This window comes from Diabrotica virgifera, chromosome 10 (assembly GCF_917563875.1).
Source record: "Diabrotica virgifera virgifera chromosome 10, PGI_DIABVI_V3a".
NCBI classification, from domain to species: Eukaryota; Metazoa; Arthropoda; class Insecta; order Coleoptera; family Chrysomelidae; genus Diabrotica; species Diabrotica virgifera.
Window position 1 is genome coordinate 6302749 of NC_065452.1, and position 1146838 is coordinate 7449586.

General features: G+C 32.6%; 6 protein-coding genes and 1 long non-coding RNA gene across 18 annotated transcripts; 2 read left to right on the forward strand and 5 right to left on the reverse strand.

Moving 5' to 3' along the window:
* Positions 1 to 244: 244 nt before the first annotated feature.
* Positions 245 to 18169, reverse strand: LOC114333957 (uncharacterized). Its single transcript, XM_028283955.2, has 2 exons — positions 17769 to 18169; positions 245 to 7826 (listed from the first exon to the last, which is right to left on the reverse strand). Exons 1-2 carry the CDS (start codon positions 18048 to 18050, stop codon positions 6600 to 6602), a joined length of 1509 nt encoding a protein of 502 aa, XP_028139756.1. The 5' UTR covers positions 18051 to 18169; the 3' UTR covers positions 245 to 6599.
* Positions 18170 to 29245: 11076 nt separating this feature from the next.
* Positions 29246 to 121075, reverse strand: LOC114333953 (host cell factor 1). The gene is made up of 15 exons (XM_028283952.2): positions 121002 to 121075; positions 120649 to 120865; positions 118107 to 118255; positions 110443 to 111138; positions 110247 to 110384; positions 106318 to 106528; positions 99535 to 99690; positions 93555 to 93767; positions 89938 to 90179; positions 89655 to 89862; positions 76996 to 77257; positions 75831 to 76941; positions 54319 to 54477; positions 54035 to 54230; positions 29246 to 42230 (listed from the first exon to the last, which is right to left on the reverse strand). Exons 2-15 carry the CDS (start codon positions 120806 to 120808, stop codon positions 42151 to 42153), a joined length of 3981 nt encoding a protein of 1326 aa, XP_028139753.2. The 5' UTR covers positions 120809 to 120865; positions 121002 to 121075; the 3' UTR covers positions 29246 to 42150.
* Positions 121076 to 152850: 31775 nt separating this feature from the next.
* Positions 152851 to 783890, forward strand: LOC114330054 (plasma membrane calcium-transporting ATPase 2). 8 transcript variants are annotated; one of them, XM_028279358.2, is made up of 18 exons: positions 561306 to 561729; positions 608588 to 608759; positions 627822 to 628016; positions 654206 to 654489; positions 658202 to 658412; positions 688190 to 688225; positions 688533 to 688960; positions 694793 to 695035; positions 695229 to 695927; positions 696741 to 696935; positions 699619 to 699825; positions 699886 to 700084; positions 700145 to 700356; positions 702456 to 702607; positions 707257 to 707392; positions 748595 to 748663; positions 753794 to 753808; positions 773801 to 783890. In XM_028279358.2, the coding sequence occupies exons 2-18, from the start codon at positions 608603 to 608605 to the stop codon at positions 774020 to 774022; spliced, it is 3660 nt and encodes a 1219-aa protein (XP_028135159.1). In that variant the 5' UTR covers positions 561306 to 561729; positions 608588 to 608602; the 3' UTR covers positions 774023 to 783890. The 8 variants fall into 8 exon arrangements, with proteins under 8 accessions (XP_028135155.1, XP_028135157.1, XP_028135156.1 ...); XM_028279354.2 differs by lacking the exons at positions 561306 to 561729; positions 748595 to 748663; positions 753794 to 753808; positions 773801 to 783890 and adding exons at positions 152851 to 153052; positions 227067 to 227112; positions 732982 to 737339; XM_028279359.2 differs by lacking the exon at positions 753794 to 753808 and having other exon boundaries at positions 561307 to 561729.
* LOC126878658 (uncharacterized) lies at positions 198356 to 201556 on the reverse strand. The gene is made up of 2 exons (XM_050641499.1): positions 201457 to 201556; positions 198356 to 200622 (listed from the first exon to the last, which is right to left on the reverse strand). The coding sequence occupies exon 2, from the start codon at positions 200608 to 200610 to the stop codon at positions 199231 to 199233; it is 1380 nt and encodes a 459-aa protein (XP_050497456.1). The 5' UTR covers positions 200611 to 200622; positions 201457 to 201556; the 3' UTR covers positions 198356 to 199230.
* Positions 548535 to 551258, reverse strand: LOC126878659 (uncharacterized). Its single transcript, XR_007695724.1, has 3 exons — positions 550699 to 551258; positions 550351 to 550647; positions 548535 to 549540 (listed from the first exon to the last, which is right to left on the reverse strand). It is a non-coding gene; the product is annotated as an uncharacterized LOC126878659 (long non-coding RNA).
* A 36139-nt stretch (positions 783891 to 820029) lies between the features above and the next one.
* On the forward strand, positions 820030 to 940593 carry LOC114330056 (plastin-2). The gene is made up of 5 exons (XM_028279361.2): positions 820030 to 820262; positions 904096 to 904526; positions 913667 to 914343; positions 921009 to 921544; positions 930731 to 940593. Exons 1-5 carry the CDS (start codon positions 820203 to 820205, stop codon positions 930899 to 930901), a joined length of 1875 nt encoding a protein of 624 aa, XP_028135162.1. The 5' UTR covers positions 820030 to 820202; the 3' UTR covers positions 930902 to 940593.
* Positions 940594 to 961877: 21284 nt separating this feature from the next.
* Positions 961878 to 1048234, reverse strand: LOC114330058 (casein kinase II subunit alpha). 5 transcript variants are annotated; one of them, XM_028279366.2, is made up of 6 exons: positions 1047858 to 1048234; positions 1045571 to 1045842; positions 1035357 to 1035607; positions 1032647 to 1033006; positions 1027584 to 1027732; positions 961878 to 971335 (listed from the first exon to the last, which is right to left on the reverse strand). In XM_028279366.2, the coding sequence occupies exons 2-6, from the start codon at positions 1045775 to 1045777 to the stop codon at positions 971256 to 971258; spliced, it is 1047 nt and encodes a 348-aa protein (XP_028135167.1). In that variant the 5' UTR covers positions 1045778 to 1045842; positions 1047858 to 1048234; the 3' UTR covers positions 961878 to 971255. The 5 variants fall into 5 exon arrangements, with proteins under 5 accessions (XP_028135167.1, XP_028135164.1, XP_028135166.1 ...); XM_028279363.2 differs by lacking the exon at positions 1047858 to 1048234 and adding an exon at positions 1047309 to 1047681; XM_028279365.2 differs by lacking the exon at positions 1047858 to 1048234 and adding an exon at positions 1047489 to 1047680.
* Between the last annotated feature and the right edge of the window lie 98604 nt (positions 1048235 to 1146838).

The following is a 1146838-nucleotide window of genomic DNA, read 5'->3' on the forward strand; positions in this document are numbered from 1 at the left end:
GTAAACAATGTCTACCGTTGAAGGCGACTTCCGATTTCACCGAAAGTGACAGGGGCTATAATTAAGTATGTCATATAATAATATATGTAGATATCCTATATCTGTAGAAGGCCAGTATGAGTAGGAATGCGAAAGTGCACACGAATATCTGTGCTGTGACTGACCACTGATCATAAATGAAACACCCTGTATATTTCAAATATAAATAAAACATAAAACGGCAGATAAATAAAACAAACACAACTTGTAGATACATACTAAACTTATAATTCTCACACAGTTAAATGAACCTAACAAAACACAACCTATATAAACATAACCTAATAATATAAATAAAACAAACACAAATTGTAAATAGGTACATACCTACTAAACTTATAATTCTCACAGTTATTATAAGCCTAACAAAAAACACAACCTAAAAATTATCATATTTTAATTATGAAAGACATTGTTTTAAATAATATAATAATTTTTAATAAGTTAGTAAGTACTTATATTTCATAATCACGTAGTGTTTATTGTCAGGATATATAATTCACCTATTAATAAAACTAAGAATCCAGTAGAATTATCCAAAAAATATTGATACGGCAATTTATAACAGACTGAAATATAAAAAATTCGATTGATTTATACAGGAAGTAAATGAGAATTATTTAGTCCACTTTTGATAAAGTGGAATATTGTTAAAATACTTTTGGCTTTTTCATATTTTTGGCTTTTGGCTTAGTTCTCAGATATGTGGTGAAGATGCGTTCCAGAATTTTTTCTTGAAAAAAATAATAATTTATTCTTTAGATATTGAATGTGTTTAGTAAAAAACCCTAATATACAAAATTTAATTTGACCAATTCTCGTCGTCGCAGAATGCTCATCGGACTCTAATTTTTTTCGACGATGTATACATTATTTTTTATATTTATTTTTAGAATGAATTTAATATTGATACGTTTCATCTCTTTGTGGACTTTAAGTCAGCACATTTTAGCGTCCTAACATGCTCCATAAATTAATAGGATTTGTAAAAACAAATATGAGTAAAATGATCTGCAGAGTGCAAATACAAGGCGATCTGTCCCAAGCCTTTGAAACACACGAGGACTTAAAGAGATAGTTTCCACCTTCTTAACTTCCGCACAAAATATGGGCCATACAATACACGAGGAAAAAACCAAAATAACAGAGGTAGGAACGCCGAAAAAAATTTAAGCATAGACCAATATAATTTTGAGGTCGTAAATAAGTTTACCTATCAGGGTTCTCTCATAACAATTGATAATGACACATTTAAAGAAGTAATACGAAGAATACTGTTAGCGAATAATTGTTATTTTGGACTAAACGAGCAGCTAAAAAAACAGATTTAAGTCAAAAAACCAAACTAACAATATATTATAGAGTACTCATCCTACCAGTGTTGACATATGGATAAGAAAATGTACCATCTCCACAGCACATGCAAATCGTCGGATCTACTTCGAAAGGAAGATACTAAGAAGAAGATTTTGCGTAAACTATGAGATTGGTATTTGGAGAAGGCGGTATAATTTCGAATTGCACGAAAAATATAAAGAAATAGTATCAGTTGTAGTCCAGCCCATCTATACTAAATTTACATTCAAGATGCAGTAGAAATAAACAAACCAAGACACGTTAGATGCTACTAGGAGCACTCCCGATCATAATTTACAATGTATAAACTTTGGAAATCATTATTTGGGGTTTACAATGTATATACTGTTATATAATTTTATGGGGAAAATTGAGAGATTTCAATTTATGTCCAAGACCACGAGATCGTACATTTTTATCGCCCTGTATATGGCCAAAATTTGTAAACAATATATTTTTAGTCGTAAACAGTGTTTCGTGGAAAGTGAAAAACATTAGTGATTAAGATTCTACGAACGGACTTAACAATTCAAGAACAATAGAACATTACGACCGGTTTTAGAAAGTGGATGTATTTGCGGTTTGACGTGGACAATGGAGTGTTTCTAAATGCTTCCTAGAAAGTAAAGACGGTAATAAACAAAGTTGTTTAGTTTTAGAATAGGGTTTTTCTAGCATGTAAGACAAAAATTAATTTTGGTATCTCCTGGAATTTTACAGGATGGAAAATTTGTATACAACACTATTTTTTTTAAGAAAGGAAAGTAGGGATGTAATGTGTAGAGAGAATGCTTGTGGTTGACGAGGAGACTGATGGAGGGGAGTAGAGTGTTTGAGTCTCAGATGGATGAAGGAAAAATTTTTACTGTGTAATTAAGATCTGAAGAGAGCAGTCCAGTTCAGAAAGTAGTGATTTTGTGTGAAGTGGTTAAGTTGGTGGCCGTATAAGCAGATTTCTGTTGAGACGAAATCGTGATCGAGTCTAGAAGTAAAATCTCCTCGTGTCCGAATAGATTCCAGTTTCTGTCTGGAACGAGTAGCCGGTTTTTTTATCAATTTTGCACAAGATATCGAGCTGAGAAAAAAATCTTGGAAGTATAAAGATTGATATTGTTTGTATCGAGTCAGAGACTAAATTGAGGAGAGATTTCGAGCTATTGCTGTTTGTTCGTGAAGCAGTTGGAAGAGAAGGAGAGTCGCAGCATCCGAAGGAGCACGTGTGGGGGAACCGAGGACAACACAATCCATGATAAGAAGTATAGAAGATAAAAAAAGGTTAGTCAGATCATTTGTAAAAAGGAGAGAGTTGTTTTATATTACATACCATATTTGTTTTAATTTAACAATTTTACAGCATAATTCATTCTTTCATAAATTCCTAGAAGATATAAGTAATCTATTTAAAAAGGTGAAAATTAAAATTTGTTTTATTTTTATAATAATAAGAACAGTCTACCGAGTCTTTTAAAGGAAAATTTGTTAAAAAAAGGAGATAGTAGAATTAAAGATTCATTTATTAGATAAGAAATTTTTACAACAAAATTGAGTTTTAGCATACATTTGGAATCGTATACCTATTTGTGGTATAGCATATAAATAAATAATATTTGTAGAATTTACATGATTTTGAGTACAATTTATTTTCCTTGCTTCGTCCTGGATGAAGTGAGCAACGAGAAATACTAGTAGCCACAAACTAAAGGTACTACTTTAAAATCAATTAGCCCTGAGAATAAATTTTCTTGGGAAAGTTTTATTAAATTTTGGTTTTGTTTCCATGAGTAGTAATTAAAATAATTAATTAATTAATCGAATTAGTAAGATGCTGATCAATCTCTTAACAGAGAGAAAATAGAGAGCATAATAATACATTGTAAATTATGATTCGGAAGTGCTCCTAGTAGCACTTAACGTGTCTTGGTTTGTGTATTTATACTGCAGCTTGATTGTAAATTTAGTATAAGCCTACCTATTTTTATGAAAGATGGGCTGGACATGTGTCAAGAGCAAAGAAAAATTACCCACACAGACGAACCCTATTAGCGATAGCAGAAGGAAATAGGAGTAGAGACAGACAAGACTGAGATGGAAAGACGGCGTGAAGGAAGATCGGCCCAGCAAATTGGCAAGGGTTGGCGTAGAAACGATTGGCGAAATAGACTGGAGAAAGAAGGCTCAACTAGGACTGTAGCAGCACTGATGATAATGATATTTATTTTGGGTATATCCATTTTTAATTATTACTTGAAAATGGCGTCTGGGTCTGAATAGTTCAAAACTTGTACTTTACAATACCATTGATTTAATTAAATCATTTACAAATGAACTGCTGTATCGTGAAAATGTTTCGATAAAAGTGACATGTTTAGGTACAGTTAACTTCCCTGATCAAAATGTAATTGCCGTAAAAATGGTTTCAAATACCTACTCTAATAGTTTCAAAAATGTGTACTGTTTGTGTTGGAAGTGCAACAAAGCAAACGTGCGCATAACTAATATTGCTAGTTACTTAAAAGTACACAATGATTCAAATGAAGCTTTTCACGAAAATAACAGTACCTTGTGAATAAAGTCGTCATTAATGAAGAGAGTATACAGGGTGTTTGGTAAAGAATGGGCCATAGCTTAACCTTAGATTCCTAAGGTTAAAATAGGTCGATTTAAGCTAACTTACCTTAGTACAAAAGTTGATAATAACCGAAATACAGGGTGTCAAACTTAAACGTTTATTTTATTTATTTTTGAATATTTCCTGACAAGCATAGGACAACAACACGAAATTTGGTAAGTGGAGCTGGTACTGTACATCCTAGTAAATTATGTTAAACAAACGTTTTTGGCTACTACCAGATGCGTACGACGGGGGAACGTGAATGGTTAACCCTTCCCAAATTCTACGCCACTGGCGGAATTGCTGTTAATGCAATTTTTTGATTCTCCAATACTTTCTATGTAAATAAGATACTCTTCATTCGCAACGAGAAAGCCATTAGTTTTCGAGATATTTGAAGCTAAAAACGAAGGAGCATAATACACTAACCAAAATAAGTCATTTTTAACTTCAAATATCTCGAAAACTAATGACTTTATCCTTACGAATTAAAAAATATATTATTTGCATAGAAAGTATTGGAGAATCTAAAAATTACGCTAAAATAGCAGTTTGATCAGAGGCGAAGAATTTGGGAAGGGTCAACCATTCACTTTCCCCTGTGGTACGCCTCTGGCAGTAGCCAGAAACGATTATTTGACATGATTTAGTAGTGTGTACAGTGCCTACAGTTTCTGACAAGTCACGGATATGTCATATTATTTTAAAGTATTCATTTTTTAAAATAATTTATTCTTTATTTAAAACTTTAAGAACGTGTGGCCGGTACTATAAAAATATTTGACATTTCTTTATGATACTTGGCAGAAAGTGTAGGTACTGTACACCCTACTAAATTATGTTGAATAATCGTTTTTGGTTAATACCAGAGGCGTACGACAGGGGAAAGTGAATGGTTGACCCTTCCCAAATTCTACGCCACTGATGAAACTGCTATTTTAGCATAATTTTTAGATTCTCCAATACTTTATATGAAAATAATATACTCTTCATTCGTAACGATAAAGCCATTAGTTTTCGAGATATCTGAAGTTAAAAATGAAAAGACACACTTATTTTGATTAATGTATTATGCTCCTTCGTTTTTAGCTTCAAATATCTTGGCTTTATCATTACTATCATCACTAATGGCTTTATCGTTACGAATGAAGAGTAGTGATGTAACGAATGTCGTTTTTTCAACATTCGCGAATACGAATGCGAATATCTAATAACGACATTCGCGAATGCGGATGCGAATATTCAGTTTTTAAAGTTTGTTTCTATTTTTGGAATGTTTTCTAAATTTATAATGAGAAGTTAATTGATATTGAGTGTAAATCAATCTGAATCTTAAGCTTTATTACATTATACCAAATGTAACAACGTGAAGGGTGATAATCTGATTATACGAGGTTGAGTTACCTTTTCTTAATAAAAAAAGATGAGAAAGTGAATATATTTTGATTTTATTAATCTAATGTTATATTCAAATTATTTTTTTTCTGATATTCATATTGCAAAACATTCGCACAAATTTTGCGAATGCGAGCGCGAATGCGAATATGCAAAAACATGCGATTATTCGCGAATGCGAATACGAATATTTGTTACATCACTAATGAAGAGTATGTTATTTATATAGAAAGTATTGGAGAATTAAAAAATTGCACCAAAATAGAAATTCCGCTAGTGGCGTAGAATTTGGGAAGGGGCAACTATTTACGTTCCCCCGTCGTACGCCTCTGGTAGTAGCCAGAAACGTTTGTTTAACATAATTAAGTAGGGTGTACAGTACCAGCACCACTTACCAAATTTCGTGTTGTTGTCCCATGCCTGTCAGGCAATATTCAAGAATAAATAAAATAAAAGTTTAACTTTGACACCCTGTATTTTGGTTATTATCAACTTTTGTACTAAGGTAAGTTAGCTTAAATAGACCTATTTTAACCTCAGGAATCTAAGGTTAAGCTATGGCCCATTCTTTACCAAACACCCTGTATAGCAGCATCCAAAAATCAACTTACAGATAAGAGATCCCTTTTGAAGATCAAGCTGTAAATATGACAAATTTTATATACAGTCGCGGTTACTGAATAGTTTACACTTTACACCTTCATTTTTATATTGTAATACTGTGAAATGGCAGTATCGTACAGATTGACTAAATGTTACAGTCTTGTCAAAAATTTCGCGTCTATGGAAAGTAAAATAAAAATCGTCGACTGGATATGTAAGGGTGCAAACTATTCAGTGACCACGACTGTACGTATTCATGCAAGTATAAAATCCCTTTGTCACATCGCAAGTATAAAAGATCTTTACGGAATTTGTCGGTAACTAATTGTTAAAAAAAATAAAGTAAAAACAATTGTGTAAGTAATTAAAACTTAAAAACTCAAAATTATGGGCCATTCGAATTCTCGTACCATTTAAAAATTTGTGCAAATTGCAAACCCCAGCATATATTTAATAGTTTAATTAAATAGTTTGCAATAATTATAAAATAAGCTTCACAATTGTGAAATTATACTTTAGTAAAAGTAACAGTAACAGGTTTATTTTGAGAAATTGTAGTGAAAATGTGATATACGCACATAAGATGAATATTTTGTTATTCATTTTCCACTAAAACAATCTTTACTGTACACTTTTCGGGTGAACCTGAAATAGGAAGATTTGCTAGAGGTGTAAATTTGTTGTCATAAAAAAAAAGCGCATGTGCTATCCGTTTTGATTCTGTGGTATATTGTTCTAATTTAAATTGCCTGTCATATTTACCTGAAGTTTTTAGACTAATACCTATAAGCTGATCTTCTAACAACACGTAACACGCAAATGGCGGCTTCAATAATTTAAAATGAGACGGATATACTTTAATAGAAGTATGAATTTTCAAATGATCCGTTAGTGCTAAAGCAGAACTAATTTCGATTCCACAATTTTTGTAAGGACATTTATAATATTGGGTTCTCTTTTTGCAGAATATTTCATGTGATACTATTTCTGAAAACTTTAAATCTACACCACACTTCCATTTGCAAAAACGTGTAAGAAAAGTTGATGGAATCGTCTGTTTAAAATGTAAATTACTTTCTCTAATTTCATTTTTGTGGGTTAACCACTGAAAACAACAAAAACAAAGAAAATGATTATAAATAGGACAGTAATAATACTCTGGAGCATACGAGTCAGAAAGGGAAAAGGTGCAACTTTCTTCACAATTAATACATTGTGGATTATATTCTTTGTGAAATTTAACAACTTCGGTAGTGTAGTACAACGGGCTTTTATAAATGAACCGAGTTACCGCTTGCTTGGGTTTCGGTTCTTCTAAAGAACTATTAGTGCTGGACGAGGATGAATCTCCTAAAGAATTCTTAATGCTTGATAAATGAATATTTTCCGGTACAGCGACCAACTGTACGTTTTGATAAATTAGTTTAAATTTAACAGTTATTAAATGTGACATATTCGACGCATCCACAAGGGAAAACTCATTAGCACATGAAGGTTTTATGTTACAGTTAATATCAAATTCTTTGTTTTCGTTAGTTACCGTAAACTGGTGATATATGTTTGAAGCTACTTTATCACTCCCCATATAAACCAATTCTAATTTTATTGTATTTTCTGATTTACTATAGCTAATATATAGGCAAAATAAATTATCTTCTTCTTGATATATATAAGTATTAGGCCCTTCTGAATTTAAGTTAAAAACAAAAGAAGGACCACCCAAAATAGCATCCTTATGGTTGGAATGAAAATGTTGAAGCATCAGAAAACTCCTCATTTCTACATAACAAATTGGACACATGTGAATGTTTTCCAAGCATACCTAAAATTATTAAATTATTTCAATTTAATAAACGCAATGAAAATAAATTATTGTGTACTGCTAAATTTAAGTGCTTTTGTATTTGAAGGGTCACTACGAAAAACGATCAATGTCAATTTTGGCCAAAATTAGGACATACCAATGGCGACGCGTGACTTTTTCGAAAGTGTTACCAAAACCAGATGTAAAAATAATCTTATTTAAAAAAATTATTTTGAACCTCCCAAATATAAGTTTTTGTTTTTAATCCTGTCAGATAAAATTAAACAAATCACTATTCCCAAATTATATGTATGTAATTATGTATATGTAATAGGTATAACAATAAATAATAAACAAACTAAAGGAGCGTTCAAGTATTACGTAACGCGATTTTTGAAGATTTTTGACTCTCCCCTCTACGTAACGCACTGTAATGGGCATTTAAATATTACGTAACGCAATTTTTGAAGATTTTTGACCCCCCCCCCCCCACCTGCGTTACGTAATACTTGAACGGTTCCTAAACAGATTATTCTACCATAAAATTAACATAAAAAAATTAACAAGTAGGAAAAAGAACATATTTTGAAAACTATTGTAGTTTATATTTTAAGGGGAAAAAAATATACAAGGGGAATGACTTTTCAAGTAGTTAATCGATTACGCAATACGCAGCAACACTCTTCCATGTTTAAATGCACGCATACTGTAATGTGTAATAGGTAATAAACGAACGTTACCAAACCAAAATATGATTACAATGCTGATATACACAGCGTGCCAAAGCGCCGTCTCTAGAGCCGTTGCTCCTTCAAAATTTTCAGAAACGAGCTAGTCCCGATCGACAGCGAGTATTCTGCTGCGTTACCATAACCAATTGTGGTAACAGCATGTAATAACGTGCAACGGATTCACATAATCTCGCCAATATTTTCGTGCGTCTAGTTGGCTATTTACTGAATTAGGTACTATTAATAAATGTTTCTGTTATTAAAAAAATATAAATGGAATTATTTCATAGTAGTCATAAAATATTATTTGCAAGATTTTTAACTGTTACCAATGGTAACAGTGGTTACATGGATGCTTCGCCAGTGGGATATACAGGGTGTTTGGTAAAGAATGGGACATAGCTTAACCTTAGATACCTGAGCTTAAAATAGGTCGATTTAAGCTAACTTACCGTAGTACAAAAGTTGATAATAACAGAAATACAGGGTGTCAAAGTTAAACTTTTATTTTATTTATTTTTTAATATTTCCTGACAGCCATAGGACAAGAACACGAAATTTGGTAAGTGGTGCTGGTATTGTACAGTCTACTAAATTATGTTAAACAAACGTTTCTGGCTACTACCAGAGGCGTACGACGGGGAAACGTGAACGGTTGACCCTTCCCAAATTCTACGCCACTGGCGGAATTGCTATTTTAGTGCAACTTTTTTTGAAGTGAAAACTTCTTTAGGGACGTTGTGCGATTTTTGGATAAGGGAAAAAGCATTGAATTCGCGACCGTCATCGCGACCGTCATTGCGACCGTCATCACTTATACTATGTATATATATATTATTTGTATGTATATATAAATTGTATAGAAGTATTTAAATTTAAAATAAATGTAAAACCTATTTTTAGGATGGGGGAAAAAGATTTATTTCGCGACCGTCATAGCGACCGTCATCTCTTCGACGAAATAAATTTTGTACGTATCTATATTATGTGTATCTATACATAAATTGTATAAAAGTATTTAAATTTAAAATAAATGTAAAACCTATTTCTCGATAGGGAAAAAGGATTTATTTCGCGACCGTCATCTCTTCGGCGAAATAAATTTTGTACGTATGTGTATTGAAGTGAAAACTTCTTTAGGGACGTTGTGCACTTTTTGGATGGGAAAAAGTATTAAATTGGCGACCGTCATCGCCTCGAAGAAATAAATTTTTGAAGTGAAAACTTCTTGAGGGTCGTTGTGCACTTTTTGGATGGGGAAAAAGTATTAAATTAGCGACCGTCATCGTTTCGACGAAATAAATGTTTGAAGTGAAAATTTCTTTAGGGACGTTGTGCACTTTTTAGACAGGGAAAAAGTATTGAATTAGCGAAGGTAATCGCGATCGTCATCGCTTCGGCAAAATAAATTTTTAAAGTGAAAACTTCTTTTGGGGACGTTGTGCACTTTTTAGATGGGGAAGAAGTATTGAATTAGCGACTGTCATCGCTTCGGCGAAATAAATTTTTGAAGTGAAAACTTCTTTAGGTGACGTTGTGCACTTTTTGGATGAGGAAAAATTATTAAATTTGGATGGGGAGAAAGTAATAAATAAGCGACCGTCATCGCTTCGACGAAATAAACATTTGAAGTAAAATCTTCTTTAGGGACGTTGTGCTCTTTTTGGATGGAAAAAAGTATTAAATTATCGACCGTCATCGTGACCGTCATCGCTTCGATGAAATAAATTTGTAAAGTGAAAACTTCTTGAGGGACGTTGTGCACTTTTTGGATGGGGAAAAAGTATTGAATTAGGGACCGTCATCGCTTCGACGAAATAAATATTTGAAGTGAAACTTCTTTAGGGACGTTGTGCACTTTTTCGATGGAAAAAAGTATTAAATTAGCGATCGTCATCGTTTCGATCAAATCAATTTTTGAAGTGGAAACTTCTTGAGGGACGTTGTGCACTTTTTGGATGGGGAAAAATATTAAATTAGCGACCTTTATAGCTTCGACAAAATAAATTTTTGAAGTCAAAAATTTCTTTAGAGACGTTGTGCTCTTTTTGGATGGGGATAAATTACTAAATTAGGGACCGTCATCGCTTCGACGAAATAAATATTTGAAGTGAAACTTCTTTAGGGAAGTTGTGCACATTTTGGATGGGGGAAAAGGGAAAAGTATTGAATTAGGGACTGTCATCCATCGCTTCGACGAAATAAATATTTGAAGTGAAACTTCTTTAGGGACGTTGTGCACTTTTTCGATGGAAAAAAGTGTTAAATTAGCAACCTTCATCGCTTCGATGAAATCAATTTTTGAAGTGGAAAGTTCTTCAGGGACGTTGTGCACTTTTTATATAGGGAAAATATTATATTAGCGAACCTTCATCGCTTCGACGAAATAAATTTGAAGTGGAAACTTCTTGAGGGACGTTGTGCACTTTTTCGATGTAAAAAAGTAATAAATTAGCGACTATCATCGCTTCGACGAAATAAATATTTGAAGTGAAAACTTCTTGAGGGACGTTGTGCACTCTTTGAATGGGGAAAATTATTAAATTAGCGACCGTTATCGCTTCGACGAAATAAATTTTTGAATTGAAAATTTCTTTAGGGACGTTGTGCACTTCTTGGATTTTAAATTATTTGTATGTATACATAAATAGCATAGGGCATACGCATCGCGTATATCGTATATGATATAGGTATAGCACTTCTTTTAGGATGGGGTAAAAGCATTGAGCTCGTAATTTATATACTATAAGAAGTTTTCACTTGTCGGCACTCCCACGATCGAGTGCCTTTATTTTTTTTTATTTTACAATACTTTCTATGTAAAAAAATACTCGTCATTCGTAAAGATAAAGCCATTAGTTTTCGAGATATTTGAAGCTAAAACCGAAGGAGCATAATAGATTAATCAAAAATAAGTACCTATGCCTTTTCATTTTTAACTTCAAATATCTCGAAAACTAATGACTTTATCGTTACGAATGAAGAGTATATTATTTGCATAGAAAATATTGGATAATCTAAAAATTATGCTAAAATAGCAGTTTCATCAGTGGCGTAGAATTTGGGAAGGGTCAACCATTCACTTCCCCCTGTCGTACGCCTATGATAGTAGCCAGAAACGATTATTTAACATAATTAAGTAAGGTGTACAGTGCCTATACTTTCTGCCAAGTATCACACGGATATGTCAAATTATTTTAAAGTATTCTTTTTTTTTAATAATTTATTCTTTATTTAAAACTTTAAGAACTATGTGTGCCGGCACTATAAAACTATTTGACATATGCTTATGGTACTTGACAGAAAGTGTAGGTACTGTACACCCTACTAAATTATGTTAAATAATTGTTTCTGGCTACTACCATAGGCGTACGACAGGGGAAAGTGAATGGTTGACCATTCCCAAATACTACGCCACTGATGAAACTGCTATTTTAGCATAATTTTTAGATTCTCCAGTACTTTCTATGCAAATAATATACTCTTCATTCGTAACGATAAAGTCATCAGTTTTCGAGATATTTGAAGTTAAAAATGAAAAGGCACACTTATTTTGATTAATGTATTATGCTCCTTCGTTTTTAGCTTCAAATATCTCGAAAACTAATGGATTTATCGTTACGAATGAAGAGTATGTTTTTTACATAGCAAGTATTGGCAAAATAGCAATTTCGCCAGTGGCGTAGAATTTGGGAAGGGTTAACCATTCACGTTCCCCCGTCGTACGCCTCTGGTAGTAGCCAGAAACGTTTGTTTAACATAATTTAGTAGATTGTACAATACCAGCACCACTTACCAAATCTTGTGTTGTTGTTCCATGTCATGCCTGGCAGGAAATATTCAAAAATAAATAAAATAACAGTTTAACTTTGACACCCTCTATTTAGGTTATTATCAACTTTTGTACTAAGGTAAGTTAGTTTAAATCGACCTATTTTAACCCCTTCGGTACGGTGATGCACCCGTGTGCATCATGCTTGACTGTCCGCTCAGTATAGTGATGCACACGGGTGCATCATGAGTTTTCTTTCGCCATAAGGCGGTGCCACCATCTGCATCATATTTCAGGTATTTTTGTTCTGTCCGAATTACCTTATTCAAATCTAAAAGTGGGGAAACCACGCCCAAAAGTGGGTGATGTCCAGAGGGAGATTAGATTTAGTTAATTTGATTGGTGATAAGGTTGTTTGGATGTTTGACTGATGGGATTGTGTGGGATGTGAATTTACTGTGCTGCTGTTTACAACTTACCTTACTACCCCTTGCAAGATAATTCGGATGGAATTTCCCAGATTAGGAGACTGGGACGATATCAAGCACAAAATAATCTGGGGAATTCCATACGAATTATCTTGTTTATATATACACACACCCAAACTTATATGGAATCACCATGTATTTCAAAGTAATATTTATTTCTTTTGAAAAAACTTGTTATTGTTGCGAAGAATAAAGGTTTTTATTGAAAATAAACAAATATATAAGACAATCGGACCTCGACACCGTAAGGTACAAGAGGACGGCTTAAGTAAGTAAGTAAGTATAAGACAATCGGATAGTACAGCCCAGTACGGTATAGATTAGTTGCTCGAGTTGCAAGTTGAACGAAAATAAATAAACTAACTTTTGCATCCAAAAACGAAAATATGCTTCATGTGGGGTTATAAAACTTACAACGAGGAAATATTATTGGTCTTGTGGAGAAAGTAATGTTCTTAGATGGACATAGCTGCAGAGCTAGGCGTAATACAGGGCGTTCTGTCCAAAACATATGCTAGGTAACAGGAACTAGGAAAGCTCAAAAATAAAGCAAGGGAAAGTCGCCAAAAGTAATAACGGGTCTCCACGATCCTTTAATTGTCCAATCAGCTGGAAGACACCCAACCATTTCTCACCTGCAGCTCAAAAGGCAGCTTTTGGAAGCTACAGGTGTAACTGTTTCAGTTAAAACGATAAGAAGAAGAGATCGTACCAAGAAGTATACAGCAGGAGACAGTTATGGGTTCCCGAGTTAAGCAAGCAGCACAAGATTGATCTCCTAAATTGGTGTCTTCGCCACCAAAACTGGAACATTGGGAATTGACCAAATGTGCTATTTTCAAAAACAGTCAGGATTTAATGTAATCAGATGGAAAATCAGATGACCCATGAAATCGTGTACTTAGAGGTTGAGGAAGACAAGCAAGAACGAAAACTGTCAGATCTGTTCACAAATATACAAGGGGAAGTGTAATGTTTTGGAGAGGAATTGTGATCCGTAAAAAAAACTCCTTTAATTTTCATCCAATCAATTTAAACTGCTCACAGGTATTTTGATAACCTGTAGTCAGGTTCTGGAGAGGTGCAACAGAAATTTAATTTTATTGCATGATAAAGGACCTCTACATACCATTAGAGTGACTACAGACATTATTGAAGCAGAAGGTATCCCTTGTTTGGAGTGGCCTGCTTGCTCACCCGAGCTTACTCCTATAGAGTATTTGTGGGATATGCTTAAAAGGAAAATTAGAGCTCGCCGGGATAATCCACAAAACACTGCATGGCTAGTACAAGCTGATTTTAAAGGATGGAGAAGATTACATAGATCTCATAGACTGGAAGAATAGTACTGTAACAGATCCTCCTCTAATACAGCATTTAGCAGACGAAGAATAATTGGGGGACATGTTGAAACAAGTTCCAAAGTTTGACAATTTTCCTTGCCATACTCAAGCGGTGGAGAGGTGTGTGAAGATAATTACTGATGCATCAATAAAAGTGTGTGGTGAAGAATCTAGAGATGGTTATATTCGAGCTAAACTTGATGCTAGAAAGGATTAGGCAATATTTGAAAGTAAACGACACTATGGTTCAAGGAATGAGTAAGTAAAAATGTTGAGCAAAAGAGGGTGGGCGAGTGGAACTCACCATGCAGCAACCTCATCGTGGTGAGTTCTGGGTTAAATGAATATACGAAATAATGTTAAATATGTGCATAATAGTTCAATATAAAAACCTTTTGTGCCGAATATTGATTCAAGCAAAACGCTGCACAGTTCACAGCGCAAAAATAGTAAATAAATATGCATTGGTTTCCCCTCTTTTATAGTTTTGGTCTTGGGGGCCGGTTAAATCTTTTTAGATCATAATGAAAATTTTTTAACAAGATAGTAGCATTGATGTTAATATCTTAGACACTAGCCCGCCCCAAAAATAAAGCAAAAAAAAAAATAATTTTTTTCGGCCCCAGGGGGCCCGGTCAAAAATTATTTAATTCGGCCTATGTTTGGTACACAGTATTAGGACTACCATACACAACTTTTTTTTACTAGCCCATTTAAAATTTCCCAAAAAAATTTTTTTTGCCCTTTTTCGGCCCAGCCTAATATGTACATTCATACAATACCAGGCATAAAGACAACTTTATTCTGAATAAAATATACCACAATTTAAAAAAAAAATCACCTTTAAACTCAGGTATTGCTTTATATAATATGCTACCAGAATAATTAAAGAACTCAAACTCAACAACTCTGTTTAAAAAAAAAAACTTAAAAGATTACTGGAAAATGGAAGTTTTTATAAAAACCATTTCCATCCATTTTCCAGTAATCTTTTAAGTTTTTTTTTGAAACAGTTGTTGAGTTAATTGTTGAATATATTCAGTGACGGTTTAAGGCGTCATGGGGCCCTAGGCGGCCATAATAAATAGGCCCCTTTATAGTGACCATTTACTTAAAACAAATTTACAGATATTTGTTGTTTTGGGAAATAGTTACTCCAAAAATAAATTACGACAATGTAAAAAAATCATTTTTCTTTTTTTAATTCTGTTACTTTGCTAAAGATTTAAGTAAAATAACTGCATCTGACAAATTTATAATTGGATCTTTTAATGTTTACTAGCAGCACTAAAACGTTCTAAAATTTTGGACCACATAATGGTTAAAAGAACTATTTGATACCTACTTATTCACCTTCCTATATAACATTTGTACTGCTTTAACAGCATCAAATCTAGCTGACCATCTAGTATACAACTCTTTTAACCGACATTTCGCAACAACTTGTCATTAAGTCCATTTACTCACGGTTTTTGCTCCGAATAGAAGAACCACTTGGCCTGATATGCAATTTGGCATACACCTAGCTCACATGCCAAAGAAAAAAGTGATGTGTGATTTTGCCCTATGAATGAAATAACTTAAAAAATTATTAGTGATACCCAAAAATCTTAAAGTTAAAAAAATGTAGGTTTCGCTTTCATGAATATTTTAGATTTTTTGTTTTTTTTGGAAGATAAAAAGATATGGCTGTTCAAAATTTGCATACACTCATGATTAGTGACTTGTCAAGCCCTTCCTACTACAACCCTTTTATAAATAAGCACTTTATACCGATAAAATGTACAGAGCAAATAAACAATACATAAGTAAAGTAGTTTGTGATGCGGTAACGATTAATTTCATTTGGGATACTAATTAGGGGGTGATTTAGACCCAAAAAAAGGGATCAACTTTATTTTGAGCATATCTTGCTGACTTTTTATGCTAGAAACTTTTTTAAAAAATAAAAATAAAGCTTTTTTTAAACACTTTAAAAAAGTTGATGAGTTTTCCCTGAAAATTGCTTAATTTTTTGGTTATTTCGCATTGAAATATTCGATTTGGAATTTGACGAATAAAAACCTACTTTTCATTAGCTACAACTCTGCTTCTACTTTGTTTACAGACTTCACACATACACCATTTTTCACTTTTTTGTAACTCGAAATGTATTGACTTACAACAATAGTCCCTAGAATTAGTCAGTTTATCTACTTCCGGACGTATTTTGACCGTATATTTTTTCACTCTCGAGAAGGGGTGGATTTAACCTCAGAGCAAAAGTACACATCGGTACAATATCACTTTGACATGTTAGCTATGTGTACGCCAAATTTCATGTCAATACAAGCTCTTCTTTAAAATCCAAAGGTTCTTTAGAATCCGGAAGTTTTACAATATTGCATATCATTTACCGTGAGTGAATGGACTATAAGGCCCATCGGTGGGTAGAAATTGAAAAAAAAAACGAATATTTCTTGAATCATACCAAAATAATTAACAGCTTCTAAGCAAAATTTTCTTACAAAATTGATTACCAAATTGAGAGAATGATTAGAACATGGAATATAAAACGACGTTGGAGATAACTGCTTAATTTGGCTTTAAGTCGGTTGTATTTTACTGCCATATTTGACAGAAGATAAAACAAAAAACTGAGTTTGATTGGAAATCATAAATTAAGCATTCTCTTTTTTGTTTGTCTCCGTTAGCTCTACTTGATTTATTTAACATTTTACATTTTTTTAAAATTACTGCTTAATTAATTCAATATTAATTAATGCATTTGAGCAGGACGCGGGCTAAATCAAGTGCGCGGGCCCTAGGCGGCCGCCTAGTCCACCTAATGGTTAATCCGGCGCTGAATATATTCCATCCAGGAATTTAAAGACAGCCTTATGAACTGCGTGTAGTGTAATAGTGTTTTTGTATGTTATCTGTATTTTGACTTTGATTATGTGGTGTATGTTAACACACTATATTTTATATTATATTTAATTGTAATTATTTTTAGTTGTAAAAAAATGTATAATAAGTATATAATAATAAGTAATAAGCTATTATTACTTATTATTATATACTTATTATACATTTTTTTGACACATCCAATCTGTATATTTACAGTGTAAAGGGATTAAATAAATTTGATTTGATACCAATAAGAAAACTGTTGGCCTATTCCTTGAGGTCACAGAACTTATTTAAGTTTAAGGAAAAAAACAAGGTATATAGTACACAGGGACACAGGCCTTATGACAAAGTGCCAGAAACAAACAAGTTAAGAAGGTAATATTGCTGTTAATCTAAATAAAACCTATACTTTAATTAACAAATTCTGAATTTTCATAAGAAATTATATTATTTAAATAAGACAAGATTGCTCAAACAAATGCCCTTGGTCCCTTCGTCCACATACATGCGCATCATTGAGAAACTGTCATGACATGAAGAACATACACACATAGAGAATATTACATAATTAAAGGAGATAAACAGAAAAATTAAAGCTATACGCTACGCCATAATGTAAGCATTGTAAGTTGATAAATAAGCACCATAGAAACCATATAAATATACAATTTTGTTACTGTATTACGCCGTTTTTATAAGAAAAAAATGTAGTACATGAGGATATAGGTACCTACCTTTTCATGATCAAGAACTTGAGAATACCTTAGCAATTCTCGACAACCATCAAATCTGTTAATACATTTAAATAAACATTTTTCAGCAATTTTTCCATATAAGGATTCAACACCTGCTCCTGCTCTACCGTATTTTTGTTTATCGTTTAGTGCAGAATGTGCACACCGTCCACATTCTACATCTCTATTTGGATAAACTGTTGTGGGTTTTACCGATAAGTATTTATGGCAATAGGTACAAATTAATGTTTCTAATACTTTGTCGGGAATTATAAACATCATAACAAAAAGTTATCTTCTAAAGTACTTCGAAAAATTTATATACTTTATTATTTTAGATTCCAGTAGTTGTTGAAAGTTGGCATTGGCGGTTAGCGTTTTGTTTAAATAAAGTTGTTTAAAGTTTAGTTTAAAGTAATAAGTAATGCCAATTGCCAAACTTGTCAAACAAACGCAAACCAATGCATGCAACTGAACCAAATAAAATACAAAACCCTGTCAACGAAAAAGCCAGGCCATGGCGTGTAATCATCTGCATGAATAAATACCTACTTAGTATCATGATCATCTGGGTATTTTGGTTCATATTTGATAATCGGCATCATGATCAGATCAAAAATAATATGCAAATGCAAATTCTTTTGGTAAAACATTTTACCACCAATTTGTTTGGTAAAACACCATCAAATAATTTGATCAAACTGGTTTGAGCAAACTGAAGACCGCGTCCCACCATCAAATAATTTGATCAAACTGGTTTGAGCAAACTGAAAGTGACAGTTAGTGACGTCACATCTTGAGTGTTCATTGTGGATAATAATGAAAAATTTTAATTTTAAATAAAGTACAAACAAGTTAGACAACTCAATACAAAAATTTGATCAAACTAGACTGATAGTGAGAGCACAGATTTTTAGAATTTCAAAAAAACTGCAACTGTGACGTCACTTTGACGTACTTCCGGAGTTTGCTCAAATTATTTGATGGTGAGACGCGGCCTTTTGCTCCATTAAAATGCCTACTTTTTTATATTTTAAATACACATGTGATATGTGCCAAAAGGCCGCGTCTCACCATCAAATAATTTGATCAAACAGTTTGAGCAAACTTGAAAGTACGTCAAAGTGACGTCACAATTGCAGTTTTTTTAAATTCTAAAAATCTGTGCTCTCACTATCAGTCTAGTTTGATCAAATTTTTTGTATTGAGTTGTCTAACTTGTTTGTACTTTATTTAAAATTAAAATTTTTCATATTATCCACAATGAACACTCAGGATGTGACGTCACTAACTGTCACTTAAAAGACCGCGTCCCACCATCAAATGATCAAACTGGGGCCTGATTCTAAATCAAATTTCGACACTAAACAAGTCGCTTTCAATATGGCGACGGTTGAAATGCGATTGTGCGAGCCTTGTGGATTTTAGTTGAACTAACGAAGTGACGTCATGAAATAGCGACTATCGAAATTAATAGCGACTTTAAAAAGGGTGTTGATATTATAATTTCGACTGTCGAAATTATTTGACACGGAGATGAATGATTGGCCAAAAGCGAGGTTAGGTTTAGTTTAGATGTGTTTTGTTTATTTCTTGCAAGGAAAACTAAAGCAAAGGGTATTATAATATAGCTGGGTTTAATTGAAATTTGCTTGTTTTGAGGAATTAGATAGAATAGTATTAAATTAGAAATATAATAATTGAGAATGTCCACAACATGAATCATCAACTCAATGAAAGATGTAAGGTAATAATCTGGGAAAATTAGTAAAAAACAAGAAAAATTAATTACCAGCTATTTTATTGCTGGACATGCTGAAATCAAATCTTAAGACTTCCTATATTAGTAATATAGCTGTGCAAAGTCCACAGAAAGTGTGCTATTTTGTTTATAAACAAATTAGTGCTCCGAAATCTTTTTTTATTATTGCTCTATAACTCCGAAAATTTTAACTTTAAACCAAAACACTCACATAAAAATTGACAGTAATTCTGCACATTGATAATTTATTCCAATTTCCTTCGACGGAAATTTTCCTCGGAAAATTCGGGTTTTCCAAACAAAATCTTTAATTTTCAACTAAAATTTGAGGGAAGTAATTATTTATCAATAATTAAATAATTTGGTGACAGTGACATAAATCTTTTTTGTTATAAGTGTCTTGAAGATATGAAAATTTGTATGTACAAAGAGGACCGGAATTAAAAGGTATCTAATGGTTCAAAGATTAAAATCCTGTTGTTTATAACTCTGTCGCAAATGCCGGTCAAATTTGACCGGTTATACCTGGAATCACTCCTCGCAATTCAATTTGTTTTTCTTCGTAAAGGACACAGAAGCCGTGCCCTTTTCAACAGCGTTAACTTAATTTAATTAAATCTAATATTTTCTGAGGGGTTCTATTTGTTTATAAGCCAAAAAATTGTTTCTTTATAACATTCCTGAGACCGCTCAAATGGTCCAATTTCAATCCTGTAAGGAACGTTGAATAGGTATAGTGCTTTTTTATACGAAAATCATAGTTATTCTGGTGTATCATAATCTTTCTGGTTATTATTTCGACCGAAATTTTTTAATTAACATTTTAGTTATTGCTAAACTATTGGTTAGATTGTCGCCGGTCTCCTGATATACAGAGAGGGGCTAAATTATGGAATAAATTCATTTTCTCTAAAATGGACGATTTTAGAGAAAAATCCCGAAACAGGTCGATTTTTATTTTTAAATTAAATTTCTTGGCATATATTTCAAACTAGTGACGTCATCCATCCGAGCGTGATGACGTAATCGATTATTTTTTTTAAATAGGAATAGGGGTTCGTGTTGTAGCTCATTTACAAAGGCGTTCAATTATCTATTCAGTATTATAAACATTAATATCATTATTTATACAGGGAGGCCAAAAAAATTTTTGAATTAAATTAATTGACGCAAGAAGAAGAATGCATGTAATTTATTTAACTCAAAATACATTCTATTGCTGTCAGAAAATAGAAAAAAATGTTTATTTTGCAAATAAACATTGCTTTTAGCTTAAATTAAATGTTCAAACTGCCAATAGGTAGGAGGGAGGCTGTTTGTGATTTAATTTAAGCGAAAAGAAATGCTTATTTGTGAAATAAACCTTTTCTTCTATTTTCTGACAGCAGTACAATGTATTTTGAGTTAAATAAATTACATACATTCTTTTTGCGCCAATTAATTTAATTCAAAATTTTTTTTTGGCAACCCTGTATAAATACCTAATGATAATAATGTTTATATTACTGAATAGAGAATTGAACGCCCTTTCAAATGACCTACCACACGACCCCTATTCCCATTAACAAAATTATCGATTACGTCATCACGCTCAGATGGATGACGTCACTAGTAAGAAATATATGCCAAAAAATTGTAATTTAAAAATAAAAATCGACCTCTTTCGGGATTTTGCTCCAAAATCGTCCGTTTTAAAGAAATGAATTTATTCCATAATTTAGCCCCTCTGTATAATCTACTATAATAAATCTTTCATGTCATCAATTATTTAATTATTGATAAATAATTAGGTACTTCCCTAAAATTTTAATTGAAAATTGCAGATTTTTTGGGAAAACTCGGATTTTCTGAGTAAAATTTTTGTTGAAGGAAATCGGAAAAAAAAATAACTTTGTGCAGAACTAAATTACGGTGAATTTTTATTTGAGTGTTTTTGGCTCAAAGGAAAAATTTTAGGAGTTACAGACCACTAATTGAAAAATAAGGAAGATTTAGAAGTGCTAATTTATAAATAAAATAACACACTTTCTGCGGACTTGTCATACCCCATATTACTAATAAAGTAACGCATAAATTCGTTATTTCGTAAAGTGGTTACTTTAAGGAAAATTCCCGAAACACGTCGATTTTTATTTTTAAATTACGGTTTTTTGGCATATATATCATACTAGTGAAGTCATCCATCTGGGCGTGATGACTTAATCGATGATTTTTTTAAATGAGAATAGGGGTCATATGATAGCTCATTTAAAAGGGTATTTAATTCTCTATCCAAGAATATAAACATTAACATAATTATTTATACAGTGTGTTCAAAAAACATTTTTTAATTAAAATAAGTGAGACAAAAAGAAGAATATAATGTAATTATTTAATTCAAAATACATTTTACTACTGTCAGTAAACAGAAAAAAATTTTATTTGACAAATAAACATTGATTTTCGCTTAAACGAAATGTTCAAACTGCCAAGCGACAGGTGGGTGGCAGCTTTAACATTGAATTTAAGCAAAAAACAATATTTATTTCTCAAATAAACATTTTTTTCCTGTTTTCTGACAACAGTAAAACGTATTTTGAATTAAATAAATTACGTACATTCTTCTTTTTGGTTAAATTATTTTAATTAAAAAAATGTTTTTTGAACACCTTGTATAAATAATTAGGTAAATGTTTATATTAGTGAATAGAGAATTGAATACCCTTTCAAATGAGCCACATGGCCATTCTCATTTAAAAAAATCATCGATTACGTCATCGCGCCCAGATGGATGACGTCACTAGTATGATATATGCCAAAAAATCTGAATCTAAAAATAAAAATCGACCCGTTTCAGGATTTTTCATTAATGTCGCTGGTTTACGAAATAATGAATTTATGCGTTACTTTATGGACGCACTGTATATGCAATCTTAAGATTCGATTTTAGCAATAAAATAGCTGGTAAATAATTTTTCCCAAAAATGGCATTTTTTCGATAATTTTCCCAGACTATCAACAAGTTCCAATAAACGGGAGCGCCAACCCAAATTCTGAGCAGTCTCAACATGATAAGGTTAATATCCCCAGTTGTAACTAATATCGAAATGAATAAGAATCGCTATATTCTGCGGCTGTCATGGCGGTGTCGAAATGAAATTGCGACTGTCGAAATGAATTAGAATCAGGGCCCTGGTTTGAGCAAACTGAAAGTGACAGTTAGTGACGTCACATCCTGAGTGTTCATTGTGGGTAATAATGAAAAATTTTAATTTTAAATAAAGTACAAACAAGTTAGACAACTCAATACAAAAAATTTGATCAAACTAGACTGAAAGTGAGAGCACAGATTTTTAGAATTTCAAAAAAACTGCAATTGTGACGTCACTTTGACGTACTTCCTCAAGTACGTCAAGTTTGCTCAAATTATTTGATGGTGAGACGCGGCCTTGATACGAGAAAGACGAAAAGCCATAGATACAAAGTTTACTACTTTTATACAATTAGAACAATTGAAATAAAAATAATAAACAATATTTTAATTAATCCAAGACTTTTCGTTAAGAAACTGTTTTCTGGCTGCATCCTGTATCTCCGGCTTTTACAATATGTATAAGCACAATAAGAGACGACGAATATAGAAGAAAGCAAATAAAGGACACTTTGGCCACGTATTTACCTTCTTTTCGTCTAGGAGAAGGACCGAAAGATTCAGAGTTGGACCACCATCTCCATATAGCTTTTTCAGCATCTATGCTATGCATCATCAGTGAAGCTATGCAGTCACACAACTCTGAAACGAATATCAACAATCCTGCCTATTTAAGGGAAAACATCGCGATGCAATGTTTTTTGAGACGCAAAACAGCGACATCTCTCGTAATACAGTATTGCCAAAAATAAACAGTACTGAAACTGAAACACAGATGTATTTTTGTGCGCGCTGTCATATTCAAATTAACTAGTATAGACCTGTCGAGTAATCTTTAAATATTTACTTATTAAGGCCTAATTGTTAAAAATGGTGTTAAATACAGAGGAGAAAGTGTTTCTCGTGGAGCATTATTTTCGCTCATACGGAATCGGCCGACTTTAATAGTGCAAGTCTGCAATACGTGTGTGATCAATTCACACAACGCAACGGTTTAATAAACGTTTTAATGCTGTAATTTTCAACAACCTTCAAAATTACAGCATTACTTGGACAACGTTTATTAAACTGTTGTGTGAATTGATCACACACGTATACCAGACTTGCACTATTAAGTCGACTTTACATTACATGATTTATCATGTGATTTGTCATATGATTTGGTCATGGAGTGAAATTTACATGTTTACACTGTGTGATTTGTCATATGATTTTGCATTGTTTATACGGCTCGTTTTGTCATAAGCATTGTCATGCGGCTCGTCATGGGAAAAATCATATGACAAATCACATGATAAATCATGTAGTGTAAAGTCGACTTTACGTCGGCCGATTCCGTATGAGCGAAAATATTGCTCCACGAGAAACACTTTCTCCTCTGTATTTAACACCATTTTTAACAATTAGACCTTAATAAGTAATTATTTAAAGATTACTCGACAGGTCTATACTAGTTAATTTGAATATGACAGCTCGCACAAAGATACATCTGTGTTTCAGTACTGTTTATTTTGGGCAATACTGTAAGAAAAAGACGAAAAGCCGCATAGATACAAAGTTTACTACTTTACGACTGCATAGCTTCACTGATGATGCATAGTTGCTGAGATAGCAATATGGAGATGGTGGTCCAACTCTGAATCAAATAAACAAAAACTGCCTTTATCTTTTAGTCTGACTTCAAATAATGGTTAGTGTGAATTTTTCATGTTACCGGATTTTATTTTGAATATGATTACGTTATCGTACCGGATACGTCATCATCATCAATCAGCCAATCTCGTCCACTGCTGGACATAGGCCTTCTTTCCAGTGTTTTCTACACTGGGCCGCTTGTATAGCCAGTTTCCCGATACTCTTTTTATGTCATTTGTCCATCTAGTCGATCGGTGGCCGTCCTCGGCTTTTTTTATAGTTTCTGGGCCTTCATTCCATGATTCGTCGTGTCCACCGTCTATCTTGTGTTCTAGCTAAGTGTCCTGCCCAGTTCCACTCGTCGTAGCTCTTTCGATGACGTCTTGAATTCCTGATCTTTGCCTAATTTGTTGGTTTGTTATGTGGTCTCGAAGGCTCACGTTCAGCATTGCACGTTCCATGGCTCGTTCCAAGAAGAGGTGAAGATCAGGTGAAATCAAGTCAAACTAAAATTAGGCAACATATTTCACTATAAAGGGAAAACATAATCGACAACTGGAGGAATAGGTTTATTAGTACACAAAAAATTACAGAAAAAGTTACAGCGCATTGACTGCATTTCCGCAAGAGTTATGTACCTATTGTTATTTATTTGATTAATTATTTAATTGTCGCAAATCATACATAAAAATTAATAAAAAAAATCTCAGGGTGCCTTTTTGTCATACAAAAATAATTAAATTATCTTAGGTTATACTTATCCTTTCTCGTGGCTTCAGTATCTCTTAGTTGATCCTTATCGGGATAAAAATAGGAAAAGGAAATAAATAGAAATACCATAAATAAACACATATAAATATCTTTATTATCAAAAGCAATGCTCTGTAAATTTATCAATTAAATTCTGTGGGCATAATTGTCCAAATGAAAACCTTTATCATATAAATTAATCTAATTCAAAAAAATATTTATCGCTTTGTTCTTGATACCATTAATAAAACAAGCTAAACAAACGAATTTGGTATTAGCAAAATTACTTATACTTCCTATTAAATTTTTGAAATGTTGGAATCTTAAATGCATATGCTTTTACGTAAAAAAATTAACTTCTGATTTTAAATAAAATCTATCACATAGGTTATTGACTGACCTTTTTGATTCACACACAATGATGTCTCCTCTTGACCCAAACAGCTCCTCCTTGTTGATTATGTTAGGCTACCAATCAAAGCCCTCTCCGTTTATCTTTTTCACTTGGTGTCATAAATAATTTTAATAATGATAATTCTTGTAACTTACTCTCTTGGACTTTACAGAATCAAAGAGGTATTTCTTCTCGATTTGATATGTCTCTCGTTCCACTTTTCAGCTACTCTCACTATCAAAACAAAACACTAGTACTTGCTTCTGAACTACTCACGAAAACTTTCTGACTGCTCTTTTCGGATGCCGGTAACACAATGATGTCTCTTTCCAAAACTATCTGAAAATTCCACCTTCTTTCCTTCCTATTCTAAATTGCCAAACCAATCAGAGTCATTTCTTCTTCCCCATTCTTTTTTTCATTAAAAAAAACCACTCATACTTTCAAAAATATTCCTACCATCATAATAATTACTTTCGGGAAATTCTACAAAATTTACTCGGGGTTAAACAAAAAGAGATTAAAATTCCAAACTTTCTTTACCTTAATTTTCTAAGAACTAATTACCTATGGCTTATACCTTTCCCGTAATAAACAATCGGTTTAAAATAATAATCATAAATAACTTTCACTTCACTTTTATTTTACAAAAATGTTTTTAATTCTTCATGGAAAAAACTCATTAAGGAGACCACCTTGCGTGAAAGCTAACTTCTAATAAATATTTACAAATCAATATACAGGGTGTATCAAATTTATGTGCCCGCGTTATATTAAATTTTTATTCTATCTTTGATTGCCAAATTGATACACAATACTATATATTTATGTATATAAATCTAACACTAAATAAGAGATACATTCTGAAAATAATCCAGGTATACGCTACCACCAGCGATTACGAAGATGGCATTGTTGAAATCTATGAAGAAATCGAAAGAGCAAAAAAGCAGGAACCGGCCCATTACAATCTGATAATGGGAGATTTTAACGGAAAACTCGAAACGAAAAAGGACTAACAAGAAGTGGCAATTGGAGATTTTGGAATCGGAGTAAGAAACGAAAGAGGCGAAATGTTTATTAACTTTCTGCTGCAACACAAACGGTATGCTGAACGGAGTGAGGGGTTGATTTATCCCCTCTACTTCATGCAAGCCACCGGTTGGGGGCGGCTCCCTTCGACTGGTTCGTGGAAATAAAAACTCGTGCAGGGTCTAAGTTTAATAAAAGAATTTACCTTTATTCTGGCGATCATTTTCACAAAAACTACTCATAACTACTTACTAAACTTTTACATTGATTTTACAAAGAAAATTTCGCATTTAGCGATCTAATTATACAGAGTGGTGCATGTTAATTGTTTGAGAGTCGGCACACGAATGCTATACAAAAATAGCGGGAGAGAACCACACACCCTACGTTTACATAAAACCGGCTCACAAAAAACCCAACGCATGTATGAGTATGTAGAAAAACCTGCCTTATACCTAGCCAAATTATTCTGCTGGTCGGAAAGAAAAGACGAGCGTCAGTTGCACCATAATTTTCTACAAGTTGCAATCGTAACATAGTCCCCGCCTTGATGGGAAAACATAAAAAAACAAAAAAGAGAAAATAAGTATAATTCGAAAAAAGGTATAAATGGAGTGAGAACGGAAAAATCGGACGGATCATCTGAGAGCGCGCAAATAGGGCGTGATTTAAGTACTGCTTCAATCTGTGAAAGTACAGTAGATAGTTCATTACTCTTACAAGATGATACTTGAAGCTTTTTATGATAGCTTCCCAAATAAAAAAAAAAACAAAACATGTTTTAAGCCCAACCTACTCAGAAGGGAACCATCAAATATCAGTTTGCAAAGTCAGCAAACCTCTCCCAGTTCCACAGTTCTCAGGAAAAATATTGTCGAGTTAGCGATCCTACACCTGCGCTCTTTGATATTGATATGAGCACGTTTTGTGTATCCAAACTCCAAAAACCCGGCGCCAAAGGCCATTATAATATACAATGTAACTCTTTTCTACATTGCAAACTGACTGTTCTAAGTTCTATTTTCGAGCGATAATATAAACATTGAAAACCGAATGTAGATATGTCTACAAAATAATATAACGTCTTTCTTTTAACCAGACGGATAAACTACAAAATCTTACGTATTTTTTTGGAACAGAGATAAATTCAATGAAAGAAAATAGGACAGTGATACGTAAAGGTATTATTTTTATGTTTGTAGAACTTTTTGTTTCATTTTTTTTTTGATTTGATAATCTGGATCTCAATCTGTAACACCGAGAGATCAGAAATTCATTTTCTTTCGTTTTTTTTAATAAATAATGTTTGATTTGCAAAATACAAATCTTATTATTTCCTTTCCTTCTCTTGCATCGTAAGAACAATAAAGAAATTGGCTAAGTATAAAATATTGAGTATAGAGTATAAAATATTGAGTATAGAGTAAATAAAGTAAGTTACGTTATAGTATTTTGTATTTTATATATATTTTCTGAGTGACTATTTATTTTGATTTAGTGATCTATCTATTTTTCTTTTTATATTTCTATTTTGTGAAATTTTGGTTGCGTAAGGTAACCAGTGGCGCCCAATATTTTATTTTTGTATTTTTTTATTTTCTATTTTACATCCTTATTTCGATTTTTTTATCATTTTTAATTTTTCTAAGCTAATAAGAGTATATCATAACACTTTTTAAGAATCCACCCCTTTTTAAAGCTCTGAGACAGTAGCGACCGTGGCCATGTTCTTCATTATGTAACATCCCCCTATATGACATATCAACATCTTGTCAAATTTCAATTCCCCATTTCATGTTACATAAATTGCACCCTCTTTTTGGGGCACGTTACAAAGATAAAGGCAGTTTTTGTTTTCATTTGATTCAGAGTTGGACCACCATCTCCATATAGCTATTGCAGCATCCATGCATCCTCAGTGCATTAAATGCAATTTCTGCAATATATGTACCTATACATCCATTTAGTTGTGCCTGTATAGATTATTCAATAAAAAATACCATATGTAAAAACATTCAGTATGTAGCAATACTGCAGATCGCATTCAACCTGAAGACTTCATTTTCTAAAAATTAAACGGTATCAGGTGATGTTGAACAGCTTTTTTATTATATCTCTACTATGTACTCCTGTGACTGTAATCCAGACAGTAATATCTACAAAAACATAACAGGTGATTACATGGGAAGTTATACTACTTGTAGTATCTACCTACATAAAACTACCTTTTAAATCTAACTTTTTGATATCAACATCAACCTTAATACTTAAAAAATAAATAATAATGCGGAGGTTACCCATACTTACCTAAAGAGTTTTTGAATTGCAATTTTACCAACTGGGTAGGTTGCCCATGTTTTTCCTACAAATGAAATCCTAAATCCCTATTGCCATTAAAAAATCATTTGCACTGTAAACAAGTGTATTTTTTGAGCTTCATTTTTGTTAAAAGACTAACATAAATTATTTAGAGTTTTAAACTATAACACAGTACATACAAACAAGACTTGTTTCAAAGTTTCAATTTATTTACATGCACATAATCACCTGTAAAAGTAAGGTTAAGATTCGGTTCGGGTTCGGATTCGAGAAAACACAACTGTCAAATTTTAAACTTCCCGCTAAAAGAAAAGATGTAAATCTGGCAACAGTGCGGTTGCGTGCTGGATATTTAATCTCTCCCTTTGTGACCGTATCATTCTGTTATAATCCTCCACGTTTTAGTCTTTTCGTTTACTAATTTTAGGAACAAGTTTGTAATAAAACACAGTAGCTACTTATAATCAATTTATTATAACATTACATACTGAACCAAGGCATAAAAATGATATCCGAAATCCAGCTGTAAAAACTAAGTTCTTAGCGACACACAAATATGTCTGTAAAACAAGAAACAGTATTTTCATAGACTTAAAACTTGCTATTTGTCAAATAGAAATAATTTAACATTATTACAAAAGCTTATATATACACACGAGCCCCGCCTCAGTTAACTACCTAAAACATACAAAGTTCTACTTTGCTTCATAGTAGACTGAAGTATTTTTTAGCATATTATATTGTGGTAATGAATATAACTAATGAAACAATGTTTTTTAAATTACATTGGACACGTTAATAAAATGAATAATAAAAGTAATTTATTAACTATTAATAATAAATAAAAAATTTCATAATACATAAAACATAGTATTTATTGGTAGCTCAAATAGGTACAAATACTTATTTGAACAAAATTTCATACAGTGATGACTAAAAGACAAGTCAAATCGGGGTTGACCCTAATATAAACTTTATTAACATGATCCATGCGACAATAAAAAAACATGTATGTTTTTCTTTGTGCAACGAAATGCATACTGTCCATCAAAAACTGTTATGAAAGCAAAACGTTCTTCAGCGAATTGCAATATGTTTTGTAATTGTGATTTACACTGAATCAAGCCACTTCAAAATCATCATTGAGAAGGTGCGATGGCGACGGGATATTATGAACAACCTGATAAGAAGCCAAGAGTTTCCCAGGAGATCTGAAAACGGCAAATCTCAAACTTATCCCGAAACCGGGAAAGGAATTAGAGGAGCCTGGGGTATACAGACTTTATACCAGAATACCTTGAGATTCTTATGAAGATGAGGCTGGAGAGGAAGATGATGGAGAAAGGTGGCATCCGATAGCCAGTGTGGGTTCAAATCTGCGGTAGAAGCCATAAACAGGATCAAGAGGGAGATATCCATATGTAGGAGCAGATGGACGGTGGCTTTCTTGCGCGATATAAGAAATGTCTTTAATATTGTCAGCTGGAAAATTATTATCAGAGTACTGGGCGATTTAGGAATATCTCCCTAACTGCAGACCTTGGTCAGGAACTACTTCACAGATAGATATTTCAACATTGCGAGGAGTAGCTCTATGAGGAGCACGACGGGAGTGGGGCCATTGCTTTGGACTGTTCTATATAACGAGATTTTGGAGGCCGACCTGGGCATTGGTGTACAGGCAGTAGCCATGCGGATGACTTGGTGGAGCACAACAAAAACTGGTTGACATGCATAGAGGGAACCGAGCCTTTTTTGAAGACGTGGATGGAAAGCAAGACTAGCGGCCGAGAAATCTGAAATATGATCTTAAGGATCAGAGGATATAGTTTTTGTCCTAGAGGTAGAAAGCAAATAAAGTACTTGGGAGTAGTCTTAAATACGAGGCGAACCTTTGGTAAGCACGTAAAATACGTCGTTCGCAAAGAATAGGGCGACCTGGACAAGGTACTTTTTCAGGCAGTTCGTAACAGAACACGACTCCTTCAGGTGCTAAATGGAAAGGATAGAGGAGGTAGGTAGCGGATAGAAATTGCACACTGTGGAGTTGCTGACACAGCCAAGCACTGTGCATTCGAGTGCAGAAAGTATGATGATGACAGAAACGAATTACACAGAAAGGTTGGTATGGTAAGTGCAAATGTTGGTTGGGGTTACAATGAGGGGAAAGACTGAATAAACGACAATACTGGAGGCAGTAACTCGAATTGTCAGAAAGAAATATTAGGGAGGAATCTGCAGCAGAGTGAGATGAAGGGGTATCTATGCGATGCACCGGTCTGGAGATGACCTACCGCATGCTTAGTCCGGATGAGGGTATGGACCTTACTGTGCTATAGGTGTATCTGTGAGCAAGAGTCCTCTGAAGGTACTGCACGAGAATGGATCATTCCACCCTGAATTCAAAAAACGTTAGGTCATGCTTAACAAAATACATTTTGAGATTGTATTTTGTTTGTTGAAAAAGCCTTGTAAGTACAATTGCAGATATTTAAAAACATTCCACAAGTATGCGGAGAAACACAAAAGAGTATGTCAAAAAATAGTTTAGTGTGAGGTAAAGTAGAAAATTTTGCAATATAGGTTCTTGAAATAAGTTACTGAGACTGGGCTTATAATATATATTACCGGGAAATTGTAGTTTTAATAGCTATAAACAAATTAGGTAATTCTCGTCCAAACTCAGTTTTAAAAATAATATATTAAATAATCTGAACTAAGAACTATACTGTAGAAAAATAGTAGTTTAAAACACTGGACTTAGTTGCTCAAATTTCCATAAAATTATTCGTCGAATTAAACAAGAATAAAATATGATAGATCATGCAAATAAGTATATATAAATATAACAAAACAATGTAAAATGAACACGGTTTCGTGTTTTTCGGCTATATGAAAAGTAAGATCAAGCAATGCACTTATTGAATATTCCAATTTGGATACAAATAAACAGCAAAAATAATGTAAAAATTTCAAACCCGTTTATTTCAAAATTTCGAGATCCCACTATACCTTATTAATGGATTATCCCTGAATAAAATTATACAATTCTAGAAAAAGTGCATGAAAAAAGTACTTTGTTGTCGTTATTGTTAATATAATTTATTTCTATTTGATGTGCACAAAAAGATATTAATAAAGTAGCATAAATATTAGGAATGTAAAGAGTGAAATCAAAACCATATACTGGAATGAGCCAAATCGGCGGTAAAAATAAAGAAAGATTCATAGCCCCACTAACCAAAGAACAAGTGATGAAGAAATATACTTACATAACAAAAAGTTAAAAAAGTTTAAAGACAGAAGTCAATCGTTCACAAATAAAGGACATTTATAAAATTGTTAACATGTTCTACAACTCGACATTTTCTAAAAAAATAGCCAGATTACATTTCTAATTCTAATATTTTATTATGTTGGCATAATTTATTTAAATATAAAAAAAGGTGAAATATGGTGGTGGGTAGATACTCATCTATGATCCCTGAATACGTAAGCCTTGGTTTAGCTCCTAATATATACTATACAGAGGATACCAAGGCAAAATCAAAGGCAGAAGAAGCGTAGGAAGACGTAAAATCTCGTGGCTACGCAATCTCCGTGAATGGTTTGGATGCAGCTCAATTGAACTATTCCGGCGCGTAACCAACAAAATTATAATTGCCAGAATGATTTCCAATCTCCGATAGGAGCGGAACTTTAAGAAGAAGAGGATACCAATGACCTACTCTAAGCCCAAATCCAAACCTACCATTTCCCTCCCAGTTCCCTGGATGGATTTACCGATAACGATTGAACGTCTAGATTGAATATGGAAATGATTTTGATTACTGAACAGAAGGTCTTTCGAAGAAATAGGGATTTATTTAATAATAGTAAGAAAAGAAGCAAAACAATAATACAAGATTTAAGAGTGTACAGACAAGCAGAATGTGCAAGTAACCATAACCACCGATTAGTATTAGGGAAAGTTAAGCAAAGAATAAGGCTCGAGAAGAACAAATACTGAAAGAGAATGTGCAGAGACATAGACAATACGATAGGGTATAATAGATTAATGGAAGCATGGAAAAAGATAAACACAGAAGTAATAAACGGTAAAAATATACAGATAATTACATGAGTGGGCAAATTACACAAAATTATTGCAGGAGAATAGACCGGAGTATATTTTACACGACCCTGTAAGAATGATGACTGAGGAAGCCGAAATTACAGAAGAAGATAATATAAATAAAGACCAGTGATGTGGGAGAGAGGGGATATGAACATAAGAGATGTTTTTGTGTTTACTAAATGGGACCACTTGATTTGACACTTGTGGGAAGACAATATGGCGGCGGGCAGGTTTTTATGTTATACATGGAAGATATGTTATTAATTTATTATTAAAATTATTAATTATATATATATATATATATATATATATATATATATATATATATATATATATATATATATATATATACATATTAACCAGCAATAGGAAGCCAAAATGTGAACATTCTACGGCTTATTCACAGCCCTCCAGCCTTTTCGAAGCCCGATTTTGGGCTTCGTATGGTTTTCTTGTCGTTACTAGACTTACAGGGGGAAGGGGAAGGAGCTGGTCGAACACACACATGTATTGGGGGCTACTAATAGCTTGCCGTCTTTAAGTTGCCCAAAGTTAGCATATATAATGAGTAAATACTAGAAAACCTGCAATTTTTCGGGCTTCATAATGATGGAATTTATATCTATATATACACCATTTAGTGCAAGCTTTTGCCGCGGAGTCGCTGTTGTAGTCGGTGTATATGTTTTTATACAGATTTATGTTGTAAGCATTTTACGAAGCCCTAAAAAAGGCAACATCGCAATATCATATGTTTTAAATTTTCATCTTAAAGATAACAAATCTGTGATTATACATTGTGTTTGATTGAATACGTTGTGCGGGCCTTATGCGTCCCCAATGAAGCGTTCGCAATGAATAGTAGCAATGGTAAATGAATGTCATGAAGATGAAATCAGGACAAATGGAAGTGAGGTGAGTATATTTTTTAAATAGATAAATTCAATAAATTTCACATAAACCACCCCTATGACTCCGCTTTACAGTCGAAATTTATAATTAATTACATCGCATAGCCCAACTAATTTAAGTATACCTGCATAACTATTGCAAAATTTGCTACCACAGTTTAAGTGAAAATCAGACTGGTTAACTCGACAAGATTAAATCCACAGGTTTTAAAACTACTTTTTCTAAGATCGATTCATGGATTTATATCACAGTACTTGCACATATTTATACACACAAGTACTATTTTTAAAAGGATAACAAATATAGGTCCTATTTTGTGTTGTAGAGGCTGGTAAAATCCGAATTGGACAAGCTTTGTTGGAGAAGGTCCCCGTTTTCTTTCAAATTTATGACAGTAGAATAGAAAAATTATATTAAAAATTCAAAAATATTTCATTTGCTTTTTTTATATCAAGATTAATGTAATTAGAGATCGTAAACAGAATATTTTAGTTAGGTCAACCGGAGGATAAACTCACTTAAACATGAGGTTTCAGATTAATGTGTAGGAGTGCTAACATAAGTGCACTTAAGTTAAAAGTTAAGCTAATTTTTTATATTTACTTCATAAATGTACATATCTTTTGAAGAAAACACCCGAAACATACCCGAATCTTCATCGATGTTTTTGAAAATAAGTTGAAAATTTTTGTAATTGAATTCTTTCAAAAATAAGTGAAAATTAAGCACTATCGTTTTATTTTTTTTTTCAGTCATATAGTTTTGACAAATTTGACTTTTTAATTTATTTTTTGATGTAGCGGCTAAAAAGCTAAAAATCTGGACGATTTGCATGATCAACATCTTCATTACAAAATAGAAACTAGCTTTTAACTATAAAACGTATGTTTTTACAACTATAATTATTATTATGGCTCAAGCACCCAATCTGATTCAATTAAACTAATGGCATTTCTGGAATCAACAAATGATTTTATTTTAAGGCAAGCAGTTTTAAAATCTCTTTTTCTAGTTCTTTAAAACCAGTGTAATAAAAAATATATTAACTAAGCGCGGACCACTGACTTATGCAAGGTATTTGCGGTTTTTTTATTTATTTAAGGGTTATTGTTTATCGAAAAATAAACTTTCTTGTCTGTAGCTGTAGCAAATTCTTTTTTCATTTTTGAGATCCGAAAATAACAAGTTTTTTTTTAAATATAATGTATTAGAATATTCGAATAAAATTCGGTATGCATTTGTTGCGCAAGCCTCTGTTCTAGCCGGTATATAAACCGGATATCGTCGGCTTACTGCCAAAACCAACTAACTCCACTTTTTATAGTTTTGAGGAATCGACGTTTTAAACTTTAATTTGAAATGAAAAATCGTTTGAATTTAAAAATGATTTAATGACTGAAAAATATTAAAGTAAATAACATTATAAACGAAACATTTTGTTAAAAAATTATTAAAATGAAGTGAAAGTTAAAAAAAAGTACAAAAAACATTTTTTTTCGGCACTTGTCGGGTTTCAGCTGTACAAAGTTAGTCAACTTCTAGGTAACTTTGAATATCACTGTCCTCCAAATCAAGCACTTGTCTTGTTTTGGCAGAACTAGAATATTGTAAATGATAAAATACTATTTTATTTAAACAGAGATGTGCAGACAACTGCACATATCTGTTTTTGGCTGAATAAAAGTGTCATCATTGGAATTAGTTGTTTTGAGACCCTTCTGTTTCCCACATTTAAAATCTGCTTTGAAGTGTCTGGTTTCATCAGTACATTCTTTGATAATTATTAAGTACAAAGGCGTACGTAACTCAGAATCGACAAAAAGTGGAGTTAGTTGGTTTTCGCAGTAAGCCGACGATATATTACCCAGACCCATATATATGCTGTACGCATTTTACGAAGCCCTAAATCTGTTACGTAGTAACACAACATGTTTTCATTTTTCTCGATAAATATCTTAGATCATTTGTTTAATGTCACCTTCTAATGAATAGGTTGTGCCGGCATAACGAGATGAAGCGATCTCAAAGAATGGTAGCGATGGCCAAAATAAATGCCAATCAAAACGGCAATAATGAAAATGAGGTACGGACATTTTTTTAGAATTGATCAAAAATTCACTACCTGTGAAATATTCACTGTGAACAAAATCTTAAATTTACTATTATGTTAATATTAAAAAAATAAACGGTGAAATGGTAAACTGGTAATGAGATTTTATGTAAGTAAGTAGTTGCTAGAAGCAACTAGGCATCTTGTTAATATATAATTTTTATTTCAATTATTTAAAAAATCAAAACAAATAATTAACCCGCCAGTGGTCGCTATATGAGATTTTCTCTCACGGTTTCAGAAAATTGCGCACAACTTTTTTTCTGGGAAATTTTACACGCTGTAGTTCCTTCTAGTCTCCTAACTATCCTCCCTCGACAATCTAATATACTCGTCCGCTCAGATAGTGACTCAGTTTACTTATTATCACCATATTGTTGAGTCAGTGCGCTTCATGTGAGAGATTCTCTCATCAAGCGACCACCGGCGTCACCAACTGTGTATAAAAATTAATTTTATTTTTCCCCTTAAAACCTAAAATAATATCCTTTTATGATTTACTAAAAGGCGCCGTGGATGTGGTCGATGATATAAAAATCCTATATTCTGTTTCACGGGTTAGTTGTAGATGGTCACTTACAATATATTTTTCAATGTTAAATATTGGCGGCATCAATAGTCACATTTTATATAAAGATAATAATAATAAAACAGAAAAACGTCGTGTCTTTTTAAAGCAAATGGCTTTATCGTTGATGAAACCTCATCTTTTTTGTAAAATTTTGTAAAGAAAGGCAAAAGTTGGATACGTGAGAGAAAATCTCACGCGCGACCACGCGCGTAACAACCTACCTAGCGACCAATGCCGGGTTAAACGTCTTCTATAAATACATTAGTTAATATTGACAATTTAATTAAATAAATTAATTACTATTTTTATCTATGAATATAATGCAAACAGAAAATTGCAATAAATTAAAAATACAATAAGAATAAGGTTTATTATTCTATTTTATAATTATATTTGAAGACACAAGTTCATGAAGGGTGTATGTGACAATTTTTTCAAAATATGTTTTTTTATGTTAAAGTAAGTTGTTCGAACCTAGAGATCTTTCAAACAAGTCAAACACGTTTTAAAATTAATATTTTCTAGAGTGTAAAGGATCTATGTACACAGTAAATTTTTAAAATGTAAGTGCATAAAGGACCTATGTACACAATGTACATATATACAGTGATGAGCGCGCTAATATCCGGCAAAATAGCGCAAAAAATGGACAACATACTAAATTGTGAGATAAAAAAAAATAAAACTAGTCGAGCTGGGATATTTAGTGATATTAACCTATACATTTACATTGTATTGATTGTTTCCCACCTTTACACGTATCAGAGGAGTATGTCAACTAAAACTGTAACTGTGACAGTGGCATTTCTCAAACTCGTCCGATACGTTTAAAGGTGGGAAACAATCAATATAATTTCCTTGTGGCATTTTTATGATTAATTATTTATATGGGAGATTATATTACTTGGAAGTCAATAGAAAGAAAATACCAAGATTAGTAAGTCAATAATATCGAGCTAGTACATATTTTATATTTTAGTACATATTACTTATATATCTAGTATTATTAATATATTTATAATTTAAACCTGTTACAAGTCAGAATTTGGTACTATTTTTTGAGAGTAAATTAAATGTAAGACCAAATACTTACCATGTCGGGATAGTATCACAAGGTTTTTTCCTGGTTTTCCCTTGTGATTTACTATGAAGTCTCTAACGCATAAATTTTACTGTCGTTGCATTTGGTTGTCTTTTTAAAGACAGATCACATGCTATAATTTTTTTGTGACGGATATTCTTGAATTAGGGTTGATTTCATGTAATCGAATGAACTATCTTTCAGTAAGTCGTCCCAGGAACGCAACTCATAAATATTGGCAATATCAGTTTAAAGTCTTCTACTTTAAAATGTATAATATATGTATGAATTGCCAATATAAATGAGTCAGATTAAATAAATTATTAGAAGAATTTTTTTTTGCTTAGCAACAACACTTTTGTTTATTCTAGTAATATTTTGTATTTTGACAACGGCACCCGATTTAGGCGTCGAAACGTTAATAAAATAATTTTTTTCATTTTAATTGTGGCTTATTTCCCATATAAATAATTAATCAATATAATGTCAATCTATAAGTTACTATCGCTAAATTTAACACCTCCATTAGTGTTCGTCTCTTTTTATCTCACAACTTAATATGTTTTTTATCTTTTGCGCTATTTTGCCGGTTAAAAGTACGCCCATCACTGTATAAAAGTATATAATAAATTATTATTTTAAATATTGTTAACAAATATATTAGTTTTAGGACTACATATTCTATAAATTTAGTATATTTTGATCTTATAGTAAAAAAATTCTAGTATAAAAATTTTAACATCATTTTTCTCAATAACTTAAAAGTGTGACATAGACCCTTCATGCACTTGTGTCTTCATTTATTTTGATATAGTTATTTAAACACTTTAAAAAGCTATAAGGGAGTTTCCCCAAGAAGTGCATCATTTTTTGGTTATTTCACGTTGAAATATTCGCTTTGACATTTGACGAATATGAACCAATTTTTCATTACCTACAACTTTGCTTCTACTGGGTCTAGAGTCTAGAGAGTTCATACTTTCATAGACCATTTTTTTCAATTATTTATAAGCTATATTTTTACTAAGAATGTTTTTTCGATAAAATACTTCATTTTTAAGTTATTTGCAAAAAACCGTCTAAAAATGTTTTTTTTTTTGTTGAACAGTGAACATATTGTTTTCTCGCACATAACTCGAAAAGTATTACCTTCGTGAAAAAATGCTATAGAATAGAACAAAAGTTACTTATAATTAGTCAGTTTATCCATTTCTGGACTTACGTATATTTTTCACCCCCGAGAAGAGGTGAAACTCACCCACAGGTCAAAAGCACACATTGGCACAATATACAAAGGAAGTGCTATTTAATATGTTCACAATATACAAGGTGTTTTATAAAATAAGTAAACGACTGTTACAATAAAAGTAAAACTCGACAGATTTTTTGATTTATTTTTCGAAATAAAATAATGTTGATGAACACACTATAAAAAACATGTAGAACTATAATCAATTTTTTTGTAGAAAAGCGAGAAAAGAAAAGTAACGCTGGGCGTGAACGGTGGTCTAAGGCAGAAAAGTCACTAGTATGTGATTATTTTAAGGATCATATTTAGAAGAAAATTGCGTCCAAAACAGGCGAGTGTGCAGAATGCATCCCTAAATATAAGGACTTTCCAAAGAATAAAGACTGGCCGAAAATAAAGACTTATGTCTAATACTGAAGTGTATAATACTTTTAGAGCAAAATGACCCATTTTACCATTTTTCATTTTAAATTAGAAATGTTTATTAGTTTAACCGAATGCATTTTTCTTTAATAGTTATGTAATAAGATATTTTACTTTTTCTTTAGTTTATTTCTATTTTTACACACATGTTTGTTCTACCGAATATAACCTTTTTTTTAAATAAGATGTGTTAAATTAATAAACCATTTTATCACATTTTCAGACTTTTCAATATGCATTTGATCCTATTACCAGTCGTTCCCAAACTTTTTGTTTCTCATGGCTTTACAGATTAATCCATTGAAGTTAATCACAAATAATACAAATTAACATTGGGAGTGAGTTTGTTGACCATTAAGAAGATGGGTATTATTTTCGGCTGCAATGCTCTTCAAATGGGAATTCATTTTTTTTTCGAATCCTGAAAAAACTAATAAGTATTTTTGAAAAATTTAAACGCAGAATGAAAGATTACGTTATTAGCGAGGGCAGAAAGTCCCTGAGAACTTCTATAATGTTTATTTTAATAAGTTACAGGGGTGAAAAACTAAGAGAAAATTTAGTGTGATTTTTAATTTCAAATATCTCATTCAAAATAAACCTTTTATTTATTCTAAGGGACTTTCGGCCCTCGGCAATAATTCCGTCTTTCATTCTGCGTTTAAATTTTTCAAAAATATTTATTGGTTTTTTCAGGATTCGAAAAAAATAAACGCAATGTCCGTGGTAATATTTTCCAAATCTATCTTTGTCTTACAACGCACTCAGTCGAATAGAATATTGTCAGCATATTGTTAGTCAGACAGCGACAATCAGTGACAATTTTAAATATTTGACATGGCATCGGGAATATTTTGAGTTGTTGATTAAATAATATTGATATACATATAGTGTATTTGACGAATAATTGATTTAAGACGTGAACTTAATAAAAAGTTGTTTATTGTGTATTATTTGTGGAAGGTCCAAGCAGAGAATACATCAGGATAATATATTCTGTGATCCAAGTATTTTGTTGTTGAAGATGTTCAAAATTGTAAGCGTTCCATAGTAACAATATATTATTAAAAAATCACTTTAACATTTTTCCTCTTTTCTCGATTGAGTATTAGTTTTTGTTGTACATATAAATTATTACAATCAGTGAATACATAGTTAGTGAAAAAATTATCACATTTATTAACTGAATTAATAATTTGCAATTATACAAATAGCAGTTATCCAAGAACATTTAAAAACCATCGCTTTAAAGTTAATCATGACATTGTCAAGTAGAATGACATTCTAGTAATGTTTACATATCCATACCAGTGTGAATTTTAATACACGTAATTTGCCGTGTAAAGACAGAAAAAGTACGGATAGCCGTAAAATATTTGCGAATTATGTACCGATGGCCTTAAACAATAATTGAAGAGTGGAAATTCAAAATGGTCTAATTCCATTTTAGTCACATTTGACTTGTAACTGTTGTGAATTTCAACTTCCAAAGGACTTGACCAACACTCATTAGGAATCCCTGCTATAAACTAAAGAACCAACAAAAAACATAATGCGTGATCCTATGTAAAGAACACACAGTCAATTCAAAGCCCGGGTCGTAAAGTAACCTGGCAACACAGCAGGGCTTCCTAAAATGTATTAAGTATACTTTTTTACACATTTGGGCTTCGATTTGCTGGATTATACTCCGGGCTACTAATAGTCTATATAGTACATATAAAAAAATAAATGAAAGAAATTATTTCCCCTCCCAGGTTGCTCTTGATAAACTCGTTATCCTGATCATTTTAATAGAAAATACACTCCTATAAGATGAATATTTCACCCGGGCTGTGGGTTGTCTGTTAAGTGTTCCGGGCTTCTAATTGTCCGATTGGTATGTATATATATATATATATATATATACATTTATATAATATAATATAATTTTATAATTATATACTTTATATATAACAGAATATACTACCAAAGAGTTGTTCCGCCATATTGAGTTCCCCATTTAGTCCGTGAAAGCGATCCCATCTACTTCACCTCATGTCACATCCCCTCCCTCCCACATCAGTGATAAAGATTAACGAAAGCCAAAAATAATGAAGCACCCGGACCAAGGATCATTAAAATGGAACTAACTAAATATGGAGGCGCAAGAATCGTATCCTTTATATGAGTGTTTTTCAAAAACATTGAAGCATGGAAGGAGATTCCAGATGAGTGGAATTTATTATACATGTCCTCCATTTTCAAAAAAGGTGACAAAGGGTCAACATAACCGAGGAGGGATCAGTCTAATGCCTTCAGTAGCAAGAATCTTTTCGACAGTTATAAATAAAAAAATAGAACAGCACATGGATCATTATCTTGTATGTATTTGTCATTTTTCAAAATATTTTTGCTGTTACATCATAGACATTGCTTGATCGAAAGACAGTTATTACAGAAACAAAACGGTTTAAGTAAAACGTACATTTAAAATATCCTAAGCACCGTATATGCCATATTTGTATACTACAAATAATACAGAATGAATAGCTTTACATTGTTTCACATTGGTGTCACAGACACCGACGTAAATATGAGAACAGGCACACGCACCATTCAATAATTCAATAAGTCTGTCATTTATACATTTTTTTCATATTCAACACAAAAGTCGGCAATATATAATAAAAGTCCACATGTAACAAAAAGTAAATAAAACTCTATGTCAAAAATTAAAATTTTTAATTAAGTTAATACTACCTTAAACGACTTTCATTGAGGTCTTTTAAGTAAAAAACCTCAAGGAGTTTATTTATTCTCGAGAAGAGGCATTTTTTCGATTGCGAATCCGTACACCTAACTTTCAATTTATCAACATTTATATTTTTACCACATTCACACATTATCCTATATTTTTACACTTCTTTTTCATACTTTACTTTTTTAACAGCTAATGGTTGGGATTCTGCAAGACGCTTTGATTTGGACGATGGATCTGAAAAGAATATTTACTAGATAAAACATCTACCAAAAATAATTTGTTGTATTTTTATATTTTATTTATGTTCAAAAGCGAGTGCAAAATAATTATCGGAGACAATCAGTTTAGGTTCAGAGCCGGCATGGGAATGAGAGAAGTCCCGTTCAGTTTACTAGTTCTGGTCCAAAAATGCTACAACCAACAGAAAGTTTTTTTTAATGGTTCATAGACTTCGAAAAAGCATTTGATAGAGTAAGACACGACTCTTACTATTAGAATGTTTGCATAAAGTCAGTTTAGGGAAAGGAATCACACTACTAAAAAACTTGTACTGGAACCAAAACGCCAGAGTTAGGGTAAAAAGTTCCACATCCACAAAAGTAGAATAGGAGGGGAGTTAGACAAGGATGTGTTCAGTCACTCCCGCTATTTAGTATTTACTCCGAGTTTCTATTTAAGGAGGCACTGGATTCCAAGGATGGAGTCAAGGTAAATGGCGTAAATATCAACAGCATTAGATACGCTTATGATAGGGTATTGATTGCAGATTCCGACTTGGGTCTACAACGACTCATCACTTTTTAGAATTCCCTCCCTTTGTCTTCACTGCAGCATCTATCTGGCTTGCAAATTTTAGAAGCCTTGGAGGTGTTACCGGGGAAATGGAGCAATAAGTTTTCAATTTAAAAATTTTTTAGTAATATTTTTAATATTTTTCAATATTATTAATGTTGCTATTTAGTCCAGGGTAATAAGGTTTTTCCTATGACACTCGAGCAGCCAGGGTGCTGAAGCGTTTTTTCGACAGGTTATACCTATAAGAGCAAACTGTAACTATTTCCTGCGTAGGATCTGGCGGCCATTTTTATTTATAAACAATTAAGCGTCAAAAAATGGCATTTTTCCCTTTTTTTTCAAATCAATGGAAAACAGTGAAACTTATGGTTTTCGTAGTACAAATATCTTTCGAGATTATGGAAAAAGCTTTAAAATGACGTATTACAAAGTTTGACATACTCATTTATTGTTAATATAATTGCGAAAAAAGGTCGGAATTGCAAAAAAAAAATAATTTCGCAATATCTATTGTAAAAATTAGTGTACAGCTTTGAAATTTTTGTCATATAAGGGTTCTTTGGTGCTTAATATGTGATAAAAATTTCAAAGCGATTCATTCAATTGTTTAAATTTTATTCAAATTGTTTATCCCAGAGAGCATTTTTTTTGCAATAACATAAAACAGAAAAAAATGACGTTAGAACCATTCCACAGGTGTCAAATGAAAGAGCATGAGCTATGTTTTCAACTTGGTTTAAAAAAAGTGAACAAAAAATGTATTTATTAGTAATAAATAATTATGCAAAAGTATCATAAATCTTTCCTTATAAACTTTTTATTTTGTTATATAAGAAATTATATATATTTATTACAATTTTGTATCAATTATGATATAAATAACATTACTTGGTAGTTGTGCACTTAAAACAGGGTAAAAAGTTAATTTTTTTGGAAAAAGTTATCCAAAATGTTTATAAGGAAAGATTTACAATACTTTTGCATAATTATTTATTACTAATAAATGCATTTTTTATTCGCTTTTTTTAAACCAAGTTGAAAATATAGCTCATGCTCTTCCATTTGACACCTGTGGAATGGTTCTAACGTCATTTTTTTCTGACTTATGTTATGGCAAAAAAAATGCTCTCTGAGATAAACAATTCGAATAAAAATTAAACAATGGAATGAATCGCTTTGAAATTTTTATCACATATTAAACACCAAAGAACCCTCATTTGACAAAATTTTCAAACCTGTATACTAATTTTTACAACAGTTATTGCGAAAATAATTTTTATTGCAATTCCGACCTTTTTTCGCAATTATATTAACAATAAATGAGTATATCAAACTTTGTAATATGTCATTTTAAAGGTTTTTCCATAATCTCACAGATATTTGTACTAAAAAGCTCATAAGTTTCACTGTTTTCCATTGATTTGAAAAAAAGGGAAAAATGTCATTTTTTGACAGTTAATTGTTTATAAATAAAAATGGCCGCCAGATCCTACGCAGGAAATAGTTACAATTTGTTCCTATAGATATTACTTGTCGAAAAAACGCGTCAGTACCCTAGCTGCTAAAGTGTCACGAACAGGGTATATTTTTGTCTTATTACCCTGGCTTAATTAGGATTGAAAACTTTACCTTTCAATTGCCAGATGACGCTAGTCACCTAATCCATTCACGTCAGTTGCGGTGTGGGGGATAAACTCTCGTTGTTGGTCCTTTAGTTAGAGTATGGAGCAGTAGGCCTACGTCTTTCCGATGACACTCCAACAAGAGTCGAAAATCGTCTATTCAGAGTGCTGTACTGCGCTCCGTATTATAAGTGAAACAAAAGATTGTTTTGCCTTCGCATTGCAACTGAATAAAAATGGTATACATTTTTATTTTGAGAGTAAGAGCTTCAAGATGCTGCGTGTTTTTGATACTGCAATATGGACTTGGAAGCTGGACATTGAAGCAAGAACACATCAACAAACTAGAGTCATCTGAAATGTGGTGTTGCAGAAGGATGCTTAGAATAACATGGACACAGAAGAAAACGAACACGGAAGTATTGCGAGAAATGGGCAAAGAATTTGAAATAATAAACACAATAAAAATAAGAAAGTTACAATATCTGGGACACGGAATGAGGGGACAGCGATATGAAATGTTAAGACTGATAATACAGAGAAAGACAAGAGGAGGAAATTATAGGAAGGAGAGTGTCATGGTTGAAGAATTTAAGGGGCTGGTTTAAATTCAGTTCTGTAGAACTTTTCAGAGCAGCGGTAGATAGTGTAAAGATGGTGATAAGGATATCCAACCGATTGGGAGACGGCGATTAAAGAAGAAGAGGTAAAGTTGTTGAAATCCCCCAAAACATCACAGAGAATGCACAAAAGAGCTATGAGACCATAGTATCGGCTCTACAACTAATGCAAGTCAACGAGTCAACTGAAAGTGCGTATCCAAGGCTCCACTGAATCTGTGTAAGAATACGGAGTGGAGGAAGAAAAGAATTCACAACTCGCTTGGCTCGAAGCCCCAGAATGTTTCCAAATTAAAATACATAAACAATTGACCGAGATAATTTAAAAAAACCATTATTTTTGCAGTCATTTATATTAGGGTGGTTCGAAAAAAACTTTTTTTTTTATTTCAGATCGCTATAGTGCGCATAAGTTGCCATTGGTATAGACTTGAAAAAAGCAATAATTATTATTTTTTTATTAATTTGTCTTCCGGTCGCGCAATGCCATCGAAGTTAGCAAAAATTGTGAAAAATCTTAATTTTTCATATTTTTTTTTAAACGGGCCAGATGGTTTTAATTGCGTTCCTATGCCATGAATTAACTACTAAAAGTATGTAAAATCAATATAAATGCACTTATTATACATTTGTTTCATATCTTCCGGTCGCGCAACATAATACAAAATGAGTAAAATTAGCAGTTTTTGCAAAATTTCAAAGTTTGATTGTTTAGTACAATTTAATCATACGACTTTTAGAGATGCTATAGTTTAATTCAATTACAATAATATATTTAAAATCCAAGCATATAAGATAAATTTTGATATTAATGTGGAATTCGGTCGCGCCGCTTCGTCAAAAATAGCAGACTACCGAGAGGAGAGGCGAAAGTGACGAATGCCAGCGAAGCGCGCGCAGTCACAAATAGAGATACATGTGGGAAGACCTCTACAATGGAGTATTTGTCTTCTCCATTACAACGAACTGCCATTCCGCCACCTTTTCCAACACTTAGATGGAAATAGAACAGGCACAATAGGATATTCGGACCGATTGGAAAGGCCCTACCTGATTGTGAAAGACTACCAGTTGTTGTTGATTTTTATCTTATCGACTGTGAGATTCAAAAAGTTGCAAAGTATATTCATAGCAAGGACCGATTGTACCTGCTTGAGATATCAGAAGTCGTCAAGTTAGGACATTGTTCAGAAGACTTTGTAGTACGTGATCCTGGCCTAATGTCAAAGTTGGCATCGCTGGGCGGTGCAATAATGGGGTTCTAATATAGCCGTCTATGGAACAGTGTCCACACACTTTACTTGAAGCTTCGGTCACTAGCTTAACGCATCTTTCAACTGCCTGTGTATGGCATGGGACAGTATCTATACTCATAACAGGCTTGAAGTCATTGTTGACGTATTGATTTATCTCTTCATTAGTTAATGTTCTTATCAGTGGAGGGGAGTCAGTGTACTGGTGTTCCATATGATAATTTCGTAATACTATTTAGCTTCAAAGTTTAAGTTTGGTAGTTTAAAGATTCTGATAGAGTCACTTTCAGATATTGGTTGCTTTTCCTTCATGATACGCCTAAAGCCCAGCTCTCGGATATGGTTTCTTTTATCAGTTACCATAACCAAAAGTAAATTTTCGGGATGGGCAAAGTAAGCATTCCGTTGTAAAACGGGATCAACAAGAAGCTCTTCTGGTAAGTACCTTGAAGATTCAATGATTTTGTAATCATGTCTAGGCCCATCTGTGAATTTGTGGTTTATTTTTGTGGCAAACCACATAGGCATATTCCAACATTTGAGAATTAATGTGACAATCTCTCTCAGATTTTCAGAAGGGTTGGACACGCTGATGTAGAAACGCAAAACTCGGTTTGCAGTAGTAAGCCATCTTGAATGTGACGTTGGGCTAGGATCACATACCCACTACAAAGTCTTCTGATCAATGTCCTGACTTGATAACTTTTGATATCTCAAGCAAGTACAATTATTGGGGCTTGCTAAGAATACGCTTGTCAACTTTTGGAATCTCACAATCAATAGGATTAAAATCAATAAGTGGTAGTCTTTCACAATCAGGTAGGGAATTTCTAATTGGTCCGGAATATCCTATTGGGCCTGTTGTATTTTCATCTAAGTGTTGGAAAAGGTGGTGGATTGGCAGTTCGTTGTAATAGAGAAGACAATTACTCCATTGTAGAGGTCCCACATGTATCTTTATTTGAGGCTGCGCGCGCTTCGCTGGCATTCGTCACTTTCGCCTCGCCTGTCGATAGGCTGCTGTTTTTAACGAAGCTGCGCGACCGAATTCCACTTGAATATCAAAATTTATCTTATATGCTTGGATTTTAAATATATTTTTGTAATTGAACTATAGCATCTCTAAAATTCGTATGATTAAATTGTACCAAACAATCCAACTTTGAAATTTTGCAAAAACTACTAATTTTACTCATTTTGTATTATGTTGCGCGACCGGAAGATATGAAACAAATGAGCCCCTTAAAGCACAAGTGGTGTAACTCCATTTTCCATTATATTTTAGTTAAGGTCTAAATCCTGTTCCGCAACAAGTATTTTATATTAGCACAAATGGTTTAAGTTATAAGTCATATAGTAACCTTGTAGATAGGCAACACATTTTGTGTTGTCAGTGGACTCACCTATCTGTTGACAGCCAAAGTGAAGTAAAAGGGATATACACCACTGTTCCTGCAACTGTTTTTGTTTTCACACGTGTTTGTGGATGTTAGTTTTTGATACATTAAGTTTCATTTGCATATTTATTTTTATATTATATTAAGTTTCATGTCCCACTGATTGGTACAGTATTATTGCCAAGTCAAGGAAGAAAAATCCTTTCCAGGTTACCGTTATAACGAATAATAATTTTTTATCTGTGGACACACTGTTGAAGTCAATCACTAAAAGAAAGAATGACACGGAAAACACGCAGTATCATGGTTAAAAATCAGTGGATTCGATACCAAAACAGTACTCCATTCACATTACTCTTTAAGGAAACCCTCTGAGATGAAATGCCATTCTTTGAGCTAGACCTAAAGCCGGGATCTAAAAAAGGACGACCAGGATCTTTAGCTAATATAGATCAACCAAAACTATACAGTGGACCTCGACCTGTGACTAAAGAGAAGAAAAAGGATATGAAAGACCTTTTCCCTTTTATTCCACCCATTCATCATCCCTATTTTGAGAATCTGTTTACTTCAGAAGATGCTCAAGGCATAGGGCCACCGCAGGTAGATGTCAATATTGAAGATGAGTAAAAAACTATATAAGTTAAGTGTTGTTAACTGCAATATTAAATGTATGTTAAATAAAATGTTTACTTTTTTAACAAACCTTAAATCTTAATACATTTACGACAAAAAAAAATTATATTCCTGAACGTTTATAACAATATTAAATGTATGTTCAATAAAATGGTCATATTTTATCAGTAATAATTAAAACAAACCTTTCTTAATACATTTTCGAAAGAAAAAACTTAAATATTATATTCTTGAATTTTTTATAACAATTGCAGTAAAACATTACATAACTCAAAACAAGGTTAATGTGAGTTACACCACTTGTGCTTTAAGGGGCTCAAATGTATAATAAGTGCATTTATATTGATTTTACATACTTTTAGTAGTTAATTCATGGCATAGGAACACAATTAAAACCATCTGGCCTGTTTAAAAAAAAAATATGAAAAATTAAGGTTTTTCGATGGCATTGCGCGACCGACAAATTAATAAAAAAATAATAATTAGTGTTTTTTTCAAGTCTATACCAATGGCAACTTTTGCGCACTATAGCGATCTAAAATAAAAAAAAAAGTTTTTTTCGAACCACCCTAATAAGTATTTTGAACTTTGTTTTTTTCATAATGACATGTAATATGCATTGAAATTATGGCAATTAATTAGTTATTAAAATGTTTCTCCGCTTTTCCGTGGCGACATTTTACAAAAGTATCATCACTTTAATGGGTTATAACTTTTTAATCCTTCACTGTATATGCCTTCTATGTATACGTTGTACCAAAAAACTTAGATCTTCATTTAGAATCTGTTCAATTTTCAGTTCAATAAACGCAATTAACGTTAATAAAAAATAAAATTATTAAGAAAAAAATGCTGTCTTGTTTTCTTTAGGTGGGATTGTTTTTTTGGAAAGTGCGTTTTTTCATAAGCTTCTCATTACGCCTACTTACAAGCGTGTGACATAAAAAAGATGTCAAAGTTATTATAAATGTTTATAAGCTAAAAAGTCAGTCCATTTTCAAACTATTTTTTAATAACAAATTTAATAAAATTTTGAAGTTTTATAATATACCTTTAAAAATGAAACCTCAAAGAATCGATTGCATTGAATAACTTATAAACTATAATCAGTGACATTAGAAGTGTTACATCCAGAAGGAATTATTTCTGGAACTTAATTTTTTGGCAAGATGGTACATTTTCATCAAGAATGAAACGATAACATTGGCAAGATTTTTATTGACATGTAATCAAAAAAAAAATTAATAATGTGTTTGGCGACCCCCTAGCTTAATACACTCCTGTACACGTACACATCTAGGCATTGACAAAATGAGATGATCGGTGTCTGCTTGTGGCACCTCGTTCCAAGCAACTTGAATTTCATGGATTAACTGTGCCAGAGTCTGTGGAGGATGGTGCAAAGTGGACAGTGTCCTCCCATCATATCCCACACATGTTCGATAGGATTTAAACCCAATGGACGGGGGTAACCACGGCAAAAAATTAACGCCAGCTTCTTGGAGAAAGTCTATAGTTCGACAAGCAATATGTCTAAGCGCGTTGTCTTCCTGAAAAAGGGCATTTCGACGGCCGTCTAGCAGGGGCGGCCCGTCGCGTCGGGGTAAGCAAGGTAGGCGCCGCCTACCCTCTTCCAATGTAGTACAATAATATAAATTATTAATATAAATTACTTATTTCAAAATTGTAATTTATAAATTTTGACACAATATCTACAATAAAATAGCAAAAATTATCCAAATTATTTTTAAAAATATCCAAAAAATTTTCTCCGTAGTTATAATTATTGTACGCTCCTTGTAGTATCAGTAGTACTGTATAGATTCTATATTCTCCTTGGTCAGGCACTCGGGAACGTAGCCTGAAACAGAACGACGCCAACACCGAATTGACGTGCGATCTCTCTCTGTTTACTAGCGACCGTATTCTACGATTTTGAACGGGCGGATAGGCACAGAGTCTTATAGCCGGACCTACAAAATTTTATCAGTTGCTTCTCTTGTGTCTTGTGAAACTGTTTTAAAATAATTGTTTTTTGATTTTGGCTGTTATTAGTAGGTTAAGTATTGAATAAAACTAGGTAGGACAATTTAAATTTGTTTATGAAAACTGAATAATGTGTTATTAGATTATATAGATAATTAAAAATTTAAAGCGAGGTTAATTGTTAACTTATCAATTTATTCGAATAGTAAATTATTATTTGATACATAAATAAAATAAGTAATATTTGACGTTGTTGAAACGTAGGTGTGTTAGTTTTATTGGTGGAAAAACTTTAGTCATCGAATATGAATATTTTAAACGATGTAATATGCAGTTTGATCGAGACGCATTTTTCAAGGCGCCAAAATCAAAAAAGATTAGTAATTATTTCAATGGGCCGGCCTTTACAAAATTTAACAATTTTATCCACAGATAAGACAAAAGACAATCAACCATTTTCGAGATCGTTTAAAACAATATGGTATGAAAATCATAAATGGCTAAGGGAAGTTATTTTAAAAATTCACTTTTCTGTTGGCATTGTCTGTTGCTCTCAAATTTGAAGCAAAATGTTTGGGTGAATAAGGGATATTCAGATTTGAAAAATTTATCAGCTAGTGTAAAAAACATGAATCTTCGAAAGAACATTTAAACAATTGCTTAGATTTAAAACGGTTAGAAAAAAATAAACAAACTACTGACAGTGCTTTCGCTGGACATATTTCTCTATCTAATAAGATATATAATGAAGAAGTTGAAAAAGATTGAAGAAGTTGAAGAAATTGATGTTACAATTCTTTCAGCAAAACAAGAACTTACATTTCGTGGTCGTAATGAGAGCCATAATTCTTCAAACATGGGTAATTTTAAAGAAATTTTTAATTTAGTAGTTAAACGCGATCAGGAAATCCAGGATCATGTTAAAAAATAGAAGGGGTGTTCACGGGTTTGTCAAAAACAATACAAAATGATTTAATAGATTGTCTTGCCGATTACGTAAAAAATGAAATTTCAACAGAAATTAATGAAAGTCAATTTTTTTCTATACTAGCTGACGATACTACTGATATAACCGAAAAATCACAGTGTACTTTAACAATCCGTTTTGTTAACAGTTGGTCAGGTAACAGAAAGATTTTTAGGGTTTTTTGATGTTAGCGATAATAGATCTGCAGACGCTCTATATAGTTTAATTTCAAACGTGCTTGAGCCATATGATTACAAAAATAAATAAATTGCTCAATTTTACGATGGTGCAAGTGTAATGGCTGGCTCTTTAAACGGATTACAATAAAAAATTAAAGTATATGCTCCAAAAGCAATTTTTACACATTGTTGCGCTCATAGATTACATTTAGTATTGCAAGACGGCTCAAAATGTATTACAAACTGTAGGATATTTTTTGTCGCCTACCCGAAGTATATGTGTAGCCTACCCGCATACTGAGGTCACGAGCCGCCACTGCCGTCTAGATAAGGCAGTAAAGTGGTTTGTAAGATTTCATCAACATAACGCGCATCTGTCATACTGCCTCGAATAAACAAATGTGATCGGCTACCATAGACAATATCCCCCAAACCATTACTCCAACTGTTTTGTGTAGATGCCCCTCAACAGCAAACTCGATATCTCGTCGCTCTCCACGGCAGCGTCTTATCATCTTACGACCATCATGTATACCTAAACAAAATCCAGTAGTCCGCAGTCAAAGGAAGCACTCGTCGTGGGCGGAATGAAACCAGTCCAAAGGCTCGAATGCTAAGATATAGGGTACGTATAGTAACAAGTCTACCTTCTACTCCAATCCATTGGTCAGCGATTTGACGCGTATACTCCTTTTCAGAGGCATCTTTCAGTGCGTCACAAGTGACAGAAAAAAAGGTAGGTCCGTTGTTGATAGATGGCGTTATAATCGGAAGATTTAGGTATTTACCCATTATTTACATATTACATATATCTATACGACTATAATTTAAAGTTCTTCTCAGTCTTTCAATGTGTCATTAATGATGTAATATATGATTTTAATAATGTAGAGAATCATATCATAGCATGACATTTTACTTAAATTTGACAGTTGTCAGAATCGTAATCGTAATTTGGTATAAAATCAAATCAATTGTGTTTATTTCATTTATAAAAAGGAACGTTCTTTGATTAGTATAGTCTTATAAATTGTACAGATTATAATCGTATAGATAATACATAAATCATTTATAGCGCCACCTATCAACAACTAGAATAAATGTTATAAATGATTTTAATCACGGACATACCTTTTTTTCTGTCACTTCCAACTTAATGCATTAGAAAGAAATCGAAAAACTGTGACGCACAAAAAATTAAGTTCAAGAAATGATTCCCTCTGGGTGTAACACTCAATGTCACTAGAGTATATTTCGTCGATCTGTTTAAAATATAGTACATTTTAATAACTTATTAACTGTATTTTGAGTACATAGTTTTATTGCATGTGGTTATGCAAAATAAAATGTTATTAACTTTATAAATTAGTGCAGAAATAAGGGTATTTTGCATTGATCTCGGTCAATTGTTTGTGTATTTAAATTTGGAAACTCTCATAATTATAAACTTTTTATGGACTACAACTTTTATTTGAACCATTTTTCTCTAACATGTATAAGAAACGAGAAAAATATTTGTTTTACTTTTATATTTTGTTTTACTTTTATAGTAGTTTTTTTTTACTTTTATAGGAAAAAAATATTTGTTTTACTTTTTAAGATAGTAAAAAAATACCAAGCAAAATGAGGTGCACGTCTTTACGAATTTTTCATCAGCTTATGTGCAGTACGCACCTTAAAATAGAGTATACAGAGAAGGGCTAAATTATGGAATAAATTAATTTTCTCTAAAATGGACGACTTTGGAGAAAAATCCCGAAACAGGTCGATTTTGATTTTTAAATTACAATTTTTTGGCATATATTTCATACTTGTGACGTCATTCATCTGGGCGTGATGACGTAATCGATGATTTTTTTAAATGAGAATAGGTGCCGTGTGGCACCTCATTTGAAAGGGTGTTCAATTCTCTATTCAATAATATAAACATTAATATCATTATTTATACAGGGTGGCCAAAAAATAAATTTTTGAATTAAATTAATTGACGAAAAAAGAAGAATGTATGCAATTTATTTAATTCAAAATACATTCTATCACTTTCAGAAAATAGGAAATAATGTTTATTTGGCAAATAAACATTGCTTTTCGCTTAAATTAAATGTTCAAACTGCCAAGTGGTAGGTGGGAGGCTGTTTGTGATTTAATTTAAGCGAAAAGAAATGTTTATTTGTGAAATAAGCATTTTTTTCTATTTACTGACAGCAATACAATGTATTTTTAGTTAAATAAATTACATACATTCTTCTTTTTGCGTCAATTAATTTAATTCAAAAATTATTTTTTTGGTCACCTTCTATAAATAATGATATTATTATTTATATTACTGAATAGAGAATTGAACACCGTTTCAAATGAGGTGCCACACGACCCCTATTCCCATTTAAAAAAATCATTGATTACGTCATCACGCCCAGATGGATGACGTCACTAGTATGAAATATATGCAAAAAAATTGTAATTTAAAAATAAAAATCGACCTGTTTCGCTATTTTTCTCCAAAGTGGTCCATTTTAGATAAAATTAATTTATTCCATAATTTAGCCCCTCTCTGTATACATATTAAAATATCAATAAACTTACCTTGCAACCACCTAACTTGGGTAGCAGGACCGTAACCTTTTTCATTTTTAGCAGCTATACGGAATATTATCGCTGTTTTCGTAGTTGTGTCTAGGTGGGCGGCAGATAAAGATGAATTGGTTACAACACACTTATTGTTGGGGCCGCAGTAAACCCTTACAAAAGCGAGTTGGCCGGGATTAGTATTAACCTTATCCTGTAAAGAATATTATTTTTGAAGTGAATATTATGTACTCCACCAAAAAGAATATTACTGTTGTAGTAGATACTCTACCAAGACTTACCTTCGCTCTCACAGCCAAATAAACTGAATATTCTAATATTTCACCCTGATTTGCGCTTGGAGGTTCCCAAGAAAGATTTGCGCCATCAACTGATTTTGTTATTTTGATTGCAGAAGGAGCACCTGGAAAACCTGGTAGACAAGTTTTAAACGCTGATACCTGCAAAAACGAAAAATAATTAGGCTCAAATAAAAGAAATTAAGAATATGATTTAGTTAAATGAAAATTGCAAGATCATCAATGAGTGTCTGAAACGATATATCACGCTATGTTTTTCGACATCTGCCGTTATTTCAGATGAAACATGTATTTTTACAAAACCAGCCGAGACAACCTTGATATTATTTATATTTATGCATAAACAAGAGATTAGAATAGAGGTATTACAAGAGAAGAAATACTGCACGCATTACAAACAATAAAGAGCAGGAAAGGCCCTGGACCTGACATGCTTCCTATTATTGTGAATTAATAGTGAATTATCATTCACTGGATCTGTGGAAACAAAACAATTTCGTAGTACCAAAGTTTCCTTCCTTTTTCTTTAAAAATTTCCAAAAAAACTCAAAGTAGTACCAAAACAGCATCTTAAAAAAACTATTCTGAGACCTATACATTTTTTTGCAATGCACAATTAATAATACTCTATTCCTAATATCTATCTAATAATGTTCTATTAAAAACATATATTTTAGTTTCAGATAATAGCTATTTGTGGTAAACAGTCAAAACGGAATAAAAAAACTTGACAATTTAACAAGTATTTGTGATTTTATGTGCGTGTTTTTAACAGAACCGCTATAGAACATTAAAGTATTATTGTGCCTTGCAAAAAAATGTATACGTATCATAATAGTTTGTTTAAGATAGGATATTATTTTGGAACTATTTTGAGTTTTTTGAAAGTTTACAAAGAAAAAGAAAGGAAACTTAGATATGAATCCACAGATCCAGCTAATGAAAATTTTTTGGTTAATATGTTATTTTGCATAACATTGGTATATAGGAGGTATTGGTAGTAAAGAGTCGATTTGTAAATAATGGCATAACAATTTTTGAATTTTGAAGTAGTATAAAATACAAAAACTACATTTGAAAGTGCTTTTTTTACAAATGCAAAATAATAAACAACACGTGAAACGAATAGACGTAGTCGTAGTACTGCGCACTGGTATGTAGCATTCCAACGCTGCATGTTTCGGTACAATACAAACCCTACGTGTATTATGTAGTTCAGGGTTAGCTCTTTCAAATAAACATCTGTTTGGAACCAAATATGTCTTGCCGTTTCCGTGTCTATTTCAAAATCGCGCTATCGTGAAATGAACACGCAAACGGAAATACGCTGCCTGGACGTCAATCAAAATATAATTATATGCGTGTTTTATTGACTACAATAAAGCATTCAATAAAGTATGACATGAACAATTATTAATGAATGTACTGAAATCAAAAAAGATCAGGATTTTATCGAATTTATATTATAAGCAGCGAGAAAAAGTATGTGTTAACGAACAGCTGTTAGAGAAACTTTAAACTAGACGAGGGCTGAGACAGGGATGCGTATTGTCGTCAATTCTTTTTAATGCCTACTCGGAAGAGATCCTCTTGACAGTGAAACAACTGGAATGAAAGTAAATGGAGTTCCCATTAAGAACATCAGATGTGCGGATGACACTGTCATCTTAGCCAAAAATATTGATGGTCTTCAGACACTGGTGAACAAAATAGAGGTGTAAAGCCAAGAATACGGTCTTAAGGTCGCTGCATGTTATCATGTACGTAGCGTTTCCAGCACGTAGCGTTTAGTTTCCGAAAAATATGATTTAATGGTTTTAAATATGAACAATTCACACTGTCTGGAAAGTATCGTATCAGACACCTTACGTTTCCGTTCACTAAAATCATATTTTTTGGAAACTAAACGCTACGTGCTGGAAACGATACGTGCATGATAATATGCAGCGACTTTAACAATGAATATCAAGAAGACACAATTTATAAGAATATCTAAAACTCGAAGAAATAACGAGAATCTCCTCATAAACAGAATCAATGTCGAACGAATATTCATATCTTGGAACAATGATATCAACTCCACAAATGATTACTTCCAGGAAATTAAAATTAGAATAGAAAAGACTAGAGCAAATGTTAACAAAATGAGAAGAGTGCCCTGCACACGAGATTTGAAGTTAGAGCTAAGAGTTCAGTTGGCTAAGTGCTACGTTTCCTCAACTTTGTTTTATGGAATAGAAGATTGGACCTTGAATGCGGCATCAATGAAAAAACTGGAATCATTTGAGTTGTGGGTGTATAGAATTCTGAAAATATTTTTCTGAAAATAAATTTGTTTGCAACAGAATGTCACCAAGAGGTTCTGACAAAGATTAATAAAGAAATGAAGTCTTAGATACAATTAAAACCAGAAAGTTGGAATCTATCTATCTATCTATTAGCCTTGCGACATCCAATAATGGACATAGGCCTCCCCTTCGCTCCTCCACCTTTCTCCGTCCTGAGCCATGTGCATCCATTTTGAGCCTGCTTGGTGTTTTAGGTCATCTACCCATTTCATCTGTGGTCTCCCTCTCTTTCGTTTATATGTCCATGGTCTCCACTCTGTAATAATTTTATTCCATCTTTCGTCTTTTTGTCTAATCGTATGACCGGCGAATTTCCATTTTAGTTTAGCTGTTTGACGAGTAGCATCTTTAACTTTTGTGATATTTCTTACCCAGGAATTCCTTTTTCTATCTGACAGTCTTACGTTGATCATTTGTCTTTCCATTGCTCTTTGTGTTTTCGCAATTCTGTCCACATTCGCTTTTGTGAACGTCCATGTTTGACATCCATATGTAAGGACCGGAAGAATACATTGGTAGTAGATTTTCGTTTTTAGATATTGAGGGTATTTTTTATTCTTCAATATGAAGCTGAGCTTACCAAACGAGGCCCACGCTAACTTCGTTCGTCTCTTTATTTCTGATGTTTGGTTGTCTCTATTCAATTTTATTATTTGTCCCAAGTATATGTATTCATTCAGAAAGTTGGAATATCTCAGACATATTACATGTGGAGAGAAATACAACTTGTTCTAACTCATTATGCATGGATTTAGGGGGTGTTTATGCTAATGTTGTGCTGTTAGGAAATACTGAAAGGATTTCATTCCTAGATAATTTGAGCAAAAATAAAGGTGTAAATCTTGGACAAAAACAGTCTATTTATAACGCTTCTTGAAGATGGTAACTTAACAATGGTAAAATTATTGTGAAAAGAATAGTTTTTTGTTGTGACTGCCATAAGTACAATTATTTTTGTTAGGTGTCATTTATTCCGTTTATGTTATACTATTCCAGATACAGGGTGATCAACATCTGTGACAAAGGCCAATATATCTGTTATTATACAATATATGAAAAAAAGTTGTTACTAAAAGTTATAGACACCTTTAATGTACACATTTTAAAATTAGTGAGAAATATACAGGGTCCTCCATAACACGGTGCCAAACCAAAGTTATGTTTTTTTAAATGGAACAACCTGTATTTTATTCAAAATTTGGTTTCTCTACATTTTTCTGATTCAAGAGATATAACACTTGTCTAGGGTTATACTGAGTGTTTCAAAGTTACGAGCACTTTTATTAAAAAATCGTACTGATTTGATCGCCATGTATGTTTCTAACGGTGTAATGTAAACTTATTTTTTTACTGCTTTTGACTGTCAATATTAAATTAGTTTTGCAACAATGTACAATTTTTTATAACTACACAAATTGTATACAGGGTAAGTCAAAATGTAAATACAAGAATTTCTTCATAATTTTAAATGGAACACCCTGTATTTTATATAATTATTGAAAAGTTCTATCACTATACTTGCATATCTTTTAAATATTCCCTATACCTAAAGTTATTAGTTTTCGAGATATTTTAGTTTTATTGTTGATAACCAGATGTATTACTCAGTCATTAATAACAATAATTTAATTTATTAAGAAAACTAAATTAAATAAAAAAATGTTCAACGTACTTCTTATGTTATAAAAGGTGTTTAAATTGACCTCCTATAACGTCTACAACAGCCTGGAGACGAGTTTCGGAAGACCTACTGACGTTTGTAAGCATTTGTTGTGTGACACTTTGAAAGGCGTTTTGAATCCTTATTTTCATATTGTCAACTGTTGTTGGAGGTGTCCTATACACTACGTCTTTAAAATAACTCCAGAAAAGAAGTCAACTTCGTTTAATTCTGATGATCTGGGTGGCCAGTGAACTGGCCCATCTCTTCCTATCCATCTTTCAGGAAATAGTTTATCTAGTTTACCGTTGACAAGTGCGTTGTGGTGAGCAGGGACTCCGTCGTGAAGGTACCACATATGTTGGCGGATGTTTAATGGTACATTTTAAAGTAGAATAGGTAAATGATTCACTAGAAAATTTAAATAAACCTCACCATTTACCGATTCCTCAAAGAAAAAAGGACCTATAACATTGTCTATGATTCCACCCCAAACATTTAAGGACCATCTCGTTTGACATGTGTCTGAGCACAGCACGGATTGGTTGTGCAATAATAATGAAAATTGTGTCTGTTTACACTACCATCTTTGTAGAATGTTGCCTCGTCTCCAAAAAAAGAACAAACTCAAAAAAAATCTTTCTGTATAACTATTTGTTGTTGTGACTATTGACAAAATTGTACTCTTCGTTCGAAATCATCCCCAACAAGTTCCTGATGTAATTGTATATGATATGGGTGCATGTTGTTTTTCTTAAGTATATTTTGGATAGATCCATAACTTATATCTTGCTCTCTTGTAATATTTTGAATACTTGTATGAAGATTTTCTGTAACAGGCAGTAAAACATTAATTCATTTTCATCCCTAATAATGGTTTTTGTTTTTTCCTTTGCTTCATATAAAACAGAACCAGTACGATTAAACCTGTCTAATAAGTTGTCCAGTGCTCTCTTATTTGGTTGTCGATGCTGTGGATACCGTTCCATGTAAATTCTTGTGGCAACTAATGAGTTTTTGAAACACTCTCCTAAAATCCATATCATGTTTGTCATTTCTTCACGACTAAAATTCATTATTAGGTAATAATTATAACAATATGGTACACAATTATAATCAATAACAAAAATAAAAACGTACAGATAATTAAAATTAGTCATCTGACAGTTCTTGTGTCAATTATTTCAAAGCCACCTTAAACAAGAACTTGCAGCAATTTACAGTTCCCATTTCTTTGCGGAAAATTAATATCATTTTAAATATACGAAGTATGGTACACATTTTTATTATTTTAATATCATTTTGTTAGTAAATATAAAATTGTCGTTATTATATAGAATTTACCATAAACTTGGAGAAAAAATGAAATGCAGTATAATATTAATTATCATTAACAAACTCATCGGAGGTTTCTAATATTAAGGGTAATTAATTTACTGTAATAAACGTATATATGAGTTATCAACAATAAAACTAAAATAACTCGAAAAATAATAACTTTAGGTATAGGGAATATTTAAAAGATATGCAAGTATAATAAAAGAACTTTTCAATGATAATTTAAAATACAGGGTGTTCTATTTAAAAATATGAAGAAAATCTTTTATTTGCATTTTGACTTACCCTGTATACTATTTGTATAGTGATAAAAAAATTGTACGTTGTTGCAAAACTACTTTAATATTGACAGTCAAAAACAGTAAAAAAATAAGTTTATATTACACCGTTAGAATCATACAGGGCGATCAAATCAGTATGATTTTTTGATAAAAGTGCTCATAACTTTGATACACTCAGTATAACCCTAGAGAAGTATTATATTTTTTAAATCAGAAAAATGTAGAGAAACCAGATTTTGAATAAAATACAGGGTGTTCTATTTAAAAAAAACACATAACTTTGGTTTGGCACAGTGTTATGGAGGACCCTGTATATTTCTCACTAATTTTAAAATGTGTACATTAAAGGTGTCTATAACTTTTATTAACAATTTTTTTTCATATATTTTATAATAACAGATATATTGGACTTTGTCACAGAAGTTGATCACCCTGTATATGTGATCCAGGTTTATTGTTAGCTGTTTAATTTTTCTTTATATATACAGTGTGCCAAAGCCAAATGGAATAAATTCATTATTTCGTGAATGAACGATTTTGGAAATACATTCCGAAACAGTTCCATTTTTATTTTTAAATTATGATTTTTTGTCATATCGCACGTTCCAAAGAAAAGTGTAATAAATCAAAATTTTTTCGATCCTCACTTTTCTACAGTAATGGATAGTATATTTAATGCTCTATCCCTGAAGAAACCCGTAGTCATTTTAGTTCGATAATTATTGCCTAGATAGCGAAAGAATCACTATTCTTCGGAACAGGTTCATCGACATTTTCCGAAGAAAACAGTAATAAAACGCAGTTATCGTGGTATCATTGTGGCACTCCGCTGTATTTCCGATCAAAAGCGTAATAAGTGTGGTTATTACTTAAGTATTGTAAACTTTAGTTTCGTGTTCTCCCGGTAAAAGTGTAACATTTTGAGTTGCTACTCTTAATATCGGAATATTTGCCAATATGTCCACTTTACATCCGACGAAAAGTGTAATATTTGTAATTATTGCTGTTTAGTTTGGAAGAGCATAGACTTTTGTTTCGTGTTTTCCGAGCAAGAGCGATATTTCGAGTTGTTACTCTGATCATCGGAATATCTTTCAGTTTTATCACTTCACTTCCGCCGAAAAGTGTGGTATTTTCAGATAATACTATTTTCTTCGGTAAGTTCCGACAAATATGTATATTTATTGTGTGTATTAGAATAATGTAATAATAGTCTGGTTCACTGCAAAATCCGGAGCTAATCGAGATTGTACCGCGAATAAGGCTATTATTTGTATCTGTAGATGCAATTTTTGAGGTTTTACGATCAATGTATGTGTTTGAGCCATTTAAATATTTAATTAATTGTTGTCTGGTTTAAAGCACCACCCTGTATTCAAAAATCGTTATAATATTAGGAGTTTCAAAAACCCTGAATAGACACATTCTTCTGCTCAGACATATACGTTTTGTTTTGATAATATTTATCTACTTCGAAGAAATCACGTCATGCTAAGTTTGCAGATCTTTGACACATATATGTTCCTAACAAGAATTTCAGGATGAGAGCGTCGTAAATAGTTTTCAGTGTTGAAATGTGAATTTATAAGTCAACACGGTGATCGAGTAGATTTTCCGAGCCGCGTAATAAAAAACACATTTTAGCATTCAAAGAACGTTTCCGGAAAATCGGGAACCTTTTTAAGATATCGTGTATTGGTAATAATAGGTTCGACAAGAAATACTGTAATGCACGTTTGACATTCCGGATTATGGTATTTACTAACATTTTAATTATACGCGGTGTGTTAGAACTTATCCATTTTAGAGATATACGGTTAATTTTTCGTCATTCAATAATTTTGCAAGCTGTTAACTTTTAAAGCTGATTATAGAAAGTAAAAGTACAAAGTCTTTTATTTAAATTCGACTCTCGGGGGTTTTGTCTTAAGATCGGGTAGATCATTAGAGGCTCCCACATTTTGATTTGTTTTTAGAACATTCATCGGACGGGCCTCAGAATATTAAACAAAAGACTAAAAGACTAAAAAATCACTAGAATTTCACTAGATTCAAAAAAATAAATGTCTATCCACTAACATAACAAAAATATTATAGCTTTCCAATATTCAGGGGATTTCCCTAATATTTGATTTATTCAGGTTCAAAAGTAAAAGATCTTGAATAGTTATGCTGAAGTAATCATTCCAAAATAATATTTACAAAAAGTTTTAGTCATCTGATTGAAATAGATGTCAACTCTGTGATCTTTTTAGTCAGCTAATGGATTATGTTTATGTTATGATGTTTATGATTAGGTATCAAAGTATGATTAATTACACATTTCTGGGGATTATTCTTTCAATGCACAGCAATTATTAAACACTACAGGGATGTATCAAATGAATTACAAACGTATTAAAAATACTACTGAAAATAATTTTTTTTTTTGTAATATTCCAAGTGTTCTATGATTCATAATGTTGAAATATCCAAGAATAATTTAGTAGGCGATATTTTCAGTTTATACTGTTTTTACATTCTGTTAAAAACCGTTTTATAATAAAAATCATTATTCGAATATGTTTTATCTTTAAATTCTTTGGTATAAATTGTAACTATTTTTCGAAGAAAACTGTAACATATAAATTTCTATTTTTTAAAAGACTCATTATCTCAAAAACAGTTTTGTTTCATAAAGAGATTTAGGCAGATTAAGAAATAATAATTTATTTACTATTTTTTAATGCTATTTGCAAATATATAAATTCACTTAGGGGTCTTCTATTCGCATTTTAAAAATGACAAAAATTGTTTTTTGCTCTCCTGAAAAATTTTGTTATTTTGACTTATTACACTTTTCTTAGGAACGTGCGATATATAATACTAGTAACATTATCCGTCTAGGCGTGATGACTCAATCGATCATTTTTTTTAAGTGAGAATAGGGGTCGTGTGCTGCTCATTTAAAAGGTAATTCAATTCTCTATTCAGTAATATAAACATTAACATAATTATCAAAGTTTTCATCCTAATAAAAATATTTAAAAATATATTTAATTGAAAACTTATTGGACCATTTTCCTAGTAACACCTCCATGGCTTCTAAAAATCGCAAGCCAGCATTGCAATTGCTTCTAAAAATGGTATACATTTTTATACACGGTGTCCTAATTTTTTTTAAATTCAATCAATGGACATAAAAAGAAGAATGTGTGTAATTTATTTAATTCAAAATACGTTTTACTGGTGCAATAAAACAGAAAAAAATATATTTGACAAATAAACATTGCTTTTCGCTTAAATTAAATGTTAAAGCTGACACTCACCTGCCTCTTGTCAGTTTGAACATTTAATTTAAGCGAAAAGCAATGTTTATTTGTAAAATAGAAATTTTATTGCTAAAATGTATTTTGGATTAAATAATTTACGCACATTCTTCTTTTTGTGTCAATTAATTATATTAAATTTTTTTGAACATCCTGGATAAATAATTATGTTTATATTACTGAATAGATAACTGAATTATATTATTTCAAATGAGCTAGCACACGACCCTTATTCTCATTTAAAATATGCATCAATTACATTATCACGATTGACGGATGACATCACTAGTATGATGCATGCCAAAAAATCATAATTTAAAAATAAAAATCGACCTGTTTCGGGATTTATTTGAAAAATCGCTCATTCACGAAATAATGAATTTATTTAATTTGACTTTGACACACATATATACAGTAGAAACCCGATTATGCGTGTGCGGATTATCCGGCGGGTTGCGGATTATCCGTGCTATGATTGTCTATTACTCAAACTGCATTTTTGAGGTTTTATCAAAATAGCGTCACCGTAAATCACTCGACTTAGACCCTATACGCCGAGAAGAAGACTCATAATGAAAGATTTATTTTTTCTGTTAACTTTTTATGGTAGGTACATATGTATGTATATACGTATTGTTATGCTCTGTATTTTCTCTGTTATGAGATTGATCAGCATATTCTTATTTTGATTAATTAATTAATTATTTTAATTACCATCAACAACACAAACTGCACCTACTTATCGACGGGACAACCAACGTACTGGCCGTCCTATACAAATAGACTACTAGATCTACTCGACTTCTTCATCCTAAAAGGAATTGCAGCAAACTACACAAACATAGAAGCAAATTGGGATCTCTCGTCTGACCACACACCAATCATAGCAACAATCAGCATCCACATAATCAAACGACCTGAAATACCCAAGTTGACTTCCCCTAAAACTAATTGGTGTGAATTCAAGTACCAGCTTGACACGAATATAAATCTTGGAATCAGACTCAAACAAAAAGATGACATAGATAAGGCTATAAACCACTTCACCTGTCAAATTCAGCAAGCTGCATATCGAGCTACACCATCAACTCCAAAGCAAGAAAACAAAAATACCACTTCGAATTATATTAGACAACTAATAGTCGAAAAACGAAGAGCAAGAGGTGGTGGCAAAGAAGCCGCAACATTAATGACAAACACGAATATAATCGATTAACCAGACAATTAAAAACAGCGCTAAATGAAGCACGCAATGCCACATTTGAACACTACATTAGTACCTTGTCTAAAGAAGATCACTCAATATGGAAGGCAACAAAACACTTAAAGAGACCTACAGAACACAACTCGCCAATTAAGAAAGATGATGGTACTTGGGGAAGATCAGACGAGGAAAAAGCTTCAGCATTTGCAGAATACTTAGCTGGTATTTTTAAAGAACACCAAGTAGAGAATAATGATGATGGAAACTTAATAAGAGACTTCCTGGATAGTGCTTGCCCTATGACGCTCCCAATAACACCATTCAATACATCAGAAGTTAAACTAGAAATAGAAAAATGCAATAACCACAAAGCACCTGGATTTGACCTAATAACAGGATGTTATACTGAAACATCTTCCGAGAAGAGCATTGGTCATGCTAACTACAATATACAATAGTGCACTCAGACTGACATATTTCCCAATCACATGGAAATTTGCGCAAATAATAATGATTCACAAACCGGGTAAACCTCCAAATAAAACATCATCCTATCGACCAATCAGCTTGTTGCCGATAATGTCATAAGATCTTCGAAAGACTACTACTTGGTAGACTGAAGAATGACATTAACCTAGATGTAGAAATACCCACACACCAGTTTGGTTTTAGAGAGGGACACTCCACAACACAACAGACTCATAGAATTATAACAAAAATCCTTACTGCTATTGAGGAAAAAAAATATTGCACAGCGGAATTCTTAGATGTAGAAAAGGCATTTGATAGAGTATGGCATACTGGACTTTTATACAAACTCAAATGTATTCTTCCAACCCCCTACTACCTAATCATGAAATCCTACATTGAAGATCGTTACTTCCAAGTAAAATATAACACAGCAACTTCCACATATTTTCCCATTAAATCAGGTGTACCACAGGGTAGTGTCCTGGGCCCTCTCCTTTACCTATTATTTACCGCAGATATCCCAACCACTGAAACAACCCAAATCTCAACATTAGATGATGACACCACCATAATCGCTGTCAATGAGGACCCTATTATCGCGTCTGCACAACTGCAAAACCACCTTGACCAATTGGGAACATGGCTCAACAAATGGAAGGTGAAAGTAAATGAAACGAAGTCAACCCAAGTTACATTTACAAACCGAAGGGATGTATGTCCAACAATAACACTAAATGATACACAATTACCAGTCAGCACACAAGTCAAATATTTGGGACTAACCCTTGACAAAAGATTAACATGGAAGCCGAACATTCAAGCCAAGAAAACCCAGATCAACATCAAAATACGACAAATGAGCTGGCTTATTGGTCGAAAATCAACACTCAATATTGAAAATAAACTGCTCCTGTATAAAACTATGATAAAACCAATTTGGACCTATGGTGTTCAACTCTGGGGTTGCTCAAAGCCATCAAATATCAAGATAATACAAAGAGTCCAATCAAAAATATTAAGGATGATATTCAACGCACCCTGGTATGTAAGCAATAAAACCCTACACGAGGACTCAGCTACACCCTTGGTAGAGGAAGAAATTCCAAGGACCACAAAGAGCTACCTTGATGGACTGAGAAGTAATCCAAATGATGAAGCAAGACTGCTGAACACTCCTCCCGAATTCGCAAGACGACTGAAGAAACTATGGCCAACAGATTTAATAAATTAAATATACATATTGTGATCAAATGTAAAAAATTATAATAGGAGGGTTGCCACAGGGCAGCTTCTCCCTCATGTATTTAACATTCAAACTATTTGCTTATAGCTTCGATGAAGCAGATTGTAAATTAAAATATGTAATAAAAAAAAATTGAATTACTACTTATGGAAAACAAAATCAAAATTAAATAAAACTTTCTAATAAAATTTATTCTCAGGGCTAATTTATTTTAATGTATTACCTTTGGTTTGTGGCTTCTAGTATATCTAGTTGCTTACTTCATCCAGGACAAAACAAGGAAAATAAATATACTCAATGTCATAGAAATTCTATAAATATTATTTATTTATCCAATATACCATAAATATAAGATTTAAATGTATGCTAAAAATCAATTTTGTTGCAACTATTTCTTATCTAATAAATTAATCTTTAATTCTGCTATCTCCTTTTTTTAACAAAATTTTCATTTAAATAATTTGTTAGACTGTTACTTACTTACTTACTATTTATTATACAGGGTGGTTCATCTTATTCGCCTCGGTCTCTGTACGGAAAACCACTTGATATTTTAAAAAAATTTCTTCACAGAAATATACAGGGCCTTTAATACTACAACCTTAAAATAATGTGAATTATACAGGGTGTTCCAAAAAAGAGTGGTATATCAAAGTTAAATTTTTTCTTATGGAATGCCCTATATCTGATGACATTATTGAATTGACCTTAAAAAATAAGCTATACTTTCGTAAGGGTTCCCTATACCTAAATACAGGGTGTTTTGATTTATTTCGATTTTTATAAAAATGTAAGGTTTTAGAAAAAAATAAATATCTACCAATCTAAGAAGCAGTAACAAATTCTTTCTTGGATCTTAATAAAAGACCATTTAGCATACTTAAACAGACGCTTATTGCAACAAAATTTCTTACAGGGTGGTCAAAATATGAGATTGTTCTATTAACAAATTCAAGCTGTAAGAACTTACTTATTTTAAATGGAACACCCTGTATCTTACTAGTCTGTCGAGTAGAAAATTTACTTAGCTTTCAATTCTTATTAGGGTTTCCTATACCTATCTCCCTTCATTTTTTAAATATTTAAAGATTTACTAATTTGTAAGCTTTAAAAATTAGAATTACATAAGTACCTATGTCGTGTTTATGTACAACACATCACCAACACCGGCAATATACTTAGATAAGATACTGTCATTAATGAAATTTTCAGTGTTATCATGTAGTCACACACAGTGTTGTATTATTTTAGTTGATTTTGGCCTGCATGTGAAATTGAATAATACGTTTATTTTAAACTGCATACCCTATATTACATGCCGTATTCTGGAAGATATTTAAATTATATTTCATTCCGTATAAGTATTTTCCATATCTTAACCCAACGGTTATTAAGTAAATTTAAGAACGCCACTTTTTGTTTGAATCTTTAAATCGCAATTACAAACAATTAAATGCAATGGCTACTTTGACGAAAACGAGCCTATTGTACAAAAATATGTAAAAATGGGTATTTATAGAATAACATGGGAATTTATATCTACAGAATAACATGTGTATTGAGAATGTTAACATGGAATTGAAGAGATTTTAAATATCTTCCATTATAAATAATAGAATATCGAGTATGTCATTTAAAATAAGAACACTCTGTGTGATTAAATGATAAATATGTGAATTTTATTAATGAAACTATCTTGACTAAGATATTTAAGTATATTGCCGGTGTTGGTGATGTGTTGTACATAACCACGACATAGGTACTTAATTCTAATTTTTAAAGCTTACAAATTAGGAAATCTTTAAATATTTAAAAAATGAAGGGAGATAGGTATAGGAAACCCTAATAAGAATTGAAAGCTAAGTAAATTTTCTACTCGATAGACTAGTAAGATACAGGGTGTTCCATTTAAAATAAGTAAGTTATTACAGCTTGAATTTGTTAATAGAACAATCTAATATTTTGACCACCCTGTAAAAAGATAGGTATAGGAAACCCTAGTACAAATTGAAAGCTAAGTAAATTTTCTACGCGATAGACTAGTAAGATACAGGGTGTTCCATTTAAAATAAGTAAGTTATTACAGCTTGAATTTGTTAATAGAACAATCTCATATTTTGACCACCCTGTAAGAAATTTTGTTGCAATAAGCATCTGTTTAAGTATGCTAAATAGTCTATTATTAATATCCAAGAAAGAATTTGTTACTGCTTCTTAGATTCGTAGATATTTATTTTTTTCTAAAACCTTACAATTTTATAAAAATCGAAATAAATCAAAACACCCTGTATTTAGGTATAGGGAACCCTTATGAAAGTATAGCTTATTTTTTAAGGTCAATTCAATAATGTCATCAGATATAGGGCATTCCATAAGAAAAAATATAACTTTGATATACCACTCTTTTTTGGAACACCCTGTATAATTCACATTATTTTTAGGTTGTAGTATTAAAGGCCCTCTATATTTCTGTGAAGAAATTTTTTTTAAATACCAAGTGGTTTTCTGTACAGAGACCGAGGCGAATAAGATGAACCACCCTGTATAAAAAAAAATTACTTTTCACCTTTTGAATTGATTACTTATTTCTTCTTTGAATTTATGAATGACTAAATGATGCTGTAGAACTGTTCAATAAAAAATTAACAAATATGGTATGTAATATAAAACAACTCTCTCTGTTTCACAAATAATCTGACTACTTCTTGTCATGGAATGTGTAGTCCTTGATTCTCCCACACGTGCTCCTAGAATCCTTCTCGTCCAAACTGCTTCACAAACAACAACACTCGCTCGAAATCTCTCCTCAGTTTTCCCTCTGCTCGAAATCTTGTGAAAATTGATACCAACCGGCTACTCGTTCCAGGCAGAAACAGGAATCTCTTCGGACACAAGGAGATTTAACTTCTCAACTTTTCTTTAACCACATAAAAATCATGAAAAATCCTTTAAATTAAATGAAAAGCTTACAATATATACTGCAGAATTAATAGCCATATTAGAAGCTCTCCTGTATATAAGTAATATGAAAATTACAGCAGAATCATTTGCAATTTGTTCTGATAGTAAAAGTGCTATTATGAAAATAAAAAATATCCACCAAGTCAGTAGTAATTATATTTTGACTAATACAGGGTGTCCCGGAAAATAGTGCGTTACTTTAAGGTATGGAGAGAATACACAATTTGGAACAAAAAAGTCCTATACCATTTTTTCTAAAGTTAACCGTTTCCAAAAAAAAGTTAACATTGTTTTCCATATACCTGTATTTTAATGTTTGGAAATTTTAATAAACTGGCAACATCGTACGCACTACGGCATAATAACATAATAAGAACTCGTTTGTGATTGTGATTAACAGTATTTAAAATAATCCAACCTAATAGTAGGTAATACTTATGTATTTACGATTTGTTTACTAAAATTATTTTCTTTTGAAATGTATTGAAATACCTATTGCATAATTTTAAACGAATTACACATCTTTTAACATAAAAACACATTTTTTAACTAAACTAGTATTATGTATTTAGTAAGGTCAAATGGGTTGAATGCTGAGTATTGCTGAGGGCTTTAACTGAATTACATAGTTTTAATAGTTTACAGTGGAACTTAAATACACCAGATAATGTCTCAGTAATTTGTTTACTTGTGAACTGAAATAACTAAGTTGTACTTACTTGAAAATAATTATTATACCAAATAGATGTTTCAAGTAACCTTTCACAAACACCATTCATAGGTAATAACATAATAGGTAATACACTCACTATTCGAAAACATTTTCGGCATTGACACTAAACAGGATTCTTTAAAACTATCTGTTTACTATCTATATTCTATCTATTTACATGGGACTGTCTATGCTTAAATTTGCGTACCGCACATAGTTGTCAGATTTAAATTTGGATACCAAAATACATTTTAATTTTTTGGTCAAACGGTTGCATTTAGAAAAAAATGTTATAAGAGTTTTTTGTTCTACATGGTGCCTTCTACCTATACCTTTAAGGAACGCACTATTTTCCGGGACACCCTGTATAATTATTAAACTTCAAGAATTACAAACAAAAAAAATCAACGTATCATTAGTTTGGATTAAAGGACATTGCGGAATAAAAGAGAATGAAGAAGTGGACGAAGATGCTAAGAAAGGAAGTAGAACTGGAGAGCTTTTAAGTTATAAATGTCCCCACAGTGAAATTGCCTGCCACGTAAAACCTATAATACTAGCCGAATGGAGAGAAATGTATAGTAACAGTCCAAAGGGAAAATTTTATAAAAACATAGTTACCAAGCCTCCTGGCCAGTCTTGGTTCTCAAGACTGTCGGGAAGCAAGCGGTTTTTCTCTGTTTTGTGCAGGTTAAGGTTCAACCATGTTTTAACTTCCCAGTACAAATATAAAATAAAATTGAGTGATTCCCCTAATTGTTCATGTGGAGAAGAAGGTACAGCGGAGCACATGATCCTAGGCTGTTCTAGAATAATAAACGAGGTTAAATTATTAAATGAAGAAATGGCCAAAATACCCAAAATCACCAGACCATATAACCTAACTCAACTATTAAGAGCAGAAGATTGCAATGTTTATCAAATTTTGTACAAACATATTTTATGTATTAGATTAAGTTTATAACCTATGTTTTTTTTCCTTTCGTGTTAAGCCCTATGCCTATCCGAGGTCCACCTGTCTCGTCTAAATGCTCTGATCGACCCCTGAGCGTCAAATTGTGTCCTAGTCTAATATCCCAAATTATATTGAAAAAAAGACAATGAAAAATAAAAAAAAATATATATAAAAAAAATAAATAAATAAATAAAAAACAAATACATAAAAAAATGATAAAAAAAAAATCACAATGAAAAGAAATAATTCCAAATAAAAACAAAAATCGTTGAAAATTAGATATACAGTCCATTCACTTTACAAATTCTCAACTGTAAACAAACGCACGTGGAAGCTAAACAGGGCCGTACTGAGGTGTATCATATGTTTTTTAAAAATATTTACTTTTGGAACTAATACCGTAAGAATTGCTTGAAATTTAATTGTAAACAAAATTTTATGTTCTTTTTAAGGGGAAAGGCGCAAAATATAGGCTGTCAAAATTTTTAATGTGTTTTAAATTGTATTCATTTTTTTCGATTCCTGAGAAAACTAATAAGTATTTTTGAAACATTTAAACGCAGAATAAAATATTACCTTATTACCGAGGGTCAAGAGTCCCTTAGAATAAATAAAAAGTTTCTTTTTAGTGAAATATTTGCAATTAAAAATCACCCTAAATTTTCTCTTTTATTTTCACCCCTGTAACTTATTAAAATAAATATTATAGATGTTTTCAGGGACTTTCGGCCCTCAATAATAATGTAATCTTTCATTCTGTTTAAATTTTTCAAAAATATTTATTAGTTTTCACAGGACTCGAAAAAAAATGAATACATTTTAAACACATTGATAATTTTGACAGGCGAAATTTTGCGCCTATGTCCTTAAGAAAAATGTGGTAAAATAAAATATTCATTAACTGAGATATACATAACAATGTGAACATTTTGAATAAAGTAGCATCATATTATAAGGTTATGTTATTTATAAGTTATGTTTTTGCTAAGAATGTTTTTTTTTTCGATAAAATATTTACTTTTTGGAATATTTGCAAAAAACCGTCTAAAAACGTGGTTATTTTGTTGTAAAATGAACATATTCACTCACAAATAGTTCGAAAAGTATTGACTTTGTGAAAAAAGTGAAAAACCGCTATAGAACAAAAGTTGCTTAGAATTAATCAACTTATCCACTTTATTCTTATTTTTGATGAATAAATACTTCGTTTATGGATACTAAAAGTTCACTACACAGACTACACACTATAAAACTTATAACTAACTATAAAACACGACCAGTCTTAATTAATAACGCAACACTAACTACTGTAAAGTACATAACATAACACAAAATAATATTATCTTAAAAATCAACACGCTAAAAAATACAATTTGAATTTGCAGATGCAGACTGACAAGTTAGGACCTGTAAAATGAGAAACCGCCTCGTTTAGGGCGATAAATTATATTTAATAGCTTCTTGACGAATGAGTGGACGAATCGTTAACACGTGCGTTTGTTTATGTTGGGAATTTGCTATGTGAATGTAGTGTAGGTATATAAAATAGTTCTTTGTAAAATTGGAGCAGGATTGTGATTGGATACATACCTGAACAAATCAGTAGAAAGCACTCCTTTAGAGCTTCCGCATAAATAATACAAATAATCCCAAAAAGGTAAGATGGCGAATGGACATTGACTCCGAAGCCAATAATGCTCAAATACACACACACAACTTCTCAACTCGATCAACGATTTCGTTTTAACACGATTCTGCTTACACGGCCGCCAACTTCATCACTTTACACCGACTTCTTACTTTTCAAAAACTGGACTGCTCTCTCCAGATGTTCATTCTACAGTGAAACTTTTTTCCTCCTTCAAGTCAGACTCAAACACTCCATTCTCCTTCCATCCGTCTCTCTCGCCAATCACAAAACATCCGCTCTACACATTACATCCCGCCTTTCATTTCTTAAGAACAAATTAATTTTGTATACTTTTCCATTTCTTCAAATTCCAGGAGACACCAAAATTACTTTTGTGTTTCTACATGCTATAAAAACCCGATATATTCTAAAACTCAACAATAATGGTGTTTTACCGTCTTTCCTTCCAAGAAGCATTTATAAATGTCCTACACGGTTCCCGGGAAGGGGGGTTATCGTGGAAGGTCTTGTCACTGGGAATTTTTCGGCGTCTACTTATTTCTTAATGATTCTTTAGTCAAAATTCACCGAGAGCGAAATCGCAGCACGTTCTTTTTTTAACTGAGCGCGAAATGAATTTTTTCTGCACTAAGTTCTACTATTCCGTAAGTATTTTACATCGTTTGAAATTCACATTGTATTACCAATATTTTTTTCTTTCAAAAACTATCAAAAACAGTTTTGGGGACATCAATACATTAGCCAAAATTTTTTCAGATTTTTCTGACTACTCTAAGACCACTTTTTGAGGCTTTGAAAATGATTTTTTCACTATTTTTACCCTTTTAAACGCTTTTGAGATAATGCTTTTTTCCGGGTGTAAGTATATAAATATACTTTACTCAATTTAATGATATTATTAGTATATATATAAACACAAAATACAAGCTTAAATTAGGCGCCAACTTGAAAAATATACTAATATACACTCACGGACAAAAATATTCCATATTTTGAAATTAGCGTGTAAAATAAAAAAATTTTGTGCTGCCCCCCAGTGTCATAGCTATTTCAGTTTTAATGTTTCATATAAATGGTATAATCGGATTTAAATTTAATGTGGGCTATATGGTGGCCAATATAATTTTTTTTAAATTCAATCTCATCAACGTAAGTATTCACTATTCTACCGACATTAAGACCTGCATCATGGTACACGAATTTGTTATCCAATATGGCTGGTAAATGGCAAAACATGATCTTCTAAAATGTTTTTAATGTGGATATTAGCTGTCATTCACCCAATCACCTCCACAAGTTCAGTATCTCCTTACCAAGAAATACCACTCCATAGGACTGTGCCGCCACCACTAAAATTAGCCCTCTTTATGAGGTTACATCTGGCATACCGGTCATCATATGGAAACAAGATTTATAAGACTTCGTCTACAGAAGAGTTGGTGAACAGTATGTCAATAATTGTAACATACAGAGCGTTAGTTTTGGTGGTGGCGACATAGTGCTATGGAGTGGTACTGCTTTGAAAGGACATACCGAACACGTGAAGGTGATTAGGCGAATGCCAACTGATATGTACATTGAAAACATTTTAGAAGATAATGTTTTGCCATTTGAAAGCCATATTGGATATGACATATTGGTGCTAATGCACTTCTTCTTGTCGCTAGCATAGTGAATACTTATCTTGATGAGATTCAATTTAAAAATTACACTGGCCAGTATATAGCCCAGATCAGATTTAAATCCGACTATAGCATTTATGTGATACTTTAAAAAATGACATTCGGATAAAAATCCTACTCCTATGATACAGGGGGGCTAAGGATAGCAGCACAAAAATTTCATTCCACATGCATATGCAATATTTTTGTCCGAGAATATATAAGTGACATACGTATTTTTGCATTATAGATGTTATAGGTAGAAATTCGATAACATACATAATTATAATATATTATTTATTTATTATATAAATAAATATGCAGATATATGTTGACCGCAAAATATTTAAAAATTAGAGATATTAGATGTATAATAAATTGGCAAAGTGTTACAACATTTTTTGTACTAAAAAAGAAAACAATTTTTTTTTTAATAATAATATTATTATGATATTATAATGCCTTTTAAATATGCGTTCATGGTATTTTAAACATGGTTATTGAATTTCTACCTGTAACACCTGTAATGCAAAAATATGCCTCTCTTATATATTAGTTAATTTTTTATATTGGCGCGTAATTTAAGCTTGTATTTTGTCTTTATAATACTAAAATATCATTAAGCTTAATAAAGGATATTTATATACTCACACCCGGAAAAAGAGCACTATCTGAAAGCGTTTAAAAGTGTCAAAAAAGTGAAAAAATCATTTTCAAAGCCTCAAAAAGTGGCCTTAGAGTAGTCATAAAAATCTGAAAAAATTCAGGTTAATGTATTAATGTCCTCAAAACTACTTCAGATAGTTTTTGAAAGAAAAAATATTGATAATACAATGTGAATTTAAAACGATGTAAAATACTTACGGAATAGTAGAGTTTTGTACAGAAAAAATTCATTTCGCGCTCAGTTGAAAAAAGAACGTGCTGCGATTTCGCTCTCAGTGAATTTTGACTAAAGAATCATTAAGAAATAAGTAGACGCTGGAAAATTCCCAGTGACAAGACCTCCCACGATAACCCCCCCTTCCCGGGAACCGTGCCTATTGTTTACTGCAAAATGAATACATGTATTTTCTAATCCGACCGTTTGTATAAGTCCGTTCACAGAAACACTAATGCTGAACGATTTTCACTTTCCGCGAACCACTGCTTATGACTCAATTATACTATTTACAATATTTGGCCATATACAGGGCGATGAAAATCTATGATCTCGTGGTCTTTAGACATAAATTAATTTCCTAAATTTTCCCCATAAAAATTATATAACAGTACATAATATTATTATGTATTATATATGAGAAATACATGTTTGGATTATCCGTGCATTTCAATTATCCGTGCCAACGTCCGGTCCCGAGGAGCACGGATAATCGGGGTTCTCCTGTACTTGTTTTGGGTAAATTTTTTTATATTGGTGCATTACTGTCATCTTAATGTAAACTTTTCATATCGCCTTAAAAGCGCTGCTTATATTTGACAAATATTTATTAACACATTCGCTGCCAGTTACCAACAGTATTTAATTTCATAGGCTAAGAACGCCATAAAGACATTCAGTGGCACCTGACTCAAGTAGCACAAATTCTTCATTCAGTGGCAGCAAATGTGTTAATAAGATTCCCACAATTCAACAAGCAAACACGTAAAAGTAAAAAATTCTTTTTACTATCAAAAATAAAAGATCAGGTGATCACTTACCTCACTCCAATCACTACGGCCTAAGGAGTTGATAGCAGCGACTCTGAACTTGTAAGCCGTGCCTGGTTCAAGGCTAAATCCTGAAGGATAATTTATGGTATAAGGCAACGTGTCCAACGTCAGATCAGCGGTGTCGTCATTTAACAAAAAATAACTCCGTACATCACAACTATTACCCCTAATGAAGCGAACAGTATACCAAGTGTCTTTAACAGGCTGTTCAGGACCATGAACATTATTTTCAGTCTTTTTTAACTCTTTTGAATGATCCAAAGCAGCAGAAGCTAACGCAGCTAAAGGATCATCATTGGGGGTCATATCTTCTGTTTTCAAGATGTCACTACTTTGACTATGGTAATTGTGATAATTTGGATCAGCTGATTGTTCTCGTCTACTATCTGTTTCCATCTTCACTGTATCATTGGAATTTTTCTCGACTATATTAAATGTACTATTGCTTCCTGTCCCTTGTTTTGCAGTTACGTTTATGTCTAACTTTGTTTGATCTTCTTCTGAGAATTTTATATCTGACTTCTCGGTAACGTCAGATTTCAATTTGACTTCAGTCTCGGATCTTTCTTCTGCTTCCATTTTGACTTCATTGCTGAGTCGTTCCTCTGCTTCCATATTGTCTCCATTTTCTGATTTTACCTCGGCTTCCAATTTATTTTCACTGTCTGTTCTTTCTTCAGCATCCAATTTGACTTCAACTTTCACTCTTTCCTTATTTTCCAATCTATCTCCGCTTTCTGGCCTTTCTTCGGCTTCTAATTTGACTTCATTATTTGTTCTTTCTTCACCTTCTAATCTCATGCTAACATCTGTTCCTACATCAGCTTCAGGTTTGTCTTCAGATTCTTTTATTTCATCTGATTTTGCTTCAGCTTCTGATATTGTTTCAGAGTAAGGTTTTACCCTAGAGTCTAAGCTTTCTCCAGTGTCTTTAGGTGTTAAGTCTGGGTCCCAGTCCATTTTTACATTTTCAGCAGTTGACATTTCTGACAGTTCTGTGGCGGTAGCTTGTGTAGAATCAGCTTCAGCTGTCGTAGTTGAAGGTTTTGTATCATCATCTTCACCATCTTTACCACCTCCATACAATCCTAAGCGATACCTACAACAAAATATATACATTATCCATTTTTTAATAAAATGATCATCCCCTTACCTAAAAGATTTTGGTGGCCTATTCAATCTAGAGCCTCCTTTCAATCCAAGAATAGAACCTCCTCCTATGAGACCCGTTGCAACTTCTATTTGGGCAGAAACATCGGATGCACTGCTCCCCTGGGGAAGAACTATTGTTTGCTCACCACCATCTAGTTTTACTACACCTCCTTTTTCAGGCTCAGGATCTATCAGACCAGCTTCTGCTGCTATGGCAGCAAGTGCTGCATCTGTTGTGGCTGGACTATCAAAGGAAGTTGAAGCTAGTATCAAAATAAAAAACGTCACATTTTCGAATAATGTATGTTTACATATTTACTACACAATTGAGGGGTGTAAAATCAAAGGCGGCAATCTCCACTTTTCATGTTTTGGGTTAGGGACGCCATTTGTTGCGTTTTATATTATCTGTTAGATAAAACTATTTTTGTAAAAACCAAAAGCGGTCTTAACTGTATACAAATCGCAGTGAAAAATTCATGTTAGGATCAAAAGCGGCAATATCCATAGCTGAGTGCGTACCAAACACGGCAATCTCCGCTGCGGGCCAATAAGAACCACGTTGTGCTCGCACGTGATCAACTGTGAATGTCTTGAACTCTGTAGAAACTTGTGAATATATACCCGAACTTCAGGATATTTTGGTTTACGTGATATGCATTTAAATTGCTTTTACATTATTGTTGAATATCAAAATATAAGTAACCGGCACAATGATGTTTAATTAGTTTCAAAACTGGTAATAATCATTTTCATATCAGTCAATATACTAGCGTTGCAAACAAAAGCGGCAATCTCCAAACAAAAATATTTAAAAAAAGAAAAATAAATAATTTCTTAAGCTCCTCCTTCTAGACATCCGATCACAAACCAAATTTTATATGATGATTCTTATCAGTTTTATTGCGTTAATTTAATTCTGCTAGTTTCTACAGTTTTTCGCGGTTTTCCAAAATTATGGAAATGGGAGATTGCCGACTTTGATTTTACATCCCTCAATTAACAAAATATATTTAACATTTTATAGTAACAGACTTTGCTATGAACATAAGGTATCCTTTCATGCATTGTCCCTAGATTTTAAACAAGTGTATGATAGGATAAGAAGGTATAAAATCTATGAAGCACTAAGCTTTTTAGAAAACTGATTGGTTACTAAGAATAACCTTGAATAGGATGCGAAATCATGTAGTAGAGAGGATTCTCATCGGATGAATTTGAAGTGAATAAAAGTCTTACACCTTCAATTTCGAAAGAGTACGTTTTAAGTATCTGGGGCCATAATCATAGCTGACAACGATGTTACTGAAGAAATAAAAGACAGAATCCAATCAGCAAATCGCTGTCTATTCGCACAGGATAAGTTTATAAAATCAAAAAATCTTATAAGTTCCAAGATCAAAATCTATAAATCCATCGTCAGACCTGTACTAACATATCTGTGGCTATTTGCAAAAACTTGATATGTCAAATAGAACAAGTTTTTAGTAGAGCGAAATTAAAAATATATAACCTCATGACAATTTGTTTTTATTTTTTACTCGCTCAAATTTTATTAGATTTTTATGAAATTTCGTATATAAATAAATAAAATGCTGCTTAAACTAATAGTGTACATTAATTTTGGAAATTCTATTGTGAAAAATGATTTTACTAACATATCATGTTTTGGCAAATATCTTAGATGCCATATACAGGGTGAGTCACCACTAACGGGACGGAAGATTACAGCGAAATGGTAAAAGATTTGAGAAAAATTTAAATTGAATAGTTTGTAAGTTGATAAAATCTACATTTTAAAATTATTTTGGAATATACAGGGTGCCCCAATAAATGGCGGCGTATCAAAGTTATATTTTTTCTTATGGAACACCCTGTATTTTATTGCATTTTTTAATTATCCGCAAAAAATAAGGTATAGTTTCATAAGGTTTCCCTATACCTATTACAGAGTGTTCTTGAGTTATGTTGACTTTTCTTAAAATGTGAAGTTTAAAAAAAAGGCTTATTCTCCAGTTATTTAAGAAATTATCAAAACATTACTTTTACGTCTAAATAGTTGGATAATGGTTGAATGTATTCCATGATTAATTATTATACATTTGTCTACAGGGTGTTCAAAATTTACAGTTTCATTACTGGAGTATTCAATGTGTCATATGATTCTTATTTTAAATGGAACACCATGTATATTAATAAATAATTATACTAAACAAATTTACCTCTTTCGAATGGTATATGGATGTCCTATACCTAGGTGTCATAGTTTTTGCGTAATTTACAATTATTTAAATTCTTAATCTGTAAATCGATTTTAAAACAAAAGATGTAGTTAATTAATGTCATTGTATGAAATTGTCAGTTTATGACAGTACGGTCTGGTAATTATCAAAACTATAAACATCCGTGTATGAAATTCAATTTTTTTACTTAAAAATGGCTTTGGCAGGGCCAGTTACATTCAAATTTAATTGTTCCTAAAAATGAATAATCACGCCATCTATGAAAGAGTAGACATGCTACTTTGCATTGGGGAATATTTTTAAAATTGTCTCTTAGCTTCTAAAGTTTACGCTTAAAAGTATCCTGTGACACACAAAAAGGACGTTTTTAAGAGATTTCTCGATAGATTCTGTGCTAATGGTAATGTTGCATAGATACGAAAAGTTAAATAAAAATAAACCATTTATTTTTGATGACGTTAACGAACTTGATGTACTGCTTTCTGTTACGGAAAACCCAAATACTAGTACGAGAAAAATTTCGGGTCGATTGGAAATCAGTCAAACGAGTGTATGTACAATATATAAGAAAAACCACTATCATCCGTATAAAACTCAACTTACAACAGCATTAGACAGAACAGGAACGTTTAACTTTTCGTTTATAGACTTTAGAATTTGAAGAAGATACTGATTTTTTTAAGAATGTATTGTGTACAGACGAATCTACCTACTTTTCATAATAATCGTCTAGTTAATAGACATAGCTTTCACTTTATTATGATACAGGAAACAAACATTTTACTGTTGATTGGCAACACCGATGAAGTGTTAATGTTTGGGGCAGTATTCTGAGCGAGTACGTTATCGACCCATATTTTGTTGACGAAAATCTGAATGGAGCAACTTTTTTAAATTTCTTAAAACAAGTTTATTGGATCCTTCTTAAAACCTTCCACTTAGCGTGCGAACAAACATGTGGCACCAATTGGACGGAGCTGCTGCTTATTTCTGACGTTATGTTAAGAACAACCTCAATATGAAATTTAGAAATAAATGGATAGATAGATTCGGTCCATATATTTGGCCACCTAGGTCACCAGGATTGACCAGGATGATTTTTTTTAAATGGGGTTATATTAAAAATGCTACACTTCCTACCCTACTACCTCAGATGATATTTTTATGAAATTAAGAATTTCGAACGTTTTTGCTTCTATAGCACCAGCTATGTAAATAATGTAAACAAATCATTTAAAATCGCTTGGTGTATAAACATTTTGAATGTGTACCTATTACATAAGTGATTAATATCCATGGTGTTCTGTAACTGTAAATTTTGAACACCCTGTAAATAAATGTGTAATAATCAATCATGGGATGCGTTAATTATAAGATTATTACCAGACCGTATTGTCATAAAATGACAATGTCATACAATGACATTAATTAACTTCATCTTTTGTTTTAAAATCGATTTACAAATAAAGAATTTAAATATTTGTAAATTACGCAAAAACTATGACACTTAGGTATAGGACATCTATATACCATTCGAAAGAGATAAATTTGTTTAGTATAATTATTTATTAATATACATGATGTTCCATTTAAAATAAGCATCATATGACACATTGAATAGTCCAATAATGGAACTGTAAATTTTGAACACCCTGTAGACAAATGTGTAATAATTAATCATGGAATATCATTTAACCGATATCAACCTATTTAGATGTAAAAGTAGTATTTTTATAATTTCTTAAGTAACTTGAGAATAAGCCTTCTTTTAAAACTTTACATTTTAAGAAAAGTCAGCATAACTCAGAACACTCTGTACATAGGTATAGGGAAGCCTTATGGAACTATACCTTATTTTTTGCGGACAATTAAAAAATGCAATAAAATACAGGGTGTTCGATAAGAAAAAATATAACTTTGATACGCCGCCATTTATTGGGACACCCTGTATATTTCAAAATAATTTTAAAATGTAGCTTTTATCAACTTACAAACTATTAATTTAAAAATTTTTTCAAATGTTTTACCATTTCGCTGTAATCTTCCGTCCCGTTGGTGGTGACTCACCCTGTATAGACATATCATGTCAAAGTGAAGTATATAAAATACGTGAATATCATAATTACAAAATAAAAACCGAAGAAATTTATAATGAAATTAAAACTTGATATTTAATAAAGATGGTTACTTTTAATCAATTTATAAAATAATGTAAAATTCACCAATTTATTGAATATCTAAATTTAAACTTCAGTATAAATCTCTTTGAAATGAGTAATAACAATTAGCAAAATTATTTTTATTGTTCACTGTTATCAATCTACATAAAAAAGCAATGTTTATCATTTAAAAATAAAACATTAAATTCCATCATTTACATTCTCACTAGTCTTGAGTCCGTGGTAAAATGGATGGTACACTGGATCAAGGTATTGCAGCAGGAAAAGCAAGTCTTCCTTTTTTTGATGTTTTATGGGTTTAGGTCCACTATAAACAGGTTCTAATGTAGGATCCATCTGCTGCCCTCTGCGTTTAATATTAAGGGTAGAAACGTCAAGACCTTTATGTGCATATTTAATGTCTATAACACCCAACTCTTTACCAAAACGTAGAACTTTTATATCATGCCATTTCACATTTTTATTATCCACACCTTTATCACGCTTTACATAGATATTCTGGAGAAGTTTTGAATACGCTAGAAAATCTTTCCTCTGCATTTCGATAACCTGGAATTTCTTCTTACCGGGGACAGGTTCTAACAAACTGGTACCAGTCATGAGGTATCCTTATTTCAATTTGTGACGATTTTTTTGGCACGCTCAATTCTTGCATGGTCGGCATCACATTCCATTCTAGTATGACCCACTTCCAGGAACTTGTGTTGTATTTCATTTATGGTTGTTGATCTATAAACAAATAAAGACAGTCCTCCTGCAACAATGTTATTTTTGTTTTGTCCGGGACAAGAATCTGAATATAGAACAACTTTTTCAACTGTATCAACTAAGCTGTCAAGGTATTTTAAAAGACAAGAAGCAACTTGATCTCATCCACGGTCTGACAACCCCTCATGCCACATAAAACATGAAGTGGTATTTTCAGTGCAATTTCTGATGGTGAGGTTATATGTCCAGAGCAATATTTTATAGTAGACTACATTTGTGCTTAAATTGGGTGTTGGTAGGTTCTGTTGTAAGTCAAATACTAAAACAACCATTTTACCGCTACTGTTTCTGGAGAACTTTATATCTGCTTTTTTTTCACCATAGGCAATCTCTGCTAGCTGGAGGTGTTTATTTTTCTCTTCATCCACGGCTGTACGTATTTCTTCACTATTAGAGGATTTTTTCTTGTTTTCTAGATAATCACAAGTTTTACATGTATCGATACTAGGATTTTTAAATTTATATCCAAGTTCTTTAAAAATCTTAGCATAAAATGAATATGATACAGGCATTGTTCTGTTTGATACATAAAGATCATACATAAGTTTAATATTTAGATTGGGTGCTAAATAGAGTCGACTTGTGTGTCTTCGAGAGTAGTGGCTCTCATATTTTGGAAAAGACTCTATGTGTTTTATAGCTTCAGCTTTTTCGTTTGGTCGAGCGTTATGTGGTTGGCGTTTTCCAGATCCATTAGGTTCTATAAAACCCGTGGGTGATATTTGTCTTTTTTTTATCAAAATATCAATTTTTCCTCTTGTGATACCATGTAGATACTGGAACATGTATTTGCAAACTTTTAACGTTTTGTCGTTATATGTGATATTATAGGATACCACAATTTGTCTGTTTTTATTATTTCCTCGTTCTACTTTATCTTTTCTTTCTGTCTTCTTTGACTCAATCTTCACTCTTTCAGAAATTACTTGGTCTTTGTCTTGCACTTTTTTAAGAAAATCATAAAAAATTTATTTTTGTTCGTCTATGGAGAGTTTCTCGTGACATTTATTGCGACAGCAACTAGTAAGCGCTTGAAATACTTTTGCAGGTTTTTGTATACCTTTTTTTGTAATATATTCTTCTCCTAACATCTTCTTTTCTTTCATTTCTAGTCTGTTATATTTCGGTTTTTTAGTTTGGACATTAGAGTTATTTATTTGGTCTTTGCCTTCGTCACTTTTATTTGTAAAAGTATCATTACTTACTATGTCATCCGTATTACTGGAAGTAGCTGTTGTTTCACACTTTTTAGATGGCATTGCTTGATATTTACCTGGCCTCTCATTGTCACTTGTGTCAGATGAAGTGTCCGAAGGAATATAATCTTCATCTACATCTGAATTATCACTATTCAAATATGACACTAATTCTTCAGAATGGCCAGTGGATCCAGAAGTTGAACTTATTTCTTTAATTTCGGCATCAACTAAACACCTTTTCAATCCTCTTATATCACTTCCCACTGATTTTTTAAAGTCCTCACTTTCAGTGTGTAATACCGTTTCTTCGATATTTACTAAAACGGCCGAATCTTCATGTTGGCTAATAATCATATCAACTAACAGCTTTCCACGCGACATACTTTTACTAATAGTTTTCTTAAGACAACCAAAGAACCACCTTAATTTAGTAAAATGCACAACAATAAAATTAGGTTATGTTATCGTCAGCTGGTAACCAAAACTTGATATGTCTATAAAACATCCGTCCACATTTTAAATCTGATGGTGACAAAACTTGATATGTCGACTTATCAACTTTTGGCAAATATTAAAATGAGGTAATTTAATACATCACGTTTAGTCTTTAACTTATATCTTTAATAATATTGTCCTAAGACATATCAAAGTTTTGGCAAATAAAAATATAACTTTTAAACACATATCATGGTTCGCAAAGCTGAAAACCATGATTTTTGACATATCAACTTTTGGCAAATAGCCACAGATATGTTTCCGAAACGTGGACCATGACCAAATCAAACGAAGAAAAGATCATACGTTTTGAACGAAAAATACTTAGAAATGGTATTATGGGAGGAGATTCCTACAGGCAAAAGACCACTCGGACGTCCCAGAATGCGATGGAGAGATAACATCCAAGCAGATCTCCGAAAAATGAACATTCCACTTGACCCTAGGTTGATGGAAGACTGATCAAATTGGAAGAAAGTTGTACAGTCAGACAGGACCCACCCAGGGTTGTAGCGCTACGTGATGATGATGAAAAGTCTTACGACAAGGAGATCCGTTATCATAGTCATACTTTATTGATCCTTTAAGACATTAAAAAAATGTGGATACGTCACTACAGAATTCAGTATAAAAACATTAATGTGTATAATACAATATTCACAGTGTAACAAAATTGAAAAAACATAAAATATATAAAATAACATTTTTCAAAGTAAAATATGAAGCTACTGCAGTTTGTCCTCTAAGATATTCGTTTATAGAATAATATGCTTTTCTTAAGAGTAAATCTTTAACATTTTTTTTAATTTAGTGAAAAGTGGTATTTCTTTCACAGTCTTTGGCAAATGATTGTATAAGGCCAGTCCCATATATCTAAAGCAATTTTAAAATTTCGATGTTCTGTGTTCAGGAACTCGTAAAGATTCAGCACTGCTTGTATTGTAATAGCGATTGTCTGAATTTACTGGAAATGTATTGATTTCCTCTTTTACATAAAGTAAACATTTATAGATATACAGGGTGATTGATTAGTAGGGTAAAGCTCAATAGCTCCGCTATAGTAATAGATAGCAATAGAAGTTAATATCAAAAATTTTAGCCACCTTTGAGCTTCACATTACAAAATTAGTTAGAACGTTACAGGGTGTTCGATAACACAGTGGCAGACCTAAGTTATGTTTTTTTAAATGGAACACCCTATATTTTATTTTATATTCGAAATCCTGTTAACTTCTACATCACAAAAATATAAAGGTTTGTAATGTTATACAGGGTATTTACAAAGTTATACAGTTGACCAAGATGGCGGGTGAAGCAGTTGACACTTCACCTGCTCCCAATGAAAATGTAAATTATACATGTAAACATTGCTCCAAAAAAGTTAAAAGTAAAGTGACGTGCATAAAGTGCAGTGAAATATTCCACCCAGCATGTTTAAAACAAGCTAGTGAACTAAAAAAAAAAACAGACTGTAAACATGAACCATCTCAACAAGTTGCTGAGATTGACATAAACGAAGACTCCTACCTTAGAGAAGAAATCAAACTCTTGAAACAAATAATAACAGGCAGACACTATAATATCCGATAAATGCCAGGTAATCCTTTTACTTAACGAGAAAATAAAGTCATTAGAAAATAAAATTTCATCATTTAATAAAAATCTACCAAGACCATATCAAAATAGCAACCAACCAAAAAACTTGCTTCCAATAGATAAGGTAAGTGATACAAAAACCTTATCTGTAACAAAAAACCAAATCAACAAAAATAAACATCAAGGCAATTTGTCATCACCAACACATATGGGAACTCCTAATTTACAGGGTGATCCAATAATGAAGGTTAACCAGGTAGCAGCTGAAATCATGAGAGTACAAAGTAAACAAAAATTAAATGAAGTAATCAACTTAACCAATGACAATCTGGCAGGAATGAAACCTTCAACATCAAAAATAAATGAAGCTAATCATCACCCGTCGGAAGCAGAAGGTTTTACCTTAGTAAAAAGGAAAACTGGGAAAACCCGTAACCATAATATAGGCAGTGGAGATGGGGATGAAAATTTCCAGGGTATAGATAAAACTGAGAAGAAAATCTGGCTTTTCTTGTCACGAGTCCCTGATACTGTAACAGAAGACAATATAAAGGCCTATATTACGAAACAATCAGGCGAACAAAATACTTATATAAAGAAACTTCCAACATACTTTGTCCGATCCAATAACCAAGCCTTCATGATAGGAGTCGAACCCTCTCTACAAGAAAAGTTTACGAAAAAAATTTCTGGCCGAAAAACGTATATTTTAGTCGATTCAACTTCAGACAAGGTCAACGGTTCCTGGAACATCCTCAACCTCAACCAAGGGGAAACTTTTCAGATCAGTTGAATGGAAATTTCTAGCAACTGATTCCGATATTTTTATACTTTTAACAATATTTTATCAGTCTCGTAATCTTGTTCTCCAAACCAATGAATTCAATATCGACACTTACCATCTTTTCGTAGATTTTAAATCGGCCTATGATAGTGTCCTAAGAAATAAATTGTATGAAGCCATGGATGAATTCCACATCCCTGACAAACTGATAAGATTGGTTAAAGCTACAATGCGTAAAGTCGTTTGCAAAGTCGAAATACAGGGCGAACAATCACAGGCGTTTGAAACGAATATTGGGCTGCGACAGGGAGATGCGCTGGCGTGTCTCCTCTTCAACATAGCTCTGGAAAAGGCGGTCAGAGATGCCCGAATAGACAACAGAGGAAATATTTTTAATAAATCATCCCAAATTTTGGCATATGCCGATGACGTGGACCTAGTTGCCCGCACAACACGCAAACTAGAAGAAATGTATACCACCTTCTCAAATGCCTCAAAAAATATGGGCCTGACAGTAAACGAGGAGAAAACTAAGATGGTGGCATCAACACCCAACAATAGAGCCATAAACATCGGTCACCAATTCTCTGTTGATAACTCTACCTTTGAAGTGGTGGACAAATTCACATACTTAGGCTCCCTGATCACCAAAGAAAACGTCATGACAGAAGAAATCAAGCGAAGGATAATCCTAGCGAACAAATGCTATTTTGGACTGAGTAGACATATGAGAAGCAGAAACTTAAGCCAAAAAACAAAAATAACCATATACAAAACCCTTATACAACCAGTGTTGACATATGGATTGGAGACATGGACCATCTCCAAGGCAGATGAAAACCTTCTGCTTATATTTGAACGAAGGATCCTGAGAGGCATATTCGGTGGCATCTGTGAAAATGGTATTTGGAGGAGGAGGTACAACTACGAGGTATACCACAGATATAAACATATATTTGGTGGAAACGACGTAGTATCTCTTATAAGAATAGGACAACTAAGATATGCAGGACATCTAGCAAGATCACAGCATAACAACCCTACTAGAAGAATCCTTATGTCACAACCTGTGGGAAGTAGAAATAGGGGTAGGCCAAAACTTAGATGAAAAGATGGTGTAGATGAGGATGGAAGAAAAATAGGCGCAGCAAATTGGCAACGGTTGGCAATGGATAGGACTGACTGGCGTAATAGACTTGGGAAGGTCGAGGCTCTTTCATAGGGCTGTAGCACCATTGATGATGATGAATCTTGTTCTCTACTAAATGTTTGTTACCATTAATGTTTTTAATAAGCGTAGTATTTTTTAATAACCTACTTATTGTACTATAGGTATACCATGCTTGTGACTTGTCTTATGTCATGTAAATGATACAAAAAGATCAATAAATTTATCTATCTATCTATAACCAATTTTGTATGAAAATCGTAACAAGTTCAACTCCCTGTATAAATAAAAATAAGCACAACAGCAATGGTTTATTAATGCCATTTTTTTTATTTATTGTCAAAATGTTTAAGAATTATTGATATTGCTAATTTTCTTTATATCAAATACAGGGTGAGTCAAAACGCAAGTACATTATTTTCTCAGTAATGTTAAATGGAACACCCTGTATTTTATATCATTATTGAAAAGTAACATTAACGTACTTTAATTTTTATATAACATTCCCTACGCCCAAATTTATTAGTTTTCGAGATATTTTAATTTTTCAGAGCAAATTATTTTAGGTGTTTAAATTTATCTAAATTTTAAGTAAGCCATGACTGAATTGACAATTGAAGATTACCGATTATCAATCCGGTAATCAATGTAACACTGTAGCAAATAAAGAAATAAAAATGATTTATTAGTAATACATTTTACAAACAAAAACACAACCACTACATGCAACATTTTTGAAACAATTAAAAACTGTCTTTTTATGTGAATGCAACAAATAAACAAAGAAAATTAGTAATAAATTTTACAAAAAAACACACAAACACAAAATACAATATTTTGTGAAGACAATTAAACACTACTTTTGTATGTAAATGTAACAATGTAACAAATAAAGAACAAAACATAATTTATCAGTAATACATTTTGCAAAAAAACATGTTTGAAAAAATTAGAAGCTACTTTTAATAAAATATTTTTAATATTTAATTACATAAGGTGTTCAAAATTATCTCCTAACACATTTATGTACGCCTAAAAACGATCATTGAATGAGCTACTTACTCTACGGAGCATTTGTAAATTAACACATCGAAATACACTTTGTATTCTATTTTTCATCTCATCCCTTGTTGTTGGAGGTATTTTATAAACTTCATTATTAACGTAACCACAAAAAAATCAGTCCAGTTTATTAAATTCTGGTGATTTGGGTTGCCACGCTACTGGTCCATTGAAAAATGAAAATATCTCGAAAACTAATAAATTTAGACATAGGGAATGTTATCTAAAAATTAAAGTACGGTAATGGTACTTTTCAATAGTGATATAAAATACAGGGTGTTCCATTTAAAATTACTGAGAAAATAATGTACTTGCGTTTTGACTCACCCTGTATTTGATATAAAGAAAATTAGCAATATCGACCATTCTTGAAAATTTTGACAATAAGTTAAAAAATATGGCATTAATAAACCATTGTTGTTTTGCTTATTTTTATTTATACAGGGAGTTGAACTTGTTACGATTTTCATATAAAATTGGTTATAACTTTGTAAATACCCTGTATAACATAACAAACCTTTATATTTTTGTGATGGAGAAGTTAACAGGATTTCGAATTTAAAATAAAATATAGGGTGTTCCATTTAAAAAAACATAAGTTTGGTCTGCCACTGTGTTATCGAACACCCTGTAACATTCTAAATAATTTTGTAATGTGATGTTCAAAAGTGACTAAAAATTTTTGTTATTAACTTTTATTGCTATCTATTACTATAGCGGAGCTATTGAGATTTACCCTACTAATCAATCACCCTGTATAGGCAGTAGAAAGTTAAAATTTGATGTTAAAATTGGTTTACACTTTACACGATTGTTGATAATCCAAATTAAAAATTTTACGGATAATTTTTTTTGGGTAATGAACACTTTGTTACTATCTACTGAGTTCCCCCACAAAATTACATTATAGCACATGTGGCTGTACGCAAGACTATAATAAATGTTCATTAATGCCGAGATGGGTAGTGTGTTTTTAATTCTAGATATAGCATAAAAAGCTTTATTCAATTTCATGTTCACTGAATTCACTTGTTCTGACCATTTCAGATTACAATCAATGAACACACTCAAAAATTTTGTAGGTAGATGAGTTGTATGAGTGAAAATAAATGATTTCTGTCTTGTCAATGTTTAATATTAATCTGTTTGACAGACTTTGACTTACCTAAAGTAGCAGTTGGTTGTTTTGGTCGAGAAACTACCATTAGCTTTGGTTGTTCACCACTGTTGGAGTGATTTATTGTCGAATTAATTGGTAGTCGTACGATCTTGCCTACTGCTGCAGATTGATTGGGTTGAACCAGGGTCAGTGTTTTATTACCACCTGTCGCCATCTGTACAGTGACTGGTTTCCCACCAATCATTACCTGTTTCTAAAAAAAAAGTATTCTGAGAAGTTATCGACAACAAATGTCTTGAAATATATTTATGAAAACTATGATACTTACTGTATTTTTTGACAGAGTAACCGTCTTAGGAGATCCAACAACTTGCATGGGCATTGATATGGTAATAGGTTTTCCAGCAATCTTCATTCCTTGCAAACTGGTTAAATTTGAGGCAGTTACGATTGGTTGGGCATTTATAGAAGTAGTTTTTACATTATTTAAATTTACAGATTGTGCATTTGTTAAAGTTTGTATAGTTTTCAAACCTGCATTTGAATTCACAACCAAAACTTGCTGATTGCCTAAAAATCACAAACAAATTTTGATTTAAAATACATAATTCGTGTATCGAGTGATATACATTATGGTAGATAGAAAAACTGTTTGGTGCTGGTATTATAAAACAATTAAAAGTATTAAAAAAGATGAACATAAAGGAAAAAATAATATAGATTAGAACAATAGAGTAATTATGTTTACAGACGAGAAAATTATGATTACTATAGACTGTTTCACCTTAAGACTGGAACATTGCAGAAATAGGACTGCGTATATCTTATGGATGATAGAAGCGCACAGATGCCACGCCGTCATTAGAATGAATTATTGTATATCGACAGTCTAGTAGCAACACGTGCCTGAGAGATTTGGCAACGCTGAACTGCATTGTAACGTTCCGTTATTAACGTGAAATAAAGTATAGTAATAAAAGACCATGTTTAATTGATCAGATATACAGAATATTTAAAGAATTCGCAACTATTTTGGAGGCATTATTATTGAAAATAACTGCTCTTGAGGAAATATCACTATTTTTCTGACAGCAGAAGAATACTAGAACAAATTAAACTAACTTCACAATAAACCTAAATTATATTGAACTAAATAAAGCATCATTAAAAATTACTTAATTAAAAAATAGTGGTAAACTTATCGAGTGAGTTGCCTACAGGTGTATGTTCTTAAAAAACCTGATAGTGTGTAAAATTATTTATTAAAATCAGCTAAGTACTTTCAGCATGTCGCATGCCATATTCAGAGCTTCCTATAAAAAACAACACTTTAAGAGAATTTTGTTGTTTTTACAATTACAACAAAATTAAAAACTAACATCTTATAGGTCATAAATACCTCATGGAAGAGTAATTGTCAACACAAAACATAATACTGGAACGCGCTTAGTCGCGCGGTCTACATTTGTTGACCAGTGCTCTTTGAATAATGGTATAAAAATAAAGCAAACAGATCGGCGGCAGTTTACATTCAATCTCAGTTAATTTGATTAATCGCGACAGGTAAAGTAAAATTCTTCTTTCAGTACAATAAAGTGTTACTTTACTGCCGCAATTGTCGAGGTGACGCAGTCGAGTTCCTTTAGTTTGAACTATTTTTAAGTTTTTGGTATCACTCAGAAGCCAAAATAACGAAATTTTTGTAACAAGTGATGAAAATCAACATATTTATTATTGTTAAACAAAAAATATCTCGACAGTGTTACTTCATGAAATGTCTAAAGTGTCAACGTGTCAAATGTTCACGTAATGTCGGTCAAGTAGTTTTTGAGGTACAATGTCAACTGCCTTTGAAAATAGCAGTTTTGAGAAAAACGCGTTTAAGTTTTGACAACTATTATTTTCAAGTTCTTTTCGTCTGTCAAATCGTAAAGTGATGCGCACCGGAATATTTTTTGAATCGCGGAGTAATATACAAAAAATGGGAACAGCTGTTGAACGTCTCTCACTACTCTCGAGCGCTCTGGCGCGAAGTTGCTGAAAAGTGAGTCGAAGGTAGGAATATTCAACAAGCTGCATTTCCGGTAATTTTATTATCATTTCCGGAAAGTTATTAAACCAGGGCGCATCTGTAAAAATATTAGTACATTTGGATGTTGAGAGGTGATCCTCATATTTTTTTGTAGAAATTGCTTGAAAATAACTCATATAATATCTGAGTTATTCTCTCACTCAAAAAGGTCTGAAATATTGTTTAAATAATCAAAATGTCAAAAAATTAAGGAAAAATTCGATTTTTTTCATCGTTTTTTGATTATAACTTTAAAAGTGTTCATGTCCGAGAAAAGTTGTGCTGATATAAAAGTTGCGTAATTAAATTTCCTACAATATTGGGTTGGCTAGGAATTTTAAAAATTGTCACCCTTGTTGCAAAACAGCAATAATTGCGAAAAAGCAATAAAGTATTCGCATTTTACGTTTTTCAACCATTTATGCTACACTTACGATCTTCATATTTCACCCAGAAAAACTTTATGGTATAATAAAACAATACTGTAAATTTCATTAAGATGTTTAATAGATTTTGCAATCCAGCTTTCGCAAAAAAATTTATTTTTTCAAAATGTTGCAGGACTGAAAATAAAGCAGACGGCAAGTTGAATTTTTTTTTACCCATAGAAGAATACTGTACCTTTGCAATTTGCAAAATTAAAATCGGTTAACTACCACGACGCACGTCAGGAATTTCTTTAAATAAAGATTATTTTTTGGTGCTACGCGCAGGACAGCGGATACGTTTGCTCTGATTGGTCATTCCCATGACCTTTGATAATGATTGATAAATTTTAATTTTTAGTACATTTCGATATAAATAAATAAATTTGTTTATTGCAAAATAAAAATACATACTCTGTCCTTTGACATAATACCTTTTTTGGCAAAAATTTTCTTTGTTCATATATTTTAACTGAGGGAATAAAAGTTTATTATTTTTAAACATATGCAATTGTTTAAACAATATTTCACAAACAATAATAAAATTAGTTTGATTTTTGTGGAATTAAAATATTAAAATACAACAAAATATAGAGCAAGAAAATAATATATTAGATAAAGATTGGAAGACATTTTGGTGGAAATCAACTTGTGTGAATCGAACACCGCTGTCCTGCGCGTAGCACCAAAGATTCATTTTTATTTAAAAAAATTCCTGACGCCGTGGTAGTTAACCGATTTTAATTTTTCAAATTGCAAATGAAAGGTACAGTACTCTTCTATATGTAAAAAAAAATCAACTTGCTATCTGCTTTATTTTCAGTCCTGTGACATTTTGAAAAAATATTTTTTTTTTGCGAAAGCTGGATTGCAAAATTTATTTTGCAAAATCTATTGAACTGATCTTAATGAAATCTACAGTATTGTTTTATTATATCATAAAGTTTCTCTCGGTAAAATATGAAGGTCCTAAGTGTAGCATAAATTTTGAAAAACATAAAATGCGAATTCTTTTTTTTTCGCAAATATTGCTATTTTGCACTAAGGGTGACAATTTTTAAAATTTATAACGAATCCTATATTGTAGGAAATTTAATTACGCAACTTTTATGTTAGTGCAACTTTTCTCGGAAATGAATACTTTTAAAGTTATAATCAAAAAACGAAGAAAAAAATCGAATTTTTCCTTCATTTTTTGACATTTTGATTATTTAAACAATGTTCCGGACCTTTTTGAGTAGGAGGATAACAACTATTATATGAGTTAATTCCAAGTAATTTCTGTAAAAAAATGAGTCACCTCTAAACGTCCATCTCGAAACAGATGCGCCCTGGACTATATGTACTTTGATTGAAAAGAAATAATAAAAAAAAATCCAAAATTTCAAAATTTTCAAACCATACCTCCTGCCCTTTACTGGAATAATTAATATAAGAAAAAATACTTACCTAATGTAGGCATTTGCCCTGTGGCTTTGAAAGGAACTAATTTCCCAGTTGCTTTATTCATTTGGTATGGTATCGTCTTTATGGTTGTTAGAACTTTATTGGCCGGGCTACTAGGTACAATTTTTACAATAGTATTTTTGGGCGCTTGAGGTAAAACATTTGATTTTGCCTGAACAATATTGCCTCCTTTTGGCAAGGCCGCTAACGTCATGCCTGTAAAGAGAAACCTGATTATATATTTGGGTGGTTCGCCAAAATAAGCGGCATATTGTGTAACTCGCTTTTTTCTTAAGGTCTTTACATACTGTGTTACAAATTATGTTGCCAAAGTTAAGTTATACAATAAAGAATGTACGCCACTTAACATTAATTTTAAAAAAAGTATTTTTACAAGCATTTTATGCAATTTTAATTTCAAAATATCAACTCCGAGGCTGTAACCCCCTTGTTTTTTGATCTGTTTTATAGTATTACACACTGAAAAGTTACAAAAGTGCAGATTATTTTATCAACAATTAATTAAAAACCCAGTGTAATTTAAAACTGTCAAATTAATAATTTTCATTTTTAAAATTAAACCATAAAAATCTACTACTAAAAACTGTAACCAACTTTGTGCATCAACACCGAGGCTTCATGAAAATATATGAAAAGTTAGGCCAAACTGCACTATACTGTATGGCAGGCAGCTTGACAAGAGTCTAACACAAATTGTGGAAGAAAGTGGACGAACATGATATCGTTAAGCGATAGAAAATTTTTTAAGGTGTCTTAAGCTAAGCGTATGTTTTTATACAGTCAACACCGAAGCCTTCATAAAAACTTAATTTTGCTAATTTTTTTAATGTTTTTCTTTTAAGTGTGCGCTATAAAGTTTTTTTGACACCCCATGAATAAAGCAGAATTATTTTTAAAATTTGTAGAAAGTAGAAATAAAAATGTATGAAATCATCAACACCGAAGCCATCAACTCCGAAGCCCAGTCGTGCCTCGGAGTTGTTGAAAGTGTGTGAGTGGTCATTCTTAAACTAAAAAAATACAAATTGAAAAGTCTCAGATGCAGAATCCACCACTTTAATAAAATTAAAATGGTAAATAGTTATTTAAATTTAAAACTTTTCTTGTTGAAAGTTCTTTCTGGTTCATCCTTAATCTGCGACTTTTACAATTTATAAGACAGCAGTCGACGAATATAGAAAACAAAAAGGACTCCTTGCAATCACATTCCGTTTTCATTCGTCTAGGAAAAGGACAGAAAGAAAGTTCCTAGTACTCAAATCTGAGTAAAGATATAAAAGTAAGTAAGTAACAAGCAAAACCATCTTTTACTAAAAAAATACAATTTAAATTTAGTCTGATATAGGAAAAGGATTACTGGGTAAGCTCTCAAAATGTTTCGGTCGGTTTGCTAATATTATCTACTTTTTATAGAAAATCGCTCGTATACACTGGAGTACGACGGAAAAATGAAGACGAAAACCCCCAAAATCGTTAAATAAAGATTTTATAAAAGAAAGTAATATTTTATGCAGCTATGCTTATTTCTGTAAGAATATACATTTTGGGTAGTCTTCTCTAATGTTGATAAAAGAGACATCTGTCTATGTAGGCACATTATGTGAAAACCTGGAGCTCATGCGTGGAAGCGGATAACAAATCATTATGTTGCGCAGAAAAGACAGAAGAATGTATAGAAAGGAAATGCCAAGATTGTGTTCAAAAGCAGAGTAGATTTTTGAAGTTTAACGAAGAAGACATGGCTACATATTGGAAAGTTTTGCAACACGAAGGCCGGTCTAAATCAACTCCGACGCAATTGATATTTTACCTATTTTTCTGTAGTAGTTTATATCAAAATGGAAGTGTTTTGTATAGTTTTATTACATAATAACCAATTTTTATTTAATTGTTACGATCATAAATTTCAATTAACAGAGAATTACATCAACATCGTGGACACTTAGTCAACTCTGAAGTCACAACATTTCCGTCTTTCGGAAAATATTTAAAAATGATCTCTGCTGGTATCATGGGTAAGTTGAATAGCTCATTTTATAAAAAATATTTAAAAATGAACTAATTCTAAACCATGTTTTAAATTAAATTTCTCCACCTCGAAATTGCCGTCTATTTTGGCGAATCGCCCATTTATTTATTTATAAAAAGCGTCATTAATTCGGTCGATGTCTATTGTTAAATTATGACTTTTGCCAGACAGTGTAGCGACTATCGACTTATCAGGTTAATGAGTCACACGCTCAAAATTTTTATGAAAATATTGCATTCTCGCATATACAATCTTTGTGAGGGGATAACTGGTGACGAACAGTTTGGTTTCCGAAACGGTATGGGTACTTGGGAAGCACTCGGCTCTTACAAAAGAGCATTGCGTTTAGGAAAAATATATATGTATGCTTTATAGATTTCGAAAAAGCCTTTGATAGAGTAGCAAATACATTACTGTATCAATGCTTGGACCTCTCGGGATAAACAATTCATAATATCTAAGCAACAAATTAACCAATCGGGCTTTACCATTTTTTTATGTTTTGAATAGAAAGATCTTCATTTGAAAGCCTAAGGCAAGGGCGCACATCAAAGAAACATGAAACGTAAATTACGTTTCATGGAAATAAAACACTGCTAAACAAATATACGTCCGGCCATTTATGAAACTCTCCGAAAATAAAAATGTGTCATGAGCATGAATCACACTCGTTTCATTGGTAGGCGTACTTTTGAGATTTGTTTAGTAGTGTTTTATTTTCATGTTTTTCGTTTCATGTTTCTTTGGTCAAGAATCAAAAATGATATTTTTACAATAAATATTGCAATTGCAAAAAGGGCCATTTTGTACCTTTCGCGGGCTGTTTTGCAATAACAAATTAACGAAATTAAAGTTGCCATAGCTCAATTATACTTTTTTTTTTAATTTCCTACAACTTTCTATTTGAAAATTTTTCTCTAAAATGAATATCCTAAGCTGAAGAATTAAAAACCTCTAAACCAGCGGTTACCAACCTTTTTTAGATTGAGGCACACTAACTTGAAAAGTCGTTCAGCCACGGCACACTTGGGTAAATAATCTCTATAATGAGTATAATAATGTATTGTTATGTGATTTTTTTACTGTTACTTCCTTTAAAAATATAATTTAAAACATAATTCATTGAGTTAATGCGGTGCTCATTATGGAAACTTATTAGGAAAATTAAGAAAACAAAATTTTAATGCACTTACAAACACATATTTTGTGTTAAAAGAGATGAGTTGACAATAAAAAATAATTTTATTTTTATTTATTTAGCGTATGGCTTAAGTATATCACAGAATATATTTAGATTTATGCATTATACAATGCATCACAAACAGATGTCCAATTTTTTTATATATTCGATTGACCCTTCGGTTGCCATTACAAAGTCTATAGGGTCGCCTGTGTATGCTCTGCGTGGGCAGTCCTGAACAATGTGACTGATCGTCTGTCTTGCAGCGCCGCAGTCACAAGAAGGCGAGGGGAGTTTACCCCATCTGTGGAGGGAGTCGGCGCATCTTCCACAGTTTGTTCGAATTCGATTAAGGGCTGCCCAAATCTTACGGGGACGTTCAAATTCGCCAGGTTTCCCTATGATGTTCGGTAGACTATGGTAATGCGGATCTGTCCTACTTTCCCAATCTTCTCTCCATCGGGTATTTAAGTCAAAGTTGGATTGCTGCAGCGCTTGAGCCGATTGTAGAGGGGGTAACCTGGATCGGAGATGGTTTCCAAGAATATTGGGGATGTCGTTGTGGACTAGAAGCTGGCGACTGTCCATTATATTGTTATATTCTTTAACCAATGCATGTTCGCGGCGTAGGTTGGGTGGTGCTATATTACTAAGGGCAGGTAGCCACATTGTAGGGGTGGGCTTAATTGTGCCTGTTATCATACGCATAGTACGGTTTAGTTGGGTGTCGACCAGGTGGGTATGCCTGCTATTTAGCCACACTGGAGCACAGTATTCTGCCACCGGATATATCAGGCCAAGAGCAGAGGATCTTAATGTTGATGCTGTGGACCCCCATGTAGTGCCGCAGAGTTTCTGTATTATATTGTTGCGTGTCTTCAATTTTGCTGCTGTTTTCGTCAGGTGTTCTCTGAATGTGAGCATTCTGTCTAGAGTAACCCCAAGGTATTTCGGGTATTTATTGTGTTTTAACAGCTTGTTATTAAAATACACTCGTAATTCTCTGTTTGCCAACTTGTTGTTTAGATGAAAAGCTGATACTTCAGTTTTTGTAGTACTTGGCTGTAGTCTCCATTTCTTAAGGTATTCGCTGAGGATGGATAAGTCATTCGTGAGAGTGATTTCTGTAGTTTCTAAAGATTGGTGGCTTGTTGCAAGGGTCCAGTCGTCAGCATATCCAAACTTCCGAGATTCGGTTTCAGGCATGTCAGCAATATAGAGGCTGAAAAGTAAAGGGGCAAGGACAGAACCCTGTGGAAGACCATTGTTAAGTTTCATCTGTCTACTCGTCTCTTTTCCCATTATAACCTGGAAGGCTCTGTTGATCAGCATGTTGTCAATGAGGTTAATTATCTTTCTTCAGGGGATAATGCGGGCCAGTTTATATATTAATCCCTGTCTCCAAACAGTATCATATGCTGCTGTTAGATCTATAAATACTGTTGCTGTCTTTTGTTTCTTTTGAAAACTAGCTTCTATAAAAGTTGTTAATGACAGCACTTGGTCCGTACAGCTTCGATGAGGGCGGAAGCCAGCTTGTTCAATGGGGACAGTTTCTAGTATCCTGTGACTAATTCTGTTGAGGAGAAGCTTTTCTAATAGTTTATATACCATGCTGAGTAGAGCTATGGGGCGGTAGTTTTCTGGCTTATCGTTTGATTTGCCCGGTTTCGGAATTGCAATTATCTTTGTTCGCTTAAGTGAGAAAGGAATGTTACCTGACTGAAGTATATCATTAAAGAACATTGCAAGCCATTGTTTCGTGTATGCACCACTGTGTATCAAGAACTCTGGATGGATACCATCAAAGCCAGGTGCTTTACCTGATTTCATTTCTTTCAGCGCATGTGTGATTTCAGAAATAAGTATTCTTGCTGAATATTCGGAGTTTGTTCTGTTCATTTGTTTTAATGCCCTTAAGTCTCTTTTCACGTTGGTAGTATGTGTTCGATCTCGTGGAGCTCTGGATAGATACTATATGGGAGGCAACCTTGTTAGGAGACATTTTAGACTCTCTGGATTCCAGCTGGTTAGCTCCTCCAATTTTCCGCAACAAGGACCATGCCTGCCGGCTTGATTTTTTGAAGTCAAGGTTTTCGACAGTCTTTATCCATTTTTGGCGTCTAGCTGTATCGATGTTGTGTAAAAGCTCATCGGCTATTTCTCGGTCACCACTTTCGAGAAACTTCGTGTTTAAATAAAAAATAATGCGAGTATAAAACAGAAGTTAACATGCTCATGGCTTCTTCATTGGATTCTAACTCGATGCTTGAAACTCTATCGCCACAAGCAGTAATACGTTGAACTAATGCACGTCTGCATATGATACTGCTGCTAGCACATTCTGTTGGTCGAGTGTTGAACTATTGAAATAGCAGATAAGCGCAGAACAGAAGTTTTTTTTGTTCAATGAAAAATAGTCGGTAAAAGTTATTATCATGGCAAATTAAAAAAGTAAATACTAGTGAAAAAGACGGTAAAATTTCGTGCTCTAAACCTCTGCTCTAAACATTGCAAATTTTACAACTTCAAATCTATTATAATTAAATAGGCACCCAAAATTAAGTGTTACACTTTAGTAAGTTAACCCTGGCATAGTCCTTTACAACGCCTGATAGGTTTTAAAAATTCCTGAAATATAACACATTTTTTCTCACAGGCTGAACTAAAATATTTTAGGCCTTTTAAGGCGGATGTCTATTAAAAAATAATTTTGATAATAGTATTTCACAGTAGTAATAATTCCGACTTACCTGCACTAGTTTTAACCAAGGTTACAACTTGCTGCGCAACTCCTCCTTTTTGAATAATATTACCTCCTTGTTTTACTATTAACTGCTTGCCTGCTACTTGAGGACTGCCTTGTCTGATAATAGTTCCAGTTGTACCTTGAATCTTCACTTGTGGCCCTAAGAAAAAATATTGTCATTAGTAAATCTTTTTATTGTAATAGTAACTAGGGGAAAATTTCCCAGCATTGTTGCGGCAAATTTTCAATAAAATTGCATATCAGATGATATGCCCTTCATTACATAGAGAACTGGTGTCTGAAAGAGAACCTCTCCGTGAACCCTTCTAAAACTAAACTGGTAGCCTTTACAAATAAGAGAAAGCTTACTGGACTGAGTGAGCTGAAATTATTTGGAAGAACCACTGAGGTTAAGTAGCTAGGAGTAACACTGGATTCGAAACTCAATTGGAATACTTCTATTACCAATATAACCAATAGGACTAAGCGACTCTTCTTGAACTGCAGATGAGTTGTAGGTAAAACCTGGGGATAGAAACCAAAGGTAATCTGTTGGTTATACACATCAGTGATACGACCAACAGTCACTTATTGTTCAGTACTCTGGAGAAAGACTGCTTTGAAATCTTGTGTGACCACTCTCATCACTATCCTACAAAGACAAGCGCTTCTAAATATAAGAGGAGCCTTGAATAGTAAAGGAACAGCTTCATTAGAGGCTATCACAGATCTCCCTCTGTTGGAATTATATATTTCGGAGGTAGGCTTTATGACCATCCGAGACTCAAAGCAAACAATACTTGGAGGCCGAATTATGTATTGAATAGCCACACAAACACTACTGGGACTAGACATGAGGAATCCATCTTTATGACGGACTCATATATGATGACACCAGAAATAATTCACTGAGAAGATTAACACAATTATACCATCTAGAGAACAAAAAGTCCCAAATATTAATGGAGACTTAATATGGTTCACTGATGGATCTAAAACTGCCCATGGTACTGGATCAGGAGTCTTTGGGCAAACGTGTAACTACAATAAATCTTACAGCCTAGGTCAACATACTACGGTGTTCCAGACTGAAGTTTTTGCTTTGGTGGCCTGCATTGATAAAGACCCCAAAAGAGAATCATCATTTACACAGATAGTCAATCGGCTATTCTGGATGTAAAGAACCCTCTCACCAAATCAAAACTGGTGAAAAATTGCAAAGATCTCCTCAACAACCTAGCAAAAGACAATAAGGTGCCTTTAATATGGGTGCCAGGTCATGAAGGGGTGCATGGGAACGAACGAGCAGATATGTTAACGAAACAAGGCTCGAGAGAAACTTTTGAAAGCCCTGAACCTTTCTGTGGCATCACTAAAGATGCTACGAAAAACGAGGTTCAGAAATGGCTGATAGGGAATCATCAAAAGAAATGGAAAACCACACAAGGGCAAATCCAGACTAAAAAAAATAATCAGGAATAATGATAAAACTCTCTCAAACAGTTTGATGAACCTCAATAAACGAGAGATCAAAACGGTCACTGAAATGGTGACTGGACATTGAATTGAACCACGGTACAGAAAGTGCGAAATGGAAGACGAGACTTTATATACTATGCCACTGCAGTGTGCTAGGTGATGTAAGGCAGGAATTTACTGATAAAATGAGGTTTGAACCAGAAGAGATCCTAAAACTATCAATAAGGAAACTGTTGGCCTTCGTTGAGGCCACAGTACTTAAGAGTTTAAGGAGAAGAACAGGAACATGGTGTGGTACAAAGGTCTTATGACCAAGTGCCAGAGACTAACGAGTCTCGCCTGAGTTAAGAAGAAGAAGAAGTATATCTTTGCTGCTATCTCTGGCAATGAATAAACTATCGTCTATAAATTAAATGAATAGAAAGTTCTCAGTATTATCACATTAAATTAAATGAAATCAAATTGAGATAAATACATTCACCGGGTTTCATACATTCTAAAAGAACATGTTAGAACACTGAATGATATTAAAAAAAAATTGAAGTGCGGAAAACAGTAAAAGTTTTTAATCTTAACACATTCACGGTCATGACTGCATATGAAGTCATTTACTCCATAAGAATACGTGTATACAATGACAGCGTGTCAGTGAATGTGTTAATTAAATTATCACTAACTCGTCTATGTCAATAGTTTACAAAAACAACAATTTTAGGATCAGCTTAGATATTGTTCAATTTTTAAAGAAAAACGTTAATTATTAATTAATTAATTAATATTATGATCAAAACTCTACAGTAAATAATACCAAACATAAAATAATAAAAATGATTACAAATTTAAAGAAAATATACTTTAGGCTGTAGTAAACTGAATTATGTTATATTTCCAATATCCTTTCAAAAAAACTATACATTGGACAAATTTATGTACTTTCGTTTAGATTTACACAAAATTTTCAGATCCGCTCTTTTTTATCATTTACTATTATGTACTAGATTATTCTTGTTGATTAATGTTTATTATAAATTATTATATTCATGAATTAATCTCTGAAATATAAATTGTTGAATTTTCAATTTTATAAGCTTTATTTTACTGATCTATAAAATAGGACACTGGTACTTAGCGTTATTAAAATGTGCAGTATTTTAGTATTCACACAATTTTTCAGTAATTACACAAGAGCTCTAAAATTAAGTGATTTGCATTCCGAGTGACAATTTGACAGTTTTAATTTCCCGACCCGAAGGGTAGGGGGAAATTATGTCATATTGTCACGAGGGCAATGCAATTGCTGTAGAAATGGAGAACTTCATATGTACTTATGTGACTACTTTATAAACATTAATTTGCAAAAATATTTTTTACGTTAAAAATGATTTATTGACCTAAAATAGTTTGATTGAAACTAACTTACCTTAGTACAAATATGCACAAAAAAAGTTACAGATCTTTGAAGTTAAAAAATGAAAATCGATTTTTTCCGATATATCGAAAATGGACATGTGTCATCATCTTAAATAAAAATAACAGTAAAATTTGTGCACCCCATAAAAATTTTATGGGGGTTTTATTCCCTTAAACCTCTCCAAATGTGTGTGTATGTTCCAATTAAATTATTATTGTGATACATTAGTGAAACACAATTTTTTTTAAAATTCTTTTGCCTCCTAGTACTTTTTCGATAAGTCAACTTTTATCAAGATATTTTGAACATTTGTAAAATTCACCACATAATATTTGTAAATGGTTAAGTAAGATTAATAAAGACCTGGTAATAATATTATGAAAATAATATTCTATAATCTTACTTAACCATTTACAAATAAGATGTGGCGAATTTTACAAATGTTCATTTTATTTTACAAATTTTATCTCTCGATAAAAACTACTAAAAAGTACTAAGAGGCAAAAAGTTTTAAAAACATTGTGTTTAACTAATGGCACCACAATAATAATTTAATTGGAACATACACAAATGTTTAGGATGGTTTAAGGGAACAAAACCCCCATAAGATTTTAATGCGGTGCACGAATTTTACTGTTACTTTTTTTAAGATGTTCCTGCCATAAGAAAGCCACATGTCAATCGCTTTTCCCCTAAATACTTCTGGTAGTGCTTTCAATAAAGCATCGTCTCGAATCCGTTAACAGCTTTTAAGTTCGTATAGCCTCTCCAAAAATTCTGTGTGGTCTTTGGATCTGTCAAAATGTAAGCCCCATTTTCTAACTGTGTCCATTAGTTGACTGTGTTCATTTTCCGTTTGTGTGTTGTCTGTTTTAGGATCCTCGGTTTCGATATTGGTAACTGTGCCGGTCTTTTTTGAGCGTAAGTGTAAGACCATTCTTGATTGAAGATCGTCTAATTTACCTGTCGTATCTAAGTTAAATTCTGCCAAAACGTTGATTAATTCCTCTTTCTTTAATTTATATCCCAGCCTACCGTCTCATCCGCTATTTCTAAACCCACCGTGCCGTCTGATTTAAAATATCTGCTCGGGCGCCAATGTAATGAGGTCGTTGCTCCAGGTAACTATCAGTCAAAGAAAAAGAGTTCGCTTTTTAAAACATCTTTATGTGGGATCAAAATATACAGAAGACAAGATAATTAGCCTTAATTACTCATTAAGTTCGTTAACAAAATATAATATTTATAATTTCTACGCATCGAGCTTACTGTTCGGGCCGATGTGACGATATTTATGTACATGAATGAATGATTTTGACGATCGCGCGAAATAGGAATTGCTTTTATTAATATGACATGAATGTATAAGGAAAGGAGAGAAAGGAGATCCCGCTCACCTCGCCGGATGAAAAGACATATAAAGGATATACGATCACCGCTCATATAAGGATAGGTAAGAAGAAAACTGTCAGATTCGCTCAGCTCGCCAAAACGACAGCGGAAAATAATCGGGAAATACTACCTACATAAACTCACCTCTTGTACCTCGCTGTTGTTTATTATTCTTCGATCAACGCTCCAAGAATAATAATCAACTAGGCTTTTCGATCCGATTTTTATATCGTTCGAAACAGTACAAAAACGTGTTTTACTTAATTCATTGGCGTACTCTAGACGATAAACTTATATTATCGTCACAATCTTCAATAAAAAAAAATCTCTAATAGTTTTCGATATATTAAAAAAAAAATTGATTTTCAATAACTTTTTTTATGTGCACATTTTTGTACTAAAGTAATAGGTTCAATTGAACTATTTTTGGTCCCAGAATAAAATATGTGATTTAATTTATGACCTGTCAAATTCAGCAAGCTGCATATCGAGCTACACCATCAACTCCAAAGCAAAAAAACAAAAATACCACTTCGAATTATATTAGACAACTAATAGTCGAAAAACGAAGAGCAAGAGGTAGATGGCAAAGAAGCCGCAACATTAATGACAAACACGAATATAATCGACTAACCAGACGATTAAAAACAGCGCTAAATGAAGCACGCAATGCCACATTTGAACACTACATTAGTACCTTGTCTAAAGAAGATCACTCAATATGGAAGGCAACAAAACACTTAAAGAGACCTACAGAACACAACTCGCCAATTAAGAAAGATGATGGTACTTGGGGAAGATCAGACCAGGAAAAAGCTTCAGCATTTGCAGAATACTTAGCTGGTATTTTTAAAGAACACCAAGTAGAGAATAATGATGATGGAAACTTAATAAGAGACTTCCTGGATAGTGCTTGCCTATGACGCTCCCAATAACACCATTCAATCCATCAGAAGTTAAACTAGAAATAGAAAAATGCAATAACCACAAAGCACCTGGATTTGACCTAATAACAGGATTAATACTGAAACATCTTCCGAGAAGAGCATTGGTCATGCTAACTACAATATAAAATAGTGCACTCAGACTGACATATTTCCCAATCACATGGAAATTTGCGCAAATAATAATGATTCACAAACCGGGTAAACCTCCAAATAAAACATCATCCTATCGACCAATCAGCTTGTTGCCGACAATGTCTAAGATCTTCGAAAGACTACTACTTGGTAGACTGAAGAATGACATTAACCTAGATGTAGAAATACCCACACACCAGTTTGGTTTTAGAGAGAGACACTCCACAACACAACAGACTCATAGAATTTAACAAAAATCCTTACTGCTATTGAGGAAAAACAATATTGCACAGCGGCATTCTTAGATGTAGAAAAGGCATTTGATCGAGTATGGCATACTGGACTTTTATACAAACTCAAATGTATTCTTCCAACCCCCTACTACCTAATCATGAAATCCTACATTGAAGATCGTTACTTCCAAGTAAAATATAACACAGCAACTTCCACATATCTTCCCATTAAATCAGGCGTACCACAGGGTAGTGTCCTGGGCCCTCTCCTTTACCTATTATTTACCGCAGATATCCCAACCACTGAAACAACCAAAATCTCAACATTCGCTGATGACACCACCATAATCGCTGTCAATGAGGACCCTATTATCGCGTCTGCACAACTGCAAAACCACCTTGACCAATTGGGAACATGGCTCAACAAATGGAATGTGAAAGTAAATGAAACGAAGTCAACCCAAGTTACATTTACAAACCGAAGGGATGTATGTCCAACAATAACACTAAATGATACACAATTACCAGTCAGCACACAAGTCAAATATTTGGGACTAACCCTTAACAAAAGATTAACATGGAAGCCGCACATTCAAGCCAAGAAAACCCAGATCAACATCAAAATACGACAAATGAGCTGGCTTATTGGTCGAAAATCAAAACTCAATATTGAAAATAAACTGCTCCTGTATAAAACTATGATAAAACCAATTTGGACCTATGGTGTTCAACTCTGGGGTTGCTCAAAGCCATCAAATATCAAGATAATACAAAGAGTCCAATCAAAAATATTGAGGATGATATTCAACGCACCCTAGTATGTAAGCAATAAAACCCTACACGAGGACTCAGCTACACCCTTGGTAGAGGAAGAAATTCCAAGGATCACAAAGAGCTACCTTGATGGACTGAGAAGTCATCCAAATGATGAAGCAAGACTGCTTGAACACTCCTCCCGAATTCGCAAGACGACTGAAGAAACTATGGCCAACAGATTTAATAAATTACAATATACATATTGTAATCAAATGTAAAAATTATAATAGGAGGGTTGCCACAGGGCAGCTTCTCCCTAATGTATTTAACATTCAAACTATTTGCTTATAGCTTCGATGAAGCAGATTGTAAATTAAAATATGTAATAAAAAAAATTATGACCTGCCTTTTTGTTACACCCTATGTGTATTCCTTACCTTTTGCAGCAAGAGATGAAATAATTCGGGGTGAAATAATGTGATTAGGAGTTGCAGTCGTTTTAACAATTGGAGTGGGCTGAGTAGTATGTACATTGGTTTGAATGGGAGCAGTTGTCTTGGGTGAAGTCACCAATGATGGGACCGCAGGCGCTATAGTTGGTGCTGGGACTTTGGCTGCGGCTGGTGGAGGTAAATCATATTTTTGTATCTACAAAAAGAAAGATTTATTTTGTAAGACTCTCATAAGACTTATTTTGTTACGAGCATTTAATGACAGTCATATGATGCGACTAAGGCGGATACGATCTCAAGCCACGAATCGATGAGTGTCATATGGAAGACGATCATCATAATAACAATTAAGTGCAAGTTGTATACACATGATTTTTTCTATGATCATTCACAACAAAAAAATATTCAAATTTATTTATTTTGTAACACAAAATTAAGTACAGTAATAGCTCGACTTATGCTACCCCAACTTATGCGAACCCAGAGTTACGCGATTTTCAAATATTGTCAATTAGTCATTTGAGCGCCACACAATCGCTCGATTATCGATGAAATAGAATTACCGCCCACATATTACTGCTCATCCAATGTAGATATTTGGACTTTTCGCACGAAATCAGCACATCACTAGAATTTATTTTGTACATTTAGGTATTTCTTATCTAGTTTTGTCTGCGAGCGGGTGTTTGTTATTTTTATGAAATTAGTGATCGGATTAAAGAAGTTGTTTGGATTCAGTTTAAACTGAAGATCAAATAACGGTTGGAAACTTAACTGAATGTCTAGTTTAATTGAAAAGGGCTTACAAATTTTAGAAAATATAAACTACAAAGATCACATTTCTTCTACCAAACAAGGGATAAAAAAATTATTAGCCTGCTATGCAGAAATTTTGCGAGAGGAAACCAATCTTTGAGTTGTCTAGATTTTATGCAGCCTTCTACATCAAAATAAATTAAATTGGCAATTTTATGTTTGTATATGCTATTTTTCTTAGCTTCCGTTTCCAATTAAAAATAATTTATATACATACATACATATGCGAAATTACACCCCGACTTACGCGGTTATCGCTTGGTCCCACCTATCGCGTAAGTGCGGGGTATTACTGTACAGTAAAACCTCGATATAACGGACTAATTGGGGGGACCCGATGTCCGTTAAACCCGAAAGTCCGTTATATAAAAATGGGTTCAAAATCAATCAAAATTTTTTTCTAAAAACTTTCTGCAATATACTCGTTTGGTTGCAAAAATTATTCACTGATCCACGAGTTGAATAAGCGACATATCTTTTGGCAAAACATACAATTAAAATTGCCATCTCCTGAACATAGAATATTTTCAGGGGATGAACATAGAATATTTTCAGGGGAATGAGCAGGAATCAATAAACATTTCCAGTTTGGCGGTATTGCCAATTGCCAGTTTCTTCCCTTGAGACTTTCTCACTGCAGATGAAGGTACAAATCCTTTAAAAAACCATTTTTGAAAATATCTGTGGTAAACCATACCTAATTAGAGGTATAATATGAAACGGGCAGATGATACATTATAATAATATCTTTGATAAGTCTAGGTGTACGAGATTTGCCAACAAATATATCGAGTCCATCCATACAATCCATTGTGTTAGCAGTGCCGATGGATTCTATGTCCTGTTCTTGCCGATTTTTCTTCCAGAAATCGATTTTTCATATTTTTTTGCATTCAATTTTTTTAAACATTTGATCGGATTTTTTTGTCCGTTATATCCGAAGTCCGTTAAATTGAGATCCGTTCTATCGAGTTTTTACTGTACTTATATCATTAAGGGATGATTTCACCACAACAAATAAATCTGTGAACAATTATTGGTCAAATAAAATTTAATAGTCGATTATAAAATTCTAAACAGGTGGTGAAGGAAAGTATCCGACAGTGCAGAATGGAAGAACATTGTTAAGCAAGCCAAGACTCTAAAGGGTTGTAGCGCCATTAGAAGATGAGTATCAAGTTTACAAAATAACTAATACACAATCATTTCCTAGATTAGAGAAATCAGCTTTGATTGCCATTGACGATGTACCATCAATAGTGAAATAATAAATCTATACACCACAGTTAAAATCGGAAATTAATAAAGCTGGCTCTACATCCAAGAGAATATAATAATGGTTTCATTCATACAGGTGAATCTTCAGCATGCCACAGCTGCTTTATATACCATTGGCAGAAGGTTCACAGATGAAGCTACATATGGAGCACTAATTCAGGAACCTTGGGTTATTGGGACATGCCAAATTGACAGCCTAGTATCCATCTCAACTAAAGTAACGAATAAAGCGTGTATTTTCTTAGGAAAGATATTAATCAAATCTTACTTTCAGGTTTCTGCATTGAAGATATCATTGGAGCTGAAATCAGTATATGGAAAGAAGCGGACAGATGGTTTATAGTCGTATGCTCTGCATACTTCTACTAGGTGCTAGTGCAGCAACAGATTTTCCTCCTATGGTGGTACGAAAACTAATCAAACATTGTAGGAGGAATCAACTACAAGTGGTCATTGGGTTTGATGCCAACTCACATCACATGGTATGGGGAAGCAAAAGGACCAATGAACAAGACCCTTTTTAATGAACCTACCTCTATCAACAAGAAAAGTCAGGATGTTATCGATATAATAATAAGTACTGAACAAATTAGTAACAAAATTATTAACTGGCACATGTCGAAAGAACCACTGAGTTCGGATCACTGACACAATTAGTGGTATGAATAAAAACGGAGTATAAACTCACGAGTATGTTCTCAAAAATATTTTAATGCGATGAGTTTCTACTCACAGTATGTAAGACTAGATGGAGTATATACTCCAACATTTACTTATCAACTCTCTCTCTCTCTCTCTCTCTCTCTCTCTCACCCCACCACTTTTGTCTCGTTGCATTGCTCAGTGTCGGCATAGCAGCCTTCAAAGATGGAGGTCACATTATCTGTTACCGCCAATGTGAAATTCATGCTGTGATACATTTTTTAAATGCAAAGTGGATTTCACCTATTGACATTCATGGTCAGTAAATCGAGTTTATTGGTAAAAGTGCATATCTGTTCAACATGTTCGCAAGGAACGGAAATTCACGATGAAGTTGGGAGCGGAAGGCCTTCAGATTCATCGTGAATTTCTGTCTGGCCTCCACTGAATTCTCTGCACCATTTGCTAACATGTTAAGATATGCACTTTTACCCTTAACACGTTGACGGACAGAACGTCTATTGACGTTGAATTTTTCCCTATTCTACGTTGCAAAATACATAATATAGTGTCACAACACTTGCATATATTTGACGCACTGTCTGTCAACATGTTAAACTTCGATTATCTGACCACGCATGTCAATAAATGAAATCCATTTTGTACCACAGCATGAATTTGTTTACTAATAATAATACTAATCAGAAGCCGGTTTAAAACTCCATCACGTCTACAAAAACCTATCCAGGCACTGGCATATGCAGATGATGTGGACCTAGTTGCCCACACAACATGCAAGCTAGAAGAAATGTATGCAGTGGAACCTCGATTACAAATATACTGGAAAACTGTTGCAATATCAAGAAAAAGGATTGCAAATAGAATCTGAAAAGAGAAAAATGTTATATAATATTAGGTAGAAAACGAAGAGATTAGAAAATTGAAAGGGGATTAGATATTAGATAAGGGATAAGAAAATCCTCATTTGCTCTGTTGTTAAACATTAAATTTATGTTCTCATAACTTATTATAATTATTTATTATATTATAATTAATAAATGAAGGGACATTAACTGATTTAGTTATTTAGGAACACATCAATTCAAAGTTTGAGAACAATTTTTTTTGTTGCGAATGTCGGAGATACAAGCATTTGTCAATAAATATAAATGTATTACCTGTAAAATGTATGTTTGAACTGATAATGCTCCAGTCCAATTGACTTCAAGGTTGTGTGTTCCTGCTTTAACTAAAGATACACGACTAGGAGCAGGAGGTTTATCCACATCCAGATACCACAAGTCTTTACAACATACCTACAACCAATTATATGATTCATTAATTATTTTCAATGTAAATTCTGGAAGTTATTACCTGATTTTTCCAGGCTTTTCTATACCCATCTCTACCCGACCAAATGTAGAGTCGTGTACTAATTCCAACTGCACAGTGTCCTGCTCTGGCACAAGGTAGATCCATTTCAGACTCTTTTTGGATATTTAAGTCGTCCCAGCTCATTGTCTCCAAATTGAGGCATGCTAAGGTACTTGTGCACTTCCACTCTTGAGATGATTTAACTTCTGTAGAAACTGTAGGAACCCATCCCCCAAAAATAAACATCCTATGGCCAATTAATGTGGATGTATGAAGGGATCTAGGTAAAGGAGTAATGCCTGAAACTTGTGGTTTCATCCACGTCATTGTCTCTGTTTCTAAAAACCATAAGTCACCTAACCTGCATCCGCTCATACCTCCATATATAATTAAAAATGACCGCCTCTGTTTTTTATCCACATATGCTACACCAGTATGAGATTCTCGTGGAGTAGGAGAAGGCCCATTTGTTTGGGGGATATCCCATTGCATAGGATTACTTCTAATATCTAATGTATAAAGGTCATTCAAATATCTTGGAATATTATTTTTGGGGTCTGCACTATCATTTGCTAAACCACCAAACAGGTACACTTTTGAATTCACTATAGTAAAACTATGCCCTAATCTCGGACAAGGTGGATCACCAATTTTTGGTTCTTTTGGTTTCAGCTTCTTCCATTCCCATTTTGCAGCCTAAAATAAAAATTTAAACAAAATGTGTCATATTTATTATATAATAATTAAATAAATAATCAATTTATTCAAAATATAATTAATCATTAAAAATATTTGATGTTTTAACAAAAAATGTGATGGATAAAACTTTCTGAATAAATTCATTTTATTCAGTGGATACAAAATATTCCAAATGATGAAAGGGTTGCCAATGAGAGTCCATTATACTTTTGGATATAGAAATTGAGTCAATACTCACAATCTTAAAGTTTGTATTTTTAGTAGTTGTTACAAAATCATGGGGCAACCGGTTTCAAGGCTTACAATTTCTGCCTCATCATCCGGCCCAGTACATAAAGTCTTCATAATTACAAACTACAAGCTAAAAATCACAAAAAGACAAATGTACATACAGTAGAACCCCGAAAATCCGAATTAATTGGGGGGACAGCCTGTTCGAATTTCGAAAAGTTTGGATTATCCGAAAGTTAGCCTTACTAGTAGTTCAAAGCTTTCATTGTTGTTGATTTTGAGTTGTCAAACGTTCTCGCAAGAGTGTGCACAATATTTTTGGAAGTTGACTACGAGGTAACGGGTGTACCAATCAAACTGGGTTTTTTTCTCAATTTTCACAACACCCTGTGGAATATTCTAGCCTTTATAAAATATTTAAATTAAAACCCAAATATACCCTCAGGTTTTCTGAACATTCTGTTTTTATTTATTCGCTTATGTTGGATAATAAAAAAGTTAGGGACTTTAATAACTAGCCATGTTCTTTATCAATACAGTGTTTCTAAATAAGTGCGAAAAACTTTAAGGGGTAATTCTGTATGAAAAAAATAATAACGGTTTGCTTGATAAACCTATGTCTGCAAATGCTTCGTTTCCGAGATACAGGACGTTGAATTTTGTCTTACAAACTGATGATTTATTTATTGCTCTAATACCGGATGAGATATGCAAATGAAATTTGGTAGGTTTTAGGAGGTACTTATTCCGCATTTTTTGACATACAACTAAGAATTTATATTGACCATTGGCGTGCATACGGATCAAATTACCTGGTCATATTACCAGCATGCAAGCAAATCGTGAATATAAAATTTTTAGTTGTATGTCAAAAAATGCACACTTAACTTCTTAAAACCTACCAAATTTCATTTGCATATCTCAACCGGTTTTAGAGCAATAAACAAATCATTAGTTTGAACGAAAAAATTCAACATCCCGTATCTCAGAAACGAAGCATTTGCGTACATAGGTTTAGTAAGCAAACGGTCATTATTTTTTCATGTAGAATTACCACTTAAAGTTTGTCGCACTTATTTAGAAACACCCTGTATTGATAAAGAACATGGCTAGTTGTTAAAGTCCCTAACTTTTTTATTATCCAACATAAGCGAATAAATGAAAAAAAAAAAAAACAGAATGATAAGAAAACCTGGGGCTATAGTTGGGTTTTAATTTCAGTATTTTATAAAGGCTAGAATATTCCACAGGGTGTTGTGAAAATTGAGAAAAAAAACCCAGTTTGATAGGTACACCCGGTGTGCAATAAAAATTTACCTGTCTAGCAACAATATTATTACAGCGATATTGTTACAGAATAAAGCTACAACATAGTTAAAAAAATACTTAAATCGGACAACAGGTTTAGGAAATTCGAGACATCAAATATTACCCATTTTTTTGGGGTGCCCGTTTTTCGTGCCGGTCAGTGTATATTGGAGACAATAATCAGAAATAATAGAACTAAAATAAATAAATAAAAGACTGGATCTATATTCAACAATGAGCATCAATGTCTGGCCTACACTGATATTACTGTTCTAACAAAAACAAGCAAAGAATTAAGAAATGTTATGAAAAGATTAGATAAGGAGGCAAAGTATTTTGACCTAGAAATAAATCAGGAAAAGTCAAAGTATGATATGCAGAAATATAGAGCAAAAAGAAGAGTGACAGTTTACTTTCATATCTAATGAAGCATGGGAATCTAATTTCGAGAAAGTGATCTTTTTATGTACAATCACGGGGTAATGAAAGAGAAAACTGTATGTAGGTGTGGCACAGGATTAAATGTGAATGCACTGAAAGGAACATTTAAATGCTATAAAAAGTTAATAAGGATAAACAAGCTGCGAAAGGATGTGGCTTTTCTTTATCAGTAAGAAAGGACCGAGAACTTGTACTCACATTACTTAATATTAAAACCCAAATAACCTATTTGGCAATGTGATTAATACAAAACTCTCCTTTTTAAGTAACATTAGTCAAATTATATAAATCCAAGGCCATAGATGTACTGCAGCCGTCACTGAATAGTTTACACCTTCATTTTTACATTAATTTCAATTTATTTACCCTAAATGAGGTAAACATTCAAAAAATCATCTACCAGATAATGTAAGGGTGTAAACTATTCAATGGCTGCAGCTGTACTTTGTTTTATTTAGAGATTGGTAAAGGAATTTTCAATGTTTACTTTGAAGGGACTGTTTTAAGTAATTGGACACAACTAGTAATTGTATCACCTAAGAATGGTCTGAATATTAGGAAAAACTAGTAAAAAACTAAGAATATGAACATTTATCCATGTAAATCATATTTGAGGCTATCAGAGCAACAGTGGCCTAAGCTAAAAATGAAGTTTTGTGATAAATGCAAACTTTGTGTTCGTATTTCCAATATGTTTATGGGATGGCGCTATAAATTATGTAGCGCCATCTAGCGAAATACAGGGTGATTGATTAGTAGGGTAAAACTCAAGAGCTCCGCTATAGTAATGGATAGCAATAAAAGTTAATAACAAAAATTTTAGCCACCTTTGAGCTTCAAATTACAAAATTAGTTAGAATGTTACAGGGTGTTCGATAACACAGTGGCAGAAATAACTTATGTTTTTTTAAATGGAACACCCTATATTTTATTTTATATTCGAAATCCTGTTAACTTCTCCATCACAAAAATATAAAGTTTTGTAATGTTATACAGGGTATTTATAAAGTTATAACCAAATTTGTATGAAAATCGTAACAAGTTCAACTCCCTGTATAAATAAAAATAAGCACAACAGCAATGGTTTATTAATGCCATATATTTTTATTTATTGTCAAAATTTTTAAGAATTATTGATATTGCTAATTTTATTTATATCAAATACAGGGTGAGTCAAAACGCAAGTACATTATTTTCTCAGTAATTTTAAATGGAACACCCTATTGAAAAGTAACATTAACATACTTTAATTTTTATATAACATTCCCTATGCCCAAATTTATTAGTTTTCGAGATATTTTCATTTTTCAGAGCAAATTATTTTAGGTGTTTAAATTTATCTAAATTTTAAGTAAGCCATGACTGAATTTACAATTGAAGATTACCGATTATCAATCCGGTAATCAATGTAACACTGTAACAAATAAAGAAATAAAAATAAAGAACGAAACATAATTTATCAGTAATACATTTTGCAAAAAAACATGTTTGAAAAAATTAGAAGCTACTTTTAATAAAATATTTGTAATATTTAATTACATAAGGTGTTCAAAATGATCTCCTAACACATTTATGTACGCCTAAAAACGATCATTGAATGAGCTACTTACTCTACGGAGCATTTGTAAATTAACACATCGAAATACACTTTGTACTCTATTTTTCATCTCATCCCTTGTTGTTGGAGGTATTTTATAAACTTCATTATTAACGTAACCCCAAAAAAATCAGTCCAGTTTATTAAATTCTGGTGATTTGGGTGGCCACGCTACTGGTCCATTGAAAAATGAAAATATCTCGAAAACTAATAAATTTAGACATTGGGAATGTTATCTAAAAATTAAAGTACGGTAATGGTACTTTTCAATAGTGATATAAAATACAGGGTGTTCCTTTTAAAATTACTGAGAAAATAATGTACCTTGCGTTTTCACTCACCCTGTATTTGATATAAAGAAAATTATCAATATCGACCATTCTTGAAAATTTTGACAATATGTTAAAAAATATGGCATTAATAAACCATTGTTGTTTTGCTTATTTTTATTTATACAGGGAGTTGAACTTATTACGATTTTCATATAAAATTGGTTATAACTTTGTAAATACCCTGTGTAACATAACAAACCTTTATATTTATGTGATGGAGAAGTTAACAGGATTTCGAATTTAAAATAAAATATAGGGTGTTCCATTTAAAAAACACAAGTACGCCACAGTGGCAAGATGCCACTGCATTATCGAACACCCTGTAACATTCTAACTAATTTTGTAATGTGAAGCTCAAAGTTGGCTACAATTTTTGTTATTAACTTTTATTGCTATCTATTACTATAGCGGAACTATTGACCTTTACCCTACTAATCAATCGCCCTGTATAGAGGTAGGCTGTGTGGGCACGTGTTGATCAGAAGATTTAATGTTGTTTTAATGTTTTAATGATATAATAATCTAAAAATGCCCAATTTGTGGCTTAGGCAACTGTCGCTCTGAGGGCCTCATTTACAAATTATGAATATTAATTATAATCAAACCTGCTTATTAAAATACCAGTCATAGGAATTTGCTGGTTTAAGGAATATAAATTTGAAATGAATGTCTTCTCCGTGAGTTTTGATTCAGATCAGTCTTCTTGTGAATCCTTTTTGATAAGGGGTAGACCCCGAAACATGGTGTCAGAGGAAGGCAAGAGACTCGATTTGAATCAAAACAAAACCGTTTATTTTGAATAGAAATTTCTTTTTTGAAACATTTTTACTACAAACTAGGAGTAATTAAAATTTACTGTGTGGCAATGCTTGTTTAGAATTAGACCAGGCCACATCTGTAAAAATATTAGTACATTTGAATGTTGAGAGGTGACCCAATTTTTTTTTGCAGAAATTGCTTGAAAATTACTCAAATAATAATATTTGAGTTATCCTCCCTCTCAAAAAGGTCCGGAACAATTCGATTTTTTTCTTCTTTTTTTGATTATAACTTTAAAAGTATTCATTTCCGAGAAAAGTTGTACTAACATAAAAGTTGCGTAATTAAATTTTCTACAATATAGAATGGGTTAATAATTTAAAAAATAGTCACCCTTGTTGTAAAATAGCAATAATTGCGAAAAAAACCATACAAAAACAAGTATTCGCATTTTACGTTTTTCAACAATTTACGCTACCCTTAGGACCTTCCTATTTCACCTAGAAAAACTTTATGATACAGTAAAATAATACTGTAAATTTCATTAAGATCGGTTTAATATATTTTGCAATCCAGCTTTCGCAAAAAAAATATTTTTTTCAAAATGTTACAGGACTGAAAATAAAGCAGATAGCAAGTTGAATTTTTTTTTGCATATAGAAGTGTTACTGTACCTTTCATTTGCGATCTGCAAAATTAAAATCGATTAACTACCGAGGTGTCAGGAATTTTTTTAAACATTAATTATTGGTGCTACGCGCAGGACAGCGGATAGTTTGCTCTGATTGGGCATTCCAATGACCTTTGATAATGATTGATACATTTTAATTTTTATTACATTTCGATATAAATAAATAAATTTGTTTATTGCAAAATAAAAACACATACTCTATCCTTTGAAAAACACTTTTTTTAGCAAAAACTTTCTTTGTTCATATATTTGAACTTAGAGAATAAGAGTTTATTATTTTTAAACATATGCAATTGTTTAAACAATATTTCACAAACAATAATAAAATTAGTTTGATTTTTGTGGAACTAAAATATTAAAATACAACAAAATATAGAGTAAGAAAATAATATATTAGATAAAGATTGGAAGAAATTTTGGTGGAAATCAACTTGTGTGAATCGAACACCACTGTCCTGCGTGTAGCACCAAAAATTAATGTTTATTTAAAAAAGTTCCTGACGCCGTGGTAATTAATTGATTTTAATTTTGCAAATTGCAAATAAAAGGTACAGTACACTTCTTTAAGTAAAAAAAAATTCAACTTGCTATCTGCTTTATTTTCAGGCCTGCAACATTAAAAAAAAAATAAATTTTTTTTGCGAAAGCTGGATTGCAAAATTTAGTTTGCAAAATCTATTAAACCGATCTTAATGAAATTTACAGTGTTGTTTTAATATATCATAAAGTTTTTTGGGTAAAATATGAAGGTCCTGAGTGTAGCATAAATGGTTGAAAAACGTAAAATGCGAATGCTTGTTTTTGTATGTTTTTTTCGCAATTATTACCATTTTGCAACAAGGGTGACTATTTTTAAAATTTTTAACCAATTCTATATTATAAGAAATTTAATTACGCAACTTTTATGTCAGTACAACTTTTCTCAGAAATGAATAGTTTTAAAGTTATAATCAAAAAACCAATAAAAAATCGAATTTTTCCTTCTTATTTTGATGATTTAAACAATGTTCCGGACCATTTTGAGTGGGAGGATAACTCAAATATGAGTTATTTTCAAACAATTTCTGCAAAAAAATTTGAGTCACCTCTCAACGTCCATCTCAAAACAGATGCGCCCTGGACTAAATTGGTTCAACCTCATGCAAGTTTACTCCACTGTTATAAAATTTTGACACTATTGGCATTTCATAGGTTAATTGAGTTATACCAGCGATTTTTTGTGTTTTCTGCATTATTGCTTTAATTTTTAGATGTTTAGTCTGCTTTTATATACGAAACAGATTTTTTTAGAACACTTTTAGTGACATATTATGATAATTTAATATTTATGAATTACCTTTGAAGGCCAATATGATCAACCAAAAAAGAAGATGTATTTTGTGATATTTCTAGTGACATTATTGGGTGTGAATCTGTGTTCTGAACTCCTCCTGGTTTAAAAACAGGGTTTAGCCACCAATGATCTGTTATTAAAATATCCTGGTTATAGGAATTCTTTTACTTGGCACTAAGGCTATTCCAATAAGCGGGTTCGACTGTACTAGAAAAACTATCTTAACAATGAATACAGTTTAAACGGACATTTACAATAATATATCATAATTACCTGTAACTCGTAAATTTCATTGCTGTATTTTCCATACTCTACCATTCCTCCAAAAACTAGGAGCTTTGTTCCATCTACTACAAAACCAAAGGCAGCACATCCCGGAGGTACATCACCTTTAGTAACTGGAACAAACCACTGATTTGTCGCTAAAAAAAAAAGAAATGATTATAGAAAAATATCTAATAGGAAAGTATTTAGCAGTACAAACAAATAATAATACAGTACAACCTGCCATATCCGGACCTCCCCATATCCGGATGGTTCTGCACAGTCCAGATCTACCGAAATTTACCGAGAAAGGCAGTCCTGCTGTTGGACAACGCATTAAAAGAACTAAAAGATGACGAAATAATGTATTATAGAATCTATAAAATGTGTCTATCGATGAAAGTTATTGACAGCGTTGATTACTGGAATGTATGAAGGAGAGAACGTTTCAGAGACTGTAAAAGAAGTATGTAGTGGTCTTGATATCCGGATTTTTTCATATCTGGATCGGTCTGTCATCGCCACATTGATCTGGATATGGCAGGTTTGACTGTACCTATAGATTCAAGGAAGTTGAAAGGTTCGAATATCTAGGAACAATTATAACACAAAAACCAAATATAGAATGAGATATCCAGAATAGAGTAATGAAAGCGAACAAGTGTGTTTATGCATTAAATAGGTTATTACGAAATAAATCCATATCAAGAGGTGCCAAATCAAGAATACACGGAATGGCTATTAGTCCTATAGCAACTTATGCATCAGAGACATGCACATTAAATAAAAAGCAACAAGAAATGGTGCAGATATGGGAACCAAACGTATTAAGGAAAATATTTGGAGGAAAAATGGACAACCGTGTTTGGATCAGAAGGACAAATGAAGATCTGAGAGAGTCTTCTCTTCATCATTTCAGTAGAATCTTTATGCTACAAAAGAGAGCACTTAGATATATATGAAAGGTCAAGTTTGGTACATCGTGCAGGACTCTGTTCTGGAAACATGGTATCTTGACACTTCCCTGCATATATATCGTTGAATTAGCGTGCTTAGTTTTTAAAAAACATAAAGAGGATATTCGGACAGATTCCCTTTATAACACTCGTCTAACTTACGTTATTCCACTTCCAATTCCCTCTTCTACACTAATTAAAAAATCATTTATTTACACTGGAAAGAAAGTGTTTAATCACCTACCACTCAATATAAGATCCTCAAGCAATATTTTTGTATTCCGAAGAGGAATCAAGAAGTTTTTATTATCTAAGTGTTATTATAGTATCGAGGAATTTTTTGAGGACAGTTGCGCTAATTGATGGCTTTTTTATTATGGAAGTTTTATAGTTAGTATTTTAATGTATCTTATACTGTGTTTGTACTATACTACGTTGTGTTTTATAAATGTAAACTCATTTTTAGAAACAATAAATTTTCTCTCTCTCTCTCTCAAATTTTATTTGTATGTTTTGTTTGATAATATAAGAGGAATTTGTATTTGTGTTAATATTGTCGAATTTGGTTTAAAATTTTCTGAAATCTTTGTTTGTTTTACTGATGCTTCACATTTTGCAAGGGCTAAATTTCTTTTCGGTGTAAGATCATGCAATCTACTTTACTGGATTCTTCTTGTCGAGAATACCACTCGATGAATGGTTGCATGTGCGATGCAGCTTCTCTCTTCTGATCCTGTTTCCTCAGCCTTTGTTTTGCCATGTCAACGATTTCATCATCTGTCAGCAATCGATAGCCATTTGTGTCCTCGTCACAAATTAACCATTCGTTTATGTCATCTTTAGGTAACGAAAACAAAACAGTTGATTCAGCCATAACTTCATTTGTTACTGCATTGTACATTTCAGAAAATTTAGTTTGGCTTAACGCAATGCTAAAAAAATGAATTGATGACTCAATTTTTTTCTTATGTACTCAATACAACTTATGTATGGACCCTGACGGTTAACAGAGGTGATGGTTAATGGAGAGATGGATAATCGAGGTTCCACTGTATTGCAATTATTTTGTAGTAATAAAAGGAATACCTGGGGTATGATATACCCCAGAAAACTAACCGAGGGTTAAATAGACTATGTTAGTTGGTTTGTTCTAGTCTAGATGCCTTTTCACAATGAAAAAATGTGGACAAGGTATAATGTGCATGAAAAGAAAACAATCCAAAACATTATGGGAATGAAAACTTTTAAATCTAAATGTAAACAGTAGGCAGAAATAGTGTTTTCTGATAACATTTGAAAGCAATGCATTGTTATTCAATAAACTATTAAAAATATAATACATTGTTTTTATCATTACATTTTATTATGTATACCCACGCGGCCATATTGACTTCTCTACCAAACAAAACTTCAATGCAAGTGACATTTGAATGATACATAAAAATGCTTTTTCTCAGCTACAGATTAATCTCGTACATGACAGACAAAGTACAAGTATATAAATGTATGTACATGCAGATGGAATGTAAACAAACGTTAATAACAGACGCGCGCCATATTTACTTTTAAGAAGCTCAAAACTTTGAACTTCTTACCTGTGTTAAAAACATGAAGCTCATCAACAATCCCTTCGTTTCCACCGCCAAAAACAACCATCAAGTCTTTGATATTAATTGCACGATGTCCATGTCTTGGGCGAGGATGAGGCCCAGTGGGATCCGCCACTAGTTTCCACTTTAACGCCTTACCCGCCATTACGTGATCACATTGCACTGTACTTGGACATTTAAGATAGTGTAAACCAATGGATACCTATAATGTCAAATTTAAACAATCTCACTTTAATTTGTTCCAAAACAGGATACAATGTTGCCACTACCCATTAAACAACAAAAGTTTGTATACTGGTTTTGGATCAAAGTTTTGATAAATCATCAAATAACTTTACCCCAGAAGCGGCAAAACGATATAAAAATGATTTTCTACATGGTCGGTAAAATCACTCGCAACCCATAATTTTTACCAACATTTAATGAAGCCGTGCGGTGCGCCATCTATACGTTGATAACCTAATGTACATTGACTTCAAGAAATATTTCTGTAAAGTCAACTACTGTTTTTATCAGAGACATGTAAAGAGGATAGACTTGGCTAGGGATATGCCTAGTGTGACGAACTAGCCCAAAAAATCCGGGACATGGCCCGAATTACGAAGTCGTGTCCCAGCGTCCCGGACAAGGCTTCCGGGCCATCCGAATTTTCAACGTTTTAGTAAAGATCTATTTTGAAATTTTGAATACGTTATTCTTCTAAGAAATTGGTGGGACGAAACAAAGTTGACAATTTCTGGAGTGTGATACTAATACCACATTCAAAACGCATCCATTTTATATCGTGATATTATAGTTCTACGAAAATTCAAACTGTGGACTTTTTTCGTTCCTGTATTTTAAATATGGTCCTGAAAAGACGATTCAAAAACAATATCAATTCATTTATAGGTATACACATGAATCAGCTATCCGAGACATGCCGCATGCAACGATGTAATGATGACTGATAAATGTTTATTCTCTGTTTTTGGAAAATGGCCCGTTTTTCACTGAAAAGTCCCGGATTTCAAGTATTTTTCTCAGCCTTGTCCCGAATTCGACTGAATTGGAGTTGGTCACACTAGATATGCCACTCAATGCCTAGGCCTAGAGGTGTAACGCCGACATAGGATTGAGTGGTCTAGCCATCTTTGTCGGTCACATGCGCGGGGTCGCTTGGTTAAAAGAGATAGATAGACCACGGATCGACTGTTTAAATGCTGTTTCCGCGTTACGCTTTTTTGGTGAGTATGCCGAGTCTAGGCTTAATATGTCAATGTTTTTTATTTTAGAAATTTGCGATTAAAACTGAATATAGAGGGCAAGTCGAATGCAGAAAAATACCGATTTGATTTAAAATATTTTGATGTAGGTACTCATAATGCTGAAAATTACTAAAAATTTTTTTAATATTGACCAAATTCCCTTCAAGTCAACAACTTTCTGGTTTGTGTATACCACTTATAGTAGTTTAAATTTATTCCACCAGAGGTCAGATACTTTGTTTTTAATCGCGAATATTGAATTTAATTTTTTATACAGGGTGTTTGGTTACGAATGGGCCATAGCTTGACCTTCGATTCCTGAACAGGTTGATTTAAGCGTTGATTGAATACACGAATTAGGTTATTACCTTAGTACGAAAGTAGATAATAACCGAAATACAGGGTGTCAAAGTTAAACTTTTATTTTATTTATTTTTGAATATTTCCTGACAGGCATGAGATAACAACACGAAATTTGATAAAGCGGGGGTTTTTTGGAACGAGAAATCTAAATTCCCCTCCAAAAATTATACAGGTTGTCCAGAAACTCTACCGACAAACGAAGACAGAAATTTCTTCAGATAATTTAAAGACAATTAGCTCAATATTCACCTAGTCCGAAAATGCTTAATGCTTCCTAAGGGAGCAGCTCTTTGATAATGGCGTCTTGTAATTAGTATTTCTTAAATACCCCCAGAACGCTTCAATTTAGAAAAACGAAAATCGGTGCGTAGATATATTTATCTTCCAGAGATAAATCGATTCCATCCATTGCGAATTTCTAATACCGATCATAGGCGTCCGTTTTGAATAGGGAAACGGTTATTTTATCACATAACTTTTTTGTCTTTAACTTTTAATCAGTGGCGGCCCGCTCCGGGCGGCACTTTTTAGGGGGCGGCAAAATTTAACAATAAATAATAAAAATATTTTGCAAATATTTGAACCATTTTATATTTTTATCACAACTGCAAATTCGGACCGACTGAAAGGAGCACGGAATTTTTCATTACTTATTTTTTGACGAATTCGGGAAATTCCTTTTTTTTAATGATATTTATTGCGAGTACCGGGTGTCCCAATAAGAATGGCTCTCGGCCATATCTCAGGAACCGTTTATAGTAGAGCTTATAGCTGGAAATAAGCCTGGAAATTATTTTCATAATTGTAGGTCCACCGCTAGAGGGCGTAATTGAATATCAAAAATTAAAAATCAAAATTTTACGAAATTTACTGAATGAAAGAGCACTGGAAATCCGATCATCGTATTCTTCATAAAATTCTGCGCATATTTGATTTAAGAAGTTTAAGTCTACCTTTGCAAATAAGAGGTGGGGATGAGTGGGAATCTTCTTATAAAAAAATGGCTGTAAGTTCGGTTCTGCTAAATCGAATTTTGCTGAAAACAGCTCTTTTTCGTCAATGTAAGAGTCTTATTTTCGAAACAGCCTATAATAGGTAATATGCGAGCTTGGAGGCGTTATTTAATTATTTTCGGAAATCTAGTTTTCTTTGGAGAATATTAAATATAAGTATGCATTTTTAATCCTGTATTACAAAATTAGACCAAATTAGCAACATAATACCGAAAACCGCATGTCGATACCTTTTTTCTATCTCGAGATATCTTAAGAAATGTGTAAATTCTAAACATAACTGTTACCATCACCGGTAAACGAGGTTAAGGAAAAGTAGTGTGCTATGGAAAAAAATAAAGATTTTCCAGATGTAAACGTATATAATTAATTAAAACAACAGTAAGACAAACAACACTATAAAATATAACAAAGAAATAAAAGCAACTACTTACTTAGTCTTAGTGACTGCCTAAATGTTCAAATTGTTGCCCATAATTTTCGATGCAAGCATTTACTCTTTCAAGATTAGATTGAATAGCAACAGATTTAACTGTTTTAGACTTTTATTTATGGGGACGGATTAAAGACCTTGTTTTTGCCGCTAGGCACACTACTCGAGAAAACATGATCTAGAACAGGGGTTCCCAAACTTTTTTGTACCACGCCCCCTTTTGTTGAAATGAAAGCTTCTCGCCCCCCCCCTTACAATAAATTGTATGCGCCTAAATAGGACCAAAACAAAACATTTATTTATTCTGCCATAATAGATACAACAATATCAGTTTCCATAAAATACAAAAATTATTAATAAAAGAAAAATAGATTAGGTTGGTTAGTGAGATGGATGTGTTTGCGTTTTATTTACTAGTATGCCTATTCGTGACTGAGTTTTAGTAAGTGCACAGAACAAGTCACTAACAACATCAAGTTTATTCCGATACTTTGTTTTAATTGCCATAAATGTTGAAAATCGCACAGTTACTTGAAAAAGGCAAATCTAAATGAAGAACACTAAGCGTGATACACTAAGAAACACTTTGAAATATTTTAACCAAAATGAAGGTTTGTCAATTATAACAAATTATTTGGTAGAGGAATCATGCAAAAAATCATTTGGATTTATTTGCAAAGCATCTTCTTGAAGTGATTCAGGCAGGGAGTCTATGTTGACAGGGAATGGATCAGTTGACATTCTGTAAATAAAATTGTCACAAGTGTTTGGGAAGTATTTCTGGAACTCTTCAATTAGGCTCTCCAAATGGTTTGATATTTGGATTTTCAAACTTGATCCTTCATAAATGTCCTTGAAGCGTGTTTCTTCTATGATTTGCTCTACTTTAGAAAAATTTAAATAATTTCGGGGGTTTGCTGATATTTTACGCCTCCAAAGTTGAGTAATTAAGCCTCCATCACAATGAGTAACTACTATATTTGAGTCTCCACCCTGCAGTTTTAGGTTAAGGCTGTTCAACGAGTCAAAGATGTCTGACAAATAAGCCAATATTACTTGGGTACAATGTTTTTTGAAGGCCATGTTTAGCTCAATTTGCTGTTGATGTTCCAAGGTAATTACTTCATCTCAAAGGTCAAATAATCTTGCCAACATGTTTCCTTTTGAGAGCCATCGTACTTCTGTATGAAAAGTAGCAGTGTTTTGGGATTACTTTCTAAATCTTCACAAAGAGTTTTAAACAGTCGAGTATTCAACGCACTGTTTTTTTATGTACTTCACTACTTTAATACACAACTTTAAGACAGCCATAAGTTCATTTGGAAGGGATGTATAAAACAATGTATCCCAATCACATCAGCATTTTTCTCTATTACTAATTGAAAATAGCCTGAGCGAAAACCAAGCATTGAAGGTGCGCCATCTGTACATAAACTGATCAGTTTTTGCAGGGCCGTCTTAACCATACACGGCGCCGGGGTGCAAGACTTATCTTTGCGCCCTCTTTTGTCAGAAGATTATATAGGTTTATAGGTACGCTAAAATTAAAACTAAATATGTTGGCTTTCTTTATTTATACAGGGTGGGCCAAAGAACACAGTCCACCTCGATATTTGGCAGTAGTTATTAGATTTTAAGGAAATGCCGAAACAGGTCGATTTTTGTTTTTAAATTACAATTTTTTGATATATATTTCATACTAGTGACGTCATCCATCTGGGCGTGATGACGTAATCGATGATTTTTTTAAATGGGAATAATAGGGGCCGTGGGTGGTAGCTCATTTGAAAGGATGAATTCTCTATTTACAAATATAAACATTAATATCATTATTTATACAGGGTGGACAAAAAAATAATTTTTGAATTAAATTAATTGGCAGAAAAAGAAGAATCTACGTAATTTATTCAACTCAAAATACATTTTATTGCTGCAGAAAGTAGAAAAACATGTTTATTTGGCAAATAAACATTGCTTTTCGCTTAAATTAAATGTTCAAACTGCTAAGAGGTAGGTGGGAGGCTGTTTTTGATTTCATTTAAGCGAAAAGAAATGTTTATTTGTGAAATAAACATTTTTTTTTTCTATTTTCTGACAGCAGTACAATGTATTTTAAGTTAAATAAATTACATACATCCTTCTTTTGCGTTTGCGTCAATTAATTTAATTCAAAAATTATTTTTTTGGCAACCCTGTATAAATAGTGATATTAATGTTTATATTACTGAATATGGAAATGAACATCCTTTCAAATGAGCTACGCACGACCCCTATTCCCATTTAAAAAAAATGATCGATTACGTCATCACGCTCAGATGAATGACGTCACCAGTATGAAATATATGCTAAAAAATTGCAATATAAAAATAAAAATCGAAATGTTTCTCCATTTCCTTAAAATCTAATAACTACTGCCAAATATCGAGGTGGACTCTTTTCTTTGGCCCACCTTGTATATTAAAAAACATGGTTCCTATTTTTATTTTCTTTTCTCTACTTTATTAAAGCCAATTATTTTTGATCAATTTAAGTTTAAAAAAAGACCTTTCTCCTTCAGCTATTGTTACTGGAAAGGTTAAATATTATCCTTAGACATGTAGAAATATTTTGGAAAACGGAGAGTAAATTATTTTAGAATATATATCTATAGCTTAAAATACCGAGTGGAGTTGTGTCTATTTTTTAAAAAAATATTGGTAACAATTTTATTCTAACTCATGGAATAGATCTTCATAAGCTATATCAGATCTGTTTCCAAGCGCTAGTTTTTTTTGTAAATTTACACACTTTGTTGTTTTTTAAGTGTTCTTCGGAGTTTTTCCAACTCAATATACTTTCCATGAAAAAAAAAATATAATTATGTTCCCTCAACATTTCAAATATTTTACTTACTTTTGCGATGGCAATGTCCAATATATAATAATAGAAGTTGACTTTAAAATTTTGTTTAGGCAGCGTTTAGACACAGCGATAAATCGCAGCAATTTATAGATATCAATCGAGTTGTTTCAATTTATCATTGTGTGTAAACGGTAAATCGCGGAGATTTTTCGGATTTGTAATTGGATTGGAGTTGGTATCGGATTGCATCAATTTATTGTAACGATCGAGTTGTTTCAGTTTATAATCAATCGCAACAATTTATCGCAGCGTCTGAACAGCTTAAAAAGAATCAATAAATCGCTGCAATTTATCGTCACAATAAATTGCTGCGATTTATCGCGGCGATTCGGATACATTGATAATTTTTACAAGATTGTGATTCACTGTCACTCCACATTCAATATTGGTCAACATAATGTACGCGTCACCTTTTTAAAATTATTGCCGGAATAATCTAAATGGGTTTCAAATTTCATTTCTATATCGTAGGAGTAGTAAGCCTTAATAGCCTTTGTAAAAAATACCGAAAGTGCACTTGTATGTTTTTGTTATTTGTAGTTTTCTTAAGGGCAAAAAGCGCAAGTTTGAGTCTAGCAAGTGTTCAGATTGCGCCCCTTGGACTTGGCGCCCGGGTGCCTCGCACCCCTTGCACCCCCGGGTTAAGACGGCCCTGAGTTTTTGCCAAGAGAGTTCATGTTTGTCAAAAACCTCTCAAACTGCTTTCATAACATTAATAGCTTTTGTCGTGGTCTTCAGTCTCCAACTCTGTAGAAAAGAGTAGCTCGTCTTTTATTGTTTCGTTTTGAATATACCGAACATAAACAATTAACTGAGAACATTGTGCTATGTCAGTACTCTCGTCTAGCTGAATAGCAAAAAATAGCGATAATTTTACTGCATCAACTACCTGGTATTGTATGTCTTCGGTCATATCATCAATGCGGCGTTTCACAGTGTTGTCAAAAAGAGGTATTTGAGATAACTTTTGCTTACTCTGCGTTACCAGACACAGTCTAACAAGCGGTTAATTTTGAATTTTAGAAAAATAACTAAATTTAATTTAATGTTCAACTTGTCTCGCACCCCCCCTGATATGTGATCACGCCCCCAGTTTGGGAACCCCTGATCTAGAATCTAGAGAATACGAAACGCAATTCAAAGCATTGCGAAAGCAGAGATTCAGACTGCTTTTTAATCTACTCTTGAAAGAGTAAATTCTTGCATCGAAAATGATGGGCTATTTAGGTCGTCACTAAGTAAGTAGTTGCTTTTATTTCTTTGTTATATTTTATAGTGTTGTTTGTCTTATTGTTGTTTTGATTAATTATATACATTTTTTTTCCATGGCACACTAATTTTCCTTAACTTAGTTTACCGGTGATAGTAACAGTTATGTGTAAAATTTACCTACATATTTCTTAAGATATCTCGAGATAGAAAAAGGTATCGACATGCGGTTTTCGGTATTATGTTGCTAATTTGGTCTAATTTTGTAATACAGGATTAAAAATGCATACTTGTACTTAATATTTTCCAAAGAAAACTAGATTTCTGAAAATAATTAAATAACTCCTCCTAGCTTGCATATTACTTACTAGGCAATTTTGGAAAATAAAATAATTACACTGGCGAAAAAGAGCTGATTTCAACAAGACCAAGTATGCAAAATTCTATTTAACAGAACCGGACTTACAGCCATTTTTTCATAAGAAGGTTCCCACTCACCCCCACCTCTTATTTCAGAGGTAGACTTAAACTTGTGAAATCAAATATGCGCAGAATTTTATGAATAATACGATGATTGGATTTCCAGTGCTCCTTCATTAGGTAAATTTTGTAAAATTTCGATTTTTTATTTTTTTATATTCAATTACGCCCTCTAGCGGTGGACCTACAATTATGAAAATAATTTCCAGGCTTTTGTCGAGGCAACTTTTGTTATAAATATTTTTTTCTCAAAGCTCTACTATAAACGGTTCCTGAGATATGACCGAGAGGTTATGGCTAATAATTGGTTAAAGTAAAAAAAATTTGTATTAGTAACCGTGATTGCAAAACTAAGATAAACTTTTTTATTTAAAATCCAACCTGTATAATGCAAAATAATGATGACTGTTCTTGCCGAAAAGTTCTCTATAACAATTAATGTATGTAATGTTATACAATAAATTAAAATACCTAAATAAGAAGGCGGTAAAATTGTCTTCCGCCCCGGGCGGCCGACACTCACGCTACGCCACTGCTTTTAATCATTTTTGACACTGGATTATTAAATTGTGAGGCATTCTAGTACTAAAAGGTAGGTACTCTTGATTTAAGTCGGTAGGACACACGGTTTTCTAGAAAAATCGATTTGAAAATTTTTTCGTTTTTTGAATTTGAAAAAAAAAATGTTTAAAAAAAAAAAACGTTACTAACTTAAAGCAAGGATAACTTTTAGTACTAAAATACCTCATAACTTAATCTGGAGTAAAAACCAAAAGACCGCGTTGACCTACCCAAAACGGACGCATATAACCCGTAGGTACTAGAAATTCGCAATTAATGAAATCGACTCATCTCTGAAATATAAATAAACATACCAGTTTTCGGATTTCTAAATAGTTTTTTTTTAATTTTTTTTGGAAATTCAAAAAAAGAAAAATTTCAAATCGATTTTTCTAGAAAACGGTGTATCCTATCGACTTAAAACAAGAGTACCTTTTAACTGTAAAATACCTCACAATTTAATAATCCAGAGTCAAAAATGCTTAAAAATTAAAGATAAAAAAGTTATGCGATAAAATAATTGTTGCCTTACCCAAAACGGACGCCTATGATCGGTACTAGAAATTCGCATTGCATGGAATCGATTAATCTATAGAAAATAAATATGTGTACCAATTTTTGTTTTTCTCAATAGAAGTGTTCTGGAATTATTCAAGAAAAACTAATTATAAGACGCCATCTTCAAAGACCTCTAGCTCCCTTAGGAAGCATTTTCGGACTAGGTGAATTGGGTTAAAATTTCTTAAAATTATCTGAGGAATCTCCTTTCTCCTGGATACCCTGTATATTACCCAGAGGGCGCCACATACGTCTTTCAGCGCTCATTTAATACGTTCAATTTTTTTATCCCCCACTCTACATAATTTTGAGATCAAATCTTTTATTTCCCTGTTATTTTTACTTAAAAAGGTATACTCAGGGCCCCCGCTACCATATGTGCAAAGTGTGCAAGCACACGGGCGCCATCCTTTAGGGGCGCCAAAACCCAGGGTAAAAAATTGCAAAAAAATTGAAAAAAAAAAACAAAAATTAATTTGAAAATAAAAGTTGAGAAATTAAATAGGATTACGTATAAATAGAAGAATACTTCGGCCATATAATTAGAGGAGCTAAATTCCATCTACTTCACCTTCTAATACAAGAAAAAGTGGAGGGAAAGAGATGGATTGGTCGAAATTAACTTTCATGGTTGTGAAATATTAGATAAAGAAGACGAATGTATAATAAATACAAAAGATTTTTATTAGTAAGTATATCATCCAGTTACTGCCGATTCCTATATGCAAGACCATGTCGGAAGTTAGGCATTTTAATTTATTTTGTTATGATTTTATTAGTATGTTTGTTTCATTTTGATATTTTAGCCTACAAATAATAGTCCATTTACTCACGGTTTTTGCTGTGAATTTTAAGGATCCTCTTGCATTGATATCAAAAACACATTGGCATACACATAATACACATAGCTAACAGTCAAAGAAAAAAAGTGATATTGTGCCGATGTATGCTTTTGCCCTGGGGGTGGGTTCCACCCCTTCTCGAGGCTGAAAAACATACGTTCAAAATAAGCCTGGAATTGGATAAACTGAGTAATTCTAAGGAACTTTGTTTCGATAGAATTTTTTCACGAACTTAATACTTTTCGAGTTATTTGCGAGTGAATATGTTCATTTTTTAACAAAAACCCTGTTTTTAGACGGTTTTTCCCAAATAACTCAAAAAGTAAGTATTTTATCGAAAAAAATGTTTTTATCAAAAACATAGCCTACAAAAAGTTTAAAAAATGGCTGGCATTTGAAGTCTGTAAACCCAGTAGAAGCAGAGTTGTAGCTAATGAAAAGTAGGTTCTTATTCTTCAAATTCCAAATCGAATATTTCAACGTGAAATAACAAAAAAATGAAGCACTTTTCGGAGAAAACTCATTAAAACTTCTTTAAAGTGTTTAAAACAAGCTTTATATTTGTTCTTTAAAAAAGTTTCTAGAGTCAAAAGTAAGTAAGTTATGCTCAAAATAAAGTTGGTCCCTTTTTTTGGTAAAAGAAATCTTTTGAACAAAATTTTTGAAAAAAATGCTTTTTTTTAAATAGCTTAAGAATTATTGGTGATACCAAAAATCTCTAGCAGTAAAAAATGTAGGTTTTTAGCACTAAAAACACCCGAATAAATAATGTTTAAATACAGCACCTAGAGACTTGCAGTTTTTTGCATTACGTTCAGGATGACGTCAGGAAAAAAGTCTACTATTCAAAAATGGGTGGAAATGCATAATTGCACTGTAAAGTGCATAAAATGCATCCAAAATTGCATAATTATAAAAATAAAAGTCAAAATCAGTATATTAATGAACAAAATTTACTATTTGGGGGGTTTTGGGGTCACTGATTACGATTAAATAATCAGAACTGACACCCAGATCACCTGGTGCCCAAGGTCAGTGCAAGAGACGTCATCTTCTGGAGTTTCGATGCTTTTCGGCATTAAATCGACGCAAACGGATTACTCGCGGGTTTTTAAAGGTCACAAGTACTAATATACCATCAGAATTGACCTCCGGAATAGCTGATGCCCAGGGTCGCTACTAAGGCACGTCATCTTCTGGAGTTTCGAGGGATTTTGGCACTAAATTGATGCAGCTGGACTATTCGGGGTGTTTTTGAGGTGGTTAAACACGAATATGCCATCAGAACAGACCTCTTGATCACCTGGTGCCCAAGGTAACTGCAAGGGACGTCATCTTCTGGACTTTCGAGGGCTTTCGGTATTGAATTGGTGCAAACGGATTACTCGGGTGTTTTTGAGGTCGCCAAACACGAATATGCCATCAGAATAGACCACCGGATTACCTGGTGCCCAAGGTCACAGCAAGGGACGTCACCTTCTGGAGCTTCGAGTGCTTTCGGTATTAAATTGATGCAAACGGATTACTTACGGGTTTCTGGGGTCGCTAAACACGAATATGTCATCAGAATTTAATTCCGGAGTACCTGGTGCCCAGGATCGCTACTAAGGCACGTCATCTTCTGGGGTTTCGAGGGCTTTCGGCATTTAATTGGTGCAAATGGATTACTGGAGGGTTTTTGAGGTCGCTAAACACGAATATGCCATCACAAACAACCCCTGTGCACCTGGTGCCCAAGGTGACTACAAGCGACGTCATCTTCTGAAGTTTTAAGGAATTTCGGCATTACATTGATGAAAATAAATTACTCGGGGATTTTTGAGGCCGGTAAACACTAACATGCCATCAAAACAGACCATCGTAGAACCTGGTGCCCAGGGTCACTGCAAGGGGCGTCATCCGCTGGGCAAGGTTTTCGGTACTATATTGATGCAAACAGATTACTTATAGGTTTTTGGGGATGCTGAACACGAATACCCCATCAAAACAAATACCGGAGGACTTGGTGCCTAAGGCACGTCACCTTCTGGAGTTTCGAAAGTTTTAGGTACTCAATTGATGCAAACAGATTACTCACGGGTTTTTGGGGTTGCTAAATACAAATATGCCACAAAATTAAGCACCAGATGATGACGTGCCCTAGGTACCAGGTGCTCAGAAGATGACGTCGCTTGCAGTGACACTGGGCACCAGGTGTTCGGTGGGTCTGTTCTAATGGTATATTCGTGTTTAGTGACCTCAAAAACTCCCCGAGTAATCCATATGCATATATTTTATGCCGAAAACCCTCGAAACTCCAGAAAATGACGTGCCCTAGTAGCAATCCTAGGTCACCAGATACTCCAGAGTTCAATTCTGATATCATATTCGTGTTTAGAAACCCCAAAAACACGTAAGTAATCCGTTTGCTTCAATTTAATACTGAAAGACCTCGAAACTCCAGAAGATGATGTCCCTTGCAGTTACCTTGCGCACCAGGTGATCGAGAGGTCTGTTCTGATGGCATATTCGTGTTTAGCGACTCAAAAACCCGTAAGTAATCCGTTTACATCAATTTGATACTGAATGTCCTCGAAACTCCAGAAGATGACGTCCCTTACAGTGGCCTTGGGCACCAGGTGATCCTAAGCTCTATCCTGATGGCATCTTCGTATTTAACCACCTCAAAACCCCCGAGTAGTCCAGTTACATCAATTTAGTGCCGAAATCCCTCGAAACTCCAGAAGACGTCGTGCCTTAGTAGCGACCCTGGGCACTCCCAGGTACTCCGGATGTCAATTCTGATATCAGATTCGTATTTAACGATCCCTAAAATTCGTGAGTAATCCGTTTGCATCGATTTAATGTCGAAAACCATCAAAACTCCAGAAGATGACGTCTCTTGCCGTGACCTTGGGCACCAGGTGATCAGGGGATCAGTTCTGATGGCGTAATCGTATTCAGTGACCCCAAAAAACCCCCAAATAATAAATTTTGTTTCTTAGTATACTGATTTTGACTTTATTTTTATAATTATGCAATTTTGGATGCATTTTATGCACTTTACAGTGTAATTATGCATTTCCACCCATTTTTGAATAGTAGACTTTTTTCCTGGCTTCATCCTGAACATAATGCAAAAACTGCAAGTCTCTAGGTGCTGTATTTAAAAATTTATTTATTCGCGTGTTTTTAGTGCTAAATGCCCTGGTCTATTACTTCAAGCCAGTGGCGTGCGGTGACATTTTCGGAAGAGGAAGCGATTCAATAAGGGTTTAACAAATATTTTCTTACGAGGGTCGAGATCAAAACATATACCTACTTAATAGGTGTATACCTAATGTATTACCTGTTAACTTATATCGACTAAAAACAAGAACAACAAAAAATTAGGTATAGTGTTTAACCCAGTCTGAGAGACATGCACACGCCTTGAGAATGAGATTCGGGTGATACAAATTCATTGAGGCAAGGAGGATTTACTCTTATAATCGGGCGTCACTCCATCCCGCTCCAATGCTTCATACTATCCACTTCCCCTCCGATAGCACTCTGATGCGCTATATGGGCTCTCTATCAGCAAAGTACTTATTATGTGGGAGTCCTGGATACAAGGACTCACAAACGAAATCCTACCCCGATCAATGCAGGTTAGTGACTCTAGTGACTTAGTATATCGTACATCTAGTGACTTATCATCGATCTGTACTGCTTGCTCAGGGTCGAGTCCCTGCTCCAGGCTTGGTTTCTTTAAACTTAAAAAGAAGAGTTCTATTCAAAATTGTTTTTATATTCCGATTTCGAATCACCTTCCATAACACACAACTTTCAACAATATGACACTTATTTACTTATACTTGAGTCCTATTCTCTTATCAACCAATGCAAATTTTTTGTCGATAACATCGTCGTAAAATTTTGGATTTTCTGATAATTGTTTAATAAATGCACTCCTTTTCAATGGATAATAGGGCTGGGCTAACTTGGAAAGTCTGTGTTCACTTGTAATAGTTATTTTCCTAACAAGTGCAGAAAGTCATTCTTTTCCGAACGCGACTGCAGTTTGCCGAACGACGCGAAGCGGGAGTTCGGCAAGCAGTCGAGTGCGGAAAAGAGACTTTCTGCAAGAGTTAGGAACAATATTTTTTTTAAGAGTTTAAAAAATTACCAAATCTTAATCAATTAATTTAATTAATATGAAAATACATACACAAATTAATTCTTTGACAAGGTTGTCAAAACCAAACTTTCAATATAATTAGTTAGCATGACGACGATCTTGGTTTCCATGACGATGATTCAAAACAACTGTTATTGTCTACCGATTTGACTTTCGAATATTATGCCAAAATAATTTTATTTCATCGAATTGTCGCGTTAATTTCATTAAAACAAGAACACAATAAGATATATTTGAAATAAATTAGTAAATAATATCTAAACATTAGTTTATTGCATGTATTATAATTACTTTAAGGCCATATTAACATATCTAAATTAACACGCGTGCGGAAAAGTAAAAACCGCGTGCGGAAAAGTAACACGCGTGCGGAAATTGAAACTTTCTAAACTAAAATGCGTGCGCGAAAGTAGACATTTTTGCACGCTCGTAGAAAAAATTTATTGTAAAATTTTGATGCGTTTTAATACTGAAAAACTTCGTTCAACTGATGCACTTGTAGCTGGGATAGTTAGTACCCACTACTTAATTCACACAACTTGCCCACTTCACACAGAGACTGATTTAAACCAGTATTATTAAAAAAATTCAACCGATTCCTAAGTATTTCTTTATCACTAATGTCAGGTGTTTTATAAATGACATTTAACTGAGAATGCAAAGCTAGATTATCAAAAAAAAAATCATAATTTAATCGTACTGAATTAAATAGGTACATACCTCTGTGGGAGATTTTAATGAATTATAATTAGACATATTAAAATTACATAATTCTACATATTGTATTTCTTTAAAATCTTCAAAGTGATAATTCATTTGTTGTAGAATATTATCAAAAATTTCGATGTATAATCGTCGATAGGTCTCTCTTTCGCCGACAATATCAATCATCATTATTTTTCTTTTAGGTTCGAAGCCCATATTTTCAGCTTTATCCCAAATATTTTTAAACAGCTCATTTTTTTAATCATCATAAGTCATCAAATTGTCTTATACAAAATGCAATGTCACTTGACTTCGTCTGTAAAATGTCGTAGGTACTATAAAATATCAGTAAAAGGAAAAAATCTCAAAATGTCAAATAAAATATTAGTAAAAATATTAGCAAAAAATTGAAATCGAGCCATTTGTACCTAAATACCTACCCCTTATAGCAGCAGTAACAGACTCCGCATCTCGTTTTCGAATCGGAAGCGGTCGGACGAGCGCTTCCAGGCGTATCAAAATTCGCGTGAAAGGAACATGACTAGCGAGTGAGGTTATTAAACCCTGACCAATTTTTGAACGGGACAAATGCATGACAAGCAGCGATTTTGAGATGCGCTTCCGTCAGGACCGGACTGAATCGTTGAAGCTTATTTGAGACCGTTCGTATGCGATCAAATTTTAATAATGTTTCAATGCCTATTAGTTACATAATAGATTACTTAGATTAGGGAAACATTGTTGATAATTAAATACTAATTAATAATATATGTATTTTCTTATATGGAAGTATAGGGAAGCGGTGCTTCCCCCGCTTCCATGGACCGCACGCCTCTGCTTCAAGCTCTTGCCTTGATAATATATTTACTAATATTAATGAACAAAATTTAAATACAGGTGTCTACGATCCTGTAATATCTGATCATTTGGGTATTTTTGCTGTTATAAGTGGTTTAAAAAATGTGTCTACAATTATCGAAAAGACTAAAAAAAGATTAATTAATGAAATAAATATTAAGAAGTTTGTGGAAAAAATTAAATCCAAAGATTGGACTTTGTTTGACGATATCCAATGTAATTCAACCAACATGACAGAGTTGTTTATGAAATATAAGTGTGAAGAATACAACATTTGTTTTCCTTTAAAGAACGTGAATAGCAGAAAACGTACTATTTATTGGTTTAATCACAAACTTCGAAATTTAAGAAAACAACTCTACGATTGTAAAGCAACTTATAGAAAAACACATACTATTGACAATTGGATTAAATATTGTCAAATGCGAAAGAAATACAAGCAAGCAATAAAAGCTGAAAAACGTACTGCTTATGCTAACATAATTAACAAATCCACTAACGAAAGTAAGATAATATGGAGTACTGTTAAAAAAGAAACCTATAAGGAAAATACTAGGTACGTCTAATCTGAACTTAACACCAGAAGAGATTAACCAATACTTTACAAATATAGCAGATATTACATCAAAATCAAAAGGAAACTCTGAGCATGACATAAACTACTATCTTAGCAGGCTACCTAGAAGGTTGAGTTCGTTTTTTATGTCTCCAATAGTAGCATCTGATGTAAAAGAATGCATATGTTACAGTTCAAGTTGATTTTCAGTTAGAGTTGACTCCACTCCAACTGAAACGAGCAGTAAAAGTTGATTTTAAAAATTTAAATCAACTTTTACTAGTTGGAGGTTGGAGTTGACTCTTCCTGGATCGATTCAGTAAATGTTGATTATACGAGAATCTCAAGTGCATTTTTATGAGTGTGCGTTTCTTTGTTTTGACCGTTTCAACTACTTATTAGTATAGTCTGTAACGTCGCCCCCGTTAGGTAAATTATTCTGATTCGATTTTTTGCACAAACTTACTCAAAGAAATACATCATCCGTATAACAATCCTTATAATAAATACACAGGGTGTCACGCGGTACCGCGGTCGAAAAATTGTTTAACCAATTTTTGTTAACCAAATTCACAAAAATAATTTTTATCTACTCTATCTCATATTATGTAAAGCAGCGGTTCTCAATCTGTGGTACATGTACCACCGCACCGGTGGTACACAAAACACACAAAAACTTAAAATAGTAGTACATAGTAAGTCTTGATTATACAATACAATCTAAAAATATAGAAATATAATAAAAGAAACTTTAGTTAGATGGTACATGACTCAAAAAGATTGAAAACCGCTGATGTAAAGGTTTTATTGTGTGAAAATTATAAATATAGATAGCAGTACATGAAGGGTTTAAAGTGTGTATGAAGTAACAATCTATTTTGTATGAATATAATTGCGAAACACTACAGAATTTTACTTTTTGACATAAATTTTATTAATAATAACATAAATTTTGTTCAATATTTTTAATAATTAAAGTAAATAAATTTGAATTTCACTCAAATAAATAATCGATTGCTGCTATTGATCACTTACATTCAATCTCGGTTAATTTGATTAATAATCGCGACAGGTAAAGTAACATTCTTCTTTCAATACAACAAAGTGTTACTTTACTGCCGAAAATGAGGGCAAATCAGTACAATAATGAATGATTTTAGTGAAGTCAGAAACTAAAAAAAATCAAAGATTAAAGCTACCTCTATAAGATCCTGAAGAAATTTTTGTCATTATTTCATTAATAAGATATTATTTTTAATTATCAACAATGAGCGCTAAGCGTGTATTGAGGCGGCCGTCAATGTGAGTGCGAGTGAGATTCACCATTGGACGGCCGGAATGGTGCATCTCTTTAGCACTCACCATTGACGGCCGCCTAATACGCACTTAGCGCTCATTGTTAATAATTATAGATAAAGCTTAGTAATAGTGACAAAAAATTTCTGCTGGATCTTGTAGAGGGGGCTATAAACTTTGATTTAGTCACTTTCTGACTTTCATAATAATGGATTTTAACAGAGTTATTAAGCTTTGAAAATGGCTATTTTCGCATTTTTCAAATTTTAAATCGCGTATAACTCGACAACAATCAATTTTAGAGAAAAATCACAAAATACCTTTTTTTGCTCAGAATAACCCAAATGATCTAAATTTTTTTTTTTAAATTACTCGAAGTGAAAAAATTATTTTTGTGAATTTGTCTAAAAAAAATGTTTAAACAATTTATCGATCATGGTACTGCCTGGCACCCAGTAGATTTGTTATAAGGACCTCTTTTTTAGTAAGTTTGTGCAAAAAATTCGAATCGGAGTAATTTACCTAACGGGGGCGACGATACAGCCTAGACTAATTTGAACATATTCAGTAACATTTAATTTCTAGAATCGGCTGTTTGTGTGAATCAGAATCAACTTTTACTAAATGGCATTGGGAAGAGTATACTTTTCCTAGTTGGAGTCTACTTTTACTAGTAAATGTTGAATATAAATCTTCATTTTATATTTATAATCAACTTTTACTGAAACCAGCCGTTAGAGTTGACTCTAACTAGTTGGAGTCAACTCCAACTGGATAATCAACTTGAACTGTAACACATACATAAATTAAAGAATTCCTCATGTGTTGACTACTATGGTTTTAACAGTAAAATTATTAAGGAATCGCTAGATACAATTATTGAACCACTCACAATAATATTTAACAAATGTATTAAAGAGGGTTATTGGCCTGATGTATTCAAAATATCAAAAGTAATTCCACTTCATAAAAAAGGAAATAAAAATGATCCAGACAATTACAGACCTATTACCATAGTACCAACAATAAGTAAAATTTTTGAAATCTTAATTAAAGATCGTATAGCAAATTATTTGGATAACAAATCAATTATATCTAGCTCTCAATTTGGTTTTAGAAAAAAATACTCAACAACTAAAGATTTATTACAAGTAATAGAACATATTGTTCACGGTTTTGATGTAGGTGAACCTACTAATGGTTTAATGTGTGACCTTACAAAAGCTTTTGATTGTGTGGATATTCAAACACTATTAATAAAATTGGAGTACTATGGAATAAGGGGTACCATACACGACCTTTTAAAATCATATCTTACAGGAAGAACACAGATTGTTGCATTTAATAATCAAGAATCTAATCCTTTACCAGTTTCAACTGGAGTACCACAAGGATCAGTTTTGGGACCTCTGCTATTCTTGATATATTAAATGATTTAACAAGTGCCTTGGATAACACCCACTGTGTTCTTTTTGCAGATGACACAACCTTATTATGTAGAGGTAAAACTGATTACAGTCAGGAAATATTAGAAAAATCTAAATCCTGGTTTAACTGTAACAAACTTAAGTTAAACGAGCAGAAAACCCAGACAATAGTGTTTAGTTCTGATAGATGGGTTAAACCATCTGAACCAGTAAAGTTACTAGGTGTTACTATGGATACAAGGTTGAACTGGTCGCACCATATTGAAGGATTGCTTGCCTTATAGATTTTTGCTATGCGCAGGTTGGCTACTTCTGTGAGTCGAGATATTCTTAGGTCAGTTTTTTTTGGAATGGTTCATAGTATCCTGACATATTCCAGCAATCCGAATTATTGACTCAGCGGAATATCGCGCCAGTTGTAAACCCTTGTTTAAAAAGTATGGCATTCTTTCTTTACCTTCAATATATATTATTTGAAACTTTGTTATCTGTTCATAATAATACACAAGATGTAAAAACACATGCTGATCAACATCAGTATAATACAAGAAACAAAAGTCATATTCATTATACCATATTCCAGATTGTGTGTTACACAACTTAATACAATAGATTATAATCTGTATAATTGTTTTTTAAACCTAAACAAAAATATTGATATTAAGGCAATGAATTCTAAACAATTTTATAAATTAGCAAAACACTTCCTGCTGGAACACTGTTTATATAGTATACAGGAATTTGTTTATTTGAGCTCCTAGTGTGGTCGTTTTTATGAAAACTATATCGCACCTTGAAAACCATATGGCAATAACTGCAATTTTTTCATGAAATGACCTTTGAATGCAGTCTAATAGGAAAAAAAATCTATTTTTTATCTGCAAAAAATTTTTAAGTTCGGCACCAGAAAGATACATCCTTATGGCTTTTATCAAAAATCGATTCTTCTTTTTATACCATCAGGCATTATCTGCAGTTGATGCTCTACGGTTCTAAAATTGGAACAAAAACTTAGATCTATATGGCAATATGTGCAAAATGTGACCCACGCTCGTAAAATAAAAGCGAGATGTACTAAGGAAAAATCTTTTAAATGCAACAAAACATACGAGTGCTGTAGAGAGATTTCATTGCAACACTGGAAATAAGCGACAAGACTATAACAAATTAATATACAACGTCGTACTGCAGATGGGTTTATCCCAAAAGAAAAGCGAGGAACTCATCTCATAAGAATGGAAAAATAATCAACGAAGTCGTGAAACAAAACAAAATGATTTACATTGAGTCCATTCTTAGAGTGAAATCTCACTACCTAAGGAAACAAATTACCAGATAATTCGTCAGCGATGACAAAACTCTTGCTGATATTCATCGCGATTATATAAAATTTTGCAAAGAAAAAGTTTCGGTGTTCGGAAATTACGCTACGATGATGACCATATTTCACACAGAATTTAATATACACTTCTTTAAGCCTAAAAATACCTTTGCTTGCGGTGAGAAAGTTACAGAAATTAATTAGATAAATCGACATTAGAAACAGTCTATAATACTCACCGTCAGGAAGTGGAACTCAATAGGAAAGAGAAATAAATGACTTAAAATCTGCAAAATCCAACAATTGCATCACTTCTTGTTTTGATTTACAATCATTACTACCGACGCCTGAGGCGAAGTCTCTTTATTTTATTACAAAAGCAGATTATCAACATTATTTAATTTCACATTTTTTTACCGGACCACAAATGCAGGACACTTCTGTCTTTGGTTCAAGCGAATTGCTAATCGTGATTCAAATGAAATAGCGTCGTTCCTGTTAAAATTTCTGAGGAACCATGCCAGGGAAAAAGAAATAATATTATACTCAGATAACTACTGTGGGCGAAATAAGAACAAGTATATTGTCTATCTTTATCAATATGCAGTACAGAAATTGAAAACATACCTAAAATTACCCACAAATTTTTGATAACGAGTCACTCTTAAAATACGGTAGATAACGTGCATTCTTTGATTGAGAAACAAAAAAAGGCTTTAAAAGATGACCAATTTACGTGGCTGCGCAATGGTTCACAGTAGTTCAAACAGCGAAAAAAACAGGTGAACCTTATATAAAATTAATGAAAGGTGTACATCGGATATATTGGACTTTAAAAAACGATGTAAGGAAATGGGGAATAATTATAACACTGACGAAGAAGGAAATCAGGTCGTCTGTCGTCTGGAATGACATAAGATGAACTAGGTGGAGAAGACATTTAAAAATAAGTTTTAGGTTAGGGCAAGCTTTAACGATACAGAGTTCAGAACCATTAATATAAGGCAAAAACAACGAGGGATGGTGGCTAAGATGGAACTAAGTAAAGCATATTCGCATCCACCAGGAATATGCAATCTCAAAAAACAAGATGTAGACTCTCACTATGCAAGGCTAATGTTATTCAAGAGCACTATCATAGGTTTTATGCAGATTTACACGTGACCAATGCAACAATAGAAGACGAACAGACAGATTATAATATGTAACACTTTGATTAAGTGTTAACACTAAAAATTTGTAATAAATAAGTACAATCTTAAATAAAAAAACTGTTATTTGATATGCATTTTTACTGCGTCATTTGCGAAAATTGATATATTTTTTAAAACCATATGGCCGTATGTGCTAAAATACCTATTAATTTTAGCAAATTTTATGTACTTCTTAATTTATATAAAAATATGCAAAATTAAAGCCAATTATACCAAATATCAGGTTTGTAGTTTAATTTTTGGAACTACAGGAAATAAAATTAACCTTACAAAAACTTAAAATGCTCATAACTCGATATTATGATTTTTGCAGTTACTGCCCTATGGTTTTCAAGGTGCGATATTACACCTAACTGAATTGTTTTTGAAGTTATACTTCTTTACCGGCGATAGAGGGTGATTTTTTATATGTTAAAACCTATCAGCCCGGCGCATGCGCATTATAACTTTGTTCTGATTGGATGTTCAAATGACATGTCAAAAATTATCCGATATGGCAGCTGTGGTTTGGAGGTAAAGGTAAAGGTAAACAAATGTATAATATATTAGTTTTATTGTTGTGAGGACAGAAACAAAAAAGTTTATAATATTGTAGTGACTTTTAAATAGTTTTTAAAAGCAACAGGTACGTAATAATTGTTAATGTATCATGGGTATAAACCTACCTATTTGATCTGCCAAAATACATAGTATGTAATAGTTTTATTTATATAATTTGATTACCATCAAAATTTCTATCAATATTCACCTAATATATTGTTTTTTTACTCTATGTTTTGTTGTATTTTTTCAATTCTAAATCATTTCAATTCAAAATTAAAATAATTTGATCAATTTTCAAAATATCAAAATATCACAAGTTTAATCCGTTTAGTTAGTCGATCTTCGTAAATAATGACACATAGTGTCCGTGGCTAAGCGGAGAAGGCGAATGAATTCCAATACCAACCGCTCTTATCAGCGCTGGTTCGAGTCCCAATAGAAACTTTCTTTTTTGTTTTTTTTTTAATACATTTTATGATTGTAAGTCTATTTATTATATAATTTCAGAAAATACGTATTTAGTTAAAAAAAATTTCGACAATTAATGTTCAGACATCATTTGTGGCTTGTTTAATGTGTTTGTGTGTGTTTTATTCTTTTATTATTTTAATTTTTGGCACTGTTCTAATAAAAATGTTTGAGAAGTAGTAAGTAAAAATTAGTTTAATATTTAAACAAAATATAAATAAAAAGTATATTAATTTCGTTTAAATCATATAATAGAAGTATAACTTCTTACGTGCGTACAAAGTACACACACATTCTTTTTTATATTTCTATTTTTCACTGTATATGTTATATTATGTGTTCTTGTATTATTTCTTATTTATTTCCTATGTATACAAAAGTGACTTATTTATATTGTGACATGTAGTGTTTACTATGTAAAAATTGTCAATAAACGTATCTATCTATCTATCCATAAGTTATAGGATGAAAATAAAAGCATAGGTATATCCCTAACCATCTCTTGGAAATCAAGGGAATTATTCGCGATGTAGAGACGAGGTATGATACTGATTATTTGAAAAAATATATAGACATTAAAAGAATTCATAGAAAAATAGAAAAAGACGCTAAAACAGAATACGTCACCAGACGAAATATAGTTATATTACATTTAGTAGAGGATACGATATAAGGTCGAACTGCACCGATCTGTTTAATGGAAAAAAATTATTTTATATGTAAATTAGTATGTCAAACATTATAAAAAACAAGGGGTGCCTGATATAATCCTGTTCTGACTATAATTAATTAATAAATAAAAAATGATTTTTTTTTATAAATTTGACTGACGTGTTTAACAAAAAAAATTAACACTATCGGTAAGTGCAAAGCCTATAGGATATGTAAAAATAGGGGTGCCTGTAAAAAGCCTGTTCTAAATGAGGGTTGCCTAATTTTTAAAATTTTACAGCGTCTACTTATGGATAATTGAACATGTGTAAAACTTTGTTATTACTAATTTTACGAAAAAAAGTTATTCTTTATAAAAAGTTCTGCATGATGTAAATCCTATGATTCAACCATCAGATGTCAAATTTTGTCAATTTTATACGAGTTATGTCAAAAAATGTTAATTTCGGCCCAGAGTAACTTCAGCCTTTCGAAAATTGTTATTATAAAACGGTATTAATAATCAAAAAATATGTTTTAGTGCGGAATTACATCATTATAATTAAAAAAAAAATTGCAAATTTTTCTGAAATTAGATTCTAAACTTCATTTTTATTTCTTACAAGGAGGATAACTCTTTTATTATCAATTTTGCGAAAAAAAGCAATTGTTCATAAATAGCTTTATATATATACACTGTATACAGGCTATACACTCCGTGCGGAGTTGGAGCCACTCTTATTGAGCTCATTGACTCATTTATTGTGGTGAGTCACTCCACATTCTTTCTTCTCTCAAGTTAACTAGTCTAATCTAGGGTTCCTCTTTGCGTCCTCTGTTATTTTCCTCCATATATCCCGGTCCTGTATTTTCTGTCTCCATCTTGGCACTTCCAATCTTTTTATGTCCTCCAATACCTGGTCTTCCCACCTGCTTTTTGGTCTTCCTTTCGCCCTTGTTATAGTTGGGTTCCACATTGTAACTTTTCTTACATCTTTTCTTCTCCCATTCTTCTTAAGTGTCCATACCACCGTAGTCGCTGGGATTTTATAGCTTTCACTATGTCCTCACCTCTTAGTATGTCTCTTATTTCTAAATACAAGAGCCTTTCATAATCTCCGTGCACTGTTTTCTTTGGTCCATAAATTCTTCTTACCATTGTTCTTTCAAATATTTTTAACATTTCTTCTTCCCTCTTTGTTAGGCTCATGGTTTCTGCCCCATATATCACCACTGTTCGAATTGCTGTTCTGTATACTCGGATTTTCGTAACCCTGCTGATTTTTTTGTTTTTTTAAAATACTTTTGTACTTATAATATGCTCTATGACCCGCTTGTATTCTGTTGGTAATTTCTATGTTTCTTTCATTTTTGTTGTTAATTGTGACTCCTAGGTATTGAAAATTACTGACTATTTCAAAATTATAATTCCCGATTTTTATATTTCTTTCCTCTGTATCTTTGTTTTTCCTCTCTATTTTCATGTATTTAGTTTTCTCTTCATTTATTGTTAAGCCTCTTTTCACCGCTTCCTTTTCAATTTGTCTGGTTATGTCATCTAAGGTTCTTTTGTCTCTCGCCAGCACCGCTAGGTCATCAGCATATGCTACTATCTGGACTGAATTGTTGGTGATCGTCCCATTGAGTTTGCACGTCTTAATTATGGCGTCTAAAGTTATGTTAAAGAGCGTAGTTGACAGCCCATCTCCTTGTCTTACTCCTGCATTGTATTCGAATTCTTCTGTTGTTCCTTCCTGCGTTAATACGGATGCCTTTGATTCTTTCATCGTCATTTCCACGAGTCTTATCATCTTTCCAGGCACTTCTATATTCCTCATATCGTTTACTACTTCTGGCCTCTTAATACTGTCAAATGCTTGCTTGAAGTCAATAAAGAGGATATGCAGCCACATGTCATATTCATAGAATTTCTCGATTGTCTGAGTCACTATGTGTATGGTATCTACGGTAGATCTTCCTTTCCTAAAACCATTTTGATAATCCCCTATTTTTATATCTGTATGCTCCATCAATCGTTTATTTATCATTGTGGTCAAGATCTTATAAACCACATTTAGAAGAGTGGATTGAAGAAACCATGAATGCACTGGAAAAAGACACAAAAAACAACGGCAAGCTGTATAAATATATTAACAAGCAAAATAAAAAATTAAATATGGCAACAATAGAAAAGAATGAGTGGCAAAATTATTTCAAAAATCTCTTAACGCAAGAAAACATACAAGCAAATGAAGATGAAGTTTTGGAAATAACAGAAGAAGAACGGCCTGAACAAAACATACCAACGGCAGAAGAATTTAACGAAGTGATAAGCCAACTAAAACAAAATAAAGCAGGGGGAACAGACTGTTTAGTTAATGAGTTGATTAAACATGGAGGGACAGCAATACAGCAAAGATTGTATATCCTGATTAAACAGATTTGGATAAAAGAATCAATGCTTAAAGAATGGGAAAAAGGGTTAATTATTCCGATATTTAAAAAAGGAAACCCAAAAGTTTGTGAAAACTACAGAGGCATAAATAGCTTTGAATTGTCTAAAACCTAAGGTGCAGCCATCATCAATTTTATATACTTTATACGAGGTATATAAAAAAATTTTGAATTTCGCTCCGGAGAAAAGTTATTCAGTATTAAATATATGTTGCAATATAGTAGAATATCATTATAATTTGAAATATTCTGAAATATATAAAGGTATAAAAAATCTCTTAAGCGAAATTCATTGGCAAAATCGGCAAACTTGGCAAAATTGGCAAAAAGGGAAAATCACTGCCAAAACTCGCAATATATGTATACAGTGATGAGCGTGCTAATAACCGGTAAAATAGCGCAAAAGATGGAGAACATATTAAATTGTGAGATAAAAGGGAACAAAACTAGTAGAGTTGATAAATTTTGCGATAGTAACTTATATAGATTGACATTATATTGATTTTTTCCCACCTTTAGACGTATCAGAGGAGTATGTCAACTAAAACTGTCACTGTGACAGTGGCATTTCTCAAACTCATCCGATACGTCTAAAGGTGGAAAACAATCAAGATAATGTCAATATATAAGTTACTATCGCTAAATTTAACATCTCCACTAGGTTCATCTCTTTTTATCTTACTTAATATGTTTTCCATCTTTTGCGTTATTTTGCCGGTTATAAGTGCTCTCATATATTATTCATTATAAATAAAGCATTCAAATATCGTTATAAATTGCAACCAGAAAGCATAGTTACTTGAAACGTTTATCTTTTTCAAGGATGTAAATATAAATGAACAATGTCAGTTGTCAAAAAATTTCAAATTAAAAACTAAAAAATAATTATTAAAGATATTTTATTCAGTACAAGAATTTTATTATTCAAAACCATAAGTTATGGACCATGGACGTTAAATGTGGAGACAATGAGACGACTTAACGCCTTTGAAATGTGGACCTATAGAAGAATTGTGAGGGTTTCCTGGGTAGATAGAGTTACGGACAATGAAGTACTGAGAAGAATAGGTAAAGAGAAGGAAGTTGAACTTACAATTAAAGAAAGAAGGCTACAGTAAGTCGGAAAGGTGATGATTTTATTTCAATTTGTGCATATAATATACCTAAAAACACCTAAACTATTAAATTTTGAAGTTTGAACTCTTGACAAAACCGCATCCATAGAAAAAGTACAGTGTACAACACATGAGAAAATTACATATTTCTCCCTCGCTTGATTTGCGGCCCTCGCCTAGTTCCTCGGCTCGTGCCAACAAATGTCTGCGCTCGTGAGAAATATGTCGTTTTTTCTTATTTGTTCTACAGTATACTATTCCTTACAGGAAATTCCTGTAAGGAAATAAGATTTCCATACAGATATTTTTCGTTTCCAGGCAACAGATAAATATATGGAAATATCGAATGTTCCTTTCAAAAAAGTTGTCAAAAATGTCTAAATTCCTGACCGATTTTAGAATTTGTATTGAAAAATATATTATAATATATTTCAATATTTAATGTTTACAGTTTTTTTAATTAATCTAATGTAAATATATTTCCAAATTATTGGATATTTCATAGTACATACTTGTAATTATATAAGTACCTACATATATTGCGAGCTTTTGCCAGTGATTTTCCTTTTTTGCCAATTTTGCCAATGAATTTCGCTCAAAGAGTTGTTTCATACTTTTATATTTCAGAATATTCCAATTTTAAGGATCTAATTCTATATTGCAACATACTTTTAATGCTGAATAACTTTTTTCCCGAGCGAAATTCATATTTTTTGACATACCCCGTATAAAATTTATAAAATTGATGATGGCTGCACCTTAGGTTTTAGACAATTCAAAGCTTTTTATGAACAATTGCTTTTTTCGCAAAATTGATAATAAAAGAGTTATCCTACTTGTAAGAAATAAAAATGAAGTTTAGAATCTAATTTCGGAAAAATTTGCATTTTTTTAAATTATAATGATGTAATTGCGCACTAATACATTTTTTTTGATTATTAATACCGTTTCATAATAGCAATTTTCGAAAGGTCGAAGTCACTCTTGACCGAAATTAACATTTTTTGATATAACTCGTATAAGATTGATAAAATTTGACATCTGATGGTTGAATCATAGGATTTACATCATGCAGAACTTTTTATAAAGAATAACTTTTTTTCGTAAAATTAGTAATAACAAAGTTTTACACATGTTCAATTATTCATAAGTAGACGCTGTAAAATTTTAAAAATTAGGCAACCCCCATTTAGAACTGACTTTTTACAGGCACCCCTATTTTTACATATCCTATAGGCTTTGCACTTACCGATAGTATTAATTTTTTTTGTTAAACACGTCAGTCAAATTTATAAAAAAAAATCATTTTTTAATTATTAATTAATTATAGTCAGAACAGGATTATATCAGGCACCCCTTGTTTTTTATAATGTTTAACATACTAATTTACATATAAAATAATTTTTTTCCATTAAACAGATCGGTGCAGTTCGACCTTATATCGGATCTTAGACTAATTTGAAGGAATTGTTTTACTAACTCATGTCGCAGTTAATTTTGCGTATTTGCAGGTAGAAAGATTCGTAGGCAGGGTAATATAATGTTACTAATATCTAAAATTTGGTCAAATTTTGTATACGATGTGCAGAAATTAAAAATGATAGTCACATATGCGATACTAAAAAAACCTTTTGTATACATTGTAAAAGTGAAGATCCTATTCCAATCTCCAATAGTTGTCCCATTTATGAGGAACAAAAAAATTAAAAACATTATGTTAGATCAAAAAAATCTCCTTTTTCGAAGCAAAAAGGTTAAATGAATCATCTTTTTCCGGATTTATTAGTAACAATAAATTTTCGATATTGTCAAATCTTGATAAAGAAAATTTCCAAAACTACCTAACGTATCTGATGACATTACGTCATCTCAACCTACCATTCTAAGACCATATATGAAAAAACTAACAAAATTCTGGACCTAGTAGGATTAATACTGAACATAATGCAAATAAAAAAGGAAAGTATCCACTTCTGTTTCACAATCCCCTACAGATTCTACCACCTTTCCTTTTAGATTTGGCCCACTACAGCCTCTACCACCTAATCCAAATAAACGTAATAGTTCAATAAATAGTAATAAAAAAAGATAGTATTTTCATTAGTCCATGTTTTTTATGAATTTATAAAAAAATGTCCAATCAGTTGAGGATACAAAAACACTAGAAATAAGTGTATGAACCTTTGTAAATTTTAAAGGTTTTTCCATGTTCTCGAAGATTTTTGTACTAATGTAACCACAAGGTACACTGTTTTCCATTGATTTGAAAAAAAAAAACGGAAAAATGCCGTTTTTCGACATTAAATTGTTTATAAATAAAAATAGCCGCCAGATCCTACGCAGGAAATAGTTACAATTTGTTCTCATAGGTATTACCTGTCGAAAAAACCCTTCAGTACCCTGGCTGCTCGAGTGCCATGAAAAAACCTTATTACCCTGGACTATATATGCAATGTAAATATATGCAATTTGAGAATATATTTTGTTGATGTAATTTGCATTCTAATATTCATTTTTTAAAAGCTGTTTTAGTTTTTCGATATTAAGGTTTTTAATTATGATTGGAAATTTAGATGTAGAAAATGTTTGATCTTCATTATTTATAAAAACTGCTGGAGTAAAGTGATCAATTACGTCAGTATGAAAAACGATTATAATAGACTATTTCCTAATAAAAAGAAAAGACCTAAAGATGATAAAAGACGTAAAGGTAAAAAGAGAGGCTGAAATAAGCAGTGACCATTACTTGCTTATAATGGAACTAAGGGTGTACACACATAACACAACAGAAAAAAGAAAGAAGATAACTAAAGAAAAAATAAAAAGCTACAAATTAAGAGAAATAGATAGTAAAGAGGAATACCAGAAGAAGTTAACCAAACAGTTCGAGACTATAAAGGCAATTAACACAGGAATAGAAAATAAATGGAAGCAATTTAAGGAAATCATATTGAAAACAGCAAAAGAAGTATGCGGAACAACTAAAATCACAAACATATATTCGAAGAAAAGTAAATGGTGGACAGCGGAAATACAACGTAAAGTGAAAGAAAAGAAAAAAGTATGGAAAATGTATCTAAAAACCAAATCGGAGGACGATTTCGAAAAATATAAAATGGCCAGAAACGACATTAAACAAGAAATTAAAACGGCAAAAAAGAAGTCTTGGGAAGATTTTGGACACAAAATGAATGAAAACTATTTTAATAACCAAAAATTGTTCTATGGTACATTGAAACAGCTAAGACAAAAGAAAACACATAGATTAAGAAACATAAGAGATAAAGAAGAAAATATATTAACTACAGAAAGAGAAATAATGCAAAGATGGAAGCAGTACTTTGAAGAACTAACAGAATGAAAACAATATCAACATGACAGAGAGGAAGACATGATCGAAAATACAGAGGAAATGCAGCAAATAACAAAAGAGGAAATTGCAGAAGCCATTGACAAATTAAAATTGGGAAAATCTCCAGGCCAAGATGAAATCACAGCTGAAATGTTAAAGTACATGAGTGAAAATTCAAAAGAAAAATTCCGAGAACTACTAAATGAAATAATCACAGCAAAGGAAATACCATCTGATTGGAAAACAGATATAATAGTACCACTGTTTAAGAAAGGAGACGTAAGAAATTGCGAAAATTATAGGGGTATTACATTGACAAGCGTTCCTGCCAAAATATTTAATAGAATAATTGAAAAAAGGCTAAGGGAAAAACTAGAAATAAAACTAGAAGAATCCCAGCATGCCTTCAGAAAAGGAAGGAGTACCCAAGATCTGATATTCATATTGAGACAAATAGGAGAAAAACTATTGATGAAAGGCAAAGAGATACACATATGCTTTATTGATCTGAAAAAAGCTTTTGATAGAATAAGAAGGGAAGATATATGGAAATGTTTAAAGAAAAATGGAATAGAAAAGGATATGATAGAAATAATTAAAGCCTTATATAAAAATAATAAAATAAAAATAAGGACTCACAATCAAGAATCTGATGAATTCCAGGCAAAGATAGGACTAAAACAAGGCTGTGTACTAAGTCCATTACTTTTCTCAATGGTACTAGATGACGCAATAAAGCAATGCAAGGAGAAATCTAAAGACATGATATTGCAGATATTTGCAGATGATATGGTATTGTTAGCTGACACGGAAGAGAAACTGCAACAAATAATAAACACTTATATAAAAGAACTAAGAAAAATGAACATGGAAATAAACACAGATAAAAGTAAAACAATGGTTATGGCAACTACAAAAAAAGTGATAAAAATTAAGGTAGAAGGACAAGTTTTGGAACAAGTAAACAGCTACAACTACTTAGGTACAATTATTGAAGAAGATGGTAAAATAGACAAAGAAATAAACAATAAAATAGGAAAAGCAGGGACAATTTATAATACATTAAGAAATACGTTCTTTGGAAAGAAAGAGGTACCCAAAGAAGTCAAAACACAAGTGCACCAAAAAGTGGTTCGACCATCAATCGTCTATGGGAGTGAGTCGTGGACGCTAACAAAGAACAACAAAAGAAAAATCAAAGCTACAGAGATGAGATTCTTGAGAAAAATAGAAGGGGTCACACGAAGAGACAAAATAAGAAACGACACAATAACTCAAGCTCTAAAGATAAAACCCATAGAGACAATTATAGGGGAACGACAGTTAGGATGGTTGGGCCACATCCACAGACTAAACGACACAAGAATAACGAAAAAAGTATATGAAGTCAGAGTACAAGGGAAAAATAAAGTAGGTCGCCCAAGAATGAGATGGGAAGAACAAGTTAGACAAGAAGCAGAGAAGAGAGGACTGCAATGGAGTATGGTAAAACAATTGGCTCAAAATAGAACAGCATGGAAAAGAAGTATCAAAGAAGCACCACAAGATTAAAACATATGGACAGAAAAATGGGTCAAATAAGTAATTTATATTTATTAAAATTGTATTGTTAAAATAAAAGTTTTGTATAATTATTAAAATGTATTGAAATGTAGATATTGAACTAGTTGTAAACAGCCCAACACCGAAAGGTACGAATGGGCTTAACTGATTAAATTAAATAAAATGAAAAACGATAGGATTAATATTAATTTACTGTTTTAAATTAGCTTGAGTTTTTATAAATATATGATGATTTATATTTAATGTTTATTAAAAACTTTTAATATACAATGTGTGTTTTTATTGGGCGGGGGGCCCGCATCCCAACTGGAACTAGGGCCCGCGGATCTATCAGTACGCTACTGCACAGAAATGTATGAAAAAAAAAGAGGTGATTGACCAAGAAAACGATGGTTACACGAAGTCGAAAGGATCTTAAAAAAATTGTAATCAAAATTTTTGAACGAAAACTAAGGACCGTAAAGAAAAGCTAAGGTCCCATGTTCATTTTCAAAAAAACAAAAAAATAGGACAAAAAGTTTTTGAAGATTTCTCCATTCATTATTTTTTAATGCTTCTGAGAGCCACTAGATGGTGGCATGTAGAGTGTTTTCTCCGAATCGTGTAGGCGGAATTCAATTATTGAATAGCGCGACTATGAAAATTTTCGCGAAATTTGAGGAAAATGGGAATATAGGGATAAAAATAATTCTGAGGCTTAAATATTTGCAACTTTTTAAGAGCACTTTGAATGCGAGCGCGTATATGTGTATTACATCCAAATAATCAAATTTTTGGACCGGAAAATTGCTACTAAATGGTGGGTCGATTTTTGAGCTTTTCACACGGAAACTTGTAAGGTGGAGCCTCTGACGGTGGAAAATCTAAATATTTCTATTGCAGAACAAGTCAGAGAGGGTCGGAGTGTTGCGAGTTGCGACGTGTGAGATAGCGAGTTGAGTTTGTGTGCGTGTAGTGCTTGGGTGCGTTCGTTATAGGGCGCCTAGCTACATTTATTTCGTTCATACGACCAATGTTAACCTGACCTCCACGACTATTCGACGGGATTGCGACGGGCTTTGGGGCGACCGCTATCGCAAACATATTGGACCAGCCACAAAGTAAGTACTATAGACTGAACATAAATCTACATACTTACTTATTTTTTTGCTTCAAGTTACAATTTGAATTTTTGCTGACTTTCTTGTTTCTGATGCTTTGATCTTGTCACATCGCGACGTCTTCTGAACTGGGTCAGGCCATTGAGTGGCCTAAAACCATACCCCAAGTTCCTTATTATTTGCTGGCGTCGTTTTTCTGGAAATGGCTTTAGACAAATTGAACATCGTCACGTTTTATTTCGAACTAATCGGAAAATCCGAACGCCACTTGCGCTGTTTTTCTTCCAAATTTAGTTTAGATGACGTCATTTACAAGCACAGAGGTAGATTAGCGATTGAAATTTAATGATTTTTAAAGATATTTAACACCTTATCTACTATGAACACATGTTTTTTGTTTTTGAATTGCAAGTTTTCTATTATATTTCATTTAACCCTCTGATTAAAGAAAGTTCGGAATTAACTATTTTCTTACACACTTTTCAGTACTACGTACCGATCTATAATTCATGATGAATTGTAACTTCTGTATTTGACAGTGATACATCACATCAAAGGAGTAATACTCTTCAATTTTTTATTGATTGTCTGTGTTACGCTAGGCCTAACATTATTTTCGAAGAAAATGGCTTCGCGCTTAAATACCCAATAATATGAAAAGTTGGAGCTAAAATACGATAAATTGTATGTAGTTTGCATTGGTGGAGACTAAACTAAATAATTATTGCTAATTTTAAAGTAAAAATGATGAAAACTCTATTTTTAACAATATATATATATATTTGAGTTTACACACGTGTTCACGAAATGTATAGGTAGTATATTTTGCGTGTACGAAAACATTATAGTAAATTTTTGGTAAATTTCGTATTAGGAACCGAAATCTGGCAAAATGAATTTTTCTCTGGTAGGTATTGCATTGACAGGCGGTAGCTAACATCCGATACACAAATCGTTTCACAGTAGTTTCAGTGCACAGTTTCCGAAGAGAATCATCGATTTCATTCGAGTATGTAAATCACAGTGGTATCAATAGGCTAAGAGAAATAAGTGTGGAAATATGTAGTCATTATGTCGCTGGCTTTTTTCGTTGTCTGGCAACAGCGTTCACACGATCGATCGTGGTTTGCCGTTAAAATGTCTCAGGTGTAGCCCATGGCCCAGTTGAATTTGAATTCACATTTGCACGAAGCTGGTGGAAGTGTAGAGGTCTTGCTCGGTCACAGTGACGTCATCAGTTACACGAGGTTCTTTATAAATAACATGAGTGTACGGTAGCTACGTTGGAATTTGTCTAGGCTGTTCATGACATCACTGCAGTTATGTTATACTTTTCTAACACAACTGCTTACTACATTCATATAATTTGGGTACATGATTAAAAAATGGGTAAATTTCGTTTGATTTTTTTCTGTCCAAGCCCCCCGGAAATTAAATTTTATTTAAAATGCTTGTAATAGAAATTTAGTTTTCTTTAATAAAAAAAAAGTAAGTGTAGGATTAAATAAAAATCAATAATTTCTTAACCTACTCACTACGTCCAGAAATAAATTCCGTTTCTGTTATAAGTGTTATCTTTCTATCAAAATTGATTTAAAAAAAATATCAAAATAAATTAAATCTAATAAAAGCTATACTTAATTGAGATTTAACTTCGAATAGTTTAAAAAAAACAACGTTTTTGAAAAATAGCCGCTAAAAGCATAACTATTGTTAGAAAACTTATAGACCAGAGCTGATCTGTTTTGAAATGGATGTTAATGATGTCCTTCTGATTTTTGCAGAAAAAGTTATGTGATAACTTCAATAATAGCTTTGTTCTAGCATCAGTTTCAAACGGTTTGAAACCATCAGCGAATAGGCGACCAGAGCGAGTAGAGGGGATAGCACTGGTGACTGACTGTATTATGTTGTCTCACTGACCAACTGTTTGCTGACGGTTTCTGACTAGTTTGACTGTTTGCTAGAACAAACCTAATAATAACTGATTTTCCCTACCTGTCAAATAGGTCGGAAATGTTAATAAAATAATGAAAATGTTTCTTTTTATTTGCTTGCTTATAACTTTAAAACTTTTGAACAAGTCGTAATAAAATAGAATAATTAAATTTTCTATAAGAGGCGACTGATCAAAAATGTTTTAATAAATTTAATTTAATTTATTATTTTGTTATAAATGAATTTATACAAATCCATTTATACAAAAATAAAAGTACTGTTTTCATAGTAAAACTACATGTTAAGAAAAACTTATCAAAATGTAGGTACTTTTTAACGCTCTAAATACAAATAATATTCTCATTCGAAAGCCGTATCATTATTTAAGCAATATTTGTTTAAACAAATTAATTTTTTAAATAACTTTAATGATACATTAATAAAAATAAACAGTGCAACAATATAATTATTGTATCTAACAATAAAACACTAAACACTTTTGTTTTCAATATTTCCACAAAATTTATTATAAATTAATGTCACATTAATCAATAATCAATTTTTGGAAATATTGAAAAAAAAAATTTAGTTTTTTGTTATTAGATAAAATGAATTTCTATCAAGTAATGGTCGAAACCATCAATTAATATAATTTTGTGTTATTACATTTAATTTTTAGAATTTAATTAAAACTAATTAGTGTATATAGAAAATATCTTTTTTTTTAATTTTTGGATTATTATTCATCTATACGTGCTTTGTTGTGCTGTGCACTAGAAAGGATCTTCTATTCCAAATTTTCTTCTTGTAATTCTAAACTAATTTCTTCAAATTTAATAGCAGTACCAGTATTTTCTTCTTCGAGATTAATAATATCGCTTTGTGATTTTTTGAAAGTTTGGTTATGGTATGTAAAATAATCAGTACGGTTCAACCCACGCTTAATGCAACCAAGATCGATCGTGGTTTGCTGGTAAAATGTCTCAGGTGTAGCCCATGGCCCAGTTGAATTTGAATTCACATTTGCACGAAGCTGGTGGAAGTGTAGAGGTCTTGCTCGGTCACAGTGACGTCATCAGTTACACGAGGTTCTTTATAAATAACATGAGTGTACGGTAGCTACGTTGGAATTTGTCTAGGCTGTTCATGACATCACTGCAGTTATGTTATACTTTTCTAACACAACTGCTTACTACATTCATATAATTTGGGTACATGATTAAAAAATGGGTAAATTTCGTTTGATTTTTTTCTGTCCAAGCCCCCCGGAAACTAAATTTTATTTAAAATAGAAATTTAGTTTTCTTTAATAAAAAGAAATTAAGTGTAGGATTAAATAAAAATCAATAATTTCTTAACCTACTCACTACGTCCAGAAATAAATTCCGTTTCTGTTATAAGTGTTATCTTTCTATCAAAATTGATTTAAAAAAAATATCAAAATAAATTAAATCTAATAAAAGCTATACTTAATTGAGATTTAACTTCGAATAGTTTAAAAAAACAACGTTTTTGAAAAATAGCCGCTAAAAGCATAACTATTGTTAGAAAACTTATAGACCAGAGCTGATCTGTTTTGAAAAGGATGTTAATGATGTCCTTCTGATTTTTGCAGAAAAAGTTATGTGATAACTTCAATAATAGGTTTGTTCTAGCATCAGTTTCAAACGGTTTGAAACCATCAGCGAATAGTCGACCAGAGCGAGTAGAGGGGATAGCACTGGTGACTGACTGTATTATGTTGTCTCACTGACCAACTGTTTGCTGACGGTTTCTGACTAGTTTGACTGTTTGCTAGAACAAACCTAATAATAACTGATTTTCCCTACCTGTCAAATAGGTCGGAAATGTTAATAAAATAATGAAAATGTTTCTTTTTATTTGCTTGCTTATAACTTTAAAACTTTTGAACAAGTCGTAATAAAATAGAATAAATAAATTTTCTATAAGAAGCGACTGATCAAAAATGTTTTAATTAATTTAATTTAATTTATTATTTTGTTATAAATGAATTTACACAAATCCATTTATATAAAAATAAAAGTACTGTTTTCATAATAAAACTACATGTTAAGAAAAAATTATCGAAATATAGGTACTTTTTAACGCTCTAAATACAAATAATATTCTCATTCGAGAGCCGTATCATTATTTAAGCAATATTTCTTTAAACAAATTAATTTTTTAAATAACTTTAGTGATACATTAATAAAAACAAACTTTGCAACAGTATAATTATTACATCTAACAATAAAACACTAAACACTTTTGTTTTCAATATTTTCACAAAATTTATTATAAATTAATGTCACATTAACCAATAATCAATTTTTTGGAAATATTGAAAAAAAAAAATTTTAGTGTTTTGGTATTAGATAAAATGAATTTCTATTAAGTAATGGTCGAAACCATCAATTAATATAATTTTATATTATTACATTTAATTTTTAGAATTTAATTAAAACTAATTAGTGTATATAGAAAATATCTTTTTTTTTAATTTTTGGATTTTTATTCATCTAGGCGTGCTTTGTTGTGCTGTGCACTAGAAAGGATCTTCTATTCCAAATTTTCTTCTTGTGATTCTAAACTAATTTCTTCAAATTTAATCGCAGTGCCAGTATTTTCTTCTTCGAGATTAATAATATCGCTTTGTGATTTTTTGAAAGTTTGGTCATGGTATGTAAAATAATCAGTACGGTTCAAACCACGCTTAATGCAACCAAGATCGATCGTGGTTTGCTGGTAAAATGTCTCAGGTGTAGCCCATGGCCCAGTTGAATTTGAATTCATATTTGCACGAAACTGATGGAAGTGAAGAGGTCTTGCTCGGTCACAGTGACGTCATAAGTTACACGAGGTTCTTCATAAATAACATGAGTGTACGGTAGCTACGATGACATTTGTTTATGCTATCCATGACATCACTGCAGTCTGCAGTTATGTTATAATTTTCTATTAACATAACTGGTAGTACAGAGAAATAAGGTTTTTGTCGGGACACTTGACCAGCCAGGTTGCAGACAGGTTTTTTGGGTACTATATACCTAATAGGTACATTATACATAAATACAAAAGAATGCCCGTCACAGTTCGGACGAGAATTTTAGTACTTAACAAATAATGGTCAAAAATGGCAGTTTTTTGTTTAAATCGCTACAGGTAAAATAGGGTAATTAAATATCTTATTTAGAGTATTAGTCTTGTAGTAGATGAGCAGAGGTTTAAAATGGCAGTTTTTGAATTTTGGTACGATTATTTGGTACTTCGGAAATATCAAAATAATACTAAAATTTCAAAAATCAAAAAGTTTCTATAAATTTCGCGAAAATAAACTTAATACTTTGATATTACATGAAAAGTAGAGCCAAACAGTCCATATAATACACACAAAAATTTAAGACGATTCGTCAATTATTAGTTTAAATTTGATTCAATTTGTTTATCCCACACAGCTTTTTTTCAATGTTATTGCTCAGAAAATAACAATGAGACAGCAATTCTGTGGAAACCACATGAAAGAAGAATACTTATATTTTTAACGTATTTAAAAAAAATAAAAAGTCATTTTTACCCTTCCGAAAACATGCTACTAAAGTATAGTCATTTATTGGCTTCTAAATAATTTGAGTAACTTTGTTAATATTGACTGTAGATTAAGGGCCGGTTGTTCGAACGCTAATCAAAAATGGAATCCACTGATCATTATCAAATATTTAATTACAATTATATTTGATTTAAGGTCCTTCTGACAGATGTCATATTTTGAGGTTATGTTGACTGATTTATTTTATTATTTTGATTTTAATCTAAAATAAACCATATTAAACTATTTCTGATGTTAATTTCTTGTTTTTACTTACAAATCAATATTAATAAGCAATTTTTAATAATTTAAGAGCTGCGGCTATATTTTAATTACTGCTTTACCTACAATCAATTAATGATTAGTGTTTTACATATATTTTTGATGTATCGATTTGATTCCCATCAAGAAAACTGATTACAATGAACTGATTGATTATAATCAACTTCTTGATTAGCGTTCGAACAACCGGCCCTTAATCTACTTTGTGATTTGAGAAGCTGGTATTTTTTCGGTATGGTTTTCTTTGTAGGTACCGTAGTTGCGTACTCTATTAATATTCTCTAGTAAAAGTTGAAGCTCTTCCGATGTTCTTGCCAATAGCACAGTATCGTCTGCATGTATTATGTTCTCTATTACTTCCCCATTAACAATTATTATTCCTTCATTTGAGCTTGATGAAACTCATTAAAAATTAGTCAAAAATCATTACTTGGGGGTTTTTGGGGTCGCTAACGACGAATATTACATCGGAAGTAATTTCCGGAGTACCTGGTGCATAGGGTACCTACTGTTTACCTCGTCTTGTGGAGTTTTCGGCAAAAAATTTAATAAAAAATTAGTCAAAAATAACTACTCGGGTGTTTTTGGGGTCGCTAACGACGAATATGGCATCGGAAGCGATCTCCGGAATACCCGGTGCCCATATTGTACCTACATCTTATAGAGTTTTCGGCAAATTCATTAAAAAATTAGGCAAAAATTCATTACTCGGGGTTTTTTGTGTCGCTGACGACGAATATGACATCGGAAGTGATTTTCGCAGATCACTTCCTATGTCATATTCGTCGTCAGCGACCCAAAAACCCCCCGAGTAATGATTTTTGGCTAATTTTTTAATGAATTTGCCGAAAACTCCATAAGAAGTAGGTACCCTGGGCAGGGCCGCCGAGAGGGCGGTACAGCCGGTATATTTTACCGGGGCCCGGCAATGTAAGGGGCCCGACGCCGACCAGACCAAGGACGTAATTTTTTCCGTTTTTTTTGCTCTTCACTTTATGTCCATAATGCGTCGTCCGTCGTCCGCAATACTCGGCTATATTAATATTATGACCTTTAATCGATTTGGTTTAAAATTAAAACAGCAATAAATCACAGGAGTCAAGTACTACAGTGCAGTCAGATAAAACTATGGTATGGATATGGAGATTAAAAATATATCAGGGCTTCTAGAAGATTTACAAAAAATCAGAAGAATCTATGATCTTCTTCTTTTTCCTACTTTATAAATAGACTCAATGGCTGTTTTACTTCGGTTTTTAGCCTCAATTGACATTATCTGACCATCTTTTCCTCGATCGTCCGAATGATCTTCTTCTATTTGGCGATTTGTCTCTTCGCACCATTCTATTTTTTGTTATTCTTTCTATGTGTTGATTCCATTCTATTTTTCTTCTTTTGGTCCACATGTTTATTTCTTCTATACCACATCTCGCTCGTATTTCCTCACTTCTTACTCTATCTCTTAGAGTTTGGTTTGTTATTTTTCGTAAGGCTTTCATTTCTGCTGTTTCCAGCAGTCTTTGTATTTTCGCCGTCTCTTGTTTCCGCTGTATACGTCATTATCAGTCTTATTGTTGATTTATACAGGGTGAGTCATGAGGAACTGTACATACTCCTACCTGGTATAGAGGCTCCTATGGGGAATAACAGATGACCATTAAAAAGTGTCTGCTCCCATTGTTTAATAATATACAGGGCGAGTTTCGCATTTTGACAGAAATTTGTATTCGTCATAATTTTTGAACGGTCAGATCGATGTGTCTCTTATTTTGGCCAATCGTTACACTATTACCACCTAATCAACTAATTTATTCAAACTAGAAAAAAATCAGATCCGGCTTTAAAAAAATTAGTTCGTTTTGGTCTTAGAAAAAATTTCACCCTGTATACGCTTTTTGAAAACTCTAATATGAATTTTACAAATTAGACAAATAGGCAATTAAAATGGCATATTTATTTTTTTCCGCACACCATTACTTAATTTTTTATAAAAAAATCAAATTTCACTATGAATTAAAAGTTTGGTAAAGTGAACCATAGATTAAAAAAAAAATAACTTTTATTACAAAAATTAATTTTTTTTGCACAAATAAGTAACTTATGTTACCATCCAAACAACTGATTTATTCAAACTAGAGAAAAATCAGGTCCGGATTTAAAAAATTAGTTCGTTTTGGTCTTAGAAAAAATTTCACCATGTATACGCTTTTTGAAAACTCTAATATGAATTTTACAAATAAGACAAATAGGCAATTAAAATGGCATATTTATTTTTTTCCCCACACGATTACTTAATTTTTTATTAAAAAATCAAATTTGTCAAAATCGGAATTTTAACCTAAAAATGTAAAAAAAATGAACTCACGGTTTAACTCGCTACAATTCTGTTCCATTTTAATATTTTTTTTTTCTGAAATATTTACAGCACATACCTCTTACCATTGTGAAGACTATGAAAATTGCTGTAGACTTTCAGTCTTCTTCTTGTAAAAGTTGCAAACTTGTAAATCGCAAAAATTAGGTGGAAAAATTTAAAATTTATCAATTTGATCACGTCTATGTTAAACTATAGAGTCCAAAAGAAGTGTTATGGGAAGTTTTAGATCTAGACGTGTCATAGAAAAAAAAAATGGTAAAACTTTTAATTTTAAGAAAAACGTTGTTTTTGTAAATTAATTTTTGTAAAAAAAGTTAATTTTTTTAAATCTATGCAAAAACTTTGCCAAACTTTTTATGCATAGTCAAATTTGATTTTTTTAATAAAAAAATAAGTAATCGTGTGGGGAAAAAATAAATACGCCGTTTTAATTGCCTATTTGTCTTATTTGTAAAATTCATATTAGAGTTTTCAAAAAACGTATACAAGGTGAAATTTTTTCTAAGACCCAAACAAACTAATTTTTTAAATCCGGGCCTGATTTTTTTCTAGTTTGAATAAATCAGTTGATTGGGTGATAAAATAAATTAAATATTTGTTAAAAAAAATTCATTTTTGTAATAAAAGTTATTTTTTTTAAATCTATGGTTCATTTTACCAAACTTTTAATTCATAATCAAATTTGATTTTTTTATAAAAAATTAAGCAATCGTGTGCGGAAAAAAATAAATATGTTATTTTAATTGCCTGTTTGTTTAATTTGTAAAATTCATATTAGAGTCTTCAAAAAGCTTATACAGGGTGAAATTTTTTCTAAGACCCAAACGAACTAATTTTTTTAAAGCCGGACCTGATTTTTTTCTAGTTTGAATAAATCAGTTGATTAGATGGCAATAGTGTAACGATTGACCAAAATAAGAGACGCATCGATCTGACCGTTCAAAAATTATGACGAATAAAATTTTCTGTCAAAATGCGAAACTCGCCCTGTATATTATTAAACAATGGGAGCAGACACTTTTTAATGGTCATTTGTTATTCCCCATAGGGGTCTCTATACGAGGTAGGAGTATGTACAGTTCCTCATGACTCACCCTGTATATCCTGGTTTTCGTTTCCATTGTGAGGTATTTGTTTCTCCAGATTGTGTTGTTGAGACATCCTGCTGCTCTGTTCGCCATGCTCACTTGTTTTTTACTTCTTTTTCCACTTTTCCGTAGCTTGACAGTTTTATTCCCAAGTATTCCGTTTCCATCACTTGTTCTATTATTTTGTTATTTACGACCAATTTACATCGTCTCGGTTCCTCTGATACCACTATCGATTTAGTTTTCTCTGTGAATCTATGATTCAAGAATCTATGTTGAAGAATCTAAATTAGTTACCAGCAATTATGGAATAAATCCAGTATTTACATCAAATAAAGAAAAACGGCGCAAAAAGCCTGTGAGATTTTTGATGATTTGCCTGGGCCTAGTAGTGATGCCACTGATAATTTTGAACCCGACGCAATATTTCGCTGGGAAATATTTAATAATGTCATATATAATAAGCAATTTAACCAGAACATTTAATGCGGAAAATAAAATTCATTCGCTATTTCAAATTTTATGGATATTCCGAGATATGGATGAAGACAATATTAAAAAAAAATGATATATGTATTGCGCGAGTTTTATAAAGAAGACATCGGTGAAGAATTAATTAGTTCAATTTTCCATTTGAGAGCAATATACACCGATAATATTGGTGAATCTCAACTATCTCTAGTAGATTTGCTTAACTAATAAAATTAAACATCTCAAATTCGAATCGTTATTGCGTTAAGAATATTTTGCACATTACCGGTGACAGTCGCAGAAGCAGAAAGATCCTTTAGTTTTCTTTTTCGCATAAAAAATTAAACAGGATTGGTTAGCTGCCTATCAACTTTGTGAATAAAGAATGATTTTGATCAGAAAACTCGAAAAACACCTGTATTATAAATATTTTCACTATTATAAATATAATCAAAATTTAATAAAATTTATATTTGAAATGTTTGTTATTATTTATTATTAATAATTTTATTTCTATAAAAATTAAACAATTTTTTTCGTTCTTCACTTTTTGCCGGGGGCCCGCCCTCCACTTTTTACCGGGGCCCGCTCACCCCTCTCGGCGGCCCTGACCCTGGGCACCAGGTATTCCAGAGATCGCTTCCGATGTCATATTCGTCGTTAGCGACCCCAAAAATCCCCGAGTAATTATTTTTGACTAATTTTTTAATAAATTTTTTGCCGAAAACTTCACAAGAGAGCTAAACAGTAGGTACCCTGGGCACCAAGTACTCCGAAAATCACTTACGATGTCATATTCGTCGTTAGCGGCCCCAAAAACCCCCCGAGTAATGATTTTTGACTAATTCTTTATTGAATTTTAATGACAAGGTTAACAGTAGGTACTCTTGGCAACAGGTACTCCGGAGATCACTTTTGACGTCATATTCGTTTTCAGCGACCCCAAAAACCCCCGAGTAACAAAATTGAACTCATTTCCACCGATAATTGACGAGTTTTGAATTTTTTTTATTGTCTGTTTGAGATTCACTTTAAGAATGCATTTTTTGTATGCAGTTTTTCAATATTATCTCATGGCTAGGGGCCACAAGTTTCCTGGCGCATTCACGAATCGAATGCAAAAATAATTATTAAGATCCGTCTTGTCCTTTTTTTCGGAGGTAAGGCCGATTTTAGCGCTTTATTGCTTCGTCTAATATTACATTCCAACTTTCTGTAAACACGGTTATGAATGATTTCTATAGGAACACCTTAAACAAATGACTCATTAACAAGATTGATCGATGATAGGAACATTATTTTTCATTAGCTATTTTTGGTATTGGAATAATACTGGTATGTACGAGTATATGGTGTTAAGGGGGGGGGGGGGGGGGGTATGGTTTGAAATATTTAATTTTTTTTATTATTTCAAATAAAAGTGCATACTTTCAAGAATACTCTATGAAAATTTCAAAATAATCGGATTAAAATTACCAGAGATACAGGGTGTTGAATATCCCTACCTTCGACTCGCTTTGCCGCGACTTCGCGCCAGCACGCTTGAGCGTAGTGAGAAACGTTAAACAACTGTTCGCCTTCTCTTTTGTAGATTACTCCTCGATTCAAAAAACATATTCCAATGTGCATCACTTTACGATTTGGCAGACAAATAAGAAGATGAAGATGCAGTTGTCAAAACTTTAAACGCATTTTTCTCAAAACTGCTTTTTCAAATGCGGTGGACATTGTAACTGAAAAACTACTCGACCGATCTATCTCATATTTTGCACAGGTTTTCTTTAGATATTTCATGAGGTAACAACGTCGAGATATTTTTTTTTGCTTATTTTTTGTTCAACAATAATAAATCTGTTGATTTTCACAAAAATTTTACCAAAAATTTCATTTTTTTGATTTCTGAGTGTTACCAAAAATTCAAAAATCATTAAAAATAAAAAAACTCAACGTTGTGATTTCGCGAAACTCATAAGCTAATTAAATATTTTTGAATTTTTTGTTTCGTATGATCGAGTGTCGAGTTGTGATGTCCACCGCAAAATCCATTTTTTTGTGAGCTGCTTGTCAAAATTTGTCACCAATGGCTTATTTTTCAATATTTTGGATTGAATTTTTTTCTAAATATTCTTTCAATTGTACTTAATATGCTTATTTAATTTAAAAATAAAATAATTGTACCACAGCTTCGAAAAAAATTCACAAAATTTTTTTTTTTGCTTAATGTTTATTTTGCAATCTGTTACATCATACAATAACAATAAGCATACATGTTGATTGGTACAATGTCGTGAGAGAGAGTTTGTCCAATGATCCACTCTCTGTATGCACTTTTACATTCTTACATTTATGTTAAAAACAATAAAAATTTGTAACTTTACATTATTACATTGATATTAAAAAATAAAATAAAACTATCACAATTTAAAATTAATTTCTAATATACAATTATGTACAATTATTGCTGTTGGAATGGTAGATCCAAGGGTGTTCTTATTTTCAGCCTTCGGGTTTCTTCACTGTTGTCAAGCAGATTAATTGCCAGTGTGTTTGGATGTTGCTCTAAGCGTGTTTGTGCTAAGCTGTTTAGTCACTGCAGTAACCGTTGGCATCTCTAGATCATTATAAATGTCTCGGTTTGTTACGAACCAAGGAGCATCTACTATACTGCGCAGGGCTTTTGACTGGAATCTCTCGATGATAGCAATGTTCGATTTAGAGGCTGTTCCCCATAACTGGATTCCATAGGTCCATACTGGTTTGAGAATGGTATTGTAAGCTAGTAATTTGTTCCGCAATGATAATTGTGATTTTCTGCCAAGGAGCCAGTACAGCTTTTTCCATTTAGTGTCCAGCTGCTTTCTTTTTTTCCATATGTGGGTACGCCAGGTTAGATGTTTGTCCAGGTGTATCCCCAAATATTTTACGCTGTCTGTTTTAGGTATTCGTTCATTGTTGAATGTAATGCTTGGCGTTTCACCATGGCATTTTGTGAATGTTATGTGTGCAGATTTACTTTCATTTATTGTAATTCGCCATTTCCTTGCCCACGTTGTTATATTGTTGAGACTGGTTTGTAGTGTTGTCGCTGCTACTTCAGGATTTCTGTTTACTGCTAATATAGCTGTGTCATCAGCAAACGTAGAGGTGACTGTGTCATCAGTACATGGCAGATCAGCTGTGAAGAGTAGGTATAAGACTGGGCCTAAGACACTCCCTTGTGGGACTCCTGATTTGATGATGCGTAGTTTAGTTACTTCATTTTCGTATCTGACTCTAAAGTATCGTTCTTCTAAGTAGGATTTTAGAATCAGATATATTGTTGTTGGTAGCTGCTTTTTTAATTTGTAAAGGAGTCCCTCATGCCACACCTTGTCAAAGGCTTTGCTCACATCCAAAAAAGCTGATTCACAGTAACTTTTATCTTCGAATGCTTTGATGATTGTGTTAACAACACGATGCACTTGTTCTACTGTCGAGTGTTTCTGACGAAACCCAAATTGATAGTCTGGGATTAAGCTTTTTGCTGCGACAGTTTCCATCAGTTTCTTCATCAGTAACTTTTCCATTATTTTTGACAAGGCTGGTAGTAAACTGATTGGTCGATAGGAGCTACGTTCATTTGGCTGTTTTCCCTGTTTATGAATTAATATGATTTCTGCTACCTTCCATTGTGCAGGGAAGTACTTCAGTCTTAGAACTGCGTTGAAGAGTTGTGTCAACATAACGACTGCTTTTCTAGTAAGTTCTTTTAATATTTGGCCGGCACAAAAATGTGCTTGATTTGTTGATTTCAAACCATACCCCCCTTAAACAGATGTAATATATTATTGTAGTAGAGTTGTCATTCATAAGCTTTAATAGTTCTGTAGGAATTTCGTCATGTCCTGTTGCTTTTCCATTTTTAGAATTTTTATTCCGTTTTATATTTCTTCTTTTAATATTTATATCATGACCGATTTCGCTGTTTATTTGTGGAAGATTTTTTCTATGTAGCTTTTCTTTTAAATCCCTTCTATCTTTTTTACTTTTTTTGTATAATATATTGAAGCTATCATATTTTTTTCCATTTTCTCACATTAGTTTTTACTCCACAACTCTTTGGCACATTTTATTCTTTTTATGTTTCTGTCTAATTCTTTATACTAAGCGGGATTGTTTTTTACTTCTCGCATTTGGTTCATGAATGCCAATATCCAGTGGCGTAGCTGGCCCCACAGGGGCCCCATATCAAAGTTTGTCGCGGGGGCCCTTTTCCACCACTGATATTGCATAGTGCTAAAAAAATGTTCAACAAAAGAAGCAAAAACGCTTGTATATAATAGAATAGGTAGAAAAGGTACTAGAAATTCGCAATTTATGGAGTCGATTTATATCAGGAAGGTAAATAAGTGTACCAGTTTTCGTTTCTCTAAATAGAAGCGTTCTGGAGGTATTTGAAAAAACTAATTACAAGATGCCTTCTTCAAAGAGCTCTAGCTCCTTTAGGAACCATTTTCGAACTAGGTGATTTGGGTTAAATCTTAATATTTTGAGCCCAGGAATCTACAGTTTAATTATTTCCAAATATTAATGAAACACCCTATATATTGCAAAATTTAAATAAATTACAAATTGCATAATATAGGGGAGAAAAGTATGCTAAATTTGCAGTTACTCGAGCGTTATGACGACCTATTGGGTTGTGAACATTAGGTCCTAAAATCAAAGAAAGTTAAGTAAAATTTTCCATTTAAGTGGGGACTTTCCATTTTTTAATTTAATCTTCCATTTCCAACAATCGTTTTTTCCGATTATAACGCCATCTATCCATAATTCGAAAACGTCTCGAATAAAAGTTTCTTATTTTTACGTAAGGAATTCAAATCGACAATAAAAAATGGGGGCTTCTATATAAGATTTTAAAGTAACCCCTCACTCCAACTCCGTGGGGAGTCGTATTTGGTGTTATTCGATAGATTTTTCAAAAATATTAAATACGTGTATTTTGCAGTTTTTCGATCTGATGTTCATTTCGCGAAATATCGCGGGGTTCCTATTTAAAATTTTAAATTTACCTCCCACCCCTCTCCGTGGCGGGTCGTGTTTAGTATCATTCGATGGATTTGTAAAAAATATTAAACACGTATTTTTTAGTTTTTCGATCTGAGGTTTATTTCTCGAAATATTCGCTTTTTTTTGTTAAACTTTGTGACTCATCCATTTGCTTACGCCCAGCTCAAACTGTCAGATTTTTTAAATATATACTGTTCTGCATGTCCTTAACTTACCTTACCTTAATTTCGACTTTTTCTAAGTATAGATTTTTTTCGGGTCCTCCTTAACGAACTCTTCTATGTTAAGATCCAATATATGGTAGGGGTACATTTACAGGGTACAAGGTTTCTCCCCATATGATTCTCCCCATATGTTTCACCCAAATAGAGATAATAATAATAAACCTAATAAACTCTAATAAACCAAAGTCGAAAAATAGATTTGAATTGTTGATATTCATTGTTTTAAAACAGATTCAGTTTTTTCAAGCCAAATGTGAATGGACATTGAAAATGACAAAATGAGCGTAAACAAAGAAGCTTTGTTCTTTAACGGCGAGCGTCCGGCAAATATATATACCTAAATACATATACTGGTTATATACATGTACTAATTATAGATAAAGAACAGATTACACGAAAATATACGCAAACAATACACAGTGTTTCAATGTTCCAAATATTGGTAAAGCGATTACAAATATTGCAATTTGGCATTATACATTATATGTTGTCTCACACACAGCCAACGGTGAATAGACAATAAAAAGTAGCTTGAAAACAAAAAAAGCTCTGTTGTTATAGAACGCGAGAGGCATAAAATAGATAGGTACCTGTTCATAAATATAGTTTATAATATATAGATAAAGAATCCATTACACGAAAATGTCGATATCCAAACAATATACACTGTTTCAAAGAGTTTTAATAGTGAAATAATTGTCGAATATTTTGTTCAATTTTTTGAATGGAATTCTGTTTCGACATGCCGCGCTGGAGCCCCTGAATGTCGGGGGCCCCGTACAATTGATACGACTGATACGGCGGTAGCTACGCCTCTGCCAATATCCCTTGTGTCATCCACACTTTGCGTTTCTTGTGTTCTGTGTTTTGGTGATATATTTCTTACCTATTGCTTTTATGCTTATATTTATACAATGTTCTTTTTATCTACATCAGTTGTATTGTTTATTTTCTTCTTCTTCTTTTTCTTTTGGCATCATAACCCTGGATGGTTTTGCCTGTATTGTTTATTTAATCTTATATAATTGAGATTTTCGTTAATTTTTGTTTCTACATCTTTTTTGATGTTCTCATTTCTCAGTTTAGTTAAGCATAACGATTTTGCAGAATGTTTTATGATATTTTCAGTTTAACTTCAATTGTAGAAACTAAAGGATTGTGATTCGAGCCAAGATCTGCCGCAGAGTATGTTTTCGTACATTTGACAGCGTTACAGTAGGTATCTCTTTTATATTATGATGTAATCTATTTTGTTTCTCACCATTTTTCAGGTGAATGTTGTGGAGAGGACCATAATGTATAATAGCATACGAAGATGTAGCTAAAAAAGGGTATAGGTTATAACTAAATCTTCGCTTTGGTAAAATTGAACTAATCGATCACCCCTCTCGTTTTTGTCACCAAGATCATAGCGTTGGCCATAGTATCCAATATGTTCTCCAATGCTACCTTGCCCTACCTTCGCAGTCAAGTCCTCGATTATTACAATAATATGTTGAATCTTTGTTGCTCTCATTGCCTCTTCTAAGGTATGATAACACTCATAGATTTCGTGTTCGTCTTTATCTACTGTTGGGGCGCAAACTTGTGTAATGTTTAGGATAATATTGCGTTTACTTGCAATAATATTACCCGATCTGAAAGGGAAGTGAAGTTAAGAATGGAATATTTCAATTTCTTGGAAACTATAATTCCGACTCCGTGTGATGTATGGTTTCCAGCATAGTAAAACATTCCGCATTTGCGAGTTTATTTTCCAGACCCTGGACATGATGTGCCACTGATTCGCAATATATCTATCTGACTTACTAATAGTGGTGTTTTCTCTCCATTGTTTTCCTATTTTAATATTGGTAACCAGATCAGTGTGATTAATGTATCTAATATAGTAACCATAATAATAAATTTTGTCTTATTTCGAGTAACAATAGTAAATTGTATTAAGATGGCCCAAGAAAATAGCCCCAGAATAATGTTTTACAGATTGTATTAATCTTTATAATTAAATTTTTTTAGAACGATTTTCGTATTGAAAGTTAAAAACAAAAAACATGCTATTTTAATTAAAATCATTGCGACGTATTCATAGGCCACATTGGGTGACGCGGGTGCCGTGGAACCCATACTAACTTTCGAGTGGCTTTAAAATTGCCAGTGGCCATCTCCTCGACTGAGGTCGGCAATCATAATAGCTATTCGGACTGTGGAGACGGCTGCTCTGAAAAGTTAATTTGATGTACATCCGAACCATTCTCTCAGGTTGCGCAGCCACGGTATTTTTCGTCTCCCTATGCTTCTTTTTCCTTGAATCTTTTCCTGCATAATCAATTGGAGCAAGTTGTATCTATCTACATGTGTAATATGTCCGAGATATTCTAATTTTCTTGTTTTGATGGTATTTAAGATGGGCGGAGGTAAATTCCTCACCAACCAGTAAAAACATATAATCCGACAGGTATTTTCCTCACCAAATTTAAAGGTTCCTATTAATCCGGTAGGTATTTTCCTCACCAACTCACTCAGGTGATAAAATAAAAATATAGGTTTAATTTAAGAATGTCTATTATGAAAGCATCCGAAATCCGAATACAAGACATTAATTTCCTTACATTATAATAATAGTTTATAATATAGATAATATGCAAGACGTATAAATTATTATTTAATATTTACTATAATAAGACAGACACTTTACAAAATCCATTCTAGTCATTTGATTAGACTGATATATTATTAATAAATTTACTACATTTTTCAATTTCAGTTTAACTTGTTTATCTTTGATAGGTTTTGAAATATGCAAACTTTAAATTTTAACATACGTAACTACCTGAAATTCTTTAATTTTTTCAAATAAAATATATATGGATGGATGCGTATTACAAAACGATAAATTAAAATGCGAATGAAAAGATTCGCAAGCATTCGTAATACGAATAACAGAAGAATTTGCCTCTGTCCACAAATATGGGGAGAATATGGCATTTTCGTCTATATAAGTTTCAACTAAATAATCAACATATTTATCTTAAATTTCATTTCCTGGTTTGCATGACATTAAATCAAACACAAAACAATCTGATACGTCTTCTGGTTTTATATGTAAGGCCAAAAGTATGTTTGAGCCACTTGCCTCTTTCAGAATCATTTTTATATTCTGATATTAAATCAAGAGATTAAGATATTTCTATACCAAGCTTAGTGTAGGTGAAATTTACAACCATGTATTTTAGTGTTCGGACACATTTCAATGATTGCATTCTTTTTCAAAATCTTCAAAAATTTTACTAACATTAAACTCAATTTTGAGAGCTTTAAAAATTTCTGATTTTAACAAATAAAAAATATTGTTGTAAATTTCTGTTTTTTTGTTTGGCAGTTAACAGTATAATAAAGAAATATGATGCCCATTAATTATTAGCCCATGAATAATGAATAATTGCAATGTGCCATCCATATAATAAAATTCAATGTGGCTAAAAGTCTTATATTTATTTGTTTCACAACTAAATACAATTATCCTACTTTTGACACAGTTTATAAAGAGAAAATTTTCCCTCTTGGTTGTTTTTTGAGCACACCCCGTCACAAATTCTTGAACCTCATCAATATTGGAAGGAAGTCAACCAGGCATCATTTTTCGTCGATAATTATATATTTTTTCTTATGTAATTGACAACAATCGTAGTAATTGGGCGCGTTCACCAGATGCAAACGTTGGCAATCAGTTTGCGCTTATGCTTCTGAACGACTTGCTAACGTCAAACATGTTTGGAAAGCGGTCGCCATTTTTGCAAACATAAAATATTTAAGTTGAACTTTGCAAACGTGTTGAATATTGAAAAAATATGGCGGGAATTCAAATTGTATATATTGTAGAATATATTGATAAAGGTTTTATATATAAAATAAAGGCTACTGAAGACATTCTGCTACGCTATTATCTATTAAATAAATTTTCTTTTTTCCTTTAATAAAAAAAAATAAATTCAAAAACGTATTTATTGAGAAAATTTATTTTAGGTTACGTTCAAACCAAGCAAGCAAAATGTCAAATTTTAACCTAAACAACCAAGCGTTCAGCTCGCTGTCAACAAGTTTAGAATCAAAGCGCAAACATTTGTGAACGTGTTTGCATCTGGTGAACGCAGTCATTGTTTCAGACAAATTAGCTGCAAGTGCTTGGCGTATAATTTTTGCTGGTTTTTCAATTCTCTTCTGCTTTACGTTTACAATAGTTAGAAACAATTTTTCGATCTAACTTCTGACAATCTGGTTCATGATTATGTTGTCGGCTACTTCTAGATATTGTAAAAGTTGCACCAATAGTAAAAAATTTCGCAATACAAGTTGTTTTATCCTCCAGAATACTTCTTCACTTTTTAAAACTTTCACTTTATAAAAAATAAAATTTTCAAATACCAATACCGCGTAAGGTTTACCGCGATCACTTTCTATTAAACATTCCATTTTTGTCAAAATTCCAATTGTGATTGTGACTAAAAATAAAATACTATAATTAATTAATTAATTATTATAATTATAGGTACCTACCAGGGCCTATTTTACCACTAGGCCAGTGAGGCACCTGCCTCGGGCCCGCATTTTAATGGGGCCCGGAAAGATCATCAAAAAATTTTTATTGCAATAAAACAAGATAAATTTTCAAATTTGTCAACTGTGGTCTTAGAACCACATGAGCCACACTTTGAAAATCTTTCTACGTATCATCCACAGTAGAATCAGAGATAAATGGGAAGAAGACCAGCATTAAACACAATTTGGCTTCAGAAATGAACTGGGAACCCGGGTCGCACTCTTTGCATTAAATGTATTATTTCAGAAATGCCGAGATCAAAGGAAAGACGTATTTGCTGTATTTATTGACTATGAGAAGGCCTTTGATCGAGTACAACATCACAAATTAATTAAATATTAAAGAATTAAGGAGTTGATAGTCAAGATGTACGAATCATAGGAAAATTATACTGGCGTCAAACAGCGACAGCTTGCATCAAAAGAAAATCAACAGAAATATGCAAAATACAAAAAGGTGTCAGATAGGGTTGTATACTGTCCCCACTGTTATTCAATTTATATTCAGATAGAATATTTAAGGAAGCGCTCCATATTTTGGAATGAGGTGTGAAAGTTAATGGAATTCTAATAAATACAATCAGATATGCAGACGATACAGTTATTTTAAGTGATGATATGAATAGATTACAACACCTTTTAAATGCCATTGACACAGTGGGAAGAGAGTTTGGCCTAAACATAAACTGTTCAAAAACAAAATACATGGTATTTAGCCGTTTGGCCCATCAAGATTCACAGTTATATGTTGATGGTCATATAATTCAAAGAGTACCCAGTTTTAAATATCTTGGTTGCCATATTACTGAACAACTAGATATAGATAAAGAGATAAAATGTAGAATCGAGATAGCCCGCACGACATTTTTAAAAATGAGGTCATTCTTCTGTAATGATAACTTGCAACTTAAACTTCGAAAGCGCATGATTAAATGTTACATTTGGTCAGTCCTCTTGTATGTTGTCGAAGCTAGGACATTAAAAATATCGACCATTAATCGTTTGGAGGCCTTTGAAATGTGGCTGCACAGACGTACACTGAAAATACCATGGACGGCTACTCTGACAAGTGTGGCAGTCCTTAAGAGAGCAAATGCTGCCCGCGGGCTGCTTGATAACATCAAATATAGAAAGATGGCCTATTTTGGACACGTAGTAAGGGGAGACCAGTATAATATTCTTCAACTTATTATGATGGGTAAAATCGAAGGACGCAGAGGAATTGGTACAAAGCAGGCCTCTTGGTTGAAGAATATCCGGGAGTGGACAGGAATAAAGAAAGCAGAACAACTATTTAGAATAGCTCGAGACAGAGACAGTTTCGCCATGTTAATCGTCAACGTCAAGAGGACTTGATAGGGCACGTTAAAAAGAAGAACGTCTTAGAACAATCAAAAAAATTTGATATCAATATTAACTAATTAACTTAATTAATATTATTATTAAATTATATGTAGGGGCCCGAAAATTATGTAGTGCTTCGGGCCTGATTTGAAGTAAAATAGGTTCTGGTACCTACTGTAATTTAATAGTAGATAAATAATTCAATTGAATGCCTTTTAGTAAAAGCTACCTGAAATAACTGAAATAACCATTTTGGTCTTGGTGAGGAAAATACCTGTGGGATTATGACATACCCTTATAAACGCAGGCCAAAGATTATTTTGGTGAGGAAATTACACCCTCCGTTTAAGATTTCCATTTCTTTATTCATTTTTCTCAGAACCTCTTCGTTTGTTACGTGTTCTGTTCACGATATTTTCAGAATTCTTCTGTACACCCACAGCTCAAATTTTTTGGATCATTCGAAAACAAAGGGCTTTTGTAATTTTTTTCTTAAGTTAATCGTTTTCAAGTTACCTACAAACAATAATTTAAAATTGAAAAAAGAACGAAAGATGACGATTTTCAAGACTCAAAAACATAGTAAAAAATATCATTTTTAAAATTACGAAGTACCTAAATTCAAGTTCAAACTTTATTATATCAGTTCTTGATAAGTATTTTGGACTTATTTAATTTTAAAACATTGTTTTTTACTTGTTAATGCAGCCCGATGGCCCGTCTTCCAATAAAGAACCTTCCTCATTAACAATAATTTATTTTAGAATAAAACACGACAAAAATTCTTATGGGGACCTGATAGAAGAAGGTTTGAACTTAAATTTAGGTACTTGATGATTACAAATATAATATTTTTGACTTGTGTTTTTGAGCCTTGAAAATCGCCATTTTTCGTTTTTTTTTTAGTTTTAAATTTTTTAAACCTCAAAACGATCAACGAAAAATTAGAAAAGAGTTTTTTGTTTCGAGTGATCCAAAAAGTCTAAAATAATAGCAGCCGATTTGTTTTAATTTAAAAAAGTAATTTTTTGATTATACAGTCGAACCCGCTTATTGGAATAGACTTCGTGCTAATCAAAAGTATTCCTATAACCGACATATTCTAATAACCGGTCATTGGTCGCTAGTAGAAACGTTTCGGGACCTCAAATTTTTATTCCTTGAACCAGGATATTCCTTTAAGAGGTATTCTAGTAAGCAGCTTTGAGTGTATTAATTAATTATATAGTCAGAACAACATTATATCGGGCACCCCTGGTTTTTTATAATGGTTAACATACTAAATTACATATCAAAATAATTTTTATCCATTGAGCAGATCGGTGCAGTTCGACCTTATATCGGATCCTCTTCTATAAGAACATCTTTATAGGTATAAGTGCTCCTTTTTCGTTTTGATCAATGCATAAAAATAGGCAAAGTTACAGATTCCGATCCCGATCAGTGGATCAGTAGGTACATCACGAAGACGCATCGGTAATGGTATATATTTTATATTCTGAAGCAAATTCTAAATTCATAATAAGGTCAAGACGGAAAAACACTAAAGACTGACTTTTAGTATAAGTTAATGCCGATAAATTTATTTTTAATATACTTTCTCAAGGATTTTTTTTGTAATTAAATTATTATGACAATATATCATATTTTTAGTTGGAGAGTTTAACCTAAATTTATAGTAGGTACATAATTTATAGTGATTGTTCTAAAATCACTAGAAATTAATGAGAAACAAGAAAAGTCTCGAAATCGTCTCGGTCTCGTCCCGATTTCGAGACGGGACCGAGACGATTCTAAATTCTAACACTTTTACAGTTAGGACCGAGATCGAGCCAATGCATTTAACCCTTATTCGGGCAACACATTTTACTTACCTACCCGGGCAACTCGGGTCCGTTGGACCCACCACTGTTCTTGAATGTACTATTCATATTTACCCATATATTTCTAATATTCTTTTTTCATTTTTTATTAAAGTTAAATTTAAATTGTCTATATTAAAAAAAGGTGCTACTATAATATTCGGTCTACCTCGAGGGTGCGATCTACTTGAAGTAGAGTATTACCACAAGTAATAAACATTTGGAGCCAAATAAAGACTTAATTAATAAATAAATAAAAATTTTTGTGAATCTACCAGGCCATTTTATTTGAAAAGAGGGGTTGATGTTTACGCATATCCTGGAAAAAGATTACGGTTTTGTTGCCTTTCATTATTGTGAAAACCCTTCTGAAAAAAGATTATGGTAATTAGCAGCTCATGTATAAAGTACCGACAAAACAATCTTTACAAAATGAATAAAACGCATAAGTCAGAAGAATATTATTATTTTACTTTTACAAAATCAAACAAATGAAATAGAGAATGTGGAAAAATCCCCTTACGAATAACTCACACATCCACTATTTCTGGCTGGGAAAAATTTTTCGAATAGAATCAAAGATCCAAACACCAGTTCTTAGAAATGTGTTTCGCCCTCTTCAACCTCCGTGGGCTCATCGGTAAAGATGAGAGGTTGAATATCTTTAGACACATTCCATCAAAAAACAACATCCGAGACATAGACATAACAGGAGCGTAAATCTACGCCCAACCTGAAAATGACAGTCTCAAGTTTTAATTCCCTAATTACTTTAGAGTAAGTAAGATAATGTTTATGAAAAAACAAAAGATGTAGATCTTTGAAACACACTCAGTGATCAAAAGATCCACAGGTACTGGTTTAACGACCACTCGTACGAAATCAAACAAATGAAATAGAGAATGTGGAAAAATCCCCTTACGAATAACTCACACATCCACTATTTCTGGCTGGGAAAAATTTTTCGAATAGAATCAAATCATATCTTACTTACTCTAAAGTAATTAGGGAATTAAAACTTGAGACTGTCATTTTCAGGTTGGGCGTAGATTTACGCTCCTGTTATGTCTATGTCTCGGATGTTGTTTTTTGATGGAATGTGTCTAAAGATATTCAACCTCTCATCTTTACCGATGAGCCCACGGAGGTTGAAGAGGGCGAAACACATTTCTAAGAACTGGTGTTTGGAACTTTGATTCTATTCGAAAAATTTTTCCCAGCCAGAAATAGTGGATGTGTGAGTTATTCGTAAGGGGATTTTTCCACATTCTCTATTTCATTTGTTTGATTTCGTACGAGTGGTCGTTAAACCAGTACCTGTGGATCTTTTGATCACTGAGTGTGTTTCAAAGATCTACATCTTTTGTTTTTTACTTTTACAAATTAATACTTTGTCATACCAATCACTATTAGTTGGGACTAAGCCACAAGATTAGTTTATTCCTAACTAGAATAGCAAATTTATATGACAAATTAAATTATTATTAAGTATTAGGTTAAAAAAACGATAAAAATAAAAACCATAGATAAGTCATTTATTTATTTTTTGGAGCTTAGTTGTCGACACTAACATCGACATCAACCGACTGATAGCAGATGCATTATTTATTTCAAAATAGGTATAGGTACCTACCTAACAATATTATTGCATTCCAACAATGATTATCAGTTTTTAAAATTCATTTAGAATAGATATAACACCTATAAGCATCTCTTTGATTTTCACATCTAAGCCATGTTTACCTTGTTTGTACACGTTTAGACTTTATTATTAGATTTCCGGAATCATAAGAGTTGTTTAGATAATCCACAAAAACATTACCTGACTGCCAGATTAACTTCTGTAACAAAGATTTAGACTTTAGGTATAAATACAAATAGGGTCCGACGGGCCGGTGTTGCCTGTCAATTGTCAAATTTGTCAAACTGAAATGTCCGCTTACTTTTTAATTGTTTACGCTATTTATATATGTATGTGTACTTACAGTTTTACTTGTGGATTTCTATTCACTGCAATTTTTTCTATGTCGATGCTACTTTCTGTGTATATTTTTCTTAATTTATAACCACTATTTTTCGACTTTTCGGTGGAGCGAAATAATTTTGATGTGTTCCCACTCACACACACTGTTGCCAACCGTTATTTATTAATATACTTATTTTGATATTTTATGCACTTTTGGATGCATTATATGCACTTTAAATGCATTTCTACCCATTTTTGTATAGTAGACTTTTTCCTGACCTCATCCTGAACACAATGCAAAAAGTTGCAAGTCTCTGGGTGCTGTTAAAAATCGATTTATTACGGTGTTTTTAGTGCTAAATTCTTTGGTCTAGAACCACTAGTCGTAATTCAACATTTTTTCTTGCGTCTTGTCGAGTCTTTTCCAACGCTGTTTTCTGAATTTAATTTAAATTAATAGCTACCGAGATATTCTACTTATTTGTTTATAAACCAAAAAAATGTTTACGATTTTAAAAATTCCAGACACCCCCCAAATAATTCTATTTTAATTCTATAGATTGTGTTGGATAGGTAAAGTGCTCTTTTATAAGTGTAATAAAATTGACAAACTTCTATGTGATGTAGTTTTTGTTGTGCAGTATTTTAAAGAATTTCAATTGTTAAAAAAATTAGATTGGCAAATTATTATGCGAAATTTATTGAATTAATTTTAATTAAATTTGGTGAACTTTTTTTATTTTATCGATCCCCGGACCACCTGATACCCAGGCTTAGTGATGTGAGTCGAGAATATTTCCAAGCGAATATTCGCGAACATTGGAAAGTTTCCGAGAATATTCGCCTATAAAAAATGGAAAAATTCTCCTGGCCGCGAATATTCCCGGAAACTTTCAATGGAAAATTCTCGAGAATATTCTCGCGTGAGAACTTTCGAGAATGTTTCCGAGAACTTTCCATAACATTTCCGAGAATTTTTGAGAATATTTCCAAGAGCCTTTTAGACATAAGAGTCAATAACGTAATTTCAATTTACGTGTAAGTATTTAATTCACACGTGAACCGCCAAATCTATACCACTGCCAAGTACAGAAGGAACATTGAGGTTACGGTTTATTGTTTTATTTATTTGTTTTGGGTTTGTTCTTGGTAGTTGAATTATTTGTTGATTTTAATTTAAATTTAATTGAAAATTGAATATCTGAATTGAATTGAATTAAATATTAAGTGTAATAATCATTATTTTTATAATACAAATGCCTAAAGCCAGGTAATGCATGGGAATATTTCAAAAGTGTAATAATAAAAAAAAAATAAAAAAATTATAAGTGCATTTTTCCTAATCCCAGTTAACAAATAATGCTACGAGAATGGCAAGGCAATTAGGTAAATTTTAGTCTTATTGCGTCTAAAAGTGCTTTACAGAAGCTTATGGTCATAGAAGGAAAAAATTTAAAATTTTCACGGTGTATTAAACAAAACTGTCTGGATGATGAAATATTTTGGATAAAGTTGCAAAAAGTAGCAGTTGTGATAACACCAATTTTGAAATGGATTAGGTACTTTATTGGAAGGTAATATATGTTTAAAATATCTCAGGTTGTCAAGGCATTTAAGGATATAGAAAACATTTTTACCGAGAATATTCCATTACTTCCAATCAGCAAGTCTGAGCAAAAGGAATGCTTATTTAAATTACAAAAAGGAAAAAAATGGCAGTGAAGCCTGTGCACTTACTTGATCCTTCTTTAACAGGACAAAGTCTCACTGCTGAAGAGCATATAATAATATTAGCTATGTAGTCTATAAACAAGATATTAACCAATCTTCCCAAGTTTATTGACAAAGAAAACATTTTTACAGAATTAACAAAGTTCTGTGCAAAAGCAGACCCTTGGTCAATGGATTTTATTTGGCTTTCAGCACGATCAGTAAATTATATGAGCTGGTGGCAAGGAATGTGCACCAAAACTTCTTTAAAAGATTTGGAAATTACAATACTGGGGTTACCAGCTTCCTCCGCTGAAACAGGGCATAGTTTTAGCACATACCCTTTCATAAATAATAGAGAAATATACTGAGTGTAGATAGAGCAGACTATATCTCAAAAACTCCTCAAAAATCATAAACATGAGAAAACAGTATGTGATGAGAGTCCTTCTATAACTCATCTGTTGGAACCAAGGCAAAGCTCTAAATCCATCAGAAAATGAAAGATTAAATGAAATGAAATGAAAGAAACAAATAAAGCTAACTACTGATTTGTATAATTTATTATAAAAATTTAATAAAAATGCAATATTTCCATAAGTTTCCGAAAGTTTCTAATATTCCCGGAAAGTTTCCGGAAACTTTCCGGCGTTCGAATCTTCCCGGAAATTTTACATCACTACCCAGGCCCACGTCATATTTTGGAGTTTCGAGGGGTGCACCAGGTTCATTGGAGGTTGATCCTGATGGCATATTCTTGTGACCCGCGACTCCCAAAGCGACCCCAAAAACCCCCGCGTAATCTGTTTGCATCAATTTAGTGCCGATAAGCCTCGAAACTCCAGATGACGTGCCTTAGCAGTGACGATAGGCACGAGGTGGTCCGGGGGGTCGGTTTTGGTAGCATATTCGTATTCAGCGACCCCAAAAATCCATGAGTAACAAAATCTGGAGCTTAATACACTGATTTTGACATGTTATGAACTTTTGGATGCGTTTTATGCATTATAATGCAATTAAGCATTTCCATCCATTTTTATATTGTCGACTTCTTTCCTGACGTCAACCCAAACACAATGCAAAAAATTGCAAGTCGAGATAGGTGCTGTATTTTAAAATCGATTAATTTTTTTCTAAATGCCCTGGTCTATTATCTGAACCCTAATGGGAATACTGACAAAATGCTACTATCACATACAATGTATGATTATTTGCTTCATTCGTCCCAAAACACTTTTTTAAGAACAGTACGTTTTTTTGCGATTTATATTTATTTCAATTTAATATTTAAATGGAATAACTGATTGCTTTCCCTGCCCTTCCCTACTGCTCGTCGAGATAGTGAACCAACCCTAAAAATGGTATTATTGATTTTCTTACAAGTCGGTTCAAAGAAAACAGAATGACGGGATATATGGCTAGTTGACACGGTTCGACACATTTCACTTGACCAAGCTGCTTGTGTTCTAGGTGAAGAAGCTGCAGGAAAAATAAATACAGTGTACATAAAAATTATCTTTTTCTACAAACACTATTCAAAATGCACTTTTCTGCACAGTTTTATGTTAACAAAGGTGATATTTTCTCACAGTATAAGACATTATGACATTAGTGTGCAGAAAAGTGACGTTTCTGTGCCAGAAAGTTCTTTTCTGCACAGTACCGTTACATTCCACAATAAAATCATAAATATAATTACAACATGTTTTGATGAATGGTTTTATTTAAGATATTAGATTTGATAGTGCTTTTTAAAAATAACCGATTTAACTCATGTCCGAGAAATCTGTAAAATTCGCTAATTTAACACATTATTTTTGAACTTTACATTTGCTATTTCACAAATGACTATCTTATTTTGAGTAACGTTATATATTCTGTTTACATCTGTGGTTAAAGTTAAGACAAATATATAACGTATAAGACAATTAGGTATTATACTTAATTATCGAATAGAAATTAAATTCTGGATGCTACAACTATTTTATTTTACAATTTTATTCTTAATAAACATTTTATAATTATCAATTAACTAATAAGGATTTAGCAACCTCAGCAAGATACGTCGAATGAAGTAGGTTTGGTGGAAATCTGTGAGTACATAAATATAACGTCAAATGTGAAATTATTTTGTAGTAATTATTTAAAATCGTTTAAATTCAAACAAATTAAGGCAGTGCACTAAATTTTTAACTGATTTATGTGTAATTTGTTTAGGTATAAGGAATTTAAATTGATTAGTATTAATTAAATACAGTTTAAAATTTATAATTTATTATTATAATAAATCTTCGTTTGGAAATTGTGATTTTTATTTTTAGCAAAAACTGTGGTTGTAGAAAAAGTATAGTGTGTAACACATGCAGAAATGTAATTTCTTACTCGTTTGAATTGCGGAACTCGCTTGCGCTCGTACCGAAACTTTTCAAACTCGTGAGAAATTAGTACCTTTTTGCACTTGTTGCACAATATACTCTTCTATAAGGAAACTGGACTGCGAATTTCAAAGTTTCTTACTGATCTCATTTACGGCCAAAGGTGTGTAAACGCAACCTTTATTGTTAATTTTTTTTTGGCCTCAGGATAATTTTTTCAATGTTTTCTTTTTGCTGAAGTAACATCTCAATATATTATTGAGGTATAAAGTATCATTTTTCTTTTAACAAAAATATATTTTTTAAATATTTGAAGATTATTATAATTTTACATAATTTAATTTATAATTCGTATAATTATACACATAATTCATATTTCGCATACTATAATTATTATAAAAATATGTTTAAGTTTCTATTATAAGTTTCTAACTGATAGACTAACTAGATAAGTTTCTAACCCATAGAAACAAACACAGGAATCAGGCAAGGAGATTCTCTCTTCAGGAGAAACGTATCTAATGTTGGATGCAATAATAAAACAAGTGTAGAAAAAAAGAGGGTACAAAATGGGCGATAGAGAGACAAAAATACTCTGTTACGCCGATGACACCGTGTGAAGACGACCTACAAAGATTACTGCACGAATTCAACATTAACGCAAAAGAAATGAATATGAAAATATCAGCCCAAAAAACAAAAAGCTTAGAACCTATAAGATGCAAATTGGAGTTAGATAATCAAATTATACATACAAGTACTGACTTTCAAATACCTGGGAATTAATCTATTAGCCGTCAAAAATATCGAAGAAGAGGTAAAAGACCAAATAATTAAAGCCAGTAGAACGGCCGGATGCCTAAACGACACAATTTGGAAAAACAAACACCTAAGATTGGAAACAAAGGCCCGAATATAAGTCAGTTATTAGGCCAGTTAGGACTTACACGGCCGAAACAAGACCACATACAAGCAAAACACGAAGACATCTAGAGACCAACGAAATGAAGATCTTAAAAAGGATTGCTGGAAACGGACTACAGGATAGGGTAAGAAGTAAGAAAATCAGACGCATATGTGGGGTAGACAATATAAATACCTGGGTAAAGAACAGAAAAGAAGAGTGGAATGAACACATAAGCAGGACGTCTGAATCAAGGATAATAAGAGTAGCCAGGGAAAAGTCACCGTTAGGCAGGAGAAGTATAGGACGCCCAAGGAAAAGATGGAATGACAACTTAGGAGCAGAATGAAAGGCACCGTTGAAGAAAAACAGGCAGTACTGCCTATATAAAAGAAGAAGAAGAAGTTTCTATTACTCTAAAACTTATTCATTCATACTTTAAAAATAAGGCCTCTAATTGCATGTTTATACGAAGGGTGCGTATACGCACCTTTGACCGAAACCATACTAAATTTTTTTCGTTAGACGTCATTACACTTCATTCTCTATTTATAGACTTTCTGTGTGCTGTAAACGTTATATTTAATTTCTTTTTAAGTTGAATCAGTTTGACACTTTCCTTGTTTTGTTTTACTTCTTCTTCTTTAAGTACCGTGCCCAAATTTTTAGGCGTGGGTAGCTTCCACAACAATTTGCCGATATCGTTCTCGATCTTGTGCGGCATGTAACAATTGATCTGCTGATAAGCCAGTCCACTGACGAAGGTTTCGGAGCCATGAATATTTCTTTCGACCAATTCCTCTTTTTCCATCGATCTTTCCATTGAGTATTAACATTTTGTTTTACATTCCATATAAATTATGAGGTAAGTTAAATTATTATCATGTGAATGAACATATGTATATGTCTTTATTTAGAAATTTACTGGCATAGTAAATATCTAAATAAAAAAAGAATCGAGTAAGATGTCTAGTAAATTTTCTAGTGGAAATGAACCTTTAAAATTTTCTTTATTGTTTTTGGACAAAGTTCAATATACTATACGCATTTTACTATAATCAGCTCTAGTCCAGTTTTTTAAGTTTTTCAGTAGTAATTATCCATATGGCAAATGTCTATATTGTTTCAAACATCCAAGCTAATTTAAATTATTAAATGTATTATATTTACTAATAAACAGCAATAAAACATTTGAAAATATCACATATTTGTATTTCTTTAATATTTTATTGAGCTCTGTTTAACTTTTGATTACCGCTTGTATCCGTCTTGGCATACTTTGAATGCAGTTAAATTCACTTTGCTCCATTTTGTCATTGGGGTTCCAATGATATATTGGTTCTTCAATCAAAACAATTTTGTTGGTGACCTTTTTATTGGAAATTTCTCGTTTTAAAAGCTCCCAAACATTTTCTATGGAATTAGTGTCAGGCGCTCAACAAAATATTAAAAAATATATAAATATGTAATATTTTCAAATGTTTTATTGGTGTTTATTATTAAATATATTATACTTAATGTATAACATTAACATTACATGACAAAATTAATTTAAAATCATATTGTAAACAAAATGTGCCTAATGGAATAGTTGATTTTTGTAAAAATTCATAGGTCATAATCATATGGCCAGGGACTGTATGTTTTCTGATAGTCACTCAATTTAAAAAATTTTCTTAATTTTTCATGTAAAATATAACATATTATGTTGTAATAAATTGTAAATCTGTAAAAACCGACCTTGATTGATTTATGCGTAGTTAAGTGACAAAGGGAAAATAATCTAGGTAAAACGTTTATTGTAAATTTAAACTTTTCCTTCGGAAAATAAAAAAATTAATATTTTATGAATATAAAACTTACCTTAGCTTTAGAATTTGAATGAATGCAGGTATTGTTAGATTGAGGCACCCCAGTGGAATACATTTTTAATCAACTCTGAGAATCGGGAATATTTAATCGGTTTTAAACATTAATACGCAGCTGCTTCTAAAAGGAAAATACTTTGAGGTACAAAATAGACTACTTCAGTGATACTGGAAAAATAGGCCAAATTATTTATACCGTTATTTACATTTTTACAAAGCATGGTTGAATCAAAATAAAAAAAAATTTAAAGCTACATGTGGAAGACTGTCTTATTTCAGAATAAAGAACAAGCAATCTAATTTAACATTCATTAATTCATAATATGCTCCGACTGAGAATTCGGAAGAGAAAGACAAAAACGAGTTTTACGAGAAACTGGAAGATGTATATAAAAATATACCCGAGAATGACATATTACTTTTACTAGGCGATTTCAACGTAATGATAGAATATGAAGACAAAACAAAGACCTAGCTGAAGGAATTTCTGCACCCAATTACGAATACTGCTTTGTAACCTAGCAGCAGCAACAGACACATTTATAATGGGCACACACTTTAAACACAAAAAAGAGCATAAGGTAACATGGCTAATACCAGGATCAACTAAGGGTAATCAGATAGATCATATTTTGATTTAAAAAAGTGGAAAACAATTCAAGGTGTCAGCTCGCATCGGGGTGGAAATGAAGATTTGAAAGAGTTGAAATAAAATTTCAATGCCAAAGTCTCCAAACTCTAACAATATAGAAGAAACGTGGAAAGAAATAAAAGGTCACATTTCTATAACAGCAGAAAAAGTAATATAAATATAGAAGAAACGTGGAAAGAAATAAAAGGTCACATTTCTATAACAGCAGAAAAAGTAATAGGATATAAAGAAATAAAAAGGAAAAAATAATGGTACGACAAAGACTGCGAAACAGCAACCACAGAAAAAAGATTAGCACGAAAGTAATGACTGAAGACAGGTAGAGAAGAAGAGTTGGAAGAGTATATGAGAAAAAATAAAGACTCGGAAAAATGCCGTACAAATAAAAAAGAGATGGACTTATCGAAGAGTTGGAAGTATGTAAATAGCAAGAATAATGTAAAGCTATATATGTAAATATATAAAATCAGAAAACAAGAAAAAATTAACAGTTAAGATTTATGCCAAAATATGGGATACATATTCTTCTTCTTCTTCATCTTCTTCTTCTTCTTCTTCAGCCTGTGTTCGTCCACTGCTGGATATAGGCCTCTTCCATTTGCTTCCATCGATTTCTACTCTTGGCAATTCTCATCCACTGCTTGCCCGCGACTTGTTTGATATCATCTGCCCACCTCTTCTGCGGTCTGTATACTCCTCGCCTGTTCTCTCTTGGTCTCCAGTTTGTTAGTCTCTGTGTCCATTTTTCGGGATTATCTCGGGCAACATGTCCGACCCATTGCCACTTGAGCCTTGCGATACGTTCTGCGACATCAGTAATCTTTGTTCTTTCACGAATGTCGATATTTCGAATTCTTTCTCTCAAACTAATCCCTAGCATGACCCTCTCCATTGCTCTTTGAGTTGTACTTAGCTGCTCTAAGGTTTTCTTTGTAAAGGCCATGGTCTCCAATCCATATGTAGTTACAGGCAAGATACATTTGTCATAAACTCTACGTTTCAGACACACTGGTGTATCTTTATTCTTCAAGATAAAGCTTAACTTGCCGAAAGCTACCCAAGACAATTGTATGCGTCTTTTTATTTCGGCTATTTGGTTTTCTTTGCCGATTTTAATGGTGTGCCCAAGATATATAAATATAGTGGTCTACATTTTCTAGACTGACGTTTTCAAAAACAAGATTAGTTTGTACATTACTCATTATTTTTTTTCTGAAGATTAATTTTGAAACCTATTTTATTTGACTGCTAGTTTAATTCCTTCATCATTTTCTCCAGTTCCTTGATAACTGTACTGAATAATACAATGTCGTCCGCAAACCTCAAATGATTCAAACGTACACCATCAATGTTTAGACCTTTTTCGTCCCAGTCGAGCTGTTTGAATACATTTTCGAATTCTAAGGTAAAATGTTGTGGTGAAATAGTAAGTATCACTTTGTCTAATAGCTTTACCAAGTCGTATTTTTTCGGTTTTTTCGTCTTCATTGATTTTAATGTGGAATGTGGCCTGTTCATAAATGTTTTTAATGAGTGTAGTGTACCGTGAGTAGTGTTGCCAGGTCCGATTTGTTTTTAATCGGTACATAAGCAAAAACAAATCGGGATTTAGGGTTGTAGATCGGGACAAATAAACAACAATAGCCCAGTAAATGATCGTTTTGGAGTGTAATTTTCGGAGTCAACTCCGAATTGTATGAAAATCTGGTTTTAGATTCTACTTACTGTCTACTTCAAAGTTGAACTTGTACCGTTGGTTGCTTTTACTTCGGGGGTGACAGTTACAGTAACCCCTTCTCGGGGTAAAAAAACGCGCATTTAAAGTAAGTCCCAAAGTGGATCAACTGACTAACTCTAAAAAACTTTTGTTCTATGTAATTGTTAAACTAAGTCAATACTTTTCGAGTAATTTTATCGAAAAAAATATTCTTAGCAAAAATGTAGCTTTTAAAAAAACAAAAAAAAATTTATGTCCAGAAAGTCTATAAAACCAGTAAAAGCAAAGTTTTAGCTCATCAAAAATACGTTCTTATTCGTCACATTCCAAATCGAATTTTTCAAATTGAAATAACCAAAAAATTAAGCAATTTTCGGGCAAAACCTATTAAAATTTTTTAAAGTGTTCAAAAAAATTTTTAATTTTGTTTTATATCGGAAATGCCTGGATTTCGCCTAAATAATATTGGACAATGCCCTTTTTTCAAAATAACTTAAAAAGTATTAGGGTTACTAAAAATCTCAAGGAGTAAAAAGTAGGTAGGTTTTGCTTTTATAAAAAATATGATAGATTCATTTTGTTTTCCTGTAAGACAAAAATTGGTTAAAATATGGATGTTCATATTTTGCATACACTCGTGATTAGTGACTGGTTCAGGCCCTTTAAATCATGTAAAAATACATAGGTAAAATAAATTGTTTGTAAAGCGGTAACGATTAATTTCATTTTGGGGTGCTAAGTAGGGGGAGATTTTCACGAGTTTTTTACCAAAAAAAGGAGTCAAGTTGATTTTGAGCATAACTCGCTTAGTTTTGATGCTAGAAACTTTTTTAAAACATAAAAATAAAGCTTTATTAAAAAAGTTTTAATTGGTTTTTCCCGAAAAGTGCTTCATTTCTTGGTTATTTCACGTTGAAATATTTGATTTGGAATTTGCTGGGTGAATTTACAACTTTGCTTTTGCTGGGTCTATAGATTTTACGAGCTCACCATATTTTTCATTTTTTTATATTATGCTACACGAAATGTAGCAATTAATATCTAGCAAATGTAGCATTAGCAAAAATTTTTTGCTAAGAATATTTTTTTCGATCAAATACTTACTTTTTGAGTTATTTGTGAAAATCGCCTGAAAACGAAATAACTCGAAAAGTATTAACTAAGTTAAAATTCTATAGAACTAAAATTGCTTAGAATTAGTCAATTTATTCATCTCCACTGTCACCCCCCCCCCCCCGAGCAAAATCAACTAACGGCATAAGCCGTCCAAATGTTCAAGCAATTCGGAGTTGATCCTGAAAATTACACGGTATCGCCGTATTTCCCGTTCATTTACTGGACTACAAGGTGTTTATATATAATCTATATTTAATCCTAAATAATAATAAAAATCAGACAAAATTACAAAAAAAAATTGTAGTAGATTAAGTAAATTATATATTTTTTATTAAAATTGATATTTTTCATTCGATTTTACCGCTTTTAGGAGTGCCTTGTTTTTATAACATAGTTATAAAATTCACTGCAAGTCCTCCTGAAATTGGTTTTCGTGGGTGAAAATCGGGACATTTAGTGTCCCGATCAGGTACAAATCGGTACGCGTCCCCAGACCCCTGAAAATCGGGACGTCCCGCGCAAATCGGGACACCTGGTAACGCTAACCGTGAGTCTATTCGAGCTTCCCTTAGGGCTGACAAAAAGGACCAGGTTTCAGTACTATCGAAAGCCTTGTGAAAGTCAATAAATGCCATATGTAAAGGTACATTATATTCTGTGGTTTTTTTCTACCAGTGTCCTGATGGTTTGTAAGTGATCGTTAGTACCAAACCCTTTTCGAAATCCCACCTGTTCAACCGGTTGATATAAATCAAGTTTTTGTGTTATGCGGTTGGTTATTATTCTTGTTAGCAATTTATATAAGTGTGACAACAAACTTATAGGTCTGTAGTTTTCAATATTAGTAGTGTCTCCTTTCTTGTGTAAAAGTATTATTTCGGCGTTTTCCCACAGACTGAGTATGCTTTTCTCAATTCTATTTTTTTAGATACTTATTCAGGTAGACTTCCACAACCTCTACAACAGTGTTGCCGCCCATTTTTAACATTTCAGACATTATACGATCCTCGCCAGGAGCTTCTTTATTTTTCATTTGCTGTAAGGCATGTCTAATTTCCGAAGAAGTTATTTTAAGGAGAGTTTCCGGGCCGACGACGCGACGTTTAGAATTGTTCTATGTTCTGTTCCGGGGTTCTGTATAGTAGATGTATAAAGATTCTTGTAGAACGCTTGTATTTCCTTGATTATTTGAGTTTTTTCAGTCACCGTATTCCCTTGTTGGTTTTTGATTTTAGCTTTCTTTGATTTTCCTTTAGTTAAATTTGATTTCAATACTTTCATGTTTCTATTGTTGTCGATGGTTTGTTTATATATATATATATATATATATATATATATATATATATATATATATATATATATATATATATATATATATATATATAGCACTTTATTTCAGTTATTCCTGATGATGAAAATAAACATTTTCGAAAGCTTGAAACTTAGTTAAAAGAGTACACTTATTTCACCGCTGCATATCCCAATAACCTCAGAATTCCGTTATATATATATATGTATATCCAAATATATATATTTGGATCTTTGATTCTATTCGAAAAATTTTTCCCAGCCCGAAATGGTGGATGTGTGAATTGTTCGTAAGGGGATTTTTCCAAATTCTCTATTTCATCTGTTTTATATATATATATATATATATATATATATATATATATATATATATATATATATATATATATGATGTTTTATATTTGTTTTGTTTTATAAGCCCGCAAGTCTGACCTTATGCTCTTTTTAACTTTATTGTTGATAGCCTTATACTCTGTTAATTCTTTAGATGTTCTTCTTTCTTCCATTAAATCCAGTATTATTTGTTTAAGTTTCGTTTTTCTCGGATTTTTATTTTTACCACAGATCTTTTGTGTAGTTGATGTTATGTCATTCGTTAATTTTTGTGATATTTCATTTATATCTTTCGTGTTGAATACTGGTACAGGTCCTAGTTTCTTTTTTAGTTCACTTTGATATTCCTCTTGATTCATTTCGAATGCTTCTATGTTTGGTAATTTATCCTGTGTTAATAATTTTCTTCTATCGAATTTCGTATTTACTTCTAGTCGCACCCTAACTAATCGATGGTCACTACCAGTGTTGACAGAATTTAGTACAGTAACATCTTAAGCAATGTTTTTGAAGTTAATGAGTATAAAGTCAATTTCATTTACATATAAAAAAAGCATTTAAATCTTCATCTAACAATACATCCTCGTTTTCTGATACTATTATCTATATCATCATAAAAATCGCTAGCAGTAACAATTTCCTGTAACTCAGCCTCAGTAAGATATTTGCAGGCCATATCTTATATGTACACAAAATACTAAGAAACTATAATAATATACGCCAGGAAATAATAATAATGACTAACTGTAGCAGACAGGAATATCATGATTCGTACATAACAGGCACCACAATCTAAAAATAGATTTTGATAACCCGCAGTGTAAAACTACTTGGAATTCCACATATTAGACGGTATTTTACTAAACATCAACTTCAGGATATATTTTTTATTCGTAAAATATAGGGAATTTTTTTTATTTCAAAATATCAGGATATCTAGAATGATATTAAAGTCAAATAGAAAAATAATGAGTTAAAAATTGAAAATACTTTTGAATTTATTAAAGAAAAGCATATTATGCTGGGGTCCAAATTTACTTCCTTTGGTCATCCGAAGGTTAATACATACCTATATATCTGCTAAGTTTTATTGTTTAAATTCGTCAAATATTTGTTATTGGTATTTAAAAGATTAGGAAGCAAAATACTTTTAAAACCGATTTTCTTTAAGGTATGTTACTAGTTTTTACAAATTGTATACCAAGTTAATTAATAAATTTGTTCTTTAAGGGTAAAAAACGGTGTTTAGCCTGTCACCCGGTTTGTAACACTTGTAAACTCAAAGATTATTGAAGATGTTAAACATAATATGTTGGAGAGTGAACAAACATTTAGAACCATTAGAGGTGTGGAAAAAAGTTATAATAAAATAAAGTTACATATGAAAATCTATAAAATAGAACAAGAAATAGATGTGATTAAAATGATAATTTTTCTTATGACGTATTGCTAGGATTAGATGCTATTACACAGTTTCGTTTACTGTAAGATGAAAATTTGAATATTTTCCAAAGAGTGGATGAAAATAAGATAGAAGATATAAATACATTAAAGAAAAATTTAAGTTATAATTATAATAGTAAAACCGAGACTTTAGAAAACAATAAAGTTCAGGTTAGATATTTTGAAGAAAACTCATATGATTATTTAGATAAAGTAAAACATCTAGCTAGACAACATTAAAATAAAACAAATTTCTAAAATATTAGATAAAAACTTTTCGATATTTGCAAAACACAAGTACGATATCGTAGAAGTAAAAAATCAAGAAGCTCACATTAAACTCATTTAATTTAAAGAAACCTTATCGATGTTCCATTTCGCATGAACGTGAAATTGAAAGTCAGATAACCAAGTTACTTGAAGCAGGCCTGATAGAGGAAACTGAATCTCCTTTTGCTGCACCAGTAACCTTGGCATATAAGAAATATGAAGGAAGACGATCTAGACTCTGTGTTGATTTTCCGGACATTATCAATGGAAGAAATTACCTTTTGGTTTAACAATATCTCCAGCGATTTTTCAACTAATACTAGCCACTTCAATTCAACGTTAGAGACTTCAGGCCTTTTGCATAAATTATATTGATGATATTCTAATTTTTTCTTCTGATTTTGAAGAACACCTACATCACATACAACAATTACTTCATGCACTCAACAAGAAGAGTTCTTGCTAAAACTACCAAAATGTAAATTCGCTAAATGTTACTAGTTTTTACAAATTGTATACCAAATTAATTAATAAATCTTTATAGTCCAGGGTAACAAGGTTTTTTCCATGACACTTGAACAGCCAGGATGCTGAAGCGTTTTTTCGACAGGTAATACCTATAAGAGCAAATTGTAACTATTTCCTGCGTATGATCTGGCGGCTATTTTTATTTATAAACAATTAAGTGTCAAAAAATGGCATTTTCACTTTTTTTTAAAATCAATGTAAAACAGTGAAACTTATGATTTTTTTAGTACAATTATCTTCGAGATTATGGAAAAAGCTTCAAAATGACGTATTACAAAGTTTGATATACTCATTTATTGTTAATATAATTGCGAAAAAAGTCGGAATTGCAAAAAATAGCTATTTGTATAACAAGGGAGGAAAGTGTAACTTTTCCTCCCGAGAATGAAGTTTACTGCCCGACGCGTAGCGGAGGGCAGTAATCATTCAAGGGAGGAAAAGGCACTTTACTCCCATGTTATACATATGGTTTTTCCACCTTCCTCAAATAACAGGTCATTTTTTCATTTTTACTTAATTTATTTATGTAACTAACCGACAAAATTTATTAGAACTAAAACAACAAGTAGGTACAATATAACTGTCAACTGTCAGATATAAGTCAAATTATTAATGTAAACATTGTTAAATCAAAATAACAATTTACTGTTTTTTACCATTCTGCAAAATACAGGGTGTTTTATAAATAAACGTTAAAATGTATAGATACTTCGTAATAGAAAATAGATATTATACAGGGCGTCAATAAGTTATATTTTATGACTGAAATACCATGACGTCACTTTTACTTTTCCTCCCTAGGGAGGAAAAATATTTTCCTCCCTAGGGAGGAAAAGTACAACTTTGCTCCCTACAAACAGGTCCGGGAAAGTATACTTTCGGTAGAGGTAGGTGGAAAAAATATTTTCTCAATAACTGTTGTAAAAATTAGTGTACAGCTTTGAAATTTTTGTCAAATGAGGGTTCTTTAGTGCCCAATATGTGATAAAAATTTCAAAGCGATTAATTGAATTGTTTAAATTTTATTCAAATTTTTTATCCCAGAGAGCATTTTTTTGCAATAGCATAAGTCAGAAGAAAATGACGTTAGAACCATTCCACAGGTGTCAAATGAAAGAGCAGGAGCTATATTTTCAACTTGGTTTAAAAAAAGTGAATAAAAATGCATTTACTAGTAATAAATAATTATGCAAAAGTATCGTCAATCTTTCCTTATTCTTTTATTTTGTTATATAAGAAATTATACATATTTATTACAATTTTTTATCAATAATGATATAGATAACATTACTTGGTAGTTGTGCACTTAAAACAGGGTAAAAAAGTTAATTTTTTTGGAAAAATTATTGAAAAAGTTTATAAAGAAAAATTGACGATATTTTTGCATAATTATTTATTACTAATAACTGCATTTTTTATTCACTTTTTTAAACCATGTTGAAAATATAGCTCGTGCTCTTTCATTTGACACCTGTGGAATGGTTCTAAGGTCATTTTTTTCTGACTTATGTTATTGCAAAAAAATGTTCTCTGGGATAAAAAATTTGAATAAAATTTAAACAATTGAATGAATCGCTTTGAAATTTTTATCACATATTAGGCACTAAATAACCCTCATTTGACAAAAATTTCAAAGCTGTACACTAATTTTTACAAGTTATTGAGAAAATATTTTTTTTTGCAATTCCGAATTTTTTCGCAATTATATTAACAATAAATGAGTATATCAAACTTTGTAATACGTCATTTTAAAGCTTTTTCCATAATCTCGAAGATATTTGTACTAAGAAAATCATAAGTTTAACTGTTTTCCGTTGATTTGAAAAAAAAGGAAAAATGCCATTTTTTTGACAGTTAATTGTTTATAAATAAAAATGACCGCCAGATCCTACGCAGAAAATAGTTATAATTTGTTCCTATTGGTATTACCTGTCGAAAAAACGCTTCAGTATCCTGGCTGTTCAAGTGTCACGAACATGGTATATTTTTGTCTTATTACCCTGGCCTATTAAGGAGAAAAACGGTGTTTAGTCTGTCACTCGAGTTCCCAAATATAATATATAACAACACAAGGCGATAATAACAGATAACAAAATATATTTAGAAATGCATAAATAATACAGCGAAAAAAATCGATAGAATTAAACTATACATACTTTAAATAACGACACCCCCATCGAACAAGGTTGTAACTCAAGTTACATCTTTTTTCAGATTTCAACACAGGCGAATTCAGCAAAAAATTGGGCACACATCAATATAAACGACATAGTTTAATTCTCAATAGTTTGGCTAATACTCAATTGAAAAACGTTGTATTTTAACTTACGCGTGCCATTTTAGCGTGAAAAAGGCAGTAACACTGGATACTCCCTATGTAAAATATTTACTTTTTTTATACTTGACGATTAACAGGGTTTTTAAATGAGTTACAACTTTGTTGCACGCATGTTTAATTTATAACATAGTCAAACATATGGTGCATCTCATAAGTCAAATTGTCGAAATAAAAGTAAAAACGGATTTACGGAGTTTTTTTTCCTTTTTGATAGTTGCGGTGGACAAAATAAGTATCGAATAGTGTTTGCTACGTACTTCTATGTAGTGAAAAATTTAATATTAACATTACACATGTATTTTTAGAAATATCACATTCACAAAACGAGGGTGATTCAATGCATGCCCTTATAGAAAAAGGGAAAAACATTGAGACATAATAGAGAGATATTGCAAATTTAACACAGCCTACGTTGCGCTATTTACACCGCGCTATGTTGACAGAATTGACATTTCTCAGACGTTTCATAAATGCAGATATTGCTTAACATTTTGGTTGCGGTATTTTACGGCTCGATTAAGATTAGTTGTTGTTTATCTAATTTGTACTCAAAATCCAGAATTTAATTTAGATGGAAGAAAGGTTTGTATTTTCTTCCAAATATCGAGCAAGAGAAACAAATGATCCTTGAATCCTTGATCCTCTTCATGTTTTCCTGATCTAACGTAAAATTTTCAGGAGAAGTCAATGGATTTTGACATAAAACTTGTTTTAATAAACACAAATCGTCATCAGACGTAAATCTACTTTGCTACTGTCTGAGGTACCCATTTTAGCAAATTATTACGAATAAATTTGGTTTAAATGAAAGGTAAACAACAAACATAACCTGAAAACAAAATAGCGCAACGAATACCGCACAGCGTAACGACTCCCCTAATAACGGCAGGCCGTATTTCCAATAACGCAGCGTAAGCTAGATATCACATCTGCGCATGCTCTACTGTCAAAATAACGCGTGCTGTAATACAGCAAGTGCAAAAAGACTCAGCAATATCTCTCTAATAAGATAATATCTTGAGCATATAATAATATGCTCCACACCAATGGATAACCATGATACGATACGCCAAAGCATCAGACAAGACTAAATCCGTAACTGAAATAAATCAGAAGCAAATTCTAAATTTTATCCCATTTAAGGACACAAATGTTAATTTTGAAGTAGGTATTAATAGTAGAAGAGTAAAGTAATAAAGTAACATGGTTTAAAATTAAATATTTACAGATACGCAATAAAAATGCGAAAAATTTGAAATATTTTATACCATGGTTTTTTCATAGTGATAGAATATTATTGTTATTGTAAAATTTATAATTTCCAATTAAAATTGTGTAAACTGTGAGTTGATATTTTGTTTAAATATACCATAAAAACTAATTTTCTCCTAGCTATATTGCAAATAACTCAAAACATACAACCATTTAATAGTTAAACGGAAAAAATAATTAACACGGAGAGTGTAAAATGGTTGATAAGCGAGTTACAACCTTTTTCTAAGAATACTCATGTTTAATCTCAAGGTTGTATCTTAATCAAACTCAAGATTCTCAATAGCTAATAAAATTACAAAGCATACATCTAACAGTAATCCCTTATTATGGTTATAAATATCATATCACATTAGTGTAAAAGGGTTTAATCATTTCGCTACAAATTTTTAAAAATTCATATTTTCGTTTTTTGCCTCTCCTGTAAAATCGCTAAAAATGAGTTACAACCTTGTTTGATGGGGGTGTCGATAATATAATTTTTAAATATGCTAATATACAGCGGAGATGAAAACCCTTCGAAAAATCGATGGTAAGACTCTATGGGCCAGAGCTAGAAGTACAGATATACGACGGAGATGCAAGGTGTATAACATTAATAACTGGGTAAGAAACAGAAGAATAGAATGGAATGACCACATAAGCCGAATGACAACAAATAGGGTAGTCAGAACAGCGAGAGACGGTTCCCCAATAGGAAGACGATCAGTGGGAAGACCACGAAAACAATGGAACGACAACTTACTAGAGGCACATTGAAAAAACAGAGACAGTTATGTCTATACAAAAAGAAGAAGAATTTTAAAATATAAGAATTTAGAAAGGGGGGTCGAAAGAAAAGTACTTAATCCAATTAAAATCCTTTAATAATAATATTGCATTAATATTTTATACTTAATCAAACAAATTAATGCACTGGTCATGGCAAAGAATAGCAATAAATAACAAAGAAGTAGATCAAGGAAAAATAGATATCGTTCTTCAAATAGACTTTTTTAGTGTCCTATTTCTTTTTAACACGTTCAGTAGATAGCGATGTCGGTGATTATATTTCAGACAGAGAAAATCAATAGCATCAGATCGCATCATCCACTCATATGTTCGGAATGCTTATTTATGTACACGTATTTTATTGGATTGCATTCAGAATACTCTCATTCTATAACCAATCGAATCGTGCGAATTGAGAACTGTCTGTCAGTGCTAACGATATTTTCATGAGGTTTAGCTGAAATGTTTGCAATGTGCATAACAGTGCGATGTGGAATGCCGTATAGGGTATTCAAATTTTAAGACAATATTTTGTGTTTTAATTATACCATGGAAATTGCTCTTTGTACATTTTTTAATAATGAGAATTTTTTGAAATACGCCACTTTATTTTGAAAAAAAAAAGAAGAGTTGATTGAGGGCGATATAGTATCTTGAGAGGGAAATAAAGTTGGATAAATGTTACCACCTGTTGCAGTTTCTCATAAAGTGAGTCTAAAGTTAAAGTGGAAAATTTCTTTCTCCTCTTCCTTATACCTTTCAGGTGTCGGCAGGGCCGTCTTAACAACCATCAGAGGCGGATTTGAAGATTTGCCGCCCCTGGGCTATCTACAAATTGCCGCCCCCCCCACCCCCCCCGGGAACCATGTAGGATTACCTCGGTACCGTGATGGGCCGACGCGACGTTGCGTCGGCGGCGGCGAGGCGGCCACGCTAAGCTTGTAATAAGCTCAAATAACATAGGTTGAACTGTCAACATTGAAGTTACGCTTCTTATAGTTGCAGTTATTGTTTTTACCATAAAGTATGATAACTTATGTTCCAACATTTTTATCAACTGGCAAATTATTAAAAAGATCATGAATTAATCGAAAAGTTCCTGTTGGATTTAATCAATAGATTTAAGAAGATGTATTTAGGAATTTCAATACAATTACTTGCCTAGGATTTTAATAATACTGTAGGCGTACTTAGATTTAGAATTAAGGTCATCTAAAATTTATTATTTTGTAATTTGCACGTATTAAATTAAAAATTAAAATACTAAAAAGGAAACGGGACAAAATGAAATTCTGGACGATAATTAATTGAGTTGTAATTCTTATAGTGTATTAAATAAAACTCACATTCATTACAAGGTCATACATCAAAAAGTCAGCCAAACAAATAAAAGAGACGTGTTTTCCTAATTTTCCTACCAAATACGTCATTCAGAAAGTTGCCTATTTGCTAAGCATTAAATCGTATCAAAAAAACAAATATTCATTTCAAATAGTATACAAAAGAGATACATATATTCCTACCAGATACGACCTAACCGATTACTGTAACAATTTCCCCTAAACATCACATTATAAAAGTAACTCCTTATTTTGCACAACGTTGCATGGACGAAGTTCACATGAAACAATTTACTTCAAAACTTTTTCCTTCTTGACTGATTAGCTGCAAACAAATCGATGATGTCATCATAATTTATTTTTTTTGTCATATCGGATTCGATTGACAAAACTGCCGACCAATTCAAACGATCATGTGACATTGTTGACCTCAAGTAGTTCTTTATCCTACGGAGTACGGAAAAAGATCTTTCAGCCGAGCAGTTAGATGCTGGCATTGTAGAAAATATCCTTAGGGCAATGTCAACGTATGGATACAAATCTTGCAGATCGTTATCATAAAGGAGCTCGCAAAAAGTGGGGAGTGTCTTTGGGCGATCTTCTTTGTCGATGGTTTTAATGAATCCAAAGAAATGTAGACATTCATTGCCGAATTCTTCCGCATCTGGCAAATCATTAGGATATTCTTTGCTCAACCTCGCTGCATTATCTTTTATGTCATTACTGTTCATAGTTGCTCCACTGATTAAAAAATCAAATCTTGCGCTAAGCAAACTGTACACTTCCTTTCTTCTGGTCAATTCGGATATGAGCCTGTCAACGATGACGAGATAAGTGTTGGTTTTAAATGCAATTCCACCACTGAGCTCAGTTTCATTATCTCTGGTTTCGCCCGCTAAAAGCTTTCGTTTCTTTTTTCTTCTGGTCTGGTCTTCGTACTCAGCAATACCAGCCTTCTCAAGGGCTCCATTTTCATAGATTTCAAACTCATCTCGAATACTGTTAACATATTCTATTAATGACTCATAGAGTTTTGCGACAGTTGATAGGTCGACGTATGTTGACTGTAGCTTTTTACTTGTCAGGTTGAACCTAGATAACAAGTCTCCCCACAAAATAGAGAGAATCGCTGTTTCTAGCCGTTGTATTTGCTGAAGGTATCCAGAAGCTTCACATCTTGTTTTAGGTTTCTCATTCTCATCATTTGATATGACGGTGAGTGCCTCAATTACTTCATTCCAGTCTCTGTTAAGGCTTTGACAAGCATCATCACGTGCGGACCAACGAGTGTCTGATAATTTCTTTAAACTAACATTCTCTTTTTTCACCAATAATTCTTTCAATATTTCCCATCGCTTGGTAGAGCTTGTGAAAAAAACGTAAAGGTTTTGAAGAAGTAAGAAGAAATTAGTACTTTCTGTACAACAGCTGGCAGCGTTGTCTCCAACTAAATTAAGAGAGTGTGCAGAGCATGGAGTATACATGGCAGAAGGGCTAACCTCACGAATCCTGGCTTGTAAGCCAGTATACATACCGGACATATTCGATGCATTACCAATGACTGACCCCTACAGTTTTCAATATCAATTTCATTTTCGGCCAGAACTTTAATAACTGCATCAAACAGAGCTTCTGATCTGTGGCCAACTGATGGAAGAAAACAAAGAAATCTTTCAACGGACTTTCCGTTAGGTAACACATACCGAAGGACTATTGCGAGTTGGTCTGTATGCGTAATATCTGGGCTAGAATCTACAATAATAGAAAAATATTTCGCTACTTTAACTTCTTCTACTATTTCTTTCACGACTTTATGGGCCATTAGTTTTACAAACTCTTCATAAGTAGTCGAGGATAAATATGAAGTATGACCCTGTCCGGGATTTCCATATTTAGCGATGTGCTCAGCTATGAATGGGTCAAATTCGGCAATCAATTCTAGACACAAGATGAAATTGCCACTGTTTGACAATGACCCGAATTTCTCATCGTGCCCTCTTAAAGGAAGACCTGCAGCTGCTAGGGATTTAACTACTGCAACCACTCTCTTCAGTACATTGCGCCAGTAGTTTTGCTCGTCTTCAATTTGACTGGTGAGCAGTGATTGTATTCCCTTTGATGACATCCTGGTTTTCATTACCAATACACATGTTTTGTGGTCAGAGGAATTTTCATGCGATTTCAAAATGTCATTGCCATGCTTCCAGTCATCACAACCTTCTTTCGCAAGTTTTGTTGTGCCACCAAATAATTGGCAGGGAACACAATACAATTTGCCACTGCTCTCGGAATACATCAAGTAGGATCTTTTCATCTCTTTGCCGTTTATCAGCTTTGTTTTCAGAAGGGACTTAGATAAATATCGATTTTGCCCTCCAATTAATCTTTTTGACCGTGATAAATCCATTTCATCTATGTTTTGGTTGATTCCTCTCGTAACCACATATTCACGAGTACGGTCATTTATCTCCCACAAAGCTGGGTCATCCACAATTTTAACATCCAAAGAATACGGTATCACCTTATCTTCATTTGAAGACCGTGATGAGGATGGACGCTCTGGTTCCTTAATCGATGCTTCAGCGTCATTAAGAGCATCATCACCTTCTTTTACGTGAGTCTGACCATAATTAGGCCTACCACTACCGCACGGAGTGACATTGTCGTCGGTAGGAGTACATTTTAAGTTTTCATCTTGAGAGTTGCTTTTCTTAAAAAAATTTGATATCTTTGCGGTTTTTTCTACTACTTCTCTTTGTTTTTCCAGTTTTTTCTGAGCTTCTTTTCGGTAGCCAGAACCACTCAATCGTTTCCGCCCATCACTCATCGTTAATATTTTCTGAAAATAAAATATTTCTGTAGTATAAAGTATTTCTGTAGTAGAAAAAGTATAAATAGTTTAGGATGTTATGTCTACAAAAATAATTGATTAATTACATAACACAAAACTAAGAACTTCAATTTTAACTGTTAAAAACAAATGTAAAGAAAAAATGGAAACTATTCTGAAGGACTACTTTAAGCACTATGTAGTAACGTATGTTTTACAAGGTCTATTAATTATCCAAGAGCGGGACTCTACTGTAGGCCTACTGCCTGAGTTTTATAAAGGTTTTATACGAGCACGGTTGTTACTGGATCACGTACAGTTCGCCCAAAGTATCTGTGCACTTGACTGTAACAGCTGTAATAACATTAGTTAAATGGAGAGTGGGCTATTTTCTAAAAACATTAGTTATTGGTTCCTTCTGCTGTCATCACAACACGACCTTAAAGTTTTAGGCAGCCGATGAAAAACATGTCTACTGAGGACGATAGAGAGAAAAAACTGTTTATTTCCATTATTATTTGGCTTACACAGTTCTGTGTTGTTGTATGGAAATATTTTGAATGTTTTTTGAATGGCTAGTCATGTGCACAGATACTTTGGGCGAACTGTAATATATGAGCAAAAAAATCTTTTCATATAAATAAATTACTGTATAAATAAAAGACTTTACAAAAAAATATTTATACAAGTGGCCTGAAAATATGTGGTTAGGGTTAGAAGTTAAGCAGTTAGGACGACTTGATAAATTTCCCTTATAAGCTAATCAGAACAACGGGATAGCGCTTTTTGGTGTTTAAATCAAAAATGAAATAAAATGATTGTATACTAAACTCTTTGACTTACCTGTCTTATCTTCAATTAAAAGTATTTCAGAAAACAATACACTCATAAACTGTCACACATAACCTATAAAGTCAGAGTAAACCACCAACACAAACTGAACAACTGAACTGACTGAGACTGATATCGGAAGCGCGGAGCGGCGGCGCGTGGCGTACGGTGGTTGCCAACCACTGTAGGGGGGGGCAGTGATAGTAAGGGAGGGGAGCGGCGACCTAGCCTGACGGCGCCGACGGGCGGCGGCGGGCTCGGCTACTTCAAACGATACCTCCAAACCTCAAAGCCTCAGAGCCCGTCGGCTGACTAGTTGCGCGCGGCGCGCGAATACTGTTGCGTCAAGGAACATACTATATTTCATTAACGTTACGTTAGAACTACAAAATAAATAGAATATATTAAGTGAATGATTTTTTTTTAATTCTAATTTACAAATTGTTATTTTACAAATTATTACAAGTATTTTTTCACATATTTTTAACTTTTTGAATAATTTTTTTTTTATTTTTATCTAATTTTGCCGCCCCCTGAAATCTGCCGCCCTGGGCTATAGCCCATTCAGCCCTTATGTAAATCCAGCCCTGACAACCATACACGGCGCCGGAGTGCAAGACTCATCTTTGCGCCCCCTTTTGTCAGAAGATTATATACCTAGGTTATAGGTATGCTAAAATTAAAGGTACATTCCATGTCAAATCACTCAGGCAAAAAATTTTGGATTTCTGATTTGTCTGAAAATTGGTATATAGCTTCTGCGGGACGTAAATATAAGATATTTAAGGTCAAAAAATCTTCTTCTTCTTTTTTTCTCAAAATGTTATTTTATGCGATTTTACAGTGATTTGGTGTTTATTTAAACAAATTTGCATTTTCTGTCGTAAAGTATCAATGACAAACATAATATTTTAATAGAAAGGACTCAAAAATGTCATTATATGGCATTATAACAAGTTATTTTGAATCAAAACAAGTTTTTGATCAAATTTAATAGTGTAAAAAACGTTAAAATGCCGTTTTTACATTTTCCTCCATTCCCAAAATACATCATCATCGATTTGGCTGAAAATTTGCCCACAGATAGCCAAAAGATAGGACTTTAAGTGGTTAGAAGGATTTGAATTATATTACAATACCAAAAAAGTTACATGCAGTAATATCAGACCCAAAAGTATATATTAGTCCAGTCGGGATAGCATTTGACCTTGAATGCCGAGATGCACAAAATTTTATTTTTCTGATCTTTAGGGGAGTCAATAGTAGCCTAAATTTAAAATCACGAATGAATTCCTCTCTTACGTTAGCCGCCATCTTGATTTTAAAGGAGAACCTGTTTTGATCAATACCTCCGCCATTTTTAACTTTTCGACAAAAATGGTAGGAACTGAAATTCTTTTTAATTGACGAATTGATGAATTCTTTTTAACAATTTTTGTGGTGAGGTCGATATTTTCGAGTTAATTTTACTTACAGTAGACGCCTATATTTTTGACTATAATATTGCTGTAACTTTTTTGGTATTGTAATATATTTCAAATTCTTTTCACCACTTAAAGTCCTATCTTTTGTCTATCTGTGGGCAAATTTTCAGCCAAATCGATTATGACGTATTTTGGGAATGGAGAAAAATGTAAAAACGGTATTTTAACGTTTTCTACACTATAAAATTTGATCAAAAGCTTGTTTTGAATCAAAGTAACTTGTTATAATGCCATATAATGACATTTTTGAGTCCCTTCTATTAAAATATTATGTTTTTCATTGATACCTTACGATAGAAAATGCAAATTTGTATAAATAAACACCAAATCACTGTAAAATCGCATAAAATAACATTTTGAGAAAAAAGAAGAAGAAGATTTTTTGACCTTAAATATCTTATTTTTACGTCCCGCAGAAGCTATATACCAATTTTCAGACAAATTGGAGGTCCAAAATTTTTTTTGCTCCAAAATTGAGTGATTTCAAATGGAATGACCCTAAAACTAATTATGTTTGCTTTCTTTATTTATACAGGGTGGGCCAAAGAAAACAGTCCACCTCCATATTTGGCAGTAGTTATTAGATTTTAAGGAAATGCCGAAACAGGCCAATTTTTATTTTTAAATTACAATTTTTTGATATACATTTCATATTAGTGACGTCATCCATATGGGCGTGATGACGTAATCGATGATTTTTTAAATGGGAATAGGGGTCGTGTGTGGTAGCTCATTTGAAAGGATGTTCAATTCTTTATTCAGCAATATAAACATTAATATCTTTATTTATACAGGGTTGGACAAAAAAACTTTTGAATTAAATTAATTGGCAGAAAAAGAAGAATCTATGTAATTTATTTAACTTAAAATACATTCTATTGCTGTCAGGAAATAGAAAATCATGTTTATTTGTCAAAATAAACATTGCTTTTTGCTTAAATTAAATGTTCAAACTGCCAAGAGGTAGGTGGGAAGCTGTTTGTGATTTCATTTAAGCGAAAAGCAATGTTTATTTTGACAAATAAACATGATTTTCTATTTCCTGACAGCAATAGAATGTATTTTAAGTTAAATAAATTACATAGATTCTTCTTTTTCTGCCAATTAATTTAATTCAAAAGTTATTTTTTTTTGTCCAACCCTGTATAAATAATGATATTAATGTTGATATTACTGAATAGGGAATTGAACACTCTTTCAAATGAGCTACGCACGACCCCTATTCCAATTTAAAAAAATGATCGATTACGTCATCACGCTCAGATGGATGACGTCACCAGTATGAAGTATATTATGCCAAAAAATTGCAATATAAAAATAAAAATCGAAATATTTCTGCATTTCCTTAAAATCTAATAACTACTGCCAAATATCGAGGTGGACTATTTTCTTTGGCCCAGCTTGTATATTAAAAAACATGGTTTCAGTATTCAAAAAGATCAATCTTATAAACTATACCATATTTTTTCAAAGTAAACCAAAGTCAACTTTTCTAGCTTTTAAGTTGGCAAAAGTTTTTATTGCTTCGGTGATATCTATTTTTACTTGCTTTTCTATTAGTCCAGGGCGCATCTGTTTTGAGATGGACGTTGAGAGGTGACTCAATTTTTTTTGCAGAAATTGTTTGAAAATAAATCAAATAATAATATTTGAGTTATCCTTCCTCTCAAAAAGGTCCGGAACATTGTTTAAATAATCAAAATGGCAAAAAATGTAGGAAAAATTCGATTTTATTCTTCGTTTTTTGATTATAACTTTAAAAGTATTAATTTCCGAGAAAAGTTGTACTAACATAAAAGTTGAGTAATTAAATTTCCTACAATATAGAATTGGTTAAAAATTTAAAAAATTGTCACACTAGTTGCAAAATAGCAATAATTGCGACAAAAAAACATACAAAATCAAGTATTGGCATTTTTAGTTTTTCAACCATTTATGCTACACTTAGGACCTTCATATTTCACCCAGAAAAACTTTATGATACAGTAAAACAATACTGTAAATTTCATTAAGATCGGTTCAATACATTTTGTAAAATAAATTTCGCAATCCAGCTTTCGCAAAAAAAATTCATTTTTTCAAAATGTTACAGGACCGAAAATAAAGCAGATAGCAAGTTTAAATATTTTTTGCTTATAAAAGTGTACTGTACCTTTCATTTGCAATTTGCAAAATTAAAATCGATTAATTACCACGGCGTCAGGAAATGTTTTAAATAAACATTAATTTTTAGTGCTACGCGCAGGACAGCGGTGTTCGTTTCACACAAGTTGATTTCCACCAAAATTTCTTCTAATCTTTATCTAATATATTATTTTCTTACTCTATATTTTGTTGTCTTTTAATATTTTAATTCCACAAAAATCAAACTAATTTTATTATTGTTTGTGAAATATTGTTTAAAAAATTGCATACATTTAAAAATAATAAACTTTTATTCTCTAAGTTAAAATATATGAACAAAGAAAGTTTTTGCTAATAAAAGTGTTATTTCAAAGGATAGAGTATGTGTTTTTATTTTGCAATAAACAAATTTATTTATTTATTTACATCGAAATATAATAAAAATTAAAATGTATCAATCATTATCAAAGGTCATTGGAATGACCAATCAGAGCAAACTCTCCGCTGTCCTGCGCGTAGCACCAATAATTAATGTTTATTTAAAAAATTTCCTGACGCCGTGGTAGTTAATCGATTTTAATTCTGCAAAATTGCAAATGAAAGGTACAGTACATTTCTATAAGCAAAAAAAATTCAACTTGCTATCTGCTTTATTTTCAGTCCTGTAACATTTTGAAAATAGAATTTTTTTTGCGAAAGCTGGATTGCGAAATTTATTTTGCAAAATCAACCGATCTTAATGAAATTTACCGCATTATTTTACTGTATCATAAAGTTTTTCTGGGTGAAATATGAAGGTCCTAAGTGTAGCATAAATGGTTTAAAAACGTAAAATGCGAATACTTGTTTTTGTATGGTTTTTTCTCAATCATTGCTATTTTGTAACAAGGGTGACTGTTTTTTAAATTTTTAACCAATTCTATATTATAGGAAATTTATATACGCAACTTTTGTCAGTACAACTTTTCTCGGAAATGAATAATTTTAAAGTTATAATCAAAAAACGAAGAAAAAAATCGAATTTTTCCTTAATTTTTTGACATTTTGATTATTTAAACAATGTTTCGGCCCTTTTTGAGAGGGAGGATAACTCAAATATTATTATTTGATTTATTTTCAAGCAATTTCTGCAAAAAAATTTGAGTCAACTCTCAACGTCCAAATGTACTAATATTTTTACAGATGCGCCCTGGTCTATCTAGGTACCTACTTATTAAAGCCAATTATTTTTTATCAATTTAAGTTTAGAAAAAGACCTTTCTCCTTCAGCTATTTATCTGGAATTGTTAAATATATCCTTAGAATGTAGAAATATTTGGGAAAACGGAGAGTAAATTATTTTAGAATATATAGGTATAACTTAAAATATCGAGTGGAGTTGTGTCTACATTTTCAAAAAGTATTGGTAACAATTCTAACTCATGGACTAGATCTTCACCATCTATATCAGATCTACTTCCAAGCGCTAGGTTTTTTTTTGTAAATTTAAACATTGTGTTGTTTTTAAGTTTCCTTCGGAGTTTCTCCAAAACAATATACTTTCCATGAAAGAAAAATTATAATTATGTTCCCTCAACATTTCAAATCTTACAAGACGGTGATTCATTATCACTCGACATTCAATATTGGTCAAAATATTGTACGAGTCACCTTTTTGAAATTATTGTCGGAATAATCTAAATGGGTTTCATATTTCACTTCCATATCGTAGGTGTAGTAAGCATTAGTAGCCTTTGTAAAAAATATCTAAAGTGCACTTGTATGATTTTGTTATTTGTAGTTTTTTTTAAGGACAAAAAGCGCAACTTTGAGCCTAGCAAGTTTTCAGCTTGCGCCCCTTGGACTTGGCGCCCGGGTGCCTCTCACCCCTTGCACCCCCGGGTTAAGACGGCCCTGGGCGTCGGATTTGGGACTTAGTTACGCTACATATTCACCCATCTCTTTCATTCTTTTCTATCTTTTGCTATTATTTTCATTTCATCAAGCGTTTTCTGTTTAATCTTTCCCGCATCTACTATTTGATGTATCCATTTTCTTTCCGTCTGTTTTTTTTCTTGTTTGTGATATTTCTTGTTTCGTGAATTTTTCTCGTTAGTCTACTGGGTTTCATTCTCATCAGATGTCCATACCAGTTTAATTGTCTCTTTATTATTTTGTTGATTATTGGTTCCTGTTTGTTTATCCCTCTTATTTTCTCAGTTCTTATTCTATCCCATTTAGTCGTTCCGGCTATAGCTCCTAGATGTCTCATCTCCATTGCGTTTATCCTACTATTATGCTTTTTCTGCAAAGTCCAATTTTCACTTATATATAGGCAGTGGCGTAGCTGAAGATTGCGGGGCCCCCGCGACAATTTTTGTGGGCCCCGTATTATAAACATAACGAACGACAACTAATAACAGTATAATTACTAAAATATGTGTAAATAACAATATTTGGCCTTTCTTTAATAAGTCTTCATCAGTTAATGTTAATAGAATTTTTTAGAATAGACATGAAAACCTATACCTTCATGTCTTTTAATCCGACAAACCTATTAGTAAGTTGTTGCAATACTATATCTAAATTTACATTGAAAACATTAACTTCAAAACTGGTTTTGCTACAAGTTATTTTTTCGTCGCAGCTGAGCTCATCGTAAATTTTTTTATACGTTTTATCCGTTTATTTTTAAATTCCTATATAATCCCCACTATTCTGCTATTCCTGCTGCTTCTGATAATATTTCGGAAAACGAATTTCTCATTTCTCGAAGATTATCACGAGTTTTTTCAAAAAGTTTAAGGTTAACTCTGCCGTTTCAGATTGCAAAAGTTTTGATCTTAGATGAATAAAGTTAAGTATTTTAGATTGAATAGTAATGTTAACGGCAAATTAAAAATTATTCATATGCTCTAATAATTCATTAGCTTCTAATTTTTCATAGTTTTTTGATAGCAGTGAAATTTTCGTTAAAGATTTCATTACTTGTCAGAAAGCTCGACGCAAAGCCATAACAGCATCATGTCTGGATGACCACCGGGTTTCACATAATAACCTTTTTAAGTGTTGGCAAACGCGATAAATCCAAAGTCATAATAGTACCACTAGTACATACTACATCCCATCTTTTAATACTTGCACAAAAAAAACATATAATCTCTAATTATATCGTAAAAAAACTCCTGTACACCAGCAACGGCATCATTTAACACTAGGTTCAGATTATGAGATGCAAAATGAACATAGGAAACTGTTTTTTCAATGTCAGTTCAAATTGATAAGCAACTTCTTCCTCCCTCTTACGTTGTAATGGTCTCAATAAAACAAATTTTGTTAAATGGTCCTGATTAACTATAATAAACTTGTAGCCGTGATCCTCTTGTGATTGCATATCGATCAAATCTACCTATGTAACAGCGACTATTCATTTCTGAATGCAATATGGGTTTCGACACAAGACCCCTCTTCGCTCTACTCTTCTTCCGTTGGCAGGTTTAACACATTAATATAAAATTATTGAACATATCAATTGTTATATTTGCAAATTTTCTGGCGTTTTAGTCTTCAACCTACCCCAACCTCCATAACCATAACCAATAGCAACGTTTAAAACCTCCATAACCAATAGCAATAGCTTCAATTATGTCAAAAATGTCTTCAGCAGGTACATAATATTGGTTCAAGATTTCTAGTTTTAACTGAATTTAACAGTCTAATATAGTTTTGACTAGTTAAAACTAGAATTGTCTAAAGCGCGTAGTTAAAACTAATTTTTCCTAGTAAATTCGGGTTTTAACTTCTGAAATCGAGTTTTAACGGTAACATATACATATACACCACTCATAACGCTTGCCCCATCATACCTCTTTCCTCTGCAGTTGTGTACGGAAAGGTGCTTTGATTGTATAAATTTTAAAATTTCATTTACAGCAGCTTCTGCACATTGGTCTAATATGCGAATAAATCCCAAACAACTTCCGACAACTTCTGCTTTGGAGGGTAAATTATTTTCGTCGCAAGTTATTTTTACATACCGGAAAATAAAACTAAGCTGATCGTCTTTGGAAATATCTTGAGTGGTATCAATAATTATTGAATAAAAACAACTTTTTTAATTAAATTATTCACTTTGTTTTCAGTTTCTTAAACCAGAAATTTTATAACTTCGTTTGGTATTTGAGGGCCCATATAATTTGTTTAAGTTATTGTTTTTATCGGTTAATTTAACTAAAACAGGATCATATTTAGCTAGTAAAAAAACCATCGACAAAAATTACCTTTTTGGGATTCACTTTTATCTAAGCTACCAACATGTCCACGAAACGCTAAATTGCACCCAGAAAGAGTAAGAGTTATTACGTCAATTACCCGCTTCAGTACTTCCTCCCAAATTCCCTATTTTGATGCTTATTAGGAAAATATGTTTTGGTCCCCAATTTAAAGAAAGTAGAAGTATTAAGCTTGAAGGCTTTAAGGGGCCCCTCCTAACGTCGGGGCCCCCCGCCTTGCGGGCCCTGCGGGCCTGTCAGCTACGCCACTGTATATAGGATCGTCTGTATTACAATCGTCTATAACATTTTCATTTTTGTTTCTTGGTACAATTCTTTTTTTCTCAGAACTGGCGTTAGTGCATAGTACAATTTGTTCGATTTTTCTGTTTTGTTTGTTACTTCGAGGTCTATTATTCCATCATTGGTAATTATACTTATAGGATAATTGTATGCGGTAACTATTCTAGTTGAATATTTGCATCGTATATTTTATTTCATTTTCGTTCTTTTCGCCGATGACCATTGTTTTACTTTTCTCTTCTTGCAGAGGATCTGTTATACCATTCTCTCAGGTTTTTAAGCCATGACGTTCTTATTCGACCTGGCCCTATTCTTTCGTCTACCTTGCCTTGTATTATTAAATGCAGTATATTATATCTCTCTGGGTGTCGCATAACATGGCCAAAATATTCAAGTTTTCGATTTTTAACTGTTCTGACGACTTCCGTAACTTTTCCCATCCGGTGCAAAACAACTTCGTTGCGAACTCTATCCACCCAACTTATTCGTAGGATTCTTCGGTATACCAAAATTTCAAAGGCTTCTAATTTCTTGAGAAGAGTATCTGTTAATGTCCAACCTTCGACACCGTACGAAAGAGTAGAGAACACATAACATCTCACTAATCTAATTTTAAGATTCAAAGTAATGTTGTTTCCACATAAAAGTTTAAAAAACTCAAATATGAAGTAAATACCACTTCTATGTAATTGGTATATTTATTAAAATTTTTTAAAAATCCCAATGGATTGAAAAATGAGTCCAATTGAAAACGTTTTCGGACCTATCGGTCCATCATCAGTGAATTCGAATACTTGCTAAATAGCCCCAGAACCAAACAATGGTTGAAATAATAATTCAATCTACATTATGTTGTAGTGATAATGAACAGGCTAAACGCCGCCGCCGCGCCGATGTTAAAATATATAACCTCCGGGAACATGGTGAAACTCTACCAGGAAATTTACCAAATTTGGTAGTCAACGTTGGCCTAAGATGGTTGATTAAATTTCCTGGTAGAGTTTCACCATGTTCCCGGAGGTTATATCTTTTAACATCGGCGTTTAGCCTGTTCATTATCACTACAACATAATGTAGATTGAATTATTCTTTCAACCATTCAAGTATTCGAATTCACTGATGATGGACCGATAGGTCCGAAAACATTTTGAATTGGACACATTTTTCCAATCCAATGGGATTTTTAAAATTTTTTAATAAATATACCAATTACATAGAAGTGGTTTTTACTTCATGTTTGAGTTTTTTAACTATATGCTGTACACAGCCAACCTAGGGAACTACCATTTTTAGTACATAAAAGTTTCTTTATCTTAAAGAATGCAGCTCTGGACTTCTCTATACGTATTCTAATTTCTTTGTTCATGTCCCAGTTTTCATACAGATTACAACCAAGGTAGGTGATACTGTTAGTTCTCTCTAATTGTTCACCATAAGCTGTTACTACTTCCGGTTGTATTGGCGTCTTACTGACAACCATCACCTTGGTCTTTGCGGTGTTTAGCTTGAGTCCATATTCATCGCACGTTGTGGTAATCCTATTAATCAGATGTTGAAGTTTTTCATAATTGCTCACAATTAACACCGTGTCATCCGCATATCTCAAATTATTAATATTGACGCCATTCATTTTGATACCACATTGAGCATTATCCACTGCTTTATTAAAAACAAACTCAGAATAGATGTTAAATATTAGTGGGGACAAAATGCAGCCCTGCCTTACTCCTCTTCGTATTTGAAGTTCTTCAGACGTGTCCCGGCCAATCCTGATGTTTGCACGTTGATGCCAGTAAAGATTTTTGATAATGCGTAGGTCTTTATCATCAATACCCACTTTCTGAAGAATAGCAATCATTTCAGTATGTTTTACCCGATCAAAGGCCTTCTCAAATTTAATTAAACACATATAAACCAGATGTCCGACATCTCTGCATCTCTGTACCATAACCTGAATACTAAACAGGGTTTCTCTGGTTCCAAGGTTATTGCGGAATCCAAACTGTGTATCACCAAGCTGTTCTTCTATTTTTTGGTACATCCTAGAGTGCACAATTCGTAGAAATATCTTTAAAACATGACTCATCAAGCTAATGGTTCGGTAGTCACTACATCTTTTCGCGTTTGCCTTTTTTGGTATCGTCACAAAAGTCGACAGCAGCCAATCCGTTGGTATATAGCCAGTTTGATAAACTTTATTAAAAATATGAAGGAGAGATCTTTTACCTGAACTTTCGAAGAGCTTTATTATTTCACTCGGTATTTCGTCTGGTCCCGTCGCTTTTCTGGTCTTTGCTGCTAATCTTATTGCTTGTTCAATTTCGTCCATAGTTATGTCAGGTCCTGTAACTACATACTGCGTTAATTTCAAGCTCGGGCCTTTCATCATTAAACAGTTCCTAAATGTAGTCTTTCCATCTGTCTATTTTATTCAAGTCAGTGATAATCAGTTTTCCGTCTCTATCAACGATGTTATTTGCATGTTTTTTGTTCTGACCGGTGAGTTCTTTTATTTTTTTTATACATATTAAATGAATCAGGTTTTCTCTGCAACTCTTCAATTTCTAAACATTTGTCTTCAAAGTATGTTTCTTTTGCCGCTCGTAATTTAGTCCTTATCTCTTGACTAATGCGTTTATATATTTTGATGTTTTGGTTCTTAAATTAGCGTCTTTTTTCCATCAAATTTCAAAATCTCATCGTTCATCCACTGTTGCTTCTTTTGATTTTTCTCTTTGAAGTTTGGAGTTGAGTTGCTTATAGTCGTTTTGATTTGGTTCCAATGATCCTTGATGGATTCTTGTTGTTCGCTATTCTCAAAATTGCTCTCTAAATTGTTTGCAATCACCTGACTGTTGTTTTCTAATAAAATCGGTATCCAGTTTGTTAGAGGATCGTTGTTGTTTTATCCGTTTAAGTTTTAATTTTATTTCGGCTAACAACAGATTGTGATCAGATGGCACATCGGCGCCAGGATAGGTTTTTACAGACTTTACTGCATTTGTGCAACGCTCACTGATGGTTATGCAGTCAATTAGGTTTCTTACGATATTATGGCGTGTATCTGATGGAGATTTCCACGTATATAATCTCCGTTTAGGTAATTTGAAAAAGGTATTCATTATACATAGATTATGTTCTTTGCAAAAATCTGCGAAATAGTCCCCCCTTTCATGTCTATCGCCCAGTCCATAACATTCAATAATATTACTTTGTCTGCCTTTTCCTATCTTAGCATTAAGGTCACCCATCAGAATGGTGAGATTTCTAGTCTTGAGTTGGTCGGTAACAGTTTTTACATCGGCGTAGAACTTGTCAAGTTCTTCTAGTTCACTTTCCGCTGTCGGTGCATACACTTGTATTAAATTTATGTTTCTGGGTTTCGCGTTCAACTGAATCATTATGACTCGTTCAGATACCTGGCATACCGCCCTAACACATTTGCTAACCTCCTTTGAGGCTATGAATCCTACACCATGACGATGGTAATTACTCTCTTCTCCTGCATAATATACTTCATGATCATCCACATGGCATTGGCCAGATCCGGGCCATCGTATTTCACTGATACCGAGAATTGATATTTGCAGCCTTTTCATCTCATTTATGGCATTGTGTGTTTTTCCTGGTTCATATAAACTCCGCACATTCCATGTGCCTACTCTACAACTTCTCCGTATATCAAATTTGGTCAAACGGGAGATTCTTCGCACCCTGCCACATTTAAGAAGCGCCCGTACTCGGGGCCATCGTTTATTTCCACAGTCATATTGATTAACCTGGGGAAAATAGTGTAGTAGTCATTCCATTGGCTTTCTACACCGCACCGAGTACTATTCTGTATTGACCGTTGTGGCCTACATGGCTTCCGCTCAATACAGATACTGAAAAACCACCTTCCGATTTCCAGGTTCGATTTTATAAAACTTTTATAATAAAAGCCCTAAAACCAGGGGGCTGCCACCTCCGTCCTCCAGACCGTTGTGAAGACCTTCTTCTCCGCCCTGGATGCCGTTGTGGGCTTCATCCGTGACCCTCGACAGGGGATCCCTTAGCAGGTACTAGTTTCCCAGGTCAGGATACACCTGGAATCTGCAGAAGGCAGGGATTGATTCAATTTCCCTGATAGGACTATCCAAAAGGAGTTCCTACCTGCTACCTTTACTTTTCTAGATGTTCATTTCCAATTTTAGTTTCTCCATTTCCTCTGTCCATATGTTGATAATTTTTTGAGTTATGGCCACGGAATCTGCTATAATGACTATGTCATCCGCATACAATAAGGGTTCTATTTTTAGTTTCTGTAATCTTGGTAACCTATATTATTGTCCGTATTTGGTTGGTTCTTTCACCAGTATTTCTAATTAATTCGCTCATGACTATTATGAATAGTAGCAGGCGAAGACTTTCTCCTTGTTTGATACCTCTTTTCCAATTGAATTCTTCAGATCTTTCTCCTGCTAGCTGTATACGTCTTTTTACTAATCTGTATTCTTTAATATCCTTTAGTATCCTTGAATTTTATTATTTGTTTGAAAATATTGCATCCAATTCTGCAAATGCTTGTCAAAGTTACAAAATTACTTCAATCACATATTACATTACAAATAAATAATATTTGTAAAGTTATAGAAGTTTCAAACTTATCGCTTGCTTTGAAAGAATTAAGGATCGAACCAACTATAATTTGATAATATTTGTTCCAAATTAAAAGACACTCTTGTGATAAGCTTTTAAATGACATTTCTATTCCGAGAAAACTTAAAGTTTTCTACAAGATTAGATAATAATGCTGGAAATGCATTTAGAATCAATGATACAAAAATATGTGAAACTCCTTGTAGACCAGGGCGCATCTGTAAAAATATTAGTACATTAGGACGTTGAGAGGTGACTCAAATTTTTTTGCAGAAATTGCTTGAAAATAAATCAAATAATAATATTTGAGTTATCCTCCCTCTCAAAAAGGTCCGGAACATTGTTTAAATAATCAAAATGTCAAAAAATTAAGGAAAAATTCGATTTTTTTCTTGGTTTTTTGATTATAACTTTAAAAGTATTCATTTCCGAGAAAAGTTGTACTGAGATAAAAGTTGCGTAATTAAATTTCCTACAATATAAAATTGGCTAAAAATTTAAGAAATAGTCACCCTTGTTGGAAAATAGCAAAAATTGTGGAAAAAACATACAAAAACAAGTATTCGCATTTTACGTTTTTCAACCATTTATGCTACACTTAGGACCTTCATATTTCACCCTGAAAAATTTTATGATACAGTAAAACAATATTGTAAATTTCATTAAGATCGGTTCGATAGATTTTGCAAAATAAATTTTGCAATCCAGCTTTCGTAAAAAAAATTCATTTTTTCAAAATGTTACAGGACTGAAAATAAAGAGATAGCAAGTTGAAAATTTTTTTGCATATAGAAGTGTACTGTACCTGTCATTTGCAATTTCGCAAAATTAAAATCGCGTAACACCACGGCGTCAGGAAATTTTTAAATAAACATTAATTATTGGTGCTACGCGCAGGACAGCGGATGGGTTGCTCTGATTGGGCATTCCAATGAACTTTGATAATATTTGATAAATTTTAATTTTTATGACATTTCGATATAAATAAATAAATTTGTTTATTGCAAAATAAAAACACATACTCTATCCTTTGAAATAACAGTTTTATTAGCAAAAACTTTCTTTGTTCATATATTTTAATTTAAATAATAAAAGTTTATTATTTTTAAACATATGCAATTGTTTAAACAATATTTCACAAACAATAATAAAATTAGTTTGATTTTTGTGGAATTAAAAAATTAAAATACAACAAAATATAGAGTAAGAAAATAATATATTAGATAAAGATTGGAAGAAATTTTGGTGGAAATCAACCTGTGTGAATCGAACACCGCTGTCCTGCGCGTAACACCAAAAATTATTGTTTATTTCAAAAATTTTCTGACGCCGTGGTAATTAATCGATTTTAATTTTGATAATTGCAAATGAAAGGTACAGTACACTTCCATAAGCAAAAAAAAATCAACTTGCTATCTGCTTTATTTTCAGTCCTGTAACATTTTGAATAAATGAATTTTTTTTGCGAAAGCTGTATTGCAAAATTTATTTTGCAAAATCTATTGAACCGATCTTAATGAAATTTACAGTATTGTTTTACTGTATCATAAAGTTTTTCTGGGTGAAATATGAAGGTCCTAAGTGTAGCATAAATGGTTGAAAAACGTAAAATGCGAATACTTGTTTTTGTATGGTTTTTTCGCAATTATTGCTATTTTGCAACTAGGGTGATTTTTTTTAATTTTTAACCAATTTTATATTGTAGTAAATTGAATTACGCAACTTTTATGTCAGTACAACTTTTCTCGGAAATGAATACTGTTAAAGTTATAATCAAAAAACGAAGAAAAAAATCGAATTTTTCCCTCAATTCTTGACATTTTGATTATTTAAACAATGTTCCGGACCTTTTTGAGAGGGAGGATAACTCAAATATTATTATTTGATTTATTTTCAAGCAATTTCTGCAAAAAAATTTGAGTCACCTCTCAACGTCCATCTCAAAACAGATCCGCCCTGGACTATTGAGTTTATTCGCTTTTAGGCGAATGATTCAGTAAATAAACGATAAATCTGACCAAGAATAAAAAATTATTTATTCGGTAGGCAAAATCATATCGGTAAATATAGATAATCTAGGAAATCAAGATTTAAAATACACCTCAGAACAATAATTTAATTTGAATTCTTCAGAATTAGAAGCTGAAGTGAGACTTTTTTTAAAAACAAAAGAGTATGGTTTGTTCAACAGTAATTGGTGTGAGTTCAATTAGTGCGGTCGTAAATATTATTAAATTTATCTGACCTGGCCCATTGTTAAGACCCACCCGGAGCGATAAGCCACCGAGGTAGACAGAGTTGGTCTTTTGCAATTAACACTGACTAGACGGTACTCCCATAATAAAGCCTAAAATAAATTTTACCTGAAACCGGGCCTTTTATACTATTATCGGTTAATCCGGGCTGTTTATAGTGGTAACTAATTGAACTTAACCATTTACTGTTTAACATACTATACCTACAAATTTTCCACCTTCGAAAGCTCTCGACTGACTCGATTGGATGTATCAACATAACAGAAAATCGATGTTTCCAGTGTTCAACCAACTAATGGTAATATTTGCCACAATACCTGTAACAAGAGAATTTTTTCTAAGCTGAGCGTAATGAAATCGATATTTCGATCGACAATGCTGCAAGGTTGTTTGGAACATCTAATGGTGCCCTTTGTTCAACAAAAACTTGCTATAAATATAAAGATAGTGTAGTTAACGGATTTAAAACAATCTTACCATTCCAGCGACGAAAGACATTGTAATATGTGTTGTTATAATAAATTTTTAATGTCAATCAAAATTTTGATGTATTTTTTAATATACATTATACATACTAGCTGACCCGGCGAACTTCGTAACGCCTTAGAAATAAATAATATGTCAAAGTTCAATAAATAAAAATTAACAGAAAACCAAAAAATATTTAAAACTAAACTTATGTGCATAGAAATCGGCCCACTTAAAAATTTGGTCATTTGTGATGTCTCATATTTCCTAAACCTGTTGGCCGATTTAAGTTATTTTTGAACATGTTATAGCCGGATTCTTTAACAATACCAGTGTAATAATATTGTTGCTAAACAGGTAAATTTTCATTGTACACCGGGTGTACCAATCAAACTGTGTTTTTTTCTCAAAGTTTGCATCACCCTGTGAAATATTCTAGCATTTAAAAAATACTGAAATTAAAACCCAACTATAGCATCAGATATTCTTAACATTCTGCTATTTGATTCATTCCTTTATGTTGGATAATAAAAAAGTTAGATACTTTAACAACTAGACATGCTCTTCATCAATACACGGTGTTTTTAAATAAGTGCGACAAACTTTAAGGGGTAATTCTGCATGAAAAAATAATGACAGTTGGCTTTATAAACGTATGTCCGCAAATGTTCCGTTTCCAAGATACGGGATGTTGAATTTTTTCTGACAAAGTGACGATTTATTTATTGCTTTAAAACTAATTGAGATATGTAAATGAAATTTGGTAGGTTTTAAGAGCTAGTTATTGCAGATTTTTTGACATAAAATTAAGAATTTTATATTCACCATTAGCGTGCATACGGGTAATATGATCGGTCATCTGATTCAACACGAATGATTAAAAAAACAGAATGTTAAGAAAACCTGATGCTATAGTTGGGTTCTAGTTTCAGTATTTTATAAGTGCTAGAATATTCCACAGGGTGATGCGAACTTTGAGAAAAAAACACAGTTTGATTAGTATAGGTTGTTATAGTTATACACGGTGTCCCGAAAAGATTAATCATAAATTATACCACAGATTCTGGGGTCAAAAATAGGTTGATTGAACCTCACTTACCTACACTCACCGGCAGAGACAACGGGCACCCCAAAAAATGGCTCATTTTTAATGTCTTGTATTTCCTAAACCTGATGTCCGATTTAAGTAATTTTTTTAATATGTTATTCTTTGTCAATATCGCTGTAATAATATTGTTGCTAGACAGGTACATTGTCATTGTATACAGGGTGTACGAATCAAACTGTGTTTTTTTCTCAAACTTTGGAACACCCTGTGGAATGTTCTAGCTTTTATAAAATACTAAAATTAAAACCCAACTATAGCCACAGATTTTCTTAACATTCTGTTTTTTTATTCATTCGCTTATGTTGGATAATAAAAAAGTTAGGCACTTTAACAGCTACTCCTGTTTTTCGTCAATACAGGGTGTTTTTCAATAAGTACGGCAAGCTTTAAGGGGTAATTCTGCATGATAAAATAATGACAGTTTGCTTTATAAACTTATGCCCGCAAATACTTCGTTTCTGAGATAGGGGGTGTTGAAATTGTTCTTACAAACTGACGATTTATTTATTGCTCTAAAACGGTTTGTGATATGCAAATGAAATTTGGTAGATTTTAAGAGCTAGTTATTGCGCATTTTTTGGCATACCACTGGCGTGCATACGGGATATATTTAAAATATTTATACCCGTATGCACGCCAATGGTGAATATAAAATTCTTAGTTGTATGCCAAAAAATGCGCAATAACTACCTCTTAAAATCTACCAAATTTCATTTGCATATCACAAACCGTTTTAGAGAAATAAATAAATCGTCAGTTTGTAAGAACAATTTCAACACCCCCTATCTCGGAAACGAAGCATTTGCGGGCATACGTTTATAAAGCAAACTGTCAGTATTTTATCATGCAGAATTACCCTTTAAAGTTTGCCGTACTTATTTAAAAACACCCTGTATTAACGAAAAACAGGGGTAGTTGTTAAAGTGCTTAACTTTTTTATTATCCAACATAAGCGAATGATTTAAAAAACAGAATGTTAAGAAAACCTGAGGCTATAGTTTGGTTATAATTTCAGTATTTTATAAAAGCTAGAACATTCCACAGGGTGTTCCAAAGTTTGAGAAAAAAACACAGTTTGATTCGTACACCCTGTATACAATGACAATGTACCTGTCTAGCAACAATATTATTACAACGATATTGATAAAGAATAAGGCTATAACATATTAAAAAAATTACTTAAATCGGACATCAGGTTTAGGAAATGCAAGACATTAAAAATGACCCATTTTTTGGGGTGCCCGTTTTCTCTGCCGGTGAGTGTATATACAATAGTGCACACAAAAAAAGTTACAGCCCTTTGAAGTTACAAAATGAAAATTGATTTTTTTTATATATCGAAAACTCTTTGAGATTTTTTATTGAAAATAGACATGTGGCATTCTTATGACAACAACATCTTAAAAAAAATTAAAGTGAAATTTGTGCATCCCATAAATATTTTATGGGTGTTTTGTTCTCTTAAACCCCCCAAACTTTTTTGTACTTTCCAATTTAATTATTATTGTGGCACCATTAGTTAAACACATTGCTTTTAAAACTTTTTTGCCTCTTAGTTCTTTTTCGATAAGTCAGTGTTTATCGAGATATTTTGAATATTTATTGAATCCACCACATATTATTTGTATATGGTTAAGTAGGTACGATTATAGACCTGTTAATAATCTGAAAATTTATTTATAATTTACATTTTAGGTATATTTTGAAAAAGAACCCACATCTCGATAAAAGGTGACTTATAAAAAAAAGACTAAGAGGCAAAAAAGTTTTAAAAACTGTGTTTAACTAATGGTACCACAATAATAGTTTAATTGGAACGTACACAAACATTTGGGGGTTTAAAGGAACAACATATTAAAAAAGAAGCCGCATCTCGATAAAAACTGGCTTATCGAAAAAATACTATAAGGCAAAAACGTTTTAAAAACGTTGTGTTTAACTAATGGTACCACAATAATGAATTAATTGGAACGTACACCAAAGTTTGGGGGGATTTAAGGGAACAAAACCCCCATAAAATTTTTATGGGGTGAAAAAATTTCACTATAATTTTGTTTTAAAATGTTCCTGTCATAAAAATTATACATGTCCATTTTTAATAAAAAATCTACAATAGTTTTCGATATATTGAAAAACATTTTCAATATCAATATCATTCAATATTTTTTCAATCAAATCGATTTTCATTTTGTAAGTTCAAAGGGCTGTAACTTTTTTATGAGCATATTTGTACTAAAGTAAGTGAGGTTCAATCGAACTATTTTTGACCCCACAATGTGTGGTATAATTTATGACCAATCTTTTCGGGACACCCTGTATATATAATATATAAACACGTTTATATTACTGAATAGAAAAAATTGAATACCCTTTGATTTAAAAAAAAATCATCGATTACGTCATCACGCCCAGATGGAGGACGTCACTAGTATGATATATATGCCAAAAAACCACAATTTAAAAATAAAAATCGACCTATTTCGGAATCTATTTCCAAAATCGCTCATTCACGCAATAATGAATTTATTCCATTTGGCTGTGCCACACTGTATACGTGTGTGTCTAATACAATTCTGACAACTGTCAAATTTATTTGGACATTGGATTATCGACATTTTCAAAACACTACACTACGTCATAACTGAAAGAGGGCTCTAGATAGAACTATATTATAGTTCTAATAGTATATTAAGTATGGAGAACGGTAAGGGTTTTATACCGATCGAAGACAATTGTTTGGAGGAGGAGCGGAGCGACGACTCCAATTATTTTCTGAGATCGGTTACCCTTAACGTTCGACATGCTTATAACGTTTTTTGCACGATTGATACCATTATAAATTATAAAATTAAACATTTTCGTCATATTGACTAGTTTCATTCATTTTATCAAGATAAATACTTTGGTTGTTAGGTAGTAACTAGGGTGCATAACAACAATGGAGAATTGAGTTTTTATTTAGTTGTCAATAATTTTAAGTACAATTTTGATTATTATAAATTAAAATATAAGCGAAAGTGAATTTGAAGAAATTGAACGGGCTTGGGAAGAAGGGTGTTCCGCAATTATTCCCGAAAAATCCAAAATCCGTTATCAAAATACCTACCAAAGTTTTAAAAAATGGTGCGAAAGCAAGAATTTAAGAATCGAAGAAAAGATTCTATTGGCATATTTCGTTCAAAGACAATATGCAGTTGAAAGCTCCTGGAAGCCTCTGGGCAGAATATTCAATGATTAAATCCACCGTTTTTCTTTATGATGGCATTGATATTTCCAAGTTTTCAACTTTGATCGCGTATTTGAAGAGAAAAAATGTTGGCTATAGGCCTAAGAAAGCGAGCATTTTTACACGGGAGCAATTTGAAAAATTTCTGATAGAAGCACCGGATGAAGAATTTCTAGTTCACAAGGTAATATAAGCTAGTTTAGGTAAAAGAAATACTCTAATGAAGATTTTTTCATAATTTGTAGGTCGCAATGATATTGGGAATATCTGGTGCCTGTAGAAGAGAAGAATTATATAATATTACTATGAATGACATCCAACAAACCGATGGTTTAATGATTGTAAAAGTACCCAATACAAAAACGAACATCCAGCGTACTTTTACAGTCGTTAATAAACCAGAGGATAAAATTCCATATTTAGATATTCTGCAAAAGTACTCGTATATAAAACTTCGTCCATTACAAGTAAAATCAAATCATTTGTTCTTAAGATACGCCAAAGGAAAATGTTGTGCTATTTAAGTAATAGGGAAAGGGACAATCGGGGGCTGGCCTTCTCAAATTGCCAAATTCTTAAATTTGCCTAATCCCGAGAACTATACTGGCCATTCGTTCAGGAGGACATCAGCAACGCTTTTGGCTAATAAAGGTGTTGATGTCCTCGGATTAAAGCGTCATGGAGGTTGGTGTTCATCGACAGTGGCCTTACACCAGCCTTACACCTAAAGGTATAAAGGCTTAGGACTACGTAAGTAAGTAAGTTCTCCTTAAGCGATCCATATATCCTCTAAGAATTCCTTTTTCTTTTATCTTTAGACTTTTTAGACTTTTTTCTTTTTCTAATGTGAATTACATTTGATTTTTTATTTGATTACACTACCGCTGGATTCTGCAATTTTGTTTTATTTTTAAAACCTATATTTACATAAAGCTGACAATTCTACATTTCTGCTTAAGAAATCAACTTCATTATTAGGGCAAACAGCAGTAACTGCTGAATTTTCAGCCAAAAAACAAGTAAGACAATTGTTTGATTTGTCAAAAATTAAGACATATTTTTTAATGTTTTTAACGTTTTTCTGCTTAAAATTAAAGAAATAATATATTGTGTGAAAGAAAAATCCTTAAATTACAAATAACTCAAAACCATTATTTTGGCACTTACTGCTTTTTACCTTATCACGTCAGTATAAACCCAATATTATGTCAGAAAAGCCTGAAAATGTGAAGAAGGCTTAGTTGTTTTATAAGAATTTACCCTATTTACTAAGATTTTTATATTTTTGTTTTTATTTATTTACAATATTTTCAATATTGTTTCCGATCTCACACTGTTACAGATTGGGACTGAGATTATCTATTGATATACAAACACACAAGTTGATTAAATATACAATAGTCATTGGGTGTATATTTTTAATATGTATATTTTGATAGCTGGCGGTATCATTTCGGTGGAAAAACAGGCGGTATGCTTTGAGTAACCTTGATAAAAAAATAATATATGGGGATTGATGAAACTATGATGCAGCATTAAATCAAATTAATCTATTTTTTAATAGAGTAGACATACCTATGTAATAGAGAGCAAATAATGCGATACTTCAACGTTATAAGCAACGTATAATTTTATTTTTAATATTAAAATACAAAATTTCCAATTTTCTAAATAAGTAAACCATCGACATTTAACAAATCAGTACAGCCTAGCATGGTTTCCCTCTCCATTCGATTACATGAAATCAATCCCAACTCAAGAATATCTGTCACAAAAAAATTATAGCATGTATCTGTCTTTAAAAAGACAACCAAATGCAACGATGACAGTAAAATTCTCGCGTTAGAGATTCCATAGTAAATCACGAGGGAAAACCAGGAAAAAACCTCGTGATACTATCCCGACATCATCGTAAATATTTGGTCTTACATTTAATTTACTTTCAAAAAACTAATACCAAATTCTGACTTTAATATGTTTAGATTTTAAATAATATTAATAATACATAGATCTACAATAAGTAATACTAAAATATAAAATTTGTACTAACTCGATATGTTATTGACTTACTAATCGTGGTATTTTCTTTCTATTGACTTCCTCCTTCAGTATGGGTAACCACATCCTACTGTATTCTACCGAGGAATTTGCGACACAATTGGTTTCATTTAGCAATTTTCAATGAACACAGAGTTCAGTGGAGAGATTCAAGTATAGCCCTGAAAGAATCAGATAGTAAAAAGAGAAAAATCAAAGAAGCGGCTCTAATTATGCTAAATGAAACCAATTGTGTCGCAAATTCCTCGGTAGAATGCAGTAGAATGTGGTTGTGGTTACCCATACTGAAGGAGGAAGTCAATAGAAAGAAAATACCATGATTAGTAAGTCAATAACATATCGAGTTAGTACAAATTTTATATTTTAGTATTACTTATTGTACAGGGCGTAACAAAAATACAGGTCACAAATTAAATCACATATTTTGGGACCAAAAATAGTTCGAATGAACCTAACTTACCTTAGTACAAATATGCACATAAAAAAAGTTACAGCCCTTTGAAGTTACAAAATGAAAATCGATTTTTTCGAATATATCGAAAACTATTAGAGATTTTTTATTGAAAATGGACATGTGGCATTATTGTGGCAGGAGCATCTTAAAGAAAAATTAAAGTGAAATTTGTGCACCCCATAAAAATTTTATGGGAGTTTTGTTCCCTTAAACCCCCCAAACTTTTATGTAGGTCTCAATTAAATTATTATTGTGGTACCATTAGTTAAATTCAATATTCTTAAAACTTTTTTGCCTCTTAGTATTTTTTCGATAAGGCAGTTTTTATCGAGTTGAGGCCTATTTTTGAATATGCTTACATAAAAATGTTATGGGGGTTTTGTTCTTTTAAACCCCCCAAATGTTTGTGTACGTTCCAATTAAAATATTACTGCGGTACCATTAGTTAAACACAGTGTTTTCAAAACTTTTTTGCCTCTTTGTATTTTTTCGAGAAGGCACATTTTATCGAGATGTGGCTTCTTTTTTACTATGGTTCAAAATATACCTAAAAATGTAAGTCGTACATAAATTTTCATATTACTACCAAGTCTCCATAATCGTACTTAACCATATACAAATATGTGGTGGATTTGACAAATATTCAAAATATCTCGATAAAAACTGACTTTTCGAAAAAGTGCTAAGAGCCAAAAAAGTTTTAAAAACATTGTGTTTAAAAAATTTTTATGGGGTGTCCAAATTTCACTATAATTTTTTCTTAAGATGCTACTGCCATAAGAATGCCACATGTCCATTTTCAATAAAAAATCTCTAATAGTTTTCGATATATTGAAAAAAATTGATTTTCATTTTGTAACTTAAAGGGGCTATAACTTTTTTTATGTGCACATTTGTACTAAGGTAAGTTAGGTTCAATCGAACTATTTTTGGTCTCAAAATATGTGATTAAATTTATGACCTGTATTTTTGTTACACCCTGTATATCTATGTATTATTAATATTATTTAAAATTTAAACATATTAAAGTCAGAATTTGGTATTAGCTGTTTGAAAGTAAATTAAATGTAAGAACAAATACTTACGATGATGTCGGGATAGTGTCACGAGGTTTTTTCCTGGTTTTCCCTAGTGATTTACTATGGAATCTCTAACGCGAGAATTTTACTGTCATCGTTGCATTTGGTTGTCTTTTTAAAGACAGATCACATGCTATGAATTTTTTGTGACAGATATTCTTGAGTTGGGATTGATTTCATGTAATCGAATGAACTATCTTTTAGTAAAGTCGTCCCAGGAACGCAACTCATAAATATTGGCGATATCATTTTAAAGTCTTCTACCTTAGAATGTATAATATACGTCTGAATTGCCAATATAAATGAGTCAGATTAAATAAATTATTAGAAGAATTTTTTTACTCAGCAACAACATTTTTGTTTATTTTAGTAGTATTTTGTATTTTGTCAACGAAACCCGATTTGGGCTTCGAAACGTTAATAAAATAATTTTTTGGTAAAATTGTGGCTTATTCCCATTAAAAATAGTTGATTATAAGAAATGCCACAAGGAAATAGCTTCAGAACAACATAAATTATTTTAGGACGAAAAATTTTTTTGTCATTACTTTTTAAACCACAGAAATGTCTGGCAATTACAGTTCATATTTCTAATAATGTTTAAAAAGTAAAGACAAAAAAATTTTTCGTCTTACAATAATTTTAAATTCGATATGTTGTATTCCATATATGTATTCGATACCTGTAAAAGTGTGCTGCGCAGTAATGAACGCAACCTGTATCAGTAGCCAGATGGCCGGTACGGTGTTCGAGGAAGCATAGGGAACAATATATGAAAGAATCAGCTGTCTTAAAATGATTTTTTTTTCGACTCTTGGTCACGATAAAAACACGAATTTTTTGAATTCGAGTTTTGGTTGAAGTTTTGTTCCGTATCGTATTGAATTTTGACACGAATAAACGCCGATTTATATATAAACAAATATATGAGCATATAAATATATGAAACCAAAACTGTCTTAAACTTTTACTCAGATCAGAGAGTGCAGCCAGCACCCTTATCGACGATTTCACCTCTTGTTAGAGGTTCATCAGAGACTGCATAGGCTGCTTTTCTCTGGCCCAGGTAAAAATCTTCGACATATCCATCTTCCACCGCAACTGACGAGATGGTAGTAGGTGCCTAGCGGCATCTGCTAAATAAAAGACTAAGTTTTTCAACCTAATAAAAATATTTGTAAATTAAATATTTTTAAAAGATTTTTAATTGAAAAACTTTATTGGCCCATTTCCTGGTGACAACCTCCAAGGCTTCTACAATATGCAAGCCAAATGGATGCTGCAGTGAAGACTAAAGGGAAGGAATTCTACACTATGCAATTCACAACCCCCGTCTGCAGCGTGGTAAAGTTCCAACGGAAAATGGACCTAGTTACTCTATAGGAGTAATACTAATATAAAAATAAAAATGTATACCATTTTTATTCATTCAGTTGCGGTGCGAAACCAAAACTGTCTTAAACTTTTACTCAGATCAGAGAGTGCAGCCAGCACCCTTATCGACGATTTCACCTCTTGTTACCTCTTTAGTCTTCACTGCAGCATCCATTTGGCTTGCATATTGTAGAAGCCTTGGAAGTTGTCACCAGGAAATGGGCCAATAAAGTTTTTCAATTAAAAATCTTTTAAAAATATTTAATTTACAAATATTTTTATTAGGTTGAAAAACTTAGTCTTTTAAATATATGAGCGTTCAAAATTTGAAACTTTATTGTTTATTTATGAAGCATAACGTAAACAATTAACGTAAAAAGTGAAATTATGTATAGTTCATATTATTAGCTACAATCCGTAAAAGTTTTACGTTTCTATACTGTAATAAACAATAGAATTTAAGCATTTTCCATTAAAATCGTTTTTTTTATTTAAACGATTAATAAACATAAAAAAAATTATTGACTATTCGTGTATTGTTCCCGCGAATGCATATGTCTGCAAATTTTCATTCATTTGCATTGAAGAAAAGTCAGTCAAATTAACGTCTAAAGATTTGATGCAAACTATTGAAGTAAAGAAAAGCGTTTAAAAAAAATCTTTAACACAAATACAATAATTATTTAAAACAACAATTAGATTAAAAAATGATATTGTGAAATATATCCAGTTCATATCTTAACACTTTTATATGTGCTCTAAAGTTTTACTTCCATTCTAATTGTCTGTTTTCTGTTTCAGTTTTAAAATGCTATATCTTTAACTTCTATGGAGCATCAGTTTATTGGTAAGTTACTAAAAATAACTTCTTTTATATACAACTTAAATACAACCTCTCTGTAATACTAACTTACTGCATTATTTTGAAATTACCATGTATGGTTATTTATTGATCTAAATTATTTCAGATTAGGTATTTTATACTCGTATACTTATTTCAGATAAGTATTTTGCATTCTTCGTGGATACTTACAAGTTACTGATATGTTTCAATATTATGTACAATGTAAAATGTTCTCCGTCTAAGTTCTAGATGGCACCGATAAAAATGAAATTACAGTAGAACCCCGATAAGTCGGCCTCCGACAACCCGGAAGTCCGGCTAACCCGGACCGATTTTCATCAGACAAAACAAACATTTTTTCACTTTGACTGGGTTTTTGACCAAAAAATAAACAATACTGTATACAGCTGTACGTAATATATGCTGTGCATTGTGCATATGTATTTCATGTTTTTTGCAATAACAATGGAGTTTATCTGTAACGAGACCGTATTTTATAAATTTTTACTATATTCTCCGGCTAACCCGGATTTTCGATAACTCGGATCGGATATTATCTAATAGAATATTCACAAAATATGAGAATACAACAAAACATCGTTGTTTGTGCCTGCAACATTTGTGCCTTTTTCTCCCTACAAGATGTCTCAAACTTTTGTTTCGGTTAAAACACATGTTAAATTACAAAACCGTCTATTTTTTTATTTCTAAAGATATCAGGGACATTTAAAAAACAAACAGTTCACAAAACATAAGACTCTAATACGATTTCGATATATACTCCCATTTGTACCTCGTTCTCCCTACAGGGCGTCTCAAACTTAACATAAGAAAAACATTTCTTTTCTTCCACCCGGTATAAGTACAAAAAAAAAGTTTGAGTAAACCTTTGCATAACTGTGTAAATACTAAAGAAAAGTCTAAAATAATAAAAAAAACTTAGCGGAATCCGTTAATCTGTTCACGAAAAAATCTACTATAAAAATTCAGCAGAATTTTCTATATCCCTAACCTTTGACGAGCAGTTTATTTAAAATCAGTGTCAATCGCAGTTAGCATCTGTGCATGTATAGCGACTACAAAAGCTCACTGGTTTCAACACTCCGGTGTCCAAATCTGTTAGTATGTTATTGCAAATGTAATGTTTTTCCATTACAGATTTCAACTTCTTGGTGCCAACACACGCTAGCATCTGTAAATATGCTACCGGGGCTCTGCTCCATCGATTACAACCGTTAATAGTCCAGTGAAATAAGGTTTTTGTGGGGACATTTGAGCAGCCAGGTTGCAAATGGGTTTTTTGGGTACTATATACCTAATACAGTATAAATACAAAAATGCCCGTCACAATTCGGACGAGAATTTTAGTTATTAACAAATAAGGGTCAAAAATGACCGTTTTTTCCTTTAAATCGCTACAGGTAAAAATAGGGTAATTAAATATCTTATTTATAGTATTCCTCTTTTAGTAGATAAGCCAAGGTTTAAAATTGCAGTTTTTGAATTTTTGAAATTGCAAACAAAATAAAACAAAAATTTCAAAAACAAAAATTTGCTATAACTTTTGCGAAGATTATCGTAAGATTTTCAAATTGCATGAAAAGTTGAGTCAAACGGTCCACATAATGCACAAAAATTTTTAAGACGATTCGTCAATTAGTTTAAATTTTATTTAATTTGTTTATCCCAAAGCTTTTTTTTCGCAATGTTATTGTTCATAAAATAATAATGATATATAGCAATTCTGTGGAAACCACATAAACGAAGTTTGTATACACATATTTTGAAAGTATTGAAAAAAATCGTTAATCAATAATCAATAAGTCATTTTTATCACTCCGAAAACATTTTACTAAAGTAGGGTCATTTTTGGTCATAAACAATTTGAATAGCTTTGTTAATATTGACTGTAGAGTAAATCTACTTTGAGATTTCGAAAGCTGATATTTTTACACGAATTTTCAAAAAAAACTTTTGGCCGAGGTTCATTACGGTCAAAGTTAGCCACTTTTATTATTTAATTCACAGTTACTTCTAACCTACATCAAATTCTCCTGTAACAATGTTAGTTACCATACTACTCCGAAACGGCTTGACCGATTTTTATGAAATTTTACACGTGTATCCTATATAACTGAGAATAGGTTTTAATCTATTCTTCATAGCTATAAGTTATAAGAGGGGTTGCATTTTTTTTTATTTTTTTTTGGACAAAATTGTCTACCTTAATTTTATATGATGTAGAATTGAAAAATACATACAACCCTTAATGTCCACTCTCCTATCACCAACCCCTATTTATTAATAGCCATCTATATAAACTGCGCGTCATAGAAAACGGGCACCCTAAAAAATGGGTCATTTTTGATGTCGCGTATCTCCTAAACCTGTTGTCCGATTTAAATGATTTTTTGAATATGTTATAGCCCTGTTCTTTGTCAATATCTTTCTAATAATATTTTTGCAAAACAGGTAAATTTTCATTGTATACCGGGTGTACGAATCAAACTGTGTTTTTTTCTCAAAGTTCCCAACACCCTGTGGATTATTCTAGCATTTATAAAATACTGAAATTAAAATTCGACTATAGCCTCAGGCTTTCGTAACATTCTGTTTTTTGATTCATTCGCTTATGTTGGATAATACAAAAGTTATGTACTTTAACAACTAGCCATGTTCTTCATCAGTACAGGGTGTTATAAGTCTAAAGTGTTTTAGGGACTAAATAAGTTCGACAAACTTTAAGGGGTAATTCTGCATTAAAAATAATGACAGTTTGCTTTATAATCATATATTCGCAAAAGCTTCGTTTCCGAGATACGGGATGTTAAATTTTTTCTTACAAACTGATGATTTATTTATTGCTTTAAAACCAGTTGAGATATGCAAATGAAATTTGGTAGGTTTTAAGAGATGGTTATTGCGCATTTTTTGACATTCAACTAAGCATTTTATATTCACTATTGGACCGCATACGGGTAATATGACCGATCATATTATTCGTATGTACGCCAATGGTGAATAAAAAATTCTTAATTGTATATCAAAAAATGTTAAAAAATTACGTCTTAAAACCCACCAAATTTCATTTGCATATCTCAACCGGTTTTAGGGCAATAAATAAATCGTCAGTTTTTAAGAAAAAATTCAACATCCTGTATGTCGGAAACGAAGCATTTGCGGACATATGTTTATGAAGCAACCGGTCATTATGTTTTCATGCAGAATTACCCCTTAAAGTTTGTCGTACTTCTTTAGAAACACCCTGTACTGATAAAGAGCATGCCTAGTTGTTAACGTACATAACTTTTGTATTATCCATCATAAATGAATGAATCAAAAAACAGAATGTTAAGAAAATCTGAGGCTATAGTTGGGTTTTAACTTTAGTATTTTATAAATGCTAGAATATGCCACAGGGTGTTGCGAACTTTGAGAAAAAAACACAGTTTAATTCGTACACCCGGTATATAATTAAAATTTACCTGTTTTGCAAAAATATTAATACAGTGATATTGACAAAGAATAGGGCTATAACATATTCAAAAAATCACTTAAATCGGACAACAGGTTTAGGAGATACGCGACATCAAAAATGACCCATTTTTTAGGGTGCCCGTTTTCTATGACGCGCAGTTTATTTACATCTATAAAGTTCTCCTGTCACAGTGTTAGTTGCCATACTCCTCCGAGACCGCTTGACCGATTTTTATGAAATTATATTATATGTATATTCGGTATGTCGTAGAATCGGTCGTAATCTATTTTTCATATTCCTGGGTGATAAGGGGGATTCCCCCTAACATTTTGTAATGTTAGGTGGGGATATGTGTACATAACGTACTCTATAAGACTACAAGTCGGTACATACCAATTTAAAAATTATAATTAAAAGCCATCCGGGGATATTAATCGCAGCATATGTTTGAAGAATCAGTTTCATTTTTTGAGTGCACGAATTTTAATAATTCCACTCCACCGACTACTAATTGATTTCGTTAGGACGTCATTTTTAAAGCTTTATTAACCACTCTGTTGAAGTTCAAAGTTTACTCAATTGTTATAAACAAAGTAGCCGTCAAATAAATAAGAAAAGGGGCTAACTTTGACCGTAATTAACGTAGGCAAAAATTTGTTTTTTTTTGAAAATTGGTATAAAAATACTAAATGTTAAAATGCCATTGTAGTTTTAGCCTAGAGTCAATATTAATAAAGTTATTCAAATTGTTTATAAGCCAAAAATGACTCTACTTTAATAAAATATTTTCGGAGTGATAAAAATGACTTTTTAATGATTTTTTTAAATACGTTGAACACATGACTATTCTTCTTTCATGTGGTTTCCACAGAACTGCCATATCAGTATGATTTTCTGAACAATAACATCACGAAAAAATATTTGGGATAAACAAATTGAATAAAATTTAAACTAATTTACGAATCGTCTTAAATTTTTTTTGTGCATTATATGGACTGTTTGACTCAACTTTTAATGTAACATGAAAGTCATAAGATCATTTTCGAAAAAGTTATAGCAAATTTTTTATTTTCGAAATTTTAGTTTTTTTTGCAATTTACGAAGCAACAAATGATCGTACCAAAATTCAAAAACTGCCATTTTGAACCTTGGCTCATCTGCTAAAAGAAGAATACTATAAATACGATATTTAATTACCCTATTTTTACCTGTGGTGATTTAAACGAAAAAACTGCCATTTTTTACACTTATTTGTTAATAATAAAATTCTCGTTCGAACTGTGACGGGCATTTTTGTATTTATAATGTATTAGGTATATAGTACCCAAAAAAACCCATTTGCAACCTGGCTGCTCAAGTGCTCAAGTGTCCCGAACATGGTATAATTTTGCCTTATTTCCCTGGCGTATAAACGATGGTTTGCTTAATTCAAAGCGGTCGTACCGACGCGACACCAATAATGCAGTTATTCCCGAAAGCATCGAAAAAAATAGTAAAAATTATTATGTAAAACCGCAAAGTGAAGTTGTAAGAGAAATCTGACACACTAGAGTTATCAAAGGCTGAATTTTGACTGTTATACATAAACATTTAAGTATAAAAAAGCTGTTTTGCAAATGAGTGCCGCATTTTCTGGCACCAGAGCAAAGACCACAACGAATTGATGACTCTCGGCGCTGTTTGGACATGTTTAATTATAAGAAGTCGGAGTTTTTGCATCGGTATATTACAATAAATGAAACACGGTTCCATCACTTCACTCTGGAATTAAATTGGCAGTCATCTGAGTGGATAGCACCCGGAAAAAGCCTTCTAAAGCGACCAAAGACTTTACTTAGATTTTTTACTCTTTATGATTCTTTAAAGAAAAAGCAAAATTACCTATACCTATTCACGGAATTGTCATCAACTGCCCCCAAAACCCCATTTTAAAACCATCAATTACATGTACATATAATATTTTTTCAAGGTTTTTCCCTATTGACTGGCATATAACGACTTTCAATGTTTTGAGTAAAACATACCTTTTTTTAAATGCTATTAAATTTATTGAAATATATAAAACCAGGGCCTTAATGAGATTCCTTAATTATTATAAACAAATTAGCTGTGAATTAAAAAAAACATATGGCTAACTTTGTCCCAAATGAGCCCAGGCTAAATTTTTTTATTTGAAAATTCGTGTTAAAATACTATCTTTTCGAATATATAAAAAGATTGTTTCTACGGACAATATTTTTAAAGTTATTCTAAATGTTTAATTAGGATTTTTGACTATGTTAATTATTTTTTTATCTTTTTTATTACATTTTTATACTATCACTCTTCTACTTTCATTTGGCGTACTCAGAATTGCCCTATGTTCATTATTTTCTGTCTTATCTTATTACAAAATAAAGGTCTCTGGGATAAACAAATAGAATAACTCTTAAACTAATTAATGGATCGGTCTCAAATTTTGAAGGTTTGTTAAGTACCCCAATGTCCAACTTTCGGTGAAACACTAAAGTTCTAAGGTAGTTTTAGTAAAAGTTATTAACAAATAACGATTTTCACTTAATTTGCAGTTTGATTAGCAACAAATTAACTTTTTAACTTTCAAAAATAGGCATTTTGAAGGTTTTCAATGTTCTAAAAAACTGAATTTTGTAATTTTATATCAATAATTTAGTTTTTCAATGGAGTGCAAAAAATCGAAAAAATCGCGATTTTTGCACTAAATTGTTAATGATTAAAAAACGGACGCGAACTCCAGGCAGGAAACAGGTAGGTTTTTTTTTCTATAGGTCTACAATAACAAAAAAAGTATTCAGCTACCTGGATCTTTGAGTGTCCTGAGAAAATCCTTATTACCCTGGACTAATATAGCAGACTACCCTGCTATCATCCCAAAGCCACGTGAGCGGTTTAACACGGGAGACTATTATTTAAAAGTGTAAGACTAAAAAGTAAAAAATAAAAAATATGAAAAAATATTTTTAAGAAACGTTGTTCTTTAGTTACGAGTGACTAAAATTAAACATATAAAAAAATCAACTAAAAAGCAAAAAATAAAAAATTGAAAAAATGCGAAAACCGTTTATTCTATGAAGACGCGCCACGCTTTTCTTTGACGAATGTGTTAGATTTTTTCAATTTTTTTATTTTTTGCTTTTTAGTTGATTTTTTTTTATAATATGTTTAATTTTAGTCACTCGTAACTAAAGAAAAGCGTTTCTTAAAAATATTTTTTTCATATTTTTTTATTTATTTTAAGTTTATGCAACTTTTGAAAGACGCCCCCTGCAGAGGTGGAAAACAACTAAAATAAAAAAAATTATTTGTATACCTACTTTAAAACCTTAATTATTGTATTAACAATGTATACAAAAAAATTATATTCATAAATAAAAAAGTTTTATTTAAAGATATTTAAAAATTGTCCTTTTTTCAATTTAGAAAGTAAAAGTCCCCAATTCACTAAAAATGCTAACCAAAAGCTAACCTAAAATACGCAGTTTTCGCGAATATTACCGTCTATTTTAATTATTTATTATTTTTATCATACCCCATCATTTTGTTTGACAAGTAATTTTGATGTGCCTGTGGAGATGTGTGTATTGTATGTATGATATTTTGCTTAGATAGATAAAACAGTTTAAATATTTGGCTTAAAAATAGCATCTATCATTATAGTCCAGGGCGCATCTGTTCTGAGATGGACGTTGAGAGGTGACTCAAATTTTTTTTGCAGAAATTGCTTGAACATAACTCAAATAATATTTGAGTTATCCTCCCACTCAAAATGGTCCGGGGCATTGTTTAAATATTCAAAATGTCAAAATATGAGGGAAAAATTCGATTTTTTTATTGGTTTTTTGATTATAACTTTAAAACTATTCATTTCTGAGAAAAGTTGCACTGACATGAAAGTCGCGTAATTAAATTTACTATAATATAGAATTAGTTAAAAATTTGAAAAATAGTCACCCTTGTCGCAAAATAGCAATACTTGCGAAAATAACCATACAAAAACAAGTATTCGCATTTTACGTTTTTTAACCATTTATGCCACACTTAGGACCTTCATATTTTACCCAGAAAAACTTTAAAAACGGTTTAATAGATTTTGCAAAATAAATTTTGCAATCCAGCTTTCGCAAAAATGTTGCAGGACTGAAAATAAAGCAGACAGCAAGTTGAATTTTTTTTGCTTATAGAAGTGTACTGTACCTTTCATTTGAAATTTGCAAAATTAAAATCGATTAATTACCACGGCGTCAGAAAATTTTTTTAATAAACATTAATTTTTGGTGCTACGCACAGGACAGCGGTGTTCGATTCACACAAGTTGATTTCCACCAAAATTTCTTCCAATCTTTATCTAATATATTATTTTCTTATTCTATATTTTGTCGAATTTTAATATTTTAATTCCACAAAAATCAAACTAATTTTATTATTGTTTGTTAAATATGGTTTAAACAATTGCATATGTTTAAAAATAATAAACTTTTCTAAGCTAAAATATATGAGCAAAGAAAGTTTTTTGCTAAAAAAAGTGTTATTTCAAAGGATAGAGTGTGTTTTTATTTTGCAATAAACAAATTTATTTATTTATATCGAAATGTAATAAAAATGAAAATGTATCAATCATTATCAAAGGCCATTGGAATGCCCAATCAGAGCAAACTATCCGCTGTTCTGCGCATAGCACCAATAATTAATGTTTATTTAAAAAAATTCCTGACGCCGCACAATGGTTCCAAATGCTGAAAATATGGTCATGAGGCGAAGAAAAAAGTCCCTATCTAGTGATTTTCATGTTTACAGTTGTTTTCTCATACTATCGTAAAGTCGTAATACGCAGGTATAAGGATCAGACTGGATGTATTGTGGTTTGTGGTTCACAGCTCAGGAACAAGTGAGTCATGACCTAGGTTATTTTGGCCGGCGGAGAAATTCTAAAAGAACGCGTATATTGAAAACGCTGTGAAACGTTTTGTGGTTTATCAATTTTATCGGTATAAAGCAGATTATTCTTTTTTAGTATGTAATAATGTAAGATGTAAGTTAACCTAAGTTTTAGTAACAATAAATGCCTTAAATTTGTTACTACATAAATAGTGAATATACACTTGAAATAATCAAAATTTTGTAAAGATACATTCAAAAAGTACAAAATTCTGCATAATTCTGCGACTAATGTTTATTAGTCTTAAAATATATTTTAAGAAGATACAGAGTCACTTTGGTTTAGCTGCCTATAATTTCCTATGCATTGCTGGCAGTTGTTTAAATACAAAAGTGGAAAATGACGCATATTACATGATTCTGGCGATTGTGGAGTATTTATGAGCGGTTGTACATAAATAATAGGTTCTGAATATTGTACTTCATAATCAAAGAACGCGTAATCAGCAATTTTAAAAAACCCTTATAATATAAATTTTTAAACACATATGCATTTAAAATAAGATTTTCGAAATTCTTTCGGCTATATTGGATCCGCCATTTTGTTTTAATAAAAAGTAATGTTAGATTTGTAATCAACGACCTTAAATTACCAAATTTGACAAAAAAATTTGCGTTTTGATTGATACTTTCAATTTCTTTCCGCCATGTTGGATCCGCCATTTTGTTTTTCAGAAAAAGTAATGTCAGATTTGTAATCAGCGATGCTAAAAACCCCTAAGAACGAAAGTAATTCCGAAATGTATAAACAATATACGCTTATAAAGGTTCATGACCACGTTTTCGGCATTTGGAACCACTGTGCGCCGTGGTAGTTAATCGATTTTAATTTTGCAAATTGCGAATGAAAGGTACAGTACACTTCTATAAAAAAAATTTCAAATTACTATCTGCTTTATTTTCAGTCCTGTAACATTTTGAAAAAATGATTTTCTTTCGCGAAAGCTGGATTGCAAAATCTATTGAACCGATCTTAATGAAATTTACAGTATTGTTTTAAAGTATCATAAAGTTTTTCTGGGTGAAATATGAAGGTCCTAAGTGTAGCGTAAATGGTTGAAAAACGTAAAATGCGAATACTTGTTTTGTATGTTTTTTTTTCGCAATTATTGCTATTTTGCAACAAGGGTGACTATTTTTTAAATTATTAACTAATTCTATATTGTAGGAAATTTAATTACGCAACTTTTATGCCAGTACAACTTTTCTCGAAAATGAACACTTTTAAAGTTATAATCAAAAAACGAAGAAAAAAATCGAATTTTTCCTTCATTTTTTGACATTTTGATTATTTAAACAATGTTCCGGACCATTTTGAGTGGGAGGATAACTCAAATATTATTATTTGAGTTATTTTCAAGCAATTTCTGCAAAAAAAATTTAAGTCACCTCTCAACGTCCAAATGTACTAATATTTTTACAGATGCGCTCTGGTCTATTATGGAGGAAGCGCGGTTTCTATCAAACGACAAAAAGTTTACTGTATGAATAAGATATGAGCCAGCAGTTTTTAAATCTCTAACAGGGATTATAACAACAATCTAAAACAGATAAAAGGACCGTCTCATACGTCTTATAGTGACTGTTATCGGTTATACAGGGTGTTTGGTAACGAATGGTATTATAGCTTAACCAGCTTAACCTTAGACTCCTGAAGTTAAAATAGTTCGACTTAAGCTAACTTACCTTAGTACGAAAGTTGATAATAACCGAAATACTTTACTTTAACGTCCAAGTTAAAATTTTATTTTATTTATTTTTGAATATTTCCTGACAGGCATAGGATAACAACACGAAATTTGGTAAGTGGGGGTTTTTGGGACGATAAATTCCATAACAAAAATTATTATATTACCCACAGGGCGCCACATACGTCTTTCAGTGCTCATTTAATACGTTCAATTTTTTTTATCCCCCACTCTACATAATTTTGAAATCAAAACTTTTATTCGACTATTATTTTTATTTAAAAAAGGTATACTACATTCATCTCGCTAAACTCAACCATTTTTGAAATAAACGCATTTTAAATCTACGATGCAAAATTCAATTTTTTGCACTTCATTGTAGTTACTAAAAACCATTTGACATATCCTTGTCCTACTTGGCGGCAAGTGTAGGTACTCTACACCCTACTAAATTATGTTAAACAATCGTTTTTGGTTACTACGGTTGACGGGAACGGTTGACCCTTCCCAAATTCTACGCCACTGGCGGAATTGCTATTTTAGTACAATTTTTGGAATCTCCAATACTTTCTATGGAAATAATTAGGGAGCGGATTTATATGCGATCAATTTTGAGGAAATATGCGCATATATATGCAGTAAAAAATTACGAAATATGCACAAGATATGCACAAAAATTCAAAAAATGCGCATTTCGAAAAACCACAAATTTTCTGTTCTATTCTTTTCTGGTTGGTTCTTTTATAGGGGGCGGCAATCTTATTTATTATCTTTCAAATAAAATCATTTTTTATATATGCAATGTATTCTCATTTTTTACAAAAACTGATACCAATAGCTAGAACAACCAAGAACTATTTAAAATAAAACAACAATATCACTATATATCTTCGATTATAATTCACTACAATGTGTTTTTTCAATTTTTTTACGAGGAAACATTTTCTTTGATCAGATAAAATATTTTTACAACTTAAAAAACTCATTTCAACATCACCAGAAGTAATTGGGGCGTAATTAAAATAACGATTTATTTCAACTCCGTTAGAAAATCGTAAAACTATGGTTAAAGGTGTTAATTCTCTTAACAATAGGGGATTTAAAAGAATCACCAGAATTATAGGTACCTACTAAATATAATAAAAGTAAATAAAATTCGGATTTCCCGGTAAACCATCCTTCATCATTTTAACATCCTACAATCATTTTATATCAGCGCACTATAAGTACTTTGAGGAAAGATCGGGTATTTTCTAAGAAAAAATGAAAAGGCAGAAAATGAGCCGTCTCTTTTCAGGTAGTTCTCGAATTAATAGAACAGCCTGTGCGGGGAAGTATTGTGTCGAATTAAAAAATTAAATTTTTTTTGACTTAAATGTTTTTAAATAGACACAAAATGTTTTTTTAAAAATATGCAAAATTTAGTAAAGTTCTCAAATATGCAAAATATGCATGCAATATGCATTTAGCATAAAATCCGCTCCCTAGAAATAATATACTTTTCATTCTTAACGATAGTCATTAGTTTTCGAGATATTTGAAATTAAAAACGAAGTGGCATAATTAATTAATCAAATTAAGTGTGCCGTTTCATTTTTAACTTCAATTATCTCGAAAACTAATGACTTTATCGTTACGAGTCAAAAGTACATTATTTACATACAAAGTATTGGCGAATCTAAATATTATGCTAAAATAGCAGTTTCGTCAGTGGCGTAGAATGTGTAAGGGCCATTCACTTTCCCCTCTGGTCCGCCCCTGGTAGTAGTCAAAAACGATTATTTTAACATAATTTAGTAGGGTGTACAGTACCTACACATTCTGCTAAGTATGATAGGGATAATATGTCAAATAATTTTAAAGCACTGGGTACAAATATTCCTAATATTTTAAATAAAGAATAAATTATTAAAAAAAAAAACTTTTGACATATCGGTGTCATACTTGGTAGAAAGTGTTGTAGGTGCTGTATATCCTACTAAATTATGTTAAATAATCGTTTCTGTCTACTAGCAGAGGCGTACGACAGGGGAAAGTGAATGGTTGACCCTTCCAAAATTCTACGCCACTGACGGAACTGCTATTTTAGCATAATTTTCAGATTCTGCAATACTTTGTATGTAAATAATGTACTCTTCATTCGTAATACGTAACACGTAAAGTCATTAGTCTTCGAGATATCTGAAGTTAAAAATGAAACGGCACGGTTATTTTGTTTAATGTATTATGCCATGCCCCTTTGTTTTTAACTTAAAATATCTCCAAAACTAATGACCTTATCGTTACGATACAAATGTTATGTAATGATATGTAAATCTAATACGACTTAACAAATGTTAAGACATATGGCAGGGTTCGATACTTAAAGTCAAGTGGATGCACAGTCAAAGAAATATTTTTCAGTCGAAGTTTTGTTACAATATGCTGATGATTTTAAAAATGAATATACTGTACACTTTATATGATATAAAGGTATAATCTTTCCTAGTAAAAAATAATAATAATTTCGTTCACTTTTTTAAGATAATAATAATAACTTGGACAAAAACTTAATGTCTTGATGCCACAGCCGAGACAGTTTTTTGGGGGAGGGGGGGTCCGGATCCCATGGACCCCCCTTGGCTACGTGCCTGTTTACATTAATAATTTGACTTAAATTTGACAGTTTACAGTTATATTGTACCTACTTGTTAGTTTTAGTTTTAATAAATTTTGTTGGTTTGAAATGTTTGGTAAATGAAAAAAAAGAATGTGTGTACTTTGTACGCACGTAAGAAGTTATACTTCTATTATATGATTTAAACGAAATTAATATACTTTTTATTTATATTTTGTTAAAATATTAAACTAATTTATACTTACTACTTCTCAAACATTTTTATTAGAACAGTGCCAAAAATTAAAATAATAAAAGAATAAAACACACACAAACACATTAAACAAGCCACAAATGATGTCTGAACATTAATTGTCGAAATTTTTTTTAACTAAATACGTATTTTCTGAAAATACAATTATATAATAAATATACTTACAATCATAAAATGTATTAAAAAAAACAAAAAAGAAAGTTTCTATTGGGACTCGAACCAGCGCTGATAAGCACGGTTGGTATTGGAATTCATTCGCCTTCAACGCTTAGCCACAGGCACTATGTGTCATTATTTACGAAGATCGACTAACTAAACGCATTAAACTTGTGATATTTTGATATTTTGAAAATTGATCAAATTATTTTAATTTTGAATTGAAATGATTTAGAATTGAAAAAATACAACAAAACATAGAGTAAAAAACAATATATTAGGTAAATATTGATAGAAATTTTGATGGTAATCAAATTATATAAATAAAAGTATTACATACTATGTATTTTGGCAGATCAAATAGGTAGGTTTATACCCATGATACATTAACAATTATTACGTACCTGTTGCTTTTAAAAACTATTTAAAAGTCACTACAATATTATAAACTTTTTTGTTTCTGTCCTCACAACAATAAAACTAATATATTATACATTTGTTTACCTTTACCTTTACCTCCAAACCACAGCTGCCATATCGGATAATTTTTGACATGTCATTTGAACATCCAATCAGAACAAAGTTATAATGCGCATGCGCCGGGCTGATAGGTTTTAACATATAAAAATTCACCCTCTATCGCCGGTAAAGAAGTATAACTTCAAAAATAACTTGTTATTTGAGGAAGGTGGAAAAACCATATGTTAACATGGGAGTAAAGTGCCTTTTCCTCCCTCGAATGATTACTGCCCTCCGCTACGCGTTGGGCAGTAAACTGCATTCTCGGGAGGAAAAGTAGGACTTTCCTCCCTTGTTATACAAATAGCTATTATCGTTTATTAGTACATTTTGATAGTATCAGTTTTCTACTTTCATTTGGCATACGCAGAATTGCCCTATGTTCATTATTTTCTGTCTTATGTTATTGCAAAATAAAGGTCTCTAGGATAAACAATTACAATAACTCTTAAACTAATTGGATCGGTTACGATACGATTATGTTAACTATTTAGCTTTTGAATGGGGTGCAAAAAATCGAAAAAATCGCGATTTTTGGACTAAATTGTTAATAATTAAAAAACAGATGCGAACTCTAGGCAGGAAACAGGTAGGTTTTCTTCCTATAGGTCTACAATAACTAAAACAGTAATCAGCTATCTGGATCTTTGAGTGTCCCGAACATGGTCTATTTCTAGCTTATTACCCTGCAGTACAGAGCAGTGCCTGGAACGAGAGAAGCACTTTTCAGTTTGCAGGTTCTAATACAGTAAATGACCATCTTACACAATATTAGAGAATATTATAGAAACATGTTACAAATACGGCTAAAAACTAAATTGTTAGAAGACGAAAATAATAATTATTCTTTGTAAGTCATTTGTCATTTGTGAAAAAATAATAATCAGCTTCTAAATCTTTTTAAGGAAACTCGAGGTTTTCAAGATGTGTTACAGAACAGATTTCTCACAGAAAGGACCAGGCAACACTCCTTATGGAAAAGTGTTCCCGGTCAAATTTGATGAAAGTTTGGTCAATGATACTTCTTGATGTGTAGATTAAAAAAGTCCATGGCACCTGGGTCTGAATAACTACTATTCTCGAGTTATAGCCTTCTGAAGTTATTGGATTCGAGTGCTCGGTTTAAGTTAAGTGCACTAATTTACGGTCAAGTGAACGAAAATATTTATTATTAGAAGAAGAGAAACTCATGTTCTTCATACATACTTGCGTGTTGTATATGAATTCGTGGTCAAAAATAGTTGGATCGTATTTTAGTCTTCAGAAAACCTCCGAAAAGTCTTCAGAAAACTAAAGAAGTGCGGTATAAAAGGTGCTGCTAGATCGATATAAGCATTATCATGTTTTCACGAATGCTTCTCAGTTATAGAATACCAGCAAAACTACAGTTCCGCCTTATCTTTAGAAAACTACTGAACAGTGGCGGATATAGGGGGAATGGGGGTAATTCCACTTGTAACATGTTCCAGAATAATTAAAGAAAAAATTGTTGAAACATAAAAAAATACATTAGTTGACATGAAACTTGTCCCGGATATCAGATATAAGACAGGTAGAGAACAAGGACTTGATTTCAATACAAAAAAAAACAAAGTAAATGGTAGTTTGTAAATGTTAAATATTAATTAAATTTGCTGATTTCGTTTAGATGCATCATACGTCGTGTTAACTAACGACCTATCAGGATACTTAACATTGGGTTCATGTCTTGCAAAGCCTAAAAACCATAATAACACACCGGTGATATGAGCACAAGTACCTACAGTTCTCGCAAAAGATTGACAGGTACAGTAGTACCCGTTAATCGGTTCTTCTACAGGCTCATCTTCATCATTATCTTCATCAATCGTATAGGAAATGAATACTTGGTGTTTTGTAGCTTGCCGAAACCTAGAAAATATTCGAACTCTTATGAATCCCGGTTTATCCATATTCTCATCAATTTGAAACTCTTCGTCATTTTCTCTTATTATTTTATCTTGTATGTAAGATGGTGTCAGTTTAATTTGATATATCCCAATCGTAAGGTCTTTTAGGTAGTCTAAGGGCCGATTGTTCGAACGCTAATTAACAATGATCATTATCAAATATTTAATTACTGTCACCAACTGTCAATGTCAACTTTGTTTGGGTTGCTGAAAACATAATTAATTATAATTATGAAATTACTTAATCAATTATGTTAATAATTGTTATGTTAATTGATTAACTAATCTCATAATTATAATCAATTATGTTTTCAGCAACCCAATAAAAGTTGACATTGACAGTTTTGGTGACAGTAATTAAATATTTGATAGTGATCATTGTTGATTAGCCTTCGAACAACCTGCCCTAAGTCGAAAACAGGAAAGTTAGCAAAATCATGATTATAAAGCCTTCTCCATTGATTATTTCTTCTATATGATTATACCTAAGTATGAATATTATAGTTGTTATAAAAATAACCCTACAAAATTATTCTCCATAATATTTTGTATTAAAAAGCTCATCATCATTGGCTGTAGAACCCCGGGTGGACCTCGGTCTGTTCGAGAATCAGCCTCCATTCCATTCTATCCTCCGCCTTGGTTTTCCAAATTCTTACTCTTAACACCCGTAACTCATCTTCTCTGGTCCTTAAATCGTACTCTGGGCCATGGGCGCCCATACCCATGGGCAGGGGGGCCGTGACCCCCCTGGCTTTTCGGGTGCTTTGAATTATATATGGTTATTCAAAGAAGTATACAAAATATAATGTGCAACATCTTCACGTTTGCCACCACCCTAAAAATTTTTATATGGGTGCCCGTGCTCTGGGCTTACGTCTTTTCGTCACACTATCCGCTCTATCCATATCGTTCATTTTCGTTAAATAAAGTTATTTCATTAATTCTGGAATATGTTACCGGTGGAATTACCCCTATCCCCCTAGATCCGCCACTGTTCAATAGTTTTCTAAAGATAAAGCCGGACTGCAGTTTTGCTGGTATTGCATAACTGAGAAGCATTCATGAAAACATGATAATGCTTATATCGATCTAGCAGCACATTTTATACCGCACTTCTTTAGTTTTCTGAAGACTAAAATACGATCCAACTATTTTTGACCACAAATTCATATACAACACGCAAGTATGTATGAAGAACATGAGTTTCTCTTCTTCTAATAATAAATATTTTCGTTCACTTGACCGTAAATTAGTGCACTTAACGTAAACCGAGCACTCGAATCCAATAACTTCAGAAGGCTGTAACTCGAGAATAGTAGTTATTCAGACCCAGGTGCCATGGACTTTTTTAATCTACACATCAAGAAGTATCATTGACCAAACTTTCAGCAAATTTGACCGGGACCACTTTTCCATAAGGAGTGTTGCCTGGTCCTTTATCCATACTGTGACTTAAATTAATCTACTTTGTCCAACAACTCAGATTTCAAGTATTCTTCTTATAAATGGATATTCTTTTGCACGCAGCTTCTTCTTCTTTACGTGCTATCTCCGCGACGGAGGTTGGCAATCATCATGGCTATTCTGATCTTAGATGCTGCTGCTCTGAATAGTTCGATTGATGTGCATCCGTACCATTCCCTCAAGTTACGCAACCATGAGATTCTTCTCCTTCCTACACTTCTCTTTTTTTTTTCTTTTTTTTTTTATTTTTTTTTTATTTTATTTGGGATACAGACAGGACAAACCCATAAAAGTATCCACTACAGAATTTCAGATACATTTACAATTTTACAAACTGATATATAACTACAAACTAAAAGTAAAAATATTCATTGAAGTAAGAACATAAATACAGAAAATGATATAATATGTATGAACAAAAGAGAAGAAAAAAAAATGAGAAAATAAGCGATAACAAGACTGAATACACCAAAAGACTAAGTTTCAAGAAAGTGATTCTTCAATAGTTTTTTAATCATATCCGCTTTATGAAAGAAGATATCAATATCCACAATGCTAGACAATTTATTATAAGTATTTGTCATTCTATGAGCAGGTGAATTTAAAAAGTAAAAATTTCTTCGAGATTGGTTTAAAACCATAGTGCAAATATTAAAAGGAATATCTACATCAAACTCGAAAGTATTGTGATATTTATCCTCAAGAACTAGTGGATTCGTAGACAAACATACATTTTTTATCAAAAAACTATTGTTAAATATAAGGTCTGAAGTATTACCTGATTTATTGACATTTGGGTTGTACTGAACCATACCAACCAAAGACATGGTGTCAATTAATAAGCTTGATCTAGGATCATTATAATTACTTGGTTTGCAGTGGTCATTCCCATATAGTAACCATTTAATTTCAGGGAGATTAAAGTCTCCACAAATGACAAAAATATCATTAATATTATTTAGGTAGATATTAACAAGCTTATTACAAAAAAAATTTAATGCAGCCATGTCTCTGGGAGGTATGTAAATACAACCTATGTGTACTTTTTGTTTATTCCGAGGAGTGATGGTGACCCAAACATCTTCTGCTTCAGAACACCAAGACTCCTCGGAATAGCTAGTAACTTCCTCGGACACAGCTATAAGAACACCTCCTCCCGTAAGTTTGCTAGAAGAACTTGTCTCCCTATCCCGTCTATACACTTTATAACAAGAAAAAATTTCTTCACTTAAAATTGATGTATTCAGCCATGTTTCCGTTAAACAAATTATGTTTTGTTCACAATTAAGAATATTGCGAAATACAATGCTAACTTTTGAATTTAATCCTCTAACATTTTGATACAAAAAAGACAGATTAGAAACACCAGCCATATCCATAAAAAAATACAAAAAACAATGTCAAAAAAATAAATATGTAGTTTAATCCAACTTCTCGATATCCCCATCGCATGAAATTTTTATAATTCGGGATCTATCATCCTTTCGCACAAATATGACGCAATTTCTTGTCCAAATATATTTGTATTGTTTTGATTTCGCAGCTAGTTTCGTATCTCGTAGAAGTTTTTTATTTTTAGGGGTCAAGTGTTCATTAACATATAATTGGTCAGATATATTTGCTATTTTCAATCCCCTAAAACTACCATTTTGACGACGTTTTGCTTTTGCGGCAGCCAGAAATGCATCCTTTTTAATTTTTTTAGAAAATTTTACAATATGTAATAGGCTTAGGTAGATCTGTACGAAAAGTTGAGGAACGGTAAAAAGAGTCAACATCACCTTCGGATATAGGGAGATCGATAGCCGAACCAATTTCGGAAACTATTTTTAAAACATTCTCGTTATATTTAAAAGGAACTCCGCATATCTCAACATCATTGGCTCTTAACTGTTGCTCAAGTGTATCCACTCGAGAATTTAAAAACTTGACCTCATCCCTTAAATTAAAATTTTCTTTTGTCAACTTTTCAATTTCCTTAATCTTGTTAGTAAGAGTAGAAATAGTATTTTCAAAAGTTGTAATTGAATCGCTGCAAAAATTAACAGACTGCAACAAATCTCCGTATTTAATGTTCATTGATGCCATATCCTTCTGAATACTATGCAAAACTTTCAACGTTTGTGACGAGGAGGTTTCTTCTAAAGGAAAGTCATCAGAATCTTCATCAGCAACAATGACCGAACGCCTCTTATCAACAACTGTCCCTCTGCAATTAGTACACGTCCAAGGTAAACCTGGTGTCTGAAAGCGTGAGACATCCGATTTAGTTAAACCAACACACTCAAAAATCGATCGATAAATCTCGGAGATATGGTTCGATATACATTGATATGGTAAAATGAAAAATTCATATTTTTGCACGTTTAACAAAATAAAAAGAGATGAGGATCATTAAAATCCATCGAGCAGTTTTCGAGATATAACAGAAAATGTAATAAACAAAAAATGAAACACTTTTTTTACATACCGAAAAAATGCGATGGATAACTCAATTTTTATAATACGTGCATAAGTATCATTAAAAAACATTTAAAATAAGCTTTGGATCGATAGAACTTATCATAGAAAAAAATTTGTTATTGAACATCAACTGTCAACCATATCATGAGAATCATTTTTTAGGATTTTTCGTTGTTTTTTGGGGATGTTGTTTAGCTGTAAGGGAAGCAGGGGTGGTTTTGGGGTATGTTGCATATACAGATCGACAGCAATAAATTAGCAAAAAAATATGCCGCATCATACGATTTTCTAGCTCTTTAGGTTCGCGAGGTATGGCTATCGATGATGTGACATAATATTAAGCTACATCAACCATTGTTTCTCGGTTAGGGGTGGAGCAAAAAATTTGTTTTTTACGGCTAATGACAGCAAAAAATTAGAAATTAAATATCAACCGTCAACTATATCACAAAAATCATTTTTCAAGATTTTTCGTTGTTTTTTGGGGGTGTTGTTTAGCTGTAAGGGAAGCAGGGGTGGTTTTGGGGTATGTTGCATATGCAGATCGACAGCAATAAATTAGCAAAAAAATATGCCGCGTCGTACGATTTTCTAGCTCTTTAGGTTCGCGAGATATGGCTATCGATGATGTGACATAATATTAAGCTACATCAACCATTGTTTCTCGGTTAGGGGTGGAGCAAAAAATTTGTTTTTGTGGTAATAAATTAGCAAAAAATTAGCAAAAAAATATGAAACTATTCCAAATATGGACTTATGAAATGGATGATCTGGCTTAATAGACATACAATATCGTTTACGGTAAGACTGAGAATATCGCCGTAAATTGAGAGCGAATATAAACACGTCCGCACCGAACGACGGATTGGCCTACTTATTTATAATAACCTGCTGAACTTTCTTTGCTAAAGTACCGTATACATGACAGAGCTTAATAAACGCGCGCTTGCATGTGTACGATACCATTTGTTCCTTGGTAACTTGAAACGCATCGTTAGGAAAACGATGCGTCTAACGTCCTCATGTGTACAGGGTCTAAGAAAGTTAGTTCAGCGCCATTAATAAGGCCGTCTTTACTTCTTGTATGCACTAACATGGACCATGTGCAGTAGGAGCTTCCAAGCTTATAGTGAGTCCACGAACAAATTTGTCCCTGTGTGGCAATGCAGAAGTGTCCACCCATTATAAATTGATACAGTGACCTATATTTACACATATGATTCGTCAAAATGTACAAAGTTGTAGTTTTCTTCTCGAAATAAACGAATTTCCCATAAAAATCGATGGCGCCAAGAAATCATTTCGGGTTTTTCTATCAACATGAACTGTCTGTCTCTTTTTGTGTACACACTGTGTACACATGTCCTTAATTAGTCTATGCAGTACAGCTCTATAAAAGTAGATATATGTTAGTCTTCATTTTAGTAGGTCGCTTGGCGAGCGGTTTACCCCTAAAGACGCTTAGAAACGGAATATACCGACATTATTTTTTGAATATCTAGTACCTATCTATCTAACCTTTTTTATTCGATTCTAAATATTTCCAAAGTTTAAATGAATTTTTTTTTTAACTTTTTCAATTGAGCCGGAAATTGTTGAACAAATAATCTTTAACAAAAAAACAATTTCTCAAATAGCTACGAATAAATTTTTTTAGACGTATCTCATCGAAATAAATGTTTTTTCTCTGTTGGCAATTTTTCGAAAAATGCTTCCTTTTTAGTTATTTGCCATTTTTTGTTGAAAAAATGCCTTAATTAATAATTTTTGGGATTTTTTTTCTAAAAAACTACTATAATATTAGTAGTTTCCATTCCAATATGGGATGGCGCTACAAATTATGTAGCACTATTTAGCCAAATTAAGAGGTAGGTTGTGTAGACCCCGGGTAATCCGTAGATTTATTGTTGCTGCTTTTATTGATATATTAATATAAAAATGCTCAATTTGTGGCATAGACCTCTGTTCTGTTGCTCTGAGCACCTCAAATAATATGCTACATGAATAACTAGTTATCTTCATGAAAGTACGTGTTTAAATGAAAAATATCTTGGAGACTTGGAGTCGGAAGATATCGAACCTTTTGTCTTATTATAATAGTAATATAGATTTTGTATACTTTGACAATAATTTCATAATGACGTTAATCACGAATTATTATGCTAATCCATTTTCAAGCATCATTTTATTTTTTAATCATTCTTGCCTCACTCATCGATGCAGCATTGTTAACTCTTTGAGTATGTCAACTCCGACGCCGTTCATCGTCAGAGTATAAAATAGATACCCGATGTCTTTTGAGTCAGATTTGAGTAGGAGTGCCAGTCTAGACTGCAGAGGAGTCCGATAGACCGGCAACAAGTTTTGGTTTGGCAGCGACATTTGTAACGTCATGAATATCGACCAACAAAAATTTGGATGAAATCAAGGAATCAATCGTATCAAGTGGGGAAATTAGGTGAAGGCGCCCTGCATCATCTAGAGTCGGAACTCGAAAGGAGTTTGCACCAGAAAGAAATCGCCCTTGTTTCATTTTTAGATATAGAGGGTGCACTTGAAAATACCTCGATCAAGTCTATATAAAATGCACTGATGAGGAAGGAAATCAACAACACAATAATATCCACAGATACGTATGCATAAAGGTGCCATAAATCTGAGGGTAACTATGGGAGGTCACCGTCATTATGGAACATAGTTGTCGATTACCTGATTCATGGGCTAAGTCACCAGACGATATTCTAATAGCGACTAGGGGAAAATTTCTCAGCACTGCTGCGTTACATATGCGATATGCCCTTCACTACATAGGGAACTAGTGTCTGAAACAGAACATCTCCGTGAACCCTTCAAAAACTAAATTGGTAGCCTTCACAAATAAGAGGAAGCTTACTGGACTAAGTGAGTTGAAATTATTTGGAAATGAACTCGAAAGAATCAATGAGGTCAAGTATCTAGCTAGGGCTAACCCAGGATTCCAAACTGAATTGGAGCACTCATATTAACAATAAAATCAACAGGGTTAAGCGACTCATCTGGAACTGTAGACGAGTTGTAAATAAAACCTGATGATTTAAATTAAAAGTAATATATTACTTGATTCAGCACTTTGGTGGAAAAAGGTCGATTTGCAATCTTCTGCAACCTCTCTTACCACCCTAAAAACACAAGCGCTTCTAAATATAACAGGAGTCTTGAATACTACAGGAATCGCTTCGTTAGAGGCTATCACAGGTCTTTCTCTGTTGGAATTATATATTTCGTCGGTAGGCTTTATGCCCATCCTGAGACTCAAAGCAAATAATACTTGGAGGCCGAGTCATGTATTGAATAGCCACACAAACACTCTTCTTCTTCATGTGCCGGGCTCGATAATCGAACGTTGGCTATCAAATTGGCTATAGGAATTTTGTTAACGGCAGCTCGGAAAAGGGATGCAGAGGATCTGTTCTCAGGTTTTTAAGCCATGACGTTCTTCTTCGCCCTGGCCCGCTTCTTCCGTCTACCTTGACTTGTATTATTAAATGGAGTATATGATATCTCTCTGGGTGTCGCATAACATGGCCAAAATATTCAAGTTTTCGATTTATAACTGTTCTGACGACTTCCGTGACTTTTCCCATCTGGTGCAAAACAACTTCGTGACGAACTCTATCCACCCAACTTATTCGTAGGATTCTTCGGTATACCCAAATTTCATAGGCTTCCAATTTCTTGAGAAGAGTATCTGGTTAAAGTCCACCTTCGACACCGTACAAAAGAGTAGAGAACACGTAACATCTCACTAATCTAATTTTAAGATTCAAAGTAATGTTGTTTCCACATAAAAGTTTCTTTATCTTAAATAATGCAGCTCTGGCCTTCTCTATACGTATTCTAATTTCTTTGCTCATGTCCCAGTTCTCATTTAGATTACAACCAAGGTAGGTACTGTTAGTTCTCTCTAATTGTTCACCATAAGCTGTTACTACTTCCGGTTGTATTGGCGTCTTACTGACAACCATCACCTTGGTCTTTGCGGTGTTTAGCTTGAGTCCATATTCATCACACGTTGTAGTAATCCTATTAATTAGATGTTGAAGTTTTTCATAATTGCTCGCAATTAACACCGTGTCATCCGCATATCTCAAATTATTAATATTGACGCCATTCATTTTGATACCACATTGAGCATTGTCCACTGCTTTATTGAAATTAAATAGATGTTAAATATTAGTGGGGACAAAATGTAACCCTGCCATACTCCTTTTCGTATTTGAAGTTCTTCAGACGTGTCCCGGCCAATCATGATGTTTGCACGTTGATGCCAGTAAAGATTTTTGATAATGCGTAGGTCTTTATCATCAATACCCACTTTCTGAAGAATAGCAATCATTTCAGTATGTTTTACCCGATCAAAGGCCTTCTCAAAGTCAATGAAACACATATAAACCGGATGCCCGACATATCTGCATCTCTGTACCATAACCTGAATACTAAACAGTGCTTCTCTGGTCCCAAAGTTATTGCAGAATCCAAACTGTGTATCACCAAGCTGTTCTTCTATTTTTTGGTACATCCTAGAGTGCAAAATTCGTAGAAATATCTTTAAAACATGACTTATCAAGCTAATGGTTCGGTAGTCACTACGTCTTTTCGCGTTTGCCTTTTTTGGTATCGTCACAAAAGTCGACAGCAGCCAATCCATTGGTATATAGCCAGTTTGATAAACTTTATTAAAAATATGAAGGAGAGATCTTTTACCTGAACTTTCGAAGAGCTTTATTATTTCACTCGATATTTCGTCTGGTTCCGTCGCTTTTCTGGTCTTTGCTAATCTTACTGCCTGTTCAATTTCGTCCATAGTTATGTCAGGGCCAGTACAAACACTACTGGGACTATACTTGAAAAATCCATCTTTAGAATGAACTCAGATATGATGACACCAGAACTAATCTTCACGGAGAAGATTAACACAATTACACCACCTAGAGAAAATACGTCCCAAGTATTAATGGGGACTTAATATGGTTCACTGATGGATCTAAAACTGCCCATGGTACTGGATCAGACTTCTTGGGACAAACATGAAACTATAATAAATCTTACAGCCTAGGTCAATATACATAGGATCTGCCGTAGGTTTAGAATTTGTTTACTAGTTACAGTACCATGTCCGGGAACAAAACCTGCTTGTTTCTCCGCAATTTCAGGAAGTACAAAGGGCTTTTTCCTCTCTAGAATTATGTGTAAAATGTAGTGTACAATTAGAGCAATTCTGCGATATTTGCTAGATAAATCTTTCGCTCCCTTTTTATGCATGGCATTTAAAATGGCGCTAATTATTTACAAGAATAAAAAAGAATGTGTGTGTACTTTGTACGCACGTAAGAAGTTATACTTCTATTATATAATTTTAACGAAGTAATTGTATTCTATTTAAATATTAAACTAACTTTCTTATCTACCACTTTCAAAAAATTTTTATTAAAACAACTAAAAAAAAAAATGAATCGTAGAGGATTGGAACCCGGGACGTTTCGAACTCTGACCGAACGCTCAACAACTAGACCACCGAGGTCATGTGATTGACACGTACGTTTCGGATATAATTATGAGTGCAGCTGATCTCACTACTTACAACTTTGTTAAATTTCGAAACAGTAATTTCACTTTTATTTAATAATGGTACGGTAAACAATCCTCATTTTTTAATATGTTATTCCTTACAAAAATGCCTTTAATTTAAGCACAAATAATTAAAAATCGTAAATTTGGGTCAAAAGTTATTAACTTTTTAAGAATTCCCATAAGAGCCCATGTTAAAACTTAACTTTGACCCTTAATAGTAATTAAACGGCACGGTAAAACATTTTTAAAAAAATCAAGTCTTAGTTTTTTGAAGTAAACTATAACATACTAAAATTTCATGTAAATCCTTAATTCTTTGCCGAAGGTGTAGAACGTCATTAAACTTGTGATATTTTGAAAATTGATCAAATTATTTTAATTTTGAATTGAAATGATAAGTGCACTTTACATCAACAATAAATTGAACAAGAAATTGACAAAGTTATTCAAGGCCAAATTTGACGAGTACAAAATGTATGGTTTGTAAAAGAAAATGAAGGAATTTGATGAAATAGAACAATTGGATATGTTTTATTTTGTCAAATTTCTTTGTTTTCTTTTTATTCACGGCAAAATTGGATGTAGAATTGTGTTTTGTATAAGCCAAATTTGACCTTGAATAACTTGTCAATTTCTTGTTCAATTGTTGTTGATGTAAAGTGGACTTTAGAATTGAAAAAAAATACAACAAAACATATAGTAAGAAAACAATATATTAGGTGAATATTGATGGTAATCAAATTATATAAATAAAAGTATTACATTATTACATACTATGTATTTTGGCAGATCAAACAGGTAGGTTTATACCCATGATACATTAACAATTATTACGTACCTGTTGCTTTTAAAAACTATTTAAAAGTCACTACAATATTATAAACTGTTTTGTTTCTGTCCTCACAACAATAAAACTAATATATTATACATTTGTTTACCTTTACCTTTTCCTCCAAACCACAGCTGTCCTACAGCTGCCATATTGGATAATTTTTGACATGTCATTTGAACATCCAATCAGAACAAAGTTATAATGCGCGTATGCGCCTGTGTGATGCGTATGCGCCTGGTTTTAACATATAAAAATTCACCCTCATCGCGCGTAAAGAAGTATAACTTCAAAAAACCGCTAAACGCCGTAAAAACGAGTGGCGCATACAATATTCCAGCTACAAAAGATCTGATATGAATATTACGTGGCGCGAAAATGTATTTTCATTTTGATGCAAAACAGAATTCTAGTTTTGTTTTAAAAGATTTTTTCATAATATTTGCCCAATTTGAAGTAAAACGCGGCACAAAAGAGTAATTTTGATACAGTTTGAATTTTGAAACTCTTTTAAATCTTTTAAAATAAAACTAAAATTTTGTTTTGCATCAAAATGAAAATACATTTTCGCGCCACGTAATATTCATTTCAGATCTTTTGTAGCTGGAATATTGTATGCGCCACTCATTTCTACGGCGTTTAGCGGTTTTTTATTCCTTTATTAGGAGTTTTTCAAAGTTATTTATAAACTAAATGTATAAAGTTGAATGCAATGTTTCTCGATTACACGTTAAGCTTTATAAATGGTCGCCTTTGTCGCATTATCTCCCAAATGATCTAGTGTCCATCGAATGTCCACTAGAAATCTAGTGTTTCTTTCTATTCGAAATAGATTGAAAAAAATATTGGGATGGCCGGTAAATGAACTCGGATTGACCGTTGCCAGATCAAATTAGCGTCGTAACCACTACAACTACATAAACCATTTAGGGAATAATTGGATTATACTTTTGTAGCTTAATAACTTCTAAACGGCTTAACCGTTTCTGTTCACTAAACATGAGTTTGAAACGTATTGACAAGTAGTATCTTATGCATATAAGGTCAAGTATGATAACTGAAGCTATTACAGGAATTATTGAGCTTGAAAAACCGTTTTTCCCATAAGAAATAGATTTGATCATACTTATGAAGCCTATAACTTAAAAATTCGAATTTTACCGGATATAAGGTATACACCGTTAGATTCGTTCAGATTCCTTCTACAAACGCTCAGTTATTGGCGTAATTCGTAGGTTGAGATTTTGAGTAATTGTCGAAAAACCAAAATTTTCAAAGTTTAGTTTTTCAGTTTTTCGGCTATACTGAGCCGTGTGTATGTCTGATCCTGACAGCTTAGACACCATTTGAAAGCTTAACTCAACGCTATTGATTTGGTGTATTTACTGTTCTCATGTCTCTTTTTTAACCGAAGATATATACCGCCAAAAAATTTGCCGTTTTGTAACTACCAAGTCCTATAGCTGGTTTATGGGTAGTCAAAACTCACAAACTACACCGGTTCTCAATCGGCCCTCACCCCCTCTTCAAACACAAAAAAAATTCAGATCGGTTTAACTTTTCCACACACATACATACATACATACATATCCACAAACATTTTCCCTTTTTTAAGTAAAAATTAATGGTAATATGGTAATATCCAGGAACCCAATTAGATGTAAGTTAGTAGTGGACGACCATATAATCGAACAGGTAATGGATTGCAGATACTTAGGTGTGGAAATATCTAGCGACAGGCATCTGTGGCAAGAATCAAAACAGCAGGCAATGAACGCAGCGAGAATATCTGGTTTCCTGAGGGATATAATCTGGCGGAATAAATATATGAGCACCGAAAGCAAAGTCCGCATTTATAAGACATGTGTTAGACCCGTACTCGCCGTACTGACATACGCAGCTGAGACAAGGGCCGAGACAACAAAGACCAAACAGATGAGAACAACAGAGATGAAAACCCTAAGATCCATAAGAGGTATCACACTCAGAGATAGAGTACGAAACGAAGACACATTGAGAGAGCTAGGCGTTCAGGACGCAGTGAGATGGACAAGAGCGCGACGACGCATGTGGAGGGACCACGTAGATCGGATGGACCCTGAACGTATGGCGCATTGGGCGAAAACACAGAAGCCCAACACCAAGCGACCCATAGGAAGACCTAAAAAACGATGGTACGAGAGTTGGAGCTCCGGATCGCAGCAAAGACTGTAACAGAAGAAACAGGACATAGTCCTATTACAAGAAGAAGAAGAAGAAGAAATAAAAATTGACTCATATTTCTGAGCTCGGTAACTTTTGAACGGTATAACCGATTTTCAAAATTAAACATGCGTTGGAAAGGTAATATTCACTTCTATTAGAAGCCGCAAAGGTCGGAGTTAAATTTTCGAAGTTTTTGGGAGTTTTGGGGACGAGAACGAAAAACAGACCCTAAATAGGAAGGGCCGTAAAATCCACACCCTTGGACCAAAATGGATGGTTGACATATGAATGGGTGAGTCTTTTCCTGAACTTTAAGATGGAAGTTGGCCCAATTTTCAATTCAGTCAGATTTAGAAAATCGAAAATTTCGTGTATAATATAGTGTCGCCTGTAGGGGGTGTAGGTGTGCACCACTGGCGAGAACTGCCGTTCTCTGGTAATAATGGCATTACAATGGCATTAATCACGATTTAATATGCTAATCCATTTTCAAGCATCATTTTATTTTTAAATCATTCTTGCCTCACTCATCGATTGAGCATTGTTAACTTTTTGAGTATGTCAACTCCGACGCCGTCCATCGTCAGAGTATAAAATAGATACGCGATGTCCTTTGCGACAGATTCGAGTGGGAGTGTCCAGTCTAGACTGCAGAGGAGTCCGATAGACCGGCAACTTTTCAAGTTTTGGTTTGGCACGGACATTTGTATCGTCATGAATATCGACCAACAAAAATTTGGCAAATCATTTAGACAAAATTCGCCGGGTATAGAACAGTGCGTGAATATATCTCTTGTAATTCTGTATAATCGCATCGGTTCGTAAAATGAGATTTTGGCGCCGCGACGGTATTCTGTGATTTACTGACGGCTACGATAAACTGGCTGTGTTACTATACATTTTATACATTCTTAGTACAGTGGAATTAGACGCTCACTTCAAAGTTATACTAAATCTCCCAAAAATACGATATTTTTTTTTCTTTCGCTAGTACATCAAACAAAAACTCTCGTAACTATATAGCGTCCGAACTTAATTAATCTAGTGCAGTATTTCTTAAAATATCCGTGCGTAAACCCTTGCAAAATTGTGTGTTGGCAAGTTGAAGTGGATGCCAAAAAAATTTATTCGCTTTGTGTTAAGTCATCTTACAACTGTAGGAGTATGTTCTAAAAAGTGTGATATGTCACGTGGCTATTGGATTATTTAACAGATAAAGGTAAGAAATATTCCATTTATCTAAGAAGAAACTTAAATGGCTATTAGCCCGATCAAATAAAATTACAATACATGTAAATCAAAATGTAATTCCGTACAGGTTGGAATAATTTTTTTATCAAAGTTTAGGTCAAAACAAAAGATATTTTCAAGAAAGTATATGATTTATATGAGGGGATCATTGTTTAAATAATTAAAATTGGTAATTTTTGCACAAAATTTACTTTTTTAACTGCTGTTGTAATTCCGGGTTTTATGAAGGTTCTTACGATTTTTTTCTGCAAAGCTAAAGAAAAATGCTTTCATGTAAGACTCACTAAATTAAATTTGGCCCTTAATTTATTCAAATAATTGTAAATCAAAATTGAAAAACAAATTTGCAAAAATTTGCATTACAAATAAGCATTATAAGACACTTTATTTTACAGAAAAATTAGCGCTGTGGTACCATTATAAAGCAATAACAATTGGTTGAAAAATATTTAGTAGTTTATGAGATATCTAATTTATTTGTTTTTTAAATATCACCATTTTTTTAATTGAAAAAACGAGGTTATTGCCGATAGAGTATACAATTTTTTAAGGTCTCATTTTTTTGCTTTTATGTATATTTTCGGTAAATGCATTCCAAATCAAAATTTCAATTAAACTCCTCCAAAATGGCGTTTGGAAATTGTTGGAATTTGTTTAAAACTTGATGTTTTAATAACATCGCCGGGATTAAAAATTTTGAAAAACTGTTTCGATATTTCGTCTTTCTGGTAAAATGTTTTTCTAGGACCATTTTTTGCTGAGATAGTTTTTCCAAATTTAAAAATTCATAATTTGTTTATTTATCAATATTAACATTTAAAAGTGCGTGAGTACATCTATCAAGCCTACTACGTAAAAATGATATTTATAAATATAGTAACCATTGTAAAATATTTTGAAAAACAATGATATTTGTAGCGACCTTAAATAATGAAAACTTTTTGCCCAAAATTGGTATATCTCTATTAAGATTTAAAAAAATGTTCTTTCTGTAATATCGTGATACAATAAAAATTGGCACAAAAGATAACCACAAAACAGTAATTAAACAAATTGTTATACATATCAAAAGTTTAACAAAACACCCATACAGCACAGGTCATCTTTAAGATATCTTATCTACAACCAAATATGGTCTTAATGTCTTAGGTCTCAATTAAGACTTTTAAAAGATATCTTTAAAATGCCAAATTTAAGATATCTTTAAAACGCCAAATTTAAGATATCTTTTAGACATCATATTTAAGACATTTTTTCTTAAAATACGTTATGTTATAATTACGAATTTAAAAGTTAGGTTAGGTTAGTAAAATATTTAAGACAAGAGCTGGTAGCAAAAAGACAAACTCCAAACAAAAGCTTTTTCACATCAATGACTTCAATGGTATTTCCCATATTATGGTTTTATTTGAGGGATATTTAGAAGACTACAGATTTTAATAATGCAGTAAGTTCAGATTTAGATTGTTATATTATTAAAGTTAAAGTTAACCTTCAGTTAAAGTTGAAGTTAAAGTTAACTTTGTTAAAGTTAACAAAAAGTTCCGTTTTTGTCCGATTCTTGATTTAAACTGTGGTTTCCAATGGTTAGCGGGTATTCCCTCTCCTGTCCTATCTTTGCATTAAAATCACCTATTAATATCTTTACGTCATTTCTAGGGCAGCCTTGTATAATGCTTTCTAGTTGCTCGTAAAGTTCTTCTTTCTCTTCATCTGACTTCTCCTCAGTTGGAGCATGAGCATTTCGACACCCCCATCGAACAAGGTTGTAACTCAAGTTACATCTTTTTTCAGATTTCAATACAGGCGAATTCAGCAAAAAATTGCGCACACGTCAATATAAACGACATAGTTTAATTCTCAATAGTTTGGCTAATAAGAAGTTGTATTTTAAGTTACGTAGGCCATTTTACTCCATTTTAGCTTGAAGAAGGCAGTAACACTGGATACTCCCTATGTAAAATATTTACTTTCTTTATACTTGACGATCAACAAGGTTTATAAATGAGTTACAACTTTGTTGCACGTATGTTTAATTTATAACGTATTCAAACATATGGTGCATCTCATAAGTCAAATTATCGAAATAAAAGTAAAAACGGATTTACGGAGTTTTTTTTTCCTTTTTGATTGTTGCGGTGGACAAAATAAGTAACGAATAGTATTTGCTACGTACTTATATGTAGTGAAAAATTTTAATATTTACATTACACATGTATTTTTAGAAATAGCACATTCAGAAAACGAGAGTGATTCAATGCATGCCCTTATAGAAAAACAGAAAAAAACATTGAGTCGTATATGCTCCACACCAATGGTTAACCATGATACGATATGCCAAAGCATCAAGCAAGCCTAAATCCGTAAATGAAATAAATCAGAAGCAAATTCTAAATTTTGACCCATTTAAGGGCACACATGTTAATTCTAAAGTAGATATTAATAGTAAAAGAGTAAAGTAATAAACTAAAATGGTTTAAAATGAAATATTTACAGATACGCAATAAAAATGCAAAAAATTTGAGATATTTTATACCATGATATTTTCATAGTGATAGAAGTTGTGTTGAATATTATTGTTATTGTAAAATTTATAATTTCCAATTAAAATTGTGTAAACTGTAAGTTGATGTTTTGTTTAAATATACCATAAAAACTAATTTTCTCCTAGCTATATTGCAAATAACTCAAAACATACAACCTTTTACTAGTTAAACGGGAAAATAATTAACACGGAGAGTGTAAAATGGTTGTTAGGCGAGTTATAACCTTTTTCTACGAAAACTCATGTTTAATCTCAAGGTTGTATCTCAATCAAACTCAAGATTCTCAATAGCTAATAAAATTACAAAGCATACATCTCACAGTAATCCCTTATTATGTTATAAATATCATATCACATTAGTGTAAAAGGGTCTAATCATTTCGCTACAAATTTTTAAAAATTCTTGTTTTCGTTTTTTGCTTCGCCTGTAAAATCGCTAAAAATGAGTTACAACCTTGTTCGATGGGGGTGTCGATTTATTAATAAATATTTAAAGAATTTGCCACTGATTCTTATTTTGCATAGTCTTTCATTGATAGCTTGGAAGTCTATTATAAGGTGTTTAGGGACCGGATGAAATACCGAGTGAAATAATAAAGCTCGTCAAAAGTTCAGGTAAAAGATCTCTCCGTCTGGCTCTATACCAACGCATTGGCTGTTGTCCATTTTCAGACGATACCTAAAACAAATGCGAAAGGATGTAATGACAATCTAATCATCAGCTTGATGAGCCATGTTTTTAAATTTTTTTTCGAATTTTGCACTTAAAGATGTGCCAAAAAATAGGGGAACAACATAATGACTCATTAAGTATCTAATGTGGCATTCAGCTATGAAATTGTGCCATTAATATAATTTAGATTTCATTCAGGGATGTCACAAAGTTCTAAGAAGCATTATTAACGCTCATTGATACTTCAGGAATAGTTAATTTCATAGGCATTTGGAGATGGGATTTAACATGGAAAATGAGGCCGTTCACTTCTAGCCCCTTTACTGATACTGTTACTAAGACCATGGAAAAATTTTACAGGAACAATGTCTTCTTCAATACAACATTATTGAAACCATCCAACTCTTTAACAACATAGGTATGATTATGATTAGAAGAATCAAGAGGAAGAAGCCCCTTGGGTTAGCAAGTGTTACAAGTTATTATTTATGTAACGAATTATTAGAGCCTTGAGTGATACTAGTGAGTCTGTCTTTACTTAGTTACTTAATAGTACTTTAATGACGAGAAACATTGCTTGTTGATCAATTTTGATGAAATTGTGACAAAATATAAGTTATGTTCGACAATAATCCTACCAGTTCTGACACACGGGTCGGAAATATAGACTATTTACAATACAGATAAAAATCATACTATCCTACTTCATATCATACATAATCCTACTCTTTCCAACGAAAGGTCTTAACAGTAATACTTGCTGTAACCTATGAAAACGGCATCTGGAGAAGGCAATATAACTTGGAAATCTATAAGAAATATAAATAAATATCAGATGTAAAAACCATGATGAGCAACTAACAGAATAGTTAGAAATTTCAGGAAAAAGATTAGTCAAACAAGGATCGGAATTGATGGCTGATATATTAATAGACGAAATAAGGAATTCACTAAAGAAAATGAAAAGAAATAAAGCTTCGCGAGAAGATAATATCGTTATAAAAGCCGCAAATATTGGAGAAGACAGACAGACAGAGAGAAAATGTAAAGGAACTGTCCAGCTTATGTCTGCGCCAAAGTGAAACACCTACAAGATGACGCAGTACACTTACTATTTTATTACACAAAAAGGGCGATCCAACATACCTCGAGAATTACCTACCCATAAGGCTGTTAAATCACCTCTACAAGGTATTCACCAGAATAATAAACAAAGAGCCTGTAAATAAAATTAGATTATACCAACCTAGGGAACAGGAAGGTTTTAGGAAAAGCTTTGGCGCTAATGACTACCTCAACTGCATAAAAGTGATTTTAGAAAAATCCATCGAATACAACCAACCATTGGTCCTGGCTTTCGTAGATTTTCGCAAAGCATTAGATATGATAGAGATTAACAGCGTAATGAGAACGAAGGCCATACATATGGCGTTGAAGGAAGGCCATATATTGTTATGCTCTACTTTTTCTATTTATTTAGATTAATTAGCAAATTCTTAATTTAATTGATTATCCAATTATTTTATTTATTGCCTATGTAAAAACACAACTAAATTCCAATTAAATTTTCCAATCAATTTTATTCTCAGGGCTAATTTAGTATTTGATACAATACCTGTGATCTGTGGCTTCTAGTATTTCTAGTTGCTTACTTCTTCCAGGGTAGAAACAGGGAAATTGAAAACACTCAAAATCATATAAATGTAATCTATTGTTTTTATCAATTAAGCCGTGTACATATGATTCAAAAAATACTAAAATTTAACTTTGTTGCAACAATCTCTAACTTAATAAATTTAAACTCTAACTCTGATATCTCCTTGTTTTGACAAAAATATTTATTTAATTAATTTCTTATTTACTCATACTAAATTGAATGAATTTTACTTTTCTTCTTTTGAATTGATTTCTCAAATTTAAAATGACTAACTGCGTTAAAAAAATGTTCAATAAACAAATAAACAAATATGGTTTTGATATAAATAAATTTTCTTCATTCAGACAAATGATTTGACCAACCTTTTATTCTTTACTCCCTCGTTTTCTGGATTGCGCCGTCCTTGATTCTCTCAAAACGTACTCTCTGGTTGTTGCGAAAAAGTCCCTCTCGTCAAAACTGCTTCCAAGAAAAACACACAGGACTTGCTCGAATATCTTGTGCACAAACGGATAATAATCAGCTACTCGTTCTAGACAAAACAAAGGAATCTCACTCCAACCAGGAAAATTAACTCTTCAACCGGTCGACGATTTGGTTTCAATTTGATTCTGCTCGCAAAGGCCGATCACACCACTCTATACTGATTATACACTTTTAAAACTCGACTGCCTTCTTCAGATGTCAATTACACAGTGTCCTTATTTTTCTCTCAAATCCATACTCTCACATTCATTATCCCTTCTCCTGATATTTTCCATCCAATAAACAACAACCTCTCTCAAACCATTTATTTCTTAAGAGAACTTTTCCAATTTGTCAAATTTCAAAGAATATCATAATTAGTTCTTTACTACTTTCTACTTTTACAACTAAAAACTAATACAGTTTGTTTACCACATTAAAATACCTTCCCGGAAGGATTTTAAAAACGTTATTGTCCCGTCAACGCTCTCTCCACTTTCTAATCACCGAAATGTTTGTTAATGTACCGACCATTTCGTCGAATAATTATCACTAATCGTTTTTATTTTTCCGAAACACTTGTTTAATAGCAAAATTAAATTCTATACAATCTTGGCCATATACGGGTGATGAAAAACTATGATTTTATGGCCTTTGATACAAATTTAATTTTTTTGAATTTCCTTAAAAAAAACAATTCCACAACAATATATTATCGATACTCCAAGCTGATCGCGAAGATCAGTTGGCAATAAAAAAATACAGAATAAATCAGTTATAGAATAAAAAAAAATACAAAATACTTAAAAACAAGAGTGTTTCACCAGTGCATACCCCCAATTCTCGCATACGCATGCCAAACAAGAACCTTGACCAAAGCAAACATTGATAAATTAATGAAGACACAAAGAGCCATGGAGAGAACAATGTTAGGAATAAAATTAAAATATAAAAAGCAAATCAACTGGATAAGAAATAAAACAAAAGTCAAAGACGTAGGACAACATTGTAGGATTTAACTAGTTTAACTGTTTAACAACAACGTTGTTAATTGTTTAATAATAGTTGTTGTTTACTTGAGGGAAATGATTCGTGATTTTTAAATTTCTGGATTAGTCTCAGCTAAATTATATTTATATAACGTGGACCACTCATAGCTCTCGCTTACAATGATTGTGCTCAGCTCAGTAATCATATAGGGTGGAAGCCACTTATGGAAAAAAAAATAATTTCTGTCCTTGTTTCAAAAAATTATAAAAAATGCTGAAACCCGTCGATTTTTAAATAAAAATGTGCACTTTTAAACATAAATTTAATTGTACAGGGTGATCCTTGCAAGTCTAACAGAGTCTATAACCTTTATTTTTAATGGAACACCCTGTATATCCTTATATTTTTAAAAGCTGCTTAACAACCTGATTTCAACAAACTATATCATGTAGGGTATATTATGAATAATACAGTTTTTTAAACTTTGTTTTAAAAAATTATAAAAAATACTGGGACATGTCAACTTTTAAATTCTAATGGGCGCTTTACAAACCTAAATTAAAATATACAGAGTGATTCACGCAAGTACAGCATAGTCCATGATCTTTAGTTTTAATTGATCACCCTATAAATTTTTATATTTTTAGAATCTGCTAAACAACCTCATATCAAAAAAGTGTATACCTACCTATTATGTAGGGCCTATTATGAATAATACAAGGTGAAATTTTAAAATTATGTGTAATTTTCGGCAAGATATTAAATACCTACATAAAATTTTAAAATTAATAATTTATCATGCTTTAAATAATGGTATATACATATTTTAAATTAGCTAAATAAAGGCATCAATTTTCTAAACTAAGTATTAAATCTATTGGGTTTTGTATTTAATGTCTTGACAAAATTTATAAATAATTTCAAAATTTTACCTTGTATTATTCATAATGGACCCTACCTACTTTTTTGATATGAGGTTATTTAGCAGATTCTAAAAATATAAAAATGTACAGGGTGATCCATTAAAACTAAAGATCATGGACTATGCTGTACTTGCGTGAATCACCCTGTATATTTAACTTTATGTTTGTAAAGCGCCCATTTGAATTTAATGGTTGACGTGTCCCAGTATTTTTTATAATTTTTTAAAATAAGGACACAAACAATTTTATTCCATCAGTGGTTTCCATACTTGTTAATTTCAAAATTTCACCCTGTATTATTCATAATACACCCTACATGATAAGTTCATTGAAATTAAGTTGTTAAGCAGCTTTTAAAAATACAAGAATATACAGGGTGTTCCATTAAAAATAAAGCATATGGACCCTGCTAGACTTGCAAGGATCACCCTGTATATTTAAATTTATGTTTAAAAAGTGCATATTTTTATTTAAAAATCGACGGGTCTCAGAATTTTTTATAATTTTTTGATACAAGGACAGAAATAATTTTAATCCATGCCTTCAGTGTGGAAGTGCCTTCCACACTGTATATCTATACATAAGCAACTATAATGTACTAGCGTTGATTGAGGTATAGGTATACTGAATACATCAATCAACGGTACTAGTTACTATAACTATACTAAAATACAAACATAGTTTTTATAGAGAAAACCCGTAAACTTCACCTATGCACGGGATATTATTTGTATTTCTGTGTAACTATATTTTATTGTTGCTTGGCTACTAAACTATATATACAGGGTGTGTCAATCCTGGGGTTTTCTTTGATTACGGCTAAATTATGGGATATACAAAAAAATATTTATAAAAAAACTGATGTGTATCAAAGACTGTGTATTTCTGTGTAACTATATTTTATTGTTGCTTAGCTACTAAACTATATGTACAGGGTGTGTCAATCCTGTGGTTTTCTTTAATTACGGTTAAACTATGGGATATACAAAAAAAACTTATGTGTGTCAAAGACGTGTATAAGTTAAAATTATTTTCGATTATACAGGGTCAGTCAGAATAACGGAATGAACCAAAGTTGTGTTTTTTTTAAACAAATAAAATTGTCTCTAAGGGTTTCGCCCAAAAGAAATGTCATGTCCAACAATTCTTCAGTTGAAAAATAATTCGTATTCAAAATATAAAAATTTGTGACAAAACTTTTAACTACAAACATGTTATCTGTTTTTATATCAGAAGCAGATACTATTTATTTTAATAAATAATTTGGCAGATACATCTAACCTTTATTTGTTTCAAAGCATAATTTATACGTTCTCAAGATGTAGCTAAATTAAAACGTTATTTAACTGATTTTACTCGTAAATATAATTTAACTAACAATTAATTTGGTACAGGAAAGTTGCTAGGGTTGAAGACTTACCGGTTTTTTATTTAATTTACCTAAGAATTAATTTATGCATATTAATTACATTTATGGTAAAATATTTTTTGTAACATAATTTAAAAATATGAAATTCAACTAAGTTGTACTAGTTTTATTTTAATCTTGAAAAATTACGTTTTAATTTCATTTTTGACATTAAAGTATGTTTCTGAAACCAGGTTTTAGTTATTTTTTTGCAAAAAAAGTTTTTAATAAAAAATCCGCAAAAATGTAAAATATGTACTTTAGTTCTTTTCTAAATATCTACAAAACGAAACATGCTAGGTACATACAATATTATACCAAAAAAGAGGTTATACTATTTAGATACTAGAAAATGCACACTAATATTCAGGATATTCCGTTTAAAAAAAAATGAGAAAATTTTGAGTTTGCATTTAGTGATCACACTGTGTATCTATGTGTCAAAGATATTGAATTATTTAAACAAACACTAGGTATACTAGCAAACTTTGACATGTCATTTAAATTTTTGTTACCTTGGAACCTGGTAACCGTTTTTCCTCAATAACAGCGTACAAATATTTCGAAAATTATTAACTTTAGACCTATAAAACTTTATACAAACTCTTCATAGTTTTAAAATATATATTTAAAAATGTTATGTATTAATATTTATATTTATAATTGTATATAGGGTATATACAGGGTGTTTCATTAATAATTGTCCATATAGTAACTGGAGAAACCTTAGCACAAAATACGAAGATTAAACCTAAAACTCTTAAATAAAATGTGGTTCCTTACTGAGTTACAGGTTGATTTATCTAAAAATTTAAAAACTATTTTTGCTCAGCATTTTAAAACTATTCGACGTATTATTTTCATACTTGGTAGAAAGTATAGGTACTGTACAGACTACTAAATTACGTTAAACAAACGTTTCTGACTATTACCAGAGGCGTACGACGGAAGAAAGTGAATGGTTGACCCTTTCCAAATTCTACGCCACTGGCGGAATTGCTATTTTAGTTCAATTTTTGGATTCTCCAGTACTTTCTATGAAAATAATATACTCTTCATTCGTAACGATAAAGTCATTAGTTTTCGAGATCTTTGAAGTTAAAAATGAAACGACATGGTTATTTTGATTAATGTATTGTGTCGCTTCATTTTTAATTTCAAATATCTCGAAAACTAATTATTTAATCGTTACGAATGAAGAGTATATTATTTTCATAGAAAGTATTGGAAAATCAAAAAATTACACTAAAATAGCAATTTCGTCAGTTGCGTAGAATTTGGGAAGGATCAACCAGCCACTATCCCCTGTCGTACGCCTCTGGTAGTAGCTAGAAACGTTTATTTATCTTAATTTAGTAGGGTGTACAGTGCCTACACTTTCTGCCAAGTATGATAAGGATACGCCAAATAGTTTTAAAGTACTGGGTATAAATAATTTTTAAATTTTAATCATATGAATCATATCATAAATTAATCAAAATAACTGTGCCGTTTCATATTTAACTTCAAATATCTCGAAAACTAATAACTTTATCGTTACCAATGGAGAGTATATTATTTACGTAGAAAGTATTGGAGAATCTAAAAATTGCACTAAAATAGTAATTTCTCCAGTGGCGTAGAATTTGGGAAGGGTCAACCATTCACTATCCCCTGTCGTACGCCTCTGGTAGTAGCTAGAAACATTTGTTTATCATAATTTAGTAGGGTGTATAGTATTCGCACTTTCTGCCAAGTATGAAAAGGATACGTCGAACAGTTTTAAAATGCTGAGCAAAAATAATTTTTAATTTTTTAGATAAAACACCCTGTAACTCAGTAAGGAACCACATTTTATTTAAGTGTTTTAGGTAAAACCTTCGTATTTTGTGCTAAGGTTTCTCCAGTTACTATATGCACAATTATTAATGAAACACCCTGTATTTAATAATTGTATATAGGGTGAGGCAGATAGAGGGCCAATTAGAAATATCTTCAGAACTAAAGGTAACTGAATCCGGAAAATTTGAATCTAGGGGAATTGAAGAGTAAAGTGTTTAATGAAAATATTTTCACTTCTTTGCTACTTCCGGTTACACCGGAAGTTGTTTATAACTTCGTTTTCTCAAATGGGATACCCTGTACCTATATTTTAACATTTTTGGACTCTCCTCGATGTCTTCTTTCTTAAAATACGAGATTTTGTAAAATTATATATTAAAATATAATGACGTTTTTTTAATTTCATAGCAATATTCACACCCTCTAGAATTGTACTGATTTGACATCAAAACCACAATTTATGTTCAAATGATTTTTAATATAGTCTACTATTGTTAAAAATTATTAATATATAGCGAAATGTTTAATTTTAGTATGCAGTGTTGGTCGAAACTCGGAATAAGTATTTTTTGAGTTTTCTTAAATGGAATATCCTGTATTTTAGTATTGTAATGAAATGATATTTTATGGTACTTTTTTATTTTTTAAGCATTTCCTATACCTAACTGCTTTAATCTGTGAGTTATTCGTGATTGTTTAAGAGAAACATTAAGTGCAATAAAAATTACGTGAAATTTTGTTAGGTTGGCCGTAAAATTATTAAATTAAAAATAATTTTAAAAAATGCGTAATAATAATCTAAACTGATCCTTAATTTATTAATTTGGTTGAAATAACAAAATACCTGCGTAGTTAAGATTGTTGATGCATTCAATATTAATAAAAACATACAATATTCTATCTAGTTGGCTATGACTTTGACACTAAATTTGCTTAAACATTTGCTTTGCTTGAACATTGTACTATTTTAATAGTTCCAGTTGCTTTGCTATCATTACTAATATGATTTTTTCTAATTAGGAACTGATTAATATGGTATTTGTGCTAGGAGATTATAACAAAAATGTGCTACTAGAAATAAGAATTTATCATCAGCAATTCACTGAGAGATGGCACCAAGAAGAGAAACTTTTCAAAATTTACAATTTACTAGAACGGTTTCAACGGACTGGACACTTAGATTACAAGAAATCTGATCTGTTAAAAACTATTGTAAATGATTAAAATGAATTAAATGTAATCCTTTGTGGCATTGAGAATCTGCATATCAGTACACGAACGTTCTCGTAATCTAAGTGTTTAGTCCGTCAATCCGAGCTGATTGACTTTTTAGATCAGTTGTGAACCATTTGTCACTATCAGTTAGGCATTTACCGGAGTTCTAGTAAACTTTGAAAAGTGTCTCTTCTTGGTTGTCGTCTATCTAGGAATTGCTGATCTGATGATACATTCTTATTGCTGCTAGCACATTTTTGTTATACTACCCTATAACAAAAACCATATTAATGTGTTCCCTATTAGAAACATTTATATTAGTAATGGTAACAAAGCAACTGGAGCTATAAAAATAGTATATGTAATGACAAATTTTTAAGCAAGTTTAGTGTCAAAGTCAAAGCCAACTAGGCATTTTGGTATTTCATCCAATATTAATAAATGAAGGATCAGTGTAGATTAATATGTATTTATTTTCAAAAATTATTTTTGATTGAATATATTCACAGCCAACCTAGTAAAATTTCACGTAATTTTTGTTGCTATTAATGTTTGGACTTTCATTTGTTTTAGCATTATTCTTGTTTTATCAGAGTTTTCTATGTTCATTTTGTTGTTGCGGGCCTCTGATTTCCTTAGCAGTATTACCAAGGATGATTTCCATTAATGTGGAGCTATCGATTTAGTCATATATTTTATCGATTGTCCTTTGGTAGTGATCTGAGTTTTCTTTTAGATTGTTCTTTCTAGTTTTAGATCTAGATCAATTTTTGCTTTGATTAGTCTATGGTACCTACTTGGTCGAAATTTATTGATTATACTGACGTATTTTATTGTAACAATCTGGTTGGTTAGAATGAATGAAGTCAATTTAATTTCTCTTTCATTTACTTTCATTTCTCTTACCGAGTCCATATTGTTCCTTGACTTGTTCATTGCCGTTTCTCTTTCCTACTTTGGCATTATAGTCACTAATTAGATACTTGAGGGGACTTTTTTTGTTATTTAATGCTTGAGTTATGTTACTCTGGAGTTCCTCTATTTCTTCGTCAGTGTGGGTTATCGTTAGGGCGTATATTTGTATGATTTGTATATTGTATTTCCTTAATAGATGTATGGTTAAGCTGGCTACTTTGTCCGAGATAGTAGTTATTACTATTACTCTTCGTTTCCATTTCTTGTTGATGAGCTTGAATACCGCTTGTCCTGGTCGTTGAGATTCCTCGGTAGTAGAATGTATTGCTAATGTGACGCTAATTCCAATAGCTCTTCATCTTTCCGTCTTACTTAATTTTATATTTTGAGTTTTTTTTTCAGTTCTCAAATCTGGATTAGTTTTATAGCGAGCTGAAATTATATGTCGCTATATGAAACGATGTTGTTTTATTTGGGTAGCGATTTAGACACCATATATTCTTGGCCCCTGTTTCTTTCTCGTTGATCCTGAAAACTACTCAGTTTAGAGCTATTTGTACCTACTGTCAATGGGGGCCATGATTTGAGTGTGTCTTTTATATTTCATTTTAGGGGTTGTGAGGCGTACCTACCTACCTTACCAAGCTGCCTCAGTGCGAGTTAGTAAGGGTTAGTCTTTCACCCTTCTTCTTCTTCTTCTATATAGCGTACTTACATAGTACTTTATCTATTGGCCAGGGATTACTCCACTTATGTCTGGTAGGATTCGTTGGCAGAGATGATTGACTTTTTAGATCAGCTGTGACCATTTGTCACTATCAGTTAGGCATTTACCGGAGATTTTAATGGTTTACTCTTACCATCAAAAGAACAATCCTCCAATACCTATTCCAACATTTAATTTCTATATACCTATACAATTCTCGCGTAATGTATGGAAACATTTTTTTTATTAACGTTTATTTATTACATGCAATCAATAGATAACAATTATTAAAAGCATGTTTTTTGTTTGTACAAAAGGGTGTATGGACTATGGGAGAAAGGTATAAACTTGGATTTGTTATCCAGTGATAACAAAACCTCTACTAGTCTCTTTGATTATTGAAATGAGCCTTTAGCGCTAAGTACTTCACTGCTGCTGCTTAGAACCTATATGGAAGCGTCAATGGTTTATGCCTCTTCAATCTTCGAGTCTGCTCACTATTATCTAGCAGGTTTAGTGCAAGATTGTTTGGGTGGTTTTCCAATTTTACCAAATACCGGCTGTATTCACTTACTATTTCCTTAACTGTGTCTACTTGGAGATCATCTCGGATTTCTCCGTTTGGTATAAACCAAGGTGCATTTATTATGGTCCGTAGTACCTTCGACTGAAAGCTTTCCAATATCTCTTTGTTTGAGTTTGCGGCCGTAACCCATAGTTGTACCCCATTTTGTTGGAGAATTCTTGCAGCTATGACTGGGTCTTGGTGTTTGACCATTATCGCTTTATAATCTGCAAAGAAAGCTGTGATTGTTTGGTTGCTTACTGAAAGGTTATTTGTGTACATAAGATAGAGAAGTGGACCAATAACACTACCCCTGCCTTTATCTATGTGATTTTTGATGTTGTCTGTGCGCACCTCACAATAAAATATCTTTTTTCAGGTAGGGTTCCTTAATAATGTACAGTGTGTGGAAGAGTGATTTTTTAAATTTAAATAGTAGACCATCATGCCAAGCCTTATGGAAGACTTGACTCACATCTAAGAAAACAGTCGTGCAGTAACTTTTTTGCTCAAATGTTTCATTTATTTCGTCCACTACTCTATGTATCTGTTCAATTGTGCTATGATCCTTTCTGAATCCGAATTGGTGTTCAGGAATCAGGTGGTTTTCTTCTATTATGGGATTCAATCGGGTTATGAGTAGGTTTTCTAGGAGTTTACCAAGGACTGGCAGCAGGCTGATGGGTCTGTGTGAAGTTACTTCATTTCTAGCGTTTCCAGGTTTCGGAATAAGTATAAGCTCGGCAAGTTTCCACTGGGCCGGGAAGTATCCTAGTCGTGGCACTGCGTTGAATATTGTTGTTACTAGCACGATCCCTTTTCTTGAAAGTTCTTTAACAAGACGGCCTTTGATCAGATCAACCCCTGCAGCATTATCTACATTTAAGTTACTTCTGATTATCTCATATACCTCTTTGACTTTGAAGAGTTTTGTAATTTTTGACATTTGATGAGGAGCTTCAAGAGTTTCTTTGATCTTAGCTTCTATTTCAGGCGTGTTTTGCGATGGAAGAGGTTGAAAGACTTCATCCAGATATTCTCGGAAGATGTTTGAATTTTCCTCGTCAGTGCATGATCATATTCGGTCTCGTTTACGAATTGTTGGAATTTGCTCATTTTGACTTTTCTTCAATTTTTTGGATTAATCGGGACCGCGGCCGATCCGGGTTATCGAAAATCCGGGTTAGTCAGAGACTATGGTAAAATCAAATAAAATACATATAAATAATAAACGAATACACATTATAATTGCAAAAATATGAAATACATATTAGGTCTGGATCCCGCGTATGAAAAAAAAAGTTGATTAATAGCAAGCTGAAAATTTGTTAATAGCTTAAGGGTGTCTAGTCGGATAAACTTTGATATATGGGAACACTGGAACAGGGTCAGTTTTAATTGTGGAACAGGTTAAAAATTTGGAACGGTCAGACCACGAAAACGGCACATGTATTTTTTCCGACAGAACAGACTTAAACTCTCCAAACAGAGATTAAACTCTCGTGCAAAAATCAGACTGCTATTTATCACCAAATGGGCGTTTTAATGAGTGGAACATGTAGAATATGTCAAATGACAGGAATTATGATAGGTGATAAATAGCAGTCTGATATTTGCATGAGAGTTTAATCTTTGTTCAGAGAGTTTAAGTCTATTCTGTCGGACAAAATAAATGTGCCGTTTTCGTGGTCTGACCGTTCCAAATTTTTAACTTGTTCCACAATTAAAACTGCCCCTATTCCAGTCTTCCCATATATCAAAGTTTATCCAACTAGACACCCTTAAGCTATTAACAAGTTTTCAGCTTGCTGTTAATCAACTTTTTTTTCATACGCGGGATCCAGACCTATATGCACAGTACATCTAAATTACGTACAGTTGTATACCGATACTATTAATTTTTTGTCGAGGCTGTGTATGTGTTTTCACAATCCAATGTGGATTTTTGTCTGACCATTACCGGAGTTTTGTTTATTGACCTTACCATTTAAATAGAAAGTAGCTTCTTAAGACAAAATGATTTGGTTAAAAAAATTAGCAGTAGCGTTAAATCTATTTTTATGACATTGTGTAACAGATCGTCATTCTGCGATCTGGATCGTGTTCATTCAGTTTCTGTACCAATTGTGCTTTATATGCCACTTTTCCTTTTTTTTAATATTTACGAACCGTTCTTTGATTTATTTTATTTTCGGTTTAAGTTAATCTAGTAGCCTTATCAGGATCTTCAACCTTCGACAAAACAATTAGAGTTTTTGTTTCTTCTGAAATACCAGGTCGACCACTTTTTGGAAGTTCCCGTATATGTCGACTTTCCTCAAATTTATGAATACTTTTAGGTACAGTCCAACATGCTATATGCGTTCTGTCCTCATACTGCATATATATTACTTTATGTGTTCGTGTTCTACAAATAATGTCGCAAGTAAAACATACCCAAATTTCATTTTTTTTTTGGTATTATTACTTGTCACCACATCTTTGTAGTATTAAAATTTAAATTTTTTGACGCTCTGTTAATTATTTATACCATTATATTTTAGTTGGTTTTTATCGCTGTTATGCCTATTTCCAAAAACTATCACAACTTATGTACTGGCAGTAAATCACGACATACCTACTGACAATAAAACCTATTTGATTTAACGAAATAATACTGATACTAATACAAAAACAGAAAAATACTGTTTTAAACTTTAATGTCCGACTGGTATAGGTATTATTTGACAAATAATGACATGATTTCGAAGTCAGTTAAATATGATATAATGTCCTAGGGCATTTTCAAAATAACGCCCTTGGGCATTAAATTTAAATAACTAGTTAGTTATTGTTATTTAAATAACTAAGTACTAGTTATTTAAACCAGTGTACTAGTTATTTAAATAACTAAGTTGACAAATAAAAACCTAAGTAAAACTATGGTTACCACAATTACGTTACGACAATTTCTGCTAAATGTACTTATTTGAAAATTAATTAATTCAAAATTCATTCAAATTTTTTGCATACAAAGAAGAATTTAGTCGGACATTAAACGTTGAAGGCACCACGGATATTATAGATAATAACGCTTTCGGTCAACGTATATACCTCGGGCCATTACATAAGCCCTCGGTACTGTACCTCAAGGTACAGTTTTAGGTCCATTACTATTTAACGTTCATGTAAATGACTTATACAACATAAACACCGAAGGAAAATAATCAGTTTTGCTGATGATACTGCTATTTTGTATAGTGCAGACACCTGGAAAGATTTAAAAAATAAAATTGAAGTAGATATGTTTAAAATAATTCAATGGTTCATTTACAAAGGGTTGACAATTAACTTCGAAAAAACGAAAAATTCCATTTTGTAGTAATAAAGTATCACTACCATCTTTTAATCATATAAGCATCAATAACATGGAACGTAGCATAACGATTAAACAGGAGCGTCATTTGAAATTTTGTTTGGGGGGGGGGCAAGCACTATATATACAATACATTATATATGATGTTATGTTGAATATTGATGTATTTTTTGTAAATTTCAGTCATTTTTTAGGGCCAGGGGGGGGGGGCAAATGCCCCCCCTGGACGCCCAAATGACGCCCCTGCGATTAAAATATCTAATAATATAAAATATCTGGGTATAATTATCGACTCACATCTAAGATGGGATAAGCATATGAACGAACTAACAAAATGTTTGAGAGCTATAGTTCCTAAATTTAAATATATAAAATCAATAATCGATTTAAAATACTTTAAAATACTATATCACTCACTTGTTGAGTCCAGAATTAGATACGGAATACTTGGCTGGGGTGGTGTATTAAAACCTTAATTAAAAAAAGTTGACATATTACAAAAGAGAATACTAAAAATAATATTACATAAAAAACGCACATACTCAAGTCTTCTTCTATTTATTGAAACAAAAGTAATGGATACAAGAAAGCTATATGTATTCAATATTACTATACATATATAACAAAAAACATATACTTCATAAACTATGCCACCCCTATGAAACCCGTGATAAAACAAATAAAAATGTTAAAACTGAAAGTAGCAAAAAAAAATTAGGACAAAGGTACATCCTTTATCAAGCTCCAAAATATTTAATTCCTTACCTGAGATGTATAAAATATATATAACTACTCTCAACTGACCAGTGATGGTTAAATCAATATTTAAAAAAATATGTTGTTAATTTGGATCGCGGCAATGTGCAAAATTTAATGGATTAAACAGCTATTATAATTTTGGATGGTTTGATGAATATGCTCATTACATGAATGTCATAACATCAAAATGGGTATAGTTTTCATCATCAGAATAAAATAATAAATAAAAAAAAAGAGAATAATATAAATACGTTGTACAAATTGAAGTATAATTTTAATGTAGATGTAATTAGACTTAATTAATTATTTATATTTTATGTAACAGTATTCTACAATCTTTTTAATGTATTATACGATATAAACACTATTCCCGTGCTCGACCATTTTTGGTTTTAACGGATAGTGCCAGATGTTTATTGTTTTATGTGTAATTAACGTGATTATTGTAAAATTCTTATACAGATACATGTACAGGAAAACTAATAAACATATTTCCAGATTTAGCCATACGGCTCACACTCCCTCTAAGGGGAAAATTGACTCATCCCAGATACCTACGGTATCAAAAGGATTGAGCTCTGGTGGGACTCTTTCCGTGTTATCGAGCCCTAGGTGACTTGGTATGCAGGTGTATCTCCCAAAAATTTTCGTACACATCTGGCCGTTGCGAGTAGTACAGCTTTCTGCATGGTCTTGTAAAGATGTTCATTTAGACCCAGCCTTTTTATGCTTTCGAGGAGGTTCTTCGGAATGACTCCAGTAGTAGATATAACAATAGGTATCGTCTGGGTACTTTGCATTCTCCATTGCCTTCGTATTTGAATTTCTAGATCTCTGTACTTGGCGATCTTTTCAGTGAATTTACTACGTAGATTATTGTTGTTACGTATCGCCACATCAATTAGTGTTGTTTGTCTTGTTAATTTATTAACTAGTACGAGATCTGGTCTATATCTGGTATAAACATATTATTATTATATTATTATTATTATACACGATTGACCTCGAGCGTTATTATCCTTATAATAACCTTGGTACCTTAATAATTATAAGAAACGCCAAGTAACGCATTTTATTTTTTTTGCGTTAATATCAATTATCAACGGTTGTAATAGCATGATTTTTTTAGTAATTTCTGCATATTAATGGTCAATATTAACCGTTAACTGGATGTATGCTGCATCGGCAATAAAAAACTGAAGATTGTCAAATATACAGGTGCCATTTAAAAATAAGCTTATTATCTGTATATCTCAAAAACTGTACATTTGGCAACGTCGAAAATATAAAATTTTAAATCGCTGTTATAATATACATACCAACATTTTGTTACTATATCATACGGGGTGTCACAGATATCTTTATGGTTCCATACTTTACGCGCGCACTATAAAGGTATAGGGTGGGCAGATAAACGGCCTATTAGAAATATCTCGAGAACTAAAGGCAACAAAATCATAAAATTTGGAATGAAGGGGTTTTGAAGAGTGATCTATTTAATGAAAATATTTTCGTCTATTTGATATTTCCGGTTATACCGGAAGTTGCTTATAGCTTCGTTTTTTTTAAATGGGACACCCTGTATATTTTTATATTTTTGGATTTTCCTCGATGTCTTCTTTCTTAAAATATGAGGTTTTGTAAGATTATACAGGGTAGTTTCAAAGATAATTACGTTTTTTTATTAATTTCCTAGCAACTTTCACACCCTGTAGGATTGTAGTAGTTTGACTCAAAAACTCTGTTTATGTTCAAATGATTTTTGATATAGACTACTATTGATACGAATTGTTAGTATAGCTAAATTTTTAATGAGTATTTTCTGAGATTTCTTAAATGGAACAGCCTGTATTTTAGTATTGTAATGAAATGATGTTTTAGGGTACTTTTTTATTTCTTAAGCATAACCTATACCTAAGTGCTTTAATTTGTGCTTAATTGTTAATAGCATCAACAATCTTAACTACTTAGGTATTTTCATAGCTCAACCATTATTGGTAATTTTAAGGATTAGTCTAAATTAATATGTATTTATTTCCGAAAAATATTTGTGATTGAATATTTTCACGGCCAACCTAATACAATTTCACGTATTTTTTGTTGCAATTAATGTTTGGCTTGAATCAGCAATAACTCACAAATTAAAGCAAATAGGTATAGGAAATGCTTAAGAAATAAAAAAGTACCATAAAGTACCATTTCGTTACAATACTAAAATACAGGGTATGCCCTTTAAGGAAACTCAGAAAATACTCATTCCGAGTTTCGACCAACCCTGTTTACTAAAATTAAAAATTTAACTATACTAACAATTCTTAACAATGGTAGACTATATTAAAGATCATTTGAACATAAATAGAGTTTTTGACGTCAAACTACTACAATTCTACAGGGTGTGAAAGTTGCTACGAAATAAAAAAAAATGTAATTATCCTTGAAACTTTCCTGTATAATATTACGAAACCTAATATTTTAAGAAAGAAGACATCTAGGAGAATTCAAAAATATAAAATATACAGGGTGTCCCATTACAAAAACGACGTTATAAGGAACTTCCGGTATAACCGGAAGTAGCAAATATATGAAAATATTTTCATTAAATAGATCACTCTCCAAAACCCTTTCATTCCAATTTTCATGTTTCTGTTGCCTTTAGTTCTCGAGATATTTCTAATAGGCCGTTTATCTGCCTCACCCTTTAAAAATATCTCGAGAACTAAAAGCAACAGAATCATGAAAATTGGAATACAGGGGTTTTGAAGGATGATCTATTAAATGAAAATATTTTTATCTCTTTGCAACTTCCGGTCATACCGGAAGTTGCTTATAACTTCGTTTTTTTAATGGGACACCCTGTATATTTTTACATTTTTGGATTCTCTTTGATGTCTTCTTTCTTAAAATATGAGGATTTGTAATGTTATACAGGGTAGTTTAAAAGATAATTACGTTTGTTTATTAATTTCGTAGCAATATTCACACCCTGTAGAATTGTAGTAGTTTGACAACTAAAACTCTACTTACGTTCAAATGATTTTTAATATAGTCTACTATTGTTAAGAATCATTAGTATAGCTAAATTTTTAATTTTAGTATACAGGGTTGGTCGAAACTCGGAATCAGTATTTTCTGAGTTTTCTTAAATGGAACACCCTGTATTTTAGTATTGTAATGAAATGATATTTTATGGTACTTTTTTATTTCTTAAGCATTCCCTATACCTAACTGCCTTAATTTGTGCTTAATTGTTAGTCGCACCAACAATCTTAACTACGTAGCTATTTTGATAGCTAAACCATTATTGGTAATTTTAAGGATCGGTCTGGATTAATATGTATTTATTTCTGAAAAATTGTTTGTGATTGAATATTTTCATGGCCAACCTAATAAAATTTTACGTATTTTTTGTTGGAATTAATGTTTAGCTTGAATCACCAATAACTCACAAATTAAAGCAGTTAGGTATAGGGAATACTTATAAAATAAAAAAGTACTATGAAATATCATTTCACTACAATACTAAAATACAGGGTGTTCTATTTAAGAAAACTCAGAAAATATTCATTCCGAGTTTCGACCAACCCTGTATACTAATATTTCAAAATTAGCTATACTAATGATTCTTAACAATAATATACTACATTAAAAATCACTTGAACGTAAGCAGAGTTTTTAATGTCAAACTATTACAATTCTACAGGGTGTGAATGTTTGCTACGAAATTAATAAAAAACGTAAATATCTTTTAAAATACCTTGTATAATATTACAATATATCCCAACAACGTTTAATTATTTATTAATACCTAAATCACTTAAATATTTTCCACAGCAGTAGGTATATAAATTCAATGCCAATAGCCGTCAGCATCTATGCATGTATAGCCACTAAAAAAGCTAGCTGGTTTCAATACTCTGGTGTCCAAATCTATTAGTATTTGTAAATGTACTGTTTTTCCAAACCCTAACTGATTTCAACACCATAGTGTCAACACACGCTAGCATCTGTAAACGTACTGTTTTTACAAACCGTAACTGATTTCAACACCGTGGCACACCGTGTTGTCAACACGCGCTAGCATCTGTAAATGTACTGTTTTTCCAAACCCTAACTGATTTCAACACTCTGGTGTCTACACACGCTAGCATCTGTAAATATGCTTACGGCAGCTGGCTTGAACATTGAATTTAATCGAAAAGCAGAACAAATTCAATCGAAACAGAAGACAGGGTTCGAATCTCTGAAAAGACCATTTTTATTTAATGTAGTTGAGACAAACATCTGAATAGAGGATAATTACCATTTCCGTAAAAATGCATTTTTAAGGGATTATTTCATGTCGAATTCTGAAGGGGGCTTTTTTGTCGGGACTATTTTGTAGGGGGCTATTTTGTGGGCGAGCGATTATTCCGCGGCTATTTTTGTCTGCAGGCTATTTTGTCGGAGCTATTTTGTGTGCGGGATATTATGTCGGGGCTATTTTGTCGGAGCTTTTTCGACGGGGCTATTTTGACGGGGTACCGTATGAAATATATGCCAAAATATCGTAATTTAAAAATAAAAATCGACCTGTATCGGGATTTTTCCTTAAACTGGCCGGTTTACGAAATATCGAATATATTCCAGACATTTGCACCACAGTGTATATATGTATATATATATATATATATATAAATAATAGATATATGTATACAATGATGAGCGTGCTAATAACCGACAGAATAGCGAAAAAGATGGAAAACATATTAAATTGTGAGATAAAAAGAAATAAAACTAGTAGAGTTGTTAAATTTAGCGATAGTAACATATAAATTGACATTATATTGATTGTTTCCCACCTTTAGACGTACCAGAGGAGTATATCAACTAAAACTCATTGTGACAGTGGCATTTCTCAAATTCGTTCGATACATGTAAAGGTGGGAAACAATTAATATGATGTCAATCTATAAGTTACTATCGCTAAATTTAACACCTCCACTAGGTTCATCTCCTTTTATCTCACAAATTAATATGTTTTCCATCTTGCGTTATTTTGCCGGTTATTAGTGCGCTCATCACTGTGTATATTATATACTGTGTGTGTCTGCATGTGTATGTAAATGAGTATATATTGAAAAATTGTGCTAAGAATAGTCAGGACTTGCTAAAAGCATGTAGGAAGTGCCTAGCTGTCTGTAAATAACTAGTAAAATTTTTATTGTTCTTATTTTAGTAATTATTCAAGGTTAAAGAACACATCCGCTGGACTATGCTGTGGTTCGGAACGTTTTTTTTTTCCGATTCCTATTCGAGTCCCAGATATATACAAAATTAAACGAAGCTCGATCACGTTGCCAGTGCTCGTCGTCCAGTTGGTGTATGGGTTACGTCACTCTATCTCTATCTTGCTTTTATTATGTGTGATATGTGATGGTGATGTGTGATGTGTGACAAGTGGAATGCCCACAGATCGACAATTTACCGGCGGAATTGCTTGTTTGTGACATTGACATCAAAAGGTAGGTTCCATTTCTTATGCCCAACACATATAGTTCTTGCAAGCGTTCATAAGATTCCATCTTGATATTTAGATGCACTCTACGGTAATTTTAAGTCAGTATTCAATAGTTTTGAGCTCTATATTTTCAAAAAGCTATCTATTCCTGAGATAAGAAACCTGAATAAGGAATATGCGAGTCTAATTATTAATGACAATACGAATACAGTTGTCCTAGTCCTAGTTTTCCTTAAATAATTGTTTTAAATAATTGAGTGGTTCAAACAATTCTTACGAATCCATATTTTGACCTTTGCGCTGTCCGTTTCAATTCATGGTTAGACTTGTTTGATCCATGATCCATGGTAGCAACTGACTAACAATTCCAGTAAGGCCTAATTTAGAACTAGAGTTAAATATTTATAGCAAATATAACTGTGTTGGAACTGTTATACAATATTGATATTGTTGTTATTAATGAACTGTTTCTCTAGCATCTCTTGACATCTCAGTTCTTTCAAGGTCCCATCATAAAAATAAGTAGTTATAATAATAAGCAATCTGTTTATTTATTGGCCGAAAGTTATACCTCATTTAAATCATAGGACAACATGGCTTGAAAATTTCAAAATAAAATCTACCGCAATCTTATTGGACACTAAATTTAATTTTTTAAATGGAAATTATGAAACAGTTGCAAGTGTGAGTCCATAAATGCAATGGCTAGGTAGTAAAGAAATGGGTCAATATTGGCAGATGGCTTTATCGTTACGAATGAAGAGTATGTTATTTACATAGAAAGTATTGGAGAATCAAAAAATTGAATTGAATCAAGAAACGAAAAATTTTCTTTTTAAAAATTGATTTTTATAGAAAACGGTGTGTCCTACCGACTTAAAGCAAGAGTATCTTTTAGTACTAGAATACCCCACAATTTAATAATCCAGAGTTAAAAATGCTTAAAAGTTAAAGACAAAAAAGTTATGCGATAAAATAACCATAGCCCTACCCAAAACATACGCCCATGTCCGGTACTAAAAATTCGCAATAGATGGAATCGATTTATCTCTGGAAGATAAATATGCGTACCAGTTTTCGCTTTTCTAGCTAGAACGGTTCTGGAGGCAATTAAGAAAAACTAATTACAAGACTACATCTTAAAAGAGCTCTAGCTCCCTTAGGAAGCATTTTCGGACTAGGTGAATTGTGTTAAATTGTCTTAAAATTATCTGAGGAATCTCCTGTCTTCGTTTGTCGGTAGAGTTTCTGGACACCCTGTATATCTCCATTAGCAGCTGGTTGTTGTTCGGTGCAATTCCCCGTTATTCTCCTTTATACAAACAAAAACTTTTTTCCAGATTTTCTCCAAATTTTTAGCTTTTTTCTTCTTTCTGACTCATTGTTATGAATTATTGTTGAATTATGAAATTATAGATGTATAGTCGGTAGGTCTGAGAATCGGTCATAATCTATTTCCCATGCCCCCGAAAGATAAGGGGGTTCCCCCTAACATTTTGTAATGTTAGGTGGAGATATATTGTACATAATGTACTCTACGAGACTACGAGTACATACAAATTAAAAAAATAATGATAAAAATCCATCAACATGTTCCGGAGATATTAATCGCAGCATATGTTTGAAGAATAAATTTCATTTTGAGTTCATGGATTTTATAATTCCCCTAAACCTGCCCCGAGTCGATTTCGTTAGGACATACATTATAATATAAATGTATACGTACAATATTTATTTCGCCGAAGCGATGATGGTCGCGATGACGGTCGCCAAATCAATCCTTTTTTCTCCATCCAAAAATAGGTTTTATATTTATTTTAAATATAAATTCTTCTACACAATTTATACACACATACATTATAATATATGTATACATACGTACAATATTTATTTTGTCGAAGCGATGACGGTCGCTGACGGTCGCCAAATCAATCATTTTTCCCCATCCACAAATAGGTTTTACATTTATTTTAAATTTAAACACTTCTACACAATTTACATATATACATATATATTTATAATATATGTATACGTACAATATTTATTTCGCCGAAGCGATGACGGTCGCAATGACGGTCGCGAATTCAATGCTTTTACCCCATCCAAAAAGTGCACAACGTCCCTAAAGAAGTTTTCACTTCAAAAAGCTTTATTCAGCTGGATCAAACACCGCTTCAAAGAAAAGCTTTAGAGTCTGTGAAAACAGAGTTGCTGAATCGTCAACAAGCTGGTGAGCAGAAACTAACAATTAAATATTTAATATTTTAAAAATATTCCCAAGATCGTTCAAAAAAACCACCAAAGCTCACTGACTTAGACAAGCTCTCAATTTACTATCAAAACGTCAGAGGACTTCGGACCAAATTAACTGAACTTAGTCTAAATGTATCAACTTGCTTTTATGATGTCATCATTCTCACAGAAACTTGGCTAACGGCTGATATCAACAATGCTGAACTAGGTTTATCAAATTGTAATGTCTAAAGGCGAGATCGTTCACTGGAATCTAGTAGTTTTAGTAGAGGAGGTGGCGTGCTAATAGCAGTTAACAAGAAGTTGTCAACAAGTCTGATCCAATCTAATTCCGCAGTTGAACAAGTTTTTGTTCAGTTAAATAAAAACATCATTTTAGGGGCTGTATATATTCCACCCAGGTCTGAAATTAACAAATATGAAATTCATTCTGAACAACTACTAACCACAAGTGAATAATTTCCTAATTCTACATTATATCTATTTGGTGATTATAATATTCCATCTGCTATATGGGAAATAGAATATTTCTGTTCATTAGCAACCTGTCAACCGACCTCCCCATTGGTGGAGGCTGAAGCTATTGAAGTCGTCTCAAATATATGTGCCATTCATAATCTTTTCCAATATAATACTGTGCTCAACAACAGAGGGGTTCTTCTTGATCTTATTCTATCTCCACAAGAACTAATAATACACAAAGCACACAATTTTCTGATCCAGCAAGATGTTCACTATCCTCCGCTAGTAACCACTTTACAACCTGCAGTTGAAAAAAGCACATCAGTTATGGAATACTACTACGACTTTCGTAGTGCAAATTTCACAGCCATTGGCCAAAGTTTTGAATCTATTGACTGGGACAATCTCTTACATAATAAACAACTCAATGAAATGATTTCTATATTGTATGACTCTCTGTACTATATTATTACCTGTATGTTCCACTAAAAAAAGTATTTTTTTAGTGGAACATACATACATAGAACATATATTCTTCTAAAAATTTCCTTGCTGGTTTACACCTAATCTTAAAGAATTAATACATAACAAAGAAATTGCTCATAAAATGTTTAAAGCTACCAGATCATCAGAAAGCTATGTAGAATTTAGTCGACTTAGAGCCCAATCATCATCATCATCATCATCATCATCATTTGGCTCTACAACTCTATGTGAGTCTTGGCCGCGTTTACTATTTCCCTCCATTGTTGTCGGTCCTGAGCAGCTATTTCCCATTGCTGTACTCCCATTTTGCGTAGATCGCTGGCTACTGCGTCCTTCCATCTCTTTCTTGGCGACCAACTGACCTTTTTCCAACGGGCAAGAATTTAGTCGACTTAGAGCCCAATGTAAACTTTTAACAAGAGATTGCTATACCAATTTTATTATATTAATGAAACTAAAAACTCCATTAAACTTAACGTTAAGTCATTTTGGAAATTCGTTAATAGAAAAAAGAAAACAACATAATACCTGACACAATGAAACTAAACGATTCTATTGCCTCTCATGGAAACGATATATCCAATTTATTTGCCAATCATTTTTCATCTGTGTATACCAGAGGTTCCCAAACTACTTTTTCTCGTAGACCACTTTAAAAAATTTACTGGTTTCGGTGGACCCCAGCAGAAGTGGTATTTCGTAGCTGTGCACGTCAGTGGCGGGTCTAGAAAATTGTCTGGGGGTGGGGGGAACTTAAGTGGAAAAAAATAAGACATTAATGAAGGTCGAATTGTCTGTTTCTTCTTTTTTTTTTCTCAAAATATTATTCCAAGCGATTTTACAGTGACTTGGGATTTATTTAAACTTTGCATTTTTTATCGTATCAATGGAAAAAATAATGTTTTAATAGAATGGACTCAAAAACGTGATTATTAGGCATTATAACAAGTTTCTTTATTCAAAACATGTTTTTGATCAAATTTTAGGGTAGAAAACCTGTAGAATACTGTTTTTTACATTTACCTCCATTCCCAAAATACGTGTTCTTCTATTTGGCTGAAAATTTGCCCAAAGATAGTCAAAACACAGGACTTCAGGTTGTTAAAAGAATTTGTATAGTTTTACAATATAATAAAAGTTACATGCACTAATATCAGAGTCAAAATTATATAGTCCAGTCGGGTTAGCATTTTTTCTAAGAGCTTAAGAGGGTCAATAGTAGTGTAATTTTAAAATCACGAATGAATTCTGGCGTTTTGCGTAAGCCGCCATCTTGATTTTAAAGGAGAACGGTTTTTGCTCAATATCTCCGCCATTTTTAACTTACCGACAAAAAGTGTAAGAACTGAAATTGTTAAAAATATGATTTCTTATAAGTAATTTCTTTTAGTATAAATTTTTTTGTGTAGTCGATATTTTCCGAGTTATAGGGGGAAATAGTGGCAATTAGAGCATAATTATTGAATTATCTCGTTTATTATTAGTTTTATAACAAAAATGTACCTATACAAAAATGAACAGAATTAAATTTTATACAATTTTAATCTCTTTTATTTTTTTGCTAAAATCAATATTTCAGGTAGTACGTATGCGGTAAAGGCGCGAGCGTAAGACCTGATTGGTTTGACAGCAGTGGTTTTTGTTCAATATCTTCGGCATTTTCAACTTTTCGACAAAAATTTTAGGAACTGAAATTGTTCCAAATAAATCGTATTTATAATAATTGTTATAATTTTTTTTAATAATTTTTTTCGTACGGTCGATATTTTTTGAGTTAATTGTACCTAAAGTAGACGCCTATATTTTTGACTCTGATATTATTCCACGCGTTTTTTATATTGTAAAACTATAAAAAAAAAATTAACCACTTAAAGTCCTATGTTTTGGCTATCTGTGGGCAAATTTTCAGTCAAATCGAAGGACACGTTTTTGGGGAATAGAGCAAAATATAAAAAATTGTATTTTAACGTTTTCTACACAAAAATAAAATTTTTGATCAAAATAACTTATTATAATGCGTTATAATGACATTTTGTGTCCCTACTATTAAGTCATTATTTTTGCATTGATATGGTATTTCCATTTGGTATTTGAATAAATACCAAATCACTATAAAATTTTCGTGGACTCCCACTTACAACTTGTGAACCCCCATTTTTCTTTCACGCCAACGTAGACCCCCGTTGAGTCCCTCGTGGACCCCTGGGGGTCCACCTGGACCACTTTGGGAATCACTGGTGTATACTAACCAAAGACTAAATTATTACCATAACCAAATCCACTTCAACGTTAGTGTGTCTTCCTACTACATTCAAATATCAAAAATATATGATAGATTGTCACAACTGAATATTAATAAGGGACCTGGACCCGATGGAAGTCCTCCTATTCTTCTAAAAGAATGCAGCTTTATACTGTCCAGACCACTTTATCATATATTCAATGCCTCTCTCGATTCTGGTGAATTCCCCGACTTCTGGAAACAATTTTATGTAACTCCTATTTATAAATCAGGTGTTAAATCTGATATTAAGAACTATTGCCCCATATCTATTCTAAGCACTATCCCTAAAATATTTGAAAGCATTATAACTGAATTTCTTACTTACGACTGTTCTAGTGTTATTACTAACTCACAGTTTGGGTTTTCTTCCGGTAACTCTGCTGAGCTAAGTCTACTTAATTATACTGACTACCTACCTGAAGCCCTGGAGGAGGGCTTGCAGGTTGATTCAGTGTACACTGACTTCTCTAAAGCGTGATAAGATAAACCATGACCTTCTATTACATAAATTACGTTCTTATGGTATTGATGGTGATTCCACTTCCCAAAAAAGCCAACGCTAGAAAATGTGAAGAACATAGATTAATTAGTTTGATGAGCCATGTACTTAAAGTACTCCTTACTATCATTCACTCGCGCATATACACCAAATTAGAAGAACAGCTGAGTGAAGTTCAATTTGGATTCAGATCAGGACTCGGAACGAGGGAAGCACTTTTCAGCTTGCAAGTTCTAATACAGAGAGCCAGGGATGTCAATTGCGATGTGTATGCATGTTTCATAGATTTCGAGAAGGCATTTTGATAAAGTCCCACATGGAAAACTAATCGATATCCTAAAAACATCAGGACTCGATGGTAAGGATATAAGACTCGTTTCAAACTTATATCTCCAACAAAAAGCAACAGTTCGATTCGAAAATGAACTGTCCGAAATCTTCACGGTTGAAAAAGGAGTCAGACAGGGTTGCATACTGTCACCAACATTATTTAACATATACTCTGAAAACATCTTTAGAGAGGTCTTGGACGAATCAGAAGATGGTATTGCAGTAAATGGACAACTTATAAATAATATTAGATATGCAGACGATACAGTATTGCTGGCGGATAGTGCGCAGGGGCTCCAAAGGATCATGGATAATGTTGTAGAAGCATGTAACAAATACGGCCTAAAACTAAACTGTAAGAAGACAAAAATAATGATCATTAGTAAAAACACCAACATAAACGCCCAAATTACAGTAAACAATACACCTCTAGAGAGAGTACAGAAAATATGCTACCTGGGCTGCAACATTAAGGATACTTGGGATCATAGCTACGAAATAAAAACTCGTATTGAAAAAGCCAGAAGCTCTTTTAACAGTTTTAAGAAAATTCTCTGCAACTTGTCTTTAAGTATCAATATACGCATAAGAATTCTTAGATGTTACGTCTTTAGTGTCCTATACGGAGTTGAAAGCTGGAGCCTGACAGAAGATGCCATAAAACGGTTAGAGGCGTTTGAAATGTGGTGCTACCGACGTATGTTGAGAGTCTCATATATACACCACACAACTAATATAACTATTCTCCAGAGTCTAGGAAAAGACAAAGAAATAATTAACACCGTAAAGAACAGAAAATTGGCTTACTTCGGCCACATTATGCGTAATGAAAAATACCGACTGCTGCAGTTGATTCTACAAGGCAAGATTGAGGGCAGGAGAGGCCCTGGACGTAGACGTATATCCTGGCTGGCCAATCTTAGGAAGTGGACTGGTCTAACGTCAACTGATCTATTTCGAGCTGCCGTAAATAGAATAAGATGGGTCAATGTGGTCGCCAACATCTCCAGAAGATAGGCACTTTTAGAAGAAGAGGTATTGATGGTCTGGAATTTAGGTGGTTATGTAGTTATTTAGAAAACAGAAGTCAGATGGTTAGAGTAAATCACTGTTATTCCAAAATTTTTCCTGTAACTTCAGGTGTTCCCCAAGGTTCACACCTGGGACCGCTACTATTTAATCTATTCATTAATGATATTACCACTTGTTTTTCCCATACAAAAGCTCTCGTTTTCGCTGATGACCTTAAGTGCTTTACAATAATAAGATCTCATGATGATACTCTTGGACTATAATCAGATATTAATAAATTATCCCCGTGGTGCTCTCTTAATGGCATGGAATTAAATGTTGGTAAGTGTTATATTATGCATTTCTGCAGGAATCACCATTTGCTAACACATGACTATACTATTAACGATCAAGCATTGCAATCATGCAAACAAATCATAGACTTAGGCATAATATTATACTCTTCACTCAGCTTTAAACACCACATTAGTACCGTTGCCCAAAAGTCTATGAAAATGCTTGGTTTCATTGAAAGAACATCTCGTGATTTCACAGATATAAATTCAATGAAAATTTTATATTGCTCACTTGTTAGATCTCATCTTGATTTTTGTTCCTCTGTGTGGTCTCCATATTATCTAGTTCATAAAAATAAACTTGATAGAGGTCAGCATACCTTTCTCACATACGTAGCTTTTAAACAACATATATATCGTATCTACACGGATATTGAATTATTATTGAATATTACTTCATTAGAAACCCGTAGAAAAAGAAAAGATCTGACAATCTTATTCAACAATATTAATGGTAATAGTAGCTGTACCGATCTTCTGTCAAAAATTAGTCTTTTTGTACCTACTCGGTCAACAAGACAAACCCAAACTTTTCACATAAGCTTCCATAGATTTAACTATACTTTTTACAACAATTTTTTACCACGAACACTTAGACTTGCGAATTCTCTAAATGACTTAAATATATTCTGCAATTCCTTCGATAGATTTAAAAACCATTTGCTGAACAGACAATGTTAATGATATAATTTCTATCAGCAATTTTTAAGCTTAAACTTTGTTTGTTTTTTATATCGTAATGTTCTTCTTTTCGTAGATAAAAGGCATTATATTTAATTTCGATTCAAAGATCATTACCATCTTTCTATGGACCATTTCGAACTATTTTGTTCTCGTCAGGAAAGCATATTGAGTAAATGAGCATCATTGCATATGCTTTCCTGACGAGAACAAAAGAGTTCGAAATGGTCCATAGAAAGATGGTAATTATCTCTGAATCGAAATTAAATATAATGCCTTTTATCTACCCACGGTTTTACTCACGTATCGAGTACTAGGAAGCAGATTTGTTGATCTTTACCTCGGTGAATTGATATGTTGTGGAGTGCAACTATGTAGACTCCCCATGTCTCTACATTCATCACCCTTTTCCTTGCAATTTTTAGAAGGATGGGGAATAGATATAAGGGAGAATCTGCTTCCGAACCAAGAGATCCAAAGATTTTATTATTTTTAAACATTTATTTGTTTAGAGATGGAGTCTTTTGGGTTTCGACAGTTTGTTCTTCTTTTCCTTTAACTTATTAGCTTTGTTATCCAATAGATATTGTAATATTTGTTCTTTGTGTTGACACTGTTTATATTTTTGCTTTTGTCTTTGTAATATTTTTTTTGTAATAATATTTTTTGAATTGGGCTTGCCCGTAAATAAATAAATGAAAAAAACATTAATTCCATCAAAATGATTTACATTTCCCTAGTTAGATATGTTCTTGAGTATTGCTGAGTTGTTTGGTCACCCACTTATGAAGTCTATTGCAATGATCTAATGTCTCTAATTGATTTTAATGTTCCCTCTAGAGTTACTAGATCATCTCAAAATTTTGCAATTAAATTTCATCGCTGCAACTTTGGTAGGCATTCTCCACTGAGTAGAATCATTCGTAATGGAAATAAAATAGACTTCGATTTATTGCCGTGCGATTCGGAAAATATTTGTAGACAGTGTTTAAAAAAAAAAATTGTAATTTAGGTGATTTATATTTGTTATGTGCTTCATCTTATTTTAGTATTTGTTTTTTCGATATGACTGCATCGCCAATTTTTATCATATTTTTACTAGATATATTTTTATGCTTAATGTAGCACTAGATAAAAATGATATATGTGTATATATGTATTTTATATATGTATTTAATTGGGTGGGTATCCTGTTAATAACTAAATAAATAAATACATATTGAAACCTCTACTATTACGTTTTTCAATCCGATCTAAATTTCGCGATATATTCAACCTTTCCGTTTCTTTTGGCTCACCCGGTATATCATGTTTCAAAAGGTAATGTACAAAATACCAAAGTATTAATGAATTATTTCCATTCACTCTCTCCCTCGTTAAAATCTATTAATAAACCAAAAATGTGTTATTATTGATCACCATGTTATCGCTATTATTATTAAAATTACGTATAAAAATAAAAATAATTTACCAGAATTACGTAACTCAATGTATTTTAGAATTTATATAATTTTGTTTTGATATCCTCACATAATTATAATTCATCTTTTTTTTCTTTGCAAGTTTTCATATTAAATTGAATAAAAAACATTAATTTCAAGTAAATTTTCATCTAGCGTAATGGATGATTCATGACCAACTATTATCATTCTAATGACGTCAAACTCAGGGGCGGATTCGGAATGTTAGAATAGAATAAAAATGCTTTATTGTCATTGAAAATATTACAATTTTATGACAAAGCTCACAGTCGGAGAAAAAATAACAATAACAATTGCAATTTACTAAAATTTCATAAATCGTCAACATTACAAAATAAAAGATAATGAAAAAATTAAACAAAAACAATCTACTGCAAAATTTGAATAAATTTGCAAATTGCATAATCAACTTCAGGAACTAATAAGTTTATGCTGCTGCATATGGCACTCCAATATAGATAAAAATACTAGTTGTACATAAAGGCACTGTAATTTCTTAGTTATTTATTAACTACTGTTCTCTTCTATTTACTGAATACTAAAATATGGTCTTTCAGATATATAGGCTTTTTTCATTTTACGGAACTTGGGGAAACATGTTGCAGATTTAAGTTATAAAGGGAGGTGGTTGCAGTGGCGTGCGGTGACATTTTCGGAAGAGGAAGCGATTCAATAAGGGTTTAACAAATATTTTCTTACGAGGGTCGAGATCAAAACATATACCTACTTAATAGATGTATACCTAATGTATTACCTGTTAACTTATATCGACTAAAAACAAGAACTACAAAAAATTAGGTATAGTGTTTAACCCAGTCTGAGAGACATGCACACGCCTTGAGAATGAGATTCGGGTGATACAAATTCATTGAGGCAAGGAGGATTTACTCTTATAAGCGGGCGTCACTCCATCCCGCCCCAATGCTTCATACTATCCACTTCCCCTCCGATAGCACTCTGATGCGCTATATGGGCTCTCTATCAGCAAAGTGCTTATTATGTGAGAGTCCTGGATACAAGGACTCACAAACGAAATCCTACCCCGATCAATGCAGGTTAGTGACTCTAGTGACTTAGTATATCATATATCTAGTGACTTATCATCGATCTGTACTGCTTGCTCAGGGTCAAGTCCCTGCTCCAGGCTTGGTTTCTTTAAACTTAAAAAGAAGAGTTCTATTCAAAATTGTTTTTATATTCCGATTTCGAATCACCTTCCATAACACACAACTTTCAACAATATGACACTTATTTACTTATACTTGAGTCCTATTCTCTTATCAACCAATGCAAATTTTTTGTCGATAACATCGTCGTAAAATTTTGGATTTTCTGATAATTGTTTAATAAATGCACTCTTTTTCAATGGATAATAGGGCTAACTTGGAAAGTCTGTCTTCACTTGTAAAATTTACTGTAAAACTTTTGATGCGTTTTAATACTGAAAAACTTCGTTCAACTGATGCACTTGTAGCTGAGATATTTAGTACCTACTACTGAATTCACACAACTTGCCCACTTCACACAGAGACTGATTTAAACCAGTAGTATTCAAAAAATTCAACCGATTCCTAAGTATTTCTTTATCACTAATTTCAGGTGTTTTATAAATGACATTTAACTGAGAATGCAAAGCTAGATTATCAAAAAAAAATCATAATTTAATCATACTGAATTAAATAGATACATACCTCTGTGGGAGATTTTAATGAATTATAATTAGACATATTAAAATTACATAATTCTACATATTTTTATTTCTTTAAAATTTTCAAAGTGATAATTCATTTGTTGTAGAATATTATCAAAAATTTCGATGTATAATCGTCGATAGGTCTCTCTTTCGCCGACAATATCAATCATCATTATTTTTCTTTTAGGTTCGAAGCCCATATTTTCAGCTTTATCCCAAATATTTTTAAACAGCTCATTTTTTTAATCATCATAAGTCATTAAATTGTCTTATACAATATGCAATGTCACCTGACTTCGTCTGTAAAATGTCGTAGGTACTATAAAATATCAGTAAAAGGAAAAATCTCAAAATGTCAAATAAAATATTAGTAAAAATATTAAGCAAAAAATTGAAATCGAGCCATTTGTACCTAAATACCTACCCCTTATAGCAGCAGTAACAGACTCCGCATCTCGTTTTCGAATCGGAAGCGGTCGGACGAGCGCTTCCAGGCGTATCAAAATTCGCGTGAAAGGAACATGACTAGCGAGTGAGGTTATTAAACCCTGACCAATTTTTGAACGGGACAAATGCATGACAAGCAGCGATTTTGAGATGCGCTTCCGTCAGGACCGGACTGAATCGTTGAATTGTGTGCTTATTTGAGACCGTTCGTATGCGATCAAATTTTAATAATGTTTCAATGCCTATTAGTTACATAATAGATTACTTAGATTAGGGAAACATTGTTGATAATTAAATACTAGTTAATAATATATGCATGTTCTTATATGGAAGTATAGGAAAGCACTGCTTCCCCCGCTTCCATGGACCACACGCCTCTGGGTGGTTGTATAATATTTTTTTGGGGAATATAATATAGATTTCTTTACTAACTCACTCGACGAGATCGGTAAACAGACATCAAATATTGAATTTCTGGTGGAGTAGTCATAATTAGGTCTTGCTGGAAAGGCATGTTACATTTACAAATTAAGCAAACAGTTTCTATATAAAGAAGGAAGTGTTAAAATCCCGTGATCTTCGAAGTAGGTTCTGCAATGTGTTGTTCTTTTGAGGCCAATCAGACCCTTCAGGTCCTACACTGTTGTTGAAAAACAATGTATCAAGATGATCTGTATATACATACCTATTATTAATCAACATATGATTTTTGTTGTTTATGTTCATTTACTCTTAATATTGGCTATGAACACATGTGCTTGGTTGTACAGTAATTTCCAACCACGTCTAAAATGTAACTAATTTCGCAAAAATATAATTATTGAACTCACTACGTAGGTATAGACAATAGATTTAGTTTAGAATTACTAGACAATTACTAACAAGTATTAACGAGTTGATTGCCAAACGACATAACTAACACACTTGTTTGGAGGCCAAAGGATATAAGCGTACTGATATCCAATGGCTGACAAATGATAAACAAACTATTTTCAGGATGTAATTGAAATATCCATATATGTCACTACTGGTTTTAAATTCACTTATATCCTTTGTCCACAACATTAAAATGGGTATTGACTATCTATTACTGTACTTATCTCCAATTTGACCAAAATTGCACTTATACCCCTTGGCTTCTAGACTCCTAATTTAAGGTTGCTGTCTAAAAAAATACCAAGAAATTTTACAGAATCAACGGTATTGATCTGACTGTTATTAAGAAGCAAGGGTTGAAGAGCTCCTTTATATAATAATGCTACTGTTATTGCGTTGAAATAGAGTAAATTAGACTCGGACCAGATTTTCATTGTAAGTAGATCAGAAGTTATAGTTGCACGAAGAGTTGCTCCAAGTGATACTGGAATCAGTAGCAAAAAGAAAAATTTTTCCATCAATTTTTAAATTAGTGATGCCATTAATAAAGATGAGAAAAAGTAGAGAACCCAATACTAAACCTTGTGGTACCCCACATAAAATGTTTTTGAGACTAGATTCTGTCTCAAACCAGATGTTTCCTATTATCCAAGTAAGATTGGAACCAATTCAAAAAAATACTTAGCTCGAATTCCATATAAATTTAGTTTTCTATCAAAATGTCGTTACTTACAAAATCAAAAGCTTTGCAATAGTCACAAAAACAGTGGAAGTGTAAAGATTATTGTTCAATGCTTGGTAAACGTCATGTAGTATAGAAAAAGTGGCATCAGTGGTACATTTATTTTTTAAAAAGCCGAGCTATTTTGTGATAAAATGTTGTTTTCAACGAGAAAGGATATAAGTCTGGCTTTTATGAGTCTCTCAATAATTTTGGAGAGTACCAATAGTAAGGCCATAGATCCATAATTGCAGGCGTTAGATTTTTCACCACCCTTATGAAGAGGAATAATAATGGCTGTCCTTAGGCGCCTTTCTCAAAAGAATCATTAATTAGTGAGATGAGGACTTCCAACACATTTTCTGGGAGATTTGAGAAAATTTTTATGGATAGTCCACTAGTACCTACTACATGAGTATTTGCTTTTGATACTACTGATTGTTTGGATCAGTTCAGATTTATCAAATAGTCTTATTAAGAATAATGAATTCGAGACCTTTCTTGAATTATGCAGATAGGAAATGGGATCTTGTTGTGGTAATATAGTTGAAGTTACGTAAATTTTTAGTCACATTAACGAAGTGTTTTGTGCTATATGAGTTTTATTTTGAAGATCGATTATTATGGACCAAGTTTCTTTTGCAACACTTTTAGAGCTGCCCCGACGATTTCGATAGTAAGCTTTTATAGCTGATTTGATAAGTTTTGGATAGTACTGTACTTGGTGATATATTCAGTGACAGAGACGATGCATGGTATAGTAAAACCGATTTATCTACAACCGCGAGAAGAAGAGACGACAGACGTTCATTTATGCGGTGCAAGTGACCTTGAGGATTACAGTCAAATCTGTTATACTGTACTAAATGTTGAAGTGGAAAGAATAGATACAGTAAATACACGTATATTACGTTTAAGCAGAATTGGGTAACTAAATACACTTTAAAAATGATTACACTTAAAAAGGAACTGATTGCACTTAAAAAGTTCTCATGGTAAAAAGATTAATTATGTTTATTTAATTACAATTACATAATAATGGAATTAATTATTACTTTTATCATAAAGTAATGCATTATGAGAACATTAAGAAATAGTAACGTTTGAAGTTTAAAGGTCGTAAATAAAATGAATGGTTCGTGACAATAAGGTTCCTTGGGACCGATCCTGCGTCGATAACTATAATGTTGTATTCAATATGGGCTCCGAATATTTTTAATATTAACAAAGTTTAATATAAGTTATAAATTGTGAATCTCAGTGATATATTGAAATAAACTGCGAGTGTACAAACTCTTTACATAATATCCAGTAAAATTAGCATTAAAGTCAGCAAATTGCAATTATTTGTTATTGTTGTCAATACACAAATCCAGTTTTACCAGCAAAATAACCGCTTTTAGTAAAGACCGATATACCTGTTTTAGCAGGTGTACAGAGTCGGACTTACTTTTCACTTAACGTTTATCGAAATAAATTCAAACATGGAATTCCACAACAGTTCTACAATACAAGACCATCAAAGTCAAATAAACGCATCACAGTCATACTCTTTGGCAGCGTCGAGAGTGCAATTTCCTTTAAAGTCCCAAGCAATTATCTTTAGTGCCTTAGAAAACACCAAACTTCAAGACTACCTTCTCCCACTTGGAAATATAATTCAACCGAAAAATAAAATCTTCTCTTCTAGATTATCTAATAATCGCATATGTATGTATTTATCCGATAAACAAATAGTGGATGATTTTATGAATAATCATGGTAAAATAGAAATACAAGGTGAAATTGTCAGAGCAAGAAAGTTAGTTACACCAGCGGAACGACTTGTGCTCTCCGGCGTATGTCCTTCAATACCGCACGACTTGCTAATCAATGAGTTACAAAAAATCGGCATAGTTCCTGTCTCCCCCATGACATTCCTCAAAATTAGTGCTTCTATGCCTGAGTTCAATCACATCCTTAGTTTTCGAAGACAAATCTATATCAGTCCTCACAGTCTAACACTACCAGAGTCATTTACTCTTGTTTTTGACAACACGATATATAGAATATTCATCTCTCAAGACAGTTTAGTTTGCTTTAGATGCAAGAAGCCAGGTCACGTTGCATCACAGTGCTCCGAACCACTAGCTCAACTAAACCCCAACCAAAACAATGAAGCATCGGTATCCAGCGCAACAAATATATCTTTGCAAGCACCCAGTGATACAAACCATTCTCAGTGTGAACAAATATCTATTTCCAATGTCCCGGAGATACCGAACAAAGAAGATGCATCAAATAAGGACAGTCACATAATTAATCAACCAAAACGTAACTTTGATGAAATTATTTCACCTGAAGCAGATCCATCTTCAAAAAATGTAACATTTTTCCACCACCTAAAGTCCAAGCAAAATCTAAAAAAGCTAAAATTAGTTCAGCAAGCACTTCTGAATGCTCATTTTCTCTCTTACTTGACCCTGCTAAAAACTTCATAGAAAACCACCCTCTACCTTTCCCTCTAAACTTTGATCAACTTAACATGCTCCTAATGAATATCACGGGATCAACAAATCGTATAACTACAATTCAAGAATATAACACAGACCTATCAGCTTTGTCCCATATGCTCAGTCTAGTTTACCCCCATTTAAAGGAAAGATCCATAAAACGAAAATTCACGTCCATAAAGAAAAAAATTAATAGTTATCTTGGCAGTAAGGCGTCAGACTGGGAAAGTGACACATCTCAATTAAGCCAACATTAAGATTCAAGTTTCTACTTCAAAAGAATATTGATGGAATTTTTCATCACCTTGTTATGCTCCTACATCTTTCTCTGAATTTCAGCATCTATACTGCAGAGCTCTTTGGTTTGTTTAAAGCCATCAAACTATGTATATATTAAAAACCTCCCTTGTTGCCCAGTCCTTTCCGACTCTCTTAGCACAGTCAAAGCTATGCAAAATATATACCATAAACACCCCATTGAGAAAAGAACCAAGACCGAACTAATGGAAGCTCAAGAAAGTTTCAGAAAAATCCACTTCCTGTGGATACCATCCCACATAGGCATTGAAGGAAATATGAACAAGCAGATACTAGTGCGCGTATGATGCATCAGAAAGAGAGTGTCGGAGTGTCGCTAGCGATCTAAAAGTTCATTCCAAAAACAAAGTGTTAGTGCGTGGAATCCAATTATTGCTCCAAAGGTTTAATTGTATACAAATTGTAATTCATTTTTACCAATTTTTGATTTAATATTGTTACAAATGTTACAGAAATGTCGCTAATAACCTTCGGGTGGATGCGACTTTGTCTTTTTAAATAAAAAAAATAAGGTTCCTTAGTCACCTTTTTTAAATATAGAAATTTTTTGGGATAAAATAGTACTTTTTATTACCATTTTTAGTGATATTGGCAACAAAATTGACTTTTCCAGTATGAAGAAATTACTTCAAATGACTTACATGACTAGACACAAGTTCATGTAAGCCAGTCTATGGCCCCTATGGCCACCTCTTTAAATCTCTCTGTTTAAGCAAGTCAAGAAAAATAGCTGAAAAATATCTTATACAGGTTTTTTAAGGTTCTAAAAGGTAATTAGGGATAGTTGATGATAAATCCTTAAAGACGTACAGCTGATTTGTGCTTTGTTTTTTAAACAATCATAAATACAGTAAAACCTCTCAATAACGGTCACTAAAAATGGCAGAACTATTGGCCGATATAAAAAGGTGGCCGCTAGTACCAGGTTTTGTAGTCCACAAATTTTGGTTTGGGGAACTTTGAAACTGGCCGGCTAGTTCAAGTGGCCGGTTTTGACAGGTGGCCGTTAACACAGGTTTTACTGAAGTTAAAAAATAATTTTTTGTCTATAAAACATTTCTTTCTACAATTGAGAGAAAAATGGTATAAATGAAAGTACATCTTCAAAAGTTAAATCGTGCTTTCTAAATTAAAATACGTAACCAATTGATGAAGATCAATGAAAAAACCTCTATTTTTTCAGCGATTTATAAATGTTAATAACTTTGTTTTTTTACATAATGACATGTAATATAATTACTTCAAATTATGACAATTAATGAGATATTGAAATGGCCGAAATCTCAGCTAGTGACCAAATAATTTGTACTTAAGTTATTCAGTTTGTTGATCCCGAAGGCATATTTATAAATACTCCAGGGAAATAAGGTTGTTGTCGGGACACTTGAGCAGCCAGGTTGCAAATGGGTTTTTTGGGTACTATATACCTAATACATTATACATACAAAAATGCCCGTCACAGTTCGGACGAGAATTTTAGTTATTAACAAATAAGGGCCAAAATGGCAGTTTTTTCGTTTAAATCGCTACAGGTAAAAATAGGATAATTAAATATCTTATTTATAGTATTCTTATTTTAGTAGATGAGCCAATGTTTAAAGCGGCAGTTTTTTAATTTTGGTCCGATCATTTGTTGCTTCGAAAATTGCAAAATAAAACTAAAATTTCGAAAATAAAAAATTTGCTATAACTTTCGCGAAAGTGACCTTACGACTTTTATATTTCACAAAAAGTTGAGTCAAAGAGTCCGTATACTGCACAAAAAATTTTAAGACGATTCGTCAATTAGTTTAAATTTTATTCAATTTGTTTATCCCAAAGAGCTTTTTTTGTAATGTTATTGTTCAGAAAATAATAATTATATAGAAATTCTGTGAAAACCACATGAAAGAACAATAGTCTTGTTTTCAAATTATTGAAGAAAATCATTAAAAAGTAATTTTTGTCACTACGAAAACATTTTACTAAAGTAGAGTCATTTTTGGCTTGAAAACAATTTGAATAGCTTTGTTAATATTGATTGTAGAATAAATTTACCTTGGAATTTCAAAAGCTGGTATTTTTACATAAATTTTCAAAAAAAAACTTTTCGCCTATGTTAATTACGGTCAAAGTTAGCCACTTTTATTATTTAATTCACAGTTACTTCAATATACATAAAATTCTCCTGTAACAGTGTTAGTTACCATACTACTTCGAAAAGGCTTGGCCGATTTTTATGAAATTTTACAAGTATATCCTATGGGACTGAGAATAGGTTTTAATCTATTTTTCATACCCATAAGTTATAAGGGGGGTTGCCCCCTGACATTTTTTTAATTTTTTTGGACAAAATTGTCTATCTTAATTTTATATGATGTAGGATTAAAAGATACATACAACCCTTAATTTACACTTTTCCATCACCAACCCCTATTTGTTAATACCCATCTATATATTTACATCTATAAAATTCTCCTGTCACAGTGTTAGTTGTCATACTCCTCCGAGACCGCTTGACCGATTTTTATGAAATTATATATGTATATTCGGTAGGTCTTAGAATCGGTCGTAATCTATTTTTCATATCCCTGAGTGATAAGGGGAACTCCCCCTAACATTTTGAAATGTTAGGTGGGGATTTACGTACATAACGTACTCTACAAGACTATGAGTAAATACAATTTGAAAAAATTATAATCAAAATCCATCAACACGCTCTGGATATATTAATCGCAGCATATTTATTATGCTTGAAGAATCAGTTTCATTTTAGACCAGGGCGCATCTGTAAAAATATTAGTACATTTGGACGTTGAGAGGTGACTCAAATTTTTTTGCAGAAATTGCTTCAAAATAACTCAAATAATAATATTTGAGTTATCCTCCCTCTCAAAAAGGTCCGGAACATTGTTTAAATAATTAAAATGTCAAAAAATGAAGGAAAATTCGATTTTTTTTTCGTTTTTTGATTATAACTTTAAGAGTATTCATTTTCGAGAAAAGTTGTATTGACATAAAACTTGTATAATTAAATTTCCTACAATATAGAGTTGGTTGAAAATTTAAAAAATAGTCACCCTTGTTGCAAAATAGCAATAATTTGGAAAAAACTATACAAAAACAAGTATTCGCATTTTACGTTTTTCAACCATTTATACTAAACTTAGGACCTTCAAATTTCACCCAGAAAAACTATATGATACAGTTAAATAAAATTGTAAATTTAATTAAGATCGGTTCAATAGATTTTGCAAAATAAATTTTGCAATCCAGCTTTCGCAAAAAAAATTCATTTTTTGAAACTGTTACAGGACTGAAAATAAAGCAGATAGCAAGTTGAAATTTTTTTTGCTTATAGAGGTGTACTGTACCTTTCATTTGCAATTCGCAAAACTAAAATCAATTAACCACCACGGCGTCAGGAATTTTTTTAAATAAACATTAATTATTGGTTTTGCGCGCAGGACACCGGATAGTTTGCTCTGATTGGGCATTCCAATGACCTTTGATAATTATTGATACATTTTAATTTTTATTATATTTCGATATAAATAAATAAATTTGTTTATTGCAAAATAAAAACACATACTCTATCCTTTGAAATAACACTTTTTTTAGCAAAAACTTTCTTTGTTCATATATTTTAACTTGAGAATAAAAGTTTATTATTTTTAAACATATACAATTGTTTAAACAATATTTCACAAACAATAATAAAATTAGTTTGATTTTTGTGGAATTAAAATATTAAAATAAAACAAAATATAGAGTAAGAAAATAATATATTAGATGAAGATTGGAAGAAATTTTGGTGGAAATCAACTTCATGTGAATCGAACACCGCTGTCCTGCGCGTAGCACCAATAATTAATGTTTATTTAAAAAAATTCCTGACGCCGTAGTAGTTAGTCGATTTTTATTTTGCAAATTGCAAATGAAAGGTACAGTACACTTCTATAAGCAAAAAAAATTTTAACTTGCTATCTGCTTTATTTTCAGTCCTGTAACATTTTGAAAAAATGAATTGTTTTTGCGAAAGCTGGATTGCAAAATTTATTTTGCAAAATCTATTTAATCGATCTTAATAAAATTTACAGTATTGTTTTATTGTATCATAAAGTTTTTCTGGGTGAAATATGAAGGTCATAAATGTAGCATAAATGGTTGAAAAACGTAAAATGCGAATACTTGATTTTGTATGGTTTTTTTCGCAATTATTGCTATTTTGCAACAAGGGTGACTATTTTTTCAACTTTTAACTAATTCTATATTGTAGTAAATTTAATTACGCAACTTTTATGTCAGTACACCTTTTCTGGGAAATCAATACTTTTAAAGTTATAATCAAGAAACCAAGAAAAAAATCGAATTTTTCCTTCATTTTTTGACATTTTAATTATTTAAACAATGTTCCGGACCTTTTTGAGAGGGAGGATAACTCAAATATTATTATTTGAGTTATTTTCAAGCAATTTCTGCAAAAAAATTTGAGTCACCTCTCAACGTCCATCTCAAAACAGATGGGCCCTGGACTATTTCTTGAGTGCACGGATTTTAATATTAATTTCCACCGACCACAAATCGATTTCGTTAGAATGTTATTTTTAAAGCTTTATTAACAACTCTGTTGAAGTTTAAAGTTTACTCAAACTTTTACACATAAACTATATACCTTCAACTTCGAAATGGCGCTAGTTGGGTTGCTTAATTGTTATAAACAAAGTAGCTGTCAATTAAATAAAAAAAGTGGCTAACTTCGACTGTAATTAACGTAGGCAAAAAGTGTTTTTTTTTGAAAATTCGTATAAAAATACTAGCTTTTTAAATCCCAAAGTAGTTTTAATCTGCAGTCAATATTAACAAAGTTATTCAAATTGTTTTTGACCTAAAAATGACCCTACTTTAGTAAAATGTTTTCGGAATGATAAAAATAACTTTTTAATGATTTTTTTAAAATAATTTGAAAACATGACTTTTCTTCTTTCATGTGGTTTTCACAGAATTGCTATTACATTACTATTTTCTGAACAACAATATTGCGGAAAAAAGCTCATTGGGATAAACAAATTGAATAAAATTTAAACTAATTGACGAATCGTCTTAAAATTTTTTGTGCATTATATGGACTGTTTGTCTCAACTTTTTGTGCAATATGAAAGTCTTAAGGTCATTTTCACAAAAGTTATAGCAATTTTTTTATTTTCGAAATTTTAGTCTTATTTTGCAATTTCTGAAGCAAAAAATGATCGAACCGTGCTCTTCGGTTTACCATCAAAGAGTTGTGGCTCCCCAACAAAGATGGAACCGACGTAGCCCGATATTGGGCCGAAATTTTATAAATGACATGTCCGGACACGATAAAGTAAAGTATCACCTAGTTTGGTCGAACAAGTTTTTGTTGCTTTAAATTTACACTTTATCTTAATTTATTTTCTTACAAAGAGAATTTCAGGTTTAGTGTTAATACTGAGTTAGAAAAGTACCATGTATATTTAAAACTTTATATAAGATCCGTGTAAATTTTTTTCTGACAACCTGCATTGGTTACAGTTTTTATTAAACACCCATTAAGATATCCCCGTGGACAGCAAATGGACGACACACAATTCGGCTTCAGAAACGGAGTGGGAACTGGTGAGGCTCTGTTCAACTCAATGAACTTTCATAGAGAGCCCGTGACATGAATAAGGAAATATGCGCCTGCTTTATAGACTATCGGAAAACTTTTGATTGCGTTCAACACAAGAAGCCAGCAGAAATACTCACAACAACTGAGCACAAATACATGAGCACCATGTGTATTAAGCGCCATCACAGAACTGAGCAACATTTTCGAGGAGAAAAGCTGTACGACACTTCTCTATAATCAGTATTGGGCAAACATTTTCGCAGAGGGTCTTAAAGGTAATAGCTCATGAATCATAATCAACGGAAGAACAGTTAATCAAATATGATATGCCGATGATAGAGTCATGCTTGCCAGCAGCCTGCCGAAATACAGAAACTTATAGACGACGTTGTAGATTGTAGCGAGCGTTGAAAGAGGCATGGAAGAAGGAAGAGGAGGTTTATATCCAAGGATGGATGTTTAGGGCTGATTAGATAGATAGAGAGAGCGAGCGTTATGGCCTATATATAGGGTTACCATAAGTTATTAAGGCCAAATCCGGACAGGGCTAGTCCAGGGGGTTGTAGAAAATGTAAAATGTGAATTTGACTGTGTTACTGTTGGAATCTAATATTCAACTATAATTATTATTTTTGTTAGCGTTAAAATAAATACATGCAGTCTTCAAGGGGCGCGCCGAATTCTCCGAAAGCATAAAAGTTAATTCGATACACCTCTTGCGTAAAATTGCGTAAAAGTGTCATGTTACATATGAATGTGAGAACTTTGTTAGTTCTGTGTTTGGTATTTAGTCTGTTCGAATATTTTGTAGATAAATCTCTTTAATTTTTTTGTATGTATTATTGTAATAATTCGGTTCGGTTAAAATAAAAATAGTTTATATCATCTTTTATTTGTACCTTTTATTATCTTATATTTCTAATAGTTGTTACCTCTACATTGTACATATAGCTGTTTCGCTACTAAGAAACTTGTATTCTTCTTTAAGTTTGTCAGTAAAAACACATTTACTCTTTGGTATTTTACAAAATTTATAGGTACATTAAACTAAACTATTTAAAAAACTAAACGTAAATAGCCTCTATCAATATCTCACAGCTCACAGACACGGTCAATTACACAGTAATCATTACAGTAACTCAACTAGCTGTCAACAGATTATTGTCTGCTCGTGCCCGTGCGCTGTTGACAAGCAGTGCGACCAACTTAACTAGGTGCTGCGTAGAATGAAATTTCCCAGCTTTGAGCCAAGTATTTTCCATTTTCTAGCAAAGAAAAAAATCCGGACATTTCTCATATCCGGACGCCAATCCGGACATATCTTTCAAATCCGGACTGTCCGGACGAAATCCGGACGTATGGTAACCCTACCTATATACGAACATCACCAAAATGAAACTTACGATTTATGGAATATGTGATAAGGAAATTAAAGGAAGAGTATGAGCTATGGGGACTCAAGATAAATATATTATGTATAAGACCGAATACTTACACACACCCAAACTTATATGGAATCACCCTGTATTTCAAAGCAATATTTATTTATTTCGAAAAAACTTGTTATTGTTGCGAATAATAAATGTTTTTATTGAAAATAAACAAGTCGATAAGACAATCAGATAGTACAGCTCGCTACGGTATTAGTTATTTATGTACCAAGTCAGTAAAGAGTCTTTATTGACTTGGTGCATACAAAATTTTATCGCCAATCATAAAAAATATTAACGCTTAACACTTACTTAATTATATCCTTCTAATGAAAAAAGAGTGTGTGCACTTAATCCTTATAATAGTCTGAGTATGTCAATAACCATTAATATTAAACAAAAAAGTTTTCCTTACGGGGGATTCGAACCAAGTACTGACACGTCCGTAGCTTGATACACATACCGCTAGCCTACGCAACCACTTGCTAGGCACGGCCTATATTAGGTATAAAAAGAACAAATAGGCAAGTAAAAAATGTAAAAAAAAATAATTGACATCAAATGAAAAGACATTATACATAAATCATGGTAGATTCAAGGATATGAAAAAGAACTTTACATACAATATAATATGTAATAGTAATTTTATTTTTGTTGAATTACCTTCATCATTAAAAATAATCGTTATCAGGTGCATTTAATAAGAAATTTAGCACTTCTTCTTGCGGCAGGGTTTTTGATTTTTTGGGAATATAATTCCTTCCTTTTTGTTTCAAAAAAGCTGTAAGTTTTTTATAATTGCTTATATCTATGTCTTTATTTGTGGTCAAAGTTGCCTTTAACATTAAATAATAGGACCACATAGCCGATGGAGAATATTCTTTAGGCAATTCAGAGAAATATGCTAGTAAAACACTTTCACTATAATTTGTAATACAATTTTTTTCACGCCATGCTTCAATAATGTCATATTGCCTATTGTATTTTTCGATGGATTTTGCTGGGAGAAGCTCTGAAATTGCCTCTAACGATTTCTTGCGTATTTCAGGTGGCGTTCATGTAATTTCTTCCATTTCCAAAGCAGCACTACTGTACTATAATTTGATATTCGTTTCAACACTTTTATTATAATAAATACAATTTTCAATTTAAATTTTTTAAATATGACAGTGATGACAGGTGACTTCTGCATGTCGCTTCCTATTTTTAATCGATAGATAGTTATCAATATTGAATAATTACTAAATCGGTAAAATTTTGATTAATTATATATGAATATAATTGCAAAATACTACAGAATTTCACTTTTTGGCATAAATTTAATTAATAATAACGTAAATTGTGTACAATATTTTCAATAATTAAAGTAAATAAATTTTAAGTTCACTCAAATAAATAATCGATTACTGCCATCGACCACTTACATTCAATCTCGGTTAATTTGATTAATTGCGGCAGGTAAAGTAAAATTCTTCTTTCAGTACAATAAAGTGTTACTTTACTGCCGCAAATGGCGTCAAATGAGTACAATAATGAATGACTTTAGTGACGGTTGGCGATAAAGGTAATTTGCTTGAGTTGCAAATTGAACGAAAATAAATAAACTAACTTCTGCGTCCAAAAACGAAAATATGCCTCATGTGGGGTTATAGAACTTACAACGGGGAAATATTATTGGTCTTGTGGAGCAAGTAATGTTCTCAGAGGGACATAGCTGCAGAGCTAGGCGTAACACAGGGCGTGCTGTCCAAAACCTATGCTAGGTGACCGGAATTAGGAAAGCTTGAAAATAAAGCAAGGGAAAGTCGCCAAAAAGTAATAACGGCTCGCCACGATCGTTTAATTGTCTAATCAGCTATAAGATACCCAACCATTTCTCACCTGCACCTCCAAAGGCAGCTTTTGGAAGCTACAGGTGTAACTGTTTCAGTCGAAACGATAAGAAGAAGAGTTCGTGCCAAGAAGTATACAGCAGGTGATTTATGTGTTCCCGAGTTATCCAGGCAGCACAAGACTGATCGCCTAAATTGGTGTCTTCACCACCAAAACTGGAACATTGGGAATTAACAAAATGTGCTATTTTCAGAAAATGTCAGGATTTGTGTAAAATCAGATGACCCACGAAATCGTGTACTTAGAGGTCGAGGAAGACAAGCAAGGATGAAAACTGTCAGATCTGCTCACAAATATAAAAAGGGAAGTATAATGTTCTAGAGAGTCAACTTTAAATGCTCACAGGTATTTTAATAACCTTTAGTTAGGCTCTGGAGAGGTGCAACAGGAGAAAATTTAATTTTCATGCATGATAATGGACCTCCACACTACATTTCATTAGAGTTACTAGAGACATCATTAAAGCAGAAGTTATCCCTTGTTTGGAGTGGCCTGCTTGCTCACCCGAGCTTAACCTTATAGAGTATTTATGTGATATGCTTAAAAGAAAAATTGGAGCTCGCCGGGATAATCCACAAAACACCGCACGGCTAGTACAAGCTGCTCTTAAAGGATGGAGCAACCTACCACAACAAAATGTTGATAATTTGATTAGGAGCGTGCCCACGCAAACTGAAGATTGCATAAGAACTAGAGGTAACAACACTGACTACCAAAAAAAAAACAAAAAAAAAAAGAATGTGTGTACTTTGTACGCACGTAAGAAGTTATACTTCTATTATATGATTTCAACGAAATCAGTATACTTTAAACAGTTTCTCTACTACTTTCCAAACATTTTTATTAAAACAATACCAAAAATTAAAAAAATAAAAGAATAAAACACACACAAACACATTGAAAAATGCCACAAATGATTTCTGAACAATAATTGTTGCCAAAAATTTTAATTAAATACGTATTTTCTTAAAAAAATTATATAATAATATACTTACATTCATAAAATCTGCCATCGACCACCTACATTCAATCTCGGTTAATTTGATTAATCGCGGTAGGTAAAGTAAAATTCCCCTTTCAGTACAATAAAGTGTTACTTTACTGCCGCAAATGGCGTCAAATGAGTACAATAATGAATGACTTTAGTGACGGTTGGCGATAAAGGTAATTTGCTTGAGTTGCAAATTGAACGAAAATAAATAAACTAACTTCTGCGTCCAAAAACGAAAATATGCCTCATGTGGGGTTATAGAACTTACAACGGAGAAAGATATTGGTCTTGTGGAGCAAGTAATGTTCTCAGAGGGACATAGCTGCAGAGCTAGGCGTAACACAGGGCGTACTGTAAAAAACCTATGCTAGGTGACCGGAACTAGGAAAGCTCAAAAATAAAGCAAGGGAAAGTCGCCAAAAAGTAATAACGGCTCGCCACGATCGTTTAATTGTCTAATCAGCTATAAGATACCGAACCATTTCTCACCTGCACCTCCAAAGGCAGCTTTTGGAAGCTACAGGTGTAACTGTTTCAGTCGAAACGATAAGAAGAAGAGTTCGTGCCAAGAAGTATACAGCAGGTGATTTATGTGTTCCCGAGTTATCCAGGCAGCACAAGACTGATCGCCTAAATTGGTGTCTTCACCACCAAAACTGGAACATTGGGAATTAACAAAATGTGCTATTTTCAGAAAATGTCAGGATTTGTGTAAAATCAGATGACCCACGAAATCGTGTACTTAGAGGTCGAGGAAGACAAGCAAGGATGAAAACTGTCAGATCTGTTCACAAATATACAAGGGGAAGTATAATGTTCTGGAGAGGAATTGTGGTTCGTAAAAAAACTCCATTAATTTTCATCCAATCAACTTTAAATGCTCACAGGTATGTTGATAACCTGTAGTTAGGCTCTGGAGAGGTGCAACAGGAGAAAATTTAATTTTCATGCATGATAATGGACCTCCACATTACATTCCATTAGAGTTACTAGAGACATCATTAAAGCAGAAGTTATCCCTTGTTTGGAGTGGCCTGCTTGCTCACCCGAGCTTAACCTTATAGAGTATTTATGTGATATGCTTAAAAGAAAAATTGGAGCTCGCCGGGATAATCCACAAAACACCGCACGGCTAGTACAAGCTGCTCTTAAAGAATGAAGCAACCTACCACAACAAAATGTTGATAATTTGATTAGGAGCGTGCCCACGCAAACTGAAGATTGCATAAGAACTAGAGGTAACAACACTGACTACCAAAAGAAAAACAAAAAAAAATAAAAACTATTTAAAGATTATTCGTTTTACATAGAAATTTTGTATGACTTTAAAACAACTATAGTTTCGATTTGCTTTTTAAATACTTTATTGTTTTATTTAATTGTTATGTACTCGTATTTGTTATTAAATTGCTTTAAAATAAATATTGTTTGACTTCGTGTGTTCGTTTTGTTTTTAAATTCGCACGAAATAATAAGAAATAGATGATTTTATATAACTTTGGTTGTGTGTATGTATTGGATCCGAGGTTGCAGATTTGAACTTACGTTTAGAAGAGGCTATTAATAGATGTAAGACTTTTAGGTATTTAGGGTCAACGATAAATCGAGATGGTACTTGTATGAAAGATATAAAAATGAAAATAGCACGGGGAAAACAAACCACGAATGCATTCCATAGAATGATATGGAACAACACTGTAACCAAAGAAAACAAAAAAAAAAAGATCTTTAAGAGCATATTACATATTACCCTATATGGAACAGAATTATGGCCAATGACAACAATACAAAATAAGTATAGTTGAATTGGATTTTATGAGAAGATGTCTACATATCACCAGAGAGGATAAAATAAGAACAGAGGAATTATGTAACAAAATGTAAATAGAATGCTCAATTACAAAAAAGTTGGAAAACAGAGTACTGAAGTGGTACGGGCATGTACAAAGAATGTCAGAGCACAGGTGGCCGAAATTCGAGATTTAGATTTCGTGTGCTGCGTTGGTTTGTATTTTTGCAATTCTTCTCGACGGCTATCAGAACTGGACTCTTAACTCCTCACTAGAAAAACGAATCGAAGCTTTTGAAATGTTATAGAATATAATATGTTATAGAAAACTTTATAGAATAATACTAGTATAAAATACTGTTTCGCACGTAGCTGTTGCCAATTGGATCGCTAACCTCCAAAGAGTAATGGCAGAGTAAGAAAAGAAGACTATTAACATTGCAAGCTCATTAGCATTGATAAATTTTTTTTGACTTCCATTTTATTGCGATCTATTTTATACAAAACAAACAATATATATACAAGTGTTAAGAAAGTGACACAGTCAGTATTCACCCAGAAGTGAATACCTAAAAGAGTACAATAATAATTGAATTAATTTAGTTATTAGTTTTAACTTGAAGAGTACAATAATAATTGGAATGATTAATTAGTTTCTAGTGTTGAGGTCAATAGTGTCTGATCTTTTTAATCTTCTGTTCTCTAGGGATGTCAGGAGATTGGTGACCAATATGTTTGGGTGAACCTGCAGTCTATTTTGGTACATGGACCACAGAGAAAAAATTTCTTCTTTGACAGTTTGGACTTGGATATCCCTATGTATATTATTTTTGGAAATGTACCAAGGAGCTTTGCACAGTTGCCTTAGAACTTTTAATTGAAAAAGCTGTATCTTGAGTAGGTTTATTTCACTGGCATTTCCCCAGATTTGGATGCCATACGTCCAGATGGGTTTCAGTATACATTTGTAGATAAGCAGTTTATTGTCTAGACTTTAGCGTGATTTTTGCTTCATGAACCAGTACATCTTTCTATACGAGTCCCAGTTGCAGTCGTTTATTCCAAATATGCTTATGCCATGTTAGGCGGCTGTCTAGGTAAATCCCCAAGTATTTGACGTCACTTTTTATTGACAGTAGCGTGTTGTTAAAGGTTACAGCTAGATTGATCCCCTTCCTTAGTGTAAACATAATGTGTGTTGACTTGGAGCTATTAACTTTAACTCTCCACAGCAGTTTGAACCATATTTCAAGACTATTTAGGGGACTTTTTTAGTATCTGAGAGGATAAGCTCGGATTTTAGTGGCAGGCTATTAGGACAGTGTCGTGAGCGGCCGTGGAGTAACGGCATAATCGCTGGCCTTATACGCCAGTGCACGTGGGTTCCAGTCCTGCCAAAGACAAACCATTTTCATTTCCAATAATGACACGAGCCGTCTCACCGTGCCTCGGAGAGCACGTTAAGCCGTCGGTCCCCCTGGGCTAGTGTACATCAACACTAGTTACTTGAAACAGGGTTAAAGATGTAAATGGCGCCGGAACTGTCCGAAAGGATCTCCCCGGCAAAACTGCCATACGATATTATTATTATTAGGACAGTGTCATTAACATATGTTGCAATTGTTGTACGATCTGAAGTTGGTATATCTGCTGTACACAGGAGGTACCGTGAGGGTCCAAGGACCCTTCCTTGGGATACGCCGGAGTGGATGGGATGTAGAGTAATAAGGGCCTCTCCAAGTTTTATCTGGTACGATGTGTCGGTGAGATATGATTGTAGGAGCATGCAGATTGGATGAGGCAGTTGTCTTTTAAGTTTTGGTATTAGACATTTATGCCATACCTTATCAAAGGCTTGTGAGACATCAAGGAAGGCTGCTGTACAATATTTCTTGTTCTCGAGTGCATCTCTTGCGGTTCTGACTACATTTCAAACACTTTGGAGGGTAAAGGCAGAAGGATATTTGGGCGATAGGATGAAGGTGGGGTTGAGTCTTTGTTGAGTTTATAGATTAAGATGCTGTGAGCTACCTTCCATTGGGAGGGGAAGTAATACAATCTTAGGACAGCACTCTATTGTACATTAGTAGCTTTATTGCTTCTTCAGATAGTTCTTTAAGTACCAGTCCTGTTATGTGATTTTTTTGTATTCAGGTTTTTGGTTACTTCTTCGATTTCGGTAATTTTTATCGCATTGATCAATAAGCATTTTTTCAAACCTAAAATACTTCTAAGAAACTTAAAACTAAGGACTAATTAAGTAGTGCTGTACATTTCACACTAGCCTGATTTCATATTGTTATACATACACGGCTAGCTTACAAAGTATCATCACAAGTATCATGCACTAATTACACCCACAGCCGGACACCATTTATAATAGATACATCGATTGTTTCATATTATTTGTACTTGTTTACTCAGGTGAGATTAACTTGACAATAATTGTATGAGAGGCAGCGAATATGAAAAAAAAAAGAACGACTGTTCATTAGTGTTCATACATGTAAACAAAAATACGACGCATTTATCTCGCTTCAAAAAAGAGACAACTCCACTATATAATTGGAAGATATTATAAAGAAAGAACATCACACACCTGTGAACTCATAAAAACATATGACTATACTCTGAAAATAAGGGTTTTGCACGTGTATTATTAATTTAATTATTAATTAATAATTAAAAAATAAGCTATACTTTTATAAGAGTTTCCTATACCTAAATATAGGTTGTGTTGATTTATTTCAATGTTGGTGGTCAAAGTGGTCAAAACATTAGATTGTTCTATTTACACATTCAAGCTGTAATAACATACTTATTCTAAATGAAACACTCTGTATTTTACTCGTCTCTGGTGAGGCAAATTTACTTAGGTAGTACTCAAAATGTGTTGGAAGTTCCTATAAATATCGCTGTTCATTTTTGTAGTCTTTAAAGATTTCCTAATTTGTAAGCTTTAACAATAATAATTATACTTAATCAAGTATGTTGTGGTTATGCACAACACATCAACAAACAGCGGCGATATACATAGCCAAGATATTAAGCCATCAATAAAATTTTAATTTTTATTACTTCATCAGAGAGGATGTTTACATTGTGTTTTATTATTTTAGTTGAATTTACCGCACACCCAGTATTCTTTCATTCCATGTATAGTAACCCAAGTAGCACAATAAAAACATTTTAGTTTTATTTAAGGTTTATAAAGGTTTTATTGTGGTAAATAAGAAGATAATTGTTTTAAAGTTACCTTGTAGATATACTGCCAGAACTTTAAAACTGTTAAGCATTTATCACTAGTTTTAAAGTATCTAATAAGAGTATCAAATAAGACTAATTAATCTTAATAGATAATTTGTCTTATTGTAGTTTTAAAATGGTTTATTCTCAGTTCACTTTAAAACTAATCAGTTTTATAAAGAACTTCCGTTCTGTTTGGTTTTATTAGATTCTAGTTTGTTACCTTTTAGTTTTATTGCAGTTTTAAAGGTTCTCCTAATATGACTAATAAAACTTATTATTAAAACTACTTGATCTCAAGACTATTATATCAGTACAACATATGCCTTAAAACTATTTTATTAGTTGCTTTCTTAAAAGCAATTAGTAGGCTATATTAAAACCAAACGCTCTTAACTGAATCAATTTGGTTATCGTAAATACTAAAATATGCTTCTTGTTAGAAACAATAAAACTAGACTTATCCCCTTTTCTTTCATGTCCAAAATGGTCGGCCATTTGTTTTAGAGCGAAACAGTGGTGTAGTGTGTTGTAAAAAGTGGAAGTACAGTTAGTATGGAAGAAATAAGTCGCAAGTACTTAAAATATAAACGAACTGTTCACTTAAAAAAAATAAAACACACACAGCACTATGACGCCTCAATTTTAGGTTAGACTCACATTAAAACCGACTGGCATTATTAACAGCAGCCTTAAAACTAAACGGTTTTAAATCCAAGGCAACCTTGCTTTTATATAGGATATATGCTCTTAGAAAGGTATGAAATAAAACCATTTGCTGTGAACAATTCTCTGTCGATAGACCAAATAGTTTTATTCGGATTTCGGCCATATTGCTTTCTGGAGATGCTGAAAGCCATGATAGATTACAATATAAGGCTTACAGAAAAATTATAAATAAGCGTCTTAAAGACACAAATTCGATTTATTTTAACATAAAAACATTAAAATTGTAAATTAAATTATTTATCTTTCAAATTAATATTTTTCGGATTTAAATTTTTTTATTATTTTTATTTTTTAATCGCCAAAAGTCAGAAATTTTAGGGCCCGTGAGTTATTTAGACCTATTTTTGTTAACATTATCAATAAAGTTGGGTGCGCAAGTGTTTTTCTACTTTGACAGTCCGAAATAACCAAGTACTTTTTATTATTTTATGGTTACAAATACGTATCTACTTATCATAACACATGTAAAAATTTGTTGGCCCATATGGAGTATATGGGTTTAAAGCATCATTTAATATGGTAAATTGTCTTTAAAAGTCTCCATTTAAGGAACCTTTTTAAGTTTCTATAAAACTGCCTGCACTTAAAGTGTCTTTTAACATGGTTTTAAAAGCACCTTCACAGCAGCTTTAAAACCAGTTGCTTAAGAAAACAAAGTTTTAAGAAGGTTTTTATTTTTAGATTTATTGACCTCTTTCACAGTGGGCCCCTTTATGCTGAAAGCGGTTTTATTGCAACCTTAAGGTTTACTTAAAAACCAAATGGTTTTAATTTTAGTTTTATTCTGCAGTTTTAAAGCATCCTTAAAAGACTTAATAAACCCGTTCCATAGCGTAAAGCTTAAAGTTATGTCTACACTGTTGCAACTTCGTGTTCAACAAACGCATGCGTCACAGCGCACGGTGTAATGAACAAAAGGCATGCGCTGCGCATGCCTTGTTAGCAGTTGAAAGGTGGGAATTTCATAGCGCATGGTCTGACGCATGAAGATCCAAACCTGTTGGATTTTTCGTTCAACTTCTCTTTCAATTCATGTCGTATACTGCACCTTATGTATCAGTGTTATCGAAAGCAATATTGTAATTATGTCGAGTGAAAAAGACACTGGGACTTTAAATTTTATTGACAACTACAGAAAACATTTTGAACTGTGGGATATTTGTCGTGTACAGTACAAAAACAAACTGATTCTGATTCTCTAAAAGAGTTGGCAAAAAAATATAATTTAACTGTTACCGCTGTCAAAAACAAAATAAAAATTTTGAAATCATAATTCTAAAGGCCCCGTCTCACCATCAAATAATTGACAGTTATTTGATCAAACTTGACAGTCAAACTTGACTAGTGACACAAACTATACATACTAACTGTCACTTTGTGTCACTAACTGTCAAGTTTGATCAAATTAACTGTCAATTATTTGATGGTGAGACGGGGCCTTAATACAGTTCATTCAGTAATTGAATGTTAGCGCTTGTCCATATGAGGGCGGTTCGCCAGCAGCGGTTCACGCCACGGTTAACCGACGTTTGTATCGTACACATAAAGAGCTGTTGGCTGGCGGTCCCATTCCTTCCCTAATTAGCAGTCTGCAGTCTGCCCGCGCAGATTGCAGACTTTTTAGTTGGCCGATAGTTTAGTCGGCTTCTTAATCAGTACAGAGAGGTATGCATCGTGAATCGGTGTAATGTGCGCATCTGTATACCTCTCTGTACTGATTAAGAAGCTGACTAAACTATCGGCTGACTAAAAAGTCTGCAGTCTGCGCGGGCTCTAACAACCGCCGCGGTTTGACTACGGAGCGGTGGCATGTGTACGATTCCATTTATTACTTGGCAACTTCAACCGCGGCGGTTGGGATTTTCAGGTAAACCGCGACGTTGACGTTGACAAACCGCCCTTAGGCCGATGCCACATTATGCATTTTGACCGGATGCGTTGAAAACGCATCCGTTTCCAACGCAACCGGACCGACCTGTCACACTATGCGTTTAGTCTGGTGCAGTTTGTAAGCGCGTACCGATGACTCAAAACGCATCCGTTTCCAACGCAACCGGACCGATCTGTCACACTATGCGTTTTCACCGGATGCGGCGGAAACGCATCCGGTCAAAACGCATAATGTGGCATCGGCCTTATGTGGACAAGGTGTTAGGATTAGGATGTCTACGTTGCATGCATCTTATCTTGTTTATCATGACTGGCAGTTGAAGCGCAGGTTTTAAAGGCGTATTGAACTGAAAGAGGAAGGCGAAAGTGCACCAGTGTAATAGACATAGCCTAAAGCTATGCCAAACTCAACGGTTATTCAGTAAATAACTATATTTTACATTAAACATATTTTTGTACAAAACGCTCATTTCTAAGTAGCTATTGAATATAATTATATAATGTCAGTTTGACATTTCTATCTAGAAAGTTAGACAATAAGTGTAAGAAAAAACGATTTTTAAATGTGAAAACCTATTCTAAAGAAGAAATAATGGATCGATGTTTGTTTTTGGTCAGTGCAAATCAAATTGTTTATTTGCGTCGAGAGTTTATGGTCAAAAATACCCAAATCGAGAGAAGAAATCAAGTTTAGAGCTAGCGAAAACGCAGAATATAAAGAGACTATGCAGCCTCATTCTACAGTTGAGCCCGCGAATCTTTACCCGTGCGTCATCATTTAAAGCATACGAAATAAGTCGATGATAAGTCGGAAATTGAAATTTACTAAACGCAACAGCAAGTGACTTGCTGTTGCGTTTAGTAAATTTCAATTTCCGACTCATCATCGACTTATTTAGTATGCTTTAAATGATTACGCACGAGTAAAGATTCGCGGACTCAACTGTACTAGAGAAGATTATAATAACGAATTTAGAGTTATTGGCGTATTAATAAAAAAATCAAAATGTTATTCCGTACAGGTTGGAATAAATTTTTTATCAAAGTTTAGGTCAAAACAAAAGATATTTTCGAGAAAGTATATGATTCATATAAGGGGATCATTGTTTAAATAATTAAAAATGGGTAATTTTTGGTCAAAATTTACTTTTTGAACTGCTGCGGTAATTCCTGTTTTTATTTAGGTTTTTACAATTTTTTTCTGCAAAGCTGAAGAAACAGTCTTTTATATAAGACCTGGTCTATAAGACCTATATGGTCTGATAAGACCGAAAATGTTTGTGATGTACTTTTAGTGCAACTTGGATCTTTTCTGAGAAAAAATTTTTAATAAAATTTATATACCATCTACAAAGGAAGATTTTTGCTTCTTAAGTAATCAATTATATAACTTTAACTAAAATAAATCGTAAAAACAATTTTTTAGTTGCGCTCGTTGCTCGAACCCAGCGAGATGAGCAAATTGGCAAAAAAAGCATAGAGCTAACACGGAAAAACTACCAAGGGGACCAATTAAAAGGTGATTGAAAAGCTGTATAATATCACAATCGCAAGAACTGGTAAAAGGGCGAGAGAAATTTTAAGTTAAATCTACATTAACGAACCATATGTTATTCATGTTATGCATGTTCAAAAATAATTTTTCAAGCCAAATTTTACGTATTGAGGTAAAATTCGATTTATAAAATCTATTATGACTCTTATAAATCTCAATACAGAAGTAAAAACTTCGAGATTTTTTTTTATTTAGTTGGTCTCTGCCCATTGCATTGGCAATTACCTAGCATCTTCGAGCAGGGAACCATGGCACCCTTTTAGCATGTGTTCCACTTTATCTATCAACATCGACTTGTAGTCATAAAATTTTAATATATTATATTATGTAAACCATATACGATGAGGTTAACACTATTTACAGTGTGCTAGTTTCAAACTACTCGGCAGGATGCACTGAAGATGTTCTGTATAGAACGAAAACGTTTTGCAATCCATGACATTTTATAGTTTTAAATAAACGATTTTATACCAGAATACATCTCGAAGTTTTTACTTCTGTATTGGTTTTTTAAACTATGGTATACAGCCAACTATTGGGACTTTCCCATTGATTTTTTTTTATAAATCTCTGATTAATGAACAAAAATTGTGTAGGTACCAAAATACAACTACACAGGATCAAACTTAAGGTTTGGTTGATCAAACACAAGGAATAAAGGTTTCTTCTTCTTCTTCTTAACTCAGGCGAGACTCGTTAGTCTCTGGCACATGGCCATAAGACCTTTGTACCAAACCCTGTTCTTCTCCTTAAACTCTAATAAGTCCTGTGGCCTCAACGAAGGCCAACAGTTTTCTTATTGGTAGTTTTAGGATCTCTTCTGGTTCAAACCTCATTTGACCAGTGAAGTCCTACCTTACCTTAGCTGCATTCACCTTACCTAGTTTGTATAGGTGATTTTTTTAAGCGGCAATGTCCAGTCACCAATTCAGTGACCGTTTTGATCTCTCGTTTCTTAAGGTTCAACAAATGGTTCGAGAGTTTTTATCAATATTTTTGATTATTTTTTAGTCTGTATTTGCCCTTGAGTGGTTCTCCATTTATTTTGATGATTCTTTATCAGCCATTTCTGAACCTTGTTTTTCGTAGCATCTTTAGTAATGCCACAGAAAGGTTCTAGACCTTCAAAAGTTTCTCTCGAGCCTATATATATGTTTCGCTAACATATCTGCTCTTTCGTTCCCATGCACCCCTTCATGACTCGGCACCCATATTAAAGACACTTTATTGTCTTTTGCCAGGTTATTGAGATCTTTGCAGTTTCTCACCAGTTTTGATTTGGTGAGAGGCTTCTTTACAGCTAGAATAGCCAAATTGGCTATCTGTGTAAATGTTGATTCTCTTAGCTTTAGGGTCTTCATCAACAATTTCATCAATGCAAACCACCAAAGTAAAAACTTCAGCCTGGAACACCGTAGTATGTTGACCTAGGCTGTAAGATTTATTGTAGGTTTGCTTTGAGTCTCAGAATGGTCATAAAGGCTACCGCTGAAATATATAATTTCAGCGGAAGGAGACCTGTGATGGCCTCTAATGAAGCGGTTCCTGTACTATTCAAGGCTCCTGTTATATTTAGAAGCGCTTGTCTTTGTAGGGTGGTGAGAGTGGTCACACAAGATTGCAAAGCCGTCTTTCTCCACCAGAGTACTGACCCATAAGTGACTGTCGGTCGTATCACTGATGTGTATAACCAACAGACCACCTTTGGTTTCAATCCCTAGGTTTTACCTACAACTCGTCTGCAGTTCCAGAAGAGTCGCTTAGACCTATTGATTATATCTGTAATATGAGTATTCCAATTGAGTTTTGAATCCAGGGTTACCCCTAGATGCTTTACCTCATTGGTTTTTTCCAGTACCTCTCCAAATAATTTCAGCTCACTCAGTCCAGTAAGCTTCCTCTTATATTTGTAAAGGCTACTAGTTTAGAATAAAGGTTTTTATTGAAAATAAACAAACAGATAAAATACTCAGATATACCCTATTCCATGAACATACGACTGTTGTGGATTATCTCGACAACGAATATTTTACTGTGCAAATTATTATGAAGAACGAAAGTAAGTTGCAAAATACATTGTTGCTTATTGGAACAATTATTATTAGAGCCATTTACTTTCGCACTTTTTATGTTGCACACTACAATATACGTTCTCGCGACAATCCAAGACAGTCGTATATTCGTGGAATAGCCCATAACACCACATTGTGTGTTATAGATAATTTCCTTTGGTTGTAAATTGTATGAAAATAAATAATCTAACTTTTGAGTTCAAAAACGAATGCAGGCCTCACGTGAGATTAACAAATCTCAGGAATCAGGAATTGTGTAAAATCGGATTACCGACGACTTCCTGTACTTTGGGAGCAAGGAAGACTTGACAGACCGGAAACTGCAAGATCTGTGTCACAGATATAAAGGAAGTGTCATTTTCTAAGAAGGCATTATGATGGGTGAAAAATGACTTTAAAGTTTGTCCTTCTTCTTTAGGTGCTGTGTCCGTATTCAGACGTTGGCCGTCATCATGTTTACAAGTTTCTGAAACCATTCTCTATCGGCTGCTGCACGAAATAATTCTTCTACCGTGGAACCACACCATTGTCTAATATTACGCAACCATGAAAGTTTCTTTCGACCAATCCATCTCTTTCCCTCCACTTTTCCTTGTATTATAAAACGAAGCAGATGGTATTTAGGTTCTCTAATTATATGGCCGAAGTATTCTGTTTTTCTCCTCTTTATGATGTTTATGAGCAGACGTTCTGAATTCAACATTTGGAGAACATCTTCATTGGAAGTGTGCGAAACCCACAATATCTTTAGGATTCGTCGATAGCACCACAATTCGAATGCTTCTGATTTATTTATCATTGTGGTTTTTAACGTCCATCTCTCACAACCATACAATAATATAGACCACACATATCATTTCAGGACCTTCTTGCGAATATTCATCGACAGGCTTCGGTTACATAAAACTGGTTTCAGGGTCATAAAATCCGTGCGTGATATTACGATCCCGGTTATTATCTCTTCATCCGAGTCGCAATTTAAATTTAACCAGCTGCCAAGGTATTTAAAATGGTTTACCCGTTCTATCTCCTCTCCATCAAGAGAAATCACACCTAGATCTACATTAATCTTTCCAGCTGCCATCCACTTTGTCTTTGAAATTGATTTTTAGTCCTCTTCTATAACTTGCTTCACTGACTAGATTTACTAATGTCTGGAGATCTTGTAAAGTTTCTGCAAGAATGAAAGAATTTTCGTCCAACCAACTTTAACAGCCCGCAGATATGTTTATTTGATTCTAGAATCTGTAATCAGGCTATGTAGAGTTGCAATGGGAGAAAATATAATTTTCATGCATGATAATGCACCTCCACGTACCAGAAGGTTACCTACAGACTTCCTTGAAACAGGAAATATGTTCTGGAGTGGCCTGCTTACTCACTCCACCTTAACCTATAGATAATTTGTGGGATATGCTTAAAAGAAGAATTAGATCTCACCGGAATAATCCCCAAAATACCGCACAGCTAGTACAAGCTGTTTTTGAATAATGGAACAACTAACCACAAATAAATGTTTGATTAAGAGCATGCACACGCGAATTGAAGCTTGCACTAGGGCATTAGGGATAGGAGTGGTAACACTTGTGTTGGGATACACGGCATCTCTTAGTAATCTTCTTATTAAAACAAATCCTTTTAATAATTAAAAATGTCTTTAGCAAAACAAACTACGTTTGTTGATAGTAAATACGATCGACCTACATTAGCACATATCGGTGTAACAGTTTAGGTTTGACCAAGGTCGGTTTGAAATAACAATAGTATTCATTATTTTTATAACCTAGTCGACTCAGCGCTTTTAATCAAAACAATCTTACTTTCATTATATACCAAAACAATAACAGGAGAATACCGATTATTAGTTCTAATTCCATCGCGAACAGTAAGTCATTAATATTTGAGATCCCAAAGGGAAAACATCACAGCTACTGAGAACTAACGTACCATCAGCTCTTTACCGTTAGCACTCTAACTTACCAAATAAATGCATCTACGGTGATACGAGTTATTTCATCAACCCTTATGGTAGGGGGTAACCAACCCCCATAACCAACAGGAGCCACCATACACTGACCACTTAAAAAAACTTACGTAAATAAAGACAATTTAAACCTAACTCATTTTACGTCAAATTGTTTCATTCTATTTGCTTTAAACCATATCGTTTCAATTTATTTTTTGCTTTAATTTGTTTGTAGTGGTGATTAAATTGCTTTAAAATAAATATTGTTTAACTTCGTATATTGTTTTCTTAAATTCCCTGGAAATAATAAGAAATAACATGATTTCATACAAGTTTGCTTGTGTATATTTATCTTTGTCGACTTTTCCAAAAACAGTTTATTTTATTAAATTAATATATTTTTTAAATCTTTTAGGAGTTGTAGATTCTAATTATAAATTTTTGTTTTAGGTGAGTTACCTTGCCATCGCTTAGATACGAGTATGATGAATGTAGTGGATCAACCTAATAAAAACAAGTAAATAATTTTTAAGGGACTAACCGGGTAAGATGAGGAAAATGCCCTTAACTGGATTCGAATTCTATATAGGCGGCTTTTTAGCACATATAGAGAAACCCACTTTCTAAAAATTTTAGCCCCCTAGGTGGTCACGTGACCCACCTAGAGCTTAATTAGGCTTTTTAGTTTTTTATTTTTTATCTCAGCCGCTTCGAGAGATAGCGAAAAACTTTAAATATATTCATATATACAGTCTCCAATATTTTGGAATGTCTTCTCATATTATCAAATATTCATTAAAGAGCTATATTAAAGACAGTAGTTGTGGTGAAATTTATGGTGCGTTTTTTACCAATTCTATACGGATTTATTAAGGTCCTGGGGCTATTTCATATTTTCTGTAGGGTTTCTCGTTTCTCCATTCCTTTTTGGTATTACTAATCGGCTAAATCTAAATTTATTTCTGTTTAGTTTATTTCAAATTGTGGTCTTGTTTCTGGTAATAGTGTTTTATAATATGCTTCCCATATTGTCATAGCTATGGGGTTTATATTGATTGTTCATTTAGTATCTTTTCTGAGGTTTCCTATAAATTTTCCTGTCAGAGATGCTCGCATTCTACCCACATATCTTAACTTAACTTCTCTATTCTAGCACAATTGCCTCTTTGCTGGTTTGTGTATACAATATTTTTTTATTTTAAGTATATTTCTTATAGACTTATTTTACGTTGTAATTATTTGTAGTTTAGTAGCCAATCTCAGTTTATACAAAAATCATATGGATTCATGTTTTAGACACTCGTTATACTTCTGGAATATGTTCTGCTCTGATTGTTTGTTACATTTCTATTCTCTATAGTGAAGTAGTACCTTTGAAAAAAAATGCAAATTAGCCAGGCTGTCATACTGACTTAAAATGTGTTGTGATGTTTGTTCTTCTAGGTCTAGGTGACAGAATCTTTATAGGTCATCATCTGCCAATACCATCTGATTCCACTGGCTATTCAGTTTACAGTGCCCTGTTAGCAGACCTACTAGAGCTTTGGCAGTTTTCCTTTCTTTGCTTATTAGGTCTGCCGCAAATTTTGGCGAATGGTCTGTAATGTACTGTTTCGCCTGTCTCTGTCATGGTGAATTCCTCCACTATTCCAAAATTTGTGATCTACACACTTTCTTGTAGCCGTTGTTGTTAATGGCTTTGCAACACCGCAGAAGGGTCTCGGCCAACGAATGGTATTGACGAGCCGTGTTTTTTCCATTTCATCTGCTTTTTCATTATCATTATGACCCTCGTGCCCCGGTAGCCAGGCTACTGTAACCTTGCTATGGTCTCCTAGTTTATTAGGTATTTTATTTATATATTTCGCTATAAATATGATACTAATTTTTTTTATTGTTTTAAGACTTTGAATTTTTGAAATAATATAACGCGTTTTAATCCATACACAGTAATGCAATACCATTTACACATTTTAAATTTACAATAAAACAAATATTCAACCATCACTGTCTATGTCCTTATTGCATAATCTATTATAAAATGAACTAAATAACCTAAGATTAAATTATTGAAGGGCAAGGTGTTAATAGTGTAGACGCCAGCTAGTTCACCGTGGCCTTTTCAATTCTGATGGGCAAACTTAACGGTTTCTCATGGATTTTTGGCTGCTGATTACGAATTTCGAGGATGGATTTCGATCTGAGGTTTTTTGATTTGAAGTTATAATTTTCTTTAAAAAATTGAACATTAATTTGTTTATATGGGTTTTAAGCAAATTTGAGGAATAAACATTTATACTTTTATTGACAATAATGATAGAAGAACTCAAAAGGAACATTTCGATCTTAGAAAAATTTTCCTAAGTCTATTTTTGGCCAAGATATCGATATTTTAATAGCGCGCTCTGAGGCGCAAGATCGGCTCACAGTGAAAAGGTTCGCGCGCTAACCCCTCGATACAAATGATAATTTATACATGTATGTTATTTTTATTTTTCCTTTTTGAAGATATTAATTCAATTTTATCATAATTCTTATAATTAAATCATCACCTAGTCTAGCCTAGTATCACCTTTCATTCTATTTACTTTTTATTCGATTTTTTTACTAAATAAGAAAAAAACGTGAAAACTGAGATCTCAGAAATATAACTTAAACGGAAGTTATTCTTATATTTATTAATGCTATTTTTACAGACATTTCCTTTTATAATGTTGTTCTGAAGCTATTTTCTTGTGGCATTTTTATAATAAACTAGTTTTGATGGGAAATAAGCCACAATTTTACTAAAAAAAAAAATGATTTTATTAACGTTTCGACGTCCAAATCGGATGCCGTTGTCAAAGTACAAAAAATATTAATGAATTAAATAAAAATGTTGTTGCTTAGTAAAAAAACTTCCTAATAATTTATTTAATCTGACTCATTTATATTGGCAATTCACACATATATTATACATTTTAAAGTAGAAAACTTTAAAATGATATTGCCAATTTTTATGAGTTAAGTTCCTGGGATGACTTTATTCCTTATGAGTTAAGTCAGAAATATGGGCATTTCTTTATAACCACTGGTTTAAACAAGTCACTGTGTGAAGTGGTCAAGTTGTGTGAATTAGTACTAACTATCCCAGCCACAAGTGCATCAGTTGAACGAAGTTTTTCAGTATTAAAATGCATTAAACGTTTCAAATTAAAAATTTAAAAGAATTTCAACAAGCGAAGACAGACTTTGAAAGTTAGCCCTATTATCCATTGAAGGACTGCATTCAACAATAATTATCAGAAGTTGATAGGAGAATAGACCTCAAGTATAAATAAGTGTCAAATTGTTGAAAGTTGTGTGTTGTGGAAAATGCCTCGGAATATATTTTTTTTAAGTAGAACTCTTCTTTAGGAAATCAAGCCCAGGGCGAGGACTCAAAGCCCGAGCTAGCAATACAGATCAATGATAGGTCACTAGTCACTAGAAATAGCGGGAATAGACTGCCTCACGCATTGATCGGGGTAGGATTTAGTGTGTGAGTCCTTGTACCCAGGCCGTCTCACATAAGCACTTTGCTGATAAAGAGCCCCTATAGCGCATCAGAGTGTTATCAGGTGGGAAGTGGCTCGACCCTCGACCCCTAAGAAAATATTTTTATATCCTTATTGAATCGCTTCCCCTTTCGAAAAAGTCACCGCACGCCACTGGGCCGCCACATAGAATGCTCGTTATATATGCAATGATGATGCTGAAAAATAACTCGATCCACTTTTATATGCATATCATATAGATAATGAGACTCTGAAGCTCCAAAAAGTTTCAATTTGAATGTCTCTAAGAACAGACTTAGTACCACCATGTAACTGTAGATTTCCTGTATATCTAAATGCAGATGCACGAAGGAAAATGTTTGTAAAAATAGTATTAATAAATAAGAATAACTTCCTTTTAGGTTGTATTTCTGAAATCTTAATTTTTCATGTTTTTTTTTCTCATTTAGTACAAAAAATCGAAGAAAAACTAAATAGGATAAAATGTGATTCAAGTATGATGATTTAATTAAAAGAATTATATGATAAAATTGTACTAATATCTTTAAAAATGAAAGATGAAGATAACGTATACTAGTACATATATAAATTAGAATTTGTCAAGAGAAATTAGCGCGCGAACCTTCACGCTGTGGGCCGATCATGAGCCTCAGAGTGCGCTATTAAAATATCGCTATCTTGGCCAAAATAAACCTACGAACATTTTTCTAAGCTCAAAATGTTCCTTTTGAGTTCTTCTATCAATAATGATAATTAAAGTATAACTGTTTATTGCTCAAATTTACTTAAAATCCTTATACACAAATTAATGTACAATTTTTTTTAAGAAAATTATAAATTCAAACGGGTATAACTTTAATACAAATAAAAATAAAGTAATTTAACAAACTTCGTTTGAAATTCTATGAATGAAGCTTTAAAATAAAACTTGTAAAGCTCATTTATATGTGAAGGATCCGAGTTAGGAAAAAGTTTCGAAAATTACTTATTTTGCAATTTGCAATTTGTATTTTGCACTCATTTTACAATATCTTCACTTCTAATTATTGGATTTAAGTTTAGTAAACGCCATTTTCTTTGTTTTTTATTAAGGAACAAATTTTATTAAAAAAATTTTATCTCTTCATGTTTATGAGCCAGAGCCTTATAAACAATTTTAAATCAACTAAATTGTTTATAACAATTTTTTGAACACTCAGATCGAAATCCATCCTCGAAATTCGTAATCAGCAGCCAAAAATCTATAAGAAAACCGTTGAGTTTGCCCATCAGAATTGAAAAGGCCACGCTGACCTCTATTTGGCGCCTACACTATAAATCAAAGGCAGTTAATTAAGTTAATACACATTTATGTTTAGTTGATTTGTTAGTCTTAACTTAGGTTATTAGTGCAGCCATTGAAGCGTAAAATAGGTTTTTACCTCCGAAATTTTTTATTATGAACCGATTTACATGAGATTTTAGAATTAGGCTTATCTTACCCTTAACTTCAAAAGTGATATTGATCCGAACTCCGTTTTTTTTTTATTTTTAAGGGGTGAAAACAACCCCTTAATGGAAAAATTGACATTGAGAAAACGTGTTTAATAATAAAGAGTGACATTGTGAAGTGTTTTCTAACACAATAACCTAATGTTAAACTCATTTTCATCCCCTTGAAAACCGTCCAAACCTTGCAAACAACCCCTAAATCGAAAAAATTTACAAAAAATTAATTTAGTATGACATAAAAAGATTTAAATATAGAGTAATTGATGTTTCACGTTCTCTATCTTAATTATCATATTGTTAACCCCCTTTAAACCCTTCAAAACAACCCCTAAATAGAAAAAATTTACAAAACATTAATTTGGTTTGACAAGAAGACTTAAATATAGAGTAAATAATATTTTACGTTCTCTATCTTAATTATTTAATTGATAACCCTTTCAACCCTTAAAATCAACCCCTCGATTAAAAATTGTATAAAAAAGTTCTTTTGATAAACTAAAAAGGATTTAAATATCGTTCCACGTTCTCGAAAAAGCTGTGCTGGAAAATCATATGCTGAAGTTCTTTAACTCTTAAAACTATCCCTAAATTAAAACATTGAATATGTATGATTTAGTTTTTGGCAGTGGCGGCCCGTGAGGTAGTGCCATAGAGCCATGGCACTACCTTGCTAACTATGCAGAAACATATTTTTTATCTTCAAAACTTTTAAATTCCTGTTAATTTTTTTGTGTGTATTTCTTTTGATCTTCATAAATTATATAAAATATGGCAACTATGGGCGTAATACAATCCCTGCCGACAGCGGAGAGTATTCGACAGGAGAATCTCCTTCGTGCCGAAGTCAGTACTGGCACGACTAAAGAGAGAAAGATTTTACGAGCATTCTATGTAAGTGACAGAGAAAGAGCTATATTGGACTATTAGTATACCTTAAAATTAGAATCTCTGGGCCAGGCACGAGGGTATGATGCCAGGTCTATTTATTTTGAATTTCTTTACGTGCTGGTTTGTCGCTTTTATTATGTCTACCTATTTTCTGTTAAAAAGTTTTTGTATTTATAATTAAACTTTTAGTGCATCATGATCGTGGGTATTTTGATAATATTTTGATTATTTCTTAAGTTTAATTAATTGACAATGAAGATTAGTATCTTAAAAAATTTTTTTCGTGGTTTTTCGCTAAAAAAAACTACAAATGTTATAAGGTGTTGTGGAGCTTTCGAGTTAGCTTTAAGAGGTCACGACGAAAAAGAAAATTCAGAAAATAGAGGCATATTTAAGGAGCTGGTCAATTTTAGCGCCGATTAGACAACGACTTAAAAGTTCATATTATTCAAAGTACCAGATCTTTCAAAGGTCTACCTTCTCCGGACATTTAGTTGCTTCTAACTTATTTATGTCGGAGAAGTTTTTTGCTTATAAGCATCAGTTCTCCGAATCATTTCTTAATGAAACATGGAGACAATTTTAATTTTTATACAAAACTCGGTTTAAAACTGAATTAGAAGTAGGTACTGTATTAGCGAGACGAATTAAGTACTACCTCTGGAGCTGTTTCGCTATCGGTTTTATTGTAGAGGGAAGGTTTAAAAAGCACATTTGAAGAAACTATTAAACTTTTAAGTATGATATAGGTCTGGATCACGCGTATGAAAAAAAAGTTGATTAATAGCAAGCTGAAAATTTGTTAATAGCTTAAGGGTGTCTAGTCGGATAAACTTTGATGTATGGGAACACTGTAACAGGGGCAGTTTTAATTGTGGAACAGGTTAAAAATTTGGAACGGTCAGACCACGAAAACGGCACATGTATTTTGTCCGACAGAACAGACTTAAACTCTTCGAACAGAGATTAAACTCTCATGCAAAAATCAGACTGCTATTTATCACCAAATGGGCGTTTTAATGATTGGAACATGTAGAATATGTCAAATGACAGGAATTATGACAGGTGATAAATAGCAGTCTGATTTTTGCATGAGAGTTTAATCTCTGTTCGGAGAGTTTAAGTCTGTTCTGTCGGACAAAATAAATGTGCCGTTTTCGTGGTGTGACCGTTCCAGTTTTTTAACCTGTTCCACAATTAAAACTGCCACTGTTCCAGTGTTCCCATATATAAAAGTTTATCCGACTAGACACGCTTAAGCTATTAAGCGTGTCTATTAACAAAATTTTCAGCTTACTATGAATCAACTTTTTTCTCATACGCGGGATCCAGACCTATTAGTTACCATTCCTATATCAACATCTGAAGCAGAACGCTGTTTTTCGATGTTAAAACATAGTGCTTTAGGTATGCTATCTGCAGAAAAGCATTTTGTAAATTGTATTGATAAGTTTTATTATAAAGTCATTGAAAACTTTGCAACCAAAAAATAGAAGAATGAACTTCATATATCGTAAACTTTAAAAGTGACATTACAAAAATTTGTGCATGTGTGTGAATAATGAGATAGTATTATTCTTATAAATTGGTAAATAGAGACTAAATCGTAATAACAATTTTCAAGCACTATCAGCAGTAAATACTGGTGGTAGGTTAAGAGGTTTTTATTATTAATTAATTTACGGAACTGTTTTGATCAATGTTGAATAATTGCTTGGCACCTCAGATCAATAAACTTGAGATACATAAGATAAAAGTATCCGCGCATATTTTTTTTAGTTTTTGTTGTCAGTATACCTTTTTTTGACAATATCGTGAATCCGTCGCTAACAATTTTGGCGGCTGCCCGAGTTCTGGCACTACCTTCTTAAAGTGGTACGAGCCGCCACTGGTTTTTGGGCCATAACTACTTCAATTTTGAAACTATCACAACTTCTAAAAACCATTTTGAAGGTTTTTAAAAGAGCTACAACTTTTTTTCATTAAATATGTAGTGAAAACCCTTTTATTTTGACATAAAATCCTTTATAAAAGGTATATTTGTTAAAATCCCTATACAGGGCTACATCAAAGACAGAACTAGTTTTCGATCGGTTGACCGATCATCATCAGTGCAATCCTAAAATGTGTACAACCAGATAAAATGATGCAAAGTATTTAAAATGTTGACTAAGGTTATAAAAAGTTATAGGTTATACTCACTTAGAATCTACATGCAAGCCACCAAAGTAAAAATAACAGGGTAAAAACCCTTTACAATTGATCCGTCATCGGAACATATGACAAAGATGTGAATTATAACATGGATTATTAAGATATCCAATGTTTTTCGCCCGAGGTACCAATGAGCTCTATCTGACAAGTTCACATCATGACTGTACGGAAGCAAGTGATTTTGATAACGGATTAATCATCCATGTTATAATTCACATCTTTGTCATATGTTCCGATGACGGATCAATTGTAAAGGGTTTTTACCCTGTTATTTTTACTTTGGTGGCTTGCATGTAGATTCTTAGTGAGTATAACCTATAAGTTTTTATAACCTTAGTCAACATTTTAAATACTTTGCATCATTTTATCTGGTTGTACACATTTTAGGATTGCACTGATGATGATCGGTCAACCGATCGAAAACTAGTTCTGTCTTTGATGTAGCCCTGTATAGGGATTTTAACAAATATACCTTTTATAAAGGATTTTATGTTTTTGTAATGGTATACAGCCAACTACAGGAAATTTTTCCTCGTGGATTTTATTTTGAAACGGTGAAGGGTCAAAGGGCTCGAGAGAGACTGTGGTTGCGCTACTGCGCGCTCTTTAATCAATCATATCTTCGTCAATTTTTGTGTGATAGGAAAAACAAACAAACCAAAATTTTTGTCAAAAAAACCTATTTTTTATTATTACACTTTTTTTCGTATCTTTCATTATTTTTGAGATATTGTGAAAAGAAGGTGGTTTTTTTAAATATTCGAAAAAATTTTTTTCTTAAAATGGTGATTTTGTCAAAAAATATGTGTTCCAAAGCAGTGAAACTGCTAGAATCCATCAAACTCTTTATATTAAAGTTGATTCTAGACGGAATACGATTAATTTTAATTTTGGTGGAAATGGCACTTATGAAATCCATTGATTTTAAAAAAACCATTAGATGTTCCTTTTTAAACGCTTTTATTTAGTTCAATAGATTGCGTCAAATCTTTGGATGTTAATTTGACTACCTTTTCTTCATGAAAATTTGCAAACATATGCATTCGCGTTGACAATACACGAATCACAAACCATACATACTCATAGACGTTTCACGTAAATTGTCAAGGTCAAGACAGCAAATTAGTTATCATTCCAATCCAGAGATGTCGCTGTCAGTCAATTCTCTTGTCATATTTAACAACTGACAGTTGACAATTAAATTAATTTGTTATTTACTTTTTTTTTACAGTTTGTGGCTTAATTATTTTATTATAGTGGTGTTACGTTTTTAATTAGATTTAATCACAATTTTAATCAATTGTATTAACCTCCTCTCAGTTTTTATGAGTAGAATTTTTAGTTTACATTGATCATCGCGTACTGTGTTTCTCCCAGTTTCTCCACATTTAAAAAAACAATATAATGGATCCTGAAACAGTTTATTCCAATAGACAAGTGTGTCATCAACATTTCGGACAATATTTTTGGAAGTTTGTAAAAGATTATAAGGTAATATTTATAAAAACAATCATCCTACAAGATTCTTTCAAACATTTTCATTCAACTCAATATTAGTGCACATCAGTGCTTTCACGCGACACATGGCAGTAGTGTTTAGCATTTTGAAAACAAATTGGAATATTTGAAGTTTTCAGTAAAATATTGAATAAAACATTGAATTGTCTTTCTGTTGTTTTAATTTCCTGCGAAATTTCATCAAAAATCCCACAAAATTTATAATTTGAAATTCCCAGGTAACTAAAATTTGTCAATTTAGTTCCCATTCCAATCAAGAGATGGCGTTAATTCGATCCGAAAGATTAACATGGTCGTGAAACGTCTATGAGTATGTATGGTTTGTGACACGAATAGACAACAAAAAATTTTTGTTTATGTTTATTAATTGTTTAAATAAAAAAAAACGATTTTAATGGAAAAAGGCCTAAATTCTCTTGTTTTTTACAGTGTAGAAACTTGAAACTTTTACGGATGGTAGCTAATGATATAACCTATACATAATTTCACTTTTTACGTTAATTGTTTACGTTATGCGTCATAAATAAACAATAAAGTTTTAAATTTTGAACACTCATATATTTGTTTATACAGTACGATGCAAGTGAAAGGAATAAATTCGTTATTTCGTAAAAAGGCGACTTAAACCCTGGAATGCTACCTGGGGTACACTTGTACCCCAACCTTGTTTGTAAGTTACACCAATTTGCAGTAGTGGGTGTAGAAAATATGAAAATAAACTTGTGAATAATAATATAATAAAATATTTTTGTATACAAAATAAATTCTTAGCATGTTATCTTAAGATTGTTTTTGTCATAAGTTCTTAAAACATACAAATATAAATATTTTAGGTCGATTTAAATACATATATAAATATTTTAGGTCGATTTTATTTGGGGTACCATTGTACCTCGATGTAGCAGATTGAGTTTAGAAAATAAGTGTAGCAATCCAGGGTTAAGGAAAAATCCCGAAAGAGGTCGATTTTATTTTTAAATTACGATATTTTGGCATATATGTCATACTAGTGACGTCATCCTTCTGGGCGCGATGACGTAATCGATGATTTTTTTAAATGAGAATAGGGGACATGCGATAGCTCATTTGAAAGGTCATTCAATTATTTATTCAGTAATATAAAAATTTATATAATTATTTCTACAGGGTGTCCAAAAACAATTTTTTAAACGCTTTTATTTAGTTCAATAGATTGCGTCAAATATTTGGATGTTAATTTGACTACCTTTTCTTCCATGCAAATGAATGAAAATTTGCAGACATATGCATTCGCGGGAACAATACACGAATAGACAACAAAAATGTTTGTTTATGTTTATTAATTGTTTAAATAAAAAACGATTTTAATGGAAAAAGGCCTAAATTCACTTGTTTTTTACAATGTAGAAACTTGAAACTTTTATGGATTGTAGCTAATGATATAACCTATACATAATTTCACTTTTTACGTTCATTGTTTACGTTATGCGTCATAAATAAACAATAAAGTTTTAAATTTTGAACACTCATATATTTGTTTATACTTACAGTACGATGCAAATGAAAGGAATAAATTCGTTATTTCGTAAAAAGGAAAAATCCCGAAAGAGGTCGATTTTTATTTTTAAATTACGATATTTTGACATATATGTCATACTAGTGACGTCATCCATCTGGGCGCGATGACGTAATCGATGATTTTTTTAAATGAGAATAGGGGACATGCGATAGCTCATTTGAAAGGTCATTCAATTATTTATTTAGTAATATAAAAATCTATATAATTATTTGTACAGGGTGTCCAAAAATAATTTTTTTATTAAATTATTTGACAAAAAAGAAGAATGTATGTAATTTATTATTAAACACTTTTCTTTAGTTCAATCGTTTGTGTCAAATGTTTAGACGTTAATTTGACTGCCTTTTCTTCAATGCAAATGAATGAAAATTTGCAGACATGCATTCGCAGGAACAATACACGAATAGTCAATAAAAATTTTTTTATGTTTATTAATTGTTTAAATAAAAAAACACGATTTTAATGGAAAATGCTTAAATTCCCTTGTTTTTTACAATGAAGAAATTTGAAAGTTTTAGAGATTGTAGCTGTTATATGAACTATGCATAATTTCACTTTTTATGTTAATTGTTTACATTATGCTTCATAAATAAACAATAGAGATTAATTTTTTTGCCGATTCCGACTAATTTTCATGTTTGTTAATCATGTTATGTTTTATACATATATTTTAATAAACATGATGATATATTTTAATGTTTGAAAACTGTAAGACTAAAAAGTAAAAAATAAAAAAATATAAAAAAAATTTTAGGAAACGCTTTTCTTTAGTTACGAGTGACTAAAATTAAAAATATGATAAAAAAATCAACTAAAAAGCAAAAAATAAAAAAAAATTCAAACACATTCGTTAAAGAAAAGCGTGGGGCGAAAACCGTATATTCAATGAAGATGCGCCCCACGCTTTTCTTTAACGAATGTGTTTGAATTTTTTTTTTATTTTTTGCTTTTTAGTTGATTTTTTTATCATATTTTTAATTTTAGTCACTCGTAACTAAAGAAAAGCGTTTCCTAAAAATTTTTTTTTATATTTTTTTATTTTTTCATTACAGCTCACTCATTTTACGTACAAAAGACTTTTAACAGTACTCATTTTAAAGCTTGTTTTAAGCACTATAAAATCCTTTCTCACTAGCATGCATAAAATTTATTCGCTCTCCGCTAGATAGCATTGAATACATCGATTAAATTTCACAAAACATAAAAAACGGTTTTTATCTTCAATATATCGCTTAATATTGCACTTAGAATACTCTTTAAAAAACCAATTTGTTCATTTTTTATCTGCTACAATTTTGCTCAGTATAATATTATCGTTAAAATGCATATTTTCGGAGATATTTGCAAAAAACTATTGAAAATCGTGAGAAAATTCTGAATTTTCAATTGCCAATAACTTGAAAAGTATTGGGTTTTTGAAAAAACTTTATACATTTTTTGCTTAAAATTAGGTCTTCTATCGATATCGTTATTTTGAAAAAAAAATCCACCACCGAAAAGGGATGACAACCACCCCCAGGGTGAAAACGGTGTTCAGGTCAATATCACTTTTGAAGTTAAGGGTAGTATAAGCCTAATTACAAAATTTAATGTAAATCGGTTCATAGTAAAAAATTTCTGAGCTAAAAAGCTTCAATGACTGCACTATATTTGGATTTGGGGTAGATGCTGTTCAGAGTTATTTGGTTAAATTAAATATATATCCTAAAGACTCTTTCAGGATGTATTAAATTATCTTAGCTGATAATAAAATTATTGCATATAATATTCGTTTTACAAACCTATGAATCACCTGTCAGTAGGGGTATTTGACTTACAATTTCTTATCTATTTGGTTTAAGAAACTTTAATTTTGCCTCCAAATTTATTTGGTTTTAATGATAATATATCTTAAGTTCCAGTATTTGACAGTATCTATAGTTATGACATTTATATTCATTTGTCTTGGCTCGAGGGACTTTTTTGCTTTGGGGTGGTATTTTCTTCTAAATTTTCAAATTTCGGTATTTTCAACGCGTAACTGAAAGTATTATCTCAAGAAAATAAAATTACATCTATAAAAACTATTTTCATATAATGTAAAATACTTACTTAAATTTTCGAAAGTATCTTATATAAAGAGAGCACTAAAAAATCTGAAAAAAAAAATCAGAAAGAGAGTTCTGTTGACTACCAATCACCATGATTTTTTTTTAATTTTTTTGAACAAGTAGATTCTTCTGTAGAAGCAGTTGAAACCTGATTCATTTAAAAAAAAAAAGGAGTATCCAGAGATTACAAGAGAGAATAAAGGAGTATAAGGAGCAGTCAGAATCTCCTCGATGTGGCTGATATTAAAGTTTATGGATTTAAATTCAAATTAAACCTAAAAAAGTTACAAATAATATTGACTTAAAATAAAAATGTATACCATTTTTATTCAGTTGCAATGCGAAGCCAAAACCGTCTTAATTTTTACTTAGATTAGAGAGTGCAGCCAGCACTCTTATCGACGATTTCACCTGTTGTTAGAGGCTCTTCAGAGAATGCATAGGCTGCTTTCTGTAGGTGCGTAGCGGCATCTGCTAAATGAACGACTAAGTTTTTCAACCTAATAAAAATATTTGAAAAATAAAATATTTTTAAAAGATTTTTAATTGAAAAACTTATTGGCCCATTTTTCTGGTGACACCTCCAAGGCTTCTACAATATGCAAGCCAGATGGATGCTGCAGTGAAGACAAAACGGAAGGAATTCTACACTATGCAATTCAGAACCCCCGTCTGCAGCTTGGTAAAGTTCCAACGGAAAATGGAACTTTCCGTTTGAACCATTTTCCGTTGGAATTTTACCAAGCTGCAGACGGGGGTTGTGAATTGCATAGTGTAGAATTCCCTGGCTTGCATATTGTAGAAGCCTTGGAGGTGTCACCAGGAAATGGGCCAATAAGTTTTTCAATTAAAAATCTTTTAAAAATATTTTATTTTACAAATATTTTTATTAGGTTGAGAAACTTAGTCTTTCATTTAGCAGATGCTGCTACGCACCTACTACCTTCACGTCAGTTGCAATGGGGGACTAATATGTCGAAAAGTTTTTACCTGGAGTAGAGAAAGCAGCCTATGCATTCTCTGAAGGGCCTCTAACAACAGGTGAAATCGTCGATAAGAGTGCTGGCTGCACTCTCTAATCTAAGTAAAAATTAAGACGGTTTTGGCTTCGCATTGCAACTGAATAAAAATGGTATACATTTTTATTTTATATCAGTATTACTCCAATAGAGTAACTAGGGCCATTTTTTGTTGGAACTTTACCAAGCTGCAGACGGGGGTTGTGAATTGCATAGTGTAGAATTCCTTCCCTTTTGTCTTCACTGCAGCATCCATCTGGCTTGCATATTGTAGAAGCCTTGGAGGTGTCACCAGGAAAATGGGCCAATATGTTTTTCAATTAAAAATCTTTTAAAAATATTTTATTTTACAAATATTTTTATTAGGTTGAAAAACTTAGTCTTTAATATTGACTTACTTTAGGGTTTAAAAAAAGTTTGATTTAAAAGACTTAGGAGAGAGCTCATTCGTTTAGAGTTACGGTTGGCGCTTTTTTAGCCAGTCCAGCCCTGAAAAGAAATGACACTAATCAAAATAGTTTTTAATCCGTTTATATAAAACTGATTACCAAGTTAAAGAAGTGTATCTCTCTGTGGATCCTTAAATAAATTTAAGAAGAACGACACTAGATACCACAATCGTTAAAAGTAAAAGTAGGATATTTGAATAAAATTAAAAAAAAACTGAGGCGTTTTTGTTTTGACACTTAACTATTATCTACTTGATACTTGATTGGATCTATAGCTTCTATTTTTAAAATAGGTTAAAAAACTGCAGATAATTTCGAGGTTATCAGGAAGCCATGTATTTGCTTATGTGTAAAACAGATTAGTCTCTTTATGTGAATTCTTACACTACAAAGTATAAAACTTTAACCACTTTCATCACGATGATGATCATGAAGATTATAATATACATGATGACTTTGTTAATCTTAAAATAAATGGAAGCGAAGCTACTGAGACAGGAGAACATTAGTCATTTAACGCAAATGGCCAATATATTTATAGATATATTTATTTTACAACTATACACAACTACGGAAGACTACCAAAAATGTTATAAGATTAAGATACGATATAAGGTCGATCTGCACCGATCGATATGTTTAATGAATAAAAATTATTTGATATTTAATTTAGTATGTTAACATTATAAGAAATAAGGGGTGTCCAATATAATTTTTTTCTGACTGTAATTAATTAATAATTAAAAAAATTATTTTTTTTTATAAATTAAATAAAAAATTTGCCCAGACAGATATTATTTTAGATTTTTTGGATCATTAGGAACAAAAAAGGTATTTTGTAATTTTTCTCTTAAGTTTATTGTTTTTGAGTTATAAACAATTTAATAATGAAAAAGAACGAAAGATAACGATTTTCAAGGCTCAAAAACATAACTGAGAAATATCATTTTTGATATTATTATGAACTACCTAAATTCAAGTCCAAACCTTATTCTATGAGTTCTTGATAACTATTTTGGACTTTTTCATTTTAAAATATTGTTTTTTAGTTGTTAATGCAGGTCGATCGCCCGTCTTACCATAAGGAACCTTCATCATTAACAATTTTTAATAAAATAGGTATATTTTAAAATAAAACATGGAAAAAATTATTTTCGGAACATGATAGAAGAAAGTTTGACCTTGGATTTATGCACTTGATGATTACAAAAATAATATTTTTTACTTGTGTTTGTAATTGTAATTATTCATCGAAAACGAGTAACTTTCAAAGAAGCAAATTACAAGAGACCTATTTTGTTTCTAATGTTCCAAAAAATCTGAAATAATATCTGGCCGGGTCAAAATTTTTTTTAATTTATAAAAAAGTGATTTTTTAATTATTAATTAATTATAGTCAGAACAAAATTAGACCTTGTTTTTTTATAATTATTAACACTAAATTACATATCCAATAATTTTATCCATTAAACAGATCGGTGCAGATCGACCTTATACCGAAAAAATCAAAATATTTAAAAATGATTAAAAATATCTAACAATAAAACACTGAAAACTTTTGTTTTCAGTATTCCACAAAATTTAATATAAATTAATGTCACTGCAGCTTTTTCGGCGGAGTGCCTTTCTGAAGTGTTGTATTTTATCAAAAATGAATAACCATTTTCAATTTCGTTGCAACAAGAAACTACAGCCGCACTATATTCTAGTTCAATCAGAGAGTGCAGCAAGCACCTCTACCAGTTTCGAAACTTATTAGTCTCTCATTTAACTAGAATATAGTGCGGCTGTAGTTTCGTGTTGCAAAGAAATTGAAAATGGTTACTCATTTTTTATTTACATGTTTACTCTGATTGGAGTACGAAGGGAACCATTCTCGTTGGAACTTTACCGCGCTGAGCAGATGAGACGCGAATAATTATAAATTGTAAAATTCACTCATCTTCTTTAGTCTCAGCATCCGTTATGGCTTGCAAATTTTAGAAGCCTCGGAGGTGTAACCAGAGAAGGTTCCCATTGTTTTCAATCTGGTGGGATGTAGAGTAATATTTTTAATGTTATTTTATGTGCTATTAGATTGCAAACTTAGTCTGATATATTTTACTATGTATGTGTCTGCATTTTACAGTCTCTAACTGAATAGACTGAGGAGTACGGAGCTGTTTGTCTCAAGTTGATCATTCAGAATTATATCTGTAATTTTTAATTTATTAATTTCCATAGATTCTAATCAAGATAGCTTAATTTTTATTCAATGTTTTTTAACCACTTTGCACTTAGGAACTTCATAATGCCTGTTCTTTTTCACGTGCCATATTAGAATTATTCGGCATTGGCGATCACCATTGCGAAGGCTTCACGATCTTCTGCAGCATGGAATAATTGCCCTCCATTTGATATCTTAGTCCATTCACGAATAGCTTTTAACCAAGAACCTTGTTTTCTTTCTACACTTCTAAGGCCTTTTATTTTGTATTTGAGGATCAGTTGTAGACTTCTATATCGATTCCCCCTCACTATCTGTCCCAGATAAGAAATTTCCCGGTGTTTAACAGTCTTTAGCAACTATCTTTCTTTCCTGACCATTTAGTACTTCCTCATTAGTTTTTCTTGCTGTTCAAGGTATCTTCAGCATCCATCTATGAATCCACATTTCCAATGCTTTAATTATTTTTATTCTTGATTCTTTTAGTGCCCTCTACGATATACCAAAGTACAGACCAAATGAGCAAATACACTAAACCATTCTTTGTCTTAATTCTAAACTGAGATGATTATTGCAAAGAAATGTCTTCATTTTCATAAAAGTAGTTTAGTCATTGCTATTTTGAGTTTTATTTTTGTCTGGATCTAGTTGGTCCGTTATGACAGTCCCCATCCCAAATATGTAAATTTATTCCCAAATTTTGCTACCCTTTTGCTTTTGTTATTTGCTACCCCAAATACATATTTTTCTGTAAATTTATTTGTCAATCTTTATTTACAATTATTTAAATAAATTAAGAGTCAAATTTAATTTAGTAAGTCTTATATCAAAAATTTTTTCTTCAGCTCTACAGAAAAAAATCGTAAAGACCTTCACAAAAACATGAATTACCGCAGCAGTTAAACAAGTAAATTGTGTGAAAAAATTACCCATATTTAATTCTTTAAACAATGATCCCCTCATATGAATCATATACTTTCTTGAAAATATCTTTTAGTTTCACCTAAAGTTTGATATAAAACTTATTCCAACCTGTACGAAATTACATTTTGATTTAGCTGTATTGTAATTTTATTTGGTGGGGCTATAAAAAGTTTGAATTAATATTTAATAATTCGCCTAGAAAATCTGTAAAATAAAACAGTCCACCAAATTTAATTAAAATAATAGATTTTACATAACAATTTTTCAATTTAAATTTAAATTGAAATTCTTTACCATGAAATGTAAACCATATGGAAGTATGCCAATTTTTTTATATATAAAAGAGCTCCCCACCTATCTAACGCACTTGAAATTGAAATTACCAAGGCGAAGCAATAAAGAACTAAAACCGGCCTTACCTCCGAAAAAAAAACGCGGATCTTAATAGTTCTTTTTGCATTCGATTCGTGAATGCGCCAGGAAACTTTGTGAACCGGAGCCATGATATAATATTGAAAAACGGCATACAAAAAATGCATTCTTAAAGTGCATCCCAAACAGACAATAAAAAAAAATTCAGAACTCGTCAATTATCGGCGGAAATGAGTTCAATTTTGTTAGTCGGAGGTTTTTGGGGTCGATGAAAACGAATATGACGTCGAAAGTGATTTCCGGAGTACCTGGTGCCTAGGGTACCTATTGTTTACCTCGTCTTGTGGAGTTTTCGGCAAATTCATAAAAAAATTAGTTAAACATCATTACCCGGGGATTTTTGGAGTCGCTAACGACGAATATGACATCGGAAGTGATTTCCAGAGTACCTGGTGCCCGGGGTACCTACTGTTTACCTCGTCTTGTGGAGTTTTCGGCAAAAAATGTATTAAAACATTAGTCAAAAGTTATTTCTTGGGGGTTTTTGAGTCGCTGACGACGAATATGACATCGGAAGTGATCTACGGAGTACCTGGTACCCAGGGTACCTACTGTTTACCTCGTTTCTGGAGTTTTCGGCAAATTTATGAAAAAATTAGTCAAAATTCATAATTTGGGTTGTTTTTTGGGGTCTCTTTCGACGAATATTACATCGGAAATGATCTCCGGAGTACCTGGTGTCCTGGGTACCTTATGTTTACCTCGTCTTCTGGAGTTTTCGGCAAATTCATTAAAAAATTAGTCAAATATCATTAGTCACGAGATAAACAGTAGGTACCTACCCTGGACACCAAGTACTCCGGAGATCACTTCCGATGTCATATTCGTCGTCAGAGACCCCAAAAACCCCCCGAGTAATGAATTTTGACTAATTTTTTAATGAATTTGCAGAAAACTCCAGAAAACCCCAGGTACCCTGGGCACCAGGTACTCCGTAGATCACTTCTGATGTTATATTCGTTGTCAGCGACCCAAAAACACCCAAGTAATGATATTTGGCTAATATTTTAATAAATTTTCCGAAAACTCCAGAAGAAGTAGGTACCCTGAGCACCAGGTATTCCGGAGATAACTTCTGGTGTCATGTTCGTCGTTAGCGTTCAAATGAAGATCAAAAAACGGTAAATTTTCGTTTTTTCCTCTATTACTAAAAAGTGAAGCATTCTAAACAAATTTGAGAATAAGAGACTCATAAATCATATAAAAAACTTCAATATGACGTTCGCTGAATATGTCTATCGTTATTTGTTGCTTAGAAAATTGCAAAAAAGTTATAAATTTTGAGATTTTATAAATGTTTATAACTTATGTAAAAATTAAGTTAGAATCTTCTTATTACACGGAATGCTGAGACTTCTTGTTCTTAAATTATATTTTAAATTTCAAAGCAATTCGTCAAATAATTTAAGTTATTTAATTTGTTTATCCCAAATTCATTTTTTTTGCAACACTATAAGTCAGAAAATTATGAGGTTACAGGGTTTCGGACAGTTTATGAAAGAAGAACATTTGTACTATTAACTTAGTTAAAAAAGGACAATGTCGATTTTTTGCTTACTTATAAACAATTAGAATAACTTTTTAACCGTTACCTGTAGAAAAATTATTGTTTCATATTTAGAAAGACTGAATTTTTATACACATTTAGAAAGAAAAACAATTGCCCTAGGACAATTAGGAACGAAGTTAGCCCCCCCCTTTTTAATTCACATGTTCTTGCAAAATAATTTTGCAATATTTAGAATTATTTTTTGTCATTTTTTTTAAATTAAATTAATAGTGTAAATCTTTTTCTTTCATAAACTATCCAAAGTATTACTGTAACTGCATCATTTTCTGACTATAGTGTTGCAAAAAAATTAATTTGGGATAAACAAATTAAATAACTTTTAAACTATTTGACCGATTGCTTTGAAATTTAGTGTATGATTTAAGCACCAGAAGTCTCAGCATTTCGTTTAATAAGAAGGTTCTAAGTTAATTTTTACATAAGTTATGAATATTTATAAAAACTCAAAATTTATGATTTATTTTGAAATTTTCTAAGCAACCAATAAGGATAGACATATTCAGCGAACGCCATATTGAAGTTTTGTATACGATTTATGAGTTTCTTACTCTCAAATTTGTTTAAAATGCTTAACTTTTTGGTAATAGACGAAAAAAGCGAAAATTTATCGTTTTTTGATATTCATTTGTTTATAACTACAGTAGAGCGTCGATAATCCGAACTAATTGGTACAGGGGTAGTTCGGATTATTAAATTGTTCAGATTATCGAACATATGTTCAAAATACATACAAAGCTCATAAACATAGTAATGTACATATGTACATACGTTTTAGTTACAAGGAATAAAACACCTGCATAATAAACAGATATATTGTATGTTTTTTTTTTTTTTTTATTTACAATTTGCTTCAACCACAAGGGTTATTAGCAATGAACTGTATTTACATCAAATTACAAAATTTAGGTATATTAAATTTGGTTAATGAGTCCTATAGTACGTAAAAAATTAAGAGTCTTACATGAATTACTTTCACTTAAACAATCTTTAATTGTAGTTGGTAACTGTTGATGTTGCCGTTCTATAACGTAGAGGGGACAGTCTATTATTATATGTTGCACTGTTAGTTCACTATCACACACATAACACATCGGAGGGGCTTCCTTCTTTAATAAAAAGTCGTGGGTGATCTTCGTATGACCAAGTCGCAATCTGGACATGAGCACTTGGTCTCTTCTCTTTGTAGGATGTTTCGACGGTGATATACTTTGTTTGATTGTTCTTAATGTAGAGTTTGATTCGTTCCAGTTTGTTTGCCATTTTGTCATAATCTTGTTTTTAAAATATTGCTTTAGATCAGTATGAACGCAAGTAGTTATGATGTCTGTTAAGGGATTCTCACTCGCATTTTTTGCTAATGTGTCAGCTTTATCATTTCCACTTATCTCGCAATGTGATGGTACCCAGAGGAACTGAACTAATCTTTGATTTTGTTGGCATATCAAGAGTTCCGCCTTAATTAAGAGGAGGATAGGATGTTTGGGGTATACCCGCCTCAAGGCCGTTAATGCACTTAGGGAATCGCTAATGATTATTGAGAATTTGATGTCATGTGTGTTAACAAACTTTAATGACTGGAGGATAGCAAAGAGTTCAGCTGAGAATATGGAGGTTTGGGGAGGGAGCTGGTAGGAACTGTTATAGTTATCTGTTGTGAAAGCCGCTCCTACTCCATTTGCAGATCTGGATGCATCGGTATAAATATGGATGTGATCATTAAAACCATTTAATATCTCTAATAATCTCTGATTGAAGATTTTTGCTGGTGTGTCACCTTTCTTGAATGCAGATAGGTTTGTATTACAAGCAGGAAGAGCAATTGTCCATGGTAATATGTGTTGGCTGACTTTAAAAGTATTGTAAGTGTGTGGAATTATTGTGTCTAAGCTCTGTAACGTTGCTCTCACTCGATGATAAAACGGAGGATCCAATCTTTTCCCACAATTAAATGTCGATGGAAATCTATCTGTAAATGTGTTTTTATAAACAGGTACATGTGGGTTAGTTGATACTCTTAAGGCATACATGAGGCTAAGGTATTCTCTCCTGAGTTGAAGGGATGGTTCGCCTGATTCAACATACATACACTCAACTGAGCTTGTGTAGTGTGCTCCCAGTGCAATTCTAATTGCTGAATTATGAACTGTGTCTAGCACTTTCAATAGTGAACCTTTGGCTGAGTTGTAGGCAACAGCAGCATAATCTAGTTTTGAACGAATTAGGGTTTTGTATACAGTCATAAGAGTTTGGAAATCGGCACCCCATTGTTTATGAGAGATACTTTTCATTAAGTTAAGGCCGTTTTGAACTGACAGACGGAGAGAGTGGATGTGGTCTTGCCAAGATAGTCGGCTATCCAGTTTTACTCCCAAGAAGTTGATCGATTCTGAATACTTTATTGGTAAATTTTTTAGGAAGAGTTTCGGTGGATTTACTTGTTTCTTTGGAGTTTTACTGAAGATCATTGCTTTCGTTTTAGTGGGTGAAAATTCTAGGCCAGTAGTATTCGACCAATTCTCTAGTTTGTAAATGGCTTGCTGTATATGGGTCGTCATTGTTGATATATTTTTACCACGACAGAATATAACAAGATCATCAGCAAATAGACGGGCTTTGACTAATGGGCTAAGTGACTTAGCGATGTCATTGATGGCAATAAGGAAAAGTGCAACACTAAGAGTAGACCCTTGAGGAATACCGTTTAATTGGATTTTAGAGTCTGAAAGAAAGTTGTCTATTCGAACTTTGAAGTTTCGCCTATATAAAAAATTATTAATAAACTTGATAATATTTCCTTTAATCGACCAACTTGACAGGATTCTTATGATATCTGATCTCCAGATTGTATCATATGCACGCGTTATATCAAAAAATACAGCCAGACATTCTTGACCACATCCAAATGACTCATGAATTACAGATTCAATATCCACTATGTTGTCTAATGTAGATCTGGACTTTCTAAATCCACTTTGTATAGGGCTAAGTAGCTGTCGATCTTCTAGGTACCACATTAGTCGGTTGCTTGCCATTTTTTCAAGTACTTTGCACATATTAGATGTTAGGGAGATTGGTCGGTAAGACTCTGGGTCCGATTTATTCTTGCCCTGTTTAAGAACTGGTACAATAATGGAATCGTACCAATCAATGGGGAAAACATTATTTGTCCAAATGAAATTATAAAGATCCAAAAGATATTGTTTTCCTTCCGTTGGCATAGCTTTTAAAAATGTCGTAGGGATGTTGTCAGGCCCTGGGCTAGTGTCTTTAACTTTGTTTAAAGTTTCTAACAGTTCATCCATCGTAAATATGGCATTTAGAGGTAAATTATTGTGGTCATCAAGATTTATACATGCATTATTAAATTTATTTTTATGGGCTAGGAAACTTGTAGATAGATTTTCGTCACTGCTATGTTGTTGGTATACGTTTGCTAGTACGGAGGCTATTTCTTGCTTAGTTGAATAAATATGGTTATGATGTTCTAGGTAATGAATGGTGTTAAATGATTTTTTCCCGTACATTCTGCTTATCATTTGCCAAACCTCAGAAGTCGGGGTAGATGAATTTAAAGATGATACATAATTTTTCCAGGCTTCTCTCTTACTCTTCTTTAAGGTGTATCTACAATACGCCCTTAATCTTTTGAATTCTAGCTGGTTATTTAAAGTTGGGTGCCTTCTTAATTTATAAAACGCCTTTTTTGACTCTTTAATTGCTGCTTCGCAGTGGGAATTCCACCACGGGACTGGAGCACGTTTTTTTGGAAATTTTGAATAACCTATGGACTCGTGAGCTATTGACGTTAAAAACTGTACGAGATGGAGTACTTTGAAGTTAATATCAATGTCTGTATCAAAGGGCTGAACCAACTGAGAAATTTTTTGTGAAATTAAAGAGGAATATAGAGACCAATCTGAATTTTTCAGACACCATTTATTGGATGGAATTGATGAGGAGATATGGTTATTGTTCGTAATTAGGATAGGAAAATGATCGCTTCCATGCAAATGGGATGTCGCATCCCACGACAGAGTTGGTTGTAAGACAGGGTCACAGAGGGATAAATCTATTGGGGATCCATTGCCGGTGGAAATATTGAACCTTGTGATTCTTCCATCGTTAAGGATATTCATATTAGAATCTGTAACAATTTGTTCGATTTTACGTCCCAAGGAATCTGTTTTTTTACCTCCCCAAAGTATATTGTGGGCATTAAAATCGCCTAATATAATACGCGGTTCTGGAATTTGATTGAAGAGTTCAGTTATTTCTTTTATGGACGGGTCTAAGTTCGGAGGAAAATAAATATTACATATATTGACTTTGTGGGGGCCTTTTATAGATACTGCTGTTGCCTCCAACTCAGTTCTTAAACGTATTACTTCGGTATTAAATGAGTTATGGACATATATTACTACTCCCCCACTAGCATGGCTAGCAGTTATTCTGTTCTTATAATACGGAGTATAGTTTCTTAAATTATGACAGTTATCATCTTTGAAGTGGGTTTCTTGTAGGCATATTACAGATGGTTTAAACTTAGCTATAATTAATTTAAGTTCTTCTAAATGGGTGTAATACCCATTTAGGTTCCATTGCAGTATACAGTTGAATGTTGTATTAAATTTCAGCAGAGGCGTCGCTGCTGTATTCACTGTGATCAGTAGAGAAAGCGGATAATAATAGCTGTTTATTAATCTTAGTTTTTAATCTTGTACAGCGACTTTTCAGATACTTGGGAGTTAATGCTGGATGGATTTTAGTTAAAAAATTGAGTAGTCCTTCGATATCTTCTGTATACGTTTTTGCAATGCTGAGAGGATCTGCAGAGCCGTATGCATTTTCAAAGAAATCAATTAGTTCTTCCTGGGTTAAATATCCGTTGTCAGAATTATCTTGGAAAAAAGAACTAGTGCATTTAATAAGATCTTCTGCTAAAGTCTTATTGTCTTCAGGAATAGTTTTTGCTTTCTTAGATTTACGCAGAGGTTCTTTAAATGGGTTCTGGTCTACTGATGTTGAAGGAGACGTTATTTCTGACACCGCTCGTTTAGACGATTGAGTGTCAGAGGGTGTAGGAGGTTGGTTTTGGCTGTGATTATTCATTTCAACATTATCTGGCTGGATAGGTGTTTGAATGGGATTTGAATCAAATAGAGAAGTATTGGTTGTTTCTTTTGATTGTGGACTGGTGGATTGTTGCGAAGATTGTGAAGGATGGATAGTTGGCTGAGCATCTGTTATGATAGGGTGGCAATTTTGGATATAATTTGGTTGAGCAGCAGGTGATGAATTTTCGATAGATGTTTGAGTGTTTGTATTTTTTTTGCACTGAGAGGCTAGATGACCTTGTTCTTTACAAATGTAACAAGACTGTTTTTCAAGTGAGAAATAAATTCGATAATTGATTTGTTCATAGTTAATTAATATAGACTCAGGAATATTTTCCAGATTTTTAGGAGAAATGTAAGTATAGCGTCGGAAACTCAAGATATGCTTAAATAAAGAGTTAGTTGTACCTATTCTTAGAAAATCCAATGGAGTTATTTGATGAATTGCAAAATTTTGTAGTTGAGTCTCTATAATACTGTGAGGTATTGATGGGGGGACATTAGAAATTATCAGTTTTTCGCTTGGTGTGACTAACTTCCTGGCTTGGATACGTTCCTGATTGATTACTATTGTTCCATTATCTGTTCTTAAAAATTCGGTGACTGTTTCTTCAGTAGTAAAATATACGCAAATACGATCATTTACAATCCTGGAAATGGCGAGAATTTTATTGGGATCGACTTTAGTTGCTATGGCATTTAAATAATCTTCAATTTTTGTATTTGGAAGTGAATTGAATAAAATGGCTTGGTTTTTGCTTGCGAATTTTTTGTTAGGTTGAGTCAGAGCGGTTGAATATAATTTTGATTGATTGGATGGATTAATGACATCTTGAGAATTTTGAAGTTCAGAAGATCTCTCCTCTGAAATTTCCTGCATATTGGGCCTATGTTGCCTGATTACGGCCTTTGTGCTTGGACAGGTTCATTAGTAATTAAGCTACTTAATTACCTCGTTACTGGTATTTATAACCGTTGTTTACTGTTTGTTGATTAAAAAATAGTAATAAAGATGATCTAACTTACAGTTTGATCCCAAAATCGGATTAAGCACTATATAATACACTATTATACCAACTTTGATAATTTTCTAACAAGTAAAACCACCTTAATTTTGATAAAAACTAAGAGCTAATCGGAAACACTGTTTACTAGTTAAGAAACCAGTTTCGAATCCTATTGTATGTTTTTCTGTACAAACAAAACAAAAATTCTCGGTCATATTTTGCCCATATTGCCAAATTAAATCCAAAAAATTCGGTCCGCGATCATATTTTTTAATCTTATAATTTTTTTTGCGTTCGGATTAGCGAACGTTTGGATTACCAGGGTTCGGATTATCGACGCTCTACTGTATAAATATCATCAAAATCGGTTGCAGGAAACATATAGGTTATTATTATAGATATCCACACTACTCAAAAAATTTAGTTTTGGTCTGGAGGGGGTTGTCTCACCAACAGGATATTTTTTCCCTTACTTCTCTGAACTACAACTGAATAATTGTGATAGTATTATAATATGGCAGTTTGTTGAGGCCAAGTTAAGAAACAAAGTGATCTAATTTTTGTCTTATGTATTTTTTAGAATATGTTTTTTGTTTGTCATGGGTTGTTTTGTGGAATTTTCAGCTTTTTTATAATTATAAATATATTTTTTGAATATTTTTTACGTTTGCTGTTCTTCTTGATTGTTTTAAAGAATTTATTGTGTGAATTTTACAATAAATATTATTTATAGTTAATACGTGTATTTCTTGTTAAAAAAAAACTAACAACGAATAGCAATGAAGGGGGCCCCTAAATCTCCAGTGCTCAGAGCCCGAAGTTAGGTTAAACCGGCACTGATGTGTGTAGTACCTTTTTATCCCGATTTGTTTCAGAGTTGTTTCCGAATTTTAGTCAATTTAAAATTCACGTTATGTTAATGGACTTTTGCCAATAGAAATTTTATTTCGATTCTGGAACCTACACCTGGCAGTTTTTTTCTCTGTTCACACCTCGCTTTGTACACAATTGTAGATTCTAATCTCTTCTATAATTGAATAATTAGGTAGTTTCGACACAGAAAATCTCGATGAAATAGCAATCTACTACACTAACATCTAATGATAGATAGAAGTTGTTAACGATATAAATATTATGTTTAGGTATATCGATTTAAGCCACAATTGATTGTAATTAAAATTATATTTTTACCTAACTAATGTTTGACGTTTGGATTTCCACTCCGGAGATCGTTTTCAAAAAAGATCATTTTAAAATTTCTGCGAAAATGTATAACCAAGTTGTTATAATGTCAATAACCAACTAATCCGTCACAATGTATACAGTGATTAGTCCAGAGAAATAAGGCTTTTTTCGGGACACTTGAGCAGCCAGGTTGCAAATGAGTTTTTTGGGTACTATACAGGGTGAGGCAGATAAAGGGCCTATTAGAAATATCTCGAGAACTAAACGTAAGAGAATCATAAAAATTGGAATACAGGGGTTTTGAGGTGTGAGCTATTTAGTGAAAATATTTTGGTCTCTTTGCTACTTCCGGTTATACCGGAAGTTGATTGTAACTTCATTTTTTTAAATGGGACACCCTGTATATTTTTACATCTTTGGATTCTCCTCGATTTCTTCTTTCTTAAAATATCAGGTTTTGTGATATTATACAGGGTAGTTTAAAAGATAATTACGTTTTCTTATTAATTTCGTAGCAACATTCTGTAGCAATTTCACACCCTGTAGAATTGTAGTAGTTTGAGATAATAAACTCTATTTACGTTCATATGATTTTTAATATAGTCTACTATTTTTAAGAATTATTGGTATAGTTGAATTTTTTATTTTAGTATACAGGGTTGGTCGAAACTCGAAATGAGTATTTTCTGAGTTTTCTTAAATGAAACACCCTATATTTTAGTATTGTAATGAAATGATATTTTGTGGTACTTTTTAATTGTATTAGCATTCCCTATACCTAACTGCTTTAATTTGTGAGTTATTGGTGATTTAAGCCAAACATTAATTGCAACACAAAATACGTGAAATTTTATTAGGTTGGACGTGAAAATATTCAATCATAAATAATTTTTCGGAAATAAATACATATTAATCTAGACTGATACTTAAAACTGCCAATAATGGTTGAGCTATCAAAATACCTACATAATTAAGATTGTTGGTGCGATTAACAATTAAGCACAAATTAAAGCAGTTAGGTATAGGGAATGCTTAAGAAGTAAAAAAGTACCATAAAATATAATTTTATTACAATACTAAAATATAGGGTATTCCATTTAAGAAAACTCAGAAAATGCTAATTCCGAGTTTCGACCCACCCTGTATACTAAAATTAAAAATGTAGCTATACTAATAATTCTTAACAATAGTAGACTATATTAAAAATCATTTGAACATAAATAGAGATTTTGATCTCAAACTATTACAATTCTACAGGGTGTGAAAGTTGCTACGAAATGAATAAAAAAACGTAATTATCTTTTCAATTACCCTGTATAATATTACAAAACCATATTTTAGGAAGGAAGAAATCAAGGAGAATCCAAAAATGTAAAAATATATAGGGCGTGCCATTTAAAAAAACGAAGTTATAAACAACTTCCGGTATAACCGGAAGTACCAAATAGATGAATATATTTTCATTAAATAGATCAGTCTTCAAAACCCCTTCATTCCAATTTCCATGAATCAGTTGCCTTTAGTTCTGGAGATATTTCTAATAGGCTCTTTATCTGCCTCACCCTATATACCTAATGCATTATAAATACAAAGGTGCCCGTCACAGTTCGGACGAGAATTTTAGTTATTAACAAATAAGGGTCAAAAATGGCAGTTTTTTCGTTTAAATCGCTACAGGTAAAAATGGGGTTATTAAATATCTTATTTAGAGTATTCTTCTTTTAGTAGATAAGCAAAGGTTCAAAATGGCAGTTTTTGAATTTTGGACCGATCATTTGTTGCTTTGCTAATTGCAAAAAAGACTAAAATTTCGAAAATAAAAAATTTGCTATAACTTTTGCGAAAATGAACTAAAGACTTTTATTGCACGAAAAGTTGAGTCAACCAGTACATATAACGCCCTAAAAATTTCAGGATTATTCGGCGTTTAGTTTAAATTTTATTCAATTTGTTTATACCAAAGAGCTTTTTTTTAAAAATGTTATTGTTCAGAAAATAATAATGATACAGCAATTCTGTGGAAACATCTTGAAAGAAGAATACTTATATTTTCAAAATGTTTAAAAAATCAATAAAAAGTAATTTTTATCATTCCGAAAACATTTTACTGAAGTAGGGTCATGTTTAAAAAAATCAATTAAAAGTCATTTTTATTATTCCGAAAACATTTTACTGAAGTAGGGTCATTTTTGGCTTCTAAACAATTTGAATAGCTTTGTTAATATTGACTGTAGACTAAATCTACTTTGGGATTTCAAAAGATAGTATATTTACAAGAATTTTCAAAAAAAAACTTTTTGCGTGGGTTAATTACGGTCAAAGTTAGCCATTTTTATTATTTAATCCACAGTTACTTCTGTGTACATAAAATTCTCCTGTAACAGTGCTAGTTACCATACTCCTCCGAAAGGGCTTGACCGATTTTTATGAAATTTTACACATATATCCTGTAGGACTGAGAATAGGTTTTAACCTATTTTTCATACCCATAAGTTGTAAGGAGGTTACCCCCCTGTGATTTATTTTTTATTTTTTTGGGCAAAATTGTCTATCTTAATTTTGTATTATGTAGCATTAAAAATACATGCAACCCTTAATTTTCACTCTTCTATCTCAAACCACTATTTTTTAATAGCCATCTATATATTTACATCTATAAAATTCTCCTGTCGCAGTGTTAGTTGCCATACTCCTCCGAGACTGCTAGACCGATTTTTATGTAATTATATATGTATATTCGGTAGGTCTTAGAATCGGTCGTAATCGATTTTTCATATCCCTGAGTGATAAGGGGGGTTCCCCCAAACATTTTGTAATGTTTGGTAGGGGTATGTATACATAACGTACTCTAAAGGACTATGAGTGCATGCAAATTAAAAAAATTATGATCAAAATCCATCAACAACCTCCGGAGATATTAATCGCAGCATATGTTTGAAGAATCAATTTCATTTTTTGAGTGTACGGATTTTAATATTTCCCCTCCACCGACTACGAATCGATTTCGTTAGGACGTCATTTTTAAAGCTTTATTAACCACTCTGTTGAAGATCAAAGTTTACTCAAACTTGTACACACAAACTGTATACCTTTAACTTCAAAATGGTGCTAGTTAGGTTGCTTAATGGTTATAAACAAAGTCGCTGTGACCAATAAAAAAAAAGTGGATAACTTTGACCGTAATAATTAACCTAGTCAAAAAGTTTTTTTGAAAATTCGTGTAAAAATACCAGCTTTTTAAATCTTACAGTAGTTTTAGTTTACAGTCAATATTAACAAAGTTATTCAAATTGTTTATAAGCCAAAAATGAGTCTTCTTTAGTAAAATGTTTTCGGTATGATTAAAATGACTTTTTAATGATTTTTTTAAATGTGTTGAAAATACATATAACTATTTTTCTTTCATGTGGTTTCCACAGAATTACTATATCATTATAATTTCCTGGACAATAACATTGCAAAAAAAAAGAAGCTCTTTGGGATAAACAAATTGAATAAAATTTAAACTAACTGACGAATCATCTTAAAATTTGTTGTGCATTATATGGACTATTTTGTTCAACTTTTCATGCAATTTGAAAGTCTTAAGGTCATTTTCGCAAAAGTTATAGCAACTTTTTATTTTCGAAATTTTTGTTTATTTTGAAATTTCCGAAGCAACAAATGATCGGACCAAAATTCAAAAAGCGCTATTTTAAACCTTGGCTCATCTACTAAAAGAAAAATATTATAAATAAGATATTTAAACACCCTATCTTTACCTGTGGCGATTTAAATAAAAAAACTGCCATTTTGACACTTATTTGTTAATAACTAAAATTCTCGTCCGAACTGTGTCGGACATTTTTGTATTTATAATGTATTAGGTATATAGGTATATAGGAAGAAGGGAAGGCATGGAACGAATGATAGTTGAAGGCAACATAGAGGGCAGAAGATCCAGAGGAAGATCTCCATTACGATGGTCGGACCAAATAAGGGACATGACTGGTTACTCGTTCTCCGAAGCAAAACAACACGCACAAGAGAGAGAGGATTGGATAGAAATAGTCAAACGACTTACATGACGCCACTACATCCTTACGAAGGATAACAGATAGAGGAGGAGGATATAGTATGCAAAAAGCCCACTTGCAACCTGGCTGCTCAAGTGTCCCGAACATAGTATATTTTTGCTTTATTTCTCTGGTGTAGATGAGCTAATAACCGGCAAAATAACGCAAAAGATGGAAAACATAATACATTGTGAAGTAAAAAGAGATGAAACTAACAGAGGTGGAAATTATTAATATAAACGTATAAATTAACATTACATTACATAGGGTGAGTTCGGACGACCACAGCGGCTGACTGTCAGCACAAAACGGCTTAGTGTTTGTATCCAGCGCTAATAGGGAAAGCTTCGTAACTCTCTGCAGCTGACTTCCAGCGGTGTCGTCTGAACGCTACCGCTTACTCAGCTTGTAACGGTTTGACGTTACGAAATCAGTTTTGAACGCTTTAATTATTTTTATAATTATTTTCTCTTAATCTAATAATTACATTTTCTAATTCTCTCGTAAAGGACTACTTACATGACGTCACATTTCGGCGTCTACGGAACATACTTGTTGAATCGTTCCTTGGCGTTAAATTCGTGTTCCGTGAGAGTTTGACGTTCTCCTCTTTGAAAGAGAGAGAAATGTTCGGCACTTGGCTTGTGGCTGTATGTGAGGTTGGTATGGTACCATAAAATGGAGAATGATTTCCATCCATCTTATTTTATGTAACATCAATTTTAAAGTGAAAAGTTACCACCAAGGGTTGTCTGGAGTAGGGACACATATGTGGGACACAACTCCTCTTGGAGCCTAAATAGGAATCATCCGGTGAGGGTTTTTTTTTACAATAATTTTTTTGTTAGCCTTATAACTATATGTTAGCTTGTATAATATTTGAAATAGTAGTTTCATTAATGTTGTTCTGAAGCTATTTCTTGTGGCATTTTTATAATCAAGTATATTCAAATGGGAAATAAGCCACAATTTTAAATTATTTACAAATTTAAGTAGTTTCATTGGTAAATTTTCTGAGTCAACCCATTAAGTGAAATATATAGATTATTTCGATTTTTATTTAATATCCATTCACGGAAAATTATATATAAAATAAGATTTTGGTTAGACATAACCAAACATATGCAATTCTCAATTAATATTGGAAATAATTATCATTTCTCTGTAGGTTTTAAATTTATTGAACATCCAATATTTTTATAGATTCAATATATTTTTACAAATATCATATTCTCTCAGATAAATCATATTCAAATTTCAAATTCAATGTCATTATTTGTTCATATCTTCACACCCAAAATAGTTCAAGGTTACCTGAGATTAATTTTTGCTCCATTTAATGGTCGCTTTTTCTGTATTATTTCTTCTAAAAAGGTTTTCTCATCTACTTATTTCTTCTTCTCTTTACCTTTTGCTCACCGGTTTATATGATAAATAAAACGAAGGATATGTTTTTAGCCATTTGGAAGAAATGTACGAATTCATACCCTTTAAACATCTCGAGAAGCCCTGAGACAGCCACAGCCAAGTCAATCAGGGAATATGTCATTTTGGGAACAAGCTATGGGGCGTTCCAGTTCCATCTTCTATCATCTTTCCACCTGCACCTATGGATAGGACATGTTAGCACTCTCCGTGTGCTCATTGCAGCCTATGGATTGCAGCATCGAACTTTATCTTGAAGTCGTTCGATGAAGGGATTCGTTTGGGAACAATTAGTTTTGTGATTTTAATAACTGTTGCGTTTTTATATTTCGGACTTTTGGTTTAATGCACTATGGTTATTAATTTTTTCAAAGGTTTAACTTACCTTTTTATATAACATATTGGTATATTATTGTAATAAGTTCCCAAACTCATGTATAATTTTGCGGTACTGTACGTTGAGCTCTGCGTATTTGCCCAAAAGGTATTACTTTTTATATTTTATTGTTTATTTAGGTTAGGTCGATTTCATGTCATTATATAAATTTAGGTTGTATTAGTTGCTTGTTTCCCAAATATTTTGTGTTCATTAGCTTTTCTTCATTTGTTCGGTCAATTTACATCGTTTGTATATTATATTTCTTCGCTTCAATTTCATTCCTTAAGTTTACTTAGTTCATTATAGTATTTTCTCTTAGTCAGGCTTGTGACTATTTATTTATATTACTTTTAATATTTGTCGGTTTCATTTTAGTGGTACGTAGCAAGCGTACTATAACCATTTGGTAGAAGTCTCATGTGAGTTGTACACACAACTTTCAACAATATGACACTTAATTATACTTGAGGTCTATTCTCCTATCAACTTCTGATAATTGTTGAATGCAGTCTTTTTCAATGGATAATAGGGCTAAATTTCGCTTGTTGAATTTCTTTTAAACTATTAATTTGAAACTTTTAATGCATTTTAATAATGAAAAACTTCGTTCAACTGATGCAGTTGTGGCTAGGATAGTTAGTACCTACTACTTCACACAACTTGACCACTTCACACTTTCACACAGTGACTTGTTCAAACCAGTAGTTATAGAAGACTGATTTCTGGGTATTTCTTTATCACTAATGTCAGTTGTTTCATAAACCACACTTAACTGAGAATGCAAAGATGAGATATCAAAAGATTTTCATTATTTAATCCTAGTGAAATAAATTCCTCTGTGGGAAATTTTGATGAATTATAATTAGAAATATTAAGATTATATATAATTCTACAAATTTTACTACCATCTAGAAATTTTAACTGATCGAAGTAGCATAAGGTGAGACAATAAACGTCATTTTTCCCACTGCTGCTAGTCACGCTGTCCCGTATTTTTTTTTCTACAAAACATTCTGTTCCTAAACTATTAATTTTCATGACCTGAATATTTATATTTATCGGCCGATGGGTACTTATGATTAAATTGTTCTGCTATTGATTTTATGGTAAATAACCTTTCCGTTTTATTTTTGTCCTCATTATTAGTAACTTCATACAACTGAAGATAAAGTCCATATAACGAAATTAAATGCTGGCTCCCCGCCCTCGAAATTGAATGATTTTCATAATAAAAATACATATCTTATCTTCTATCTTTTATTAATTGATAATAACAGGCGGGCTGAAAAGTTCGTAGGCTAACATAGAAAGAATTTTTTTTTATAAAATTTGATTTTATTATTCAAAATAGTTTCCTTCGAGTGCTCTACAACGATTATGGCAGCCATACAACTTTTCAATACCATTTTTATAATACAATTTGTCTTTAGCCTCAAAATAAGCCTCAGTTTTGGCGATTAACTCTTCATTGGTGCTAAATTTCTTTTCAGCGAGCATTCTATTGAGGTCAGCTAGCAGGTAGTAGTCGCCGGGAGCCATATCTGGTGAATACGGTGGCTGCGGAGGCAATTCGAATGCAAATTCATGAAATTTTGCCATCATTTTCATTAATTTGTTACAGGGTGCGTTATCTTGATGAAACAGCACTTTATTTTTCTTCAAATGGGAGCATTTTTACACGATTTCGTCGTTCAAACGCCCCAATAGCGCAACTTAATAGTCGCTGTTAATGTTTTTTTTTTCAAGACACTCGATGAATATTATACCATGCGCATCCCAAAATACTGATGCCATCTTATAGTAGTGTTCGCGCAGTACAAATCGAGCATACCCAGAGTAAGTTCGGGATTAGTTTCCAATGCGCAGGCGTCAACGTAAACTTATCCTGGACATGCTCAGGATTTTTCGCTCCGCGAACAATTTTCGGATTCGCAATGTAATGACGGGTTGCATACATTAAGGTTAGAGAAGGAAGCCTTTTGTTGTTTCTTTTTTATTTCGAAATAAATGCCAAAAAAAATGCAAGTGCAACAAATTTGTATGTCAACAAAGAGAAAGAGAAAAGAGAATAAAGGCAACAGGCAAAGAATTACGATTATAACTTTCTATTCAATAATTCAATGCCTTTCTTAGAAGGTAGAAATTTGATTAGAGTCTTTCTTTATTATTTCCACAATATAATGTGGTTATTTCCACTCTGAAATCCAGCTAACATTTTTGGAGAGAGTAAAAGATTGTTGATATTTAGATATAAAAATTACCTTTAACTTCCTGGGGGTTGAACATTATTTGAAGGAAGGAATAATTTAGTAAAACAATCATTTCCAATTTTGATATCTATGTATTGAATTTAATGGGTTGTGGTTTATTACACCACAAAAATAATGAAATATAACAAGACACAAGAAATAGTTTCAGAATAAGTTTGATGTATTGTTTATGTTTCATTATATTCAATAAGAGACTAATTTAACTCATAAATTAAACTGAAAAATAAACCACAAGAATATGTAGGTAAATACTTATAAGCTCATTTAGATAGAAGAAATTAAGTAAAAACATAGTACAATTTATTGTAATACATACTACCGTAAATAGATAATTATCGAATATCGAATGAAAATAATACTAGAAAAGGTACCTACTTATTTATAAACATACGAAATGGAAAACATTGACAAAAACAACTAAAAAAGCTTTAATATAAAAAATATTAAAATTTGTTTGAAGAATATTTAAATGATACAACACTTTGCATAATTTCAAAACTTTAAAAACCAGAATCTACATCTACGCTGTTTAACAAAACAATATTTTAGGTTAAGAATTGGAAGGAGTATGAACAGAATGTCAAGAAATTCTTCCCAAATATTTTGTGCGTCTGTGCGAACTTAAAATCCGAAACAAAATCCTCGAACGTCGAGAGCGTATCCCGGACACGTTCAGGATCTTTTTTCTGTACTGCGCGAACACCGAATTAAAAATCCGGAGGGTGTTCAGAGGGAAAGATTTGGACTCCGCGAACGCCCAATTTTGTAATGCGCAGGCGTTCTCCCTCTGGGTATACCCAGGACGTACTGCGCGATCAAAGCTTAACCTTGCCAGCCGACTGTTGCGTCTTTCCACGCTTTGGAGTCGGTTCATCACGTGCAGTCGACCCGGCAGACTGTCGATTAGACTCCGGTGTGAAATGATGGAGCCATGTGTCATCCATTGTAATATATCGACGCAAAAATTCGGTTTTATTACGATTGAATAGCTCAAATACTTCTTAGAAACACCAATTCGTTGTTGTTTTTGATCGATTGTGAGCTCTCGCGGCATCCACTTTGCACAGAGCTTTCGCATACCCAACTTTTCATGCATATTATATCCAACACGTTTCTTTTATGTCTTTACAGTCTCAGCATTCTCGAACAACTTCACTTTATGGTCATCCAAAATTATTTTGTGGACTTTTTGATGTTTTCATCGGTAACAGCCTCTTTGGGCGTCCACTGCATGCATCGTCCTCGGTGCTCATTTCGCCTCGTTTAAACTTAGCAAACCATTCCTCAACGGTTGATTTTCCTTGTGCAGAGTCCGAATATTGTTTATCAAACCAAGATTTGGCTTCAACAGTATTTATTTTTGCCAAAAAGCAATCAAATATTAAGGTACGAAATTGCTTTTTATCCATTTTTTTAAAAGGTGGATTAAAAGGTGGATAAAAAGGTGGTTTAAAAGGAAGCCACATAAGTGACTTCACTTAAACTGCTATATCTCAAAAAAATAGTTCGACAGCTGTCAAATTTATAAACGCGCATTTTTTGAAGGTTAGGGCTAACTAAAAATCCAATGACATAATATATAAGAGGACATAATATATAAGAGGATAGACACAGCAACAACTATAAAAAGTGTCCGAAACATATACTTCGGTGAAGTATACGTTTTGATAGGAAGGGGAGAAATTTTTACGAACACGACATGATCAAATATTGTTTTGTTTGTATGTGCGTATTTGATCGTTGTTTGTCGTGTGTTTATCATTGTGAAAATCAAATTATTTTTTAAATTTTTGGGAGTGTAGACTGAAAATGTCTAATGATCTTTCGGACACCAGATTCTGTGTCAGATATAGGGGAGTTCTCCGTCCATCCTATCATATGGATTTAATACCAGTAGAGCAATCTATGTGTCAGCCCACGAACTTTTCAGCCCGCCGATTATTAGAGACTTATTGCAACCGTCAAATAAAGGATCTTTTATTACAGGATACTTTAATAAAGGACAAATAGAGGACGGGTCTAAAAGAGACTTATTAGGTTTGTTCCAACACGACCGAGAACCGTCACGAAACGGTAACGCTTCTGCGCAGTAAACAAAATCCGTTCCAACAAAAATATGATCGTCATCGGATCGTCCTTCCCACTGTTCCAACAAGAATTGTGATCTTTCGGTGACGGTTTCGTGATGATCATTTCAGTAATCGGGCAAATGCATAATGTGCTGGTTGGACTGACTTGCGCACTAGGATTTAATTCTTTAAAGTTTTTGAGCCTTTGATCGACTAAAAGCACACAAGCTGTCACCAACAAAAATGACAAATATATGATTACCGTCATGGGACGATAACTGGGCGATACAATTACGAACATGCGCACAACAAACGGTACAAGTAGTTTCGTGACGGTTTCTGGACCGTCCAAAAGTTCATGTTGGAACAAACCTATTGCAAACGTAGATTTGGAATCTGTTATTTTGACAAGTGACATTAAATATTTTTGAGAATATAAAATAAAAATAACCTATAAAATTCTATTTTTTTGATACCTGTAATAAGATCCTATGTAGATAAAAATTAAAATATGATCATTGAAAAAAGTAAAACATTGAATTTAATTATTTTGTTGTTTAAAGAGCAACATAACCCATAATACTTATTGTTCAATATGGAAGTGCAATTAGAAATGCTATTTTAGGAGTTGTTCATACTTTTGTATATTATGGGTATATAAAATGGGGAATTTCTGGAGAATGCATTATTAGGGAATACTGGATATCCAGTCCTCAACTACCTAATGACACCATTGCAGAATCTCCAGACAGCCATTGAAGTGCTGTAAAATCAATCATAAATTGCTTCAAGAATTGTTATTGAAAAAACATTTAGTATTTTGAAGAGATTTCCCATTTTAACATGTGGAATGAGATGCAAGTTACCTTTTCTTCAAAGAATAATATCAGCTTGTTCAGTTTTAAATAATATTGCAGTAGTTAATAAAGAAAACATTAAAATACTGGCAAATGAAGGTGCTGTTGATATTTATATAGAAGCTGTGGCAGTACATTTTCAACCAGGAGCTAATTTATTGCAACTGAATTTTATGTGTGTTTGTTTAAAAATACTATTCGCCCATTAAGACAAGCTTAAACTATTTTTGGACTGCAGTTTGTTAATAAATTTATAAATAAATTTATAAATTAATATAGGTTCGTGATACCGAATTCATTTCAAATAAATGAGAAAAATAGGATTTTGGATGAGGAAATGAGAAGGAGGAAAATTGGTATCAATTTCTTCATGAATTAATTCGTGAACCCTTCTTTCCTCCTTTTTGTATCGATATGACTGTTTTTTCAATGTGCCTCCAGTAGGTTGTTGTTCCATCGTTTTCGTGGTCGTCCCGCTGATCGTCTTCCTATTTAATTGGGAAATCATATCTCTCGTCGTCCTTACTACTCTATTTGTTGTCATTCCATGCTTGTGTGGTCGTTTCATTTTACTCTTCTGTTTCTTACCCAGTTATTAATAGTAGTGTTCGCGCAGTATAAATCGAGCATACCCAGAGTAAGTTCGGGATTAGTTTCCAATGCGCAGGCGTCAACGTAAACTTATCCTGGACATGCTCAGGATTTTTCGCTCCGCGAACAATTTTCGGATTCGCAATGTAATGACGGGTTGCATACATTAAGGTTAGAGAAGGAAGCCTTTTGTTGTCTCTTTCTTATTTCGAAATAAATATAAAAAAAAATGCAAATTCAACAAATTTGTATGTCAACAAAGAGAAAGAGAAAAGAGAATAAATGCAACAGGCAAAGGATTAACTTTCTATTCAATAATTCAATGCCTTTTTTAGAAGGTAGAAATTTGATTAGAGTCTTTCTTATTATTTCCACAATATAATGTGGTTATTTCCACTCTGAAATCCAGCTTACATTTTTGTAGAGAGTAAAAGATTGTTATTTAGATATAAAAATTACCTTTAACTTCCTGGGGGTTGAACATTATCTGAAGGAAGGAATAATTTAGTAAAACAATCATTTCCAATTTTGATATCTATATATTGAATTTAATGGGTTGTGGCATTGTGTTGTGGTTACACCACAAAAATAATGAAATATAACAAGATACAAGAAATAGTTTCAGAATAAGTTTGATGTATTGTTTATGTTTCATTATATTCAATAAGAGACTAATTTAACTCATAAATTAAACTGAAAAATAAACCACAAGAATATGTAGGTACTTAAAAGCTCATTTAGATAGAAGAAATTAAGTAAAAACAGAGTACAGTTTATTGTAATACATACTACCCTTATAGATAATTATCGAATATCGAATGAAAATAATACTAGAAAAGGTACCTACTTATTTATAAACATACGAAATGGAAAGCATTGACAAAAACAACTAAAAAAGCTTTAATATAAAAAATATTAAAATTTGTTTGAAGAATATTTAAATGATACAACACTTTACATAATTTCAAAACTTTAAAAACCAGAATCTACATCTACAAGCTGTTTAACAAAACAATATTTTAGGTTAAGAATTGGAAGGAGTAAGAACAGAATGTCAAGAAATTCTTCCCAAATATTTTGTGCGCCTGTGCGAACTTAAAATCCGAAACAAAATCCTCGAACGTCGAGAGCGTATCCCGGACACGTTCAGGATCTTTTTTCTGTACTGCGCGAACACCGAATTAAAAATCCGGAAGGTGTTCAGAGGGAAAGATTTGGACTCCACGAACGCCTAATTTTGTAATGCGCAGGCGTTCTCCCTCTGGGTATACCCAGGACGTACTGCGCGATCAAAGCTAATGTTCTCCACTCTCCACCTTGCATCTCCGGCATATATCTGTAGTTCTAGCTGTGTCCCATAGTGTTTTACCATCGATTTTTCATCTCTACTGTTTCTAGCATTATTTTTGTTCTCTCTGTATCAGGTCGTGTTTCTGCCGCGTATGCCATTGGTCTGATAACTCATTACACAACTGTTTTGTAAATTATGCCTTTCATTTTCTTTCTGATATTTTATTTCTCCGCATTTTATATCTGTTTGCTCTATTCACTTGATCTTCTACTTCTGTTTCGAGCTTTCCGTCGCTAGATAGTGTGATGCCTAGATATTTAATCACTTGTTCTATTATCTGACCCCCCAGCTCTAATTTACATGTTAAATTGGTTGTTATAACTAAAGCTCGGATTTATAGGCAACAAAAATTGAAGAAAAAGGCGCCTATATAGGCAAAGATTTTTATTAAAAAAGGCAGGAATATTAACATTTAGGCAAAATATAGGCAATACAGGAATATAACTTATTATTTATAACCACTTAAAATTTTATCAATATAGAAACAACTAAATATTTTTCAATATTTTCGGTCTTAAAACTATGTCTTCGATCACTTAAAATTAATTTGTACATTGAAAACGAACGTTCGACATCGACAGATGTAATTGGAGCATATTTCAGAGCGGATAATAAATCTGGCATAATTTGTAATTCCTCGGAAAATGTCCCATTAAAAACTTTAGCAACATTAGATAAAAACGAAAAACCTTCATTCTTGTCGAAAACATATTTCACTTTTTTTAAATTAATTGACCGTTACTTCCAGGTGCCGATTTAATTTTCGTCTTTAAATTATCTATTAATTTTACTGACTCACATAAATTTATCTCTTGTTTTTCTAATAAGGTAATTGTGGTAACTATTAATTTATAATTGTCATTGATATAAGCGAGTTCCTGTTTCAATTTGGGATTTTTTAATATTTTTTTTGCTTCTCGAATGGCTTCGGAAATATCATCATCAAATTCTGACATAACTAATTCTATTTCATTGCAGTGTTCAAAGTAAAAAAACTGCTTCGAGCCAGGTTCCCCACCTTGTAATTACTGGTTTAGGTGGCAAAGGGACACAGGGAAATCTTTCATATTTGCACCCTCAACGGAGCCTTTACAAAAACTTTGTTCATAAAATTTATAAAATTATTTACCAACGGAAACAGATTTCTTATTTCTTCAGCAATTCTATTTACCCCGTGGGCTACACAAGTGTAATGAATTAAATTAGGATAAAAAATCTTTAAATTAACAGCAGCTTTTAACATATATGCCGCAGCATCTGAAAGCATTAAAACTATTTTATTCACTGGTATAAGGTTGGGTAAAAAGAGGTTTGTTAAACTATCTTGTATAAATCGACTTATTGTTAAATTAAAACATTAAAAGGGTAAACCCTGTTTACTTCATTCTACGTTATTGTTAAATTGTTTGTTTTCCCCAATTCTTTAACGGCAACTAAATAGGGTTTTCTCGCAAAGTTTTCGTTCAAAATTCCAATCATTAAATTAACTATATACCTGCCGCATACATCTGTCGTTTCATCCACGATAATATACAAAAATTGCCCACTAACTCCCGCTTAATTTTTGAAATACATTCCACATAACATTTTTCCACAGTATGTTTTCTCAATGTACTCTCGTCCGGTAAGGATTTATTAAGATATTTTTCGAAAAAGCATTTAAAACTAGGGATATTAACTTTATATAGAGGAATGTTGGATGCAATCATCATCTGGCATAAATCAAATTTAAATGCGTCTTCCTCCTTTTTTTGAACTGCTTAAACTATCCCGCAGAGATATTTGGGCTAACTTAGAGGAATTTAATTTTTCCAAATTACGTTTATGAAGTGGGGTTCCACAATGCTGGTCAATAAAGTACTTTTTTCTACTTAAAATGTGAGAACTGAAAAAAATAATTAGAATTATAAAACCGCTTTAGAATTTAGTTATGTTGTGGGACGAGAAAAAAAGAGAAAAAATAAAACTTACCGATTTGCCGCATGGTTTACAAAATGCTCCATCTCCTTCTAGAGAGAGTTCCGAATAAGGTGCGATCCATAGCCTTAATTTAGATGTCATCTTTTCACACAAATGTCTAAAACGTTTTAAAACGTGTTCTTTGCTTTTCGGTATACGCAACAAAACTAAACTAGGATATAGCAATTTGTGACTAAACTCTGATACAGTAACCGACTGTACAACTGATAATAAACTAATAAAGCTTAGGGATTTCCAAATAGTTAACCCTCAAGTCTCGATCAGGTACATTTTCCTAGAAATCTGTTATATAAACAAACCATTGATATTTTATTATTGACCCAAAATTTTATTATAGAATGGTTTAGTAATAGAATAATATCATGGGTAGTACCATGAAATTTTAAAAAAGGCACAAATAGGCGGAATTTACGAAAAAAGGCAAAAAGTGCAAAAAACAATTATAATAGGCAAAAAAAAGGCATTTTGCCTATAATCCGAGCTTTAGTTATAACCATGCATTTTGTGGCGAAATTAATATGTTAAATTTTCTGGCGGTGTATTAAATTGGCGCATTATACGTTGTAAGTCCTCTTCACTTTGAAGTTTGAGAGTTTTAAAGTACTGGGTACAAATAAAATTACCGTTACCGTTTGTTTGCGGCACAATAATAACTGTACCGTTACATGCTTAACTTCAAATATCCCGAAAACTAATGACTTTACCGTTACGAGTGTAGAGTATATTATTTACATATTGGAGAATAGAAAAATTGTGCTAAAATAGCAATTCCGCCAGTGGCGTAGAATTTGGGAAGGGTCAACCATTCACTGTCCCCTGTCGTACGCCTCTGGGAGTAGCCAAAAACGTTTATCATAATTTAGTAGAATGTACAGTACCTACACTCTCTGCCAAGTATAACAAGTATATGTCAAATAGTTTTAAAGTACTGGGTACAAATAATTTTTAAATTTATAAATAAAACACCCTGTAACTCAGTAAGGAGTCACATTTTATTTAAGTGGTTTGGGTCAAATCTTGATATTTTGAGGTCTAGAATCTACAGCTCAGAGATTGAACATTCTTAAAAAATCACCCTGAATATTACTTTAAAAATACTTTAAAAAAGATTTAAAATGAGACCTTCTAGAACTCTCTAATCTAACATAATATAAACTAAGAGAGTTATGATTAAAATAAAATCGATTCCTATTGTTTTTGTCAGAAAACAACAACAATACTACCCTTTGCTATTGAATAAATGATGGATTGTACCGTTCCTTTACGGAAGTTCATTTTATCTAACAATAAAACACTGAAAACTTTTGTTTTCGTTACTTCCACAAAATTTATTACAAATCAATGTCACCTTTGCTATTTCTACCTTAATTACAATAATTAAACGTTATCCAAGTCAGAGTTTTCAACGTAATAAAATATAAAATAATATTAAATTATAGTATATTATTCAACGAGCATGTAATGATGGCTATTACTCACGATGATGAAGTTTGCGACACGAGCCGTATGCGAGTGTCGTAATTCATCAGAGTGAGTAATAGCCATTACATGCGAGTAGAATACTATACTTTTTCTACGACCTTTTTATTATTTTAATTAGTAAAAAATATAATTATCAACTACTCGAGTTTTAAGTTAAAATAAAAATCCACAAGGAAAAAAGTTTTCCTGTAGTTGGCTGTATACCATGTGATACAAAAACAATAAATGCTGTATAAAAGGTATATTTAAAAAACCCTCAAAAGGGCCACATCAATTCACATAACTAGTTTTCGACTGGTTTACCAGTCATCATCAGTGCTTACGTGCAATGTACATGTTAGCCACCAAAATGCTATTTTACAAAAATATGTGGGTCAAAGCCCATTTCAAGTAGTCCGTTAAGGAAACATAAGTATAAAAAGCTACCTTAAGCCTTGATGTTTAAAATATAATTTAATTTGCCCTAGGTAACATCTGAAACTTGGGTGTGACTTGTTCACATGTTGGAAGTCAAACTTGCCGTCAAACTTCCAACATGTGAACAAGTCACACCCAAGTTTCAGATGTTACCTAGGGCAAATTAAATTATATTTTAAACATCAAGGCTTAAGGTAGCTTTTTATACTTATGTTTCCTTAACGGACTACTTGAAATGGGCTTTGACCCACATATTTTTGTAAAATAGCATTTTGGTGGCTAACATGTACATTGCACGTAAGCACTGATGATGACTGGTAAACCAGTCGAAAACTAGTTATGTGAATTGATGTGGCCCTTTTGAGGGTTTTTTAAATATACCTTTTATACAGCATTTATTGTTTAAGTTAAAATAGTTTATCAAAATGCTTAAATGCTGTTTACCCCTAGTACGTGGCTAAATAATTGGTTGCCTACTATTACCCAATTCTTATTTATTATAAAAATGCAACCAGAAATAGTCAATCCAAGTTCTATTCGTTTTCGAAAAATTATAAGCATAAATTTGTACCTACTGTCAGTGAATCTAATAAATAGGAAATGGCTATTGTGGGTGGACGTATTTCATATAGCTATAATGTATATTTACATTTAACTATAATATAATATATTTAATAATATATAATATGTTATATCATATTTAACACAATATAACTTGAAAAAGAAACACAATATTAGCATTGATTATAAATATTCCTCTTGTACAATTCCTCTTGTATAAAATAAATTTATAAATATTCCTCTGTACTTATTAATCAATGATATTAGTTATAAATTCCAATTAACACCAACAAAATGCGCTAACGTCACTGTCACTTAAATAAATGATAAACGTCAAAATTTTTAGTAAACAAGACATACCTAAACGTAAAAATATACTGACATTGTTACAGTTAAAATTCCTTTAAAATTTTTCCTGGTTAATTATTGATATAAATTACAATAATTAAATTATGTATTAAATAAGCAAGTTTAAGTAATTTTGTTTACAGTTTATAGAGATACAATTAATATTAAAATTGGCATGCGCCACTTGAATCTAACTTCAGCCCGTGAGTAATGACCCGCGAGTAACTTCAGCCCGTGAGTAATGAATTATTACTCACGGGTACAGTAATGGGTGCTATTATCTATTAAAAAATAGCGAATAATGAGCATATTATTAAACGGTCGTAGAAAAAAAAGTTTATTGGGACCATTTTCTGGTTACACCTCCGTGCCTTTTAAAAATGCAAGCCAATCGGATGCTGGAGCTAGGAAGATGAGGGAATCCTATAATTTGCAATCCACGTCCCATCTGTCCAGCGCGGAAAAATTCCAACAAAAATGGAACCCTACATACTCAGATAGGAGTAATATTAATAGAAATAAAAATGAATAGAGATTTTCATCTCATTGCAATACAAAGCTAACTTACTTACTTATTCCTCTTCACTCCATGCGGAGCATAGGGCGTCAACTGTCTGCCTCCATTCTGTCCTATCCTTTGCACTAATCTTTATTTCTGCCCAGGTTTTCCCAATAGCATTAATTTCTTTGTCCACACTTCTTTTCCACGTTTCTACGGGTCTACCTGGTCTTCTCTTGCCATGTGGTGTGTATTCTAGGGCTTGCCTTGCAATGTCTGTATCAGGTCTTCTTAGTGTGTGCCCCGTCCAACTCCATTTCCTTTTGCATATTGTCTTAGATATAGGTACCTGGTTAGTTCTTGTCCATAATTCTTGGTTTGATATGCGGTTTGGCCAGTAAATGTTAAGAATCTTCCTTAGGCATTTATTTATAAACACTTGCATCTGTCCGATACATTTTCTTGACACTTTCCAAGTTTCTGCTCCGTATAATAATACAGTCTTTACGTTGCTGTTGAATAATCTTATCTTGGTTTTACTTGTCATCTGACGTGAAGACCACATTTTTCTTAGCATATTGAATGCGTTTTGAGCTATTCCTATTCTCCGTTTTACGTCCTCCTCCGTCCCTCCTTTGTTGTTCAAAATACTGCCCAAGTAGTTAAATTTCTCTACCGTTTCTAATTCCGTGCCTCCCAGTGATATTCCCATTTCTCTTGGTGTATTTATTTTCATTATCTTAGTTTTTCTGACGTTTATGTTAAGTCCGACCTTCTTCCCTGCCTCTGCTACTTTTTCAGTTTTGCGTTGCATGTGTTGTCTTTTTTCTGTTAAAAGGCATATGTCATCTGCAAATTCCAAGTCCTCAAGTTGGTTAAAAACATTCCATCTTATTCCAGTCTTATTACTAGTAGCCTTAGACATGATCCAGTCGATTACTATCAGGAATAAGGTTGGAGAGAGCACACAGTCTTGCCTTACTCCTGTACCAATATCTATTTGTTCTGTTAACTTGCCTTCGTGGACTATGCGTGCTGTGGACCCTTCGTAGAACAGATTTATAATTCTGATATACTTGGGAGGCATTCCGTATTTCTCTAGCAATTTCCATAAGGCTTTGCGATCTACACGATCAAACGCTTTCTCGAAGTCTATAAAGTTCACATATTGCTTATTCTGCCACTCTAATGATTGCTCTATAATCGTTCTCATCGTACAAATGTGGTCAATGCAGGATCTTCGTGTCTGAAATCCAGCTTGGTTTTCCCTTATAACTTTATCAAATTCCTTCTTCATTCTTTCAAGCATGATTCGGGTCATTATTTTGCTTGCTGTGCATAGCAGGGTGATCGGCCTCCAATTTTCACATTTGGATGTGTCGCCCTTCTTAGGAATTTTTACAATTAAGCCTTGTGTCCATTTTCTGGGTAGCTCTTCGGTTCTCCAAATTTTATTTAAAAGTGTGTACAGTATAGAGATGGACGTTTCGATGTCAGCTTTGATTAACTCAGCAGGGATATTGTCTATTCCGGCAGCTTTTCCTCTTTTTAATTGATTAATTGCATCTTTTATCTCTTCATAGGTGAATTCTTGGGTGTTCATGTTCGTTGGTTGTCTGTTAGGTTCCTCTTCTATTTGGTTTATTATATTCTGTTCTTCATACATTTCTTTGAAATATTCCATCCATCTAGTAAGAATTTGTTGTTCTGTTTTCAGTACGACACCATCTTTATCTTTTATTTTAGTGGTACCATTTCGGCTTGTTCTTGTCAAGGTTCTTGTGATGTCATACAATTTTTTTAGGTCGTTTTCTCTTGCCGCATTTTCAGCTTCATTAATGAGTTCGTTTTGGTATGATCTTTTGTCATTTCTTGCGCTTCTTTTGACTTCTTTATTTTTTTCCCAGTATTTATGTTCTAATCGTTGCTTCTCATCGTCGTCTTTCATTCCTAGTAACTTGACTTTAATTTGTTTACGTTCTTGTATCTTGTCCCATGTTGTTTTTGTCATCCAGGGTTTGTTACTGTTTTTCTTGTAGCCAACTGTTTCCACTGCCGTTTTCTTTATCGTCTCAAAGCCACAAAGCTAAAGCCGTCTTATATTTCAGTTCGTTTAGAGAGCGCAACAAGCACCCTTACCGAACGGTTTTAAAACTCGTTAGTTTTTTATCAGAGAATGCATATGTTGCTATCTCTAAACCAAACTGAAATAATCCAGATGACTAGCCTCGTATTGCAACTAACAAAATGGTCTACGTAGGTGTCATAGCGACATCTGCTAGATACAAGTCAAAGTTTTCTTCTTCTTCATCCTTCAGTAATTCAACTTTGGACATAGGCCTCCCCCAATTCAATCCAGTGTTGTCTATTTTGCGCCACCTGTTTCCAGTTGTGTCCTCCAAACTTCTGTATGTCATCGGCCCATCTAATTTGTGGCCTTCCTCTACTTCTCCTTCCTAACCACGGTCTCCATTGTTGTATTTCGTGATTCCATCTTTTATCCTTCAGTCGGGCATTGTGTCCTGCGAAGCTCCATTTTAATTTGGCAGCATGTTCTCCTGCGTCTTTTACTTTGGTTTTGCTTCTAATCCATGTATTTGATTTTTTGTCTATGAGCCTCACCCCGAGCATTGATCTTTCCATCGCTCTTTGTGCCTTTACTATTTTATCCATACTAATTGGCCTTGGTGAGTGTCCACATCTGTGAACCATACGTAAGTATAGGGAGAATACACTGACCGTAAACTCTGGTTCTAGTCCAGGGCGCATCTGTTTTGAGATGGACGTTGAGAGGTGACTCAAATTTTTTTGCAGAAATTGCTTGAAAATAAATCAAATAATAATATTTGAGTTATCCTCCCTCTCAAAAAGGTCCGGAAATTGTTTAAATAATCAAAATGGCAAAAAATGAAGGAAAAATTCGATTTTATTCTTCGTTTTGTTATTATAACTTTAAAAGTATTCATTTCCGAGAAAAGTTGTACTAACATAAAAGTTGCGTAATTAAATTTCCTATAATAAAGAATTGGTTAAAAATTTAAAAAATAGTCACCCTAGTTGCAAAATAGCAATAATTGCGAAAAAAACATACAAAATCAAGTAATGGCATTTTACGTTTTTCAACCATTTATGCTACACTTAGGACCTTCATATTTCACTCAGAAAAACATTATGATACAGTAAAATAATACTCTAAATTTCATTAAGGTCGGTTCAATAGATTTTGCAAAATAAATTTCGCAATTCAGCTTTCGCAAAAAAAATTCATTTTTTCAAAATGTTACAGGACCGAAAATAAAGCAGATGGCAAGTTGAAATTTTTTTTGCTTATAAAAGTGTACTGTACCTTTCATCTACAATTTGCAAAATTAAAATCGATTAATTACCACGGCGTCAGGAATTTTTTTAAATAAACATTAATTTTTGGTGGTACGCGCAGGACAGCGGTGTTCGATTCACACAAGTTGATTTCCACCAAAATTTCTTCCAATCTTTATCTAATATATTATTTTCTTACTCTATATTTTGTTGTATTTTAATATTTTAATTCCACAAAAATCAAACTAATTTTATTATTGTTTGTGAAATATTGTTTAAACAATTGCATATATTTAAAAATAATAAACTTTTATTCTCTAAGTTAAAATATATGACCAAAGAAAGTTTTTGCTAATAAAAGTGTTATTTCAAAGGATAGAGTATGTGTTTTTATTTTGCAATAAACAAATTTATTTATTTACATCGAAATGTAATAAAAATTAAAATGTATCAATCATTATCAAAGGTCATTGGAATGACCAATCAGAGCAAACTATCCGCTGTCCTGCGCGTAGCACAAATAATTAATGTTTATTTAAAAAAAAATTCCTGACGCCGTGGTGTTAATCGATTTTAATTCTGCAAAATTGAAAATGAAAGGTACAGTACATTTCTATAAGCAAAAAAAAATTTAACTTGCTATCTGCTTTATTTTCAGTCCTGTAACATTTTGAAAAAATGAATTTTTTTTGCGAAAGCTGGATTGCGAAATTTATTTTGCAAAATCTATTGAACCGATCTTAATGAAATTTACCGTATTATTTTACTGTATCATAAAGTTTTTCTGGGTGAAATATGAAGGTCCTAAGTGTAGCATAAATGGTTTAAAAACGTAAAATGCGAATACTTGTTTTTTGTATGGTTTTTTCGCAATCATTGCTATTTTGTAACAAGGGTGACTATTTTTTAAATTTTTGACCAATTCTATATTGTAGGAAATTTATATACGCAACTTTTATGTCAGTTCAACTTTTCTCGGAAATGAATACTTTTAAAGTTATAATAAAAAAAACGAAGAAAAAAATCGAATTTTTCCTTAATTTTTTGACATTTTGATTATTTAAATAATGTTCCGGACCTTTTTGAGAGGAAGGATAACTCAAATATTATTATTTGATTTATTTTCAAGCAATTTCTGCAAAAAAATTTGAGTCACATCTCAACGTCCAAATGTACTAATGTTTTTACAGATGCGCCCTGGTCTATTCTCAAATATTGTTCTATTTTAGTGTTTTTCAAGATCCAACTCAGTTTTCCAAATCCTGCCCACGCTAACCTTATTCTTCTAGTAATTTCGGCAGTTTGATTTTCTTTGTTAACTTTCATTATCTGTCCCAGGTAGATGTATTCGCTTACTGTTTCTAAATATATGTCATTTAACCTTATTTTTGTAATGTTCGGTGTATTCGTCATTACTTTTGTTTTTTCCAAGTTCATCTTAAGATCTACTTTTTCCGAAGCTTGAAATAGTTGCGTCATCATGGTCTGTAATTCTTCGAAACTTGTAGCGAATATTACAATGTCGTCAGCATATCTCAAATGACTCAGTTTTCTTCCATTAACATTTATTCCTTTATCTACCCAGTTAATGTCTTTGAACACCTCTTCAAGTCCCAGTGTGAACAGCTTTGGTGAAATAACGTCTCCCTGGCGAACTCCTCTGTTGATTGGTATAGCTTTGGTTTTTCTCATCTATTTGTATTTTCATTGCTACAATGAAAATACAATGAAAAATACAAAGTTTTCAACTAAATAAAATATAAAATAATATTAAAGTAAAAAAACTTTATTGGGGCCATTTAAGCCAATCGGATGCTAGAGCTAGGAAGATGAGGGAATCCTATAATTTGCAATTCACGTCCCATCCGTCCAGCGCGGAAAAATTCCAACGAAAATGGAACCTTACATACACAGATAGGAGTAATACTAATAGAAATAAAAATGGATGCCCATTTTCATCTCATTGCAATACGAAGCCAAAGCCGTCTTATATTTCAGTTCGTTTAGAGAACGCAGCAAGCACCCTTACCTTAACCAACAAAATCTACTCTATGCCAAAGTGTGCTTTTATTAGAAATTAGATATATAATGTTCCGTTTGGTGTGTGTTGACGGAATTAATTATATAAAATAAATATTAATTAAAACGCAAACAACTGTCAATAATATACTTATTTATTTTGGTAAAAAAGGGTGTTCTGCTTATAGATCTCGTAAGAGTGTCAGACCACTTGCCGGGATGCGAAATCGACCGAGACTGGTGAAAACGACTCCGCTGAACTAAAAACATTAGTTTGTGGTTTTTAAACTAATTTATGGGCCTAGGGTCTGATAAGGTAATTTCCCATACAAGGGCGTATAACATCTGGTTTTTTTAAAAAGCTGAGAACTGATATATTTCGTTTCCTAAAACTAACAGGCCATTCTACGCATGTGAATTTTAAATGGAACGTATTATTTCATTTTGAAAAAGTTATTAAAAATAAAAATAAAAATTAGCAAAAATAGTAATTAAAGCGTATCGCTATAGATATTATAAAAAAAATTGAAAAAATCTAACACATTCGTCAAAGAAAAGCGTGGCGCGTCATTATCGAATAAACGGTTTTCGTCCCACGCTTTTCTTTAACGAATGTGTTAGATTTTTTCAATTTTTTTATTTTTTTATTTTTAGTTGATTTTTATATAATATTTTTAATTTTAGTCACTCGTAACTAAAGAAAAGCGTTTCTTAAATTTTTTCATATTTTTTATTTTTTACTTTTTAGTCTTACACTTTTCACACATTAAAATATATCGTTATGTTTATTAAAATATGTATAAAACATATGATGTACAGATGGTTCCAAAAAAAACTGATACGACTCTTAAAGCGTATTTTGTAGAAAATTGGGCAGTGTATTTTGAAGGATAAATACTTATTATTTACTTACTGTCACTGTCACTGCCAAATATTAAAATTTGTCAAATAACTTATTCTGTTCAACCTCAAAAGATGGCTCCACATGCTGGCAAAGAACTAAAATCAAGAATTGTAACGAAATTAGAAGATGGTTGGTCGCTATATGCCGTAGCGAACCATTTTAACGTAAGCAGAACAACCGTTTTTAATATTATTAAAAGATGGAGAGAACAAGAAACTCTCGAAAGAAAGCAAGGTTTGGGAAGAGCTCTCTGAAGAAGACAATCTCATACTTCCTTTCACGCAGATAAACCGAAGACTGTTATCACTGCTGATGGAGATATTACAAAATATTAATTTTATTTTTACATACGTAAATTTGGTATAGTTTTGCCTCGCTTTCTTTCGAGAGTTTCTTGTTCCCTTCATTTTTTATTAACAGCAAAACTATGGTTCTGCTTATGTTAAAATGTTTTGCCGCCTCAGGTAGTGCCCAGTTATCTTTTATTTTGGTTACAATTCTTTATTGTTGAGTTAAGTCGTTTGTTTTATTCCTTAATAATAATAAAAATGATAACAACAACCCTATTTTATCTAAAAACTATCATTTATTTACTCTTTATAAAATGCAGAAATTCAAAATAATATAAAAATTTTGACCTTAATAATTATTATAATTTATGAATTAACATATTTATGTTGTTAGTTTGTTTATTTTAACTAAATTTGACAGTTTGTGATAATTATAATGTCAGACCCATCAAATACACTGCTCAAAATAATCAAATCTTACTGAGTCGTATCAGTTTTTTTAGGAACCAGCTGTACCTACTAACATGAAAAGTAGTCGGAATCGGCAAAAAATTTGAAACTTTATTGTTTATTTATGAAGCATAACGTAAACAATTAACGTAAAAAGTAAAATTATGTATAGTTCATATTATTAGCTACAATCTGTAAAAGTTTGAAGATTCTTCATTGTAAAAAACAAGAGAATTTAAGCATTTTCCGTTAAAATCGTTTTTTTTATTTAAACAATTATTAATAAATATTAAAAAAATTTTATTGACTACTCGTGTCTGCAAATTTTCAGTCATTTGCATTGAAGAAAAGGCAGTCAAATTAACGTCTAAAGATTTGACCCAAACGATTGAGCTAAAGAATAGCGTTTAATTAATACGCCAAAACGAATTCTAATGTTAATTGTAGCACAAAACGTCTCTACCGGTGGTTTTTCGGGGTCCGGACAAATAATCCCCGGACAAATAATCCCGGACAAAAAATCCCCACAAATTATCCCTGGACAAAAAACCCCGGACAAAAAATCCCCGGAAAATAATCCCAGGACAAAAAATCCCCACAAAAAATCCCGGACAAATAATCCCTACAAATTTTTTTGGACAAAATATCCCCACAAAAAATCCTGGACAAAAAATCCCCAAGAAATATTTGCTGCCGAATAGTTCTCTAAAAGTGTGTGTGTGTGTGTGAGAGAGAAAATGGCTTGGATGCGGGTCCGTTAGCCACAGAATTTTATTTTATTTTTACCTCAATTTATTAGTTTTGTTATATTTATACCTATTTCACTTAAATGACCATATTTGTTTCTCTCAAGTAGTTAATGAGTAATTTAAATATTTCCATTTTATGACAACTTATTAGATATTCTATACTAATTGGAAAATGAACTTGTGTTTGTCGTAAATTGTAATATAATTAATTTATATATCTCTCGTTAATTTTGCATTCAAAGAAAATATGGTTCAAATCTCTAATCGAAACATCACAAAAACAGACTGATGAATTAACTATTCCTAATTTGTGCAGATGTGCCTCATATTTTCCGTGTCGAGTTTTTAATCTGACGATAGTAGAAATATCTTGCTTTGGCAGGTTATACTTAAATATGTATTCAGGTGGCGGAGGAAGTTCTTGATGTAAAGAAAATTATAAATTTTTTGTTATGCTTGAAATATTTTTCCATTGTTTTTTCCATATTTTATTTATTCTAGCTTTGACGTCATTTATTGCATCTGTCGATAAGATCTGAGTTAGAATCTCACCATTTTTTATTTCTTCTTTGGCCAACTCATCCACTGAAGACCGTTCACATGCTAACCCGCGTTTTAGGTCATTAAAACGCGCGTTTTAGGTCATTAAAATGCGCGTTAGCATATGAACGGTCTTCAGTAAAATGTATGTAGTTGTAATCGCGCGTTATCAAAACGCGCGTTAAGCGCCTGTCATGAGAGCCTTAGGCTACGGCTCCACGGGCGAGAAATTGACGCTAGCAGTAGCCGTAAAACGAACTTAGGTTCCGCGGAATGGAATAGGAATAGCCGAACTGAACCGACTACGCACAAGTCCTGTAGTCGGTACAGTTCGGCCATTCCTATTCCGTTCTGCGGAACCTTAAGTTCGTTTTACGGCTACTGCTAGCGTCAATTTCTCGCCCGTGGAGCCGTAGCCTTAGGTCGTTCCCCATATCTTCCACGATTTTTGAAAAAACTTACACTTTTTCGTCATGTATAATTTGAAGTTTTCAGCATGGAATTGGAATTCGAAATTTAGTAAAATTTCGGGAAAACTTCCGCCAGCAAAATATTTCTTGGGGATTTTTTGTCCGGGATTTTTTGTGGGGATATTTTATCCAAAAAAATTTGTGGGGATTATTTGTCCGGGATTTTTTGTGGGCATTTTTTGTCCGGGGATTATTTGTCCAGGGATTTTTTGTTCAGGGATAATTTGTGGAGATTTTTTGTCCGGGGTTATTTGTCCGGGGATTATTTGTCCTAGCTTCGGTTTTTCTAAGACCACGATAAAAACACAAATTTTTTAAAGTCGAAGTTTTGGCTGAAGTTTTATTTTGTATCGTATTGAAATTTGACATGAATATGCGCAGATTTTCATATAAACAAATATACAGTTATAACCAATAAAGTTATAACCAATTTTATGTGAAAATCGTAACAAGTTCAACTCCCTGTATAAATAAAAATAAGCAAAACAACAATGGTTTATTAATGCCATATTTTTTAACCTATTGTCAAAATTTTCAAGAATGGTCGATATTGCTAATTTTCTTTATATCAAATACAGGGTGAGTCAAAACGCAAGTACATTATTTTCTCAGTAATTTTAAATGGAACACCCTGTATTTTATATCACTATTGAAAAGTACCATTACCGTACTTTAATTTTTAGATAACATTCCCTATGTCTAAATTTATTAGTTTTCGAGATATTTTCATTTTTCAATGAACCAGTAGTGTGGCCACCCAAATCACCAGAATTTAATAAACTGGATTGATTTTTTGGGGCTACGTTAATAATGAAGTTTATAAAATACCTCCAACAACAAGGGATGAGATGAAAAATAGAATACAAAGTGTATTTCGATGTGTTAATTTACAAATGCTCCGTAGAGTAAGTAGCTCATTCATTGATCGTTTTTAGGCGTACATAAATGTGTTAGGAGATCATTTTGAACACCTCATGTAATTAAATATTAAAAATATTTTATTAAAAGTAGCTTCTAATTTTTTCAAACATGTTTTTTTTGCAAAATGTATTACTGATAAATTATGTTTCGTTCTTTATTTGTTACATTGTTACATTTACATACAAAAGTAGTGTTTAATTGTCTTCACAAAATACTGTATTTTGTGTTTGCGTGTTTTTTTGTAAAATTTATTACTAATTTTTTTTGTTTATTTGTTGCATTTACATAAAAAGATAGTTTTTGATTGTTTCAAAAATGTTGCATGTAGTGGTTGTGTTTTTGTTTGTAAAATGTATTACTAATAAATTATTTTTATTTCTTTATTTGCTACAGTGTTACATTGATTACCGGATTGACAATCGGTAATCTTCAATTGTCAATTCAGTCATGGATTACTTAAAATTTAGATAAATTTAAACACCTAAAATAATTTGATCTGAAAAATGAAAATATCTCGAAAACTAATAAATTTGGGCATAGGGAATGTTATATAAAAATTAAAGTACGTTAATGTTACTTTTCAATAATGATATAAAATACAGGGTGTTCCATTTAACATTACTGAGAAAATAATGTACTTGCGTTTTGACTCACCCTGTATTTGATATAAAGAAAATTAGCAATATCAATAATTCTTAAAAATTTTGACAATAAATAAAAAAATATGGCATTAATAAACCATTGCTGTTTTATTTATTTTTATTTATACAGGGAGTTGAACTTGTTACGATTTTCATACAAAATTGGTTATAACTTTGTAAATACCCTGTATAACATTACAAACCTTTATATTTTTGTGATGGAGAAGTTAACAGGGTTTCGAATATAAAATAAAATATAGGGTGTTCAATTTAAAAAAACATAAGCGAGGTCTGCCACTGTGTTATCGAACACCCTACCCTGTAACATTCTAACTAATTTTGTAATGTGAAGCTCAAAGGTGGCTAAAATTTTTGTTATTAACTTTTATTGATCTCTATTACTATAGCGGAGCTATTGTGCTTTACACTACTAATCAATCACCCTGTATGAGCGTTCAAAATTTGAAACTTTATTGTTTATTTATGAAGCATAACGTAAACAATTAACGTAAAAAGTGAAATTATGTATAGTTCATATAATTAGCTACAATTCGTAATAGTTTCAAGTTTTTACATTGTAAAAAACCAGAGAATTTAAGCATTTTCCATTAAAATCGTTTTTTTTTATTTAAACAATTAATAAACATAACAAAAATTATTGACTATTCGTGTATTGTTCCCGCGAATGCATATGTCTGCAAATTTTCATTCATTTTCATTGGAGAAAAGGCAGTCAAATTAACACCTAAAGATTTGACGCAAACTATTGATCTAAAGAAAAGAGTTTAAAAATTGTTAAATACATTTTAATTAGAAATAAATTAATGATTCAGTTTTTAATTTTTTATTTATTAAAAAAAACTCGTTTAAAACAAACATCTGTCAATGTTATGATATTTTTGTTATAAATGACCTACCTACCTATAACAGTAGTTTCTAAAAATAGTAATAATAGCGAAACTTTTGGGTGATGCTGTGATGCATAACTTTTGAAACTGTGTGTATTGTCAAGGAGACTTGATAGGCTTTTGTGGTTGGTGCGGGGTTTTCATCATCGGGAGATGATGCTGCAGCGATAGTAACTGCCTGTAAAATCAGTGAAGGACAGACAGACCTCGGCCCATAAACCCCGAAAACAGTGTACCAATATAATAAATATATAAAAAATCCGTTTATACAACATTATAATCTCGCTCGCGTAATATTTTATTTTGTCTAATATTGACACGGACAGGTGTGAAGCACCGTAAGCCCGTGTATCATACCTGCTCACGTGTTTACAAATCAAGTTACAATTTAAGAATATGAAGTTATTTTAGTTTGGCCTTGCGTAATCATATGCAGGTCCGTAACTTTATTTTTAGTTTACTGTGTTGAATACGTTACATACGTGCATGACGTTAACACACAGAAAATTGAGTTTTGAAATTTTCTGTTTAGTTTATGTCATTCCAAATATCAACATAGGCGTTTTTACACAGGAAATAAAATTTTTGCTGGGTATTTTCTGTGTATACTTAATAGTTGTTTGGTTTTGATCTTGTTTTATAGCTTCTAATTTGCAGACTAGCGTAGTTAAATTTATTTTTAATTCTTACAATAATGTGTACTAAGAAATAAATGCTGAAATTATAAATTAAAGTGTCTACAAAAATTTAATAGAATGTAGGCTGAACGGGATTCATCTGGAAAAACTAGATAGGTACCTACACTAAACCGCATTATGCTCTTTTTCATAGTTGATTTTCTCGTGAACTGATAAAAGGATTACTCTAATTTTTTATTATTTTATATTTTTCTTCAGTATTTCCACTGTGGGCCAAATGTTTACTCAAACTTCTCTTTTGGGTTTACAACGGGTGGAAGAAAGAAATTGTTTTCCTTGTGTTAAATTTGAGACACCCTGTAGGAAGAACAAGGGCATACATCGAAATCATGTTGTAATCGCATGTCTTGTAAAGATTTTGTTTTTTTTTCATTTCCGTGATTCCGTGATATATTTAAAAACAAAGAAAATATACGGATTTATTCTTTAATGATTTGTGTTGATAAAAACAATATAAAATGAACAATAAAAAGTAACTTCTTCTTCTTCTTCTTCTTCAGATGCAAATCCACTAATGGATGTTAGCGATCATATTTTCCATTAACTCTCTGTTTCTTGCAATGTGTATCAGAGATTGTATATCGATAATCCCTGTCCATTAACTTATGTTTCGGAGCCATGACATTTTCTTGCGTCCTATTCCTCTCTTACCTTCAATTTTACCCTGGATTATAAGTTGAAGGAACTGGTATTTTCGTTTCGCATGATGTGACCCAGATGGTTTCGAAAAGTTGGCGTTCTTGGTTAATTCTCCTAATACATAGTCCATTCTTTCACGGTTTTTGCTCTAAATTTTAAAAAACCGCTTGGATTCACAATAAATTTGGCATACGCATAGCTTACATGTCAAAGAAAAAAAGTGATATTGTGCCAATGTGTGCTTTTGCCCTGGGGTGACTTTCACCCCCTCTTGGGGGTGAAAAAATATATGTCCAAAATAAGTCCGGAAATGGATAAACTGACTAATTTTAAGTAACTTTTGTTCTATAGAGCTTTTTCGCCAAGTCAACACTTTTCGAGTTATTTTCGAGTGAATATGTTCATTTTTCAACAAAATAACTACATTTTTAAACGGTTTTTCGCAAATTACTCAAAAAGTAAGTATTTTGTCAAAAAAACGTTCTTATCAAAAATATAGCCTGTAGAAAAGTAAAAAAAATGGTGTACGCTAGGTCTCTGGACCTCCTAAAACCAGAGTATATAGCCAATGAAAAATAGATTCATATTCACCAAATTTCAAATAGAATACTTCAAAGTGAAATATCCAAAAAATTAAGCAATTTTTGGGGAAAACCCATTATAACTTTTATAAAGTGTTTAAAAAAAGCTTTATTTTTGTTTTTATAAAAAGTTTCTAGCATTAAATTTAAGCAAGTTACGCTCAAAATAAAGTTGGTCGCTTTTGTTTTGGCAAAAAAAGTCGGGAAAACCACCCCCTAATTAGCAACTTAAATGAAATTAATCGTTACCGCTCCACAAATTATTTTACTTCTGTTGTGTTTTTACGATCTGTAAGTTTCATCGATTCAAAGTGCTTATTTTGGAAAAAATTTGGTTTTAAACTAAAATTTTTTAAAATTTTAATTTTGAGAAATATGCTTTTTTCAAAATAACTTAAATTTATTTTTATTTAGCGTATGGCTTAAGTATATCACAGTATAAAGTATAAAGCTTACCCTTTGAGAATTTATAAGGCTTTGACTGGGGTGGTCGATATATTTTAAAAATTTATACATCGTAACAAGACCAGAAAGATTCCAAACGAGGTTTTTGATAGTAAAAACATGAAAGCATTATAAAGGTCAAGATCTAAAGGTATGTGAGTACCTATGAAAGTTACACCTACCATAACGTTGAAAAGTTAAATAGTTTTCTAGAAGCAGTAATAGATACATTATTCGAATTAAATTTGGTGTCAGAATCAGATAAGAACAAACTAAAAGAGCTCAAAAAACAGATTTTGAAATAAAACTGTACGCATTTGAGACATACGATTAAGTTTTTAATCTAATAACCAGGGCCCCCGCTATCATATGTGCAAAGTGTGCAATGCACACGGGCGCCATCCTTTGGGGGCGCCAAAATTAAGCGTCAAAAATTGAAAAAAAAATTTTAAAACAGTTAAGAAATCAAATAGGATTAGGTATAAATACACACGAAACATATTTAATTTAGTGACAGCGATCTTTTAAAACGTTGTATTGTTCTTCAAGAACGACTGACAGAGCAGGATAATAAGGATGTAGACTTCAATCATTTGTTTTGAAATAGGGACTTTTCAACGCCTCTCATTTGTTTAGACCATCTGTCATATGTCGTATATTAATATTATACACGGATTATACGACATATGACAGAAGCTCGAAACAAATGAGAAGCGTTGAAAAGTAAGTACTTCTTCTTCTTCAGGTGCCACCTCCGCTACGGAGGTTGGCAATCATCATAGCTATTTTAATTTTTGAGGCAGTAGCTCTAAATAGTTGTTTTGAGCTGCATCCAAACCATTCTCTCAGGTTCTTCAGCCATGAAATTCGTTTTCTGCCGATGCTTCTTCTGCCATCTATCTTTCCCTGCATTATGAGTCGCAGGATGCCATACTTCTCGCCCCGCATCACATGTCCGAGGTACTGTAGTTTTCTTTCTTTAATTGTAAGTTCAACTTCCTTCTCTTTACCTATTCTTCTCAGTACTTCATTGTTCGTAACTCTATCTACCCAGGAAACCCTCATAATTCTTCTATACGTCCACATTTCAAAGGCGTTAAGTCGTCTCATTGTCTCTACATTTAACGTCCATGATTCCAGTCCATAGTGTAGTACACTATATACGTAACATTTTGTTAGGCGTACTTTAAGAGCTAATGTTAAATCTTTGCTACATAGGACCTTTTTCATTTTCATAAAATTAGAACGTGCTTTCTCGATTCTGACTTTGATTTCTGCAGTGTAGTCATTATTTTCGGTTATAAGTGTCCCTAGGTAAGTGTACTTTTTTACTCTTTCGATCTGCTGGCCCTCTACTATCAAGATTTCGTTAGTATTATGGTTGTTTTTACTAATTTTCATAAACTTTGTCTTTTTGATATTGAGAGAGAGAGTCCGTACTCCCTACTACACCTTACTATTTTACTCATGAGTATTTGCAGGTCTTGTAAATTATCGGCTATTATTACTGTATCATCTGCATATCTGATGTTGTTAACTAAGACTCCATTTACTCTTATGCCGACTGTTTCATCTTCCAGAGTTTCTCGCATTACCTTTTCAGAATAAGCGTTAAATAATAGAGGTGATAGTATGCAGCCTTGCCTGACTCCTCTCTTTATTTCCATTTCTTCAGATGTTTCTGTTTCAATTCTTACTATTGCTCGCTGATTGTAATAGAGATGTGTTATTAGTCTTAAATCTCTTTCATCTAGGTTTTTAGTTTTTAGAATTTCCATGAGTCGGTCATGTTTTACTTTATCAAACGCTTTATTGTAGTCTATAAAACAGACGTAAAGAGAACTGTTAACATCCAAACATCTCTGTGTCAGCACGTTGAAGGAAAATAATGCCTCTCTGGTGCCCATTCCATTGCGGAACCCATATTGAGTGTCACTAATATCCAGCTCCAGTTTAGAGTGTATTCTGGCGTGGATAATTTTCAGCAGAATTTTCAAGGTATGTGACATTAAGCTTATGGTTCAGTAGTCACTGCATTCTTTGGCATTCACTTTTTTTGGCAAACACACAAATGCTGATGTCAACATTTCTCTAGGGATGATTCCCGTAGTATAGATAGCGTTGAACAGTTCTACTAGTATGTCCAGGTTTTTCTCGTTGACCAACTTTATCAGCTCGCTAGGTAATTCATCTGGACCAGCAGATTTATTGGTTTTCATAGAGTTTATTGCCTGACTAACCTCTGATTTGGTTATCTCTGGGCCTACATCTCCGGTTTGGCTATCTACGGATGTACTAGCTTCTCTCTGGTCATGAAATAGTTCCTCGATGTACTCTTTCCATCGTCGTAGTTTTCGTTCTGTCTCCATTATAGTATTTCCGTTTTTGTCGAGCAATATATTTGAGGTTCTTCTATTTCCTATTCCGGCTAGTTAGTACTAAAACCCCTTAAATATTTTACAATATACATTTGAAAACAATTTAATCTCCACCTTTTCAAACGTATGCATTTCACTAAGAATTCTTTTGACATCGCTTGTATCTGTATGCTTCAAGATCAATGCTTCAAGAAAGATTGCCTGGGCTAGCAATATTAACAATTGAACAATAAATTTTTGATGGTATAAATTTTAGCGATGTAATTAATTAATTTTCAACAGCAAAGTCTCGGAATTACTACTCTACTACAATTATTCACTCACCGGCACAAAATTCCGCCACACAACATTTTTGATTAAGTTTGACAATTTATAACTTTATTAACGGTAACAAAAAAGTTTTGCTTACATGGCATTATACAGGGGTGAATAGAAGCATTGTATTTTCTCCTAAATTTAAAAAATTCTGTGGAAAAATGGAATTGCTGATTTTGTTTCATAGTCCTGTCATATTATCCCGGAGGCATCACTAAAATTTTGTTTGTTGAATTATCCGAATATCTCTTTTCTTGTAAGAGCTGTACCATTTTTTGCAATTAAAAACACTGATTGACTCATAAAATAGAGATTGGATTGATAAGATTAGAATGGCCCACATGCAGCCCAGATGTCAATCCTATTGAGCATTTATGAGATGAATTAAAAAAGCTATTCGCCGTCATCCTAGGCCTCCAGAAAATTTGGCACAGTTATGGCTCAGGTAGAGGAATATTGGGCTATTCCCCAGGTAAGGATAATACATCTTTATTCGATGCTAAACAGATTGCGAGCAGTCGTTGCTGCAAGAGGTGGACATACCCGCTATTGAATTGTTTTGTTTTGTTGTTAATTTTGTTTTGTTTTGTTAATTTTAGAGCGTTTGATATTTTTAATTAAATAAACCCTCAAAGCAGTGTTTTTATTTACAGCTCTTACAAAAAAAGAGATAGTCGGATAATAATAAAAAACCTTAGTGATACCTCTAGGATAATACAAAAGGAGTATGTGTGCTTAAAACATTAGAAATATTAATCAAGAATCGCCTAGATTGGTCCTTAGAACATAACTGTTCATTCACCAACCATCAGACAGGTTTTAGAAAAGGAAGAGGCACTGCTGACAACTTGACCCTCCTTCATTCCACAATTGTGGAAGCCTTTGAATCCTCCCAATCGGTTTTGGCCATCTTTCTTGATATCAAAGCAGCATATGATAATGTCAATATATATAAACTTTATGGCAAACTAAAACTTCGAAATATTCCATCTGCAATAAATAATATTGTCTTCAAAATTTTACAGAACAGACTTTTATATTCAAGATCTAATGATGGTGACTTTTTGGGACCTCTCATGGCAACTAAGGGGCTACCTCAAGGTTCTCCCTTAAGTACCATTTTGTTTAATATTTATATAGCAGAATTGTTTTGTATTAGCAATAATGAAGTTAAAATATGTGGATATGCAGACGACTTGGTTTTGTATATTAAGGGATATGATATCCAAAGCATGGTAAGTAAAATAAACAAAGAATTGGAAAACACATTACACTGGCTTGCAGAACATGACTTGTCCTTATCCAAAGACAAATGTGAAGCTGTATGGTTCACAAAGGGTAGGCGAAGAGATAATCTAACAGAAATCAAAATCAACAACACAGCCATTCCTCTAAAAAATGAAGTAAAATTTCTAGGCATAATTTTTCATAAGCATCTATCATGGGACTTACATGTTGACAATATTATACTCAAGGCAAAGAAAAATATTAACATCCTACGTGCAATATGTAGAGTCTGGTGGGGAGCTGACCCACGAACACTCCTAATGGTTTTTAATGCCTTGATCAGATCTCACCTCGATTATGGTTCCTTCCTATTCAACCCAATATCACAAAAATGCAACAACAAACTCAATGCAGTATTTTTTGAGGGACTTAAGATATGTTTGGGGTGCATGAAGTCTACACCAAATTTGGCAATCTTGGCAGAGTCTGCCCAAATGGACCTAGAACATAGAAGATTATTGTTAGCCTCTAAATTTTTAAGTAAAATCATCATTATTGAGAATCATCCCATAATATTACTCCTAATTGAAATACGTAAAAGACTTATAAACAAACCTAATTTTTATACAAGGCATAATGTACCATACTTGGTTTCGGCATTAGAATATTTTTTTCCATATTTTAAAAAAATATACAAAAGCCCAAATTTTCCATGCTATGAATTAGACTATGATACACTAATGAATCCACTTCCAATTCTAAATTGTAATATCAAAAAATATGACCCGATGATTAAAGAAAAATTCCTTATGACTACTGAACAATATGGGAAAGACCATACCTTTATATATACTGATGCCTCAAAAAACAAAGAAAGGGTAGGTTTTGGGATATGCATCCCGAGTATTGAATATAATTTCTCCTCAAGACTTCCTGGAGCTCTAAGCATAAGCAAAGCAGAGAGTATAGCAATACATCAAGCGGTGGAAGTCGCAACTACAAAACAGCTAAAGAAAGCTATAATATTTTCTGATTCGCTCAATGCAATAACCAATATTAAAACATGTAAAATATCTGCTTCAGCAGATATAAGGGCCCTAAAAACAAAGAAACTTATATCTTCAGCCAATGAGAATGGTACCAAAATTCTCCTTTCCTGGATACCTGGACACTCTAATATATTTGGTAACACCCAGGCTGACATACTGGCAAAAATAGGAAGAGACCTGAATGTACCCATGGAAGTACAACTGAATTCCCAGGATGCCCTATCAGTCATCAGAGGAAAAATTACAAAAGAGTACCAAGGAAAATGGAAATCTTTAGTCCAGAAGAAGACTTCGCAATACAAAACAATTCAAGACTTCTTTCCTACAAAACCTTGGTATTCAAATTTTCCATATAGAAATAGAAGACACACTACCACCATCATTAGAATGCGCACAGGCCATTGTTTAACAAAACAATATCTGTATAAAATGAATATAAAAGATAATCCTTTTTGTGAATGTGGTCGTCTCGAGGATTTAAACCACACCTTTTTTGAATGCCCGATTAATGTGATTCCTAATTTTGATATATACACAAAATTTATTTCCATGAACTTCAAAACACCGCTCTCTATATACAATATTCTAAGTTCCTTAACGGAAGAATCAGACAATGTAATTATGCGTTTTCTTGCAATTAACCAAATAAGCTTATAAACTGCAATGCGTTTTCTAGCAATTAACAAAATAAGCTTACAAATTGCAAGGCTCAACTGTTTATATGTATCCGTGTTATATTATGTTGCTATTTGTCATTTAATTTATGTTTTAATTTTTAATCATACTTAACCTGACCCAATTAATCTCATTTAATTATAATCATCACACCTCATCAAAAGCTTCCTTACAAGAACATAGTCAGCGATTTTGGTATGGCTTAGAGCCAGACTACGTCAAGATCGCTTATAAATCGTGCTGGTAATCGCCTTGCAGCGAAACCAAAAGCAAAAAAGAAGAAGAAGAAGAAGAAGAAGAAGAGTATGCAACAAAATCAGCCCTCCAATTTTTCCACAGAAATTTTTTTTAAATTTAGGAGAAAAACAACTCTTTCATTCACCCCCGTATAATGCATCTAAGCAAAAAAATTTTGTTACCAGAATAATAACAAACGACCTCAATACATGTACCTACAAACTGGTGCAAAGATCTTGAAAATCGGAGTACAAATAAGAAAGTTATAGATTGTCAAACTTAATCAAAAATTTTGGGTGGCGGAATTTTGTGCCGGTGAGTGTATATTATATATGAATATTACACGTCCAGTAAATGAATGTGAAATACGGCGATACCGTGTAATTTTCAGGGTCACCAACGAATTGCATAAAAGTTTGGATTTTGGTTGTATGTACTTCCCTTCACTTCAAAGTTGTACTTGTGTCGTTGGTTGCTTTTGCTTGGGGGTGAAAGTTACCCTTCTTGGGGGTGAAAAAATATAGGTTAAAAATAAGTCCGGAAATGAATAAATTGACTAATTCTAAGTAACTTTTGTTCTATAGAGTTTTGTAGCTACATCAATAATACTTCTCAAGTTATTTGCAAGTGAAAATGTTTATTTTTCAACAAAAAATCACGTTTTTAGGCGGTATTTTAGTAAGTATTTTATCGAATAACAAACAATATCAAAAATGTAGCTTATAAAAAACCGAAAAAATGGTATATTCATTAAGTCTATAGACCTACAACCATAATTGGAACTCATTAAAAATACGTTCTTATTCGTCAAATCGAATATTTCTACGTAGAATATCCTAAAAAAGAAGCACTTTTCGAGGACAACTCATTGAAACTTATTATGACTTCTAAAGTTCAGTTTACTGTCTTATTTCAAGCACCTACCAAAATACCTACCTACCTTTAAAGAAATAAATAAATACACATAAACCAAAATGCCTTAAGGGTCGCCAAGATCCTTTTTTGTACACAGGCGCCTGTAGCCTTTACGGGGGCCCTGCTAATACCACATAAAATGATATTTAAAATACCATTTTATATCCTACCAGATTGAAAACAATGGAAACCCTTCTCGGGTAACACATTCAAGGCTTCTAAAAGTGCAAGCCATGCGGATTCTGAGACTAAAGGAAGATGAGGGAATTGTACTATTCATAATTCGCGTCCCATCTCCCCAGGCGATAAATTTCCAGCGACAATGGTCCCAAATAGAGTAAAAATATAAATTAAAAATGAATGAACATTTTCAATTTCGTTGCAACCCGAAACCGCAGTCGCATTATATTTCTAGTTCAATCAGAGAGTACAGCAAGGTAAGAATCTCTACCGGTTTCGGGGCTCATGACTACATATCATTTAATAATTTATAAGCTCCCAAATTACGCGCATTTAGATCAGTAAATTGCAATTTATTGTGTATAGTGCAGTCACTGAAGGTAAAAATCAACGATTAGCTTCAATTTCGGTGAACCTTCATCGATTTTCACGAAAATTGGTCAGTGGTTAGAGGATACCTCAAGAAACAAAGGTGACATGGTACCACCTTGCGAATTTACCCTGAGGGTGGATACCGACCCTTCTCGGGGGTGAAAATTATTTTATAAAAAATAACTGCACAAATCTATAAAAGAACAAATTATAGGCAAAATTGATTGTATAAAATTATTAAAATAAGCCAATACTTTTTAAGTTATTAAAGATCAAAGATTTTAATTATTCGTGAAAAAAATGCATGTTTTGAAGCGGTTTTTCGTAAATCACTGAAAAACTCTAAGTTTTTACAAAAAAGTTAATAGTAGTTTAATTCGTATAGCTTATATTCTAAGAATATACTCTTAAATCACGCGCCTTTCGATTATTGAGCTACAACCCCTTCGCAAGAAAACCATCCCATATTCCCGGCTTAAGAGAGAGTTGTACTTGATAGTTATTTATGATATAAGTGTTAAAAGTACACGTTTAAGGCACGCATGTGAAAGTTTGCAGAATGAGCGAAAGCGAGTTCTGCAATTCACATGAGTGCCTTAAAAATGTACTTTTTAACAGGCATATCATACAATACTTTTTCCACAAACGTAATTACAGGACAATATCTACAAAACTTTTACTTGAACTTGACTGACATTCCAATTTTATATTTTTTTGACATTACATCAAAATTTCATATACGGTCAATACGAACTGCAGTACCTTAAAATTTTTTTTTAAAGCACTAGTGACTTAAAGTAGCATTTTTAACGCTCGTATGGAGTGCTAAAAATTGCTGTAGAAAAAATAATTTAAATTAATTATTTGGCGACTACATATCGTTTAATAATTTATGAGCTCGCAAAATATACGCATCTCAATTATTGAATTGCCATTTTCTTTCTATAGTGCAGTCACTGAATTTAAAAATCAACTATGACCTTCGATTTCGGTAAATCTCCATTCATTTTCACGAAAATTGGTGAGCGGATAGAGGATACTTCAAGAAACAAAATTAACAATAACAACTTAGCCGGGGGAATATGTCACCCCTTCTCGGGGGTGAAAATTACTTTATTTAAAATAACCCCACAAATCAAGAGAGGGACAAATTCTAAGCAAAATTTGTTATATAATGTTATTCAAATAAATCAATACTTTTTGAGTTATTAAAGATCAAATATTTTAATTTTTGTGAAAGAAAATGCATGCTTTAAAACAATTTTTCATAAATAACTTAAAAACTGTAAGTTTTTACAACAAAGTTTTCATCATTAAAATTGAAGCTAATAAAAAATATAATAAATTGCTGACTTGAAAAAACCTTTAATGTAAATTTAAAGTAAGTTATAGGTAATTAAATGTATAGTTTTTTCTGCGACTATTCAAATCTAAGGATTCAAGCTTAAATAACGGGAAAGAAATGCATTTTATAACATTTACTAAATACTTGTCAAAGTATTTAGAAATACCTATCAAATGAGCTCCAGAAAAAGTTGATAGCGTCAAAATTTATACTACAAAAATTTTTACAAAAAAATTAATTTTTTTTGAATCACTCTATTAATTTTTATGATATCAGGCACTTCCAACTATTTGAAAGGTAATTTCAAGAGCTATAAAACTGTATTAAATTTAGGCCCGATACTTTATGTCTCGATTAACAGCCTGGTTAGTTCACCGGGGTTTAATCGTGACTTCTTTAGGGTCTCTTGCGTTGTAATTAATGCAATTATAAGTATTATTATTATTCTTATTTATAATCATAATAATACTTGTAATTGAATTTATTACAACGCTAGAGACCCTAAAGAGGTCCCGATTAAACTCCGGTTAACTAACCGGCTGTCAACCGATACATAAAGTACCGGCTTAATCTTTCAAATACTTTATTTTTTAGGATAATAGGTTAAAGGGCTCTAGTTACATTGTTCTCGTAGTAAAATTTAAGCTTAAACCTTTCTATCTTCGTTATTTTGATTCATACATAAATCAAAAACAAGTAAAATCTTTGCTAATAAAAAAAAAACTCAAATTTCGTTATCTATCATTTTTTACGTCAATCGAGTATTGTTGGAGTTATTATTTTAAATATGATCTAAAAAAATAAAGTACTTGAAAGATAAATGTAATATAGTTTTATAGCTGTATACTTTATAAGTATAAATTTTGATGCTATCAACTTTTTCTGGAGCTCATTTTTGATAGGTATTTCTAAGTACTATGACAATTATTTAGTACCTAAGTGTTATAAAATGCATCTCTTTCCCGTTATTTAAGCTTGAGTCCTTAGATTTGAACAGTCGCAGAAAAAAATATACATTTAATTAGCAATAACTTACTTTAAATTAACATTAAAGGGTTTTTCAAGTAAGCAATTTATAATATTTTTTATTAGCTTCAATTTTCATGATGAAAACTTTTTTTTGTAAAAACTTACAGTTTTTGACTTATTTATGAAAAATTGCTTTAAAGCATACATTTTCTTTCACAAAAATTAAAATATTTGATCTTTAATAACTCAAAAAGTATTGATTTATTTTAATAACATTATATAACAAATTTTGCTTAAAATTGTCCCTCCCTCGATTTGTGGGGTTATTTTTAATAAAGTAATTTTCACCCCCGAGAAGGGCTGACATATACCCCAGGCTAAAACCGCAAGTTGTTATTGTTAATTTTGTTTCTTGAGGTATCCTTTATTCGCTCACCAATTTTCGTGAAAATGAATGGAGATTTACCGAAATCGAAGGTCATAGTTGATTTTTACCTTGTGACTGCACTATAGAAAGAAAATTGCAATTCAGTAATTGAGATGCTTATATTTTTCGAGCTCATAAATTATTAAACGATATGTAGTCGCCAAAGATTTAATGTAAATTATTTTAAGTACTACTCTCTCTTAAGCCGGGAATATGGGATGGTTTTCTTGCGAAGGGGATGTAGCTCAATAGTCGAAATGCGCGTGATTTAAGAGTTTATTCTTAGAATATAAGCTATACGAATTAAACTACTATTAACTTTTCTGTAAAAACTTACAGTTTTTCAGTGATTTACGAAAAACCGCTTCAAAACATGCATTTTTTTTCACGAATAATTAAAATCTTTGATCTTTAATAACTTAAAAAGTACTGACTTATTTTAATAACTTTATATAATAAATTTTGCTTTTAATATGTTCTTTTATTGATTTGTGCAGTTATTTTTTATAAAATAATTTTCACCCCCGAGAAGGGGCGGTATCCACCCTCAGGGTAAAGGCGCAAGGTGACACCATGCCACCTTTGTTTCTTGAGGTATCCTCTAACTACTGACCACTTTTCTTGAAAATCGATGAAGGTTCACCGACATTGAAGGTATTCACCGACATTGAAGGTAATCGTTGATTTTTACCTTCAGTGACTGCACTATACAAAATAAATTGCAATTTACTGATCTAAATGCGCGTAATTTGGGAGATTATAAATTATATTAAATGATATGTAGTCGCCAAATAATTAATTTAATGTATTTTAAGTACAACTCTCCCTTAAGCCGGGAATATCTGGTAGTTTTCATACGAAGGGGTTGTAGCTCAATAATCGAAATGCACATGATTTAATAGTTTATTCTTAGAATATATTAGCTTAGGAATTATATCCGCAATATGATATATTTTAAGTTTTCTCAGCATTTTTCTCGTAAGTTAAATCAATTAAAGGGTTGTTTGGGGGTGAAGGGGATGAGCTAAAAAATCGAAACTATATTATTTCAAAAGCTCATAAATAGCTCGTAATTCTGCCGCAAAAATCGATTCAATATTCCTATTTTTAATTAGTGGGGGGCTGACTCAGCCCCACCCCAGTAAAATATTAAATTCCTGCTCAGTGGAACGAGCTCAAAATTTTTAATTTGCGGAATATGAGAGCTCATAAATAGCTCATAAATCAGCTCTATTTGTTTTTTAATTTTTGCAAATGGGGGTGGGGGCAGCTCAACACGGGTGTCTGAGACTGGTTTCCATTTGGTGGTTTTGACGATGTCATCTCCTTTTAAAAGTTCTCTAACTTCGTAGTTCATCAGTTTTCTAAATTAAGTTTAGTGGGTCTGCCGTTCTACGAATGCTTTTTCTTTCAATCTTTCATTGTCTTTCGGTTTCAGGCACATTACTTCAGCACCATATGTGACTACTTTTTCAATTGCTGCTCTGTAAATTTTCCGTTTAGTATTCTAAGTAGGGAAGAGTCGGCTAATAGTGCGCGTCGGGTAATTGTGAGCATCATTGTTTCTAATATCCTATTTAATAAAATTGTAAAAACTACATATATTGTCGCGTCATGTATTAGCAACTACCAGATCTATCCCGGACAAACGAACATCGGGAGATACTTAACTGGTTGGCAGTTATCGTTTACATGCTTTCGCGTGGTATGTTATTGTTTGGGTGTCTGAGAAAATAAGCGGTAAGTTTTTGTCTTGATAGAAACATCGTTTAAAAAGTACATATACACGGTATTTATTTACCATTTTAGACACTGGTATAGTTATTTCTGCCTGATTCTTTTTTGTTTTTATACAACTTTGGATTAAGTGGTGAAGAGGAAATTTGTCCAATAGTGCGCATTGCACATCATTAGTCGACAAGGTATAATAATACAAGAAATAATGATGCTGCAGTTCCAAGTACATCCAGTAGCAGCATTTTGGAAAATCTAAGTCCGCTTCCGAAACCATCCCAAACAAAAAAGAATTGCCGCAAAAAAGACAAAAATCTCAGATATTAACCTTCGGATGACCAAGCGGGGGAAATTTAGACCCTAGCGTATGTTTTTCTTTAATAAATTCAAATCAATTTTTAACTCATTATTTTTTTATTTGACTTAAATATCATTCTAGATATCCTCATATTTTGAAATAAAAAAAATTCCCTATATTTTACGAATAAAAAATATATTCTGAAGTTGATGTTTAGTAAAATACCGTCTATTATGTGTAATTCCAAGTAGTTTTACGCTAATGACGTCGACTTTGCAAAGTAACAAGACACTTACTCAACATACACACTACACATGACACTAATATTCATGTTGTGACTGGCTGAATGACATAAAGTCCATGCCATAAAAAAGAATGTGTGTATGTACTTTGTACGCACGTAAGAAGTTATACTTCTATTATATGATTTAAACGAAATTAATATACTTTTTATTTATATTTTGTTTAAATATTAAACTAATTTATACTTACTACTTCTCAAACATTTTTATTAGAACAGTGCCAAAAATTAAAATAATAAAAGAATAAAACACACACAAACACATTAAACAAGCCACAAATGATGTCTGAACATTAATTGTCGAAAATTTTTTTAACTAAATACGTATTTTCTGAAAATGCAATTATATAATAAATATACTTACAACCATAAAATGTATTAAACAAACAAAAAAGAAAGTTTCTATTGGGACTCGAACCAGCGCTGATAAGAGCGGTTGGTATTGGAATTCATTCGCCTTCTCCGCTTAGCCACGGACACTATGTGTCATTATATACGAAGATCGACTAACTAAACGGATTAAACTTGTGATATTTTGAAAATTGATCAAATTATTTTAATTTTGAATTGAAATGATTTAGAATTGAAAAATACAACAAAACATAGAGTAAAAAAACAATATATTAGGTGAATATTGATAGAAATTTTGATGGTAATCAAATTATATAAATAAAAGTATTACATACTATGTATTTTGGCAGATCAAATAGGTAGGTTTATACCCATGATACATTAACAATTATTACGTACCTGTTGCTTTTAAAAACTATTTAAAAGTCACTACAATATTATAAACTTTTTTGTTTCTGTCCTCACAACAATAAAACTAATATATTATACATTTGTTTACCTTTACCTTTACCTCCAAACCACAGCTGCCATATCGGATAATTTTTGACATGTCATTTGAACATCCAATCAGAACAAAGTTATAATGCGCATGCGCCGGGCTGATAGGTTTTAACATATAAAAAAATCACCCTCTATCGCCGGTAAAGAAGTATAACTTCAAAAAACTTTATTTTTTTGTTAGTTGTCATCTTTGACATTTCCCCCCCCCCCTTGGTCATCCGTGTAACAAAAAAAGGTTGGTCATCGGAAGGTTAACAAAGAAAATAAAGCAAAGCGTCAAAATGGACAAAGGGGAAAGAGAAAACCACGAAAAGGTAGATTTTTAAAGACAGCAGCTCCGAAGATATTTCAGAAAGTGAACTGTGTGATGATTAGGGAGCGGATTTTATGCTAAATGCATATTGCATGCATATTTCGTATATTTGAGAACTTTACTAAATTTTGCATATTTTTAAAGAAACATGCATATTTTGTGCCTATTTAAAAACATTTAAGTCCAAAAAAAAATTTTTAATTTTTTAATTCGACACAAAATTAATATTTCCCCGCACAGGATGTTCTATTAATTCGAGAACTACCTGAAGAGGGACGGCTCATTCACTGCCTTTTGATTTTTTCTTAGAAAATACCCGATCTTTGCACAAAGTACTTATAGTACGCCGATATCCCTCTTTATACTGTGCCGTTATAAAATGATTGTAGGATGTTAAAATGATGAATGATGGTTTACCGGGAAATCCGAATTTTATTTGCTTTTATTAATTGTACAATTTTATTATTTAGTACAATTTGTATCCCGATTTAGTAGGTAAATATAATTCTGGTGATGCTTTTAAATCCCCTATTGTTAAGAGAATTTGTTTGAGAATATTGTTTTACGATTTTCTAACGAAAATTGAAATAATCATGCTTTAGATCAGATCCCGTCTTTAAACGGCTTTAAAACTTTTGAGGACATATGCGAAATTTTTAATGGAAATTTTGAAATTGATTTTGGTTCAGAATTTTCGGATTTAACAAATTATTTTAAATACGCCCCGATTACTTCTGTTGATGTTGAAAGGCGTTTTCCAAGTTATAAAAATATTTTATCTGATTCTATCTGAAATATTTTATCTGAAAATGTTTCCTCGTAAAAAATTTGGAAAAACACATTGTAGTGAATTATAATCGAAGATATAATATAGTAATATTGTTGTTTTATTTTAAATATCAGTTGGTATCAGTTTTTGTAAAAAATGTGAATAAATTGCATATATAAAAAATAATGATTTTATTTGAAAGATAATAATTAAATAAGATTGCCGCCCCCTATAAAAGAACCCCCTAGAATACAATAGAACAGAAAATTTGTGGTTTCTCGAAATGCGCATTTTTAAAATTTTTGTGCATATCTTGCGCATATTTCGTAATTTTTTACTGCATATATATGCGCATATTTCATCAAAATTGATCACATATAAATCCGCTCCCTAGTGATGATGATGAGTTGGACGATATCGTGTGAGATGAAAATTACTTCTATATATTATGTCCAGAAAGTAACAAAAAAGACGAAGTATGGAAGGTATTCGATATGTTGTCAATGGGCTCATGCCATGTGTACAGGAGAGGATAGTCCAGCAGGATATATTTGTGACTTCTGAGATGATTAGATTTTGTTAATAGCTGTAAGTTGGTTTCTTATCTTTTTCCGTGTAGTTGCTTGTCCCTTTAATATTTATGTTCAATAAACTACATTTTCTAAGCTTATTTTTAAGTTCTGTTATTGCGCACAGTTATCCGACATATGTGCAGTGGCGAAGCGTGACTTTTTCTAAAGTGTTACCAAAACTAGATGTAAAAAAATCTTATTGAAAAATAGTTATTTATGAAACAGTTCGTGAAGTATGTTTTTTGCGAACGCACGCGATATTTAGAGCACGAGCGACAACGGAGCGAGTGCTATACATTGCGTAAGTTCGCAAAAAGTACTTCACGCACAGTTTCATACAATATTTTATTTACGATAAACAAATAAAAAAACTGTAACTCTTCGTCACTGGAATTCATTTCTATTCTACAATTTTTAGAACTTTGACATTTAAAACTCCTAACTACTTTCAAACCACAAAACTGTCAAAAATTTTGTTGTAAGTTAGGTTGACCAGATCATAAACTTGAAAAAACGGGACACATCCAAGGAGCAGTAGCGTAGAATTTTTCTCTGGGGAGGGAGGTTGGCGTATTTTTTTGTTTTGTTTGTGAAAGACAAGTTACATTTTCCTACTTTTTTTTATATATTTTTCATATGCCCTGGGGGAAAGGGGGTTTAACCCCCAAGTCCCCTCTCCGGGTACGCCACTGCCAAGGAGGGTTTGGAGCGATATCCAAATAGGCAGGATGAAACATGGTCTTTTAGCTAATTTGGGGCCTACAAATCCTTTTCAATTTACCTTTGAATATGTAATTTACGTACGATCAAGACTGCGAAACAAAGTAAAAAACTCAGCCAGAATATCATGGATTAACAATCCGTCAGAACAAAACAGTTGTTAACTGAACAGTAAATAAAGCAATTTTACAAAAAAGTCAGAGCAACAAAAAAATAAGCCCAGCATTAAATCAAGCAAAACAAGAGGACTAAAAAACCAGAAAGGAGAAACCGTATTTGAAGAGAAACAGATCAGCAAAATATGGGAAGAATATTACGAAAAAATGCTATTCACTATGAAGAAGGAAGCACACTGCGATGAAGAAATAAAACCGTAGAAGATAACGACGAAGTCGAAATTTTCAGCAGAAGAAGTACAAAAACAAATATTAAAAACCTAGGAAACGGAAAAGCAGCAGGAGAAGATGAAAAAGTAGTGGAATTAAAAAAATACGGAGGAAGAGAATTACATACAGAAATAAACCAACTAATACAACAAATTATGGACAAAACTGACTGCCAGACGATTGGAACACAGGTATTATAGTACCTATAATATATGAAAAAAAAGGAGATCGGGAGGAGTTCCAGAATTAAAGAGTAATAACTTTATTAAACACCACATATAACATTCTAGCAAACATACTAAACATGAGACTTAAATAATGCGCTGAACGAATATTAGAATACCAGAATGGATTCAGACCAAGGAGGTCGATGATTAATTTCACAATTTCACACATACAGTGAAACAAATAATTCAAAAATCGAGAAAATACAACAGAGAAATTCCCCGAATATTCATAGATTTTAAAAGCGCTTTTGATATAATCAATCGGACGAAAATGATGGAGGAGATAGAGAATGTTGGAATCCCAGAAATATTAAGACAAATTATGCTAACAGTAAGCCTAAAGAACACCAAAGCAAGGATCAGTTTCAACGAACAACTTCTAAGGAGATAAATGTAAATAAATGAGTGAAATAAGGTGACTCTGTCTCCCCGACACTATTATTTAATCTGATATTGAAAGTAATCATAAGGAGGACAAACTTGTATCCACCTTTAGCTACTTGGGAGTAACAATATGGAAAACCGGAAAAGAGAGAACAGAGGAAAGAATTCTGAAAGGCAGAAAAACATATGGAATGATTAGAAATCTGTACAAGACAAGTATAATATGAAATAATATAATACCCTAATAAGACCTGTTGATACATATGGGATGGAAACAACGACGATTAATAAGAAAGAGGAACATAGCATTCCGAAATTTGAACGAACAATAATGAGAACAATACTGGACCACAATGTAGTAAGAGAGGGAGAAATAATAATGAAAACAAATGCCGAAATTAAAGAAACAATTGAAATTGAAGAAAAAATACGAGACATTTAGGCGTCCCGAGAGACTTTTTCGGGACACCGGGACAAATCGTTAAAAAACGGGAAAATATCGTTTTTTCGGGACGTTCGGCTACCCTATTGTAAGTCATTGCTCATATTGTCATAAATATGACAACGCGAAAGTTAAGGATACTTGATTATATGAAAGTGTGCCAAAAAACCCATTGAAAGTGTGCGAAAAAGTAAATCTCATTTAAAATACATTGTTACTTCACGCACACTTTAAACCCTTCACGCACTGCTGTCTATAATGACAGTTTTCACAAACTAAAAACTTATACATAATATGACATAAAAAGTAGATAACAATTATTTTGAACCTCCCAAATATAAGTTTTTGTAATTATGTATACATGTATTATATGCATGTTATAGGTATAACAATAAATAATAAACAAATTAAACAGATTATTCTACAATAAAATTAACATCAAAAATAAACAAGTAACAGAACATATTTTGAAAACGTAGTGTTTATATATTTTAAATCTTCTATTTTCAACAATTTCATTTTTTCTTCAAAATTATATATAAAAAAATATACAAGGATAATGACTTTTCAAGTAGTTGATCGATTACACAGCAACATTCTTCCATGTTCAAATTCAAATGCACGAATAGCTACTAAACTAACGTTACCATATTGTAAAATGGTGACAATACTGATATACACAGCGTGCCCGCGCCGTCTCTGGAGCCGTCATTCCTTCAAAATTTTCAGTCTCGACCGATAGCGAGAATCATTTTTCGCTACCAGAACTAGAAGTGGTAACGGAGTATTATAATAACGTGCAACCCTGCAACGGATTCAAAATGTATTCACATGAATCTCGCCAATATTTTCGTGCGTCTAATTGGCTATTTACTGAATTTGGTAGGTACTACGTATTAACAAATATTTCTGTTGGTAAAAAATATAAATGGAATTATTTCATAGTAGTCATAAAATATTTATTTGCAAGATTTTTAACTGTTACCAATGGTAACAGTGGTTACATGGGCGATTCGCCAGTGCATATGTGCACTATTAGCCGAATAAGTAAGGTAATTGTGCGCGTTACACTAAATGGAAATTCCGTCTCTCGCTGTTCTACTGTCTACCAATAGATAGTCTATCTAATTGAATGCGATCTCTACCAATAGACCTATGCCCTTGAAGCATGTATATTCTAAAAAGTTGGAAACTTAAATGTTTGAAGTTTCAACTCTTCCCGAAACTTATTATTTTTGAGGAAGATGTTGTATTTCCAGTAAGTTCTGTGTATGAAGAAGAAGAAGTGCCGTATGGTACAACATAACAATGGTCATAACAATTTCACGTGTTATTATATTGCTTTTAGTTTATTTATATACTTAATATAATTATTCAGCTGCTTTTACTACTTAATTTAATATTCAAACAGACAATTTAATGTGCTAATGTCATCACCAGTAAACATTTTAGTAAAAACATAAATAAATATCTTGCTTAACATTGAACGTTACAAAACAATTAGTAATAAAGTAATACAGTTATCTATCATTTTAAACAAGTTGAAAAATCAAGTCAACATCGTTATTCAATATTATAAAGATAAGAAATGTAATGATAGATTAGAGATATCTAGAACAACATTAAGACTATTGGCGACTTATTCATTTAGCGCCTGGATTATCAGATTATCACAATAAGCCCAAATGTTTTACGTCAATTATACGGAAATAGTACACTAGCATTTCAGAGATTTTATTAACTACTTTAATAAAAATATTAATAAAATATAGATGATAAGCAAAAATTTCCGTTTTTCAGATATTTTTATTATAAATTTCTGCTACGATTAGACGATAATGGAGAAAGACTAATTGACCTGTGAAACTGAACATTTTGAAAATTACTAACGGCTTCTTCATTCATAAGGACATACATAAATACACGTATGTACAAACAATGAGAAACATCAGATTCATTATCGATTACATAATTGTCAGATACTCGAGTCAAGAGAGGAGCCGAACGTATAGTCCAGAGAAATAAGGTTTTTTCCACCTACCTCTACTGAAAGTATACTTTTCCGGACCTGATTGTAGGGAGCAAAGTTGTACTTTTCCTCCCTAGGGAGGAAAAGTAAAAGTGACGTCATGGTATTTCATTCATGAAATATAACTTATTGACGCCCTGTACAATATATTTTCTATTACGTAAGTATCTATACACTTTAACGTTTATTTATAAAACACCCTCTATTTTGCAGGATGGTAAAAAACAGTAAATTGTTATTTTGATTAACAATGTTTACATTAATAATTTGACTTATATTTGACAGTTGACAGTTATATTGTACCTACTTGTTAGTTTTAGTTCTAATAAATTTTGTTGGTTAGTTACATAAATAAATTAAGTAAAAATGAATAAATGACTTGTTAATTGAGGAAGGTGGAAAAACCATATGTATAACATGGAAGTAAAGTGCGTTTTCCTCCCTTGAATGATTACTGCCCTCCGCTATGCGTCGGGCAGTATACTTCATTCTCGGGAGGAAAAGCAGCACTTTCCTCCCTTGTTATACAAATAGCTATTGTCGACACTTGAGCAGTCAGGTTTCAAATGGATTTTTTGGGTACTATATACCTAATACATTATAAATACAAAAATGCCCCTCACAGTTCGGACGAGAAACTTAGTTATTAACAAATAAGGGTCAAAAATCGCAGTTTTTTCGTTTAAATCGCTACAGGTACAAATAGGGTAATTATATATATGTATATTATTTAAAGTATTTGTATTTTATCAGATCAGTCAAGGTTTAAGATGGCACTTTTTGAATTTTGGTCCGATCATTTTTTGCTTCGTTAATTGCAATATAAGACTAAAATTTCAAAAATAAAAAATGTGCTATAACTTTTGCAAAAATGGCCTTAAGACTTTCATATTGCACGAAAAGTTGAGTCAAACATTCCATATAATGTATAAAAAATTTTAAGACGATTCGTCAATTAGTTTAAATTTTATTCAATTTGTTTATCGCAAAGAGCTTTTTTCGCAATGTTATTGTTCAGAAAATAATAATGATATAACAATTCTGTAGAAACCACATGCAAGAAAAATAGTTATGTTTTCAAAGTGTTGAAAAAAGTCATTAAAAAGTCGTTTTTTTAACTCCGAAAAAAGTTTAGCAAAATAGAGTCATTTTTGGCTTATAAATAATTTGAATAGCTTTGTTAATATTAACTATAGAGTAAATCTACTTTAGGATTTCAAAAGCTGTTATTTTTACACGAATTTTCAGAAAAAACTTTTTGCTTAGGTTAATTAGGCTCAAAGTTAGCCACTTTTATTATTTAATTCGCAGTTACTTCTATATACATCAAATTCTCCTGTTACAGTGTTAGTTACCATACTAGTCCGAAACGGCTTGGCCGATTTTTATGAAATTTTACACGTATATCCTATAGGACGGAGAAGAGGTTTTAACCTATTTTTTGTACCCATAAGTTATAAGGGCCCCCTGACATTTTTTTAAATTTTTTTGGACAAAATTATTGACCTTAATTTTATATGAAGTAGAATTAAAACATACATTCAACCCTTAATTTTTACTCTTTTATCACCAATCCCTATTTGTTAATAGCCATCTATATATTTACATCTATAAAGTTCTCCCGTCACAGTGTTAGTTTCCATACTCTTCCGAGACCGCTTTACCGATTTTTATGAAATTATATATGTATATTCGGTAGGTCTTAGAATCGGTCGTAATATATTTTTCATATCCCTGAGTGATAAGGGGAGTTCCCCCTAACATTTTGTAATGTTAGGTGGGGATGTGTGTACATAACGTACTCTATAAGACTACGAGTACATACAAATTAAAAAAATTATAATCAAAATCCATCAACAAGCTCCGGCGATATTAATCTCAGCATATGTTTGCAGAATCAATTTCATTTTTTGAGTGCACGGAGTTTATTAATTCCACTCCACCGACCACGAATTAATTCCGTTCGGAGCCACTTTTAAAACTTTATTAACCACTCTGTTGAGGTTCAAAGTTTACTCAAACTTTTACACATAAACTATATATCTTCAAAATAGCTCAAGTTAGGTTGCTTAATTATTATAAACAAAGTAGCCGTCAATTAAATAAAAAAAAGTGGCTAACTTTGACCGAAATTAACATAGGCGAAAAGTTTTTCTTTGAAAATTCGTATAAAAATACCAGTTTTTTAAATCCCAGTGTAGTTTTAGCCTACAGTCAATATTAACAACGTTATTCAAATTGTTTATACAGGGTGTCTGCGTAACTTTGCACCATATGGGAAACTTTTTTAATATCAATTTTACGAAAAAAAGTCATTCTTTATAAAGTGCTCTGCATAGTCTAAAACCTAAGGTGCAATCATCAGATATCAAATTTTGTCAACAGTATACGAGGTATGTCAAAAAATATTAATTTCGCTCAAGAGCAAACTACCTTTATACTTCAAAATATCAAAAAATTTTATTATGAAAAGTTATTTGTAATTAAAAACTATATTCAAATATGCAATAACAGCCTTCTACGTGAAAAAAAAATTCTGAGATTTTCCTAAATTACCGATTCCGAACATCATTTTTATTTATTAGACATGTAATAACTCTTTTATTAATAATTTTAGGAAAAAAACTTATTCTTCATAAAAATCTGTGCATAGTCTAAGCCTCAAGATAAAACAATCAGTTTTCCAAGTTTGTTAATTTTATACGAGGTGTGTCAAATAATATGAATTTAGAAAGAATATAGAAAGAATTCTTTCTAAATTCATATTATTTGATACACCTCGTATAAAATTAACAAACTTGGATAACTGATGATTGCATCTTGAGGTTTAGACCATGCACAGATTTTTATGAGGAATACCTTTTTTTCCTAAAATTATTAATAAAAGAGTTATTACAGGTCTAATAAATAAAAATGATGTTCGGAATCAGTAATTTAGGAAAATCTCAGAAATTTTTTTTCTCGTAGATGGCTGTTATTGCATATTTGAATATAGTTTTTAATTACAAATAACTTTTCATAATAAATTTTTTTTATATTTTGAAATATAAAGGTAGTTTGCTCTTGAGCGAAATTAATATTTTTTGACATACCTCGTATACTGTTGACAAAATTTGATATCTGATGATTGCACCTTAGGTTTTAGACTATGCAGAGCACTTTATAAAGAATGACTTTTTTTCGTAAAATTGATATTAAAAAAGTTTCCCATATGGTGCAAAGTTACGCAGACACCCTCTAAGACAAAAATGACTCTATTTTAGAATATATTTTCTGAGTGATAAAAATGACTTTTTAATGATTTTTTTAAATGATTTAAAAATATGACTATTGTTCTTTCATATTGTTTTCACAGAATTGCTATATCATTATTATTTTCTGAACAATAACATTGCGAAAAAAAAGCTCTTTGCGATAAACAAATTGAATAAAATTTAAACTAATTGACGAATCGTCTTAAAAATTTCTTTGCATTGTGCGGACTGTTTGACTCAATTTTCATGCAATATGAGAAAGTCTTACATTCATTTTCGCAAAAGTTATAGCAAATTTTTTATTTTCGAAATTTTAGTTTTATTTTGCAATATCCGAAGCAACAAATGATCGGACCAAAATTCAAAAAGCGCTATTTTAAACCTTGGCTCATATACTAAAAGAAAAATATTATAAATAAGATATTTAAACACCCTATCTTTACCTGTAGCGATTTAAACGAAAAAACTCCCATTTTGACCCTTATTTGTTAATAACTAAAATTCTCGTCGGAATTGTGACGGGCATTTTTGTATTTATAATGTATTAGGTGTATAGTACTCAAAAAACCTATTTGCAACCTGGCTGCTCAAGTGTCCCGAACATGGTATATTTTTGCCTTATTTCCCTGGTGTAGTAGCACTGACAACCGATTAATAAATTCAAAGACGGGGTTTCCCTACACTTTGAACACTTAAACCAGAAGGAAGGAAGAAGACCAAGTAGAAAATGAACAGAAAGAAGTAGAAATGAAGTTCAACATACATTTGCTGTAAGAGGAATCCATAAGAAAAGAAAATTCTATATATGAAAAGTATGAACATCCAATCCCCAGAAGACATACAGAAATACAAAGAGAAAAACAGAGAAGTAAAACGAAGAAGGGCAAAAGAAAAGAATGAAGAATGGGAAGGAACAATACAGAGGAGGAGCAAGGAAATCGGAATCCTGGAAAATACTGAAATCTTGAGGAAAAAATAACAACGAAAAAGTTCAAATACAATACGTATCAGAAAAAAAGTGGGAAGACTACTATAAAGAAGTAAAGAATGCCATAAGAACTTTAAAGAACAAAAAATCAGGGGCACCAGGAGGAATCGTTAATGAAAAATTAAAAACAAAAATTAACAAACTACAAAGAATTATACAGGAAATGTTCAGTAGCGAGTAGCGCTATAAACCTGAACGAAATATGTACGAGATGAATGGTCCAAGTCGCACATATAACACCAATACATAAAAAGGGAGATAAGAAATGCGAGAACTACATAAGCATCAGTGTGATAGCATGTATGGCCAAGTTTTATGAAAAAATACTGAAAGAAAAACTGAAAAAATCTATCCCAAATAAAATTTGGGATCAGGCGGGGTTACGGCTGGAAGATCTTGCATAGACCACATATACAGGGTGTTTGGTAAAGAATAGGCGATAGCTTAACCTTAGATTCCTGAGGTTAAAATAGGTCGATTTAAGCTAACTTAGCTTAGTACAAAAGTTGATAATAACCGAAATACAGGGTGTCAAAGTTAAACTTTTATTTTATTTATTTTTGAGTATTTCATGACTGGCATGGGACAATAACACGAAATTTGGTAAGTGGTGCTGGTATTGTACAATCTACTAAATTATGTTAAACAATCGTTTCTGGCTACTGCCAGAGGCGTACGAAGGGGGAACGTGAATGGTTGACCCTTCCCCAATTCTACGCCACTGGCGGAATTTCTATTTTAGTGCAATTTTTTTATTCTCCAATACTTTCTATGTAAAAAATATGCTCTTCATTCGTAACGATAAAGCCATTAGTTTTCGAGATATTTGAAGATAAAAACGAAGGAGCATAATACATTAATCAAAATAAGTGTGCCTTTTCATTTTGAACTTCAAATATCTCGAAAACTAATCTAACATTTTATTGAGAGTTAACGGTCGTTTCTTCATCTTTCATTTTATTTGAGTATGTGTTGGACGCTTCATAAAAAACCTGCTTACATAAGAGCCTACGGGCCATAGTTTTGGGTCCATCGCTAAACCAGAATGTTGTTCAAAAATTGAGACTTTAAAGGATGAATATATATTGGGATGCTTAGTCGTTAAGGACGTACATATCACTTCTGGAAAGTGTTTTTCTAACATCTTCTTAAGATTATCTGGCGTTGTATGTTGGTTTACTCTAGTAACATGAAGATGACTAAATTTCGGGACACCACTGATTTCAGAGTTTTCATTATTGCCAATAACAATAGGTCCATTCCTTCTTTTATATCTAGTTTTCCATTCTTGCCCATTATTATTTGGAACTGGAACCTAATTTTTACTCTCAGTATTTATCAAATTTTCATCGTTTGTTAAATTAATAATATCTGAACATTTTACCTCCGTTTGTATTCTTAAAATATCAGCTGATAATTGTTTATTATTTTCGATTAAGGAAACAACTTGTTTATTTTTATTGATACTATTTTTAAATAGAGTTTTTGTTGGGGAACTCCTTTCTTTATCAACAACTAGACTTTCATTTACAGCAACATTTTTTGCGGGTGTAGTGTTTTCGTTTTTTGGATATATTTTACTGCTAGACTGTTTCGGTCGTTCAAAATTTGGGTCTCTGTTTGAATGGTTGATTAAATTCGTATTTTGTTTTGTAGATGGCGACTGATCAGTTATTTGCATATATTTATATAAATCTAGTAATTCCTTCAATAAATTTATCGTAATTTGTTGATTCGATATTATTGTTTCATTCTGATTAATAAATTATTTTTAAGTACCTGATTTCAGTTAGTCTCGGATCCTCATCGTCAGCCTCACTATCCAAGGTTTTGTTTGGTGGATCACTTAACCTCGCACTCTCCTCACAGCATATAACTGTCTCATCATCGACATATTTGATCGATTTTAGTTGTTTTAGGCAGCCACTATGGAATAGCGTTCCACAATTCGCACATAATAGACCACTTTGTGCAACTTTATAACACTTTTTACAACACTTAAGTTCCGAGTCGTAAACACGACCGTTTTTCTGAGGCGCCATGTTTGATTCTGTGATGAAGTATATATACATTGAAGAATTTTTTCGAGACTAGCCAAGCAATATTCCAAAATAAATTCCATGACAAAGGCATGGCAAAGCCATGTCCGGACGAAATACCAGAAGAACTTATGAAGTTATTACACCTACGAGTTAGGTAACTTCCAGAAGGATGGCTGTTGTCAACATTTGTAGCACTGCCCACTAAAATATCTGCGACAAATTCAGAGGAATTCCTGACCATCAGCCCTCATAGTTAGCAACCTAATGGTAGCGAATAAAGAGATCAAGAGAGTCGACAGATTCAGCTACCTCAGATTTTCCCTTAACTCTCACTGGAACCACGCTTAAAAAATTAGGTCCAGAATCGAACTTTCAGAGTTCACATTTAAAAAAATGAGATCCTTTCTGTACTGAACCCATTCAACATTTCAAAATGAGATCCTTTCTGTACTGCAGTGACCTGAGTTTAGAGACTGAAATACGAATAGCAAGGTGTTATGTTCTTGAGATGAAACTATATGGAATCGGAACCTGGACACTGATGCAAGCTACTGCACGGAAGATCGAAGTCTTCAAGATGAGGATCCATAGGAGGATATGGAAGATATCTTATGTGGACCACGTCACCAAGTCCGACAGATGATAAGACAAGCAAAAAGAAGTGCTTAACTTAGCGAAAAACGTAAGCTTGAATACTTAGGCCACGTAATTCACAACGAAGAAACATATCGAATTTTCAACTTGTCACGCAGGGCAAAGTATTTGGTTGTTCTGAAGCTATTTTCTTGTGGCATTTTTATGATTAACTACTTAGATGGGAAATAAGCCACAATTAAATTGAAAAAATAATTTTATTAACCTTTCGACGCCCAAATCGGGTGTCGTTGTCAAAATACAGAATACTACTAAATTAAACAAAAATGTTGTTGCTAAGTAAAAAATTCTTCTAATAATTGGCAATTCAGACGAATATTATACATTTTAAAGTAGAAAACTTTAAAACGATATCGCCAATATTTATGAGTTGCGTTCCTGGGACGACTTTACTAAAAGATAGTTCATTCGATTACATGAAATCAATCCCAACTCAAGAATATCCGTCACAAAAAAAATAGCATGTATCTGTCTTTAAAAAGACAACCAAATGCAACGATGACAGTAAAATTCTCGCGTTAGAGATTCCATAGTAAATCACGAGGGAAAACCAGGAAAAAACCTCGTGATACTATCCCGACATCGTAAGTATTTGGTCTTACATTTAATTTACTTTCAAAAAAGTAATACCAAATTCTGATTTTAATATGTTTAAATTATAAATAATATTAATAATGCATAGATATACAATAAGTAATACTAAAATATAAAATTTGTACTAACTCGATATGTTATTGACTTACTAATCGTGGTATTTTCTTACTATCGACTTCCTCTTTCAGTATCGGTAACCACATCCTACTGCATTCTACCGAGGAATTTGCGACACAATTGGTTTCATTTAGCATAATTAGAGCCGTTTCTTTGATTTTTCACTTTTTACTATCTGATTCCTTCAGGACTATACTTGAATCTCTCCACTGAACTCTATGTTCATTATCGCATGCGTGTTGACATATTTTGAGATCTATCAAATTCTGTATTTTTAATATAAGCCTGATGTTCACTTATTCTAACGTTTAATGGTCTTGATGTTTCACCTAAATAAAATTGTTCGCATTCACAAGGTATTTTATAAATGCAATTATTTGTTCTTTCTTGTTCATTGTTAGGTTTAGTTTTACATAGAATAGATCTCAATGTGTTTGTTGTTTTGAATGTACATGAAATCAATCCCATATGTCAACACGCATGTGATAATGAACATAGAGTTCAGTGGAGAGATTCAAGTATAGTCCTGAAGGAATCAGATAGTAAAAAGTGAAAAATCAAAGAAACGGCTCTAATTATGCTAAATGAAACCAATTGTGTCGCAAATTCCTCGGTAGAATTCAGTAGGATGTGGTTACCCATACTGAAAGAGGAAGTCAATAGTAAGAAAATACCACGATTAGTAAGTCAATAACATATCGAGTTAGTACAAATTTTATATTTTAGTATTACTTATTGTATATCTATGTATTATTAATATTATTTATAATTTAAACATATTAAAATCAGAATTTGGTATTAGTTTTTTGAAAGTAAATTAAATGTAAGACCAAATACTTACGATGTCGGGATAGTATCACGAGGTTTTTTTCCTGGTTTTCCCTCGTGATTTACTATGGAATCTCTAACGCGAGAATTTTACTGTCATCGTTCCATTTGGTTGTCTTTTTAAAGACAGATCACATGCTATGATTTTTTTGTGACGGATATTCTTGAGTTGAGATTGATTTCATGTAATCGAATGAACTATCTTTAGTCGTCCCAGGAACGCAACTCATAAATATTGGCGATATCATTTTAAGGTCTTCTACTTTAAAATGTATAATATACGTCTGAATTGCCAATATAAATGAGTCAGATTAAATAAATTATTAGAAGAATTTTTTTTACTTAGCAACAACATTTTTGTTTAATTTAGTAGTATTTTGTATTTTGACAACGACACCCAATTTGGGCGTCGAAACGTTAATAAAATTATTTTTTCAATTTAATTGTGGCTTATTTCCCATCTAAATAGTTAAAGTATTTGGTAAAAGGGTACTGGGACGCTGGTTGGTGCTGGTGTTCGGTGCTAGAACAAAATAACAAAATGGAGCAGAATAAAACGATACATCAAAGAGAAGATAAAGAAATGAAAATAATTGGCGTTTATTTTTAGAATCTGAATAAAACTATAGATTTGAAGAACGGAAAATAGAAAACCAGAAAATAGTAAATTTTGGCGAATTATTGTTCCTTAAGCCATATAGCTCTGGTGTTACATATACATTTGAAAAGAAAACAAATAATCATTTTTGACAGATTCCAATCTACTATAACATTTTAGTAAGCCGTAACAAGAAATCAGAAAAAATCCCAATCAACTATTCTATCATGACATTTATACGAACTATTAAATCCAGGATGATTATTATTAACGAACATTCTGTATAAATAGCACTTATACTTTAACCAATCAGATATGGGAGTTATAAAAAGAATTATCTCAAATGTGCACTTACCAGTTATAATAGTTAGATGACGGTTAATAATATTAGGACATAGTTTGACGCAATATAAATCATCTTATTCAAAAAATTGATGTAAATGAGAATAAATACGTAAGTACCTACTTAAACTTATGTAAATCAATATCAGTACCTTTGAAAAGATATCTATTAAAAAAATCCTGTAATTGCTACGCCACTCTAGTTTTGTTGATAATTGTTTGGAATAAAAAAATGATAACGTATGATAAGTGGCTATATACGTAACTGCATAATACGTAATTTGACAGACAAGGCTTTTTTTCTTTTGACTGTCTCAGAAGCTTGTGGTATACTGTTAGTTTCAGATGGACTATTATATTTTGGTTTTCAACATCATCATAAGTTGCTCGACAATCCGTTGTGGATCTTGGCCTGTTCGCAAAGAAGTCGCCACTCCTGTCGATTCCTGTCAACTTCCCTCCATCTTCTGACATTCTGACCCCTAAAATGTTTAGGTCTTCTTCCACATCTTCAATCCATCTTATTCGTGGTCGTCCTCTACTTCCTGTGCCCTCTGGTTTTGATAATGTTAATATCTTCGTGTATTCGTGATTTTCACAATATTTGGATCGGTGTATAACTGATACAGTTCAGTTGTATAACTGATATAGTTCAGTTGTATCTTCGACGCCATAGCCCATTTTCATTTACGGCCCCAAAAATCTTTCAAAGAATTTTTCTCTCAAAAATACCAAGAAGCCTTTCATCATTTTGAGATAAGGTCCACGTTTCAGCCCCATATATCAAAACCGGTCTTATTAATGTCTTGTGTATGTCGAGCTTTATACTGCACGTTTGATATTTTCATTTGTTAAATGTTTTTGGAGACCGTGAACAGTTATGTTTGCTATTGCTATGCGTCTTTTTATTTCGTCGCTTGTCGTGTTTGTTGCGTTTTTGAAGTTATACTTCTTTAGGCACGATTGAGATTGAGGGTGAATTTATATTGATCTGCGCGCATGCGCACATCGACAGTTTGGTATTAGTCTTTATACGGGCTCTGATTGGGTGTTGAAATGATCTGTCAATAATTGTTCCATATGGAGGTTATCGGTAAACAAAAATGTCCAGATGTAAACGTATATAATTAATTAAAACAACAATAAGACAAACAACACTATAAAATATAATGAAGAAATAAAAGCAACTACTTACTTAGTCTTAGTGACTGCCTAAATGTTCAAATTGTTGCCCATCATTTTCGATGCAAGCATTTACTCTTTCAAGAGTATATTGAATAACAACAAATTAAACTGTTTTATACTTTTATTTGTGGGGACGGATTAAAGACCTTGTTCTTGCTGCTAGGTCCACTACTCGAGAATCTAGAGAATACGAAACGCCATTAAAAGTATTGCGAAAGCAGAAATTGAGACTGCTGTTCAATCTACTCTTGAAAGTGTAAATGCTTGCATCGAAAATTATGGGCAACAATTTGAACATTTAGGTCGTCACTAAGTAAATATTTGCTTTTATTTCTTTGTTATATTTTATAGTGTTGTTTGTCTTATTGTTGTTTTAATTAATCATATACGTCTACATCTGGAAAATGTTTATTTGTTTTTGAAGTTATACTTCTTTAAGCGCGATTGAGATTGAGGGTGAATTTATATTGATCTGCGCGCATGCGCACACCGACAGTCTGGTATTAATCTTTATACGGGCTCTGATTGGGTGTTGAAATGATCTGTCAATAATTGTTCAATATGGAGGTTATCGGTAAACAAAAATGTTGTATAATATATTAGTTTTTATTGTTGTGAGGACAGAAATAAAATCAAAATTATAATTATAGTGACTTTTTAAATAGTTTTGAAAAGCCACAGGTATGTAATTCTAAATGTTTCAGTTGTATTCCAATAAAAAATTATCTTCATACCTATTTGGAAAATGTAAAAAAAATAATGTACTTACCTAGTACTTGCTATGCTATACCCCTAGTAGGCAATGCTTTAATTTACATAATCTGATTACGAACAAACTTTCTACACATTTTCATCTAATGTATCGTTTTCTTACTCTATATATTGTTGTATTTTAATTCGACAAAAATCAAACTAATAAAAATTCATATAAATAAAATGTCAAAAAGTTGTTCAGTTTGTGTATATTCCCACATGACGTATACGCGAAGGTGGTGCAGTTTGAAATCGCATCGACTCTCTTACTGCGGGATACACGGGAAGTAGGTTCAAGCCCAATGCAAGTTATATCTTTTTTTATTTTTTTTTTATAGATTTTATGATTGTAAGTATATTATTATATAATTTTTTTCAGAAAATACGTATTTAATTAAAATTTTTGGCAACAATTATTGTTTAGAAATCATTTGTGGCATTTTTCAATGTGTTTGTGTGTGTTTTATTCTTTTATTTTTTTAATTTTTGGTATTGTTTTAATAAAATTTTTTGGAAAGTAGTAGAGAAACTGTTTAAAGTATATTGATTTCGTTGAAATCATATAATAGAAGTATAACTTCTTACGTGCGTACAAAGTACACACACATTCTTTTTTTTAGTTACTGTAGACCTACAGGATGAAAACCTACCTGTTTCCTGCATAGAGTTCGCGTCCGTTTTTTAATTATTAACAACTTAGTGCAAAAAACGCGATTTTTTTCGATTTTTGCACCCTATTAAAAAGATAATCAGTTGACATAAAATTACAAAAGTTAATTTTTTACATTGAGAAATATTAAAATGCCGAATATTGAATGTTTAAAAGTCAATTAGTCGCTTCGCAAATTGCAAAATAAATGAAAATCAAGAACTGTAGGATTTCACCCATTCTGCGTATGCCAAATGAAAGTAGAAGATGATAATATCAAAATGTATTAAAAAAAGATAAAAAAATTATTTCATTTAGTCGAAAATCCTAATGATAAATTGTGGAATTTTGTAGTTTATAAGTATTTAGAATTGATTTAAAAATATTGTCCATAGAAAAATCTTTATTACAGTCAAAAAGCCAGTATTTCAATTAGTTTACAGTAACACAAATTTTCAAAAAAATTTAAGTCTAGGTTCATTTGGGCCAAAGTTAGCCATGTGTTTTTTTGTACTCAGCCAGAACATTGAAAAATCTTTAAACTGCCGATTTTTCAAAGTTAAAAAGTTAATTTGTTGCTTCGCAAACTGCAAAATAAGTGAAAATCGTTAATTGTTAATAACTTTTACTAAAACTAACTTAGAACTTTAGTGTTTCACCCAAAGTTGGGTATTGGGGTACTTAACGAACCCTCAAAATTTGAGACCGACCCATTAATTAGTTTAAAAGTTTTTCTATTTGTTTATCCCAGAGACGTTTATTTTGCAATAACATAAGACAGAAAATGATGAAGATAGAGCAATTCTGCGCATGCCAAATAAAAGTAGAAAAGTGATACTATCAAAATGTATTTAAAAAAATTTAAAATGATGATCTAATATAGTCAAAAATGCTAATGCCAAACTTTTGAAATATTGTAGTTTATAAACATTTAGAATAGCTTTAAAAATATTGTCCGTAGAAAAAAAAGAATGTGTGTGTGTACTTTGTACGCACGTAAGAAGTTATACTTCTATTATATGATTTCTTAAAAATACATATACTTTAAACAGTTTGTTTTAATTTTTTAAAAAAATAAAAAAAAGTATAGGATTGCTCCATATACTCATACTACTGCATACTACTCAAGATTGCTCATACTACTCAAGAATTTTCGATCTCTGGCCGAATGCTATACCAAATACGCTACGAGGACTGTGTCTGTATCGGTTCGGACGTACCTAATGACAATTCACGGTAACAAACAGACAAGGTGAAGTATAATAAATATACAATAAAATGTTTTAATAATACTCATCTTACTCCTGAGGAAGACAAATCCAAAGACACAAAAATTATAATAAATATATTTACTAAAAACACTAATACATTCTTTTCACACCTTTTCTTGCACTGGTATATTTATACATAACTTGAAAGATTCAGCAACCAAACGCCATACTGTCTGTGTGCGCATGCGCGCAGTATTATGAAATTTTACTCTCAATCACGCCTAAAGAAGTATAACTTCAAAAATTTTTTTGACCTATGCTGGTATTGTCGGTACATGATTTTTTTTAATTTAGTTCGTATGGTGACTAGTTGTGGTAAGTGAAGGGGAAGCTGGAAGCCGACAAATGCATTGAGTTCAAAAAATAAAAAAGCAATTTAAAACTATTATCATTTTCTATATCTCGGGGTCTAGTCAATGGATTTTGATCTTTCTTTTTTTAATTTGTATGTACTTTTTGTGTACATTACAAATATTCAATTTGTCTAGACATTTATTAATTAATAAACAGTCTAATTTGTTTAAACAATTTTTAAAAAATAAGTTTTCCCAAAAATCCCTTTTTTTAATCATACTATCATTATTAATCATAGAAAAGTTAAGGTAGGTATACTTTAATAAATAAAAATATCTTCAGTAAATAATTATTTAATAAAAATAATTAATTTATTAAAAATTATTTTTCAAGAACTGTTTAAACAAATTAGACTGTTGATTAATTATTAAATTTATAAGAGTAGTTTCATACTTCTTATTCGTGTAAGAGATAGCCGTATGAATTCATCTAAAAAAGAGTTTATTTACAATATGTACAATAAAGATTATAAACATTAATATAACAATACTAAAATAACTTAAAAATACAAACCTAAAAAAGAGAATCAAGAACATGCTATTTCTTACTCTGAGTTTTTGACAACTGTCAAATAATTATTTACAAATGTCATTCAAACTAAAATTACACAGTCATGCCACCTAAAACTATAAATAACTTAAAATAACTAAATGTGGTTTTATTGAAAATAAACATAGTTTTATTTTTACATCCCCCCACCAACAGGTATGACAAACCATGAAAGTCTATGGTTGGTCACAAGGCAACAATTTTGAGATGTGAAAATAGTTCATATCGTTCCTTTTGTATCCGATATCTATTTCATATAAAGTATTTGAAATTTGTTTTTTTTATTTGAAATGGACCTAGTCTTACTTCATCAAGTTTTTTTCTATTTAGTTTGGATTTATTTTCTACATATGCCCAATCTCCTTCTTTAAATTCATGGAGTTTTCTATTTTTGTCATACAGCTTTTTATTATATTCATGATGTCGTACTGAATTTTTATAAGCTATTTGCTTATCTTTTGATACATTTCTTGTTTCACAAAGTTCCTCGGGAACAATCGGATCCGCTTTTCCAAAAAGCAAATATTCTGGGCTGTATCCGGTTACGGAATGATCTGTTCTATTATATTCATCTATACATTCTTCAGCTATTTTTGTCCATGCTCTACTTCTAGTTTCATTTAGTTTACATCTTATCCTATTAACTAATGTTTGATTAAGTCTTTCATTTAAACCATTCGAAAATGGGCAGTCTACTGCTGTAAAAACCAGTTGAATATTTAACTGTTTCATATTATTTCTAAATATTTTGGAATTAATTCCCGGATACTGATCTGTTAATAATGTTTTTATGGGGTGTTTATCTTGAATTTTAGAGATTAGTTTAATAAAATCACCTGTCATCTGATTTTTGGAAGTAACTGCAAATGCATATCTGGTAAAATGATCTACAAGTAAGTGGAGGTATTTTTTTGTTGAACGATTGCCAGCAAATCCTCCTATTGTATCTAGGGACATTATCTCGAAGGGTTCTTTTGCCGGACCTAATTGTGACAAGAGACCATATTTTGGACCTACTCTTGTTTTATTTTTACAGCAGATCTCGCATTTCTGGCAGATATCTTTTGCCAGTAAATCCAAATTATTAATGTAGTAAAAGTTCCTAATTTTGTTAATTACTTTACCAGCACAAATATGACCATAAAATTTGTGAATTTTTGTTATTAACTTCACTCCAAAATCTTTGGATAAAATTATTTTTTTCTGGTTCTTCCTTAATTTATAGAATACATCTTGGTTAAAAATTGTTCCTATCATTTTATCTATAGCTTGTCGATTATTATTCTGGTCTTGTTTTATCTCAGTTAATGTCACTAGGTTTACTGTTTTTATAAATGTTTCTGCATTTTCTATATTTTCCAAAACTGGGTTTCTAGAAAGGCAGTCTGCTTCTACATTTTCTTTTCCAGGTTCATATTTAATGTCGAAATCAAATTGTGAAAGAAAATGAGTCATATCTCCTAATTCTTCATCTGGCCTTGTACGAAGTTCTCTTCCCTCAAGGGGCTTATGATCAGTAATAACGACAAATTTCTTTCCCATTAGCCAGTATTGCCAAAATTTTAATGCTTCTTTAATTGCCAGGCATTCTAAAAAAATTGCTTTTTTGTTTTTCTGATATTTGTTCAATTTTTTTGAAAAGTAAGCCACAGGTTTCATTTCTCCATCTTCTTGTTTTTGTTTGAGAACTGCACCAACTCCTAAAATACTAGCATCAGTATATATAATTGTAGGAGCATTTGGGTCAAAAATAGCGAGAATAGGTTCAGAGCACAGGATACTCTTTACCATATCAAAGGCTGTTTGGCAGCTTAAAGACCAGTGAAATTTAATATCTTTTCTAAGTAAATTATGTAATGGCTCTAATAACCTAGCTGAGTCTTTTATATATTTGTGGTAAAAATTTACTTTTCCCAAAAACTGTCGTATTTTTTTTCTGGTATCTGGTGCTGGAAAATTTCTGATCGATATTAAATTATCATGTAAAGGACGAACTGAATTGTTTCCCACAATGTGCCCCAAATATTTTACCTCTTCTCTTGCAAAATTACATTTTAGAAGTTTGAGCCTAAATCCCTCTTCAAGAATGGCTTCCATGAGTCTTTCGATGTGCTCTAAGTGTTCTTCAAATGATACTGAAAATATTAAAATATCATCTATGTAATTTATACAAAATGGATTTAAATTATGTTTTCTGATAATATTACTTAAAATCCTTTGAAATATTGCTGGTGATGTTTTAAGCCCAAAAGGTAAGCATTTCCATTGCCAATGACAATCTTGTGTAACAAAAGCTGTCTTATATTTATCTTTATTCCGAACTGGAATACACCAAAAAGCAGAATTTATATCTAAAGTAGTAAAGTATTTAGCATTCCTTGTTTTGGTCAAAATCTCGTCAATTAATGGAAAAGGTTGTGGTTCGGGAACAATTAATTTGTTTAATTCACGAAAATCAATGCATAATCTTGTTTTAGATCCTTCATCTTTTTTAAGAGCCAATGTAACAGGTGCTGCAAAGGGCGAAGATGATTCTTCTATTAAATTTGCTTTTAACAATTGTCCAATTTGAAATTCTATCTCTTTTTGGTCATCTATTGAGCATCTATACGGCTTCTTTGCGACAAATTTATGTTCTAAAAGTTTAATTTGAGCTTCATTATTTTGAACTTGCCCAATATCAAATTTATGTTTTGCAAAAATATTGTCATATTTATTTAGTAATATTTCTATTTTACTTTTCTGCTCTGGCTGTAAATGTTCTAATTTTGCTTCAAAAAGCTCTGTGGGAATTCCTTCATTAAAGTTTATTGAATATTCTGTCAAATTAACATTGTGATTAAACTTTTCAATCTTCTCTTCAATATCTAGATCTAATCTTTGATAAATTTCTAAATCAAAATCTTGTTTCATTTGAAAATTCAAAATAGAATCCAATCCAAGTAGAATATCATACTCGAAATATTCATCATTAATTACAAAAAGATTAACATTTTTCTCAATTTTATTAATTTTCATTTTTGCAATTAGTTTTCCTGTAAAATTTGTTCTGCCATTTATCGTTTTAAACATATTCCTATCTTCATGAATAACTAATCCCAACTTACCTGCTACCTTCGAATTCAGAAGAGTAACATTCGAACCTGGGTCATAGATTCCACATAATTCTCTTTTATTTAGGAATACTTTTAATTTGATCAATGGCAGCAAATTCAGTTTTTTTGGTCGGTTACCGTTTCATTTAATGTCTCCTGTATAGCAATATTATTAACATATTGAATATCATTTGATTTGTTTTCTTGTATTGTCCTTCTATCTTTTTGCTTTAAACGACACATTGCTTCTGGATGAAACCTCCCAGGGAATCCTTTTTTATCACAATACTGACAACTATTTTTTTCTTTTGGTATTATTGTATTTAATTTGGTAGGTATTTGTACAAAATTTGGGTTTGTCTCTGATTTTTTTTTGCTTATAACTGAACTCTCCAACTTTCGTAACTCACCTATCAATTTTTCCATTGTTGTAACCTCAGCTCTATTAATATTATTTTGTATATGAATTGGCAAATTTGTCACAATTAAATCTATTAATATATCAATAGGAAAATCATTTTTGATATTTAGCAATAAATTTTCTTTGCGAAATGCATAATCAACAAGACTACCACCTACATACTTAAAAGAATAGGCTTTTCTATGATTATCCCAACCTGTTTGACAAAAACTATCTAAAAAATTAACTTTCCATACCTCAAAACTGTTATCTAAGCCTAATGTTATTATTTTTGATTCAAACCATTCCTTTGCTATTCCATCAAGAAACAGACGTAGAATCAAAATCTTGTCTTTATCAGCATCCACCTCACATCGCGAACATTCTGATTCGAAGGTCTTGAGCCATGAATTCATTGGAACATTTTTACCATCAAAATTTCGAAGTACGAAATCATCTTTTATTTTTTTGTAATTTTTCTTTTCAACTTTAGGTATACTAGTATCACCAAGTTTCTGGAGCAACTCGACTAATGGTGGAGATTGTTCAATCGCTTCTTTCTTCTCATACACTGGTAATAGGGTCTGTTGTAGGTACTCATTTTGATAAACCACATCACCATCTGAAACAAAATAAATCACTTTCAAATTATCATCTAATGAAATGGTACATGTTCTAAAGCATCCTCTTGATTTCATGGATGCTAAAACATTTTTTACTTTTTTCAGACGAAATAGTTCAGAATGATAATCTTGAAGTTGCTTTTCAGCAGGCATTTCATAATAGAAAGGTGACTGTGTTGGCTGCAACCACTTAAATTTACATACATTCTTCTTACTATCAGTACTGCTTGCTTCTATAGCAATACAAATTTTCATTGATGTAATATTCATCCTTAATTTGTACAAATAACGGTTTGAAAATCTATTTTTATCACTATTTTGGCTTGGTCAGCTTAAGTTCTTGATTTATAAGAGTAGTTTCATACTTCTTATTCGTGTAAGAGATAGCCGTATGAATTCATCTAAAAAAGAGTTTATTTACAATATGTACAATAAAGATTATAAACATTAATATAACAATACTAAAATAACTTAAAAATACAAACCTAAAAAAGAGAATCAAGAACATTCTATTTCTTACTCTGAGTTTTTGACAACTGTCAAATAATTATTTACAAATGTCATTCAAACTAAAATTACACAGTCATGCCACCTAAAACTATAAATAACTTAAAATAACTAAATGTGGTTTTATTGAAAATAAACATAGTTTTATTTTTACAAATTTATAAACAAATTGCATATTTTTAATATACGTAGAAATTACATACAAATTAAAAAATAATGATCAAAGTCCATTGAGTAGATCCGGAGATACAGAAAATTGTATAAGTTTGACATTGCTTTTTCGGTTTTGAACTCGATGGATTTGTAGGTTCTCCCTATTAATCATTTGAACTACATTTTTGAAAATTCGTAGATAGTCCTGTGAAGGTACAATGCTTGTGCAAATTTTTTAACAACAAATACACATGTGAATTAAAAAAAACACATGGCTAACTTTGGCCCAAATGAACCTAGACTTAATTTTTTTTGAAAATTTGTGTTACTGTAAACTAGTTGAAATACTGGCTTTTCGAATGTACGAAAGATTTTTTCTATGGTCAATATTTTTAAAGCCATTCTAAATGTTTATAAACTGCAAAATTTCCAAAATTTTTCATTAGGATTTTCAACTACCTAAATTAAATAATTTTTTTATCTTTTTTTAATACATTTTGATAGTATCACTCTTCTACTTTCATTTGGCATACGCAGAATTGCCCTATCTTTATTATTTTCTGTCTGATGTTATTGCAAAACAAATGTATCTGGGATAAACAAGGAGAATAACTTCTAAATTAATTAATAGATCGGTCTCAAATTTTGAGGGTTTGTTAAGTACCCCAATACCCAACTTTGGGTGAAATCCTAAAGTTCTTGATTTTCATTTATTTTGCAATTTGCGAAGCAACAAATTGACTTTTTAACATTAAAAAATCGGCATTTTAAAATTTTTCAATGTTCTAAAAAATCAACTTTTTTAATTTTATGTCAACTGATTATCTTTTTAATGGACATAATTAAAAAACGGACGCGAACTCTAGGCAGGAAACAGGTAGGTTTTCTTCCTACATGTTTACAATAACTAAAAAATTAGTTAGCTACCTGGATATTTCAGTGTCCTGAGAAAATCCTTATTTCTTTGGACTATAAAGTGTAGATATAAATTGAAATAGTCACAAATTAAAATTTCAAGTTAGCCAAGTAAGACTAACATGAATTTTCTTCAATATAAATTTAATTATTGCCACAGTAAAAATATCTGAATCATATAAAGAGAGAATAATAAAATGAAAATAGGCGGACATTTTGCTAGAAAATCCCGGATGCTGACTACGCCAGTTGTTGGATAAATGGAGAGATGATACAAAGCGGTAACAAAGGTATGTGTCAACTGGACTTGCACTAATATGCAATGTTTTCATGTAGGTCTACCAACTGTTTTTATACAGATGGAAATTACTTTTTAGATCGAAGACAGCATTAAGCTATAAAGTAAAGTAAACTTCAAAGCAAACTTCAACAAGAAATTAACACACGCCCCGATTATTGCAAAACATGTTTATTTGGTTTATTTTTAATTGCTATCACCGTAGTAATTATTCTTAAATACTGTTTTCTATCGACTAACTTTTAACTGCGTTCTGGCAGAAAGATAATTAAAAAGACTTATAGACCAGGGCGCATCTGTAAAAATATTAGTACATTTGGACGTTGAGAGGTGACTCAAATTTTCTTGCAGAAATTGCTTGAAAATAACTCAAATAATAATATTTGAGTTATCCTCCCTCTCAAAGAGGTCCGGAACATTGTTTAAATAATCAAAATGTCAAAAAATTAAGGAAAAATTCGAATTAAGAAAAAAAGTTGCGTAATTAAATTTTCTATAATATAGAATTGGTTAAACATTTAAAAAATAGTCACCCTTGTTGCAAAATAGCAATAATTGCGAAAGAAACATACAAAAACAAGTATGTATTCGCATTTTACGTTTTTCAACCATTTATGCTACACTTAGGACCTTCATATTTCACCCAGAAAAACTTTATGATACAGTAAAACAATACTGTAAATTTCGTTAACATCGGTTCAATAAATTTTGCAAAATAAATTTTACAATCCAGTTTTCGCAAAAAAATAAATTTTTTCAAAATGTTACAGGACTAAAAATAAAGCAGATAACAAGTTGAAATTTTTTTGCTTATAGAAGTGTACTGTACCTTTCATTTGCAATTTGCAAAATTAAAATCGATTAACCACCACGGCGTCAGGATTTTTCTTAAATAAACATTAATTATTGGTGCTACGCGCAGGACAGCGGATAGTTTGCTCTGATTGGGCATTCCAATGACCTTTGATAATGATTGATAGATTTTAATTTTTATTACATTTCGATATAAATAAATAAATTTGTTTATTGCAAAATAAAAACACATACTCTATCCTTTGAAATAACACTTTTATTAGCAAAAACTTTCTTTGTTCATATATTTTAACTTAGAGAATAAAAGTTTATTAATTTTAAACATATGCAATTGTTTAAACAATATTTCACAAACAATAATAAAATTAGTTTGATTTTTGTGGCATTGACTAGGTTTAGGCCCAGTCTTTTCACCTCCGAATAAATAGTTATCGGAAAGTTTATCCGGCAGATTACATGTAAAATCTGTCAAATAAACTTCCCGATAACTAGTTATTCTGAGGTGAAAAGACCGGGCCTTAGTGAACAAGCCATTTCAGAAATGGCTTCCATTAGTTGGTCTTCATTCAATTATTCTTCTTTAAAGCGAGCATCAAGAGGCTGCAAAGTGAATCAGCTTAGAACAAAATTCGTAGCGTTTTTCAACATATATACACTCACCGGCACAAAATTCCGCCACCCAAAATTTTTCATTAAGTTTGACAATCTGTAACTTTATTATTTGTACTCCGATTTTCAAGATTCTTGTATCAGTTTGTAGGTACATGTATTGATGTCGACTTTTATTGTTCCGGTAACAAAAAAAGAATGTGTGTGTACTTTTTACGCACGTAAGAAGTTATACTTCTATTATATGATTTAAACGAAATTAATATACTTTTTATTTATATTTTGTTTAAATATTAAACTAATTTATACTTACTACTTCTCAAACATTTTTATTAGAACAGTGCCAAAAATTAAAATAATAAAAGAATAAAACACACACAAACACATTAAACAAGCCACAAATGATGTCTGACAATTAATTGTCGAAAATTTTTTTAACTAAATACGTATTTTCTGAAAATACAATTATATAATAAATATACTTACAATCATAAAATGTATTAAAAAAAAACAAAAAAGAAAGTTTCTATTGGGGCTCGAACCAGCGCTGATAAGAGCGGTTGGTATTGGAATTCACTCGCCTTCTCCGCTTAGCCACGGACACTATGTGTCATTATTTACGAAGATCGACTAACTAAACGGATTAAACTTGTGATATATTGATATTTTGAAAATTGATCAAATTATTTTAATTTTGAATTGAAATGATTTAGAATTGAAAAAATACAACAAAACATAGAGCAAAAAACCAATATATTAGGTGAATATTGATAGAAATTTTGATGGTAATCAAATTATATAAATAAAAGTATTATATACTATGTATTTTGGCAGATCAAATAGGTAGGTTTATACCCATGATACATTAACAATTATTACGTACCTGTTGCTTTTAAAAACTATTTAAAAGTCACTACAATATTATAAACTTTTTGTTTCTGTCCTCACAATAATAAAACTAATATATTATACATTTGTTTACCTTTACCTCCAAACCACAGCTGCCATATCGGATAATTTTTGACATGTCATTTGAACATCCAATCAGAACAAAGTTATAATGCGCATGCGCCGGACTGATAGGTTTTAACATATAAAAAAATCACCCTCTATCGCCGGTAAAGAAGTATAACTTCAAAAATGTTTGCTGAGATGGCATTATACGGGGGTGAATGGAAACGTTGTATTTTCTCTTAACTTTAAAAAATTCTGTGGAAAATTTTGAGGGCTAATTTTGTTTCATACTACTTTTGTTTTATCCTGGAAGTATATCTAAGGTTTTGTTTTTTGAATTAGACAAGTATCTCTTTTCTTGTAAGAGCCATAAATAAAAATACTGCTTTGAAGGTTTTTTTAATTAAAAATATCAAACTCACTAAAATTAGCAAAACAAAACAAAATTAACAACAAAACCGAACAATTCAATAGCGGATATGTCCACATCTTGCAACAACGACTGCTCGCAATCTGTTTGGCATCGAATAAAGATGTGTTATCCTTGCCTCGGAAATAGCCCGATATTCCTCTACCATGGCTATAACTATAACTGTACCAAATTTTCTGGAGGCCTAGGATGACGGTGAATAGATTTTTTTAGTTCATCCCATAAATACTCAATAGGATTGAGATTTGGGCAGCATGCGGGCCATTCTAATCTTATCAATCCAACCTCTATTTTATGAGTCAATCAGTGTTTTTATTTGCAAAAAATGGTACAGCTCTTACAAGAAAAGAGATATTCGGATAATTCAAAAAACAAAATTTTAGTGATGCCTCCGGGATAATATGACAGGACTATGAAACAAAATCAGCCCTTCCATTTTTCCACAGAATGTTTTAAAGTTAGGAGGAAATACAACACTTTCATTCACCCCTGTATAATGCAATGCACGCAAAATTTTTGTGTTACCGGAATAATACCAAACGATATCAATACATGTACCTACAAACTGGTGCAAGAATCTTGAAAATCGGAGTACAAATAATATAGTTATAAATTATCAAACTTAATCAAAAATTTTGGGTGGCGGAATTTTGTGCCGGTGAGTGTATTTTAGCAAGCTTTCGATAAGAGAACTAGTCTGGGTAACTTGTTAGGGAATATTTTTTAATATTGTATCTTTTATATACCTACTTAAAGACAAAAGTTACTTCTAATAATATACACTCACCGGCACGAAAAACGGGTACCACAAAAAATGGGTAATTTTTGATGTCTCGTATCTCCTAAACCTGTTATCAGATTTAAATAATTATTTTAACATGTTATAGCCCTATTCTTTAGCAATATCGCTGTAATAATATTGTTGCTAGACAGGTAAATTTTCATTGTATACCGGGTGTACCAATCAAACTGGGTTTTTTTCTCAATTTTCACAACACCCTGTGGAACATTCTAGCCTTTATAAAATATTGAAATTAAAACCCAACTATAGTCCCAGGTTTTCTTAACATTCAGTTTTTCTATTCATTCGCTTATGTTGGATAATAAAAAAGTTAGGGACTTTAACAACTAGCCATGTTCTTTATCAATACAGGGTGTTTCTAAATAAGTGCGACAAACTTTAAGGAGTAATTTTTCGTGAAAAAATAATGACGCTTTGCTTTATAAACCTATGTCCGCAAATGCTTCGTTTCCGAGATACGGGATGTTGAATTTTTTCCTACAAACTGACGATTTATTTATTGCTCTAAAACCGGTTGAGATATGCAAATGAAATTTGCTAGGTTTTAAGTGGTAGATATTGCGCATTTTTTCACATACAATTAAGAATTTTATATTCACCATTGGCGTGCATACGGGTCATATTACCCTATCATATTACCCGCGTGCACGCCAATGGTGAATATAAAATTTTTAATTGTATGTCCAAAAACGCCCAATAACTACCTCTTAAAACCTACCAAATTTCATTTGCATATCTCAACCGGTTTTAAAGCAATAAATAAATCGTCAGTTTGTAAGAAAAAATTCAACATCCCGTATCTCGGAGACTAAGCATTTGCGGACATAGGTTTATCAAGCAAACGGTCATTATTTTTTCATGCAGAATTACCCCTTAAAGTTTGACGCACTTATTTAGAAACACCCTGTATTGATAAAGAACATGGCTAGTTGTTAAAGTCCCTGACTTTTTTATTATCCAGCATAAGCGAATGAATAAAAAACAGAATGTTAAGAAAACCTGGGACTATAGTTGGGTTTTAATTTCAATATTTTATAAAGGCTAGAATATTCCACAGGGTGTTGTGAAAATTGAGAAAAAAACCCAGTTTGATTGGTACACCCGGTATATAATAAAAATTTACCTGTCTAGCAACAATATTATTACAGCGTAATTGCTAAAGAATAAGGCTATAACATATTAAAACAATTATTTAAATCGGACAACAGGTTTAGGAGATACGAGACATCAAAAATGACCCATTTTTTGGGGTGCCCGTTTTTCGTGCCGGTGAGTGTAGGTGCAGATCTATCGAATTCTACTAAATTCATCGATTTTGATACGGGATGCAGAATTTGTTTAGTACTTATATTGTAACAAATGTCAATTTTTCCGTATTTTTCCATTTTTTCCTGTTTTTTTCCGGAAAAAACAGGTTTTTTTCCTGCACCCAATTTTTCCGGAAATTTTAAATCTCTAGTCAGCACTAAGGAAAGGTTTTACGCTTTTGAAAGAGTTTCGGTACCTTTTATTGACTATGTGCAAAGTATGACTATGTAACAATATGCATCTTACTGTCTGTGCATGTGCCCCCGCTAATAAGCATTAGTGGTTGATGCACGTATATTCGTATAAATAAAAAAATAGTAAATAACTAGATATCTAAACATAATTGTTTAGAATTCATTACGTTGTAAAGCAGGGGTGGGCAAAGTGCGTCCCGCGGGCCGCATGCGGCCCTTTGGACATTTTTGTGTCGCCCTCGAAAAAAAGTGGATTATTTTCATTTAAAGAATGATTGTTCCACAAATTTTCACTAGTAATACCACTAGAGGTCAAATTATTTCCGGAAATTTTTTTGAGATCATGAATATTTTGAAAATTTCCCGAGTCGCAGACGAGGGAAATTTTCTAAAAATATTCATGATCAAAAAAAAATTTCCGGATATTAATTTGACTTCGCGTGGTATTCGGTAAGAAAATTCCACACCAAATTTGCATTTGAAAATCCAAAGCTGCATGAACAGATTAATAGCGCGCCATAGCTTTGTCAGCAATTATTTAGGCTTTCAAATTCGTAATTTCTACTCATTGTAGTTGCATGGGAATACCATTTCAAGATAGAAAATAGTGTATTCTTCAATTTTACATAAGTTTTGAGTAACTACAAGTGATAGAAAATGAATCAAAACTAAATTATGTAAACAAATAAAAACCAGTCTGTCAAAAATGTTCTGTTATTGTAAACGTCAAAACATTTCCACTATAATTCGCTGTTGGGTACCCCACGAGCAAAAAATTTCCGATAAAATACCTCCGTTGCCATGGTGATCTGTCAAAATAACGTATTTTGATTGGTTCAAAATTACAGGTGTGGAATTTTCAACCTAACGCGGTCAATTATTTGTGTTTCCGATACAGAGTTTTGAAACATTATTAAAAATTTGTCACGAATAAAATGTTTTCTTAAAACAAAATAAAGAATTCGAAGATACCGTAAAAGCAGATTTTATACTTACTCAAAAATTAATTAAAGTGAACAAACCGTTCTCAGATGGCAAATTTATAAAAGATCGTTTAGTTGAAGCAAGTGGAAGCAAGTTGAAGCAATTTTATGTCCAAAAGAAGATTACGAAGAACTATCGTTCTGAAGACATGAAGTGATGAATAATAATGTACAAAAACAACTAAATCCATTTTAGAAGGTAAATTAATGTGGTATTCAATTGCATTAGATGATAGAACTGACACAGCTCATTTACTATTTATTCGAGAAACTAATACCGATTTTAATATTTATGAAGAACCATTATCAGTAGTAATTGCACAAGAGCTCTGAAATTATTGAATTTTTCCCGAGTGACACTTTGACAGTTTTAATTTTACGAGCCGAAGGCGAGTGAAATTATGTCAAAGTGCCACGAGAGCAAAAATTCTATATTAATTTCAGAGGTCGAGTGCAATTTGTTGCGATTATTTCATGAATAAAACTGTTCAAAACCAAAATTTTATTGTAATTTATTTATATAAGTACCATTAAACACACAGTTTTTATAAATATTTGACGATTGAAAGTCATCACTTTTATAATTTTTAAAACATTAATTGTCATTAATGTCACTGAATGTATTTTTTCGTAGCAACGAAGGGCATCTGACGTAATATACTTAACGACGGGAGATTATCAAAAATTATCGATTTAATTCAGATTTCTTTAGCTTTCTATTGGTCAGAATCTCCTATGAATGAAATAATCAATGGAATCAATCTATGAAATCTCTAACAAGTGGAAAGGATATTTTGAAGTAGTCAGAAAATATTTGGAAAATTATAAATTACTCCTTAACCAATTAGTACGAGAAAACTTAAATATTACGTTCATTAACAATTTTCAGAACATGATTTATTATTTTTCACTGCGTCATCAGCAGGTATTGTGCACAAGTATTTTGCAAGTAGACAACGCCATTTCAATTGTAACTACTTGAAATTCACAATCAAGATGCAGTAGAAATAAACAAACCAAGCCACATTAAATGCTATTAGGAGCACTCCCAAATCATAATTTACAATGTATGTTCATTGTTAATCCCAAATTATGATTTAAAAAGTTTATACATTGTAAATTATTATTCGAAAGTGCTCCTTGTAACATGTAATGTGTCCTGGTTTGTTTATTTCTACTGTCTCGAGATACATCTCCGGCCAGCCAAACTTAACGTTAGGATCTGGAGTACAAATACTGAAAAAACTAAAACAGCGAATTTGGTCATAAAATTGGGTATGTGGGGTTATAATATTTGGAACAATTTTTCCAAATAACTTTTTCCGACATCTCTGACGCGAAGCAAAATATCAAAAATTCACCCTGTGGATTCGCAGTAGGCCGCGTTTAAAATTTAAATTTCAGTTGACTATCTTAAAAAATTTAAACCATCAACATTTAAAATCTGTATGATAGCTTAAATATAGGGGTGTCTTCATCTTAAATGCGACACACTGTATGATGTTTGCATCTATATAAGCACGAAATTTTCTTTCAAATAGAGAAAGTAACTGAGAGCAATGTGAACGTAGATATTTTGAAGGGGGGGAGATAACATGCCTAAATCACACTGCGAACGTCATTTAAACAAAATTAGAATTAATAGTAAAAAAAGTATAACATTTTAAAATTTTACCGTAGGTAACAAATTTTGCGGCCCTCAGTAATAGAACAAAAACTTTTTGTGGCCCTTACCACAAAAAGTGTGCCCACCCCTGTTGTAAAGTAATGTAATTCCCATTCAAATAATCAGATCGTAAGTATATAACTGCATTATTAATAGAGAATGAATTGTGGTAAGAATTTAGATCCAAACTTCTGTTTGTTTCACCTCAATATTTGTACCTTTTCCACGTTTAGATTCTCAATACTCACTTGAAACTTTTGCTGATATCTACTACATGGATTTACTGCAGAATATTAATGAGAGCAATTAACAGCGCGTATTATGTTCGTGGCGTAGCTTCATTAAAATTATTGTGAATAAAGCTATTTGCAGAATAATTGTAATCCCGAGAAAATGCCAATATATGTTTTCAAAAATGCAACTTGTAATCATCTAGTATCGGTTTAATACCAATTCATCAATATAAATCACGTAGACGATACAAATATAGCGTTTTTATGATGTAGCGGTTAATTAACTTGGCGCTTTTCTTCAACCAATCATTGTAGCAAATTCACCGAAACATTAAAACACAAATAGTTTTTATTCTTAAACAAATTTTATAGATTTTATGATTAATATGCACAACTGCTATTTTCAAATCTATTTCATTCTGGTGGTATTTTGATTAATAGTCCAGGGCGCATCTGTTTTGAGACGGACGTTGAGAGGTGACTCAAATTTTTTTGCAGAAATTTCTTGAAAATAAATCAAATAATAATATTTGAGTTATCCTCCCTCTCAAAAAGGTCCGGAACATTGTTTAAATAATCAAAATGTCAAAAATTGAAGGAAAAATTCGATTTTTTTCTTCGTTTTTGATTATAACTTTAAAAGTATTCATTTTCGAGAAAAGTTGTACTGACATAAAAGTTGCGTAATTAAATTTCCTATAATATAGAGTTGGTTAAAAATTTAAAAAATAGTCACCCTAGTTGCAAAATAGCAATAATTGCGAAAAAACCATACAAAAACAAGTATTCGAATTTTACGTTTCTCAACCATTTATGCTACACTTAGGACCTTCATATTTCACCCAGAAAAACTTTATGATACAGTAAAACAATACTGTAAATTTCATTAAGATCGGTTTAACAGATTTTGCAAAATAAATTTTGCAATCCAGCTTTCGCAAAAAAAATTCATTTTTTCAAAATGTTACAGGACTGGAAATAAAGCAGATAGCAAGTTGAATTTTTTTTTTGCTTATAAAAGTGTACTGTACCTTTCATTTTCAATTTTCAAAATTAAAATCGATTAATTACCACGGCGTCAGAAAATTTTTGAAATAAACAATAATTTTTGGTGCTACGCGCAGGACAGCGGTGTTCGATTCACACAAGTTGATTCCCACCAAAATTTCTTCCAATCTTTATCTAATATATTATGTTCTTACTCTATATTTTGTTGTATTTTAATATTTTAATTCCACAAAAATCAAACTAATTTTATTATTGTTTGTGAAATATTGTTTAAACAATTGCATATGTTTAAAAATAATATAAACTTTTATTATTTAAGTTAAAATATATTAACAAAGAAAGTTTTCGCTAATAAAAGTGTTATTTCAAAAGATAGAGTATGTGTTTTTATTTTGCAATAAACAATTTATTTATTTATATCGAAATGTAATTATCAAAGGTCATTGGAATGCCCAATCAAAACAAACTATCCGCTGTCCTGCGCGTAGCACCAATAATTAATGTTTATTTTAAAAAAATTCCTGACGCCGTGGTGTTAATCTATTTTAATTTTGCAAAATTGCAAATGAAAGGTACAGTATACTTCTATAAGCAAAGAAATTTTCAACTTGCTATCTGCTTTATTTTCAGTCCTGTAGCATTTTGAAAAAATGATTTTTTTTACGAAAGCTGGATTGCAAAATTTATTTTGCAAAATCTATTGAACCGATCCTAACGAAATATATAGTATTGTTTTACTGTATCATATAGTTTTTCAAGGTGAAATATGAAGGTCCTAAGTGTAGCATAAATGGTTGAAAAACGTATAATGCGAATACTTGTTTTTGTATGTTTTTTTCACAATTATTGTTATTTTGCAACAAGGGTAACTATTTTTTAAATTTTTAACCAATTCTATATTGTAGAAAATTTAATTACGGAACTTTTATGTCAGTACAACTTTTCTCGAAAATGAATACTTTTAAAGTTATAATCAAAAATCCAAAAAAATTCGAATTTTTCCTTAATTTTTTGACATTTTGATTATTTAAACAATGTTCCGGACCTTTTTGAGAGGGAGGATAACTCAAATATTATTATTTGATTTATTTTCAAGCAATTTCTGCAAAAAAATTTGAGTCACCTTTCAACGTCCAAATGTACTAATATTTTTACAGATGCGCCCTGGTCTATAAGTAAATTTTTAGTATAAAGTTTAATGGGCTAAATATTTTATTAAAGAATGAAACTAAATTGAATTTGGGTAATAAAAGAATCAAATGAAAATCAATCTTTTTTAAAGCCGTCTCTTATAAACCGGTTATACTGCATCAGATTGCCTGATTGTACATCACTTATTCATGATATCCATTCTAGAATTCTGGAACACTGTAACTGTACCAACTTGAACATGACTGTCTAGTGCTAGTGCATTGGTACCATATTATGACACTGTTTTTGGGAGTCACTTCGTGGTTCCCAAAAAGTATTTGCTGCCTATGATCTAGTACCTCGAAGTCATGCAAGATGCGGTTGACTGTTTGAAGTTTCCTGGTACATAATCCGAAGCTTAAGTTTGAATGAAACAGCCTTATTCTACCTTTACCGGTACATATCCAATAAGAAAGCCTGTTTAATTTTATTTAATCAGTTAAGCCCATTCGTACCTTTCGGTGTTGGGCTATTTACAACTACATAGTTCAATATCTACATTTCAATACATTTTAATAATTATACAATACTTATTTTAACAATACAATTTTAATGAATATAAATTACTTATTTGACCCATCTTTCTGTCCATATGTTTTAATCTTGTGGTGCTTGTTTGATACTTCTTTTCCATGCTGTTCTATTTTGAGCCAATTGTTTTGCCATACTCCATTGCAGTCCTCTCTTCTCTGCTTCTTGTCTAACTTGTTCTTCCCATCTCATTCTTGGGCGACCTACTTTATTTTTCCCTTGTACTCTGACTTCATATACTTTTTTCGTTATTCTTGTGTCGAAGATCGACTATTGATAAAATTAATGTTTACAATAAGACAAATGCTTGAAAAGTATTGGGAGTATAATCAGGACGTGCATCAGATCTTTATAGATTTCAAACAGGCTTATGATTCAATTAATCGTGCAACATTATGTAAGGCAATGATCAAGCTTGGCGTACCCAAGAAACTAACTGCGGTAACACAAATGTGTAAGTAACTCCTTTACACAAGTTAGAATAGGGGGAAAATATCAAATGGTTTCTGCGTAAATTCTGAACTGAGACAGAGAGATCCGTTGTCCCCATTGTTGTTTAACCTGGCCTTAGAATATTTAATGCGAAAAATTTATCCAAAAATCAAACCAGACATAACTGCTCGGGGAGCAAAAATCGTACTCGCCTTTACCGATGACGTAGATGCAATGACACAACATTAGAAGTTAAGTATATTTTCTCGAGCTTTGAAGAAGCTGCATTAAACATCGGTCTAAAAATAAATGAAGACAAAACAAAATACATGGTCGTTTCAAAAAAAGAAGGACGAGGACGAATAAGGCAAAACATTACTATAAACGATCATAACTTCGAAGCAAGGGCGGATCCAGAGAGGGGGCCATGGGGCCATGGCCCCCTCCGAGAATATAAAAAACATATAAATTTAAATATTTGCAGTTCAAATGTTTTTAGTTTAACATTTGATAAGTAGAAAACAGTAGATAAGTAGGTACATATTATGTCTTCTGGACTAGAATTGAACAAAAGCAGTAACGGAACCTTCAAGAATGACATAGGATGTTTTGTAAATCAAAATGTTAGAACGGCCCTGACAGCCATAAAAATCGTATCAATTTCCATATTCTGTACACACAAAGAATAAAAAAGAAATGTAGTATTACTTGGGTCACCAGCACTTGGAACAAAGGAGTTGGTTGGTACTTTCGCACATTCAAAAGGGATTGTTCTGCAAGTATTGCGTTTTAGTTTTCTAACGAAAAATATAGTCACAATAAAGGGATGACAGCCCAAGCCTTGTCACGAAACCTTTAAAATCTTTCGCCAAACTCATGGGCAAAGACGGAGCCATATAAACTCATGAAAAAACATCATATCACAAGGAGTGCGTTCAGGTTGGGCTGGATTTTCTACAAAGTTGTCGCAACCCGCAAAAGTCAGTCATTAACCAGATATACCCTCAGAGGTCTAAACAGATACAAGAAAATAGAGAAAGAATACGACCAATAGTAGAGCCTATAGTGTTCTTTAAGTCGACAAAACATTCCTCTAAGGACGAAGATGCTGGACCTAGTAATGAGAGGAATTGTTAAGATTTAAAGTCGCATCAGAAGATAAGACTCTTAAGCAATACATATCCACAGCATTTTCCCGAGCAACATAAATTAGTAGCACCAGTCAAAATCAATTCATAACATATTATGGTGAAGAAATAATTGAACAAATAATGAATCAGGTTCAGAGTGCAAATTATTACTCTATCATATTTAAAAAAACGAACGACGTATTCCACGAGGAACAATTTTTTTAAATTTGAGATACATACACAATAACAACATTCGTGAAGACTTTGTCAAGTTGATTGACGCTTATAAGAACATAAAATAATTAGCGAAAATCAATAAAGAGGGGAAGTACAAGGCCTGACAGGAGAAGCATTGGGAAAAATAAGTATTAAACTTGTTAAAAGAACTGCACTTGGATCCGAAGAAATGTGTAGGAATCGGTACTGACTTTAATAATACTTTAATAACGATAAATTTTGAATGTCTTTATGGCACTTAAAATGTGCCTTAAAACTCACCATTGTAACCATAATTTTTAAAAATTATCCCCAGACCCCCCGGTATAAATCCCATAAAAGGTCATGGCCCCTCCCGAAAATCGGTCCTGGATCAGCCCTTGCTTCGAAGTGGTCAAAGACTTTAAATATCTAAGAGCAACAATCACAAATGGCAACAAAATAGAGCGAGAAGTTGAAACGCTAATAATGGCAGGAAACAGATCTTTCTTTGCAATGCATGATCTAATGAAGTCAAAACTTCTTTCACGAGGTGCAAAAATCCAGATATATACGACCATAATAATCCAGACCATAATACGACCAGCAGTCGCGTACGGAAGCGAAACATGGACACTAACAAAAAGAGAAGTAAATAAATTGCTGGTGTGGGAACGTAAAATCCTTCGAATGATATATGGCCCTTGCAGAGACAGCGTTACAAACGAATGGAGGCGCAGATACAATAATGAGTTAGAGTCTCTATTCGGAAAGGAAAATCTAGTCAGATATATAAAGACCAATAGACTCAGATGGGCAGGGCATGTGATACGCAGTAACGACAATCGCCTTATAAACAATGTGTTTTGGGAAAGACCAGATGGAAGAAGGTCGGTAGGACGGCCTAGAAAAAGGTGGAAAGATGCAGTCAAAGAAGATCTGGAGAAAAAGGGAGTGAGACAATGGGAATTGGTGGCACAGGACTGACAAACATGGAAGACAGTAGTAAACACGGCAAAGACTCGTAACGCCATTGATGATAATGATATTGGCGGCTTACAAATGCAACATCTACTGGTAATCAAATGAAAACAATGTAAGTTAATTCACCAGTTTACACACAACCCTACATATTTTTACTTATGTTTTTATTTTAACCTGCTTCCTTTAAAAACTAATCACGGGTGATTTATGAAATTACTCTCATTCTTGATGTCCTGTAATAAGTAATATGAAATTATTTTCACTCTTATACAGTGTGTCCCAAAATTTACGAAAACTTTGAATTTAATCGAAAACACTGTTTTCTTTCTTTGGATTGTAATTTTTTATTGATTCACAAAGTACATAGGATAGGGTTATGTATGGAATAGCAGGTGGCTCTCAGAGATGCCACCTGCAAGAAAATTTAGGCTTTCGAAATGTGGCTTTATCGTCGAATATTAAAGATATCTTATACCGATCACGTTAATAATGAGGATGTTTTGTTGAGAATTAAAAAAAGAGCTGATAACTACAATAAATACAGACAAAATCGAATACCTCGTAACACTCTATTTTCACTAACAAAAAACTGTCAGCTGTCAAAGTGTTTTTATTGTGTTGTTGTTACCACTTTATTGCACAAATGGCGGTAAATTCAAATGTTTTCTGAATTTTGGGGCACCTTTTTTACACAAATCTTTTTTTTATTTATGTAGGTATGTATTTGTGATTTTTTAAAAGAAAACAACGCAATAGCTATTTGTATAACAAGGGAGGAAAGTGCCACTTTTCCTCCCGAGAATGAAGTTTACTGCCCGACGCGTAGCGGAGGGCAGTAATCATTCAAGGGAGGAAGAGGCACTTTACTCCCATGTTATACATACGGTTTTTCCACCTTCCTCAAATAACAAGTAATTTTTTTCATTTTTACTTAATTTATTTATGTAACTAACCAACAAAACTTATTAAAACTAAAACTAACAAGTAGGTAGAATATAACTGTCAAATATAAGTCAAATTATTAATGTAAACATTGTTAAATCAAAATAACAGTTTACTGTTTTTTACCATTCTGCAAAATACAGGGTGTTTTATAAATAAACGTTAAAATGTATAAATACGTAATAAAAAATAGGTATTGTACAGGGCGCCAATAAGTTATATTTCACGAATGAAATACCATGACGTCACTTTTACTTTTCCTCCCTAGGGAGGAAAAGTACAACTTTGCTTCCTACAATCAGGTCCGGAAAACTATACTTTCGGTAGAGACTGATAAGTTTGTACACACTTGAATGAATAAGGGAAAATGGAAATGTAGTATGTCAAAGTGTGTAAATAATTTATTTCTTTAGCTGAGCGCTTTCGACATAAACGTCATCATCGGAGCTAATGGTTAAAGACCATGAAAAAAGTTTTTATGTTTTTGTGCAACGTGTATGTGGCCGTTTTTTCTGTTTTTTACTGTTTGGTGTTGTACGGAGGACAAAGAAAATAGCATTTAAAATCTAAAAATCATATTTACATTCATAAGATGCACTTGTTTACACCTCTATGTAGCGGTACTTTTTTAGTATTTGACCATTAGCTCCGATGATGACGTTTATGTCGAAAGCGCTCAGCTAAAGAAATAAATTATTTACACACTTTGACATACTACATTTTCATTTTCCCTTAAATTATTTTGTGTTTATAAATCGTTACGATATAAGTGTAACAACCGTTTTCACGGCATTTACTACCACGTTACCTACATATTCCACAGGAATTCATCACACTAATTTTAAAAATGATATGATTATCAACTTTCGATTTTCCTTAAAAATTGAATGTATCTAAACCCATCCAACATACCAGTCTATTGCTCGAAAATCTAGTTTCACCTCCTCATGTGGCTGTTACAGTCCCTAACTACAGCTCTGACGTCAACACCCTGTGTATTTGTAATTACCATACCTACATTTAGAAAAGAAGTTATTTCAGTGTTTTTACAGGCCAACTGATTCATTAAGCTAATATGTTATTGTTTATTTTCAGTAGGTACTTATGTATTTGACTAAATAATGTTGTTGTAATCAAATATTTATGTAACAAGCATATAGGCATATCCAATACACTTGTTTCCAGTGTTGGACTCGGCCTAAAAGAGTTAAATTAAACTAGGTAAATTTAAAATAGTTAAATATTTAAAGGAGTTAAAAATAGTTAAAGGAGTTAAATTATAAATAAATTATATTTATATAAATACTAAATTATAAAATATATAAAATATATTTTTTCTTGGATAGATGTCAGAGCCTTGATTTTATCTTGGTTGTTTTCTTCTAGGTATTATGGTCCCATTTTCAGACATTTAATATGTTGTTCTCTCTGTTTTTCTGCATTAGTAAATATTCACTACCTATCTAAAACAGTGCTGTGTAAGAAGACAAAAAGCTCCAATAAGTTCTCCTCCATCGCAACTTGATTTCTAATTCATGGAATATTGGGAAACACTTCGATCACTACTAGAATAATATTTAAATGTGTGTTTTAAAATATTTTTATTATCTCCGGAAACTTTGTTCTCTGTGTATTACTTTTTCTTCTAATTCCATGACCGTTATCGATAGTTGGATATCATGTTGGCTAACATATTTGCTATCGTGACTTTCTTGGTAGCAGCTCTAAATAATGACGTAGTCTATTTTCCGTACTATTGTCATGGATTTTTCAGTCATGCTGTTCTTCTTCTACCAGTACCACGTTTAACTTGGATCTTTCCCTGAATGATCAGATGCAAAAGTTCATATTTTCCAGGGTATCTCTTCATGTGACAGAAGTACAGTATGCGGCAAAATAAACAGTACTGAAATGAATATTGAAATGTTTATGATTATTTATATATCTAGTACCTATACATGATATAGTCGTGCAAACATTATTTATGACGACGTACCTTCCCGATAAAACAGATGTTAAAGATGTCCGCTGGCTAGTGACGGATCTACGGGGAGGGAAAATGAAGAAATTTTCCCCCTAACAAGGTCCAAATTTAAAGGAAAAAAATTGTTCAAACATAAAAATATATTACCTGACATGAAAAACCACAGAAAGAAAAATTCAACCCAATAAACACGCAGTTAGGAAAATTAAGAGAACTTAATGCCTATAAGTTATTATTTATGTCTTTAATGCAATCCGAGTTTTTTTTTATATTTTTTGGTTGGTTTTTCATTGGAAGTTCCCCCTAAGGCAAATTTCCCATCCCAAGGCAAATTTCTAGTTCCTCCACTACTTCTGGCATAAAAAAATCTTTTAGTCCGCAATTCCGAAATGGCAGACGGTGGATCTGTCTGACTCCTTCAGCATTACCCAAATGGACGCATCTGGTGGCGTTAGTTCTGGTGAGTGGCAATTCCCAAAATGATCGCGCAGTATTCGAAAAGACTCCCTGGCAGTATGACAGGTTGTCCCGTTCTGTTGAAATCATTGTTGATTTTAAGCTTGGACCGTTTTCGTGACCTTTTCCATATGACCGAACATAGTACTCCACCATAAAAACATAATTTTTTTTCTGGAAAACTGAGAACCATTCTGAAGCAGCTAACATTATCACGACATTCACATACGTTGTAATGACGTTCGAAAACTACTCAGTACTTTTCGGCGCCTGACACATACAAATTTGAGGCATACGAATTTCAGTACTGTTTATTTTGCCGCATCCCGTATTAAAGCTGGCGTCGCTTTATTATATTGACCAGTTACGTGGTTTGGTTTAGTCGTCGAAAGTCCTCATTTCAAACTCTGTCGACCCAGCTTAATTTTAGTAGTTGTCTGTATACCCACATTTCCAAACGTTTAAGGTCCACGCTTCCATTCTAAATACTAGCACTTGAAAGATACAGCAATATGTTATTTAAACGTGAAGATCAATAATAAGATCGTAGCTGCAAAGTACCTTTCTTATTTTTACAAGTGTAGTTCGGGCTCATTCCGTTCGGCTTATAATTTCTACGGATGGATCCCAGCTCTAATTGATATTACTGCCAAAATCTAAGAGTTTCTCTACTCTGTCCAGTACTGTCTAGTACTTCATCTCCCACTTTTATACCGTCATCCTGTATATTAATTTTGTTTGCTATTTTTTGTACATTATTAATTCTTATCTGTTCTTTTAAACATTATTAACATTAGAAAAGATTTTCGTTCTAGTTTTCAGGACAGACCAGCGTTCGTGTAGAGCCACTTCTATTATTTATTGTTGTTTTTAATACCACATTTCGTGAATATTTCCTCTAGTAAGAAATAAAAATGGACGAATTTACGACGGAAAACCCATTAACTTAGATCATTTTCAGAGCTACAATAATTTCTACTTTAATTAATTAATCATAAAATTTCTTGAAATCGATAAAGACGGGATGTAGATTTCACTATTACTCACTATTTTTTTTCTCTTTCCTCCTGTTCATTGGCGGATTGATACTCTTATGGCAGGTTGTCACTCCATCTTTTGCGCATTCGTCCGATACTTCTACCGATTAGTGATTTAATAGTACTATCATCCCTCCCGTTTTCAGTAGTCTTTGTGTTGTGGCTGTGTCGGGTCTTGTTTCTGATGCATATTCCATTATTGGTCTTACACTGGCTTTATAAATTCTTGACTTTCTCTCAGTGTTAATGTTCCGGTAAATTCCAAGGTATTTTATTTTAATTACTTATTCAATACTGATTCTATCGGTTTCTATTTTATATCTTATTGGTTCTTTGCTGATTACTATTGTTTTAGTTTTCTGAGTTGAGATAAGATGAGATGTCATATTAAATTATTTTGCTCTTATGTTAAATCTGAGAACTAATCTTCATCGTGGGCTATCAATATTGCGTCGTCTGCGTAACAGAGTATTTTTACTTCTTTGTTTCCCATTCTGTATCCTTTTCCTTTGTTAATACTTTTGATGATTTCATCCATGATTAAATTGAAGAGTATATGGCTTAATGTGTCTCCCTGTCTCATTCCACTGCTTATGTCTATCGGTTCTGTAAGTTGTCCATCTATTCTGATTTCGATTTTGTTGTTTTAGTAGATGTTTTCAATAATTTTTATGATATCTGGGGTAACTTCTTCGTTATACAGAAAATAGATTACATCTTTGAGTCTTGCTCTGTCAAATGATTTCTTCAAGTCAATCAGACGCAGAAATTCTGGTATATTATACTCTAGTGATTTCTCAGTAAGTCGTTTATGACGAATAAGTTTGATGGCAAATGTCGAATTCTGATCTGAAAAAAAATTAAAAATATTTTAGAGACAATAATATCCCAATGAGTTAGATAAATTATCTTTAAAATATTGCTAAGGGTTGCACCTATGAGAGATTCATTTGGATAGGACAACGTTTTGTCAAATGCAGCTGGAACAAAAACGGTTGCACAAACAGATGAAAAAACGCAATGGTACTCCGCAATACTAAGTGTCAACAAAATACTCCATGAAAAATAAATAATTATTTTTATAATTGAAGTATAATTATTGCTTTTATAAAAACCACTGATATTTTTTATAATATGATTGTTTGTATTGCCAATTGTTCAATAGTTTTAACGACGAATCATTATCGTTTTAATAAAAATAATTATTTTCCAATTACAGAAATATTTTGTTCAGTTTATCTATTCATTTTGGCTTCGCAGGTACACTATATTGTTTATACTAGGCCGTACTAGTAGTGGGTCCTGCAGTGTCCGTATTAATATCAGAATAAATTAGTTTGGCCTAGGCCAAACTAGTTTATCCTAACGCGTTCAGGACAAACTAGTTTGTCCTGAAATCGGGTTTGGCCGGCAACTGGCAACATATACATTTCTGTGTTTTGTGTCTACTGGTTCCTTTACATCTGTTTTTGACTTCTTATAAAGCACCATAATTGTTAATTTTGATTTATTAGCTGTTAATTTATACTCCTAAACTGCACTAGCGGTGTCAATGGTGACTACTGTTTATGTATTTAATAGTTTTAAATCTAAATAAAACTAATTACGGTATTTTTGTTTTAGGTAAGCAATTTCTACGTCATCACAAATAAAGATGCAGTAAAAGATTATTCCCAACACAACAAATATAGTAAATAGAGTTTTATTTAACTATCCAGGTAAAATTATTATTATTTATTTACCGACAAAGTCACATGCTCCTAATAGTTATTAGCGACAGATCTGTACAAAGGGTACCCCCTGTTAAGATAGGCAAAATGCCCTCACTCCCAGAATTCTATTAATTTTTTTACGTTCTATGCGATTAAAAAATGAGATTATGCGAATTTTTAGCTCGCCACCCCCCTTACCCCTCCCCCACAGCCAAAAACGTAGATTTTTAGATTTAGTTTTTTTAGTTGGGTTGAAATTTATTTAAAAATTTCAAAAAATTCACACGTGTAGCTGAGGCTTTTATAAAACATGTCCATTTTTTATGAACCCGTAGGTCGAGTGTACATAACCTAAAATTTTTAAAAATTTTTTAAAGCTTATAACTTTTTTTTGAAGATGGCTGCAGGTCCAATTTTTTTTGAGTTTTGTGTATTTTATCATAAACTATCCCTCTGATTTTTTTAAGATTTTTCCGTCAACTGCGCCATCTTGAAAAATTCGGAAAACTGTTCTTTTAGGGGGTTTTTGGGGATTTTCTCCACTTTATAGACATCAAAATAGATCAACTCAAGGTTTTGTTGATAGATTATGTATAATTTGAAATAACTGAGTATTCTACGATATTCAAAAATTGGGCGAAACTCTTTTAAACCCCCCAAAAACCATCTTTTTAAGTTTTGTAAGGGTTTTTGCGGGTCTAATCATATTTTTTGAGGTCGATACAGCCTGAATATTTTTTTTTATTTTTTTACGTTATATGTGATATAAAATTAAGACTCACCGTAATTTTAGGCGACCACCCCCTTCTCAGCCAAAAACGTCAATTTCTCGATTTTATTTTTTTTTAAGTTGGTTTGCAATTAAATTATAAATCACAAAAAATTCACACGCAGAGCTGAGACTTTTACAAAACGTCTATTTTTATGGACCCCTAGGTCGAGTGTACATATGACCTCAAAATTGCTTTTTTTTTTAAACGTATTTGACTTCCAATCGATATTTTTTTTAAATGTCAAATGAATGATACATCTCTCCCGCGGCCGGCCGCCTCAATACGTTCTTAATTAATAAAAATAATAGCTTAGTAATAAAATAATGAAAAAAAATCTCCCAGGCTCTTGTAGGGGGGGGGGTTAAACTTTGATTTGGCCACTTTCTGACTTTCATAATAATAATTTTTAATCGAGTTATTAAGCCTTGAAAATGGCCATTTTTGCGTTTTTCAAATTTTAAATCGCGTATAACCGACAACAGTCAATTTTAGAAAAAAATCACAAGAGACCTTTTTTTGCTCAGATTGATCCAGAGAATCTAAAACAAGTTTGTTCGAAGTGAAAAATTGATTTTTTGAATTTGTTTAAAAACTTGTTTTAAACAATTTTCCGACCGTGGTACTTACTGTCTGGCAACTTGTGGATTTGTTATAAGGACCTGTTTTTAAGTAAGTTTGTGCAAAAAAAAACGAATCGGAATAATTTACCAAACAGGGGCGAGCAATTAGAATAATATATAATGTTAAGTAATATTAGGGTAGTACCTACTAAATACAAACTAATGAACAAAGAACAAAATGTTTTGATTTACAAAACGACAAGAAGTTTGATATATTAAAATGTATTTTTCTTAAATTGATTATTCTGTTTTATTTTTGTTTTTTTTATCCTACCTAAAAAATATCAAAATGACATAGGTATCTTTACTTTATATAAAAATATTGCAAAAATTTGAAATTATTTTCTTAAATGTAGTTTACTTGAGGAAACACTAAGCAACTAACAGATATACTGAAAAAAAAAATTAAAACGAAAAAATTATGTTTTGGTGCTCAGGTTGAGGGTGTAGAGGGATAAAATCGGGCTAAGGCTTATTTTTAAACACATAAAACGAAAAAAAAATTAAAAAAATATTCAGGCTGTATCTATTTCAAAAAGTATTGAGCCTGGATCCCGCGTACCAAAAAAAAGTTGATTAATAGCAAGCTGAAGATTTGTTAATAGTTTAACGGTGTCTAGTTGGACAAATTTTGATGTAGGTATAGGAACACTGGAACAGGGGAAGTTTTAATTTTAAAACGTAATTTTAATTGTGGAACGTGCCATCCTGACAAGTTTATGATTGTGAAAACTAGCAGGTAGTTTTTAAGTTTATTCAATGGCAAACTTTATATAATATATGAAAAAATGTTTGTCCGACAAATATGTTGGGCATTTTAGTCCGACACGTAGAAATTGTCAAATGACAGGAATTATATTGGTGGTAAATAGCAGTTTGATTTTTGCATGAGAGTTTAATGAAAGGCTAACCAATCAATTGGAAGTTCTGTCCAACAAAATACATGGGACGTTTTCGTAGTCTGACGTTCGAAACTTGTAACCTGTTCAACAATTAAAACTTCCCCTGTTCCAGTGTTCCCGTACATCAAAAAGTGTCCGACTAGACATTGTTAAGCTATTAACAAATTTTCAGTTTTCTATTAATTAACTTGTTTTTGATACACGGGATCCATGCCTGTATGAGTACATAATGAGTAACCGCTGAAAAACCTTTAAAAAATTTAAAAAAACAGCTTTTGGGGGGTTTAGAGGTGTTTTGCACAATTTTTGAATATCCCTAAAAACTGAATTATTTCAAATTATACGTAACCTATAAAAAACCTTAAGTTAGTCCTATAATATAGTAAACCTTATTTTAAAGTATATAAAATGGATAAAATCCCTAAAAATCACCGAAAAAACCAGTTTTGCGGATTTTTGAAGATTGCGCACCTTACGAAAAAATCTGAAAAATGTCAGAAATATAGTTTTTAATAAAACACACAAAACACAAAAAAATTCGACATGCAGCCATCACCAAAAAAAGTTATACGTACCTAATAAAAAACAAAAAAAATTGAGGTTATGTACACTCGACCTTCGGGTCCATAAAAATAGATGTTTTATAAAAGCTTCAGCTGTGCGTGTGAATTTTTGTAATTTAAAATTTAATTGCAAACCAACTTAAAAAAAAATAATATCGAAAAATTGCCGTTTTTGGCTGTGGGGTAGGGGGAAGGGGGTGGTGGGCTAAAATTGCGGTGAGTCTAAATTTTTTAATCACATATAACGTAAAAAAATAAAAAATATATTCAGACTGTATCGACCTCAAAAAATATGATTAGACCCGCAAAAACCCTTACGAAACTTAAAAAACATGGTTTTTGGGGGGTTTAAAAGTGTTTCGCCCAATTTTTGAATATCGTAGAATACTCAGTTATTTCAAATTATAATAATCTATTAACAAAACCTTGAGTTGATCTATTTTGATGTCTATAAAATGGAGAAAATCCCCAAAAACCCCCAAAAAACAGTTTTCCAGGTTTTTCAAGATGGCGCAGTTGACGGAAAAATCTTAAAAAAATCAGAGGGATAGTTTATGATAAACTACATAACATTCAAAAAAAATTGGACCTGCAACCATCTTCAAAAAAAAGTTATAAGCTTTAAAAAACTTTAAAAAAATTTGAGGTTACGTATACTCGACCTAGGGGTCCATAAAAAATGGACATGTTTTGTAAAGGCCTCAGCTACATGTGTGAATTTTTTGAAATTTTTAAATCAATTAACTAAAAAAACTAAATCTAAAAATCTACGTTTTGGCTGTAGGGGGAGGGGTAAGGGGGGTGGCGAGCTAAAAATCCGTGTAATCTCATTTTTTAATCGCATAGAACGTAAAAAATTAATAAAATTGAATTCTGGGAGTGAGGGCATTTTGCCTATCTTAACGGGGGGTACCCTTATGTTTGGTATACATGTTTAAGAAATTCGATACACCGCTTTAAAAACAAGAGCTTGCCGATATTTTAACATCCCATTAATCATGTAAAATAGTCATTAGTACTTGCATATTAGTACAGTTAAAATTATTAGACAATAAAATATTAAGCCAGAGAAATTAAACTTTTTTCCATTTTTAAGGACGAAAAAAGCAATTTCATTAGCGGAATCGAACTGAAAATTATTCTGCGCACCTTTTTTAAAAACGCTATTTGGTTAAAATATCTCATTTTTGTTACTAAAAAAAAATATTAATTTGTCTGGACTAAATTACGGTTCTGTAGATATCTGAATATTTTGTTTAAATATTCTAGCTGATTTCCGAGCTGACTATACATCCTTACAAAAAAGGGTTTTTTACAAAATAATATTGAAATTTGATACAAAAAAGTAAATATTATGGAATTCATCCATAGATGTTAAATCAATAAGTTCTTTAAATTACATAGTTATATATATTCTTATATCCTATCTGTATGAATTTTTCATTTATCTACAGGGTGATGCAGATAAAGGACCAATTAGAAATATCTCGAGAACTAAAGATAACAGAATCGTAAAAATTGGAATTAAGGGGTTTTGAAGAATGAACTATTTAATGAAAATATTTTCATCTATTTGCTACTTCCTATTATACCGGAAGTTGCTTATTATTGATTGAAAAAAATAAGGAACTGATTTTTAAGAACAAACGGGATTAATTATTATACAGTAGACTCGCGATTATCCGAGGTAACTGGGACCGTGATAACCTCGGATACGGAAAAACTCGGTTAACACTGAGATTGGTTATATTGATAGAAAAACACGTAAATAATCATAACTGTGGATATTTTAATGACAAAATTAATACAGTACTGTCTATAAAAGATAAAAACATTTACCTTATCAATATTACTGTTTAAAAAGTCTTTGATTTTGCATAAGCTTTATTCCTCTTTTTGATTATGAATCGGCGATGTTGCGTCAAGGTTGAAAATTGTAACTTACCTGTTATTACTTTTGCCTCGGTTAACCGAGGGGCTCGGATGACCGAGACTCGGATAATCGCGAGTCTACTGTATTATTTTTTATTTGTATCCGCCATGGACACCAAGTACTCCAGAGGCCTTCACCTACGCCACATAATAGCTCTCAGCAACCCCGAAAATCACCGACTACTCTGTTTTCATCAATTTAGTGTCAGAAAGCCTCGAAATTCCAGAGGATTACGTGCCTCAGCAGTGACCCTGAGCACCTCGTGCGCTGTGGATCGGTTCTGATGAAGTATTCGTGTTCAACGGCCCCAAAAAACTTCCGAATTATCTGTTTGCAATAAAATTAGTGCCAAAAACCCTCGAAACTCCAGAAGTTGTGCCTTAGCAACAACCGTGGCAACAGGGACCCTGGGGGTCGGTTCCGATAGCGTATTCATGTTCAGTGACCCCAAAAACTCCCAAGTAACAAAATTTGTCTTTTAATATATTGATTTTGATATGTGTGTTCACTTTTGTATGTATATTTTATTCGGTAACCGGTGAATTGCTCGAATTCAATTGCTCGAAAATCAATTGTTCGACATGAAAATTGCTCGAAATACAAATTGCTCGAATAAAAAAGAAAATTATATATCTAAAATATTTATTCACAAAAATACAAAATATAGACATAAGAAAGATTCTTACTCCACGTACATAATCGTATATTAATTTATGCTGAAAAAGTATTTATTACAAATCTAAAATATCTTGGAACTTTTAAAATAATAAGAAATATAACGGTTTTGATTTTCTCTCATTATGATTAAAGCTCGGATTTATAGGCAACAAAAATTGAAGAAAAAGGCGCCTATATAGGCAAAGATTTTTATTAAAAAAGGCAGGAATATTAACATTTAGGCAAAATATAGGCAATAAAGGAATATAACTTATTATTTATAACCACTTAAAATTTTATCATTAATAGAAACAACTAATAAATGTTTTTCAATATTTTCGGTCTTAAAACTATGTCTTCGATCGCTTAAAATTAATTTGTATATTGAAAACGAACGTTCGACATCGACAGATATAATTGGAGCATATTTCAGAGCGGATAATAAATCTGGCATAATTTGTAATTCCTCGGAAAATGTCCCATTCAAAACTTTAGCAACATTAGATAAAAACGAAAAACCTTCATTCTTGTCGAAAACATATTTCATTTTTTTTTTAAATTAATTGACCGTTACTTCCAGGTGCCGATTTAATTTTCGTCTTTAAATTATCTATTAATTTTACTGACTCACATAAATTTATCTCTTGTTTTTCTAATAAGGTAATTGTGGTAACTATTAATTTATAATTGTCATTGATATAAGCGAGTTCCTGTTTCAATTTGGGATTTTTTAATATTTTTTTTTTGCTTCTCGAATGGCTTCGGAAATATCATCATCAAATTCTGACATAACTAATTATATTTCATTGCAGTGTTCAAAGTAAAAAAACTGCTTCGAGCCAGGTTCCCCACCTTGTAATTACTGGTTTAGGTGGCAAAGGGACACCGGGAAATCTTTCATATTTGCACCCTCAACGGAGCCTTTACAAAAACTTTTTTCAAAAAATTTATAAAATTATTTACCAACGGAAACAGATTTCTTATTTCTTCAGCAATTCTATTTACCCCGTGGGCTACACAAGTGCAATGAATTAAATTAGGATAAAAAATCTTTAAATTAACAGCAGCTTTTAACATATATGCCGCAGCATCTGAAAGCATTAAAACTATTTTATTCACTGGTATAGGGTTGGGTAAAAAGAGGTTTGTTAAACTATCTTGTATAAATCGACTTATTGTTAAATTGTTTGTTTTCTCCAATTCTTTAACGGCAACTAAATAAGGTTTTCTCGCAAAGTTTTCGTTCAAAATTCCAATCATTAAATTAGCTATATACCTGCCGCATACATCTGTCGTTTCATCCACGATAATATACAAAAAATTGCCCTCTAACTCCCGCTAAATTTTTGAAATACATTCCACATAACATTTTTCCACAGTATGTTTTCTCAATGTACTCTCGTCCGGTAAGGATGTATTAAGATATTTTTCGAAAAAGCATTTAAAACTAGGGTTATTAACTTTATATAGAGGAATGTTGGATGCAATCATCATCTGGCATAAATCAAATTTAAATGCGTCTTCCTCCTTTTTTTTTGAACTGCTTAAACTATCCCGCAGAGATATTTGGGCTACCTAACTTAGAGGAATTTAATTTTTCCAAATTACGTTTATGAAGTGGGGTTCCACAATGCTGGTCAATAAAGTACTTTTTTCTACTTGAAATCTGAGAATTAAAAAGAAATAATTAGAATTCTAAAACCGCTTTAGAATTTAGTTATGTTGTGGGACGAGAAAAAAAGAGAAAAAATAAAACTTACCGATTTGCCGCATGGTTTACAAAATGCTTCATCTCCTTCTAGAGAAAGTTCCGAATAAGGTGCGATCCATAGCCTTAATTTAGATGTCATCTTTTCACACAAATGTCTAAAACGTTTTAAAACGTGTTCTTTGCTTTTCGGTATACGCAACAAAACTAAACTAGGATATAGCAATTTGTGACTAAACTCTGATACAGTAACCGACTGTACAACTGATAATAAACTAATAAAGCTTAGGGATTTCCAAATAGTTAACCCTCAAGTCTCGATCAGGTACATTTTCCTAGAAATCTGTTATATAAACAAACCATTGATATTTTATTATTGACCCAAAATTTTATTATAGAATGGTTTAGTAATAGAATAATATCATGGGTAGTACCATGAAATTTTAAAAAAGGCACAAATAGGCGGAATTTACGAAAAAAGGCAAAAAGTGCAAAAAACAATTATAATAGGCAAAATAGGCAAAAAAGGCATTTTGCCTAGAATCCGAGCTTTAATTATGATAATTAGGGATTATAATAATTTCCAGGTAAAGATTAAAATCATTAAATATCCATTAACATGCTTACCCATTACCAATGTATCTTTATTGGGTATGTATTATTATTATTTTGCATTATTGTGAATAAATATTTTAGATATAGATAAATATTTTAGATATATATTCTCTTTTGTATTCGAGCAATTTTCATGTCGAGCAATTGATTTTCGAGCAATTGATTTCGAGCAATTGCATTCGAGCAACTGACCTAGAACCATTTTATTCACTGTAATAGTAGGTATATTATGCAATGAGCATGTTTAATGATGGTCATTATAATGTGAGTATGACGGATACGACACGAGCGCGAAGCCGCCAGTGTCGTATAGAATCCGAGCATCATAATACCTAATAATTATTAAATGCAAGTTGTATACACGATTTTTTCTATGATCATTGACAACAACAAAATCTATTCAAATATTATACAAAGTAAGTAGCTATGATTAAATTAATTATTTTGTTGATACATTTATATTTTTAATATTACAATTATTTAAATGAATTTAAGATTAAATTTTCAATATCCCTATCGTACCAAAGCGTATGCATTTGACTTGTCATTGCTCATTGCGCATGAGCCACCTTAGACATAACGTCATCTCGCGATTATATTGGTTAAAAATCTGTATCGTAATGAAAATCAAACTTTGTTGCAAACACAAGCTAAACACAGTTGCTCGAAATGACATATGTCGTTTACCTCCGAGGTCCAGATCTGTATCATAAAGCTCATTATAATAGAGTTACCTATTGAAATCTTAATTGATATTTTGACAACGACGTCCGATTTGGACGTCGAAACGTTAATAAAATCATTTTTTAGTTAAATTGTGGCTTAATTCCCATTTAGAATAGTTAATTATAAAAATGCCACAAGGAAATAGCTTCAGAACAACATAATTGATATAATAAAGTATGAGAGTAGAAAAATGTTATTATACATTTTTCTATTGTAGACTTTTTTTCTGACGTCACCCCGAACACAATGCAAAAAGTTGCAAGTCGATAGGTGATGTATTTAAAAATCAATCAATTGAAAGTTTACAATATAGAATCACGAGTAGTATACACAATATGGTCATACTCACAACTTCATAAACAATAGGTACAGTGGAACCTCAATAACTCGGATTAATCGGGACCGCAGCCGATCCGGGTTATCGAAAATCCGAGATAGCCGGAGAATATGGTAAAAATTAATAAAATACGGTATACTTACAGATAAACTCCGTTAGAATTGAAATAACATGAAATATATTTATAAATATGCACAGTTTGCACAGTACCTACTCATTAAAATTACTAAAAAAAACACCAAACACAAACGTAAGCAAACGGAAGCGAACAGTACAAGACACACAATACAGTCACAACGATGTAATGTTATTTAAGAACAGTTAAAACTAAAGACCATTGTTTATAAAAGAATTTTTTAAATAGTCTTTCCTAAACAATGCTAAGACAGTTTGAAATAAAAAGGAATAGGTACTACAGACAGGTGGCTGTTGTTTCTGCGGCGTGTGCTATGAGTCATTTTTAATATCGTATAGTTCAAATTACACACATACACATTATCTCTCAAATATTATATTACATACATTTTTATTGTTGAAAGGTTTGTCTGATAATTAACTATTTTGATGGGAAATAAGCGACAATTAAATTGAAAAATACAAAATATTGAAAATCAAAATGTTTATCTGATGAAAATCGGTCCGGGTTAGCCGGACTTCCGGGTTATCGGGGGCCGACTTATCGGGGTTCCACTGTACTTCTATTTTTATACTTACAAAAAAAATTAAAATAGCGACCCAGATATTTGGGGAGAATAAAGCTTCATCGTGTTAGAATACATCGAGAGAAGTGGAAAAAATAACCAGCAGTTATTAAATTTCCTTTTATTAAAAATATTTACATTTTTTAATAAGAAAATTTCGTAATACCGAAAGTGAAAATGGCTGTTTGCTGTGCGAACTAGTGAAGTGGATGATAATAGGGTGTTTAATAAAGAAGTAAACACAATACACTTGCTGATTTTTTGTTTGTTTTACTTTTGCTGACAATACTGCATTTTAAATTAGGATTGGCTTTATCAGTAGCAGTAGTTTTATCTTAATACGGAGTTATTAATGTTATTATCTACATTAAAAATGCCTAATTAGGTTTCTAAGGATTGAATGATAATTGTAAAAGTATACTGTTATTTCCCTTGTAAATTTTTTTATTAGTAGAGTACAATATAATGAAATTCTTCTAGATTTTCAATGTTTGTTTTGTATTGTAGTTTCAAAAAAATTATTCTTTCAAGTAGGTATATCACTATTTTCCTTCCTAAAATTAATTAGTACAATAATTCTAAATGGTGACTTAAGTCTTGGTCAACTACGGCTCATGAGATCTAAATCAAAAGGGATATTTAATTTTTTCCAACAGACAATTTCCATAGAGTATTTCGCCCCCTTCGTTTCTACCCATTGTACCAAAATTTTCAAGTGCATTTTCAGCTGGATCCTGGATCGGTTGTTACTCATATTTTGGCATTAAAATCGCAGCATATTATTGTGAAATATTCCTGGTCTTCTGTTACATCTGTGTACAAGTCCAGTGCCGGATTAACCATTAGGCGGACTAGGCGGCCGCCTAGGGCCCGGGCACTTGATGGGGACCGCATCCCACAGAAATACATTTATTAATATTGAATTATTTAAGCAGTAATTAAAAAAAATTAAAATGTTAAAAAAATCAAATAGGGCTAACTGATACAAAAAAAAGAGAATGGTTAATTTATGATTTCCAATCAAACTCAGTTTTTGCTTTGTCTTCTGTCAAATATCAGGAAAATACAACCGATTTCAAGACAAATTAAGCAGTTATCTTCAAAGGCATTTTTATATTTCATGTTCTACTCATTCCCTCAATTTGGTAATCAATTTTGCAAGCAAATTTTGCTTAGAAGCTGGTGATTATTTTGGTATGGTACTTTTTTTTCAATTTCTACCCACCGATGGGCCTTATAGTATAGTCCATTCACTCACGGTAAAATATTGCAAAACCTCCGGATTTTAAAGAACCTTTGGATTGGAAACAAGAGCTTGGATTGACATGAAATTTGGTATAATTATAGCTAACATGTCAAAGAAAAAAGTTATATTGTGCCGATGTGTGTTTTTGCTCTACGGTTGAGTGCTCGGGGGTGAAAAAATATACCGTCAAAATACGTCCGGAACTGGATAAACTGACTAATTCTAAGCAACTTTTGTTCAATAGAGTTTTTTCATCAAGTCAATACATTTCGAGTTATTTGCAAGTAAATATCTTCATTTTTCAACACAAGATAACACGTTTTTAGACGGTTTTTCACAAATAACTCAAAAAGTAAGTATTTTATCGAAAAATATTCTTAGCAAAAATATAGCTTTTAAAAAATTTAAAAAATGGTGTATGTGTGCAGTCTGTAGAACCAGTAGAAGCAGAGTTGTAGCTAATGAAAAGTAGGTTCTTATTCGTCAAATTCCAAATCGAATATTTCAACGTGAAATAATCAAAAAATGAAGAACTTTTCATGGAAAACTCATCATAACTTGTTTAAATGTTTAAAAAAGCATTATTCTTGTTTGTTAAAAAAATTTCTAACATAAAAAGTAAGCAAGATACGCTCAGAATAAAGTTGATCCCATTTTTTGGGTAAAAAAAACTGGTGAAAATAACCCCCTAATTAGCAACCCAAATGAAATTAATCCTTACCGCTTCACAAGCTATTACTTATGTATTGTTTATATGCTCTGTGGTAGACAAAAAAAGACATTTTTTAAAAAAAAATTTACTTTAAATCCCAATGTTTTGAAATATAAGCACTGTGAACCGGTGAAACTTATAGATCATATAAATAATATACTTATAAGTTTTTTCCAGATTTTCATAAATTTTCAAGATTTTTTGCCAAAAAAAGGAATCAACATTATTTTAAGCTTTACTTGCTTAATTTTGATACTTGAAACTTGTTTAAAAAAACACAAAAATAAAACTTTTTTAACACTTTAAAAAAGTTGTAATGATTTTTCACCGAAAAGTGCTTCATTTTTTGGTTATTTACGTTGAAATATTTGATTTGGAATTTGTCGAATAAGAATCTACTTTCATTAGCTCCAGTTCTGCTTATACTGGGTCTAAATATTTCATACATATACCATTTTTTTAAATTTTGTATACGCTATATTTTTTCTAAGAATATTTTTTCGATAAAATACTCAATTTTGGAGTTATTTGCGAAAAACCGTCTAAAAACGTGTTTTTTTTTTTCTAAAAACTCAAAAAGTATTGATTTAGTGAAAAAACTCAATAGAACAAAAGTTACTTAGAATTAATCAGTTTATCCATTTCCGCACTTATTTTGAATGTATGTTTTTTCACCCCCGAAGGGGTGGCACTCATACCCAGGGCAAAATCACATATCGACACAATATCCCTTTTTTTCTTTGGGATATTAGCTATGGACTATTAATGAGCAGTTGTTGCGAAATGTAAAAAAAAAGAAAAATTATCTTTTTTCCATTGTCGTAATTTATTTTTGGAGTAACTACTTCCCAAAACAACATAAATATCTGTAAATTTGTTTTAAGTAAATGGTCGCTATAAAGGGGCCTACTTCTTATGACCGCCTAGGGCCCCATGATGTCTTAAACCGTCACTGTACAAGTCCTCATAAAACTGTCCTATTTCTTCATCGATGTGACCGGGTTTGTTGCTTAGGTTTGAGTATAAATCTGGTGGCGCCTGCTTTTACTAATATTATGATAATTATCAGCTGAATTTTATTAATTAAGAACTTAGTACCTCAATTTCAATAGTTCTCTCCGACATGATAGAAAATGTGACCAGATTTTAAAGTAGTTAGGCTAAAGTTGATAACTGCATCTTCATCAATTTTAAACATCAAGGATTTTAAAAACTATCTGTTTAAATTTTTAAACTTGTAGACCAGGGCGCATCTGTAAAAATATTAGTACATTTGGACGTTGAGAGGTGACTCAAATTTTTTTGCAGAAATTGCTTGAAAATAAATCAAATAATAATATTTGGGTTATCCTCCCTCTCAAAAAGGTCCGGAACATTGTTTAAAAAATCAAAATGTAAAAAAATTAAGGAAAATTCGATTTTTTCTTGGTTTTTTGATTATAACTTTAAAAGTATTCATTTCCGAGAAAAGTTGTACTAATATAAAAGTTGCGTAATTAAATTTCCTACAATACAGTATGGGTTAAAAATTTAAGAAATAGTTACCCTTGTTGCAAAATAGCAATAATTGTGAAAAAAACATACAAAAACAAGTATTCGTATTTTACGTTTTTCAACCATTTATGCTACACTTAGGACCTTCATATTTCACCGTGAAAAACTTTATGATACAGTAAAACAGTACTCTAAATTTCTTTAAGATCGGTTTAACAGATTTTGCAAAATAAATTTTGCAATCCAGCTTTCGTAAAAAAAATTCTTTTTTTCAAAATGTTACAGGACTGAAAATAAAGCAGAGAGCAAGTTGAAAATTTTTTTGCGTATAGAAGTGTACTGTACCTTTCATTCGTAATTTTGCAAAATTAAAATCGATTAACACCACGGCGTCAGGAATTTTTTTAAATAAACATTAATTATTGGTGCTACGCGCAGGACAGCGGGTAGTTTGCTCTGATTGGGCATTCCAATGACCTTTGATAATGATTGATACATTTTAATTTTTATTACATTTCGATATAAATAAATAAATTTGTTTATTGCAAAATAAAAACACATACTCTATCCTTTGAAATAACACTTTTATTAGCCAAAACTTTCTTTGTTCATATATTTTAACTTAAATAATAAAAGTTTATTATTTTCAAACATATTCAATGGTTTAAACAATATTTCACAAACAATAATAAAATTAGTTTAATTTTTGTGGATTTAAAGTATTAAAATACAACAAAATATAGAGTAAGAAAATAATATATTAGATAAAGATTGGAAAAAATTTTGGTGGAAATCAATTTGTGTGAATCGAACACCGCTGTCCTGCGCGTAGCACCAAAAATTATTGTTTATTTCAAAAAGTTTTCTGACGCCGTGGTAATTAATCGATTTTAATTTTGAAAATTGAAAATGATAGGTACAGTACACTTCTATAAGCACAAAAAATGTCAACTTGCTATCTGCTTTATTTTTAGTCCTGTAACATTTTGAAAAAATGAATTTTTTTTGCGAAAGCTGGATTTCAAAATTTATTTTGCAATATCTGTTAAACCGATCTTAAAGAAATTTAGAGTACTGTTTTACTGTATCATAAAGTTTTTCTGGGTGAAACATGAAGGCCCTAAGTGTAGCATAAATGGTTGAAAAACGTAAAATGCGAATACTTGTTTTTGTATGGTTTTTTCGCAATTATTGCTATTTTGCAACTAGGGTGACTATTTTTTAAATTTTTATCCAATTCTATATTGTAGGAAATTTAAATACGCAACTTTTATGCCAGTACAACTTTTCTCGGAAATGAATACTTTTAAAGTTATAATCAAAAAACGAAGAAAAAAATCGAATTTTTCCTTCAATTTTTGACATTTTGATTATTTAAACAATGTTCCGGACCTTTTTGAGAGGGAGGATAACTCAAATATTATTATTTGATTTGTTTTCAAGCAATTTCTGCAAAAAAATTTGAGTCACCTCTCAACGTCCATCTCAAAACAGATGCGCCCTGGACTATTGATAGATATTAATAAAACGTAGAGACTTACCTATAATAGACCAGGGCATTTAGCACAAAATAAATCGATTTTTTACATACAGCACCTTATGCCGCGTCCGCATTGTTAAATTTTTCGTGCGTACCAGCTGTTCGTCGAGAAGCAAGCATTTTCGACGCACACAATTACACGCTCCATCGGTTATCGTTTTCGAGCTTAGATCAAATGATTTGAGCACCGCGTCCTCACTGGTAAAAATTTGCGACGAACCATTAGTTCAATACGCACGAAAAATTTACCAATGCGGACGCGTCATAAGACGAGGCAACGAAGCATTAAACCTAGGAATTTTGTTCAGTAAGATGAATCGTCATGCAACTTTTTGCGTTCGATTCGTGAGAGTGTCAGGCAATTTTGTGAACCAAATTGATCTCCGGCAAAAATTTTTATGCATGAGAAAAAGCATCTTTAAAGTGCATCTCGAACAGATGGAAAATAAAAAATTTAGGACTCAGTAAATATTGACGGAAATTAGTTCAATTTTTATACTTGGGGGTTATGGAGGTAACTGAACACGAATTTCATGACGGCGATGGTCTCCGAGGTACCTGGTACCCAGGCTGGAACTCGTCGCCTGGGACGATTGAATATTTCGCGGGACGATCGAATAATTCGCGAAATGAAGATTGGATCGAAAAATTAAAAAACACGTGTTCAATACTTTTCAAAAATCTATCGAATGACACTAAACACGACCACCCCACTCTACCCTCTGGAGGTGGGTTGGGGGTAACTTTAAAATCTTAAATAGAGACCCCATTTGTTATTGCAGATTTGGATTACCTACGTAAAAGTAAGCAACTCTTATTCGTGACATTTTTTAGAATTGTGGATAGATGGCGCTATAATCGGAAAAAAGATTTTTTCGTGATACCATAGGTAAATTATAGAAACGGTCTAATATCTCGAGAAATACATTTCCAAATAAAAAACCAAAAATTACTCTTTATATTTTTTTAAGAGCCTATTGAATAACATAAAACACGACCCTCCAATCCACCCCCTGGAGGTGGGGTGGGGTGTAACTTTAAAATCATAAATAGGAGCCCACATTTTTTATTGCATATTTGGATTCCTTACGTAAAAATAAGTAACCTTTATTCGAGACATTTCTTCGAATTATGGATAGATGGCGCTATAATCGGAAAAACACTATTTCGCGCCATCTATTAACAAATCTAAAAAATGTTTCGAATAAATATTACTTATTTTTTCATGAGGAACCCAAACCTGCAATAAAACATGGGGATTCCCATTTAAGATTTTAAAGGTAACCCACACCCCACCTCCAGGAGGTGCAGTGGAGAGTCGTGTTTGATGTTATTCGATAGGTTTTTGAAAAATATTAAATACCTATTTTTTTGGTCTTTTATTTGGAAGTGTATTTCTCGAAATATTAGACCGTTTCTATAATTTACCTATGGTATCCCAATAAATCGTTTTTTCCGACTATAGCGCCATCTCTCCACAATTCGAAAAAAAATTTCCAATAAAATTTGCTTATTTTTACGTAAGCAATCCAAATCTGTAATAACAAATGGGCGTTTCCTTTTAAAATTTTAAAGTTACCCCCACCCCACCTCCAGGAGTGGGGGTCGTCTTTAGTGCCATTCGATAGATTTTTGAAAAATATTAAATGCGTATTTTTCAGTTTTTCGATCCGATCTTCATTTCGCGAATTATTCGATAGTCCCGCGAATTATTCGATCGTTCCAGGCGACGAGCTCCACCCTGGGCACCAGGTACCTCGGAGACCATCGCCGTCATGAAATTTGTGTTCACATGACCTCCAAAACCCCCAAATATAAAAATTGAACTCATTTCCGTCAATATTTCCCGAGTTCTAATTTTTTCATTTTCCATCTCTTCGAGATGCACTTTGAAAATGCATTTTCTCATGCTCAACATTTTTTGACGGAGATCAATTTGGTTCACAAAATTGCCTGACACTCTCTCGAATTGAATGCAAAAAAGTTGCATGACGATTCATCTTACTGCACAAAATTCCTAGGTTTTGGACTTTTGTTCCTTCGTCTACCTAGAGACATGCAACTTTATGCATTGTGTTCAGGATGATGTAAGGAAACAAGTCTACTATATAAAAATGGGTGGAAATGCATGTTTGCATTTTAAAGCACCCCCGAAAACCACCCGGGGGTTTTCGGGGTGGCTGAAGACGAATACGCCATCAGAACCGACCACCGGAGCACCTTTTCCCCGGTAAAACCAGGAGCCCTGGAGTTTAGAGTGTTTTCGGCAATAAATTGATACAAACAGATTACTCGGAGGGTTTTTGGGGTTACTAAACAAGAATACGTCATCATATCCGACCCCTGGTGCACCCAAAAACCCTCCAAACTCAAGAAGATAACATGCCTTAGCAGTAACCTTGGGCACCAGGTGGTCCGGTGTCCAGTTCTGATTACGTATTCCTATTGAGCGACCCCAAAAACCACCTATAATCTATTTTCATGCATTCAGTGCCGAAAACCTTCGAAACTCTAGAAGATAACGTTCCTTAGCAGTGACCGTGGGCACCAGGTGCTCCGGGAGTCGGTTCTGATGACGTATTCGTATTCCGCAACCCCGAGAAGCCCACCCCCCCTATAACAAATTTAGTGCCGAAATCACTCGAAACTTCAGAAGATGACGTGACCGTAGACACCAGGTGCTCCGAGTGTCGTTTTAATGGCATATTCGTTTTCAGCAACCCAAGAACTCCCGAGAAATCTGTTTGCATCAATCTGATGCCGAAAATCCTCGAAACTCCAGAAGATGACGTGCCTTTTAGCACTGGCACTGAGCACCAGGTGCTCCGGGGGTCGATTCTGATGGCGTATTCGTGTTTAGCGACTCCAAAACCTCCAAGTAATCTGCATCAATTTAGTGCCGATAATTCTCGAACCTCCAGATGACGTGCTTAGCAGTGATCTTGGGCACCAGGAGCTCCGGTGGTCGGTTTTGATGGCGTACCGTAAAACGGGGCTACTTGAAAATAGCGGGGTAACTTGAAAATAAGCGCAATCACCTTTTTAAGTAAGTGCTGAGGCTGAACGATTCGCCCGATTTAATCGTATCCAGTGCCACTTGAAAAGGCATGCCTGCCCACGACTTATCATTATTGTTTATGCTTGCTCTGTTTACAGGTGTTGCCTATATGAAAAGAAAATATCATAAAAATAGGCATTTTTTGTGACCTGAATACTTCCATTTGCGGAATAGCTATTTCTATCGGTAAAGTTGTTAAGATTTCGTTTGCCTAACTTGCATTAATCCCTAATCCCGAATCTAACTTTTCTTTAGACCTAATTTAAATGTTGACACCAGTTGCAGCGACTTTATACTTTAATGTCATTTTAGGGGCTATTTAAAAATGATAACAGTTTATTAATAAAAAGTCGGAAGCAGATCCTAGCGGAATTATAGTCAAGAGGACTGAAACAATGCCGGGCGAAGGTATGAAAGAGGAAATTTAATGCAGCTAAGCGAAGAATACAATATACCATAATATAACTTTATAGGTATAGAAAAATTAACAATTTGCATCCCCAAAATCCTGATCATCCTACTTCGTTATCAGATGCAGATGAAAAAGCCCTTGTTAAAGCTATTGGTAAGGCTTCATAATGGGGTTTCCCCTGTGAGCCCTCCGACATACAGAGTTTGGTTAAAAACTATTTAAATAGAAAAGGTGCGCAAGTAAAAAAATAATCGACCTGGTGCAGATTGGATGGAGAAGTTCCTAAATCGGCACAAAGAACAGCTGTCGAAGAGATTGTCGGAGTCGAATAAACAAAGTAGAGCTAAAGTCGACAATAAAAAGGTTAATACATATTTTGACAATTTGTCAAGAATATTAGAAGATGTCATGAAGATGTAATTCCCGAAGCTGTCGTCAATTACGACACGATTCCTAAAATCAGTGTTTTTTTATCGATTTTAATGCAACTCAGACACAAGAGGTTTTTATTTCATTTTGCTATTTCAAGTAGCCCCTACAAAGGGGCTATTTGAAATACTACGTTTTTAAAGGCTTACTTTCATGTAACCCCATCGAGGGGCTACTTGAAAATTAACAATTAATATTTTTTTCCAAAAATGGAGAAGCCAAAACACTTTTTTAATAAAGAAAAATTATCTATATACCAATTCGACCATCACAATAATTTTTACTTTCAAAAATACCTTTAACTTATTTGGTGGCAGAACGAAGTTTCAAAAAAGTTTTATCAAGTAGCCCCGTTTTACGGTATTCGTCTTCAGCGACCACAAAAACCCACGAATTACAAAATCTGGCCCTTAATACACTTATTTTCGCATGTTTATGCACTTTAAAATGCAATTATGCATTTTCCACCCATTTTTAGTATAGTAGACTTTTTTTCTGACGTCTTCCTGAACACAATGCAAAAAGTTGCAACCCTCTAGGTGCTGTATTTAAAAATCGATTTATTCGGGTGTTTTTAGTGCTAAATGCCTTGGTCTATAATATAAATATATTGTACATATTTTATTGGTGTAGGTCATTGTCCAATGTCCGAATCTACTACAACACATCCAATGCAATGCTTTGAACTTTTACCTCGTACGGATCTGCACGCATTGGAATTGTTTACACAATAATATTCTTTCGAGCGTTTCAACAAAACGCGTAACCTCAATTTTTTACCTAGTTTCACACATTCTTAATTCTTTTTTCCTTTCTATCTAAACTGGATGTACAAGGTTCTAACATAATTCCCATAACTTCTTATATATACACTGAGATAATTTGTTTGTTCGTATGTTCGTAGATTAGTAACCCGTAGTAGATGATTATATCGATTTGGGTCAAACAAAAAAAATGTTCCTGGATTGTTTATCGAACCTTTCAAGATGTTTCCATTTAGATATTTTTTATGGATTCAGTCAATCATTAACATTACCAACAGTCCCGTCAGGCGTTTATTGCTATTACAAATTTTATGATGTTGAACATAAGGAGCTTTTTCATATTGTTCAAGATATTTTAGAATAATAACTATATCAACAAATAACTAAGAAACTAGTCTTCTTTTTCAAGTACCATATCCGCGTTGGATGTCGGCAATTATCATAGCTATTCGGACTTTAGATACGGCTTATCTGAAATGTTCCTTTGTACATCCGTACCCAGAGGCGGCTCTAGCCCATGTAGCGCCCGTGTGCAGTCGATGCTCTGGCGCCCTTTGGTAGACGCGCAGTCAAAATGGAATAGTCGAATAGGTACCTACCTATTCCTAGTACTAGTACATACACTAGGTTCGCTTTCAAGATGCAGTAGAAATAAACAAACCAAGACACGTTAAATGCTACTAGGAGCACTCCCGTATCATATTTTACAATGTATAAACTTTGGAAAATCATGATTTGGGATTTACAATGTATATACATTGTAAATTATGATTCGGTTGTGCTCCTAGTGGCATTTAACGTGTCTTGGTTTGTTTATTTCTACTGCATCTTGAAAGCGAACTTAGTGTAGGGTATTAGATATGTCTGTAAATAGTCCAATATTAAATGATTTCGGCGTCAGAACAACCTACCCAAAAGAGCCCCTGCAAACTTTTAATCGGCAGATAGTTTGCCTTCAAACTAATTTGTCGGCCATATATTGGCCGACAGTTTAATCAGTGTGAGCTAACTAGAACTTGCGCACACACGACGATTGTTTATCCGTCGATAGTTCAATTCTCTCCTAGTTTTGGTATCCAATACGTGTGGAGTGCGAATATTTTTTGAATATTTTGCGAAAAAATGGCATCGTCTAATTTACAATCGTTAATTGTAGAAACCTGCATGGCCCAATTAGCATGACTAGTTAATTAAAGGTGACTAAGATCATGCGATAAAAGGCGAAAAACTTTTTTGGGTAATCAAGTTATTTAGAATACATTGTATAGAATTTTCCACTAAATAATCTGTCACTGAGAATTCATCAACAGCTATTCCATCCATCGCCAGAAGGAAGCCTTCCTTAGGTGTATCCATTCATTTTAGTTTGTTGTTTTTTGCATCCATTCGTGACCAGCCATTCACTGGATGTCATCAGTCCATCTTGTTTGAGGTCTGCCTCTACTTATTTTGCTAGTCCTTGGTCGCCATTTAAGAATTTGCTTCGTCCAACGGTTGTTTTCCATTCTTCCTATGTGTCCTGCCCAGTTCCATTTTAACATGACAATCTTCTGGATCACGTCTGTTACTTTTAACCGTCACGTCGTCTTATTTCTTTCACTGTAAATTATGATGCAATCAATACTCTCGGAATCTCTTCCTGGATTTCCTCCTCCGTTATGTGGGAGCGATAATAGCGATGTCTGGATAATTTTTCATTGTGCGACTACTAACTTCAACAGTCAAATAAGAACTTTAGTACTAAATCGTTGGAGAATAGTCGGTCGGCTGTTGATAGTGAGCGCCCTCTTCACCAACCCGACTGTTTAGTTGGCTCAGTATGCGCCCTAACAGCCCATCCCGACTAAACTATCTGCCGATAAAAAGTCTGCAGTATGCGGGGCTCCGCTTACTCCAGTGTTTTATCCTTCCAGTATTTTAATTTTTGAAGGAACGAAAAAGTGTCATTATTTTGCTTTAAAAGTTCGAAGCGTTCGTCAAATTTAGTAATTGCGGTGTATTTTCGCGTCAGTTATCGACTCATCTTCCGCCTCCTATTTAAAAAATTTTCATACTTTATGTTGAAAAAAAGTAAAGGACCCGCTCTTTGGTGCTCGGCGCCCCTAATATCCCGGCGCCCGTGTGCACCGCACACCCTGCACAATAGGTAAAACGGCCTCTGCGTACCATTGGATTTTATCTGCATGTTCAGTTAAAGCAAGCTGTATCTCTGTCCACGTGTAATTTGTCCGAGATTTTTATATTTTCTTTCTTAGATTGTATTTAAAATTTCCAGTTATTTATTCATCATCAGAACCTTTTTGTTTATAATGTGTTCTGTCTATGATATTTTCAAAATTCTTTCTTCCGTTCCTCTCCTATCGGAGATTCTTCTGCGGCCCGAATTTCTGCGTCCTTCAAACTTTCCCTGCATTATCTTTTGTAGGAATGTGTATTTTTCTCCCCACGTTAGATGGTCAAAGTATTCCAATTTTCTCTTCTTTATGATACTTATTTTACTTTATCGTGTCCGGACATGTCATTCATAAAATTTCGGCCCAGTATCGGGCTACGTCGGTTCTATCTTTGTTGGCGAGCCACAACTCTTCGAGGGTAAACCGAAGAGAGAGTTTCTGCATGTAAGAAGATGTTTCATATTCTGTGGTTCTCCACAGTCACAGTTCACATCATCTTGGTCAATTTTCCCCCATTATACCATGTTTGATTTTACTGGAGCGACCCCCGTTCTTATCCTATTCATAGTTTTCCACCTTTTAAACTCTAGAAACTGGCCGGTCCATTGAACCTGAGGAAAGGGAAAATACTCAAGCGGTTCATCCTGCACTATTCCTGAAAAGGAACCTTTTCCTGGATTTTAGTCGCTTTTGTGGTGTTCGAGCTTTATATAGGGCATGCCGCTCGTCCGCAATCTGTTTAATTTTTTCTATGTGTCCTGGAACGCCTCTGCGTGTTGGGGGTTCTACAAAACCCCCGCTGCTTTATATAGATTTGCTCGGGGCCCCCGGCCAAGGGGGCCCCGCAGATGCCCCTTTTTGACCGTGCATGATTTTAACGAGGAAAATACAAATATGTATTTTAAAAGCCGATCCCAACAAAATATTTTCAAATGACACAATTTTAAAAAGACCTTACAGGGGCACCCTAGACCTCAACATAAAGTTTTATTTTTTCACTGGGGACATTAGTATTTTCGACTGAAATGCAATTGGAACAGAACCCTCGGAAGGGGCCCCTGAGGCCAGAACTAAGCTGGGGCTCCCAAGACCTTAACATAAAAATTTAAATTATTACTAACGAAATTAGTTATTTCGGAATAAAACCTAAAATGCCATTGGAAGAGGAGTCTGGGCTAATCTGGGGAAATTGTTACTGAGGAAATTAGTTATTTTGGCGAAATAAAAACTAAAATGCAACCGGAATACTGGCCGCTGGTCACAGCTACTTTGTCTTAACCAATTTACGCCAGACCATATCTTGGTACGTGAACGGAACCACAGGGTACCACATATTGAAAAGAAAGGTAAGGGTAAGATGAAATGAGCACATTTGAATCAGCCCCACCAGTACCACAGCATAATAAATCTAACAGCAGTGACGGTACTCGCCTTCGAGAGTGTCACTGCTGAAGGTACCGGTCTCTAATATCCTATCTCTAATATCTCTACCGGTTTCTAATATCCTGGTCAAATAGGATTCTCCTCTCATTAGAGCTGTATACAATTACTTCCCGACGGTCTCCTCCTTTTTGACATTTTCCTATCTACTTCAATATTTCTTCCACTTTTTCCATATCGAATTTTCCGGCATTCTTGAATTTTTCTTTCACCTTTTCAATTTTCTGTATCTCCTAAGCAATCTGGTTTACCTCTTCCTGCATTTTCTCTAAATAAACCTTCATAAATATCTTCATATTTTTCCATTCGGTTTTGAAGTTTCAAGAAATTTTGATTCAATATATTATCTCATTTTGTTTTACTATCTGTTTATTTTGTTGTTGTTTTTTTAATTTTTTAAAGCGAATAAAAAATAAGGTGATTTCAAAATTTTTTGTGTTGGTCAACTAAAATAGCAATATATTGTAGCTACAAGAAAGAATATTCAGCCATAGAATGCATTAAAATGCGTTTTCAAGGGATTAAATATCAAACATTTTTCCGGAGTCCGTCTTCCGCTGGTTGGTAAACCCTTAGACCCCCCGGCAGGGGGCCCCCAGATCACCTTTGCCCCGGGGCCCCTAACATCGTAGTTACGGCCTTGACCCCGTTACTATCCTGCATGTCTCATTTAGTGCAGGCCCCAAACGGGACACGCATATTCAGCAGTTGAGAAACACAATACCTGTACCGTTGTTCTTAAGACGCCAGGACTTGCACCCCATTTACTTCCCGTCAGCTTTCTGGGTATGCTGTTCCTAGTTGTTACTTTCCCTCTCGTTTTTATGCAATGTTGTCTGTAGGTAAGGAACCGGTCCAGAGTTACTTCAAGATGTATAGGTTGGTCTGTGTGTTCTAGTGTATTACCATTCCACGCAATTTGGAGTTTCCGCTTGGCTTCCTGTGCGCCAAGGTGGAAGGCGCAGACTTGGGTTTTAGAGGGATTGGGTCTCAGGGAATTCTGCAGATAGTACTCTGTCATTGTTTTTAAGGCAGTTTCGAGTTTCTCCTCCACTTCTTCAAAGCTATATCCTTGAGCACATATTGCGAGATCGTCAGCATAAAGGAAATGCTTGGTTTCAGTCGGCGTAGGTTGGTCGTTTGTGTATAGATTGAAGAGTATTGGTGCTAAAACACTTCCCTGTGGGAGGCCGTTTTTTTTGAACTCTCCACCTACTTACTTTGCCTTCCAGCAAAAACGTCCGTTTTGAAGTAAGGAATATACGACATATACGACTTTACCCAGATGGTGGTCATCGAGAGTGTCGTATAATTTGCGAATATACTGGGTCATAGGCTGCTGTCAAATCTACGAAAGCAGAAGTTTTTCTTCAAATCCCTCTTTAATGTTTCTGTTCTATCTTCTACTGGGAACGTAAAAAGTATCTACCCGCTACCTCTGGAGAGACGTTAAGAGATAGGAACTGACAGATCGGAGAGACGTTAAGGGATGTGAACTGACAGATCGGGGTCACTAATTAATGATTCATGAAGATAATCATCATAATTAATGATGATTATCTTCAGGTTAACAGTAAAGATGACAGCGTATAATAACCTTGCCAAACTCCTCATTTTATGCCAAATTATTTGAAAAACTCTTCCATGCGAATCCCTGCCTACTGATCTGATTTGATAATTAATTATATAATCACCTAACCTTTGATAGCTGTTGACAAGTTATTGAATATCGAAACACCTGCTGCAACAAGATTAGATATTGAAACACACTTTTTCATCAAACGATAGAATCCATTTTTAAATTGACAATTTGAAAAATAGTAATGTAATTCCCTTTCAAATTTCCTATCTCAATATCAAAAAGCCATCGGGCAAATTAATCTCATCAGAACATTGGAAGAGACTGTAGGTTGAAATGTATTAATATCATTGGATTGAATTCTGTATACTTTGGATACGTTTCAGATTTAATATAACCAAATCTAATTATATATCTTATTGGGATCAGATTATATCCCATAGTTTTTGTCTCTGGAAAGGCACATAAAAGCTTCCATTTAAAACCGAATTTTGGAGTCAATATAATTGATATTAAAAAATCGTTCAAAAAAGCGCTGACTTTTTAGCTTCTATAGTTTATAATAAAAACATTTATAATAATTTTATATTTTTTATTTATATTAAGGCCGCAAAGCTCAAAATTATAGCGTCTACGTCACAATTAGTTTCCTGCACGCCTTTATAAATATGTCTGAAAATTTTACATTTAACCCTTATCCGGACAACACATTTTACTTACGTAACCGGGCAACTCGGGTCCGTTAGGCCCACCACTGTTCTTGAATGTACTATTCATATTTACCCATATATTTCTAATATTCTTTTTTGATTTTTATTTTTTTTTTATTTGTTTTTAAATACAATCTGTTACATCACAAAAAAAGTAATACTAAGCATTTTTGTTGAACGAACAAATGTGAGAAGAGTTTTAGTCCAATGACTATCAACTGCTAGTAGGTTTGTTACTAATAACTACACTAAGTCACTTATTTTCACTTGAAACCTTAAAACACTTTAATACACTTATGTTCTAAATGGCAACTCAAGAGGAGTTCTAATTTTCCGTATATTTATTTGTGTACAGTTGTCCAATAAATTCACTGCTAATTCGTTGGGGTGCTTTTCCAGTCGTTTGAAATATTTATCACTGCATTTGATGATCATCTGCTTCATCTGTCTCGATCTTCAAGTCCCTGTAAATGTCTGCATTTGGAATCAACCACGGTGCATTTGTGATAGCACGAAGAACCTTGGATTGAAACCGCTCCAGTACTGCTAGGTTGCTGTCTGCTGCAGTTCCCCACAGTTCAATCCCGGGGCAGAATGATTGCTTTATACCCTAATATTTTGTTAGATAGAGATAAGGTGGATTTTCGGCCGAGTAACCAGTAGTGTTTTTTGTATTTTATTCCTAATTGCTTTCTCTTCGTCCAGAGGTGTGTTCTCCATGTTAGCCCCTTGTCAAGGTGTAATCCGAGATATTTTACATTTTTAGGAATATTCTTGTTATGCATTAGGATATTCGGTGTTTCTTTGTGACATTTAGTGAATACTACGTTAACTGATTTTGCTTCGTTGATCTTTATCTTCCGTTTCTTAGTCCATATTTCAACTAGATGTATGTTTTGTTGCAATATTTCAGCTGCCTGTATGTGATCTGGGTTTTTTTACCAGAACTGCAGTGTCATCTGCGAATGTTGCGATTGTAGATTCTTCTCCAGTTGGGAAATCAGCTGTAAATATTGTGTAGAGAATTGGTCCCAAGACGCTGCCTTGCGGGACCCCAGCATTTATGTTGTGAATTTCAGACACACTTTCTTCGTATCTTGGGTAAAATAGCCTTTCCTCGAGAGATGATTTTAGTATTGTATATAGCGGCTGAGAGATTTCTTTCTTCAGTTTGAATAACAATCCTGGATGCCAGACCTTGTCAAATGCTTGACTTACATTCAGGAAAATGGCATTGCAATAGCTCTTTTCCTGGAAGGCTGATTGTATCTTTTCTACCACCCTATGCACTTGTTCAGTTGTGCCGTGGTTTTGGCGAAAACCGAACTGATGGTTTGGTATAATATTGTTTGTCTGTACCTATATCAATAATTAATCTACTTGCAATGATTTTCTCTGCAACTTTGGACATAATTGGTAATAAGCTAATGGGTCGGTAGGATGTAATCTCATGTGGAGGTTTTCCTGGTTTTGGAATCGTTAATATTTCTGCTAACTTCCATTGTGCAGGAAAGTAGCCTGTTCTTAGTATCGAGTTAATGATCTGTGTTAATGATTTTTATTAAAGTTAAATTTAAATTGTCTAGATTAAAAAAAAGGTGCTACTATAGTATGCGGTCTACCTCGAGGGTGCGATCTACCTGAAGGATTTGCACAAAATAATGGAATGCAAGAAAACTTTTGTAGAAAAAATATTTATTCACAAGTAATAAACAATTTGGAGCCAAATAAAGACTTAATAAATAAATAAAAACTTTTGTAAATCTACCATGCCATTTTATTTAAAAAGAGGGGTTGATGTTTACGCATACCCTGGAAAAAGATTACAGTGTTATTGCTTGTTGCCTTTCATTATTGTGTGAAAACCCTTCTGAGAAAAGATTATGGCAATTAGCAGCTCATGTAATATAAAGTACCAACAAAAACAATCTTTACAAAATTAATAAATTATATTCAGAAGAGTATTATTATTTTACTTTTACAAATTAATACTTTGTCATATCAATTTACTATTTTAGTTGGGACTAAGCCACAATATTAGCTTATTTCCACCTAGAATAGCAAATTCATATTACAAATTAAATTATTATTAAGTATTAGGTAAAAAATAACAATAAAAATAAAAAAAACCACAGATTAGTCATTTATTTTTCTTTTATTTATTTGTCATTTATTTATTTTTAGGAGCTCAGTTGTCGACACTAACATCGATATCAAACGACTGATAGCAGATGCATTATTTATTTCAAAATATGTGTAGGTACCTACCTAACAATATTATTGCATTCCTGATTATCAATTTTTAAAATTCATTTGAAATAGATATAACACCTATTGTAAGCATCTCTTTGATGTTCACATCAAAGAGATGTTTACATTGTTTGTTACACGTTTAGACTTTATTATTTGATTTACAGAATCATAAAAGTCGTTTAGATAATCCACAAAAACATTACCTGACTTCCAGATTAACTTCTGTAATAAAGATTTAGACTTAAGGTATAAATACAAATAGGGTCCGACGGGCCCGTGTTGCCCCTATACGTGACAAAATTCTTTCGACGCAATAATTTCAAAAATGATAATGAATATTTTGAATAGCTCATGACTATGTTAAAGGAAACATACTTCTTAACAAATTCAGTGATGCATAAAATTCAATAAAAATTTTTTTATCAGTTTAAGATAAAATAATTGGCATCTCGGGTCCGTTGGACCCACCTTGCCCGGATAAGGGTTAAAACAGCCTAACCGTTCTTCATCACTTTTTGTTAACGTCCACGTTTTTGACGCGTAAGGGAGGACGGGCTTGATTAGAGTTCTGTATACCAAAATGTTTGTTATTTTTATGACTATGTTTGATGTTAAAAGTTTCTTCAATCCATAGTTGAATCCATAGTTCAATCCATAGTTCTATTTGAGAGATGTACTCGTATAAGTCTGTTAATTTCTGCAGTTACTGTATTACTTTGGTTGATTTGTGAGCCTAGATATATGAACTCTCTTACTTTTTCGAAAGTATAATATGTTCCAACCGTTAGATCTTCGGGTTTTACTACTTATTGGGACCTTCATACAGCGTGTGTCAACCAAATGGAATAAATTCAATAGTTCAAATAATAAGTGTTTTTTTTTTGAAAAATGCTCAGATCTGTCGATTAGTATTTGAAATCTAAATTTTTTACATACAATAATAATGTATACAGGGTGTCCCAATTTAGAGATATGACGTCATCGTTAATTTTTTTAAATGGCAACACTGTCATTTTGATAGCTATATCGATAGGGTGTGTAAAGTTATGCATAACTGCAAAATATCAAATTTTTATTCCTTGCCATTTACAAGATAATAAAAAATAACAAAGTCATGTCTGTAATTTGGAATAAATTCAATAGTTCAAATACTAATCGTTTTTTTTTTGAAAAATGATTAGATCTGTCGATTAGTATTTCAAATGGAAATTTTTTTCATACAATAATAATGTATACAGGGTGTTCCAATTTAGAGATATAACGTCATCATTGGATTTTCTTAAATGGCAGCACTGTCATTTTGATAGCTATTTTGATAGGGTGTGTAAAGTTATACATAACAACAAAATATCAAATTTTTATTCCTTACCATTTACAAGATAATAAAAAATAACATTAAATCTCTAAATTGGGACACCCTGTATACATTATTATTGTATGTAAAAAATTTCGATTTGAAATACTAATCGACAGGTCTGGACATTTTTCAAAAAAAACAATTATTATTTGAACTATTAAGTTTATTCCACATTACAGACATAACTTTATTTTTTATTATCTTGTAAATGTTATAAAATAAAAATTTGATATTTTGCAGTTGTGTATAACTTTACACGCTCCATCTAATTAGCCATTAAAATAACAGTGTTGCCATTTAAGAAAATTAACGATGACGGCATATCTCTAAATTGTTAGCCTAAAAGTTTGCATCGATAAAGCGTTGATAGACATTAATTCTAAGATAAATTATCTACTGGCGAATGGTCAATAATCAATGAGTTGATCGCCACTTTTTAACCGGTGAAATCCTATAAAAGCTCTTTGCAGATGAGAGTTGACTTTGATAACGGCCGACACAACCATGAAATTTACCTTAGACAAACTAAATACCCAGGATTCTAGCCTTAGTGCTGATATATCTGAAGCACTACGCAACAGAATCGCGGAACGGTGCCTCTCTGAAATTACAGGTACATTAGTGGACTTACAAAATCCAAAAAAATATGGCAAAGGACTAAACAATCCTGGTTATTTCCCCATGCCGAAAAAGAATGCAATGCGACAAGAGATGAAAAATTTGTTGAGTCGTATAAATAAACAAGTGATTGTGGAACCAGTGCAAGAGGACATAATGGAAGAAGATAGGCCAACTAATCCGGAGCCCGTGAATTTTACTGGAACAAGAACCATAACATTGAATTGAAACGAGAAAGAGAAAACTTTTATAACCAAAAAAAAACTGTTTCTCAAAAAGATTACGAAAAGATTTTGGAAAAGGAAATGGCTATTTATGAGACCGAAGTAGTGAAAGGCGATCATTTGTCCATGGTCTATGACTATTAAATGATCTTAAAACCGACCAGTATAGAGGCCGAAAGGGCTTTCTCCGCAACCAGCTATATGTGGTTAGGTCTATGTTTTTTAAGGCCTCACTTCTAAAAAAACTAAATAATTCATGTTTCTGTTGTTTAGAAATTTAGAATACAGACAAAAAAGCATTGAAATCGTGTTTTTATTTTGATTCCACATTTTGCTGGACGCGCGCTGGGTCCAGCTGGATTCGGGCCAATCTTGCAAAAATCCAACTGGATTGAAAATGCTGCTGGATTGCAATCAGTAATTGTTACGTATATATTATAATGTAATTGTATCTATATAACTGTATTCACTCTACACTGTACCTCGTGCTAATGGCCTAAGCTGTCACAAGCACGCTAAATTAAATAAATAAATAACTTTTATTTGAACCATTTTCTCTAAAATCTATAAGGAACGTTTTATAGGCAAAAAAGGATTTTTTTACTTTTTATGATTGTTTAAAAACACAAAGCAAAATCAGCTTTAGGTCTTTACGGATTTGTCATAAGCTACCCCTCATATACTTTTTAAAACTTTCAAATAGCTATATACGATTTTTACGTGAAATCGATGATTTTTTCACAGAAAGACTGAAACTGAGAATTCTCAACTACCGTAATAAAATAATATTGAGCATTCTCAACATTTTTATGACGTGGCCATGAAAACATAATGGAATTGTATTTTTCTTGACAAAAATAATACCAAATATTTGTTGCGGCTAGCTAAATTTAAAAAAAAAATTCTAGTGACAAGTAAGTGATTTAATTGGTTTATGTAGCTTCAAACACGTAATAGACAAAGAGCCGGGATAGGTAACATTTGCTAATCATTTTAGGCACCGTAAAGGCAAGCGTCCACAGACCCGCATCGTACGCATCGTACGCAACGGATTTTAGTTTGCCTTGTACAAAAACTTATGTAACTGCGTCCACTGATCCGCATCGTACGCATCGTACGCAACGGATTTTAGTTTGCATTGTACAAAAACTTATGTAACTGCGTCCACTGATCTGCATCGTACGGATCGCACGCATCGTACGCAACGGATTTTAGTTTGCCTTGTACAAAAACTTATGTAACTGCGTCCACAGACCCGCATCGTACGCATCGCACGCATCGTACGCAACGGATTTTAGTTTGCCTTGTACAAAAACTTATGTAACTGCGTCCACAGACCCGCATCGTACGCATCGCACGCATCGTACGCAACGGATTTTAGTTTGCCTTGTACAAAAACTTATGTAACTGCGTCCACTGATCTGCATCGTACGGATCGCACCAGTGCCGGTTTATCCACTGGGCGCTTGGGGCGGGCGCCCAGGGGCCCGGGCCCCAGAGGGGCCCGAAGGGGCCGATCCTTTTAATTATAAAAAAATAAAGTCGCTAAATAATTTACATATACTCCAAAAAAAAAATCTCATACGCAGATACGCCAATTGCAAACGCCTTTGTTCTATTGTTACATCTTTTCACGCCTATACACAGTGCCGTAGCCTAGCCCCATAGGGGCCCCGTGTCAGTATTTGTGGCGGGGCCCTTTTCCAAAAACTACAGAAATTTGACAGATTTCGACATGTTATTGATTAAAAATTACCCAGGTCCTGGGTAAAAACTGTGTAGGTTATTAATCAATGGCCATGTCTCGATTTGTATCCAAAATAATCGTACAAACGGAGTTTATTTAGTTTCTAATAATTTCATTTTGAATTGTGGAGCTTAAATAATAATTTATCTCACTTTTCGGCTTTAAAATAAGTTCTTTTAAAATAGGAACAAAATAAGTCCTTTTAAAATAGAAAACGAAAGACAAAAATAGATACACATAAATCTAATTTATAGATAAAGAATAGATTATTCTCGAAAATGCTAATACCCAAACAATAGGTACACACTCTTCAAATATTCAAAAGTAAAAAGTAAGGCGACTACAACAATTGCAATTTGGCATTATACAGTGGCCTCTAAGGCTAGCACTTCACTTGCGATTTGTATTCGCAGCAATAAAAAAATCGCTGTCACAGAAAATCTAGAGTCTAGAAAATTAGTCGCTGTTTTCAGAATCGCGAATTGAATGCAACAAGGATGTAACATCAGCTTTTAGATGTTTTTTTAATCTAGAGATAAAGAAGAAGTCAAAACGTCAATTATTACTTTTATGCGAGAAACATAAAAAGGATGTTGATGAAACCAAAGAGAACTTGCATAATAAAATTACACATTTTGTAACGTTATGCCAAAATTTGAATAAACATCATACAATTTATGAAAAATTTGATTATTCCAGGATGTAAAAGCAACTTTTCCCAATATTTTAACTTTACTGCAAATTTATTTGACGATACCAATTTCTAATGCGTCAGGCGAGCGGTCTTTTTCGGCTTTAAAAAGAATAAAAACATATTTAAGGTAAAATTTGGGTCAACAAAACCTAGAGGCATCATCACTATTGTATATAGAGAATGAAGAACTGGAGAAACTGAATTGTGATAATATTATATAGTATGATATAGTTAGACCCAAACCCAGACATTCAAAGTGAAAGTTATCCTTTAACACCAAATTGTTCTATATGGTCCACATAATGTTCAGAAAAAAGTCACACCATTTTGAGCGTCGGGTTTGGGGGGGAGAGGGGGAGAAATCTGCAAATTCGTAGTTTTTTACGTTTTTCGCATGAACAACCATGAACAACCTTAGCATGAACAACCTTCTACATAAAATTGTTCTACATTAAATTTGAAATAAAAAAGGCCCTATGCATAACCCTTCTAAAATGAACGGTTCCAAAGTTACGGAGGTAGTATAGTATAATTGGTCCAAAAAAATGCCTAATCCAGACGTCCAAAGTAAAAGTTTTCCTTTAATACCAAATTGTTCTATATGGTCCACATATTGTTCAGTAAAAAGTTACACCATTTTGAGCGTCCGGTTTGGGGGGAGATGGGGGAGAAGTCGGTAAATTAGTAGTTTTTTTAAGTTTTTCGTCAATATTTCTAGAACTATGCTTTAGCGTAAGGAATGTTCTGTAGAAAAATGTTCTACATAAAATTTAAAACAAAAAAGGTTGGATACATAATTGTTATAAAATCAACGGTTCCAGAGTTACGGAGGGTGAAAGGTGGAGGTTTTCGATACTTTTTATATTTACCGATTTCTCCCCCCCTCTCCCCACCCCAAACCTGACGCTCAAAATGGTGTGACTTTTTTCTGAACATTATGTGGACCATATAGAACAATTTGGTGTTAAAGGAAAACTTTTACTTTGGACGTCTGGATTAGGCATTTTTTTGGACCAATTATACTATACTACCTCCGTAACTTTGGAACCGTTCATTTTAGAAGGGTTATGCATAGGGCCTTTTTTATTTCAAATTTAATGTAGAACAATTTTGTTTAGAAGCTTGTCCATGCTAAACCGCTTAGTTTCAGAAATATTGACGAAAAACTTAAAAAACTACGAATTTGCAGATTTCTCCCCCTCTCCCCCCCCCCCCCCCCCAAACCCGACGCTCAAAATGGTGTGACTTTTTTCTGAACATTATGTGGACCATATAGAACAATTTGGTGTTGAAGGATAACTTTCACTTTGAATGTCTGGGTTTGGGTCTAACTATATCATACTATATAATATTATCACAATTCAGTTTCTCCAGTTCTTCATTCTCTATATACAATAGTGATGATGCGTCTAGGTTTTGTTGACCCAAATTTTACCTTAAATATGTTTTTATTCTTTTTAAAGCCGAAAAAGACCGCTCGCCTGACGCATTAGAAATTGGTATCGTCAAATAAATTTGCAGTAAAGTTAAAATATTGGGAAAAGTTGCTTTTACATCCTGGAATAATCAAATTTTTCATAAATTGTATGATGTTTATTCAAATTTTGGCATAACGTTACAAAATGTGGAGGATAACTTTCACTTTGGATGTCTGGGTTTGTGGTATAATTATATCATAAATATTGCCCAAAAAATATAAAAAGTATCGAAAACCTCGACTTTTCACCCTCCGTAACTCTGGAACCGTTGATTTTATAACAATTATGTATAGAACATTTTTTGTTTTAAATTTCACGTAGAACATTTTTGTATAGAACATTGTTTACGCTAAAGCATAGTTCTAGAAATATTGACGAAAAACTTAAAAAAACTGCTAATTTACCGGCTTCTCTCCCATCTCCCTCCCAAACCGGACGCTCAAATGGTGTAACTTTTTACTGAACAATATGTGGACCATATAGAACATTTTGGTGTTGGAGGAAAACTTTTACTTTGGATGTTTGGGTTAGGCCTTTTTTTTGGACCAGTTATACTATACTACCTCCGTAACTTTGGAACCATTCATTTTAGAAAGATTATGCATAGGACCTTTTTTATTTCAAATTTAATGTAGAACAATTTTGTGTAGAGGGTTGTTCATGCTAAACCGCTTAGTTTTAGAAATATTGACGAAAAACTTAAAAAACTACTAATTTGCAGATTTCTCCCCCCTGTCCCCCCAAACCCGACTCTCAAAATGGTGTGACTTTTTTCTGGACGTTGTGTGGACCGTATAGAACAATTTGGTGTTGAAGGATAACTTTCACTTTGGATGTCTGGGTTATGCCATCTTTTGGATCAACTATACTATACTAATATGGCAGTTTGTGAATGCCAAGTCAAGAAAAAAATTATCTAATTTTTGTCTTTATGTATTTTTTAGTATATGTTTTTTTGTTTGTCATATGTGTTGTTTTATGGAATTTTCTGTTTTTATTTATGTTTTAAAATGTATTTTTTGGATTATTTTTTACATTTGCTATTCTTCTTGCTTGTTTAAAAAATATATTTTATGGATTTTACAAGAAACCTTTATAGTTATTGCATGTGTTTTCTTGTTAAAAAACTGTCAACGAATAGCAATGAAGGGGGCCCCTAAACCTCCAGCGCCCAGGGCCCGAAGTTAGGTTAAACCGGCACTGGATCGCACGCATCGTACGCAACGGATTTTAGTTTGCCTTGTACAAAAACTTATGTAACTGCGTCCACTGATCCGCATCGTACGGATCGCATCATCGGTAATGCCGAAGGGTTGATTCGAGAGGCAACTTTTGCGATGCGTGCCGATGAATCATTCGAAATGCCGACCAGTGGACGCACCCTACGCTCTCTGTTCGGAATTTCGCTTGGCCCAGTGGGAGCTAATCTACGGCTAATTTGCATTTGACGATCATCTTCTTCGTAATGAAACAAGTAAACTCAGTTTTAACTTTTATTTTATATATAGGTATATTCAGGTAATAGCTATTTGTATAACAAGGGAGGCAAGTGCTACTTTTCCTCCCGAGAATGAAGTTTGCCCTACGCGTAGCGGAGGGCAGTAATCATTCAAGGGAGGAAAAGGCACTTTACTCCCATGTTATACATATGATTTTTCCACCTTCCTCAAATATCAAGTAATTTTTTCATTTTTAAATAATACCTATATAATTTATGTAACTAACCAACAAAATTTATTAGAACTAAAACTAACAAGTAGGTACAATATAACTGTCAACTGTCAAATATAAGTCAAATTATTAATGTAAACATTGTTAAATCAAAATAACAATTTACTGTTTTTTATCAGTCTGCAAAATACAGGGTGTTTTATAAATAAACGTTAAAATGTATAGATACTTACGTAATAGAAAATAAATATTGTAGAGGGCGTCAATAAGTTATATTTCATGAATGAAATACCATGACGTCACTTTTACTTTTCCTCCCTAGGAAGGAAAAGTACAACTTTGCTCCTTACAATTAGGCCCGGAAAAGTATACTTTCGGTAGAGGTAGGTGGAAAAAATATTACAGCCCATGATAAGTTGATTATGGGGTTTAAAATATAAATATTACTCATTTTTCATGTTTATTGGCCTTTTTAAGATATCTTGAGTATCCAACTATGAAAATTATTCTCGTTAAAAACACAACACATTTTTCTATATTAAATGCAATGAACTTTTTAAGAAATATTAGACTTGTTAAAGATGTTCCTGAGAGAAGTGTAAAATTGATGCAAGACATTCCATTGTCCCTCACAAAAGATGAAAAAGCAAGCTAAGTACAGTTTGGCCAAACTGTTTAAAAACAAAGAAAGTATTTTACCGATTTCAGAAAGGCAACTTTAATTAATCTTTAAAGAAACTTTTACTGATGTAGTTACTATTTTCCATTTAAATCAAATTGCAACAGCTTTGTGTATTCCTTTATATCCAAATGTATAATTAGTTAGAAAATGGGTGCTACTATGCGGTTTACCGTCGTGTTTCTGCTATTGCTTGCGGTCTACCGAGAGAATTGGTGTATAGGCTGTAATATTACTATGCCGATAAAGAATGTTTACAAATCATTTTTGAATGTATTTTTTAAAAATATGTAGAGTTTCTGTAAGGTTTTATAGGTTTAAAGTTAATAATTTTCGAAATATTTAAAATGACATATGGTTTTACCAGTGTAGTGTCATTTTTAAATAATTTAATATCTTTGATATAGGTGTATCAATATAATGTACAATGTGATCACTATTTGCAAATACAATTTTTTTTCATTTTTTTAAATGGACATTGTATATTAGTATTGCATTTTGTAGTAAATATTGCAGGCTTTCTTTTGAAATCAGGTTATATGTACTTAGTATGTTTCGTTCTGTAGATATTTAAAAAAGAACTATATATTTTACGTTTTTGAGGATTTCTTATTACTAAACAAATAAATTAAAATATCATATTTTACCATACTAATAAATATAGTTAATATGCATAAATTAATTATTAAATTAAATAAATAACCAGTAACTTTAAAGTCTACCTTAGTAATTTTTCTACCCTAGCAGACTTTTACTGATGTAGTTACTATTTTCCATTTAAATCAAATTGCAACAGCTTTGTGTGTTCCTTTATATCCAAATGTATAATTAGTTAGAAAATGGGTGCTACAATGCGGTCTACCGTCGTGTTTCTGCTATTGCTTGCGATCTACCGAGAGAATTGGTGTATAGGCTGTAATATTACTATGCCGATAAAGAATGTTTACAAATCATTTTTGAATGTATTTTTTTAAAAATATGTAGAGTTTGTGTAAGGTTTTATAGGTTTAAAGTTAATAATTTTCGAAATATTTAAAATGACATATGGTTTTACCAGTGTAGTGTCATTTTTAAATAATTTAATATCTTTGATATAGGTGTATCAATATAATGTACAATGTGATCACTATTTGCAAATACAATTTTTTTTCATTTTTTTTTAAATGGACATTGTATATTAGTATTGCATTTTGTAGTAAATATTGCAGGCTTTCTTTTGAAATCAGGTTATATGTACTTAGTATGTTTCGTTTTGTAGATATTTAAAAAATAACTATATATTTTACGTTTTTGAGGATTTCTTATTACTAAACAGATATATTAAAATATCATATTTTACCATACTAATAAATATAGTTAATATGCATAAATTAATTATTAAATTAAATAAATAACCGGTAACTTTAAAGTCTACCTTAGTAATTTTTCTACCCTAGCAGGTAGTGGCATCGGTAATCCGATCGCTGCCGATACAGTAGACGCAGTATGAAAAATTAATCCGATGCGTACGATGCGTCCGATGCGTACGATGCGGACCTGTGGACGCTTCCCTTAAGAGTCTACCACTTAAATACTAAAACCTAAAAGAAAACGCATGAACACTATGCCATCAATTTTCAGTGGAGCATGCTTCGACAGTGGAAAATCAAACTTTCCACTTACGCCAATAACAGACAGATAGACAGTTTACCGTGGGTTCTTATGCGAGCGACTGTGGCCGGCCACAATTGCTCCCATAAGAGCCCACGGTAAACTACTTTTGTGGATCCACAGAGTGGCTGGCCACAGTCGCCCGTCTGTTATGGTACTTAGGACTAGTGTTACCCAAAATCGGTCTTGGTCTTGCAGTCTTGGTCTTGTTCTTGCGTTTTAGCAAGACCAAGACCAAGACCGCCTTATTTTAGCAAGACCAAGACCAAGACTGACCGTGCAAGACTTGAGCAAGAACAAGACCAAGCCTGCGAGACTCTTGCGTCTTGCAGTTTGAGTGTCGTTTTATGGAATAATACAGGGTGTAACAAAAATACAGGTCATAAATTTAATCACATATTTTGGGATCAAAAATAGTTCGATTGAACCTAACTTACCTTAGTACAAATGTGCACATACAAAAAGTTACAGCCCTTTGAAGTTACAAAATGAAAATCGATTTTTTCCAATATATCGAAAACTATTGGAGATTTTTTATTGAAAATGAACATGTGGCATTCTTAAGGCAGTAGTATCTTAAGAAAAAATTATATTGAAATTTAGACACCCGATAAAAATTTTATGGGGGTTTGGTTCCTTTAAACCCCCCAAACTTTTGTGTACGTTTCAATTTGATTATAATTGTAGTACCATTAGTTAAACACAATGCTTTAAAAACTTCTTTGCCTCTTGGTACTTTTTCGAAAAGTCAGTATTTGTCGAAATATTTTGCATATTATTTGTCAAATCCACCACACATTTGTATATGGCCACATATATATGTTATGTTCATCTGTGATATGGCTAAGTACGATTATGAAGATTTGATAATAATAGGAAAATTTATTTATGATTTACATATTTAGGTATATTTTAAACCATATTAAAAAAGAAGTCACATCTCGATAAAATGTGCCTTATCGAAAAAATACACAGAAGCAAAAAAGTTTTAAAAACACTGTGTTTAACTAATGGTATCGCAGTAATAGTTTAATTGGAATGTACACAACCATTTGGGAGGTTTAAAGGAACAAAACCCCCATAAAATCTCTACGTAAACATATTAGAAAAAAAGCCGCAACTCGATAAAAACTGCCTTGTCGAAAAAATACTAAGAACCAAAAAAGTTTTAAAAATATTGAATTTAACTAATAGTATCACAATAATAATTTAATTGGAACGTACACAAAAGTTTGGGTGGGTTTAAGGGAATAAAACCCCCATAACATTTTTATGGGGTGCACAAATTTCACTATAATTTTTCTTTAAGATATTCCTGCCATAAAAATGCCACATGTCCATTTTCAATAAAAAATCTCTAATAGTTTTCGATATATTGCAAAAAATCGATTTTCATTTTGTAACTTCAAAGGGCTGTAACTTTTTTATATGCATATTTGTACAGGTTCATTAGAACTATTTTTGGTCCTAGAATAGGTGATTTAATTTATGACCTGTATTTTTGTTACACACTGTATATTAGTTCGGGTATATGCTTAGAGACTATGAGATACAAAAAAATATGTAACAAAAATTTGGAAAAATGGATTTATCCGCATTATGAACAATACGATGAACATACATACCGAATTAAAAATATGAACACTTATTTATTGGATACGTACTCAGAGGTCATAATAAATTATTATACAATGTAAAAATAAAATATTTCATTCTTTTCTAATATCAGACGACGCCTTCGCTTCGAAATTAATTACAATTGAGCAATTGTCTAGATTTTGAGAATAGCAACCTTTCATAAAATAATCTTCTTGTGTTGTGTGTATAACAATATCGCATTGAAACTTTTAAAGAAGTATGTCGCCTATAAGGTGATAAAAATATAATACGAATACCATATTCACTGTTACGGACAACCACTCAATTGTTTTTCCTTATCCATATCGTAAAGACTAAACGTCATACTTTTTGCAGGGTGTGCAATTAGATATTAGATCAATCGGCCAAACAAAATTCTTTGCTGAAAAAGCACTAGATAAGATAATGCCTGGCTACCATGTATAGTCCATTCGCGCACGGTAAAATGTTAAAAAACCTTAAAATTTCAAAAAAGAGATATTTATTATTATATAAAAAGAGATATTGGCCGATGTGTGATTTTGCCATTGTTTTTTTTATTGTTAATGAAGAACTTATGAGAGGATGGGTGACCGGGCTGCATTAAAAACTAAAAAACAATGTTTTTTAAAATGAAATAAACAAATTACTTATCGACAACTGATAAATAAAGTTTAAACTTCAGTTTAGGCACTTCGAGATTTCGAAAATAATATTTTTTTCCACCTACCTCTACCGAAAGTATACTTTTCCGGACCTGATTGTAGGGAGCAAAGTTGTACTTTTCCTCCCTAGGGAGGAAAAGTAAAAGTAACGTCATATGTCATTCATGAAATAGAACTTATTGACGCCCTGTATAATATCTATTTTCTATTACGTAAGTATCTATACATTTTAACATTTATTTATAAAACACTCTGTATTTTGCAGAATGGTAAAAAACAGTAAATTGTTATTTTGATTTAACAATGTTTACATTAATAATTTGACTCATATTTGACAGTTGATAGTTATATTGTACCTACTTGTTCGATTTAGTTCTAATAAATTTTGTTGGTTAGTTACATAAAATAAATTAAGTAAAAATGAAAAAATGACTTGTTATTTGAGGAAGGTGGAAAAACCATATGTATAACATGAGAGTAAGGTGCCTTTTCCTCCCTCCGCTACGCGTCGGACAGTAAGCTTCATTCTCGGGAGGAAAAGTAGCACTTTCCTCCCTTGTTATACAAATAGCTATTACTTGTGTTTTTGAGCCTTGAACATCGTCATTTTTCGATTTTTTTCAGTTTTAAATTGTTTATAACTCGGAAACGAATAACTTTAGACAAAAACTACAAAAGACCTTTTCTGTTCCATATGATTCAAAGAACCTAAAATAAGTCTGCTAGGGCTAAACAATTGATTTTTATAATTTGTTTAATTTTTTTTTAAATAAATATAGAAATAACTCAGAAATTACGGCATTTCGGTATAGGAAATATTACGTGAAAATTAATTAGTAGTTATTATGGTTCAAAATGCAAAAATATACAGGGTGTTCTATTCGAAATACTAAAGTTCATTATATTTTCAAAAAAACGCAAGATCTGGTAACAATCTGTAATTACCACTATAATATCGGCCGCATTAGAAGACCTTTACTCACCAAATTCTATAAAAATCGTTCAAGTCGTTTCCGAGATATTTGAGGCGTTCCATACATAAAACTCACTCTGTATAAATGTTATATAATTAAACTGCGTGTATTACTTTGTATTAATTCTTGTTAAAAAAAAGTAAATCTTAAAATTTTCAACTAAAAGCAAACAAAAATTTTCTTCTAATAATAGTGTCAAAGCTATTGCGTACTGTGCTGTAATTTAATTTGTATTTTATTTTTATTTTTTATTTGAATAAATGGCAAATTGTAGAACTCTTTTATTCCATTTCATTTCATATACCTAATGTGAGAGTCCATCAATCCCTTTCTAGACAGATAATGTTCTTTAAAATACAGTCTAGATAAGTTTATGTCATTTGTTTGATTTTTTGTGTTTTCACCATGTTTTAGCACATTATGTCAGGTTATTAAATGCAAAGGTTTATTAAGAAACAGACTGACTCCCGTGGGACATGGTAGATAGCCCAGTTAGTTAGAGTATAGGCAGGGATAGTTTAGATCGTGAGTTCAAACCCACCTAATGTGAGTTGTTTATTAATAAATAGCAATATGCTAGTGGGTAATTGCGAGACTTGCAAGACTCTTGCTGCAAGACCAAGACGAAGACCAAGACTGGGAGTGCAATACCAAGACCAAGACCAAGACCAGGTGTACTGGTGCAAGACCAAGACCAAGACTGTCCAAGTCTCGTCTTGGTCTTGCATTTGGGCAACACTACTTAGGACCAAACCAGACAGACCATTCTACAGCGCTACTCTTGTGGATCCACAAAGTAGCTTCCGATGATTGGCCGTGGGTTCTTATGTGAAGTGGACGTTGCACCTCAGACGAGCGACTGTGGCCAGCCTCAGTCGCCTAGCCTCACTGCTAGTGGCGTCCACTAGTGCCAAAACCCAATTCAGACGGACCACTTTTGTAGCTGCCGCAGATGTTTACGAGAGTTTATAGCGTGAGCACCTAAAATGAATTTCGATTCGGAATAGTTTTTGATTGAAGTGCAAAACAGACCGGCTATATGGGATACAAGAACCCGAGGGCAGATTTATAGGGCATTAAAAGGAAAAGCGTGAGACGTCATCTTTGAATTATTTGTTTCTGTTTCCAATGTTTTCTCTATTTATATTTACATTTTATTATACATTGGATGAATTTAAACTGAATAAAACAAATACTCACAATCTTGTTTGTTTATTTATGTTAAATAGCGGGGTCCCATCTCCCATCCTAATCCAAAAAAGGTTTTATTGTATTTTGTTGAAAACAAAACGATAATATATCACCTAAATGAAGTTGAGTTGTCACCTAAACTCTGCCATATAAGGTCTACCTTCAATTTTCCAACCAATATGGTTGATGTCATGTGATGCCAGGGGTTAATCTGGAAATATTTTAAACATCTTTCTAAATCAGATAATATAATGTAACCCCAACTGTTTAAAATCAATTCAAGGGTTTTTACCCGTACATTTTAGTGGCTTAAAGCATGTAAACCTGTGATCGCACTGATGATGGAATATTGATTCCGAAAACGTTTTGTGATACAGCCCTTTTTAGGGATTTTAAATACATATACCTTTTACAAAATAAGGTTTTTATTTTTTGATAATATATCCGTTGATAGATGGTTGCAAGCTAATATGTTTAGATATATTCAATGTCATCATCTCCTTAAGGGCCTCTTTCACTCAGTTGTCAGGTTGTATCAAAGGTAGATGGGTAGAGGGGTGGTGTGTTAAAATTGCGCTGTCCTATTTTTTAATCACGTAGAATGTAAAAAAAATGGAATTCTGGGAGTGAATGCATTTTGCCTGTCTTAACGCGGGGGGCCCTTTAATTTATTTATCCCGTCCATAAGTCTTCTTCTTCTTCTCCTTCAGCCTATTTGCATCCACTACTGGACAAAGGCCTCCCCATGAGCTCTGCACTCTTCTCTGTATTGTGTTATTTGGTGCCAGTTTCTCCCCACTTTGGCTTTGATGTCGTCTACCCACCGTTTTTGTGGTATTCCTCTACTACGACTGTGTTCGCGTGGTCTCCAATGTACTACAATATTTCTCGTCTACCTTTCGTTGTTTTGCCGTGCCACGTGTCCTACCCAGTTCCATTTCATTTACGCCAATTCTTCCAATTACATTTTCCGCCTTCGGTCTGCTTCGCACGTCCTCGTTTCGTATATGTTCTCTCAGAGATACTCCCAACATAGTTCGTTCGATGGCCCCCTGTGGGGGCCCTGTCTTAATTTATTGGCTAACAACTCTGCAAGTGTCAAGGTCTCCATTCCATAAGTCATAACTAGACTTAGGCAAATATGCAAATTGCATATTTTGCATATTATGCATAAAATATGCAAAAATGTCAAATTTTGCATATTTCTATAAAAGTATGCATAAAGTGCATATAACTTGAAATTTCAGGTGTATAGATATATTCATGAAATAAAATCAACGAAGAGCTTGGAAATTCGAATATATTTTGTTTCAATATTTCTAGATATTTATTGTAATTTTGTCCTTGAATAAGGGTTCAAAAATCTGCTAGTTTATACCTCTAGGTAAAAATTTTTATTGGGATGGTCAGTTTTAGAAATCAATTATTATGTTGTAAACTTGATACCGGTAACACATGTCCTTGTAATATTATTGTGAATTGCAATTTGAAACTGCCGAAAATAAACGCTGTGTTTTCTCGTACAATAATAGCCTTAAGTTGCGTGCTTCTAATTTAGGCTCATAGTATTTTTTCTTAGATAAAGAGAAAAAAAACCAAGAATCTCCTGTAAATATTTGGGGGATCTTCCTGCTTTCATAGTCATATTAGCTTGATATTTTCAAGATTCCTGATTTTAATTGTTATGCAAATAGTTACCAGGTCCTTTTTGAATTACTTATTTCAAGTACTAGGTGGAACATTTTTAGGAACCATTTAATTTGAAAGCAAAGATTACCGTATAGGTATTTGAAAAATGCCCCAGTTACATCAGTTGATGTGGATTTTTCATGTACAAATATATTGTACCTAATCAGAAACCATAAGTTTTTGTTAGAAAAATTTAAACAGCCGTTAATGATTTAGTGTTAGCACAATTCAAAGTAATATCATTTATTTGTTAAAATACTTAAATAGTTAAATACCTAAGCTTAGTTTGTAAAATAAATAAATGTTAATTACTGTAAATTATGATATAATTAAAATATTTTAAATATTTTTGTAAATAAAACGTATACTACAATCTGAGTTATTTATACAGGGTGTCCAGAAACTCTACCGACAAACGAAGACTGGAGATTCCTCAGATAATTTTATGACAATTTAACCCAATTCACCTAGTCCGAAAATGCTTCCTAAGGGAGCTAGAGCTCTTTGAAGATGGCGCCATGTAATTAGTTTTTCTTAAATACCTCCAGAACGCTTCTATTTAGAAAAACGAAAATTGGTATACATATTTACTTTCCTGAAGTGAATCGATTACATCCATTGCGAATTTCTAGTACCGTTCATAGGCGTACGTTTTGGGTAGGGCAACGGTTATTTTATCGCATAACTTTTTTGTCTTTAACTTTTAAGCATTTTTGATACTGGATTATTAAATTGTGAGATATTCTAGTACTAAAAGGTACTCTTACTTTAAGTCGATAGGATACACCGTTTTCTAGAAAAATCGATTTGAAAGTTTTTAGTTTTGGGAATTTGAAAAAAAAAGTTAAAAAAAATTAAAAAAAACCGATGTATTTTACCAACTTAAAGCAACAGTAACTTTTAGTACTCGAATATCTCATAATTGAATAATCTAGTGTCAAAAATACTTAAAAATTAAAGACAATAAAGGTATGCTATAAATAATAACTGTTGACCTACCCAAAACGGACGCCTATGACCGGTACTAGAAATTCGCCATTAATGAAATCGATTAATCTCTGGAATATAAATAAATGTACCACTTTTCATCTTTCGAAATAGTTTTTTTTGTATTTTTTTTTTGGTGTATCCTATCGACTTAAACTAAGAGTACCTTTTAGTACTAGAATAACTCACAATTAAATAATTCAGAGTCAAAAATACTTAAAAATGAAATACAAAAAAGTTAGGCGATAAAATAACCGTTGCCCTACCCAAAACGGACGCCTATGAGTTGTACTAGAAATTCGCAATGGATGGAATCGATTCATTTCTGGAAAGTAAATATGTATACCAATTTTCGTTTTTCTAAATAGAAGCGTTCTGGAGCTATTTAAAAAAACTAATTACAAGACGCCATCTTCAAAGAGCTCTAGCTCCCTTAGGAAGCATTTTCGGACTAGGTGAATTGGGTTAAATTATCTTAAAATTATCTGAGGAATCTCCTGTCTTCGTTTGTCGGTAGAGTTTCTGGACACCCTGTATATACAGTAAAACCTGTCAGTAACGGCCACTAAAAATGAAAGAGTAATTGGCCGATATAGAAAGGTGGCCGATATTGTCAGTTTTTGTAGTCTACATATAATTGGTTTGGAGAATTTTTAAACTGGCCGTTAGTACAGGTGGCCGGTAACACAGGTTTTACTGTAGGTACTTTTTTTTTTTTATTTTTATATGCATATTTTCTAGATAAACATGCATATTATTGTGTAAAATGCTGCATATTTATGCGCATATTTCATATGTTTTTATTTGCATAATAAATGAATAAAAGTCTAGTCATAACTGAATCACTGAGTCTTCCTACCGCTGCCCAAGTCATTCGGATTCTTCTAGTTATCTCTGTCGTTTGATTCTGTTTGCCTAGTTTGATCGTGTGAACTAGGTATATATGTACTCTTCGACACTTTCGATTTCACTTCCATTTAAGTCGATTGTAATATTTTGATTTGTCATCACTTTTGTTTTATTTAAATTCATTTTTAAACCGATTTTCTTAGATTCTCGTTTAAGTTCTTTCATCATGCAGATCAGTTCCTCTGTATTGTTGCTTAAGAGTACTAGGTCGTCGGCAAATCTTAGGTGACTTAAAAATCAGCCACTTTAATTCCGCGTTGTTCCCAATTTAACTTCTTGAACACATTCATCTTCTAATGCAAGAGTAAATAATTTTGGAGATATGGTGTTCCCTGTCTAACACCTCTTTCTATTCTTATTTTGCTTGTTGTTATGCCTTTTGTTACATTTATTTGCATGATTGCAATGTCGTATATCTATTTTAGGAGTATTCTATATATGGAATCAATCCTTGCGTTATTCATTCCGTCTAATACGGCCAAAGTTCTATGGAATCGAAATCCTTAATGTAATCTACAAATTCCAAATGAAGAGGTTCATTGTATTCGTTACACTTTTCGGTAAGTGTCCTTATTGTCTGTAGGTATTCTATGGCACTACAACCTTTGCGGAATTCCGCTTGCTGAACAGGTTGGTAACTATCGAATTTATTTGATAGTCTGTTGGTAATGACCTTGGTAAGCAGTTTGTATGGATGTGGTAATAGGCTTATTGGTCTGTAATTTTCTAGTTTGTGTTTGTCTCCTTTCTTGTGTAGTAAAATTACCTGCGCATTTTGCCAAGAGGTTGGAACAGCTCCCCAAAAAGAGGCACTTGTTCAATAGGATTTTAACTGCCTCCAAAGTAATTTGACCTCCAGCTGTAATCATCTCTTTTGTTATTCCGTCGTCTCCAGGAGATTTTCCATTTTTCATTTGTTTTAAGGCATTTACAATTTCCTCGTTAGCAATTTCTGGTAGTGTTTCAGACCCTACATTTAGTATTCTTCGTTTCATATCATGGGTTTCGGATTTTGCTACGCTGGACGAGTATAATTATGTAGAATAATATTTAACAATGTTTATTATCTGATTTTTGTCTTTTATAATGTTTCCTTTTTTATTTATTATTTGGTGTATACTTTGTCGGCCTTTGCTATTTAGAGTCCATAAATGGAAAGTTTATTTTCCACTGCCGACCCATGTGCCACAGAAAAGTGACGGCATAGTGCTCATACATTTTCTTTAGTGTCTACTACTTAAGTTATAGATTCTTACGGTGCCTAAAATGATTAGCAAATTTTACCTATCCCGGCTCTTACTCTATAATAGCAGCTATCTTCTTCTAGAGTAAATGTGGAATTAAAATAAAATACCACCGGACGTTCCGCATTACAAACATTTCGTTGAATAACAATACGTACGAAGAATTTACATTAATGAAACATTTGGTGACGCCATTATCCAAGTGACGTAATAATGTTCTAATATTTTAATCAAGTTATTCCACCTAAAAGTACTATCAAAGATATAACTAATAGTTTAATATCCGATATAAGAACGATCTGCACCGATCTGTTTATAGTCCAGGGCGCATCTGTTTTGAGATGGACGTTGAGAGGTGACTCAAATTTTTTTGCAGAAATTGCTTGAAAATAAATCAAATAATAATATTTGAGTTATCCTCCCTCTCAAAAAAGTCCGGAACATTGTTTAAATAATCAAAATATCAAAAATTGAAGGAAAAATTCGATTTTTTTCTTCTTTTTTTGATTATAACTTTAAAAGTATTCATTTCCGAGAAAAGTTGTACTGACATAAAAGTTGCGTAATTAAATTTCCTACAACATAGAATTGGTTAAAAATTTAAAAAATAGTCACCCTAGTTGCAAAATAGCAATAATTGCGAAAAAACCATACAAAAACAAGTACAGTAGAACCCCGCAAATCCGAACCCCGCAAATCCGAACTTTCGGCAAATCCGAACCAACGGAAAGTGAAAAATTTTTTAAAAATTCAAAATAAAAATTTAAAAACATGTTTATTATATGTACAGAGAACCAGAAAATTTAACAATGTAAAATTAATAGGAATTTGGACATGTGAAATTTATTAAAAATAAATACACGTAGTACATACTTATAAAAACTTAAACACAATCAATAAAGGAATGTGCATAATACACATTTCCCATAGTATACTATGAACGAAAACATTGAAAAAGATAAGAAACATGAGAAACATAGTGTAATCAATATCCAGATTACAAATTAAATGAATCATTTACATAACCGAATTCCCATGTCCCGTGACTAAACAAAACTACTGGCGTTAGCGATTTAATATTTCAGTGATCTAAATATTTTTCAGCTTTAGAATATTGGAGGCATAAACGTGCGGATAAAGTTTCATAAAGGGATCGGTGGCAGTTCAAATCTTTTAAAAATCATCTTCGTTAGCTTCTTAGGCTAACTTTCGGATAATCCGAACTTTTCGGAATGCGAACAGGCTGTCCCCCCAATTAGTTCGGATTTGCGGGGTTCTACTGTATTCGCATTTTACGTTTTTCAACCATTTATGCTACACTTAGGACCTTTATATTTCACCCAGAAAAACTTTATGATACAGTAAAACAATACTGTAAATTTCATTAAGATCGGTTCAATAGATTTTGCAAAATAAATTTTGCAATCCAGCTTTCGCAAAAAAAATTCATTTTTTCAAAATGTTACAGGACTGAAAATAAAGCAGATAGCAAGTTGAATTTTTTTTTTGCTTATAGAAGTGTACTGTGCCTTTCATTTGCAATTTTCAAAATTAAAATCGATTAATTACCACGGCGTCAGAAAATTTTTGAAATAAACAATCATTTTTGGTGCTACGCGCAGGACAGCGGTGTTCGATTCACACAAGTTGATTTCCACCAAAATTTCTTCCAATCTTTATCTAATATATTATTTTCTTACTCTATATTTTGTTGTATTTTGATATTTTAATTCCACAAAAATCAAACTAATTTTATTATTGTTTGTGAAATATTATTTAAACAATTGCATATGTTTAAAAATAATAAACTTTTATTATTTAAGTTAAAATATATTAACAAAGAAAGTTTTTGCTAATAAAAGTGTTATTTCAAAGGATAGAGTATGTGTTTTTATTTTGCAATAAACAATTTATTTATTTATATCGAAATGCAATAAAAATTAAAATGTATCAATCATTATCAAAGGTCATTGGAATGCCCAATCAAAACAAACTATCCGCTGTCCTGCGCGTAGCACCAATAATTATTGTTTATTTAAAAAAATTGCTGACGCCGTGGTGTTAATCGATTTTAATTTTGCAAAATTGCAAATGAAAGGTACAGTACACTTCTATATGCAAAAAATATTTCAACTTGCTACCTGCTTTATTTTCAGTCCTGTAACATTTTGAAAAAATAATTTTTTTTACGAAAGCTGGATTGCAAAATTTATTTTGCAAAATCTATTGAACCGATCTTAATGAAAGATACAGTATTGTTTTACTGTATCATATAGTTTTTTAGGGTGAAATTATAAGGTCCTAATTGTAGCATAAATGGTTGAAAAACGTATAATACGAATACTTGTTTTTGTATGTTTCTTTCACAATGATTGCTATTTTGCAACAAGGTTGAGTATTTTTTAAATTCTTAACCAATTCTATATTGTAGGAAATTTAATTGCGCAACTTTTATGTCAGTACAACTTTTCTCGAAAATGAATACTTTTAAAGTTATAATCAGAAAACCAAAAAAAAATCGAATTTTTCCTTAATTTTTTGACATTTTGATTATTTAAACAATGTTCCGGACCTTTTTGAGAGGGAGGATAACTCAAATATTATTATTTGATTTATTTTCAAGCAATTTCTGCAAAAAAATTTGAGTCACCTCTCAACGTCCAAATGTACTAATATTTTTACAGATGCGCCCTGGTATATTAATGGATAAAAATTATTTGATAATGTAATTTAGTATGTTAAAAGTTATAAAAAACAAGAGGTGCCCGATATAATTTTGTCCAGACTATAATTAATTAATAATTAAAAAATGACTTTTTTCATATATTCTACCATTTTTTCGGCCCGGACAGATACTATTTTATATTTTTTGGATCATTTTAAATATCAAAGGTTCTCTGTAATTTTTCTCTTAACTTGATCGTTTTCACTTTATAAACAATTTAAAACTTTAAAAAAACGAAAATGGCAATTTTTAAGGCTAAAAAACATACTAAATCCAATTTCAAACCTTATTTTATTAGTTTTTGATAAGTATTTCATTTTAAAATATTTTTTTAGTTGTAAATGCAACCCCATCGCCCATCTCCCCATAAGGAACCTTCCTCAATAATAATTAAAAAATATATTTTAGAATAAAACATGGCAAAAATTGATACCAAGACCTGATAGAAGAAAGTTTGAACTTGAATTCAGGCACTTAATGTATACAAAAATAATATGTTTTACTTGTGTTTTTTGAGCGCTGAAAATCGTAATTTTTCATTCTTTTTTCAGTTTTAAATTGTTTATAACTCGAAAACGATCATTTTTTTTAATTATTACTTAATTATAGCCTGGACAAAATTATATGGTTAACCCCTCGTTTTTTATAGTTTCTAACATACTAAATTACATATCAAATAATTTTTATCCATTAAACAGATCGGATGAGGTCGTTCTTATATCGGATCCTCTACTATAAGAGCTTTAAATCGAATGGTACGATTTTCAGATATTTAAAGTGCTTATACTAGTACATTTAAATTACCTTTGAGACGGTTATATACATGGCGCTCACCAGCAGATAAACCGGAAAAAGTGGTAAGAAACCAAATCGATTATATACTGATTAAAGAGAGATATCGTAACACCATCAAATCCGTTAAAACATATCCAGGAGCAGATGTCACATCAGACCATAACCAACTAATCGCTAATGTCACGCTTAAGCTTAAACGTATTAGAAAACCACAAAGAACTCCAAATGTAGATGTTAGAAAACTGAAAGAAGTTGATGTAAAAAACAAAGTTCAACAGAAAATATACGAAAACCTTTATAAATTAGATACTAACACCTACGAGATAAACCATCAATGGGAAACACTAAAAAATTGCCTACTTGTTCCATGCGAAGAGATATTAAAAGAACCGATAAGAAAGAGAGACAACTGGATGACCGACGAGATACTCGGCATGATGGACCAACGAAGACAACCCAAGAACAAAGACAATCACAATTACAAAATAATTAACAATGAAATCAGAAAAAAGATAAGAGACAAAACAAACTTACTATGAGGAAAAATGTAAAGAGATAGAAGATCTTCAGAACAAATACGATCTATTCAACCTGCATAAAAAGGTTAAAGAAATGGCCGGGCTGCAAAAAAGAAACCACAACACAACTCTTTTAGACAAAAATGGAAACACTATTATAACGACTGACGAAAAGCTAAAACGATGGAAAGAATATATGGAAGAGCTTTTCGACGACGAAAGAGGAAACCTACAAGACATATCTTTCGAAAACAGAGAAACAAGTGTAGAAATTACAAAGGAAGAAATATTGTATGCACTAAAAAACACCAGTAACGGAAAAAGCCCGGGGCCAGATCAACTGCCTATCGATATCCTTAAAATAATAGAAAATAAGTACATAGGTGTCCGCTTAAAGCTCTTTAATGAAATTTATCAGTCGTGTGACATACCCAACGAATGGTTGACCTCAACATTTATTTGTCTCCCAAAAAAGAAAAATGCTAGAGAATGCACCAACCACCGCACCATAAGCCTGATGTCTCACACACTTAAAATGTTTTTAAAGATCATTCATAAACGCATTTACCAAACACTTGATATGGATATTGAAGAAACCCAATTTGGATTCCGTAGAGGCGTAGGTACCCGTGAAGCTCCCGTTACATTCAACATACTAATCCAGAGATGCTTGGACGTGAACCAGGATATGTACGTCTCTTTCATAGATTACAACATGGCTTTCGATAAAGTCCGCCACAAACAGCTAATGGACGTCCTCAAAGCAAAACAATTACAATACAATGACCTTCGAATTATAACAATCTATATTATAAACAGCAAGCACACATACGCATTAACGAACACACATCAGAAGAGTTCGAAATTAAAAGAGGAGTGCGACAGGGGTGTGTATTATCACCACTACTATTCAATGCATACTCGGAAGAAATTATGAAAAGAGCTCTTGAGGGAGAAATAGCAGGAATAGAGGTAAATGGAACGCCAATTAACAACATTAGATATGCGGACGATACTATCATAATAGCAGACAACCTTAAAGACCTTCAACAGCTAATGAACAAGATAGTTGAGTATGGAGAAGAATATGGATTATCAATAAACATCAAGAAAACTAAATTTATGAGGATATCAAAAACCCAAAATAAGGATGAAAGCCTGACAATTAAAGGTAAAACTTTAGAACAAGTAGAAAACTACAACTATCTTGGTACAATAATTAATCACACAAACGATTACTCCAAAGAAATCAAAGTTCGAATAGAGAAAGCAAGAACAAACTTCAATAAAATGAGAAAGGTACTTTGTGCAAGAGAACTGAAATTAGACTTGAGAGTTAGGCTGGCAAGATGTTATATTTTCTCGACTCTGCTTTACGGGATAGAAGCATGGACACTTAACGCATCGACTACTAAAAAATTGGAAGCATTTTAACTGTGGGTGTATAGAAGAATCCTGAAGATATCATGGACCGAGCATATAACAAACAACGAAGTCATGAGAAGAGTCAACAAAAGACTGGAAATATTGGTAACCATCAAGACATGAAAGCTGCAGTACCTGGGGCATGTTATGCGTAACGAATCTCGTGGTTGCGTAACTTGAGGGAATGGTACGGATGAACATCAACCGAACTATTCAGAGCAGCAGCATCTAAGATCAGAATAGCCATGATGATTGCCAACCTCCGTCGCGGAGATGGCACATGAAGAAGAAGATACTAGTACATATTATAGGATTATACGATATATTTTCAAAATAATATTTCTATTCTCCCATTTATAGATGCTTTTCTGTCCTTATCATTGGTTTTATTTCTTCCATACTTTTCCCTATTGTGCCTATTTACACAATTCAAACTCACGATTTTCTTCAAAGGCCTTATAGATTCACATTTCTCGTGAATGATCCAATGGTTACTTGCAAATATTCAGATTAAAATTGAAATATTTTATGTTCTACTCCGGATGTATTATAAATTGGTAGTTCTGTAATATTCACATACATATTTAATTTATGGTATTTCATCTGATCTGACACCTAAAAGGACACATAGTTATGAGAAGTAGAAGAAATGTTTTCTTCATGTGAGTTATAAAAAAAAATTACCAAAAGATATTAAAAACCACTAAACGGTAAGTACATACCATACCTTAGTGATGTAATTGAGACTGGGTCTTATTTCATAACTGGGTCTATAGTCTATATTACAAATTAATCCCAATTTACCTTTATATCGTGGGCTTACAACCAAAAGGTACTAAGTCAGAATTTTAACTTTTGAGATAAATAGATTTGAAAGTTTGAGTATTATTGATAATAATTCATACAGACTTTATTCTGTATAGCAATGTCTCATTCCTAGCTTTTAATTTTTGGTGGAATGAATGCATAACTAAAATACCTGAATGTATAAACATTTTAAACTATTAACCAAAGCAACTATATATAGATATTCTCTAAGATCACAACTGTATAATTAGCATTATTTCCCATTTCGCGAAAAATTAATGGGTTGATTCACTAGCGGCATGGCCTTTACAATCCCACACTATAAAATAAACGAAATTATATGTAATGAGTTGAACAGCACAGAAGTTGACAATGTTGTTTTGGAAGTCTTATCGTCATGAAACCTAATATCAGATTTTTGTATATTCTGGACAAAATTAACATAACTCTTTTAAAATAATTAAAAGTAAAATATATGTACAGGGTGAGTCACCACTAACGCGACGGAAGATTACAGCGAAATGGTAAAAGATTTGAGAAAAAATTTTAATTAGTGGTTTGTAAGTTGATAAAATCTACATTTTAAAATTATTTTGAAATATACAGGGTGTCGCAATAAATGGCGGCGTATCAAAGTTATATTTTTCCTTATGAAATACCCTGTATTTTATTGCATTTTTAATTGTCCGAAAAAAATAAGGTATAGTTTCATAAGGCTTTCCTATACCTATGTACAGAGTGTTCTGAGTTATGTTGACATTTCTTAAAATGTAAAGTTTTAAAAGAAAGCTTATTGTCAAGTTATTTAGGAAATTATAAAAAAATACTTTTACATCTAAATAGTTGGATATTGGTTAAATGTATTCCATGATTGATTATTATACATTTATTTACAGGGTGTTCAACATTTACAGTTTCATTATTGGATTATTCAAGGTGTCATATGATGCTTATTTTAAATGGAACACCATATATATTAATTATTAATTATATTAAACGAAGTCACCTCTTTCGAATGGTATATGGATGTCCTATACCTAGGTCTAATAATTTTTGCGTAATTTACAATTATTTAAATTCTTAATCTGTAAATCGATTTTAAAACAAAAAAAGTATCTCATTGTATGACATCGTCATTTTATGACAGTACGGTCTGGTAATTATCAAAAATATAAACATCCATGTATGATATTCGAATTTAATTGTTCCTAAAAATGAATAACCACGTTATCTACGAAAGAGTAAACATGGTACTTTGTATTGGGGGGTGTTTGCAAAATTGTATCTTATTTTCTAAAGTTTAGGCTCAAAAGTAGGTATCCTGATAGAAGACACCAAAAAAGGACGTTTTTGAGAAATTTCGGAAAGTTAAATAAAAATAAATCAGTTATTTGTGATCACGTCAAGGAACTTGATGTCCTGCTTTCTGTTACGGAAAACCCAAATACTAGTAAAGAAAAAATTTCGGGCAAATCAGTCAAACGACTTAGAATACTTAAGAGAAGCCACTATTATCCGTATAAAACGTATATTATCCGCATATCAACTACACCAATATTAGACCGAACAGGATTATGATAAATATTTAACTTATCGTTTATGGACTTTAGACTTCGGAGCAGATCCTGATTTTTTTTAAATGTATTGTATACAGACCAATCTACCTACTTTTCATAATAATGGTCTAGTAAATAGACATAATTTTCATTTCATTATGATACAGTAAACAAACATTTATTTCGTAGTTTAAAAATCGAGAGTGCATAAATATTATTTTTAAAATCAATTTACCGTTTAAGAAAATTGTAAATTACGCAAAAACTATGGCTCCTAGTTATGGAACATCCCTATACCATTCGAAAGAGGAACTTGTGTTTAGTATAATAATTTATTAACATACATGGTGTTTTATTTAAAATAAACATCATATGACAAATTAAATAATCCAATAATGAAACTGTAAATTTTGAGCACCCTGTAAATAAATGTGTAATAATCAATCATGGAATACATTAATTATAAAATAATTACCAGACCGTACTGTCATAAAATGACAATGTCATACAATGCCATTATTAACTACATCTTTTGTTTTAAAATTGATTTACAGATTAAGAATTTTAATAATTGTAAATTACGCAAAAACTATGACACCTAGGTATAGGACATCCATATACCATTCGAAAGAGGTAGATTTGTTTAGTATAACTATTTATTAATGTACATGGTGTTCTATTTAAAATAAGAATCATATGACACATTGAATAATCCAATAATAAAACTGTAAATTTTGAACACCCTGTAAATAAATGTGTAACAATTAATCATGAAATACATTCAACCCATATCCAAATATTTAGATGTAAAAGTATTTTTTTTATAATTTCTTAAATAACTTGAGAATAAGCCTTCTTTTAAAACTTTACATTTTAAGAAAAGTCACCATAACTCAGAACACGCTGTAAATGGGTATAGGGAAGCCTTATGAAACTATACCTTATTTTTTGCGCACAATTAAAAAATGCAATAAAAGATAGGGTGTTCCATAAGAAAAAATATAACTTTGATACGCCGCCATTTATTGGGAGACCCTGTATATTTCAAAATAATTTTAAAATGTAGATTTCATCAATTTACAAACCACTAATTAAAAACTTTTTTCAAACCTTTTACCATTTCACTGTAATCTTCCGTCGCGTTAGTGGTGACTCACCCTGTATAATCGGTTCATAACGTTCTACGACATCTTCCGATTCCCAATCGCCATTGTTTTCTATCGTAATCTATGTCTCCGTTCAAGCCTCTTTCTCTAATTTTCCTATGAATTCCCTCTATCCAGCTTTTCCTAGGTCTTCCTCTTTTCCGCCGTCCTTTTGGTGCCCATCGTAGTACTTGCTTGGGTAATCGGTCGTCTTCCATACGTTGTACGTGGCCAAACCATCTCAGTTGCTTTGTTTTTATATCGTCAATTATACTCTTTATCATTTATCATACCTTTCATATCATTTCATATATATACCTTTATCAATTATCTATTCTTGATATACCAGCAGCTCTTCTCCAGAAGTCCATTTCAGCTCTGAGCATATTTTCGGATTTTTTTTGAAGTGGACAAACTTCGCTGCTGTATGTTATAATGCTCTTAACAATGCTGTTATAGATGTTATGTACATTTTGTTTGGAGATACTTTGGTCCCATAGGATTGTGTTCAATAATGCGATAGCTTTCCTTCCTTGTGTGCATCTTTCTTGGATATTCTTGTCCAATGTTTCACATTGTGTAATTTTAAGCCCCACGTATTTATATTCCTGGCAGTGATTAAAAGTTATATCATTTTCCAACGCTACATCCTGCTGTATACCTCCAACGCATATATATTCCGATTTTTTGGTATTCACTTCTAAACTCCAGTTTCGGTACTCTTCTAAGATTTTGCGGGTCATATATTCAATATCGTGATAATCCTGGGCCATAAGAATCTGATCATCCGCAAAACATAGAATGTAAAGCATGTTATCATCAGTTAGCGATATACCCATATTCTTATATTTCCTTTTCCAGGATTTCAAAACTTGCTCCAAATATATTTTAAATAGCGTCGGCGATAGACAGCAGCCCTGTTTAAGACCCTTATTCACTTCAAATCCTGACGGGCGGGATTTCCTTGCCCAGCTTCTTTTGCTATATCGTGGTGGTATAAATTTTTTACAGCTTTAATGAGGTTCAAACTGATGTTTTTCGAGGGCTTCCCAAAGATTACTTTGTGGTACAGTATGCTTTTTTAAGTCTATATACACTAAATGAAGTTCTTGATTGTAGGCTATTTGTTGGTCTATTAACTGTGTTACACAATATAGATGGTAAATTGTAGATCTGCCAGCGCGGAAACCGGCTTGCTCTTGGCCTCTAAGTCTTTGTATTCTTCTATTTTATTTTTAATAATTTTTCCGTAAACTCTGCTGATGGTGCTTGTGACAGATATTCCCCGGTAGTTATCGCATATATTTTACTGCCTTTCTTGTGTATTATAGAGATTGAGACTTCCTACAGACAATTGCCATTCTTTTGGTGTGACTTCGCCATTCATACATCTATTAAATAGATCTATTAGGTATTCATACAGGGTGTTGCTACCATTTTTGACCAGTTCTGGTGCTATGTCGTCAGGCCCTGCCACCTTTCTATTTTTTAGGAATTTGCATGCATTTCTTACTTCTTTCAGTCTTAACCGAATCGGTGAGACACTGACAAGTACATTGGAACTTTCTTGATGTTGGTTTGTAATAAAATCTCTATTTTTTATACAGCGAGGAAGTACTCAACGAATCTGCCTACTACGTCATCCTGTTTTTTATTGCCTGTTCTGCCATTTAGGTCTCCTAATAATATAATTTCTCTGGCATTTCCTATTTTGACGATTTCATCGTTCAGCTGTTCATATAAATTATCTTTGTTAGCTACCAGTGCGTCTTCGTTTACACCACCATATACTCATAGAATAGTTATTCTATAGCCATAGATGTTCATATTGACCTTTATCATTCTTTCATTTATTGCTTCCTACAATGTTATGTGCTTCCTTAATGTTCTGCGTATGAAGATCGATATTCCTTGTTGAGCTCTTATGTGTTTCGGAACTCCATTATAAAAATGATCATAGTAGCCCAATTTCTGTGATCCTTGTCCTTTCTTCTTAGTTTCTGTCACTACTACGATGTCCACTTTCATGTATTTTAGCTCTAATATAACTTCATCCATTTTATTTGAGAGGCTTTGAACGTTCCATATTTCAAAATTCATAGTCCTTTTTCGTTGCCGAGTGATCCGATTAAAAGTAAAATAACTTTCAAAATTCATCATCATCATCATCTTTGGCTCGACAATCCTTTGTAGATCCTGGCCTGCTCCAAGCTTTGTTGCCGTTTTGTTCTGTTTCTGGCGACTTGTTGCCAGTTTCTGATTTTTAGTGTCCCTTAAATCGGTCTCAACTCCAACTAACCACCTAATTCGCGGTCGGTCTCTGCTTCTTTTTCCTACACGTGATCATGTGGTTAGCTTGTCATCAATCTTATTGCCCGGTATTCGTGTTATGTGTCCAGACTATATAAGTCGCTGTGTATTAATGAACGTTACGAAGTCTGATTTATTATAGAGTTGGTATAATTCGAAGTTATATCCTTTGCGCCACTCTCATTGGTCGTTTATAGCTCCAAATATTTTGCGGAGTATTTTACGTTCGAATATTCCCAAAAGTCTTTCATCCTTCTGCGTTATGGTCTATGTTTCTTCCCCATATGTGAGGAGCATATGTTTCTTGAACAATTGTTTTTAGAGTCCATAGTATACCATATTTTTAAGGTTTATTCGTCATTTAATTTCTTCGTTTGTTTTGTTCGCAGTACTCACTAGCGAGCCAAGGTATGTAAAAATGTCAATACGTTCAAATATGTGACTTCCAAAGACTGTTTCCCGTTCTTCATTTGTTGTAGGATCCATAGTAATTAACATTGGTTTTGAATTTTTTAGTGACTATACATACTTGTTTCACCGCTATTTCCAATGCTAGGAAATGTTGCTCAATATGTCGCTTGCTAGGCCCTATTATGTCAATATTATTAGGGTGTGCTAAAATTTGTATCGATCTATTGTAAATAGCACTGCCGTCTCTGATCACTGCATATTAACACTGGCTTTTAAGCCAGAGATTGCCATTCAGGTTAATCGGATGTTTTTTTTACACCAAACTCATTCATTGATTGGTATAGTACCTACTGATCTCTTAACACTATCGTATGCGGCCTTGAAGTCGACGAATAGGTAATGGGTTTCAATGTTAAATTCTATTTTCTGCTCTCCAACTATAAAAGAAAAAAATTCAGAGAAAAGAAGTTTAAGAAGCAATTGGCAACAAAACAGAACAGTGAGCAATAAAAATAAATTTAATAAAGCAGCAAGGGAACTAAAAAAAATAATACTTGACGTAAAAAATTATTCTATACAAAGATACTTAGAAAAGCTTACACCAACAGAAGCCACCGACTACTCACTATGGAAAGCCACAAGGAAACTAAAAAGTCCTCAGACACCAATACCACCAATAAGAAAAACAATGGCAAATGGGCAAGAAATAACATGGAGAAGGCAAATGCCTTTGGTGGCTATCTCTCACAAGTCTTGCAACCAAACAGCTTGGAATCAACACCTGAAGAATTGGAGGAAATAAATAGAGTACTAAATGAACCATACCAAATGGAGCTGCCCATACCGAAATTTAAGTACAATGAAGTTAAGGGTGTAATAATGAAAGAAATTAATCCTAAAAAAGCTCCTGGTTATGATCTGATAACGGGTAGGATACTACAAAAATTAACAAAGAAAGGAATAACGGCAATATTACAAATTTTTAATGCAATAATAAGATTAAATTATTTTCCGCAACAACTGAAAATGGCAGTTATAATTATGATCCCAAAACCAGGAAAAAAACTAGAGGAATTTACATCGTATAGGCCAATAAGTTTACTGCCTGTGCTTTCCAAAATGCTGGAAAAATTAATATTGAAACGCATCAAGTCAATACTAGATAGCAAAAATCTCATACCAGAACACATCAGTTTGGGTTTAGACAAGAACATGGAACCATAGAGCAAGTCCATAGATTAGTAAAACATATCAGCAACGACTTTGAAAATAAGCGATATTGCTCAGCAGCGTTTCTTGACATCAGCCAAGCGTTCGGTAAAGTCTGGCACAAAGGTCTACTCTATAAACTAAAAAACCTATTGCCTCATCCGTATTATGAACTTATAAAGTCTTACTTATCTGACAGATTCTTTTCAGTGAAATACCATTCAGAATATTCAGAATTATACCAAATAAAATCAGGGTACCGCAAGGCAGCGTGTTAGGACCCATGCTGTACCAGCTTTTTACTTCAGATCTACCAACTTCAAGAACTGCAATAACAGCAACCTTCGCAGATAACACTGCAATACTCGCCTCACATCATGATCCAGTAACTGCCTCAAGAAACTTACAAGCCAGCCTTAATAGTATCCAAGAATGGTTAAAAAAATTGAAAATTAAGAGAGTTAATGAGACCAAATTAATCCATGTTACCTTTACACTAAGAAAAGGTATATGTCCAGCAGTTTTATTAAATAATCAAATGATTACTCAGAGAAATGAAGTCAAATATTTAGGTTTACATCTTGACAGAAGATTAACATGGAAAACACATATATTTACAAAACTAAAACAATTGGGCCTCAAACTAAGACAACTTTACTGGCTTATTGGCAGGAAATCACAATTAAATCTCACAAATAAGATCTTAATATATAAAGCCGTACTGAAGCCAATATGGACGTATGGAATTCAATTATGGGGTTCTGCTAGCAATTCAAACCTAGAAATCATACAAAGATTCCAGAACAAAGTTCTTCGAATTATAACCAATGCTCCGTGGTATGTTTCGAACAATATAATAGAAAAAGACCTCCAAGTTCAATCCATAAAAACTGAAGTCACAAAGTACAGTGAAAAATACAAAAACAAAACTAGTGCTCACTCTAATGACTTAGTGCGCGAACTCTTTAATGTCAACGATGAAGTGCGTCGACTAAAGCGTTTTAAGTCTACAGACCTAATAAATAGATTTAAATAAAATTAATTGACATTTACCACTACATTATTAACTTTGTTTTTTAATTATATGTTAAAGGAAGCCTCTCACTGGAGAGAATTCCTACATGTCATTTTTTTCTTCTAATAATTGTCATACAATTTACTTATTGTTATGAGTGATAACAGATTGTAAATTAAATGAAGCTAAATAAAAAAAGATCTATTGTTTCCTCGAGGATCTTTCTTATTCAATGAATCTGGTCAATTGTTAATTTTTCTGGCGTGTTAACCTGTATCTTTTTGTGGAGAATATTTGCTAGTATTTTGTAAGCAGTTGCTAACAGGGTTTAGGTTATACCTTTGTATTTGTTACAATGGAGTTGGTCGTTTTCTCATGTAACGGGCATTCACTCCTTGACATTCACAGGGCATAGTCTCATTTTGCCAGACAAGAAGTAACAGTTTATACTACATATTATATCTGTAGCAGGGCGTCGTCACCTTTCTTGTAGAGTTCACTGCAAATTGGATCAGTTCCTGGTGATTTATTATTTTTAAGCTTTTTAATGGCTTCGGCAACCTCTTCAATGGTAGGTAGTCTTTCGTTTGGGTTGAACAGATTCCAATAATCTGCTAGGGTGTTACCTGCTTTTTCAATATGAAAGCTATTAAAGTTTGGGTCGAAAAACTCAACCCATCTGCTCAAGATTGAAGCAGCCGTATCATTTTAAGATATTTCCTTTCTCATCCTTACGGCTCCATATTTGAAGCTATAAGGATGGATATGTAAAGGTGAGCTGTAAAGATGGGCTTAACCTCTTTGCTCATGGTATTTAGATTTCTGTAGAACTTTCGAATTTCGTTTTGATTTGTTAGTCCTTCCATGCTTTTTAACTACTTTTCCTCAAATTGCCTTCTACTTTTCTTCTGTGATCTTTTTTTTTTCTTCTTAGGACCCGATAGTCCTCCATTGCTCCATTGCTCTTGTTGTGCTTTATTTGTATTTAGGTATTTTTGTTAGTATTTTTGTTATCTGTTACTTCCTGGGACTCCTCGTCAACCCATTTGTTTTTTTACTGGTTCAGTTATTACTTTTGTACATTTTGTCCTCACTTCTTTCCCGTCACATTTTCCCCGTATCCAGGCTCTCCATTCCCTCATCAATTTTCACCGATACTCACCGATAGATAATTCTGTCTTGTTTCATATTTGTATCCTTCTTTAGGTTTGATATTCTTCTTGTGATTTTTTCCATTACAGGAAAGTGGTCACTATCTATGTTTGGACCTCGGTAGCTTCTGACATCCATAAAATTGGAAGTATCCCTTGCATTTATCAGAATGTGATTTATTTGGTTAACGGTTTCGTTGTCAGGGAATTTATATGTTCCTTTGTGTATCATTTTATGGGAAAATATTGTTCCCATCACTACCGTACTATCATGTTTTTGGTACTTGCAAACTTTGTTAGTCTCAGTCCGTTAAAGTTTTACTCTTCATGTAAGCTCTCGCATACTATTGCTCTTTGCCAATTTTTGCACTAAGATCTCCAGCAAGTTTTTTCACATCATGACGTGGATATCGGTCATATTTCTTTGTCTAAGGTGTCGTAATAGAGCTCGATAAATAAAAAGAGTGGGTAATAGGGAAAAACAGGCAGTAACCCGTTATAGAAGATTTTATAAATAAGGCATTTCATTTTTTTAAGTTTCGTTCATTTCATTAATTTATTTATTTTACCAATAAGTTTGTTACTGCTGTTTTTCAAATTCTATTTATTCACTGCAGTAAGTTTTTTCTCCGTGCTGCATGCATAGTATCTATTAATTATTATTATGCAAACAAACAGTTTGTATCGATTAGTCATCGCTACTATTGACCCGTAATAATTGTGTCCTCCTTTTGATAGATTATACGTAGACGTCGCAGTCTTGAAAGTGTTAAAAATTGAACTCTCAAAATAGATAATTGGCGGGTGGTCGTATTGACCCTTGGCAAAAATGATCGGCACGTCCTTGGTTGATTATTTAAACGCTCATATACTTACCTACATATTTAAGCACAACTCATTTATTTTTTCACAAATAAAATGCTCTCTTTGATAAAAATAACCACAGTTTGCTTGTTCAACTCATTCTGAATGAATTATGTAATAAACACTTTATCCCATAGGAAAATGTATACTTTATTTTTTATAATTACTGGATAATACGTTAATTGGAATTATGAACTTATTTTCTGTGAAATAAGGACTTTTATTACTCATCGCCCGTGAGTAATACAGCGTCATAAAAAAAATTAATTAATATTTGCAATAAAAATGAGGCGGTTTTGAAGTTGAGCACATATTTTTTTATTTAAAACAAAAAGCTGCATCTTCTAGAATAATATTAGAAACATAACGATTACAGGGTGGTGTAGATTTGGTCATTATTTTTCAGTAGGGGAATATTTTCAAGATATTTTAATATGTTATGACATAATGCACAAATCAATAGTTGTATCTGTTGTCTTTGAATATTTTTATCGATGAAACTACGAATAACCCACGCAAACATAAAAAACAAATTACGTATCTTCAACAGTGTATTTGTCCAATTGTACCATACCATGGAGTAGATTTGTACAACTATGGAGCACATATCGACAACTTAGATAAGCATTAATTTGTCTAAGCCTTATAAACAAAAAATTATTCAATACACTAAGTACATACGAACGATATTTATTGGTTATAACATGAACATGATTGACAAAGAAGTTACATATTTATTGTTATAATTAGGGCAGACAAATAATGACCACAATCACATGTAACAATTTAAGCATCAAAACAACAGGAGAACCCACTTACTGTCCGTCCGATCTCGCGAAAATACCAGATGCTATCGACTTCTTCATCGTAAAAGGTATTAACCCAAATCACCTAAAAATTGAAAGCAACTATGATCTTTCGTCAGATTTTTCTCGTATAATGTTAACGTTACATAACCTAAACACCAACTGGAAACTATTCCGACAAAAACTTGACGAGAACATTGAACTTAATGTTCCACTTAAGACACCGTAGAACATTGAAGAAGCCGTCAAATCTTACAAAAGGATTTCAAACAGCAGCCGCGCAGCCTAGCAAGCAACTCACAATGTTACCGACAATAAATCCAAAGGTGATAATCCAATTATTGTAAAAGAAAAAATCATAGAGAAACGAAGACTTCGTAAGAAATGGCAAAACCATAGAACTTAAATCAATAAAACGAATTATAACAGAGCAGCATCTGAATTAAAAAGATACACAATAAGACACACAATAAGAAATCAGAACATACAAAAGCACCTCGAAAAACTAACACCTACGGAAGCAACAGATTATTCTCTATGGCTTGCTACACGGAAAATGAAAAGGCCAATACAACAAATACTTCCGCTTAGAGACTCTGCGGGAGCATGGGCCAAAAGTAATAATGAAAAGGCAAAGGACTTTGCTGGACACCTAAGCAACGTCTTTAAACCTTACAACATTAACCAAAACGACGAAGATAATAATGAAATCCTAAATTTTCTTGATACAACTTTTCAAATGGATCTCTCAATCAAAAAATTCAAACCTAAAGAAATCTGAATGGTAGTCATGAATGAAATCAATCCAAAAAAGGCTCCTGGATATGACCTCGTCACTGGAAAATCCTGCAAAACCTAGCAAAGAAAACAATCATGGCATCATCATTCTCATCATTCTCTTTGCCTTATCCCTATGCGGGGTCGGCTTCCCTAATTGCATTTCTCCACACAACTCTATCTTGGGTCATAGCAATGTTAATCCCCTTTACCAACATGTCCTGCCTTATGGTCTCCCCCCAGGTCTTCTTTGGTCTTCCTCTCCCACTCCTTCCAGGAATCTGTACTTCAGCTATTCTTCGTATTGGGTGATTAACGTCTCGACGTTGAACATGACCAAACCATCTTAACCTATGCTCTCTCATTTTGGCATCAATTGGTGCCACACCTAGACTTCCCCTAATATACTCATTTCTAATTCTATCCTTCTTTGTCACTCCACTCATCCATCTAACCATTCTCATTTCCGCCACATGCATTCGTTGTTCCTCTTTCTTTTTAACTGCCCAACATTCAGTTCCGTGCATCATAGCCGGTCTTATGGCTGTTTTATAGAATTTTCCCTTCAGCTTCATTGGAATTTTTCTGTCACACAACACACCACTCGCTTCTTTCCACTTCATCCATTCAGCCCTAATTCTACTGCATGCATCTCCATCTATTTCTCCATTACTCTGTAGTACCGATCCTAGGTACTTAAAACTATTGCTTTTCACAATCATTTCACCATCCAAAGATACCATTTTATTGTTAGTAACTCCATCTTTAAATGAACATTCCAAATACTCTGTTTTTGTCCTACTAAGTTTAAACCTTTATCCTCCAGAGCTTGTCTCCACTGTTCCAGTTTTTGTTCTAAGTCTCTTTCACTATTTCCTATTAACACTACATCATCAGCATACATTAGGAACCATGGAATACTACCCCGTAGTTTCGCTGTTATCTGGTCCAAAACTAGTGAGAATAGATAAGGACTAAGCAGCGAGCCTTGGTGCAATCCTACTTTCACCTGAAACTTACCAGTCTCTCCCACACCTGTCCTCACACTAGTCGTTACTCCCTCATACAAATCTCTCACAATCTTTACATATTCGCCAGGGACTCCTTTCTTATTGAGTGCCCACCACAGAATCTCTCGAGGAACTCTATCATATGCTTTCTTAAGATCAATGAATACCATATGAGCGTTGGTCTCTTTATTCCTGTATTTTTCCATCAGTTGCCTTACAATAAAAATTGCATCTGTTGTTGATCTGCCGTGCATAAATCCAAATTGATTATCGGATATTTCGGTTTCTTCACGTATCCGTCTATCAATTACTCTCTCCCATATTTTCATAGTGTGGCTAAGTAGTTTTATAGCCCTGTAGTTTGTGCATTGTTGTATATCTCCCTTGTTTTTGTAGACAGGTACTACTATACTGCTTCTCTATTCGTCTGACATTTGTCCAACTTCCATAATTCTATTAAATGGCAATAACACAATAATTCTATTAAATGAAAGAAAACAATCATGGCAATAACACATATATTTGATGCAATACTTACGTATGCACATTTTCCCAATCAGTGGAAAGTAGCAGAGATCATAATGAGATAATATTGCAAAAACCAAGAAAATACACCAAAGAACTGAACTCATATCGACCCATTAGTCTCTTACCTATATTATCTTAGCTATCTGAAAAAATGTTTTTTCCACCTACCTCTACCGAAAGTATACTTTTCCGGACCTGATTGTAGGGAGCAAAGTTGTACTTTTCCTCCCTAGGGAGGAAAATATTTTTCTAGTAAGGAGGAAAAAGGAGGAAAAGTAAAAGTGACGTCATGGTATTTCATTCATGAAATATAACTTATTGACGCCCTGTACAATATCTATTTTATATTACGTAAGTATCTATACATTTTAACGTTTATTTAAAAACACTGTGTATTTTGCAGAATGGTAAAAAACAGTAAATTGTTATTCTGATTTAACATTGTTTACATTAATAATTTGACTTGTATTTGACAGTTGACAGTTATATTGTAGCTACTTATTAATTTTAGTTCTAATAAATTTTGTTGGTTAGTTACATAAATAAATTAAGTAAAAATGAAAAAATGACTTGTTATTTGAGGAAGGTGGAAAAACCATATAACATGGGAGTAAAGTGCCTTTTCCTCCCTTGAATGATTACTGCCCTCCGCTACGCGTCGGGCAGTAAACTTCATTCTCGGGAGGAAAAGTAGCACTTTCCTCCCTTGTTATACAAATAGCTATTACGTCGATAAGGATCAATAATAGAAGAAACAAAATTAATTCCAAAACACCAATTTGGTTTTCGTATCAAACATGGAACAATAGAACAAACACATCGTGTTGTCAAACAAATCAATAATGATCTAGAAAACAAGAGGTTCTGTAGTGCAGCTTTTCTAGACATCAGCCAAGCATTCGACAAAGTGTGGCTTACAGGACTCTTCCATAAGCTAAAGAAAAATCTTCCATATCAATATTATTTAATTATAAAATCGTATCTAAAAGATCGCTTTTCATTAGTGAAACAAAAAGATGCTCGCTCAGAACTATTTAAAATAGAATCCGGTGTCCCACAAGGTAGTATACTCGGTCTCTTATTATACCTGTTATTTACTGCTGTCCTACCTACAACTAGACTAACAATAGCCGCATCATTCGCAGATGAAACAGGTATTATCTCACACAGACCCCCAAAGAACTTCGCATAACTTACAAGCTCACTTAAGTAAAATAGTAAATGGTTAAAAAAATGAAAACTAAAAGCTAATGAAACAAAATCGACCTACATTATATTTACCATGCCAAAAGAGAGCTGTCTCCGAGTATAACATAAACAACAAACAATTAGTACAAGCAGATACAACCAAATACCTGTGCATACATCTAGATAAAAGGCTAACATGGAGGAAAGAACACATCTTCACCAAAAGAAAGCAACTTGGACTCAAACTCAACAAATGTACTGGATCCTGGGTAGACATTCAAGACTGTCAATTGAAAATAAATTAGTGGTATACAAAGCTATAATTAAACTCATATGGATATATGGCCTACAGCTATGGGGCTCAGCCAGCAACTCTAATTTGGAAATCATACAGCGTTTTCAAAATGTGGCATTAAGAACTATAGTAAACTATGGTATGTCCCCAACGCAATAATAGAGAGAGACCTGAAAGTTCTCGGCATCAAAGAAGAGATCAGCAAATAAAGTAAAGAGTATGAAGAAAGACTTAGTGCTTATCCAAATGATTTCGCGAGTGAATTGTTAAACACGGAGGGTGAAGTTTGCAGACTTAATTAAGCGTTATGAACCAACTGACCTATCAAATAGATTTTAGAAAAATTAGAGCTAGTATAAATGTTAATTTATTTTATTAGTACATAGTACCTACTATCTATACATCAGTTGCTAATTTAGAAAGGAAAGTTTTCATTGTAATTCTTACCTACATGTCACAACTTACGAAAGTCAACTTTAACTGATTGTTCCTAACGGTACAGATTGTTAAATAAAATGGAGAACTTTAAAAAAATGTTATAATTAAATGAGGTATTGAACTTTATGTAAGACGCTTGCCGAGATGTTCCCTTTGTTTCTAAAAGTATGGAAATTCAGTTTTGCGACAATGTCGGCTCTAGATATAAGTGCGAATATAATTTTGAATAGGATAATAAAAATCACTATTCAGTTTGTATCGGTAAAATTTAATTGTTAGTTCTTCATCCACTAGTTCTTCTATACGGCCCACCAGAGCCGTGTGGTACATTTTTTCCATATGATGCAAGTCTTCGAAATGCCGCCCCTTAAATATAACTTAACTTTTATTTTTATTAAATGCAATTGCACAAAATGAACACACTTTTATTTTAAAACAAAACATGATTTGAATTAAATGAAATAACATTAAAAATAACATTTCTGACTTTAATTTTGGCAAATTCGTCAATCAGATTGGTGTAGTCTAAAGTAGCAGCCAGTGAGGACTCTATTGAAATGAATGCTAATTTTTTTAGTCTTGTTTGTCTTATGGAGCTTCGTAAACAGTTTTTAATAATTTTTAATTTTGAACAACTCCTTTCCCCACTCACTACCTAGACAGGGAGTGTTAATAAAATTCTTAGCGATACAACTACATTTGGGTGTACAGAAATAGTTCAAAACTTCTAAAGGTTTCATGGACTATGTTATCATTTGGGATATATCACACAATAATTCTTCTAGAAGATCATTTACCTGTATTATATATCCGATTTTTTTTCTATTGAAAGTATTGAATGAAGTATTAAATTCATACAATATTCTTTTAGCGTTTTACCATTTATTTCCCCCAATTTAAAAATATTACCAAAAATTTATTTATTTATGAATTTCTAGAAGCAAAAATCGAACAATCAACTAATTAATGACAATGACAATGTAAAGTATAGATGAAAAAATTATTTTAAATTTATCTTCTTCTGTTAAGAGCACATTCATAGATTTTTCGCCATCAAATTGACGCTTTTTTCTCCTGGCTTGAATTTCATTTTTCGCTGGAAATTCGGAGCTTATATCAAGATTTTCTGCAATTTCATTATCAGTAATTTTCGTTTGGTCATAGCCAGATTGTCTGTAACTTTTAATTTTATTTTATTGTTTCTGACAACCTTTTTGCACAATCCGACAAATTTATAGTTACATGTTCCAACATCTTCGAGACTGAGACCTAATTTATATGAAATAAAATATCATGCCAAACAACTACACCGCATATAAATTTATAATTTTTAATATTTTTTGCTAATCTTCGTTCTTTGACTTTAGATTCTGTATCTTTGTTGACTTCTTCTATTATTTCGAATAAGGCATCATATATTTCACAAAATTGAAATCTTAAAGGTTTCAATGCATCTATTCGACTTGACCATCTACTAGTGTCGCTTAATGGTTTTAAAGTTAGTTGTGAAACATGTTTTTCAGAGCTTCCCAACGCTTTGTAGAACCAGAAAAAAAGTGTACAGCTCTTGTATAACACAAGAAAAGGTTATTGTTTCTGTAGAAGAAGACGATTTCACTTTTAAAACTAAGTTTACAGAGTGGCATGCGCCACTCTTTAGCCTAAAGTCAGACAAGCGATAATCTACGGCGCCGTAAGAGCAGTAAAATGAAGCGCCAAAATGGGTCCCGCGGTGAGAGTAGTGGATGGCCAGACGAGCTGTAAAATATCGCGCAGCAACATAGCAACATAAGATAGGACCCATTTTTCGCGCTTCATTTTACTGTTCTTACGGCGACGTAAATTATCGCTTGTCTGGCCTTTGCCTTAAAATCGAGTGGCACTCACCATCGGATATTTTTAAAATATTCTATTTTTCACACCCTTTCTTATTCCCTATGATTATTTTGATGTATTTTCATTTTACTAATTATGCCGCCCCCTTGTGATGCCGCCTGATGCGACTGCCTCACCGCATCATAGCACCGCACGGCCCTGCGGCCCACACACTGAACAACCGTTTTCATTGTTGCAAATATTCAACAAATAATACATTTTCTTGTAGTGGGGCACAATTGGACTAATCCAAATCTGCCCTGCATGATTTGATAAAAATGTGCCCTACAATATTTCCTGATCAATTTTGATATGAAGTATTAACGGATTGTAAAGAAACATTAGTTTTAATGTTATGGTTACCAACACAAAAAAACTTGACTATTTATGACAGAAAAATATTTACACTCTTATGAACACAAAGCATGAATCCTTACATTAGTCCTTCAGTAACTTTTCGGAATGTTTTTGTAACTTAAGATGATGTTTTATTTGAATGTTTACAGTGACGTGGTAACGACACACTTAAATCTGTACGCTCTGGGTCTCAACTAACTTCACAACGCTTTTTAAGCGGTAAAATTGAATTTTCCAAATGTGCCCCACGTCCAAATCTGCTCCTGAAGCTGATTCTGGAACAGGCCAAGACCTACCATGGGTTGTAAAGCCAATCATGATGGTGATATTTATACAAGTCATATACTCTATTAGTTTTAGGTAGTCCAAGTTTCCAAATACCGTTTGCAAGCTTTTCGGGATGCCATATAGACGTCTTTCAGTGGTATATTTAGAACAGTCAATTAGGAAATGATCTATAGTGTCTTATCTTCTATACCACAAATTAAACACTTTGGAGCTTTGCTGTTTGAGAATAAGTGTGCGTGTGTATACCTACTATGGCCAGTTCGAGACGTGTTGAGGAATACCTACTTCGGATCTTCTGCTGGTTAGTTAGTTTAGTTTAGTTATCTTTATTCCAAAAAATCACAAATTTACAATCAATATAATTTTAACAAAAATATTTGTACAAGAACAATATGTGATTTTAGCCTAAGCGTTGGAACCGTCTAGATCATTAAAATTTATTAAAAAGAATTTATCCAGACTATAAAAAACATATTGACCCAACAATTTTTTAATTTTTTTTTTTAAACTTACATATTGAAAGTGCTTTAATCCCAGTGGGCAAATGGTTGTATACTTTAATACCGGAGTACAATGGACCATTTCGAGTACGTTTATAATTATAATTGGGAAGAATTATATCTTGCCTGCGTGTATTGTGACTGTGTATATCAGAAGGTTTTAACAATTCATGTCGTTTTCTATGTATAAGTAGAGACATCTTATAAATATAAATATTAATGAGCGTCATTATTCCATGATCTTTGAAGAGAGGTCTACATGAAGTTCTATTTGTTAAGTTGAATAGTGCTCGAATTGCTCGTTTTTGAGCCACAAATGTGGATGCTGTGGTTGCTGTTGGTTGCCACGGAGAAATGTTACTTTTAATCTGTTTTAGTTTCAAAACCGAATTTAGCCACTCCCATCTCTGATATAATAATCGCTGTACCAACTCCCTGTTCGGTTTTTGATGGATCGGTAAATATTTTATACCAGTCTTTGTATTTGTATTGCTGGTTCAAGATACGGTTCAGCTATGATTTAACTATTGCTGGATTTTTTTGATCCTTAATATTTAAACTTAATGATACATTGATTTTTGGTTTCCCAATAGTCCATGGAGACCAGTTGTCATAGTTCAAAAACTTTTGGAAATTGAATATTCAATTCAGAACGGTACATTCGAATTCATTCATAGTAAAGTTTTGGTGTTTGAGACCTATTATTAACCTTTAACTACCCGCGCATCAAGTTATAACATAACTACACGCGTGGTGTACTTTATACGCCACAAGAAAATACATTTAAAAACAGCGAATTTGTTTATTTTTTTTTTTTTGAAAAAATACACTTAGTTGTTTGTTATAAACCTTATTCGGCATCAGTGAATACTTGGAGTTCCTTCTCAGTAAGACTATTGGGATTTATAACTGGAATCATGGAATAACTGGATTCCATAATAAATAAAATTACATACTAATAAAAAAATTTTTGAAATGTGATTTTTTTACAGGAGAAAAAGTATTGTTTATAAAGAAATAGCTATTTGTATAACAAGGGAGGAAAGTGCTAGTTTTCCTCCCGAGAATATACCCGACGCGTAGCGGAGGGCAGTAATCATTCAAGGGAGGAAAAGGCACTTTACTTCCATGTTATACATATGGTTTTTCCACCATCCTCAAGTAACAAGTCATTTTTTCATTTTTACTTAATTTATTTATGTAACTAACCAACAAAATTTATTAAAACTAAAACTAACGAGTAGGTACAATATAACTGTCAACTGTCAAATATAAGTAAATGTAAATTTTACATTTACATTTACTTGTATATAAATATTGTTAAATCAAAATAGCAATTCACTGTTTTTTACCATTCTACAAAATTCAAGGTGTTTTATAAATAAACGTTAAAATGTATAGATACTTACGTAATAGAAAATATACATTGTACAGGGCGTCAATAAGTTACATTTCATGAATGAAATACCATGACGTCACTTTTACTTTTCCTCCCTAGAGAGGAAAAATATTTTCCTCCCTAGGCAGGAAAAGTACAACTTTGCTTCCTACAATCAGGTCCGGAAAAGTATACTTTCGGTAAAGGTAGGTGGAGAAATATATGTTGTGCCATAATGATTAAAAAACAATTGAAATATGTAATTATATTACTACTTATCTTAATATAATCGTGGCGTATATTGTCCACCACCGGAAACAACAAAATAATAAACTGTAAATTACGATCATCCCAGAACGCCGATTACATATAACTAAACAGTGGCGTGCTGGCCATATAAATGAATCGGTGCAATCACCGAGAGGCCGCGGCCTCTTGAGGCCGGTCAAATAGGTTTTTTTCACACAAAATTTTAAATGTAAAAAAATATATTTTTTTGTCTAATCGAATGTTAATTTTGCTAATAATATTAATAAAACATTTCAAAAAAAAATTTAATAAAAAAAAATTTCAAAAAATTTTAATTTAATTAATTAATTTTTTTTTCTAATTGTAAAATACATTTTAAGTAAATGAATAAGACACATAAATATATTGCTACAAATAATATTTATTTTCATACATACAAATACATTTTTGAGGGTGTTAAAGCCCAAGTGTGGTAAGTCATATTATTTGTGAAATGATGTAAGTCTTGCTTTATAACCTTAATAAATAGACCTCTCTTCATTTATTGTAATACAGTATATATAATATAATATATATAATATTGTAAGTATTTATTGTAATACAGTAAGTAATACAGTAAAAACTTACATCACTTTTTCTTTGAAGAGGTCTATATATCAAGATTATAAAGCAAGGCTTATATCATTTCAAAAATATGACTTACAACTTAATACATACCTGAAAAATTCTCAAAATTTGATTTTACTTTTGTCTTAATTACATCAAATTCATATTATATGTATTTATTCAGGATATTATGGTTTCTGCCTTGCTGCATAAAATAATGTAATACATGACATTTATTATTTGTAAGATTTGTTCTTAAATAAAAAAATATAGCAAATTAAAAAAATCATTGAATTCAAAGTTTTATTTTTTATTTAAAAATAATTTATATTTTTGTTCTTTTGATTTTATAAGTAACGAATAAAACATCCTGATAATAGAAGATAAAATGAGGATGGGAGGCCGCTTTTCTATAAAATCACCGGGCCGCTTGAAAAGCTCCAGCACGCCACTGTAACTAAACTAAAACCAAATTGTAAAGCACATTCCAGTGATAGGTTAGAAAAATAAGCAAGGTCAAAAATTAAATTTTTAAATATATTTGCAGTAGAATTCTTATATCTGGCGTACAAAATACGCCAGCGCGTGTAGTTAAAGGTTAAAGTAGTTTATGTACTTATCATTGAATGTATGACTGATCTTTTTCTTAACGTGCCCTATCAAGTCCCCTTGACGTTGGCGATTAACATGGCGAAACTGTCTCTGTCTCGAGCTATTCTAAATAGGTGTTCTGCTTTCTTTATTCCTGTCCACTCCCGGATATTCTTCAACCAAGAGGCCTGCTTTCTACCAATTCCTCTGCTTCCTTCGATTTTACCCATCATAATAAGTTGAAGAATATTATACCGGTCTCCCCTTACTACGTGTCCAAAATAGGCCATCTTTCTATATTTGATGTTATCAAGCAGCTCACGGGTAGCATTTGCTCTCTTAAGGACTGCCACATTTGTCAGCATAGCCGTCCATGGTATTTTTAGAATACGTCTGTGCAGCCACATTTCAAAGGCCTCCATGATAGTCCAGTATGACTGATAGTCCAGAGAAATAAGGTTTGTGTCGGGACACTTGAGCAGCCAGGTTGCAAATGGATTTTTTGGGTACTATATACCTAATACATTATAAATACAAAAATGCCCGTCACAGTTCGGACGAGAAACTTAGTTATTAACAAATAAGGGTCAAAAATGGCAGGTTTTTCGTTTAAATCGCTACAGGTAAAAATAGGGTAATTAAATATCTTATTTATATTATTCTTTTTTTTTTTGTAGATGAGTAAAAGTTTAAAATGGCACTTTTTGAATTTTGGTCCGATCCTTTTTGTTTCGGAAAGTGCAAAATAAGGCTAAAATTTCAAAAATTAAAAATGTGCTATAACTTTTGCGAAAATGGCCTTAAGACTTTCATATTACACGAAAAGTTGAGTCAAACATTCCACATAATGCACAAAAATTTTTAAGACGATTTGTCAATTAGTTTAAATTTTATTCAATTTGTTTATCGCAAAGAGCTCTTTTTTCGCAATGTTATTGTTCAGAAAATAATAATGAAATAGCAATTCTGTGGAAACCACATGCAAGAATAATAGTTATATATTTAAAGTATTGAAAAAAATCATAAAATTGTCGTATCACTCCGAAAAAAGTTTAGTAAAATAGAGTCATTTTTGGCTTCTAGACAATTTGAATAACTTTGTTAATATTGACTATAGATTAAATCTACTTTAGGATTTCAAAAGCTGGTATTTTTTATACGAATTTTCAGAAAAAAAATTTTTGCCTATGTTAATTATGTTCAAAGTTAGCTACTTTTATTATTTAATTCGCAGTTACTTCTATATACATCAAATTCTCCTGTAACAGTGTTAGTTACCATACTACTCCGAAACGGCTTGACCGATTTTTATAAAATTTTACACGTTTATCCTGTAAGACGTTGAAGCGGTTTTAATCTATATTTTATACCCATAAGTTATAACGGGGGTTGCCTTCCTGACATTTTTTTTTTTATTTTTTTGGACAAAATTATCTACCTTAATTTTATATGATGTAGAATTAAAAAATACATACAACCCTTAATTTTCACTCTTCTATCACCAACCCCTATTTGTTAATAGCCATCTATATATTTACATCTAAAAATTCTCCTGTCACAGTGTTAGTTTCCATACTCCTCCGAGTCCGCTTGGCCGATTTTTATGAAATTATTTATGTATATTCGGTAGGTCTTAGAATCGGTCGTAATCTATTTTTCATATCCCAGAGTGATAAGGGGAGTTCCCTCTAGCATTTTGTAATGTTAGGTGGGGTTGTGTGTACATAACGTACTCTATAAGACTACGAGTACATACACATTAAAAAAATTATGATCAAAATCCATCAACAAGTTCCAGCGATATTAATCGCAGCATATGTTTGCAGAATCAGTTTCATTTTTTGAGTGCACGTATTTTAGTACATCCCATCCACCGACCACGAACTAATTCCATTCTGACGCCATTTTTAAAGCTTTATTAACCACTCTGTTGGGGTTAAAAGTTTACTCAAACTTTTACACATAACCTATATATCTTCAACTTCAAAATGGCTCTAGTTAGGTTGCTTAATTGTTATAAACAAAGTAGCCGTCAATTAAATAAAAAAAGTGGCTAACTTTGAACGTAATTAACCTAGGCGAAACGTTTTTCTTTGAAAATTCGTATAAAAATACCAGTTTTTCAAATTCCATTGTAGTTTTAGCCTACAGTCAATATTAATAAAGTTATTCAAATTGTTTATAAGCCAAAAATGACTCTATTTTAGTAAAATGTTTTCTGAGTGATAAAAATGATTTTTTAATGATTTTTTTTAAATGCGTTGAAAATATGACTATTTTTCTTCTTTCATGTTGTTTTCACAGAATTGTTGTATCATTATTATTTTCTGAACAATAATATTGCGAAAAAAATGCTCTTTGGGATAAACAAATTGAATAAAATTTAAACAAATTGACGCATCGTCTTAAAAATGTTTGTGCATTGTATGGACTGTTTGACTCAACTTTTTATGCAATATGAAAGTCCTAAATTCATTTTCGCAAAAATTACAGCAAATTTTTTATTCAAAATTTTAGTTTTACCTTGCAATATCCGAAGCAACAAATAATCGGACCAAAATTCAATAAACGCTATTTTAAACCTTGGCTCATCTACTAAAAGAAAAATATTATAAATAAGACATTTAATTACCCAATTTTTACTTAAACGAAAAGCGATTTAAACGAAAAAACTCTCATTTTTGACCCTTATTTGTTAATAACTAAATTCCTTGTCCAAACTGTGACGGGCATTTTTGTATTTATAATGTATTAGCTATATAGTACCCAAAAAACCCATTTGCAACCTGGCTGCTCAAGTGTCCCGAACATGGTATATTTATGCCTTATTTCCCTGGTGTATAAACCTCATACAAAGGTTTACTTGGATTTGAGGCAATAGAAGTTGAATGAGAAAGTATTAATACATTCTTCGATAAAGCATGGGTGGCTGGCTCACCGGTTTCACTCAGTAAGCTTTCGATGGAAGTTGTCCGGAGTGCTCCAAAAGCAATTATTCTAATGCCAAGATTACAGTGTGAGCACATAATGGACATCCTAAGTCTTGACGTCACAAAATTGGGAGGAGCTTATATTTGACTCCAAACAATTTTGTTTACAAGGTTAAACACTCATAAGGAATTTTTCAATTATTGTTTACGTGGTTTGTGTGACAAAATAAGACTTTTCATTTAGGTATTTACTTAAAGAAACGTGTCAGTTAAGAGATTTTTATTCGTTTTTGCCCAGGTGAGTTAATTTAATGCAATGATAAGAACGTTAACAGTTTTGAGGTTATGTTTATTTTCAACCACTAAGGAATAAAAACCACCTGAGCAAAAACGAATAAAAATCTCTTAATTAACACGTTTCTTTAACGAAATACTTAAATGAAGTCTGATTTTTCCACACAAAGCACATAAATGAAAAATTCCTTATGACAATTTAACGCTACAAACAAAATTGTTTGGAGTCAATATAAGCTCCTCACTCCTCCCAATTTTGTGACATTTGTGACGTCAGACTTAGGCTGTCCATTACATGAACTTAGCTTTCATTAAAATGTAATTTACATTGTAAATTACACAGTAATTATATGTACTTAGCTTTTAGTAAATTAGCTTTTATTTATTTTTTAAAATGTATTTCTGAATATATTCGGTTCACAAACAACCTTTATATTGACAATGATAGTAACATGAATATCACGTACTGACAATTATGATTTACAAAATGGCTGAACTACCTACCAGCGTAATATAAATGTTAAAACCACAGTTTACTCTAATTACGATTATTTTCAATGACTCGGCAATTATTATTATTAAACTTACTTATTAAAAAAACTGATGCAAGCTATCTCAAAATATATTCACTGATAGTGATATTATCTGTGACAAATCTTCAATTTGAAAGTTTTATTGGTGATTGGATTTATACAGCTAGGCAAAAACACTGAAGTTTTAGATTACACTGATTTCGCCAAAGCCTTCGATAAGGTCAACCATGATATTCTATTAGAAAAATTATTGTACTTTGGGCTAAGCAATTCATTGCTAGAACTTTTTGTAACATACTTGACAGATAGATGGCAATTTGTATCATATAAAGGAGATAAATCGGAGGTTTTCCTGGTGGAATCAGGTATACCACAAGGTTCAAATTTAGGACCGCTATTATTTTTACTGTTTGTGAATGAATTACCTTCTTAAATTACATCTCGGTGCCTGTTATATGCGGATGATTTAAAAATATTTAGAGAAATTAAAGATTTGAATGATTATTTTCAATTACAGTACGATTTAAACGAGATTTATGATTGGTCAATACGTAATAAACTGTATTTTAATTTGAACAAATGTACGATCATGACATATAGTCGTCAGGAAAACCCTAGTTATTTTATGTACAATATGGGAAATAATAACTTACATAGGGTCAATGAAGTGACGGATCTTGATATTACGTTTGTAAATAATTTAAGTTTTAACTTACATGTGCAAAATATTATGTCTCAGTCATACAAAATGATGGGACTTATTAAACGTGTAACATATAAATTTCATAATATCGACTCAATTAAACGGCTCTTTAATTCATTTGTTAGAAGCAAATTAGAATTTGGGAGTATTGTCTGGAGTACCTTAATAAATAGTGGTCACATGCGCCAAATTGAATCAATTCAAAACAAGTTTATTAAATATTTATTTTACAAAAAGCATAAAATATCGCCAGAATATGATTCGTATCAACCATTAAGAAAAGAATTTAATATAAAAAAAATTAGAGCAAAGAAGACTTCAACATTGTTTAATTTTTCTCTATAAACTATGTAATCACTTAATAGACTCGCCTGATCTTTTGGGGCAAATACAATTTTATTGTCTAGAACCCGTCCAAGAAACATATTATTTTTTGTAAATACTTCTAGCCCACTTAATAAAATGTGCCAAATTTACAACGATTTAACAACAACCACTTGTCTGGAATTATTTGAAATAAACTTGCAATTATTTAAACGTCTATTGCATGAATAATATAAAGAGAGGTTTTTTTATTATTATTATTTTTAACGTTTTTGCTGGTAAACATCTGTCGTTTTTGTCTCTATTACCTCGAATTATTACATTATGTGGATGTTGTACTAAATTGTTGTCATTGTAGATACGGATACATGTAAGCAGGGAAACCTGTTTGTATCTGTTGTTAAAAAATAAATAAATAAATTACCGGTAATTTCGATTGAATTTGTATGTAAACATTATATAAAGCTAAATATTAATATATCATTAACATTATCTAAAACACAAAAAAAAAACAAGAAAAAAGTAAAAATCAGAATATGTATAATCATCAAAATAAATATTTTATAATTTTCAGTTTGTAGTCTAATGTAGTATTATTCAATGTAATTGTTGTCTAATATTCTGATTAATCCGGGATATTATCTCTCCGGATTTCATTTACAGCGTATAAGCGATTATATCTGGTCCAGATGTTCTCTTTCTATTCTCCAAGAACACGATGCAGTTTTTCAGTTGTTTCTAGAATGTTTTCACGCCTCCCAGTCAATCTACCATTTTTTCTCAAACATGTTTTTATTAACTTCCCAGTTAATTTGCAATCTGTAATAAATAATAAGTGGGTTGTCTGTAAAATATTTAACAAATGGCATGAAAGAAAGATGCGTCGGTCTAGACAGTCCAGTTGACAGAGGCGCAGTCGATCTACAAGTTTGGTGTATTTGCGATCGACGGTTCGAGCCTCAGCCAGGTCATGAAATTAATAAAAGGCCAACGCCGTAGTAGAAAATTCAATAGAATCTACAACTTGGTCTGGAATAACTGGCGTCTGATCGGCCTATGGAGGAGCGGTACGGCAAGGGATAAGGGTTTGTGGCTTGGTGATACTTCTCCATAGATCCCTACCGAAAGGAGTTGACGCCTAAGAACGGTGTATATATGAAAGAAATTATCCATTGAGAATGTCCTATATGTCGAATGGGTTGCATATGTGAGTTCATTTTAAATGAAGTAAAGAAACACAGACTTACTCACAATCATTTAATAATACTTCGACGACCGGTTTCGATCTCTACAATATTCAGATCATCTTCAGGTCGGCGTTACAAGTAGTTAAATGATGCCGTTACAAGGGATGCTTTGTAAGTTCATCGATAACATGTGTAAACGTCCAAACTATGCTAGTAGTATAGCTAGGTGAAGGACTGGGTAAGCGGATATGCTTCGTAGGTCATAACACAGTGAATTGGAATGGATCATGAAGGCAGATGTGTGTTGTGAAACAGAGACAGATGTATTAGTTATGAGAAAGACAACGTTCGGGTGGGAATGTTCATAAATGCAGGTAAGGTGTAAATTTACTTATTGTAAACACTTGTATGATTGTGAAGGTCTTTGCTCTTAGATGTTTTGAGCTATGGGCAAAGGTCGAAGTAAGGAAAATGACAAATAGGAATAAATATCCAAGTTTGTATTGTTCCCTGTCACAGGGAGTTCCCGTACATCCCGTAGTCCTGTGACAGGGAACAATACAAACTTGAATATTTATTCCTATTTGTCATTTTCCTTACTTCGACTATTTGCCCATAGCTCAAAACATCTAAGAGCAAAGACCTTCACAATTGTACAAGTGTTTACAATAAGTAAATTTACACCTTAGCTGCATTTATGAACATTCCCACCTGAACGTTGTCTTTCTCATAACTAATACATCTATCTCTGTTTCACAACACACATCTGCCTTCAGGATCCATTCCAATTCACTGTGTTATGAACTACGAAGCATGTCCACCTATTAGCATAGTTTGGACGTTTACACATGTTATCGATGAACTTACAAAGCATCCCTTGTAACGGCATCATTTAACTACTTGTAACGCCGACCTGAAGATGACCTGAATATTGTAGAGATCGAAACCGGTCGTCGAAGTATTATTAAATGATTGTGAGTAAGTCTGTGTTTCTATAATGTCCTATATATTTGTGACACTGGAACGGTATCTCATTTGTCTTTGGGTTTGGTTAACTTCTGCTTCTAAGTTTTATTGGTCATCTGCGATTAGTTTATAGCTAATAGGTCGAGTGGGATCTTTCGCTTAAGCCTTCAGCCGATTGGTTGTTTCATAAAGTTTTGAGCCAGATTATTGGGATAGTCTGTTGGTCTCTGTTTATACCGTTGGCTGCGTTAGGTGAAATCTATCTTCCTTAACAGTTGTCATTTTGAGGTCTTGTGCGATCGTATTGTTTAGAATGTACTAAGGCACTTTAGTTATCACTCGGAGGGCTTTGGATTGGAGATTTTCCAGAATGTAGATGCTGGGCATCTAGGGCAGGTTTTGGTTAACCTGCCCTGAAATAATAGAGGATACATAAAAGAAGAAAGCTCAATGATCGTGGCTGATGATGTCGTTGAACGTGTCGTGCGATGTCAGAACATAGTGGTATGAACATTGGTATTAAATACTGTGAATATTGAAAGGTATTCGAGGTTGTGCGCTTTATCGAAACGCAACGAAAAAAATTAAATTTTAACTCCAGGGCAAATTGAATATACATATTAATATTCTAATCTTAACGTCCTCTTGTTAAATGGAAAATGTGTAGTGTATTTTAATAGTGTTCCATTACATTTAATTACGATAGAAAACATATAGCACTTTCCATTACAATGCATAATAAGCATTATTCATTCCTATAAAATACCATCACGAAACCAATTCCGGCCGCATCGCCTTTGATATTATATCCGTCTCAAGCCACAGACCAAAATTCAGGAGGAAATAATTCCAGACCACGGCATTTGCGTCTGGAAATAAATATCTCGTTACACTGCTTAATTATTATGCAATAATGGCTACACGTCTTCATAATTTTAATATAATCTAACAGAACTCAGAAGATTAAATAAAATGACCAACGTCAACACCAACTGGAATTAAAAGTTGTCCCAAAATTCGAAAGATTTGAATTTGCGTCCATTTGTGCAATAAATTGTCAACAACAACAAAATAAGAACTGTTTGACAGCTGACAGTTTCTTCTTCTTCTTCTACTACACTACAGCTCAAATTGAGCCTTGACGTCTTTTATTTTTTGCCTCCACCCTTGTTTGTCTGTGGCTGCTCTTCTCCATACACGGACTCCCAAAAGTGCTTGTGCGTCGCTACTTACTGTGTCTTCCCAGCGTTTTCTTGGCTTTCCAACCCGTCTCTTCCCCTGCATTCTAGCATTCAGTGCTCTTTTTGGTAGCCTATCCCCTCCCATTCTTATCACATACCCGGCCCATTGCAATCTGTGTATTCTAATGAAGTCTGACAGGGGTGTTTCCTCATAAAGTTGATAAAGCTCGTGGTTGTTTCGATTTCTGAAGATTCCGTTTTCCCTCCGTCGTAGTATTCTCCTCAGTACTCTTTCCTTTCGAATGTGTCGAGTTTGTTTTTGGATGTTTCTTTCAAGACTCATGCTTCACTACCATAGCATGCTATTGGTCGAATTAAGGTTTTATAGATTCTCATCTTTGTATTACAGTGGACACTTTTAGACCGAAATATATGGGAGAGGGTTAAATAAGCTCTTTCCCTGCGTTATTCTCTGATCCGTCAGCATATATTTCTACTCCCAGGTAGGTATGTAATCTTTCCAACCATTTCAATGTCATCTTCAGGTATAATGTTTTATGGGACAATATTTCTTCTCGTCTGTATCATTATTTTTGTTTTTTTCTGTGTTAATTTCCAGACCTAGCCTTTTCGTTTGCGTTTTTAACTCTGCGTATGTTTCCTGTGCTCCTGTTGATGTTCTATTCATAATATTAATATCATCGGCATAAGCGGCCAGTTGAACCGTTCTGTTGGTCAGTAGGTTTCCTCGTCTAGTTCGCATTTGCCTAACTGCATACTCCAGTGCTAGGTTAAACAATGTTGGGGCCAGCTTATCTCCTTGCTTCAGTCCCTGCGAGATTTTGAAAAAGTCTGTCCGGTAGTTTTGTATTCGTACACATGCCTAAGTTTCATCCATTCTGGCTTTAATGAACCTAATTAGCTTGTGTGGTATTTCCAATTCAGTCAATATATATAGTGTAGTCTGTTCGTTTTGACTGAGTCATATATGTCTGTTTAAAGTCTACAAACACGTTGTGAACATCAATGTCGTGTTCCTATATGATTTGCTCAAGACCTGTTTGACTGTATACAGGGTGAGGCAGATAAAGGGCCTATTAGAAATATCTCGAGAACTAAAGCTAAGAGAATCTTGAAAATTGGAATACAGGGGTTTTGAGGTATGAACTATTTAATGAAAATATTTTCTTCTCTTTGCTACTTCCGGTTATACCGGAAGTTGATTGTAACTTCGTTTTTTTAAATGGGACACCCTGTATATTTTTACATTTTTCGATTCTACTCGATTTCTTCTTTCTTAAAATATAAGGTTTTGTAATATTATACAGGGTAGGTTAAAAGATAATTACGTTTTCTTATTAATTTCGTAGCAACATTAACACCCTGTAGGATTGTAGTAGTTTGACATAATAAACTCTATTTATGTTCAAATGATTTTTAATCTATTGTTAACAGTTATTGGTATAGTTAAACTTTTCATTTTAGTATACAGGGTTGGTCGAAACTCGGAATGAGTATTTTCTGAGTTTTCTTAAATGGAACACCCTGTATTTTAGTATTGTAGTGAAATGTTATTTTATGGTACTTTTTAATTTCTTAAGCATTCCCTATACCTAACTTCTTTAATTTGTGAGTTATTGGTGATTAAAGCCAAACATTAATTGCAACACAAAATAGGTGAAATTGTATTAGGTTGGCCGTGAAAATATTCAGTCACAAATAATTTTTTGGAAATAAATACATATTAATCTATACTGATACCTAAAATTGCCAATAGTGGTTGAGGTATCAAAATACCATCGAAGTTAAGATTGTTGGTGCGATTAACAATTAAGCACAAATTAAAGCAGTTAGGTATAGGGAATGCTTAAGAAGTAAAAAGTACTATGAAATATCATTTCATTACAATACTAAAATATAGGGTGTTCCGTTTAAGAAAACTCAGAAAATACTCATTCCGAGTTTCGACCCACCCTGTATACTAAAATTAAAAATTTAGCTACACTAATAATTGTTAACAATAGTAGACTATATTAAAAATCATTTGAACATAAATAGAGTTTATTATGTCAAACTACTACAATCCTACAGGGTGGAAATATTGCTACGAAATTAATAAGAAAACGTAATTATCTTTTAACCTACCCTGTATATTATTACAAAACCTTATATTTTAATAAAGAAGAAATCGAGGAGAATCAAAAAATGTAAAAATATATGTCGCATTTAAAAAACGAAGTTATAAGCAACTTCCGCTATAACCGGAAGTACCAAATAGATGAAAATATTTTCATTAAATAGATCAGTCTTCAAAACCCCCTTATTCCAATTTTCATAATTCAATTGTCTTTAGTTCTCGAGATATTTCTAATAGGCCCTTTATCTGCCTCACCCTATATATTTGATCCGTTGTCGATCTACCCCGTCTGAAGCCCGTCTGATACTCTCCAATAATATTTTCTGCTAGTGGTTAGAGCCGCTGGTTTATAATATACGTGAGGACTTTATATGCTGTACATAGTAGAGAAATTCCACGGTAGTTTTTGCACTGGAGTTTGTCTCCTTTTTTATAGACCGGGCATATTATAATTTCCTTCCAGTCGTCGGGTATTTTCTCTTCTTGCACGTTCTCTTCTTCTTGTCTTTGATGAGCACGTAGATAAGACTTGCTAGGTGGTCGGAATACTTTATATGACTGTTGACTTATACAGTTTTGCTGGAATTTCGTCAACTCCCGGGGCATTATTATTTTTCTAGGCCTTAATAGCTTCGAGAATTTCCTCTATGGTTGGAGCTTCTACTTCATTCTCTTCTACGTACGAACCACGTACCCTACGTGAGTTCTACGTGGTTCGTACCCATTTCATCCTCCATGTCTACTCGTGTTCCAAGTAGGGTCTGAAACTAATACTTCCAGGTTTTTGTGACTTTCTGTTGGTCACTGTTTATTTGCCCACTTTCATCTTTGCATAGACTTGTTTGAGGTTTGTATCCACTTTTTATCTTTTTTAGGTATTCGTAAGCCTCTCTAATTTCGTTGTTTTTGAAATTTTCTTCCATTTTTCTATTTGTCTGTTTTCATAAGCTTGCTTTTATTTCTACATATCTTGTCTGCTTTCCGTCTTGCGACTTCAACTGATGTTCGTCTTTCCCGTGTTCTTCTTGTTATGTACATTTTATGTGCTTCATTTCTTTCCTCTATCGCTTGTCTGTACTCGTCATCAAACCATGCTCCTCTTCTCTCCTTTTCTTGTTTCCCAGGGTGGAAGCTGTTACTGTCAGTACTGCTGTTTTTATATTACTCCATTTACTCTCTATGGAGTGCAGTTCTAGCGTCCTTAACTTATTTGCGACTGCTTGTTCGAACTTCTCTTTACATTCCTTTTAAGTCTTCAGTTTTTCCAGGTCCAGTTTTTTTTGTTCTTTGTTGTCTTTCGTTTCTTTCTCTGTTAACTGTGCACCTAAATTTGGTTTGTCGTAAAAGATGGTCTGATCCACAGCATGCTCCTCGTGTTCTCACATCGGAGATACTACTGGCTGCCCTTTTGTCTATCAGCACATGGTCGATTTGAAGCTGACAGTTCAGGGTTAATAAAAATGGAGCGTTACACGAGGGAATAAATAATTTTCATTGATGAACAAGATTTTAAAATAATAGAAGTTGGGTGGGTACAGTTCGAAAATGTCGTAGAAAATATGGTCGGAATGTTGATTTAACTTCGACAATTGTGAAGAGAATAATTAAAAAATTCAGAGAGACTGGATCAAATCATTGGTCGTCCAAAAACAAGCCGCTCAAATTTCAATATCTAGCAGTGAGTGATAGTGTTGGTGAAAATCCAGGAACATCAATTCGAGGTTGTGGACAAGAATTACAAATTTCAAGAAGCTCTCTACAGTGTGTACTCACTGAAGATCTGCATCTCGATGCTTACAACAAATTTCAATTGGAAGTTCAAAAGAGAGTTCGTTGAATAGATTATTGAACATCAATAAGTGGATGCTGATTTTCAAGCAAAATCATCCTAAGCGATGAAGCACATTTTCACCTTGATGGCTTTATTAATCATCAAAATTTCCGCATTTGGGTTCTAAGAACCCACATGTGACTGTCGAAAAAAATGCATCCACAACGTGTTCTTGTTTGTTGCGGATAAAATGGATGATGTTGGTGTGGACGACATGTGGTTTCAACAACTCAAAAACTGCATGAGACATTTCCTTGACGTGTAATTTCCCGTTTCGGTGATCAGAGTTGGCCCCCGAGATCGTGTGATGTAACGCCATTAGAGTTCTTTTAATGCCGTCAAACATATATGTCAACATCTATGTCAACAAGCCTACAATCCTGTGCATTGAAAGAGGATGGTCCATTGGTCCATCAACGAAATTCAGCCACATTTATGCAAAATAGTCATGGAAAATTTCGACAAAACAATACGTAGGTACGTGCCAGCAAAGCCGTGGAGGCTATTTGCCTAATGTGCTATTCCATAAAAAACCCTATTCGGGGCCGGACTGGCTAATCAAAAAGGCGCCAACCCAAATTCTAAAAATCGCTTCAACCCAAATTCTAAAAAAGGCGCCAACCTAATCTCTAAACACAAGCGCCAGCCACCCTCCCCCCTCCTTAAACTTTTTACATCAAACTTTATATCTAACTAAACATCTAAATTAAACTCAAGTAGTGTTAAAATTGTAAAATTCACAGCTATTGGGTATATCGTACAATCGTACTGAACCCAAAAAACAGCGTACGAGACAGACATTGTTGGGATAGGATATGGGATATGGGTGCCATTTACTGAGACTACAGTTTTGGTTAGGTATTAATTCTTCTTCTTAAAGTTCCCTCTCCTATCGGAGGTTAGATATCATAGTGGCTATGGTCACTTTGTTGGCTGCTGCTCTGAACAGTTGTAATGAACTACAGTTAAACCATTCTCTAAGGTTGCTCAGCCAGGAGATGCGTCTTCTTCCTATGCTTCTTCTTCCTGGGATCCTTCCTTGCATAATAATTCTCAGCAACTCATATTTTTCTCCTTTGGTAATGTGACCCAAATATTCCAGTTTTCTAGTTTTTATACTGTTCATAATTTTCTATCTCCTTATTTAAACGTCGTAGCACTTCAACAATGGTAATCCTTTGAACCCACTGAATTTTCAGGTATTAATTGGCGCTTGCTATTTTAGCGTAAAACCCAGCTTACTATTTTAGTGTAAGAGCGCTGTTTATTGTACCCACTGACTTCGGTATGTAGGATTCTGGGGTGCGAAAAGCTTATGTATAATGTAGTTAAGGAGCGTAAAAAACTGCACCTGTATATGTTAGGCCAACTGTAGGATGTGCCTCTCATATATTGTAACATAAACTGCAGATATTGATGCCTACAAAAGGCGCCCGAAGATATTAAGCTATTATAGATATTATTAAGATATAAGAAGCTTTTAACATAAAACTCTGGGTGCCATTTTCGAGCTATGTATGCTAGTCTTTGATAATCTGATACCTGATACAAGTTGTATTTTGTTGTACCCACTGGCTTCGTTATGTATGAATCTGGGCGCAAAAATCCTGTATATTCAGTCGAACCCGCTTATTAGAATACCGGTTTAAGGAATAGAAATTTTAGGTGCCGAAATGTTCCCACTAGCCATCAGTGATCGGTTATTAGAATATCCCCGTTAAAGGAATACTTTTGCTTGGCACGAAGGCTATTCCAATAAGCGGGTTCGACTGTACAACGTAGTCAGGCGAAAGTCGCCCGATGGTCTTCGAGGGAGCCGCGCGTCGCATCTACGCTATTAACAAAAAATCTGAATGTCATTTTCGAGCTATGTATGCAGAAAACTGTACCTGTATATTTTAAGCCAATTGTGTGATGTAACACTCTTATATTATAACAGAAACGGTGGATATCGCTAACTACAAAAGGCGAAAGAAGGTGTTTGAGGGCGCCCCGCGTCGTATCTAAGCTACTAACATAATACCCAGGGTGCCATTTTCGAGCTATGTGTGCTGGCCTTTGATTATCTGACACCTGATACGAGTTGTATTTTATTGCATCCACTGGCTTCGTTATGTATGATTCTTGAGCGCAACAATCCTGTACAGTTGAGTCCGGGAATCTTTACCCGTGCGTCATCATTTAAAGCATACGAAATAAGTCGATGATAAGTCGGAAATTGAAATTTACTAAACGCAACAGCAAGTGACAGTAAGTGACTTGCTGTTGCGTTTAGTAAATTTCAATTTCCGACTTATCATCGACTTATTTCGTATGCTTTAAATGATGACGCACGGGTAAAGATTCCCGGACTCAACTGTATGTAGGTATAATGTAGTCAGGTAAAAGGCGCCCGAAGGTGTTAGAGGGCGCCGCGCGTCGCATCTGAGCTATTAACATAAAACCCTTAATGCCATTTTCAAGCTATGCGTGCTAGACTTAACTGATTATCTGATACCTGATACGAGTTCTGTTTTGCAACCACATTATATTCAATTGATCTTTGCTTCAACGAATATTTGTGTAAAGTTTAAAAAAAAATTTCAGCGTTTAACTTTTTAATGTAATATGAACGAAAGCAAAAGGCGCACCGGCCCGCGGGCCGGTGGGCCGGCGGCCCAGGCCGGGCTTGAACCCTATCCTGTGTACTTTGATTCAATAAAAATATTTAAATCTAAAGAAAAAACAGTGTTTTCTATTAAATTCAAAGCTGTAAATTTTGGGATACCCTTTAGAATGAGTATAGAACACGAGTATCTATGTTTGATCTTTAATATTTAATATCCATTTGGGGATTTGGGGCCATTATAAATAGTACAACAAATATTTGATTATAAAAGATCGGATATTCTAGGAAATGTTCCTTCTATAAAAATTAAATCTATAATTAACTTCAAAAGTACTTCTCTGAAAACTAGAAGGGACTCTTCATGCTGTAATGGGATCGCTAATTCTGTGATGTGAGCTCGATCGATTGATGATATTCAATCATCAGTGATTAATCGGAGCTTACGTTCTGTACTTTGCTTTACCAATCCATTTCTATTCTACCCTTCTCCATAAAAAAGAGTTTAATAATCCTGTCATTTTCATGCAAAAGGTGCTAGTGAAGTTTCTCCGACAAGGGTAGGTGTTAAGTATATCTATTGGCTCTTAGAGTGTACCCGAGTAATACCACATTCTCATTGGCTGTCTGACTCAGCAGAGCTGACTCCGCAAATTTTATATAAAAACTGATTTATTTCTGTTTAATCTTATAAAAACGGAACGTTTAATTTCATGGTTCCTGAGATAAACTTAATTGTGTCCTATTTTTCCTTTCTTAAATTGTTGTCGTTTTTCTTCAAATTGTGTCCAATAACCATCCCACAATTTTATTCTTATGAACTACATATTTATTAAAATCGACGTATATTATATATACAGTGTGTATCATTAAGAATGTCCAATCTTTGAGTTGTAGACTCTATACCTCAAAATATTAAGATTTAACCCAAATCGCCTAAATAAAATGTGGCTCCTTTCTGAGTTACAGGGTGTTTTATTTAAAAATTTACAAACTATTTTAACCCAGTACTTTAAAACTACTTGACGTATCCGTATAATGCTTGGCAGAAAGTGTGACTACTATACACCCTACTAAATTATTATAAATAAACGTTTCTAGCTACTACCAGAGGCATACGACAGGGGATAGTGAGTGGTTGATGCTTCCCAAATTCTACGTCACTAGGGGAATTACTATTTTAGAGCAATTTTTTGAGTCTCCAATACTTTCTATGTAAATAATATACTCTTCATTGTTAGCGATAAAGTCATTAGTTTTCGAGATATTTGAAGTTAAAAATGAAACGGCACAGTTATTTTGATTAATGTATTGTGTCACTTCATTTTTAACTTCAAATATCTCGAACACTAATGATTTTATCGTTACGAATGAAGAGTATATTATTTGCATAAAATGTACTGGAAAATTTCAAAATTACACTAAAATAGCAATTCCGTCAGTGGCGTAGAATTTGAGAAGGGCCGAGCAGTCGCTTTCCCCTGTCGTACGCCTCTGGTAGTAGTCAGAAACGATTATTTAACATAATTTAGTACAGTGTACAGTACCTACACTTTCTGCCAAGTATGATAAGGATACGTCAAATAGTTTTAATTAATTTTGATCAATTTATGATATAATCCATTGTGATTAATATTTAAAAACTATTTGTACCTAATACCTACATAAAATGTGGCTCCTTACTGAGTTACAGGGTGCTTTATTTAAAAATAAAAACTATTTTAACCCAGTACTTTAAAACTATTTGACGTATCCTTATCATACTTGGCAGAAAGTGTAGGTACTGTACACTGTACTAAATTATGTTAAATAATCGTTTCTGGCTACTGCTACTACCAGAGGCGTAAGACAGGGGAAAGTGACTGGTCGGCCCTTCCCAAATTCTACGCCACTGACGAATTCTACTATTTTAGTGTAGTTTTTAAATGTTCCAGTACTTTTTATGCAAATAATATACTCTTCATTCGTAACGATAAAATCATTCATTAGTGTTCGAGATATTTGAAGTTAAAAATGAACCGACACAATACATTAATCAAAATAACTGTGCCGTTTCATTTTTAACTTCAAATATCTCGAAAACTAATGACTTTATCGTTAACAATTGAGAGTATATTATTTACATAGAAAGTATTGGAGAATCGAAAAAATGGGCTAAAGTAATAATTCCCCCAGTTGCGTAGAAATTAGGAAGGGTCAACCATTCACTATCCCCTGTCGTACGTCTCTGGTTGTAGCTAGAAACGTTTTATTTATAATAATTTAGTAGGGTGTACAGTAGCCACACTTTTTGCCAAGTATGATAAGGATAAGTCAAATAGTTTTAAAGTACTGAGTAAAAATAGTTTTTAAATTTTTAGATAAAACACCCTGTAACTCAGAAAGGAGCCACATTTTATTTAAGTAATTTGGGTTAGATCTTAATATTTTGAGGTCTAGAATCTACAACTCAGAGATTGAACATTCTTAATGATACACCCTGTATATATATATTCTTTCTGTGGTTTTCAGGGTTTGACTCCGCGTTGAATAATTTTGGTTTTTACAAAAACCATTATTTCGACACGTTTTGGCAAGATCACACTTGCCATTGTCGAGTTAGTTAGTTCCGCTTCGCGCTGCTGCTTGAAGTAAACTAGAAGCGGAACTAACTGACTTGACAATGGCAAGTGTGATCTTGCCGAAACGTCGGTCGTCAAAATAATGGTTTTTTCAAAAACCAAAATTATTCAACGCTGAGTCAAACCCGGAAAACCACAGAAAGAACATATGGCGCGGAAATTTCAAGTGTAACATATGTATATACATAGAGTGAATTGAAAAAATTATTAGTTATGTACTGCAATACCTACTTATAGTAAATATCGTTAACGTAACAAACAAAACCTTTTATTTTCGATTCATACTTATGTTATTTAGAAAATACTAATGGCGAAAAGATTGTCCTGTGTTTAAAACCATTACTGTAAACAATTAGTTTTTTTCGCTTCTGGTTTTTATTTTCTAGCAGTAATAATGACAATAGTACGATGCAAACACGACTTATTATTAGCGTTAGGTTAAAGAATATTTAACTTGAAACAAAACAAATTATATAGACCAGGGCGGATCTGTAAAAATATTAGTACATTTGGACGTTGAGAGGTGACTCAAATTTTTTTGCAGAAATTGCTTGAAAATAACCCAAATAATAATATTTGGGTTATCCTCCCTCTCAAAAAGGTCCGGAACATTGTTTAAATAATCAAAATGTCAAAAAATGAAGGAAAAATTCGATTTTTTTCTTCGTTTTTTGATTATAACTTTAAAAGTATTCATTTACGAGAAAAGTTGTACTGACATAAAAGTTGCATAATTAAATTTCCTACAATATGGAACTGGTTAAAAATTTAAAAAATAGTTACCCTTGTTGCAAAATAGCAATAATTGCGAAAAAACTATACAAAAACAAGTATTCGCATTTTACGTTTTTTCAACCATTTATGCTACACTTAGGACCTTCATATTTCACCCAGAAAAACTTTATGATACAATAAAACAATACTGTAAATTTCATTAAGCTTGGTTCAATAGATTTTGCAAAATAAATTTTGCAATCCAGCATTCGCAAAAAAAATTCGTTTCTTTAAATTGTTACAGGACTAAAAATAAAGCAGATAGCAAGTTGAAATTTTTTTTGCGTATAGAAGTGTACTGTAACTTTTACTTGCAATTTGCAAAATTAAAATCGATTAACTGCCACGGCGTCAGGAATTTTTTTAAATAAACATTAATTATTGGTGCTACGCGCAGGACAGCGGATAGTTTGCTCTGATTGGGCATTTCAATGACCTTTGATAATGATCGATACATTTTAATTTTTATTACATTTCGATATAAATAAATAAATTTGTTTATTGCAAAATAAAAACACATACTCTATCCTTTGAAATAACACTTTTTTTAGCAAAAACTTTCTTTGTTCATATATTTTAACTTAGAGAATAAAAGTTTATTATTTTTAAACATATGCAATTGTTTAAACAATATTTCACAAACAATAATAAAATTAGTTTGATTTTTGTGGAATTAAAATATTAAAATACAACAAAATATAGAGAAAGAAAATAATATATTAAATAAAGATTAGAAGAAATTTTGATGGAAATCAACTTGTGTGAATCGAACACCGCTATCCTGCACGCAGCGCCAAAAATTAATGTTTATTTAAAAAATTTCCTGACGCCGTGGTAATTATTCGATTTTAATTTTAAAAATTGCAAATGAAAGGTACAGTACACCTCTATAAGCAAAAAAAAATTTAACTTACTATCTGCTTTATTTTCAGTCCTGCAACATTTTTAAAAAATGAATTTTTTTTGCGAAAGCTGGATTTCAAAATTTATTTTGCAAAATCTATTACACCGATCTTAATGAAATTTACAGTGTTGTTTTACTATATCATAAAGTTTTTTTGGGTAAAATATGAAGGTCCTAAGTGTAGCATAAATGGTTGAAAAACGTAAAATGCCAATACTTGTTTTTGTATGGTTTTTTTCGCAAATATTGCTATTTTGCAACAAGGGTGACTATTTTTTAAATTTGTAACCAATTCTATATTATAGTAAATTTAATTAAGCAACTTTTATGTCAGTACAACTTTTCTCAGAAATGAACAGTTTTAAAGTTATATTCAAAAAACCAATAAAAAATCGAGTTTTTCCTTCATATTTTGATATTTTGATTATTTAAACAATGTTCCGGACCATTTTGAGTGGGAGGATAACTCAAATATTATTATTTGAGTTATTTTTAAGCAATATCTGCAAAAAAATTTGAGTCACCTCTCAACGTCCATCTCAAAACAGATGAGCCCTGGACTGATAGTCCAGGGCGCATCTGTTTTGAGATGGACGTTGAAAGGTGACTCAATTTTTTTTTCAGAAATTGCTTGAAAATAAATCAAATAATAATATTTGAGTTATCCTCCCACTCAAAAAGGTCCGGAACATTGTTTAAATGATCAAAATGTCAAAAAATTATGGAAAAATTCGCTTTTTATTTTCGTTTTTGATTATAACTGTAAAAGTATTCATTTCCGAGAAAAGTTTTACTGAAATAAAAGTTGCATAATTAAATTTCCTACAATATAGAATTGGTAAAAAATTTTAAAAATAGTCACCCTTGTTGCAAAATAGCAATAATTGCGAAAAAACAATACAAAAACAAGTACCTACATATTCGCATTTTACGTTTTTCAACCATTTATGCTATACTTAGGACCTTCATATTTCACCCAGAAAAACTTTATGATAAATTAAAACAATACTGTAAATGTTATTAAGATCGGTTCAATAGATTATGCAAAATAAATTTTGCAATCCAGCTTTCGCAAAAAAAATTAATTTTTTCAAAATGTTACAGGACTGAAAATAAAGCAGATAGCAAGTTGAAATTTTTTTTTGCTTATAGAAGTGTACTGTACCTTTTATTTGCAATTTGCAAAATTAAAATCGATTAATTACCACGGCGTCAGGAAATTTTTTAAATAAACATTAATTTTTGGTGCTACGCGCAGGACAGCGGTATTCGATTCACACAAGTTGATTTCCACCAAAATTTTTTCTAATCTTTATCTAATATATTATTTTCTTACTCTATATTTTGTTGTATTTTAATATTTTAATTCCACAAAAATCAAACTAATTTTATTATTGTTTGTGAAATATTGTTTAAACAATTGCATATGTTTAAAAATAATAAACTTTTATTCTCTAAGTTAAAATATATAAACAATAAAGTTTTTGCTAATAAAAGGGTCATTTCAAAGGATAGAGTATGTGTTTTTATTTTGCAATAAACAAATTTATTTATTTATACCGAAATGTAATAAAAATTAAAATGTATCAATCATTATCAAAGGTCATTGGAATGCCCAATAAGAGCAAACTATCCGCTCTCCTGCGCGTAGCACCAATAATGAATGTTTATTTAAAAAAATTCTTGACGCCGTGGTAGTTAATCGATTTTAATTTTGCAAAATTGCAAATAAAAGGTACAGTACACTTCTATATGCAAAAAAAATTTCAACTTGTTATCTGCTTTATTTTCAGTCCTGTGACATTTTGAAAAATAAAATTTTTTTTGCGAAAGCTGGATTGCAAAATTTATTTTTCAAAATCTGTTGAACCGATCTTAATGAAATTTACAGTATTATTGTACTGTATCATAAAGTTTTTCTAGGTGAAATATGAAGGTCCTAAATGTACCATAAATGGTTGAAAAACGTAAAATGCAAATACTTGTTTTTTGTATGTTTTTTTCGCAATTATTGCTATTTTGAAACAAGGGTGACTATTTTTTAAATTCTTAACCTATTCAATCTTGTAGGAAATTTAATTACGCAACTTTTATGTCAGTACAACTTTTCTTGAAAATGAATACTTTATAAGTTATAATCAAAAAACGAAGAAAAAAATCGAATTTTTCCTTCATTTTTTGACATTTTGAATATTTAAACAATGTTCCGGGCCTTTTTGAGAGGGAGGATAACTCAAATATTATTATTTGATTTATTTTCAAGCAATTTCTGCTAAAAAATTTGAGTCACCTCTCAACGTCCAAATGTGCTAATATTTTTACAGATGAACCCTGGTCTATTAAAGAATGTACTTATTACAACTTTATGCTTTATGACAGGGATGAACTGCGGAAGCTATGAGTTTCAAGCGAACCACAAAATATATATTAAAGTAAGATAGAAATCCGAACACCCATTATAAATTATTATATTTTGAAAATATTTCATATAATTATACAGAGTAGTAAAATAAACAAACGATCAAAACTTCGATCGAATCGGTATTTATGATCGAAACAATTTACTGGGGGGAAATCATGCAATTATGTGTTCAATTGGGGATAAATCTGATAGCCACTTTACACGATGCAACTAATTGCGCAATTAATTGCACAATTTCTTGCAGCAATAGAAATTGCATCGTGTCATACGCGAATTGCACAGAAAATCTGCAACTTCTTGCAGAAATTTCTTGCTGCAAGAAGTTGCAGCTAAATAGAACATGTCCTATTTTTCATGCAATTTTTTCTGCAATTTGGTTATATTTTTAGTAACTTTTAAGGCTACACTGTTTGTTTTGACATTCTGTCATTCTAAATTTCAAACTAAACAATTTTTGACAAAACTAGAGGAACTTTTTACCAATTTCACGCTTCACAGATAACATTATTCTGGTGGATAACTTTAATTATGCAACATAGGGATTAAAGAAACTATATTCTATTTTTATTTCTTTTGTATTTAACAACTTGTTTCCTTTTGTAAATGAATAAATATATATAGGTATACTTGCATTAGGTATTAATTGATTTTGTTATACATAATACATATTATAATTTTCTCAAATTACAATCTAACATTTTAATCTAATATATCTGATAACTCTACTCAAAAAATTACATTTTTAATTTATAAAAACAACATAACCTAAAATTTATGGTATGTCAAAATTTTTATCCATTTCATGTCAGTTTATGCAATTACTTGCACCGTGTAATCACTTTATTGCAGAAAGCTAGTTGCAACTTATTGCAGAAGTTCTTGCTGCAAGAACTTGTGCAATAAATTTCGCAATTACTTGCATCGTGTAAAGTGGCTATGAGGATCTCGGAGGCAGGGCAATTGAAACTACAACATATTCAAAAAGGCCCATGGTGACTCTTGCAATGTCTTGCGTTCTCCTGCTCTAAAATTAGATCTCGAAGCGTCTGAAGATAGAGTGCGAGGTGAGGTTCAAGAATTTCTTCTGGGAGAAACGTTTCGGGACCTCAAATTTCTTGTCCTTAAAGCGGGATATTCCTATAACCGGTATTCTAATAAGGGGGTTCGACTGTAATACCTAGACTGCCCGCTGCCATCTAAAACTAAGTGACGATTGCGACAGAGAAAACTGAGGCTATTAGGTGGGAAGTCTCATTCTAATTTGAGGAATTCGTCAAATCGGCGACAGTGGGAAAGTGACGTGATCGATAAACCCAATGCCATTGGATAAACCAGGGTCGATTAGAAAGCGACTTCCCACCTAATAGCTTCAGTTTTCTCTGTCGCAATCGTCACTTAGTTTTAGATGGCAGCGCGCAGTCTAGGTATTATATGTCTATGATTATTTGTTATTAGCTAATAAATAAATTCTTAGCCTAATAAAAATCAAACACTGTCGAAACAAAACTTACAATTGTCAACGGTCAGTAGATAAATCAATCACCGCCCATCGTTCTATGACTGTCTTTGTTCAATTCATTGGTTTGTGTGGACAGACGACTTAAATTAATCGTTTCAGTTTCTATGAGTAGGAAAGAGACGTAATATTAAAAATATTTCGCGAATAATGTCATACTTGTACAAAGATCCGATGAATCAACTATCGCTATGTTTTGATTACCACATTTAACTACGAATTCAATATCTAGTTCAATATTTATTGAGCCTAGGGGTAAAATGGATTTCAAATTTTCTACTTAAAGAGACCTTGAGAATTGGATTCCGTTGATCAAAAACAAAATAAATGCAAGAAAAAGACAGAAATTTTAAAATATATATCACTAGAGAACTGAAAACAAAGATAAATTCAATATTCGAGTAATACATAACTACTGAAAATTGTTTAATCAACACAGACAAGACAAGTTAAAATGAAAGAGTTTTTTTTAATATAATCACAAAGAAGACATTTATAAACTCTTGTGTGAGTTAGTAATTTTTTAACAATTTTAGAGAACTATCACACAGGATATTTTTAAAAGGATAATATAGAATATCAGAATCAGAAGAATAACAGATTTTTTATTGAAAATGGACATGTGGCATTCTTATGACAGGATCCTCTTAAAAAAATAATAGTGAAATTTATGCACCCATAAAAATTTTTGGGGGTTTTGTTCCTTTAAACCACCCCAAACTTTTGTGTACGTTCAAATTAAATTATTATTGTTGTACCATTAGTTAAACACAATGATTTTAAAACTTTTTTGTCTCCAAGTATTTTTTCGATAAGCCAGTTTTTATCGAGATGCGGCTTCTTTTATAATATGCTTACATACATATTTTATGGGGGTTTTGTTTCTTTAAACCCTCCAAATGTTTGTGTACGTTCCAATTAAATTAATATTGTGGTACCATTAGTTAAGAACATTGTTTTTACCCGTTGCTCCTACCCAAAACGGACGCCTATGACCGGTACTAGAAATTTGAAATGGATGGATTAGATTTATATCTTGAAGATAATTACGCGTACCAATTTTTGTTTTTCTAAATAAAGCGTTCTGGAGGTATTTAAGAAAAACTAATTACAAAACGCCATCTTCAAAGAGCTCTAGCTCCCTTAGGAAGCATTTTCGGACTAGGTGAATTGGGTTAAATTGTCTTAAAATTATCTGAGGAATCTCCTGTCTTCGTTTGTCGGTAGAGTTTCTGGACACCCTGTATTTATTAACTGTTACTATAACGGATCTACGGAGCTTTACCCCACTAATCAATCAGGCTGTATGGATAAATCGATTTTTTTTATTTCAAACTATTTTAAAAATGTGACTAATGCAATGATATTTTAAAATACGTTAATCAATCGATATCTACAAATTGATGGTGGGTCAGTGGCACTAGACAGCAGATCGAAAGTTCGCTAGTTCGAACACGGATGTTGCGTATCTTTTTTAATTTTTTTAATAAATATGTAATTAAAAGTTGATATACTTAAAAAAGCCCAGGACCTGACATGCTTCCTATTGACCTTTTAAAAATTATAGATGAGCAGCATATTGATGTTTTAGTGGTACTCTTGAACAAAATTTATAGCTCAGGCACATTACCCAAAGAATGGTTGACGTCGATCTTTATTTGTCTCCCTAAAAAGAAAAACGCAAGAGAATGCGGCGACTACCGCACTATTAGTTTGATGTCCCATGTGCTAAAGTTGCTACTGAAAGTCGTCTATAACCGAATATATCATAAACTGGACATGGACATTAATGATACGCAATAGACCGTGATAGTCGTGACATCAAAACGTCAAAAAAAGTTTTCCAAACACGTTGTGCCTAGGTACACGCTAAAATGTACGCAAATAAAAAGGTTAAACTTCATCAAGCTTGTGACTATTTAGCGTGGGCAGTGACTGTATATTTTGATACACGCTATTTTGATATGTTTAGTGTTTGTTTGATAGAAAAATATTTGTTATGACGTTTAATTCTACCTAACTTTTTTATTTGCGTACACGGTAGCGTATACCCTAGAGACAACGTGTTTGGAAAAATTTTGACGTTTTGACGTCACACTATCATGGTCCATTTGGGTTTCGCAAAGGCCTGGGAACTCGTGAAGCTTTTTTTCACTTAACATACTTACACAAAGGTGTCTGGACATCAATCAAGATATATACACGTGTTTTATTGACTATAATAAAGCATTCGACAAAGTACGACATCAATAATTAATGAATGTCCTGAAATCAAAGAAGCTGGACTACAATGACCTAAGGATTATATCGAATTTATACTATAAGCAACGAGCAAAAGTACATGTTAACGATCAGCTGTCAGAGGAAATTGAAATCAGAAATGGAGTGAGACAGGGATGCGTGTTGTCGCCAATTCTTTTTAATGCCTACTCGGAAGAGATCTTGTAAAAAGCTCTTGAGGTTGGATCAGCTGGAATAAAGGTAAATGGAGTTCCCATTAACAACATTAGATATGCGGATGACACTGTCATCTTAACTGAAAATATTGGGGTTCTTCAGAGGCTGGTAACCAGAATAGCAGAGTTTGGACAAGAATACGGGCTAACAATGAATTTCAAGAAGGCAAAGTTTATAAGAATATCGAAAACTCAAAAAAAAATAACGAAAATCTCTTCATAAACGGATCAAATATCGAACGAGTCGACCAATATGCATACCTTGGAGCAATGATCAACCCCACAAGAGATTACTTACAGGAAATCAAAATCAGAATAGAAAAAGCTAAAGCAAATTTTAACAAAATGAGAAAAGTGCTCTGCACAAGAGATTTGAAGTTGGAGCTAAGAGTTAGGTTGGCTAGGTGCTACGTTTTCTCGACTTCGTTTTATGGAATGGAAGCTTGGACCTTGAATGCTGCATCAATGAAAAAACTAGAATCATTCGAGCTGTGGGTGTACAGAAGAATTCTGAAAATATCGTGGACAGAACACGTCACAAACAAAGAGCTTCTGAGAAAGATGAATAAAGAAATGGAAATCCTAAATATCATCAAAACAAAAAAATTATAATATCTCGGACATATTACACGTGGACAGAGATACAGCTTGCTCCAATTGATCATGCAGGGAAAGATTCAAGGAAAGAGAAGCATAGTGAGACGCAGAATATCGTGGCTGCGCAACCTGAGAGAGTGGTACGGATGTACATCAAATGAACTTTTCAGAGCAGCCGTCTCTAAAATACGAATAGCTATGATGATTGCCGAACTTCGCCGCGGAGATGGCACTTAAAGAAGAAGAAGATACTTAAAATTCATATTTTATAAATTAATTATTATATATAAATACCATTTTAAACAACCGTGGTATTATCAAGTACTTTTTTATAATAGTGTAATTTTTGGAATTATAATTTTAACAGTTAATACACCTACTAAAAATTCATATTTTATTCTTTCGAAACATGTTGTGTCCTGTATAAACAAAACCGTCTTATTATAAAAAGTACTTTTTTATAGTGTAATTTTTGGAATTTTAAGCATTTTGTATTGTCAAATTATTTTATATTGTCTCCTATAAATAATAAAAACGTTTTATTATAAAAAAGTTCTTTTTTTTAAAAGTGTAATTATTTCACTTTTACTTCACTTTTAGTGTTGAATGAGTGAACTATTGTATAGGATGAATAAGTTTGCTTAAAAGCAACACCATGACTCACATCAATCTCACGGGATATTTGGATAATACTTTGCATAATTATATTTTTAATACTCGTGTTATCAAGATTGAGAGGGACATATTATTCAGATCGATTCCTTTGAGAAAAAACAACAATGCTACCCTTGTTATTTCTACCCTAATTACAATTAAACATTATCCATTTCAAATGCACTGTATTTAGGCATCAGTGATGCGATCCAAAAGTTTGAATAATTTAAAATAAATAATTTTGAAAAAAATTATGGTTAGAGTAAAAAAATATTTTTGATAATTTTAAAATTACCATTTTTTTTAATAAGTAGGAAACTATCAAATATACGTAAAATTTGCTATACAACAAAAAGTTGGGTGTTTTTTACTGAAAGTACTGTTATATAGCAAATATTACCCATCTCGGATAGTTTTGTACTTGTTTTAAAAAATATATGGTATTTTTGAAAAAGACATTTTTTTAAACAACCATAATTTTTTTCTAAATTATTCGTTGTAAATTATTCAAACTTTTGTATCACATTACTAATGCTTAATTAAAGTGAATTTTAAATGTATAACAATTAATTGAAATTAAAGCACACATGGCAAGGGTAGTATGGTTGTTTTTTCTCGCGAAAAAAATAGGAATCGAACTATTTTCATCATAACCCCTTAGTTCATATTATGCTAAATAATTCTACAAAGTCTCATTTTAAAGCTTTTTTAAGTGCTTTAAAATAATATGTTATTGTTTCCAGTAAAATTGACCGTTACCCTATTATTCTGTTAAACTTTTAAAACGCTTCGTTAAATTCTAAAGTGTCACCTGCAGTGAGTATTAGGTTTGTATTAGGCTTACAGCAAAAATAAAATAAAACCAATCTCTTTGATTGCTATATACGCTTCGTCGTGTAATACCGAAAATTGTTTAATCAACACAGCAAAAATGCACGGAAAGCAAGTTAAAATGAAAGAGTTTTTTATATTCAAAAAGAAAACATAAACTCTTTTGTCTGAGTTAGTAATTTTTTAATAATTTTAGTGAAGTATTGTATAGGCTGAATTAGTTTGTTTAAAAGAAACACCATGACTCACATGAATCTCATGGGATATTTTTAAAAGGATAATATAATATATATTCAAAAATCGTATTACCACATAGTTGTGTAGGAAGACAATACATTATAATGATATAAAGAAACAACTTAATATTAATATCCAACTTAATCTTAAACTTACTAATATTCTGCATTATGTACAAAGTTGACTCATTTCTTCTTATTTATGGCCAGCGTCCTTGCTTCTATCCATGTTGGTTCCCGTTTTGAATATTTTTCCGGGGTTAAATCCCATTTTTGTCGTGATTACCTTTCTTCTTTCTTTGCGTTTTGCCTGCCAAATTTCTTTCACCGGTTTTGTATAATCCATCTCTGAAGATGACCCCACCAACTAAGTTGCTTTCTTTCACCCGTGTTGAGCTGCCCCCCCCCCCCCACTTGCAAAAATTAAAAAACAAATAGCGCTGATTTGTGAGCTATTTATGAGCTCTCATATTCCGCAAATTAAAAATTTTGAGCTCGTTACACTGAGCAGGAATTTAATATTTTAGTGGGGGGGCTGAGTCAGCCCCCCCACTACTTAAAAATAGGAATATTGAAGCGAACTTTGCGGCAGAATTACGAGCTATTTATGAGCTCTCGAAGTGATATAGTTTAGATTTTTGAGCTCATCCCCTTCACCCCAAAACAATCGTATCGAAGATATAATTCGTAGGTATAGCTTATAATATAAGAGTTTATAATAATAGAGTTTATTCTTAGAATATATTATATTCTAAGAATAAACTCTTAAATCAGGCCCATTTCGATTATTGAGCTACAACCCCTTCGCAGGAAAACCACCCCATCTTCCCGGCTTAAGAGAGAGTTGTACTTAAAATGAATTCAATTTATATTTTGGCGACTACATATCGTTTAATTATTTATGAGCTCCCAAAATACACGCATTTAGATCAGTAAATTGCAATTTCTTTTGTATAGTGCAGTAAGTGCAGTCACTGTAAAATAAAAATAAACTATTACCTTCAATTTCGGTGAACCTTCATCGATTTTTACGAAAATTGGTGAATGGTTAGAGGATACCTCAAGATATAAACGTGACATGGTGCCACCTTGCGGTTTTACCCTGAGGGTGGATGCCACCCCTTCTCGGTGGTGAAAATTATTTTATTAAAAATAACTTCAAAAATCGATAGAAGGACAAATTATAAGCAAAATTTGTTATATAAAGTTATTAAAATAAATCAATACTTTTTGAGGTATTAAAGATCAAAGATTTTAATTTTTCGTCAAAAAAGTGCATGCTTTAAAGCGGTTTTAAATAAGTTATCATTACCAAAATTGAAGCTTTGAAAAATCTTTTATTATCAATTAAAAGTGAGTTATATGTAATTATTGAATTTTTTTTTTTTTTTCGGCGAGTACTCAAATCTTGTTATTTAATAAGCCTAATTAACGGGAAAACGATGCATTTTATAAAATATTAATATTTAATATACGCTTGTCAAAGTACTCAGCAATACCAAAGGATATTATAGACGTGAAAGTATATATATTCTTTGGCAATACTTAACAAGTGAGTTATTGACGAAGTTGATATCATCAAATTTAAGCAAGTTACAATGAAAATAAGACGACCCTTTAGAATTTTTCAGGAAATAGTGAAAAATAAAACATACGCCATTTCCAAAAAAATTGAAAATTTTTAGTAATCCATATAAGATTTTACTTTAGCATAAGTAATGACCTTAAACATTTTGGCCGATTTAGAACGCATATTTTAAAAAAATATGCATTTATTTACTGATTTACCGATTTAAAAAAATCAAAATTTTTCAAATATTCGTAAATTATTTTCTAAAAAATCAATGGGAAAATCCCAATAGTTGGCTGTATACCATAGTTTAAAAAACCAATACAGAAGTAAAAACTTCGAGATGTATTCTGGTATAAAATCGTTTATTTAAAAACTATAAAATGTCATCGATTGCAGAACGTTTTCGTTCTAAACAGAACATCTTCAGTGCATCCTGCCGAGTATTTTAAAACTAGCACACCGTAAATAGTGTTAACATCATCATATATGGTTTACATAATGTAATATGTTAAAATGTTATGACTACAAGTCGATGTTAATGGATAAAGTGGAACACATGCTAAAAGGGTGCCATGGTTCCCTGCTCGAAGATACTAGGTACTTGCCAATTCAATGGGCACAGACCAACTTTTAGCATGTGTTCCACTTTATCCATTAACATCGACTTGTAGTCATAACATTTTAACATATTACATTATGTAAACCATATATGATGATGTTAACACTATTTACGGTGTGCTAGTTTCAAAATACTCGGCAGGATGCACTGAAGATGTTCTGTTTAGAACGAAAACGTTCTGCAATCGATGACATTTTATAGTTTTTAAATAAACGATTTTATACCAGAATACATCTCGAAGTTTTTACTTCTGTATTGGTTTTTTAAATTATTTTCCTTTGGTAATAACTCCAACAACACTATGGTTTGTTTTTAAACCAAGCGGAGTGATTCAAATTTACCGCCCTGTAATGCTTGTTTGTAATTGGTCCAACCGCAGGCAAATTTTGACATTAATGACATTTATCAAATTGGAGCTTTTTTATTATCAAACATTTTACTTGTCTTTTTATTTCTGTATGAATCAAAATAATCAAGGTAGAAACGTTGAAGTTTCGGTTTCACCAAAAACAAAGAAATCAATGAATAGTTATTCCTCAAATAAAAGTTATTAGACGTTAATATTTTTATTTTGTTTCAATATAACTTTAATAATTTAAGGTTAAACTGACGAATTTACTTTCTTATAAATATTTACAGCAATATTAACTTGCCAATTTATTCGAAGAGTAAATATTTATTTAATAAAATAAAATAGGTCTTATTTGACGTTAGTAAAATGGAGAAATGTCATTTTATTGGCCGAATAACTTTAATAATAGAATAAACTACTGCCGTTTTTTGTCGTTGGTGAAACCGGCCATCAGCCTAAATTTCACTGCGAGAACAATGTAACCGGAGCCCTTCAACCTAATATCCTAAAAAATAAATATTTGAAAGATTAAATGTGATACAGTTTTATAGTTCTTCAAATTACTTTTTAATTATCAATCGTAAAAATTATCGAGTTATTCTAAAAAAAAAAACAATAACATTTTTGGAAAAATTTTTTGAGTATAATATGATGCTATCAACTTCTTCTTGAGCTCATTTGATAGGCATTTCTAGGTACTTTGACAAGTATTTAATAAATGTAAAATACATTCAATTACCTATAACTTACTTTAAATTAATATTAAAATGTTTTTCAAGAAAGTAACTTATTATATTTTTTATTAGATTCAATTTTTGTAATGTAAACTTTTTTGTAAAAACTTACAGCTTTTGAGTTATTTAAGAAAACTCGCTTTAAAGCATGCATTTTTTTACGAAAAATTTGTCTTTGATCTTTAATAACTCAAAAAGTATTGATTTATTTTAATAAGTTTATATAACAAATTTTGCTTAAAATTTGTCCTTCTGTCGATTGTTAAAGTTACTTTTAATAAAATAATTTTCACCCCCGAGAAAGGGTGGTATCCACCCTCGGGGTAAACGCGCAAGGTGGCACCATGTCACGTTTATTTCTTGAGGTATCCTCTACCACTCACCAATTTTCGTAAAAATCGATGAAGCTTCATTGACATTGAAGGTAATAGTTTATTTTTATCTTACAGTGACTGCACTATACAAAAGAAATTGCAATTTAATGATCTAAATGAGTGTATTTTGGGAGCTCATAAATTATTAAACGATATGTAGTCGCCAAAATATAAATTGAATTGATTTTAAGTACAACTCTCCCTTAAGCCGGGAAGATGGAGTGGTTTTCCTGCGAAGGAATTGTAGCTCTATAATCAAAATGGGCGTGATTTAAGAATTTATTCTTAGAATATACAGGTTGTCCAGAAACTCTACCGACAAACGAAGACAGGAGATTCCTCAGATAATTTTAAGACAATTTAAGCCAATTCACCTAGTCCGAAAATGCTTCCTAAGGGAGCTAGAGCTCTTTGAAGATGGCGCCATGTAATTAGTTTCTCTTAAATACCTCCAGAACGCTTCTATCTAATCTAGAAAAACGAAAATTTGTATACATATTTACTTTCTAGAAATGTATCGATTCCATCCATTGCGAATTTCTAGTACCGGTCATAGGCGTCCGTTTTGGGTAGGGCAACGGTTATTTTATCGCATAACTTTTTTGTCTTCAACTTTTAAGCATTTTTGATACTGGATTATTAAATTGTGAGGTATTCTAGTACTAAAAGGTACTCTTACTTTAAGTCGGTAGGACACACCGTTTTCTAGAAAAGTCGATTTGAATGTTTTTAGTTTTGGGAATTTGAAAAAAAAATTGAAAAAAAAAATAAAAAAAAACGATGTATTTTACCAACTTAAAGCAAGAGTAACTTTTAGTACTCGAATATCTCATAATTGAATAATCTAGTGTCAAAAATACTTAAAAATTAAAGACAATAAAGTTATGCTATAAAATAACTGTTGACCTACCCAAAACGGACGCCTATGACCGTTTCTAGAAATTCGCCATTAATGAAATCGATTAATCTCTGGAATATAAATAAATGTACCAGTTTTTATCTTTCTAAATAGTTTTTTTTAATCTTTTTTTTTGAAATTCAAAGAACGAAAAATTTTCAAATCGATTTTTCTAGAAAACGGTTTATCCTATCGACTAGAAGTAAGAGTACTTTTTAGTACTGGAATACCTCACAATTTAATAATTCAGAGTCAAAAATGCTTAAAAATTAAATACAAAAAAGTTAGACGATATAATAACCATTGCCCTACCCAAAACGGACGCCTATGACCAGTACTAGAAATTCGCAATGGATGAAATCGATTTATTTCTGGAAAGTAAATAAGCATACCAATTTTCGTTTTTCTAAATAGAAGCGTTCTGGAGGTATTTAAGAAAAACTAATTACATGACGCCATCTTCAAAGAGCTCTAGCTCGCTTAGGAAGCATTTTCGGACTAGGTGAATTGGGTTAAATTGTCTTAAAATTATCTGAGGAATCTCCTGTCTTCGTTTGTCGGTAGAGTTTCTGGACACCCTGTATATGGTATACGAATTATATGGGCCATACGATAAATTTTAATTTTTCTCCGCATGTTTCTCTTAAGTTAAATCAATTAAAGTGTTGTTTGGGGGTGAAGTGAATGAGCTCAAAAATCTAAACTATATCACTTCGAGAGCTCATAAATAGCTCGTAATTCTGCCGCAAATATCGCTTCAATATTCCTATTTATAAGTGGGGTGGCTGACTCAGCCACCCCACTAAAATATTAAATTCCTGCTCAGTGTAAAGAGCTCAAAATTTTTAATTTGCAGAATATGAGAGCTCATAAATCAGCGCTATTTGTTTTATAATTTTTGCAAGTGGGGGGGGGGCAGCTCAACACGGATCTTTCTTTCTATAAATTCTAAGGTTGACTGTATCTGTATTTCCATATAATGTTCTTGAACTCCTAAGTGGAGCATAGAGCTTCAGTCAAAGCGCGCCATCGGGTTCTATTTTACGCTAAGGCCTTCACCGCATTCCAACACTTTCCTTGACCTCTTATCTCGTCCATGATGGCTCTTCCCCAAGTTTGTGCTGGCTGGGTGACCTCTTTTTCTTTTTCCTTGGAGATTCCACTCTAAGGCAGTCTTTGCAATACTGAAACTATTTTTTCGGAGTGTGTGACAGATCCAACCCCACTTTCTGGACTTTATTTCATTTTCTACCCTCTTTTGTTGGGTCAGGTGTAGTAGATCTTCATTTTTGATGGTGTTTGGCCAGAAAATACGAACAATTCTTCGTAGACATTTGTTAACAAAGACCTGCAGTTTGTCTGTAAGGGTTTTTGTCACTTTCCATGTTACTCATCCGTAGAGTAGAACAGACATAACATTTGACTGGAATATTCGAATCTTTGTTCTTGTAGTGTACTCGCCAGACCTCCGAACAGGGTTTAGCATGCTGAATGCTTGTTGAGCTTTTCGTATCCATATACGAATATCGTTTTATGTACCTCCGTTTTTTGTTATGACACTTCCAAGATACGTAAAGTTTTCCACATTTTCAATCTGCATGTTGTCGATAGTAAATAGCGTGTTGTTCCTTGCATTTATTCTCATGGACTTGGTTTTACTAATATTTATTTTCAAACCTATTTTATTGGCTTCAGTGGAAAGTGTTTCCAATTAGCCAGCCACATCTTGGAACCTTTGTCCTAATAGGCAGATATCGTCGGCTTATTCTAGATCGCTTAGGCGTGTGGTTAACGTCCATTGTATCCCTCTTGTATCGGAGTCTAGTTTGGAGAGAACATAGTCAGAGCTGGGCAATACCCGGGTACAAGTACCCGAATTTTGTACTCTGAGTACATTTTGGGTACTCAGTATCCGGTACCCGAGTACATTTTCAATAAAGTAATCGGTACTCGTACCCGTAGCGTATGGGTAAAGTACCCGGTACCCGCGATTATTATACGAGTACATTTTCCGAGTACTTTTTGCAGGTCTAAACTTGTCACTGCATGTGGAAGAGCAAAAATAGCAACACGCAAAAACGATATTGATACCACTGGCGAAGCGTCCATGTAACCATTGTTATCATTGGTAACAGTTAAAATTTGCAAATAAATATTTTATGACTACCTACTATGAAATAATTCCATTTATATTTTTTAAAAATAGAAATATTTGTTAATAGTATCTACCTAATTCAGTAAAATAGCCAACTAGACGCACGAAAATATCAGCGAGTTTATGTAAAATCGGTTGCACGTTATTATAATACGCCATGCCCTTACCACAGTATATAGGTTTATACAACAAACAGTATAGTCACTTGCCGTGAAGTACGTTATGAAAAAATGTTCCATTTTTCCCACTGCGCATCGAGACCTTGCAGCCGGACGCAAGCGCATAACAGCGTGTGTTATACTGCTCAACATTATTGTTGATACACTGCTCGAAAATAAATAGGACAAATTTGAAATAGATTTTTCGAAATAAGGAATACTTTTCTACAAAATTAACGTTTACGAAGCTCTTGACAATTTATCGATAGTTTCATAAATAATTATTATTGTTGTTCTGAAGACTAAATGTATCAGCTTTAATGGATTCATTGAGATTATGTACCTACTATTTTCAACTAAATAATTTTTTCTATATAAACAAAATTTTGGTCTAACAATGGGCTCTACTTTATCTTCATTGGTCTTCTTCTTCTAATGCCTACTCCACTAATGAAGGTTGGCTATAACCACTGCAAATTAGTTTCATTATTAGCGAATATATTTATGGATTTCTAAAGAAATATTGGGCGCGTTCACCAGATGCAAACGTTGGCAATCAGTTTGCGCTTTATGGTTCTGAACGACTTGCTAACGAAAAACATGTTTGGAAAGCGGTCGCCATTTTTGCAAACATAAGATATTTAAGTTGAACTTTGCAAACGTGTTGAAATATGGCGGGAATTTAAATTGTATATATTGTAAAATATATTGATAAGGGTTTTATATATAAAATAAAGGCTACTGAAGACATTCTGATACGTTATTATCTATTAAATAAATTTTCTTTTTTCCTTTAATAAAAAAAATTAATTCAAAAACGTATTTATTGAGAAAATTTACTTTAGGTTACCTTCAAACCAAGCAAGCAAAATGTCAAATTTTAACCTAAACAACCAACCGTTCAGTTCGCTGTCAACAAGTTTAGAATCAAAGCGCAAACATTTGTGAATGTGTTTGCATCTGGTGAACGCAGTCAATGTTTTTACTCAGTTTTGAAAAAAATGTGAAAGCGTTGAATTATACGTCCGTCTGTCCGTAAACACAACTCCTCAGTCATTAAACCAGATAGAATGACAAATGAGGTGTCGGATGAAAGCTTATAATCCAAGCTTATAGATTCTTGCTTTTGTGTCTTGTCTTAGGTGTTCGTTCTTCCAGATTGTGTCATTAAGAGTCCCACCGCTTTACTTGCTTTTAAACTTTGTTGTCGTACTTCCTCTTCAACATCTCCGTAACTGGGTATATCTATTCCCAGATATCTAAACCTTACTTCCTGCTTTAATATTTTCCCATCAATTTCGATTTTACCTCGTAGTGGGTATTTAGATGTCATACATGTGTTTTTTCTGCTGATATTATCATATTGATATTGTATTTCTTGGCTGTTGTATTGAAGATGTGTGTTAATCTTTGGAGATTGTCTTCTGTCTTGGCGATTAATGCGGCGTCGTTTGCATAAACTAATATTTGGAGTTTTTTGTTCCCCATTCTGTAACCATGATCTTTACATACTGCTTCTATTATTTCGTCCATTATTAGATACATTAAAGAGCAGTGGGCTTAACGGGTTCCCTTGTCTGACTGGGCTTTGTACTGGTATAAACTGTGTTAGTTTTCCATTTATCTTTGCCTGTATTCGATTATGGAAATAGATGTTTTCGATGGTTCGTATATTGATTGGCATGTCTCTTTTATACAGTAAGTGTAAGACGTCTTCGAATTGAATGCGATCGAAAGCCTTTGTCAGGTAAAACATAGATATGCTGGTTTATTGTACTCGATGGCCTTTTCTGTGGTTTGTCTTAGTACAGAAATAAATAGTACAATACTGGCGTCTACGCTACAAACGCATTCAATATGCTAAGGAAAATGTGGTCTTCACATCAGATGACAATTAAAACCGAAAGACTATTCAACAGCAACGTGAAGACTGTATTACTATATGGAGCAGAAACTTGGAAAGTGTCAAGAAAATGTATTAGACAGATGCAGGTATCCATAAATAAATGCCTAAGGAAGATTCTTAACATTTACTGGCGAAACCGTATATCAAACCAAGAGCTATGGACAAGAACTAACCAGAAACCTATGTATATCTAAGATAATATGCAAAAGGAAATGGAGTTGGATGGAGCACACACTAAGGAGACTTGACACAGACATAGCGAGGCAAGCCCTAGAATATACACCACATGGAAAGAGAAGACCAGGTAGACCCGTAGAAATGTGGAAAAGAAGTGTTGAAAAAGAAATTAATGCTATAGGGCTTTCCATTGATTGTCATTTGCTTCGAGCTGCTGTCATATGTTGTATAATCTGTGTATAATACTAATATACACAGAGATATGTCAACAATAGATCAGGCTAGTCATATGCCACTCAATGCATCGGGGAGTAACGCTGATATCAAGTACGGTGGTCTAGCTATCTTTGTCTGTCGTGCGAGTGTGAGTGTATCTACCAAGAGGTGGGAGTAATGGAACGACAGTTACACAGAGGCGGCAGCCATCATATGCTAGAGAGAGAGAGCTGAGCGCCAGTAGAGAGAGAAAGATAGACCACCGACCCAAACTGTTCCGCGTTACGCTATTTTTCGAACTGGCCTAATCTATTCTGTTATATCTATGAATATACACGGATTATACGACATATGACAGAAGCTCGAAACAAATGACTGTGAATGAAAAGCCCTATTGGGAAAACCTGGACAGAAATAAAGATCAGTGCAAAGGATAAGACAGAATGGAGGCAGACAGTTGACGCCCTATGCTCCGCATGGAGTGAAGAGGAATAAGTAATTAAGTAAGTACTGGCGTAAGTAAGATGTCTTGTCAAAAGGGCTAATGAGAAAACTAATAAGAGGACTTTTCTATAGGGAAAAAAATAATAATACATTCGAATTATAAATTATATTTTGAGAATTTCAATTTTATAATACCAATTTTATTTTTACAGATATATTCCCTACAAGCATTTCAAATTCATCCTTAAAATAAAGTTTAATAGGTACATAAAATGAACTTATAAATTTCTGTTTTGAAAGGGTTGTAGATGCTCATCTATACCTACTCAGCATTATATTGAGAAATCACAGAATCGTAAATATACAGTAATGAGCACTCACACTAATAACCGGCAAAATAACGCAAAAGATGGAAAACATATTAACTTGTGAGATAAAAAGAGATGAAACTGGTAGAAGTGGAACTTATCGTTATAAACGAATAAATTAACATAACCTTGGATAAGAGTTTTAACCTGCTAACTCCATTTTTCACTTTGAGTGATATTGGGCTAGTTTCTGGGTCTGTGTATTTTCATACACCACCCCACAAACCCGCCGACACCAATGTAGTTTAGAAATAGCTATCTCTAAACTACAGTGGAACCAGCGGGCTTGTGGGACATGGTATGAAGGTACACAGACCTAGAAACTACCCCAATATCACTCACAGTGAAAAATGGAGTTGGCAGGTTAACACTCTTAGCCGACGATAACATTACATAGTTTCCCACCTTTGTGACAGGAGTATTTTATAAAATTCTCCGTCACAGTGACAGTTCTCATACTCATCTGATACGTCTAAAGGTGGGAAACTATGTAATGTAATGTTAATTTATATGTTTATATCGATAATTTCTCTCAGTCTCATCTCTTTTTACTTCAGAATGCATCCCATGTTTCCCATCTTTGGCGTTATATCCCATATTTTTCCAGTTATTAGCATGCTCATCACTGCATATTGGACTTTTTACACATAGTATCTTAGAATCCCTTGGAAGTAAATAAATCATGTACCTAGTTTTATTTTCATCAATAAATTCATGAAAGTATGACTGATGTTGAAAATTCATTTGACATACTGGCAAATAATTGTAATTCCTTCAGAGGAGATGTCCCTAGAAAGAATAACATATGTTTTATATTAAAATATATCAAAATCATATTGATTAGCAGAATAAATAGAGTTTCTAGGTTTAATTCTCCTCATTCACATAATTTAATACCAGATAATGTCGCCCTACTTCCATATGCTAATGACCTAGTTTTTTATATAACAGCCTAAACCCCATTTTGGACTCCATTCACATTAACCAATATTATCAGATATTCATAGATAGTGTCACCACAATCTTCTTTAACAACATACTATTCTTTCATAGATCTGGTCGTTATCACAATATAATCCCATATATACCAAAAATTCATGCTCGAGTGAGAAATTGGAAAGCCAAGCAAAGGATAGGAAAGAGTGGAAGCTGATTCTGGAACAGGCCAAGACCCACCATGGGCTGTAGAGCCAATGCTGATACCTAAAAATGAACTCAAATATTTAGTGGTCTTTTTATCCCGCAATCTTAACTAGAATAAGCATATTGAAAATATAATTGGAAAAGCTATTAAAGGCATGGCTGTGCTGCCTAGTAAGACCCATATAGATTTTTGAAGCATCTTTATGAAACCAGCACGTAAACAATTATTATAGATTTAAAAATTAGACTCACTATGGATAGGGTAGTAAGATGATACAACAAATGCAGAGGTAACCGTCTATATTTGTTATCAATGGTTTCTAGGAACATGGTTTTTCAAAACAGATGTCAATGGTTTTTAGAGTTTAGATAAAGACAGTTATGTACCAAATTCATGAAAAAAATTTACACTTTCTCAGAATCATCCAACAATTAATTTGAAACATATACTCATACCTTCAATTATATATGTCATAGATTCCCTTAAGGCACTTTGCCACTGGTTGTAACTTCTCAATAGATGTGCCTACAGAATTACAAAATTATCATTCCAGTTTAAGGAAGAACACACCTTCAACTTGAATGTTTAATCTCAAGACATATTTCGTTTATTTTATTTTGCGTTTTTTCAGTATTTCTGCAAAGGCCTGCTCCTCAAGATGTAAAGTGCATATTTAAAAGTCAATGTAACAATATTGAGGACTGTTCATAGAAAGTTTATCACATTGAACAATTTCTTTTCATTCTGCAAACCTAAAACGACAGCAGGTCAAAAATGATATTAAATGGAATTTACGTTCTTACCGATTTTCATCCATGGGCAACAGGAAGAAACTCAAATTTTTATGGTGCCTGGAATTTTGCCACATAAATAAACACACATTGCCTTTGGGTTAAATTCATCATAATCCCAATTCAAAATCACCAACCTTCTTAGAAAACTGGAGAAATACCACAGTAATGCATATTAAATTCGAAGTAAACCAACTTAACAATTGCAAAATACGAGAAAACAATAATAAATAACTCTAAAATAAACAACTGTTTGTTTATAAGGTTATGTTTGGAATAAACATACTATTTAAATAAACCAGATCTACTCACTGTTGCCAAATGTCACCAATTTAGATAGTTACTTGTGATTAATTGTTTGAATACATTCAATCAATAATTAGAAAATATTATTTTTCAAATTTTATACAAGTGTGTACGTAAAGGATTTTACCATTTATGAATTTAATTTTCAGATTTTTGAAAAAAATCGATAATCATAATTATTTTATTATAATTTTGGAATATTCTTTATCGGAATATTTTAAATCTTGCAACAGCAACATTTTTCTCCTAGTCTACTGCGCAGTCTGCTAGGAGTTTCTACACGCGCAGGAACCGCATAAAAACTAGAGTGAACTAACTGATTCGTATAAGCAAAAAAACTGTGCCCTTACCGTGCGCCGCGCCGTTACCACTTCTGTGAGTGACAACGATGGTAGGATCTTTGTATCGGTCAGGACTGGATCGTCTCTGAAAATTTTGCAGGCACGATGGCTTTGAAGCCGCTGTGGATTAGTATTCGTATTACCAAATTTTAATTTGGTGACAGTAAGGCCGGTAGGTTTTTTATGTCCCGGTTAGCTAATCGGGACAGAAAATACCGACCGTAAGAATATCAGACTTAATAAATGCAATTTTAATTATTATTATAATTAAAGGTAATAATTATAATTCCATTTATGAAGTCTGTTATTCTTAGGGCCGGTATTTTCTCGATTAAACTCCGGTTAGTTAACCGTACCGGCCCTTTGGATTGGATTATTGCATAATATGCATTATTAATTATTAGTTTATAACTTGTAACTGTACTTGCTTACTATACATATCTATACCTTTTTATCCTATATAAATCATATTAATCGATTTTAATTACTTGTCGAAATATATTAATTAACAACAACATTATTATATGACATATAATAATATTGATTATACAGTATATTGTAGTGTATAATCAATAAAATAAAAATTATTTAATATTTTAGGCTAAAAATGACAAATGAATGTACTGATTAGTATACTAATTATACAATTTGGATTTTTTAATAAAATAAAGGTGATATAATACATATTTTACCTAAAAACAACAAATATGTTTTTAGTTTGTAGATACTTTATATAATTTCTTAAATTTTTAATTTTTTAATTTTATTTCTGTATTTCATCTATTTTTATAATAGACCTGGATCACGCGTACCAAAAAAAAAGTTGATTAATAGCAAGCTGAAAATTCACGGTGTCTATTCGGACAAACTTTGATGCATGGGAACACTGTATATATAAAAATATTTATAAAATACATTATATATATATATATATATATATATATATATATATATATATATATATATATACCTATCTGGTTTTGATAACACTTTAGAAAAAGTCACGCGTCGCCACTGATGGATACGCAATCAGTATCAGTCCATTCGTCAAGTCAAGCAACGTATATTCTCTTGTGCTACAATAATTAATAGCCCTCGAACAAATGGTCTAACTGATGCTAAACTTTGAAAAATTAGTTATCTTAAAAGTCAATAAAATTAATCAGTGAGTGTGAGTGGTGTTATACTGATTATTAATCGATGATTAATTTGTAAAATTCTTATTTTTTTATTTTAGTTGGAATTGTACCGTATTTTATGTTTTCATGGCTCATAAATAAATATGTTTTTCTACAATCACTTGATAAAGAAGACATTTTCGCTTGTCAATGGCAACGAAAAGTTGACGTTTACTGAGTACCGTCACTTTATCGCTCTAGCGCGTAAAGTTTGATTTTACGCGCGTTGTCCGTAGCAACCGTACAACCATACAATACAAACACATTGAACATTCAAACTGATAGATATAAAAGTAAATATTATGACATTATAATGACAGATATAAAATAGCTACAATAAAGTTAATGATTTAAAAATACTTTCCATTTATTAAGTGATTGTAGAAAAAATGTTGTATGTATTACAATCGCAACGTGGCATTATTGCTTTCGAGTAATTACCGCTCTCACTCTCAAGCAATAATGTATCACTTTTCGCTCTTAATACATAAATAAATATTAGAGGTGCAGAAATAATTATTACTAGGTAGCGGATTTTATGCTAAAAGCAGATTGCTTACATATATCGCATATTTGAGAACTTTACCAAATTTTGCATATTTTTAAAGAAACATGCATATTATGTGTCTATTTAAAAACATTTCTGTCCATACAAAAAAATTCTAAAATTTTTTAATTCGACACAAAATGTTCCCCCTTTTTCCGTAAGACAATCCTTTTCGAGTTATATGCAAGAAAATGTGTTCATTTTTAACAGAAAAAAACATGTTTTTGTGCGGTTTTTCGGAGATAACTCAAAAAGTAAGTATTTCAGCGAAAGAAATATTCTTAGCAAAAATGTAGCTTATAAAAAATTTAAAAAAATGGTGTATGCTTGAGGTCTGTAGACCCAGTAGAAGCAGAGTTGTAGCTAATGAAAAATAGGTTCTTCTTCTTCAAATTCCAAATCGAATATTTCAATGTGAAATAACTCCAAAACGGAGCACTTTTCGGGGAAAATTCATTTCAACTGTTTTAAAGTGTTTAAAAAAAAGGTTTATTATTGTTTTTTAAAAAAAATTGTAACATTAAAAGTAAGTGAGTTACGCTCAAAATATTTTTGGTCCCCTTTATTTTTTGGTAAAAAAATCACGAAAATCACCCCCTAATTAGCATCATAAATAAATTGTATCTTACCACTTCACAAATTACTTTGCTTATGTATTATTTATATGATCTGTAAGTTTTATCGGTTCAAAGTGCTTATTTTTTAAAAAGCTGTAGTTAAAATGGCTTGAACGAGTAACTAATCACGAGTTTAGGCAAATTTTGAACAGCCACATCATAACCAATTTTTGTCTAACAAGAAAACAAAAAACAAAAATATTCAGAAAAGCAAAACGTACATTTAATTACTCTTTAAGATTTTTGGTATTACTAATAATTTTTAAGTTAATTCCATGAACAATTCCATTTTTTTTTCAAAATTAAAAAAAATGTTTTATTTTAAACCCAATTTTTTTTTAAAATGAGCACTTTGAAGCAATGTAACTTATAGATAATACAAACAATACATAAGTAAAGTGACTCTAAAACGGTAACGATTGATTTTATTTGGGAAGCTAATTAGGGGGTGATTTTCGCGATTTTTGTACCAAAAAATAAAAGGGACCAACAATATTTTGAGCTTAACTTACTTATTTTTAATGTTAGAAGTTGTTTTTACAAACAAAAATAAACTTTTTTAAACACTTTAAAAAAGTTGTAATGAATTTTCCCCGAAAAGTGTTCGGTTTTTTGGTTATTTCACATTGAAATATTCGATTTGGAATTTGACGAAGAAGAACCTACTTTTCATTTGCTACAACTCTGCTTCTACTGGATCTGCAGACCTCACGCGTACACCATTTTTTTCAATTTTTTATAAGCTATTTTTTAAGCTATATAAGAATATTTTTTTCGCTAGAATACTTACTTCTTAAGTTATCTGCAAAAAACCGTCCAAAAGCATGTTTTTGTTTTGTTAAAAATGAACATATTTACTCGCAAATAACTCGAAAAGTACTGACTTAGTGAAAAAACTCTATAGAACAAAAGTTGCTTAGAATTAGCCATTTTATCCAATTCCGGGCCTATTTTGAACGTATATTTTTTCACTCCCGAGAAAATATTTTTCACCCCGTATTTCCCAATTTTTGTAAAATGGAGGGGGTGTAGGAGTGTAAACTTTTCTTATATAATAATAGACAATTTCAACTATCTATTCCCAAATTTTCATCCTTCCTTTATTTTTTTGGAGGTTTTCGTAAAATTTTGTGTTCCCTAATCGGGCTATTACCATAACTTTTGTTTTCTTTTTATTAATTGTCATTCCATATTTTTTTTAGTATTTTATTCCATATTTCTATATTTCTTTGTAGTTGTTTCTCATTTTCGGCCAATATGACGACGTCGTCGGCGAATGCTCCTTCTGAAATGTCTTCTTCTTCTTGTAGTTCCTTCTCCTATCGGAGGTTGGCTATCATCACAGCTATCCGTACCTTATTGGCGGCTGTTCTGAAAATATCTACTGAGCTGGAACTATACCACTCTCTTAGGTTTTTCAGCCAGGAAATTCTTCTTCTACCTATGGATCTTTTCCCCTTAATTTTGCCCTGCATTATGAGCCTTAACATCTCATATTTCGCACCTCTAGTAATGTGGCCCAAATATTCCAGCTTTCTTGTTTTGATGTTCTTTATGACCTCGCAATCCTCTTGTAGCCTCCTTTACACTTCTGCATTCGTAACTCGTTGAAAATGTCTACTCTTCTTAAGTTTCTATAACCTAGATGCATTTTTTTCACTTTTACTTCAGTTTTAATTTTAGTGAACTATTGTATATTGACCTGGATCCCGCGTACCAAAAAAAATTGATTAATAGCAAGCTGAAAATTTGTTAATAGCTTAACGGTGTCTAGTCGGACAAACTTTGATGTATGGGAACACTGGAACAGGGGAAGTTTTAATTGTGGAACCGGTTAAAAATTTGGAACGTCAGACTACGAAAACGTTCCATGTATTTTGTCGGACAGAACTTCCAATTGATTTGTTACCATTTCATTAAACTCGCATGCAAAAATCAGACTGGTGTTTATCACAAACTGGGCATTTTAATGAGTGGAACACGAAGAACATGTCAAATGACAGTAATCATGTTGGTTAGTAATAGCAGTCTGATTTTTGCATGAGAGTTTAATGAAAGGGTAACAAATGAATTGGATGTTATGTCTGACAAAATACATGGGACGTTTTCGGTAATCTGATGTTCCAAATTTTTAAACTGTTCCACAATTAAAACTTCCCCTGTTCCAGTGTTCCCGTACATCAAAGTTTGTCCGACTAGACACGGTTAAGCTATTAACAAACTTTCAGCTTGATATTAATAAACTTGTTTTGGTACGCGCGATCCAGGCCTAATAGGCTGAATTGGTTTGTTTAAAAGAAACACCATGACTCACATGAATCTCACGGGATTTTTTTAAAATGATAATACTTTGCATAATTATATTTTTAACACTCGTGTTATCAAGGTTGAGACGGACAGATTATTCAGCTCTTCCAATTTGAAAAAAAAAATGAATCTGAGTGCAAATACAGAACTTAATTTTACGACGTGTACTTTAGCTAATACACTTAATTGTCGAGTGCTTAAACTCCTAAATAATATTTTTGTTATCTCGTTATACTTAATTATTTAAAAAGTGTGTAATTGTCATTGACGTGAGAAGATATCAGAACCGGCTTGGTTAATTCTTAACTCAGTACTCTGTATATACCCGCTTATTCATATATACAGGGTGTAACCAAAATGTTGGTGATAAATTAAATTACATATTCTGGAATCAAAAATAGTTCTATTGAACCTAACTTACCTTAGATTAGTAAAAATATGCACATAAAAAAGTTACAGCCCTTTGAAGTTACAAAATGAAAATCGATTTTTTTTAATAGGTATATCGAAAACTCTTTTGAGATTTTATATTGAAAATGGACATATGGCATTCTTAAGGTTTATGGTAAAGGAGCATCTAAAAAAATAACAGTGAAATTTGTGCACCACATTTTATGGGGGTTTTGTTTCCTTAAACCCCTTCCCCCCAATGTTTGTACGTTCCAATTAAATTTTTATTGCGGTCCTATTAGTTAAACACAATGTTTTTAAAACTTTTTTGCCTCTTAGTATTTATCGAGAAATATCGAGAAAATCCACCACATATTTGTAAATGGTTAACAGGTTATAGAGACCTGGTAATAATATAAAAATGTATTTAGAATTTACATTTTGTTAGGTACCTACAAGCCCGATCAAAGAAAATGCAACTTTACGAAAACCTCAAAAAAAAATAAAGGAAGGATGAAATTTGGCAATAGGTAGTTGAAATTGTCTATTATTATATAAGAAAAAGTTTACAATTCTACATCCTCTCCATTTTACAAAAATTGAGAAATACGGGGTGAAAAATATTTTCTCGGGAGTGAAAAAATATATTTTCAAAATATGTCCGGAATTGGATGAAATAACTAATTCTAAACAACTTTTGTTATATAGAGTTTCTTCACTAAGTCAATAGTCAATAGTTTTCGAGTTATTTGCGATTGAATATGTTAATTTTTAACAAAAAACATATGTTTTGGGCGGTTTTTCGCAAATGACTCAAAAAGTAAGTACTAAGTTACGCTAACATTAAAAGTAAGTTACGCTCAAAATATTGTTGGTCCCTTTTATATTTTGGTAAAAAAATTGCGAAAATCACATCCTAATTAGCTTCCTAAATAAAATTAATCTTCACAAGTTACTTTATTTATGTACTGTTTATATGATCTATAAGTCTCATTGGTTAAAAGTGTTCAGTTTTGAAAATAATTGGTTTTAAAGTAAATTTTTTTTTTAATTTTGAAAAAAATTCCAATTTTTTTCAAAATAATTAAAAAATTATTAGTCATACCAAAAATCTCAAAGAGTAGATAATAAAATGTACGTTTTGCTTTTCTGACTATTTTGAATTTTTTGTTTTCTTGTTAGACAAAAAAAGGGACCAACAATATTTTGGGCGTAACTCACTTACTTTTAATATTAGAAGTTGTTTTAACAAACAAAAATAAACCTTTTTTAAACTCTTTAAAAAGTTATAATTAGTTTTCCCTGAAAAGTGCTCCGTTTTTCTAGTATTTCACGTTAAAATATTCGATTTTGAATGTAACGAAAAAGAACCTACATTTCATTAGCTACAACTCTGCTTCTACTATGAGAGACTTCATACATACACCATTTTTTTCATTTTTTGAAAGCTATATTTTTGCTAAGAATATTTTTTCAATAAAATACTTACTTTTTCAGTTGTTTTTGTCCAAAAACATGTTTTTTTGTTAAAAATAAACATACTCACTCGCAAAAAAGTTGAAATGAATTTTCCCCGAAAAGTGCTCCGTTTTGGGGTTATTTTTTACATTGAAATATTCGATTTGGAATTTGATGAAGAAGAACCTACTTTTCATTAGCTATAACTCTGCTTCTACTGGGTCTACAGACCTCAAGCTTACATCATTTTTTTCAATTTTTTATAAGCTATATTTTTGCTAAGAATATTTTTTTCGCTGAAATACTTACTTTTTGAGTTATCTCCGAAAAACCACACAAAAACATGTTTTTTTCTGTTAAAAATGAACATATTCTCTTGCATATAACTCGAAAAGTGTTGTCTTAGGGAAAAACCGCTATAGAACAAAAGTTGCTTAGAATTAGTCATTTTATCCAATTCCGGAAAAAGTTGTTTGTTAACTTGTAAAAGGTTTACTACAGGAGCAAGGTTACCATTTTTGGTCAGACTGTTAGAAGACCCGCAGTCGCAAGGCTACAACTAACATTGCCAAGGAGGTAAGGCTACCTGAGGAAATGAAAAGCCATAACATTATTAAATAAAATGATGTTGGATAATCGAGTACAAATATAAAAATAAATAAGCAAAATCATTGGCTAATACTCGTAAAGTGAATGTGAATTTAGTTGGAAATATATAAAATGATGAAGGGTCATCATTCCATACATTTCTGTGCAACTATATACACCGGTGTTTCGGCCTATTTGGGCTTCGTCAGTATAGTGTAGCAAGTTAAAAAATGATGACCCTTCATCATTTTATATATTTCCAACTAAATTCACATTCACTTTACGAGTATTAGCCAATGATTTTGCTTATTTATTTTTATATTTGTACTCGATTATCCAACATCATTTTATTTAATAATGTTATGGCTTTTCATTTCCTCAGGTAGCCTTACCTCCTTGGCAATGTTAGTTGTAGCCTTGCGACTGCGGGTCTTCTAACAATCTGACCAAAAAGATAACCTTGCTCCTGTAGTAATCCTTTTACAAGTTAACAAACAACTTTTTTAACTTGCTACACTATACTGACGAAGCCCAAATAGGCCGAAACACCGGTGTATATAGTTGCACAGAAATGTATGGAATGATGACCCTTCATCATTTTATATATTTCCAACTAAATTCACATTCACTTTACGAGTATTAGCCAATGATTTTGCTTATTTATATTTATATATATATATATATATATATATATATATATATATATATATATATATATATATATATATAATATATATATATATATATATATATATACAGAACTGGATTCGAAATCCGATGTATTTATCGACCGTACAAGTATATTCTATAACACTATAAAACAGTGTTGAAATTATCGGGAAATGCGGTCTGTGGCTTAGATTGAAACTACATTTAATTCTGTTGAATTCGATATTTCGATGAGTATTTATTAATTTTTCATCTTCATCAGGAACAAACTACAAAATTAACTAACAGTTAGGTACAAACATAATATTACAATGATATAACTTACGAATTGTTGTAGGTATGTTATATAAAGCAATTTAACTTAAAGCTATGCATGTCGTTTCACGAGAACGTCGAGGGCGGCACTGAATCAGGTATCTTTTCTCACATGTGTTAAGGGCCAAAAGTTCCAATATCGAGCCATCTGTTTAATATTCTGCTATTTTTAGAATTTTAAAACATTGCAGTAAATTTCGCTTAATCTACTTGTGTCTGATTTGTAATTAATTGAACGTTTATTACTGTTTATGTGGTACATCTCGAGGAACAATCTTTTCTTATAATTGCTTTCTGAATCTAGGATCTTGATATCTGACAAATTAAATTGGTGTCCTGTTGTTATGGAATGGTGTGCTGCTGCACAAGTATTTTTGTGTGTTTTGCAATCACTTTTGTGCTGCGTTATTCTTTGTTTCAACCATTGCGATGTTTGTCCTATATATTGCCCATCACATTCGAGACAAGAAAGTTGATAGATGATATGACTCTGATTTAGAAGCGGTGTCTGGTCTTTAAGCTTCGAGAATAAGCTATAGTTGGATATGCTATTGTATTTCGCTATTTTGATTTTCGGAATTCCGTTCAGCAGCTTGATTATATTGTTGGTTAAGCCATTTATGAAGGGCAACTTTTTGTAAATCACGGGATCTGATGGTCTGTTTTCACGTTGCCCGTCGTATAAGTCTGAGTTATATATCAGTTGCTTAAGAATTTTACTTGGATAGCCGTTGTTCAAGAATATGTTATAGAGTATTTTTAAATTCTTTTGTGTGAACAACAAAAGAATTTAAAAATACTCTATAACATATTCTTGAACAACGGCTATCCAAGTAAAATTCTTAAGCAACTGATATATAACTCAGACTTATACGACGGGCAACGTGACAACAGACCATCAGATCCCGTGATTTACAAAAAGTTGCCCTTCATAAATGGCTTAACCAACAATATAATCAAGCTGCTGAACGGAATTCCGAAAATCAAAATAGCGAAATACAATAGCATATCCAACTATAGCTTATTCTCGAAGCTTAAAGACCAGACACCGCTTCTAAATCAGAGTCATATCATCTATCAACTTTCTTGTCTCGAATGTGATGGGCAATATATAGGACAAACATCGCAATGGTTGAAACAAAGAATAACGCAGCACAAAAGTGATTGCAAAACACACAAAAATACTTGTGCAGCAGCACACCATTCCATAACAACAGGACACCAATTTAATTTGTCAGATATCAAGATCCTAGATTCAGAAAGCAATTATAAGAAAAGATTGTTCCTCGAGATGTACCACATAAACAGTAATAAACGTTCAATTAATTACAAATCAGACACAAGTAGATTAAGCGAAATTTACTGCAATGTTTTAAAATTCTAAAAATAGCAGAATATTAAACAGATGGCTCGATATTGGAACTTTTGGCCCTTAACACATGTGAGAAAAGATACCTGATTCAGTGCCGCCCTCGACGTTCTCGTGAAACGACATGCATAGATTTAAGTTAAATTGCTTTATATAACATACCTACAACAATTCGTAAGTTATATCATTGTAATATTATGTTTGTACCTAACTGTTAGTTAATTTTGTAGTTTGTTCCTGATGAAGATGAAAAATTAATAAATACTCATCGAAATATCGAATTCAACAGAATTAAATGTAGTTTCAATCTAAGCCACAGACCGCATTTCCCGATAATTTCAACACTGTTTTATAGTGTTATAGAATATATATATATATATATATATATATATATATATATATATATATATATATATATATATATAAATTTAGTCCGATTCTGGATGTACTTTTGGAGTTTGAAGAAGGCATCTAACATCTTTAGATAAGAACCAACGTCAACAGCCTTGTGATAAAATCCAAATCATCGCTGCAGAAAGTTCAGTTGTTCACACTGTAACTCGAACTCACCGCTCAGTCACTGTTTACTGTTATCGACCGAACACAGCGTACAACGCCGGTACAGTAAGTGGAAAGGCAAGACGTGGGGCCAGCAGGCGCGACTGGGACTGGATTTTCGTTCTCGATTCTCGATCCTGCTATAGCAGTGGCTCTCCTCTCCGTGTGTTGATTTCTAGCTCATTTCGTTCGGTTCGGAGTAGTTCCCGTTTATTGTAGTCTGTTTTTTTTTTTCGAATGTGTAAAAAACATTACTAAAGAGTTAATAATTTTTATTGTTTAGTTTTTAATTATTTCGCGACATGGAGTGAAGTGTGTTTATTACCGTTCTACAAATCTTTTTACATCTTTACAATTCAATTTTATTCAATTTTTTGTATGACACGACTGAAGTGAAAAGGTAAGAACTCTAATGTATGCCTTTTATGTATAAGTTTTATATGCATATTTGTTTACTACTACTGACAGCACACTTTATACATGTATTACAATCAGCGCGAAACCAATAGATCCTACACTAACGTCTGACTAATGTTTCATCAATTTGTTAAACAAAGTGATAACGACGAATAAGATACGGCAATTATTATCGGCAATGAATCATTTAAAATTAAAAATATTTAGTTTTACTTATTTATAACTAATTACTAATATATTAATTTAGATCAATGATTATGCTGACCTCGCATGTCAGCAGAATTATAATTATGAATAAGACTATATTACATATACAGAATATATTACATATTACACTAACTTACAACAATCCCTGTTAGATGTACATTAATAAAATCATTCTCAAAACTTTCGTGACATAAGTTACTCTGAATGTTTCTGTGATAATGAGTGTGGTTATATATTTTGTTTTCTATGAAATCATCTGCATTAGAGTTTTTGTACTTTTTGTATACTACATAAAATTTTCATAGATACTATTAGTAAAAATCCGCACACTTTTAAAATATGTCATGCTATGTCTATCTGTAAGTATTAGGTACATTTATGTGGGTCGCTGTTTTTTGGAAAACGTTTTCCCGAGATCTTTTTTTTTGTAACAATATTTTATGATATTTTTAAGGAGAGTTGATATAAACTATTGTAATTTTTAAATATTCGGGACACTATATTTTTGGCACACGAATCTGATAAAAAAATTTGCAGCTTAGACGCAACAACAAAACAATAGGGTTATCGGTTAGTGTGAATAAAAAAATCTACGAAAGTTACAATACATACAATAGTTTGTAACATATTTATCTTCTCAAATAAATCAGAAAAAATAAATCAGAATAAATAAATCAGAATAAATTTAGTAATCGCAAAAAAAAGAGCGTAACTATTAATATACCTATATAACTCTTTGTGCCTATCCTCACTTATGCTTATAATATACTTGTATATAACAGCGCTACAAACTTTGTAGGCCTCTGGCTTCCAAAAACTTATTTTACGTCTCTCCACTTTTCCCTGTCCCATGCTCTTGCTTTACTGCTTCCAACCATTTCTTCTTTGGGCGTCCTCTCATTTTTCCCCATTTCTCCCCCCTCAGGATTGTTTTATTATTTTGGTTCTCTGGCATTCATGTAATGTGACCAAGCCATCTAGCTCTTTGGTATTTTTTCCGTAAGTATTGGTGTTCCATACATCCTTATTATTTATTTATTTGTTCGTCTTCTCCAAATATTTTCTGCCATCTGTCAAAGATCATTTATCAAAAATGTACTTTTCTTTCTGCTGGTTCATAATCCACGTTTCGCTGGTCTGATTACTGTCTCGTGTCTGTCGATTCAAAACTATAGACAGCCTCTACTCCTTTAATTTTAATGTATTTGCTATCATTTGTTATATGTACCCTCATTTCCATATACTGCGATTTTGTTTGGTTTATTGTTAATCCGTATGTTTTCGTTTTTTCTTCAAATTTCTGGGAAACTCCTTCTAAATGTTTTTTCGTTCTCGCAAGTATCACCACATCATCCGCGTACGCTGTGCACTGTTCCTTGCTATTGATAATTGTCCTGATTGTGCTTATATTTGATGTTCTTACGATTTCTTCTAATACTAGGTTGAATCAATTCGTTGATAGCGTTGATTATTTTAAATATCTATTTACTGTGAACGGCCTTGAAAAGCTTTCTTCCATTGTTACCCTATTTCTAGTGTTCCTGAGAGTCGTTATCACTAGTCTTATAAGCTTTTCTGTTATTTCTAATGTTCTCATGGCCTCGTATAGCATCCTTCGGGTTATGGAGTCGTATTCCTGTTTAAAATCGATAAATAACATACTTATGTATTGAATGAGAAGAAGACTCCATAAAAGACTTATACAAACGAAGATTGGACCAAAAGCTAGAAGAGTTTAGGTATGAATCATTAGAACAGACTTACGAACACATAAAAACCTGCATAAAGATAGCAGCCCTAGAAGCTCTTGGAGAAAAAGACCAAAAATACACCCATCAAAATACAAAATTAAACGAAGACACACTGAAATGCATAAAAGAGAAGAAGGAACTCCATATAAAATACCTGAAGACAAAAAACTCTACAGGGAAAAAATAAAGAAGTAAAAAGAAAAGTAGCAAAGGAAAAAAATGAAATATGGGAAAAACATGCACAGAAATAGAACAACACATAGGAGGCACGAGAAATTCAGAGTCATGGCGTATCTTAAAGTCACTCCAAAGAAATAAGACAGAGAAGGTCAAGATCGGTCAAATCAAAGAAAACGAGTGGCAAGAATACTATAAAAAAATTGCTAACCGAAAGTCGCCCCCAATTCAAAGAAGTAGAAAGGGACGGAATAGAAATCTATACATATGACGACATCGAATTAAGCCTAGCTGAGGTAAAGAGAACGATCAAAACACTAAAGAACAAAAAATCAGAAGGCCCCGGCGGAATACCAAATGAATTGATAAACGGATCGGAAAAGCCATTCCGCATGATACACAAAATGTTTGAGAGAGCACTGAATGGAGAAGACTCACCGACAGAATGGACTCAAGCATATATGACATCAATATATAAGAAAGGAAATAGGAAAAACTGCGAAAACTATCGAGGAATCAGCATAATATCATCTATAGGCAGACTGTATGGAAATACCATAAAGGAAAAATTAGAAATATATATACAGGATAAAATCGGAGAAGACCAGGCAGGATTCACAGCGGGGAAAGCATGCTTGGATCACATCTATACGGTCGAACAACTAATGGAAAAACGAATGGCCAAAAATAGATCCGTCCATCTGGCATTTGTAGACCTTAAGAAGGCGTATGACTCGATACCTAGAACCAAGCTATGGGAAGCAATGGAAGAGATCAAAATCCCACGAAGATTAATAAAAGCAGTAAGGGCACTCTACAACAATAACACAGTAGCTATCAAAATGGGCAATCGAATATGCAGTCCATTTAAGACGACAAAGTGACTACTACAGGGCTGCTCCACATCCCCTACCCTATTCAAAATATTCCTGGAAAAGACCCTGAAACCATGGAAAAGAAAGTGCGAAGGAATGGGTATACCAGTAAGGAATGAGTATCTATATACCCTAAGTTTTGCTGACGACCAAATAGTCATCGCACAAGACGAAGATGACTTCAGTTTTATGATGAGGAAGCTGGAACAGGAATATACCAAGAATGGGATGGAAATAAACCTAAAGAAAACTGAATACCTAACAACGGAGAATACAGAAATAAAACAACTGGAAATAGACGAAGGTAAACAAATCAGAGGAACAGATAAGTACAAGTATTTAGGTTTTATAATATCAAACAAAGGAACAACTGAGGAAGATATAAAAAATAGACTAGGACAAACAAGAGACTGCATACGAAAATTGAACCCGATACTGTGGGATAAGAACATCAGCATAAAAACAAAAAGAAGAATATATAATACCATGACAAGAAGTATCCTCACTTATGGGTGTGAAAATTGGACAATAAATAAGAAAACCAAAAATAAAATAAGAGCGACAGAGATGGAATTCCTAAGGAGAAGCTGCAGAGTAACAAGGAGAGATAGAATAAATAACATAGAGATTAAGAGAAGAATGGGAGTGAACTCATACATAATTGACTACATCGAACAGAAGAGATTAACCTGGTACGGACATGTCAGAAGAGCAGACCAAAATCGGTGGATAAACCGAATAACGGAGTGGAGCCCGATAGGAAAAAGGAAGGGAGGCAGACCCCGAAGATCCTTCAGAGATGAAGTAGACGAAGCAATGGAGAGAGGAAATCTACAGGAAGGGGACTGGCAAGACAGAAAGAGCTGGAGAGAACGGTTGAGTGAAGGAATATTATAGACCACTTCTAATATTGCTATACCTCTATAGTTTTTGCACTGTTTCCTCGCCTTTTTTGTATATAGGGCAAAAAAGAGCGCTATTCCATTGTTTCAGCATTTCTTGCAAAATACGGAACAAGAAAACCAATCCGAAGAATAGAAAGAAAATTATCATCATCATCAATGGTGTTACAACTATCCGTGAGTGTTTGCTGCTTTTATTATTGCCTTCCATTTTTATCTGTCTTATGCCACTATTTCACATTGTCTCGCTCCCATTTTCTAAAAATCCACTCTGACTGAAATAATAATAATAGAAAAGAAATTAAACTGATTATTTAGCAGGTAACAACAAATGGTCCTAGAGCCAAAATAATAATGATAATGTTTTTGGCAAAGGAAGATACGATTATACAGGGTGTCCCGAAAAGATTGGTCATAAATTATACCACAGATTCTGGGGTCAAAAATAGGTTGACTGAACCTCACTTACCTATATACAATAGTGCACACAAAAAAAGTTACAGCCCTTTGAAGTTACAAAATGAAAATCGATTTTTTTTCATATATCGAAAACTCTCAGAGATTTTTTATTGAAAATTGACATGTGGCATTTTTACGACAGCAATATCTTAAAAAAAAATTAAGTAAAATTTGTGCACCCCATACAAATTTTATGGGGGTTTTGTTCCCTTAAACCCCCCCCAAACTTTTGTGTACGTTCCAATTAAATTGTTATTGTGGCACTATTAGTTAAACACATTATTTTTAAAACTTTTTTGCCTCTAAGTACTTTTTCGATAAGCCAGTGTTTATCGAGATATTTTGAATATTTGTCGAATCCACCACATATTTGTATATGGTTAAGTACGGTTATAGAGACCTGTTAATAATCTGAAAATTTATTTATAATTTACATTTTTAGGTATATTTTGAAAAAGAAGCTACATCTCGATAAAAGGTGACTTATGAACAAAAGACTAAGAGACAAAAGTTTTAAAAACACTGTGTTTAACTAATGGTACCACAATAATAGTTTAATTGGAACGTACACAAACATTAGGGGGGTTTAAATGAACAAAACCCCCATAAAATTTTTACGTAAATATATTGAAAAAGAAGCCGCATCTCAATAAAAACTGGCTTATCGAAAAAATACTGAGAGGCAAAAAAGTTTTAAAAACGTTGTGTTTAACTAATGGTACCACAATAATGAATTAATTGGAACGTACACAAAAGTTTGGGGGGGTTTAAGGGAACAAAATCCCCATAAATTTTTTATGGGGTGGACAAATTTCACTATAATTTTGTTTTAAGATGTTCCTGACATAAGAATTATACATGTCCATTTTCAATAAAAAATCTCTAATAGTTTTCGATATATTGAAAAAAATCGATTTTCATTTTGTAACTTCAAAGGGCTGTAACTTTTTTTGTGAGCACATTTGTACTAAGGTAAGTTAGGTTCAATCGAACTATTTTTGACCCCAGAATGTGTGGTATAATTTATGACCATTCTTTTCGGGACACCCTGTATTACAAAGACTATGCTTTAATAAAAAGTGGAAATGAAAATGTTAAAAAGAGACATATTACTATTATGTGATTTTAGATAATAAAAATAATATCTGGTTTTAGATTAGCGATTGGAGCTGGAAGGTCAGATAATAGAACAAATGGAGTTTAAATACCTAGGCATCACACTATCTATCTACGAAAGGTTCGAAACAGAAATGGAAGAACAAGTGAATAGAGCAAACAGAGCCGCAGGTTTCCCGAATGTCACAATATGGAGAAAAAAAATATCGGAAAAGAAATGAAAGGCAGAATTTACAAAACAGTCATCAGACCAATAATGACATACGAGACAGAAACACGACCCGACACAGAGAGGACAAAATGATTGCTTGAAGCAGCGGAGATGAAAACCCTTCAAAAAATCGATGGTAAGACTCTATGGGACAGAGCTAGAAGTACAGATATACGACGGAGATGCAAGGTGGATAACATTAATAACTGGGTAAGAAACAGAAGAACAGAATGGAATGACCAAATAAGCCGAATGACAACAAATAGGGTAGTCAGGACAGCGCGAGACTAGAGGCATATTGAAAAAACAGACAGAGTCATGTCTATACAAAAAGAAGAAGAAGAAGAAGAAGAAGAAGAAGAAGATTAGCGATGTGTAGACTTTCAGTGTGTATCATAACATTATAGCACCTAGGATCGACATTAGTGAGTAATGGGGAAATAGATGGAAATGCAGGCAGTAGAATTAGTCTTGGGTGGATGAAGAAAAAGGAAGCGAGTGGTGTTTCGAGGAATAGAAATATTGCTATTACACTGGAAGAAAAATTATACAAAATTGCCATAAGACCAGTTATGATTTACGGAAGTCTCTCTTCTCTTCTTAAAAATATCGGAAAATAAATGAAAGGCAGAATTTACAAAACAGTCATTAGGCCAATAATGACATACGCGGCAAAAACACGACCCGACACAGAGAGGACAAAAGATTGCTCGAAACAGCGAAGATGAAAACCGTTCGAAAAATCGATGGTAAGACTCTATGGGACAGAGCTAGAAATATAGATATACGACTGAGATGCAAGGTGTATAACATTAATAACTGGTAATAACAACAAATAGGGTAGTCAGGACAGCGAGAGACGGTTCCCCAAATAGGAAGACGATCAGTGGGAAGACCACGAAAACGATGGAACGACAACTTACTATAGAGGCACATTGAGAAAACAGACAGAGTCATGTCTATACAAAAAGAAGAAGATTTACGGAAGTGAATATTGGAAAGTTAAAAAGAGAGAAACAACGAATGTATGTGGCGGAAATAAGACTGCTTAAATGGATGAGTAGATTGATAAAAAAGGATAAACTTAAGAATGAGTATATTAGCAGAAGTCTATGAGTGCCACAATTTGATTCGAAAATGCATTGGTTACGATGGTCCAAGCATGTTCTACGTCGAAAGAAGACTTGGGGGGAGACAATCAGGCAGGATATATCGGTAAAAGAGATTGATATTTGTATGACGCAAGATAGAAACTTACGGAGAAATTTAACTGGAAATAAAGCCAAAGAGCATGATAATGAGATTTTCAGAAAATACACGTAGGTAAACGCCGTATAAATTAATCTCCAACTAAGCAGAACCAACGCCGCGCATCTTTAATATTTCCGAATATAGTAGAGAAGCGATTCATGCATGATATTAATATTCAACAAAGTATAATGTGGTGGCCAGTGCATATACCTACGGTTTGAGTTGAATGTGCTGGTTCTACCTATAACAATATAGTTCTTCCGCTGTAACATTTCCCATGCGTCACGATACATACTGTCAGAGTGTCAGTGGTAATAATTAGGAAATGGCTATTATCCCGTGAATGTAATTTTTAAAGTTAATATATTGAAGTGTTTAATCTTTTTTCACTTTTGAGGAGATTGATGGACTCAACATTAAACAGCTTGAACACCATACAGACTATTACGAATATAAAGATAAATATAGAATGGTAATAAATAAATTTAAAAAAGTCACAATAAAGTTACTATCGTTAAGAAGATTTAATATTAGGTGCCTAAGGTTGAGGAATACAAAACTATCGCGTGAATTCCATAAAAAAACAATTAATATTTTTAATATATCAAACCTTTGGGGAAACAATGATACAAATGCAAATTTTTCACAAATTGATTTATCAACACTACGATATTACTAATACTCGTCTTTGTCTGGGGACCCAAAAGTCAATATTGCAACTCTTCCTTTATTGAACTGAAATATTATATTCATTTTTTATAAATATAAAACCAAATAAACAATAAATGCAAATAAGTCAAAAAACTGTCACTGTCATTGAAAATTATAAACGTCAAAATTCATGAGCTATCAAAGACATTCGATATTGTTTATCCTTGTTTAACTTATTGTGATTTATATGAAAAATCGGCTTAATTTTGCGATACTTGTTTCTGTGAGTTAAAAAGAGGACGCTAGGACAAATAATCCCCGGACAAATAATCCCGGACAAAAAATCCCCACAAATTATCCCTGGACAAAAAATTCCCGGACAAAAAATCCCCGGACAAATAATCCCCGGACAAAAAATCTCCACAAAAAATCCCGGACAAATAATCCCCACAAATTGTTTTGGACAAAATATCCCCACAAAAAATTAAGGACAAAAAATCCCCAAGAAATATTTGCTGCCGAATAGTTTTCCGAAATTTTACCAAATTTCAAATTTTAATTCCATGCTGAAAACTTAAAATTTTACATGATAAAAAAATGTGAGTTTTTTCAAAAATCGTGGCAGATATGGAGAATGAGCTAAGGCACCGTTATCATGACAGGCGCTTAACGCGCGTTTTGATGACGCGCGATATACCTACATATATTTTACTTCAGACCGTTCACATGCCAACGCGCGTTAGCATGTGAACGGTCTTCAGTAAAATGTATGTAGTTGTAACCGCGCGTTAAGCGCCTGTCTTGAGAACGGGGCCTTAGCTCATTCTCCATATCTGCCACGATTTTTGAAAAAACTCACACTCTTTTGTCACGTAAAATTTTAAGTTTTCAGCATGGAATTGGAATTCGAAATTTGGTAAAATTTTGGAAAACTTTTAGAGAACTATTCGGCAGCAAATATTTCTTGGGGATTTTTTGTCCGGGATTTTTTGTGGGGATATTTTGTCCAAAAAAGTTTGTGGGGATTATTTGTCCGGGATTTTTTGTGGGGATTTTTTGTCCGGGGATTATTTGTCCGGGGATTTTTTGTCCAGGGATAATTTGTGGGGATTTTTTGTCCCGGATTATTTGTACGGGAATTATTTGTCCGGACCCCAAAAAGAGACCTAATATAAAAAGTAGTTCATGAATAATTTCGTGCATGGGAAAAGTTAGAGTTTTTTTATTTCTCCGTCACCAAACTTTTTTATCAGATTCTATATATTATTCAGTTCAAATGTATTTTTTTTTTAATTTTTCCAAGTGGGCCGGAAACTAACAAATAACATAACAAACAGAATTTTCCAAATTGCTTTGAATAAAATTATTTTAAGCGTATGTCATCGAAATAAATACTTTTTCTCTCTTGGTAATTTTTCAAAAAATTCTTCCTTTTTGAGTTATTTGCAATTTTTGCTGAGAAAATGCTTTAACGATTTTTGAGATTTTTCTAAAAACTACTAAATTAATTGTAATTCCACAACAAGCTTGATAATCTATAAACTTAATGTGCAAGTAAGAATATTTTGAGAAAGATCAGTGGTTTCTATCTCGCTGAAAACATGGACCCGTATTGCGAATATGAGAATATTGCAAAATATTCTTACTTGCACTTGAAAGTTTATAGATTATATAAACTTTTTTGTAGAATTACAATTCATTTGTTGGGGCTCTAAATTTGAGCTTTACTTTAGATGCGAGGAGAGGATGATCTGATCCGCCTATCGCCCCTTAATATATTAATCCTCTTAATTAGGAATTAATTATGGAATGATTAATTCTATTAATCCTAACCAAAAATCAATTTACCAATATTTTCTACTCCATGAATATGTAGGTTTAACCAACATTTCAAATTCCCTTGACCATTACTTTACCGCTTTATTCATACTTTTTCTACACATTCCATAAATTCTTTAATAATTATCTGTTAGACCAGGGCATAAATCGATTTTTAAATAAATCACGTAGAGACTTGCAACTTTTTGCATTGAGTTCAGGATGACACCAGGTGTTTAATCTCAAACATTCAATGTTCACATTCGATATTAAACAATCTTTTGATCACGCCGTATATCACACTAACGAAATTTGTTATTGTATAATTACATGTGCGGGCTTCTAATCTAGTTCACTAATTGCCAATCGTAAACAATATTTTTGGACAATTGCATATTAATTTGATGACTAAATAAAAACCTTTGTTTGATAGTTGCGTGGGCTATAACCCAATTCATCTTGTCGCAAAGAAAGAGTATACATTTAAATCATTCCTCAGAGTCAATTCGAAGAGATAACATGTAGTCTCAGATAATTATCAGTTCAACCATCAAACGAATCTGTCAGTCAAGCAACGTCATTAAGTAGACATTTAAGGTCCCTGAGCACCAGGTTGCGTATTCGTGTTCATTAAATTCAAAAAACCCCGAGTAGCAAAATATGCCCCTTAATATACTGATTTTGACATGTTTATGTAATTTTGGATGCATTTTATGTATGTGTATGTGTAAATGTAATTATGCATTTCCACCTCTTTTTCTATTGTAAACTTTATTACTGACGTCATCCCTAACACAATGCAAAAAGATGGAAGTCGATTGGTGCTATATTAAAAAATCGATTTATTTTTTCCTAAATATGATCTATATAGTTAATTCATTTTCAAATATAGTATCACTCCTTACAACCTTAATTATATTCACTTGATTATCTAGTATTTCATCCTGTTAAACATTAAATTCAAACATAATTCTAAATTATTCATACACAATAACGTCATTACTATTTTCTACATAATTGCACTGAAGTACCTATCCTCACATTTGTACCATAATTACTCTGAACTGGGTCAAAAACAAATTTTAATATCAAAATTCAACTTCATTTGTTGCATTTTTACAAATTTTCCAACATATTACGTATAATAGGTCATTTGAACAATAATATTTTTAAAGTTTGATTAAAATTTTCAATAATGTACAGTGACACGACATAATATACCTACTAAGTTATCTTGATAATTTTACATCTTGACATTTTTAATATATTCCATTTCCTGAATTTAGGTCTCAGTTGGCTATTTTCACAGTTGCCGCCGTTTTAGAGTAAACGTTTAAAATGTTCGCTTTTGGTTAAAATCTTTAATCATCGACATTGATAAAATGTAACACAAATGTTTTTATACCTAAAACTGTAACTCGGTATTTGTAAAAGTAATATTGCCAGATATTTTCATTAACAGTCAAGATTTCATGCTTTTGTGTTCAATGAAAGTGAAATTACTTACTTTCAGGAATCATTGATGATGGTCTGATAAGACTAAAAACGTTTTATGTCAACTAATCCTTTTGTAAAACAAAATAGACCACGGCATTTAGCACAAAATAAATCGATTTTTAAATACAGCACCTAGAGACTTACAACTTTGTGCATTGTGTTCAGGATGATATCAGGAAAAAAGTCTACTATAGAAGAATGGGTGGAAATTCATAGTTGCATTTTAAAGCGCATAAAATGCATCCAAAAATGCATAAACATGTCAAAATAAAAGTGTATTAAGACGAATAAGCCATCATAACCGATCACCGGAGCACCTGGTGCCCAGGTTCACTACTAAGATACGTCATCTGAAGTTTCGAGCATTTTCGGTACTAAATTGATGCAAACAGATTACTCGGGGGTTTTTGGGGTCGCTGAACCAGAATACGCCATCAGAACCGACGTTGGTGCACCTGGTGCCCAAGGACCCTCCAACCTCCAGAATATAACGTGCCTTAGCAGTGACCTTGGGCACTAGGTAGTTCGGGGGTCAGTTCTGATGGCGTATTCGTATTCAGCAATCCCAAAAACCGCCTAGTAATCTATTTGTATACAGTCGAGGTCGAAAACCTTTGAAATTCCAGAGGTGACGTGCCTTGACAACGACCGTGGACACCAGGTGCTCTGGTAGTCAGTTCTGATGGCGTATTCGTATTCAGTAACACCAAAAACCCCTCGTGTAATCTGTTTGCATCAATTTAGTGCCGAAATCACTCGAAACTCCTGAAGCTGAAGTGACCTCAGACACCAGGTGCTCCGGTTGTCGGTTCTGATGGCGTATTCGTTTTCAGCAGCCCCAAAAACCGACCGAGTAATCTATTTGCATCAATTTAATGCCCAAAACCCCCAAAACTCCATAAGATGACTTGCCTTAACAGTGACACTGTCTAATGGCGTATTAGTGTTCAGCAACTCCAAAAACCTCTACGCAAGCTGTTTGCATCAATTTAGTGCGATATACAAAATCTCGAATTACATTAGAAAGAACAAGAATACCAATTGCGAATACGAAAGAGGTTTCAGACTCTGGAAGAAGATACTTATACCAAATTTAGAGCTGTCAATAAACCAGAAATGGGAAACTATAAGAGAATCCATAGAAACAGCAGGAATAGAATGCATAAAGAAAAAGAGAAAACCGAGAAAAAAGTAGTTCAACCAGGACTTTAAACAAAGATTGAAACTAAAAACCAAAAGGATGGTGCTACTAACAAGACCAACAGATGAAAATAGAGAAGTTTATCATAGAAATAGAACAGAAACGAGAGAGTGTTCAGAAAGAAGACAAAGCAATACCTATAAAGTTGGATAAAGCAACTTGAGAGTAAATACAGAACCGGTCAGTACATAAAAAGTATTTTCAAGTGGAAACAGCTAAATGGAAGAAAAGAGTTTAGTGATAATGAAGTAGATAGAATAAAACATAAGAGATAGAGAAATAAGAGAAATGAGACTGAGAAATCGAGGTCAAGTAACCAAGGTCGACTAGACACTAGATGATCTCAGAAGAACCAAAATACATCCAAAGTATTTTGATTGTCCTAAATATTTCTCTTATATATAGAACAACCTTTTCAGACTAAATACTCCTAGTATATAATACGAAGCGGCAAGTGTGGAAATGGTGACAGATGTGATTAAAGTATTTATTGCAAAGAAGCGTGAAAAAGACTTCATAACCATGCAAGCGTACAGGCTATTCAACTCCTGGATCAGCAGGGAATAGTGAGATGACTCAAGAGAACTAAACTTTTCGGGTTAATGTAAAACCTTTTGTGTTAGTGTAAATTATATTAAAACAGCATATTAAAGATGAATGCGTTCTTGGAATGGACATTCCGCAGAACAAATTTATCAATTTATATATGTTCAAAATAAAATTTTGTTTATTGAAAATGAAAAAGGTGTCTCAAATTTAGAAGAATCGATACCTCAAGTAAGAGTTGTAGTTAGTGAGGATACAGAAATTCCTCAAAATTCTGAAAGAATCGTCCTGGCGAGACTGAGTCAAAAACCTAAAGGTCTACATTTGGGTGTTGTGGAAAGCGAGGAACTCGTGAGTGACGGAATTTTAATAGCCAGGTGCCTCGTGAATGTAGATGAAATTATTCTAGTAAGGGTTGCTAATTTGTCCAAAAAGCCTTTTAAATTGAAGAAAGAACAACCAATAGCACCCTGTAAGCCAATAGAAAAAAATAATCAAGTGCAAAAAATATTTGAAAAGGAATTTGGCTTTAAGTTATCCAGCTGACGCTAACCTCGCGAAACAACTAATCAAAAATGTTGATCACTTAACAACTGAAGAATTAGAAAAAGTTAATGAATTTATAAATGATATTGATGACATTTGTGAGTGCGAGAAGTATACTGGAGATATAAGACCAATTCGTCAAGTTCCACGAAGATTGCCATTTGCTAGACAAAAAAAAGTCGAAAACATAATACAAGACATGATAAATGCTGATATCATCGAAGAAGCTTTAGGTCCTTGGTGTTCACCAGTAGTCTTAGCAACTCAGAAAGACGGATCTACTCGTTTTTGTCTGGACTAAAGAAGATTAAACCAAGTTACACAAAGAGACAGTTACACAAAAAGCGGCCATTGGCAAGTAGAAGTAGATCCTGATGATCGAGACAAAACAGCTGTTTCAACTGACCATGGTCTCTACAGGTTTCAGGTTCTACCATTCGGTCTTTGCAATGCTCCAGATACGTTTGAACGTCTGATGGAGATGGTTTTAAGAGATCTTACCTGGAAAACATGTTTAGTATGCCTTATGATTATGTCCAAATCCTTTGATGAGCATCTGACAAACTTAAGCGAGGTATTTGACTGATTGAGAAATGCCAATTTAAAGCTAAATTATAAGAAATGTTCACTATTTCAAAGAGAGGCATACTATCTAGGATATTTTTCATCAGAAGGAATTAAAACTGATCCAGAGAAGATATCAGTTATTAATGATTGGCCTAAACCAGTGTTTCCCAAAGTGTGGGTCGCGACCTCCTGGGGGGTCGCAATGAGGTACTAGGGGGGTCGCCGGAAATTTCCAAAATAAGACAAAAACACTACTTTGTTAAATCATGTATTTTTATTTTAATAAAGCCGTAAATAAAAATTAACAATTAATTATCAAACGAAACATAAAACTAAATATTAAAAGTCCTTAAAAAGTCCTTAAAAGTAAAAGAAAAAAATAAAGTCAAATATTACAATGTTAATGAGACCCATGCGCCTGTTTTTTTGAAACTAGTCTTTCAAATCTAGGCTGTGTATTTGAGACACACACAATTATATCGTTTTCAAGTACGAGACGATTTCTCACTTTTGTTTTAATGGCAGTCATAGACGAGAAACTTAACTCACATAAATATGATGTTACAAATGGAACCAAACATTTTACAGCTTCATTCGCCAACTGAGGGTATTCCTGCATCTTTTTGGTCCAAAATTCGTCCGGGTTCTGGGAAAAAAATTGGAGCTTCAACATTCCATCACTTGATATTTCAATAAGTTGTTCTTTCATGTTTATTGGTATTTCAGCATGTTGAAAGGAATCGGCTAAAAACGGATTCAGTATCCATCTGCAACTGTCGTAACTGTTTTGAATATCTTCGGGGAAATAATCACAGAGCTGTTGTTTTAAATTAAGCAAAGTAACTTGCATGCCTGCATAAACTTTTTCAAAATTTGTAGCACTGTAACATACATTTTCTATAATTTCCTGAACGCACTGGAATGAATCGAGCTGCTTTTTGCCAAGTGTAGTTGACCATAAATCGATTTTTCTTATAAACCCCTTAATTTTATCTGTGGCTGTAATTATATTAATGTCGCGACCTTGCAAATTACTGTTCAAAATATTTAATTGTTCGAATATATCAGCAAGGAAACCTAGTTTCAAAAGCCAAATAGGATCGGAAAATTGATTTTCATATGGGGACTTCTCATCTTTCAAATACATTAAAAGCTCTGCTCTTAAGTCAAATACTCTTTTTAAGACGTTGCCCCTTGAAAGCCACCTTACTTCGGTGTGATAAAGAAGATTTTGAAATATAGCACCCATGTCTTCGCAGATTTTTCGAAAAATACGGGTCTGTAAAGCTTTTCCTTTAATGGAATTTACAACTTTAATGATGGATTTCATAACACAGTCCATTTCAGGAGGTAAAGCTTTTGACGCCAGAGCTTCTCGATGTAAAAAACAATGTCTCCATGTGGCATTAGGCATTATTTCTTGTAATCTGACGACAAGACCAGATTGATGTCCTGTCATAGCTTTAGCGCCATCTGTGCATATAGCAATACATTTTCCCCAGTCAATAACATATTTACTTGTGCGTTTCACAAAACTGTCGAATAAACATTTTCCAGTGGTATTGGTCTCCAATGGGGAACAAAATAAAATATCTTCTTGAATGCCATTATTTGTATCATATCTTACAAACGTAATAAATTGGGCACAGTTAGATATATATCCGTGGATTCGTCCATTTGAAGATAGAAGTACGTGCATTTATTAAGATTTTCCACAACTTGCGCTTGAATATCTTCTGCCATATCACTAATTCTTCTTTGGATAGTATTATTTGACAGAGGTATTGTTTTTAACTTTGCAGACTCTTTTTCACCAATCATTATATGTACCATTTCAACAGCTGCTGGCAAAATCAGACTTTCAGCAATTGTGTGCGGATTACTAGTTTTGGCAACGCGATAAGCAACTTTATAACTTGCTAATAATGCTTTTTCGTTAGTAGTGGTTGCCAATTGAAAAGTATCTTGCTGTTTGTGAAGGACGTTCAGCTTTCTTTCAAAGAATTCTACGGGTTTGTCTTTTTTATCTGGATGTTTGCTATTTAAATGTCGAAGTAACTTTGATGGCTTCATGCTTTCGTTTGACAATACTTCTCCACAAATAACACATTGTGGTTTATTGGAAATAATGGTAAAACCATATTTAAGATATTCATCACTGTAAAGTCTGTTTTTCTTTTTATTACTGCCACTTCAGACGTAGATGGTTCTGCACTTCTTTTTAAAAACTTATCCATAATTTGTAATTTATCGTAGACGTAAATACGTAAACGGGAATACGTAAGTCGCAAAATATTTACTCATTACTTAATACCGCTGCATTCGCCACAACGTGCTGTTTCGAACAGAGGTCTCATCACAGCACACCCCCACCCTGTGGGGGTATGCTGTGCGTCTCATTGCACATCGCCGCTTATATAAAGCCAAAACGAGGCTACGAGAACGTTCCAGAGTGCCATCTAGTAGCGAAGTAAGGAGTAGAGCCTTCGCGAATATCATGGAAAAGTATTGCGATGTAGACACTAAGATGTCGCGGTGTACAATGTGCAGTCGACTTTTTATTATTTATTTTTATTGTAAATGCTAGTCTGGCAGAAGTACTACTAGTGTACTAGTGGGACAGATCGCAATTATTAAAATAATTGTTGAATTTTTTAAATGTATTTAGTTTGAATTTAAACAGTAAAGTAAAATAAAATTTGAGAAACCATCAGTTGTAAATTAGGCACGCTATTTTTGTCGCTATTTTGGTTTGGGTGATGAGTAGGGGGTCGTGAACAATTTTTTTAACAAAAAGGGGTCGCGCTTTAGATAAGTTTGGGAAACACTGGCCTAAACCAAGAAATAAACGGCTAATTGGTTTCAAGTTTTCTTGGACTCTGTTAATATTACCGAAAATGTATTAAATATTTTGGCCCTTTATCGACTAACCGAAAACAACATTGAATTTGACTGGACAGCGGATTGTCAAAATGCCTTTGTAGATTTGAAAAAACGACTTATAACAGCACCTATCCTAGCCTATCCACGAGAAAATGGCAAATTTCTGATTAATTGTGACTCATCTCAGCATGGTATTGACGCAGTATTATCACAAGAACAAGAAAGCGAAGAAAAAGTTATTGCATATTTTAGTAAAACAATAGAAAAGGCTGAAATGAATTATTGTGTTGCCAGAAAACAGCACCTAGCCATTGTGGAAGCTTTAGAATATTGTAATACCTTTCTTTACAACAGAAATTTTATAATTAGAACTGACCATATTATAGCGCTTTGCAGTGGCTAATGAATTTTAAAATGTCAGAAGGACAAGTGGATCGGTGGATAAAGAGACTCCAACAGTATAACTTCGACGTAGTACATCGAAAAGGGCGTCTCCATAACAAGGCCGATATTCTTTATAGGCAACTCTGTTTGGAACGACAATGCCAGTACTGTAAAAGACTAGAAGAAAAAGAGAACGTAACCGAAGAAGTAAGTCTTTATAAATAAGTTTTAATATTTATTATGTTACGACAGTTCTGTAGGATTGATCCCACATAGAAAAAGTCCCTTGACGAAAAAGAAGAAATAGTCAAGTACGAGAATATTCGAGATGTCACGGAATAACCCAGAAATGTCTAGTGGCGTCTAGAACGTCAGAAAATATATAAAAACATATGGTGTTGAGGTTTCTAGTTCAATTGTAATTCAGATTTTGAAGTTTATGTTTGTCATTGAGGTTGTATTGCAATATTATTGATTGAAATAAAGTTATTTGAAAGAAGTATAACATTGGTGACAGCGGTGGGATCAATCTTACAGAACTGTCGTAACAGTGGTTTATTTCTAAAAATTCTCTGCGTGATAAGTACTGTATTTGAACCGGATAAAAAAAATTGAATAAATACCATTGGGAAAAACTAAACAAACATTAATTTTAAGATTGTCAATAAAGAAAATTTGCTCGTTCGTCTAATCTTTTGTGACTAGTTGTAAATAATCAAGGTAACGTTTAGGTGTTTTTTTTTATAAAAAGGAATATTTATAGAACACTAAAACTTGTATTTACTTTGTTATTAGATAAAGGCCAATTACGCTATAATAGTCCTACTCAAGCTTACTGGAGCAAATTTAAGTTACATATCATAATTCACTGCTTTATTGCCATCCATTGTTTCTGGATATCAGTTATTTAGTCTAGAAATGTTTCCTTGCTTTAATCTGCACTAAAAACTTACCATCACCAATATAATATAATGTTATTTACATTTAATTAACAAATCTAACATCTTAATCCTTGTTTTACCACCTACAATCATCCTAAGGATTATTATCATTTTTATTTGAATTATATTTTATATTTATATATTCTTTAAAATTTTTATTAGTTTCTGCTAATTTAGTTTTGAGATTTGTATATATTAAATCTGGCATTGTAAACCATTGTAAAGTTCGAGAAGTTATATAATATAGTATGCGGCAAAATACAACGTAATGAAATGAATATTGAAATGTTTATGATTATTTATACAGGGTGTCCCAAAAGTAGTGGAACGGTCGAATATTTCGCGAACTAAACATCGGATCGAAAAACTGAAAAATACGTGTTCAATCATTTTCAAAAATCTATCCAACGACACCAAACACCAACCCCCACTACACCCCCTGGAGGTGGGGTGGGGGTAACTTTAAAATCTCAAATGGAAACCCCCAGTTTTTCTTGAAGATTTTAATTTGTTACATAAAAGTAAGCAACTTTTATTCAAGACATTTTTTCGAACTGTGGATAGATGGCGCTATAATTGGGAAAAACGAATTATCCTGATACCATAGGTAAATTATAGAAACGGTCTAATATCTCACGAAATACACTTCCAAATGAGAAACTAAAAAACAAATTTTTAATCTTTTTCGAAAACCTATCGAATAACACCAAACATGACCCTCCAACTCACCCCCTGAATGTGGGGTGGGGGGTAACTTTAAAATCTTAAATAGCAACCTCCACATTTTATTACAGATTCGAATCCGTCATGAAAAATTAAGTAACATTTATTCGAAACATTTCTTAGAATTGTTAATAGATGGCGCCTTAATTGGAAAAATTCGATTTATTAGCGCCATCTATCAGAAATTTTAAAAAATGTTTCGAATAAATGTTGCTTAATTTTTTATGACGAATCCGAATCTGCAATAAAAAGTGAGGGCTATTTAAGATTTTAAAGTTACCCCCACCCCACATCCAGGGGGTGGGTTGGAGGGTCATGTTTGGTGTTATTCGATAGGTTTTCAAAAAAGATTAAAAATCTGTTTTTTGGTTTCTCATTCGGAAGTGTATTTCGTGAGATATTAGACCGTTTCTATAATTTACCTATGGTATCAGGATAAATCGTTTTTCCCAATTATAGCGCCATCTATCCACGAAAAAACGTCTTGAATAAAAGTTACCTACTGTTACGTAACGAATCCACATTTGCAAGAAAAACTGGGGGTTTCCATTTAAGATTTTAAAGTTACCTCCCCCCCTACAGGGGGTGTAGTGGGGATTGGTGTTTGGTGTCATTGGATAGATTTTTGAAAATTATTAAACACGTATTTTTCAGTTTTTCGATCCGATGTTTAGTTCGCGAAATATTCGACCGTTCCACTACTTTTGGGACACTCTATATATCTAGTATACATGATATAATACACACACCCAAACCTATATGGAATCACCTGATATTTCTTATTATTTCGGGCGATTTTAAAAAAACGAACACACGAAGTCAAACAATATTTATTTTAAAGCAATTTAATAACAAATACATAACAATTAAATAAAACAATAACGTATTTAACAAACAAATTGAAAGTAGTTGTTTTAAAGTCAATAGCATACAAAATTTCAATGTAAAACGAATAATGTTTAACTTGTTTTTATTTATTTTTTTGTATTTTGTGGTAGTCAGTGTTATCACCTCTAGTCCTTATGCAAGCTTCAGTTTGCGTGGGCACGTTCCTAATCAAATTATCAATATTTTATTGTGGTAGGTTGCTCCATCCTTTAAAAGCAGCTTGTACTAGCCGTGCGGTGTTTTGTGGATTATCCCGGCGAGCTCTAATTTTTCTTTTAAGCATATCCCACAAATACTCTATAGGATTAAGCTCGGGTGAGCAAGCAGGCCACTCCAAACAAGGGATAACTTTTGCTGCAATGATGTCTCTAGTCACTCTAATGGTATGTAGAGGTCCATTATCATGAAATAAAATTAAATTTTCTCCTGTTGCGTCTCTCTAGGGCCTGACTACAGGTTATCAACATACCTGTGAGCAGTTAAAGTTGATTGGATGAAAATTAAAGGAGTTTTTTTATGGATCACAATTCCTCTCCAGAACATTACACTTCCCCTTGTATATTTGTGAACAGATCTGACAGTTTTCGCTCTTGCTTGTCTTCCTCGACCTCTAAGTACACGATTTCGTGGGTCATCTGATTTTCCATCTGATTACATTAAATTCTGACTGTTTTTGAAAATAGCACATTTTGTCAAATCACAATGTTCCAATTTTGGTGGTGAAGACACCAATTTTGGCGATCAATCTTGTGCTGCCTGGATAACTCGGGATCCCATAACTGTCACCTGTTGTATACTTCTTGGTACGAACTCTTCTTCTTATCCTTTCAACTGAAACAGTTACACATGTAGCTTCCAAAAGCTGCCTTTGGAGCTGCAGGTGAGAAATGGTTGGGTGTCTTCCAGCTGATTGGACAATTAACACTATCGTGGAGAGCCCTTATTACTTTTGGCGACTTTCCCTTGCTTTATTTTTGAACTTTCCTAGTTCCTGTTACCTAGCATAGGTTTTGGACAGAACGCCCTGTATTACGCCTAGCTCTGCAGCTATGTCCATCTGAGAACATTACTTTCTCCACAAGACCAATATAATCTTTCCTCGTTGTAAGTTCTATAACCCCACATGAGGCATATTTTCGTTTTTGGACGCAAAAGTTAGTTCATTTATTTTCGTTCAACTTGCAACTCAAGCAAATAATCTATACCGTACCGGGCTGTACTATCCGATTGTCTTGTATATTTGTTTATTTTTAATAAAAACCTTTAGTCTTCGCAACAATAACAAGTTTTTTCAAAAGAAATAAATATTACTTTGAAATACATGGTGATTCCATATAAGTTTGTGTGTGTGTATATCCGGTTTCACCAACGACAAATAGTAGTTTATTCGATGAATAAAGTTATTCGACAAATAAATTGACACATCTACGTTTCACTAACGTCAAATAACATTTTATTTATTTGATTATCAAAGAAGTATTTACTCTTCTAACAAATTGACAGTATCCGGTCAATGTACCGGGAGTAAACCAAGTATCCGGGATGTACTCTCGGGTAAATATGAACCACAACTATGCCTTTATCAACAGTGTCAACACCTAAGTCAGGGAAGACAAAAAACTGAAAAGATCTTATACAGATATTTGAATGTTTTAAAAGGTATATGAAGGATATTTAGTATATAAGATTAGCATAAGATAGTAGATAAGATTAGCAATACACGGCTGTATAAAATCAACTTTTCTATACCTACTGTACCGGGCAGCTGGATTCGCATCACAGAAGACCGTAGATGCGCATTGCAATATGTAGAGAGGTTCAGGAAAACTTTCGATGAAAGGCACCAAGGATAAGGTTTATGAGAAACGTTAGCGTCGAACCACCCGAACTGTTCCCTCTGCACCCAGAACCACCTAATTGAATGAACCTGGACTGCAGTCCCGGATTAAGAATCTTGAGGCCCCTAGGCAATCCAAGGTATGAGGCCCCTTAAGGGCTAGTTTGAATAAATCAGTTGATTGGATGGTAACATAAATTAAATATTTGTTAAAAAAAATTAATTTTTGTAATAAGAGTTAATTTTTTTAAATCTAGGGTTCACTTTACCAAACTTTGAATTCATAGTAAAATTTGATTTTTTTTATAAAAAATTACTTTTTTTATAAAAACTATTTGTCTAATTTGTAAAATTCATATTAGAGTTTTCAAAAAGCGTATACAGGGTGAAATTTTTTCTAAGACCCAAACGAACTAATTTTTTAAAGCCGGGCCTGATTTTTTCTAGTTTAAATAAATCAGTTGATTAGGTGGTCATAGTGTAACGCTTGGCCAAAATAAGAGACACATCGATCTGACCGTTCAAAAATTATGACGAATAAAATTTTATGTCAAAATGCGAAACTCGCCCTGTATATTATTAAACAATGTGAGCAGACACTTTTTAATGGTCATTTGTTATTCCCCATAGGAGCCTCTATACGAGGTAGGAGTATGTACAGTTCCTCATGACTCACCCTGTATATAATGCGTTAAAAAATCTAGAAATTTTACCAAAAATAATAAGAATGATAAAAGTAAAAAATAATGCACTAACAGAAAAATAGCTCGCTTTACGCGTTTCTTAGTCGGTATAGCTGATAGTGGTTGATTGGCTAGGTCAACGCACTCCTTACGTCGTTATTTGATATGTAGGCATTTCGTAAGGTCTTTTATTTATTATTTCGTTTGTTAATATCGTCCATTCCCTTCTATTTTTTGCTTTATTTTTTACTTCTCCCCAGCTTAGTCCTACTGATTCGTATTCTTTCCTTACACTCCTCTTCCAAGTATTGCCTGACCTCCCCTTTTCTCTTTTACCCAATGGTTCGTACTCACGTTCTTGTTTCGTTATTTTGTTTGAATCTTTCCTAAGCGTGTGACCAAACCATCTCCATTTCCTTCTCATTATAGATTGAACAATGGGTTCTTGCCTTGTCTTCTTCCATAATTCGGTGTTTGTAATTTTCTGTGGCCAGTATATTCTAAGTATTCTTTTTAGAGATTTGTTTATAAACTTTTGTACCTTACTTATATCTTGTTTATCGTTTTTCACGTTTCAGCGCCGTACAGTAATACACTTTTTACACAGCTGTTAAAAATTCTAAATTTCGTGTTTCTTGTTACCTCGCTGGAACACCAAATTTTGGATAGTGAGTTAAAGGCCAATTAAGCTTTTATTATTCTGTTTTGGACGTCTGCTTTTGTTTCACCATCTTTCTGTATAACTGCTCCTAAATATGTGCATTTTTCTACTTCTTTGACTTCTTCCTCATCCAACTTAATTTTGTCATTTTCTTCTTCAACCGTGAGTATGTTTTTTTCACTTTTAATTTTAATCCTACTCTGTGAGCTGTGTTTGATAGGTTTTTCAATTTGTTCTCCATCTGATGTTTATTTTCTGTCAGCAAGCATACATCATCCGCGAATTCTAAATCTTCCAGTTTTCTTGTCATATTTCATGTTAATCCCATTTTTTCCATCTTCCACTTTCCTCATTATCCAGTCCATAATGAATGCAAATAGTATCGGCGACAATATACATCCCTGCTTAACGCCTGTTTCTATTTTTACTTTTTCTGTTATCCTTCCATTATGTTCTATTTTTGCTTGGTAATCTTCATAAAACATTTTGATCAGGTTGACATATTTTTCATGTATTCCATATATTTTTAGGATTTTCCACATACTTTTACGGTCTACTCTATCGAAGGCCTTTTCAAAGTCCACAAATCTGACGCATATCTTCTTTTGGTATTCGGTTCTAGGATAATTCTTAGGGTACATATATGATCCAAGGTAGAAGAGTTTGCCCTGAATCCTGCTTGGTTGTCTCTTAATTTTTTATCGATTTTTGGTTTTAATGTTGTAATAATATTGTAAAAACTTTTGAGACTGTAGGTAATAGTGTTATTACCTACGGTATTTAGTGTTATGCAATAACACTAAAATAAGAACGTCTAAAACTGTAATAAGACTAATAGTTACGTATTCCTCTGAAACCTGGACACTGACAAAAACTGAGGGATGAATGTTACAAGTATGGGAATGAAAAATAGTTCGAAGGATATTTGGTGGAAAAATGATAAATAATCAGTGGACACGAAGAACAAACACAGAGTTAAAAAAATTATATAAGGAGCCCAATATAATTAGTTTCAGTAATAAAAACACAAAGAATTAGATGGTTAGGACATGTCCAAAGAATATCCCAAGTTGTAATGCCAAAAATCTGGAAGCGCTACAATAGGTGGTAAAAAGAGAAAATGAAGGTCTAAGACCAGATTGAGTTATTAAGTTAAGGACGACCTGAGGTATCTCAATGTAAGTAATGAGGAAGATTGTAAACCATGCCATGAGCCTGCTTGGCTCGAAGTGCTAATATATTAATTAAATGAATCGATAAACAAATTGATTTCTTACTACGGCCTCTTTGAAATATATATAAGTTTAAACTTCAAACTACGCTTTCTTTAGTATCCAGACTCCACCAAAATCCAAATTAACTGAGATTCTGTTCCAGCATAATACTCCAGGATAATAAGCTAGAAATAGACCATGTTCGAGACACTCAAAGATCCAGGTAGCTGACTACTTTTTTAGTTATTGTGGACCTATAGGAAGAAAACCTACCTGTTTCCTGCCTAGAGTTCGTGTCCGTTTTTTAATTATGTGTTAACAATTTAGTGCAAAAATCGCGATTTTTTTTATTTTTTGTACCCCATTCAAAAGCTAAATAGTTGACATAAAATTACAAAATTTAATTTTTTAGAACATTAAAAAACCTTCAAAATGCCGATTTTTGAAAGTTAAAGAGTTAATTTGTTGCTACGCAAACTGAAAAATAAGTGAAAATCGTTATTTGTTAATAACTTTTACTAGAACTACCTCAGAATTTTAGTGTTTCACCCAAAGTTGGGTATTAGAGTACTTAACAAACCCTCAAAATTTGAGACCGATAAATTAATTAGTTTAAGAGTTATTCTAATTGTTTATCCCAGATACCTTTATTCTGCAATAACATAAGACAGAAAATAATGAAGATATGGCAATTCTGCGTATGCCAAATGAAAGTAGAAAACTGATGCTATAAAAATGTACTAAAAAAAGATAAGAAAATTATCTAATATAGTCAAAAATCCTAATGCCAAATTTGTGAAATTTTGTAGTTTATAAACATTTAGAATAACTTTAAAAATATTGTCCGTAGAAAAAATCATTTTACATATTAGAAAAGCTGGCATTTTACACGAATTTTTAAAAATGTAGTTCAATTGGTGACTAGTCGTGGTAAGTGAAGGGGGAGCTGGGAGCCGACAAATGCATGAGTTCAAAAACTAAAAAAGGCAACTTACAACTACTATCATTTTCTATATCTCGGGATCTAGTGAATATATTTTGATCGTTCTTTTTTTAATGTGTATGTAATTTTTCTGTACATTACAAATATGCAATTTGTTTAGACATTTATTAATTAATAAACAGTCTAATTTGTTTAAAAAATTTTTGAAAATAATTTTTTTCTAAAAAATCCATGATTTTAATCATAGTATCGTTATTAATCATAGAAAAAGTTAAGGTATACAGTAGAACCCCGTAAATCCGAACCTCGCGAATCCGAACTTTCGGCAAATCCGAACCAACGGAAAGTGAAAAAAATTTAAAAATTCAAGACAAAAACTTAAAAACATGTTTATTATACAGAGTAAAGCCAGAAAATTGGACAATGTAGGATTACTAGGACTTTTACATTTAAAATTTCTTAAAAATAAATATTATACTTTAATATATAGGTTTATAAAGTGTTTATAAAGGTTAAACACAAACTTACTTTGGTTCTCTCGTAGTCAACTTGAGTCCAAAAATATTGTCCACACTCTTGCGAGAACGTTTGGCTACTCAAAATCACAATGAAAGGCCAACTTTCGGATAATCCGAACTTTTAGGAATCCGAACAGGCCGTCCCCCCAATTAGTTCGGATTTGAGGGGTTCTACTGTACTTTAATAAATAAATTATCTTCCATAAATAATTATCTAATAAAAATCATGTATTTATTAAAGTGTACTTTAACTTTTTCTATGATCAATAATGATACTATGATTAAAAAAATAGATTTTTGTAAAAAAAAATATTTTTTCAAGAATTGTTTAAACAAATTAGACTGTTTTTTAATTAATAAATTTATAAACAAATTGCATATTTGTAATGTACGTAGAAATTACATATAAATTAAAAAAAGAAAGATCAAAATTCATTGAGTTGATCCGGAGTTACAGAAAATTATATTCGTTTGAAATTGCTTTTTCAGTATTTTAACTCGGTGGATTTGTAGGTTCCCCCTAGTAGTCGTTTGAACTATATTTTTAAAAAATCGTAGAGGGTGCTGTGAAGGTACAATGTTGGCAAATTTTTTAAGAACAAATACAAATCTCATTCTTTAAAATGGCATTAATGAGATTCCTTAATTATTATAAACAAATTAGCTGTGAATTAAAAAAAAACATATGGCTAACTTTGTTTCAAATTAACCCAGGCTAAATTTTTTTATTTGAAAATCCGTGTTAAATTACTATCTTTTCGAATATATAAAAATATTGTTTCTACGGACAACATTTTTAAAGTTATTCTAAATGTTTATAAACTACAAAATTTCAAAAATTTGTCATTAGGATTTTTGACTAAATTAATTATTTTTTTTTTGCGATTTTTGCAATAAATTGTTAATAATTAAAAAACGGACGCGAACTCTAGGTAAGAAACAGGTAGGTAGAAACAGTTACCTGAATCTTTCAGTGTCCCGAGAAAATCCTTATTACTCTGGACTATAATTATAATGCATAATTATTAATAAGTAATATGAGATATGTTTAGAAGTTATTTCTCTGCTAGTGTAGAACAGGTATACATAACACGAGGCCAAACTCAAAACCTTCCCTGTTATTTCCTCTTTATCAGTTTAGTTTTTATGTTGAATAATAAATCAAACGGACAAAATTTTCTATAAAATCAATCACCAGGAGTAACATTTTTTGATAGGGTAGATTTATATCATGTAAATTGAAATTCTTGTATAAAAGACACCATATTAAAAGTGAAATGAAAGCTGCCATGTATTAAATAAAAAAGTCTGTTTCACGCGGATATTCAATTTGTGATACATGGTGTCCCAAAAGTGTTGAAAATACGGAACACCATCTCCGCAGACTGCAAATATTGAGAAAAATGCTCGAACAAAACATCATGTTATATAGAGAGATTCAAAATTATGAAATGGATTAAATTTTTCGAGATTTCGAGAATGTTTATATTACTGTATTGAGAATTAAACAATCTTTCAAATGAGCTAGCACACGATCCCTATTCTCATTTAAAAAATCATCGATTAAGTCATCGCGCCCAGATGGATGACGTCACTGGTATAATATATATGCCAAAAAATCATAATTTAAAAATAAATATCGACCTGTCTCAGGATGTTTCTCCAAAGTGGCCTATTCTCGAAAAAATGAATTTATTCCATAATTTTGAACCTCTCTGTATGTATAATTTACGAGCGGTGTCTATCTGTAGGTCCCTCTATGTCTTGTGAAATTTGATTCAGATTTTTATCTACTAACAGGTGGAGCTAATTTTAAATATCATAATTAATTGGATTATTTTATACAGATGGAATAAAACTATTTCTGCCCTAGTTTTAAAGAATTATAAAAAACGCTAAGACCCGTCGATTTTTATTTATAAATCTGCGCTATTTAAACTTAAATTTAAATTTGCAGGGTGATTCACGCAAGCCTAGCATAGTCCATTATCTTTATTCTTCATTTTTACTGGAACAAGGAATGTATATTTTTGTTTTTAAAAGCTCTTTAACAACCTGATCTTAACATACTATGTTGTGTACGGTTTATTATTAATAATACAAGGTGAAATTTTGAAATTATATGCACTGAATGTCAGAGACCCGCACCCACAAGATTTAAGAAATTTTTGATTTTTTATTTTTTTCTTATTTATATCAAATTAAATCCATTGTGTATTCAGTCAGTTACTTTTGTAGCACATAATCCGACACTATTATTAGTAACAAATGGAAAACAAGGAGAAATTTGAGCAAAAATTAAATGTATTGAAAATTTCGATTTACCCTTACAGTTACAGTTATAGCAATAATTAAATTATAGAGTCAAGAAAAAACAAGTATCACCTTGTACATTTAAAATTATGTAAAGTGCACATTTAAACTTAAGAGTTGAAGAGTTCCAGCACTTTTTTGTAATTTTCTTAAATACGAATACAAACTGTTCAATAATTGATTTCCACAATTTATAATTCCACATATGATATAGTTTATTGAGATCAGGCTGTTAAGGAGTCTTTAAAAATATAAAAATATACAAGGTTTGCGTGAATTACCCTGTTCATTTAAATTTATGTTTAAAAACCTCACATGTATATAAAAATCGACGGATCTCAGCGTTTTTATAGTTTTTTAAAACAAGAACACTTATGGAAATAACTATTTGTATAACAAGGGAGGAAAGTGCTACTTTTCCTCCCGAGAATGAAGATTACTGCCCGACGCGTAGCGGAGGGCAGTAATCATTCAAGGGAGGAAAAAACACTTTACTCCCATATTATACATATGGTTTTTCCACCTTCCTCAAATAACAAGTTATTTTTTATTTTTACTTAATTTATTTATGTATCTAACCAACAAAATTTATTAGAACTAAAACTAACAAGTAGGTACAATATAACTGTCAACTGTCAAATATAAGTCAAATTATTAATGTAAACATTGTTAAATCAGAATAACAATTTACTGTTTTTACCATTCTGCAAAATACAAAGTGTTTTTAAATAAACGTTAAAATGTATAGATACTTACGTAATAGAAAATAGATATTGTACAGGGCGTCAATAAGTTATATTTCATGAATGAAATACCATGACGTCACTTTTACTTTTCCTCCCTGCAATCAGGTCCGGAAAAGTATACTTTCGGTAGAGGTAGATGGAAAAAATATTTTTCCCATAAGTGGTTTCCTACCTATACAGGGTGTCCCGAAAAGATTGGTCATAAATTATACCACACATTCTGGAGTCAAAAATAGTTCGATTGAACCTAACTTACCTTAGTACAAATGTGCTCATAAAAAAAGTTACAGCCCTTTGAAGTTACAAAATGAAAATCTATTTTTTTCAATATATCAAAAACTATTAGAGATTTTTTATTAGGTTTGTTCCAACATGAACTTTTGGACGGTCCAGAAACCGTCACGAAACTACTTGTACCGTTTGTTGTGCGCATGTTCGTAATTGTATCGCCCAGTTATCGTCCCATGACGGTAATCATATATTTGTCATTTTTGTTGGTGACAGCTTGTGTGCTTTTAGTCGATCAAAGGCTCAAAAACTTTAAAGAATTAAATCCTAGTGCGCAAGTCAGTCCAACCAGCACATTATGCATTTGCCCGATTACTGAAATGATCATCACGAAACCGTCACCGAAAGATCACAATTCTTGTTGGAACAGTGGGAAGGACGATCCGATGACGATCATATTTTTGTTGGAACGGATTTTGTTTACTGCGCAGAAGCGTTACCGTTTCGTGACGGTTCTCGGTCGTGTTGGAACCTGTTGGAACAAACCTATTGAAAATGGGCATGTATCATTCTTATGGCAAGAACATCTTAAAACAAAATTATAGTGAGATTTGTCCACACCATAAAAATTTTATGGGGGTTTTGTTCCCTTATACCCCCCCAAACTTTTGTCTACGTTCCAATTAATTCATTATTGTGATACCATTAGTTAAACACAACATTTTTAAAACTTTTTTACCTCTTAGTATTTTTTCGATAAGCGAGTTGTTATCGAGATGCGGCTTCTTTTTTAATATATTTACATAAAAATTGTATGGGGGTTTTGCTCCGTTAAACCCCCCAAATGTTTGTGTACGTTCCAATTAAACTATTGTTGTGGTACCATTAGTTAAACACAGTGTTTTTAAAACTTTTTGCTTCTTGGGTTTTTTTTGATAAGTCAGCTTTTATCGAGATGTGGCTTCTTTTTCAAAATATACCTAAAAATGTAAATGATAAATAAATTTTCAGATTATTAACAGGTTTCTATAAATGTACTTCACCATATACAAATATGTGGTGGATTCTACAAATTCAAAATATCTCGATAAACACTGGCTTATCGAAAAAGTACTGAGAGGCAAAATAGTTTTAGAAACATTGTGTTTAACTAATAGTGTCACAATAATAATTTAATTAGAACGTACACAAAAGTTTGGGGGGGTTTAAGGGAACAAAAGCCCCATAAAATTTTTATGGGGTGATCAAATTTCACTTTAATTTTTTTTAAGATGCTGGTGCTATAAGAATGTCACATGTCCATTTTCAATAAAGAATCTCTAAGAGTTCTCGATGTATGAAAAAAAATCGATTTTCATTTTGTAACTTCAAAGGGCTGTAACTTTTTTTGTGTGCACTATTGTATATAGGTAAGTGAGGTTGAATCAACCTATTTTTGACCCTAGAATTTGTGGTATAATTTATGACCAATCTTTTCGGGACACCCTGTATAATAATATAAACTGTTGCCTTCTTCTTTTCGTATTCTTATACCTTAGAAAACAGAGTATTGAAATTTAGTACATAAGCACAGTATATAAGCACATATTTAGTACATAAGCACTTAGTATAACAAAAAACCTATCGAATGGGTTAATAGGTGAATACTTCTTCTCATCTACTTACGCCTTTTCTATTTCTTAACAAAAGTACTATTGTCCTGAACTTTAATACGATGCTGTTTCTTGGTATAAAGGAAAAACCCTATTCAATTTGGTCTCAGTAGGTCGTCTTCTTCCTCTGATATTTTTTTTGAAATCTGTATCTTTTAAACTAGTCGTACCAATTGGCTTTTTGTAGTTTTCTGTAGTACTTTAGCCCTATTAGCGCCTGTCCGTCCAATATAATTTTGTCATGTGCTTGACAGGGTATAACGTGCCTCTGAGAATTATGTTGCGTTAGGATCCAGGCTTTATCCGGCCGGGGATGGTGCATTTTGGCACTCCTACAGCTGGCTTTGAACAGACCACATTACCTTCCATCCATCTTCTAAGTTTAGTTCATCGTTCTCAACTCCTCCTATGCACATGTAATTCGTTTTTGTTGAGTTAACATTAACAGAGCCCATGGGTTGTGTTCTTGTATTAATCGCTTTTTCATGAATTAGGTATAGACCTTCCTGGTCATGTGCGATGACTGCTTGATGTATGACGTATATATGATATCGTTTAATGATATACCCATTCTAGAGCACGATCTCCCCCATTTCTTCATTGTCCCATTCAGGTAGATTTTGCAGCTGCATTTTTGTCTTAGTTCCTAATTTACCTTAAAACTCTCGGAGAACTGGTTGTTAATGTTTATTTTTAGAAGATTAGAATCTTTCGTCAAGTCCATAAATAATATATATGTTAATCTATCCTCAGCCAGTCTTTCTTCATTGAATTGGGTTAAAGTGTAAATGTGGTCTATGCAAGATCGTCCAATTCGAAATATTGCTTGTTGTTGCAGCTCAAGTGGTTCATATTCGTTTTTAACCCGGCACCTGCCACGTGGGGATCTACCAGCACCCCATAACATATTTTTATCAAATATTTGGTATTTCAAGTTTGGTAAGCGAGCTGTGCGTCATAGTAGCTTTCTATAATATTATATAGTATATATGTGTTAGTGTTTAAAGTGGTTATTTAGTGTCATTCTGAACTTATAGCTCTAAAGTCGAATTGGGGTGTCATCATCTGGCACTTTATGTTTTAAATTTTTTTTGTATTTTTGATATAAACGGGTCAAATTTACATTTTGTATTGAAATAACTGATTTAAATTATTAATATAGACTCTATACTCACTATATCTTAATTTTTTTAGATATTTTACTTGACTTCATTTATTATGGTTTGGTACTTGCTAATTTGCTTATAACACCTTTTTCATTTTATTTTTCAACTTTTATAACATATTAGTGGCTAATAAGTTAATAAAACATGTTTATTTATATGCTTGTGTTACTCAACACATTATTTTGTTTTTTAAACAAGTGGATCACAGAAGATTGTTAAGGAGTGCTGTGAGATCCCCACGTGGCAGTTGGCGCCTTGCAAAGCCACGTGGCAGGTGCCGGGTTAACTAGAGTTTTCACAACTTTTCCGTAGTTTTCCAGTACTAAAGTGCAACGGTAGTTCTTGCAGTCTGTCTTATCCCCTTTTTTATAGATCGGTGTAATCCAGCCTTCTTTCCAGTTTTCAGGTATCAGGTATATTATCTCCGTTTAGGTATCTAAAACAAACAATTTTTATATGATAAAAAATAAGATTTGGCGTCGCCGTATTGACATAACAAAATCAGAACAAATAATACTTAAATGTTTAGATAGTATCATGAGTATTCTTCTGCATATGATTTAATTTAAAATTTTCCAACAACGTGTTAAACAAAAATTAAATACAGAAACATATATTCAAAATATATTTTGTCTTAATATTCACCTTGTGACCAAACTTCTATCGTCAATTCTGTAACTGTGTTCATACCGGTTTATTTGTTTATTTTATACATATTGTATTAATTTCATATTCATGATAATGTGTCGTTTTATGCATTATTTCGTATTGTATTAATTTCATATTCATGAGCATGTGTCTTTTTATAGTATTATTTCTAATTAAATCATGGTTTACCGCCTTAGCACGTTTTCATGAAATATTTTATTGTCGTAATATTTTATTATGTCGGTAAAGTTAGAATATCCAATTTTGTAAGCCCGAATTCGGACCAAGACTATAATTTATTCCTAATTGATTGCTAATGTTTTACGGAAAGAAAAAGTTTATTGCTGTAGCCGGTTCCGAGAAACAAGAGGTACAACTTTACGGTTAAGTTAGCAGCACCATAGCTATGTATATCTCGGCAAGGAAAAGGGCTACAGGTCCCATCTTGGCGGCATATTTTATTGCTAATTAATTGCTGTTTATTGGTACATTGACCAATCCCCAAAAATTACCTCATCATCCCCTAGCGCACAACTTACACCCATAAAAATCGAGATTTTGGACAAACCCGATAAAACGAGAAAAGTGAGCCGCAAAGAATTAATTGATAATTTATTGCTAAGTTTTACACCAAGTTGCAGCAATAAATTGTTTATTGGAGTAAAAATATAGGAAAACCAAAATGGTTTACAATGGTATTTAAAACAATTTACATACTTATCACTACATATGGAGCAGAGAATTGGGTATTGAACGACAAACAATATAAGAGATTGCAAGCCGCGGAAATGATGTATTTAAGAAAAGTGGCGGGAGCTAGGAGAACCGATAAAAGACATAGTGATGATATTAGAAGAGAATTAAAAGTAAAATGATTAAAGGAAAAAATTAATGAAAAGAAATTAAAATGGACTGGGCACTTATTCAGAATGAACGACGGCAGACAGGTTAAAATGACATGGGAAGCGAGGCCGATAGGGAAAAACAGGAGAGGCCGACCAAAGAAAACGTGGAATACCAGTGTGATGGAAATATTGCAGGATAGAGGAAAATCGTGGCAGGAAGCCAAAGAATTAGCTAGGGACCGAAAAAAGTGGCCTAAGTTCGCAGAGAATAACGAGTAAAGAAGACACCTCTACACCTTGCGTTATAAGAGGATAATCGATTATGTATGTATGTATGTATGTAAATAATTAAAAAACGGACTCGAACTCTATAAAAGAAACAGATAGATTTTCCCCTATAGGTCTACAATAAGTAAAAAAGTAGTCAGCTACCTGGATCTTTAAGTGTCCTGAGAAAATCCTTATTTCTGTGGACTACTATTTACTTCACCGAAAAATCCTTCTAGCATAGGTTCTGAGAATTATTACCAACTTATCCATTACATTTTAATGCATATGAATATTTAATAAGAAAATTATGTGAGTATTATATTCACGGTTTATCTAACTAAAGTCATGACATCAAATTTGAAACCATTATCTACTAACTGACAACATAAACTAGTTTGAAAAGCCTTATTCATAGCTCTCTGAAATACATGAAACAATATATAAACGTGAAAATTGAACTGTAACCTATTATTAGAGAGCGGAATATATGCAACACAACATTACCAAAATATGCGCATATATATGCATTACTTTTACTACAAATATGCAGGTATTTTTTCTAAATTTGTCTAAATATGCAAATGCATATTAAAAATACTCAAAAATAAAACAATATATTAAGTCGTAAGATCTTCAGAAAAGTTGCCTTCAAAAATACGTACAACTTTCCTCAAACAATCGAAGCCCTCATTTTTTTCTAAAACATTTTTTAATCTATTTCTAATTGTAATCCCTGTATTTCCGGGAATTTTTTGACAATGAGCAGAAAAATTGTTAACAAGATTAACCGAATCACTTAATTGTAAATTCCTTTGTTCTAATGACTTTATTAGATCTGGTAAAAAACTAAAATTAACTTTTATGAACATAAGTTCTTTAGCAATTTGTACGTTACTTAAAGAACAAAGTACGTTACTTAAGCTGAAGAACAAAAGCGGAATTGTCTACAATTTGATGGATTTTTGTATTTTGATGCTTCTCTCTATGTCCGTCTTTATAGAAGTAAAAGCGAATTTGTCGAATAAAAACACTCTTTCCAGAAAAATTTCTTTTGTGGGACATGATGCTTTTGTTTGTCAGTTCCTCATTTAAAAAATGAAATGTGAAAATTAATGTAACTTACGATTTTGGAACAGGCCTTGCAAAATACTTTGTCTCCACTTAGCTTTAACTCGGGAAAACACTTTATCCAAGCACTTATTTGAATGGTAGACATATTTAAATTTAATATATACCAATCACTTCAAAAACACTAAATACGATACAACGTTTACTTTAAACAAATGTTGGCCGGATACTGACAAAATAATTATTAGACCCTTAAAAGCAGGTAGGTACCTGCGACTTGCTACGCTAATAGAATAATATTTTTCTGGGAACACCCATAATTGTTAAATTCAGGTAGTAATGGGAAAGTCCAGATGAGCGATAGATAGATAAATAACGAGCTCGTTCATATCGAAGTTATAAAATTCCAACTAAGAGAGGAAAATTTTAAACTTTTATATAATTTATTTTTAAAATATGCAAAATAAATCGTGTTTAGCTTAAATATGCAATGTTGTGTTTGTTGTCTGAAAATATGCAATATATGCATCTATATGCACTTTGCATATATTCCGCTCTCTACCTATTATTATTTTTGTTATTTACCTAGTAGGTGTTTCTATATACTATAACCCTAATAACACAAAACATTCCAGGAATGTTCCTAGAAGGTACACACAGGACATTGAAAACATTCCTGGAATGTCCCCAAAAGCACACGAACGTCCCTGGAAAGTCCCAGGAAAGTGCTGTGTCAGCATTTTAAACATTCCTTGAATGTCTTGTTGGAACATTCCATGAATGTCTACGAATGTTCTTTGAACATTCACAGTATATTGTTTAGACTGAATGTCTTGTTGAAACATTCCATGAATGTTCTTAGGACATTCAAAGTATATTTTTTAGACATTCTCTGAAATATATCGTCAGTGATGTGACAATACCTCCTATATGTTTTTCATGAGTTTTGCAGGAGACGAAAAACATTTTTTACGGTCACCTCCTGTTTTCATACGTAAGTTTTGACTTGTTTTGTAGTAAATAGATAGTTGAATTTACTACAAAACAAATAAAAAAATATATGAAAACACGAGGTGTCTCAAACAAGTTTTTTCATCTCCTACAAAATTCATGAAAAAGCAGATAGGAGGTATTGTCACATCACCGACGATATACCAGAAGTACAGTAGGAAAAATGAAAGAATACCCATGAACGAACGTATAAAACACGCTGTATTTTCCTGTCACCGTGTCACACAAGAAACTGGTCAGCACAAGTACATGTAATAATTATTGTTACTTGCACTGGACAATTTTCTTTGTGACACGGTGACAGGAAAATACAGCGTGTTTTATATGTTCATTCATGGGTATTCTTTCATTTTTCCGACTGTAGCCATACCAAATAATACATCCTTGATAAATATAAACATTTTTATTGCACAAAATCTTGTCATATTGAATTGTTCATTAGAATTACAATCTGGTCATAACTCTGACCAATGAGCAATGTTAATTTAACCTAAATTACTACTGTTCCTTAAAATGAAGAGCTTACCCATAGCGTCTCTTATCTAATCTAACAGGCACACAAGCACTATGCTCTGCTTTTCTAACCGCACTATTCTAACATACACATGCACACAAGCATTATGCTCTGCTTTTCACTATCACTCAAACTAGTTCAAAAGGCTTTGTCCTCTTCAATCTTCTAGTTTGCCCAGTAGTATCCAGGAGCTGGATTTCCTTAATATTCTTGTAGGTACTTACGAAGTTGTTGCTTGTGACTTCCAACTTTACTCCAACTTTAAAAACAAATCCAGCTGTAAAATATTTATGTGCCTGAAGGATTTTGTATGCTTTCATCTATAATATCTATAATAGTAATTTGGTGGAATGCTCTTTATGGTAAAATCCAATTCTGACTGAATTGTATATGGATCTAAATCCCCAATTATTTTCAGCTTCAATAAATATCTAAAACAATAAAAGAAATAATGTTATTGCTTGCAAAATTCATCAATATTGATAAATATCAGAGAAAAATGAACATTGATAAAAATTGTTTGCCCTACCTTTCTCCAAACATCTGGTGTCTCCAATAATAATTTCCTTAAATAATCACTTTGCAGTGTGGTAAAGTTTATAAAGTTCACAAAATACAGCAAACGAAATCCAAATGAATCCAAAATATGACGATAAACAGTGAAATGATGAAATGAAATGATATTACAAACATAACCTCTGTAACCTGTATGATGCCATGCCAACCAGAACCAGAAGTCACGTGGTTTGGATTGCCTAAATACATATACACGCGCAGCAAATTTTAAAATGAATGCAAATTGAATAGTAAATGGCCTCTCTTAAAATATAGGACATTGGTAGTATGTTCATAGAATGTCTTGTGGTAACATTCCACGAATAACTTAATCAGATATTCACCGAATGTTCCTTGAATGTCCAGTACATTCAAACATTAATAGAACTTTGATAGTACATTCCTGGAATGTTTTGTGTTGTTAGGGAAGTTTATTATAAATGTCTAATGAGTACCTAATTTATTTATTTAGCGTATGGCTATATCACAGTTTTGTATACAAATAAAGATAACAATACATTATAAATAATAATTAATTTTTATAAACGAAAATTTAGTTGAAATTTATTTTCTGTGTGTGTTTCTTGCATTGCGACCAGATCAACATCGTCATCCTTTAATAGTCTGTATAGAATTTGATATTTTGCTCTACTTATACCTTCTATTATTTAATTGGCAAACTCTTACATTGGGTCCAATTTCTTTTGTAATTTGTTCCTTGGGAAGTCCATTCATTGACTGTGTCATCTTTAATTATTCTAAAAAAACTGCTTATATACTTCTGCCAGGAGATCTTTGGAAAGATTGTCTGGCGCCTCTTGTGCTAGTTCTTTAGTTTACCCAGGGTGCACGTGCAGTATTACCTGCGGACGCGAACTAGCGTTACACGTTACACACCCCTAATGAGTAATAATGGAGAAACTAACAGTTAACACATTCGCGGTCATGACTGCATATGAAGTCATTTACTCCATAAGAATACGTGTATAAAATGACAGCGTGTCCGCGAATGTGTTAAACTACCAAATGAGAAGTATACAGTATTATGCAAAAGTATCGAATAAATTTATTATTTCAGAAACAGACGACTTAAAAAAAATCTTAAAACAGGTCAATTTTAATTTTTTAATGGCCTTGATATAATTACCTATGTTTTGGACGTATTCGACGATTTTTTTAATATAAACCGAGGTCATGGGATACCTGATTTGACAGCTTTTCTAATCGGCTGTGCAACGCTGTATTTTTCAAATATTTATTTCTATAGGGAAGCAACCCCAAAAACCCGTGAGTAATCTGTTTGCATCAATTGAGTACCTAAAACTTTCGAAACTCCAGAAGATTTCCTAAACACCAGGAGGACCTGGTGTCTAAGGCACCAGGTCCTCCAGTGTTTGTTCTGATGGGGTATTCGTGTTCAGCATCCCCAAAAACCTATAAGTAAGCTGTTTGCATCAATAAAGTACCGAAAACCTCGCCTAGCGGATGACGCCCCTTGCAGTAACCCTGGGAACCAGGTTCTACAATGGTCGGTTTTGATGGCATGTTAAGACCGCGTCTCACCATCAAATAATTTGATCAAACAGTTTGAGCAAACTCCGGAAGTACGTCAAAGTGACGTCACAATTGCAGTTTTTTTGAAATTCTAAAAATCTGTGCTCTCACTATCAGTCTAGTTTGATCAAATTCTTTGTATTGAGTTGTCTAACTTGTTTGTACTTTATTTAAAATTAAAATTTTTCATCATTATCCACAAATGAACACTCAGGATGTGACGTCACTAACTGTCACTTTGTGTCACTAACTGTCAAGTTTGATCAAATTATTTGATGGTGGGACGCGGCCTTTAGTGTTTACCGACCTCAAAAGCCCCCGAGTAATTTATTTTCATCAATTTAATGCCGAAATTCCTTTAATCTTCAGAAGATGGCGTCCCTTGTAGTGACCTTGGGCACCCGGTGCACAGGGGGTAGGTTGTGATGGCATATTCGTGTTTAGCGACCTAAAAAACCCTCCAGTAATCCGTTTGCATCAATTTAATACCGAAAGCACTCTAAACTTCAGAAGATGACGCCCCTTGCAGTGACCTTGGGCACCAGGTAATCCGGTGGTCTATTCTGATGGAATATCCGTGTTTGCCGAAACCTCAAAAACCCCCCGAGTAATCCGTTTGCACCAATTTAATACCGAAAGCCTTCGAAAATCCAGAAGATGACGTCAGGCCCGACCAGAGGGGGGCAGGGGGGGCAAAATCACCGGGGCCCGGGCCCGGCCGTTAGCAAATTTAAAAAAATTCCTTTTATTAAAATATTTTACAACAGATTGAATTTGCTTGCGGTTTTAATTATGAAATTATTATAAGGAATATTATGCATTTGGAAAAGGCAATATGCAAGAAATTATTTCTTTGCATAAGTTACAATTAATAAAAATATATCGGGAATACATTGCGCGTGGGAGCGCCTGATTGGAAGCTCGCTCTATCGGCCACTGCCACACGATTCGCAGAAGCGCTGACCTTGGCGCGACGTCTGTTTGTTTACGAGTTTACGTCCTGACTCACTACCATTCCCATATACCCCCTTCGTCACAGGTTTCATGAAAGCAAGAGAAGTTATGTTGTAACTCTAACAGTTCTATTGTAAATAATTAAAAACAAAGTTTAATTGTTAAAACTGTTTTAATTTTCTTCCTTCCTGTGTCAATAGCATGAGTGTTCACTATTACATATCCCAGTTTATGAGTTATCAGATTTTTGGGAATTTCAGTTCAACTGGGTTTGGGGGGGGGCCGGCCGGGTCTCATCCCCGGGGCCCGGCCTGGCTCTGGGCGGCCCTGGATGACGTCCCTTGCAGTGACCTTGGGCACCAGGTGATCCAGAGGTCTGTTCTGATGGCATATTCGTATTAAACCACCTCAAAAACCCCCGAATAGTCCAGTTGCATCAATTTAGTGCCGAAATCCGAAACTCCCAGAAGATGACGTGCCTTAGTAGCTATCCGGGTACTCCGGAGGTAAATTCTGATGTCATATTAGTACTTAGTGACCCCTAAAACCAGCGGGAAATCCGTTTGCATCGATTTAATACCGAAATCCATAGAAACTCGAACTCCAGAAGATGACGTCTCTTGCACTGACTTTGGACACCAGGTGATCCGGGGGTCAGTTCTGATTGCGTAATCGTATTTAGTGACCCCAAAAACACACCAAATAATAAATTTTGTTCTTAGTATACTGATTTTGACTTTATTTTTATATTTATGCAATTTCGGATGCATTTTACGCACTTTACAGTGCAATTATGCATTTCCACCCATTTTTGAATAGTAGACTTTTTTCCTGACGTCATGCTGAACATAATGCAAAAAACTGCATGTCTCTAGGTGCTGTATTTAAAAATTTATTTATTTTGTGCTAAATGCCCTCGTCTATGTTCAGGGTTGTAATTTCTGTATTGTTCAGTGACACAGTGATATCTTTTCGAATTGATTTTGAGATATCTTTGTATAACTGTGTGAGTTTTACAAAATTATCTGTGGATTTGTCTGTCAATTATCTTCTTTTCTTTTTTCAATTCTCGTGTATGTGTATGTTCGTTTGTAAATAAATAAGCATGAGCTGTTACCATTCATTGTTTTCTATGGATCTAGCTTTTCATACTCAATTATATTACGAGCGGGGAGGTCGGTAAATTTTATTGAGAGTAATTTTACTTCATTGAACTGTTTGTATCTTTTTGATTAACAGTTTATAAACACCTTAAACGCTACATAATTGAATTATGGTGCAATTGATATTTATTATATACAACATTGTATAGGAGATCTCTTTTTAAAGGATACTTTAATAATTTACTTATTCGATTGCTTAATAACTTAATCAAAATCGTCTGAACTTATATGAGGTAGGTAGGTATTTATCGATCTGGAAAGTGTTATCTAATTAGATGGTTTTAGGTAAATATTAGATATTGTTGAGTGCTGAATTATGTAATCAGGTTTCTTGAGATAAATGATTTATCTGTACCATCTTATAAAAATATAAAAATTATTGAAAATAAAATTAATGTAAGTGTTCAATATACATAATTTTATTTCGTAATGTTTTGGAAATAGACCAAAAGTATCTTATTTTACATAGCTCCCGTTATTGTTATCTGTTTAGTATAGAAGGTACCGTTAAAAACCTCCCAAAGTTTACTACTAAGATCCCGTTAGGTACTCCACTCTATTCAAAACGAGCATGTTTATTGCAATATTTTGTAACTATTTTCCGTTTACTTTCGATTTCAAAGGAAACCTTTTTACTCAATAACTTACCGCCTTCTGCTTTTTCGGCATTTTTTGATGTTCCGTTATATTGTTTAGATTACCGAGAAACAACCTGGTTTGGGCGAAAGCAAAGTTCTAATTTTTTTGAGAGGGGATATCTCCCCACTTTTTTAAAGAAAAAGCATCGAAAAGATGGCGGAGAGGATTGGGTGGCTGAGTATCTTCGAGTGCAGACGTGTGTCTCTCGTATGTAATATCTTATCTACAATATATCTTGTGAGTGAGAATTCACTCTATCTTTATGTATTTAGATCTAACATCCGATCAGGTCCAATATACAATATTGGTTTGTTAATCAGTGATTGATGACTAGTTAAAGTAAAGTTAGATTCAGTGCAAGGTCCAAGCTTTCATTCCATAAAACAAAGTCGAGAAAACGTAGCACCTAGCCAACCTAACTCTTAGCTCCAACTTCAAATCTCTTGTGCAGAGCACTTTTCTCATTTTGTTAAAATTTGCTCTAGCCTTTTCTATTCTGATTTTGATTTCCTGTAAGTAATCTCCTGTGGAGTTGATCATTGTTCCAAGGTATGCATATTGGTCGACTCGTTCGATATTGGATCCGTTTATGAAGAGATTTTCGTTATTTCTTTGAGTTTTCCATATTCTCATAAACTTTGTCTTCTTGACATTCATTGTTAGCCCGTATTCTTGTCCAAACTCTGCTATTCTGGTCACCAGCCTCTGAAGATCCCCAATATTTTCAGCTAAGATGACAGTGTCATCCGCATATCTAATGTTGTTAATGGGAACTCCATTTACCTTTATTCCAGCTGTTTCACCCTCAAGAGCTTTTTCAAGATCTCTTCCGAGGAGGCATTAAAAAGAATTGGTGACAAACGCATCCCTGTCTCACTCCACGTCTGATTTCAATTTCCTCTGACAGCTGGTCGTTAACACGTACTTTTGCTCGTTGTTTATAGTATAAATTCGATATAATTCTGAGGTCATTTGTAGTCCAACTTCTTTGATTCCAGGACATGCATTAATTGTACATGTCGTACTTTGTCGAATGCTTTATTATAGTCAATAAAACACGCATATATATCTTGTTTGACGTCCAGGCACCTTTGTATAAGTATGTTAAGTGAAAAAAGAGCTTCACGAGTTCCCAGGCCTTTGCGAAACCCAAACTGCGTATCATTAATGTATACAGAGAGGTCCTAAATTATGGAATAAATTAATTTTCTCTAAAATGGACGACTATAGAGAAAAATCCTGAAACAGGTCGATTTTTGTTTTTAAATTACAACCTTTTGGCATATATTTCATACTAGTGACTTCATCCATCTGAGCGTGATGACGTAATCGATGATTTGTTTAAATGGGAATAGGGGTCGTGTGGCACCTCATTTGAAAGGGCGTTCAATTCTCTATTCAGTAATATAAACATTAATATCATTATTTATACAGGGTGACTAAAAAAATAATTTTTGAAATAAATTAATTGACGAAAAAGAAGGATGCATGCAATTTATTTAACTCAAAATACATTCTATCGCTGTCACAAAATAGAAAAAAATGTTTATTTGGCTAATAAACCTTGCTTTTCGCTTAAATTAAATGTTCAAACTGCCAAGTGGTAGGTGGGAGGCTGTTTGTGATTTAATTTAAGCGAAAAGAAATGTTTATTTGTCAAATAAACATTTTTTTTGTATTTGCTGACAGCACTATAATGTATTTTGACTTAAATAAATTGCATACATTCTTATTTTTGCGTCAATTAATTTAATTCAAAAAATATTTTTTGGTCACCCTGTATAAATAATAATATTATTGTTTATATTACTGAATAGAGAATTGAAAACCCTTTTAAATGAGGTGCCACACAACCCCTATTCCCATTTAAAAAAAATGATCGATTACGTCATCATGCTCAGGTGGATGACATCACTAGTATGAAATATATGTCAAAAAGTTGTAATTTAAAAACAAAAATCGACCTGTTTCCGGATTTTTCTCTATAGTCGTCCATTTTAGAGAAAATTCCGAAAATAGAGTCGTCCATTTATTCCATAATTTATAATTTACTGAAATTCGTATCTATGTATGCCTCAAATTTGTATGTGTCAGGCGCTGAAACGTAGGTAGGTAATGAGTGGTTTCCGAACGTCGTAATAACGTATTATGTGAATGTTGTGATAATGTTAGGTGCTTCAGAGTGGTTCTCAGTTTCGCAGAAAAATTTTTTATGGTGGAGTACTATTTTCGGTAATACAGAAAAGTTTACGAAAACGGTTCAAGCTTTAAAATCAAAAATGGTTTCAGCAGGACGGCACAACCTGTCACACTGGCAGGGAGTTTCTTCGAATACTGTGCAATCATTTTGGGAGTGGCCACTCACCAGAACTAATGCCATCAGATGCGTGCATATGGGGAATGCTGAAGGAGTCAGACAGATCCACCGTATGCCATTTCGGAATTGAGGACTAGAATAGGACTAGAATTAAAGATTTTTTCGTGCCAGAGGCAGTGGCGGATCTGGAAATTTGCTGGGCAGGGGAAAGCCTTGGGGGAACTTCCAATGAAAAACCAACCAAAAGACATAAAAAAGATAAACTCAGATTACATAAAAGACATAAATAATAACTTATAGACATTAAGTTCCCTTAATTTTCCAACTAGCGTGTTTATTGGGTTGAATTTGTCTTTATGTGGTTTCGGTTTCATGTCAGCTAATATATTTTTATGTTTAAACAATTTTTTTTAATGTTGGACCTTGTTGGGGGGGGGGGATTTCCTCATTTTCCCTCCCCGTAGATCCGCCACTGGCCAGAGGGCATCTTTAACATATGTTTTATCGGGAACGTCGTCGTGAATAATGTTTTCAAGGCTATATCATGTATACTAGGTATACAGGGTGTAACAAAAATACAGGTCATAAATTAAATCACATATTCTGGGACCAAAAATAGTTCGATTGAACCTAACTTACTTTAGTCCAAATGAGCATACAAAAAAAGTTATAGCCCTTTGAAGTTACAAGATAAAAATCGATTTTTTCCGATATATCGAAAACTATTAGAGATTTTTTAATGAAAATGGACACGTGGTATTCTTATGGCAGGAGCATTTTAAAAATAAATTATAGTTAAATTTGTGCACCCAATAAAAATTTTATGGGGTTTTGTTCCCTTAAACCCCCCCCCCAAACTTTTTTGTACGTTCCAATTAAATTATTGTTGTGGTACCATTAGTTAAACACAATATTTTTTAAACTTTTTTGCCTCTTAGTACTTTTTGGAAAAGCTAGTTTTTATCGAGATATTTTGAATATTTGTCAAATCCACCACATATTTTGTATACTGTTACGTACGATTGTAGAGACCTGGTAATAATATAAAATTTTTTTTATAAATTACAGTTTGAGGTATATTTTGAACCATATTAGAAAAGAAGCCACATCTCGATAAAAGATGCCTCATCGGAAAAATACTAAGAGGCAAAAAAGTTTTAGAAACATCCTGTTTAACTAATGGTACGGCAATAATAGTTTAACTGGAACGTACACAAACATTTGGGGGGTTTAAAGGCACAGAACCTTCATAAAATTTTTATGTAAACATATTAAAAAAGAAGCCGCATCTCGATTAAAACTGGTTTATCGAAAAAATATTAAGAGGCAAAAAAGTTTTAAAAACATTGTGTTTAACTAAGGGTGCCACAATAATAATTTAATTGAAACGTACAAAAAAGTTTGGGGGGATTTAAGGGAACAAAACCCCCATACAATTTTTATGGGGTGCGCAAATTTAACTATAATTTATTTTTAAAATGTTCCTGCCATAATAATGCCACGTGTCCATTTTCATTAAAAAATCTCTAATAGTTCTCGATATATCGGAAAAAATCGATTTTTATCGTGTAACTTCAAAGGGCTGTAACTTTTTTTGTGTGCATATGTGTACTAAGATAAGTTAGGTTCAATCGAACTATTTTTGGTCCCAGAATATGTGACTTAATTTATGACCTGTATTTTTGTTACACCCTGTATAAATAATCATAAACATTTATATTCATTTCAGTACTGTTTATTTGCCGCATAAATACTGTAACATGAAAGGTGACTAATAATTTACGATATTTATATAAAAATTAATTATTAACAAATAAACGATACAACGGATACAACCTTATTGTTATTAAAGAAAAAGTTCATTCAGCTTAATTAAAGAGAGAAATCTGTCTCAAGAGAAAAAGACTGTCCGTGATTCTAGCTTAAAAAAGTGATGCAGGCACCCTAACCAAGAAGATTATGGTGTTATTTATGTAATAGTAAAGAACTAAGTTTATTGTACATTCCTGAAAATATGTTTATTACCTACTACTTAGCAATAAACATTTTGCCTACAAATGGTTTGCTGCCTTTCATTATTGTGTGCAAACGCTTCTATGCAAAGATTATGGTATTGTTTAGAATTTAGAAGTTTAGCCGCACAGCTAGACCGTAACTAGACAGAAACGCCACGGTAGACCGCATACTATAGTGGCACCGATTTTTCTATAATTTAATTGTCTCCATTTTTACAAGATTCCGTAACATTTAACGTTACTAACGTATTTGAACGAAATTACAAGTACATACGTAATTGAGTCATTTCTAAATTTTATCAGAGAATACAAATTTTATTGTATATTTTTTAATTCATGGTTATTCGATTATGTAATTAACACGTAACAGTAAACTTAGTCATAATATTACTTGACATATGGCAGTGGCCAGAGTTACCAACCAGTGGTGCCATGCTTATACTTATACTTGTTGTAGAAGTACTAACAGCACTGAAAGAATCTGTAGATTGTGTAAATTGATTATTCCTAACCGCTTGTTCACAATGGACGTAACCATAAGATGAACGTAAACCGTTATCATTTCGTAAACCGTAATTTGTACATAATTTTATGCAGCATTCACAATAGACTTAAATTTTACGTAAAAGGACATCGCACACATCTTATGGAAAATATAATGTCACTCAAATTCAATAAAATTTATACGAATAGATTCGTTTTAAATTAACGGTCAAATCTTATCATTGCGCCAACTCTATATTTTCAATAATAAGAGCAGAAATTGATATAAATAAATCTGAACTCAAATGGATACGTACATAAGTTAGAGAGAGAAAAAATATTTTAAAACACCCAAATTGTCGGTACTCCATAAATCAGAGGATTATTTTCACTAATTCGCTTAGGCCCAGCGGGGGGTTTAAGCTCTTTTGAATAGCACCCAGAGCAATAATGATGGTAATTGACACTTTTACTGACTCAAAAAATGTGATTTCGATAAACTTTAATTGCAATTTGCGCCGTAATTAATCATAATTACGAGTTGGCGCAATGATAAGATTTGGCCGTTAATTTAAAACGAATCTATTCGTATAAATTTTATTGAATTTGAGTGACATTATATTTTCCATAAGATGTGTGCGATGTCCTTTAAGTCTATTGTGAACGCTGCATAAAATTATGTACAAATTACGGTTTACGAAATGATAACGGTTTACGTTCATCTTATGGTTACGTCCAGTGTGAACAAGCGCTAATATTTATATATACATAATTATTATATTATATTATTAATATTTATACGAAAAAAGGCAACAGGTATCCATATGCAAGTATTAACTAACTCTGACCTTAATAACTTGTAAATATTTTTAATCTATCAATCATAGAGGTATATATTAAACTCTATGCTATCAATCAGCCTTGTAAATGGTAATATACAGCTGAACATTTAATTATTACATATATTGTGGATACCTCCATATAATATATTAATGGTATATCACTTTTTATAATAAATTTAAATACATATATAATAATATTATTAACCAAAAGAATAAATATAGATCAAAAATAGGTCTAGGTTAAATTTTAGTTCAAAATTGGTTGATATAATGACAAACAGATATACGCGGCAACAGTGCTAGCGACCAAGCTACTGAGCTATTTTAAGTTAAAAATCTAACCTATAAATTGACAATGTCAATGTAGCATTGTTTACATTTTTATTGAACATTTTCATTTTTTTGTAGATCTTGAAGTGGAATATGGCTACGATAGACGGCCGTCCCGCACAATATGGAATTACCCTGAAACAACTACGTGACCTTATGGAACATAGGGGCGCAGACGGAATAGGAAAAATTCAAGAATTAGGTGGAACACAAGAAATATGTAAAAAATTATACACATCGCCAAGCGAAGGTAAGTCACACTTCCTTTATACTTTTTAACACTCCTTTGGTTCACTAAAACACTAGAAACTGCTTCAATTATTGATTTTGATGTTTATATCCATGGGTAACTTCACACATGTAGTGTTCTATTTTTTAATCTATACTATTAATGCAATTCAATAATCCTAAATTGTTTATACACAAAGTTTGTACGTCCAACCTCAGGTATGCGAAAAATCCTTTTAAAAGTTTTGCATGTTAATATCCGCCAATTATTTGGTGAAAAAAGTAGTATTTCCACACAGTACATTATTACATCAAGTTTAATCTTCCATTACTTGCGACGACTTTCTGTGAAGTGATCGCGCACGGTGCGGAAAACCGGGTCCAAAAATGTGAGTCATTAATATTTTGTTTGGCAAGGTTCTGTGTAATATATTATTTAATTAATATTTGATAATACAGGGTGTAACAAAAAGGCAGGTCATAAATTAAATCATGTATTCTGGGACCAAAAATAGTTCGATTGAACTTAACTTACCTTTGTACAAAAAATGTGCACATGAAAAAAGTTACAGTGCTTTGAAGGTACAAAATGAAAATCGATTTTTTCCAATATATCGAAAACTATTAAGTAGAGATTTTTTATTGAAAATAGACATGTGGCATTCTTACACTTATGGCACGAACATCTAAAAAAATACCAGTGAAATTTGTGCACCCCATTCAGCCCCGTATTAAGAATGTTGAGGCCCCTTGGCAACCCAAGCTAGGAGGCCCCTTAAGAAACTTTTATCTTTTACCTCCAAAACCTCGGATAACCCCTCCACCTCCGAGCGGTACTCCTTTGATATATTAGTGGACATTTTGTAGACTTACACTTAAATTTTTGTTTCATTTTGTAAAACGTGTTGCTTGAAAAAGTAAAACAAAGAAATAGTCAAGAAACTGTTTATTTATATAATTCTGCTTTTTACAATAAAAAATTATTATAGTTTTTTTGTTACCGTAATTTCAGGTGACTTTGACTCACTTTCGAAGTTTTTTTTTTTTTTTTTTTTTATTTATCAACGGGCAATCACCCAATTAAAATACAGTATGAACATTAATCACAGGAGATTTATAACCTAACCTAAAGTAAATTTAAAAACTTTAATCATACAAACTAGGAACATTAAATAAATAACAAACATTAACAAAAAATGTACAAAACACAAGGATATCAAGTTATCACGCACAGTTTTTAAGCTGAGCTTTAAATTTATTTGGAAAACTGTAACAATCTAAACCTTCCGAATATTGGTTAGCAAATCTAGGTGTTCTGGACATGAAGGAGTTGTGTCCGTAGTTAGTGCGATGCGGTCTAATGTAAAAAGGTTGAATTAGCCTCGTTTTTCTACTGGGAACATGGAGGCTAATTTTCTCCAGTAGTTGAGGACTAAAATTATTGGAGTGTAGTATATTACAAAACATTGTGAGATCCTTATGCATGCGTCGGATTTGGAGAGAGGTTATGTTGAGTGACTTTTCTATATTAGAATAGTTAATTTCATCAACCCTCTGATTTTGTTTAAATGCAACAAATCTTAAGAACTTGTGCTGAACTCTCTCAATAGCTAGAATATGGGTGTTATAGTGTGGAGACCAAACACATGAACAGTAATCTAGGTGAGGTCTCACAAGTGAACAATACAATACTTTTATGGATGGGATATTTAGAAAGTCTTTTGCACAACGTTTGATAAACCCTAAAAGTAGATTTCAGTTTTAATGTATATTTCAGTTTTTTGAATACATAAAAGCATGTTTCTTTATTTATGTGTATTTGAGTCTATAACTACTCTTTTAGAAAAATTACACGAAAACACAAAGAAGCGCTTCCTGTATTATAAAAAAAATAAAAATGTGGTGTGCAAAGTCACCCGCTAGTGTCGGGTGACTTGGTCTCAAGCTACATTTTATATTTATTCTCTGTGATTATTATTGTTTGGGCTCAAGTGACCCTACCAGATGAATTAGAAACAAACATTTTGTTATGTTAAAAAAATTTATTTAAATTTCAAACAAAGAAAAACTAAAACCAACATGAAACTTTACATAGGACCCTAGGTTAACAAAAAACATTTCTTAACAAAAAATGAACAATAAAACGATTTACAAGGTTTTTTTTATAAGGAAAGAAATATCGGTTATCTCCAAGTTCCAATGGCGCAGTGAAATCAACATTAGCCAAGTGGTAGGATTTTCTTACGGGGACTTTGGGCCATTGCCATAAACTTCTTTCACCCAGTACCATTACTTGCACCCAACCGGTAACATTTATTACTACCTCTTACAAATCCATCGAATTTTCCTGGAAAGCTGTCCAAAGTAGTTAGATACAATTATGAAGTCTCCAACTCCAATGGAAAGCTTATGTAGATCTTCATTATCCCTATAGCTCTCACTAGATGAAGAATTAGACGAAGTATCTGCAAGTTAATAAACCCTGCAGTTGTTATAAGGCTAAAAGCAAATTTAAAATCAGCATTTACTTATTTTAATTTAATATAGAAGCAACCAATGACCAAAATCCAACAATCAACAAACTGGGACAAAGTCACCTGAAAACCGTTAAATTTTGTAGCACCTTGCAAAATAATATCCGACTGTCTTACTGTTCATGTTTAGACTGAAATAACGATGCACGGAGGTTAAGAATTCACAGATTTTGAATATGCCACTATGCAATTAATCTTACTCTTGGAAGTATTATTGGTTGCCAACCAATTTTTGCAGTCAAAAAATCTAATGTGTAATGACCAAATTTTAGAAATTCGTTTTTTTCGTAACATAACAAGTATTAGCATAATTTATTAAAATTTTCAAACAGTTCATATGGTACTGATGGTGCGGTACAATGAAATTTACTTGATAATTTATTATACAAATGTCCTAGTTACTAAAATATCTTTTTCCCAAAATGAGCCAAAGTCACCCTGGCGGGCCAAAGTCACCCGAAATTACGGTATAGTTATTCATAAATGAACGATTCATTTTAAAGTACAATAGTTTTTCTACTAACGAAAAAGTCGTAGGTCGTAGAAAAAGTATAGTATTCCACTCACATGTAATGGCTATTACTCACTCTGATGAATAACGACACTCGCCTTCGGCTCGTGTCATGAACTTCATCATTGTGAGTAATAGCCATCATTGCATGCTCGTTGAATAGTAGGTGTACTATTAGGTACTTATTACATAATTATACTTCGTCTAATTTACTAACCGTTGCACGTCATCCACGTCATAGCCTGTGATGTCACATGCTACCAATACGAAATATTTAGGCGGTAGGTGTGTTCTTTTTTAGAATCATTTTGCCTAGTACACTGGAATTACAGCCATTAGACATATTTTATTATATACGCGTAGAAATAATATTTGACGATTTCTATTAATGTTACCCTAAAGAAATACACAATAATATGTTTCATTTAATTTGTATTAATGGAATATAAAGCGTTTTTATGAAGCAGATTTGTTCGGAACACACTGTAACTAATCGAACTAAGGTGACATTTTAGAATAAACTGGTAACATGTATTTGACAGTTGCGGTGATGACACTTCATATTTGTTTATATTCTTTACTATAAGTAGGTATCTGTTTTATTATATTTACTGTTTTTATTATTTACTTTACTATAAAAAGATCCTCTACTATAAAAATATAAATTTCACCTAATTTTATCACGACTTGGAATAATCGAGGTATCTGACAACTTTTTTAGTTGTTATTGTAGATATATACAAATAAACCTACCGGCTTCATGCCAAGAGTTCGAAGCCGTTTTTTAATTATTAACAATGCAGTGCAAAAACGCTTGCACTGCAAATCTTAAAAGAGAACTTAATTCTTGTTCTCTATTTCTTAAGTTTTTACTTATTTAGATTTTTACAAAAAATTTTACAATATTTGATTTAAAATGGATTCAGGATTTTTTTATACTTTGGCAACTATGTCAACTTAGATCTCTGGCGTAGATAATGACGTGCAACGGTAAGTAAATTAGATGGACTGTATGTAGGTAATAATAAATAATTATGTATTTTTAGCTTGTGTTTTCAAAGCTTTATAATTATAAAGCAAATTTTCTGAGTTTCATAGAAACAAAATTACTAAAAATATCTTCAAATTCTGAATTTTCGGGCACATCATTCTCAATAGACGTAATTGAGGGAGATGCTAGTCTGTTTTGTGCCCTTGTTGAACAGTGACCGCTTTGAATAATTTTCATTTTTGAAAATTACTGTTCGTCTGTTGCATTTGTAATCATTAGCGTAAGATAAATCTTAAAAGCTACTGACAAATTTCGAAACTTCGATTCGAATTTGTTCTCATAAATAACCCAAAAAGAAGCAGGAATAAATTGTTTTGGCTACTAATCTTGAAGATGGAGTATAAAATATTTAAACTGCAGTAGTTCATCTTAAATTTTAGGTTCAATAGCATCAGTATACTGCCGTGCTTAGCCAAAACGCTGTATCTGCAGAGACATGCATTGCAAGTCTGCATTCTAGTAAAATCGATTTTAGTTTAAGAATTCGTATACATTTACACAGGATACGGCATAAGATGCGGTGTTTTTAATGTGTTTTGGCTTAACTTACGTCATTTTTAGTAAGCAAATAAGATAGATATGCACATTTGGGTTAGAAAGAAGTAAAAATTTAATTTTTTCAGATTTTTGCAGATACGGCGTTTTCGCTAAGCACGGCAGTATAGTTTTCATGTAATTTTGAAGCACACTCCTTTATTTGAAATTCGCTCAGTTTTGGAAAAACACACAAAACACCAAAAACTGACTTCACTGACTCGTACGCTGTCAACTGACGACTCAGCTCAATAATTAGCTTATCCAAAATTGGTATTAGATTCTTGAAACCCTTAACTTTTATCCATCCTGTAGAAAAAATTCATTGGAATTAATATAATCAAAATGTAGTTTTCTTGCTCGCGTTAGTTTCTCTCGCGTCTGTACTCTCATCAGAATATTCAGAGTATGGTAGATCGCAGGCCTTCTGCTTGTAAGCAGATAAGCAGGGTACTCTGTACCCGAGTACAATTTATCAGTACCCGGCCCAGCTCTGCTCATTACACATGTTCAAATATAAACCCAAAAAAAACCCCAAGTGAAATAAAATACTTGAGGAAAGTCCTGGATGTTAGAAGAACAGACAGAAGAAGAAACGAAGATATTAGACAAGAACTAGGAGCGAAATCACTAAAGGTTAAAGCAGAAGAAAAGAAACTGAAATGTTGGGGACACATGATCACAATGAACAAAACTAGACAGGTGAAGAAGATATATGGGAAGCGAGAAAAATAAAAAAACTGTAGAGGACGACCAAGAAAAACATGGAACAATAGCATAAACTAGAGACAGAAAAGAGTGGTGTAAATTTGTAAAAAAAATTAAGAGAGCTTGTACACCTTCACACCTACGGGTATGAGGTTTTCGATTATGTATGTATGTACAAAACATCCAAAAGACAACGAGACACTACATGGATGGTGTTCTGCAATAATAGTCTAAGCCACATATCTATTGTTCAGAGTAAACGAGCATAATGTATCTGCCTACTTTAAAAAAAAATCACTGATAGACATTAAGACTTTATTGTCACATTTTTATATTTCAATCATTACAGGCTACCTTAAAAAACGTACAAAAGCAAAATAAATAAAAACATTTTATTGCAAAAGTAACTTAAAGCCCAGTTGTTTTGGGCGAACAAAACAACTGGGTCAGAAATAGAACAAAAGTCAAAGACGCAGGTCAACATATAACCAGGCTAAAATGGAGCTTCGCAGGTCATAACGCTAGACAAACGGACAATAGGTGGAATAGCACGATACAACAATGGAGACCATGGACAGGAAAGAGAGCAAGAGGACGACCCCAGATGAGATGGGGAGACGACATTAAAAAGATAGGAGGAACGCACTGGAAACAGAAAGCACTAAACAGAAGCGAATGGAGGAAACTGGGGGAAGCCTATGTTCAGAATTGGACGAACTAAAGGGCAAAAGAAGAAGAACTTAAAGCCGTTTAGACAGTTTTTGCAAAATTTTAAAAATATAAGTCTATGATTTTGCAATAAGCGACTATCTCTCCGAAGTGATAAATACAAAGAAAAATCTGAATTCGACTTCATTACTAATAGTAAGTAAACAATACTAATGATCCAGTTCCTGCTCAATTTGATCTTGGTAAATCTCAAAATCTGGATTTAACCCAATTCCTTCCAAATTTTCTTCAAAATCTTCTTAGGCGATGTTGTTCAGAATTCCATAAAAAAGCATGGAATCGTAAGGAATTACCTTACACAAATCTTTAAGGTCCTGTATTTTTTGAGCAGGTTTTGGTTTGCCATTTACATTGTTTAAACAAGTTTTCGACCTTCACGTGATTTTTCAATATTTTCCTCCAAAAACTGTTTATTTCTCACATATTTTTTCATATAAAAAACTATACGACTTTCCTTTGTAATATTTTTTTCCTGAAAGCCGTCCGTGCATGCACCCTGTCACACTGCAGCTTTTCAGCTTATTGTGCTTTCTTCCATTTGTTCTTATGACACCCACTCCAATATAGTAGTGCCCTTCACTAGCCTGTAAAGGTCCATTGGGTAAGTGCCATATACTATAGGACTTGGTCTGCAGTCTCCATATATTGCTTGTCTCCAGCTTCATCCATTAGGCAATATAGGTAGTTGCCTAGGGCGGCACATTATGAGAGGGCGGCAAGAATACTGTACAAAAAATATTTGTATATAAAAATTATGGATCTGGGTTCTGTCATTAAAGAGTATGAAGCTCTGTCAAATTACTTTACCGCAAGGAAGCAAAAAAATTGTGCCCTAATAAAACATATAAAGAAATAAGAAAGAGAAAAAGAAAAATTCAATTTGACGAGGAGGCCGATGATGAACTAAACTTTTAAGCTAGTAATGAGATGAAAATCCACACATTCTATATTATAATCAACACTCTGATAAGACACCTGAATAGACGTCTGGAATCTTATCGACTTATTTATCAACGTTTTCGTGTTATTAACAGATTTGCCAAAATTAAGCAATGAAAATTGTTAAAGAAGCTGAAAATCTGATACAAAATAAAGACGACCAAGATACATCATTCATACATGAATGCATTCACTTAAAGGGTCATTTGGATATCACAATAAAATCACCAATTGACATAAGAAGAGTTAGTGCAGTCACTGAATGTGGTTATCAGCTATTACCTCCGAATTCATTGAACCTCCATCGATTTGCATGAAAATTGGTGAGTGGTTAGAGGATATCTCAAGGAACAAAGGTGATATGGTGCGAACTTGCGCTTTTACCCTGGGGGTTGATGCCACCCCTTCTCAAGGGTGAAAATTATTTTATTAAAAATATCCCCAAAATTAGATAGAGGGACAAATTCTATGCAAAATTTGTTACATAAAGTTATTAAAATAAATCAAAATTTTTGGAGGTATTAAAGATCAAAGATTTTAATTTTTCGTGAGAAAAATGCATGTGTTTAACGGATTTTTCATAAATAACTCAAAAACTATAAGATTTTACCAAAAAGTTATTATTACCAAAATTTAAGCTAATAAAAAATGAAATAAACTCCTTACTGTATATTTTTGAATGAATATAATTGAATGTATATTTTTTACGGCGAGTACCCAAATCTAAGTACCTATTCAAGTTGAAATAACTGGAAAATGATGCATTTTATAACATAACCTTATTAAACATTGGCAAAGTACTTAGAAATATGAAATATCTATAAAATGAGCCCCCGAACAAGTTGATGGCATTAAAATTTATGCACCAAATATTTTTCAAAATCTATCTTTTAAAAATATTTCCAAAAAAGTTATTGTTTTTTTTTTAATAACTCCGTTAATTTTCATGATATCCGGTTTGCCTAAAAACCATTTGAAGGTTAATTTTAATGGTTATTAAACCACGTTGAATTTAATCTTTTAAACCCCTTACTTTTTTTTAAAATAACAGGTTGAATGGCCCTGGTTACATGGTTCTCGCAGCAAAATTTAAGCTTTAAACGTTTCTATCTCGATTATTTTTTACCCTACAGAAATAGTAAAAAGGTAGAATATTTGATAGAGAAAAACTAAAATTTGGTTATACACATATCACTGTTTACGTATATTGAGTATTTTTGGAGTTATTATCAAAAGAAAATGAAAATTACGATAATGTTAAAAATTCTGATTTTTTTTAAATCATATCTTTTTTTCAAAAATATGAATTCTAAACTGGTCAAAATTGTTGAAATCATTATATTTTACAGGTATATTTTATAAAATGCATCGTTTTCATGTTATTTAAGCTTGAATACTTACAGTCGGAAAAAATGAAAGAATACCCATGAACGAACATATAAAACACGCTGTATTTTCCTGTCACCTTGTCACAAAGAGAATTGCCCAGCGCAAGTACATGTAATAATAATTATTATATGTACTTCCGCTGGCCAATTTTTTGTATGACACGGTGACAGGAAAATACAGCCTGTTTTATATGTTCGTTCATGGGTATTCTTTCATTTTTCCTACTGTATGTAGATTTGCGTACTCGTCGAAAAAAATATACATTCAATTGCCCATAACTCACTTTGAATTAACATTAGATTTTTATTCTCTTTAATTTTGGTAAAAATACCTTTTTGTAACAGCTTATAGTTTTTGAGTTATACGTGAAAAACAGTTTTAAAACATGCATTTTTTTACGAAAAAAAAAATAAAATCTTTGACCTTTAATAACTCAAAAAGTATTGATTTATCTTAATAACTTTATATAACAAATTTTGCTTAGAATTTGTCTCTATCGATTTATGGTATTATTTAAAAAATAATAATTTTCGCCATTGAGAAGGGGTGACATCCACCACCACGGTAAAAGCCCAAGTTGGCATCATGTCACCTTTGTTCCTTGAGCTATCCTCTAACTACTCACCAATTTTCATGAAAATCGATGGAGGTTTAACGAAATTGGAGGTGAAAACCTTCAGTGACTGCACTAAGTGGATTGAAAGATATTTTCCCTAATTTTGACATTGCTTTGCACATTTATTTGTGCATCCCAGTTGCCAACTTGTCCGCTGAAAGGTCATTTTCGAAAATGTCAAGAATTAAAAATAACTTCCCATCAAGTATGACGCAAGAACGTGTTAACAATTTGTCGATTTTGTTAAGAAATTTTTTTTTGAAAATAATTATCTGATGTGTATGGTTGTGATGTGTTATAGGTAGTATATAAACATCGTAGTTTAAATTCGTTTTTAGTGTATTCTTATTTAAATAAAAATTTCTGCAATTTTTTTTCGCAAAAATGGTAGGTACGTACATGTTTGAAGAGCGGCTACTAGAGAATTGCCTAGGGCGTCAATTGACCTAAACGCGGCCACTTCCGGTCCAGAGCCTCGCAATCGCACAATAAATGTCTGACTGTCTCGGTCTCTCTATTGCATAGCATGCAACTGAGAACTCTGTTATATAGTCCTATCGTGTATAGTGTCCAGTTAGGAAACCTGTTGTGATTTTGAGCTGATTCCTGTTCATTTTGAACAGTTCTTCAGCTCTTTTATAATAAAGAACAGTATAAATCTCTTCGCATGCTTTTGCGTTGGAATTTCTTCCCAGTATTCTTTGTGCTGTCTTAGTATCCAGCCTCTTAACCAGTCTCTGAGTGTGCTTTTCGGCACTCCCAGTGCCGGTTCTGGACCGAAGTATCTTGTTGCTGATCCTCGTCTAGCAAGTTCATAAGCTTTCTCATTACCAGCGATCCCTTGATATCCAGACACCCAAATGAGTTTTACCTCATTATGTTCCGCCAGGGTGTCAAGTTCTTCGCGGCATTGCCATACAAGCTTTAAGGTTATCCTTGGGTTCTTTAAAGCCCTCAAGGCCGCTTGGCTGTCTGAACAGATATTTATTCTCTTATTAGTACCTCAATCTGTTTATCCGTGCACAGTGCAGGATTGCATATACCTCGGCCTCATTATACTCCATCTAAATTACTTACCGTTGCACGTCATCCGTGTCATAGCCCGTGACATCACATGATACCAACACGAAATATTTAGGCGGTAGATGTGTTCTTTTTTTAGAATCCTTTTGCCGAGTACACTGGAATTACAGCCACTAGACATATTTTATTATATACGCGTAGAAATAATATTTGAAGATTTCTATTAATATTAACTTAAAGAAATACACAATAATATGTTTCGTTTAATTTGTTGGAATATAAAGCGTTTTTATGAAGCACATTTGTTGGGAACACACTGTAACTGTAATCGAACGAAGGTGACATTTTGGCGTACATTGGTAACATGTATTTGACAGTTGCGGTATTGACACTTTAGATTTGTTTTTATTCTTGACTCTAAGTATTTGTTTTATTATATTTATTGTTTTTATTATTTACTTTAAGGTAAGATTATACCTTAATTCTAGTTTTCTATTTCTAATGTTTTTATTTATTTACATTGAATATTAATTTGTTTTCTTGTATAATCCAAGTTTGCAATAATTATGTGATTATTTGATTTAAAATGGATTCAGGATTTTTTTATACTTTGGCAACAATGTCAACTTAGATCTCTGACATATATAATGACGTGCAACAGTCAGTAAATTAGACAAACTGTACCTCTGCCTGAAATACAGAGGTATATTCTCCTAGTGGGATGGAACCGTTATAGTTCCTATCCTCAGAATATACTCCTGATCCCGAACCACCTTCTGTCTTGGACTCATCTGTTGCCAGGTGTGGCCCTCATACTTCAGATGTCTGCCAGAATCTACCATACCTCTCTGGAGTGTATTTCCACCTGGAAAGGTATTTCCATTTTATATTTGGGGATAGAATGGTCTGTTATCATCTCCAATATCGGATCCCCGCATATATCTTTGATGCTGCAGTGTCCTTTGTCCACTGCAATTTTGCTTTGATTTTTCTGCAGTCTATGTAACCCCATCCTTGCCTTGCCCTTCACTATGATGTGTAGGGGAGGAAGGTCTAGTAAGGCTTCCATTGCTGCAGTTGGTGTGCCTCTCGTTGCACCTGTTATGCTCAGACAGACAAAACAAAAATGGCTCCTGCCTAAACTTGAAAGTAAAATTAAATAGACTACACATGAGAATATTCGTTATTGAGTGCTTAATTATTAATGTAATAGTCACCGGAATTATATTTTTAGATATGTAGGCAATATAATGTAGAAAACAACACACTTAAAAGTACAAAGAACCAAAAAAATAGTCAAACAATTCTAAACACAACAACTTTTCATCAAATAATGGCATCGAGGTAGATCGAACTGAGAATGTTAAAATGACGACTGAGAACAAGTTTTCGTCGTTGTCCGATTGATAGCAGCACTAGTTGGGTCTCTAGGCTAGGTATCCCGTTTTATCCGACTATCCCGTTTTTTTGCAACTCTTCCCTATTTGTATTTCCAACCCTTTCTGTCTCCCAAAAGTATGTTTGCTTGTATATTTGTTTTGTTATTATTATATATTTAGTCTTTTTTATACTCATTGTTAGTCCATATTTTTCACAGAAACTGACGGATTTCACAGTAGACCAGGTGGTATATCTGTTCTGAAACACCCTGATTTGGGTAAATCGTATATGATCCTATTTTTTTGCTTTAATCGCTTCAAAATATTATTAGACATGATAATTTCACTATGTGGACACTTCAAAAGCTGGGCTAAATTTTTTATTAAACAATTTGTGAAAAAAATTTAAAAAATCCAATATTTTTTTCTCTTTTTATTTCTATATTTCGGCAGCTATGCATTTTAGAAAAATTCAGCTGTTTCAAAAATGAAATTACGCGTTGAAAATAGCGTCGCGGTTAACAATTTCAATTATTTCAGCTTTTAGTGGAACAGTTTTAATCATTTTTTTATTGAAGTCCAGTGAGTTAAAACTTTCAAATAATTTACTTTTAAAAGCACCTATTTTATTTACGTGCAAAATTTTATTTTTTCCTTTTTTTGTGTGTTCCTTTAATGCCACAATATCAAAACTGTAGTATTGTTTACCAATTAATGTAAATACACATAGCAATTAATTTTTAAAATTTTCAATTTTAAATAAAAGTTATTTTATTCGTTTATTAGCTTAAAAATTCTAGAGTTGTTTAAAAAGTTCCATAGGCTCTTCTATTCAACGGATTTCATTGATTCGATTTTATTTGAAAGCTTAAATGCCCTTTTATATGTAAAAGAATTTTTAATTATTTAATAAATATTTTGTCGGCTCTGGATAATTGTAAAATTGAATAACTTTTTTTCAAAAATTCAGATTGCAAAATTATTTTGTAAAAACTACTCGATCGATTATGCCGAAATTTTTTGTAGTGTTTTTTATATTAAAACTATTTTCTTGGTAAATTTTGAAGATTCTCTGTGGCTTCTTTTATTTTCCCACTGGCGAAATTGCTATTTTAGCGCAATATTTCGATTCTCCAATACTTTCGATGTAAATAATATACTCCTCATTCGTAACATTAAAGTCATTAGTTTTCGAGATATTTGAAGTTGAAAATGAAACAGTACAGCTATTTTGATTAATGTATTGTACCACTTCATTTTTAACTTCAAATATCTCGTAAACTAATGTTTTCATCTGTACGAATGAAGAGTATATTATTTACATAGACAGTATTGAAGAATCGAAATATTGCGCTAACTAAAATAGCAATTCCGCCAGTGGTGTAGAATTTGGGAAGGGTAAACCATTCACGGTCCCCTGTCGTACGCCTCTGGTAGTAGACGGAAAAGTTGATTTAACCTGTAAGTACTGGATACAAATACTTAATATTTATGTAATAGGGATTTAAAAATTAAAAAATTATTTGTACCCAGTACTTCAAAAGTATTTGAAATATCTTTATGATACATGCCAAAAAGTGTAGGTACTGTACGTGTACAGCCTACTAATTTATGTTAAATAAACGTTTTTGGCTACTACCAGAGGCGTACGACAGGGGAAAGTGTCCTTGGCCCTTCCCAAATACTACACCACTGATATAATTGCTATTTTAGCACAATTTTTAGATTCTCCAATACTTTTTATGTAAATAATATTGTCTTCAATATTATCAAGTGATTCGTAACGATAAAATCATTAGGTTTCAAGCTATTTGAAGTTAAAAATGAAAGAGCGCAATACATTAGTCAAAATAGCTGTGCTGTTTCATTTTAAACATCAAAAATCTCGAAAACTAATGACTTTATCGTTACGAATAAAGAGTAGATATATTATTTACATAGAAAGTATTGGAGAATCTAAATATTGTGTTAAAATAGCAATTCCGTCAATGGCGTAGAATTTGGGAAGGGTAAATCATTCACTGACCCCTGCCGTATGCATCTGGTAGTAGCCATAAACCTTTTTTATCATAATTTAGTAGGGTGTACGGTACCTGCACTTTCTGCAAAGTATAACAAGGATATGTCAAATAGTTTTAAAGTGCTGAGTAAAGATAATTATTAAATTTTTAAATAAAACACCCTGTAACTCAGTATCAAGGCACATTTTATTTGAGTGACTTGGGTTCAATCTTAATATTTTGAGGTCTAGAATCTACAACTCAGAGATTGGAAATTCTTAATGAATTGCCCTGTATAAATATAGAGAGGATACGTTGATTAAAAATTTGAGATAGCTAATACGAAGCTATTTTTTTTTATTTTTCATTATATGAGCTAATCTTACCAAATCAATTCATCCTAGTTTTCTTATTCTTTTGTTTATGTTTCATTCAGTATACTACGTTATCTGAGAAAAATAAATATATAAATGTATTTTTGTCTAATCGTTGTCTTTGTATTGATATTGATCATTTGTTTTGGTTCTGCGGTATTGTCTGCAATGATGACTGTATCATCCGAAAATCTTGGTTGTTCTCCATTTATTTCAATATCCTTGTCGGCCCAATCGACCTTCTTCAATATTCCTTGTCTGTGGTGAACAATTCAGATGAAATTACATCCCTTTTTCAATTTATATGTAATTTATCTCTGTGTTATTAATGATCCTTTCTGGTATATGCTTTATTATTTTTGTATATACAAACCAATTACTGCATTATTATGTTCTTTTTAAGTGCCTAGTGTTCAAACGCATTGTGGCTAAACACAATGACAAATTGTATTCATTCAATTTTTCTATTAATACACACATCAAAATAATCTAGGGGAAACCTATATTAATAGCTTTAAGTCAATGTTAGCTGCAAATACAAAAATAAGTTTATGTTTTTAACCTTTTTTGTTGTTTTGTTGATTATTGTACCAACTTGGCTATACAAAATTTAACAAAACTGCAATATGCGTTTTTTGTCCAAAAGATAAAAAGTAATATTTCTTTATTGGCACATGATTTTCGATGTGATGTGGATTTTTATTTAGTTTTGTAATTGCCAATAATGGAGAGACATCATTTAAATATCTAAACACAGTTTCATGCTATTGGGATGCTTCAAACTGGCAGAAGTCAAAGAGACGTTGCTGAGACCCCTCACACGAACAGAAGTATCATTATTCGTTGGTGGTTAAGGTTTCAAAACACTTAAGGTTAAGTTATAAAAGCTAATCGGATAAGATGGGCAGGTCATGTAGTAAGATCAGAGGAAGACAGAGTGCTAAAGACAGTGTTCTTCGAGAGACCAGACGGTAGAAGATAAGTGGGCCGTTCCAGAAAAAGATGAAAGGATGATGTTGAAACCGATCTATCTAGGATTGGGGTACAACAATGGCAAATCGAAGCGCAAGATCGCAGACGATGGAGGGCCATAGTGGATGCGGCGAAGACTCACCCCGAGTTGTAAAGCCAGTCAAGAAGAAGAAGAAGATTTCCTTTTGATCTGTTTGTGTCCGGCTTTTAAAGGCCAACTTTGTATTGTGATTTGGTGGTAAAATCTGACACCTGGCAGCATCTGACACCTGGCATGGTACCTTGATCTAAGTGTTGCCGTGATGAATCCATCTCTTGATTAGGACCCTCGAGTCACATACATTAGACGATGCAACCAACGTGACCAACTTTCCGCACCGCTCGACAGCTTGCGGGAGACATGGATAGTTTTGTACATTCCAGTCTGGCATGATGCAACGCAGGAACTTATATCTTCATTTGAAACTGCAAAGAACTGGTGGATAAGATAGTTTTGCAACATTCCAGTCTATTATCTCAGTGTAGTCATGTGCTCCAAAATTTAAAGTAGGAGGAATGAAATTCCCAATACTTTAGCCCTTGGCTTTAGTCTGTCTGGCTTTTAACGCTCTCCTTAGCCCTAGCTCTCTAATGTGTTCCTCTCTCCCTACTACTTGAAATTTTGAGGTACAGGACTAAACTAAAATAATAGACTGGAATGTTGCAAAACTATCTTCTCCACCACTTCTTCGAAGAGTTTCAAATGAAGATATGTTATTGCATTACATCGGGTGACATGCCAGATTGGAATCTACAAAACTATCCCTGCCAGACGCAAGCTGACCAGCGGTGCGTAGAGCTGGACACGGAAGCATTGTCTAATGTCTAATGTACATATGTGGGCTCTAATCAAGAGATGGATTCATCAGGGCAACACTTAGATCAAGATACATGCTGCCAGATGCCAGATTTTACGACCAAATCACAATACAAAGTTGGCGTTTAAAAGCTGGACACGAACAGATCAAAAAGAAATGTAAATATATGTAAATATTGCAAAAAACATACACTCGTTCACTATCATTGGTTGGTTGGAGAGAGGGGTGTGAGTGGACCTAGAAGTGCAATGACCTCCTCATTGTGAATTCTGGGTTGTTTAAATATTGTCATACAATATCTAAACAAACGAAGAGCTTCACAATGTAACAGAAAAATGAGAAAAGTAAATGTTTTTTAATTTATCAAAATCGTCAAAAATTTCATTTTTTTATAGATTTTGATTGACCTTGCGGGATTGGAAGGTATTCGTGAAAAGCGTAAAACTATTTTTTTTATTACTCAACCATGCAAACTGTAAATAAATTTTACTATAGCGATAAATAAAACGTACATGAAATTTATATAAATTTTTTTGAAAAAAAGGTAAAATTTTATTTTTTTCATAATCTTTAGGTCCGTTGCGGGATCGGAAGATAAAGTCCGATTTGAATAATTATTTTTTTGTTTTTCTTGTAATTACCAATCGCAACTTTTCCGCACTATAGCGACTTGGAATTATCAACTTTACTTTTTTCGCACCACCCTATTGTACGGCCTGCATGACGTTGAGCAACATCACCAGTTTCTTGAAACCTTAACCACCAACGAATAATGATACTTCTGTTCGTGTGAGGGGCCTCAGCAACGTCTCTTTGACTTCTGCCAGTTTGAAGCATTCCAATAGCATGAAACTGTGTTTAGATATTTAAATGATGTCTCTCCATTATTGGCAATTGCAAAACTAAATAAAAATCCACATCACATCGAAAATCATGTGCCAATAAAGAAATATTACTTTTTATCTTTTGGAGAAAAAACGCATATTGCAGTTTTGTTAAATTTTGTATAGCCAAGTTGGTACAATAATCAACAAAACAACAAAAAAGGTTAAAAACATAAACTTATTTTTGTATTTGCAGCTAACATTGACTTAAAGCTATTAATATAGGTTTCCCCTAGATTATTTTGATGTGTGTATTAATAGAAAAATTGAATGAATACAATTTGTCATTGTGTTTAGCCACAATGCGTTTGAACACTAGGCACTTAAAAAGAACATAACAATGCAGTAATTGGTTTGTATATACAAAAATAATAAAGCATATACCAGAAAGGATCATTAATAACACAGAGATAAATTAAATATAAATTGAAAAAGGGATGTAATTTCATCTGAATTGTTCACCACGGACAAGGAATATTGAAGAAGGTCGATTGGGCCGACAAGGATATTGAAATAAATAGACAACAACCAAGATTTTCGGATGATACAGTCATCATTGCAGACAATACCGCAGAATCAAAACAAATGATCAATATCATTTATAATGTACCGGGTGTCCCAATAAGAATGGCTCTCGGCCATATCTCAGGAACCGTTTATAGTAGAGCTTTGAAATAAAAAATGTTATAACAAAAGTTGCCTCAGGAAAAGCCTGAAAATTAGTTTCATAATTGTGGGACCACCGCTAGAGGGCGTAATTGAATATCAAAAATTAAAAAATCTAAATTTTACAAAATTTTCTTAATGAAGGGGCACTGGAAATCCGATCGTCGTATTTTTCATAAAATTCTACGCATATTTGATTTGACAAGTTTAGGTCTACCTTAGGAAATAAAAGGTGGGGGTGAGTGGGAAACTTGTTATGAAAAACTGGCTGTGAGTCCGGTTCTGCTTAATCAAATTTTGCAAACTTGGTCTTGTTGAAGACAGATCTTTTTCGTCAATGTAAAAGTTATGATTTCCAACCAACTTACTGAGTAATATGCCAGCTAGAAGGCGTTATTTAATTTTTTTCAGAAATCTAGTGTTCCTTGGAAAATATTAAATACAAACATGCATTTTTAATACCATATTACAAAATTCGACAAAATTAGCAACAGAATAGCGAAAACCGCATGTTAATACCTTTTTTCTATCTCGAGATATCTTACAAAACGTGTAAATTTAAAAACATAACTGTTACTGTCACCGGTAAACGAAATTAATTAAAAGTAGTGTGCTATGGAAACAACAAAGAAACATTTTCCAGCTGTCAACGTATATTAGGTCTTTTCAACGCTTCTCATTTGTTTCGAGCCTCGTTCATATCTCGTATATTAATATTATACACGGATTATACGGCATATGACAGAGGCTCGAAACAAATGAGAAGCGTTGAAAAGCCCTATTACAAAGAAATAAAAACAACTATTTAGTGATGACATAAACGTTCAAATTTTTGCCCATCATTTTCGTTGCAAACATTTACTCTTTCAAGAGTAGATTGAACAACAGTCTCAATTTCTGCTTTCGATATGCTTTGAATGGCGTTTAGTATTCTCTGGATAATGTATCCTAGAGTAGTGTATGATGGGCAACAATTTGAATATTTAGGTCGTCACTAAGTAGTTCTTTTTGTTCTGTGTTATATTAAATTTAATAGTATTGTCTCTCTTTATATTGTTGTTTTAATTAATTATATTTTTATACGTTGACATCTGGAAAATGTTATTTTGTTGCTTTCCACAGCACACTACTTTTCATTAACTTAGCTTACCGGTGATAGTAACAGTTATGTATAATATTTACACGTTTCTCGAGATATCTTGAGATAGAAAAAAGGTATCGACATGCGGTTTTCGCTATTCTATTTCTAATTTAATCTAATTTTATAAAGTATGATTAAAAATGCATACTTGTATTTAATATTTTCCAAAGAAAACTAGATTTCTGAAAAAAATTAAATAACGCCTCCCAGCTAGCTTATTACTTATTAGGATGGTTCAAAATTATCACGCTTACATTGAAGAAAAAGATCTGTCTTCAACAAGACCCAGTTTTCAAAATTTGATTTAGCAGAACCGAACTTACAGCCATTTTTTCATAACAAGGTTCCCACTCACCCCCACCTCTTATTTGCAAAGGTAGAGTTAAACTTGTTAAATTAAATATGCGCAGAATTTGATGAAGAATACAATCATTGGATTTCCAGTGCCCCTTCATTAGGAAAATTTTGTAAAATTTTGATTTTTTTATTTTTGATATTCAATTACGCCCTCTAGCGGTGGACCCACAATTATGAAAATAATTTCCAGGCTTTTCCTGAGGCAACTTTTGTTATAAAAATTTTTATTTCAAAGCTCTACTATAAACGGTTCCTGAGATATGGCCGAGAGCCATTCTTATTGGGACACCCGGTACGTATCAAATGCTATGTCAAAACATGTAACGTTGTGAGTGTTAAAATTTAGTTTCAATTATCAGTCTCCTTATTATTGTAATGAACTGATGACTATTGATTTAATCTAAACCTTTTCATTTTTAGGACTTAGTGGATCACAAGTAGATCTTGAACACAGGAGAGAAACATTTGGATCAAATTCAATTCCTCCAAAGCCTCCAAAAACCTTTTTACAATTAGTATGGGAAGCTTTACAGGATATTACCCTTATTATTCTAGAAGTAGCAGCCATAGTTTCTTTATTGCTTTCTTTTTATCAGCCCCCGTTAGAAGATTCAGGTCAGTATGAACATAATATTTTTAAGCATTAAGTTATGACGCTAACTGCAATATAACCATTTGTCATTGTCAAGAAATAAATAGAACAGTGTTTTACAAAAGGGTCAAATGAAAAATTTCCAACGGCAAGAAATATATTTTTTATTGAGAAAATACGTTCGCATCCTTCATAATGGTTATTAGCGGTGGCTACAGAATACAAAATTAAATTTTTAAGATATTTATAATATTATCCTCTGAAAAATGAGTGCCCAATAAATTACTGATATTGTTAGGTATATTAAATGCGACACGATAATTAGCAAAACTACACTTAAGAGCAAAAAAATCAACTCAAAAGTAAAATAAGTTATAGTTTTTTATTATGCTGTTTGGCAAGTGTCTATTCACACATAATGTAAATTTACAAGTAAAATATTGTGAACAGAAGTAATTTTTATTGCAATTACACAAATATTTACAAAATTAGTAACTAAAGAACATAAGAAAGATAACTTAATATTGTATGTGAGAAAACATGTTATGAATGAAAGTCATTATGCAATGAATATAAAAGTAAATTAACATAAAAATCTGAATAAATCAAAATTAATACTGAGTATTTCGTGCCCTGCGTTGTATTACACTTTCCATGCGACCTTTTTAAGTTTCTTACTGATTCCTGAACAATCGCTTCCCACTCTTCATCTAATGCAGTTTTTAGCTCCGCCACTGTCACTGGTGTTGGATTACGGACCCGAACTCTGCGTTTGGGCTTATCCCATACTTATTTCTGAAATCACACATGCGCTGAAAGAAATGAAATCAGGTAAAGCACCTGGGTTTGATGGTATCCATCCAGAGTTCTTGATACACAGTGGTGCATACACAAAACAGTGGCTGGCAATGTTCTTTGATGATATACTTCAGTCAGGTAACATTCCTTTCTCACTTAAGCGAACAAAGATAATTGCAATTCCGAAACCGGGCAAATCAAACGATAAGCCAGAAAACTACCGCCCCATAGCTTTACTCAGCATGATATATAAACTATTAGAAAAGCTTCTCCTCAACAGAATTAGTCACAGGATACTAGAAAATGTCCCCATTGAACAAGCTGGCTTCCGCCCTCATCGAAGCTGTACGGACCAAGTGCTGTCATTAACAACTTTTATAGAAGCTAGTTTTCAAAAGAAACAAAAGACAGCAACAGTATTTATAGATCTAACAGCAGCATATGATACTGTTTGGAGACAGGGATTAATATATAAACTGGTCCGTATTATCCCCTGCAGAAATATAATTAACCTCATTGACAACATGCTGACAAACAGAGCCTTCCAGGTTATAATGGGAAAGGAGACGAGTAGACAGATGAAACTTAACAATGGTATTCCACAGGGTTCTGTCCTTGCCCCTTTACTTTTCAGCCTCTATATTGCTGACATGCCTGAAACCGAATCTCGGAAGTTTGGATATGCTGACGACTGGACCCTTGCAACAAGCCACCAATCTTTTGAAACTACAGAAATCACTCTCACGAATGACTTATCCATCCTCAGCGAATACCTTAAGAAATGGAGACTACAACCAAGTAGGTACTACAAAAACTGAAGTATCAGCTTTTCATCTCAACAACAAGCTGGCAAACAGAGAATTGCGAGTGTATTTTAATAACAAGCTGTTAAAACACAATAAATACCCGAAATACCTTGGGGTTACTCTAGACAGAACGCTCACATTCAGAGAACACCTGACGTAAACAGCAGCAAAATTGAAAACACGCAACAATATAATACAGAAACTCTGCGGCACTACATGGGGGTCCACAGCATCAACTTTAAGATCCTCTGCTCTTGGCCTGATATATCCGGTGGCAGAATACTGTGCACCAGTGTGGCTAAATAGCAGGCATACCCACCTGGTCGACACCCAACTAAACCGTGCTATGCGTATGATAACAGGCACAATTAGGCCCACCCCTACAATGTGGCTACCTACCCTTACTAATATAGCACCACCCAACCTACGCCTCAAACATGCATTGGTTAAAGAATATAACAAAATAATGGACAGTCGCCAGCTTCTAGTCCACAACGACATCCCCGATATTCTTGGAAACCGTCTCCGATCCAGGTTACCCCCTCTGCAATCCGCTCAAGCGCTGCAGCAATCCAACTTTGACTTAAATACCCGATGGAGAGAAGATTGGGAAAGTAGGGCAGATCCGAATTACCATAGTCTACCGGACATCATAGGAAAACCGGGCGAATTTGAACGTCCCCGTAAGATTTGGGCAGCCCTTAATCGAATTCGAACAAACTGGAAGATGCGCCGACTCCCTCTACAGATGGGGTAAACTCCCCTCGCCTTCTTGTGACTGCGGCGCTGCAAGACAGACGATCGGTCACATTGTTCAGGACTGGCCACGCAGAGCATACACAGGCGATCCTATAGACTTTGCAATGGCAACCGAAGGGTCAATCGAATATATAAAAAAACTGGACATCTGTTTGTGATGCATTGTATAATGCATAAATCTAAATAAATTCTGTGATGTACTTAAGCCATACGCTAAATAAAAATAAATAAATTTTTATGTCATCTACCCATCTCATCTGTGGTTTTCATCTTGGTCGATTACCAAGTCACTCAGGTGTAAGTTCGTCTTACCTTAGTCTAAAAAGTGAACAATGAGTTTTGGATGGGACAACTAAATATAAAATTAACTAATCATATTTATTTAGCATTCCACAAAAAAAAATAAAATGAGATTTTATTAATACAAGCAAATCCTGCTTAGAGCTTTACAATAAAAATGATACTTATGGCACTGTTAGATTGCTTGCTGGCTGTGGAGGATGAAGAAAGACATAGTTGGTTTCAGATGGTTTGGGTAGATCTAGGTGTTTGCCATGTAGTGTCTTCCGTGGTGTTCTTGAAGGCAACTGCAGTTTTTAGTTGGTCTTAGATTTATTCCACGTGGTTACATCCATTTTCAACGATGTGCTTAGGCTTCAGGAAGATCCTCCCGAAAAGGGGGACAAACAGTATATTAGGTCAAAAAAACCCAACAAGTATTGAAGACATAAAATCCAATGTATAACATTGTTTTGACATCCATATTTCATGATAGGAAGGATGCACTGATGTAGACATCCATTAAAAAATTTATTTACATAATTGTAGGAAATTATTCTTCATTATTCGTTTCTATTTATTTATTTTGAGAACCGTTTTTGACATTCTCTATTTTATGTGAATCATACTTTTCTCTAAAGGTTTTGGTATTTAAAACCAATTTTTAACTGGTCGCCAATTTTATCATTTCTGTTGTTACTGCTTTTGGGACTCCGTACTCTTAGCAGAGCAAACTCGTAGTAGTATCTACATAATTTGGAATATAATATATAATAATATATAAAAAGACATTTACTATAAAAAACACGTTATTTCATAAAATCATAAAACAATTGCATAGTAGTTTGGCAAGAGTTTTGGAAATATAATTTTAGATATTGAAGGTTTGTTTCTAAAACATTTTTGTGCTTGCCAAATACATAAAATAATGTTAAAATGACATTAAACACTTACTGTAAGGCAAATATTAAAGGAATGCATATTTTTTAACTTACAAAGGTTTCCTTTTAAGTTTTTACAAAGATTTAAAAGGAAACAAACAAATTCGAAACAAAGTGTTTTATTGCTTTTCGAAAGCATCGCTTTTAAGCTTTTTTGCATACGCTCAAAACAATTCTGAAAACATTTTCTCCACTCTGAATCTAATATCGTAGAGACATGGTATTGAAAGACTTCAACTGTTTTTTTTTGAGGTGATGAAAGTCGCTGTTTTCGCATCATTTATTTAACAGTGTAGAACGAGAAAAAGTCGATAATTCGATTTTTTTTTCTTCATATTAGTTTATTCAGTGATGAAGAATGATAAGATTTGGTGAGAACAACGATTTTCCTGATTTCACCTGAGACCATAATGTGGCTATGTTTAACTTTCATAACGGTCTTGTGCCACAAGTAGATCCCACAGATTACACATTTTCTGTTCTTGAGGTCGCATTGTACTGATGGACAAAAGAAATCCAAAGGCATCTGGTTAAACCCTTCCAGTGGAGGCGACAGATCGCCTCGTGTATTGCTATCGAATAGCAATATACGATCCCCCCCACTCCATCCCATGGAGTTGGGGTGGGGGAAACTTTAAAATCTTAAATAGGAACCCCCATTTTTATTGCAGATTTGGATTCCTCATGAAAAAATAAGAAATATTTATTGGAAACATTTTTTAGAATTGTTGATAGATGGCGCTGTAATTGGAAAAAGGTCAGACAGAGTGATACCACTCTTAATCATTTCTGCTCGGCGGCCTTTATCGGCTGCGCTGCTATGAATATGAATGTTATTTATGGTCTTCAGCAGAGTAGATGGCGAGCCAACCACGGGGGCTGCCAAACTTTCTCAAGTTTTTCTTTGGCTCTAAATATTTTTGCACGCTTGGCGCGGTCCCCTAAAAATCTTCTTTCAATTCTTTATGTATTTTTTTATTTCTTCATGCGCATAATTTTTCCCTATACTAGTATGCCTTGCTTTAGGGCATCTATTCTCTGTTGACTACCTTTGTTTCAACATCTATTCTCTATTGAATTAGACTAATTTTCTTGATAAGAGTTTCGTGACTCCGACAGCCGATTCCATAAGAGATAAACAGCACGCGGATGAACCTACAGCAACCGAATCGTATAAACCAGCGTTTCCCAAACTGTGCTCCGCGGAGCACCGAGTGCTCCGCGAAGCATCTACAGGTGCTCCGCTATATGGCGATAATAAGCGGTTTGTATTTGTTGACCGGTAAGTTATTCTTATGGTGGTTACCAACAGGTGGTGATCGGATCCACATTCTGGTCCCCGGTATACCCTCACGTCTGTAGTCTTGAGTCTAGAGCTTTCTCTTTGGATTATGTAGTCAATTATTGACCGTATTTTTTTGTAGGTTGCTTCCATGTGAATTTGTGGATATTCTTGTGTGAGAAGAACCCATTCACTATTTTTAGCGATCAGAATTGGCAAAAATCTCTCAGAATCGGTGAAAAATAAAAACCTGGATAGCTTACCACTAATCACAGAATTTAGAGAAGAACTGGAATCGGACATACCTGAAGGTGTCTTAAACGAGTTCCACACTCATCTGCTAAATTTACTTGAAAACTTCCAGAATTATTTTCCTGAGAAATTTCACGACAAAGTTAAAGAAAACTTCTGGGTTGGAGATCCATTCCTTGCAATGTTAAAAAAACCATCTTCCTTAACATCTCAGCAGTATGAATGCCTGATAGATTTGACATAGGATTCTGCGTTAAAAAACATTTTGAAAGTAAATCGGTAGTAAATTTTTGGTGTCAACTCAAAGACGAATTTAAAATTTTGTCAGATAAAGCGAAAATTATTCTTCTCCCTTTTGCAACAACATACTTTTGTGAAGCAGCATTATCTGCCTATGTGGCCACTAAAACAAAATATAGATCTCGACTGAATGCGGAACCTGACCTTTGATTGCAGTTATTCCAAATTCAATCGGATATTACTAACCTGTGCAAATCAAGGCAGCCTCATTATTCACATTAAAATGAAGACATTACGTTTTTTAAGAGTTTAGAAATAAGATCTGTGTGTTCATTTTATTTTTGTTTTTCGTTATATGTAAAAGTTTCTTATGGTTGCGATTGGAACAAAATTGAATAAAGTGAATAGAAAATGTAATGGTTAATACCTCCCCCCCTATATACTAATATAGGTTTCAAGTGCAATATGGTAAGTGCTCCCTACAGAATTTCTGTCCTGAATAGTGCTCCTCGACCAAAAAACTTTGGGAAACGCTGGTATAAACAAATTGAATATAAATTAAGAATAGGTACACAACTATTTATTACAGCTATTTAGGACAGTCAAAGCCTTTTTCCTTCAGAATAATCCTCCATCTGCCTATGTCTCCGGCAACTCTTCTCCATTCCCTAACTCAGTATATTTGAAATCGTCCTCTTTGATCGTCCAAGTTATCTTGGACATGTAATAATTATTGTTACATGTACTTGCACTGGACAATTTTCTTTGTGACACGGTGACAGGAAAATACAGCGTGTTTTATATGTTCGTTCATGGGTATTCTTTCATTTTTCCGACTGTAGTAGTTGTTATCAATATTGAATACCTACTTACTAATTTTGTAAAGGTTTGATTTATTTTGTATGAATATAATTGCAAAATACTACAGAATTTCACTTTTTGACGTAAATTTAATTAATAATAATGTAAATTTTGTACAATATATTTAATAATTAAAGTAAATAAATTTTAAGTTCGCTCAAATAAATAATCGATTACTATCATCCACCACTTACATTCAATCTCGGTCGGTTAATTTGATTAATCGCGGCTGGTAAAGTAAAATTCTTCTTTCAGTACAATAAAGTGTTACTTTACTGCCGCAAATGAGTACAATAATGAATGACTTTAGTGACGGTTGGCGATAAAATAATTTTTCCACCTACCTCTACCGAAAGTATACTTTTCCGGACCTGATTGTAGGGAGCAAAGTTGTACTTTTCCTCCCTAGGGAGGAAAAGTAAAAGTGACGTCATGGTATTTCATTCATGAAATATAACTTATTGACGCCCTGTACAATATCTATTTTCTATTACGTAAGTATCTATAGATTTTAACGTTTATTTAAAAGCACTCTGTATTTTGCAGAATGGTAAAAAACAGTAAATTGTTATTTTGGTTTAACAATGTTTACATTAATAATTTGACTTATATTTGACAGTTGACAGTTATAATGTACCTACTTGTTGGTTTTAGTTCTAATAAATTTTGTTGGTTAGTTACATAAATATATTAAGTAAAAATAAAAAATGACTTGTTATTTGAGGAAGGTGGAAAAACCATATGTATAACCTGAGAGTAAAGTGCCTTTTCCTCCCTTGAATGATTACTCGGGTAACTTTACAGATTACAGTAAACTTCATTCTCGGGAGGAAAAGTAGCACTTTCCTCCCTTGTTATACAAATAGCTATTTCCACCTACCTCTACCGAAAGTATACTTTTCCTGACCTGATTGTAGGGAGTAAAAGTAAAAGTGACGTCATTGTATGTCATTGATGAAATAACTTATTGATGCCCTGCCCTATACAACATTCTATTATCTATTACGTAAGTATCTATAGATTTTAACGTTTATTTATAGAACACCCTGTATTTTGCAGAATGGTAAAAACAGTAAATTGTTGTTTTGATTTAACAATGTTTACATTAATAATTTGACTTATATTTGACAGTTATACTGTACCTACTTGTTAGTTTTAGCAAATACATTAGACTTTAATACATCCAACTCCCACAGAAATCTGGAAGCACGTTGCCACTAGCGCCCCTGCCGGCTTGAGTTGCACTACGTTTTGACAACGTAAAATTTGACGTAAACATTCAAATTTAATTTTATTACTTTTTGGATAACGAGCTAATTTTTCTAAATTGTGTTTGTACTTTTACAAAAAATGTTTTATTTTAATGTATTATTTGTTTCATCAAGTCTAAAATAAATTATAATTATTTTTTCAGTAAATACAATGATATTAACAGAAAAAAACAATGTATAAAAGAACCATAAAGACTTACAACATGAGGTTAGTCCATTAAATTTTTAACAGTATCACAAAACATAAAATATATAAAATTACTAATCTTTTGGTAGTTACAATGTTTTAATTTTATCTCACAGTAATAGTTTTTGACACTGAAATTTTTCATAAAAACCTGTTTTGTCTATTTCAAATGGATTTATTGGCGTCGCTCTAGATTTAAATCATGTCTTTCTGTCTGATTCTGCCCAATCATTAAGTTCATTTAGTAATAGCAGATTTACAAAATCCATTTTTTTTTTCAAAATCCATATACAGGGTGGTTCATCTTATTCGCCTCGGTCTCTGTACGGAAAACCACTTGATATTTTAAAAAAAGACTTCACAGAAATATACAGGGCCCTTAATACTACAATCTAAAGATAATGTGAATTATACAGGGTGCTCCAAAAAAGGGTGGTATATCAAAGTTACATTTTTTCTTATGGAATGCCCTATATCTGATGACATTACTGAATTGACCTTAAAAATAAGCTATACTTTCATAAGGGCCCCCTATACCTAAATACAGGGTGTTTTGATTTATTCCGATTTTTATGAAAATGTAAGGTTTTAGAAAAAAATAAATATCTACGAATCTAAGAATCAGTAACAAATTCTTTTTTTGGATCTTAATAATAGACTATTTAGATCAAAATATGAGATTGATCTATTAACAAATTCAAGCTGTAATAACTTACTTATTTTAAATAGAACACCCTATATCTTACTAGTCTATCGCGTAAAAAATTTACTTAGCTTTTAATTTATATTAGGGTTTCCTATACCTATCTTTTACAGGGTGGTCAAAATATTAGATTGTTCTATTAACAAATTCAAGCTGTAATAACTTACTTATTTTAAATGGAACACTCTGTATTTTACTAGTCTATCGCGTAGAAAATTTACCTTGCTTTTAATTCTTATTAGGGTTTCCTATACCTATCTCCCTTCATTTTTAAATGTTTAAAGATTTCCTAATTTGTAAGCTTTAAAAATTAGAATTAAGTACCTATGTCGTGGTTATGTACAACACATCACCAACACCGGCAATATACTTAAATATCTTAGTCAAGATACTCTCGTTCATAAAATTTATATTTTTATCATTTAATCACACAGAGTGTTCTTATTTTAAATGACATACTCGATATTCTATTCTTTATAATGGAAGATATTTAAAATCTCTTCAATTTCATGTAAACATTCTCAATACACATGTTATTCTGTAAATGTAAATTCCCATGTTATTCTGTAAATACCCATTTTTACATATTTTTGTAGAATAGGCTCGTTTTCGTCATAGTAGCCATTGCATTTAATTGTTTGTAATTGCGACTCAAAGATTCAAACAAAAAGTCGTGTTCTTAAATTTACTTAATAACCGTTGGTTTAAGATATGGAAAATACTTATACGGAATGAAATATAATTTAAATATCTTTCAGAATATCGCATCTAATATAGGGTATCCAGTTTAATATAAACATATTATTCAATGTCAGATGTAGGCCAAAATCAACTAAAATAATACAACACTCTGTGTGTGTGTGATTACATGATAACAATGAAAATTTTATTAATGACAGTATCATGTCTAAGTATATTGCCGGTGTTGGTGATGTGTTGTACATAATATTATGTAACCACGACATATTTCCTTAATTCTAATTTTTAAAGCTTGCAAATAAGGAAATCTTTAAATATTTAACAAATGAAGGGAGATAGGTATAGGGAACCTAATAAGAATTGAAAGCTAAATAAATTTTCTACGCGATAGGCTAGTAAGATACAGGGTGTTCTATTTAAAATAAGTAAGTTATTACAGCTTGAATTTGTTAATAGAACAATCTAATATTTTGACCACCCTGTAAAAAGATAGGTATAGAGAACCCTAATACAAAATGAAAGCTAAGTATATTTTCTACGCGATAGACTAGTAAGATACAGGGTGTTCCATTTAAATTAAGTAAGTTATTACAGCTTAAATTTATTAATAGAACAATCTCATATTTTGACCACCCTGTAAGAAACTTTGTTGCAATAAGCATCTGCTTAAGTATGCTAAATAGTCAGTTATTAAGATCCAAGAACGAATTTGTTACTGATTCTTAGATTCGTAGATATTTATTTTTTTCTAAAACCTTACATTTTTATAAAAATCGAAATAAATCAAAACACCCTGTATTTAGGTATAGGGAACACTTATGAAAGTATAGCTTATTTTTTAAGGTCAATTTAATAATGTCATCATATATAGGGCATTCCATAAGAAAAAATATAACTTTGATATACCGCTCTTTTTTGGAGCACCCTGTATAATTCGCATTATTTTAGATTGTAGTATTAACGGCCCTGTATATTACTGTACAGATTTTTTTTTAAATATCAAGTGGTTTTCCGTACAGACACCGAGGCGAATAAGATGAACCACCCTGTATAATAAACATTAAACACAAAGCAAAAAAGTTAGGTTAATAATATTAATATGGATTAACTGGCAGATCTTCAGTCATTCATAGTTTGTGGTTAACAACGCAGACCACTAGGTGGCGCTATATCATTTGCTTCATCAAAATTAATGGGAAATGACAAGAGTTGTATGTATTACAGTGTAATGTATTTGGTTTTAGTTCTCTAATAAATTTTGTTACATAAATAAATTATTTAAAAATGAAAAGATGACTTGTTATTTGAGGAAGGTGGAAAAATCATATGTATAACATGGAAGTAAAGTGCCTTTTCCTCCCTTGAATGATTACAGTAAACTTCATTCTCTTTGATCCCTTGATATACAAATAGCTATTGTTTATATTACCAAATTTTCTATGCATACTTAACCTCAATTCTTGTTAAAGAAAATATCTGGCTTTCAAACATGTTCTCGTCTCTATCAACAAACAAACCTTTTTCCATTAGTTCCTTTTGATATATCTTTAATTCCTTAGCCTATAAGAAGACCATAAACCGAGTAATTTTTTTTGAATTTCTAATGCACCAATCTTTTTTAATCGATTCTATAATTTTTGAAAGTTCAAATGTATTTTTTATATTAGTTGTCCAAGTGGGCCAGCAATTGTTAACAAATAAAAAAATTTGATGAATCGCTTCGGAATCACTTTTTTAAGCATATATCATCGAAATAATAGCTATTTGTATAACAAGGGAGGAAAGTGCTACTTTTCCTCCCGAGAATGAAGTTTACTTACAGTAATCATTCGAGAGAGGAAAAGGTTTTTTACTCCCATGTTATACATAATATGATTTTTCCACCTTCCTCAAACATCAAGTAATTTTTTCATTTTTAAATAATTTATTTATGTAACTAACTGACAAAATCTATTAGAGCACTAAAACTAACAAGTAGGTACAGTATAACTGTCAACTGTCAAACGTAAGTCAAATTATTAATGTAAACATTGTTAAATCAAAATAACAATTTACTGTTTTTACCGTTCTGCAAAATGCAGGGAGCTCTATAAATAAACGTTAAAATGTATACATAGATACTTACGTAATAGATAATAGAACATTGTATAGGGCGTCAATAAGTTATTTCATCAATGACATACCATGACGTCACTTTTAGGAAAAGTACTTTCCCTCCCTAGAGAGGAAAGTGCGACTTTGCTTCCTACAATCAGGTCAGGCAAAGTATATTTTCGGTAGAGGTAGGTGGAAAACTACTAAATCAATTGCAATTCTAAAAAAAGCTTTATAATATTTAAACCTTCAAGTACCAGTAAGAATATTTTGATACGGATAAGTGGTTCCTATCTTGCTAAAAACATAGTTTTAAATTTAACAAAGATTTCTACGCGCCGCGCACCAATATCGCCTCAACCGCTATACACACTTAGCGGTAGAGTGCTCGAAAGGCACATTCAAAATATGTCCATGTTTTCAGCAAAATATAAACCATTTATCCTTGTCAAAATATTACTTGTACTTTAAGATTTAGAGATTATAAAGCTTTTTGTAGAATTGCAATTCATTTAGTAGTTTTTTAAGAAAAATTGCATCTTTCGAAAGATTGCCAAGCGAGAAAGTATGTATTTATTTCGTTAAGATACGCTTCAAAATAGATTTGTTAAAAAATAATTATTAATAAAAGAAAAATAGATAGAATCGAGTTAAAAAGGTTTAGTGCATATCTGAAACCCTCCCCGTAGATATAAATATCCATTCAAACAACTTATAAATAAAAAAATCTATTTTTAACACCTATAAAACTGACAATTTTAAAAATAAATAACTAACCTACATTACTAACATTTTAAACATACAATACAAATCCCACTCTATTCATGGCATCTCTGTGTATTTAAATCGATACATTCAGGTATTTCTGATTATATTTTTATTTAAGGGTGCAGGGTACAGGGTGGTCCATCCTATAAGCGTTGGACTTTTTACAGAACACGACTTACTATTAAAAGTTTTTGTCTTCATAGAAATATACGGGGCCATTAACACTACAATTTAAAAAGAATGTGAATTATACAGGATGCTCCAAAAAAGAGTGGTATATCAAAGTTATATTTTTTCTTAGGGAACACTATATTTTATTACACTTCTCAATCGTCCTTTAAGCTATACTTTTAAGAGTTCCTTATAGGTTATAGGTACCTAAATACAGGGTATTTTGTTTGATTTCGATGTTTGTAAAAATATAAGGTTTTAGAAAAAATTAAATATCTACGAATCTAATACTCGGGACAAATTTGTTTTTGGGCCTTAATAAAATACTATTCGTCTTATGTATACATCTCTTTATTATGTAAAATTTTTTTACAGCGTTGTCAAAATATTAGATTGCTATATTAGCACATTCAAGCTGTAATAATTTACCTACTTATTTTAAATGGTACCCTGTATTTTATTATCCTGTCTTGTGGCAAATTTATTTAACTTTTAAACTATAATGAGGTTTTCTTTACCTATCTCTTTTACTTTTTGAAATATTTAAAGATTTCCTATTTCGTAAGCTTTAACAATAATTAAAATCAAGTATATCATGGTTTATAATCAAGTATTCAGTTTGTAGGTCATGGTTCAAAGATGTAGTTATATAGAACAACCGGTATCTATGTGTTTTATCGACTTCAAAAAGGCCTTTGACCGGGTCACTCTACTTTTTAATATCTACTCCGAATTTATTTTCAAAGGAGCCTTCGATGAAGATGCAGGCATTAAAATCAACGGAATTAATATCAACAATCTTAGATATGCAAACGAACGTTACTGATTGCTTCCAATGAAAAAAAGTTGCAACGACTTATAACATGGTGACTGAAACATGTGTTTAATATGGGCTAAAACTAAATACTTTTAAGACAAAACTTATGGTGTTGCTAGTAAAACGGAGTTACAACCAATTAACATCAGATATTCTGTACCTTATTCTGGAAGACACTTATATTTCATTACATGCAAGTACTTCGTATACCTAAACCCAACGGTTAATAAGTAAATTTGAAAATTTTTATCTGAATCTTTGTGCATTTTTGTCGATGGTCTTTTAAAAGGTAAACAACAGGACGCTTACAAAAATGAGTGATATCTTAATAAAAATACTTAATGTGTGGGTAGACCAAAATACGTTATCGAACGAAACAACCATTCACATCAATGTTTCAAAGTAAATATTTAATTGCAAAATAAAGCAATTGTTTATTTAAAGTACATTTAAATCAATATATAAAATAAAAAAACAAGAAACAAACAAAAATTCATGAATAAAGAAATGAATCAAAGAAATTGTTCAACGTGACGCCCATCTTGTTCTAAACAAAATTGAGTTCATTTTTAAAAAGATCGTTTCTACTTTAAAAGGCCTGTTACTGTTTGAAAAACCGCTCTTATACTAGCTTTCAAATCTTCTAAAGTAGATGATCGAGTGTTATACACTATACTTTGTAGATATCCCCACACAATGGAGTCTATCGGTGTCAAGCCCGGAGACATATTTACAGATGCTAGCGTGTGTAGACACCAGGGTGTTGAAATCAGTTAGGGTTTTGAAAAACAGTACATTTACAGATGCTAGCGTATGTAGACACCAGGGTGTTGAAATCAGTAAGGGTTTGGAAAAACAGTTCATTTACAGATGCTAGCGTGTGTTGACACCAGGGTCTTGAAATCAGTTAGGGTTTGGAAAAACAGTACATTTACAAATACTAACAGATTTGGACACCAGAGTGTTGAAATCAGCTAGCTTTTTTAGTGGCTATCTATGCATATATGCTAACGGCTATTGACATTGATTTTATGCAGTATGGTATGGTGCAAATGTCTTGAGTAAATTCATTATTTCGGAAGCCAGCGACTTTAAGGAAAAATCCTGAAACAGGTCGATTTTTAAATTATGACTTTTTGACATATGTATCAAACTAGTGACGTCATCCATCTGAGAGTGACGACGTAATCAGTGATTTTTTTAGATAAGGATAGGGGTCGCCTGCTAGCCCGTTTGAAAGGTTATTGAGTTCTCTATTCAGTAATATTAATATTAACATAATTATTTATACAGGGTGTCCAAGAAAATATTTTTTGAATTAAATTAATTGACAAAAAGAAGAACGTATGTAATTTATTTAATTCAAAATACACTCTACTGCTGTCAGAAAACAGAAAAAAAAGTGTTTTGATAAATAAAGATTGCTTTTCGCTTAATTTTAATGTTCAAGTTGTATCTTGAATTAAATAAATTACATATTATTATTCTTCTTTTTGTGTAAATTAATTTAATTCAAAATAATTTTTCTAGGCACCCTGTATAAATAATTATGTCAATGTTTATATTACTGAATAGAGAATTGGATAGCCTTTCAAATGAGCTAGCACACGACCCCTATTCTCATTTAAAAAAATCATCGATTGCGTCATTACTCTCAGATGGATGACATCACTAGTATGATATATATGTCAAAAAGTCATAATTTAAAATTAAAAATGGACCTGTTTCAGGATTTTTCCTTAAAGTCAGTGGCTTCCGAAATAATGAATTTATTCCAGACATTTGCACTATACTGTATAAAATGAATGTCAATAGCCGTTAGCATCTATGCATGTACCGGGTGTCCACTTATATTTTCCCCCATTTTAACTGCCTATAACTTCTAAATGGCTCAAGATAGAAATATGCGGTTTTCACTGAAATGTTTTATTTTAGTAAAAGTTTTGTCTGAATGGATGGAATTTTTTTATATCGCTTTCAAATACGAAATAAAGAATGGTGGATTTTTGAAAAAAACTTTGTTGACTTTTTATTAATGGAACACCCAGTATATTCTTTTGCAAATTGAACGAAAGGTCATTTACCTATCTAGCGATATAAAGTTTTTCAAAATCGGTTGTCAAATCGCTGAGTAATTAATTTTTAAAATGAGAGGTGCAACGTGGATATCACATACCTAAATAAGATAACTAAGCAAGTTATGTAATTTCGACATTGCAGCTCTCATTTTAAAAATTAATTGCTCAGTCATTTGACAACCGATTTTAAAAAATTTTATATCGCTGGATAGATAAATGACCGTTTTTTCAAGTTTTTAGGTAAATGACCATTTTTATATCGCTTTTAAATAAAAAATGGCGGATTTTTGAAAAAAAAAACTTTGTTGACTTTTTTTATTAAAACACCCAGTATATTTTTTGTGTCTTGAAAAAACGGTCATTTACCTATCCAGCGATATAAAATTTTTTAAAATCGGTTGCCAAATGACTGAGTAATTAATTTTTAAAATGAGAGATGCAATGTGGAAATCACATAACAATATCATTTTGCTCAGTTATGTTATTTAGGTATGTGATATCCACGTTGCACCCCTCATTTTAAAAATTAATTACTCAGTGATTTGACAACCGATTTTGAAAAACTTTATATCGCTGGATAGGTGAATGACCTTTCTTTCAATTTACAAAAAAATATACTGGGTGTTCCATTAAAAAAAAATCAACAAAGTTTTTTTCAAAAATCCGCCATTTTTTATTTCGTATTTGAAAGCGATATAAAAAATTCAATCCATTCAGACAAAACTCCTACTAAAGTAAAACATTTCAGCGAAAACCGCATATTTCTATCTTGAACCGTTTAGAAGTTATAGGCAGTTAAAATGGGGGAAAATTTAAGTGGACACCCGGTATAACCACTAAAAAAGCTAGCTGGTTTCAACACTGTGGTGTCCAAATCTGTTACTATTTGTAAATGTACTGTTTTTCCAAACCCTAACTGATTTCAACACCCTAGTGTCAACATAGGGCTTTTCATCGACTGTCATTTGTTTCGAGCTTCTGTCATGTGTCAGATAATATTAATATATCTACGCCATACGTCTTTGGTTTGTATCATTGGTATATATCAATAACGTATGACGTAGATATATTAATATTATGTGACACATGACAGAAGCTCGAAACAAATGACTGTGAATGAAAAGCCCTATACGCTAGCAACTGTAAATGTACTGTTTTTTCAAACCCTTACTGACTTCAACACCCTGGTGTCTACACACGCTAGCATCTGTAAATATGCAGCCCAGAGATGTGCGGAGCCACAAAGTTGAAAATGTGCGGGGGCTCCATTCAACTGCATCCATATTTTCTGCCTAATATTTAGATGTACATCATCAAGGTCAAATAACGTCCTGCGGAAAACTTTTAAAAATTCTCTGCCATTAAGATTACCATGAAAAAATAAGGACCTATAACATGCGATCCTATATTTCCCATACGTTTACGGACCATCTATATTGATGAAAGTATGATAGATGTGAGGATTTAAATCACTGTAATAATGAAAGTTATGGCGATTAACAGGTCCATTATTATGGAAAATGCACTCATCGGAAAATAAAAAGTAATCGAAAAAATCTACATCGAATGCTATTTTATCCATAATCCATGAACAAAAATGGATTCTTTGTTGAAAATCCGTTTGATTCAGACGTTGATACAACTGTTCGTTATGGGGATGAAATATGTGATTATTCGTTCTAATAATGTTCTTACTAATTCCAGTTTCTAAAATCGAAATAAATCAAAACACTCGATTGATGTATAGAGAACCTTTATAAAAGCTATACGACAAAAAATAAGCTATATTTTTTTATGAAAGTATATATACTATACTTTTATAAAGAGTATTGCTTATGTTTTGAGGACAATTGAAAAATGTCATCAAATATAGGGTGTTCCGTAAGGAAAAATATAACTTTCATTTACCACTCTTTTGTGTAACATCCTGTATAATTCACATTATTTTTAAATTGTGGTAATAATCCTGTGTAGGGTTAGGTGGTTTCCCCATCGAGACCTACGCATGTAGTATGGGCAACTCTGTATATGTATGCTATGTAAATTATTTACTATGTTCATGAATCTATACTGGAGTGACATACCTACGGAATAATGAAAAATTAAATCCAATTAAGTCCTCGTGTGTGCGTATTCAATGACGAATATTTTCAAATCGAGAAATGAGAATTCCTTGAATATCGTGAATAAATAGTAATGTGGAGTACATTAAAGTCCAATCGTGTTTTATTTACATTTTATTTGACCGTTATCCTTGTAATTACTTCACTATAATGACACTAAACAACTGAATAAACGAAATTTAAAATACTTTTTGCAACCCGCCAAAATTCATAAAAATTAGTTGTTTGAAAAAGGTATGTATGTACATCACTGTTCTGTGAATTTGTTGACTATATGGACCAAGAGCTAGCAACATCGGAAAAAAAATTATTTTAAGACAACTGGTTCTTTAATATATTATTCCCTATGCTTCCTCGAACACCGTACCGGCCATCTGGCTGCCGATACAGGTTGCGTTCATTACTGCGCAGCACATTTGTACAGGTAAACATATCGAATTTAAAATTATTGTAAGACGAAAAATTATTTTGTCATTACTTTTTAAACATTATTAGAAATATGAACTATAATTGCCAGACATTTTTGTAGTTTAAAAAGTAATGACAAAAAAATGTTTCGTCCTAAAATAATTTAAATTCAATATAAAGGGTGATAGATGAGTGTGATAAAGCTCAGTAGATCCGCTATAGTAATAGATAGCAATAAAAGTTTATAACAAAAATTGTAGCCAACTTTCAGCTTTACATTACGAAATTAGTTAGAATATTACAGGGTGTTCGATAACATAGTGACAAACCAAACTTATGTTTTTTAAATGGAACACCCTATATTTTATTTTATATTCGAAATTCTCTTAACTTTCCCATCACAAAAACATAAAGGTTTGTTATGTTATAAAGGGCTTTTACAAATTTATAACCATTTTTTTATGAAAAACGTAACAAGTTCAACTCCCTGTATAAATAAAAATAAGCCCAACAGCAATGGTTTATTGGTGCTATATTTTTTTGTTGATTGTCAGAATTTATAAAAATGGTTGATATTGCTAATTTTCCTTATATCCAATACAGGGTGAGTCAAAACGCAAGTACATTCTTTTCTCAGAAATTTTAAATGGAACACCCTATATTTTATATCACCATCGAAAAGTATCATTACCGTACTTTAATTTTTGTATAATATTCCCTATGCCTAAATTTGTTAGTTTTCGAGATATTTTCATTTTTCAGAGCAAGTTATTAATTAAGGTGTTCTGTTTAAAATTACTGAGAAAATAATGTACTTGCGTTTTGACTCATCCTGTATTCGATATAAAGAAAATTAGCAATATTTTTATATTAGCAATATTACCATTTTTATAAATTTTGACAATCAACAAAAAAATATGGCACCAATAAACCATTGCTGTTGTGCTTATTTTTATTTATACAGGGAGCTGAACTTATTATGATTTTCGTAGAACATTGGTTATAACTTTGTAAATACCCTGTATAACATAGCAAACCTTTATATTTTTGTGATGTAGAAGTTAACAGGATTTCGAATATAAAATAAAATATAGGGTGTTCCATTTAAAAAAACATAAGTTTGGTTTGCCACTATGTTATCGAACACCCTGTAATATTCTAACTAATTTCATAATGTAAAGCTCAAAGTTGGCTACAAGTTTTGTTATTAACTTTTATTGCTATCTATTACTATAGCGGATCTACTAAACTTTATCACACAAATCAATCACCCTGATTTTGTATTTACCTGTACAGGTGTGCTACGCAGCAATGAACGCAACCTGTATCAGCAGCCAGATGGCCGGTACGGTGTTCGAGGAAGCATAGGGAACAAATGAAAGAATCAGCTGTCTTAAAATAGTTTCTCGAAAACGTTGCTAGCTCTTAGACCAATATAGTAAATTAAATATGTAATAAAAAAATATGAAGATATAAAAAATAATAAAAATTTTCAGATTTCGTTTGTTTGTAATACACTACTCCAAGAAATTAACGCACCACCTTAAAAATGCGTATTTTTTGATGTCTCGAATTTTCTAAACCTGTTGTCCGATTTAAGGGCACCCAAAGTCCGAAAATTTAACTTTTTAACTTTTTTGGGTTATGATTGAAAATTATTCTCTGAAATCTTCTCTTTCCAACGATATATAACACATTATAGTATAAAATATCCATGGTTACAAAACTATTTGTTTTCTGAACGTCTGCACTTAATTTACCGTGTACCGGTAGCTTTATAGCCTATTAGAGTGTTTTATGTTTTTGCGATTTCCCGAATACTAGGTTTTTAACTTTTGATGTCAGATATCTTTGTTTCCTGAGATGATAAAAGGTCCAAATTTTTACAGTAATTGTAGATAGATAATAATATCTAGTCCCGCGTAAATTTTTATTGAAAAATGTACAAAAACAAGTAAAATAAAAAATAAAATGTTAACTTTTTTGGGTTTTCTTTGTAAGAGTATTTTAAAAAATTTTAAAATAAATGTTTCTTTCACTCTTACTTTACAAAAATCTACGCGGGACTAAGGAATACATGTAGTTTCAAAATAAAACAAAAATTAGGTCTCTAAGTGCTTTGGTTACAGAGCTATATGACATAATGTTAACATTGTCGTTAAATGGGACTTTGGATGCCCTTAAGTATTTTTTTAATATGTAATAGCCTTATTCTTTAACAATATCTCTGTAATAATATTGTTGCTAGACAGGTTAATTGTCACTGTATACCGGGTGTACAAATCAAACTGTGTTTTTCTCAAAGTTCACCACACCCTGTGGAATATTCTAGTATTTATAAAATACTGAAATTAAAACCCGACTATAGTCTCAGGTTTTCTAAACATTTTCATTTTTAATTTATCCGCTTATGTTGGATAGTAAAAAAGTTAGGTATTTTAACAACTAGCCATGTTCTTCATCAATACAGGATGTTTCTAAATAAGTGCGACAAACTTTGAAACAGGCTCAAAAATCACAGCCTAAATATCGCAAAGTCCGACCCTGTCGTTATGGATAGAAATTCGACGTAATGTAACACCCAAGGCGTTTCTCATAGACCACCCGCAAAAGCGAAAAGATTAATATTCTACGAAACGCTGGATGCCTAAGTGGATCATTTGGCTATTGCAGTAAGTAGAGATACAAAGAGATTTTAGGGCTTCGGAGACACATTTCCTAGGAGTTGTTTACTTTGCAACAGGATGTGTCTCATAAAATAAGAATAGGAGATATTGCTAAGTGTTTGAATTATAGAAATCTAGGAACTCCACAGAAATTGCAACGCAGTAAATTTCGTGGAAATCCTTAAATGGTTACAAAAAGGACAGCGATGGTGATTGGCCGAAAAAGAAACGTATGACCATAATAGGATGGCCTAAGTATTACTTTCCAACTATCCGATTGGTAGGGAAATGTTCGGAATGATGACTATTGGTCAAAGTGGGTTATAGCCGTCAGAAAGGGAGGTGAATTTAGGCGAGAAAGAAATCTTGTCCGAGATTAGGACAAGAAGAATTGTCAATTAAGTTCTAGAGGCCATGCAGTGAAGACGTGCATTTTTTTTGTCTGTGCCGAGTTCGGCAGAATGGGATCTTAAAGATTCTGTCGTGAAAGTCGCAAGTGCGATATGGTGTCTTAAATACCACACCGGTATATTCTTTGTGTTGTGTCCGGTAACAATAAAGGAATAGTTTTTCCTAGTACGGCGTGTAGTATGTCTTTTACAAACAGAACTTAATTCAACCTTCGCGGACGTAGTTCCCGTTTAATATGTCTCGTGCAGACAGAATTTAATTCAACCTTCGCGGACGTAGTTCTTGTTTAATATGTCTCGTGCAAAAAGAATTTAATTCAGTCTTCGCGGAACGTGGTTCCCGTTTTTTTTATTAAAGACAATGGTCTAAATAAAGTATGTTTTATTATCAAGTCGGTGAGATGTATCACTAATAATCAAGAACGCAGTTTACTTTCTTTTCATAAAACAAAGAACTATGGAATTTTTTATTTTTCGTATAATATATAACAATTATGTAACAGTACTTTAAATCTAAAATTGTAAAGTGAAAGTGAGTTCGCCGCATCCACCAGAGCTCTTGCGAGCTAACCAGATTCCAGCAGCTCAGCAACAACAGATCATCACCAGGTATTTCCAATAAACTGTTTCGTTCCTATTTTCTTTTTTCGAACTTTTAAAATGAAACGCGAAAGACTTATTTTTTTTACTTTTCTAACCAACTCAGTTTTTTTTAACAATTTTCTATCTGAATAAATGATAACTATGTTTTAAACTTATGTCGTCTTTTTCTATTCGCACAATCCATCTATGATCCTTATAGTATTAGGAAATGCAGACTACCACAGACACCAAGGGTAAGTACCGTTACTATTCAAAGGGATACCCTTTTACGTAACATTTTTGTAATTCTTATATAGATATATAGCAATAGATTCTGATCTATTAATGGCGCCCAAAATTAATAATTTATTTTCTTTAGCTTAAATATTATTGTAAGAACTCACTTCCTAAATTCTCTGAGACTAGAGCTACCGAAGCCTTAATAAATTATGTAGCACGAATTTTGTCAAGTCTATGTATATCATTATGTTTATCTAATTTGTCGTGCTTCAACTTTAAGGGGTAATTCTGCATGAATAAATAATAACGGTTTGCTTTATAAACATATGTCCGCAAATAATTCGTTTCCGAGATACGGGATCTTGAATTTTTTCTTACAAACTGACGATTTATTTATTGCTGTAAAGCCTGGGTTTCCTCGAAAGCGGTGCCGACAAACTGAGACCGTAACACTGAGATGAATGACGTCATAAAAAACTGTACCATGCAAAATAATAGCGGTGGTTTCCAAGGATGCGTCGGAAGCCACCGCTTGGTGAGTTTGCACATTCCATTGCCGCAGTGAAGAACCTTGAATTTTTCACCGTAATCTGACGTCATTCATCGCAGTGTTACGGTCGCAGTTTGTCGGTGCCGCTTTCGAGGAAACCAAGGCTTAAGACCGGTTGAGATATGCAAATAGAATTTGGTAGGTTTTAATGCCGCGTCCGCATTGGTAAATTTTTCGTGCGTTTTGAACTAATGGTTCGTCGCAAGAATTTGCGTCGCAAATTTTTACCAGTGAGGACGCGGTGTTCAAATCATTTGATTTCCGATCGAAAACCGACAACCGATGGAGCGTGTGCGTTATGTGCGTCGAAAATTCTTGCGTTCGATTTATGCGACGAACACGTCCACACTAGCACAATTTACCTCGAGCACGCAAATATTTGCGACGAACAGCTAGTTCGATGCAAATGTTTACCCGTGTGGACGCGGCATAAGAAGTACTTATTGCGCATTTTTTAACATACAATTATGAATTTTATATTCACCATTGGCGTGCATACGGGTGATATGACCTGCATGCGCGCCAATGGTGAATTTAAAATTCTTAATTATATGTCAACTAATGCGCAATAACTACCTCATAAAACCCATCAAATTTCATTTGCATATCTCAACCGGTTTTAGAGCAATAAATAAATCGTCACTTTGTAAGAAAAATTTCAACACACCGTATCTCGAAAACGAAGCATTTGCGGACAAACAAACTGTCATTTCTTTTTCATGCAGAATTACCCCTTCAAGTTTGTCACACACCCTGTTCTGATGAAAAACATAGCTAGTTGTTAAAGTACCTAACTTTTTTATTATCCAACATAAGCGATTGAATCAAAAAACAGATTATTTAGAAAATCTGAGGCAGTTGGGTTTTAATTTCAATATTTAATAAATGAGGCCTATGGAATCAAAACCTGCTAATCCATTTTTTGAAATTTTTCAGGAGACTAAAAAAACATTAAAAAAGTAAATTTCCCAAAAAGTATTGGGCATTTCCTAATCAAAGTGGCATCAATAAATGTCATAAAATGGCACACTAATTTGGTACAGAGTAATTTTTCTGAGTGCCCCTAACATCTTCAGAAATTTGTACTTTTAGTTTGGATTTAGCAGATTTTGATTTTAAGCCCACATAATATACTGTCCAAATTCCTTATTTTCATCTGCTTTTAGGCGCAATTAATGCACTAAAAGTAGGTATTGAACCATGTTGATAGGAAAACATACAAAATATACAAGAAAAAAAGTATTTTATTGTTCATAAAAGTATGGACAGCAGGGTTTAATTCTAACGTCAACATTCCAGTGGTATTTTGAAGCGGATTTAGAAGGTTTTAAGCCGAAAACTTATGCCTGTAGATTAATAGATACTTACTTGAACTTTGAAACTGTGTAAAAAACGCTGGACGGAAGAGCCGCCCGAGAACTTTATCGTACCGATCTATTATCGTTATCGTACTAGATACTGACATTCTATAAAAATAACAAAGTTACTCGTTATTTTGATATTTTAGAAACACCTTGTATACTTGAAAATATTTTATGGTTCTACGCATCATTAATTCCTGCATTTGAGAGAATGTTCGGGGACACACTATAGATTATTGCATACCTAAATCAATAGAATATTAGTCATACTTTCATTTCAAATTAGTTCATTTTTCTGAGAAATTAATAGTTTACAATATTTGCATTTTACTGCATGGATTTTAATGAAATTTTGGGAGTAGCCCAAAGCCCAATCTCCTAATTCAAAGTCTATCCTATATACTATATACTATGGCGCTTTTATCATGGGGGCGGTTCCCACCACTTCTCGGGAATAGAACATTTTTATTTTCGAACTGCATGGAGCAAAAGGAAGAATTTTAAGAAAAGTTAAAAATGCGCTCTATAATTTGATCTTAATTTTTTCACCCGTCCAACTGTTTGAAAATAGAAATAACACTATACTAAGAGGTATTGCAAAAGAAAAACAATGCATTTAAATTCTGGTGGATGATGGGTTAAATGTATGTACTTCTGATTTTTCCTTAAAGTACATTAGTCATATATTCTTTTACACCATATCTCGCTTAGTTTGAATGTAACCTACATTTTAACGGTGCTCGTTTTAAATGCCCTTTCAAACACTACAAAAGCATGAGTACTTTGGGCATGCACCAAAAAAACAAACTCTTTTTACCTACCATATCTCTTTTTGTATTATAAATAGAAAATTTACGAAGGAACGAATCTCTTTATTATTTATAATCTAAAAAAATTTATATACTGTTTTTAGTTTGATGCATAGTTTTTAAGGTATTCACAGAAAACCGTCCGAAAACGTGTCATTTTTAAATGAAAATGGCCAATTTTCAACTACGCATAACTCAAAAACTATTGAGTTCTCAAAAAAAGTATAGATCAGTTTTTGCTTAATAATAGGTTCTCTAGCCACCTCCATGCTTATTTTGACCAACAAATTTTCCACTCCCTTGAAGGGGTGGGAATTGCCCCAAGATAAAAGCGCCATATTATATAGGGTAGATTTTGTTTTCTTGAGCTATTCCCTACTTACTGTGAAAATATCAAGTACATCGATGTAGTAGGATGGAATTCGGAGCCAAATACCCTCATTGACTGCCCTATAATAATGCTCTGCTATGATCGCGTGAGAGGGGACACACACAAGATTCTAGCAAAATTTCTATTTTCTGTAACTTTTCGAGTTTTTGAGCTACAGCAACGAGTTTTATGACATTGGAAAGGTAATTTTGCATTCTTTCAAAATATGTAAAAATATACAGGGCGTATCTAAAAAATTAAGATTTTTTTTTCATTTCCGGTTCAACTGGAAGCCATATTGTGGGTAAAATTTATTGAACTAATAGATAATAAAGCACTCTATATGTCTGCCAAATTTCAAATTATAGTTTCTATTACAGAGGAAGTTACGGGCACTCGAATATTTTTTTATAAAAAATTTATAACTCCCCTCCTATGAGGAGATAAGAAATCTGACTAATGTTATTGAATTAACCGATAAGATATCAAAAATATATCAAAAAATAAACAAATTCCTTGGAGCCATTTTTGAGAAAATCTAGTTCAAATTATGTCAAATTTTGACCCCTTAAATATAGGCAACCCATAACCTTTTCTGAAAAACGATAATATTCTTGTTATAGGCCCATCTTTAGGCTATATAAATGTTTTTTCAAATTAAATTTATCTTAAACAAGTTTTTAGATTGGTAGGGAAATGTATCGGGTGGGAGGTCGGCCAAGCTGGCCGCCATTTTGGATTTGGAAATGTCAAATTCCGTATTTCTATTCACCTATCGATAAGCTAACTTTATGTTAAATTTCATTCGTTTCGGTCAAAATTTGCAAAAATGGGCCCCAAATAACCCCCCTATTTCGGCCCCCCTTTGAGAGGTTTTTTTCAAAAGCTTAGTTTCTCGACAAAATTCTCTTAAACTTACTCATACCAAATTTCATCGAAATCGGTCCGGTAGTTTTTGCTGGGCGGTGGCGACATACGTATGTACATACGTATGTACATACGTACGTAGAGACATACGTACATACTTCCGACATGTTTTTTTTTATTTGCTTTTTACACTAGGGGGACTCAAAACGTCAAAAAAAAGTGAAATCTGAAAAAAAATTTTTTGCACGATCCTATAACTTTATCTATTATACTCATACTACGTATATAGTACGATAAAGTAAAAAGGGAAAACGCAAAATTTGGGATTTAGCTGGTTTTGATTCTGATGGGCCCAAATGAGAGAATATTCCACAGGGTGTGTTGAACTTTGAGAAAAAAACAGTTTGATTGGTACACCCGTATACAATGACAGTTTACCTGTCTAGCAACAGTATTATACAGGGATATTGTTAAAGAATAAGGCTATAACATATTAAAAAGATCACGTAAATCCGACACAACACGTTTAGGAAATTCGAGACGTCAAAAATAACCAATTTTTAAGGTGGTGCGTTAATTTCTTGGAGTAGTGTAGATATCGCTGCATCGTCTTTTGCATATTATTTTAAATAATTTGCTAACATGACAGAAAAATTTTGTTTTGATCCAGCGAGCCTACCACAGCTCGCTCTGATAATTTCAAAAGGATGAAATGCGTATAAGTAAATGGTTTATCGAAATTAAATCGTAACTGTATGTCTTAAAAATTAAAAACTTTACGACTATTTGAAACTATACTAACATATTCTTATTTTTGCAGCATTTAACGATGATGAAACAAGTCATGGGTGGATAGAAGGTTTAGCAATTCTAATTTCAGTTATAGTAGTAGTATTTGTAACAGCCTTTAACGATTATACTAAAGAAAGACAATTCCGAGGGTTACAAAGTCGAATAGAAGGAGAACACAAATTTTCAGTAATTAGACAAGGAGAAGTCAAACAAATCTCTGTCAGTGATATAGTTGTAGGTGATATTTGCCAAATTAAATATGGAGATCTTTTACCAGCAGACGGAATTCTTTTACAATCAAATGATTTGAAAGTAAGTACTTAATATATTTCTTTCGACATATATTACATATATCTGACTATAACTTTAGTAATTGCGGTATAATTGCCTTCCGATTCTTAGCACCCATAACTTATTCTGATAACTCTTCTACTACTCATAAATGAAAACAAGTGTAGTTCGAATATGTGTGTGTGTTTTCATTCAATGTGGTAAAAGGTGCACGACTTTTTATTGTTATACTTTTGTCTTATTTACTTACTTACACCGTGACGTTACAACCCTTCTTGGGTTTTAGCCGACTCGACAAAATTCCTCCATTCTTCTCTGTCTTGAGCAATCTCCATCCAATTCTCCAAGCCCATAGCTTTAAGGTCTCCTGTTATATTATCTCGTCACCGGAGTCGAGAGCGTCCACGAGGTCTTCTTCCAGTTGGAACTTCTTCACATACCAACCTTGTAACAAAAAAGAATTCTTCTGTTGGAGTGAAAGTAAAGAGAAAGATATACTCCAACAGAAGTAAGGAAAAAGATACTGAACTAATGTAACAAAAAAAATAAAGGTGGCTTCTACGTTGAAAAGCCGAAGTAATAAAAATACTCCCGTTGGGCGCCAATGTAACAAAAAAAGAAAACTTCTGTTGGAGTGGACGTAAAGAGAAGGTAAATTCCACCAGAAGTAGAAAAGAAAGAAACTCGCTACTGGAACAAAAAATGTGTGGCTTCTACGTTGAGAAGCCGAAGTAATAAAAATACTACTTTTGCAGTAGTATTTGTAGAGGCAGGAAAATGATAAGATGAAGAAAGTGAAGAGAGTGGGATGAACGGATAAAAAATATATGAATAGACAGAGGCAAACTGAATGGAGTGGGCTAGCAAGAGACGCAAGAGAACAACTTGACACTCAAGGATGGATACGGCCAATTTGCATGCCTGTCGAAGACGGTAGCTCAAAGTAGATAGTGACGATAACTAAGAAGGGAAATATTAAGATAATAATGTACTAAAAGGAATAAAGATGAATAGTTGCTAAAGAAGAACAAATTAAATAAAACTAACCAAATCATGGGCGCCAGGAAATGATCTTCGATCACTCTCCCAGGTATCTTACACTGCTGTCAAATATTAAATATATTAAATCAGTAAATGTGAACATAAAGGAATAATAATAATAAATGATATAACAAAATAAGTAAATATTTATTAAAAATAACCACTAGATCTTTAACAATATCTGAGTTTCACAAAGTGCATATTATGTAACTTTAAAATGACAAAAGTTATACTTTAACAAGTTATCGTCAAGATAGGAACAATAATGTTACCTGTTACAAATTTAAATACCTCTTACGTATACATAGGGTACAACTCACATGAGACTTTTACCAAATGGTTATAGTACATCAACCAAATGTCTGTGATATGACACGCCAGAGTTACTCAATGTCCCAACTAACTGTTCCCAAAACGACACATTTCTTGACCTACTCCCAAAAGGTTCGCTGCTGTGTCCCAGAAATGAGCACCATGGTGGTGCAAAACTGTACCTCCTTTAGGTCCAGGTGTAAAGGCAATCAGGAGCTGGAAAGTTCCATAGCTCGTTCCCATGTGACATACTCCCAGAGTGACTTGACGGTGGCTGTAGGTGTCAAAGGGGCTACGACTTCACAATATGGTTCTATCTTCCTTCCAAATGGCTAAAAATAAACATTTCCCAGTCTTAGTTTCAATTTCCAATGGAACATGTGAGTAAAAACAAAAGAAGAAGAAGTAATGAGGAAGAGGTTTTTTTATAATGAACAGCAATAATAATCCATTAGCAAAGCTTATCAGATGTGAAAAGGTATTGTATGTGACCTTGATGTAGAATTTAAATACAGAATATGATATTTAGAACAAAATATTATAGGATAATTATATTGCCAGTGTGATATGAGCATAGCATTATATTTTTTTATTCACAATTTATCAAATATTGGGTGTGGACAGACTTTAAACTTTACTAACCAAAAATTCAGACTATTAGAACTTTCTCCGAACAAATATTGAACACGGTGGTTAGGAAGTAAATTCAATAATTAACAATTTTACTGGAAAACTTGAACTAGAAAGAGTATTTTAAATGAAAAAAAAAATAATGAGATCCAAGTTCATTAACCTTCTTTATGTCAAAAAAATGTATTTATCGGATGATTTTTATTCAGCTTCCATTGATGGTACTTCAATCATTACTCCAGGAACAATTGGTATTTACTTTTCACTTTGCATTTAAACTTGAGACGTTGAATCAGTGTTCATAATTTATTTGGAAATCAATCCGCCATTTTATGACACTGACCTTGAAGCCAATTATCCGCCATTTTATGACAAGCCAAGCGAAGTCTAACTCTTTTGTACAAACACCCTAAGTACTGAATGGAATGAACCTTTTTTGTCAAAAAAATGTATTTACCGGATGATTTTTATTCAGCTTCCATTGATTAATTTTTCATTTTTATTATTAATTTTCATTATTAATTTTCAACTATCTCTTGCAACTTTATTTTGCGGTTTTCCATTATAATTTTCAGAATTTTTTCGATGTTTCCGGGAATAAATGCATCATTTGCCATTCCTGAGCGCTCGCCATCATTGGTGGCGATACGATCGCGTTTGAATTCACCAAACCATCGTTTAACGGTTGTAATCGATGGAGTATAGTCCCGGTAACACTTTTTGAGCTATTGCTCAGTATTGACGGAATTTTTTTCCATCAAATAACAAGATAAATCAACACACGGAATTGCTTTGAATCCATTGTTTATAAAAATCACAAAAGTAGCGTCACTTCAAACAGTTTAACAGAAAATTTTGACAATATGCTTTTGAATGTTAGGACTACCGAAATTCATTAGAGTCGCCATCTCATGGTTAGGCCCGGGACTTCTTGCCCGACGTAGTAGTCTCTCTTCTTTCGACTTTTGTCTTGTTGCCAGAAGTTAATTCTGCCTTTCCATACGAGCCTCATCCACTGGTTATTTCAGTTTATTGATACTCAGTTCTGCTTGACCTGATTCTGGTCGGATCTAGTTGAGTATTAGGATGGTTTCTGTGTACTAGCGCCATCCTGAATGCTTTTGTGACAATCTATATGACCTAGTTTCATCGTTACGGTTTCTTGTTTTTTTACCGCCTCTTCATTGCGCTCTATTTTTACCCCTCTTTAACCGGTACCACAGTTTTGGTTTTATAGTCGAACCCGCTGATTGGAATAGCCTTCGTACCAAGCAAAAGTATTCCTATAACCAAAATATTCTAATAACCGATCATTGGTGGCTAGTAGAAACGTTTCGAGACCTCAAGTTCTATTCCTTAAATCGGGGTATTCCTATAACCGGTATTCTAATAAACGGTTTCGACTGTATATGGATTTTCTATGATCTACGTCCCAGAAGACATTTTTGTTTCAGCATTCGCGCTGTGTTTATATTTATAAGCTCAGAAGATTTATTAATTTCGGAGCCGTCTTTTACATCAGGTTGATATGTGAATTTATTACTCATATGATCAAAAATAGGAAGTCAACTTAATCTACTTGCCCTAGTCTAGTGACTGTTCTCAAATGAGTTTCATGTATTTATAGTGTGCGAATATAATGTAAATGCAGCGAACGCATGCAATCCAGTCTACTCAAATCGTATTAACCTACTTTATATATTTTGTTTTATGATTTTACAACGATAATATTGGGCTCTTCACCTTTCAGATAGACGAATCTTCATTGACAGGAGAATCTGATCATGTCAAAAAGGGAGAGCATTTCGACCCGATGGTATTATCAGGTACTCATGTTATGGAAGGATCTGGTAAGCTGTTGGTTACAGCCGTCGGTGTCAACTCGCAGGCAGGTATCATCTTCACACTTTTGGGAGCAGCTGTGGACCAACAAGAAGCTGAAATAAAGAAAATGAAGAAGGGTAAGTTATTTCTCATATCGCCAGCATGTATATTTGGGTTCATATCTCCCCCAATCCTCTTAATTATTTCTGAGGAGATTCTTGAGCTGCAAACTACGTGAACTTAGGCTGTCCAGAAGTTACTTAAACATACACACAATGTTTGTTGCTAATAACCTAAAAGAAATGTTGATTTACAACTTCGGGGAAGAACAGACATATAATGTGTATATATTTATATTAATAAGAGCGATATACATAGGAAAATCGAAAAAGGAGGAGAGCATTTTAAATATAGATACAGTAATTAAAAAACAATAACAATTAGTTATCTAACGCAATAATTGGCTATAAAAATATGAGCAGCCGATTGTACGCAAATGCTATGGTGTTGATTCAAGATACATAAATGACAATGGAATGAAAGACAAGTTTTTGAACATATGGGGGCAAAAATAACTATAGTGAAATTAGAGAGAAACATTAAAAATAAAATAACAATGATAATAAATAAATAAAGAACTCGTACACAAAGAAAAAAAAATTGAGTACGACAAACAACATAGAGAGAACAGGATACCTTTTACATTAAATAAAAGTATACTGTGACGTATGAGAAGAGGAAAGCATACCTACAATACTGCACTAACAAAACACCAAACAATTACCAACAATACAGATATACAAGAAATTACATCAATTCTAAGATCAGAAATATAAAAAGGGGATATTGGACACGCTTTACCAAAGAAATGGAACACGATTTGTATAGGGCGCAAAGAAAAGTTTGGAAAATACTAAAAAATAGGAAAAAACCCATTAATGAATATAGAAGTTTAAATAAAATAGAAGCAGAACAATGGACCGCCTTTATAGAAGAACTATATAAGGAAGATACTATAATACCTGAAGAAGAGGAAGAAACAGGAAATAAAGACGAATCCAACATAGACACAGAACTAGAAATCACAAAAGAAGAAATAAGGAATAACATACGTAAATTAAAAAACAGAATAGCACCAGGACCCGATGGGATACCAAATGAACTCCTGAAATACGGAGGAGAAACCTTAATCGAAAACATAGAGATCCTCTTTCAAGAAATAATATGTAGTCAGCGTGTACCAGACCAGTGGAGGACGAGTATAACAATACCTATACACAAGAGAGGAAACAGCAAAGACCCTAGCAACTACCGTACCATCACCTTGCTGATCACAACTTAACAAAAATACTTGATGATAAAATAAATGAAGAATACACAATTAGTGAGGAACAACAAGGTTTTCGGAAAAATAGGTCCACAATAGACGCCATATTCATAGCCAGACAAACTGCTGAGAAAGCACTGGAATATAATAAACCTGCATTTATGTGCTTTATAGATCTGACCAAGGCCGTCGATTGTGTAAGATTGGAAGTTGTGCTAAGATTGCTAAAGGAGAACAGCCCAACAAGATTATAAGGATAATTAAAGACATTAATACAGAAGAACAAAACCAGAATAAAAGTCGAGAATGAACTAACATCGGAAGTAGAAATCAACTCGGGAATCAGACAAGGGGATAGCTTGAGCCCATTGCTTTTCAATTTAGTAATGGACAAAATCATGAAAAACAATAAAGATACTGGAAAAGGATATAAGATGGCGGAAAACCAAATAAAAATCCTCTGTTATGCTGACGACGCAATCTTAATCTCCGATAACGAGGATAACCTACAGCGAATGGCACAAACTTTCAATACAGTGGCGAAGAACTACAACATGAAAACATCAACAGCCAAGACAAAATCCCTTGTAGTGTCAAGGGAATCCATAAGATGCAAATTAGTAATTAACAACGAACTAATTGAACAAGTCTCGAGATTCCAATATCTGGGAGTCAAAATATGTAGTTACGGAGGTGTTAAAGAGAGCGTCCGAAAGCAAGTAAATAAAGCCAATTACGTGTCAGGAGGTCTGAGGGATGTCACGTTACGTTTTTAGCGATCCGAAGTAAATAAAGCCAATTACGTGTCAGGAGGTCTGAGGGATGTCATCTGGAAAAAACAAAGATATGAGGCTGGAAGGAAAAGTACGCATATACAAATCATGTGTAAGACCGATCATGGCGTACGCGATAGAAACAAGATGTGACACAGCAGAAACCAAGAGGATACTGAGAACATCAGAAATGAGAACGTTGAGGTCAATAACTGGGAAAACACTGAGAGACAATACCGAACGACAGAATAAGAGATCTCTGTAACATACAATATATAGTAGGTGGGGAAGACAGAGACGACGAGAGTGGAATCAGCATGTGACGAGAATGGACAGCGAGAGAATAGCCCATATAGCCAGGGATTCGAAGCCAACAGGCAATAGACCAATAGGCCCTGTCTTCTCTAGCCAACAGGCAAGAGAAGATAACCTGTCTTAGGCACCAGGTGCTTCTGTGTCTGTCCTGATCACGTATTCGTGTTCAGCAACCCCAAAAACCAAAGACCCTCGAAGCTTCAGGAACCCCTTTCATTGACCTTGGAAACCAGGTGCATCGAGAGTTGGTTCTGGTGGCATATTCGTGTTTAACGACCTCAAAAAACCCTCCAGTAATTCATTTGCATCAATTAAATGCCGAAAACCATCGAAACTCTAGAAGATGACGTCCCTTGCAGTGGCTCTGGCCACCACGTCCACCGGAGGTCAATTCTGATGGCATATTCGTTTTTAGCGATCCCAAAAACCCATGAGTAATCTGTTTATATCAATTTAATGCCGAAAAACCCTCGAAACTCTAGAAGATGACGTCCGTTGAAGGTCAAAGTAAAGGTCGCCATTAGATAACCAGGAAAAAATCCTAGACTACTAGTACTTCTCCTTGATCCAAACTTCTACATGTTGCCAGATAACCAGTAACTCAGGGAACTGGAATACCCAGTAAAGCTTATAATTTTCCGAGTTTGTGCCTCTATATCTTGAAAATCCTTCATACCCATTGAGTTGTGCCCATGAGAACTTTTTATCAGGATGCTTCAAAGAGTATTTTCCCAAAGTATGAACGAAATCCCCTGGGACCTAATTTCCGTAAGGTTTGTGCGGGGTACTTTATTAAAGAGGCACTAAAAAACGACACAGTGCAACGCAAGGACTGAATGCTGTCATGAATACGGATTAAGATGAATTTGAAGGAAACTAAGTGTATGATCATGACTACATCAGAGATGCAAAGATCCAAGTTGCTATGAAGATATTGTAATGTAGATCGTGGATACCTACAAATACTCCGGAATATGGATAACAACAAATGTAGACCAAACCAAAGAAATCAAGACACTTATTGAAATAACACGTAAATCATTCGTTAAACTTAAAAAGTTTCTATGTTGTCGCGATACAAGTTTAGACCTACGTCTAAGCATGCTTCGGTGTTACATGTTCTCTTCTCTACTTTATAACTTGGAAGCGTGGACACTAAAATAAATGTATATACCTAAATAAGTTGGCCGCGTTTTGTTTTTTGGTGATACAGAAGAATCCTACTAATATCATGGATTCAAAAACTGTCAAACGTGGAAGTAACTAGAAGTTTAGTTACTTATTATTATAATTCATTATGCAAGACACAATTCAAGAAAATCGAAATGGGGAAGACGATGAATATCCTGGCTTAAAAATTTGAGGAGAATGGTTTGAATGTAGTAGTGTAGAACTCTTTGAGTGGGATCAACAACATACATACGCATAACCATGATAATTTCCAACCTTGGATAAAAGAGGGAATTTGAAGAAGGAGAAAAGACAACAGTATTTACTAAAGAAATTATAAAATAGAAAATCGTTTAAAGGGTTACTTTTGACTAACATCGGATCGTTATATCAGTTAGTGGACATCCTGGTTAAGCTTGTATTAAGACTTTATACTCAATATATGAAGCTCAATAATATCCTCAAGTATTATATTAAATAGACTATGCTTATATATTTGCATAAAGATCTTTAGATGTATTATCATTGTTAGTTGCACATCCCCTTGAGTGTACCTATGTAACAAATTTTATTCCTTTTGCCGATATACATTTACATTGTTACACAACATACTCACACAATTAGACATTTTCACCAGCATTTGATATTTGAAATGTCATAGTTTTGCCTAACAATAAATAAGTTACAGTTTGAGTTACAAAATAGAAATTGGGATTGTGCATTCATTAAAAATCTCTCACTGTTTGATCCTTTCACTGAATTCTAACTGCATAAACACATATCTAAAACAGCGTTTTGTACCGGGTGTCCCAATAAGAATGGCTCTCGGCCATATCTCAGGAACCGTTTATAGTACAGCTTTGGGAAAAAAATTTATAACAGAAGTTGCCTCGAGAAAAGCCTGGACATTATTTTCATATTTGTAAGTCCACCGCTAGAGGGCGTAATTGAATATCAAAAATTTAAAAATCAAAATTTTACAAAATTTACCTAATGAAAGGGCACTGAAAATCCGATCATCATATTCTTCGCAAAATTCTGCGAATATTTGATTTCACAAGTGTAACTCTACCTTTGCAAATAAGAGGTGGGGGTGAGTGGGAACCTTGTTATGAAAAATGGCTGTAAGTCCGGTTCTGCTTAATCGATTTTTGCAAACTTGGTCTCGTTGAAAACAGATCTTTTTTGTTAATGTAAGAGTTATAATTACGAAACAGCCTAGTAAGTAATAGGCCAGCTAGGGGGCGCTATTTTATGTTTTTCGGAAATCTAGTTTTCTTTGGAAAATATTAAATACACGTATGCACTTTTAACCCTGTATTACAAAATTAGACCAAAATATCAACAGAATATTGAAAACCGCATGTCGATACCTTTTTTCTATCTCGAGATATCTTAAGAAACGTATAAATTGTAAACAAACTGATAATGTCACCGGTAAACGAAGTTAAGGAAATCAAAGTGAAAACAGGTAGTGTGCTATGGAAACAAATTAGAGCGGGACACTTGCGGAGTGCCGACAGAAGTGAATATTTCTCATAGATTCAATTATATTCGGTTCGATTCAATTCGATTCCATTTAATTGGATTTAATTTTATTTATTATCATTATGCTTACAATTTAATATATTTAAAATATACCCAATTTAATACATAATATATATGGTTTGTCAAACGTAGGAAAGAGTTTGAAAATCTTACAATCGCCGAAATTTTTAAACTTTTTGTTACGTTTGACAAACTGTACTAGTGATTTTACCCATTAATTTTAGAATTAACAAACTTTCAAAAGAAGTTTTACTTCAAATTTGATAGTGAATTTAATTGTTATTATATAAAATGAATAGGATGTTTAAAAATATAATTTGAGGATAAGTAGGTTGAAAGGAATAATGTAATCAACAAATTTAAAAAAGTCATTTTTGTATAATGGCTTCCCCTTTAATGAGAGTATCTAAAAATAAATGAACTCTTCCATGCATTATTTACGATTAAAATTTACACGGAGTATTTACTATACTTCAGTACTATCAGTAATTAAATTTTTAAATTAAAAAATATCGGTTACATTATTAAGAAAAATAATAATTTAAAGCTTTATGTATCTTTATATCTTATTAATCCTAATTTTAATGGGTAAAATCACGAGTATATAATATTATGTATTAAATTAGGTATATATTGTATATTTATATTAAATTATAGATATAATAATATATATATTAAATAAAATTAAATCTAATCGAATGGAATCTAATTGAATCAAACGAATATAATCGAATCTATAATAAGTATTCACTTCTGTTGGCATTCCGCAAGTGTCAGCCTTTAATTTTTTTTCACAGCACACTACTTGTTTCCACTTTGATTTCCGTAACTTCGTTTACAGGAGTCATCATCAGTTATGTTTAAAAATTAACACGTTTCTTAAGATATCTCGAGATAGACAAACGATATCGACATCCGGTTTTCGATATTCTGTTGATAATTTGGTCTAATTTTGTAATACAGGGTTAAAAGTGCATACTTGTATTTAATATTTTCCAAAGAAAACTAGATTTCTGAAAAACATAAAATAGCTCCCCCTAGCTGGCATATTACGTATTAGGCTGTTTCGTAATTATAACTCTTACATTAACGAAAGAGATCTGTTTTCAACGAGACCAAGTTTTCAAAAATCGATTAAGCAGAACCGGACTTACAGCCATTTTTCATATCAAGGTTCCCACTCACCCCCACCTCTTATTTGCAAAGGTAGAGTTACACTTGTAAATCAAATATTCTCAGAATTTTGCGAAGAATACGATGATTGGATTTTCAGTGCCCTTTCATTATGTAAATTTTGTAAAATTTTGATTTTAAAATGTTTGACATTCAATTACACCCTCCAGCGGTGGACTTACAAATATGAAAATAATTTCCAGGATTTTCTCGAGGTAACTTTTGTTATAAAATTTTTTTTCCCAAAGCTGTACTATAAACGGTTCCTGAGATATGACCGAGAGCCATTCTTATTGGGACACCCGGTACATGGTTTCCTTAAATATACATATTAAGAAGAACTCGTCGTCTAATAATGTATAAAACAGGAATTCCACAAATATATGAAATTAAAATGTATATATCATACACTATACACCCAATATTCCTTTTTGGATATGAAACTACCATAAAGCTGGACTAACTTAACAACATCAACGCTCGACTAAAATATTATTATTATTCAACAAAACTTGCATAGAATTTATTGATTGAGGCCTTACCAATTTTAATTCGGGAATTTCGATCAAATCCAAGATTCCTTTCGGCCATGAAGACTGGGTTCGCGATTTGCCGAATTAGTCCAGGGCTCATCTGTTTTGAGATGGACATTGAGAGGTGACTCAATTTTTTTGTAGAAATTGCTTGAAAATAACTCAAATAATAATATTTGAGTTATCCTCCCACCCAAAATGGTCCGGAACATTGTTTAAATAATCAAAATGTCAAAATATGAAGGAAAAATTCGATTTTTTTACTGGTTTTTTGATAATAACTTTAAAACTGTTCATTTCTGAGAAAAGTTGTACTGACATAAAAGTTGCGTAAATAAATTTCCTACAATATAGAATTGGTTAAAAATTTAAGAAATAGTCACCCTTGTTGCAAGATAGCAATAATTGCAAAAAAACCATACAAAAACAAGTATTCGCATTTTACGTTTTTCAACCATTTATGCTACACCTAGGACCTTCATATTTTACACAGAAAAACTTTATGATATAGTAAAACAACACTGTAAATTTCATTAAGATCGGTTTAATAGATTCTGCAAAATAAATTTTGCAATCCAGCTTTCGCAAAAAAAATTCATTTTTTCAAAATGTTGCAGGACTGAAAATAAAGCAGATAGCAACTTGATTTTTTTTTCATATACAGTATGTCCCTGTAAGTTGTATCCATATGGAAAACTTTTTTATTATTAATTTTACGAAAAAAAGTTATTCTTTATAAAAGCTCTGCATGGTCCAAAACCTAAGATTTAACCATCAAATATCAAATTTTTTAAATATTATGTTATTTCAATGCTGATAACTCTTTTATTATTAATTTCACAAAAAAAGTGATTCTTAATAAAAAGTTCTGGATGGTCTAAAACTTAAAATAAAACCATTTTATATCAAATTTTATTAATTTTATACGAGATATGTCAAAAAAGATAAATTTAGATCAAAAGTAAAGTTCAGAATATTTCAATTAGAAGGATGTAATTACATACTAAAACATAGTTTTTAATTCTAAATAACTTTTCATAATAACAATTTTCGATATTGTGAAAAATAAACGTACTTTACTCTTGAGCGAAATTCATATTTTTTGACATACCTCGTATAAAATTGATAAAATTTGACAAAACATGGCTGTATTTTAGATTTTAGACCATGCAGAACTTTTTATTAAGAATTTCTTTTTTTCGTAAAATTAATAATAAAAGAGTTATCTGAATTAAAATAACTGAAAATAATGTTAGTTTTCCATAATTTTTCAAAAAAAAATTAATTAGAAGGATGTAATTTCATACTAGAAGACAGTTTTTAATTCCAAACAACTTTTCATAATAGTAATCTTCAATATTGTGAAAAATAAAGCTACTTTACTCTTGAGTGAAATTCAAAATTTTTGACATACCTCGTATAATATTAAAAAAATTTGATATTTGATGGTTAAATCTTAGATTTTGAACCATGCAGAGCTTTTAATAAAGAATAACTTTTTTCGTAAAATTAATAATAAAAAAGTTTTCCATATGGATACAACTTACAGGGACATACTGTAGAAGAATACTGTACCTTTAATTTTCAATTTTTAAAATTTAAATCCATTAACTACCACGGCGTCAGGAATTTAAAAAAAAAACATTAATTTTTGGTGCTACGCGAAGGACAGCAGTGTTCGATTCACATAAGTTAATTTCCACCAAAATTTCTTCCAATCTTTATCTAATATATTATTTTCTTACTCTATATTTTGTTGTATTTTAATATTTTAATTCCACCAAAATCAAACCAATTTTATTATTGTTTGTGAAATAGTGTTTAAACAATTGCATATGTTTAAAAATAATAAACTTTTATTCTCTAAGTTGAAATATATGAACAAAGAAAGTTTTTGCTAAAAAAGTATTCTTTCAAAGGATAGATAGAGTATTTTTATTTTGCAATAAACAAATTTATTTATTTATATCGAAATGTAATAAAAATTAAAATGAATCAATCATTATCAAAGGTCATTGGAATGCCCAATCAGAGCAAACTATTGGCTGTCCTGCGCGTAGCACCAATAATTAATGTTTATTTAAAAAAATTACTGACGCCATGGTAGTTAATCTATTTTAATTTTTCAAATTGCAATTGAAAGGTACAGTATACTTCTATAGGCAAAAAAAATTTCAACTTGTTATCTGCTTGATTTTCAGTCCTGTAGCATTTTGAAAAAATGATTTTTTTTTGCGAAAGCTAGATTGCAAAATTTATTTTGCAAAATCTATTGAAGCGATCTTAATTAAATTTACAGTGTTGTTTAACTGTATCATAAAGTTTTTCTGGGTGAAATATGAAGGTCCTAAGTCTAGCATAGATGGTTGAAAAACGTAAAATGCGAATACTTGTTTTTGTATGGTTTTTTCGCAATTATTCCTATTTTGCAACAAGGGTGACTATTTTTAAATTTTCAACCAATTCTATATTGTAGGAAATTTAATTACGCAACTTTTATGTCAGTACAACTTTTCTCGGAAATGAATACTTTTAAAGTTATAATCAAAAAACGAAGAAAAAAATCGAATTTTCCCTTCATTTTTTGACATTTTAATTATTTAAACAATGTTCCGGACCTTTTTGAAAGGAGGATAACTCAAATATTATTATTTGAGTTATTTCAAGCAATTTCTGCAAAAAAAATTTGAGTCACCTCTCAACGTCCAAATGTACTAATATTTTTACAGATGCGCCCTGGTCTAAATATTATTTTCTAAAAATTCTGAGGGAAGCTGACCACGCGATAAACAATCTGCCGGGTTGTCCAACGAGGAAACGTTCTGCTAATGACACCTACTAGTCAGTCTTTGTATTTCCGCAACCAGGTTGGCGACAAATGTGCGAAGAAAATACGGCTGGGTATTTGTCCACTGAAGACTGATTGTCGAGTCCGAACAAAAATAAGTACCGCTGATCTCCAGCAAAAGAGAATGCTGAAGCGTCGCATAGAGCCGAGCTAGAAGTAAAGCGCCGCATAACTCCAATCGCGGTAATGATATTGAGCTGTGAGGTGCTACGCGAGATTTTGCACAAATTAATCGCACAAAAATATTTCCCTCAGCATCAAGGGGACGACAATAAAGACAAGCGCCGTAAGCCCTTTCGCTAGCATCGCAAAATCCATGAATTTGAATATCGACGGGATTTGGTATTGTAATACAACGAGAAAAATTTTAATTTTCGATGAGTTTTAACTGAGCTTGAAATGACAACCACAAATCGTGAATTTCGAGCGGAAGTGACTCATCCCAGGTTACTCCCGATTTCCAGCACATTTGCATAATTATTTTTGCGTATACGATAATTGGGGCCAACAATCCCAGCGGATCAAACAATTTTGCGATTTGCGACAAAATAGAGCGTTTCGTTACAGTTTCGATACTTGAAATGCCCGAGCTATAAAATAGAATATCTTCGCGAGAATTCCATTGAATTCCTAATGCCTTGATGGTGCCATCAGGATCTAGAGATATGTAAGTACTCTCAGCAGTTTACTTTGATCAACTATTAAAGAGCTATCATAAAACTATATTAATGGAAAAACTTAATAACTACCTTAACAACATCAACGCAGAATATGCGATAGGAAATGCACGTTAAAAGAATGGATAATATCAAACGTATCAAGCCCATACGAGAAGTTTAATTATTAGAGAAAATTCGAAAAATTGGCCACGAAAATCCCAGGTAATGACATACGCGGCAGAAGCACGACCTGACACACAGAGGACAAAAAGATTGCTAGAAACAGCAGAGATGAAAACCCTTCGAAAAATCGATGGTGAGACTAGCCCGTAGCCCGTATAGCCAGGGATTCTAAGCCAATAGGAAGGCCCTTTAAAAGGTGGCGAGATAGCTGGCAGTCAACATCACAGCTACGAATACAAGCTCAAAATCGGTAAGGAACAGGCCAAGAGGCCTATTATAAGAAGAAATTATTACACAAAAGAAACAAACTACCTATCTACAGAACATTGATTAGACCCGTAGTAACCTATGGTTGTGAAACCTGGGTAATGACAAAAAAAAAGATGAAGCCCAATTCAGAATATTCGAGAAAACGATACTGAGAAAACTATATGGCCCCGGTGCAAGAGAAAGACGGCACATGGAGAATCAGGAGAATCGACGAGGTTAATGAATTGGATGAAGATTTGTGAAAAGTCAAAGACTGTCATGGCTGGATTATGTCCAGAGAGAAGACGATAAATAAACTGCTAAGAAAATATTACAATGGAAGCCGAAAAAAATTAAGGCACAGAACGGGATGGCTGGATGACGTGGAAGACGATCTAAAATCCATGAATATAAGACAATGGAGGAGAAGGTCACAAGAGTGATCTGAATGAAAGGACATAGCCAGACAGAAAGGTCCATCCAGGGTTATGATGCCAAAAGATGAAGAAGTACCACCGGATTATAACAAGCAGCTTCCAGAAAAAAAAAACAACTCTTAAATATGAAGTTTAAGGAAACTCTGTTGAGATATGTCATTAATGTACAGACTTTTAAGTTCCCCTTTTTTTTCATCCTTTAGATTATTTTGTATCCGATATGTCTGATACCCTCTATAAATCGTTAATGTTGTGATTGGTACACAATAATTTAATGTCATAATTTTAAAATTTAAATAAATTCAACTCTGACAAAATTAATTTATTGATATGGAAACACTAACACATACAGATTGATAAGGTGTTCAGTAAGAGTAATTAATTTCAAGATAGGTAAGATTGCAATATTTTTTTTATTTATTTATTTATTGCTAATTTACAATCTACTTCGATACAGTAATAAGTAAATATGATGTATGTTCTTGGCTTGTGGCAGGTGTCGTCCATTGACGACTCTCTGGAATTTACCTAGCAGCTAGGTCTTCTGGCCAAAGTCTTTTCAGCCGTATGTCAACCAGTGGGGGGTTGAATAATTCGTCTATGAGATGGTTTGGATGGTCTGCGCTGCGATTCATGTATCTTCTGGAGTGGTCAGCAATCACATCATTGATGAAGAGGATGTTGAGGTCTGCATGAAGGGTTTGGTTTGACACAAACCCTGGGGCTTTAGCTAACATACGAATAGTTTTTGACTGGAATGTCTGTAGTATTTTGGTGTTGGATGGTTTGCTACAGCCCCACAGCTCGATTCCGTATGTCCACACTGGTTTGAGTATTGTTTTGTAGATGGTCAGTTTGTTTTCTAATGAAAGTTGCGATCTTCTGTTGATTAGCCAGCTCATATTTTTAACTTTTAGGTCGAGGTGTCGTCGTTTAGCTGCAATATGTGATTTCCAAGTAAGTTTTTCGTCTAGATGAAGGCCCAGGTACTTTACTTCTGTTTTTATTGGCTTAGGTGAATTATTTAGGTGTAGTTGTGGACATCTAATTCTTCGATTTGTGAAATTTACTTGACAAGACTTGTTTGTGTTGACGTTTATTTTCCAGCATTTAAGCCAGTCTTCTAGTTAATTGAGATGATTTTGCAATTTGTTAAATGCTAATATTTCGTTGATGTCTGATGCATTTCGATAATATGAGGTTGGTTTTAAGATCTTGGTATGTTTTCTCACTTTTCTTTGTAAATTCACAGGATAATAATCGCATAACATTTTATAGTGCCTCTATTAATGCTCTCTTTTATAATTTCCGCTTTTTTATTTAAAATTGTCACCAATTTTTATGAACAGTAATTATTTGGCTCTAGAGCAACTTGTGTGGATATTACAGTATTAATTATAGCAAAACTGAAAAAATGAAGAAAAATCAGAAGACCAAGTGGATAAAGCAAATTAAAAAAAACCGTTTCAAAATAGGTGCAATACCTGAAAATCTTTTGTATATACCCTATGATGCTCTATCTCTGGTGAGAGCATAGGGTACGCTCTTTTCAGGGTACCGAAAAGCACCAGATTTTGGAGTGTTTTTTTACAAACATGTGTCTTCAGGAATCGTAGCAAAACCAATTAATGGTCTGATATATACCGTCCTTTGTATACATTTATTTGTATGTGACAAGTGTGGCAATTGCATAATACCAGGCGTATTTGGTAATAAAGCTTTTAATGTTTCAAATGATTGTTGACATTCATCTGGCTATTCATATTTTACATTTTTTCTTAGTATTCCTGAATTGGTTAGTTCAAAAACGATACGAATATTTTCTGGATCGGCCGCTGTATCTTTACTTGAAATTTTATGACCCAAGTAAGCTGTTCAATAAGTTTTGCGGTACTATAAGAGAGGGCGTTGCTACTAGTCTATTTTTTTTGTTATGTTGGTACACTCTTCATATGAACGAATGTGAAGTTTCATTTCAATCTCTATTTTTGAAGTTATACTTCTTTAGGCGCGATTGAGAGTAAAATTTCATAATACTGCGCGCATGCGCACACAGATAGTATGGCGTTTAGTTGCTAAATCTTTCTAGTTATGTATAAATATATCAGTGCAAGAAAAGGTGTGAAAATAATATATTAGTGTTTTTGGTAAATATATTTATTATAATTTTTGTGTCTTTGGATTTGTCTTCCTCAGGAGTAAGATGAGTATTATTAAAACATTTTATTGTATATTTATTATACATCACCTTGTCTGTTTGTTACCGTGAATTGTCATTAGGTACGTTCGAACCGATACAGACACAGTCCTCGTAGCGTATCTGGTATAGCATTCGGCCAGAGATCGAGAGGTCTTGAGTTCGAATTAAGTGCAATCCTATACTTTTTTTTATTTTTTTTAAAGCGGTACAAAATTAGTTTGGTGTTAAAAAAAAATTAAAACAAACTGTTTAAAGTATATTTATTTTTAAGAAATCATATAATAGAAGTATAACTTCTTACGTGCGTACAAAGTACACACACATTCTTTTTTTTACAATGGAAAAAATCAAGTATCGTGCAGTTATTGAATTTTTATTTTTGGAAGGTTTAAAAGCAAAATAAATTTGAACAGCCTTATCTTTACAAATTCACACTTAATCGGATTTAATTTTAAATTTAGCCTTCGTTTGCCTAAAAGCAATTAATAATTAAAAATACATACACATATTTTCATAGTGTATCTGACTAGTCTCCCTCTAGCAGTAGCGTGTTCGTATTTATATATTCAGTACTCGTACTCTATTTACTAACTTGTTGTAGTGGGTTTTCCGAGATTTCTGATGTTGTGACTCCGTCGCCTGATTATTCTGATAATATCACATATTCTTCGAGTTCTTTATTTATTTTAAAATCACATATGACATCACGTATAGCTGGTATAATTGTTCATCAGTTCGGGATATTTCAATGACTTCTAGAATGTTAAGACTTCCTTTTCGTCAAGGGACTTTTTTGTATTCGATACATCTTAAGGAACTGTATACTTTCTGAATATTGTGATACTACTAATGTTTTTTAGTTTACTGTTGCAAAATATTTTAATAAAAAATCGGTTCCTATAATAAAAAATTAACTGAAGTTAATTGAACCTTCTGTGAATATATCTCCTGAAATGCCCTTTGGCCTTTTAGTCCTACTTATTTTTCTGTATTTCTTACACAGTTTTTAAGTATTACGTTTAATGAAACTCCCCTATTTACTAGTAATCTTAGATACCTTTCTTGGTTAATTATGCTAATATAATTTAATCCGTGTACATATTTATATACAGTCGGAAAAATGAAAGAATACCCATGAACGAACATATAAAACACGCTGTATTTTCCTGTCACCGTGTCACAAAGAAAATCGCCCACATGTAATAATTATAATTACATGTACTTGCGCTGGGCAATTTTCTTTGTGACACGGTGACAGGAAAATACAGCGTGTTTTATATGTTCGTTCATGGGTATTCTTTCATTTTTCGACTGTATAAAAGATTATTCTTTTTTTATGGGTTATTATTATCTTAAAATCCACTCCCATTACATCTAGTTTTGACAAATCCTGTGACTTATTGCTTCTCTCCTTATCTGAGTTCTCACTTGCTTAATTCAAGCCCATGTCAACCACACCATTATTGAATCGGCTATTATGAATTCCAATAATCCTAATAACTATGGGATCGAGAATACCACAATGATTTAAATATCATCAATGATCAATCACCATACTAACTAATAATAATCTCCCAATTCTCTATTTCTCGGCTTATGTGTGCTTGACTTGTCACAATATAATACACAAACAAATTCTATGGACTTAACCCATTTTCAATGTACAAATTTTGTATATCCTAGCGACCGGATTCTAGTTACCAACTTTCATCATAATGAAATAATATACAGGGTGTCCAGAAACTCTACCGGCAAACGAAGAAAGGAGATTCCTCAGATAATTTTAAGACAATTTAACCCAATTCACCTGGTCCGAAAATGCTTCCTAAGGGAGCTAGAGCTATTTTAAAATGGCGTCTGGTATTTAGTTTTTCTTAAATATTTTCAGAACGCTTCTACTTAGAAAAATGAAAATTGGTACGCGTACTTATCTTTCAGAGATAAATCGATTCCATCCATTGCGAATTTCTAGTACCGGTGATAGGCGTCCGTTTTGGGTAGGGCAACGATTATTTTATCGCATAACTTTTTTGTCTTTAATTTTTAAGCATTTTTGATTCTGGATTATTAAATTGTGATGTATTCTAGTACTAAAAGGTACTCTTGCTTTAAGTCGAGGATACGCCGTTTTCTAGGAAAGTCGATTTGAAAATTTTTCGTTTTTTGAATTGCAAAAAAAAATTAAAAAAAAGTATTTAGAAAAACGAAAATTGGTACGTTTATTTATATTCTACAGATGAATCGATTTCATTAATTGCGAATTTCTAGTACGGGTCATATGCGTCCCTTTTGGGTAGGTCAACGGTTATTTTATCGCATAAGTTTTTTGTCTTTAATTTTTAAGCATTTTTGACACTAGATTATTAAATTATGAGGTATTCTAGCACTAAAAGTTACTCTTACTTTAAGTGGATAAAATACACCAGTTTTTTTGAAAAAAAATTCTTTTTCAAATTCAAAAAACGAAAAATTTTCAAATTGATTTTTTTAGAAAACGGTGTGTCCTACCGACTTAAAACAGGAGTACCTTTTAGTACTAGAATACCCTACAATTTAATTATCCAGAGTAAAAAATACTTAGAAGTTAAATACAAAAAAGTTATGCGATAAAATAACCGTTGCCCTACCCAAAACGGACGCCTATGACCGGTATTAGAAATTCGTAATGGATGGAATCGATTTATCTCGGGAAGATAAATATGCGTACCAATTTTCGTTTTTTTAACTGGAAGCGTTCTGGAGGTATTTAAGAACAACTAATTACAAGACGCCATCTTCAAACAGCTCTAGCTCCCTTAGGAAGCATTTTCGGACTAGGTGAATTGGCTTAAATTGTTTTAAAATTATCTGAGGAATCTCCTGTCTTCGTTTGTCGGTAGAGTTTCTGGACACCCTGTATATTCTAAGAATAAATTCTTAAATCACGACCATTTCGATTATAGAGCTACAATTCCTTCGCAGGAAAACCACTCCATCTTCCCGGCTTAAGGAAGAGTTGAATTACCTTAGAATTATCTGAGGAATCTCCGGTTTTCGTTTGTCGGTAGAGTTTCTGGACACCCTGTATATATGCATAAATAAAATCCTATAAAATTTTCCAGTTTGTCATCTACGAGCATTCTTTAATTACCTTCACATTCTCCTCTGGCATAAACAACACCGATGCTCTACAAAAAGAATAAATATTATAAGAGGAAACTTCATTAATAAAAAAATATCGAAACAAAGAGATTAAAAAACGGAAAATATACTCCTACTTTAATTTTATTACGGTAGTCAAAAAATATAAGAAAAGATTTAGAGAAGGTACCCAGATAAAAATTACTTGGGATGTGAACTAAATGAACAATGGGACCGCACCCTCGAAATAAAATGATGCAGTGAGATGTCCAGAAGCGTTTTCAATAAGGTGAAAGCAGCATTATGCAATGGAAAACTAGGAATAGAAATTAGAACTAGAGTATTGAGATGCTACGTATTCTGTGTCCTTTTATATGGAGTTGAAGCCTGGACAATTACCGACGCAACTGAAAAAGACTTGCCAGCTTTGCGATGGGGTGTTATCGATGAATGTCGAAAATATCATGGACACAACACGTAACAAACACGGAAACATTAAGAAATAAACACCGTGAAGGAAAGAAAAATGAGCTACTTTGGTCATATACTAAGAAATGAAAGATATCGAGTTGATGAGATTGGTTATATAAGAGAAAGTGGAAGGAAAAAGAGGACCGGGAAGACGAAGCACGTCCTGGTTGAAAAATTTGAAGCAGTGGAGGGGATAAGCAACAATGGAACTTTTTAGAACCGCTGCAGATAGAGTAAAATGGGTCGTGATGATTGCCAGTGTCCTTAAATGATCAGGCACACGAAGAACAAGAACTCACAAAAATCAGTTTTAAATGCAACAACCGTGGAATTCTTGTTAACTCTTCCTCTTATATGGCACTACAGCCCAAATTGAGCCTTGGCCTCCTCTAACCTGGCCGGTCCCGCGCCGATCTTCGCCAAGTTGTCACGTCTGGCAAATTCTGCGCGTTCGTTGCCACTTTTTTCGTGGCTTTCCTTTTGGTCTTGACCCCTACACTTTACTATGTAGGGCTATTTTCGGCAATCTTTCGCCCTCCATTCTTACTACACTTCCAGTCTCTTGGTAGAGTTCATGGTTGTACCTGGATCTCCATGCTTTTCGTCAATAGGTCCAAATATCTTCCCCAGGACAAAAGACTTCCAGCTTTCTTTTTGTGTTTTCTGTTATCATCTACGTCTCTCATCTATAACATTCTATTGGTCTGATAATAGTTTTGTAGACCCTGATTTTTGATCTCCAGTGTGTTTTGTAGCGAACTACATGGCGAGTGAAAAATAAGCTTTGTTTTTCTTTTCTATTAGTCTTTAAATTTCTGGTTCTTCTATTCCAGATTCTATTCTACCGTCCTCTAATTCAACCACCGTGCGTTTGTTTCCCCTGTGTCTTGCCTATGTTAGCTTTTTGTCTTTTGAATATTTACTTCTAGTCCGATCTTTTTTGCCTTTTTAATTGTGAATATATTTCTACCGCCTCTTCCGTTCTGTGAGACATAATGCTAATGTCATCGGCATGGGCTGCAATCTGTATTGATTTATTTGTTAGGAGATTAGCCTTTTCTACATTTTCATTGGTGTTTTGATGGAGTGAATGTTTTCCACGGTTCCTAAAAAAGTTCTTCTTTGTCTATTGTATGTAGACCCTGATTTTCGATCTCCAGTTTATTTTGGAGCGAAATACATGGGCGAGTGTAAAAGCTTTGTTTCCCGTTTCTATTAGTCTTTAAATTTCTGGTTCTTCTATTCCAGATTCTATTCTACCGTCCTCTAATTCAACCGTGCGTTTGTTTCCCCTGTGTCTTGCCTATGTTAGCTTTTTGTCTTTTGAATATTTACTTCTAGTCCGATCTTTTTTGTCTTTTTTAATTGTGAATATATTTCTACCGCCTCTTCCGTTCTGTGAGACATAATGCTGATGTCATCGGCATGGGCTGCAATCTGTATTGATTTATTTGTTAGGAGATTAGCCTTTTCTACATTTTCATTGGTGTTTTGATGGAGTGAATGTTTTCCACGGTTCCTAAAAAAGTTCTTCTTTGTCTATTGTATGTAGACCCTGATTTTCGATCTCCAGTTTATTTTGGAGCGAAATACATGGGCGAGTGTAAAAGCTTTGTTTCCCGTTTCTATTAGTCTTTAAATTTCTGTTTCTTCTATTCCAGATTCTATTCTACCGTCCTCTAATTCAACCGTGCGTTTGTTTCCCCTGTGTCTTGCCTATGTTAGCTTTTTGTCTTTTGAATATTTACTTCTAGTCCGATCTTTTTTGCCTTTTTAATTGTGAATATATTTCTACCGCCTCTTCCGTTCTGTGAGACATAATGCTGATGTAATCGGCATGGGCTGCAATCTGTATTGATTTATTTGTTAGGAGATTAGCCCTTTCTACATTGTCATTTGTGTTTTGATGGAGTGAATTTTTCCACGGTTCCTAAAAAAGTTCTTCTTTGTCTATTGTATGTAGACCCTGATTTTCGATCTCCAGTTTATTTTGGAGCGAAATACATGGACGAGTGTAAAAGCTTTGTTTCCCGTTTCTATTAGTCTTTAAATTTCTGGTTCTTCTATTCCAGATTCTATTCTACCGTCCTCTAATTCAACCGTGCGTTTGTTTCCCCTGTGTCTTGCCTATGTTAGCTTTTTGTCTTTTGAATATTTACTTCTAGTCCGATCTTTTTTGTCTTTTTTAATTGTGAATATATTTCTACCGCCTCTTCCGTTCTGTGAGACATAATGCTGATGTCATCGGCATGGGCTGCAATCTGTATTGATTTATTTGTTAGGAGATTAGCCCTTTCTACATTTTCATTTGTGTTTTGATGGAGTGAATGTTTTCCACGGTTCCTAAGAAAGTTCTTCTTTGTCTATTGTATGTAGACCCTGATTTTCGATCTCCAGTTTATTTTGGAGCGAAATACATGGACGAGTGTAAAAGCTTTGTTTCCCGTTTCTATTAGTCTTTAAATTTCTGGTTCTTCTATTCCAGATTCTATTCTACCGTCCTCTAATTCAACCGTGCGTTTGTTTCCCCTGTGTCTTGCCTATGTTAGCTTTTTGTCTTTTGAATATTTACTTCTAGTCCGATCTTTTTTGCCTTTTTAATTGTAAATATATTTCTACCGCCTTTTCTGTTCTTTGAGACATAATGCTAATGTCATCGGCATGGGCTGCAATCTGTATTGATTTATTTGTTAGGAGATTAGCCCTTTCTCCTGTTTCCATTGGTGTTTTGATGGAGTGAATGTTTACCATGGTTCCTAAAAAAGTTCTTTGTCTATTTGCGCATTCATGTCTCCTAGTACGATCCTTCTAGCTCTTTTTAGAACTTTTCTTTTATTTATGTTGATGATTGAGTAGTTAAAGATTTTTTAATTTACATATTTTTAGTTTATTTTAGTTTACGTATTCTCTCATTCAATGCTTTAAAGTCTAATATAGCATGTTTCATCTTATTGTCAATGATGAAGACTATTCCGAACTCTTTGTTTCCTCTATCTTTTCCGCTATATAGTATTTTATGCGTCTTTGTGTCTTTTATCCCGTGTTATAGCCATTTAATGTTTTGAATTGCTGCTTGTTCTGTCGTTCCTGTATATAGTACTTCCTGTCTCTACATGTACCTATTATTCATTAGGTGGTATATTGTTGATCTATTGTAGATCCCTACGTTCTGTGTCCTTTCTTATATATTTCCATACGGTGTTGGTTTTAAGGTATTGGTATTTGTAATTTGTTCTATACTGATTTAAATTTGAATGTTATACTTTTTGCTCATACCTACAACCATATATTTCGGACAACGTCATGCGACTTTCTAAGATCATTAATAATTGAGAAATACTATGTTCATAACATATTTTAAAATAATAAAATGAGAGTCTCGACATATATTAATATTCTCTCGAGTGTGAATCAATGCCTGAATCATTGTTTTATTCCCCTATAAAAATATGTGTATGGTATTTTTTGTCTGCGCTGCGACAGGTCGCCGAAAAATGATATAAATAAAATAATTCTGACCAACAAATCTTATGTTTTAGTGTTTTCATTCACATATTATAATATAAGTAGGATTACAGACTTAAGGGTCCACAAACTTAAGAAACAATTTTCCGAATCAATTATTTTAAAAATTAAAATCTGTATAATGCATAGGTACCTTAAATAAAAATATTGTTAGATAACAAAATAGAGATTATAGCCAAAACAGATGAAGGAAATATAACTGCAACTTGAGAAAATGTAGTAAATATTTATTATAGTCCTCTCAATGTACGATATATCTACTGTACCTACAGATAATTTTGGCTTGACAATATAGAAATTTCTTCAAAAAGACAATTGGAGAGAATACAAAGCAACTAGTATTAAAAAATTATATACAGGGTGAGTTTTTAGTGTGACATTGATCGAGAATTCCATTATGGTACAGAATATATTTAGAAAAAAAATGCAGACAATGACATTTGCCAGGCTTGAAAAATATGACGAATTCTACATGGTGATTAATATCTCCGTGGTGAAGCACACCTACAATTTTTTAAATAGGACACCCTGTATATTGTTGCATATTTAGATTTCTCCTATAATCCCTGTTCTTATAATATGAAGTTTCGCCCTACTATACAAGGGATTTAACGAGTTATGACATTTTTTATTTCGAAATCTTTATGACATTAGCAGACTCTTAACTAAAGAAGGAATAAACAAATAAGGATTCATTTTACATTATAAAGTAAACAATACGTCCTAATATTCAAATTAGGTTTAACAGAAATTATTAATGAATATTCGTATACAGGGTGACCTACAAAATAAAATTACAATTTTTTCATATTTTTTAAACATTTTTAATTTTTGGTGAACCCTTATGATAGCTATAATCCTGTTTATATATCACACATATAATTAAATCTAGTCTTGGCTCATCGCCATCTTAACAATTTATGGCGTGGATAATTATGTCTTCACTTTTTAAAATTGTTTACTTACATGTTTTAGGGATGAACCTTTTTTATTGATCAATAATCTGTTTGCTTTAACATACTGTTTTAGATTGTAAATGATTCCACACACTTCTCAAATAATAAGTACAAAGATATTAGTATATAAAATATAATTTAAAGGATATAATATAATTCAAAAGATTGTAATAAAGCCGGAAGTTATATAGGGTTTACTCAATCGTTTGAGTAAGAAATCGACTTAATTATTTTAAATCATGAAACAATTCTGTTTCTTTCAAACTAATTATCAATAATCACGTTTTTTGTTTAAACTTGTAAGGTAGGACTTTCTTTTGTTTAAAAATTGATCACAATAAGTGTTTAAACAAACGGTGGAAGTTATGGATCCAATTTGATATTAGTACTCGTCTAATCGTAATTACGATATTTTGATGTCTTTGCATATTGACCATTAAGCTTTAAATGGTAATCTGGGGAACATTCTTCAATTACTGTACCCACTACTTGATTGTGATGTCAGATAGAAAAACTAACGGTGAACCTTTCTTTAAAAATGGTTTTTTAAATGTCGGATGGAGTTGACTTTAAGAACTTTTAGGTGGTTCATCGATTAATGAAAATCTATGCATAAATCAAGAAGGGCTGGAAAACCAATTTCCTAACTTTTTGATAAGCAATACAGCATAAACGAGTAACAACCCCCCCCTCTCTGAACTATATAAATTAGGTGGCGAACACCTATACTAAATTTACAATTAAGATGCAGTAGAAATAAACAAACCAAGACACGTTAAATGGTACTAGGAGCACTCCCGAATCATAATTTACATATATTGTAAATCCCAAATCATGATTTCCAAAGTTTATACATTGTAAATTATGATTTGGGAGTGCTCCTAGTAGCATTTAACGTGTCTTGGTTTGTTTAGTTCTACTGCATCTTGAATGTAAACTTAGTATAGTAAGACTAATGTATAAGCTCAAGATTTCGAATGATGAAAAGATTCCTAGCGACTAGAAAACCGGAATTATATGTCTAATCTATAAAAAAGGGGATAAACTGAAATGAGAAAATGATCACGGCATAACCTTCTTATACACAGCTTTCAAAGTTTTTGCTTACATACTCAACAAACGACAAAAATTAACTGAATTTATTGTCGGGGAATATCAACCGGTTTTCGACAAGGAATATTTACAACTGACCAGCTATTCACAGGGAAAAAAATTCTAAACAAATCGTGGGAAGACGACATAACAAATTCATAGATTTCAAGCAGGCCAAGACTATAATAATAGACACAAGTTATATTAATAGTGTATAGTTTTAACATCTCCCAAGAATATATCCAATAAGTTTGCTTAAGGACAAAGACGGAAATATTATTATAGACTTAACAGAAAAAATTAATAGATGGAGTGAATACATAAGAGAATTGTTTGAGAACAACAGAAATAACATTGACAAGGTAAATGGTGAAACGGGACCTGAAATCCTAAAATGTGAAGTAGAAATGGTACTTATAAATTCCAAAACTGGAAAGGCAAATGGACCCGATGAGGTTCCTACTGAATTACTAAAGCTCTTGAATGATGAATCAATAGGTATAATATTGCACTTATTTAACACAGTATACAATACTGGTATTATACCTCAAGAGTGGCTGCTGTCTACATTCGTTACACTGCCAAAGAAATCCAATGCAAAAGAATGTTCAGAACATCGAACAATATCTTTAATGAGCCATCTACTAAAGACATTTCTAAAAATCATCCACAACCGAGTTTATCAAAAGTTGGAGTCAGATATTAGTAATACACAGATGGGGTTCAGAAAAGGACTAGGTACTCGAGAAGCTCTCTTCGGTTTGAATGTTCTTACACAAAGATGCCTAGACGTTAATCAAGAAGTACATGCATGTTTTATCGATTTTGAAAAAGCGTTTGACAGAGCCCGCCACGATAGGCTAAGAGACATTCTTGAAAGAAAAGACATAGATAATAAAGATCTGCGAATAATTCTCAACTTATATTGGAATCAGAAAGCTAACATCAAAATAGAAAACGAGATATCAAAAGCAATAGAAATACGTAGAGGAGTAAGACAGGGATGCATTTTGTCACCACTGCTATGTAATGTATATAGTGAAAGCTTCTGTCCGGAAACCTTTTTGCAAGCAAATGAAGGAATCGTAATCAATGGAGAGGTTGTAAATAATATTCGATACGCAGACGACACTGTACTAGTTGCAAGAACAGTAGAAGAATTACAACGATTACTTACAAACATAAATATTGCTTGCAACAATTATGGCATAAACATTAATATCAAAAAAACCAAGTATATGGTCTTCAGTAAAATCATGACACAACCAGCACATATTAGTATAAACGGCATTCAAATTGAAAAAGTATCAAGTTATAAATACTTGGGAACTTTAATAAACGAAACTGGAGACCAAAACAATGAAATAAAAAGACGTATCGAAATTGCCAGGGCCACCTTCATAAAGATGGGAAAATTCTTCTGCAACAGAGATATAAGCATCCCTCTACGATTAAGAATGCTAAGAGGCTACGTATTTAACACGCTATTATACGGTGTAGAGGCCTGGACTCTCAAACAGAACAACATAAAAAATATTGAAAGTTTCGAGATGTGGTGCTACCGTCGAATGCTGAAGATAAGTTGGGTTGAAAGAATCACAAATCTTGAAGTAATACGAAGGATAGGAAGAGACCCAGAAATTTTGTTAACGATAAAACGAAGAAAACTCGAGTATTTGCGTCACCTGATGAGAGGTCATAAATACGCATTACTTCAAAATATAATGCAAGGAAAAATAGAAGGAAATCGGAATCCAGGCCGTAGAAGAATGTCGTGGATTCGGAATTTGAGAGAGTGGTTTGGCTGCACCACTAATGAACTTTTTAGGTCAGCTGTAAACAAAGTCAGGGTAGCCTTGATGATTTCCAATCTCCGATAGGAGTGGCACAAGAAGAAGAAGAAGAATATATCCGAGTAGGAAAAGCAACAAATGAAAAACTGTCAGAATACAAAATGAACTCACTGAGAACATTTAAATAGTCTAAAGGTTAAAGCAAGGAGCCGGGCTGGCGCGATCACTATTCGACCTGTCTCTCGAATATGTAATAAGACAGTTGAATATAGGAAGGGCTAATCTCCTAAAAAATGGATCAAGACAGATTGCCGCTTATACCGATGACATCAGCATTATGTCTCGCAGAATGGAAGAGGCGGCAGAAATGCCCAATTAAAATAGAGACAAAAAGACCGGACTAGAAATAGATATTTAAAAGACAAAAAACCTAACACAGGGAAGAGCTCGGGGAAACAGAGGCACAGTTCAATTAGAGGACGGTATTGAAACGGTACAACGTTTCACCTACCTGAGAATTGTATTAAGCTCTGATGGAACAGAAAAAACAGAAATTCAATGAAGAATAGTAACGGGAAACAAAGCTCTTTTTTCACTCGCCCTTGTGTTCCGCTCTACAAAAACACACTGGAGATAGAAAATTAGCGGCTACAAAAATATTATCAGACCAATAGTATGTTATGGTTGCGAGACATGGGTGATGACAGAAAACACAAAAAGAAAGCTGGAAGGAAGTCTTTGAAAGAAAACTCCTAAGGAATATATTTGGACCTATTAGCAAACACGGAATATGGAGATCCAGGTACAACTCTGCCGTGTTAACTCAAAAGGGCGTATCTGCTTTAAACTAGTTTGCGAGAAAAATCAGTTTTACTGGTTTTGATTAGGCAATCGTGATTTTTTAAAAAGTTGTGACTTGCACCATATAGAAGTTAAGAAATAGGTTTATACTATCATGTGACAAATTTTGGTAGAGTATCAACTTGGGAAAATATCACTTTTGACAGATACGCCTTTTTCACTTAACATGAGGTATATAATTAAGAACGTAACTACATGATTTTTTGAAAATATTTATTGCATTAAACAAATGAACGTTACAATATTAATGTATTAATTTCGTAAGTTATTCTTAATAATTAGGAAAAGTTAAAAAAGTAAACAACAATACAGACTAACTAAAATATCATACTCAGTCAAACAAATATAAATAATTAATACTAAATTTTCTACTTCGAACTAGTTATTATATTATATTAATCATCAATATTGTGTCCACATTTTCGCTGACAAAAATATTTTTCCAAAATGTAATGCGACTTGGGGGCATTATTTGATCAATTTTAGTGATTATATTCTGTTTTCTTTCCATGGTAATACCTCGTGGTTGAGAGATAGAGAGTGGTTTTGCAATGCCATTTTTTTTATATTAGCCTTTAAAAAATTGGCACTTATGATTTCTCCTTCAAAACTAGTTTTATAACCTAATGTATGGAAACCTCTCATGAACTGAACTTCCACCATTTGTTAAAGGTACGGACGAGGGACCAACCTTGTTATTTTATATTGAGATGATTCGTATTTCCAGTTGTAAAGATCCTTAAAAGCCATATCGATAACTTCGACATTACGTGTTGACGTTTTAACCGCATTTACAAAATCAAAGAAGTCATAAACTTTACCTTGTCGATTTAGTGATTGCTCGACTCTATGGTGAAATGAGTCAGCTGCCATAAATGTATGACCTGACTCAAAATATCTTAAGAGTTATTTTCCTAATGTTCAATTCTAATGAGTTTACAGCATACACAAAAAATGTGTACAAGCACCAATTTTTGTTCTGACCGGAACAATTATCCAGCCAAATAACAACTTCTTCGGAATCCCTAATTTTGTTTAAAAATGCATAAAATGTGCTAACAATATCAGCATTTTTTCGTCCAGAAATAGCTTCATGCCATAGAACAGCTGTAGAAGTTTTAGAAGTACCAACTGGAACAAAGCTCTCATTAAAGGCTATCAGTCTAGGAGTAAATATAATTTCTTTGAAAGTATCGCATCTTGGGAGCATAATTACCTACAAAAAGATTGTGTAAGGTCAAATATAACAGATATTATTCAAAATAAAATTCATACCTTCTGCAGATCAGCTGTATAAACTCTAGAATCGCCCAACAATCTGAAATCAGCGTTGTACATCTCTCGGGCCTTTATAAATTTTTCTTGATGATTTTGTGATATGTTTCGCATTCAGGACAAACTAGACCGTCATCTAACACGTGTGAGCTTTCTTTTTTATGAATTTCGTATTTTTCACAAGTAAAGCACTCTTCGTTTCCAAGCTTTGCAAATGAAATATTAAGCTCACTAACGAATTGACGATATAAATAATACGAACATTGAATACTGTACTTTGCTTTAAATGATTCATACATTAGTTTTACAGTTAATAACTTTATAAAGTAAATTGACAGTTTACTACTTTTCGCGCCAACATATTAATATCTTGAAATGTTAAGTGAATAGGCCGTATCTGCCGAAAACTTTTTAGTTACGGCTTTTTGTGTTAACATTTACAGTTGCGGCTTTTAAAGCTAACATTTTAGTAAAAAATTCAGATACGGCTATTAATTTAAGCAGTATATATCCGGTTTTATTGCAGATATGGCTATGAAACTCAGGTAGACTTGTAGAAAAGATTACTAAATAACGCGTGGGATATGAAACTCGTTTTTAATAAAAATTGCAGTTACGCCCTTTTGAGTTAACACGGCAGAACTATGAACTCTACCAACTGTTCAAAGGGTCATCGATCTCGGAATTAGTTAAACTTCAGAGGCTTCGATGGGTGGAGGGGGCCGAGACTCAATTTGGTCTGTAGTGCCGTTGGAGTTTCGATTACTGCTATATCAACAGCATGCTAGTACTGCATTTTTCCAGCAACGGGGAGGCGAGCATTATTTTATACGAATAGCAAGTTTTGGCACACAAAAAGATGAAATGACTATGATAAAATTTATCATAGTCATTTATTTAATAATGACAATCTGTCTCAGATCTCACTCATCTAGATGCCAACTTTTTGAGATCTATCTTTGAAGCTGATGGTAAAGCATTACAGAACCGTTACTAAACGCTAGTCTTAGGAAGTGGTGCAACTTACAAATAAATCTTTCTACTGTTTTTACTAGAGACACTCAAATCTCCCACAATATTTTAAGCTAACTCTTGTTGCCTCATTGAACAAAACAAAAGGGTTTCTTCATGGAAGAGTAATGTTTAATGTTTCTACCTGCATTTTAAACAATTTTCATTTTTATTTGTTTTTTAGATTGAGTTTTCGCTTCCACTACTAAGATTTGATAAATAAGTAAAACAATTTACTAAGAGATTTTTGTATAGTCATTTATGTGATTCAGTTATTTCTTAGTCTAACCATTCAATTTTTTCTTTGTGTTTATAACTTATGAGTTTGTGTGAATCCTTTATATTTTCTATCGTGACAAGACATCTCGTAACGCGACAGTTCGTAACCCCACAAATGGTAACGGAAATTTCGTAACGGCGACAGTTCGTAACTATACATATTCGTAACGGCACCATTCGTAACGTCAAAATTGAAATACTCTGTTTATTTTTGTCCACATGGAACCTAACTTTCATTACAGTTTCAATTGAAATTACGTTCATCAATTTAATTAACCAGCATCCGGATAATAGTCTAAGAGCTAGAGCCGAAAAATCATCGTCATAAGTAATATGGACTTTGGCATGTGAAATGTGTCTATTGTATATTGATAATTATGACCCCTTTCAGGCTGACACCTCAGTGGATACAGGAAGTAGCAATAAGGGATGAAAGGGGAAAGTTAGTGTAGTCTTTAAAGGTTTTCACCTCCTATTTTGTTAAACTTCCATCGATTTGCATGAAAATTGGTGACTAGTTAGAGCATACCCCAAGAAATAAAAATGATTTGGTGCCAACTTGCACTTTTACCCTGGGGGTGGATACCACCCCTTCTCGGGGGTGAAAACTATTTTATTAAAAATAACCCCACAAATTGATAGAGGGACAAATTATAAGTAAAATTTGTAATATCATATTATTAAAATAAATCAATACTTTTTGAGTTATTAAAGATCACAGACTTGTCTGTTTAAGAGCACATGCGTGAAGTTACGGATGATAAAAAGAACATATTAATTAATTGTATGTTACTAAAATATTATTTTTATATTATTTCGATATTATAAATTTAGCAATAGTGTATTCAAATATGTCAAATGTACTAATTATTTGACACCTCCAGTTTCTGTACATATTCAGTTTATATTGATAGAAAACATTGAATTAAATATCGAAATAATATAAATATTTTACTAACATACAATTAATTAATATGTTCTTTTTATCATCCGTAACTTCACGCATATGCTCTTAAATAGACAAATCTTTGATCTTTAATTACTCAAAAAGTATTGATTTATTTTAATAACATGATATAACAAATTTTACTTAAAATTTGTCCCTCTATCGATTTGTGGGGTTATTTTTAATAAAATTGTTTTCACCCGCGGGAAGGGATGGTATTCACCACCAGTGTAAGAGTGAAAGTTGGCACCAACTCAGTTTTATTTCTTGAGGTATGCTCTAACTAGTCACCAATTTTCATGCAAATCGATGGAGGTTTAACAAAATAGGAGGTGAAAACCTTTAATGACTGCACTAACTTTCCCCTTTCATCCCTTATTGCTACTTCCTGTATCCACTGAGGTGTCAGCCTGAAAGGGGTCATAATTGTCAATATACAATGGACACATTTCACAGGAAAAACTCCATATTACTTATGACGATGATTTTTCGGCTCTAGCTCTCCGTCTATAAACATTTTGACACGTTTCATATTTCGTAGAGAAATAAATTTTTAAAATTATGTCTTAAAATAAAAATAATCCAGTAATGTAAATTGTATTAATTATTATATTAAATACATTATTATTTATTAAACTGTTTTTATTTGTTTCATTATTTTTCACACTTAATTTTACTACTTTAAAGTGATAATTCAAGATAAACAATTTTAATAAAATTCTTTAGTTGTCATATTAACAAGAATATAAATATGCAAAAATATATGTCCAAAAAAAAATACCACTACTTTCAGTATAGGAATGTATGTATGCAAAATGTATTTTTGTATAAATTCAGTAATACTAAATTTGCTAAAAAAAATTAAATGTTGGCATTACGAATTGTACCGTTACGAATATGTATAGTTACGAACTGTTGCCGTTACGAAGTGACGGCGTTACGAATTGTCCGTTACGAACTGTCGCGTTACGAGATGTCATGGAACCATTTTCTATATAAATATTTGTGATAATGAATCTAATAAATCAACCGAAAATTATATAGCAAACAGAGTATTTTTTATCATTTTTCCGTCATAAATTGCACACTTGTCTATATGTACCCATGCCAGGACTTTGGGAGTGTTTTTGAGATTGCTAATGTTCTCCTTTTGCATGTGTTTTTGTACAGAAGCTAAAAAGCAGCGGAAGAAGAAAAGTTTAACAGGTGAATAATTTTTTATTTTTTTACAAATTACTTAAATAAATCTATGTAATTATAATTAATGTTAATTTAAAAAAAAAATATTAAAATTCAGATTCTCTAACACTCTAAATGAAGCATGTATAACTGTTTTGAGATGAACTGTTGATTGTTGAATTAATGTTCGCACAGAGATTCGTAGTTAATAGTCATCTGACTTTAATGCAATGTTCTATGTTTTAACATTTCTCTTGATTAAAGAAGACAAATTTTATGGAATCTCTGACTCTTGGTTTTAAATATCATTTTATAAATAATGATTGTCGTGTAGGTGATGAAGAAAATGTTACTGGAAATAGCCATATGAACACAGGGAACAAAGAAGAAGCAGGAGCCGGGGAGACAGGATTCAAGCTTGACGCATCAGCTGCCCCTGATCATGACGGCAAAGAAAATCACGTACAATCTGAAAAATCCGCCGGAGAAAGGAACAAAAAGGAAAAATCAGTACTTCAAGCGAAACTTACAAAACTTGCTATTCAGATCGGTTATGCTGGGTCCACCATTGCAGTTCTTACTGTTATCATTCTGATTATACAATTCTGTATCAAGACTTTCGTCATCAATCATCAAGCATGGAAAAACGTGTACGCCAACTATATGGTCCGGTACCTCATTATTGGTGTCACTGTACTTGTCGTAGCTGTACCTGAAGGGTTGCCACTGGCCGTTACCTTGTCTCTAGCTTACAGTGTCAAGGTAAGTTATAATTTCTGTTATCTATTTATTATGCTGTAGTAGGTTTCTCTTCATTCAATCTTCGCTTGTCCACTGCTGGGTATAGATCTCCCTCATAATTTTCCATCTGTTTCGATCTTGTGCCTCGTTCATCCAATGACAACGGTTTAGATCGTCACTCCAACGTATGGGTGGACGAGCTCTGCTTCGGTAGGCATCATCTCTCGGTCTCCATTCCAGTATCCGCTTTGTCCATCTGTTATCTATTATTCGAGCCACGTGACCTGCCCAGTTCCATTTCAGTATTGCTATCCTCTCTACTGCATCAGACACTCCTGATCAACATGCTGAAGGCTGCCCACGTAGTCTTATACGACAGTCAACGCACAGTGGTTCCAATGCTGAAAACGTGGCCATGAGGTAAAGTCCCTATTTAGGGATTTTCCTGTTTACAGTTGTTTTATATACTATCGTACGGTCAGAATACGCAGGTATAAGGATCAGACCGGACCTATTCTTATTCATAGCTCAGGGACTAGTGAGCCATGTACGACTTTATTTTGGCGGCAGTGAAAGTGAAAAAGAACGCGTATATTGAAAACGCTGTAAAACGTTTTGTAGTTTATCAATTTTATCGCTGTAAAGCAGATTCTTCTTTTTCAAGTATGTATTAATGTAAAATAAAAGTTGACTAAAGATTTGATAACAGAAATTGCATAAAATTTTTTAATGAGTAAGTAGTAAAAATATACTTGAAATAATCAAAATTTCGTAAAAATACATTCAAAAAGTACATAATTCTGCATAATTCTACGATTAATGTTTATTAATCTCAAAATGTACAGTAAGAATTAAGATACAGAATCACATTGGTTTAGCTTCCTTTAACTGCCTTTGCATTGCTGACAGTTGTTTGAATATAAAAGTCTGAAATGACGCATATTACATTATTCTGGCGATTGTTGAGTATGTATGAGCGGTTGTACATAAGTAAAAGGTTCTGAATATTGTACTTCAAAAAGAAAATGTCTTGGTAATCAGCGATTTTAAAAGTCCCTTTTAATATAAAATTGGATCCGCCATTTTGTTTTTCAAAAAAATAATGTTAGATTTGTAATCAGCGACCTTAAACTACCAAAATTTGCAAAAATTTTGCGTTTTTATTGATATTTTCAATTTCTTTCCGTCATGTTGGATCCGCCATTTTGTTTAAAACAATGTCAGATTCGTAATTAGCGATGTCAAAAACCCTTAACTACGAAGGTAATTCCGAAGTGTATGAACAATATACCCTTTTAAAGGTTTATGACCACGTTTTCGGCATTTGGAACCACAGTGTAACGGTTTGGTAATCTTTTCCTATGCGAATCTCATGACCTAGGTGTTTATAAGCCATTATCTAGTCTATGGATCTTGTTCCTACGCATATCTCTTCGCTGACTACGATATTTGTCATCATCTGGGTTTTAGATATATTTATTTTCAATCCCCCTTCTAGCAAGGAAAGGTAGAGCTGATTTAAAAGTTCTTTGGCGTTATTTATCCTTTCAGCTATTAATACAATCATCGGCAAACCTCCGGTGGCTAAGCTTTTTTCCATTTATGTTTAAGCCCTTGTCGATCAGTTTTGCTGGTTTACATATACAGGGTGAGTCACCTCTAACGGGACGGAAGATTACAGCGAAATGGTAAAAGATTTGAAAAAATTTTTAGATTAGTAGTTTGTAAGTTGATAAAATCTACATTTTAAAATTATTTTGAAATATACAGGGTGTCCCAATAAATGGCGACGTATCAAAGTTATATTTTTTCTTATGAAACATCCTGTATTTTATTGCATTTTTTAATTGTCCGCAAAAAATAAGGTATAGTTTCATAAGGCTTCCCTATACCTATGTACAGAGTGTTCTGAGTTATGGTGACTTTTCTTAAAATGTAAAGTTTTAAAAGAAGGCTTATTGTCAAGTTATTTAAGAAATTATGAAAAAAATACTTTTACACCTAAATAGTTGGATATTGGCTGAATGTATTCCATGATTAATTATTACCAGGGTGTTCAACATTTACAGTTTCATTATTGGATTATTCAATGTGTCATATGATGCTTATTTTAAATGGAACACCATGTATATTAATACACCATTATACTAAACGGAGTCACCTCTTTCGAATGGTATATGGATGTCCTATACCTAGGTCTAATAGTTATTGCGTAATTTACAATTATTTTTATTCGTAATCTGTAAATCGAGTTTAAAACAAAAGATGTACGAGTATATCATTGTATGACATCGTCATTTTATGACAGTACGGTCTGGTAATTATCAAAAATATAAACATCCGTGTATGATATTCAAATTTAATTGTTCCTAAAAATGAATAATCACGTTATCTACGAAAGAGTAAACATGTTACTTTGCATGGGGGGGTGTTTGCAAAATTGTATCTTACCTTCTTAAGTTTACGCTCAAAAGTATCCTGATAGAAGACACCCAAAAAAGGACGTTTTTAAGAGATTTCAATAGATTCCGTGCTACTGGTAATGTTGCATATGGAAAGTTAAATAAAAATAAACCAGTTATTTGTGATGACGTTAAGGAGCTTGATGCCCTGCTTTCTGTTAAGGAAAACCCAAATACTAGTAAAAAAAATTTCGGGTGAATTGTAAATCAGTCAAACGACTGTTAGAATACTTAAGAGAAACCACTATTATCCATATAAAACTCAACTACACCAGTATTAGACCAAACAGGATTATGATAAATATTTAACTTATCGTTTATGGACTTTAGACTTTATAGAAGATCCTGATTTTTTTAATGTATTGTATACAGACCAATATACGTACTTTTCATAATAATGGTCTAATAAATAGACATAATTTTCATTTAAGAAAAGTCAACATAACTCAGAACACTCTGTACATAGGTATAGGGAAGCCTTATGAAACTATACCTTATTTTTTGCGGACAATTAAAAATTGCAATAAAATATAGGGTGTTCTATAAGAAAAAATATAACTTTGATACGCCGCCATTTATTGGGACACCCTGTATATTTCAAAATAATTTTAAAATGTAGATTTTATCAACTTACAAACTACTAATTTAAAATTTTTTTCAAATCTTTTACCATTTCGCTGTAATCTTCCGTCCCGTTAGTGGTGACTCACCCTGTATATTCCAAAAGCTAGTGAAAAGTTTCGGTGATATGGTGTCTCCCCGACGTACTCCACGTTTTATCAGGAATTTCTGAGTTTGACTATCACCCACTCTAACACTAGCTGTTGCGTTTTGGTATAAATATGTGTTTAATTATATTTATATACCGATAGTCAATTCGGCATTCTGTCAAGGCTTCCAGTAGGTTGGTAGTCCGACATATAAATTATAATACAAAGGTATCGTTTGTTTTTGAATGTACAATATTCAGTACCTTACATCAAAGCTGATATTGAGCGTTGTTTATCTCTTTCTACATAATTTTGTAGTACCGATTTCTAAAACTATGTAAAATAATTTCACCCTTTCAACTTATCAACCTATTTGTCCAACTTATTTCTTTTAGTCTAAAATATATTTTTAAATTTCGTTCAATCCACTATACTTTTATTTTTGGTTTTTGTACATTATATGTATTATACATACAGTATGTCCCTGTAAGTTGGAACCATTGGGAAAACTTTTTTATTATCAATTTTACGAAAAAAAGTTATTCTTCATAAAAAGTTCTGCATGGTCTAGAACCTAATGTTCACTCATCACATATCAAATTTTATGAATATTATACGAGGTCTGTCAAAAAATATAAATTTCGCTAAAGAGTAAAGTAGCTGTATTTTTCACAATATTGAAAATTGTTATTATGAAAAGTTATTTGGAATTAAGAAGTATATTCTAATATACAATTACATCCTTCTAATTGAAATTTTTTTTGAAAATTTATGAATAAGTAATTATTAAAATTTATTAAAATAATTATTTTCAGTTATTTCAATTATGATAACTTTTATTATTAATTTTACGAAAAAAGTTATTCTTCATAAAAAGTTCTGCATGGTCTAAAACCTAAAATACAACCATCTTATATCAAATTTTATCAATTTTATACGAGGTATGTCAAAAAAGATGAATTTCGATCAAGAATAAAGTACCTTTATAGTTCAGAATATTTCAATTATAAGGATGTAATTACATATTGGAACATAGCATTTAATTCTAAAGAACTTTTATCATCACAATTTTCGATATTGTGAAAAACAATAAATAAAAATATTTTACTGTTGAGCGACATTTATATTTTTTGACATACCTCGTATAAATTGATAAAATTGGATATAAGATGGTTATATTTTAGGTTTTAGACATTGCAGAAGATTTTATAAAGAATAACTTTTTTTCGTAAAATTTTCGTAAACTTTTTTTCGTAAAAGAGTTTTTTTAATTGAAACAACTTAAAATAATGTTGGTTACCTCTCCATAATTTTATTTAAGAAAAATTATTATTTTCATAATAACAATTTTCAATATTGTGAAAAATTAAGCTACTTTACTTTTGAGCGAAATTCATATTTTTTGACATAATATCGTCGCCTTAGTACTATAACTTGATAACTCCAAAATTGACGTTTTTGAGATAACTAGTTCACAAGATGTATTTTATTTGCCTCTATATTGTGTAAAAACTTGATGACTAGCTTCAAACGGGTTAAGTATTTATTTACGATTGACGAAAGTTGATAAAACTCAAATGCCGCTAATATTCAGTGCTAAAACTTGACAAGATAAGTTATCAAGCTATTTTTTAATAGAAATAATCGTGAATGCAACATACACTGAATGCTATAACTAGGTAACTCCAGTTATCTAGTTGTAGCACGTGTTTTTCTGAAGCCATTGAGCTTACCACATAAATGCTATCTGTTTATTCGGTTCATGTTAATGCAAAAATTCTAGAATTGTTAGCAGATCTGGCAAACCCCATGGCACAGGGCTAATTTTCACCAAAATAATGCTTAAAATATTAGTTTTGTTAAAAAGTTCACTTAGATGCAACTTGGCATCTCATGCGACATTACCAAACGTTAACATTAGGGTAGTGCTAAAACTTGATAACTCTAATTTTTCATGTTATTTTCCATATTGGAAAGCAAATTTGCACCGTATTTCTAAATAGATCAGTAGCCAAAAAGTTAAGGAACAGTATTTTAGAGCTGCAGAGTGAATTCCGTATTTACCAACATCATGGGAGCAGCACAAATATCTTAAAAATCTTTAAACCCGTTTATCTCAAAACTACTAATTTCGAGTTATCAAGTTATAGTATTAAGGCGACGATATGTACTTCGTATAATATTTATAAAATTTGATATCTGATGGTTGAATCTTGGGTTTTAGACCATGAAGAGCTTTTTATGAAAAATACCTTTTTTTCTTAAAATTAATAATAAAAAGTTTTCCATATGGTTCCAACTTACAGGGATATACTGTATATACTTAACTGTTTATAAGTTATTATATACCTTTGATTACTTTTGTGGTTAAATCTGCGTTATATTATCTTACTAACTAAGCGTATTTTCAGATTTAAGCCGTATGGCTTACACTCTCACTCCCTCTTAAGAAGGAAAATTTTACTCATTGTAGATACCTGGGTTATCAACAGTATTGAGCTCTCATGAGATTCTTTCTCTGTTATTGAGGCCTGGATTAGTTGTGTGCTGAAGTTTCTCCCACAAATTTTCCATTTTTTCTCTATAGTCTCCTTATTTGTATTTCATCTCTGGTCTAACAAAAATATAAACAAAAATTTTTATGTGGAAGTATATTTTATAATTCGATCTCTAATTTTCAGAAAATGATGAAGGATAACAACTTGGTTAGGCATCTTGACGCTTGTGAAACTATGGGTAACGCTACTGCCATCTGTTCGGACAAGACAGGTACTTTGACTACAAATAGGATGACGGTTGTACAGTCCTACATCTGCGAACAACTTTGTAAAACCATGCCCAAGTTTTCTGATATACCTGCCCACGTTGGAAACGTTATCATCCAAGCTATTTCGATCAATTGTGGCTACACGTCAAGAATAATGGTAAGTCTGAATGCACAAATAATTTTAGTACCAGACCACATGTAGGTACCCTATAAAAATCATTGCTTTAAATGATAATGCTTATAATAATGAGCTCATCTTCGATACATGTCAGTTCGAAGGAGAAACGGTTAGGGATATGGTTTCTGTAAATATACATTGTTTCAATATTTGTAATATTTTGTTGTTTCAGCCACCGGAAGAGGGCAGTGATCTACCAAGACAAGTTGGTAACAAAACAGAATGCGCCTTGTTAGGATTCGTTTTAGGACTTCAAAAGAACTACCAAACGATCAGGGACGACTTCCCCGAAGAAACATTCACTCGCGTATACACTTTCAATTCAGACAGAAAATCAATGAGTACCGTAATCCCTCGCCAAATAGCTGGAGAATCAGGTGGTTACCGATTGTTTACCAAAGGTGCTTCAGAAATTATATTACAAAAGTGTGCCTTTATCTACGGCCATGATGGTCGTCTCGAAAAATTCACCAGAGATATGCAGGAAAGGCTGTTAAAGCAAGTGATAGAACCGATGGCTTGTGATGGTCTGAGAACTATCTGTCTCGCTTTCAGAGATTTCGTTACTGGTAAAGCAGAAATCAATCAGGTGCATATTGAACATGAGCCTAACTGGGACGATGAAGGAAACATAGTCAACAACTTAACATGTCTGTGCGTTGTGGGCATTGAAGATCCTGTTCGAAATGAAGTACCTGATGCCATCAGGAGGTGTCAGAAAGCTGGTATCACTGTCAGAATGGTCACTGGTGACAATGTGAATACAGCCAGGTCGATAGCTACTAAGTGCGGTATTGTAAAACCAAACGAGGACTTCCTTATTCTCGAGGGCAAAGAATTCAACAGGAGAATCAGGGACAGTGCCGGAGAAGTAAGTACTTTAACATGTTTTATACAATTTTATTAACTACTAGAAATTTCTTAATTCGAAAATACCACATAGTCCAGGGTTTTTTGATTATAACTTTAAAACTATTCATTTCTGAGAAAAGTTGTATTGACATAAAAGTTGCGTAATTAAATTTCCTACAATACAGAATTGGTTAAAAATTTAAAAAATAGTCACCCTTGTAGCAAAATAGCAATAATTGCGAAAAAAACCATACCAAACTAGTATTGGCATTTTACGTTTTTCAACCACTTTTTAAACTTAGTACCTTCATATTTCACCCAGAAAAACTTTATGATACAGTAAAACAATACTGTAAATTTCATTAAGATCGGTTCAATAGATTTGGGTGCAATGTATATTATCTGGGTGTTTGGAGCAGTGTTATTAAAACGCCCAATATAATATTTGTTGGACAAAAATGTTTTCATATATTATATAAAGTTTGCTATTGAATAAACGTAAAAACAACATGCTAGTTTTCACAATCATAAACGTGTCAGGTTCGACAATTAAAATCACGTTCCACAATTAAAACTTCCCCTGTTCAAATGTTCCCATACATTAAAGTTTGTCCGGCTAGATACTGCTAAGCTATTAACAAATTTTAAGCTTGCTATTAATCAACTTTTTTTGGTACGCGGGATCCAGGTCTATACGTATTCAGATGTAAGAGCCAACATAATATACTAAACATGTAGATGCGCCGGAGTTAAGTCTAGCATATGCAAAATTTAAAAAAGTAACCTTTAGGAATCGTAAAACTGTATTTGCTACTAAAGAGTAATGTTTCAGGTTCAACAACATCTTATTGACAAAGTTTGGCCTAAATTACGTGTTCTTGCGAGGTCATCTCCAACCGATAAATTTATTCTCGTCAAAGGTATTATAGACAGCAAAGTCAGTGACAACAGAGAAGTTGTAGCTGTAACTGGTGATGGTACAAATGACGGTCCAGCTTTGAAAAAGGCAGATGTCGGATTCGCTATGGTAAGTTTTGTTAGTCATTTAAAAATAGATATATGTACTATCCACAAATAGCAAATAGCGGTACAAATGATTTTATATGAGAATCAAATCAATGTAATAACGTTACTGCTAGAAACAGTCTGGAAACAGGAAAGCACTATTTAGGGTAAATTATACAACCATGACTTGATATGAACTACGATATATGCGTGATTCGTAGACTTCCAAAAAGCTTTTGACGGAGTCCAATATGAAAAATTTCTTAAGTATTCTGAAGGGAAATAACACAGACAGTAGAGATCTAAAATTATATCTCGACTTTATCACAACCAAACAGCATTAAAAAATTAGAGTCAAAGGAGAATTAACAAGCAAAATAAACATACTAAGAGTTCGACAAGAATGAATACGTTCATCGTTCCTAGGTATTATGACGAAATGGTCATTGCTTGAAACGACATGAAAGGTTCAGAACGCATACTACAACATGTATACAACACATAGGAACATTATAGACTAGAAATTGAAGTGTCTTAAAACAACTAAGAAATGTAGAAACCCGGACATCAACAATACAATAAGATATATAAATACTTGTGGTTAAGGAAAAATGGAGATAAAAAAAATTAGATCTAGAATAGAAATTGCAAAAACATATGCATGCTACTAAAGAGCTTAATTTACAATCGTAAACATAACAGAGATTTTCTCAAAGTAACCTTAAATAATGAAACCCCTCTTCTCTTCTTCATGTGTTATCTCCTCTAAGAATATCCTCCTTTTTTGCCCACTATGATGATTTCTCAGTAATTAGAGGAGCTGTATAATTTGAATGCCCTATGTCCGGGCTTCTCGATCCACGATGTGAAATAATATGTGGGGTAAAAATTTATTGGAGATACTTTCTAATGCGAGCTACTTTTTTTTCGATTTAATATGGCATTAAACTATTAGTAATATCGCAAAAATATTCCGGCCCCATAAAAAGTATTTCAGTAACGTCTCTTTTTCGTGCGTCTCCCAGATGAGTTTATTATCTATATATGATGATCTGTTTACCAATCAACTATGCTCACATCTACTGTGATAGTTTAAGGTTAGGTTAAGTTTACGTTACTTTGTAAATATTATTAAGGTGGTTTTGGAAGGGTTGATCTTAAGTCCCATCTTTTTGTTCCATGTACAATGTTAATTGTTTCGGAGGGTGTTTTCGAAGTTTTCATTCACAATTATGATGGCATCACCGGTATATCCTTGACAGGATATCCCTAGAGTTGTCAAATCGCACAGAAGTTTATCTACTATTAGATTCCACGTGAGTGGACACTCAACTTCTCGTTATAGACAGCCTTTAGTCCTTGAGATAGTGAAGATGTATCATATTTTCATCTTTTCCATTCGTGCACGAAGTAGCCGTGCTATCCAATTATATGACGCACCATCTACACTTCAGTCATTTAGTTCTTTATTACTATTTTCTGTGAGTGTTTTCAAATGAAGAGTGCATGGGAATAATAAGGAATATCACATTTTATACATAATGAGATAAACACCAATAAAGGTTTAACTCTTGTGATATCTAAGAACTCCTTAGGAGATTTTTAGCAGAATTCTAGCAATTCTTATTCTATAATCTTAATATAATATTAATCTATATTAACTTATTAATTTAATAATCCTCGACAATCCTCGTTGTTCGCCTGGATACAAATTCTTAAAAAAATTTATATAGACTTACTTTTCTGGTTATTGTCCTGAATCGATAGGCTAGTCGATAATCCTGTTTTTGCTACCACATGGCGAGAAAAGCCAAAATTCATGTATAAATTGACATTCCTTGTTTTCCCCATGTACTCTTCAAATACTCTTCTATATCATATCAGGTTTTATTATTAGGTTTTTGTCGGAATAATAAGTTAATAAAGAAGAATCACCTTTTGAATTTAGTCCGTTACTCTAGTGTAAAAGTGCGAAATTCATATACTTTTTTTGGGAATTTCTAAACTAAAAAGTACTGTACTAATCTTTATGAAAATTTGCATAAGCAGTTATTATAAACAGACTTATATGTAAAACAATTTTCATAAAAAAATATTGAAAATTAAACGATTTATGCGCCATCTACTGGCACCGTGAAAATAAAAACATAGCTCAACTCCTGCAGTGATTTTGACTAATAGAGATCCTGAAATATAAAATTTCAAAGTGATTATTGAAATATAAGTTATTTCCTATACCATCAACTAGGATTTTTGAAAAATATTAAAATTTGTAAAAATGAAGAAGTGTTGAAAAACATTTTTAAAATTAGCTAAATATTTTCGGTTTCAAAAACCGCCAAATTGACATTTTTTATCCGATCAAAAAAACCCTAGTTGATGGTATAGAAAATAACTTATATTTCAATATTAAATTTGAAATTTTATGTTTAAAGATCTCTATTAGTCCCAATCACTGCAGCAGTGGAGCTGTTTTTTTATATTCACGGTGCCAGTAGATGGCGTATAAATCGTTTAATTTTCAATATTTTTGTATGAAAATTGTATGCGCATGCAAATTTTCAAAACAATTGGTACAATACTTTTTATTTTAGAAATTCCCAAAAAAATATATGAATTTCGTACTTTTACACTAGGATAGCCCCTTAATGGTGTCTTTTGGTTACATTAACTTAATACATATTAATATACTGTTTTTTCTTTAGGGTATTGCTGGTACTGATGTAGCGAAAGAAGCTTCTGATATTATTTTGACTGACGACAACTTCAGTAGTATCGTCAAGGCTGTTATGTGGGGTAGAAATGTTTATGACAGTATAGCCAAATTTTTACAGTTCCAGCTTACTGTCAATGTTGTTGCTGTTATCGTAGCTTTTATTGGCGCTTGCGCTGTCCAGGACAGTCCTTTGAAGGTAATTATTCATTTAGTGAACTTCAATTTTAAGTCTATAATTAATTTTGTTTTTTTTTAGGCTGTACAAATGTTATGGGTTAACTTAATTATGGACACATTAGCTTCTTTAGCTCTGGCTACTGAAATGCCTACTGGAGACTTACTGCTAAGGAAGCCGTATGGTAGAACAAAACCCTTGATTTCCAGAACTATGATGAAGAACATCTTAGGACAAGCCATATATCAATTAGTAGTAATTTTTGCTTTATTGTTTGTAGGTATGTAGTCTTATTTACATCACCAACGAGAATAAATTTATTTTTTTTTTATGCGATTAGGTGACAAATTTTTGGATATTGAATCCGGAAGGGGAGTGGAAATCGGTCATCCTCCAACTCAACATTTCACCGTTATTTTCAACTCTTTCGTAATGATGACTCTCTTCAATGAGTTCAACGCTAGGAAGATCCATGGACAAAGGAATGTTTTCGAAGGTATCTTCACCAATCCTATCTTCTACACTATCTGGATTGGAACATGTATAGCACAGGTAAGCAGTTGGAGATCCTTAAGGTAAAATATTTAATAAACCCAACTTACTCAGAGATAAAATAATGGTTGTATAGCTACAGACCGAGCTTGAGAAGGTCGAGGCCCTCTAAGGGATGTAGCACCAAGATGATGATGATGATGAAGCTACAGACCGAAGTGCAAACTCAAAGTAGGGAGAACGATCTTATAAGTGGTGTTATTCAAATATCAAGGAACCCTACATACTTAAAACAGAGAGATAATTCTTAAAACTACAGAAATGAAAATTCGTAGAAGAATAATATGAAATATACTAAGGGAACACCCATTATAAATTGTAAAATTATACAGGGTAGCAAAATATACAAACGATTAAGAAAACTGGATTCCATCTCAACACGTCGTCTTCTGACCGTGGTTTGTACATCAATCATCCCGAAACAAAATCGAGATTCATCACTAAAGACAACCCCATTATATTCCTGGTTCTAAGCCAGTCGTTCTGTGTACCATTCTATGAATAGATGATAATAATAGACCTGAAAGTGAAGCGGTCCTTAAGAGCCATCAACCTGTGTCTTTGTGTCAACCTGTGGCATTCTTATGGCACGAATATCTTAAACAAAATAACAGTGAAATTTGTACACCCCATAAAAATTTTATGGGGGTTTTGTGCCCTTAAACTCCCTCCCCCAAATATTTGTGTACGTTCCAATTAAATTATTATTGTGGTACCATTAGTTGAACACAGTGTTTTTAAAACTTTATTGCCTGTTTGTACTTTTTCTATAAACCAGTTTTTATCGAGAGATTTTGAACATTTTTAAAATCCACCACATATTTTTAAATGGTTTAGTATGATTATAGATACCTGGTAATAATATGGTGAAAATTATAACATTTACATACATGTGGTGGATTTTACAAATGTTAAAAATATCTCGATGAAAACTAGCTTATCGAAAAAGTTCTAAAAGGCAACAAAGTTTTAAAAACATTGTGTTCAACTACTGGTACCACAATAATATTTTAATAACAAAACCCCCATACAATTTTTATGGGGTGTACAAATTTCACTGATATATTTTTTAAAATTCCTGTCATAAGAATGCCACATGTCGATTTTCAGTTTGTAGTTGTTGTATTCCACCAGGCCTACGGGTGTTGGTCGATGCAGTCTAGATGAGATGCATTATGTGGTCCTCGTGGTTGTATCGCCGGCGATTAAGGATGCTTGAGGCTCCCGAAGGGAGAAAAGTGAATTTTATTCCCAAAAAACTAGAAGACAAGCCATATATTAGTGACATCAAGAAGTATTGAAACCTTTCCTTGCCAAATAACCGGAAAAAGTAGCAAATGGCAAAGGAATAAAATAAAATGAATAGGAATTTAAATTATTTGATTTCTACAGGCATATTAATAAGTAAAGAGAATATAAAATATACGAAACACACACACGTGGTTGAAGATTCGGAAGTGAAATATGAAAATAAATGGTTATAAGAAACTATAAATGTATGAATATAATGAGTACAATAAAATAGAATAATGAATTTCTTACCCCAAGAGAGATGATGGTCTGATGAATAAAGTGAAGGTTTATTTAAATTACATCTCGTTTTATAAAATATTATTCTGCCACCTCCATAAACAATTTGCGTGGCCGAACGGGGAAATTGTCACTGTCATCGAAATAACAACGACGCATAGAAAGATGGTAAGATAAGCATGTTCCGTATTATGACTGAATGATTAGATGAAAAGAGAGATAGGAAATAGAGGGCGCCAAACAAGTTTTTAACGGGGAAAAGAAGTAAAACAAATACAGAAGATTATTATTAATGAAATATTAAAGAAAATACAAAACATAATTATTTGAAATATGTAAGGTTTATAACGTTACAACTTCAAAGAGTTGTAACTTTTTTTTATGTGTACATTTGTACTAAGGTAAGTTAGCTTCAATTGAACTATTTTTGGTCAAATATGTGATTTAATTTATGACCTGTCTTTTTGTTACACCCAGTATAAACTGAACAAACTTCCTTTATTAACATAAATACATACCTATTTATTGGTCAGTCCAGGTATATCTTATCAGTGAATATTTTATTGTAGGTGGGTATTATCCAATTAGGTGGTGTAGCGTTTTCGACAACCAGTTTGGATAGAGACCAGTGGCTGTGGTGCCTTTTCTTTGGAGTAGGAACTCTTCTATGGGGACAACTTGTTACGACTGTACCAACCAGTAAAATTCCAAAGATTCTTTCGTGAGTATAAACATTTTGTTAGTAGCTGAAGCTTTTGTGATTCTGTCAAATGATTTTTAGCTTCTCAAATAAATTGTAAATCAAATTCAGCTGAATTCTATCCGTATGACTGATGTTTCGGAAGCAAGCTTGATTTACATATGGTTTATTTATAGAATTAATTAAAGTACTTTGTTCAATTGTGCAGATATAATAAGTACAATAACACAGAAAATTAAACAATAGAACTGGCAAATAACTTATAAGAGAGAACGAAATTTTGTTTCATTTTTTGAAAGTTTAAAAAAATGTAAAATAAAAATTGAAAATAACTATTATAAACTATAATATTTGTAAATCAAGTGCAGATTAAAATAACCAAGGTGGTCTTTATGAAAAATAGCAAAGCTATTCCCTAGCTATATTCTTTATATAAAAAATATAACGGAACTGCTTATAAGCTACATATTTTTATTACTTCATTGTAAAGTTGAAACTTAAATGCTCATACAGAATATAACGGAAAGGTTCTTGAATTGTGGCTGTATAAACAGCTGTTTGAACTAGAAAAGGCTATTCAACTTCCGATCACCTGTTAACCACAAAAATCTTAATAGAAAAATGTAACGAATACAAGTTTCCAGTTTTTATAGCATTTGTAGACTACGAAAAAGCTTTCGACACTTTAGAACACACGGCCGTAATAAACGCAATGCAAAATTCTAGAATAGACAGCAGATATATTAATTTAATAAAATAAACTATGAACCAAGCTACAGCTACATACTACCTAAATGAAAATGAATACACGAACCCTGTACCATTAAACAGGGGAGTCAAACAGGGAGACACTCTATCACTCAAACTGTTCACTTTACTTTTAGAGGACGTTTTTAAAAACCTAAATTTTAAATATAAGGGAATAAACATCAATGGCCGCTACCTCAGTAATCTACGATTTGCGGATGACATAATCCTGATAGCTACTGACCTACAAGAACTGCAAACCATGCTTTCAGAGCTACACACAGAATCTTCTAAAATAGGACTGAAAATGAATTTAAACAGAACAAAAGTCATGCACTCCAAAGAAACGATGACAATAATAAACAACAGAGTTATAGAAAAAGTTGAAGAATATATATACTTAGGACAAAAAATGATACTAAATAGGGAAATTCAAACGGAAGAAATAAAAAGAAGAAGAAAGTTAGCATGGGCAGCATTCGGCAAACTGAACTATATACTCAGAAATCAGCAGATTCAACTGCATCTTAGATCTAAAGTTTTTGATGCATACATTATTCCGATATTAACATATGGGGCACAAACATGGACAATCACAAAAAAGAATATGAACATACTCAGAGTCACTCAACACGCGATGGAAAGAGCAATGCTTGGCATATCACTTAAGGACAGGAAAACAAACACATGGATAAGACAGAAAACCAAAGTCACCAATGTGGTACAAAAATCACTAAAATTGAAATGGGAATACGCTGGACATGTAGCTAGGAGCGATCTTAACAAATGGCACAGAACAATTCTAACCTGGAGACCATACGAACACAAAAGACCCAGAGGCAGACCTCCTATGAGATGGACAGATGATCTGAAACGAACCGCCGGGAAAAATTGGCTACAAGTAGCGTACAACAAAAAACAATGGATAGGAAGACTTGAAGAGGCTTATGTTCAGATGTGGACGTGAATGGCTAGACGAAGAAGAAACAGCTGTTGAATATCTGTATGACAGAACACATCATTGGTGTTTCAACGTTTTCAGTGCGACAATCTCTAGTCGCTGATTTGTGGCACCAGCAGATAGTTGACTGATGTCTTCTGAACAACCCAGATGCGGTAGTAGTTTCAAGTAGAGGCCATAGTGTTCCCGAAAAGTAAATCTTTAAAGATAAAAACTGTTATATGTTGAACTGTGATTACAAGAAAAAAAATAATGAGTTTTCTTACCTCAAGAGATCGTCTGTTTGGATTAAAATGAAGCTAATATTTAAATTTCATGTCTTTAAATAAATTAAGTTTTCCCCTCCATTACTAATTGCCACTCTCATTGACATGACAGCGCAAAGTATGATGAGATGGACAACCATGTTCCGTATTAAAATACAGATATCTAGAGAGTAAGGATATACGGAGTACGTTCAGTATGATGACTTAGATGTTAGATGAAAAGAGAGTTGCCTATAGAACGGGCGCCAAACAGGTTTTTAACGAAAAACCAAGTTAAAACGAATGCAGAAGATAATTATTAATGAAATATTAAAGAAAATAAAGGAAAATAACTATTTAAAAATAAAATAGCAAAGATGTGACGTTTGTAACGTTACACACTCCTTTCACCCATCAGAAAAATTTTGAACACAAGTGAGAAATTTTTCTCAAAGAAAACAGGAACGTTACCGTAGTAATACGAGAAGCAGAATAATATGTCGTTTCAATTTATAATTTTAAGCATTTAATATGTAATCTAAAAATATCCACTATTTTGTGATGGGGTTATTTAGCAAGTACTTTTAAGTTCACTAAAGATGGTCTGATAAGACCGAAAATTTTCATTCTAAACAATAAATTGTAATCCATTTGTAACAAAACATTTGTATTATTAATTTTAGTAAAAATTATTTTTCCTAAAAAGTTTTGCCAAATTGTTTCAGTCAAAGGTAAAATGTGTGTACCGGCTGTCCCAATAAGAATGGCTCTCGGCCATATCTCAGGAACCGTTTATAGTAGAGCTTTGAAATAAAAAATTTTATAACAAAAGTTGCCTCAGGAAAAGCCTGGAAATTATTTTCATAATTGTGGAACCACCGCTAGAGGGCGTAATTGAATATCAAAAGTTAAAAAATCTAAATTTTTACAAAATTTTCCTAATGAAGGGGCACTGGAAATCCGATCGTAGTATTCTTCATAAAATTCTACGCATATTTGATTTACAAGTTTAGGTCTACCTTTGGAAACAAGAGGTGGGGGTGAGTGGGAACCTTGTTATGAAAAACTGGCTGTGAGTCCGGTTCTGCTTAATCAAATTCTGCAAACTTGGTCTTGTTGAAGACAGATCTTTTTCGTCAATGTAAAAGTTATGATTTCGAACCAACTTACTGAGTAATATGCCAGCTAGAAGGCGTTATTTAATTTTTTTCAGAAATCTAGTTTTCTTTGGAAAATATTAAATGCAAACATGCATTTATAATACCATATTACAAAATTAGACAAAATTAGCAACAGAATAGCGAAAACCGCATGTTAATACCTTTTTTCTATCTCGAGATATCTTACAAAACGTGTAAATTTAAAAACATAACTATTACTGTCACCGGTAAACGAAGTTTAGGAAAAGTAGTGTGCTATGGAAACAACAAAGAAACATTTTCCAGCTGTCAACGTATATTAGGTCTTTTCAACGCTTCTCATTTGTTTCGAGCCTCGTTCATATCTCGTATATTAATATTATACACGGATTATACGGCATATGACAGAGGCTCGAAACAAATGAGAAGCGTTGAAAAGCCCTATTACAAAGAAATAAAAACAACTATTTAGTGATGACATAAATGTTCAAATTGTTGCCCATCATTTTCGTTGCAAACATTTACTCTTTCAAGAGTAGATTGAACAGCAGTCTCAATTTCTGCTCTCGATATGCTTTGAATGGCGTTTAGTAGTCTCTGTTTAATGTATTCTAGAGTAGTGTATGATGGGCAACAATTTGAATATTTATGTAGTCACTAAGTAGTTCTTTTTGTTCTTTGTTGTATTTAATTTTAATAGTATTGTTTCTCTTTATATTGTTGTTTTAATTAATTATATTTTTATACGTTGACATCTGGAAAATGTTATTTTGTTTTTTTCCACAGCACACTACTTTTCATTAACTTAGTTTACCGGTGATAGTAACAGTTATGTATAAAATTTACACGTTTCTCGAGATATCTTGAGATATAAAAAAGGTATCGACATGCGGTTTTCGCTATTCTATTGCTAATTTAATCTAATTTTATAAAATATGATTAAAAATGCATACTTGTATTTAATATTTTCCAAAGAAAACTAGATTTCTGAAAAAAATTAAATAACGCCTCTCAGCTGGCTTATTACTTATTAGGATGGTTCAAAATTATCACGCTTACATTGAAGAAAAAGGTCTGTCTTCAACAAGACCCAGTTTTCAAAATTTGATTTAGCAGAACCGGACTTACAGCCATTTTTTCATAACAAGGTTCCCACTCACCCCCACCTCTTATTTGCAAAGGTAGAGTTAAACTTGTTAAATCAAATATGCGCAGAATTTGATGAAGAATACAATAATCGGATTTCCAGTGCCCCTTCATTAGGAAAATTTTGTAAAATTTAAATTTTTTAATTTTTGATATTCAATTACGCCCTCTAGCGGTGGACCCACAATTATGAAAATAATTTCCAGGCTTTTCCTGAGGCAACTTTTGTTATAAAAATTTTTATTTCAAAGCTCTACTGTAAACGGTTCCTGAGATATGGCCGAGAGCCATTCTTATTGGGACACCCGGTACGTTCACTCTCGCAGAAACCATGTAGAATTCAGCTGCGAGCATTTTAATGTCAGATTGATATTCGATATTAAGAGAAAATCTTTTTTGTTGTTAACTTTCTCTAACAAATTGTCATCTTAGATGGGGCAGGGGTCATCCCGAGGAATACACGGAAGCGATTGCCATTGGAGAGGAGAAATACGACCTCGAATCTGACAAGAAACCTCGCGCTGGTCAGATATTGTGGATAAGAGGCTTGACCAGATTGCAGACGCAGGTAAGTAAAATCATATGCACTCATTTGGGAAATATTCGCGATATACACACACAACACACAATTGTTGCACCAGTAGGTAGGAGGATGCACTTGGGCAGAGCTAACTTTTGTGGAAATCAAGCCAAACTGCCAGACAACCTCTATCCTACGAGAGTGCCAAAATGATATGAGTTTTAGTTATGAAATGAGTGATTGAAATTATTTTTGATAAACAGAGCTCAGTCAATTTATACAATTTGACCATCAGTATAAAATAGGTTTTGCTGTTTAGTTCACTTCTTCTAAACCTACAGGATGTCACAACCAATTATGGTATAGACTAAATGATGTATTATTGAAAAATACTTTGTTTTTATTACTGGAAATCTAAATAACTGACTCATTGTATCAAAAACGTTTTATTTTCTTAGAACTTTGATATTTTATATTTAAAATGATTAATTATTATTTTCAGAAAATCTGTACCAGGTATAAGGATAGTAATTGTCTAGAAATAAATAATTTTATTTGGATACTCAGTAAATTTTTGTTTCCAGCAAGAAATCAAAGTTTTGGTAAAATAATACAATCTTCCCTGTAATTTTATTTTATCGGCAATGAAGGAACTGAAACAAAAGACCTTTATTACTCAAAAGTCAATTATTATATAAAAGACTACGTCAATTGAGGACCTCCTATCTCTCGTCCTTATTTCCTTTTACCAACAGTTATTATCTTAAATTTGACCAGCATGGTGCTGCTTTTGACATTTGACAATGTGTGTGCAAATTAATCACTGAAACTGGGTAAAAATCTAAAAATGTGTACTGAATTATTTATTTTTTATATAAAGCAAATGGTGTAGTTTTGAACTTTTGTTGCGATGCAAAGTACCTGCCATCATAAGGACTTAGTAATATATTGTCTGTAAATTTCAACTTTAATTTGACAAAGCAAACTCAACCAAATTTAGAAAACAAAGAGAGGGATATATGGAAGAGATGTAACAAATGGAACATAATTTACAATAGAATAAGCCTCATTCGCATTTCTTCATTGTTGTCTTTATTTTATCATTCCTATGTGTATTAAACACAGTGGATAAAATACAGCTTTGCCAAATACTAACAAAATTTGGCAAGGTATCAAAAATGCCACTTCTTAATTTCTCTGTAGGTGATTCAAATTGACATAATCAAATGCTTTGACGCGGTACGGGAAATATCAGTGTTTAACTTTGCTTTACCTATATTGTTATTCCTTTGTAGACTTAAAATTTATTACTTTCTGTTGTTCATAATCAATTTTTTAAGCTCTTCAGTTCACTGCTAGCTTTTTTCATTCCCTTCTGTGTTTTAACTTCATTTTTCCTGGATTTCCGCCTTTTTCCATATTCACGATTTTTAGTATATTTTGTACAATTCACCTATATGGCCATAAAACAGAGCTTCTCTTTATACCTCTTTACCTGATTCCATGTATTACATTTGTTTGTCTACTACTATTCTTCTGTGATTAACTTCCCTTTTCGTTTTGTGGGCTTTTTCTTTCTAATTGGATTGTCATTATCATTACAGTATGGTTGGTACTGAGATTTCATCGTGCAACTTTATATCATAACAAATTATTGTCGATTTTCTTAGTTCTGTATCTATTTTATCATTATAACTTACTGTACATAGTACACTCTTAATAATAGCCAGGAAGTATTAATTCCATTTTCTCACCCATTTCGTAGTGATCTTTTGTTTTAGTCAAATTTCCTTGATACTTGAATATAAAGGGTGGAGCATTAGTGTGAGAAAGTCCAATTACTCGTTTGCCGTAAGATATACGAAAAAAAGTTATTTAGGTAAAAGTTGGTGCACAGGTAGGACCAGGATTTAAAAATATTTTCAAATATACAGGGCCACCCGTATTGACAGGGTAACACAAACTTATGTTTTTTTAATGGAACACCCTGTATATTTTTACATTTTTGTATTCTCCTCGATGTCTTCTTTCATAAAATATGGGGTTTTGTAATATTCTACGAGGTAGCAAAAATATGTAATTACGTTTTTTTCTTAATTTCATAGCAACATTAACACCCTGTAGAATTTTAGTGATTTGAGATCAAAATTTCTATTTATGTTCAAACGAATTTTAATATAGTCTACTATTGTTAAACATTATTAATATAGCGAAATTATTAATTTTAGTATACAGGATTGGTCGAAACTCGGAATGACTATTTTCTTAAATGGAATCTTCTTGGTTGTCGTCTATCAGAGAATTGCTGATGGTAAATTCTTATTGCTAGTAGCAAATTTTTGTTATACTCTCGTAGCACAAAAACCATATTAATCAGTTTCTTATTAGAAAAATTCATATTATTAATGGTAACAAAACAACTTGAACTATAAAAATAGTATAATGTCAAATGTTTAAGCAAATTCAGTGTTATAGCCAACTAGGTAGAATATTGTATGTTTTTATTAATATTTTACGCATTAACAAGCGTAACTACGTACGTATTTTGATATCTCAATCAATATTGATAAATAAAGGATCCGTCTAGATTAATATGTATTTTTTTTTTCGAAAAATTATTTTTGATTGAATATTTTCACGGCCACCTAATAAACTTTTACGTATTTTTTTTTGCAATTAATGTTTGTCTTAAATAATCCCGAATAACTTTCACATTAAAGCACATAGGTATAGTGAATGCTTAAGAAATAAAGAAGTACTATAAAATATCATTTCAATACAATACTAAAATACAGGGTGTTCCATTTAAGAAAACTGAGAAAATACTCATTCGAAGTTTCGACCATCCCTGTATACTAAAATTAAACATTTTGCTATAATAATCATGTTTAACAATAGTAGACTATATTAAAATTCGTTTGAACATAAATAGAAATTTTGATGTCAAATCACTTCAACTCTACAGGGTGTGAATATTGCTACGAAATTAACAAAAAAAACGTAATTATCTTTTAAACTACCTCTTATAATATTACAAAACACTATATTTTATGAAAAAAAGAGATCAAGTAGAATCAAAAAATATAAAAATATATAGGGTGTGCCATTTAAAAAAAAGCATAAATTTGTGTCACCCTGTCAATACCGGTGGCCCTGTATATTTGAAAATATTTTAAATTATGGTCGTATCTGTGCCCCAACTTTTACCTAAATAACTTTTTTTCGTATCTCTTACGACAAACGAGTAATTGGACTTTCTCACACTAAGGCCCCACCCTGTTTGTGCACATTTGTTGCAAGTCTAAGTCTATAGCTTTATCCTCTCTCCTATCTCTGTATTTTTCTAGGAATTTCGTAAATCCTTCTATAAATTTAATTGTTTGTTACTTATTTCTCTCTCGTAATTCACAGATCCTTATTACTGAATCTGTTAGGCTAGAAAATATATAATTCGGAGAGGTTTGTTTATGACTGTTTGAAATTATATGAAAGCAAATAATAAAAGGACATCAAAATATGTGTTTTGTTCGTTCTGTTGCGAATTATGAAATTAAACAAACCTAGAAGATAACAGTGAAAAATAAAGCATATAATTGCTTTTAAAACGTCTTTGATAAGTTGAAATATATAGACAAAAAGTCAGTGGAACAATATGCAACTTTATATAATTTTTTATTAACTAATTATTGTACTTTAACCTTATTAACTAATTGTACTTTTTAACCAACTAAATACCGATTGTACTTTTTCTCTTCATTCTTTCAAAGTTGATTATTAGTTTATGAATTTTTTTATTGTCAATCGTTTTGTGTTAAAAATAAATAAGTACATATTTTTAGGGGATATTTATACACGTCTATTAAAAAAATCTTTAAAAACGTACAAAATTATTAATTAACTATTTTCTGTAGGTACGTATATAATTAATTCAGCTTCATTACATTTGAATTATGTATTCAGTATTTCAAAAACAGTTGGTTATCAAAAATTCCATATAATGGTACCATTTATGTGTACATGTATATGCGGCAGTGTATACTTCGGAAACACAACCAAAACTTTGTTATCAGACACACTCAGTTATTTACAAGTTCAGACTGAGACCGATATAATATGTTTAACCATTTTTCCTATCGTAGTGGTTGCTTACAAAGGCACTCTGACCATCACTCTGTAAGCCACCACTGTGCTGAGAAAACTTGTTACATAATATTTACTATTCTAGTCTCCAAGTTTAAATTTGTTAGTGCTTGCTTGAGGATAGGTAGTACCTGGAAATCACAATGACATGCTGTTATTTTATGTTTTTCAAATACAGAGACTTTCTCTGCAAAGATAAGGTGTTTCTGAAGCACAGACTATCCATATACATCGAAGCTATAGAAAACTTTCTGTAAAATTGATTTTTGGTGTATATGCCTGTATGTGTTTTGTGACTAAACATCAGAGCGATAAAGAGAGAGAGTGTTTTAGACCCATTGCGACCTGAAATAAAGACATATAGAAAATATATAAGAGAATCATACCAAAAATCCTGAAAACTGCTGAAATAAAATCATAATAAGAGCTCAGTGTGGGATGCAAGCATACAACTAGGAGACATACTCTATAAGGAGATGACACTTCCAGATATACAATTAAACAAAAGTGGCTTTCACGATTAGTAGTGGAAGGCAAGTCGTAGAAATATGGTCTAAGATAATTATAGAAATTCAACAACGTTATAAAAGGAATACTAGTTCACAACCTAACTCTCAACCATGAGTCATAATTGATTTAAAGTATATACATACCATATGATATAAAGGTACCTTTTGTCAATAGGTTTTAATAGTTCAATCACTTTAAAAAATGCAACTTGCATATACTTATTTTTACAAGAATAATAAATAAACTGTCCTAAAAAATGAAAAAAGGATATAAAAGAAAATGTTAAGCCAATACAATTGTAATAAATAAGTACCAGGTAATAAGAATGTGTACTGAGTTTTTTAGACAGTAATTCTAATCATAAATTTCAGTAATCTTATTAATAAAAAACACAGCTGTAATGAAAACTTAAAAAAAGTGGCAAAGAAAAGATAATAGAAACTCTGGGGGGAGAAAATATTGAAATATAGCTAACGAAGATCCAAGAACAGCATCATCAACAAGAGTGCTAAAGACACAAGTTATTCTTGTGTTTGTTAAAAAAATGGATTAAATAATAGAACTATGAAAAAAACTGAAGAGGAAGACAAAAAAATGAAGTAACGAATATTTAGAAATAAAATCAAAAGGTCGACAAGAACTGTTTTATGATTATTCTTAGTAGTTAATATAATTCATTTTATATATTATTTTATTTAAGTAATGATAATTATTATTAATATTTAATATTTAATGGAAGCACATTGCAAGATTGGAACTGCTTTATTTGACATTTCGACTTCAAAATACAAGAAATATTTGGTTGAAACATCAAATAAAATATTTCTAATCTTGAAATGTGATTAATTCCCATAGATTCCCATTCTTAAGATCCTACAATAGCTTTAGTTTTTATAGTTAATTTATTGAGTATGTTTAATAAAATAAGCCAAGAAATACACTTATTCTGAAAAATTGTTGCAAATCTATCGATACTGAAATATTCGAACAACTTATATAGACGTCTGTATGAATATCCTTTAGTAGTTCTGACCTCTTGTAATTGAATAATCATTTAAATTTTTTATTTCTTGTAGAATATTAAGTCTAGGTCATTTTTGCACAGCATATTAGGTACTTTGATTTAGAATAAAATTTTTAAGGCAGTTACTGTAATTCTTTGATAGGACTTGCAAGTAGGACACGGCTTTATCAAGCTCACTTAGAATTCAATGAAGAAGTCAGAATTTACCCCTAAAACTGTTAAGCTTTTTTAGTTGTCAGTGTTTTTTGTAGCATACTTATGTCGACTAGACTTCAAAATGCCTTGCTGCAAAAGTTTTTTGTTTCAAAAGACTAATTCTATATTTTCTGTGTTACATTTGGTAGTTTTTTATAAAAGACCAAAATTTTTATTACTAATTGGCCAACAGTGGATAAGCACCTATCCTCTCGCCATTTTATTTTGTTTAAATGGAAGGGGTCGCGTCTATATTCATTTAACAGCTCTTAGATTATTTTTGAATTCAGATTTTCTTGTTTATGTATATTGGCTGTATAAATGAATAAGTTCGAGACTCACAACCATATGAAGAGAGTTGGTGATATTTTAAATAGCAACTGCTTGTGTTCTTTTTACATTAGTTGAACCTCTCCTTTACTAACCTTTTCTAACTCCCAGCATGCGTTATAATTTGTAACTGATCAGTAAAGTAAGAATCTTAATACTGTGTTTAGAGCAGCGTTGTTGACCTTGCATTGTCCTTTACAACACATTTTACACAAGTAGGTAGTATGTATTAGTAGTGTTCTTTGACTTAGGTGTGGTTGACTTTGCATGTTCCACAGCGCAGTGGCTGCCTTGCCATTGCCGTTGAGAGCTTGGTCAGTGTGGCGTTCATCTTTAGTCGGCTGTGTTGTCCAAGGTTGCACTTTTCACCCCGGACTCCGTTCGTTACGTTGTTTCACAACTAGAACTCCACCTTGTTAGTTTTCTGTCTTCTATCTGCTATGCTAATATATTTACATATATATAGATTGGGAAAGAAATTAACGTACGTATGCACTTTCAATGGGACCAACAAAGAGAAACGTATTCAATACGTTATTAAAACGGTATAGAAGATAAGAGAGACCGGTCCCATACCAATTCATTTCGTAGGTGTGTATATGTAAGAACAGCGTTGCTAAAGTAGAAAATTAACAAAGTTGAAAAAATAATATATTTAATTTTTTGTTAACGAATATAATAAACAAATTATTTAAAAGAAAAAAACTTAAGTAAAAAAATATTCACTATTCATTTAATGTGAACTCACCTTCTTGCAGTTCATCGTCATTTTCTTTATTGTATAAATTTGTTGTATTCATTGTTGTAACCATTATTTCTCTCGGTGTAAAATTTACACAACCCTTTTGAATATTGATTTGGATGAATACATAATGCCATACAAACTATCTGTTACCAAGCGGTTTGTGCACTTCTTCTTTATTAAATTTACTTCTGAAAATTGTCTTTCACATCTTGCATTTGAATGGGGTAAAGTAACACATACAATACAAAGACACTCAAATTAGTAAATAGAGCATTTCCGGCAAAATGTTTTATTTGACCCACTTTAAAATATGATTCGCATCGCATTCTATACCAGGATATTCCAATAGAATGCGATGATCTGGAGGAATCATATTTTAAAGTGCGTCAAATAAAACATTTTGACGGTAATCCTCTATTTCCTAATTTGAGTGACTTTGTATTGTCTGTGTTCACTTTACCTCATTCAAATGCAAGTTGTGAAAGACAAGTTTCAAGACAGTAAATTCAATAAAGAAGAAGTACAGGAACAGCTTGGTAACAGATATTGTATATGACATTATGCATTCATCCCAATCACTTTATCTTCAAAAGGGTTGTGTTAATTTTACACCATTAGAAATAATGGTTAAAACTATGAATACAACAAATTTATAGAATAAAGAAAATTATAATGAAATGCAAGAAGTTCAGTTACGTATCAAATAAATAGTATTTTTTTGTTTAAGTTTTTTCTTTTAAATAATTTGTTTGTTATATTCGGTTACAAAAAATTAAATATATTATTTTTCTACTTTGTTAATTTCTTTAATTAATTTTCTACTTTGGCATCGCTGTTCTTACATAGACATACCTACGAAACGAATTGATTTGGTGGCCCAGTCTTCTTATACGTTCTATATCGTTTTAAATACATATTAATACGTCTCTTTATGTTGCTCCCATTTAAAGCGCATATTTACATTCAATTCTTTCCCAATCTGTATATAATATATAATCACCTATCAGTGTCTTGTTTGATTGCTACATTTACTTTTCTCAGTTGTTCACAGTACACTAAAACGACTTTGAGTGGTAGACACTAATATTTAACTAATATTTTACATATATAGCCAGCGGAACCGGTGAAAGAAACTGAGGTATAGGGCTCCAGTGGGCGCATCAAGCTACAATAAACAAGTATGTAGTTTACCGTAGGCGATTTAGATGAGATGCCATCTGTTATGTTACTTGCACTTTGGTGTAGATGTCTTGGAGCAATCCCCTGGATGTCTTGTTGCCCCCTGTACCTCGTGTTTAGTCGATAGTTCTTAGGCCATTAGTTTTTTATGATGTAAAACATTTTCTACTCGACAACACAGCCACTTTAGATGCGACCCATCTGATTTGTAGTGATCAAACAAAAGACAAAAAGTATTCAAATTCCGCAATTTTTAAACACTGTAGAGCACTGCAACGGACCTAAACTCAAACTAGAATTTAATAGATAAAATAACACTTCCTAGGTATCGTCAATTCATATATTCACATTATCACACTAATATCATTATACGGAACACAAATATCGAATCCAAAATGGCTCTTAACGTTACAAAATAAAATTCAAATCATTCGTAGAATAAGTCAAAACATAATACACCATTAAGAATTTTACTAGTTAAATAAAGTAAATGTTTAATACCGAATATACGTGTAGTTATTTGGTGTCTTCAATCTATGAAATATCCAATATCAATCACTCAAATACTGTAATATTGGATAAGGTATCAATCTATAAAATGTAAATACTAGAAGTCACAAAAGATACCATCGAAGATACACCGATAGAAAATTGGAAATAAGCCGATAACATAGGTATACTTACTTGTGAGGACTTAGATATCATTAGAAGGGGTCTTATTGAGTTTAAAAATCAGCACTATCAAAACAAAAGTATTGGTACTACATACATGGAAACACAAACCAACTAATTCTCGCATGTGTAAAGCTTGACACCAATAACTCTAGTTTCTCAGTATAAAGGCAGATGATCAGTGAATTTCGACATTGCAACATACAAATCATAGCATTCACTGAAACGACAAGGACAAACTCATGTTGACACTAGATGTTGAAATAAGGTAGAACTTTTTGGAATGCCAAGTATATATTTTTGAATGTAATTGAAACGTGGATACTAAAATTCAGGAGTTTGCATAATACATCTAAAAACATCATAAAACATAGTAACAGCTAAAAAATCGAGGCCATCTGGGGGACCTGGATACCCACAGATATTGAAAAACATTGATAACCTGTCTGGACTTATGTTCAAACACTCAAGTGAACAAGACCCAAAACAAGAAAGAGTACAAAATTTCGAAGAGACCGCAACATCCTAAATTTCTGGAAAGAACAGAAATTAAAGCAAAAGAAAACAATAAATCTATAGACTGTTTTCATAAAAATGCATGTATAATGACACATACCGCATCTGACGCCATATTTTTGTTACTTTTCTGCTTCCGGTTTCACCGGAAATACCCTCAACTTATTTCATTGAAATGAGACACCCTGTTTATTTTTGCACATTTTAAAATAACTTGTTATTCTTAATTCATACATGCCTACAAAAAATTTGGTAAAACGAGAAATAAATTACTTTACAGTTAAAGAATAGTTTAGGTTAATTTATTTACTAAGACCAATGAGAATGATAATATAAAAAAAATCACTTCAACTGTTGCAAAATGTTCACAACGTAAAAGCGTATTATTAAATTCGTGGGTCACTCTTTCCAAGACTTTTTATGTATTAATTCACATTCATCAATATTTAATTCAAATCCTGGAAACATGTTGATCGCATAATGTAAACACGTGATTTTAGATAACCACAAAGAAAAAATCTAACGGATTAAGGTGTTGAGAACGAGTAGGCCACTCTATACATCTACGTCCAATCTATCGATTCGCATTCAAAAAATTTCTAGCCCATCGATAATAGTGGGAAAGTGCTCCATCCTGTTGAAACCAAAAGTTGTTTGGTAACCTGCCTTTCTGTTGAAATGCAGGAATAATTTGGTTATTTTGTAAATCTAAATACTTGTCCACAGTCAAGTTTCTGTCTATGAAAAATGAGTCTATAAATCTATTTATCATCTAAACATTCATATAATTTCCATCCATACATTCAACTTTTTGATCGGTTATTACCATAACCGATCCTTAGTAATATTTAAATATGATCTTTTTCACTTGAATGAACCATTTTTAATCTATCTTCGTTTATGTCTTATTACATTACTTTAATACAAAAATAAAACAAGAAACGAGTTTACGTTTTTTACTCTTATTAGGCTAGTTACTTTAAATTCTGCAAAAATATACAGGGTGTCTCATTTAAATTAAATAATTTGAGGATATTTCCGGTCAAGCCGGAAGTACACTAGATAGTAACAAAAAAATATGGCGTCAGATGCATTATGTATTATTTGCATGCACAGTTTCTTGAACGGCGTCTTTTTTGTTTCAAAGATATTCAGTTCGTTCCATACTGTATCCCAATCCTGTATATATTAAGCAGTTTGTCTCAGAAAGTTGGAACAATATGGGAAACTTTTTTTATCATTTTTGGGAAAAGTTATTCTTGGTAAAAAGTTATACGTGCCCTAAAAAACAAAATGCAACCATCAGACATAAAATTGTTTCAATCTTATACGAGGTGCAAAAAAATATGAATTTACTCAAGAGTAAAGTACCTTTATTTTTGAAAATATCAAAATTGATTAATACAATTTTATCGGTAATAGAACCAACATTTAAATATGCACTTGTACTTTTTTGCATTAAATTACTGTGTCCATTCGCCAACTTTCTACCATCCTGAATTCTACCAAGTTATAAAGTTACCGTCCTGATAGTATTCGAATTCGGGTCTCCTGCATGCCAAGAATTAATCCTGTCCGAATTATGTGTGCCGACTGTTTCCGTTTTATCGAGCACGAATAACATGTATGCTACTCCCCTCCTACAAATTTATGGGCTACCGTCACAAATTTTCTGACGCATCTGGAAGTCGTGAGCTGTACCGCTTTTTGCATGGTCTATAGAAATGTTCACTAAGACCCCGCATTTGATGTTGTCAAGGACACCTTCGGAATGGCACCAGTAGTATATAATAGGCGATTGCCTGTGTAGTTACCATTTTAAGCAAGGCCTTACATGCGGTATTCGGCGAATCACAGTTATTCGTCTGTTCGAAGATTGGTCAGTGTTATTTGTCTCCTTTGATTCGGGTAAAATACCGACTGACGATGGGAAATAGTGATTATTCGTCACGAGCAATAATATACACACTAGACGCTAGTTGCCACGTAGCAAATATTTGCTATTTGGAACTCGCCGAATATCGCATGTGTCTATCCGGCTTTATGTTGTCTTCTTGAATGTCAACATCTGTATAGTGGTGATTTTCTCGTTGTATTTAAGACGCAAATTGTTAGATTGCGAACCTCAATAAGCTTCCCAATGTAGCTGGTAGTTATTGATGGAGTATCTTTCCAACTGAGTGCTGTTGTTTCTAATAACCAGTTCTCGGTCAAACAAACACAGTCATCGTTAAGATGTTGAATGGTTTCTTGGTTTTGACATCCATATCGGCATTTGCCATTTTCACTTTTACGATACATTTTATGTAGTGTTCTGTTTCGGAAAATATAAGATCCTCATGGCAACCAATATTTCAGCGCTGTATTGTCGGCATAGTCCTGGCTGACTTCATTGGGATGACGCTCACTCAAAAGTTTCTGCTTTAAATACGTATTTTTTTTCCCTAAATAAAGGGCCTAGCCGGGTAAGATGATGAAAAGTGCCCCCAACTCGATTCGAATTCCATATAGGTCACCGTTTAGCATATATAGTGAAACTAACTTTCTGAAATTTTTAGCCCCCTAGGTGGTCATGTGACCCACCTAGAGCCTAATTAGTCTTTTTAAGTTTTTATTTTTTATCTCAGCCGCATCGAGAACTAGCGAAAAACTTTAAATAAAAAAGTTGTAAGCTTTAAAAAGTTCTGTCCGAAAAAAATGTTTTTTTTAATTTTTGGCGGGAAATTTAAATTTTGGAACGATTTTAAAATTTTAAAAGTATAAAAAAATAACTAAGACATTCGTTTTCACGAAAAAAATATATAACGTGTATTTTTGCATAATATTTCACCCTGAATTTTTTCAAATTTTTAAAATTGGTGAAACGCACCTTTAAAAATAAAAAACCGCATTTTTTGGTTTTTTTTTTCGTTTTTTGATACAATTTTATACATTTTTTTCAAAAAAGGTAATACCGTCACTAGAATAGGTAAAAAACTGAAAAATAATTGGGGTTTGCTTAATAAAAATTTTTTGTAATCCCATCCCTTTTCAATATACAGGGCGTTGAAGAAAACAAAATTTTACACATTTTTTACGATTTTGCCGAAACTACTGGCAACATTGTAATAAAATTTGGCGAATTTTAAGAGGTAGTTGTTGTGCATCTTTTGACATACAATTTAGAATTTTATATTTATCATTGGCGCGTATACGGGTAATAGTCTGAACGTTTTAAAGAAAAAATATAGTACGCCACTGACATATTTCAAATTAACAATCCTTTTTGAATTCCTCGTTTAATTTGTGACAAAAAATCTATCTTCCTATTTTTTCATACGACGCGCCATTTTTATTCAAAAAATAAAACATCTTAACCCTTACAAAGTATTCGAACTTCTATTAGTAGTTTCTACATCTACATACGTAAACTCGTACGTCCATTATAAAAACTAATTTGAATACTTTGGAAGCGTTAAGATATTTTATTTTTTGCAGCAAAACGGCGCCTCGTATGAAAAAATGATAAGATAGTTTTTTATCGCAAATTGAATGAGGAATTTAAAAATGATTGTTAATTTGAAATATGTCAGTGGCGTACTATCTTTTTTTCTTTGAAAAGTTCAGACCATTACCCCTAAGCGCGCCAATGATGAATATCAAATACTTAATTGTATGTCAAAACATGCACAATAACTACCTCTTAAAACCCGCCAAGTTTTATTACAATGTTGCCAGTAATTTCGGCAAAATCGTAAAAAATGTGTAAAATTTTGTTTTCTTCAGCGCCCTGTATCTTGAAAATGGGTGTTACAAAAAATTTTTATGAAGCAAACCCCAATTCTTTTTAAATTTTTTACCTGCTCCAGTGACGGTGTTACCTTTTTTGAAAAATATGTATAAAATTGTATCAAAAAACGAAAAAAAAAACCGAAAAATGCGGTTTCTTATTTTTGAAAGTGCGTTTCACCAATTTTAAAAATTTGAAAAAATTCAGGGTGAAATATTATGCAAAAATGCACGTTATATATTTTTTTCGTGAAAACGAATGTCTTGTTATTTTTTTATACTCATTTAAAATTTTAAAATCGTTCTAAAATTTAAATTTCCCGCCAAAAATTAAAAAAAAAATTTTCGGACAGAACTTCTTAAAGTTTACAACTTTTTTATTTAAAGTTTTTCGCTAGTTCTCGATGCGGCTGAGATAAAAAATAAAAACATAAAAAGCCTAATTAGGCTCTAGGTGGGTCACATGACCACCTAGGGGGCTAAAAATTTCAGAAAGTTAGTTTCACTATATATGCTAAACGGTGACCTATATGGAATTCGAATCGAGTTGGGGGCATTTTTCATCACCGGCTAGGCCCTTTGTTTGTCATTTCTTGTTTATCATCATCATCATCACGTAGCGCTACAACCCTGGGTGGGTCTTGGTCGAATGTACAACGTCTTTCCAGTTTGTTCGGTCTTCCATCAACTTAAGGTCAAATGGAATGTTCATTTTCCGGAGATCTGCTTGGATGTTATCTCTCCATCGCATTCTGGGACGTCCGAGTGGTCTTTTGCCTGTAGAAATCTCCTGCCATACCAGTCTTACGAGTCTCTCGTTATGGAGTCAGTGCACGTATCCTCCCCATCTTAGTCGCTGTGATTTAATTTCTTGGACAATATACAATATCGGCGTCATTGCAGAGTGCTTTTAATTCGATATTGGTTCTGATCCTATACTGGTTTGTGGTGATGTCGTGGTGAGGTCCGAAAACGTTTCCAAGTATTTTTCTTTCAAACCGTCTGAGCTTTTCTTCGTTTGCTTTGGTCATGGTCACATCCATATGTTTTGATCTTTATAGATTTTGATCTTTGAATTTCTTGTAAGATTTTTCGATTTTATAAGCTTATCTAGTGCGAATAGACAGCGATTTGCCGATTGGATTCTGTCTTGTATTTCTTCAGAAACATCGTTGTCAGCTGTGGTTACGGCCCCCCAGATACTTAAAACGTTGTACTCTTTCGAAATTGATGGTGCTGATCGTCACATTTTGTCCTATCCTGTCTCTTTGTGCCGTTCTGTTTATCCACATATATTTCGTCTTCTCTTCATTAATCTTCAGCGCTACTTCACTTGTTGCTCCTTCCACCTTGTTGAAAATGTCTTTTATGGATAGGATGGAGTCTCCAACGAGATCAACGTCATTTCTTGTTCCATCAGTTTAAGCGGTGCTTATGTGCGGTATAAATTGCGTGATGTAAGACAGATGTCTCACATTAGTTTTAAAAAAAATCCTAAAGTATCAAACTACTTTTCTAATTGCTCACATATAATATATCCATATTCCCTCTGCGGGAATGATGTCTCTGCCTTGTTGAGAAGTGTTCTTACTTTTCGCTGAATATGTTTCATATCCGTTTTACTCCACTTAACAAAACTAAATGAAGGCTAGGCAGATATTTTCACATATAATTTTCATACTCCGGGATATTTGTACATACAACTTTCACCAATGGTATCGCTGTTTTAGTTAATTTGCATAGGAGGTCTTCGCACTGATACTTTCTGCTGACTATATTTAGAATACTGTACTTGTCTTATTCGAAGTGCATGATAATGTCATTCGAGACATTTTCTACAGTTTTTAGCGTTGGATCTAGTTGGTTTCGGATGGAAACCAATAATTGAGATCATGTAGAACAGTTTATTAGGCTTTGTCACTACAGTATTATTTTTGATGCTAAAACCCAAGTGACTTGAGGACGGTTGAGGTCAGAAGTTGGAATAGATGGTTTACCGCTAGGAAGAAACACAGTAGACTTAACGAGTCTCTTTGGAAAGGTTCCGGTTATTTTTAGTGTTGATATGGTTTTCACCTGGTAGTTAAAGATGAATTTTAATCTCCAGTATGTCAGTATATATTTTAAAAAGGTTACAATATTATCATCGACTTTCTATAGGTATTCTTAATATATTTCCAAATCATTTATGCCTGACCAAGTCAAATGTAATCAATAAAGCCAAATAAAAAAATATTTTTGTTTGCTTTATTATTACAAGCAATTCTAAAACCTGAATTAAATGTAGAAGAAAAATAACTGTCCTTCCATAAATGTGGAACATTCCAATAAACAAAGATATTAAATAATTTACAAAAAGAGTTGAAATTGATTAAGAGTTCGAAATTCCATCACGACCAATGATTAACTCGTTATGAAGATAAATTACATTTTCGAATATTTCAGATATTCTAAGACCAGAATTGTTAAGAACCATATTATAGTTATTATACTTAATCTTTTACATTTAGCTCTTTTTAACTAAAATCAAAATAATCCAACTTCTTTTGGTAACCTCTTCGTTTTCCCAACAATATCAGCATAGGCAAGGATTTGCACTGATTTGTTATACATATATTGAACCGCTGGTTGTGATTTGTGACATATGTATTACTTTTTCCATAGCCAGATTGAACAGTATACAGGAGAGAGGATCTTCCACGCGCAACCCGTTACTTATTTTAAAAGTGTCAGTCAGTTCCTCCCAAGAGTTTTGTTAAATTTACCAACTGATTTGGTACTCCTAGGTTTTTCATGGCTTTGATCATTTTTCTTCTATTTTCAGAGTGCCTATCTATAAATATGTGATGAGTATCTATGCCATACTCCAGTATTTTTATAAAATTTGTGTCAGGGTTGCAATCTGATGAATTGTCGATGTTCCACTTCTGAAACCAGCCTGCTATTTTCCTATTATTCGTTCTATTTAGCAGTGTAATACCTCTGGTTAAAGCATTTAAAGATATCTTCTTTGTTGTGTATGATGCAATACACAAATGTTAAAAACGAAGTTGTTCTTGAATTATGATGCCAGAAATACATCGTCTTGGCAAACACTTTTCCTTCAATAACCACAAAGAAAAAACACTATGTTGAACCAACCTGTATTGAACTATTATAAGTATCACAAATTTAATCATGGTTAAAGCATTTAAAGGTACCTCCTTTGTTGTGTATGATGCAATACACAAATGTTAAAAACCAAGTTGTTCTTGGATTATGATGCCAGAAATACATCGTCTTGGCAAACACTTTTCCTTAAATAACCAAAAAGTAAAAACATTATGTTTAACCAACCTGTATTGAACTATTATAAGTATCACAAATTTAATCATTCTTAGTCGAATCTAGCGTTACTATCGTTTATATCGAAAAAAGGTGTAAATGTAATTAACCTATTGACACTATTATTATTTGTACTGTGTAAGTTGTTACAAATATATATGTCTATAAATGTGTTGCAAGACATTTTACTGGTGCACAGTGTATAATAGTTACATTACCCTTATGTATTTCATGGGAACTAATAGACTATAAAGTGTGAGAACACTGTAGGTTCAATTTCAGTACACTTTAAAAATAGAAAAACTTTTAATTTACACTAAGATTTCTTCGTTGTGATGTAAATATTACAAGAAAGTTTTAAGTATAATAGTCGAGCATAGTATATCTACTCTCGACGACTAATTCGAGTGCATAATTCAGTTCGATCATCTTCACATATGCAATGATATTCTAGCTAACTTTCCGTATTACAAAGTGTATCTTTACTGATTCGATCACTTGAAAATCAGGCTGTGCTAAACAGGAAAATTAAACTACTCTATATTCGATGTGAGACTAAATAATTCTACAATGAGAGAATGAAAACATTCCTTCAAAGAGAAATTCCACAAGAGCAAACTGGATTTACCAAAGGTAGGGGTACTCGAGAACACCTGTTGAATATAAGACAGATAATCGAAAAATCTGGGGAATTCAATATTCCACTGTACATATGCTTTATAGATTATCCTAAGGCGTTCGACAGGGTCAAGTGGAGACACTTATAGCGAATATTAAAAGAAATAGGCGTACCACAACACCTTATTTCGCTTATAACTGAACTATACGAACACACTACTGGATCAGTTAAAGTGCTTGATACACTTTCAAACGAATTTCATCCAGAACGGGGTGTCAGACAGGGATATATACTATCGCCACAATTATTCAATATATATGGAGAGCATATTATGAGAAGAGCACTTGAAGGATGGGAAAAAGGCATCTCAATAAATGGTCATAAAATAAACAGCCTACGTTTCGCAGATGACACAGCCCTTCTTGCAAATAGTCTAGTAGAGCTGATTGATCTTATACGACTGGTTGAAAACGAAAGTCAAATATTTGGTCTGCAATTAAACATATCAAAGACAAAGATCATGATAGTGGTAGACTACATAACAAACATCCACACATAACCACAATTGATCGTTTTGAGGTTGTGAGCTCATACTTATATCTGGGATCATTAATCACAAACACAGGGTCACTCCAGGAAGAAATAAAACGTAGATGTGATCTAGCAAAAGTCGCCATAGCAAAAATGACCACAATATGGAAGTACTGTCAAATTTCAAGAGCGTTAAAGATGAGGTTGATCAACTGCTTAATATTCCAAATACTGACCTACGGATGTGAATCTTGGACCCTGAGAAATTCGGAAAGAAGAAAGATAGACGCCACTGAAATGTTCTGTTGGAGATAATCCTTGGACCGACCATAGAACAAATAATTCAATTTTAAGAGAGCTAAAAGTTAGCCAACAACTCTCCAGTAATGTCCATCTCCAACAATTAAAATACTTTCGTCATGTTATGAGAGCCAACACAGAAAACATGGAAAGACTCCTTATACAAGGAAAGGTGGAAGACCGAAGATCACGAGGAAGATCCCCAACAAGATGGATCGATTAGATTACAGGAATATGCAAAAGACCTATGCATGAGTTAAAAGAGATGACCAGAGACAGAGATCTTTGGAGACGGACAATACACGACATCACGTCGACCACTACACTCCCTCCGGGGGGTCAGGATTGAAGAGAGAGATATTCGATGTCGTCTTCACAGCAATAGAAAAAACAGTGAAAAGGCAGCATGAAAAATAGGTAAACTAAAAATCCCAAACGAAAAATCGATGAAAAATGTGAACGCACAAAGGTAAAAGGGAGGAATATTGTAGAAGCCAAATATAATATGTAGAAAAAGTGTGAAAGATGGAAGGGAAACAATCGAAAACGAAAAAAGAACAATCAGCAAGAACTCAAAATCTCCGTCCCCACACCATATGCATTATTAAATCAATATAAACTATGAATAGCGCCAATTTTCACGGAACGGAATGTTTCATGTTTTTGGAGGAAATATCAAATTTAATTTGAGTTTTGTTATAATACGTTTTTAGATATATAGTTTTGGTTTTTCTCTTTATTTTGGTTTCGATATTTGTTATTTTAACATTTCACAAATCTCTCCATATTTAAAACTAACTCCATCTAGGCTTTAACATGGATAACTGCATAATTTTAATATGTATAAGTATAATTTTATAAGAAATGGATTTTTAAACTAGTATTTGATTGTTTGAAAATTCTATTAGTAGTAAGCCCAACTGTTTTCGAATCTAAGGATGTTTTGTATACTTTTTGTATAAATCGTAGTAGACTGAAAGACGAGAATAGCGTGTGGCGCTTGGTTATGGTTTAAACAACGTACTTCATCAGCTTTATCTGCTTGGTGTACATGGATACTGTATGTCTGATCCTGAGAAAAAAAGAGGCACGGTTTTCCACTATCACATTTTTGTTCATACTGCCAATTTAAAATTTCTGCAATATATTTTCGTTTCCAAATGCATCAACAAATGAAATCGGTTTAGTAACCATACGATATACCATGAAAGAACTTAACGCAATATATACAGTATTTAAATATTTTAGATATATAAAGGTTAGAGACTACCAAATATTTGTAATGGGTTTATGGCTTAGAAAATTTAGTTGTAAAACTATATTTTATTTAATTTTATGTAAAAATATATTGCATGATTTATTTAAATTTGACAGCATGAACCTATACACTAAAATACTATGCCTGTCTTCTTTCTCTCTGTATTTCTATCTAAATTTGCTTTCACAAATTCTTTCCTGAGGATGATTCTATACGGTTCGTGAAAAGTTGAACATTTTCTTCATCTAACCTGATTAAATTATCACCAGCGATAACAGAAAAGTTACTGTATTTGCCCTAAATTACATATTATGTGGGTATTACGATAATTTTAAAAACAAAAAATCAATGGTAGATCCAGGTATTGGTGTGTGTCTGCTGTCGTAGGCCATTTTAGGACGAGATTGTGGAACCACTCAACAAAATTGACAGTGAATGTGAAGTAAGAGTTGATACGAGTGATACGTAGTGACACCTACACACAAGGTACCCTGAAACCCTATGTTTTAAACTATAAGGCCATCCCCTGTAGCCATTATACCATTTAAACAGACAGTTTTACTTTTTTAGCCAGAAAACTTATCAAATAATATCGTCTGAATCGACAGACTTTGGCTGACTGTTATATATGTAATGTGCATATTTTGTTCCTTATTATTATTTAAGTGTGCGTCAAAATTTTTTGTTACTAGCTTCGGCAATAAATCACACAATTGTGTAGACATGAAGCTTGGGTTATTTGTGTATTGGGTGTCACATTATCTATGGTTCAACACAATGGTACACGTTTAAGCACATTACACTACATCGAGACTAAAAGTTGAGTCAAAATGTAACGGCAAGAAAAAAAATTTAGTCACTTCAATGTATTGGCATATTTTTTAATATTTACGAGGATAAGTAATATTTGACTGAATTATTTGCAATTGAAATATGGAACAAAAAGATTGTAGAATGTAACCAATTAAAAAATTTAACTTATATCATTAATGAATTTAATGTCAAGCATTATTTATTTCTTCTGAAATCAACTATATATACTTTAAATTATTAGTAGATAGATCAAATCTTGACCGATGCTTTCTCCTTCCTACAATAATCACTCTCTCCTGGACACTTATGAAGCTGTCTTATACTTTCCGTCATGCATCTGATCCCTTGAAGCTGGTGACAGTCAAATTTTCGTAAAAATTGTATAAGGAATCTTGATTATTCTGCTTGGTATAATTATTAAAAGAACAGTTTTCGTTATGCCCCTCACTCATTACTCATAACGATTGAAAATATGTGTACCTTTTTACTCCTTTTAGTTTTTAGTCGCCACTCTTATACAATTCGATCATTTTGACCCTTATCGACTTTAATATCCGTTACTATATTGTTGTCACACTTCCCTATAACTTCTTGTAAACTAATGTTATATTAGTCGTCCAGAATGTAAAGAACGTTTTTGGCATAAAGAAATTAAAAACAAAAGTTATCAACGCAAAATTTTATTTACAAAGTCACAGTACCTTATACTATTTCTAAATGTAGTTGCCGTGGTTGTCAAGGCATTTATTGTATTATGGAATCACTTTTTTGATGTCGGTGTTGTAGTCTTCCACCGCGAAACGTCTGAGCCATGATATCACTTCATATTTGAGCTCTTCGTCGTTTACAAACTTTTTCCATCCAAGAATTCCTTCAGTTTCGGTAACAGATGATAATCAGAAGTCGCGAGGTTTGGGCTGAAGGGAAGGTGCTCAAAAATTTTCCAATGGAGACGTTAAAGTTCTTGCATGGGGCAGAGCATTGTCGATTGTCATGAATCGGAAACACCTTCGTCAAGAACATGCCATGTCGTTTATTCTGTATTGCACGTTCTAGTCGTTGATGGGTTTCGTAATAGGCTTCTGAATTTATTGTTTCACCCCTAGGCATATTCTACGTGGATTAAACTCTTACATTAAAAAAATAATCACACTGAGTAGATACTCCACATTCAATCGACGCCGCCATTTCAAAATATTATAGCACAAAGATGCATGATCACACAGTAACGAGACTTGACTCACGCCGATGCGACAGACAGAGGTAACTGGCGCGTACGAAATTCCGGCGGTGGGGGATTGGCGCCGAGCGTTGTGCCCAATCGTTCTTTACTTTCTGGACGGATGACCCTAGCATGGTTTAATAAAACATTTCTCACTCTTCTTTTTGGGTAGTAAATATTTTTCTCGCTTGGATCTGTTTTTCTAGATATTAATCGTGTATAATATGTCGTTGCTAGATCAATCTACTAATAATTTTTTATACTTTTTGGATAACACCAAGACTTAACCAATAATTCTTATAAAAAATCTTATCACCAGCAGTCGTTTCTTAAATACTTGAAACTATTTATAAATTTTGTGTTTGACATTTGTATGCATAGAAAAAGACGTTCAATTGTAGTTCGTATTTCATTTGAATCAATAATAAATTTTTGACATTTACCAATTTAACACAATAGTAACTTGAAAAACTATTGTTAAGCGGATGATTATCATTCTCTCAGTGACTTAATTTTTTGCTCGCCAATGTTTCTACAAACAGATTCTGTATATGAAATCTAAAGTATATTAATAGAATATTAGTAGAAATTGTTTGTAGAAAAATAAATGATATATGTATGAGTGTGGCGTACTTGGAGGTGTGATTGTAACTTGAGTCTAAATAGGCAACGAATAGACCAAATTAAGCCGAGCTTAGCTGACAAATACTGCTACTAATTTGCTGCTTTAATAGCGTTATACATAGTACACTTTTTTTGAAAATATTTAGATAAAAAAGCGCTTATCAAAAATTTTCATGTTTCCTTGATAGGCAGTTTTTAGTTCATTATATAGTGTTAGAAATAGTAACTGTATTTTTAGCTCTTACAGAGGTTATATCCAAATTGTATATATATTTTAACATTAATCATTATTTAAATTAATTCAATTTTTTTTATTAAAGTTTATTTACTACATACAATCAATAGATAAAAATTATAAGCATGTTTTTTGTTTGTACAAAAGGGTGTATGTATAAATTTGGATTTGTTATCCAGTGACAACAAAAACTCCACTAGCCTCTTAGATTATTGAAATGTACCTTTAACGCTAAGTACACTGCGTGTCATAGGAAACGGGCACCCTAAAAAATGGGTAATTTTTGAGGTTGCGTATCTCCTAAACCTGTTGTCCGATTTAAGTGATTTTTTGAATATGTCAATAGCTTTGTTCTTTGTCAATATCCCTGTAATAATATTTTTCCTAAACAGGTAAATTTTCATTGTATACCGGGTGTACGAATGAAACTGTGTTTTTTTCTCAAAGTTCACAACACCCTGTGGAATATCCTAGCATTTATAAAATACTGAAATTAAAAGTCAACTATAGCCTCAGGTTTTCTCAACATTTTGGTTTTTTATTTATTCGCTTATGTTGGAAAATACCAAAGTTAGGTACTTTAACAATTAGCCATGTTCTTTTTCAGTACAGGGTGTTTCTAAACACGTGCGACAAACTTTAAGGGGTAATTCTACATTAAAAAATAATAACAGTTTGCTTTATAATCGTATGTCCGCAAATGCTTCGTTTGCGAGATACGGAATGTTGAATTTTTTCTTACAAACTGACGATTTATTTATTGCTTTAAAACCGGTTGAGATATGCAAATGAAATTTGGTGGATTTTAAGACGTAGTTATTGCACATTTTTTGACATACAATTAAGAATTTCATATTCACCATTGGCGTGCATACGGGTAATATGATCGGTCATATTACCCATATGCACGCCAATAGTGAATATAAAATTCTTGATTGCAAGTCAAAAAAATCGCAATAACTATCTCTTAAAATTTACCAAATTTCATTTGCATATCTCAACCGGTTTAAGGGCAATAAAATAAATCGTCAGTTTGTAAAAAAAAAATAACATCCCATATCTCGTAAACGAAGCATTTGCGGACATAAGTTTATAAAGCAAACGGTCATTATTTTTTCATGCAGAATTGCCCCTTAAAGTTTGTCGCACTTATTTATAAACAACCTATACTGATGAATAACATACATTTTGTATTATCCAACATAAGAGAATGAATAAAAAAACAGAATGTTCAGAAAACCTGAGGCTATAGTCGGGATTTCATTTCAGTATTTTATAAAGGCTAGAATATTCCACAGGGTGTTGCGAACTTTGAGAAAAAAACACAGTTCGATTCGTACACCCGGTATACAATGAAAATTTACCTGTTTAGCAAAAATATTATTACAAGGATATTGACAAAGAATAAGGCTATAACATATTCAAAAAATTACTTAAATCGGACAACAGGTTAAGGAGATACGCGACATCAAAAATTACCCATTTTTTAGGGTGCCCGTTTTCTATGACGCGCAGTTTACTTCACTGCACTTCACTTCACTGCTGCTTAGAACCTATATGGTAGCTCCAATGGTTTGTGCGTCTTCAGTCTCAGACTCTGCTCACTATTATCTAGCAGGTTTAGTGCAAGATTGTTTTGGTGGTTTTCCAATTTTACCAAATTGCGGCTGCTGTATTCACTCACTATCTCCTTAACTGTGGCTACTTGGAGACCATCTCGGATTTCCCTGGAAAGCGTTCCAATATCAAAATTATTCAATTAAGTAGAAAAATTACACCCTTTTTACTTTTTCAAGTATTTTGTCTCACATGGGGCAATTTTGTTTTCACTTTCGATACGATTTTCCTGTCTCAAGCTCCAAAGCCATGCTTCCAAAGAATTCCTTTTTTTTGGAACTAAAGAATCTTGAAGAACCTTCTTTAATTATTAGTAATTAGCGTCGCAAGATATGTATAGTTATTCTATTTGAATACAGGTCGCAAAAACTTAAGATAGTTTTTTTTCTGTCGACCATTATTATTATCAGAATATGAGGTAGTATATTTAACAACCTCATTTATTTTTGACGCCCATTCCTTTTTATTTCAATGTTACATGCACAATTCGTTGTGAATTTACAAGAAATAGTAAAAGTGGCAGTATACAGCTTTCTCCCACAACTTTTTATACTGCAAGTTCCTGTGATGTTTCATCAATGATTCTACTTGTAGGTAAGTTGTTATAAAGTAACTTACGATTATTTAATCAGCAGTTCCATCTTCTTCAGATTGGTCGTTTTTTCTTAAATATACCTGTCCTGTTCTCGTTCTTGACTTCTTCCGAATATTTCTTATTTTTCTATCTGCTATTTTATCTATTCATGATGTTACAATAATTTCTTAACTACATCTATTTTCCGGATTAAGCAGTTTCTCAACGAAACTTCATTTCTCCTTTATTCATCTCTATCATCCGTTTTTTTTAACACAAAATCACAATTTATTGCTCCGTGTTTTTATATTGGTTGGCCCTTCATAGACATCCCCCATCTATCTCACACTAGGCGCTTCTATCCTAGTTCTCCCAGGAACTCAATACTCAGCAGATGTAAGAATTTTCTAATTATCTCTTCAACGTTGAGCATGCACTACCAAGCTTAAATCACTCTTCTTTTGAAAGTAGTACAATCAACATCTAAAATTTCCTTAATATATTATTTTTGAACCTTGCCTATTTTTGTCACTCCACTCATATATGGAGTAGTATCTCAATAATCTTATACAACTTATCTTAATTCCATTGGTTTTTTAGATTACTTTACACACATCTGTTCGGTTAATCGTTCCGTTCTGACTACTGCATGGATATCCATCATTTCACCATCATAATATGATGGTGTCCCATTATACCATGGATTTTTACGCATTATACCATTAGTTTACCATCATAATATATGGATGGCTATGGTGGCTTTCTTTGACCCACTAAATTTTAAATATATTCTTTCAAAAGCTGGTCTCAATATCTCTTATATTTTAGTCAGTATTTTCTGGCAACACCACGCCATCGTCATATCATAAGCAAAAAGGAATGTCTCTCTGGAACTTTGCTGTGTAATGGAGAATATATTTCTCATATATATTTTTGTTGGCTCAGGCATTTCGCACTCATTGTGCGATTCTCAGATTTAAGTCTTTTAAACCAGTTTAAACGATAATCACAAGAAATCTTTCTGGTTTTCTTTTATAAGAAACTTATATAAGACTTATATAAGAACTTGATCATAACAAAAAATATGTTTTGGATTTGTGAACACTATTAAAATCAGTTTTACCTATAATGTAGGAGTAATACTTATATACTCGTAAAAGTTTTACTGAATGAGAATTGATACGTAGAAAAATATTTAATTTAATTGCATTCTAATAAGGAAACATGAAGGTCTTCAGAAATCTACTATTAGTTGAAAGTAGAGACAGCCGCAAAATTGATTTGTAAAGCTCTGGTAGGTTGGCTTCTTCGTTTTCTGGGTTTAGAGTTGAGTTGTGGGAGTTTGTGCGTATAAGGTATGTATGTTGTGATGTGAAGCATGTCGCGTGTGTACGCATGCAATACCCAGGCTGACGAATACCCTGCTTCCCTGTGTTTGCAGCTAAGAGTAATAAGAGCTTTCAAGTCAACTTTGGAGGATCTGGAGGAAAGGCGTTCCATACATAGTTTACACAGCTTACACAGTTTGCGCAGCTCAAGGAGCCATACCGGAGGCCCCTGGCCACCGCGCCCCCTGTCAGACATCACATACATTGACGAAGATCCTGCTACCAAGCTGTCTCCACAACAAGCCAACAAGACAAATGAACGTGACGATCAACGTCTTTTGTCTCCCAACACCTTGAGAATACCTTCCCACCATCAGCATTTTGCCCACCACTCTCCCAGCTCCCCTGCAGAAGTTGTTGCTGCCTCAACCGCATTAAATAATTCGGACTTGCCTAAGCCCGTGCATGAAACTCGTATATAGTGTTGTCAGTCCTGGCCGCAGAGGTCAAAATCGCATTTGTACCGCCGCAACATGGTCATTCTTTCGCATAATAGGATGCAATACAGATTGCAATCCAATATTCATTTTTAGATTTAATTTATCGTAATCTTAAATACACTAATCAAATAAATGTTTCGCATAGTTTTTGAAACAAAAAAAAAAAGTTTAAAAATAATTTTTAATTTTTAGCATAATGTTTCAAGTTGGAGCGTCTTTCTGCAGAAAAAAACAGTAAACAAAACGTTGTTAAAACAGAATATTTAATTTGGCCATTTGTGTTCGAGAATTTGATCTGTAGACTATGTCTGTTTGAGTTTTCAATGAGGTGCGTTCTTACAAAAAATGGGTAATATAACGTCAGATGAAGCTGCCCAAATTGTAGGTTTAATTGAAGATGGAAGATCGCAGTATAATCTTGCTGATGTTATGAGAATCCACCAATCCAAGTGCTTTAAGAAGGTATAGAAAAAGTGGAGGATACACAAGAAGGCCAGTTTCAGGACTTCCCAGTTGCCGAACCTCGCAGATGAACGTCATTTACATCTGCAGACTTTGTGTACACATCATGTTACAGCTAGACAACTGCGAAATGATCTTTCCACAGCCTGTCGTTCGTAATGTTCGGTTCGTAAAGTGCCAATTCGGTTAGAAACAGATTAAGGGAATTTGGAATCAGAGTCAGAATGTCTGCTACTGCTCCACTGTTAACGATTGCACGCCATATAGCACGTTTAAGTTTTGCACCAAAACATGTCGATTGGGATATTAACGACTGGACTAATATTCTTTTTATTGATGAGTCAAGATTTGCACTTTGTGGATCGGTCAGACACTTTGCACTGTATGATCCACATAGTGCAAATCTTGACTCATTAATAAAAAGAATATTAGCCCAGTCGTTAATATCCCAATCATAATGTCCTGGTGCAAAATTTAAACGTGCCAGATGTGCCCTCGTTAACAGTGGAACAGTAGCTGGCATTCTGGCTCTGATTCCAAATTCCCTTAATCTGTTTCTAACCGAATTGGCACTTATTCGAACATTACGGTCTGTAGAAAGATCATTTCTCAGTTGTCTAGCTGTAACATGATGTGTACGCAAAGTCTGCATATGTAAATAACGTTCATCTGCGGAGTTCCTGCACCTGGGACGTCCTGGAACTGGTCTTCTTATAGACCAAGAGGCAGCCCTGAAAAATCTATTTGAATTTACTAAAGCTAGATTTTTCATAGTTGATTACTGTGAGTGTGTAGAGAAACATACTGCGGTCGGTCAAGCGAAACGTAGAACAGGTGTTACTGAGAGGGTATCAAAGTTGCTTTCCTACGAAGGTAATTATTTCCATTTACTAATGCTGAAAATCAGTACACACATTCTAAATTAAATATAAATAAAAGTTATTATAGTCGGTCAGCTGTAAGACGGGACAGAGCCGGTCGGTCGGCCCCAATTGTCGATTGAGGAAATGAAGCATTTTGGCTCGCAATTTTTTCGTCCAGCATGGATTTACGAAATTTTCACGAGAAGTTAGGGAATAGTCCAAGGATCATTTTCTATATCATGCCGCTATCATACGCTAAAACCTTGTGGGTGGTTGCCACCCCATCTAGGGGGTGGAAATTTTTTATTACATTTTAACCATGCATTTCGATGGAAAAGTGATTCTCAGAAAAAAATGTTTTTTACATTTTGTTCGTAAAGCTAATACTTTTCGAGTTATTCGCGCTTGAAAATAACAGTTTTTCGACAAAAAAATCGACTTTTTTAGAGGGTTTTTTGAGAATACCTCGAAAAATATGCATTTAATAAAAAAAACTGTAGATGTTCTACGTTTCGCTTGACCGACCGCAGTATGTTTCTCTACACACTCACAGTAATCAACTGTAAAAAATCTAGCTTTAGTAAATTCAAATAGACTTTTCAGCGCTGCCTCTCCGTCTATTATGCCTTCTACTTTCTCTATGCCTTCCTAAAGCTCTTGAAACTCTGGTTTGGTGGATTCCCATAACATCAGCAAAATATTGCTGCGATCGTCCATCTCCAATTAAATCTACAATTTGGGCTAACGCTCTGACGTTATATTACTCATTTTTTGTAAGAACGCACCTTCTCATTGAAAACTCAAGCAGACATAGTACACATATCAAAATCTCGAACACAAACGTCCAAAATAAATATTTTCCTTTAACAACGTTTTATTTACTGTTTGTTTTTTCGGCAAAAACACGCTTCAATTTGAAACGTTATGGGTTTGTAGACACCTTAAGGAGACGACAGCCGAGTATTATAACAATCTGCTAAGAATTAAAAATTATTTTTAAAGTTTTTTCTGTTTCAAAAAGTATGCGATACTTTTTGTGATTAGCGTATATTAAGTGTTTGATTGATTCATTCTCGCGTATTTTTTATTTTATAAACTCATACATTTGTATTATATTAATTAATTAAATACATTCATGTCTAAATAAAGACATATTTGTTTTAATTCCACTCCTTATTAAATAGTTGTCTTATGAGATTATGACTAATTCGAATGCATTTATTTTATTAATTCGAAAGCATTTATTTGCACAAAAACGACAATGTTTTTCTCTCGTGCGGGGAAAAGTTATTGTTTCTGGATTAGTTGTTAAGTTAATATTAAGTTGAGCAGAAGGACCAGGCGGGCATGACGAGATTAAACTCTGCAGCCCGGACAATGCTGCTACTAGTAGACGTGAGGTGCCAGATGTAGCAAACTATCCCGAAAAATTCCTTTTACCGACAGACTATCCAACCAATTTAGCCACTAGCTTAGCACTAGATAGTGTAAACTTGACCAGTACCCAGTTTGTATCTTATGTACATACTATTTGGTTGCTTAATGTAGTCCAGCTGTATGTATAGCATTTTACTCTTAGTATTAGAGATGAAGGTTAGTGGTACTGAAATTAAACTTTTTTCATCATTTTTTACCGCATGCACACTAACTAAGAGTCAATTGTATTCTGTGTCGATTGCCAACGACATGTATATTAAAAATTATTTACATAATATATACGATGTATATGTTCAAATGTGTATATCCCTATAAAATGCGATACATACAAAGTAATATAATTGTTGAACTGTTTGTAAAATGAATATTGTGCTGTGCTCTAGAAATGCGCTGCGTCTGTGGGTTAGTAGGCCACATTACTTAATTTTTGCTCGATATTATTATCTTCAGTTCATTTATATGTATACATTTATTATATATAATATTACGCTCTTTGAACTATAACGATACATTCTTAATAATCGCCAAACTGTAACTGTTTCAATATACAGAATAAGCCAAATAAAAACGGGGCATACGCAGTTAATACAGTTTATCGGAACGACATTTGAAATAGTCGACCAATATAAAAGCTCGACACATAAATCATAGCAACGTTGACATCGGCATGTATAAAATATCGTTTAACTAGCTGTCTCCTTTTACGAGCGAGGCCATGAGCCCAGCCGAAATAAACTGGTCACGTGTCGCATATCGCGGCTCACTCGTAAAAGGTAGTTGAACGATATTTTTAACGTTGCTATGATTTATGTGTGTCGAACTTTTATATTGGTCGACTATCTCAAACGCAGTTCCGATACACTGTATTAATTGCGTATGTCGTTTTATTTGGCTTATTCTGTATACTAGGTGATTCACAATAAGCCTAAGCAAGGAATAAATAGTTTTTTTTATTATAATTGTTCTATTGTATTTCATTTTCATTGAGATTGCCACTGCTCTGGCTTCTGTGAAAAGCTTTATTCATAAACCTACAAATATACTTGCTCTGTCTTAGTAATTTCGGCACTGAGCCCAATTATATACACGTTTCGAGCAATCGTGTCTGTTTTCAACACTTACGTATAAGCAACTATATTCTAGCTATCACGTGTTTATCTAAAAACAACAACAAAGGTATATATTTCAATAAAGCCGGTTTGCAATGTGTACTATTTATTTTTAACAGCTTTAGGAACCGACTAAGATATAGTATCGAACGTAAATCGAATATACAAGGCAGCTTTTGTAAAATATGTTTAGCGTTTATTGGATTTGGGACTTCATATATACTGCACCAACTTTATTGCTCTGTAAAGACTGTACAAATGCATAACTCAGATGGAGCACTTTTTATAGCAAACATAAATAATATTTTATACTAAATCTAATTTAAATCTAACAAAGACAGAATGTTTTTTTAATAAGTTAGGCACAATTAAGTCCATTTGGTGATATGAGAAAAATGTGTTTAAGATTTTTGATGATTTCTTATCAATCCAACCAATTAAAGTCAAATACTTCATTGCTCTCGAATTATTGTTAAGAACATCTGAAAGCTAAGACACGGTTGTAAAAGTAAAACAAGACAAATAAAATACTTCAACTAACTAGTTGTAAGCGATGTTACACTAAATTCAAATAAGACATGCAGTGCTTGTAAACGAAGATGATAATTGTTAAAGGTGTAAAGAAGGAATCTACTCGTTTCATAGTAACATCACGTTATCACTTTGTCTCTTTTCTCGATTATTAGATTTTATTATATATTATATAATTTATTTGTAACCTCTGAATACATATATAGTGAAATAATAATCATATTAATTAAATAATTGAGTACTTTACGCGATTATACAAGTAACTGTTATCCAAAAATATTCAAAACTTGAATGGAAATAACCATCTCGTATGTTGCCGATGACGACATCGCTGTTAACTAATGTTTACATTCAGTGCATATCTCATGCGAATAAACTGTAGATATATATTCTAATCTTAGTTCTTCAGATAAAGGTTCTTCTGTAGCCATAATATACAGGGTGAGCCACGCTCAACGGGACGGAGCCTACCGGGAAAACGGCTAAAGATATTAAAAATTCCTTCCGTAGAAATACGTAGGTCTGTACTAGCTACAAATTAAAATTTGTGAAATATATACAGGGTGTCCCAATTCGGGGTAATGATATAAAGTTGTATATTTTTAAATGGAACAACCTATATTTCACTTTCATTTTGAATTCTACTCATAAAAAATATGTTACTTTATTTAACACTCCCTATACCTATTTTTGACAGGTTTCGATTTATTTGGGTTTTTCTGAAAATGTACTATTCGCGAAATTAATTAATTAAACATTATCCCATGAATTTTAATTAACGTCTTTTTGTCAGTTATATGTCAACTGTCCATGCTTTACATCAGAATAATTACCATTTGAAACTAATCTACAGAGTGTTCGCAATCTGAAGTGTCAATGCTGTACAATATTTTGTATAATTATTTTCTTTGAATTCTAATCAAAAAAATAATATTACTTTATTAAACAATCCCTATACCTAGCTTTGATAATTTTCGATTTATTTGCGTTTTTTTGAAATTGCACTATTCTTGAAATTAATTAATTACACTTTATTACATTATTACATAAAGTTAAACAAAACACACCGGAAAAAAATTAATTTACATTAAATGTTAAAAATGGTGTCCATTTTCTTCAATACATAACCTCACTCTGTGTTCAAAATTTTGTTTTACTTTTCTTAACATTTCTGGAGTAACTGTTGCAAACGCATTACGAATACGCGTTTTCATGTCTTCAGCGGTTGTAGGTGGAGTTTGATAAACCAAACTTTTAATATATCCCCAAAAAAAAAGTCCACTGATGTTAACCCAGGTGATCTAGGAGGCCAACTGACAGCACCACCCCTACGTATCCACTTTCCGGGAAATTTTCTGTCTAAATATTCTCTAACATTACGCGTGTAATGTGCTGGAGCACCGTCTAGCTGCAGAAACATTGTTCTTCTAATATTTAAAGGGATATTTTGCAAAAGTATATAAAAGTCTCTTCGTAGAAATCTTAAAAACTTTTGTCCATTTAAATGGCCATTAAAAAAATACGGTCCTATCACATGTTCTCCTATTATTCCACCATATACATTAAGGGACCATCGGTTTTGTCGATCAATACATCTATATTCATGTTGATTTTCCGTATTATAATAGTGAAAGCTATGTTGATTCACGAGTCCATTATTATGGAAAGTAGACTCATCAGTGAACAAAATTTTATCAAAAAAATGTTGATCTGCTCCCGTTTTGTCTAGAAACCATAAACAAAACTCTAACCTACGTTCAAAATCAGTTCCATACAAATGCTGATGCATTTGAATATGGTATGGGTGATATTTGTATTTTTTAAGGATTCTGCGTATACTAGTTTGGCTTACTTCAATCTCCCTGGCCACCGTCCTTGTACTTGTATTTGGATTTTCAATAACTGATTGAATAACTTCTAATTCGGTATTTTCATCTTCAGTTATGGGATTTATTAATTTTCGTTTAGTATAAACAACACTGCCAGTTTCACGAAACCTTGTTAAGAAGACTCTTTCAAATACGTTTTAAGGGAAATCTCTCAGCATAGACTCTTGATGCTAACAAACTGTTTTGATCATATTCACCCAGAATTAAAATCATATTTACTCGGTCTTTAATTGAATAATCTGCCATTTCTATTAATTGAAAGCAATACAGTTAATAGTTGGACAGCTAGGTACCTTTTGTTTTTTAATGACATTCTTTATAATGTAAAATGAGCTATGTAATTAACGACATTAATGTTCCAGGTAACATAATGCGAATAGATCTGAAGATACTAGATATTAATATAAAATTTTATAATAGTTTGATTATAATAAAATTGTTACATCATTCAAATACAGAGTGTTTTGTTGAAGTTAGAGTAGAACTTTATGTAATAAAGTGTAATTAATTAATTTCAAGAATAGTGCATTTTCAAAAAAACGCAAATAAATCGAAAATTATCAAAGATAGGTATAGGGATTGTTTAATAAAGTAATATTATTTTTTTGATTAGAATTCAAAATTAAAGTAAAATACAGGGTGTCCCATTTAAGTTAAGAAAGTAATTATACAAAATATTGTACAGCACTGACACTTCAGATTGCGAACACTCTGTAGATTAGTTTCAAATGGTAATTATTCTGATGTAAAGCATGGACAGTTGAGATATAACTGACAAAAGACGTTAATTAAAATTCATGCGATATTGTGTAATTAATTAATTTCGCGAATAGTACATTTTCAGAAAAACCGAAATAAATCGAAACCTGTCAAAAATAGGTATAGGGAATGTTAAATAAAGTAACATTATTTTGTTCAGTAGAATTCAAAATTAAAGTGAAATATAGGTTGTTCCATTTAAAAATATATAACTTTATATCATTACGCCAAATTGGGACTCCCTGTACATATTTCACAAATTTTAATTTGTAGCGGGTACTAAACTACGTATTCCCACGGAAGGAATTTTTAATATCTTAAGCCGTTTCCCCGGTAGGCTCCGTCCTGTTGAGCGTGGCTCATCCTGTATATTATGGCTACAGAAGAACCTTTATAGACATATAGACATGGTTAAATTATAGACACCCTGTATAGACATGGTTAAACGAATGGACGTCACATAATTTGAATATAAAAAAGAGCTAATTGTTCACGTGCTGTCAAAGAGGAGGCAAATGAACCCACGTGTTAACTTCTGACAACTGAGGTATTACGCAGATTCAAAGAACACAAGTTTCAATTGAAATAAGTTTTCCAGTTTAGACCGTGTCTTCTTGCCATTTATATGTGTATCTATCTCAACAAGCATGTTAGACTGTTAATGTATTGTAGATGTGCAGATTAGCTCAAGTAGTCGATTCACCCAGGGGTGAGTATGAATTCTTCGGCAAATCCAGGATTCATGTTACACATATGCGTATATTGAGTACTTGAGTTACCGTGAAATTCAGCCTAGCCTGCTCGTAAAGAAACTACATACAACTATAAAGATAATTACACTTTTATAAAAAAACAACTTTGTATAATGCCACGTTTATATTACTTATGGGACACAATATAAAATTATAAACTATGAATAAAAAATTTTACATGGCAGAAAGTATCGCCATCTATTGAGAAAACTAGTAGCGCCATCTTTTGAGAAAAGTGAGAACTAAGTTTACCATATAAAATTGAAAATGGCTTAAAATTCCAAATAAAACTCTATGCATCCATGTAAAAGCTGTTGAATATTGCATTGTCATCGCGTTCTGAGCTATTCTGAAAATTTCATATCTCTAGCTAGTCGGGAAGTATGTTTAAAATCGATTACCAGATTTTTCCCGGACAAAGTGACAAAGAACAGGCGAAGTATATAAAAACGTACAATGGGATCGACATAAACACAGAAAAAGCATGGTCCAAACAAACGGAAGACTGTCTTCCTTTCTGTCTTATATACTGTCTTTCTTTCATTGCGCAAACCTAGACAAGCGTTGTTAGAGCCGTGTTGCCACGTTTGCCATTTTAAGAATGTATAAAAAGTATATTTGTCATTTAAAACTAATTAAATTTAGGAATATTTGACAGTAGTGAGTGTATTGGAACATGAATTAATTTTAACTTTCTTCATATTACCAATTGGACAAAAGGGATCTAAATTGAAACCAGTAACGTCTGAAATAATCAAATGACATTCTATGCTGTTATGGCATCCTAAATTTATTTTCTGAATTATATAAAAAAAGATGCTATCCCAGCTATTGACTAAAGTGCTTAGTCAAAAAGACTTGTAGTTTGTTACATGAAGTGCTTATCTGATTTGGTCTCATATAAAAATTGTACAAAAAAATAATTATTTAACGTGTCAGTTACCGATACAAAAATGTTACATTTATTGATAATCCAATTCTGATTCTGAAGTCAATTACATACAGCGTATCATCACGGTTTTTTAAATAAATTCAACATAAAAGGTCAAAATAATTTTTGCTTGAAGATATTGTATATCATCTAATCATTTCAAAGAAGGAAAACAGTATTTGTCTTAAAGTTTTTGGTAAGTGTTTAAAAATGATCATTTTTACATCGGTTATAATAAAATATTTCTGGTAAAATAATTACTTCTCGAACATAATTTTTATATTGTGTATGTACATACTTTTCCCCCAAAGAAGATTTACATTGCCAACAGTACTTTCCCATTTTTTTATTTTTTATGCATGTTTACTGTATCTTCAAACAAAAATTGTAGAGAGCATACGTGCATTATTGTGTAATAAGCCGTGCAGTATATAGCGGGACATACAGGGTGATCCAAAGTCATTTTAAAACCAATACCATCTAGGTGCTTAAGCTAAAAATATTACACAAGCATTATACTGGATGTAAGGGTCTTGGAGAAAATACATACATAAAAAGTAAGTAAAACAGTATTTTTTGTTATTTAGACGTAGATATAATAGTCCAATCAACAGCCATTTTCTCGTGGAATTTTGAGAATCAAGGTCGATTTCCTTGAAAATTTCGATTTAGGTAGTATTTATAACCTTTGTCAAAATCTACCCTACGCCGAAGCGGGCTTTTGCCCTGCGGGTGAAAACAACTCAATCTAGAGGATGAAAATTTTTTCAATCAAAATAACTATGGAAGTCGATAGATTAAACAATTCTGAGTAATTTTTGTTCTATAACATTTTTTTGCAAAGTTGATACTCTCCAAATTATTAGCGATTGAAACTATGCATGTTTCATTGAAAAACTCAATTTTTATAACCGTTTTTCATGAATAACTTAAATTTAATTTTATAGAAAAATCATTAAGAACAAAATTGTAGCTTAAAAAAACAAAAAGATTCGTGTCGGAAAGACCTATGTAAACCCAATAACCACCGAGTTATTGCTCTTTAAATGGTGGTTATTTTCGAAGCACCTCCAAATGAAGAACATTTAATCTCAAATAACTCGAAAGTTTATTAAAAAAACCTTTCAAATGAGCTCTGATAGAAGTTTTTTGCATGAGAACTGACTGACTTATGACGAAAATAAAGTCGCTCTCTGATTTTTTTTGAAATTTAACACATATACATATTAACACCCTCGTCATTACAATCCTAATAGAAATGAATAGTTTCCCACTTGAAATTAATTTTATTTAGGTATAATTTATACGATCCATGTGATTTGACCGGTTTGGAATGCATAGTTTAGAAAAAATTGTTGATTAAATTGAAAATGGCATTTTTATAATTAAAAAAAAAGTGCATAATCAAAATTGTCAATAAAAAAATCCTAATATTTGAAACATTTTTTCATACTATGAATACTTTTAGATTTATTTAAGAAAAATGCACTTTTTTTTAATTATAAAAATTTCATGTTCGGGTTAAAGAACTATTTTTTCTAAACTAAGCATTCCAAACCGGTCATATCACATGGATCGTATCAATTATACCTAAATAAAGTTAATGTCAAGTAGAAAACTATTCATTTCTATTAAGATTGTAGTGACGTAGGTTTAATTATTGTTACATTTAAATAAAAAAAGCAGGGAGCGACTTTATTTTCGTCATAAGTCAGTTCTTAAGCAAAAAACTTTTATTAGAGCTCATTTGAAAGGCTTTTAATGAAAGAAATTTAAAATATGTCTGTTAAGCTTTTCCAAAAAATTGCACCACATTCGAATTATTTGAGATTGAAGGTTCTCCATTTCGAGGTACTTCGAAAATAACCACTCTTTAAAGAGCAATAACTCAGTCGTTATTGGGTTTAGATAGGTCTTTCCGACGCAAATTTCTTTGTTTTTTATTAGCTACAACTTTGTTCTTAATGATTTTCTCTATAAAAAAAAAATTTAAGTCATTCATGAAAAACGGTTATAAAACGTGAGTTTTTTCAATGAAAAACGCATAGTTTCAATCGCTAATAACTTGGAAAGTATCAACTTTGCAAAAAAAAATTATAGAACAAAATTTACTCAGGATTGGTCAATCTATCGACTTCCATAGTTATTTTGATTGAAAAATTTTCATCCCCTAGATGGGTTTGTTTTCACCCCTAGGGCAAAATCCCGGTTCGGCATAGGGTAGATTTCAACCGAGCTTAAATCCAAATTTTCAATAAAATCGGTGTTGATTCTCAAAATTCCACGGTTTTGCAGTTTTTTACCGCTGATGACTGCTCTAATACTATTAACGTATGATATTGTTGCGTTGTTAAATATTCAGAACAGTTTAATATCCTAGCTTTATATAAATATATTTTAATTCATATTTACAATAATTATGATGGGTACATTTGAAGGGTAGATAAATCCATATATACAGGGTGCGCCAAACCTTTGGTTTTCTTTTATTACGTCTAAAATATCGTATATATAAAATATAAGTATAAAAAATGTTTCTAACAAAACTTATGTGTATCAAAAACGTATGTAATTTACAGGGTCAGTCGGAAGAACAGAATGAACCTAAGTTGTTTTTTTAATGGAATAAGTATATCAAAGGACTTTTGAATACATTTTTTAAAAATATGAAAAGTTTATATAAGGTTTTATAGGTCTAAAGTTCATATTGTTTGAGATATTTACACTGTTATTGAGAAAAGGGGTAATATTTAAAAAAGGGCTGTGGATTAGATTTCCAAGATAATAAAAATGTAAGTGTATGTACATATGTAAATATGTATTTCTAGTGTCGTCTGTTGACAGATGATAAAAATAAATAAGGAAAACCAAACAGCGGAGGTAAAAAGAAGGGCCAGATTAGCCTGGGCAGGATTTGGAAAATTAAAATGGGTCCTAAAGAATAAAAAAATACAACAATACTTAAAAACAAGAGTGTTTGACCAGTGCATACTCCCAATTCTCACATACGCCTGCCAAACATGGACCTTGACCAAGGCAAACATGGATAAAATAATGAAGACACAAAGATCCATGGAGAGAGCAATGTTAGGAGTAAAATTGACAGACAAAAAGCAAAACAACTGGGTAAGAAATAAAACAAAAGTCAAAGACGCAGGACAACATATCGTCGGCTTACTGCCAAAACCAACTAACTCCACTTTTTAAAGTTTTGAGTAATCGACGTTTTAAACTTTAATTTGAAATGAAAAATCGTTTGAATTTAAAAATGATTAAATGACTGAAAAATATTAAAGTAAATAACATTATAAACGAAACGTTTTGTTAAAAAATTATTAAAATGAATAAAAAGTTACAAAAAAGTACAAAAAACATTTTTTTTTCGGCACTTGTCGGGTTTTGGCTGTACAAAGTTGTCAACTTCTAGGTAACTTTGAACATCACTGTCCTCCAAATCAGGCACTTGTCTTGTTTTGGCAGAACTAGAATATTGTAAATGATAAAATACTATTTTATTTAAACAGAGATGTGCAGACAACTGCACATATCTGTTTTTGGCTGAATAAAAGTGTCATCATTGGAATTAGTTGTTTTGAGACCCTTATCTGTTTCCCACATTTAAAATCTGCTTTGAAGTGTCTGGTTTCATCAGTACATTCTTTGATAATTATTAAGTACAAAGGAGTACTTAACTCAGAATCGACAAAAAGTGGAGTTAGTTGGTTTTGGCAGTAAGCCGACAATATAGCCAGACTAAAATGGAGCATCGCAGGTCATAACGCCAGACAAACGGACAATAGGTGGAATAGCACGATACAACAATGGAGACCATGGACAGGAAAGAGAGCAAGAGGACAACCCCCAGATGAGATGGGGAGACGGCATTAAAAAGATAGGAGGAACGCACTGGAAACAGAAAGCACTAAACAGAAGCGAATGGAGGAAACTGGGGGAAGCCTATGTTCAAAATTGGACGAATTAAAGGGCAAAATAAGAAGAAAGAAAGAAAGTGTCGTCTGAGGACTGAGGAAATAGAGAAAATGAAATTAGAAATAAACATCAGCAAATGCAAGACGATGAATATAGGTCAGCAGGAGTAGGAGATTGGAGGCGAAACACGAGTGGTCTGTAGAGGACAAGAATTGGAGAGGGTGACGGCCTACGAGTACCTGGGCACGATAATATCAAATGACGGAAAGTTGGACCTAGAAATTGCAAATAGGACAAAGAAAGCTACGAAAATATATTATGCGATTAATAATACGATACTGGGGAAAAGGGAAATCAGGCAGGAAACAAAAATACATGTATATAATACAATCACAGTACCAACTCTTCTATATGCAAGCGAGACATGGGTCACAAATAAAAGACATGAAAGTGCCATAAATGCAGCTGAGAAAAATAGCTGGAAAGACGAAGATGGACAGGGAAAGGAACGAAAACATCAGAAACATGCTAAGTCAGGAACCAATAGAGAAAAAAATTGAAAAAAGAAAACTGAATTGGTTTGGACATATAACTAGTATGAACGAGAACAGACTAGTAAAGAAGGTGACAGATGCCAAAAGACAGGGGAAAAGAAGAAGGGGCAGACCTAGAAAGGGGTGGATGGAACAAATCGAGGAAATCGGAACAAAGAGAGGGAAAACAGTGCAGCAGATGAAACAAATGGCAGGAGATTGGAAGGCGTGGAAGAAATGGGTAAAAGATAGGTGATACCAAAGTCCGACGCTCTTATAGGGCATAAGGACAACGAGAAGAAGAAGAAGTGTCGTCTGATTTTTAAATAATTTAATATCCTTGACATCTAGCCATACAATATACAGTGTGATCACTATTTTCAAATACAAAATTTTCCCTAGTTTTTTTAATGAACACCCTATATATTGGTATTTATTATATTTTGTAGTAAATATTATAAACTTTTTTTTGGTATATGGTTGTAAACACCTAGCGTGTTTCGTTTTATAGATATTTAGAGAACTTTACATTTTTAGAAAAGTTTATATTTTTAAAGATTTTTTATTAATTCTTAAATTAATTTAATAAATTTAATTATAAGTACATATTTTCATTATAAAAATTGTTTTCTATTTCTATTAACATAAATCAAAATATGATCTGTATCATATAGTATATGATATTAAATCTAACTCATACCATACCATATGTATCAAAACACTTACCTATATCAAATATCCTACCATAACTCAAAATTCATTTTCAGTTAAAACCCTTTTTGATATTAATAGTTTTAAATATTGCACATGCTTGATAAATCGAAGCTGTTTAAAAGTTTTTCGAAGGTTTTTATAGTATGTCTTCTGTGTAGATATCTTTGATTATACATACACTTTTGACGCTAATAAACAGCATCTAAGGCATTCATCCAATACAAATATCCATACCCAGAGATTATTCAGTTGGAAAATTAATATTTAAAATATAAAAATTTGTTACAAAAAAAATGCAACCTTACAATAATTTTACCAGCTTTTGTGACACATTTAGACTATTTATTTTAACAAATATTTTGACAGATACATTTAACGTTTCTTTGTTTCTAAGCATACTTAATATTTTATTGTGTGTTTCTAAAATCAGATTATAATTCTTATTTTTGCAAAAAAAATTTGTGAATAACCAAAAATTCGCATAAACATAAAGTCTATAGTACTTTTTTAAATATCTACAAAACAATACATGATAGGTATGTACATGTACAACCTCATACCAAATTAAAGGTTGTAATATTTTCTACAAAACACAATATTAATACACAGAGTGTTATTACAAAAATATGAAAATTTTGTATGTGAAAATAGTGATCACACTGTTTATTGTATGGTTAGATGTCAAAGATACTAATTTTTTTAAAAATGGCACTATACTAGGAAAACTTTGATATATCATTTACATTTTTATCACCTTTGAAACCTGATCCTCACTTCTTTAAATATTGCCATATTTGTCTATTAAGGTGTAAATAGTTCGCACAATATGAACTTCAGACCTATAAAACCCTATACAAACTCTTCATATATTTAAAAAATATTCAAAACTGCTTCAATTAAAAAAAAAACAACTTTGGTTCATTCGGTTGTTCCGACTGATCTTCTATAATAGAAAATAATTTTAAATTGCAGACGTCTTTGAGATACATCAATTGTGTTATTGGCATTTTTAATATATTCCATAGTTTACCAGTAACAAAAGAAAACCAGAGGTTTGGCGCATCCTCAGGCAATGTGAAAATTTTGTAAAACAGGGCCTTAACATCATATTTTGTGTTGTGTAATAATACGGTATACATTCGGGGTGTTGGACTATCGGACTGTTGGTTCGCCCTGTATAAGTAACCCTTTGTTGTTGCTTTTTCACTCTTCTCAGGTTATTTAGTAGAATCTATCTATGTGCACTATTTTCTATTGTATGTGTCTCTCACTGTCTATCGAACCACTCTTTAACGTGCCCTTTATTACTCTTGAAGGTGATAGGTGGTGAATTACAAGAACGTTTGATTCCAGTTCCATACAGCAAGAGCTCGACTGACCAAGCTGTAAGCCGCTTTTCTACCATCTTTCTGTCCGCTATGTACTCATAATGCTATTGTTCGCTCTTGTTCGTTTGTTTGGCAGCGCTTTATCTGATCTCATCATGGCGTCTGGGATCAACCACGATGAAAGGAGCAAAGTTTAATAAACTTATACCGTAATGAACACAGATTTAGATCTTTATTTGTAAAATAACGATTTACTACACCATTTTTTTGTAGCCAAAAAGTATTTCACTGTATTATCACTCCGTCTCTAGTAGAAGAATTACTACTATTAGTGACTTCTGAAAAAACAATGAATAGTAAGCTAAAATTGACATCTTCCAAGTCAATATTAAATATCAGAAAAAGAAAAACAAATAAGAAGTAGACACCAAGAAGACTTCCCTTTTGGTAAAAAATGTAGACAGAGACCAACTTTATATATATGTACATATTATATGCCGCAGCTATCCCCAGGTTAAGTACTTAGGTGCACATGCTTAGTTGAGTCCGCTTAGGCTGCAACTTGGTGGATGTCGTTCCTATTTGTTTATAAAAAAATACCTACCTTACCTATAATCAGTTTAGAATATTTTGAGATCAGCTACTCTCATAGAAATAATGGCATACAGATTTCTCTGCTAAATGATTTAGAAAGTATCTGTGTGAAACAAAAATATAACAATGATAGTGATATCCCTAAAATATAACAATTATCACTAGTTCACAAAGTACTGAAGACCATATAACAATGTGTTATAAACGTTTTAAAATATGTACTTTGCCACTAAACGTAAAAATAGCGCTTGTACACCCACAACCCAGAATCTAAAATGATCTTGACCAAGCTAAGAAGAGATTGAAATGCTAAGGGAATCCTAGAAGCATGCATTATAAAAAAGATAAACATTTGTATATACATGTTTTAAAAAGAAGAAAACCTACTTTAATCACATAATCTTTAATTAATTTGTTATTTTGCACATAAAGTTTAATATTTCTGTGCGTAGAAATTACTCCATGTTGCTCCCTCTTTGTACTCTCAGTCATTGTGAGACAGATATTTATTTTGGTGGTTTTGTTTTTCTCCTTTTTGTTTTTATTTGAACCTGGTGGCTTAGTACAGTAGTAAAGTAGACGTTTTCGTCTAGTCCTTTTTGTTTTATTTTATGTTTTTTCTTTGCCCATACTAGTTTTAGGTGAGTTCAAAGAAATAACACCCAAATGTACATGTACTAAGCTGTGAATATTCTTTGTTTTTTGTTTTTATTTTTGCATGATGCATGTGTTTTTATTTTTTGGTGATTTTCACAGATGCATAAGATCGCTCAAAACGACTGCTCAGCCGAATATTGTCGATTCTATTTTTATAGAATATCCTTTAAGAGCAGGTGGTAACATTGTTTTATAACATGTTCATTGTTCATGTTAGTTGTTTTTTTATACTTGACAAACTTTCGCCATATACAAAATATATTATTGGAAATATTGTTTGACCTTTAGAGAGTACTTTTTTCTTTCAGTTGTTTTCTAATTTGAAATGACCTTATAACATGAAAAATGTATGACATGTGATATATTTTTCTAGAACTATATTAACAATTAGACAATTCTATGAACGTGTCATATCATATAACTTTAACTCAGTAACCTTGGAGTTGGAAAAATAACTGGCTGTATAACAGATATAATCTTAAGCTCCAAAATAATTTCAATGGAAAAGTTGTATGTAAGTCAGTTTTATGTAAAATATTTAATAAAATTGACCGTAGCAAAGTAAAATTATTATGAAACGACAATAATCAAAGTTTAGAATTTAGAGAAAAACTATTTTCAAATTAGGTAAATCTTAATGTGAATTGAGATACTTACCAATAAGCCACAGAGATGCATTTTCTGTGAATAAATTTTAAACAAGCCTTTGATAAATTATGAAGAGAGCAGACGATACAGTATTGACAGAGATTACTAAGAAACAATAGGTACAGGAACAGTTAGAACGAGAAAAATAAAAGTACACAAAGGTAAGGCAAAATATTAGTGTTTACCACTATTGTTTATAACTTCGCTAAATCACAGTAAGGCGCTGGTCCCCAATAAACGTCGCGTATAGCGTAACGCGGTACGTCACTTCTGTATGTTTATACATTAGTTGCACGCTGAGTTCAGCGTGGAATAAAAAACCGAACCTTTATTTATTATATAAAGCATACAGACACGATGTATGGGGTAACGCTGTATGCGGCGTACGGCGAGATATAGAGGAAGTATGAACACATTAAGTTCATTAAGGAAGTAAAAAATATATGTATTAAATAAGAGAAATTAATACCTAAAACGCGACGAAGCAGAAACGGTAAGTTTCAGAGATAATACTAGGGAGGAAAACAACTAAACAAAACAAGGAGAATGACAAACTTCTCAAGAGTAACAACGGATTCAATACTAATAGGCACACGATCAATACGCGAAATATTTGTGAAATGTGGTAGTAATAATATGTGTATTCACTACCAAAGAGTGAACGGCCGTAGCTTAGCGGCAAGAGCGCAGGAGTTCGAATCTCGGCATCAACAACATTTTCATTTCTAAAAATGATACAAGCCATTCACCGTGCTTCGGAGGGTACGTAAAGCCGTCGGTCGCCCTGGGCTAGTGTGCATCGACACTAGTCATTTCAAACAGGTTTAAAGATGCAGTGGCGCCGGAACCTTTCCAAAAGGATCTCCCCGGCAAAAATGTCATACTATATAATTACTACCAAAGAGACAAAATGTAAGGGCAAATACGGAGAGAATTAAAAAATACGGAGTCTATTAGGAGAAATCACAAAGGCAACTATTAAAAAGATGGATGAACTACATTCATGACTAAATGGTACATTATTGTATGAAAATGCATTGTATTATCTAAAAGATTTCAAGCTTCTCATTTGATTTGTTAAAAAATATATCACTTATGTGGCAGCTATTGTATTTATAACACTCTACTAAATAATTATTTAGTCATGTCCATAACAAGAACTCTTTGAATTTTAAAAACCCTTATGTACTCTTAAAAGGTCTTTTTAATATTTTTATAATAAAATATGGGATAAAAGTGTAAGTTTTTCTGGAGTTGTCAGGTATTAAAATTGTTATTGACCTATTGTTCTTCCTTTTTCCTCCAGATTTTATACTGTTTTACTAAGCTGCAGTGAAACAGTGAAACATCTGTAGTATTTTGGCCGCTAATAAAAAATTAGATGACCTTGCCAAACAAATAAATTTAAAAAATTAATGTTTTTGCTTGAAACGCTTTTCTAACCGAATTCCAGGGTCTCTTTGCACATAGTGTTAGAGTTGTTGATAATTTTTTTTTATGTAGAGGCTTGTTTTCAGCCAAAAGTTCAAGTTTCTGAATTGTAAAAGAAACGTCTATATCTATATGTGGCTATTCACATTTATACATGTTCTGTTTAACTATAAACACATATGAAATGTCCATATAGACAGCATGCAGGAATACTTTCACAACATCCACAGTTTTTGGTATTCAAAAGAAATAATTTAAAATTAATTCAAATCACGATTTGAAACAAAGCGCGATTTGAGAGGTAGACTTTTTCTAAATTTTTCGTCAATGAGGACACCTTAAAATTTTAAGAGATTTCATGCTTCGTAGAGTATTATCTATATCGAATGGCTGCTATTTGCTTTGCATAATCATTAGTCTAACTTTCTCTGACAACCTATATATCTACAACTTGGTTGCAAATGTCCAAATTGCATTATAAGATCGCTCTGCGACAAAGAATACTTAAATATATTGAGATTTTACTTGTACTGTATTATTTAGCTCTAGATGAGTTTAAATTCGATTGATTAAATCTTTGTATATAGCTGTATACTGCTTTGTATAAAGCTTCAGCCGAACTAGATTCGTTTATAAGATGGTTCAGCTAGTTTCGCCAGACCGTCGATGACCATCAGTAATTTACTGGAGCTTTAATTTATGGCTGAAGCATATGAGTGCATGATCTCCTTGTAAACAATGATTGTAATGATATCTTGGTTTCTGAGTTGATTAACCATGGTGTGGGATTATTTCTTCCATGACGTTACGCCTCCAACTGAGCCAGAAGTTACCAAAGTCTATGTATACTTTATTTCACTGTTATACAACTGTCTGTTGACATCTCGAACAGTGAGCAATCCTTTTTGATAGTCTCTAGCCTAATTGCAGGTGAAATTTCAAGGAGAAATAATTCTAATCCACGGCTTATAAAACCTGAAAACAATGCACCATTACAGACACCACCAGCACTTAGCAAGGGGATTGTATACTATTATTAAAAACAAGCAAATCTAAAATATTATGACGTGAACATCAAATTACAGCCTTAATCCATTAAAATATATGATTTCCTCAAGTAATACCATGGGGTATATAAGTAGCGAAATAAAATATTTACCTTGATCATGGCGCAACTTACTATTTAAATTAATTTCTATCAAGTAATGTTCAAATAAACGTATTTAGGTATAGAAGGCTCACAAATATAGTGCCTTCATTCCTAACGGCCTTTTAAAAGTGATGGCAAAGTAATAAAAAATAATCCCCTCTTATAATTCTTCTATTGTTGAAAATTTGTAAGTTATAAGGGCCGCTTTACATCCCAATTAAATAATCTTCTTAAAACTTCGCTGTGTTTATTGCTTGGTTTACCGCTTACCATAATTATGCATAAGTCAAGGCACTATAGTTGTTTATGTAACTTACATTTATATACTTTTACAATGGAGAAACCATGACGATTTGTATATTAACCTCAATAAGCGGATTTAAAGGTTATTGCTAAGATAAATAATGAAAATAAGAATTTTCAATAACTTTATGATGGTGAAAACCTTTACCAGGTAAAGCTTTGAATGTTGTGGCAGTTATGAGGCATTCTTCGTACATATAGATATAGAGAAAGTGTACTTTCTATGATTTTGATTTTCTAACACTGTTTTGAATATATCTATACTTTTTAATAAAGATTTATGAATAGAGGAAGTTACTTTTACTCTAGTAGCTAAGTTGTGTTAAAATGTATATTTTTATGTGTATTTATAAGATTTACGAAGTTTTGTGTGTTTACTAATACCCACATATACATACATACAGGTGGGGCAAAATCACGTAAGCAAAGTAACGAATATCTGGTAAAACTGTATGTATTTAAATATTGTATTCGTGTGTGTTTTAAGTGGTGCTCAGATAATTTAAATTGTGTTGATTTGTGAAAATTTTGCAAGTTTAATGTTTTAATCCCGATCCTGATCACTCGGTATGACAAGATCTGACTGCTTGCTACAAATAGACCAGTACTCCTATATGAAATCACTTTTTCTGAGGCACTTCAGCCTTCTTGATTCCTCTTAAAAAAATAATCTGGAAATAAATCTTAAATAAGTGCTAAATATTATCAGAAGTTAAAGAAATAGTCCTTGGATGATCAGAAACCGTCAACAACATATATTTCAGTATCTTCACAGCATTTGTGCTGTTGTATAAATATGTTTTAATTTCACTTATCTAATTTTTCTTGCGTCTCTGTAGAGTGGATATGTGACCATCAACATGGGCTAATATAATAAGTAGAAAATTATTTATGAATTTGAGTCTCTGTGAACTAACAACTAAAACCAAATTAAATAATGCTAAATTTCGTCTAAAGACCCAACTTTAAATTGTTCAAATAATTACTTTTTAAACTAATCTAATAATAAAAAGGAAAAGTGGAAATTTGAAAGCTTTGGTGCCTGATGAAAAAGTAAGTTTTTAGGATTACTGGCCTAAAATCGAGGCACCGATATCCAAGCAGTGTTGTCTGTCTGGACATTTATGCCAAGTTTTGTTCGTGTATACATAAGAGTATTCTGGAAGGCACTGACAAATTAATCTAAAAGTTTTGACAGCAATGAATGCTGTTGGTAAAATGTATTCAGATTCTTAACAAGTTGATGAATACCTTTATTAACCATTGTTTGTCATTGTTGTCTTAAACATTTTGGTAACTTTGGCACAAGTCCTTTGAATGAACTCTTCAACTAATGGACCAACATTTTCGAATTTATATGCAAACCTATTCTGTTTTGAGCAGTATCAACTGCTTAAAAAATTGTAGCATTAAACTAAGTCTTAGGTAACGTCAAGGGGTTTTGTTGAATATATTTCAAGAAGTTAATTTTGCTCAAAATATGTTTCCTTGGTAAGTTCTATTGCGTATCTCCGTTACTTTTTGTCGTGTTTTGTTTTTAATACATAAAAGTATATCTCTTAAAGTTTATTATGGAAATAATATCTTATAAGGCAGTAAAAATTAAAATATAGTGCTAGCCATTTTCAACTAATCCAGGAAATTTTACTAATAGTCACTTCCCTCTAATAGGCATATAATTAATTTATATTGTTGCAAATAAAGTAATTGAAAATGTTGTTCCCCGACTAGTATACACCACATATTAGAACAAATTATTTAGAATAACTGTTGTGTTTTACACAAATTCAAAATTCAAAATTAGAAAATTTTAACACGGATATACAATGATTGATAGTATATACAGTGATTAAAATTAACTTTTGCAACATGATTCTACATTCATTTTATAAATCAAGATGATCTACTTAACGCAATTTAGTGTTTAGAACACTTACAAAGTCACTTGTATGAGGGCCATAGGATCATATCTTTAAATTTCCACAGATCATTTTTTTTATGTTTTTGTTGTTCTCAAACCAATTTATTTCATGCAGTACTTATGCCATGTTTCTTTCGTGATTGGGCCATTTATACTTATCGTACTCATATAAGGATGGTATTACCTTGTTTTTCCATTTCAGTTACATAAAGTTCTTGGTTTATATCATTATAGTCTAAATTAGCTATTTTAAAATTGGAAAAAGACTATGATTTGTATACACTTCTAAAATATACGCCAAACCGGCAACAGGTGTATGTTCTCAAAAAACTTGATAGTGTGAAATTTTTTTTATTAAAATCAGCCAAGTACTTTCAGCATGACATGTTATCTTCAGAGCCTCGTCTTATAGGAGGTTATAAATACCTCCTGGAATAGTAATAGTCACAAAAAACATGATTATTAAAAGAACAACTCTGTTATAAGGGTGAAAACCATTTTAAAAGTTATAAGAATCACATTTAAAAGGTTCTTGTTATACCAATGGCTGTCTCATTGAAACGAGGAAAAAACATCTCTGCATCAAGTTTTTTTTGAGAACATACACCTGTGGTCAGTTTGGCCTATAATTTTAAATATTATACTATACCTATACTATAGCTTTAAATTTAAATTACAAAACATCAAAAATAAAAAACAGTCTTGGCAAAGCTTGCGATCAAGGAAACGTTGAAAATAAGAGAAATCAAGATATCGTCTAAAAGAAAAGTCGTAAAAAACTACTGATAGCCGACCTAGATCTAATAGAGCTATTAATAAAGCGCGGGTCTCCATGAATTTAAAAAATGCTTACCATTGTTTAACACGCTTCATGCTTGAAGGCTGTACTTCCAATTTTGTTTTTAATGCTACGCAAAAGGAAGAGTAAAGTTTACTGACTGGATATACTAGAGGTTAAAAAGAAGAATAAATGCAAAGATGCTATTTGGAAGCACTAAGGTATTCTCATATAAAACGGGGACAAACTTATCAGAATAAAAGAAGCAGCTAATCATTAATAGAGATTTAAAAAAAGTGTTATTTCTGGTAGTATTGAAACTAAAGCACATAATATCTTGCTAACTAATCATGATTGATCAAAGATTAGAAATATAATGCATATCATGGCAAGTAGTCAAAATCTATATAAAAGAATATACGATTAAAGAGAAATTATGTTTACAAAGAAGCTTGTTTTTATACCAGGAGGAGAAAAATCACCAAATACATCTTTTTTGGTTGATCATATCGTCCTTCGACGGTAATCCATAAATATTATATTATACTAATACGTCGCTAAAGAGTTCTAAAAACAACTGTTTTTTATATAAAAACAAACTAAAAATTAAAGGAAAACGCAGAAAACACAAAAAATCGCCGATATAACCTAATTAACCTATGAAATGCCAATAGTGTCAAAATTTCATAACAGTGGAGTAAACTGGTCTGAGGGAGGACCAATTACAAACAAGCATTATGGCGCGGTAAATTTGAATTACTCTTACTAGCTTAAAAACAGGGTATAGACCTATTCAATGTTCTCAACATCATTTATCTTCTATATATCGGCCCAACTCAAAAATATGTACATGTTGAGTGTGTTTATTAAAAGATTGTTTTGAATTTTAAATTTGTGTAGTACATGACAAGATTCTGAATAATTTGTACAGTATTTCGGACTCAAAATCGACTGTTTTTATTATTTGTTGACAACAGCTGGAGGCATCCAGCTTAATAGACTGCAAAAAAATGATATATGTAAAGCTTTGACCCGCCTCAATCAATTTCCAATTCATGGCATGATGGCTCTACACAAATACATTTTGCTCTGGCAGTAATACTGTCAAACTCAAATGTCTCCTTTCACGTGTATGTATGCGCCCACAGCTAGTTGTGTGGCATGTATATATGGATATAAATATAATGCATGTATGTCAATATTTTAATAGCTCAAATACCGGTTCTCGTTGCAAATGTCTCTTAAAATAACTTCTTCTCTTTCCGCATTTAATTAAAAATGTCACCGCCTCTAGCGGTTAACGTGTGAATTATTCACTGTGTCTTCCACAGAACGGATCACTCACACTACAGCTTTTCCAAGATGGCTTTGGCTGTTCTTTTGCGTATTTTTATGTAAATGTGTTCTTATAAAATTTTTAAAAACTTATCGGTGGAATAAGTACTTACAAGCTGTTTATATATTTGCTATTTTTTATTTCATTATCATATCGCTATCATTTTTCCCACAAGTATTTTTTTTTCAAAAATCTCTATTTACTTTTGCGTTAATAGAAACAAAATAATGAAATAAGAAAATAAACTTAAAATTATTAAACTGAGTATCATTTAAATTTTAAATAATTGACGGATTTGACCGTTTACTTGAAGGAAATTCATTTTATCTAACAATAAAACACTGAAAACTTTTGTTTTCAATATTTCCACAAAGTTTATTATAAATTAATGTCATTACAGCTGTTTCGACAGAGTGCCTTTCTCAAGTGATATATGACTTTAAAGTCTCTAACTGAATAAGCTGAGAAGTGGGGAGCTGTTTATCTCAAGTTGGTCAATCAGAATTATATCTGTACTTTTTAATTTATTAATTTCCATAGAGATAAAGATAGCTTAGTGCCTTTATTTTGAATATGAAGAATTTGATACTGTTCATTAAAAGAATGATTATGATCTAGAAGGTGAAGTGCGTATGTAGAAGTGTCTGTTTTTCTATTGTTGAAAGCCCTTTTGTGTTCTGCTATCCGTTTGTCAAAAGTTCTGCCAGTTTGACCGATGTACGTTTTCGGACAGTCACCACAAGTTAGTTTGTACACACCACTCTGTAGTTGCTTTTTCTTTTGGCTCTTATTGTTTCTAATGTATTTGCCCAGGTTGTTGTAAGTTCTGAAACATATAAAAAAGAAAGGAATAACATCAGCTTTCAGAACTAACAAGTTAGACAAATACATTAAAAACAATAAGAGCCAAAAGAAAAAGCAATTACAGAGTGAGTGGTGTATAATAGCTGACATATGGTGACTGCCCAAAAACTTACATCGGTCAAACTGATAGAACCTTTGACAAACGCATAGCAGATCACAAAAAGGCTTTCAGTAATAGAAAAACAAATTCTACATACGCACTTCACCTTCTAGATCATAATCATTATTTTAATGAATAGTATCAAATTCTTCATGTTCAAAATAAAGGCCTTAAGGGCACTCAAAGTCCGAAAATTAATTTTTTAACTTTTTTGTGTTATGATTGAAAATTATTATCTGAAATCTTCTCTTTCCTACGATATATAACACATTTACACCAGGGAAATAAGGCAAAAATATACCATGTTCGGGACACTTGAGCAGCCAGGTTGCAAATGGGTTTTTGGGTACTATATACCTAATACATTATAAATACAAAAATGCCCGTCACAGTTTGGACGAGAAATTTTGTTATTAACAAATAAGGGTCAAAAATGAGAGTTTTTTCGTTTAAATCGCTACAGGTAAAAATAGGGTAATTAAATGTCTTATTTATATTTTTCTTTTAGTAGATGAGTCAAGGTTTAAAATACCGTTTTTTAAATTTTGGTCCATTTATTTGTTGCTTCGGATATTGCAAGATAAAACTAAAATTTCGAAAATAAAAAATTTGCTATAACTTTTGCGAAAATGAATTTAGAACTTTTTCATATTGCATGAAAAGTTGAGCCAAACAGTCCAAACAAAGCACAAAAATTTTTAAGACGATGCGTCAATTAGTTTAAATTTTATTCAATTTTGTTTATCGCAGAGAGCTTTTTTTTCGCAATGTTATTGTTCAGAAAATAATAATGATACAGCAATTCTATGAAAACAACATGAAAGAAGAATAGTCATATTTTCAACTCATTTAAAAAGATCATTAAAAAGTCATTTTTATCACTCGGAAAACATTTTACTAAAATAGAGTCATTTTTGGCTTATAAACAATTTGATTAACTGTGTTACTATTGACTGTAGGCTAAAACTACAATGGCATTTAAAAAACTGGTATTTTTATACGAATTTTCAAAGAAAAACTTTTCGCCTAGGTTAATTACGGTCAAAGTTAGCCACTTTTTTATTTAATTGACGGCTACTTTGTTTATAACAATTAAGCAACCTAACTAGAGCCATTTTGAAGTTGAAGATATATAGGTTATGTGTAAAAGTTTGAGTAAACTTTGAACCTCAACAAAGTGGTTAATAAAGCTTTAAAAATGGCGTCCGAACGGAATTAATTCGTGGTCGGCGGAGGGGAATTACTAAAATACGTGCACTCAAAAAATGAAACTGATTCTGCAAACATATGCTCCGATTAATATCACTGGAACTTGTTGATGGATTTTGATATTTTTTTTAATTTGTATGTACTCGTAGTCTTATAGAGTACGTTATGTACACACAACCCCACCTAACATTACCAAATGTTAGGGGGAACTCCCCTTATCACTCAGGGATATAAAAAATGGATTACGACCGATTCTAAGACCTACCGAATATACATATATAATTTCATAAAAATCGGTCAAGCGATCTCGGAGTAGTATGGAAACTAACACTGTGACAGGAGAATTTTATAGATGTAAATATATAGATGGCTATTAACAAATAGGGGTTGGTGATAGAAGAGTGAAAATTAAGGGTTGTATGTATTTTTTAATTCTACGTCATTTAAGGTAGATAATTTTGTCCAAAAAAATAAAAAAAATGTCAGGGGGCAACCCCCTTATAACTTATGGGTATAAAAAAATATATTAAAACCTCTTCAACGTCCTACAGGACAAACGTGTAAAATTTTATAAAAATCGGCCAAGCCGTTTCGGAGTAGTATGGTAACTAACACTGTTACAGGAGAATTTTATGTAGATAGAAGTAACTGCGAATTAAATAATAAAAGTGGCTAACTTTGAACCTAATTAACCTAGGCAAAAAGTTTTTTTTCTGAAAATTCGTATAAAATACCAGCTTTTGAAATCCTAAACTAGATTTACTCTATAGTCAATATTAACAAAGTTATTCAAATTGTTTAGAAGCCAAAAATTACTCTATTTTACTAAACTTTTTTCGGAGTGATAAAAACGACTTTTTAATGATTTTTTTCAATGCTTTAAAAACATAACTATTATTCTTGCATGCGGTTTCCACGGAATTGCTATGTCATTATTATTTTCTGAACAATAACATTGCGAAATGTTATTGTTCAGAATAACATTTAAAATTAATATAACTCTTTGCGATAAACAAATTGAATAAAATTTAAACTAATTGACGAGTCGTCTTAAAATTTTTTGTACATTATATGGAATGTTTGACTCAAATTTTCGTGCAATATGAAAGTCTTAAGGCCATTTTCGCAAAAGTTATAGCACATTTTTTATTTTTGAAATGTTAGTCTTATTTTGCACTTTCCGAAACAAAAAAGGATCTGACCAAAATTCAAAAAGTGCCATTTTAAACCTTGGCTCATCTACAAAAAGAAGAATATTATAAATAAGATATTTAATTACCCTATTTTTACCTGTAGCGATTTAAACGAAAAAACTGCCATTTTTTACCCTTATTTGTTAATAACTAAGTTTCTCGTCCGAACTGTGACGGGCATTTTTGTATTTATAATGTATTAGGTATATTAATTAGTACCGAAAAAATCCATTTGCAACCTGGTTGCTCAAGTGTCCCGACAAAAACCTTATTTCTATGGACTAATAATTATAGTATAAAATATCCATGGTTACAAAATTATTTGTTTTCTGAACGTCTGCACTCAACTTACCGTGCACCGGTAGCTTTATAACCTATTACGAGTGTTTTATGTTTTTGCGATCTCCCGAATACTAGGTTTTTAACTTTTGATGTCAAATATCTCTGGATCCATAGATGATAGAAGGTCCAAATTTTTACAGTAGTTGTAGATGGACAATATTAAGTGTCGCGTAAAGTTTTATTGAAAAATGTACAAAAACAAGTAAAATAAAAAATAAAATCTAAACTTTTTTGTGTTTTTTTGTAGGAGTATTTTAAAAAAATTTAAAATTAATGTTTCTTTCACTCCAACTTTACAAAAATCTACCCTGCACTACAAAATAAAAAAACTAGGTATCCAAGTGCTTTGGTTACAGAGATATGTGACATAATGTTAACAATGTCGTTGTTAACTTTGGGTGCCCTTAAGCTATATTTATTAGAATGTATGGAAATTAATAAATTAAAAAGTACAGATACAATAATTCTGAATGACCAACTTGTGACAAACAGCTCCCCACTCCTCAACATATTCAGTTACAGACTTTGAAGTGTAGATGCATAGTAAAAACACATCACTTGAGAAAGGCACTCTGCCGAAATATCTGTAGTGACATTAAATTATAATAAATGTTGTGAAAGTATCATGTGCTTATTTTTAATTGTTTTATAGAGAAATATGTATGTATATGGAAATTATATCTTTGAAACTGTAATGTCATAATATACTTAGCTCTTCTTATTTCTACCTTTCTAGATGTTGATAAATGCAATTTGTTAAATAGAATTCAGATTGTGATTACCCAAAGCTATTTTGGAAAAGTTGTGAAAGCCCAGTAGAAAATTCCAGCATTTACGCATTGTTTATTATACGTATTGATGTTATTTACTAACAACTGTAAATCATTGTCTTGAAGTTTCAGAATGACGCATGCATCGTATATCGTGAAAGTAAAAAATAAAATATGCTTTAGTAGGATAATTGGCATTTACGTAAAAAATTAAAAAGTTTCTAATCTAGACATAAAACAATTAATTTGACAGAATTAAACAACTCGACAGTATATGATCCACAAATTAAACTAGTGATTTAATCATTATCCAACAAATGTTATTACCAATGAATGAATGAATAGAAGAAGTTAAATATCAGCTTCCGTATACTATACTTATTACTTTCAATAAAACTTTGTGTTAGTTACTGTTTGTCCTATTAGTAAATCACAAAGGTTATATTATTCAACAAAAGTGACCTTTCTAATAATGATAAAAACACTGATAATCTATGGGATAGAACCACGGTACAACTTAAAAATGATTGATTTGCAAAATTACAAGTTTACATTTCAGTATACGTTTTAAAGTCCTGTGGCCTCAACGAAGGCCAACAATTTCCTTATTGATAGCTTTAGAATCTCTTCATTCAGCTATTTCTCTATAGAATCTCTTCATTCATACTATTTTTCAGCTCATTCAAGACTCTTTAGAAGCGCTTGATTTTGTAGTGTGGTGGGAGAAGTGGCACAAGATTGCAAAGCCGTCTTTTTCCACCAGAAAGTACTGAATCATAAGTAACTGTTGGTCTTATCACTGATGTGTATAACCAACAGATTACCTTCGGTTTCTATCTCCAGGTTTTTCGTATAACTCGTCTGCCGTTCCAGAAGAGTCGCATAGCTCTGTTGGTTATATTGTTAATAATGTGTGCTCCAATTGAATTTGGTGTCCAGGTTACCCCTAGATACTTGACCTCATTGGTTAGTTCTACTTCCTCCACAAATAATTTCAACTCACTCAGTCCAGTAAGTTTCCTCTTATTAGTAAAGGCTACTGATTTAGTTTTGGAAGGGTTCACAGGGAGGTTCTATTTCAGACACTAAGTATCTATGTAATGAAGGGCACATCGCATTTGATCCGCAACAGTACTAGGAAATTTTTCCCTAGTCAGATTCCTTGGTTGCTAAGCCCATGATTTAGAAGTCCTTATAACTAAGTAAACTATTTGGAATAGAAAGCGGGCTTGTGTTAATATTAAAATTAGTGATTGTAGTTTTGTAAAGACAGTTGGACATAGATAACACGAATAGTAATGTAGAAAGTCCTTTTCTAATTTTATAACCTTTCTACAATGAAGTTTCTTTTATTCATTTTATATACACTCGAAATTTCGGAATTCGAAAAACCATACTATACGATTTAACATTGGATTGCATGTTATCCTAGTAAATGTTAGAGACAAAGAGCATATTTTACATAGGTAACCTTGCTACGGTACGATATGCAGTGTGATTTATGAATGAAACCATGCAAGAATAGACGTACCTAGTCTTAGACAAGTTTGTCTAGTATTTTAAATTTAGTATTACAATAAAGATGGTCGTGAATGTTTAACATGCATGCGAGGGAGTATCACTTTTGGTAAGCACAGGTGTGAGGGCATATTCATATATATTGCCAGACGACAGGCGATATTCCTCTTCTTAAGACCGCAAGCGTGCAACATTGGGAAAATATTGTATCATAATGATTGGTACTCTCCTTCAATAACATTTTCTGGTAATACAACTTGTTGATGCTGGCAGATCTTTTGCTAACAAATCCCATAAAATGATTATTGTTATATGATTTATTAATAAAAATATATACTAGTTTTCTTTAATTCATATTTAACATTCTTTATTCTTAGATCAAAATATCTGTCGAGTTTTTTAATCTGTTATATTAATATGAATAATATTACTTGTAAATAACCTAACGAAGTTATTTTAAGAACGGAAATAAACGTTATCTTTTTGAACATAAAATTGCCACATACATTGAAAGTTTATGCACTAAAAGCACCTCCAGACTAGACCACTATATATGTTCACCAAGTAGAAACAAAAGCAGTGTTCAATTTTTCCCCTTAAAACTTTAAAACCTAACCAAATGAATTTGTGATGTGTATTATTATATGATTATGATTATAATATATGATTTACATACTGGTGTTTTAGATATTAGAAGTTGGTAGCCAGCATGTAATGAAATCAGAATGCTGGTGATGCATGGTATCTTCAGAAATGTGTTTTCTTCGTATTTACTGCTAAATGTTTAATGCGGAGATGTTCGCTGAATTTCTTGCGCAATATCAATTTTACTGATGTATCGACAGAAATAATATTCAACTATCAATCAGTTTTTAAATTGTTCATATTCTTGCCAAATTTAACTAAAGGTTTTGGAGCCTGTAAGATGGAATGAAAACTTAATTAAGAAAATAATCATAGTTCAGCAACATAAGAAGTTTAGTATAACAATAATAAGTAGAAAACAACAAACAGACAGGGTGTTTTACAACGAGCTTACACTGTATATCTCGGAAACTACTGACACCGTATTTATGAAAATTGGTTTATTGGGATTACAACTTATGACGAACTTAAAGAAAATAATATTTTAACAGGCATGGCATGCTACTTCCGGTTATGCCAGCAGTGAACAGCAACTTTTTACAAGTCAAGTTTTCAATACAATAAAATAATATTAAATTAAAAACCTTATTGGGACCATTTTTCTTGTTACACCTCCGTGGCTTCAAAAATTCAAGCCAAACGGATGCTGGAGCAAAAGAAGGTGAGGAAATTCTACAATTTGCAATTCATAACGTACCTGTCCAGCGCGGAAAAATTCCAACGGAAAATGAACCCTTATACTCATATAGGAGTAAACTAATAGAAATAAAAATGAATAAACATTTTCATTTTGTTTCAAAACGAAACCAAAGCCGTCTTATATTTCAGTTCATTCAGAGAGCGCTACAAGCACTCTGACCGGTTTCAAAACTTGTTAGTTTATCATCAGAGAATACATAAATGTAGCTATCTCTGATCAAACTAAAATAGTTTAGGCCTACTAGTCTCAAATTGCAACTAACGAAAATTCTAGACACTGAATTATTTTAGTTTGTTCAGAGATAGCTACATATGCATTGTATGATGATAAACTGACAAGTTTTGAATCCGGTCAGAGTGGTTGTAGCGTTCTCTGAACGAACTGAAATTTGAGACGGCTTTGGATTCGTTTTGCAACAAAATGAAAATGTTTATTCATTTTTAACACAACTTTTTATTTTAAATGGAACACCCTGTATATTCCTGTACTTTAGATACTGTGAAAATTTTGACAGATAGAGACAAACTTTTCAAAGTTAATAGCTCATCCATTTACAAACATGATGTCTTGAAAATCTTTGCACACAAAAAGTGTGTAACGTTTTTTCAGGAGTTTACATCTAAATCGAATTTCGAACAGGGTGTTCAGTAAGTCAATAATTTTACATGAAACACCATATATTTAATAATTTAAATGAAAAAAGAGTTCTAGTATTAGAGTTCTGTATACCTAAAGTTTACACTTTTGGTTATAATTGCGGTTTAATGTCAAGGGTAAGATATCTATTGTTTTATTTTAGCATGTCGTGAATTAATATGTCATAATTGTCATTATTTCTGGTTAATGGTACTTTTACAAAATGGCAAAAGTAGCTCGTTTAGAAATAAACCATGAAAATTGCGTAAATTAGCTTTCAATACATACTTGTGGGAATGTGACAGTTATTACTAGAACATATTCTATATTTGCTACAAGATAACACCCGTGACACCATGAAGAGATTACTTGAAAATTTAACACATTTTAGTTGTTTTCAACAAAATGTCAGCAAATTGAAGCCTATTGTTCATAATAATGATCAAACTCAATGTTCTTGGATACTATGTTGCTTATCCCGAAGCGTCTTTACGTTGCGGTGAGATATATTTTGGTGTACAATTGCTTATTCAACGAATTTTAACATAAATTTCATCCCTATTCTTACATCTCAGTTCAAAGGTTGAAGGAAACACAGTATAATAAAATAATAGAATTTGCAGAATTTGTAACGATAAAATGTTAAGCAGATAATGAATTTTTGAAGAATAATATATGGTGTGGCAAATCAAAATTCGAAAAGAACTAATCACAGCAAGAATTCAGAAAACAATTTTTTCTTCGCGATCAAGCTCCTTCTCATTGTTCAAAAATTCTAAGCCACTTTTTAGATGAGACATTTGAAGATCGGTGGATAGCCAACAGTGGTACTGTCCGGTATCCTTCTAGACCACCAGACATAACACTTCCAGATTTTTTTATGTGGAGGTACTTGAAAAGTAGCAGCAGACAAATAATAGTAGTAGATTGGATTCCCATCCCCTTAAGACAAAGGAAGCTTGTGAACTTTAGTTCGAAATGCATTAATTTCTCTCTCTGCAGCATGATCAGATAAAAAACTAAACGGCCTACTAAAATAAAACAATAAATATCTTACCTTTAACATTAAATCACAATTATCTCCAAAAGTATTAACTTTAGGTATAGGGAACCATAATACCACAAGCCTAAAGACTATTTACTGTGGTTTGAAGTTTAAGGAAATGGCATATCATTGGTGAACAGTGAACATCCTGTATTTAGAACTTCGGTTTCGATGTAAATTCCTGAAAGAACGTTACCTACGCTGTATGTGTAAAGGTTTTCAAGACATGTTTGTAAATTGATGAGCTGTTAACTTTGAAAAGTTAGTCTCGATCTGTCAAAATTTTTGAAAAAAGTTGAATAACTCAAAAATATAACGTTTTGCCCTATGTTATCTTATACAAATTGTATTTAGAATCTTACGCAGAATCTAACAATGCAATAATATGCAGGGTTTGCTTTTTAAATTAACAAAGTTTCTGTTCACTTCCGGTATAACCGAAAGTGACATGTCTGTCAAAATATTTTCTTTAAGTTCTTCCTAACCTGTAACCCCATTAACCAATTTTGATAAATATCGTGTAAGTAGTTTGCGATTTATAAGTAGTATAAGCTAGTCATGAAACACCCTGTATAGATTTATATACCTTACATTTTATGATAAAAAATATGAAAGGAATTAAAGAAAAAGTGGAGCAAAGATATAACATTACTAATTAACAAAGACCCGGAGGCGAATATATGGAAATAGAAGTAAAGTTCGAGATGTACCAATGTAAGTACTAAAGTTAGAGATGTACTCGGTATAATCGGAGACAACGTAATATAGTTAATATTAACGTTTAGAGCGTGTCTTTAAAGAGTGTAGATCCATCTCAAATTTTGGGTACTATTGTTGGTATCTTTTTCAAGCAGAGCGTCTGTTGGCTACGGTAACTGAACTGCTAAATGTACTTACAGGTGAAAACCAATAACCGGGGGAGGTATTCACGCACATTAACTCAAATACTCAAGGTATTTTGAGATAAGTCCACGTGTAAATGCCTGTATATTCTATAGAACCTTTCTCCATTTATTTTACAATAGTATTCAATTCATGACATGTAAGATATGTCTGAGATATATATTTCTGTCATTCAGCTTAAATATTGATGTCAAACGTTTTCAAGAAATTCTACAGAATGTACCGCAAACAAACATCTCTATCTATTTTGTATATAGATCAGTCTACTGTATATAGATTCACTATGAATAAGACTTTGGATTTCTAGATTCTTATTTAGTTGAGTATTCTAAAGTTTATGCAACCGTATTATAAAGAGTTTATATATGCATATTGATACTAGAAACCCATTAGTAGATATTTGATTTATTATTAATATAGGTTACTATCTAGAAAAAATGACATCATGTAAGTAATGAGACTAGAGATCCAACGGATTTGCTAATTTACGCCAAATATAGTATAAAAATGTAAGTTTAATTTGATTTCAAATCTTAAGACTTTTAATATTTTTTTAAACTAACAGATTATAAGTCGGAAATTAATAATTTTCAAAATGCTGTTCAGTATTATCTTTTATACTTGGTCGACTTGTATTTCTCCATATGTTTGTCTCTTGAACCATACCGACACAAATATCCCCATGTTACATGATTTTCATTTCTTATCATATGCTTTTGATAGGTGCTATACCTGAAATGCGAGTAATATAGTTGGCTTTCAATTGTTATGCGTTTTTGGCATTCCAATCATCCATCTAAACATTCTCATTTTTTGTAACCTGCGTTCGTTTGGTTTTTTAAACTGTCCAATATTCAATGCCATATACCATAGAAGCTCTTGGCGATCTTACAAAAATCTTTGCTTCGAAATCAGTATTTTCCTTTAATTTCATCCAACACGATGAGAGCAGATGTGGGTTAGGTGCTAATTCTGATGCAGTTCTCTTTTCACCTGAACTGTATATATGTATATATGTTTATTCTTTGGCCAGCATTTGATTAATTATGTTCTATTTACATTCTAGCTACATGCTTTAATTAATGAGCTAAAATTTCAAGAATTACAGGTGAACTATAATAGACATTATTTGTAAAAATTATAGGGAAACTATTATACATATATAATCCGGTTCTCTTCTACCGTGAGGTGTAGATAACCGGATTGTAGGGAAAATATTAAGAGGATTTAAAAGACAAGTCTTTAGGTCAGAAATACAGGACAAATCAAACATCTTTCTCAAAAAGAGTACTACATAGGAAAATTTAGAGTGGGGAGGAACTGTTTTGAACGTTGTGATATTGAATATACACCAACAAAAAAAAATGAAGCATATAAGGGATTCCAGTAGCGCTGAGCGAGATTAACTCTGGAAGATTATGAAAACCTTTAACGAGAGAAAAAAACGTTTAGAAGGTAAAAGAAAGGGCACGAAAAAGTTCTAAACGAGATTGGTAACCACCATAACAAAAAATACTTTAATATAAACAACTGTAAAAGGAATTCACACCCAGAATAGTGGTATGTAAAGATAAGGATGGTTCTGTAATTAGTGATAGGGACCAGATACTTAACAGATGGGCGAATCATTTTAAAGAACTGCTGAATGGTAATCATGAAGATGTGATGGAGGCTCCCATGATTCAAATGAATGAAAATGATCTGCAGCCACTTTCCATCGAAGAAGAAATTAGAGAAGCCATTTTATAACTAAAAAATAACAAAGCGCCCGGTTCGGATAATCCCCATGCAGAACTTTCTAAAAGGGCGTTGAAAAAATTTTGAAACATGCATAAATTATTAACTGAAATCTGGCAACAGAAAGAAACACCCGCAGATTGGAAATTATGCATACTGTGTCCACTTCACAAAAAGGGAGAATAATGGAATGTGATAATTATAGAGGCATCACCATACTCAATATAGCATCTAAAGTACTGTTCAACGGATTGTACAAAAGTATACTCCCGTTAAGAATCCAGAACAATCGTTTAAAACCCTTCATCCCATCCCTTAAGGGGATGGGCTATCGTGTCTTTTATTTAACCTTGTTTTTGAAAAGGTAGTTCGAGAGTCCCAGATTAACACAAATGCCACTATCTTTAACAAATATGTATAAGTTATTGAATATGCAGATGACATCGACATCATAACTAGATCCACAGAGTCCCAACTAGAACCCCAAAAACCCCCAAATAATGATTTTTGACTAATTTCTTAATAAATTTGCCGAAAACTCAAGAATAGGAGCTAAACAGTAGGACCCTGGGTACAAGTGCTACCGGAGATCACTTCCAACGTCGTATTCGTTTTCAGCGACACCAAAAAAAACTCCCGAGTAACAAAATTGAACTCATTTCCGCCAATAATTGATGAGTTCTGAATTTTTTTTATTGTCTGTTTGAGATGCACAATATTATCTCGTGTCTAGGGGTTACAGTTTCCTGGCGCATTCACGAATCGAATACAGAAAGAATTATTAAGATCCGTCTTGTCGTTTTTTTTTTCGGAGGTAAGGTCGATTTTAGTACTTTATTGACTCGCCTATAGATAATGTTAAAATGTTGTGATGTTGAAAATATTCCTGGATTTAACCCAGGGCAACACAGGACTCTTCTCACGTGGTTGCAATGTCCAGAGGAATGAAACCTCACATATTGGACTCTATAAAGGCACATCAAAGAAACGTGAAACATGAAACAAATAAATTGTAAGCCAAGCCGCACACCAAAGAAACATGAAACGAAAAACATGTTTCATGAAAAGAAAACACTGCTAAAAACATCTCAAAGTCCGCCTACTAATGAAACGAGTGTGATTCATGCTCATGACACATTTTTATTTTAGAAGAGTCTCATAAATGGCCGGATATATATTTGTTTAGCAGTGGTTTATTTCCATGAAACGTAATTTACGTTTCATGTTTCTTTGATGTGCGGCCGGGCTAAAAAAGTAACCTTTTCATGTGATAAGCTAATCGATGAAACAAAAATAAAATTTGTATAGTCGGCAATGGATAGTGACGTGGTCGTTGCTGTCGGCGCCGCTCTTTAATTGCTTTTTAATATCAAAAAAACGTGAAACATAAAACGTGAAACATGAAACAAATAAATTGCGAAGAACGAAACCGTTTCATGGTATATACTGTATATAGTGTAGGAAACAGAGGTTAAACTTCGCAAACTCGACAAAAGTCCGGTTTTATTTTTTTGTAGTATATCAAGGGGTGCTTTTAATGAGACGTAACTTTTTCTTAAAACATTTCGCCCGGAACACCCATTTTCATCCCTTTAAAGGGGGTAGTTTGTGGTTTTTGCGAAACGTAGCCCTTCCTGTACGTTATTGCAAAAAATTCCTTAATAAAAATATGAAGAGGACTATATTTCCTACAATTTATTCCGCGACATATATCTATCACACACCGTTTAGCGGAGGTGGCGCGCCAAAGTTGACAACTTTTTAAAAAAGATGTTTTAAAAATTACTTTTCCCTAACATGGGAATCAAGAAGCAACCCAGCGGCAATTAATCACAAATAAATGTCTGATTTTTTGGTATAGGTTTCATTTAAGGGCATTGTCCATTTTTTAATTACAGGGTGTTGAAATTTTAAAAACTCCCTTTTTATACCATCTGAACCGCTTATGCTAGCTTAAAAAATCTTTCAGCGATTAGCCATGTACAAGTGTTATTTACAAATTTGTATAATTCACCCCCATATTTCCCCGAAACCACCCCAAAAAAAAGGAAAATGAATAAAGAAAATATGCAAAAATTTACTCTGGGCCACCACTGTGGCTTTAGGGTGCAAAGAAAGTAAAATATGTATAGGTCATAATATGTAGCAGACAGTGTGTTTTTTTATTTGTCATAAGCGTGTTATTAATGAAATGAATATGTGACGAAAAAAAAAACAAAAACTGGAGCCCGCCAAAGCATTTCTGAGGTTTGCGGCGCCACTGTACCGTAATGGTTGCTTATACGAAAAAAATGCATAGGACCTTATTTGTAGAGCAAATAGTGGTCTTTAATTCTGTATAAGCGTTGTTTAAAAAAATATATAGGTAATGAAAAAATCGTAAAAACATGCTCGCCAAACTTATTTTCAGGGATAAGGGTAGTTTCCTCAGGGATGTTGCAATAACCATAATATATATTTATAAAAAACCCTACTGATGGAGTAGGATTTTTCCTACCCCCTTTAAAGGAATGAAAATGGGTGTTCCGGGGCAAATCTTTTAAGAAAATGCTAGTCTCATAATAAGCACCCCTTGATATACCAAAAAAAAAAAAGTAAAACCGGACTTGTGTCGAGTTTGCGAAGTTTAACCTCTGTTGCCTACACTATTATACTAATCAAACAAACAAAAATAAAATTTGTATAGTAAATAATAGAAAGTGATGATGACGAGGTCGTTGCTGTTGTGGAAACTCTTTTATTACTGTCAAAAAATCATAATCATAACCATAGTACATAATATTTGGTTGCAAACGAATTAAATAATCATCTTGCTAAATTTCAATAATTTTATAGAATGAGTATTCAAACATTTACATTGTTTTATTGTGGGTCCTGGTTTAAAAAAAAACGATATTTTCTTGTCTATTCGAGTACCACTCCAGGGTATAATTGAACTCTTCGTTCTGCTCCACCACAGAAACCAATGCAATATTAAATTCTTGGTCGGCATTTATTTTACGCACGTAATTAATTATTCAAAACAATGAAACTGATATCGAAAAATAGAACACGTCCTATTTCATGAAACACGTTTCAAGAAGATAAAAATGTTTCATGGGCATGAATCACACTCGTTTCATAGATATACGGACGTCTATTTGTTTAGCAGTGTTTTATTTCCATGAAACGTGTTTCACGTTTCATGTTTCTTTGGTGTGCTCCTTCGGAAGATAAAAATGTTTCACACGCATGAATCAAACTCGTTTCATTGGTATGCGGACTTCTATTTGTTTAGCATTGTTTTATTTTCATGAAACGTGGTTCACGTTTTATGTTTCATGTTTCTTTGATGTGTGGCCTGCCTAATAGAGTTGTCTAAGAGCCAAACCAAACGGACCACGCTGCAGCGCTACGTTGTGGATCCACAAAAGTAGTGTCCGATGATTTACCGTGGGTTCTTTGTAGAGTGGCCGTCACTCCCCAGACGAGCGAGTGTAGCCGGCCACAGTCGCTCGCATAAGAACCCAAGGTAAACTACTTTTGTGGATCCACAGAGTGGCCGGCCACAATCGCCCGTCTGTTATCGGCGTAATAGCGTCCAATATGATAGGTTTTATTCCTCTGGACATTGCAACCAAGTGGGAAGAGTCCTGTGTTGCTCTGGGTCAAATCCAAGAATATTTTTAACGTCACAACATTTTAACTTTATGTAGCAAATTTTAAAACTTGCTTAACATTTAAAGGGTTTTTACCCAAAACATTTTGGTGGCTCAAGCATGGACACTATTGGATTTTAACACTGATGCCGTGATGACGAATTTAGTAATCCAACAACGTTCTGTTATGTGCTGTAACCCTTTTTAGGGACTTTTAAATATACCTTTTACAAAGGAATTTAGAAATGTTGTGATAATGTTGTGGTATACAGCCAGCTACAGGAATTTATTTTCCTCGTGGATTTTTTACATAAATCATTGTTCATCAAGCGTTGTTTGTGTAGTTAGTTTATTAAGAAGTGCGAAATCCGGACTATTATGTGCCAGTGGTTGATTTGTGAGCACAGTATGGATCCATTACAGCTTAGTTGACGTATTTGTGAGTTTTACCCGCTATAAAAATTATTTTCCTGATGGGGATCTAATGCATTGTTATTGTTGGAAACTACCAACTTACATACCTAACAGTGATCATAATAGATCAAGAGCAAAGAGTTATTTTGGAACATAGATTGTACTTACTTGCAATATGATACCGATTCTTACTATTTAGGCCATCTTCGCGATTGATCAACTGAATCAATTTCATGAAAAATAAGGTATAACTCTATAAAATTTAATTGTTTCTGCAAAATAGTGTAATTTACCGTGTCAAGCATGAAATAAATATTATGATCTGCTAGTCTGATTACTTTATGATTTCTGTATCTGTACAGTAGATAATGCAAATCAGATCGAGTAAAAAATGTAAGGAAAATATTAAAATATTGAATTCATTTGGTTAAATGATAGAATAAATATGTTCAGTAAAGGGTTAGAAATAATGTAAAAATAATAATAAAAAAGTAGCATGTTATTTGAGATCAATGCGTTAATAGAGAAAGCACACGAAGAACCGGTATTGGAGCTATAAATTATAGCACCCTCTAGTATTGAATGTGCTAACAGCTCGTCACTTTCTTGGGAATGTTCTATTTTTTAATTCTATTTGTTTTGGTGTTTCTTGTTAATTTCAGATCCGAGTAGTTAATGCTTTCCGACAGGGCCTAGATGCTCGGTATGGTGAACACAGCAATACTTCCTTAGCAGAGGTACTTCGCAAACAGACGACTTTATCTAAGAGGTTGTCTCAAACTTCTTCCATTGAATATGCCGATAACATCCCAGATGAATTGACGATACCAGAAATAGATGTGGAGCGATTATCGTCCCACAGCCACACGGAGACAGCCGTTTAGCTTCCTATCCCCGTCCTATTAGTCCTACTTTTATTATTACTATTACTGTTAATACTGCAGCAGTGCGTTTTATTCCGCGGCGCTAACGCGGGCGCAATGGCAGCAGCGTTCCTGCTCTTCAGCTGGTTTTACTCATCCCAATCCTTACCGTCCTTTGACTCCCTTTCATCTCCTATTAACCTGTCTCCTTCATTCTTCTCCACAGTCATGGTTTAATTTACTAGAGGAGAAAAGACATTAATCTGTATAGTTAATAACAGACTGTGGTTAAGTTATATACGGAGAGAAGCTAGTTAGTAGAGTACCCACGATACTGGAATTATGTACTGTCGTCCTTATCTAAAATTGCAGCTGTCATTAAACATCCGATATTTGTTAAACGCTATTGGTCGGTGTTTTATTATTTGTTTATTTTTCGTTTTTGTTATACACTTTGAAAACCAGAAAAAAGCAGGATACGGCGTGCTGTCAATATGGACTACAAGATTAGCAATAAATGAGTGTTCAACAGTTCACTCATAAATTAAATTTAGGTGCCTATATAAGTGGGACTTCTATTCTGGGGTCTCACGACTGACGAGGATGCGCGGACTTACAGTGGAATCGGGCAGTAGCGAGCATTCCCCTTGAGCCATTCCCTTTGGCAACTGCTGTAATGTCTGCTTGTTCTCGTCCTGAAATATACATATATAAATATATAAAAAAAAATGTGCGGGCTGCCGTCCCCAAGTCGCTTCCTTCCATCGGGGACAGCGGTTCGTCTTAATTTTTAACACTAGATACCGAATCAGATGTTATTTGCCAAATATTTGGGAGAAACGGTATATACAGGACGATGATTCACGTGAAAGTACCTTCATCATATTAGTTTTCCATTCCTACCCGACAAATACTGCTTCTCCCCACCCTCATCATGTTGTAATCTAGGTCTAATATAAAATAAAACCGTAGATAGATCAAGTGAAATTTAGGCAACACAAATTTGTACGTCGTGCATTGCATTTAAAACCACCCACCTTTTTAACACAAAGCATATACGTCTTTATAGGTAGCTTTAAGAGATACATATTTGACCGTTTCAAAGACCCCGCAACACTCCTTATGGAAAAGTGGCCCCGGTCAAATTTAATGAAAATTTGGTCAATGATAGTTTTCAGTGCATAGATTAAAAAAGTCCATGAGACCTAGGTCTGAAAAACTATTATTCTGAAGCTACATCCTTCTGAAGTTATTGGATTCAGGTGCTCGGTTTACGTTAAGTGCACTAATTCACGGTCAAGTGAAAATATTTAATATTAAAGGAAGAGAAACTCATTTTCTTCATGCATATTTGTGTGTTTATGAATTCGTGGTCAAAAATGGATGCATTCCATTTTAGTTTTCAGAAAACCTCCTAGAAGTCCTCAGAAAACTCGAGAAGTGCGATAGAAAATGTGCTGCTATAAAGCGGCATGAGAATTATCATGTTTTCATGAATGCTTCATGCTTATCCAATACCGGCATAGCTGCAATTCCGCCTTATCTTTAGAAAACAACTGAACAGTGGCAGATCGGGGAGAATAGGGGAATTTCCCCCGTAATACGCTCCAGAATTAAAGAAAAAATTGTTAAAACATATTAGCTGGCATGAAACTTAAACTACAGACAAACAAATACAACCCAATTAACTCAACAGTTAGGGAATTTATTGCACATGTTATTATCTATGCCTTTTATGTAGTTTGGGTTTATCTTTTGGTTATAGTTTGGTTGGTGTTTCATTAAAAGGTACCGCCCCCCCTCCAAGGAAAATATCTAGATCCGCCACTGCTAATAAAGCGCCTTTAGAAAACTGGGGAACAACCATAACAAGTGCTGCTAGAGTCGCACAAGATTTCTCACGGTTTCACGCATGCATAATATTAACCTGATGTCAGCAACAGCACCATTTGATTTTTAAAAAAACGCTGAATCATAATTTAAAAAAATGAAGAACGGTCGCACTGGCACTTGCTGCATCGACAATTTCTTTTAGATTTTGTAGAAAAAAGATCATCAAATACAAGGAGCTATGACACAACTAGATTCGAACCAGTATTGGATGAGTGTGAAGCATTTATGAAAACATGATAATTCTTATGTCGCTATAACAGCACATTTTCTTCAGTTTTTCTGCATTTCTTCAGTTTTCTGAGGACCTTTCTCAGGTTTTCTGAAGACTAAAATGTGATGCATCTATTTTTGACCACGAATTCATAAACACATAAATATGCATGAAGAAAATGAGTTTATCTTCTTTCAATAATAAATATTTTCGTTAACTTGACCGTAAATTAGTGCACTTAACGTAAACCGAGCACCTGAATCCAATAACTTCAGAAGGCTGTAGCTTCAGAATAATAGTTTTTCAGACCTAGCTCCCATGATCTTTTTTAATCTGCGCTCTGAGAACTATCATTGATCGAACTTTCGTTAAATTTGACCGGGCCACTTTTCCATAAGGAGTGTTACGGGGTTGTTTCTCGGCCTGTCGATTGAAATAAAATTTCTTAAAAATGATTAATATACATATAATGCTTGTCGACGGTTATCTAAGGTGAGTAGTTTTAAACTTAACAGCACGTTGTACCTATACATAGAATGTATTATAAGATTAATAATTATAGTTACAGTGTGATTCAACATTACATGATTCTTATTATCCTGTAAACGTGTAATGTAACGTATCACATGAGGTGCTAAGTGCTACTGCTGCACTATGCTCTCATCAAATATTTTGTTTTGTAATTACTTATATATGTACTTCATATATTAAGAGCTGTAAAGTACTATGAATAATATTAAATAGTATATAATAAGCTGTGATAATGGCGTGCCAGACCAACAGGTTGCGTCCAAATTTCATGGTTGCGGCGATGGTACTTAGAAACCCCACAATCTACCAATTCAGTCTACAGCCGCTCTACCCCAAGTCAACACAACACTATTCATATTTATAATTAAAATACAGATTCATCATAAATGCATAAAAACAATTTCCTAATTGAATAATATCGAGATCATTAAACAGTCTCTCCGAATATAAGAACAATTAAAAAACTACAAATTACATTACCAAGAAAATAAAAACAACAGAATATTTAGATAAACGATAAAGTTGCTGATGACAATATTGAAACAAATAATAATAATAAAAAATAATATATACATTGTGTACACAAAATATTTTAATTTGCTAATATAACGATTTCTGCTAGGTCTACAAAAAATAAAAGTTTTCAAAAAAACTTTTGTTAATTTGCACCGTTTACATTTTTTCAATTTTTCATGATCCTTATAATATATGTTTGTACGTTCTAGGTTCCGTATCGCTCCAATATATGCAATTGTTTTCATTAAAATGGCCGTTTAAAATTAATCTACGAGAAAAAGTCTCTTGTTTGTAAAATGGACCATATTTACCTTTAGCATTATACTTTCAGAAAATTATATTCTGCGATCAAAATCATCACGAGTCGTATACCACCATAATTTTATAAGCGTGTATCTTAGTTTTTTGGGAATACTACCAACGGACCTACTCCCAACGTCATTATTTAACTCTTCATTATTATAATATTTAACTTTTAAATTTTGTCAAAATTTTGTTAATGTACGTATTCTTTTGACTTGTCAAAAACGAAAGAAATTTTGTATATTTGATTGAATAAATTCTATTCTATGCATCATGTTCTAATGCATTTTTCTGTAGGGATGGTGAAACCATCTGAACCACCATTTCCAGCGTTTTCTGTCGAAGAAATCTTCAGTTTTTAAATCTCTGGCGGACATTGCATCTTCGACATCTTTCCAGGACCGTCTTGGTCTACTTCGTTTTCTTCTAGTGGACGGACTCCAATTTTATATCTTTTTTGTCCATTTATTTTCAGGCATTCTTTGCAGGTGTCAATACCAGTTGAGTCTTTTGGCTTCAATTGTCTCTATTATGTCTAGATCAATTTTTATTTTTCTCTGAATATCTTCCTTTCTCGCCCTATCAAATCTAGTGAGTCGTCTCTAATAGATTATTTCCATGGATTTAATTTTTGATTTGATTCTTTGATTTATTTCCCTTTTTGATGTTATTTGAACTCCCACGGATTTGGAGGTTTCAGTTGATTTTATAGTTCCCATTTCCATTTTTATGCTTTCTGGTTTTTCTCCTGCAACTAAGTATTCGGATTTTTGTATATTAATTGTGAGGCCTCACTTAGTGTACTCCTCTTCCAGTTTTCTAAGCATATAGTCTATATAACTCTCGTCTTTAGCTAGAATGGCTTGGTCGTCAGCGAAGTGTATCCTGTACAATATTTCGTCTTCGATTGGGGTGCCCAGATTGCAGCACGTTCTTCTCACATTCTGCATCAACATTAAAGGATTTTTCAATAGCAGCTTTGGTCGTTAAATTTTCAGGTGATTTTAATTTGATCCGGTTATCAAGATATTTCTGAATCAGAATATTTCATAAATAAAAAACCTTTTCATAAGCGTGTTAGAAATCGAGAGATTAACAAAATAGGTTTTTGTATATGCCATATTACCTATCCTCAAGAAAGTGCAGTTATTTTCTAATTGCATAAAAATAATAAATGGTGTATAGGTTGTGTTGATTTGTAAGGGAGTGACTCATTTGTATTGACCATTTTTTACTATAATTAGGTATACAATGTTACTATGGAATAAAGTACTTTCATTCCAAAATTAAAAGTTAAAAGATAATACATAAGTAGATATATAGAAGTACTTACAGATAAAAGTTTGACTCCATTTTCAATCAATAAACAGGGTGGGTGGGCTCAATGGTACGTTGACGTTTCACAGAGGTATTTATATGTTAAAAACAAAATATATACACCACGTAGAACACCAACTATATATTCTAAATAATTATAATTTTCGTATCATTCTTGGTATTTAACATATTTCCACCCCTGTCTAGAAAAATGTTCGCAGATTACAGGAACAATACAACTATGCGCTGTTAGTAAATAAAGTGATTCATTTTGAATAGAGCTATGAATATAGTTATTCTTAAGGTGATTCAGTGTTCAATCCAATTTTTCAAAAAATTTTTTTCATAATAGCATTTTCTCTGTTCTGGTCTGTAGCAGTGTCTCCTCTATAATACGTAGAAGCCAGGAATTTTCTATCCGATAAATATATCTTTGATGGCTCTCCTTGATCGATTGTTAGTCTGATGCAGAAACCACAAATTTAATGAATTCTCTCATGCCACTCCATTTTTTTAGGTCTTCAAGTTACGTCCTTAGATTTTCGTAATTGGTTTTGCTTCTTGTAAGATCTATGTATTACCAAAATTGTTTTTCCACGATCTATCATGAGACCTGCATCATGTGTTCAGTTGATTGAAATATTTGGCTCAATCCATCTTCAGAATTCGCTAGAATGCTAGGTAGCCAAAGTTCTTCTCAATTGTATATTTTCACGTATTATGTAAAGTTACTAATACATGATCGAATCCATTGGCATTTATTCTTTTTCCTTGCTTTGAACGGATTTTTGTAAAGATATCTGAACATATATTGAACAGGTTCTTATTCCAGTTTTGAACACTTCCAACTAAGTATATACACCTTGGAACTATTTCTGGTTAAAACTACATTTTGATCTGAGTAAAAGTCAGCTTATACACTGACCCGCAAAAATAACCGGACACCAATGTACACTTCTCCAAGAAATTAACGCAAATTTTCTAATTCTGTTGTCCGATTTGAGTGATTTTTTTAATATGTTATAGCCTTATTATTTAAGAATGTTGCTGTAATAATGTTGTTTCTAGACAGGTAAATTGTCGTTGTATACCGGGTGTACCAATAAAACTGTGTTTTTTCTCAAACTTCGCAACAGCCTGTGGAATATTCTAGCTTTTATAAAATACTGAAATTAAAACCCAACTATACTGCAGGTTTTCTTAAAATAAGTCCGTAATTTTTTTGTTGTTTGGTGGAAATGGAACGCGCTGCAAGGAATTTGACCCGCGATGAGTGTGTTCAAGCAGTGACCTTACATAGCGAACATAGGACTTAGCTACCATGCTATCGGTCGGAGGTTAGAAGTTTCACATACATCAATTTCCCGTATTGTTCAACGCTTTACAGAAATGAACGACTACAGCAGACGTCCCGGACAAGGTAGATCTCGAGTTACTACGGTGGTTCAAGACCATTTTATTAGATTATGTGCTTTAAAAGAACGATTCAGCACGTCAAGGAATCTTTTAACGGAACTTAATAATATCCAACCCCGCATTGAAACCGCGGGCGAAACCGGAGACGTCTTGTAGCATATGACTTGCGTATTCGAAGATCAGCTACAGGATCAACTGCAAACCACCGCAGAGATAGATTGCAATTTGCCAAAGCACACGTAAACTGGAATAATGACCACTGGGAAAACGTTCTGTTTACAGATGAATCCAGATTTGGCCTCTATAGTTCCAATCGACGTTTAAGAGTAATCCGAGACCAATAGAGCGTTACGCCAAGTGTAACATATGTACAGAACGACTTTATTTAATGGAGGGTCTACAACGGTTTGGGGAGAAACTTCTTTAACAGCACGCGCAGATCGTGTTCCTTTACGTGGCATTTCTTTAAAAAGTGAAAGGTACATAGCCGATATTTGACAATTTAATAAATTAACAATTTGACATTTTTCTCAAATTGTTTATTTCTCATAGCCTATTTTAGGCTTGTTTGTTAAACTAAGCAGAAAATGAGAATATATTGATGAAAAGCATGGCTAGTTGTTAAAGTACCTAACTTTTTTTATTATCCAACATAAGCGAATGAATCAAAAAACAAAATATTAAGAAAACCTGAGGCTATAGTTGGGTTTTAATTTCGGTATTTTATAAATGCTAGAATATTCCACAGGCTGTTACGAACTTTAAAAAAAACACAGTTTGATTGGTACCTACACAGCCGGTATACAATGACAATTTAACTGTCTAGCAACAACACTATTACAGCGACGTTCTTAAAAAAATAAGACAATATAACATATTAAAAAATCTCTCAAATCGGACAACAGATTTAGGAAATTTGCGTTAATTTGTGTCCGGTTATTTTTGCGGGTCAGTGTAGTTGTCTACCTGCGCATTGTTGTAGTGGATGAGTCTGTTAAAATTTGTCTACCCTAGTATTTGTTCAGTGAAATGGTTTTAATGTGTTGTAGAATCTTTAGGTACAAATACTAATATACATGACAGTATTTTTGTATGTGTCTTGGAAGTGGCCTGTTTTTCTGGCCCATTCACGCACACATTTATACACCTACTCCGTATCGGATTTTCGAAATGACGGAACATGTCAAATCAGAAAGAATCAAAAGTTAAAAAAATTGTTCTAAATTAAAACTGAAACACATAAACTATCAGAAAAATGTTTAATTATTTTCCAATATAAATAGTAATCTTAAATTTTTTATAAACTTACAGTTGCTGCAAAAACAAATTAAGAGACTGTTTTTGTACAACTCCACCATTACAGGCCAGTGGAAAAACGTATCTTGGTCCTCTAGGTATGCGAAAATATGTTATCTTTCATGCAACAATTAGTTGACCTTGGAAAACAAGAACAACTATTTTTTTAAATGACCAATTTTATAAACAAAAAATGAATAATAAGTAAATTACAAAACGCACAGAAATATCCAAACAAGTATGGTTATTCCAAATAAATACTGACACAAGCCTGAACACGGAAATGAAATCAAAATGTAAAAAGGGAAGAAGAAAAAGCACTCAAAAAGTAAACCAGATGACAGACCGACAAATATACAGAACAATTATTGAAGATAGGATTGATCTGCTCGATGGGATGTCACAAACAAATTTAGCGTTAAAATTAGAAGTTCGCATCCAATTCGACGATTGATATTAGTTTGGTTGATTAAAATTTGGGTGTATAAAAAATAAAATAACGTTTATGAATCGTATTTCTACTGGTCAAGTGGTAGAACAGGCAATATGCCTTATAGATTTTAAAATTCGTACTTTAAGCAATGTTTATCTGTGAAATTTCTACAGATAATAAAATTGTTACAATCTACCTCATTTCTATGTTTGTGCACTTGTGGAAAATGGATGTACATAGCAGATATAAGCATTTTCAATATATATTTTTTAATGATTTTGACTGCAATGGGAAATGCAAACTTCTGTATATGAATGTGTTACAGTTTGTTGCACTCATTTAGAATAATTTGGATATTTGAAAATCTAATCTCCGAACAGCACACATTCGGATTAGATTGGAAAAATGAGCATTCTGATATTGACAACACGTTCCTGAAAGCAACATTTGATCTGCTATACTGAGCATATCTTATCTGTTACTACTTTGTTTTATTTATTTGAACAAGAGCTCCTAGCAGAACGATTGTGGCAAACAAGTATATGTGTTTCACTACTGCACCCTTAGTCCAAATAACTCCATTTTCTCGTTCAAGTATCTTTGTCTTTTTCAATTAGTTTTGAATCGATTGTATATTGTTAATAAGACAAATTAAATATACAAAGTAGTAAGTCTTCCAGACTATAAAGACAGCATAACAATCACTGAGAATATGGTACATCATAAAAACTAATTTTATTTTATGCAATTTATTAGGAAAATGTTTACTGGTGGCACTGTTAGCTAAAGCACCTATTGAAAGTTGGTTTAAGAGGAAATTATGCTTCTTGTTTATGGAATGGAAAATATTCATCTTGTATCTTATTTAGTCCATTTTTCTGAGGACAAAACATGGATTGCTGGAGTTAAGAAAAATCATGTTTAAAATGCTTATTTTTGGTATTTTTACTTTTCTTTTTCACACCTTATTCATACTCCTGTTTTATTTCATCAGCCACGCCATTATTTTTAATTATTGATATTGTTCTTCCTAGTAGATTACACAATACCCTTTTAGTAGCTGTACAAAAAAGGTATGTTTATTTCAAGTTAGTGATTTTGTTTGTATTTACGATTATTTAGAGTAAATAGATGTTATTTGGACAAATGTTGTGAAACACGTACATTTCAGTTAATTTTAACTTTTAGTGAACTTTGACTATGTTATTTTATCTATTTATCTGTGGTTCGTCTCACCCTAATCATCATCCCATGTCACATATAGTATCAACGAACCCGATTTATATGACATATAGTTGTACAATACCGTCTTAACATATACTTTATTTGGATTTCCAACTTCGTGGAAGTACCATTTTGTTGTAATGGGATGTTATTATACAAATATATCTAGAGGTATATAATATATACTGAAAAGTTTAAAGTGCCGGTTTGAAGTGGCATATGGTGCGCACCACTCACAACACTTTAAAATGTAAGAAATAAAAAACAGTAAAAACTCCTATTTACTTATGCCAAACTTAAGACATGGCATTTCAGTTGAATGTTGTTATTTGTAATGGTACAATATTAAATCGTTAATTTGTTATAGTTGTTATTTTATATAATATAAAATAAAGAGTCGCCTTTCACGCTCTAGTGTTATTGGCCCACGGAGGGTGGAATGGAGTATGGTTGATCCATTCTAACATAACTTTATTGTATGTCTGATGTGCTTTTATTTATATAATAAAGGTATTTTGAGCTTTAAATTTTAAGAGAGGTGAATAACATACCTACCTGTTGTTAAGGTGTTTTGTTCCATTGTCATTTATTTTTGTGAACCACATTTTAGTTATGAAATATATTTCGATTTAATGTAAATGTTACCTACTTCTTTAACTTTGTAATATAATTTAAGAAAATTATAAAATGCTACGAATATTTTCATATTAAACATAAATTTTAAAATATAATCACGCATATATAATTAATATTTTGTTTTATTTCTCATCCCATTATAAACTATTTTTATGATAAAATTCCCCTTTAATTATTTATCAGGGAAATTTATGAGGAAAAGAGAATACAAGCGACGAGAATATGCAGAAAAAAAGAGAAGCTTTGAAAAAACAAGTACACAAAAAAAAGTCAAAAACGGAGAACTACTAACAGAGAAGCAAAAAATTATAAACCCATGGAAAGGATACTTCGAAGAAAACCTAAATGCAGACAATGACACTGAACAAAACGAGACAAGAAATTATGAGGAGATAGACACTAGATTATACAATAAATTATGCGGAGCAGCACATTGAGAATCAGAGTTATCAAGAAGTGGTTCAAATAATGAAGAAACCATAAAGTGTCAGTAGCGGACGGAATTTCGGTTATTATGGAGTTATTTAAACATGCAGGCTCTTAACTCTGCGGAAGAATTAATTATCTAATAACATTAATATGGACCAAGGAGTAGCCGGAGGAATGGGCAGTTGACATTATACATACAGCCAATATATAAGAAAGGAGATAAGAGGGAATTTCAGAATTATAGGCCAATTACATTACTAAATGTAGTACATATACAAAATTCTTTTTGGTAATGTCTACTAATAGATTGTTAGAATACTACGAAAGTATGATTGGTGATTATCAAAATGGATTCAGACCAAATAGAGCAACGGCGGATCCAGCAACCTTGCAAGGAGGGGGCAATGAAATAAAAATTTTCTCGTCACTCGCGTACGCAGGATTCTCTTTCGGTATGGGCTGTTACTTTATTTTTCTTCATGTACCTACCATGTCCTTTCAGAACGTTGGTTACTATCATAGCTATCTTAATTTTATTCACTGCCACCCTAAATCAACCACGAAGTGCTTTTTCGTCCTGGACTGCGTTTGCCTTCTATTTTCACTTGCATAATATTTTGCAGCAACCTATATTTGAAACTTCTCATTACATGTCCAAAATATACTCCACTTTTCTCTTCTTGATGCCTTCTATAATCTCAGTAGTCTTGCTGAGACGTTCTAGTATTGTGGAGTTTTGAATATTCTTCAATCACCCAAGATACTTTTTCTTCTATAGAACCACATTTCGAAAGCCTCAAGGCGATTTAGGTAGTAGATCGATTTTATTCACAGTACAAGACTCGACACCATACAGTAAGACCGAGAACACGTACTTTGGAGAAAGAATTATGTTTTCTTACATTCCGTTATTGAGTTGTCAACAGGACACAAAACTCACTATTTATTTTCAATCGTAATTATCTCTTTCTTAAAAAAAGGCGACACCAGGCGAAGTCTCAAGGAGGGGGCAATTGACCCCATTGACCCCCCTTGGATCCGCGCCTGAAATAGAGCAACTACAGACTATTGACACTAAGAACGATATAAGAAAAAGCTTATGAATAAGACAACATAGAACTATATATAATATGTATAGACTTTAAACAAGTTTTTGATAGTGTAAAAACAGGCAAAATGTTGAAAAGTTTCGTAATTTAGGTATACCTAAAAAATTAATTAGCCTCACATAAAAATTACGTTACATGGTTCAAAAGTCGCAGTTAGAGTAGATGGAGGACTAACTCATCCTTTATTTGACATCAATGTGGGAGTGAGACAGGGAGAGGCATTATCAACCATGCTGTTTAACCTAGTTTTTGAGGCAATTAAAATAAACAAAACAAAGTACATGACCGCCAAAAGAACACCTGACAATGAAAATAGGTAATATAGCAATAGACAACTATACCATTAAATGTGTGGATGCGTTCACATATACAGGGTGTTTCATTGGGAAACGGAAATACTTTAATGGTGAATAGAGGTCACTGAGCCGGTTCTAGATATAGTACATTTTTTGCCCTACCGAATTTTATAACCGAGTTACAGGGTGTTTTATCGATTTTGCATATTTCTTTCCTAAGCCATAACTTTAGAACCACCCTGTATATTTTCTTGATATTTGGTACACATATGTCTCATTCAAAACCCAAACGACCGACATACTAACCATAAGAAAAATCCAGGTCCTTATTAACAAAAAATTATAAAGTAATTGTGACCTTAAAACAACACCCTGTATATTGAAATTTTGAAAATCTGTTTGCATATTTGAAAAGAGCACAAAAAAGTAAGTTTAATGGTTCGCTTCAATTTTTCGGCCAGACAATTTTATGACTTTAATTTTGAAATTATATTGAATTTTTTAAGAACTTTGACATTAAAAAGCAGATATTATTAACTTTTAGTTATAAATTATTAAAGCTAATGAATAAATACTCATTTTAAAAATAATCAATACTTATTTACCACATTGGAACGACCCATTTACTAATGACAAGAAAAATCCAGGTTCGTATTAAGAAAAAAATACAAAGTAATTGTGACCTTGAACCAACACCCTGTATATTGAAATTTTAAAAATTTGTCTGCCCATTTTAAAAGAGCATGAAAACTGTGATTAAAGACTTATTATAATTTTTTCACCATTGATTTAATTACATCAATTTTGAAATTATATTGAAATTTTAAAGAACTCTGAGATTAAAAACCAGGTATTATTAACTTTTAATAATTTAATGTTAATGAATCAATACTTATTTTAAAAATACTTATTTACTACGCTGCGCTGGCTTCATGGATTCTCTGTATTTGTAGCTGTATGCACATCATTAAAAATTAGAATTGCGAGAATTGGGATATTTTAATGATTTAGTAAAGAATTAAAAAAACTGCTATATCTAATAAAACAAAAATTCGTTATAATACAACAATTTACCATAAATTAAAAATATTTGAACTATAACAGTTGCTCAAAATGTCCGCCATTTTGTTCGATGCATTTCCTTGCTCGTTTTAAAATATTTCGAATCGATTTTCTAAGTACATTGGGATTGTTCTTCATTTTTCTGGTAGCTTCTTGTGACCTTGACAGAATTAATCAATATGATTTTAAAATTGCCGTAATTAAATTATCTGCGTAAATATTTGACATGCACCTTTTAACGCAGTTTTTATGCTCTTTTAAAATACACGAACAAATTTTCAATATACAGGGTGTTGTTTCAAGGTCACAATTACTTTATATTTTTTTCTTAATCCGGACCTGGATTTTTCTTGTCATTAGTAATTGGGTCGTTGCAATGTGGTAAATAAGTATTGATTATTTTAAAAATTAATATTTATTCATTCACTTTAATAATTTATAACTAAAAGTTAATAATATCTGCTTTTTAGTGTCAAAGTTCTTAAAAAATTCAATATAATTTCAAAATGAAAGTCATAAAATTGTCTGGCCGAAAAATTGAAGCGAACCATTAAACTTACTTTTTTGTTCTCTTTTCAAATATGCAAACAGATTTTCAAAATTTCAATATACAGGGTGTTGTTTTAAGGTCACAATTACTTTATAATTTTTTGTTAATCCGGACCTGGATTTTTCTTATGGTTAGTATGTCGGTCGTTTGGGTTTTGAATGAGACATATGTGTACCAAATATCAAGAAAATATACAGGGTGGTTCTAAAGTTATGGAAAGAAATGGGCAAAATCGATAAAACACCCTGCAACTCGGTTATAAAAGTCGGTAGGGCAAAAAATGTACTATATCTAGAACCGGCTCGGTGACCTCTATTCACCATTAAAGTATTTCCGTTTCCCAATGAAACACCCTGTATGGGCACAGAAATCAATGAGAATTCGGTAAGTAGCAAATTTCCAGTGGGAATCATACATGCTATGCTAATAAAATATTGATTACATCGATATTATTAGACAAAGAAATCAAAATCACTATGATAAAGCCCAACTCAGTATGTTCGAGAGAAAGATACTGTGAGAAGTATATGGCCCGGTGGCATATTTACAGATGCTAGCGTGTGTAGATACCAGGGTGTTGAAATCAGTTAGGGTTTGGAAAAACAGTACATTTACAGATGCTAGCGTGTGTTGACACCAAGATGTTGAAATCAGTTAGAGTTTAAACGGTTATGTAAAGTTTTCCAAAACACCCCGATCATACTTTATTATAATGGTTATAGCTGACCTAATTTAGCTATAATGCTGGGAGAGGTGTCATCTTGCAGCATTTTTAAAGCTCTCTACAGTGATATATGCAGTATGATGCTACGATAAACAAGTTTTTCTCAAACAAAAAAATTGAATTTTGATTAAGTTTTTTTTTCAAAAAGTACATAATTTAAAATTTTCATAATACTTATTCCTACAAATATATAGTACTGTTGTTAATAATATATAAAGATTTTATCATGGGATGGTGATGGGTTCAACATAAAAAAAATAAATTTCACACATACAGTACGGTGCAAATAAAAGGAATTAATTACATACATAAGAATGTATGTAATTTGTCTGTTTATGGCAACAGTAAAATATATTTTAAATTAAATAAATTACATACAGTCTTCTTTTTTGTCAATTAATTTATTTAAAAAAAGTTTTTGCCACCCTGTATAAATAATTATATTATTGTTTATATTACTGAATAGAGAATCGAATAACCTTTCAAATGAGCTAACACACGACCTATAGTCTCATTTAAAAAATCATCGATTACGTCATCACGTCCAGATGGATGACGTCACTAGTATGATACATATGCCAAAAAATTACAATTTAAAAATAAAAATCGACTTGTTTCGGGATTTTTCCTTAAAGTTACAACTTGCGACATTACGAATTTATTCCTTTCATTTGCACCATACTGTATGTGTGAAATTTATTTTTTTTATGTTGAACCTATCACGATCCCATGATAAAATTTTTATATGTTATTAACAACAGTACTATGTATTTGTAGGAATATTATGAAAATTTTAAATTATGTACTTTTTGGAAAAAAACTTAAACAAAATATATTTTTTTTTTTTGAGAAAAACTTGTTTATCGTAGCATCATGCTGTATATATTATCACTGTAAAGAGTTTTCAAAATGCTGCTAAATGTCACCTCTCCCAGCATTCTAGCTCAATCAGGTCGGCTTCTGCTTCTATAACCATTCCAATAAAATATTGTCGCGGTGTTTTGGACCTTTTTGGGAAACTTTACATAACCATATTTCGGAAACGGCTTTAGATAAAAATTTAAAATTTTGTATTTTTCTTCATCTAATCATCCACTATGAATACTCTAAATTTTATTAAAATCTAAATAGGTCAGGAAAAAAATTAATTCAAAGTGTGTTGATTTGACCTGGAATAGCTCTTGGATGTTATTTTTAGTAGTAATATTAAATCGGTAATTATAAATATATAATATAAGATAAAAAGTCGCCTTTCACGCTCTGGTGTTATTGGCCCACGGAGGGTGGAATGGCTTATGGTTGATCCATTCTAACATAACTTTATTGTATGTCTGATGTGCTTTTATTTATACAGTGCGGTGGAATAAGTGTTGCCCCCCTGTTAACTTGTTTATTTTAAGAATATAAGCAAAACGCTCGGACAGGTCGATTTTTAAACTAATCATAGTATATCATAGCATCAACGTTTCGAACCTTACGCGATCCCTCTTCAGGTGACAGGCATAACTTTGATTTTTTTAAATCGTAAAGTACATCATGTGACACCTCATTTAACAGCTTTTAAAATACTGATTTCAAAAATGTATAATACTTTAATCCTTTTCGAGATCGCAGGCCCAAAATTTCGGTCGAACTCTTTTTAAACGCATTTATGTTTTTCGAATTCTGAGAAAACTAATAAGTATTTTTGAAAAATTTAAACGCAGAATGAAAGAATAGATTATTACCGAGGGCTGACAGTCCCTTAGAATAAAAAAAGTTTCTTTTTATTTGAAATTAAAAATCACACTAAATTTTCTCTTTTTTCCACCACTGTGACTTATTAAAATAAACATTATATGAGTTCTCAGGAACTTTGGACCATCGAGAATACTGTAATATTTTATTCTGCGTTTAAATTTTTCAAAAATATTTATTAGTTTTTTCAGGATTTGAAAACAATGATTGCATTTAGAAAGAATTCGACTGAAATTTTGCGCCTACGCTCTCAAACAGGATTAAAGTATTACAGTCGAACCCGCTTATTGGAATAGCCTTCGTGCCAAGCAAAAATATTCCTAAAACCGGGATATTCTAATATCCGATCATTCGTGGCTACTAGAAACGTTTCGTGTTCTCAAATTTCTATTCCTTAAACCGGGATATTCCTTTAACAGGTATTCTAATAAGCGGGTTCGACTGTATACATTTTTGAACTCACTATTTTAAAAGCTTTTAAATGAGGTGTCACATGATGTACTTTCCCATTTAAAAAAATCAAAGTTATGGCTGTCACCTGAAGAGGGATCGCGTAAAGTTCGAAACGTTGATGCTATAATATATTATGGTTAGTTTAAAAATCGACCTGTCCGAGCGTTTTCTTATATTCGTAAAATAAACAAGTTAACAGGGGGGGGCAACACTTATTCCACCGCACTGTACCGGGTGTCCACTTATATTTTCCCCCATTTTAACTGCCTATAACTTCTAAACGGCTCAAGATAGAAATATGCGGTTTTCGCTAAAATGTTTTATTTTAGTAAAAGTTTTGTCTGAATGGATTTAATTTTTTATATCGCTTTCAAATACGAAAGCAAAAATGGCGGATTTTTGAAAAAAACGTTGTTGAGTTTTTTTTAATGGAACATCCAGTATATTTTTCTGTAAATTGAAAGAAAGGTCATTCACCTATCCAGCGATATAAAGTTTTTCAAAATCGGTTGTCAAATCACTGAGTAATTAATTTTTAAAATGAGAGGTGCAACGTGGATATCACATACCCAAATAACATAACTAAGCGAATTGATGTGATTTCCACATTGCATCTCTCATTTTAAAAATTAATTGCTCAGTTATTTGACAACCGATTGTAAAAAGATTTACATCGTTGAATAGGTCAATGACCGCCTTTTCAAGTTTTTAGGTAAATGACTATTTTTTATATCGCTTTTAATTAAAAAATGGCGGATTTTTGAAAAAAAAAACGTTGTTGACTTTTGTTATTGAAACACCCAGTATATTTTTTTGTAGCTTGAAAAAACGGTCATTTACCTATCCAGGGATATAAAATTTTTTATAATCGGTTGTCAAATGACTGAGCAAATAATTTTTAGAATGAGAGGTGCAATGTGAAAATCACATAACATAATATCATTTTGCTTAGTTATGTTATTTAGGTATGTGATATCCACGTTGCACCGCTCATTTAAAAAATTAATTACTCAGTGAGTTGACAACCGATTATAAAAAACTTTATATCGCTGGATAGGTGAATGACTTTTCTTTCAATTTACAGAAAAATATACTGGGTGTTCCATTAAAAAAAAGTCAACAACGTTTTTTTCCAAAAATCCGCCATTTTTTTTCGTATTTGAAAGTGATATAAAAAAGTCAATACATTCAGAGAAAACTTTTACAAAAATAAAACATTTCAGGTAAAACCGCATTTTTCTATCTTAAGCCGTTTAGAAGTTATAGGCAGTTAAAATGGGGGAAAATATAAGTGGACACCCGGTATAATAAAGGTATTTTAAGCTTTAAATTTTAAGAGAGGTGAATAACATACTATCTGTTGTTAAGGTGTTTTGTTCTATTGTCATTTATTTTTGTGAACCCCGTTTTAATTATGAAATATATTTCGATTTAATGTAAATGTTACCTAGGTTCTTTAACTTTGTAATATACTTTAAGAAAATTATAAAATGCTACGAATATTTTCATATTAAAAATAAATTTTGAAATATAATCATGCATATATAATTAATATTGTTTTATTTCTCATCCTATTATATAGGTACTATTTTTGTGATACAATTTCCCTTTAGTTATTTATCAGGGAAATTTATATCTAACGAAAAGAGAATACAAGCCACTATAACATGCAGAAGAAAAAAAGGAGGCTTTGAAAACACAAGTACAAGAAATCATAGAGCATAACGACAGACACGACAATAGAAAATTCTATAAAAGAATAAAAGAAAGCACACAGGCATTTAGACCAAAATTGACACTACGCAAAGACATGGACGGACAACAACTACTAACAGAGAAGCAAAAAATTATACGGAGATGAAAAGAATACTTCGAAGAAAACCTAAATGCAGACAATGAAAATGAACAAAACGAGACAATATATTATACGGCAGAGCAGCACATTGAAAATCTGAGTTATGAAGAAGTGGTTCAAATAATAAGAAACTAAAAACAATATAGCCCGATCAGGGAAAGCAAAATTTTACGAAAACCTCCAAAAAAATAAAGGAAGGATGAAAATTTGGGAATAGGTATAGACCGGTCTAGTTAGACTCAAAAATAGGAGTGAGGCTACAATAATTACCATCAAGCTGAAAATTGGCAGGATTGTTCAAAATACCATCTTAAATGAAATCTAAAAGTCCTAATAAATCCGACCCGAGCTAAAAAATTTACGCGGGGTCAAAGGTCACCAAATATGGTTTTTAGCGATTTTCAGCGAAACGGTAAGTTTTATCGTAAAATTAGCTCTAACAAAAAATGTAGATTAGATAATTATCTATAAAAAATATCTTTATAGTTTTTTTCTTCAGAGGCACTGTTTTTGAGATACAACGATTCAAAGAGTTGAAAGACTTCTAATCGTCATAATATAAATATGTATTAGTACACCAGGTATAGGTATATACATCACTGAAGCTGTAATACAAGTATACATAATATTCTACGGTCAACTTAACTTATATTACACATAATAATATAAGATTATAAATATGATAATGTTTCTACTATACAGCTTGCGGTCTACCGAGGGATGCAATCCATAAGCTGTATTATATTACAGTGTCAACAAAGAAATCTTTACAAAGTGAATGTAACGCGAAAATAATAAGAATTATTTGAATTTTACGGCTTAATCCTAACAAAAATACACAACAAAATACAACAAATGACAAAGTATTAACTTATAATAATTCTTTTTATTTATGCGCCTTAGTTCAATTTGCAAAGATGGGTTTTGTCGGAATAAACACGTTCGTCAGCTAATCTAATCACCCTACCTATTCTCTTCTCAGAAGGGTTTGAACATAATAATGAAAGACAACTTTCTAGGCAAAATTTTTATTGCTAAGTACTAATAAATACTTATGCAAATTACACCGTAATTTTCCTGGGTGGCGAAATCCCTCAGGTAGATGACACCCTCGAGGTATTAATTAGTCTTGAGTACTACTCCGGAGTGAAAATACGTGTTAAACCTATATTTTTTTATCGTGTATTTCGTGTTATATTCATTGTTATAACAAAAATGTCAGAATACTGTTTTATTTGCGCTAAAATTTTAACTGAAGGTGAAATTGTTACCGTTGAACGTGGTATAAAAATATTAATCAATGCAAGTACTGAAAGAGCTGATGGATTTTTAGAATTTCTTAAACAGCAGAAATCTGTGACCATACATGTGGAGTGTCGTAAAAGTTATACTCGAAAGTGTTCTATTGCTGCAGCTATTAAAAGACAATATGAAAAACAAGAAGCCAGTACATCGACCAAAAGTCCTCCTCTTACTAGAGCACGTGTAAGTGAACCAGCTTTTTGTTTTAAAAAACAATGCTTATTTTGCGGCCAGGAATGTAATGAAGAGCGTGAAAAAAAATGGCCATCTCTTCTCTCTCTATGTATGGAGCGCCTAAGAAAACTACGTGCTTAGATAAGTTTCGATATGCATGTTTTTTTAAAAGTACTCGAAACAAAAAACAAGTGCAGTTATCTTGTCTTCCTCCAACCATAGCGGCTGCTCATCAACACCTTTTTCGGGTATATTACCAAGTTCAAGTGTGGCTTGGTTATCAGCTAGATCCAAATTGCACCTGTAAAAAGGGATGTAGCGCTAAATGTGGTTGCAAAAAAGTTGGACTGTTTTGTTCGGTAGCATGCACTAATTGTCAAAACGGGTCGTGCTCCAATGTTGAATCACCAACAATTGAGGATTCATTTGATTCTATCGAGGAGCCATGCGATGTGTCATTATTGGGACAATTTACTTGCACCCAGGATGAACAAGAAGAAGAAGAACAAGAAGAAGAAGAAGAAGAAGAACTAGAAGATGAAGAAGAGGAATAAGAACAATGAGAAGAAGAACAATGGAAGCAGAAGTATTAGAAAATTATGAACCAGTTTGATAAATTTCCCTCTTTTTTAATTTATACCGCTTTATATAAGGTTTAATCATTTTTAACCCTTGCCAATATCAATTATTAAATAGCTTTAAATTAAACAGAATCATAACAGATCCGTGGAATAGGCCTACTGGGGAAACCACGTTAAAAAAACGCGCTAAGTACACTACATCAAAGGTGATGTGGAAACGTGTGCGCATATTATGACGATTACCACTTTTTGAATCGTTATATCTCAAAAACGGTAGCTCCCAGGAAAAAAAGTAATAAGACATTTTTTATAGATAATTATCTAATCTACATTTTTTGTTAGCACTAATTTTACCATAAAACTTACCGTTTCGCTGAAAATCGCTAAAAACCATATTTGGTGACCTTTGACCCCGCGTAAAATTTTTAGCAGGGGTCGGATTTATGAGGACTTTTTAGATTTAATTTATGATGGTATTTTTAACAATCCTGCCAATTTTCAGCTTGATGGTAATTTTTGTAGCCTCGGATGCGTAAGTTGACCGGAGTAGTAGTTGAAATTGTCTATTATTATATAAGAAAAAGTTTACAATTCTACATCCCCTCCATTTTACAAAAATTGGAAAATACGGGGTGAAAATTTTTTCTCGGGAGTGAAAAAATATACGTTCAAAATAAGTCCGGAATTGGATAAAATGACTAATTCTAAGTAACTTTTGTTCTATAGAGTTTTTTTACTAAGTCAATACTTTTCGAGTTATTTGCGAGTGAATGTGTTCATTTTTAACTAAAAAAAAATGTTTTTGGACGGTTTTTCTGAGATAACTCAATAAGTAAGTATTTTAGCGAAAAATATTCTGAGTAAAAATATACTTTATAAAAAATTGAAAAAAATGGTGTATGCGTGAGGTCTGCAGACCCAGTATAAGCAGAGTTGCAGCTAATGAAGTATAGGTTCTTCTTCGTCAAATTCCAAATCGAATATTTCAATGTGAAATAACCAAAAAACGGAGCACTTTTCGGGGAAAATTAATTACAACTTTTTTAAAGTGTTTAAAAAAAGGTTTATTTTTGTTTTTTAAAAAACTTCTAACATTAAAAGTAAGTGAGTTACGCTCAAAATATTGTTGGTCCCTTTTATTTTTTGGTAAAAAAAATGGCGAAAATCACCCCTTAATTAGCTTCTCAAATAAAATTAATCGTTACCGCTTTACAAGTTTGGCTGCTCTTACTGCACCCTCTATGGCAATGTTAATAATGTTGTTGATTGGGAGTCTCCCTGTCTGACACCTACCTCCATTTGTACTTCATCTGACGGGCCTTCCCTATTAAGATTCGTGCTTTGGATTCCTTCATCGTCATTTTCGTGAGACTTACTAGTTTTTCTTGAATGCCTAGTTGCTTCATATCATTAATTAGCTCCTCCCTTATTACACTGTCAAAGGCTTGCTTGTAGTCAATAAACAGTATATGTAGATCTATTCCATGCTCGTAACTTTTCTCGACGATTTGCGTTACAATGTGTATTGCATCTATTGTTGACTTACCTTCTCTGAATCCATGTTGGTATTCACCTATTTTTGTTCTCGTTTCTTTTTCTATTCTTTGTCTGATCAAATTAGTTAATATTTTGTACATTGTATTTAATAGCGTGATTCCCCTGTAGTTAGTGCATTTCGTCTTGTCACCTTTTTTAGGGATTGGTGTTATCAGACCGCAATTCAAGTCGTTCGGCATGCGTTCTTCTTCCCATATTCGTTCTATCAGCTTGTGGATTCGGTGGGCTAGTTCCTTTCCCCCTTTCTTGAAGAACTCATTTATAATGTCGTCTGGTCCTGCTGCTTTCCTTGTCTTTAATCTGTTTATGGTCGCCAATGCTTCGTTGTATGAGGGAGGCTCTGATTGTTCTTCATTCCTATTTTCTGTTTGTTCTTCATTTTCTGCATGTTCAGCATCACCTTTCTTTTTGAACAATTCTCTATAGTGTGTTTCCCATTCCTTTTTTCCAATATTTGCCGGTATCTTTTTCTTATTTTGTGCTTTTATGTGTTTATATAGTCTTGCATTATCCTTACTATTTGCTTCGAGTTCCAGCAGTAAGTCTTTAATCCATTTCTTCTTTTTAGTTCTGCAACATTTGTCTGACTCTTTCTTTTTCTCTTTATAGTGTAGGAGATCTTCTTGTTTCCCTGTGGCCAACCACCTGTCTTGCTTGGTCCTTGCCTTTACTAGCTTGCTCGCATTCTTCATCGTACCAATCTTTTCTTTTATTGTCTTTCATTAGTCCTATCGTCTCCTCTGCTGCTGTTAAAATACTATCTTTTATGTCTTCCCATGTTTCATCTATGTCCGATGGTTTTAGGACTAGTAGTTTTTCTTCCAACTTAGTGCAGAATTTTCTGTTTGCATTATCTGTGTTTAGTTTTGACCTATTCCATCTCTTTCTTTTCTTTCTGTCGTTTTTGTCTTTAAGTATCTTCAATTTCATGTCGCCTATCACCAAAATGTGATCCGAATCAGCATTGGCTCCCCTGTAGGACCTCACATTCTGTACAATTGTTCTCCATTTTTTTGAAATTAGGATGTGGTCTATTTGGTTTCCGTCTGTCGTTCCAGGTATTAGCCACGTTGAATTGGGTGCTAATAATAAAAGTATTGGTTGCTGCTGCTAGATTACATATTCTCCTGCCATTGTTGTTCGTATTTTGATGGATCGTTTCTTTTCCTGCGATTTCTCTGTTCGTGTAAAACAATTAGGAATACCAAAAATCTCAAAGAGTAATAAAATGTACGTTTTGCTTTTCTGAATATTTTTGATTTTTTGTTTTCTTGTTAGGCAAAAATTGATTATGCTATGGCTGTTCAAAATTTGCCTAAACTCATGATTAGTTACTCGTTCAAGCCATTTTAACTACAGCGTTTTCAAAACGAAGCATTTTGAACCGATAAAACAGATCATATAAATACATAGACAAAGTAACTTGTGAAGTGGTAATGTTAAAATTTATATGTAATGCTAATTAGGGGGTGATTTTCGATTTTTTTACCAAAAAATAAAAGGGACCAACAATATTTTGAGCGTAATTCGCTTACTTTTAATATTAAAAGTTTTTTTTAAAAACAAAAATAAACCTTTTTTTAAACAGTTTTAAAAAGTTAAAATGAATTTTCCTCTAAAAGTGCTCCGTTTTTGGGTTATTTCATATTGAAATATTCGTTTTGGAATTTGACGAAGTAGAACCTGCTTTTCATTAGCTGCAACTCTGCTTCTACTGGGTCTACAGACCTCATGTATACTTCATTTTTTTCAATTTTTTATGGCTATATTTTTGCTAAGAATATTTTTTTCGCTAAAATACTTACTTTTTGATTTATCTCCGAAAATCCGTCCAAAACATGTTTTATTTTGTTAAACATGAACATATTCACTCGCAAATAACTCGAAATGTATTGACTTAGTGAAAAAACTCCACAGAAGAAAAGTTGTTTAGAATTAGTCATTTTATCCAATTCCGGTCTTATTTTGAATGTATTTTTTTCATCTTCGAGAGGGGGGTATTCCTCTCCATTTTTTTTAGAATTGTAAACTTTTTCTTATATAATAATAGACAATTTCAACTACCTGTTCCCAAATTTTCATCCTTCCTTTATTTTTTTGGGGTCAGATTGTTCTTTGATCGGGCTAATAAAGCACCGGGAACGGACGGAATTTCGACAGTAGGTTTGTTCCAACACAACGAGCACCGTAATGTAACGATCACGTTACTATAAAATAATACGTTCCATGCGTTCTGTGTCTGTATATCGTGCGTTCCATGGGTTATTTTGTTTACTGGGCAGGACGGTGATCGTTACATGGACGGTTTCTCGTTGTGTTGGAACAAACAACAAACCTATTATTAAAATATAGAGGATCCTGACTCTGAAATAATTCATTATCAATAACATTAATATGGACCAAGGAGCAAATGCCGAGGGAATGGGCAGTTGGCCTTATACAGCCAATATATAAAAAAGAGATAACGAGTGAATGGCAGAATTATAGGTCAATTACATTGCTAAGTGTAGTATAAAAAATTCTTTCTGGTAAGTATTATTTATGTAATTTTTTATGTTCTTTCTGTCGCCTTTTTTAAATAGCAGGATTGTAAGACTTTCGTTCCATTCGTCGGGTATTTCTCCTTTATGTAGACACTTATTAAATAGATTTCTTAATGTTTGCAAGATTTCTTCTTTCCCTTCTTTCAACATTTCAGCAAGGATTCCATCTGGTCCCGGTCAGTGGCGTACAGGGCCTCACAGGGGACCCATATTAAAGTTTGTCGTGGAGCCCTTTTCCACCACTGATATGGCATAGTGCTAAAAAAATGTTCAACAAAAGAGGCAAAAACGCTTGTATAGAATAGAATAGAAATATGGTTTAACAATTTTATGGGCAAAGCTTACAAAGATTACGAAAAAAACAATAACAAATACTGAAAAGAAAAGTTTACTGAAATTACATAAATCGTCAATATTATTACAAAATAAAAGATAATGAAATAAAACAAAACAATACAGGGTGTTTCATTAATAATTGGAAATATTTTAACTGTAGATTCCTGGGCTCAAAATATTACGGGTTAACCCAAATCACCTACTCCGAAAATGCTTCCTAAGGGAGCTGGAGATCTTTTAAGATGGCGTTTTCTAATTAGTTTTTTTAATACCTCTAAAACACTTCTATTTAGAAAAACGAAAACGTAACGTCTATTTGTCTTCCAGAGATAAATCGATTTCATAAATTGCGAATTTCTAATACCGGTCATATGCATCCTCTTTGGGTAGGTCAACGGTTATTGTATCGCATAACTTTTTTGTCTTTGACTTTTAAGCATTTTTGACACTGGATTTTTAAATCGTGAGGCATTCTAGTACTAAAAGTTACTATTACTTTAAGTCGGTAGGATACACCGTTTTATAGAAAAATCGATTTGAAAATGTTTCGTTTTTTGAATTTGATCAAAATTAAAAAAAAAATAAAAAAAAAAAACGGTGTATTTTACCGACCTAAAGCAAAAGTAACTTTTAGTGCTAGAATACCTCATAATTTAAAATCGAGTGTCAAATATGCTTTAAAATTAAGAGACAAAAAATAATGCGATAAAATAACCGTTGACCTACCCAAAACGAACGCATATGACCTGTACTAGAAATTCGCAATTGATGAAATCCATAAACGTACCAGTCTTCATTTTTTGTTTTCATAGTTTATTTTTGAAAATTTTTCTTAAATTAAAAACGCAAAGTTTTCAAATTTACATTTCTAGAAAACGGTGTATCCTACCGACTTAAATCAGGCGTACCTTTTATTACTGGAATACCTCACAATTTAATATTCCAGTGTCAAGAAGGCTTAAAAGTTAAAGACAAAAAAAGTTATGCGATAAAATAACTAGACTAGAAATTCCCAATTTATGGAGACGATTTATCTCTGGAATGTAAATAAGCGTTTTCCTGTTTTCTTTTCTCTAAATAGAAGCGTTCTGGAGGCATTTAAAAAAACTAATTACAAGTCGCCTTCTTCAAAGAGCTCTAGCTCCTTTAGGAAGCATTTTCTGACTAGGTGATTTGGGTTAATTAAGTCTTAATATTTTGAGCCCAGGAATCTACAGTTCAATTATTACCAAATTATTAATGAAACACCATGTATATTGCAAAATTTAAATAAATTGCAAATTGCATAATACAACCTTAGGAACTAATAAGTTCTGCGTATAAGACCCAAATATAGATAATTTTAATAAACCTAATAAACTCTAATAAACCAAAGTGAAAAATAGATTTGAATTGTTGAGACTCATTGTTTTAAAACAGATTCAGTTTTTTCAAGCCAAGGGTAAATAGACATTGAAAATGAACGTAAACAAAGAAGCTCTGTATGCAATTTGGCATTATACAATGTCTCACACACAGCCAACGGTGAATAGACAATAAAAATAGCTTGAAAAGAAAAAAGCTCTGTAGTTATAGAAAGGCGAGAGGCAGAAAATAAATAGGTACCTGTACATAAATATAGTTTATATAGATAAAGAATCCATTTCACGAAAATGTCGATTTCCAAACAATACACACTTTCAAAGCGTTTTAATAGTGAAGTAGTAGTAGAATATTTTGTTGAATTTTTTGAATGGAATTTTGTTTCGATATGCCGTGCTAGGGCCCTTCAATCTCGGGGGCCCCGTATGATTGATACGGCTGATACGGCGGTAGCTACTCCTCTGGTCCCGGTGCTTTAGTGTTCTTTAATTGTGATAATGCAATGTTACCTCTATTTCATAATTTTCTATTTCTGGTAGTGTTTCTGAGTTTACATTCGTGATTGTTTTCTTGATATTTTTTTGAGTGTTGACGTTTGCTGAGGTGTATAGTTCTTTATAAAACTTTTCTACTTCTTCTGATATCTTATCTTTTCTCCTCTCTTTCCTTTTTGTTTCATCCTTTATTCAAATGACTAGTGGTATCCCTAAATTCGGTCGTAAACATTTTAGCTCTTATTGTTGTAAATTACTTTCTGCATTTTATTTTCAGTGTGTTTTCTCGGATCTTCTCTTGTTTTTCACTTACTAGTTTTCGTCTACTTTCCATTAATTTAACTGTTCTGCTACTTAATCTATTTTCTTTTGCTCTTAGTTTCTTGGCAGTTTTAATTCTCGTTTCTAAGAGTTTTTCTTTTATTTCTTTATTAATTTTATTAATTTCTTACTCTTCTTTTCCCAATTGTTGTTTATAGTTTTCCCTTAAAGTCTGTCTATATTCTTCTACGTTTTGTCTTATTCTGCTATGGTCAATAGCCGTTGGTTTTCTTCTGGCTTTCTGCGTCTCTAGTTTGTTGACTGACTTATTAAACGATAAATAGATCGTAAAAATCAGGGTTTGCAAAATATTTTTTCAGAACTTGTTGTTTATAAAGTATAAAGGTAGTACAAACTATTATATAAGGGAACGAAAAAGCGGACATACTTGCCAGGGGAGTGGCAAAGAAAATTATCATAGGCCCAGAACCTGTCGTTGGCAATTGGCATAGCAAGAAGCACATCCAAAAGAACAATATCGGACCAGGTGCAGCGGATGAAATGTAACTACTGATACGTGATACGTGATACGAGCAAATAGGTCTCAAACATTCGAAGGCTTTTATACGTGAATCTTCGAAGAAGAGATCCAACGATCTACTAACTCCAAGAGCGCCCATATAAAAATTTTTAGGGGGGGCCAAACGTATTTTTTGACAAAAATACGTTTGTCTATATATGTATATATGTACAATACAAATTTAATTTTTTGTTCTTTCCCGAAAAGCTAGGGGGCCACGGCCCCCCTTGCCCATGGGTATGGGCGCCTATGACTAAATCTACACATACACGATACACTATAACGTACTGGCCTAAGGATCCAGCGACAATACCAGACCTACTTGATTTCTTCATAGTTAAAGCCATACGAGCTGGTTACCTAAATGTATAATCAAATCTCGACCTTTGTTCTGATCACACACCAATAATAGCACAAGTTAGTGCTACAATTATAGAAAAAGAACTTCCTATGATGCTGTTCAACAAGGATACAAATTGGGAACAATATAGAATCAAAATTAATGCAGAAATTGACTTAAAAAAATATCATTAAAAACAAAAGCAGAAATTGAAACTGCAGTAAATCACTTAACAAACATCATCTACACTGCTGCGAAAAGTGCAACACCAGAAATATCAAATCCCAAAAAAATCAAAACTGCCCAGTAATAATTAAAAAGAAAACTCCGAAGGATTTGGCAGCGTAATAGACACCCGACAAACAGGAAAAATTATGACAAAGCTTCTAGAGAACTAAAAGAGCTTATAAACAATATAAAGAATGCATCATTTAACGAATACTTAGAAAATCTGGCAAGTAAAGAAGATACAGACTATTCGTTATGGAAAATGGTTAAGAACTTGAAAAGTCAAAATGAACAAATTCCACCAATTCGTAAGAGAGACCGAACATGGGCACGCAATGATGAGGAAAAAGTAAAATCAGTGCAGGTTACATTTACCAAATGCAGAGGTACAGTGCCACCTGTTACACTAATGGACAAAATCTGCCTCAATCTGACAGCGTCAAGCATTTAGGGATGCACTTAGACAAAGGACTGACCTGGAGGAAACACATTTTCAACAATAGAAAACAACTTGGCTTGAAACGCAGCAAATACTGTTGGTTATTAGGAAGACAGTCAAAACAGTCAAAGCTTAAAAAACAAATTATTGGATTATAAAGTAGCCTTAAAACCAAAATGGACCTATGGAGTACAACTATGCGGTACGGCCGCAAACTCAAACATGGAGACATTGTAACGGTTTCGTCGAAAGTTCTAGGTACTACGGACCATAACAAATGCATCTTGGTTTATACCAAACAGGAAAATCCGAGAAGCCAAATAGCCACAGCTAAGGTAATAGTAAGTGAATACAGCAGCCGCTATTTGGTAAAACTGGAAAACCACCCAATTAATCTTTTACTAAACCTGCTAGATAATAGTGAGCAGACTCGGAGACTGAAGAGGCACAAACTATTGAAGCTACCATATAGGTTCTACGGAGCAGCAGTGAAGTATTTAGCGTTAAAGGCACATTTCAATAATCAAAGAGACTAGTGGAGTTTTTGTTATCACTGGATAACAAAGCCAAATTTATACATACACCCTTTTGTACAAACAAAAAACATTATTATAATTTTTATCTATTGATTACATGTAGTAAATAAACTTAATATACAAACCATCTACATTACTGGTATGACGAGGAATGTCGAAAACAGCTGGAAAAAGACAAACAGTAAGGAAGATATGGATACAACTACAAATAGACAAAAGTAAAAAACGGAATACGACGACTGCCGAAACGAAACAAGAAAAATAATGCGCACAAAGAAAAGAAACTATGAACAACAAAAATATGAAGCTATGGAGAGAGATCGACCCAAACCAGGCTCCAGGGAATTCTATAAAGCAATTTCCTCTGAGAAAAGAGGACATAGAAACAAATATATCCCTACACTGAGAGACAACCAAGGTCATATGATAATCGACGGTAAAGAACTAACTGAAGAATGGAAAGGGTATTTCAGTGACCTTCTAAACATCATACAGGAATAACAGCACAAAGAAGATATCTATATCACAGCGAACATGCCCGTCAAAATCTCTTTTGAAGAAACCCAAAAGCTGAAAAAACACAAAGCGCCGCATTACATCGCCAAATCCACCAGTTAATAACGCATAATATATGGTTAGAAGAAAGAATACCAGCAAGATGGAAGGAAAACCTCATAGTGCCCATCTACAAAAAAGGGGACAAAACAAAATGCGCGAATTTTAGAGGAATTTCACTCCTAAACGCGGCATATAAAATCCTCTCAAACATCATTCTTAGTAGACTAACCCCTTATGCTGAAAATGTCCTAGGAGAATATCAGGGCGGTTGTAGGGCAAAGAGATCAACAATTGATCAACTATTCACGCTGACAGCTTTTAGAAAAGGGATGGGAGTATATAACAGACCCATACACAATCTCTTTATACACTTTCGACAGGCATATGATATCGTAGAAAGAAGCTAAGTATGGAATGCCATGGCGGAGTTCTCAATACCAAAGAAACTCATTCGGATGACCAAAGTCTGTATGGAGAATGGAATATCTAAAGTAGGTACGTGGAAATAATAAACTGTCTGGCAGCTTTGAAATCAACAGTGGACTCAAACATGGTGATGCGTTATCTCCACTACTTTTTAACCTTGTATTAGAGAAAGAGGTCGGCCGAAATTAAAATAGAATTGCTATCAGTTTGTAACGTTACAAACGTCACATCTTTGATATTTTATTTTTAAATAATTATTTGACCTTATTTCCTTTAATATTTCATTAATCATTATCTTCTTCTATTTGGTTTACCCATTTTCCCCTTTAATAAAAATCGGTTGGCGCCCGTTCTATAATAGGCAACCCTATTTACATTGTATCACCTCTTGTGTTCCATGTTCGTGATTTCAAATTTCGTCCAAGGTTCATTGTCATGTCATTTTTATGACAGTGACAACCCCCATATTTTATTCTCCAAAATAGTGGTGGTAATGTTTTAAAAGGCAGAGCAGCCTCAAAAATAAATCAATTTTATTTCAACAATTATCTTCCTCTTGGGGTGAGTTACATATAGTTTTTTTAATAATTTCTTACAGTCATTATATTCCATCCATACCCAGCTTTTTATAATATTTTTTTTATATCTAACCTAAATTTCAATGTTAGACCATGTGCTCTGATATTTTAGTTTCAAATATAATTATCTTTTTAATTTACATGTATGCACGTTTAGTAATCAAAATTTTAACTATTCTCATCTAAATTCCATGTAATTTATTTTATAGTTTTTGGGAATAGAATAAACCTTTCTTCCTCCGGGAGCCTCCAAGCCGTCAACATCACCGGTGATGCACACTTAAACGATCACCATCTCTAGCTGCAGGGGCCTAGGGCCAAAGATCCGCCCAGGCCTACAAGAAGTCTACAGCAGTACCATACGACATCAAGAAGATACCATCAGCTACCAAAAGCCATAAGTATAATCCAGAATTGTTAGTTTTTGGCAAGAATTTGAATACATTTGTTAATGCAATTTACTGAGTCATTTTATTTATTTATCTTTATGAACAATAAACATGATTGGTTAAAATATATTGTTTTGTTTGCTACCATTCTAAATTTTCAGAGTTCATGTCTAAGGTTAGGACAAGACGAACACACACCTGAGTGACTGAGCTAAGCTAAGGGTGTAACGATGGCTATCTTAGTTGATTGGGGTAATATTTTCGAATATTGTTTCAATTAGCTGGGGTAGTTCATCGCATAACTCGTTTCAAGTTCAAGGTCCCAAGCTAATACTAGTATATGCAGATGACATTGATCTCGTTACATACAAAATACATTTTCAACAAGGTGGCAGGAGCAACAAGTGAAGTACGGCTGAAGATTAATAGAACGACACCAAGAGACAGAATATGACAAAATGTGACGGTCAACACCTTCAATTTCGAAAGAGTACAACGTTTCAAGTATCTGGAGGCCGTAATCACAGCTAACAACGATGTTACTGAAGAAATAAAAGACAGAATCCAATCGGCAAATCGTTGTCTATTCGCACTTTATAAGCTTATAAAATCAAAAAATCTTACAAGAAGTTAAATCCATCGTCAGACCTATACTAATATATGGATGGGAAACGTGGATTATGACCAAAGCAAACGAAGAAATGCTCAGACGTTTTGAACGAAAAATACTTGGACACATTTTCAGACATCACCACAAACCAGTATAGAATCAGAACCGATATCGAATTAAAAGCACTCTATAATGACGCCGATATTATCAAAGAAATTAAATCACAGCGACTAAGATGGGCAGGCCACGTGCACAGACTTCATATAACGAAAGACCTGCAAGACTGGTATGGGAGGAAATTCCTACAGGCAAAAGACAACTCGGACGTCCCAGAATGCGATGGAGAGATAACATCCAATCAGATCTCCGGAAAATGAACATTCCATTTGACCGTAGGTTGATGGAACACCGAACAAATTGGAACAAAGTTGTACAGTCAGCCAAGATCCGCCCAGGGTTGTCGAGCTACGTGATGATGATGATGATCTACTAAATAAGAATAGGAATGATCTGAATCATTGTGGTTCTTGCACACATGAACAAAATCGGACTGACAGAAATTGCGAATTGAAAATTCTTTCAGGCTGATGACCAGACGACAGAACACGTTATGTGCAACTGCACAGGGTTGGATAGGATAAGCTTCAATATATTTGATAAGTGTCATCTAACGTATATAGACTTTGTTGAAAAGGCTGGGCTGAAGGGACAACTTTAAACTAGGGATGAACTACAGTAAACCTCTTAGGTCGAGTGGAGAGATGGTTAAACGCCCACTCATTAAATCTAACCTGGTTTCACCCACTTATAGGTAATGAACCTAACCTAACCTAATATTCTCTAATATTTTATCGAAATTTCTCTCTTGTTTCTTTTCCACTTTTTTCCCTTTTTAGTGACTGACCTGTTCCGGTTTTGGCAGTTTTTCGGTATTCGATTTTGGCTGTTTTTATTGTGGTTAACGGATCTTTTTCTTTTTGTATTCTTAATAAAACGTCCTGATTAGTAACGTGGTCGGTATAAGATATCTTAAGGATTCGACGATAAAGTCACATTTCAAAAGCCTTACTTTTCTTGCAGGTGGCGTCTGTGAGAGTCTACTACTCAACTTCTTACAACAAAAGATATCACATCTTAGTAACCTGAATTTTATGAGTATGTATTGATAAATTATGACATTTGAGTGGCTTAGCCTTTTTTGAAATGTAGATCTTGCTTTCTGTATCCTTCATTTGATTTCCAGTTAATAGTGGAAATTTTCATTGACGTTCGTATATTTTTACTCTTTCTATTTTTTGACCCTTCACATTGATTCATCCAAATTGCTCCTTCTTAGAGATCATCATATATTTTGTTTTCTTAATGTTTAGTGAAAGGTCCATATCTCAGACTTACTTCTCTGATCCTATTCCTATTCATTACTTTCTGAAGAGCTCCGTAACTGTCAGCGAATACCACCGTGTCGTCCGCGTATCTTATGTTATTGATATATGCTCCATTAATTAAAATCCGGGCTTCAACATCATCTACTCCTTCTTGATTTCCTCAGAGTGTATGTGTATGTAGAACCTCTACACCAATATCTTGTAATAGTACACTAGAAATCTCAGCGGAATATTATACGTGCTTGTATTTTTACTGCCGGACGGAATTCAACAAAACAACGCCGCAAAAGGCAATAGCAGAGTCGAAAAAAGTGAAAACAGTCGATTGTGTAGAAATTATTAATGCAATGATCGGGTCCAACTGCAGCCTTAAAGGTAATGCTAGACCTTCCCCGTCTATGTAAAGAGGATCTCTCTAGTGCCTTTACGCCCGAATCTAAAGCACCGACTCAGCATATATAGCTCGACTATCTGACTTGGCACCTAGGTGTTTGAAGGATTAAAACAATGCAGTCTATGAAGATGCCCACAGGCATTATAAGATCTGCAAAAGAATATTTCAAACTTACCCTCTCTAGACCAGGGCGCATCTGTAAAAATATTAGTACATTTGGACGTTGAGAGGTGACTCAAATTTTTTGCAGAAATTTCTTGAAAATAACTCAAATAATAATAGAGTTATCCTCCCTGTCAAAAAGGTCCGGAACATTGTTTAAATAATCAAAATGTCAAAAAATTAAGGAAAAATTCGATTTTTTTCTTCGTTTTTTGGTTATAACTTTAAAAGTATTTATTTCCGAGAAAAGTTGTACTGAAATAAAAGTCGTGTAATTAAATTTCCTATAATACAAAATTGGTTAAAAATTTAAAAAATGGTCACCCTTGTTGCAAAATAGCAATCATTGCGAAAAAACAGTACAAAAACAAGTATTCGCATTTTACGTTTTTCAACCATTTTTGCTACACTTAGGACCTTCATGTTTCACCCAGAAAAACATTATGATACAATAAACAATACTGTAAATTTCATTAACATCGGTTCAATAGAATTTGCAAAATAAATTTTGCAAACCAGCTTTAGCAAAAAAAATTAATTTTTTCAAAATGTTACAGGACTGAAAATAAAGCAGATAGCAAGTTGAAATTTTTGTTGCGTATAGAAATGTAGTTTCATTTGCAGTTTTGCAAAATTAAAATCGATTACCACCACGGCGTCAGGAAATTTTTAAATAAACATTAATTATTGGTGCTACGCGCAGGACAACGGATAGTTTGCTCTGATTGGGCATTCCAGTGACCTTTGATAATGATTGATACATTTTAATTTTTATTACATTTCGATATAAATAAATAAATTTGTTTATTGCAATATAAAAACACATACTCTATCCTTTGAAATAACAGTTTTATTAGCAAAAACTTTCTTTGTTCATATATTTTAACTTAGAGAATAAAAGTTTATTAATTTTAAACATATGCAATTGTTTAAACAATATTTCACAAACAATAATAAAATTAGTTTGATTTTTGTGGCATTAAAATATTAAAATACATGAAATATAGAGTAAGAAAATAATATATTAGATAAAGATTGGAAGAAATTTTGGTGGAAATCAACTTGTGTGAATCGAACACCGCTGTCCTGCGCGTAGCACCAAAAATTAATGTTTATTTAAAAAATTTCCTGACGCCGTGATAATTAATCGATTTTAATTTTGCAAATTGCAAATGAAAGGTACAGTACACTTCTATAAGTAAAAAAAAATCAACTTGCTATCTGCTTTATTTTCAGTCCTGTAACATTTTGAAAAAATGAATTTTTTTTGCGAAAGCTGGATTGCAAAATTAATTTTGCAAAATCTATTAAACAAATCTTAATGAAATTTACAGTATTGTTTTAATGTATCATAAAGTTTTTCTGGGTGAAATATGAAGGTCTCACGTGTAGCATAATTGGTTGAAAAACGTAAAATGCGAATACTTGTTTTTGTATGGTTTTTTCGCAATTATTGCTATTTTGCAACTAGGGTGACTATTTTTTAAATTTTTAACCACTTCTATATTATAGAAAATTTAATTACGCAACTTTTATGTCAGTACAACTTTTCTCGGAAATAAATAGTTTTAAAGTTATAATCAAAAAACCAATAAAAAAATCGAATTTTTCTTTCATATTTTGACATTTTGATTATTTAAACAATGTTCCCGACCTTTTTGAGAGGGAGGATAACTCAAATATTATTATTTGATTTAGTTTCAAACAATTTCTGCAAAAAAATTTGAGTCACCTCTCAACGTCATCTCAAAACAGATGCGCCCTGGACTACTCACTCACTCACTCTTTTCAAGATTTATTCGTTAATTTCTTGAAAATATGATCAAGTCTTTTAATGTGTAATTTTATATTTGTTGTTGTGACTTTTATGTCATCTTGAAAAATTGAAATTCCCTCTTTACCCTGTAATATTTGTTCCATTAACCGTTGAAACTTAGCTGGGGCACAAGCTATACCAGACATTAAACGGTTTGAGTAATATATTCCTTTATGTATATTTAAGTAAGCAGGTGTCTCATTTCTGGCTTAACCTGTAATTGTAAGAATGCCTTAGTGATATCTATTTTGGGAAATCATTCTACATTACAAACACAGCACACAACAAATTGCTAGATACTGAAATAGAACTTTATTGTTTTACAGAAATCCATGTAGTAATGAAATTTAAAAATAAAATTAAATAATTTAAAAATAAACCATACGTAAAAACAAGAGAAATCCAATCAAGTTTGGTATGTATTTTAATTTATAATTTCAGAAAACACATTGCTAAACTTAGCCAGTATACATACCTACTACTGCGCGCCAAAATTAACGCATAATTTTAAAATTATACTTTCAGTCGTAATGAAAAAAATGTTGTTTGTTCATTTGTTGTTTAAGGTTGCTTTTAGAACATCTTAAATAAAAAACTTTTCTTTTTTTACGAAAAATGTATTGCAATAAAACTACACAATATCATAAATATAGATCGGAATTGAAAATTTTTGAAGTTCAAGAAAATTAAACTAGTAGCGAGTATTGCCTCATCTGGTATTTATTACTGCTTGACAACGATCTCTCATATACTGAGAATCACCGTTCTTATTTCATCTTGATCAATTTGATCCCAAATTTTAACCGATCGCAGAAAGAGTTGATCTAATGTGTTTGTTGCATTAGGTAGTTGTAGTCATCTCCCTAGGATGTCCCAAACATGTTCTATTGGGTTGAGGTCGGGACTTCCCGCAGGCCAAACCATGATATAAATCCCAACCTCCTGACGATATTGCTGCACAATTCTTGCAATGTGTGTCCTGGCACTATCTTGCATAAGCATGAAATTATCACCAATAAATAGTGCAATTGGCACGACATGCTCTTCTAAAATATCTGTAATGTACCTGTGTGATGTAAGCCGCCCGTGATCCATTCTGACTAACTCCGTACGAGCCTCCAAATTAATCCCACCCCACCCATTATCGAGTCGCCACCATACTGTACAGTCCCTACAGTGTTACACTCTGCGTAGCGATCCCCAAGCCCTCTGTACATTCTGTTCCGCTTGTCATCAGAAAAAAGGCAGTACCTGGATTAATCGGTGAACAATATTCTTCCCCAATTGTCATTATTTCAAACAACATGTTCACGAGCAAAATGTAATGTTTGACTTTTATGATCTCTGGTCAATAATGGGCCAGTGGGTGCCCTTCCAGGACACAGGTCGTTTGCGGCAAGTCTTCTCCTTATTGAATTTTGGCTGATTCTAAATTTATAATGATCCAAAACCAAAAATTCATTTTGTAGAGAAGTGCTGGTAACGAACCTTTGATTCAGTGTACGAAGTATCAAAAACAGATCTGGATTTTGAGTTGTAATTCTTCTACGGCCTTGGCTGGGTCGTCTCGAGTTACTTTCAATATCAGTAACATTAAAACGTTTTAAGACTCTTGAAATAGTTGACTGAGAGCCATTAAACCGTTCAGCGAGTTCAACTTGGAAACAGCATCAAAAATGAAAATATGTACATATTAGAGATGGAACATAACAGGAGCACATGATAAAACGTAGAAAAGGCAATTGAGCTAGTACCTATGCATATAAGATAGAATGCATGAATGCAGATAGTCCCATAGGCGTAACCAGGATGATCCTAAGGGGGGGTTACAACTACTGGAAAGGGGGGGGTTACAACTACTGGAAGGTCTCTGAGGGGTATAGTGTTAAGCGTATAGAGCTCCAAGTCCAGCCCAATGGGGGGGGGGGTTATAACCCCCAAAACCCTCCCCTGGGAAAATATGGATTTTCTCAGGACACTGAAATATACAGGTAGCTGACAACTTTTTTAGTTATTGTAGATATATAGGAAGAAAACATATTTATTTCCTGCCTAGAGTTCGGAGCCGTTTTTAATTATTGTTAACAATTTAATGCAAAAAACGCGATTTTTTTGATTTTTTGCACCCCATTAAAAAGCTAAATAGTTAACATCAAATTGCAAAATTTGATTTTTAGAACATTGAAAAACCTTCAAAATGACGATTTTTGAAAGGTAAAAAGTCAATTTGTTACTTTACAAATTGTAAAATAAATGAAAATCAATAGTTGTTAATAACTTTTACTAACATTAAATTAGAACTTTAGTGTAACACCCAAAGTTGGGTATTGTGCTACTTAACAAACCCTCAAAATTTGAGGCCGATCCATTAATTAGTTTTAAAGTTATTTTATTTGTTTATCCCAGAGACGTTCTTTTTGCAATAACATAAGACAGAAAATAATAAAGAAAGGAGAATTCTACGGGTGATAAATGAAAGTCAAAGTCTTACACTGCTTAAACTATCAATATGTGTTAAAAAAAGAATAAAAAAATGATTTATTATAGTCAAAAATCCTAATGCCAAATTCTTGAAATTTTGTAGTTTATAACTTTATAAGCATTTAGAATAACTTTAAAAATATTGTCCGTAGAAAAAATCTTTTTATAAATTCGAAAAGCTAGTATTTTAACACGAATTTTCAAATAAAAAAAATTGGCCTAGGTCAATTTGGGCCAAATTGTTTATAATTAAGGAACCTCATTGATGCCATTTTAAAGAATGGGACTTGAATTTTTTTTTTAAAATTTGCACAAATATTGTGCCTTCACAGGACGAATTTTTCTCTACAAATTTTTAAAAATGTGGTTCAAATTGTTACTAGGGGGAACCTACAAATCCACCCAGTTCAAATACCGAAGAAGCAATTTCAAACTAATAAAATTTTCTATATCTCCGGATCTGCTCAATGGATTTTGATCTTTCTTTTTTAATTTGTATGTAATTTCTACGTACATTACAAATATGCAATTTGTTTATAAATTTATTAATTAATAAACAGTCTAAAAATCTGTTTAAACAATTCTTGAAAAAATAATTTTCTTCCAAAAATTTATTTTTTTAATCATAGTATCATTAATAGTCATAGAAAGAGTTAAAGTACACTTTAATAAATAAATTATTTTTAATAAATAATTATTTATTAAAGATAATTTATTAATTAAAATATAGCTTAACTTTTTCTATGAGTAATAATGAGAGCATGATTAAAAAAATAGATTTTTGGAAAACAATTATTTTTTCAAAAATTGTTTAAACCAATTAGACTGTTTATTAATTAATACAAGTCTAGACAAATTACATATTTGTAATGTACACAAAAAGTACATAGAAATTAAAAACAGAAAGATCAAAATCCATTGAGTAGATTCCCAGATATAGAAAATGATATTAGTTTTAAGTTGCTTTTTTAGTTTTTTAACTCGTTCATTTGTCGGCTCCCAGCTCCCTCTTCACTTACCACGACTAGTCACCATTTTAACTACATTTTTAAAAATTCGTGTAAAATACCAACTTTTCGAACATGTAAAACGTTTTTTTCTACGGATAATATTTTTAAAGTTATTCTAAATATTTATCTTCTTCTTCTTATTATTTGCATTTCTGTGAGCCGTGTTAGGATTTTCCCCAGGTAGGGAGCTAACCTGGCCTGGGAACCTTCCTCCTTTCTCCTTTAACCAGGCTTGGGACCGGCAATGGTACTGTGAGCTACTCAATCTACCCAGCAATACCATAGGTGGAGTTATGGTTATTTTTGACTATAATGAATCATTTTTTTTCATTTTTTTTTTAATACTTTTTGATAGTATTACTCTTCTACTTTCATTTGTCGTAAGCAGAATTGCTCTATCTTCATTATTTTCTGTCTTATGTTATTGCAAAACAAAGGTCTCTGGGATAAACAAATAGAATAAATTTTAAGCCAATTAATGGATGGGTCTCAAATTTTGAGGGTTTGTTAAGTACCCCAATACCCAACTTTGATTGAAACACTAAAGTTCTAAGTTAGTTTTAGTAAAAAGTTATTAAAAAATAACTATTTTCACTTATTTTGCAGTTTGCGAGGCAACAAATTGACTTTTTAAATTTCAAAAATCGGCATTTTGAAGGTTTTTCAATGTTCTAAAAAATCAAATTTTGTAATTTTATGTTAATTATCCTTTTTAAAAAAGTGCAAAAAATCGAAAAAATCGCGTTTTTGCATTAAATTGTTAATAATAAAAAACGGCTCCGAAATATAGGCAGGAAACAGGTAGGTTTTCATCCTTATATGTCTAGAATAACTGAAAAATGAATGTCTGTGTACTTTGTAAGCACGTAGAAGTTATACTTCTATTATAATATAATCTAATTTCATATTATGATTTCAACGAAATCAATATACCTATCTACTTTAAACAGTTTTTTGTATTGTATTTAAATATTAAACTAATTTTAGAAAGATCAAACAATAAAAGATATCACTTTGTCAGGATTTGAACGGGGACCTCTCGATCCCTAGGCGAATGCTCTACCGATCAGCTACCACGGCTTTTATATTCAGTGGATCATTTCTCGGACATAATTACAATCTCGGTGACAGATACTTTAAATGAAAATAAACATTTTCAATAATACTTATTAGGAGGAAGACTGGAAGACAAATCCACAGACATAAAAATTATAATAAATATATTTACTAAAAACACTAATAATATATTCTTTTCACGCACACCTTATTTGCGCTACATAACTTAAAAGATGTAGCGACTATTTAATACCATACTGTCCGTGTGCGCATGCGCCGGAGAATGTAAAAATTCACCCTCGTGCCTAAAGAACTATAACTTCAAAAAGTTGTCAGCTGGATATTTCAGTGTCCTGAACATGGTCTATTTCTTGCTTATTTCCCTGGAGTAACATGCAGATACCAGTAACCAGTAGCCAGACTTCGTTTTAAAAAGTACGGAGGAGCAAAAGAACACTCACGGAAAATCTTTTTTTTTTGGGGAGGTGGTAAATATTCTAAATACCGTACCTATCCGTGTCCACTAAAGGATGGCTAAGCGTGTGTCGGATTCAGAGAGGAAGAGTTTACCCCCATGCATTTCCCCCTAAGAAGTCCTGCCTACAGGCACCCTCTGACTAACTGCCTACCAACTAAAGTCCACCCCCTTCATCCCCGGTGCACACGGTACAAATTCCTTGGCGGATGTAACTTCGAGTGCAGCGGGACAGTCTGTCATGCCTAAAACGGCTCAGATAACTTTTCCGAAAGGAGAAAAGAAAACAATGTATACAACAGGCAAATAATTATATATATGATGTCATGCTTAAAATATACACATATTTACACATACACACATTCAAACATACATAGTACACACAAACACATATACACATATATACTTCGTCCGTCGTTTAATCCCATCAATCCAGTACAAGTCTATCCACCTTGATCGTCTCTCGCTCTCTCAAGCGTCTCCTTTTTCTTCATAATTCCGGTTATCAGATCGACCACCAAATTAAAGTTATCTTTTCTTTGCAAAGATTTTTCCATAACGTTATCAATGGAGATTTCTCCTAACCTTGTTTCTAGAATCAGTCTCTCTCTTTCAAAGAGCCTGCAGACAAATATGCAGTGTTGAGCGTCGTCTCTGACGTTGCATTCTGAACATTGGTCATCTACTGTCTCCTTGATAACATACATATACGATCTAAAGTCTAAAGGAACCATGGCCGGTGAGGAACTGTGTAAAATAGTAATTTAATCTTATAGACTTACTTGCAGACCAGGCCACCACATCTGGAATGAGCCTTTTGGTCCATTGAGCCTTTTCGATTTGTGCCTCCCATTCACCTTGCCATTCTTGGTACATCTGTCTTCTTACCTCAGACTTTATGTGGGGCAAGTGGCCGTAATCATTTGCATATAATAGCATTCTTTCTTTGGCTAGGAGGTGAATGGGGAGCGTACCTGATATGGCCTGAAGGGCAATTGTCGAGGTAGTCCGGTACGCACTTGTTAGGCTCAAGAGGGGTTTTCTTTGTAATTTTTCCAGCATGTTTTTATACTTTGTCATTCTCAAAACTTCGTACCATATGGGTGCACCATACAGAAGAGTAGAATGCACTACTTGAAGGTACATTATTCTTTAATGACTGCTTGGTCCGTCGATATTTGGCATGATCTTTGATAATGCAGTGGTCCTTTCTTCTGCTTTCTGGACTATTTTACTAAGATGTTTGGTATGTCTAAGACCTGTATCCACGTGTATGCCCAAGTATTTAGTACAATTTGTCGGCTCTATTCTTGTACTACCTGCCATGAAAGTTAGATTGGGTCGTTTTCTTGGGCCTTTTAAAATGACAATTTCTGTTTTATGTGTAGCCAATTCGAGATCTTGTTCCCTCATCCTTCTTCTTCTTTAAGTACCGTGCCCAAATTTTTAGGCGTGGGTAGCTTCCATAACAATTTGCCGATATCGTTCTCGATCTTGTGCGGCATGTAACAATTGATCTGCTGATAAGCTAGTCCATTGACGAAGGTTTCGGAGCCATGAATATTTCTTTCGACCAATTTCTCTTTTTCCGTCGATCTTTCCATTGAGTATTAACTGCAGCATCCTGTATCTGCTATCTCTCATTATATGCCCCAGATATTCAAGTTTTCTCTTTTTTATCATCTTCATTAAGTCATCTTCGCCTTGACCTACTCTGTTTAAGACTTCTCTGTTTGAAATGCGTTGATGAACCCAAGATATTCTGAGCATTCTACGATACGACCACATCTCAAAGGCTTCTAATTTGTTCATCATGTTAACCTTCATGATCCAGGTTTCACATCCATATAGTAATATAGGATACACGTAACATTTTAGGAACTTGATTCTTAGTTGTAAGTTCAGCTGAGAGTTGCTCAGAATAGATCTAAGTTTCATAAATGCTCCTCTTGCAATTTCTATACGAGTTTTAATTTCTTCATCCGGATTTAGTGTCTCGTTTATCCAACATCCTAGGTATTTAAAATGGTTAACTTTTGTTATTGATTCATCACTGACAATTAGTTGCATAGGGCCGACGTCTTGTTTACTAACCACAAGTAACTTTGTCTTTGTTGCATTTATGTTAAGTCCGTTATTGGAGCATTCTCTAGTGACTCGATCTATAAGGAATTGAAGATCTTCGATATTTTCAGCTATGGTTGCGGTGTCGTCTGCATATCTGATGTTGTTAATAGTTTCTCCCCCAATTCGAACTCCACATTGTCCTTCCAAGGCTTCATTAAAAATTATTTCTGAGTATACGTTAAACAAAGTTGTGGATAACACACAACCCTGTCTGACACCTCTTTGAATGCAAATTTTGTCTGTTTCTTTGCCGTCTACCAGAATAGAAGCTTCTTGATTTCAATATAGATGTAAAAGTCTCAGATCTTTATCATCTATTCACTATTCCAATCATTTCTAGATATTTAAACAACCTATCATGTTGAACTCTATCAAACGCCTTCTCAAAATCTATAAAGTAGACGTAAATTGGTTTCTGTACTTCCCATGATCGTTGAAGTAATGTTAACATTGAGAACAAAGCTTCCCTTGTTCCCAATCCTTCTCTAAAACCGAATTGTTTGTTTCCCATTGTCTCTTCACATTTCTGCTTGATTCTATTAAGAATTATCTTAAGAAGTAGCTTGAGAGAGTGGCTCATGAGACTAATTAGTCTAAAGTCTTTACATGATGATGTATTAGGTTTTTTTGGGAGTGGAATAAATGTAGACTCTAACCATATCTGTGGCATCATTCCAGTCTCGTATATATGGTTATAAATGTTAAATGTTTGTTAGTTGTGAGACATTGTCGTCATCCAGAAGTTTGAGCCAGTCTGATGGTATTTGGTCAGGGCCTGGAGATTTCCCATTTTTGCTCTGTTTGATGGCTTTCTCTACTTCAGCTTTTAAAATACTAGGACCAGTATTCGTATACTTTGTGGTGTTAAGTGGTGGCCTCGTATCCAGGAAGAGCTGTTTTATATAGTTAGTCCATTCTTCCTTTTTTTCATCCAAGTCGAGAATTATTTTACCTTTGGAGTTTCTCATAAAGTTCTTTTTCTCTGAGTGTAGGTCAGAGCTTTTTATGTATATTAAACTCGTCATGTTTTCTTTGTAGTTCTTCCATTTCACGACATCTTTGTTCCATCCAGTCCTCTTTTGCTCGCTTCACCTCGTATCTTATTTGTCGATATATCTCTCTATACCGAATCTCGTCTTTGTTTTTCCAATTTCTTCTTTGTTGAATAAGGTCTAGTATTTTATCGGTCATCCAATCCTTTTTCTTTATTGGGTCTTTTTCTGGTTTCAAAACTTCGTTTGCTATGGTGACCATGGCGGAATTCATGATATCTAGATTTTGACCGATATTTTCTTGTTCAGATCTTTCTAACTGTTTTTTAATCTCACGATTTATCTTATTTCCGAACTCATCTGCTATTACGGCATTTCTTAGGAGTCGAGTATTATGTTTCTTCTGCGTTGGGGGGGCTTTTATTCTTTTTAGTTTTAGTTTGAATCCCTTACTTTCCATCAATCCCTCATCCAGTCATATACTTTCCTACAACTTTTATTCACTGTCTTCTAAGTGTTCGTTTCAGTCTGAATCAGTAGCGCTAGACTCACGAAAAATCTAGAACGACATAGATACTAAGAAAATAGAAAGTTTGAAAAATAGAAAAGCACATAAGGAAGGTAGGAAGATTTAAAAACTTCAGAAGAAGAGGTGGTAATGGGGTAATGATTAAATAGGATTAATTAGTTTTTTCTGTTTCTTATTTTTAATTTATGTTTTCAATCTCTAGCTTGTTAGATGTTTGCATGACATATAATATTTTTAATATTTTCTTTTTGACGATTCCTCGTGTTTATTGGCCCCTTCTATCTTGATTTTCTTTTTCTTGATGTGCCTATCTATCCGTGATGAATGTTGGCGATCATCATGGCAATCTTTATTTTATCTGCAGCAACGCGGAAAAGCTGCACATATGTGTTGAACCAGGTTCTGAGGTGCTTTAACCATGATGTTTTTGTTATTAATTATTTATATGGGAAATAAGCCACAATTAAAATGAAAAAATAATTTTATTAACGTTTCGACGCCCAAATCGGGTGCCGTTGTCAAAATACAAAATATTACTAAAATAAATAAAAGTGTTGTTGCTAAGCAAAAAAATTCTTCTAATAGTTTATTTAATCTCACTCATTTATATTGGCAATTCAGACATATATTATACATTTTAAAGTAGAAGACTTTAAAATGATATTGCCAATATTTATGAGTTGCGTTCCTGGGACGACTTACTGAAAGATAGTTCATTCGATTACATGAAATCAACCCCAACTCAAGAATATCCGTCATAAAAAATTATAGCATGTGATCTGTCTTTAAAAAGACAACCAAATGCAACGACAGTAAAATTCTCGCGTTAGAGACTTCATAGTAAATCACAAGGGAAAACCAGGAAAAACCTTGTGATACTATCCCGACATCGTAAGTATTTGGTCTTACATTAATTTACTCTCAAAAATTAATACCAAATTCTGACTTGTAACATGTTTAAATTATAAATAATATTAATAATACTAGATATATAAGTAATACTAAAATATAAAATATGTACTAGCTCGATATTATTGACTTACTAATCTTGGTATTTTCTTTCTATTGACTTCCTCTTTCAGTATGGGTAACCACATCCTACTGCATTTTACCGAGGAATTTGCGACACAATTGGTTTCATTTAGCATAATTAGAGCCGCTTCTTTGATTTTTCTCTTTTTACTATCTGATTTTTTCAGGACTATACTTGAATCTCTCCACTGAACTCTATGTTCATTATCCCATGCGTGTTGACATATTTGAGATCTCTCAAATTCTCTATTTTTAATATAAGATTGATGTTCACTTATTCTAACGTCTAATGGTCTTGATGTCTCACCTAAATAAAATTGTTCGCATTCACAAGGTATTTTATAAATGCAATTCTTTGTTCTTTCTTGATCATTGTTAGGTTTAGTTTTAGATAGAATATATCTCAATGTGTTTGTTGTTTTGAATGTTGTTGAAATGTTGAATTTATTTCCTATTGTTTTAAGTTTCTCGGATAGTCCTTTTATATGGTATTGATATTTTCCTCGTATTATTTCTGGTGAATGTTGTAGGATCCCGTTCTAAGTTGTTCTGTTCCATTCGATCCAATCTTGACAATTCCTTATTTATAAACGATAAAGGATAATCATTTTTTAATAAAACAGATGTTAACAATTGTTTTTCTGCTAAAAAGGAATTTTCGTTAGAACAAGTAATTTTGGCTCTATCATCTAAGGATTTAATGATTCCCTTTTTAACGTTGATGTTGTGATTTGACTTGTAATTGAGATATCTGTTGGTGTGTGTTGGTTTTCTATACACTTGAGTCTCATATCCAATATCCTTCTTTGAGATCAAAACATCGAGGAAAGGTAGGCTGTTATTGTATTCCTTTTCCATTGTAAATTTTATTGTCTCTTCTTGATCGTTTATAATATTCAGGAACGTATCCAACGATTCTGATCTATGAGGCCATATTGAAAACACATCATCTACATATCTTTTTTTTATATAAAAATACATAAAAAGATGTTTTTGTTCTTCCTAGACTTCGCATTCCAAGTAATATTCTTCCTTGTAGGGTTGCAGGATGGCCTTTAGGAGGGCACATCTAGATTCATCTCTCATAATATGTCACCACCAATAATATATTGAAAATTTTTAATCAAACTTAGTTGAAATTCAGGAATAAATAGAAGCAGTATAAAACTCAATCAATAAATCAGTGTGTTCAGATACAGTTTGTAAACTCGGCAACTACGCATTACCAACGCAACGTGGTGGGACAGGATGGGAGTTGTCAAATATATACTTAAAGCCGATCGTATTGTCAGTACTGGCAACGTTGTGTATTCGTGTATTGCCGACATAGTTTTGTGACGGGTCTGAGAGAAGCGGCGGCTTGAGTTAATGGTGCCTTTTGCGCAAAGTGTAAAAGAACAATAATTAAATTTTTGTGATTATACGCATTTTTTGTTTTTAAACTCATTTTATATGCTATGGCTTCAAACGGAATAACACAAGAAGAACGAGAAGAAATCAAAGAAAGGTTCTGTGAGGTAAGTTTTTGAAACTTGTGTTTTCTTTTTTCACGGTCTAACCTAAGATTTGCCGTTTGCTTTCGATTTTTTTGACATGCTGCTTTTAGCTACGCCCATAATATATACAATATACCATAATATATAAAAAATATAATACATACTTATATATTATATACTCCAAGCACTTAAACTTTTCCTTTAAGTATGTATCGTTGTTTTCATACAATTTCTTTGAGAAAGTACATTATCTTTTGTTTAAGGTACATATTTGTAAAATAGGTTTTACGCAAATATTAAAAGGCTTGTACGATATCTTTGGTATATGCCTAGAAGGTTTGAAATATCAATATTTCACTGTGAGTGAGTCATTCAAGTACTTGATCATGGAGTATTTTCTATCTTCGTATTTTACATAATATAACCTCGTAAACTTGTAATGCTATTCTTTATACTTCGCAGTATAATATATAAATAATGTTTATAAGGAATAAAAATGCAAGGTTTCGTTTTAATTGTGGTAATTTTCATGTTCATTGTGAGTAAACAATTATAACAGCAGAACGTCGGAAGAATAATACTCCAGGAAAATAAGGAACAAAAATACCATGTTCGGGACACTGACTCAGCCAGGTAGTCCAGGGCGCATCTGTTTTGAGCTGGACGTTAAGAGGTGACTCAAATTTTTTTTGCAGAAATTGCTTGAAAATAAATCAAATAATAATATTTGAGTTATCCTCCCTCTCAAAAAGGTCCGGAACATTGTTTAAATAATCAAAATGTCAAAAATTTAAGGAAAAATTCGATTTTTTTATTCGTTTTTTGATTATAACTTTAAAAGTATTCATTTCCGAGAAAAGTTGTACTAACATAAAAGTTGCGTAATTAAATTTCCTACAATATAGAATTGGTTAATAATTTAAAAAATAGTCACCCTAGTTGCAAAATAGCAATATTTGCGAAAAAACCATACAAAAACAAGAATTCGCATTTTACGTTTTTCAACCATTTATGCTACACGTAGGACCTTCATATTTCACCCAGAAAAACTTTATGATACAGTAAAACAATACTGTAAATTTCTTTAAGATCGGTTTAATAGATTTTGCAAAATAAATTTTGCAATCCAGCTTTCGCAAAAAAAATTCATTTTTTCAAAATGTTACAGGATTGAAAATAAAGCAGATAGCAAGTTGAATTTTTTTTGCTTATAGAAGTTTACTGTACCTTTCATTTGCAATTTTCAAAATTAAAATCGATTAATTATCACAGCGTCAGAAAATTTTTGAAATAAAAAATAATTTTTGGTGCTACGCGCAGGACAGCGGTGTTCTATTCACGCAAGTTGATTTCCACCAAAATTTCTTCCAATCTTTATATAATATATTATTTTCTTACTCTATATTTTGTTGTATTTTAATATTTTAATTCCACAAAAATCAAACTAATTTTATTATTGTTTGTGAAATATTGTTTAAACAATTGCATATGTTAACAATATATTAACAAAGAAAGTTTTTGCTAATAAAAGTGTTATTTCAAAGGATAGAGTAGGTGTTTTTATTTTGCAATAAACAAATTTATTTATTTATATCGAAATGTAATAAAAATTAAAATGTATCAATCATTATCAAAGGTCATTGGAATGCCCAATCAGAGCAAACTATCCGCTGTCCTGCGCGTAGCACCAATAATAATTAATGTTTATTTAAAAAAATTCCTGACGCCGTGGTGTTAATCGATTTTAATTTTTCAAAATTGCAAATGAAAGGTACAGTACACTTCTATATGCAAAAAAATTTTCAACTTGTTATCTGCTTTATTTTCAGTCCTGTAACATTTTGAAAAAATGAATTTTTTTTACGAAAGCCGGATTGCAAAATTTATTTTGCAAAATATATTGAACTGATCTTAATGAAATTTACAGTATTGTTTTACTGTATCATAAAGTTTTTCAGGATGAAATATGAAGGTCCTAAATGTAGATAAACGGTTGAAAAACGTAAAATACGAATACTTGTTTTTGTATGTTTTTTTCACAATTATTGCTATTTTGCAACAAGGGTGACTATTTTTTAAATTTTTAACCAATTCTATACTGTAGGAAATTTAATTACGCAACTTTTATGTTAGTACAACTTTTCTCGGAAATGAATACTTTTAAAGTTATAATCAAAAAACCAAGAAAAATATCGAATTTTTCCTTAATTTTTTGACATTTTGATTATTTAAACAATGTTCCGGACATTTTTGAGAGGGAGGATAACTCAAATATTATTATTTGATATATTTTCAAGCAATTTATGCAAAAAAATTTGAGTCACCTCTCAACGTCCAAATGTACTAATATTTTTACAGATGGGCCCTGGTCTAAGGTTGCAAATTTGATTTTTGGATACTACATAATATATACCTACCTATCTAATCCAGTGCATCCTTCTTGTTCTGACGTATGGCTCAGAAACATGGACATTAACAAAAACAAAAATACACTCCGCCAAAAAAGTATCGCATCACCTTAAAAATGGGACATTTTTAATGTCTCATATTTCCTAAACCTGTTGTTCGATTTTAGTGATTTTTTTATTATGTTATAGCTTTATTCTTCAAGAATATCGATGTAATAATATTGTTGCTAAACATATAAGTGTCATTATATACCGGGTGTAACAATGATAGTGTGTTTTTTCTCAAAGTTTGGAACACCCTGTGGAATATTCTAGCGCAGTGATACTCAACCTGCGGCTCGCGGGCCGTATGCGGCCCTCTAGCATTTTTTATGCGGCCCGAAGGCTAACTAAAGGGCCCTGTGATCAAATTATTTGTCAAATTTGTCAAAATATTGAAATTTTTAAGAACTCTGATTAAAAAGCAGGGTATTATTAACTTCTAATAATAAATTATTAAAGTTAATGAACATATACTCATTTTAAAAATAATCAATACTTATTTACTACATTGCAACAGCCCATTTGGTAATCACAAGAAAAATTCAGGTACAGCTCCATTAAAGCTCCTTTCAAATGTGCAAAAGGGTTTTGAAAATTTCAATATACAGGATGTTGTTTCAAGGTCACAATGGAATTAATCCGGACCTGGATTTTTCTTGTGATTAGTAGCTGGGTGGTTTGGGTTCTAAATGTGACATATGTGTACCAAATATCAAAAAATATATACAAGGTGGTTCTAAAGTTATGGCTCCAGAAAGAAATAAGCAAAATCGATAAAACACCCTGTAACACGGTTATAAAGTCGGTGGAGCAATACATTTAGTATGTCTACAGCCGCCTCATTCACCTCTATTCACCATTCAAGTATTTCCGTTTCCCAATGAAACACCCTGTATACTACTTCATCTTGATTGCGGCCCGCAAACTGTGGCAATAGCTACAATGTGGCCCAGGAAAGAAAAAGCTTGAGTATCGCTGTAGCGTATATAAAATATTGAAATTAAAACTCACCTTTAACCTTAGGTCATCTAAACATTTTGCTTTTTGATTCATTCGCTTATAATAAAAAAGTTAGGTATTTTAACAACTAGCAACGTTCTTCATCAATACCAATACAGGGTGTTTCTAAATAAGTGCGACACACTTTAAGGGGTAATTCTGCATGAAAAAATAATGACAGTTTGCTTGATACACATATGTCCGCAAATGCTTCACGGGATGTTGAATTTTTTCTTACAAACTGACGATTTATTTATTCTTCTAAAACCGGTTGAGATATGCAAATGAAATTTGGTAGGTTTTAAAAGGTAGTTATTGCGCATTTTTTGGCATACAATTAAGAATTTTATATTCACCATTGGCGTGCATACGGGTAATAAGACCGGGTAATATGACCCATATGCACGCCAATAGTGAATATAAAATTCTTAATTATACTTCAAAAAATGCGCAATAACTACCTCTTAAAACCTACCAAATTTCATTTGCATATCTCAACCGGTTTTAGAGCAATATATAAATCGTCGTAAAATATGGAAAGATTTGGGGAAGACCTATGTCCAAGGTTGGATAGAAACGGGCTAAAAAAGAAGAAGATATACCTAATACATTATAAATACAAAAATGTCCGTCCCAGTTCGGAGGCATATAATAGTTAATAACAGTAACAAATAGATGTCAAAAAGGCAGTTTTTTTATGCTAATTTAATATATTATTTAGATTATTCATCTTTTAGTAGATGGGCAAAGGTTTAAAAGGCAGTTTTTGAATTTTGGTCCGATCGTTTGTTGCTTCTAAAATTGCAAAATAAGGATAAAATTTCGAAAATTAAAAATTTGCTATAAATTTTGCAAAAATGAACTTAGGACTTTCATGTTGCATGAAAAGTTAAGTCAAGTAGGTAGTCCTTATAAGGCACAAAAAATTTCAAGACGATTCGTCAATTAGTTTAAATTTTATTCAATTTGTTTATTCCACAGAGCTTTTTTATCCCACAGAAAATAATAATGATACATCGATTCTGCGGGAACCACATGAAAGAAGAAGACTTATACTTTATTAAATTCGTGTAAAAATACCAGATTTTCCAATAGTAATGTGGATTTAGTCTGCAGGCAATATTAACAAAGTTATTCAAATTATTTATAAGCCAAAAATGGTCTAGTAAAATGTTTTTGCAATGGTAAAAATGACTTTTTGATTTTTTTAAATATGGTGAAAATATGTCATCTTTTTCCTGTGGTTCCCGCTGAATTGCTGTGTATCATTATTATTTTCTGAGTAACAACATTGCAAAGAGATAAACATATTGAATACAATTTAGGTATGTAATCTAATAATTGACGAATTGTCTTGAAATTTTTTGTGCATTATAAGGACTACTTGGCTCAACTTTTCATGCAACATCAAAGTCCTAAGTTCATTTTTGGAAAAATTATAGCAAATTTTAAATTTTATACTTATTTTGCAATTTCGGAAGCAACAAATGATCTGAACAAAATTCAAAAACTAACATTTTAAACCTTTGCCCATCTACTTAAAGATGAATACTCTAAATAATGTATTAAATTACTTCATTTTTATGTATAGCGATTTAAACGAAAAAACTGCCATTTTTGACACCTATTTGTTAATATACCGGTCCACTTATATTTTCCCCCATTTTAACTGTCTATAACTTCTAAACGGCTGAAGATAGACATATGCGGTTTTCGCTGAAATGTTTTGTAAAAGTTTTGGAAAAATTTTAGTAAAAGTTTTGTTTGAATGGATTGCATTTTTTATATCGCTTTTAAAAAAATAAATGACGGATTTGTGAAAAAAACGTTGACTTTTTTAAATGAAACACCCAGTATATTTTTGAATGACTGAGTAATAAATTTTTAAAATGAGAGATGCAATGTGGAAATCACATTTTGCTTAGTTATTTTAATCATATTTGTGTTATGTAGTTATGTGATTTCCACGTTGCATTTCTCATTTTAAAAATTAATTACTCAGTCATTTGACAACCGATTTTAAAAAACTTTATATCACTGGATAGGTGAATGACCGTTCTTTCAATTTGCAAAAAAATATACTGGGTGTTCCATTAAAAAGTCAACAACGTTTTTTTTCAAAAATCCCACCATTTTTTTTTTCGTAATTGAAAGCGATATAAAAAATTAAATCAATTCAAACAAAACTTTTACTAAAATAAAACATTTCAGCGAAAACCGCATATTTTTATCTTGAGCCGTTTAGAAGTTATAGGCAGTTAAAATGGGGGAAAATATAAGTGGACACCTGGTATTATATGCCTCCGAACTGTGATGGTCATATTTGTATTTATAATGTATTTGGTTTATAGTACCTAAAAAAAACCATTTTGCAACATGGCTGGGTCAGTGTGCCGACAAAACCTTATTTTCCTGGACTATAATGAGAACTTGAGAAATGCGATAAAATATTGTGGTATCGTATTTACTATGCAGTGACTATGACCTTTTTATGATGCTAAAACTCGACCCACAGAAATTGTAAAAAAGTTTTTGGCGGAAAAGAGGGAAACTTTTTAGAAATGGATATTGGAACAGAAAAGATCGCTTGAACAAAAAAGAATAGACCTTACATATGTACGAGAAAACAACCATTCATTAAATAATAACTTTTACACATTAACATTTTTAACAATAATTTGTAAAAATCCCTTCCTCTTAAATAGGTATCAGATATTCTTCTTCAACTACTAACTACTCATAATTCAAGTATACATATTATGATACCTATAATGTATGTATTTAATTTTGTATTATATAATATAATTATATATAATTTTTTCCTTTCTGGACGTGGACGCTCGTAATTAATTTTTCATTATTCTTTTTTCTCGTCAGTCTATCTGATCGGTAGTCGTCCGCAGCTTCATAGGTTTCATAATGTCCTACTCTACCGTTCATCGTACAATACAGAGCCGGATTTAAGGTAGTGGGGGCCCCTGGGCCCTACCTCCTACCATTAAAAAAATATTGATTTACTTTTATAAATATAATTTTAAATAATAAAAAGTACAAGAGCTGTAACTTGTTACAGTAAAATATTAAAAATAATAGTAAGATGTATGGTTAAAGTCCGGGAACTTTTCGAGATATTTTAATTGAAAATTTCTTGATTTTGTGGGACATACCTAGTTGCATTAAGACATCGTGGCCAATGCTCATTGTAGAGAGATGATTCAAACACTCTTGGCCCATCATAGACCGAAGTCGATTTTTAATTAACTTAAATTTTGAGAATGATCTCTAACCACTGCAGTTAGTTAGCATCAGCACTAAATATAAACAAAGTGTCACCTCAACATTTGAAAAAGCATCATTCATATTCTTTTCTTTTAGCAGTTGGTACATTTGAAGTTCTTTGCTTATATTTGATAAGCTGATTTCCTCTTTAAATGAATTGAAGAATCTTACAAACTGTAGCAGATGGACACATAAGTTTTCATCTAAACCATTGCTATAAATATTGGTAAGCTTTAGTGAGTGAGCTTCAATTTCATTGAGAGTTAAATTTTCCAATTTTCCAAAATGATATAAAAATCCAAAATTGGAATGAATGGATTCATATGCAGAAAGCCTCTTACTTAAAGAGGTAATGAAGTGATCTATAATAGTGATAAAATTTTGAGTTCTAAACTTCTCTGATGTTCTCATATCTTTCGAAATTGTCACCTCTTGACTGTATAATTTATTTAAGTGATCTAAGTGCTGCCACTCCTGAATTAGGGTCAATATTGGGATCTTGAAGAATACGATTTGTTCTGTTTGTCCTCCCTAATATCCTCTCTGTTTCCAGTAAACACATTCGATTATAGGTACAAACCATTTGCAATGCTACGAGTTTTAAATTGTTGCTCATAGTCTTCCGAAATGTTGGATAATGCTCCTTTAATCTGATTAAAACCTTTTAACTAGTTCTTTTGCGGCATTACCTCCATGACCATCTAGTAGTATCTTTTAGGAACAATAATATTTTTGCCGCGGTCTGCGTTCCTGTCGCTTGAAGACGCAGCTTTTAAACATTCTGTTAAGTTGTATCTATATGTACTTAGAGGAAGTGAAAAATACATATGGCTAGTTATTATAAGAAATTAAAGAATGCTGTGCTATGCTAATGCATGATAACACTCAGTTGCAGCTTTTGAAACTAAATTTAGAGAATGGGCGACACAAGGAATCCTCAGCTCCAAGATATTAAGGTACGTATCCATACGTGGGTGCTCCGTGCCCGGTGTAGCAGCTCCACATAGTGGATACGTTGGTGCTCGCAACAGGGCGCTCACCCTCTTTGATTCAACCGGTTTGCGGTTTATATGTGGGGGAGCGCATGCTGTATCCATTTGAGCAGCTACAACGAGCACGGAGCACCCACGTATGGACATATACCATTTTGTTCTATAATTTCAGCCTGAACACTATTGCATTTTCCACTGATAACTGACGCATTAACGTAGAACGGTCTCCTGCAGTTTTTCAAATTGATATCATGTTCTTGCAAAAATGTCATTAGAGAATTAAGTAGACATATCTTCTGCTTCATGACTGCGATTTTACAAAAATATGGTAAACCTTTCAACAGGAGTGAAACATTCTATGTAACGAAATATCACGGCTAATTGATTGGTATGAACTGAATAATATTTTGACTTCTTAATCCTTGAAACTATTTCATTTAATAATTTAATACGTTTTGACCCATCGGATGTACAATTTCCTCACATATGGTTGAAGAAAGAAAGTTGACACGTCCGCTTCCAGGATTTGAATATTTATTAAAATATGGTGCTGCAAAAATTGATCATATTCAGCTAATAAATGGAGTATTCCCAAATAATTTTCATTTTGTGATGAACTCGATAACTCATTTTCGCTATGAAATGCTAAATCTCGTTCACAAATAAACTTCATAACACTAAAATTAGTCTTTGAGTTACCATTTTCTGTTTTGCTATTTCAGTATCAATACGCCCAATTCTTTCGTGTGCTTTAGACATTTCGTGATTCATAAGCCTACGATCTGCATGTGTTCAATCACAAAATCCTCTGTGGCTAAAATGTGTACGAACACTAGATAAGAATTTGCAAACGAAGCAATACACTCACCGGGTGGAAGGTGAAAAACATAACCATGAACAATGTATTATATTATCACTCCATGGCTCCTTCATTTTATACTTGCCATACATTGTCGAGTTCCTGTATCTCCTGCCAATATCTGTTTAAGGCCCGGTTTTTCAGTGAGCGGTTAAAATTTTGGTTAGCTAACCTAGTTTAAATTTTAACCAATATTTTAACCCCCATATCGTTTTTCAGTGTTTTAAGTCAAGTTAAGAAAATCTCGGTTAGCTAACCACTTTTTTTCTTCTGTTGGCAGCAGTAACTGTACGTGCGCATGTGCAATTCGAGAAATAATGATCAATTTGACAGAAAAATAAATAAAAGACAATTTCATAACCAAATTAAAAAAATGATTAATGCAATGCAATATCAAGTTCGGAATCTTTGTTTAGTTCATAACGTCTACCTCGGTTTCATAACAGAAGAGAATTAGAATTACTGGGACGATTTAGACTTTTTTCCGATTTTAAAGACCACGGTCTTATCACTATTTGAACAGATTGACCAGGAAATAAGAAGTCAGACTCTTTGGTAAATAATTAAGTATTTTGCTGTGTAGACAAATATAAAATAATATTTTTAAAATATTACTACATAGGAATCATGCATTAAATCCTGTTACAGTAAATGTAAATATAGGTACCTGTTACAGTTATATTTAAGTATATTTCGTTATACTAATTTCCTATATAATAACGATAATATAATATAATTTCAATAATAATAATTTCCTTATAATAATAAGTAATAAGGAGGTATTAGAATACTTCCCGCGATGAAAGAAAATAACATAACCCAATTAATCTGACTAATCCCTTCTGTCAGGCAGGTACTCAAAAAAATAAACATGATGCATTCACTGCACCAATGCGCAAGCGTAACCGCAAAATTCGGAGTTAAACCATCTAACGGGGATCGGTTAAAATCGTGGTTAACTTAAACGAGTTTAAGCTCTAACCTAGTAATGAAAAACCAATTAAACATGAATATTTCGGTGACCAAAAAATAAATAGGTTAACCCAGCACTGAAAAACCGGCCCTGTGGGAACCTGTGGGGTTCATGTTTGGGGCTTTGTGGGGGCCCCCGAAATGTGGGGGCCCCGGGCAGCTGCCCAGCCTGTCCCCCCTTAAATCCGGCTCTGGTACAATATCTCAAGAAACTGTCACTTCCATGTGGTCGTGATTCATTTAACGGCAACAAACTTATGATATTACTATAACACATGTCATAAATCAAACTGAGACTCATTACTTGGAGCTCTTTGTGTCTGTGTCTGTGACAAAACCTCTGCTTCATTAAGTTTTCACAAGCAACACATTGACTTTTGAAAAAACATATACATACTACAATATTATTGTTATAGATACATAGGTACATTTTGTGGCTTTACTTTTATTTTTTTTTTATAGAAATGTCGAAATTTTTAGTAGAAATGTCTAAACTGCAATAAAGCTAGCATATTTAAAAATGTGTTTTTTGACCCTAACCCGAGAAACAAATAAAACAAAAATTATAAAAAAACTCCATTGAATAAAAAAGAAATAAATATTTTGTATTCTTATTTATTTATAGGTACAGATATAATTAATCGTATACAGTCCATAAAGTATCGCATAAATTCATTATTAGATAAATAAACAACATTATTAGAAATTACCGAAACAGGTCGACTTTTGATTTTAATTTATGATATTTGGCATATGTATCATACTAGTGACGTCATCCGTCTGGACGTGATGACGTAATCAATGATTTTTTAAAGGAGAATAATAGGGGTCGTGTGCTAGCTCATTTGAAAGGCAATTCAATTCTCTATTCAATAATACAGGGTGTCCCGAAAAGATTGGTCATAAATTATACCACAGATTCTGGGGTCAAAAATAGATTGATTGAACCTCACTTACCTATATACAATAGTGCACACAAAAAAAGTTACAGCCCTTTGAAGTTACAAAATGAAAATCGATTTTTTTTTCATATATCGAAAACTCTTAGAGATTTTTTTATTGAAAATGGACATGTTATTATGGCAGCAACATCTTAAAAAAAAAATTAAAGTGAAATTTGTGCACCCCATAAAAATTTTATGGGGATTTGTTCCCTTCAACCCCCCTAAACTTCTGCGTACGTTCCAGTTAAAATATTATTGTGGCACCATTAGTTAAACACAGTGTTTTAAAACTTTTTTGTCTCTTAGTACTTTTTCGATAAGCCAGTGTTTATCGAGATATTTTGAATATTTGTCGAATCCACCACATATTTTGTATGGTTAAGTACGATTATAGACCTGTTAATAATCTGAAAATTTATTTCATTTACATTTTTAGGTATATTTTGAAAAAGAAGCCGCATCTCGATAAAAGGTGACTTAACAAAAAAAGGCATAGAGGCAAAAAAGTTTTAAAAACACTGTGTTTAACTAATGGTACCACAATAATAGTTTAATTGGAACGTACACAAACATTTGGGGGGTTTAAAGGAACAAAATCCCCATAAAATTTTTATGTAATTATATTAAAAAAGAAGCCGCATCTTGATGAAAACTGGCTTATCGAAAAAATACTAAGAGTCAAGAAAGGTTTAAAAACGTTGTGTTTAACTAATGGTACCACAATAATGAATTAATTGGAACGTACACAAAAGTTTGGGGGGGTTTAAGGGAACAAAACCCCCATAAAATCTTTATGTGGTGGACAAATTTCACTATAATTATGTTTTAAGATGTTCCTGCCATAAGAATGACACATGTGAATTTTCAATAAAAAATATCTAATAGTTTTCGATATATTGAAAAAAATCGATTTCCATTTTGTAACTTCAAAGGGCTGTAACTTTTTTTATGAGCACATTTGTACTAAGGTAAGTTAGGTTCAATCGAACTATTTTTGACCCTAGAATGTGTGGTATAATTTATGACCAATCTTTTCGGGACACCCTGTATAAACATTAACATAGTTATTTATACAGGGTGTCCAAATTTTTTTATATTAAATTAATTGACACAAAAAGACGAATGTACGTAATTTATTTAATTCAAAATATATTTTACTGCTGTCATAAATAAAAATTTTATTTGACAAATAAACATTGCTTTTCGCTTTAATTAAATTAAATGTTCAAACTGTCAAGAGGCAGGTGAGTGGCAGCTTAAACATTGAATTTAAGCAAAAACTAATGTTTATATTTGAAATAAATATTTTATTTCTGTTTTATGACAGCAGTAAAATGTATTTTGAATTAAATAAACTACGCAAAGTCTTCTTTTTGTGTCTATCAATTTAATTAAAAAATTGTTTTTGGACACCCTGTATAAATAATTATGTTAACGTTTATATTACTGAATAGAGAATTGAATTGCCTTTCAAACGAGCTGTTACACGATCCCTATTCTTATTGAAAAAATCATCGATTACGTCAACAATGCCAAAAAATCATAAATTAAAATCAAAAATCGACCTGTTTCGGTAATTTCTAATAATGTTGTTTATTTAGTTAATAATGAATTTATGCGTTACTTTATGGACGCACTCTATACGAGTAATTATATCTGTACTTATAAATAAATAAAAATAAAAAATATTTATTCGTTTTTTATTCATTGGTGTTTTTGTTTTAATTTTTGTTTTATTTGTTTTTCGTGTTAGGGTCAAAAACACATTCTTAAGTATGTTAGCTTTATTGCAGTTTCGACATTTCTATTTGAATACAATAAATTGAAATATAGAATACTTACAATAATATTAATTGCAATAAAAGCTTAGGCACCATAATTTAATAGACGTCTTATAATTTAATAGGTGCCTAAATCAATGAGGGTTTGTAGCGTAATAGCGTTGATTGATAAATACGGAGTATAATAGTTAGTGTATTTCAAAGGCTAACCGATTTCAGCACTCTGGTGCCGTAGTATAGGAGCATTTGTAAATCTGCGTTCCGAACATGGTCTATTTCTTGCTTATTTTCCTGGAGTAAGTGCCGCTGTTTTCCATTTAAATAGTTTCCACTTCCATCGCACACATCTTATGGAAAATATAATGTCACTCAAATTCAATAAAATTTATACCAATAGATTCGTTTTAAATTAACGATCAAATCTTATCATTGCACCAACTCTCTATTTTCAAAAATAAGAGCAGAAATTGATATAAATAAATCTGAAATCAAATGGGTAGGTACATAAGTTAGAGAGAGAAAAAATATTTTAAAATACCCAGATTTTCGGTACTCCATAAATCAGCGGATTAGTTTCACTAATCCGCTTAGGCCCAGCGGGATTTATGCTGTTATGAATAGCACTCAGAGCAATAATGGTTGTAAACTAACATTTTATGGACTCCAAAAATGTGATTTCGATAAACTTTAATTGCAATTTGCGCCGTAATTAATCATAATTAAGAGTTAGCGCAATGATAAGAATTGATCGTTATATTAAAACGAATCTAATCGTATAAATTTTATTGAATTTGAGTGACATTATATTTTCCATAAGATGTGTGCGATGTCCTTTGATAGGTTTTTTCCCTAAACAATCTTATCGAGTGCATTTCCATTAAGCCTTACTCGATGAAATAATTAAGAGGATTGTGCAATATCGTCTATTAAAAAATTAAACAAAGGAATTCTAAAACTTAATTGGATTTATTTCGTAATTGCTGATTAAACTTGTAAGCTAGCTACATGATACTGACAAAGATTCAGAGATAAATTGGGATTATGATACCGATAAGGATGTTGGAAAAAATAAAATGTTATCCACTTATTGAAATACTTTAGATATGCTATGACACGTCAATAACTTTTCAATAGTTTCTGAAACCCTCAACGCTACAACTAATGCATCTGGTAACTGTTAATTATTAATTAATTAATTGATATAATTTAATTCAGGGTTGCAAGAAAACATGTTTTTTTAATTTTAAACAAAACAAACGTTGTTTTTGTTTTAAACGTTTTTTTTTTGTTTTAAACATGTTTTTTTTGTTTTTAAATTGTATGTTTTAAACAAACAAAACTTGTTTAAAACACATTTAAACGGTTTTTTTCCTTTAAAAATGTTTTTGTTTTTAAATTTTATATTTTAAACAAATAAAACTTAGAAGAAAACATTGTTTAAATCATATTTTCCTAAACATAATATTAATTGAAAGTGTTTGATCTATTATTATTATTCTACTAAATAATAGATAAGAAAACCAATTGCAAAATTAGGAGCTATTGCCTGGGGAAGCCCAGACTATTTACTATGTATTTATAAATCCGCATTACAAGTTGGCTATTGCAATAACGTCCATTGTCAGTTATTTTGTGCTGTTTCTGGTGGTGCTTAGTGTTTTTTTTTAAACATGCAAATGATTTGGTGACCCCAGCTCATTTTTTGGCAAATTTGTTTGATCATCGCTTTATTGAAAATAAACTTATCATCCATGCATTATAAATTATCATCCAGAAGCATTTTAGATTATTATTATTACCAGGCAAAGTGTGTACCCTTTACTCCATATGTTTTCTAAACACCTATATCAAGAATGTAAAACCATTGGCATGGTGGCGTTCTAAGAAAAATATAAATAGGTATACTACAGCATTGAAACTTGCTCAACAGCTTCACACAGCTGTTGCATCGTCAGCCAATATAGAAAGACTCTTCTCATCATAAGGTTTACCATTCCAAACTACGTAATCGGCTAGGCAATGTCAAAGCTGCTAAGTTGGTTTCAATTTTTAAAGAGCTTAAATCAGTGATGACGTGACTGATTTAAATTACAAGATTACTATGAGTCTGAAACAGTTTTGAGAAATTGATTAACTCTTCTTTGCAAAATATTTTCAGTTTTCCAATTTTTTTTTGTGTTCAGATTATTAATAAATAATATATATATATATGTTAAAAAGTTTATATAATGTATTCGAGAATTTTTTTGATGTTATATTAATAAAGAAAATGAATTTAAGTGTTTTAAACAAAAACTGTTTTAAACATAAGCAAACGTTTAAAACAGTTGATTAAAACAAAATGTTTAAAACAAAACAACCCTGATTTAATTATCATTAAATTTAAAATTTATTTAATAAACGCCAAAAATAAAAAATGGGAAGACAAAAATGTCAGGAGTTGGACACATACATCGGAGGGAGAAAATCTAGAGAAGCTTGGAGATTTATAAAGAATGTAAGAATCAACAAAATAGAAGAATCGGTGATAAACCCTATAATAACAACGAAATGGGAAGAACATTACAAATTACTATTGGTAGAAAAAAGATCCGAATATAGGACCGCATCACACAATATAATCTAGGTCGCAGGATAGCCAATTAATATAATCGAAGAATAATATCCTTATTAAAAAACGGCGTTATCGAAATGCCTCCCACTTTTTCAGGTAAATATTTTCATACATGAAATGCCTCCCAGGTACAATCGAAATGCCTCCGTTTCGTTAAACATTTAAGCTGATATTTTGTCTATTTAGTCTCTGAATAATGACACAATGTTGCCAAATCATAATTTAAACAGGTAGTATCTACATATTTATTTTGAATTTTCTAATTCTTAATGCAGTGTACATAAAATTCGTTTACACATAAATAATTCATAGTACGACATACATATTTCTTTTTAGAAAAGAAAGTTGTTACCCGACAATCTAATATCCAGCTTTTCTGGGTAATTCCAATTCCGATTCTAATCTCTTCCATATTTATAATTCCATTTTATAATTCCATAAATAGGTACTTTTACCTTAATATTTTTGTTTGTTTATATTCTCTGGGTATTTTCTGGGTAATTCCAATTGCGATTCTTATCTCTTCTTAACGATTCCATGAATAGGTACTTTTACCTTAATCTTTTTATTTGTTTATATTCTCTTTTGTAAATTGTGTTAATGGGCTAAATGTTGTAAAAATTCTTGAAAGATTAGTTCCTGCATCAGTCAGTTTGTCTATTTCAAGCTTGTCAGTTCGTCGATTTCAAGATCAAATTGTGTCAACGATTAGTGTGGAATCAACGATTAGTGTCAGTCAAAAGGGTAAACCTTTACTATATATCAATTGATGGTTTTACATTCGGTTTTCAAAAAATGTTGGCCAGATATACAGTAAAACGGTGAACATGTACTAAAAAAACCTGCAAAGCATTTGTGAAAACACGGGGATGTGAAAATATGATAATTGAATCAATATTAGATCATAACCACGAGAAGTTGATGATGAAAGAAGCGAACTAGAAACGCTAAATGACATAAGCGGTCCTCCAATAACTAAGGAAGAAGTGCAATACGCTATAAAGAACGCAAAAAACGGGAAGGCGATCGGACCAGATGGGATTTACGTAGAAACACTAAAGCTTTTAGGTGTCGAGGGCATTAAGATACTTACGAAATTGTTCAACTTAATCTATGAAAGCGGAAAAATTCCTAAAGATTGGCTTAAATCCTCATTTGTTGTACTACCAAAAAAACACAGAGCCACAAAATGCAGCGACTATCGCACCATCAGCCTAATGAGTCATGTATTGAAAACGTTTCTTAGAATCATTCATCAAAGAACATATAGAAAAATTGAGGAAAGAATCTCATGTACTCAATTCGGTTTTCGCTGTGGCCTTGGAACGCGTGATGCACTATTCGCAACCCAAGTTTTAATTCAAAGATGCAGAGATGTAAATCATGACGTTTTCATGTGCGCGATTGATTTTGAAAAGGCCTTTGATAAAGTTCGCCATGAAAAAATGCTACATATTCTCAAAACTACCGGTCTGGACGGTAGGGACATTAGAATAATCGCAAATTTGTATTGGGGCCAGGCTGCATGTATTAGGGTTGCGAATCAGTGCTCTGAAGAAGTAAAAATCAAGCGCGGAGTTTGACAAGACTGTATATTGTCACCAATGTTGTTTAATCTTTACGCTGAAACAATTTTAAATGAAGTCTTGGAAAACGCAAAAGAGGGAATACTCATTAATGGTATGCTTATGAACAATATCAGATACGCAGATGACACCTTGTTGCTGACTGAATCAATTGAACATCTTCAAGCGTTATTGAATCGAATGGTGGCATTCTGCGCGATATATGGACTCAAACTCAACGCAAGAAAAACAAAGTTTATGGTTATTAGTAAACAGGCAGCCGTAAATAATAATAACTATAACGTAACAATCGGTAATGACTCAATTGAACGAGTAAGTAATCTTGTATATCTGGGTACTCATATTAATGAAAGCTGGAACCCTAGTACAGAAATAAAAAGTAGAGTTGCCAAAGCAAGAACAAGTTTTATGAAATTTAAGAAAATCCTGTGCAGTCATGATCTAAATTTGGAACTTCGCATAAGAATGGTCCGATGTTATATATTCCCAGTACTACTTTACGGGGTTGAAGCATGGACACTGACAGAATCGCTTTTAAAAAACCTAGAAGCATTTGAAATGTGGGTCTACCGCCGTATTCTGAAGATCAGTTGGGTAGAAAGAGTCACAAACGAAAGGGTTTTGCAACGTTTGAATAAAAGTTGCGAAGTAGTGAACACGGTTAAAAGGCGCAAATTGGAATACTTTGGTCATATAATGCGTCACCCAGAAAAATATGACATACTTCACCTTGTCATGCAAGGTAAAATAATGGGAAAAAGAAGTGTGGGCCGCCGTACAACTTCTTGGCTTAAAAACCTACGCCAATGGTTTGGGAAAACTAGCACTGAACTATTTCGTGCGGCTGTAAATAAGACAATGATTGTTAATATGCTGCGCAACATGAGAGCCAACGATCGACAAGCGGTCTCGGCACCTTAAGAAGAAGAAGAAGACGAGAAGTTGTCTGCCGAAGTTTACAATAGAAAAGCCGTAAGCAATTCAATAAAAAGAGCGGCCGTGGAAGATCTAAGCGAAAAACCAATGAAGCTCATCTGTAAAGAACTTAAGAAGACAAATATAGAGACATTTACTATCAATGATATCAATAGGGTGAAACAAAATTTATATTATGCTAGAAACACAAATTCTTTAATTAAACTTCCCAAAAATATATCTGAATTTCACAAAGCTTTCGATGCATCTTCTATTATTACAAATAGAAATGAAAATTTTATAATTAAAAATGACAAAGATAATCATATTGTTATTTTAACATGTTTTTCAAATCTTCGTTTTCTTTCGACTGTTTCCAATTGGTATGTTGACGGAACTTTTGAATAATGTCCTCGTTTTTTCACTCAATTGTTTAGTATACATGGCTTGAAAAATGGACATTATATTCCTCTTGTCTTTTGTTTACTTCAAGATAAAAAGTCATCTTCATATTATCTCGCTTTTAAATATATCATAGAAGAATGTTTTAAAATTAATTGTCCTGTATCCCCTAAAGTAATAACTTCAGACTTTGAAATTTCCATTCATAATGGTATTCGTATGGCATTACCGGAAGCAGATCTTCATGGATGTCGTTTTCATTTGGGTCAGGCATGGTATAGAAAGGTCAAGCACTGGGATTAGCTCCAGAATACCAGAAAAAAGGTGTTGACTCAACCTATATTACGCATGTTCTTATTTATATTTTTGGTCTTTCATTCTTACATCCTGAAGATGTTAGTGATTTTTTGCTATAGATTTGGCAGAAATTAAACCAGTCGATGAAAGAGTCACCCAGTTTTGTGATTATCTTGTTGATAATTACATATCTGAAAATTCGACATTTCCTCCACATCTTAGGGCTGAGCACTCTTCCTCCCTTCAAAGAACCACAAACCCATGCGAAAGTTTTCATTTCAAGTAGGTATAATGCTTCTTTCTACTGCCCTCATCCTAACATTAATAATTTTATTGATATAATTTTACAATTTCAAATAAATACCTACATTAAAATGAATTCTGTTTCGACACCAAAAAAAAATTGTTGCGAAAGTACAGCAAAAATAAATTTTCTAAATGAAAAAATTTTAGAATTAAGAGAATGTAAAATAAATAGATTAGAATTTGTCAAAGTAGTATCATATAAATTTAGGAAAAATATTTTGTAATTTTATATTTCTACACGTTTTGTAATATTTTCCAAATAAGTTTTTTTGTGATGTTATTTTTAATAAATCTATAAAATACTTATTATGTTTTTGTATTTTTTGTTAAATTATTAATAATAAAAAATTATGGTTATTATAAAATATATATTATAATGGTTATAAAACTAATTATATATGTATAAGTTAGTTGATTGAAATATATGAATATCGCCTAGTGTCAATAATGTTTAATACATAAAGGTTGAAAATAAAATAAATTAAATAACAAAATACCAATTTTGCCAAAAATTTACAAAGGGACGAAAATGTGGCAACGTCCCACCTTCACATAAAGATTAGAAGCGTGTAATTTATTTAAAGCTTGGGAGGCAATTCGTATGTGACCATTTTAGCGACAGGTAAGAAATCCTATTTCGGGAGGCATTTCATATGCGGCCGCCTGACCAACGTACTCTCTCCTAGATTTGACTAGTCAAAGGCCGAAACTGTAATTTATTTCGGGCTTTGACTAAGACCGTCAGTCAGACCTGAGGATTGCCTAGTCAAACCTAGGTGTGCCTGAAATTCGGGCTTTGACTATAACATATATAATAAATAAAATAATTATCTATATATTATAAACCAGACCTAAGGTTTTGGTTTTTAAGTGACTAAGGATGCTTTTATCATTCCAGTTATCTATTTCCTTTTAATCGTTTGGTGCACTAAAGGAAGTCCGTTATGTCTTGTTTTGATTTAATCGCAATATAAAATTAGATCCCATTTGCATTTATTAATAAAATTCTTGAAATCATAATATTTACGATATTGAAAACGCTTAAATATTATGTATTTGAATATAATAATTATTTTCAGTAGAAAGTTCGTTGTTTTCTATGTCTAGTTTAATCAATAGATTAATCTTAAGATCAATATTTAGAGAAGGAAGTGAAAAGAACCAAGTGTCGAAGACAATGGCAATGCTAGTTAACAATAAAACACTGAAAACGTTTGTTTTCAATACTTCCATAAAATTTATTATAAATTAATGTCACTACAGCTGTTTCAGCAGAGTTCTTAAGTGATGTGTTTTTACTATGCATCTATAAACTTATTTACATATTGAATTATTTGAATATATATTGAACTTATTTACTTAATATTGAATTTACAATAAAAGCAGAACAGAAATAAGTCCATAAATTTCCTAGATTTAAAAATTACTAGACTGCAAAACAAACATGAGTTCTCCGTATTGCCACAGTATAAAAAGGGAACCTCTATATACTGTGGTATTGCCATCATTATATTGCCATATCTCCATCATGCCATCCTACACAACATAAATTAGCAGCCTACCATAGCAGGTTAGATAGATTGACAGAAATTCCCATGTCAAAAAATAACTTCGAGAGATAGAATTCAACATCATTAAGCAAATAACAGTAAACAATGGGCACAATGAACAAACAATTAACAAAATTTTAAACCAAAAACTGCTTAAAAAATCCCTGAAATTAGTCTTCCCATCACCACAGAAAAAACCCAGTATGTACCTTTTGCTTTATCACATATACAGGTCAAATATCAACAAAAATAGCCAAATACATAAAAAAGACAGGAATGACACCAGCTTTCAGAACAAACAACAACTTAGGCAAATACATTAAGAACAATAAGAGCCAAAAGAAAAACCAATTACTGAGTGGTGTATACAAACTTACATGGGTCAAACTGGCAGAACCTTTGATAAACGAATAGCAGGATACAAAACTACTTTCAGTAAAAGAAAAAGAGATTCTACGTACGCACTTCACCTTCTAGATCAGAGGTCCCCAAACTATTTTTTCTCGTAGACCACTACATTACTGGTTAACACATTTACGGTTTCGGTGGACCCCCTGCTGCTACATTTTTACCATATTCCCAAAACTCGTCCCCGTTACATTACAACGACCCATTTACTAATCACAAGAAAAATCCAGGTCCGGATTAACAAAAAAATGTAATGTAATAGTCACCTTGAAAAACACCCTGTATATTGAAAATTTCAAAACCCGTTTAAACATTTGAAAAGAGTACAAAAAACTAAGTTTAATGGCCTGCTTTAATTTTTGCGCAGACAATTTAATGAAATTACTTTTGAAATCATATCGAAATTTTTATTAGTTCTCAGTGTTCTTCAAAATTTCGGCATAATTTCAAAATTAAAGTCATTAAATTATCTGCGCAAAAAATGGCAGCGAACCATTAAACGTAGTTTTTTGTGCTCTTTTCAAATGTTCAAACGGACTTTGAAAATTTCAATATACAGGGTGTTTCTTCAATGTCACTATTACTTTAAATTGTTTGGGTTAATCCGGACCCTGATTTTTGTTATGATTAGTATGTGGGTCGTTCCAATGTAGTAAATAAGTATTAATTATTTTTAAAATAAATATTTGTTCATCAACTTCTAACATCTAAGACTTCTTAAAAACTTAAATATTATTTCAAAATTAAAGTCATTAAATCGTCTGGCCGAAAAATTTAAGCGAACCATTAAACTTGATTTTTTGTGCCTTTTTCAAATATGCAAACGGATTTTAAAAATTTCAATATACAGGGTGTTGTTTCAAGGTCACAAAGAATTTATAATTTTTTTTAGTGCGGAACTGGATTTTTTGTAATTAGTAGTTGAATGGGTTGTGTTGTAAATGATACATATGTGTACCAAATATCAAAAAAATATACAGGGTGGTTCTAAAGTTATGGGTCCAGAAAGAAATGGGCAAAATCGATAAAACACCCTGTAACTCGGTTATAAAAATCGGTGAGGCAATAAATGTGGTATATCTAGAACCGCCTCAGTGACCTCTATTCGCCATTCAAGTATTTCCGTTTCCCAATGAAACATTTTTATATTACTATAACAATAACGATTTTTTTTTCAATTATTTCGATCAATTGTTTTTTTACTTAGAAACTCACGAACTCACGAACTTTTTAAGATCTACAACTTTTATTTGAACTATTTTCCTTTAAAATGTATAATAAACGTTTTTTTATTGTTAAAAAAATAATCAAACCATAATCAGCTGTCAATCCTCAAGGATTTGTCATCAACTATCCCGCATATACCTTTTAGAACCTTCAAAAACCTGTATAAGATTTTTACATGAAATCGATGAAAATTTATTTTTCACAGATAGACTGGGGTACTTGATGGTCTTCTTCTTCTTCTTCTTAGCATTCTATCGTCCACATTTGGCCATAGGCCTCTCCCAACTCCTTCCATCGGTCTCTATCCTGAGCAACATATTTCCAATTTGTTCCGGCTCTCTTTTAATATCATCAACCCACCTCATCTGTGGTCTTCCTCTAGGTCGTTTACTCTCGTAGGGTCTTCAGTGTTGTACTGTTGCATTCCAACGCTGGTCTTTTGGTCTAGCAGTGTGGCCTGCGAAGCTCCATTTAAGTTTGGCAACTTTTGTTGTTATGTCCTCGACTTTTGTTTTTGATCTTACCCAGTCGTTCCTCTTTTTATCTGACAGTCGTATACCTAACATTGCTCTTTCTGTTGTAGCTAGTTTATTCATATTTGCCTTGGTTAGGGTCCAGGTTTGACATCCATATGTCATGATAGGAAGGATGCACTGGTTGAACACTTTGCTCCTCAAGTATTGGGGTATTTTGCGGTTCTTCAGTATCCAACTAAGTTTTCCAAATCCTGCCCATGCTAGTCTTGCTCTCCTAGTAATTTCCGCACTTTGGTTCTCTTTGTCAAGTTTCAGGATTTGGCCTAGGTAGATATATACCTGGACTTTTTCTATCTCACTGCCATTGCCATTTATAATTATACGTCTGGGGTCATCTGTGTTTGTCATTAATTTTGTTTTTCTCATGTTCATTTTCAGGCCGACGTATTGGGAGCTGCCTTCGAGTTCCTCCATCATGATTTGCAGTTTCTCGAATGAGCTCGCTATAATCACAATGTCGTCAGCGAATCTGAGATGGTTTAGCTTCTTGCCATTAACGTTAATGCCATAGGTTGTCCAATTTGTCTTTTTGAAGACGTCTTCTAGGGCTAGGTTGAAAAGCTTTGGCGATATTACGTCTCCTTGTCTCACGCCTCTCTTAATGGGGATGGGATTTGTATTTTCGTCTAGTTGTACTATCATAGTTGCATTTTCATATATATTATGTATTAGTTGTCTAGGTATATCTCGAATCTATTCTACAATTATTATTAATAGTTTGTTCTATGGCCCACATCTCGGTACTATCAAACGCCTTTTCATAGTCTACGAAGGCAAGAAATCCGGGTAGTTGGTATTCATTTGCCTTCTCTAGCAATGTTCTCATTGTCAGCAGATGGTCTGATGTACTATTTATCCTTTGCGGAAGCCAGCCTGTTCCACTCGTTGGTAACTGTCCATTTTGTAGGTCAACCGGTTAATAATTCTCATAAATAGTTTGTATACTTGACTGAGCAACGATATAGGTCTATAATTATGTAGGTCACATTTGTCCCCTTTTTTGTGTAAAAGTATTACTAGACTTTCGTTCCAGTCTTTAGGGATCTTGCTGTTATGGAGACATTTATTAAATAGCTCTGTTAGTATAGGGATTGTTGCCGTTTTGCTTGTTTTCAAGAGCTCGGCAATCATACCGTCGTGTCCTGGAGCTTTATTATTTTTTAGTTCTTTTAAAGCTCTTTCTATTTCGAATCCCTTTATATTTGGTAGTACTTCTGATCCCACGTTTTTTATTTTTCTTTTGACGTTCTCCTTTGTTGGTTAATTAGGCTGGCTTTGCGAGCTGTACAAGGTTTTGTAGAAGTCTTCGACTATTTTTGTTATTTTATATTTGTCCTTCTCTTCCTTATTATTGGTGTCTTTTATTTTGGTGATTTTTTGAACGCCCAGTGCGGGTCTTAGACATTTTAAGCCTCTGTTGTTTTCAATGACTCGCTCTGTAAGTTCTGGTTCCATTTTTGTATGTCGCGTTTTAGTTCTTTGGTGGTAGTGACGACATATCACTTATTGATGTCACCCGTTATTAAAGGATTAATAGGGGTATTATATTTAAGCTTACTATATGATTTTGTGATTTATAACGTTGATAAATGCTGAGATTTATAGTTGGAAAAAAATTCTTAGATATGTCACTGTCCTAATCTACACTTGTCCAACATACGCACTTGCTGTTCAAGTGCCAAGACGATGTACCAAGTACCAGGTTATACTGATAAGTGAAAAAATATATCACCAAACGTTGGTACGAACTGTTTACAAAATAATTTTTATTCAGCCGTATTATTTTTATTACTGTCAAGGTTTCAACACGAAATTTTCTTTAAAAAATTAACATTGTTAATTTTTGATATTTCGTATTTGTGATAAGGGGCTAAATGTTGAATTTTCCATTATATTAACCTGTATTCGCTACGTTTATATACAGTGTGTAAAAAGTAGTATGTTCGCTGATATTTCGGTATGTGATTTTCTTGATGTGCCTATCCGTGAAAAATGTTGGCGATCATCACGACAATCTTTATCTTATCTGCAGCAGCGCCGAAAAACTGCACAGATATTGTGTTGCACCAGGTTCTGAGGTTATTTAACCAGTAGGTATGTTAACCTGTTCTTCCTGGACCTCCGTTTCCAAATATTTTTCCTTGCAGGATGGCTTGTAGGAGGGCACATCTGGATCCATTTCTGATTATGTGTTCTAACTCTCTGGATTTGATGGTGGTCAGCAAACCTCTCGGTTTTTCTTCATTTTTCTGAGGACCTCCTCATTTTTGACCCAGCCACTCCACGGGATTTTAAATAGTCTCCGATATAGCCACATCCCAAATGCATCCAATATAATATCTTCGTTCAAGGTCCACGATTCAACACCATAAAAACAGGACACAGAAGACGTACCATCGCAGCATTCTTACTTTTATTGTCAGGACTCTTACTTTTATGTAAAATATAATAAAATAAAAATAACATACCATTTTAGCATCTTATGTAAATCCAACTTGCGATCAGTCAGAAATTTACGATGCTTTAAAAAAGCATTTCTGGCTTGTTCTACTCTGCTCTTTATTTCAGTCTCAGTATTTAAACTGACTGGCATTCTTACTTTTATTTAAAATAGTATAATAAAATAAAAATACCATGCCGTTATAGCATATTATGTAAATCCAACTTGCGCTCAGTCAGAAATTTACGAAGTTTTAAAAAAGCATGTCTGGCTTGTTCTCCTCTGCTCTTTATTTCAGTCTCTAAAACTGACTATTTAAACTGACTGGCTTGTTCGATTTCTTATATAATGCTATAATCCTTATTTTTGTAAAAGACTAAGTCTTCAATCTAATAGCACATCAAACAACACCAAAAAATGTTGTTCCACATCCTACCAGACTGAAAACAATGGGAACCTTCTCTGGTAACACCTCCGAGGCTTCTACAATTTGCAAGCCATAACGGATGCTGAGACTAAGGAAGATGAGGGAATTTTACAATTTATAATTCACGTCTCATCTGCTCAGCGCGGTAAAGTTCCAACGAGAATGGTTCCTTTCGTACTCCAATCAGAGTAAACATGTAAATCAAAAATGAATAACCATTTTCAATCTCGTTGCAACACGAAACTACAGCCGCATCATTATTCCAGTTCAATCAGAGAGTTCAGCAAGCACCTCCACCGGTTTCGAAACTTATTAGTCTCTCATCAGGAGGCACATATGCTGCTCTCTCTGACAAAACTAGGACAAATCCCGGCGTGCAGTCACGGATTGCAACGAACGAAATGGCAGGGATGCCCTAGCGGTAACTGCTAGCAAAAGACTAAGTTTTTAATCTAATAGCACATAAAACAACACCAAAAAATGTTGTTCCACATTCTACCAGACTGAAAACAATGGGAACCTTCTCTGGTAACACCTCCGAGGCCTGTACAATTTGCAAGCCATAACGGATGCTGAGACTAAGGAAGATGAGGGAATTTTAGTTCGTTGCAATCCGTGACTGCACGCCGTGGTTTGTCCTAGTTTTGTCAGAGAGAGCAGCATATGTGCCTCCTGATGAGAGACTAATAAGTTTCGAAACCGATGGAGGTGCTTGCTGAACTCTCTGATTGAACTGGGATAATGATGCGGCTGTAGTTTCGTGTTGCAACGAAATTGAAAATGGTTATTCATTTTTACCTTATTTTTGTCTTCTTGATATGTATTTTCAAATCCTAAGCTTCACTTGCAAGAGTTAGATCATTTAAACAATATTAAAGATCTTCGATGTTATCTGCCACTATCGCTGTGTCATCGGCATACCTAATACGTTTACTTTATAGAGTCTGCCACTGCTTCTGCTTAGGCTTTTTCTACGTATACGTTAAACAACATTGGAGAAAGTAACAACCTCGCCTTACTCTTTTTTAACGAGAAAGGGCCTAGCCGGGTAAGATGATGAAAAATGCCCCCAACTCGATTCGAATTCCATATAGGTCACTGTTTGGCAAATATAGAGAAACTCACTTTCTGAAATGTTTAGCCTCCTAGGTGGTCACGTGACCCACCTAGAGCCTAATTAGGCTTTTTATATTTTTATTTTTTATCGCAGCTGCATCGAGAGCTAGCGAAAAATTTTAAATAAAAAAGTTGTAGGTTTCAAAAAGATCTGTCCGAGAAAATTTTTTCTTAATTTTTGACGGGAAATTTAAATTTTAGAACGATTTTAAAATTTTAAATGAGTATAAAAAATAACTAAGACATTCGTTCTCACGAAAAAAATATATAACGTGTATTGTTACATAATATTTTACCCTGAATTTTTTCAGATTTTTTCAGAAAAAAACTGCATTTTTTCGCTTTTTTTTTTTCGCATTTGGATACAATTTTATACAGGGTGTTTAAAAAAGGTAACACCGTCACTAGGATAGGTAAAAAATTGAAAAATAATTGGCGTTTGCTTAATAAAAAAATTTTGTACTGCCATCCATTTTCAAGATACAGGGCGTTGAAGAAAACAAAATTTTACACATTTTTTACGATTTTGCCGAAACCACTGGCAACATTGTAATAAAATTTGGCGAGTTTTAGGAGGTAGTTATTGTGCATTTTTGACATATAATAATTTTATATTCATCATTGGCGCGCATTCCTCGTCCAATTTCTGACAAAAAATCTATCTTCCCCTTTTTTCATACAACGCGCCGTTTTCATGCAAAAAATAAAATATCTTTCTTCCAAAGTATTGGAAATAAGTTTTTATATTATGGATGTACGAGTTACGAGTATAATGTTACATAGATGTATAAAAACTTACATAAGTTCGAATACATTGTAAGGGTTAAGATGTTTTATTTCTTGCATAAAAATGGCGCGTTGTATGAAAAAATGGGAAGATCGATTTTTTGTCACAAATTGAACGAGGAATTCAAAAATGATCGTTAATTTAAAATCTGTCAGTGGCGTACTATCTTTTTTCATTAAAAAGTTGACCATTACCCGTACGTGCGCCAATGCTGAATATAAAATTCTTAATTGTATGTCAAAAAATGCACAATAACTACCTCTTAAAATTGGCCAAATTTTATTACTATGTTGCCAGTAGTTTCGGCAAAATCGTAAAAAATGTGTAAAATTTTGTTTTCTTTAACGCCCTGTATCTTGAAAATGGATGGCAATAAAAAAACATTTTATTAAGCAAACCCCAATTGATTTTTAGTTTTTTACCTATCCTAGTGACGGTGTTACCTTTTTTAAACACCCTGTATAAAATTGTATCAAAAAGCGAAAAAAAAGCAAAAAAATGCGGTTTTTTATTTTTACAAATACGTTTCACCAATTTTAAAAATGTGAAAAAATTCAGGGTGAAATATGTATTATGCAAAGATACACGTTACAAATTTTTTTGTGAGAACGAATGTCTTAGTTATTTTTTATACTCATTTAAAATTTTAAAATCGTTCTAAAATTTAAATTTCCCGCCAAAAATTAAAAAAAATATAAGTTTTTCGCTAGCTCTCGATGCGGCTGAGATAAAAAATAAATCCATAAAAAGCTTAATTAGGCTTTAGGTGGGTCACGTGACCACCTAGGGGGCTAAAAATTTCAGAAAGTGAGTTTCTCTGTACGTGCTAAACGGTGACCTATATGGAATTCGAATCGAGTTGGGGGCATTTTTCATCATCTTGCCCGGCTAGGCCCTTTGTCCGTTTCGTTGAAATTTTGAAGCCCTACTGTTGCTATCTAGTTCCATTACAGATTAGAGAGTTACAGAGTTATCGCCAATCTGTATCCGTCAACAATTACGCTGTTTACGTGACGGAGCTCCTTCTCTTCATAACCCACTTAGTCAAGATGAATTAAATGTACAATTTGTTAACAGATATATAGGAAGAGAATGATCAATTCATGGGTCCGGTCAGCTAGATTACCAGAATTAAGTGAAGTCGACTTCTTCTGGGGCTATATTAAAGATCTAGTGTATCGTGAACCTCCAACATCAAAATTGACGACATAAAGGTCAGAATAAGAAATGCATTACAGATGGTATGCCACAAGTGCTTACAAAAACATGCTTCATTAAAAAAACAAAGCAGTGTTATGGAAGACCCTGTATATTTGTAACTAATTTTAAATATCTCTATAATAACAGACATAACGAAATTTGCTATAAAAGTTGATCACCCTGTGTATTTTTTTTTCTGAAAAATTTCCAACAGGCCCTTTGTTATCCTGCTCAGTACGCAAGAAGAAATAACCATCCTATATGTAGTGAGGTTCAAAGTTATGGAATAAATTTATTTTTTCGAGAATGGGCGATTTTGAAAATAAATCCCGAAATAAGTCGATTTTTATTTTTAAATTATGATTTTTTGATGACGTCGTCCATCTGGGCGTGATGACGTAATCAATGATTTTTTTTAATGGGAATAGGGGTTGTGTACTATCTCATTTGAATTTGAATACGGTTATTCAATTTTCTATTCAATAATTGACATGACATGACCAAAAAAATCTTTTGAATTTAATTAATTGACACAAAACGAAAAACGTATGTAATTTATTTAATTCAAAATACATTTTACTGCTACCAGAATACAGAAAAAATGTTAATTTCACAAATAAAAATTGCTCTTCTCTTAAATTTATAAACCAAATAAAATTGTTGCCAAATAAAATTTTTTTTCTCTTTTCTGAGAGCACTAAATTGAATTTTGAATAAAATAAATTACATATATTCTTATTTTTGTGTCAATTAATTTAATTAAAAAAAATCGGACGCCCTGTATAAATAATTATGTTAATGTTCACATAACTAAATAGAGAATTAAATAACCTTTCAAATGAGCTACCACACAACCACTATTCTCATTTAAAAAAATAATCGATTACGTCATCACTCCCAGATAGATGACGTTACTAGTATAATATATTTGCCAAAATTTCATAATTTAAATATAAAAATCGACCTGTTTCGGGATTTTCCCAAAATCGCCCATTTACGAACAAATGAATTTATTCCGTACTTTTGAACCTCTCTGTATTGTAACAATTTAAAGAACTATAGGTGAAAACTAGATAATGTGAACCCGTATACATTTTAAATTCTATGTCGATATTTTTTATATTGGATACAGAAATAGGGGCATTTAAAAGATAATTAGACACTTACGAATACAAACTATAATTATAGCAAATTACGCTAATAACAAATATCGTAATCTCTTAAAACAATACAACATTCAACGTTTACAAAACAAAGTTCATGCAGTTCTAAAATTCAACAAAAGTAAATTACGTAAAGCATAATTTTATAAAAATAATGTTTTTCCAATACATAATGTTTATCTCGAGAGTCACCAAATAAACTATGTTGATGAGTCAAACGGCGGAAGTAATATATTTCTCAACTTACTATGCAAACTTTTGGAAATACCACAAATGTGCCAACAAAAACACCGATAGGAAGTATATATTTTTCATAGAAAAAGATGTCAATGAGTGAACACCTTAAAGATTCTATGTGTTACCTTTTAGGTTTAGGCCAGTAAAGAAAAAAAACGCTGAAAAAATCTTATACAGGTTATACATTCTCAAGTATTGGGGTAACTTGCGGTTCTTAAGTATCCAATTAAGTTTTCAAAATCCTGTTATAGAATAGAATAGAATAGAAATATGATTTATTGTCATGAAAAATTTAACAATTTTATAGACAAAGCTTACAAGAATCATAAATAAAAACAATAACAAATACAATTTACTAGAATTGTACAAATCGTCAATATAAATAAAACATAATAAAGTGAAATAAAAATCAATAAAATAAAAATCAGTAACAATATATTGCAAAATTAAAAAAAAATTGCAAATTGCGTAATCTACCTTAAGAAATTTAATAAGTTATGCCGCTGCATATGACACTCAAATATAGATTAAGATTCTACTTATACATAAGAATACTGTAATTTCTTAGTTATTGGTTAAGAAACTCTGCTATTGAATAATATGGTCTTTCAGATAAATAGGCTTTTGTCATTTTACGGAACTTGGAGAAAGATGTTGCAGATTTAAGTTGTAGAGGGAGACGGTTGTATAGTTTTTTTGCAGAATATAATATAGATTTGTTTACTAACTCACTGGACGGGATCGGTAAATAGATGTCAAAGATAGAATTTCTGGTGGAATAATCATGTCTAGGTCTTACTGGAAAGACGTGTAGATGTTTACGAATTAAGCAAACAGTTTCTAAAATATATAAAGAAGGTAATGCTAGAATCCTGTGATCTTTGAAGTAGCTTCTGCAATGTGTTGTTCTTCTGAGGCCAAACAGATTTCTTATTGCTCTTTTTTGTAATTTAAAAATAACATCGCATAGGGCAGCTGTACCAGAACCCCAAAAAAGCAGACCATATCGAAGATGGGACTCGAACAATGAAAAGTATCTTATTTTGGAAGAGACTAAATCCATTTCCTTCGAAACAGATCGTATTGCAAAGCAAGCTGAGGATAGTTTCGTGCTTAACACATCGATATGAAGGGACCATTTAAGGTTGCTATCTAAAAAAATACCAAGAAACTTTACAGAATCAACGATACTGATCTGGCTGTTATGAAGAGGTAAGGGTTGAAGAGCTCCTTTATAGGGTAATGCTACTGTTTTATATACGTTAAAAGAGAGTAAATTAGAATCGGACCAGGATTTTATTGTGAGTAGATCAGAAGTTATAGTAGCATGAAGAGTTGCGATATTTGAGTTGCTCCAAGTGATACTGGTATCGTCAGCAAAAAGAAAAACGTTTCCATCGATTTTTAAACTAGTGATTTCATTAATAAAGATAAGGAAAAGTAGAGGACCCAATACTGAACCTTGTGGTACCCCACACACAACATTTTTGAGACTAGAGTCTGTATCATTTGCTCTAACCAGTTGTTTCCTATTATCCAAGTAAGATTGAAACCAGTTCAAAGAAATACCTCGAATTCCATAGAAATCTAGTTTTTTTATCAAAATGTCGTGATTCACACAATCAAAAGCTTTGGCATAATCACAAAAAACAGTGGCGGTGTGGAGATTATTGTTTAATGCTTGATAAACGTCATGTAGTACAGAAAACATTGCATCGGTGGTACATTTATTATTTAAAAAGCCGAACTGATTTTGTGATAAAATCTTGTTATCAACGAGAAAGGACATAAGTCGGGCTTTTATGAGTCTCAATAATTCTGGAGAGTGCCGGTAGTAATGCAATAGGTCTATAATTGCAGGCAATAGATTTCTCACCACCCTTATAAAGAGGAATAATGATGGCCGTCTTTAGGCACTCTGGAAATTTACCTTTCTCAAAAGAATCATTAATTAGAGAGATGAGGACACATTGTCTGGAAGATTTGAGAAATTTTTTATGGATAGTCCATCGGTACTACAAGAAGATTTGCTTTTGATACTATTGATTGTTAGGATCAGTTCAGATTTATCAACCGGTCTTATAAAGAATGAATTCGAAACCTTTCCTGAATTAGGGAGATAGGAAATGGGATCTTGTTGTGACACAATAGTTGATGTTATATTTTTACTCACATTAACAAAGTATTCATTTAGATTTTCTGGGTCTGGAAGGGAAAATGTTTGAGCTGTGTGAGTTTTGTTGAGGGACCGTTGATGGATCTGTTGATGGATAAATATAGCTGATGACAAATCCTTTAAGACGTTCAGATAATTTTGTCTTGTTTTATTTTAAACAATCATAAAAAGTGGGAAAAATAATGATTTTTATATTTATTCATAACAGACATATTACAAAAAGAGCAAGATTTTCCTTCGACAAGGTAGACCAGGGCATTTAGAAAAAAATAATCGATTTTAAAATACAGCACCTGCCTCGACTTGGATTTTTTGCATTGTGTTTGGGTTGACGTCAGAGAAAAAGTCTACAATAGAAAAATGGGTGGAAATCCGTGATTGCATTTACAGTGTATAAAATGCATCCAAAAGTGCATAAACATGTCAAAATTAGTATATTAAGGGCCAGAATTAGTTAGTCTGGGATTTTGTGTCTCTGAACACGAATATTCCATCAGAACCGACCCCCGGAGCATCGGTTCTGATGGCGTATTCATGTTTAGCGACCCCAAAATCCCCTTGTAATCTATTTGAATGCCTTTAGTGTCGAAAACTCCCGAGACTCCAGAAGATGACGTGCCTTAGCAGTGTGATGGGTGCCAGATACTCCCGAGTGTCGGTTCGGAAGGTGAATTCATGTTCAGTGACCCCAAAAACCCTCCGAATAGCAAAATCTGGCCTGTTATATGTTTATGCACTTTAAAATGCAATTATGCATTTCCACCCTTTTTTATATTGTAGACTTTTTCCCTGATGTAATCCTGAACACAATGCAAACAGTTGCAAGTTGATAGGTCGATTTATCATATAGGTCAGCGGTTCTCAACCTTTTTGAGTGATGTACCACCTACAGTTATTTTTATTATTTTTGGTACCACCTATGTTTTTAACTTGTATTGTCAATACTCACTAAGTACTACTATTTTAATTTTTTCTGTGTTTTGTGTACCACCGCCAATAATGATATGTACCACAGATTGAGAACCTCTGATATAGTTTAAAATCGATTCATGCCGGTATTTTTTGTTCTAAATGCCGTGGTCTAAGGTTGAACAATCTATTGAACCATTATTCAGTTTTGATGATAATGTGTTATTTTTCTGCAAATTTTAACTTTTTTTTTTATTTTTAAGGTACTTCATTTATTAAAGTTACATATTTTTTGCCATAGGCGTAACCGGTGGGGGGGGGTTTTGGGGTTATAACCACCTTCCCATTTGGATGTACTATGAGGTCTATACGCTTAACACCATTACTATTTCATGCCCCCCAGAGACCATGAAGTAGTTGTGACCCCTCCCTTAACCTTTAACTACACGCGCTGGCGTATTTTGTACGCCAGATATAAGAATTCTACTGCAAATATATTTAAAAATTTAATTTTTGACCTTGTTTATCTCTCTAACCTATCACTGGAACGTGCTTTACAATTTGGTTTTAGTTTCGTTATAATCGGCGTTCTGGGAAGATCGTAATTTACAGTTTATTATTTGTTGTTTCCGGTGGTGGATAATATACGCCACGATTATATTGATATAAGTCGTAATATGAGTACCTACATATTTCAAGTCTTTTTTAGTCATTATGGCACAAAATATATTTTTCTTTATAAACAATACTTTTTCTCCTGTAAAAAATCACATTTCAAAAAATTTTTTATTAGTAATTTTATTTATCATGGAATCCAGTTATTCCATGATTCCAGTTATAAATCCCAATTGGCTTACTGAGAAGGAACTCCAAGTATTCACTGATGCCAAATAAGGTTTATAACAAACTAAGTGTATTAAAAAAAATAAACAAATCCGCTGTTTTTAAGTGTATTTTCTTGTGGCGTATAAATTACGCCACGCGTGTAGTTATGTTATAACTTGATGCGCGGGTAGTTTAAGGGTAAGGACATCCACACCTGTTTTTTGCAGACTCTTTAGTATTTATTTATTAATTAAAGGTGAATATTTGTTATGAATTATTTGTCGTCATAATAAAAAATACTGCAATGTTAACATTTTACCAATTTAGATTAAATAATGATATTAGATTAAGGGCCGGTTGTTCGAACGCTAATCAAAACTTATCATTATCAAATGTTTAATTACAATTATATTTGATTAAGCGTACTTCTGACAGATGTGGCATTTTGAGGTTATGTTGGCTGATTTATTTTATTATTTTGGTTTTAATTTAAAATAAAACATAAGTAAACTCTTTCTGATGTTAATTTCTTGTTTTTACTTACAAATCAATAATAATAATAAGCAATTTTTAATAATTTAAGAGCTGCGGCTATATTTTAATTACTGTTTTACCTACAATCAATAACTGATTAGTGTTTTACATGTATTTTTCATGTCGCGATTTGATTCCTATCAAGAAAATTGATTACAATAAATGATTGATTATAATCAACTTCTTGATTAGCGTTCGAACAACCGGCCCTTAGTCGCATTTTCTGCTTGGAGCTCTCACAATTCACATAATTTCATAATTCAAGTTTAAAATTTTAACAGAAAAAACATTTTACTCTATATTTAAAGTGTATTACTAAATTTAGTTTTTCGTCGTCTTTTCAAATGTAGAACAATTTTTATAAAATCTAATGTACAAGGTGTTGTTTTTGAGTCTGAATATTTTTCCAATATTTTTTAATCCGGTCCTGAATTTCTTATACATAATTATCAATAAATTAATCGATTGGACACTAAAGAATATTCCTATGGCACATATAAAGAAAATATACAGTATGGTTATGAAAGTTATGAACCAAATAAGAACTTGGCAAAATAGATAAAACACCCAGTATATTTTTTATTTATGAAGTAAGACCGATTAAGTATGGAGTTTTTGAGATCGCATAAGTGTCCCCTTTTTTCAGTTAACGCATGTTACTTTTCCAAAGAAACACCCTGTATAAAAACGGAGGAACATGTAGGTTAATTACCACTATTACCACTAATAGATAGTGACTTTATCTATTTCAAATTAGGAAACATACAATGAGATAGGTAATACAATATTTTAAAAATGAAAAACGATTGTACAATTTTTCTTAAAATCGTTCGTTCTAATTTTTCTTGTATAGAAAAACATTCATTACTTCTTATATTTATTATTTTTTTACAAGCCAGTAGACAATCCTCTCATAAGAACTTTATAAACGCATACAATTTCCCTCCTGAATAAAGATCAGTTAAGCGTACTTAATTAAGAACACGATTGGAAGAATCCATTCATTTAACCATAAGAAACAAAGCGTTTATACAAATTATCTATCAGCAAATACGTACTCTACACTATTAATTTAAGCAAAATAAATGTAAATGTTGCATTTGTTCTTAGAATTTCGAGTAAATTACAATAAAAAAAAACAAAGTGCCAGAACAACTGGATTGAAGAAAGGAGCTACAGATCTCCTAACTATAGTTAATTACAGGAAATACATACACTTCTCCAAGAGATTAACGACCACCTTAAAAATTGGCCATTTTTAATATCTCAAATTTCCTAAACCCGTTGTCCGATTTAAGTGTTTTTTTAACATGTTATAGCCTTATTCTTTAACAATAGCGCTGTAATAATATTGTTGCTAGACAGGTAAATTGTCATTGTATACCGGGTGTATCAAACTGTAATTTTTTCTCAAAGTTCGCGACTAGTGTTGGAACATTCTCGAGAATATTCTCGATATGGAGAATTTTCTGAGAATGAACCCCATTATGCACTTAAGAATATTGTTGAAGATGAAAAATAGGGTTTTATAAATCATGATCTTATATACAAAATTATGAGACGAAACAACAGTATTGTTTGTATATAAAAAAAAATACAAAAACAACAGAAAACACAAAATTTCTTTCATAAAAAAATGAAATTTTCTTCTTAACAGCAAATAATCGATGTGGTATGATAAAAGATGAGACGTCAGATTCAGAATCTATTTCTATCATTAGCTCATCCTAATCATCTAACATGATGAACAAATTAGAAGCCTTTGAGATGTGGTCGTATCGTAGAATGCTCAGAATATCTTGGGTTCAACGCATTTCAAACAGAGAAGTCTTAAACAGAGTAGGTCAAGGTTAAGGTGATTTAACCAAGATGATAAAAAAGAGAAAACTGCAGTTAATACTCAATGGAAAGATCGACGGAAAAAGAGGAATTGGTCGGAAAAAATATTCATGGCCCCGAAACCTTCATCAATGGACTGGCTTATCAGCAGATCAATTGTTACATGCCGCACAAGATCGAGAACGATATCGGCAAATTGTTATGGAAGCTACCCACGCCTAAAAATTTGGGCATGGTACTTAAAGAAGAAGTCATCTACAATCTGCATTTCAATGTACTGATGAGTTGTGGCCAGCTCAGTCATGGATTGGTCTATGTCTAACAATTTTAAATTGTAAGCAATAAAAGTTACCTTACGAGCCCGTTCAGCAGTGAGCCGGTTTCTTTTAGACGAGTGGATAAAAAAACCATAAGTACTGAAACTTCTTTAAGTCGCTGCACTGAATGAAGGCATGCTTAATATATCAACTACTATTTTAGTTAATTTTGTCCCGAAACATGTACCTTTTCACCATATGATTAAGTCTAGTTTTTCAATTGATTTTACAACGTATGGTTTTCCAAAAAATCCCTCCTTAGACCGATAAAGTACCAAATCTGCCATTATTTCAGCCGACTCATCACCATATTTTAAAGTTGCTAAATTATCTACAAACTCAGTTTCCTCAACTTGTTCTTCTCTGCTTAAATGAACACCATTCTAAATATTTGCACGTTAATATTGCACCAAAACAATAAATATTGACACTGTAAACGATCACCCTTGCTAGTGGTTCATGGGATTGGCAAAAACAATATATCTATATATTTTTTAAATTATAATAATTTGACCAGTATCTAGTTTTTATTTTTGTTTCGGTTTTTGAAAAATAGAAAATTTTTGCCGAGAATATTCTCGAGAGAATTTTCTGGCCGAGAATATTCTGGAGAATATTCTCGTTCTCGAGAATGTTCTCCTCTAACATCACTATTCGCGACACCCTGTGGAATATTCTAGCATTTATAAAATACATACTGAAATTAAAACCCAACTCTAGCCTCATGCTTTCTTAAAATTCTGTTTTTTTATTCATTCGCTTATGTTGAATAATAAAGAAGTTAGGTACTTTAACAACTAGCCTTGATTTATAAAATACATACTGAAATTAAAACCCAACTCTAGCCCCATGCTTTCTTAAAATTCTGTTTTTTATTCATTCGCTTATGTTGAATAATAAAGAAGTTAGGTACTTTAACAACTAGCCTTGTTTTTCATCAATACAGGGTGTTTTTAAATAAGTATGGCAAACTTTAAGGGCTCATTCTGCATGAAAAAATTTTGACAGGGACAGTTTGCTTTATAAACGTCTGTCTGCAAATGCTTCATTTCCAAAATAGGGGGTGTTGAAATTTTTCTTACAAACTGATGATTTATTTATTGCTCTAAAGCCGGTTGATATATGCAAATTAAATTTGGTGGGTTTTAAGAAGTAGTTATTGTGCATTTTTGGCATACAATAATTAAGAATTTTATGTTCATCATTGGCGTACACGCGTACATAAGGGTCATATTACCCGTATGCGCGCCAATGGTAAATATTGAATTCCTAATTGTATATCAAAAAATGTGCAATAACTACCTCTTAAAACTCACCCAATTTCATTTGCATATCTTAAGCGGTTTTAGAGCAAAAGATAAATTAGTTTTTTAGAAAAATTTCAATACCCCTATCTCGGAAACGAAGCATTTGCGGACATACCTGTATAAAGCAAACTGTCATTATTTTTTTATGCAGAATTACCCATTAAAATTTGCCATACTTATTTAAAACACCCTGTATTGACGAAAAACAAGGCTAGTTGTTAAAGTAGATACCTAACTTTTTTATTATCCAATATAAGCGAATGAATCAAAAAACAAAATGTTAAGAAAACGTGACGCTATAGTTGGGTTGTAATTTCAGTATTTTATTTAATGGTAGAATATTTCACAGGGTCACGCGAACTTTGAGAAAAAATTACAGTTTGATTGGTACACCCGGTATACAATGACAATTTACCTGTTTAGCAACAATATTATTACAACAATCTTGTTAAAGAATAAGGCTATAACATATTAAAAAAATCACCTAAATGGGACTACAGGTTTAGGAAATTCGAGACATCAAAAGGGCCAATTTTTAAGGTGTTGCGTTAATTTCTTGCAGAAGTGTATTTAAATCCACTGGATATTGATGTAGTACAATTTAGCTGCCTTATATTATCATATTTCTATAGTTTATTTCTCTCTCTGAATTTTTTGTTAATACGGCAGGTCCTCACCTGACTTTTTATAACAATTTATACTTATAACTTCGTGACACATAACCTTGCACCTGTGACTTGTTGCATACCCATATCTGCTATAATGGACCGTGATAGTGTGACGTCAAAACGTCAAAAGGTTTCCAAACACGTTGTGTCTAGGTATACGCTAACGTGTACGCAAATAAAAAAGTTAGGTAGAATTAAACGTCATAACAAATATTTTTCTATCAAACAAACACTAAACATATCAAAATAGCGTGTATCAAAATATACAGTCACTGCCCACGCTAAATAGTCACTAGCTTGATGAAGTTTAACTTTTTTATTTGCGTACATTTTAGCGTGTACCTAGACACAACGTGTTTGGAAACCTTTTTTTGACGTTTTGACGTCACGACTATCGCGGTCCATTGGTTTTATTTTTAGGAAGGGAATTTTCCAATTGACTATTGAGTCTAAAACATGTTGCCTTTCATTCAAATTATGAAATTTCGATTTTGAGTTTTGGCAACAAAAAATATGAATTTGAAATAAGCCTAAAAAAACGCTTCATTTAAACTTTTACATTAAAAACGATTTAAAACGTTTAAAACTGCTTCTTTTCGATTGCACAAGTACCTTTTTGCGAAATTACACAACTTCGGCTACAAATCCCACCCAATGTCTTCTCCGTGGAAGCATTTCCCGGGACGTGAGATCATTTGTAATGTAAAAGTTTAAATTCAGCGTTTTTTAGGCATATTTTAAATTTGTTACCGAAACCCAAATTCGAAATTTCATGTTATAGGTTTTGTAGATTAGGCTCAAATAGAAACTCCATGGCGACCGGTCAATGGAAGTGATGCATTTTATTGATCCCATAAGAATCAGAAAAATGGCAAAAATCGCGCTACGTTTATTTATTTAACAGCTTAATAGAAACTGACTTCATTTGAGGCAAAATTAAAAAATTGTATACTAAATCTGCACTCTTCACCTTTAAACATCATTTTGATTTTTAGGATAGTGTACTGCAACTGTCTTTTACGCGGTTTACTATTTTATTATTTATGTTTTTAAGCACTAATATTTAATCCTAAATGACTTTATTTATTTTTAATAACTTACAACTAAACAAATGAAAAACAATGAATTTATATCCTTTATTTTACAAACTACGATAAACACTTAACATTAATTAATTTATTAGAAAATACTACATTATTTTTATACGTTACAAAACAACCACGGCTTTATTTAAGATTACATTAAAACATAATAATTTATTTCGCGCCCGAAACATCGAATTGTTACGCGACGGCTACAAATTTATGACTAAACACTAATTCATCATCTCATCTCATTGTTTGATTTGCGTGTATAGATATAATGCTATGTAGAAATGCGTTCAATGGGTGTCCCCGTTTAGGATTTAGTCCTCTTCAGGGTTTGAAGTGAATTTAAAATGTGGCAGCCAAAGCAAACAGTCCGAAAAACACACTGGGGCAAGTGCCGTGTCCTGGTGTTTTTTGGATTCCTGGGTTATGCCGGACGGTGGTGTCCAGAAGGCTAAAAAGTCAACAGAGAAGAAAGTTTGATGGATTGTTGTTGGTTCCATAGACATTTACGTGTACTTGCACTAATTCCAAAAATGTCTCTTTATATAGTTATAAAATTAATCTACTGATTTCCAGAAAAATCGAAAGGTAAGTATTATTTACAGAGCAATAAAAAAGGTGTATTCGATGGCCTTCTAGATCGTAAACAAGTTTCCTCTCGCCCTTAGACAGTTCGTCGCCAGAAAGTTCTGGCGTTGACAGGGCCGGCCTGGGACCGTGACAATAGATAGATTTTGGTCAATAGGATAGGTACTCTGATCAAAAGATATCGAATTTTTATCGTTGAGTAAATACAAATTTTATTTAATTAAAAAATTGATCTTGCACGCGTAACTGGCATTCAAAATCGCCAGTTGCTTCAAGCGCTGTTTCTAAAAGAATGGTTCATTCTACACAAAAAGTACTAATAAGCATTTTTGTTCAAAATTATCTCAGCTTCATTTCTTGTATGAAACATTTTTTTCTACGGCGTACAGATTACTGGTAAATCGATGTTTTCCGTTCCCCCTTTACGAGGGGAGATTTAGGAGGAAGCCCGGGGATAGGAGTGGCAAACTTTTTTGCAACTTTTTTGGAGGTCCTAAAATTGGCATTCTCAGTAAAATCCAACTTGTTTGTATGAATTTAGTATGCTGGGCTCGCCATATAACTCCCTCAGATCTTCATTTGTCCTTCTGATCCAAATGCCGTTTTCTATTTTTCCTCCAAATATTTTCCTTAATACTTTTCGTTCCCATATCTGCACCATTTCTTGTTGCTTTTTATTTAATGTCCATATCTCTGCTGCATAGGTTACTATAGTCCTAATAAGCGTTCTTTATATTCTTATTTGGCACCTTAGTCCAGGCGCATCTGTTTTGAGATGGACGTTGAGAGGTCTTATATTTTTTTGCAGAAATTGCTTGTAATTAACTCATATGATAATAATTGAGTTTTCCTCCCACTCAAAGAGGTTCGGAACATTGTTTAAATAATAAAAATGTCAAAAAATGGAGGAAAAATTAGATTTTTTTCTTCGTTTTTGAAGTTATACTTCTTTACGGGCGTAATGACGGTGAAATTTTATATGGGAAAACCTAGCGACCGGGCGCATGCGCATTATAACTTTGTTCTGATTGGCTGTTCAAATTACATGACAAAAATTATCCAATATGGCAGCTGTGGCACAGCTGTGGGACTGTGATTTGCTTATAATGTATGCTTGTTGCGTTTTAAAATTTGTAGGAAGAGAAACAACAAACAAAAAGTTAGTTAATGGTTATACTGCCTTTTTAAATAGTTTTCATATTATATTTTTGGACTTATTTACATAGAAGAGATGATTGTTGCATGCCAATGTGAAAGCTCATCAAACTGTGACTAGTATGAGTGCCGCAAATCTCGCTTATTCAAAGCTAAAGAATCTTTCACTGGTAAGTGTTTTATAAATAGTTGATCAAATTTTGTTATGATATTTGAACATAGCCACTTTGCACGACGCAAGTGAATGCGAAATTTATTAGTCGTTATATGGGCTCCGATACCTACCTTGAACCTACCAAAATACATAAGTAGTATGTAATACTTTTATTTACATAATTTGATTTCAATTCTAAATCATTTCAATTCAAAATCAAAATAATTTGATTTACATAAGTTAAAAATGTCAAAAGGTTAATCTGTTTAGTTAGACGATCTTCGCACATAATGACAAGCTGTCTCTGTGGCGAAGTTTTAATGCGAGGTGAATCCCAATACAACGCAAATACCAGCCGCGTGGTAAGTTGGTTCGAATCCCAATAGAAACTTTTATTTTTTTATTTTTTTTTTATACATTTTATGATTGTAAGTATATTTATTATATAATTTTATTTTCAGAAAATACGTATTTAGTTAAAAAATTTTCCGACAATTACTTTTCAGAAATCATTTGTGGCATTTTTAATGTGTTTGTGTGTGTTTTATTTTTTTATTATTTTAATTTTTGGCACTGTTTTAATAAAAATGTTTGAGAAGTAGTAAGTATAAATCAATTTAATATTTAAATAAAATTTAAATAAAAAGTATATTAATTTCGTTTATAATCATATAATCATATAATAGAAGTATAACTTCTTACGTGCGTACAAAGTACACACACATTCTTTTTTGATTACATATAACTTTAAATGTATTCACTTCAGAGAAAAGTTGTAGTGATATAAAAGTTGCGTAATTAAATTTCCTACAATATAGGATTGGTTAAAATTTTTAAAAATTGTCACCCTTGTGGCAAAATAGCAATAATTGCGAAAAAACCATTAAAAAACAAGTATTCGCATTTTATGTTTTTCAGCCATTTATGCTATACTTAGGACCTTCATATTTTACCCAGAAAAACTTTATGATATAGTAAAACAATACTGTAAATTTCATTAAGATCGGTTTAACAGATTTTGCAAAATAAATTTTGCAATCCAGCTTTCGCAAAAAAATTCATTTTTTAAAAATGTTGCAGGACTGAAAATAAAGCAGGTAGCAAGTTAGAAATTTTTTTACATATAGAAGAATATTGTACCTTTCATTTTCAATTTGCAAAATTAAAATGGATTAACTACCACGGCGTACGGAATTTTTTTTAAGTAAGTAAATATTAATTTTTGGTGATACGCGCAGGACAGCTGTGTTCGATTCACACAAGTTAATTTCCACCAAAATTTCTTCCAATCTTTATCTAATATATTATTTTCTTACTCTATATTTTGTTGTATTTTAATATTTTAATTCCACTAAAATCAAACTAATTTGATTATTGTTTGTGAAATATTGTTTAAACAATTGCATATATTTAAAAATAATAAACTTTTATTCTCTAAGTTAAAATATATGAACAAAGAAAGTTTTTGCTAAAAAAAGTGTTATTTCAAAAGATAGAGTATGTGTTTTTATTTTGCAATAAACAAATTTATTTATTTATATCGAAATGTAATAAAAATCAAAATGTATCAATCATTATCAAAGGTCATTGGAATGCCCAATCAGAGCAAACTATCCGCTGTCCTGCGCGTAGCACCAAAAATTAATGTGTATTTAAAAAAATTCCTGATGCCTTTTTAGTTAACCCATTTTAAATTTGCAAATTGCAAATGAAAGGTACAGTATTCTTCTATGTAAAAAAATTCAGCTTGCTCTGATTTATTTTCAGTCCTGCAACATTTTGAAAAAATGATTTTTTTTTTGCGAAAGCTGTATTGCAAAATCTGTTAATCTGATCATAATGAAATTTATAGTATTGTTTTACTATGAAAGTTTTTCTGGGTGAAACATGAAGGTTTTAGTGTACCATAAATGGATGAAAAACGTAAAATGCGAATACTTGTTTTTTTATGGTTTTTTAGCAATTATTGATATTTTGCAACAAGCGTGACAATTTTTAAAATTTTTAACTAATCCTGTATTGTAGGAAATTTAATTACGCAACTTTTATGTTAGTGCCGGTAAAATTAAAGTCTAAATAGTATCATAGCCGGTTATTGATAGTGTCACGGTCCTAGGCCGGCCCTGTCAATTCCGGAAGCTTCTGGCGGCGGACTGTCTGAGACCTTTTCTGTGGGCGAGAGAAACTTGTTTACAATCGGCGTATCTAGAAGGCCATAGATTAACCTTTTTTTATTGCTCTGTAAATAATATTTACCTTTCGATGTTTCTGGAAATTTAGACAAATTGTACATAACTATATAAATAGACATTTTTGGAATTAGAGTGGAGTTGTGAATTTGAAATCGTCGGTGTACTTTGATATGTAACGGGCGCGGTATTTTTGAATTTGTAATTAGATAAATTAGTAGATTTGGTGTAATAAATACATTAGATATCGTAGTTTGTAAAATAAAAGATATAAATTCAGTGTTTTTAATTTGTTTAGTTGTAAGTTATTAAAAATAAATAAAGTCAACTAAAATAAACAGTGCCTAAAAGATCATAGAAAAGTCGAGTCAGTTTTGTAACAATAGCTTTCCTCTAGTATCTCTTTCAGTGGGAAAAGTTATTCTAGTTTCCTTCTCTAAAGCCCGCATGGTATTCGCCATTTATATCTTCCATTCTTGTTTTAACATGTTCTTTATATGCATTGGCAATATTTTGCATGCGACGTTTAACAATGCTATGCCCCTGTAGTTTTACATGTCTTATCTCCTTTTTTGTAAATGGGATATATTGCTTCCGACCATTCTTTTGGTAATTGTTCTTCATTCCATATTTTTTCTGTTCTGCATTTCTTCATGCATGCAATCTCCTCCATATTTGAACATCAGATGTGTTTTGGTCGTTTCCTGGACTTTTGTTATTTTTTATGCTCTCTATAATATTTTAAACTTCTTCACTAGGGGTTGTGGTTTATTCCCATGTATAAAATATTGAGTGGAAATTTTTTTGGAAAAGTATAAATGTATTAAAGATTATTATATCTGTAGAACCACCAAAATCGTTTCTTACTGTGATACACATTTTATTTAACAACGTAGATATATCAACATCTAACCACAAAGAATTATTATTCATATCATAATGTACGAATATAATACTGTTTCAACGACCTCTATGCCCACACATTAGTAATTAAACCAGGGAAAATGCCGGTTGTTGTGGTGTTGGATTAATCTTCTTACCAAGATTGACACAAAATATTCAAAATTTAAGTGTTCAAATACGAGTTCAGGAAGACATCTTTCTTTGATATTTGAGGTGTTATCTAACCTTAACCTCATAAGTTTTGCACCGCCAAACATTATGCTCATTTTCATTGTTGATTTTCTCGTAAGTGGATAAACGGATTCCGCTAATATTTTGTATTATTTTAGACTTTTCTTTGGTAGTTATACTGTTGGACAAATGTTTACTCAAAATTTTTTTGGGCTTGTACTGGGTGGAAGAAACGAAATGTTTTCTTATACTAAGTTTGAGACACTCTGTAGGAAGGACATACATTAAAATCGTGTTATAATCTTATGTTTTGTGGACATTTTGTTTTTAGAATTTCCCTGATATCTTTAAAAACAAAGAAAATAGACGGTTTTATTCTTTGCATGTGTTTTATCTGAAAGAATACTAAATTAACAATAAAAAATAACAACGTTAACAAAATTTTCAAAACAGAAAGAAATACAACGTAAACGAATATTGCGTGTTCTCCCTCTAATAATAAGGGTAAGAACAGAACAAGTGAGTCGAGGTGGAGGTGTAGGTCGCGGTCGATGTCAACAGCACATAGCAAGGAGAAGGAGGTCACCTGCGCTGTCAGTCGAGCTAGAACCACTGTCAAGTGAAGTAGTTCAATGAAATTTGAATGCCAAAAAGACTGTGCTTTTGCGATGTTGTGTCAGTCAAGTGGTGATAGTGATGAAACGTCAGCTGTAAATAACCAGATACTCATTCATATTTCAAAAATTTACTGAATTTAAGTACAGTGGAACCTCGATAACTCGGATTAATCGGGACCGCGGCCGATCCGGGTTATCGAAAATCCGGGTTAGCCGGAGAGCATGGTAAAAATTAATAAAATACGGTATACTTATAGATAAAGTCCCTTATAAAGCAAAATAATATGAAATATATTGTACAGTTACCTATGGTTGTATAGAGTTTAGTATAGACAATATAGAGTATGTACATACTTTACAAATTCAAAAATAAACTGAATACAAAAAAGGGATTATAAAAAAAGTATCAACTCAGATAGTGCAGGTAATGACAACTTGGCTTGGAACGGATCAATCACGAGGAAGCATCCTTGTAGGCCGCGCAGTAGACATCCATGTAAAACAAACTCATTTTATTTTCAAAAGCATCGCGCTAAACCTCCTGGATGGCATCGCGCTAAACCTCCACCGTGACTTAACTGCTCTGTTCTCTTCCATTCACTACAATGTGTTTGTTTTACATGGATATCGACCGCGACCTCCACCTCCACCGCGACCCACTTGTTCTGTTCTTTCCCTTAGAACAGCTTTACATCGCTTGTAAATAATAGGAATATTATTATAGGCATGCTGGATGTCAAGCAGGCTGTGTGATTTTGGTCTAGGGAGTTTCAGATATCACTAACCATCAACCATACCACTAACCGACAATATCCCATATAGGCCATAAGTGATGAATGTGATGGGGCCAATTCAATATCTAAATATTTATATATATACACCGTTCTTAGGCGTCAACGCTCTTCGGTAGTGATCTATGGAGGAGTATCACCAAGCCGCAAGCCCTTATCCCTTGCCGTACCGCTCCTCCATAGGCCGATCAGACGCCAGTTTATTCCAGACCAAGTCGTAGACTCTATTGAGTTTTATACTACGGCGTTGGCCTTTTATTAATTTCATGACCTAGCTGAGGCTCGAACCAGCGATCGCAAATCCACTAAACTTGTCGATCGACTGCGCCTCAGCTAACTGGACCGTCAAGACCGACATCTAAATATTTACCCCACTTAAATATTAAGTAAAATATTAAGTAAAGACACCAACGAGACCAATAACCAACGAGGAAGTGGCTCAAGCGCTTCAAAAAATAAAGAAAGGAAAAGCGGTAGGACCAGATGATATTCCTGGGGAAGTATGGAGAGCATTGGGAGAGACAGGAACAAGGTGGCTAGCAGGTCTATTTAATAGAATTATGGAAGTTGGACAAATGCCAGACGAATGGAGAAGCAGTATACTGGTACCTGTTTACAAAAACAAGGGAGATATACAACAATGTACAAACTACAGGGCTATAAAACTGCTTAGCCACACCATGAAAATATGGGAAAGAGTAATTGATAGACGGATACGTAAAGAGACCGAAATATCCGAGAATCAATTTGGCTTTATGCAGGGTAGATCAACAACAGATGCAATTTTCATTATAAGGCAGTTGATGGAAAAATACAGGAGTAAAGAAACAAACGCTCATATGGTATTCATTGATCTTGAGAAAGCATATGATAGAGTTCCTCGAGAGATTCTGTGGTGGGCACTCAATAAGAAAGGAGTCCCTGGTGAATATGTAAAGATTGTGAGGGATATGTATCAGGGAGTAACGACTAGTGTTAGGACAGGTGTGGGAGAGACTGATAAATTTCATGTGAAAGTAGGATTGCATCAAGGTTCTGTGCTTAGTCCGTATTTATTCTCATTAGTTTTGGACCAGATAACAGCGAAAATACAGTGTAACATTCCATGGTGTTTAATGTATGCTGATGATGTCGTGTTAGTAGGAAATAGTGAAAGAGACTTAGAACAAAAACTGGAACAGTGGAGACAAGCTCTGGAGGAAAAAGGTTTAAAACTTAGTAGGACAAAAACAGAGTATTTGGAATGTTCATTTAAAGATGGAGCTACTACAAATAAAATGGTATCTTTGGATGGTGAAATGATTGTAAAAAGCAATAGTTTTAAGTATCTAGGATCGGTATTACAGAGTAATGGAGAAATAGATGGAGATGCATGCAGTAGAATTAGGGCTGGATGGATGAAGTGGAAAGAAGCGAGTGGTGTGTTGTGTGACAGAAAAATTCCAATGAAGCTGAAGGGAAAATTCTATAAAACAGCCATAAGACCAGCTATGACGTACGGAACTGAATGTTGGGCAGTGAAAAAGAAAGAGGAACAGCGAATGCATGTGGCGGAAATGAGAATGCTTGTATGGATGAGTGGAGTGACAAAGAAGGATAAAATTAGAAATGAGTATATTAGGGGAAGTCTAGGTGTGGTACCAATTGATGCCAAAATGAGAGAGCATAGGTTAAGATGGTTTGGTCATGTTCAACGTCGAGACGTTAACCACCCAATACGAAGAATAGCTGAAGTGCAGATTCCTGGAAGGAGTAGGAGAGGAAGATTAAAGAAGATCTGGAGGGAGACGATAAGGCAGGACATGTTGGTAAAGGGGATTAACATTGATATGGCCCAAGATAGAATTGTGTGGAGAAATGCAATTAGGGAAGCCGACCCCGCATAGGGATAAGGCAAAGAGAATGATGATTAAGTAAAAACACCAAATCCGTTCTTGCTGTTAAAAAAATTCCAAACCAAACTATCACAAAGCCTCCATTAAACAATATCGTCTCTCTTATGTTCCGCTATGCATAACACTCATCTGGTTGATAAATAACTAACTTAATACCGGCACCACTCACACTTCGTCATGTGCTATTTGTTTTAAAAAATGTGATTTTAGACTTCCGTTAAGAAGATTCAATAGAAAAAAAAATTTCCTGCAAAGAAAACGTCAGGTCTGAAAGGGTAAAATGATTAGCAAATTTCACCTATACCGGCTCTTAGTTTATATTGTGTATAACGTAAGTACAGAATTGTACTTATTACGTTATGTGTCTTTCTGTTTTTAAATTTTAGTTAACTGTTGTTATTTTTTATGGCTAATTTAGTATTGTTTCATTTCAAACACATGTCAAGGATAAAACCTTCTATTTTCTTTATTTTTAAAGATGTCAGGGAAATTTAAAAACAAATTGTTCACAAAACATAAGACTATAACACGATTTTGGTGTATACCCACCCTTGTACCTTGTCCTCCCTACAGAGGGTCTCAAACTTAACATAAGGAAAACATTTATTTTAATACTTACTGAAAAATTAATACTTACTGGAAATATTTCCATTCAAAAACAAAACATAGTTTAATTAAATCTTGGCCTTTTCAAACCGATCTAAAATTATCTTAAATTTAATTAACTAAAAGATAAACCAATTTAAACAATCAATGTTATTGTTGATCTATTTTTCTTAGTGTAAATCGATTTAAATAATAAACACTTGCATTGCTTTATTAACTCCTTGACCATTTTCAATAAAATTTATTATGCATGAATCATCGACCGTATTCATATTAATGAATACTTTGTATTCTAGAAATTTAAGTTTGATTCAATAGACAGTCAGTCGATAAATATTTCGTGTCTCAGTTGGGAATGTGGTAATGTTCTTTTTTCTACAACCACTATTCAAAGTGCACTTTTCTGCACGGTTTTATGTTAGCAAACTTGATATTTTCTCACAGTATAAGATATTTGACATTAGTGTGCAGAAAAGTGACGTTTCTGTGCCGCAAAGTGACGTTTCTGTGCCGCAAAGTTCTTTTCTGCACAGTTGACTACCTCATTCTGAGTAACGTTATATTCTGTTTACATCCGTGGACTACCGCATTCTGAGTAACGTTATATTCTGTTTACATCCGTGGTTAAACTTTAGACAAATATATAACCTATAAGACAATTATTATATTTAACTATAGCATAGAAACTAAATTATGGATGTTACAACTGTTTTATTTTACAATTTTATTCTTATTAAACATTTTATAATTATCAAATAACCAATAAGGATTTAGCCACCTGTGCAAGAGACGTCGAATGAAGTAGGTTTTGTGTAAATCCGTGACTGCATAAATATGTCAATAATGTGTAATAATTGTTTAAATTTAAACAAATTAAGGCAGTGCATTAATTTTTTAACTGATTTCTGTGCAATTTATTTAGGTATAAGGAATTTAAATTGATTAGTAGGTATTAATTAAATACAGTTTAAAATTTATCACATAGGTACCTATTATAATTAATCGTCGTTTGGAAATTGTGATTTTTATTTTTAGGAAAAACTGTGCTTGTAGAAAAAGTATAGTGTGAAACACGTGCAGAAAGGTAATTTCTCACTCGTTTGAATTGCGGCACTCGCTTGCGCTCGTACCGCAACTTTTCAAACTCGTGAGAAATTAGTACCTTTCTGCACTTGTTGCACAATATACTATTGTTGTATTGCGCTTTGTAGATTGAAAATCGCTTTACAGCATGTGTACGGAAATGTGTACTGTACATATTTTACTGCTCGTGATGAGGACATTCTTAGTCCAGAGAAATAAGGATTTTCTCGAGACACTCAAAGATCCAGGTAGCTGAATACTTTTTTAGTTATTGTAGACCTATAGGAAGAAAACCTACCTGTTTCATGTCTAGATTTCGCGTCCGTTTTTTAATTATTAACAATTTAGTGCAAAAATCGCGAGTTTTTCGATTTTTTGCACCTCATTCAAAAGCTAAATACACACACCGGCAAAATTAGCCGAACACGTTAAAAATGGGACATGTTTGATGTCTCGTATTTCATAAACCAGTGGTCCGATTTGAGTGATTCTTTTAGTATGTTATAGCCTTATTATTTAAGAATATCGGTGTAATAATATTGTTGCTAGACAGGTAAATGACATTTTATACCGGGTGTAACAAGCATACTGTGTTTTTTTCTTAAAGTTCGGAACACCCTGTGGAATATTCCAGCATATATAAAATATTAAAATTAAAACTCGATTGTAGAATTATGCTTTCTTAACATTTTCTTTTTTGATTCATTTGCTTATGTTGGAAAATAAAAAAGTTATGTGCTTTAACAACTAGCCATGTTTTTTATCAATAAATCCTCATAGTAGGGGAGAAAAGTATGCTAAATTTGCAAATACTCGAGCGTTCTTGTGACCTGGAGTGGATTGTGAACAGTGGGTGCTACAACCAAAAAAAGTTAAGTTAAGTTTTCCATAAAGTGTAGGACTCCATTTTTCAATTTAATTTTCCATTTCCACCAATCGTTTTTTCCGATTGTAGCGCTATTTATCCATAATAGGAAAAAATGTTGCGAATAAAAGTTGCTTATTTTTACGTCAAGGATCCAAATCTGCAATAAAAATTGGGGGCTCCTATTTAATATTTTAATGTTACCCCCCACCCCACCTCCGTGGGGTGGGGGTTACATTTGGTAGATTTTTGGGTGGGTGTTTGGTGCCATTCGGTAGATTTTTGAAAAATATTGAATAGGTGTATTTTGCAGTTTTACGATCTGATGTTCATTTCGCAAAATATCGCAGGGTTTTATTTATAATTTTTAATTTACCCCCCACCCCTCTCCGTTGGGTGTCACGAGCCCCCACGGAGGTGGGGTGGGGGATTTAATTTAAAATATTAAATAGGAGCCTCCAATTTTTATTGCAGATTTGGATTCTTTACATAAAAATAAGCAACTTTTATTCGACATATTTTTTTCGAATTACGGATAGATAGCGCTATAATCGGAGAAAAATGATTGTTTCAAATGGAAAATTAAATTAAAAAATGAAAAGTCCCCACTTTATGGAAAACTTAACTTAACCTTTTTCTGATTTTAGCACATACTCTTCACAATCCAATAGGTTCCCATAACGCTCGAGTAACTACAAATTTAGTATACTTTCCTCCCCTACTATGAGGATTTATTGATGAAAGACATGGATAGTTGTTAACGCACATAACTTTTTTATTATCTCATATAACTAAATGAATCGAAAAGGAAAATATTAAGCAAGCCTAAGTCTACAATCGAGTATTAATTCTAATATTTTACATATGCTAGAATATTCCACAGGGTGTTCCAAACTTTAAGAAAAAAACACAGTATGATTGGTACACCCGGTATAAAATGGTATTTACCTGTCTAGCAACAATATTATTACAACGATATTCTTAAATAATAAGGCTATAACATACTAAAAGAACCACTCAAATCGGACCACTGGTTTATGAAATACGAGACATCAAACATGTCCCATTTTTAACGTGTTCGGCTAATTTTGCCGGTGTGTGTAGTTGATATAAAATTACAAAATTTAATTTTTTAGAACATTGAAACACCTTCAAAATGCCCATTTTTGAAAGGTAAAAAGTTAATTTGTTGCTACGCAAACTGCAAAATAAGTGAAAATCATTATTTGTTAATAACTTTTACTAAAGCTACCTTAGAACTTTAGTGTTTCACCCAAAGTTGGGTATTGGGGTACTTAACAAGTCCTCAAAATTTGAGACCGATCCATTAATTAGTTTAAGAGTTATTCTATTTGTTTATCCCAGAGACCTTTATTTTGCAATAAGATAAGACAGAAAATAATGAAGATAGAGCAATTCTGAGTATGCCAAATGAAAGTAGAAGAGTGATAGTATCAAAATGTATTAAAAAAAAGATAACATTTTTTTGAAATTTTGTAGTTTATAAACATTTAGAATAACTTTAAAAATGTCCGTAGAAACAATCTTTTTATATATTCGAAAAGCTAGTATTTTAACACGAATTTTCAAATAAAAAAATTTAGCCTGGGTTCATTTGGGACAAAGTTAGCCATGTGTTTTTTTTAATTCACAGCTAATTTGTTAAGTAATAATAATTAAGGAGTCTCATTAATGCCATTTTAAAGAATGGGATTTGTATTTTTTCTTAAAAAATTTGCACAAACATTGTATGTTCACAGTACCCTCTACGGTTTTTCAAAAATGTAGTTCAAACGATTACTAGGGGTAACCTACAAATCCACTGAGTTAAAATACCGAAAAAGCAATTTCAAACTACATAATACAATTTACTGTATCTCCGAATCAACTCAATGGATTTTGATCTTTCTTGTTTTAATTTGTATGTTATTTCTACGTACATTACAAATATGCAATTTGTTGATAAATTTATTAATTAATAAACAGTCTAATCTGTTTAAAAGATTCTTGAAAAAATATTTGTTTTACAAAAATCTATTTTTTTAATCATAGTATCACTAATGATCATAGAATAAATGATTTTTATTAGATAATTATTTATGGAAGATAATTTATTTATTAAAGTATACCTTAACTTTTTCTATGACTATGGTTTCAGACAACCAACACAGCTCTATTTGAACCAAAACTTAGTTTATTACATACAATATAATTAAAATATTAAAACAGCTTATACAATAATTATTAAGTAAGAACATAATGTTGAAAAGAAACCTTAGACTGTCGTATTGAATTACTGCACTCAAATGAAAGAATATAACAATGAACTCTAGAAATGTCCATATTTTGCAAAAAAAATTTAATATTAGAATTTATTAATACTTTAATAAAATTGTTAACACGGCATGAATTACATTAAAAACAAAGAATTTGATACTGAAAACAGAAGTTCTCTCTTGTCGTTTCCTCCATTACTGAGGATTGTGGTTTCCCCAAATACTACTAACAAATTTTCTCCATTGTTCCCTATCTTCAGCTGCTCTAAGAGTTGCGCAAAATGAGTGGCCCGAAGAATTCTGAATTTGTTCGGACCATCTGGCTTCTGGCTGACCGTTCTCTCAGTCTTCTCCCCGAACCTTTCCAGAAACAATTAATCTCCCTAAATTATCGTCACCTCTGTGAACCATGTTACCATAAAACTGTAGAACTAGATACAGACGTGTTATGGACAAACTTTTTTTTAATGTCAAATTAGTTAAGAATGGAAACGTTTGTCCGATGAGTCCCCCCAAGGTGTGAGTAGCATTCTTCTCGATCACCATTATCTCAAAGATAATGAACAAGATATAATCAAAGAAGATATAAATATTCCTATGTAAACATTAAAACATTACCTAATCAATGATTAAAATAAATTAAACATAGTGGTTAGTGGTTATAAATTAATTTGACAGCTGTCATCTGTCAATTTCTTCTTTTTTAGTCCAAATTAGGGATTTCTAGGGGAAATTGAAACTCCCGTCTAGGGATATTCTAAAATTTCGTCTGGCAACTCTGACTCCGTTACTTATCACGTTGTTGTGGCTACACTTGCACTGTTTCAACAAGTTCTAGCTTGCAGCGCAGCAGAGTAATTTGTTTTGTGAAATAGGTACATACTATTCTACGAAAATGGAGTAGAGTAATGAGAAAATAATTTAATTTTTAACAGTGTTTGAAACAGAACCATGTTTATAGGATCCCCGACAAAAATCACATAAAAATAGTGGTGTTGTTTTGCTTGGTCCGTTTATAAATTAATAAATTCATAAAATAATAATTAGCACTCATAAAATATAACAGCGTAGCAGTTTCGACTTCCATCTTGAAATTATTGGATTAAAAAACGCGTTTTCTGCTGACTGCGAGCTAAAATAAGTGTGGCCAGTCAATTTAACGCGCAGTTTATTCCATCATTGTTGGTGTGTTAATTAATACAATAATGGACGTTAGACGTTAACGTTACTGTGGCCCCAGCGTTAGGTTCAGTATTTGCTCACTCGTACCTTTTCCCTTTACAAACCGCGCTTGTTCCTGAGGTATTTGATAATCTAAAGTTTTTTATGTTTTTGACATGCAACAAGATTTTACTGGCATGTGTTATTAGAAACAATGTACGGTAGTTTTTACATCTAGTGGTGACTTCTTTTTTATGTAAGTGCGCATTTTCCTGAATTCCAAACAGCGAAGTAGATAGAATGAATGATTCGTAATCGTTTGTAACCTAGTAACTGCAGCATTTCTCCTAGTGTTGTGTCAATTCCTGGGAATTTATTTCTCTTTAGCGATTTAATTGCATCTTTTACTTCAGATAGCAAGACAGTAGGTTTTCTCTTTTCTGTGGCAGTAGGCCACAGAAAATCTGTGTACCTGAGTAGTCTGAAGGCCACAGGTTTTCTGCTGGAGTCTCGTTATTTCTCTATAAATATTCTATCTCTGAATATTTGGGAGATAATCCACTTAGTCTTTGATCATCTACACTGCGGTACAAAAAAATTGATCCACTAAAAATTCGGTCGTTTTGAATTTCCTAAACGGGTTGTCCGATTTAAGTGATTTTTTACCACATTATAGCCTTATCCATTGACAATATCGATGTAATAATATTGTTGCTAGACAGTTAAACTGTCATTGTATACCGGGTGTACGAATCAAACTTTGTTTTTTCTCAAAGTTCGCATCACCCTGTGGACTATTCTAGCATTTATAAAATACTGAAATTAAAACCCAACTATAGCCTCAGGTTTTCTTAACATTTTGTCTTTCGATTCATTCGCTTATGTTAAATAATAAAAAAGTTAGGTACTTTAACAACTGGCCATGTTCGTCATCAGTACAGGGTGTTTCTAAATAAGCGCGACAAACTTTAAGGGGTAATTTTACATGAGAAAATAATGACAATTTGCTTTACAATCATATATATGTCCGCACACGCTTCGTTTCCGAGATATGGGATGTTCAATGTTTTTTAACAAACTGACGATTTATTTATTGCTTTAAAACCAGTTGAGATATGCAGATCAAATTCGGTGGGTTTTAAAACGTAGTTATTGCACATTTTTTGGCATACAATTAAGAATTTTATATTCACCATTGGCGTGCGTACGGGTAATATTATCGGTCATAATACCCCTTTGCGCGCCACTGGTGAATATTAAATTCTTAATTGTATGTCAAAAAATGTGCAAGAACTACGTCTTAAAACCCACCGAATTTGAGTTGCACCTCTCAACTCGTTTTAAAGCAATAAGTAAATCATCAGTTTGTAAAAAAAATTGAACATCCCGTATCTCGGAAATGAAGCGTTTGCGGACTAGACCAGGGTAGAAAAATAAAAACGGGAAAAAAATCAATACAGGTATTTGAAGGTGCTAAATCGTAGGGAGGATATAGTTAATTAAAAATACATACAGAGGTACTCGTAAATCGATCTCATTTTTTTATAAAAAAATGCCAAAGTCAGAAAATATGGTTTTTTGCCTATAGCATTTTTAGTATCATATTGACAGCAAAAGTTGTTTTATGAAAGTTGTGTATCATAAAAAAACGATTAATTTGAATTTTTACAAGTTAAAATCCATCAAGAATTAACCGAAATAATTGCAAAAAACCACGTTTTTTGCACTATTTTGGAAATGTTAATAACTTTTACTAAATAGGTCGTAAGGAACTTATTGTACCTTGATCATGAGATAATTAAGTGCCTTTATTAGTTTACAAAATCTCAAGAAGATCTGTTTGTTAGTTTACAAGTTATGTTAAATGTTTATCCCAGACATCGAATGTTTAAACAATCATTGTTGCCCAAGGAGTGTTTTCAGAGCTTTTTGGCAAAGTGCAATGACTACTTAAAGACCAAAAGTACTAAGAAAGTTAAAAAAAATAATATATTTGTTTTTTAAGTGTTGTTAAACAAGTCGATAAAAAAATGGTAAGTTTTTTCCTCATAAACAATTAGAATATCTTTGCCATTTTTTCTAATAAATAATTATAATTGGTTGTGTCAAAAATCTGGTAAAAAAATGCACATTAAAATGAAAAAAATAACTTCCTAGGACCAATAATAGCCAAGTTACACTTTTTATTTTGAAAAATCACATCTCTATTGTCTATAAATATTAAGAGTTGAAATTTTTACAGCATGGTAATAAATATCTATATTTTATATGACAATTGATAAGTACGAAATATCTTCTATTTAAAACGAGTAATAACCCTGTAAAGTCAAGTTCCGCACGCTGACTGAGCTGGGACCGTGTGATATGGAAGAATGTCGGAGTTCAGTTTCTCTAGTCGAGATTTTGCTATAGAAAGTTCAATTTGGAGCGGTTGAAAAATTTTATAATATCTCAGCTTCCAGAGAACGTAGAGCCTTCAATTTTTTTTTAAATTGTGGTAACTCGACGAAAGAATAACAACTAGCTAATTTTCATTGACCGGAAAAATCGGAAAATTCTGGAAAATGGATTTTTTTATTCAACATTCTATTTACAACGTTAACAGTAATATATTTTGATAAATATTTTCATAAAATATTATAAATTTGTGAATAAATATTAAAATATAATTATAGTATGTATATATTTATTTATATACAGGGTTGTTCATTTTATTCGCCTCAGTGTCTGTACGGAAAACGACTTGATTTAAAAAAATTCTTCATAGAAATATACAAAGCCATTAACACTACAATCTAAAAATAATATGAATTATACAGGGTGCTTCAAAAAAGAGTGGTATGTCAAAGATATATTTTTTATGGAACACCCTACACCTGATGAAATTTTTGAATTGCTCAATTTGAAACAATATGCTAGCTGCTAGCTAGACTATACCTAAGTACAGGATGTTTTAATTTATTTAAATTTTGAGAAAAATGTAAAATTTTAGAAAAAAATAAATATTTACGAATCTAAGAATCGGTGACAATTTTTTCTTGGATCTTCATAATAGACTATTTAGCATATTTAAACAGATGTTTATTGTAACAAAATTTATAATTACTTAGGTCCAGTTTCACCAACAACAAATAAATCAATGAATGCTATTCGTCGAATAAAATGTATTAGATGTTTAAGTTTATATTTTGTTTCAATATAGCTTTAATAATTTAAAGTGAAACTGGCAAATTTACTTTCTTCTAAATATTTACTTGCCAGATTAACTTGCCAATTTACTCAAAGAGTAAGTATTTTTTTGATAAAAAAATAAAATAAGTATTATTTGACGTTAGTAAAATGGAGATATATCAGTTTATTGGTCGAATAACTTTAATCATAGAATAAACTACTATTAGTCGTTGGTGAAACCGGCCATTAATCGTACATTTTTAGATTTAAAAACTAATTGGAAATAAAAACATTCTCAAATTAAGAAAAAATGTATATGTATAGATTATAATTATTGATCTTCGTTAATTATACACAGTTTATGTACAGATTTATTAATTTCTTAAACATTATCCCTAATTTTTTTAAACAAATCTTCTTCAACTTCACTTTTGTCATCTATAATAACTGTCAAAAGGTTGTAGCATCTTTTTTCGTCAGTATCATCTTTGCAATTTATGCAAAGCTCGGTACAATTGATTTATTTTAAGAAATTATGGATAATGTGGAAGAAATTGATGAACCTGTACAAGAACTGTGTAGAATTAACGAAGATCAATAATTATAATCTATACATTTATTTTTTCAATTTGAGAACGTTTTTGTTTTCAATTAATTTTTAAACCTGAAATTGTACGATCATGTAATTATAAATTTTGTTACAATAAAAATCTGCTTAAATATGCTAAATAGTCTATTATGAAGATCCAAAAAAAAAATTGGTCACCGATTCTTAGATTCGTAAATACCTGTTTATTTTTTTTCTAAAACGTTACATTTTTTTTAAATTGAAATAAATCAAAACACCCTGTACTTAGGTATAGTCTAGCTTATTGTTTAAGGGCAAATTCAAAAATTTCATCAGGTGCAGGGTGTTCCATAAAAAATATGTCTTTGATATACCACTCTTTTTTGAAGCACTCTGTATAATTCATATTATTTTTAAATTGTAGTGTTAATGGCCCTGTATATTTCTATGAAGAATTTTTTTTAAATCAATTCGTTTTCCGTGCATACACCGAGGCGAATAAAATGAACAACCCTGTATACATACTATAATTATATTTTAATATTTATTCACAAATTTATAATATTTTATGAAAATATTTATCAAAATATATTAGTGTTAACGTTGTAAATGAATGTTGAATAAAAAATACATTTTCCAGAATTTTCCGATTTTTTCGGCCAATGAAAATTATCTAGTTGTTATTCTTTCGTCGAGTTACCCCAAAAAAAATTAAAGGCTCTACGTTCTCTGGAAGGTGAGATATTGTAAAAATTTTCAAGCGCTCCAAATTGAACTTTTTTTAGCAAAATCTCAACGCGAGAAACTGGACTCCGACATTCTTCCATATCACACGGTCCCTGCTCAGTCAGCGTGAGTAACTTGACTTTAAAGGGTTATTACTCGTTTTAAATAGAAGATATTTCGTACTTATCAATTGTCGTATAAAACATAGATATTTATTACCATGCTCTAAAAATTTCAACTCTTAATATTTATAAACAATAGAGATGTGATTTTTCAAAAAAAAAGTATAAGTTGGCTATTATTGGTCCTAGAAAATTTTTTTTTCATTTTAATGTACATTTTTTTACCAGCTTTTTGACACATCCAATTATAATTATTTATCAGAAAAAATGACAAAGATATTCTAATTGTTTATAAGGAAGAACTTACCATTTTTTTATCGACTTGTTTAACAACATTTAAAAAACAAAATATATTATTTTTTTAACTTTCTTAGTACTTTGAGTCTTTAAGTAGTCATTGCACTTTGCCAAAAAGCTCTGAAAACACTCCTTGTAACATATACTTAACATTATCCATAAACATTTAACATAACTTGTAAACTAACAAACAGATCTTCTTGAGATTTTGTAAATTATACTAAACTAATATTTTCTGACTTTGGTCTTTGTTTATAAAAAAATAAGGTCGATTTACGAGTACCTCTGTATGTATTATTAATAAACTATATCCCCCTACGATTTAGCACCTTCAAATACCTGTATTGATTTTTACCCTGAAATCGCTCATATTTATCTTTCTACCCTGGTGTATTGTGGAGAAACACAAAACACAAAAACACATACTTATTATGTGTTTTTGTAGATACACATTAAAACTAGTTTTGGCCCTATAATGAGGTATGTTTTTGTTTAGGTTTTCAGTTTTGTTGAATGTTTTTGTTTTTAATTAATTTTTAAATCTAAAAATGTACGATTAAATAATTATAAATATTATTACAATAAATATCTGTTCCAATATGCTGAATAGTCTATTATAAAGATACAAGAAAAAATTTGTCACCGATTCTTAGATTCGTAGATATTAATTTTTTTTTCTTAAACCTTACATTCTTATAAAAATCGAAATAAATTAAAACACCATGTATTTACGTGTAGGAAACCCTTATAAAAATATAGCTTATTTTTTAAGGAAAATTCAAAAATGGCTCACGAGTAGGGTGTTCCATAAGAGAAAATATAACTTTAATATACCCCTCTTTTTTGAAGTACCCTGTATAATTTTCATTAGTTTTAGATTGTAGTGTTAATTGCCCTGTAAATTGCTGTCAAGAATTTTTTTTTAAATATCAAGTCGTTTTCCGTACAGAGACCGAGGCAAATACGATGAACCACCCTGTATATATATATACAAAAATATATATACTATACATTTATTATTTATTTACAAATTTATAATATGTTATGAAAATATTTATTGAAATATATTAGTGTTAACGTTGTAAATGAATGTTGAATAAAAAAGTCCATTTTCCAGAATTTCCCGATTTTTCCGGTGAATGGAAAATAGCTAGTCGTTATTATTTCGTCGAGTTACCCCAATTTAAAAAAAATGAAGGCTCTACGTTTTCTGGAAGCGGAGTTATTGTAAAATTTTTGCTCCAATTTGAACTTTCAATACCAAAATCTCGAAGCGCGAAAGCGGACTCAGAGATCCTTCCCCCATCACACGGTCCCAGTTAAGTCAGCTCGAGTACCTTCATTTTAAAGGGTTATTACTCATTTTAAATAGAAGATATTCTGTAGTTATTAATTGCAATGTAAAATATAGATGTCTATTATGATTTTTTGCAAATTTCGACTCTTAATATTTATAAACAATACAGATATGATTTTTCAAAAAAAAAAAGTATAACTTGGGTATTATTGGTCATAGAAAGTTTATTTTAAGTTTTTAATGTGTGTTTTTTTACCACTTTTCTGATACAACTAATTATAATTATTTGTCATGAAAAATAACAAAGTTATTCTAAATGTTTATAAGGAAAAAACTCGCTATTTATTAAACGACTTGTTTAAGAACATTTAAATAATAAATGTATCATTTTTTTTAAATTTCTTAGTAGTTTCAGTCTTTACAAACTCATTTCACTTTGCTAAAAAGCTCTGAAAATACTCCTTGGGCAACAATAGATGTTTAAACATTCAATGTTTTGGATAAACAATTAACGTAAGTCGTAAACTAACAAAACGATCTTCTTGATACTTGGCACTCTAATAAAGACACATAATATCCTCATAATTAAGGTACAATATGTTCCTTAGGGCATATTTAGTAAACGTTATTAAGATTTACAAAATAGTGCAAAAAATGTGGTTTTTTGCAATTATCTCGGTTAATTATTTATTAATTTTAACTAATCAAAATTAAAATTAATCGTTTTTTTATGATACACAACTTTTATAATACAACTTTTGCTGTAAACATGATACAAAAAATGCTACAGGCAAAAAACAATATTTTCTGACTTTAGCCTTTGTTTATAAAAAACTGAGGTTGATTTGCGAGTACCTCTGTATGTATTTTTAATTAACTATGCCCCCCCTACGATTTAGCACCTTCAAATACCTGTATTGATTTTTACCCTGAAATCGCTCATTTTTATTTATCTGCCCTGGCGTAGACATATGATTATAACACAAATTGTCATTATTTTCTCATGTACAATAACCCCTTAAAGTTTTGCGCAAATATTTTAAAAACACCCTGTACTGATGACGAACATGGCCAGTTGTTAAAGTACCTACCTTTTTTATTATCCAACATAAGCGGATGAATCGAAAGACAAAATGTTAAGAAAACCTGAGGTTATAGTTGGGTTTTAATTTCAGTATTTTATAAATGCCAAAATAGTCCACAGGGTGATGCGGACTTTGAGAAAAAACACAGTTTGATTCGTACACCCGGTATACAATGATAGTTTGACTATCTAGCAACAATATTATTACAGAGATATTGTCACTGAATAAGGCTATAACGTTGTAAAAATTCACTTAAATCGAACAACAGGTTTAGGAAATTCGAAACATCAAAAATGACCAAATTTTTAGTTATTATTATTATTATTATTATTACATAACAAGTAAGGGCAGAGGAGCGAGCTCCTATTATGCCCAAAAACAAAGAAAAATAACAATGTAAAATAACTACTGACAGTTACATAAAATAAGAGATATTAGTAAAAATATCCATAGAAAATTTAACATCGTGCAATTTTTATGTATGAAATATTGTCGTATCCAGTCTGTTTTTAAACGTATTCACTGTAGTTGCTGATATGTTGATATGCTGATATGTTGATCGATTTTTTTGCACCACAGTGTATTTCTCTGTTCCGTAATATGTTTGCAAGGCTTCTGTGTTGTATTTTGTCGAAGGCTTTCTCAAAGTCAACCAGACATGTGAATACGTCACAGTTGACACCTCGACACCGTTCTATGAGTGTCTGTATAGTAAATAATGCCTCTCTAGTGCCAAAGTCTTTTCTAAATCTCAGTTGGTTTCTTGTTATGCTATCGTCTAGTTTTTTTGTGAGGAGTTTAGGGGCATGATTTTTCTTAGCCACTTAAGTCTCCTTTTAAGGACTTTAAAACGAAGTCGGACGTTTAATCTAGGAGTGGATGGTACCGCATCCCAATTTGCCCAAACTCTTTGTAACCCTTTGCTTAAAGTTTATGTTTTCCCTCCCACGTGTTCCAAAACACGCGTTATAAAAACACGATGAATAAACGTTCCCTACGTTAATGGGTGTGTAAAATTATGTGATTCATCGTTTCCTATAGTAAATGCTAATTATTGATGTCATGCAGCGACATTTTTATTATTATCATAATATTTTTCACTAGGTTTTGATTTTAAGTAATTGTAAAATTATCGCCTTAAGTAATGCTTCTATCATATTATAGTGTTGTCTGTATATATGTTAAATGCTGTCGATACAACTACTAATGAGTGTGTAGATATACGTATGCATTTTTAAGGCTTTTAAAACATATTTCTTGTGTTATTACTTAGTTATTGTTTATGATGCTGTGTACAGAATAGAAGAAAATCCATATTTGCGTAATATTTGTGCGAAATCTGCGAACATTTTTTGAAAATGATGGAAAAGAGATAAATAACAAGAAGGTAGAGTTACCTCTACGATAGAATAAACATATAGGTTGAATAATAAGCAAAATTCAAAAAGCTTTAAAATCTCGTCGTCTTTATTTGGGAGCGTGGATATTGATAATACTGTAGTTAAGAACCTGCCCCTTATTCGTATTTTTGAAATACTTTTTAACTTCCCTGCGCTATAAAGCGTACGAATATTCCAAGCAAATAAACCAAAATCATTGATGGATTCGACCGTTACTTGATGGAAGTTCATTTTGTCTAACAATAAAACACTGAAAACGTTTGTTTTCTATACTTCCAAAAAATTTATTATAACTATGTGACTACAGCTGTTTCGGCAGAGTGCCTTTCTCAAGTGATTTAGTTTACTATGGGCTTGCCTTTTTAAAGTCTTTATTAACTGAAGAGGTTGAGGAGTGGGGAGCTGTTTGTCTTGAGTTGATCATTCAGAATTATATCTGTATTTTTTAATTTATTAATTTCCATAGATTCTAATAAAGATAGCTTAAGGCCTTTATTTTGAATATGCAGAATTTGAAACTCTTCATTAAAAGAATGATTATGATCTAGAAGGTGAAGTGGGTATGTAGAAGTGTCTGTTTTTCTATTGTTGAAAGCCCTTTTGTGTTCTGCTATCCGTTTGTCAAAGGTTCTGCCAGTTTGACCGATGTAAGTTTTCGGACAGTCAACACAAGTTAGTTTGTAGACAACACTCTGTAGTTGTTTTCTCTTTCGGCTCGTATTGTTCTTAATATATTTGCTTAAGTTGTTGTTAATTCTGAAAGCTGGTGTTATTCCTTTCTTCTTTATGTATCTGGCTATTTTTGTTGTTATCTTGCCAGTATATCAGCTAGAGCAGAAGGTACTGGGTTCTTTCTGTGGTGGTGGATAGACTAATTTCAGGGCTTTCCTATGGAGTTTTTGGTTTAAAATTTTATTAATTGTTTGTTCGTTATAGCCACTATTTACTGCCATTTGTTTAATGATGTTCAGTTCTATTTCGAAGTTATTTTTTGACATGGAAATTTCTGTCAGTCTATGTATCATGCTATGGTAGGCTGCTAATTTGTGTTGTGTAGACTTGTGGTGACTGTCCGAAAACTTACTTCGGTCAAACTGGCAGAACCTTTGACAAACGGATAGCAGAACACAAAAGGGCATTCAACAATAGAAAAACAGACACTTCTACATACGCACTTCACCTTCTAGATCATAATCATTCTTTTTATGAAGAGTTTCAAATTCTGCATATTCAAAATAAAGGCCTTAAGCTATCTTTATTAGAATCTATGGAAATTAATAAATTAAAAAGTACAGATATAATTCTGAATGACCAACTCGAGACAAACAGCTCCACACTCCTCAACCTCTTCAGTTAAAGACTTAAAAATGCAAACCCATAGTAAACTAAATCACTTAAGAAAGGCACTCTGCCGAAACAGCTGTAGTCGTAGTTATAATAAATTTTGTGGAAGTATAAAAAACAAACGTTTTCAATGTTTTATTGTTAGATAAACCAAAATCAATAATCTCATTTGGTATGCCAAGTGCTTGGCAAAAATACCATCAGGCTGATTGCTCTGAAGTTCCCATAACAGGAGGTTTTCTACGAGGGAGAGTGCTGTTAAAACACTACTCAACCCCCCACCCTGGAGAACCAGAATTTTCTGTCGGGGTTTATTCCATTAGCTGATTTGTTCCTGTTATAAGGCTCTGGAAACTAGCCTTTTACCCTCTCTCGTCTGCTACATATCGCACACCCATTGGACGCCATGCACCAAATGGTTACGTCCCATGTCGGGGACAAGGCAAAAAAGGAAAAAGTAGGGCTATAGAGGGTTCTTTATAATATTGGTATAACTCGTGGTTCGTATATTCTCCATATACCACTGTCGTAAATGGGCCTCAATATCCTCATTAATATCTTACTTTCAAAAGTATCTATTACATAATAAGGTTTATTATCTTTTCTGTCATGATCAGTGTTTCTGAACATTTTTATTTTTCGTGAAAAAATTGCATGGTGTAAAGCGGTTTCTCATAAATATAATTTAAACACAAGTTTTGCCAAAAAGGTTATGATCACCAAAACTAAAGATAGTAAAAAATCAAATAGATTTCTTACTTGAAAAACCCCGCCTTACACCACTATGTGGTAAAAAGGTTTTTTTGAAAATATATAAACTTGAAAAACCTGTTAGAATTAATTAAAAGTGAGTGATTGAATGTGTACATATGTTTTTCGGCGAGTACCTACTCGATTCTAAGTATTCGAGCTTAAATAACCGGAAGACGATACGATGCATCTTATGACATATACTTACTAAACACTTTTTGAAGTACTCAAAAATATCTATGTTTTTGTATTACATGGTATACAGCCAACTACAAGAAAACCTTTTCCTTGTCGATTGTTTAAAAGGTAGTTTCAAGGGCTATAACATAATATTAAAGTTAATCTTTTAAATCCCTTATTTTTTAAAGATATGTTTACATGGTTACATTGTTCTCGCAGTAAGATTTATGTTGTTCTGAAGTTATTTCCTTGTGGTATTTTTTAATCAACTATTCTAAATGGGAAATAAGCCACAATTTGACTAAGAAAATGATTTTATTAACATTTTGACGTCCACATCTTGACAACGACATCCGATGTGGACGTCGAAACGTTAACAAAATCATTTGTTTTAGGTAAATTGTGGCTTATTTCCCATTTAGAATAGTTGATTAGTAAGATTTATGTTTTAAACGTTTCTATCTCGGTTATTTTTTGTGTTACAAAAATAATATACAAAGTAAAATATTTGCTAAAGAAAAAACTAAAATTTGGTTTTTATCATTTCTTACGCATATATATTATTTTGGAGTTGTCATCGAAAGAAACTAATTTACGAAAATTTGAAAAATTATGATTTTTTGAAGTTATACTTCTTTACGGGCGTAATGACGGTGAAATTTTATATGGGAAAACCTAGCGACCGGGCGCATGCGCATTATAACTTTGTTCTGATTGGATGTTCAAATGACATGACAAAAATTATCCAATATGGCAGCTGTGGCACAGCTGTGGGACTGTGCATGGTTTGGTTATAATGTATGCTTGTTGCGTTTTAAAATTTGTAGGAAGAGAAACAACAAACAAAAAGTTAGTTAATGGTTATACTGCCTTTTTAAATAGTTTTCATATTATATTTTTGGACTTATTTACATAGAAGAGATGATTGTTGCATGACAATGTGAAAGCTCATCAAACTGTGCCTAGTATGAGTGCCGCAGATCTCGCTTATTCAAAGCTAAAGAATCTTTCACTGGTAAGTGTTTTATAAATAGTTGATCAAATTTTGTTATGATATTTGAACATAGCCACTTTGCACGACGCAAGTGATTGCGAAATTTATTAGTCGTTATACGGGCTCCGATACCTACCTTGAACCTACCAAAATACATAAGTAGTATGTAATACTTTTATTTTACACCTTAATATTCACCTAATATATTGTCTTATTACTCTATGTTTTGTTGTATTTTTTCAATTCTAAATCATTTCAATTCAAAATCAAAATAATTTGATTTACAGTTAAAAATTACAGATTTAAGTTAAAAATGTCAAAAGGTTAATCTGTTTAGTTAGACGATCTTCGCACATAATGACAAGCTGCCTCTGTGGCGAAGTTTTAATGCGGGCGAATCCCAATACAACGCAAATACCAGCCGCGTGGTAAGTTGGTTCGAATCCCAATAGAAACTTTTATTTTTTTATTTTTTTTTATACATTTTAGGATTGTAAGTATATTTATTATATAATTTTATTTTCAGAAAATACGTATTTAGTTAAAAATTTTTCCTACAATTAATGTTCAGAAATCATTTGTGGCATTTTTAATGTGTTTTTTGGCACTGTTTTAATAAAAAATTTTGAGAAGTAGTAAGTATAAATTAATTTAATATTTAAATAAAATATAAATAAAAAGTATATTAATTTCGTTTATAATCATATAATCATATAATAGAAGTATAACTTCTTACGTGCGTACAAAGTACACACACATTCTTTTTTTTTCAAATTTATGTTTTTCAAACCTGTCAAAGTAAAGAATAAAGAAAGTCTTATAGGGCCTACTATAAATTTTAATTTTTGTGGAAATGGCGTATGTTTAATTTTTTACCTTTTCCTAAAAAAATTGAAAGAGTTCTCTTATTTTCATCATGACTTTCTTAGCTTTGATGCTATTAACTTCATCTGCAGTTCACTTGATAGGTATTCTTAAGTACTTTGACAAGTGTTTAGTAAGTATATGTTATAAAATGCATCGTTTTCCCGTTATTTAAGCTTGAATACCTTGATTTGAGTACTAGCCAAGTAAAATAGTAAAATATACATTCAATCATTTAAACTCACTTTTAATTAATTTTCAAGTAAGGAGTCTATTCAGTTTTATATTATCTTCAATTTTGGTAATCATATATATTTTGTTAAAACTTTGTTTTTGAATTATTTATGAAAAACTGCTTTACTCCATGCATTTTTTTTCACGAAAAATTCAATTCTTTGATCTTTAGTAGGTAACTAAAAAAGTATTGATTTATTTTAGATCATAATTAGAGATAACAGTCTATTCAGTTTTATATTATCTTCAATTTTGGTAATCATATATATTTTGTTAAAACTTTGTTTTTAAATTACAGTGGAACCCTGATAAGTCGGCCCTCGATAACCCAGAAGTCCGGCTAACCCGGACCGATTTTCATCAGACAAATATGTCAACAATAAAAATGTATTATCCGTTGCAAGATGATTCAGATGGAATTCCCCAGATTATTTTGTGCTTGATTTCGGCCCAGTCTCTTAATTTGGGGAATTCCATCCGAATTATCTTGCAAGGGATAGTATGTAATATAATATTTGAGAGATAATGTGTATTTGTGTAATTTGAACTATGTACACGATAGTAAAAATGACTCATGGCACACGGCGGCGGCGGCAGAGCGACGGTCATTGTCTCGGATTTATCGGAAAAAACAGGCACCTGTTATTCTTTTATTTATTTCAAACTGTCTTAGCATTGTTTAAAAAAGACTAAAAGGCTATTTAAAAAATTATTTTTTAAACAATGGTCTTAGTTTTCACTGTTCATAACATCGTTACGATTGTGACTGTATTGTGTGCAGTACAATCTTGTATTGTTTGTTTCCGTTTGCTTAGGTTTGTGTGTTATTAATAATTTAGATGTGTAGTTCATGTTATTTCAATTATAACGGAGTTTATCTGTAAGTATACCGTATTTTATTAATTTTTACCATATTCTCCAGCTAACCCGGATTTTCGATAACCCGGATCGGCCGCGGTCCCGATTAATCCGAGTTATCGAGGTTCCACTGTATTTATGAAAAACTGCTTTACTCCATGCATTTTTTTTCACGAAAAATTCAATTCTTTGATCTTTAGTAGGTAACTAAAAAAGTATTGATTTATTTTAGATCATAATTAGAGATAACAAATTTTGCTTAAAATTTGTCCCTCTATCGATTTGTTGGGTTATTGTTGATAAAATAATTTTCACCCCTGAAAAGGGGTGGCATCCACCCCCAGGGTAAAAACGCAAGTTGGCACCATATCTCTTTTGTTTCTTGAGGTATGCTCTAGCTACTCACCAATTTTCATGCATATCGATGGAGGTTCGACGAAATCGGAGGTGAAAACCTTTACTGACTGAACTAATGTTTCCCTTTCAGCCCTTATTATATTGCTACTTCCTGTATCCACTGAGGTGTCAGCCTGAAAGGGATCATAATTATCAATATACAATGGATGCATTTCACAGGAAAAATTCCATATTACTTATGACGATGATTTTCGGCTCTAGCTCTCCGTCTATTTGTATAAATTCTGCCTTACCTCTTGTGGTTTAAATCTTTTTGAATGCTAATAAATTATTGAGTAGAGAAATATATTGCTTACAAACATACTATTTCTCGCATTGTGCGTACTTTTTTCTTAGCCTCTACCTCTAGTGTTAAACCGGCTCTGTAAAAAGTCACTCTGCAGAACATAAAGTGTTAGGCGTGTCTCCAGCTCGGGTCACTGAGTCAGTTTACCAATAATATGCCATATAAAATTGTTGACCATGTTCCACTATTACTACATGTACGATAACGGTTAAAATATTAATCACCAAACTGATTTTAATAACCTACTTTATATGGAAATCTCCGAATGTTGCAAATAGGGGACAACGAATTATTGATGGAATAATATTTTAATGCATCTGCCGTAGTGGCCTTGCTGGTTGAGAAAGTGAGTAGGTATGTTCAAAGAAATTTTAAAAAATTTTGGGACTTTCAAAGCTGTTATTTATCGTATCTTAGTCACAACATAAGAAAACCAATGTAAGTTTTCTTATGCTGTCTTAGTTTTGTAGTTTACTTATATAGACCAGAGCGCATCTGTAAAAATATTAGTACATTTGGATGTTGAGAGGTGACTCATATTTTTTTACAGAAATTTACTGAAAATAAATCATATAATAATATTTGAGTTATCCTCCCACTCAAAAAGGTCCGGAAAATTGTTTAAATAATCAAAATGTCAAAAAATTAAGAAACAATTCGATTTTTTTCTTCGTTTGTTGATTATAACTTTAAAACTTTTCATTTCCGAGAAAGGTTGTACTAATATAAAAGTTGCGTAATTAAATTACCTACAATATAGCATTAGTTAAAAATTTTAAAAATTGTCACCCTTGTTGCAAAATAGCAGTAACTGCGAAAAAACCATAAAAAACAATTATTCGCATTTTACATTTTTCAACCATTTATGCTACACTTAGGACCTTCATATTTCACCCTGAAAAACTTTAGGATATAATAAAACAATACTGTAAATTTTATTAAGATCAGTTCAATAGATTTTGCAAAATAAATTTTGCAATCCAGCTTTCGCAAAAAAATTCATATTTTCAAAATGTTGCAGGACTGAAAATAAAGCAGACAGCAAGTTTAATTTTTTTACATATAGAAGAATACTGTACCTTTTATTTGCAAATTGCAAAATTAAAATCGGTTAACTACCACGGCGCGGCGTCAGGAATTTTTTTAAATAAACATTAATTTTTGGTGCTACGCGCAGGACAGCGGATACGTTTGCTCGGATTGGGCATTCCAATGACCTTTGATAATGATTGATAAATTTTAATTTTTAGTACATTTCGATATAAATAAAGAACATTTGTTTATTGCAAAATAAAAACACATACTCTGTCCTTCGAAATTACAGTTTTTTTAGCAAAAACTTTCTTTGTTAATATATTTTAACTTACAGAATAAAAGTTTATTATTTTTAAACATATGTAATTTTTTAAACAATATTCCACAAACAATAATCAAATTAGTTTGATTTTTGTGGAATTAAAATATTAAAATACAACAAAATATAGAGTAAGAAAATAATATATTAGATATAGATTGGAAGAAATTTTGGTGGAAATCAACTTGTGTGAATCGAACACCGCTGTCCTGCGCGTAGCACCAAAAATTAATGTTTATTTAAAAAAATTCCTGACGCCGCGCCGTGGTAGTTAACCGATTTTATTGTTGCAAATTGCAAATCAAAAGTACAGTATTCTTCTATATGTAAAAAAAATTCAACTTGCTATCTGATTTATTTTCAGTCCTGCGATATTTTGAAAAAATGAATTTTTTTGCGAAATCTGGATTACAAAATTTATTTTGCAAAATCTATTAAACCGATCTTAATGAAATTTACAGTATTATTTTATTATATAATCCGTTAATGTATATTTTTTTTTATTTTTTAAGATTATTAAAAAAATACAAAACAAAATCAGTTTTACATCTTCACGGGTTTTTTCATCTGCTGCCTCTCATATACCTTTTAGAACCTTCAAATATTATGTACAATAGTACAATATTTGTTCAGCTTTTTTTCTTACTTGACTGGGGTAATAATGTCTTTTGCAGTGTTGCTTCTAGTGCTTTGGAGAGAGCAAATTACAACACTTTATACCTTTTCATCCATTTTTGAATCATTTCTATACTAGACACAGCTTCCTGGGTGGTAAATCATAGCCCTAGAATCAAAGGATAAAGCCGTAATAACATTAATTCAGTAGCTAATGTCAGAGTGATAAGATAAATATGCTTAACTTATTTGTACATACGTCGTATACGTTGTGTACAAGTTGTAAATGAATTTTCACACAAGAGTTTGTTTTCTAATCCATGCTTCCTTCGTATTTAGCTCCGAAACTAATTATTTCGTATTTTTTTTAAACCTTGAATATGTACCTACTGAATAAGTAACTGCACGTAGTTAGTTATAGGCTAAGAGCCGTGATAGGTAAAATTTGCTAATCATTTTAGGCACCGTAGACGAGCACATTTAGCACAAAATAAACCCATTTTTAAATACAGCACCTAGAGAATTGCAGTTTTTTGTATTAAGTTCAGGATGACGACGTCAGGAAAAAAGTCTACTCTTCAAAAATGGATGGAAATGCGTAATTGCATTTTAAAGTGCATACAATGCATTCAAAAGTGCATAAACATGTCAAAATCAGTATATTAAGGACCAAGTTATTTGGGGTCACTGAACACGAATACATCATCAGAACCGACCCCCCCGGATCACCTGGTGCCCGCAAGGGGACCTGGTCATCTTCACCTGGTCATCTTCTGGAGTTTCGAGGGTCTTCGGCATTAAATTGATGCGTATTACTCATGGGTTTTTGGGGTCGATTAACACGAATATGCCATCAGAATTGACCTCCGGAGTACCTGGTGTCCAGGGTCACTGAGAGGGTCGTCATCTTCTGGAGTTTCGAGGGTTCTCAGTATGTAATGGATGCAAATGGATTACTGGAAAGTTTTTGATGTCGGTAAACACGAATATGCCATCAGAACCGACCCTCGGTGCACAAATGTTTTTTCTTTAAATATGCCGATGCTCCTGTTATTCCGCTTAGAGTTGTACTTAATTTACCACTATATTCACACAAAAACGTACCACAATAATAATTACATCAGTAGAATGCACTAAATAAGACTAAGCTTAGAAGCACACTACACATTACGACTAAAAACAAATATACAGTCTGAAGATGCCAACAAGAAAACAGCTCGCAACGGTGTCTTCATTTCATTAATAAATTTAATTAAACTATTAGCTTGTTCGATCTAAATGCTCATTTGTAACAATTATTTGAGAACAACCTGTTACATTTTAGTAGAATAATTAGTTACGGTTTTAACACCCATAAATTACACTTACGATGCGATAAACTGTGTGTTTATAAATATTCTTTCATAACATGTCATAAATAATGCAATAAATCAGATTTATTTTTTATATCCACCTGTCTACTGGTAATTCTAAAGATGGAATCCCACGTCGGCAAAGAGAAATAGATAACAGTTAAAAGAAAAGAGAGCTCTGAAATTAATAAATATTTGCTTTTTGATAAAGTGGGTCAGACCATTTCGATGGAACGTTTCCACTCGAGTATCAAGGGTACACCACCAATATTGGCGGTAAAAATTTTAGTAAGTTAGTTAATTCATAGAATGATAAAAATTCCAACACACTACATATAAAATTACCACTACACTGACCGACCCAGCCCCTAGCCGAGTTAAAAGCGTATGTATCAGCTTCTAACTTCCTTTGAACCGTGTTTATTTACCGACAAACGATGGTAGACAGCGCCGATTCAGGCCGGCCATAAATATAGGGTTCGGTCCTAGTCCAAGGGTCGTAAATGACAAATTTTGAGGGAAATCAGAAATAACGCTATGTCACGTTGCGTTGGTTTCCGTCTTTAGATTTTATTACTGAACATGCATACATCATCAGATCCGACCCACAGAGCACATTGTGCCTACGGCACTTCTGGAGTTTTGAGGGTTTTCGACATTAAATTGATGCAAGCGGATTACTCATGGCTTTCTGGGGTTGCTGTACGCTAATACGCCATCAGATTTGACCCACGGAGCACCGTGACAGAACAGACACCGGCGGCGCACAAGGCACATCATCTTCGGGAGTTTCGATAGTTTCCGGTACTAAATTGATGAAAATGGATTAGTTATAGGTTTTTAGGTTTGCTGAACACGAATACACCATCAGAACAGACCTCGGAGCACCTGGTGCTCAAGTAATATCACCTTATGGAATTTGGAGAAATTTCGGTACTAAATCGATGCAAACGAATTGCTCATGGGCTTTTGGGTTTGCTGAACGCGAATATGAAATCAGAACCGAGACCCTGAGTTCCTAGTGGCCAAAGTGACTGCTATGCAGTTCATGTTTTCAAATTTCGAGGCATTCCGACACTAAATTGGTACACACCGAACTACTCGGAGGTTTTCTGAGTTGCGCTGTTCAAAGAAAGCGTTCAAATTTGTGAATTTTTTGCTATTTGTAGACTTTTTAATAAAATACCTATGTTGTAGGTACTATTCAATTTTTTAAATTATTCTCAATAAAATATAACTCAATATTCAAGATCGATTTACTATATTCGATTTTGATAGTGTTCATACTACAGAGTCTTTCATCTAAGTCATATTTCATCATAACATCAATTTAGTACCAAAAACTCTCGAAACTCCAAAAGATGACGTAAGTTAGGCATCAGGTGCCCCGGTGTCTGTTCTAATGGCGTATTTGTGTTCAGCAACCCCAAAAAACCATGAATAATCTGTCAGCATCAATGTATTGCCGAACATTTTCGAAACAACAGAAGATGACCTGCTTTGGGTACCAGGTGCTCCGTGGGTTGGATCAATTGGCGTATTCGCGTTCTGCAACCACAAAAACCTATGAGTAATCCGTTTGCGTCAATGTAGTACCGAAGATCCTCGAAACTCCAAAGAATGACGTCCCTTTCAGTGACCCTTGGCACCAGGTGCATCGGGTGTCGGTTCTCATGACATATTCGTGTTTAGCGACATCAAAAACTTTCCAGTAATCCATTTGCATTTGCACCAATTAAATGCCGAAAACCTTCGAAACTCCAGAAGATGACGTCCCTTGCAGTGACCCTGGGCACCAGGTGCTCTGGAGGTCGGTTCTGATTGCGCATTCGTGTTTAGCGACCTCGAACCTCGTGTTTTTAATCTGGGCACCGGGTACTCCAGATGTCAATACTGATAGCATACATATTCTTGTTTAGCGACCCCAAAAACCAATGAGTAATCCGTTTTCATCAAGTTAATGCCGAAAACTCTGGAAACTCCAGAAGATGACGTCTCTTGCAGTGACCTTGGGCACCAGGTGATCCAGGGGTCAGTTCTGATGGCGTATTCGTGTTCAGTGTCCCCAAAAACACCCGAATAACAAAATTTGGTCCTTAGTATGCTGATTTTAACATGTTTATGCACTTCTGGGTGCATTTTATGTACTTTAAAGTGCAATTATGCATTTCCGCCCATTTTTGAATAGTAGACTTTTTTCCTGACGTCATCTTGAACATAATGCAAAAAACTGCGAGTCTCTAGATGCTGTATTTAAAAATCGATTTATTTTGTGCTAAATTCCCTCGTCTGCAACTGATAGAACAAGGTTCAAACTTGAATTTAGGCACTTGGCGAATTTAAAAATAATATTTTTTAATTGTGTTTTTCAGTCTTGAAAATCGTCACTTTTCGTTTTTTTTTTTCAGTTTTAAACTGTTAATAACTCGAAAACGATCAACTTAAGGCAGGCACATCAAGGAAACATGAAACGTGAAACATGAAACGTGAAACAAATAAATTGTAAAAAAAGTAACCGTTTCATGTGATATGCTAATCGATGAAACAAAAATAAAATTTGTATAGTCGGCAATGGATAGTGACGTGGTCGTCTACAAAGAGACGTGAAACATGAAACAAATAAATTGTGAAGAACGAAACCGTTTCATGTTATATAGTGTAGGAAACAGAAGTTGAACTTCGCAAATAAATCCGGTTTTATTTTTTTTTCTAGTATAGCAAGAGGTGCTTTTAATGAGACTAACTTTTTCTTAAAAGGTTGCGCTACGGAACACCCATTTTCATCCCTTTAAAGGGGGTAATTTGTGGTTTTTGCGAAACGTAGCCCTTCCTGTACGTTATTGCAAAAAATTCCTTAATAGAAATATGAAGAGGACTATATTTCCTACAATTTATTCCGCGACAGCATATATCTATCACACACCGTTTAGCGGAGGTGGGGCCCCAAAGTTGACAAGTTAAAAAAAAATGTTTTTAAAAAAAATTATTTTTCCCTAACCGTAATGGGAATCAAGAAGCAACCCAGCGGCAATTAATCACAAATAAATGTCTGATTTTTGGTATAGGTTTCATTTAAGGGCAATTGTCCATTTTTCACCCATTGACCCAGCAATTACCCATGTACAAGTATTATTTACAAATTTGTATAATTCACCCCCATATTTTCCCCGAAACCACCCAAAAAAAAAGGAAAATGAATAAAGAAAATATGCAAAAATTGACTCTGGGCCACCACTGTGGCTTTAAGGTGCAAATATAGTAAAATATGTATAGGTCATAAGTCATAATATGTAGCAAACAGTGTGTTCTTTTATTTGTCATAAGTATTTTATTAATAAAATGAATAGGTGACGAAAAAAAAAACAAAAACTGGAGCCCGCCAAAGCATTTCTGAGGTTTGAGGCGCCACTGTGCAGTAACGGTTGTATATACGAAAAAAATGCATAGGACCTTATTTGTAGAGCAAATAGTGTTCTTTAATTCTGTATAAGCGTTATTTCAAAAAATTATATAGGTAATGAGAAAATACCTTTTTTCAGGGATAGGGGTAGTTTCCGGAGGGATGTTGCAATATCCATAATATACAGGGTGTTTCATTAATAATTGTCCATATAGTAACTGGAGAAACCTTAGCACAAAATACGAAGATTTAACCTAAAACACTTAAATAAAATGTGGTTCCTTACTGAGTTACAGGGTGTTTTATCTAAAAATTTAAAAATTATTTTTGCTCAGGATTTCAAAACTATTCGACGTATCATTTTCATACTTGGTAGGAAGTATAGGTACTGTACAAACTACTAAATTATGTATAACAAACGTTTCTCGCTATTACCAGAGGCGTACAACGGGGGAAAGTGAATGGTTGACCCTTTCCAAATTCTACGCCACTGGCGAAATTGCTATTTTAGTTCCATTTTTGGATTCTCCAATACTTTCTATGAAAATAATATACTCTTCATTCGTAACGATAAAGTCATTATTTTTCGAGATCTTTGAAGTTAAAAATAAAAAGACATGGTTATTTTGATCAGTGTATTGTGTCGCTTCATTTTTAATTTCAAATATCTCGAAAACTAATCATTGTATCGTTAGGAATGAAGAGTATATTATCTACATAAAAAGTATTGCAAAATCAAAAAATTACACTAAAATAGCAATTTCGTCAGTAGCGTAGAATTTGGGAAGTGTCAACCAGCCACTATCCCCTGTCGTACGCCTCTGGTAGTAGCTAGAAACGTTTATTTATTTTAATTTAGTAGTATGTACAGTACCAACACTTTATGCTAAGTATGATAAGGATACGCCAAATAGTTTTAAAGTACTGGGTACAAATAATTTTTAAATTTTAATCATATGAATCATATTATAAATTAATCAAAATAATTGTGCCGTTTCATATTTAACTTCAAATATCTCGAAAACTAATGACTTTATCGTTACCAATGAAGAGTATATTATTTACATAGAAAGTATTGGGGAATCTAAAAATGGCACTAAAATATTAATTCCTCCAGTGGCGTAGAATTTGAGAAGGGTCAACCATCCACCATCCCCTATCGTACGCCTCTGGTAGTAGCTAGAAACGTTTGTTTAACATAATTTAGTAGGGTGTCTAGTAGTCGCACTTTTTGTTAAGTATGAAAAGGATACGTCGACTAGTTCTAAAATGCTGAGCAAAAATAGTTTTTAAATTTTTAGATAAAACACCCTGTAACTCAGTAATGAACCACATTTTATATAAGTGTTTTAGGTTAAATCTTCGTATTTTGTGCTAAGGTTTCTCCAGTTACTATATGGACAATAATTAATGAAACACCCTGTATATGTATTTATAAAAAAACCCCACTGCTACCCTCTTTAAAGGAATGAAAATGGGTGTTCCGGGGCAAATCTTCTCATAATAAGCACCCCTTGATATACCAGAAAAAAATGAGTTTGCGAAGTTTAAGCTCTGTTTCCTACACTAATATACTAATTAAAGAAACAAAAATAAAATTTGTATAGTAAATAATGGAAAGTGATGATGACGAGATCGTTGCTATTGTGGCAACTCTTTTATTACTGCCCAAAAATGATAACCATAGTACATAATATTTGGTTGCAAATGAATTAAGTAATCACTTTGCCAAATTTCAATCATTTTATGAATGAGTATTCAAATATTTACATTGTTTTATTGTGGGTCCTGGTTAAAAAAAAAGGATTTTTTTAACGTTATTGTCTATTCGAGTACCACTCCAGGTTATAATTTTACAACTCTTCGTTCTGCTCCAGCACAGAAATCAATACAATACATATTAAATTCTTGGTCGGCATTCATTTTACGCATGTAATTAATTATTTAAAACAATGAAACTGATATCGAAAAATAGAACACGTCGTATTTCGTGAAACACGTTTCAAGAAGATAAAAATGTTTCATGGGCATGAATCACACTCGTTTCATAGATATGCGGGCGTCTATTTGTTTAGCAGTGTTTTATTTTCATGAAACGTGTTTCACGTTTCATGTTTCTTTGTTAGGTTATCAAAGAAACATGAAACGTAAATTTCGTTTCATGGAAATAAACCACTGCTAAACAAATATATGTCCGGCCATTTATGAAACTCTCCGAAAATAAAAATGTGTCATGAGCATGAATCACACTCGTTTCATTGTTAGGCGGACTTTGAGATTTGTTTAGCAGTGTTTTCTTTTCATGAAACATGTTTTTCGTTTCATGTTTCTTTGGTGTGCGGCTTGGTTTAGTGTGCGCCTTCCGAAGATAAAAATGTTTCACACGCATGAATCACACTCGTTTCATTGGTATGCGGACTTCTATTTGTTTAGCATTGTTTTATTTTCATGAAACGTGTTTCACGTTTTATGTTTCATGTTTTACGTTTCATGTTTCTTTGGTGTACGGCTGCCCTAACAATTACAAGAGACCTTTTTTGCTCCGAATGATCAAAAAACGTAAAAAATGTGTACGGGTCGAAAAAATTGATTATTACAATTTGTTTAAAAAAACTGTTTAAATAAATTAGGACCACTTCTCGCATGGGCGACTTGTTGATCCTTATTCTGGGATATCTCATTAAAGTGTTTATGCAAAAAAATCTCACGGGAATATTTTTCCAAACGACCTCGAGCTCTTCGCCTTGTCTACATGAAAAGTTACTAATCTATAATATTTACAATTATAACACTTTTTATGCACAATCAAAAATTGTCTGCTTTAAATCAGGAAAACTTCCGGTAGTTATTTTTATATTATCACGTATAATCTCATTTGTTTACTGTTTACTGTTTATCATCTAATTTGTGTAAAAATAAAAATCAATCCTGTTCATTGACTTTAAGATCACACCTGCTTTGAATATCCATATAAATGTTTAATATTTATATCATAATAATAACAGATAGTGAACTCTAGTGAATTTCTCACACGTTAGGTTAATACGTCATTCTTAGACTCACACAGGTTCCTATTATTATTGTATGATAATTAGTGTAAAACTTTTCTGTGCCAAATAGATTCATTTATTCTTATGTGTTATAATTCCCATCGCTTTTTATTTCTGTAGCTTACTTTTAAAAATAATCAACATTCCTGGACAAGAAACTTTAAATGTTTTGCGATAATCTGTAATTTCTTGAAAGATAAAAATGATGATCGATCATTGGTAGAAAACATTCTACCAAAGTAAAACGTAAACGTGATCATGAAAAGATAATATGCACAAAAGAAATATCATGGAAAACAAAAATTAGTTTTCAAAACAGCTTGTAAACCTGCTCTGACTTTTGGCATCGAGTCATGGGTACTAATGGACCAAGAGCTAGCAACGTCGGAAAAAAAGTTTTTTAAGACAACTGATTCTTTAATATATTATTCCCTATGCTTCCTCGAACACCGTACCGGCCATCTGGCTGCTGATACAGGTTGCGTTCATTACTGCGCAGCACACTTGTACAGGTGTGCTGTACAATACAGAAGAAAATTCGTGTTAAAATACTATCTTTTCGAATATATAAAAATATTGTTTCTACGGACAACATTTTTAAAGTTATTCTAAATGTTTATAAACTACAAAATTTTAAAAATTTGGCATTAGGATTTTTGACTACTATGTTAATTATTTTTTTATCTTTTTTTAATACATTTTGATACTATCACTCTTCTACCTTCATTTGGCATACTCAGAATTGCACTATCTTCATTATTTTCTGTCTTATCTTATTGCAAAATAAAGATCTCTGGGATAAACAAATAGAATAACTCTTAAACTAATTAATGGATCGGTCTCAAATCTTTGAGGATTTGTTAAGTACCCCAATGTCCAACTTTAAGTGAAACACTAAAGTTCTAAGGTTGTTTTAGTAAAAGTTATTAACAAATAACAATTTTCACTTATTTTGCAGTTGCGTAGCAACAAATTAACTTTTTAACTTTAAAAAATCGGCATTTGGAAGGTTTTTCAATGTTCTAAAAAACTGAATTTTGTAATTTTATGTCAACTGTTTAGTTTTTGAATGGAGTGCAAAAAATCGAAAAAATCGCTATTTTTGCACTAAATTGTTAATAAATAAAAAACGGACGCGAACTCTAGGCAGGAAACAGGTAGGTTTTCTTCCTATAGGTCTACAATAACTAAAACAGTAATCAGCTACCTGGATCTTTGAGTGTCCCGAGAAAATCCTTATTACCCTGGACTAATATAACAGCTGATCAATATCGTGAGGAGTAGAAAAAATTATTTATACTTCATGATATTGCCTTTTTTGGAATACATTGTCTAATGTGTCCCAGTTAGTTTTTGGGGTTTGGAATACACTTGTGGTTTATACCAATATATGTAATATATATCAGCACATTTTACAAATATAAATAATATAGATTAAACAAAAATAAAAAGGTAGATATGACTAGTTGATATATTGGAATTTTTGTCTGATAACCGATTTTTGTGGAATTGATAAGCAGCAATAGATAAATGGAATAAAAATAGTATGGCGGATTATAATATACGACATTATTTGATTGAATATACATGATTAGAATAAAAATAACTTGTGGCCTCTGGTATATAAATCATTTTTACTGATGTCATCTACTGTAATAATTTTTTGTCTTAGATCATAGTATTAGTTTGAAGATTGTTGGTTGCGTTATACGGGTATTATAAATGAGTAACTCCTTATTGAATAAATTTTATCTGTGCTCGTTTAAAACAGTCATAATAGATAATAGATATACTCGATATTTATTATGAGCTTGCCCTGAATATACATTTAATAAGATATAATTTCTTCTTCTTTCTCTTTATAAGCAATTCTGCTTTTTCATTGGCGGATTGATCCCTCTATGGAAGGTTTTCACTCCATCTTTTGCGCGGTCGGTCGATACTTCTACCGAGTTGTGATTTATTTCTTGCTATTTTGACCACGTGTCTCCCCCATTCTGGTTATGTGGTTGTTCCATTCTTTTTTCTCTTTAGTATCCATTCGTGAGTGAAGAGAGAAGAACAAAACAAAAGTGAAAAAAGGAAAAAGTGAAACTATGAACTTGGAACATCAAAACTTTGTATAAGAAAGAGAAGGAGCTAGAAATGGAATTTGAAGAAACAAATTTAGATTTTCTTTCATTAACAGAAACTAAGAAGAAAGGTAAAGGAGAAATAGAGCTAGAAAATGGATATTTGCTATTATACAATGGAGTCGACACAATTGAAAGAGCTGAATCAGGATGCAACGCCTCGCCGCTCGTGCGCGGACGCTACGTTGCTACACCGGCTGTCGGATGACAACAAAGGCGTAGCCCGCTATGCTCTAGTGGACTTGGGGGGGGGGGGGGTTCGTTGAGACTTCTCTTTTAACCTGAAATAGATATTAACTGGGCGCCAGGCAAGTTTGCCCCACGGCCCACCCCTAAAGTAGAGCAACTCCAAACCTACCAAATTGTTGCAGTACCAATCATGTGGTGTATGGAACAAATTAAATTAAGCGATACCTCACGTAAAAATTATCTATTAATAATAAGTAAATAAGTAATAAATAAATTTGGTCTGTAAACATGCAATAATTAACAAAAAATAATAAAATGAATCATAATAATACCATAATATTGAACAACCACAACGATAACCTACAAAGTAACTAGATGGGCCAAAGCAAATAGGGCTTCTAGCCCTCAAAATTAACCGAAAATTATAAGCGTCGCATGAGCTCAGGCGCAACCGCTGTAAAACAAAACAAAAAGTATAACAAACCGAAAACACACTAGGTACTATTCACAAATAAACTAAAATTAGTAAAAGCTAAAGAACATAAACGCAAAAAGAAGTAAATTAATCAAAATCCTTATCTTAATTCTGTACTGAGGTATCCAACGATGTATCCAATTCCAATAAGAAGAATAACCAGTAACATATCAACGACATAAACAAACGATTTCAAACACAACAAATCTTAATACTGAAAGAAGAAATCGGAAGGAATTGGAAGTAAACGGAACTGAACGGAAAACATGGAAACCCTAAAAGAGAAAAATAGTATTAGAATATCTACTTGTATTTACACTATTATATTCTATAAAACTAAATCTGAAATTACTAAGTTAACCTGAACTGTCAAAATGACGTCTATTATTACAGCAATTAATATTAAGAAAAATAAAAACTAAAAACTGACTGAAATGACGTCAGAGAAATAATTCTATTTTAGTAGCAATGTCAAAAAAGAAAAAAAATGAAAACTGTAAATTAATGTAGATTTCTTCAAAATGACGTCAGAGCAACGATTCAAATTCTATATCAATCAATAAATAAGAAAACAATAGAAGATCTTATACTAACCTTTGGCCAGAAGGGTTTTCCAGGGGGTACATATACAAAAAAACTCTTCTACTTCCCACAGAGTATTTCCAACAATAACTAGGTACTATCTACCCCTATCTATTTTGTGGTTTAAGGCCTAATAACTGCAATAGAAAAATAACAACTCTCAGAGAAACGAATAAATAAAATGCTCGGAAATCAACAGTGCACCTATAGTAGTGCTTAAGAAATCGAATAAGGACATACCTGATGTTCTTTTCCTTCAGAATGGCTTCAGGAATCGTTACAGCGTATCTAAAATGGTGCTTTGAAAATAGGTCCCGTTTCTGACGGTGTGAACTTGCCAACTACACAAAATGCTACAACACTACAATATGCCAAGTTCAATTAACATAAATTCAGGCCGATATCCCCAATGAGGGTGATCTATCCAAGATCAATTGCCTGAAAACTTATGTTCCAAGTAGCACCCCAATTTTAGAATTCGACGACTGTCAAAGTGACTTACCGTAACGTATCCATGACAACCCTTGCCAAAAGAATTCGACGACTGTCAAAGTGACTCGTAACGTATCCATGACAACCCTTGCCAAATTCAAAGTCTGCTATCTATTCGATTATTTATTTAAGAAAATAGGAGAAATGTGGAAAACGATATGAAAGAGTGGAATAAACTTATTAATAAAAATAGTATATAGATGATTGAATTTTTAAAACGTAACAAGGAGTAAGATGCATAATACCAAAGAATACAGCACCCAACTTGGGTGCTGTATTCTTTGATAATACACTCCAGAAACAGAAATTTTGTAAAAAAGTGGGAGACCATATCCGACAGAATAAGGGTAATTGAATTTAAATGCAATGAACAAATCAAAAGTATAATAGTGGCGTGTAGGCCGAACGAAGACGAAAGAGCAGAACGAAAAGATTTTTTCTGGGAAGAACTATCAATAGCGACTGAAGGAAGTAAAGGATCCATATTAGTAGCGGGAGATCTTAATGGGAGAGTAGGGCAGAGAGATCATGAGTACAAGGCAGTAATTGGCATACATGGGGAAAAGAAAATAAATAATAAGGGCAAGAGACTACTCGACTACTGTCAAATACACAATTTAATCGTCACAAATACCTTCTGTGAACACAAAGATATTCATAAGTATGTATACAAGGGAAGAACCTAGAAGCAGAGGTGAAAAATCAATAATAGACTATGTGCTGATAGAAAAAGAAAATAGAAGGAAAATCACCGATGTAAGAGTAAAACGCGGTCCAGAGATAGATAGTGATCATTATTTACTCGTGGCAACAATAAGAGAAGAAGTAGCAGAGGATCACAACCAAAGAGCAATAACAAAAGAATTTAGCACAATCAAATCATACAGATTAAGACACAAAACTTTAGCCAACAAATATGTATGTAAATGTTTTGAACGAAGAATTAGGAAGGAAAAAATGGGAAAACTTACAAGTGGACCAGATGTGGCAAATATTCAAAAACACATTTATAAAGACAACAGAGAGAGTTTGTGGAATACACAAAAGCAACAGTAAACAGAAATTAACAGCATGGTGGTCAGAGGAAATCAGGAGACACACAGGCAAGAAAAAGGAGATGTGGAGAAAATATTCAAGTAACCGAACAGAAGAAAATTATAAACAATATAAAGAGCAGCGGAAAAGAGTTAAAAATATAATAGTAGCAGCAAAACAATAGTCCTGGAAAGATTGTTGAGACAAATTAGAACATAGCAGAAGCAATCAGAAATTATTTTATAAGGTCATAAAAGGAATAAGAGGTAATAAACATAAAGAAGTGACATCAATAAAAGATCAGAATGGACATCTACTGACTGATGAAGTGAGCATTATGAGAAAATGAAAAGAGTATTTCCAGAAATTACTACAACACGAACCACACAGCACAAGTGAAGAAGATGAAGAAAGAACGGGCGAGCAAGAAGTTGACTTTATACCAAACATTATAATGGATGAATTAACTGACGCTGTTAGGCAGATAAAAAATGGAAAGGCACCAGGTCATGATACAATTACGGCAGAAATGATAAAAAAACATGGGTGATATGGGATTACAAAAGTTATTAGAACTATTTCAAATGATTTAGAGAGACGAACAAATACCTACAGACTGGGAAATTGGTCTAATTGTACCTATACATAAGACGGGTGACAACAAGAATTGCAACAACTATAGAGGAATAACATTATGAAAAGGCGTTTGACAAAGTAAAGCATTTTAAAACAAAATTTTAAAACAAAAGGAAATAGACAAGCGAAATATAAAAGTATGTAATAAGTATGACAGTGTTAGATTCTATTTTTACTTTACTTTTGTTTCCATGTGTTTTAGAAAAAAAGTTCTGTGTTCTGTTAATGAAGATTAATATTTTTCTTATTGTAATATTTTCTACTCATAATTCGCATTTTCGCGAGCAGTCTATTTTGGTTACTGTAATGATTTATAATGTAATGATTTATACTTTGTTACAGATTGATAAAAATGGAGATGGGCACATAGACTTAAAGGAATTAAGAGAAGCTTTAGAATTATGTGGTCTGAAGATAGCTGGTTACCAATCACGCCTTATTGAAGAGGAGTTCAAAAATTCCAATAAATCAAAAATAAATGGTAAATTGACATTTGATGAATTCGAAAAACTTATCTGTGATCTCAAGGCTAATGATGTAGCTAACACATTCCGAACTGCTGTATCAAAAAGAGAAAACCTGCAGCATCTTGGAGGGACTTCTGAAGCGTCGAACGAAGGTACAACACATTCAGTCAGAGTTGAAGAACAATTAGCGTTTTCTGACTGGATCAATTCAAATTTACAGCATGATCCTGACTTAAAGAAACTCTTGCCGATCGACTCAGAAGGTAGAAACCTCTACGAGAAAGTTAAGGATGGTATTTTGCTGTGGTAAGTAAATTTAATTTGAATGTCCTAAACCAGAGATGAGTCCAGATACTTACACATAATATACACTCGGGTGCAAAAAAATCGATCCACTGAAAATTTGGTCATTTTTGATGTCTCGCATTTCCTAAACCTGTTGTCCGATTTAACTGATTTTTTTACCATGTTATACCCTTATTCATTAACAATATCGCTGTAATAATATTGTTGCTAGACAGGTAAACTGTCATTGTATACCGGGTGTACGCATCAAACTGTGTTTTTTTCTCAAAGTTCGCATCACCCTGTGGATTATTCTAGCGTTTATAAAATACTGAAATTAAAAGCCAACTATAGCCTCAGGTTTTCTTAACATTATGTTTTTAGATTCATTCGCTTATGTTGGATAATAAAAAAGTTAGGTACTTTAACAACTGGCCATGTTCGTCATCAGTACAGGGTGTTTCGAAATAACTGCGGCAAACTTTAAGGGGTAATTTTACATTATGAAAATAATGACAGTTTGTTTGTTAGTTTGTTTTATAATCATATGTCCGTAAACGCTTTGTTTCCGAGATACGGGATGTTCAATTTTTTTTACAAACTGACGATTTATTTATTGCTTTAAAACCAGTTGAGATATGCAAATCAAATTTGGTGGGTTTTAAGACGTAGTTATTGAACATTTTTTTGACATACAATTAAGAATTTAATATACACTATTAGCGCGCAAACGGGTATTATGACCGATCATATTACCCGTATGCACGCCAATGGTGAATATAAAATTCTTAATTGTATGTCAAAAAATGTGCAATAACTACGTCTTAAAACCCACCAAATTGATTTGCATATTTTAACCGGTTTTAAAGCAATAAATAAATCATCAGTTTGTAAAAAAAATTGAACATCCCGTATCTCGGAAATTAAGCGTTTGCAGACAATAAAATATAAATAAAATAAAATAAAGCAAACTGTCATTATTTACTCATGTAAAATTACCCCTTAAAGTTTGTCGCACTTATTTAGAAACACCCTGTACTGATGAAGAACATGGCTAGTTGTTAAAGTACCTAACTTTTTTATTATCTAACATAAGCGAATGAATCTAAAAACATAATGTTAAGAAAACCTAAGGCTATAGTTGGTTTTTAATTTCAGTATTTTATAGGTGCTAGAATAGTCCACAGGGTGATGCGAACTTTGAGAAAAAAAAACACAGTTTGATTCGTACACCCGGTATACAATGACAGTTTACCTGTCCAGCAACAATATTATTACAGCGATAGTGTTAATGAATAAGGCTATAACATGTTAAAAAAATCACTTAAATCGGACAACAGGTTTAGGAAATTCGAGACATCAAAAATGACCAAATTTTCAGTGGATCGATTTTTTTTTCACCCGAGTGTAGTTACAGATTCCTTTGAAAACATTAAATTAGAATAGCTATTTGTAGAACAAGGGAGGAAAGTGTTACTTTTCCTCCCGAGAATGAAGTTTACTGCCCGACGCGTAGCGGAGGGCAGTAATCATTCAAGGGAGGAAAAGGCACTTTACTCCCATGCTATACATATGGTTTTTCCACCTTCCTCAAATAACAAATAATTTTTTCATTTTTACTTAACTTATTTATGTAACTAACCAACAAAATTTATTAAAACTAAAACTAACAAGGAGGTACAATATAACTGTCAAATATAAGTCAAATTATTAATGTAAACATTGTTAAATCAAAATTACGATTCTGCACAATGCAGGGTGTTTTTTAAATAAACTTTAAAATATATAGATACTTACGTAATATAAAATAGATATTGTACAGGGCGTCAATAAGTTATATTTCATGAATGAAATACCGTAATCTCACTTTTACTTTTCCTCCCTAGGGAGGAAAAATATTTTCCTCCCTAGGGAGGAAAAGTACAACTTTGCTCCCTACAATCAGGTCCGGAAAAGTGTACTTTCGGTAGAGGTAGGTGGAAAAAATATTAACTTGTTATTCAAAAAGGGTCTAGCCTAGCCGGTTAAGATAGTGAAAAATGCTAGCGTTTTTCCAAAAATAAAAATACCATGCTGTTATACATAAAAAAAATTCGACCAAAAAATTTTTTAGACCCCTAGCCCCACCCATAACCCCCCAAAAAATTAAAACGTGTTTCTTCGTTTTTGGCGATATTTTCGGTTCTGATCATGGTAGAAACTTTTTTTTTTAATTTGTAGGTTTTTTTATTGCCTACTATCTACATGTTATTTTTCACAAAATTTTTGGCGCGAAATTCAATTTTTTTAACGCTTTTCAAAATTGTTATACTGTATTTTCTAAATGAGCTGTTTCTAAATAAGTGTGACAAATTTTATGCGAAAATTTTACATGAAAAATAATGACAGTTTGCTTTATAAACGTATGTCCGCAAATGCTTCGTTTTAAAGATTCAAATTTTTCTTCCAAACTGACGATTTATTTATTGCTCTAAAATCAGTTGAGATATGCAAATGGAATTTCGTGGGTTTTAAGAGGTAGTTATTAAAAAATCCACAAGGAAAAAGTTTTCCTGTAGTTGGCTGTATACCATGTAATACAAAAAATAGTAAAATCCTTTATAAAAGGTATATTTAAAATCCCTAAATGTAGCCCTTTTTAGGGATTTTAAATATACCTTTTATAAAGGATTTTACTATTTTTTTTTTATTTTTTTTTTAGGTAGTTATTACGCATTTTTTGACATATAATTAAGAATTTTATATTCAATATAGCCGCGCATACGGGTAATGGTCCGAGTTTTTTTAAAGAAAAATAATAGAATAGAATAAAAAAAAGAAAAAAATTGTACGCCACTGAGATATATCAAATTAAAAATAATTTTTGAATTCCTCGTGAAATTTTTGATAAAAAATATGTCTTCCCTTATTTTCATACGATGCGCCGTTTTTATACAAAAATAAAACATCTTAACGCTTACAAAGTATTCGATATAAGTTTCTATATGAATGTAATGTATGTACAAGTAGGTACCCCTGGATGAATGTAATATATATATACCCTTGTAGGTACCAATAAATAAACTTATTTCGAATGCTTTGTAAGCGTTAAGATGTTTTATTTTTTGCATGAAAACGGCGCGTTGCGTCTTATAAAAAAAGGGAAGATAGATTTTCTGTCACAAATTGAACGAGGAATTCAAACATAATTTTTAATTTGACATATCTCAGTGACGTACTATTTTATTTCTTTAAAAAAATTCAGAACATTACCCGTATTCGCGCCAATGGTGAATATAAAATTCTTAGCTGTATGCCAAGAAATTCTCAATAACTACCCCTTAAAACCCACCAAATTTCATTTGCGTATCCAAACCGGCTTTAGAGCAATAAATAAATTGTCAGTTTGTAAGAAAATTTATAACACCCCATATCTCGGAAACGAAGCATTTGCGAACCTACGTTTATAAAGCAAAACAGAATTACCTCTTAAAGTTTGTCACACTTATTTAGAAACACCCTGTATAAAAATTTCAAGAGCGTTAAAAAATTTGAATACCGCGCCAAAAATTTAGTACAAAATAACATGTTGTATGCAATAAAAACCTACAAATTAAATGAAAAAAGAAGTTTCTACAATGATTAGAACCAAAGATATCGTCAAAAAACGAAATAATTCGTTTCGATTTTTTTGAGGCTATGTTTAAGCCTAGGGGTCTAACATTTTTAGATCTTTTTGGGATGCTCTTGAAAGGAAATAAGGTAGAGAATGATTTTAAAATTGAATCAGGAGTCAAAAAAGTTAAAGAAACTACCGAAAACTGATTTTTCGTTATTTTGACCATGATGCCCCACCTATAAAAATTTGAAAAAAAAAATCATGGAGATAATTTGGCACCCAATAAATAATATATTTTGTTCGGCCTCATTTTTTTAAATAAAGTTTAAACATTTCAAAAGTAAACCAAGGTTTTTTCGAAAAACCCAAAAAAAAACAGGTTTTTTGGTTTAAACCAGGTTTATTTTGTTTAGACCAGGTTTTTTGATACAAAGTATAATAAGTCTAAAAACTTTAAGAATGAATAAATTATTTTATAAAATTAACTAATAAATAATGAAAAAATTATTAAGACAACTCTTATTTTTATTTACACATACAAAAAATTAATATAACAAAAAAAAAACATCATCAAACGTTATAATATTCAAAATAACTAAGTTCAAAAGTAAAAAAATAGAAATGATTTATCTTAATTTTCTTCATTTGCGGCAGCTGTGTAAAAACTTCAAATAAAAACACCAGTTTGGAGGCTCAGTAAAAAAATAAAAATAAAAAAACCAGATTTAAACTAACTGGTTTTTTTAAGAAAAGGTTTTTTGGTTTAAACCAGTTTTTAAGAAAAAAACCAGTTGGTTTAAACCAAGGTTTTAAGCATGTTGGTTTAAACCTGCCAACCCTATTTTTTGGGGGGCTATGGGTGAGGCTAGGGTTCTAACAAATTTTTTGGTCAAATTTTTTTATGTAGCACAATAAGGGTATCTTTATTTTTGGAATATCGCTGGGGGCATTTTTTACTATCTTAACCGGCTAGACCCGTTGGCAAAATTTTATCTAACCTATAAATAATGTATTCAACGCTTAATTAAAATCAAACAATAATTACATTGGCTTTCGCCATTATCCAAAAAAGGGATCTGAAGCCGTTGTATATTGAAACAATTAATAATAATTTATAACCTGATATTTAAGGGTAATTTTTCAAATTAAAGAAATAAATAATTTTTCATAATTTCTTTAGAAAATTTTTGTAGTAATTGTTCAATATGTGCCGGGAAACTGTTGAATTCCTGCTTCCCTAATTATTTTATATCAAAAGTCATGAGAAACTATTTGTAGAGGACTGAGTAGAGATCTGTATTGAATATAAATGTTAAATTGTTCTACGAATTAAACACACATTTGCTAGAGTATTGTTGCAAAAGTTAGGCCACACGTAGTGCATAATGTGTATAACGGGTTGCGTTTGGTCACAGTGAAACTAGATATTAACAATATTTGAATTGTCAGTATGTTTATTTTATGATTTTATTGTTTAAAAAGAAATAAAATTAATGAAATATACTCAGTTCGTAAAAAGTCAGCAATGTTTTATTCATGCAATAGTTCGAGTACTTCCAGATTTTTATTTATCGTTAGATATTCTAATAGGCCAATTCCAGGTTATGCAACAATTCAAACGATTTTTAAAAAGTTTGAAAATACTGAGACCGTGATTCCTAATTGTAACTGTACATTTCTAGTATTTAAAGAACGAATCAAAAATAATTTATGATAATTTCTTTATACATACATAAATAACCTTTAACATAAAACTTTAGTAAATGTTCAAACAATCCGCCATTTTGTACTAAGGCTTCAATATCTGTAGATATTTGGGCAGAATAAATTTTGGATTTTGATACCTTCGAGAAAATAATCTTTTGGGGCAATCTCTCAGGCCACTTAGTATTGCAGTTAGGTACAACCAAACAATTATTAAAACTGTTTTTAAGGAATTCCTTAAACTCCCGGCTATTGTGCGCAAGGCACCCATCGATTTGAAACCAAATTTTTTCTTCATCTGGAGTTAATTATTCAAGATTTGGTAAAATCTCTTCTTGTAGCAAGTCCAAAAACATTTTTGAATTTAAATTTTCTTCATAGAAAAATGGTTCGATAATATTGTGTCTAAATATGCCTAACCAGACATTTATTTTTGACAATTTTGGGTATTGTTTTCAATGATATCCTCAGGCTTTCTTTTCGACTAAATCCTAAAATTTTGAACGTTTGGTTCATTATTTATGTACCGGGTGTCCTAATAAAAATGGCTCACGGCCATATCTCAGGAACCGTTTATAGTACAGCTTTGAGAAAAAAATATTTATAACAAAAGTTGCCTCGGGAAAAGCCTGGAAATTATTTTCATAATTGTAATTCCACCGCTAGAGAGCGTAATTGAATATCAAAAATAAAAAAATCAAAATTTTTCAAAATTTACCTAATGAAAGGGCACTGGATATCCAATCATCGTATTTTTGATAAAATTCTGCGCATATTTGATTTCACAAGTTTAAATCTACCTTTGCAAATAACAGGTGGGGGTGAGTGGGAACTTTCTTATGAAAAAATGGATGTAACTACGGTTCTGCTAAATCGAATTTTACATACTTGGTCTTGTTGAAAACAGCTCTTTTTCGTCAGTGTAAGAGTCTTATTTTCGAAATAGCCTAATGAGTAATATGCCAGCTAGTAGGCGTTATTTAATTATTTTCGGAAATCTAGTTTTCTTTGGAGAATAGTAAAAATACAAGTATGCATTTTTAATCCTGTATTACAAGATTAGACCAAATTAGCAACATAATACCGAAAACCGCATGTCGATACCTTTTTTCTATCTAGAAATATCTTAAGAAATGTATAAATTGTAAACAACTGTTAATGTCACCTGTAAACGAAGTTAAGGAAAAGTAGTGTGCTATAGAAAAAAAGAATGTGTGTACTTTGTACGCACGCAAGAAGTTATACTTCTATTATATGATTTCAACGAAATCAATATATGTACTTTAAACAGTTTCTCTACTACTTTCCAAAAATTTTTATTAAAACAATATCAAAAATTAAAAAAAAAAAGAATAAAACACACACAAACACATTGAAAAATGCCACAAATGATTTCTGAACAATAATTGTTGCCAAAAAATTTAATTAAATACGTATTTTCTGAAAAAAATTATATAATAATATACTTACAATCATAAAATCTATAAAAAAAAAATAAAAAAATAATATAACTTGCATTGGGCCTGAACCTAATTTCCGTGTATCCCGCCGTACGAGAGTCGAAGAGATTTCAAACTGCACCACCTTCGCGTATACATACGTCATGTGGGAATATACACAAACTGAACACCTTTTCGACATTTTGTTTATATGAATTTTTATTAGTTTGATTTTTGTCGAATTAAAATACAACAATATATAGAGTAAGAAAACGATACATTAGATGAAAATTTGTAGAAAGTTTGTACGTAATCAGATTATGTAAATTAAAGCATTGCCTACTAGGGGTATAACATAGCAAGTACTAGGTAAGTACATTATTTTTTTTACATTTTCCAAATAGGTATGAAGATAATTTTTTATTGGAATACAACTGAAAAATTTAGAATTACGTACCTGTGGCTTTTCAAAACTATTTAAAAAGTCACTATAATTATAAATTTGATTTTATTTCTGTCCTCACAACAATAAAAACTAATATATTATACAACATTTTTGTTTACCGATAACCTCCATATTGAACAATTATTGACAGATCATTTCAACACCCAATCAGAGCCCGTATAAAGATTAATACCAGACTGTCGGTGTGCGCATGCGCGCAGATCAATATAAATTCACCCTCAATCTCAATCGCGCCTAAAGAAGTATAACTTCAAAAACAAATAAACATTTTCCAGATGTAGACGTATATAATTAATTAAAACAACAATAAGACAAACAACACTATAAAATATAACAAAGAAATAAAAGCAAATATTTACTTAGTGACGACCTAAATGTTCAAATTGTTGCCCATAATTTTCGATGCAAGCATTTACACTTTCAAGAGTAGATTGAACAGCAGTCTCAATTTCTGCTTTCGCAATGCTTTGAATGGCGTTTCATATTCTCTAGATTCTAGATCATGTTTTCTCGAGTAGTGGGCCTAGCGACAAAAACAAGGTCTTTAATCCGTCCCCATATATAAAAGTCTAAAACAGTTAAATCTGTTGCTATTCAATCTACTCTTGAAAGAGTAAATGCTTGCATCGAAAATGATGGGCAACAATTTGAACATTTAGGCAGTCACTAAGACTAAGTAAGTAGTTGCTTTTATTTCTTCATTATATTTTATAGTGTTGTTTGTCTTATTGTTGTTTTAATTAATTATATACGTTTACATCTGGAAAATTTTTATTTGTTTTTTCCATAGCACACTAATTTTCCTTAACCTCGTTTACCGGTAACAGTAACAGTTATGTTTAAAATTTACACATTTCTTAAGATATCTCGAGATAGAAAAAAAGGTATCGACATGCGGTTTTTGGTATTATGTTGCAAATTTATTCTAATTTTCTAATACAGGATTAAAAATGCATATTTGTATTTAATATTTTCCAAGGAAAACTAGATTTCTGAAAATAATTAAATAACGCCTCCTAGCTTGCACATTACTTATTGGGCTATTTCGAAATTAAGACACTTACATTGACGAAAAAGAGCTGTTTTCAACAAGACCAAGTATGCAAAATTCGATTTAGCAGAACCGGACTTACAGCCATTTTTTCAAAAGAAGGTTCCCACTCACCTCCACATCTTATTTGCAAAGGTAAACTTAAACTTGTGAAATCAAATATGCGCAGAATTTTATGAAGAATAAGATGATTGGATTTCCAGTGCCCTTTCATTAGGTAAATTTTGTAAAATTTTGATTTTTTAATTTTTGATATCCAATTACGCCCTCTAGCGGTGGACCTACAACTATGAAAATAATTTCCAGGCTTTTCCCGAGGCAACTTTTGTTATAAATATTTTTTTCTCAAAGCTGTACTATAAACGGTTCCTGACATATTGCCGACAGCCATTCTTATTGGGACACCCGGTACATTCATCGCCAAAAAAAGTTTTTAAGAAGTGTGTGTCTTTTAGCCCTCTCTAAAATTCCTTAAAAGTTCCGTTCGTCTCTCAGCATCTCCTTCTCTCAGTTCTTGATGCCATTGAAATTTTTTCGAACGGAATTTATAATTTTTGGGGTCGCTGAGTACGAATACTTCATCAGAATCGACCTCGGAGCACCTGTTGCCCAGGGTGACTGATGAGGTACGTCATCTTCTGGAGTTTCGAGGATTTTCGGCACTAAATTGATGCAAACAGATTACTCGGGGATTTTTGGAGTTGCTGTTTTGGTACCACATCAGAAGCGACCATCTTAGCACCTAGTGCCCGGTGTGACTGCTATGCACGTCCCGAGCACCAGGTGCTGTTATTAATTATTATTATTATTATATAATAAAAAGTTATTAATTACTGGATCTGGATAACACTATAATAAGTCTTATCTTTACATTTTTAACAGAACATTTTTTTTTTATTTTAGCAAAGTAATAAACCATTCATGTCCAGATACAATTGACGAAAGAGCAATAAACAAAGAAAAATTGACATTGTACACAAAACTAGAAAACCTCACACTCGCCTTATCATCTGCCTCTGCAATTGGTTGTAACGTTATTAACATAGACGCACATAACTTGTCAAAAGGAACACCTCACTTAGTATTAGGCCTTCTTTGGCAAATAATCAGAATAGGTCTTTTCAACCAGATCACATTAGAGCATTGCCCAGGATTGACGACGTTGCTCTCTGATGATGAAAAGATTGATGATTTGATGAAATTATCTCCAGAAGCTATCTTGTTGCGATGGGTGAATTACCATTTAGAAAGAGCTGGAACACATCGTCGTGTTACCAATTTCCAGAGCGATATTGTAGATTCCGAAGTTTACACTCACCTTCTTAAACAGATTGCTCCTGCAGATATTGATGTTACCACTGAAGCTCTCTATGAAAAGGATTTAATCAGCAGAGCCGAGATTATGTTACAACAGGCTGCTAAACTAAAGTGCAGAGCTTTCGTCACTCCTCAGGATGTTGTCAACGGAGTTTACAAATTAAATTTAGCCTTCGTAGCTAATTTGTTCAATAACCATCCAGCTTTACATCAAAATGGAACCGACGGATTCGAGACCATTGAAGAAACGAGAGAGGAAAGAAGTAAGTACATTTATTTATTTATAGGCACAACAGGCCGTTAAGACCTTGGACATTTTTATAAAACATAATCATAAGATTAACAATTACAATTATTATTTTAAACAAAACTCACTTAAGTACATATGTATATGTTACGGGCCAAACCCGATTTTAGGACAAACTAGTTTATCCTAAGCGCGTTAGAATAAACTAGTATGGCCTAGGCCAAACTAGTTTGTACTATCGCGCGTAGGCCAAACCAGTTTGTCATAGATCAAACTAGTTTATCCTGATATAAATACACACACTTCAGGCCAAACTAGTTTGGCCTAGGCCAAAGGCGCGAAAGGTGAATTTTTTCTGAAATAGATAGGTATTTATTTTCAAGTTTAATTATTTTAACTTAGATTTTTACTTAATTATTTTAACTTAGTTTATTTTCCTGTTGCATACGTATATGAGAATTTTTAGTTAATTTTGTTTGGTTACAATAAATAATTGTTCATTTTCACATTATTAAATTTAACGATTCGATTTTTAAAAAATGCGTATTTTTGGGCGCCATTAAATGTTTTGCACACAGGCGCTAACACTTGCTGGCGCGGCACTGTGTGCAAGCAGCTCTACTGAAGAAGTCTGTAAGAAAAAACAGCTGTCTAGAGATTTTGCATCGCCTCTGAATCGAAAGGAAACATTTCTTTGTCTTTTTCATTGTCTTTTTCATTTCTATCTTTACTTATATTTGAGTATGTACTAGAAACTTTCTTTCTGACCTTTTCCTAGACGAATGAAAGCGGAATGTGACTGCATATTGTAGACTCCTTTTCGTTTTCTATATTCTTCGTCTCTTGTTCTTATACATTGTAAAAGGCAGAGATTAAGGATGTACTAGAAAGAAGGTCCAACAAGGAACGTTTTCAGATTTAAATAATGATTTGCTATTTTAATTTTTATTTTAATAGTTTATTTTTTATCTGAGACTTTTCGTTTTTCTAAATGAATCTTATTTCATAAACTTTAAAAATGACAAAAAAGAGACATGGATTTATTAAATAATATTTATTTTCACATTTTGTAATCGTCCCTGTAGTAAATCCCATAAAAATATTAAACACATTATGTACTTTCTAACAGACCACTAGTATAAACAAATGATTGATAGGTAGATATAAAAATGTGGAAATGTGATAAATTGTGTTTATGTATTGTTGTTACATGTACCTTAATGTATTTTATTAAATTTGTTACTTTTGGAAAAATCTTGGACTCAATACTCCAAAAAAATTTTTGAGTTCTAAACTCGATACTAAATATCTTTACGTTTTTACTTGATTTTTTCAAATATACTCCAAAAAATAATCAAAATACTCCAATATTCCATAAAAAGTTTTGGAGTTCTGAACTCGATACTTAATAGCTTTACGGTTTCACTTGATTTTTCCAAAAGTACTAAAAAGAAATATAGCGGATGTGGTATTTTTGAAAAGGTGGTTGAACGACCTTTAAAATGAGGTATCACTCATCCCCAAAACTGGTCTACAAAATGTCCTCCTCACTAATAAATTTGATGTGTTTTGCTCATATTTAGATTTTCTGTAGGGACCAAATTATAGAGGGTGATATCCTCTATTTTTGGAGTTCGGAACTCGATACTTAATATGTTTACGGTTTTACTTGATTTTTCCAAAAATACTTAACCCTTATCCGGGCAACACATTTTACTTAAGTAACCGGGCAACTCGGGTCCGTTGGGCCCACCACTGTTCTTGAATGTACTATTCATATTTACCCATATGTTTCTAATATTCTTTTTTGATTTTTTATTAAGGTTAAATGTAAATTGTCTAGTTTAAAAAAAGGTGCTACTATAGTATGCGGTCTACCTCGAGGGTGCGATCTACCTGAAAGATTTGCACAAAATAAAGAAATGCAAGAAAACTTTTATAGAAAAAATATTTATTCACAAGTAATAAATATTTGGAGTAATAAACAACGGAACAAGCTCATCTACCGTTATGTTTTTTGCTGTTAATAGTATTTTTGAAAGTTTTGGTTGACTTGATTCCACACATCGCGTATTGCTGCTACTTTGTCGTTCTTTCTTCGTTCAGACCTCGTGTCCTTATCGTCAAATCGAACAAAGCATATTTTTGAATCGTTTTAACCCCATGGTAGCTTTAAATATAGTAGGTCCATAAAACTTATTCCAAATTATATCTACTTTATGGATGTTGGCACTCAGGTGCCCTGCAGATAGTAGTACCTAGTCCAATAAAGGCTCTCTAGAGTCACAATATTTCCAGTTCTCTATCCCCAGGACATTTTTGGCTTCTTTATTTGTACACTTTACTATTTCGTTTACAACTTTTTCGTCCACAAACAAACAAAAAGAATCAACAGGATCATCTACACTTTGACTAGGGGCTAACATTACTTTATGCACTTTGCTTTTTATTATGTCGCGGGATCGCATACGTCCTGTTGGTTGTGGTTGACTCGTCCAGTTAATTCCATCCTTAGTTTCAACAATTACACACTTTGAAATCTGGGAACTTTTAGCTACACATTCTTCTTCATTATCACTCAATACTGCTTGCTGATCATCCTCTTCACTTGCTTCCGAAAGATGATCTTCAATTTCAGAGTCACTTTCAATGCCACCTACTGCAGGAGATTCTTCATCATCGGAATCCCATAAATTATAAGCAATATCTTGCAGTTCTGCAGCTGATAATGGTTTTTGGGACATTTTATTCGCACTATCTACTTTCACTGTAATTCAATATAATTTTAGGAGCTTAGTTTTCGACACTAACATCGATATCAAACGACTGATAGCAGATGCGTTATTTATTTCAAAATATGTATAGGTACTTACCTAACAATATTATTGCATTCCAACAATGATTATCAGTTTTTAAAATGCATTTAGAATAGATATAACACCTATTGTAAAAATCTCTTTGATGTTCACATCAAAGAGACGTTTACATTGTTTTTTACAGTTTAGACTTTATTATTGAATTTCTGGATTCATAAAAGTCGTTTAGATAATCCACAAAAACATTAACTGACTGCCAGATTAACTTGTGTAACAAATATTTAGACTTTAGGTATAATACAAATTAATAGGTTTCGACGGGCTCGTGTTGCCCCTTTACGTGACAAAATTCTTCCGACGCAATAATTTCAAAAATGATAATGAATATTCTCAATAGCTCATGACTATGTTAAAGGAAACATACTTCTAAACATATTCAGTGATGCATAAAATTCAATAAAATTTTTTCTATCAGTTTATGATAAAAGAAATGGCGTCTCGGGCCCGTTGGACCCACCTAGCCCGGAAAAGGGTTAAAAAAATTTGAAGTTCTGAACTGGATATTTAATGTCTGTACGGTTTCACTTGATTTTTTCAAAAGTACTGAAAAGAAATATAATTTATGTGGTATTTTTAAAAAGATGTTTGAACGACCTTTAAAATGAGGTATTACTCAACGCCCTTTCCATTAAGGATTTGGGGGGTTGTGTCCACCCCCGCTACAGTTATGTAATGTAGTTGACAACTGGTCTACAAAATGTCCCCCTTACGAATAAATTTGACGGGTTTTTGCATATTTTTAGATTTTCTATAGGGACCAAATTAAAGAGGGTGGTATCTTTTCAAATTGACACACTGTATACAGGGTGCGCCAAACCTCTGGTTTTCTTTGATTACGGCTAAACTGTGAGATATACAAAAAAATGTTTATAACAAAACTAATGTGTATCAAAGAGGTCTATAATTTAAAATTATTTTCAATTATACAGGGTGAGTCAGAACGACGGTATGAACCAAAGTTTTATTTTATTAAATGGAACACCCTGTATATTAAATCATTTTTGAATATATTATTTAAAAATATGAAAAATTTGTATAAGGTCTTATAGGCCTGAAGTTAATAATTTTCGAAATATTTACATTTTTATTGAGAAAAATGGTAATATTTATAGGGTTGTGGATTATGTTTCCAAGGAAATAAAAATTTAGGTGATAGGTCAAAGTTTTTAAAATATAGTGTTATTTTTAAATAATTTAATATTTTTTACTTTTAGCCATAAAATATACAGTGTGATCACTATTTGCAAATACAAAATTTTCTCATTTTTTTTAAAGGGACACCCTGTATATTAGTTTTGCGTTTTGTAGTAAATATTACAACCTTTCTTTTGGTATAAGGTTTGTATGTACCTAGCATGTTTTGTTTTGTAGATATTTTAAAAAAACTATAGATTTTACGTTTTTGCGGATTTTTTATTTAAAAATTTTTTTGCAAAAAAAATAATTATAATCTGGTTTTAGAAACATACACTAAAATATAAAATATGAAAATAAAAACGTAATTAAAGATTAAAATAGATCGTATGCTAGTACAATTCAATTGAATTTAATAACTTTAAATTATTTTACAAAAAATATTTTACCACATTAATGAATGCATAAATTAGTTACTAAATTAAATAAACAACCAAATTTTAAATCAACCGTAGTAATTCTTCTACCGCAGCAACTTTCCTGTACCAAATTAATTGTTAGTTATATTGTATTTACGAGTAAGATTAGTTAATAACTTTTTAATTTACCTACATCTTGAGAACGTATAAAGTATGCTTTGAAACAAATGAACGTTATGGAAGTATATTAAGAAGTAAATAGTATCTATGTACCTACTCGTGTCACAAAAGCTGGTAATAATTTCTAATGGTTTCGCCCAAAACAAATGTCATATCCAAAAATTTTTCGGTTAAAAAATTAAAATTTAAAATATAAAAAAATTTTAAAAAAATTTCAACTACAAAAGTATTACCAGCTTTTGTGACACCAGTAAATACTATTTATATTAATAAATAATTTGGCTGATACATTTAACATTCATTTGTTTCAAGCATACTTTATAATAATTTTTATATTCTCAAGATGTATGTAAGTAAATTTAAAAGGTAAATTAAAAGTTTAACTAAATACAATTTAACTAACAATTAATTTGGTACAGGAAAGTTGCTGTAGTAGAAAAATTACTACGGTTGATTTAAAATTTGGTTGTTTATTTAATTTAGTAACTAATTTAGCAACTGATTTATTTTAATCTTTAATTACGTTTTTATTTTCATATTTTATATTTTAGTGTATGTTTCTAAAACCAGATTATAATTATTTTTTATTGCAAAAAAAATTTTAAATAAAAAATCCGCAAAAACGTAAAATCTATAGTTTTTTTAAAATATCTACAAAACGAAACATGCTAGGTACATACAACTTTATACCAGAAGAAATGTTGTAATATTTACTACAAAATGCAAAACTAATATACAGGGTGTCCCATTTAAAAAAAATAAGAAAATTTTGTATTTGCAAGTAGTGATCACACTGTATATGTTATGGCTAAAAGTAAAAAATATTAAATTATTTAAAAATAACACTATATTTTAAAAATTTTGACCTATCGCTTAAATTTTTATTTACTTGGAAACATAATCCACAACCCTATAAATAATACCATTTTTTTTTTCAATAAAAATGTAAATATTTCGAAAATTATTAACTTTAGGCCTATAAGACCTTTTACAAATTTTTCATATTTTTAAATAATATATTCAAAAAGATTTAATATACAGGGTGTTCCATTTAAAAAAATAAAACTTTAATTCATACCGTCGTTCTGACTCACCCTATATAATCAAAAATAATTTTAGAATATAGACCTCTTCTATACACATTAGTTTTGTTATAAACATTTTTTGTATATCTCATAGTTTAGCCGTAATCAAAAAAAACCAGAGGTTTGGCGCACCCTGTATATATACAGTGTGTCAATTTGAAAAGTTGCCACTCCATATAATTTGGTCCCTATAAAAAATCTAGAAATATGCAAAAACACGTCAAATTTATTTGTGAGGGGGACATTTTTTAGACCAGTTTTCAACGAAATTACATCAACCCTCTAGTGGGGGCGGACACAACCCCCAAAATCTTTATTGGAAAGGGGGTTGAGTGATACCTCATTTTGAAGGTCATTCAATTACCTTTTAAAAAATACCACATATGTACCTTATATTTCTTTTTAGTACTTTTGGAAAAATATTGGACTCAATGCTCTAAAAAATTTTGGAGTTCTGAACTCGATACCTACTTAATATCTTTACGGTTTTACTTGATTTTTCCAAAAATACTTCAAACAATACTCTAAATACTCCAATACCCAAAAAAATTCAATTTGGAGTTCAGTACCCCAAAAAAAGTTTTGGAGTTCTGAACTCTATACTTAATATCTGTACGGTTTCACTTGATTTTTCCAAAAGTACTGAAAAGAAATATAATGTATGTGGTATTTTTGAAAAGGTAATCGAACAGTCTTTAAAATGAGGTATCACTCAACCCCCTTTTCCAAAAGATTTTGGGGGTTGTGTCCGCCCCCGCTAGAGGGTTAATGTAATTTAGTTGAAAACTGGTGTACAAAATGTCCCCCTCACAAATAAATTTGACGTGTTTATGTATATTTTTAGATTTTCTATAGGGACCAAATTATAGGGGGTGGCAACTTTTCAAATTGACACCCTAATGATGTGGATATTTTATACTTGCCTATCTTTAATTATATAATTACGATCATTTTAAGAATCATGTATTAATTGCATTATTATTGTAGCTTACAGAAACTGGATAAACTCTATGGGAGTATCACCTCACGTCAACTGGCTATATTCAGATCTTGCTGATGGATTAATAGTCTTCCAATTGTACGATATAATTAAACCTGGAACCGTTAAATGGAACAGAGTACATCGCAAGTTCACTAACGAGAGAAAGAAATTCATGGAGAAGTTAGAAAACTGCAACTATGCCGTCGAACTTGGCAAAGAGATTAAATTCTCTCTTGTCGGTATTGGAGGACAAGATATTAATGAGGGCAACATTACATTGACTCTAGCTTTAATATGGCAATTGATGAGAGCTTACACATTGTCAATTCTCTCCCAGTTAGCAGATTCTGGTAGTCCCATCGTAGAAAAAGAAATTGTAAATTGGGTTAACAATAAACTAAGCGGTGCTGGAAAGAAGTCTTCCATTCGTAATTTTCTAGATTCTTCCATTTCTGATGGGAAAGTTGTAATCGACCTTATCGATGCTATTAAACCTGGTGCTATCAACTATGATTTGGTTAAACAGGGAACGACTGAAGAGGTATGTATATTGTTTAATAGTAAGGTTTTCTCAAAATTTCTCTATAAGCGAGGTTCCTACAACCTCTGCCGCTTCTCGCCTTTCGACCGCCATCGTTTTCTGTCCATCTATTCGTCTTCTTTGATGGCTCTATCTCTCATTATGTGCCGTACATTTTCTTCCCAACTGAAGACCTTCGCCTTCTTCTTCTTTGTTGTGGTATGTAATTTAACGCTTTCTTTGGCCATTCATCTTCATTCATTCGTTTCACGTGACCCTACCATACTAGTTGTCTTGTTTCAATTCTATCTACACTGGAATATACAGTATTTGTCCTCCTTCTAATATCTTCATTCCTGATGTGATCTTTTTTGGATATACCACACGCTCTCCTTAGATAATCCATTTCTACTACTTCTATTGTTTTCTATCTTTTTTCGCGATCTGACAAACTTCTGCCTCATAAGTCATAATAGGCTCTACCAAGGTTCGATAGATTGTCAATTTCGTTTTTTGTCTTATATCTTTAGACCATAGTAGAGAGCTTAGAATGTTTACCGCTTTTTTGCCCTGCTGCTTTCTGTTTTCGATGTCTCTTTTGGTAGTGCCTTCTTTAGATATTATAGATCCGAGATATTTATATTCTTTACATGTGTTTGTGGTTCTAATTTATAAATCTGGATCATCCTCATCATCCCCTATTTTAAGATATTCTGTCTTTGACGTATTCATATTGAGGCCTCATTTTTCATATTCTTTCTTTAGTTTTTAAACATTTAGTCCATGTCTTCCTCATCATTCGCTACGACTACCTGATCATCTGCGAAAAACAAAGTTGTTAGACTCGTTTCCTCCACTGCTCTAGCGATGATTGAATATATATTTTAAATAAGGTCAGAGACAGACAACATCCTTGTTTAAGCCCGTTTGTTATTGGAAATGATTCAAATATAAATTTTCCTTCTTTAAGGAAATTTGGCCCTCTTCTTTCTCAAAATGACTACCAAAATCTGGACCAGTGATAAATTGCTCACGCAGCGAATGTTATAACAAGATTTAGCCTCTTGTCATTCTCTTTTCCTTTATCCCTATGTGGGGACGGCTTCCTTAAGTACATTTTTTCATAAAAATATCAATCCCCTTTATCGACATGTCCTGCGTAAGCGTCTCTCCCAGGTTTCCTTTGATCTACTCCTTCCAGGAATCCCCAGATCAGCAATCAATTCTTCATATTGGATGATTACCATCTTGGCATTGAACATGACCCAACCATCCTTATACATGCTCTCTCATTTTGCCTAGACTTCCCCTAATATACTCATTCTTAATTTTATCCTTTTTGTCACTTCACTAATGCATCTAAGCATTCTTATTTCCGTCACACGCATTGGTCGTTCCTCTTTCTTTTTAACTACCCAGCGTTCAGTTCGGTATATCATAGCTGCTTTATAGAATTTTCCTTTCAGCTTCATTGGAATTTTTCCGTCATACAACACACACCACTCACTTCCTTCAATTTCATCCATCCAACCCTAATTCTACTGCACTACTCCATCTATTTCTTCATCACTCTGTAATACCGATCCTAGGTACAAACTATTAATTTTTACAATCATTTCATCATCCAAAGGTATCATTTTAGTTGTAGTAACTGAATCTTTAAATGAATACTCCAAATACTCTGTTTTAGACCTTCTAAATTTTAAACCTTTTTCCCAAAGAGCTTGTCTCCCCTGTTCCAGTTTTTGTTCGCTTTCACTATATCTTACTAACACTACCGGGTGTCCCAATAGAATGGCTCTCGGCCATATCTCAGGAACCGTTTATACTACAGCTTTGTGAAAAAAATTTTTATAACAAAAGTTGCCCCTAGAAAAGCCTGGAAATTATTTTCATAATTGTAAGTCCACCGCTAGAGGGCGTAATTGAATATCAAAAATTAAAAAATCGAAATTTTACAAAATTTGCCCAATGAAAGGGCACTGGAAATCCAATCGTCGTATTCTTCATACAATTCTGTGCATATTTTATTTAACAAATTTAAGTCTACCTGTGCAAATAAGAGGTGGGGGTGAGTGAGAACCTTGTTATGAAAAAATCGCTGTAAGTCCGGTTCTGCTTAATCGATTTTTACAAACTTGGTCTTGTTGAAAAGAGCTCTTTTTCGGCAATGTAATAGTTATAATTTGGAAACAGCCTATTACGTAATGTGCCGGCTAGAAGGCGCTATTTATTTTTTTTTTAGAAATCTAGTTTTCTTTGGAAAATATTAAATACAAGTATGTATTTTTTTTTCCTGTATTACAAAATTAGACCAAATTAGCAACGGAATACCGAAAACCGCATGTCGATACCTTTTTTCTATCTCGAGATATCTTAAGAAACGTATAAATTTTAAACATAACTGTTGCTGTCATATAAGTGGAAATATATAGAAGCACGTAGTGTGCTATGGAAAAAAACACAAGAACATTGTCCAGATGTCACCGTATATAATGAATCAAAATAACAATAAGACAAATAACACCATAAAATATAACAAAAAAAGAGTGTGTGTACTTTGTACGCGAGTAAGAAGTTATACTTCTATTATTATGATTTTAACGAAATAAATATATTTTAAACAGTTTAATTTTATTTTTATTTAAATATTACACTAATTTTAATACTTAAAATATGTAATACCAAAAAAAATAACGTTAATATGTAAATTTTTATGAATTGTTGTCTCCGCGCATTTGCTTTTCTCTCGATGAATCGTAGAAAATGTAGAAACGTCAGATTTTCTACACAAATTTTTAATTTTTATTTCATTATATTTTAATATCAATTATCCTATTCCCAACTAAGATAAATACATAACTGTTATTGTCACCGGTAAACTAAGTTAAGGAAGTCAAAGTGGAAACAAGTAGTGTGCTATGGAAAAAATAGAGCTATTAGAAGTATTAACTTCAAGAAGTCATCATGTCTGTGTCAAATTATGTGTCAAATCAGTAAAACATAAAAATTTGTTCATTGATAGTTTGTTGCGGTTTGTTTCTATTAAATTTTATATAAAATTTATACAGAGTGAAATTCAAGATGATTCTTACAAACTAAGAAGCATTTGACACGATAGCCACGTTCTTTGAATGCATAAGAAATGCAACTGTTGCGACTAGAATATATGCAATGAAATATCCCCAAAGACGTCACCCCAGTAGTAGAGTTTTTCATATTTTGTTTTGATTTATTATATACAGTGACATCTGGAAAATGTTTCTTTGTTTTTTTCCATAGCACACTACTTACTTTTATATATTTCCACTCATATGACAGCAACAGTTATGTTTAAAATTTACACGTTTCTTAAGATATCTCGAGATAGAAAAAAGGTATAGACATGCGGTTTTCGGTATTCTGTTGCTAATTTGGTCTAATTTTATAATACAGGGGAAAAAATACATACTTGTATTTAATATTTTCCAAAGAAAACTAGATTTCTAAAAAGAAAATAAATAGCGCCTCCTAGCCGGGATACTACGTAATAGGCTGTTTCCAAATTATAACTATAACATTGACGAAAAAGAGCTGTTTTCAACAAGACCAAGTTTGCAAAAATCGATTAAGCAGAACCGGACTTACAGCGATATTTTCATAACAAGGTTCCCACTCACCCCACCTCTTATTTGCACAGGTAGACTTAAACTTGTGAAATAAAATATGCGCAGAATTTTATGAAGAATACGATAATCGGATTTCCAGTGCCCTTTCATTAGGCAAATTTTGTAAAATTTCGATTTTTTAATTTTTGATATTCAATTACGCCCTCTAGCGGTGGACTTACAATTATGAAAATAATTTCCAGGCTTTCCTAGGGGCAACTTTTCTTATAAATTATTTTTCCCCAAAGCTGTACTATAAACGGTTCCTGAGATATGGCCGAGCGCCATTCTTATTGGGACACCCGGTACATCATCAGCATAATGTTAAGCATCAGAAAATGTTACTCTGTAGTTTCGTTGGACTAAGCACAGATCCTTGGTGCAAACCTACTTTCACATGAAATTTATCAGTCTCCCACACCTTTTCTAACAGTAGTTGTTACTCCCTCATACATGTCTCTCACAATCTTTACATATTCATCGTGGACTCCTTTCTTAATGAGTGCCCACCCGAGAATCTCTCGAGGAACCCTATCATACGCTTTTTCAAGATCAGTGAATATCATATGAGCGTGTGTTTCTTTATTCCCGTATTTTTTATCAACTGTCTTATAATGAAAATTGCATCTGTTGTTGATCTGCCTTGCATAAAGCCAAACTAATTATCAGATATTTCTCCTAGAGACTGTTTTATATCTGTTTTTTTTTAACAAATATGCTGCTTTTCCACTCGTCGGGCATTTGTCCAACTTCTTGTCTCTCCTAATGCTCCACACTTCTCCAGAAATTACATCTGGTCCAACCGTCTTTCCTTTCTTTATTTTGTACTTGTGGACGAAGAAGTACTTGAACCACTTCCGCGTTTGTTATTTTGGTAACTGGTTGTTGTTAATGTTTCTTTTAACTTAACTGGTTTTGTGTCAAATTCTTTATTTAATAAACTGTCGAAGTACTTTTCCATCTCTTTTTGACATACTTTTCGTGAATTAGTATTTTATTATTTTCGTCTCGGATACATCTAACCTGATTAAAATATTTTGCTTTATTTGTTCTATGTTTAGCTATTTTATACATACACATAGTCTCTTATTTAACCCGTCTGAAAAATTCGTTCTCTCGAAGTCTGTAGAGTCGGCCTCTGTGGCGGCGATTGCCTCCTCATTCGACTTTTTTAAGTTTGGAAGCACAAGAAGTCACACGGGACTAAACCTAGAGAATATGGTGGATAGAGCATAATTTCGTAGCCTGATTCGATCAATCTAGCCATGGTGAAGGCAGAGGTGTAAGCCAGTGCGTCTTCATTGGAGAAGTTTCCTCTCTTCTTTTTCGCCAAATAAGGCTGTTTTTTCTTCGATTCTGTCAATAATTCGGCATAGTAGACTTTGTGACCGTTTTTCCATTTCCAGATAGTGGACGTAGATCAGTGGACCTTGTGAATCACAGAAAATGGTGGCCATCGCCTTTGCGACAGAATTCGCCTTCACGTACTCAGAACTTTCGCCGGATGAGTCCACTGTTTCGACTGTCCCTTCTTCTTCTTCAAGTGCCGTCTCCTAATCGGAGGTTGGATATCATCATCACTATCTTTACTCTATCCACCGCTGCTCTAAAGAGTTCTATAGAACTGCATCTAAACCAGTACCTTAAATTCTTTAACCATGACACTCTCCTTCTTCCTATACTCCTTCCGCCTCTTATCTTTCCCTGTATTATCAGTCTTAGCATTTCATATCGCGGTTCCCTCATTACGTGTCCCAGATATTGTAACTTTCTTATTTTTATTGTGTTTATTATTTCGCATTCTTTACCCATTTCTCGCAGTACTTCCGTGTTCGTTTTCCTCTGTGTCCATGCTATTCTAAGCATTCTTCTGTAACACCACATTTCAAATGACTGTAGCTTATTATGTGTTCTTGCTTTAATGTCCAGCTTTCAAGTCCATATTGTAGTATCGAGAACACGTAGCATCTCAAAGCTCTTGCTCTCAGTTCTAAGCTAAGGTCTTTGTTGCAGAGAACTGTTTTCATTTTTACAAACGCATTTCTTGCTATTTCTATCCTGGTCCTTATTTCTGTTGTTTGATCATTTTTCTCTGAAATCCAGGTTCCTAGGTATTTGTATTTATCAACCCTTTCTATCGGTACATTTCCCAAATGTATGCTTGTTTGTATGTTTGTTTTCTTAGTTATTATCATGTATTTGGTCTTTTTTATATTCATTTTTAGTCCATATTCTTTACAGAAATTGTTTTTGTTCAGTAGTAGTTGGAGTTGTTCAGCAGAGCTTGCTATAATCACGGTGTCATCTGCATATCTTATGTTGTTAATAGATCTTCCGTTAATTATTATTCCTTCACTTTGAGATAGCAATGCTTCTTCAAAAATGGCTTCACTATATGCATTAAAGAGTAATGGAGACATAATACATCCCTGCCGAACTCCTCTCCTGATTTCAATTTCTGGACTGGGTTCGTTATCTATTACAATTTGTGCTCTTTGATTCCAGTAAAGGTTTGTTATTATTCGTAAGTCCCTTTTGTCTATGTTTTTTGTCTTTAGAATTTGGACTAATTTTTCATGTCTTCTTTGTCAAAAGCCTTCTCAAAATCAACGTAACAAACATGCACATCCACATTCATGTCCATGCATCTTTGAGCTAACACATTAAAAGCAAATAACGCCTCTGGTTCCTAGTCCGTTTCTGAACCCAAACTGACTATCATTTATTCCTTCTTCTAGTTTTTTGTTTATACGACCATGTATTATTTTCAAGAATAATTTGAGAATGTGACTTATTAATGATATTGTTCTGTATTCACTGCAATCTTTAGCGTTTGTATTTTTAGGGATAGCACAAAAGGTTGAGAGTAACCATTGTTTTGGTATGTTTCCTGTTTTGTACACTGTGTTAAACAAGTCTACGATAATGTCTAAGGTTTCATCATTTATACATTTTAAGCTTTCTACTGGGATTTGGTCTGGACCTACTGCTTTACCATTTTTGCTGTTTTTTAATGCCGATTTAATTTCTTCTTTTAATATCTTCAAAACCGTATCATCTTCTACTTCGACTTCCATCTGCTCTGTTCTATTGTCTTTGAACAATTCATTTATGTATTCTGTCCATCTCTTTAATTTTTCGTTAGTACTCAACACAAGTTTCCCATCTGTATCTTTTAGTATTCCCGGTTTTCTTTTTCTGTTGATCTGCGTTAATTCCTTAATTTTTTTATGTGTGTTAAAATTATCATGTCTTTTCTGGTGTTCTTCTATTTCTGCGCATTGTTCTTTTAACCACTGTTCTTTAGCCTGTTTAATTTTGGATTTTATTTGTTTATCCACATTTTTGTACATCTGATTATCTTTGTTTTTATGCTGACGTCTTTCTTCCATTAAATCTAAGATTTCCTCCGTCATCCATTGTTTCTTTTTGTATCTGGTTGGTGTAAGAATTTCTTTTTGACATTTATCTATTTCTGTCTTTATTAATAACCATTTTGTCTCTGTTTCAGTATTTTGTTGGATTTGTTCTTTAACATTCATTAAACGGTTATCCCTGTCCCTTGGTCTCTGGTATATACCAGTGGATCCATGTTTCGCCGAAGATCACGAAAACTTTCGGATTACATTAATGCGTTAAACACTGCCTTAAACTGGTTCACATCAAAGAAATGCTTACATTGTTTGTTACACATTTAGACTTTATTATTGGATTTCCGGAATCATAAAAGTCGTTCAGGTAATCCACAAAAACATTACCTGACTGCCAGATTAACTCTCTAACAAAGATTTAGACTTTAGGTATAAATACAAATAGGGTCCGACGGGCCTCTGTTGCTTCTTTACGTGACAGTTCTTTCGACGCAATAATTTCAAAAATGATAATGAATATTTTGCATAGCTCATGACTACGTTGAAGGAAACATACTTCTAAACAAATTAAGTGATGCATAAAATTCAATAAAATTTTTTTTTATCAGTTTATGATAAAAGAATTGGCGTCTGGACCAAGTTGGACCAAGTTGGACCCACCTTGCCCGGATAAGGGTTAAAAGCAAGTAAAGCAGCGGGATCTCTTAATGACACAATCTGAAAGAACAAACACCTAGACAAGACACAAAAGCAAGAATCTATAAAGCAGCAATTGACCTATATTGACATACACGGCGGATACAAGACCTGGCACATCTAAAACGAGACGACTACTAGAAACAACAGAGATGAAAATACTTCCACAAACTTATTTCGAATACTTTGTAAGAGTTAAGATATTTTATTTTTTGCATGAAAACGGCGCGCCGTATGAAGAAAAAAAGGGAAGATAGATTTTCTGTCACAAATTGAACGAGGAATTCAAACATGATTTTAAATTTAAAATATCTCTGTGACATACTATTTTATTTCTTTAAAAATATTCAGACCATTACCCGTATTCGCGCCAATGGTGAATATAAAATTCTTAGCTGTATGTCAAAAAATTCTCAATAACTACCCCTTAAAACCCACCAATTTCATTTGCATATCCCAACCGGTTTTAGAGCAATAAATAAATCATAAAATTTTTCAATACCCCATATCTCAAAAACGAATTTACATACGTTTATAAAGCAAACTGTCATTATTTTTTTTATTTAGAATTATCCCTTAAAGTTTGTTACACTTATTTAGAAACACTTCGACGAGAGATGAAAATACTTCGACGAATATCACGGAAAAGTCTGTTGGATAGGGAGAGAAGCGAAAACAAAAGAAGAGCATGCAATAAATGGATGGGTGACAAAACGGAAACAGGAGTGGAACGAACACATCAGTAGAATGGCAGAGGAAAGGATATTACGAATAGCACGAAATAAGTCACCAAATGGACGACGAAATATTGGCAGACCAAGAAAAAGATGGTGCGATAATTTAAACAATTTAGGAGGCTAATGTTGAAGAAGAAACAGGCTTTAAAGCCTACATACAAGAAGGAAGAAGAAGAGGAATCTTTATCTGATTTAAAAAGTATTTTAATTATCAATGATTTTAGTAAATAAATATTTAAATAGAAGAAGGCATTATTTTTATTTTCAATTCAGAGACCATTACCCCCTTTCTATGGCCATTTCGAACCCTTTAGTTCTCATCAGTTCTCATGCTCTAATAGAGCATCATTACGATAACTTTCCTGATGATAACTAAAGGGTTCGAAATGGCCATAGAAAGGGGGTAATGGTCTCTGAATTGAAAATAAAAATAATGCCTTCTTCTACCTACGTTCTTACTCACGTTTTGAGTATTAGGAGGCAGTTTCGTTGATCTTTGCCTCGATGAATTGACGTGTTGTGGAGTGCAACTATTTAGACCCCCCACGTCTCTGCATTCATCACCCTTTATTCCTTGTAAACTGTAGAAGGATGGGGCATAGGTATAAGAGAGAATCTGTTTCCGAACTAAGAAATCCAAAGATTTTATTAAATTTTTAAACATTTATTTGTTTAAAGATGGAGTCTTTTGGTTTCGACAATTTGTAAATATTTAAATAATTTGAACATTTAAATTAAGAATGATTTTATTTGTAGGAAAAACTGGCGAATGCGAAATACGCCATCTCCATGTCCCGTAAAGCTGGAGCAAGAGTATATGCTCTTCCTGAAGACATTACAGAAGTGAAACCTAAGATGGTAATGACAGTATTCGCTTGTTTGATGGCCCTCGACTATTTACCCAATATGGACAGCGCCAGACAGTAATATGTTGATTAATTTTATACATGTTTAGATTTCACCATTTGTCGTCACCCTACTAAAGAAATCAGGTTACCATTTCAGATAATCTACACTATTGTGTAGTATTTATTTCGTTCTTTATAAACGCATCATCTTTTATATACTTTATTTCACGTTAAGCACGGAACGTTTGACTTGTGCAGAACAGTGTTGCCAAAACACTCAGGCACGTGTGGCTAGTAGACTGTCGATATACAATTCATTCTAATCAGACGGCGTGGCATCGGCGCGCTTCTATCGTCCATAAGAAATACGCAGCCCTATCTCGGCAACGTTCCGTTCTTAACGTGAAACGCTCTATAGCATATAAATTGAAAGAAATTTGCTCTGACCTTCTAAAATGTATCAAAATAAATAATACATGTTGACGTCGATAGAAAGGTGAAAGATCTACTCAAATTGCGTTTTATTTAATTTTATTTACTAATATATACTTTTTAATCAAAAAGAAAATAGGAGGTTTCTAAGGAAGGTTTAATATATTATCAATTTTTTATTTATTTCTTATATTCGATTTATATTACTATATTTTTTTCATTATATTTATATATCATTTTCCGAAACACCCGACACTGATGTCATCTGTCAAGAAATTCATTAAGCACTGAAGTTACGGGGTTTACCGGTCAAATAATGCCAGTAGTCAATATTTATTTAATATTAAATATTTATTTAATAAATTTTATTTAACATAATTTTTGACAAACAGTAATTTTAACACTAAACAACTTGTCTGTTTTGCGATAAAAATTATTATTTGGAATATTTAAATCGTGCATACTTCTACTTCTTGTGATAAACTATCGTCAGTACTACAACTCCAGTCTGGCGCAGATGAGTGTAAACACCCACACAGTATTGCCACTTAATTCAGTTCTTTTAAACCTAGGTTTTTGTATGGCTTGTATTTAACCGAACACTAATTTAAAATCGATATGATCTCCAAACGTTTGTCTTTTGGCACCAAATATAGGTGACACATAGGTGAGCACCAACATTGTAATACCAAAGTATTTATTTTTGAGCGCCAAAGTAGTGAGTTGTGAAGTTTATTTATCTATTTCAGCAGCAACTTATTATTCTTGACACAACAAATCTTACTTGAACACTAAAATAACCAAGAATCGGCATCCAAATAACTATTTGTATAACAAGGGAGTAAAGTGCTACTTTTCCTCCCAAGACTGAAGTTTACTGCAGTAATCATTCAGTGGAGGAAAAGGCACTTTACTCCCATGTTATACATATGATTTTTCCACCTTCCTCAAATAACAAAGCATTTTTTCATTTTAAAACGTTTTTATATACCTGGCTTGCTTGGTGTCACGGCCTCCGCAAATTTTGTAATCCATTTTAAAAATAGTTCTAGGCTACCTAGGCACCTGTAATTTTCAGAATAGCTCAGAGATGGCTAACAATGCAATATTTAACTGCTATAATATGGATAAATCGAGTTTTTTTTAATTTCAAACTATTTTAAAAATGTGACTAATGGTATGACATTTGAGTTCCATTTTAACGTAAGTTAAGACATCGATAGATGGTAGCTCAGTGGTAGAGGGTTAGACCGGAGATCGAGAGGTCCTGAGTTCGAAACCAGGCTGTTGTTACCTTTTTTAATTTTTTTAATACAATGTATTACAATTATTATGTCATAATTAAAAGTTTCTTAAAATTCATATTTTATAAGTTAATTATTATATATGCTATTTTAAACAACCGTGGTATTATAAAAAGTACTTTTTTATACTAGTGTAATTTTTGGAATTATAATCCGGACTAAGAATCAAACTCGACGCACTACGTCCACCAAAACTTACCAGATCAGAAAATCAACCTCCTGGTGCAAGACAGTTAAATGTGGGGGAGAGAGTACAAGTAAGGTATTACCAAGGAAACCAGGAACTTTGGAAATTTGGCACAATTGTTAAAAATTATGGATTGTTACATTACCAAGTCCAACTTGATATTGGATATTGTCTAAAACGTCACATTGACCAAATTCGTAAAACCATGGTACCTAAAAAGAACGTAACCTTTGTAAACGAACCAGAAGTAATTATTGATCAACCGCAATATCAAGAACCTCCCAGATGAAAATCACCAGCACAAATGTATTTGAACAGAGCGTTAAATATGCGTGCTCTGTGATTTTATAAGATAGTGAATCGGAGTTTTCTTTGATTTATATTAGTTTAAAGTCGATTACAAAATTCTTTTATGACATAGAAATTGAAACAACAAAATAATTTTATATTGGGTCCTATAAATAATAAAAACGTTTTATTATAAAAAGTTCTTTGTTATAAAAGGGATCAATTTAAACATCTTTATAACAAAATTCTGTGGCAAAAAGATTATTTTTCTAAAGCCATCTCTTTCTCTCGACACACACACACACAACAAAATTAATTAGAGAACTAAAACTAACAAGTAGGTACAGTGTAACTGTCATATGTCAAATATAAGTCAAATTATTAATGTAAACATTGTTAAATCAAAATAACAATTTACTGTTTTTTACCATTCTGCAAAATACAGGTTCTATATAAATAGGATTCTATAAATAAACGTTAAAATGTATAGATACTTACGTAATAGAAAATAGAATATTGTATACGGCGTTAATAGCTATTTGTATAACAAGGGAGGAAAAGGCACTTTACTCCCATGTTATACATATAATTTTTCCACCTTCCTCAAATATCAAGTAATTTTTTCATTTTTAAATAATTTATGTAACTAACTGACAAAATTTATTAGAGCACTAAAACTAACAAGTAGCTACAGTAAACATTGTTAAATCAAAATAACAATTTACTGTTTTTACCATTCTGCAAAATACAGGGTGCTCTATAAATAAACGTTAAAATGTATAAATACTTACGTAATAGATAGTAGAATATTGTATAGGGCATCAATAAGTTATTTCATCAATGACATACCATGATGTCACTTTTACTTTTCCTCCATATGGAGGAAAAGTACGACTTTGCTCCCTACAATCAGGTCAGAAAAAGTATACTTTCGGTAGAGGTAGGTGTATTTCATTAATTACATACCATGACGTCACTTTAACTTTTACTCCCTAGGGAGTAAAAGTACTTAGTCTCCCTAGGGAGGAAAAGTACGACTTTGCTCCCTACAGTCCGTTAGTGGCAGGTCACATGCAATGTTTGACCTTGTATACTGTAATAATTTCATCATCATTATCACCAGCCCTTTGCGTCCGCTGCTGGACATAGGCCTCCCTCATTTTTGTCAATTGTGCTCTATTTTGAGCACTTTGCATCCAATTTCTTGAGATAGTCAGTTGGGGGTCAGAGAAAGACCCCAACGAGTAGGGGTCTTCCTCTACTTCTTTTGTCTAATCTCGGCCTCCACTCAAGTAATCTCTTCGTCCATCTTTGATCACTGATTCGGGCGACGTGTCCGGCTCAGTTCCATTTCAGTGTGTCAATTCGGGAAGTTACATCGGTAATACTTTACAATATCACAATTTGACAACAAAAAACTGAATTGGCAGTAAATATACACCATATATAATAACACAAAGACAACTACTCTTTTGTTGCACCTTAGGAGCTGGCGTGTTGTGCGCACATGTTCATAATCCGCTTTTATTTTTTGGTGCGCAATATTATTCCCAATCATTATTTTGGGGTTTGCATAGTCAGCATTTAATTTAACTTCCAGCTCATTGACTTTTATTGGATATCAGTCATTGATTTTGAAGATTATTTAATGTTTTCGATGTTCTTGTATTACTTTAGATGCGGCTTAAATATATACATTAGCTTCAACATTCATAATTTCTAGTTGGGGTTTTTTGGTGCTTATTTATTGTTTGGTTCCCAAATATTATTTTGGAGACAGAGTATAAAACTTGGTTGGGGCTCAATAATTACTTTGGTGGTCATTTAAAATATAGCCTTTTGTACTATAAAAACTTAACGACTCTGTTTAAGATTTGGCATGGCGCGCAGAACACCTTTAAGCACTGTTGCCACAGGACAAACCAATTTCTACATACCATAAAAGAGTGAAAAATATCTAATGTATCAATTTTCAAATGTTTCAAAGTACAAATTATTTTTTTAAAATTTTTGTTTGTTTATTTAATTTAATCAATCGTAAAATGCATGTTTGATTATATACATGTGACAACTTAAGTTGTATGATATCAGAGTTGGGAGGTTTGAAAAATGCTTTAAATTAATTACACCTTGGACTGGACAACATGCATTCCAAATTTGTGTTTTGAAAATGTTATGTGTTAAAATTTGATTAAATCGAAATTTGTTGAAAAAATACATTTAGTAACTAGTCTCCACAAATTAAGTATAAAATACTGAATTAAGTTTTTCTGGGGGTTTGGTGCAATAGATATTATTTAATATCTTATTTTGTACAAAATTCTCTTGCAGCGTCACAAAATTATTCCATTCGCATTTATTTTTTTTTTAGATTAATGTAACGGATCTGCGTATTGTATGAAGTCAATATTTTGAATTTATAGTACAAATCATATCAAACTGTAAACGTTTAAAATAATTAATCTCTCAGCTTTCTCATTATCAAAGAACGGCGTTTCTCATTCTGTTAAATAACAATATTTTCAAAAAAGACGCACTTGGGGAGTGCCAACAGAAGTGACAACTTCTTATCGCGCGTTTTTAAGTATCGCGAGTATTCAGTCTGTGGTCCTTGCACCTTGTCGCTCTTTGTGATTTAGAGATCATTATAAAGGTTGGACAAAGCCAATCCGTTGGAATGTGGCCGATATCATATAGTCTAAGATACGATATAAGGTCGATTTGTACCGATCTGTTTAATGGATAAACATTATTGGATCTGTAATTTAGCATGTTAACAATTACAAAAAACAAGGGTTCGGTCTAATCTTGTTCTAACTATAATTAATTTATAATTAACAAATTACATTTTTTATAAATTAAAATAAATTCGAGCCGCTCAGATATTATTTCAGATTTTTTAAGTCGTTCTAAACAAAAAAGGTCTTTTGTAATTTTTCTCTAAAGTTGATCGTTTTCTAGTTATAAACAATTTAAAACTGAAAAAATAACGAAAGATGACGATTTTCAAGGCTCAAAAACATAAGTATAAAATATCATTTTTGAAATTACGAAGTACCTAAATTCAAGTTCAAACGTTATTCTATCAGTTCTTGATAAGTCTTTTGGACTTATTTCATTCTGAAACATTGTTTTTTTAGTTGTTAATGCCCGTCTCCTCATAAGAAACCTTCCTCATTAACAATTAAAAAAATATGTTTTAGAATAAAAAATGTCTAAAATTCTTATTGAGACCTGATAGAAAAAGGTTTGAACTTGAATTTATGTATTATATTTTTTACTTGTGTTTTTGAGCCTCGAAAATTGTCATCTTTCGTTCTTTTTTTTTTTAGTTTTAAATTGTGTAAACTCGAAAACGATCAACTTTAGAGAAAAATCACAAAAGACCTTTTTTGTTTATAATGATCCAAAAAATCTGATATAATATCTGACCAGGTCGAATTTTTTTGTTAAATTCATAAAAAAATGTTTAATTTTTATTTATTAATTAATTATAGTTAGAACAAGATTATATCAGACAACCCTTGTTTTTTTTTGTAATTGTTAACATGCTAAATTACATATCCAATAATTTTTATCCATTAAACAGATCGGTGCAAATCGACCTTATATCAATTTTTAGGCGTGTCTTAGGTGTTTCTTGTATATACTCGAAATTTCTTGAACCTTTTTAAAGTAAGCCTTTTTTATAATAAACTCATAGGTTTACTATTGTCAAATTAGGTCATCTGGTATTTATACCAATATTTTCAAGTTTCCAGTCATTTGTCCAGCGTTACATACATTTCTGTAATTTCAGTATGGTACTTCATCCAGTTGCTAGACATTATACACTGCGCGTCATAGAAAACGAGCACCCTAAAAAATGGGTCATTTTTGATGTAGCGTATCTCCTAAACATGTCAGATTTAAGTTACTTTTTGAATATGTTATAGCTTTATTCTTTATCAATATCCTTGTAATAATATTTTTACTAAACAGGTAAATTTTCATTGTATACCGGGTGTACGAATCAAACTGTTTTTTCTGAGTTCGCAACACCCTGTGGAATATTCTAGCATTTATAAAATACTGAAATTAAAACCTAACTATAGCCTTTTGTTTTCTTAACATTCTGTTTTTTAATTCATTCGCTTATGTGGGACAATACAAAAGTTATGTACTTTAACAACTAGTCATGTTCTTCATCAGTATAGGTTGTTTGTAAATAAGTGCGACCAACTTTAAGGGGTAATTCTGCATGATAAAATAATGACCGTTTGCTTTATAAACTTATGTCCGCAAATGCTTCGTTTACGAGATACGGGATGTTGATTTTTTTTAAAACTGATGATTTATTGTATTGCCCTAAAACCGGTTGAGATATGCAAATGAAATTTGGTACGTTTTATGAGATATTTATTGCGAATTTTTTGACTTGCAATTAAAAATTTTATATTCACTATTGGCGTGCATACGGGTAATATGACCCGCATGCACGCCAATGGTGAATATAAAATTCTTAATTGTATGTCAAAAAATGTGCAATAACTACGTCTTAAAACTCACCAAATTTCATTTGCACATCTCAACCGGTTTTAAAGCAATAAATAAATCGTCAGTTTGTAAGAAAAAATTCAACATCCCGTATCTCCAAAACGAAGCATTTGCGGACATACGATTATTAAACAAACTGTCATTATTTTTAATGCAGAACTACCCCTTAAAGTTTGTCGCACTTGTTTAGAAACACCCTGTACTGAAAAAGAACATGGCTAGTTGTTAAAGTACCTAACTTTTGTATTATTCAACGTAAGCGAATGAATAAAAAAAACAGAATGTTAATAAGACCTGAGGCTATAGTTGGGTTTTAATTTCAGTATTTTATAAATGCTAGGATATTCCACAGGTGGTTGCGAACTTTGAGAAAAAAACACAGTTTGAGTCGTACACCCGGTATACAATGAAAATTTACCTATTTAGCAAAAATATTATTACACTGATATTGACAAAGAATAAGGCTATAACATATTCAAAAAATCACTTAAATCGGACAACAGGTTTAGGAGACACGCGACCTCAAAAATTACCCATTTTTTAGGGTGTCCTATGACGCGCAGTGTAGATAACCGTCCATCTTCCTATTTCAGTTATTTACCTAATATATTCTAGTCAGTCATAATGGTCCTTTAATTGACCAGTTATACCTAGATACTTGCATTCTTCCACTTCAACAAAGCAGTAAATACTCTGCTTCCATTATCTATATCTTTTCATGTTTAGAGTTTATATTATCTTTAAGTAATAATCAATTGGTTTAAATAGTCTCAGTAAGCTGTTGCTCGTTCTTGTGATCAAAGCTACATCATGGCCTTAGTCGGTGAAGTAACTCAACTTCTGTTATCGTAGATCGTCCTTTGTATCCTGATTTTACTTATCCCGTATCTTGCATGCAATAATAAATTGAAAATACCACTTGTTACAATCTTTGTGCAATTGAAATGGTTCTTGCTTGATTCCTTCTACAGTTTCTCTAGTTATTGTGATCTCAATATTCAAATAATAAAAAAAGAAAAAAACAGTTACCCGATACATCTACAGGGTGTTTCATTAATAATTGTCCATATAGTAACTGGAGAAACCTTAGCACAAAATACGAAGATTTAACCTAAAACACTTAATAAAATGTGGTTCCTTAGTTACAGGGTGTTTTATCTAAAAATTTAAAAACTATTTTTGCTCAGCATTTTAAAACTATTCAATGTATTCTTTTCATACATGGCAGGAAGTATAGGTACTGTACAAGCTATTAAATTATGTTAAACAAACGTTTCTGGCTATTACCAGAGGCGTACGACGGGGGAAAGTGAATGGTTGACCCTTTCCAAATTCTACGCCACTGGCGGAATTGCTATTTTAGTTCAATTTTTGGATTCTCCATTACTTTCTATGAAAATAATATACTCTTCATTCGTAACGATAAAGTCATTAGTTTTCGAGATCTTATGAAACGACACGGTTATTTTGATTAATGTAGGGCCGGTACTTTATGTCCCGGTTAAACCTCGGTTAGCTAACCGGGGTTTAATCGGGACAGAAAAGTACCTCATAGGGCCTCTTGCGTTGTAATAAAAGCAATTATAATTATTATTATAATTATTTATGAATATAATAATAAGTATAATTGCGTTTATGTCTATGTTATGCATATATTTCTGTCCCGATTAAACCCCGGTTAACTAACCGGCTGTTAACGGAGACATAAAGTACCGGGCCTTAGTGTGTCGTTTCATTTTTAATTTCAAATATCTCGAAAACTAATCATTTTAGCGTTACGAATGAAGAGTATATTATTTACATAAAAAATAGTGGAAAATCAAAAAATTTCACTAAAATAGCCATTTCGTCAGTGGCGTAGAATTTGGAAAGGGTCAACCAGCCACTACCCCCTGTCGTACGCCTCTGGTAGTAGCTAGGAACGTTTATTTATCTTAATTTAGTAGGGTGTACTGTACCTACATTTTCTGTCAAGTATGATTAGGATACTCCAAATAGTTTTAAAGTACTGAGTACAAATAATTTTTAAATTTTAATCATATGAATCATATATCATAAATTATCAAAATAACTGTGCCGTTTCATATTTAACTTCAAATTATCTCAAAAACTAATGACTTTATCGGTACCAATGAGGAGTATATTATTTACCTAGAAAGTATTGGAGAATCTAAAAATGGCACTAAAATAGTAATTCCTCTAGTGGCGTAGAATTTGAGAAGGGTCAACCATCCACTATCTCCTGTCGTAAGCCTCTGGTAGTAGCTAGAAACGTTTGTTTATCATAACTTAGTAGGGTGTATAGTAGTCGCACTTTCTGCCAAATATGAAATGGATACGTCGAATAGTTTTAAAGTGCTAAGCAAAAATAAATTTTAAATTTTTAGATAAAACACCCTGTAACTCAGTAATGAACCACATTTTTTAAGTGTTTTAGGTTAAATCTTCGTATTTTGTGCTAAGGTTTCTCCAGTTACTATATGGACAATTATTAATGAAACACCCTGTATATTGATTACTAGTTTTGATTTCTTTTGTAAAATTATGTTTTGCGGCTTCACGTATAAAACATTCGAGGACCCATCCTCATATGCACACAGTCATGTCCCTTTGTAAGTGTCTGCATATGCAGTCGTGTCCGCGAATGTGATAAGATAATTCAACTTTTTTGGGTACAACTTTTTTAAACTAATATTTAATAAATTGTCGTAAATACGCTTTGCTATGAGTAAGTTGCTTGATTGAACAAAATGTTCGAAATATTCATACTTTCCTGCAAATGTGCAGATTCAAATTTGTGCTATAACAACTAAAGTCATGATTTTACTATCTTACATTATTAATTAACGTTTTATAATCTGGCTCTATGCTATACCAAACTAAGTGCCATTTACAACATAAGTATAGGTACACTAAAAGTGTAGTTCCAATAAAAAATAGTATTATATTAAGCATTTATACTTTGGGTAACTTTATACATTTTCAGTAAACTGTTATTTGCTTCAATAAATGCAATAGGTAGTATTTTGTCTATTTTTTTTAAATATCCTATACTGGTTTCCTCGACTGACAAAAGCTGTATACAACACAGAAACTTATGGAACTACATAAAACACTGAACAGAAGAAGAATAATTGTATAGTCTAATCTAAACAAATCATTTAAAATAAAATTTCCTTCACATTGCTCTATTTACACTGAAGAATCAGTAGCTATTTGGAAAGCTCTTGATTTGCTAGAATTAATAGTTCTGCAATAGAGTAATAACTCTGTTTCATTTTGTTCCATTTTTTTCATCATTTCACTGGTTATTCTGTCATACCCTGGTGCTTTTCCTTTTTTCCATTCTGTAATAGCTTCTTGCAGTTCATTTATGGTTATAGAATATACATTTTGTAGCATCTCTTGAACATATTCTCTCTATCTGTTCATTATTTTATTTCCTTTCTGTAGCTTTAACTCAACATAAAGGGAATGTTCACACATGTGAGAGAACCTCATAGATGTAACATTTGTTTTAGGAACTTTTCCACTACATATTTTGTTTTCACCCAATTTTGAAAAAATGTGAAAACTTTGAATTATCCACGTCCGTCTGTCCCTCTGTCTGTAATCACAACTCCTCCGTCAATATACCAGCTAGAATGACAAATGAGGTGTCAAAAATGAAAGCTTATAATCCAAAGATGGTACTAAAGGTGATAAATTTGATCTAGGCTGTCTGTCCGACCGCGAATATAACTTTTCCGTCATTATACCAGGTAGAATGACAAATGAGGTGTCAAATGAAAGCTTATGATCCAAGGATGGTACTAAAGGTGAGATATTTGACCTAGGCTGTCTGTCCGTCCGACCGCGAATATAACTCCTCCGTCATTATACCAGGTAGAATGACAAATGAGGTGTCAAATGAAAGCTTATAATGCAAGGATGGTACTAAATGTGAGATATTTGACCTAGGCTGTCTGTCCGTCCGACCGCGAATATAACTCCTCCGTCATTATACCAGGTAGAATGACAAATGAGGTGTCAAATGAAAGCTTATAATGCAAGGATGGTACTAAAGGTGAGATATTTGACCTAGGCTGTCTGTCCGTCCGACTGCGAATATAACTCCTCCGTCATTATACCAGGTAGAATGACAAATGAGGTGTCAAATGAAAGCATATAATCCAAGGATGGTACTAAAGGTGAGATATTTGACCTAGGCTGTCTGTCCGTCCGACCGCGAATATAACTCCTCCGTCACTTTACCAGATAGAATAACAATTGAGGTGTCGAATGAAAGCTTATAATCCAAGGATGGTACTAAATGTGCGAAATTTGACCTAGGGCTTCCGGTTTTAGAAATGCGACCAGAAGTACTGTTTTAAAGTCACCGGAATAGTACACGTGATATATTATTCGACGCTACTTCGCAAGAAGAGAACAAATATATACTTCCGGTTTCATGACTTGTCTGTTCATCTGTCTTTCCGTTCGCGAATACAACTCCTTCATTATTAATATAGATAGAATGACAAATGAGGTGTCGAATGAAAGCTTATAACCCAAGGATTGTATTAAAGATGAGAAATTTGACATCGGACTTCCGGTTTTAGAGTTGCAACCGTATGAACTATTCTAAAGTCACTGAAATAGTATAAGCGATATATCATTCGACGTGCCTTAGCAAGATGAGAAAAATTTTGGTTTTTATATCATTTCCGCTTAAACAGTTCTAACCAAAAGTGCCGTTATAGTCGCAAAAATAGTATATGTAACACATCAATCGAAGCGTATTGAAAAGTTGAGTTTTAATCTTTAGTTCCTGTTTTGAAGTCTTGAAATCGTATATCGATCGACACAAAGTTACACGAAGCGTTCAAATATCGACTTCCAGTTCTAATTTCGATTACTTTTGGGTGAAAGCCTTACGAAGTCCAATTACTTGTTTTAAGTGTAGATTAGGCCGGGTAGAATTTTTTTTTATTTTTCTACAAGGCTAGTTGCCATGAACTAGTATTTATATAATCCTATAGCAAATTTGGGCTGATTTAAAAATAATTAACCCGGTCACCTGGTCCTTGAAAGATTTTTTTTTGTTAAAAAAAATGTTTGGGGCTAGTAAAAAGCTTTTGTTGTCGTATTCTGTTGTTAAGTGAAAGAAAGATATACAGTCGACAGGAAAAAAAGACTTAAACTTTCTCAGACTTCTAAAGCTGCCGATTTGACAGGTGTATCTGCCATGACAGGTTAGCTGCTGTGTCATTCCATATCAACTCAACACACCTAATTTCCGCCCCCTCTTCAGATTTGGTTATAATTTGGAATGCTCACAGTGGCTAATAAGAGAAACAAAAATACAAAATTTTATCTCAAGCCGTTTCCTAAATATGGTTATGTAAACTTTCCAAAAAGGTCCAAAACACCGCGACAATATCGGTTGCAATCCGGGACTGCACGCCGGGGTTTGTCCTGGTTGGGTCAGAGAGAGCAGCATATGTGCCTCCTGGTGAGAGACTAATAAGTTTCGAAACCGGTAGAGGTGCTTGCTGCACTCTCTGATTGGACTGGAATATGGTTCGGCTGTATTTTCGTTCTGCAACGAAATTGAAAGTGGTTATTCATTTTTGATTTACATTTACTCTGATTGGAGTACGAAGGAAACCATTCTCGTTGGAACTTTACCGCGCTGAGCAGATGGGACGTGAATTGTAAATTGTAGAATTCCCTCATCTTCCTTAGTCTCAGCATCCGTATGGCTTGCATATTGTAGAAGCCTCGGAGGTGTAACCAGAGAAGGTTCCCATTGTTTTCATTCTGGTGGGGTGTAGAATAGCATTATGTTGTTTTATATGCCATTAGAGTGAAAACTTAGTCTCACCGCGGCAATACTTTATTGGAATGGTTGTAGAAGCTGACCTAATTGAGCTAGAATGCTGCGAGAAGTGTCATTTTGCAGCATTTTTAAAGCTCTTTACAGTGATACATACAGCATGATGCTACGATAAACAAGTATTTCTCAAACAAAAGAAATATATTTTGATTAGGTTTTTTCCAAAAAGTACATAATTTAAAATTTTCATAATATTCCTACAAATACATAATACTGTTGTTAATAACATATAAACATTTTATCGTGGGATGGTGATGGTTTCAACATAAAAAAAAAAAAATTTCACATACAGTATCGTGCAAATGAAAGGAATAAATTCGTAATGTCGCAAGTTAGCAACTTTAAGGAAAAATTCCGAAACAGGTCGATTTTTATTTTTAAATTGTAATTTTTTGGCATATGTATCATACTAGTGACGTCATCCATCTGGGCGTGATGACGTAATCGATGATTTTTTTAAATGAGACTACAGGTCGTGTGTTAGCTCATTTGAAATGTTATTTAATTCGCTGTTCAGTAATATGAACAATAAAAATTATTTATACAGGGTGGTAAAAAGTTTTTTTAATTAAATTAATTGATAAAAAAGAAGAATGTATGTAATTTATCTGTTTCTGGCAACAGTAAAATATATTTTAAATTAAATAAATTACATACATTCTTCTTTTTTGTATACATTCTTCTTTACATACATTACTAAATAGTTAGTAATTTTGCCAATTTTGGTAAAATTGACCAAAATAAAAAAAAATAACTACTAAAATCATTAGCCAGTTGTGTCGGAGTTTAGCGAACCGACTATAGGAATATTATGAAAATTTTAAATTATGTACTTTTTGGAAAAAGACCTAATCAAAATATATATTTTTTTTTGAGAAAAACTTGTTTATTGTAGCATCATGCTGTATATATCACTGTAAGGAGTTTTAAAAATGCTGCAAAATGACACCTCTCCCAGCATTCTAGCTTAATCAGGTCAGCTTTTACAACCATATGCTATGTACATAGAGTGCTATCAGGGGCGTAACAGAGGCCCCCGCAGCATGAAGCTTGCGGGGGGGCCCCAATATATCAGGGGCCCCATTTTGTCGTCTAATATATGTAAAAATGTGTTATTGATATATTATTTTACGCATGCATACGCAACGTTTTTAAGCAGTGCCTTTAAGGAAATCTTCAAAAACTCCCTCGACTCGATTTACCAAAGAATGCAGAAAAACGTCCAACCAAAATCGCTTACTCTAAAGTTATCGGTGACTAGGTGGACATCCAGATTTCAAACTCTGCTTGGTGTAAAGCAGAACTACATGAAAATTTTAAAAACACTGTCTAAAACAGCGATACTCAACCTGCGACCCTCTTACTGTTTTTTATGCGGCCCGAAGGCTAACTAAAAGGCCCTGTAAATGATCAAATTGTTTTGAACTCAAGTAAGATAGTTGGTGGTGGCTTTTAGCATTTATTTGCGACATAACAGATAAACTTGGCAAACTTAATCGTCGTTTACACATTAAAAGGTAAACATAAAATGATTTTCGTAGTTGACAAATAAAGTATTTGCTTTCGTGGACAAGCTAGAGATGTACATCGAGGAAGGTAATATAAGAAAATCTGCATAACTTTCCGACATTGGCTCAACAAGATGGAATTTATGTATTTTCAGAAAACTATGCTACTTATTTATGTCGCGTGACCCTGCCAATACTTGCGTACAAGGGATGTGCGTTAAGTAGCTGACAGGAGAGGGCAAAAGGCGGGTCTCCGGCGCCTCAGGAGCAACATGGCTAAGACCCTGAAAGAAAACATGGGGAGGGCAAAGGGAAAACCACCCCATTATTTTTCCCAGGACAACTACATGGCAGATAACTCAAATATAATGGCCCTCAGTCCCCGGCAGGTTTTAAATAACCAGAGGGTGCTAAGAATCCCCGGGAGGAATCATTACCTTAAAAACCTCAAAACTGCGACCTGGAATGTACGAACTCTTTTTGAAGCAGGAAAATTGGATAACGCGACTCTAGAAATGGAACGCCTACAGATACAGATCCTCGGCATCAGTGAAACGGGATGGCCACACTCGGGAAAATGTGCAACCGCGAAAGGAACCTTATTATACTCCGGAAACAATGACAAAGACCACAGAAACAGAGTAGGAATAGTATTAACTAAGAAACTCGCTGAAAAAGTAATAAATTTTGTCCTCCATTCTGACCGCACTAATACTGATACACTCTGGACCAAAATTAACCGGCCACCTTAAAAATGGGTTATTTTTGATGTCTTATATCTCCTAAACCTGTTTTCCGATTTAAGTGATTTTTTTAATATGTTATAGCCTTATTCCTTGACAATATCGTTATAATAATATTGTTGCTAAACAGGTAAATTTTCAATAAAAATGTATACCATTTTTTTTTATTCAGTTGCAATGCGAAGGCAAAACAATCTTACTTTTCAATTAGAATACGGAGTGCAGTCCAGTCCCTTGAATCGCGATTTTCGGCTCTTATTGGAGCCTTCATCGGAAGGAACGTAGGCACTGTTCTCCAATAAAAATGGTATACATTTTTATTTTATAGTCGTATTACTCCGTAGAGTAACTAGGTGCATTTTTCCGTTGGAACTTTACCAGCTGCAGACGGGGGATGTGAATTGCATAGTGTAGAATTCCTTCCCTCTCGTCTTCACTGCAGCATCCATTTGACTTGCAAATTGTAGAAGTCTTGGAGGTGGCACCAGGAAAGTGTACCAATAAGTTTTCAATTTAAAAATCTTTTAGTAATATTTTTAATATTTTCAATATTAATAATTTACTATTAGGATTGAAAACTACTTAGTCTTCGTCAGGTAAATTTTCATTGTATACCGGGTGTACGAATCAAACTGTGTTTTTTTCTTAAAGTTTGCATCACCCTGTGGAATATTCTAGCATTTATGGAATACTGAAATTAAAACCTAACTATAGCCTCATGCTTTCTCAACATTTTGTTGTTTGATTGATTCGCTTATGTTGGATAATAAAAAAGTTAGGTGCTTTAACAACTAGACATGTTGTTTATCAATACAGGGTGTTTTTAAAAAATTTTGGCTAAGTTTAAGGGGTAATTCTGCATGAAAAAATAATGACAGTTTGCTTTATAAACTTAGGTCCGCAAATGCTTAGTTTCCAAAATAGGGGGTGTTGAAATTTTTCTGACAAATTGACGATTTATTTATTGCTTTAAAACCGGTTGAGAAATGCAAATGCAATTTGTTGGGTTTTATGACGTAGTTATTGCATATTTTTTGACATACAATTAAGAATTTAATATTCACCATTGGCGCGCATACGGGTAATATGATGGCTCATATGCGTATGCGCGCCAATGGTGAATATGAAATGCTTAATTGTATGCCAAAAAAATGTGCAATAACTACGTATTAAAACTCACTAAATTTCATATGCATGTCTCAACCGGTTTTAAAGTAATAAATAAATCATCAGTTTGTCAGAAAAATTTCAACACCCCCTATCTCGGAAACGAAGCATTTGCGGACATAAGTTTATAAAGCAAACTGTCATTATTTTTTCATGCAGAATTACCCCTTAAACTTAGCCAAAATTTTTTAAAAACACCCTGTATTGATAAACAACATGTCTAGTTGTTAAAGCACCTAACTTTTTTATTATCCAACATGAGCGAATCAATCAAACAACAAAATGTTGAGAAAGCATGAGGCTATAGTTAGGTTTTAATTTCAGTATTCCATAAATGCTAGAATATTCCACAGGGTGATGCAAACTTTAAGAAAAAAACACAGTTTGATTCGTACACCCGGTATACAATGAAAATTTACCTGTTTAGCAACAATATTATTATAACGATATTGTCAAGGAATAAGGCTATAACATATTAAAAAAATTACTTAAATCGGACAACAGGCTTAGGAGATATAAGACATCAAAAATAACCCATTTTTAAGGTGGTCGGTTAATTTTGGTCCAGAGTGTATAACTACACGGAAAACATGAATATAAATATAATCCAGACTTACGCACCAACTACTGATAAATCAAATTCTGAAATTGAGCGCTGGTACACAGAATTGGAAATCATCATTAAACTAGTTCGAAAAACTGAAATAACCATTATAATGGGAGACTTTAACGCTAAAGTTGGGGATGAACCAGTGCCAGAAGTGGCTGGTAAATGGGGACTAGGTAAGAGAAATGACAGTGGCGACAGATTGATAGAATTCTGTCAACAACATGAATACCTATGTAATTACTAACACCTGGTTTAAATTACCACCAAGAAGGTTATACATCTGGAAGTCCCCACAGGATAGAGAACATAACATCGTCCGCAACCAAATTGACTTTATTCTTGTCAATAAAAGGTACCGAAACTCTTTCAAAAGCGTAAAAACTTTCCCTAGTGCTGACATTGGTTCCGATCATAATCCAGTAGTGCCGCAGATGGAAGTGCGATTAAAAATATGTAAACCATCACAAAAGAAAACTATTAGACGCATATCCGAACAACTCAATGATGAAAAAACCAAAAAGAAAACAGAAAAGCAGCTGAACAACAAACTTAAATAAATTACCAACAAAGAAGACAGAGCACAACATATAGAACAAAACTGGGAGGAAATCAGACACGCCCTTGCAACGGCAACCGAAATGATAACAGAACAACGACCACGAAAGCAAAAATGGATGACAGAGGAAATATTGGATTTAATGGATGAAAGAAGAAAATGCAAACAGTACAAAGCAATAAATACACCCTTTAAACAAAAAATAAAAATTGCAAAAGAAACATGGATAACGGAACAATGTGAAGATATCGAAAACTTATATAAAAAACATGATGACTTCCATCTTCATAAGAAACTCAAGGAATTCACAGGCACGACATACTCACAAGGACCAAATAATCTAATCAACGCAGAAGGCAAACTGATTTCAAGCCCTGAAGAACAAATAAACATGTGGGAAGACTATATAAAGGAACTCTTCTATGACATCAGAAACCTCCTACATTAAATAAAGAAAACGACGAAGGTCGGAAGGTCCTCCAATACTAAAGTCCGAATTGGAATATGCTCTACGTCAACTAAAAAACAACAAATCTGTAGGAAAAGATGAAATACCAGCTGAGCTATTGAAGTTAATCAACGAGGAAAACTTAGACCTTCTTCTTGGACTATTTAATAATGTTTACAATACAGGGGTGATCCCTAAAACATGGCTTGAATCAGTCTTCGTACCACTGATTTCAGTTTTTCCCCTATTGACTGGCGTAAAATACTACTACTCTCTCTAAACCTGTTAATGTGCATATAAGTAGGTATTCGTGGCGCGGTTGATGTTTGTTGAATTTTTCCATTTTGACAAACCTTACGCGATCTAGAGGGAACTTACGAACATTTAGTATAATTTGTAGATAATTATTGTCTCTATCCTTTATCTCTACAACAACTTATTTTGGCATTGTTCTGAAGCTATTTTCTTGTGGCACCTTATGCAATTTACTACTTTATGTGGAAATAAGCCACAATGTGAGTGTGAGTGTGAATCAAGTTTATTTGACGATTCAAATAAACACTATTAAAAATATGACTAACGTTTGGTGTTGATTTTGAGAGTAAACTAAATGAAAGACCAAATGTTTACCACGTTGGGATAAGTTGTCATAAGTTTTTTTTTCTGTTTTTTCCTCGTTATTTACTATGGGATCACTAACAGGAGAATAAATGCAATAGAAATGAAGCAGCTGAGAGAAATAGCTGGAAAGACGAAGATGGACAGGGAAAGGAACGAAAACATCAGAAACGTGCTAAAACAGGAATCAATAGAGAAAAAAATTGAAAAAAGAAAATTGAATTAGTTTAGCCATGTAAATAGAATGAACGAGAACAGACTAGTAAAGAAGGTGACAGATGCCAAAAGACAGGGGAAAAGAAGAAGGAGCAGACCTAGAAATGGGTGGATGGGACAAATCGAGGCAATCGGGACCAGGAGAGGGAAAACAATGCAACAGATGAAGGAAATGGCAGGAGACCGGAAGGCGTGGAAGAAATGGGTAAAAGATGGATAGGTGATACCAAAGTCCGACGCTCTTATAGGGCATAAGGACAACGAGAAGAAGATTACGCATTTTTTATCAAGGATTTATAATTCAATTATGTTTAATAATAATTTCAATGTTTTGAAGATTTGGCTAAAATACAGCTGAAAATCTAAATCGGTTATTCCATAATACAGTATGTACATATTTATCACTCTGTTTAATATGTACGTGAGTTGGTGTGCATATGAGTAGCGTCGTATATTAGTTGGTACGTATGTGAAATGGGTGTATGTGAGTTCGAATTTGATGAGTTGGGTACCACCTATCGTTGAGTTGTGAAAGTTTAATGCGACCACGAATCTACTGTGTTGCAGCTTTCTTGCGGTAGGTGTCGTCAGAGAAGACTATACATTTTTGTAATATTAAATAAGTAATTTTTTGTTTATCAACGATACCTGATAATCCTATAAAATTACTATACTTGCTTATATATTTTAAAACAAAAGGTATAAATTAAAATGAAAAATTTTTCTTTTTTCATTATCAAAATATCTACTAAGTAGGCAAACCATTATACCTATATACTGTTTAAAACAATCTTTTTAGCTAGTAATGGTGTGTTTACGGTATTTATATCTTTTTGCGATAGAACAATTTATTTGTTCCGTTTTTATCTTAATCAGATGCCGATTTCAGTGTTCCCCTACTGACTGGCGTAAAATACCACTACTCTCTCTCTCTCTAGGCCTGTTAGTGTGCGTGCGCGTATACAGGGTGTTTCATTAATAATTGTCCAGCGGCGGCTCGTGGGTCAATCTTCAGGGGGGTCATTTTGGTTTGAAAACTTCAAACTGTTGATTTTTTAAAGTATTTAAAAGATCTTTTAGCATTTATATTTTAGATAAAAAATACAGACTTAGATAAAACTCAATACTATTTACCCTAGTTTTCCGAAAATTAAATTTGTCTTTTTTTAGAGTAAATCTTTTAAAAAATATAGGAAAAATGGTATGAACAGGTTATTGACTGATATATAGATAGGAATATTTATAGTATAATAAATTGTAAATTTATTAAAACGAAACTTACTTTAAATATTTTTATATTTTAAGTCAATTCTTCTATCCTTTAGTTCTGCAAAATAGTCTATGACCTTCTCATTGAACAAGCAGACGGTAACTAACTAAACGTGAGGCCGTCGACTCTACTACAGGTATACGACGGAAAGGTCACTCCCACTCTCGCCCACGAAATTGCTATCTGCCGTCTCTTTTCTATTTTACATGCATTTGTCCATAAGCCATAAGAACTGTATGTAGACAATTTAAAATACGGCCCAGCCACGGGCTTGTGTATAGCGCGAGGCGCGACGTTATTATATCTATTATATTTGTTTTGCCAATGCAGACTGCTGAGAGTATTTCAGAGTGAAGTTTTAGATAAAAGATATTTTTAATAAAATTGGTATTTTTATGAGATTATTTTAGGGGGGTCATTGACCAATTGACCCTAAGGAGGAGCCGCGCTTGTAATTGTCCATATAGTAACTGGAGAAACCTTAGCAGAAAATACGAAGATTTAACCTAAAACACTTAAATAAAATGTGGTTCCTTACTGAGTTACAGGGTGTTTTATCTAAAAATTTAAAAACTGTTCGACATATCCTTTTCGTATTTGGCAGGAAATGTAGGTACTGTAGAAACTACTAAATTATGTTAAACAAACGTTTTTGTCTATTACCAGAGGCGTACGACAGGGGATAGTGAATGGTTGACCCTTCTGAAATTCTACGCCACTGGAGGAATTACTATTTTAGTGCCATTTTTAGATTGTCCAATACTTTCTACGAAAAATAATATACTTTTCATTGGTAACGATAAAGTTATTAGTTTTCGAGATATTTGAAGTTAAATATGAAACGGCACAGTTATTTTGATTAATTTATGATATGATTCATGTGATTAAAATTTAAAAATTATTTGTACCCAGTACTTTCAAAACTATTTGGCGTATCCTTATCATACTTGGCAGAAAGTGTAGGCACTGTACACCCTACTAAATTAAGATAAATAAACGTTTCTAGCTACTACCAGAGGCGTACGACAGGGGATAGTGGCTGGTTGACCCTTCTCAAATTCTAAGCAACTGACGAAATTGCTATTTTAGTGTAATTTTTTGATTTTCCAATATTTTTTATGTAAATAATATACTCTTCATTCGTAACGATAAAATGATTAGTTTTCGAGATATTTGAAATTAAAAATGAAGCGACACAATACATTAATCAAAATCATAGGCGTAACCAGGATGATCCTAAGGGGGGGGTTACATCTACCTGAAAGGGGGGGTTACAACTATTGGAAATATCTGAGGGATATGATGTTAAGCGTATAGAGCTGAAAGTACATCCCAATGGGGGGGGGGGGGTTACAACCCCCAAAACCCCCCCTGGTTACGCCTATGATCAAAATAACCGTGTCGTTTCATTTTTAACTTCAAAGATCTCAAAAACTAATGCCTTTATCGTTACGAATGAAGAGTATATTATTTTCATAGAAAGTATTGGAGAATTAAAAAATTGAACTAAAATAGCAATGCCGCCAGTGGCGTAGAATTTGGAAAGGGTCAACCATTCACTTTCCCCCGTCGTACGCCTCTGGTAATAGCCAGAAACGTTTGTTTATCGTAATTTAGTAGTTTGTACAGTACCTATACTTCCTGCCAAGTATGAAAAGGATACGTCGAACAGTTTTAAAATGTTGAGCAAAAATAGTTATTAAATTTTTAGATAAAACACCCTGTAAGTCAGTAAGGAACCACATTTCATTTAAGTGTTTTAGGTCAAATCTTCGTATTTTGTGCTAAGGTTTCTCCAGTTACTATATGGACAATTATTAATGAAACACCCTGTATAGGTATGCGCGCAGCGCGGTCGTGGTGCCGTTGACGTTTGCTAAAATTTTTCATTTTGATGAACCTTCCGCGATCTAGAGGGAACTTAATTTACTAAATGTAGATAATTGTCTCTGTCTTGTACCTCCAAATCTTATTTTTGTTAGGTTCTTCGAATAATGGTTGGAAATGTGTTAAAAATACCCTTTATTTTATAGCGGGCGTAATGTTACATCTATTATCACCAAGCGTAACGCGGAAACAGCATGGAAACAGTCGATCGATGGTCTATCTATCTCTTTTAACCAAACGATCCCGCTCATGTGACTGACAAAGATGGCTAGACCATTACTCAATCCTATGTCGACGTTACACCCCGATGCATTGAGTGGCATATCCCTAGCCAAGTCTATCCTTTTACATGTCTCTGACTGTAACACCCTCCCTCAAACCTGTAAAATGCTTCGTGATGAAATAAAAAACTCAAACTAAATTTAACATTTTCACAAATTTACAAAATTTTTCATTACTTAGTGCCTTAGTAAACACATCTGCCAGCTGAATCTCTGTAGGAATATATTCTAATTTTAACATGTTACTATTTACTAAGTCTAACACAAAATGCAGTTTAACATCTAGATATATGTTTGCATCTTTTGTTATTTCATGGTTGTGAAGTTGTGATGGTTGTGATTATACTAAGTATACAGTCAAAAACCATAAATTTTATCTTGTTACAGATCAGCTGAATCCTTAAATTATATGTGTAACGTTTTGTCAGCCATGCATGCATTCACGGGTTGTGATACCACCAGCAAAATTGGCATGAAACATAAAGCTTTAGATCTATTTGAGATTGAAGAAAATCAAAATGCCCTGATTCCTCTAGACTCTAGGCAATCGATTACCGTTTACTGTCGAGCAATTAAATGTACTAGAAAAAGTTTACCTAAAAATATTAAATAAAATACGTTTCTCAATAGATGAAGCTAGACTAAATATTTTATCCCGTTCATGCGGCATGGGTATTAGAAAATATTCCATGTACATCTGATGCTTTTAAATTTCATGCATTGAGATCTTCATTGCAATCTTATATATGGGAAAATGCCATATTTACAAAAAATCAGGTTTTGAATTTTCAAGATTTTGGTTACGTGGCAGATGAAACATGAGTATTATCACCCAAATTTATGTCAAAAAATCCTGTACCTAATGAACTGATTCAACGATGCAAATGTACAAAAACTTGTAAAACTAAAGCATGTAATTGCAAGAAAAATAATGTTACTTGTGTACCTTTATGTGATTGGAATGTAGATGAATGCGAAAATATGAATTTCAAATAAATTTTGCTACAAATTTGTAAACTTTCGAACGCTTTATTAATTTTTGTAGTTATACTTCTTTAGGCGCGATTTCATTGAGGGTAAATTTTATTGACCTGCGCGCATGCGCACACCGACAGTATGGTATTAGTCGGTATACGGGCTCTGATTGGGCGTTGAAATGATCCGTCAATAATTGTTCAATATGGAAGTTATCGGTAAACAAAAATATTGTATATATTAGTTTTTATTGTTGTGAGGACAGAAATAAAATCAAATTTATAATTATAGTGACTTTTTAAATAGTTTTGAAAAGCCGCATATACGTAATTCTAAATGTTTCAGTTTGGAAAATGTAAAAAAAATAATGTAGTTACCTATTAGTAGGCAATGCTTTAATTTACATAATCTGATAACGAACAAACTTTCTACAAATCTTCATCTAATATATCGTTTTCTTACTCTATATTTTGTTGTATTTTAATTCGACAAAATTCAAACTAATAATTTGATTCATATAAATAAACAAAATGTCAAAAAGTTTATGGTGTAAACGTTTAGGTTGTGTATATTCCCACATGACGTATACGCGAATGTGGTGTAGTGGGAAATCGCTTCAACTCTCGTACGGCGCGGTAGACGTGAAGTGGGTTCAAGCCCCAAGCAAGTTATTTTTTTATATAGATTTTATGATTGGAAGTATATTATTATATAATTTTTTTCAGAAAATACGTATTTAATTTTTGGAAAGTAGTAGAGAAACTGTTTAAAGTACATATATTGATTTCGTTGAAATCATATAATAGAAGTATAACTTCTTACGCGCGTACAAAGTACACACACATTATTTTTTTAATTATTATTTATAGCGTCAAAAATTATAACATGGTTACTAAAAACGTATGTATATTTAACAAGTATAAAAAAGCGCCGAGAACACCCGAGCTACATAATATAATATAGTCAAGACGCGCGACAGCCCGCCCTGTCATAAGCGCTGCATTAACAATTAAAAAACAAGAGTTTAAAATAAAATAAGCCCAAAATACTCATCGGGAACAGATATAAGAAGGTTTGAACTTTAATTTAGGCACTTGGTAACCTCAAAAATAATATTTTTTACTGGTGCTTTTCGGCCTTGAAAATCGCCATTTTTCGTTTTTAACAATTTTAAATTGCTTATAACTCGAAAACGATCAACTTTAGAGAAAAATTACAAGATACCTTATTTGTTCAGAGTTCAGAATGGTCCAAAAAACCTAAAAAAAAAATTGTCCGGGTCGAAAATATTGATTTTTGAAATCTGTTTTAAAAAAATTCTTTAAACAAATTGGGACCACTTTTAGCGTGGACGACTTCTTGAACCTTATTCTGAGATGTCTCACGAATGCGACTATGCAAGAAAATCTCATGGGAATATTTTCCAACGAAGTCGCCGTTTTCGACTTATCTATTCTGCCCTCCTAAGCCAAAAGCGCGGATCTCATTTTGCCATATTTTCGTAAAAGGTTTTTTAATATGGTGTTTATACCAATACGCATCAAATTTACTAAGCGAAACAGACGTATCTCGCGTTGTAGAAGCTGTTTCATTCGAGATACGTCTGTTTCGCTTAGTAAATTTGATGCGTATTGGTATAAACACCCTATTAAAAAACCTTTTACGAAAATATGGCAAAATGAGATACGCCCTTTTGGCTTAGGAGGGCAGTATTAGTAATACAGCAATTGTTAAAGCAACATAAACAAACCCAACTGATTAATTTTTTACTAAATAAAATCGTGAAAATTAGCTAACAGAAGTCTTATTAAAATTACTGGTTAGTAAATTTATCGACATTAGTATCAAAAGAAAACTAATGAAAAAAGCGTTAATACTCCAAAAGTGTAATGGTTCCAGATAAAGATGACATGAAATTAAAAGAAAGGTTTCAGGTCCCATCAGTAACTCATTGAACAAAAAATGAGAAATAAAAATGATAACACTGGAAAGAAGTTAATTTCGCCTGGGGTAGTGGTGTACAGGAGGGCTCCTAAGTGAGGTTATCTACATGGTAAAACAGGCCTTTACTCAAAGAAGCATCGGAACACCCTCGGAAAACGGGCGGACCACAGATGTCAAAATGGCATGAAAACGGACACGAATATGGAAAAAGAACATACTGAGACCCGGAAGCTGGAATGCCACATCCCAGAATTCCAAAGACCAAGACATTATTCAAGAACTGGAACACCATAAAATAGATATTTGCACCATATCAGAAACCAAGAAGAAAGGTAAATGTGACATTTACCAAACTCAATTACTATTCTGCAGATGAGTTGAGAAGAGTCTTCGAGCTCAGGCAGGAGTAGCAATATTATTTCACAAGAAATTTGTAGAGATCATCGCAGAAGTTGTAAACCAGAATATAATGCATGTTACAATAAATGTCGCCGTTGTAAAGATCCATGCATTGAATACAAAAGGTATACTACATTCATCTAGCTAAACTCAACCGTTTTCGAGATAAACGCAGTTTAAACTGCGATGCAACATAATTTTTTGCATATCATTGTAGTTACACCCGAAAATTAAACTTAAAACCACAATAATTTCGACAAATGTATCTCAAATTCCTTTAAATGGGATTTGCGATGCAATGACGTATATATGAGAACTTGCACAATTATTATGGTTTCAAGTTTATTTTTTGGGTGTAACTACATTGATATTATGCAAAAAATTATGTTGCACCGCAGAATTAAAATGCGTTTCATCTTGAAAACAGTCGAGTTTAGCGAGATGAATGTAGTATACCTTTTTAAGTAAAAATTTTAAGAGAATTAAAGTTTTGATTCAAAAAGTATGTAGAGTGGTGGATAAAAAAAATTGAATGTATCAAGTGAGCGCTGAGAGACGTATGTGGCGCTCTCTGGGTAATACATCATTTTTGGTGACTAATTTAGATTTCTCGTTCCAGAAAACCCCTGCCTACCAAATTTCGTGTTATCCCATGCCTGTCAGGAAATATTTAAGAATAAATAAAATAAAAGTTTAACTTTGACACCCTGTATTTCGGTTATTATCAACTTTAGTACCAAGGTAAGTTAGCTTAAATCGACCTATTTTAAAGTCAGGAATCTACGGTTAAGCTATGGCCCATTCTTTACCAAACACCCTGTATATTCAAGATGCAAGGATATGAGAATGAGAAGTATGAAGAAAAACAAGATTCTTAGCTCTATAGCTTACAAGTTCAACAGTTCTGGAAGTCAAGGCTTTGAGTTGTACTAGAACACGGAAAACAAAATTCCACAAAATATCGAGAAGTTATATGCAAGGAATTGTACAGTAGGTAGTAGAGTTCCAAATATTTTTCTGAATGTCATATTTTACGGAAAGTTAACGACAGTAGCTACTGCTTTTTTTGTTTAATGTTTATTTTGCAATCTGTTACATCATACAATAACAATAAGCATACATGTTGATTGGTACAATGTCCTGAGAGAGAGTTTGTCCAATCATCCACTCTCTGTATGCACCGTTACATTCTTACATTTATATTAAAAACAATAAAAATTTATAACTTTACATTATTACATTGATATTAAAAAAAATAAAACTATCACAATTTAAAATTAATTTCATATGTACAATTGCTGTTGGAATGGTAGATCCAAGGGTGTTTTTATTTTCAGCCTTCGGGTTTCTTGCCTGTGTGCTGTTAGAATTGCCAGTGTGTTTGCATGTTGCTCTAAGCGTCTTAGATAGTGTGTGTTATCACTGCAGTAACCGTTGGTATCTCTAAATCATTATAAATATCTCGGTTTGTTACGAACCAAGGAGCATCTACTATACTGCGCAGGGCTTTTGACTAGAATCTCTCGATGTTAAATGTTTGATTTAGATGCTGTTCCCCATAACTGGATTCCATAGGTACATACTGGTTTGAGAACGGCATTGTACCCTAGTAATTTGTTCCGCAATGATAATTGTGATTTTCTGCCTAGGAGCCAGTACAGCTTTTTCCATTTAGTATCCAGCTGCTTTCTTTTTTTCCATATGTGGGTACGCCAGGTTAGATGTTTGTCCAGGTGTATCCCCAAATATTTTACGCTGTCTGTTTTAGGTATTCGTTCATTGTTAAATGTGATGCTTGGCATATCACCATGGCATTTTGTGAATGTTATGTGTGCAGATTTACTTCATTTATTATAATTCGCCATTTCCTTGCCCACGTTGCTATATTGTTAAGATTGGTTTGTAGTGTTGTCGCTGCTACTTCAGGATTTGTTTACTGCTAATATAGCTGTGTCAACAGTACATGGCAGATCAGCCGTGAAGAGTAGGTATAAGACTGGGCCTAAGACACTTCCTTGTGGGACTCCCTGATTTGATATGTAGTTTAGTTACTTCATTTTCATATTATCTGACTCTGAAGTATCGTCCTTCTAACTAGAATTTTAAAATCAAAGCTGTTGGTAGCTGCTTTTTGAAGTTATACTTCTTTAGACGCGATTGAGAGTAAAATTTCATAATTCTGCGCGCATGCGCACACAGACAGTATGTACTTAGTTGCAATGAATTGTTCAGAATTAAAAAACGGCTCCGAACTCTGGAGAGGAAACAGATAAGAGGTAGAGCATTGGACTAGAGATCGAGAGGTCGCGGGTTCAAATCCCGGACGATTCACGTTTTTTTTTTAAATTTTTGGTAGTTTTAGCAAAAAATTTTTGAAAGTGGTAGGTAAGAAAGTTAGTTCAATATTTAAATAAAATGCAAATATAAACAGTTAAGTATATTTTCGTTGAAATTATATAATAGAAGTATAACTTCTTACGTGCGTACAAAGTGCACACACATTCTTTTTTAATTTGTAAAGGAGTCCCTCATGCCACACCTTGTCAAAGGCTTTGCTCACATCCAAAAAAGCTGATTCACAGTCACTTTTATCTTAGAATAGAATGCTTTGATGATTGTGTTAACAACACGATGCACTTGTTCCACTGTCGAGTGCTTCTGACGAAACCCAAATTGATAGTCTGGGATTAAGCTTTTTGTTGCGACAGTTTCCATCAGTCTCTTCATTAGTAACTTTTCCATTATTTTTGACAGGACTGGTAGTAAACTGATTGGTCGATAGGAGCTAGGTTCACTTGGCCGTTTTCCCTGTTTAGGGAAATTGTGCAGGGAAGTACTTCAGTCTTAGAATTGCGTTGAAGAGTTGCGTCAACATAACGACCGCTTTTCTAGGAAGTTCTTTTAATATTTGGCCGGTAACCAGGTCATATCCAGGTGCCTTCTTAGGGTTTAAGTGATTTTTTATAACGTCGTAAGTTTCTTGTATTGTAAAGTTTTTAATAGGCTCCATTTGTTGCTCGTTTTCCTCAAGGAATGCATATATTTCGTCGTCATTAATTCCGTTTGCAGGTGGTAACGGTTGAAATACTTCCTCCAAGTATCTACCGAAAACTTCTACCTTTTCTCCATCTGTTTTGGCCCAGGTACCATCAGATTTTCTAATTGGTGGGATTTGATCTCGTGGCTGTTTTAGGTGTTTTGTGGCTTTCCAGAGACTATAGTTAGTATCAGCTGAGGGTGATAAGTTTTGTAGATATTCTGTGAATGATTTATTTTTAAGTCTTCTAAGTGTTTCTTTTAGCTGCCTTGCAGCTCGATTGTATGTTCGTCATCATCTGGATGCTTTGTTCTTTGCCAGGTGTTTCTTAGTCTTCTCTTTTCGTTAATCATCTCTCTGACAATGTCTCTTGACATTTAAGGTGCAGTTTACTTGTTTTTGCTTTGGTGTTGTGGTAGGGAGTTGATTCCCATGTAGTCTCTTGGACCAGTGTTTTGAAGTACTCCACTGCATCTTCGAGTTCTTTTGCATTCTAAGGATATAGCTAGGTTTGGCTTTTCTTCAATTTTATTCCGGAATAGATCCCAATCAGTTTTGTTATTCACTGAATATGGTGTTCCGAAAAAACCAAACTTTAAAAATGTTATCTCTCCGGCTGTTTTCTGGTGATGGGTAGCCTATAAATAGTAAATTTCAAATTTCAGTCCAAAATGTTAACTCTAACCCTTGTCCCAAACTCCCCAAAAATTTTGTTTAAGTTTTTTAACTATTTTCTCCTTTCTTTTTTTGATCTCCCCGGCTTTTTTTTTTTTCGTGATGGGTAGCCTATAAACCATCAATGTCAAATTTCAGCCCATAATGTTAACCCTAACACTTGTCCCAAGCACCAAAAGTTTTTTTTTGGGGGTTTTCAAAGATTTTTAATATAACTTTTTGTAAGAAAATAGTAAACTCAGTTTTAAATTTTATTTAACATATATGTTCAGAAAAAAATCATAAGCCATGTAAACAAGTTTAATATGGGGATTAAAATATAATAAATTAATGTTACCCCTTTTCAGGTTTAATTGTCTTTCTCAAGATATCTTGGGTACTTAACTATAAAACTATTCTCGTTAAAAAAAAACAACACATTTCTCTAGTGTAACTGGATATAAAGGAATACACAAAGCTGTTACAAATAATTAATTTAAATGGAGAATAGTAACATCAGTAAGATTGTTTAAAGATTAATGAAAGTTGCCTTTCTGAAATCCGTAAAACACTTTCTGTGATTTTCAACTACTTTTAAAACACTTTGCTTGCTTTTTTCATTTCAGACATTTCATTCTCCCACAAAAGAAAGTGTGTTAAAAGTACTTGAAATATTTAGATGTAGAAAAATGTGTCGTTTTTTAACGAGAAAAAAATTTCAGCTAGGTACTCAAGATGTCTTAAAAAAAGGCAAATAAACGTGAAAAATGGGTAATATTTATTATATTTTAATCCCCACTTATTATCATGGCCTATGATATTTTCTAAACACATGTCAAAATAAAATTTAACACTGAGTTCACTTGTTTGTTGTCTCACAAAAAGATACAGATTAAAAATAATTAAAAATCTTTGAAAAACAAAAAAAAATGTGTGTGTACTTTGTACCCAGGTAAGAAGTTATACTTCTATATGATTTCAACGAAATTAATATACTTTAAACAGTTTATTTATATTTTATTTAAATATTAAATTAATTTTAATACATACTACTTTTCAACAATTTTTATTAAAACAATACCAAAAATAAAAAAAATAAAAGAATAAAACACACACAAACACATTGAAAAATGCCACAAATTATTTCTGAACAATAATTGTCGGAAAAAATTTTAACTAAATACGTATTTTCTGAAAAAAAAATTATATAATAAATATACTTAGAATCATAAAGTGTATAAAAAAAATAAAAGTTTCTATTGGGGTTCGAACCCGCTTATGTTAGCGCAGTTAGTATTGAAATTCATTCATCTTACACTTTTACCCACGGAGACACATGCATATGTGGGAAGCTGGACTAACTAAACGGTTTAAACTTTTGGCAGTTCTGAATTTAACCAAATTATTTTGAATTTTGGAGAATTGAAATAATAAAATACAACAAAACATAGAGTAAGAAAACAATATATTAGGTGAATATTGATAGAAATTTTGATGGTAATCAAATTATGTGAATCAAAGCATTACATACTATTTTGGTAGGTTCATTTTAAATTTTCCAAATAGGTAGGTACCTACCTACCTATGAAATTTTTTATTAGGATACTGAAACATTTACAATTATTACGTACCTGTCGCTTTTAAAAACTATTTAAAAAGTCACTACAACTATAAACTTGCTTTTTTCTCTGCCATCACAATAAAAACTAATATACACAACATTTGTTTATCCATAATCTCCATATTGAACAATTATTGACAGATGATTTTAACACCCAATCAGATCCCGTATAACGTTCGAGTGACTAATACCATACTGTCGGCATGCTCATGCGCCCAGGAAAATAAAAATTCACCCTCGTGCCTAAAGTATAACTTCAAAAATTTCTGAGGGGGCTGGGACAAGTGGTAGAGTTAACAATTTGGGCTGATATTTGAAATTGGGGGATTATAGACTTCCCATCATAAGAAAACAGTCGGGCAGATCAACATTTTTAAACTTTTGGTTTTTTTTGGAACACCCTACTGTTGAATGTGTTCGCTCTAAGTAATTTCCACTGCTACTTGTAGATTTGGTATTAACGTCGAAAATAGTATTAAAGAATTGGTAAACGATAGGAACTTAACAATTTATTGATCAGTTATTAAAAGTAAGTATCTAAAGATTTGTTATCTAATAAATGATTTAACACCTTGTTTCGAAAAAATTAATTATAAACAGTAAATTAAAGGATATTAATTTTTGGTTCATTTCACAAAATATTCTATGGAGGAGTTTATTGTTTTGTACAGTAACAGGTTGTACATCACCATAAGTAATTGTAATTACAATTTATAAATACGATAAATTATTGGACTTTTTCGCATAATTTTCAAATTATTAGTAGCTGAAACTTGGAATTCAGTATCTTTATTAATGTTACCTGAAAAGTCGCTTTGAATTGAACATATCACTTTCCAATCATGAACATTGGACGATATTAAATATATAACAATAATTACTAAGTCAGCTGAAATGTTTCATCAACAATTACTCAGACCAAAATATTTAACGATATAAAAAATAATTACAGCAGAAGTATATAAATAATTATCTACAACTAATAAGACATTATAGCAGGCATTATCACTAAAATTATAAAAAAGGTACTAAAGCATGAATATTATGTATGTATGGTAGGCTGTACAACGATGCAGTGAAAATTTTTATTTATTTATTCAGAAAATGATGTAATAGTCTGTATAAATGTAATATGTCATATCTCAATTCACGTCATTTTATAGCCCCAAGAAAATGGTTGATCAATACCAAAAAATTGACATATTTTTCCTTTCAATTTAGGTACTTGTCTGAAAAGATAATCATGTTAAAAATATGCCAGAAGAGCTTATTCGAGGTTGATTTTTTTTAATATCTTTTTTCCTACAATTATTTTTCGATTATAGAAATATTTATTTTATTTGTATTTTTTGCTTCTTCTTCTTTAACCCGCGAGTAGTCGCGCTGTTAGATAGAATCTCACATTTTATCCTTTTTTGCGATAACTTGATGAAACATGTTGCAATTTTGAAAAAATTTCGTAAGTGCCTCGAGCAATGGTGTAGTAATGCGTAGGAATTTTTTATTTATTTTTTTCTTCTTTTTGTGGAATTTATGGCTTTGGGGAGAGCCAATTAGCTTCAATAATTGCTAGAAATAATATTTGTAACATAACAAGTAAATAAAAATACTATAAAATAAAAATTTGTTGTAAATCAGTATTTAAATTCGTATTTTTTCCACTTTTTTCGTTGAGTATTAACTGCAGTATCTAGTATCTGCTACCTCCCATTATATGCCCCAGATACTCTCCCTTCAGTTCTGACCCCCCTGGAGGGAGTGAACCATCATGGGAGGGTCATTTTAATTCATGCCTAGGTCTTTTACATATTCCTGTAATTTGGCAGATCCATCTTGTTGGGATCTTCCTAGTGATTTTCGTATTTTTACCTTTTCTTGGATAATTAGTATTTCCATGTTTCTGTCTGCTCTCTAATATGTCCAAAGTATTTTAATTGCCGGAGATGAACTTTGCTTGAGAGCCATTTGCTGACCTTTGACTCATAATGATCTTGAACTCCGAAGCTTCAGTGAAAATGCGCCATCGGGTTTTATTTCGCGCTTAGGCCTTCATCTCACTCCAAGACTTTCCTTGACTTCTTATCTCGTCCATGATGGATCTTCTCTAAGTTTAGCTGGGTGACATCTTTTTCTTTTTCCTGGGGATTTCACTCTAGGGCAGTCTTGGTAATACTTGAACTATTTTTTACTCATTTAACATTTATTTGTCCTGTGGTCGCCTCACAGAATTCGAAACATTCTTCTACAACAGACCATTTCAGTGACGTCTATCTTCTTTCTGCTTGTCGTAGTACCTTTGCACATAAACTCATAACATTGACTTAAATCTCATTAATACTATGCACCCATGAAATGTAAATTGTAATTTGCTAATAAAACGTGATTCATCTTAGCGTTTTTTTTATACCAGATAACAAAAATGACGACAAATATGACGTGAATTGAGAATTGCGTATGTATAGGAGTAACTTTGACAGCTCGTGAAAATAATGAAAAAATGATATGATATATAAATACGATTGACGCTTTTGTTTTTCTGGTAAACAACTTTGTACAAAACCCAATGTATCGATAATGATAATAATATATTTTGTTTAACGGGTGTAAACCGCCAAAAATGAAAAAATATACAGTATGATATTATAAATTATAGACAGTTGTTTCGTTACAGGTATTAAATTAAATTCGTAATTAGAATAATCAGAAATACGCAATATATAATACAATATATTATATAGAAAAAGATATATTATATCTTTTTCTCCCCGCCTTGCCAATCAGGCAAGAGGAAGGTGCAACAGTCAGAAAAGTTTTTGGCCGAAGAGGGGGCCGATTGGACAACGAGCCAGAGGAAAATTGAGTTGCCAGAGACAGGGGATAATGTTGGATTGTTCTGAAGAATGTCTTGGCTCATATGTATAAGGTTCTTGAACCCCTCAGTGGAGCATAGAGTTTCAGTGAAAACGCGCCATCGGGTTCTATTTTGCGCTGAGGCCTTCGCTTCATTCCAAGACTTTCCTCGACTTCTTATCTCATCCATGATGGATCTCCTCCAAGTTTGTGCTGGGCGACCTCTTTTTCCTTGGGGATTCCACTCTAGGGCAGTCTTTGCAATACTGGAACTATTTTTTCGGAGTGTGTGACGATTCAACTCCACTTCTGAACTTTATTCCATTTCATTTTTGGTTCAAACATCTTTTTATTTCTTTATGCTTAAGGTGCTGCTCTACTCACTGAAAAGCACTTCCATTATATGCTTCGGAACATGTGGTATGGTAGCACCTTGAAACATTTCAACGTTCGTAAATGTGATATATCCATAAGATCTTCAGAATCCACTATATGTCCAAATATCAAATGATTCCAATCAAATCTTTTGATCGCCTTTCGATTCAGCATTCATCTTCTTGTAGTGTATCCGTTTTGGATGTTGGCGACCATCATGGCAATATTTACTTTGCACACTGCTGCTCTGAAAAGATTTGTGGTTGTTGTGTTGAACCACGTACGTATATTTTTCAGTCAGGAAATCTTTCGCCTTTCTAGTCATCGTTTTTCTTCTACTTTTTCCTGTAAGCTTAGACATTCATGATTAGACTAAATTTTAACAAACTGTAACATTTGGCCAATCGTATTTTTAGGGCTAATGTCAAATCTCTGCAACAAATAATCTTCGGCATTGTCATCATTGCACGGGCGAAGCAATTCTAACATTTATTTCGAACTTGGGTTTTTTGATGTTAGGTAGGAGTCCATATCTCCACTGCAATGAATTATTATTCTTTCTATATTTGCTAAATTCTTGCGTATTATTAAGGTGTCATCATCCATATTTTTATTTAAGTTTTTAACATACGATCACATAAATATTCCAATAAATATATCAAATATACATATATATCAAAGTGGACTGTCAGAATATTCATATATACATATATATCAACGGGGGCTTTCAGAGAATATTCAAATATACATATATCAAAGGGGATAATATAAAATATTGAATGACCTTGATTCGAGATCATAAATTGAGTGTTATAAGTTGAGACTTTAATCATGCACTGAGTAAGGCAAAAGTATGTTCACCAACCATATAAAATTGAATGCCAAGGCTAAAATACAATTTTAGCGCGTATATAAATCAATATAAATATGTATAATTGCCTAGCTTTAAATTAATTATAAATAAATTTAACTACTTATAAATTATATACTATGTGACTTTCTTATTACTATCACATACTAGCAACGTCAAAAACCAGTGTTCTTTAATTCAATCACAATTCAATTTATCAGTAGAGAAAATAAAATTTATTAAGTCTTTTATTGTATGAATTTAGGAAATAATGTAATATTTTAGTATCTATGTGTCGTTGACTATAGAACTTACAGCGCATCTTAAACAAAGAGAATGTTGAATCTCCACTTATACTGTGCATTGTAATATAATGCACTAATGAAATTGTAATTTATAATGTAAAGGAATAATTTCCATGTACTGTCACTTTTAATGTTATTTCAGAAGCAAAGCAAGTTTTTGACGATACAAGTTATAATTTCGTGAACATCCGTACAATGTTTATAGTCGAACAAGGGAACTAAGAGACTCACTAATATTCAGCTGAGCTGCGTGCTATTTTTCGAGGTGTGAAATTCCATAAACCAGGGATTTACCTGTTTCATGAAATTATCCATTGTGTATACAGGGTGATTGATTAGTGTGATGAAGCTCAGTAGATCTGTTATAGTTAAAATTACAAAAAAAAGTTATTGACAAAAATTGTAGGCATCTTTAAACTCCACATTTTAAAATTAGTTACAATCTTACAGGGTGTTCCATAAGATGGTGACAGACCAAACTTATGTTTTTTTAAATGGAACACCCATATTTAATTTTAAATTTGAAATCTGCTTCACTTCCACATCACAACAATGTAAAGTTTTATTATGTTATACCGGATATTTAAAAAGTTATAACCAATATTACCTGAAAATCGTATCAAGTTTAACTCCTTGTATAATTAAAAAGGAGTATAGGAACATTGATCTATTGCAACCATAGTTTTTTAATAATTGTTAAAAATTATAAAACATATTCGTTAAATCAAATACGGGGTAAGTCAAAATGCAAGTACATTATTTTCTTGGTAATTTTAAATGGAACACCTTGTATTTTCTACTCCCTATACCTAAAGTTATCAGTTTTCTAGATATTTTTATTTTTCCATCAAAGTATTAATTTGGTAGATATTTTAACGTTTACCAATAATTATTGTGAGTTGGCCATGATTGATTTGTCAGAAACTGACAGTTTGACATTACGGTTTATTAATTCAGGAACGAAATAACGACACAGAAAAGAAAACAATTTATTTCAAATAAAATTTATAAAAAATAACCGACGGAAAATAAAAAAAATAACACAGAAAAAAAGAAAACGACAGTAATTTTAACTTATCTTACTTAAGTAAGGTGTTCAAAATGACCTCCCAAAATATCTATGCACACTTGAAAGCGGTCATTGAAAGAGTTGCTTACATTACTAAGCATTATTTGTAAAGAAATATTTTGAAATGCAATTCGGATTCTATTTTTCATATCAGCCCTTGTTGTTGGAGGTATTTTATATACTTCGTTCTTAACGCAACCCCAAAAAAATGAGTCCATTTTATTTAAATCTGGTGACCATGGGGGGCCACCTTACCGGTCCATCCCTTCCGATCCATCTTTCACCAAACTGATCATTAAGTTCACCACGTACTAATTCGTTGTGGTGCGCAGGAGCACCGTCATGTAGAAACCACATTTGTTCACGTATATTAAGTGGAACCTCTTCTAATAATATCGGTAACTGATTTACGATAAAATCTAAATAAATCTCACCATATAAGTTACCTTCAAAAAAATATGGTCCTACTACATGGTTACCGACGATACCTCCCCACACATTTAGAGACCAACTTGTTTGACTTGTGTATGGATTACTTGTTGAATAGTAGTGAAAGGTATGCCTATTAACAGAACCGTTTCGATGGAATGTAACTTCATCACCAAATAGGACATAATCAGAAAAATCTCTCTGCTCATTAATTTTTTCTAAGGCCCATTAACAAAATGCTATTCGTTTCTGAAAAGCATTATTATTTAATTCTTGGTGCTTTTGAATATAAGGGTGCATCTTGTTTTTAGATGGAATGTTTTGAAGAGAGTAGTAACTAAGTTCTTGTTCATTGGAAATACTCCTTATACTTGTGTGTGGGTTTTCTGTAACTGCCATCAACACACTCATTTCGTTTTCCTCTGTCACACTAGTTTTTGTTCGTTCATGTTTTTCATAATTCACTGAACCAGTGCGGTTAAATCGATCTTTCAATTTTTCAAATGTATCTTGTCAAGGTTGCCGCCTATCTGAAAACCGTTCTTGATAAATTCTAGCTGATAGTAATGAATTTTTATTGAATTCCCCCAAAATCCAGATCATATCTACCATTTCATCAGTAGTAAAATTCATTATTGCTAATTTAAATTGAATTAATTACTGAATTACTAAATAATAATTGTTGCTAATTTACGGTGTGCCCCAATACTGAATTAATAAACAATAATGTCAAACTGTCAGTTTCTGACAAATCAATCATGGCCAACTCACAATAATTATTGGTAAACGTTAAAATATCTACCAAATTAATACTTTAATGGAAAAATAAAAATATCTAGAAAACTGATAACTTTAGGTATAGGGAGTACTTCATAAAATTTGAAGTACGATAGTAGTACTTTTCGATAGAGATATAAAATACAGGGTGTTCCATTTAAAATTACCAAGAAAATAATGTACTTGCATTTTGACTTACCCTGTATTTGATATAACGAATATTATTACTATATAACGAATAATATAACGAATATATTTTATAATTTTTAACAATTATTAAAAAACTATGGTTGCAATAGATCAATGTTCCTATACTCCTTCTTAATTATACAGGGAGTTAAACTTGATACGATTTTCAGGTAATATTGGTTATAACTTTTTAAATACCCGGTATAACATAATAAAACTTTACATTGTTGTGATGTGGAAGTGAAGCAGATTTCAAATTTAAAGTAAAATACAGGGTGTTCCATTAAAAAAAAATAAGTTTGGTCTGCCACCATCTTATGGAACACCCTGTAAGATTGTAACTACTTTTAAAATGTGGAGTTTAAAGCTGCCTACAATTTTTGTCAATAACTTTTTTTTTTTATTTTTACTGTAACAGATCTACTGAGCTTCCTCACACTTAACAATCACCCTGTATACTTCACGCCTACAATGCCATCCCGCTGAACTGAATATTAATAAGTCTCTTAGTCCCCTTATTAGATTTTATGTTCGAAGATAGTTCATTAGAACATTAGAAGTTCAACAAATAGGATTGATTGTAAGTAAAGATAGTTTGATTGGGTGGCCCAGTGCCAGTTTTTATGAAACAAAATAATTGTTTAACAGTTGATTTGAATTAATTTAAAAAAAATTACAGTGAGTCACATCACACCATCTACTTACATGTCAGAAAAGTAAAATTATAGTACTATGGTATGCATTTCATATGTTACAGGGCTTATATCACTAGAAATAATAAACATATCAGCTAACTTATATCTTTATATTAATTTCATATTAGCCCAGCTTCAGTGACTTTTTTAACTCACACTGAATATTTGCATTTTTGCAAAACAGTTCATATACAAATGAGTAGTAGACTAGGAGCCGCTATAGGTGAAATTTCTTAATCATTTTAGGCACGACGGGACCCTACAAGTTAAATAGTAGAACCTAAAAGAAAACAATTGAGCACTGTGCCGTCACTTTCCAGTGGCACATGCGTCGACAGTGGCGCATCAAACTTTCCACTTATGGACGGGATACATAAATTAAAAAATACCCTCCCTTATTACCAGAATTTCATTTTTTTCATTTTTTTAAGTTCTATGTGATTAAGACATAAGATTCATCGTAATTTTAACCCACCACCCCCTTCCCCCTGCCCCCACCATCATAAACTTTATTTTTCGATTTTATTTTTTTTTGTGGGATGCAATCAATTTTAAAATTTCAAAAAATTCACAAGCATAGCTAAGGCTTTCATAAAACACGTCTATTTTTTATAGACCTGTAGGTTGAGTGTACATAACCTCAAAAAAATTTTTAAATTTTTTTTTTTTTTGGAAAAAAGTATATAACTTTTTTTGGAGACAGCTGCAGATCTAATTTTTTCTTAGTCTTGTATATTTTATCAAACACTATATTTCTAATTTTTTTCAGATTTTTCTGTAACGCTGGCCACCTTTAAAAATCCAAAAAACTGTTTTTTAAGGGGGTTTTGAACGTGTTTTTTTGATTTTTAAATATTCTAAAGGACTCACTTACTTCAAGTTACATATAACCTATAAAATCAAAATTGATTTGATATATTATGAAGTCTATAAAATAGGGAAAATCCCCCAAAACCCCCCAAAAAACAGTTTTTTGGATTTTAAAGGTGGGGAGCCTTACAGAAAAATCTGAAAAAAATTAAAAATATAGTGTTTGATAAAACACACAAAATTAAGAAAAAATTAGACCTGTAGCTATTAATCAAAAAAAGTTATACGCTTTTTTGAAAAATTTTTTTTTTTAAATGTTTTGAGGTTATGTACACTCTGCCTATGGGTCTATAAAAAATAGGCATGTTTTATAAAATCCTCAGCTATGCTTGTGAATTTTTTGAAATTTTAAAATTGATTGCATCCCACCAAAAAAAAATAAAAACGAAAAATGAAGTTTTTGAGGGTGGGGGTAGGGGGAAGGGGGTGGTGGGTTAAAATTACGCTGAATTTTATGTGTTAATCACATAGAACTTAAAAAATAAAAAAAATTTATTCTGTTAGTAAGGGAGGGTAACTTTTAATTTATTTATCCCGTCCAGAAGTGGAAAGTTTGATGCGCCACTGTCGACGCATGTGCCACTGAAAAGTGACGGCACAGTGTTCAAACATTTTCTTTTAGGTTCTACTATTTAAGTTATAGGGTCCCATCGTGCCTAAAATGATTAAGAAATTTCACCTATAGCGGCTCTTAATCTATAGTATTAAATTAAATAACATGTCATGCAGACGACCCAAATAAAATCATATTTAATATGATACTGACTTAATGTCAAACTTGAGTTAACTGCCTCTTATTACCCCTAGTTTTACCCAAAATGCTTATTTTATTCAGGCTGAGTCGACCTGGGGATTATAGATACTTTAGGATAGACTGTTAGATTTAGGGACTGTAGAATATTATTTTTTTCTCCACCACCAAACCATAGAATCAATTTTGATTAGTTGTACTTTGAAATAAATTGGGTACAACAAAAATAATTAAAAAAGGAATGTTTTATTTGTGAGTTAAAAATAATTACACTAAAGGTAGGGCTGACTTTATGATTCTCAGGTCTCCATAAATGACTCATCAAGTATGCGCAAACTGTAATTTTAGCTGCTAATAATTTCCATCAGAATTACAAAAGAAAATTGTATTAAATAAGATACAACGTTGTAACAATACCCAGAGAAAAAGAATTTCAAATAACTTTCGTTAGTAAATGGTAACAACTATATCTAACCTTAAACATATTATGTTTACCTTTGCAGCCAATTTAGTGAAATAAGTTAAACATAAAGTAAAGAACGCCAGTTATTTGAAATTATTTTCAACCATACAAAAAATATTTATACATAATGGAAATATATGTAGGATCATCGCTGCAGAGAGAAAATTACATCATCTTGGAAAAAAATATTGGATGGTGTATGGCAAATTTGACAGCACATGAAATGATAAGGTTCTTCACTGTTATGCACGCTACTCACCTACTCCTGTCAAAGGAGTAGGGGACGATGACACCGTAGACAGCATCCTGCACTGCTCTTTTACCACGGGATCTAAAAACAAATAAAAATTTTAATTTAAGAATACTATGTAATAAAAAATAAAGACTATACTGTATAAATAAGAGTGAGAATTGAAAAAGATGTGCCAACTTCGTGAAAATGAAAAAGTTCCTGTAAAGCCTACTAGTAGAACTAACAGGCAACTTGACCAATTTCTATCATACATTAATTCACTTCATAGTAACATTGAGTTCACAATAGAAACAGAACAGAATAAGTCCATGAATTTTCTAGACGTAACAATTACCAGACTACACAACAAACATGAGTTCTCCGTATATCATAAACCTACCCATACTGACACAACTATACGGTACATTCCATGTCAAATCACTCAGGCAAAAAATTTTGGATCTCCTATTTGTCTGAAAATTGGTATATAGCTTCTGCGGGACGTAAAAATAAGATATTTAGGGTTAAAAAATCTTCTTTTTTTCTCAAAATGTTATTTTATGCGATTTTACAGTGATGGTGTTTATTTAAACAAATTTGCATTTTCTGTCGTAAAGTATCAATGAAAAACATAATATTTTAATAGAAAGGACTCAAAAATGTCATTATATGGTATTATAACAAGTTATTTGGAATCAAAACAAGTTTTTGATCAAATTTTATAGTGTAAAAAACGTTAAAATACCGTTTTTTACATTTTCCTCCATTCCCAAAATACATCATAATCAATTTTGCTGAAAATTTGCCCACAGATAGCCAAAAGATAGGACTTATAAGTGGTTAGAAGGATTTGAATTATATTACAATACCAAAAAAGTTACATGCAGTAATATCAGACTCAAAAGTATATATTAGCCCAGTCGAGATAGCATTTGACCTTGAATGCCGAGCTGCCCAAAATTTTATTTTTCTGATCTTTAGGGGAGTCAATAGTAGCCTAAATTTAAAATCACGAATGAATTCCTCCGTTACGTTAGCCGCCATCTTGATTTTAAAGGAGAACCTGTTTTGCTCAATATCTCCGCCATTTTTAACTTTTCGACAAAAATGGTAGGAACTGAAATTGTTCCAAATAAATCGTATTTACAATTATTACAATTTCTTTTTAACAATTTTTGTCGTGAGGTCGATATTTTCGAGTTAATTTTACTTACAGTAGACGCCTATATTTTTGACTACAATATTGCATGTAACTTTTTTGGTATTGTAATATAATTCAAATCCTTCTCACCGCTTAAAGTCCTATGTTTTGTCTGTCTGTGGGCAAATTTTCAGCCAAATCGATTATGATGTATTTTGGGAATGGAGAAAAATGTAAAAAACGGTATTTTAACGTTTTCTACACTATAAAATTTGATCAAAAGCTTGCTTTGAATCAAAGTAACTTGTTATAATGCCATATAATGACACTTTTGAGTGCCTTGTATAATATTATGTTTTCCATTGATACTTTACGAAAGAAAATGCAAATTTGTATAAATAAACACCAAATCCCTGTAAAATCGCATAAAATAACATTTTGAGAAAAATAGAAGACGATTTTTTGACCTTAAATATCTTATTTTTACGTCCTGCAGAAGCTATATACCAATTTCAGACAAATCGGAGCTCCAAAATTTTTTTTGCTCCAAAATTGAGTGATTTGAAATGGAATGACCCATACACAATTCATCATCCCATCCTACACAACACAAACTAGCAGCCTACCATAGCATGATACATAGACTGACAGAAATTCCCATGTCAAAAAGTAACTTCGAGATAGAACTGAACATCATTAAACAAATAGCAGTAAACAATGGCTATAACGAACAAACAATTAACAAAATTTTAAACCAAAAACTCCATAAGAAAGCCCTGAAATTAGTCTATCCACCACGACAGAAAGAACCCAGTACCTTCTGCTCTATCACATATACTGGCAAGATAACAACAAAAATAGTCAGATACATAAAAAAGAAAGGAATAACACCAGCTTTCAGAACTAACAACAACTTAAGCAAATATATTAAGAACAATAAGAGCCGAAAGAGAAAACAACTACAGAGTGGTGTTTACAAACTAACTTGTGGTGACTGTCCGAAAACTTACATCGGTCAAACTGGCAGAACTTTTGACAAACGGATAGCAGAACACAAAAGGGCTTTCAACAATAGAAAAACAGACACTTCTACATAAGCACTTCACCTTCTAGATCATAATCATTCTTTTAATGAACAGTTTCAAATTCTGCATATTCAAAATAAAGGCCTTAAGCTATCTTTATTAGAATCTATGGAAATTAATAAATTGAAAAATACAGATATAATTCTGAATGACCAACTCGAGACAAACAGCTCCCCACTCCTCAACCTCTTCAGTTAAAGACTTTAAATAGGCAAACCATTGTAAACTAAATCACTTGAGAAAGGCACTCTGCCGAAACAGCTTTAGGGCCGGTTGTTCGAACGCTAATCAACAATGATCACTATCAAATATTTAATTACTGTCACCAAAACTGTCAAAGTCAACTTTTATTGGGTTGCTGAAAACATAATTGCTTATAATTATGAGATTAGTTAATCAATTAACATAACAATTATTAACATAATTGATTTAGTAATTTCATAATTGTAATCAATTATGTTTTCAGCAACCCAAACAACAGTAATTAAATATTTGATAATGATCATTGTTGATTAGCGTTCGAACAACCGGCCCGTAGTCACATAGTTGTAATAAATTTTGTGGAAGTATAGAAAACAAACGTTTTCAGTGTTTTATTGTTAGATAAAATGAACTTCCATCAAGTAACGGTCGAATCCATCAATTATATTAAGATATTTCGACCAACACGATTACCAACCTAACAATTTAAACACTAAAGTTTACTTTTACTAATGAAAACAGCTGTAAGTACTATTTTGAAACAGGGTGTGGCACCAAAGTGCACTTTACTCTAAGTGAAAGTAGACTTTAGGCTGTCATTATGAAATCGGGCGTAACCCCGTTTCAACATAACTAGTGTCGATCTATACTAGCCCAGGAGAACCGACAGCTTAACATACCCTCCCAAGCACGGTGAACGGCTCGTATCATTTTCAGAAATGAAAATGTCGTTAGTGCCGAGATTCGAAAAATTATTATTTTTATATATTTTATTTAATCTTGAATATTTCCTGACAGGCATGGGAAAATAACACTAAATTTGGCAAGCGGGGTCTTTTTGAGATGAGTAATCTAAATTTACCACCAAAAATGATGTATTACCCAGAGGGCGCCACATACGTCTTTCAGCGCTCATTTAATACGTTCAATTTTTTTTGTCCCCCACTCTACACACTTTTTGGATCAAAATTTTTATTCTCTTAATATTTTTACTTAAAAAAGCTATACTACATTCATATCGCTAAGCTCAAATGTTTTCGAGATAAACGCATTTTAAATCTGCGATGCAACATAATTTTTTGCATATCATTGTAGTTAGACCCGAAAAATAAACTTGAAACCATAATAATTGTGCCAGGTCTCATATTTATGTCATTGCATCGCAAATTCCATTTGAAGAAATTTGCGATACATTTTTGTAAATTTTTATGGTTTTTGAGTTATTTTTCGGGTGTAACTACAATGATATGCAAAAAATTATGTTGCCTCGCAGATTTAAAATGCGTTTATCTCGAGAACGGTTGAGTTTAGCGAGATGAATGTAGTATACCTTTTTTAAGTAAAAATATTAAGAGAATAAAAGTTTTGATTCAAAAAGTATGTAGAGTGGGTAATAGAAAAAAATTGAACCTATTAAATAAGCGCTGAAAGGGGTATGTGGCGCCCTCTGGGTAATACATTATTTTTGGTGGCGAATTTAGATTTCTCGTCCCAAAAAACCCCCGCTTACCAACTGTCGCGCTATTATCCAATGCCTGTTGGGAAATATTCAAGAATAAATAAAATAAAAGTTTAACTTTGTATTTCGGTTATTATCAACTTTCGTACTAAAGTAAGTCAGCTTAAATCGACCTTAAGCTCAGGGATCCAAGGTTAAGCTATGGCCCATTCTTTACCAAACACCCTGTATAGTAAGGGTGATAAACATGTTAAAAATGTACAAATTAAAGAAAATGCTTGGGCGAAGATAGTGCAAGCTGTTCAATCCTCACTTCCACAATCCCCTTTTTTAATTTTTCTTAACAATAAAATGGTAAGCAGGTCACTCACAAATCAAACAGGCTGTATCCATAAATATTTTTGTCAAATGCACAAATCCCAAAACAAATATGTATTTACATAAACCCATAAATAACGTTTTGACATTCGACAATCAAAATACCTGTTTTGTTATGTAAAATTTAAGTCTATTATTGTGAACACTTCATAAAATTATCTACAAATTACGGTTTATTAAATGATAACGGCTTATGTTCATCTTATGGTTACGTCCATTGTGAATAAGCGCTAAGGAATGTAGTGACTAATGTTCGATAAGCTCAAAATACCGTATCTTAACGAAGTATGTTTGTATACTAATATACTACATCTGTATATTGATAGTTTACACCCTTATATAAATCTAGTAGCAGATTTTTTAATTTTTACTTGCGTTTAAACCACTTAAATATTAATAGACTGAGCAACTGAGCCTACATGCCGCGCTTCGTAACAAGCTCTCTTATGAGAGCTCTTGCTCTTAGTCCTAACTACCTAACTCTTTCTAGCACATTGTATCGAGAAACTAAGTATGGGCAGGGCTAATGAAATGAGGAGCAGTAAATTAGTATGAAATTTTGACAAATGATTAGTTTAGACCCAATGACGTATATACGTCATTCTTTAGGCCAATGACACAGCCACCTTTACTTTACAGTTAAGTAAAGCTGGCTATGACATAACCTATCATAGCAGTGTTGCCATATTTTTTTGTATAATGTACGTAATATGTGTTTAAAATTTAAAGATACTTTTCTATTTTAATTTTTTAACAATTTTATAAAGCTTATTAAACCATTAGAATGTATCCTATTTTGCGCTATTTGTATCCATTATTTATACTGTGCGTCTAAACAACATTAGATATGCCGTCGACGTAGTAGTTTTTGCAGATAGGCTAGATCACTTGCAAAGAATAATGTCGCGCATATCATTCTCTATAAGAGTACATGAACTTGATCTCAATACGAAAAAAAAAAAACAAAGTACATGGTAGTCAGTAAGCTCGAATATTAAATACACAGCTTTTGGTTAACCAACAAGCAATTGACAGGGTGGACAGCTACACATACCTTGGTACCAACATAAATAACCAATGGGACCATTCTTGTGAAATAAAACAAGCATAGAAAAAGCGAGATCAGCGTTCATAATGATGAAGTCTATTTTCATAGATTCAAGTCGTCACGATTTACCACTTGGTACCAAAATCTCTCATCAGATGCTATGTATTTTCTACGTTACTATACGGAGTAGACGCCTGGACACTTTCCGAAGCTTCTTTAAGAAAAATCGAAGCATTCGAGATGTGGTGTTACAGACGCATTTTAACAATTTCGAGGGTGGATCGTGTGACTAATGCTGAGGTCCTACGTAGAGTGGACAAGGAATGTGAGATATTTAACACCATCAAAGAGCGCAAACTAGAATATCTTGGCCATGTTATGAGGAATGAACATATATATGGCTTGTTGCAACTCATACTTCAGGGCAAGGTATTTGCAAAGAGATGACTAGGGAGAAGAATATTTTGGCTTCAAAATCTGAGAAAGTACATCGGCAACCGGACTATTCCGAATTCCAAATAGCAGAAAGCAACATTCGGAACGGACAAGCACAGCAAGAAGAAGATTTATACTGATATTTTATTATTTATTTTTTAAAACTCTAGGTAATTTTTTGGAGTTTCTAAACTAGTATACAATTTTAATGCTTTTTATTCTGTATGTACCTACCTTTTTTAAATGCAAAGTTATGAGGTTTTTACGTAATGTGTTTGGATTAATGTTTTGTTTGTTTTTGATTTTTAATTGATATACTATGTGCTCTCGTCCGATTTTGAATTTTAGATGTGAAAGTAAGAAATCATTGATGATATGGCAACACACATATGAAATAATGAAGTTTGTGACTCAAACTCGTCTATATTCGTAACACACATAGATAATAACTAGTAGATTATATTGTGTGTATATATTCTAGTAGGAGATAATAACTACGATTAGTGCAGGGTAAATTGAAGGTGGAATTACAAAACAAAAATTTTGTATGTCTTTGTACACTTTATAATGCTCAAAATTACGGATCTGGATTTCAATGAATATATTTTTTTTATCATTCTCGTATCAAAGTAGCGCGTGAAGTTAGGCGCGTATAGATTTTGAGGGTGACCCGCTCTGTGCATCGAGGTGTAACGCCAATATTCGCAAAATTAAATTCCGACAGAGGGAGCTCAAAATTTCAAAGATGGACGATAACTAAAGGAAAACAATCAATTTGTCATTTGATTTCGAAGTCGTTAAAAGTTGAATATAAATTATTTACACGGGTTTTTTTGCCAAAGTAACCACTAAGTTTTACCACTAAGACATCTTATGGGTTAAAGAAGACTCAAATTATGTTTCATCTGTATGCATTCATTAAAATTTGATGCTAACTACTGATTTGTTTTTACCTTTTTTTTTTTCATTAACTAGAAACTATCAATAATTAAAATATTTGCATCTGCGATAATCATAATTTAATGTAAGGAACTCTTACAATGCTTTTATATTAGCCATCAATATATTTGTTCAATTTCTTTATAAAGAAAAATAAGTCTCCGTTACTTTTTATCCTGCGCGATATACACAGTCCAGCAAAAAATCTGGTCCCCGATAATTACACAGCGTTTTAAAATAATGATTAATCTATCTTACAATTTCTAATTTTGTTTTTTAATTTAGTTAATACTACTACAATTTATTTTACACTAACAGATAACAATTTTTAATTAAATAAAAACTGAAAACTAACTAGGTAAATTATGAGGTGGTCGGAATATTTTGCATAACAGTACATGCTGTGCATAGAATATAATATGCTACATTTTATTTATTTATTTAATTTTACAGTCCTTTAATCATTAAAAAATACTACGATTAATGCAAACGTTAAATTAACAACATGTGTATCTGGCATTGGTTAGTTTACTTCATTACGTAGAGAATAATAGGAATGAATACTGAGGAATACTGCAATAGTTTTTTTTAAGTCGAAATCATTGTTAATTACAATATAAACGGACCGCAAATATGTACACAAATTAATGACAAAGTCAATGTTTTCCTGGAGTTGATGCTTTTGAAATTCGCCACCAGGCGTCGCCCACTTTGCGGTTCCTCGTCAATTAAGGATTTAGTGGTCTAGCCATCTTTGTCTGTCACATGCGCGGGATCGCTTGGTTAAAAGAGTTAGGTAGACCACCGATCGACTGCTTCCGCGTTACGCTTTTATGCTCAGTATGCCTTGTCTACCCTTAATATGTCTATGTACACACACCCACATAACTATCAGCAAACTTCAGACTTCTCCCCACTGAAAAATGACTTAAATGATACTGTCGCAGTTTTACTACGTGTAAGAGTGAATCAGCACCCATGCGATAAAAAAGACGGTGACGTCACTTCGCACATGATTAATTACCAGTGGCGGACCCAGAATAGGTGGATTAAATAAATAATTAAAACAAAATAAATTTATTAAAGCTGCACAATTTATCAATTCACTTGCTTTAATCCTTCTACGTGCAGTGCGACTGCTGTCTCTCCCTTAGCTTTTTGACCTGTGGCAAAAGGAGTTTCTCTCAGATAATCAACTAAAACCTCATCTTGTTGCTATGTGGAGATCTTCTGCCCGCTTGAACCACCCAACCGTGCTATAGAGCGAAAATGATCCCATCTTTGTTTGTTTTTTCATATGCACTTATGGCTCACGTTCAAATCTGCAGCAACTTGAGTTAGTGACCATTGCTGTTGTTCCATTCAGCCATTCAAATGCATTCGAATAATTGAAAATTTGTGTTGGAATCAAACATCAGTTTTAGTAGATAAGATGGTGTGGAATCAGGCTCTTAATATTAAAAGAGGAGTATGGCAGGGTTGCCTCTTGTCACCCCCGATTTTCAACGTTTACTCCCAAAGAATTTTCAAAAATGCACTTTCTGATAAACAAGAAGGAATAATTGTGAACGGCGAAGTCATCAATAATTTGCGATATGAGGACGATACAGTACTCCTAGCTTTTAGTCAAGAAGATCTGCAAACACTACTTGATAGTGTCGTTGAGAGTTGTAGGGAAGCAGGTCTGGATCTGAACATACGGAAACCCAAAATACTCGTAATAAGTAAACAGAATATAAAACCGTCTATATATTATGTAAATAATACCAAACTTGAGCATGTTGATAAAATCGTTTATCTCGGACAGCAATTAAATTGTAACGCAGAAAGTCACGGCGAAATTAGATCTAGGATAGAACAGACCAAAGATAGACCTAAGATAGAACAGAGGCTCTAAACATGAACGATACAAGGTAGAAGGACTCAAAGAAACAAACAAAAATAAAGAGTATAAAGAAAAGATAAGCATCAAACTAGAAAACAGACCAAAACATGAAAACCCAAATAAGGACTGGGAAGAGTGCAGAGAAATCATAAAAGAGACAGCTAAAGAAGTGTTAGGCATAGAAGGTAAAGAAAGAAGAACAAGAACGAATGACTGGTTTGACGAAGAATGTCAGATTATAACAGACAGAAAAAACAGAGCATATTTACTGATGCAACAGGGGCACAGAACCCGACAAGCAGAGGAAGAATATAAACAACTACGCAGAGAAGAAAAGAAAACTCACCGAAGAAAAAAGAGAGAATATATGAACAAAGAACTTCAGGAACTGCAAGAACTAAGTAGATCGACAGAGACAAGAAAATTTTATCAGAAACTGAACAAAAGCAGAAAAGACTTCAAACCGAGAACGACGATGTGTAGAGATAAGGAAGGTAATATATTGACAGAACAGCAAGAGATACTAAGAAGATGGACAGAACATTTTACGGAAAAGCTTGAAGGAGATGGGAGTGAGACGAACCCTGATATACCATTAGACCAAGCAGACAACAGAGAAAAGAGTCCACCAACAATAGCCGAGATTAGAACAGCAGTAGACAAATTAAAGAACAATAAATCACCGGGATCGGATCAAGTAGCATCGGAATTACTGAAGGAAGGAGGAGACGCACTACAGAAAACAATACATGTATTGATAACAAAGATATGGTCAAATAAACAGCTACCAGCGGAGTGGAATAACGGTATTATTGTACCATTACATAAAAAAGGGAATCAGTTAGAATGTGGAAACTACCGTGGAATCACGCTGCTGAATGCAGCATACAAAATAATGTCCAACGTCATTTATGAAAGACTTAGACCACACGCTGAAAAAATAGTTGGCAGGTACCAAAGTGGCTTCTGTAGACAGAAGTCAACAATAGACCAGATATTTGTTCTGCGACAGATCCTTGAAAAAACAAGTGAACATAACATCGACACACATCATCTCTTCATAGACTTCGAAAGCGCATATGACAATATAAACCGAGAATTCTTAATAAAAGCAATGAAAGAATTTAATATACCAACACAACTAATAGAACTGATAAAAGAATCTCTAAAAGTAGAAAGTAAAATCCGGATACAAAACGAACTAACGGAAACAATAGATGTGAAAAAGGGACTACGCCAGGGAGACGCTCTATCATGCATCTTGTTCAACATTGTACTCGAGAAAATAATGAGGGACACAACAGTCAATACTCGAGGAACAATAATTAATAAAAGCGTGCAAATACTAGCATTTGCAGATGATGTTGACATAATCGCAAGATCAAGAAGAGAAATGATAGAGGCATTCAATCAAATAGAACGAGCTGCACAAAATAGTGGCCTGAAAATCAACCAGAACAAAACAAAATATATGCAGGTAAGTAAAAACACAGAAATAAGGCAGCCACAAAATATAACAATAGGAGAATACAACATTGAGGGGGTAAAAAACTTTACATACTTGGGATCCCTAGTCACATCTGATAATAACGTAGCAGAGGAAGTGAAGAGGCGAATATTTATTGCCAATAAAAGTTATCATGGCTTAATTCGGCAACTAAGATCAGACAACGTCGCAAGGAAAACAAAATGCCAAATATACAAAACCCTAATAAGACCGGTACTCACATACGGCTCAGAAACCTGGACACTCACTAAAAGAGAGGAAACATTGCTATCCACCTTTGAAAGAAAAATCTTGCGACACATATATAAGGGCACAAAAGAAAATGGAATTTGGCGAAGAAGGTACAACTTTGAAATATACGAAATATACCAGGATCCAGATATCATAACATTCATTAAAATAGGACGGCTGCGTTGGATGGGACATGTAGAAAGAATGGAAGAAGGCGAAATACCAAACAAAATATTCAAACAGATGCCAGTAGGAAAAAGAACAAGAGGAAGACCGAAGCTGAGATATTTAGAACAAATAGAAAATGATATAAAAACCTTAAAAATAAAAAACTGGAGAAAAAAAAGCACGAAACAGATCAGAGTGGAGAAGAATCCCGGAACAGGCCAAGACCCAGAAAGGGCTGTCGAGCCAATGATGATGATTATGATAGAACAGACCAGAGCCGCTTTTAGAAGGATGTCCAAGGTGTTATGTAACAGAGACCTAAAATTTTCATCGAGGGTCCGCCTACTTCGCTGCTACGTGTTCTCGGCCTTATTTTATGGTGTCGGGTCCTGAACTGTCATTAAAATCGATTTAAATCGCCTTGGGGCTTTCGAAATGTGGTGCTAGAAGAGTTAAAAGTTTCTTGGGTGGATAAGAATCGGAACTCCACAATACTAGAACGTCTCAGCAAGACTACCGAGATTATAGAAAGCATCAAGCAGAAAAAGCTGGAGTATTTCGAACATGTAATGAGAGGTCCCAAATGTAGGTTGCTGCAAAATATTATTGCAAGAAAAAATAGCGGGCAAACGCAGTCAAGGACGAAGAAGAACCTCATGGTTGAAGAACTTGCGAGATTGGAATGGTGTTGATACAAGCATGTTATTTAGGGTGGCAGTGAATAAAATTAACATAGCTATGATGGTAACCAACGTTATGACAGGAATGGTACATGAACTTTTTATTTTATAAAATATTGAATGGGTTGCATATGTGAGTCCATATTAAATGTAGTAATGAAACACAGACTTACTCACAATCATTTAATTATACTTTGACGACCGGTTTCGATCTCTACATTATTCAGATCATCTTCAGGTCGGCGTTACAAGTAGTTAAATGCTACAATTAAAGAAAACCAGAGTTAGAACATTGTCTGGTTGCACAGATGCTAATAGAAAGCCAAATTTGAAAATTTTTGAAATAAAGGTTTGCAACTGTTGACATTTCAGAAATTCGATACATACAATAGCACACCTATGAGAAACAGATACTCATAAGCATGTATAAGCACATGGATGCATGCAGTTTATGACTATGTGTTAAGAAAAGGGTAAAACTTTAAAATATTAAAAAACTAATAAAAAATATTAATGAAAATTACATATGCTTCCAAATTCAAAAAATAATAATAAATAGTAATATTGCTTTGATCCACTTACATGCTGATACAAGGGATGCGTTGCCAGTTCGTTGATAACATGTTTAACTTATGCTAATTGGTTAGCTGGGAGAGGTACAGGGCAAACGAACATGTTACGTAGGTCAAAACATAGTAAATTGTTTTTTTTACAATTTTAACAATTAAACAATTTAACAATTTTCCAAAAAAAAATTTACTATGTTTTGACCTACGTAACATGTCCGTTTGCCCTGTACCTCTCCCAGCTAACCAATTAGCATAAGTTGGACGTATAAACATGTTATCAACGAACTGGCAACGCATCTCTTGTATCGGCATGTAAGTGGATCAAAGCAATATTACTATTTATTATTATTTTTTGAATTTGGAAGCATATGTAATTTTGATTAATATTTTTTATTAGTTTTTTAATATTTTAAAGTTTTACCCTTTTCTCAACAAATAGTCATAAACTGCATGCATCCATGTGCTTATACATGCTTATGAGTATCCGTTTCTCATAGGTGTGCATTTGTATGTATCGAATTTCTGAAATGTCAACAGTTGCAAACCTTTATTTCAAAAATTTTCAAATTTGGCTTTCTATTAGCATCTGTGCAACCAGACAATGTTCTAACTCTGGTTTTCTTTAATTGTAGAATTTAACTACTTGTAACGCCGACCTGAATAATGTAGAGATCGAAACCGGTCGTCAAAGTATAATTAAATGATTGTAAGTATGTGTTTCATTACATGTTTATTTTATTTTTCAATACACGCGAAATTTTTGAGAAACATTTTGACATTTAGCAAATCAGTACGACACTGATATTTTACAGTATTACGCAGCTGTACATAGCGTTCTGTATGTCTAGATGCCACAGTATTTGTTTATCAATGTATGACACTGTTTGAATGACACTATCTTGTTTAAATTTATGCGATTGAGTTAGACATGACTAATTATGCTTTTAGGCATTTTTTCATGCATCGGTGTCGCACCCAAAATCGCTACTGTCATTAACACGCCTAACTTCACGCGCATCTTTCATACGAGAATTATAAAAAAAAATATGCATTGAAATCCAGATCCCGTAATTTTTTGAGCATTATAACGTGAGTACAAAGACATACATATTTTTTTTGTAATTCCATCTTCAATTTTACCCTGCACTTTTTGTAGACTATTATCGATAAGGTAGAGTTGTCACTATTTTGGGTCGCGTCCACCAATGTGTGGATACTTCACTTCCACTCTATTGAGCTCTGTTGCCAGCTAACTACTGTTTTTCTAATAGCCACTTTACACGATGCAACTAATTGCGCAATTAATTGCACAATTTCTTGCAGCAATAGAAATTGCATCGTGTCATACGCGAATTGCACAGAAAAGCTGCAACTTCTTGCTGCAAGAAGTTGCAGCTAAATAGAACATGTCCTATTTTTCATGCAATTTGGTTATATTTTTTAGTAACTTTTAAGGGTACACTGTTTGTTTCGACATTCTGTCATCCTAAAATTCAACCTTAATAATTTTTGACAAAACTAGAGGAACTTTTTACCAATTTCAAGCTTCACAGATAACATTATTCTGGTGGAGAACTTTAAATAGGGATTAAAGAAACTATATTCTATTTTTATTTCTTTTGTATTTAACAACATGTTTCCTTTTGTAAACGAATAATGTATTATAGGTATACTTGCATTAGGTATTAATTGATTTTGTTATACATATAATACATATTATAATTTTCTCCAATTATATTCTAACATTTTTAATCTAATGTATCTGATAACTCTACTCAAAAAATTACATTTTTAATTTATAAAAACAACATAACCTAAAATTTATGGTATGTCAAAGTTTCTGTCCATTTACCATTTCATGTCAGTTTATGCAATTACTTGCACCGTGTAATCACTTTATTGCAGAAAGCTAGTTGCAACTTATTGCAGAAGTTCTTGCTGCAAGAACTTGTGCAATAAATTTCGCAATTACTTGCATGGTGTAAAGTGGCTATTACAGTCAATAATTTTTCAGATCAAAATAGCCTTGAAACAAATTGCCCCCAATTTTAACTTTATATCGGAAACTATTTTCCAATTTTCGACAGTTTTGAAATATTGCATTGGTTTCAAATTTAAAGATACTGTTAGAACCAACGTGATGTTGAGAGCCTAGTGCGCTCCAATAAGTACTTAGCCATCAAAAGAAAATTTTGGAAACGTGGCGATTTATTTCTGAACATAGTCTCCTTTTGGCTCGATACATTTGACCCAGCGCACAGTGGTCCAAAAACCCGAAAAGATGGCCAAAATATGAAAACGCTTTTTGATTTGCATGAAATTAGGCATCCAGGGGTTTTTGAGGTCGCTAATTACTAATACGAAGTCTAAATTGCAAAAAACAAAATAACGGATGTAATATGGCGGGTTTATGTCCGGGGGTTTTTGAGGTTGCTGATTACGAATCCGAAATCGAAATTTCAAAAAACAAAATGGCGGATGCAATCCGCCAATTTCGATTATTAATCATATGGAAGTCAAAACTAATTTTTACTTTATTTTTCAACAATACTGTACCTGACCCTTTTATCTACTACGATTTTACCCTACGATACTGAAATAACTAAAGATCTACAGTCATAACAACTACTTAAATGCTGCGGCATGATCTGTTTATACTGCGTTGTTAACACGATTCATATTGAAACTCATAGCGCAGATCGCTTGTACAAAAAATTCTCGCAAAACCAAAGGGGCAGATAGTGGCATTTAATTTTTTTTGAATCTTAAAGAGAGAAATATAAGCTAAAAGATGATTGTAGTAACATTTTGGAATTCGATTGAATACATAACTATTTGGCTATCTGAAAATTTAATTTTTTCAAAATATATTATTTTTTATTACTCAACTTCAACTTAAAATCTACTAAACACATATACAAATATTTTGATATTATCGGCTTTTATTAAAGATGTCTATACGAATATCCTCCATTTTGCAGAAATGAATTTGCGCACTTCGTTTTCGAGATAAACGCATAAGACTGTGCGTATAAAATATTCAAAAAAAAATACCAAGTTTCTTGTAAAAGGTATATATTACATTAAAATACCCTAAATAAGGGTCACAATACAAAACGTTTTCGGATTAAGGAATCCATCATCAGTGTTTAAAAGCCAAAATTTGCATGCCTGAGCCACCAAAATGTATTGGGTAAAAACCCTTTAAATGTAAATGATAAAGTTATTTTACATATTTATATAAAAATCATCTGATGTTAAAGATAAACCTGGATGTTACCCAGGGCAACACAGGACTCTCCCCACGTGGTTGGAACTTTTCTTTGGAGAAAACCTCACATATTGGATTTCAATGGCCAACTGACTGATTTCAATAAACAGATTTATTGTGGGAATTTTTCATTTGTTATGTTCCAAAGACTTTTAATAATTTTCGATTCCAAGGAATTCCGCCATATTTAGGTATGTTTCAGTTATTCAGTTATCAAAAGGACGGTGCTCTAACTTCTTTAACCCGTCTGATAAATACGTTTTCTCTAGGTATGTAAAATACGCTTCCGTGGCGGTGATGAACTCCTTCGCCTTCGACTTAAATTTCTGCCCGCCGAGTGACTTTTTCAAGTTTGGAAACAAAAAGAAGTCGTACAGGGCCAAATCTGGAGAATACGGTGGATGGGACAGAAGTTCGTAGCCTAATTAAACAAATTTGGCCATGGTGACGCGGAAGGCGTGAGCCGGTGTGTTGTCATAGTGGAAGACGTATCACTTTCCTCTTCATAGCATGGTCGCGAGGTGACATCCACTGTATGGACTGTTCGTTGGTCTCTGATGTGTACCAGTCGAAAGATGTTTCATCAATGGTTATGAAACAACGTAGAGGATTACGCTTAATACTCCGGTCAACTTACACATCCGAGGCTACAAAAATTACCATCAAGCTGAAAATTGGCAGGATTGTTCAAAATGCCATAATAAATGAAATCTAAAAAGTCCTCATAAATCCGACCCGAGCTAAAAAATTTACGCGGGGTTAAAGGTCACCAAATATAGTTTTAAGCGATTTTCAGCGAAACGTTAAGTTTAATCATAAAATTAGTTCTAACAAAAAATGTAGATTAGATAATTATCTATAAAAAATGTCTTATTACATTTTTGAAGTTATACTTCTTTAGGCGCGATTGAGGGTGAATTTATATTGATCTACGCGCATGCGCACACCGACAGTATGGTATTAGTCGTTATACGGGCTCTGATTGGGTGTTGAAATGATCTGTCAATAATAAATAATTGTTCAATATGAAAGTAAACAAATGTATAATATATTAGTTTTATTGTTGTGAGGACAGAAACAAAAAAGTTTATAATTGTAGTGACATTTAAATAGTTTTTAAAAGCAACAGGTACGTAATAATTGTAAATGTATCATAGGTACCTACCTATTTGAACCTACCAAAATACATAGTATGTAATACTTTTATTTACATAATTTGATTACCATCAAAATTTCTATCAATGTTCACCTAATATATTGTTTTCTTACTCTATGTTTTGTTGTATTTTTTCAATTCTAAATCATTTCAATTCAAAATCAAAATAATTTAATTTAATTCAAAAATGTCAAAAGCTTAATCCGTTTAGTTAGTCGATCTTCGCACATAATGACACATTGCCTCCGTGGCGAAGCGTTTAAGGCGAATGAACCCCAATATACCAACCGCGCTGATAGCTGGTCGAATCCCAATAAAAACTTTTATTTTTTTTATACATTTTATGATTGTAAGTATATTTATTATATAATTTTATTTTCAGAAAATACGTATTTAGTTAAAAAATTTTCCGACAATTAATATTCAGAAATCATTTGTGGCATTTTTAATGTGTTTGTGTGTACCTTTTATTATTTTAATTTTTGGCACTGTTTTAATAAAAATGTTTGAGAAGTAGTAAGTATAAATTAGTTTAATATTTAAATAAAATATAAATAAAAAGTATATTAATTTCGTTTAAATCATATAATAGAAGTATAACTTCTTACGTGCGTACAAAGTACACACACATTATTTTTCCAAGAGCCACCGTTTTTGAGATACGATTCAAAAAGTTGTAATCGTCTATGCGTCCACGTTTCCACACCACATTTGAGGTAGTGTACTTAGCGCGTTTTTTTAACGTGGTTTCCCCAGTAGGCCTATTCCACAGATCCTGTTATGATTCTGTTTAATTTGAAGCTCTTGAACACTTGACATTGGCAAGGGCTAAAAATGACAAAAGTTATAAAAAGCGGTATAAATTAAAAAAAAAAAGGGGAAATTTATCCAACTGGTTCATGATTTTCTAATACTTCTGCTTCCTCTTCTCCTTGTTCTTCTTCTTCACCTTCTAGTTCTTCTTCTTCTTGTACATCCTGGGTGCAAGTAAATTGCCCCAATAATGACACGTCTCATGGCTCCTCGATAGAATCAAATGAATCCTCAATTGTTGTTAATTCAACATTGGAGCACGACCGGTTTTGACAATTAGTGCATGCTACCGAACAAAACAGTCCAACTTTTTCGCAACCACATTTAGCGCTACATCCCTTTTTACAGTTGCAAAAAAATGTGTTCAGGAGTTTTTCGGGCGCAGGTGGGAGTAAAGTTTTAATTGGTGCTAATGAACTGTCGAATTTCCATCCCCAGTCTTTTGGATCTACCTGATAACCAAGCCACACTTGAACTTGGTAATATACTGAACCTATTTCCTTGTGGCATTTTAATAATTAAGTATTTTCTATGGGAAATAAGCCACAATTTTACTAAAAAATTTTAATAAATTCATTTTTTAGTAAAATTGTGGCTTATTTCCCATAGAAAATACTTAATTAGTAATATACCCGAAAAAGATGTTGATGAGCAGCCGCTGAGGTTGGAGGAAGACAAGATAACTGCACTTGTTTTTTATTTCGAGTATTTTTAAAGAAACATGCATGTCAAAACTTATCTAAGCACGTAGTTTTTTAGGCGCTCCATACATAGAGAGAAGAAAGCTAATTCCGTTGGAAATAACTTCTTGTGGGGTAAAAGTAGTTTTTTAAAAACTTCAGCACAGTCAAGTAAAATTAGGTTTAACACGTATTTTCACTCCGGAGTAGTACTCAAGACTAATTATAATTAATACCTCGAGGGTGTCATATACCTGAAGGATTTCGCCACCCAGGAAGATAACGGTGTAATTTGCATAATAGTAAACAAACTAAATCTGCATAAAGTTTATTGTATAGTGAAACGTTTATTCATACTTAGCAATAAACAATTTGCCTAGACAGTTGGCTTTCATTATTATGTTCAAACTCTTCTGAGAAAAGAATAGGTAGGGTGATTAGATTAGCCGACGTACCGATAGAACGTGTTTATTCCGACAAAACCCATCTTTGGAAATTGAATAAGACGCATAAGGCATAAGTAAGAAGAATTATTATGTTAATACTTTGTCATATCAATTAACAATTTTTGTTGGGAGTAAGCCGTAAAATTGAAATAATAATTCTTATTATTTTCGCGTTACATTCACCTTGTAAAGATTTTTTTGTTGGCACTGTAATATAATACAGCTTAGACATGGCATTCCTCGGTAGACCGCAAGCTGTTATATTTATAATATCTTTTATTATTATGTTGTAATATAATACAGCTTAGACATTGCATTCCTCAGTAGACCGCAAGCTGTTATATTTATAATATCTTTTATTATTATGTGTAATATCAGTTAAGTTGACCGATAGAATATTATTTTTACTTGTATTACAGATTCAGCGATGTATATACGTGATATACTAATACATATTATGACGATTAGAACTCTTTGAATCGTTGTATCTCAAAAACGGTGGCTCTTACGAAAAAAATTATTAAGATATTTTTTATAGATAATTATCTAATCTACATTTTTTGTTAAAACTAATTTTATGGTAAAACTTACCGTTTCGCTGAAAATCGCTAAAAACCATATTTGGTGACCTTTGACCCCGCGTAAATTTTTTAGCTCGGGTCAGATTTATGATGACTTTTTAGATTTTATTTATGATGGCATTTTGAACAATCCTGCCAATTTTCAGCTTGATGGTAATTATTGTAACCTCACTCCTATTTTTGAGTCTAACTAAACCGGTCTATCAACAGCCTCAGACATAACTCTGAAGTGGTATTATCGTTACGCTTATTGTCCACAGTGAGCAAATGGGGTACCAATCGCACCGATAGCTTTCTCTAGCCTAAAATTTGCAGGATATGACCCACGCCTTTTTTTTGAGATGTCTTAGCTATCTCGCGCACCTTCAGTCGACAGTCTTTCAATATGGGATCGCGGATTCTTTCCACGTTAACCTCCGTGGTATAGTCGGTTCGCTAAACTCAGACGCAACTGGCTAGATATTTTAGTCGATAATTTTTTTGTTTTTTGCCAATTTTGCAAAAATTGGCAAAATTACTAACTATTTAGTGATTATTAACTATTTAGTAATTATTTTTTGCCAATTTTACTAAAGTTGGCAAAATTACCGACTAAAACAACTAGAAAGTTGCGTCTGAGTTTAGCAAACAGACTATAACTATTTTCGGAGCACCCGGACGTGCAGTGGCGACGCGTGACTTTTTCTAAAGTGTTACTAAAACCAGGTGTAAAAAAATCTTATTTAAAAAATATTTTGAACCTCCCAAATATAAGTTTTTGTTTTCAATCCTGTGGGATAAAATTAATAATCCAAATATATAATCCAAATTATATGTATGTAATTATGTACATATGTACAGTCCCTGGCCATATTATTATGACTACCTAACTACCTATGAATTTTTACAAAAATCAACTATTCCACTAGGTAAGTTTTGTTTAAAATATTATTTTTAAATTTAGTTTTGTTATGCAATACTAATGTTATGTATTAACTATAATATATTTAATAATAAACAATAATAAAATATTTGAAAATATTACATATTTATATTTTTTTAATATTTTGTTGAACTTCTGACCTTAATCAGATGGAAAATATTTGGGAGCTTTTAAAACGAGAATTTTGCGATGAAAAGGTCACTAGCGAAATTGTTTTGATTAAAGAACTAATATACCATTGAAACCACAATGACAAATTAAAGCAAAAAAAATTTAACTGCATTCAAAGTATGCCAAGACGGGTACTAGCGGTAATCAAAGTTACAGGGGGCTCAGCGAAATATTAAAAAAATGCAAATATGTGATATTTTCAAAGGGTTTATTGTTGTTTATTATTAAATGTATTATATTTGATAATAAACACCAATAAAACATTTAAAAATATCACATATTTTTATTTTTTTAATATTTTGTTGAGCCCCTTTAACTTTGATTAGCGCTTGTTTCCGTCTTGACATACTCTGAATGTAGCTAATTTTTTTTGCTTTAATTTGTCATTGTGTTTTCAATGATATATTAGTTCTTTAATCAAAACAATTTCGTTAGTGACCTTTTCATCGGAAAATACTCGTTTTAAAAGCTCCCAAATATTTTCCATCTGATTAAGGTCAGAAGTTCAACAAAATATTAAAAAGTATATAAATATGTGATATTTTCAAATGTTTTATTGGTGTTTATTATTAAATATAATATAATTAGTTTTTGTTAAATACCTCCAGAACGATTCTATTTAGAAAAACGAAAATTGGTAGGAATATTTATCTTCTAGATTCTAGAGGTAAATCGATTCCATCTATTGCGAATTTCTGAAACCGGTCATAGGCGTCCGTTTTTGGTAGGGCAACAGTTAAATTTATCGCATAACTTTTTTGTCTTTAAATTTTAAGTATTACTGACTTTGGGTTATTAAATTGTGAGATATTCTAGTACTAAAAGGTACTCTTGCTTTAAGTCGAAGGACACACCGTTTTCTAAAAAAATTGATTTGAAAATTTTTCGTTTTTTGAATTTGAAAAAAAAAAGTAAATAATTTTCAAAAAAAAAGTCTATTTTACCAACTTAAGCAAGAGTAACTTTTAGTACTAGAATACCTCATCATTTAATAATCTAGTGTCAAAAATGTTTAAAAATTAAAGACAAAAAAGTTATATGATAAAATAACTGTTGACCACCCACAACCGACGCATATGACCGGTACTAGAAATTCACAATCAATGAAATCGATTCATCTCTGGAATATAATACATAAAACGAACAAGTTTTCGTTTTTCTAAAAATTTTTTTTGGAATTCAAAAAACGAAAAATTTTCAAATCCATTTTTCTAGAATACGGTGTATCCTATCGAGTTAAAGCAAGAGTAACTTTTAGTACTAGAATACCTCATCATTTAATAACCTAGTGTCCAAAAATGTTTAAAATTTAAAGACAAAAAAGGTATGCGATAAAATAACCGTTGACCTACCCACAACCGACACATATGACTGATACTAGAAATTAACAATTAATGAAATCGATTCATCTCTGGAATATAATTAAAGGTACAAGTTTTCGTTTTTCTAAATGTTTTTTTTTTAAATTCAAAAAACGAAAAATTTTCAAATCCATTTTTCTAGAATACGGTGTATCCTATCGACTTAACCTTTGTGTATACCCAGGTACCTGGGTATCATTGGTAATTGTTTTATCTAAATCATTGGCGATAGTATAAATGTTTTTATTGCAGCTTCTAGTTATTCCTAAAATTATTCAGAACGAAGAGATTTATAACAAAATCCAAAGAAAAAAATGCATGTAATATATTAAAAATACCTGTCCTGTGCAAGTTTTTACACCATTATGTCCACACTCGTGGCACCCGGGTAACACTAATGTTTAGTAAATCATGATGCTGTTTCTAGTTTTCTTTTATAATAAAAGTGATATAGAAACATAAGTAAAAGTTACATTTCAAACACATTGTCCCCGCTTACTTTTATTAATTTACTGAGTGTTCGTTACATAGTGGACGATTACAAACATTATACATGATTTTCGTGTCTTTCTTAGCCGCTTTTTCGCTAAAGACATGCAAATTTAGCAATTTCCAACAATTTTGAGGCGTCCAGTGAAATCTCGTAGAGGTAATGACTCTACTGGCCAACGCAAAGTTCTGCGTTTAGTGGAATAATGAGAAACCATTTTGTCCTTGTTGTGTACGCCTCCTTTAGTTTTATCATAGTATGTATGTACTGAATTATTTCAGGTTTATTTTTTAAGCCACTTAAATTATCGTTCTCATGCATTGTTGACATCAAAATAACGCTTTTTCTTTTTTGGCACATAATGAACAAATGGTAACATGATCTGCACTGAATCCGTATAATGACGATTCAGGCTCACGCTATGACGAAGGCAGCATTTCTTGTAGAATATATGGATTGTTTCTTTTCAAAGTACCAACTAATGATAAATTCCAAGACAATAGGAGACGGGCTAGTGAAAGAGTTGTGAAAAATTATCCACTGTTATGTTTCGTGCAGAAATTTCGTATCTGTAACACAAATCTTTTACTACGCGTTCACCTTGATTAGTTTCACGTCCAGTTGATTTTTTTTTTCAGCATATATTTGTCTAGTAAGTGGATACGAATTATCGTCGAACCTATAGCGAAGTGTACCGAAATAATGCCGGGTACCTGGGTAGCACGGGTATAGATTACCGTATCAGGTAGGGATGGGAAAAACCTACCGGTTATAACCTAAAACCAGTATTTTTACTTTACAATAACCGGTTTTTTCTTAAAGTCCCATTTAACGACAATGTTATCATTATGTCACATAGCTCTGTAACCAAAGCACTTAGAGACCTAATTTTTGTTTTATTTTGAAACTACATGTATTGTTTAGTCCCGCGTAGATTTTTGTAAAGTTAGAGTAAAAGAAACATTTATTTTAAAATTTTTTAAAATACTCTTACAAAAAAAACCCAAAAAAGTTTAGATTTTATTTTTTATTTTACTTGTTTTTGTACATTTTTCAATAAAACTTTACGCGGGACTAGATATCATCTATCTACAACTACTGTAAAGGCCGCGTCTCACTATCAAATAATTTGATCAAACAGTTTGAGCGAACTTGACGTACTTGAGGAAGTACGTCAAAGTGACGTCACAATTGCAGTTTTTTGAAATTCTAAAAATCTGTGCTCTCACTATCAGTCTAGTTTGATCAAATTCTTTGTATTGAGTTGTCTAACTTGTTTGTACTTTATTTAAAATTAAAATTTTTCATTATTATCCACAATGAACACTCAGGATGTGACGTCACTAACTGTCACTTTGTGTCACTAACTGTCAAGTTTGATCAAATTATTTGATGGTGGGACGCGGCCTTAAAAATTTGGACCCTCGATCATCTAAGGAACCAGAGATATTTGACATCAAAAGTTAAAAACCTAGTATTCGGGAAATCGCAAAGACGTAAAACACTCTAATAGGCTATAAAGCTACCGGTACACGGTAAGTTAAGTGCAGACGTTCAGAAAACAAATAGTTTTGTAACCATGGAAATTTTATACTATAATATGTTATATACCGTTGTAAAGAGAAGATTTCAGAGAATAATTTTCAATCATAACCCAAAAAACTTAAAAAATTCTATTTTTGGACTTTGGGTGCCCTTAAGGTCATAACCGGTGAAAAACCGGATAAATTACATCTAAAAAAAAAAAATTAATTCTGAAATTTTTTTTTTTTTATTTTACGCTGCAACCACAAGGGTTATTAGCGACCTAAAAAACATAAAACGTTAAGTTAGCAAAGCTACAATAGCTGATATAAGCCAGTGTCTTTTAGGTAACTTATTGTATTCATGTTTACTCCTAAGGCTTCCTTTATAAGAAAAAATATTGTTTGTATAAATTCATCAATGATTTGTTTAAATTTGGCATCAAGATTTATTTAATGTTTATATTCGTTAATGGCTCTCGCACTCACTGAAATATGTTTAAGAAATGTGATAAGCTGAATTGGCTATTTTGATGAACTTGAGAATAAGCACGTGTTGTCTGTTGAATTAGGGAATCCTAGTAAAAATAGATATTAGTATCAATCAATCATCCAGTCATGGTGGTATTATAAACCTGGTGGTATACCTACACAAACGACAATAAACGTATTTTACCATTAGTAAATCCAGGAGAAAAAAAAAATCATTCCTGTGGAATCACTTTAAAAAATAAAATAGTTTTGTGTATCTTGTGTAAAAGGACTCCTTTTTTTCAGAAATACAACAGATTTGCAAAAACATTTAGGACAATAATACATCCAGTTCGGAATTTTAACAATGATTCATTATTTGTTTTTATATGTTTTACTTTTCTTGATGTTTTTTGTTTTTATAATATACATGTATATACTCGTACATTACTTCATATTACAGTACAACCTGCCATATCCGGACCTGTCATATCCGGATCTCCCCATATCCGGACGGTTCTGCGCCGTCCGGATCTACCGAGAAATGCAGTTCTGCTGTTGGACAACGCACTAAAAGATGGCGAAATAATGTATTATAGAATCTATAAAACGTGTCTATCGACGAAAGTTATTGACGGCGTTGATTACTGGAATGTGTGAAGGAGAAAACGTTTCAGAGACTGTAAAAGAAGTAGTGGTCTTGATATGAGGATTTTTTCATATCCGGATCGGTCTGTCGCCACATTGATCCGGATATGGTAGGTTTGACTGTACTTATACTGTTATAAATAGGTACCTACTTTCACTACCTTATGTATTTTGCAATGTTTGGTATTGCTTGACCCGAAATTTTCATTGCGTTAGTTAATAAAGGTAGGTCGTAAATTAAATCACGTATTCTGAGACCAAAAATAAATCCATTGAACCTAACCTACCTTAGTACAAATGTGTACTTAAAAAAAGTTACAGCCCTTTGAAATTACCCAATGAAAATATATTTTTTCCAATATATCGAAAACTATTATGACATTTTATATTGAAAATGGACATGTGGAGTATCACAAACTAAAGTGCAATGTAAATGTAACGTTGTAACTTATTGGGTATTAAAAATTGATTAAAAAAACCGAAACCCGGTTTTTTTGAATTATAACCGCCTGGTTAAACCGTAAGTAAAGAAACCGGTGTTTTTGTCAACAACCGCCATCCCTAGTATCAGGTACTTGGGTATAGACATAACGGTTAAAGGAAGAGTACCTTTTAGTACTAGAATACCTAACAATTCAATAATCCAGAGTCAAAAATTGGAAGATAAATATGCATACCAATTTTTGTTTTTCTAAATAGAAGCGTCCCTGAGGTATTTAAGAAAAACTAAATACCATACGCCATCTTCAAATAGCTCTAGCTCCCTTAGGAAGCATTTTCGGACTAGGTGAATTGGGTTAAATTGTCTTAAATTATCTGAGGAATCTCCTGTCTTCGTTTGTCTGTAGAGTTTCTGGACACCCTGTATACAATGCAAATAACAATTATCTGCAAATTTGATTTTCAAGCTTTATTTATAATTATTTAAATAAAGTAAGTGTCAAAAATCTAGTACATCTTAAATAAAGCTTTTTTCGTTATTTAACACATTCGTGGACACGACTGCGTATGCAAACACTTACAAAGGGACATACCTGTCTGCATATGAAGTCGTATCCGTGAATGCGTCAAACAATAAATACACTACTCTAAAAATTAACGCATCACCACCACCACCACCACCAAATTGATGATTTATTTATTGCTCTAAAACCGGTTGAGATATGCAAATCAAATTGAGAAGTCATGTTACCGATAAGAACTTGGAATCATGCTTAAAAATAAAAATAACATACAAACCTGACTTAAACTCAAAATTGTTGTCATGATCATATTTGGCCCGTTGGCTAATAAGTTTGCCGACTACTGCACTAGGTGGATTAACTAGACAGTTGTTTTGTTCTTTTCGCTTATTTTAAACTGAATAGAATATTTTTAATTTTCTCATTTTCCCAACACAGTCAATCCATTAAAAAAATAACTCCGTAAATCAATAAGACAGTTCACATGTGTTATAATGTTCACTTTTTCAATAAGGTTCTGAAATTGTTTTCTTGTGACATGTGTTTGTGTTTGTTAAATAGCGTGTGTTTGTTTGTGTAAGATGTTGAGGCTGACCTCAACATCTTGGTGGTTATATATTTTTTCAACACAATTTCTTTTTGTCATTACAATCAACTGTGGCCAATCCTACATAAACACAGTATTTAATTTTATCAATATCTGATATTTATCTACTTTATTTGAATATTTTAACTAAACATTTTACGTCTATTTTGTGATATTTATTATTTTAATATTATTGAATATAGTTGATATATAGTGAATTTTACCTTTCTTGTTTTAATGATATTTGCATTCTATATTTTAGATTTGTGAATATCACATTTTTTTGGATTGAAATATTTAAAAACAGTGGCACTCTTCCCTTTTGAGGAGTTGTTCTCTGCCTTATTTCCTTTTTGTTGTTTCTTTTCTTTCTTACTTTTCTCACAGATAAGAACGATCCCGCCCATAATCTACCCGGACTGAGCAATTGTGTACCAGTGTTATAAAATTAGTTCTTCCAAATCTAGATCACTGGGTATAGTACAATATTAACGAATTTTATATCACAGTGGTAGTCATATTTGGGATTTTGAATCTGGTTTTCATTTTAAAGAGCTACCTGAGAAAACAATTTTTATTTCGTGCACCATCAATTGCTGTCCTCTTGAAATTGTTTGTCATAATCACACAGCACTATCATTGCTCCATCCATACTCTTTGATATATACACGCAACGCAAAAGTCTAAGGATATTTTAATAATTTGACAATACCAATGACAGAAATTTCATGACCATATAAATTTGCTTGTACTATAATTGTCGATACAGACACTCACTTCTTATCAAAAAAAAATTGTAAAACTGATAGCAATACGTGTTTTAGAATGTTTTTTTTATAAGGGACAAAAAAATCGACATTTTTATGTTTTGTTTATTTTTAATTTTAGTCACTTTATACCATTCTTGCTTAATAGGTGAGTTAAAGATATTGTCTTTTTACCATGCAACGACAACATTTAACGTTGGAAGAGATGAATAGAGCCATGGGCCTCCTTCAAGCTGGTATGCGACAAACTCAAGTTGTTGACCAGCTGGGTGTCTCCCAAAGCGTCGTAAGTCGTTTGTGGCGTCGGTTTAGACACTGGGAGTCCAGCCGAGCAACATCCAGGGCGTGGTCGCTCTACAACCGTCGCTCAAGACCGATATTTAATTTTAAATGCCAGAAGGCTGCCAAAAGTCACAGCACCCGAGCTGGTTAATGAATTACAGCTTGCACATAATGTAACCATTAGCCGCAGTACTGTGAGGAATCGTCTCCATGAAGCCAATCTTCGTATTCAGCGACCACTGAGATGTCCACCTCTATCTAGAGGCAATCGCGCTGCAAGATTAACCTGGTGTCAAGAGTTTCAGAATTGGACTGACAATGACTGGACCACAGTTTTGTTTAGTGACGAGTCTAGATATGGATTTCATCCAGATTCTCGTCGGACAAGAGTTTGGAGACGACCCGGAAATGGAGAACGATTACGACATCTTCAAGAAGTGTATGCATACAGAGGTGGTACATTAATGGTATGGGGCGGAATCATGATTGACGGAAGAACTGACCTCATTTTCCCCCGTGGCTTTCTCAGAAGTCAGCAATATTTGGACACTATTCTTGAACCTGTTGTGCGCCCGTTTGCTGCTGCTGTTGGAGAAAATTTTTTACTTTAGGCATGATAACGCTAAACTGGTTGGATAACGAGGGTATTGATGTATTGCCGTGGCCAGCACAATCACCAAACTTGAATCCCATTGAGCATGTATGGGACATGCTCCAACGAAGAATTACTTCACATATGGGCAATATCTACAATGAGTTTCAATTAAAAGAGCTTCTGAGAGAACAATGAACACAACTACCTCAAGCAGACATTAACAATGTGATTCGGAGCATGGACAGTAGATGTAGAGCTGTGATAAACCAACGTGGTGGCCATACTTTATTTTAAGTTTATATTTCGTATTTTTGACATTTTATGGTGGTATGTGAAACATGGGTGATTTGCAATATAGATATTTTTTTTTCTCCAATTTTCTGTTTTTTTGCAATTTATTGTTTTTGACATATTAAACAACAATTTAAACTACAAATTTTGTATTACTTTTTAAGTTGATTACAGATAAACAAAATACGTCTATTTATAAAAATATCCCTAGACTTTTGCGTTGTGTGTAGTTCAAATGCAAATATTTTTTATCAGTAAACAGATTTTCCTCTATCTATATAAGGATTTTTACAGCTGTCGCCACCTTCCTTCTTTCAACCAACATCTCCAGTCATTTCTGTTTTGCCATTCTCCATCTCTAAGGTCTCGTCTTTCCATGGCTTCGTCCACTTCACCCCTCCATGATCTTCGGAGTCTACCTCTTGTTTCCTTTCCTGTTGGGCTCCAATCCGAAATATTTGTCCACCTTGTATGATGTTCTTGCCACATGTCCATACCAAATTAAATGTTTTTCTTCGATGTAGCTCAGGATGTCTTGTTCTACTACCGTTCTTCGTTTTATCTCCTCATTTCTAATGCGATCTATTCTTGTCAATCTGCAGCTTCTTCTCATGTTGTTCTTCTTAAGTTGCTGTAATTTTGGACCTGTTTTGTTTATTATCCAATTCTCTGCTCCGTAGGTCATTATATATGTACCAAGATGTTATATATTTTCTTCTTTGCATTTCTGGTCTATCCTACAGTACTCCGTTCATTTGTTTAATACATATTCTTGTCTGTGCTAATCTGCTGGTTATCTCTTGCGCGGTGGTTCCATTCTTTGAGAGTATGAATCTTAAGTATTTGAATTTTTCAGTGCCGTTAATTTCCCTATCATCGTCAATTTCCATGTTTCTCACTGATTCTTGTTCTGTGGTTAGGTATTCGGTCTTTTCTAGGTTTATTTCCAGTCCATTTTTTGTGTATTCCTCTTCTAATTTTCGGAGCATATAGGACAGATCTTCTTTATCTTGAGCCGTTATCACTTGGTCATCTGCAAAACTTAAGTTGTCCCGGATTGGTACTCCCATCCCTTCACATTTCCTTTTCCATGGCTTTAACATTTGTTCTAGGAATATTTTGAACAGTGTCTGAGATGTAGAGCATCCCTGCAATAAGCCTTTTGTGGTCTTGAATTCGTTGGAGTATTTATTGCCGGTTGTAACTCTTACCCTGTTGTTGTTGTAAAGGTTTTTTACGGTTTCTATTAACCCCTGAGCTGTTCCGATTTCCTTCATCGTGTTCCATAGTTTTTTTTTCTGGGAACTGTCTTATGCCATGTGTACTGGTCTATTTTTTCTCAATTAATTGTTGGAGTGTATATACAGGGTGAGTCATGAGGAACTGTACATACTCCTACCTCGTATAGAGGCTCCTATGGGGAATAACAAATGACCATTATAAAGTGTCTGCTCCCATTGTTTAATAATATACAGGGCGAGTTTCGCATTTTGACAGAAATTTGTATTCGTCATAATTTTTGAACGGTCAGATCGATGTGTCTCTTATTTTGGCCAATCGTTACACTATTACCACTTAATTAACTAATTTATTCAAACTAGAAAAAAATCAGGTCCGGCTTTAAAAAAGTTAGTTCGTTTGTGTCTTAGAAAAAATTTCACCCTGTATACGCTTTTTGAAAACTCTAATGTGAATTTTACAAATTAGACAAATAGGCAATTAAAATGGCCTATTTATTTTTTTCCGCACACGATTACTTAATTTTTTATAAAAAAATCAAATTTCACTATGAATTAAAAGTTTGGTAAAGTGAACCATAGATTTAAAAATAAATAATTTTTATTACAAAAATTAATTTTTTTTGCACAAATAAGTAATTTATGTTACCATCCAATCAACTGATTTATTCAAACTAGAGAAAAATCAGATCCGGATTTAAAAAATTAGTTCGTTTTGGTCTATTTCACCCTGTATAAGCTTTTTGAAAACTCTAATAAGAATTTTACAAATAAGACAAATAGGCAATTAAAATGGCATATTTATTTTTTCCCCACACGATTACTTAATTTTTTATTAAAAAATCAAATTTGTCAAGATCGGAATTTTAACCTAAAAATGAAAAAAAAAAAAAATAAACTCACGGTTTAACTCGCTACAACTCTGTTCCATTTTAATATTTTTTTTCTGAAATTTTTACAGCACATACCTCTTACCATTGTGAAGACTATGAAAATTGTTGTAGACTTTCAGTCTTCTTCTTTTAAAAGTTGCAAACTTGTAAATCGCAAAAATTAGGTGGAAAAATTTAAAATTTATCAATTTGATCACGTCTATGTTAAACTATAGAGTCCAAAAGAAGTGTTATGGAAGTTTTAGATCTAGACGTGTTATAAAAAAAATGGTAAAACTTTTAATTTTAAGAAAAACGTTGTTTTTGTAAATTAATTTTTGTAAAAAAAGTTAATTTTTTTAAATCTATTCAAAAACTTTGCCAAACTTTTTATGCATAGTCAAATTTGATTTTTTAATAAAAAAATAAGTAATCGTAAGGGGAAAAAATAAGTATGCCATTTTAATTGCCTATTTGTCTTATTTGTAAAATTCATATTAGAGTTTTCAAAAAACGTATACAAGGTGAAATTTTTTCTAAGACCCAAATTAATTTTTTAAATCCGGGCCTGATTTTTTTCTAGTTTGAATAAATCAGTTGATTGAGTGATAACATTAAATATTTGTTCAAAAAAATTCATTTTTGTAATAAAAGTTATTTTTTTTAAATCTATGGTTCACTTTACCAAACTTTTAATTATTCATAGTCAAATTTGATTTTTTTTTATAAAAAATTAAGGAATCGTGTGGGGAAAAAAATATAAATATGCCATTTTAATTGCCTATTTGTCTAATTTGTAAAAATCATATTTTCAAAGAGAGTTTTCAAAAAGCGTATACAGGGTGAAATTTTTTCTAAGACCAAAACGAATTTATTTTTTAAATCCGGGCCTGATTTTTTTCTTGTTTGAATAAATCAGTTGATTGGTGGTAACATAAATTAAATATTTGTTAAAAAAAAATAATTTTGGTAATAAAAGTTAATTTTGTTAAATCTATGGTTCACTTTACCAAACTTTTAATTCATAATCAAATTTGATTTTTTTATAAAAAATTAAGCAATCGTGTGCGGAAAAAAATTAATATGTTATTTTAATTGCCTATTTGTCTAATTTGTAAAATTCGTATTAGAGTTTTCAAAAAGCTTATACAGAGTGAAATTTTTTCTAAGACCCAAACGAACTAATTTTTTTAAAGCCGGACCTGATTTTTTTCTAGTTTGAATAAATCAGTTGATTAGATGGCCATAGTGTAACGATTGACCAAAATAAGAGACACATCGATCTGACCGTTCAAAAATTATGACGAATACAAATTTCAGTCAAAATGCGAAACTCGCCCTGTATATTATTAAACAATGGGAGCAGACACTTTTTAATGGTCATTTGTTATTCCCCATAGGGGCCTCTATACGAGGTAGGAGTATGTACAGTTCCTCATGACTCACCCTGTATGTCGTCTAGGCAAGATGTTCCTGCCGTGAACCCTGCCTGATCTTCCATCAAAAAGATTTTCCATCAGACGTTTATTATTAATCAGTTTTTTATTTTCAACGGAATAACGATTTGAATTGCCTTGATTATTACTTCTCAACTTTGAATCTGTAAATATTCGAACCAAAGTTTTAAATGAGGTGCCACATGATTGACATGATACACAGTATACGTATACAAGATAGTTTTAAGACTCCTATTCACAGTGCTTTGCTTTATGCTTAAAATAAATAAATTAAGCACACGATATATATCATGTGCATATTATGCGTCAAACTTTGACAATAGACTCTTTCCGATTTTTCTCAGACTCCTATTTAACTCATCAGTTTTTTTAATGAAAATGAAATATGTCGGCTGCTGCATGTTATCAGCTTGAAAGGTCGTGTTTTGACCACAATCTCTTGCTTAAAATGACAGGAATCGGAAAAAGTTTAAATTATTGAAATTTTTTAATAAACAATGACATACACAAATACATAATTAATTTAATATAAAAAAAATAAAAAATTTAAAAATCGAAATGAAAGTGTTCTATACAATTTTTCAGTTGTCTGCTTCTTCCTCCCTCAAAACATCTTCTGATGTTCTTTTGATATAAATGCTGTAGAAAGGAAATCAAAGGCTTTCTTAAAAATGATAATGTTTCTTTGTTTTGCTACGGTCTCCATAGTGCTTGTCAATCAGTTTAACCCGTTCGCTACCAAGGGGGTATTTAAGTTCCGTCCCTCATAGACCATATCTATTTAAATTGCCATGATGTGCAGTGTGATCTATGGCTCACAGGTGAGATGCTGGTCTATGGGAAAAATCGATGTGTCTCATATAGGAGTCGCTTGGTAGCGAATATGCTGAGGTAGATTCAGACAAACAGTTAAGTCACAGTCAGATACGGTACAGTCAGTCGTTGACTGACTGTCAAATTACCATTTAATTATTCTTGGATTACTTTGTCCTCTAGCCCCTAGACCATTTTGATGTGTGTATTATCAAAATACATTTGAATGTTTTCAAAAAATATGAAAATTGTAGATTTTCTATAAAAGATATAATTGCCATTCACATATTGTTGTTACATGGTTTGTTCTAATTATCTCAGAAGAATGCATTAATGGAGTTCATTCGTTGCAATGCAATATTAAAAACTGTCATAAAGACTCGATAATCTTGATCGACCTGAATACTGATGATGTGTTTTCTCGTAAAGGCTCAGGTAAAATCCATCAATTAATAGAAAAGGAGGCAACAAGAAATAATACCGAAAAAATGGTATGATTGTATTATTGTACCAATACACAAGAAATGAAAAAAGGAACCATGCACAGATTACAGAGGAATCTCACTAATCAACACTACGTATAAAATATTGGCTTCGTCTAATAAGACATTTTCTGTTGTTTGCTTGTCAACTTAACAGATTCCTAATAATCATGCCATACTTCACCTTTCCCATTCTGTTTAAAATCTTTGTTTGTTATATGGTGTATAGTTTCGGTCAAGCGATTTACGTTGATGATATTTCGATAGAAGCTCAAAAAGCCAATTTGAGTAATGGAAACTCAGCATAGATAATTTGCAGCCCAGATAATCCACGCACGGATAATCGGGATTCACTGTACTTCAAAACTTTTAATAGCAGCTTGTTCATTATCATTTTTTTTTTATTTCACTATCTCTCCCCTGATGATTTTTGGTTTTCTCCACATTGAATAATAAACCATCCCTTCGGATTTTGGTTTGTTTCCTCCTTTCTTTCGTTTTTTACTTCTTTTTGGACAAGAATGTTAAAATGCACTCTGGGCCAAAATTAACCGCCCACCTTAAAAATGGGTCATTTTTGATGTCTCGTATTTCCTAAACCTGTTGTCCGATTTAAGTGATTTTTTTAATGTGATGTAGCCTTATTCTTTAACAATATTGCTGTATTAATACTGTTGCTAATCAGGTATATTTTCATTGTATACTGAGTGTACGAATCAAACTGTTTTTTTTTTCAAAGTTCGCACCACCCTGTGTAATATTGTAGCATTTGTAAAATGCTGAAATTAAAACCCAGCTATAGCCTCATGTTTTCTCAACATTCTGTTTTTTGATTCAATTGTTTATGTTGGACCATAAAAAAGTTAGGTACTTTAACAACTTGCCATGTTTTAATCAATACAGGGTGTTTTTAAATAATGACAGTTTGCGAAATACGGGGTGTTGAAATTTGTCTTATAAACTGACGATTTTTTTATTGCTTTAAAACCGATTGAGATATGCAAATGAAATTTGATGGGTTTCAAGACGTAGTTATTATGCATTTTTTGACATACAATTAAGAATTTTATATTCACCATTGGCGCGCATACGGTTAATACGACTTGGTAATTTGACCAGTATGCGCGCCAATGGAATATAAAATTCTTAATTGTACATATGTCAAGAAATGCGCAATAACTACGTTTTAAAGCCCACCTCATTTCATTTGCATATCTTAACCGGTTTTAAAGCAATAAATAAATCGTCAGTTTGTAAGAAAAATTTCAACATCCCCTATCTCGGAAACGAAACATTTGCGGACATACGTTTATAAAGCAAACTGTCATTATTTTTTATGGATAATTACCCCTTAAAGTTTACCATACTTATTTAAAAACACCCTGTATTGATGAAGAACATGGCTAGTTATTAAAGTACCTAACTTTTTTATTATCCAACATAAGCGAATGAATAAAAAAACGGAATGTTAAGAAAACATGAGGCTATAGTTGGGTTTTAATTTCAGTATTTTACAAATGCTCCACAGAGAATATTCCACAGAGTGATGCGAACTTGAGAAAAACACAGTTTAATTCATACACCCGGTATAAAATGCAATTTACCTGATTAGCCACAATATTATTACAGCGATATTGTTAAAGAATAAGGTTATAACACAATAAAAAATCACTCAAATCGGACAACAGGTTTAGGAAATTCGAGACATCAAAAATGACCCATTTTTAAGGTGAGCGGTTAATTTTGGCACGGAGTGTAAATTGTTTCGAGGATCTATAAAATGGACAGAAAAAATGTATAGAACCGAAAAAATGTATAATATCCATCATGGTAACGTGTCATCCACAGTTTGGTAACGTCTGTAATACGAGAAATTTTGGTAATAACCTGGCACCATAACTACAAACAATAACTATAAGAAAATGGTACTTTTTACGAGGTACTATCAAACCCATCTATTTCGTTTTGAAATTTCGCTATCAAATCGCGAGTTAGGCGAACATGCGTCTAAGTAATGTGGAACATCCAACTCCCTTCTTATTAATTTATGTGGACATGCCATTCTTTGCACTGAAGTCGGCTGTGAACATCCAATTGTGACATCTTCATGCAACTAGTCCAGCCTGTATCATCGCCCCAGTTAGGTAAATTATTCCGATTCGATTTTTTTTGCACAAAATTACTCAAAAAGAGGTCCTTATAACAAATTCACAGGGTGACAGGCGGTACCGTGGTCAAAAAATTGTTTGAAAATTTTTTTTAACAACTTCACAAAAATAATTTTTTCACTTCGGACAAATTTTTTTTAGATCTTTTGAATCATTCGGAGCAAAAAAGTCTCTTGTGATTTTTATCTAGAATTGATTGTTGTCGAGTTTGCGCGATTTAAAATTTGAAAAGTGAGAAAATGACTATTTTTAAGGCATAATAACTCGGTTAAAAATATTATTATGAAAGTCACCAAACCAAAGTTTAAAGCCCCCCTACAAGATCCTGAAGAAATTTTTTGGTAATTTTATTACCGAGATGTTATTTTTAATTATTAACAATGAGCGCTAAGCACGTATTGAGGCGGCAGACAATGTGAGTGCGAGTCAGATGACCATTGGACGGCCGGAATGGTGCATCTTTTTCGCACTCACCATTGACGGCCGTTTAAGAAGTGCTTAGCACTCATTTTTAATAATTAAAAATAACCGCTTAGTAATACAATAATGAAACAAATTTCTTCAGGATATTGTAGGGAGGACTTTAAACTTCGATTCGGTCACTTCCTTCCTTTCATAACAATCATTTTTAACCGAGTTATTAAGCCTTGAAAATGACTATGTTCGCGTTTTTCAAATGTCAAATCGCTTATAACTCGACAGCAATCAATTTTAGAGAAAAATCACAAGAGACCTTTTTTGCTCCGAATGACCCAAATGATTTAAAAAAAATGTTCGAAGTGAAAAAATTATTTTTGCAAAGGACCCCGCACAAACCTTATGGAAAATAGGTCTCAGTGGATTTCGTTCATACTTTGGGAAAATACTCTTTGAAGCATCCTGATAAAAAGTTCTCATGGGCACAACTCAATCGTATGAAGGATTTTCAAGATATAGAGGCCCAAACTCGGAAAATTATAAGATTTACGGGGTATTCCAATTCCGTGAGTTACTGGTTATTTGGCAACATGTTGAAGTTTGGATCAAGGAAAAGTACTAGTAGTCTAGGATTTTTTCCTGGCTATCGAATGGCGACCTTTACTTTGACCTTGACCTTCAACGGACGTCATCTTCTAGAATTTCGAGGGTTTTCGGCATTCAATTGATATAAACAGATTACTCATGGGTTTTTGGGATCGCAAAACACGAATATGCCTATTAGAATTAACCTCCGGATGACGTGGTGGCCAGGGCCTCTGCAAGGGACGTCATCTTCTAGAGTTTCGATGGTTTTCGGCATTTAGTTGATGCAAATGAATTACTGGTGGGTTTTTTGAGGTCGCTAAACACGAATATGCCACCAGAACCGACTCCCGGGGCACCTGGTTTCCAAGGTCAATGAAACGGACTCCTGGAGTTTCGAGGGTCTTTGGTACTAAATTGATGCAAACGGATTACTCACAGGTTTTTGGGGCTGCTGAACGTGAATTCGATATCATATCCGATCCACGGAGCACCTGGTGCCTAAGGCAGGTCTTCTTCTGGAGTTTCGACAGGTTTCGGTATTAAATTGATGCAGATAGATGGGTATTCTCATTAGTTTTTGTGGCTGCTAAACACAAATACGCCATCAGAACAGACACCGGGTACCTGGTGCCTAAGGCACGTCATCTTCTGAGGTTTCGAGAGTTTTCGGTACTAAATTGATGCAAGCGGATTACTCTTGTGTTTTTGGGGTTGCTGAACATGAATATGACTTAGATAAAAGACTCTGGAGTATCTAGTGGCCACGATGAATACCACCATCAAAATAGAATGTAGTCAATCGATATTAAAATAAATGAAGGAAAAACATTGTCAGATATAAATTGAGTTTATATTTTTTATAAATAATTAAAACAATAATTGAGTACTTAAGTTACTCACTTAGTGAGTACACACACCAAAGAGTAATCCAAAAGAGCAACCCCAAAAACCTAAGAGTAATCCATTTGATTCCTCCGAAACTCCAGAAGATAACCTGTCTTAGGCACCAGGTGCTCCTGTGTCTGTGCTGATCACGTATTCGTATTTAGCAGCCCCAAAAACTCATAACTAATCCGTTTGCATTAATGTAGTACCAAAGACCCTCGAAACTCCAGGAGCCCCTTTCATTGACCTTGGAAATCAGGTGCTGCGGGAGTCGGTTCTGGTGGCATATTCGTGTATAGCGACCTCAAAAAACCCACCAGTAATTTATTTGCATCAATTAAATACCGAAAACCATCGAAACTCTAGAAGATGACATCCCTTGCAGAGGCCCTAGCCACCACGTCATCCGGAGAGCAATTCTGATGGCATATTCGTGTTTAGCGATCCCAAAAACCCATGAGTAATCTGTTTATATCAATTGAATGCCGAAAACCCTCGAAACTCTAGAAGATGACGTCCGTTGAAGGTCAAAGTCAAAGTAAAGGTCGCCATTGGATAGCCAGGAAAAAATCCTAGACTACTAGTACTTTTCCTTGATCCAAACTTCTACATGTTGTCAAATAACCAGTAACTCATGGAATTGGAATACCCCGTAAATCTTATAATTTCCCGAGTTTGGGCCTCTATATCTTGAAAATCCTTTATACGATTGAGTTGTACACATGAGAACTTTTTATCAGGATGCTTCAAAGAGTATTTTCCCAAAGTATGAACGAAATCCACTGGGACTTTTTTTCCATAAGGTTTGTGCGGGGTCCATTGTTTAAATTTTTCGACAATGGTACCGCCTGGCACCCTGTGGATTTGTTATAAGGACCTGTTTTTGAGTAAGTTTGTGCAAAAAAATCGAATCAGAATAATTTACCTAACGGGGGCGATGATACAGCCTGGACTAAATTATATTATAGCCCGATCAAAGAACACAAAACTTTACGAAAACCTCAAAAAAATAAAGAAATGATGAAAATGTGGAAATAGGTAGTTGAAATTGCCTATTATTATAAAAGAAAAAGTTTACATGTCTACATCCGCTATCTTACTACTACTACTATCCACTACTACTATCGACTACTACTATCCAACATCCTACTATACTATCCAATCATACTACTATCCAATACCCCCTTTTCGGGGGTGAAAAATAAACATTCAAAATAAGTCCGGTATTGGATAAAATGACGAATTCTAAGCAACTTTTGTTCTGTAGAGTTTCTTCATTAAGTCAATACTTTTCCAGTTATCTGCGAGTGAATGTTCATTTTTAACAAAGAAAAACACGTCTTTGGACTTTTTTCGCAAATAACTCAAAGAATAAGTATTTTATCGAAATAAATATTCTTAGCAAAAATATAGCTTATAAAAAAGTGAAAAAAAAAATGAAGTCTGTAAGACACAGTCAGTAGCGGATCTAGGGGTGGGGCACGGGGGCATGTCCCCCCCCCCCCCCAGACGGATCAAAAATACACTAGATAGAATACACTTTTATTGGGGTATATTCCAGACTCCTTGAGTTTGTACCCTATGTGCCCCCCCAATCGATTTTCTGGATCCGCCCCTGGACACAGTAGAAGCAGAGTTGTAGCTAATGAAAAGTAAGTTCTTCTGCATCAATTTTGAAATCGAATAATTCAACGTGAAATAACCAAAAAACGGAGCATTTTTCAGGGAAAACTCATTACAACTTTTTTTGTGTGTTTTTTGTTGTTTTTTTTTTAACTTTTAACATTAAAAGTAAGTGAGTTACGCTCAAAATATTGTTGGTCTCTTTTATTTTTTTGTAAAAAGAATCGTGAAAATTACCCCCTAATAAGCATCCAAATAAAATTAATCGTTACCGCTTCATAGGCTACTTTGCTTATGTATTCTTTATATGCTCTGTAAGTTTCATTGATTCAAAGTGCTTATTTCTTAAAAGACTGTAGTTAAAATGGCTTGAGCGAGTCACTAATCACGAGTGTACGCAAATTTTGAACAGCCATAGCATAACCAATTTTTGTCTAACAGGAAAACAAGAAAAGTACTCTTTGAGATTGTTGGTATTACTAATAATTAAGTTATTTTGAAAAAAAACTTTGGAATTTTTTTCAAAATTAAAAAAAAATATTTTGAAACCAAATTTTTTCAAAGCTGAGCACTTTGAAACAATGATTCTTATAGAGCATATAAACATAATTAAAGTAACCTGTGAAACTGTAACGATTAATTTTATTTTGATGCTAATTAACGAGTGATTTTTGCGATTTTTTTTACCAAAAAATGAAAGGGACCAACAATATTTTGAACGTACCTCACTTACTTTTAATGGTAGAAGTATTTTTTTAAAACAAGAATAAACCCTTCTTTAAACACTTTAAAAAAGTTGTGTAATGAGTTTTCCCCTAAAAGTGCTCTGCTTTTTGGTTATTTGACGTTGAAATATTAGCTTTGAAATTTGACGAAGAAGAACTTACTTTTCATTAGCTACAACTCTGCTTCTACTGGGTCTACAGACTTCGTGCATACACCATTTTTTTCACTTTTTTATGAGCTATATTTTTGCCCGAAGAATATTTTTTTCGAAAAAATACCTATTTTTTGAGTTATTTGCGAAAAACCGAACAAAACATGTTTTTCTTTGTTAAAAATGAACATATTCACTCGCAAATAACTCGAAAAGTATTGACTTAGTGAAAAAACTCTATAGAACAAAAGTTGCTTAGAATTAGTCATTTTATCCAATTCCGGACCCATTATTTTGAATGTATATTTTTTAACCCCGAGAGGGGGTATTCCCCTCAATTTTTGTAAAATGGAGGGGGAGTAGAATTGTAAACGTTTTCTTATATAATAATAGATAATTTCAACTAGCTATTCCCAAATTTTCATCCTCCCTTTATTTTTTTTGTCAGAATTGTCTTTGATCGAGCTATTAGGGTCGTTCTGTAGCCCGCGACCGAGACAATCGACTGTCGCTGACTGTGTCTCCTCGGTCTCCTAGAAGAACAATAGTTAAGTCGGTCGCTATGCGACACCTCTATTGTGGTACCGATTTGTACACCGTTTTCTATTAAAAATACATGCATACATATTCGGTTGCCTCTTTTACCATTAGGTGTCGAGGATTCCTCCTTTATTTAATACTCTCTGCAAATTTACGCCACTTCTTCCTATCTGCTGCTAAAACTTTTGCCTCTTGCCACGATGTTCCTCTTTTCTTGAGTATTTCGTTTACACTAGTGTTCCAGCTTTTCCTTGGTCTGCCCCTCGTGCTTTTACCCACTGCTTTGGCCTCCCATGTCATTTTCACTTGTCTCTCACCACTCATTCTTATCATGTGTCCAGCCCATTTTAACTTCTTTTCTTCAACTTTTTCGTTGAGCGATTTTACCTGTAATTCATGTCTTATATCTTCGTTTCTTCTTTTGTCTAATCTTCTTGCTCCCACCACTTTTCTTAAGTATCTCATTTCCGTACACTTGTAATCTTTTTCTTTGTCTGTCATTAAGTACCCAGTTTTCTGCCCCATATATTGTAACTGGCTAATTGGCATACATATATACGGTTTTATATACTGTCATTTTGGTTTTCCTCGTAAAAATAATAATTTTCCAAATAAAATTTACTGATGAGGACGACCAATTGCTAATGGAGTTAGTGATTAAGAGCCCAGCACTATTTGATCCTCAAGTGGAATTCTACAAGGATGTTATCATCCTGGAAAATGTAAAATCCTTCTTCGTTTCTTGTTTTAGAATATACTTATAAATAACTATTACTATACTTATAAAGAAGAATTTCGAAGATATATAGGTCTTTTTCTACACCTGATATACTGAAGTATAGACGCATGTTTTGCATATGTTGCTTGTCTCAGTCGCGTACTCATTTTTTTGGTGCCTCAGCCTCATCTATCTGTCGCCTGTCTCGGTCGCTTGTTGAGGAATGCTACCTTAATATTAAACCTTTATAGTAACAGCAAAACTCTTCAGTATTCATTAGAAACAAAATAGCTTTATCATGACGCATTATTGTGTTAACATAACAAGCCTAGAGCTGCTTGTAGTTCACAAATTCAGAGCAGAATCGTTACCATGAAGTGCAGGGGTCGCATTTTCGAATTCATTCGAGCATATTTCGCATGCGCAATTAGTAGAAATTCGCTCGAAATGCAGTTTTTGTATTTTCGAATACTGCACATACGAAGGAAGACTTACGGATCTACAATGAAAACAAGGTAGAAAAAATTATAGAAAAGAACCGAGGCCTAAAATGTTTAAGACCAAACATAGGTAAGCCTCTAATAATCTCATTAAAAGATAAAGATGGAAAAGAAATAAGAAAAGAACGAAATCCTAAAAGTTACACAAACATTTTACTGTGATTTATATTCCTCAAATAAAGACCCGGATAACACTGCAAAGGAAAATCTTGTACTAATATAGAATCCTTCTAAATAAAAAGCTATGGCACAACTAAAGAACAATAAGGCTCCGGGCCCAGATGGAATACTTGCCGAAATGTTGAAGGAGGGGAGTGAAATTATTCTCGAAAATCTTTTCAACGAATGCCTTCACAAAGGGGAAGTCCCAGATAGAAAGATTGACAATAATTCTCTTCAAAAAAGGAGACAGGGGTGATCTGAAGAACTATAGGCCAATCTCCCTGCTGTCCCAAATGTACAAACTGTTCATGAGAGTAATAACTAATAGGTTATCGTCGAAGCTTAATAGCTATCAACCAGTAGAGCAGACAGGATTCCGAAAGGGTTACAGTAGAGCGGATCATCTTCTTATGGTCAGAACGCTAATAGAGAAAGCCAATGAATATCGCTTGAACTTATACATTGGCTTCGTTGATTATGAAAAGACATTCGACTCCATAGAACTTTGGGCAATAGAGACAGTTATGAACAATTGCAGGATAGATTCTAATGAAAATACAAATAGATGAGAAAACCAAAGCTATACCAATCAACAGAGGAGTTCCCCAGGGAGACGTTATTTCACCAAAGCTATTCACACTGGGACTTAAAGACGTGTTCAAAGACATTAACTGGGTAGATAAAGGAATAAATGTTAATGGAAGAAAACTAAGTCATTTGAGATATGCTGACATTGTAATATTCGCTACAAGTTTCGAAGAATTACAGACCATGACACAACTATTTCAAGCTTCAGAAAAAGTAGGTCTTAAGATGAACTTGGAAAAAACAACAATAATGACGAATACACTGACCATTAGAAAAATAACGTTGAATGACATAAATTTAGAAACAGTAAGCGAATACATCTACCTGGGACAAATAATGAAAGTTTACAAAGAAATCCAACTACCGAAATTACCAGAAGAATAAGGTTAGCATGGGCAGGATTTGGAAAACTGAGTTGGATCTTGAAAAACACTAAAACATAACAATATTTGAGAACCAGGGTTTACGATCAGTGTACCCTCCCTATACTTACGTATGGTTCACAGACGTGGATACTCACAAAGGCCAATATGGATAAAATAGTAAAGGCACAAAGAGCGATGGAAAGATCAATTCTCGGGGTGAGGATTATAGACAAAAAACAAATAAATGGATTAGAAGCAACACCAAAGTAAAAGAAGCAGGAGAAAATGCTGCCAAATTAAAATGGAGCTTCGCAGGACACAATGCCTGACTGAAGGATAAAACATAGAATCACGAAGTACAACAATGGAGACTGTGGTTAGGAAGGCCACAAATCAGATAGGCTGATGACATAAAGAAGTTTGGAGGACAAAACTAGAAACAAGTGGTGCAAAACAGAAAACACTGGATTAAATTGGGGGAGGCCTATGTGCAAAGTTGGATTACTGAAGGCTAAAGAATTTTTCGTATACAGCGACTCGAATGGGTCTGAACTATTCGAATTTCGATGCTCGTATACAATTAAAGTAATAATTGTCATTTCAGTTGTCACTGCGCCTGTGTACGTCTGATGAGATTTCATCTGAATAGAAAGAAATATAGTTAATGCCCTTGCAGAGGCGGAAATATTAGCGTAACGGAGAGGCCGGATTTACCATCCCTTTGTTAACCTCTAGAGTAGAGGCTGTTTTCCAAGTAAAAAGTTTGTAAATTTTCCCGATTTTAACATTGAATGCGCCTCAATAAATTCGTCCAGCTCTTTTTTTGTTCGGTCGATACTGAACCACCATATGTATTTCATGCCCCTTTTTTCACCTAATTTACAAGAAACGGAATTGTTTTAGCTGACAAAATCACCAACAGTTTAACTAAAACTCTCAATTATTCTTTTTTTTTATTTAGGTTTTAGTTGTTTGAATTTGCAGTGTCCATGGTGCAAATTCTTCACGTACACATAATACATTTCGAATGACGTTCAATCAAAAATAAACATTCAAATCGGTATAAGAAATATTCGAGTGTTAACTCCTATATGAAAACATTCGATTGAATTCGAAAATACGATCCCAGTACTTCCCAAAATTAGTGGAACATTTATTGAGGTTCTGTAACCTTTTTGAGAGATAGATGGTTCTGATTGATGAATTGAAAATAAATTTAAGCGGTTTTAAAAGGATTACTACTATTACTACTACTAATACAATTGAAGGGCACAGGGGAAGAACGACGATAGTCCATTTTAATTTTTTTCGAGCAAGCTGAAAGTTAAGATTTAGTACCTCATTATAAATTTAACATAATATAATATTAAGTCTAAGTAATTATTATTTTATTATTATTCTTTATATTTGACTGATTATTTTTCTTTAAATTTGACTTTATAATAAGTTAATAAACCTTAACTTTCAGCTTTTTTGAAAAAAAAAAAAAAAAATTCTTCTGTACTCTTCAATTAACCCATGCATGTAAAATAATAGTGGAGCTTGAATTGAAAGGAAATACAAGTCTACTGTTATATGTATACAGGTTGTTTCAAAAATGGTAACACCGTCTGTAGGATATGTAGGACTGAAAAATAATTGGCGTTTGATTAGTAAAAAATTTTTGTAAAGCCATTCGTTTTCAGGATACAGGGCGTTGGAAGAAAAAACTTAACACATTTTTTTACGATTTTGCCGAAATTACTGGCGACATTATAATGAAATTTGGTGGGTTATACGAGGTAGTTATTGTGCTAAAAAAGTATGGCACTGAGATATTTCAAATTAGAAATCATTTTTGAATTTCTCGTTCAATTTGTGACAAAGAATCTATCTTCCCTTTTTCTTCGTGTAAAAACTAAAATATCTTAATGCTTCCAAAGTATTATAATTAAGTTTCTTACAGGGTGTTTCAAAAAAAGGTAACACTGTCTCTAGGATAAGTAAGAAACTGAAAAATAATTAGAGTTTGCTTAGTAAAAAATATTTGTAACAGCAACCATTTTCAAAATACAAATTGTATGTCAAAAAATGCACAATAAATACCTCTTAAAACCCACCAAATTTCATTACAACGTTGCCAGTAGTTTCGGCAAAATCGTAAAAAATGTGTAAAATTTTTTTTTGTATCTTGAAAATGGATGACCTTACATTATTTTACCTAGCAAACCCTAATTATTTTTTCAGTTTTTTACCTATCCTAGAGACGGTGTTACCTTTTTTTGAAACACCCCATATATTTCATTTCCTTCAATTCGAGCGCCACCACTCTCCTGCACATGTTTTGAGGTTTCACATCTCTTCAGGAAGACTTTGTGGTAGCTCGAATTGAAATGAAATGCTGATCATGCCTGTGTACGCTAGCGCAGCGACTTATATATCGCACCCCGACTTCGTTAGTACCACAACCCCCGAAATCGTTAACTTTTCAGGAGAGCAAAAACAAGATTTTATGTGAACTCTTCATTTTTTTTTCTCTGCAACTTCACCAAACTCTGCACTTATGTTTATGTGTGTAGATATATAATGCTTTTTTTTATTTTTCGTTATTGATATTGCTTTACCCTGAAATTCACCCTTAAAATATGATAAGGAGCTATTGTTGAGGCAGCCTATTCAAAATTCGAAGATTAGGGCGTATCAACCCGCTTTATAGACGGAGAGCTAGAGCCGAAAAATCATCGTCATAAGTAATATGGAGTTTTTCCTGTGAAATGTGTCTATTATAAATATATTGACAATTATGACCCCTTTCAGGCTGACACCTCAGTGGATACAGGAAGTAGCAATAAGGGATGAAAGGAGAAAGTTAGTGCAGTCATTAAAGGTTTTCACCTCCTATTTTGTTAAACCTCCATCGATTTGCCTGAAAATTGATGACTAGTTAGAGCATACCTTAAGAAATAAAACTGATTTGGTGCCAACTTGCACTTTTACCCTGGTGGTGGATACCACCCCTTCCCGCGGGTGAAAACAATTTTATTAAAAATAACCCCACAAATCGATAGAGGGACACATTTTAAGTAAAATTTGATAGATCATGTTATTAAAATAAATCAATACTTTTTAAGTTATTAAAGATCAAAGATTTGTCTATTTAAGAGCATATGCGTGAAGTTACGGATGATAAAAAGAACATATTAATTAATTGTATGTTAGTAAAATATTATTTTTATATTATTTCGATATTTAATTGAATTTTTTCTATCAATATAAACTGAATATGTCCAGAAACTGGGGGTGTCCAATAATGGGTACATTTGACATATTCGAATACACTTTTGCTAAATTATAATAATATCGAAATAATATAAAAATAATATTTTAGGAACATACAATTAATTAATATGTATGTTCTTTTTATAATCCGTAGCTTCACGCATGTGCTCTTAACAGACAAATCTTTGATCTTTAATAACTCAAAAAGTATTGATTTTATTTTAATAACATGATATAACAAATTTTACTTATAATTTGCCCCTCTATCGATTTGTGGGGTTATTTTTATTAAAATAGTTTTCACCCCCGAGAAGGGGTGGTATCCACCCTCAGGGTAAAAGTGCAAGTTGGCACCAAATCATTTTTATTTCTTGGGGTATGCTCTAACTAGTCACCAATTTTCATGCAAATCGATGGAGGTTTAACAAAATAGGAGGTGAAAACCTGTAAAGACTACACTAACTTTCCCCTTTCATTCCTTATAGCTACTTCCTGTATCCATTGAGGTGTCAGCCTGAAAGGGGTCATAATTATCAATATACAATAGACACATTTCACATATTACTTACACTCCATATTACTTATGACGATGATTTTTCGGCTCTAGCTCTTAGACTATTATCACAGGTTATGGTACTAACACATGTTTTCGTTTGAGTATTTTTTCTTGACAAACAAATGCATTATCACATGTTAGGGCAATATTCAAAGATGAATGGTACTTATTCGCAAATTGTCTTGTGGTGCTCTTGCTAATGCTGAGGGAGCCAAAATCGGAAAAGGTAATAACGACACAGGCGCAATATCAGTCAACATTTCTGACGTCAGAGCACTGTCAAAACATTTGATTGTGACTTTTCATCATGGCCATATTTATTGACATTACTTGTCAGAGATATTTTTCTTTGTTTTTGTTTACTATAAAAATATCTATAATTCTTTATTCTATGTAATTAATTATGTCAATCCGTGTTCATTACTTGCCAAAAAATATTAATTAACAACAATCTTATAATGTATAATCAATAAAATACAATCAAGTGCAAAAAAATCAATCCACTTAAAAATTTGGTCATTTTGACGTCTCAAATTTCCTAAACCTGTTGTCCGATTTTAGTGATTTTTTTACCATGTTATAGCCCTATTCATTAGCAATATCGCTGTAATAATATTGTTGCTAGACAGGTAAACTGCCATTGTACACCGCGTGTACGAATCAAACTGTGTTTTTTTCTCAAAGTTCGCATCACCCTGTGGACTATTCTAGCATTTATAAAATACTGAAATTAAAACCCAACTATAGCCTCAGGTTTTCTTAACATTCTGTTTTTAGATTCATTCGCTTATGTTTTATAATAAAAAAGTTGGATACTTTAGTTCGTCATCAGTACAGGGTGTTTGTAAATAAGTGCGACAAACTTGAAGGGGTAATTTTACATGACAAAATAATGACAGTTTGCTTTATAATCATATGTTCAATTTTTTTTACAAACTAACGATTAATTTATTGCTTTCAAACCAGTTGAGATATACAAATCAAATTTGGTGGGTTTTAAGACATAGTTATTGCACATTTTTTGACATAATTAAGAATTTAATATTCACCATTGGCGCGCAAACGGGTATTATGACCGACCATATCTCGGAAACGAATCGTTTGCGGACATATGATTGTAAAACAAACTGTCATTATTTTCTCATGTAAAATTAAATCTTAAAGTTTGTCGCACTTATTTAGAAACACCCCGTACTACAGACGAACATGGCCAGTTGTTAAAGTACCTAACTTTTTTATTATCCAACATAAGCGAATGAATCTAAAAACAGAATGTTAAGAAAACCTGAGGCTACAGTTGGGTTTTAATTTCGGTATTTTATAAATGCTAGAATAGTTCACAGGGTGATGCGAACTTGTTTGATTCGTACACCCGGTATAAAATGACAGTTTACCTGTCTAGCAACAATATTACTACAGCGATAATGCTAATGAATAGGACTATAACATAGTAAAAAATCACTTAAATCGGACAAGTTTAGGAAATTCGAGACATCAAAATGACCAAATTTTGAAGTGGATCGATTTTTTTGCACGCGAGTGTAGATCATTTAATATTGTAAGACTGCTGCAACACGCTAATATACGTTCACAAGAAAACAGTGTAATACAAAATTATATACTCTAAATTCTGTAACTTACTTCTCTTACTGCAGTTAATGTAAAAGGGGACTCAAACTATTTCGCTCCTGTTCCAAATATTAAAGAAGCAACAAGCTCTTTGCAAAGACTATTTATTACGCTGTTTTGTTATTTTTCTAACACCATCACAATACACAATAATTAGTTTTTAAAGCGATTAAGCTATATTTAATAATGTATTATAATATACAGTTTTTTAAATCTCTTATAATATACAGTTTTTTAAATTTCCAGATAGCTTAAAGCATGCAGTTATAATACCTATATTTAAATCAGGTAATGCTGGCAACATTGATAACTATAGGCCTATATCTTTCATCAATTCAATTGCTAAGATATTCGAGAACGTGCTTTATAACAATATTTTGAATTACTTTGGAGATAGTTCTGTCCAGAACAACATGGTTTCTTACCAGGGAAGTCCACTGTGTCAAATTTGTGTTTTTATAAGTTTTGCAGCAGAGGCCATAAATAATAAAACTCAGCTGGATGTCATTTTTACCGACTGCACCAAAGCTTTTGATAAGATTGATCACTCTACACTTATTGAAAAGCTAAGCAAATTTGATTTTGATTCAGAAGCATGTATGTTTCTGAGGTCATACCTTTCTGATAGGTTAAATCAAGTTAAAGTAGGGAACAGTTTATCTAAGCCATTTATGTCGACGTCAGGGGTGCCACAAGGTAGCAACTTGGGTCCTCTTTTGTTCGCTATATTTATTAACGATTTGTCTCACTATGTGAAGTTTCCGACAAGCCTGCTATTTGCAGATGATTTTAAGAGTTTTCGAGAAATTTCAACTCTGCAGGACTCTGAGACGCTGCAATGTGATCTGAACTCAGTAAGTCAATGGTTCGATGACAACAAAATGTTTCTAAACACTTCTAAATGTCATGTTTTACTATCACTCGAAAAACACAGTACGTGGAGAACCAATATAAAATTTCTAACACTGTACTTGGAAGAAAAAACACTTGCAAAGATCTTGGAGTAATGTTTCAGCAAAATTTGAGATTTAGTGAACATTATCGGATCATCATTGGAAAGACATGCAGAACTCTTGGTTTCATAATTCGTAATTCAAAATTTTTTAAAAGAACTGAAACTCTAATATACAATGCACTGGTAAGACCTCACTTGGGAGTATGCCTCTATTATATGGGCGCCACAAGGCGAATTAAATGTTGATCTGATTGAAAAGGTTCAAAAACGATTCTTGAGGTTTCTTTATGTCAGAAAGTTTGGTATCTATCCATCATACATGATTTCCTATAATGCTATGCTAACTTGTTTTAAAGTTCAGCGACTGGATAATAGAAGACATTTTCATTCAGCCCTTTTTATATACTATGTTGTAAATCACATTAAATATAAACATTGTTTTTTTATAAAAAATATTAAATTTCATGTACCAAAAACACATTTAAGAGTTAATAACAAACGACTGTTCTCAACTAATAAGACTGATTGTTCACCCATAAATAAGATGTTAGAAGAATGTAACCATATGATAATTAAACTGTGATATAGACTTTTTAAATTCTTCTGTGAAACAAATAAAAGCTGCTTCTGAAACAAATTTCTAGTCTACAAAAGTTGTTGTCGTAAAATTTTATTTAGATGTATTTATTTGTATTTAGATGTATTTATTTGTCTAGATGTATTTGTAGTGTTTTTTTTACTTGTTTTTACTTGTTCTATTCTCTTTAGGTTTAGTACTTAATATAGGAATTAGTTTTTAGCAGTAGTAAGCACTCTTTTAATGTAATAACAATTATTTTGTGTATTAAAGGAGGTTAAATAAATAAATAATTCTAAAATTCCCAACGCAATCGCTATTACAATACCATGTTGACACTTAGGTAAGATCGGGCAGTTCCGTGTGGGCGTCGTTAGCTGTGCTACAGAAATGTCAATTCTAAAGTTGATGTTTATTTTCGTTAATTAACATTACAAATATTTCGGCGTATTATTAAAATATTTCGGCAAGAAATGAAAACCGATTGACATCATTAATTAGAATAAAGAATTATAGATATTATTTGTAGAGTAAACAAAAACAAAGAAAAATATCTCTGACAAGTAATGACATAAACATGGCCATAATGAAAAGCCACATTCTAATATTTTGACAGTGCTCTGACGTCAGAAATTTTGACTGACGTAAGCGTGCTTTGGTAGTAAAAAGACTATATTATACAACATAATTCAACAATGAACACAACACTTAAAGGAACGTGTTAGGCCAAAAAACAGATTTTTCATTATTTTAGGGATATGGAACTAACGAAGTCGGGGTGCGATATGAAGTAACAAGGGAAGTCAGGATAGTTAATAAATAAGATAAAAGATAAACTAAAAGTAAAGATGATTCAGATTTGATTACAGAACAGGACCTCCACTATATGATTATACGTATTTCAAATTCAACTTATTCTCATCAGAGCAACTGTGTAGAGGCACTGAACTTTAATCAAATTTTTTTTTATTTTACAAAATAGTCGCATCAACCTGAGGTTATTAGCGACATATATACATATACACGAGATGGTTTACTTACAAATGTTAAATTTTGTTAAATATATTGATATCTTTAAAGAATTTTACCAAATGTTCGATTTTACAATTTTCTCCTAAGATTTCACTTGTTGATCCGATGATGTGGTTGGTCTGTCTCTACAACTGGCATCTTGGACACTCTACAAGTACATGCTTAACACTTAGTGGAATATTACTTTTGTCACATAAAATGGGATTAGTGTGACCAATTATATGTCCGTGGTAAGTCCAACTATATATCCTGGACGAAGACGAGTAGCAATGACTTGATGAGTTCTGTTGGGAATTTGAGATTTCCACGGTTTTATAAATAATGTTTTCACTTCGCGAAGTTTTGATGTTGAACTGTCCCACTGATTTTGCCACAGATTTTCAACTTTCACTTTAATAAATGATTTTAAATCATTAAGAACTACATTTGTCACTACACTTCGGGTTTCACTGTTCCTTGCTTGTTAGGCTGTACGATCCGCTTCTTCATTTCCTTGAAGGCCAAGATGTGAAGGAACCTATAGATTGTACAGTATGGTTGTTGTTCTGTGTGGTAGCTAGTTCTTTTTTAATTAGGAGAGCAATTGGATGTTTTGTGTACAGTTGGTTAATGGTATTGTTTGAACTGAGATAATCGGTAATTATAAGAGTATTGGATATATTACTGAAGTTAATATAAACGAGAGCTGATAGATGGCGTATAGCGCGCTAGTATATATACAGGTTAAGGATGGTAGTTTATACTCAAGTGTAATATTTGGAGTAACGACAGCTGCCCCAACTCTAGTAGGTGTTTTAGAAGCGTCTGTATATATATATATATGATAGGATTTAGAAAATTTTAAAAGTTTGTTGATGGAAGTATATTTAGTAATGGGTATAAAACCCATTTATATTTCATTGTAACAAATTGAATGTTATATTTATAATTATTGAGTGTTCAGCTCCTGGGATAATTCAGTCGATGTATCCGTGTCAGGTTCTTCATCCTCGTAGTTGTCTTTTGTAAGCTGTCTCGTAATTTTTTTGTTTAACTTTGTACATTTCAATTTTAATGAGCGCTCGGATGTATATGAATGAATTTTGGATAAGAATTTTCTAAGTTCTGGAATATCTACTGTATATTTATTTATAACGCTGAGAACATCTAATGTTTGTTTTTCGGAATCGAATAAATCTTTAATTGGGTGCATTAGCGTTTCTAAAGGTATTGTTGATGTTTTTGTTTTTATTATTTTTTTGTTTCTGAGTTGGCTTTGAAAATACATCGTCACCAGCTGATGTCTCAATCGCGGGTGATATTGCTTCAGATACAGTTCCTTTGGAGGACGATTTTGATGTATTTTCCTCGTTGGATACGCTAAATTCTTGTGGTGCTGGATTCTCTTTATTTTCATTAACAGAGCAAGAAATATTGTTTAGACTGGAAGATGAAGGGTGTTTAGTTATGACTGTGTGAGGTGATTGGGCTGGTGAGGTGCGTATATTTGGTTTGGATATCACGGCATTGTATTATCTGTAGTTGATGTATCAAGAGATGTTAGGTTGGTTGTAGATATTTTTGTTAGTGACGTTGAATTATTTGATATGTTTGTAGAGGTGCATGTTGTTGAAGGTGTAATCTGCGTTTCTGTTGAAGTTACCGTAGTAGATTCATTTCTGTTTGAAAGTATAGCAGTTAAGACAGCTGTGTCTGAGTGATTTGCATTTGCTGAGCAACTACTGGAAATATGGACATTTTGTTTGCAAAGGAAACATAAGTTGTCTAGTGTCAAAAAAATTCGATTGTTAGTATCTTCATGAGTTATTAAAATGGAATCGGGAATTGGGCCTGTGGGTGGAGATACGTAAATATGTCGACGGAAACTGAGTACATGTTTGTATTCAGGATTGTTGGTTCCTATTCGCAAAAATGACATTGATTTTGTTGGTTTTAGCCCTAAGATCAGTAGTTCATTTTCTATTACCTTATGCGGGATAGTGGGAGAAACATTGGATATTAGGAATCTTTCACTTGGAGTAATTAGTCTACGAACTTGAATTTGTGTATTGTTTACACTTATTAAACCTCTACTGTTTAAAAAGAAATCATCTACGACTTGTTTGGTTGAGAAATAAATACAGATACGATTGTTAGTGATTCTTGATGAAAAAATAATGTGTTATGGACTAACTAGAGATCCTACCGCTAACAAGTATTCTTCTAATTTAACATCATTGAGAATTAAAAACTACTGCTTGTAGCTTGGATGGATATATCGCTTCTTGTTGTTTGCTGGCTGCAGCTGAGTAAGATAAAGGTTTTTGTGATGTGGATTGCGATAATAATTCATCGCTATGATTAGTGACGTCACATTCCATTTCTCAACACCATTTGATTTTCCTAAGTACGGACCTGTTCCGCTTCGGGTTTTGGTAATTGTCTTTAGCGACAAAAAACTGGTGTCTATGAATGATTGGTGTTGTTTATTGACGGTTTTATAAAATTCTTTGGTTATGAATTACTTATTAATAGAAAAATATGTACTCACAGAAAATGTTTTTCTATACACACTGAACTAACACTATTAAACATGATGTTAACGTAGTGTAAGAATTCTATGATTGGTTTTTATAAGTTAAATTTACTAGTTTGTCAGGATCGATCAAAAAGCATGTGTGTTTATTCGATATCAGTGCCGGCATCACTTTAATCAAATATTTTCATCTCTTCGGTGTAATTATTAAAACAATTACAAAAGATGCAACTAGCACCATCTATAAATTGTAAGCCAAAGTAGGACGGAACTAAAATTCGAATTATTTATCCTCTGCGCTTTTAATTTTTTTTTATTATTTATTAAGCGCAACAGGACTTATATGCCTAGGGCTAAAATGTTTATATTTCTGATTACATAAATAATAAATAACTTAATATAACTTACATAACTTATAAATTTTACTTAATTACACTTCAGTCTATTTATACACTCCTTCACCACCTCCCTCCATCTCCTTTTGTCCAATGCTAGTTCTTTCCATCTCTCAATGTTACTTTTCTTCAGGTCTTCATACACACTGTCCTTCCATCTTTTCCTTGGCCTGCCTTTCCTTCTCTTTTGTATTGGTCTTCGTGAGAGTTTTTACTACGTTGTTCTATGGTAGGTTCAAAATCCCGACCATAAGTCACCTTGAAGAAAGCACTTTTATCTTGAGGTAAATGTCTGAGGGTTGATCTGGAGATAAGATGCTCTTTCATTAGGCTCAACGCCAAAATTTTCAGGAAAACTAGTTGATATTTAGGAGCCTCGGCTGGACATGCCAATTTGTATAAGAATCATTTATGCCGCCAATATTTATTACACAGACTTTCGAAAATTACACACGGCCATCTCTGTTATCCCACATGCCGAGTAAGCGGCTTACATCATCTTGTCTACAGTGTCCAGTCCACCTTTGGTTTTATTGTAATTTGTAGTATAAACTTCTTCCTACTTTTAATTCATTTTTTCATGAATGGGCAATTTTGGAAATAAATATCGAAACAGTTTCATTTTTATTTTTAATTTACGACTTTTTGGGCATATATATCACACTAGTGACGTCACCCATCTGGGCGTGATGACGCCATCGATGATTTTTTTAAACGAGAACAGGGGTCGTGTAGTAGCTCATTTGAAAGGTAATTTAATTCTCTATTCAGTAATATAAACGTTAACATAATTATTTATACAGGGCGCCCAAAAATATTTTTTTAATTCAATTTACTGACATAAAAAGAAGAATGTGTGTAATTTATTTAATTCAAAATACATTTTACTGCTATCAGAAAACAGGAAAAAAATTGATAAATAAATATTGTATTTTGCTTAAATTCGATATTAAAGCAGCCATCCACCGGCCTCTTAACAGTTTGAACATTTAATTTTAGCAAAAAGCAATGATTATTTTTCAAATAAACATAAATAAATTACATACATTCTTCTTTTTGAGTCAATAAATTTAATTAAAATTTTTTTTGGACAACCTGTATAAATAATTATGTTAATGCGAGGAAAACAACGAAAAGCCCTAGATACAAAGTTAACTACTTTTTAAACAATTAGAATAATTGAAATAAAAATATAATAAACTATTTTAAATCTGACTTTTCGTTAATAAACTGCTTTCTGGCTGCATCTTGAATCTCCGGCTTTTACAATATAAGCACAAGCATCGCTTATTGCGTCGCTTACATCGATTTACAAAAAAAAGGTGTAATCATTGCATCGCGATGGTTTCCTTAAATAGGCAGGATTGTTGATATTTCTTTCAGAGTTGTGACTACATAGCTTCACTGAAGATGCATGGAATGCTGAAATAGGCTATATGGAGATGGTGGTCCAACTCTGAATCAAATAAAAACAAAAATTGCCTTTATCTTTTACATCTTTACTCAGATTTGAGTATATAGAAACTGTGTTTCGGTCCTTTTTCCTAGACGAAGAGAAGGTAAATGCGTGGCCAAAGTGTCCTCTATTTGCTTTCTCCTAATTTCGTCGTCTCTTGTGCCTCTTGTCTTGTGTATATTGTAAAAGCCGGAGATACAAGATGCAGCCAGAAAGTAGTTTATTAACGAAAAGTCAGATTTAAAATAGTTTATTATATTTTTATTTCAATTATTCTAATTGTTTGAAAAGTAGTAAACTTTGTATCTAGGGCTTTTCGTTGTTTTCCTCGCATTGCGAGAGGTGTCGCTGGATTGCATCTCAAAAGGTGTAATCATTGCATCCCGATGGTTTCCCTTAAATGGGCAGGATTGTTGATATTTCTTTCAGAGTTGTGACTACATAGCTTCACTGAAGATGCATGGAATGCTGGAATAGGCTATATGGAGATGGTGGTCAAACTCTGAATCAAATAAAAACAAAAACTGCCTTTATCTCAATCTTAATTATGTTAATGTTTGTTTATATTACTGAATAGAGAATTAAATTACCTTTCAAATGAGCTATCACACGACCCCTATTCTCATTTAAAAAAAAAATCATCGATGACGTCAACACGCCCAGATGGGTGACGTCACTAGTATGATATATATGCCAAAAAGTCGTAATTTTTAAATAAAAATTGACCTGTTTCGGGATTTTTTTCCAAAGTCGTTTTCGAGAAAATGAATTCCAACCTCTATGTGCTCACTGTATATATTCTCAATGGTTTTTACTAAATCCAGTGATATTCCCTTTTCGTATAATAAATTTATCGCATCTCGAATTATCACTCTATCAAACGCTTTTTTCAAATCTATCAGGCACATATATGCTGGTTTGTGAATTCCAGCGACTTTTCTTTTATTTGTCTTATTACAAAAACTGCATCCGTGCATGATCTTCCTGTCCTAAATCCTTGATGTTCCTCTTGCAGAGTTATTCGTTCGTTTATCTTTGTCGCTATAATTCTTGTTGTCAATTTGAGTGTTGTATTTAAAAGATGTATTGCTCGATAATTATTGGGGTCTTTCTTATCTCCTTTCTTGAAAAACATCAGCATGATCGCTCTCCTCCATTCATCTGGTATTGTTTGTGGTGATTATTTTATAAATAAGAAGTTGAAGTTGTTGTACAAGGTAATCACCACCATATTTTAAGAGTTCATTTGGTATTTGATCTTCCCCTGGTGACTTTCATTTTTTAATTTGGTTACTTCTTGTTTCACATCTATTTGGGAGATTTCGGTCTTTTCATCAGTTATTGTAATATAAACTGATGCTTTTTATTGTAAAAATCCATTTTCCGAGAAATTTTGCCGATAACAAACATCTGTGCGTACACCCGATACGTTGTTAGTTTAGGAATGCACTGAACTTCATAAACCTAGAAACTCAACGCGCTAGACACTGATGAGCGACGAGTCCGATCACGTGTTTTGTCGTAAAATTTACGACAGCGCACCCGCTCGAAGGTTAATGGGCTCTTTCGTTAGGGGTCGTTAATTAGGCCATAGTGTCGGTCGTAGCTCAGAGACTAAGAGCCCGTTCACATGACAGGCGCGTTTTGATAACGAGCGATTACAACTTCATTCATTTTACTTGTATGTAGTCTCAATTAAAATGTATGTAGTTGCGATCCCGCGTTATCAAAATGCGCGTTAAGCGCCTGTCATGTGAACGGGAACGCATGAGTTGGATAAGTCGTCTGCCCCATGGGCTAATGCGTATTGACACTAGTTACCCGAAACATGCAAATGGCGCTGGAACAATTCCGAAAGCATCTCCCTTTGTTAGTACGGGATTTCTACAGCAGATTAGAACAAACATAAATAGAATAAGGAATATGAAATATAACTTACAGAAATATGAATGATCCATCGCATCACGTGCTGTAAGGCGTTCTAAATGATCATAACGTAACAGTTTATCCAAAAAATCTAAAGCTTCGGGTGATACTAAATGCTGATTCTCGCTATGAACAAATCTTTCCCATCTTTTCCTCGAATGTCTATAAAATAAAAAAAAAGTTTGAAATAAATAATATAAACTGAAGTGCATAGAAATCGGGAAAGGGTATTTGACAATTAAAAGTTTAACAATAATTGCTAATTAATTATTAATGAAATAAGAAAATCTACGGTTTCGTTTTGATTAAAATCTGTCTTCCTGCATCTCTCGATAGTACTATTTCTAGGTCTACCTGTTGTCAAGGAGGCTCTGAGGAAGACAGATTTTTACCATCACGACCGTAGATTCTCGATATAAATTAAAATAATTTATATAGCAGTATGGTTAGAACGCCCTCTAACGGGGAATAAGCGAAATGAATTTAGACTCGATTCAAGTTCTCTGTTTACCCAGGTAGAACCTAACCAACAGGCACCGTTAGAAAAACATTCCACTTTGCGGTTCAGAGAACCCGTATGAAACGAGTTTGTGTACTCTATACAGAGTATGGCATTAGTAAAATCAGAAAATCTACGGTTTTGTTTTGATTAAAATCTGTCTTCCTCCATCCCCCGATAGTACTATTTCTAGGTCTACCTGTTGCCAAGGAGGCTCTGAGGAATCGAGTCGAAATTCATTTCGCTTATTCCCCGTTAGAGGGCGTTCTAACCATACTGAATTGTTTTAATTTATATCGAAAATCTACGGTCGTGATGGTAAAAATCTGTCTTCCTCAGAGCCTCCTTGACAACAGGTAGACCTAGAAATAGTACTATCGGGGATGGAGGAAGACAGATTTTAATCAAAACGAAACCGTAGATTTTCTTATTTTACTAATGCCATACTCTGTATAGAGTACACAGACTCGTTTCATACGGGTTCTCTGAACCGCAAAGTGGAATGTTTTCCTAGCGGTGCCTGTTGGTATGGTTATACCTGGGTAAACAGAGAACTTGAATCAAGTCGAAATTCATTTCGTTTAATTATTAATGCTTTAATAATGGGTATGGTATGACTCCCTTTTGCATTAATAACTGCTCTGATACGATTAGGCATAGATATAGTCAAGTCCGCTATTGTTTCTTGTGGGATGTTAAGACACTCTTCTACTGTATTGGGATCCAGTTTGGGGTATTTGGGGTCTAGTTCGAATTCTTTGTTTTTTAGGTCATGCCATAAATGTTCTAGACAAAATCAGAAACGAAGAAATCAGGAGAAGAACAAAGGTGACTGACGTCATCGAGAGGATAGCCAGGTTGAAGTGGAGATGGGCAGGACACGTAGCTAGAATGACAGATGGGCGATGGACGAAGAGGTTATTGGAATGGAGGCCAAGAGAAGACAAGAGAAGCGTCGGTCGACCACCTACAAGATGGACTGACGACTTAAGAAAGGTAAATAAAAACTGGATGAGGGCGGCGCAGGATAGATGGGGTTGGAAACGAGGGGAGGAGGCCTATGTTCAGCAGTGGACTTTTGAGGCTGGATGATGATAAATGTTCTATGCGATTGAGGTCTGCACTGCACGCTGGCCGTTCCATGACCCGAAAACCGACTTCGGTAATGTAATTTTGCACGATTTTTGAGGTATGCGGCTTTGCATTGTCCTGCACAAAAATAAATTCGTCTCCAATGTAGTCAACGTAAGGTACCACATGCATTGCTAAAATCCCCTGGAGATATCATCTCTGTAAAATGGGCATACTGGACAGTGGGACATGTAGATTCTGCGATGAGGCAGATGAGACGTCAGAACATATTATCTGCAATTGCAGAGTAATTGTTCGGCAACGCCATAAATATCTGGAACAGGTATTCCTTGATCCTGATCAGATTACAAACCTAGCTCCAAAACGGATAATGGACTTTCTTAGAAGCCTAGACCTTTTGGACTAAAATATAGATGTAGGGTATACGCAACAGATCTTATAGGTCGCAGTGTAGTAAGGTCAACTGGGCCAATCGACCCCTTTTGCAATCTACAATCTACCTCCCATAGGAATTGCAGCCCAGATCATGCAGGAACCACCTCCATAAGGACTCGGCTCTCAATGCAGCATTCTACAAATCGCTCTTTCGCTTCGGTACACTTTTCTTCTTCAGTCGCTACCATAGAGAAATATTCTGGTCTCATCTGAGAACAGGACAGATCCCCATTGCTCTAACGTCTAGTTCAGATGATCCCGTGCAAAACGCACGCGTGCTTGACGATGAGATGCAGTAAGTTTTTGACAAATTGCAGATACTTGCGGAGTCAGATTATTTTCCTCCAGTCTTTGTTTTACTCTCCACTGACTAATAACCATTCCTCTTACTTCACAGAGCTGTTTTTGCACTTGAACGACATTAAGATGACGATCTCAATATTGTTGATACAATAAAGCAATCATCACGAGCAATTTAAGTTGCTTTCTACCTGTTCCAGGTCGTTTATGAAAGGATCCAATCTCCTCACAACGTTGGAACGCTCTTCGAACTGCGGCGAGTGTCATATCCAGTTGTACAGCAACAGCTCTTAAGTGCATTTTCTATTAATGCAATAACTTGAGCGGCTTCCTCTGGTGGAACTTAATTAAACTTACACACGCCTGACCACTACTTAATTATGAAAAGCAAACAATATGCAATTGTTAGTTGCAAAGGCAATAATAACAACTTTTGACAAATTTCTTATTATCGTTATAACATCAAATAACCACTTTTCTTGTTTATCGGTTGCTACACATATAAATGATAAGCAATTCATGAGAAATTTATACTCATACTAAAGCCTATTAAGGGTGTATTAGCACGCCGCAGTCAAAATAGGTGGCGATTATGTAAACTAACGTTTAACAATTCTTTGAATAGATGGCAGCACATACATATTTATTATTAAATTTAGTTCTCTGAATTCTCTGTATTGCAACTTACGCTCAGCACAGCTCTATCTCAATCGTACTTTGTATTTACAAACAACAGTTGTTAATCCTTTCTTTACCTGCCAAGGGTAAATTCTCATTAATAGATACTAAACGTTAATTCATTTGGAAATAGTTTATTATTTAATATTGTATGAATATAGTATTGAATGTTGAGGTTTTACGTAGAATGGGCAATGGGCAAGGAATGCGAGATTATTAACACACGTTATTATCAAAGAGCGTAAACTAGAATATCTTGGTCATGTTATGAGGAATGAACAGAGATTGCTGCTACTCATTTTTTAGGGCAAGGTATTTGGGAAGAGAGCACCAGGGAGAAGAAGAATATCTTGGCTTCAAAACCTGATAAACTGGTTCAATACATCGACAGACTATTCCGAATAGCAGCAAGCAAAGTTAGGATAGCCATGCTGATCGCCAACATCCGGAACGTATAAGCACCGTGAGAAGAAGAATATCTCATTTTAAATTATTCTTCTTCTTCATGTGCCTCGTTCGTTGCGGACATTGACACATTAGTCCAAACCATTGGCGTAAGTTTTGAAGCCATGAGTATCTTCTTCTTCTGGGTCCACGTTTGCTCTCTATTTTACTCTGTATTGTCAGTTGCAGTATACGATATTTATCATGTCTCATAATATGATCGAGGTATTCAGGTTTCCGTTTCTTAAGTGTGAAAGAGATTTCTTATTTTTGTTTTCCTCTCGGTGCAGTACCTCTACGTTGGTAGTTAGTCCAGGATATTTTGAGGATAGGTCGGTACACCCACATTTCGAATTCCTCTAGCTTTTTCATTAATGTTTCCGTTATTGTCCAGGCCTCTGTTTCATACAGCAAGACTGGAAATATATTATTTTAGCAGCCGTATTTTTAGTTGGATAGATATGAATTTGGTGAATATATTTCTCATGTTGTTAAATGTTGCTCTGGCCTTTTCAATTCTAGATCGTATTTCGGTTGTTTGATTCCATTTTGAGTTGACGACTGTTCCAAGGTATACATATGAGTGTAACGTGTAGTGTGTGTGTTGAGTAAATGTTTTGTTAAAGTCGACGTCATTGTTTTTGCTAAGAAGTGCTAATTGTATCCGAACGTCTGCGGTCCCTCCGGCGAGTACCGATCCCACAATGAGAGAAACCATTTTCATTTATTAATTTTTAATAAATGAAAAATTCTCCAAGGGGAGATTCAAAACTCACGACTTTTAGGTTCAAAGGTAGGCGTTCTTACCGCTGAGCCACAGAGGGGTTACAATCATGATTGAAACTCAAACAAAGTCCAAAATGTTTACTGGGAGGGGAAGGGGCCATTTTTCTAAACAAAACTACGTTATTTGTATTTCTATGGTTACAAAACTAGCTTTCAATGTTTTGCAGATTTCTTCAACATCTGGCAAACGCGCATCTGTCGCCATTTAATACATCACTGCTGCCATCTACTAAATGACACGTGAACTCAGTTTCTCATCTAGTAAATGATAGCAGAACTAATTTATCACTAGAACAATGCCAACTTGTTATGGTTATATCAACAAAATCCCTAGATTGCAGCTTTTAACTATAATTTTTATCTTTAGGTACAGTTAATTTAAAAATTATGGAGGTATGAATAATGAACGTTTGCTTAAAATAAAGTTTATTGCATAGTTAATCGTTTATGGTAGTTACTTTGTACCAAAGTTAAAAAATAATTACATAAATCCAATTTTTAGTGCAGGATACCAAGTAAGTTATGACATGGGTTCCTTTAAGTACAATTACAAAAAAGTTACTGCTTTATTTGGAAATTTTAACTAGATACTATTAAACTAGAAAGTTTACAGATCACGTACATACCCATAAGTTGAAAATTGGTTTTGAAATAGTGACGGTAACTGTACCTAAAAATTATATAAATTTTAACATTGTGTCATACCACCTTAAATTACCTATACATTTTCAAAAGTATATAGGTACCTTTTTTGGTTGAAGTTTCAGAAATAAATATAGTTCAATTCAAAATTTAATTGGGCCGATTTCTATGCACGCAATACACCAAAAAATCAAACTTACCTTCCTAAAATATCGTTGAATCTAGGGTCTAGCTCTATATGATATTTATCAAGATATTCAAAAAGCTCTTCAGTACCTAGGACTTTGGCTATGCGGACTAATTGATCATAATTATCATGACCATGAAAAAAGGGTTCCTTTCGGAAAATCATAGATGCTAGCATACAGCCCAAAGACCACATATCAAGGGAATAATCATACATCTGATAGTCTACAAGGAGTTCAGGTCCTTTAAAATACCTTGAAGCTACCCTAACATTATATTCCTGTCCGGGATGATAAAATTCTGCTAATCCCCAATCTATTAGTCGCAATTTCCTATTTTCATGATCAATCATTACATTATGTGGTTTTACGTCCCTAAAAAACAGAAATGTATATAATAACTTAAATCACAACTTCACATAAAAATCACAAAAAATAAACCTAGATAGATTTTAAAAAATCTTTTCCTTATTAAAATATTAGTTAATAATTTGCACGTTTTTGTAGACGGCTTTAACATCCATTAGATGAACCTTAAAATTGTCCATCCGAAAAGGATGGACACTATGGACAGGGATCTACGTGGACCCCAGGCTTAAAGGTGCGTTAAGATATGATCCGAATGCCGTATCGAACATTGTCGCGAACTAAGTGTGGACGGCACCCTGCAACAATGTACCGAACCTCGTCGCGATCAGGGTGCAACATTGCAGTGTTCCACTAGTTGTCGATAAATCCGTCCTCATCAAAGGAAAGGGTCAGGATGAGGTTCGCCATAAATTCATATCTGGACAAGTTTGCGAACCTTTTCGGCGTTCCAGTCATTGTTATTTTGAAATTGAGGACTTCAAGATGGAATAGACGGATGAGAATTGTTTACTACCGATAGAAAATTATCGAGAAAACGAAATATTATGGGACCCAAAGAATCCCAGATATTATAACAAAATAAAAAAAACGATGCTTGGAAAGAGATTGGCGCGAAAATGAAAACAACTACCGATGAATGTTGAAAAAAAAAAAAAATTAAAAGTCTTCTATCTCGTTTTAGGAGGAATGTTTTCGTTTAATCCTTCAATTATAGCTCCACATCCGGAATTATTACACCTATGGATTTTTTGGAAATACAGAAATAGCTTTTCTCAATCTTGTATCTTTTCTACTTATTTTTAGAAACACTAAGCACTAAGGCGATCAAAAATTCGAAGTCGAAATCATAAGGCAACATTCTTAAGTTTTTATACAATCCACTGATAGACTGAAATTTTAAATCCAAAAGTAAATGATTGTCACCATATTATATGTCCCTACTTTTATATACACTCCTCGGCACAAAATTCCGCCATGAATGGACAACCCATATTCATTCAGCAGTTGCAAAAATGAATAGGGTATTGCAAAAAGTGGATATTTTTCTTAAAAGCAATAAACTAAAGTTAAATGTCAATAAAACAAAAGCAATTATTTTTACAACCAAATATAAATTTAATCTGTAATTTAAATAGCGTCAATATAAGCGCTTGTTCACAATGGACGTAACCATAAGATGAACGTAAACCGTTATAATTTCGTAAACCGTAATTTGTACATAATTTTATGCAGCGTTCACAATAGACTTAAATTTTACGTAAAGACAGCCTGTCTTTAGTAATAAAAAACGACATCAATACATGTACAGTCACTGAATAGTTTACACTTTAATTTTTATATTGTAATACTGCAAAAATAGCAGTGTCTTACGGATTTGATAAATGTCAAAGTCAAAAAATTTGAAAAAGTCAATGCTTGTCAAAAATTTCAGAAATGTTGAAAAATAAAAAAAAACGATATCAAACTCCTCCAAAATGATTCGAATGCATTTGAGTGATGCGCAAAAAGCAAGAGCAGTTACCAAACTCGAAGAAGGTTGGTCACTAAGGCAAGTTGCTGCAGATTTAAACGTGAGCCATATGTGCATATGGAAAATTAAACAAAGATGTGTTTATCAATATTTAATATAAAACAGATTTAAAATAAAAGGGTATTTTAAAACCAGACTTCCTTATTTTCGTTATTAATACCATAATCAAGTTTATTCAAAAAGACTTCTTTCTATACTTTTCATTTTGTTAAATTTTGTAAAATATATTATTTATATTATTTTGATTTTTTAATTTTAATCAACCTATTCTAGGTACACCATTGGTAACGTCACTTTGACGTAAAAGGTGCGTTTACACGGGGTAAAAAATTTAAAAAATCGGCTCCTAGATACGTAATCCTGTAAACTATTTAATGACCGCAACTGTACCTACAAACTGAGGAAGAATCTTGAAAATCGAAGTACAAATAATAAAGTTATAGATTGTCAAACCCAATCAAAAATTTTGGGTGGCGGAATTTTGTGCTGGTGAGTGTATAATATATTAATCCAGTGTTTATTTTTCACAGAAAAGACAACACGCTTACATTTAGACATTTTCAATTGAGTGTTTACTTTCACGCGACAAAATGTAGTTTATTGCCTAGCGGCTACTCGGAAGTAGGTAGGCACACGGAGTTAGGATTTCAGATAAGCGGTCATTCGGTTGATCAATGATCGGATGATTAAAACTACTTCAATTAGACTGTTTCTGTATAAAATAAATCACTTCTGTACAAAATAAAATGGTTATGGAACCAATTTAAAATAATTGATTATTACAGATGACCCGAGTCCTATATTTACATATATTTAATCTCTTACCTATGCATAATACCCATACTGTGACAGTAATCCAATGCTTTCAATAATTCATACAAGTAATAACGGATGTCAAAATCTGTCAGAGTTTGATAAAGCTGCTTAAAATCAGTATTATTGACATGTTCAAATATTAAAGCAGGAGTCCTGGACACAGGATCCTTGACGACAGCTTCTAGAGTGATTATATTTGTACCTCCCCTTAGATTTTCTAAAATTTTTATTTCTCTTTTTATTTTCTTCTTTTTAACAGGCTGTAACAAAAAAAGAAAAAAAATTAGTTCAATATAACACTTTGCTGCTCTTTATTCAATTGTTGATGTGAAAAATACAGGAGTAAAGAAACAAACGCTCATATGGTATTCATTGATCTTGAGAAAGCATATGATAGAGTTCCTCGAGAGATTCTGTGGTGGGCACTCAATAAGAAAGGAGTCCCTGGTGAATATGTAAAGATTGTGAGGGATATGTATGAGGGAGTAACGACTAGTGTTAGGACAGGTGTGGGAGAGACTGATAAATTTCATGTGAAAGTAGGATTGCACCACGGCTCTGTGCTTAGTCCGTATTTATTCTCATTAGTTTTGGACCAGATAAAAGCGAAACTACAGGGTAACATTCCATGGTGCTTAATGTATGCTGATGATGTCGTGTTAGTAGGAAATAGTGAAAGAGACTTAGAACAAAAACTGGAACAGTGGAGACAAGCTCTGGAGGAAAAAGGTTTAAAACTTAGTAGGACAAAAACAGAGTATTTGGAATGTTCATTTAAAGATGGAGCTACTACAAATAAAATGGTATCTTTGGATGGTGAAATGATTGTGAAAAGCAATAGTTTTAAGTACCTAGGATCGGTATTACAGAGTAATGGAGAAAAAGATGGAGATGCATGCAGTAGAATTAGGGCTGGATGGATGAAGTGGAAAAAGTGAGTGGTGTGTTGTGTGACAGAAAAATTCCAATGAAGCTGAAGGGAAAATTCTATAAAACAGCCATAAGACCGGCTATGATGTACGGAACTGAATGTTGGGCAGTGAAAAAGAAAGAGCGAATGCATGTGGCGGAAATGAGAATGCTTAGATGGATGAGTGGAGTGACAAAAAAGGATAAAATTAAAAATGAGTATATTAGGGTAAGTCTAGGTGTGGCACCAATTGATGCCAAAAATGAGAGAGCATAGGTTGAGATGGTTTGGTCATGTTCAACGTTGAGACGCTAATCACCCAATACGAAGAATTGCTGAAGTGCAGATTCCTGGAAGGTGTAGGAGAGGAAGACCAAAGAAGACGTGGGGGGAGACGATTAGGCAAGACATGTTGGTAAAGGGGATTAACATTGATATGACCCAAGATAGAATTGTGTGGAGAAATGCAATTAGGAAAGCCGACCCCGCATAGGGATAAGGCAAAGAGAATGATGATGATGTGAAAAATGAAACCTATCCCTGAGTTAAGTTTGATGAGACAAAATATGATAATAACAATCATAATTGATTTACACAACAGACACATCGCACCCTCAGTGCAAGACTGCAGTAAGTCAAAATAAGTAAGTTTCGCGATAAAGACGATTTTGTTTATTTTCGTGCTAATATCGGTGAAATAAGACACAAATTTTAAGAAAAATTGACATTTAATTATGATTTTGCATGCTTTTCAGCCTATATTACATTAACCAAAAATAGAAATTTAAATAAAATAATATTAACGCAAAAAAAATTAGGAATTTCAAAGTTACAACACTTTTGCACGGAAAATTTTTTTAATCACTACAAATTTAGTATTACAATTTCAAAGTTACAACAGTTTTGCACGGAGAAAATTGTAAAAAGTGTAGACACATTTACTTTTACAGTAAAACCTGTGTTACCGGCCACCTGCCATCATCGGACACCTGTACTAACGGCCAGTTTACAAATTACCCAAACCAATTATGTATATCTAGACTACAAAAACTGGCAATACCGGCCACCTTTCTATATCGGCCAATAGTTCTTTCATTTTTAGTGGCCGTTACTGACAGGTTTTCCCGTAGTTGTTGTCCTCTTCTCGTACATCATCTTGTGCCAAAATATTTTTATAAAAACTATTGACTATATAAAAATATTTACTAGCATTCTTCTTCTTCTTTTGCCCTTTAATTCGTCCAATTTTGAACATAGGCTTCCCCCAGTTTCCTCCATTCGCTTCTGTCTAGTGCTTTCTGTTTCCAGTGCGTTCCTCCTATCTATTTAATGTCGTCTCCCCATCTCATCTGGGTCGTCCTCTTGCTCTCTTTCCTGTCCATGGTCTCCATTGTTGTATCATGCTATTCCACCTATTGTCCGTTTGTCTAGCGTTATGACCTGCGAAGCTCCATTTTAGCCTGCCTATATGTTGGTCTGCGTCTTTGACTTTTGTTCTATTTCTGACCCAGTTGTTTTGCTTTTTGTCTGTCAATTTTACTCCTAGCATTGCTCTCTCCATGGCTCTTTGTGTCTTCATTATTTTATCCATGTTTGCCTTGGTCAAGGTCCATGTTTGGCATGCGTATGTGAGAATTGGGAGTATGCACTGGTCAAACACTCTTGTTTTTAAGTATTGTTGTATTTTTTTATTCTTTAGGACCCATTTTAATTTTCCAAATCCTGCCCAGGCTAATCTGACCCTTCTTTTTACCTCAGCTGTTTGGTTTTCCTTATTTATTTTATCATCTGTCTCAAATATATACATAATCATTAACTGCTTCTATTGTGGTGTCGTTTAGTATTACGTTTCTATTATCTTGTGTGTTTGTCATTGTTTTTGTTTTGGCAAAATTCATTTTTAGACCTATTTGTTCGGATTCATTTGCTAGTTCGGTTAGCATGGTTTGTAGTTCTTCAAAACTTGATGCTATGACTACTACATCGTCTGCATATCTTAGGTGGTTTAGTTTCTTTCCATTTATGTTTATTCCCATGTTTGTCCATTCCACTGTTTTGAAAACATCTTCCAGTGCTAATGTAAATAGTTTAGGAGAAATAACATCTCCCTGTCGCACTCCTCTGTTAATTGGTATGGGTTTTGTGGTTTCTTCCAATTGTATTGTCATTGTTGCTTTCTTATATATATTATGTATTAGCATTCTGTATCTGGAATCTATTCTACAGTTGTTTATAGCTTTTTCTATTGCCCACATTTCCACTGTCAAATGCTTTTTCGTAGTCAACGAACGCTAAGTGCAGATCTATATGGTATTCGTTAGCTTTTTCTATTAATGTCCTAATTGTTAGAAGATGGTCAGTTGTGTTATATCCCTTTCGGAATCCTGCCTGCTCTACTGGTTGATACGAGTCCAATTTGTGTGTTAGCCTGTTGTTGATAATCCTCATGAATAGTTTATACGTTTGCGACAGCAGTGAGAGGGGTCTGTAATTTTTTATGTCCTTTCTGTCGCCTTTCTTAAATAGAATGGCATAAGTATACCGAATCTTTCTTTTTGGCCATTTGAATTTTTGGCTGTTCGTTGGCAAGTTTTCTGAGAATAGATATTTTTGACATGTCAGTATTGTCAATACACAAGTTTTAAGATAACTGTTTTTCCTTTCATGAGAAAAAATACTTTTTGGTCATAAATAATTAGTCTTAATTTATGTGCTTTTAATCCAATCTAACAAATAAATGGTCAAACGACATCGCACACATCTTATGGAAAATATAATGTCACACAAAGGACATAAAATTTACATGAATAGTTTGGGTCTCGTAAATCCTTTTTTATTGTCTCGGCCGTTAATGGATTACGTAGACACGCTGTATATTAAAATTAAACACCACAGATACAGATATTAATAAATATCTTACTTTTTCGTGCTTTCATTGCTTGTTATCGAAGCCATTGCAATGTTACGTGCAAAATTGTTGTAACTCTGTTACATTAGAGTTACAACAGTTTTGCACGGAACTTATATTCAAAAACGCAAAAAAGTTGTTGTAAGATTCAGCCGGTTAAGCATTTGAAAGTTACTAAAGTTTGACAGGGGATAGATATGCATGTTTACAATCAAATTCCATGATTACTTCATTTTCGTAAAATTTTTGAGTTACTGCAGTCTTGCACTGAGGGTGCGACATAATAAAATGAAATAAGTGCAAGATATTTTTTTTAAGATTTTGAACACACTCGCTACCAAGGGGTATTAGGTTTCATCATCATGGACCATAGCTATTTAAATTGCCATTATAAGCAATGTAATCCCTGGCTTACAGGGGAGACGCTGGTTTATGGGAAAAATCGATCTACGCTTATATTGAGTCACTTGGTAGGGAATGTGTTACAGTTCTCACTTTCTTCAATTTCAGTATTTTTTACTTCTCACATACATTCTATAGTTAAAAACAAGGCACGAAAATTATTAGTTAATTAGTAATTGTTGGTTAAGTTTCAAATAGTCTAGTTTATATCATTTGATCAATTTTCAGTTTCTTTTAATTTGAATATAGAACAAATAATTGTTTTTGAATATATTCTATATGGGTCTATTGAATAAAAAGAAATATTTGCTTTTACTTCTTTGTATTTAAGTATTTACTTAATAGTAATTGAATAAAGCATTAAAGAAATGACTTTATTCAATTAGTATTAAGTAAATACTTGTAAGTTAAAGCAAATACTTCTTTTTATTCAATAGACCCATTAGCTCGGCTTTCACCCCTATTAGATGACCGTTATCATTTTCGTATATGATCTTACGTTCTTTTACTAGAAGGTGAATGGGAAGCGTACCCGCAATCACCTGTAGGCCTATCGTCGATGTAGTCCGGTATGCACTTACTACCTTCAGGAGAGGTTTTCTTTGGGTTCTCGTTAATATTTCCTCATATTTTTTGAATCTCAACGCTTCAAGCCATGCAGGTGCCCCATATAGGAGGGTGGATTGTACTACCTGGAGATACAATTTTCTTTTGTAATTACTGGGTCCGCCTATGTTTGGCATAATCTTTGTCACAGCAGCGATTCTCTGTTCAGCCTTCTGGGCTGCATTTATAAGGTGTTTCGTGTATCTCAAACCTGAATCAAGGTGTATGCCCAGATATTTAGCACAGTTACTCGGTTCTATAAATCAAAACTCAAAGTTGGTCTCTGTCTTGGTCCCTTTAGTATTACTATGTCTGTTTTGCTACTTGCCAACTCTAGGTCATTCTCTATCATCCACCTGTTGACTTTTCTGTAACAACTTGTCACCTTTTCTTCAATATCCCCATTTATGTTAGACTCTATTAGAATTGCAAGGTCGCCTGCATATGCTATGGCATAGGTGTCATGCCCGTAGTCTATTTCTAATACCCTGTTGTACAGTATATTCCATAGAGCAGGTCCCAAGACTGACCCTTGCAGTACTCCTGATGAGAGTTTCATGTCTGTCTTATATGCTACATTTAAATATCTGTTTGTCAGGTATTTATTTATAATATTTGTGATGTAGTCTGAAACTCCTGCCACTTTGAGCTTCGTTAGTATGTGATGCCAGTTTGCAGAGTTGAAGGCGTTCTTCACATCGAACATCACAAGAACGGCCCATCTTTTTTCTGATCTTTTTACAGTGTCAGAGATCTTCTTCACCGCATCTATAGCCGATATGGCCTTTCTGAAACCATACTGTCTATCTGAAATTTTTCCCAGAACTTCAAGTTCGTCTTCAAGACGTTTCTTTATAAGACCTTCATATAATTTTCCTATCCAATCTAGTAAGCATAGAGGTCTATATGAGTTGGCTTCGTCCGGGTTCTTTCCTGATTTTGGTAATAATATGAGTTTCGCTAACTTAAGTTTATCTAGGAATTCTTGCGTGTTCAACAATTCATTGAATACTTTGCGCATCACTTCAGGTTTCTCTTTTACTACCAGTTTTATTGCTTTTGGCCTTACTTTATCTGGACCTGGTGCTTTTCCTGCCTTTATACTTTCTGCTGCTTGTATGTATCTAATAATACTAGCAAAATTCCACTAAATTTAAATTGTGTTAGGCCTTTTCCTCATGTTCCAGCTTATTTTTTTCTACCATTTATTCTATCTCATTTTTTAACATCCACAATTTGATTTTTGTGACACTGGGACAAAAATCCAAATCTGAAAGGAGTGCTTTACACAGTGTTGCATAGTCTTCCACACTTCTTGTGGGTCATCACTGGATGTACTGGCAGTGGAAAGAAACAAACTATATGAGAGAAGAGACCTAGGTCTTATTATGGCCAAGATAAGATGGTAAGAAGAATGGAACTTTACTGAAAATGTCAATTTTGGGACCCCAAAAAGTTGCACTCCTACCACCTAAAATCTCCCTTGTAGGGGTAACAATTAGGTCACAGTTAATCAACACATTTTGCAAAAATGTTCAATGGACACTACTTGATAGGCCCACTAAATTAGTATTTGTTTCGAAAATAAAGAGAAGAAATCAATCAAATGATCAATTTAATACTAGGACCAATATTATAAAAAGAAAGACCTAATGACCAAGAATAGAAATTAATAGTCTATAGTTCAAAAAATTTGTATTAAACATATGGGAAGTAAATAAAAAAAAGTAACAATTAGGTCACAGTTAATCAAGACACATTTTGCAAAAATGTTCAATGGACACTACTTGATAGACCCACTAAATTAGTATTTGTTCGAGTATATATAGTAGAGTAATATAGTATCGAGGTAAAACCTTGATAAACCGGACTTAAATTGGTTTTTAAAGAATTTGTACCTACAATTAAGAAAATTTTAGGTACAAATTCCAAGAAAAGAAATTGGGAATGCCACCAAAAGGAGTAAGATAATTATTGATTTTAGACAAAGCTCTTGCTCATCCCTCTGAAAATACTCTACATTCAGAAGAATACAGTATTGCTTATTCAACCCATGGATCAATGAATAATTTTGGCAACCAAACGAATATATCGCAGAAAGTTTTTAGATGTAGTAAGAGTTGTATTTTGTATTGCATGGTGAAGATAATGCAGAAGATACAAGAGGGCAGCATACCTTGCAAAACGTAAAGTGTTACAGTTATTTAAAATCAACAATTTTGAATTTTGGAAACAATGGTTGGAAGACGGTTTCCGTCTTTTGGAATTTTGGAAACAATGGTTGTGTGCTTTCTTAAGGATTTAACGCTTGGGGAAGAACACTAATTTATAAATTTATAAGTATATTTATGGGTAGCTAGGTGATTTAGTGTTAAGTGTCCAAATAATATTTGTCAATTTATTACCTGTGATAATGTCTGTGTAATGTTACCATTTTGTGATTGTAATTAAGTATATTTACATATTTTTATAATTTATTTTGAGGTTTAATGTATATTTTAGCTCTTAAATTATTCTGTAATAATGGGTAAGGCCCGTAAATAAATAAATAAATAAATAAATAAAGAATTTGTTTGATAGTTAAGATGCACACCATAATTTTTATAAGGGTTGGAAGTTCCTGATTTTTGTATAACAACATATAATACCGGAGAAGAAGTAATTAAAGAAGATGTTTCACAATGGCTAGAAGTAGATAAAGGTGACCATGGGTATAAGATGATGACTTAAAGTGAAATAGCAGATGTAGTGATGAATCTAAAAAATGAAGATGAATGGAAGTGCAGATAGTGAAGAAGACAAAACAACACTCTCAAAAATGAAGTTATATACATATAAATATAGTATTAAATTTTACATATAATGGACTTTTGGCTTTGAACCATTTGCTGCCAATCACGCTCCAGCATATGATATGGTTACTTCAGTTAGGTGCCATTCACACGCCAGCAAGTGATATGGTTATTTCAATCAGATGCCGTTCAACAGAATAGCTCCTAGCCGAGTTCTACCCTCTTCGATAGGCAGAGAATGGGAGAGATGGGAGAGTTAACAAAGAAAGAAACGAAAGACAACAAAGAACAAACAAACTAGACCTGGAAAAACTAAAGATTCAAGAATGTAAAGAGAAGTTCGAAGAAGTCACAAATGAGTTAAAGACACTAGAGGGCAAATGGAATACAGTACTCGCGATTATCCGAGGTAACTGGGACCGTGACTACCTCGGATAAGGAAAAACTCGGCTAACACTGAGATTGGTTATATTGATAGAAAAACACGCAAATAACCATAACTGTGGATATTTTAATGACAAAACTACTACAGTACTGTCTAGGAAAGATAAAAACATTTACCTCATCAATATTACTGTTTAAAAAAGTGTTTGATTAATTTTTGCGTAAGCTTCATTCTTCTTTTTGAGGCAGCGATGTTGTGCCAAGGTTGAAAGTTGTAACTCACCAGTTACGACTTTTACCTTGGTTAACCGAACGACTCGGATAACCTAGACTTGGATAAGCTGAGTCTACTGTAATATCAAAACAGCAGTACTGACAGCAGCAGCATCCACCCTGGGAAACAAGAAAAAGGAGAGAAGAGGAGCATGGTTTGATGACAAGTGTAGACAAGCAATAGAGGAAAGAAATGAAGCATACAAAATGTATATAACAAGAACACAGGAAAGAGGAACATAATTTGAAGTCGCAAGACAGAAAGCAGACAAATGTAGAAATAAAAAGAGAGCCTATGAAAATGGACAAATAGAGAAAATTGAAGATAATTTCAAAAACAACGACATTAGAGGGGCTTACGAATAACTTAAAAAGGGTATAAACCTCAAACAAATCTATGTAAAGATGAAAGTGGGCAAATAATCAGTGACTAACAGAAAGTCACAGAAACCTGGAAGCATTATTTTAGACCCTACTTGGGACACAAGTAGACATGGAAGATAAAATGGGTACGAACTACATAGAAGAGAGTGAAGTAGAGAATGGAGTAGAAGTTCCAACTATAGAGGAAGTTCTCGAAGCTATTAAGGCCCAGAAAAACAATAAAGCCCTGGGAGTTGACTAAATACCAGCAGAATTGTATAAGGTAGGTGGCGACCAACAAGTTACATTCACTCACTGATCAAAGACATATGGCAAAAAGAGAAAATACCTGACGACTGGAAGAAAAGTATAGTATACCCGATCTATAAAAAAGGAGACAAACTCCAGTGCAAAAACTACCGTGGAATTTCTCTACTATGTACATCATATAAAGTCCTCACATATATTATAAACCAGTGGCTCCAACCAATAGCAGAAAATATTATTGGAGTGTATCAGACGGGATTCCGACAGGGAAGATCCACACTGGATCAAATATTTACAGTCAAACAGATCTTGAGCAAATCATGGGAACATGACATTCATGTCCACGTGTTTGTAGACTTCAAACAGGCATTCGACTCAGACAAAAGGAACAAACTCTACAATATATTGGCTGAATTGGCACTACCACACAAGCTAATTAGACTCAATAAAGCCACAATGGATGAAACTCGGGCATGTGTACGAATACGCATGTGTATGAATACAAAACCACCAGACTTTTTTCAAAATTTTGCAGGGACTAAAGCAGGGAGATGGGCTGGCCCCAACTTTGTTTAACCTGACACTGGAGTATGTGGTTAGGCAAATGCAAACTGGACGAGGAAACCTACTGACAAACCGAACGATTCAACTTGCCACTTATGCCGATGATATTAATATTATGAGTAGAACATCAATAGGAGCACAGGAAACATACTCAGAGTTAAAAATGCAAACAAAAAGGCTAGGGCTGGAAATTAACACAGAAAAAACAAAAATTATGATACAGATGAGAAGAAATATAGTCCAACAAAACATTATACATGCAGATGAGATTGAAACGGTTGGAAAGTTTACATACTTGGGAGTAGAACTATATGCTGACAGATCAGAAGATGGAGAAATACGAAAGAAAATAACGCAGGCAAACAGAGCTTATTTTGCCCTCTCCCATATATTTCGGTCTAAAATGCCCACCGAAATACAAAGATGAGAATCTATAAAACCATAATTCAACCAATAGCATTGGCAGTGAAGCATGGGTCCTGAAAGAAACATCCAAAAACAAACTACGACACATTTGAAAGGAAAGTACTGAGGAGAACACTAGGACCTGTGAGGGAAAATGGAATTTTTAGAAGCCGATACAACGAGCTTTATCAACTTTATAGGAGGCCAAGGCTTAATTTGGGCTGTAGACTCGTAGAAGAAGAAGAGAAGGGTTAAGATACCTAGTCTCCCCAATTAGTCCATTAGATCAAGGTTTTACTGTATTTTTACTATTCAAATGTTAAACGAGACAAAAGAAATTTGTACTCACCTTTAAAATTTTAACTACACATTTTTCATTATTTGTTACATTGATAGCTTCGAACACTTCACTATATTTTCCTCTTCCTAGCTTTCTCACCAATTGATAGTCATCTTGTTGACCCCAATCGACAACATAACTTTCATAGTCCCAGTATTCTCTTGGCTTATGTGAATTTACATCAGAATATACTCTAGCTCTACTAGGTACGGCCATCGTCTTACAAAGCACTTTATTATTTACAAACTGTGGTGCATAAGCTCTATTTCCTTCTTTACAAACTGAAAGAAAAAAAATGTTACAAATATTTTTATTTTTGGAACTCACAGTTAGGTGTGACTTTTGACTGAAAATTTGATTGGAATGTAATCTTTTTGATTTTAATTTTTAATACAAACACACATTAAACACAAATCAAATTCAAAATTTTCAAAATGTATATTTATATTGCTGAACTTTTACTCTTATTACCATATCAACCATTTGAAGCATACACATTTACGTCTTACCCACAGATTATTAAAAGTGAATATCATGTCACGTATGTATTTTCATATAAATATTTCATACGAATTTCACATGAATACTTCATAGTATAACACCATGGCTGCATTATGAGACAAATAGACCTCATATTACACTAACGGTTGGCTACATCAACTGTGTCATAATGGACAGTGGCAAAGGTTCACTACGGGGGCATGTATGCCTCAACATGCACTCAACGTAAGTTTATAAATATCTCTAAATGCAGCCAAGATGTTAATCTGTTCACTACCAAAGGGGTATTTAAGTTTCATTCTTACAGAACAAAGGTATCTAGATTGCCATTATATGCAGTGTGATCCTGCTTTCCTGTCTCTTCAAGGCCGCTGGTCTATGGGAAAAATGAATATGGCTCATACAAGAGTAGCTTGGTAGTGAATGTGTTAAGTAAATTTATTCTGTTATTAAATCTATTATAGTTCATTCCACCAACATACTACTGTTTTGGATTATCGCGACAACAAATATTTCAGTGTGCAACATAAGAAGTACGAAAGTAAATGGCTCTAATAATTATTCCAATAAACAGCAATGTAATTTGCAATTTATTTTCGTTCTTCATATTTTGCACAATAAAATATTCGTTGTCGAAATAATCCAACACAGTCGTATATTCATGGAATAGGGTACAGTAATACACTTGTGTCCTTAATTTTGATTTGTCAAATCATTTTGTTTTGATGATGTTAACATAAATACTAATGGTAGATATTGTACATATTGCTTAGTTTCAGGAACACTTTAGAAATTGAATTTGTGTTTGTCCTTCATTAATAATAGCAAAATTTAGTTATTCGATGTGACAGATATTAAAATAAGAGTAATACAAAGGAAAATAATCGCCCTAGTATGTCTTTACTAATAATGTTAACAGCAAATCAAAAAATCTGAAGATAACATTTTCCAGTAAATATAGACAGATCTAACTGAAACTCCCATTATAATATTGCTGTAATCCTGTATTTATACATTTTATAAACTATTTATTTTCACTTCACTTATTTTCACTTAAGGACCAGATGTGTCCCTAGGCCCCATTTTGTTTCAAATATGTTATTAGTAAAAGAATTAAAAGTATGAGGAGTTACACTGGTTTGCCTTAGTTTTAGAATGTTTACACCCCACTGTGAGTCCTGTGTAATAAACTATATGTGAATTACTAACATTTAACACTCTGTCATCTAGTATTGGGTCAAGTTACCTTGTTCAAACAACAATTTGGCTAATCTAGAAAAATTTATCAGCATAACTACATATAATAATCTTCAAATTTTTCAATGAAAATGCAGATTTTCATATTAACATTCGTATAGGTGATACTCGCCATTCCCTCATACTAGACTAGCAACAATGGATAAAGCCTACTCTTAAAACATCATACCTAATTCATTCCGGGATTAAATATTTACGGCGATCTATCCAGCTAACACATCGTAACTTTGTGAAACAAACGATTTATTTTTAAATTTATCTGCTCTATTTTAACCCACTAATTTAACCGGCTTCTTACTAAAGAATCTGAACCAAGATGGAAGGAAGTCCCATCCCGCCACGATAGACTGGATTCAAAGCTTATTTCAGTATACTGTATACCCCTCTAAAACTACATTGCAGCCATCATGGGCGTGCTATATATAATAACCACGTGCTAACTTTATAAAACATTGGTTTCAATTTCGATTGAATTATTTTTAAACATTCAATTGAGTATAAAATTGATTTCAATAAAAAAAGCGTATTAAAAACTTACCTTAATTAGTTCGGATGGGATCAGCATCAACATTAAAAAATGCATTAAGGGACACCACTGATTTTAATAGAAATCTACAGGCGAAAGGTGGCGCACGATAGAACTTAATTGCGGGAACATTTAAATCATCTTTTTCGAGATTATAATATTACACGTTACACATAAAAATATATTATTTTATTATTAAATAAAAAAGTATTTAAATATACAATATCCAAAATAAAACTTATTTTAGACGTTGCATGTTTATTTTAACCATACACCTAACTTTTGATGAGTTGTATGTATGACCCTTCTTGAATACAGTGACAGATTCAGTCATACATACCAATACCAACAATACAAACAAAACTTTTTATCCTACAGACATCAGACAGCCAACATGCAGCCAACCACATGCGCATGAAACTGATAACTGATCAATCTATCCGTTACCGGTAACCGTTCCATTTTATGACTCATCACTGGATTCAACCAAAAGTGTAGATATAAATTTTTATTTGTACAATAACGAAGACAGAGAGACAGAATTACACGCTGGATTGCTTTCTTCATAACCATTAATTTATTAATTGATTTATTACTTAATGTTATTTGTCGAAATAATTGATGTATATATACATTTTATTAAAATTCTACTTTAAACGTCTGTCAAATTATTTACTGAAACTGAAACATGCATAAACACGACTCAACAGATTTGTGTCGAATTAGAAGATCTCACAAAGATTGATTTAACTTTCATGAAGACAAATAAATAAATATTTATTTTGAAATCAATTTATTGTTTTTTAAAATACGTTTCATGTAAATCACTCTACTTTACAAGCAACATTTAAATCCATGTTTTAAAATTAAAATCCTCTTAAAACCATAGAACATAAGTTTCTATTGCTGACGTGCATTTACTGACATTCCAAATAAATATCCCAAAACTTTTAAAAATTTTTTTCATATATATTTATTGTGTTTATTACCATATTATACCAGTGAAAACTGGTACGTTTAGTTATATTTCAGAGACGAATCGATTTCATTAATTGCGAATTTCTAGTACGGGTCATATGTGTCCGTTTTGGGTAGGTCAACGGTTATTTTATCGCATAATATTTTTGTCTTTAATTTTTAAGCATTTTTGACTCTAGATTAAGTTATGAAGTATTCTAGTACTAAAAGTTACTCTTGCTTTAAGTTGGTAAAAAACACCGTTTTTTTTTTAATTTTTCAATTTTTTTTTTCAAATTCAAAAAACGAAAAATGTTCAAATCGATTTTTCTAGAAAACCGCGTGTCCTCACCGTGGTTTCTAGAAAACCGTGGGTACTAGAATACCTCCAAATTTAATAATCCAGTGTCAAAAATGCTTAGAAGTTAAAGACAAAAAAGTTACGTGATAAAATAACCGTTGCCCTACCCAAAACGGACGCCTATGATCGGTACTAGAAATTAGCAATGAATGGAATCGATTTATCTCTGGAAGATAAATATACGCACCGATTTTCGTTTTTCTAAATTGAAGCGTTCTGGAGATAATTAAGAAAAACTGATTACAAGACGCCATTTTCAAAGAGCACTAGCTCCCTTAGGAAGCATTTTCGAACTAGGCAAATTGAGCTAGATTTTCTTAAAATTATCTGAAGAATCTCCTGTCTTCGTTTGACGGTAGAGTTTCTGGACACCCTGTATATCATATATATATCATATATACAGGGTGTTAGTAAATAAGTATGAAAAACTTTAAGGGCTAATTCTACATGAAGGAATAATGCCGGTTTGCTCTATAAACATATGTCCGCAAATGCTTTGTTTCCGAGATACGGGATGTTAAAATTTTTATTTCAAACTGCCAATTTATTTATTGCTCTAAGACCAGTTGAGTTATGAAAATGGAATTTAGTGAGTTTTACGAGGTAGTTATTGCGCATTTTGACATACAATTAAGAATTTTTGTATTCATCATTGGCGCGCATACGGGTAATAGTCTGAATTTTTTTAAATAAAAAAATAGTACGCCACTGAGATATTTCAAATTAAAAATTATTTTTAAATTCCACGTTTAATTTTTAATAAAAAACCTTTCTTGCCTTTTTTCACATGGTGCACCGTTTTTATGCAAAAAAATAAAACATCTTGACGCGTATTTTTCATTTCTTAATACATTATTAAGAAATATCCAATATAATAATACTAAACTGAAACAATAACAGAAAATATTACTAATATGTTTTTAACTAGGTGCAGAGCTACAACACATGTTAAAAATGACCTCCATTAGAGGTTACAGAAGAATTTTATATTCATCATTGGCACGCGTACGGGTAATGGTCTGAATTTTTTTTAAGAAAAAAACAGTACGCCACTGAGATATGTCAAATTAAAAATTATTTTTGAATTTCTGGTTCAATTTACGACAAAAAATCTTTCGTGCCTTTTTTTCATATGCTGCGCCATTTTTATGCAAAAAAAAATAAAACATCTTAACGTTTACAATGTATTTGAACTAAGTTTCTATGCATATGGAAACTACCTCAAATACTTTGTAAGCGTTAAGATGTTTTATTTTAAAGAAAGATTTTTTGTCGTAAATTGAACAAGAAATTAAAAAATGATTTTGTGTTTGACATATCTCAGTGGCGTCCTATTTTTTTCTTAAAAAACTCTGACCATTACCCGTACGCGCGCCAATGATGAATATAAAATTCTTCTGTTACCTGTAAAGGAGAACATTTTAAACATTTCTTGCAGCTTTGCACCTATAGGCCTTGGGCCCGCATATACAAATATTATTTATGACCACACCGTTGAAACTTTTTGTACTTGTTATTTGGATGGAGTCGGACAAATTTTGAGCTTGGCGCATTATGGTAGTGGGGCGTTTGTCTGTCAAGCGGTGACGAAGTTGTCAATTTTATGCAAGAAAAAAATTTATTACCACATTGGTCATTCTATTTTAATCAATGGATTTTATCATATAAACAACGAAAACAATTTTGTCGGACAAAAATATTGGGGCATATGACGCGTCGGACACGCTAAATATGTCAAATTTATGAAAATAATAAATTTATTACCACATCGATAATTTTAACGGTATCTATCATAAAACCTTTTTACAATAATGTGGTAACCTTGTCGGACAATTTTCACGGGGCATATGCGCAGTCGGACGCGCCGAAGATGTCAATTTCCTGAAATTTTTTTATTTACAACCATTTTTCCGACAGCATTAGTAGGTTATAAGTAATTATATTCTTAATCAAAAAAACAAAGCGTCGGACAAAAATATTGGGGCAACTCGACAGTCGGACAAAAAATTTAATTTTTATTAGTAAAGTATACTTTCAAATTATGCTGGGTTCGTGCATCCCTTATCTTTACAACCATTTTTCCGACAAAAGTAGTAGGTTACAAGTAATTATATTCTTAAACAAAAAATGTAATTGTCTGACAAAAATGTTGGGGCAAACGAACAGAAAACTTAATTCTTTTAGGCTATCGACGAGGAGGTATTATCAAAAAAAAATTTTAAAACAGTGTTTCTCGGTTACTTTTGAATCGATTTAGCTGAAAATTGGTACACACACTTAGTAAAGCATTTAAAAGGGTATGACGTAGATCGGAACCCAAAATTTTCCCAAAAAAATTTCGGACAAGAGGGAAAATTTTAGAAAAATTGTGATCTGATATTTGCGTACATACTCCTTGAACAACGACAAACATCGTTCTGTAGTTTTTTTTCTCGAAATAAAAAAAAATTTCCGACACAAGTATCAGGTTATAAGTAGTTATATTCCAAATCAAAAAATCTAAGTGTCCGACAAAAATATTGGGTCAAATCCAAAGTCGGACAAAAAATTTAATTTTTATTAATAAACTGTCTTTTAAACCTTTCTCGGTTCGTGCAACCCTTACCTTTAAAACCATTTTTCCGACAACATTAGTAGGTTATAAGTAATTATATTCTTAATCAAAAAATCAAAGTGTCGGACAAAAATATTGGGGCAATTCGACAGCCGGACAAAAAATTTATTTTTATTAGTAAAGTATACTTTCAAATTATGCTGGGTTCGTGCATCCCTTATCTTTACAACCATTTTTCCGACAAAAGTAGTAGGTTACAAGTAATTATATTCTTAAACAAAAAATATAATTGTCTGACAAAAATGTTGGGGCAAACGAACAGAAAACTTAATTCTTTTAGGCTATCGACGAGGAGGTATTATCAAAAAAAAAATTTTAAAACAGTGTTTCTCGGTTACTTTTGAATCGATTTAGCTGAAAATTGGTACACACACCAAGTAAAGCATTTAAAAGGGTATGACGTAGATCGGAACCCAAAATTTTCTTAAAAAATTTTCCGACAAGACGGAAAATTTTAGAAAAATTGTGATCTGATAATTTGTGTACATACTCCTTGAACAACGACAAACATCGTTCTGTAGTTTTTTTTCTCGAAATAAAAAAAAATTTCCGATACAAGTATCAGGTTATAAGTAGTTATATTCCAAATCAAAAAATCTAAGTGTCCGACAAAAATATTGGGTCAAATCCAAAGTAGGACAAAAAATTTAATTTTTATTAATAAACTGTCTTTTGAATCTTACTGGGTTCGTGCAACCCTTACCTTTAAAACCATTTTTCCGACAACATTAGTAGGTTATAAGTAATTATATTCTTAATCAAAAAATCAAAGTGTCGGACAAAAATATTGGGGCAACTCGACAGTCGGACAAAAAATTTATTTTTATTAGTAAAGTATACTTTCAAATTATGCTGGGTTCGTGCATCCCTTATCTTTACAACCATTTTTCCGACAAAAGTAGTAGGTTACAAGTAATTATATTCTTAAACAAAAAATATAATTGTCTGACAAAAATGTTGGGGCAAACGAACAGAAAACTTAATTCTTTTAGGCTATCGACGAGGAGGTATTATCAAAAAAAAAATTTAAAACAGTGTTTCTCGGTTACTTTTGAATCGATTTAGCTGAAAATTGGTACACACACTAAGTAAAGCATTTAAAAGGGTATGACGCAGATCGGAACCCAAAATTTTCTTAAAAAATTTTCCGACAAGAGGGAAAATTTTAGAAAAATTGTGATCTGATAATTTGTGTACATACTCCTTGAACAACGACAAACATCGTTCTGTATTTTTTTTCTCCAATTAAAAAAAAATTTTCAGCACATGTATCAGGTTATAAGTAGTTATATTTCAAATCAAAAACTCTAAGTGCCCGACATAAATAGTGGGGCACATCCAAAGTCGGACAAAAAATTTAATTTTTATTAATAAACTATACTTTTAAACTATTCTGGGTTCGTGCATCCCTTATCTTTACAACCATTTTTCCGACAAAAGTAGTAGGATACAAGTAATTATACTCTTAAACAAAAAATGTAATTGTCTGACAAAAATGTTGGGGCAAACGAACAGGAAACTTAATTCTTTTAGGCTAGGGACGAGGAGGTATTATCCAAAAATATTTTAAAACAGATTTTTTCGGTTATTTTTGAATCGATTTAGCTGAAAATTGGTACACACACTAAGTAAAACATTTAAAAGGGTATGACGTAGCGCTGCACCCAAAATTTTCCCAAAAAAATTTCGGACAAGAGGGAAAATTTTTGAAAAATTGTGATCTGATATTTGCTTACATACTCCTTGAACAACGACAAGCATCGTTCTGTAGTTTTTTTTTTCCAATTAAAAAAAATTTCTGACACAAGTATCAGGTTATAAGTAGTTATATTCTATATCAAAAAATCTAAGTGTCCGACAAAAATATTGGGTCAAATCCAAAGTCGGACAAAAAATTTAATTTTTATTAATAAACTGTCTTTTAAAATTTACTGGGTTCGTGCAACCCTTACCTTTAAAACCATTTTTCCGACAACATTAGTAGATCATAAGTAATTATATTCTTAATCAAAAAATCAAAGTGTCGGACAAAAATATTGGGGCAACTCGACAGTCGGACAAAAAATTTATTTTTATTAATAAAGCATACTTTCAAATTATGCTGGCTTCGTGCATCCCTTATCTTTACAACCATTTTTCCGACAAAAGTAGTAGGTTACAAGTAATTATATTCTTAAACAAAAAATATAATTGTCTGACAAAAATGTTGGGGCAAACGAACAGAAAACTTAATTCTTTTAGGCTATCGACGAGGAGGTATTATCAAAAAAAAATTTAAAACAGTGTTTCTCGGTTACTTTTGAATCGATTTAGCTGAAAATTGGTACACACACTAAGTAAAGCATTTAAAAGGGTATGACGCAGATCGGAACCCAAAATTTTCTTAAAAAATTTTCCGACGAGAGGGAAAATTTTAGAAAAATTGTGATCTGATAATTTGTGTACATACTCCTTGAACAACGACAAACATCGTTCTGTATTTTTTTTCTCGAATTAAAAAAAAATTTTCAGCACATGTATCAAGTTATAAGTAGTTATATTTCAAATCAAAAAATCTAAGTGCCCGACATAAATAGTGGGGCACATCCAAAGTCGGACAAAAAATTTAATTTTTATTAATAAACTATACTTTTAAACTATTCTGGGTTCGTGCATCCCTTATCTTTACAACCATTTTTCCGACAAGAGCAGTAGGATAAAAGTAATTATACTCTTAAACAAAAAATGTAATTTTCTGACAAAAATGTTGGGACAAACGAACAGGAAACTTAATTCTTTTAGGCTATGGACGAGGAGGTATTATCCAAAAATATTTTAACACAGATTTTTTCGGATATTTTTGAATCGATTTAGCTGAAAATTGGTACACACACTAAGTAAAACATTTAAAAGGGTATGACGTAGAGCTGTACCCAAAATTTTCCCAAAAAAATTTCGGACAAGAGGGAAAATTTTAGAAAAATTGTGATCTGATATTTGCGTACATACTCCTTGAACAACGACAAACATCGTTCTGTAGTTTTTTTTCTCGAAATAAAAAAAAATTTCCGACACAAGTATCAGGTTATAAGTAGTTATATTCCAAATCAAAAAATCTAAGTGTCCGACAAAAATATTGGGTCAAATCCAAAGTAGGACAAAAAATTTAATTTTTATTAATAAACTGTCTTTTGAACCTTACTGGGTTCGTGCAACCCTTACCTTTAAAACCATTTTTCCGACAACATTAGTAGGTTATAAGTAATTATATTCTTAATCAAAAAATCAAAGTGTCAGACAAAAATATTGGGGCAACTCGACAGTCGGACAAAAAATTTATTTTTATTAGTAAAGTATACTTTCAAATTATGCTGGGTTCGTGCATCCCTTATCTTTACAACCATTTTTCCGACAAAAGTAGTAGGTTACAAGTAATTATATTCTTAAACAAAAAATATAATTGTCTGACAAAAATGTTGGGGCAAACGAACAGAAAACTTAATTCTTTTAGGCTATCGACGAGGAGGTATTATCAAAAAAAAATTTTAAAACAGTGTTTCTCGGTTACTTTTGAATCGATTTAGCTGAAAATTGGTACACACACTTAGTAAAGCATTTAAAAGAGTATGACGTAGATCGGAACCCAAAATTTTCTTAAAAAATTTTCCGACAGGAGGGAAAATTTTAGAAAAATTGTGATCTGTTAATTTGTGTACATACTCCTTGAACAACGACAAACATCGTTCTGTAGTTTTTTTTCTCGAAATAAAAAAGAATTTCCGACACAAGTATCAGGTTATAAGTAGTTATATTCCAAATCAAAAAATCTAAGTGTCCGACAAAAATATTGGGTCAAATCCAAAGTAAGACAAAAAATTTAATTTTTATTAATAAACTGTCTTTTGAATTTTACTGGGTTCGTGCAACCCTTACCTTTAAAACCATTTATCCGACAACATTAGTAGGTTATAAGTAATTATATTCTTAATCAAAAAATCAAAGTGTCGGACAAAAATATTGGGGCAACTCGACAGTCGGACAATAAATTTATTTTTATTAGTAAAGTATACTTTCAAATTATGCTGGGTTCGTGCATCCCTTATCTTTACAACCATTTTTCCGACAAAAGTAGTAGTTTACAAGTAATTATATTCTTAAACAAAAAATATAATTGTCTGACAAAAATGTTGGGGCAAACGAACAGAAAACTTAATTCTTTTAGGCTATCGACGAGGAGGTATTATCAAAAAAAAAATTTTAAAACAGTGTTTCTCGGTTACTTTTGAATCGATTTAGCTGAAAATTGGTACACACACCAAGTAAAGCATTTAAAAGGGTATGACGTAGATCGGAACCCAAAATTTTCTTAAAAAATTTTCCGACAAGACGGAAAATTTTAGAAAAATTGTGATCTGATAATTTGTGTACATATTCCTTGAACAACGACAAACATCGTTCTGTAGTTTTTTTTCTCGAAATAAAAAAAAATTTCCGATACAAGTATCAGGTTATAAGTAGTTATATTCCAAATCAAAAAATCTAAGTGTCCGACAAAAATATTGGGTCAAATCCAAAGTCGGACAAAAAATTTAATTTTTATTAATAAACTGTCTTTTAAACATTTCTGGGTTCGTGCAACCCTTACCTTTAAAACCATTTTTCCGACAACATTAATAGGTTATAAGTAATTATATTCTTAATCAAAAAATCAAAGTATCGGACAAAAATATTGGGGCAACTCGACAGTCGGACAAAAAATTTATTTTTATTAGTAAAGTATACTTTCAAATTATGCTGGGTTCGTGCATCCCTTATCTTTACAACCATTTTTCCGACAAAAGTAGTAGGTTACAAGTAATTATATTCTTAAACAAAAAATATAATTGTCTGACAAAAATGTTGGGGCAAACGAACAGAAAACTTAATTCTTTTAGGCTATCGACGAGGAGGTATTATCAAAAAAAAATTTTAAAACAGTGTTTCTCGGTTACTTTTGAATCGATTTAGCTGAAAATTGGTACACACACTTAGTAAAGCATTTAAAAGGGTATGACGTAGATCGGAACCCAAAATTTTCTTAAAAAATTTTCCGACAAGAGGGAAAATTTTAGAAAAATTGTGATCTGATAATTTGTGTACATACTCCTTGAGCAACGACAAACATCGTGCTGTAGTTTTTTTTCTAGAAATAAAAAAAAATTTCCGACACAAGTATCAGGTTATAAGTAGTTATATTCCAAATCAAAAAATCTAAGTGCCCGACAAAAATATTGGGTCAAATCCAAAGTAGGACAAAAAATTTAATTTTTATTAATAAACTGTCTTTTGAACCTTACTGGGTTCGTGCAACCCTTACCTTTAAAACCATTTTTCCGACAACATTAGTAGGTTATAAGTAATTATATTCTTAATCAAAAAATCAAAGTGTCGGACAAAAATATTGGGGCAACTCGACAGTCGGACAAAAAATTTATTTTTATTAGTAAAGTATACTTTCAAATTATGCTGGGTTCGTGCATCCCTTATCTTTACAACCATTTTTCCGACAAAAGTAGTAGGTTACAAGTAATTATATTCTTAAACAAAAAATATAATTGTCTGACAAAAATGTTGGGGCAAACGAACAGAAAACTTAATTCTTTTAGGCTATCGACGAGGAGGTATTATCAAAAAAAAATTTTAAAACAGTGTTTCTCGGTTACTTTTGAATCGATTTAGCTGAAAATTGGTACACACACTTAGTAAAGCATTTAAAAGGGTATGACGTAGATCGGAACCCAAAATTTTCTTAAAAAATTTTCCGACAAGAGGGAAAATTTTTAGAAAAATTGTGATCTGATAATTTGTGTACATACTCCTTGAACAACGACAAACATCGTTCTGTAGTTTTTTTTCTCGAAATAAAAAAGAATTTCCGACACAAGTATCAGGTTATAAGTAGTTATATTCCAAATCAAAAAATCTAAGTGTCCGACAAAAATATTGGGTCAAATCCAAAGTAAGACAAAAAATTTAATTTTTATTAATAAACTGTCTTTTGAACTTTACTGGGTTCGTGCAACCCTTACCTTTAAAACCATTTTTCCGACAACATTAGTAGGTTATAAGTAATTATATTCTTAATCAAAAAATCAAAGTGTCGGACAAAAATATTGGGGCAACTCGACAGTCGGACAATAAATTTATTTTTATTAGTAAAGTATACTTTCAAATTATGCTGGGTTCGTGCATCCCTTATCTTTACAACAATTTTTCCGACAAAAGTAGTAGGTTACAAGTAATTATATTCTTAAACAAAAAATATAATTGTCTGACAAAAATGTTGGGGCAAACGAACAGAAAACTTAATTCTTTTAGGCTATCGACGAGGAGGTATTATCAAAAAAAAATTTTAAAACAGTGTTTCTCGGTTACTTTTGAATCGATTTAGCTGAAAATTGGTACACACACTTAGTAAAGCATTTAAAAGGGTATGACGTAGATCGGAACCCAAAATTTTCTTAAAAAATTTTCCGACAAGAGGGAAAATTTTAGAAAAATTGTGATCTGATAATTTGTGTACATACTCCTTGAACAACGACAAACATCGTTCTGTAGTTTTTTTTCTCGAAATAAAAAAGAATTTCCGACACAAGTATCAGGTTATAAGTAGTTATATTCCATATCAAAAAATCTAAGTGTCCGACAAAAATATTGGGTCAAATCCAAAGTAGGACAAAAAATTTAATTTTTATTAATAAACTGTCTTTTGAACCTTACTGGGTTCGTGCAACCCTTACCTTTAAAACCATTTTTCCGACAACATTAGTAGGTTATAAGTAATTATATTCTTAATCAAAAAATCGAAGTGTCGGACAAAAATATTGGGGCAACTCGACAGTCGGACAAAAAATTTATTTTTATTAGTAAAGTATACTTTCAAATTATGCTGGGTTCGTGCATCCCTTATCTTTACAACCATTTTTCCGACAAAAGTAGTAGGTTACAAGTTATTCTTAAACAAAAAATATAATTGTCTGACAAAAATGTTGGGGCAAACTAACAGAAATCTTAATTCTTTTAGGCTATCGACGAAGAGGTATTATCAAAAAAAATTTAAAACAGTGTTTCTCGGTTACTTTTGAATCGATTTAGCTAAAAATTGGTACACACGCTAAGTACTACACTTAAAAGGGCATGACAAAGAATTGTACACAAAATTTTCCAAAAAGATTTTCCGACAAGAGGGAAAATTTCGGAAATTTTTTTTAAAATTTTAGAATGTTCTCTACAAGGCGGAACCCGACATCCGACGCCCTGAAGGGCACTAAGGATTATGAGAAAGAAGAAGAAGAAGGAATGTTCTCTACGTTACGTCCTTATAAATATTATAAGGTGTATTTCTACAAATTTTCAGTTTGATCTATGTAGATCTAACCGAGAAAAATTGTTTATAGTTCGCTTTAGTCTCCTTGATGCTTATTATTTTTTTATATCCCAGAGAACGGCTGTTCCCGTACATGCGACACTATATTATACAAGAAATTTTCGATTTTCTAAATGTGACTGAATTGAAAAAATTGGGCCAAATCCAATCTTAAAATATAGGAAAAGAGATATATGTCCACCATCCATTTTGGTCCAAGGGTGTGGATTTTACGTCCCATTTAGAGTCTGTTTTTCGTTCTCGTCCCCAAAACTCCCAAAAATTTAGAAAATTTAAGTCCGACTTTACAGCTTCCTTTAGTACTGAACATTACCTTTCCAAAGCATGTTTAATTTTGAAAATTCTTCTCTTCTTCTTCTTCTTCTTCTTCTTCTTCCTTTTATATAGACATTACTCTGTCTGTTTTTCAATGTGCCTCCAGTAAGTTGTCATTCCACCTTTTTCGTGGTCTTCCCACTGATCGTCTTCCTATTGGGGAACCTTCTCTGACCGTCCTTACTACTCTATTTGTTGTCATTCGGCTTATGTGGTCGTTCCATTCTACTCTTCTGCTTTTCACCCCATAGGCGTAACCAGGGGGTGGTTTTGGGGGTTATAACCCCCCTTTTGGATGTACTTTGAGCTCTATACGCTTAACACAATTATTATTCCATACCCCCAGAGACCTTCAAGTAGACGTAACTCCCCCTAAGGATCATCCTGGTTACACCTCTGTTTCACCCAGTTATTAATGTTGTCCACCTTGCATCTCCTTCATATATCTGCACTTCTAGCTCTATCCCACAGCGTCTTACCATCGATTTTTCGCAATGTTTTCATCTCTGCTGTTTCTATAGCATTCTTTTTGTCCTTTCTGTATCAGGTTGTGTTTCTGCCGCGTATGTCATTATTGGTCTGATGACTCTTTTGTAAATTCTGCCTTTCACTTCTTTTCTGATGTTTTCATTTCTCTATATTGTTTCATTCAGGCAACCTGCGGCTCTGTTTGCTTTATTCACCTGATCTTCCACTTTTGTTTCGAGCTTTCCGTAGCTGCATAGTGTGATGCCTAGATATTTAAAATCCATGACTTGTTCTATTATTTGACCCTCCAGCTCTAATTTACACCTTATTAGATCTGCTGTTATAACCATGCATTTAGTCTTTTTTAGGGAAATTTACATGTTAAATTTTCTAGCGGTTATATTAAATTCGTGCAGCATACGTTGTAAATCATCTTCACTTTGAGAGATTAGTATTGCGTCGTCTGCATAGCTGATTATTTTAAGTGGTTTTTCTCCCATTTGGTATTCTTTTTTTGTTCTTACTTTTTTTATTATTTCGTCCATGATCAGGTTGAACAACAGAGGACTCAGGGAATCTCCCTGTCTTATCCCATTGTAATTTTGAAAATTGTATATACCATTCAAAAGTTACCGATCTCAGAAATTTTATTCAATTTCTATTTAAAAAGGGAAAAATGTTTTTTCTCAAAGTTCGCATCACCCCGTGGAATATTCTAGCATCTATAAAATACTAAAATTAATACCTAACTATAGCCTCATTCCTTCTCAACATTCAGTTTTTTCATTCATTCGTTTATGTTGGATAATAAAAAAGTTAAGGACTTTAATAACTAGCCATGTTTTTCATAGACAAAGTGTGTTTTTAAATGGCAAACTTTAAGGAGTAATTGTGCATGACAGAATAAAGTCAGTTTGCTTTACGAGAAAAACGTATGTCCACAAATGCATCGTTTCCGAGATAGGGGGTGTTGAAGTTTTTCTGACAAACTGACGATTTATTTATTGCTTTAAAACCAGTTGAGATATGCAAATGAAATTTGGTGGGTTTTAAGAGGTAGTTATTGCACATTTTTAACTACAGTTAAGAATTTAATATTCACCATTGGCGCGCATACGGGTAATATGAGCCGAAAAATACGTAATTTAATATGAAGTCAAAAATGTATAAAAATTAATTTTTTTTAATTTGTACCAAAACGCCCCATTATTTTTGTCCGACAAGTGATCCAATATGCATTACACATGTAAAAAAACAGTACAAAATAAAAATAACATCTGTGGTAATAAATAAAAAAATTTCAGGAGATTGACATTTTCGGCGGGTCCGACTGCGCATATGCCCCGTGAAAATTGTCCGACAAGGTTACCACATTATTGTAAAAAGGTTTTATGGTAGATACCGTTAAAATTATCCATGTGGTAATAAATTTATTATTTTCATAAATTTTAAGTTATTTTTCGGGTGTAACTTCAATGATATTATGCTAAAAATGATGGTGTATCGCATATTTAAAATGCGTTTATCTCGAAAACGGTTGAGTTTAGGAAGATGAAAGAAGTATACCTTTATTAAGTAAAACTAATAGGAAAATAAAAATTTTAATGTCAAAATTATACAGAGTGAGGGATAAAAAAAATTGAACGTAATAAATGAGTGCTGAAAGGCATATGTGGCGCCCTCTGGGCAATGCATAATTTTTGGTAAGGAATTTAGATTTCTCGACCCAAGAAACCTCCAAATATAAAATTTCATGTTGTTATCTCATACCTATCAGGAAATATTAAATAATAAATAAAAAAAAAGTTTAACTTTGACACCCTGTATCTCGGCTATTATAAACTTTGTACTAAGGTAAGTTAGCTTAAATCGGCCTATTTTAACCTCAGGAACCTGAGGTTAAGCTATGGCCCATTCTTTACCAAACACCCTGTATGCATAAAAATTACTTCTTCTTTTAATTGTACCAAAACGCCCCATTATTTTTGTCCGACAAGTGATCCAATATGCATTACACATGTAAAAGAACAGTACAAAATAAAAATGACATCTGTGGTAATAAATAAAAAATTTTCAGGAAATTGACATCTTCGGTGCGTCCGACTGCGCATATGCCCCGTGAAAATTGTCCGACAAGGTTACCACATTATTGTAAAAAGGTTTTATGATAGATACCGTTAAAAGTACCGATGTGGTAATAAATTTATTATTTTCATAAATTTGACATATTTAGCGTGTCCGACGCGTCATATGCCCCAATATTTTTGTCCGACAAAATTGTTTTCGTTGTTTATATGATAAAATCCATTGATTAAAATAGAATGACCAATGTGGTAATAAATTTTTTTCTTGCATAAAATTGACAACTTCGTCACCGCTTGACAGACAAACGCCCCACTACCATAATGCGCCAAGCTCAAAATTTGTCCGACTCCACCCAAATAACAAGTACAAAAAGTTTCAACGGTGTGGTCATAAATAATAATTGTATATGCGGGCCCAAGGCCTACTAGTTAAAAACTTGTTAATAATATTCTCTGTTATTGTTCCAGTTTAGTATTATTATATTGGATATTTCTTAATAATGTATTAAGAAATGAAAAATACGCGTCAGGATGTTTTATTTTTCTACATAAAAACGGTGCACCATATGAAAAAAGTAAGAAAGATTTTTTATCAAAAATTAAACGTGAAATTTAAAAATAATTTTTAATTTAAAATATCTCAGTGGCGTACTATTTTTTTCTTTAAAAAAATTCAGACTATTACCCGTATGCGCGCCAATGATGAATACAGAATTCTTAATTGTATGTCAAAAAATGCGCAATAACTGCCTCCTAAAACTCACCAAATTTCATTTTCATAGCTCAACTGGTCTTAAAGCAATAAATAAATTGGCAGTTTGAAATAAAAATTTCAACACCCCGTATCTCGGCAACGAAGCATTTGCGGACATATGTTTATAGAGCAAACCGGCATTATTTCTTCATGTAGAATTAGCGCTATACCTAATCTACAAGATTAATCCGAATATTTTCTGTAAGCTAATTTTCCTAGAATTGTTTGTAATCTAGGTGTTACCTGGTCCATCCTAGCTTTTTTGACATTAAATGCCTACTTCTTTGGTGTCGCTACACAGCCCAGCCAGCACTGCTTTTTACGTCCTCGTTGTCTGCTGACGTCCTTGTTGTAGCAACAATGGATAAGTAATACTAACCAAGCCTGGCACAATTTCTCACATTACATAAACTCGAACGGTTTAGTCCTCTTGAGCTTTCTCATCTGGGTTGAATGACGACAAACTGAAGTACTTCATGGTTGGGATGTTTATGGAGCCTCCCTTCATGTTGTTCTGAAGCTATTTTCTTGTGGCATTTTTATAATGAACTATTTTAAATGGGAAATAAGCCACAATATTCATATAATATAATTCATGTCTCCTAGCGACTTTCTTAAATTCATTTGGAGAAGATATCGTCATTCCCGAACATACCAAGGAACACCTACAATATTCCTTAGTATTAGGTTCCGAAGCGTTTCTAAATATCTATATTTTTTTGTTTTTTTGGTACAGCCTCATCATTGGTATAACCGGTATGGACCTTAGTTCCATACCGGTTTCAATATCTACTTGTAAATCATTACTGTGTTCTGGATGAAAAGTTGAGAGTACCTACATATCAGCCATAATCTTCAACTCTTCGGTCTTCTTTTAAACATGTTCCTTCCATTTGAGTTTGATGTCCAGATTGAAATCCAAGTATCTCGGGTCAGGGGAGGGCAATGATAAATATTATAAAAACACTGGACAACAGGCAATAGGTATGCCTAGATAAAAGTAAAAGAAGAAAAAACAGAGACAACAGTTTTCAACAGTCACTCTCAGTTAGTCAGTTAGACCAAATACACTCCAAAGTCCATATTTTGTTTAATTTTCGTTTCTAAAGTCCGTTCGCTCAACTCGGACGCATTTTGACAGGTTCAGAGTAGGAAACATACAACACCAAAATTCCTACCTAACGGTATTAACAGCTCAAATAACTTATTCATTAAAGAAGGAAAAATTCCATTATTGGAAATAGTGGGAGTGATATTCCATTTTCCTGATGATATTCTATCACATAAACACTATATTTGAAAAACACCAAAACATCCACACAAGAATTAAAGAAATCAAATTTTAGTAGCTAATGAACAATGCAGTAGAATTTTAATGTGTTTATTTCTAAAATTGTGAAATTTTATTTTATTCTCTAGGTAAGTATCGATTACAACGAAACCACCTCTATTTCGGGAGAAATGACAATGACAGTCGACATCGACAGCAGAAAACAAGTACATATTTTAATGTTCTGAGCACAGACCACGCTACCAAGCACAAAGACTTCCTGAGCTAAAATAAATTCCCTGTTTCTTTATTTAGGTATTTCGAGGAGACAAACCTTGCCGACCCTGTCCCTAAAGCCACGAGCCGCCACTGGTATTTCTTTATATGAAACTGCTATTTCTTGCTTCCAACAATCCTGGTATGCATTTTTTTAGTAGGTAGGTATTTAAATAAAATTAATAAACACAATAAATATATATGAAAAAAATTTTTAAAAGTTTTGCGATCTAAAAGTTTTGGGATATTTATTTGGAATGTCAGTAAATGCACGTCAGCAATAGAAACTTATGTTCTATGGTTTTAAGAGGATTTTAATTTTAAAACATGGATTTAAATGTTGCTTGTAAAGTATAATACTAAACTGGAACAATAACAGAGAATATTATTAACAAGTTTTTAACTAGGTGCAAAGCTGCAAGAAATGTTTAAAATGTTCTCCTTTACAGGTAACAGAAGAATTTTATATTCATCATTGGCGCGCGTACGGGTAATGGTCAGAGTTTTTTAAGAAAAAAATAGGACGCCACTGAGATATGTCAAACACAAAATCATTTTTTAATTTCTTGTTCAATTTACGACAAAAAATCTTTCTTTAAAATAAAACATCTTAACGCTTACAAAGTATTTGAGGTAGTTTCCATATGCATAGAAACTTAGTTCAAATACATTGTAAACGTTAAGATGTTTTATTTTTTTTTGCATAAAAATGGCGCAGCATATGAAAAAAAGGCACGAAAGATTTTTTGTCGTAAATTGAACCAGAAATTCAAAAATAATTTTTAATTTGACATATCTCAGTGGCGTACTGTTTTTTTCTTAAAAAAATTCAGACCATTACCCGTACGCGTGCCAATGATGAATATAAAATTCTTCTGTAACCTCTAATGGAGGTCATTTTTAACATGTGTTGTAGCTCTACACCTAGTTAAAAACATATTAGTAATATTTTCTGTTATTGTTTCAGTTTAGTATTATTATATTGGATATTTCTTAATAATGTATTAAGAAATGAAAAATACGCGTCAAGATGTTTTATTTTTTTGCATAAAAACGGTGCACCATGTGAAAAAAGGCAAGAAAGGTTTTTTATTAAAAATTAAACGTGGAATTTAAAACTAATTTTTAATTTGAAATATCTCAGTGGCGTACTATTTTTTTATTTAAAAAAATTCAGACTATTACCCGTATGCGCGCCAATGATGAATACAAAAATTCTTAATTGTATGTCAAAAATGCGCAATAACTACCTCGTAAAACTCACTAAATTCCATTTTCATAACTCAACTGGTCTTAGAGCAATAAATAAATTGGCAGTTTGAAATAAAAATTTTAACATCCCGTATCTCGGAAACAAAGCATTTGCGGACATATGTTTATAGAGCAAACCGGCATTATTCCTTCATGTAGAATTAGCCCTTAAAGTTTTTCATACTTATTTACTAACACCCTGTATATATGATATATATATGATATACAGGGTGTCCAGAAACTCTACCGTCAAACGAAGACAGGAGATTCTTCAGATAATTTTAAGAAAATCTAGCTCAATTTGCCTAGTTCGAAAATGCTTCCTAAGGGAGCTAGTGCTCTTTGAAAATGGCGTCTTGTAATCAGTTTTTCTTAATTACCTCCAGAACGCTTCAATTTAGAAAAACGAAAATCGGTGCGTATATTTATCTTCCAGAGATAAATCGATTCCATTCATTGCTAATTTCTAGTACCGATCATAGGCGTCCGTTTTGGGTAGGGCAACGGTTATTTTATCACGTAACTTTTTTGTCTTTAACTTCTAAGCATTTTTGACACTGGATTATTAAATTTGGAGGTATTCTAGTACCCACGGTTTTCTAGAAACCACGGTGAGGACACACGGTTTTCTAGAAAAATCGATTTGAACATTTTTCGTTTTTTGAATTTGAAAAAAAAAATTGAAAAATTAAAAAAAAAAACGGTGTTTTTTACCAACTTAAAGCAAGAGTAACTTTTAGTACTAGAATACTTCATAACTTAATCTAGAGTCAAAAATGCTTAAAAATTAAAGACAAAAATATTATGCGATAAAATAACCGTTGACCTACCCAAAACGGACACATATGACCCGTACTAGAAATTCGCAATTAATGAAATCGATTCGTCTCTGAAATATAACTAAACGTACCAGTTTTCACTGTTTTCAGATTTCTAAATAGTTTTTTTTTATTTTTTTTTTGAAAATTCAAAAAAAGAAAAATTTTCAAATCGATTTTTTTAGAAAATAGTGTATCCTATCGACTTAAATCAAGAGTACCTTTTAGTTGTAGAATACCTCACAATTTAATATTCCAGAGTCAAAAATGCTTACAAATTAAAGATAAAAAAGTTATGCGATAAAATAACTGTTGCCCTACGCAAAACGGACGCCTATGACTGGTACTAGAAACTCGCGATGCATGGAATCGATTTATCTCTGGAAGATAAATATGAGTAGCAATTTTTGTTTTTCTCAATAGAAGAGTTCTGGAGTTATTTAAGAAAAACTAATTACAAGACGCCATCTTCAAAGAACTCTAGCTCCCTTAGCAGCCCTTGTGCCGCCCTTGGCAGCATTTTCGGACTAGGTGAATTGGGTTAAAATATCTTACAATTATCTGAGGAATCTCCTGTCTTCGTTTGTCGGTAGAGTTTCTGGACACCTTGTATAACTGTAAGTACTGATAGAAAATGAATATACATAATACGTTTTTTTCGAAATCGACTTTTTGACTGCAACTTTAAAACCACATTTAAACTACGGTTAAATATTTTTACATGGTTTTAATAGAACATCCATAGATAATAATGAAAGAAGTATTGATAAATGTAGATGTCGTGAGGGGCTTGAAATATCTTACACTCTATTTTAATTCCCATTTTCCGATGTCGTTTATAAATCCCAAATAGCTTTAGGTACATAAATAATAGTATATTCAGATGTCAACATGTTTTGATATATGGTAGTAAATAGATTCTAATGGAAAGGGAATGATAATCGGGTTTTTTTCTGACGTAGAAATAACTTAAGAAAAAATATTTGAATCGATTATATTTATAATAGTCAATAATAATAATTAATTCCATTTTTTAGCACTTTGTTATCAAATAACTTAGTTCTACAATACATTTTGTTTAACTTTTTTGTACAAACCTATGTTGGTTCATGTATTACTACTGTAAAGTCCTCCAGAGGGAGGACTAAAACAAAGAAACAGAACATAAAAAAAGATTAAAAGTTAAAGCGGTACCTACTTCCAAACATATACGAAAAAGAGCAGAACGAGTCAAATCAGTTAATAAAACAAGTTCGGTACAACCTATAAGGTTTAACCCATTCAGTCCCAGTTTTGTTACTTAAATAAACTGAGTTAAAATCGTAATTTCTGAGCTTTTTTGTATGTAATTAGGTTACGCAAACAGGTTTTCATAAGATTTTATTTCTTAGATTTGACATTGACAGATGGGACGTATGTGTCCCAGTGCCGGATTAACCAATAGGCAAAGTAGGCAGTTGCCTAGCGGCCTCGGTCCCATAGAGTAGGGATGGCGGTTTTTGACAAAAAACCGGTTTTCGGTTATACCGGTTTTTTTGCTTACGGTTTAACCTGGCGGTTATAACCGGCAAAAAAAACCGGTTTTTGGAAAAACCGGTTTTCGGTTTTTTTAATCCAATAGGTTACAAAGTTACATTTACAATTACAATTTTCCTCTCCTCCCAAAATCAAAAAATTCCCCAACCATTTCAACTTATAAAAAATTTCCCAGACTCTTTGAAATGGGATTTAAAAAAAATAATATCAACATAAATATTTTACTTAAGAATAAATTGGATAATGCAATATATCTTTTATTTTTACTACCAACAAAAAAAATTTATCATGTATTACTTTTAACACGTTTGTATATATTTCTAGAATAGGTACATTTTAACTCATTTAATCCTTCCTGAATGTGTATCGTTTTGAAAACGTAGGGAAATTCTTGGAGATTCGTATTCGTAATCAGTAATACGATATGCATAGGCAGAGCATTATTTTTGGTAATCAGATAAAATCATTCACCGACTTTCAATGTCAAGAGTTAAAGGCTGTATGACACTATACATTTTCTTGTATCATTTCTAATATCGTTTCTGATATGTCAAAAAAATGCATAGTGTCATACACAGATACAAGAATTTGTGTCAGGCACAGATTCTTGTACAATAACTGCGCCAATTTCTGCGCAAAGAGCAAAAACATAAAACCTGCTGGTAAAACTTCTAAATGTCATAATGGCGGCTGAAAATGAGATCATATGATTTATGTCTTGATGAATTTATTTGTGTTTTGTAGGTATTATTTATAAATATTTTATTGATACTTAATATACCGTTTGGTATGGACTACTGTTCTACTAATAACCATATTTTAGAATAACTTTGGGTTTCATATTGCATAATTTTTTAATAGAGGAAAATACAATAGTTCCAATTTGGATCAAACTTAAGATAATTATAATGCAAATATTTTAGCACAAATATCAAAACAAAATAAAAAAAACACAAATAATCAACAGTCAACGTAAAAATTCTAGTTATTATAACATTAAAATATTTGTTTTTAAAAGTTTATAAATTTTATAAAATCCTTAAAATCAGCTGTAGATGCAGTACTACCATACCAATGTAACGTGACAGGGCGACAAACAAAATTTCGACCAATCACGTGCCGAATTTCATACAGTTTTCGATACAAGAACTTGCATAGTGTCATACAGGGCACAAATGTACGTACAAGAAATGATACAAGAAAATGTATACAAGAAACGATATCAGAAACGATATTAGAAATGATACAAGAAAATGCATACTGTCATACAGCCTTAAGAGTTTAGTGTGAAAAATAGATGATGTTTGGCTTGCGTCTAATTCAAACAGACACTTCTTATGTAAATATTATGATTACAAATACCTTATCAAGGAAATATTAAATGAAACTTAATAACTGATTCTGCTGGCTGATGTGAGATTGCACTTTCAGTTTGCTTTTGTATTTATAAAATAAAATAAAATTTGAATTATGATTTTGTTTGGAATAGTTACTTGAGAATAATAATTATGATTGGGATCCCAAATAATACCTAACCTAATCCTAATCACCGTAAAAACCTAATAACCGGTTTTTACTTTAAAAAGAAAAAACCGGTTATAACCGGGACAAAAAAATAACCGGTAAAACCGGTTATTGCGAAGTAAAAAACCGGTTTTAGGTTTAAACCGGTAGGTTTTTCCCATCCCTACCATAGAGAGCCCCGCAGGGTCCAAAACGAAAAAATTATAATTCGAATTAAATAAAAACTATAAATCATATTATGTTGAAAATTTCAAATACAGTGGAACCTCGATAAGTCGGATTAATTGGGACCACGGCCGATCCGGGTTATCGAAAATTCGGATTAGCCGGAGAATATATGGTAAAAATTAATAAAATATACATATAAATAATAAAAAAACACACATTATAATTGCAAAAATATGAAATACATATGCACAGTACATCTAAATTACGTACAGTTGTATACAATATTGTTTATTTCTTGATAAAAACTCAGTCAAAGTGAAAAATGTTTGTTTTGTCTGATGAAAATCGATCCGCGTTATCGGAGGCCGACTTATCGGGGTTCCACTGTATCGAGAAATACCATAAAAGTGATGGTGGACGTATAAAACTACATTACAATGCATACTTTTGTTCACATAGAAAGTCTATGTTGTGAGAATAAGTCGCTATTGAATGCCGTTTGGTAGAAGGAACAGTACTGCCTATCAGTCTGCACTGTTTCTTAAAAAAGTAGTAAGATCAAGAACAACAAATGAATCAGTGCCCCCTCGCTACCCTCTCCTTCATTACCCATGCCTTTCGCTACATGCTAGACAAAGACAATGGTCTCCAGGCTCATTCATCTAAGATTAACAAACTTGCAATTTACATTTTTTGTGCTTCACACTCGCTTTAATTGGAGTAAGTGCTGCTAAAGTTACGATGGACCCGTTGGAGTATTATCGTATTTTGGATTTGTTCAGTCCGTGTACAACTTTTTTTCAGCCTCTACCCACCGTTGGGAAGCTACGATCTAAACCTTGTTCTTAAAAGAACAAGCAGCACTAGATAGACTGCAAGGGCTGATGCAACAAGAGCTTTGTCTAAAGGTTACAACTTCAAATCTGCTCTTCGTACTCTTGCTGAAGACCCTAATCAGAAAGCTGAAACAGTGCCTGAGGCTAAGTGTTTGTTGAAAGAAATGTCAAAACAGAAACATTCATAATTAATGAGTTCTGCGCAACCATTTTAAAACTCATCAACGCTGTCAGTAAATCAATACAGAGAGAAGAGGTTGAACTTGAAACTGCAGTTCAGCTTCTAAAATGACTTTTGGAGTTCTTAAAATCGTAAAGTGATAATTTTGCTTACTACGAGCAGAAGGTCTGCGATCTACAATACTCTGAAAATACCGACGAGAGTAAACAAACGCGAGCCAGAAAACTACATTTTGATGACGCTAATCCAATGAAGACTTTCTACAGGATGGAGAAAAGTTAAAGGTTGAAATGAATCTACCAATTTTGAATAAGTTAATTATTGAGCTGAGTCGTCAGTTGACAGCGTACGAGTCAGGAACTCAGTATTTGGTTGTTTGTTTGTTTTTCCAAAACTGAGTCATACTCAAATAGAGGTGTATGCTTCAAAACTACATGAAAACTATACTGATGATATTGAACCTGAAATTTAAGATGAACTACTGCAGTTCAAATATTTTATAGTCCATCTTCATGACTTGTAGCGAAAATAATTTATTCCTGCTTCATAGTCTTTTTTGGTTATTTATGAGAACAAATTCGAATCGAAGTTTCGAAATTTGTCAGTAGCTTGTAAGATTTTTTATCTTCTTCTCTTCTTCTTTTTATATAGACATTACTCTGTCTGTTTTTCAATGTGCCTCCAGTAAGTTTTCATTCCATCTTTTTCGTGGTCTTCCCAGTGATCGTCTTCCTATTGGGGAACCGTCTCTCGCCGTCCTTACTACTCTATTGGTTGTCATTCGGCTTATGTGGTCGTTCCATTCCACGGGCGTAGCCAGGTTTTAGTTTCGGAGGGGGTTCAAAAAAATAAAACGACTAAAACTACATAAAATAACCTTTATATTCATAATAAAAATTTGAAACATGTTAATATCTTAACTGGGGCTGTTAGCTGGGGCTCAGTCGATCGACAAGTTTAGTGGATTTGCGATTTGCGGTCGCTGGTTCGAGCCTCAGCTAGGTCATGAAATTTATAAAAAGGCCAACGCCGTAGTATAAAACTCAATAGAGTCTACGGCTTGGTCTGGAATAAACTGGCGTCTGATCGGCCTATGGAGGAGCGGTACGGGAAGGGATAAGGGCTTCCGGCTTGGTGATACTCCTCCATAGATCCCTACCGAAGGGCGTTGACGCCTAAGAACGGTGTATACATATATACATACATAATATCTTAACTTTTCGGGGGGGGGGTTTGAACCCCCAAAACCCCCCTGGCTACGCCCGTGTTCCATTCTACTCTTCTGCTTTTCACCCAGTTATTAATGTTGTCCACCTTGCATCTCCTCGTATATCTGCACTTCTAGTTCTATCCCACAGCGTCTTACCATCGATTTTTCGCAATGTTTTCATCTCTGCTGTTTCTAGCATTCTTTTTGTCCTTTCTGTATCAGGTCGTGTTTCCGCCGCGTATGTCATTATTGGTTTGATGACTGTTTTGTAAATTCTGCCTTTCACTTCTTTTCCGATGTTTTTATTTCTCCATATTGTTTCATTCAGGCACCCTACGGCTCTGTTTGTTTTATTCACCTGATCTTCCACTTCTGTTTCGAGCTTTCCGTAGCTGCATAGTGTGATGCCTAGATATTTAAACTCCATGACTTGTTCTATTATTTGACCCTCCAGCTCTAATTTACACCTTATTAGATCTGCTGTTATAACCATGCATTTAGTCTTTTTTGGGGAAATTAACATGTTAAATTTTCTAGCGGTTATATTAAATTCGTGCAGCATACGTTGTAAATCATCTTCACTTTGAGAGATTAGTATTGCGTCGTCTGCATAGCAGATTATTTTAAGTTGTTTTTCTCCCATTTGGTATCCTTTTTTTGTTCTTACTTTTTTTATTATATCGTCCATGATCAGGTTGAACAACAGAGGTTTCAGGGAATCTCCCTGTCTTATCCCATTGCCAGCTTCAATTGGGTCAGTTAGTTCTTCATCTACTTTTACTTTTATTGTGTTGTTCTGGTAGATATTTTCGATCGTTTTAATTATTCCTAGAGGTACCTCTCTTGCGTACAATAAATGGACAACGTCCTTTAATTTGACCCTGTCAAATGCCTTCTTAAGGTCCACGAAACATAAGTATGCCGGTTTGTTGTATTCTAACGATTTTTCTTGAATCTGCCTCATTATAAATATAGCGTCGGTGCATGATCTTCCCGACCTAAAACCTTGTTGTTCTTCTGCTTATGTTATAATTTTATTCAGTTTGTTTGTTATCACTTTGGTCGTTAATTTTAGTGTTGTGTTTAATAAATTAATTCCTCTGTAATTCTCCGGGTCCGATTTTTCTCCCTTTTTGAAGAGAGGTATTAGGATTAAGATTTTTTTATCTTACACTAAATTACAAACGCAACAGGCGAACGGTCATTTTCAAAAATTAAAATTATTATAAACTGTCACCGGCACAAAATAGACTAACATTACCCTCAATTCCACGAGCCGAAGGCGAGTGTCGTTATTCACCAGAGTGAGTAATAGCCATTACATGTGAGTAGAATACTATACTTTTTCTACGACCTTCTTTGTTTTTCATTATTAGAAAAATTATTAGGTATACCTTAAAATTAATCGTTCGTTTATTGATAACTATAACAAAACAAACTAAAATAATTTTTTATTGTAAAATTTAAGCAAAATTATATAAATTAACAGTTTCTTGACTATCTCTTTGTTTTTTCTTCTTCAAGCAAGAAGTTTTACAAAATGAAACAAAAATTTAGGTATAAATCTATAAAATGTCTACTAATATAATATCAAAGGAATACCTCTCGGAGATGGAGGGGGTTATCCAAGCTTTTGGAGGGAAAAGACACAAGTTTCTTAAGGGGCCTCCTCCTCCTAGCTTGGGTTGCCTAGGGGCCTCAAGATTCTTAGACCGGGACTGATGTGTCCCATTGGTATTGTTAACTGGGACATAATATATCCCAGTGGTAGCCTATGAAAAAGAGGTCCAAGTGTTGTTGTCTCAATTTCATAATTTTTGTCGCTCTCGTCATCAGTCTCAAAACGGTCCGGTTCACTTTCAATATCTGAAACCTTATAGACTAAAGATTGAAGTTCCTTTTCAGAAAATCCTCGTTTCGAAATACTGCAAAAAACCCAATGGGTTAAATATGTCCCGCTTAAAAATGCCACTGGGACGTTATTGTCCCACTAGGGTTATTTCTAGAAAATCAGGAATCTTTCTATCAAAATACTATACCGTATTATTAGGATATGGTGTATCACTGATATAAATGCAGACAAATATTTACTTACTGTTCAAAAATCTCGATGAAAATGGTAAAAAACGATGATAAACGCATGGTTACTAGTTTACGAGATACAGCGCGGAAATCCTTTGCACCCCTTTTTCCAAGATGACGGCGAAGGACAAGGGTGGCCATCCCATAAACTTGAACTTAAGTTTATACTTACCCTCTCAACATCAAAAAACCCTTTTATGCTTATAAATTCTTAACAGTTTATAACTTGTTATTAATTAATAATATATTAATTAATAACAAGTTTATATTAATTAAATAATAATTCTATATTCTAACTAAATTGCTGAGTTTTTGAATCTCTTACGATAAACACCCTTAATATAGTGCATAATTTGTGTATTACATTTAAGTGTTATCTTTGGTAAATCTATACAGAGAGATGCCATTTATCTATTTAGGATAAAAATGTGAGGTGTATCAGTCGTGCAGGCGACTGTATAATTTGGCACATCTACTAGAAAGCAGGGCAGAATTAAGACAAATTTTTCTGTGGTTAATTTGATGAAGATGGTGGTTAATATATTCTTTGTGAATATATTATTCTTTACAATACCTATTATATTCTTTATGATACTGGGAAAAGATCCGCAAACTGGGTGAAGCAAGCAAAGCACAACACTCAAAAAAATCAACAATTAAGCCAAATAAGATAGCCAATACAATAATTGAGAACTCCCTAGCTCCATCTGAGAAAACTCATACATAGGCCGTAAGAAGAGCTCTAAATAACTTTAGCAAATATGCCTCTCTTTTATTTAGCAAATACCCCAGCGGCATCAGAATGCTCACGTGCCTTCTCGTTGGATGAAATAAATGAAGCAATTAACCAAACCAAAATAGGAAAAGCGGCTTCGATGGAATGTATTCTGAGTTTATAGTCCATACTGGTACAAAAACACGGCAGTGGCCCAAGAAGCCCGGCAAAGGTAACAAGCTGCCTGAAATTTACCGGCCTATTGGCTTACTCAGTTGCTGTTATAAATTACTAGAACGACTTTATATAACAGAATATGTAACACCATTGAGGTGTACATATCGCTGTACAAATTGAGCAATCTGGTTTTAGAAGAGGACGATGCTGCTGTGACCAAGTGTTGTCCCTAACTACATTTATTGAAACTGGCTTTGAAAGACATGAAAAATCTGCCATAATATTCATAGATCTCACGACTGCCTATGACACTGTGTGGAGAGAGGGCCTTATTTATAAGTTGATAAAATTCATACCCTGCCTCAAAACTTGTCAGCTGATAAATAATCTACTAACTAACAAACTGTTTCAGGTATATATGAATGATGCACAGAATAATATTAAAAAACTTAACAAAGGCTTACCTCAAGGCTCAGTGCTAGCTCCTTTATTATTTAACCTTTATACGGCAGATATACCTGAAACAAAATTGAGAAAATTCGCTTATGCAGACGACCTGGCCATTGGCTTCCAAGATAATAGTAAGGAAGCTGGAGAACGAGCTCTAAACGAGGACCTAACTACACTAAGTAACTACTTTAAGAACTGGCGCTTACGTCCTAAACCTGTCTCTTTCACCTGTCGAATCAACTTGCGGGCGATACTCTCAATGTAACTCTAAATGATGCAGTCCGAGAGACTTCCATTTTGTTGTTTTGGTAGATGTTTTCAATAGTTTTTATGATATCTAGGGGACTTCTTCATTATACAGCAGATGGATTATATATTTGGGTATTACTCTGTCAAATGCTTTCTTCAAACCAATCTGACATAGAAATACTGGTCTATTATACTCTGGTGATTTCTCAGTAATTTGCTTTATACGAATATTTCATCTGTACACGATCTTCCAGTACGAAAACCCTGTTGTTCATCTGCTAAACTTATACTCCGATTCATTAGTTCTTGTAGAATTTTAGTTGTAAGTTTTAGGGTAGTATTTAACAAGTTGATAGGTACCTCTGTAGTTTTCTGGCTGCTTTTTATCTCCTTTTTTGAATAGTAAAATTACTTCACTCGTTGTCCATTCTTCCGGTATTTTATTGTGTTTTATGATTTTGTTTATTTAGAATATTTAGGCCACATTACCAGAGGTGCGAAATATGAGATATTAAGGCTCATAATGCAAGGTAAAATAAAGGGTAAAAGATCTATAGGTAGAAGAAGAACTTCCTGGCTGAGAAACTTATGAGAGTGGTAGTTGCAGCTCAGTAGATCTTTTCAGAGCAGCCGCCAATAAGGTACGGATAGCTGTGATGATAGCCAACCTCCGATAGGAGAAGGAACTACAAGAAGAAGAAGTTGTTAATTGTTCTGTACTAGGGGGACACTAGGGCTTACAGTGTTAAGGAATGTGGATCTGATCTAGGGATGGGAAAAACCTACCGGTTTAAACGTAAAACCGGTTTTTTTACTTCGCAATAACCGGTTTTACCGGTTGTTTTTTGCCCCGGTTATAACCGGTTTTTTCTTTTTAAAGTAAAAACCGGTTATTAGGTTTTTACGGTGATTAGGATTAGGTTAGGTATTATTTTGGATCAAAATCATAATAATTATTTTCAAGTAATTATTCCAAACAAAACCATAATTCAAATTTTATTTTATATAATACAGAAGCAAACTGAAAGTGCAACTCACATCAGCCAGAAACAATTATTAAGTTTTATTATAATATTTTCTTAAAAAGGTATTTGTAATCATAATATTTACATAAGAAGTGATCTGGTTGAATTAGTCGCAAACATCATCTATTTTTCACACTTAACTCTTGACATTGAAAGTGGGTGAATGGCTTTTTCTGATTACCAAAAATAATGCTCTGACTATGAATATCGAATTACTGATTACGAATACGAATCTTCAAGAATTTCGCTACGTTTTCAAAAAGATACACTCATACAGGAAGTATGAAATGAGTTAAAATGTACCTATTCTACAAATATACAAACGTGTTAAAAGTAATACATGTTCTTTCGATAGTACTAATTTTGATCATATTGATATCGAGTCGAATGGAGTATCGCAAACTAAGGTGTATTGTAAATGTAACTTTGTAGCCTATTGGATTAAAAAACCGGAAACCGGTTTTTCTAAAAACCGTTTTTTTTGGCCGGTTATAACCGCCAGGTTCAACCGTAAGCAAAAAAAACGGTATAACCGAAAACCGGTGTTTTGTCAAAAACCGCCATCCCTAATCTGATCATTATTTGGTTGCGGCTTAGACTCCATTTAACCGGCATGTTAAAAACATCAACACTCCAAAAGAAAATGATATACATCTGAAGAGATATAAAGTCAGAAGCCTACAAGAATATAGCACTTAAACCTAATACCAAAACAGATTAAACGAAAAACTACTCGAGGAATACCTAACTGCTGAAACCAACCAATTATACGAACATATAACGCAATGTATTCACAACGCAGCCCAAGAAGATCTAGGCGAAGAGACCAGTAGGTACAGTCCACAGATCGACGGGAAAAATCACTTGGAATTCACAGTTGGAAGAGCAAAGAAATAAGAAACAAGAAGCGTACAAAAGATGGCTGAACACTAAGAACCCTGAAAATAAAGTGGTATACAAAGATAAAGATCAACAAAGAATATTTAAAGAAATGACAAGGAACAACAAAAACGACACATGGGATGCAAAATGTAAAGAAGTTGACTGTTACATCGGAGGAGCGCGATCATCAGCGGCATGGAGATTAATAAAAACCTTGAAAACCGACACATTAAACAAAAGTCGAATACAGCCCATCCAGATAGATGCATGGAAGGAGCATTACGCAAGGGAACTAAATGAAGACAGAGATAATCTATAACACTGATTCGCCCCAACGTATACGAGTACACGGCGAATATGTAAACGTGGAAGAACAAATACAAGAAGCACTTAAATCCATGAAGAACAAGAAAGCATCCGGGCCGGAGAACATACTAGCAGAACTTCTAAAACACGGAACACCAAAACTAATAAGGTAACTTAAAGTGCTATTCACAAGATACTTGAATGAGGAAGAAATCCGGAATAGTTGGAAAGAAGCATGGATTACTCCAATTCCCAAAAAAGATCCAAAAGATATCTGTGGAAACTACAGGTATATCTCGGTCACTAGTACCTTTAGCAGGCTGTAAAAATACCTGTACCTTTGGTTCTTCTTCTTCTTCAAGTCCGTCTCCTATCGGAGGTTGGAAATCATCACAGCTATTCTTATTTTACTGGCGGCTGCCCTAAATACGTCGATGGAACTGCAGCCGAACCATTCCCTCAGATTTCTTAACCAAGATATTCTGCGCCTACCGATACTTCTCTTACCCCTGATTTTACCCTGAATGATCAGTCTCAGCAGCGAGTATTTGTCACCTCTCATAACATGGCCAAAGTATTCAAGCTTTCTTCTTTTAACAGTAAGTACAACTTCACATCCTTTTCCGATCCGACGTAAAATTTCGGCATTCGTCACGTGGTCCACCCAAGATACACGTAGCATTCTACGGTAACACCACATCTCAAAAGCTTCAATGTTTTTAATGCTGCCCATCTTGATGTCCATGACTCAACTCCGTATAATAAAGTGGAGAAGATATAACACCGCAGCATACGCACTCTCAGATCAAGATTTATGTCACGACTACAGAGAAATATTTTCATCTTGTTAAATGCTGATCTAGCTATTTCTATTCTTGCTCTTATTTCTTTTGTTTGATCGCCTGTATGATCCAGGCAAGCTCCAAGGTATTTATAGGAGGATACCCTTTCTATAACCGTGTTATTGACAACCAAATCATTCCTGGCGTGTGGATCTTTTGTTATTACCATCCATTTAGTTTTTCTGAGGTTTAATGTAAGTCCGTAGCTGTTACCTTTGGTAAAATCTTTAAAATAAATGATTGAGCAAGAATACGAACCTCATGAAATTGAACAACAATACTATTTAAGCTCTAAGGTAAGTTGACCAAATAAGGCCCACTTAATGTTTGTTAGTTGTTTTTTGATAAATAAAATCACGATATAAATCTGAAAACCACAGAGAAGATAAATCACATATTTAAATTTAATATGAGATTGTTAAATTTTGTCAAATGTTTTATGAGTTGTTACTTTTTAGTCTTTAAAAAATGGTTGCTTCTGGGCCTAATTAGGAACACCATGTTCTTAATAAGGCCCACTTCATGTTCTTAATAAGGCCCAGTTTTTAAATGTGACAATTATGCCTGGTTGCACCAACAGATCTTCAGCTCCAGTTTAGCCCAGTTCAGCTTATGTCGCATTGACGTTCCACGTCTTAAGCTTAAGGTCTATTGGTGCAACTATACGTTAATCAAATTAAACAAAGGTGACATGTAGGACATTTATTTCGTAAAAAATAATAGGTACTTAAAATAATTATTGCAAACAGTCTGGATATATGAAAACTAAGTCTACATCATCTGCTGAAAGTCCTACACACTCTTCATGAATATATCGTTTGCAGCTGTCACAAAGTCTCATATCCTTAACGACATCCTCATTGCAGACGAAACAATACCAACTATCTTTTCGTTCTTCTTTGTTTTTTGAGGTTTCAAGTGAGCAGTGTTTATTTTTCTCTTCTCCTTTTTTTAGTTGTTTTTTGACTATTTTGCCAAGTTTTTTCCTTTTCTTGATTGGTTTTTAGGGTCATTTAAACCAGCTTCATCAAACAATGATTTTGTGACTTCCTGTGCTCGATAGTTCAGGGATTTCTTCCTAGCACCTTTGCGTTTTCCAGTTTCCAATTCTGGTGTTATTAACACTGCGTTGAAACTTACTGACATTTCGTTTTCTTCTTCTGAGCTGTCATGTACTGAAAATTCATTGTCAGAACCGTCAGAACTCTCAGAGCTATCTTGCGTATTTTTCTCCTTTAGAGCTTTTATTTTCTTTTTTCTGTCTGGAGTGGAGCTGCCAATAGGATTATTCGTTGCGGAAGTCGAAGCTGATGGAATAGCAGAATCTTCTGAGTCTAATTTATTTTCTGTTATTTCTGATGGGCAAAAAGCTATGTCAGGAATGACACTCGGATCATACGGGTATATTCCCGTAGCACGAAAATCTGAAATAACATTTGATGCTGCAGTTGCTTTTGGCCATACTTTTGAGAAAATTGTGCCAAACGAAAATTTATTGATCGTTCGATCTGGTTTATTTGTCCAGTAGGTGATAACTTCGTCGTCCCAGTAAGATTCGAAGGCTTTAAATACCGCCTTGTCCATAGGTTGCAGTTCATGTGTGCAATTACTTGGCAGGCAAAAAAGCGTAATTTCATGCGACTCGGCTTCATCAACAATACCTGCATCCAAATGGGACGATGCTCCATCAAAAATAAGCAGTACTCTTCCTATTGGCTTGTACTTAGCAAAATGTTGTACCCACTTAATGAAAACTGGCGTAGTCATACTTCCTTTCTCGGTCATTTCAATAACTGTTCCAGCAGGAAGATTGTCATACCATTCATTCTTCTTTCTTTTTCCTTTGAACAAGATCATAGGTGGAATTATTTGTCCTATAGCATTTCCACAACCGACGATTGACACATTCTCAGCGTGCTCTTGCGAAATCAAATGAACTCGTTTGACACCTTTACGAGCATATATCTGTTGTGATTTATGAAGGTTTAGGCGGCAACCTTTCTCATCAATATTAAAAATGCGTTGAGGGCTTTGCAGGATATCAAGCTTCAACATAACTTCGCGTAGCTTTTCAAAATAGTCATTGACTATGAATCTGTTTAATTTGGCGGCTCTAGCTGGATTCATGAATTGAGATTTTCTTTTAACAACTTCGGGATGTCGATTTAAAAAAAATTTGAGCCATTTTCGACGAGCTAAGTTTTTATCAATAAAAGGTGCAGATATGCCATTTCTTTGGCAATATTCATGGACAGAACGTCTTATCACTGTTGATGTCAGAGGCATTCCAACGTCAGCTAGCCTAAAAATTCTTCCACACAACTCAGATTCTTGTTGGGGGGTTAAACATGAAGGGCGCCCAAGTTTCTTTTCCGCTTTTCCACTAAGCAAATGATTCCTAAGTGTTCGACTGGCAATATTAAATTCTTTGGCGGCTGTTCTTACTGACATCCCATTTTTAACTGCTTGCAAGGCCAAAGCTATTTGTTCTTCAGTCCATAAAGCTCTAGGCATCTTAAGCTTTTTAGTATTCTTTCTGAAACAAACTTATAAAACGTGTTATTGTAGTGGTCTTAACAAGGCCCACCCGTAGTCTTAATAAGGCCCACCCGGGCCTTATTAGGAATACTGTAGGTGATCAATGTTTTTCAGACATTACCATTATTTACGTTTTAATAAACATAAGGTAATTCAGGTACTATGAAAGTAAAACTAATAAGTACACAAATGTCATGCAGAATAAAAAAAATCACACTCATAATCGTATTAATTTACATACTGACCTCAATATTAGATTGGATGTTTACCCATTGACCACTGTAAACGAATGCTCATATAAAAGCGACAGTTCGCGTCGCTGCTCAACTTAGTGTAACAATTTGCACCTAGATGGCTCTACTGCGTCTGTACATTGCAGCATACTGCCATTATTTGTCCATCCTGAGGAATAAGGGTGAGTGGGCTTTATTAGGAACCGGGCTTTATTTGGCGAACCTACCTTATTTAAATGAAGCACTGAAACACTGGAGACGATTTTGTTCAGGGATGGGAATTCAACTTGACAATGATACAACGTTGTATACTCTACATTTCGCGGATGACCAAGTCGTGTTAGCAGCGGATAAGAAAGATTTAGAATTCATGACGAGACGGTTATTTCAAACATATGAAGAGTGGGGCCTTTCTGTAAATAGAAACAAAACGCTACTTATGCATCGGGACTGAAGTAGAAGATCTAATATTTAACGAACAAGAAACAATCAAGAACTGTGTTTGGAATATGTATATTTGAGAACAACAATCAACAAGAGTAGGCGCACCGAAAAAGAGATAGAGCAAAAGATCGTGAAAGAAAAAAGGGTGATTGGATGCCTACACCCGATGCTATGGTCAAAAGAACTATCTAATCAAAGAAAACATGTCATCTTTAACTCCATCTTTAAAAGTATAGTCCTCTATGGATGCGAAACATGGCAACTGACTAAATCCCTGGAACGACGCCTACTTGCATTGGAAATGGACTTCTAGAGAAGATCGGCTATAGAAAATCAAGGCTTGAAAGAATACAAAATGACCAAATCAGAAATATAATGGGAGTCAAGTCAACCATCATAGAGGATATTCAAAGGAGACAACTGATCTGGAATGGTCATGTAGAAAGAATGGACGACGACAGACTGCCAAAACAAATTAAAATGGACGCCAAGGGGAAGAAGGAAGGGAGGAAGGCCGAAACAATACTGGCTAGGCGGCATTCAGAAGGCAATTTTGGAAAGGAATCTTCACCCTGGCGAATGGAACGACCGACGAAGCTGGAAACTGGGAACTGGAAGGCGAATGACGCTATAAATAACCGGCATAATAATAATAAATAAATAAATTGTTGTCCAAGGAAGGTGATTGACATATGTTTAAAAAAGAAAGGTGTGAAAATCAAACTCAGGCAAGCCATTATGAGTATATATAGACATACAAGGAACAGAATCAGAACCGATAATATGGAATCCGAAGAGTTCATAGTAAATGAAGGTCTACGTCAAGGAGGGGTCCTAGGCTGCATACTGTTTAACATTGTCTTGGATGACATAATTAAAGAAACTAGAGCAGAAACATTAAAGTTATATGCCGGACATAGAAATTTAGAAGCAGTGTGGATCTCAGAGTGTGCATACGCAGATGATCTAGTCATATTTGGGAAAAATGAAGAAGCACTCAATCGAAATTTACAAGTATGGAACGCTGCACTAATTAAACGAAATCTGAGAATTAATAATGAGAAGACGAAAGTAATGGTATGTGGAAAAAGTAGAAAACAAACGAAGATAACAATTAACGGAAATACACTTGAACAAGTCGATACTTACAAATACTTGGGAGTACAAATAGAGAGCAGAGGAACTGAAGAAACTGAAATAAGTTCCAGAATAGAAAGTGCTGCTCGGATGTACCACGCAATCAAAAGTACGTTTCTGTCAAAAAAAGAAGTATCCCAAAAAGCCAAAGTGTCCATATACAAAACGGTGTTTGTGCCGATTTTAACTTTTGGTAGTGAAAGTTGGACGCTTACTGATAAGTTAGAATCGAAAATACAGAGCATAGAAATGAAATTTCTTAGAAGAATAATGGGTATAACCAGGTTAGACAGGATTAGAAATGAGGCAGTCAGAGAACATCTTAAGGTCCAACCAATTATTAAAAAAATTGAAGAGGCCCAATTGAGATGGTATGGACACATGGTTAGAATGAACCAAGAAAGACCAGTTAAAAAAGTATGGGAAGCCAGAAGGCAAACCAAGAGACCAAGGGGCAGGCCAATGAAGACATGGGATGATAATGTAACCTCAATCCTAGAAACAGGAGGAATCAGCAAAGAACAAGCAAGAAACCAAGCAAAGAATAAGAAGCAATGGAGAAAAATTGTGCACGCAACTAACTAAAGACATTAAACCCGACACCTTAGGGTAAATAATATATATATATATATATAAATTGTTGAATAAAGTCGATGATAACATAGTGACTTTTTTAAGGCATAAGTATAATGACAAGTTGGAAGACTAAAATTCACCTCCAAATACCTGGTGAAAACAATATCGAAACGGAAAATATCTCAATCAACCGGGGCCTGTTTCAAGGAGACTCGCTGAGTCCATTGTGGTTCTGTTTGGCTATGAACCCCCTATCACAGCTATTAAACTCCACTGACTCAGGTTTTAGCATTAAAAACATTCTATCGCTACTACAATACTGTAGTAGCGAAGCTTAATCATCTGTTGTATATGGATGATTTGAAATTAATGGGTTCTACTCGAGACAATCTAGAACAGATGCTAAAAACAGTAGAAACATTCTCTAATGATATTAATATGCACTTTGGACTAGACAAGTGCCGCGTTTTAAATATAGTCAGAGGAAAGATACAGCCTGGTGCGGAAAATTGACCATAAGCAAATTAAAACTGAGATTACTACTGAGTTTATACGAAGGATAAAACAGCTGCTTCGTTCACAGCTTAACAGCAAAAATTTGTTTAAGGCACTAAGCACCTACGCTTGTCCCGCGCTTAGCTGTTCATTTGGTATTATTAAATGGACAAAAACAGATATAGAAAATCTTCAGCGAAAAAAAAGTGGAGAGAGGAGTCAGGCAAGGCTGCATACTAACACCTCTATTATTTAACGCATATTCTGAAGAGGTAATGCGAGAAACTCTGGAAGATACAAACAACATCAGATATGCAGATGATACAGTAATAATAGCCGATAGTTTACAAGACCTGTAAAGACTCATGAGTAAAATAGTAAGGTGTAGTAAGGAGTACGGACTCTCTCTCTCAATATGAAAAAGACGAAGTTTATGAAAATTAGTAAAAACAACCATAATACTAACGAAATCTTGATAGTAGAGGGCCAGCAGATCGAAAGAGTAAAAAAGTACACTTACGTAATAGGAACATTTATAACAGAAAATAATGACTACCCTGCAGAAATCAAAGTCAGAATCGAAAAAGCACGTTCTAATTTTATGAAAATGTAAAAGATCCTATGTAGCAAAGATTTAACATTAGCTCTTAAAGTACGCCTAACAAAATGTTACGTATACAGTGTACTATACTATGGAGTGGAATCATGGACGGAAAATGTAGAGACAATGAGACGACTTAACGCCTTTGAAATGTGGACCTATAGAAGAATTATGAGGGTTTCCTGGGTAGATAGAGTTACGAACAACGAAGTACTGACAAGAATAGGTAAATAGAAGGAAGTTGAACTTACAATTAAAGAAAGAAAACTACAGTATCTCGGACATGAGATGCGGGGCGAGAAGTATGGCATCCTGCGACTCATAATGCAAGGAAAGATAGATGGCAGAAGAAGCATCGGAAGAAGATCAACTTCATGGCTGAAGAACCTGAGAGAATGGTTTGGATGCAGCTCAAAACAACTATTTGGAGCTACTGCCTCAAAAATTAAAATAGCCATGATGATTGCCAACCTCCGTAGCGGAGATGGCACCTGAAGAAGAAGAAGAAGAAGATATGAAACACTTTTTTACCGCGGAACCAATGGACTGACCAGAAGAATTAACTCTTTATAAGATTCTCACAATAAAACACTGAAAAACGTTTGTTTTCTATACTTTCACAAAATTTATTACAGCTATGTTATTACTACAGCTGTTTCGGCAAAGTGCCTTTCTCAAGTGATATATTTTACAATGTGTTTGCCTTTTTAAGTCTTTAACTGAAGAGGTTGAGGAGTGGGGAGCTGTTTGTCTCGAGTTGGTCATTCAGAATTATATCTGTATTTTTCAATTTATTAATTTCCATTGATTCTAAAAGTGATAGCTTAAGGCCTTTATTTTGAATATCGACGGCGGAAAAGCAGGAACTCGTAAGTGGCAAGATGAAGATCTTACAGGATACCAAGAAAACCCAATCATTTTTCATTTAGGGCGTATCTTATGTTTAGTAGTACCGTTTTCTGTAATTTACAGTCTTCCTGAAATTCTCCCAGCTTTAACCGCTGGTTAATAGGTGCCGATACACTTATTCTAAAGCGAAAACCGAAGTAACTCATTTTATACAAATTTTTCAGTTACGAGGTCCTGCCTTTTCGCCGTCGATATGTAGAATTTGAAACTCTTCATTGAAAGATTGATTATGATCTAGAAGGTGAAGTGCGTATGTAGAAGTGTCTGTTTTTCTATTGTTGAAAGCCCTTTTGTGTTCTGCTATCCGTTTGTCAAAAGTTCTGCCAGTTTGACCGATGTAAGTTTTCGGACAGTCACCACAAGTTAGTTTGTACACACCACTCTGTAGTTGCTTTCTCTTTCGGCTTTTATTGTTTTTAATATGTTTGCTTAAGTTGTTGTTAGTTCTGAAAGCTGGTGTTATTCCTTTCTTTTTTATGTATCTGGCTATTTTTGTTGTTATTTTGCCAGTATATGTGAGAAAGCAGAAGGTACTGGGTTCTTTCTGTGGTGGTGGATACACTAATTTCAAGGCTTTCTTATGGAGTTTTTGGTTTTAAATGTTGTTAACTGTTTGTTCGTTATAGCCATTGTTTACTGCTATTTGTCTAATGATATTTCTAAACAATGATTTGTCTAAACAATGGCTATAACGAACAAACAGTTAACAACCTTTTAAACCAAAAACTCCATAAGAAAGCCTTGAAATTAGTGTATCCACCACCACAGAAAGAACCCAGTACCTTCTGCTCTCTCACATATACTGGCAAAATAACAACAAAAATAGCCAGATACATAAAAAAGAAAGGAATAACACCAGCTTTCAGAACTAACAACAACTTAAGCAAACATATTAAAAACAATAAAAGCCGAAAGAGAAAGCAACTACAGAGTGGTGTGTACAAACTAACTTGTGGTGACTGTCCGAAAACTTACATCGGTCAAACTGGCAGAACTTTTGACAAACGGATAGCAGAACACAAAAGGGCTTTCAACAATAGAAAAACAGACACTTCTACATACGCACTTCACCTTCTAGATCATAATCAATCTTTCAATGAAGAGTTTCAAATTCTACATATCGACGGCGAAAAGGCAGGACCTCGTAACTGAAAAATTTGTATAAAATGAGTTACTTCGGTTTTCGCTTTAGAATAAGTGTATCGGCACCTATTAACCAGCGGTTAAAGCTGGGAGAATTTCAGGAAGACTGTAAATTACAGAAAACGGTACTACTAAACATAAGATACGCCCTAAATGAAAAATGATTGGGTTTTCTTGGTATCCTGTAAGATCTTCATCTTGCCACTTACGAGTTCCTGCTTTTCCGCCGTCGATATTCAAAATAAAGGCCTTAAGCTATCACTTTTAGAATCAATGGAAATTAATAAATTGAAAAATACAGATATAATTCTGAATGACCAACTCGAGACAAACAGCTCCCCACTCCTCAACCTCTTCAGTTAAAGACTTAAAAAGGCAAACACATTGTAAAATATATCACTTGAGAAAGGCTCTTTGCCGAAACAGCTGTAGTAATAACATAGTTGTAATAAATTTTGTGGAAGTATAGAAAACAAACGTTTTTCAATGTTTTATTGTGAGATAAAATGAACTTCCATCAAGTAACGGTCGAATCCATCAATTACTTTATAAGATTGCCGACTGTTATAGAAATACGACCATATGACCAAAAACAATTGTACTTATTTGTTTTGTCTTTATAGTATTAAACCAAGCAATATGTTCTAAAAAGACGTAGTCCAAATCTGTGCTAAATATTTAAAGACGAAGCAAAATGGATGAAATCACAATTATTCAATGGCAGAAAAATTATGTATCACTGTAGAATAATTGAAGAGTTTTCGCTTTTTGAAATGGATGTAACTGAATTACCTAATTATAATTCGCTTTTTTGCGTAATTCCTAATTGTATGGGAACCCGAAGAAGTTTTGTACGCGCTGGAAGTCGACATACTCATTTAGGCAATAATAATAGATTATTTGCAAACTTTTAAATATAATTAATAGTCCAGAGTGCATGCGTTAAATTTGCAAATTGTTTGCAATTTTACATGACATCATTTGCATTTTGTTGAATGGAAATCTAAAATTTTGTAGTTTTTATCGAAATTGGTAGTTACCGTACCAAATTTGCAAATGAAATTAGTGGCAGATCCATCAATTTTGCTACGGCATTATCAAACATTTTTTATTAGGTTATTGGACCTTTGCGCTGCTGGCCGTATTACCACTTCCAAATATAGCGTGCTACCGAAAATTTAGACATGTCACGATAGTACCCTCCAATTTACTACATTTTTTTTATTTCGTCTTCAACATTTAATCTATTCCTATCAAAAGAGAAGATTACACTAAGCATATGGTATTTTCCACAGGCCCATCCTAAGAAACACCGTCTAAAAAGGTATACATGTTATTTTTTAAAATGTTCACTATATTTTTTATTATGTATATATTATTGTATATATATATAATATAAATATATATAAATATATACAGGGTGGAAAAAACGTACGGAATAAAATTATTTCTGTCCTTGTTTTAAAAAATTATAAAAATCGCTGAGACCCGTCCATTTTTATATGTCAATGTGCGTTCTTAAAACATAAATTTATATGTACAAGGCGAGCTTCATTTTTAATGGAACACCCTGTATATTTTATATTTCTAAAAACTCCTCAACAATTTGATAGGAAAGTACATCATGTTAGGTATATTATAAATATTACAGAATGAAATGTTAAAATTATACAGTGTGAAAACCACTTATGGATTAAAATTGTTTGTGTTGTTATTTTAGAAAATTACAAAAATTGCTGGTATACCTAACTCAACTTTTAAATTGAAATGTGCAATTTTTAAACATAAATTTGTATAGAATGAGCTAATAGGTCTAGCTGATCCTAGAATCGTTGCCTGGAGCGGGGCTGTCTTCTGAAGTAATTGAAACACCAAGACCACTTCTTCTTCTTCTTTTAGTGCCTATTCGTTTCGAATATTGGCGATCATTCTGGCTATAATTATTTTATTAGCTGATGCTTTAAATAGATTAGTTGTTGTTGTGGAGAACCATTTCCTCAGGTTCTTTAACCATGATATTCGTCTTCTCCCAATTCCTCGCTTTCCGAATACTTTACCTTGAAGGATTACCTTCAGTAATCTGTATTTAGTGCCGTTTCTCATTATGTGTCCGAGATATTCTAACTTTCTCCTTTTAATGGTATACATCACCTCTCTTTCTTTGCCCACTCTTCGTAATACGGTCTCGTTGGTTATCTTGTCCGTCCATGATATCCTTAGGATTCGCCTGTATGCCACATCTCGAAGGCTTCAAGTTTTTTCTCCATTGCTTCAGTGAGTATCCAGGATTCAACTCCGTAATACAATATTGAGAAGATATAACATCGTAGGAGCCTTATTTTTATCTCCAGATTAAGGTTGTGGCTTTTAAAGAGTTTGACCATGTTATTGAATGCACTCCTAGCCTTCTCTATTCTACATTTTATTTCGTGTGAGTGATCCCATTGTTCGTTTACTATTGTTCCAAGATAGTTATACTGTTTTACTCGGTCCACTGGTGTATTATTGATAAGTAGTTGGGCGTCTCTAATTTTATTTTTGCTGATGATCATAAATTTAGTTTTTGATATATTTACTTGAAGTCCAAATCTTTCACTTACTTCATTTACTTTGTTTATTAGTTGATATAAACTGTTCAAACTGTCTGCAAAAATAACGGTGTCGTCTGCATAGCGGATGTTGTTTAGGCGTTCTCCATTTAGAAGTATTCCATGTTCGCAATTTTCCAAGGCTTCACTAAATATTTCCTCTGAATATAGGTTAAATAATATTGGTGAAAGTATACAACCTTGTCTAACGCCTCGTAGAATTTGGATCGCTTCCGTTGGTTCACCTCCAAGATTCGTTCTTATTGTGGCTGATGGGTTCCAGTATAAATTTTGTATTATAGGTCGGTCTTTATCATCCATTTGGGCTTTTGTTAGAACATCCATCATTTTTCGGTGTTGAACTGTATCAAATGCTTTTTGGATACCACAAAGCAGGTGTAAATATCGCAACTCATATCTCTGCATCTTTGAAATAAAACCTGTACACTGTAGACTAAACAGGGCATCTCTTGTACCTACGCCTTTCTTGTACCTACGCCCTACCGAGACCACTAATACGGATTTATTAACTCTGACCCGGGAGGGGTCTTCAATGAATTAAAAAATATGTTTCAGTATGTAATTACATCCTTCTAATTGAAATATTCTGAACTATAAAGGTACTTTACTTTTGATCTAAATTTATCTTTTTTGACATACCTCGTATAAAATTGATAAAATTTGATATAAGATGGTTGTATTTTAAGTTTTAGACCATCCAGAACTTTTTATTAAGAATCAGTTTTTTTCGTAAAATTAATAATAAAAGAGTTATCAGAATTGAAATAACTGAAAAAATAATGAGATCCATAATTTCTCAAAAATTTTTTTTTCCAATTAGAAGGATGTAATTGCATATTAAAATATAGTTTTTAATTCCAAACAACTTTTCATAATAGCAATTTCCAATATTACGAAAAATAAAGCTACTTTACTCTTGAGTGAAATTCAAACTTTTTGACATACCTCGTATAATATTCAAAAAATTTGATATTTGATGGTTAAATCTTAGGTTTTGGACCATGCAGAGCTTTTTATAAAGAATAATTTTTTTTCGTAAAATTAATAATAAAAAAGTTTTCCATATGGATACAACTTACAGGGACATACTGTATATTATGTCATCTAAACCTCTGGTATTATAAGAATGAATATTTTTGTTAAAAGAAATGAATTCTTGAAAATATTCAGGTGATAAGCCATTTACTATTTTGAAGACCAAAACCATGGTGAAATAAAACAATCTATTTTCAACAGAGAACCAGTTTAGGTTTAGAGTATTTAATATCGTCCTAATTGGGGTACGACGATTTGTTTTAAGAATTATTATTATTCCACGGTTTTGTAATTTTTGTAGCATGTTAAGTTTATTAAGATTAAATAAATATAAGATTGATGAGGAATAGTCAAAATGAGGTTGAATAATTGTGTTATATACTGTCATTTTTGACCCCATTGACAAATTTTGAGATATCCTGCTCAGAAAGTATAGTTTTTTGATATTTTTTTATGAATATACTCGAAATGACTGTCAAAATTCGGAATATTGTCAAGTTTGAATCCTAAATATTTAGCTGTTCAATTTTTTCATTATTAATATTTAAATTTATGTTCTCAGAATCGAGCAAGCTATATTCATGTTTAGTAGTGAAAACCATTGTCTTTGTTTTTTTAACATTCAACTTAAGTTTATTAATTATCAAGTATTTGTTAACCAAATCTAAAATAGTATCAATTTTTTGAATGGCTATAGGTATCAAAATTTTCATCACTACAACAGATTAGAGTATCATCGGCAAAAAGGTTAATAAACTCACAATTTACATAAATATCGATATCGTTAATGTACAGAATAAATAAAAGAGGGCCTAATACACTGCCTTGAGGAATACCTGTATTACTATCCATTTCAAATTATAATTGGTCTTTAAAACGTACTTTCTGTTTGCGATGTTCTAAATAATTTCCTAACTACGCAATTACTGCACCTCATATACCATACTGTTTAAGTTTTGATATCAATATTGTCCTGTCGATGGTCTCAAAAAAGCTCTTTTTAAATCTAGAAATACACCGACTACGTACTTACTTTTATCTAAATTACTCTTTATGTGATATAATGTAACTTATAATGCTGATTCACAAGAGAATTGTTTACGAAACCCTGATTGATTATGAATTAAAATTTTATTTTTTGTTACTTGTTCCAATAATTGTTCATAAACAGCAATTTATAATAGTTTTTCTATAGGAGGTAAAGTTTGGTCGAAATTCCTCAGCTTTTGTAGTATTGGGTATTTTTTGTAAAGGGGTGATAGTACTTAGTTTTAATACTTCAGGAATTTGACCAGTAGCAAGAGATGTATTAATTAAATTTAACATAACGAGCCCAATGGTTTCAAAAACTTCCTTTACCATTCTGCAATTTAACGTTTCGTGTAGTGAGAATTTATTATCCCAATTGCCAACAATTTTTCCAAATCCTGTATTGAAAGCTCTTCAAATTTATCACAATTTAAATATAGATTATTATTTACATTACACCATGTTTCAGAATTCTCGATACTTTGAACAATACTTTCAATGCTTTTAACAAAATACTCATTAAAGCTGCTAGCTATTTCTACGTTGTTTGTTAACCGTTTTGGGCCTGTAGCAGTTCCAAAGATTACAGAGTTTGGCATCTCTCGGCTATTATCATTGATTATTTTTTTTAAGTTTTCCACATTTGTTTTGGATTGTTTCTATACCTGTCTATTTTGTTAAAATAGAATCGCTCTTTTTTTAGCTTTAACATATTTACTACCTCATTCCTATGTCTATTAAAAACTTACCATTTAGGGTTGTTTTTCAATGACGTCAATACATTTTTTAAAATCTTTATAAGCCCTGTCACGCTGTTTAATTTGTTTAAACACCTCATAATCAAACCAAGGTAATTTATATTGAAACTGACATGTGACAATTGGTATTAGGCCATTGATTACATTTTTACAATTTTGCGAAATTTCCTGGTAAAAATGATATTAACATCAACATAATCCAAATTAAAGTGACACATGGGAGACTGTGACACAGATAAGGGACATTTAATGTTCACAAAACATAAGACTACAAAATACTATTCCATTGTATACTCGCACTTGTATCTCGTCCTCCCTACAGGGTGTCTCAAACTTAACATAAGAAAAAAATGTCTTTTCTTCCACCCGGTATAACTAGAAAAAAGAAGTTTGAGTTAATCTTTGTACAACAACTGTGTAAACACTAAACACTAAATACAAATCTAAAATAATAAAAAAATATTAACGTAATCCGTAATTAGCGTAAAATCTGTTATCGAAAAAAAAAAAAAAACGAAAAAATCAATCTGTAACGAAAAAATCAACTATAAAAATGTTTTATATCCCTAACTTATGCATCGCAGTATATTTAATATAAAAATGATAAATTTCATTATTTCGATAAAATCCACTTTTAACCGCAGGTATTTTTGGCGAAGCTTTTCTCAATTTTTCATTGTTGTTTGTCGTAGAAATAAGTTAAGCCACTTTAACAGGCATGGTCTCGAAATCGATGTCATCAGCCAGGATGATATATTGAGTAATATTTTTCTCGGACATTGGACTTTACTAGAGATGGTATCTCGAGCTTCCGCAACATCCTCTCGTAGCTTGCGCTTGTACGTCGTTATTTAGTGAGCCTGCAATCTGATTTATAATTTATATTGATATTCCTTGGACTTATCTCCCAAAAGTTTAGCACCAATGTCATTTTGGGGTTATTAAGTAGAAACTGGGGTGAACACAATAAATCGATTACGTCACATTTTCTTGGTAAACTCGGTGCTATACTTTACATCCCTATTAACTAGAAAGTATTTCTAGAATTTAATTTTTGGCATCTAGCGAACTACATTAAGCATCAAAATTAACGCACCATCTTAAAAATGGGACATTTTTTATGTCTCGTATTTACTAAACCTGTTGCCTGATTTGAGTGATTTTTTTGGTATATTATAGCTTTATTCTTCAAGAATATCGACAAATTAATATATTATTGCTAAAGGGGTAAGTGTCATTGTATACCGGGTGTAACAATGATAGTGTGTTTTTTCCTCGTTTGGGACACCCTGTGAAATATTCTAGCGCAGGGGTCACCAATTAGTTTTCCTGAGGGTCCGGTTCGAAAACTTATGACACTTCCGGGGTCCGGATTTCATGCTACCTGTGTCTGGTTGTTCTGATTTGGTTTCTTTGCGGATTCTTGTTAAAAATATACCCTATGAAATAAACAAATCAGAAGGGTGCTGGGCGAAATTTTTGGGCAGGAATTGTTGAACAATTATTGTTTTAACAAATTCAAAACATCACCTTTTTTGCCCCCAAAAATATGATTTTAGAATTGTTGGGTCTTCTTAAACAAAAAAGATCGGTGATTTTGCCAAAACTTGACAGATTTCGGGTTTTAAGCGATTTTTTTTATTGGCTTTTGGATTAGACCATGCGGCCAGAAACAAAGTAAGTACATAGTACATACATAAACATAATATATCTTATCTAAATTATCTAATTAGTAATCTAAGTTAAGGTTATCTAAGTCTGACCGACCTTTTTGTTAAGAATAGATATAATAAACATTTTTTTCAAAGTGAATTTTTGTTAAATTAATCTTAATAAACATTTTGGGATGAGGACAAGGGTCACACTTCTCTCATCCAAGGGTTTCTTAGCATTTTTAAGCGATTAAAAATTTGAAAAATGGGAAAATAAGAATTTTTGAAGCTTGAAAACGCATGTTTAAATTATTATTTTGGCGGTGGTCAAGTGCCAAAATTGAAGTTTAAACATTCAATTTCAAGATTATAATGAGTAATCTCATTTATTATCATTTATTATCTTATTTATTATCAAATTATTTCAATTATTTAGAGTCTAAATTTTAGACTGTTGTTTTTAATTGTTAAATGTGCGCAAGAATTGGCGCCAAATAAGCCCGATTATTCATTAGAATATTGAAAAAATTGAATGAATAAACTTTAATTTAGGTACTTGACTAACCACCTGAAAACTAATAATTTACATAATATGAGTTTTCAAGTATTGAAAATGCTTATTTTCGCATTTTTCACATTTTAGTCGCTGATAACTCTAAAACTATCAACTCTTCAGAAATATGACATGATACATGTTTTATTTAAAATTACCCAAAAAATGCAGAACGGTAATTTTTAATTTGTCTAAAAAAATTGTTTCGCCCGGCACCCTTCTGATTTGTTTAAAGGGGACATATTTGAACAGGAATCCCAAAAAAACGAATCAGAAAATTTTTATTTTGGACACAGCAACACAGTAATATTGGGCTAAGAATTTATATTGTGAATGTTAATGACCTTTTCTTTAAATCCAGTTATTGAAACAGAAATTTAAAATAAATAATAATAGTACATTAGTTTCAATGCCTGTTTGTTGCAAACTTATTAAATCTGAAAACTATTTCAATTAAATTCACAGCTGAAAAGTGCTCCCACTTAAATCTACTTATAGTAGAGAGAAAATGAACATAATAAACGCATGTGACAACTTTATATACCAGTTCACTTAAATTCAAAATTAATGATTATAATAAGTATGTATAACAATAAGGGGAAGACTCTACAAAATTAAATTATCAGTGAGAAAAAAGACATTTTTTATTATGTACAACCTGTCTGAAGTTTTGAGTGAGTTTAGTGCAACTGATTCATTAGGGAGTTAAGGCTATGGGTACATAATTCACAAATATTTTACGGCTATCCCTACTTTTTCTGTCTTTACACGGCAAATTACGTGTAGTAAAATTCTCACTGGTATGGAAACTGCAGATGTAAACATTAGGTTGACAGTGACATTGTCATTAGAAAGGTAGAGATGGCTATTTCGGTTTCGTTCAGTTTTTGAATGTTCTTGGATAACCTTTACTTGTATAAATGATAGGATTATTTTTTCACTAATTATGTATTCAGTGGTTACCATTATTTATATACTATACAAATAGTCGAAAAAGAAAAAAAGTTTATTAGCGGAAACAGAAGATCAACTTAAGATATGGATGAACATATTATCAGAAGAAAGTCACAGGCTGTTAAAGTCATTCTTCAGAGTTCCCAATGCTTCATATACCTGGGCAGAGAGCTAAATACTCAACTAGACCACTGAAAAGAAATCATAAGACGCAGTGAAACAGCAAGGTCTGGTTTCATGAACATGCGTAAAATGCTCTGTAACCCCAAGCTATCAGTCACAATAACAATAAGATTGAGAACACTAAAGTGTTATGTGTGAATGTGTGGTCTCTATTACTATATGGTTGCGAGACCTGAACATTAAAACAGTATGACGTTAACAAATTGAATTTATTCGAAATGTGGATGAACCGCCGAATGTTAAGAATAAGCTGGGCCAGCAGAACCACGAATGAAAAATTACTGAAAATAATAAACACACGTCCTCATCTGGTCAATACTATCAAAATTAGATAAACGTCATATCTAGGACACATAATGCGCCATAGGGAATTTGAGCAGCTCCAGGTAATATTAAATGGCAAGATCTAAGGTAAAAGGGGTTAAAGAAGAAAGAAAAAATCTTGGCTCCGAAACATCAGAGATTGGACCCACACAACAGGAAAGACTTAATTCATCAAGTCCAGAATAGAGAGAAATTTGCCATATTGACCGCCAACCTCAATAGAGAAGTCACTTAGGAAAAGGAGCCGAAAATATAATTTTATTATTTTTCTTCGAGAAAAAAAGCGGTAAAACTCTCCGTAAAAAGCGAAACCTTTAATTATAAAATCTTAAAATCATCTTTATTAAAATATGAAGCCAACATTTAATAATTCACTCAAGAAAATGGGCGGAATGCATAAAACGTAGTAGAAGCTATTGCTTCAGCAAATAGTCACTACTTTGTAGCATTTTCTTTTACATAAAAGTAGGTGCGTTTGTTGAGAAGAACTTACTACACAACAGAAGTACCTACTACTGACCAGAAGTATCTACTAAAAAGCGTAGCGCCAGCCGTGTCTCCATTACACCAATCGTGATGGAATTAGTTTTCCATGTGCTTGTGATTTGTGAATTCACATTTTTACGTACCAAATTATTAGAATTATTGTACATGAGTAAAAATGAGTGACTCAGATCCGAAGCGACAAATGAGTTACGCGAGGATAAAAATGAACAATTGTTATTTGTTAATCTTCTTCACAATTATTAAATTTTATTTGATAAAAGAATGACCAAAATAATGACCAAAAGAATGATAGTTTGTAAATTTTTCTATGACACACATTCATAAATGCTGGCATATTGTAACAAAACAATACCTACGCCGAAGACGTCCACCCACCAACTTTACTTAAACTAAAGCAAAATACTACTAAACAAGCACATACTTCAAAAGCGTAGTACATTCTTCTATGTAGGCTGGTAAATAGTAGCAAATACTACGGAGAAAAACAAATGCTTTTTAAGTGTAGTGAAATCTTCAAAAATGTAGTACGTACTTGAAGCATTAGCATTTACTACATTTTATGTCACTATGGGCACTTTACTTTATAGCTAAACTCGTACCTATTTACGGTTATCGGAACAAACTCTTATAAAATAATACTTTTATTTGAACTATAATGACTTGAAATACTTGGATTTTCCATAAATAATATATAAACAATAAACAACTATTTATTAATTGTACGCATTAAATCAATTATTATTTTTCAAATACACTATCAATACTATTTAATAAACAACTCTTTGATTGATTATATTATCATCGTAAAAGCGTTAAAAGCAGTAGCAGAATGAACTGCTATATCAAAATAGCGGGTCGGACACATCTCTACTTGTCACTGTCTTGAGTCTTGTCATAACATTATATTCGAATGAGTGCGTTGTATGACAAAGACAGCGAATGTTCGATTTCCACGGACATGGTCTCCATTTTTTTCAAATCCTGAAAAAACTAATACATATTTTTAAAAAGTTTAAACACAAAATGAAAGACTAAATTATTATCGAGGGCCGAAAGTCCCTTAGAATATATAAGAAGTTTCTTTCGAATGAGATATTTGAAATTAAAAATCACACTACATTTTCTCTTAGTTTTTCACCCCTGTAACTTATTAAAATAAACATTATAGAAGTTCTCAGGGACTTTCGGCCCTCGCTAATAACGTAATCTTTCATTCTGCGTTTAAATTATTGAAAAATACTTATTAGTTTTCTCAGGATTCGAAAAAAATGAATCCCCATTTGAATACCATTGCAGCCGAAAATACGTACCGATCCTCTTAAGATATTTATCTGTTAGCTGAGACCTGTACCGATTTTTAATAAAGTTCATTCTTCATAAAGCGGCTTCGCACACGTAAGTTGAGCTACACGTAGTACACAATTTCATAGCCAAACATTTTCAAAATTGCCAAACACTATATTCTGAATTCAGTCGCGGTCTGCACAAAACTAGCCCACGGTCCGGATGCGGACCGCGGTCCGCCAATTAGTGACCCCTGTTCTAGCGTATATAAAATATTGAAATTAAAACTCAACTGTAGCCTTAGGCTTTCTTAAAATTCTGCTTTTTAATTAATTTGTATATGTTGGATAATAAAAAGTTAGGTACTTTAACAACTAGCAATGTTATTCATCAATACACGGTGTTTCTAAATAAGTGCGACAAACTTTAAGGAGTAAGTCTGCATGAAAAATAATGACCGTTTGCTTTATAAATATATGTCCGCAAATGCTTTGTTTCCGAGATACGGGATGTTGAATTTTTTCTTACAAACTGACGATTTATTTATAACTCTAAAACTGGTTGAGATATGCAAATGAAATTTGGTAGGTTTTAAGAGGTAGTTATTGCGCATTTTTGACATACAATTAAGAATTTTATATTCACAATTGGCGTGCATACGGGTATAAACATTTTAGATACATCCCATAAACTACGGAATCAAAATCTGCCAACTTGGCAACTTTCGTTTATGTCTTACGGGGCACCCCTGGACTGTATTATATTGTCCCTTGTGATCCGCTCATGTTCCGGCCTGCTACAACTACAATGGGGCAAAAGTGTCTATTTAAGTGAAAAATCTTAAAATTTGTCACCAGATCAAGAACAGTAACACATGTTTGCAATAATTAGCTCGACCTTTTTGGAGAACAAAAGCTGAAAAATACAGATTACAGATGGGATTCAGACTCAGACCAGTGTGTAAAGAGGGCCTCATAAATCATGTTCATAGTTACCCCTACTCGTTTTCTGAAGTCCAGATGCAGTCTAGTTTTCTCAGTTTTCTGCAGTAGTCATTACTGTTTTAAATACGTAATACACAGAAACATATTGCTCATGTCAATGTTGTTATAGTTATTAAGGTATCAAGGGTATTATATGTAAGGATAATAACGCTTGAGGTCAATGGTGTATTTACTGAGGGACCGAAAGCGTTATAGTTATAATACCCGTGGTGCCTTCAACGTTTAATGTCCGACTAAATTATTCTTTATATGCGAAAAATTTGAATAAATTTTGAATTAATTAGTTTTCGAATAAGTACATTTACCAGCAACAGTAGTAACGTAATTGTGGTAAACATAGTTTTACTTAGGTTGGTATTTGTTAACTTGGCACTGGCAGTATCTAAGTCGTTATTTAAATTTAATGCCCAAGGACGTTATTTTTCAAAATAACGCCCTAGGGCATTATATCGTACTTAACAGACTTCGAAGTGTCATTATTTGTCAAATAATATACCAGTCGGACGTTAAAGTAAATTAATTCATACTTTAATTAATTAAACGTCACCAAAAAAGGGTGATTTACATCAACAGCTCTTCTTGGCCTATAAGAGCTGTCATGCTAACTTGTTAGCACAAGTGTGCCAAATAATACCAATGAAATTTGGAAAACGGCTAAAGAAAAATTAAAAAAATGAAAAGTTTATAGAACATATTATTAATTATTATTAATTAAAAGTATGTCAAAAAGTGAAATTCTGTGGTATTTTGCAATTATATTCATACAAAATAAATCAAAACTTTACAGATTTAGTAATTAGGTATTCAAATTGATAACTATCGATTAAACATCGAAACCGGCCAACATTCAAAAATCATCTGTCATTACTGTCATACGAAACTTTTATTTTGTCTGATATTAAAAAAAATTAAATTGTAAGTTACTGTTAATGTTTTTTTAAGATTGGTGATAAAATTTTGTATGTACCACGTCAGTAAAGACTCTTTATCGAACTCGTCTGTTACTCGCCTTGCTCGACTTGGTACATAAATAACTATTATCGTCAACCATCACTAAAGTCATTCATTATTGTACTGATTTGCGGCAGTAAAGTAACACTTTAGTGTACTGAAAGAAGAATTTTACTTTACCTGCCGCGATTAATCAAATTAACCGAGATTGAATGTAAGTGATCGACAGCAGTAATCGAATGGCGAGTATTTGAGTGAATTTAAAATTTATTTACTTTAATTATTAAAAATACTGTACACAATTGGCGATATTATCAATTAAATTTATATCAAAAGGGAAAACTCTGTAGTATTTTGTAATTATATTCATATAAAATAAATTAAAACTTTACCGACTTAGCAATTATTCAATATTGATAACTGTCGATTAAAAATCGAAAGCGTCCATCTTGCAAAAGTTATCTGTCATCACTGTCATGAAATTATTATGATGTCTGGAATTTAAAAAGTTTTTAAATTGTAAATTGTACTTAAGTGTTAAAACCAATATCAAATTGTTGGCGATAAAATTTTGTATGCACCACGTCAGTAAAGACTCTTTATCGAACTCGTCTGTTATTCGCCTCGCTCGCTCTTCTCGCTCTTCACGTAATATCAGACTCGTTCGATAAAGAGTAACTTTACTGACTTTGTACATAAATAACTATTATTTTAAGATTTTATTAAAAGAAAGTTAAAATAGAAGATTGCAGGAGAAAAACAATAAAGGACGAAGAACTCAAAAAGTCGAAAGTTGAGTCAGGAAATTAAAATTCGAAATTATTTATCCTCTGAGCTTTTTAAGTTGGAAAAAATAAGCTCAGCTAAATTTAAGCTCAGAGGATAAATAATTTCGAATTTTAATTTCCTGACTCAACTTTCGATTCATAGATGGTGCTAGTAGCATATTTGGTAATTATTTTGATAATTACCCGGAAAGGATGAAAGGATTTGATTTCAGTTCAGTGCCTCTACCCAGGTGCTCCGATGAGGAAACGGCTATTCCGAAATACGTATAAGCACATAGTAGAGGTGCTGTACTGTAATCTAATCCAAACCATCCTTTCTTTTCTTTTAGTTTATACTTTATTCACTTTTGTGGATATAAAGGGAAATAATTCGCTAAAATTATTATCACGGTGAATGACAGGACGTGAAATGCATTTTTAGATTTCCCTTGTTGAGTATTTCGCGACTCTGTTAGGCTTTATTTTTTCCAACTTAAAAAGCTCAGAGGATAAATAATTTCGAATTTTATTTCCTGACTCAACTTTTGATTCATAGATGGTGCTAGTAGCATCTTTGGTAATTATTTTGATAATTACTCGGAAAGGATGAAAGGATTTGATTTCAGTTCAGTGCCTCTACCCAGGTGCTCCGATGAGGAAACGGCTATTCCGAAATACGTATAAGCACATAGTAGAGGTGCTGTACTGTAATCAAATCTAAACCATCCTTTCTTTTCTTTTAACTTAAAAAGTATGTAAGCATGGGGCCAAGTAGGGAAAACGTAAAAAATTGTAAAATCAGTAGCAAAAGATTATTATTTATTATTATCGCAAATGCGATTAAATCAATAACAACGTTATTTTAACGACTTTCCGGTAACCTAATTGTTCCATTTAGGTTCAAATGATCATTTGGGTGTTACGTAACGTTTTGGTAGGGGGAGGTGGGTACAGAAAAACGTTACGGTGCGTTACATGAGGGGGGGAGGGGGTCAAATTTTTTCAAAAATTGCGTTACGTAATACTGGAACGCCCTCATAGGGAAAATCCCCCAAAAACCCCCTAAAAAAACAGTTTTTCGGATTTTTGAAAGGGGCGAACCTTACGGAAAAATCTGAAAAAAATTATAAATACAGGGTGAGTCATGAGGAACTGTACATACTCTTACCTCGTATGGAGGCCCCTATGGGGAATAACAAATAACCATTAAAAAGTGTCTGCTCCCATTGTTTAATAATATACAGGGCGAGTTGTTAATTTTTACAGAAATTTCTATTCGTCATAATTTTTGAACGGCAAGATCGATGTGTCTCTTATTTTGGTCAAGTGTTACACTATTACCATCCAATCAACTGATTTATTTAAACCAGAAAAAAAATCAGGTCCGGCTTTAAAAAAGTTGTTCGTTTTGGTCTTAGAAAAAATATCACCCGGTTTTTTAAAACTCTAATAATAATTTTACAAATTAGGCAAATAGGCAATTAAATTGGCATATTTATTTTTTCCCCACACGATTACTTAATTTTTTATAAAAAAAATCAAATTTGACTATGAATTAAAAGTTTGGTGAAGTGAAGCATAATTTAAAAAAATAAACTTTTATTACCAAAATTAATTTTTTTTGAACAAATATTTAATTTATAAGTTACCACCCAATCAACTGATTTATTCAAACAAGAAAAAAATCAGGTCCGGATTTAAAAAATTAGTTCGTTTTGGTCTTAGAAATAATTTCATCTTGTATGTGGTTTTTAAAAACTCTAATAAGAATTTTACAAATTACACAAATAGGCAATTAAAATGGCATATTTATTTTTTTCCACACAATTACTTAATTTTTAATAAATAAATCAAATTTGACTATGAATTAAAAGTTTGGTGAAGTGAACCATAGATTTAAAAAAATAACTTTTTTCCAAAATCTATTTTTTTTAACAAATATTTAATTTATACATGTATTAATACTTCCACAGCTTGTGCCATACGTTGTAAATAATACAACCCTTTTAGCTAATTTCCAGAATTTCAAAAGGAAGAGGTTGTTTTGAATAATATTAAAACATCGCCCCGTATAGTATTTGTTTAGTGATTCATAGGTAGTCTCGTTTTATTGAATTCTCAGAGTTTTATTTCAAAAGGCAAAATACAGTAAATTTATTTTTTAAATTAACGAAAAGAAAATACATATTATGTAGAACATTGAACATAAACGGATTTATTTGCATGTTTAAGTAAAAACAATATGTATGTGTGTACAACAATTGTATACATAGATACATAAAAGAACTTAAGAAACAAATAAAACAATTTTTATTGAGATTTATAGCAGATTTTCGAAATGAAATCCATCTCTGTCGGATCATCAATTGTCTAATAGACACCGTGAGAGTTAAGGGATCATTTCTAATAATGTTACAAGAATCAATAATTTTATCAATTATTTAGTTCTTAGCGTATTGGTATTTTCTCGATAAACCATTTCGTCGCATAGGAAATAGTTGACAGGGTTAAAATCAGGTAATCTAGGTGGTCATGCCTGAGGTCCTCCGGGTCCTATCCACCTATTTTCATAAGTTATATGAAGGTGTTGACGAACAGCGCCTGAGATATGTGGTGATGACCCATCGTGCATAAAGTACATACCTTGGGCGGCTACATTGGCAAGTAGATTCGGCAAACTATTGTGTAAAATATGATAATGCAAAAAAGTACAAACAGCGTAAGAAACACAAATAAATAACGATGGCGAACGAAAAGTCAAATTATGTATTCAAACAACGAAAATGTCAAATTATCATTTTTATACACATCCATAGTATTAATACATGATGAGAAGGTAGTGATGCAAAAAACGACGGGAAAATTATTTCTTTTTGTTTTTGTTTAATTTAGTTTTATTTGTTTATCTCCTTTTTGACAAACAAATGTTATACAGCATGATGTTTTAGTATTATTTAAAAAAACCTGTTCCTTTTAAAATTCTGGAAATTGGCTAAAAAGGTTGTATTATTTAAAACGTATAGCACGAGCAGTGGTGGTAGTATTATTACTTATAAATCAAAAATTTTTGTAAAAAAAAAATAATTTTGTAATAAAAGTTAATTTTTTTAAATCTATGGTTCACTTCACCAAAATTTTAATTCATAGTCAAATTTTATTTTTTTTTATAAAAAATTAAGTAATCGTGTGGGGAAAAAATAAATATGCCATTTTAATTACCTATTTGTCTAATTTGTAAAATTCTTATTAGATTTTTCAAAAACCGTTTATAGGGTGAAATTTTTTTCTTAGACCAAAACGAACTAATTTTTTAAAGCCGGACCTGATTTTTTTCTAGTTTGAATAAATCAGTTCATTGGGTGGTAATAGTGTAACGATTGACCAAAATAAGAGACACATCGATATTATTGTTCAAAAATTATGACGAATACAATTTTCTGTAAAAATTAACAACTCGCCCTGTATATTATTAAACAATGGGAGCAAACACTTTTTAATGGTCATTTGGTATTCCCCATAGAGGCCTGCATACGAGGTAGGAGTATGCACAGTTCCTCATGACTTACCCTGTATAGTGTTTCATAAAATACACAAGATTAAAAAAAATTAGACCTGCAGCCATCGCCAAAAAAAGTTATACGTTTTTTTCCAAAAAAAAATAAGACAGTGTTTTTTGAGGTTATGTACCGGGTGTCCCAATAAGAATGGCTCTCGGCCATATCTCAGGAACCGTTTATAGTACAGCTTTAGGAAAAAAAATTTTATAACAAAAGTTGCCTCGAGAAAGGCCTGGAAATTATTTTCATATTTGTAAGTCCACCGCTAGAGGGCGTAATTGAATATAAAAAATTTAAAAATAAAAATTTTACAAAATTTACATAATGAAAGGGCACTGAAAATCCGATCATCGTATTCTTCGCAAAATTCTGCGAATATTTGATTTCACAAGTGTAACTCTACCTTTGCAAATAAGAGGTGGGGGTAAGTGGGAACCTTGTTATAAAAAATGGCTGTAAGTCCGCTTTTGCTTAATCGATTTTTGCAAACTTGGTCTCGTTGAAAACAGATCTTTTTCGTTAATGTAAGAGTTATAATTACGAAACAGCCTAGTAAGTAATATGCCAGCTAGGGGGCGCTATTTTATGTTTTTCAGAAATCTAGTTTTCTTTGGAAAATATTAAATACAAGTATGCACTTTTAACCCTGTATTACAAAATTAGACCAAATTATCAACAGAATATCGAAAACCGCATGTCGATACCTTTTTTATATCTCGAGATATGTTAAGAAACGTATAAATTGTAAACAAACTGATAATGTCACCGGTAAACGAAGTTAAGGAAATCAAAGTGAAAACAGGTAGTGTGCTATGGAAACAAATTAGAGCGGGACACTTGCGGAGTGCCGACAGAAGTGAAGATTTCTCATAGATTCAATTATATTCGGTTCGATTCAATTCGATTCCATTTAATTGGATTTAATTTTATTTATTATAATTATGCTTATAATTTAATATATTTAAAATATACCCAATTTAATACATAATATATATGGTTTGTCAAACGTAGGAAAGAGTTTGAAAATCTTACAATCGCCGAAATTTTTAAACTTTTTGTTACGTTTGACAAACTGTATTAGTGATCTTACCAATTAATTTTAGAATTAACAAATTTTCAAAAGAAGTTTTACTTCAAATTTGATAGTGAATTTAATTATTATTATATAAAATGAATAGGATGTTTAAAAATACAATTTGAGGATAAGTAGGTTGAAAGGAATAATGTAATAAACAAATTTAAAAAAGTCACTTTTTTATAACGGCCTCCCCTTTAATGAGAGTATCTAAAAATAAATGAACTCTTCCATGCATTATTTACGATTAAAATTTACACGAAGTATTTACTATACTTCATCAGTAATTAAGTTTTTAAATTAAAAAATATCGGTTACATTATTAAGAAAAATAATAATTTAAAGCTTTATGTATCTTTATATCTTATTAACCCTAATTTTAACGGGTAAAATCACTGGTATATAATATTATGTATTAAATTAGGTATATATTATATATTTATATTAAATTAGAGATATAATATATAATAAATAAAATTAAATCTAATCGAATGGAATCTAATTGAATCAAACGAATATAATCGAATCTATAATAAGTATTCACTTCTGTCTGCATTCCGCAAGTGTCACGCTTTAATTGTTTTCCACAACACACTACTTGTTTCCACTTTGATTTCCGTAACTTCGTTTACAGGAGACATCATCAGTTATGTTTAAAAATTAACACGTTTCTTAAGATATCTCGAGAAAGGAAAAAGGTATCGACATGCGGTTTTCGATATTCTGTTGATAATTTGGTCTTATTTTGTAATACAGGGTTAGACGTGCATGCTTGTATTTAATATTTTCCGAAGAAAACTAGATTTCTGAAAAACATAAAATAGCGCCCCCTAGCTGGCATATTACTTATTTGGCTGTTTCATAATTATAACTCTTACATTAACAAAAAAGATCTGTTTTCAATGAGACCAAGTTTGCAAAAATCGATTAAGCAGAACCGGACTTACAGCCATTTTTCATAACAAGGTTCCCACTCACCCCCACATCTTATTTGCAAAGGTAGAGTTACACTTGTGAAATCAAATATTCGCAGAATTTTGCGAAGAATACGATGATTGGATTTTCAGCGCCCTTTCATTAGGCAAATTTTGTAAAATTTTGATTTTTTAATTTTTGATATTCAATTACGCCCTCTAGCGGTGGACTTACAAATATGAAAATAATTTCCAGGCTTTTCTCGAGGTAACTTTTGTTATAAAATTTTTTTTCCCAAAGCTGTACTATAAACGGTTCCTGAGATATGGCCGAGAGCCGTTCTTATTGGGACACCCGGTACACTCGTCCTAAAGATCTATAAAAAATAGACATGTTTTGTAAAAGCCTCAACTACCTATGCCTGTGAATTTTTTTTTATTTTAAAATTGATTGAATCCCACCTAAAAAAAAAAACCCAAAATTAAGTTTTTGATGGTGGGTAAGGGAGAAGGTGGTGGTGGGTTGAAATTACGCTGCGCCTTATTTTTTAATCAGATTGAACTTAAAAAAAAAATTAAAAAAATTCTGGGAGTAAGGGAGGGTATATTTTAATTTATTTATCCCGTCCATACGTGAAAAGTTTGATGTGCCCCTGTAAACGCATGTGCCACTAAAAAGTGACGGCACAGTGTTCATACGTTTTCTTTTAGGTTCTACTATTTAAGTTTTAAGTTATAGACTCTTCTTATGGTGCCTAAAATGATTAGCAAATTTCACCTATACCGGCTCTTAATCTATAACGTCTTTCGGATTCTTTATTAACAAATACCATGGGCATGGGTCAGCATTACTTTTAAGTAATGTAGGCTATACCAAATTCAATACATTATTCAGAAAAGTAGCAGCGAGCTTTAACATGATTAATTCAAGAGAGGGAGAAATAAAACAAACATGTAAATATCGGAAAAAGGGAGAAAACGTAAAAGTTTGGCCTTTTATATATATAAAAATACACCAATATTCGGTTTTTCACTAAGGAGAAGTAACAATGACTCTACATTATTCTAAATAGCATTCCATAAATACAGGATCAATCCATCTTGCGGTCAAGGGTGTTTTTTCCGAAATACTTGCATCCCTCAGCTTCGAAGTCTCATTTACATTTTCAGTGTAACTCTTGAGGCATAATTAAACCACTGGACCGAAGAAGATTCGGCATTTTGATTAGTCAACCAACCACACTCCAGTACAACGGATAACTTAAACAGTGTTGCCAATTGCAGCCATATTTTATCTTTAATTAATTGTTTTATTTTGAAGTGAATACTTCTTCTCGCTATGTATGCTTGTAAGTTTTTGCACTGACCCGAATCAATCTCTCGGTATGCTTATGAACAATATCAGATACGCAGATGAAACCTTGTTAGTTACAGGATCAATTGAACATCTTCAAGCGTTATCGAACCGAGTGGTGGCATTCCGCGCGATATATGGACTCAAACTCAACGCAAGAAAAACAAAGTTTATGGTTATTAGTAAACAGGCAGCCGTAAATAATAATAACAATAACGTAACAATCGGTAATGACTCAATTGAACGAGTAAGTAATCTTGTATATATGGGTACTCATATTAATGAAAGCTGGAACCCTAGTACAGAAATAAAAAGTAGAATTGCCAAAGCACGAACAAGTTTTATGAAATTTAAGAGAATCCTGTGCAGTCATGATCTCAATTTGGAACTTCGCTCGAAGAATGGTTCGATGTTATATATTCCCAGTACTACTTTAAGGGGTTGAAGCATGGACCCTGACAGAATCGCTTTTAAAAAACCTAGAAGCATTTGAGATGTGGGTCTACCGCCGTATTCTGAAGATCAGTTGGGTAAAAAGAGTCACAAACGAAAGGGTTTTGCAACGTTTGAATAAAAGTTGCGAAGTAGTGAACACGGTTAAAAGGCGCAAATTGGAATACTTTGGTCATATAATGAGTCACCCAGAAAAATATGACATACGTATAAAGGTACGTATCCATACAAGGGCGAACCCCGCTCCGTGTAGCAGCTCCACATAGTAGATAGGTCGGTGAACCCAGCTCGGCGATCACCCTCTTCCATCCAACTGGTTTGCGGTTTATATGTAGGGGAGCTCATAGCGTATCCATTCGAGCTGCTACACGGAGCGGGGTTCGCCCTTGTATGGATACGTACCTTAATATACCTAATATATCTAATATACATACACATATATAATGGAGCAGACGTGGATTATGATTATGAGACATACATTAGAGCACGTTTCTTAAACTTTCTTGGATCAAAGACACCTTGTGAGAAAAAATTAGTTGGCGACCCCTTGTCTGATTATACCCAGTTCATTCGCCATTTTATAACATTGCCAAATCGAGGGGAAGATCTCTAATACACCGTTAAGATTTAGTATACTAGTTGTTTAACCCTTAAGTGGTCGCTTGGGGTACTTTGTACACCACACAAAATATTTAGGGATATTTAAGCTATCACTCTATTAAAATTGAAAACACAATAATATACAGTGATGAGCGCGCTAATAACAGGCAAAGTAGCACAAAATATAGAAAACGTATTAAGTTGTGAGATAAAAAGAAATGAAACTGGTCGAGCTGGGAAATTTAGCGATGTTAACCTATCAATTTTACATTATATTTATTGTTTCCCACCTTTACACATATCGGATGAGTTTGGCAACTACCACTGTCACAGTGACAGTTTTATTTGACGTACTCCTCTGATACGTGTAAAGGTGGGAAGTGGGAAACAATCAAAATAATGTAAATTTATAGGTTAATATCGCTAAATTTCCCAGCTCGACTAGTTTCATTTCTTTTTATCGCACAACTTAATACGTTTTCCATCTTTTGTGCTATTTTGCCGGTTATTAGTGCGCTCATCACTGTATACACTTATACAGGGTGATAGATTAGTGGAGCAAAGCTCCGTAGATCCGTTATAGTAATAGATAGCGATAAAAGTTAATAACAAAAATTATAGCCAACTTTGAGCTTCACATTACAAAATTAGTTAAAACGTTCGATAACATAGTGGCAGACCAAACTTATGTTTTTTTTTAAATGGAACACCCTCTATTTTATTTTATATTCGAGATCCTGTTAACTTCTTCGTCACAAAAATATGAAGGTTTGGTATGTTAAACAGGGTATTTACAAGGTTATAACAAATTTTATATGAAAATCGTAACAAGTTCAACTCCCTGTATAAATAAACATAAACACAACCGCAATGGTTTATTGATGCCATATTTTTTATTTATTTTCAAAATTTTTAAAAATGATTGATATTGCTAATTTTCTTTATATCTAATACAGGTGAGTTAAAACGCAAGTAGGTACTACTTTATTTTCTCCGTAATTTTACATGGAACACCCTGTATTTTATATCACTATTGAAAAGTACCATTACCGTACTTTAATTTGTATACAACAGTCCCTATGTCTAAATTTATTAGTTTTCGAGATATTTTCATTTTTCAATGGACCAGAAGCGTGGCCACCCAGATTACCAGAATTTAATAAACTGGACTGATTTTTTTGAGGTTACTTTAAGAATGAAGGTTATAAAATGCCTACAACAAAAAGACTTGCGATTAAAAATAGAATATGTATTTCGAAGTGTAAATTTACAAATGCTTCGTAGTGCAAGTAACTCATTCTTTGACCGTTTTTAGGCATGCATAAATGTGTTAGGAGGTCATTTTGAACAACTTATGTAATTAAATATTTAAAATATTTTATTAAAAGTAGCATTTAATCTTTCCAAAAATGTTGTATTTTGTGTTAATGTTTTTTTTTTGTAAAATTTTTTAACTGATATTTTTCGTTTTTTATTTGTTACATTGTTACATATATACAAAAGTAGTTTTTAATTTATCTAACAATAAAACACTGAAAACGTTTGTTTTCTATACTTCCACAAAATTTATTATAACTAAGTGACTACAGCTGTTTCGGCAGAGTGCCTTTCTCAAGTGATTTAGTATTTAGTTTAATATGGGTTTGCTTTTTAAAGTCTTTAACTGAAGAGGTTGAGGAGTGGGGAGCTGTTTGTCTCGAGTTGGTCATTCAGAATTATATCTGTGTTTTTTAATTTATTAATTTCCATATATTCTAATAAAGATAGCTTAAGGCCTTTATTTTGAATATGCAAAATTTGAAACTCTTTATTAAAAGAATGATTATGATCTAGAAGGTGATGTCCGTATGTAGAAGTGTCTGTTCTTCTATTGTTGAAAGCCCTTTTGTGTTCTGCTATCCGTTTGTCAAAGGTTCTGCCAGTTTGACTGATGTACGTTTTCGGACAGTCACCACAAGTTAGTTTGTAGACACCACTCTGTAGTTGTTTTCTCTTTCGGCTCTTATTGTTCTTAATATATTTGCTTAAGTTGTTGTTAGTTCTGAAAGCTGGTGTTATTTCTTTCTTTTTTATGTATCTGGCTATTTTTGTTGTTATCTTGCCAGTATATGTGATAGAGCAGAAGGTACTGGGTTCTTTCTGTGGTGGTGGATAGACTAATTTCAGGGCTTTCTTATGGAGTTTTTGGTTTAAAATTTTATTTTAAACCATAGCTTAAACCAAATTTGAACATAGCTTCAGTGGTTAGCGTAACACAGGGTGTTGTGTCAAAAACTTATATTAGGTATCAGGAATTAGGAAAGCTTGCAAACGATAACAAAATAGTTCATGTGTATAGGACTATACAGCAGGCGACAGTCACGGGTTCCCCAGTTATCAAGGCAGCACAAGATTGGTCGTCTAAATTGGTGTTTTCAACACCAAAACTGGAACATTGGAAATTGAAAAAATTGTTATTTTCAGACGAACCCAGAATTTTTGCAAAATCAGATGACCGACGAATTCGTGTATGTGGAGGGTGAGGAAGACCAGAATGAACGAAAACAACCAGATCTGTTCACAGATATGAAGTAGGAAGTGTTATGTTCTGGGAGGCATTATGATCGGTAAAAAACTCATTCAATTTTTATCCAACCACCTTTAACAGCTCGCAGGTTCTGTTGATTTGGTTCTAGAACCTATAGTTAGGTTCAGGAGAGTAAAAATGGCAGAAAATTTAATTTTTATGCATAATAATGCATCTTAATACACCAGCAGAGTGACTACAGATGTTCTTGAAGCAGAAGATAACACTGTTCTGGAGTGGCCTGCTTGCTCATGCGACCTTAATCGTATAGAGCATTTGTGGGATATGCTTAAAAAATTAGAGCTCGCCGGGATAAAACACAAAATACTGCAGCTCTTGAAGAATGGAACTACCTACCACAACAAAATGTTACCAATCGGATTAGGAGCATTCTCACGCAAATTTAAGCTTGCATAAAGTTCAGGAGTGGTTTACACTGACTGCTAAAAAAATACATAAATAAATAAAACCAATTTAAAGATTATTCGTTTTACATTGAAATTTTTTATGCTATTGACTTTAAAACAAGTAGTTTCAATTTGTTATTTCCAGACTTAATGTTTGCTTTAATTTGTATGTATTGGGGATTAAATTGCTTTAAAACAAATATTTTTTGACTTGATATGTTCGTTTTTTTAAATTCGCTTGAAATAATAAGAAATACCAGATGATTCCATATAAGTTTGGTTGTGAGCAGTGGCGGCCCGTGAGGTAGTGCCATAGAGCCATGGCACTACCTTGCTAACTATGCAGAAACATATTTTTTATCTTAAAAACATTTTAATGCCTGTTTATTTTTTTTGTGAATATTTCTCTTTATTTTTATAAATTATATCAAATCTGGCAACTGTGTAGCGCAATGCAAATCTACCGACTCTGGCCACCCACAGCTGACCGGATAAAGGATGAAAATCATAAAAATCCCAGTGCCGAACGGCATAGTGGCTCGTGAGAAAAGAGAAAGATTGTATAAGCATCCTGTGTGACACAGAGAGAGCGGTATTGCACTTTTAACATACGTTTAAATTGGAGTCTCCGTGCCAGGCTCGAAATCTCGAAAAGGAAGTTAGTGGATCTTAAGATACAATGTTTTAGATCTACATATTTCTAATTTCTTTACGCGTTCGCTTGACGCTATTGTGTTTATTGTCTACTACTGTATTGTATATTTGTGTTTATACTCTACTATATCTTTTAATTTGTAATTATTAGTTAGTGCGTTGTGACCGTGGGTGTCGTAGGTATAAAAATAATATTTTGATTATTTTCTACGTTTAATTTATTTATTGACAATGAATCAAATTAGTATATTAAAAAACTCTTTTGGTGGTTTTTCGTTAGAAAAAAAAACTACAAATTAAAGAACTCGGTCGGCCTTTACCCGATTTAAAAATTGAAAAACAAAGTGGAAATGGACAAAAACTTCGCTGTCGTAAGTTTAATAAAATTATTTATGATAAAAATAGCTGGTTGTGTGGTTGCGAACAAACTAATAAACTCTTCTGTTTTGTATGTGTTTTGTTTGGAGGTGACGAGACTTGGTCAAACAAAGGCACCGATGATCTTGTACATATATGGGAGAAATTGAAATCCCATGAAAAATCTAAAGTGCACATGAATAACGTTTTTAGCTTTTCAATGCTTGGTAAGTTAAATATAAAAACCCAATTAAATTCAGCTTATCGTGATACTCTATTTATATTTTATATCCTTTTTGACCATATCGTAAAACCGCCACAAAAAATTTAGGCAGCTGCCCGGATTCTGGCACTACCTTCCTAAAGTTATACGAGCCGCCACTGGTTGTGAGTATATTAGTTGATTGCGTGGTAATAAATGATTTAAAATTAAATAAACTTTCCATTTTAAAAAATAGGCATAACTTTTAATAATGTATTACTGATTTTTAAAGAAATTTTGACAATATCGGCAACATTTCTCAAAACATCGGATTGTTTGTATAGCATTAAAAGTCTCATTCATGTGGAATAAAAGACCAGAAGGACGGCATTTCATTGTGGTGGGAGGAAAGTTATCATGTTCATCAAATTATTAGGGCATAGGGCCATACTAGCCCTCCGGCTACAACGTCGCTAACCATAAATTGTTATGACTAAATTTATAGACGCCTCAGTAAAAAGCGTCCAAAAAATAAAATCCGGCTATTCCACAAAAATGTTGGTATCCCGGAAAATCTAACATACTGTTATAAAAACTGTTTTCTAGCTGACTGCAGTGTATAATACACTGTTGTGGTTGCATGATTATTAGAAATAATCTGTTAAACTGTTTTTTGAAGTTATACTTCTTTAGGCGCGATTGAGATTGAGGGTGAATTTATATTGATCTGCGCGCATGCGCACATCGACAGTATGGCTCTGATTGGGTGTTGAAATGATCTGTCAATAATCAATAATTGTTCAATATGAAGGTAAACAAATGTATAATATATTAGTTTTATTGTTGTGAGGACAGAAACAAAAAAGTTTATAATTGTAGTGACTTTTAAATAGTTTTTAAAGCAACAGGTACGTAATAATTGTAAATGTATCATAGGTACCTACCTATTTGAACCTACCAAAATACATAGTATGTAATACTTTTATTTACATAATTTGATTACCATCAAAATGTCTACCAATATTCACCTAATATATTGTTTTCTTACTCTATGTTTTGTTGTATTTTTTCAATTCTAAAACATTTCAATTCAAAATCAAAATAATTTGATTTGTGTAATTCAAAAATGTCAAAAGTTTAATCCGTTTAGTTAGTCGATCTTCGCACATAATGACACGCTGTCTCCGTGGCGAAGCGTTTAATGCGAATGAACCCCAATACAACGCCAATACCCACCGCGCCGATAAGTTGGTTCGAATCCCAATAGAAACTTTTATTTTTTTATTATTTTTATACATTTTATGATTGTAAGTATATTTATTATATAATTTTATTTTGAGAAAATACGTATTTAGTTAAAAAATTTTCCGACAATTAATGTTCAGAAATCATTTGTGGCATTTTTAATGTGTTTGTGTGTGTTTTATTCTTTTATTATTTTAATTTTTGGCACTGTTTTAATAAAAATGTTTGAGAAGTAGTAAGTATAAATTAGTTAAATATTTAAATAAAATATAAATAAAAAGTATATTAATTTCGTTTATAATCATATAATCATATAATAGAAGTATAACTTCTTACGTGCGTACAAAGTACACACACATTTTTTTTTTTTTTCAAATAAATATATACGGTGATAACCACATATGAAATAAAATTATTATTTCATATTACATATTCATATTTCATTATTACATTTTTATACCGGGTGGCCACTTATATTTTCCCCATTTTAACTGCCTGCTCAAACAAAATGTTGGTATCCCGGAAAATCTAACATACTGTTATAAAAGCTGTTTTCTAGCTGACTGCAGTGTATAATACACTGTTGTGGTTGCATGATTATTAAAAATAATATGTTAAACTGTTTTTTTTTCAAATAAATATATACGGTGATAACCATATATGAAATAAAATTATCATTTTATATTACATATTCATATTTCATTATTACATTTTTATACCGGGTGTCCACTTATATTTTCCCCATTTTAACTGCCTGTAATTTCTAAACGGCTCAAGATAGAAATATTCGGTTTTCGCTGAAATGTTTTATTTTAGTAAAAGTTTTGTTGGAATGAATTAAATTTTTTATATTGCTTTAAAAAAAAAGTCGCATTTTTGAGAAAAACGTTGTTGACTTTTTTTTTTAATGAAATACCCAGTATATTTTTTTGTAAATTGAAATTTCGGTCATTCACCTATCCAGCGATATAAAGTTTTTTTGAAATCGGTTGTCAAATGACTGAATAATTAATTTTTAAAATGAGAGATGCATTGTGGAAATCACATAACAGAATATCCATTTGCTTGGTTATTTTAATCATGTTATTTAGGTGATTTCCACGTTGCCTCTCTCATTTTAAAAATTAATTACTCAGCTAAAAAAAAAACGTTATATCGCTGGATAGGTGAATGATCGTTCTTTCAATTTACAAAAAAATATACTGGGTGTTCCATTAAAAAAAAGCACACAACGTTTTTTTTTAAAATCCGCCATTTTTGTTTTCGTCATTGAAAGCGATATAAAAAATTCAATCCATTCAAACAAAACTTTTACTAAAATAAAACATTTCAGCAAAAACCGCATATTTCTGTCTCGCGTCGTTTAGAAATTATAGGCAGTTAAAATGGGGAAAATATAAGTGGACACCCGGTATATGGTGTCCCAAAAGTAGCGGAACGGTGGAATATCTCTCGAAATAAACATCGAATTGAAACACTGAAAAATACTTGGTCAATAATTTTCAAAAATCTAACGAATGTCACCAAACTCGACCCCTCACTCCATCCCCTAAAGGTGTGGTGTGGGGTAACTTTAAAATCTTAAATGGAAACCCCCAGTTTTTATTGCAGATTTGGATTCCTTACATAAAAGTAATTAACTTTTATTCGAGATATTTTTTGGAACTGTGAAAAAGAAGAAATAAATAAATTGCATATCGATTTCATTAGTGCCATAATCGTGAAATCACAAAAAAAATGTTATGTGAACTCTTCATTTTTTTTTGCAACTTCCTTATCTAAGTTAACCTAATTCTTCCCCCGCCTTGTGTTAATTATGTGTATAGCTATATAATGCTAGTATTTATTTTTAGATATTGATATTACTTTACTCTAAAATTCACTCTTAAAATATGATAAGGCACTATTGCTAAGGCACCCATAAAAATTCGAGGATTAGGGCGTATCAACCTACCATATCATAGGTTATGGCACCAGAGAAGTTTTACTTGAGTATTTTTTCTAGGCTATCAAATCCATTATCACACATGTTAGGGCAATATTTAAAAATGAACAGTACTTATCCCACATCCATTCTCGATCACAGCGTAACGGCAAACTGCCTTGTGGCGCTCTTGCTAATGCTGAGAGAGCCAAAATCGGAAATTGTAATAACGACACAGGCGCATTATGCAGATTTTAAGATAACTAAATGATATGAAATTCCTCAACAATAAAGGCAACGACTAAAGGAACGTGTTAAGACCACAAAAACAAATTTTCCATTTTTTTTAGGGTTACGGCACCATTAAAGTCGGGGTGTCCGCGGTTAAATAGAAAATGCCATTATTAGTAAGTTTATAACATGTCCAAGATTTACCATTTACCTTTTAAGGTCACTCTCATAAAAAATTGAGTTTAATGTTAATATTGAGAGTAAACTAAATGTAAGACTAGATACTCATCATCTCGGTATAGTACATGAGTTCTTTTCCTGGATATTCCTAATGATTTACGATTGATTTACTAACGAGAAAATTTTACTCACCTGATTAGATATGGTTATCTTTTTAAAGAAAAATAACATGCTATGATTTTTCTAAGTTAATTTCATGTAGTCGAATGAATTATTCTCCAATAAAATCGTCCCAGGAACGCATCTTAAAAATATTTACAGTATTATTTTAAAGTCATCTAAATTAATTAAATACCGATTCAGATTGTTTGATTTTTCCAATATGGGTCGTTCTTATCAAATTGGAAGAAAGTAGGTCACAACTACTTTTTACTATTATAAAAATTGCTTTTCTTTCAATTTTTTTATTCAATTTGCACTGTTTTAAAAGCGTTACAAACCATACCTATATTTTTTAAAAGCTTTATTTTTTGCGTTTTTATCTTGTCCACGGAACGTAAGTTATGACGTCTCTGGCCAGTCACTTCTGTGGTGAATAGTATTAACAGTCTGTTGTTAAACAACATATTAGAAATAACAAAACAAATTGTAGATAACCGATTGGTTTTTGTGTTCTATTATCTGTCCTAAATATAAAATTAATTTAGTTGGATCCGCTATTAATTTATAAAGGTTTAAAGCTTGTCACCAAAATATTTGTAGTGTCCGTGGACCTACCTAATACATTTAAAAATTCGCGCACATATTAAATTACCACAAATGTTTACCAGATGGCGAGGCAAGTATAAACCCAAACAAATTGTTAAACGCGTCAGTGAAGTTAATTCAACATGCATTTTGCGTGTTGTGTTGTGGACACTTAAAAAAGTAAGTGTAATCTTAGATTAAGATTTTAGGATCACACTGTAACTAAAATATACAGAGCTGATTATATTCCACAGTCAAAACATTTTTTAGTCTAAAAAATGTGATGTGTAGATTGTTAGTAATGTGTTTTTCGTCACGTCCGTGGATTCTTGTTTTCCACGGACATAGCAGAATATCCACTGAAGTCATTTATTTTACAAGTGACATTAATTTTTATTAAAAATATACAAAGCTGATTATATTCCACAGTCAAAACATTTTCTAACCTCAAAAAGTGATGTATGGATTATTAGAAGCGTGTTTTTCGTCACGGACGTGACGTCATGTCCGTGGATTCTTGTTTTTCACGGACGTGATTTATTTTACGAGTAACATTATATTTTATTATAACAAAATAAAAAAGGAAACGTTTAACTTAGTTTATTGCTAACTTATATAAAATTAAATAATACTCATTATATTTTATAGACACCAGAAATAAAAATTTACGGGAAAAATACTTTATATTTAGCTTGACCTCAAGCATTTCTTTAATAAGTGGCCATATCTCAATCAAGTTACGAAAAAAAATATATTTAATGAATCTTAATTATTTTAAAACTTAGTGGTAAAATCTGCCAATTTATTAAGAATGACCCATATACATGGGTATTTAATATTTTTCCTTTCCTTTCTCCAATGTATTTTGTTGTGAATTACAGAAATCTTTATATATTTTTTGAATTATTTTTTATATTCCTCACTTATTTTTTGTATCATCAGTTTGTATTTTAATCAGAAACACTCTATATAAAGTGAATTTTAAGGTCTTTACGCATTTCAGTAGTCAAGTCCAAGTCTTTTTCACGTGTTTGCCCATCAAATTGGAGATAAAGCCGAAGCGTGACGTCAAATAAAAGCTATTTCAATATGCATCATCGAATAATATGAATTGTCAGATTATATTAGGATTTACATGGGTCCAAGTCTAGTTAAATCCCCTGTCCATTTTTAACATTTCACTATTTTGGGGTCACATGGTTCACAAGAGTCGTATCGTATGGATTTAGATTTCTGCAATTGTTCATACAGGGTGGATATGATAGGTATATACAAAATTATATATACACAATTTATATATAAAAATCTCTTGTTTACCCTAATATCCGAAACCGAAAGTGTATTTTTTGGACCAACTTAGGAGATATAATATCGATGATTGACCCTTATTTTTTTTAATTGTAAATTCAAAATGTTTTATATGATTCACTTCTACAGTTGTAGTTAATTTAATTTATACAGGACGAGTCATGAGGAACTGTAGATACTCCTACCTCGTATGGAGGCCCCTATGGGGAATAACAAATGACCATTAAAAAGTGTCTGCTCCAATTGTTTACTAATATACATGGCGAGTTGTTAATTTTTATAGAAATTTTTATTCGTCATAATTTTTGAAACGGTAATATCGACGTGTCTATTATTTTGGATAATCGTTACACTACTACCATCTTCTTCTTCTTTTAGTGCCTATTCGTTTCGAATATTGGCGATCATTCTGGCTATAATTATTTTATTAACTGATGCTTTAAATAGATTAGTTGTTGTTGTGGAGAACCATTTTCTCAGGTTCTTTAACCATGATATTTTTCTTCTCCCAATTCCTCGCTTTCCGAATACTTTACCTTGAAGGATTACCTTCAGTAATCTGTATTTAGTGCCGTTTCTCATTATGTGTCCGAGATATTCTAACTTTCTCCTTTTAATGGTATACACATCACCTCTCTTTCTTTGCCCACTCTTCGTAATACGGTCTCGTTGGTTATCTTGTCCGTCCATGATATCCTTAGGATTCGCCTGTATGGCCACATCTTGAAGGCTTTAAGTTCTTTCTCCATTGCTTCAGTGAGTGTCCAGGATTCAACTCCGTAATACAATATTGAGAAGATATAACATCGTAGGAGCCTTATTTTTATCTCCAGATTAAAATTGTGGCTTTTAAAGAGTTTGGCCCTGTTATTAAATGCACTCCTAGTCTTCTCTATTCTACATTTTATTTCTTGTGAGTGATCCCATTGTTCGTTTACTATTGTTCCAAGATAGTTATACTGTTTTACTCGGTCCACTGGTGTATTATCGATAAGTAGTTGGGCGTCTCTAATTTTATTTTTGCTGATGATCATAAATTTAGTTTTTGATATATTTACTTAAAGTCCAAATCTTTTACTTACTTCCTCTGTCCACAAATATTTCCTCTGAATATAGGTTAAATAATATAAGTGAAAGTATACAACCTTGTCTAACGCTTCGTAGAATTTGGATCGCTTCCGTTGGTTCACCTCCAAGATTCGTTCTTATTGTGGCTGATTGGTTCCAGTATAAATTTTGTATTATACGTCGGTCTTTATCATCCATTTGGGCTTTTGTTAGAACATCCATCATTTTTCGGTGTTAAACTGTATCAAATGCTTTTTGGTAGTCCACAAAACAGGTGTAAATATCGCAAGTCATATCTCTGCATCTTTGAAATAAAACCTGTAGACTAAACAGTGCATCTCTTGTACCTACGCCTTTCATGAATCCAAACTGTGTGTCTTGTATTCTATCTTCGCATAGCTTGTATATTCTACGATGTATAATTTTAAGAAAAAGTTTTAATAAAAAGGTTACTACCATCTAATCAATTGATTTATTCAAACTAGAAAAAATCAGGTCCGGTCTTAAAAAATTAGATGGTTTTGTTCTTAGAAAAAAATTCACCCTGTATAAGGTTTTTGTAAACTCTAATGAGAATTTTACAAATTAGACAAATAGGCAATTAAAATGGTATATTTACTTTTTTCCCCACACGATTGCTTAATTTTTTATTAAAAAAAAGTCAAATTTGACTAGGCCTTAAAAGTTAATTTAAAAAATTAACTTTTTATGCCAGACGAATGGAGAAGCAGTATACTAGTACCTGTCTACAAAAACAAGGGAGATATACAGCAGTGTACAAACTACAGGGCTATAAAACTGCTTAGCCACACCATGAAAATATGGGAGAGAGTAATTATTGATAGACGGATACGTGAAGAGACCGACATATCCGAGAATCAATTTGGCTTTATGCAGGGCAGATCAACAACAGACGCAATTTTCATTATAAGGCAGTTGATGGAAAAATACAGGAGTAAAGAAACAAACGCTCATATGGTATTCATTGATCTTGAGAAAGCATATGATAGAGTTTCTCGAGAGATTCTGTGGTGGGCACTCAATAAGAAAGGAGTCCCTGGTGCATATGTAAAAATTGTGAGGGATATGTATGAGGGAGTAACGACTAGTGTTAGGACAGGTGTGGGAGAGACTGATAAATTTCATGTGAAAGTAGGATTGCACCAAGGCTCTGTGCTTAGTCCGTATTTATTCTCATTAGTTTTGGACCAGATAACAGCGAAACTACAGGGTAACATTCCATGGTGCTTAATGTATGCTTATGATGTCGTGTTAGTAGGAAATAGTGAAAGAGATTTAGAACAAAAACTGGAACAGTGGACACGAGCTCTGGAGGAAAAAGGTTTAAAACTTAGTAGGACAAAGACAGAGTATTTGGAATTTTCATTTAAAGATGGAGTTACTACAAATAAAATGGTATCTTTGGATGGTGAACTGATTGTAAAAAGCAATAGTTTTAAATACCTGGGATCGGTATTACAGAGTAATTTAGAAATAAATGGAGATGCATGCAGTAGAATTAGGGCTGGATGGATGAAGTGGAAGGAAGCGAGTGGTGTGTTGTGTGACAGAAAAGTTCCAATGAAGCTGAAAGGAAAATTCTATAAAACAGCCATAAGACCGGCTATGATGTACGGAACTGAATGTTGGGCAGTGAAAAAGATAGAGGAACAACGAATGCATGTGGCGGAGATAAGAATGCTTAGATGGATGAGTGGAGTGACAAGATAGGACAAAATTAAAAATGAGTATATTAGGGGAAGTCTAGGTGTGGCACCAATTGATGCCAAAATGAGAGAGCATAGGTTGAGATGGTTTGGTCATGTTCAACGTCGAGACGTTAATCATCCAATACGAAGAGTAGCTGAAGTGTAGATTTCTGGAAGGAGTAGGAGAGGAAGACCAAAGAAGACGTGGGGGGAGACGATTAGGCAGGACATGTTGGTAAAGGGGATTAATATTGATATGACCCAGGATAGAATTGTGTGGAGAAATGCAATTAGGGAAGCCGACCCCGCATAGGGATAAGGCAAAGAGAATGATTGATGATGATGATGATAGACATATGAGAAGCAGAAACTTAAGCCAAAAAAAACAAAAATAACCATATACAAAACCCTTATACAACCAGTGTTGACATATAGATCGGAGGCATAGACCATCTCCAAGGCAGATAAAAACCTTCTGCTTATATTTGAACGAAAGATCCTGAGAGGAATATTCGGTGGCATCTGTGAAAATGGTGTTTGGAGGAGGAGGTACAACTACGAGGTATACCACAGATATAAACAAAAATTTAGTGGTAAAGACGTAGTATCTCTTATAAGAATAGGAAGACTAAGATGGGCAAGACATCTAGCAAGATCACAGCAGAACAACCCGCCTAGAAGAATCCACAACCTGTGTGAAGTAGAAATAGGGGTAGGCCAAACTCAGATGGAAGGTTGGTGTAGATGAGGATGGGAGAAAAATAGGTGCAGCAAATTGGGCTGACTGACTGGCGTAATAGAGTTGGGAAGGTCGAGGCTCTTTCATAGGGCTGTAGCACCATTGATGATGATGATGATGATGATGATCATGATGATGATGATGATGATGATGATGAGTGTGTTTGCTTGGTTGTCTAGTAATTTATAGTAGTTTCCAGGTACTTCCAGAGTGTCAAAATGTAACTAACTTATCAGGGAACTTTCGCAAAAATTCGTAATGAAAATTTTACTTGCAAATAATTTCCATCCATACAAAATAAGGTTAGTTGAAGAGTTGTCAGATGATGATGGACAAGATGGTTACAATCAAAACGATCCAAATTTTTTTAATAATATTTTGCGATGTAGCCACATTTTTAATTTAAACGTAAATTGGCATATATGTAGATACTACTCATGTAAAAATCCTCGTTGGATGCGTGAATACCACACATAGTATCTATTTATTTTCAATTACATTTTAATGTAGAAACTTCATTATTTTAAATTTTCAGAAAATAACAATATTCCAAACAACAATATTTCACTGCAACAAGATGGTACTCTACCTCAGTATGCGCGTGTGGTGAGACAATACCTAAATAATTTTTTTCCCAGAAGATATATGGGAAAGCGTGGTTTTATAGAATGACCCCCACGATCCCCCGACATGAATCCTTTAGATTATTTCCTGAGGGATCGTTTAAAAAATATCGTTTACAAAAAACCTGCCTATATTCAGGAATCAAAAGATACGATTACCACAGAGATGAATTGAGCAGTCAGGGATGTTGCAAAATGTATTGCAAAGTTTTAATAATCGCAGGGCGTGTTGTTTGAAGTAAACAGATAACATTCTGAAAATCTGCTGTAAACGATTTTACTGGTTTTCTAAGTTTGCTAATTTTTCTGTTACTCAAATATTGACATACCTCTAGATCAGTGGCGGCTTGTTCTATGAGGCAGGTGAGGCAGTGCCTCACCAGTATATCAATCGACTATTTACGTTATTTCGTTGTTTTATAATCAGTTTTTTAAATATAATTTAGCTTTTTGAAATTTCCTAAATACCTTTATTTTTATGAAAAAAATTAAAATAATCGGTACGGCCCTGACTCTTTATCTTATCTTATATATCCGTCTTCCACGTGCCATTCCAACTTTCTCAAATCATTACAGTTGAAGCATGCCTCACACCATCTGCAACAGTATGCGACAACGCCAACAGTAAAACCGGCAAAATTTGAAAAATTTGCCACCGATTCTAGGAACAAAATTCATCCATCCTTGAGGCTTGCCTCCGGCTCCGCGCAACGGAATAGGAATAGCCGAACGGCCTCAGGCTCCGCGGAACGGAATGGGAATAGCCGAACTGAACTTACTAGTACAAGCACAAGTCGATTGTAGATCATAGCTTTCTATGTACACGTGGTATATACGAATGGCTTATTATATTTTAGAAGTTTATGGATATGTAGGTATTTAAAACAGTGTTCATTTTAAATCATTGTTCATCATCATCTAATATATTGTTCTGAAGCTATTTTTTCTTCTAAAAAATTTTTGTAGATTTTTGTCCGGGGATTATTTGTCCGGGGATTATTTGTCCGGAAATTATTTGTCTGGGGATTTCTTGTCCAGGGATAATTTGTGAGGATTTTTTGTCCGGGATTATTGGTCCTAGATTCGTCCTAGCATTATGACGTCACAAAATCAACCTTCTGGCCATTAAAGAGAAGCTAACCATAATAATAAAATTCCTCAGGTGTAGTGTGCCTCACCACCTTATACTATCACGAGCCGCCCCTGCTCTAAATTAGATTTCAGATTAGATTATGTGAGGTCGTTAAGGCCATGCAGCCTCTCCGCACTTAATCTAGTTCCAAAAGTAGGATGCGACTACTTCTGATACGGTTATAACCCCCAAAACTGGTTACGCCTATGCCAAGAGTGTGCCCTCAAATTTCAAAATCAATGTTTTTGGAAAAAAGTGGAAATTTTTTGTAGAATTCGTTATATACCTATATACATATAATACAATATACGATAACATTTATAATGTTATCATTTTTTGAAACCCCAATATTATTAGTTAACAAAGTGTTTTAAAACAATATATCTCTTGATGAAAAATTAAAACGGATTTCAGACAGTATCCAGTGGTGATTGAAAATGAATACGCCCCCCCGGGGACAAAGTCTTGCGTGCCCCCCGTTGTAAGTCACACAGGTTCATTATTTACTGACTGCCGGGCCCTTTGCGAAGTCCGACTTGGTTGGAAGGGGGGCAGGTGGGGATCTATGTCCGTCCTTCAAGGTCACAAAGTAGATCGTTCCTCGGTTACAATAGAAATCGGTCTTTGATCATTTTATTTTAATATTTATGATGTAAACAAGATGACATTTTTTAACTATACGATAGATCTTGCTGAGAGATGAGAATAACATCCTGCAGACACGCACTATAAGGATTAATCTAATTTTTTCAACATGTTATATCTACAAATAAACTTATCATCTGGTACTCCTGTGGTATATATTACAATATTATATTCCTGAGAGAACTTAACGTAAATACTATAATACTGTATTAAACTTATCAATAATTACACTAATAAAGTAAAAAAAAATTATATTATATTAAAACGAAAACTTACAAAAATTAGAGTTATTGTTATACAACTATTTGAAAAGAAGTCGATTATTTTAAATATTTAAAAATAAACTAAAATAAACATAAACTTATGAACAAAACCAAATTTTTAGTCTTTAGTCGTATCCTTGGCATCTAGATGAAGAGCTTCAATTAAAGTACAAGTTGAGAAAGTTCACAAAATGACATATTTGGGAACTGTGATAACGGACCAACTAGATCCAGACATAGAAATAAAACGTAGAATAGCAATGACTAAAACTACTTTTATGAAAATGAAAACATTTCTTCGTAATATTTTGAATCCCTAAATTTGTTTGTTTAGTTTGTTTTATCAATGTTATCCATAACAAACCGATAAATATTTGTTGAATTAAAATTAATTTATGTGGTAAGAGTTTCATTGGGACAGTTATGCCCACAGGATTTAATTGATAAATTTTCAGAATATTGCTTTTGATAATAAAAGATATTTGTATGTGATTATTTTTTTCACCTGTCAAATTCTGACGTTTTTGCTTTTTCAGCCAATCACCACGCGTCGTTCTGCCAATCATTGAGTGTAATACTGATAAAACAGCCTCTTCCTTGATACAACAGTCTCTTCCCTGATAAAACTTAAGGTACCCTAAATTTCACATAATACGTACATACCTATAACTATAATCTATAACCTACTTAACACATTGATCCTAGTTGTCTTAAAAATATTTCACAGATGCCCGTATTTACTAATAATACATATTGGTTCACAAAATAATCTTTTCAAATACCACTCGTCCTCTAAATTTTGCTTGATAAATTTTTTCGTTTTCATACTTAAACTTCTTTATTTAGGGTAAAATCACTCAAACAAACCGAAATGGATAAAATCACTCGTCCTTCGGACTCGCGATTTTATCATTCGTTTCAAAGAAGTTTTCGTGAAAACAAAAAAATTTATCGATAAAATTTAGAGGACTCGTGGTATTACCTTTGATTATTTATGGTATTTCTATTCATGTCCTTTTCCTATTTTATCCCGATAAGGATCAACTAAGAGATGCTGAAGCCACGAGAAAGGATAAGTATAACCTAAGATAATTTAGTTATTTTTTTTTGTATGATAAAAAGGCCCTGAGATTTTTCTTAATTTTATGTATGATTTGCGACAATTTAATATTTAATTAAATAAATACAGTGGAACCTCGATAACCTGGATTAATCGGGACCGCGGCCGATCCGGGTTATCGAAAATCCGGGTTAGCCGGAGAATATAGTAAAAATTAATAAATAACCTCCATTATAATTACAAAAACATGAAACACATATGCACAGTACACATCTAAATTACGTATAGTTGTATAGAGTGTAGAGTTTTGTTCATTTCTTGGTAAAAAACTCAGTCATACTGTAGAGATGTACCGACACCATAATATGGTAGGTCTGGATCCCGCGTACGAAAAAAAAGTTGATAAATAGCAAGCTGAAAATTTGTTATTAGCTTAAGGGTGTCTAGTCGGACAAACATTAATATATGGGAACACTGGAACAGGGGAAGTTTTAACTGTGGAACAGGCTAAAAATTTGGAACGGTCAGACCACGAAAACGGCACATGTATTTTGTCCGACAGAACAGACTTAAACTCTCCGAACAGAGATTAAACTCTCATGCAAAAATCAGACTGCTATTTATCACCAAATTGGCGTTTTAATGAGTGGAACATGTAGAATATGTCAAATGACAGGAATTATGACAGGTGATAAATAGCAGTCTGATTTTTGCATGAGAGTTTAATCTCTGTTCGGAGAGTTTATGTCTGTTCTGTCGGACAAAACAAATGTGCCATTTTCGTGTTCTGACCGTTCCAGATTTTTTACCTGTTCCACAATTAAAACTGCCCCTGTTCCAGTGTTCTCATATATCAAAGTTTATCCGACTAGACACCCTTAAGCTATTAACAAATTTTTAGCTTGCTATTAATCAACTTTTTTTTCATACGCGGGATCCAGACCTATGGTATCATAATATCATATTATGATGCTGCAATAAATTTATTTTAAAGATTCGCCTTTATCAATCCTACCTAATGTTTCTAGTTTATTTTCCATTGTCACAACATTTTTACGTTTTGTTAACATTACAGTTTTGTTACCATTACGTAGACAAAAATCAGGCAAACACAATCTGAAGCACGATTACAGAACGGAAGTGATTAAAACAATGTTGTTATTTAAGAACAGACTAAGGCCATTGTTTTAAAAAAGAATTTTTAAATAGTCACGTCTATTTTAAACAATGCTAAGACAGTTTGACATAAATAACGGAAAAGGAATACAGCCAGGTGCCTGTTCTTTCCGATAAGCTGAGACGGTCGCTCTGCCTGCCGCCGTGTGCATGAATCATTTTTACTGTTGTACATACATACTTATATGTGTTCAAATTACACAAATACACATTATCTCTCAAATATTATTTGACCTACATACATTTTTATTTGATAAAATTGTTAAATTGTTTATTTGTTAAATTTTTGTCTGATGAAAATCGGTCCGGGTTAGCCGGACTTCCGGGTTATCGGGGGCCGACTTATCGGGGTTCCACTGTACTAATTAATATAAAAGTAAGAGAAAGCAGATCATAACAGTACAAATAAATTTATTATTTATCGGAAGAACAATTCACAGGGATATTTTGGTAGGAACCATAGACAGCCAAAAGTGCTAGGAAGGATTGCTAGGATGTTTGAAGGAGATTCCGTGTAAGGAAAAACAAAGCATAAGGAGTTTTAATAAAGAGTTTTGATAAAAGAGCATTATTTCTATATTTAAATTTGAATGTAAAGAAAATAGGAACATTTTAGAGTCGGAATAATTGAAATTTAGCTGGTTTCAGAAAACAATATAGCAAAGTCATAAAGTTTTAAGACGAGATAATAAAATAAAAAATTTATTATTTTGTATTGTTTTTATTTGTTAATTATCGGTAAATTTAATATCGGTTTTTAAACATTTGACATGGGCTCCACAGTTTAATTTGTTAGGATAGGGTAAATGCATTTGAAGAACATATCAACAGAATGCTCGAAAGCAATAAGAATACAGACCTAAATGTTAACAACTTTAATGGCATTATAATAGAAACTATAGAAGAGAGCCAGAAGATACGCAGCCAAAAGACACCACATAAAAAAATAAGTCCCCAAACACAAGCATTAATGGAAGAGAGGAGAAAAATGCAAAGAAATAGAAGTAAAGAACACCATGAACTTAGAAAGATGAGTAAAATAATACAAAAATCTATTAGAACGGACAACTGAAAACATAAAAATTAACAAATTCAACAAAAAAATTGGAGATAACAAGAGCCTCAAAGTTCTAAAGAGAAAATTAACAAATGGCAAAAAAGAAATAACGAAATTAAAGGATAGAGATGGAAATATCATTAGGAACACAGGCGAATGACTAAAGGTAGTAGAAGACTTCTATACAGAACTATACAACAGCCAACAAAACCATGATGAGCAATTAGAAGATTCAGAAAAAAGATTAGTCAACCAAGGATCGGAATTAATGCCTGATATATCCACAGACGAAATAAAGGGGTCTAGAAAAGTTGGTCGAGAACACTTCGTCGACGGAAAATTAGTCGAAAACATTTGGTCGACAAACAGTTGGTCGAACGCACAATTTATCAAATGTACAATTATTCGTCGGCAAACATTTGATCGAATGGATTCTTCGTCGACAAACTGTTATTTATCTTTAGGATAAAGGGATTAATGATGACAAACGACGGATTATTGGTTTTTATTTTGTTAACTGGAATATTGTATTATACATAGCTGAATTTATTTTTTTTTGGGTTTTGTTATTTCTTTTTCTAAATCTTAATTATTTTTAAATTTAATGAAAAAATTGGCTGCTGTGGGAGAGTACTGGCTTTTTGGTGTCGGCACACTTGCGAACGGAGCATTTCCGGACAAGTCAAATTTGGGGGCACGGGGCACTTGCGGACAAGACAAAATATGCGAGATGCTGAGGTAAATAAATTGTTAGGGAATCTAGGCATTTCCGTACAATGTTTTCGACTGCAATAATCAGTCAATTTCAATAAAAAAGTAAAGAAATCCTGAGAATAAACTTCCCTTCACACTTTATCCAAGGGTTGGAACTGGCAATCGATAAAATAATTTTTTTTTGATATGGTACAAAGATATATTGGCGTGTTTCCGCCATGTATTATTCCTTTGGGTCTTTGTCGACGAAAAATCCATTCGATCAAATGTTCGTCGACGAATTGTACATTTGATGAACTGTGCATTCGACCAACTGTTTGTCGACCACATAGGCGTAACCAGAATAATCCTAAGGGGGGTGGTTACAACTACCTGAAAGGGGTGGGGGGTTACAACTACTGGAATGTCTCTGAGGGCTATGGGGTTAAGCGTATAGAGCTCAAAGTACATCCCAATGGGGTGGGGGGGGGTTATAACCCCAAACCCCCCCTGGTTACGCCTATGGTCGACCAAATGTTGTCGACGAAGTGTTCTCGACCAACTTTCCGACACCGAAATAAGGAACACATTAAGAGAAATGAAAAGAAATAAAGCTCCGGGAGAACACAATATCGTAAAGATTGGAGGAAACAGACTTTTAAAGAATGTAAAGAAACTGTTTAACTTATGTCTGCACCAAAGTGAAACACCTACAAGATGGCACAGTGCACTTATCATCTTATTACACAAAAATGATGATCCAACAGACCTCGAGAATTATCGATCTACAAGCCTATTAAACCACCTCTGCAAGTTAGTCACAATAATAATAAAAAACAGACTGCAAACAAAATTAGATTTTTACCAACCTAAAGAACAGGAAGGCTTTAGGAAAAACTTTGGCACTAACGACCACCTCCACTGCAAAAAAGGGGTTATAGAAAAATATACCTAATACAACCGACCATTGGTCCTGGCTTTCTTAGACTTTCGCAAAGCATTTGATACGATAGAAATAACAGCATAATGAGAGGCGCTGGAGGAAAGTCGTATAGATTTATCGGTACTCTAAACTGATAGCGAACATATACAATAATCCAACCATGACCGTCCGACTACACAAAGATGCCAAATCTATAAAAATCAAAAGAGGAATTAGACAGGAAGAGACGTTATCTCCCAAACTCTTTATGGCAGTACTGGAACATGCTTTTAAACAATAATTGTGAGTGGGACGCCAAAGGAATAAATGTCGACGGCGAAAGGCTCTTTCACCTACGATTTGCAGACGACATAGTTGTTATAATAGACAACTTAAACGATATTAGAACTACTATGCTTACTGAGTTAGATGCCGCCTGTAAGAAAGTTTAATTAAACATAAATTTTGGAAAGACACAATACATGACAAACCTGCTACCACGCGAAAATTCAAAAGTCGACTTCAACGAAATAGCATTGGTCTATAAATATAAATATTTAGACCCAAATTACCAGGGACAATCAACCTGCAAAGAAGAATCACAGCATGGGCCGCATATGGAGCTCTATCAGACATCTTTAAGAGCAACATGCCAAATTATCTGAAAAAGAAGACGTTCGACCAATGTGTGCTTCCAGTCATGACTTACGGTGTCGAAGCACTATCGTTAACCCAGACCACAGCAATCAAACTTAGAGAGGCCCAAAGAAGAATGGAACTACTTGGACTTACCCTAGGAGACAGGGTTAGAAACGAGGAAATCAGAAGAAGGACAGGCGTCACAGATGTCATAGAGCGAAGAGCATGGCTGAAGTGTAATTGGGCGGACCATGTAGCCAGAATGAAGGACGGGAGGTTGACCCAAAAATTACAATGTGGAGACCACGAGCAGACAAAATAAGTCAATGTAGACTACCTACACGATGGACAGACGACGTCAAAAGGGTTGCTGGGAATTGGTTACAGGAACCCCAAGATCGACAGAACTGGAAGAAATTAGGGGAGCCTTATGTTCAACTTTAGATGTAGGAGGCTGGACGATCATGAGGGAAACATTTATGTCTCATTGATTTGTTTTACGTGTAGTAACTATTCCGTAATAACCGTGGGACCGGAGAACCACTGTATAGTATTCAGGTTATGGTCCAGAGATGCAGAGATGTCGGACATCCGGTTTATATGTTGTCATAAATATGTGTGATGTTAATGCCTTCTGGTCCCAATTAATTAAAACTCAGTTTATTTCGATAACATTATATTTAAATCGAACTATCGATGATTCAACCATAAGTTATTTACAATATTAACTTGACCTATCCTATACGTGAATACTTTCCAACTACAACAATAATCATAATCTCTTTATCGCCCGAGTTAATGTTTATATACACCTTTAAATAATAACACACATGACAATCCAATGTTACTCGCGGTTATTGAATCCAAGAACATATACTACATGGATTAATGACTTTGAATGAGTTTTAAACATATTTTATACAGAATGTCCTATTTTATATTACAATGTGTTTCATTGACTTTGAGAAGGCCTTTGATCGAGTAAAACATACTGAAATGATTCCTATTCTTCAGAAAGTGGGTATTGATGATAAAGACCTACGCATTATCAAACATATTTACTGGCATCAACGTGCAAACATCAGGATTGGCCGGGACACGTCTGAAGAACTTCAAATACGAAGAGGAGTAAGTCAGGGATGCATTTTGTCCCCACTAATATTTAACATCTACTCTGAGTTTGTTTTCAATAAAGCAGTGGATAATGCTATATGTGGTATCAAAATGAATGGAGTCAATATTAATGGCGTCAACATTAATGACTTGAGATACGCGGATGACACGGTGTTAATTGCGAGCAATTATGAAGAACTTCAACATCTGATTAATAGGATTACCACAACGTGTGATGAATATGGACTCAAGCTAAACACCGCAAAGGCCAAGGTGATGGTTGTTAGTAAGACGCCAATACAACCGGAAGTAGTAACAGCTTATGATGAACAACTAGAGAGAACTAACAGTATCACCTACCTTGGTTGTAATCTAAATGAGAACTGCGACATGAGCAAAGACATTAGAATACGTATAGAGAAGGCCAGAGCTGCATTCTTTAAAATAAAGGAACTTTTATGTGGAAACACCATTACTTTGAATCTTAAAATTAGATTAGTGAGATGTTATGTGTTCTCTACTCTTTTGTATGGTGTCGAAGGTTGAACTTTAACCGATACTCTTCTCGAGAAATTGGAAGCCTTTGAAATCTGGGTATACCGGAGAATCCTACGAATAAGTTGGCTGGATAGGGTTCGTAACGGAGTTGTTTTGCAAAAAATTTGAAAAACCACGGAAGTCTTCAGAACAGTTAAAAATTGAAAACTTGAATATTTTAGCCATGTTATGCAACACCCAGAGAGATATAATATACTCCATTTAATAATGCGCAAGGCAAGGTAGACGGAAGAAGAGGGCCAGGTCGAAGAATAACGTGATGGCTTAAAAACCTGAGAGAATGGTTTAACAGATTCTCTACATCCCTTTTCCGAGCTGCCGTCAACAAAATTACTATAGCCAATTTGATAGCCAACGCTCGATAATCGAGCACGGCACATGAAGAAGAAGTAGTAACTATTCAAGATATTTTATCATTATATTTAATTTCATTAAGCAAAATTTGAATTTAATTTATTTCCTCCAACTCATGGCGTTATTGAACACTAGACAAAGACAAATGTATTGCTTAACTCAAATAAGAACCCTGAGATATAATAAAAATCTAACTGCTAATTTGGAGTCTGTAATTAAAATTATCCAGATATGTTAATTATCAAATTCAATATATTTTTTAAATTCTATTGAAATTCATTAAAAAAGTAGGAATTTTATTTAATTTTCAAATATCTTTCAATATCAATTTCTTTTTTGACTTCCTGTATACGAATACTTACCTAATACCAATTGAAATTTGTCCGTTATACCAATAAACAAATCCTATAGATTCTTCAATGTTTTAAATATTTTCCTCTATAATACTACAACGAGAATCCTCATAAGTCCACTCTGTATAAAATCAATTCTTCAAAAGTTGCGCACAATGCCGATAGATGATGCTAGTGTGAGAGATTCGAACGTTTAATATTAGACCTCACATATTGTATACGAAAACCAATTTGTTATGATAGCTAGATGCAAACATCGAATTTTCTGTAAGTTGGTTAGATATTATTTGTGTTATTTCTATAGATATTCAATCATGTTTGTATAATTGAAACGATGTATTTTAGCCGAAAATGTATTTTTTATCAGAAATTGAACATTAGTAGATACTAGATATTTAGCATCATTAATAAATTAATACAGGGTGTTTGTTAAAGAATGGGCCATAGCTTAACCGTAGATTCCTGAAGTTAAAATAGGTCGATTTACGCTAACTTAGTAACTTACCTTAGTATAGTACAAAAGTTGATAATAACCGAAATACAGGGTGTCAAAATTAAACTTTTATTTTATTTATTCATGAATATTTCCTGACAGGCATGAGATAACAACACGAAATTTGATAAGCGGGGGTTTTTTGGGATGAGAAATCTAAATTCGCCGCCAAAAATGATATATTAACCAAAGGTCGCCAAAAGTAATAACGGCTCTCCACGATCGTTTAATTGCCCAATCAGCTGGAAGACACCCAACCATTTCTCACATGCAGCTCCAAAGGCAGCTTTTGGAAGCTACAGGTGTAACTGTTTCAGTTGAAACGATAAGAAGAAGAGTTCGCACCAAGAAGTATACAGCAGGAGATAGTTATGGGTTCCCGAGTTATCCAGGCAGCACAAGACTGATCGCCTAAATTGGTGTCTTCACCACCAAAACTGGAACACTGGGAATTGACAAAATGTGCTATTTTCAAAAAAAGTCAGGATTTGTGTAAAATCAGATGACCCACGAAATCGTGTACTGTGTATATGTACACACACCCAAACTTATATGGAATCATCTGATATTTCTTGCTATTTCGTGCGAATTTAAAAAAACGAACACACGAAGTCAAAAAATATTCATTTTAAAGCAATTTAATAACAAATACGTAACAATTAAATAAAACAATAAAGTATTTAACAAACAAATTGAAAGTAGTTGTTTTAAAGTCAATAGCATACAAAATTTCAATGTAAAACGAATAATGTTTAAATTGTTTTTATTTATTTTTTTGTATTTTGTGGTAGTCAATGTTATCACCTCTAGTCCTTATGCAAGCTTCAGTTTGCGTGGGCACGCTCATAATAAAATTATCAACATTTTGTTGTGATACGTTGCTACATCCTTTAAGAGCAGCTTGTACTAGCCGTGCGGTGTTTTGTGGATTATCCCGGCGGCATATTTACAGATGCTTGCGTGTGTAGACACCAGGGTGTTAAAATCAGTTAGGGTTTGGAAAAACGGTACATTTACAGATGCTAGCGCGTGATGGCACCACGGTGTTGAAACCAGTTAGGGTTTGGAAAAACAGTACGTTTACAGACGCTAGCGTGTGTTGACACTAGGGTGTTGAAATCAGTTAGGGTTTGGAAAAACAGTACATTTACAAATACTAACAGATTTGGACACCAGAGTGTTGAAATCAGCTAGCTTTTTTAGTACTTATACATGCATAGATGCTAACGGCTATTGACTTTGATTTTATATACCTACTGTTGTGGAAAAATATTTAAGTGATTTAGGTATTAATAAATAATTAAACGTTGTTGGGATATAAACAATAATATATTAACACAAAAAACAACATAAAAAATAATGTTGTTCTGAAGCTATGTGCTTGTGGCATTTTTATAATTAACTATTTAGATGGGAAATAAGCCACAATTAAATTAAAAAAATAATTTTATTAACGGTTCGACGCCCAAATCGGGTGTCGTTGTCAAAATACAAAATACGTACTACTAAATTAAACAAAAATGTTGTTGTTTAGTAAAAAATACTTTAAAATGTATAATATATGTATGAATTGCCAATATAAATGAGTCAGATTAAAAAAAATATTAGTAGAATTTTTTACTAAGCAACAACATTTTTGTTTAATATACAGGGTGTTTGGTAAAGAATGGGCCATAGCTTAACCTCAGGTTCTCGAGGTTAAAATAGGCCGATTTAAGCTAACTTACCTTAGTACAAAGTTTATAATAACCGAGATACAGGGTGTCAAAGTTAAACTTTTTTTTTTATTTATTATTGAATATTTCCTGACAGATATGAGATAACAACATGAAATTTGGTATGTGGGGTTTTTTTGGGTCGAGAAAACTAAATTCACTACCAAAAATTATATATTGCCCAGAGGGCGCCAGATACGCCTTTCAGAACTTATTTATTACGTTACATTTTTTTATCCCTCACTCTGTATAATTTTGACATTAAAATTTTTATTCTCCTATTAGTTTTACTTTAAAAATCTATAGTTCTTTCATCTCTCTAAACACAACGGTTTTCGAGATAAACGCATTTTAAATCTGCGATACACCATCATTTTTAGCATAATATCATTGTAGTTACACCCGAAAAATAACTTAAAACCATAATAATTGTGCCAGTTCTCAAATTTATGGCATTGCATCGCAAATTTCATTTGAAGAAATTTGCGATACATTTTTGGATAATTTTATGGTTTTAAGTTATTTTTCTGATGTAACTACAATGATATGCTAAAAATTATGTTGCACCGCAGATTTAAAATGCGTTTATCTCGTAAACGGTTGAGTTTAGGGAGATGAAAGAGGTATACGTTTTTTAAGTAAAACTAATAGGGGAATACAAATTTTAATGTCAAAATTATACGGAGTGACGGATAAAAAAATTGAACGTATTAAATGAGTGCTGAAAGGCGTATGTGGCGCCCTCTGGGCAACACATAACTTTTGGTAGGGAATTTAGTTTTCCCGTCCCGAAAAACCCCCACACACCAAATTTCGTGTTGATGTCTCATGCGTGTCCGGAAATATTCAATAATAAATAAAAAAAAAGTTTAATTTTGACACCCTGTATCTCGGTTATTATAAACTTTGTACTAAGGTAAGTTAGCTTAAATCGGCCTATTTTAACCTCAGGAACCTGAGGTTAAGCTATGGCCTATTCTTTACCAAACACCCTGTAGTAGTATTTTTTATTTTGACAACGACACCCGATTTAGGCATCGAAACGTTAATAAAATTATTTTTTTCAATTTAATTGTGGCTTATTTCCCATCTAAATAGTTAATTATACAAATTCCACAAGCAAATAGCTTCAGAGCAACATTATTTTATGTTGTTCTTTTGTGTTAATATATTATTGTTTATATCCCAACAACCTTTAATTATTTACTAATACCTAAATCACTTAAATATTTTTCCACAGCAGTAGGTATATAAAATCAAAGTCAATAGCCGTTAGCATTTATGCATGTATATTAATTACTAAAAAAGCTAGCTAGATTCAACACTCTGGTGTCCAAATCTGCTAGTATTTGTAACTGTACTGTTTTTCCAAACCCTAACTGATTTCAACACCCTAGTGTCAACACACGCTAGCGTCTGTAAACGTACTGTTTTTCCAAACCCTAACTGATTTCAACACCGTGGTGTCAACACGCGCTAGCATGTGTAAATGTACTGTTTTTCCAAACCCTAACTGATTTCAACACCCTGGTGTCTGCACACGCAAGCATCTGTAAATATGCATCCCGGCGAGCTCAAATTTTTCTTTTAAGCATATCCCACAAATACTCTATAGCATTAAGGTCGGGCGAGCAAGCAGGCCACTCCAAACAAGGGTTACCTTCTGCTTCAATAATGTCTGTAGTCACTCTAATGGTATGTAGAGGTCCATTATCAAGCAATAAAATTAAATTTTCTCCTGTTGCACCTCTCCAGAGCCTGACTACAGGTTATCAACATACCTGTGAGCAGTTAAAAGTTGATTGTATGAAAATTAAAGGAGTTTTTTACGAATCACAATTCCTCTCCAGAACATTACATTTCCCCTTGTATATTTGTGAACAGATCTGACAGTTTTCGTTCTTGCTTGTCTTTCTCGACCTCTAAGTACACGATTTCGTGGGTCATCTGATTTTACACAAATCCTGACTTTTTTTGAAAATAGCATATTTTGTAAATTCCCAATGTTCCAGTTTTGGTGGTGAAGACACCAATTTAGGTGATCAATCTTGTGCTGCCTGGATAATTTGGGAACCCATAATTGTCTCCTGCTGTATATTTCTTGGTACGAACTCTTTTTCTTATCGTTTCAACTGAAACAGTTACACCCTGTAGCTTCCAAAAGCTGCCTTTAAAGCTGCAGGTGAGAAATGGTTGGGTGTCTTCCAGCTGATTGGACAATTAAACGATCGTGGAGAGCCGTTATTACTTTTGGCGACTTTCCCTTGCTTTATTTTTGAGCTTTCCTAGTTCCTCTTACCTAGCATAGGTTTTGGACAGAACGCCCTGTATTACGACTATCTCTACAGCTATGTCCCTCTGATAATATTACTTTCTCCATAAGACCAATAATATTTCCTCGTTGTAAGTTCTATAACCCCACATGAGGCATATTTTAGTTTTTGGACGCAAAAGTTAGTTTATTTATTTTCGTTCAATTTGCAACTCAAGCAAATAACCTATACCGTACCGAGCTGTACTATCCGATTGTCTTATATATGTTGTCCGATTATCTTATATATCTTGTTTATTTTCAATAAAAACATTTATTCTTCGCAACAATAACAAATTTTTTTCAAAAGAAATAAATATTACTTCAAAATACATGGTAATTCCATATAAGTTTGGGTGTGTGTATACAGAGTTGGGATAAAGTATGGAACCAAGCAAATATCTTTGAAATGAAAAGAACAATATTTATGAAACTTTGCATGCAAGTACAGTGACGCAAAAGGCATCTGATGTCATATTTTTAGTTACTACTCTACTTCCGGTTTCACCGGAAATACCCTTAACTTATTTACTGTAGATTTACTTTACCCTGCATATTTTTGCAGATTTTAAAAGAACTTGATATTTTTAATTCATACATACCAAGTTTGGAAGAAAAAACTATTAAAACAAGAAATAAATCTCTTTACAGTTAAAAAATAGGTTAATTTATTTACGTTTGACCAATGATTTTAAAAATAAAAAAAAATAATATCAAATGCTGAAAATGCTTGCCGTTCACCCACGGACAACGTGCAAGCCTATAAATAAATTCGTAAGTCACTCTTTGCAAGATTTCTCCACGTATTAGTTCTCATTCGTCAATTATTCTTTGTCTCAAATCCCGCATGTTGGTCGCCTAAGGTAAACACCGGATTTTAGATAACCCCAAAGAAAAAAATCTAACGAGTTGAGGTCCGGAGAACGAGCAGGCCGCTTTATCAATCCTCTACGTCCAATCAATCGATTTATTATTAATATTTCAATACGATCTTTTTCACTTAAATAAACTATTTTTAATACAATTTATTTCTGTCAATTAGGTCAGTAACGGTTTTACCTACTATACTAAATTCAAATAAGTCATGCAGTGCATGTAAACAACAATTTTAGTCTACAGTATAGATAGTACTCGTTTATTTCCTACTACGTTGTATTAATACAAAAAATTATCTACAGACACTTTTTAACAAATTTTTTCTTCCAAATTTGGTATGTATGAATTAAAAATAACAAATTCTTTTAAACTTTGCAAAAATATATAGGGTGTCTCATTTAAATTAAATACGTTAAGGGTATTTCCGGTGAAACCGGAAGTGGAGTAGTAATAAAAAGATGGCATCAGATGCGTTTCGCGTCACTGTACTTGCATGCAAAGTTTCATAAATATTGTTCTTTTCGTTTCAAAGATATTTGCTTGGTTCCATACTTTATCCTTACCAAGTATGTATAACTGTATGGTCCAGAATGGAAGAACAGTGTTAAGCAGGGCAAGACTCACAAAGAGTTGTAGCGCCATTAAAAGAAGAATAAAAATAAGAAGAAGAAGAATAAAAATAAACCGTGGATAGATAACATAAACACTGTTTATTAAACACATAAAAAAACTAAAAATGAACTTTTCGAGGCTTTCGTTTCAGAAATCTTTTTGACAATGTCTTTAGTATCCAATGTCGCACACACTTCATGTTCGATAAATTCTTCTTCTTCTTCTTCTATTGCCGACTCCACTAATGAAGGTTGGCTATAACCATTGCAAATTCGTCTCTATCTTCTGCTTTTCTTAATAGCGTCTGTGTGTTTGTGTTTAACCCGGTCCAGTCGCGAAAGTTTTTCAGCCAGGATATGTGTCGCCTACCAGGACCCCTTTTTCCTTCTGCTTTACCCATCATAATAAGCTGTAACAACTCATCCTTATCATTTCCGAATATGTGGCGCAAATATGCTGTTTTTCTCTTTTAAACGGTGGTCAAAACTTATATGTCTCTTCCCATTCTGTTCAACACCACTTCGTTCGTAGTATGACCAGTCCACGGTATTTTCAAAATTCTTTTGAAAAGCCACACCTCCAAAGCTTCCAGATTTCTCATTAAGTCAACATTAACAGTCCAAGCTTCAACACCATAAAGAGGATAGATAACATTGCTAAAGCAGAAAATCTATCTTGCTTCGTTGAAAATTACAAATAGTTTTTAATCATTTTAAGTTTTGAAAAAGAGAGAGTTAGGAATATACATAAAATTATAGTTAAGTTTAATAATGTTGATATAAGATTATTTTCGTAAATGTATTCAAGAATATCACTAAGACTTCTTTCTGCAGTAAAATATGGTTGAATAGCTTTAATTTCTTCATATAAACCGATTGCATTAAAGTCGGTCTCTGAGCTGTTTATGTCTTTTAGAGCTTGATACACTTTCTCACAATTGGTTTTATTTACATCATAGTTTTTAACTTTAGTTATGCCATGCCATATATTACACTAAAAATGTCTGTGTGATGTTGAAGTAATTGGAACCGTTCTTCAATTGCTGTTATGGCAGCATCCAAAATCTTAAAATAAAAATTTATTTTAAATGACAAGTCCAGAGATAATGTAAGTTCATCAGTTCCTTCATACTCAAAATGTACTTTTCTTCTTTCGTTCGGTTGCTAGGGAAATCTTCTTCAATATTTGCTTTTGTAGATAAATCTCTGGATTCAGTTACAAAATTTTGAAAATGTTCTTCTTTCAATTTATTTTCCTTTTAAAAAAAGTATTATCATCAGTGGCTTGCTTTTGGCCGCCCCTGTTATTGGCCGCCTGTGTGCGATGCACACTTAGCACACATGATAGCGGCGGCTCTGTTTAATCTGATAATGGATGAAATCATAAAAAAAGTTAAAAAAGAAGAGGATATAGAATGGGAGAAAAGGAAATAAAGATAATCTGCTACGCTGACGACGCCATAATAACAGCCGAAAATGAAGATGACCTACAAAAATTAATTAAATAATTCGAAGATATGGCTCTCATATACAACATGGTGATCTCAACAGAGAAAACTAAATCGATAGTAATATCAGCGAAACCGAGACGATGTAAATTGGTCGTAAATAACAAAATAATAGAACAAGTGATGGAAACGGAATACTTGGGAGTAACACCGTCAAGTTACGGAAAAGTGGAAGAAGAAGTACAAAAACAAGTGAACATGGCGAACAGAGCAGCAGGATGTCTCAACAACACAATCTGGAGAAACAAATACCTCACAATGGAAACGAAAACTACGATATATAAGTCAACAATAATACCGATAATGACGTACACAGCGGAAACAAGAGCAGATACGGCGAAAAATACACAAAGACTGCTGGAAACAGCAGAAATGAAAGCCTTACAAAAAATAACAAAGCAAACTCTAAGAGACAGAACTTGTTTTTGTTTTATTTATTTAAAAGTGTTTTGCAATCTGTTGAGTGTCAACAATAAATAAAAGTAATGACATTGACAAAGGACATGAAAGATTTTACCCAATGGTAAAATCAAAGTACAATTTTTATGAAGTTGTGTAGGAAATAATTACATTTTATAACTACTAACTAATTAGTTCACAAGTTTACTCTAAATGGTAAGTCCAGTGGTTTGAACCTCTTTAACCTACGCTGTTCTTGGGAATTGTCTAGGACCTAGGAGGTTAAGTGTAAACTGGTTTTCATGATCCTCCAACTCGGCAATGTATGCAGCGCTACGTTTTTTTATGACTTCTTGTACCATCCCCATTTTAAGATCTCGATGAATAATTCTGTTGTTGATGTACCAAGGTGATGGTTCTGAGGGTTTCTGATTTGAAGCGTTGGATGATTTTGATGCTGGAGTGACTGGCTGTTCCCCATAGTTCCAAGCCATATGTCCAGATTGGCATAAGTATTGCCTTATACAGCAGCAATTTATTATCCAGAGATAGTCTTGATGAACGGCCCATTAACCAATACATATTTCTGAATTGGAGACCTATAGTTGCTTTCTCTTAGTCTAGATATGTTTCCTCCATGTAAGACTTCTGTCCAAATGAATACCAAGATATTTTACCTCGTTGACTGATGATAATTGATGATTGTTTAAGGATACAGGAGGACAAGTTCCTCTTCGTGTTGTAAATGTAACATGAATAGATTTTCCTTCATTGACCTTAATTTTCCATTCCAAAAACCAATCTTGTATTAGTCTAGATACTCTTGAAGGAGATAATAATAATAGTCTCCCGTTTTATACCGCTCACGTGGCTTTGGGAGTATAGCAGGGTAGTCTGCTATATCTAGGGCCTATGGTATACAAGGAAGGTAACAGGGCCAGTGCTACGCTTCAACCGCCTATTATTACCCCTGGTTTTACCCAAGGTACTCATTTAATTCAGGCTGAGTCGACCTGGGGCCTATAAAATTTTTTAAAAATGTCTAGTTGTTCTTGCCGGCGGTAGGATTTGAACTCCGGACCACCGGCACGCTAGCCTAGCACACTACCACTCGGCTACGCCGGCCCCCCTTGAAGGAGATGCGAGGCATAAATGTGAGGCTAGGATTGTAGTATCGTCGGCAAATGTTCCTAGCATCATTTGTTCTGTAGGTGGTCTCTTTTCTGGTGGTTCCTGAAGAGTTGGAAGTATATCTGCGGTAAAAAATGGAACTTGTAGTTCCATAGAAATATATATTCATTTGATTCGAAATTATAATAGACAAGGACAACCAAACAGGTGAAGAACCAATAAGAATATTACATGGATGAGCAGCATATACAGCTCTTAAAAACGTATCCATGGCATGGGACCGGATGAAATACCTACCGAAATTTTAAGATTACTAACAGAGAAGCACATGGATATACTAGTAGAATTATTCAACGAAGTTTACTATACCGGGGAAATTCTCAATTCCATACCCACTTACTCAAAAACCTTAAGGAAATGAAATGAGGAATATAGGACGATCAGTTTGATAAACCATGTTTTAAAAGTTTTCATACGAGTAATCCATGAACGTGTCTACAAAAAAACTAGACGATAGCATAACAGCAAACCAGCTGGGATTTATAAAATGCTCTGACACTAGAGAGGCATTATGCATTATTTACTATACAAACACTCATAGAACGGTGTCAAGATGTCAACTGTGACGTATTCATATGTCTGGTTGACTTTGAGAAAACCTTCGACCAAATACGACAAAGAAGGCTTGCAAACATATTAAGGAACACAGAAATAGATGATCAGGATGTGAGAATCATTACAAATTTATATGTACCGATATACCTTGCTTCCCCGTCGTATATCTGTACCTCTAGCTCTGTCCCATAGAGTCTTACCATAGATTTTCGAAGGGTTTTCATCTGCGCTGTTGTCGAGCAATCTTTTTTCCTCTGTGTCGGGTCGAGTTTCTGCCGCGTATGTCATTATTGGTCTGATGACTGTTCTGTAAATTCTGTCTTTTATTTCTTTTCCTATATTTTTAATTCTCTAGTTTCACTTCACTTTGAGAGATTAGTATTGCATCGTCTGTATAGCAGATTATTTTAGGTTGGTTTTCTCCTATTTGGTATCCTTTTTTAGTTCTTACATTTTTTATTATTTCGTCCATGATCAGGTTGAACAATAAAGGACTCAAGGAATCCCCCTGTCTTATCCCACTGCCGGCTTCAATTGGGTCAGTTAGTTCATCTTCCACTTTTTCTTTTATTTTGTTGTTCTCTGTTCTGGTAGATGTTTTCTATCGTTTTAATTATTCCTAGAGGTACCTCTGTCGAGTATAACAAATGGATAACGTCCTTTAATGTGACCCTGTCAAATGCTTTCTTAAGGTCCACGAAACATAAATATGCCGGTTTGTTGTATTCCAACGATTTCTCTTGAACTTGCCTCATTATAAATATAGCGTCAGTGCATGACCTTCCCGACCTAAAACCTTGTTGTTCTTCTACTAATGGTATTTCATTCAATTTGTTTGTTATCACTTTGGTTGTTAATTTTAATGTTGTGTTTAATAAGTTAACTCCTCTGTAATTCTCCGGGTCTGATTTGTCTCTTTTTTTGAAGAGAGGTATTAGGATGCTTGATCTCCCACTCTACATAATTTTGAAATCAAAACTTTTATTCCACTATTATTTTTACTTAAAAAGGTTATACTAGATTCATCTCGCTAAACTCAACAGTATTTGAGATAAGCGCATTTTAAATCTACAATGCAAAATTCAATTTTTTGCATTTCATTGTAGTTACTAAAAACAACTTGACATATCCTTGTCATACTTATCAGCAAGTGTAGGTACTGTAAACCCTACTAAATTATGTTTTAATAAACGTTTCTGGCTACTACCAGTGGCGTACGACGAGGGAAAGTGAATGGTCGATCCTTCCCAAATTCTGCGCCACTTGGGGAATTGCTATACTGAAATTTTTCGATTCTCCAGTACTTTCTATGTAATCAATTTACTCTTCATTCGTAACGTTAAATTCATTAGTTTTCGAGATATTTGAAATTAAAACGAACAGGCATAATACCTTAATCAAAATTACTGTGCCGTTTCATTTTTAACTTCAGATATCTCGAAAACTAATGATTTTATCGTTACGAATGAAGAGTACATTATTTACATACAAAGTATTGGCGAATCTAAAAATTATGCGAAAATTGCAGTTCCGTCAGTGGCGTAAAATTTGGGAAGGCTCAAAGATTCACTTTCCCCTGTGGTAGGTCACTGGTAGTAGCCAGAAACGATTATTTAACATAATTTAGTAGAGTGTACAGTACCTACACTTTCTGCCAAGTATGATAAGGATAATATGTCAAATAATTTTAAAGTACCGGGTACAAATATAATAGTTCTTAAAGTTCTAAACAAAGAATAAATTACTTAAAAAAAATAATACTTTAAAACTATTTGACATATCCGTGTCATACTTGGCAGGAATTGTAGGTGTTGTATACCCTCCTAAATTGTGTTAAATAATCGTTTCTGGCTACTACCAGAGGCGAACGACAGGGGAAAGTGGATGGTTGACACTTCAAAATTCTACGCCACTGACGAAACTGCTATTTTAGCATATTTTTAGATTCTCCAATACTTTGTATGTAAATAATTGTACTCTTTATTCGTAACGATAAAATCATTGGTTTTCGAGATAACTGAAGTTAAAAATGAAACGGCACAGTTATTAGAGAGATATTGCATAGTCACTTTTGCACTTGCTGTATTACAGCACGCGTTATTTTGACAGTAGAGCATGCGCAGATGTGATATTTGGCTTACGCTGCGTTATTGGAAATAGTGCCTGCCGTTATTAGGGGAGTCGTTACGCTGTGCGGTATTCGTTGCGCTATTTTATTTTCAGGTTATGTTTGTTGTTTGTCTTTCATTTAAACCAAGTTTATTTGTAATAATTTTCTAAAATTAGTACTTCAGACAGTAGCAAACGAAAGATTTACATCTGATGATGATTTGTGTTTATTAAAATAAGTTTTAGGTCAAAATCAATTGACTTATTCAGAAAATTGGACGTTATAGTTCAGGAAAACATGAAATGTACAACAGGAATTTTTTTTATTTTAAGAACACTCAAGGATCAATTATTGTTTCTAATGCTCGATATTTGGAAGAGAATTCAAACCTTCCTTCCATTTAAATCAAATTATTTATTTTTAGCATGTAATAGGTGTATGTTCATCTTTCTGAATGTTATGCAAGATGATAAACTAGATGTCTTCATCATTAGCATTGGCCAAAATGCGAGCTTCTAACTAAATATTGATCCAAAATTGCATACAAATTAGACAAACAACTAATCTTAAAATGCTGTAAAAATACCGCCACCAAAATGTTGAGCAATATCTGTATTTATGACACGTCTGAGAAATGTCAATTCTGTCAAAATAGCGCGGTTTAAATAGCGCAACGTAGGCTGTGTTAAATTTGCAATATCTCTCTATTTTGATTAATGTATTGTGCTCGTTCGTTTTAATTTCAAATATCCCGAAAACTAATGAATTTATCGTTACGAACGAAGAGTAAATTATTTACATAGAAAGTATTGGAGAATCGAAAAAATTGTACTAAAATAGCAATTCCGCCAGTGGCGTAGAATTTGGGAAGAGCTAACCATTCACTTTCCCCCGTCGTACGCCACTCGTAGTAGCCAGAAATGTCTGTGTAACATAATTTAGTAGGCTATACAGTACCTACACTTGCTGTCAAGTATGACAAGGATATATTATGTCAAATGGTTTTTAGTAACTAGGTACAATAAAATGCAAAAAATTGAATTTTGCATCGTAGATTTAAAATGCGTTTATTTCAAAAATGGTTGAGTTTATTGAGATGAATGTAGTATACCTTTTTAGGTTAAAATACTAGGGAAATAAAAGTTTTGATCTCAAAATTATGTACAGTGGGGGATAAAAAAATTATACGTATTAAATAAGAGCTGAAAGACGTATGTGGCGCCCCGTCGGTAATACAGGGTGATTGATTAGTAGGGTAAAGCTCAGAGCCGTGCGGTACATCTTTTCAATATGATGCAAGTCTTCGAAATGCCGCCCCTAGATGAAATTACACAAAATGAACGAAAACTTTTATTTTAAAAGCAAAACATACTTTACATTAAATTAAATATGTATTAACACTAAATAACATTTATGAAAATTACAATTTTATCCTTCTGATTTTAATTTTGACAAACTCGTCAATCGGATTGGTGTAGTCTAAAATAGCAGCTAGTGAGGACTCTATTGAAATAAGTGCTAATTTTTTAGTTTTGTTTGTCTTATGCTTATGGAGCTTCGTAAATAGTTTTTAATCATTTTTAATTTTGAAAAACTTCTTTCCTCAAGCTACCGAGACAGAGAGTGTTAATAAAATTCTTAGGGCCGGAACTTTCTGCACATCGCATGACAAAGTTCCTCTAACCGGGAGTTAATCGGGACAGATAATACCGGCCCTTAATGATATAACTATATTTATGTATAAAGAAATTAAGTTATTTTGGCACAAATAGTTCAAAACCTCTAAAGCTTTCATGGAGTATGGTATCATTTGGGATAAATCATGCAATAATTCTTCTAGAAAATCATTTGCCTCTATATCCGATTCTTTTTCTATGTAAAGTATTGAATGAATATTTTTCTAGTATTTTATCATCTTTCATTTTCCCTTTTCTTATATTTCCCTCAATTTAAAAATATATAAAAATTTAAAAATTTTATTATGACTTTCTAAAAGCGAAAATCGATCAATCAAAGAATTAAAGACAATGTCTAAAATTTCGATAAAAAAATTTATTTTAAATTTATCTTTCTGTGTTGAGAGCTGATCCACAGATCAAATTGACGAATTTTTCTCTTGCCTCAATATTCATTTTCAGCAGGAAACTCGGAACTCATTTACAAGATTTTCTGCAATTTTATTATCAGTAATTTTCATTTGGTCATAGCCAAATTGTCAGTAAATTTTCATATTTTCCATATTTTTTGACAACATTTTTACACAATCTGACAAATTTATAGTTACATGAAATTTATATGAAATAAAATATCATGCCATGAACTACACCGCATATAAATTTATAATTGTTAATATTTTTTACTAATCCTCGTGCTTTAACTTTACTTTCTGAATCATTGTTGACGTCTTCTATTATTTTGAATAAGGCATTATATATTTCACAAAATTAAAATCTTAGAGGTTTCAATGCATCTATTCGACTTAACCATCTAGTAGTACTGCACGGTTTTAGTGTTAGTTGTGAAACATGTTTTTTTCAGAACTTCCCAACGCTTTGTAAAACCAGAAAAAAAGTGTACAGTTCTTGTATAATACAAAAAACAAGGTTGTTGTTTCTGTAGAAGAAGAAGCTGCGTCATTTATGACTAAGGTGGCATGCGCAGGGCACGTTAAACACCATCGGATATTTTTCAAATATTCTGTTTTGCACACCCTTCCTTATTCCTTTCATACTAACCCCGTTATCATAGCCTTGTCCTCTGAGCCGTTTTAAATCAAGAACTAATTTTTCCAAATTTGACAAAATAAGTTCTGTTTAACCTTCACCAGTTAAATATTTTCGGCTGACTCTTGGTCCTATATATATTTTTAATTATTGAATGGCTCAATTTGTATTTTGATTTTAT

Bases quoted from the DNA above. Each gene is read 5' to 3' on its own strand.
- LOC114333953 (XM_028283952.2), bottom strand. From the start codon at position 120,808: ATGGCGGGTAAGGCGTTAAAGTGGAAACTAGTGGCGGATCCCACTGGG. The intron at 77,258-89,654 runs GTAAGTCAAAGT...TTTTGATACTAG, and splicing joins ACAACCAACTGCTACTTTAG to CTTCAACTTCCTTTGATAGT. The intron at 42,231-54,034 runs GTAAGTTTATTG...TATTCTTTTCAG, and splicing joins CCAAGTTAGGTGGTTGCAAG to ATCCATCGTCCAAATCAAAG.
- LOC114330058 (XM_028279363.2), bottom strand. From the start codon at position 1,047,354: ATGCTGATAAATTTTTCTAGATTAGCCAAATTGTTGTTTGAACAAG. The intron at 1,045,843-1,047,308 runs GTAACTTGACCC...TTTTTCTTTCAG, and splicing joins CAAATTGTTGTTTGAACAAG to TTTGTAAAGAAGGAAATAGA. The intron at 1,035,608-1,045,570 runs GTGAGTACAAAT...TTTTTGTTACAG, and splicing joins GTGTAGTTAAAATTTTAAAG to CCTGTTAAAAAGAAGAAAAT.
- LOC114330056 (XM_028279361.2), top strand. From the start codon at position 820,203: ATGGCTTCAAACGGAATAACACAAGAAGAACGAGAAGAAATCAAAGAA. The intron at 904,527-913,666 runs GTAAGTAAATTT...TTTTTATTTTAG, and splicing joins AAGGATGGTATTTTGCTGTG to CAAAGTAATAAACCATTCAT. The intron at 914,344-921,008 runs GTAAGTACATTT...TTATTATTGTAG, and splicing joins AGAAACGAGAGAGGAAAGAA to CTTACAGAAACTGGATAAAC.
- LOC114333957 (XM_028283955.2), bottom strand. From the start codon at position 18,050: ATGATGTTTATAATTCCCGACAAAGTATTAGAAACATTAATTTGTACC. The intron at 7,827-17,768 runs GTAGGTACCTAT...TAATAATTTTAG, and splicing joins AAGTTCTTGATCATGAAAAG to GTATGCTTGGAAAACATTCA.
- LOC114330054 (XM_028279354.2), top strand. From the start codon at position 608,603: ATGGCTACGATAGACGGCCGTCCCGCACAATATGGAATTACCCTGAAA. The intron at 695,036-695,228 runs GTAAGTCTGAAT...TTGTTGTTTCAG, and splicing joins GCTACACGTCAAGAATAATG to CCACCGGAAGAGGGCAGTGA. The intron at 700,357-702,455 runs GTAAGCAGTTGG...ATTTTATTGTAG, and splicing joins TTGGAACATGTATAGCACAG to GTGGGTATTATCCAATTAGG.
- LOC126878658 (XM_050641499.1), bottom strand. From the start codon at position 200,610: ATGAGTGATGGGCGGAAACGATTGAGTGGTTCTGGCTACCGAAAAGAA.